At 39.8% G+C, this 992,672-nt stretch overlaps 5 protein-coding genes, 2 non-coding genes and 4 pseudogenes across 8 annotated transcripts; 4 read left to right on the forward strand and 7 right to left on the reverse strand.

The window, feature by feature from the left end:
• Nucleotides 1-21,981: 21,981 nt before the first annotated feature.
• On the forward strand, nucleotides 21,982-423,554 carry RALGAPA2 (Ral GTPase activating protein catalytic subunit alpha 2). Its single transcript, XM_090285992.1, has 39 exons — nucleotides 21,982-22,225; nucleotides 82,345-82,455; nucleotides 86,257-86,309; nucleotides 132,585-132,642; nucleotides 147,439-147,482; nucleotides 149,652-149,829; nucleotides 150,618-150,733; nucleotides 153,981-154,119; nucleotides 156,015-156,214; nucleotides 161,497-161,724; nucleotides 167,924-168,091; nucleotides 169,157-169,294; nucleotides 174,376-174,524; nucleotides 179,754-179,865; nucleotides 191,323-191,557; nucleotides 195,142-195,306; nucleotides 220,995-221,132; nucleotides 234,046-234,143; nucleotides 243,112-243,202; nucleotides 244,597-244,773; nucleotides 257,272-257,465; nucleotides 258,299-258,397; nucleotides 258,621-258,776; nucleotides 298,819-298,947; nucleotides 307,310-307,438; nucleotides 308,316-308,374; nucleotides 312,111-312,219; nucleotides 316,134-316,244; nucleotides 317,420-317,488; nucleotides 317,760-317,897; nucleotides 326,637-326,820; nucleotides 331,466-332,237; nucleotides 332,805-332,876; nucleotides 337,849-337,972; nucleotides 339,880-340,035; nucleotides 346,144-346,302; nucleotides 356,214-356,341; nucleotides 421,320-421,441; nucleotides 423,511-423,554. The coding sequence occupies exons 1-39, from the start codon at nucleotides 22,120-22,122 to the stop codon at nucleotides 423,534-423,536; spliced, it is 5,640 nt and encodes a 1,879-aa protein (XP_090142118.1). The 5' UTR covers nucleotides 21,982-22,119; the 3' UTR covers nucleotides 423,537-423,554.
• On the reverse strand, nucleotides 182,441-183,309 carry LOC150003105 (mitochondrial 2-oxoglutarate/malate carrier protein pseudogene; annotated as a pseudogene).
• Nucleotides 287,516-287,623, reverse strand: LOC150003106 (U6 spliceosomal RNA). Its single transcript, XR_016512924.1, has one exon. It is a non-coding gene; the product is annotated as a U6 spliceosomal RNA (small nuclear RNA).
• On the forward strand, nucleotides 300,167-300,797 carry LOC150003107 (transforming protein RhoA pseudogene; annotated as a pseudogene).
• Nucleotides 304,712-305,407, forward strand: LOC150003108 (dynein light chain Tctex-type 1 pseudogene; annotated as a pseudogene).
• A 45,327-nt stretch (nucleotides 423,555-468,881) lies between the features above and the next one.
• Nucleotides 468,882-471,675, reverse strand: INSM1 (INSM transcriptional repressor 1). Its single transcript, XM_090285188.1, has one exon. The coding sequence runs from the start codon at nucleotides 471,531-471,533 to the stop codon at nucleotides 470,007-470,009; it is 1,527 nt and encodes a 508-aa protein (XP_090141314.1). The 5' UTR covers nucleotides 471,534-471,675; the 3' UTR covers nucleotides 468,882-470,006.
• Nucleotides 471,676-479,023: 7,348 nt separating this feature from the next.
• CFAP61 (cilia and flagella associated protein 61) lies at nucleotides 479,024-910,569 on the reverse strand. Its single transcript, XM_090285993.1, has 27 exons — nucleotides 910,442-910,569; nucleotides 900,081-900,231; nucleotides 882,691-882,841; nucleotides 879,015-879,091; nucleotides 877,498-877,565; nucleotides 877,139-877,265; nucleotides 859,507-859,639; nucleotides 830,703-830,862; nucleotides 786,726-786,823; nucleotides 782,829-782,903; nucleotides 778,500-778,678; nucleotides 776,691-776,730; nucleotides 762,811-762,950; nucleotides 716,936-717,062; nucleotides 715,177-715,254; nucleotides 701,627-701,833; nucleotides 698,580-698,714; nucleotides 664,364-664,491; nucleotides 636,417-636,515; nucleotides 631,483-631,651; nucleotides 618,434-618,608; nucleotides 600,870-601,162; nucleotides 558,698-559,025; nucleotides 556,584-556,675; nucleotides 545,739-545,944; nucleotides 494,917-495,007; nucleotides 479,024-479,513 (listed from the first exon to the last, which is right to left on the reverse strand). The coding sequence occupies exons 2-27, from the start codon at nucleotides 900,221-900,223 to the stop codon at nucleotides 479,313-479,315; spliced, it is 3,720 nt and encodes a 1,239-aa protein (XP_090142119.1). The 5' UTR covers nucleotides 900,224-900,231; nucleotides 910,442-910,569; the 3' UTR covers nucleotides 479,024-479,312.
• Nucleotides 605,047-605,727, reverse strand: LOC150003111 (dephospho-CoA kinase domain-containing protein pseudogene; annotated as a pseudogene).
• LOC150003112 (U1 spliceosomal RNA) lies at nucleotides 735,529-735,692 on the reverse strand. Its single transcript, XR_016512833.1, has one exon. It is a non-coding gene; the product is annotated as a U1 spliceosomal RNA (small nuclear RNA).
• Nucleotides 910,570-910,651: 82 nt separating the features above from the next.
• Nucleotides 910,652-934,521, forward strand: CRNKL1 (crooked neck pre-mRNA splicing factor 1). The gene is made up of 14 exons (XM_090285994.1): nucleotides 910,652-910,782; nucleotides 912,380-912,532; nucleotides 913,330-913,421; nucleotides 914,518-914,676; nucleotides 916,187-916,353; nucleotides 925,455-925,633; nucleotides 927,009-927,179; nucleotides 928,626-928,817; nucleotides 929,543-929,602; nucleotides 930,314-930,394; nucleotides 931,144-931,383; nucleotides 932,593-932,694; nucleotides 933,149-933,397; nucleotides 934,301-934,521. Exons 1-14 carry the CDS (start codon nucleotides 910,732-910,734, stop codon nucleotides 934,466-934,468), a joined length of 2,064 nt encoding a protein of 687 aa, XP_090142120.1. The 5' UTR covers nucleotides 910,652-910,731; the 3' UTR covers nucleotides 934,469-934,521.
• Nucleotides 934,522-938,410: 3,889 nt separating this feature from the next.
• Nucleotides 938,411-955,864, reverse strand: NAA20 (N-alpha-acetyltransferase 20, NatB catalytic subunit). 2 transcript variants are annotated; one of them, XM_090285995.1, is made up of 6 exons: nucleotides 955,743-955,861; nucleotides 947,272-947,296; nucleotides 944,563-944,653; nucleotides 944,170-944,305; nucleotides 939,514-939,659; nucleotides 938,411-938,811 (listed from the first exon to the last, which is right to left on the reverse strand). In XM_090285995.1, the coding sequence occupies exons 1-6, from the start codon at nucleotides 955,793-955,795 to the stop codon at nucleotides 938,726-938,728; spliced, it is 537 nt and encodes a 178-aa protein (XP_090142121.1). In that variant the 5' UTR covers nucleotides 955,796-955,861; the 3' UTR covers nucleotides 938,411-938,725. The 2 variants fall into 2 exon arrangements, with proteins under 2 accessions (XP_090142121.1, XP_090142122.1); XM_090285996.1 differs by lacking the exon at nucleotides 939,514-939,659 and having other exon boundaries at nucleotides 938,720-938,811; nucleotides 955,743-955,864.
• Nucleotides 955,865-992,672: the final 36,808 nt, after the last annotated feature.

A 992,672-nucleotide genomic window follows, 5' to 3' on the forward strand; every position in this document is an offset into this window, starting at 1 on the left:
GTTGGAGCTAGCTGAGGTGCCCCTGCGTACAAGGTGCCCGAGAGCCCAACTCAGGTCTGCCAAGCCGCTCTCCGGGAGTTGGTCTCTCGCATCCCAGTGCTGGGCCCCAGACACTCGTGCACAGTGGAAGTGAGCAATTGGCGCCTATTGAAGCAGGCGAGATGTTTTTGTGCTCGTGCACCAGTGCGTGCCCAAGGCTGCTGGAGAGCTTGCCTCAGGCCTGCCGCGCTGCATTCCGGGAGTTGGTCTCTCGCCTCTTAGGGCAGGGCCCCGGACACTTGTGCTCAGTAGAAGTGAGTGTCTGTGAGTCGCTGCTGCCCGCTGTTCCCACGCCGCAGCCACTGACCCTTCCTGCACCCGCCTGGGTGGGCACGAGCAGAGCCTGAGCAAGTGCTCTGCACTCTGGCCTGGCGCCCACTGGAACTGGCCAGGGGCAACTGCGCACAGTCTTCTGCGTGTCCAGTGGACCCTCCCTGCACCCGTTGGGGCACTGATCTTATGTCTGTTGGGGTGTGTCCAAAGGGCACCTGGACACTCGGCCCTGCGCACCTGGTCCAGTGAATGAGGGCACTTCCCCTTGTGCGCCCACATGACCCAAGGGGAGGGCTGGGGAGTGGGTGAGCACACTTCTGCGCCTGCGCTCCTCAAGAATGTCCTATCACCCCCAAACTTTCCCCCCCTCTCCGCAGTTCACAAGAGAAAAATACAAAGGAAAAATTACATTTCCACTTGCACAGCAGCACACTGTCTCCCATCTTCCAGAATCAATGCCACCTGGTCGAGTCCCATCTCTGCCAGCGGGCAGAGATCCGCTTTCCTACTGACTCTCCTCTGGGGAAGGCTGTGGTCGCCAGAAAGCCTTTGTGTCCTTCCAGCCTCAGCTCAGGCAGCCACCCTAGTCAGAAATCCCTTTTCATCCCTTTTTCTTCTGCTATCCTTACTAAACAGGTTGTTCCCAGATGGTTTTTCTCTAATCCAGCAGTGCCAAGGCTCGACTCCTGCCAGTGTCCAGCTGCTCACTGAGATGTTCTGTCTGCAATTAGCCCAAACTGCAGACAGGTCTCGGGAGCCTGAGAGCGCAGCCTCCCCTCACTCCTCCGCCATCTTTCTCTCTAAATTCAGTTGTTGATAGTTGTGAGTTTGTTGTCATTTTAGTGTTCATAGTTTTGATCTTCTTTTTCTTAAATTAGTCCCTTAAACATTTCATATAATAATGGCTTGGTGATGATGAACTCCTTTAGCTTTACCTTGTCTGGGGAGCAGTTCATCTGCCCTTCCATTTCAAATGATAGCTTTGCTGGATAGAGTAATCCTGGTTGCAGGTTGCCTTTCATCACATTGAATACTGCTTGCCAGTCCCTTTCTGCCTGAAAAGTGTCCTCTCAGAAATCAGCTGATAGTCATATAGGCACCCTCCTGTAGGCAACTCTCCACCTCTCTCTTGCTGTCCCCAGGACTCTATCTTTCACCTTTGGCATCTCAATCATGATACATCCTGGTGTGGTCCTCTCTGGGTCCAGTTTCTGTGCTTCCTGGACTTGTATGTCCATCTCCTTCACAAAATTTGGGAAGTTTTCCTCATTTTTAAAAATTCTTGCTTCCTCATTGTGCATTGGTTACCTTCTTTTCTTCCTTTTGTTTCAAATCATTGATGTGAACCCCAGTTTCCTTCCCTTCACCATTGGTTTTGTTTGGATTTTCCTTCGTTTCACTTAGCATAGCCTTCACTTCTTCTCTTAGGTGTTTGCCATACTCAAGCATATTTGTCAAGCCTGTGACCATCTTCATCACCAGTGTTTCTAATTCTGCATCTGTTAGGTTGTCTCTCTCCTCATTTGTTAGGTTGGTTATCTCCTCGTCGCTTAGTTCTTGCACTCGAACCTTGATCCGTTCCCCCTTTTGGGCCATACTTCTTTGTCTCCTCATTCTGACAGGCTCCTGTGTTTGTCTCGCATCCCATGTAGAGCTGTCACTCCTGTTACATTGTAAGGGGTGGAGCCTTGGGGATTCGTCAGTACATGGTCACCCATTTCACCACATTGTGCCGCTGTATGTTGGGGAGGGGTCTGAGCAGAATAACGCCGCCTGCCCAGCACGCGTCCCTTTTCCAGGCACCTCTCCCACTTCCGCACCAGACTGGCGCCCCTCTAGTTGCTGCCCTGGCCGTCATTCCCAGAGTGGGTGGGTCTGCGGACGTTCTACGACTATGGGGCCCCTTTAAACAAGTGGACTCTGCTGGGAGACTGGCAGTTTCTGCTTCTACCCCAATTCCCACTGGTCTGCACAGTCAGAAGCAATGAGGTTTGACTCTCCCTGGTCTGAGAACATGAGCTGTGCCATCCGATGAGGAGCTGAGAACACTCCCTAGGTGTCCCTCTTGACTTTTTAAAATGGGTGACTGCACTTTCTGCCAGCCTGCTGCTGCTGCCACCACCACACCGGGTCCTCTCCACTCTGGCTCTGCCCCTCCTACCCGGGTGAGTGTTTCTTCTTTATATCTTTGTTTGCTGGACTTTCATGCAGTTTGATTTTCTGGGACTTCTGGTTGTTTCTAGTTTTGAGGTAGTTGTATTCCTTCTTAGTTGTGGAGGGAGATGCAGCGTGTCCATCTACGCCTCCATCTGGCCAGAAGTCTGAAGTGAAATATTTAAATAAAATAATTTATAGTCAACTTTAAAGTTAAGTATTAAGTATAATTGATTGACAGATATTTGAAAAGAAAAGAAACTAATGTTTCCTACTAGAAAAGAAAGTAATAGAAAATAATATACTTTTAGTGTATACAGTAATATATCATTTGGAAAACAAAGACACTGGGTTTCTTACTTCTTAAACACTGAGTTTGGCATTTCATTCTTATGAAAGCTTGTCATCCCTTCTCCCTTAGGAATTTTAGGTAGGTGTAGATTCTCATGGGCACAATCGTCGGCAGCCGTCCGTCTCGAGAGATGATGGTGTAGCTTCTTAAGAGTCTATCTGCACCGCTGAGAATGGCTGTGCAGTCCGACTTGGGAGTGACATGGTATCTGTCTCCTCCCGTGTTGAATCGACATCTTGCGATGACGCTGAAGCTACAGAGCCTGGGCAGGGTAATATGGAGGGTCTGCTGTTGCCCATGCAGCAGACCCCCCCTCTCTTCGCAGCTGAAGGGTCCAAGGGAAAGACGGAGTCGATACAGCTTGGGTTCAGGTGCGTCGCAGGAGTTGCCGGTGTTGACTACAACATCAAACCGCCTTAGGGACTCCGGCTCCGGATTTTCTGTCGGGGTTTACTCCCTTAGCCTTTCCCCTGAAGAGGTATCCCGCAAGGCAGCGGAGGTTTTTTGGAATCAGAGTTTTCCTTCTCTGATGTGCCCTGACTGTAAGATCGAACCAGCGACACTCAGCTCGCAGGCCGACGCTCAATCCACTGAGCTAAACCAGCCAGGGCACAATAAACATAAACATATTGAACAGATGTCAAGTCAACATTTCAGCATGAAAGCTACAAGAAAAGACTTGAATTTATTGGACTGTAGTTTTGTTTTGTTTTTTAAGTAAGAATGCAAAGGGTCCTGTGATGAATAAAAACAGACTGTGTGCCCTGGCTGCTGTGGCTCAGTGGATTGAGCGTCGGCCTGCGAGCCAAATGTCACTGGTTCGATTCCCAGTCAGGGCACATGACTAGATTGCATGCCAGGTCCCCAGTTGGGGGCGTGTGAGAGGCAACCGCACAGTGATGTTTCTCTCCCTCTCTTTCTCCTTTCCCGTCTCTCTAAAAATAAATAAACAAACAAATAAATAAACCATAAGATGATATCAGTTTCAAAATATTAAAAAAAAAAGAAACCAGACTGTGTGTCATAGGGGCCCACCAAGAGTTAGCTCTTTGTGGCCATAGCATCCAAATGAAGATTCAGTTTGTATGACATGCTACAAGATCTTCTTTCTCCTGAAGACAGGCAGAATGAGCTTAATTGATAAGAATATTTGTGGCTAGAAGTTGAATTTTTTCATATACTAAAATTAACAAAATATTCAGGATAAGCAGGATTAACATGCAAGCTCTAGATATTTTTAGTCAACTTGAAAAATAAAACACAAATCCTTCTAAACTGAAAAACTCTGATGAGTGAAAAATTAGGAAATAAAATATATTAACATTTAGATTTTCTGGAAACTACACAGCTGGCAGACTTAAGCATCTAGAATGATTCCAACTATGCAAGTTAAAAGGTAAAAAAATTGTCTCTTATAGCGATTACTGAATTTTGAAGCACAAGGTGGTTGAAATTAAATGGGGAAGGCCTACCAGACATTTCTCCTTTTTTGCTATTAGCAACACCAATTCTGGAGGAGACAAAGGGGGCCAGAGTTGTAGGAGAAATAAATTATGGTTTCATAAATGTTGGATAATCTGTTTAAGATGACAAGAAAGCCTGAAATATTTCTAAGAATATAAGGGTAAAAACTTAAAATTTGGGTGCATAATACATAGTTAAATTGAACACATCCTACTGAACAACATTCCCAAAATACGCTGAGTGAGATATTAATGAAGCAGCTGTCGGGGTCCCCCTGAGAAAGTATAGAGACTTGGAGCCCCACACAGGACAGGCAAGGGAAGCGAAGCCTGTAAGACCTGACCAGAAAACTGGGAAAGCTGGGTGCATATGTGTTACAGAAACAGGGGAGTCCAAAAATCCCCAGAGTTTGCTGCTGGGGGATGGGGAGAAGTAAGCAGCTTTTCAAATGCTTCCACATGCCTGAGGCTGGTGGCTACTGTCTTTCTTATGCAAATGGCTTTAATGCATCCAAAGCCTCAGGCAGATGGGAGGAGTCTTGAACCAGGGGATGGTATGGAAAGTACACAGAGCCTACGTAAGGGTCTGTGAATGGTCAGAACTGTTTGCAACGCCCACTGCGTCAGATGACGCAGTCAGGGATATATAAGCAGCTGCAGACATTTTAGCTCAGACTCTCTCAGACTCTCGCTCTGAGACTCTCTCTGGCTCTCGCTCGTGCTCTCACTCAGACTCTCTCTCTGGCTCTCGCTCGTGCTCTCACTCTGACACTCTGGCTCTCTGACTCGGGTTCTCACTCGCGCTCTGGCTCTGGCGCTCTGACTCTCTCTGGCTCTCACTCTCTGGCTCGCGCTCTCGCTCTGGCGCTCAGATTCTCTCGCTCTCTGACTCGGGTTCTCACTCGCGCTCTGGCTCTGGCGCTCTGACTCTCTCTGGCGCGCCCGCGCGCTTGCTCTCGCTCTTGCTCTCTCGCTCTCTCGTGTGCTCCCTCCACATGGCTTGGTGAAGGGGCCTTCTCCATGTGGCTTGGAGAAGGGGTCTCCAGGCTGCTTTAAGAGGCTCTCGCCATGCAGTTTTGAGAAGGAGAGAAGATCCACGCGGTTTGCAGGAAGAAGGCAGTTTGCAAGGAGGCTGAGAATCCAGGTGGTTCTGCATTGAGAGCTGGAGGGCACCACAGCACAGAAAGGACCTCCCCAATCAGATTGAATGATTGGCAGCTGCTGGTAAAGCTGAACTGTGTTTGGAAAGTAGGGAAACGGTTTCTCTGACTTTCCTAAAACTAGCCTGGTTTGGAAGGTGGGGAGGCAAGGATATGTGTTTGTGGGTGTTTTAAAGAGCATAAGACTTAACAACAGAAATCCGCAAATAACTAAATCTATATAACTGTTAAATAAATAATTCTTTTTCTTTTCACCAAACTCTGGTATTGAGAGTTATAATTTTGGTGGCGGGCAATCGGGCCCCTAACTAAAGAGCCCATGGGTTTGTTTTCAACTGGAGCAGCCCAGGGGTTCTGTAACATATGTGCCTCGATGCTATAGCCAGTGGGCCCCGGTGGGAATCAGGCCATGAGAAAATGCTTTATGTCCTTTGAAGTTTGCCCTGCTCTTTTACCTCGCTTGATCACTTTGTCATACCAACAGCAGAAGTTTTAACTTCAACTCAAAATGAACTTACCCTCTAAAAAAATAAGAAATAAAAATATATAAAAATAAATAAATGAACTTACCCTCCCTATTTTAAGCTATCTGAAGTCTTTGTGTCCAACACACCCTGACCTGAGGGAGAGCTCAACATTCTTTCAATTGTTATCCCTGAACAATATCGGTTTTCTGTAACCAGCAGTGTTTAACATTGATTGATGAGCTTTACTGCATGCTATATGCCCTTAAGCTTACTGCACTCAGTAAAAGACCTTGGAGGAAGGCAATCAAGGCTTTTGTCTCTCAGACATTTGCCAGCCTTTCTCCCCTAGCACAAGCTGCCTGGGAAGACTTCATTTCATCCATGACACAAGGGGATCTCTGCAGGTCTGGGGTCCCCAACAAAGCAGCATGAATAACTTCATTCATTTAACAAATATTGATTAAACACTGACCCTGGCCCTGTGCTGTGTATAATCATGGCAACAATGAATGTAGAATTGTTTGATAGTTATTTACCATCAATGATGAGGGGAATTGCAGTTTTGACACAGGCCTTTGAAAGACTCATTTTCAGTAAAATAGAAAAGAGTGCAAAAGTATAAAACGATGATCATCACAATTTAGCTGTAATAGTTGTTCAGTAAATATCACTGGGAACACACTTTTTGTTGAGTTAGAGATGCCACTTGTTTTTGACTAACTTTTGACATCTGAATCCAAAAATGATGCCAGTTTTTCTCTATCACGTCAACTTTTTAAGGTATAGGATACCATCTCTTTGTCCCAAAATTCATACAAATGTACATACAAAAAAAAAAAAAATGAAGAAAAAATTACCTGAATATACTGTTTACTTAGAGTTATTTTATTCATATAAAGGCTATATATTGTTACTGTAAATGAAATTGTGTACAAGTAGTCAAGTTCTGCTACCAAACATACATATTAAGGTATTTTATCTATTCAAACGACAGGCTATGAAATGCCAGAATAGATACAGTAGTCCCTCTCTATATCACAGTTCACTTATCGCTGCCTCACTGTATCGCTGGACTTTAAACAATATTATATTTAATTATTTATTGCGGATTTTTTGCTATATTGAGGTATTTTGCGGTACTGTGTATGTATGTTGTTAAAGTCATGTAAGTTTAAGAGTGTAGAGTATGTTTAAGAACATAAGTACTGTTTATAAAAGTGTGGGAAATGTTAATAAGGGAGTGGGAAAGCTTAATAAGGAATTGGGAATGGTTTATAAGTATGCGGGAAGGGTTTATAAAGCCTTAAAATATATATAAATACTAAAATAAATGTAAGGTTCTTATTTCGTAGATTTTCACCTATTGCGGGGGATCTAGAAAGTAATACCCATGATAAGTGAGGGAATACTGGAAACAGTCTCCTTCATTTGGCAAATCTTTAATAAATTGCTTCATGAGACCCAGTTTTATGTGCAGAGGTGGGAATATAGTGTTCTTTCTGTCAACAAGTGCTCATGTAGAATGTTTGGATCACCAGGTTTGAGGTCAGATCTTGGAGGTCAATTTGACTCCACCCAATGCTTCTCATGAGCTCTGCTGTCCCATATACACACAGAAAACAGGGATACTTGGTGTATCCACGTTGCTGACCCAAAAGGAAGCAGACCATTTGAAGGTCAACACAGATGATCCAATTGTGCTTGTGATATTGCAACAGATCAACGACTCTCTTTCTGTCTTCTAATTCTTTTTTTTCCTTTTCTTTTTTTAAATGTTTTTGATAATCTGTTTACTATAGAAATACTCAACTGGAAAAGTTTGAGAATAACTGAGCTGCCATAATTAAGTTAATTTAACACCTTTGCTCCTCAGTTTATTTACTAAATCTCCAAAATTTCCTAAATTCACTGGGAGTTTGCTGTACCAGGTAGAATGCTGGAATGCTAATCAGGAAATCTGGATCCAGCTATTCATCACCATCTAGCCAATCATCCATCTTCTTCTTCTTCTTTTATTGTTTTCCAATTACAATTATCCCGTTTTTCCCCCCATTGTTTCTACACCCCAGCCCACCCCTTCATCCACAGTCATTCTCCACTTCGTTGTCCATGTCCATGTGTCATTTATACATGTTCTTTGACTAGACCCTTTCTCTACTTATATTTCTTCTCTCCCTCCCCACTCCCCCTTGTTAACTATTTGTTTCTTGTTCAGTTTTGTTCATTTTTTTGTGTTGTTCATTAGTCTCCTGTATCAGATGATATCAGATGATATCATATGGTATTTTTCTTTCATTGCCTGGCTTATTTCGCTAAGCATAATTCTCTCTAGTTCCATCTATGTTGTCGCAAATGGCAGGAGTTCCTTCTTTCTTTCTGCTGCATAGTATTCCATTGTGTAAATGTACCACAGTTTTTTGATCCACTCATCTACAGATGGGCACTTAGGTTGTTTCCAGCACTTGGCTATTGTAAACAGGGATGCTATGAACATAGGCATCATGAAAACAAACTGAATGGCAAATTGGGACTGCACCAAATAAATTGACATTGTGTAGGAGAGCACACTTCAAGTTGAACTTTGAGCTATTGATGGACAGTCGCCATTCAGTTGTGTTCTAGACTGGAATCCCCAATTACTCCATTAAACCATGTATGTTATGGCAATACAGAAAGCCACCGTCGCTTTGAAAGTACTGCAGAAATGCACTTTCTCTTGATTGAAAGTAGGATACCTTCACTCCTTTTTCAAGCAAGTTTTTCTTGTGCAGTCTTGATCCTAGGAGTTCTGAAGCCTTTTTGGATAGTTCCAAATCTTGTACCACATCATTTAACTCATGCTGGTCCAATCCCTTATGAACTGAGTCCTCTTCAATTTCAAAATCTTCATTGTTGCTGTCACTTAGTTCAAAAAACTCCTGTTTTTTGAAAGAGGGTAGTTCAGTGAAAAGTGGCACTGGGATTTCAGCTGTATGAGGCACTGGACATATAGCTGATTGTAGACTAAGATACTCTATTTTTACATTTATTTTTCTTGTTATATCCTGACATTTTCACTATACAAACGTAACAGTCACTTGAATGATCTCTGGGCTCTCGCCAAGCCACAGGTATACCAAATGGCAATTTATCACATGTTCCCTTCATCCACATCCGTAAACTCTCGACACACTGCTTGCACACCTTGTGAGGGGCCCAAGACATATCTTGATCACCAAGTTTTACTTTAAAATACACAAAATAGGCTTGCCTGACAGATGAACTGATGTCTGTCCTTTGACTGGGAATGGTGAAACTGCCACAGATATAACAAAATGAATCAGGATTGTTTAGGCACTTATGATGAGAAATAGCAGAGGCAGACATGATCTAAAGGAAAGGAAATAAGTACCTACGTAAAAAAAAAAAAAAAAATTCTGCTAACTCCTTGTATACAGACAAGAACTTGGACTACACTTCAGAATACGATTTACTATACAGAGCGGCACACAACCTCTCATCACACTACCTCATGTGTAACTGAATAGCCTAGACAAGTATGAACCTGTCCCTGGTCTCCAAGGTCATCCCCCTCCCTTCCCCACTCGAGGGAGGTTTGCTCTCAGCCAATAGTAGAGCACTAATGCCTCCCTCGATCCAGGTTCAATCCAGCCTAGAGTGGTCACATTAAGATAAGCTGTAGAGAAAAACTTAATGTGACAGAAGAAAACTAACTGCAGTTTTAAAATCAGCATGGCTATTTAAGTCTAAAACCACTGAAAAATCAAACTCAACAGGAATTGTGTTAAAAATTGTTCCCCTGTGTATTCGTTATGTTTCAATTTCTGTAAATAGTATACCAAATCTTCTAAAATTCTACTCCAGACATCAGGAATTGATTAGTGTTTCTACTTATTCTTTGAGCCTTCTCAATATTTCCTGTCATTTACCTTATTTTGCCATGGTCACTTGGTCACTATCTTCCTGAACAATCAAATTCAATTTGTGTCATCAGGAAAACATGCTGTTTTTCTAATAAGCAATGAAGGCATGGAATTATAGAGTTCTAAAGCCCTGCACTCTTTCCTAATTAGGATCTTGAAATACTCATACATACCCAATTCAGATCAGATTCCTTGTTTGTTACTGAGGAAGGGTTTTAGCCACCTTGTTACAGAACCCCTGGGCTGCTCCAATTGAAAACAAACCCACGGGCTCTTTAGTTAGGGGCCAGATTGCCCGCCGCCAAAATTATAACTCTCAATACCAGAGTTTAGTGAAAAGAAAAAGAATTGTTTATTTAACAGTTATATAGATTTAGTTATTTGTGGATTTCTGTTGTTAAGTCTTATATTCTTTAAAACACCCATAAACACATATTCTTGCCTCCCCCCTACCAAACCAGGCTAGCTTTAGAAAAGTTAGGAAAACCGTTTCCCTACTTTCCAAACACAGTTCAGCTTAACAGCAGCTGCCAATCACTCAGTTCTGATTGGGGAGGTCCTTTCTGTGCTGTGGTGCCCTTCAGCTCTCAATGCAGAACCGCCTGGATTCTCAGCCTCCTTGCAAACTGCCTTCTTTCTGCAAACCGCATGGATCTCCTCTCCTCAAAACCGCATGGTGAGAGCCTCATAAAGCAGTCTGGAGACCCCTTCTCCAAGCCACATGGAGGGGGCGAGAGAGCGAGAGAGCGAGAGTGAGCACGAGAGAGCGAGAGAGAGAACTAAAACGCCTGCAGCTGCTTATATATCCCTGACTGTGTCCTCTGACGCAGTGGGCGTTGCAAACAGTTCTGACCATTCACAGAACCTTATGTAGGCTCTGTGTGCTTTCTCCATACCATCCTTTGGTTCAAGACTCCTCCCAACTACCTGAGGCTTTGGATGCATTAAAGCCATTTTGCATAAGAAAGACACTAGCCACCAGCCTCAGGCATGTGGAGGCATTCTAAAAGCTGCTTCCTTCTCCCCATCCCCCAGCCGCAAACTCTGGGGATTTTTGGACTCCCCTGTTTCTGTAACAACCTGAATGTTCCTAAATTTTTTTTAAAAAGTCTTCCTGAAATCGTCAAAGGTGCAAGAAATGTTTTCTACTTGAACTCACCTAGTACATTGAAAAAATTCTTTTGAATATCATTATGAATTCCTGAATTTTTATTTACTCCAAGTGTTATAATCAATAACAGTCACTATTCTTTCTGATGATCAAGTTATCCCATAGAAGCCTCTTTAAGCTGAATCTTATGTTTTAGATACTTTCCATTGATCTTTGGACACAGTATTATGTTTATTCTGTATTTGCCCACCCCAGACCTGGAATTTGCCATTTCTCTAAAGAACCCTTATTACTTTGGGTTGGGAATTATATTTGAAAACCAAGATCTGGGTTATAGGTGTACTCATTGCCACTGTGTTAGGGACAAAGAAGCCAGTGACGCTCAAACCAGTAGGAGATGATTAACAACAGATGAATCAAGGAAAAGGGGAGAGGAAATGACATTCTATTGCTCCTCACAGGTATCTCTGGGATTAAAAGGAGGAAGATTGTCATCATCAAACATAGGAATGGGAAGATGTAGCTAGATAACTTTGCAAATAAGTTGGAGATAGACCTATAATAGATTACCCTTAGTTAATCACACCCTTAGTTAAGTAGTTAATCATGTTAGATTGTTACCTGGATTAACCAGTAACAGAGAAGAGGGTGCGGCAAAGGAGAGGGGAGGGGTAGCTAATTACGTTAGGGAGGGGGGAGCTAATTGTATCACTATAAAACCAGTTTTCTTTGTCTACACTGCGCACACATGTTGCTGGCTGGCTGTGCACTCGACTCTGCAGACTTGTGAATAAATGCCTCACTTTGCTGCTCAAGTCCTGTGTCCTGCTGTTTTATTGTGAGTGTTTCTTACAATATGGGGACTCATCTGGGATCCTCTGCCTGTGTGTGGGAAGAGACTCTGAGTCGAGGCAGGGAGAAGCGTCCTACCTGCTTTTGGGTGGCTTGCTCAACATAGGGCCCACCCACCTCACAGTTTCCGGAAACAGACCCAAGACTTCTTGTTGGGACAGCAGTAGAACCTACGCAGAAGGGAAACAAAAGCAAACACTGTGGTAACCAGACAACCCCGTTCACGGGCCAAGGTAAGAAAATTGGCTTATTTACTGCCTTGGTGGTTGGGTATGTTCAGAGATCGAATGTGTGTGTGTGGCTGAGACATATCTCAAGATACAAAACATGTACGGAGTCCCGACCTGTGGTTCTGTTCCCTCACAAGGGAAACAGTCGGGGATGGGCAAAGCGAATATTGGGTTATGTGCAAGAAATCTCCAGTATGGGAGGTTGAGCACACAGGGAGTAGACTAGAAACTTCCAATAAGGGGGGGTTGAGCTCATGACATTTCTGTATACAAAAAAATCTCCAGTAAGTTGGGTTGAGTCTAGGGGTCGTTATACAAGAAACTTCCGGTATGTGGGGTTGAGTATACAGGGTATGAGTAAGAAACTTCCAATACGGGGGGCTTGAGCTCACAGGTTTGTGTTCAAGAAATCTCCAGTAAGGGGGGTTGAGGACACAACCAGATTCAGTCACAGCCACAGAAATCAACTGAGGATGGGAAATAAAAATTCTAAGCCTAGGGAAACTAAAGAATTAGGGAAAATGTTAAAGCATTGGTGAGAAGATCCCCGGGCCCAGAATAAGGAAAAACAGAAAATGGTAAAATATTGCTATCTCCTTTGGCCAAAGGAACCCAATAAGGGGCAATCTGTTTTCTGGCCCCAATTTGGGTCTGATGAAACTTGGGTTTGTCAAGCCCTGATCTTATATGTGAGTGATCAGGCACCAACTTCTAAAGAAGAGAAGAAATATGCTCTCTGCTGGTTACAATCTACTGGCAGGTCTACAGGTCTCTTCCCTGGGTAAAGTCTGGGACCCTCTGTCCTGTCTTCTGCCGCCTTATGGCCCTGGCCAACTGGCGGCCAACTGGGCACAGCCACTGCAGACAGACAGTACAGATGACAGGGGGACACCTAACAGGTACCCAACTGGTAGCAGTGGCACTGGTGGGAACTTACTCTAGATTAAGAAAAGAATTAGAACAATGTAAGCAAGACCTGAAGAACTTTTCCATTCCCTCAGAGCAGCCGATGTTTCCACTTAGGGAGGTCTCCATGGGCCCAGGACAAATTGGATATGTCAAATGCTCCTTTAACAAACACTGAAGTTAGAAACTTCAAGCACGATGTAAAGTGCTTGGTAGAGGACCCCTTTGGATTGGCAGAACAATTTGATCAGTTCCTTGAACCCAGCATATACACATGGATGGATTTAATGTCTATATTAGACATCTTCAGTGGGGAATAAAGGGAATGATCAGACAGGCTGCTATGAAGATATGGGAAAGGGAACATCCTCCTAGTTGGGGAATTGTCCTGGTGGAACAGAAGTTTCCCAATATAGACCCTCAATGGGATAATAACAGGCTGGAGGATAGGGCTCAGATGAGAGATCTTAGGAGCCTTATTACCAGGGGAATCAAGTAGTCTGTTCTCCAAGCACAGAATGTCTCCAAGGCATTTGAAATACAGCAAGAAAAAGATGAAACTCTATCAGCATTCCTACAGAAGCTCAGGGACCAGATGAGAATGTATTCTGGTCTAAATCCAGAGAATGCTGCAGGGCAGGGACTCTTAAAAGTCACCGTTGTGCCCTGGCTGGTGTGGCTCAGTGGATTTTCTACCCGCCTGGAAACCAAAGGGTTGCCAGTTCAATTCCCATTCAGCACACATGCCTGGGTTGTGGGCCAGGTCCCCAGTTGGAGGCGTGTGAGAGGCAACCACACATTGATTTTCTCTGCCTTTTTCTCCCTCCCTTCCCTCTCCCTAAAAATAAATAAAATCTTAAATTAAAAAAAAAGTCACTGTTGTAACAGAAGCTGGCCAGATAGTTATAAGACATTGCAGAAGGTAGATGAATGGACCAGATAGAACAATTGAAAAACTCCTCAGGAAAGATCAGAAAGTGTATGTTAGAAGTGAGGAGGAGAAGCAGAAGTTCATTTAAAGCTGCAGAATATCTCTGCAAATCTAGAAACGTTTTGCTGCCAGATACTAAGTTTGAGTATAGTCCTTCACAGGGTGGAAGAACAAGTATTGGAAGCATGTTATGTTTAAATCTAAAGAAAGTAAAGGTATTTAGAAAGTTTGTGAATGTTGCAGAAGGTCTGTGGGAAGTTGTAATAATAAAAAGGAAACAGTTATGGAAGTTTTAAACCTGGGAAAAGGAAACCTCAGCTGCTTGTGTTCTGATTTTATAAAAGTGTATCTTGGTCTGTTCTGTCATGGAATTCTCTGTACCTGTTTTTGACCAATGAGACCTAGGAAATGTTGTCTGTAAACTGGTTGGGGAGAATGCCTTTTGCCACCCAGGACCCAGGAAAGGTCATTCAGGGTTGATGAGCATTCCAGCCTGGATAAGTCATCATGTCTCTGCCAAGGGCACATCTCTCTAGGAGGCCAGTGGACATACTGGATAGAGAGGGTCTAGCTATCTGTGTTTTGAATTATTGCTCTGTTTATGCTCTGAAAGGAAAAATTGAGGTTTCCCAGGGAAAGTTACAACCTTACATGAAAGAAAGGGAACTAGGGAAAGTGTAAGGCGTGAAAATGAAAAAGGATTGTTAAAAGTTTATAACAGTTGTGAAAAGAAATTGTATGCGTTTAGTAATGGAAGGTATAATGCATGGAAATACAATTTTGAAGGACAAGGATTTTCCTTCACACCTTTATATTTTTCTCTCTACCTGATCCCTCCAGTATTTGGCATTCTAAAGAAGTAAGAAATGACATAAGGTTCCTTTGCCTAAAACTAATAAGACCAGTAGCTAATGGTGGTTTTGTCAGTCAAGGCTTTGACTGGAATGTAGTGCCTGAAGGAGGCATACCTAGACTCTGGTTGTTACCAGAAAGCCCTGAGGAATGGGAGCTGACTTTCAAGGCTAATGAAAGCCAAGGAGGAAAAAGCCTGATACCCTGGTTGGTTGTGCAGTTTATGGCAATCTTACTAGGGAAGGAACAAATGTTGATTTCCTGATAGATGACTAGGAGGAACCTTAAGGCACAATGGAAGACCTGAAGGCTTGTAAAAAACATAGGTTTTACAGGCAAGGCCAGATCGCAGGTGTGTGGCTTAGCTTCTGTGCCCAGGACAGGCTGAAAATCAGCCTAAAGGTTCCTTGTGTGAGTTCCAGCAAAGCAGACTTAAAAGATATATGTGATCAATTGCTGCTCTTGTTGTGTTTATGCAAATGAACAGGCTAAATTAAAACTGGACTTAGTGCAGTTCCTTTAATGACAAGGAGGGTAATCTTAAGGAGAAAAATCATGATTTGAGGAAAATCACAATGCTTGGTGCAACTGTTTTTAAAAGTTTCTTTTCATTTAGAAGTTAAAACTAGATTTGTAACATCATCAAAAATGTTAAGTCTACCATCAAGGAGGACCTGTCAAACTGCCACTGTTAAATATCATTCCAGCAAAGGCCCTGTGACTGGATGTCTCCGCAGTCTTACTGTTTCAGAGACTGGTTTGTGGGTTATGTTGTATAAATTAACATATGTATTCTTCCCTTTGTTTGCATAGTGCATAAGCCTATAATCTCATTACCTGAATAATTGTCTGTACTTAAGAAGCCCATCTACATCACCGCCTCCTGAGACTCAATGGTTTGGCTGAACTAAGTAGCTCGATTGGTACAGTGTGGGGCAGTCTGTGGGCTTCACTTTAAAACTGGTTTCTCTTTTTCTGTCCCATAGCTTGGACAGAAATGGCCCAGAGGTCTGAGAAGGGGGAAACTCTAAAATATTCCCCTCAGCCCAAACTAAGTTTAGTGGGCAAAAGGGCTTTGAACAGGTGTGACATGCCTTGCACACTTTCTGCCAAAGAGCCAATTATTTTTCCTAATGTGGAACACCTGCATGTTGTCATTTAGTGGTTATAGTTTTAATTATGCCTTTTAACCCTGTTGCCAAATCTGTTGCCCCCAGAATACGACAAAGATGTCAATTTGTTCAGCAGTGCCAACCCTTGGAAACTGAGCATGCTGCTGCCTAGGAACAGACAACTGACCTGGACTTTACAAAATCCTTCCCCATGTGGGAAGGCCACCCTCCCCTCCTCACTCCCACTCTATTAGGGATTTTTAGACCCAAGGGTAGGTAGGACAATGGCCATGTCCAGCTTGAAGCAGCTAGAAAAGCACGAGACCTTTGCCCACTTTCCTTTATAAGATTATAAAGGGTCTTATGTCTGAAGGGGGGAATTGTTACAAAGGAAGGTCTTCAAAAATTCCCCAGAGCCTGCAGTTGGGGGCATGGGGAAAAAGGACAGATTTCAAGATGCCTATGTATAGCTATGGCTGGTAGCTTGTATCTTAGTTATACAAGTGGCTTTGGTTCTTCCAAGACCCCAAGGAGATGGGAAGGATTTTGACTATAAAAGGGTGACAAAAAAGAGGTCAACAGCTCCTGGTGGATCATTCGATCCTCCCATCTATATTGATGCAACTGGGGTCCCTACAGGAGTACCAGATGAGTTTAAGGCTAGGAATCAAATAGGACAGTGTTTGAGTTAGTCCTTTTCTGGTGGTCAACAATTAATAAGAATGTTGATTGGGTAAACTATATTTATTATAATCAGCGGGGATTTATTAATTATACCAAGGATGTTATAGAAGAAATAGCTCCATAGTTAGATGCCACCAGTCAAATGACCTGGGAGAATAGGATGGCACTGGATATGATGCAAGAAAAAGGAGTTGTATGTGTAATGCTCGGGGGACAGTGTTGCACTTTTATCCTCAATAATACAGCTCCTGATGGGACTATAACTAAGGCTCTACAGGGACTGACCACCCTAAGAAATGAACTAGCAGGAAACTCAGGCATTGACAATCCTATAACAGGATGGTTAGAAAACTGGTTTGGCAATTGGAAAGGAATGATCATGTCAGCTCTTGTCTCCCCTCATTTTAGTAGCAGGTGTTCTTACTGCTTTAGACTGCTGTATTATTCCCTGCATCAGAGGTTTAGTTCCGAGATTAATTGAGACAGCACTACCTAAACAGATGCCAGAAATTTACCAACAGAACATTCTCCTCCTCCTGGACGCTGAAGAAAATCCTTGCTATGAGGCAGAGAATCAAGAAATCCCCATGAGGTTTGAAGTGACAAGTTAGAGGTTTGAGTAGTCAATTTTCCAAAAGAGACAAGGAGAATTGTTAGGGATAAAGAAGCCATTGACTCTCAAACCAGTAGGAGATCATTAACAGATGAATTGTGGAAAAGGAGAGAGGAAATGACATTCTGCAGCTCCTCACACATATATCTGGGATCAAAAGGAGAAAGATTGTCATCACCAAACACAGAGAAATGGGAAGATGTAGCTGATAACTTTGCAAATAAGTTGGAGATAGACTTATAACTAGATGACCCTTAGTTAATCACACCCTGAGTTAAGTAGTTAATCACATTAGATTGTGAACCCGGATTAACCAATAATGGAGAAATAGGGGAGTAGGGGAGGTGAAGGGAAGCTAATTGTGTTAGGGAGGGAGAGCTAATCGCATCACTGTATAACCAGTTTTCTTTGTTTACTTTGTGTGTGCATGTCCCTGGCTGACTGTGCGCCTGACTCTGCAGACTCGCGAATAAACTCCTCACTTTGCTGCTCAAGTCCTGTGTCCTGGTGTTTAATTGTGAGTGTTTTTCACAACTGGATGCGATTATTTCTAGGTCCTTTCAGGGATTAGAAGAACTAGGAAACACAGCATTTCTTTTTTTTTGTAAGTAAATAAATTGATTTTAAATTTTATGTGGAATTGGAGAAGACCCAAAAAGCAAAATAATCTTGAACAAGGAAAATATACATTACCTGAAATCAAGACTTACAATAAAGCTTTTAGTAGTTAAGGTAGAGGGATAATAGCTTAAGGTTAAACAACCAGATTTATGGAACAGAACAAGGTGTTCAGAAATAGACATATGCATATGTTTATTTGATAATTGACCAAGGTACCAAGTTAACTTGATGGGGGAAAATCTTTTTATAAATATTGCACGAACAACTACATATATGTATGAAAAAGAATAAACCTTGACTCATGCATGTATTTTTAAATTATAAATTCAAAGTGATATTTCTAAACTTTAATTTTACAGTTTTTACTTAATTTCTTTGATTTTGATATTTGTATGTCTTCTTTTTCATACACTGAAAATCTTAGTCCTAAATAACAGTTAATGTTTCTTTGCAGATCTTTTTTTGCCCTTAGCATATATCCCTCTATGAAGGTACAATCAGAATACTATCTTTAAAAGTTACTTGAAATAATTTGTTTATTCTGTTTATCTGTTTATTTTCAATTATCAGGTTTTATTTTTTTATTTTAATTTTTGAATATGTAAAACATTTAAATGGTTCAAAAGTCAAAACTGTAAAAAGGTATACTTGGAGAGGACCCTTTGCCATCTTTTGTCTGTTCTCTCCTTTCTCCATCCTACTTAGGTAAGCATTAATGTTAGTTTTTGACTTATTATTTCAATGTTTCTTTAAAAAACAAAAACAAAAAATATATATTATGTTCTGTCCATTGTTTTTATACTTAATAGTGTATCTGGGAGGTTATGGCAAATGAGGAAACTTAGGACATTTTCTCATTTTTTCCCCTATGATTGCATAGTACCACATAGCACTGCATTATATAGATGTATTGAATTCCACAAGCCACTTTTAGATGTGTACACATGCACCATACCCAATCAGATCCCATTAGACAAGTACACTGGGTTCTCTCCAGTATCTGGCAGTATTCATTTTGGGGGGGGGGGGCTCTTGCAATCAATTATCACAAACTAGGTGGGTTAAAATAATAGAAATTTATTTTCTCACAGCTCTGGGGTTCAGAAGTCTGAAACTAAGGTGTTTTCAGATTTGAGCTCCCTCTGAAAGTCCCCAGGGAGAGTTTTCCTTGCTTCTTCCAGTTTCTTGTGGCTGCAAAGTTCTCTTGACATGACTCTAATGTCCACCTCTTTTTTCACACGGTCTTTTCTGTGTGTCTTCTCTTTTGTCTCTTACAAGAATATTCATTAGACTTAGGGCCTACCCAGATAGTCCACAATTATTTCACCTCAAAATCCTTAACTTACTTACATCTGCAAAGATGCTTTTTCCAAAACTCACAATCACAGGTTTTGGAGATTAAGATACTGATGTATCTGATCAATCCACTACATTGGCTATTATAAATAGTGCTGGAAGGAATAACCTTCTACATGTGGCTTTATATTTGTGGAGGTTTGTCTTCACAATAGATTCTTACAAATAGCATTTCTGTGTCAAAGAGCAAATAACATGTAATTTTGCCAAATTCTCCTCCATAAAAATTGTACTATTTTATACTCCTATCAGCTAAATTTTTTTATGGCTTTGCTACCAGAGTTTGTTGTCAAAACTTGTTGTTGTTGTTGTTGTTTTTCCTAATCCAAATGGTATTTCAGGGTGGTTTTCATTTGTGTCACACATTTTAACGCTTGACTTTATTATCTTTATTTATTGAAGAAAGTAGGACACTTATTCAATAGCACTTATGTGTCTGCAAATTATTTGGCCCCTGAACATCCAGTGATTATAATTATAGAGCAAGTGATGTCAAGGAATTCACAGTCTAGTAAGAATGATTTTGGAAAGCAAGTATTTTTATTTCATATAGAATATACACATGGGTGAAAAAAGCATCAAAATAATAATTTATGTTTCTTAAGTTTTTAGAGAAGGCTCAGAGTCTACATTTTCATCAGTAACTAGAGGCTAGATAGGATGGAAGAGGTGAATCTACATGCACAAATACCTGTTTCTGGTACTACCAAGATTTTTCTTTCTTTTTTTCAGTTACAGTTTACATTCAATATTATTTTGTATTAGTTTCACGTGTACAGCATAGTGGTTAGACAATTCTATACTTTGCAAAGTATTCCCCCTATATTTCCAGTACCCACATGTCACTATAGTTAGTTATGTTGTGGCTACATAAGCGAGATTGAACACTCTGGAGGAGTGGATTAAAGCAAGCAAGGGACTTATTCGCTGGTGGTTGGGCAGAGAACTTGTCTCAAACAAAGCACTGACAAAAATGGGATTTGGGGGCAGGGGTTTATATAGGATTTGGCTCCCTCTCTAGTGAGAAGCAGCTTTTGGGAAGCGGTGGTGGCAGGACAGGGCCGCAAGAGTGTCAAATAGGAATAAAGTTCTCAGGGCCAAAAGTTTGCAGGGCCATAAAGTTATCTCCGGTGGCAGCATAGCTCTTCAGCCAGGGATGAATTCTCTGTGAAGCAATTTATCTTCAAAGGGCTAGATATCCTGTAAAATGTAACTTCACAAATATTATAAACAAGACACAAGCAAATAGAAGGAGACAGAGGCCGAGGTCTTTTAGCTTGTAAATCACCAATTGCTGCAACACTCCTCCCTTACATTCCTTTCTCTAAGGCTTTCTAGCAAGTCTTTGCTACTTCTTACAGAGAACATCTGAAACTCCTACATATTTACATACTTAGCAAACCTCTGTGACTTTTTACAGAGAATAGCTGATGCCTCTACAACATTACTATGTTTCCCATCACTATTTTGTAGCTACCAATCTGTACTTCTGAATCCCTTCACCTTTTTCACCCAGTCTCCCGACCCTCCTCCCTTCCGACAACCAGTCTGTTTTCTGTACCTGTGAGTCTGTTTCTCCATTTTTTTGTTCATTTATATTGTTCTTTAGATTCCACATATAAGTGAAATCATATGCAGTACTACCAAGTATTGAAAGTGTCACATTTTCACCATACACTGTCATTTACCTAGGTATTTATGTAGCTATTCTGCCCCTCAACTACATTGTAAGCTTTGGAGGTCAGGAAGCTACATCTTTTTATCCCCGAGTTTTAGACTTATGACCGATACATAGCAGGTGTTCAATAAATGTTTGACTATGATGACAGGCCGCTTTATGATTGAAAAATTGAACTCCCTAAAACAAGTGCATCCTATTTTTGTTCAATCACTGTAATGAAAGGTATTGTTTTAAAGGAATCTTGCAATGAATATTGTGACACTATGGGTAATCAAATACAGGCAAAGTTGCTGTAACAAGACATCTCCAGACCATCTTCCTTCTCAGTCTTACCCTAAGGTACAGGGGCCTGCCGTAAGACATACGGGACTGAGCCTCAGGTCCCTCAGGTTCCATTTCTGGTTCTACTACCGCACTGCTTATGTGGCTTTGCACAACACAGAGGACATACACGTTCTACAAAGCAAGCAGCGAGATCCTGTAGCAGCGCTTGAGTGAGGGGCTCTCATGCTCCAAGCAAGGTTGGGTCTCAGAAACCGGAGCCTAGGCACGTCCTTCCTTTTTGCCAAATCTATGCATTTAAGTGTGAAATTGGAGCTGCGATTTTGGTGTGGTCAAAGGGATTTCCATGAATCCCCGGCGCTTTGGTGTGAGTCCAGAAGGTATTTGTAGAATTTAAAATGGTCTGCATTTTAAAAGCCCTGAAACTTTTCTTACTGAGGTGTTTCTGTGGTTCACGATGCCGTGGCGGGAACTGCGTTGGGCACAGACTGACGGAACAGCAGACCCGAGAGCCTGGCTTGGACAGCAAGCGGGAGACTGCTGCGCAATATAGTGCCCCAGGTTCTGGAAAAGTGGTCGCAGTGCCTCGCTTCCCGCATAACTACGTTTCCGAGGAGAACTTGCGGGTTAGAGACGGCCCACTGACTCCATTTTACTAAAGTCACGGAAGTCTGATTGGAGGGCTCTACCGCGGTGCATTCCGGGACTTGTAGTCAACGGCCTGAGGCAGGCTCCTTTGCAACTCGTGGTGAGTCTGGGCGCTCCTCGGCGTCCCTGTGAGGCGTGCAGACCGCGCGCAAGTGCACTCAGCCTGAGGTGAGGCCGGCACCTCCCGCGGGGCGGGGCCGCCACTTTCCTGCTACCCCCCCCCCCCTCTTTTAGGTGCCGGGCCCGCCCCTCCTTCCTAGAGTCGCAACAGAAGCGCTACGGGTGGCGGCAGCACGGATTGGGGCGGCGAGGAGCCCACCTCACGCGCCGGCTTGGACCCTATGCGGTGACTCGCGCGGCGCAGGCGCCTCCTTGTCCCCCCGGCGGGGCCCGGGCTCCCCGCGGCGGGATGTTCTCGCGAAGGAGCCACGGCGATGTGAAGAAGTCCACACAAAAGGTGTTGGACCCCAAGAAGGACGTGCTGACCCGTCTGAAGCACCTGCGGGCACTGCTGGGTGAGCCGAGGGCGGGAGCTCCGGTGTCGGAGGCGCTGGCTGGGTTGGGGTCAGAGCTGGGACGCCGAGGGCGCAGGGTGAGGGCGGCAGGCGTCTGACCCCTTATCTGGGTCTTGGCATTGCTCCCCGCGGAGCGGACCGCCTGGCCCTCGAGCACTGCGGTGAAGACTTACACCAGGTGCTCACTGGGCAACCTCCAGGTAGGGCGCGATCATGACTGTTCCTTCCCCAGTGAAGTACTGGATCTCAGGTGGTCCTCACACACACATTGAGCTGTACTCTCCCTTCCCGAATTTTAATTTTTTATGAGTCCCAGACCCAAGTAGGCTGAGACCCCAAGTAGTCCTAGCATAGACACAATTGAACTGGCTCCTCTTTCGCTCCCTCTTCCCCCTTTAAGTTTTAGTTTTACGTTTGAGTCAGAGTCCCCTAGTAGACTGAGACTCCAGGTGGCCCCAGGATACACTTAACTGTAATACCTCTTCCCACCCCCACCATTCCCGCTTTTTAAGTTTTATCTTTATTTTGGGTCTGGCTGCTTCAGTTTCTTTGTGTCCTTGATGTGAAGGGTGCTCCTCGTGTTTGCGACTTCGCTGGGTTCAAGGAGGCCACTTCTCCTTTATTGCCAGAATGACAGTGTTGGTTATATGTCTTCTTCCGTTTTCATGAGACTGCTGATTGGAGGTTCAGCAGCGCCCAGGTGGGCCTGCAGTTGGCCTGTGGTGAATCTCATTCCTGCGGGTGTGAAGTGTCCACAAGGCTTCCTGTCACCTGCATGTGACCTCTAGCTGGTTTGCTAGGTTGTTTTGTTTTCTATTTTCTTACTTCCTTAGTCTTAACTTTTGTTCAGGATGAAGATACCTTTGCTATCTGTAGACTTGTCTTTGTGTATTTGGGGGCTGATAAAAGAACACCTTCTGCCTCTTCTAGATGCCATTTTTATTCTTAAAATGAGCAAAAATCACCTGATTTAGGGCACGTAGTCTTAATATATCTGTCCCTTGAGGAAACATGGTTATAAAATAATTACTTTTATATGTGAGAATTTTACATAAAGATCTTGTTCATGAGAGTAGAAGTTGCTAATTAGAAAAGAAAACACCTGGTTTTGCCAAGTGACATTCCTCACATTCGCCATTCCTTGAGATTTCCCTCTTTTGTTTGGTTTGGGATAAAATGTAAATTACTTTCTGTTAGAGGGATTAGTTTTCAAGACCTTTGAAAGTGAAATGTGGTGTCCTTGGTAAACTGAACTTTCTCTACTTCCTCTAGTAAAATACCAGGTACACATAGGTTGCATTGTGTGTAGTTTTTTTGTAGTGACAGATTAACCTCTACTGCAGGGACATTTTTGATAAGAAGATTTGAGCAGTATTCTAAAGCATTTGATACTTTAGGACTTTTTCTGTGATAGAGAACTTGAGCTTTTATTCTGTCTAAGTCTGCAAGACTAGATTGGCTATTCTGTAAAGGCAGAATCAATGAAAGGTATACCGGTTTGGTTTCTTAGAGATACACAGTACATTGTTACCATTCTGAGAAAGCAGTTAGCTTTCAAGGCTATGTAATTGTGGTTTCATTTTGTGTGTGTCTTATCTTGAGGAACTTTCATTTATCATTGCTTTGAGCTCATTATGACTTAAGTTGTGTAACATGGAGCGATTCTTTGATATTTCTTTAGGTCTATGTTTTTTTTTGTTGATGCATTTGTTTGTGGAATGGCTCAATTTATTACTATAATCTTTACCCATTGGGACTGGGTTTTTGTAAATGTATCTGAGGAATTCTAGTCATAATGTTTAATGTAAACTTTCACTGACAACTGTGGTTTAAAGACTTTAAAGAGAAATAGCACGTTAATGCACTAGTTCCTACCACATTATATACCCTACTTGTTGGTTACTCTAAGAAAAAGTCTACTTAGAAGACATAAGATACACAAAATTGGGGAGCATCTGACACACTGGTGCTGTTGCCCCCTTACTTTTTATCCATTTATGGCCGAAAAGTGCCTAGGGGAAAAAAAGACTGTTTCTTGGGCATGTGTGACTCAAATCTCTTAAAAGTAGTCAGATGGAGGAGGATACTTTCTGACAAAAAAAAAAGAAAGGAAGAAAAAATGGCCGGCTGGAGTTTTGTATCAGAGACAAACCCTGTTTTCAGCTACCATGTATTTCTGAAAGTTACACAGGAAAGAAGAGTTGTGAAAAATGAATTCTCTCTGTTCCTCCTAGGAGCAGTAGCTCTCAAGCAACTCACTCACCTCTAGCAGCTCTCCTTTGTTTCTAAGGCACAATCCTGTCTTACTCAGTCATTTATTTAACAACACTAGTGTGTGGGGAACAATTAGAGAAGCTAAAAAAGAAGAGACATCAATGGGATATTTCCCATCAACTTTCAGAGAGAGAAGGGAAACAGAAACAAAATGGCCCCAGGACCTTGGAATAGTCTGCTGGGGTTTATGGGGCCAAGAAACAAGTGAGTGAAGCTGATACCATCAGTCAGCAAATCCCACCACATCTCAGTGTACTCTGGAAGGAACTCAGCCCAGGCCAAGGAACTACTGCGGAGTATGCATGCATATTAGCTTGTGAACCCACAGGGGGAGAAGGGAGGAGGATGCTTCTGATGTATCTTGAAGAAAGAAAGAAAGAGGTCCTGCACTTCCAAGAAAAGAAAAGGAAGAAAGGGGAGGGGAGTGGAGTGAAGGGGAGGAGAGGGAAGAAGGAAGGAAGAAAGGAAAAGAACGAAAAAGAAAAGAAAGAAAAAGTCTACTTAGGAAAAAAGGGCTCTTGATCTAAAAGATGGGAATTAGCCAAAATCAAGATAACTATTTGAAGGAAATGAATAGAAATTATTATTGTATTTTTATTTGTATATTTATATAATACTCTTGCACATATTTTATCTTGAAGTGATAATAAAGATATCATTTTTTAAATATAGAGATGATACTGCTGATCTGAATTTGTAGCACAGCTACATGAATTTGACCTACTTAGCCTGTCTTTGGACATTAGTTTCTTTACTCTGTAAAATGGGTTTGGTAATGTCTGCTTTGTCAAGGTTATTGTGAGTGTGATATAATAGGTTGGCCAAAAATTTCTTTTGGTTTTTTCCGTAAAATAAAAGACACATTTTTCATTTTCACCAATAACTATTGATTTAGATATTTTGAGTATGTCAGCTATCTCCCACTTGGTATAACACTGATTTGTTTTCAATTAATGCCTTGATTTGATCACTATCAACTTCAACTGATCTACCCAACTATGGAGTATCATCCAGTGAGAAATCTCCAGTATGAAATTTTGCAAGCCACTTCTGACGTGTTCAATCAGTCACAGCACTTTCTCCATATGTTGTACAAATCTCTTTTTGTGTTTCAGTTGCGTTTTTACCTTTATTGAAATAAAAAGCATAATATCAGAAAAATGTTGCATATTTTCTTCCATCTTCAATATTAAAATGGCTACACAAAAATTCACCAATTTTGATTTTTTTTTAATGCATGCTAATATGACAGCTGTCACAGTACAGTAGCAAATGTTTCAAATGAAGTTTAAAGACAAGCACTACTAGAGCCATCTTATGGAAAAAAAAATCAAAAACAACTTTTTGGTCAACCCAGTAGAAATTATTTCAGCTTTCTAAACTATCACTTGATAGTTTCTTCTTCTGTTACTTGTCTCCGATCATTAATAGTCTAGGAGAAGCATTTTGATAGGTAGTTCCTCCTCGCCTTTACTTATTTTGATAATTGTGATGGACTTGTTTTCTCTTCATAAAAATTAGTCTGTATTTAATAAGACAGCTGGCTGACAAAACACAATTAGCTGTGGAAAGTAGAGTATATCTTAATATCATGGTAATGACTCCAATTAGAATTTGCTTAGCTACTTTGATTTGGCTTTATATTATAGATTGGTCTGATTGATTTTACAGTGGGGGGAAACTGAGGCATTGGCAGGCCTTACAAGGGGCCAAGCTATGTGCTAAATGGTCTATATGAAGGAAGAAGAAAGAGCTGTTAGGTTCCCTGACTTCAGTTCTCCCTACACTGTCTCAGTTATTATTGGGAAAGTAAATAAAACAAAAACAAAAACATACTGTGTATTGCTGTCTTGCTCCAGTAAAGATCCCATGTCTAAATATAAGTTGAGTGCCTACTGAGTCCCAAAACAGAGTATGGAAATGGCATTGTTATAGCAAGAAGAGTGGGGGTAATAGTAAAAAATAATGTATTATGCAATAGATAGTGGCTTATATGGTAGACTCCATTATAGGATTTCAAGGAGGCAAAAGAGATAATTAAGAGTGGCACAAAAATCAGGGCACATTTACGTTTTAATCATGCTAGGCCCTGATGAATGATAAGACTAGCTCTATCCAATAGAAATATAATGTGAACCATATGTGTAATTTAAAATTTTCTAGTAGCCACATTTAAAAAAGTAAAAAGAAACCAGTGAAATTAACTTTAATCATGTATTTTATTTAACCCTATATAGCTAATATGTATTATATCAACAGGTAATCAAAATAAAACATTATTATATATTGTAAACTTACAGCATGTCATTTTAGACTAGCCTCATTTCAAGCGTTCAGTAGCTGTATGTAGCTAGTGGCTACATACTGGAGAGAGCAGGGTTAGAATTTGGGAAAGTAGAGGGGGAGGGCAATTTCAGCTAAGGTATAATGGAATATACATGGCAATGATGTGGAAGAGTAAGGAATGCCAGCATGCTTTTTCCTCTTGTCCAGTGGGTCAGTGGTGAGGGTAATAATGTTGGGCACTTAGGATAGGGTGCTAGAACACTAGCCTTGACGGCATCCACAGTGTCAGATAAATGACTGGAGTACTCTGTAGGCCAGGAGTAGGGGCAGGAAAGTGAGTTGTACTGGGGGCTTATGGAGGAGGTGAGGAATAGGTGGCTTGACTGAGATAAACTTGAGTCAGGTTGAGGGCTAGATTAGAAAAGGTTTTGTTTCCCTGAGTTGGAAGCTCAGATCTTATTCTGCAGGTGAGAGGGCCTGCTTGGAGAATTCTTAGAAGGTCAGATGATAAGTTTTGAGAACTTCATCTCTGCCAGCAAGACCAGGAAAAATGGATTGGGGCTCATGGGGGGGTGGCACTGAACACAGGCAATGACAGAGCAAACAAATGGTGAGGACCTGAAATAAGTTCCATGAATGGAAAGGAGGGGTGGGATATTAAAGAACCAGTGCAGCAGGAGTGATTCGCTTAATAATATAATGAAAGTGAAGTTTGCAAAGCTAGATGAGAAGCGATTGATCAGAAGGAAAAGAGATTTGTGATCAGAGGCCACAGTCAAGTGAAGTCAAGTGACACCAGGGTTTGGACCAAATATTTGGAACCAGAAAGTGAGAATAGTTTCTCACAGATGCTCCATACACTGATAGAGCAAAATAGAACATTTTGGTATATTTTGTGCACCTGTTAAGTTAAGTTCACTTAGAATTTTAAATGTTGCCTTTTAAACTTATGTAATACCAGCATTTCCCCTTGTTTTTTTCCTTTCATTTTTATAAACTACAAACATTTTTTGAAACTATACCATAATTTAGTGTACCATTTCTTGTATGGTTAAATTGTTTTCATTCTTCCTCTTCCCTTACCCCCTTTTCTCCCTCTCTCTTTCTCCAATATAAATAATACTGCTGTAAACATCATAGGAAGCAGCTTTTTCTATATTTTGCATTATTTTATTAGAATAGATTCCATTGAAATCAAATTGCTGGATTCTAGCATGTTTATGACTTGATTTACATTGCTTTCTTAAGTGTTGCTCCCATTGGGCCTGCCACACAGCAAAGATTAGGACTACACTCTCCACTCTACTCTGACTAGCAATAGAATTACTTTTGTAATTTGGTAAATGGTGTCAGATGTTTGGGACAATGGACATGTCATGGATAGATCCAGGAGAGTTGGGAGCAGATCGTTGCTAATGACAGGGGAATATGTGTGTTGACTTTGAGAAAAAAAGCACAATCCAAATGGCAATGTCTGGGAGGTTATAGGACATGGCGTCTGGAGCGTAATGGGAAGATAGAAAGTGTTGATATGGTTGTTTATATATTGTTAGAATTTCATTGACTCTTTCCCACAATCAGCGATGAAGGCAGTGTTCCTACCCTAACCTACAGATGAGGAAACCAAGGCTTAGCGAGGTTAACTACTTGTCTACCAGCTCCCAGCCCATAAGTGGCAAAGCTAGGATTCTTACAATTATAAAACCCATGTTGTGCTTCTACTAGTTATCTGACTTAAAAGTATGTTTACATACCAGAAAACATATTTATGCACCAGATTAAATGTTAACATATTAAAAGGCCAACAGTTTTTGCATGTCTCCCAAAAATAATTGCTTTGAAAATTGCTACTCTCTTCCTGTTCTGTTTTACTATATTCTTTTAGGGAGACTTGAGGCTATACTGTATTTGATTTGAATATGGCAGAAGATAAAAAGACTCTGTTTATGTTTTTGTGTTCATTGGCTTCTTCGTGCCCTTGGCAGGCCTAGAATGTGGTAGAACATTAGCATGGACGTTAGTGCCACATCGATATTTTACAATTAGAACGAAGCTAAGGGGTGTAATTTCAGGCTCTTCAGGCAGTCTTAGTATGATCTCTCATCAGACCTTGTTTGAAGCAAAGTGATTTTGCCATAAGGATCCCTTTGCTCTCGGGTTGGCCAAAAGCTTTGTTTAGTTTTTTCCATAAAATAAAAGATACATTTTTCATTTTCACCAAGGACTTTATTGATTTGGATATTTTGAGTATGTCTCCCATGTGGTATAATGTTGATTGTTCTCAATTAATGTCTCGATTTGATCACTATCAATTTCAATTGGTCAACCAGATTGTGGAGCATTGTCCAGAAAGAAGTATCCAGCACGAAACTTAGCAAATTGCTTTTGACACATTTGATCAATCACAGCACCTTCTCCATACACTGCACAAATCTTTTTTTGCATTTCAGTTGCCTTTTTACCTTTTTTGAAATAATAAAGCATAATATGCCGAAAATGTTGTGTATTTTTTCCATCTTCAATATTAAAATGGCTACACAAAAATTCACCAGTTTTGATACTTTTTAAAAAAAATGCACAACTGATATGACATTTGTCACAATACAGTCTAACAAAATTGTTTTGAATGGTGTTAATGATAACTAAGTGCTATTAGAGCCATCATACAGAAAAAAACAAACTTTTTGGCCAACCCAATATTTTTTCATGAACTAATAACATTTTATATCTGTAGTCTTTGGGATGTAAAATTAACTTTCGACACATATTCATGTAACACAAATACATCATCCCTGCTTCTAGGATTTGAGATTGTCTAGACTTCTGATGTGAGAAGATGAACCTAGGTTAAAAGTCAGATTGAACTTAATGTGTTGTTTGAGATACTGAAAAAGGTTGGCTTTTACCTTTTATTTTGGGAGGAGAGACAATTGGTAGGTACAGAATATTTTTATGTAAACTTTTATAATTTGCATTTTTATTTTGTTTGTAAATGCTTTATTTACAGTGAGCATAAAAACTTTCACTACATGTTTAGAGTACTGATCTGTGGTCTCTAAATTGAGTACTGAAAATAAAACTGTAGAGAATTGTTTATTTTAAAAACGTTGACTTTCAAAATAGCAAATAGATTTAATTTAAATTTTAATATTACTTTTAAACAAAGAAATATGTTATTTTACAGGAAAATTAAAAAGAATATATAAATGTAGTAAACAACTGTTTTTGGATTTTAAAAAAAATTCAGTTTCACAAACATTTTTGTGTATGTGTGTTTGTTTGGGTGTCTGCTTGATAGCGCTGTGTCTTCAGAGATTAATAAGGCACAAGCCCAGGATTTATTGATTGGTAAAAGTGACAGATATGTAAACACCTATATTTTCTTTCTTTTATTACTTAAAAATTTTTTTTTATTTTAAAGAGTTTTATTTATTTTTAGAGAGAGAAATGGAGGGAGAAAAAGAGGAAGAAAACATCAGTATGTGAGAGATACAGCGACCAGTTGCCTTTCACACACCTGCAACTGGGCACCTGGCCCATAAGCCAGGCATGTGCCCTGACGGAATTGAACTAGTGACCTTTTGGTTCCCAGGCCAGCACTCAGTCCACTGAGCCAGACCAGCTAGGGCTAAACACCTATATTTTCTATGAGAATGTTAGTGAAACTGTAGAAGTGGCTACAAGGTGCAGATGAGGCAAAGCAGAAAGGCCTCTTGGAGGGATGCATGTCCTGAGGGAGGTCAGGTCTGAGGTGGGTTTGGAATTTGGGAATTTCGCAGGTAGACAAATGGGTGTGAGGAGACTGCAAAGGGGAGCTTGTGCAAAGGTAATGGTTTGGCTACCATGGAGTTAAGTGTTCATTTGCTTTTATCCTGTGGTGTGGGTAGATGTTGGGAATCTGATGAAGCATTTTAAGCAGAGGACAGAGCCAAACCCATGTCTGCCCTTGGTGAGTAGTCCAGAAGTCCCAGTCTCCCTGAAATTTGAAATAGTAGTTACTAAGAGAGCAAGGCTTCCATCATTCTGGATTACAAAGTATGAGAATGTAGGCTGGGCTGCCTTTGTTCACCTTTCTTCCCATGTGGAGAGCATCTGCCTCAAATTGAAGTCACACTCAGAGGGAGGCAGAGCAGAGAGATGGAGAGTGAGAAGGGTCCAGTGGACCCTGGGTGAGCCAGTGGGTTCAGCCATGTGCATGCCATCTCCATCTCTGAGGTTTGCAGTTGCAGGAGCCAGTAACACTCTGTTTTAACTTTAGCTAGCTTGAGTCATATTTCTGGCTCTTGCAACAGAAAGAGTATAGATTAATATGCCAGGAAGAGAATGGGAAATTTCAGATAAAAAATGGTTGGGTGTTGTGTGTGTGTGCATGCATGTGTGTGTATTATAGATATAATTTTTTTGTATTTTTTAAAGCTGGGGGAATTTGAGTTTATATATGTTTTGGAAAGGGGCTAATAAAAGAGCAAATAAATAAACAGTAGAAAGAAAGGGGATAAAAATGGAGAAAGATGTGGTCTGCAGTAGAATCAGGAGCATGGGGCAGGAGATCAGGCTTGAAAAGAGGGGCACCTCTTCCTCTAAGGCCACATGGAGGAAGCAAGAATGGGGTGCTGGATCACAGGGATGTGGAGGGAGCTCTCACAGGACAGGTTCTGTTTTTTCTCTGTGAAGGTAAGAGGTATAAAGTGAACTGCTGAGCCAGTTTTTTCACTGGTACAGTGATAGAACTGATTATGTCTTGGTCCCTCTTCTGTACCATGTATCTCCATAAGATAAATATTGGACTTCCAGCCAAGATGGAGGCGTAGACATACATGCTGCGTTTCCCTCCACAACTAAGAAGGAATACAACTACCTCAAAACTAGAAACAACCAGAAGTTCCAGAAAATCAAAGTGCATGGAAGTCCAGCACAACAAGGGTATAAAGAAGAAACACTAATTCAGACAGGTAGGAGGGGTGGAACCCAGGCGGAGAGGACACGGTGTGGTGGTGGCAGCAGTGGCAACAGCATCGGGCTGGCGGAAAGTGCAGTTAAACATTTTAAAAAGTCAGGAGAGACACCTGGGCAGCGTTCCCAGCTCCTCACCAGAGCAGCTCACTGTCCCAGCTCAGGGGAAAATCAAGCCTCATTGCTTTCGACTGTGCAAACCAGTGGGGGTTGAGATAGAGACAGAAACAGCTGGTCTCAACAGAGTCTGCTTGTTTAAAGGGCCCCCTCGGACCTGGAACGTCCGCAGACCCACCCATTCTGGGCTCGACGGCCAGGGCGCAGCTAGAGGGGCGCCAGTCCGGTGCGGAATTGGGAGAAGTGCCTGGAAAAGGGGCAAGTGCTGGGCAAGTGGCATTGTTCCTGCTCAGACCACTCCTCTGCACACAGCACCACAACATGGTGAAACAGGTTGTACGCATTGTTCCTGCTCAGACCACTCCCCTGCACACAGCACCACAACATGGTGAAACAGGTCGCACGTTACAAATTCCTAAGGCTCTGCCCCTTACAACGTAGTAGGAGTGACAGCTCTCCCTAGGACATGGAAGCAAACAAACAGGAGACTTCTGGCCAAGATGGAGGCCTAGACTGACACGCCCCGTCTCCCTCCACAACTAAGAAGAAATACAACTACTGCAAAACCAGCAATGACCAGAAGTTCCAGAAAATAAATGGAAGTCTAATGTATGAAGTTATAAAGAAGTGGTGCTCATCCAGACAGGTAGGAGGGGCAAAGCCGGGGAGGAGAGGTCAAGCTGTGCTGTCTGCGGCAGCAGCAGTGACAGCGTCAGGACAGCGGTAAGCACAGACACCCGTATTTAAGGGGAGGTGAGAAGCGCCTGGGGAGCACCCCCGGCTGCAGACCAGACCCGTCAGCTTGCTATTCCAAAGCCAGGGAAGGCAGAACCCCATTGCCTTGGACTGTGAGGCCCGGTGGGTGTGGGGATGGAGGAGGAGGCTCCCGGTCTCTCAGCAGAGATTGAATGGCAGGAATTCATCTTGGACCCCAACCCCTGCAGAAAACGTCCGGTTGTAACGAGTGCACAGGGCTCCCCCCATTATAGCATAAGAGGTGTGACAGCCCTGCCCAGGAAGCAAAGGTAAACACAAAACTGTTCAGGGTGGCACAGATCATGATAGAGATCCCAGTGACACAGCTGACCAGACAGCAAATTTCTAATCTGAGGAAGCAGCAGATAGAAAATCTTTCTGAGGCACAGTTCAGAGCTTTGCTTATAGAAGCACTTACAGACCTAACAGCAGATCTTAAACAAGACAGGGAAGGAATGAAGGCTAGTCCTGCTGAAATGAACAAAAACACATGCGAAACTAGTGGTGAGGGCAAGAAAAACAGGGATCTAATCAACAAATCGGAACGTAGGGAAGGAACAAACAGTCAACCAAGGCAGGAAGAAGAAACAAGAAGTGAGGAAAATAAGGAGAGGCTCAGAAACTTATCGGACAGCTATACGCGGGCCAACATCTGAGTTATAGGGTTGCCAGATGGTGAAGAAGAACTAGAAATGGAAAAATTATGTAAACAAATAATGAAGCAGAACTTCCCTAACTTGGGGAAGGAAATAGATTTACAGGTCCAGGAAGCACAGAGTTCCAAAATAACTGGACCCAGGGAGAACCACACCAAGACACATTATAATCAAAATGTCAAAAATTAAGGATAAAGAGAGAATCTTAAAAGCAGCAAGAGAGAAGAAGAGAATTACATAGTAGGTGTCCCAATAAGACTGTCAGCTGATTTCTCAAAAGAAACTCTGCAGACAAGAGGGGACTGGCAAGAAATATTCAAGGTAATGCAAAGCAAAAACCTGTAACCATGAATACTCTATCCAGTGAAGCTGTCATTCAGAATAGAAGGGCAGAGAAAGTGCTTCCAGGACAAAGTAAAACTGAAGGAGTTCATTAGATCCAAACCACTGTTATATGGAATGTTAAAGGGACTTGTTTAGGAGAAAGAGGATCAAAACTATGAACATTAAAATGAAAACTGTATCACAACAACCAACAACTGAAGCTAGGGAACCGAAACAAAGGCAAACTAAGTAGGCAACGAGAGTGGGAAAAGAATTATACGTATGGAGAACCTTATGGGGGGAGGTCAGCAGGGAGGGGAAGTGGGGAAAGAGGGGGGAAGAGGGGAAAGGCAGGGAGATGGTACAGGAATTAGGAAGCATAGTAGGAGGGAGTGGAGTAGCTAGGAAGATGTTGAGAGGAACTATATGCACAACCAATGGGCATGGACTAAGGGGGGGGCGGACAACTGGAGGGAGGGATTGTCACTGGGTGGAGGGGAACAAAGGGAAAAGAAATTGGGACAACTGTAACAGCATAATCAATAAAGCATATTTAAAAAAATATATATTGTAACCAGTAAGATAATTTTGTTCTTTTGGGGAGTGATCTCATAAATGCATTTAATTTATTTTTTAAATGTTGACCAAAAGGGGGAACTATATATGTGTGTGTGTATATCTATATGTATATTACATATATGAATAATGAGAACAGTTTAAGTAGTGCAGATGTTGCCTCCCTTTCCACTTAGTGACCATGTGCCTGATAGTATGATAGTATGAAGTCTGGTAAGAGAATTTGCTGTGTTCTTAATGGTCCTCTTTCCTTCCTGCCTCTCACTGTGGGAGCATCTCCTTTGCTGGCTGCAGCTCTAGTATTTAAGGGTAATTTTGATTTTCTCCATTTTTGTGGACTTAATCCACAAAAGATATAACTGTATTGACTGTATTGGTTTTTTTCCTCCTTTATAAAAATTATGTTCCCATTTTTCCCCACTTTGCTTGCCTCCTCCACCCAGCCCCTGCCCCCTTCCCTCTGGCCCTCACCACACTGATGTCTGTGTCTGTGATATATGCATATATGTTTTTTGGCTAATTCTTTCACCTTGATTTCTGATATTAATGTAGTACTTTATACTTTTGTAGAATAGTTTCTCTTAGTCTCATTTGATCAAATTGCTGCCAGTTCATAAAGAATTTGCCTTCGAGAGTCTTAGGAGAGCTTTATTTCTGAGTTAGTTCTGAACCTCATTTCAGGGCTTTATCTTTTATTTTTAGAAAAGAGATGTTTCATAATCACTTTTATGTCTTCTATATTGCTTTAGAAACAAACTACATTTGGAAGATATTGAATACTATTAGTTGTATTTTTTAGCATTAAATATGTACTTCGATTTCACTATTACAATTGTGGTTTAGTTTAAAAAAATCCCTTTGAAATAAATAAGGATCCTGTTAGTATAGTCTTGTTTGATTTTAAGCGATGGCACATATTATTGAACCTCAACCATGTTTTCATGGACACACAAGGTACTAGTGACATTGCTTGTGCCCAACTGTGGGAGCCATGAGAATGTGCCACTCAGAGCTCTAGCTGATGCCCTTGGATTCACCAATGCTTTTTAGCCAAAGCTGAGCTTCTTTTGGGGTACTCCCAGCCAGTTACTGAATAAGCAGTACTTAATGTGGCCCATTCCTGTTAGACTCAGTTACCTCTGAAGGGTGGCTTCGGCTTGAGGACTCCCCATTGGCCTGACCAAGACCTTCTCAAAAGTGTGTTGAGGTCTGAGACTTCCTGCTCCCTCCTTCCTTCCTCCTGTCCTTCACAGGAGTTAGAGATGCTTTGAGGTCTGAAGCCTTTCCTTGCCTTCTCAGGTCGTCCCCTTTATCCTTCACAGTTAGTTTCCCCAGTAAACCTCTTGCATGGCTAATTTTATCTTGGTGTCTACTCAGAGAACTCAAACTAATACACACCCTCCTTTTCCCCAGAAGGTGTTGCCAATCCTAACTAAAATTCTTTCATAAGACAACACAAGCACATTACATATTCTCCATAAGCTTTCTTTGTCCCTCTGCCCTGAAGTGATCTTTGCTCAGAATTCCCATAGCATTCTGTACCTCTCACTTGGCATTTATAGCCTTTGGCTTTTTTTTCTTCTTATCTGTGTTCTGCCTTACCTGCCCCACTAGATGATCTTGATTCCTTTTGGTAACACATTTCCATATTTTAATAATAATTAGGATTTAATCAGCACTTTCCAGGTGCCAAACGCTGCCAGAAATACTTTTACATACATTAACTCATTGAATCCCTCAAAATGGGATGGTAATATGGTTATTCCCATTTTATAGATGAGACAGAGAGATTAAGAACCTTGTCCAAGGTTATGCACGCAGCTAGTAGTTGACAGAGTCAGGTTTTGAACTCAGGCAGTTGGACCCTAGTTCATTAGCAGTTATTTTTTTAGCCAACACTAGACGTGTGTCAGGTGTTGTACACAGCACTGGAGACACCAGAGCTTGCAATACAAGTTTGGAATAAATATTTTATTTTTATTTTTTTTATTCTTTTTTTTTTCAGATTTAATGTGTTTTATTGATTAAAATATTACATTTGTGCCAATTTCCCTTCCCTCTGCTCCCCTCCACCCGGTGGCCCCCCTCCCTCCAGTTGTCCCCCCCTTTTAGATTATGTCCATTAGTTGTGCATACAGTTCCTCCCAACCTCTCTCCGTCTATTCCATTCCCTCCTACCTTGATCCCCAATTCCTATATCATCTCCCTCCCTTTCCCCATTCCCCCTCCCTGTTGACCTCCCCCCAATATGCTTCCCGTACCCACAGTTCCTTTTCCACTCTCGTTGCCTATTTCGTTTGCCTTTGTTTCATATCCCTAGCTTCTGTTTTTTAAACCAGTCCCTTTAACATCTCATATAACAGTGGTTTGGATCTAATGAACTCTTTCAGTTTTATTTTGTCCTGGAAACACTTTCTCTGTCCTTCTATTCTGAATGACAATTTCGCTGGATAGAGTATTCGTGGTTGTAGGTTTCGGATTTTCATTACTTTGAATATTTCTTGCCAGTCCCTTCTTGCCTGTAGGGTTTCCCTTGAGAAGTCAGCTGATAGTCTAATTGGGACCCCTTTGTACATAATTCTTTTCTTCTCTCTTGCTGCTTTTAAGATTCTCTCTTTATCTTTAATTTTTGACATTTTGATTATAATGTGTCTTGGAGTGGTTCTCCCTGGGTCCAGTCTCTTGGGAACTCTCCTTGCTTCCTGGACCTGCAAGTCTATTCCCTTCCCCAAGTCTGGGAAGTTCTCCTTTATTATATTTTCACTCAATTTTTCAAGTTCTAGTTCATCTTCCTCATTCTCTGGCAAACCAATGATTCTTATGTTGGGCCTTATATAGCTGTCCCAGAGGTTTCTGATCCTCTCATTGTTGCTTCCCATTTCCTCTCGCTGCATTGGTTGACTGCTTGTTCCTTCTCCATATTCCAGTTTGTTGAAATGAACTCTGGATTTTTTTTCCTCACCATCTGTCTCGTATGCGGTTTTGTTCCTTTCGTTATGAAAGTTTTTCGCTTCTTTCTTATCTTTTTCCTGCTCTTTTGTGAATTCTGTAAGCCACCTGATAACAATGGCCCAGAACTGAGCCTCTGACAGGTTTCTTATCTGTTCATCTGTCAGGTTCTCTATCTGATTCCTGGTGAGCTGTGTCACCGGGATTTCTATAGTTGTCTGCCTCATTTTGACAGATGCGTTTTGTTTTCTTGGGCCGGCTGTCGGGGGCAGTGCCTGTGTACACGTCACAAGTCAGCGACCGGCGCCTGTCTGTGACCTATTTCGCAGCCCTGTGGTGCTTTCTTTCTTTGGGGGCGGGGGTCCAAGATGGATTCACACAGTTATTCAGCTAGGAGACCGGGATCCGTCCTCCCGCCCCCCTGGGCCTCACTGTTCAAGGCGATGCGGTGGCCGCTCTCCCCAGCGCTGGGGTCGCGCGCTGCCAGGGGCTTGACTGCCCCCGGGATTTTTCGCCGCTCCGCAAACAGCTTTGCCCTCTTTAACTCTTACCTGCCCAAATGGCACCGCTGGTTTATAACTTCATATGTTGGGCTTCCGTGTAGTTTTATTTTCTGGAATTTCTAGTTATCCTTTGTTTTGAAGTAGTTGTATTCCTCTCTAGTTGTAGAGGGAGACCTAGCGTGTCCGTCTAAGCCTCCATCTTGGCCGGAAGTCCCGGAATAAATATTTTAAAAAAACCAAAAATACGATTTCCAAATAGATGGATCTAAGTCTGTGGAGGTGGAGCAGCTACCTGTGTGGATGATTTGAAAAATTCCTAAAGTCTTCCTGCCCCAAATACTGTTTTCACCAACCAGAAGTTCCTATCATTAAAGCAGCAGTTTTCCACTGTTGTGCCGCAAGAATATTTAAAACATGCAATACCTATTTAGTCAGGGTTACTGACTTTTTTTCCCTTATATTGTCAAAAAAAGAAAAAAAAAAAAAGACAAAAGTCAGATCAACAAAAATATATTTTTTGGTGTGCTGCAGAATTTTAGAAATTAGTATATCCATGCCATGAGATGAAAAAGGCTGAAAATCATTGCATAGAAGTAATGATTAAGACTGTGAATTAAGGTCTCTTGAAAGAACCCTGTAACCTGCTCTCTTGTGCACATGCAGTCATTATCAGAGTCACCCCTTGAACCCTACGAGGAATAGCTGTAAGAAAGGACTGTTTCTCCAGACAAGAGGGAGAAGAGGTTGGGAAACAGTGACTGGGGTGGGGAGAGAAGGGGCAGCAGGGCCAGAGAACTGTTAGTAAGTAAGGAAAGGCTTGGGTGAGGCTTAGGCAAGTACCCTGGCTATTCTTTCATAGGAACAAAGTTGGAGAGACACTATTGTAAAATTTTAAATTTACAGAAACCAAAACTGAGTCACCACCCCCCAAAAAGGACCTGTTATAACTAGTGGTGAAAATTCTTTCAATGACATCTTTGATAGTATTTTCAAGACTGCATGGAAGAAAGGGGAACTGATGACATATATTGCTTCTTTAATTTTAAACTTTTTAAAGGGATTGATGTGTTTTATTTCTGTCTGGTTATATTTCTGATGCAAACAGTGCTGAGCTCTTTATTTCATAGATTTTATATCTGATAAAATGAGGATGTGTTTGGGTCAGATAGGGTTGAGGTAGGGGGAAGTTTATGCTGAACTCCTGTAGTGGAAGTAGAACACCACTTAGTCTTTCTGTGTGTTTGTGTGTGTCATACTGTAGGTTTCTTTCTTTTTTTTTTGAAAGAATGTTTCAATTTTTCTCTTTCTGCTACTAAAATAAATACATATACAAACAGACATATCACCTTTAACTCTAAAAGTAAATAAGAAACTGGAAAATTATTTGAAACTTATAGGAGAGGAAATAGTTATATACTCAATATATAGAGTTCCTACATATTAACAGGAAAAATTATAATAAATAAGTGTTCAAAATATATGTATACCTTAGTCACAAATGAAGAAATGATAACACCCAATGTTTTAAATGTCACTTTTCACTCATAATCTAAGATATAAATTTACAGATTACAATGAATTTACCTATTAGCCAAGTTGCTGTTTTTTAATCTTTTCTTCTAATAATAATACATTGTGTTAGCTCCCCAGCACACTTTTTATTGGACTATTATGTAGTATGATCTTTTTGGAAAGTTATTTGTTGATCTGTGTCAGTGGTTTTAAAAATGTACGTATCATCGCACTCAATTTCCTCTTCTGGGAAATTATGATAGATATATACTTAAAGACTCTTGTATTAAGAAATGCATTGCAGCATTATTTGTTTAAATTTTTTTATTGAAGTCAATTTTACATAATGTACAATTTAAAGCAAACAATTCTGTGGCATTTAGTATATTTACAGTGTTGTACAACCAACACCTCTATCAAAACATTTTCATCAACCCATCAGAAAACTAACCATAGCTGTCACTCCTTATTCATTTCTTCTTCCCTCTAGCTCTCCAGTAGCCACCTGTGTGTGTGTGTCTTTAACCAGCCTGGGCTTTTATTTTGCTCCATCAAAGTGGTAGTATATGTTGTGCATATTTGTACTAGTTGGACTCTTGGTTGCCAGTGTCAGAATCCAGCTTAACCTGACTTAAAAAGAAAGTTTTTAAAGACACAGGCCACTAGTCTAGGGGAACATTTGGCTTTAGGTAATGAAAGGGATGTAAGTGGTATTTAGGACACTCATCCATTCTTTCCTTTTACCCATCTCCCCTCTTGGTGGAAACTACTCCTCTCCACTCTTGGTTCTGTGTTTGTTTTCTGTTTCTTTACTTTATTCTGAGGCTGATTCTTCCAGTTGCAGGTGAGATGGCCCTTGTGTGCTAGTGACCCTTGAAATGAGTGTGGCTCCTTGCTGAGGGCTCACCCCAGTTCCTGAGATCGTTTTGATTGGCCCTGTGTGGGTCATGTACCAATCATTGGGTGAGGGAGATGTGGTACTCTGATTGGCCAGCCTGGATCACTTGACTTGTACCTATAGACTGAATCTCTTTCTGGCGCATATATTTCTGAGAAAATAGTTCTGGAAAGGCATTCTGGCACATTTCCACACAAACCAGCGCTGCTTATATTTCGCCTATGCCCAAGGTAAAGTTCATTGACTTCTGTGTTAATAATCTTAGGTCATTGAGAAAACCTTAAATGACATTCTATAAGTTTTACTTAAGACTATGGAAGTTATATTTGAGGATTTATGTAATTTGAGGGAAGTAAGAGTTATCCTTTTAATAAATGGATTGACCACTCTTCAGTCTGTCTAGATTAGATCATATACATTGTTTTTAAGTCATTCCACAAATAGTTCTGAGTGCCTGCCATGTGCCAAATGAAACCCAGCCCTCTGAGATGTTTATTCAGTTAAGGAAGATGGACAATATATAAACATATAATTTCAGGTAATGTTTATAGAAAAATGAAGCTTGATGAAAGTGTGAATGTGCTGATCTAGATAGCAAGGCCAGGGAAGGCCTCTCTGAAGAGGGATTTACAGCCAACATCTGGGTTAAGTGGGAATTGTTTGTTTTTATTTCTGGGAATAGTGTTCCAAACAGAGAGAACAGTAGTTGCAAGGGTTCTGAGTAATAATAGGCTTGGGAATCTCATGGTAGTAAGTAGAGTCGAAGGGGTCATGGAATGGAGCACAGGTGAGAAAGCACAGGTAAGTGTAAAACCAGGTGGGGCTTATAGATCTTAGTGAGTTGGGGAAGCACTGGTGCGGGCCTAAGAGCAGGGGAGTGACCTGAATTGAGCTTTATGTCTGATCTTTGTAAAGAAAATTTTCTTTGGCTTACTTTGTAAAAGTCAGATCCTTTACCCACAACCTGAACAGTGACTGGAGACAGTAAAGAGAAGAGGGAAGAGAAAGAAGTGGTGATGGAGAAGTGAGTGGCTGTGGAAGCCATGGCAGGCACAGGTTTTGAAGAAGATAGGGCATACATGCCTGTGTCTTTCCTTATTGCAACAGTGAGTAGTGGTGAGTAGACAGGCTAGGAACACTGGCCAATGGGACAGCAAAGCTAGAGTGTAGTGGCCCCAGCTTGTAATGATACAGAGCTGAGCTTGCTGTGTTACTCCAAATTCTCCTCAGAGGCAAAGAGCAGATACATTAGAAAGTGCCTCTGATGTTGACATAAATGGGGCTTTGCCAGGGCTGAAAAAGAGTGAGGACAGGAAAATGCTGATGGGGCAGTAAAATATTAACTTACCCACATAAATGATTGCAAAAGGCAGCAAACACTGCAGACTGGCCCCATTTCAGGTACCCAGCTAAATTAGGACCTTGTCTGCACATTAAAAAAAAAAAAATTATTTTCTTTAATTAAAAAAAAAAATCTTTTTGATATGCTTTATTGATTATGCTGTTACAGTTGTCCCAATTTCTTTTCCCTTTGTTCCCCTCCACCCAGTGACACCCTCCCTCCAGTTGTCCCCCCTTTAGTCTATGCCCATTGGTTGTGCATATAATTCTCAACATCTTCCTATCTACTCCACTCCCTACTACTATGCTTCCTAATTCCTGTACCATCTCCCTCCCTTTCCCTCCTTTCTCCTCCCCACTAACCTCCCCCCATAATGTTCGCCATACCTGTAATTCTTTTCCACCTCTCGTTACCTACTTAGTTTGCCTTTGTTTCGATTCCCTAGCTTCTTTTGTTGATTGTTGTGATACAGTTTTCATTTTAATGTTCATAGTTTTGATCCTCCTTCTTCTAAACAAGTCCCTTTAACATTTCATATAATAGTGGTTTGGATCTAACGAATTCCTTCAGTTTTACTTTGTCCTGTAAGCACTTTCTCTGCCCTTCTATTCTGAATGACAGCTTTGTTGGATAGAAAAATCATGGTTGTAGGTTCTTGCTTTTCATTACCTTGAATATTTATTGCCAGTTCTTTTTTTTTTTTTGTATATTTTATTGATTATGTTGTCACAATAGTTCCAATTTGTTTCCCCCTTTGCTTCCCTCCTCCAGAATCCTACCCCTTAGTTCATGTCTATGGGTTGTGCACACAAGTTCTCTGGCTTCACCCTTTCCTATATATATATATTTTTTAAATTAATTTTTTATAAAAATGAAAAATAACAATTCCCCCCTCTCAGATTTAAGACCCTTTATAATCTTATAAAGGACAATGGTGGAAGGTCTCATGCCCCTCTAGCTGCTTCAGGCTGGACATGGTCATCATCCTACCTTCCCTTGGGTCCAGAAATCCCTAATAAGAGTTGGGGTGTGGAGAGGAGGGTGGCCTTCCACATGAAGGATCTTGCAGATTCCAGGTCAGTTAGCTGTCCCCGAACCATGGCATACTTGGTTTAACAGGCTGGCATCTTTGTTGTATTCTGGGGGCAACAGATTTGGCAACAGGGTGAAAAGGCATCACTCAATCCATAAGCACTAGATGACAAAAGGCAGGGATTAATTTTTCAATGTTCCATATTAGGGGGAAAAAAAAGAGGCCCTTTGGAGGAAGGTGTGCAAGGCACGTCACACCTGTCCAAAACCTTTTTGCCCACTATATTTAGTTTTGGCTGAGGGAAATATTTTAGGTTTCCTGCCTCTCAGACCTCTGGGCCACTTCTGCCCAAGCCTTTAGGATAGAATAGAGTAACCAGTTTTAAAGTGAAGCCCACAGACCACCCCATGGTTCACCAACCCAGCCACTTTGTTCAGCCAAACCATCGAGTCTCAGGAGGCAGCGATGCAGACAAGATTAAGTGAGGCCTATAGGTATGGACAGTCACTTAGGTAATGAGATTATAGGCTTTTTGGTAACAACCAGAGCCCAAGCATGTCTCCTTTAGGAATGACATTCCAGGCAAAGTCATGGTCAACAAAACCTCTATTAACAACTGGTCTTATTAGTTTTATGCAAAGAATCTTATGATATTGCTCACTTCTTCAGAATGCCAAATTCTGGAGGGATCAGGCAGGAAGAAAAATATACAATGTGAAGGAAAATCCTTGTCCTTCTAATATTCACTAAAATTGCATTTCCATACTTTACATTTTCTTTTGTTCACTGACTTATGTGAGGTATTTTTCCTGAGGGAGGGGTGTTTGCTGGTTCATTTATTAATTTATTTGGCGGTCATTTTTATTTCCCACGCTAAAAATTTTTGTTTCTTTGTTTTTCTATTACAGTTGTCCCACTTTTTTCACCGATGCTTCCCTGCATCCTGCCCATCCCTATCCCACAGTCAGTCCCCACACAGTTGCCCATGTCCATGGGTCATTTATACATGTTCTTTGACTAGACCCTTTCCCTTCTTAATCCCTTGTCTCCCTACCCCCTCCCCCTTAGTCACTGTTAGTCTACTCCTTGTTTACATACCTCTGGTTCAATTTTGCTCATTTTTTTGTGTTGTTCATTAGTCTCCTGTAATAGGTGATACCATAAGGTATTTTTCATTCGTTGCCTGGCTTATTTCGCTAAGCATAATTCTCTCTGGTTCCATTCATGTTGTTGCAAATGGTAGAAGTTCCTTCTTTCTTTCTGCTACATAGTGCTCTATTGTGTAAATGTACCACAGTTTTTTGACCCACTCATCTACAGAAGGGCACTTAGGTTGTTTCCAGCACTTGGCTATTGTAAATAGTGCTGCTATGAACATAGGGGTGCATAGGTTCTTTTAAATTGTATTTCAGAATTCTTCGGATATAATCCTAGCAATGGAATCGCTGGTTCAAAAGGCAGTTTCATTTTTAGTTTTTTGATAGTATGCCATACTGTTTTCCATAATGGCTCCACCTGTCTGCATTCCCACCAACAGTGCACCAGGGTTCCCTTTTCTCCACATTCTCACCAGCACAAGTTTTTTGTTCATTTGTTGATGATGGCCATTCAAACTGGTGTGAGGTGGTATCTCATTGTGGTTTTTATTTGCATCTTTCTGATGGTTAGTGATGTTGAGCATTCTTTAATATGTCTGTGGACCCTCTGTATGTTCTCTTTGGAGAAGTGTTTGTTCAGGCCCTTTGCCCATTTTTAATTGGGTTTTCTACTTCTTGGTGTTGAGGTGTATAAGTTCTTTATATATTTTGGAGATCAGTCCCTTGTCTGAGATATCATTGGCAAATATATTTTCCCATATAGTTGGTTCCCTTTTCATCTTGCTGCTGTTTTCTTTTGCTGAGCTGAAACTCTTAAGTTTGATGTAGTCCCATTTGTTTATCTTTCTTTTATTTCCCTTGTCTTAAGAGACATCAGTGAAAATGGTGCTACGTGGAATATCAGAAATTTTCCTGCCTCCATTTTCCTCTAGGACTTTCATAGTGCCATGGCTTACATTTGTCTTTGGTCCATCTTGAGTTTATTCTGGTATATGGTGTAAGTTGGTGGTCTAGTTTCATTTTTTTGCATGTCCCTGTCCAGTTCTCCCAACACTATTTGTTGAAGAGGCTCTTCTCACTCCATTTGAAGTTCCTTCCCCTTTGTCAAATATTAGTTGACCATATGGACCTGGGTTTATTTCTGGGCTCTGTATTCTGTTCCATTGATCTCTATGTCTGTTCTTATGCCAGTACCAGACTGTTTTGATTACCGAGGCCTTGTAGTATAGTTTGATGTCAGGTATTGTGACTCCTCCTACTGTGTTCTTCCTCAAAGTTGCTGTGGCTATTTGGGCTCTTTCGTGGTTCCATATAAATTTTTGAAGTATTTGTCCCAGGTCTGTGAAATATGTCATTGATATTTTATTTTATTTATTAATTTTTTTAATGTTTTTTATTGATTATATTGTTACAACAGTTCCAATTTTCTCCCCCTTGTTCCCCTCCACCCAGCACCCCCCTCCCCCAGCAATCCCCCCCAAGTCCATACCCCTGGTTCGTAAAAATTAACTATCCCCCCCCTCTCAAATATTAGGACCCTTTGTAATCTTGTGAAGGACAATGGGCGAAGGTCTCAAGCTCCTCTAGCTGCTTCAAGCTGGACATGGTCGTCGTCCTACCTACCCTTGGGTCCAGAAAACCCTAATAAGAGTGGGGGTGTGGAGGGGAGGGTGGCCTTCCCACATGGGGAAGGATCGTGCAGACTCCAGGTCAGTTGGCTGTCTCCGGTCAACGGCGTGCTTGGTTTAACAGGCTGGTGTCCTTGTTGTGTTCTGGGGGCAACAGATTTGGCGAAAAGGGTTAAAAGACATCATTCAATCCATAACTACTAGATGACAAAAGGCAGGGATTAATTTTTCAATGTTCCATATTAGGGAAAAAAAAAAAAAAAAAAGGCTTCTTTGTAAGAAGGTGTGCTAGGCACATCTCGCCTGTCCAAAACCCTTTTGCCCATTATACTTAGTTTGGGCTGAGGTAAATAGTTTAGGTTTTTCCCCCTCTCAGACCTCTGGGCCTTTTCTGTCCAAGCCATTAGGACAGAAAAGAGAAACCCGTTTTAAAGTGAAGCCCACAGACCACCCCATTCTTCCCCAACCCAGCCATTTAGTTCAGCCAAACCGTTGAGTCTCAGGAGGCAGCGCTGCAGAGAGGATTAAGTGAGGCTTATGCGTACAGATAATCACTCAGGTAATGCGATCATAGGCTTATGTCCTTTGAAAACAAAAAACACGTGTTAATTTATGTAACATAACCCACAAACAAGTCTCTAAATCTGGAGAAGAAACTTTTAAGACGGTTAGTTGCCCTGTTTTATACTCTACTACTGATCATTGTGATTTTCCTTGAATAATAATTTTTCTCCCTAAGGTTACCCTCCTTGTCTTTAAAGGGACTACATTAAGTCCATTTCTAATTTATCCTGTTCGTTTGCATAAACATAACAAGAGCAGCAAATGATCACTTATGATCTTTAGTTCTGCTTTGCTGAAACTTACCCAAGGAATATATTGGGGTGACCTTCAGTCTGTTCTTCAGGGCACAGAAGCTGTGCCACATATCTGGCATTCATCCTTGCCTGTACACACCTGTTTTTTCCAAGTCTTTCTGGTCTTTCCTTGTGCCTTAAGGTCCCTTCTAGCCATCTTTCAGGAAAACAACCTTCGTTCCTTCCCTGGAAAGATTGCTGTGGACCGCACAACCAACCATGGTACCAGGCCTTTTATCTCACGGACTTTTATTACCTTTGAAAGTCATTCCCAGTTCCTCAGGGCTTTCTGGTAACAATCTGAGCCCAAGTATGTTTCCTTTAGCCTTGACATTCCAGTCAAAGACTTGGTCAAAAAAAAAAAAAGAACCTCTGTTGACAACTGGTCTTATTAGTTCTATGCAAAGGAACTTATGTCATTACTTACTTGTTTAGAATGCCAAACTCTGGAGGGATCAAATAGGGAGAAAAATATACAACGTGAAGGAAAATCTTTGTCCTAATATTCACTGAACTGGCATTTCCATTCTTCATATTTTCATTTTTCCCCCACTAAAAAATTTTTGTTTGTTTTTCCATTACAGTTGTCTCACTTTTTTAGCCCTCTTGTTTCCCTGCACCCTGTCCCTCCCCTCCCCCACATTTAGTCCCCACTCAGTTGCACCTGTCTGTGGGTCATTCATATATATATATATTTTTTAACTTGACCCATCCCCTTACACCTTTCTTTTCCTCCCCCCCCGCCCCCCTTGTTACTGTTAGTCTACTTCTTGTTTTTCATACCTCTGGTTCAATTTTGCTAATTTGTTTGTGTTGTTCATTAGTTTCCTGTAATAGGTGACAGCATAAGGTATTTTTCTTTTGTTGCCTGGCTTATTTCACTAAGCATAATTTTCTCTAGTTCCATCCATGTTGTTGCAAATGGTAGAAGTTCCTTCTTTCTTTCTGCTACATAGAATTCCATTGTGTAAATGTACCACAGTTTTTTGATCCACTCATCTACAGATGGGCATTTAGGTTGTTTCCAGCACTTGGCTATTGTAACTAGTGCTGCTATGAACATTGGAGTGCATAGGTTCTTTTGAATTGGTGTTTCGGGATTTTTTGGATATAATCCTAGCAATGGAATTGCTGGTTCAAAAGGCAGTTCCATTTTTAGTTTTTTGAGGAAATTCCAAACTGTTTTCCACAGTGGCTGCACCAGTCTGCATTCCCACCAGCAATGCACCAGGGTTCCTGTTTCTCCGCATCCTCTCCAGCACAAGTTGTTTGTTGATTTGTTGATGATTGCCATTTTGACTGGTGTGAGGTGATATCTCATTGTGGTTTTAATTTGCATCTCTCTGATGGCTAGTGATGTTGAGCATACTTTCATATGTCTATGGGCCCTCTGTATGTCTTCTTTGGAGAAGTGTTTGTTCAGGTCCTTTGCCCATTTTTTAATTGGGTTGTCTGTCTTCTTGGTGTTGAGTCGTATGAGTTCTTTATATATTTTGGAGATCAATCCCTTGTCTGAGATGTCATTGCCAAATATATTTTCCCATATGGTTGGTTTCCTTTGCATCTTGCTGATGTTTTCTTTAGCTGAGCAGAAACTTTTTAGTTTGATGTAGTCCCATTTGTTTATTCTTTCCTTTATTTCCCTTGCCTTAGAAGATATATCAGTGAAAATGTTGCTACGTGGGATATCTGAAATTTTCCTGCCTATTTTTTCCTCTAGGACTTTTATGGTGTCACGGCTTACATTTAAGTCTTTGATCCATTTTGAGTTTATTCTGGTGTATGGTGTGAGCTGGTGGTCTAGTTTCATTTTTTTGCATGTCCCTGTCCAGTTCTCCCAACACCATTTGTTGAAGAGGCTCTTTTCACTCCATTTGATGTTCTTTCCCCCTTTGTCAAATATTAGTTGACCATATGAACCTGGGCTTATTTCTGGGCTCTCTATTCTGTTCCATTGATCTATATGTCTGTTTTTATGCCAGTACCAGACTGTTTTGATTACCATGGCCTTGTAGTATAGTTTGATATCAGGTATTTTGATTCCTCCTACTGTGTTCTTCCTCAAAATTGCTGTGGCTATTCGGGCTCTTTTTTGGTTCCATATAAATTTTTGAAGTGTTTGTTCTAGGTCTGTGAAATATGTTGCTGGCATTTTAATAGGGATTGCGTTGAATCTGTAAACTGCTTTGGGTAGTATGGACATTTTAATGATGTTGATTCTTCCCATCCATGAGCATGGTATATGTTTCCATTTATTTGTATCTTCTTTAATTTCTTTCTTCAGTGTTATGTAGTTTTCTGTGTACAGGTCTTTTACCTCTTTGGTTAAGTTTATTCATAGGTATTTTATTTTTCTTGTTGCTATGGTAAATGGGATTTTTCTTTCATTTTCTATCTCTGAGTTTTTATTGTTGGTGTATAAAAATGCCTTCGAATTCTTAATATTGACTTTGTATCCTGCTATTTTGCGAATTCACTTATTAGGTTGAGTAGTTTTTTGTGGAATCTAAAGAATTTTCTATGTACACTATCATGTCATCTGCAAATAATGACAGTTTTACTTCCTGTTTTCCAATTTGGATGCTTTTTATTTCCCTTTCTTGTCTGATTGCTGTGGCTAGAACTTCCAAGACTATGTTGAATAGGAGTGGAGAGAGCAGACATCCTTGTCTTGTTCCTGATCTCAGAGGGAATGCTCTCAGTTTTTGCCCATTGAGTATGATGTTGGCTTCAGGTTTCTCATATATGGCCTTTATTATGTTGAGGTATGCTCCCTCTATTCCCATTTTGTTGAGAGTTTTTATCATAAATGGGTGTTGTACTTTATCAAATGCTTTTTCCACATCTATTGATATGATCATGTGGTTTTTGTCTTTCATTTTGTTTATGTGGTGTATCACGTTTATTGATTTGCGAATATTAAACCATTCTTGCATCCCTGGGATGAATCCTACTTGATCGTGGTGTATGATCTTTCTAATGTGTTGCTGGATCCGCTTTGCCAATATTTTGTTGAGGATTTTAGCGTCTATGTTCATCAGCGATATTGGCCTGTAGTTTTCTTTCTTTGTTGTGTCTTGACCTGGTTTTGGAATTAGGGTTATACTGGCTTCATAGACCGAGTTTGGGAGTCTTCCCTCTTCTTGTATCTTTTGGAATAGTCTGAGGAGGATAGGAGTTAGTTCTTTCCTAAATGTTTTGTAGAATTCACTTGTGAAGCCATCCGGTCCTGGGCTTTTGTGTGCTGGGAGTTTTTTGATTACTGCTTCAATTTCACTAGCTGTTATTGGTCTATTCAGACTTTCTGCATCTTCTTAATTCAGTTTGGGAAGACTATAGTTTTCCAAGAATCTGTCCATTTCCTCTAGGTTGTCAAATTTCTTGCCATACAGTTGTTCGTAATAATTTCTTATAATTCTTTGTATTTCTGTTGTATCAGTTGTGATTTCTCCTCTTTCGTTTCTTATTTTATTTATTTGGGTCCTCTGTTTTTTTCTTGACGAGCCTGGCTAAAGGCTTGTCAATTTTGTTTATCTTTTCAAAGAACCAGATCCCACTTTTGTTGATCTTTTGAATTGTTACTTTAGACTCTATGTCATTTAATTCTGCTCTTCCCTTGATGATTTCCTTCTTTCTACTTGATCTGGGTTTTGCTTGTTGTTCTTCCTCTAGTTCTTGTAGCTGTAGCGTTAAATTTTTTATTAGAGATTCTTCTAGCTTTTTTTGGTAGGCTTGTATTGCTATGAACTTTCCTCTTAAGACTGCTTTTGCTGTATCCCATAGGTTTTGGGTTGTTGTGTGTTCATTATCATTGGTTTCCAGGAACTTTTTGATTTCTTCCTTGATGTCATTGTTAACCCATTCATTATTTAATAGCATGTTATTCATTCTCCATGAGTTTCAATGTTTTTGAGTTTTTTCCTTGAGGTTGATTTCCAATTTTAAGCTATTGTGATCTGAGAAGATGCTTGATATAATTTCAATTTTCTTGAATTTATTCAGGCTTGTTTTGTGTCCTACCATGTGGTCTATCTTTGAAAATGTTCCATGTGCACTTGACAAATATGTGTATTTTGCTTCTTTGGGGTGAAAACTTCTATATATATCGACTAAGTCCATTTGATCTAAAATGTTGTTCAGTGCCTCAATATCTTTGGTGTTCCTTTGCTTTGAAGATCTGTCCATTGTTGACAATGGGGTGTTAAAGTCCCCTACAATGAGTGTGTTGCTCTCTATATCTTTCTTGGAGTCTTTCAAAATTTTCCTTATATATTTGGGTGCTCCTAACTTGAGTGCATATATATTTATAAGGGTTATATCTTCTTGATGGATTTTTCCCTTAAGTATTATGAAATGCCCTTCTTTGTCTCTTTTTATGGACTTTGCTGTGAAATCTGTTTTGTCTGATAGAAGTATTGCTATCCCCGGCTTTTTTTTCATGCCCATTTGCTTGAAATACTTTTTTCCATCCCTTTACTTTCAGTCTGTGTAGATCTTTTGTTCTAAGGTGGGTCTCTTGTAGACAGCATATATATGGGTCATTCTTTCTAATCCATTCAGCTACCCTATGTCTTTTAATTGCAGTGTTTAATCCATTTACATTTAAGGTTATTACCGATAAGTACTTATTCATTGTCATTTTTCCCCTTTGTACTCGTGTTCTTCTCTGTCTCTCTCTGTTTCTTTATCTTCTTAGAGCAGACCCTTTAGCATCTCTTGCATTGCTGGTTTGGTGGAGACGTATTCTTTTAGTCTTCCTTTGTCTGAGAAACTCCTTATTTCGCCTTCCATTTTGAATGAGAGCCTTGCTGGGTAGAGTATTCTTGGTTGTAGGCCTTTGTTTTTCATTGCTTGGAATATTTTTTGCCATTCCCTTCTGGCTTGTAGTGTTTCTGCTGAGAAATCTGATGATAGCCTTATTGGAGTACCCTTGTATGTTATTAGTTGTTTCTCTCTTGTTGGTGTTAGGATTCTCTCTTTGTCTTTGAGTGTTGCCATTTTAATTATGATGTGTCTTGAGGTGGGCCTGTTGGGGTTCGTCTTCATTGGGACCCTCTGTGCTTCCTGGATTTGTGTGACTCTTTCTCTCCTCATGTGAGGGAGTTTTCTGTCATTATTTTTTCAAAGAGGTTTTCTATCCCTTGCTCTTCTTCTTCTCCTTCTGGAATTCCTATGATATGGATATTATTACATTTCATGTTGTACTGCAGCTATCTTAGAACCTCTTCAGTCTTGTTCAGTCTTTTTTCATTTTGTTGCATTGTCTGGGAGTTTTTGTGTACGTTGTTCTCCAGCTCGCTGATCCGATCTTCTGCTTCCTCTAGCCTGCTTTTAATTCCTTCTACTGTGTTCTTCAATTCAGAGATCGTATTCTTCATTTCCTCCTGGCTCTTATTGATAGCTTCCATGTCCTTTTTGATGCTGGTATAATTCTCAGTAAGTTCCTTATAGTTCTTCTGGAGTTCACTGTAGTTTTTCTGGAGTTCTTTGTAGTTTCCACTGAGCTCATTTAGCTTCTCCATAATCCATGTTTTAAATTATGTATCTGATATTTTGCTCCCCTCTATTTCATTTAGCACTCTTTCTGGGGATTCTACCTTTCCTTTTGATGGGGGGTTGTTTGTCTGTCTCCCCATTTTTGTGATTCCTTTTGTTTGTTGGTGCTTCTTAGAATGATCAGTTCTTCCTGGATCTGCCTCTGGTAGCGTCAGATCATGTACCAGACTGGCCCTAGGCAGCCTGTTGGAGACTTCCAGGGATCTACTGCCTTTGTCTCTCTTCTTTAGTTGTTACTATACTCAATCTGTGATCAGCCGTCAGGCTTAAGGACCATGGGTTAGGCAACTTAATTCCTGTAGGCAGGGCTTTTATTTCCCCTTAGTATGACACCACTTGGAGGGGGATGGTCTGTCTGCTGCTGTACTGGGGCTGAGTCAGCACTGGCTGGTCCTGGGAGGGGGTTAGTGTAGCCTCCACTTACTCCTCCGCCCTCCTGGATCTCCGTCTGTGTTGTCCTTGATGGTATTTCTTTAATCTGTCTGGTTGTATTTCAGCTACTTTTTGGTGGATCTTTTTCTCTGGTTAGTTGATTGAGAGTCACTCTGCCCACCTTGTCTTGAGATCTTTTGTGAAGGTGCTGCTAAAACATAATTACACAACCCAGGCAAGAAACCCACACCCTCCAATGTCTCCCCCAAATACAATCCCACTATAGGCTGCAAATGAGCCCATGTTAATATACTTGTGGAGATACTGGGACTCTTATTTCGTAGGAGAAACAGAAAGGAGTTGTTTTAAATGAAGGAATGGTAATTTTTGAGCTGGAAGTTGATAGAGTATTAATATTAGCAATTGGGATCAAGGTTATGTAAGAGAGCAATTAACACTTACACTGTCTGTTTGAAAAGGAGGGGAGGGTTACAGCGTGGAGTGTGAAAGTGTAAGTGTATAGTATTAGGATTATATAATCGGTATATACTATATGTTTAGCGTGCGAGGTAGGGTAGACACAACAGACATCCAGGTAGACAGACAGCCAGAAATTGAAAGAGAGGGCTGGGGAGGTTAGAAGGTAGGAAATAGATTGAGAGAGAATTTTTTAAGGATAAAAATACAGAGTAGAAAATAGCAAGACAGGAAGGGAGAGAGGAAAGAGAGAGAGAAAGTAGGGAAGAGAAGGGTAGGAGAGAGAACAAAAGAAGAAGGGGAGGTAGAAGAGAGGGGACTGGATTAAAATTCTTTTTTAAATTATATGTTATAAAAAAGATTAGGAGATTAAAACATGATATAAAGTTGCAAGATAGAGAGAAAAGGTGAATATAGAGAGAGAGGAATAGGAGATAGGAAAGCAAGAGGATTTGGGAGGAAAAGATCTCAGAGGAGGGAAGGAAATCAGGAGGAAGAGGAGATATTAGGGAGGGGAGGATTGAAATTGAAGAGTTGGCAAAAGATAGGATGAAGGAGAGAAATACAAGAGGTAGGGAAAGAAGTGGGGGGATGGGGTAGAAAAAGAGAAGGGGTAAGAATGGGAGAGTAAAGGGGGAGGGGGATAGATTAGAATTATAATTTGAATATTAAGAGATTAGAATATAAAGTGTAATAGGGAGAGAGAGAGATTATGTATAGGGAGAGAAGGAAAATAAGGACAAGAGATGAAAGAAAAACGAATGTAGACTGAAGGGGGACAAAATAAAGAAAGAAATTTAATAAAGTTGAAGGTGCGTAGCGCAGAGAAAGGAGAGGGTGAGAAAGGGAGAGAACTTAAAATTATAAAATTAACTGAGAATAGGATACAGGGGAGAATGCTAAGGGGAGAGAAGGGAGGGAAGGGGAGGGGAGAAAAGGAGCGAGAATAAGAAGGGACTGACGGTAGGGGTAGTTAGAGAGAGAGTGAGAGATAAATGAATGAGGATTTTAACTCAATTCAACTTTTATGCACAGTCTCTGGGTATTTTGGTTTGTTTGTTTTTTGGTTTTTCCTTGCTTCCTTCCTGAGTCTGCTCCTATTCAAAATTCCATGAGTTTCAAATCTTTTCTGGTTGGTTGGCTGGCTGTGGGAGGGTTCTGCTTGATTCTGGGGTTGCTAGTCTTTTTTTCGTGGGCCTACCACCGCTCTGCTGTGAGCTGCGTTTAGTTGTCCCCTCCTGAGGCAGCCTCAGCCCTCCTCAGGCTTGTCCAGCTACTCCTTCCCTCTGTTGGTCCAGCCTGTGCCTGCCAGCAATCCCTGCCCTGCCTCCAGTCCTGTCTCTATTCCCAGGCTACAGCTTCTGCTCTCTTCCCTGTCTATATGCCTGCGCACCCTACCTCTCTCCCTGTCTCAAGATCGTCCTTTTGTTCTGCAGGACTCTGGCACAGTCGGTCAAAGCACCGGTCCCAGTGGCCCTTTCCTGCCCAGGGCCTCTCCCCTAGTCTGGAGCTTTGCAGTGGCTTTCCTGCCTGTGCTCTTCTCCTTGCCCCAAAACTTTCTCTATTCCGAGCTACCGCTTCCGCTGGCTTCCCTGTCTATGGGCCTGCGCGCTCTATCTTTCTTCCCGCCACAGCACCGTCCCTTTGTTCTGTGGGACTCTAGTGTGGTCAGTCAGCGCAGCACTCTCCTTCCCCGGAGCTCTCTGCCAGTCTGGAGCTTCGCAGCAGCCCTTCCCTGCGGGCCCTTCTCCTTGCCCTAAAACCGTCTCCCCTCCAGAACCTCCGCCTCCGCTCTCTTCCCTACTTACACACCCTGCACGTCCTATTTCTCTCTTAGCCCCAAACCTGCCTTTTGTTCTGTGGGATTCTAGCGCGACTAAAGAGCAAACACTGATTTCAAGAACACAGTTCTCCCCTGGTCCGGAATTCCGCAGCAGCTTTTCTGTGTGGCCTGTCTCCTGGCCCCAAAACTGCTCCTTTGTTCTGTAGGGCCCTAGCACAAGTGCTGGGCGCGCCCGGGATGCCGAGCTTTCCGTCGGAGGTTGCAGCTGAGGATGTTTCTCTCTAGACTCAGGTCACACAGTTTCTCCCAGTCCTGGTTGTTCACTGTTCTCTCCCTCCTCTGACTTTTTCGGCCAAATCCTCTCCCTAGCTCCCTACAAGAATCACTCCCGGCTAGTGAGCTCTCCGGCTTGATACTGCAAACGCACGGAGTCTCAGAATGACTCAGCCTGCAGTTTGTGATAAACCCCTCCACCCCCCTCCACGCTGCTCCCACGATCTCCTCCCCGTTCACGTTATCAGATATTCCCACTCACTCAGTCATTCCTCCCTGAGTTTGTTCCTCCTGGATTGTCTCCTTAACAGGAGCGAGCTGAGAACACTGTTCCTACTCCGCGGCCATCTTGGTCCCCCGTCATTGATATTTTAATAGTGATTACATTGAATCTATGAATTGCCTTTGGTAATATGGACATTTTAATGATGTTGATTCTTCCCATTTATGAACATGGTATATGCTTCCATTTATTTGTATGTTCCTTAATTTCTTTCTTCAATGTTATGTAGTTTTCTGAGTACAGGTCTTTTATGTCCTTGGTTAAGTTTATTCCTAGGTACCTTATTTTTCTTGTTGCTATGGAAAAATGGGATTTTTTTGTAGATTCTGTCTCTGATATTTTATTGTTGGTGTAAAGAAATCCCTTCAATTTCTAAATATTAACTTTGTACCGTGCTATTTTGCTGAATTCACTTATTAGGTCAAGTAGCTTTTTTGTGGAGTCTATAGGGTTTTCTATATACACTATCATGTCGTGGCAAATAATGACAGTTTTCCTCCTCTTTTAAAATTTGGAAGCTTTTTATTTGTCTTTTTTGTCTGATTGCTGTGGCTATAACCTGCAACACTATGTTGAATAGGAGTGGAGAAAGTGGACATCCTAGTCTTGTTTCTGACCTCAGGGGGAACGCTTTCAGTTTTTGCCCATTGAGTGTGATGCTGGCTTCAGGTTTCTCGTATATCCCCTTTATTATTTTGAGGTATACGCCCTCTGTTTCCCTTTTGCTGAGAGTTTTCATCACAAATGGGTGTTGTGCTTTATCGAATGCTTTTTCTGCATCTATTGATATGATCATGTTGTTTTTGTCTTTCATTTTGTTTATATGGTGTATTACATTTATTAATTTGGGAATATTAAACCATCCTTGCATCGCTGGGATGAATCCTACTTGATTGTGGTGTACGATCTTTCTAATGTGTTGCTGGATCCAGTTAGCCAACATTTTGTTGAGGATTTTAGCATCTATGTTCATGAGCAATATTGGCATGTAGTTTTCTTCCTTTGTTGTGTCTCGACCTGGTTTGGAATTAGGGTAATACTGGCTTCATAGAACGAGTTTGGGAGTCCTCCCTCTTCTTGGATTTTTTGGAATAGTTTGAGAAGGATAGAAGTTAGTGTTTTCCTAAATGTTTTGTAAAATTCAGCTGTGAAGCCATCAGGTCCAGGGCTTTTGTGTGCTGGGAGTTTTTTGATTATTAGTTGTTGTTGGTCTGTGCAGGCTTTCTGCTTCTTCTTGATTCAATTTTGGCAGATTATATGTTTCCAGAAATTTGTCCATTTCCTCTAGGTTGTCAAATTTCTTGCCATACAGTTGTTTGTAATAGTTTCTTACAATCCTTTGTATTTCTGTGGTATCGGTTGTTATTTCTCCTCTTTAGTTTCTGATTTTATTTATTTGGGTCCTCTCTCTTTTTTTCTTGATGAGACTGGTTAAAGGCTTGTCAATTTTGTTTATTTTTTCAGAGAACCAGCTCCTACTTATGTTGATCTTTTGAACTGTTAATTTAGTCTCTATGTCATTTAATTTTCTTAATGATTTCCTTCTACTCGCTCTGGGCTTTGTTTGTTGTTATTCCTCTCTGGACTGCTTTCGCTGTATCCCATAGGTTTTGGGTCATTGTGTGTTTGTTATCATTTGCTTTCAGAAACGTTTTGATTTGTTCCTTCATGTCATTGTTAAGCCATTCCTTATTTAATAGCATGTTATTTATTCTCCATGAGTTTGAATGTTTGAGTTTTTTCCTTGAGGTTGATTTCTACTTCCAAGGCATTGTGATCTGAGAATATGCTTGATATAATTTCAATTTTCTTGAATTTTTTGAGGCTTGTTTTGTGTTCTGCCATGTGGTCTTTGAAAATGTTCCCTGTGCACTTGAAAAGAATGTATATTTTGCTTCTTTGGGGTGAAAAGTTATTTATATATCAGCTAAGTCCATTTGATCTAGAGCAGTGGTTCTTGTGGGTCGCGACCCCTTTGAGGGTTGAACGACCCTTTCACAAGTGTCGCCTAAGACCATCGGAAAACACATATATAATTACATATTGGTTTTTTTTTTTGTTTTTTTTTCAGGAATGGGGCAGTGTCAGCAAGGGCATGGAGCTGAGATTCCCATATTGTTTTTGTGATTAATCACTATGCTTTAATTATGTTCAATTTGTAACAATGAAAATATATCCTGCATATCAGATATTTACTATTCATAACAGTAGCAAAATTACAGTTGTGAAATAACAACGAAAATTTTATGGTTGGGGGTCGCCACAACATGGGGAACTGTATTAAAGGGTCACAGCATTAGGAAAGTTGAGAACCATTGATCTAGAGTGTTGTTCAATGCCTCAATATCTTAGGTGTTTCTTTGCTTTGAAGATCTGTCCATTGTTGACAGTGGGGTGTTAAAAGTCCCCTACTATGAGTATGTTGCTGTGTATATCCTTCCTGAAGTCTTTCAAAATTTCTCTTACGTATTTCGGTGCTCCTATATTTGCTGCATATATGTTGACAAGGCTTGTATCTTCTTGATGGATTTTTCCCTTAAGTGTTATGAAATGTCCTTCTTTGTCTCTTTATATGGCTTTTGCTGTGAAATCTGTTTTGTTTGATACAAGTATTGTTACCCCAGCTTTTTTTTCATGTCCGTTTGTTTGAAATACATTTTTCCATCTTTTTACTTTCAGTCTGTGTAGATCTTTTGTTCTAAGGTGGGTCTCTTGTAGACAGCATATATGTGGGTCATGCTTCCTAATCCATTCAGCTACCCTATGTCTTTTGATTGGTGCATTTAATCCGTTTACAGTTAAGGTTATTATTGATAGGTACTTATTCATTGTCTTTTTCCCCCTTTGTACTTGTGTTCCTTTCTGTCTCTCGGTTTCTTGATCTTCTTAAAGCAGGCCCGTTAGCATCTCTTGCAATGCTGGTTTGGTGGAGATGTATTCTTTTAGCCTACTCTTGTCTTGGAAACTCATTTCACCTTCCATTTTGAATGAGAACCTTGCTGGGTAGAGTATTCTTGGTTGTAGGCCTTTGTTTTTCATTGCTTTGAATATTTTTTGCCATTCCCTTCTGGCTTGTATTGTTTCTGCTGAGAAATCTGATGCTGGCCTTATTGGAATTCCCTTGTATGTTATTAGCTGTTTCTCTCTTGCTGCTTTTAGGATTCTCTCTTTGTCTTTGAATGTTGCCATTTTAATTATGATGTGTCTTGAAGTGGGCCTGTTCGACTTCCTCTTCATTGGGACCCTCTGTGCTTCCTGGACTTGCATGATTCTTTCTCTCATGAAGTTAGGTACGTTTTCTGTCATTAATTTTTCAAACAGGTTTTCTATCCCTTTCTTCTGCTCTTCTATTTCTGGAATTCCTGTGATATGGTTATTATTATGTTTCATGTCCTGCAGCTCTATTAAAACCTCCTTATTCTTTTTTTAAGTCTTTTTTTATTTTGTTGCACTGTCTGGGAATTTTTTTCTGTGTTGTCCTTCAGCTTGCTGATCCAATCTTCTGCTTCCTCTAGCCTGCTTTTAATTTCCTTGTACTGTGTTCTTCAATTCAGAAATTGTATTCTTCATTTCCTCCTGGCTCTTATTGATAGTTTCTGTGTCCTTTTCCATGCTGGTGTAATTCTCAGTAAGTTCCTTGTAGTTTCCCTGGAGTTCTTTGTAGTTTTCTTTGAGCTCACTGATGTCATTGAAGTCCCTATAATCCATGTTTTAAATTCCATGTCTTATAGTGTGCATCCTCTATTTCATTTAGCATTCTTTCTGGGGATTCTTTTTTTCCTTTTGTTGGGGGGTTGTTTCTCTGTCTTCTCAGTTTTGTGACTTTTATTGTTTGTTGCTGCTTCTTAGATTGATCTGTACTTCCTGGATCTGCCCCTGGTGGCGTCAGATCGTGTACCAGTCTATGCCTAGGCAGCCTGTTGGAGATTATCAGAGACCTTTTGCCTTTGTCTGTCTCCTTTAATTGTTAATCTATTCAATCTGTGATCAGCCAGTCAGATTTAAGTACCGAGGGTAGGACCGCTTAATTCCTATAGGCGGGGATTTTGCTTCCCCTCAGGCTGATGCCACTTGGAGGGGAACGGTCTAACTGCAATATGGGGGATAAGTCTGCATTGGGACCTGGTCAGCTGCTTTCTTAGTTTTTCTGTGAAAGCCACTGCCCCAGATTCTCCCCAAGTGTCTCTAGTCCTCTCTGCCCTCCCTCTGCTTGAGCCCAGGGTAAGTGGGTGCCAAAATATTTTTGTTTATGATCCGCTTAAGAGCTCTTTTTCTCCAGCTGTTTCTCTCAGGCCAGCAAGAAACCCTGTGGCTTTTTGCTTTTCACAGCTGGATAATATTTTATTTTCTGTTCTGTTGCTGTAGGCTGGGAAGGCCAACTTCGGGTTTATACCCTCTCCTTCTCAGGAGGAACTCCCAGCTGCTGAGCTGTTTCTCAGTCCCTGCAGCTCCCACTTCTGGGAGCCTAGCCAACCCTTTCACATCTCTACACTTCCTACCGGTCACTTGGTGATGAAGTGGCCTTTTCTGTCTCTCTGTGGTTATAAGACTTCTCTGCAACTTGCGTTCAGTTGGTTATTCCAGATGATTTCTCCACAATTAAGTTGTAAGTCCAGACTGGTCCTGGGAGGAGGTTAGTGTAGCTTCCACTTACTCTTCCGCCATCTTGGATTCCTCAAGAGAGAATCGCCAGTCCCTTCTTGCCTGCAGTTTCTTTTGAGAAATCAGCTGATAGTCTTATTGGGACCCCTTTGTACATAACTCTCTTCTTGTCTCTTGCTGCTTTTAAGATTCTCTCTTTATCCTTAATTTTTGACATTTTGGTTATAATGTGTCTTGGTGTGGTTATCTCTGGATCCAATTTTTTTGAACTCTGTGCTTTCTTGACCTGTAAGTCTATTTCCTTCTCCAAATTAGGGAAGTTCTGCTCCATTATTTTTTCACATAATTTTTCAATTTCTAGTTACTGTTCTTTACCTTCTGACGGTAACCCTATGATTCAGATGTTGGCCCGCTTTTAGATGTCCCATGGGTTTCTGAGCCTCTCCTCACTTTGCTCACTTTTTGTTCCCTCTTTCTGCACTGGTTGACTGTTTGTTTCTTCCCTATGTTCTGATTTGTTTATTTGATCCCTGGTTTTCTTTCCCTCACCACTAATTTACTATGTATTTTCATTCATTTCAGCACGACTAGCCTTAATTTCTTCCCCATCTTGTTTAAGATCTGCTGTCAGGTCTGTAAGCATTCTTATAACCAAAGCTCTAAACTGTGCCTTGGAAAGATTTCTTATCTGCTGATCCATTAGATCAGATATTTGCTGTCTGTTTAGCTGTGTCACCGGGGTCTCTATCATGATCCCTGTCATCCTGACAGTTTTGCATTTACCTTTGCTTCCTGGGCAGGGCTGTTGTATGTCCTACACTATAGGGGGCGGAGCCCCATGCACTCGTCACTACCGGCAACCCTTCTCACCAGGCTGTGGCGTTTTGTGTTGGGGTGGGTGTCCAAGATGGATTTCTGCTGTTCACCGTCTGTTGAGAGACTGGGAGCCTCCTCCTCCATCCCCACCCCCTCCAGCCCTCACAGTCCAAGGCAGTGGTTGGGGGTCTGCCTTCCCTGGCATAGGAATCGCGAGCTGACAGGTCTGGTATGCAGCTGGGGATGCTTCCAAGTGTTTCTTGCCTCCCCTTATAATATACGAGTCTATGCTTACTGCCGTCCCACCACTATCGCTGCAGCTGCTGCTACCAGCACAGCTTGATCTCTCTGCCCTAGCATCGCCCCTCCTACCTGTCAGGACAAGCATCACTTCTTTATAACTTCATATGTGGACTTCCATGTAGCTTTATTTTCTGGAGCTTCTAGTTATTTCTCCTTTTGTGGTAGTTGTATTTCTTCTTAGTTGTGGAGGGTGACAGAGTGTGTCAGTCTAGGTCTCCATGTTGGCCAGAAGTCTGTTTGCACATTTTATATTGTTTTTTTAATGGAAGGGCCTGAGGGAGTCTTGATCTTTGTCTTAGTGTTAATTGAAGACATGAATTTTATGAACTAATGTTGCTGAATGTGTATCTGCAGTTGATATTCTGTGCCGACTTAATGTATGCTAAGGTACCAGGCCTTCAAATGAATCGTAGCATTATTGGAAATTTCATCACATTTTTTTATTGAGAGGTGTCACACATTTGCTTGTCCCTCCTCAATGCAAGCTGTTCAATGGCTGGAGAGAGACAATTTCTGCCTGCCTGGCTCTATGATTTTACTACACTTTTCAGTGAATGATGATTAGAAAAATATAGTTTTCCCTAACAGATAGCAAGAGTCCTTTATAGCCAGATCACTACAAAGCATTATGTACAGTGATTTTGTTATTACAGAAGAAGTTTAATTATAGTGTTGGACAGAGCAAATTTAAGTTATTTGCTGTTTGAGGACATTTTAGTCTTGGTAAAAATACTGTTTTATATATTGTTTGGACATTGAATGTTCTTCCAAGTGGAAAAGTAAAGAAAGTTTGGAGAAAATTATGTCTTGGTATCATCTCTGATGAATTGTTCTTTTCATTTTTATGGCAAATAGGCTTTGAAAAATACTTCTTTCTGTAACATTCTGGAAACTTTTTTTCCAAAATGAAAAATAGCTTTATAGTTTTTTCTGGTTATAAAATCTTCCTTACTCATTATAACCATTTGATTAATACAAATAAGCAAAACATAATTTAAGTATAGAAAAGCTCTCCAAATCTGCAATCTCCTGGTAGACACTTTAAAAATTTTGGTAAACCTGCTTTCTGTGCTTGCTCTTATTTATGTGTGGTGTTCTCTTTTTCATGCTGTCACTCTCCTTCTGTTTTGTATTCTTACATATATAAACACAGTTTTACATGAATAGTTGTTAAACATGGTCTAAGACTGTATTTTGACTTAACATGCTCAGCACATTTTCCATGTCAGTAATTGAAGACTGATATAGTACTTAAATGGTCTTATCATAGGACTCATGTAACAAATTACTCACCACCATTCAACAGGTTGTGAGTTTCGGGCCTTCCCAAGCTTTAGCAGATTGTGGCCTGGGAGTAAGAAGAGTGTGCCCAGCAGCCAGAGGAGCCTTTGGTTTCTTGTGAGAGGGATACATCAGATGTGATAGTGTTTGTGGCTGTTGTCAGGGCAGGGGACAGTATGATGATTTTCTGGTGGTAAAGCAAGCCCTTTGGGGAAGGCCATTTCAGTGTTTGCTGAGTTAGTTTCACAGAAAGGCCCCTTTTAATCTGTTCAGAAGGAAGGTCATGCCACTTGCAAGCTGGCTCTGATGTACTAAATAAACCAACTACGGGTTTTCTTTCAGATTTTGTAACTAGTTATTTCTGTGACTTCTATCAGATCTCTCTTACATATTTTGAAAAACTTGTATTTCCGGATGTGCTTCCTGAGCCTCCTGGATCACTTTCTGTTAATATTAAACTTAGTTAGATGAGCAGCGTGGGAGCCTGACTGCTTAGGTTTGAACCCTGGTAGTGGCCTATCTTCTCTGAGCTCTACTGGCAATAAAGTATCCGCTTACTAGAGTTGTTGGAGGTTTACTTGAGTTAAATACACAAAAGTGTTACTATAATTATTTGACATAAATAAGATGTCTTTATCTTCAACACCACTTTTCTTCCTTCTTAGGTGTTGGAAATGGAAGTTTAAAAGTCACCATTTAGCTTCTGCTTTATCCATTTTATTTCTGTCTCTACTGAGTGCTTCTGACTGTAATATAGGCTAGCCCTAATTTAGAGCAAGAAAAGTAGAAAAAACTGATTCCTGCAAAAGGAATGGATATATTAAAATGTATATAAAACACATTTGATTTGAACATTATATTTCATTGGTGTTTATGTTGTGTTTTTTATTATATTGGTACTTGATATCTCTGTTAAAAACAAAGATTTAGAATCCTGTATTTGTGAAATGTGTCAAAATGTTTAAAATAAAAATAGGTCTACTTTTTAAAACTCTAGCACTTGATAGTTGGAATATATACAGAATTAATTTTACACATGACCTGTGAGTCCTGGATAACAGGGTTAACCCTTTCTGACTTCTAAGAATTTTACTTTCTATATCTAGTTTGCCTTACAGGTATAAGGAAATGAAAATAATACATCTTAGGAAATGAAGTGGGATGACTATAGCTTTTACATCCTTTTCAATTATACTAGTATTTGTTTCCTAGTCTTCTGTAAGATTTTATTTCAGTATCTACAAGGATGTTTTTGGTTGCAGGTAATAATAGAAAACCCAAATATAAATGTAGATGATAAAGAATTTTTTTATAAAAGGTGGTCCTGAGGCAGGGTGGCTCCAAAGTCAGTTAATCAGCAGTTTAATGACTTTGAAAGCCCAGACTTTCTCTGCTTCCCTACTTTGCTCTCCGTAGTGTCCTCAGTGTGGCAGGTTTGTCCCTCAGGTGGTAAAATGACCACAGCCATGGCAAGCATTGCAGCCAGATAGAACAATGTCAAAGGCAAGAAAAAAGAAACTACTTTTTCTTTGTGTTCCTTTAAGACCAATTTATCTTTTACAGACATCATCAGAATTCTTCCCATTTTTTTATTGACCAGTGTTGGGTCACAGGCCTGAGCCTAAACACTTTACTGGCAAGGAGTACATTGCCACAATAATTGGCTCAGCAGCCTCAAGTTCCATCCCCTGGAGCAAGAGAAAGGTCAGCCTCCCTAAAGTCATGGTTTTGTTGGGGCAGGATGATCCCTGAACAGTAAGAGGAAGGGTTAGGGGGCTGGAGGGCAAGCAGTGTCTGCTTAAGGTCACTCTCACTTTTTAGTTTAAATGCTATGGAGAACACTTATGGAAATAAATGGTCATTATAATAAAAATTTGAATATATGTATATTTTTAGGGAAAATTTTTAAAAAAAGCAGTATAACTGGTACGTACAACATAGCTATAATGTCTGTAAGAAACAAAACTATCAGTGAAGCTGAGAGATATTTGTTTCATTTCTTGCAAACAACAGTATTTAGTTTAGGCCCCAGTGTGCTTCCGAAAGTATTTCAGAGTTCTAATCTCCTTTTTCTTCTGTTGGGCCAGGCTAGTGCTTGGGTACACAGGTATGTGTCTATTAGTTGTCAGCTGTGGAGAGGACTGAAAATTGAATAACAGTGGGGAGCTCCTTAGAGTGGTGGGTGGGCAAAAGCCTGATTGGCCTGGATACTTGGGTAGGTGGGTGGGTTTAAAGTGCTGGTTTTAGCCCAGACCAGGGAGGCTCAGTTGGTTGGAGCCTCATCTCTTAACCAAAAGGTTGTTTGTTCCATCCTGGTAGGGGCATATATGGGAGACAACTGGTCAGTGTTTCTCTCTCACATCAATATTTCTCTCTTCTTTCCTCTCTCCCTTCCTATTCCTCTAAAAGCAGTAAAAAAATGTCCTCAAGTGAGGATTTAAAAAAAGTGTTGGTTTTATTATTATATATTGTAAGTTACATATATGCAAACTTACTCTTTTATATATATTTAATATTTAAAACAACAGTTTAAAAAATCTTTAGTGTATAGCACATGCCATGTGCTCAAGTCAATACTTTCAATTAAATCAAGGCCAAAACTGAGACTGAGTTTTTGAGTAAATATGATGGAAGAGGGAAAGGAGAGGCTTGGGGTACAATGAAAGGGCTGATTTAAAAAATGGATTGTGGAAACCAGATTAGGAAAAAAAAAAATAAGTGAAGACTTGAGGGGGATCACAAATAGTGATGAGATGGTATGGTCACTGAATTCAAGGACCTGGTACAGTTGAAGAGTTGTTGGAATCAGGTTCCCAGAAGGAGTGAACAGGAATAATCAGAAATGGCAGGTGGCAAGAGAGTGGATTGAAACAGAGATACTGGAGGTGGGGAGGCTGTAAGTAAGGACTGGGTCTAGGATATGACTGTTGAACATGGGTGACAGGGAAGAGGGTGGAGGACAACCTCATTAGAGGTAAGGTCAGGGAGCATCTATAGAAATGTTGAAATCAGTGCTAGTCATGGAAAGACGGTGAGCCAGGCCCTGAAATATTTAGGAAAACGTGCTGGTGTGAGTGAAAAACTGTGTGCAGGTTGGGTTGGTGGGGCTAGTTGGAAGACTGATGGTGTGAGCAGCACAGAAGCATTTTCTATGTGTAAGGGGAAGCTCCAGAATGGTCTGGGTATTGCAGTGTGTGAGCACGGAGAACACTGACCTCATCTTAGGCCAGGTGTTATGTAGGTGTAGGAGAAAATGAAAGCCTTACCTGCCAATCTGCAGGGAACCAGTGTGCTCAGGGGACTGCCAGGTTTCAGGGAGAGCCAGAGGGGAAGGGAATCTTTAGAGAGATAGTAGAGGAGAGGGGATATGGTGACCTTTAATTTATATAGTAAGTAGCGTTGTTGTGATTAGAAAACCAAGGTCAGATTAGGTGATGCGCAGAGCTGTGAAGAGGTGACGGAGATGAGGTATCTGTTGGAAGCTTGGATTTCCAGGGGGATGGGTGGAAACCAGAGTGTAAAACCTGAGGGGACTTCACTGATGTGTGCCCAGAGGGTGGCCCATGAGTTCTTCTAATTATAGTTTTCTGATCTTTCAGGCATCTTGTGTTGGGGACATAAGAAGAAGGGGCTGGGTGTCTTGCTAGGAGCAAAGGAGAATGTCCTGTCACTCTGGTGGGGTGGGGTAAGGGTTATCTGCATTCAGTACTTACTACTTCTGATGACTCCAGGAGTAATTCCACGTCACATATATCCATTGGTATTTATACCTTTAAGTGGATATGGATTAAAAAGAAGACAGTGGAGTGAGTTTTTCTGGAATTTAAAGTCTTGATGGCATTAGAAGAAGTGTTATTGTACAATAGACTTTGATCTTTTAGTTCTTAAAGCTTTGCAGATATTCTACAAATAACCTTGCCCGGTGGGGCGTTGGGAGAAGTATCCTTACCTGCCAGCTGACACTGGGCAATGAACGACCCTGATTCACCCTTTCCCCCAGACTTCTCATACCATAGCACCACATCTTTGATCAGATCTCATTTTCAGAGCCTTGTTACACCGGGGCTGGAGCTTTTCAGCTGCTATGTGAGCTTGTATTTCAATCCATAGGAAGATTTAGTATTTGCATTTAACCTAGTACCAGGGACATTTTTTGGTCTGTATATAGATGCATTTTTCAGATATGAATTTCTCTTTAATAATGATGATAGAAGTGTTGATTTACCATTGAAGCACAATCAGCATACCTACTGTCTTATGACTTGATTAATCATCTGCTGAGTCTTGAAAGGGCTTCATTGTGCTGCCTTTACCTGCTCACCAGGTAAGCTCCAGGTCATTTACCTGCCCTTGGCATAATTCTGCATACACAGGAGGTTCTAAAACCTGCTTCTGGTTGGTATCAGCAAACAGAGTCCCTCCCTACACTCTGCTTAGTACGTGTCACAGTTGACAGCAAGTTTTTATTGACGGGCAACCTCTGTTATTTGGATCCCTTTTTCCCCACTTTTCCTTCTTCAAGGAAGGTGACAATCTGTTATATTTGGGGATACTCTTCATGCACTTGTTGGCCCCCATGGCCAGTGAAGCTGCTTCATGATGAATTTCTTCCCCACCAACATTTTAACAATGATGTTGGGTAATGATCCATCCCACACCACAGTTTATATAGGCCTTATGGCAACAAGCATCTAATTTTCTCTGTCACAGGTCTGTATTAGCTGGGGCGGCTCTGCCTCTGGCTGCAGGTTGCCTAGGATTGGCCCCATTGTGAGTTGGGTCCAGCTCTGTTCCATGAATTTCCTCATTTCCCTTGGACCAGAGACTACCTGAGGCCCTTCAGTTACTGGTGGGCCATATTTCTAATGACCAGTTGGCCATAGCAAATCAAGAGAGTGAGCCCCAAATCAGTTTGGGTGGAAGGAGAGAAGAAATAATACGTGGTATTTTTACAAACTACCACAACAGGGAAAGAGGACAGGGGTCTAGATCATTGTTAAAAGGTAAAATCACCAGAATCATATTAACCTTTAAGTAGCAGTGCATTACTAATAATATTCATCTTGTTGGTGTTTCTGTCTTTTGTCTCAGTACTTTATTTCCTTTGTTTTCACTGTTTCTAAATAATGTTTTATTAAATTGTCAGGTTCACTTTAAATTTTTCATTTGTCTCTTTCCCTGTCACCAGCCTGTGATCTTGAGCATCATTCCTTCAGTGCCGTATCTAGGAAATTTGAGTAAAATAGTAAATGACATTATCTTCATCTATACATAAATGTGTAAGCAGGTTTGGGATGGCTCTTAATCTGGGATGGGGGTGAGGGATAGAGGAGATGGGAGGACGGGGGTGGGGGTGTCATTCTCTATGAGGGAGGAGCTGAACTGAGTTACTTCTTCTTTGATGAAGTTCAGTGGGGCTCTTCAGTGGGAGAAGGACGTTTCCCCCTTCATTTGGTGCTTCCCAGGAATTGCTGAGGCAGGTTTGTGAGACTCTTGTTATGGTCCTCCCAGTTAAAAAGGAGTAGAATTGTTACTGAAAAAGATTATCTGTGGAAGGCAATGGAGGGATAATCCTATTGGTTTCATAGGTATGTTTATTGGTAGTGCTTTCTACTATATTGGGATTAAGGGTCATTTAACAAGTGATGGTCTCATTAAGTGTATAGTTGCATGAATCATTGAGTTTTCTGGCTTTATAGGTAGGTGAAGCTGGGTTATTCTCACCTAGTGAGATGGTCATGGCCAGGAGCTGGGTAATTGTAAAACAACTAGCATTTGTATAATGCCCACTGACACTCTTATAATCATGTTGCATATGCCCATTTTTATCATCATTACTGTCCTGTGATGTATGGACCACTGTTAGCCCAATTTTTCAGATGAGGAAATTGAGGTACAGGATGTTTAAATAAATTGCCCAAGGTTCTGTCACTTCTGGACTTGAACACAGGGAGTCTACTCCAAAAGTTTTGCCCTGAAGCTTTGCTATTGCCTTTCAGCTAGATGTAGAGAAATAATTGTCAACAAGAGGTTTTGTGGACAAAGGTGTGGGACAATGTAGGTTTTGGTGTGGAATATAGAAGGTTTTTTTTTTTTTGAGATATAATGGGAAAATAATAGAAAAAGTTTATTGGCTGTTAGTTGATGCTAAAGAAGAATGAAAAATTAAAGGAAATTTCTTTTAAAAATTCAGGAATTACTTCTAGCTCTATAAAACTATCTGCTGGTTACTTCTCTGGTTAGTATGAATATACTTCTCTTGAGTTCCCTGATTATAGTAAGGTAACCTGTTGATGTCTGTGCAAAAGATGCTGAAAATCAAAGACTGTTCACAATCTGGGCTCTGGAGTTCAGGATGTGTTCTTCTTCTCTCTTCCTTACTCACTCTCATGAATGGGGAGATTACCATAAGTTCCTTCTTGGGAAAATCAGCAGTTCCACTCTTCAGTGCCACTCTATTTCCTCTTGTTTGTTACCTGTCTTCTTACCCCCTGTTCTTTTTGATTTGGTTCTTCTGCACATGCACAAGGGTGATGACTTATTTCTTTGTATTTATGACCTGATTTCTAGGTTTGATTTATTTCACTTGTCTCTGAGGCCTCTGTAGAGCTCAGGTTTTAGTTGGAAGAAATGGACAGGAGTTCTGCCCACATCCCTGACTGGCCAGGTCACATAGGGTTCTGAACCTGAGATTTCTTTATCTTGATCACACTGGCACCATCTAGCTCACAAGCTTGTGGTGAGAGTCAAATGAAAGTGTCTTTTAAAGTATAACTGTGTAGCATTATTAATGTTCCAAACTTCCACAAGTGGCTTTATTCACTACCTGCCTTGATGCCCTGCATCAGCTCTGGTCATGATGCCTGTCCTGTAACTTGCTTGTTTACCTGTGTACTCTTGAGAACCCTGCATCTTATTCTCTTTCAATTTCCTAGGTTTTGGCTTAAGGGCTAGTTGGCATGGATCTGGGCTCAATAATGTTTGAATGAGTGGATAAAAATGTAGAGGAAGTTAGCGTTCATACTCTTTTTTTTTTTTTTGAGCAAAGTCTTCCTATGATAGCTCTATACTTCTTGAAGTTAGCCTTAATAACAGTCCTTTTATAGTTTCTTATTTAAAAAAAAGATTTTTTTGATTATGCTGTTACACTTGTCTCAATTTTTCCCACTCTACCTCCCTCCACCCACTATCCCCCTTCTTTCTAGCGGTTGCCCCCCTAGTTCATGTCCATGGGTCGTGCATATAAGTTCTTTGGCTTCACTATTTCCTATACAGTTCTTAACATCCCCCTGTCTGTTTTGTACCTACAAGTTGTGCTTCTTTTTTTTTAAGTGTATTTTATTATTTGTATTGTTAAAATAGTTCCAATTTTTTCCCCTTTGATCCCCTCTGCCCAGCACCTCCCCTCCAGAGCAATCCCCCAAGTCCATGCCTATGGGTCGTACATACAAGCTCTCCCGCTTCACACATTCATATATTCTTCTTCTTCTTTTAAAAAAAAAAAAATTAATTAATTAATTATTTTAACAATAAAAAATAATCTCTCCCTCTCAGACTTAAGACCCTTTATAATCTTATAAGAACAATGGGTGAAAGTCTCAAGCTTCTCTAGCTGCTTCAAGCTGGACATGGTCATCGTCCTATCTACCCTTGGGTCCATAAATCTCTAATAAGAGTAGGGGTGTGGAGCGTAGGGTGGCCTTCCCACATGGGGAAGGATTGTGCAGACTCCAGGTCAGTTGGCTGTTCCTGGACAATAGCGTGCTTGATTTAACAGGTTGGCATCCTTGTTGTGTTCTGGGGGCAACAGATTTGGCAACAGGGTTAAAAGACATCATTCAGTCCATAATCACTAGATGACTAAAGGCAGGTATTAATTTTTCAATGTCCCACATTAGGGAAAAAAAGGGCTTCTTTGGAGGAAGGTGTGCCAGGTACATCTCACTTGTCCAAAACCCTTTTGCCCACTATACTTAGTTTTGGCTGAGGGAAATATTTTAGGTTTCCCACCTCTCAGACCTCTGGGCCATTTCTGTCCAAGCCATTAGGATAGAAAAGAGAAACCAGTTTTAAAGTGAAGCCCGCAGACCACCCCGTTCTTCACCAACCCAGCCACTTAGTTCAGGCAAACTGTTGAGTCTCAGGAGGCAGTGGTGCAGACAGGATTAAGTGAGGCCTATACATAGAGACAATCACTCAGGTAATGAGATCACAGGCTTAGGCTCTATAAAAACAGAAAACACATGTTAATTTCTGTAACATAACCCACAAATAAGACTCTAAATCTGTAAGACTGTCTTATTGGAAAGACATCCAGTTGCAAGGCATTTGACATTCTTCTTGCCTGTAAATTAAACATCTTTGATGATACCACAGACATAACTTAACTTTCAAATGAAAACATATATTAAATGAAAAGAAACTTTAAACACGATTAGCTGCACTACTTTATAGTCTACCACCGAGCATTGTGATTTTCGTTGAATCACGATTTTTCTCCCTAAGATTACCCTCCTTGTCATTAAAGGGACTGCATTAAGTCCATTTTTAATTTATCCTGTTCATTTGCATAAACACAACAAGAGCAGCAAATGATCACTTATGATCTTTAGTTCTGCTTTGCTGAAACTTACCCAAGGAACATTTAGGGTGACCTTCAATCTGCCCTTCAGGGCACAGAAGCTGAGCCACATACCTGGCATTCAGTCTTGCCTGTAAACACCTGTCTTTTCCAACTCCTTCTAGTTTTCCATTGTGCCTTAAGGTCCATTCTAGCCATCTTTCAGGAAAACAACCTTCATTCCTTCCTTGGAAAGATTGCTGTGGATCACATAACCAACCAAGGTACCAGGCCTTTTATCTCGTGGGCATTTATTACCTTTGAAACTCAATCCCAGTTCCTCAGGGCTTTTTGGTAACAACCAGAGTGCAAGCATGTCTCCTTTAGGCATGATATTCCAGGTCAAAAAAATCCTCTATTAACAACTGGTCTTATTAGTTTTATGCAAAGAACCTTATGTCATTACTTACTTCTTTAGAATGCCAAACTGTGGAGGGATCAGATAGGTAGAAAAATACACAGTGTGAAGGAAAATTCTCGTCCTTCTAATATTCACTGAAATACATTTCCATTCTTTATATTTTCTTTTTTCCACCACTAAAAATTTTTTTGTTTGTTTTTCCATTACAGTTGTCCCACTTTTTACCCACTCTTGTTTCCCCGCACCCTGCCCCCCACTTCTCTAATAGTCAGTCCCAACCCAGTTGTCCATGTCCATGGGTCATTATACATGTTTTTTGACTAGACCCTTCCCCTTCTTATCCTCTTCTCTTCCTACCGCCTCCCCCCTTGTTACTGTTAGTTCATTCCTTGTTTACATACGTCTGGTTCAATTTTGCTTATTTGTTTGTGTTGTTCATTAGTTTCCTGTAATAGGTGATAGCATAAGGTATTTATTTTTCGTTGCCTGGCTTATTTCACTAAGCATAATTCTCTCTAGTTCTGTCCATGTTGTTGCAAATGGTAGAAGTTCCTTCTTTCTTTCTGCTACATAGTACTCTGTTGTGTAAATGTACCACAGTTTTTTGATCCACTCATCTACAGATGGGCACTGAGGCTGTTTCCAGCACTTATCTATTGTAAATAGTGCTGCTATGAACATAGGGGTGCATAGGTCTTTTGAATTGGTGTTTCATGATATTTTGGATATAATCCTAATAGTGGAATCGCTGGTTCAAAAGGCAGTAACATTTTTAGTTTTTTGAGGAAATTCCATACTCTTTTCCATAGTGGCTGCACTAGTCTGCATTCCCACCAGCAGTGCACCAGGGTTCCCTTTTCTCCGCATCCTCGTCAGCACGTGTTGTTTGTTGATTTGTTGATGATGGCTGTTCTGACTGGTGTGAGGTGGTATCTCATTGTGGTTTTTATTTGTATCTCTCTGATGGCTAGTAATGTTGAGCATCCTTTCATATGTCTATGAACTCTCTGTATGTCCTCTTTGGAGAAGTGTTTGTTCAGGTCCTTTCCCATTTTTTAATTGCTCTATCTGTCTTCTTGGTGTTGAGTCGTATAAGTTCTTTATATATTTTGGAGATCAGTCCCTTGTCTGAGGTATCATTGGCAAATATGTTTTCCTGTATGGTTGGTTCCCTTTTCATCTTGCTGATGTTTTCTTTTACTGAGAAGAAACTCTTAAGTTTGATGTAGTCCCATTTGTTTATTCTTTGCCTTATTTCCCTTGCCTTAGGAGATATATCAGTGAAAATGTTGCTATGTGGGATATCTGAAATTTACCTGTCTGTGTTTTCCTCTAGGACTTTTATGGTGCCACGGCTTACATTTAAGTCTTTGATCCATCTTGAATTTATTCTGGTGTATGGTTTAAGTTGGTGGTCTAGTTTCATTTTTTTGCATGTCCCTGTCCAGTTCTCCCAGCACCACTTGTTGAAGAGGCTCTTCTCACTCCATTTGATGTTCCTTCCCACTCTGTCAAATTTTGTTGACCATATAGACCTGGGTTTATTTTTGGGCTCTCTATTCTGTTCCATTGATCTATATGTCTGTTCTTATGCCAGTACCAGTCTGTTTTGATTACTGTGGCCTTGTAGTATAGTTTGATCAATCAGGTATTGTGATTCCTCCTACTGTGTTCTTCCTAAAAATTGCTGTGGCTATTTGGGCTCTTTTTTGGTTCCATATAAATTTTTGAAGTATTTGTTCTAGATCTGTGAAAAATGTCATTGGTATTTTAATAGGGATTGCATTGACTGTATAAATTGCTTTGGGTAGTATGGACATTTTAATGATGTTGATTCTTTCCATCCATGAAAATGGTATATGCTTCCATTTATTTGTATCTTCCTTAATTTCTTTCTTCAATGTTATGCAGTTTTCTGAGTACTGGTCTTTTCCCTCCTTGGTTAAGTTTATTCCTAGGTACTTTTATTTTACTTATTGCTGTGCTAAATGGGATTTTTCTTTTAGTTTCTATCTCTGACATTTTATTGTTGGTGTACAGAAATGCCTTCGATTTTTGAATATTAACTTTGTATCCTGCTATTTTGCCGAATTCACTTTTAGGTTGAGTAGTTTTTTTGTGGAGTTTATAGTGTTTTCTATGTACACTATCATGTCATCTGCAAGTAATCACAGTTTTACTTCCTCTTTTCAAATTTGGATGCCTTTTATTTTTCTTTTTTGTCTGATTGCTATGGGAAGAACTTCCAAGACTTTGTTGAATAGGAGTGGAGAGACTGGACATCCTTGTCTTGTTCCTGACCTCAGAGGGAATGCTCTCAGTTTTTGCCCATTGAGTATGATGTTGGTTTCAGGTTTCTCATATATGGCCTTTATTATGTTGAGATATGCTCCCTCTGTTTTCATTTTGCTGAGAGTTTTTTTCATACATGGGTGTTGTGCTTTATCAAATGCTTTTTCTGCATCTATTGATATGATCATGTCGTTTTTGTCTTTCATTTTGTTTATCTGGTGTATTACATTTATTGATTTGTGAATATTAAACCATCCTTGCATCCCTGGGATGAATCTCACTTGATCCTGGTGTATGATCTTTCTAATGTGTTGCTGGATCCGGTTTCCCACTATTTTGTTGAGGACTTTACCATCTATGTTCATCAGTGATATTGGCCTGTAGTTTTCTTTCTTTGTTGTGTCTTGACCTGGTTTTGGAATTAGGGTAATACTGGCTTCATAGAACGAGTTTGGGAGTCTTTCCTCTTCTTGGATATTTTGGAATAGTTGAGTAGGATAGGAGTTAGTTCTTTCCTAAATGTTTTGTAAAATTCAGCTGTGAAGGCATCCAGTCCAGGGCTTTTGTGTGCCGGGAGTTTTTTTGATTACTGTTTCAATTTCACTAGTTGTTAATGGTCTATTCAGGCTTTCTGCTTCTTCTTGATTCAGTTTTGGCAGATTATATGTTTCCAGAAATTTGTTCATTTCATCTAGGTTGTCAAATTTCTTGCCATACAGTTGTTTGTAATAATTTCTTACAATCCTTTGTATTTCTGTGGTATCGGTTGTTATTTCTCCTCTTTAGTTTCTTATTTTATTTATTTGGGTCCTCTCTCTTTTTTTCTTGATGAGCCTGGTTAAAGGCTTGTCGATTTTGTTTATCTTTTCAAAGAACCAGCTCCTACTTATGTTGATATTTTGAATTGTTAGTTTAGTCTCTATATCATTTAATTCTGCTCTAATCTTGATGATTTCCTTCCTTCTACTCGCTCTGGGTCTTGCTTGTTGTTGTTCCTCTAGTTGTAGGGTTAACTTTTTTATTAAAGATTTTTCTAGTTTTTTAGGTAGGCCTGTATTGCTATAAACTTTCCTCTCAGGACTGCTTTCGCTGTATTCCATAGGTTTGTTATCATTTGCTTTCAGAAACTTTTTGATTTGTTCCTTCATGTCATTGTTAACCCATTCCTTATTTAATAGCATGTTATTCATTCTCCATGAGTTGGAATGTTTTTGAGTTTTTTTCCTGAGGTTTATTTCCAGTTTTAAGCCATTGTCATCTGAGAAGATGCTTGATATAATTTCAGTTTTCTTGAAATTTTTGAGGCTTGTTTTGTGTCCTACCATGTGGTCTATCTTTAAAAATGTTCCATGTGCACTTGAGAAGAACGTTTATTTTGCTTCTTTGGGATGAAAAGTTTTATATATATTGACTAAGTCCATTTCATCTAGAGTGTTGTCCAATGCCTCAATATCTTAGGTGTTTCTTTTCTTCGAAGAGCTGTCCATTGTTGACAATGGGGTGTTAAAGTCCCCTACTATGAGTGTGTTGCTGTCTATATCTTTCCTGAAGTCTTTCAAAATTTTTCTTACATATTTGGGTGCTCCTAAGTTGGGTGCATATATGTTTACATAGGTTATATATTCTTGATGGATTTTTCCCTTAACTATTATTAAATGTCTTTTTTTGTCTCTTTTTATGGCCTTTGCTGTGAAATCTGTTTTGTGTGATATAAGTATTGCTACTCCATTTTTTTTTTCATATCCATTTGCTTCAAGTACTTTTTTCCATCCCTTCACTTTCAGTCTGTGTAGATCTTTTGTTCAAAGGTGGGTGTCTTGCAGACAGCATATATGTGGGTCATGCTTTCTAATCCATTCAGCTACCCTATGTCTTTTGATTGGTGCATTTATTCCATTTACATTTAAGGTTATTACCAATAGGCTTATTCATTGTCATTTTCCTCCTTTGTACTTGTGTTATTCTCTGTGTCTCTCTGTTTCTTCATCTTCTTAAAGCAGACCTTTAGTATCTCTTGCAATGCTGGTTTGGTGGAGATGTATTCTTTTAGCCTTCTTTTGTCTTGGAAACTCCTCATTTCACCTTCTATTTTGAATGAGAGCCTTGCTGGGTAGAGTATTCTTGGTTGTAGGCCTTTGTTTTTCATTACTTGGAATACTTTTTGCCATTCCCTTCTGACTTGTAGTGTTTCTGCTGAGAAATCTGATGCTAGCCTTATTGGAGCTCCCTTGTATGTTATCAGTTGTTTCTCTCTTGCTGCCTTTAGGGTTCTCTCTTTGTCTTTGAATGTTGCCATTTTAATTATGATGTGTCTTGAAGTGGGCCTGTTGGGGTTCATCTTCATTGGGACCCTCTGTGCTTCCTGGACTTGTGTTACTCTTTCTCTCCTCATGTTAGTGAAGTTTTCTGTCATTAGTTTTTCAAAGAGGTTTTCTATCCCTTGCTCCTCTTCTCCTTCTGGAATTCCTATGATACGGATATTATTACGTTTCATGTTGTCCTGCAGCTGTCTTAGAGCCTCTTCATTCTTGTTTTGTCTTTTTTTATTTTGTTGCACTGTCTGGGAGTTTTTGTCTACGTTGTCCTGCAACTTGCTGATTTGATCTTCTGCTTCCTCTAGGCTGCTTTTAATTCCTTCTACTGTGTTCTTCAATTCAGAGATCATATTCTTCATTTCCTCCTGGTTCTTATTGAAAGCTTCTATGTCTTTTTCATGCTGGTGTAATTCTCAGTAAGTTCCTTGTAGTTTTTCTGGAGTTCTTTGTAGTTTCCACTGAGCTCACTGAGCTTCTCCATTATCCATGTTTTGAATTCCATATCTGATAGTTTGCTCCCCTCTATTTCATTTAGCACTCTTTTGGTGGATTCTACCTTTCCTTTCGATGGGGGGTTGTTTTCCCGTCTCCCCATTTTTGTGGCTCTTATTGTTTGTTGCTGCTTCTTAGATTGATCTGTACTTCCTGGATCTGCCCCTGGTGGCGTCAGATCGTGTACCAGTCTGGGCCTAGACAGCCTGTTGGAGACTTCCAGGGATCTGTTGTCTTTAGTTGCTAATCTATTCAATCTGTGATTAGCTGTCAGGCTTAAGGACCGAGGGCCTGGCAGCTTAATTTTTGTAGGCAGGGCTTTTACTTCCCCTCAGGCTGACGCCACTTGGAGGGGAATGGTCTGCCTGCAGTACTGGGCATGAGTCAGCAATGGGACCTGGTCGGCTGCTCCCCCAGTTCTTCCCTCAAAGCCACAGCGCCAAATTCTCCCCAAGTGTCTCTATTCCTCTCTGCCTTCCCTCTGCTTGATCCCAGGGTAAATGGGGGCCAAAATATTTTCGTATGCGATCTGCTTAAGAGCTGTTTTTCTCCAGCTGTTTCTCTGCGGCTAGCAAGAAAGTCTGTGGCTTTTCACTTTTCACAGCTGGATAGTATTTTACTTTTTGCTCTGTTCCTATAGGCTGCGAAGGGGGTTTAGACCCTGTCTTTCTCAGGGGGTACCCCTGGCTGCTGAGCTGTTTCTCAGTCCCTTCAGCTGCCACCCGTGGGAGCCCAGCTAGCCCTTCCGCATCTCAGCACTCCCTAGCCGTCATGTTGTGATGTAGTGGCCTTTTCTGTCTCTCCGTGGTTATAGGACTTCGCTCCAGCTAGTGTTCGGCTGGTTATTCCGGATGATTTCTTGAAAATTAAGTTGTAATACCAGACTGGTCCTGGGAGGAGGTTAGTGTAGCTTCCACTTACTCCTCTGCCATCTTGGATCTCAAGTTGTGCTTCCTAATCCCTGCACCTTTTCCCCCATTTTTCCCTTCCCTTTCTCAGGTGATAATCCTCTGAATGATCTGCGTACGTATGATTCTCTTCCTGTTCTGGTTGTTTGCTTAGTTTCTTTTTTCAGACAGGGTTGGTTTATTTTATTTTTAAATTTTATTTATTTTATTTTTAGAGACGGGGAAGAGAGACAGGAAGAGAAACATGAATGTGTGGCTGCCTTTCGCATGCCCCCAACTTGGGACCTGGCTTGCAACCCAGGCATGTGCTCTGATTGGGAATCGAACCAGCGACCCTTTGGTTTTCAGGCCAGTGTTCAATCCATTGAGCCACACCAGGCAGGGCTAGTTTGTTTTCTTAGATTCAGTTGATAGTTGTGAATTTGTTGCCATTTTAATGTTCATAGTTTTGATCTTTTTCTAAATAAATCCCTTTAACATTTCATGTAATAATGGCTTGGTGATGATGAACTCTTTTAGTTTTACCTTGTCTGGGAAGCACTTCATCTGCCCTTCCATTCTAAATGATAGCTTCGCTGGATAGAATAGTCTTGGTTGTAGGTCCTTGCCTTTCATCACTTTGAATACTTCTTGCCAGTCCCTTCTTGCCTGCACACTTTCTGTTTAGAAATCAGCTGATAGTCTTATGAGAACTCCTTTGTAGGTAACTCTCTGCCTTTCTCTTGCTGCTTTCAAGATTTTCTTTTTATCTTTAACCTGTGGCATTTAATTATGATGTGTATTGGTCTGTACCTCTTTGGCTCCAACTTGTTTGAGACTGTGCTTACTGGAATTATATATTTATGGCCTTTGCTAAATTAGGGAAGTTTTCATTGTTTTTTTAAATAAGTTTTTAATTTCTTGCTCTTTATCCTCTCCTGTCACTGCTATGATTCGGATGTTGGTACACTTGGAGATGTCCCAGACAGTCCTTATACTGCCCTCTTTTTTTTGAATTCTTGTTTTTTCATTCTTTTCTTGTTGATTGTTTATTTTTTCTTTATGTCCAAATCGTTGATTTGAATTCTGGCTTCTTTTCATTCACTGATGGTTCCCTATAGATTTTTATTTCACTTAGTGTAAACTTCATTTATTCCTTTATGTTGTTGCCGTACTCAGTGAGTTCTTTGAACATCCCGGTCACCAGTGTTTTGAACTCTGCATCTGATAGATTGGTTATTTCCCCTTTTGTTTAGTTCTTTTTCTGGGGTTTTGTTCTGTTCTTTCATTTGGGCCATATTTCTTTGTCTTCTCAATTTGGCAGCCTCCCTGTGTTTGTTTCTGTGTATTAGGTAGAGCAGCTTTGACTCCCTGTCTTGGTCACTTGGCCTAGTACAGAAAAGGCACCTGTAAATTGTGTGGGGCGGAGTTTTAGGTAATTGCGAGGGCAGGGCAACCGCTTCACCCACTTTGTGGCTCTGTGTGGGGGAGAGCTCAGAGAAGGTAAAATGCTGCTGCCTGGCTTTCTGGAGGTTTCCCTGGTACTTGCTCCTTTTTCAGTCACTTTACCCACTTCCTGTTATGGGACTAGCACCCTTTCAGCCTTTGGCCTAGTTGTGAATTCCAGACTGGTTGGGCTTTTGTATGTTCTAAGTCCACGGGGGTCCCTTAAGCTGAGTCTCCTGAAAATCTGGCAGTTTTTCTGCCACCTCAACTCCCACTGGTTTTTATAGCCAGAAGTTACGGGCTTTTATCTTCTTAGTGCTGGAACCCTGGTCTGGGGCTGGGGTTGCTTGCTCCCAAGGTATCCCTTCTGCCTTTTTTATCCACCCTATGTGAATGTGGGATCATTTTTTTTCCACTGCTGCTGCTGCCTCACCTGCCACACTGCATCTGTGCCTCTCCCCTATCTCTGTGACTTTGCCCCTCCTACCCGTCTGGATGAATGTGGATTCTTTAAATCCTTAGTTGTTGGACTTACATACAGCAGTTCTGGATGTTACTTGTTTTGAGATCTAGCTATAATTCTTTCTGTGGTTGCACAAAGAGGCGAAGTGTGTCTACCTACGCCTCCATCTTGACTGGAAGTCCTGATACTTTCTTGTGTTCTCATTTTCAGGGTGCCAAATTCTAGTGCTAGTGGCTGCCTTCCCTCAGATCTATGCTAACTGTATAAGTATTCATCTGATGAGTCTTGTTTTTTTAAAGACTACTCAACAGATCATTCTAGATTTTGAATTAGAGATATAAAGTATCTTATCTTTTTTGTTTATTTAACTAATATATGTTGAGTAACTTTTGGCTACCAAGCTCTGTTTTCTTGGGCTGGGAATACAGTAGTAAAGAAAAACAGGTAAAATTCCTGCCCTTGTGCAGCTTCTATTCTAGTGGAGTACCAATCAATGAAGAAGTAAATGACTAAATGAGATAATTTAAACTAATCTTAAGTGCTTGTAGAGGGGAATCATGTGCAAAGGACTCCTGGACTAATGAGAAGTTCTCACACGTGTAAATAAACTGAGTACATTTCAGATATTATGCTCACTATTTCACTTTGTATTGGGTTACTTTGAAGGGCTCTAATTGTTTTGTTTAGGTGAGTATTTTAAGCCTAGCACCGTCCATACCTCATTTATAAGAAAGAGTGAATAGCTGAGGAAGGAAGTGGCTGCTACCTAGACGATGGCTTCATAAATCACCTCAGTGTATATGAGGGCTTCTCAACCTTAATGAGGACCCTCTTTGTTAAGGTTGCTGATATTTGAGTGTCTCTGAGGGACCAAGAGAAGCCTGGGGAAGATGGGGAAGTTGTTCATTGTCTGTACCATCTTGCTGCATCAGTGCACCCACATCCTCAATGCCAGGGAAATCGTTTGCTTGCATTCTGTGTCTGAGACTCTTTGATGGTGAGTAATCAGCTGTCTGTCCCTTGCAGAATCTACGAAGAAGGTAGGGTGCTAGGATGAAATGTGCTAGGAAGTGTGACACGGGGATACCTTGTTAGTTTGTGTGATCCCAGTTCTGAAGGATGCAAAGAAATGAGCTGTATGAAGATCTAGGAGTGGGAGCAACATACTAGATGTTTTCCAAGTGGGGAACATGTTTGGTGAAGTTTGGGGAATGGAAAGAAATCACAGTGGCCAGAATGTATGTAGGATGTGAAAGGGAGAATGGTGTGAAATGAAGTTGGTGTTGAATGGAGGAAACCATGCAGGACCTAACAGGCCTTGGTAAAGAATTTGGGTTTTATTTTAAATACTACTGTAGGCCTTTGGAAGGTGTGTGTGGGTATTTTTTTTTTTTTTTTAAATTTGTTTGTTTTTGCTTTTGTTTTTTATTTTATTTTTAATAAAGGAATTGTTTGATTTGATTTTCATTATGAGATTTTTCTGTTGACTGCAGTGTGGAGAATGGACTACAGAGCTAAAGAGTAGAAGTAGGGAGCCCAGGCAGCGGGCGTGGTTGCAGCCTGCGTGAGGATTTATGGTGATGTTTGCTAGGCAGGGCTGTGAAGGGTGATAAGTGGTTCAGGGCTGGAACCTGTTTGAGGAAGAACTGACAAATTGGAGATGAGACTGTGAAGGACTGAGAAGAGCCCAGGATGATGGTTAACTTTTGCCTTGAGCAGCTGGGTGGGTGGTGGTGTCTGAGTGCAGATCAGAATATGTGAGGCAAAGCAATACTTTCTTTTGGGCATATTTAACTGGAGAAGGCTTTGAGACGTCCACGTGGAGAAATTCAGCTGGTGTCAGGCTATGAACTAGAGGGGTAGGGAGGTTTGATAGGGGTGTGTCAGGGCTACACATAAAAATGGGGAGTTCTCAGCAGAAGGATACTTTTTTTCTCTTGATAGACCCAAGGATTTGAAGGATGGTTAAGCCTCTTCCCCCTCTCCCCCACCCCCTTCTGTAGCATGGTCTAACTGGTTTACAAGTTGTGGTCATATCCTATCATTGTGTGTTATAGGCTGTTTTCTGTCATCCAATTCATCTAAGAAAATTTTGAACTAAATACTGTGCTGGAAGCAGAGGATGTAATGATGTATGAGATAGACTGGGAGTTCTATGAGGGTAGGGAGTATCTCTAACAGAGAAGACAGATCATTTCATCAGAATTAAGTCAGAAATTCCATCAGGAATTAAGTAAAATATGATATGTGCTATGATAGGGAAAGAAGAGAGTGATGGAGCACATAGCAGAGGCACTGACCTAGTCTCAGGGTGAATTGGGGATGTTTTGGCTGACCAGTGAGTTGTTAGTAGGAGCTGACCAAGTGAGGTGCTTTAGAGGAAACAGATAGTAGTGGATGGGATAGCTGCTTATATTGGAGTGAAAATGAACAAAACCTTTATTGGAACTGGCATATTCTGCAGAAGATACTTAAGGAGTCCTTGGCAAGATTGTATAGTTCTTAAGAATGATAATATGATTAATGATACTAATTTCATTGTTACCTTCTTTCACATAAGTTAATATGTTAGTCTAGGAACTTTTTTTGCTCTGTGCTCAGTTTTAATTTGGGGCAGGAAATAGAATGTGAAATTGGTAGCTTATGTGACTTTAAAAACACCTTATGTGCATTATTTCAAAGAAACAGGCCAAACTTTCACATGAAAGTCTCAATACAGTCATGAGAGGAAAACAGCTCTTTAGATTCATTAGCACTTTTAACTGTATAGAATTTAAGCATGGTAAATGGGTGTGTTCACATATATTCCCTGTTTTAGGACCCCAAAAGCAATTGATGCTGTTCTGTTATAGATTGAATAGCAGCGTGTTTTTTTTTTTTTTTTTCGCCTTGTGTAATTTTAAGACAGCTGTTTTTCATTTTCCTAAGGTTACTGGTATATTCTTCCAAAGAGATAACACCTTGTCAGGACCCTGTTTTGAATGGCACAAACAACCTCGTTTGCTAAGGGAATTGTCCAAAGGTGTGTTGACTGGATAACTTCTCTGATGGGAGTTGTGAGGGGTGATTAGGCACCTGTTAGAAGTGGCTGTGTTGCTGGCTTGGCCCCAGCTGGAGTTGTTGCTGGGCTAAGTTCCCTAAAGAGCTGGTGCAGCAGGGAGAAACACTGCTCAAGAGAACTCTAGGAACACATAGAGTGCTTCACCACATCCAAACAGGAATTGGACAGGTCACCTAGAAGATGGAGGGAAGGTGTTGACCAATGGCCCAGATGGAAATGGTGGATGTGGTAGGGAACTCGCCTGCTAGGTTTCTCTAGCTGGTTTTATGTCAGCAGGGAGTAGGGAGAGACTGGGTCATGACTCTACCAGCAAAGTTTTTTTCAGATGTGCAAACCCATCCCTGTTATGGCCTATGTCAAAAACCACCTTCTCCATGAATTTCTGCTTTTCCTTCCCCTAATAGGAAGTTGTCTTTTCCTTCCCTAGACCCTCACTTAGTTCTGACCTTCTGGCTGGTCTGTAAATGCTGTGCCCACATGGCTCTGATCTTCTGTCAGTCTGTGGGGGAGGGTCCCCCAAGTCTATTGAGAGCTCTCGTAGTGGAGAATAAATGGATGGAAATACTATTTTAAAAAATTTTGTCTTATAAGGGGATAAAGCTAGTTTTTACTTTTATTTCTGAAAAGGTTGTGAATTCTGATGATTGTATTAAATGGAAACATTTTTCTTTTCAGATAATGTGGATATAAGTGAACTTAAGCAGTTTTTTGAGACCAACTATTCTCAGATATATTTCATCTTTTATGAAAACTTTATAACACTGGAAAATAGTTTGAAATTAAAAGGTAAGCATTTCTACAATTTTTTTTTTTTTTTTGATACACAGTTGTTTTAAACATTCAGGTTTTCCTGCACCTCACACTCACACTTCCTAAAGCTGCACTCATCCTCTTATCTTCCAAACCTGGCTCCCCTAACCCTAACCCTAACCCTAACCCAGAGTCCCCACTGCTGTAATGCCAGCTTATGGACTAGACTCAACATCCTAAATGCATCTTTGACGTCTCCCTCTTGTATCCCTTTTCCTTATATCCATGAAGTGCCTGCGGGATACTCAGGTGTATGTTCTGGCTGCACAATAACAATATAGGGACTGGAACTTGAGGAAGAGAGGTGCAATCATGCTGTTGCCAAGGAACAAAGTACAGTAGTCCCTCTCTATATCGCAGTTCACTTATCGTGGCCTCGCTGTATCGCGGGATTTTAAAAAATATTATATTTAATTATTTATCATGAATTTTTCGTTATATTCCGGGATTTTGTGGTACATTCTCTATACATATGTTGTTAAAGTTACGTAGATTTAAGAGCGTAGAATATGTTTAAGAACATAAGTAGTGTTTATAAAAGTGTGGAAAAGGTTAATAAGGGATTGGGAGAGGTTAATAAGGGACTGGGAACGGTTTATAAGTGTGTGGGAAGGGTTTATAAAGCCTTAAAATATATATAAGTACTAAAATAAATGTAAGGTTCCTACTTCGTGGATTTTCACCTATTGCAGGGGAACGTCTAGAACGTAATACCCGTGATAAGTGAGGGAATACTGTATATGCAGAGGAAGAGCAGCAGTCAGGAATTTCGGGTACTTCCTTCTTTTATTCCACAAAGAGGAAAGATGAAGGAGTAGTGGGTGAGGGGAGGAAAGTGGTCACAGATGCCCAGAGAAGAGAGAATTTAAAGAATGAAAGATCAGCAGTGCCTGGTGATACAAAAAGGGGAGTAGCAGAAGGACTAGGAAATGATAGTGCACCAAGGAGGCTGTCACTGACGAGTGAAAGAAAAGTTCTACCTGAGTAGTGTGATCAGAATCCAGACAAAGAGAAATGGAGTAACTGGGTGGTGAGACCATGAAGGCTACATGTGAGAATACCATTTTCGAAAGTGTAATGATGAAGACAGAGGATTGTATCTCAAGGGGTAGCTTGATCATGGGAAGGTTTAAAGGATGCATTTCCTTGTCTGCAGGCTGAGGAAAGGGAGGTAACTGATGGTGCAAGTTAATGTGGGAAGTGGATTGAGACAGGGTCAAGTAAAAAGAAGAGGACATGGAGAGGAGTGTATAGATGCCCTCATTGCTTCTATAAAACCTGAGGCATGGAGGGAAGGAATTTTGGGTGAGGCACTGTGGTGGTCTCTGACATATAGCAAATGTCTCAGTTTTACAGAATGTTCCAGGCCTCTCGTATGTCATCATACATGGGCCTGTGCCCAGGATTCCAGCAACTGTTGTTTTCTTTTAAATGAATTGCTCTGTTTCTTCCCCTGTGATTTATAAATCGATGTAAGTCTTGAACTTAAAATTCTTTTTTTAGACAAATCATTAGATATTTCAAATATGAATTCATCTAATTATTTTTCTAGTTTTGTTCCACTTTTCTTTTTGTAGATGTGTGGAGAATAGTGTGATATTATGTGCAACCAAAATAACAAAGAAAAAAAACGGCCTCATATCCTAAAAAGAACCCAAAAACATCCTATAACCTAAAAATCCCATTTTTAAAGGATCCTCCCTCTCGTCCTCCTCTCCCTTTCTCTTAATCTATGTTTTTAGAAAAATGTAGCTGTTTAAGATGGTATCAGTTAGTTTGTGCTGCATAGCAAACCATCCCAAAACTGAGTGCCGTAAAACAACAACTAGTCATTTAGCTACAATTTTCTGGGTCTGTTTTGGGGTTCTTCTTGTTTAGGCTAGCTCATGCCTCTGATATTAGCTTGTTGTGGACAGCCTCATTCACATATGGCCCATGTGGCCCATCTTCTCCAGCTAATGGGCTATCTTGGGCTCCTTCAGATGATGATCTTAGAGTTCAAAGCTCAGGAAGAATGCTTTCAAGTTTGCGCTTGCCTCACATTTGCTAATATCTGGCATTGGCCAGAACAAGTCATATGGCATCTCAGATTCAAGGGATGGAAAAAGAAACATTTTTTGATGGGAAGGGAAAAACCCTCTCCATTTTTACAATCTACTGCAAAGAATCATAATGAAGATCCAATAAAAACAGGGTCAGATTTTGAAGTTTCTTTCTTTTAGTACAATCTGTGTTTTGATTGGAAAGTAGGAGAGAAAGTATACCAAAACAAAAGAATCAAGGAAAATGTTCACTAGGAATAATGTACTCATCTTGAAGTAACTTCAGCCTTCCAGTTATTCAGGCTAAATCCTGAGTTATTGACTCCGCCTTCAAAATACAACTGTTGGCCTCTTCTCATTGCCTATGCTGGTAATGCTGAAGCTCCCATTATCCCTACCTGGATCACTCAGCTCTCCCTTCCCTCTTTAACTCCTACCAGAGTCTCTTCAAAAGAGCAGCCAGAGTGATGCTTAAAAAATTGACTCAAATTTTGACTCTCAGCTCTCTAGACTCTCAGATGGCTTCCCAGTCCTAAAGTCATTACAATAGCTTCAGACCCTACCTGCCTTTCTTTTCCCCATCTACCTATTAATTCTCCCTCTTTGCTCCAGACACAAGGGCCTTCTTGCAATTGCCCTTCTTCCTGACCATGCCAAACCTGCTCAGCCATATGACTTTGCAGTATCTAGTCTTTCTGCCTGGAAAACATTTCCCTCAAATTTCCATATGGCCTATTTTCTTACATCAAATTTTCATGTGGCTGGCTCCTTACCTCTCTTAAATCTTTGTGCAGATGCACCTTATAAGCAAGGTGTCAAAATTGCATACCACCCTTTTTGGCATTCCTCATTTGCCTTTCCTGTCGCTTTTCTCACTTTTTGAACACCTCCTCCTGCCAGAATGCTTCCTCCGGGTTGTTGTGTTTTATTCGTTGCTGTATGCTCAGTGCCTGAGATAATCCTTCACATAGAGACATTCTTTGGTATTCGTTCAATGAATAAGTGATACCTACTTCATAGAGCTGTGAGGATTCCATTAGATCAGGTGTCCACAACTTATAGCTTGCTGCTTGTTTTTATAAATCAACATTTATTGAACTCAGCCATATCCATTCATTTATGTATTGTCTATGACTGCTTTTGCGCTATAACAGCAGAGTTGAGTGGTTTAAAGGGAGGCCTATAAAGCCTAAAATATTTATTATCTGGACCTTTACAGAAAAATTTTGCTGATTTCCTTAGATGATATATGCTAAGCACTTAGCACAGTGCTTGGTACATAGACTCGACAATAGGTGTTGCAATTTTTATTATTCTTTATTATCAAAAAGTGTGCAATTGCTTAAAGATATATATGACTTTTTATGATTATTACTGCTCTATACCTATTCATATCACAAAATCAGAACTCATTCTTTGTTTTTACTGTGAGTTCTATCACAAAATGACCTCATAAGTAACTAATTGAGAAATGACTAAATTTCCTGTCATGGGTTGATAACTTGGAAAACATGGGAGCTGTGTTTAACAGTTAGCAAGGAGCAGCTCTGGTAGATATGGACCCTGGCTTGGTAGTCCATTTGCACTCCTAACACAGGTTCCACACTACCTCCTGGTATTATTTGAATAAATCAATATATGTTGAGGCTTTAATGTTTTAAGATACTTTTTTAACATAAGTTTTTAACATCTTAAAATTTACACATTGTCATAATCTTTTTTTTAAACATTCCAGGGAATAATAAGTCACAAAGGGAGGAGCTGGAATCCATCCTCTTTCTTTTTGAGGTAAGTTTTTGTTAATTCATTTAGCTTATAAGATTCTTGTTGAAAATAGAGTATTTAGATATTTATTTTTACTTGAAGACAAATATAAATCGACATTTCCTCCCTCCCTCCCTTCCCTCCTTCCTTCATTAACAATAGGGCCAAGAATGTTCCTGTGATTTTTTTTTTCCCCCAAACACGTGGGAGAATTTTTTCTATGTGGGTACCTAGACATGAAATTATTAGCTGGAAACATGTACATTTTAAATGTTGATATTGCCAAATTGCTCTTCAAAAAGGCCATATAGAGAAAAAAGATGGCAGTGGAGTAGGTAGCAGTGTTGTCTGCTTGCTCCCATCGCGGAAGGATTTGGAGTACAAACATGGAGTGGAGTGGGTGAGTGCGGATTTCAGAGAGCGCAACTGGATGGGAGTGTGGGAGCAGTGTGAAAGAGGGCAGAAAGCTCAGCCCACACTCTCCAAGCAGAGTTGCTGGGCTTCCCAGCCTGGTGTCTTTGCCACACTGCACCCGAAAGGGGCAGCTGCTGACTGGCTCAGTAGGTGGGATCTGCTTGGAAAATTCCACCTGCCATAGGCACACCAACCAGCAAAGTCCCAGAGGGAGTGAGCAATAAGGTTTGGTTGAAACAGCTGGAGGCGTGGGATGACAGAGAAGAGCCCGGACTGTGAGAAACTATGTGAACTGAGTCTTGGTGGGGAACCACTGGGCTGGCAACCCTGTGCCTGAGGGTGCTCACATCAAGGCTCCAACCAAACAAAAACACAGAACTGAGCTACAGAGAAGGGCCCATGTGGGAAAGCTGCAGCAAAACCCCAGACTTAGTGGGGACCCCTGGCAGGCAACACTGTGCCCACATGCATGCTGCTCACACCAAGGCTCCACCAAACAAAACTGCAGAACTGAGTGGTGAAGAGGGGCCCATACAGGATATCTGCAGTGAAATCCCAGACTCGGTAGGGACCCCAGGCAGGCAACTCTGTACATGCAGGCACGCGACAAGGCTCTGCCAAGCAGGGAGGCAGGCCAGTGCTGCACCTTGGAGGCAACACAGAGACTTTTTTAGAGGAGGAGTGGAGATGGGACCCGAGGCTGGACAGGGACTGTGGGCATGCACACTGGCTCGCCAGCAGAGTAGTGTTGCTAGACAAGCCTGAGGAGTGCTGGAGGGTGCTACAGGATCAGTGTGTGTGTGTGCGGGGGGGGCCCAGCTTAGTGTGGTTCACAGCAGAGAGTTGCAGCAGCCCCACGAGTGAGAGCATAGCAGCCTCAGAATCCAGCTAGATCTCACAGACAGCCAGCCAGAAAAGAAGATTTGAAACCCATGGAATTGTGACCAGGGGCGGTTCCAGAAAAAGAAACAGCACCCAAAGGTTGTACTGGGGAAAAACTTTCTTTAATCTGTTTCCTACCTTTTCTCCCTACTATTCTTCTTCTTTAATTTTTTTTGTTTGTCTGTTTTCTTTATCCTCCCTCTTGCACTAAATATATAATATATAACTGCTATGTAAACCAATACTACACACTTCCACTTCCTCACTTCATTCTGCATTCTTCTCTCCCTCTTTCAACATACAATGTAAATGTTACTGTCTCTCATAGCATTGACCCTACTTGCTACTATTATTATTCTACCATCTTCCCTCTCAAAAATCATCTTTCTTTCATTTAAAACAACTCTTATCTGTTTTTCCTATAATAACTTTAACCTCTTTACATCTATATTAGTACTGGTTCATTTGCTGCTGATAGTGTGATTGTGAGTGGGGGATATTTTTGAGGGTGTGGGTTTCTTGACTGGGTTGTGTGTTCATGTTTTAACAGCATCTCCACAAAAGAACTCAAGAAGTGGTGGGCATAGTGACTCTCAATCAACTAGCCAGGGGGGAGGTTCCACCACAGAGTAACTGAAATACAACCAAACAGCCTAAACAAATGGCATAAAGGGCATCCCAAGAGCATCAAGCTCAGGAGATCAAAGAGACTGCACCACTGAATCCCCCAGATTTCCTATACAGAGTCTCATACCTTGAAGGTGGGAAATCAAAGCAAACAAATATAAGAAACAAAAACAAACAAGAAGCATCCAACATGAGGAGACACAGAAACAACCTCCCAATGAAAGGAAAACAGGAATCCCCAGAAATATTGCTAGATGAAACAGAGGTAAACAAACTGTCAGACAAGGAATTCAAAAGAACAGTTATAAGGAAGCTCAATGAACTTGACAAACTCAGAGAAAACTACAGCGAACTCCAGGGTAACTACAAAGAACTCGAGGGAAACTACAAAGAATTCCAGGGAAGCTACAAGGAACTTATGGAGAAATAAACCAGGTTAAAAAAGGACATAGAAACTATCAGTAAGAACCAGGAAAAATTGAAGAATACAATTTCTGAAATGAACACAATAGAAGAAATCAAAAACAGGCTAAAAAAAGCAGAGAATCGGATCAGTGACTTAGAGGACAACATAGAAAAAATTCCCAGACAATGCAACAAAATGAAAAAGAATAAAAAAGAATGAAGGGGGTTTAAGAGAACTACAAGAACACATGAAAAGAAACAATATTCGTATCGTAGGCATACAAGAAGAAGAAGAGTAGCATGGGATAGAAAACCTGATAGAAAAAGTAATGACAGAAAATTTTCGTAACTTGATGAGAGAAAAAGTCAAGCAACTCCAGGAAGCACAGAGGGTCCTAATGAAGAGGAACCCCAACAGGCCCACTTCAAGACACATCATAATTAAAATGGCAACATTCAAAGACAGAGAATTCTAAAGGCAGCAAGAGAAAAACAGAAAATAACATACATGGGAGCTCTGATAAGGCTATCAACTGATTTCTCAACAGAAACACTACAAGCAAGAAGAAAATGGCAAAAAATATTCCAAGCAATGAAAAACAAAGGCCTATAATCAAGAATACTCTACCCGGCAAGGCTGTCATTCAAAATGGAAGGTGAAATAAGGAGTTTCCCAGACAAAGGAAGACTAAAAGAATACATCTCCACCAAACCAGCATTGCAAGAGATGCTAAAGGGAATGCGTTAAGAAAAAGAAGAAAAAGAGGGGGGTGGGGGGAGGAACACAGGTACATAGGGAAGTGAATAAGTACCTGTCAGTAATAACCTTACGTGAAAATGGAATAAATGCTCCAATTGTAAGACATAGTGTAGCGGAATGGATACGAAAACACGACTTACATATATGCTGTCTACAAGAGACACACCTCAAAACAAAAGATTTACAGAGACTGAATGTGAAGGGATGGAATAAAGTATTCCAAGCATAGGACATGAAAAGACAACTGGAGAAGCAATACTTATATGAGACAAAACAGATTTCATAACAAAGGCCATAAAAAGAGACAAAGAAGGACATCTCATAATACTAAAGGGAACAATCCATCTAGGAGATATAACCCTGGTTAACATGAATGCACACAACATAGGAGCACCCAAATATATTAAGGAAAATATTGGAGGACTATTAGAAGGATATCAGTAGCAACACACTCATAGTAGGGGACTTTAACACCCCATTATCAACCATGGACAGATCTTTGAAGCAAAGAAACACCAAAGAAACATGAGGTATTGAACAACACTCTAGATCAAATGGACTTAGTTGATATATATAGAACTTTTCACCCCAAAGAAGCAAAATATACATTCTTTTCAAGTGCACATGGCACATTTTCAAAGGTAGACCACAAGTGGAACACAATACAAGCCTCAACAAATTCAAGAAAATTGAAATTATATCAAACATCTCCTCAGATCACAGTGGCTTAAAAATGGAAATCAAACTCAAGGAAAAAAATAAAAGACATTCGGACTCATGGAGAATGAATAACATGCTATTAAAAAACGAATGAGTTAACAATGACATCAAGGAAGAAATCAAGAAGTTTCTGGAAACATGATAATAACACATAACAGCCCAAAACCTATGGGACACAGCAAATGCAGTCCTGAGAGGAAGGTTTATAGCAATACAGGTCTACCTGAAAGGGATAGAAGAATCTCAAAAAGTTTTAACCCTACAGCTACAAGAACTAGAACAACAATGACAAACAAAACCCAGAGCGAGTTGAATTAAGGACATCATCAAGATCAGAGCAGAATTAGATGACATAGAGACTAAACAAACCAAAAGATCAACAAAAGTAGGAGCTGGTTCTTTGAAAAGATAAACAAAATCCACAGTCCTTTAGCCAGGCTCATACAGAAAAAGAGAGGACCCAGCGAAACAAAATCAGAAACGAAGGAGGAGAAATCACAACTGATATTACAGAAATACAAACGATTGTAAGAAATTACTACAGACAACTGTATATCAAGAAACTTGACAACCTAGATGAAACGGACACATTTCTAGAAACATATAGTCTTCCAAAATGGAATCAAGAAGAAGTAGAAAGCCTGAACAGACTGATAACAAAGAGTGAAATTGAAATATTAATCAAAAAACTCTGGGCACAAAAAAGCCCTGGAACAGTTGGCTACACAGGCAAATTTTACAAAACATTTAGGGAAGAACTAAAGACTGTCCTTCTCAAACTATTCCAAAAATTCCAATGAGAGGGAAGACTTCAAAACTCCTTTTATGATGCCAGTATTATGCTTATTCCAAAACCAGGTCAGGACATAACAAAGAAAGAAAACTACAGGCCAATATCACTGATGAACATAGCTGCTAAAATCCTCAACAAAATATTAGAGAACTGGATCCAGCAACACATTCAAAAGATCATACACCACAATCAAGTGGGATTCAACCCAGGGATGCAAGGATGGTTTAATATTTGCAAATCAATAAATGTAATACACCACATAAACAAAATGAAAGACAAAAATCACATGATAATATCAATAGATGCAGAAAAAGCATTTGGTAAAGTACAACACACATTTATGAAGAAAACACTCAGCAAAATGGGAATAGAGGGAGCATACCTCAACATAGTAAAGGCCATATATGAGAAACCTGAAACCAACATCATACTCAATGAACAAAAACTGAAAGCATTCCCCCTGAGATTATGGTGAAGACAAGGATATCCACTCTCTCCACTCCTATGCAGCATAGTCTTGGTAGTTCTAGCCACAGCAGTCAGACAAGAAAAAAGAAATAAAAGACATCCAAATTTGAAAAGAGGAAATAAAACTGTCATTATTTGCAGATGACCTGATAATGTACATTGAAATCTCTATAGACTCTACCAAAAAACTACATGACACCATGAATGAATTTGGCAAAATAGCAGGGTACAAAGTTAATATTCAGAAATTGAAGGCATTTCTGTACACCAACAATAAAATGTCAGAGATAGAAATTTAAAAATATTTCTATTTACTATAGCAACAAGAAAAATAAAGTACCTAGGAATAAACTTAACCACAGAGATGAAAGATCTGTACTCGGAAAACTAATTAACACTGAAGAAAGAAATTAAGGAAGATAAAAATAAATGGAAGCATATACCATGTTCATGAATGGGAAGAGTCAACATCATTAAAATGTCCATACTACCCACGGAAATTTACAGATTCAATGCAATCCCTATTAAAATACCAGTAACATATTTCACAGACCTAGAACAAATACTTAAAAATGTATATGGAACGAAAAAGGACCCCAAATACCAACACCAATCTTGAGACAGATACAGTAGGAGGAATTACAATACCTGACATCAAACTATACTACAAAGCCAGTGTAATCAAAACAGCCTGGTACTAGCATAATAACAGACGTATAGATCAATGGAACAGAATAGAGAGCCCAGAAATAATCCCAGGTCTATATGGTCAACTAATACTTGACAAAGGGGGAAGGAACATAAAATGGAGTGAGAAGAACCTGTTCAATAAATGGTGTTGGGAGAACTGGACAGGGACATGCAAAAAAATGAAACTAGAACAAGAACTGACACCACACACAGGATAAACTCAAGATGGATCAAAAACTTAAATGTAAGTCATGGCACCATAAAAATCATAGAAGGAAACATAGGCAGATATCCCATGTCACAATATTTTCACTGATACATCTCATAAGGCAAGGGAAATACAGGAAAGAATAAACAAATGGGACTACATTAAACTAAAGAGTTTCTGCTCAGCAAAAGAAACAACAGCAAGATGAAAAGGTAACCAGCCATATGGGAAAACATATTTCCCAATGATACCACAGACAAGGGATTTATATCCAAAATATATAAAGAACTTACACATCTGAACACCAAGAAGACAGACAGCCCAGTTAAAAAATGGGCAAAGGACCTGAACAAACACTTCTCCAAGGGGGATATACATAGGGTCCATAGGCATATGAAAGAATGCTCAACATCACTAGCCACCAGAGAGATGCAAATAAAAACCACAATGAGATACCACCCCACACCAGTCTGAATGGCCATCATCAACAAATCAACAAACACGTGGTGGCGAGGATGTGGAGAAATGGGAGGCCTAGTGCACTGTTTCTGGGAATACAGACTGGTGTAACCACTATGGAAAACAGTATGGAATTTCCTCAAAAAACTAAAAACGGAACTGCCTTTTGAACCACCGATTCCACTGCTAGGATAATATCCGAAGAATCCTGAAACTCCAATTCAAAAGAACCTGTGCACCCCTGTGTTTATAACAGAGGTGTATACAATAGCTAAGTGCTGGAAACAGCCTAAGTGCCCATCTGTAGATGAGTGGATTAAAAAACCGTGGTACATTTACAAAATGGAATACTCTGCAGCATAAAGAAAGAAAGAACTCCTGCCATTTGCGACAACATGGATAGAACTAGAGAGAATTATGCTTAGTGAAATAAGTCAGGCAATGAAAGAAAAATACCATATGATATCACCTGATACAGGAGACTAATGAACAACATAAAGGAATGAAATTGAACAAGGAACAGAATAACAGTTATCTGTGTGGTGTGCGGGAGGGAGAGAATGGGTACATGTAGGGGAAGGGTTTAGAAAAGGAGCTAGTATGAATAACCCACGGACATGGACAACAGGGTGGGGAATGACTGTGGGAGAAGAGGTGGGCTGTGGGGGAAGCTATGGGGGAAAAATGGGACAACTGTAATAGAAAAAAATAAAATTGAAAAATGTCATATGAACATCTGTAAACTTATCTGTAAGTCATATGTAAATTTCACTAACGAACAGTGGACATAATTTGTCTTTTTTATATATGCATACTGACATGTAAAATCTTAATGTTTTTTATATATATTTTTCTGACTACTAGTGAGGTTGCAGCCCTTGTATTTTTCTGTTTATCTATGTGCGTTGATCATATATTCTCTTTAAAGTTGAAACAGTGCTTGGGTTTTGTTTTTGCTATATTAAGCTTAAAGTGTTTTTTTGTCCAAATGTATCAGCAAATGGCCAGATGAATGGTACTTTGAAAACTATACCTGAACCAAATTATAGGTTCTGAAAGTTAATTGTGGGTTGTCTAGAAGTTATTCAGGGTTTGAAGAGACATGTACTTAATAAGTTAGTGTAAGATCAATTTTATTACTGTAAAGGAAAGGCCTAATGTGTGTTTGTTGCAGAGCTGGCTGGAGAGGGAGGCCAGGGGAGGATGGCTGTTGTATTAAATGTGGCTAGGGCGCGGAAGCAATTCCAGCAAGGAGAATGGGTCGGATGGAGGGCTGCTGCATGCTCTGGCAGGTCAGCGAAGAGCTGTGCAGAGACCTCTCCTTTTATTGAGTTTTGCAAGTATAGAAATCAATAGGGAGGGTAAGGAATGAGCTCACAGGTACATTTCAATAATGATTACAATATACAATTACTTAGGATTAAAACAATGGGAGGTTAATATATAAACTATGAAGAATGATTTCTATCAAAAGCAAGAACTAGGAATTCAGTCATCTATTCTTTTAAGATCATGGGAACGGCCACACTGTTCCTTAAACTTTAACAGAAAGCACACAGGGTTAAACACCACCTGTTCTTGGCTTTGTTTGGTTTCCTTGGCAACATCAGGAAAGATGGAGTACTCTGCAAGATTCCTTTTAAGTCACAGAATGTCTTGAAACCCTTAGCCTGATCAGTAAAAGACTGTTGGCGCCAGTGAGTCCAGCTCGCCAGCTCGGGTCATAGAGCACCCGGACCGAGAGGCATGAGAGTATGCCTCCGTTTAGGAACCTTGATTTCCAGCATCAAAGGCTGTCCACGGGCTTTGTGAATTTCTGGAATAAAACAGATATGGAAACCTCCAGCTCAGGACTTAGTTCATGGATGTTACTCAAAAACTGTGGTTCCCCTTTCTCTCCTTAGAGGGTTGTACTCACTCCTCAGATTAACAAACATTTGTTCACCTCATATTTGTGGTGGTCATTGTATTTCCTGTGGTAAACCGCTTGTGAATGAAACCTGTGCTGAGTTGTAAGACATGCAAGGCAGATCCTCTGGAATCACAGTTACAACTTAAATATGTATCTGCTACCATCACTTGTGTAGACTATTCATTTAAATTATTTTATTTATGTAATAGCTGGTGCACTTACTAAAGAATTTATAACATATGCATGTTTGAAGCATGATGATAAAGTGTATTTTTGAGCCCCTTCCCCTCCCCCATTTTAAGAACTAGAAGCTACTTAAGTGCTCCTCCTTGATCCCATCTTTCTCTCCTCAAGGGAACCACTTGTAACAACGGAGTCGCTCAGAAGGCCATTAAGATGTGGCAAGCAGGAAAAAAGTTTATTTGGAGAATCAGCAACTGGAGAGGGAGTCCTGCCATGGGTGGTCAGGACTCCAACTCCTAGGGGAGAGGGGGGTTGCTTTATAGGGGAAAGAAAAAAGGGATTTTTGAGCTTAGTTGGCTGTTTGATTACCTGGCAACTGCGGGTGCGACGGGCTGATCAAAGCAGAACCCAGTTTAGTTTATTTTCAGTTTGAATCACCCTGTTATCTCCCAGGCAGCTGCAGGTGGGGCAAGGAGTGGGGACATGGGAACTGGGGATGTGATATCACCACTGCCCTGCATTTTATCATTTCCTTTGTTTTTAGAAAATGGTTTTACCACAAGAATTTGTTCCCTATACTATGCATTGTGTAGTTTTGTTTGTCATTATTACAGTCAACATTATTTTTATTATTTCTAAGATGTACCCATGTTTCTGAATTTAGCTCTAGTTCATCTCATTCCTACTGCGGGATTAAGTGAATACAGTATATGATTTATGTAAGTCCAACAGTTTGTAGGTTTTTCTTTTGGCTTTCTTGGAAGATAGAATGTCGGTGAATAATGATAAGCTTGCCAGTTAGTCTGTATTCCTTGTGTTACTGCACTGGCTATAGTATTGTTTTTTTTCTGTAAGATGGTTCTAGTAGTGCTTAGTTGTCTTTAACTTCATTTGAAACAATTTTATTAGACTGTATTTGTGACAGCTGTCATATTGATACAGAGAGATCTGATCAGATCCTTGGGAAGGAGAAGGGCGGAGCCATAGGAGGAGGTTGCCCAGGACAATGGCAAACAATCTAGAATAGGATTGGCTGAGAAGCTGAATGCCTCCTGAGTGCGTGGAATTGTGGACCAGAAGATTTTAAATAAAAAGAGGTCAGAGACTGACTCTCGGGCTCTTCTTGCTTGAGGATTCCTGGATGATTGTGCTGCAGCTGCCTGCATTTCCCAGTGGACAGTATTTTGAATGGGAAGGAACTCTAGGCAGAGCCTAGGATTGGGCTAGCCTGGCAGAGGGTGGCAGGTTTATTCTTTGTGTGTTCTAGAGGGGACAACCTCTGAAGCCAAAGCCTGCCATTCTTCCAGAATTGTGTAGCTTTTGTATCTTATGCTGTTTTAGTTTGTCAACTAACCCTATAGAAATAAGGTAATTAAAAAATACCAGGGAAATGTTAGGAGAACTCAGGTGTTAAAGTTTAGCCTTAATTATAGGGTTAAGTGATTAAAGCTATAACTAAAGAGTTGCAGAGTTCGGCCTTAATTGATAGGCTTAAGTGACTAATGCATGTGGAAAGTTGTTATTCCCAAACTGTAGCTTTTGAATAAGGACTCCTTTCTTTTATCATCAAATCTTTCCCTGTGTAATTTTGCGTAGATGGTGGCGGTGGGCAGTAGGACCTCACTTGCTGTTCAGGTACAATATCACTATGCATTTAACTAAAAATTTATCAAAATTGGTGAACTTTTGTGTAGCCATTTTAATATTTTATAATTTTTTAAAAAGAATTTTATCTATTTATTTTTAGAGAAATAGGAAGGGAGGGAGAAAAGGAGAGAAACATCAATGTGTGGTTGCCTCTCGCATGCCCCCAACTAGGGACCTGGCCCGCAACCCAGGCATGTGCCCTGAATGGGAATTGAATGAGCAACCCTTTTGTTTGCAGGCCAGCGCTCAATCCACTGAACCACATTAGCCCGGGCTCATTTTAATATTTTAATATTGAAATGGAAGAAAATTCGGAACATTTTTTGCATATTATGCTTTATTATTTCAAGAAAGTTAAAAACAATTGAAATGCAAAGTAAGATTTGTGCAGTGTATGGAGAATGTGCTGTGACCTATTGAACATTATCAAAAAGTGGTTTGTGAAGTTTTGTGCTGGTGATTCCTTGCTGGACGATGCTCAACTATTGGGTAGAACAGAAGTTGATAGCGATCAAATTGAGAACAGTGTTCTAGCACACGGGAGATAGTCGACATACTTAAAATATCCATGTCAATAAAGTTATTGGTGAAAATGAAAAATGTGTCTTGTATGGAAAAAAACTAAACCTTTTTGGCCAACTCAGTACACTGATAAAATGATAAAGGTAGTCATTCTGTTTTTGATTTATAGAGAGTTTTGTTAATGTTTCATCAACAATAATGTTTTCTGTAAATTATTGGTATGTACTTGGTCAGATTAAGGAAGTTCGTTTCTATTCCAAGTTTGGTAAAATATATAAAAATTCATGGATTGGTTTTGAAGTTATTAAATGTTTTTTCCTGCATTGATTGAGGTAACATATATGATTCTTAATGAATATTAATGTGAATTACAGTTTTGAATTTTTTGGAGGCTAATATTTTGTTTGCATTTTTAGATCTATGCTCACAACTGACGCTGGCTCAAACTTTCCTTCCTGGTATTGTTTTCGAATGATCCTCTTAGAAAGGTTATAGAACCTGTTGTCAAGTGTTTCTTCTTTTTCTGTTATATAAAATAGTTTGTATAAGATTGGAATGGTCTGTTTCTGGAAGATTTTTAGCCTTTTCTGAAAAAGCCATTTGAAAACTGGTGCTTTTTTGTTTGTTTTTAATGGGAAGATTAATTTAATAGTTTTAGTATTATTTTAATAGTATTCTAGTTTTCTATTTTTTCTTAATTCAGGTTTGGTAAGTTACATATTTTTCTAAGAATTTGAAGCTTCTAAGACTGTTCTTATCACTTATTTGTATGACTTCTTTTAATGGGTCATAATCTCTTAAGTTAACTGCTCTAGATTAATCTTCATTGTCTTCAAACAGTCGTTATTTATAGTAGTTATATTATTATTATTATTAATAGTAGTACTGGTAGTAGTAAAAGTATTTGTGTCATGCTTTGCAGATACTGTTTTACTATATTGTCTGGTTGCCATTGTAGCAGTTTTAAACTCTGCTCTCAGTTCAATTGTTGTTCCTTTAAATACCTTTTCTCTAGCTTCTCTTAAAATCTTTTTTCTTAATCTTTAGTGTTCTACAGTTTTCCCACCAAATGTCTAGTTGAAGATTTCTTATTTTGCTTGGTATATATGTCCTTCCTATATTTCTGAATTCAAATCTTATAATATCTGTAAAATTTTCAGCTGCTGTCTTCTCAAATATTAACTTTTTTCTTTTTTTCTGGCCATACTTTATAGGATTCTCATTTAAACTTACTGATCTGTCTTCCGTGTCTCTTAAGCTTGTTTCTATCCTTTCTTCCCTCTATCTCCTTGTCTTGCATACTGGGAAATTCCTTCAGTTCTTTTTTCCAGCACACTAACTACATTTGGGTCTAATCTGCTGAGTAAACAACCATTCTGTTGAGTTTTAAATTTCAGTCATTTTTTTGCATGTTTTAACTTCTTTTGGCTTGGTATCATATAGGCTGGCTGCTTTTGATTGTCTTTTGATCCTTGTTCATCTTTGTACATCTTTATTTTCTTAAACATTTAACGTAATATTTTATAGTCTCTTGTCTATTCTAATACATGAGGTTGTCTAAATTTGTTGGTTATTTCTGCTATCTCCCACAATGGCTTCTTTTTTTGGATGATTCGTGAAATGATTTTGAGGCAAGATTTAATCAAATATAGATGCAATGTTTTAATGTGTTTTTTTTTTTTTTTTTCCTGGAGGGTTTTGCCTTTGATTTTGTCAGAAGTCTGGGAGTGCTCTTCATTGGAATCACTGTTGCTCCATTTAATGATTCTGTTTTTTTTAATGGGTCTCAGGTTGTTTCTCAAACTTACCATGTTGTGGGAACATGGACCTGGAGACCTTGGACATCCATACATACTTCTGTGGAATTGCATTAGCTCTCTGGCACCCTGCATTGTTTTTCTTTAGCTTGTTGCTTACAGATGAGGTTTTGGCTCACTTTACTTCTGCCAACTTTCTTCTTCCCTCCTACTTGCTCTCCTACCATTTTTAAAGCTAGTCTCCCTATGTTTTCCAAAGTCCAGAATATATATATTTTTAAATCCTCACCTAAGGACATGCTTAGAGAGGAGAAGGGAGGGAGAGAAACATCAATGTGTGAGAGAAACATCAATCGGTTGCCTCCTGAATACACCACGACCGGGGACTGAATTTGCAATTTAGGCATGTGCCCTGACTGGAAATTGAACTGGTGACCTTTTGGTTTACAGGATGACTTTCCAACCAACTGAGCTGCTTCAGCCAGGGCCAGAAATGTTTTGAGAATTGCAGTTGCTTTCACTGATCTCAGGTCTAGTTGTCCTGAAACAAGATAGCCCATCAGACCTTTGTATTATACCTCCCACAGTGGAAGATTCAATACTTTCTCCTCAAACCCAGAAATCCTAGATTAGGGAGGGTGTTATTACTGATACATTATCAACTATAGAGGATTCGTCGTCGTCGGCAGCCGTCCGTCTCGAGAGACGATGGTGTAGCTTCTTAAGAGTCTATCTGCACCGCCAAGAATGGCTGTGCAGTCCGACTCGGGAGTGACACGGTATCTGTCTCCTCCCGTGTTGAATCGACATCTTGCGATGACGCTGGAGTGTCCTCTCCAGTGAAGCTGAAGCTATAGAGCCTGGGCAGGGTGATATGGAGGGTCTGCTGTTGCCCATGCAGCAGACCCCCCCCTCTCTTCGCAGCTGAAGGGTCCAAGGGAAAGATGGAGTCAATACAGCTTGGCTTCAGGTGCGCCGCAGGAGTTGCCGGTGTTGACTACAACGTCGAACCGCCTTAGGGACTCCGGCTCCGGATTTTCTGTCGGTGTTTACTCCCTTAGCCTTTCCCCTGAAGAGGTATGCCGCAAGGCAGCGGAGGTTTTTTGGAGTCAGAGTTTTCCTTCTCTGATGTGCCCTGACTGGAAGATCGAACCAGCGACACTTAGCTCGCAGGCCGACGCTCAATCCACTGAGCCAAACCAGCCAGGGGTATAGAGGATTAATTACCTGTAAAAAAGAACAAACACATATTATTCAAACCTTCATAAAACTCATTTTGCATAGTAAATGTTAATGAACAAGGAACCTGCATTAATTTTGTTTAGCTTTAGTTCTCTCTCTGTCTCTGACTTTAGAAGATAAATTGTAATTTGTATTGTTCATTCTGAGAATTAAGTAACTTTACTGCTACTTTTTTTTTTTTTAAGATTTTATTTATTTTTAGAGAGATGGGAAGGGAGGGAGAAAGAGACAGAGAGAAACATCAGTGTGTGGTTGCCTCTTGCATGCCCCTAACTGGGGGCCTGGCCTGCAACCCAGGCATGTGCCCTGACTGGGAATCGAACCAGCAACCTCTCAGTTTGCAGGACGTTGCTCAATCCACTGAGCCACACCAGCCAGGGGAACTTTACTTCTACTCTTTACAAGTTAGTGCCATGTACAAAGAGATGGTTTATGAGGTTTTGGAGCTAAATACCAAGGTGTGAGTAATTGGGAAATGTTTTGTTAAGACCTGTTAAATCACAGAAGGGGTAATGTGAAAGTAAATGGGTTAGTAGGAAGAGTAGAGTTAAAGCATGAAAGAAGAGTATGTGAGGAGACCTGCCCTCTGCCTTTGTCAGGGGCCATCTGGGAGGGAGCCTTTGAAAAAGGAACAGTGGTTTTCAGACATAGTAGGTACTGGAGATGTTGCAGTGCTCTGATAAAGCAAGTGATGTGCGATCAAGGCTGTCAGCCCAGTCCAAGTGGCAATTTCCGGCAACAAGTAGACGTTTCTTTTGGCCTTTATCTCTAGTGGGAACACTTGTACCCCTTGGATGTTGACTTCCAGCCGTCTTTGCTTGTGGTTTCAAATCTGTGGACCACTTAAGAGTTTCTCTTGTTCCTGATTCATGGAGATGTTTGTCACATTATTTTATTGAGGTTATGACTCTTTAATTTTACTCTTTTTTTGGAAAACATATTTCACCTGTCATTGTTGGTGTTTGAGATGGTAGTATGAGGCTCCATAAAATAAATTTACATTGTCATCCTGACTGGAATTTGAATGTTTTTACAGGGGCCATCCTGTTTAATCCTTGCCTTATTTATTTATTTATTCATTTATTTAAAATTTTGATTTATTTATTGTTTTTCTATTACAGTTGTCCCACTTTTTCCCCCATTGCTCTCCCCAGCCCAGCCCACCACTTCTCCAACAGTCAATCCCCACCTCATTGTATATGTCCATGGGTTATTTATACTAGTTCCTTTTTCTAAACCCTTCCCCTACTTACCCCACTTCTCTCCCTCCACCCCTCTTCCCGATAACTGTTACTCTGTTCCTTGGTTACCTACCTGTGGTTCAGTTTTGCTCATTTGTTTGTGTTATTAGTTTCCTGTATTAGGTGATATCATATGGTATTTTTCTTTCATTGCCTGGCTTATTTTGCTAAGTGTAATTCTCTCTAGTTCCATCCATGTTGTTGCAAATGGCAGGAGTTCCTTCTTTCTTTCTGCTACATAGTATTTCATTGTGTAAATGTACCACCGTTTTTTGATCCACTCATCTACAGATGGGCACTTAGGCTGTTTCCAGCACTTATCTATTGTAAACAGGGCTGCTATGAACATAGGAGTGCATAAGTTCTTTTGAAATGGAGTTTCAGGATTTTTTGGGTATAATCCTAGCAATGGAATCGCTGGTTCAAAAGGCAGTTCCATTTGTAGTTTTTTGAGGACATTCCATACTGTTTTCCACAGTGGCTGCACCAGTCTGCATTCCCACCAACAGTGCACTAGGGTTCCCGTTTCTCCACATCCTCGCCAGCACTTGTTGGTTGTTGATTTGTTGATGATGGCCATTCCGACTGATGTAAAATGGTACCTCATTGTGGTTTTTATTTGCATATCTCTGATGGCTAGTGATTATCCTTGCCTTTTGAAGTAGATCTTGTGTTCCCAGTTTTTATCCATGGAAGAACGGGAACTTTGTCATATTAGGTGACTTGTCCAATATTGTACATCTCCCAAATAGTGTATAGAGATATAACCTCTGGTCTGACTCTAGAACCCATTTCCGTAACCCAGTACCTTTCTGCATATTAATTAGGAGTCTTGATATTCTCCTGCTTCTCAAGCTGTATTCCACAGGTCATCTGTACCAGCATGCATCTATCCTTTATTGCACACATTTATTGGGTACCTTCCATATGTCAGGCTTGCTTATAGTTGCTGGAGATATGGCAGTTCCAAAGACAGGCAGAACCCCCTGCCCTCATGAAGCATATGTTAAATTTCATGGTAAACTGAATCATCATCATAAACTGAATAGCCTACCGGTAAGAATGGACTTATGTCAGAGTTCTAGTAATGATGTCCTGAGCCAGAGAAAATTCTGAATATCTCTTTCCAGAAGTGATACTTTGTAGTGGCCCTTGAGGTGGCTACCTGCATAGGGGAAAAGGAGGATAGGTGTAGAAATGTAAGGCATCTGGTGAATAATTCACTTGACTTTGAGAACCTTCTGGACTCTGCAGTTGAGGTTATTTTATGTGGATTCGTTTTAATCAGGTATGGTAAGACACACAGACATGAGAATGATTGGTATGAAGGAAGAAGTTGTTATTATACTCAGCCCCCTAGTTAGAGGAGGCACAACATTGCCTGAGGGCTGTATGGAGAAGCACCACAGTAAAAAAATGAGTGACAGAGTGAGGAACTGAGGGTAGGAGTCTTTATTGTGGTTTTCAAGAAGAAATGGGCAAAGCAAGCTAATAAGCAGGTTTAGGATGGAATGGTTTGAATAATTTTGGTGGGCTCTAGGTTGTAGGGATGATCTTTAGTTGTCCAGTACTTGGTCCCTGGGTGATTTTGCCAGAAGGACAGTGTCCCAGAGTGTGAGAGCCCATAAAAGGAGATGGTTATGGGTATGGATTTTGGATTGGTTGGTCGGTTGATTGGACTGTCAAAGGCATGCTGGCAGATAATATCTCGAAGAATTAGCTAACAAAGGAGGGGCCGTCCCTCCTAGGTCAGTAAGGCTCCAAAATGTCAGAGCATTAAGAATACAGAAAATAAGAAAATATAGTTATTACAGAGGTGTTTCAAACTGCCAATGATATATGTCATCCCCCTTTAGTACAAAAATGAGTAGTTTGGAGTTCTTTATATATGGTTAAGAAAGCTTTTAGAATGTGATAGCAAGGCATTTCCTTACTCTCCCACACCCCAGTTAAAATACAGTATGCATTGATGGAAGAGATTTAATTTCAAAATTTACACATGTTCTGGCCTCAGAATGTTACTCATTTGTCTGTTTTTCAAATATCACAGAGGTAAAAATCACAGATAGGACATTTGATTTCTAGATTTCGAGTTTTAAAATTTATTCAAGTTACCCCTTCAAATTAAATAAACCCTATTTTTTTTCTTTCCTAGAGACCTGAACTTTGTTCTTTAGAATCTATAGAGTGTGGCCTAATCTGGTCTAGCACCTAGAGTCCCCAACGGAGTCCTTGTGTGGCTTTCATTCACATTTTATTGTTGTGTTGCTCTGTGGAAGTGCTCTGTCACACATACTACTTTGCTTATTGCCCTGTGACCTCTTTTTGTGTAATTTCATTAATGCCCCTTGGTTTATGCAATTCTTTTTCAGGGACTGACCTTTGCTCTCCTCCTCATCTGGCCTAATCTTTTAGGCTCTCTTCAGACCCACTAATTTCTTCTGGTAACTTCAACTAGAGCTGCCCATTCTTTTCTGTGAACACTTAAAATATGCTCTCTCCTGCTTGTTATAGATGGATGTTCCTGTTTTCCTTTAAGGTGGCTATGTTTTAAGGCCAGCAACCATTACATAAAATCTTTTGTATCCCCTACAGTGATTTGCACTGTTATCAAAGAAACCCTGGTTCTTCTCACCAATGCAGTAAAGAATTACATGTCAGAGAGCCTCTTAGTGTGCACATAAAATTTATTAGTGAATGGGAGAGCAAAAGCGAGGGTAGCCAAAGGCCGGGTTGGCAAGCTCGCCATAGGGTGGCCAGAGGCCCTGCAACCAGAAGGCCAAGAGCGCCATGAGGGCCATGGGAACCAAGAGCATGAGTCCTTTGTAATAAGGGTTTATGTAGTTGGTGGGATGGGGGTGAGGGAGTTACATTTTGATTGACAGGTAAAGGTAGTGCCAGTTTTCCAGGACAGGGGCATGGATAGTTAAAGGTGCTAATGGGCTTCTTCCTTTAGGCACAATGGGTCCTTTCCCATCTTTTGGGCCTTGGGATATAAACACAGTTTTAAAAGCTTTCCTTTCCAGATAGCGGGAAGGACACATAGAATGCCAAAGACTTTCCTCTTCCCATGCTAACATAGTGTTTCTTGTGATGTTGGAACATCCGGCAATATTATGGGACCAGGCCCAAGACTGCCGAGTTAGCGGGTGAGACTTGTCTCCTTCTGCTACTTATTTGACTGTAACAGCACCAGTTAATATTTATTGTTGTATTAAAGCCTCTTAAATTCTCAGATTATGTTTCATGGGAGTATTTGGTGTTTTGATGTTAACATATTTTCTTTTCCCACCTAAAACTCCGGATAAAAGAGATAGGAAAAAAGGTAGACGTCTGGCTAGGTTTGGATCAGATCTGGCGTGACATTTACAAGCTGCATGGCCGTGATTGAGGCCCTTGAGCTTTCTTTACCTTGGCTTCCATGTCCGTCAAGTGAGGGGATGTGACCAGATGAGCTTCGGGGTCTCTCCCGGCTGCACCAACTTAAGATAATTCAAAGATAGCTGTTTTTGAAGTCTTCAAAATGAAGTTCATGAGGAAAGTTGGTTTTAGCATGAAATTTAGTTTTATGCTTTCATTCGGTTTTAAATATTAAATTGATTCGACTCTGATTAGCCTTTGCTAATCAGTGGCTTTTTTCTCTAGGACAGCTCTGTTCAATAGAACTTTCTGTGATGCTGGGAATATTCTATATCTGTTTTATCCAGTTAGGTAACCACTAGTCATATGGGCTCTTTAGTGCTTGAAATGGGGCTTGTGTGACTTAAATTTTAAGTAACTTAATTTAAATTTGGGTTGCCAGAGGCCGCCGATTAGGCAGAAAAGCTCTATACTATAGTCTTCCATCAGATCCTCATCTCATTTGAATGACTGCTCTTTGTTAAACACTGGTTAATCCTCAACATGTTTCACATCTGTGTCCTCTGGGGTAGGGGATTTAAGGTTTAGTATTTTTACAGAAATGCTTTCCCTGGGCTCCTTAGGCATCGTTACTGAAGTGCCCTCGACTGAAGGGGATTAAGCATGTGCCTTCGTAGGTTGGGGAAACATGACTTTAAAGTGGCTTTCTGTAAACACGAAATTGAAAAGCCACACACAATTTTATTTTGCTCTTTTCATGTTTGTTTTAAGATGACAATAATATTTTAAATAACACACAGTCAAATTGCATAATACTTCATCTCCCCACCATGCTTTCCACCTTCCCTTCACCCCCGCCCTCACCCCAAGATAAAGAGAACACTTGTGGTGCCATTTCAGGATGATGCGTGTTGTTTCTCCCTCACCCCATCTTTGGTGTGGGATAAGTGTGGACATAAGAGGCTAACTGCAGCAGGTGAGCTGCCACGAGAGTGCAGAGGATATGTGGGCTTCTTCAAGGGTAGACAGAGGAAGGAGCATAATACTGTGGTCACTAGTTTTTCTTTTCCTTTACTATTGAGGATGACAGATTGGTTGTCTGAAATTTATTTTAGACCTCCCACATACTGTCTCCTTTCCGTCCCCGCAGTGTGGAGGTAATGCTGGTTTGGAGGCAGAACTTGTCGTGTGCAGAGTCTTGCTGGGTGTAGTTATGTTTGGAAGTCAGTTGACCTACAGTAAATCCAGGGCTGGCATGGGATCTGTCTTACTTTAATGAAATTCAACACTGGGTTTCTTGTTCATTGTTCCAAGCGAACTTATATAGATAGCTTGTTTAGCCTCTGATTGGATTCAGTTCAGCGCCCAGAGTTGTGCAAAAGGTAAAACAAATGGCTGATTTTTAGTCTATACAGTTGCTTTGTATATGCCCTATGTAATTTGAATATTGGATTTATTTCCCATGCAAATGCACTTATAACTTTTTACATTTAATAGAATCACTTTACTTCAGATATCAATAATGAAGAATTGCCTGAAGAACTCCGTCGTCGTCGTCGGCAGCCGTCCGTCTTGAGAGACGATGGCGTAGCTTCTTGAGAGTCTATCTGCACCGCCGAGAATGGCTGTGCAGTCCGACTCGGGAGTGACAATCCCTGCCGCACTTGTTACAGGTGAAGGCAGATGGCTGTTGTTGCTGCTGTTGACGCTGCTTCCGCCTCGATCTTTTCTGGACCGCCTCCTCGTTGCGCGCAGCCTCTGCGCGTGACGTACCTTGCCTGACCGCGAGCCTCCAGGCTAGGTGGTCGTCTGCTTGTACTTCCCATGTGTTGAGATTGATGGAGCATTGTGTCATGTCCTTTTTGCAGATGTCTTTGAACTGCAGTTTTGGGCGCCCTGTCATCCTCTGGCCTTCTGCTAGCTCGCCGTAGAGGAGGTCTTTGGGAATACGGCCTGCATCCATTCTTTTGACATGGCCGAGCCACCTGAGGCGTCTCTCACTAAGAACTGCATGCAAACTGCTCATGTTGGCTCGCTTCAGCACCTCGGTGTTGGGGACCTTATCCTGCCAGGCGACATGCAGGACGCGTCGCAGGCACCTCATGTGGAAGCTGTTGAGTTTCCTTTCGTGCCTTGCGTAGGTGGTCCACGTCTCGCTGCCATAGAGGAGAGTGCCGAGTACGCAGGCTTGGTAGATGCGCAGTATGGTTTTCTCAGTGAGGCTGGAATTGTTCCACGCTCGCCGGTTCAGTTTGGCCATAACTGTGGCTGCCCTGGCGATTCTCCGATTGACCTCCAAGTCGACTGACAGAGAGCTCGAGATGGTGGACCCGAGGTAAGTGAAATCGTTGACAACCTCCAGGGTGTATCTGTCGATGGTGATGCATGGGGGAGTCCCCGTGCCTTGAGCCATAACGTTCGTCTTCGTCAGGCTGATGGCTAGTCCGAACTCCTTGCATGCGTGGGAAAGGGAAGTGACTAACTGCTGGAGTCCCTCTTCGGAGTGTGATGTCAAGGCTGTGTCGTCGGCGAAGAGCATCTCACGGATGAGCACCTCTTTGACTTTGGTCTTGGCTCGTAGATGGGCCAGGTTGTAGAGCTTGCCATCGGATCTGGTGTGAATGAAAACACCCTCGCTGCAGTCCTTAAAGGCGTATTGGAGGAGCATGGAGAAGAAGATTCCGAACAGCGTAGGCGCGAGGACGCAGCCCTGCTTTACTCCGCTGCTGACTGGGAAGGCCTCAGAGGTTGCGCCGTTGTAGGACACCGTGCTGTGCATGTTGTCGTGAAAGGACATGACCACGGCAAGCAGATGTGGTGGACAGCCAATCTTCCGTAGCAAGCTGAAGAGTCCGCTTCGACTGACCAGATCAAACGCCTTCGTGAGGTCGATAAAGGCGAGGTAGAGTGGTTTATGCTGCTCGTGACACTTCTCCTGCAGCTGGCGTAGGGAGAAGATCATGTCCACTGTTGATCGGCCGGCTCTGAAGCCACACTGGGACTCTGGGTAGACACGGGAAGCAAGGGTCTGCAGGTGGGCAAGAGCGACCCGGGCGAATACTTTGCCGACGACGCTGAGGAGAGAGATGCCCCGGTAGTTGTTGCAGTCGCTGCGGTCTCCTTTGTTCTTGTACATGGTGATAATGTTGGCGTCTCTCATATCCTGGGGGATGTAACCCTCCTTCCAGCAGAGACAGAGTAGATGGTGGAGCGGCTGTAGCAGGACTGGTTTCCCGCTCTTTAGGATTTCTGGAGGGATTCCGTCGCTTCCTGGTGCTTTCCCGCAAGCGAGGCGGTCGATGGCTTTGCCGAGCTCTGCCGCAGTAGGTGGGGTGTCTAGCTCCTCCATGACTGGTAGGTCTGGGATGGCGTTAAGAGCAGTGTCTGTTACGGTGTTCCTCGTCGCGTACAGCTCGAGGTAGTGCTCGGTCCACCGCCGCATTTGCTGTTCCTGGTCAGTGATGACCTACCTCACCTGTCTTGGACTTAAGGGGGGCGATCTTGGAGGGGATTGGGCCTGTTGCCTTCTTGATACCCTCATACATTCCTCGTGCGTTGCCTATATCGGCGGCTTCCTGGATGCTTCTGCACAGGTTTAGCCAATAGGTGTTGGCACAGTGGCGGGCGGTCTTCTGGACTTTGTTCCTGGCAGCCCGTAGAGCTTGAAGTGTACTGGGAGTGGGCGTGGCCTTGTAAGCCAGTAGGGCCTTCCTCTTAGCCTCGATCACGGGTTCCATTTCTTCCCAGTGAGCCTCGTACCAGTCAGCGTTCTTCCGCTCTTTCTTCCCGTAAGCAATAATGGCGGAGTTGTATATGGCGTCGCGGAGACGTGACCAATTGGATTTGATAATGTCATCTGCCGCCATTCCCTCGCCGAGTGCATCTTCCATCCTGTTGATGAATTGCTGGGTTTTAACTGGGTTGCTTGCACAACTGGTGTTGATGCGTGGGCGACCCTTCATCTTGGAGTGGTGCAACCTCTTCGACATTATGCGCACCTTGCTTACCACGAGGGCATGGTCCGTGTCGCAGTCTGCACTGTGGTAGCTGCGGGTGAGGAGGGTGCTGCCAATATCCGTTCTTCTGGTGATGACGAGATCAAGCTGGTGCCAGTGGCGGGAGCGGGGGTGCCTCCATGACACCTGGTGGATCTCTTTGCACTTGAAGAATGTGTTTGTCACGCACAGGCCGTGGTGACACGAAAGCTCAAGCAGTCGCTGACCATTCTCATTGATCTTTCCTCTCCCAAAGTTTCCGAGGCAGGTGGGCCAGGCCATGTGGTCGGCTCCTACTCTTGCATTGAAGTCTCCAAGGAGATAAAGAGCGTTACTTCTGGGGATCTTGGATAACGCTTCGTCCAGTGCATGGTAGAACTGTTCTTTCTCTTCGGTGGTGGCGCAGAGGGTTGGGGCGTACGCGCTTAGAATGCTGACTGGGCCGAAAGTTGTTGACAATTGGAGGGTAAGTAATCTCTCTGTGTCTCCTGTGGGTGGCTCTATGGAGTTAACAAGTGTGTTCTTCACAGCGAACCCAACACCGTGCTGTCTTGGTTGGTCCGGAGACTTTCCTTGCCAGTAGAAGGTGTAGTTGGTTTCTCTGATAGTTCCGTTGTCGGCCAACCGGGTCTCCTGTAGAGCCGCAATGTCGATGTTTAGTCGTGCCAATTCCCTGTCGATGACGGCGGTTTTCCTGGCATCATTGATCCACGGAAGGTCTGCAGTAAGTCCGGGACACATGGTCCTGATGTTCCAGCTAGCGAGGAGAGGAGCTGGAGGCTTCTTTCTTGTTTTTTGCTTGGAATTGCCTGATGCGAGTGTTTTGTGGCCCACTTTTCAAGAGACGCCTCTCTGATCCCCATGCACCCAGTGGGGCAGGCGAGCCATGGCGAGACGGCACCTAATTGGCTGGGGGCTGCCCAGCTTGAGGCGGGCGGTAGCTGTCCAGTGAGGTGCGATGACCTCTCCCACCGTCAGAGGAGACCCCTGGCGCTCGTTTCCTTCGCCAATCGGATGAGCTTATAACCGGTATCTGTCTCCTCCCGTGTTGAGTTGACATCTTGCGATGACGCTGGAGTGTCCTCTCCAGTGAAGCTACAAAGCCTGGGCAGGGTGATATGGAGGGCCAGCTGTTGCCCATGCAGCAGACCCCCCCTCTCTTCGCAGCTGAAGGATCCAAGGGGAAAGACAGAGTCAATACAGCTTGGCTTCAGGTGCGCCACAGGAGTTGCCAGTGTTGACTACAACGTCAAACCGCCTTAGGGACTCCGGCTCCGGATTTTCTGTCGGGGTTTACTCCCTTAGCCTTTCCCCTGAAGAGGTATGCCGCAAGGCAGCGGAGGTTTTTTGGAATCAGAGTTTTCCTTCTCTGATGTGCCCTGACTGGAAGATCGAACAAGCGACACTTAGCTCGCAGGCCGACGCTCAATCCACTGAGCCAAACCAGCCAGGGTAGTACTTAGACCCAGTTCATATCAAATATATGGCTTTCTCCTTGGACCAACACTGAGGGCTGTAGACTAAGTAAGGCAAGTCTAGTTATACCTTCAAGGGAAACTAGAATTATGAATATAATAGGATTGCTAACAATTCTGAGACATTTGTTTCCATTTCTCCCCCCAAACTTCTCTCCCCTCTTTCCTTTGGCACCTTCTCCTTTCTTTTTTTGGTGAAATTGTATATCTTTTATAACTCTTTGAAAATGGAAGCAACTTAGTTCAGTGCAAATGCATGGGCAGGTGTCCTACAGTATTGTCATAATTCTTTTTCTCTCTTTATGCAATGGCTAATGCCTTTTCTTACAATGAGATAACACATAGCAAGACAGTGGAATTGTATTTTTACAATTAGCTGTTTCTACATACTCTTTTTTTGGGGTGGGGGGTGGGGGGTGTTATTTGTTATTCCAGACTGTCCAGTGTGCAAAAACACTTCCACTCTGCTCCCTCCTCCCCACACCCAGGTGAAGGACTTTCTTCCACAAACAGCTCATACAATTACTGCTTTTTATTTCTTCCCCCATAAAGACCACTTTACTGCTATTGAGTGGAGCAAGAACAAGAACAAATAACATGAAGAGGAAAAATAGATTGTTCTTAAATCCTGGAATTTAAGTTTCTACTCAGTTCAAATATATAGATACTTCAATGGATTTTTTTTTTTTAAATGAACTGTTTCAGTTTTGAATGCAGCTCCTGGGTCACTGCCATAATTCTAAATTATGGATAGCAACTGAGAAAAGGCCATTTCAACTCAAATTTCCTGGACAACATTTAAAAAAAGACAGACACCCATCTCATCCACCTCTCCTTCCCAAAGTTGTCCTGAGTTCCTTGGCAATGCCACTGTTATTATGACTAGAATATTGGGTCACCTTTATGACATTGAGACATATTTTAATGTGTTATATAAATATGAAACTTTATTTCAAAGAACATTAAAAGTAAGTGGGCAAAATTACATTGCGTGATTAAATACACATAAAAGGATCATGCATACTTCACATTGAAACCCACATACAAAGTTATTTGAACACACGACAGTAAAAGAGCTGGCAAAATGGAGAATGAGAACTTGCTGCTGCAGCCTTTAAATGTTTGGACCTGAAATCTAAACCATAAAATAGATCTCTTTAAAGGGAATTTAAGAAAATCAAGTATAGTACTAACAACACTGAGCACATAACCTATTGCTGTATATATTTTAAATGATAATAGAAATGTATAATTCTTCTGGCTGTCTTCATAACATTAGTTATACTTGTTTTTATTAATGTTGAACTTTTGGTTGGGAATAACTCTAGATAACAGCATTATTATTATGGCATAGAGTGACCTGCTCTACATTATTCCTTGAGACACCTCTGCGGAGTTCACAGTAGAGGGCTGGGTGGCCTGTCATACTCTTTCTCACTGTTCTCATATATTGCCTGCGGTGATGAGTTAGTTCAGTAATCATTCCTCATTGCTGTGCCCTCTACAGGATACTGGGCAAATAATAAAACACAGGCCCATGTCTCTTATTTCCATAGCATATGGTTATTCTGCTGTCTCCTTTTGATCATGAAATGTTTGTTATCTCTGCAAACTGGAAGATGGCAACAAAATATAATCATCTAATCCTTTCTGGAGACTCTTTGAGTGTATTTTTTGTGGTTAAAATTTGATTATCTTATTACAGTATGTTAATAATTTTAATTAGATCACAAGTGTCTTGAGTTGAAAGAAGCCATTTTCAATGGACATTTTAACTTTTAAATTTAATGTTCAAGACTACAGTTTTCCTTATGCCTCAAGACTTAGGTGTGAAACCTGGGATTCAACCAACAGGATACACTGAATTACTCAATTCAGCTTCACGGAAGGGAAACTGGAGACAAGATGTTTGTGAAAGTCTGAAATTACATTCTTGTGATTATCTGTTGCAGCCCAGGTGCCCTGAGTTTTGTGGCATGCTGGCCCCTCTCACTTGACTCACTGGTAACTGACACTCTCCAGAGCAGGTCCTCTGGAAGGCAGCAATAACAAATGCTTCCAAGAACCCTTCAAGGGAAGTTGGTGGAAACTGCATCAGGGCTAAATCTATGGAAAATTCACCATTAAACTTGATTATGTTGTATTTATTGTTAGAACAGGAGGAGCTGTGTGGAGTGTTTTCCTTTGAGTTGATTGGAATTAATGTGTTACAGTTTGGATGAGCTGATTTCATACACACATGCATGCACGTGCAAACACACACACACCATATTTTTCACACTATAAGACACACCTAACTATAACATGCACCTAAGTTTAGAGGAGGAAAACAAGAAAAAAAAAATATTATGAACCAAATGGTGTACTAAAATATTTAATAAAATGTAACAATATTTCAACCATGTAAAGTGAACAGCAGTCAACAGCGTTATTAAGAACCATCGTCACACACAGGAGACTTCTGGCCAAGATGGAAACCTAGACTGACACGCTCCATCTCCCTCCACAACTAAGAAGGAATGAAACTAACGCAAAACCAGAAATAACCAGAAGTTCCAGAAAATAAATGAAAGTCCAACATATGAAGGTATAAAGGAGTGGTGCTCATCTGGATGGGTAGGAGGGGCAAAGCCAGGGCAGAGAGGTCAAGCTGTCCTGATGGCAACAGCAATGATGACGGCGGCTGAACAGCAGTAAGTGTAGACACCCATATTTAAGGGGAGGCGAGAAAAACCTGAGAACACCCCCGGCTGCAGACCAGACCTGTCAGCTCGCGATTCCAACACCAGGGAAGGCAGAACCCCATTGCCTTGGACTGTGAAGGCCGGAGGGGGTGGAAAACTAAGCTCCCTGTCTCTCAGTGGAGAGTGAATGGCAGGAATTCATCTTGGATCCCCACCCCCACAGAAAACAAGCATGGTGAGGAGGGTTGCCCGGTTGTGATGAGTGCATGGGGCTCCGACCCCTATAGTGTAGGAGGTGTGACAGCGCTGCCCCGGAAGCAAAGGTAAACACAAAACTGTCAGTATGGCACAGATCATGATAGAGATCCCGGTGATGCAACTGACCAGACAGCAAATATCAAACGAAGCAGCAGATAGGAAATCTTTCTGAGGCACTGTTCAGAGCTTTGGTTATAAAAATGCTTACAGACCTGACAGCAGATCTTAAACAACATGGGAAAGGAATGAAGGCTAGTCCTGCTGAAATGAACAAAAACACGTACGAAACTAGTGGTGAGAGAAAGAAAACCAGGGGTCAAATCAACAAATCGGAACATAGGGAAGGAACAAATAGTCATCTAGTGCAGAAAGAGGAAATGAAAAGTGAGTAAAATGAGGAGAGGCTCAGAAACCTATGGGACAGCTATAAGCGGGCCAGCATCTGAATCATAGGGTTGCCAGAAGGTGAAGAAGAAGAACTAGAAATTGAAAAACTATGTGAAAAAACAAGGAAGCAGAACTTCCCTAACTTGGGGAAGGAAATAGACTTACAGGTCCAAGAAGCACAGAGAGTTCCAAAAAAACGGGACCCAGGGAGAACCACACCAAGACACATTATAATCAAAATGTCAAAAATTAAGGATAAAGAGAGAATCTTAAAAGCAGCAAGAGAGAAGAAGAGAATTATGTACAAAAGGGTCCCAATAAGACTATCAGCTGATTTCTCAGAAGAAACTCTGCAGGCAAGAAGGGACTGGCAAGGAATATTCAAAGTAATGAAAAGCAAAAACCTACAACCACAATTACTCTATCCAGCGAAGCTGTCATTCAGACTAGAAGGGCAGAGAAAGTGCTTCCAGGACAAAGTAAAACTGAAGGAGTTCATCAGATCCAAACCACTGTTATATGAAATGTTAAAGGGACTTGTTTAGGGGAAAGAGGATAAAAACTATGAACATTAAAATGAAAACTGTGTCACAACAACCAACAACAGAAGCTAGGGAATTGAAACAAAGTCAAACTAAGTAGTCAATGAGAGTGGGAAAAGAATTATAGGTATGGGGAACATTATATGGGCAGGTCAACAGGGAGGGGGAATGGGGAAAAGGGAGAGGGTAGGGGGGAAAGGATGGGAGATGGTACAGGAATTAAGAAGCATAGTAGGAGTGAGTGGAGTAGACAGGATATTGAGAGGAAGTATATGCACAGCCAATGGGAATGGACTAAGAGTGGGGGGGGCAACTAACTGTAGGGAGGGACGGTGGTCACTGGGTGGAGGGAAAAGAAATTGGGACAACTGTAACAGCATAATCAATAAAGCATATTAAAAAATAAAAACCATGGCACATGATTATGAAAAGAGGAATGGATAAGTCTATTCCTTTCAACATAATTTGTAAGACAAAAATTAGAAAGAAAAGAAAAACACCGTCATCACTGTCTTTAACAAATGAGAGACTTTAAGGTTCAAGTACTATTCTAGTTTTCTGGAAACCCCAAGAACTCATCATCGCGAGTGTCAGAATTTATGAAGCTCAGTTTCTCAGTCACTGATATCACTTTCTTCGCTATCTTCATACTGACCAGACACCCTGAGATTCAGCAGTAAAGTGGGACATTAAGCGTCCCCAGGTGTTTCACGTGGGCCAACCGCTTCCTCTTCTAACAGCTGTTGCCACCGCTGACAGGTCAGGAAATACATATCACAGTCTGAGACGCAGTATTTGCTCCATGAGACACACAGACATTTTACCTCCACTTTTTGGGGAGAAAAAGTGCATCTTATGGAGCAAAACATATGGTACATAAATTTTAGGGAGTTGTACAAATATTTGCTGTGTTATAAATTTTCTAGAGCTTGTTTTGTTTGGATGTGCAGAATGGTGGCTGTTGCAGAGTGACACCTACTGTTTGATGTGTTTGTGACACTGGGCAGGTTGGAAGGGAAGAGTCTGGCTTGAAGCTTGCAGGGCATCAGCTGCTCCTGCAGACCTTGGGAATTTATTGAGTGAATTTGAAGGAGTGGCCAGTTCTGAAATGATTACAGGTCTGTGATACTTCCTCATTGTGCTGAAGCATTTAAATCCTCTTTGTTTTTAGGATGGTGGGAACCATGTGATGGCATCTCACAGGGTGTTTGTGATTTCTACTTATCACTTAACCTAGAAACTCTGGAAGTGAGTGTGAAAAATGGTACAGAAAAGAGCCAGCTTGTTGTGCTGGTACTAAAAATGACGAGATCTGAAGAGATTTGAAAAATGTAGTTTTTAGTCAGAAAATAGAAGCTTGCATGAAATGAAGAAGAGAATGGCAGATTTGGTTGTGAAATATTTTCCATCTAAGATTCGTGTGTGAAAAGAAGACTCCTCTTGACTCTAAGTGAGTGCTTTATTCAGGGCAAAACAACGTATTGTGGGTAGAATTATATGCTGCCAGTTTGCAGATTTGTGAAGGTCTCTGGATGTTCTCTCATTAAAAGTAAACAAAGAGCCCTGACTGGGTGGCTCAGTTGGTTGGAGTGTCATCCCATACACTAAAAGGTTATGGGTTCAATTCCCAGTCAGGGCACAGACCTAGGTTGAGGGTTCGAGCCTTGGTTAGGGTGTGTATGGGAGGCAGCCAATCAATGTCCCTCTCTCACATTGATGTTCCTCTCTTGCTCTCTCTTCATGCCCCCCCCCCTAAAATCAATAAACATACCTTCTGGTGAGGATTTTTAAAAAAGTAAAGAAAGAGTCTAATACAATTTGATTTTTTTAAAAAGGAGATTAGACCTTTTCATGATATTAATTTAAACAAAGTGAAAAAATAACCTCTTAACAGTCTCAAGTGTGTATGCTTCCAAGTTTTTAGCAGCTAATAAAAATGTTTTTCTACCTGCATCTGTCTATTTATTTTCATCACTATTGGAAGTGTTTTTCTCCAAGCTTCTGTCATCTCATGCAGATGCTCTTGGATACCTTCTCTGCTCACTACCTTTGTCTTTGTTCAGAGCCTTGGTTTTCCCCATTATTGGAGTATCTGTTAATTAGTCTTTTGGTCTGTGATCTGCCTCTTCTGTCTCCCTCATCTACTTGGAATGCTCTCTGTGCAATGTAATTTCTGATTCCTGTGGCCTTTAGAATAGGTGAAACTCCCCAGTAAGTTTTTTAAGGTTCTTCCTGATCTGACCTCTTCCTCCCAATCCATCTCTTGTCACCCATCTTACTTCTGTCGTATCTGGCAACCTTATGAAGGTCTCCAGACAAAGCAGCAGGTCTTCTCCCCACACTGTGATTGATGCTCCTTAGTCTGCCGAAAATGTCCTTCTTTGCCTGGCTCACTTCTGTGAATCCTTTAGGATTCAGTTCAAGGGTATTTTCACTTTGTTTTGTATTTTTAATATGAATTTGAGTCATTCAGAATTGAAATAGTGTGATATAGAAAAATTAATGAAATTTCACTTTCATACAAATTTTATTTTCATTATTTTTTAATTTTTTTCAATTACAGTTTATAGTCAATAATATTTTAGATTAGTTTCAGGTGTTTTTATAATTTAAAAATGTATTTTACATTTTTAATTATAATTTACATTCAATGTTGTTTTACATTAGTTTTGGGTGTTTTTATTTTTCATTTTAAAAACTTCTAATTTGAACAATTTAAAACTGTTGAAGAACAAAATTCAACAGAGTAAATTGAACAGATCTTACTGTTTTTTTTTCTCTAAACATTCTCTTTTTGACACTTAATATTATTATTTTTTTCAATATTAGGATTTATTTAGTTTCTTTTTAAATGTGTAATTTTGTTTTCCAACGATTTTATTTGTTTTTAGAGAAAGGGAGAGAAACATCAATGTGTGGTTGCCTCTCACATGCCCCAACTGGGGACCTGGCCCGCAACCCAGGCCTCTGCCCTGAATGGGAATCAAACCAGCGACACTTTTGGTTCACAGGCCGGTGCTCGATCCACTGAGCCACACCAGCCAGGGCTCAATATTATTTTATATTAGTTTCAATATTATTTTATATTAGTATGGCATAGTGGTTAGACACATAATTTATGAAGTTATTTCCCCAATGATTCTAGTATCCACCTGGCACCATACATAGTTATTACAATATTACTGACTATATTTCTTATTCTGTGAATCACATCCTGTGACTATTTTGTAACTACCAATTTGTATTTCTTAATTCCTTCACCTTTTCCACCCAGCCTCCCATACCCTTCAGGCAATCCTTAGTTTGCTCTGTTTTGTTTGTTTATTTTGTTCTTTAAATTCCACATATAAGTGAAATTATATAGTATTTGTCTTTCTCTGTCTAACTTATTTCACTCAGCACAATGCCCTCTACATCCATCCATGTTGTTGCAGATGGCAAGATTTAATTATTTTTATGATTGAGCCATATTTCTCTGTATATATGTATCACTTTTCTTCCCATTCTTTTTATTGATGGACACATAGGTCACTTCCATATCTTGGCTATTGTAAATTATGCTGCAGTGAACATATGGATGCATGTCTTTTTGATTTAGTTTTGTGGGTTTCTTCAGATAAATACCTAGATGTTGAATTACTGGGTCCTTCATTGTCTCTTACTATAGCCTTTGCTTTTGAAGCCTATTTCATCTCGTATAAGTATTGCTACCTCAGCTTTTTATTTTCTTTGTTTCCATTTTCATGAAATATCTTTTTCCATCCCTTACTTTCAGTCCATGTGTGTCTTTCTGAAATGAGTCTCTTATAGACAGCATATGTAAGGGTTGTGTTTTGTTATCCATTCAGCCACTGTATGTCTTTTTATTGGAGCATTTAACCTGTTTACATTTAAAGTAATTATTGATAAGTATTGCCATTTCTTATTTAATTTTTGATTTTTTTTTTTTTCTTCTTAAAGAAGACCCTTTAACATTTCATGTAATACTGGTTTGGTGGTGATGAACTCCTTTAGCTTTTTCTTTTCTGGGAAGCTCTTATTGTCCTTCAATTCTAAGTGATGGCTTTGCTGGGTAGTTGTAGGTCCTTGCTTTTCATCACTCTTGAGTATTTCGTCGCAGTTCCTTCTACCTGCAAAGTTTATGTTGAGAAATCAGCTGACAGTCTTATGACCCTTTTAGATAACGAACTGCTTTTCTGTTGCTGCTTTTAAGAGTCTCTCTTTGTCTTTAATCTTTAGCATTTTAATTATGATGTTTCTTGATATGGAACCTTTTTTGGTTCATCTTGTTTGAGACATGGTGCTCTATGGACTTGTATGTCTATTTCTTTCACCAGGTTAAGGAAGTTTTCTGTCTTTATTTTTTCAAATAGGTTTTCAATTTCTTGCTTTCTTCTTCTTTGTGGCATATCTATGATGCGAATGTTGGTACACTTAAAGTTGTCCCAGTAGCTCCTTTAACTATACTCAAATTTTTTTGAATATTTTTTTTCCTGTTCTGATTGGATATTTTCTGCTTTCTGGTCTTCTGAATCACTGATTTGATTCTTGGCTTCACCTCCTTAACTGCTGATTTCCTCTAACATATTCATTTCATTGATTGTATTCTTTGTGTCTGACTGGTTCTTTTTTAGGTTTTCTATCTCCATTTTTATGTTTACCATTTCTTTGTTGAAGTTCTAAGTTCACCTACTCTTCCCCTTAGTTCATTGAGTATCCTTATACCAGTATTTTGAACTCTGCATCTGATAGGTTGCTTGTCCCTGTCCCCTTTTATTTAGCTCTATTTCTGGAGTTTTGTTCTGTTCCTTCATTTGTGACATGTCTCATTGTCTCCTCATTTTGGCTATCTCCCTGTGTGTGTTTCTATGTATTAGATAGAGCTGCTACCTCTCCTGGGCTTGGTAAAATGGCCTTATATAACAGGCTTCCCTTGTAGGGCCCAGTACCACAGTCTTCCCAGTCATTGAGCTGAGTGTTCTATCGTGCCCCCCCGCCCCCATATGGGCTTTGTGTACCATTCTGTTGTAGTTGAGCCTTGATTGCTGTTGGCACATCAGTGGGAGGTATTTCCCCCTAGGCCAGAAGGCTATGAGGACTGCCCATGACTACAGTGGAGGAGCTGCTGTGTAGGAGTTGACCCCACAGAGCAGAACTCACTTCAGCAAGGCACTGGTACATGATGAGTCTGCCCCTTGAGTGTGTTGCTCATAGAGGTGGTTGGGTGGTGCTCTGGTGTGGTCTGAGGCTATTCACCAGGTAGGCTAGCTCTGGGTCCTCCTGGGAGGATTAGGCCAAGATCATCCACTTCCTATGCCCAGCCTGGTGCCACCTAGCATGAGCTTCAGAGCAATCTGCAGGTAGCTGCTACTTGCGCTGTGCTTGGAGGTGCCCAGAAGAGGCCAAACTGTGAACAGAGGCTGCTAGTGCTGGGCCTGGGGCCACTTAGCAAGAGATACAGGGCACACAGAGGCCAAATGCTGCTTGTTTGGGGTTTGAGGACCTTTGAGAGATTTTAGGAAAGTCTCCAGTATGAGCCAAGGCAGTTAATTTCTATGGAAAAGCCACCAGAAATGGCTTGGGTGAGCCTCTTTGTTGCGTGGGGCACAGTCTCAGGGAATCACCAGGGCTGGGTGAACAGGTGATGGAGACTCAGATATGGTATCTGCCTATGCCTACAGGGAGAGGGCTCAGCAATGGAGCAATAGCTTCTGTCAGTACTTAGTCTGGGAGAAAGCTGCCCCTCCAGCTCTTGCCCCACCAGACAATTCAGTTTCTCACTGTATGTCCCTGGTGCTTTCGAGCTGCTGCCCCAGTGGTGGAGCTGAAAGCCAGTGAGTCTGAGTAAGCCTGAGCACGGGCCCTTTAGAGAAATGCCTGGGACTTTGGGAGCCCTCTTATCTCTCAGGCATAACCTCTGCTGGTTTTCCCAGCCAGAAGTTACGGGGACTTCTCTTTCTGGCATTGGAACCCTGGGCTGGGTTCCTGGTGTGGGGCTAGAACACCTGGCTCCAAGGTGGGACTTCTGCAGCAGATATATTCTTCCCAATTTTTAACCGTCACAGCCTGTTCCTATCAGTCTTTTTCATTTTTTTTAAAGTATATTATGTTGTTGTCCCAATTTTTTTTTCCCTTTGCTCCCGTCTGTCCAGTACCCCTCTTCCCTCCAGCAATCCCACTCCCCTTAGTTCATGTCCATGGGTTGTGCATATAAGTTCTTTGGCTTCACCCTTTCCTATATTATTCTTAACTCCCCCCTGTCTATTTTGTACCAACCAATTATGCTTCTTAATCCCTGCACCATTTCTCCATTTCTCCTCCTCCTCCTTCCCAGCTGATAACCCTCCAGATGATCCCCATACCTATCATTCTGTTCCTATTCTGGTTTGCTTTGTTGGATTTTGTTTTTATTTTTTAGATTCAGTTGTTGATAGTTGTGAGTTTGTTGTTATTTTAGTGTTCATAGTTTTAATCTTCTTTTTCTTAAGTAAGTCCCTTTGACGTTTCATATAATAATGGCTTGGTGATGCTGAACTTCTTTAGCTTTACCTTGTCTGGAAAGCACTTCATCTGCCCTTCCATTTTAAAGGATAGCTTTGCTGGCTAGAGTAATCCTGGTTGCAGGTTTCCTTTCATCCTGTTGAATACTGCTTGCCAGTCCCTTCCTGCCTACAAAGTGTCCTCTGAGAAATCCTATAGACACCCCTCTGTAGGCAACTCTCCTCCTCTCTCTTGCTGCTCCCAGGACTCTGTCTTTATCTTTCACCTTTGACATCTCAGTCATGATGTGTCCTGGGGTGCTACCCTCTGGGTCCAGCTTGCCCGGGACCCTCCGTGCTTCGCAGACCTGTATGTCCATCTCCTTCACAAAATTTGGAAAGCTTTCCTCATTTGTTTCAATTCTTGCTTCCTCATTCTGCACTAGTTGACTGTTATTTTCTTCCTTATGTTTCAAATCATTGATTTGAACCCTGGTTTCCTTCCCCTCACAATTAGTTTTGTGTGGATTTTCCTTCGTTTCACTTAGTATAGCCTTCACTTCTTCTCTTATGCTTTTGCCATGCTCAAGCATACCTGTCAAGCTTGTGAGCATCTTTATCACCAGTGTTTTAAATTCTGCATCTGTTAGGTTGTCTATCTCCTCATCTGTGAGGTTAGCTACCTCCTCGTTGCTTAGTTTTCCCACTGGAATCTGTTTACCTTCTGGGCCATACTTCTCTGTCTCCTCATTCTGACAGGCTCCTGTGTTTGTTTGCCTCCACGTCCCAGGTAGAGCTGTCGCTCTTGTTACTTTGTAAGGAGCGAAGCCTTAGGGATTCGTCAGTACAGGGCGATCTGTTTCACCGCGTTGTGACCCTGTATGTGGGGGAGGGGTCCAAGAGGGAACAATGTTGCCTGCCCAGCACTCGCCCCTTTTCCAGGCACCTCTCCCACTTCCGCACCGGACTGGCGCCCCTCTAGCTGTTGCCCTGGCCGTCGTTCCCAGAGTGGGTGGGTCTGCGGATGTTCTAGGACCATGGGGACCCTTTAACAAGCAGACTCTGCTGAGAGACCGGCAGTTTCTGCCTCCACCCAAACCCCCACTGGTCTGCACAGTCAGAAGCAATGAGTCTTGATTTTCCCTGGTGTTGGGACTGTGAGCTGTGTGGTCCTGTCTGGAGTGCTCCCAGGTGTCCCTCCGAGTTTTTAAAATGTGTTACTGCAGTCTCCGACAGCCTGCCACTGCCACCACCACATCGTGTCCTCTCCGCCCCTCCTACCTGTCTGGATGAGTATTTCTTTTTATATCTTTGTTTTTTGGACCTCCAGGCAGCTTGATTTTCTGGAACTTCTGGTTGTTTCTGATTGTGAGGTAGTTGTATTCCTTCTTAGTTGTGGAGGGAGATGCAGCGTGTCTGTCTAGGTTTCCATATATGTCTGTATTCTGGTGCCCATTCTAAGTGGCTTGGCCTATAATGAGCTGTTGACCATACTGCCCTTTGGAACTGAATGTTGCAGAAAGACCATGGTCAGCATGATTTGTGTTCCTTTGTGGATAATCTACTTTTTCCTTTTAGATTTGTGTCCGATTTTTAATTATAGTTGAATTTACAACTTTAAATTTGCTACATCTAGGCATTTTTCTCTGTTTAACTTACTTAGTTGTATGTAGGTCCCTGTAATGCATGGTGCTCCATTGCAGGGTTACAGTAGGAGGACACTGCAGAGGACTGGAGACTCATGCTTTCCATGTATTTTATTTCCATGTAATATTTTCTGATTTTTCAGAATGTTACTTATTTGTGTATCTGCTTCCTTTATTTTCCTAAGTCTTAAAAAGATTCAGTGGAATATGAATCAAAAACTAAAAAAATTACCCCCCACCCCCGGTTTTTTAGCAAATCAATTTCAGAAGAATGAATTTCCAATTTTCTTTAGGAGGGTTTTCTCCTTTGCTGTATATTCTAAGTGTGTTCGGCATTCATGGGAGTGGGCTCCCCCTAGCCACTCGTACCTTTTGGCAGTTTCATCTGTGCTTTAAGCACTAAATTTTCTAAGTGTTTTGGGTGTAGCTGGGATCCTTTATCCTTTCCTGGTTTTCATTTCTTAATGAGGTATTTTTTTAAATTTTGTAATATTGGTTGATTTCTAAAATACAGGAAGGAGAAATTAGATGCTTTTCCCTTTTTATTACATTCCATATTTCCTTTAGATGTCTTTGTTTTGTATGTTGTCTTTTGAAATACTTAATTCATTTTCATGTTAGCCAAGGAATGTATTGCCTCTGAATAATGACCTAAGCAAGCATTAGATTAATGCAGTGTTTGAAAGCACAGTTTCATTCTTACTTATCTTGATCAAATGCCTACTCTCCAAGTTCTCTGTTTCTACCATATTAAAGTGTGAGTACCTTACTTAAGCTTGGGCATTTCCTTGTGTACTTATGTGCATGAACTAAAATGGTAACGCCCATAGTTTTTGTTATTTCCATTTCTCTATTTGTGCACGGAGTGCTTATTAGGAAGCATTATGTGCAGACACTATTTTTGATGTTGGGGATAGAAGAAGTCTAATAGAGGGTCCCTTTTATCAAGGAATCCAGCATCTAATGGTGGAGTGGGCTCTGAGGCCATCTAGCCAGGAAGTGTGCTGGTGAGGGACATGGTGAGAGGGTTATGTTGAATTGGGCCCTTCTGGAAAGGTGATGTTGAGTTTGGTCTTTAAGACTGAAGAGGAAGTGTCAAGATGGAGCTGGGCTGTCCTTACTCAGTAACAACATGGTTAGTGATTAAATAGGTGTAAGAAGAAAAGCATTGTTTTGTTTTGTTTTTTTTTTTAGATTAAAAAATGTAGTCATTTTTGAGATTATGTAGTCCCTTATTTTAGCTCTATTGCTCTCAAATTACAAAGTGCCAAACAAGTCTTGACACTGAGTTTAATGAAAATATCTCATCCATGTCAGGAAGTTGAGTCAGTTTTAATAAGAGATGAGAAACCAGGCCCAAGGCAACTGAAGAATATTTTGCCCTCTCTGTAAGTCTACCTGGAAGTGTTCATGCAGCTGGGCTTCTGCTCACATGGACCCTTCTGAGACCAGACTGTCCTTGTAGCACAGGCATTCACAAGATGTTTCTTTTAAACCTAACTGCACAGTTCTCATCTGTTGTAGTACTTTGTGGTCGAGGGCATTGAGGCAATTCCAGCAGAAACAATGTTGGATAGTTGGAGGGGTGCTGCTGGCTCAGGCAGGATCAGCACTGAGCAGTGCAAGCACCTTCCTTTTATTGGATTTTGCAGATATGCTAATTAACAGGGAGGGTCCAGGAATGAGCTCACAGGCACATCCGGGGAATGATCACAATGTACTTGAAACTTAACAGAGGAAGTTCAAAAGGTCAACTGAAGAGAAGCTTCCTGACAAACAAGTCTATATAGCATTCATAGACAGAAAAACAGGAAAACAGAAATCCAATCACTTACTCTTTTAAGGCTAAGGAATGGATGCCCTGTTCAGAAAGCAATTAAGGTTAAACGCCATTTGTACTTAGTTTTGTTTGATTTCCTTATCAACATCAGGGAAGATGGAGTACTCAGCAAGATTCTTTTTAAGTCACAGGATGTCTTTAAGATCTTGAGACCTGAGCAGTCAGAGACTGTTGGCACCAGCGAGTCCAGCTCGCTGCTTGGGTCATTAAACACCTGGACCGAGAGGCATGTAGACATACCTCAAATCAGAAGTCTTGATTTCCATCATCACTCATCATAAGTTTTCTGAACATTTATTACTCACAAGGTAACTAAGACTTCTATTATTTTAAACCAAACTTTGTTTTCTCCCTAGTCAACATTTTCTTTACCTAACACCCCTGTATCATACAGCTAGTTTCAGGGAGAGTTTCTACCCTTGTCCTCCAGGTTTAGTTGGTCATTGTTTTAGTAGTATACCTTATAGGAGTTAGTATATAATATTTTCCTCATTCTTCACTATCTTCCCTTTCTAAGTAGAATTGAAATCAAGTGTGACTCTACTGGGATATGTTGCAGTCAGTTGGTAATAACTTGAAGAATAATATATCCCACACAAATTGAATGAAGATTAGCAATTTTAAAGTACACCATAGCATCTTGTATAAACTCCAGCTTATATTTCACATTAATCCTGGTCATGCAGTAGGTTCTGAAGCAAAAGGAAATAAGGATAATCAGTTAAAAGAATGACAGATTCCCTGTTGTGCTGATCAGTTAGTAATACCTAATTTCTATTTCGAGTGTGCTATAATGGATTATCATATAGATGTAGCTGACTCTGAGCATTAAACAGCCATTTTTTCAGAAAAGTAATATTTAGTCACATGTGTGGCTTTCCTGAAGTATTTTTTTTTTTTACTCTTCAGTGAAACTGCAAACAAGGTGTCAATAGCATATTATATGGCATTCACAGTAGTGTAGCTTAGAATGACAGCTGCAGTAGAAATGCCAAATTATATTTGCATCAGTAAAGGTAGGCTTCATCTGGGGCTTTTGAGGGACAGGCTTAGCGTTTAGACAGCGATGGTTGTGTGGGTCTTTATTTTTATTGACCTCATAGACTTTAGTATATAAAAGTGGCACTTGCAATATTTAGGTACAAAAAGACATTTCACTGTGGATGATATTTCAGACTTCGAGTTTTATAAATTTCTGTCCATTAGGTTATACTCTTAATAGCTCTACCTTGTGCATGGTGAATCATACCTAAATATTACTGAGTTTATTTTTTGAGTGTCTTTAAAGTCCACCCACTTTGTAAATCTGAAACTTTTATCACAAAGTGGTGAAGGTGGTTGGCCTGACAGAACAAGTTAGAGACTCCTGGGTCTAAATGACAGTATCCAAGCATCTAGATACACATCATCCTGCTGTATTCTTTATTTTTCTGTTTATTAAAAAAATGTTTGTTGCATACTAAGAAAAGAAACCTAAATCAAGAAAACCGGTAAGTGTTTTAGAAAACCAAAAAGCATGATTCAGTGCCAGATGGATTTACGGACTAAAGTGAAGAGCTGAAGAACAGTGGGCATGCCAGGCATTCATTCATCTAGTCCAAGATCAGATCTATCCCGAATCTAATTCTCTCAGTGTCTTCTATGAGACAGTTTTAAATTAAGTGGCAAGATGGGATCAGAATATGTCCCTGTAATGTAGCTGATGTGCCAAGTCCCCTTTGAGGAAAATGTATGAGAAAATATGACACTGGTCTCTGCTGTACCATTTGCTAAGAAAGAGGCAGAAAAAAATACAGGAAGGATTCAGTGGACCCAGGTTTCCATCAATATGAGGCAGCAGAGAAATATTGTCAGCAGAGACTGTGCCCCTGAAGTAGGATATACCTCTGTTAATAGTACAGCCTCTTAATATGATGAGAATATTCTAATTAATTATTTCAGCTTTATTGTGGCAGGCATAGAGATGCGCTGCTCACATCCCCCTTCAAGAAATAATTTGCCGCCTAGCTGCAAGGAATGGATTAGCTGGCAGCCTCCAGCTGTTAATGCCTTCAGCTTTCCAGCCGTGGTCACCCACTTATGGTCACCAGCCAGGGACTGAGTGAAGCAGTGGTATAGGGCCTTGCCATTTTCAGTCACTTGGGGCCCCTCTAACATGCCATCTTTGCTCCTGAGTTCTCACTAGGCTGGCAGATATTTGTCAGCTCTGTATGGTGGTCTGAGGCTCCTTGCCCAAATCCTGCTTTCTCATTTCTCTGTCACAGATGCTACTCCCCAATAAATCATTAGCACTCCTAATCCACTTCAGTGTCTGTTTCCCAGAGAACTCAACCTGCAATAATTATTATTCATTTTTTATCACTTTGAACTAGCCTCTATAGTAAGTTTTTACTAAAGAGAAGGTATGAGTTAAAGAATCATAAAACTTAGGTGAAAATGGAGGCCATCTCTTTGTCTTTAGTCTGGGGACCTCCTAGTCAATCTCCATATTGTCCTTATTCCAGGCTCTAGAGTTGTTTATTTGGTATGGCAGCAACCTGACTGCTGGAACCCTTGTCCTTTCTTCAGTTCCAGAGTTATCAGTTTACTTGTACTAACCTCTTTACTTGTGTTTTCCCATAATCTCTAGACAGCTTTCTGGCTTCTCCTGTCTGCGGCATCTTCTATACCTCATGGGGAGAGGTTCAAGTTTACATTCTCTAGGTAGGACAATGCTTGTGTAGTTATTAAAATACTCTCTAGAGAACTGTTTTGTTTTATCTTTACAAGAGAGTATGCTTATTGATCTTAGAGATGGGGAGGAGAGAGAGAGCAAGAGAAAAAGAGAGCAAAGCATTGATATGAGAGAGAAACATTGATTGGTTGCCCTCCATACGTGCCCTGACTGGGGATTGAACCCCCAACCTAGGTATGTGTCTTGACTGGGAATTGAACCCACAGTCTTTTGGTGTATGGGATGATGCTCCAACTAACTAAGCTACCTGGCCAGGGTGGTTTTTATTATTTTTTTTCCTGATTCCCTTTTAGTGTAATGGAACTTAAAACATAATGCAGTTTTTACACTTAGTTCCTTTTGTGTGTTATCCACCTAAAATTCATGTTGGTGTATATATGTTGTAAAGACTTATTTTGATTTTTTTTTCCCCCCTCAAAGAGCCACTTGCCTCTGCACAATTTATAGATGGATCTATCCTGCCTGGATTTGGTGTCTGGTTGATAAATATTGTGGGTTCTTTGAACAACAGTTAACATTGAGCACCTTGATTTAATATTGAAGTCACTTTGTTACATGGCATCAGTTTTACCACATCTGCCAGTGTCTTTAACTTTTTATAGTTGTGCATATAAAATACACATTAATATTTCTAATCTTTAAAACAAACATACAAACACTTGTCACATCAAGAACTTCTTCTTTGACCTGTGCATATTGTCTCTAGTTTCTGCTCTACCTTCTTCATCCTTACCTTCTTAGGGGAACTTCAGCGCACTGATATCTCTAGTGTTTCATCTCATCTTCTCATTTTAAGTTCTCTCCCAGAGGGATCACATGTATACATATCTTCAGCTGCTCCCTATATCCTGTTACCCTCTAAATTCTGCTCCTGCACTCCAGACCCATATATTTTATTGCCTAGAAGAACATTTCCGCTAAGATACCTTGTTGACACTTCAAATTCAAGGATGTTCAGAACCAAATTTTACATGCTTCAGTGCTGGGATTCCTTCTGGATTTGATAGCTTAGATAAAAGTATTGCCGTCTACTAAGCCATTAGGGAGTCATTCTTGAGTCCTCTGTTTACCACAACAACTCTTATCTGCCTATTCTGACAGCTTTTCCTTCTTACTATCATCATATGCGTCTCCTCTTTACCTTGCTGACCTTGGTCCAGGTCATTTCATTCCTCATCTGAAATACTACCATTGCCTCTTCATGGACACCACTGCTTCCCTTCTCAACCATCTTAAATTCACCTACAACTGGAACCTGATTAGCGACTGTGCATTGCTCTATGAGAGTATTAACCCCAGCCTCACCCTCCTCTCCAGTTCCATCTCCTCCCCTCCTTGCCCATCTGTCAGTCAAGCGGACCCTCTTGCTACTGCTGTTTCTCTAAGGTGCCAAACTGTCTTTGCCTCTTGGTATTCACATATGCTCTTCCTTCTGTTTCTGTTCTCTACTAGGTTAACTTAATTAATCCTGTACATCTTAGCTCAAGTGTCTTCTTTTCTAGAAAGCATTTCATGATGCTCCTACTGAGATGACATGCTTTTCCCCCTCACCTCTGTAGCATCTCAGACAAACTTCTGTCAGGCTTTTTTTCCCCCTGAATGATATTGAGTTGGCCAAAAAGCCCATTTAGTTTTTTCCGTAAAAGAAAAGACACATTTTTCATTTTCACCAATAACTTTATTGATTTGGATATTTTGAGTATGTTGACTGTTGATTGTTCTCAATTAATGCTTCAGTTTGATCGCTTTCAACTTCAACTGGTCTGCCCAACCATGGAGCATCACCCAGAGAGTGATCTCTAGCACAAAACTTCGCAAACCACTTCTGACACGTTCAGTCAGTCACAGCACCTTGTCCATTCACTGCACACATCTTTTATTGGGTTTCAATTGCTTTTTTACCTTTATTGAAATAATAAAGCATAATATGCCGAAAATGTTGCATATTTTCTTCCATCTTCAATATTAAAATGTCTACACAAAAACTCACCAATTTTGATGTTTTTTAATTGTACATTGATATAACAGCTGTCATAATACAGTCTAACCAAATTGTTTTGAATGAAGTTAAAGACAACTAAGTGCTACTAGAGCCATCTTATGAAAAAAACCAAATGAACTTTTGGCCAACCCAATATTTTATTTACCCTCTCTCTTAATAATCATGAAACCCTTAGAAATAAAGACTTAAGTATTTCATTCACATTTATTTTGTTTCGGATGCCAAGGTTGGTATCTAGTGTGTAGGTATTTTTCTCTAAATAGGATTTGCTATATGTGCACACATTGTGTGAGTCTGTGTGTATGAGTGTATGTTAGCATTATCACGTAGAAAAATGTAAGATATAAGATACTTTTAGAGTAAGGGGCTTAAAAGATAACAAATCACCATGTTATAGGGACAGTCTGCAAAGGAAATGTAGGAGAGCATTCAATTTACTGATTTCCAGCATGTGATCAGCTATGTACTGCTTTTAATTTTTTTTAAAAATGTACTACAGTTCTTTGGTCCACTCATCTACAGATGGGGACTTAGGTTGTTTCCAGCACTTGGCTATTGTAAACAGTGCTGATATGAATATAGGGTACATAGGTTTTTTTGAATTGGTGTTTAAGGATTCTTTGGATATAATCCTAGCAATGGAATCACTGGTTCAAAAGGCAGTTTTATTTTTAATTTTTTTTAGGAAATTCCATACTGTTTTCCATAGTGGCTGCACCAGTCTGCATTCCCACCAACAGTGCAGTAGGGTTCCTGTTTCTCCACATCCTCGCCAGCATTTGTTGTTTGTTGATTTGTTGATGATGGCCATTCTGACTGGTGTGAGATGGTATCTCATTGTGGTTTTTATTTGCATCTCTCTAATGGCTAGTGATGTTGAACATTCTTTCATGTGTCTATGGACCCTCTGTATGTCCTCCTTGGAGAAGTGTTTGTTCAGGTCCTTTGCTCATTTTTTAATTGGGTTGTCTGTCTTCTTGGTGTTGAATCATATAAGTTCTTTATATATTTTGGAGATCAGTCCCTTGTCTGAAGTATCATTGGCAAATATGTTTTCCCATATGGTTGGTTCCCTTTTTGTCTTGCTGATGTTTTCTTTTGCTGAACAGAAACTCTTTAGTTTGATGTAGTCCCATTTGTTTATTATTTCCCTTATTTCCCTTGCCTTAGGAGATATATCGGTGAAAATATTGCTATGTGGGGTATCAGATTTTTCCTGCCTATGTTTTCCTCTAGGACTTTTATGTTGCCACGGCTTACATTTAAGTCTTTGATCCATCTTGAGTTTATTCTGGTGTATGGTATAAGTTGGTGGTCTAGAATTAATCTTTGATATAGTTTGTAGAGCATTTTTATCTGTGTAGTTTGAAGAATTTATAATAAATAACTAAATGCATTTATATTTTAGTACTTATATTTATCAAATTTGAAAATTTAGTTTTTAACATTTTTTTTTGTTTGAATTTTCTTTGCTAAGGGTTAAAACGATGCTCACACATTTTAATGTAAATATTGTTAACTAATGACATTTAGGGAAAGAAAAAGTATATTTTAGTTAATGTGAACATAGGACCACAGCAAAGATCCGGCTTACATATAAAATTCACAAATTTACAAGTTATTCAAAAATCCTTTTAATATTTATTGAGTGCATACTGTGTGCCAGTCATGCTCTCGGTGCTGGGAACAAAAGATATTATTGCCCTCATGGGGCTTATACTCTGGTGAAGGCAGCATTGCTTTGAAATGAATGAACCAAGATTCTTTCCCTAGCGATGAGGGCTATGAAGATGGAACAAGTGGTACAGAAACACCAGAAGGGTGTTACAGAATGGATGCCTCTCTTGATAGAATGTTCAAAAAGCCTCTGTGAGGAGGTGACATTTGTAGTGAGACCTAGATGGTCAGGTCATGCCTTCTGTGCAACGCTCTGGGTGGAGAAGTATCCAGGCTGAGGGAAAAGTTCGTGCCATTTAAAGCCATGTTTGATGGAAGTTTACTTGTTTTGCCTTTTCCTAGAAGTTCCTATACATCCCTTTATTGTCAGGTGAGAACAAATTACTAAGTAAATACATATGTATTGCTACTGACCCAGTTAGAAAGTTAAGACGAAACTAAACCAAACCACACCCCAAGCTGGCTCAGATGCAGAAGGCAGTTTATTAGTTGCCTCGAAATACAAGTTTTATACCTTAACCTTTCAGAATGTTAGAATATTAGGTGTGGATCAGTGATTTTCAACAGGCATGCCACAAGAATTTTTAAGACATGCAATACCTGACTAGTCAGGGACACTGACCTCTTTTCCCTTAGATTGCCAAATTAAAAAAAAAAAAAAAGACAGCAGCTAACTCAATAGCCATCTAGTGTGACTGAATCAAAATTATACCTTTTTTTTTTCTGTCTGATCGACAAAAAATGTATTTTTTCGTGTGTTGCAGAATTTTAGTAATTAGTTTGTATGTGCTGTGAAATGAAAAAGGTTGAACATCTCTGGGCTAGATAAACCTAGATGGAGGATTTCCATAGCAAAATAGCGAAGTATTATCAATGCCAAGAAATGTATTTTGTCCAGATTTCTGCATTAAAGAAAAAAAAGATAGCTGCAGATAAAGTAGAAGTGTGGGGGATTGCTCCTTGTGGTTTCGGGAATTGCAGCCCAAGACGTGAGCCAGGCTGCCCCCCTTGGGAAGCCTCTAAGTCTCAACAGAAAACTGGAAGGCAGGGCAGACAGGACTGAAGGCCACTCAGAGGGTTGCCATGAGAATTGGGTTTAAAGAATGCTTATTATGCTTTGGAGCTTGCTCTGCTTTTCTTATCTCTTATTTATCTATAAACACTCTGTAGCAAGGAATGTATGAAACCTTGCACGTAAGCCAGTGTGGCATCAAGATGTTTAATAGACCCTAACACAGACTGGTCACTGTGCCCTCTATATTGATACGTATCTATAATCAGTAACTTTCAACTGTAATCTAGGTGCCTAAAAGCTAATTGATGATTTATGAATTTTGACCTTGTATCTCCCATGCATACCCTTCTCAATAAAAAGCATGAGGAACAGAGGTCTTGCGCTTTCTCCACGAGAGGGAACAGCCGCCTCCTTTCCCCCCCAGAGAAAATACAGTGTCCTGGATAAATTTGTTCCCCCGTGGTCGTGAAACCTCTGCTGGACAGAGTAGTTTCCAACCAAGCGAGGACATTGGAGGCAGCTCAGCCTCATCTGGTGTCCAAAAGTGGGGCAAGTCAGCCTCATAGAAGGAATCATAATACCTAAGGATAACTTGCTAAAACTTGTTCTAGAGTGAAAAAAAAGTCATCCTCATTTATTTGTTTGTTTTGTTTGTTTTTGGTTTTGGCAGGGGAGCTGTTTTTATTAGCCAGATATTCTTACATATCATAAAGTTATTCTTTTTTGTATGTACCAATGGGGGGATTCATAACTACAATCCTAAAACTTAGGTTTAGCTATTACTTATTTCAAGAAATTTTTGCCACCAGTTTCATTTTATTACTTCACAGAATTGTTTATGGTCTCATCCTCTTTTGTTCGTTTTTCTTACCAACTCTGTTTCTTGTCCAGAGACTAACAATGATTATAATGGAAATGGGAAATGAAAGGTGAAAAAGAAGAAATCTGGCGAATCTGGTTTTGAGAAATTATTCTTTTAATATTTAAGCGATGGCAGTGACTTAATTAAAATAAATTTTTCATTTTAGTTTTTGTTTCATTAGGGGGAATTAAACGTGGGACAGTAATCTCTTTAAAACATTCAGGGAAGTTTGCTTGGGGCAACTAAAAGAAACTGTCCCATAGGGGTACAAGATATAAAGTATAGTATTTATATTATTGCACATAATTTTTCTTTTCTGAAACATATATAGCAAGTACTATGCATCTACCATGAAAGTGTGTAATTTCATTTATACTTTATTTTCTTATGAATTTCTTTTGTTTCTGTTCTAGAAAATACTGCAGTTTCTACCCGAACGCATTTTCTTTCGATGGCATTTCCAGAGTATAGGTAAGAACAAATAAATATTTTTCAAGTAATATAGATTTATTTTAATTGAGTTTTCAGTAATGTTTTATATAATTAACACCATTAAGAGAGGTTATAGCAAGGAATATTAACAATTGTATGCTAGTTAAAACTGAGGCACGACCAGCCTGAACTTTGGAGGAAATATAATATTTGTCTGTGCTTAAGTGTGGTTTGTAGACCAGCAGCAGCATCCTCAACAGAGCTTGTTAAAAAAAATGTAGAAATTTGGGCCCTAGCCAGACTAACGAATTATAGTCTACATTATTTTATTTTTTAAAATTTATTTATTTGTTTGTTTCTTTTAATTTTAGAGAGAGGGGAAAGGAGAAAGAGAGGGAGAGAAACATCACTGTGTGGTTGCCTCTCACTCGTGCCCCCAACTGGGGACCTGACATGCAACCTAGTAATGTGTCCTGACTGGAAATCGAACCAGTGACACTTGGCTTGCAGGCTGACGCTCAATCCACTGAGCCACAGCAGCCAGAACAGTCTACATTCTTAACCAGAGCCAGGGATTCATGTGCAAAAACGTTTAAGAAATATTAATCTAGTAATTTTACATTTTTACTTAAAAAATATCTTGTTCTTCAAGCTTTAATCATTGACTTCAAATCCTTCTGTTTGAGTGCTATAGGATGTGGCAGAAAGAGGGAACTTGACTAGAGCAAGTTACCCTGGCTACACTTTCTGTCCAGCTCTTGATATTGTACAGCATTTCATCTCAAATTAATATTTACAGCACAATTGGAGTAATTTGTGGGATTGATAGTGAACTCTAACTTCTGTTTAAAGAGTGTCTGGTTTAGTTCTTTAGTCTTAGGAGACTGACATTTTCTATAATTTTTCTTTATTAGATGATTGTATTTGGGGAAAGCATGCCCTTATAATGGTATCTGAACTCTTCATTCATGCATTCAGATATTTATTGAGGGAAAGACATTTGTGTGCAAAGTTTTGGGGCAAAGTCAAAGACTATCTCACTATATTTGTATTATGTAAACCTAGTGAGGATTAGATGAGAAAAAAATTAGTACGTATAACTGTCACTATGAAAAATGTGTAATGGTGGCAAAGAAGAAAAGTTGAATAATTTTATTCAGAGGAATTTTGAGGAACACTTCTAGAGTGGTAATTTTAATCTGAGCCCTGAAAGATGAGGGTGAAAAGTGTGGAAAGGGCTTTCTTGGTGGAAAATCAGTATGTAAAAGACATGGAACCTGAAAAAACAGGGCATATTCAGTGGGTATTTCAACATTTAGAATGCTAATTTTAATTTAGGGTTATTTGTGTGAAAATATAACTGACCTTTACATAAACTGAAATATTTAAAGTTATATGCTATCAATGTAAGGAAAGTAAAGTATATATAGTAAATACATCTATTGAACTGAATGATTAAATCGTTAACGATAGTGCCTTGGTCTTTAAATCTTTCAAATACATGGATAAATTTTATTAAATTTTAGTGAGTTGTTGATAACATTTCTGCTAATTGATGCTTTGACCTTGTGTATTTAAATTAAAGTAAAAATAAGCTAAATCAAATGCTAAGTATAATCTAAAGAGACATCATGAGGATTTGTTATGCTTTATGGTATAGCAGGAATGGATGACAACGAGAAATAACTACATGTAGTATTTTTTACATATATTTTATTGATTATGTTGTTATAGTAGTTCCAATTTTTTCCCCCTTTGCTCCCCTCCGCTCAATAACTCTCTTCCCTCCAGCAATCCCACCCTCCTTAGTTCATGTCCATGGGTCGTGCATATAAGTTCTTTCCTATATTATTATTAACTTCCCCCTGTCTATTTTGTACCAACTGATTATGCTTCTTAATCCTGCACCATATCCCCATTTCTCCCCCTTCCCCCTCCCAGCTGATAAACCTCCAAATGATCCCCCTACTTCTGATTCTGTTCCTATTCTGGTTTGCTTAGTTGGATTTTGTTTTTATTTTTTAGATTCAGTTGTTGATAGTTGTGAGTTTGTTGTCATTTTAGTGTTCATAGTTTTGATCTTCTTTTTCTTAAGTAAGTCCCTTTGAAATTTCATATAATAATGGCTTGGTGATGATGAACTCCATTAGCTTTACCTTGTCTGGGAAGCACTTCATCTGCCCTTCCGTTCTAAATGATAGCTTTGCTGGCTAGAGTAATCCTGGTTGCAGGTTTCCTTTCATCCTGTTGAATACTGCTTGCCAGTCCCTTCCTGCCTGCAAAGTGTCCTCTGAGAAATCAGCTGATTAGTCCTATAGGCACCCCCCTGTAGGCAACTCTCCTCCTCTCTCTTGCTGCCCCCAGTACTCTCTCTTTGTCTTTCACCTTTGGCATCTCAGTCATGATACCTCCTGGTGTGGTCCCCTCTGGGTCCAGCTTACCCGGGACCCTCCATGCTTCCCAGACTTGTATGTCCATCTCCTTTGCAAAATTGGGAAAGTTTTCCTCATTTTTTAAAATTCTTCCTCATTCTGCACTTGTTGACTGTTTTTTACTTCCTTATGTTCCAAGTCATTGATTTGAACCCTGGTTTCCTTCCCTTCACCATTGGTTTTGTGTGGATTTTCCTTCATTTCACTTAGCATAGCTTTTACTTCTTCCCTTATGTGTTTGCCATACTCAAGCAGATCTGTCAAGCTTGTGAACATCTTTATCACCAGTGTTTTGAATTCTGTGTCTGTTAGGTTGTCTATCTCCTCATCTGTGAGGTTGGCTATCTCCTTGTTGCTTAGTTCTCCCATTAGAACCTTGATCCGTTCCCCATTTTGGGCCATATTTCTGTGTCTTCTCATTCTGACAGGCTCCTGTGTTTGTTTGGCTCCGCGTCCCAGATAGAGCTGTTGCTCCTGTCTGGATGAGTATTTTTTTTTTTTTTTTTTTATATATCTTTGTTTGGTGGACTGGATTTTCTGGAATTTCTGGTTGTTTCTAGTTTTGAGGTAGTTGTATTCCTTCTTAGTTGTGGAGGGAGACACAGCGTGTCTGTTTACTCCTCCATATTTGCCAGAAATCCAGGTTTGTCCATATTTTAAAGAATCAGTTTTTGGTTTTATTGATCCTTTTTAATTTTTTATTCATTTATATATTTTAAGTTCTTTATTATTTCCTTCCTTGTACTCACTTTGGGTTTTGTTTGTTGTTCTTTTGCTAATTCCTACAGGAGTAAGGTTACATTGTTTATTTCAGATTTTTTTTTTTTTTTTCAGAAAGGCCTGTAGTCTATGAATTTCCCTCTTACTTCTGCTTTTGTTGTGTTCGGTATATTTTGGGTTGTTGTGGTTTTATTTTCATTTGTCTAAAGATATTTTTAATTTCTTCCTTGATCTCTTGCAATGCTTAGTAGCATGTTATTTAGCCTCTGTTTGTTTGTTTTTATTTTTATTTTTGTAATTTATTTCTATTTTCATACTATTGTGGTTGGAGAAGATGCTTGATATGATTTCAGGCTTCTAAAATTTGTTGAGACATTTTTGGGGACCTCACATGATGTCTGTCCTGAAAAATGTTCCATGTGCACTTGGAAAGAATGTATATTCTGTTGCTTTGAGGTGAAAAGCTCTGAAAATATCAATAAATTCCTCTGGTCTTATGGGTCAATTGAGGCTGCTGGGTTTTGTTGTTGTTATTGATTTTCTCTCTGAAAGATCTATCTATTGATGTTAATAGGGTGTTAAATCCCCTACTATGACTGCTTATAGTGCTATGGATCTCTCCCTTTGTGTCCACCCATCTTTGCTTTATATATTGGGTGTCTTTATGTTGGATGCATAATGTTTACAAGGGTTATATTCTCTTACTGCATTGATCCCTTCATCATTATGTAATGTTCTCTTTGTCTCTTACTATAGCGTTGTTTTAAATTCTATTTTTAATGGTATGTGTTGCTACCTCAGCTTTTTTTGTTGCCATTTGCATGAAATATCTTTTTCCATCTTTTTACTTTCAGACTGTATGTGCCTTTTGATCTAAAACGGGACTCTTGTAGACAGCATATATATGAGTCTTGTCTTCTTATTCATTCAGTTATACTAAGTTATTTTATTGGAACATTTAAGCCATTTACCTTTAAAGTGGTTATTGATAAGTACATATTTATTGCTCTTTTATTATACATATTAATGTTCCTTTTTGTTTCCTTCTTTTTTAAACAAGTTCCTTTAACATATCTTGTAATATTGGTTGGTTGTGATGAACTTCTTTAGCTTTTTCTTGCATGGGAAGCTCTTTATTTTTCCTTCAATTTTAAATGCTAGCATTGCTGGGTAATCTTTATTGTAGGTCCTTGCTTTTCATTACTTTCAGTATTTCATGGCAGTCCCTTCTGGACTACAAAGTTTGTGTTGAGAAATCAGTTGACAGTCTTATGGGAACTCCCTTGTGGGTAACTTCTTTCTCTTGCCACTTTTAAGATTCTCTTTTTGTCTTTAACCTTTGGCCTTTTAATTGTTTTGTGTCTTGGTGTGGGCCCTCTTTGTGTTCACCTCTCTGGCCTTTCTACACTTTCGGAGCTTGTGTGTTTTTTTCTTCACCACGTTAGGGAAGTTTTCAGTCATTATTTCTTTAAATAGATTCTCAATCATTTGCTCTCTTTGTCTTTCAGCACTCCTAATATGTAGATGGTGTTACACTTGATATTGTTTCAGAGGTTCCTTACACTATTCTCTTAAAAAAAATTTTTTTTTTCTGCTCTGATTAGGTGTTTTCCCCTACCTTGTCTTAAAAATTGCTGATTTGATCCTCTGCTTTATCTGATCTGCTCTTGGTTCCTTCTAGTGTATTCCTCATTTCAGATATTGTATTATTCATTTTTGACTTTCTTTTTTTTGTTGTTGAGGTTCTCACTAAGTTCCTTGAACATCCTTATAATAATTGTTTTGAACTCTGTCTGGTAGTTTGTTTGCCTCCATTTCATTTAGTTATTTTTTGTGAAAGTTTCTCCTTTTCTTTCATTTGGAGCATGATTTTTTGTCTCCCCATTTTGACTGTCTCTCTGTGTTTTTGTTCCCTTGTATTAGGTAGATCTGCTACTTTTCCAATGCTGGCTAGGTGTCTTGTTAGTAGATGACCGTGGGGACCAGTGGCATTGTCTCCCTGATTATTTCATTCAGGTATCCCAGAAGTTTCCTTTGTGAGGGTAGTATGAGCCCTTCCGTTGCAGTTAAGCCTTGATTGCATTTGGCACATTCATGTGTGGTTTGACCTTCAGCCTAGTTTGCTGTGAGTGTTAGGAAAGATAGATAGTAAGCTAAGGCAGGGAGGAGGAGGGAGGCTGTCTCACCAGTAGACTCAGCACTCATGAGCCTGGTCCAATAAGATTGCTGGGCATTCGGAACATCACAAGCAGGAATAACGCAGGAGGAGGGGAGTTTTTGAGACTCTGTGCTGGGAAAGGGAACCTCTGTAGCAATTTCACTAACTAAGACAAAGAGCCTTTACTAGCTGAAAAAGAAGGCCTTTGGAGCTATACATTATTCCCAAGGTTTAGATGGGGAAGAAAGAGGGGAACCTAGAAGCTGACTAAAGTATATAACTCCTGAACCCAATAGTCTGCGCACTCAGATTAGCTGAGTGCCCAGTTTTAGCCTTGGCTCAAGTGTATAGAACAAACTTACTAAAAAACTTACTAACAAGTTTATTTCCTCTATACGTGGGGCATTCCGACTAGCCAGGTATCTGCTTGCAGCTTTGTGCTCGTATGTGTTTCATACATAAACTTGCTATCTCATTTCCAGTATACATGTTTGTTTCTCACTTGAATTCGTCTCTTGCAAGCAAGACAAGAACTGAGGAACAAGCTTGAGGCAGGCGGGGCAGGTTGACGGTAGAGTTGACTTGGGTCTCTACCATGAGGATTGGCCATGATCATAATGTACGAGCTGCTGTGTGAGGCCTGACCCCATGAATTAGTATTCGCCTCTGCATGGTCGATGCCTGTAAGACCTTCCTTTGGGTGTGTTGATTATGGAGCTAATTGGATTGTGCTTTGTTGTGGTCTGAAGCCAGCCACCAGGTATATTGGCTCTTGGGCCTTTTGGGGAGGACTCTAGTGCAGAATAATGTCACATGCTGCCTGGGACAGGCCCTGGGCTACATGTTAGGAGCTACAAAGTGATCCACAGTTGGTCGCTGCCTGTACTGGGCTGGGGTTTGCCTGGGAGGAGCCGTGCTGTGTCTTAAGGCTGGCTGCTACCAGCACCAGGCTTTGGGTGGGTCAACAAAAGTCCCAAGGCACCCTGAGAGACTCCCTGCTGCTTCCTAGGTGCTTGTTAGGCTCAACCACTAAAAGAGCCTTGGGGTTAGGTTCTTAGGGAATCAACAGGTAAGAGCAATACAGATTTTCTTTTTTAATGGCTAATTTTATTTTATTTTACTTAAAAAAAATATTTTATTGTTATTCTATTACAGTTGTCCCAATTCCCCCCACCCCTTGCCCTCCTCTGCCCCCCCCCCCCCAATAGTCATTCCCTACCCTATTGTCCATGCCCATGGGTCATTTATACATGTTCCTTGACTAGTCCCTTCCCCTTCTTTCTACCCTTATCCACCTCCCAAGAACAATACTATTAGATTCAATCTAGGCATTAGTGCCAGTTCTGAGGCCACTCAGCAGAAGTCTCCGGATACACTGAGACCAGACACCTGGGACCTGGGGACCATTGCACTGGGACATGGTCTCAGGCTGTCATCAGGGTGGAACCAGTAGGGTTCATCAGGCTAAAGCAGATTAAGATTTGGCTGTGTGAAGGGAGGGCCCAGCACAGAAATGGTGGTGGTCATCGAGTATGCAGAAAGATGGCCTTTGCACTAAAGGTACACAACTCAGCATCTCCCTTTGTGTCTCTGGCACCCACTGAGCCTGTTGGAGTTTCCCATTTAAGGAAGACTGTAATGTGGGCCCGTGCTGGTCACCACTTGCAGAGACTATAGTGGTGCATGAGTGAACCTCCCCAGGCTAATGCCATGTGGAGGCAGATTGGGCCCAACACAGGAAGTGTGGTGCTGGTAGGACAAACATGGAAAAATGCCCTTGCCCCATAGACACACAACTCAGTTTCTTTTTCTTTGTAACAGGTGCGCCCTGAACTTACCCAGAATGCTTGGAGGGTTTTTTAAGAAAGACTGTAACACAGACCCAGGCTGGGTGCTGATCAGGGTGTGTTCAGTGAAGTTTCTTAAGCCAGTGTTGTGTGGGGACAGTGCTGTACCCAGGAAAGATGGCTTCTGTGGGTGACGCAAGAGAAGTGCTCAACACAGGGACATCGGCAGCTGTCTCTAGCCCTCTCCTCAAAGCCACAGGACTCAGTCTCTTCCTGTATGCGCCAGGCACCCTTCCCAGCTGGCCTCCCTTACCTAGAGCTCAGGATAAGTGCCTGTGAGTGAAATTTTGTGCATTGGCATTTTAAGGGTACACCTGTGTTTCTAACAACCTTCCCTGTCCCCTGGGCAGATGGAATTCTTGCTGAATTTCACTGCCAGATGTTCCTGGCATTGGTGCTTAGGGCTAGGAAGCTTTGTGTGGGGTTGAGGCACCACATTCCCCAGGGAGGACCTCTTTAGCCGAGATATTCTTTTGGATTCTCAACTGCTGCACATGGGTTCAGGGCCAGCCCGTATTGTGCCTCAACTTCCCTACCAGTCTCCATGTGGCTTTTTCTATATATCCTTAGTTATATGACTTCTGTTCAGCTAGTCTTCAGATGGTTACCCAGGTTGATTATTCTGTAATTTAGTTGTAATTTTGATGTGGTCATGGGAAGAGGTAAGTGGCAACTTGTACCTTCTTTGCCATCTTGGATAGGGTACTCTGAAATATATTTATAAACTTAAAGCTTGGGGTACACCCCACTGATTCAGTATGCTTCCTGTCTCACACTACAAATGGCAATGTTATGAAGTATAGAAGCTTAAAGTAATAGCATTGTTTATATTCTGCAAGTCTTAAAAGCTCTCAGACCTACTGGATAGCCACATTTTATCCTGAGAAGGAAGAAAGTGGTTTATAATATCAACCGCCATAGTGTTAGAAGTCTGTTTCTTATCACCTCATCTTGTTTGGTCTACACAGGGGTCACCTAAGACCATCGGAAAACACTTATATAATTACATATTGTTTTTGTGATTAATCACTATGCTTTAGTTATGTTGGGGGTCACCACCACATGAGGAACTGTATTAAAGAGTCACGGCATTAGGAAGGTTGAGAACCACTGGTCTAGAGGAAACAGAGACATTCTATTTCTCTTAAAACTCTTTTTAGAAGGAAAAAAATAGTCCTAAAGTTTCTCTTTGTTTACAGTTTTGAAGGCTGTGTCCTCATTGTTATAAATCACTGAGTGAGGAAGCATTTTTGAACTGTTTTTGCAGTGTGTAATTAATGAACACTGGTTCATTATTCCAGACATTTAGAGATAATGCTACAAATCACATTTTAGAGGGTAAGATGATTAGGGAAATAGCTGACACAACCCTTATCGACTCTGATGTATGTTTATCTGCTACTCAAGTATTTGTAAATTTTTATTACTGATTACAAATTGAAAAGAATTGCTTATCAAATTTTTCCTGAAGTCATTTTTAAGCCAGTAAATCATGGTGGATAAAGGTGGCTGCTTAAAGTCTTATTTCTGTGAAATGATGCAATTGACATGGAGCGAGGAGATGACAAGACTGAGCAGCAAGTCAGGGATATTTGGTGCAAGGGCAGGCTGTGGCACCCCTTCATGTGCCCACGCGTCACCAGTACAGGACTCAAATTATGTGTGTTTGCATTAAGAGGGTTTACTCCTCATGAGCCTCTAGAAAACAGATTTCCTGTCCCATTCAGTGTACAGGACTGTGCCTGCATTCAGTAAATGTTTGCTGAGTGTGTGGAAGGATATGTATTATGCTAGAGATGTTTTATGTCAAAAATGTTAAAAATAAATAATCTTGGACTTAAAGGAGTGGGCTCTACTAGTGGAAAGGCACACATGTATAATACCTCATATGTTTTATGAGTCATAATTGAATCTAGTTTGCTCAATTAGGTTTTTCTTATACATAATATAAACGCCAAGTGCATAACTAAACTGCAGATTCGTTTATAACCTTTTAAGGGTGGCCATGGCTTTATGCCTTGGGCTACCCAGTGGCTTCATATTACCCGGGGTATGAAAACGTCCTCTGAGTCCCGTCATTTCTCAGAGTTTCTCACTGGACTCTCACCTCTCCTCAGGAGTCTGATTGACAGCCCTTGAGTTTCCCAGGCCACACAGTAGCTCACTCTTTCTGATGCAGCAGGGTCTCCCAATGTCCTCCACCCTCTGGGGCTCCTTTAGAGGTGCATCAGAGCCCAGCTGAGCTAAGTCCAAGGGCCCTGCATGCCTCTGTGTCCACCAGGGGTGACTGAATTTAATGCCTCCTCAGTTTATTTGGTGTCTTCTCAGGGTCCTCTTCAGAGTGCTTTCACTATCAGTGCTCTGCACCTCTTCTTCTTCCGATGTTGTGGTCTTCCCTTTAGAAATCCTCTTTTTGGGATAAGCAACAGCCGTACTACCTCAGCCTCTTGCGTTTATCTCCTTGGCTACCTGAAACCTGGCTTTTCTCTGAGGCTTCTCTCTTTTTCTCATGGGTATGCAGGTAAAATCATGGTGTTTTTGTTCCCCAAGTCCGATTCCAGGCATCATCCACTACCTCCTTTGTGGAAACCTCTCTCCTTTGGCTATGCTACCTTGTTCTTCCTTGTTGACGTCATGTCTTCTGATCTGCTCCCTTGTCCTTTTTTTAATGCCTTTGTTCTCTCTCAGTCCTTTTTCTTTATGCCAAGTTACCCATTAACCCCTTGATCTCCACACCCTCAGTGGTGTTCTTACTTTATCTTCTGGTCTGTTGTCATCATGTAGATCTCTGACGTCAACCTTCATCCTCCTGATCTTTCAATCACTTCCAGGCTCTCTGCTCTGCTTTTAACTTTTTAAAAAAACAGATTTTTCTTTGGAGTATAATTGATATACTTAATTAAAATGTACATTTTGCTAAGTTTTGACATAGGTGTATACCAGTGAAACCATTACTACCATCAAGATAATGAACGTAGTCATCACTCCCAAAAGTTTTCCCATGATCCTTTGCCATTGATCTGCTTTTTGTTACTACAGTAGTCCCTCTATATGTTGCGGTTCACTTACGTGGCCTCACTGTATCGCGGGATTTTAAAAAATATTATATTTAATTATTTATCGCGGTTTTTCACTATATCATGGGATTTTGCGGTACTGTATACGTATGTCGTTAAAGTTATGTAAGTTTAAGAGTGTAGAATATGTTTAAGAACATAAGTAGTGTTTATAAAAGTGTGGAAAAGGTTAATAAGAAAGTGGGAAAGGTTAATAAGGGACTGGGAACGGTTTATAAAAGTGTGTGGGAAGGGTTTATAAAGCCTTGAAATATATATAAATAGTAAAATAAATGTAAGGTTCCTATTTCACAGGTTTTCACCTATTGCAGGGGTGTGTGTGTGTGTCTAGAATGTAATATCCGCGATAAGTGAGGGAATACTGTATAGGTTATTTTGATTTTCTACAGTCATAGAATCATGTAGTGTGCACTCTTGTTTGGCTTCTTTCACTCAGTACACCTATTTTGAGATTCCTCTGTGTTGGTACTTATATTAATGGTTCATTTCTTCTTATTTCTGAGTAGTACAGCATTCCACTGTATGGCTCTACCTTAGTTTGTTTATCTGTTCACTTGTTGATAAACATTTGGGCTGTGTCTAGTACTTGGCCTCAAATAAAACTTTTTTGTGTATATGTAAACATTTGTGTACAAGTCTTTGTGTGGGCATGTGCTTTCCTGTCTCCTGAGAATGGAATGGCTGAATCATTTAAAGCTATATGTTTTACTGCCAGACTGTTTTCCAAAGAGGTTGCACCATTTTACATTTCCACCAGCAGAATGAGAATTCTTGTCAACACTTTATATGATCAGTCTTTTTATGTTAGTGGTAATGGTATCTCTTTGTGGTTTTAATTTGCGTTTCTCTAATGACTAATGATCTTGAGCATCTTTTCATGTGTGGTTTGCTGTCAGTATGTGGTAAGGTATATGTTCAGTGCTGTTGCTCAGTTTTTAAGTTCAGCTGTTTTCTTAATATTAAACTTTGAAAGTTCTATATTTATCCTGGATTTAAGTGCTTTATCAGCTATTTGACTTAGAACTATTTCTCCCCATTTCTGGCTTGTCTTATTCTTTCAATAGTGTCTCTCAAATAGTAGAAGTTTTTAATTTTGATAAAGTCCAACTGACCAATTTGTCTTTCATGGATTGTGCTTTGGGGGGGACATATCTAAGAAATCTTTGCCTAACCCAAGATCACAAAGATATTCTCCTGTCTTTTCTTCTTGAAGTTTTATACTTACATGTTTCACATTTAGTTCCTTGATTCATTTCGAGTTAAGTTTTGTTAATTTCAAATTCCTCCAGTGGACTGATGCTCTCTTGTATTTGTTATAGACATTATGGTGCCAGAAGATCTGTGTTCCTGCTCCATTGATAGCTTTCAGCAGATCTCGTACACCAGCACCCAAGAGGGTGTTTCTCTGTGTTTTTGCCTCTTCCCTGGTAGTATACTGCCATTGATTATTGATTAGTTTGAGGCATGATATATAGAGGGAGTTTAAAAAAAATTAAAATGAAGAAAGGATTTTATAATGTTAAATTTAGATTTGAACTGTCTTTGTGAAACTTGTGGCCATCAAAAGATATTTAAAAGATTGTCACTTCTTACATGGGCAATAGTGTGGTGATTTTGGGGGGGGCGTGGTTATAAGGGTGATAAATAATAATGGAAAAAATACAGTAAAAATGAAATTTAAAAGAGATTGTCACTTCTTTCTCAGGAGAAATTATCAAGAATGGCATTTCTTGGAATTGAAAATGAGATAAACAAGAAAGTAGATTTAGAAAATATTGATGAATTTGGTTCCATTAAGCCAGGAAAGAAAAATTATAGTACATTCTGCTTTATACATATTTGAAATAATGTGAGTTTTAACACTTTTAATACTTTCAATATTGATTTTTTTTATTTTTAATATTTTTCAACATTATAATGTTTGGGAAAAATTGGCCATTGAAAGTACATTAAATATATATACATACAGGGGTATACATTTTTTCTTTTACCCCAAGCTCCAGTGTGGCTCAGCTCAACACTGGTATTTATGTATAATTTTGAGGTTTTTTTGCATGAATTTTTATTTTTAAAACTATTTCATTACAATATTCATTTTGATTACTGAATTTTTGTTGTCTCCTTAAATTTTGTACAGAACCCTCACTCTTCTTATCCTAGTCCCAGCCTTAGTATTCTTATTTCCTCCTCAAAAGTAATAAGACTTAACATTTAAGGGATATTTATAAAATACAGTAAAAGTTAGTCCATGGAAGTTAGAAGTTCAGATAATCAGTTCAACTAATTAGATTTTACTTATTCATTTATTCTTTTTTCACATGAATCCATGTAGTGACAACCAGTAGGGTTAAGGAGATGGGGTAGGTATAATGGTTTGGATGAGTTTCAAAATCAAAACAGAAAAGATTTGGAGAGAAAGTTTTTGGAATTAAAATGAAAAGGATTTCATAATGGTAAAGTTAGAGTAGAAATTTCTTTGTGAATTTATGGTCTTAAGATATACCAAAAATGGCCAGGCAAGGCTCCTTGGGTACTTATCACCAACCAGTTCTCATTTTGAAACGTTCTTTTCCTCTACCCCCACTGCACAAATTTGTTCTTATTTTAAAAGAGTTCCTTAATGTGCTTTCCATATACCAGACACTGTCTAAGTATTTTATATATATTAGCTCATTTTAACCTCATTAACAATTCTCCATGATAGGCACTGTTATTATCCCATTTTGCAGATGTGAATACTCAGGCATGATGAGATTAAGTAACTGACCCAGGTTATACAGTAAGTGCAGAACCTAGATTTGAACCGCAGCAGTCTTGCTCCTGAATCTGGCTTGTAACTGCTAAGCTGTACTTCCTCACACGTACAGGAGCTTCTGAATACAACAGGATGGAATAGGTCATATATATTAATTTTCCATTGCTGCTTAACAAGTTACCAGACAAATTTCAGAAAGGTCGTGGACTGTTGGCGGATTTGATGGATATGGGTCAAACATTCTGTATGTCTCTTTGTAAGGCTTGACATACATTTATTTACTTACTTATTTACATATTTTTTAATTGGACCTTTTTAAATGTATTTTTCTTCTCCCTGGATAGGGAACAGTGAATATATGCAACTGTGGGTAGACCAGAAGTCAAAAGTAAAAATGTTGGACCCATTCCAACAAGGAGTACTGCTGAGTCCCAGTGGTCACACATGGTGACCAGGAGAAATTTTACTGAGAATGTGTTGCAAAATGATAGATTTGCCAGATATCTGGGAAAGAGCTCTCTGTGCAGACTTTACTCAGAGTCTCCTGGGAGGTGGAGTGTCTATTGGCCCTGCCAACCACCAGGAGGTCCTCATAGGAATATTGGAACAAATAATAAACTGAGGCAGACGAGACTTTGTCTAAGAATAGATCAAGATGGAGGCAAAAAGACAAGACTCCAGGTTGAGAAAAGGTGGGGTACTTGAACCTTAGCTGTGAGCGAGCCCAGCCAGTAAATGCTGGCTCTAGACCAAAAGTTACTCAATATAGTTTGGTGATAGAAGTGGAGGGAGGTCACTTTAAGTTCCCTTAGTTAATTACAAACCATTAGTGATTTGGTGCTGTAAACTAGTCATAACAATTGTGAGTTTCCACAGAGCCCCAGTGTTAGGCGTTATAAAGAGTAGAACAGTTACAAAAGGTTCCTTCACTTAGCCAGTGATTTTGTTCTGGCAAATGAATTCCTAAAGCATATGCCTTTAATTAACATACATATATCTGTTCTCATAGATACAACCTGTAGCAATCATTGAGACACTGGCTTTGTTTCTCGGTGGAGTAAATATGATTTGATATCCAAATTTTCTCAAAAGTTTTGATTGGAAGAAAAGGTTCTCTTGCCGAAGACTTCCAATATATTTTTTAATTTTGAGAGAGTACTTCCTTTTTTGAGGTTAAGATTCCATATAGAGGTTACATACGATATTTAGTTGGGGTTGCCAAGCCATCTCCATACTAAGGGCATGAATACATTTATAGAATAATAGGTAATATGTTTTTATCATCAAAAGAGAGACTTCTAATTATAGTGCACTGCAGCACCAATCCTTTTGCAGTTGACGTGTGTAGTTAGGAGTAAACCTTGATTCCTCTCCTTGGAAATGACCAAGGAACTCTGCTAGAGGATTTATTGATGGACCAAACCCATAAATGGGGTTGGCATTGCAAGGAGAGAAACATGTGTCCTGAATATATGTAATATGTTCTTGTAAAATGCCTTGTGAACAATAGTTTGATATCATTTTTTCCTTTAGAGATTTAAAAAAAAATCATTTTATACATGATAAAAGATATTTGCACATGATCCACTGGGCATCAGTTTCCTTAACATCATTGATTTTGGCACTTTAAAAAGAATTTTGAAGAGGTTCATACTCAAAGCACTTTTATCTTAAAAACATTTCTCCTTCTATGACATTGTATTGCTTCTGAAGGTCAGTCTCCTTCCTTTTATTTTTTTTATTATCTTTTTTTTATAAGAAAAATTTTCCTTTCTAAAACTAATCTTTTAAAAATAGCACTTTAATTTGTATGCTTCATTTCTGATTTATTGTTTTAAACTTCTAGGCTCAACTTTAAAGAAGCTTCTACACACTGGAAATTCAATTAAGGTATTTATTTTAGATGAATATATAATAGCAATTTTAATTACTCTTAAGTTATTCCATAAAGTAACACAATTAAGCCACTTTAAAAACCATTTACTTAGTTTTTATTTTTAATTGAGAGATTATATTTCTAATATTGTTAGGGTTTTTGTTCCTCCATCATAACTTTTGTAATAGACATCTTAAATATTATTAGGAGAAACTGGTTTGGGATTTGGAGTTTGGGATTCTGATTTCTCATTTTGATTCTGGTGTGTACAGTTAGGGAACCAATGGCAAGGTGCTAGCTGCTCCAGTTTTATTGTCAGAAAGGGGAGGTGTTGAATCAGTTTCTCGCTAAGCCTCAGAGCTATCGTGCCTGATTCTGTTCACCTCAGTAATCTGGTTAAAATTATAGTGGTCTCTGAAATACTTTTGAGTGCCATTGTATGGGAAAAGAGTAGCAGCACCTTCCTCTTAAATATTTATTGATATACAATAGATTGGTCTTGTAATTTAAGTTAAAATTGGCTTATTTTAAATTAATATGATTTTTATAATGACATACCATTTGTGGCTGGGGTAACATGACACTGAAACATTACTGACAAAAGAAGCCGACCTGGGATGTATGTTTTATGGAAGGTACTTCACTTGTAGCTCATTAAATTGTATGTGTGCCTTTAACAAGCTAATACATTTTTGGTTTTATACCAGTTTAAAATATCATAGCCAATTAAACTTGGTATGTTAAGTATTTCTTACATGTTGAAAAAAGGAGGGGAGTTATTCCTAGCTTTACAATAGATTCCATATTTTGCCCCTCCTATTTTAATTAATAGTCTTACAGTTAAAACCTGTCAGGTCAGTAGCTCATGTTTCTGATTGGCCTTATTTATGATTAGTTATCTTAAATACAGTTAATGTAAAAAATTGAAGACTTGTGATAGAATTTTGAAGAAACTTTCCTCTTCTTAAATTTAATATAATTTTGTTACATGTACATAGAGCCATGTCGTTTTTGGCCTGATGCTGAGTAGCGTTATGCATTCAGCAGTGTCACCACTTAACTTCACCTGCTTGGGGAGAGGGCAGATGTGAGTGGGGATGGAGGCTTGTGCAGAGGAGTGGTGAGTCCACAGGTGTGTCTGAAAGTGCACTGTGGGATGCACTCTTAATGGGAGTAGCACAGTCACTGGCCTTCTCCGAGGAGTTAGCCAAGCCTTTTCTTTTTCTTTTTCTTTCTTTTTTTTTTTTTCCCCCTTTTTTTTGTCGGGGAGGGCTTCTCCTTCTCTTGGCTTTTCTGCAGAGCCTCCTGTTTGGCTTGAACACTCACTTTGGAGGAATCCACACCTTGGTATAATTGAAAGAAGGTCAGGCAGTCCCTCAGTTACCTATATTTGAAGCTCACTAATCTTTCATATGTGTCTGACATTTTTTCATCTCTTTTGCTTACTTAACCTCTTTTATTGATGTCATTTTTTCAGCTGTTTAAGAATGTCTGTGGTTATGAATTCTTGGAATGGAATGAAGTGAGAAGGACACATCTATCTCTATAGATGTTTTCTTCTAGAATAGAGTAGGGACATAAGGCAGGTAAGCTGGAGAGCTGTTCCATCCCATTGAGCCAGTTCTTCAAGGTCTTAATTAGCTCTAAGTGTTCTGATATACAAGAACATTGAACTTGTGCATATTGTAGTGACATGACATAAATGCTGTACAAAGCACAGTGTGAATTTGGAGGAAGATTATCTTTGTATTGTTTTCATGGGAATTGTGCCTTTTGGAATGAAATATGGTTAGTAGGAAAGAAATAGTGCTTACTCTGAGTTAGGCACTGTTCTGACTCACTCAATCCTGTATCAGTGCTTTGTGGTAAATTCTGTTATCATTCCTATTTTACAGTTGGAGAGACTAAGGCATAGAGAAGTTAAGTGATTTTCCACAGGTCATAGCCAGGCTAGAAAGTGGCAGAGCCTACATTTGAACCCAGGCACTCTGGCTCCAGAACACAAGCTCTTAAGCCTTGTGCTGTATTGCAGCATCCTTACTTACTTGTCCTTAAGTAAAGAACTTGGTCAGTACTTTAACAATACCTTTCACTTCTAGTTTTTCTTTCTCAGAACTGATGCTACATTACAATTTATTTCTACAAGTACATATGTTTAATTTTGTTGCTTTTAATTTTTTTAGATACGATGTGAAGGAATCAGGTTGTTTCTTCTGTGGCTTCAAGCACTTCAGACAAACTGTGCAGAAGAGCAGGTGCTGATTTTTGCATGCCTTGTGCCTGGTTTCCCAGCGATCATGTCCTCCAAAGGGCCCTGTACTCTGGAGACACTCATCAATCCAAGCCCTAGCGTAGCTGATGGTGAGTGATATGAGCAGATCTTATAGGTTGAAATGATTCTTGAAATTACATTGAGGAATTCTTTGGTTTGCCATTTTCTTGAATAGAAATCTTGATTTCACAAATGAATTTTGAAGAGGAATTATTTCCCATTTATATTCATAGTAGATTCTTACAAACATTATAATTGAAAGACTTAAATCTATTTTATATGAAATGATGACAAGAGAAATTTACTGAAGTGGTGGAAATAGGAATGGAAGGGAGTGGGACAGATGTTGGCAATAGTAGGAAGTGGAGATACTTGGTATGTCTGGAGTGTTTTTGTGACTGTTAATGCAACTCAAATCCACTACCAAAACTACTTTAGTGTCTATTGTCCTCATTACTATTATTTCATAAGTGGACATTCATCTGCTCACCCAGGTTCTTTTTTTATCAGCTGTGTATTTTCATGCAACATTCACAGAAGGACAGTAGTGGCCTCATGGGACTATTAACGGCAGCCATTTGTGTTCAGTTAGGGCCATTGATTTATAACTGCGTATAACTTTTATTACCAAATGACAGGTATTTGATGTTAGGCTGACCAAAGCAGAAATTGAAAGGGAAAGAATGGTGTAGTAGGAGAGCTGGCTTCATGGCTTCTGTATCATGCTTCCAAGCTCTTCATGTACACTGGCTTGGTCCATGTGAGCAGTTCTATTAGATGGATAGATGTATTTTAATAGAGCCCCCCCCCCTTTTTTTAAAGCCTTGTTTAAAATTTAGCTGTGGTGAAAGACTCTCATTATTTTTCCACTCTGCAGCAAAGATATATCCAGAAGAAATTACTGCACTGCTGCCAGCCATGTCAGGGGAAAAGATAGCTGAGGACCAAACATGCTTTTTTCTTGAAATACTATTGAAATATATGGTTATTCAGGTAAGAGCAAATCATAGATAATTCAGTGATGATCTTATTCTCAGGAAAGAAAAAACATTGTCTCTTTTCTTTCTGTTTGCCCACATTTTGCATTTTTGTTTTTTGTTTGAGGTGATTTTATATGCTATTTCACTAAACATAAGAGTCTGGCCAGGTTACTTCAGCAAATTCCAGGCATACACACTATTTTATGTAAGTGTGCATGTAAAGAAAAAATTCAGTTCTCTGTCTGTGTGTCTCCTTTGCTTTAGTATTACTAACTACCACATTTGCACAGAACACCTCACATATGACACTTCTGGTCACCAAATGTATGGGGTTTTTACCGCCAACAAGCAATTCTTTGTGACAATTGCTGGGTGTCCTACAATTTAACTCAATTCTAACACTACCTGGAGATAGCACCAGAGCCCACATGTTGAGGTCTCAGTCCTGTAAGACTATTTCCATCCTATTCAGACACCAATTGCAAGTAGTCGGTCCTCAAGTTACTCACAATGTCTCTTCATTTGGCTACAAATCAGAGCTTCTTATGACCCTCTCTTTAAATTTGATTAACTTATTAGAGCAGTTCACAGAACTCAGGAAAACATTTACTCATGTTTACAAGTTTAAAGAATATGATAAAGGCTACAGATGAACAGCCAGACGAAGGGATACATAGGGCAAGGTTTGGGAAAGGCCTGAGTGCAAGAGTTTGTGTCCCTATATGCTACATGGAAGTATTTACCCACCTGGAAGCTCCCTAAAACCCTTGATATTTGGGTTTTATGGAGGTTATGATCTCTAGGCATGATTTATCATTAACCCAATTCCAGTCCTTCTTTCTGTAGAAATGGGGTGGGTAGGGGCTAAGTAGTCAAGTTCTAATATGGCTTGGTCTTTCTGGTGACCAGGAGCCACCCAGGACCCCACCAATAGAACAGTAGATGCTCCTAGTGCTCTCATCACAGTGTTTTAGAGCTTTGTGTGAGGAACTGGGGGCAGAGACCTATATATACATTTTTTTTCTATTATTTCATAGTATAATAAGCTATTTTTGTTTCTTTACTCTTTCTCTAACCTTGGTCTCTATGCTAGTGAGACAGGATGGATGGAGGAGGAGGCAGGCTCAGAAGCTGAATGGGTATAATAGATCAGGAATAGGCAGAGCAGGCAGGGAGATTGGAACAAAAGCATATTTAATTATCTCATGTTATCAGCACAAGCCTACTTGATGTCACGTATTTCTTTCTCTTATATTTACCAACTGAATACAGAAGAAAAATCATTAGTTTATGATTTCAATAGGTGAGTTATGTCTCTTGGTCTGCATTTCTGAGCATTGATATGATTTGAAAAAAGCTACTGAGTGCTTTTCTCTTAGCGAACGCTTCTGTTGTCTCTGAGTTCCTCCTGGGTATGGTCCAATCACTGTCCTTCACTTCACAACCAAATTTGTTGACATAATAATCTCTGCCAAGTCCACTTCCTTATCTAACATTCCTTGACATCTTCTGTTACCTGCCTCTGCCCTGTCACTACTGAGAGGTCTAAGGACAGGAATGGGTTCTTATGTCAAGTCCAGAGGGAGGATACTCTTAAGTCTGTGCCATACTTAATTTTTCCTTTAGGAGATTCCTCCCATGATATTTTCTTCTGGCTTTCCTCCTCCCTTTTACTTCTTTCCAGTTTTCTTTGGGGGACTGTATTTCTCTCTGCTGTCCCTCAAGATTCAGTCTTTGGCTACTCTTTCTGAATACTCTGTCCTGCTGGATGATCTTGTCTGCTCTCCTCTCCCATTTCCTTTAGCCTGCACCAGAAATACAAGGCTCCAAAATCCTGAGAGCCCAACTGGGATATTCTGTCATATTCTGGAAGCTCTACATTTTAGTTCTGCTGGCCTATTCTACATGCACCTGGCACTCTTATCTGTTCAGAAGTGGCAGATCAGCATAGAGTATTTCAAACTTCAGTGTGTTGGGAGACTTGGGTTTTCATTCTAGATGTGTCATTAATGAGCTGTGTGACCTCAGATAAGTCATGAATTCCCCAGGATCTCATTAGAGGAAGGATGACATTGATATAGGGGAGGTTTTTAGGTGGATTGTGAGCCTTTAAATTGTATGTAGAATTGTATGTGCGTGTCCATCCTCCTCTCATTCCCTCCCTTCTGTCTACTGGAGTGAGTCCTCAGAGTGGAGTTTCTTCCTGGCTTGTCCTGAAGAACTGGCAGGTTACAGACTCAGAGGTCCTCTGCCCTGGGGCAGCCAAAACCCTTATTTTTTTACTTCAGGTGCTGGAATATTACCATTTTCTAAGTGGGCTGAATCATGAACGACTTTGGGAAACTGCTTTAGGGCACTGAGTGCCCTAAAATACTGTAACAAGTATTAAGACTTGCTGACAGGTGTAGCTGGGGTGGCAGGCCTAGCTCGTCCTATCCCATGGATTGCTTTTAATAACGAGACTAAATTTTTCAAGATTCATAGCTGTACCTTTTGATACTGATTTTACATGTAGGTAACATTGGATGAAATCTTTGCAAGGGCTTGTTTCCACAATCGTGTTTACTATAAATGGCCTTTTTGAGTTTTTTTTTAAAAGCACCTTGTGCTCTTACTGTTGTGGCTCATTGGATTAGGCATTGTCCTGCAAACCAAGGGATCACCAGTTCGATCCCCCGGCAGGGCACATGCCTGGGTTGCAGGTCAGGTCCCTGGTTAGTGGTGCGCAAGAGGCAACCAATTGATGTTTCTCTCACACATCGATGTTTCTCTCCCTCTCTTTCTCCTTCTCTTCCCCTCTCTCTAAAAAATAAATAAGTAAAATCATTTTTAAAAAGTACACCTTGTTAGCCCTGGCTGGTGTGACTCAGTTGGTTGAGCGCCGGCCTACAAACTTAAAAAAAATATACCTTTTTATATTTAACTAGATGTTTTAAGGGCATAAGGAGTGTTAAATCATTACAAGAAACCTGTAGAAAAATATGGGCATGATGTAGGAGAGCAAGTTTAAAAGAAGTGATGTCGGATGATTTTTTTTTTTTTAATACTCAGTTAAAATGCTATTTTTAACATAGTTACTGTTTTGTTTTGAAATTCATTTTTGTCATCTTTTGAGTTTTAAGATATGATTTTTATTACATGATTATCAGTATTATTTGTCAAGTTTTTAAATTATAATAGGAATTTTAATAATATTTTAGTTTAGTATACATTAATTTGAAATGTAAATATATGTATTTTTTTCCACATGTTATCCAAAGGCTGCAAACTTGGAATGGAAGAATAAGGAGAATCAGGATACTGGTTTTAAATTTCTTTTTACATTGTTTCGAAAGTATTATCTTCCTCATTTATTCCCATCATTTACTAAGTTAACAAACATCTACAAACCTGTACTTGGTAAGTACTGATTGAGCCGTGTATAGAGGATTTCCATAGGGAAGACGTACAGTCTCTTTCAAAGTGACCTTTGATTATTTTTAAATAAAATAGTAATATTATTCTTATACTTAATGCTAACTTTATTGTAAGATGTTTAAAATTTCCTAATGATTTTAACTGTTTTAAGTGTTTGTACAAACTAAGGTGAACCTCAACTCACAGCAACAAAGGGGAACTGTGGCTCCTGTATTCAGAAATAATTTGAAATGAATCATGATTTTTTTGGTGTAGTTACAATTATAATCTTTTAATGTAAAAAAGCCTTACTTTTCCTTAAGTGTTCTCTTACTGGTGGTGGGGGTGTGGTGACCCCAGACCTCACTCAGTGGCTAGGCAGGCAAGCCCAGACCACACAACTGCCTCCAGTATGCAATTTCTTTTTACTTGATCTTTCATCCAGCAGGAACTACTTGCAGCTGCTTATGGAGGTGCAGATGTTTGGACAATTGGGCATCCTAGGGACGGACAGTACATCCAGAGGGGAAGAAAACATAAGGAAATTTCTCATTTAGCTTCTGAAGCTTTTCTTCTTTAAGAAATGAGGATTCACTGGCCAGTGAAATCCCTTAGAGCAGTGGTTCTCAACTTGTGGGTCGCAACCTCTTTGGCGGTTGAAAGACCCTTTCACAGGGGTCGCTTAAGACCATCGGAAAACACATATGTAATTACATATTGTTTTTGTGATTAATCACTATGCTTTAGTTATGGTTGGGGGTCACCACCACATGAGGAACTGTATTAAAGGGTCGCGGCATCAGGAAGGTTGAGAACCGCTGCCTTAGAGTGATGGAGGTGAAGCAAATCTAGCTTTGCCTGTTAGTAAAGCAGGTGAAAGTTAAAATGAATCATTTTAAGAATATTTTTAGAGGAGAAAAGTCACAATAGACATTAATCCATCTGGGGAATCTAGACAACTGATTCAGTTGTCTGTGGGTGTATATTTGTACACACACACACACACACACACACACACACACTGGGTAAAGGGGAAAACAGAGGAAGCTTGGTGCATTTTGAAAGCTGTACTGACTTTAAGGGTACTGGGATGTTATGGCTTTTGTTAGCAATGTATGTGGGTGGTTTTTTTCAAATTTGTTTTCTAATTTTATTAGTAGTGTATATTAATTGTAGAAAACATAGTATGTTGTTAACATTCCGAGATTAAAAGTTATTGCTTTTATGCCCCATGTAGTTACCTCAACATGTACAAAAATGAGTGAGAGAGCTGTTACTACAGTGTGCAATTATCTCAGATCCAGTGTCACATAACTTTTCTATTGATTATGGAATTTAAAAGACCTCTGATGAATTCTTTGCAAATGGTGGTATCTGATACCTCAAAAATGAAACATGACTTACTGAATTCTTTCAGCTATTGACTATACTGATTCTATTCCCTGGGATACATCTGAAGGGAAAAGGATATAAAACTAAATTTAGGTGCTTTTATTATTGCAGTGTTGGATGTTAATTAAAATAGAATGATGAAGAAATGTCTGTACATGGTTTTATATTTGTTCTAATCATAAAATAATCTTTAATTCATTATAATGTATATGAAAAGATTTTCACTATTATAATATCATGTACAATTTCTCAAATTTGTGAAAAATAATAATTTTTCCATAGTTGTATACCACAGCTGTTAAGGAATAACAACCACCATCACTTGGTCTCGATCAGATTGTGAGGCAGAATTAGAAACGAGCCTTCCAAAAGATGACATTTTAAATCATTTCTGGTTCTCTGATCTTAGTTGCTATTCATACAACCAAATACATGTCTGTTTACTTGGAAACTGAAACATTATGTCAAGATTCACCAACCTAATCATGTGTCCTTTTTTCTTCTAGATATCCCCCATTTAAGACCAAAGCCAGTGTACATTACTATAACTCGAGACAATGAAAACATTTATAGTACAAAAATTCCATACATGGCAGCACGTGTTGTTTTTATTAAGTGGATTGTAACTTTCTTTTTGGAAAAAAAGTATCTAACTACAACACAAAACAGTAAAAATGGAGTTGATGTATTGCCTAAAATCGTGCAGGTATGTCATTTATCATCGTTTTATCTCTTCATATGTATGTAATGTCACACACTGACACAGAAAATATTTGATTATTATGGTTATTGATTCCTACTGATTGTCGGTTATAAGACCTCAATTTCTTTGTTGCACTCTGTCTATAATGCCGAGGTTCCAGAAGAAGCTGAGTTAGAAGCACTTGTACTCTTGGGATTGCCATGATGAGGCCATCTTGAGGGTGAGGGGAGGCATTCTGAGAAGATGATTGTTGTGTACACACTGCTGGCTCCCTCTCATTTTTTCCTCTTCACTCTGGTACCAGTGACTTCTGAGCATTAGACCTGTCTTATTTTTTTCCAATCCCCAGTATCTGGAAGGTCTGTAGGAATCTTGCAGGTGGCCTGTGGAGAAGTTCTCTGAGACCGCGAAGTACTAAGAAGACAAACAGCCCAATTGAAAAATGAACGAAGGAGATAAAGAGAAGTTCACAGAGGAGAAAATAAAAATGGGCCTGGATTTCACCTGCAGTCAGGGAAACATAGTTTGTTCTGAGCTATCATGAGAGACTTTTATTCACCAATCAGCTAGACAAAAATTTGTATTATATTACTACATAAAAGAAAATCACACTCTGAGAGATTTTATATTGCATCTCTGTGGTGTTTCTGTCAATTCAAAACAATCCATTTAAGGGATGTAACTTTTTTCTACCTGATCTCTAAATTTTGAAAAATCATCACCTGTATTTATTGAAAATAAATTTCTCACTTTGGTGATGAGAGTAGCAAGAATAGCAAATTAATCACTGCTTCAAGGTTCGAACTTTTTCCCTTAGTTGACTCTCACACTTGTGAGTCATCTACTTTTATTATCTAACCTTTTTAGTGTCATGAGGGTCTGAGCTTCTCAATAAATTAGGATGATTCTATCATTCTAACAGAAAAAGGACGCCAGAACTCCAATTGAATTAAAACGTAAAAAGAAATATTTTAATCTCATGAAAAAGAAGTGTATAGTGAGTCTGGCTGACAATATGGTTCACTCACTCTTTGCAGTTTTCTCTTTCTTACCCTGCCCTTTTCTAAACTCTGGCAAATGTGTCTTTAGCTTCCCCAATGATTGCAAGATGGGGCACTGTGCTCCTTTTTCATGGTCAGAGACAATTGAAAATACAAAGCCCTTTCCTTTTGTCTGAGTGGTACAATTTAGGTTACCTGCCCACTCCTAGAACCATAGCAAGGCACTGATCAGCTTAAAGCTGGGTGTGTAAACAACATAGGGGGGAGGGACATGATTGCCTTCCATTACAAAACGTAACACTCCATTGGTACTGTGCATAGGGTCAGCTTCCCGTGAGTCATGTGGGCTTCATGGGAAGAGACATGCCAAGCACTGGAGTTCTGTCAGGGAGTGGGAATGGATGCTGGGCAGACAACCATTGTGCTCAGTGCTACCACACCCTGCAGATGACCGCGCAAAGAAATGGCCACTGTCACTGTAAAGACTGTTAATACATCTCACAGTAAGCTGTTACATTAGTTGCTTATTGCCTCTGTAACAAATTACCACCAACTTAGTGGCTTGAAACAGCACAAATTTATTATCTTGCTGTCCTTGAAATCAGAAGTCCAAAGTCAGTCTCAGTGGGGTAAAACCATGGTGTGGACTGGTGGTCTGTGTTGCTTCTGGAGGCTCTAGAGCAGAATCTGTTTTCTTGCCTTATCCAGCTGCTAGAGGATGCCTGCATTTCTTGGCTTGTGTCCTCTCCTCACATCACCTTCTCTCCCTCTTTTTCCATCTTCTATCACCTTCTCTGTGTCTCATTCTCCTACCTCCTTATAGATCTTTGTGATGACACGGAGACCACACAGATAATCCAGAATAATCTCCCCATCTCAGCATCCTAAATTTAACCACATCTTCTAAGTCCCTTTTGCCACATAAGGTAACATTCAAAGTTTCTAGGAGTTAGGGTATGGACATCGTTTGGGGGTCATTATTCTGCTGACCAGTTGTCTCCTGTATTCCCTTCTCTGCCTTACAGTTGTGGTTCCCACCTCATCTCACATGTGTCTACTGTGTTCTACAGTTCATTTACATTGTACATGAGAAAAAGAAGCAATTTAAACAACTAAATGTTAACTTTGGAAATGAAGTTGCAGGAATAAATGCACATACAATTGCATTTTTCTCCTGAATGTTTTTGTTTGGAATTTCAAATTTATTATAATTTTACTCATGTAAAGTGAACATCACTGTCCTAAGTCAGGTGGTCCAAAATCTCTTTTCAAATCATATACTGCTTTTGTAAAAGTCCCTTAAAACTATATTTTAAGTGCTGCTTTTAAATAGAGTTCACACTTTGGCCATTATTACTATGTTAAAGGTCATGTATGAGGAGATTTGTGTGTGTGTTTGTTTTTTCCAAAGTGAATTTACTTCCTCTTGATTTAGAAGTAATACATTTGACAGTATTTTTCACCAAGGAAGAGAGGAATTAGTGCATTTTCTAGACTTAGCTTATTTACCACTTGGAGAATCTGGTGTCTTTCATGGGAGAACAAAAGTACATCCCATACATCTATAATATGTTGACAACAACAACACCTCCTTTTATATCTGAACAATCTTTGTTCATCATTTTAGCTAAAAATGTTTTCAGTGAAGAATTACTTCTTAGTGATTCATATTTGTATAAGGTAGAAGTACTTCAACATGTAATAGAAAAAGCAGAGTGGTGATTTTAAAATTGTGGCAGCAACTGTTCTTTTACTAGTTCTACATGCACATTAACTAAACATTAAAACCCAAAGAAATCCATTAGGGAATGAAAAAGTTTGAGATGGTAAGACAATTGATCACATTTATTTGTATGATAAATCTTTTAGTTACATTATTAAAGTATCACTTTTACTGAACCAGCCCTTCAGTGATGATTCATGGGCTGTGATTTCCTAAAATTGTTGTATTTCATGAGATGAATTGTTAGAAAAAGTGAATCGCACAAATTGTCAACCCTACAGACCCTAATATATTGTACAAGCTCATTTGTTGACTACCACTCTAGTACTTTCTGTGTTCTTAAGCTCTACAAGGCAAAATGTAGGCTGACCCCAACCATGCAGGCAAATCATGAAGGAAATTGAGAGGCATCAGGCATCACCAACAGAATGGCAGTTGCATTCTCTTGTTTCACACCTACTTTGTGGGTGTCCTCATAGAGCCTTACCCTATGAGTGAACAAGTCTCAGTATGAGCTGTGGATTAAGAGGAAACCAGAGTGGTAGGGAGGATTGAGGGGAGGGATTAAGAGGTACTCTGTTATGCAATTCCCTGAGCACTGGCAGTACAGGCATGGTCTAAACAGATATGTCTGTTTCACTAAGGCTTTATCACATGCCAAAGAGGTAAGAGTCATCCTTGCATTTACCACCAAGTCAACTAATACTAAATGATAGTGGGGATTCCAGCCTGATTGTAATGGGTGGAAAATGGACCTCTTTCTGTGGTTAGTGCGTATTCATTCTCTCACAGTTAATCTTCATAAAAGAGACAAGAAATGAGACTTGAATTATCAGTTTGTTTTCCCTCTTATCATTTACTGTAATTATAATTGTCTGTCAAAACATGTCGATACTTTTGGAAAGCAGCCTTTTGTGAAAGGAGTGTGGACTAGAGGAGGCTAAGAAAAGCATCGTCTTATCAGGAGTACTTATCTGTTGAGAATCTGCACATGCAGCAGCAGGAGCATCCTAAATTAAATGCAGATTTTTGACTGGTGGTTGGATGTCCATAACTCCCATGTTGTTTAAGGGTCAACTGTCATTTTCAATTATGGCATGATGGGAAATTTACTATGCTACCCTTATGTTCTTTCTGGATAACAGAACTTATTTTTTTAATGATTAGGTACCTTTAAACATAATTCTTTATGTACATTACTTCAGTTATCAATTGCTATGTTTTTAAATTAGTTTTCTGATTACTTCAAAACTTAATGGCTTAAATAAATAACCCTTTTATCATACTATATATTTCAGTTATTGGGTCAGGAATTTGGGTGGGGTTTAGTTGTCCAAATATAATGTTTCATGTGGCATTAACTGAGGTCAGTGGGTAGTATAGTTTTCAGCTTCCAGGTGGTTAGTCTGGATAGTCCAAGGTGACTTCATTCACACTTATTGATCAAAAAGTCACAGGTTATTGAGCCTCAAGATATTAGACTTAATCCAGCCTTCATGCTTTACCAATTAAAAATAAAACCTGTATTAGTAAAAATGAGTAAAATTTAAATTTTTTGTGGAAGAGAATTTGTCAAAAAGATAAAATAATTTCCATAGGTGTATCATCTCACAGTGTGACAGTGCCTTTGATAAGCCACATAGGCTTAATAACTAAGGCAGAAATTATTACAAATATCATCTTCCATTAATTTTCCCTAGAGATTATAATTTCAGTATCAACTTTGCTTTCAGACTTCCCATGATAGTTACTAAAATGACTATTTTGTTTTGTTCATATCTTATCACCTCATAAAAATATTTACAGTGAGGAGAATTTTAGTGGTATTTCGGTTATTTACTTTGGCACTTAAAAGAATAATAGTGGAATTTACAAAAATGAAGTGAAATTATTCATGTTTGGAGGAAACATTTAATTCTCTGGGAAAATGGAAGAGAAAACAGTGTTATACTTTGTGACTCAATGAATGAATTATTTTATTTCTTTCTGCTCTTTAAGTGCTCTAGATATTTAAAGTTATAAATATTTCAGTTAAGTTTGATCTGAGATATAAAACTCAGATCAAGGTCTTATACTCTTTAAAGATCTTGGCACTCCTCATAAAGGTGTCACTTAGTTTTATGAGTCAAATGATGCACCCAACATTGTGGCTTCAAAATATCTACTGAATTTTCAAATCTTTGCGACTGTAGAATAAATGCTCAAGTGTAGAGACCAAAGGTGACGATAATATAAATTCATTCACATGTTAATTTATTCTGTGATTTTACAAATATAAATTAAACTTTATAGGTTGGTAAAATTTCACAGCCTTCCTTGCTATAATAATTTAGTAGTTTTCCTGTTAAAATAACTGAGTCGGGGAACGGTCAGTTCGTGAATTGGAAAGTTGGTAAGTACAGGTCCTGGAGTCCTTTGTGCTTCTTGCAGTGCTGATTCCCAGTTTGTTTTCAAGTTGATGGTAACCAGAGTTCTTTAAAATAAAGCAGGCCTTCACTTTTGCTGGGTGTTCTTGAGTATCAAAGAGGGTGACTCAAGAAGTGGTAATGACTTTCTTCCAGACTGTTGGTGGTGGTGCAGTGCAAGAGAGGGCACCGGAGCTGGATGGTGGTGGACCTGCAGAGCCAGAGAAAAACCATTCTAACAGCAGCACCTTGTCAGACCGAAGACTCAGCAACTCTAGCCTTTGTAGCATTGAAGAAGAACACCGAACCGTGTATGAAATGGTGCAGCGCATCCTCTTGTCAACGCGAGGTTATATCAATTTTGTGAATGAAGTATTTCGCCAGGTTAGTATGTGTGTGCGTGTGTGCATGTGTGTGTGAAGTTCATGAAATTGAAGAGATTTTTGTTCTTCTTTTACTCATAATGCTCCAAGAAGTAGTGTTGATGGGTTGGGCTAAATTATAGGACTGAATAATGATCCCTGTGACCCACGTTTAATTTGTCATGTGGAGTGTTGTGATTTTGTTTCATTTGTGAATTTTTTTAATTGTATTTTTGTAGAATTTCTACATGTGGAGGGAAAATATTGTATTTGAGCGCATTCTAAAATACCTCATGTTTCCATAACAAACTTCAAAACCAGAGGTAGGTGGGAGGACAGCCATTCCTGCATACATATGAACAAATGAACATAGGAAAGAAGAATCCAGGTCTGGCATTGTTCCAAGGGCCTAAAAAGCTCTCTTAAGGAGTTGGAGACTTCTGTGAACAGCCGTACTTACCCTGCAGAGGCCTGTGGAATGCACATATGACACAAGTCTTTCTGGCATAAGTGAAAAAATGTGGGTGAGGAGGGCAACAAGATGCAAGCAAGTAAGACAGACGTGGTCAGAGGCTGGGAGAACAGGTAGCAGCCAGGAGCAACAAGCAGGGCTAATTCTACCCCCAAGGGGACATTTGGCAATATCTGGAGACATTTTTAGTTGTCATAACTGGGTAGGGGAACAGTGCTGCTGGCAGCTAGTGGGTAACAGCCAGGAATGTTGTTAAATATTCTACAAGCACAGGACAACTACTCACCCCCACCCCCCGACCCCAAAGAATAGTTTGGCCCAAAATGTCACTAGTGCTTCTGTGGAGAACCTGAGCTATAGCCATGTAACAGAGGAAGCAAACCCTCAATATAGTTAGGAAGACAGTAGCTCTGTAGTGTGGGGTGGACCCACTGGCCACCTGTGTCTTGGTACTGGTGCCCTGGAAGCAAGAGAGCATGGCTCTTTTGTGTGCATGTAGGTATGATGGGGGAATAGTTGTCTCGTCATGTACCTGAGCAGAGGCTGAGACTTTTGTATGGTGAAAAGAAGCAAATCCTATACACATCGGAGCAATGCATACGCACCATGAAGAGACAAGATTTCCAGATAGTAAATGATAGACCCTTTTACTTCTGAGACTTCCATTAAAGAAAAATCAACCAAAAGTGAAAGTTTCAGCATAACGAGCAAGAATCTAGAGGTTTTACTGTATTTTGTATTTTAATGAATAATAAAATTTTACTTAAGAAAATGTTTTTTAATCTCTAATTAAAATTCTCCTTATATTTTTTCTGATTCTGTGGCCCAGCACTGCCTTGTTTCTTCTCGCTTCCTGCCTGTCTTCTCTGTCTCATTTTTTTTGCCCCTCTTTTTGTTTTATCCTAAATTACAAGAGTGGACAAAGATTCTGAGCTTGAGCCCTTTCTCCTGTATCCACTCTTGCCTCCTTGGGGCCTTCAACTACTTGTCCATGTGCCAGCAGCCACTGTTGCATATGACTTCCAATCAAGCCTTTTGTTTAGAGCTTGCTTTTTAATTCCGCATTTTCCTTTAAAATGCCCACTTGCAATCTTATCTGACATTTGGTGCTGTCTTGATGAACACAAGACCAAAACTTAGCTCATTTTCTTCCCTGACATCAGTTTCTCTTGACTAGACTGCTTCTTTAAAGGGACCTTCATTGTTGGGTGCATATTAATTTTAGCCTTCTTAGGCTCCTTATCCTCTCCTCCTATGAGCCATCACTGACTGGCCAAGTTATGCAGGAAGCTTTCTTACTCCTTTTCTCTCATTTTCCTTTGACCATGGTTAGCAGCATGGTCCTTGCAGTCCCACCACTTCTGTGTCATTTCTTTCTAATCAATACTGCATATATCATGCTGCCAAAACATTAAAGAAAAAAAAAATATATATATATATATATATTTTATTTTTGGTTTCTCAATTACAGTTGTCCCCTTTTCCCCCAATTTCTCTCCCCCACCCAACCCACCCCCTCTTCCACAATCATATCCCTCCCTGTTGTCCATGTCCATGAGTCATTTATACAGGTTCTTTGACTAAACCCTTCCCTTACTTATCCCCCTTCTTTTATCATTATAGTCCATTATTTAAAAATTACCATATTCCCTCCATTCGTGTTGCCATAGTAATGCATCTGTTGTACACATGGACAGTAACAATTTCATTTGAATTGAAATAGGATCCTAGAGGAAAGACTGAACTGTACAGATTTGAATAATAAGGTAATGGAACTTTTTGACATTAAAAATTATAACAATTGAAATATTAAAGGAAACCTCAGTGGTAAATTTGATAGCAGATTAGATACAACTGAAGAGAGAATAAGCTGGATGACATATCTGAAGAAATTATCCTGAATGTCCCTCAGAGAGAGGTGAAAAATATGAGAGGTTGAGACATGGAGGATATAGTGAGAAGGCATGAAGTATGTGTTCAGTTCTTTTCTATCCTAATTATTTATCTGTTCTTCTACCAGTAACTGAGAAAATCCTACTCTGCCTGGATTTGTCTGTTTTTTCCTCAGTCTGTCAGTATTTGCTATATGTATTTGATGTATAATTATTAGTTGCCATACAAATTTAGAAATATTAGTTTGAATCGAATCTTTTATCATTAAGAAATTTCTCCCTTTATCTCTTCTAATGCTTTTTTTCCCCCCTCAAAGTTGATCTTGCCTGTTCTTAATATAATTCTACTGATTTTCTTTTCATGTGTGCATGGCATATCTTTTTCTAACTCTTTACTTTCAACCTACCTCCACTGCCTTGCGGCGTACCTCTTCAGGGGAAAGGCTAAGGGAGTAAACCCCGACAGAAAATCCGGAGCCGGAGTCCCTAAGGCGGTTTGACGTTGTAGTCAACACCGGCAACTCCTGCGGCGCACCTGAAGCCAAGCTGTATTGACTCCGTCTTTCCCTTGGACCCTTCAGCTGCGAAGAGAGGGGGGGTCTGCTGCATGGGCAACAGAAGACCCTCCATATCACCCCGCCCAGGCTCTGTAGCTTCAGCTTCACTGGAGAGGACACTCCAGCGTCATCACAAGATGTCGATTCAACACGGGAGGAGACAGATACCGTGTCACTCCCGAGTTGGACTGCACAGCCTTTCTCGGCGGTGCAGGTAGACTCTTAAGAAGCTACACCATCGTCTCTCGAGACGGACGGCTGCCGACGACGACTTTCAACCTACACATACCCATATGTTTTGGTGTCCTTTTATATGGCATATAGTATTTTTAATAGTTTTAAAAATTCAACTTTATAATTTCTGTCTTTTGTTTTATTCACTTTTGTTTGGCATATTATTCACATCCATTCCATTTAATATAACTGATATAATTATGATTAAGTTTACTGTCTTACTTTCTAGTTGTCTTTAATTCCTTCAGTGCGGTTGTTTTTCGTATCCCATATTTCTCCTTCAGATGAATATTTTTGCATTCATTTTGTAATATTTCAATGGTTGACAGCCTGCATCTATAACTTAAAAATATAGCATTAATCAACTTTTACCCTCTTAGTATGCATTGCATTCCATTTACTCCTTCTCAGTTTGTGCTGTTATTGTAAATTTGAATTCCATATTATTAATAGAAAATATACATGTAGTATTATCTATAAATATATGCATATATTATCTTTCAGAATACTATAATTACACTTTTATTTATATATATTTATATGTATTGTTAATAAGATTTATCCAAATAATTACTCTTTTATTACATTTTATCCCTTTCCAGATCTCTGACCTAGGATTATTTCTTTTCTGCCTAAAGATGAAATAACTTTTAGTGTTTTCCTAAGGTCAGATCTCCTGGGAAAAATTATTCTGATTTTCTTCTCTGAAAATGTCTCTATTCTGCTTTTATTTTAGAAATATATTCTTTTAGGATGTCACATTCCAGCTGTATTCTTTCTGCACATTTGAGTATTTTGTTTCATGTTTCTGGCTTGCATTGTTTCTTTGAGACGTCATGCTAAGTCATTTGGTTGCTCCTTTAGAAGAAATGTGTCCTTTATTCTCTGCATGCTTTAAAGATTTTCTGATTGTCTTTGGTTTTCAGCAGTTTGCTATAATATATTTTATATTTATCATGCTTGTATTACTTTGTGATTCTTGAATCTGTGGATTGATATCAATTTTGGCAAAATTCTCAGCTATTCTTTCTTTCAATATTATTTCTGTCCCTTTTTACTAATCTTTCCTCTGCATCTCCAGCCGTGCATAGGGTAACCTTTTCACTGCATTCCCTCTCTTACCTTTTCCTCTGAGTTAGCCATCCTTTTGTCTCTCAAGCTTCACTCTGGATGTTTTCTTCTGATATTTGTTACCCAGTTTTCTCTTCAGCCGTGTTCATTCTGAGTTTTTAATTTTAGTTGTTTTAGTTTTTCAACTCAATTTACATCTTTTTCTGATACTTTATGTAGATATCTGTCTTTTTTAATTGTTATCTATTATTGTTTTGTTAATATTGACTTCTTTCCTAATATTTTTGACTTTTTAATTATATGCTACATATGATATTAACCAGACTATTGATACAAATAATTTTGGTTTTATTGTGATTTGATTTTCCTCCAGAGAGGATTTATATTTGCTTCCTGGAAAGAGGATAACATGATATACCTTGGTATTGGATTTGGGTTACATAGTTGTCTGCATTTGTCAAAACTCATCAAATGGTCCACTTAACATTTGTGCATTTTATTGTTTATAAATTTTATCTAAATATGATAAATAAATTTGAACTCTCATTGGTGATATGCATGCTGAAATGTATAGGGGTGCTTATTTCTGCAGCTTTCTTTGAAATGCATCAAAAATAAGATGGATTGAAAGAAGGATATATAATGGATTGAAAGATGTGTGATAAAGCAAATATAGAAAATGCTAATGGTAGAGTCTAGGGGGTGGGTATATGGGTAGTCATAGTAAAAGTCTTACAAATTTTTGTATGTGTGAAAATACATGTAATAAAATTTTGGAACAAAATTAGAATGGAACATCAGTGTATTTTTGTCACTCTGCTTTTGTTGATCTTTCTTGCCATGCACATCAGAGTGTTTGATACATCGATATGTGGCAATCTTGTTATAATACAAACCTCTATTCTGGAACTTCATGAGGCATGACCAACGTCTTTGGAGATTTGTATATTACATAAACCCTTATTGCATTGAATTCTGCCTCTAACTGGATCCTAAAGCATGAAGCTTTAGGATGGTATTAAAACAGTCTCTGAAATTTGAGATCAAAATCTGGATTCATTGCTTATTAAATTTATAATCTTGGGAAAATATCTCAGTTGTTTAGAGTTTCATCTTAATTTCTCATCTGTGGAATTAAAGTACTCATTTTAGTGTTGAGTACTTCTTTGTGTTCACCCTTCATACGTATTTCTTAAAGCTTATACTAAAAAGGCAAATGCATTTTTCTTTTAGACTTTTGAGATTTTTTTTACATTAAATCAAAATTTTTATGTGTAGATATGTAAGGTGATTCCTTAATGTCAAAAAGTGTACTTAATATGCATAATGCTACAATGACCAGTGCTCTCATTAACACTAGTATCTCTGCACAGAAGTGTACTGATAAATATTGAACGACTGGCTCTCAAAAAAGGAAGGGAAGGAGGAAAGGTGGAAGGAAAGAAAAAAGTAAAAGAAAGACAAAGAAAGAGAAAGGCAAAGAAGAGCAAAGCAAATGATAGCATCAGCAGACTTCTATGGTGTAAATACTGTCACCTCGGCTAATTCAAGCTACCAACATGGATGTCACTGAACACAGAGTTCAGAAGAGATGTGACAGTTGACTGCAACTGGCTGTACTAGTTTGTTTTCTTATAATTTATATCTGATCCATTGGGAAAAGTTCCCAGTTGTACAATTATTATTGTTTATATAGCCAATTAGACTGTCTGTATAGGTCTGCATTTTGGTTATTTTTGTGGAAAAATTATTCAGAATAATATAGAAGTTATTTTTGAATTGTATTATATTTTCTGGACCAATAATGAAAATTTCATTTTTCTTCTGATAAGTTTGGTATGCACAAAAATATGTGGCCTTGTGTAGTATATTACATGCTGTATGAATTAAAGGAAAGTCTGAAATTGGTGATGGTGATCGGAAATGTCTGTCATGTGTCTCTGTAGTGATCTGAGCTTATGTGGAGTTAAAGGGAGTTTTCTATTTTCATTTTAGGCATTTTTGTTGCCTTCCTGTGACATAGCTGTAACAAGGAAAGTAGTTCAAGTGTACAGAAAGTGGATCCTCCAAGACAAACCTGTGTTCATGGAGGAACCAGATAAAAAGGAAGTTGCCCAAGAAGATGTTGACAAATTAGTATTTTCTGAGACTGGCAGCAAGGAGGTAATATTTTATCACTGTTTCAGTAGTTTTTTAGCAAAGCATATCTGCTAAATCATAGATCCCAGGCAGGTGGATTTCTTTTATCATCTCCGCTACTCTCAGGTTGCTGAGTTTCCTGAGGACCTGTTTCAGTGAGGCTGTGTCTGTGCTCTATCCAAGATCATCGGTTTCCTCCTAACTCTCAAGTTAAGTCCACATGTGCATTGCAGCTTCATTATTCACCATTGCACAAGAGTTATTTAATAAACCATCATATTTTACACATATCTGTATGAGCCTGAAAATGTCACTGCTTTATTGTTGACATGTTTAATTAAATAGCACTTGAGAAACTGAATTTAGAATGTTTTGGCAGCCTTTTCTTGGTGTAGTGGCCTGTTCCAGAAGCAGTCAGGATGTTACACACTTGAAAGGACTAGCTCAATAATGAGTGTTATCTCTACCATAAGTAAGCCTCACTGCCAGCTGGGTGCTGTTCTTAGAGAGTGGGTACTCTCAGAATGGACCTCTTAGTCTGTGCGTGATAAAGCTACAGGTAGAATTAATATAAAACAACAGAGTGGGACCTCTTCCTGAAACACAAAAGAAACTTAAGTCATATTTATATTTCTGAAGTGCTATTTTAAAATCTAGTTGGAAAAATATTATTTCTAAAAATAGGTGTGTGTCGTAACAATTAACAACAAACATTTAAAAATATTTGTAACCAAAGGCATATCACTTTTAAGTATCTGTATTAATAATTTTCATTTTTCAATGCTGGTGAAATCATTTTAATAACTAGTCAGAAGGTCAAAATGAATAGATAAGCAAATGGAATTAATCACATATTTTAAAGGTCTATATATTACATGCTCAATCTATCATTGTATGTTGTTTATTTCTTCAACATGTACTAACTGACAGGCTCTAGTTTAGGTGCTGGAAGTAGAGTAGTGAACAAAAATGGGAAAAAAAAGTTGCCCATTTAGAACCTAGTCTTGTGAATTCTGGTTAGCGTAAGGAATAAAATATTCGAGTATGTGCTTTTTTTTCTCTCTGCTAACTGATTGTTATCTTCTAAAGACTGCATCTGAAAGCACCGGTCACAAGAGATCTTCCAGTTGGGGACGAACATACTCCTTCACCAGTGCTGTGAGCAGAGGGTGTGTGACAGAAGAGGAAAATAAGAACGTGAAAGCTGGGGCCCAGGCTATGCTGCAGGTATGTGGCTGGCCAGCCAGAGACAAAAAGGCCCGCAAATGGAGTCAGTTTGAACATTTGTATATTGAGATAGTGTCCTATAAAGTATGGCAATATTTTTAGCCATCTGTCAGTAAACAGCTCTTAAACTCTCATTCTAAGAGTTCTTTCTGATTTCTTACTTTGAATATGTAAAGATTATTTTTCTAGTCAAAGAAGACATGAATTGATTCTACCTTTTTAAGAGTGATTATTATACAGTGAATGTGAAATGACTTGAGATTTAAATCTTAAAACTATCTTTGTTATACATATGGATAGTTAGTTACCTGGACTCTTCTTTGTAAGATAAATGTGGTTGATTCTATAATCTTATAAGAAATATTCCTCTTAAAAATTGCCTGTGTTTATGAAGGGTGATGATTAATGCAGTAATTTTTGAATAGTTATCTGAATGAATTTATGAAATCGAACCGATGTCATTTGGGAACATTGGGAAGAACAACTTCGGCTCATCGCTTAATTTCTCCAGACCTCAGGATTTTATCTCAGAAATAGAGGTTGGGAAATTACCTCGTAGTCCCATCCAACTTGAATGTTGTTGTGAGTATAAGTGAAAACACAGGCTGCCTCTCCTTCTCCTGCTCTCTGGCACTCCACCCCATAATCACATTTATAGCTGAGTCCCATTAGGCTTCCCAAATAGAGCTTAGGCATGGAGTCTGGGGATAGCATGGGCATGGATGGTGTGCATGTTACTCAGTTTTCAATGAGACACTTTGTTTCTATCATCTGTCTCTTGATAGGATTTGTTATCATGAATCCTTTTTTGGTTTCAGGTTAATTAGCAATTTAATACACTGTCACTAACGAATTTTCTCACTTTTCATTGAAAATTGGCAAATAATTTGAAATTTAAAAAAATCAAAATGATTTTATTTTAGTAGCTTCAAAGAACTTTGGTGCAGCTTTTAAATATAATCTATGTCCCCACCAAAGAAATGAGTGCCGGAGTCCCTGTCGGGAGTCTTTCAGTAGCCAGATTGCCATCCTCAACCACCCCAATGTTGTCCAGGTTGCAGGTGCCAGTTATCTCCTTGGGTTCAGAAAAGTGTTATTTGTTTTTTAAAAACATAAGTTGCATCTACTTGGCTGAACCAAGAAAATATTTTCTACTTGATTATAGTGCTATAGATTTTTAAAATTTTAGTTTGAGTTTAAATAGCTGTGTTTAGCCTCATTGTATCCAGTACCTGGGCCCTTTGCTTCGTTCATTAGGAAAAAGCGGCCAAATGGAGGTTTGATAAGTTAGTTGTCTTCTATAGTTGCTTTTGACAAGTCAATATGGACATACTAATTTTGTTTGTTTTTACCTTAATAGATAGTAACATGGTCATAAGAAATTCTCATGTAGTTGGCATTTTGATGTTTTTTTTTTTTTTAAATGAAATGAAAGAAGTATAATACAGGGTATGGCAAAAGTAGGCTTACAGTTGTTCATATGGAAAATAATAATTAATAAATAATTATATAAGAATAAACTGTATTTTGCATACTCACAACTATAAACCTACTTTTTCCCCACCCTGTATATGTAGACTTCCTCAGTTTTACTTGGGAATATGCAAAAGTTTCAAATTCAAATGAAGAAGCCAAATAACATTGAATGAAAAGGATCTGTATTGCAACATACCACCTATGGCATACTTCCTTTAAAAATAGTCACTAAAACTGCTTTAATTTTTTAGTAAAAAGGATGTTTTTTCTTTTCTTTTTTATTTAATATCCTTTTGATTATGCTATTGTTGTCCTAATTTATTTTCCCTTTGTTCCCCTCCACCCAGTGACACCCCCCTCCCTTCAGTTGTAGCCCCCTTAGTCCATGCACATTGGTTGTGCATATAGTTCTTCTCAACATCTTCCTGTCTACTCCACTTCCCCCTCCTATGCTTCTTAATTCCTGTACCATCCCCCTCTGTTTATCCCCTTCCCCCTCACTGCTGACCTCCCCCCATAATGTTCCCCATACCTATAATTCCTTCCCCACTCTTGTTGCCTACTTAGTTTGCCTTTGTTTTGGTTCCCTAGCTTCTGTGGTTGGTTGTTGTGATACAGTTTTCATTTTAATGTTCATAGTTTTGATCCTCTTTCTCCTAAACAAGTCCCTTTAACATTTCATATAACAGTGGTTTGGATCTGATAAACTCCTTCAGTTTTACTTTGTCCTGGAAGCACTTTCTTTGCCCTTCTATTCTGAATGACAGCTTCACTGGAGAGAGTAATCATGGTTGTAGGTTCTTGCTTTTCATCACCCTGAATATTTTTTGCCAGTCCCTTCTTGCCTGTAGAGTTTCCTTTGAGAAATCAGCTGAGAGTCTTATTGGGACCCCTTTGTACGTAATTCTCTTCTTCTCTCTTGCTGCTTTTAAGATTCTCTCTTTATCCTTAATTTTTGACATTTTGATTATAATGTGTCTTGGTGTGGTTCTCCCTGGGTCCAGTGTTTTTGGAACTCTCTGTGCTTCCTGGACCTGTAAGTCTTATTTCCTTCCCCAAGTTAGGGAAGTTCTGCTTCATTATTTTTTCACATAATTTTTCCATTTCTAGTTCTTCTTCACCTTCTGGGAGCCCTATGATTTGGATGTTGGCCCGCTGATAGCTGTCCCATAGGTTTCTGAGCCTCTCCTCATTTTCCTCACTTTTTGTTTCTTTCCTTTTTCTGCACTGGTTGACCTTTTGTTCCTTCCCTATGTTTTAATTTGTTGATTTGATCCCTGGTTTTCTTTTCCTCACCACTAGTTTTGTATGTGTTTTTGTTTATTTCAGCAGGAGTAGCCTTCATTCCTTCCCGGTCTTGTTTATGATCTGCTGTCAGGTCTGTAAGCATTTTTATAACTGAAGTTCTGAACTGTGCCTCAGAAAGATTTCCTATCTGCTGCTTCGTTAGATTAGATATTTGCTGCATCACCCGGATCTCTATCATGATCTCTGCCATGTTGACAGTTTTTTATTTACCTTTGCTTCCTGAGTGGGGCTATCACACCTCCTATGCTGTAGGGGTGGAGCCCCGTGTCACAACTGGGCAATCCTTCTCACCACATTGTGGCGTTTTCTGTGGGGGTGGGGATCCAAGATGGATTCCTGCCATTCACTCTCTGCTGAGAGACTGGGAGCCTCCTCCTCCGTCCCCACCCCTCCAGGCCTCACAGTCCAAGGCAGTGGGGGTCTGCCTTTCCCGACATTGTAATTGGAAGCTGACGGTCTGGTCTGCAGCCGGGGGTGCTCCCCAGGCACTTCTCACCTCCCCTTAAATACAAGCGTCTGTGCTTACCGTCATCCCGCCGCGGCGGCCGCCGCAGCTGCTGCTGCCAGCACAGGTTGACCTCTCCACCCTGGCTTCACCCCTCCTACCCGTGCGGACAAGCACCACTTCTTTATAACTTTATATGTTGGACTTTCACTTATTTTCTGGAACTTCTGGTTATTTCTGGTTTTGCGGTAGTTGTATTCCTTCTTAGTTGTGGAGGGAGATGGAGCGTGTCAGTCTAGAGCTCCATCTTGGCCGGAAGTCTCCTGTGTGTGTTTGCCTCTGTGTCTTAGGTAGAGCTCAAGGTTGTTTTTGCTTACTTGAAGGCTAGTGAATTCTTTATCATTACTGTTATCTATTACCAACTATTATGATGCTTATTTAGTAATTTTTCCTAGAAAATTGGGGCATGATACCTTTTTAACATTGTATAAGATAATTTTTTCGACTGTCAACAGTTTAATTCATACACTGGACTTTTGAATATGTTCATTCCTCTGGTAAGTTTTGCATCTGTTTTGAGATGTTGTGTTAATGTATTTCATCCACGGATGAGCCAGAATTTGTATCATTTAAGGAAATCTAAGGTGAAATATAGCTCTAGATATATGGAGCAGATCCATCCTCATTACTAGATTGACAACTCAGAATTTCCTAAATTGAGGGTTTGCTAGTGTCATCTGTGTAAATGGTAACACATTGTTATTTTATTGTAGTGCCCCTAAGCAGTCAACTTAAAACATGATAGGCTGAGCCACTGCCTCAGAATTTTCTACTGAAACATCCCTGATGTTAGACGTCAGTGAACTTGTATACTGAATGTTTGAGGCAGAACATAGATTGGTTGACCGATTACCTCAATTTTTTAAAAAAACTGTTTATTATCTTAAGAATTCACTTAGGTTTTATGTTCTACTGCACAATAGAGTTCTCATATTAAATATATATACTCCTGGAAGATGTGCAATGTCCATAGTGTGGCTTCCGGCTATTTCCTGGCATGCCACTGCTCCTTTAGAGACCCACACCCTTGTTGGGTGGTACTGGTTGTGCTTCCTGTCAGAAGTTGTTCATGTGCTGGGAGATTCAATAATAATCAGTTCTTTGCAGCCACTTTCTGACCACAGTGTCTCTTCCTCTTCCCTCCCCTATCCCACAATTTCTCATCTAGAGGCAGGGATCCTATTTTATCTTCTTTTCCTCTCCTTTTTCTTTTCTTTTCTCTTCTCTTTTCTCTTCTTTTTTTAGGTGGGGATATCAAAAAAAGGTATTCAAAAGCTTTCCTGGCCCTGACTGGTGTGGCTTAATTGGTTGGCTATCATCTTGGCAAGCAAAAGGTCGCCAGTTTGATGCCAAGTCAGGGCACTTGCCTGGGTTGCAGGTTTGGTCCCTGGCTGGGGTGCATGTGAAAGGCAGCTGATTGATGTTTCTCTTATACATCAGTGTTTCTCTCCTCTTTCTCCTTCTCCTTTAAAAATAAATGAATAAATCTTAAAATATAATAAAATAAATTTAAAAAAAGCTTTTCTGATTCATAAAATCTCTAAAGTCACTATTAATAATATGTGATAGTAATATTTTTTAAAGAAAGCTCTTTAAGGCCTCAATATTTGAGTGATTCTATGAGATGAATGAAAAAAAAATCTTCAGTATGTGTAGGTACCATATTTTTGCCTTAATTGAAATAACTCAAAGGTAATTGAGTGGTAAAGTAAAATTAGTACTATTTTTAAGCAAAATTTGTTCATATTTGTATGTTTAATATTTTTAAAGGAAAATTTGTTTTTTTCATAAGGTATTTTTGACAAATGCTGCAAACGTCTTTTTGCTGGAACCATGTGCTGAAGTTCCCATACTCTTGAAAGAACAAGTTGATGCTTGTAAGGCTGTTTTGATTATTTTTAGACGCATGATAATGGAGCTAACAATGAATAAAAAGACGTGGTATGTTTATTTCAGATTAATTAATATTGTAAAACAGATGTTTCTGCTTTTCAACATAATAATTAAAATATTACAGCCTTCATTTATTATATGGCTTTACAGGTTACCAATGAAATGATAATTAGTCTTTTGTAAGGGTTTCTGTGACTGATGAAGAAGGTAAATATTCAGTATTTGATAATTCATTTATTTTCATTACCGGTTTTTAAAATACTCTTGAATGAATAATAAGAAGTCAAATTACTTTAATAGTAGACTTATCATTTTAAACTGACATCAAACAGTTTTGTGGAAAAACCGTGTAACTGAGGTTTTATAATATTGGGTTGGTCAAAAAGTTTGTTTTTTCTGTAAGGTGGCTCTAGTAGCACTTAGTTGTCTTTAATTTGATTCGAAACAATTTTGTTAGATTGTATTGTAACAGCTGTCAAATCAACATTCAGTTAAAGAAACATCAAAATTGGTGAATTTTTGTTTAGCCATTTTAATATTGAAGGTGGAAGAAAATATGCAACATTTTTGTCATATTATGCTTTATTATTTCAAGAAAGGTAAAAATACAACTGAAATGCAAAAACAGATCTGTGCAGTGTATGGAGAAGATGCTTTGACTGATCAAGTGTGTTTGAAAAGTAGTTTGTGAAGTTTCGTGCCGGAGATTTCTCGCTGGACAAAGATGTTCCACGGTCAGGTAGACCAGTTTAAGTTGATAGTGATCAAATCAAGCCATTAGTTGAGAACACACTCAAAATATCCAAATTAATAAACTTATTGGTGAAAATGAAAAATGGGTCTTTTATTTTATGGAAAAACCATACAAATTTTTTGGCCAACCCAATATCATTCTTCGTAAACCCAGGAGAGTTTTTAATTGCTTGAAAGTGCTGTTAACTGACTTTCATTTCTTCAAACTTGAAGTTTTAAATTTATTTGAAAAAACATTATTTTAAATGAGTCAAAAATAGAGTGGCATTGTTAAAACTTGCTTATGCAAACTGTTCTCATTTTTATCTTTTGTTTTTGTTTGCTGTTTTTACAATATCCCTAAAGGTTAACAGGTTTTTTTCATATGCCCTTCTCCCATAATGAACATCTTGATAGCATGTTAGCTTCTGAGGTGCTTTTAGAGGTTGTCAGCCACATATGAGAGCACTTCAGAGCTGCTTTCTACCGTTTCTTTTTCATAATACATCGAAAGTATCTACCTTTAAAAGTCTCTCCATTCCATTTTTAGCACATTTCTCTCACCCAGCCACCATCCTCCAGCAGACAAGCTGCCCTCACTGCTCACCTGACTGTGATCAGCATTCCTGTTGGTGATCTTTGGCTGTGGCTTTCAGTTCACTGAGGCCACTGCAGACAAGCACTAATGGCACACTTCCTTCTTGGAAATTTTGGGGGCCTTTGTTGCCAGTCCTGTGTCCTGGATGCCTTTCTGGACATCCTTGAGTCAGCACAAAGGGTGCTTTGGGAGGACCCGAATGCAGATTATGGAAAATATAAAAATGAGGCAGGACTGAACTGGCAGGGGCCTCAGGGGCAGTTGAGTCCATTCCTTTTCTTTCTCAGATGAGGGAAGGGTGGGCCTAGAGGAATCCTGTTCTGCAGAAAGTTCACTAATAGAGAAATTACAAGCATCAAAATGATTATTTTAATATACAGATTTTAATATCATCTTTCCCAGACTTTTAAACTTAGCGCTATTTGCCAAGAAGCCAGTTGTTAAAGCTGGAAATATTAGAGTGATGAGCAATATAATTTAAACAAAGTTAAATGCTGTGTTAGTATTATTGAAAGTAATGAGAAATGCTGGTATGCTTTGAACTGCAATATCTGCTACTTGATACCACAGTTATATCAATAGCATTTTTGATGTTTCTTTTTTCCTTTGAAAATTCTATAAATTCAGCATACTATTGTATCAGTAGTTTTTTGATATTTTTATAAGCGTTTTTAGTGAAAATTTTAGGAAATGAAATGATGCAATTCTTTGGTCCTTATAGTTCAGAAATTTCCAGCTTAAATATTAGAAAAACAAATTATAGAAATAGATGAAAATACCAAGAAATAGTCAGTAGAGTATAGAAAGGGCTGTGCCTTTATCTCTAGCAGACTTCCTTAGTATCTTAGAGCCAGACAATTCCTGAATTCCCTTCCTTCTTCTGCTCTTTTCCTCTCCCATCTCTTCTTTCCTTCATTTATTCAATAAAGAACTACCTAGCTTCTGCTATGAGGATATTGACAGATAATGTCCCTGCCCTCATGAGGTTTGCATCCTCACAGACTGAGAGATATGATGAATACAGAAGCAATTTCAGTAGTATAAAGTGTTAAAAAGAACAAAGAAGCAGTGCAGGGTAGGGGAGTTGTTTTCATCAGATGTCAGGAAGGCTTTCCTGAGCAGAGCCCCGAGGAAAGGGAGAGAGGAGCCATGGGGGTGCTGAGGGAAGATCATTACAGGTAGAAAGAACAGCAAGTAACAAGCACAGTATGTTCCAGGCAGGATAAGATGATAGCCATGTGGTGGAGCAGACAGAGGGAAAGGGAAAGTAGGAAAGGATGAGGCAGGGGGCCAGCCATTGCCAGGTTGCACAGGGACTTGCAGGCCACAGGAAGGCCACTGGCTACCTCTCTGTGTGCAAGCAGCAGTGTGACACAAATCTGATTTATGCTTCCAAAAGATGGCCATGTGGAGAAGAGATAGTGTAGTGAGTGGAGCACACGAAGTCTGTGGCCATAGATGATGTCAGCCACTTAGACCAGAGCTATAGTCAGGGAAGTGCTAAGAAGTGGCCCCAAAATAGTGAATAGTGGTGTGTGAATGAGAAACAGTATAATCTGTGTGAGATCATAAGGACAATGTAAATGATAAAGAGTGTAGGAAAAAATACCCTGCCAACACAAGGATAGTTCATACATGTAATTTCATGTGCTTTGATAGAAGTTTGATGCATTCTTTGAGCAGTGCTCCTTTGAGGAGCAGTTACCAAAAGTCAGTGTCTCACAAAATAGAAGGGAACAAGCTGAAGTCAAAACTGTTAGGAAAGATTTTTCCAAACTGGTGACAATTTTTCACTCTCATTTTCTTTCAGAAGAATATTATGGGAATTTCATAGATTTTCAAGCTTTCATAGGTTCAAAAATTAAATTAATACTGTGTCTTTGCCAGCCATTGCTTTGATCAGGTTTGCATTTTTTGATAGCAGTTCCCATCACTGAGGTCTTATTTGAAACTGTTATATCTCTTGTTCTCATCATGGTTGCAGGATGGGTAATATAACCATTCATGTGGAAGGGGTCATTTTTTTCCTTGTCTTAAGCATCACTTAATGTGAGCAGGCATTGGTGACAGTGGAGGCTGCCCTTCTCTCCACTTACGACAGGGGCTTGGGGACCCTGAATGTGCTGAGTTACTGACTGGCTGTCCTCAGCTCACCTCCATTTTTCTTCTTACCTCTCACTGTCCACTCTAGGCACATGTGCCCAGATATATCGTGACTTGCTAGGTCTTCTTATTCCCTGCTTCAGAATCCATAGGCAGTGTATAGGACAAGCAGACAGGTAGAACAGAGTGCAGTGAGAATGTATGCCAACAAATAACCCCAGGAGAACAACCTAATGGGGTCTCTGATGCAAATAGGGTAGGAAATCCCTAGAGGTCACAGAAGTTTAATGAAATTCAGTGTTGTATTAAGAGAAAATACTGTCCCAATATGCAGAAATATGAGAAAAATATAAAGGCACTGTGATTTAGAAATCTCATACGACTTGGACTACATGACTTTGTCCAGCTCTCGATTTTATTACTAAAGAGCAGTAAGGCCAAGGAGAAAGTTATAGAGATAAACAAATGCTTAGTAAGATCTCAAGGGAGAAGTTATAAGGAACTGAGGTGATGAGGTGATTTCCCTTAGAACAAGTAGACTTCCCTCTATACAAAAGATAATGTGTTCTCAGATGGAATTTGGGACAAGAAAAAGTTGAACGGAAGCTCTGATATGAAGAATGTTAAGTTAGGTGTAAGAAGGAAAAATGCCCTTTGGCTGTTTTGAAGACCTTGTCGGCAGCCGTCCGTCTCGAGAGACGATGGTGTAGCTTCTTAAGAGTCTATCTGCACCGCCGAGAATGGCTGTGCAGTCCGACTCGGGAGTGACACGGTATCTGTCTCCTCCCGTGTTGAATCGACATCTTGCGATGACGCTGGAGTGTCCTCTCCAGTGAAGCTGAAGCTACACAGCCTGGGTGGGGTGATATGGAGGGTCTGCTGTTGCCCATGCAGCAGACCCCCCCTCTCTTCACAGCTGAAGGATCCAAGGGAAAGACGGAGTCAATACAGCTTGGCTTCAGGTGCGCCGCAGGAGTTGCCGGTGTTGACTACAACGTCAAACCGCCTTAGGGACTCCGGCTCCGGATTTTCTGTCGGGGTTTACTCCCTTAGCCTTTCCCCTGAAGAGGTATGCCGCAAGGCAGCGGAGGTTTTTTGGAGTCAGAGTTTTCCTTCTCTGATGTGCCCTGACTGGAAGATCGAACCAGCGACACTTAGCTCGCAGGCCGACGCTCAATCCACTGAGCCAAACCAGCCAGGGGTTTTGAAGACCTTATTACTATTATAATTAGCAGTGTTATTTATACTTTTCAAAGACCTTTTATGTAAAAACCCCTTTCTGCATCTGAGACTAAGATGTCATGATAGCAGCTCTCTCAGTTGTGCCCTGTCATACAGAGTCAGGATCTTCCAGGCACAAAGCTCCTCAAAGTACCCAACGGTGACCTTTTCAAACCTTCCTACCTTAACAGTATTTTGGAGTTCAGTTATAGTATTATGCTGACTTCATATCTCCCAAGAACGAAGACCAGAAAGTCAATTTTATTTTCTATCACAAAGATAGATAAGGAGACCTTACAGGGTAAATAAAATAATGGATGTGAAAATTAAAGGGTGCTGTATAAGTTTAAATAGAAACAGTTGGTGAAACAATCTTGTCTCTCTTCTTGGCAAGGGGAGAAAATCAGGCCAGGATGATACTTGTTTTATCCTACCTATTAATGTGGGCATAAGAGGCATACTTTTAGAACTGTTGTAAAATAAGGTAGCTATTCTAATTTTTAATACTTTCGAGTAATACATATTTATCAATGTGGCTGAATTCGTAAGAGAATTTCTTATACCTATAAATTAAAGTGCTTTGGAGATATGATTAATATGAACTTTTATTTTGGATGGCCCAGGGAACAGATGTTGCAGATACTACTCAGGATAACAGAAGCTGTCCTGCAGAAGCCAAAGGATAAACAAATAAAGGACTTATTTGCCCACAGTTTGGCAGGGTTACTGTTTAGGGTAAGTCTTTTTTATTAAAACACTGCAGTGGACAAAATGTATCAGATTTTATAGTAAAGTAGTTTTAATCACTGAGAATTTTAAGAGTAAAAATTTAACTTTAAATTTCTAGAACTTTAATTAGAAATTTTCCTTAGTTTTGTCATGAAAATTGTACTCTGTTCTTATAAGTTAGTTCAAGGCTTCTTTTATGCCTTACGTCTTCACCATTTACTTCCTCTTGATTTGCTTGAGGTTGTTAGAAATTAGGAAAATACCAAGAGCTGATGGCTTTGGTGGAGAGCCAGGTAGATTTGAAGAAGTAAGCGATGAACAGAAGCATGGGAATTAGGTCAAGGAGCAGTTTAGGGTAGAAATAAAAATGTGAGAGCCGTTAGTGTATTGTACAATTGTGTTTTAAGCCACAGGACCAGAATAGATTATCTAGGGAGAGAATTTATGTCATAAAAGGAATAGGGCCATTTCCATGATTGATGAAGGAGAGGAGCCAGTCAAAGATGCTGAAAAAGAGTGGCCAGGGAGCTAGGAGGAAAACTAGAGGAACACACATCTGGATGCCTGGAGAATAATATTGGGTAGATGCGAATGTCCCAGGAGAATGAGGCCCTTTTGGAGTGGATAGAGGAGAAAATGAGAGCTGGGCAGTGGAGGTAGAAAGTATAGTCACGGCTTTGCAGAGGTAGTGATATGGAAGGGAGGAGGGAAAGGGAGCTAACTGGAATGGGCAGCATGTTTAGAGGGCAGGGTTTAAGGTGGTTTGTATTAAAGTATGTTTACTTGCCAGTGGGGATGGTTTAGTAAAGGAGAGAAAGATAGTTTGGGGGAGTGGAGAGGTACTATAGAAGTGAAGTCCTGGATAGGGTGAGGAAGGTTGGGCTGACTTTAGGAGGTGTCTGCTTTTTGCATCTCATATAATGAGAAGGGTCAAGAAATTTGACATCACCCTGAGGGGAAAATGAAAAGGCAGATGATAAATAACTGCCTGGAAAGTGGAAGTTTTAAAGGTCCCACGGGTACTAGCCTATTGCAACTATTAGAAAGCACTAGTATTTATGGGACACAGAGAATTTATGAAGCATTTATGAAATAAACACTGTGAAAGGACTCTGGAATAATGTGTCATTCTACACAAAGGCATTAGTATAATAGATGTGCCTAACTTTTAATACTTTGGTATGAGAAAGCATGGTGGATTATCAGCTGGAAGGGACAGTTACAGGGAGAAGCTAACTTCTCTCCTCAGTTGATGTGAAGGTGGTTTTGGAGGATATAAAGAGCATATCTCGAATATAAGTAGGATATGTAAATGAAGGTGGTAAAAAGAGAAATTCATTCTTTAAATAAATTATTCCCATTGTAACATAAGAAAAGCCAACTGTTTATATTAATTTTTAATAACTTAGTATGATTGAATGATCTTGACCTGATGAAAAATGTATGAGAGGCTACAGAAATAATTGGCATGTACTCATTTGCCTTCTCAATTGTATAATCACTTGGACTCTGATTTCCTTGCCTAGTTATTGGATATATGTAGTGATCTACACATCCTTTTGTGAGTGTCATACTTTGCTGTCTTCTTGCCTGAAGAGTGATACAAACCACTTGCTTTGCTGCCCTCCTGGAAATACAGACCTCTACTCACTTTGCTCTGACTTCAGTGCAGCATCTCACTGTCAGCACCTTCTTGATCTCTCAGTCCTGATGGGACTGGGGCTGCCTAGTGACATAGACTGATGCCAGGCTCAGGCTGGTGGGTACTTAGGCCTCATTTGTCACTAGTTGCCTGGCCCTGCATGTATGTATTGGAATTAGAGTGACAACTTGTCACTGAATTAAGACTATTGTGGAGATGTGTTTTTTGTTTGTTTGATTGGTTTTGGTTTGGGGGAGAAAATCCCCCTCATTAATGTAGAAATCTTAGATCTTACTTGAAGGTTAGTTTTGAGTCCATGATTATTAATGATTTAGATATTGTTGTTTTATTATTATTGTGGCAGTGGTTAGATGAATCAAGAAGAATGCTTAATTAAGAACTAATTAAAGTAGCAGAGAGAAGATGAGGTTTTGGGAGTTAGATGCTTTTTTTTCTTTTAATGTTATCAATCCAATTTATTAATTACGTCCACAGTGAGGTGAAGGGAGAAAAGCCACATCCTCCCACTGCAGACCCTTTGACCATCTTCACAGCTTCTGCTCTCTCTGGTCCCCTCAGCTCTGCCTTGGTTTCCCTTCTGAGAGGGGGGATCTTCTGTTGTCCTACATGCTCTGAAACAGACACCCAAGAGGAGGCTGGAAAATCCTCAAGAGAGTTTCTCAGCTTCACCCCTTGCCCCACACACCCCCTCAAGCACAGCCAGGGACAGAGAAATCATGAGGATCAGGACAAGCAGGGTAAGCTGGAACAGAGGTGGGACAGACAAAAGTTCTTTATTGCAGAGGAAGGAAACACACTGGAGGGAAAATAATAAGAGGAGCCCAGGGCACTAGTCCAGGTCCCCCAGGGGTTCACTGACTCTAGGAGTAGCAGGTGAGTGGAAACCCCAGTGCATTAGCTCCAGGCCCCTCGCCTGACTCAGCCACTGAGGAAAAGATACTTGTAGGCCTTGTTCATCTCCTCCAAGAAGATGGAGGTGAGCACAGTGTGGGGGCCCAAGTGGGCACAGTACAGTGTAAAGCCTTTGTAGTGAATGACCTTCACCAGCACATCCAGTCCATTTTTGTATTCCGGCTTCCCATCCATTATTCACATGTTCTGGATCCAGGTCTTAACAGTGTCCATGGGCATGGAGGCAGTAGTAGTGATCAGGCCACTGATCATACTGGCACAGAAGTGGCATAGGATGTTGTCAGAGAAATAGCCTGAGTCCAGTAAGAACTCCAGAGTAAGAGGCAAGCTGGGAAGCATTGACAATGACCACCCAAGCCATGGTAGGGGTGGAACCCCTCCGTAGTATGAGGGGTCCCCTCCTTCTGGGCAATTCAAATCAGGGTATTGAACACATTTTTGTAGTCATGCGCTGGTCAACAGGAAGCAGGCCATTGGCCATCATGTGTATAAGAGTCACCTCACCTGGTGTTCCTACAAAGGCACCAGTTGCCCTTTCAGTCATTCCAATCAGGGCCTTCAACAGAAAGTCAGGACTGGACCAGCAGCCCCAGTCAGGCGTTCAAATAGCACGGTATAGATGCTAAGGTGGGTGGTGGTGTAAATGGCCTGGTATAGTAGGCCAGCTAACAGTCCGGTGTAAATGCCCCTTATGAATACTGGTGAGGGCATGGAAGCTGGTTTTGTACTCTCGCGTCTTGGCTCCTTCCGTGCTCAAATGCATCCGGTTCATCACCAGGTCCAGGGGTTGCATAAAAACTGTAGCTCCCATCCTGACCAGCTCCCCAAACAGGAACTTTGACCAATTTAGGGGAGGTACGGGATTTCCCATCCATCCTGGTGCCCTGGGACTCACCGTTGCTGCTATTGCCTGATGATCCTCGACATGGTGCCGTACGTACCTAGCCTCTCTAGTGTCCAAGGCGACACCTCACGTGCAATGGGGACGAGGGTGCGGATGCACACCCCCATGGCACTCAGGTCAGGTAGTTAGATTCTGGGTACTGATTCCAGCCCTTGCATTTCTGGCTGTGTAGCCTTGAGCAAATCACTTCACCTTTCTGAGCCTCTTCCCTAATTTGTCACAATAAGAAAAGGATTCTTTCCTTTCTTGTTGGGTTGTTATAAGAATGAGAGCAGACCAATTTGGGATGTGTATGATCATCTGTTGACTTCTCTAGTGCTTTTGTGAGATCTAAGGGGGGTGGGGATGTGAAAGGTTTGGACAGAGCTGCCAGATAATCAAGTGGGCATCATCTTAACCCCATAGTAAAATTAAAATGTGCATCTAATTATTATGTATTTGGTCATATGGACTGCCTACAATTGCCAGATACTTAATTTTCTTTTTAATTTGAATAAAGAGATTATTAAAGGGGACAGGAAAATTTAAGTTGCCATTTTCCCTTTATTTTTTTTTTAACTTGTCCTTCAGCGTTTTGGTTTTTCTTCTCTATCAGTAGATAATTGGTGCTGGCAAATTTTCTTAATGATAGTTGAGTTTTACTTAGTTTTAAATACTTTCCAAATAATGGTGATTGCCATAAATGATGTATTAATCTCTTGTCAGTGCTGTGATTTGATGCTTGAAGCTATTAAAGTACAATATATCAGGACATTTGGACTACAGTCCTTCTGTTTATAGTATGAGCCCTTACTTTACAATTGTGTAGTCCCTTAAGTATGGGAGAAACGTAGAAAGGTGTTGGTTAGCGAAATGTATGTAAGAAAAGGAGTGATTTACAACTGAAAGTGTTTTTTATACAGCTTCTATGCCAAAATATATTTGGTGAAATGTAAATTTCATTGCTGAAGGTACCTTGGAGATGCTTTTTATTTTTACTGAGAAATATGGCTCCAAAAAAGCCAAGTAAATTGCCCAGGTCATAAACCAAGATAGTGATAGAACCAGAAGACTAGGGCTCTCTTTCCTTCTTCCTGTTAGAAAGGGAAACTTATTCAAAGGGTACCACTCCATTTTGCTCTGTGTGGAAGTGTTAATAGTTGTGAATTATGATGATGATTCAACACATCTGTATACACATTTGCAAGATTTGCTAAGATGATTTCTATAAGCTGTAGAAGATCACTGATCTATAATTAGTCAATTAAGTGAATCCAGGACTAGATTCTGAGTTAAAGGGCATCATACCACACTAAAACATCTGCTTTTAAACCTGAAGCCATTGCTATAACCAGACAAGAGACTGAATCCTGATAACATTGCCAGTCCCCACTTTCTCCTTGTACTCCACTTAAGGTTATATTTTTGATCTACTATTTATGAAATTTATTGTATATGTGCACTTTATGATAATAGCCTCAAACTCATTTTGAAAATAGGAGTGTAAAAATGAATAAACAGAAGCTAGCATTTTAGTCATAATAAAAATATGTAATAAAGTATTGAAAAATGATAAAATTATTTTAATTTTTAATTTGGATTGTTCTTAATTTTTGAAAAATTTATTCGCATTAGAATCATTTTAAGTATGAGTTTAAAACCTTGTTTTCAATATACTTATCTAATTTAGCTCAACTTTATCATTTTTTACACCTTTAAAAAATGTAGTAAACATGAATTAAAACATAGAAAATAGGTACCTTTTAAATATGATTTTCAGGTGATCAGAACAGAGCTGCTAATTATAGACTGTTTTCTATTTCTCAGAATTTTCCTATGTGTATGTTAAAGAAAATTTTCTCTTTTAATTAAAAAGCTAATTTATCCCTATTCTATGACCAGCAGAACTCCTGATGACAGTGGGAGACTCTGTCTAGGTTGGGCAGAAATAATTTTGATTTGAATTTTAAAAGATATGGAATATTTTAGCAGAGGTAAGGAACTAGGCAATTTATTTATTTTTTTAGTATATTTTATTGATTGTTATTCCAGTTGTCCCAATTTTGCCCCTCCTCTGCCTGATACTGCATTCCCTCCAACAATCTCCCCTCCCCCCACCATAGTTCATGTCCATGGATCATGCATGTATGGTCTTTGGCTTCTCCATTTCCTATACTATTCTTAACATACACCTGTCTGTTTCATATCAACCAGTTATGCTTCTTAGTCCCTGCACCATTTCCCCATTTCCCTCCCTCCCCCCTTTCAGCTGATAACCCTCCAAATGATCTCCATATCTATGATTCTGTTCCTGTTCTAGTTGTTTGCTTACTTTTTCATTTTGTTTTTTAGATTCAGTTGTTGATAGTTGTGAGTTTGTTGTCATTTTAATGTTCATGGTTTTGATCTTCTTTTTCTTAAATAAGTCCCTTTAACATTTCATGTGATAATGTCTTGGTGATGATGAACTCCTTTAGTTTTTACCTTGTCTGGGAAGCGCTTTATCTGCCATTCCATCCTAAATGATAGCTTTGATGGATAGAGTAGTCTTGGTTGTAGGTCCTTGCTTTTTATTACTCTGAATACGTCTAGCCAGTCCCTTCTAGCCTGCAAAGTTTCTTTTGAGAAATCAGCCGATAGTCTTATGGAAACTCCTTTGTAGGTAACTCTGCTTTTCTCTTGCTGCTTTCAAGATTCTCTCTTTATCTTGAACCTTTGGCATTTTAAAAAATATGCTTCATTGATTATGCTGTTACAGTTGTCCCAATTTCTTTTCCTTTTGTTCCTCTCCACCAAGTGACCCCCCCTCCCTCCAGTTGTCCCCTCCCCCTTAGTCCATGCCCATTATTTGTGCATATAGTTCTTCTTAACATCTTCCTATCTATTCCACTTCCTCCTATATGCTTTCTTTTAAAGTATATTTTATTATGTTGTTACAGTAGTCCCAATTTTTTTTCTTTGCCCCCTCTGCCCAGTACCCCCCTTCCCTCCACCAACCCCACCCCCCTTAGTTCATGTCCATGGTCGTCCTATAGTCATCCCCCTGTAGGCAACTCTCCTCATCTTTCTTGCTTCCCCCAGGACTCTGTCTTTATCTTTCACTTTTGGCATCTCAATCATGATGCATACTGGTGTGGTCCCCTCTGGATCCAGCTCACCCGGGACCCTCCGTGCTTTCCAGACCTGTATGTCCATCTCTTTCGCAACATTTTGGAAGTTTTCCTCATTTTTTTCAATTCTTGCTTCCTCATTCTGCACTGGTTGACTGTTTTTTTCTTCCTTATGTTCCAAATCATTGATTTGAACTCCGGTTTCCTTCCCTCCGCCATTGGTTTTGTGTGGATTTTCCTTTGTTTCACTTAGCATAGTCTTCACTTCTTCTCTAATGCATTTGCTGTACTCAAGCATATCTGTCAAGCTTGTGAGCATCTTTATCACCAGTGTTTTGAATTCTGTGTCTGTTAGGTTGTCTATCTCATCTGTGAAGTTGGCTATCTCCTCATCGCTTAGTTCTCCCACTGGAACCTTGATCCATTTCCCCTTTTGGGCCATACTTCTCTGTCTCCTCATTCTGACAGGCTCCTGTGTTTGTTTGCCTCCATATCCCAGGTATAGCTGTCACTCCTGTTACGTTGTAAGGAGCAGAGCCTTAGGGATTTGTCAGTACAGGGCGACCTGTTTCACCACATTGTGGTACTGTATGTGGGGGAAGGGTCCAAGAGGGAACAATGCCACTTGCCCAGCACTCGCCTCTTTTTCAAGCACCTCTCCCACTTCCATACTGGATTGGCGCCCCTCTAGCTGCTGCTCTGGCTGTCGTTCCCAGAGAGGGTGGGTCTGCAGACATTCTAGGACCATGGGGTCCCTTAAACAAGCGGACTCTGCTGAGAACAGGAGTTTCTGCCTCCACCCCAACCCCTACTAGTCTGCACAGTCAGAAGCAATGAGGCTTGATTTTCCCCGGTACTGGGACAGTGAGCTGCAAGGTCCGGTGAGGAGCTGGGAACGCTCCCCAGGTGTCTCTTCTTACTTTTTAAAACGTTTGACTGCGCTTTCTGCTGGCCTGCTGCTACCACTTTCACACCGTGTCCTCTCTGCCTCTCCTACCTGTCTGGATGAGTAGTTCTTCTTTATATCTTTGTTTGCTGGACTTCCATGCAGTTAGATTTTCTGTAACTTCTCGCTGTTTCTAGTTTTGAGGTAGTTGTATTCGTTCTTAGTTGTGGAGGGAGACACAACGTGTCTGTCTACGCCTCCATCTTGGCCCAAAGTTTTCATATGTGTTTTTGTTCATTTCAGCAGGACTAGCCTTTATTCCTTCCCCGTCTTGTTTAAGATCTGCTGTTAGGTCTGTAAGCATTTTTATAACCAAACCTCTGAACTGTACCTCAGAAAGATTTCCTATCTGCTGCTTCATTAGATTAGATATTTGCTGTCCGGTCAGCTGCGTGTCTCGGGTCTCTGTCATGATCTGTGCCATCCTGACAGTTTTGTGTTTACCTTTGCTTCCGGGGAGGGGCTGTCACACCTCCTGTGCTATAGGGAGCGGAGCCCCGTGCACTTGTCACAACCGGGTGACCCTTCTCACCACGCTGCGGCATTTTCTGTGGGGGTGGGAATCCAGAATGGATTCCTGGCATTCACTCTCCCCTGAGAGACTGGGAGCCTCCTCCTCCGTCCCCACTCCCTCCAAGCCTCACAGTCCAAGGCAGTGGGGGTCTGCCTTTCCTGGCTTTGTAATCGCAAGCTGACGGGTGTGGTTTGCAGCCTGGGGTGCTCCCTAGGCACTTTTCACTTCTCCTTAAGTATGGTGTCTGTGCTTACCACTGTTTGGCTGACATCACTGCTGCTGCCACAGCCAGCACAGCTTGACCTCTCTGTCCTGGCTTCACCCCTCCTACCCGTCCGGACGAGCACCACTTCTTTATAACTTAATATGTTGAACTTCCATTCATTTTCTGGAACTTCTGGTTATATCTGGTTTTGCGGTAGTTTTATTCCTTTTTTTTTGTGGAGGGTGATGGAGTGTGTCAATCTAGGCCTCCATCTTGGCTAGAAGTCTCCTGTGTGTGTTTGTCTCTGTGTCTTAGGTAGACCTGTCGCTCCTGTTACGTTGTAAGGGGCGGAGCCTTAGGGATCAAACCTTTGACATTTTAATTATGATGTGTCTTGGTATGTTCCTCTATGGGTCCAACTTGTTTGGGTCTCTGCTTCCTGGGCATGTATGTCTATATCTTTCACCAAATTAGGGAAGTTTTCTTTCATTATTTTTTCTACTAAGTTTTCAATTTTTTGCTCTTCCTTTTCTGCTTCTGGTATCCCTGTGATTTGGATATTGGCACTTTCGGAGATCTCCTAGAGCAGTGGTTCTCAACCTTCCTAATACCATGACCCTTTAATAGAGTTCCTCATGTTGTGGTGACCCCAACCATAACTAAAGCATAGTGATTAATCACAAAAACAATATGTAATTATATATATGTTTTCCAATGGTCTTAGGCGACCCCTGTGAAAGGACCGTTCAACCCCCAAAGGGGTCGCAACCCACAGGTTGAGAACCGCTGTCCTAGAGTCTTCTTCTACTCCCCTTGTTTTTCTGAATTCTTGTTTCTTCATTCTGTTCTGGTTGAATGTTTATTTCTTCTTTTTATTCCAAATCATTGATTTGAACCTCTACTCCCTTCCCTTCACTGTTGCTTCTCTGTAGATTTTTCTTTATTTCATTTAGTGCAGCCTTCATTTCTTTCCTAATACTTTTGGCATACTGTTAGTGCTTTGAGCATCCTGATCACTAGTATTTTGAACTCTGCATCTGATAGGTTGGCTATCTTTATTTCATTTAGTTCCTTTTCTGGTGTTTTGTTCTGTTCTTTCATTTGGGCCATATTTCTTTGTCTCCTCAATTTGGCAGCTTCCCTGTGTTTGTTTCTGTGTATTAGGTAGAGCTGCTTTGACTCCCTGTTAAGTTGTATGGGGCAGAGCCTTAGGTAATCATCAAGGCATGGCTTCACCACTTTGTGGCTTTGTATGTGGGAAGGGGTCAGCGAGGGGACAGAGCTGCTTCCTTGCTGTTGGAAGCTTGCTAGGTGATCACCCCATTTCCAGTCACTTCTCTTCCTTCCCATATGTGACTGGTGCCCTTCTAGCTGTTGCCCTGGTGGTGGTTCCCAGAGTGGATGGGTTTATGTATGTTCTAGGACCCTGCAGGCCCTTTAAACAAACTATCCTGAGAGATTGGCAATTTCTTCTGCTGCCCCAACTCCCCACTGGTTTTTATAGCCAGAAGTTATGAGACAGTATTCCTGGCACTGGAACCCTGGGCTGTGCAATCTGGGCTGCGGCTGGGATCACTCACTCCCAAGCTATCCCTTCCGATTTTTATCTACCACACATTAATATGGGATTGTTCATTCCAGTGGCTGCCACTGCCTCACTGCCACCACAGTGCATGCTCTCTGCCTTAGCTCCCCATCTCTGTCTCTCCTACCCATGTGGATGAATGTGGCTTCTTTACATCTTTGGTTGTGGGACTTCCATGCAGTTAAATTTTCTGGCAGTTCTGGGTATTTTTTGATTTGATGTTAGTTGTGATTCTTCTTATGTTTGCATGAGGAGTCAAAATGTGACCAGAATTCCCTAGTCAATTTCAAGGTAAGGAAATATACAGAATATATGCATAGTAATCTTGTAGGGTTGCCCATGTGACCAGTTATAGTTCCGTAGACCATAAGACTAGAGGAGGGACACAGAGAAGTTAAATAGGTTCCTAAGGAAAAGCACAATAGGTGCTCTGATCTGGGAAATGTAGAGAGCTATGGAAACTGAAGGCTACTGGAGGCTGTCAGGGATAGTAGTCAGGAACACTTTGGAGGGAGTGATGTCCAAGTTGTGACCTAAAGAATGAATGGAAATTAAAGAGGCAAAAGTGAGGGAAGAGAGGGAAGGAAAAGTATGTGTAAAGGCTAGGCGCAGGAGAGATGAGGTCAAGGGATTAAAAGAATCTCAGTGGAAGAAATTGAATTCTTTTTACTATTATGCTGTATTACAGGTGCCTGCTGAACATGCAGGTAGAGCTATCTAGGAAGCAGATAGGTCAGGAAACCAACAAAGAGGTCTGGGATGAACATGGAGATTCAGAAATCAGCAGTACCCAAATGATAACTGGAGCCATGAGAATGGAGATCAAAACCCAGGCAAAAGGTGGGATAGGAGGTAGAAAGCCAGAGGTTGACTGGGAGCTGAGTAAGTGCAGATGGAGTGGGTATGGAACATTCTTTTAAGAAATTTGGCTTTAAAAGGGGGAGAAGTGGGGCTGTAGATAGAAGGGGGAATCTTTATAATCTTTAAGGGAATTTATTTTTTAAGATGAGGAAGAATTGGAGTATTTTATGCTGTTGAGAGAGCTGGGGAAGTAGGCTGGATTGGAGATAAAAGGAAAGGTGGGGTCAATACATACACAAGGATTGAAGAAGAGGTCCAGAGCAGGGTGGGGACACAAGTAAAGAGCAGGAGCCTGCAGGTGGAGGGGAAGCTGGGCAGACACATGGGGCTGGAGGGCAGAGGTTGAAGGCCTCTTGTTCAATGAATTCTGTTTTCTCTGAAGTCTGTAATGAGTTCATCTGCTAAAAATCAGGAAGGAGTTGGTACAGTTGGAGGTTTATATATAGAAAAGGAGGTCTGAAGTAGCCACTGTAGGGAATAATAGACAAAGCTATTTAAGGAAACAGAGTAGTTGTTGTACAAAGAGCTTTGTCTTCTCCCCAGTTATGCCAGGACCAGTTTTGAATTAGTAGCTTTGTTCGTAACGATAATTTAACTTCACAGTAGCTCAAATCCTGATTACAGTTGCTCAAATGAATTTGAGAAATTAAAAGAAAAACAAAACCCAAAAGCACTGTTTAATTTTAAAATTCATTTTGTTAATAGCAATTTAAAATATTTCATTGAAATTATACTTTTTTCAAATGAAGATAATGAATTTTCTCATTTGGTTGGTTGGTTTTAGACGCTCATTGTGGCTTGGATCCGAGCAAACCTCTGCGTGTTTATTTCTCGAGAGCTCTGGGACAACTTTCTTGATGTGCTGTCCTCCCTCACAGAGTGGGAGGAACTCATAAATGAGTGGGCCAACATTATGGATTCCTTGACAGCAGTGCTTGCAAGAACTGTGTATGGAGTTGAGATGACAAACCTACCTCTGGACAAAATAAGTGAACAAAAGGAAAAGAAACGAGGCAAAGGTATTTCCATTGTTATGGGTAACCCCAGATGTCTGAGACATCAGGAAAGGAGTACTATGAAATTTCATAATAAACTGAACCAGCCATATAGATAGTGTCTTTAATGGTGGCATTAGATTGTGTCTTATAGTATTCTGTGCCCTAAATGAGGAGGATAAATTTATGAAGAGGCTGTGGAAGAAGAAGGAAGACAAAGGGGAGCTGTAGTAAAAACAACAATAATAATAACAGCTAGTGTTTTGTATGTACTCTCTCACTTCACCCTCATGTTTCCTATGGGTACATACTATGGACTGTCCCCATATCACAGACAAACTGAAAAACAGAGTCCACAGTGATTGATTCATTCAAGGTCACATAGCTAAGAAGTGGTAAAGCCAGAAGTCAGAGCCAAGCAAGACCAACTCAGAATGCCATACTATTAAGACATATTCTGTTGCCTCTCTAGGAGAGGTGTAAAAATTCTGAATACTTCAGGTGGGAGTCATTTTGGCTTTAATGTGTTTAGGGGTAAAAATTGGTTTGATACCTAGCATCAGATCAAGGTGGAAACATCAGTGGTGGTTTCTTTGGGGATGACAATTTGGTAGCTCATGTTTTCATTCCTGTTTTTAAGGCTGTGACACAGTTCTTAGAATTATTCACTTTTCCTCCAATTTATTATGTAAAGATTTTGTGGCAGCTCATAGAAATACATATAATGCAATAGATAAAATTCATAAGAACATTGGGGCAAAATGAAAGGGGTGGAGCTACAGGTACAGTTAAAATGCTAAATTGCATGCCAGAGAGCATTATATACTTGCTAGGCAGGTGGGAACAAGGCAGCCTCAGATTAGACTCTGATCTTTGCAGGGTTACATCAGAGAATCACAGAGTACTTGCTCAGGTAATATGGCTTTCTCTGTCAAAGACTCATAAAGGGTACATTGCTTTTTGTGGCACACTACAACCTCCTCAGTAACCTTATTTAATTTAATTAAATTAATGTATTTTTTTAATTACATTAAAAATTTTTTTTTAGGATTTTATTTATTTATTTCCAGAGAGAGGGGAAGGGAGAGAGAAGGAGAAGGAGGGAAACATCAATGTGCAAGAGATACATCAATCACTTGCCTCTCATACACTCCCAGCCGGGCACCCAGCCCACAGCCAGGAATGTGCCCGTGACTGGGAATCAAGCCAGCAATCCTTTGTTTTGTAGTCTGGCCCTCAATCCACTGAAGCAGCCTGCCAGGGCAGTAGCCTTATTTTAGATTGTATAAGTTAGTTTTTGCTGTGTGATGAATCACCCAAAAACATAGTGGCTGAAAATAACTTCTTATTTAGGTTATGATTTTATGTGTTGGAAGTTTGGGTTGGACTTAGTTGAGTAATTCTTCTGCTGGACTCATGTCTGTATTTGCAGTCAGCTAGACCAGTGATTTTCAACCTTTTTCATCTCATGGCACACATAAACTAATTACTAAAATTATGCACAACACCAAAAACTATGTTACGTTATTTTTGCCGGTCTGACAAAAAAAAAAAAAAAAGGTGTAATTTTGATTGATTTACACAAAAAAAATTATAATAGTAATTACCTACCGGTTTTGCTGCAAAGTGACTGTTTAAAAAATCGAATGCCTACACTTGTATATAAGGATTTCTGGTACCGAGAATTAACCAATTAGACACAACTTTATTATGCAGCAACTCTATTATATGACCTATATATTTATGGTTCAAGACAGGGCATTCACACAGGACGGGCTGTTGTTGTGCTGGCTGTTGTCAGTTTTTTATTTGCCAATCCAAGGGTAAGGAGATAGGTGCCCCTAATTAAATCAGGCATTGCATGTTTTAAAAAGTCTTGTGGCACACTGGTGTGCCACGGCCCACCAGTTTAAAATCGCTGAGCTAGACTGACTTGTCAGCTAGGCAGCTCTACTTCTAGGGATTGGCTAGCTGTCAGGGGTGACTGGGCGATGTCTGCATTTTAAATTCCTTCTCAGTTTTGCTACCAAAGTAAGACACATGATGAAGCCCATAGTCAGTATGGGAGAGAGGACAAAAGTGTGTGCATACTGGGAGGTGTGAATGAATTACAATGATTGATTAACATGGCTGATTCTTATAATATCTTCAATGCAGTCTGTGAGTAGCTTGCCAAAGCATCAGTTAATAAAAGCAAGTTAGTAAAAAGCCAAAACTAATTAGTCTAAGCACATGGTATTTCAGTGAGACAGTTTAATTTTAGTTTAGATATAGACTAATGATTTTCTAACTTGTTTTAGCAGCAGATCCCTTTTTCTCCCCATTTGGAACTGTACAGAGCCCTTCCTAAAAACTGTATTAGACTGGACATTTGGGATTGAAGTAGGGTCAGGGAGCCAAGAGCCTGGGCCTATGTCCTCTGTCTTGTGCTCTGTAGTACCTCTGAGGACCTCTATGCTAACCCAGGCCTAAGAGGATCAACTTGGCTGTCTTAAGACGTCTGTTCTCAACCCAGAGAAGAGTCTACTAGGGGTGACGTTCAGAATGAGGGGAGCTGCTGAGACAGGAGGTCAGGATCTTCTCAAACTAAGTATATTCGCTGCGTCCTGAAATTCTTGTATCTACCCTCCCCCTCAATCCCCATGATATTTTTTCCTCCGGTTTTGTGAACAGAGTCATGGGAGAAGAAAGGCTTGTCTTAGGAAAGGTAAACAACTTCAGAAACATGATTTTTGGAATGATACAGAACAAATTTAATTAATGAGCATAGTACATATTTCTGATTTATTTATCATATTGCTTTACTCTAAAAGCAGATTTAACTATTCTTCATAGAAATACTTGCCTTCTAAGTACTGGACTTGTGGAAATAAAATATACTCTGAGAGGAACCTGAGTGTGAAAGCAAGCCACAAGCAGCAGCCAATGGTCACATTATAGCTGTGCAGAAATCCCTTAGTGTTGCATTCTCTTTTCTCCTGTATTTCTTTTGGATTCTTGACCACATATTTGAAGTATGTGACCAGAGCAGTATGAGAGGAAAGAAAAGAATGTGAATTTCAGAGCTGTAGTATTTTATTGTTTTTGGAGCTCTGCTAAAATAGGACTTTGTATTATTTGTAGATTGTCATTTTCCTTGCTCATTTGGTTGTCTCTGATTAGAGATTATAGGCATAAATTTCTTTGGGGTATTTGGGGAGAGGGTGGTGCCTACAGGATGGAATGCTAGTCTAAAATCAGATCTCTAATTTTCTAGTTTATGAAAGTTTTGGAAGCACTGGTATAACTTCATTTGACATTGTTCTTATATTGAGAAAGGTTTACTAATGTGTTTTTTAGTATATCGGAGTGAATATTATGAAGATATGATAATTTTCATGAGACTGTTGGAGATACTTGAAAAACTACTTTGTTAATAGGAATTTTGAGATAACCTGTACGTGAATAACTTCCTAAATAACAGTTTAAGGAAGTGGTACCTAATTTGCAACAAGAGAAACTGCTGATTATCTATAATTGTAGGTATGAAATTTGCTGAGCAACGTAGGCTATAAAATGAATAATAATTCAGCCTTTAAATTTTTTTTTCTTGTCTTATCCTTTATCAGGCTGCATTCTAGATTCTCAGAAAGGAACCACTGTAGGGAGATCCTTTTCTCTCAGCTGGAGGAGCCACCCAGATGTGACTGAGCCAATGCGATTTAGGAGTGCCACCACATCGGGGGCACCAGGAGTTGAGAAAGCAAGAAATATTGTTCGCCAAAAAGCAACTGGTAAACATTTATTTAAATATTTCCCAAAGGTATAGTTGCTATCTAACATGGATTTATAGGTCCCTGGCCGGGTGGCTCAGCTGGTTGGAGCATTGTCCCATGCACCAAAAGGTTGTGGGTTCAGTGTCTAGTCAGGGCACATGCTTAGGTTGTGGGTGTGATTCCCAGTTGGGACACATATGAGGGACAGCTCATGAGTGTTTCTCTCTGACATCGCTGTTTCCCTCTCTCTCTTTCTCTCTCTATCTCTCTAAATATCAATAAACGTATCCTCAAGTGAGGATTAAAGGAGTAAAAAATAAAATGGATTTATAGGAATAAAATGTAAAAGGTTTAAAATTCCACTTGGAAGTTAAAAGCTAGACCTTTTGTTAAATGACATTTCTCTCTTTACCTCTCTGTTCTGGTTACTTTTCAAAACACTGTTTTTCATATTTCAAAATCTTTCATTATGGAATGGATTTAATATTGAGCGAATGTTAATATTGAGTGAGATATTTGTGCAAAAGAGAAAATAGGTGTGTTTTTTTTTTTTAAGGTATATTTTATTGATTATATTGTCACAATAGTTCCATTTTTTTCCTTTGGCTCTCCCCCGCCCAGCAACCCCCTCCCCCAGCAATCCAACCCTTCCCCAGTCCATGCCCATGGGTCATGGATTCAGTCTCTCTGGTTTCTCCCTTTCCTATATTATTATTTTTAGAATTAATTAATTGATTGATTAATTTTTATAACAATAAAAAAAGTAATATCCCTCCCCCCCCCAGACTTTAGACCCTTTATAATCTTATAGAGGACAATGGGAGACGATGCTCTTCTAGCTGCTTCAAGCAGGGTGTGGTCGTCGTCCTGCCTACCCTTGGGTAAAGAAATCCCTAATAAGAGTGGGTGTGTGGAGGGGAGGGTGGCCTTCCCACATGGGGAGGGATCTTGCAGACTCCTGGTCAATTGGCTGTCCCTGGACAACGGTGTGCTTGGTTTAACAGGCTGGCATCCTTGTTGTGTTCTGGGGGCAACAGATTTGGCGACAGGGTTAGAAGGTATCATTCATCCATAACCACCTATGACAAAAGGCAGGTATTAATTTTTCAATGTCCCACATTGGGGAAAAAAAGGGCTTATTTGGAGGAAGGTGTGCCAGGCACATCTCACTTGTCCAAAACCCTTTTGTCCACTATACTTAGCTTGGGCTGAGGGAAATATTTTAGGTTTCCCCCCTCTCAGACCTCTGGGTCCTTTCTGTCCAAGCCATTGGGATAGAAAAGAGAAACCAGTATTAAAGTGAAGCCCACAGACCACCCCATAGTTCACCAACCCAGCCACTTAGTTCAGCCAAACTGTTGAGTCTCAGCAGGCAGCGCTGCAGACAGGATTAAGTGAGGGCTATACATACAGACAATCAGTCAGGTAATGAGATTATAGGCTTATGCCCTTTGAAAACAGAAAACACATGTTAATTTACGTAACATAACCCACAAATCAGTCTCTAAATCTGTAAGCCTGTCTTAATGAAAAGACATCCATTGCAAGTCATTTGACATTCTTCTTGCCTGTAAATTAAATATCTTTGATGATGTTATAGGTCTAGTTTAACTTAAAAATGAAAGGAAACTTTAAATGAAAAGAAACTTTAACGATGATTAGCTGCACTACTTTATAGTCTACCACTGAGCATTGTGATTTTCCTTGGGTCACAATTTTTCTCCTTAAGATTACCCTCCTTGTCATTAAAGGGACTGCTTAGGTCCATTTTTAATTTATCCTGTTCATTTGCATAAACTCAACAAGAGCAGAAAATGATCACTTATGATCTTTAAGTCTGCTTTGTTGGAACTTACACAAGGAACATTTAGGGTGACCTTCAGTATGCCCTTCAGGGCGCAGAAGCTGAGCTATGTACCTGCCATTCAGCCTTGCCTGTAAACACCTGTCTTTTCCAAGTCCTTCAGGTTTTCCATTGTGCTTTAAGGTCACTTTTAGCCATCTTTCAGGAAAACAACCTTCATTCCTTCCCTGGAAAGATTGCCATGAACCGCAAATCCAACCTAGGTACCAGGCCTTTTTCCTCCTTGGCTTTTATTACCTTCTAAGGTCACCCTTGGTTCTTCAGGGCTTTTGGTAACAACCAGAGCCCAAGCATGTCTCCGTTAGGCATGACATTCCAGTCAAAGTCTTGGTCAACAAAACCTCTATTAACAACTGGTTTTATTATTTTTATGCAAAGAACCTTATGTCATTACTTACTTCTTCAGGGTGCCAATTTCTGGAGGGATCAGGTAGGGAGAAAAATACACAGTGTGAAGGAAAATCTTTGTCCTTCTTATATTCACTAGAATTGCGTTTTCATTCTTTGTATTTTTTTTCCCTCCATTTTTAAAAAAAACAAAACTTTTTTGTTTGTTTTTCTATTACATTTGTCCCCTTTTTTTTCCATTGCTTCCACGCACCCTGCCCATCCTTTCTCCCACAGTCAGTCCCCACCCAGTTGTCCATGTCCATGGGTCATTTACACATGTTCTTTGACTAGACCCTTCTTCTTTTCCCCTTCTCTTCCCTCCCCACTTCCCCCTTGTCATGGTTAGTCTACACCTTGTTTACATACCTCTGGTTCTGTTTTGCTCATTTGTTTGTGCTGTTCATTAGTGTCCTGCAATAGGTGATAACATAAGGTATTTTCCTTTCTTTGCCTGGCTTATTTCGCTAAGCATAATTCTCTCCAGTTCCATCCATGTTGTTGCAAATGGTAGGAGTTCCTTCTTTCTTTCTGCTATGTAGTACTCCATTGTGTAAATGTACCACAGTTTTTGATCCACTCATCTACAGATGGGCACTTACGTTGTTTCCAGCACTTGGCTATGGTAAATTGTGCTGCTGTGAACATAGAGGTGCATAAATTCTTTTGAATTGGTGTTTCGGGATTCTTCGGATATAGTTTTTAGCAATGGAATTGCTGGTTCAAAAGACAGTTCCATTTTTAGTTTTTTGAGGAAATTCCAAACTGTTTTCCATAGTGGCTGCTCCAGTCTGCATTCCCACCAGCAGTGCACCAGTGTTCCCTTCTCTCCACATCCTCGCTAGTACACGTTATTTGTTGATTTGTTGATGATGGCCATTCATCATTGTGGTTTTTATTTGCATCTCTCTGATGGCTAGTGATGTTGAGCATTCTTTCATATGTCTATGGTTCTTCTATATGTCATCTTTGAAGAAGTGTTTGTTCAGGTCCTTTGCCCATTTTTTAATTGGGTTGTTTGTCTTCTTGGTGTTGAGTCATATAAGTTCTTTATATATTTTGGAGATCAATCCCTTGTCTGAGGTATTATAGGCAAATATATTTTGCCATACGATTGGTTCCCTTTTCAACTTGCTGATGTTTTCTTTTGCTGAGCAGAAACTTTATTTTGATGTAGTCCAATTTGTTTATTCTTTCCTTTATTTCCCTTGTCTTAAGAGATATATCAGTGAAAATGTTGCTACATGGGATATCTGAAATTTTTCTGCCTATGTTTTCTTCTAGGACTTTCATGTTGCCATGGCTTACATTTAAGTCTTTGATCCATCTTGAGTTTATTCTAGTATACGGTGTAAGTTGGTGGTCTAGTTTCATTTTTTTGCATGTCCCTGTCCAGTTTTCCCAACACCATTTGTTGAATAGGCTCTTCTTCATTTTATCTTCCTTCCCCCTTTGTCAAATATTAGTTGACCATATGACCTGAGTTTATTTCTGGGCTCTCTATCCTGTTCCATTGATCTGTATGTCTGTTCTTCTGCCAGTACCAGACTGTTTTGATTACCGTGGCCTTGTAGTATAGTTTGATGTCAGGTCTTGTGATTCATCCTACTGTGTTCTTCTTTCTCAAGATTGCTGTGGCTATTCGGGCTCTTTTTTGGTTCCATATAAATTTTTGAAGTATTTGTTCTAGGTCTGAGAAATATGTCGTTGGCATTTTAATAGGAATTGCATTGAATCTATAAATTGCTTTGGGTATTATGGACATTTTAATGATGTTGATTCTTCCTATCCATGAACATGGTATATGTTTCCATTTATTTAAATCTTCCTTAATTTCTTTCTTCAGTGTTATGTAGTTTTCTGAATACAGGTCTTTTACCTCCTTGGTTAAGTTTATTCCTAGGCACTTTATTTTTCTTGTTGCTATGGTAAATGGGATTTTTCTTTTAGTTTCTATCTTTGATGTTTTATTGTTGGTGTACAGAAATGCCTTTGATTTATGAATATTGACTTTATATCCTGCCTTTTTGCCGAATTCACTTAGGTCGAGTAGTTTTTTCATGGAGTGTATTGGGTTTTCTCTGTACACTATCATGTCATCTACTAATAATGACAGTTTTACTTCCTCTTTTCCAATTTGGATGCCTTTTATTTCTCTTTCTTGTCCGATTGCTGTGGCAAGAACTTCTAAGACTGTGTTGAATAGGAGTGGAGAAAGTGGAGATCCTTGTCTTGTTCCTTATCTCAGGGGGAATGCTTTCAGTTTTTGCCTATAGAGTGTGATGTTGGCTTCAGGTTTTTTGTATATGGCCTTTGTTATGTTGAGGTATGCTCTCTCTATTCCCATTTTGCTGAGAGTTTTCATCATAAACGGGTGTTGTACTTTGTCAAATGCTTTTCTGCATCTATTAATATGATCATGTCGTTTTTGTCTTTCATTTTGTTTATGTGGTGTATTACATTTATTGATTTGCAAATATTAATCCTTGCATCCCTGGGATGAATGCCACTTGATCGTGGTGTATAATACTTCTAATGTATTGTTGGATCCAGTTTGCCAATATTTTGTTGAGGATTTTAGCATCTATGTTCATCAGCGATATTGGCCTGTAGTTTTCTTTCTTTGTTTTGTATTGACCTGGTTTAGAAATTAGGGTAATACTGGCTTCATAAAACGAGTTTTGAAGTCTTCCCTCTTCTTGTGTTTTTTGGAATAGTCTGAGAAGGATAGGAGTTATTTCTTTCCTAAACGTTTTGTAAAATTCACCCGAGAAGCCATCTGGTCCAGGACTTTTGTGTTCCGGTAGTTTTTTGATTACTGCTTCAATTTCACTAATTGTTATTGGTCTATTAAGACTTTCTGCTTCTTCTTGATTCAGTTTTGGCAGATTATATGTTTCCATAAATTTGTCCATTTCATCTAGGTTTTTACATTTCTTGAGGTACAGTTGTTCATAATAGTTTCTTACAGTCCTTTGTATTTCTGTGGTATTGGTTGTGATTTCTCCTCTTTCATTTCTGATTTTATTTATTTGGGTCCTTTCTCTTTTTTTCTTGGTGAGCCTGGTTAAAGGCTTGTCAATTTTGTTTATTCAAAGAATGAACTTCTACTTTTGTTGATCTTTTGAACTGTTTTTTTAGTCTTCGTGTCATTTAATTCTGCTCTAATCTTGATGATTGCCTTTCTTCTTTTTGTTCTGGGCTTTGCTTATGGTTCTTCCTCTAGTTCTTGTAGCTGTCGGGTTAGATTTTTTATTAGAGATTCTTCTGTCGTTTTTATGTAGGCCTGTATTGCTATGAACTTTCCTCTCCGGATTGCTTTCACTGTATCCCAGACGTTTTGGGTTGTTGGTGTGTTCGTTTTCATTTTATTTTCAGAAACTTTTTGATTTCTTCCTTGATGTCATTGTTAACCCATTCCTTATTTAATAACATGTTATTCATTCTCCATGTGTTTGAATGTTTTTGAGTTTTTTCCTTAAAGTTGATTTCCAATTTTAAGCCATTGTGATGTGAGAAGATGCTTGATATAATTTTAATTTTCTTGAATTTGTTGAGGCTTGTTTTGTGTCGTACCATGTGGTCTATCTTTGAAAGTGTTCCACGTGCACTTGAAAAGAATGTATAGTTTGCTTTCTTGGGATTAAATGCTCTATATATTAATCGACTAAGTCCATTTGGTCTAGAGTGTTGTTCAGTGCCTCAATATCTTTGGTGTTTCTTTGCTTCGAAGATCTGTCCATTGTTGACAATGTGGTGTTAAAGTCCCCTACTATGAATGTGTAGTTGTCTATATCCTTCCTGAAGTCTTTCAAAATTTTCCTTACATATTTGGGTTCTCCTATGTTGGGTGCATGTATGTTTATAGGGGTTATATCTTGTTGATGGATTTTTCCTTTAAGTATTATGTAATGTTCTTCTTTGTCTCTTTTTATGGCCTTTGCTGTGAAATCTGTTTTGTCTAATATAAGTATTGCTACCGCAGCTTTTTTTTTATGTCCATTTGCTTGATATACTTTTTTCCATTCCTTCACTTTCAGTCTGTGTAAATCTTTTGTTTTGAGGTGTGTCTCCTGTAGACAGCAGATATGTGGGTCCTGTTTTTATATTTATTCCTCTCCCCTATGTCTTTTAATTGGAGCATTTAATCTATTTACATTTAAGGTTATTATTGATAGGTATTCATTCATTTCCTTTTGTACTTATGTTCCTCTCCTTTCTTTTTTTCCTTTTTCTTAACGCATTCCCTTTAGCATCTCTTGTAATGCTGGTTTGGTGGAGATGTATTTTTTAGTCTTCCGTTGTTTGAGAAACTTATTTCACCCTCTATTTTGAATAAGAGCTTTGCTGGGTAGAGTATTCTTGGTTGTAGGCCGTTGTTTTTCATTGCTTGAAATATTTGCCATTCCCTTCTGGCTTATAGTGTTTCTGTTGAGAAGTTAGTTGATAGCCTTATCAGAGCTCCCTTGTATGTTATTTGCTGTTTTTCTCTTGCTGCTTTTAGGATTCTCTCTTTGTCTTTGAATGTTGCCATTTTAATTATAATGTGTCTTGGGGTAGGCCTATTTGGGTTTATCTTCCTTGGGACCCTCTGAGCTTCCTGGATTGCATGACTTTTTCTCTCATCAAGTTAGGAAAATTTTCTGTCATTACTTTCTCAATCAGGTTTTCTATACCTTTTTTCTCCTCTTCTTGTTGTATCCCTATGATTCTAATGTTGTTTTGTCTAATGTTGTCCTGTAGTTCTCTTAAAATCTCTTCATTCTTTTGCAGTCTGTTTTCATTTTGTTGTATTGTCTGGGAATGTTTTTCTACATTGTCCTCTAATTCACTGATCCAAGCTTCTGCTTCGTTTAGCCTGCTTTTGATTGATTCTACTGTGTTCTTCAATTCAGAGATTGTATTCTTCATTTCTTCCTGGTTCTTATTATAATTTCTGTGTCCTTTTTTATGCTGGTGTAGTTCTCCGTAAGTTCCTTGTAGCTTCCCTGCAATTTTTTGTAGTTTCCTTGGAGTTGTTGGTAATTTCCTTGGAGTTTTTCATAGTTTTCTTTGAGGTTGTCAAGGTCATTAAGTTTGATAACCATTTTTTTGAATTTCGTGTCTGATAGTTGGCTTATGTGTATACCATCTATCTCTCTTTCTGGGAATTCCTCTTTTGCTTTCATTGGGAGGTTGTTTCTGGGTCTGCCCATTTTGAATTTTTCTTGTTTGTTTTTGTTCATTTGAGTTTCTGTTTTGATTTCCTACTTTTGTGATATGAGATTCTTTATAGGAGACCTGGGGGATTCAGTGGTGTAGTCTCTTTGATCTTCTGAGCCTGATGCTCTTGTGTTGCCGTTTATGTTGTTTGTTTAAGCTGTCTGGTTGTATTTTAGCTACTCTTGGGTGGGTCTTTTCCTCTGGCTAGTACATTGAGAGTCACTCTGCCCACCTTGTCCTGAGTTCTTTTGTTGAGATGCTGTTAAAACGTAATCACACAGCCCATGCAAGAAACTCACACCCTCCAAAATATCCCCCAACCACAATCCCACTATCGGCAGCAAATGAGCCAGTATTAATATAATCGTAGAGAGATTAAGACTCTTATTTCATAGGAGAAACTGATAGGAGTTGTTTTAAATGAAAGAAGGGTGATTTTTTAGAGTGAAGATGATAGAGTAACAATATTAGTAAATAGGGTCAAGGCTATGCAAGACAGGAAGTAATATTTACACTGTATGTTTGAGAAGAAGAGGATTGTAGTATGAAGTGAGAAAGTGGAAGTGCATAGTATTAGGTTTATATAGTAGTTTTATGATATATGTTTAGTGTGAAAGGGAGGATAGACAAAACAGACTTCCAAGCAGACAAACAACCAAAAATTAAAGCAGTGGGATATGAGGGATAGAGGGTAGCAAACAGATTAGAGAAAGAGTTTTTCAAAAATAGAAATACAGAATAGAAAGAAAGAGAGAAAGGAAAGAGAGAGAGAGAAAATAAAGAAGGGGATGCATGGAAAGAGAAAAAGAAGAAGGGGAAGGAGAAGAGGGAGGGGGAAAAGTTAAAATTAAAAAATTAAAAGATTAAAAAATAAAATAGAGAAAAAGAAAGAATAGGAAGAGAGAGAGGGAGAAAAGAAGGGAAAGGGAAGAAAAAAGAAATAAAAAGGCGGGAATAAAGAAAAAAATTAAAATAATTAGAAAGAAAGAAGGAAAGAGAAAAGAAAGAAAGGGAGGAAGAAAATAAGTGGGAGGAAAAGAAATAAAAAGAATGGAAGGGGAAGGAATGAAGAGGGAAAAAATTAAAATTAAAAAATTAAAAAATAGGATGAAGGAGAGAAGTGAAAGAAAGAGAGAAAGGAAGGGGAGGGGAGGAAAGAAAAAGAAAGAAGAAAGAAGGGGAGGGACGGGAAGAGAGAATGAGAAATAAAAGAATGTAAGGGTTTTTACTCAATTCAACTTTTATACACAGTCTCTATATTTTTTTTTTTCCTTCCTGGGTCCGCCCATAGTCAAAATTCCATGGGTTTCAAATCTTTTCCGGTTGGTTGGGTGACTGTGGGAAGATCCAGCTTGATTCTGGGGTTGCTAGTCTTTTATTGGTGGGCCTACTGACACTCTGCTGTGAGCAGCATTTAGTTATCCCCTCCTGCGGCACCCTCAGCCCTCCTCAGGCTTGTCTAGCAATGTTTTTCTGCTGTTGAGCCAGCATGCACATGCCAGTAATCTCTCCTCTGCCTCCAGTCGTGTCTCTATTCCCGAGCTACAGCATCTGTTCGCATCCCTGTCTACATGCCTGTGCGCACCACCTGCCCTCCTACAGTCCCCATCAAGGCTGCAGATCCGCTGCAGCTTTCCTGTATGGGCCCCTCTCCTTGCCTCAAAACTGTCCCTTTGTTCAGTAGGGCTCTCGTGCAGTAGCTCAAAGCGCTGGGGTGTGCGCCACCTGCCTGCTTAGGAGCACTCCCCTACTCTGCAGCTCTGAAGCAGCTCTCCCGTGGGGGCCCCTTTCCTTGCCTCAAAACTGTCCCTTTGTTCGTGTGAGTGCTGCACGCACCCTGAGTGCAGAGCTTTCGATCAGGGGTTGTAGCCAAGGAGGTTTCCACCTAGACTCAGTTTACACAGTTTCTCCAGGTCCTGGTTGTTCACTATTTTCCCACACCTCCAGCTTTTTCATCCAAATCCTCTCGCTAACTCCCTGCGAGATTTCGCTCGTCTGTGCGCCCCTGGCAGGGGGAGCCTCCAAGCAGCTCCCGGCTAACAAGCCCTCGGGTGCGGTACGGCAGACGGGTAGGGTCCCGGAGGCCCAGCGTCTCACTCAGCCTGGAGTGCGTGGAAGACCCCTGCACCCCCCTCCAGGCTGCTCCCATGCTCCCCTCCCTGTTCACACTGTCTGAAATCCGCACTCACTCAGTCACTCCTCTCTACCTTTACTTCTGAAGTCCCTCTGTGATACGAGCGAGCAGACAACACCGCCCCTACTCCACCGCCATCTTCTGAGAAAGTAGGTGTTTTATTTGAACCTTGAGGAAATAGTAATCACACAACTAGTTGCATTATTGTTATTACTGAAAATACAAATCTTGAGAGTGTGACAACTTGTTCCAGCAATCAAAAGAATAACATACTTAGTTTTCAGGACTGGATGGAGAATTTAAATTTTTTTGTATTCTTTTGAAAATGAGTATTACATGCCTATAGTGTCATTAACACCCAGTTAGAATCAATGAGAACGTGACCGAGAACTCCAGTTAATCAGATTGCTTTGCTACACTTTACTCCTAAAACAAAAAGAGAAATCTTCTAAAAGTAAACTTATATCTAGTATTTAATAAGGACAAATAAAGTCCCCCCACCCCCAGTAACTTAAGTTTAAAACAAATTTATCTGAGTTTCCTGAGGTTTTTCACATCAATAATACATACAAATCTAATTCTTACTCAGCATGTTGGTTGCAGAAAGTTACAATATTCTCTAGTAATAAATCAAAGATTTATTTACACTTAACATACTTTACAGTGCTTAGTAAATAAGTACAAATGGCTTAGAATCCTGTTGGAGTTTTATGATAATATAACTTAACCCTGTCTCATGCTTTTTGTTGAAGCATTTTTTTGATAATTATCTTCTTTATGTTCACCTCTTTACTCAACTCCTTTCTGCTATGTCCCCGTAGAAAGTCTCTATTCTTGATAACAGGAAACTTTTAGGGAGACTTATTCACTGATTTCTTTTCTCATCCCACTTCTTAAAAACTCCTTTCTTCTATCACTAAATCTTTAAAAGAAAGGGATCAGAATAAAAGTCTATGGCAACGGTGGTAGCATCCTGCCTGAACTGCTCCGACTTCCTGTTGTAGGTCACAACCGTTAAATCACTATGATAATAAAATTGATCATTCAAAATACTTTAAAAAACTTTATTCTTGACTTGCGGCCAAGATGTAGGCCTAGACAGACATGCTGCATCTCCCTCCACAACTAAGAATGAATAAAACTACCTCAAAACTAGAGACAACCAGAAGTTCTAGAAAATCAAGCTATGTGGAAGTCCAACAAAGATATAAAGAAGAAATGCTCATCCAGACATGTAGGAGGAGCAGAGACGGGGTGGAGAGGATGCGGTGTGGTGGCAGCAAAAGCGGCACAGTGGCAGACTGGCAGAAAGTGCAGTCAAACATTTTAAAAAGTCGAGAAGGATATTAGAGGGGCACTCCCAGCACCAGACCAGACTGCACAGCTCACGTTTCCAATGACGGGGACAATAAAGTCTCATTGCTTCTGACTGTGAAAACCAGTGGGGTTTGGGGTGGAGTAAGAAACTGCCAGTCTCTCAGCAGAGTCTGCTTTTTTAAAGGGCCCCCGCAGTCCTAGAACGTTTCCAGACCCACCTACTCTGGGAACAACAGCGAGGGCAACAGCTAGAGAGGCACCAGGCCCATATAGAAGTGGGAGAAGTGCCTGGAAAAGGGGTAAGTGCTGAAAAAGTGGCATTGTTTCCTTTCAGACCCCTCCCTCACATACAGCACCACAACATGGTGAAACAGGTCGCCCATACTGACAAATACCTAAGGCTCCGCCCCTTACAACGTAACAGGTGTGACAGCCCTACCTAAGACACAGAGGCAAACAAACACAGGAGCCTGTCAAGATGAGGAGACAGAGAAGTATGGCCCAAAAGAGGGAACAGATCAAGGTTCCAGTGGGAGAACTAAGAGACAAGGAGATAGCTAACCTAACAGATGCAGAGTTCAAAACACTGGTGCTTGACAGATATGCTTAAGTACGGCAAAAAGCGTAAAGGAAGAAGTGAAGGCTATGCTAAATGAAACGAAGGAAAATACAAAACCAATGGTGAAGGGAAGGAAACCGGGGTTCAAATCAATGATTTTGAACATAAGGAAGAAAAAAACAGTCAACCAGTGCAGAATGAGGAAACAAGAGTTGGAAAAAAACAAGGAGGCACAGGAACCTCTGGGACAACTTTAAACGTGCCAATATCCGAATCATAGGGATGACAGAAGGAGAAGAGGAAGAGCAAGAAATTGAAAGCTTATGTGAAAAAATAATGAAGGAAAACTGCCAAATTTGGCGAAGGAAATAGACGTATAGCACAGAGAGTCCCAAACAAGCTAGACCCAAAGAGGACCACACCGAGACACAGCATAATTAAAATGCCAAAGGTTCAAGATAAAGAAAAAATCTTAAAAGCAGCAAGAGAAAAGCAGAGAGTTACCTACAAAGGGGTGCCTATAAGACTATCAGCTGATTTCTCAGAAGATACTTTGCAGGCAAGAAGGGACTGGCAAGATGTATTCAGTGTGATGGAAAGCAAGGACCTACAACCAAGACTACTCTATCCAGCAAAGCTATCATTTAGAATAGAAGGGCAGATACAGTGCTTCCCAGACAAAGTAAAGCTAAAGGAGTTCATCATCACCAAGCCATTATTATATGAAATGTTAAAGGGACTAATTTAAGAGAAAGAAGGTCAAAGCTATGAACACTAAAATGACAACAAACTCACAACTACCATCAACTAAATCTAAAACATAAAAACAAAATCGAACTAAGGAAAACAGAATAAGGACAGAATCATATGTATAAAGATCATTTGGAGGGTTATCAGCTGGGAGAGGGAAGGTGGAGAAATGGGGAAATGGTGCAGGGATTAAGAAGAATAAGATTGGGGAAAACAATTTTTGTTGAGTTAGATCTGACACTTGTTTTTGACTAACCTTTGGGATCTGAATCCAAAAATGACCCCAGTTTTTCTCTATCATGTCAACTTTTTAATGTACATACAAAGGAAAATAAAGAAAAAATTATCTCACGATATTGTTTATTTAAGAGTTATTTTATTCATATAAAGGCTATATATTGTTACCATAAGTCAAATTGTGTACAAGTAGTCAAGTTCTGCTGCCTGGCTGGTTTGGCTCAGTGGATTGAGCGTCGGCCTGCGAGCTAAGTGTCGCTGGTTCGATCTTCCAGTCAGGGCACATCAGAGAAGGAAAACTCTGACTCCAAAAAACCTCCGCTGCCTTGCGGCATACCTCTTCAGGGGAAAGGCTAAGGGAGTAAACCCCGACAGAAAATCCGGAGCCGGAGTCCCTAAGGCGGTTTGACGTTGTAGTCAACACCGGCAACTCCTGCGGCGCACCTGAAGCCAAGCTGTATTGACTCCGTCTTTCCCTTGGACCCTTCAGCTGCGAAGAGAGGGGGGGTCTGCTGCATGGGCAACAGAAGACCCTCCATATCACCCCGCCCAGGCTCTGTAGCTTCAGCTTCACTGGAGAGGACACTCCAGCGTCATCACAAGATGTCGATTCAACACGGGAGGAGACAGATACCGTGTCACTCCCGAGTCGGACTGCACAACCATTCTCGGCGGGGCAGATAGACTCTTAAGAAGCTACACCATCGTCTCTCAAGACGGACGGCTGCCGACGATAATCTGATGTTTTCACTATACAAAAGTTGCAGTCACTTGAATGATCTCTGGGCTCTTGCTAAACCATAGGTATACCAAATGGCAATTTATCACACATTCCTTTCGTCCACATCCTTAAACTCTTGACATACTGCTTGCACACCTTGTGAGGGGCCCAAGACTTATCTTGATCACCAAGTTTTACTTCAAAATATGCAAAATAGGCTTGCCCGACAAATGCGCTGATGTTTTTCCTTTGGGAATGGTGAAACTGTCACAGATAACAAAACGAATCAGGGTTGTTTAGGTGCTTATGAGAAATAGCAGAGGCAGACATGATCTGAAGGAAAAGAAATAAGTACCTATGTAAATAAAAAAATAAATTCTGCTAACTCCTTGTATACAGACAGACAAGAACTCGAAATACACTTCGGAATATAATTCCCTGTATAGAGTGGCCCACAACCTCTCACCGCACTGTCTCATGTGTAACTGAATAGCCTAGACAAGTATGAACCTTTTGGTGGTCTCCAAGGTTGTCCCCCACCACTCCCCACTTGAGGGAGGTTGGCTCTCAGTCAATAGGAGAGCACTAGTGGTTCCCTCAATCCAGCCTAGAGTGGTCGCATTAAGATAAACTGTACAGAAAATACTTGACATGATAGAAGAAAGCTAACTGCAGTTTTGAAATCAGCATGCCTATGTAAGTCTAAAACAGCTGAAAAATTGAACTCAACAGGAATTGTGTTAAATATTGTTCACCTGTGAATTCATTGGTACAAAATAGGGGGAAGTTAAGAATAATATAGGAAAGATTGAAGCCAAAGAACTTCTATGCATGATCCCTGGACATGAACTAACGGGGGTGAGATTACTGTAGGGCAGGGAGGTACTGGGAAGAAGGGAGCAAAGAGAAAAGCAATTGGAACTACTTAACAACATAATCAATAAAATACACTAAAAAAAATTTTTATTTTCTCGTTTTTATCAGCAGCAAATTATTGCACATTGCATGTTTGTTATGCCACTACTTGGCCAAAACACAGCCATAGAAGTAATTGTATCTTAATTTTTTAATAGATATTTTAGACCATTAATATGTTGTAGGTCACAATGTGTTTTAGAAAATCTTCAGCACATTTATGCCAATGAGGATCTGTTTATTGGTATCCTCAGGTGTCTGAAAAGCCATCGTATTGGCAAAAATAAGAACTTTTAGAAAAACATTTAAAGGTATTTGCAGAGTATGTCACTTAAAAACCATAAACCTGGCCTTTGTGAGGTTAATTAAATTAAAAAGACTTGAAACCACAACCTGTAAATCATAATAAAGTTGAGAGTTATTGAGTTGGACATATCTATAATCTTATGTATTTTACATATATACTTATATATGGATACATATGTGTGAATTTCCTATTTTATGTTACTTTTTTTTAATTATAAAATTTGAATCTTTTGTGACAGAAATGGTCTTTGAAGATTTTCTTATGCTATTTTGTAAAATTAATCTGTATAGACAAATATTAGTGGTTTTACTCAGTTCTGTTATTTATACTTATGTAATAATTTGCCTTTTTGTCTTTTAAAAAGGCCCAGTTTATTTTCATAGTAGATTTTGACTTGTATAGAGGCCACCTTTTTAATGAAAGAACAACAAGCAGCTCATGAAATTAGTTTTTGCTACTTTTAGTATTAAGATTTTTATTGTAGAAGACCCATTTGAAAGTGACTTTTTCTCCAGTCTCAGTAAGAAAATAATTGAAGATTATTATATTACAATTTTCCCCACAGACTACTCTTAATTTGAGAAAATGTCAGTGACAGTAGCAAGAGGGAAATATAAAAGGAGACGTTGCTGAGTAGAGAAATGGCAATTTAGCAGAGAATGCACTTAGTTTGCAAGTTAAAAGGACTGGCAAGGAGAATGTTAAATAATTATAAAGTAAAACTTTGTTCCTGAGTGTGAATCATGCTAAAATTTAGATGTGTAAAATGAGTGATTAAAACAAGTCAATTTTCACACAAAATAATTATTCTATATTTTATTATTTCTGAAGATTCTAGTGATCTGTTGGGAAAATGTGCAATCATTTGCTTTATAAAAGCAACACTTTTTAAAACACTCAAATCTCTGTCTGAACTTGAGAGATGAACAAATCCTTTAGGAAATTTGAAGTCATTCAGTTTGGTGTTTACATGGAAGTTGTTTTCACTTAAATATTATTTTATACATTTGTGGATTATACTGTAATTGTGTTGCAGATAGTCCTTTAGAACTGGGAATTCTGATAGCCAACGGATGGAGGAATTAGTTTAGGAAACTAAAAAGTTTGTTTCACTTTTTGCAAATGAGTCACTACCATTCATAGTTCTAAAATATTAATGTTAAAATCACGTAAAGAAAACGAAACAGGTAAATGTTTATAGTTCTGTTTTAATGATAAACTGGTTTTATTGCTGTTAGCCTCATATATATGAGGCATATTCTCTTCCTGTGTCTATTTTCTCAGATGGTCATTTGAATAGCAGTATATTGAAAACTTAAAAACACCATAAAGTTCATAATAGGAAACTATGGATTTAAGAAGCATGGAATGTGATATAAAAAAAGATGGGTTTTATGGAGATTTTATCTTTATTTATGAAATCTTTTCTTTTTTAACTTGACTTTCATGTGTGCTTAAGCTTTTAGGATATTTACTAAATGATTTGCTTTTGAATACAGTTAGCTCTCAGTAAACCAGTTTTTGAATTATGTATTATTTATACAACACTTTCAGTCTTAGGCTAGATTTTCTCTCCCTTGCTATGATTTTTTTGTTTGTGTCCTTTAGGAAAGGGAAAACTGATTATAATATTTGCCCAAATAAACAACCCAAATGTGAATCTGAGACACAACAGAAAACAAGGAAAGACTAAACATATAAAGCATTCTAAAGTAAAATTCAATGAGCCTTGGCTAGGTCGCTTAGTTGGTTAGACCATTGTCCTGATACACCAATGTTGCGGGATCGATCTCTGGTCAGGGTAAGAATCAGCCAATGAATTCATATGCATAAATAAGTGAAACAACAAATAGATGTCTCTTTCTTTCCCTCCCTCCTTCCCCCTTCCTCTGTTCTCTAAAAAATAAATAAAATAGAATAATATAAGATTGTTTGTGAATTGTCCATTCTTTCATGTCACCAGAATGACTGAAAATTGGCTGTTTGTGCTTTGTACTGACTACCTTTAAAGTTTAAAATGACCTTTAAATACAGAGTGGGGCAAAAGTAGCTTTACAGTTAGTTGTTGATATGGTAAATAATACAATCATTAATAATAATAATACAAGAAAAAACTGTTTAATAAAGTCACACCTGTAAACGTACTTTTGCTCCACCGTGTATTTAAAGAGAACACAGAAAAATAATACAAAAGAAGTGAAAGATCTCGATGTTCTTCTGACATAACTATTACTTTATCTTTCCTGGAAGCTAAGAGAAGCCAGTCTATCAGCAACTGTATCCAAATTTCTGAGGCTTTGCCTGCCACCAAAAGCATCCCGCTCCTCCTTCACAACATGAGCGCTCTCTTACCTAGTCTCTCTTACTCCTCTTGCTTTCACAGGCTGCCAGGTACTGTAATGCTTTCTCATATGTCTGTCAGTGTTCCTAGTCTTCTCCCACTTGCCTCTGGGTCTTGCTTTCTTTGTTAATATCCTCAGATCACACATTTGTGCCTCGGCATTGTCTTTGTGTTTTTTTCAATGAATAGTAATAACTGTTTTTGTTTAGCTAAATATTTAGTAGCAATCAATAGTCAGGAAAAATTTCTGTAGCACCACTGGTCTTTGCATTCATTCCCGGGTAAGAAGGATAAGGTTTTCTTTTGGCCCATAGTTTATAACAGAGGGAGACAGTAATGCTTGCTTCAGTGTACCTTCTATCCAGTGCCTTGGAAATGGAAGGGGATTTTCATAAAACTTTATAAAAGATTTGAGCATCTCAGTGTTAGAATGCTTGCTGTGACTCCTCTAAAAAGAAAAGACTGGAAAAATTATGCCAGCAAGACTTCCTTGGAGTTAATAAATCATAATCACATATAAAGTAATGATCAGGTTACATACATACTGATTATTGAGACAAGTAAAAAAATCTATAAAAAGTGCTAATTTTTCCAACAAAGAAAAATTGTTCCTGGGCTTCGGCCAATTAAAATTGAATTTAGCTACATGTGGTTTATACACAGTATAATGTATTATGGTTTATTAAGATATTATAGCACCAAAAGTGATTTGGGGCATAGATACTCCAACAAAAGGATTTACTTTGCTCTATAGTGAATAATTAGGTCTAAGTTTACTTGTTTTTTATTAGTTCTAAGATGAACTGAATCTTCTTACTAAAGAAGGAAATATTTTCATATTTTTTATTTTCAGAAAGATGGCATTATCATTAGTATCTATTTAATATTGGAGATAGCCTAATTATGGCTTTCTATATAACTAAATCGTGTCATGTGGCTTAGCAAAGCAAAATTAAAGTTTAATTCTCCTGATGAGTATGTAAAATATTATTTAATTTACAAAATATGAGAGCAGATGATAGTTTTGTTGAAAATAAGGACTATAATTCTTAAAAAAGTTTTTTATCTAGTAAATACAAAAGATGAAAAACATTAAGAGTGGTACATAAGATAATAGGTACCAATCAAATTATTGATGTGCATTAACTCCTTGATAACTTAGTTTTCCAAAAAATACTACTGCCTAGAGATGATGAATAAAGTATTTTAAAATCTTTTTGTTTTCTGTTTGGCTGATATACACCCAAAAGGTTTTTTTCATGGTTTAAAGTTTTCTTTTTGCACGATCCATTTTTCCTCCCATATTATTTTACTTAAGTTTTTACTGGTTTGTCTGGAATATGTTCTGAGAAGAAATCTGTTCCTGTTAGTAATCTCATTTTGGAGACTTTTTTTTTCTTTCAGTATTACATTTTAATTTACTCAGATTCTTTTTTTCTTCTTTTAAAGATTTTATTTATTTATTTTTAGAGAGAGGTGAAGGGAGGGAGAAACAGAAGGAGAGAAACATCAATGTGTCATTGCCTTTTGCCTGACCCTGCCTGGGGACATCGCCCTCAACCCAGGCATGTGCCCTGACTGAGAATTGATCCAGCGATCCTTTGGTTCACAGGCCAACACTCAATCCATTGAGCCACACCAGCGAAGGCAATTAACTCAGATTCTTGATTCCCACATATACATATACTGTTCCCACAGAACTTGAATATGATTTAGAGCAGTGGTGGTCAACTGGTGATGATTTTGCTCCCCAGAGAACATTTAACAGTGTCTAGAGACATTTTTGATTGTCACAACTGGGGCAGTATGCCCCTGATCTCCAGCTGGTGGAAGCCAGGGATGCTGCTAAACAGCCTGCAATGCACAGGACAGCCCCCATCACAAAGAAATCCCTGACCCAAAAACATCAGCAATGCTGAGGCTGAAAGACCCTGATTTAGAGTGAAATGAAGCAGGCTGTGCTGGGTCTGTGTTTTCCTGTATTTGGCATTTTTATCCTTGGGTTTTTTTTTTGTTTTGTTTTGTTTTTACACAAAGGGTAAAGAGAGTTTGCAGTACATAGAATGACTTTGAAAACAGTTTTCTATTAGTTCTTTCTCTTTCATCTGGCTACAGTAGTGAGCTCCTCCTTATAGTCTGATGCCATTTGTTCTTTACTATTAAAGTGATGCCATTGTCTTTTGTGGCTGTTCTATCAAGAGACTGGGTGAAGAGCAATGCATATCAGTCCTCAGTCTTCCATTGTACATTCTCCGATGGTTGGCACAGTAGGGTCTTAAACTTATGCTCCAATTTAAATTCAAGTGTATTGACATAGTTGCTAAACATCTAGATAATGTACATCCAACTAAACGTAATATGCAGACCCGTTTAATGTTGACTTTCTGGCCACAGGTTTTTTACTATAAAAGTGATTGCTAATCTTTTTGTTTAAATTAACATTTCTTGTTTTTGTTTCTAATCTGTATGACTATTTGACCCTTCAAATTGTGTTAGTACAAACAACAGAATGTTCCTTACCTTCAGCCACTCTTATTTCACATTCTGATCACTTTGTGACTATTTGGCCACAGCAGAATTTTAGGAAAGTCACAACCACCTGTAGTCCATTAACATGAATAGCTACATAAACAGAGCTGACCTGGCAGTTTCAGTGGTTTCCCTTTTTCTCCTTTATGGAAACTGTTCTCCCAGCTGTCTTGCAAGTTGTTGTTGTTTTTTAAAGATTTTATTTATTTATTTTTAGAGAGAGGGGAAGGAGGGAGAAAGAGAGACAGATAAACATCAATGTATGGTTGCCTCTCACATGCCCCCAACTGAGACCTGGCCTGCAACACAGGTATGTGCCCTGACTGGGAATCGAACCAGTGACCCTTTTGTTCACAGGCTGGCGCTCAATCCACTGAGCCAGACCAGCCAGGGCTGTCTTAAAATTTTAACTGCTTTTAAGTTGGGACACTTATCAGTCTAGAGCAGCAATTTTCAACCTTTTTTATCTCATGGCACATATAAACTATTCAGTAAAATTCTGCAACACACCAAAAAATACAATTTTTGCTGATCTGACAAAAAATAGGTATAATTTTGATTCATTCACACTGGACAGCTAATGCATTGGTTGTTGTCTTTTTTTTTTTTTTTTTTTTTTTTTTTTTTTTTATAATCTAAGGGAAAAGAGTTCAGTGCCTCTAAGTAGTCAGGTATTACATGTTCTAAAAATTCTTGAGACACAGCAGTGTGCCTGCCACAGCACAACAGTTGAAAACCACTGATCAATAGTGCTTACAGGCCACGCAGATGGTTGGTATTATTTATCTTTTAGTAACATTGTAATAGTAATAATTAGAGAATCTGTGATCTTTCCTCATTTTAAAAGAGATTTAATGGGACCTAACTGAAAGCCTCACTTAGCTCCTTCTGCATCTGGCTCTCCAGCTTCCAAGTAGTACTTCTCAATAGTCAGGAAGTGATTATTGTTAGGGTCCAGGCTGATTCATCTTTGGACTTTGTGGGAAACATCAAGATGCTGATTTGCTTTACACTTCTCTGGTTTTTACAGGGGTAGATTGGTATCATGTACCTGGCTGGTTTGGCTCAGTGGATTGAGCGTCGGCCTGCGAGCTAAGTGTCGCTGGTTCGATCTTCCAGTCAGGGCACATCAGAGAAGGAAAACTCTGACTCCAAAAAACCTCCGCTGCCTTGCGGCATACCTCTTCAGGGAAAGGCTAAGGGAGTAAACCCCGACAGAAAATCCAGAGCCGGAGTCCCTAAGGCGGTTTGACGTTGTAGTCAACACCGGCAACTCCTGCGGCGCACCTGAAACCAAGCTGTATTGACTCCGTCTTTCCCTTGGACCTTTCAGCTGCGAAGAGAGGGGGGGTCTGCTGCATGGGCAACAGCAGACCCTCCATATCACCCCGCCCAGGCTCTGTAGCTTCAGCTTCACTGGAGAGGACACTCCAGTGTCATCGCAAGATGTCGATTCAACACGGGAGGAGACAGATACCGTGTCACTCCCGAGTCGGACTGCACAACCATTCTCGGCGGTGCAGATACTCTTAAGAAGCTACACCATCGTCTCTCGAGACGGACGGCTGCCAACGACGACGAGATTGGTATCATGTACATTGCTTTAAAAGATAGGAAATGATTAATTTTGCTTATGCAACCTTGTATGAGGGATAACTGGAATCTAGAATTTTGGTTATTGAAGACTGAGTCTCACTCCATATATTAAGGTTAAAGAGTAAGTGAAATTGCCTTGAAAAGTAGTCAGATGTCTGGAATAAATAGAAGGTTCTGAAGTGCTCACCACTTAATTTAATCATGCTGATTCTTCTCTCAATGGGAAAAATGAAGTTAAGTCATCCTTATTTGATCAGTTTTCTGGTGTTTTGAATGGAACTTTAGAAAGCAATGGTTTAGTAATGGTATTGTGTAACTTACCAAGAAGCTATAAAGTTAATGTATTTAAAATTTGGGTTATTGGTTTAGCTATGCTTGAGAGAAAGTGAATGATGTAGTGAATCTGAGATAGAATTGAGCTCTTTGAAGTGATTCAAACAGGTATGGTGTGGTATTCTAAACAGAGAATGCATTAAAACTCTCAGGATTTATAATGTAATTTTTGTATAACTTAGATTGTTTTTTTCTATTTCGAATATTGGGTAATCCTTTATCTTGATATTTGCATATCAGTGTTAAAATGTTTTAAAATGTATTATGAAAGGGTAATTGCTGCAACTGATACTATACAATGGGAGCAGCTTTAACACTAGTTGCTTTCTTAACAAATAAAAGGCCAGCAGAGGGAGCTCAAGAACTGTTTTTTGTTCTTGTTTTGTTTTGTATTTTTAAGGAACCCCATCAAGAAAATGTTTTTAGTGTTCATTTATCCATTTATACAAAACATATATTGAGTATATATGTAGTACAAAGTGTGAGAAAAAGCCAAGAAATGTATACTTACAAGTCATAAAATTGGGTTTAAATTGTGGGATAGGTAGAATTTAAAAAATTTTTTGCACACAATCACTTAACAGTCAACTGCAGGAATATCTTACAGCACCAGTAGCACAAGAGTCTTCACAGTACTTTTGACATTGTTACTTTCTCCTTCCTTCTCATCCTCATCATGTCACCACTTCTGGTGATTTCCACAGGCCTGGGCTTTCTCCACCTGAGAAGCTCGTATCAAGAGTTTTATGAAAATAAAGTTTTAAAGTTGCATCAGGTCAGCCTGTTGGGAAGGCAGACCAGCTGGTGATGGCAGGCTTTTTGTCCATCTGTTGTGTTGTGAACCAGTGGGGACACTCGAATTTGAAAGCCATGGTGCTGTGGCTGTGTCACATCCCATCAGATGGGGATGTTCTTTTATCTTTCAAAAGATGCTGCTAGTGTTGGCCCAACTTGCTCTTGTTTGGTTTCACAGCCCAGAAACCAAAATCTACTAGTTTTTGGCGTCAAATTTAAGTGAATAAAACCCACTCTTCTCACTGCCCATAAAAACTGGCACTTGCCAATTATTTTTTTAGAGCACTATGAAGCTCTTGGGCTCCCTCTACTGATACTGGATTAACAAGTAGGATCATTAAGAACTAAAACTTTTTCCAGAAGGTTTCAAAGTCTTGCCTAATTAGAATAAACAGTGCAAGAAGAGAGCAAGACGGGGCTGGTCCCATGGTACTGCCTGGCTTCCGAGCCTAGAAATAGACCTGTTGGAAAGTCCATGCTTGGGGACATGTGGGTAGATCACGTGTATGTACATAGGCCTTGTGTTTCTCTATGGGAAAATGAACAGCTTCTGGCAATCATGAAAAGAGCAAACACATCCTGGAAAGACAAGGCTTTAATGAGTTTGTCTGCTCTTGTACCTTGGCTTTCCTTTGCTTATACCTTGAGTTCAGCTTCCTGTCAGTGTCTAAACTTAGACTGTGACCCAGTACTCTGAATTATAAGTAAAGGATCTTGCAGCTTCTATCAATGTTCTTTAAATGGGATTTTTATTCGTAAAGTATAAATAAGGAAGCGATCTTTGGCTGAAATCCCTTCTGTCATATTTAGAATCTTTCTACATAGGACTTCTTGGTTAGGGTGAGCCAGAACTTTGGGTTGTGGCTCAGAATAAAGGATTATACAGAGGGTGGCACATTGACAGTGAGTCTTATTACAAGTAAGGAATTGACTGACACTACCAGGTAAGATGATACAGGCTAAACTTTGACCAGTTGCTTCTGAGAAGGAGTAAAACTTTACTAATTAAACTTTCGGAAAATATGTTATAGTTTATGGATGTAACGTTTCATGAGTATGTGAGTTGAGCATGGAGTCTGGTCAGGGATGTCGTAAGTTTCACATGCATGACCACATGGCGAGTCCTATGTAGGGGGTGTGCCCAGGCAGTATGGGGGGGGGGAATAGGGGTGCCAAGTTAACAAGGAGAAGTAAGCAGCAGGAGGGAGAGAGCAGCAGGTGCCAGGCAAACTAGGATTGGTGGAGACTAAAGTGAGTAAGAGCTCCTTGTGCGGAGTCTAGTCTGTGGGATGAGATCAAGAACCCTGAGTACACCGTGAGGAGCATGGGCTTGACTATACAGTGATGGAGGGCCTCAGCAGGAGAGAAGTGGCTTTCACATCTTTGTTTCTTTTTTGTTTTTGTTTTTTAAGTATTTTATTGATTATATTGTTACAATAGTTCCAAGTTTTTCCCCTTTGCTCCCCTCTGCCCAGCAGCCCCCCTCCCCCAGCAATCCCACACCCCCAGTCCATGCCCATGGGTCATGCACACAATTCTCTGGCTTCACTTTTTCCTGTATATATTATTTTTTAATAATTAATTATTTTTTATAACAATAAAAAATAATAATCACTCCCTCTCAGACTTAAGACCCTTTATAACAGCGGTTCTCAACCTGTGAGCCACAGTCCCTTTGGGAGTTGAACGACCCTTTCACAGGGTCGCCTAAGACCATTGGAAAACACATATAATTACATATTATTTTTGTGATTAATCACTATGCTTTAGTTATGGTTGGGGGTCACAACAACATGAGGAACTGTATTAAAGGATTGCGGCATTAGGAAGATTAGGAACCACTGCTTTATAATATTATAAAGGACAGTGGGCGAAGATCTTGTGCTCCTCCAGCTGCTTCAAGCTGGGTATGGTCGTCATCCTACCTACCTTTGGGTCCAGAAATCCCTAATAAGAGTGGGTGTGTGGAGGGGAGGGTGGCCTTCCCACATGGGGAAGGATCTTGCAGACTCCAGGTCAGTTGGCTGTCCCTGGACAACGGCATGCTTGGTTTAACAGGCTGGCATTCTTGTTGTATTCTGGGGGCAACAAATTTGGCAACAGGGTTAAAAGGCATCATTCAGTCCGTAACCACTAAATCACAAAAGGCAGGTATTAATTTTTCAGTGTCCCGTATTGGGGGAAAAAAAGGGCTTCTTTGGAGGAAGGTGTGCAAGGCATGTCACACTTGTCCAGAACCCTTTTGCCCACTACACTTAGTTTGGGCTGAGGGAAATATTTTAGGTATTCCACCTTTCAGACCTCTGGGCTCTTTTTGTCCAAGCCATTAGGATAGAAAAGAGAAACCAGTTTTAAAGTGAAGCCCACAGACCACCCCATTCTTCACCAACCCAGCCACTTAGTTCAGCCAAACCATTGAGTCTCAGGAGGCAGCGATACAGACAGGATTAAGTGAGGCCTATACATACAGACATCACTCAGGTAATGAGATCATAGGCTTATGCCCTTTGAAAACAGAAAACACATGTTAATTTATGCAACATAACCCACAAATCAGTCTCTAAATCTGTAAGACTGTCTTATTGGAAGGACGTACAGTTGCAAGGCATTTGACATTCTTCTTGCCTGTAAATTAAGCATCTTTGATGATGCCACAGACCTAGTTTAACTTTCAAATGAAAACAAACTTTAAATAAAAAGAAACTTTAAAGACAACTGCATGCACTACTTTATAGTCTACCACTAAGCATTGTGATTTTCCTTGGGTCACAGTTTTTCTCCTTAAGATTACCCTCCTTGTCATTAAATGGACTGCATTAAGTCCATTTTTAATTTATCCTGTTTGTTTGCCACATCTTTGTTTTAAAGAGACCTTTTTGGAACCACATAGAGGATTATATGAGGGTGGCAAGAAGAGAGGGACAGTGACCAGTTAGGAGATTATTATAATAACCTAGACAAAAGATGATGCCATGCCAAAACTGTAGTTTAGAGAGAGAGGGTGGTGTGATCTTCTAGTGCCTTGGGTTATCTTTGGAGATTAAAATGAACCATACAGTTTAGAAATGAGCTAGGAGGACACTCATTCTCTAGGGCAATGTAGTCTATAATAATGCTAAATCAGATTATTCAGTGGTTAGTACTCATTTGTGGTTTTGTTTTTTTGGCACATATGGTCTAAAAAGACCAGTGGATCATTTTTGTACTTTATTGATTAATTCTTTGGTGGTATAAGTCATTTAAAAATTATCATATTTTATTTTGGAAAGTTGTGCATTTATTCATTAAAAGGAACAATAGAGTTGAAATCTCCATGTTTCCTTTTATCTTCCTTTAGAGTGTGTGTATATGCGTACTAATCTCTGTACCCTTCAGATGTAAATGACCCATTCCTTGTAACTTCTGCATCTCTCCTGGACATGATTATCCCTAAATTCCAAATAACTTTATAATACTCAGCCATTTCTGTGCCCCCTCCTCCCATTTAGATTACAAAATAAAATGCTTTCTAGAACTTAAAATATATTCTTGGAGTAGTACCTTAGTGTTAACAAGTGTAGGAAACCTTCTAATGTAAATGCAGATTATCTTACTGCACAGTTTTTGTGATGAAACACTGTATCTAAAACTACATTTTTAGAATCAGTTGTTTTAGGTGGTGAAATTATTTTTCTTTATATTGAAATACATCTCTACATGTTTTGTGTTAATGCCAACAGAAGTGGAAGAATGTCAGCAGTCAGAAAATACACCTGGAGTTGAATCTGGCCACCTGGTGGCAGAGGAGCAGAAGCAGATCATTCGGAGCAGCAGCACACCTGATGTCACCGAGCCACTATACTCAGAGTCTGCTCAGGGTATGGAGGAGCTTCTTCAGTTACTAATGCAGAATTATAGACTCTGACTGTATGTCTTAATGCTTTCTACATTTATTCTAACTCTTTATTTCAAGGGAATGTACTTATTAGGTTTGGAATGTAAGGATGTGACTTCTGTCAATAAAATATTTTCATTATTACTTTAATACAGTTATTTAAATTGCATATGCCTGTGTCCAGTGTTTTTCCAGTGTGGCATATTTGGGAACTAGAAAGGTGTGCAGGGTGGCCAGAGTAGGCATGAAGCAGAGAATGTTTTTCCACAAAGTCAAAGAGAGTAGCATGTTAGGTAGATGTGGGAAAGGACCATTAAGAGGGCCACAGGAGTTGACAGAAGGGAAAGCTGTCCAGACTTGTAAAAAATTTCATTAGAAGCTTGTAGACTCTATTGAGGTTGAAAATGATGTCTTTTTTTTTTTTAAGTATATTTTATTGATTATGTTGTTAGAGTTGTCCCAATTTTTTTTCCCTTTGCCCTCCTCCGCACGGTACGCCCCTTCCCTCCAGCAATCTCACCCCTCTTAGTTCATGTCCACGGGTCGTGCATATAAGTTCTTTGGCTTCACCATTTTCTATTCTTAACTTCCCCGTGTCTATTTTGTACCAACCAATTATGCTTATTAATCCCTGCACCATTTCCCCATTTCTCCCTCTTCCCTCTCTATTCTGGTTTGCTTAGTTGGGTTTTGTTTTTATTTTTTAGATTCTGTTTTTGATCGTTGTGAGTTTGTTGTCATTTTAATGTTCATAATTTTGATCTTTTTATTAAGTAAGTCCCTTTAACATTTCATATAATAATGGCTTGGTGATGATGAACTCCTTTAGCTTTTCCTTGTCTGGGAAGCACTGTATCTGCCCTTCCATTCTAAATGATAGCTTTGCTGGATAGAGTAATCTTGGTTGTAGGTCCTTGCTTGTCATCACTATGAATACTTCTGGCCAGTCTCTTCTTGCTTTCAAAGTTTCTTTTGAGAAATCAGCTGATAGTCTTATAGGCACCCCTTTGTAGGTAACTCTGTTTTCTCTTGCTGGTCTCAAGATTCTCTCTATCTTGAGCCTCTGGCATTTTAGTTATGATGTGTCTTGGTGTGGTCCTCCTTGGGTCTAGCTTGTTTGGGACTCTCTGTGCTTCCTGGACATGGATGTCTATTTTCATCACCAAATTTGGAAAGTTTTCCTTCATTATTTTTTCACATAAGCTTTCAATTTCTTGCTCTTCCTCTTCTCCTTCTGGCACTCCTATGATTTGGATGTTGGCACGTTTAAAGTTGTCTCAGAGGTTCCTGTGGTTCTCCTCATGTTTTTCAATCTTTGTTTCCTGGTTGACTGTTTTTTTCTTCCTTATGTTCAATATCATTGATTTGAACCCCAGTTTCCTTCCCTTCACCATTAGTTTTGTGTGACATTTCCTATGTTTTATTTAGCATAGAATTTACTTCTTCCCATATGCGTTTGCCGTACTTAAGCATATCTGTCAAGCACCAGTGTTTTTAATTCTGAATTTGAGGTTGGCTGTCTCCTCATTGCTTAGTTCTCCCACTGGAACCTTGATTCCTTCCCTCTTTTGGGCCATACTTCTCTGTCTCATCATCTTCACAGGCTCCTGTGTCTGTTTGCCTCTGTGTCTTAGGTAGAGCAGTCACACCTATTACATTGTAAGGGGCGAAACCTTAGGGATTCCTCAGTACAGGAGACGTGTTCCACCACATTGTGGCGCTCTATGTGAGGGATGGGTGAGGGAACAATGCCGCTTGCTAAGCACTCGCCCCTTTTCCAGGCACTTCTCCCACTTCTGTGTGGGACTGGCACCTCTCTAGCTGTTGCCCTGGCTGTTGTTCCCAGAGTGGGTGGGTCTGTGGACATTCGAGGACCACGGGGGCCCTTTAAACAAGCGGACTCTGCTGAGACACCAGCAGTTTCTTCCTCTGCCCCACCCCCCACTGGTTTGCACAGTCAGAAGCAATAAGGCTTTATTTTCCCCGGTGCTGAAACTGTGAGCTGTGCGATCTGGTCTGGTGCTGGGAGCAGTCCCCAGCTGTCCCTGCCTAGTTTTTAAAACGTGTGACTGCACTTTCCCCCGGCCTGCCGCTGCTGCTGCTGCTGCTGCCGCCACCGCCACCACCACACCGTGTCCTCTGTGCCCTGGCTTTGCCCCTCCTTCCTATCTGGATGAGTATTTCTTCTTATTTCTTTGTTTGTTGGACTTCCATGCAGCTCAGTTTTCTGGAACTTCTATTTGTCTCTAGTTTTGAGGTAGTTATATTCCTTCTTAGTTGTGGAAGGAGACACAGCCTGTCTGTCTTGGCCAGAAGTCCGAAAATTTTGTCTTAATATTATTAATTTACAGTTTCTCCAAAAACTTTCAGCAGAAACATTGTGTGGAAAGCAGAGAGGCAGATGGTTGGCCCTATAAACAGTAAATAAAGTATTTTACAATGAAAGAGCATCAGTAAATCGTGCCTTTGTCAATGAACATACTTATCATTTAGATTATTTTTATGAGTTATATAAGAAATAAGCTCACATTTATTTACAATTTATTTCACAATTCTTTTTTTAAGTATATTTTATTGATGATATTGTTACAATAGTTCCAATTTTTGCCCCTTTGCTCCCCTCCACCCAGCACCCCCCCTTCCCCCAGCAATCTCCTACCAAGTCTATGCCCATGGTTCATACATACAAGCTCTCCCGCTTCACCCTTTCATATATTCTTCTTTTTCTTTTAATAAATAAATGATTAATTAATTATTTTAACAATAAAAAATAACAATCCCTCCCTCTTAATATTAAGACCCTTTATAATCTTATAAAGGACAATGGGCGAAGGTCTCAAGCTCCTCTAGCTGCTTCAAGCTGGACATGGTCGTCGTCCTACCTACCCTTGGGTCCAGAAATCCCTAATAAGAGCGGGGGTGTGGGGGGGAGGGTGGCCTTTCCACATGGGGAAGGACTGTGCAGACTCCAGGTAAGTTGGCTGTCCCCAGACAACGGTGTGCTTGGATTAACAGGCTGGCATCCTTGTTGTATTCTGGGGGCAACAGATTTGGCAACAGGGTTAAAAGACATCATTCAGTCCATAGCTACTAAATGACAAAAGGCAGGTATTAATTTTTTACTGTCCCACATTAGGGAAAAAAAAGGGGGCTTCTTTGGAGGAAAGTGTGCAAGGCACCTCTCACCTGTCCAAAACCCTTTTGCCCTTTATATTTAGTTTGGGCTGAAGAAAATATATTAGGTTTCCCCCCTCTCAGACCTCTGGACCCTTTCAGTCCAATCCATTAGGATAAAAAAGAGAAACCAGTTTTAAAGTGAAGCCCACAGACCACCCATTCTTCACCAACCCAACCACTTAGTTCAGCCAAACCGTTGAGTCTCAGGAGACAGCACTGCAGCCAGGATTAAGTTAGGCCTACATGCACAGACAATCACTCAGGTAATGCGGTCATAGGCTTATGCCCTTTGAAAACAGAAAACACATGTTAATTTATGTAACATAACCCACAAATCAGTCTCTAAATCTGTAAGACTGTCTTATTGGAAGGACGTACAGTTGCAAGGCATTTGACATTCTTCTTGCTTATAAATTAAATAACTTTGATGATACCACAGACATAGTTTAACTTTCAAGTGAAAACATTTTAAATGAAAAGGAACTTTAAAGGCGGTTAGCTGCACTACTTTATAGTCTACCACTGATCATTGTGATTTTCCATGAATAATGATTTTTCTCCCTAAGATTACCCCCCTTGTCATTAAAGGGACTGCATTAAGTCCATTTTTAATTTATCCTGTACATTTGCATAAACTCAACAAGAGCAGCAAATGATCACTTATGATCTTTAGTTCTGCTTTCCTGGAACTTACCCAAGGAACATTTAGGGTGACCGTCAGTCTGCTCTTCAGGGCACAGAACCTGGGCCACATACCTGGCATTCAGCTTTTCCTGTACACACCTGTCTTTTCCAAGTCCTTCTGCTTTTCCATTGTGCCTTAAGGTCCCTTCTAGCCATCTTTCAGGAAAACAACCTTCATTCCTTCCCTGGAAAGATTGCCATGGACTGCACAACCAACCAAGGTACCAGGCCTTTTATCTTGTGGGCTTTTATTACCTTTGAAAGTCATTCCCAGTTCCTCAGAGCTTTTTGGTAACAACCAGAGCCCAAGCATGTCTCCTTTAGGCATGACATTCCATTCAACGTCTTGGTCAAAAAAAAAAAACCTCTATTAACAACTGGTCTTATTAGTGTTACGCAAAGAAACTTACGTCATTACTTACTTCTTTAGAATGCCGAACACTGGAGAGATCAGATAGGGAGAAAAATATACAGTGTGAAGGAAAATCCTTGTCTTTCTTTTTTTTTTTTTTAATGTGTTTCATTGATTACAGTGTTACATTTGTTCCAATTTCCCTTTCCCCTGCTCCCCTCCACCCGGTGGGCCCCCTCCGTCCCCTTGTCCCCTCTTTTAGTCCATGTCCATTGGTTGTGCATATAGTTCTTCTCAACCTCTCTCTGTCTATTCCATTCCCTCCTACGATGTTTCTTAATTCCTGTACCATCTCCCTCCCTCTCCCCCTTCCCCTTCCCTGCTGACCTCCCCCCAATATGCTCCCCATACCTATAGTTCTTTTCCACTCTCATTGCCTAGTTTGCCTTTGTTTGAATTCCCTAGCTTCTGCTGTTGTTTCTTGTGATGCAGTTTTCATTTTAGTGTTCATAGTTTTGATCCTCCTTTTTCTAAACCAGTCCCTTTAACATCTCATATAAAAGTGGTTTGGATCTAATGAACTATTTCAGTTTTATTTTGTCCTGGAAACACTTTCTCTGCCCTTCTATTCTGAATGACAGCTTTGCTGGATAAAGTATTCGTGGTTGTAGGTTTTGGATTTTCATTACTTTGAATATTTCTTGCCAGTCCCTTCTTGCCTGTAGGGTCTCCCTTGAGAAGTCAGCTGATAGTCTAATTGGGACCCCTTTGTACATGATTCTTTTCTTCTCTCTTGCTGCTTTTAAGATTCTCTCTTTATCTTTAACTCTTGACATTTTTATTATAATGTGTCTTGGAGTGGTTCTCCCTGGGTCCAGTTGTTTTGGAACTCTCTGTGCTTCCTGGACCTGTAAGTCTATTTCCTTCCCCAAGTTTGGGAAGTTCTGCTTTATTATATTTTCACTTAATTTTTCAATTTCTAGTTCTTCTTCTTCGCCCTCTGGTAATCCGATCATCTGTATGTTGGAGCTTTTATAGCTGTCCCAGAGGTTTCTGATCCTCTCATCATTTTCCTTGCTTCCCGTTTTTTCTCTCTGCACTGGTTGACTGTTTGTTACTTCTCTATGTTCTGGTTTGTTGATTTGAACTCTGGATTTTATTTCCTCACCATCTGTCTCGTATGTGGTTTTGTTCCTTTCAGTATGAGTGTTTTTCAATTCTTTCTCATCTTTTTCCAGATCTTTTGTTAATTCTGTAAGCCACCTGATAACAATGACCCTGAACTGAGCCTCTGTCAGGTTTCTTATCTGTTCATCTGTCAGGTTTTTCATCTGTTGCCTGGTGAGCTGCGCCCCCGGATTTCTATAGTTGTCTGCCTCATTTTGACAGATGGCGTTTTGTTTTCTTGGGCCGGCTATAGGGGGCAGTGCCTGTGTACTCGTCACAACCCAGCGACCGGTGGCGATCCGCAACCTTTTTCGCTGCGCTGTGACCCTTTGTGGTCACTGCCCAGCGACTAGTGGCTATCTTCAACCTATTTTGCAGCACTGTGGCGCTTTGTGTGGGGGTGGGGGTCCAAGATGGATTCCTGCAATTATTCTGCTAGGAGACCGGGATCCGTCCTCCCACCCTCTGGGCTTCACCGTTCGGCGTTCGGCGATGTGGTGGTTGCTTTTCCCAGCGTTGGGGTCGGGAGCTGCTGGGGTTCGACTGAAGCTGGGATTGTTCTCCTTGCAGCTGTCCCTGGTGCCACCGCAAACAGCACCATCTACTTTCGGTCTTACCTGCCCAAAGAGCGCCGCTGGTTTATAACTTTGTACGTTGGGCTTCCAAGTAGTTTTATTTTCTGGAATTTCTAGTTATCTTTTGTTTTGAAGTAGTTGTATTCCTCTCTAGTTGTAGAAGGAGACCGAGGGGATCTGTCTAAGCCTCCATCTTGGCCGGAAGTCTCCCATGTCTTTCTAATAGTCACTGAACTGGCATTTCCATTCTTCATATTTTCATTTTTCCCCCACTAAAATTTTTTTTGTTTGTTTTTCCATTACAGTTGTCCCACTTTTTTTCCCCCTCTTGTTTCCCTGCACCCTGTCCCCTCCTTCTCCAACATTTAGTCCCCATTCAGTTGTCCATGTCCGTGGGTCATTTATACATGTTCTTCGACTAGACCCTTTCTCTTTTTACCCCCTTTTCCCCCTCCCGCCTCCCGCCTTGTTACTGTTAGTCTTCTCCTTGTTTACATACCTCTGGTTCAATTTTGCTCATTTGTTTGTGTTGTTCATTAGTTTCCTGTAATAGGTGACAGCATAAGGTATTTTTCTTTTGTTGCCTGGCTTATTTCACTAAGCATAATTCTCTCTAATTCCATCCATGTTGTTTCAAATGGTAGAAGTTCCTTCTTTCTTTCTGCTACATAGTACTCCATTGTGTAAAAGTACCACAGTTTTTTGATCCACTCATCTACAGACGGGCACTTAGGTTGTTTCCAGCACTTGGCTATTGTAAATAGTGCTGCTATGAACATAGAGGTGCACAGGTTCTTTTGAATTGGTGTTTCAGGATTCTTCGGATATAATCCTAGCATTTTTCGTTCTTTGAGGAAATTCCAAACTTTTCCAAAGTGGCTGAACTAGTCTGCATTCCCACCAAAAGTGCAATAGGGTTCCCGTTTCTCCACATCCTCGCCAGCATTTGTTGATTGTTGATTTGTTGGTGATGGCCATACTGACTGGTGTAAAGTGGTATCTCATTGTGGTTTTTATTTGCATCTCTGTGATGGCCAATGATGTTGAGCATTTTTTCATGTGTCTATGGACTTTCTGTATGTCCCTTCGGAGACGTGTTTGTTCAGATTCTTTGCCCATTTTTTAATTGGGTTGTCTGTCTTCTTGGTGTTGAGTCGTATGAGTTCTTTATATATTTTGGAGATCAATCCCTTGTCTGAGATATTATTGACAAATATATTTTCCCATATGTTTGGTTCCCTTTTCATCTTGCTGATGTTTTCTTTAGCTGAGCAGAAACTTTTTAGTTTGATGTAGTCCCATTTGTTTATTCTTGCCTTTGGAGATATATCAGTGAAAATGTTGCTACATGGGATATCTGAAATTTTCCTGCCTATTTTTTCCTCTAGGACTTTTATGGTATCACGGCTTACATTTAAGTCTTTGATCCATTTTGAGTTTATTCTGGTGTATGGTGTAAGTTGGTGGTCCAGTTTCATTTATTTGCGTGTCGCTGTCCAGTTCTCCCAACACCATTTGTTGAAGAGGCTCTTTTTACTCCATTTGATGTCCCTTCCCCCTTTGTCAAATATTAGTTGACCATATAGACCTGGGTTTATTTCTGGGCTCTCTATTCTGTTCCATTAATCTATATATCTGTTCTTATGCCAGTACCAGACTGTTTTGATTACTGTGGCCTTGTAGTATAGTTTGATGTCAGGTATTGTGATTCCTCCTACTGTGTTCTTCTTTCTCAAAATTGCTGTGGCTGTTCGGGCTCTTTTTTGGTTCCATATAATTTTTTGAAGTATTTGTTCTGCGCCTGTGAAAAATGTCATTGGTATTTTAATGGGGATTGCATTGAATCTATAAATTGCTTTGGGTAGTATGGACATATATTGATGTTGATTCTTCCCATCCATGAGCATGGTATATGCTTCCATTTATTTGTATCTTCTTTAATTTCTTTCTTCAGTGTTATGTAATTTTCTGAGTACAGGTCTTTTACCTCCTTGGTTAAGTTTATTCCTAGGTACTTTATTTTTCTTGTTGCTATGGTAAATGGGATTTTTCTTTCAGTTTCTATCTCTGAGATTTTATTGTTGGTGTACAGAAATGCCTTCGATTTCTGAATATTGACTTTATACCCTGCTATTTTGCTGAATTCACTTATTACGTTGAGTAGTTTTATTGTGGAGTCTATAGGGTTTTCTATGTACACTATCATGTCATCTGCAAATAATGACAGTTTTACTTCCCCTTTTCCAATTTGGATGCCTTTATTTCTCTTTCTTGTCTGATTGCTGTGTCTAGAACTTCCAAGACTATGTTGAATAGGAGTGGAGAGAGTGGACATCCTAGTCTTGTTCCTGACCTCTGGGGGAATGCTCTCAGTTTTTGCCCATTCAGTATGATGTTGGCTTCAGGTTTTTTGTATATGGCCTTTATTATGTTGAGGTATGCTCCTCTATTCCCATTTTTCCGAGAGTTTTTATCATAAATGGGTGTTGTACTTTATCAGATGCTTTTTTTGCATCTATTGATATGATCATGTGGTTTTTGTCTTTCATTTTGTTTATGTGGTGTATTACGTTTATTGATTTGCAAATATTAAACCATCCTTGAATCCCTGGGATGAATCCCACTTGGTTGTGGTGTATGATCTTTCTAATGTGTTGCTGGATCCGGTTTGCCAATATTTTGTTGAGAATTTTAGCATCTATGTTCATCAGTGATATTGGCCTGTAATTTTCTTACTTTCTTGTGTCTTGACCTGGATTTGGAATTAGGGCAATACTAGCTTCATAGAACAAGTTTTGGAGTCTTCCCTCTTTTTGGATCTTTTGGAATTCTTTGAGGAGGATAGGAGTTAGTTCTTTTCCTACATGTTTTGTAGAAGTTACCTGTGAAACCGTCTGGTCCAGGGCTTTTGTGTGCCGGGAGTTTTTTGATTACTGCTTCAATTTCACTAGTTGTTATTGGTCTATTCAGGCTTTCTGCTTCTTCTTGATTTAGTTTTGGAAGACTGTATGTTTCCAGGAATTTGTCCATTTCCTCTAGTTTGTCACATTTTTTGCTATACAGTTTTTCATAATGATTTACAATCTTTTGTATTTCTGTGTTATTGGTTGTGATTTCTCCTCTTTCGTTTCTGATTTTATTTATTTGGGTTCTCTCTCTTTTTTTCTTGATGAGCCTGGTTAAAGGCTTGTCAATTTTGTTTATCTTTTCAAAGAACCAGCTCTTACTTATGTTGATCTTTTGAATTGTTAGTTTAGTCTCTATGTCATTTAATTGTGCTCTGATCTGGATGGTTTCCTTCCTTCTACTTGATCTGGGCTTTGCTTGTTCTTCCTCTAGTTCTTGTAGCTGTAGGGTTAAATTTTTTGTAGAGATTCTTCTATGTTTTTTAGGTAGGCCTGTATTGCTATGAACTTTCCTCTCAGGACTGCTTTCGCTGTATCCCATAGGTTTTGGGTTGTTGTCTGTTCATTATCATTAGTTTTCAGAAACTGATTTTTTCCTTGATGTCATTGTTAACCCATTTATTATTTAATAGCATGTTATTCATTCTCCATGAGTTTGAATGTCTTTGAGTTTTTTCCTTGAGGTTGATTTCCAATTTTAAGCCATTGTGATCTGAGAAGATTCTTGATATAATTTCAATTTTCTTGAATTTGTTGAGGCTTGTGTTGTGTCCTACAATGTGGTCTATCTTTGAAAATATTCCATGTGCACTTTAGAAGAATGTATATTTTGCTTCTTTGGGGTGAAAAGTTCTATATATAACGACTAAGTCCATTTTATCTAGAGTGTTGTTCAGTGCCTCAATATCTTTGGTGTTTCTTTGCTTCGAAGATCTGTCTATTGTTGACAGTGAGGTGTTGAAGTCCCCTACGATGAGTGTGTTGCCGTCTTTATCTTTCTTGGAGTCTTCCAAAAATTTCCTTACATATTTGGGTGCTCCTAAGTTGGGTGCATATGTGTTTACAAGGCTTATATCTTCTTGATGGATTTTTCCCTTAAGTATTATGAAATGTCCTTCTTTGTCTCTTTTTATGGACTTTTCTGTGAAATCTGTTTTGTCTGATACGAGTATTGCTACCCCAACTTTTTTTAGTGTCCATTTGCTTGAAATACTTTTTCCATTCCTTCACTTTCAGTCTTTGTAGACCTTTTGTTCTGAGATGGGTGTCTTGCAGACAGCATATATGTGGGTCATGCTTTCTAATCCATTCAGCTACCCTATGTCTTTTGATTGGAGGTTTTAATCCATTTACATTTAAGGTTATTACCAATAAGTACTTATTCATTGTCATTTTTCCCCTTTGTACTCGTGTTTTTCTATGTCTCTCTCTGTTTCTTTATCTTCTTAAAGCAGACCCTTCAGCATCTCTTGCAATGCTGATTTGGTGGAGATGTATTCTTTTAGTCTTCCTTTGTCTGAGAAACTCCTTATTTCACTTTCCATTTTGAATGAGAACCTTGATGGGTAGAGTATTCTTGGTTGTAGGCCTTTGTTTTTCATTACTTGGAATATTTTTTTGCCATTCCCTTCTGGCTTCTAGTGTTTCTGCTGAGAAATCTGATGATAGCCTTATTGCAGCTTTCTTGTATGCTATTAGTTGTTTCTCTCTTTGTCTTTGAATGTTGCTATTTTCATTATGATGTGTCTTGAAGTGGGCTTGTTGGCATTCATCTTCATTGGGACCGTCTGTGGTTCCTGGACTTGCGTGACTCTCTTCTCACGTTAGGGAAGTTATTTGTCATTAGTTTTTCAAAGAGGTTTTCTATCCCTTGCTCTTCTTCTTCTCCTTCTGGATTTCCTATGATATGGATATTATTACGTTTCATGTTGTCCTGCAGCTGTCTTAGAACCTCTTCAGTCTTGTTCAGTCTTCTTTCATTTTGTTGCACTGTCTGGGAGTTTTTGTCTCCATTGTCCTCCAGCTCGGTTATCCGATCTTCTACTTCCTCTAGCGTACTTTTAATTCCTTGTACTGTGTTCTTCAATTCAGAGATTGTATTCTTCATTTCCTCCTGGCTCTTATTGATAGCTTCCTTGTCCTTTTTCATTCTGGTGTAATTCTCAGTAACTTCCTTGTAGTTTTTTCTGGAGTTCTTTGTAGTTTCCCCTGAGCTCATTCAGCTTCTCCATAATCCATGTTTCGAATTCCATATTTGATAATTTGCTCCCCTCTCTTTCATTTAGCACTCTTTCTGGGGATTCTACCTTTTCTTTCGATGGGGGGTTGTTTCTATGTCTCCCCATTTTTGTGACTCCTGTCGTTTGTTGGTGCTTCTTAGAATGATCTGCACTTCCTGGATCTGCCCCTGGTGGCGTCAGATCCTGTACCAATCTGGGCCTAGGCAGCCTGTTGGAGACTTCCAGGGATCTACTGCCTTTGTCTGTCTTCTTTTGTTGTTAATCTATTCAATCTGTGATTAGCCGTCAGGCTTAAGGATAGTGGGTGTGGCAGCTTAATTCCTCTAGGCAGGGCTTTAGCTTCCCCTCAGGCTAATGCCACTTGGAGGGGAATGGTCTGCCTGCAGTGTGGGGATGAGTCAGCACTGGGACCTGGTCGGCTGCTCCCCCAGTTCTCCCCTCAAAATCACCGCACCAAACTTTCCCCAAGTGTCTTCAGTCCTCTCTGCCTTTCCTCTGATTGAGCCCAGGGTAAGTGGGGGCCAAAATATTTTCGTATGTGATCCACTTAAGAGCTCTTTTTCTCCAGCTGTTTCTCTTCAGCTAGCAAGAAACTCTGTGGCTTTTCGCTTTTCACAGCTGGATACTCTTTTACTCTCCACTCTGTTGCTGTAAGCTGGGAAGCCCAGCTGGGGGTTTATACCCTGCCCTTCTCAGGGGGAGCTCCCGCCTGCTGAGCTGTTTCTCAGTCCCTTCAGGTGCCGCCCGTGGGAGCCCAGCCAGCCCTTCTGCGTCTCTGCACTCCCTACCGGTCACGTTGTGATGTAGCGCCCTTTTTTGTCTGTCCGTGGTTATAAGACTTCTCTCCAGCTAGTGTTCTGTTGGTTTTTCCAGATGATTTCTCCAAAATTAGGTTTTAAATCCAGACTGGTCCTGGGCTGAGGTTAGTGTAGCTTCCACTTACTCCTCTGCCATCTTGGATCTCCTCCTATTTCACAATTCTTAATGTCACAGTCATGGTAACCTCATTAAATAAGTAGAGAAGTATTGCCTCCTAGAATTTTCTTGTAATAGGAAAATGCCATTTAAAATAATTTGAGAAACATATTATCTAAAAATCTTCAGTTCTCTGAAAGGTTTTGTGTAAGATTGTTGTGAGTTTTTCCTCCTTATGTATTGGGGTAGAACCCACCATATGCCTGGAGTTTTCTGTGGGAAGTTTTTAAAGTACCATTCAAATTTTAAAATCATTATAAGACTATTCAGATTTTCCTTTCCTGTTTTGATTATTTTAAGTTTGTTTTTCTAGGGATTTGTTCGACTCATTAATTTTTTCAAATTTATTGATACCATATTATCACAAATACTCTTACCATCTTTATAATGTTTGCAGGCTTTGTGACGATATTCCCTTTTTAATAACTGATTCTGTATATTTGTTCTTTCTTTCATCAGTCTTTATTCTCAAGAGATACTGAGTTACCTTACTGATTTCTTCTCCTGTCAGCTGGCTAACTCAGGCAGCTTTTCTCTGAGAACTTTTCCCTATGCCCCCAGGACAGGTCTTCTTGCCTTTTCTTGTGCTAACATAATGTTCTAAGAAAGGAGTGGCATTCAATCCTTTGTTTTAAAAGCTCACTGTGGGTCAAAGGTTTATAGTGGACTTGACCCATAGACTGCCAGTTATCCAGACCTATGACTCCTGTTGTTTTTATCTTAGAATGTCTAAATTTAATACTTACCTATATATACAAAATTTTTTTAGTTTTACTATCATTCTTTCTGTTGATTTTTTTTTTCCCCACCAAATCTCTAGGTCAAAAGGTAGAAAATGCACAACATGTGACTTCTTCAGAACCTAAGCCTATTCAAGCGAATAAAGGATGTGTGAAGAAAGAATATGAAGGAATAACAGTAAGATATTTTTAAACCAAATTAATTTAGCATTAAAAATGAATGCATAAATTATTGGCACAATAATAATTTTATTAATGTCAGTAGTAGTTTTCCTTTGAAAAAAATTTTCCATTTAGATGCGTCATAAGCCCATGCAACTTTGAAGTCTTGCTTGCTTTCTATGTAAAACTATAGTCACATCAGAAAAATAAAAAAGTTAACATGAAATGGTATCCACCAGCTGATGTGTATTTGGCACTCTGTATTTTTTAATCAGGTATTTTTGCCTTTAAAACATATATTCAAATTCCTTGTTTCTGACTTCATTTTAGGTAGTAGCGTCCACCTGACAAAAGTTGCTAGCTAGATAAGTCAGTTTTTGCAAAGACCTGTTATGATTTCTTCAAAAATATGTGTGTGTGTGTGTGTGTGTGTACACAATAGCATTTTTTAAAAACAACTTTAAAGAAGAAAATTTAAAGTAGTCTATAATTCATATATGCAGATAACTCCTGTTTATTCATTTTTTTTAAAATGTGGTATATATTCATAGAAAATTCAAACATTATAGAAGGGTTCAAAATAAAAAGAGAAAGTCCTGTTTGCCTGGAAGATAACCAGTGTAAAGTGTCTTCTGTCTTTATTTTTAGAAAAGACATGTAACAGCTTATGTATATATAATCTGTATATTTCAGTAATCACATAAACATCCACAAACCATCCATTCAGCCTAAAAACTAGAACACTTTTAGTGGCACCGCTTTGGCAAATAAATTCCTTCCTTTTCCACTCAGGGGCCAGCATTTTCTTGGCTTTGTGTTTATCATGCCCTTGCTTTGCTCTATAGTTTTACTCTAGATGTATGTATCTCTAAATATATATCTTTTAGTTTTTCTTACTTTTAAACATGATAAAAGTGATATTATTGCTTTATTCACTCATTTAGGTATTTCTACGATTCATCCACATTGTGACATGCAGCTGTGGTTCATTAACTTTTCTCTGCAGTATCATATTTTACTGTGAATATACCACACTTTATTTCCCCTCTTTTCTTGATGTACATTTAGATCATTGGTGTTTTTTTAAATGAAAGAAAGGTGCAGCTATATACATTCTTATATGTGTTTTAAGATCTTCATGTTTAAGGATTTATCTATAGTAGCTATTTAGGAGTAGAATTCATGAGTCAAAGAGTAGAATATTCTTCCTTACAAGAGAACGTGTGTTTTCTGCCAGCAACGTGTAAAGAGTTACCATTTATCCACATTCTTGTCAACACTTACTTTGCCAGATTAAAAAATTTGTACGACTTAAATAGATAAAAATAGGATCTTTGTATTTTTCAGATTTCTAATAAAGTTCAAAATCTTTACATAAGTTCATTGATCGTGGGTATTCATCTGTGAAATGCCTAATGATGTCCTTATTATTTTCCTATTGATTTGCCTTTTTCTCTTTAATTTGTACTAATTCTTTATATAGTCTGAACACTGATCCTATTTTGGTTGTTTCTGGCAGGTATATTCTTCCAAGGTACAGCTTATGTTTTCACTTTCTTTGTGGTGTCTTTTGACGAACAGAAGGTCTTAAATTTTCTATTCTTGGTTATCAAACATTTTTATGGTTAGGTTTTATGAAAGTTTTTAATTACCAATCCACAGGCTTAAAAATATTACCTTATATTTGCGTTTAGTTTTTCTCTACACGTATAAGAATTTTCTTCATCTGGAATTGGTTTTTATTTAGGGAGTGAGGTAGGGATCCATTTTTTCCCCAATATGGATAGCTATTTGTCCCAAGCCCCGTTTATTGAATTATTATTATTATTATTTTTTAATTGATCTGTAATGCCACCTCTCTTTCCCATATATGCTGTTTCCCAGATGTGTGAGGCTTTATTTTGGTGTTTCTTATCTTGATTCTGGTTAGTTTATTTTTCTGCACAGTACTACAATGTCTTAATTGGTATAGTTTCCCGCTTCTTTATCCTTTCCCTTTCCTTTCTAATGGAAACTATTTTTTAACTGTCTTTGGTCTTTCATTGTTGCTAGTCTTCCATTGTTGAGAAGTCTTCCATTCATCCTATTTGTTGTTTCTTGTTCTTTGTCTTTGTCCTTCAATTTTACTACAAATATTTAGGTACAGTTTCTTTTGGTTTATACGTTTGTCCTTTTTGATGTATGGTCTGTGGCAAATATCTATGGATGCTGTCTTCCATTGTTTTTGGAAAATTCTTGGTAATCATTTCTTCAAATACTGCCTCTTTTTTGTCCTTTCTGCTCTTCTGGAATTCTAGGTAGAAATATGTTTAGACTTTTTTCTTCTGTCTTCCATGTCTCTTAAGACCCTTTCTTATTTTCCATTCTCCTTGGCCTTCTGGGTACATTCTAGGTAATTCATCAGATTTGTCTTTCATTCAGTTCAATAATTCTCTCCTTATATGTAATCTGTTGTTTAATATGTCCATTGAGTTTTTTAGTTCAACAATTATGCCTTTTGCTTTTGGAAGTTCACATTGATTCTATTCAAGTATATCTGTAATTTCTTATAATCTCTTGTTGCTTATTCATTTTTGTGATTCTTTTATTTCTTTAAATTTACATATTATAATTCAAAATTCTTTATCTCATTATCTGAAATCCTTGGGAAGGGGGTTTTAAGTCTGATATTTGTTGTTTCTGAGACTCTTGTGCATGGTGATTTATTTCCTTTGGTGTTTGGTGATCTTTGATTGAGTTCCAAGATGGCTGATCTTAATTTAAGAAAACTTGAATGTCTGAAGTGTTGGAGGACAGCCTTTGCATTTGTTCTTTCCAGGAACCAGGGAGTGCTACTGTAGTCCTAGAGTCTTAGTTCTTTTGCCACTAGCAGTGTTAATATTAGATTTACACTTGAGATAGCCCCATTTCACTGCCCTGGTTTCTACTTTTTTTGGAAGGAGGATATGGATCACTTGGATTTTATTTTACTTCCTGTGAGTCTTAAATTAAAACCCAAATTTTTATGTAGGAGCTAGTTCTATAGTTGGCAGGCATTTCATTTCTCAGTTGGAAGCAGAAGAGCCTGCATTTTGCTTTTCAAATAAGGAACTATCTGGGTAAATTTCCATTATCATATTAGATCTATATCATGTTTCTTTAAAGCTGTATAATATTTTTTAATATACTGTTGGCCTTCTTCTGTTTTTTGGCTTAAATTATTCTGTCTTTTAATTATACATCTTATTCCCTACTTCTCATTTGTTTGCTTAATATTGTTCTTTTGAGTATATTTTTATTGATTATGCTATTACAGTTGTCCCAACTTTTCCCCCTTTGCTCCCCTCCTCCCAGCACCCCCTTTCCCTCCAGCAATCCCTCCCCTTAGTTCATGTCCATGGGTCATGCATATAAGTTTTTGGCTTCTCCATTTTCTATATTATTCTTGACATCCCTTGTCTATTTTGTACCTATCAATTATGCTTCTTAATTCTTGCATGTTTTTCGCCATTCTCCCCCTTCCCCTTCCCAGCTGAAAACCCTCCAAATGATCTCCATATCTATGATTCTGTTCTATTCTGGTTGTTTGCTTAGTTTGTTTTTTTATATTCAGTTGTTGATAGTTCTGAATTTGTTGCCATTTTAATATTCATAGTTTTTATCTTCTTCTGTTTCTTATTAAATAAGTCCCTATAACATTTCATGCAATAATGGCTTGGTGATGATGAACTCCTTTAGCGTTCCTTGTCTGGGAAGCACTTTACCTGCCCTTCCATTCTAAATGATAGCTTTGCTGGATAGAGGAATCTTGCTTGTAGGTCCTTGCTTTTCATCACTTTCAATACTTCTTGTCAGTTCCTTTAACCTGCAAAGTTTCTTTTGAGAAATCAGCTGATAGTCTTTTTCTTTAAAGTATATTTTATTGATTATATTTTCACAGTAGTTACAATTTTTTTTCCCCTTTGCTCTCCTCCACCCAGTACCTTCTTTCCCTCCAGCAAACCCACCTCCCTTATAGTTCATGTCCATGGGTTGTGCATGTAAGTTCTTTGGCTTCACCCTTTCCTATATTATTCTTAACTTCCCCCTGTCTACTTTGTACCAACCGATTATGCTTCTTAATCCCTGAACCATATCCCCATTTCTCCTCCTCCCTCCTCCCAGCTGATAACCCTCCAAATGATCCCCATACCTATGATTCTGTTCCTATTCTGGTTTGCTTAGTTGGAATTTGTCTTTATTTTTTAGATTCAGTTGGTGGTGGTTATGAGTTTGTTGTCATTTTAGTGTTCATAGTTTTGATCTTTTTCTTAAGTAAGTCTCTTGGCCATTTTATATAATAATGGCTTGGTAATGATGAACTCCTTTAGCTTCACCTTGTCTAGGAAGCATTTCATCTGCCCTTCCATTCCAAATGATAGCTTTGCTGGATAGAGTGATTCTGGCTGAAGGTTGCCTTTCATCACATTGAATACTGCTTGCCAGTCCCTTCCTGCCTATGAAGGGTCCTCTGAGAAATCAGCTGATAGTCCTATAGGCACCCTCCTGTAGGCAACTCTCCACCCCTCTTGCTGCCCCCAGGACTCTGTCTTTATCTTTCACCTTTGGCATCTCAGTCATGATGCGTCGTGGTGTGGTCCCCTCTGGGTCCAGCTTACCCGGGACCCTCCATGCTTCCCGGACAAGTATGTCCATCTCCTTTGCAAAATTTGGAAAGTTTTCCTTATTTTTTTCAATTCTTGCTTTCTCATTCTGCACTGGTTGACTGTTTTTTTCTTCCTTATGTTTCAAATCACTGTTTTGAACTCCGGTTTCCTTCCCTTCACCATTGGTTTTGTGTGGATTTTCCTTCGTTTCACTTAACATAGCCTTCACTTCTTCTCTTATGTGTTTGCTGTACTCAAGCATATCTGTCAAGCTTGTGAGCATCTTTATCATCAGTGTTTTGAATTCTGAATCTGTTAGGTTGTCTATCTCCTCATCTGTTAGGTTGGCTATCTCCTCGTCGCTTAGTTCTCCCACTAGAACCTTGATCCGTTCCTCCCTTTGGGCCATAATTCTCTGTCTCCTCATTCTGACAGGCTCCTGTGTGTGTGTGCCTCCGAGTCCCAGGTAGAGCTGTCACTCCTGTTACATTGTGATGGGTGGAGCTTTAGGGATTCCTCACACAGGGTGACCTGTTTAACCATGTTGTGGCGCTGTATGTGGGGGATGGGTCTGAGAGGGAACAATGCTGCCCATCCAGCACTCGCCCCTTTTCCAGGCACCTCTTCCACTTTCACACTGGACTGGTGCCCCTCCAGCTGCTGCCCTGGCCATCATTCCCAGAGTGGGTAGGTCTGCTGACATTCTTGGACCATGGGGGCCCTTTAAACAAGCGGACACTGCTGAGACACCAGCAGTTTCTGCCTTCGGCCCAACCACTACTGGTCTGCACAGTCAGAAGCAATGAGGCTTGATTTTCCCTGGCGCTGGGACCATGAGCTGCAAGGTCTGGTGAGGACCTGGGAATGCTCCCCAGGTGTCCCTGCTGACTTTTTAAAACGTGTGACTGAGCTTTCTGCTGACCTGCTGCCGCTGCCATCACCACACCAGGTCCTCTCTGCCCCAGTTCCGCCCCTCCTACCTGTCTGGATGAGTATTTCTTCTTTATATCTTTGTTTTCTGTGCTTCCATGCAGTTTGATTTTCTGGAACTTCTGGTTGTTTCTAGTTGTGAGGTAGATGTATTCCTTCTTAGTTGTGAAGGGAGATGCAGCATGTCTGTCTACGCCGCCATCTTGGCCGGACATGAGAAATCAGCTGATAGTCTTATGGGAACTCCTTTGTAGGTTACTCTCCTTTTCTCTTTCTGTTTTTAAGATTCTCTTTAGCTTTAGCCTTTGGCATTTTAATTATGATGTGTCTTCACGTGGTCCTTTTTGGCTTCAACTTGTTTGATACTCTGTGCTTCCTGGGTTGTATGTCTTTTTCCTACATCAAATTAGGGAAGTTTTCTTTCATTATTTTTCAACTAAGTTTTCAATTTCTTACTCTTCCTTTTCTCCTTCTTGTATCCCTATGATTCAGATGTTGGGACATTTGGAGATGTCCCAGAGAGTCCTTATACTCTCCTTGTTTTTTAAATTTTTTCTTCTTCTTGCTGTTCTGTTTGAATGCTTATTTCTTCTTTATGTTCCAAATCCTTGATTTCTATTCTGGCTTCATCTCCTCCACTAATGGTTCCCTCCATGTTTTTTCTTTATTTCATTTAGCGTAACCTTCATTTCTTTATATTGTTGCTGTACTCAAAGAGTTCTTTGAGCATCCTGATCACCAGTGTTTTGAACTCTGTATCTTACAGGTTGGTTACCTCCTCTTCTGTTTAGTTCTTTTTCTGGGGTTTTGTTCTGTTCTTTCATTTGAGCCATATTTCTTTGTCTCTTCAATTTGGCAGCCTCCCTGTGTTTGGTTTTGTTTATTAGTAGCGCTGCTTTTTCTCCCTGTTTTATTGCACCTGTTAAGTTGTATGAGGCAGAGCCTTAGATATTTGTTAGGGTGGGACAACTTGCTTCACCACTTTGTGGCTCTGTGTGGGGAGAGAGTTTGGAGACGGACCAGTGCTGCTTCCTATTTTCTGGTGGTCTTCCTGGCCCTCGCCTTGTTTCCAGTCATTTCACCCCCTTCCTATATATGACTGGCCCCCTTTCTAGCTGTTGCCCTGGTGGTGACTCCCAGAGTCATGGGTTTGGTATGTTCTAAGCCCATGCAGGCCCTTTAAATGGACTCCCTTGAGTGACCAGCAGTTTCTTCCACTGCCTCCACTGGTTTCTACAGCCAGTACTGGAATCCTGGGCTGTACAGTCTGGCTACAGTCTGGCCTGTGGCTGGGATCACTGGTTCCCAAATTCCCTACCAATTTTTATTCACCACATGTGAATGTGAGACCACCCATTCCGGTACCACTGCCCCTACCTCTTCATGCCACACCATGTCCTCTCCACCCTGATTCCAGATCTCCGCCCCTTTTACCTGTCTGGATGAATGTAACTTCTTTAAATCCTTCGTTGTTAGACTTCTATACAGTTTGATATTCTGGTAGTACTGGGTGATTTTTGTTTTGATGGCAGTAGTAATTCTTGTGGTTACGCAAGGAAGCGAAGCGTGTCAACCTATGCATCCATCTTGAGTGGAAGTCCAAGAATTTCTAGTTTGGAAACGTTTATGTTGTAAGTGGAGCACTCTTTGAAGTGGCCAGTCTCCCCAGAGCTTGTGTTGTATGAAAGGATCTTTCTCCCATGGGATCCCAGTGTGGAAAAATTATTTACTTGTTGACAGTTCAGTCCCTTAGACCTGTTTTGTCGTTTGAAATCCCTTGACTTAGTTCTTTCAGATCAGATGTTGGTGTGATCTTCTGCAGGATCTGTGGGGTGGATGAATTAAGTGTTGGTCTGTAACAGGAGACTGGGGACCCAGCACCTCACCAGGCACTAATTAGTTGTTTCCCCACCTTCAACTTTCTTTCCCCAGCCTCTTCTTGCCCAGTGGGGTGTGGGGTGGTTACATTTTACTGTACTATCTACTTCAGGCAATCAGGTTTCCTTTTTTTACTTGGTTCATTGAATCTAGGTTATTTTAATACACTCTACACTGGAGGACCTTAAATTTACATCTTCATTCCTGGATTCATCCCCTGTCTCACAGTTCTGGATTATTGTTGCCTACATATAGGGCATTTTCTTTGGATATTCAGCCCATAGATAAATATTCAAATATCAGACACATTCTGAAGTTCCTTTGTTCATCATCCTTTTTTCCTTCCTTCCTTTGTCACCATTGTTTTCATGGTTTCCTAGATTCATATCCTTTTGTGATTTAATTTTATTCCACTGTCATATGCACCTGATTATAATCTCTTATCTGCCATTCTGCAGCATTTTCTTATTTCTCTTTTCTTGCCCCACCCCCTCTCTCACTCACTAACAAAGGTCTTATTTGCTCATTCCTGAATCACTGTAACAGTTTCGTAACAATTTCTTCTTAACACTAATCCTGAAGATAACTACTAGACTTTTCTTCCTAGATATGTTTTTAATCACAGTAAGCTGTTGTCTTGCACTAACAGTTGCTCATTTTGTCAATATCGGGTTGTAATTCCTAAACCTGATGTTGAAGGCCTAGTGACAGCTTCCTCTTTTAGAAGGTGGTCTGCATTTTCTTCTTATCTTTTTTCTCTTCACCTGCCTGCCCTGCATGGCCTGCTATATAATCAGCTTCTTTTCCTACACATAGAACTTGCTGATTACCACTCAGTGCTTCCTGCTTTGAGACCCCCCCCCCCCCGCCTTCTTTCTACCACTTCATGTCTGTTGCCTTCTTGAACAGCTGTCCTGTTACTGTGGCCGATTAAGGTAACACTTTTTTTTGCATACCTTATAGAAAGAATTTAATCGTGTATTTTGGTTGTGTAACTTGTAATCATTTTGTGTAATTTGTGTATGTTTTGTCTCTCCAAGCAATGCATAAATTTTAGAGGATGCAGATTACCTCCAAATGTTTTAGTGCTGAGCCATCCTCAGGAAAGTCTGTTGCGTATTTAACAAGGAAGGCACTGAGTAACCCTTAGAAAAGTCTCAGTGAAGTTTATGCCTCCCTGTCAGCACACTCACCATTTATGGGTAACTTAAGCCTTCTGGAGAATTGTATTCACTATATATGTGTGCTTGGGCTGAGGAACACATAGAAATTTAAAATAAATTATTTTCATATAATTTTGTATTTCTTCTCAGTAAATGAGATTAATTGGATGTCAGTTGACAAAGTAGAAGCCAAGAATTTCAGATCTTGAGCAATTTATAATTTAATCATAATAATTTGTGAACATGTCCTTCAAATAGACAACAGCATTCAGGTTTTTTGTTGCTATTATTATTGTTTGTTTCTTTAGCAATGTAGACTAAAAATTTTGCAGTCTTATAAAAATTAAAACTTTCCTGTAACAAATAAAATATTTCTTTTTGTCTGAAGATTTTAGTTCGAAGAAGCAGCAACTCTGTTGAATTGGATTTAAAAGATGATTTGCAGCCAACACAAGGAAAATGTAAGGAAAGACAGACAAGTAAGTTCCAGGAAATGTGGTCTGTGTTCACCCAGGTTCAGTGTTGTTGTATTTTATTTCTTTTTACTTTCTAACTCAAATGTTATCATCTGAAGATATGTGGTTATGAAGTGGGAAATTTTTATTTTTAGATTCTCAGGATTGATGGCAGTTTAGTTCACACATACAATAAAACCTGTTCTAGTCAGTTACCTGTACCTTAGAGGCCTGTATTTCCACTCCCAGACTTTTCCCTTGTGAGAGGCACAACCAAAGCTAAATAGCTAGGTAAGCAGACAGACCAAGAAGGAAAAATTATATTCCCTAGAGAGTTCCCACCAGCTAAGAGCAAAATGCTTCAGAAGCACATTTAAGTTGTCAATAGTATAAGTATGTAAAAAGTAAAATTTGATTTGAATCCTTACACATATTATGTACTGTAAAATGTGGCCCTAATACTCTGCTTTCCAGAAAACAGGTGCTGGGCCACTTCCTTCCTTCTCAGAGCAGCATAGCAAACAGCTCAGGTCCAGGGTGTTCTTGGGGGGATGTGGAGGAGCTTCTCTTAGGTTCCTTTTTCAGTCCTTGTTGGCTTAGAGTTCTGTGGCAGTGAACTAAGGGACGTAACAAGTTTGTGACTGGGACAACTTTCAGTTCTTTGCAAATGAAAAGAGGACAGCAGATTAGAAGTAGCAAGGCTGGGAACTGTCAGCAGCAGATACAAAAAGCAGCTGAAAGAGTGAGCAGACAGAAAGGGTGGACACACAAAATTGTTATGAAGGAAACAGGAGACTTGGAGGAGTAAACTGTCTAGGCCTGTTTTGTGTTAGACAAAATAGCCCTCTGAGGCTTAATAGCTTTTGAAAGCATCATTGTATTTTGACAAATTACAACTTTTTAGTATATAAAGGAAAGAATTTCTATTGGAGAAAATGTTTTACAGTAGAATACCTCACCCCCCTGTGATCCTGGGTGATTCAGCCAGAGTTGAGGTCTAGGCATCAGGCTCAATATGTAAAACATTATTAAGCTTTTCTAACTAGCAGAATAAATTTGGGTTTGTGGTGGGCCAATTTTCCCCCCTTTTCTTCCACCCACCCCCATTTTATAGTTGAATAAGTTGCAGTAGAAAGTTTAAGAAATTGATGTAATCCTTTGGGTATATGGGATAACTGAGGTGAAGCCCCTGAAAACAATGCTACTTGTGTGTTATATAGTGGAGCTACAATAATTATTAATGCCCTGCACTTAGAAGCTTTGTTTCGTTGAGCAAGAGCCCCACACAGGCATGTATTGAGCCCCTCTGTCTTTTATGACTGCTGTGTCATCCACTTAGTTACTTGGTTGTAGGTAATTGTGAACATTCTTATTTCCAGCTATTAGTTATCTCAGACTTGTTTCTTCGATTGTGCCAGGTGAAAGTGTCAGCAGTGACACAGGTCTGGGCTATAACAATGAGGCAGAGTTGTCCATGAGCTCATGGCATAACTATGAGGAAGATACAGAACTGAGCTCTCCCACAGATGTTGTGGCTGACTCTGATCCCCGCCATTGGTTACAACTGAGTCCTACCGATGCTTCAAACTTAACAGGTAACTGTGTCTTTGAGAAGGAGGTGCTAATGGTTGGGAGGTCCCACAGTTTCCTAGCTGTAAGAAATTTAGGGGTCCTTTAGCATAGTGATGTTAAGGGTGCCCTGCAACCAAATTGCTTGTGGCAGCCCCAACCACCTGTTTATAAGCAATCATGAATTCTGAGATATGTGTAGAGGGCTCTAAATTAGTGGCCAGATAATGGTAAGAAGCCTACAGCCACTATCCACCATAGGAGGGAGCGATGATACTTGTGTCAAGCCTTTGCCATCCCTGACTTGGGAAACGAAGAAGTGATTTTATTCACTTTATAAGGATCTTGTATCTGTGGTAAGTTTAAGAATTCGAACAGCTTACTGATGAATATATTTTTGAAATTTTACTATAAAAAATGAGCACCAGTGAACGTAGTACACAACTTTAGAAATAGAACAGCAGCCCTCACCAGGTAGCTCAGTTGGTTAGAATATTGTCTCAATACACCAAGTTTGTGGGTTCTATGTCCGGTCAGGACACATACAAGAAGCAACCAATGAATACATAAATAAGTGTAATAAAAATCAATGTATGTCTTTCTCTCTCTCTCTCTCTCTTTCTCTCTCTCTCTCCCCCCTCCCTTCCACTCTTTCCCTCCCTCTCTCCCTTCTCCCCTTTTCTCTAAAATCAATAAATAAAAATAAAAATAAAATAAGTAAAACATTTAAACCAATAAGCTTTCTTAGAAAGCCTTCTCCAGTCCCTCCACTTCTCCCATCATTCTGTGACCCTATCTCAAATATTATTTTTAATATGCTTTATTGATTATGCTGTTGCAGCTGTCCCACTTTCTTTTCCCTTTGTTCCCCTCCACCCAGTGACCCACCCTCCCTCCAATTGTCCCCCTCCCTTAGACCATGCCCATTGGTTGTGCATATAGTTCTTCTCAACATCTACTCTACTCCCTCCTACTATGCTTCTTAATTCCTATACCATCTCCCTCCCTTTCCCTCCTTCCCCCTCTCCACTGACCTCTCCCCAAAATGTTCCCCTTACCTACAATTCTTATCCCACTTTCATTGCCTACCTAGTTTACCTTTGTTTTGGTTCCCTAGCTTCTGTTGTTGGTGGTTGTGATAGTTTTCATTTTAATGTTCATAGTTTTGATCCTCCTTCTAAACCAGTCCCTTTAACATCTCATATAATAGTGGTTTGGATCTAATGAACTCCTTCAGTTTTACTTTGTCCTGGAAGCACTTTCTCTGTCCTATTTTGAATAACACCTTTGCTGGATAGAGTGTTCGTGGCTGTAGGTTTTTGCTTTTCATTACTTTGAATATTTCTTGCCAGTCCCTTGTTGCCTGCAGAGTTTCTTTTGAGAAATCAGTTGATGGTCTTATTGGGACCCCTTTGTACATAATTCTCTTCTCTCTTGCTGCTTTTAAGGTTTTCTCTTTATCCTTAATTTTTGACATTTTGATTATAATGTGTCTTGGTGTGGTTCTCCCTGGGTCCAGGGTTTTTGGAACTCTGTGCTTCCTGGACATGTAAGTGTATTTCCTTCCCCAAGTTAGGGAAGTTCTGCTTCATTATTTTTTCACATAATTTTTCAATTTCTAGTTCTTCTTCTTCACCTTCTGGCAACCCTATGATTTGGATGTTGGCCCGCTTATAGCTGTCCCATAGGTTTCTGACCCTCTCCTCATTTTCCTCACTTCTCATTTCCTTTTTCTGCACCGGTTGGCTGTTTGTTCCTTCCCTATGTTCCAATTTGTTGATTTGATGCCTGGTTTTCTTTCCCTTACCACTAGTTTCATATGTGTTTTTGTCCATTTCAGTGGGACTAGCCTTCCTTCCCAGTTTTGTTTTAAGATCTGCTCTTAGGTCTGTAAGCATTCTTATAACCAAAGCTCTGAACTGTGCATCAGAGTGATTTCCTATCTGTTGATCCATTAGATCAGGTATTTGCTGTCTGGTCAGCTGCGTCACCAGGATCTCTATCATGATCTGTGCCATCCTGGCAGTTTTGTGTTTACCTTTGCTTCCTGGGTGGGGCTGTCACACCTCCTACGCTATAGGGGGTGAAGCCCTGTGGACTCATCACAACCAGGTGACTCTTCTCACCACGCTGTGGCATTTTCTGAGGTGGCGGGGATCCAAGATGGATTCCTGCCGTTCACTCTTCGCTGAGAGACCGACAGCCTCCTCCTCCATCCCCACTCCCTTCAGGCCTCACAGTCCAAGGCAATGGGGTTCTGCCTTCCCGGTGTTAGAATCGCAAGCTGATGGGTCTGGTCTGCAGCCGGGGGTGCTTCCCAGGTGTTTCTTGCCTCCCCTTAAATACGGGTGTCTGTGCTTACCGCCATTGCCACAGCTGCCGCTGCCAGCACAGCTTCTTTATAACTTCATACATTGGACTTCCATGTTGCTTTATTTTCTGGAACTTCTGGTTATTTATGGTTTTGCAGTAGATATATTCCTTCTTAGTTGTTCAAATATTTTTTTAATCCCTTGATTTCTTTTTAGATCTGCCATATATATCAGTGCTCTCAAACAATAAAACATATTATATTTTTAAACTTTAAAAATAGTATGTTATACTCTGTATTTTTTGCACCTTTTACCCCTGAACATAGTATTTTTAAGATTCATATGTGGACCTCAGTGCCAAACTTTCTGGGTCTGCATCCAGGCTCTGGTGAGGAATTGCTGGGTGTCTTTGAGCAAGTTACTTAGTCTCACTATCCTTCAACTTCTTTTCTGTAAAATAGGTATAATAATAGTCCCTATTGTACAGTTGTTGGAGGAATGAAAGCATGAACATACAAATCTAGTGCAGAAAATATTGTGTATGGAAGTGCTTTTCAGTTTTAGCTATTCACATGCATACATATGTACATATGTAACATATATATGCACTCACATGCATATTATGTGACCCTGTGTATGGGAACCTTGAAAGGCTCAGCTCCCTCACCTTTATGACAGGGTTGATGAGAATGGGGACCCCCAAGAGGAATTGGGTACTTGTTTTGCTTTGTTTTTGTGCCAGGAGAGACAGGTGTTCTGAGGAACTTGTATGTGGACAATGCTGACCATAGCCAACTCTTTCCTGGTCTACCATCCTCATGTTTACATACAGATATCTTTTATGAAGACAAGAAACTATAAGGCACATGTTGAGTGAAAATTGTTATTAAAATGCTAAAAGTGATTTTGATATAAAGTCTATAGTTTTACCTTAGTTTTTTTTTTTTTTTAATCAAGCAAACTTTGGTTTCTATTAGTCCTAACATAAAATTTAACCAAAGTCTCTGATGTTTTGGAAATTCCTAATGGAGTAACATTAAAACTTCATAAAATTTACATAGGAAAAGTGGTATAGTATAAAATATTTTATCTATAAGTAGATAAGACCAAGAAGTATGATCTTAATGTGTATTTAATGTGTGTATTTTAAGAATAGAAAAATAAACGAAAAAAACACGCCAGTTAGCAATAAGTGAATAACATACTGCCTTGTAATACCGTAGTGCTGTCCTTAAAAGATAGTGGACATTTTTGGTCTACGTATTCAAGTCTGCCAATGGTAGAAGCCTTACAAAAGCAATGAGAAAATGGTTAGCAAAATAAGTGCTTAGTTTATAAATTATTGGGTAGCAGTTTGTACTTCTCAAATTTGTGTTTCTTTTTAAATTGATTTTAAATTATTTATATATAATTATATATAATAATTTTTAATAATAATACTGTAAATTTACATGGGATTTAACCCTTTACAAAGAACCTGATTCTGTATGGTAAGCAGGCCAAGTCTTACATATTCTGTTTTAGAGATGGGAATACTGAGTCTCAGAGAAATCTTGTCTAGTTACAAGGTGTCAGAGTTAAAACTGGATTTTAAAGTGTTTTGACTACACATACAGTGCTGTCTACTCTCTTCCACTACACTGCTGTTAAAATTACAACTGCAGAACCCTTTAAACTATTTGAGAATCATTAATACATTTACAGAATAAATTCTTCTTTGGGTTTAATACACAGACTACCCAAGGAGAACTCATGGTGGTACTATTGAAGGCAATACTGAATCTTTAATATGTTGAATTTATTTAAACGAGAAGTAGTTTAATTATTTTTTATGAAAAGAAAGAAAATTGAGTGATTACATCTTTTGCCTGTCCTTTGAAAAGATTAGTTTTGATCCCATTTCAGAGTATACGTGGGATAGTTCAATTTAATAAACTTATGTGAGGTAATTGTATATGATGTACTTTTTCTATCATGATTAAGTCCTCCAACTACTTAGTTCTTTGAAATACTAATGCAGAGAATCAGTACACTCAGTTCAATAGTTCATCTTGTCATCTGTGAAGAGTACATACTGTAATATGATAAGGTTTAAGGATTATCACAGTTCTGAATTTAACTTTCTGTTCTCAAGAGAAGGATTTCTTTGTAAATGTACAAAATAAAACTCATGTTAGCCTGGCCTTTAGGGCATGCCAAGAAAGTGATCAAACAATTTGAGTGTATTTCTCATTGAATAAGCCTACCGATTATCAAATGCTTACAATAATAAATTTCTGAAATCTTAAATTCCTTCATCACTGGCAAAATAACGGTTTAGTTTCATATTTACTTTCTCGTTTAAATAATTTCATGTTTGCTGAAAATAACAGCTAAACTCATTGTGCCTTCTGTCAAAATGTATTGGGGATTTGTTTTTATCTGGTAAGGTAAGACATGCAGACATGGAAGTAATTATCATGAAGGAAGAAGTTTATACTCACAGGTTCCTAGAAACAGGAGGCCTGGCCTGCTGTGCAGGTGAGCCACACAGGAAAGCACCAGCGTTGGTCAGGAGACAGTGGGAAAGAGAAGGAAACCTGTGCAACAGCCTTAATTGTCATTTCCATGGGAAAGGCAAGACAAGCCAGCGTAAGCAAAGATAGGATTGGTTAGTTTGAATAATTTCAACCGACTCTGGAACATAGATGCTGTCCCTAGTCACCCAGTACCTGATCCTGGGGTGACTGTGGGAGGGGGATATAGTGGCTTGATGTGAAAGAACCAGATAAAGGAGGTAGTTTGGAGGTATGCACTTTGGATTGGGTAGTGTGCATATGAAAGGAACACTTCCTGGTGAGTTGTTTTGCTGTCTCTTGGAATTATTAACCCTAGGAGGGGCAGGTGCAGTCCTGTCCTGGTCTGGAGGTTCCAGATCTACAACATCAGTTGATAACTTCTTCAATTTTGTTCTGTTGAGGTAATTATTTTGAGGAATATTTATGATTCTATAAGAATAAATATTGCTGCTGACATCATCTGTTATTTAGCAAATAAGCTTACAAACTAGAAATAGTGATTTTGATGCTAGAAGAAATAAAATTGAATAAGTCATAGCCACAACTGACTTTAATAGCTTACCAAGAAAACAAAACATTTCCTGATAGTGACAAGTAAAGTGATAAGTGCTATAAGAATCATTTAAAGAAAGTTTTAATCACAGGGATAGACAAATAGTCTAATACAATAGAATAGAAAATACATAATTGAATCCACACAGGAATGGAATCATGATGTTATGAAAGAGGTGGCATTCCAGATCTAGCAAGGAAAGGATTTATTGTTTAACAAATGCCTGTGGGGCAAGCCTTCAGCCATATAGGAAAAAAAAAGAAATAGAATCCCTACCTTACACCATGGCCACACTCAATTCCAGATGGATAAAATAATTAAACATGAAAAGGAAAAATTTTAACTTTTAGAAGAAAATATCTTCTAAAAAACATCTAAGACCATAGGGTAGGAAAGGTTTTCTTAAATATGTTTTTAAAAAGCTAACAGAAGGAGAATTATTAGTCATTAATTTAACTACAGCATAATTAAAACTTTCTTTTTATTGTAAGAGAAACTTTAAGAACACTAAGGGGTGGCAGAACCCTAATGGGAAAAAGCCAGCTTTGGTGTTCTTCCTTTTCCACGTTCCTGTCAGGTCAGTGATGTGTTTTAAGATAACGTTTAGTAAGAAATAGTATCCAACATTTTAGTTTACTGTGGAGAAGGTCAGTGGTCTTCCCCCACTGAAATATAAGCTGAGGGCGGGTGTCATTGTTGGTGTTCACAACTGTACAGGACAGGAGATGAACGTTAGTAAATAGTTGAATCAATGAATGGAAAAGCTTTAGGTTTAGGCTATTGTTTTTTGTTTTGTTTTGTTTTAAATATTTTGTTTATTTATTTATTTTTAGAAGGGAAGAGAGGGAGAGAAACATCAATGTGTGGTTGCCTCTCGCATGCCCCCAACTGAGGACCTGGCCCACAACCCAGGCATGTGCCCTGACCAGGAATTGAACCAGCAACCCTTTGGTTCGCAGGCCAGCACTCAGTCCACTGAGCCACACCAGCCAGGGCTAGGCTATTGTTTTGTTTAGCTAAAAGAGCAATTAAATTTTAACCTTTTTTAGTAGTAAAAAAATGTGAGATTCAGTTTCAAAATCATTTTTGTTTAGTTTATTTATCACAGCTCTGCCTCCAAATATAGTTACAGAAATCCTTTTACCACTTATGCTTTTAATTATAGTTGTGCATGTGAATTACATTGACTGTTATGTAACACCAAAGCTGTTTTTGTGAAATGGCATGTTTATCAGCATTGTCTGCCATTAAACACTTTTTTGGCATTTTGGTTTTGATCTGCTCTGATTGGTTACTCACCTTGGAAAGCAGATGAGGAAGGAGAGAAAGTCAGGCTGTAGTGCTGGCCAACAGAAAACCAGCGGATCTGCTACAGCTTCATTTTGGATCTTCAGAAGTCAGGCGTGACTTTTCTGGTTCCAGAATTAAGGTGTTTCAGTTGAGCCTATAGGTTTGTCTTTAATTTCATATCAAAAGGGAAATTCATTTTGAAAGTTCCTACTATGTTTCAGCCCTCTACCAACCCTACATAAAATTGCCCCTATGTGAAATCATTTGGCCGTAATTGCCTATTTTACCAAGACATTTTATGATTAATTTTTTTGCATAATTGCAAAGTTATAAACTTTTGCTGTGTGTCACGTATATGTTTAGAGAAAGATGATAAATGTTGTTTGCAGGAGTTTCCAGTTTAATAAAAAACATTTAAATGCCCCTATTGCATTTAGTAATAATGAAATGAATAAGATAGTAGGTTAGCATACTAGCTTCCTCATGAAAAGAACATAAAACAAATATTTGGCATTTTGGGGGGTGAACATGAAATTTTCTGAAATCTCTCAAATCCCCATTTTTAATTAAGTGCTGCTTCACTGAGGAACCATCTACATGTAAAATGTCAGCATCTGTTCTGTTACTTATGCCATGAGTGCAGTAGTTTGGGACAACATTTCAACTCATTGAGCATGCAATCATTTCAGATACTTATAAAATACTCAATATATGTTTTGATAATGTGATGGGGATGTTACCTAGGATTTTATCATTGGGGTATAAATTTTTCGGAAAGCATACCAGTATTGAAACTCTTTAGATAAGATCCTTTTATAACTGAAAATGTATTAGTTGGCAGATAGCAAGGAGGTGCAAATGATGAGGTACCTGACCTTTTTAACTTGGTGGTGTTACTCAAACAAAGCTACAGTGTGATTGGAATGCTAGAAGGATAATCTCTATTTTAGATGGCTACATTTTGGGAATAGTAGGAGGGGATTAAGCAAAACTATAAATCATCTAATCCCCTTACTTTTTATACCCCTCAAGGGATTAAAGACATCAGGGTATTTTTTTAAATTATTTATTTTTAAGATTTTATTTATTTATTTTTAGAGATAGGGGAAGGGAAGGAGAGAGGGAGAACATCAATGTGTGGTTGCCTCTTACACACCCCAGCTGGGTACCTGGCCCGCAACCCGGGCATGTGCCCTGACTAGGAATTGAAACAACTACCCCTTTGTTCACAGGCTGGTATTTAAACCACTGAGCCACACCCACCAGCCAGGGCAGGGTGTTCTTTATGAGAAAAAAGAATGCCACAGTATGCTGTGTATTCACATGGAAGTCTTATGTTGATTTATAAACTTTCATTAAAGCTTCATCATACCTTTTTGACTGACAGATGCTTGGTATCACACTTATTTTACAAGTTAAACATTAGGAGGATGAGTCTCTTCAGATAACCCAGAATGCCCATAATCAGGCTTTTTATTTTTTTAAGTATATTTTATTGATTATGTTGTTACAGTAGTTCCATTTTTTTCCCCTTTGCTCCCTTTCACCCAGTACCCCTCTTCCCTCCAGCAATCCCACCCCCCTTAGTTCATGTCCATGGGTCGTGCATGTAAGTTCTTTGGCTTCACCCTTTCCTATTTTATTCTTAACTTCCCCCTGTCTATTTTGTACCAACTGATTATGCTTCTTAGTCCCTGCACCATTTCCCCATTTCTCCCCTTCCTCCCTCCCAGCTGATAACCCTCCAAATGATCCCCATACCTATGATTCTGTTCCTATTCTGGTTTGCTTAGTTAGATTTTGTTTTTATCTTTTATATTCAGTTGTTGATGGTTGTGAGTTTGTTGTCATTTTAGTGTTCATAGTTTTGATCTTCTTTTTCTTAAGTCCCTTTGACATTTCATATAATTATGGCTTGGTGATGATGAACTCCTTTAGCTTTACCTTGTCTGGGAAGCACTTCATCTGCCCTTCCATTCCAAATGATAACTTTGCTGGATAGAGTAATCTTGGTTGCAGGTTGCTTTTCATCACATTGAATACTGCTTGCTAATCCCTTCCTGCCTGCAAAGTATCTTCTAAGAAATCAGCTAATAGTCCTATAGGCACCCCCCTGTAGGCAACTCTCCACCTCTCTCTTGCTGCCCCCAGAACTCTGTCTTTATTTTTCACCTTTGGCATCTCAGTCATGATGTGTCCTGGTGTGGTCCCCTCTGGGTCCAGCTCGCCCGGGACCCTCCGTGCTTCCCAGACCTGTATGTCCATCTCCTTCGCAAAATTGGGAAAGTTTTTCTCATTTTTTTCAATTCTAGCTTCCTCATTCTGCACTGGTTGACTGTTTTTTTCTTCCTTATGTTCCAAATAATTGATTTGAACCCCGGTTTCTTTCCCTTCACCATTGGTTTTGTGTGGATTTTCCTTCGTTTCACTTAACATAGCCTTCACTTCTTCTCTTCTGTGTTTGCCGTACTCAAGCATATCTGTCAAGCTTGTGAGTATCTTTATCACCAGTGTTTTGAATTCTGCGTCCTTTAGGTTGTCTTATCTCCTCATCTGTTGGTTTGCTATCTCCTCCTCACTTAGTTCTCCCACTAGAACCTTGATTCGTTCCTCCCTTTGGGCCATACTTCTCTGTCTCCTCATTCTGACAGGTTCCTGTGTTTGTTTGCCTCCGTGTCCCAGGTAGAGCTGTCACTCTTGTATGTTGTAAGGGGCGGAGCCTTAGGGATTTGTCGGTACAGGGTGACCTGTTTCACCACGTTGTGGTGCTGTATATGGGGGAGGGGTCCAAGAGGGAACAATGCCACCTGCCCAGCACTTGCGCCTTTTTCAGGCACCCCTCCCACCTCCACACCAGACTGGTGCCCCTCTAGCTGCTGCCCTAGCCGTCGTTCCCAGAGTGGGTGGGTCTGTGGATGTTCCAGGACCGTGAGGGCCCTTTAAACAAGCAGACTCTGCTGAGAGACCGGCAGTTTCTGCCTCCACCCCAACCCACACTGGTCTGCACAGTCAGAAGCAATGAGGCTTGATTTTCGCCAGTGCTGGACAGTGAGCTGCGAGTTCCAGTTAGGAGCTGGGAATGCTCCCCAGGTGTCCCTCCTGACTTTTTAAAATGTATGACTGTGCTTTCTGCTGGCCTGCAGCTGCCGCCTCGGCTGCCACCACCACTTCGAGTCCTCTCCGCCCCTGCTCTGCCCCTCCTACCTGTCTGGATGAGTATTTTTTCTTTATATCTTTGTTTGCTGTGCTTCCATGCAGTTTGATTTTCTGGAACTTCTGGTTGTCTCTAGTTTTGAGGTAGTTGTATTCGTTCTTAGTTGTGGAGGGAGACGCAGCATGTCTGTCTACGCCTCCATCTTGGCCAAAGTCACTTTTCCTCCAAAGTCAGGCTTTTGTTCTCTGTGTCTCCTGTCTTTTAGGCACAGTGTTTAGGAATTCCATTTTGAATTCAATCTTCACATTTTATTGTTTCTCCTCAGTAGATTATGTGATACTTATGTGGGAAATACAGATGTGTTTTCCTCTTAATAAGGAACAGTGTTTCTGTATGAGTAAGACCTTTTCATGACACTATGTGCCATCCTTATTAAATCTTTTGTTTTGGTGTCTTGGGATCATTCAGCATCTAATAAAATAAGCTATTAACTGCTGTTTTGGGTGCAAGGAAGGATGCAGACCATTCTTGGATCTGCTCTGGATCCTTGTTAGATTCTTGTTGGGTCTTATCATTCCTCTACTTGAGTTCCTCACACCTACCAGTTGTGCTTCAATTTCTTTGATTAGGCATTACAAGTACCAATAACATATGTATTCAAAATGACACTTAAGTGAGAGTTAATAATTGCCTAGAAATCAGTTTGTTTTCATTTGTGTGGGAAATTCGTGAGGAATACAACTTTAGGAATAATTATGTTAGTAACAAATGGTGTAAGATAAAAGAGGGGATTAGTGGTGAAGATGGGACACAACTTTCTAAACTCCCTTCAAAAAGCAAAGCAAAGGAGGCCCTAACTAAATAAATACATTGATAGGAAGAAAGAAAGAGCACTGGTCTAGCTATAAATATGTATGTCACATAAACTTTAAAGCAAAAATCATTTATTAGTAACAGCAATAATTCTGAATTTATGTGAACTGCATAGCCTCTACATACATGAAGGAAATTTTAACAGAAATATAAGGAACTATTGATAAAACCATATTTATAGAAGAAAATTTTAATAACTCAAAAATTGATGAGTTAAGAAAAAATATTAGACTGGAGAAGCCTTACAGAATACAGTTAATGGAGATACTTATATCTATTGAATGGAGATATTTTATGTCTATATAAAACTTTGAACTTAATTAAAATATGATTAAAAGCACATGGAATATTTACAGAAATTGACCAACTATATCTTTAAGCAAGTCTCAACTGACATCACAGTTTGAAACTATACCACATTCTGTGAATGTAAATTAAAAACAAAAGAATAATAAAACAAAAATACATTAAATTAAAAACTGTACTTTAGATAAATTAAGCCCAAGAACAAATTAAATTATAAATTAATTAATATTTCAAGCTAGACTACAATGAAAAAACATATCAAAAGCTCTAGAATGTAGCTGAAAACTTATATGGAGGAAAATATATGCCCTTACGTTTTCATATTAGAAGAGAAAAATATTGATCTCTGTTTATTCAAAAAATTAGGGAGATATAACAGAAAAATATATAGAAGTTAATAAAAAGGGAACTAATAAAGCAAAATACATACACATATGTTCTAGAAAGTAATAGAGAGGACTATCAGAAACAACTCTAAAAAAAATAAAAATAGATGAATAGACAAAATTGATGAAGTAAATAATATTAGGGGTGGAAAGGGAACAAATAGAAAAACAATATAAAATTTTAATATAGTAGGTTAATTTGAATATATTTATAAAAATAAAAGACAATTCCTAGTTTTATGAAGCTTCAAATAACTGAGAAACTGTTCTTTCCAACCTGTTCCAGACGCTAGAAAGAAAGCTCCCTAACTTCCATGATCTAACTTGTATTACCTTGATAATGAAACTGGACAAGGTGCATAGTTATAAAAGAAAAATTAAAGTCCATCTTACTTAAAAGGCTATCAGCAAAAATCCTAAATGAAGCATTCAAACAAAATCCAAGAATATTGGGAAAGGATCATACATCAGAGCTAAGAAATGTTCATTACAGGAACACAAGCAAAAAAAAAAAAAAAAAAAAAAATTCCATCATGAGAAAAACATCAGACAAATCCCAATTAAAGAAGATTTTACAAAAGATCTCATCAGTACTCATTAAAACTGATAACATCTTAAAAAACAAGGAAAATCTGAGAAAATATCATAATCAAACAGAGGCTAAAAACATGACAAGTAAATGCACCATGGTGACCTGGGTGGAATCCTGGAACAGAATAAAGACATTAGGTTAAAATTAACTAAAGCAATCTGAGTATGGACTTTATATTAATGTTTTAATAATGGTTCATTAATTGTAACAATGTACCATGCTTATGTAGGATGTTTAGCAGTAGGTAAACTCATTGCGGAGTATATGGAAACTCTCTGTACTATCTTAGTAATATTTTTATAAAACTCAAACTATCCTAAAAAATTAAGTTTATTTTTTAAAAAGTAATTTAGTAAAAATTGTCAAATAGAAAATTTTCATCTTAATTTTTTACTGTGAATATATAAACTTTGAAGCATTGGTAATTTTCATTAAAGAAAAAGGCTCTATGATGAAATCAAAATTGTTTCCAGGGTTAATACACATGCTTTTCTCCATAGATAGCAGCGAATGCCTTGCAGATGACTGCAGCATAATTGCTGGAGGGAACCTCACTGGTTGGCAGCCAGACTCTGCCGCTGTGTTATGGAGAAGAATCTTGGGAATCCTTGGAGATGTGAATAATATCCAGTCGCCCAAGATCCATGCCAAAGTTTTTGGCTATCTCTATGAACTCTGGTACAAGCTAGCAAAGGTATTCTTACCACGTTACCTTTTATTCTAATATGGAAAAATGACTTAGTTTTACATAAAAACTGTTGCAATTCAATACTGAACATATCCTTTAACAATAATTAGGTGTTTACGCAAAGTACTTTGATTATCAAAGAATGAATAATAATACTTTTAATTTGGTCATTTTATATAGAAGAATTATCTCATTTAATGCATAAAGATAAAGTTACTATACAATATTAAAGAATAGGGCATTGTTCAGTCATTTTAAATACTCTTTATGAAAGTGATACTGGTTTTATTGTACAAAATTTGAAAAATGTAGAAAAATACTAAGAACCAATTTAACTTAGTATTTAGTATCAATTTAATACCACCCCCCGAGAGATAACTAATATTTAAAATGATCTTATTTCTAGAGATAAACAAATTTTTATTAGAATACACACAATTTTCATTCTGGCTTTTGTTTTTGTTCATATCGTACATTTCCCCCATGTTTTTTTGTTTGTTTGTTTTTTGTTTTCCAAATCCATGATTCATGTTTATACAATATAACTCGTTGAACCATTTCTAACCATTTGGAGTTCAGAACCTCTCCAGGCATTAATATTCAAGGAAAAACAGTGCCCTAATTTTGTATTGCATCTAAAAGCACATATAGTAAGTCAAACACAAAATTCAAAAGGACAATAGATCTCTTGATAAAATAAAAACTTATAAATAGTGGAGGTGTTCACTTAACTTACAGAAATTTTATTGGAAGCAGCTATTTGACCATGGAACACAATATTGTAATATTGTTGGGAAAGCTGTGTTGCCTCTCCTAAAATTCTCCTCTTTGTGAATTAGATACGAGATAATCTAGCAATAAGCCTGGATAACCAATCTTCTCCGTCTCCTCCGGTCTTGATCCCACCACTCAGAATGTTTGCATCATGGCTATTTAAGGCAAGTCGATTTGTTTTTATTCCTTTATGGTAATTTCCTCTTCCATCCTGAAATTGAGTTTTAAAAATGTAATTTCCCAATACTGGATGCTTCGAGGACAGGCCGGGTCTTACAAAAGCCAATGTATCCTATATCTCCATAAACAACTCTAATGGAAAACTGAGAAGTAAATGAAATGTTGAAAAGAAGTTGATTAAATCTTTGAACGTCATCTTCTTGGCAGGCAACAACATTGCCAAATGAATATAAGGAAGGCAAACTACAAGCCTACAAATTGATCTGTGCCATGATGACCAGACGCCAGGATGTTCTGCCAAACTCAGACTTTCTGGTGCATTTTTACCTTGTGATGCACCTGGGATTAACCAGTGAGGATCAGGTATTCTTTGACTCCTTTATCACAGTAGCCCATTATTGGGAATGTGCATATAACTCTTCACAGATTAAACTGGATTTTATAAAAGTACATCAGAAATGTTAAAATTCTCAGTAGTTTTTACTCTTCTACACACAACAACATACTGGTCTTCCAAAAATGTAAAGAAGATTTTATCATATACCTGTTTCTTTCCCCCACTGACTTTGCATTGAGTCAACCAAATTTAAATTTTATTCTGCGGCTTGTACACTTCGATGTGATCTAATATCTGCTTATGTTGTCAACCTCAAAATGCTATTTCAACCACTTTTTGGGGGGTTCTAGATTACATATTGTTTGAAGAAAATAATTCTGGTCATTTAAAAATGTTAAAATGTTTGAATACTATTGTTTTAGAAGTTAGACTGTATTTGTGGAAGACCTCATCCATAAATTAGGGGTCCTGACATTTCTTGATTAGGAGTTATTGTCATTTCTCCCACAAAGAAATATGATTGGTGGTTAAGTTGAAGCAGAAAGGCCAAAGGAGCCACAAGCAATAGTCCTTTTTTGTAGACCTTGGCTGTACAGGGTGGGATGTGTCCAGCACCTGGCCTTCTTCCCTTGAGAAGTCTCCTGCCAGTGGGCAAGGGTCCCAGAAGGGGGCCAGAAACATGTGACTCTTAATTTTCTGACTGAATATTAAACAAGCAAATGATGTGATTGGTTTGTATTTCACAGAGATTATTCTGGACTCTTATTTGGAGGATGCATTTAAAAATGTGAGAGTGGTAGGTTAGAGTAGGTTAGGCCTGGAGACAGAGTGATTAATTAAGGAGTAGTCAAGTAAATATATAATAGATGTTTTAAATGATGAGACCTAAGATGGTAGCATTGGAGATGGAAAGAAGGAATAGGAAAAAGTCAAGAAATTTTAAGGCATTTAGTTTATCACTAGGTCTTTACCAATTTGAGCTGTACAGAATGTAGATATTTATTAATGAACTTGAATCATTCATGAACTGTAAAGAGCCATCCTTTCTGTATTTCTTTTATTTTTGAATGTATGATGCAGATACACAGACTTTAATACCCCTAGAGTATATGTAAGAGGTCATTCTCCTGATTAACCAGCCTTTGTTGCTTCAGAATTCACTCAAATCTTCCCAACCAAACTATTGCAATATATTCCCTGATAATCATTGAGCTTTTATCTGAAGTTAATAACCTTACTGACCTACTGTTGTTTTTGTTATGTTTGCTCTAGTTTCAGCATTGTGTAAAGGACATTTATATATCAGGCTGGACTTCAACCCATAGTCTCATTTATTTCCTAAATAACAGAAATAGATGGGAAAGTAGGAGTGTTTGTGCTCCGTGCTCAGATACTTGGCAGCCATCATTACGGGTGGAAGCACCTTTTGCAAAATGTTGTAACTCAGGGCATGTGGTATAAATAGGGAAGAGAATTAACTCTCATAAATAATGAGATTCCACAGTGACAGAACCAAGAGGAAAATGAAGTTAACAGTGCTGCACTTAAAAGCAGTATTTTGCTAAGATTTTGCAGAAAAAAAATTACTTGGAACAAATAATCAACTGTAGAATCTTCTCATTTAATAAAAACAAATTTGAAGTCAGTATTTAGAATGAGGTTTCTAAATAATCAACTGTAGAATCCTCTCATTTAATAAAAACAAATTTGAAGTCAGTATTTAGAATGAGGTTTCTAGAAAGTTGTAAATAAGTGTTCGTTTAGAAACATCTTTCTATTTTTAAATGTGTTGGAATGAAAATGAAACAATAATATGAGATGAAATACGTAACATTTGAGGACCCAAAACATTATTCAAAAAATAAGATTTTACAGTGTAGAAAAAGTTTTCAATTTTTATACTTAAAATCATTTTAATATTTTAATGTATGCCACATTTTTGTTAATTTGATCTTTTGTAGTTCATTGTAAAATGCATAAATCTTAAGTGATGGCCCATTGCTAGCAGTATATCCAACATCCAGACTTCTAAGACAAAATGGGGATATCATAAATCTCTATTTTTAATCTCCCTATTGTTTGAATTTTTATATGTTTAATACAATTGACTATTTTTGCTTTAACCCTTACAATTATTGGTATATGTTTTAGAATCCCTGTCTGCCAAGCAGAATTATTCTAAATAAACTTTATTCCTTTGCCAGGAGAAAATTACACAGAAGATCTTCCAATGAAAGAAAGTTCTCATTTAAATGAGAAATATCTCTGGTAATTAGTTTAACTTTGGCCCACATGTCTAAATAGGTCATGGTGGTTGTTCCAGAACTTATATGTACTTCTGGAAACACATGTTATATTATAAAAGGAAAAGAAAGCTTTTACTGTAAATATTGTAAATTCAGTTTTTTTAAATTGGCAAACTGTGCACCTATGATGACTACTGTCTCAAGACTTGTTTCTATCTTGTGGGAGTTCTCAGAGAGCGACACTTTTATGTAGTCTGGCACTAAAGCCTCTAGTCATGCAGAGATAACCTTATAATTTTTTCTTATTTTTTAATAAGATAAGTAATAGCAAATAATTTTAAATTTTTAAAATCTGTTAGTTTCACAAATAAAACCCAAGGTGAATGTCTTCTTTTTGCCTCTGGGTGGCACACTTGTCTGCACGACTCTCAGCTCTGTGTATGAAGCACCACCACTGAGTTTTAAAACTGCCTTAGGACCCAGGCCTTGTGAGCATTATGGTGTGGCATGGTCATTTTACAAATGCTTTCCTAAATCTGAAAGTATCAAACTCATGTCAGTAGTGACTAATAATGTATTCAATTTGAAACAAGCTTTCTAAGAGGTTAAAAAAACATTTTTTCAGATATGAGTGCTTATATTGAGAACTTTTTTAATTAAAAAAAAAACTGGGAAATAGATGTCTCGCAGATTGTGTTCTGTGACAAAATCATGGAAGTTGTGGTTTCTTCTAATATAGCAATTTTCAACCGGTGTGCCACAAGAATTTTTAAAACATGCAGTATCTGACTATTTAGTCATAAGTACTGACCTCTTTACGTTAAATTGTAAAATTCAAAAAATGACAACAGCCAATATAACAATAGCCATCGGTGTGAATGACTCATTCGTCAGATCACAAAACATATGTTATTTTTTTGGTGTGCTGCAGAATTTTATTTTATTTTATTTTTTTAGAATTTTAATAATTAGTTTATTTGTGCCATGAAATGAAAAAGGTTAAAAATCATTGATCTAATATGATAGCAAATTAATTATGTAAACAACTACAGTCACCTTTATATTTAAATAATAATAATTTATATATTGAGTAGCCAGAATTAAAAATGTTACATTCCAAACCAACTGTTTTTAATATTGTTTGGACCAGTTTTAGCTATTCTAATAACTTTAATAGCTAAAACAATGTCTTTATCAAATAGCATTGCCCACAGTGTAAATTTATGGTTTTTTTAGTGTGATTGAGGAAAATACTTCGGAATAGCTTTATTTTTCCTCGACTATAAGTTTTTCAAAAATTGATTCTGTTAATGGTTTAGAAAAACAATTGGGATCATAAAGACTATAAGAATAACTAAATTATGAACAAAATTTGGGGTGCTCGTGAGACTGCCCAGCCTGCATATGAAAGGTCTTCCAGTCGGCCTTCCTCTGCTTAGCTCTTTGTGTCTGGTTGGGGCAGAGAGTCTTTGTTTCCACAGCACCCACAGTGCCAGACTCTGCTGGGAACTGCATGATGCTGTCCGATTGATTCTTCTCTGCAGTTCAGTTAAGTAAATATCATGACCCATTGTACAAATAGCTTAAGGTTCAAAAAATATTGAGAACCTCTGCCCACTGTGACATATTTTTTTTTAAAGTCTGTTAGAATTCATAGGCAGGCCTAGCTTATTCTTCAGGGTATGTCTTTTTCATTGATTCACAGCTAACAAGTGTGCCAGGCACAGTCCTTGGTCTTATTTCTCCCTTCTGTCTTGTTTTATTTTTATTTTATTTTATTTACTTATTTATTTATTTATCCTCACCTGGGGACTTTTTTATACTGCTTTTGGACAGGAAGGAAGGGAGAAAGAGAAATAGCAATGTGAGAGAGAAACAGCGATCAGTTGCCACCATTCATGCCTGACCAGGGGATCATCCCTTAACCCAGGCACATGCCCCAACCGGGAATCGAACCCTCAACCCTTTGGCTACGGATGATGCTCCAACCAGTTGAGCCACTGGCCAGGGCATCTTCTATCTTGTTTTACTTGGACTTTGGCCTTGGTCTTACCTCACCTCAGAATCCTCCTTTTTGGAATACTGTCTCACCCCTAACCTGCAAATACCTTTTCATGGTTGTTTCCTAGTTTATGAACCTCTCTTAATTTTTCTTCTAAAGTTTTTCATAATGCTTAAATAGATTTTTTACCTCAGTCTTCCCAAAAATATCTGGACATGAAGTTATGATTTGGGTTTATTAAGAACAGTTCCCACTAATTTCATCATTATTTAAAACATGGAAAAATCAGTATATGTGAAATGGAAAAGGACAGTTGAGGAAAGGAATTTTATTTTCATTATTCTAAGAACATATATCAAAGACTGGAAAGTTTGCTTGAAATAAGTAAGCTATTTTTTAACAATGACTCACAGATTTAATGTCTTAATGTAATTTGTCTGTTAAACATCAAGGTTGAATTCTCTTTAAATGAAAAGCTTACATTAATGCAGAATTATTGTTACAAATTTGCATGTAAAAATTTTGGGAAATACTGGTCTTTGTCATTTTCATCTAGAATGTCATATTATCGTATTCTGTAACACACCAGAAAAGCATGAGGTCTCTCTCAGCTGGAGGAATATGTATTGTTCTTTCCAGATGTAACAATCCAGTTACAAATCAGAATCATAATAGTATAAAGTTATGATACAGTATAATATAGTGTCAAATAGTATAACAGTTCAGAGCATGGGCTTCAAGATAGCATGTGTGAGCTCCAGTCTTGGCTATACCCTTATTCAAGTCATTTGACCTTGATATGCTTTGGTTACCTCCTGTAAAATTAGGTAATTATAGTACATACCTCAGAAGGTTGCTTGAAGACTTTGTGGATGTAAAACATGTAATGCTCTCAGTTCAGAACCTGGACACGGTGGCCTTCAGTGTCAGCCCTTGTAATGATACTGAAGAGGATGAGGAAAAGGACAGCAATCAAGTTATTTTATTTTTTTGATATCTTAAATGTTGACTTTTTTTCTTCCTCCATATTTTTTTTAAACACAATGATTTCACTAAAAATGTAAGTAGGCATTGTGAAATTTCAGAACATGTGGAGAAATAACCTCTATGTAGATCAAACATAGTAATGTTTATTTAACCTTTGTGTGATTCAGAAACATTTTGTTGTGTGCCTGGCCGTTGGCTCACTTTCTACCCGTTCCTCGCCCCACCCGGTATACCTTATGAATGATGTAAGCAAGAAAGCTGAACTCTGTATCACCAGCTCCTTGCAGCTGGATTGACATTGACCCAGATTCCATCTGGCAGAGGCACCTATCTGGCTCTGGAAAGCAGAAGTGATGAGTGGCAGCTGTTGTGGAGGTTCTGCTCAGCCACCTGCATTGCTGGTGACAAGAGCAGGCAGCAGGGTCTCTGCTGGAACTGCTCTGTGGTGTGCCTAGGTGTTTCTGCTTGCTGCCTTGTTCCTGGCTGTGGAAGGTTCATGGTTGGTTCCCTGTCACTTGTAGAAATTTTATAAACCATCTTATGCCCTGATATAAATCCCTTTCTTCTTCATCTCAGCAGAGTGGATTTTATTGTCTGCAAGTAAGAACCTGGCTTAGATGGTGACTGATCTGCAAGGTACTATGCTAGGCACTGGCAATACATGAGAAACACTGGTTTATATTTCAGTTGTTAAATGTACTTGTAGCATTTTTCTTTTTCCCTTAATTTTGGTTACTTTCTTTGTAGCCAGGAATAATTAACTTGTTTTACGAACATTTTGCTTTCCTTTAACTTTATATTTTAATCAACATTTTTGCTATACCAGTGTTAAAGAAAACGTAATTATAAACATTATATAGAGAGTAATATTCTATCATAAAAGTCAAAATAGTTCATGATTTTCTTAATGAATGTTACAACCTCCTCATGAGGTATATGATGGAATAATAGAATAATACACAGTCATTTGTGAAAATATCTCAAGGGGCCCCTCAGTGAACATAAGACACAGCAGTGTGCTATGAAAGTTAGGTACAGGGGTGATACTTGTAAATTGGCCATACCTGACTCTTTTAATAACTCCAGACAGCCTGCATCATGCAGTGATATGTAATAGTTGCATCACCTTTTTTCAGACAAAGAATTGTTCTTTGCTGAAAATTTACTTTTAACTGTAACCATATATGTTAGATACACATAAATTTATATATTTCAGGCTAAACATAAGTAAGTGTTCAGTTTCAGAGAATAAAGAATTAAGATGACAAGGTAAGGACCTTGCTTATCTCATATCCAGGAAAATAATTCTAATGCATCTTAAAGTATTTGTTCTGTACAGAAATTTTTTTTTTAAACCAGTGTTTGAATTCATGGGATTTTAATTCAGTGCTAGTAGGATAAAGTGCATATTTGTAAATTTAAAGGTCCACTTGATGCTTAGAGGATTAAATATTAACCTTGGTCTATATCAGTAGAGGAACTTTAGAAGACTAACTTAAATGCTTCATTTAAAAACAATTGTAAAGAACTATAGGGTTGTACAGTGAGTAAAAATAGGAGTGATTCAGGCCTTATTGCTAAGGCTTTTAAGAATGGGGAAATGTATCTTCCAAGACTACAGAATATAAGATAGTTTCAGAATAGATCCAATGTTTGACTTCTATGGATGACAAGCTTCATATTGGAAGCTAAAAGAACCTGGGTGCTAGATTCAGCTTTGTCATTCCCTGAAGACCTCTAAGGGCTCTCCTATTGAACTTTCTTGTATCCTCTGATTTATTTTTAGGCATTTTATTATTAGGGTTGCATTGTTCTTTATTAAATGTAGCAAAAGGTCCAATAAACTTTTCACTTGGAATATTTTTCCTTGCTATAGTAAAGACCTAAGCAAGTTCTTAAAGGTAGATACAGTGGTATGATGCACATAAATGAGAATCCATTAACTTGTGCAAAGGGCCAAAATAGTGCTACTCAAGTTATAAGAATTGTACTGTGTTGAATACCCCTCTAGTTAATTTGGTTTGAAAGGAGTTCTTAGAGGAGGGTGGGATTCGAGTGAGAATTTCAAAGATGAATAGGATTTAGATGGTAGGACAAGAACATGTCAAAGATACAGGTCTTCTCAGGCCATGTTCAAGGACAGTGAGCATAGTGATTTTGATTTAGTGCCACATATGTGCACTATAGAGAGCCTTGATTCAGTCTTTTTTATTCAATAGATAATGGGGAACTGTTGAGGGTTTTTGAGCACAACACTCAACATGACAAAAAAAGCATTTTTTTTTTAGGTATATTTTATTATGTTATTACAGTAGTCCCAATATTTTTCCCCTTTTCTCCCCTCTGCCCAGTACACCGCTCCCCAGGTATCCCTCCCACTTTTAAAAACACGTGACTGCGCTTTCCACCGGCCTGCCACTGCCACCACCACACCGCATCCTCTCCGCCCAGGTTCTGCCCCTCCTACCTGTCTGGATGAGTATTTCTTCTTTATATCTTTGTTTGTTGGACTTCCATGCAACTTGATTTTCTAGAACTTCTGGGTGTCTCTAGTTTTGAGGTAGTTGTATTCCTTCTTAGTTGTGGAGGGAGACCCAGCGTGTCTGTCTAGGCCTCCATCTTGGCCAGAAGTCCAAAAAAAAAGCATTTTAAGAAACTTAAACTATCATCATTATGGGAAGGATTATAATCAGGAGAGAATGATGACAACAAGCACAGAAAGGGAATTACTGTAATAGCCAACGGGCAAGGTAATGAGGACCTAACAAGACTGAGACACAGATGAGGTTTGTGTCTGTTTGTGTAAACATAGTTACTTATGTGTATGTATATATGTATAAATTTATGCACATCTGTGCATGTGTTTTGTGTATATTGTATATATATTTGTGTGTTTATATGTATGAAATACTTTGGACAGGTAGAATATAATGCTGAGCAGTAAGTTCCCTGAGAAGGTAGAGCCTCCTAGCACCATTCCCTTTATCTCTCAGAGCAAAAGTTGATTCAGAAAGGCAAGAAGATAAAATGAGAAAATGTGGTAGCCATGGTAGGAGGTGGGACAAAGTAGGATATGATCCCTTTTTTCATCGTGAACATTGTCGCACAAGGGCAGGCTAAGTGGTGTTTCAATGATACACCAGGGGTTGCCCCCTAAAGAATTCTTGCCTGTTAGGAAGTAGAAATGCATGTGAAAGATTTCCAGGTATGTTTTCTCTCCACTTAAAGAGAACATATTTTCTCTTTAAGAAAAATTCCTTTTGGAATTCAAACAGTTGATGTGGAAACTGTAAATTTTTTTATAGTTGTTAAGCTAGAACTTCTAGAGGCCTGTATTATTTTATACGTTTGTTCGTCAGTTTTGTTACTGTTTGTTTTTGAAAGTAATCTGACACTTAAAAGTAAACTTCTCTAAAAATACTATTTTTATTAGTTTGAATTTACTTTATTTACATTAATGAGATTTTATTAAGTATAAAGGTTTAGTGGAGCAATAAACAAAACTTGTGATTTGACTTAGGCTTGCTGGAGTAATCGCTACAAGGATAGGTAATATATACCAACCTTCTCCTGACATTAAGTTAATGATAATTCTTATTATGTGCTTACTGTATAAATTCAGAGTGATGAAATTTAGAATCTATCATATAGTTAGTGTAATGCCAACAAGTAATATACAGTGATTTCTGAGTGTTTCCTTTAAGGTTTCATGAGAATGTACAAGCCTATAGATTAGTCAAAGTATTATCGAAAAAAAAATTGTTATAACTTTGTTCAGCCATCATTGGCTATGAAACTTTAGATACTGTCCTCAAAAACATACTGGCAAGGTCTTTCTTTTCTTCTACAGCTTTAAAACCAATAATTATTCTCACGAAGCTGCAGACTGAGCCCACTTACACCTGAATAAGGAAAGTAGAAATATGTAGAAGGTAACAGATGGTTGGGGTTTCGGTTATGAGGTTTAACACATGTACAGTGAACTTGTTTCACAGCTTTAAAAAGGGTAACGTAATAGCATGGGAGGCTGATCCAGACAGGAAAAGGACTACCTAAGAGGCCAGAAACTAGAATTTTGTTTTGATATCTCTTTTTGGAGTAAAGGTGAAAAGACTTTTAAATGCTGTCATTGAAAAGTATGAATTATGTATATATTGCCATAAGTGTTTAATAAGTACATGCTACATGAAATAAAGTATAAAATGCAATATAATAGCAACTCAATATATGTGGAAAATTGGAATATTTTTTAACTAAACTATTACCATATGATACAGAGTATAAGCTAGCTTGCAATTTTCAGTAGAGGAAATTTTCTTTTGCCCTGAGGTCTCTCTGGAAGGAGACTAATCCAAATCTTCCTTAGTAGATACACTGGAGTGTATCTTTTCCCAGACATAGCAGGCACTCAATAAATGTGTAGATTGATGGAAAAAAAAATTTTGGAAAGGAAGACTTCTTAAAACCAGGTGGCCTCATAAGGAAGAAAGGGTGACCAAAGTAGCTGAGCTGAACCATTCTGGTGGAGACTCTGGATCCAACTATCAAATCCAGTGCAGGCATTAATCTTCTATAGGGTGAGCTCGAACAGTGATTCCTGTGATAAGGGGGGGGAGATTTTTACCACCACCCCTACTTTGGGGACCAATGTCTGGAGACATTTTGGTTGTCACAGGTGAGGGAGTGAGGTAGTCGGGCATCTAATGGGTGGAGGCCAGGAATGTTGCTAAAATTCCTATGAAGTACAGGTGCAAGAAAAAGAATTTACAATCCAAAGTGCCAGTAGTGCTCAAGTTGAGAAACCCTGTTCTAAAGGAGTGCTGTGCAGGTGACACCAGGGAGAAGAAGCGGACAACGTAAATTAAGTGACAAATTCAGTAATCAAAAAAAGTATAAAAGGCTAGCTCTCTCAGTTTAACCAAGGAAATTAAAACATACACAAATGTAACCAAGGAGATTAAAATAAGAGGCAAATCTTCAGGTTGAACTATATGATAATTGCCCATATTGAACTGTTTAAAAAAGAGGGGAGGGTTATAATTCATATGGTTCAAGCTTAAAAATTTCTGCATTTATATTTAAAAAATCAATTTAAGAAATAAAATATGAAGTGATCTGATTAGTTCAGTGTCAGTGTGAAAAACATCGGAAATTGATGGAAGCCCACTCTGAATAAGTAGTAGAAGTCTGTACCCACAAGGCCCAAGGCACTGCAAGCGTGAATGCAGGCAGTGAGGGGCTTGTGGTGGTTCTCTTCTTCCCCTGCCTGCCACTCAAGTAGCCAAGATGAAGAATGGTGAGAAAACAGCTTGCATGGTGAAGAGCTGGCACGTGGACATAGATCATTGCTTTCTTTAAATGTCTGGAGCCACATCTGTAGGGGGAGAGGGATCAGACTGTCTTACTTACAGAGCGGGGACTGTTGTAAGACTCCCAACTCACCACCAGAAAGACTTTCTAACCCAGTGTCCTGTTCAGGCATGGAAGGTGATGGATTTGAGGTTTGTATGCCTCTTAAATGCTATATTATTCATCCAACGCTATTTGGCCTGGCTGTTTCACAGGCAGCCTGGGCAAGATCAACATCTACTTTAGAGCTTTAGCCCTGACCTTGCACTGCATCCTTGAGTCAGAGACCACATAGCCTTTCCTGGCTTGAGCTTCTTATTTCGTGAAATAAGGTCATTGTTGTTCTCTTTGGGGCCTTGGAAAGGTGAGGACAGTTAGGCCTTCAGTAGGCACAGTGCAGTTACTGCAGGAGTTGTTAGAAAACCGCTTGTTGACCTGCAAGACCATCTTCCCCCATTTAGAAGTCTCTGAAGGTTTTTAAAAAATTCACATTTGTCTTTAGGCAGAGAAGAGCTGAAAGACAGTGGCATTTCAAGTACTAAATAGTACTGGGGGAGGGTGGTGCTTTAACTCCCATTTGGAAAGGAGTGCTTTTGAATATAAGATATTTCAAATCATGACTGTGGTTTATGATTCATAAAGGATAGGTTTGGATACAAGGAAATAACGTCAGGCAAAGCATTTTAAATTGCAAGTTTTGTTTCTGTGAGAGAGTACTCTCCTTGTGGGAAATAATCTTTTTGTCTGTTGATTTCTTTTCAATACATAACAATAAGTGGTAGTGTTCTAATTGCAGATTGTTCAGCTATTAATGCTATTTACTGGAACACATTCTAGATAGAACATTGTTTTATATAGAAACAATAAACAACAGTTTTTCTCTTGTTCTTCCATGGAAGACCATTCTTTGCTAGGTATCCATGGGTTAAGAATCTTTTAGTAGTAAGATATTAAAATAGAATACCATCTTTTTCTGCACTGGAGTCTTGTGATGAATGTGTTCAACATGGTCCTTTTATCAAGAACCAGTGCCTTTTATCATGTATTTTCTTCTGTTCCCTCAGTCCCCATGGCTGTCCCACTGCAGGAGCCCTGTGCTCTTCTTATTTGGCCTTGCTCTGCATAGCTGTCCTCTGCCCCTAAGAGGTCTTTGCTGGAAAGCAGGGCCATGCTTTATTCTGCTTCAGGCTCCTTCCAAATGCTGACATGGTACCTACCTTCAACCCAGTGAGCACTTGAGAAATTTGTCATCTTATTGTTAAATGTTTTTTATGGAATTATCAGAATGATTTAGTTTTCATTTCACACTTTTTTAATGAGTAGATTTTAAGTTTATTTTAAATTTTAGAGTTCATTTGATCTTTACTAAGTATTTCAGTAAGATCATGATTAAAATTCTGCTGTAATATAATAAAAGCAATGATGCATGAGGCTTTAGAATTTACAAAATGCTTTCAGATTGGTTTCCTATGCCCTTTAGAAGCATATGGGGTCGGTTGCGTTTCTGTTGCCATTTCACAGGTGTGGCATTGCTTGCTCAGGAGGCTAAGTACCTTCCCAGTGTCAGAGAGCAAATTACCGGCACCTTTTTTGAAGTCTCAGCGAAAAATGCATCCTCTTCCTAGTGCCTCATTCCCTCATTGGCCTGCACGCAGCTTTGTTTAAAGAAAAAAGAAAGTACTTAAATCTCCAAAATGAGTTTTATTATCTTTAAGTTAAAAAACCAAAACATTAAGTAGGTGTTCCTAGAATTTAAAGCAGTGAGCCATTTAAATGTCTGATTGCTTGCTTTTATCTTTCCCTTTTTCATGTGGTGGGATTGGTGGGTAATGGGCTCTCCCTCCATCACAGGATGGGCAGGCCAGGTGATGTGTTAGGTGTTTCAGTGCTGCTACTTTCTTAGTGGTTCTGGCCTAAATCAGGTTGACAGAGATGGCTCCCTTTCGGATTTTTCTCTCAGATTTCAGCTCTTCTTGGGAGCTATTTGTCCAAATACAATTTTAATTACCAAAAAACAGGTTATAATTCTGTTGCCCAAGCCAAAAAAAGTATCTGTTGTGACTGCTCTCTGTGACTCATCCAGATCTGCACCCCACATTGGCGGGTCGTCTACAGACTCCCATAACTGAATGGTCACTGGATATCTCCCCCACCCCCGTTTTTTAACTGTTATTCTATTGCAGTTATCCCATTTTCTTCCCCCACTGCTCTCTCTGGCCCTGCCCACCTCCCACCTCTCCCACACTAAGTCCTCACCCAGCTGTCCATGTCTGTGGGTCATTTACATTAGTTCCTTGACTCGACCCTTCCCCTTCTTTCCCTCATTCTCCCTCTCGCCCTTCCCCTCTGGTCACTGTCTGTTCCTTGTTTCCATACCTCTAGTTCTGTTGTGCTTGTTTGTTTGTTTCTTTTGTTCCTTAGGTTCTTGTATTAGGTGAGATCATATGGTATTTTTCTTTTGCCGCCTGGCTTATTTCACGAAGCATAATACCCTTCAGTTCCACCCATCTTGTTTAAAAACAGTAGGAGTTCTTTCTTTCTGCTGCATAGTATTCCATCATGTACATGTACCACAGTTTTTTGGTCTGCTCATCCACTGATGGGCACTTAGGCTGTTTCCTGCATTTGGCTATTGTAAAAAGCGCTGCTTTGAACTTAGGGGTACATCAGTTCTTCTGAATTGGAGTTTCAGGATTCTTCGGGTATAATCCAAGCAGTGGAATCACTGGATGAAAAGCCAGTTCCATTTTTAGTTTTTTGAGGAAATTTCATACTGTTTTCCATAGTGGCTGCACCAGTCTGCATTCCCACCAACAGTGCACTAGGGTTCCGCTTTCTCCACATCCTCGCCAACACTTGTTTGTTGATTTGTTAATGACAGCCATTCTGACTGGTGTGAGGTGGTATCTCATTGTGGATTTAATTTGCATCTCTCTGATGGCTAGTGATGTTGAGCATTCTTTCATATGCCTATGGGCCTTCTGTATGTCCTCCTTGGAGAAGTGTCTATTCAAGTCTTTTGCCCATTTTTTAATTGGATTGTCTGTCTTCTTGGTGTTGAGTCATACAAGTTCTTTATATATTTGGGAGATCAAACCTTGTCTGAGGTATCTTTGGCAAATATGTTTTCCCATACAGTTGGTTCCTATTCATCTTGCTGATGTTTTCTTTCGCTGAGCAGAAACTTTTCAGTTTGATGTCGTCCATTTGTTTATTCTTTCCTTTATTTCCCTTTCCCTGGGAGCTATATTGGCAAAAACATTGCTTCATGAGATATCCAAGATTTTACTGCCTATGTTTTCCTCTATGACTTTTATGGTGTCACAGCTTACATTTAAGTCTTTTGTCCATCTTGAGTTTATTCTGAGGTATGGTGGAAATTGGTGTTCTAGTTTTATTTTTTTGCATGACCCCATCCAGTTCTCCCAACACCATTTGTTGAAGAGGCTATTTTCACTCCATTTTATGCTCCTTCCTCCTTTGTCAAATATTATTTGGCCATAGAAACCTGGATTTATTTCTGGGCTCTCTATTTTGTTCCATTGATCTGTTTTGATTATAGTGGCCTTTTAATATAGTTTGATACCAGATATTGTGATTCCTCCACTTTTTTGTTCTTTCTCAAATTACTGAGGCTATTCGTGGTTGTTTTTGGTCCCATATAAATTTTTGAAGTATTTGTTCTAGGTCTGTGAAATATGTCACTGGTATTTTAATAGGAATTGCATTGCATCTATAAATTGCTTTGGGTAGTATGGACATTTTAATGATGTTGATTCTTCCTATCCATGAACATGGTATATGCTTCCATTATTTTGTATCTTCCTTAATTTCTTCAATGTTTTGTAGTTTTCTGAATACAGGTTATCTTTCATTTTGTTTACATGGTGAATTGCGTTTATTGATTTGCGAATATTATGCCATCCTTGAATCCTTGGGATGAATGCCACTTGATTGTGGTGTACAATCTTTTTAATGTGTTGCTGGATCCTGTTTGCTAATATTTTGTTGAGGATTTTAGCATCTATGTTCATCATTGATATTGGCCCGTAGTTTTCTTTGTTGTGTCTTGACCTGGTTTTGGAATTAGGGTAATTGTGGCCTCATAGAAGGAGTTGGGAGTCTTTCCTCTTCTTAGAATTTTTTGGAATACTTTGAGGATAGGAGTTAGTTCTTCCCTAAGTATTTTGTAAAATTCCCCTGTAAAGCAGTCTGGTCCAGGGCTTTTGTGTGCTGGGAGTTTTTTGATCACTGCTTTAATTCTAGCTGTTACCAGTTTATTCATGTTTTCTGCTTCTTTTTTATTCAGTTTTGGAAGATTATCTGTTTCCAGAAATATGTCCATTTCACCCAGGTTTGTCAGATTTTTTGGCAGATAGTTGTTCATAGTAATTTCTTATAGTCCTTTGTATTTCTGTGGTATTGTTTGTGATTTTTCCTATTTTGTTTCAGATTTTATTCATTTCGGTTGTCCCTCTTTTTTTCTTGATGAGTCTGATTAAAGGCTTGTCGATTTTGTTATTATCTTTTCAAAGAACCAGCTTCTGGTTTTATCAATCCTTTGAATTGTTCTTTTAGTCTCTGTGTCATTTAATTCTGCTCTGATCTTGATTATTTCCTCCCTTCTACTTCCTCTGGGCTTTGTTTGTTGTTGTTCCTCTAGTTCTTGTAGATGTAGGCTTAGGTAGTTTATTTGAAATTTTTTCTATCTCTTCTAGGTATGCTTGTATTACTCTGAACTTTCCTCTCAAGACTGCCTCTGCTGTGTCCCATAAGTTTTGGCCTTTCATGTTTCATTTTCATTAGTTTCCAGAAACTTTTTTTATTTCCTCCTTGATGTATTGTTAACACATTCATTATTTAGTATCATGCTATTCAGTGTCCATGAATTTGAATATTTTTTGAGTATTTTCCTTAAGGTTGGCTTTTACTTTCAAGCCATTGTGATCTGAAAAGTTACTTTTGATATAATTTAAATTTTCTTGATTTTGTTGAGGCTTGTGTTGTGTCCTACCATATGGTCTATCTTTGAAAATGTTTCATGTGCACTAGAAAAGAATGTATATTTTACTTCTTTGGGGTGAAAGGTTTGGTATATATCAATAAAGTCTATTTAATTTAGAGTGTTGTTCAGCACCACACTATCTTTGTAGATTCTTTGCTCGGAAGATCTGTCCAGTATTGACAATGGGGTGTTAAAGTCTCCTACTATGAGTGTGTTGCTATTGATATCCATCTTAAAATCCTCCAAGATTTTCCTTATATATTTGGGTGCTCCTATGTTGGCTGCATATATGTTTACAAGGATTATATCTTCTCGATGGATTTTTCCCTTAAGTATTATGAAATGTCCTTCTTTGTGTCTTTTTGTGTCCTTTGCTGTGAAATGTTTTGTCTGATATAAGTATTGCTACCCCAACTTTTTAAATGTCCATTTGCTTGAAATACTTTTTCCATCCCTTCACTTTCAGTCTGTGTAGATCTTTTGTTCTAAGGTGGGTCTCTTGCAGACAGCATATATGTGGGTAATGCTTTCTAATCCATTCAGCTACTCTATGTCTTTTGATTGGTGTATTTAATCCATTTACATTTAAGGTTATTAATGAGTGGTACTTACTCATTGTCATTTTCTCCCTTTGTACCTTTGTTCCTCTCCATCTCTCTCTGTTTCTTCATTTTCTTAAAACAGACCCCTTTGTATCTCTTGCAGTGCTGTTTTGGTGGAGATGTTTTTTTTTTTTTTTTTAAGTATATTTTATTGATTATGTTGTTACAGTAGTCCCAATTTTTTCTTCCCTTTGCTCCCCTCTGCCTAGTACCCCCCTTCCCTCCAGTAATCCAACCCCCACTTAGTTCATGTCTATGGGTCATGCATATACGTTCTTTGACTTCACCCTTTTCTATATTATTTTTAACTTCCCCCATCTGTTTTGCACCAAACAATTATGCTTCTTAATCCCTGCACCATTTCCCCATTTCTCCCCCTTCCTCCTCCCAGCTGATATCCCTCCAAATGATCCCCATACCTATAATTCTGTTCCTATTCTGGTTTGCTTAGTTGGATTTGGTTTTTATTTTTTAGATGCAGTTGTTGATATTTGTGAGTTTGTTGTTATTTTAATGTTCATAATTTAGATCTTTTTCTTAAGTAAGTCCCTCTGACATTTCATATAATAACGGCTTCGTGATGATGAACTCCTTTAGCTTTACCTTGTCTGGGAAGCACTTTACTGCCCTTCCATTCTAAATGATAGCTTTGCTGGATAGAGTAATCTTGGTTGTAAGTTCTTGCTTTTCATCACTTTGAATACTTCTTGCTATCCCCTTTTTGCCTGAAAAGTTCCTTTTGAGAAATCACATGATAGTCTTATAGGCACTCCTTTGTAGGAAACTGCTTTTCTCTTGTTGCTTTTAAGATCCTCTCTCTAACCTTTGGCATTTTAATTATGATGTGTCTTGGTATGATCCTTTTTCAGTCTAGCATGTCTGGGACTCTCTGTGCTTCCTGGTCTTGTATGTTTATTTTCTTCACCAAATTTAGAGAGTTTTCCACATATACGAAACTAGCTGTGAGGGAAAGAAAACCAGGGGTCAAACCAACAAATTGGAACCTAGGGAAGGAACAAACAGTCAACTGGTGCAGAAAGAGAAACAAAAAGTGAGGAAAATGAGGAGAGGCTCAGAAACCAATATCCGAATCATAGGGTTGCCAGATGTTGAAGAAAAAAACTTTAGAAATTGAAAAATTATGTGTAAAAATAATGAAGCAGAACTTCTCTAACTTGGGTAAGGAAATAGACTTACAGGTCCAAGAAGCACAAAGAGTTCCCAAAAAACTGGACCCAGGGAGAACCACACCAAGACACATTATAATCAAAACGTCAAAAATTGAGGATAAAGAGAAAATCTTAAAAGCAGCAAGAGAGAAGAGAATTATGTACAAAGGGGTCCCAAAAAGACTGTCAGCTGATTTCTCAAAAGAAACTCTACAGGCAAAAAGGGACTGGCAGGAAATATTCAAAGTAATAAAAAGCAAAAACCTACAACCACAATTACTCTATCCAGCAAAGCTGTCATTCAGAATAGAAGGGCAGAGAAAGTGCTTCCAGGACAAAGTAAAACTGAAGGAGTTCATCAGATCCAAACCACTGTTATATGAAATGTTAAAGGGACTTGTTTAGGAGAAAGAGGATCAAAACAGTGGAACATTAAAATGAAAACTGTATCACAGCAACCAACACCAGAAGCTAGAGAATCGAAACAAAGGCAAAGTAAGTAAGAAACTAGAGTGGGAAAAGAGTTATAGATGTGGGAACATTTTGGGAGGAGGTCAGCCAGGGAGGGGAAAGGGGGGAAAGGGAGAGAGATTGTACAGGAATTCAGAAGCATAGTAGGAGGGAGTGGAGTAGATAGGAAGATGTTGAGAAGACCTATATGCACAACCAATAGGCATGGACTAAGTGGGGGAGACAATTGGAGGGAGGGTGGGTCACTGGGTGGAGGGGAACAAAGGGAAATGAAACTGGAACAACTGGAACAGCATAATAAATAAAACATATTAAAAAAAATTTTTGGAGCTTTTTCCTCCATAATTTTCTCATTAAGTTTTCAGTTTCTTGCTCTTCCTTTTCTCCTTCTGGCACCCCAGTGGTTCGGATGTTGGCATGTTTAAAGTTGTCCGAGAGGTTCCTAAGCGCCTCCTCATTTTTTTTCAATTCTTGTTTCCTCATTCTGTACTGGTTGACTTTTTTTTCTTCCTCATGCTCCAAATCATTGATGTGAACCCCAGTTTCCTTCTCTTCACCATTGATTTTGTGTGGATTTTCCTTCGTTTCATTTAGCATAGCCTTCATTCCTTTTCTCCTGCGTTTGCGTACTTAAGCATATCTGTCAAGCCTGTGAGCATCTTTATCACCAGTCTCAGTTAGATTGGCTGTCTCCTCATCGCTTAGTTCTCCCACTGGAACCTTGATCCATTCCCACTTTTGGGCCATATTTCTCTGTCTCATCATCTTGACAGGCTCCTGTGATTGTTTGCCTCTGTGTCTTTGGTAGAGCTATCACTCCTGTTACGTTGTAAGGGGCAGAGCCTTAGGTATTCGTCAGTAGATGGCAACCCCTTTCTCCACTTTTTCGCGTGGTGTGTGGGGGAGGGGTCTGAGAGGGAACAATATTGCTTGCTCAGCACTTGCCCCTTTTCCAGGCACTTCTCCCCCTTCCCTAAGGGACTGGCACCTCTCCAGCTGTTGTCCTGGCTGTTGTTCCCAGAGTGGGTGGGTCTGTGGACATTTTAGGACTTTGGGGGCCCTTTAAACAAACAGTCTCTGCTGAGAGGTGGGCAATTTCTTCCTCCGCCCCAACCCCCAGTATTTTGCACAGTCAGAAGTAATGAGGCTTTAGTTTCCCTGGTGCTGGGACTGTGAGCTGTGTGGTCTGGTCTGGTGTTGGGATCGCTCCCCAGGTGTCCCTCCTGACTTTTTGAAGGGTGACTGTGCTTTCTGCCGGCCTGCCACTGCCTCTGCTGCTGCCACACTGCACCGTGTCCTCTCTGTGCCAGCTCCGCCCCTCCTACCTGTCTGGATGAGTATTTCTTCTTTATATCTTTGTTTGTTGGACTTACATGCAGCTTGATTTTCTGGAACTTCTGGTTGTCTCTAGTTTTGAGGTAGTTGTATTCCTTCTTAGTTGTGGAGGGAGATGCAGTGTGTCTGTCTAGGCCTCCATCTTGGCCAGAAGTCTGGATAGGTATTTTTTTAGCCTTCTTTTGTCTGAGAAACTCCTTTCATCTTCCATTTTGAATGAGAGCCTCGCTACGTAGAGTAGTCTTGGTTGTAGGCTTTTGTTTTTCATTGTTTGGAATATTTTTTGCCATTCCCTTCGGGCTTGTTGTGTTTCTGTTGAAAAATCTGATGTTAGACTTATAGAGCTCCCTTGTATGTTATTAGCTGTTTCTCTTTTGCTGCTTTGAGAATTCTTTTTGTCTTTGAATTTTGCTGTTTTAATTATAATGTGTCATGGAATCGGCTTGTTTGGGTTCATTTTCATTGGAACTCTCTCTGCTTCCTGGACTTGTGTGACTTTTTCTCTCATCAAGTTAGGGAAGTTTTCTGTCATTAGTTTTTCAAACAGGTTTTCTATCCCTTGCTCCTCTTCTTCTCCTTCTTGCATTTCTATATATGGATATAATTATGTTTCATGTTGTCCTGTAGCTCTCCTAAACGCTCTTCATTCTTTTTCTGTCTTTTTTGTTTTGTTGCACTGTTTGGGAATTTTTTTCTGCATTATCCTCCAGCTCACTGATCTGATCTTCTGCTTCATCTAGCCTGCTTTTGATTCCTTCTTCCATGTTCTTCAATTCAGAAATTGTATTCTCCATTTCCTTCTGGCTCTTACCGATAGTTTCTGTGTTATTTTTAATGCTGGTATATTTGTCAGTAAGTTCGTTGTAGCTTCCCTGGAGTTCTTCGTAGTTTTCTCTGAGCTCGCTGAGGTCATTGAGCTTTCCTGTAATCATTATTCTGAATGTCATGTCTAATAGTTTGCTTACCTCTATTTCATTTAGCACTCTTTCTGGGGATTCCTCCTTTCCTTTCGAAGGGGCTTATTTCTCGTCTTCCCATGTTTTTGTGATTCTTCTTGTTTGTTTCTACTTCATAGATCTACTTTGACTTCCTGTCTTCGTGTTGTGACCTTCTGTGGTAGAACACCTGTGGGATTCAGTGGTGCAGTCTCCTTGATCTGAACTTGATGTTCTTGGGATACCCTTCATGCCTTTTATTCAGGCTGTCTGGTTGTGCTTGGGTTTTGGTTGTTGTTGTGTTGCTCTTTGGTGAGTCCTTCCCTCCAGCTGGCTGACTGAGAGTCACTCCTCCCACCATGTCTTGTATACTGTTGTAGAGGTGCACTTTCTTTATTTCCTGTATCTGCCCCTGGTCAGGTCAGATGGTGTCCCAGTCTGGGCCTAGGCATTCTGTTTGAGACTACAGGAGATCTGCTGTTTTTGTCTCCTTTAGTTGTTAATGTATTCAATCTGATCAGCCTTCAGGTTTAAGTACTTAGGGCGGGGCTGATTAATTCCTGTGGACGGGGCTATTGCTTTCCCTCTGGCAAGGCCACTTGGAGGGGAGTGGTCCACTTGCAGTATGGAAAATAAGTCAGCACTGAGACAAGGTCGGTGCTCCCTCAGTTCTCTCTTCAAAGCCGCTGCCCCAAATTCTCCTTAAGCTTCTCTAGTCCACTCTGCCCTCGCTCTGCTGGAGCCCAGGGTGAGTGGGTGCCCATGTATTTTTGTATGTGGTCCCTTTAAGAGCTCTCTGTCTCCAGCCGTTTCTTTCAGGCCAGCAAATAAAAACCCCTCAGCTTTTTGGTTTTCACAGCTGGATGCTGTTTTACTTTCAGCTCTTTTGCTGTAGGCTGGGAAGCCCAGCTGGGGGTTTAGACCCTGCCCTTCTCAGGGGGAACCCCTGGCTGTTCAGATGCTTCTCCATCCCTTCAGCTGCCATGTGTGGGAGCCCAGTCAGCACTCTTGTGTCTCTGGACTTCCTACCCGTTACATTGTGATGAAGTGGCCTTTTCTGCCTGTGGTTATAAGGATTCTCTCCAGCTAGTGTTCAGTTAGTTATTCTGGATGATTTCTCCACAATTAAGTTTTAATTGCAGATTGGTCCTGGGAAGAGGTTAATGTAGCTTCCACTTACTCCTCCTCCATCTTGGATCTCATCAGGAAGCCTTTTTAAATGCATGTACTGTAGGCTAGTCTTAGCACCAGAGGTAGTCTTTCAAGCAGAGTTGAGGCTAGTGTGGATTCTCTAGCAATCTCTTTGAGAGAAAAATAGGAATCTTGATTTCTTTTTGGAGTCCTGGGAAATTTCTTGGTGTTTTTCCATAAAATATTTATAATCACCACCTCCCCACATCCATGCCTGCACACACAGTTTTTGTCTCGCAGTTTCCTAAGAACAATACTTAGATAGGAAGCTTGTTTTTATTTTGACGATAGCATTTTATGACCCAGTTTCCTCATGTATAATTCTGTGAGAATAAAAATTATGCATATATGTTTGAAACACATCTTTAAGCCATAATAGTCATTTGTTGACTTCACTTGAAAGTATAACTTTAAATGATTAGGCAAAGTGACTGAGATGGAAGAATAATTTGTACTTTAGAGGTAGGTAACATCTTTAAAATGGTGCTGTGCTTTTTATATGAGAGTGGTCATTCATGAATGTCAAATGGTGCTCTGTTGACCCTGAGTTAACATTTTCTTTTCCTAGAAGGAGAAGGAGCACACTTGGGTTTGTGTCGAAACCTTGGGGCAGTTTTGGCCTTTATTGATCTCCTGCCCCATGTCTGCAAAAAAAAAAAGATTAGATGATGATGACCTAAGATCTTCTTTCTCTGTTTTCATGGCTCCAAAGGAACAAATTCTATGCCCTTGTTACCCAAATTCAGTAGAGATATATTTTCCCTAATAAATTTTTGCTTCACCTAAGGTAATACAAGTATGTAGCTTGTATTCTATCATGGGAGTGAGATGATTATTCTGTTTGGCATTATTGGTGGTGTTGGTGGTGTTGATTAAACCTAAGTGTGTTAAGGCTATGGTTTTATCCAAGAATTTCTGTTTAATATTCTGAAAAGAATATATATCTAACAAATGCATTCCTAAGTCAGGATGAACAGTAAACCTGGGAATAGTACAGCTGCCTGTCTCTTGCACACTTGTATTAATTTTATGTGTGCTTATTTCAATCATTGCAGTAATTCCTACCATAATTTTATTGCTTGTGTAATTATGCATTTTACCAGTCTCATTATCTGTGAGTGCAATGACTGCTTTTACTTCTGCTCTAAAATGTTGTAAAAGCTGTAGTGAAGTGAGGTGATAGAGAGTGTGGAGACTTGATTCAGTTTAACTTCTTCTGAAACAAGCAGTTGGTTGCCTCAGAAAAAGCAGATTTTAGTATTCTCTTATTCCATCCTACTCACCCTGCTCCCCAGTCCCTTGTAAATTCTTGGGATGTACAAATGCCATTCTGTGTAGCTTTGTCTCTGAGCTTTGGCCATCACATTCGGTCCTCTTTCAGAGTGCTGCATTGATATCCAGTATTCTGAAAGCACTTTATGCACACATTAGTGTGATGTAGCCTTGATGCTCCCACTGCCATCACTTGCCAGTTGCAACATATTGAAGCCCTCATTCACTAAAGGATCATTGTGAGGAGTTAATAACTGCTCTAGAGCATCTGCATCAACCTCATTAAGCCAGCCCATTGTATAAACGGCAATGTTGTAGATTTGAGGCTTATCAGGATCATGACTAAGTTAGCCATTACATACTCAACCCACAACATCTTCAAGGCATGATTGGTACAGCTGGTAAGTCACTTCTTTCTACAATCCTCCATCTTACAGAATCATAAATGTACCATAAGTTCTTGATTGATTTGCTCTCTCCTCAGTCTCCCCATTATAGGAAGCACATGTAAAAGCAGTCCCTTGTGATCTGTGGGCTGGAAGCAGGATGTTGTGTTGGTCAAAGTAAAGTGGGCTTTATATTTTGGTCACATTGCTGAGGGCTTGAGGCTGAGGAGGTGACCTGATTCATGTGATGGTGGGTAAGTTCTTTCTCAGAGCCTCTGATCTCTAAGTACCCTGAGCATTTTCACACTAATTCACTGATCTCCAAAAATGTTTTGAAAAAAGGTTGCTCTAGGGTTTAGATGCCACATCATAGACTCAGGCTTTCTTCTCACCAAAGAAACAGGAGGCATTTCCTTTTGAAACTTCCATGTTCTCCCTAAAATCAGGAACAGCCCAAGGATGTCCATTCTTTTTTTTTAGTATATTTTATTGATTATATTGTTACAATAGTTCCAACTTTTTTCCCTTTGCTCCCCTCTGCCCAACACCACCCCTCTCCCAGCAGTCCCACCCCCACCCCCAGTCCATGCCCATGGGTCGTACATACAAGTTCTCTGGCTTCACCCTTTCCTATATTATGCTTTTTAAAAATTAATTAATTAATTATTTTAACAATAAAAAATAACAATCCCTCCCTCTCAAACTTAAGACCCTTTATAATCTTATAAAGGACAATGGGCGCAGGTCTCGTGCTCCTCTAGCAGCTTCAAGCTGGACACGGTCATCGTCCTACCTACCCTTGGGTCCAGAAATCCCTAATAAGAGTGGGGGTGTGGAGGGGAGAGTGGCCTTCCCACATGGGGAAGGATCGTGCAGACTCCAGGTCAGTTGGCTGTCCCCGGACAACGGCGTGCTTGATTTAACAGGCTGGCATCCTTGTTGTGTTCTGGGGGCAACAGATTTGGCAACAGGGTTGAAGGACATCATTCAATTCATAATCACTAGATGACTAAAGGCAGGTATTAATTTTTCAATGTCCCACATTAGGGAAAAAAAGGGCTTCTTTGGAGGAAGGTGTGCAAGGTACATCTCACCTGTCCAAAACCCTTTTGCCCACTACACTTAGTTTGGGCTGAGGGAAATACTTTAGGTTTCCCCCTTCTCAGACCTCTGGGCCCTTTCTGTCCAAGCCATTAGGATAGAAAAGAGAAACCAGTTTTAAAGTGAAGCCCGCAGACCACCCCATGGTTCACCAACCCAGCCACTTAGTTCAGCCAAACCATTGAGTCTCGGGAGGCAGCGCTGCAGACAGGATTAAGTGAGGCCTATATGTACAGACAGTCACTTAGGTAATGAGATCATAGGCTTATGCTCTATGAAAACAGAAAACACATGTTAATTTATGTAACATAACCCACAAACAAGAGTCTAAATTTGTAAGACTGCCTTATTGGAAAGATATCCAGTTGCAAGGCATTTGACATTCTTCTTGCCTGTAAATTAAACATCTTTGATGATACCACAGACATAGTTTAACTTTCAAATGAAAACAAATTTTAAATGAAAATCAACTTTAAAGACAGTTAGCCGCACTACTTTATATTCTACCACTGAGCATTGTGATTTTTCTTGAATCACGATTTTTCTCCCTAAGATTACCCTCCTTGTCATTAAAGGGACTGCATTAAGTCCATTTTTAATTTCTCCTGTTCATTGCATAAACACAACAAGAGCAGCAAATGATCAGTTATGATCCTTAGTTCTGCTTTCCTGGAACTTACCCAAGGAACATTTAGGGTGACCTTCAGTCTGCCCTTCAGGACACAAGCTGAGCCACATACCTGGCATTCAGCCTTTCCTGTACACACCTGTCTTTTCCAAGTCCTTCTGGTTTTCCATTGTGCCTTAAGGTCCCTCCTAGCCATCTTTCAGGGAAACAACCTTCATTCCTTCCCTGGAAAGATTGCCATGGACTGCACAACCAACCAAGGTACCAGGCCTTTTATCTCGTGGGCTTTTATTACCTTCGAAAGTCAATCCCAGTTCCTCAGGGCTTTTGGTAACAACCAGAGCACAAGCATGTTTCCTTTAGGCGTGACATTCCAGTTGAAGTCTTGGTCAACAAAATCTCTATTAATGACTGGTCTTATTAGTTTTATGCAAAGAAACTTATGTCATTACTTCTTTAGAATGCCAAACTCTGGAGGGATCAGATAGAGAGAAAAATATACGGTGTAAAGGAAAATCCTTGTCCTTCTAATATTCACTGAACTTCCATTTCCATTCTTTATATTTTCATTTTTCCCCCACTAAAAAATTTTTTTGTTTGTTTTTCCATTACAGTTGTCCCACTTTTTTCCCCCTTTTGCTTCCCTACACCCTGCCCGTCCCTTCTCCCACATTCAGTCCCCACTCAGTTGTCCATGTCCATGGGTCATTTATACATGTTCTTTGACTAGACCCTTCCCCTTCTTACCCACTTCTCTCCCTCCCGCCGCCCCCCTTGTTACTGTTAGTCTTCTCCTTGTTTACATACGTCTGGTTCAATTTTGCTCATTTGTTTGTGTTGTTCATGAGTTTCCTTTAATAGGTGAGAGCATAACGTATTTTTCTTTTGTTGCCTGGCTTATTTTGCTAAGCATAATTCTCTCTAGTTCCATCCATGTTGTTGCAAATGGTAGAAGTTCTTTCTTTCTGCTACATAGTACTCCATTGTGTAAATGTACCACAGCTTTTTGATCCACTCATCTACAGACGGGCACTAAGCTTGTTTCCAGCACTTGAGTATTGTAAATAGTGCTGCTATGAACATAACGGTGCATAGGTTCTTTTGAATTGGTGTTTCAGGATTTTTTGAATATAATCCTAGCAATGCAATTGCCAGTTCAAAACACAGTTCCATTTTTAGTTTTTTGAGGAAATTTCATACTGTTTTTCATAGTGTCTGCACCAGTCTGCATTCCCACCAGCAGTGCACCATGGTTCCCTTCTCTCTGCATCCTCACCAGCACAAGTTATTTGTTGATTTGTTGACGATGGCCATTCTGACTGGTGTGAGGTGGTATCTCATTGTGGTTTTTATTTGCGTCTCTCTGATAGCTAGTGATGTTGAGCATTCTTTCATATGTCTATGGACTCTTTGTATGTTCTCTTTGGAGAAGTGTTTTTTCAGGTCCTTTGCCCATTTTCTAATTGGGTTGTCTGTCTTCTTGGTGTTGAATTGTATAAGTTCCTTATATATTTTAGAATTCAATCCCTTGTCTGAGATATCATTGGCACATGTAGTTTCCCATATGGTTGGTTCCCTTTTCATCCTGCTGATGTTTTTTTTTGCTGAGCAGAAACTCTTTATTTTGATGTAGTCCCATTTGTTTATTCTTTCCTTTATTTCCCTTGCCTTAGGAGATATATCAGTGAAAATGTTGCTATGTGAGATATCTAAAATTTTCCTGCCTATGTTTTCCTCTAGGACTTTTATGATGCCATGGCTTACATTTAAGTCTTTGATCCATCTTGAGTTTATTCTGGTGTACGGTGTAAATTGGTGGTCTAGTTTCATTTTTTTGCATGTCCTTGTCCAGTTTTCCCAACACCATTTGTTGAATAGGCTCTTCTCACTCGATATTTTATGTTCCTTCCCCCTTTGTCGAATATTAGTTGACCATATGCACCTGGGTTTATTTCTAGGATCTCGATTCTGTTCCATTGATCTATATGTCTGTTTTTATGCCAGTACCAGACTGTTTTGATTACCGTGGCCTTGTAGTATAACTTGATATCAGGTATTGTGATTCCTCCTACTGTGTTCTTCTTCCTCAAGATTGCTGTGGCTATTCGGGCTCTTTTTTGGTCCCATATAAGTTTTTGAAGTATTTGTTCTAGGTCTGTGAAATATGTCATTGGTATTTTAATGGGGATTGCATTGAATCTATAAATTGCTTTGGGTAGTATGGACATTTTAATGATGTTGATTCTTCCCATCCATGAACATGGTATATGCTTCCATTTATTTGTATTTTCCTTAATTTCTTTCTTCAGTGTTAGGTCGTTTTCTGAGTACAGGTCTTTTACCTCCTTGGTTAAGTTTATTCCTAGGCACTTTATTTTTCTTGTTGCTATGGTAAATGGGATTTTTCTTTCAGTTTCTATCTCTGAGATTTTATTGTTGGTGTACAGAAATGCCTTCGATTTCTGAATATTGACTTTATACCCTGCTATTTTGCCAAATTCACTTATTAGGTTGAGTAGTTTTTTTGTGGAGTCTATAGGGTTTTCTATGTACACTATCATGTCATCTGCAAATAATGACAGTTTTACTTCCCCTTTTCCAATTTGGATGCCTTTTATTTCTCTTTTTTGTCTGATTGCTGTGTCTAGAACTTCCAAGACTATGTTGAATAGGAGTGGAGAGAATGTACATCTTATCTTGTTCCTGACCTCAGGGGGAATGCTCTCATTTTTTGTTTCATTTTGTTTATGTGGTGTATTACATTTATTGATTGGCGAATATTAAACCATCTTTTCATCCCTGGGATTAATCCCAGATTTTCATGGTATATAATCTTTCTAATATATTGCTTGATTCGGTTTGCTAATATTTTGTTGAGAATTTTAGTATCTATGTTCATCAGCAGTATTGGCCGATATTTTTTTGTTGTTGTTGTGTCTTGACCTGGTTTTGGAATTACGGTAATACTGGCTTCATAGAACGAGTTTTGTAGTCTTTCCTCTTCATGGATTTTTTACAATAGTCTGAGGAGAATAGGAGTTAGTTCTTTCCTAAATGTTTTGTAAAATTCGCCTGTGAAACCATCCGGCCCAGGGCTTTTGTGTGCTGGGAATTTTTTTAATAGTGCTTCAATTTCATAGTTATTATTGGTCTGTTGAGGCTTTCTACTTCTTCTTGATTCAGCTTTGGAAGATTATATGTTTCCAGACATTTGTCCATTTCCTCTAGGTTGTCAAATTTCTTGCCATACATCTGTTTGTAATTTCTTACAGTCCTTTGTATTTCTGTGGTATCGGTTGTGATTTCTCCTCTTTAGTTTCTGATTTTATTTACTTGGGTCCTCTTTTTTTTCTTGATTAGCCTGGTTAAATGCTTGTCAATTTTGTTTATCTTTTCAAAGAACCAGCTCCTACTTCTGTTGATCTTCTCAATTGTTTGTTTAGTCTCTATGTCATTTAATTCTGCTCTAATCTTGATGATTTCCTTTCTTCTACTCACTCTGAGCTTTGGTTGTTCTTGTTCCTCTAGTTCTTGTAGTTGTAGGGTTAGATTTTTTTACTAGAGATTCTTCTGTCTTTTTTAGGTAGGCCTGTATTTCTATAAACTTTTCTCTCAGGACTGTTTTCGCTGAATCCAATAGGTTTTGGGTTGTTGTGTGTTCAATATCCTTCGTTTCCAGAAACTTTTTGATTTCTTTTTTGGTGTCATTGTTAACCCATTCATTATTTTTTTTAAATGTTTTTTATTTATTATATTGTTACAAGAGTTCCAATTTTCTCCCCCTTGCTCCCCTCCACCCAGCACCCCCCTCCCCCAGCAATCCCCCCTAAGTCCATACCCCTGGTTCGTAAAAATTAACTATCCCCCCCCTCTCAAATATTAGGACCCTTTGTAATCTTGTAAAGGACAATGGGCGAAGGTCTCAAGCTCCTCTAGCTGCTTCAAGCTGGACATGGTCGTCGTCCTACGTACCCTTGGGTCCAGAAAACCCTAACAAGAGTGGGGGTGTGGAGGAGAGGGTGGCCTTCCCACATGAGGAAGGGTCGTGCAGACTCCAGGTCAGTTGGCTGTCTCCGGTCAACGGCGAAAAATATGGAACACTTCACGAATTTGCGTGTCATCCTTGCGCAAGGGTCATGCTAATCTTCTCTGTATCGTTCCAATTTTTAGTATATGTGCTGCCGAAGCGAGCACACCCATTCGTTATTTAATAGCATGTTATTCAGTCTCCATGAGTTTGAATGTTTTAGAGTTTTTTCCTTGAGGTTGATTTCCAATTTTAAGTCATTGTGATCTGAGAAGATGCTTGATATAATTTCAGTTTTCTTGAATTTGTTGAGGCTTGTTTTGTGTCCTACCATGTTCCGTGTTCACTTGAGAAGAATGTATATTTTCCTTTTTTGGGGGTGAAAAGTTCAATATATATTGATTAAGTCCATTTGATCTAGAGTGTTGTTCAATGCCTCAATATCTGTGGTGTTTCTTTGCTCCAAAAATCTGTCCATTGTTGACAATTGGGTATTAAAGTCCCCTACTATGAGTGTGTTGCTCTTTATATCTTTCCTGAAGTCTTTCAAAATTTTCCTTATATATTAGGGTGCTCCGAAGTTGGGTGCACATATGGTTTACAAGGGTTATATCTTCTCGATTGATTTTTCCCTTAAGTATTATGAAATGTCCTTCTTTGTCTCTTTTTATGACCTTTGCTGTGAAATCTGTTTTGCCTGATATAAGTATTCCTACCCCAGCTTATTTTTCATGTCTATTTGCTTGAAATACTTTTTTTCATTCCTTCACTTTTAGTCTGTGTAGATCTTTTATTCTAAGGTAGGTCTCTTGTAGACAGCATATATGTGGGTCATGCTTTCTATTTTATTCAGTTACTCAATGTCTTTTTATAGGAGCATTTAGTTCATTCACATTTAATGTTATTACTAATAGGTACTTATTCATTGTTGTTTTCCCCCTTTGTACTTGTTTTCCTCTCTCGCTCTCAGTGTTTCTTCATCTTCTTAAAGCAGACCCTTTAGCAACTCTTGCAATGCTGGTTTGGTGGAGATGTATTCTTTTAGCCTTCTTTTGTCTTGGAAACTCCTTATTTCACCTATTTTTAATGAGAGTCTTTCTGGGTAGAGTATTCTTGGTTGTAGGCCTTTGTTTTTCATTGCTTGAAATATTTTTTGCCATTCCCTTCTGGCGTGTAGTGTTTCTGCTGAGAAATCTGATGATAGTTTTATTGGAGCTCCCTTGTATGTTATTAGTTATTTCTCTCTTGCTGCTTTTAGGATTCTCTCTTTGTCTTTGAATGTTTCCATTTTCATTATGATGTGTCTTGAAGTGGGCCTGTTGGGGTTCATCTTCATTGGGACCCTCTGTGCTTCCTGGACTTGCGTGACTCTTTCTCTCCTCATGTTAGGGAAGTTTTCTGTCATTAGTTTTTCAAAGAGGTTTTCTATCCCTTGCTCTTCTTCTTCTCCTTCTGGTGTTCCTGTGATACTGATATTATTACGTTTCATGTTGTCCTGTAGCTGTCTTAAAACATCTTCATTCTTGTTTAGTCTTTTTTCCCTTGGCTGCACTGTCTGGGAGTTTTTGTCTATGTTCTCCTCCAGCTCGGTGATCTGACCTGCTGCTTCCTCTAGCCTGCTTTTAATTCCTTATACTGTGTTCTTCAATTCAGAAATTGTAGTCTTCATTTCCTCCTGGCTCTTATTGATAGCTTCTGTTTCCTTTTTCATGCTGGTATAATTCTCAGTAAGTTCCTTGTAGCTTCCCTGGAGTTCCTTGTAGTTTCACGGGAATTCTTTATGGTTTTTCTTGAGCTGGCTGAGCTCATTGATCCTCCACATAATCCATGTTTTGAATTTCATATCTGATAGTTTGCTCCCCTCTATTTCATTTAGCACTCTTTCTGGGGATTCTACCTTTCCTTTTGATAGGGGAGTTGTTTCTCTGTCTCCCGATTTTTGTGACTCCTATTGTTTGTTGGTGCTTCTTAGAATGATCTGCACTTTCTGGATCTGCCCCTGGTGGCATCAGATCCTGTACCAGTCTGGTCCTAGGAAGACTGTTGGAGACTTTCAGGGATCTACTGCTTTTGTCTGAGTTCTTTAGTTGTTAATCTATTTAATCTGTATTAGCCGTCAGGCTTAAGGACCGAGGGTGTGGCAGCTTAATTCCTGTAGGCAGGGCTTTTGCTTCCCCTCAGACTGAGTCCGCTTGGAGGGCACTGGTCTGCTTGCAGTGTGGGGATGAGTCAGCACTGGGACCCGGTCGGCTGCTCCCCCAGTTCTACCCTCAAAGCCACCGCATCAAATTCTCCCCAAGTGTCTCTAGTCCTTTCTGACTTCCTTCTGCTTGAGCCCAGGGTAAGTGGGGGCCTAAATATTTTTGTATGTGACCCACTTAAGAGCTCTTTTTCTCAAGCTGTTTCTCTCCAGCTATCAAGAAACCCTGTGGATTTTCGTTTTTCACAGCTGGATACTATTTTACTTCCACTCTGTTGCTGTAGGCTGGGAAGCCCAGCTGGGGGTTTGGACCCTGCCCTTCTCAGGGGGAATTCCTGGCTGCTGAGCTGTTTCTCAGTCCCTTCAGCTGCCATCAGTGGGAGCCCAGCCAGCCCTCCCATGTCTCCACAGTCCCTACCAGTCACGTTGTGATGTAGCGCCCTTTTCTGTCTGTCCGTGGTTATAAGACTTCTCTCCAGCTAGTGTTCGGTTGGTTATTCCAGATGATTTCTCCAAAATTAAGTTGTAAATCCAGACTGATCCTGGGATGAGGTATTTAATGTAGCTTCCACTTACTCTTCCGCCCTCTCAGATCAAGATGCATGCATGTCCATTCTTACTGCTTCTATTTAATGAATGCTGTACTAGGTATTCTGACCAGGACAATTAGGGAAGAAAATTACTTAAAAGGCATCATGCTAGAAGTAAAGAAGAGTTGTCTATATTATACGTAACATGATCTTAATATATAGATAATTCAGCAAGGTTGTAGGATAACAGATCTATATACAAAAATTAATTACTTCTATACACTACAATGAACAGCTTGAAATTAGGAAAACAGTTCCATTTACAGTAACATCAAAAAGAGGAAAATTTTAGGAATAAGTACAGCCAAGGAAATGTAACATGCATACACCGAATACTACAAAATGTTGCTCTAAATCTTTAAAAAGGACCTAAATAAGTAGGAATATATCTCATATTCTTTCATTAGAATACTATATATTGTTAAGATGGCAATAATCCCCAAATTTATCTACAAATTCAACATAGTCCCTGTCAAAATCTCAATGGACTTCCTTGTAAAAATAAAAAAGTTGATCCTAAAATTCATATACAGTTTTAAGGAAACTTGAAAAGCCAAAACAATCTTCAAAAAAAAATTAAGTTAGGTGATTCACAGTTCCCTACTTCAAAATATACCCCAAAGTTACAGTCATCAAAACAGTATGATCACTGGTGAAAGGTTAGACATATATGGATCAGTGGTGTCCAGAAATAAATCCATACATCTATGGACAAACTGGTTTTCAACAAGGGTGCCAAGAGATTCAGTAGGGAAAGAATAGTCTCTTCAGCAAGTTGTGCTGGGACAACTGAATATCCACATACAAAAGGATGAAGTTGTATTTCTACCTCATACCATATACAAAAATGAACTCAAAATGAATTAAGGACCTATATGTAGAGCTAAAACTATGAAATTCATTTTTCAAAAAAGAAGTAAATTGTTGTGATCTTGGATATTACAGTGGATTCTTAGGTATGATAGTAAAAGTACAGCAACAAAAGAAAAATGGTTAAATGGTACTTCATCAAAATTAAAATCTTTTGTGCATCAAACACTATCTAGCAAGTAAAAAAGACAACTCACAAAATAGTAGAAAATATTTGCAATTATATATCTGATAAGGGCCTAGGACCAAGAACATGTAAAGAAATCGTACAACTCAACAGCAAAAACACAGACAGCCCAATTTAAAAATGGGTGAAAGACATTATCTCCAAAGAAGATATAGTAATGGCCAACAAACACATGAAAAGATGTTTTACATTAGTAGTCACCAGGGAAATGCAAATCAAAGACACAGCAAATTACCAATTAACACTCACTAGGGTGGCTGTTATAATATTTTCTTTTTAAAATGATGGAAAATAGCAAATGATGAGGAAGTGAAGAAATTGGGACCCTCCTTTTTAATTTTACATTACTGGTAAAAAATATTAAATGATATAGTGCTACTGAAAGTTTGGTAGTTCCTCGAAAGTTAAACATAGAGCCTTGGCTGTTGTGGCTCATTTGGAGTGTTGTCCTGTAACCAAAAGATTGTTACAGTTCAGTTCCTGGTCAGGGCACATACCTAGGTTGCGGGTTTGGTTCCTGATCCAGGCACACAGGACCCCCAGTCCTGGTGCTATAGAAGGCAACCAGTCCATGCTTCTCTCCCTTCCTTTAAAAGTGCAATGGAAAAATTTCCTCAGGTGAGGATGAAAAAAAGTTTTAAAAACAGTTAAACATAAAATTACCGTATTAACCAGCAATTTCACTTCTAGGTATGGACTCAAAAGAATTGATAATAGGTATTGAAACAACCTGTACACAGATTTTCATAGTAGCACTATTCAGTCACCAAAAGGTGAGAAACAATCCAAATGTCCACCAGTTGATAGTAGGATTAAAACACATGGTCTAGCCTTACAGTGGAATATTATTTGGTCATAAAAAGGAATAAAGTATTGCCATGTGCTGCAACATGGATGAACCTTGAAAACATGTCAAGCAAAAGAATTGAGATTTTAAAAAAGGCCACCTTACTGTACCTACCGTATAAGCCATATTCTGCAATGTCTGTGATAGGCATATTCATAGAGACAGAAAGCAGATTAGGTTGCCTGATGAAGGGGCAGTGGAGAATGACTGTTAATGGGTAGAGGGTTTCTATTTGAAGTAATGAAAATATTCTCTAATTAAATAGTGGTGATAGTGCACAATTCTCTGAATAGATTAAAAACTGAGTTGTATACTTTAAAGGGTGAGTTTTATTATATGTAAATTATGTCTCAATGAAGCTCTTACAAACAAGAAAAAGCAGTTAAGATAACCTGGTGATATAACATCGTCGTCGGCAGCCGTCCGTCTCGAGAGACGATGGTGTAGCTTTTCAAGAGTCTATCTGCACCGCCGAGAATGGCTGTGCAGTCCGACTCGGGAGTGACATCGTATCTGTCTCCTCCCGTGTTGAATCGACATCTTGCGATGACGCTGAAGCTACAGAGCCTGGGCAGGGTGATATGGAGGGTCTGCTGTTGCCCATGCAGCAGACCCCCCCTCTCTTCGCAGCTGAAGGGTCCAAGGGAAAGACGGAGTCAATACAGCTTGGCTTCAGGTGCGCCGCAGGAGTTGCCGGTGTTGACTACAACGTCAAACCGCCTTAGGGACTCCGGCTCCGGATTTTCTGTGAGGGTTTACTCCCTTAGCCTTTCCCCTGAAGAGGTATGCCGCAAGGCAGCGGAGGTTTTTTGGAGTCAGAGTTTTCCTTCTCTGATGTACCCTGACTGGAAGATCGAACCAGCGACACTTAGCTCGCAGGCCGACGCTCAATCCACTGAGCTAAACCAGCCAGGGCCAGGTGATATAACAACTCCAATACAAATTCATAGAGTTTTTTCAAAATCCATTAATCAGTTTCTCATTTTCCTAAGCAAACAGTCTTCATCAGTATAAAGAAAGACAAGGAGAGTTTTTCTTTATAGAGATGGGATTAAGTGTAAAGCAATAATAAAAAATATGGGTTTGAGGGTTACAAAGACTTTCTTGGCCATCTGCCTGGTTGGTCCCTCTCTCCTGAAATCCCAATGCCATGCAAGCTGTTAAAGCAGCTCCTGTAGCTATCAGAAGTTTAATTTTTGTGGTGAGAAGCACTAGGGCAATTGCGTTTCTCTGGTCTCAGAACAAATTCATCTATATGTCATATTTCTCCTGAACTTGATAACATAGTTATAGTAAGACAAGTCACATTTTTCCAGCATTTATAAAAATCTGCTTTTTCTCCAAACAGATTGCACAAAGGTAATGTAAAGGATATCGGCTTGGATCTTGAGAATAATTTTTAGCTTTGTCCTGCTGTATTTTTATTTCCAGCGCCTTTTCTGTAAGTGCAGTGCTTGTGACATGATTTACTGTACTTTGTTTAAAAGGCCATATTATAAAGGCTTTCTTTCTACCAATGAGAAATGCTACTTGAACCAATGTAGAGCGTGAAAGAATCCAGGTAGCCTCTTGTGGTATGTAAAGGATGTCTTTGCATATGATGGAGCAGAGACTCACTAGTAAAAGCAAGAGAACCAAGCCCGGGGACTTTGAGGACTCTTCAGAAATGTACTTCTGGTTAACTGAAACCTATTCGTCATTCAGCATTTCTGAGCTCTGCCAATGGAGCAATAATTGATACTTAGAAATATGCCCTCCAGGTACTGCAGGATTATGGCTGCCTTTTGAATTGTTGAAAACTTAAATTATATCCAGGTTTAGTGCTAAAAATGTCCCTTTTCATTCAATTTTTTTGATAATTAGTAATTCCACTAGGGTGTGAAATGGGTCATACCTTTTTATTAACCAGATTAATGGGATAAGCAGATATGAACATTACCCATGTTACCAAACAGGAGCTTCCTATAGAATTTTCTAGGTAAAAGACAGGTATCTTAACTGAAAAATAATGAAGAAGTCATTAATTGTGTAGCATTTTAGTTTTCTTAAAGTAAAAAGTTAAAGAAGGAGTTCAGTGATTTTGCATACATAGATTTTATGTCTTAACAATTCTTTCTGGCTTCCTGAAAGGTCTGAGTGACTTTAGGTGGAATAACCGGATCTGTTTGCTCCTGAGGAGCAGGCGTGAGTTCCCTAAGAAAAAGCAGGGAGCCAGATGGTTGGCTATTATGTTACAACCATCATCTGTTGGGCCATGAGCAAATATTAAGTGAATAATATATATGTAATTGGTGTGAAAGTACAGTTGCAATATTTCTAATTCTGTTTGAAGGATGGGGACTTCTTGAACATTTGTGTTTCATAGTGTACTATATTGAAATGCTTTTTGTTTACAGGGTTAATCTATTTTAAACTATTTTAGAGTGAACATTTTCCCTCATTTTTAACACCACTGTGTGATATTTTGAATTGAAATGGCCTGTAATGGCCCCCCTTTTTTTTATTTTCCATAACAACGTGAGCACTAAATTATAGCTGTGCAATTATGTAAACAATGGAAATGCTTCTAGAATGAATCCTTCCTTTTAAATTTTCATTTTGTGTAATTGTTGGAAGGTTTGGAACCATAATAAACAAAATTATTTTGCACATTTATCGTACCGAAGGTCTATTATAAGAGAACTAAAGAAACAGCACTATGCAAAATGAATAAACCAATTTCTGTTGCCATCACCATATGTTTTTTCTTATCACTTACGGTTTTTCCAGTTACTGTGTACACAGCATTCAATTAAAGCGATTCATTTACCAGGCCGAATGTGGTTTGTGTTTATAGAACTGTGCTTTGGAGGAGAGGAAACAACACACCTCTATTTGAATTACCTGATTTTTTTTGTAAGATCAGTGATAAGAGACAGATGTTCTCACCAGTTACTTACTCATAAACCTAAATCTTTTGATAAGCTGCAAGTCCACAATTATCATCTTACAATCAAATTTTCACACTCAGTGTATAGCATGTGTGTGTGGACTTTCAACCAAAAACAAGAGAAAAGTAACTAGTTTTGTGGTCTGTTTACTACATTACAGCATTTTGAAGAATGAGTTTTATTTCCCTTGAAGAAAAACTTGAGTTTTGTCTATGTTTTAAACTGATAAATTTCCAAGAGTAAACAATTCCTGTTTTTCATTGAGCTTATTGTTTAGTGTATTATTTGTAGTCTGTTTAGAGTGAAAACGAAACTAATAGTTGCCACCAGATTCACTTGTATAGGGTAAATAGAAGAATGGAACCTAGAAAACATATAAAGATTATTTTCCTGTATTTTCTTTCACTTCTACACTGTGGCTAACCATTGTAATGGTTTGCTAAGGATGTTTCTTGAAATCATTAATTTCTAGGGTTTTTTAACTTCTGGGGTAATGTAATCTAAGACACTTATTTGTGCCATCTTTGAAATGTTTTTAAGTGTTCTTTCTGAATATTAGCAAAAAGAATAGTGTGTAGAATTCTGACAAGTGGATGCTAGAAAGTAAAATCTTCATTGTCCTTCTGCTTTTGAAAAAAAAAGTTTTTTACTTGTCACTCTTCTATATGGCCCTTTTTATTTTATTGAAGCATGTGTGCACATCTACCATACCATTAGATACAGCTCTTTAAAAGGAAATCATCCCATTTTATGGAAGAGAAATGTGAAGTTCTAGGCATGACATGATCTGCCCATGATCACATATACGAGGCCTTGAACCCAGACCTAGAGGTCCCAGTTCTGGAGAGACATTTTCTACTGGTGGTCACAATAGAAGTAGCACTGAATAACATCAAATCATGCAGTGGGAATAAAAGCCCTTTTCAGTCCTTTGACTCTCCTGGGTATTTTCTGCTTATGACACAAAATACTAGTTTTCCAGACTAACCTTATTTAAGTTCAAAAAGTAATTTACTTTGGATGTGGACATGAAAATAGCATGAAATTGTACATGGATAATAGACGTTTAGGAGGCAGTATTCTATGCTATCTATATTTAAAAACCTGGAGACTGTGAAGAAAGTATCAGTCTCAAGATTTTTATTTTTCCAAAGATTCCATTTATAGCTGTGATCTTAATGTATAGAAGGGAAGGTGAAAGAAAGCATCTACTAGAAATGAGTGGAGCATTTTTTGAATGTCCCTCTATTGGGAATATATAGCTGCTCTCTTGAGTACCACGCAGTTATTCATAATTTTAAGATGTTGTCACAAAGTTAAAGTCTTTGGATTTTTCCATTTCATGGCCATGATTTGGCAGACTGGCCATATACTCCCCTGTTTAACCTGCACATTAACCTACTCCAGTGCCATCTTTAACTGGCCTCAGCAGCAGCACAGACCCCACTTCTCTTTGGGGCTCTGTCTTACGTGGGTGGCAGGGCAGGATAGGCTAGCCATCTGTTATTTTGCTCTCTTTCCAATCTTCTTGCCTGTAGAAAGAAACAGGTTCCGTTGAAGTGACTGGCCAAGGTCCAGGGGTACAGGGAGCCATGTGACTTTACCTTGGCTATACACATTTCTGCTGTCTTTAGCATCAATGCCAACTTAGTAATTTTTTGTGAATGCCCTGTTTACACATCATTGCCTCTGCACATATGAACCTCATAAAGCAAAATGGATTTCATTTACAAATTTTGGCTTTAGCTTATTAAAAGATTTAGTTCATAATTACCATAAACTTATCCCAGAAAAATATTTTTAAATTAAAATTCTAAATTTCAGTTTTGAAAATGGTTTATTTATTTAAGTATGGGCTAAAGATATTAAAAATCTATAGTATTCAAGGCTTAGTTCCTCATCTCAACAGATGGAATTAACACTATAAACATAATAAAGTTAACATCATGGTTGTTTGCATTATTAATCTTCAAATGCATGGCATTCTGCTACCTTGCTAGCTAGGTTTGCACAAATCCTTTCATTGCAGCATATGTCAACAGAAATGTGCTTCCATCTGCTGCTGGATAGCTTGATGCCTGATATTCTGAGACAAGGCCTAGCACAATGCGTACTTCTGTGAATAATTACAGGTGTGTGGTGGGGAGCCCAGGGCATTAATCAGAGGCTTAATTATGAAGAAGGTGGATCTTTTGTTCCACTCTTGGAGCTTGAGTTTACCACACACTTTTTAAACTGCAGCATCCATCTGCTAAGCCCCTTAGAATATTTGCCTTGGCTGATATGGACCTTAAAGTGTATCAAAGGATGTGATTAAAACAAGTTTAAACATTAACTTGAAGAAGTGTGTTTCAGCTTTTTCTTTCCTTCCTTCCTTCATTTTATCTGTCTATCTATTTACCTATCTATATATTTATTTTTGTGTACAGGTGAAAGTCTGCTAAAATTCTAAAATTTTAAATTAGGACTTGCTGAACTATTTTTATCATAATGTAAGCTATGATAGAGTAAGCATTGGACAGTCAATTTAAGCATATACATAGCATAATTTGTCAAAACCAAATAAGTCCAGAGTATAGGAAAAAAAGTCTTCATTTAAAATAAATGTTTTGTAAATACAAAAATTCTTTTTTTAGATAAGTGAGGTTATTTTGATTACAAAGGACTTATGTTAGAATTCAGCATGTTGCTATTACTTTGCTCTAACTTAATCAAATTAAATTGAGATTATTTTGAAGGACTTTTGAAACAGCCACACTGAAATCTGAGAAAAGAAACCAAATTGTTTTTTGTATTTTGCTTTTGTATTTTGAGACTGACTATAGGCTGTAGAACTACAAGTAACATAACTATAGTACATTAGCACGTTTGATTAATGTGCATTGCCTAGAACTATAGAAAAGAAGTTTTTGGTTTCCTTACTAATCCCCCATGCACCCACACACACAGATGATTTCATAGATGTAGCCTGACCATGGGTAGCATGAATGCTGTCCAGTGGAGTCCTGGTCTGGTCTGCCATAGGCTGAATGGGTGACTGCCTCAGAACAGAGCTAGTGGACAGGGATGAGCCAACCCCCCACCAGTGAGAGGTTGTTCCAAATGCAGGGATACCAGATGTCTGGGCAGTTAGTATTCCTACTGTGCACTGTGAAAAAGGCTGCTGCTGCATGTTGTACTTTTACCTTGCAATCACACTTATACTCAGAGTCACACCAACTATCTGACCTTATAATATGACCAATCACAGTACTACCATATCACTCCATACATTCCTATTGTTGTAACACATGAAACTACCCAAAGAGTAAAGATTTCCATCTCTTAGTCTGATTTAAGATTTTTTAATGTATCAGTATGCTTTACTTTGGAAAATTGAAGAATATGGAAAGTGATAGATGTTCAAAGGTTTTGTTTGTATATTTACCTTAACACTCCCGTAGCTTGTCCAAGGAGCTCACCTTTAGGTGGTAGCCATAAGAAGTGTCTAGTCCCAGTGTCACAGTTTAGATTTTGGACAAGCCTTCTTACAGTTTAGTGTCCCAATTCTCTCATGTGCAAAATAGATACATACAATAGCCCTTAGACTAACTCATTTCTGAGTACCCCTTTTACTGAGAAATTTCTGTGATCTGTATACTCTTAGGTTATCATACAGTGGTCCTATAGAGACTAAGTGACTCCTTTGGAATTTTGTTCTTGAAAATTACAGTTGCGTTTTTTTCTCTTCCCTTTTAGGATATCTTAAATATCATCATAAGGCACTGTCCACCCCGTTTTTTCTCCCTGGGTTTGCCTGGCTTTTCAATGTTAGTGGGGGACTTCATTACGGCTGCTGCCAGGGTCCTCAGTACAGACATTCTGGCGGTGAGTATGACAATGCTCAGCATCCAAACTCCCAGGAGGCTTCACAATCGCTAACAAGGTTCAGATTTCTCTACTCTTAACAGGTGTGTTGACTCATTAGTGCAATGTGAAACTGGGCTCTCGAGTAGATGCCCTGGCAGCTGATGTGTGAAATTGTAGGATAAGAAGACACACTGTATTGGAAAGGCGTTTCATCAAAAGGCCAGAGTGTGAAAAAATCATATCCTCACTAATATTTCAGCACATTTACACAGTCAGAAGCAGGACTTGTCTCTTAGAATCTTATTAGCATTTTCGAGTAAATGGTGGCACAGACTTAGATTTATATAATAAAGAGAGAATTTTAAGTGGCCATTATCAATAATTTTTTTCATAATTGTCTTTGTTATTAGAAGTCTAGTAGGATATATTTTCTTAAAATGTTAGAACATAAATAGATATCTGTGATAAAGACAGAATTTTAAGTGTACATTATCGGTATTTTTTCATTATTGTCTTAGTTATTAGGAGTCTAGTAGGAAATATTTTCTTAAAATGTTAGAACATAAACATATCTGTGATAAAGACAGAATTTTAAGTGTACATTATCAATATTTTTTCATTATTGTCTTAGTTATTAGAAATCTAGTAGAAAATATTTTTTAAATGTTAGAACACTAACATTTTAACCAGAAAGAGAATATATATTTTCTTATTAATGTGCAGAATTCTTGTACTAAAAAATTAGAAGCAAGTGGACTGACTAAATGGGTATTAAGAACTTAAAAAAGAATTTATTTGCAATCTCCACTTTAACCTCCACTATTGGAGTAATGTCTTAATGCCTTTTGAGAGAAAACTCTTATACATTTAAATTTAAAGGACTTCTACCTTTGTACTCATTATAACTGTTACCTATTCAGATTCATTTTTTTCCTTTTCAAATGGTGTAAACAAAATTAGCTTTTACTGACCCACTGTTCCCATCCTCGCTCCCTCACACTCGCCACCCTCCATCCACTGTCCTCTGTGGGTTCTCTCCTTAGTCTGCTGCCACCCCTAAGCTACCCACCCCAGTGTCCAAGCTCGCAACTCACTGACAGGCATCCTTGGTGCAGAGAGGCCAGAGCCAAAGCCAGAGCTGGAGCATTGCCTGAGTGCCTTTCATCTCAGAAGTTCAAGGCACTTGGTAGAACTTCTGCCATACAGGTGGTGAGTCTTGCACCACATTTGTAAACAAATGGCTGCCATCTGGAAGAAATTGGTGATAGTTGGTGATGGAGCCTGTGGCAAGACTTATTTGCTCATTGTTTTTAGCAAGGACCAGTTAGTTCCCAGAGGTGTATGTACCTACAGTGTTTGAGAACTGTGTGGCAGATATTGAAGTGGAGTTGGCTTTGTGGGACACAGATGGGCAGGAAGATTATGATCGCTTGAGGCCGCTCTCCTACCCAGACACCAATGTTATAATGATGTTTCTCCGTTGACAGCCCTTATAGTTTAGAAAACATCCCAGAAAAATGGACTCTGGAGTCAGGCATTTCTTTACCAGAGTGCCCATCATCCTGGTTGGGAACAAGGAGGATCTTTGGAATAATGAGCACACAAGGTAGGAGTTAGCAAAGATGAAGCAGGAGCAGAAAAACCGGAAGAAGACAGAGATATGGCAAACAGGATTGGTGCTTTTAGATACATGGAGTGTTCATCTGCAAAGACCAAAGGTAGAGTGAAGAAGGTTTTTGAAACAGCCACAAGACCTGCTCTGCAAGCCAGACATGGGAAGAAAAAATCTGGGTGCCTTGTCTTGTGAAACCCTGCTTCAAGCACATGTGGTTAATACTGAAGTGCTGTTTATTAATCTTAGTGTATGATTACTGCCCTTTTTCATTTATCTGTAATTTACCTAAGATTACAGTCAGAAGTCATTTTGCTACCAGTATTTAGAAGCCAACCATGATTATTGATGATGTCCAAGCCACCTGAGCCTCTGGGTCCTTACGACACCTCTTTTAATTCAAGGAATTTCTTAACTTCTTTCTTCTTTCTAGAAAGAGTAATGGTAACTTTAGTGAATTTAGTCTGTAACTACTTTATAACTAACATGTCTTGCCTGTCATCTGTCAGCTACAATGTACACTGTTGATTCACCATTTTAGAACTTTACTCCTTAGCAGATTTCATTGGCATAATTCTGGAATGGGCATACAGTTTTTTCAAAATGTGGTCAGCAGAAAAAGCCCAAGTCCCTGCTGATGTGGCAACGTTATAGTTCTTTGGTTTCATGTTAGTTACCTTTCAGTTACTGTGTAATTAATTCCACTTAATGTATGTTACCAAAAAATAAATATATCTACCCCAGACTAGGAGTAGTAATTGTTCTACTAGTTGGATTTCCTAATACTGATATTTGTCATCCCCACAGAAAGTATTGGTTTTTAAAAAAATAATAAAATGTATTTGAAAATAAAGTCAGATGGAAATGTCTTTTAAAAATTAGCTTTATTGTTTGCCAGGGACTTGTATTGAAATCAATAGGTGAATCGAGCCACTTAAATTTTGTTTGACATGCTGTTAGTTTTTCATGATTTCTTCTGTGCCTAAATTCAGACTCCAGCACTGGGTTTTAAACTAAATTGCTTTTTAATACTTTGTATAACTGGTATTTCATGCTGGTATTTTCACACACTAGTTTTTTCTTATGAGGGTAAATTAAAAAGCTAAAGGAAGGGTTGAGAGAAGAAAAAACGAAGAAAAATGTTAAATTTGTTTAACTTTCTCTGTGAAGACTATGACAACTTTAAATACTTCATTTCTGAAAATTAAGATAATCATTCTCAAAGAACTTCAAATTTATTTTCAGTCATTCAAATCAACATTGAAAAAACTTACAGAATTTAAGAAGGAAAATGATACTTCTTTTTTTCTTATTTGCTGTGAGAATTTTTTATAAAAATTGCTGGCACACCTGTCAGCCTAAACTGAGTATAGTGGGCGAAAGGGTTTTGGACAAGTGTGACGTGCCTTGCACACCTTCCTCCAAGGAAGCCTTTTTTTCCCCCAATATGGGACACTGAAAAATTAATACCTGCCTTTTGTCTTCTAGTGGTTATGGATTGAGTGATGTCTTTTAACCCTGTTGCCAAATCTGTTGCCCCCAGAATACAACAAGGATGCCAGCCTATTAAATCAAGCATGCCGTTGTCCAGGGACAGTCAACTGACCTGGAGTCTGCATGGTCCTTCCCCATGTGGGAAGGCCACCCTCCCCTCCGCACCCCCACTCTTATTAGGGATTTCTGGACCCAAGGGTAGGTAGGACAATGACTATGTCCAGCTTGAAGCAGCTAGAGGAGCACGAGACCTTCGCCCATTGTCCTTTATAAGATTATAAAGGGTCTTATATCTGAGAGGGGGGAATTGTTATTTTTTAATGTTATAAAAATATAATTAGTTAATGTTTTTTTTTTTTTTAAAAGACTAATATAGGAAAGGGTGAAGCCGGGGAACTTACATGCATGACCCATGGACATGAACTAAGGGGGGGTGGGACTGCTGGGGGCGGGGGCATGCTGGGCAGAAGGGAGCAAAGGGGAAAAAAAATTGGATGTATTGTAACAATATAATCAATGAAATATACTTTAAGAACTGAAAACAAACTCAAAACTATCAACAACTGAATCTAAAAAATAAAAACAAAATCCAACTAAGCAAACCAGAATAGGAATAGAATAAAAAAAAAAAAAATTGCTGACCCTCTTTCTAGAGATAATATGCATGGTGGTCATTCTTTGCGAAAACTTCTTTTTTGGCCAGATGAGCTGTTATAGTAGCCTTCCAAAACATTTTTTAAAAGAGAGGGAGGGAGAAAATGCGAATGTAAGAGTTACATAAAGGAACAGCATCTCTTTGAATTGCTCTCTTAGTTTAAAATTGAGGTTTAAAATTGTTGGGGAAGTGCTGAGAGGTGTTTAGAGGGGGCACGCCTGCTCAGTCAAAATTTTCAGTTAACACATTAATTACAAGTCTGAAGTATCCCTGCTCTTTAAACCTGCCCTGCTGAGGCAGTAAGGGAAAGAGAAATGCATACACAGGTCACAGAAGGTGTACAGTAGTTAAGACTACTTAGGGAAAAGAATCAACTCAACCAAGTCTTCACTTAAATTGTCTGGTGGAAAGAGCAGCAGTTAGTGAGGAATGACAGAGCAAATCTACTTGAGAAACACCACGTACCTACTGTGTGCCAGGCCCTGGTCTGGATGAGTATGACAGGGTCCCTACTCTTAGAATCAGATAGGTTACACTAAGTGTTAATACTTGCACATGAAGTTTCTAGCAGCCCCAGTAGAATCATATCCAGAACTCAGAGGAGCACCAATATAGGTATAATTAGTTCTGCTTGGTAAAAGTTGGAGGGGAAGAAGTGATGCTGAAACAGAAGCCTGAAAGGTGATCAGTATTCATCCAGTAAATGAGGACAGCAGGAGCTTTTTAGTTTGATGAAGTTCCATTTGTGTATTTTTTTCTTTCCCTTGCCCTAGGAGATGTATTGGCAAAAATATTAATATGAGAGATGTCTGAGATATTACTAACTATGTTTTTGTTTAGGATTTTTATGGTTTCACAACTTATATTTAAGTCTTTTATCCATTTTTAGTTTATCCTTGTATATGGTGTAAGTTGGTGGTCTAGTTTTATTTTTTTGGCATGTACCTGTCCAGTTTTCCCAACACCATTTATTGAAGAGACTGTCTTTAACCACTGTATGCTCTTGACTCCCTTGTCAAATATTAATTGACCATAAAGACATGGGCTGATTTCTGGATTCTCTGTTCTTTTTCATTGATCTGTATGCCTGTTCTTATGCCAGTACCAGGCTGTTCTGATTACTGTGGTCTTGTAGAATAGTTTGATATCAGATATTGTGATACCTGCAACTTTGTTCCTTTTTTAAAGATTGCTGAAGCTACTTGGGGTCTTTTGGGGTTCTGTATAAATTTTTTGAATATTTGTTCTAAATCTATGAAATATATCATTGGCATTTTAATAAGACTTGCATTGAACCTATAGATTGCTTTGGCCAGTATGAGCACTGTATCTGCTTCAGAGGGGTAAAATCTTGAATCTAGATGTTAGGTATATAGCTATAACATTATTTTTTCTTTTACATTTAAATTTTTTCTTAACATAAAAGTGAAAGTAAAGGCAGCAGAGAAGAGGACAGAGTGATGGAGGTGGGGTGCTGTTACATTGAATTACAGAGTTCTGCATTCTCAAGCCCCAAGTGGAGATGTCAAATAAGCAGTTGCATCTACAAATCTGGGCTTCAGAAAGGAAGTCTTGGCTAGAGAGATATATTGGGGAGTAAGGAACATGTTGGAGGCATTTAAACCCATGGGTTTGGATATCCCTTGGAATAAGTATAGATCTAAGAGAAGAGGGCAGAGAACTGCACTCAGAATCCCAGAGTTTAGATCCTGAGGAAATGAGAAGTTCCAGCATGGAGTTTGCCAGATATCCGTGGGAACCAGTAAAATGGTGTCCCATAGGCCAGATGATTAAAGTGTTCCCACATGGTAGGGAGCTATCAACTTGCATTCATTGCCACTAAAGAGTCAGGTGAGGTGAGGCCTGGATAGTGACCATTGAGTTTTGCATTGTGGAAGTCAAGTAACAAGAAGCTGTATACTCACTGACCAGCGTTAGCAAATCTTTAACATTTTGCTATAGTAGTTTCAAATCTTTGTATTGATAAATGAAATAAAGCATTAAAGATATAGTGTCGGCGACGCGCCGGAGGAAAGATGGAAGACTACCAGGCTGCGGAAGAGGCTGCTTTTGTCGTCGACGAAGTGAGCAACATTGTGAAAGAGGCGATAGAAGGTGCCATCGGCGGCAACGCCTACCAGCACAGCAGAGTGAACCAGTGGACCACCAGCGTCGTGGAGCAGACGTTAAGCCAACTCACCAAGCTGGGGAAACCGTTTAAATACATCGTGACCTGTGTAATTATGCAGAAGAACGGAGCAGGATTACACACAGCAAGTTCTTGCTTCTGGGACAGCTCTAGTGACGGGAGCTGCACCGTGCGGTGGGAGAACAAGACCATGTACTGCATCGTCAGCGCCTTCGGGCTGTCCATCTGACCTCCTTGCCCGCTCCTCCTCCTCCTCCTGTCCCGGCGTCTCTCGTCCTCCTCTGTTCACCATCAATATGGATTCCACGGCCACCTTTCCTGTCCTTCGATTTTTTGGCGGCACTCTCAGAACGTAGACAAAGAACCAGATGGCTGCCCTGCTCCACGACCAGCACACCCTCACCCAGAGGCCTTGTGCTCAGGCGGCCGCTGTCGGCTCTGCCCCTCTCTGTTCCAAGGTGCTAAAACCGCAAGTCTGCTGGCCGGCAACTTTCTCTACTCCGAAGTCATTCAAACACACTGATTTCCCACACTTTGTACTTCTGTTGGAATAAATTAATCCAACTTAAAAAAAAAAAAAAAAAAAAAAGATATAGTGTCTTCACCCCTGATGCATTGCTCCATTCAGAGCTGTCATTACTCTTGCCTACACTATACTTCAGTGACTGAATGCTACTCTTCTCTTCCTATTAGCCTCTATTTACATCACTTCTGCTGAGGCTAGGAGTCTGGTAGCATCACTCCTCAGATGGAATGAGAAGAGAACTATGCCACATGGCCTGTGGGTCTCCTCCCAGGCACCCCCGATGCCTTTCTCAGACTCCTCCCGCTGCAGTAACCCCAGCCCCCTCATGCACATTTGCATGTTCTCTGGGCTCTGTGAACATGGTACTTCTTACAGTTCCGTGGGTGCCCTCAGTACCTTTGCCTTTTCTGTTTCCACTGCCTGTAACATGCTTCTTGCCTCCTCATCTCACTCCCTTGCTCTCCACCTGTCTGACTGACTCTCACTCCACTGTATGACTCTTAGCAGCCATTTGTTTTAGTGCTTTCTAACCATCTTAAGCAGAACAAATCATTGCTTCATCTTGATTCCTATAGAGCAGTGGTTCTCAACCTTCCTAATGCCGCGACCCTTTAATACAGTTCCTCATGTGGTGGTGACCCCAAACCATAACTAAAGCATAGTGATTAATCACAAAACTCACAAAAACAATATGTAATTATACATGTGTTTTCCGATGGTCTTAAGTGACACCTGTGAAAGGGTCGTTCGACCCCCAAAGGGGTCGAGACCCACAGGTTGAGAACCACTGCTATAGAGTATCTCTCTGTCTTTTATTTAAGTACTGATTAGGTAAATAAATGAGTGTACTGGGCTCTCATGGTATCCCCAGTGTGTGGTTCTCATAGCACCTGCTTCATTGAATTGTATATAAGTATTTTTTTACCTCTTCTCCCCCACCCCACACACCACACTGTCACGTTTCTGAGGAAGGGAAGCTCTCTTTCATTCTATACCCAAGTGCTTAACAGTATAGGCCCAGTGTGGGTCCTGGAGTTAAACAGCCTCATTTCAAACCAGGGTTCATCACTTGAAAAAGTAATTTCTCCAATCTTCAGTTTTCTCATCTGTAAAATGGAAATGATAATAGTACCTACTTCATTGGGTTATTGAGGGCATTCTATGAGGAAATGCTTGTACAGCACTTAGAAGAACAGTGCTAGCATAGAGTGAGAGCTCCTTAAGTGTTAGCTACAGTTGTTTAATAATTAGATAATAGAAGGTAGGCAGAGGTGGATGGGTGTGTAACATTACCTTTGTAATCCTGGTGCCTGCCCCCATTCTTGGATAATCGTAACTGTTAGTTAATGTTAGCTGAATTGAAATCTAGTGAAATGCCTCCTTTAATATATACCTAATTGCAATAATGACAAACAAATGATTTTGTATCTCACTGGATGTCAGACACTATATTTTGCAAAGTAGTTCTAGGTGTAACAGGGAATTTGGTAGATGGCGTCTTCTCCCTACCTTCTGATAATTAGCCCGACTCCTTTTCCTTATTAATTTTCATTAACTCTTTACAGAAAAACTAATATTAAGTTGATATCATATACCCTGCTTTGTCAGAATGTAAGGCTAAAAAAATAATAATAATAAAAGTCATGACTGAGTCATTTGCTTTTCTGACTCTGAATGAATCTGCAGACCAGTTTTCACAGTGCTTCTTTATATCTAAGTATAGTGATATTTTCCATTCCTTGGAAATTTGCTTTTTCATTTAGGCAAACCTCTCGCTTAAGTGATCACCTGGGAGAAAATAACTAGGCATAGTTTGATATTTTAAATCTAAGAAAAAATAATTATAAAGATTTCCTTTCAATATCATGAAAAATTGAAAACATTCTTATTTCAAGTTTTTAACTTACAGGAAGAAAAATATGTTTCACTTTTTTTTGTGTGTAGGCACCTCGTTCAGAAGCTCTCACCATTCTCGGTTCTCTTGTCTGCTTTCCAAATACCTACCAGGAGATCCCTTTGTTACAGTCAGTGCTGGAAGTTAGTGAAATCATTACAGGAACTGAAGATGTTAAGGTACATAACCTATTTGATGGAATCTCAAGGTTAGCCTTTTACAATTTTACGTCTATGGTTATCTCTTCCTTATTACATAGTGACCTGATTATCCCTGAAAGTTTTGCTATATTGTTTTAATGTTTCAATAGTGTTTTGTTTTTTTTGTTTTTTTTTTAGAAGGTTCTGTTAGAGGGATTAAATGTATGAGATTCAGAGCATACTTCAGTTATAACTGATAGGTTCTTCAGGTGTTTTTTATTATATCTGTTTATCATGCCTATGGGTCATAATTATGTAATAAATCATCCTTTATAATTATTCTATTAGTTTATGCTGCATTTGTGCATCAAATGAATTTATAAGAAATAATTGAAATAAGCTAAGTATTCAGTTTCATTGTTAGACTGATTTAGTTATATTAATAATTTGAAATTCTAGATTATTCCTTGGAGAATAAAGGTAAGCATTTGTTTTCTTCTCCCCAGACTTTGGGGCAAAAAGAAAAAAGAAAAAAAAAAAATAAGTGCTTTCCAAATCCCAGAATTGATCAACCTATCTATTTGTAGTACATAATTACAATCAATAATTCAGTGTACAACATATAATCCAATTAAAGTAAAAGAAAACTGAGATTTTCCTACATGGGAGTTTCATTTGCTTTGCTAGGGTTTTATTGTATACTCAAAAACTCTATTCTCTAGGCTAGACGATTGCCCAGGAGGCTACCCCCAAGCCCTATGTTTCCTTCCCCTGTTCTCCCTGATGGGAGCATCTCCAAAGCTCCCTAGTCCTTTAGTAGCTCCTGACTGCCTGGAACACAGTCAGAACATGTGGGAAACCAACTACTAAACAGTTTTTACTTTACTTAATTTTGCGTTTTTTGTTTTGTTTTTAGCATTACCTCATAAATATTTTACTGAAGAATGCCACAGAGGAACCAAGTGAATATGCAAGGTAAATGTTAAATAAAAGTAAACCATTTTACAATTTTAAGATACACATTTACAGTGTTAATAAACACTTAATCTTTCACATTACCCTTACACACACTAAAAAGTATAACCAGTATTGTATCAGGAATATGCTTTACTTAATTTTTTCATTAGAAGTTTGTTTCAATTTCCACTATGATTCCTTCATTGAGTCATGATTTATTTAGAAACATTTTTTAATTTCCAAACATATGACTATTTCTATTTATCTTTTTGCTACTAGCATAGCTAATTGCATTGTGGGTCAGAAATACTGTTTTTCTTATAATACTCTTAGAAATTGTTGAGATTTGTTTTATGACCCTATATGTAGTCAGTTTTTGCAAATGTCTCATATATGCTTGAAAAAAAATGTGTACACTGTTCTTTTACTGTTGGGTGTTGTCTTCTAGGTGTGTCTATTTTTATTAATTTTTAAAATCATGTCCTTTAAATATTCCATATTATTTTAAATTATTTTTTATCACTTCATCATTTACTGAGAAAAATACATTGAGATCTCCCACTGGTATCTATTTGTCCTTGTATATCTGTTCATTTTTGTTTTATATATTTTGAAGTTATATTATTAGCTTCAGAGAAGTTAGAATTTTATCTATAGTGAATTAAATCTTTTATATTTTTGTAGTGACCTCTTTATCTCTAAGGGTAATTTTTCTTTTATCTTAAAGACCCCTCATCTGATATTAACTCAGCTATTTTTAAATACTTCTATCCTTTTAAATTTAACCTTTCTATATTCTTCTCTTTTTGCAACAAAACAAAAAACCTGTAGATACTTCATTTTATATGCTTATCCTTTCTGATCTTTATTTAGTTCATTTACATTTATTGCAATTACTGATATATGTATATGTATTTCATTTTATTTTTTTTATACTTTGTTATTGGTCCTTATCAATATTTCAATTTTCTCCCTTCTGTGACTACATTTTTTTTCTCTCCTGTTCTCTTTCTTCCTCCCTTTCTCCCTTCTAGTCATCCTTTCTCCTTTCCTTTCTGCCTTTTCTTATTTGCTCTTTTCTTCTTTTTTTCTTTCTGATTATTTTTTCTACTTTCTATTTACTACCTCTATCTTTTCAGAAGTCATAGACACTCTTTTAATTGTTTTAGAAGTTCCCTTAGAAATTGTAATATGCATATTTACCTTACTAATTCTGAAGTTACTCTCTCTCTGCCCTCTTCCTGAACATTGCCACTTCTTAAAACATAATCTTATTTTGCTTCTACATCATTACACCTGCTTCTTTCCTCTCTTCCTCCTCTACCTAAGTTCTGAACATTAGAGTGACTCGATGCTTAGGACTGGCCCTCTTCTCCCTCCATTTCTAGGTGCTCTTTTTTATTCTAACCAGACTTGAAATGCCACCTATCTTCTGATGATCTGAATTTATTTACCTAGTCCCCTCTGTGAACCCCTTATATATTCAGGCATACATATTAAACTGCTTACGTGATATCTTAGTTTGGATGTCTTTATATAGCCAAACTTAACACAACCATAATTGAATCAGTGAGTCTGCTCTCTCTCAAACTTAATCTAACTAGATTTTAATCCAGAAGTTTAGAGGAAATCCTTGGTTTTTCCTTTTTCTGTAGCCATCACATTCACCCTTTAACAAGTGCCATCAGTACCTTTTTTCAAATCCCTTTTCTTCAGTGTAGAAACTAATATATATGATATGGTCAGTTTATCTTAGTTGTATATAAGAGGTATCATATAATGAAATTAAGGGCATGTAAGTGTAGATAAGCAAGCAGACTGAAATATCAAGATTTCAAGTAAATTGAGACAATTATGAGAATATAGTATAATTATGAGTGATAATTTAGAAAAATTAAGAAAAATAAGTTTTATTATACAAATTGGAATGGTATGAGGTGGCATAATAGCAAACAAAGAGACTATGTTGGCATACAGCATGAGAGTGAAGGTCGTATTGCCATTAGCTAAAAAAGTCTTGGTATATAAAACTCATTTGAGATCACAAAGGACGTACTTGGGATGCAGAGAATCTTAATTGTCAGGAATGCCTAGGCATGAGGAAATATTAAGAATATTAGAATTGGAAGATGCTAAATGAGAATGTTAAATGATAAATTTCAAAGAGAAAGAATAGCATGGAAGAGATCTTATAAGCTAGTGTGGCTTAAAACTCAAAACAAGTGAGAGTACTTTAGATTATAAAACTATTTTATGGGTCACAAATGTTCTCCATAGTGCAAAGCTAATAGTTAACAGAGTAATGCACATATTCCTAGAAATGAGAGATCTTACTCTTAACAAATTACATTTAACAAATAGGTTAATGTGTTTTAAAAAGATATATATTTTCATATACACATTCACATACATATGCACACAAAGAGAGGCCCTTAAAATGGTAAAAATAGAATTTTTGATATAATTCAAAGTTGTGTAGATTTAGTGGGTTAAATGGAGTCTGGGTTAAGCTAGGGGAAAATAAAGTGGCTTTTTGAAAAGATGTAGAATACATGGAAATGTAGAGTATATGCAAACTGGGAATGCAAAGTGTAATTTCTAGATGAGAATATGCATAGGAATTAATTAAGAAAAGAGATAAGATTTAGACAATAGTATACAGTAAGGAATGTCAAGGGTTAGAATCATGTGGAACTCCTAAATAATGCTATAATGCTGGTATTGGAGAAACAGAAAAACCTGGCACCCTTGTAAACTGTGTTGCACTGCTTTACTGAATGAATTTTGGTAGAAGGTGACACAGTCTTCAAAGGATTTTTAATATATTTGTTCTGATGCACTTAGTCTATCCTTATTTAAAGATGTGAGAATCCAGTGAAACATTGTGGTTTTAAAAACTCAATGATATTGATTTTAATTGTAGAATTATATAAAATACAAAGGAACTTTCCGTATGGAGAGCTGAGCAGTATGTACAGTTTGGTGCTGGATGTGACCTCTTATTACAAAGAACAACAGATATGTATTACAGCTAAGGTCTGGTTCCAAAGAGTGGTTTGAATCCCCTTTTGGTTCTGAAAGTGAGCAGTTTGGGGAGCAAATATTTTAATTGTACACATAGGCTTTTATAAAAAACTAATAGGAATATGATTTTTTTATTATTGCAAAAGATACTGGAGTATTTCAATTCCAAAATTTATAATTGAGAAAGGTAATTTGTAAAGGACTGTGCAACTCAAAAACTATTTGTCTTAACACATTATTTAATAGAAATAACAGTGAAACTTATTTTGAAAATTGTATTCAAATATTCGTTACAATAAAATATAGGATTTGTCTTTTATTTGTGGTAGGTATTGTATATTTTATTGTAAGGAAAACAATTACAATTTTAATTTCCAACAGTTTTCTAAGATTCATGTTTTTGATTCTTCCTCAAAAATATCTTGAAGCAATAAAGTGTAATAAAATATTAGTTCCTGTAAAAATAGGTAATATATAGGCTGTTACATTAACAGAAAATCTGCCATTTATTTGATTAAATATTGAATTACTAACCATTATCAATATTTCTATTTGTCCTGAAACTGGTCTATTGAGGGTATCTTTTATTTTTTTTCTCAAGAAGACATTCTGTTAGTGTGTCTGTAAATTTTGCTACTTTTAAAAACTTGCTGTTTGAAAATATCTAGAAAATTTGGTACAGGAATTAAAACATTAAATTTCACAAGAGCCTCCTTTTCTTTTTCAAAAGATGCATTGCCATTTGCTCCCTCGGAGTCTGGATATGTGAAGAGCTTGCACAGTGTACAAGGCATCCTCAGCTAAAAGAGGCCATCAATGTGATAGGTGTCACTTTGAAGGTATTACTGACTCATGACGTACATTCGACATTAAGCTAGGATTTCAACCAGTTTTTGTTTGCATTAACCCCATCTTTATTTTTCCCTATATTATTGAGAGCATTTTTTTATTCAAAAATTATTTTTCTGATAGCCATGTTGAATATTCTGTGGGGTTCTCAGGTGAGACCACCAATGGCTGCTTCCCCACTGACATCTGCAACCCGGTCATCCATAGGCTGAGCGTTCCTGGACCAAGCTTGGCGGCTAAATTGGGTTCCTCTGGTGGCTGGGTAGCTCCTATGGCAAGCAGGACACCTGTCACCTGCTGGTGGGCTTGACAAGAAAGTGCGATCTTGTGCTCTGGCCTCTTAGGATTAGGAGAAATCTGATAGCCTTGGTTAGTGACTCTGAGTGCTCATGGTCCAACCAGGCCTTGGGTACTCTTAGGACAGTTTTCTTCCTTTGCTTTGGTAATGAAAAGAAGAACTGCCATTTTCTGGGCACTCACACTGGGCCAGAGTCATGGTAAAATCTCTTAAATGCTTTTGTTAACCTTCGTGACAGCTCTGCAAGGTAGATGTTACAATCCCTGTGTCATGCCAGAGGAAAGCAAGGCCCAGACGAATCAGGCTATGAGCCCATGGCTATGCAGGCATAAGTGATGGAACCAGCACTGATTGCTGATCGGTGTGGCATAAAAGACAAAACTCAACTTTTTTACGTGCTGTTAGGCCCCTTCTTAACTTAGAGCTCCAATCCTGCTGGGTCCTTTACTGATTCCTGCTTAGAAACGATGATAATAATTAGCATTGCTGTTAGTGCACCTCTGGAACCAGTGAGTACCCAGCCTCTGCCAGGCACTGTGCTGAGGGTGTGTGGAAGTTCTCAGCTGGGAGGTGATTGTCTCATTTTACAATGGAGGAACTGAGGTGCAAGAGAGTTAAAGAACTTGTTCCAGGCTCTAGAGCAACAACCTGGCCAAGCCAAAGTTCAAATCCTGAACTGTTCATCTATCACCAACATCCAGGCTCTTGCCTGCCCTTTTTTCCTGTCTGCCACGTGCTGCTATAATAATAACAGCCATTGCAGCTGATGCTGTAATAGTCATCACTACGCCATCGATAGCCCCTGTGCTACTCTTTGTGTTTCAGCCCACAGGGTAATGCCAGTGGTGTTCCCCTGCCTGTGGCTCAGCATCTAGCCCTCTGGTCTAGCTGCTGCCTTCCTTGGCAGCCTGATTTCATGGCAACCCTCCTGACCCACCCCTCCTTCTGGCCAAATTTGATACCTACTGTACCTCAGGTGTATTCTCTGACCACTTCCTCTGACACCCTGTCCTCTTACTTCTCTCCTCATCAGCACTTGGCATTGCTGGTTATATTATGAGAGCTGGAAAAATGCTTGCTGCTGATCTCTGTGGAGAGGGATGGAAAATTGATCAAACCAAGATATCACTTAGGAGTGCTCCCTCTGGTCTGAGCAGGGAGCTGACCTCTGACCTTTGGCATTGTATTTAATCCTTATAACTGCCCACGGAGGCTCAGGGATGAGAATTTGGGGGAGTGCGGAGGAAGAATAGGAGGCCCAGCCAGGACCTGGACCTGTCATGTAGGCAGCCAGGAGCATGAGCCCTGGAAGGGCTTTCTGCCTCATGGGCTCCAGCTTTGGAGCTTCAGGCACTGCTCTGCTATAACCATGCTCTTTGGGAATACCTGGTGAGGTTGCCCTTGGTATGAAGGGCACAGGCCAAGAAAGGCTAGGAAAATGCTCCTCCAAGAGTATCCATGAAAATCAGCCTGTGAGCCACAGCAAAAAATGAGAACAGCCACAGAATCCCATTCAGCTAGTTGTTTCTGGTGAGGTAGCCTGTGGTGGGCAGGGATAGATGGAGGCTTCTAAGCCAGGGCTGTATCTACAGAGTTAAATGTTCCATCTGGGACCTGTGGTGAGGGCATTAGAGTGACAATGTTGGCTCCAGCACAGGTAAGCTGCTGACCCTGCCTAAGGGGCAGCCCCAGTGAGAGGAGGCCTGACCTCAAGCCCCCTGCCCTCAGCCCTACCTGCTGTTTCTTCTTTTACCCCATCTCAGAAGACATTGATTTTTCCCCCTTCCTTATCCCACCATTGTTTCTAATCACAGAGTCCTGAATGCCTAGTCACACCTGCTTTTCTGGGGCCATTCATCACATAGCTGGCTCACTCTGCCGGTATCTGAGCCTCCTGCACCACCGCCCTTGTTGCTCTAGTCTGGACCCCACAGATCTGCCCATACTGTTGCCAAAGAGATCAGCCTACAAATAGGTCTCACCATGTGACCCACAGACTAGAGTATTGGGGATATAAGTAAAAGGATCCCTGCCTGCTCTATGAGAGTGTCAGTTCCTTCAGAGTAGGAGCTGTATCTGCCCTGCTATATTGTGCCCTATGCTTTTAATTCAGCGCTAGCACATTGTCAATACTCTGAGTATGTACTAGATGAGTACCTGATTTATTTCACCCTAACCGCTCCCTACAGCACTCTGTGTATCAGCTACACCACCCGACTTGCAGCCCTCAGTGCCTGTACCCTGCCATCCACTGCCTGAAAGAATATACTCCCCCTGTGCATTCTTCCACGCTCAGTTCAGCTCTTTCTCCACAAAGCCTCTGCGCCCTGCTCCTCATGCCTTACCCCTCTCTGCCAGTACCTCTCCTTTCATCATTGTCCCCTTGTCTTTTTTCAGCTTCTAGTTGTAAGAGCGGTACCATTCTTGTTTCTACCCCATGGCTTCACTGTTTCACAGCAGAAACATACCCAGTGCCCACTCATATTCTTCCACGCCCTCTGTGTTTCATCTTTACTGCAAACACACCATGCATTCCTTTCAGGGGCCTGTGCTAGGCATTAGGAATACAGTGGTGAACAAGATGCAGGAAAATAAGCACAACAGAACAAGCAGACAGCCCTCAATGTCATGAAGAAACTATATTAGGAACAGGATGAAACTGAAGAGCTGGAGGGGGTGGGCAGCTACTTCTTTGGATGGGTGTGGTGGCTATGTGGAGGAAGTGATGTTAAGTGCTTGAACTAAAAAATGTGGCTGCATCAGCCAAATGCAGACCTGGAGAATGAGTGGTCAACTGGTATCTGATTCATGTGACTTGCAACTCCCGGTGTGGAAATAACTAAGCTACATATCCAGAGGTTTCCCTAGACAGAAACACAGAATCAGTGCAAACCTTTTCTGCTGTAGATAATGAGATAGCCATGTAGCCCCAGCCATTGGTCTTTGCAGGTGCTGCCCCTTTGACATGCCATCTCAGAAGAACCTTGGACACACGCAGACTCAGAAAACATACTCAAAATAATTGAATATACCATAACTCATGAATCATATTCTCATAATCCCAAATTTTTCACATTTTTTAATATTACACATATGGATTAACTTTAATTTCATAGGCTAGAAAGTCATTTGATCAATCCATTTCTCCATTTGTAAAATGAAGATAACATCTGCCTTAACGAGCTGTTAATGAAGATTTTTCAAAGCTAAAATGAATAAAGGTCTTATAAAAGATTTGACACACAGTGTATACTTAATAATTACTGCATTTTAATTTCCTAATAGTCAAGACTGTGATTTATAAGATCTGAATAAGATCAATAAAACAATCCTTTGAAATTATGGTTTCAATTTCCAAATGATTAAATGATAACTACTTGTTTCTATGTAAAGGAATATTATGTAAATTAATACAGCTAGTCTAAGACAAGAGTCAGTTATAGAATTGTGATCATGTATAAACTATCTGGTAATAAGATATATTTTTCACAAATTTAAAGCAAAGCAAGGAAATTATCTAAAAGGAGCTGGAAAGAAATAACTTTTGTTCTTAGGAATAGTGCACTTGTTAAGTTATTTAGTATGGGGTTTTGTTTCCTTTCATAGTTTTCTAACAAAATCGTGGCTCAGTCAGCTTGTGATGTTCTTCAGTTGCTGGTTTCCTACTGGGAAAAGCTTCAGACATTTGAAACCTCTCTGCCTCTGAAAATTGCAGAAGTAAGTCTCTTTCCTGTAATGCTAAAGTATAAGCATTTCCTTTTTATTTTATTTGATATTTAATTAATTATAGAGAACTATTAAATTGCCATATGAATCATTCATTTTAAGATTGAATTGCACTGGTTCTCAGCTGCAATTTCAGGCAGTATGTAAAGAAGCTACCAGTTCCAGGGCAGAGTCTTACACTTGGGGGGTTTGAAAGGCAGACTAGACCACAACAAAGAGACCTTTTGTAGATTGGGCTTCATTCATCCAGAGTAATTTGGGTTGTGCCAATAAGGAGTAGGCAGCTGGTTATGCCCTGTGTGTTTGTGTCGGTTGGGGGTGGGGGGGGCGTTAGGGAGAGAGTGAGGGACTGTTGCGTAAAACAGGAGTCTCCCGCCAAACTGAAGGCCCAGATCATGCTTTCTGCCATAGCATGATTACCCAGTTGTAATGAGATTACTGCTATAATACCCTCTGTGAGGGTAATTGGTGGGGAGAGGGACAGGAGGAAGAATCATTTCAGTGATAATGTCCAGGAGGTAGATTACATTTGGGGCTGCTTGCTTATGCAGCAGCAGGTAACCTTAACCATCCAGGGGCCTGGCAGTAAAGCACACCGTTCCTGCCAGTTTTTATAGCTGTACTTATTCAGTGGTAACTCTTCAAGAAAATTTGGTTTGTCTCCCATGTGGTGTTACAGGGAGAGAGAGAGAGAGAGAATGATTTATTTTGTCTCAGCCCTAGACAAATTTCACCATTTATTCTCTGAGATACATCAAAAATCATTTAAGTGGCCTAGAGTGAAATAGAACTTTGGACATAGAGATATAATGTGCTATGAAATGTAAAGTTGGGTTTTAAGGCAACCATATAATTTATCATCTAAGAATACCTTTGAGTATAAAAGGGATGCTTGGACACTAGGATAACAGGTGTAGACCTGGGGTAATTTATAAGAAAACTAAATTGAGGCATTTTCATAATTATTTTTCAATGTATTTTTTGTTTTCCTAGTGAAAAGTATGGAGACTGAAATTAGAAATTGTATGACTGCAGAGAGAAATAGTTTTTCTGGGGTCTTCAGTTTTGCCACATAGAGTGGAGTGGAAACCATATGGAATTCTTACCACATGGTTTCCAAAATTAATACTATGGTCTGTTTGATTGGGGATTTGTCTTTCATGCAGATCCTTGTGGCCACAATTGCTTTTCTTTTACCAAGTGCAGAGTACTCCTCAGTGGAAACAGATAAGAAGGTAGGTGGCACATTGGCTAAGTTTTCCTTAAAGTTTGTTTTTTAAATATGTAAAACAGAATGATAAATAATATGACATTCAGGCATATCTTCTATAATAGCCCTCTCTGCCGACCCTCCTGTGAAAATCTTGTTCATTCATCTATTCCTTTTTCACTTGTATGTCCACTGAATAATTGCTATTATGCAGGGACAATTCTGTTGTTTGTTATTACCTTTAATGCAGTTTAAAAGACTTCAGCATAAGATACTGGTCCTATTTCCTCTTCCAGTTTATTGTGTCCTTGCTGCTCTGCCTCTTGGACTGGTGCATGGCTTTGCCGGTGAACGCCCTTCTCCACCCAGTGTCCATGGCGACCCTGGAGGAGCAGCACTCATCCAGAGCCCCTTTGCTGGATTATATATATAGGGTAAGTCTCCAGCTGGGCCTAAAAGGCATAGAGTATGGACTTAAGCATCAGAGAATTACAAAATGGGTTTTATGCATTTGCTTATTTATCTATGCCCTTTTGAAAAGGATTTATAGGGGAATTAAAAGGAATGAATAACTTGAGGGAAAGCAGAGCAGGTATAATTGTAGAAAAGCAGTGATTACCAAGTGAAAGATGCATGCATTTTTACATGACATGTCATCTTTAAACAACTGCATTTTGATCAGATTTCCCAGTTTTCATGGAATATGGTTCAAATTTACTTAATTTACAAAAGAACTGTTTATATTGCAGAAATATCCACAGTTTGACCAAATGGGTTGTTTTCTTCAAAAGAAAAAGAAAGTATAATGGTCCAAGTAATCTCTTTGCTTTCATAGCTCTTAAGAAATAAATTAATGAAACATATCATCAAAATAATTAGCCTAATTTTTATAGTACTTAAAATATTTGAAGTTACCCCATATTAATGACTAGGTGTGTCTTTGCTCTGGACCCTTCTTACTATTCTATATAGGCCTTACAGTCTGTCCTGTAAGGGCCTTATTCATTTATTTAGCATTTGTGTGTCCATTGAATAATTACTAATATGTAGTGGCAGTTCTGTTTTTTTGTTTGTTTTTTGTTTTTAGTAACAAACTTTTAATAATAGTTTTATTAAATGATTCCAAGTCATTAACTGATTATTCTTATTTTAAAATTTACTAAAAAAGAAAATACCACTTAATCATGGTTGAAATTCTTCTAAAAAGTATTGTAAATTTTTAAATGGATTCTTCACTGGTCAAAGATTTTAACAACTATGTTAGGATCAATTAGATAAAAGATGTCTCTTAAAACTGCTTTACAAACATCACTTCATAGTTAACATGAGTCACATTTATTGAATAACTTTTTATTGTATTTTTAAAGGAAACTTTCTATTGAAGTATAAATGCATCTAGAAAAGTGCATCAATCATAGAGAGCGTGATGAATTTTCACAAAGTAAGCCACCTGGAAAACCAGATCCCAACCCTAGAAACAGAACATTCCTAGCCTCCCAGAAGCACCCACTGCACCTCCTCCTGGTCGTTACCCCCACATACATACTCAGGGATAACCATTATCCTGTCACAGCATAGATAAGTTATACCTATTTTTGGACCCTTTATAGATAGAAGCATATGTATGTCCTTTTGTGCTTGATGTCTTCACACAACACTGTTTTTGAGGGATTTATTATATTGTTGTGAATAGTTGTTTTTTTTTTACTCTCATTGCTATTTAGTATTACATGGTGAGAATAAACCACAATTTATTTTCTATTCTGTTGATGAAAATTTGGTTAGTTTGGAGTTTGGGACCATTAAAAAGAAACTTCTGTGAACATTCTATTCCAGTATGTTTTTTAGTGCACATATGTATGGATTTCTGCTGGGTGTATACCTAGGAGTGGAGTTGGTGAACACTAAATAATTTTCCAGTATGGTTGTGCTAATTCACACTGTCATCAACAGTGTCTGAGAGTTGCAGCTGCTAACACTTTGATATCTGATAGGTATGAAGTGGTACTGCATTGTGGTTTTAATTTACATTTTGTATTTTTATTGCATTTGACTAATAAAAGTTAATTTTCTCAATGACAGAAGCTCACTTTTTATATTGATAAAAAATCTACCATAGTTTTCCTGTACTGCTTCTCTGCTAGGAAGAGGACATACTTAGGTGGGTGTCCTCACTGACTACAGTTCTTGGTACTTTTTAGCTATCCATAAAGTTTACATACCCCCAAATCTCCCTCCAGTCCCCAGAAGGCAACACAGGTAGAAGGAACTAAACAGTAAGATGTCCAGCCCAAAAACAAGGCCTCCTTCCATGTGGGCAAGTCAAGCTACTCATCTAAAAGTGAATTGACAGAAGGAGACTAGACTTTGGGTGGTGAACACATAGTACAATGTACAGATGCTTTATTATAGAATTGCACACTTGAAATCTGTATAATTTTGTCAACCAAATCATTCCAATAAATTCAATAAAAATATCTTTTGATTTTAGAGAGAGTAAAAAGGGAATGAGAGAAATATCAATTTGTTGTCCCACTTATTTATGCATTCATTGGTTGATTCTTATATGTGCCCTGATCCAAGATCAAACCCACAACCTTGGCATATCTGGACAGTGCTCTAGCCAACTGAGCTACCTAGCCAGGACCAAATAAAAATATTTTTTATTTTGTTTTTTTGTTTTGTTTTTCTTCTGTGGTTAACACAGTAGAAGTTTATTTCTTACCCACATAATGACTTAGTGCAGTGATTCTGGTTGGTGGACAGCCTTCCATTAAGTCTTTCAGGAACTCGCACTACTGTCATCCTGTGGCTTCTCTATGGTCCAGGGTTTGGAGTCTTTTGCACCCAGAAAGCAAAACAGGAAAGGCACACCCGCTCGCTTTTTTAATTGTTATTCTATTATAGTTGCTTATTGTTGCTCTCCCTTGCCCCAACCAGCACCCACACCTGCTCCCCACTGCCACAGTCAATCCCCACCATGTTGTCCATGTCCACGGGTCATTTAGACCTGTTCCTTGATTAGACTCTAACCCTTCTTTTCTCCCTTATCGCCCTCCCATCTGGTCACTGTCAGTCTGTTCCTTGTTTCCATGCCTCTGGTTCTATTTTGTTCATCCCTCTTATAGGTGAGATCATACGGTATTTGTCTTTCGCCACCTGGCTTATTTCACTAAGCATAATACTCTCTAGTTCCATCCTTTGTCAAGAAACGTAGGAGTTTTTCCTTTCTTTCTGCTGCATAGTATTCCATTGTGTAAGTGTACCACAGTTTTTGGAATCACTTATTTATTGATGGGCACTTAGGCTGTTTCCAGCACTTGGCTATTGTAAATAGTGCTGCTATGAAAATAGGGCTGCAGAGGTTCTTTTGAATTGGTGTTTCAGGATTCTTTCGGTATTCCAGTAGTGGAATTGCTGAATCAAAAGGCAGTTCCATTTTTAGTGTTTTGAGGAAATTCCATACTGTTCACCACAGTGGCTGCACCACTCTCCATTCCCACCAACAGTGCACTAGGGTTCCACTTCTCTCCAAATCCTCCTCAGCTCTTGTTCATTTGTTAATGGTGGCCATTCTAACCGGTGTGAGGTGGTATCTCATTGTGGTTTTAATTTGCATCTCTCTGATGGCTAGTGATGTTGAGCATCCTTTCATATGTCTATGGGCCCTCTGTATGTCCTCCTTGGAGAAGTGTCTGTTCAGATCCTTTGCCCATTTCTTAATTGGATTGTTTGTCTTCCTGGTGCTGAGTGGTATGAGTTCTTTATATTTTTTGGAAATCAAACCATTGTCCGAGGTATCATTGGGAAATATGTTTCCCCATATGGCTAGTTCCCTTTTCATTTTGATGATGTTTTCTTTAGCAATACAGAAGCTTTTTAGTTTGATGTTGTCACATTTGTTTAGGCTTTTCTTTATTTCCCTTGCCCTAGAGGATATATCGGTGAAAATATTGCATGGGATATCTGAAATCTTATTATCTATGTTTTCCTCTAGGACTTTTATGATGTCACAGCTTATGTTTAAGTCTTTTATCCATTTTGTGTTTATTATGGTGTATGGTGTAAGTTGTGTTCTAATTTCATTTATTTTGAATGTCCCTGTCTAGTTCTCCCAACACCATTTGTTGAAGAGGCTATTTTCACTCCATTTTATGCTCCTGCTCCCTTAGTGAAATATAAAGTGACCATAGAGACCTGGGTTTATTTCTGGGCTCTCTATTCTGTTCCATTTATTTATGTATCTGTTCTTATTCCAGTACCAGGCTATTTTGATTACAGTGACTTTGTAATATAGTTTGATATCAGGTATTGTGATTCCTCCTACTTTGTTCTTTTTTATCAAGATTACTGAGGCAATTTGGGGTTGTTTTTGGTTGCATATAAATTTTTGAAATATTTGTTCTTGATCTGCGAAATAGGTCATTGGTACTTTAATAGGGATTGTGTTGAATCTATAGATTGCTTTAGGTAGTATAGATATTTTAATGATGTTAATTCTTCCCATCCATGAACATGGTATATGCTTCCATGTATTTGTATCTTCCTCAATTTCTTCCTTCAGTGTTCTGTAGTTTTCCAAGTACAGTTCTTTTACCTCTTTGGTTAAGTTTATTCCTAAGTACTTTATTTTTCTTGTTGCTATAGTCAATGGGATTTTTTTCCTAGTTTCTGTTTCTGATATTTTATTGTTGGTGTACTACAATGCCTTGGGCTTCTGAATATTGCCTTTGTATCCTGCTGTTTTGCCAATTTCACTTGAGTAGTGTTTTGGTGGAGCCTATATGTTTTCTATGCCATTTCCAAATAATGACAGTTTTACTTCCTCCTTTCTAATTTGGGTGCCTATGGTTTCTTTTTCTTGTCTTATTGCTGTGGGTAGATCTTTCAAAACTATGTTGGAGAGAAGTGGAGAGAGCAGACATCCTTGTCTTGTTCCTGATCTTAGGGGAAAGCTTTCAGTTTTTGCCCGTTGAGTTTGTTGTTGGCAGCAGGTTTCTCATATATGGCCTTCATTATGTTTAGGTATGCTACCTCTATTATCACTTTGCTGACTGTTTTTATCATAAGTGGATGCTGTACTTTATCAAATACTTTTTCAGCTTCTATTGGTATGATTTCTGTATTTAATTTTGTTTATTTGGTGTATTATATTTATTGATTTGTGAATAGTATACTATCCTTGCGTCCCTGGGATGAATCCCACTTGGTCTATTGCTGGATCTGATTTGCCAATATTTTGTTGAAGATTTTTTTAAAGTATATTTTATTAATTATGTTGCTACAGTAGTTCCAATATTTTTCCCCTTTGCTCCCCTCTGCCCAGTACCCCACTTCCCTCCAGCAATCCCAAACCCCTTAGTTCATGTCCATGGGTTGTGCATGTAAGTTCTTTGGCTTCACCCTTTCCTATAGTATTCTTAACATCCGCCTGTCTATTTTGTACCAGCCACTTATGCTTCTTAGTCCCTGCACCATTTCCCCATTTCTCCCCCTCCCCCCTCCCAGCTGATAACCCTCTAAATGATCCCCATACCTATGATTCTGTTCCTATTCTTGTTTACTTAGTTGGATTTGGTTTTTATTTTTTAGATTCAGTTGTTGATAGTTGTGAGTTTGTTGTCATTATAGTGTTCATAGTTTTTATCTTTTTCTTAAGTAAGTACCTTTGACATTTCATTTAATAATGACTTGGTGATGATGAGCTCCTTTAGCTTCACCTTCTCTGGGAAGCACTTCATCTGCCCTTCCATTCTAAATGATAGCTTTGCTGGATAGAGTAATCCTGGTTGCAGGTTGCTTTTCATCACATTGAATACTGCTTGCCAGTCCCTTCCTGCCTGCAAAGTATCCTCTGAGAAATCAGCTGATAGTCCTATAGGCAGCCCCCTGTAGGCAACTCTCTGCCTCTCTCTTGTTGCCCCCAGGACTCCGTCTTTATCTTTCACCTTTGGCATCTCAATCATGATGTGTCCTGGTGTGCTCCCCTGTGGGTCCAGCTTACCTGGGCCCCTCCATGCTTCCCAGACCGGTACGTCCATCTCCTTCGCAAAATTTGGGAAGTTTTCCTCATTTTTTTCATTTCTTGCTTCCTCATTCTGCACTGGCTCACTGTTTTTTTCTTCCTTATGTTCCAAATCATTGATTTGAACTCCGACTTCCTTCCCTTCACCATTGGTTTTGTGTGAATTTTCCTTCGTTTCATTTAGCATAGCTTTCACTTCTTCTCTTATGAGTTTGCCATACTCGAGCATATCTGTCAAGCTTGTGAGCATCTTTATCACCAGTGTTTTGAATTCTGTGTCTGTTGGGTTGTCTGTCTCCTTATTTCTTAGGTTGGCTATTTCCTTGTTGCTTAGTTCTCCCACTGGAACCTTGTCCCGTTTCCCCTTTTGGTCCATACTTTTCTGTCTCCTCATTCTGACAGGCTCCTGTGTTTGTTTGCCTTCATATCCCAGGTAGAGCTGTTGCTTCTTTTATGTTTTAGGGGGCGGAGCCTTAGGGATTTGTCAGTACAAGGCAACCTGTTTCACCACGTTGTGGCGCTGTATGTGGGGGAGGGGTTCGAGAGGAAACAATGCTGCCTGCCCAGCACTCACCCCCTTTCCAGACACCTCCCCCACTTCTGCACCGGACTGGCGCCCCTCCAACTGCCGCCCCAGTTGTTGTCCCCAGAGTGGGTGCGCCCGCAGACACCCCAGGACCGCGGGGGCCCTTCAAACAAGCGGACCCCTTGAGTCCAGCAGTCTCTGCCTCCACCCCAACCCCCATTGGTTTGCACAGTCAGAAGCAATGAGGCTTCACTGTCCCCACACTGGAACCAAGAGCTGCGAGGTCTGGTGAGGAGCCGGGAACACTCCCCAGGTGTCTCCCCTGAGTTCTCAAAACGTGTGACTGCGCTTTCTGCCGGCCTGCTTCTGCTGCCACAGCTGCCACCACCACACTGCGCCCTCTCCGCCCCAAGTCCGCCCCTCCCACCTCTCTGGACAAGCACCTCCTCTTCATATCCTTGTTTGCTGGACTTCCATGCAGTCTGATCCTCTGGAACTTCTGGCTGTCTCCAGTCTCGAGGCAGTTGTATTCCTTCCTAGCTGTGGAGGGAGATGCAGCGTGTCTGTCTACACCTCCATCTTGGCCAGAAGTCCTTTTTGAGGATTTTAGCATCTATTGTCATCAGTGATACTAGCCTGTATTTTTGTTTCTTTGTTGTGTCTTTACCTGGGTTTGGAATTAGGATAATACTGGCCTCATAAAAAGAGTTCAGGAGTCTTCCCTCTCTTGGATTTTTTGGAATAGTTTGTGAAAGGTAAGAGTTAGTTCTTCTCTAAATGTTTGGTAAAATTCCCCTGTGAAGCAGTCCGGTCCAGGGTTTTTGGGTGCTCGGAGTTTTTTTTATTACTGCTTTAATTTTACTAGCTGTTATTGGACCATTCAGGCTTTCTGCCTCTTCTTGATTCAGTTTTGGAAGATTGTATGTTTCTAGAAATTTGTCTATTTCTCCCAGGTTCTCAAATTTCTTGTCAGACGGTTGTTCTTAGTAATTTCTGACAATCATTCGTATTTCTGTGGTAACAGTTGTATTTTCTCCTCTTTTGTTCCTGATTTTATTTATTTGGGTCCTCTTTTTTTTTTTTTTTTTTTTTTTTCTTGATGAGTCTGGTTAAAAGCTTGTCGATTGTGTTTATCTTTTCAAAAAACCAGCTCCTGGATTTATTGATCCTTTGAACTGTTCTTTTAGTCTCTATGTCATTTCGTGCTACTCTGATCTTGATCAGAATTCCTGGCAGCTGCTCTCTCAGTTCTCTCCTCAAAGCCACCATCCCCAGACTCTCCTCAACCATTTCTAGTCCACTCTGCCCTGCCTCCCTCTGCTGGAGCCCAGGGTAAGTGACTTTTGTGCGTTAACCCTTTAAAAGGCTCTCTGTGTCTCCAGCAGTCTCTCCCTGGCAGACAGAAACCCTGCCACTTTTTACACCTGGGTTATCTGGGTTCCTTTCTGGCTCTGATGCTATGTGCTGGGGAGCCCAACTTGGGGATTAGACCCCACACTTCTCGGGGGAACCCCCCCAGCTGCTGAAGTGTCCTTCCAGCACTTCAGCTGCTGCTCATGGGAGCCCAGCCAGCCCTCTTGCGTCTCCTCCACCCTCCGTATCCATCATGTTGTGGTGAGGTAGTTTCTCTGTCTGTCTGTGGTTTATAAGGCTTCTCTCCAGCTATCCTTTAGTTGGTTGTTCCAGATGATTTCTCCACATTTTAGTTGCAATTCCAGACTGGTTCTGGGAGGATGGTAGTGTAGCTTTCACTTAACTCTTCTGCCATTTTGGATGCTAAAAATATTTTTTAATTAAATAAATAAGTAAAAGTGAATTGATTTTCTTATAAATGTATGTAGCCCAAAAGATGTCTCCTTGGTTTCTAGAGTTTTCCCTTGGTTTTCTTAAATATCAGCATTTTTTAAATTTTATGATTTTGAATTTATGATAAAAAAGTAAGATTTACTGTAGTCATTATCTCATTTATACATTTTGGCATATGCAAGGTGATCTTTGTTTGCATGGCTTACAGAGTTTCAGTCAATAGCAATTCATAAAAAACCAGTAAGCTTTTAGGAAACTGATCTTGTAAGAATAATACTTTAAAATTTTGTATTCAATTTACTTTATTAATCACACTTTTAAAAATTGTATTAAGTTAGCCCTTCCAATTCTTGAGGTTGTGAGTTTTACTAATTTAGGTTTATGAACATTTATGAAATGCTAACAGTCTCTGCTTATTTCTTATAATCTACCCTCCACTGTGGGTGATGATGGTTTATCTTGTGGCTTATGCCATAGATAGCCTTCATCTGCTGATTCAGTTCCTTGTACCTATTTGTGTTGCCTCTGGTGGACTGAAGCAGGACTTTGGTATGTGCAACCACACAGAATGGTGAAATAAGCACTTTTTTACTTTTGCTTTTTTTGGGTGGGAGGGGCTTGAAAATATATTTATTGGCATTGATGGGAAAGGAACAAATAAACTTGCTAATAGCAAGAATATGTTTTAGAATGGAATGGATTTGGTGTTTTCAAGTACTACCAAGCAGTACTGCCTCCTAAGTGCAGTTGTAGTTTGACAAATTGTCAAGGACATCAGTGGCACCCATGGCACACATTACCTTCTTTTTTCCACAGGTTCTACATTGCTGTGTGTGTGGCTCAAGCACATACACCCAACAGAGTCACTACACACTGACCCTGGCTGACCTGTCATCCTCAGATTATGACCCCTTCCTGCCACTGGCAAATGTGAAGAATTCTGAACCAGTCCAATATCATTCATCAGCAGAACTGGGCAACCTGCTTACTGTTGAAGAGGGTGAGATGTTTTTTTCAGAATATTAATTCTTATGGACAGAAAAAAAAAAAAAAGATTGTAGTCTTTTATCCATGCTTGCTGTGTTATTTTTTTTTTAATCTAATTGCTGAAATCCTCATTTCTAGAGTCCTCTGTGAAAATTCTGCCTTCCTTGTTTCTTCTTTTTCCCTTTCTTTTCCCACCTTAGTTGAATTTTGTGTTATTGAAGACCCATGTGTTTCAGACCCATGGGACCCACAAAAACAGTTCATTTTCTGTCCCAAAGGAGCTTTATATGTAATGGGAGAGACAGGATTAATACAGAAGAACTCATTTGTGGACTGGTAGCATCATAGGGGCTTCCCATGGAGACAACTTAAAAGGATGGATAGACTGTGAAAGAAGCTGGTAAAGTTTCCCAGATTAAAGAGCATTATAAAGGGAAAGATGATAATTTATCTGCCACAGTTTGAGGATAGCTCTTTTCAGAGAAGAGGGACCACTTCTCTGTATGGATATCATTAGGACTTAGGGCTGCTGTATGTCTTCCTCAGCCACCCTTTTCCTCAGAATAACAAGACCCCATCTCTGGAATGTGAGTCAAAATATGGGTATGTCATCTATACATACAACTGATAAAATTATATAGAACCTCCCCACACATATATACACAAATGAGTGTATGTAAACTACTGAATTCTGAATATTAATGAATTGTTTCAATATCAGTTTCCTGATTTTGAAATGGTATTGTAACTATGTAAGATGTTACTACTGGGGTGAAGGATATTTGGGATCTCTCTGTATTATTTCTTACAAGTGCATGTGAATCTTCAATAATCTCAAAATGAAAAGTTTAAAAAATTGTGGGTATGGAGGACCAAGAATGGAACCCTGGGTAAAGGAACAAAGAAATGTCAGTAGGAAAGCAAAATGGGGGAAATGGAAAAAATCAAAAGTCATTTCTAGGAAGTCAAAGGAACAGGGCAGATAAAGAGCCAAGGAAGGTCAACAGTGGTAAGTACTTCAGAAAGCTCAGGGAGGGTGACAAGAGAACATTTGTTTTATTTCCCAAATAAATGTTTGGTGATAGGTTTTGTTGAGTACTTTGGGCAGAGTGATTGGTCTGTAACCAGACAGCATGAGCAGATAACCAAGGGGATGACCATTTAGAATTCCAAGACAGACCCCTCTTGTGGAACCTTTGGTGGAGAGAGGAAGGACACAGCAGGCATTAGCAGGGGGAGGGCGTGGGATCCAGGGTGTGCTTGCAAGACTGTGGTTCAGGCTGAGAGGAAGGAGCTGGTATGGTGTGGATAAAGAGGACAGGAATTGGGGTATCAGTCAGGAACAAGGGCTCTGGAATCAGCCAATCCTTATGTTAGCTCTATTTTGTAGATGAGCAAACTGAGATGAAAGGATTTTCCCAGGGTATACAAGTCAGAAGTATTGGAAGTGGGATTTGAATTTAAGGTTTAATGACCAGGTTCCTGAAACGTCATATTATTTACTCTGATATTTTGAAAGAATACACTAAAGACTCATTTTGAATTGTGTTGCTGGTGACGATATATGGCAAATTTTCATGTTGTCTTCTTTTTGCCTTCCATTTGCTTAATCATCTAGTTGTCTTTTCCTGGAATTCACTGTTCATTTGAACTGCGATATATTCTTGCCTTTTTTTCCCCACAGTTGTAAATTCAAACCATATATTTTTAATAAAGTGACCCATTATCTGTTACTTTTGTTTCCTACCTTGTAGACCATGTCTCATAAGAAAATTTACTTTTTCCTAAAGTCATTAATTTGCATTCATCCCACATACCTATCACAGAAAATGGGTCCACCACTTATTATAACTCATCACTTGAAAATAACAGAAGATTAACAGGTTAGTGAGAAAGGAGAAACCTAAAAATACACCTTTAAATTTTGGTAGCATTTTTCTTTCAGTGTACAACATTCTTTGACTTGAATGTTTATTCTCCAGAAAACCTCAGGACTTTATGTCAACTTTTCCTAATAATAGGTCTGTGGTACTAAAAATAATATTCATACCATTTTAAATAAATAAAAAGCAAAGAAGCTTAGAAACATTGACACACACAAATACTCTTGCTGAGTGACTACATCCTGTTAAGAGTAAACAGGAAAAATAGAGATCAAAACTTAGGTATTTTAGGTTAAACAAAATATGCTCATATTTGAGGGTCTTGTTTTCATTTAATGCCATGATTAATCATTCATAACCAAACTTTCTAGTCAAGTAATGTTTCTTAAAAGCAGTATTGCATTTTATCTATTATTTTCAAATGATTTTTTTCATAGACCATTTGATGCAATTACTACTTCCAAATAGAGTTAAAAGAAACACATTCGACTACCTGCAGCTGAAGAGGCTGCTGGCCCAGCTCAAGGCAAAGCCATTAATGACAGGCACATGTGCTGTCATCATTAATTCTTAAGTTCTTAAAAGGAAGGGAGAGAAGGGGCTTTAAAACAAAAGTTAAAGGGCAACCTAAACTTATTGATTTTATATTTATTTGTAAATTTAGAAAAATTAAGTATTTGGAATACATTTTTTCATAGTTTGTGTAAGTCATGAGCTTGATTTTTATTAATGGAGTGCAGATTCTGTTTTTTATTTCTCAGGGCACCTACAGGCAGTTGATTCAGCTGAAGTCTGCCAGGGAAGAGCAATTCTCATTTTATAAATATTACCTTTTCTTACTTTTTAGTACCAAAAATATTTTGGGGTTTTATTTGGGTGTGTCATGGTTTAAGACTTGATTAGTGTAACTGCAGGTTAATTTCCCATTCTAGAATTTAAACATTTATTAAAATCCAAATTTATATTTATCTCATTGAAAGCACAACCTATGTAATTAAAGTAGAAGGAGGTTGCCTCTGCAGTTGTTATTTTATGCCTTGGGCTTTATCAAGTTGGACCTTTATGGTTAGTTTCATAGCCTTCTCTGTCATAGCACCACACAGTGTCTCACATTACGCCTCCTGATCTTGCTTCACCTTTGTTGTTGGGGCATTAACATTTCTGATGGAGCATGTATTCATATGGAATGATAAGCATGAATAAAGAGCATCTATGACTTTTGAAAAAGTTAATGGGGACACAAAAGTAAAGGCATTCAGCTGTGATTTCAAGAGAATTAGTTGAGGTATTTAAAATTTTTCAGCTGTTTGGAAGTCATACACACGTCTACCAGGGATGAAAAGAAAAGTTTAATTTTAGAGACTGATATAAATGACCTCTTTTCTTCTAAAAAAGGATAGTTTTTTTATATGAAACTTTTATTTTGCATTACTGAATACAGATGATTTCTTGACCACTGAAAAGAAAAAAAAAACAAAACAAGAAGTCCAGGAAAAGTCAGACTTGTTTTACTCAGTCATCACATAGAATTTCTTAGGTTCTAAGATTTAATTGTTTTTTTCTAGGATTTATACATCATAAAATTGATGTTTTATAAGTAGGTCAGTTGGATTTTCAGTGTCTGAGAGAGGGTGTTTAACATGAAAAAGTTAATTTTTATGTGGATTTAGGTTAATATTAAAGTAATTTTGTTAATTAATAAATTGATTTATGTTGTGAATTTAGAAAACAAGTACTGTATTTCTTAAACCTTAAGCCCTAATTTTAAATCTTAGTTTATTTAAATATCTAGTGATTTTTGTCAAAATTAAAAGGTTTTATTTTAACTCGTTCTTAGATTAATGCACAGTTTTTTAAATTAATGTGATGGATTAAACTCTCCCTACCTACTCTCAAGCTTAAGTGGACCATTCAGTCCGTACTCAGGGATTTAGTTTATCTGCTTCACCCTTATACCACAAACATTCACAAAGCCCATTTTTAGGTGCTTTTCTCAAATCTTTCTGTACATTTCAAGTCTTGAAAATTTTGTAAACCAGTTGCTCTTGGGCATTTAATGATCAGCTACAAACTTAGTTAAAACCTTCTAAGTAAGTCTGTTAATTATTAACTTATCAGATTCTGATAAATATTTAAAATGCCCCAACAACAACATAAATTGTCCCAATGATCTTAAAGTAAATTGCAAAATATACAGGGTAGGCACAAGTAGTTTTGCAGTTGTTTGTATGGAAAATAACACAATAGTTAATAAATTATAATACAAGAACAAACTTTGTGTTTTGCATACTCACGACTATAAACTATATTTAAGCAGTCACAGGCTGAATTCATTTCCTTATCAGTGTCTGCCTTTACCCCACTGAAAGGAGCAAGGTTACCTCTGTGGCCCAGCTTCCACCTGCCCTCTGCCTCCATTCCCCAGCTGTCCAGCTCTGCCATCCTTTCCAACTGTAGATTTTGACTTCCCAGAGCTCCATACCAACACCTTTTTAAGGACAAGAACCTTTCTCTTTGTTGCTGTATCTACAAATTTTTAAATGCCCCTTTCAGAATGAAATCTTCATGTAAATTGATTCTTTTAGCAATCTATTTAAGTTGTGCTTTTAAATTCACAAAGAATGTATTAAAAAAAGAAAATAGGTGAAAATATTCCTAGAGTAAAAAAAAAGGAAGGAAGAAAGAAATGTTCTAATTACAGATTGAAATCTGGTAGTCTTCAGTGTTGATCTTCATTTGCACTGTCCCTTTATGTTTCCTTCCTGCTGTTCACAGAGAGGAAGAGACGGAGCTTGGAGCTGATCCCCCTGACGGCCAGAATGGTGATGGCCCACCTGGTGAACCACCTGGGGCACTTCCCCCTGCGCGGGGGCCCAGCTGTGCTGCACAGTCTGGTCAGCGAGAACCATGACAATGTGCATGTGGAAGCCTCTGAGCTGTCCTCTGAGCTGTTCAGGAGCCCAAACCTGCAGTTGTTTGTATTTAATGATAGCACCCTCATCTCCTACCTTCAGACACCCACAGAAGGACTGGCAGGCAGTTCACCAGTGGGCGCCCTCTCAGACGTGAGAGTCATTGTGAGGGACATCTCAGGAAAGTACTGCTGGGATGGGAAGGTTCTGTATGGACCTTTAGAAGGTCGCTTAACACCCAACAGCAGAAATCCTTCACTTCTGATTTCGGGCTGGCATGATCAAACATTCGGACGTCAGAGAGATTTTTCTCAGACTGAGGAGGGAGATGATGTCCTTGACAAATTACTTGAAAACATTGGCCACACGAGTCCTGAATGCCTTTTACCATCACAGCTAAATCTAAATGAGCCTTCCCCACCACCACGTGGAATGAACCGTGACCAAGAGAAGGAAATCATGCAGGCCATTCTGTGCCAGAATGCACAAGAAGACAAGTGTATTCAGAGGAGTAGATCTGATTCGGCCATGAGAGTCCCCAGCCAGGAGCAGCCCTCACCAGTGGAGCCCCAAGGACCCTTTTATTTCTGCAGGTTGCTGCTTGACGACTTGGGAATGAATTCTTGGGACAGAAGGTAATAATCCACCCTAGACTTGTGTGAAACAGAAAATAGAAAGGGAAATTTTTCTTTTTTACAATTTACTTTCTGCTACTAAATTAAAACTAGAAACTGTGCTGTACTGATGCATAGATTGATTCCAAACATTTGTTGTATATTTTAAAGAGTATCAAACATTTTCTGATGAAAGATAGCATGACACAGGAGTTCATGAGGAACAGTTAAATCCAATGGAAACTGTGATTCAGTGGAGAAGACCTTGTGGAAAGGGGTGGATACAAGCAGGACCCTAATAATGGAGTGAAATTTTTAAGGACAGAGGTAGGGGAAAGAGATTCATAGCAGAGCCAACAGTGAAAAAAGAGGCACAAGCACACAAGTCACATACTCCCTTACCATAGATGTCACTGGATAGCAATGGAATGCAGTGGAATTTTGCTGCCTTTGAGTGTCTTAAGGAGAATGGAATTCATTCTGGGTGAATGGGTGGATGATAGAGAAATTTGTCAATTGATTAACTGGAAATGGAAAAATTGGCCTTTGATTTCACATGACTTTTCTTCTGTCCCTTTTTTTTTATAGGAAGAATTTTCATCTGTTGAAGAAAAATTCAAAATTATTGAGAGAACTAAAAAATCTGGACTCCCGTCAGTGGTATGTGAAAGTGTATCACACCACTTTATTCCTTCCTGTCTTTGTGTGTCTTAGATCAGGGGTCCCCCAACTGGTACTGGTCTGTGGCCTGTTAGGAACTGGGCCACACAGCAGGAGGTGAGAGGCGAGCAAAGCTTTGCCTGTATTTATAGCCACCCCCATTACTCGCATAAGCACCTGAGCTCAGTCTCATGTCAGATCAGTGGTGGCATTAGATTCTCATAGGAGCTCAGATCTTACTGTGAACTACGCATGCGAGAGATCTAGGTTGCACACTCCTTATGAGAATCTGATGCCTGATGATCTGAGGTGGAGCTGAGGGGGGTGGCGCTAGCGCTGGGGAGCGGCTGCAAATACAGGTTGTCATTAGCAGAGAGGTTTGACTGCACAGAGCCCATCCCGAAACCACCACCCACCCTCCGCACCCCCCAGTCCACAGAAAAACTGTCTTCCACAAAACTGGTCCCTGGTGCCAAAAAGGGTGGGGCCCACTGTCTTAAATGACATATACAGCTGCAGGAATGACTACACCTGCAGAGACACCCAAGGGGAGTTCTGTAACACAGAATCTAATGACATTTCCCCGTGTCATTCTTTTGGTATTTTCACTCTTGAAGAATAAGCTTACATGCTCGCTACACTAAGAAGAGGTCAGTGCTCCCACCTGGTCTGTGCCTTTCATGTGGTCGCCAGTGGACATTTGTTCTCATTTAATCTCTGCAGCCATCTCTTTTTCTGATGAGGAGCAGAGCCTTCCTAGACCAAAGGTCCTGTCCATGCTCACACATTGTGTTGCTTGAATCAAGTGAGTCTGACTTCTTACCCCATGCTGCGTGCTGATGCACAGGCGTTCTGTAGTTTCTCCTCTACAGTGCTGGCAAGGTTAAACGCAGTTTGTTGTAATTAGTAACTTCACAGTAGTGAGCCTCATTTGCCAAAGCTGGTCAAATCTCAGTTCTCCCCTTTTATCAAACAATCTTAGAGGCAGTTCTAAAAATGAGCTCGCAACCAGTTTTTGATTTGGAGAAATGGGTCCTTCCAAAAACATCACAATGAAGTAAGTATAATACTTGGTGCATAACAGGTACTCAAAAATATTATACAAACTACTTCCTTAATCTTTGGCTTTTAAAACATTCATTTAAAAAAATATCTTTTGTTCCTCTTTGATTCCCTTTAAGAATATCATTCGCTCTCTCATTAGAGATGAAAAACCCGAAGCCATTATTCCTCACGTTGCCCTCACCATATTCAGTTTCCCAGCTGTTGTGCTTTTTTTTTCCTCTAGAGGAACAGAGACTAAATTCTCTTGGAAATTCTGTGAGGGATTTCTTCTAAAGGACTTAGGGATCCACTTTCCTCTCCCTCTTGTCCTCCAGTATTAAAAAAGCAATCACTTGGGTTCCAAACTCGGCTTTTCAAGCATATGCTGAATTACTTCATGCTTCTTAATATTAAGTGAATACATTGGTATCTTGTAATTGTGAGTGTTAATGAACTTTAGTTGCATGAGGTACAATTGAATTAGCTCCCTGGGGTGCTGTTGCAGTAAAATATGCTTTTGCAGTGCTGATTGGCAACTCCTCTGCACCTTGATTAACCTTTGCTTAAAACCCCAACTACTGGTGCCTTCTTGACATCTAAAAAGGTATCAGCTTATTTTATGGCAAATGGTGTTTTCAAGATTATTGTGTTGTTGTTGTTTTTTTAAAGTGGAAATAAGTCACTACTCTTTAGCTATGAGAAATCTAGGCTATACCATATATTGGTCAATTAGCAGGTAACATACCTTGTCCCTCAACTTTCAATTCAGATGTTTCTATTTATTTCAATTATCAGTTTCTCTTTCTGCTGTCAAGGCATAGTTCTAACTTAGCATGTTGTTAGGAAAAGGAGAGGCTGTCTTGCAACTATCATTTATATACTGTGAAGTTAGCAAAGATGTAAATAGTGTGATGGCTGTATATACAGATTACAGTGAGTTCCTCTTTTAAATATTAATGCCTTTTGTTACCACATGGTAAGGTGAAAGTTAAAATTGTTTCTTCTTTGGCTTTTTAATGTGACAGCATAGGGAAACTGAACTAGCTATTCTGGTCTATTCCTAATAATAAAGAAAAATGCATTGTAATGAAGAAGAGGAAATGGTTGGTAGTATGTATGTGTGTCCTGAATTACCTGCTCTTTCATGCATGGGTCCTGCAGCTTATGGATATAAAGTGCTGATGATGTTGCTAATTATCATTTCAAGAGCCTGGCTCTCGGAAGGCCAGACAACAGTGTCTATATCCTAGCATGCTCTCTGTGGTGCTCACATTTTGGAGATTGTGAAATTTGATGCATTCTCACAACTAAAGGTCACCTTTCCTCACAGTCAGGCAGTCACTGGGGCTTAGCTCCCTTGTGTTCCCATATTTAGTTAATGAGGACTCAAGGATCTGTGAGCAGCTACAATGTAAAAAGTTTGGGCTTTAAGGAGAATAAGAAAAACATTTCAGATAAAGCTAAGATTGTGTTTATGTATGCAAAGTATATACAATAGAGGAAAATGAAATACTGAGTACTTTTAAATATACAGAGAGAGCTGCCAAAAGAGTATGTATGTTTTTTTCTTCTTTGTTGAAAGAGACAGTCTTTTAGGTCATGGTTATGATCTCTAATATCATCTGAGCCCCCAAATTATTATAGCTCTAAGAATAAGCCAGTCAGATTCTAGGCTGCCTGTCACTCAGGGAGTAAATGGTGTCACCTTTCAAACTTCATACTGCATGAGGACAAGCTTTCTGACAGTCTGGGAGCACAAGGTCTCTATTAGAACACAGAGCTCCAGGGATCCACCTCCACAAAATCACCTCTCTTCATAACACCTGTTCTCATCAAGAGAGGCACCTCCAAGAGTGTGTTCATGCCACACCAGTTAGGGCATTTCAGATTGTCCATCTTCTCCAGTGGCAGCAGGACAGTGCATATCAAAAGCCTTAAAAACGGGCAGTGTTTAAGATTTCACTTCTATGAATTGATTTTAAGGACATATCAAAGACAACGGGAAAATGTCTCTATAAATGGAAGCAACCTAAATGTCCTATAATGAGGATTTGGGATATGATATATTAATATAACAGTATGTTAAACAACCATTAAATATTTAGTTATACAAGCACATAGTATTAAAGTGTTCACACTCAAAAATGGTTCAAATGGATAATGGTATGTTATGTATATTTTATATAGTAAAGTGTTCATAAGTAAGTGAAAAAATCAGTTCCAAAATATAATATAGTAGCTACTCATTTTTTGTATTAAAAAATGGTAACAGTTAGTTATGTCCTTTGCTTATATATTCAAATAACAAGTTTTTGTCAATTTTTGTAAAACTTTACAGTTTTCCTTGTATGTTTATTACATATAAACTGTGGGGATGGAAATGAATAAGCTATATGGATAAATAGAGAGTACTCTCCTCCATTTGTTTATATGACTTTTTGGTTCAGTCTGCTTATTAGTAAAAAAAAAAAAAAAAGAAATGCACAATGACATGCTTGAGAATGTTAAAATATGGAGCCCAAATTCCACCAATATGGATGTCTAACCAAATTACAGCGTTGAGATACTAAACAGACAACAGAAATATTTTCATATTGTTTAAGTACTTCATAGTTATTTTTCTACAAGATTTTTCAGAAGACAATGCAAAAATAAGAGGAATGGAATTACTATGAAAGAGGTAATCCAAAATTTTAGAAGATAGAAACTATAGTAAAACTCTTGGATGATGAGGCTATGGCATGAGTGATTCCTTTTTCTTTTTAATTTTTTAAATTAATGAATTTATTTATTTATTTATTTTTAGAGAGAGGGGAAAGGAGAGAGGGAGAGAAACATCACTGTGTGGTTGCCTCTCACTCACGCCCCCTACTGGGGACCTGATGTGCAACCTAGTCGTGTGCCCTGACTGGGAATCGAACCAGCGACACTTGGCTCGCAGGCCAACGCTCAATCCACTGAGCCACAGCAGCCAGGGCATGAGTGATTCTTGATTAAAGCTCTGTTTTAATGAGAACGTTGTTTTTATCTGTAAACTATCACCAAACTGCTTGGTATAGGTCCAGTTATTTTGACACTTAAGAATGGAGTTTGTAGAAGCTGGTCACTAATACATTTAAATATATCATCGGATCTCTGGTCAGTTCACCAGAGATTTAACTGGCCACCTTTCCTCAATGTGCATATTATGTTTACTGGGTTTAACAATAACATACCCAAAATCCGTCATTGAGAAAATGGATGAAGGGTTTATATGGCCAAAGAGGTTTCCCTCTACAGCTAGTCAGCCTACCAGGCACCCTCAGATTATAGAGCATAAAGTGGGTACACCCCCTCCCAAAGAAAGTACCCAAGTGTGTTCTCCTTGGAAGACGTTTCTGTTTCTCATAAAGTTTTGTGAAGCATGTTCCACAGTTCCAGTCATGGAACTACTTACTACCCAGTATCTTTAGCTCAAAGTTTAGAAATTATGAAATATGGGTGGTAACATGGATTTATTCACAACTGGTACCTATTGAAATGCTTTCAAAGTTTTTTTTGTTTTTTGTTTTTTTTTTGCCAAAAAGAGAACTTGTCAGTGTGTTGTAACATGCTGTTAAGTATATCATGTCTTCAGAGACTGACCTCAAGAACTAGACTTCCCTGCTTCAATTCCCAGTCTGTTGCTTGGTATGTGTGCTTTTAAAAAACTTTCTGTCCCTTTTCTCAACCACCTCTGCGTGGGAGGTGATGATGATAATACTCATCTCATTTAGGGTGATTGCAAAGAGTAAATGAGATTGTGTGTGGAACCTTTTTAGAACACTGACTGACCCCTAGTAAGTTTCTCAGTAAATATAAGCTCTATAGTAGGAGTCATGCTGGTGGTAGTAGTAACATAAAATTTTATATATAAGAATTCTCACTCCTTTAAATTTAAAACTTATAGCCGTGAAACGCATAAAATTGCAGTGTTTTACATTGCTGAAGGTCAAGAAGATAAGTGTTCGATCCTCTCCAATGACAAAGGAAGCCAAGCATATGAAGACTTTGTTGCTGGACTAGGATGGGAGGTAATTAATTTTATTTAATAGGTATTTGTTGACCAGCACTGTTTAAAGATATATATAAACCAGATGTTGATTATATATGTTTTTATAGCATGAGTAGAGTTCTGGAGTTAAAGAATGTATTGAATTTAATATCTTCTATTAATTGTTTTTAAGTACTTCATACATGAAATTTTGTTTCCTCTTAACTTTCCTCTTAACATTTCGTTTGCTCTTTATCAGCACTGAATAATCAGATCAGCTCAGATCAGCTCACCCAGCCATAGACATGTTGTAGTAAGAGAGGCAGATATGGACAGAGAAGCAATGGCTTTGACCACAGTATGGAGAATGGAGAAAAAAAATCAATGATGTGATGGGTGAAAAGATGATGAAAGAATTGACTGAAGTCAAAAGTTGGAATGATCTCATCTCATACAGGAACCTAATGAACAACACAAACAAATGAGCAAAAAAGAACTAGAGTCATGGAAACAAGGAACAGACTGACAGTGACCAGAGGAGAAGTGGGAGGGGGAAAGCAGGGGAAGAAGGGGAGGGATCTAGTCAAGGAACTAGTATAAATGACCCATGGACATGGACAATGGGGTAGGGGTTTACTATGGAAGAAGGATGGCGGTGGGTGGGGTAGGGGAGAGGGAAGGTGGCAGGATGGGACAACTGTAATAGAACATTAAAAAAAGAAATTTAAAAAACTTTTTAAGTTGGAACGATGGTTTAGCTTTCAACCTGTTTTTCTAGGGTAGACCCCAGGATGACTAATAATGAAAAATATATTTTTTTTTAACTAAGTGAAACTCTGACAGACATATGTACATTTTTACATATGCATGCACATACAAATGTCTCCAGAAACATAATCTAAGAAAAATATATTTCCAGAATATAAAAGAATTTAGAGTAGTTAAAATGAAAATGAGCGTATCTGAAGTAATTTTTCTTCTTACTGTTTTTGTTTTGGTTTCTTGATTATATGCACTGTGAGAAACTCTGGGTATATAAGAAAAACTTGTTTCTGAGAGTTGAGGTTAACAAGGGGACTGATGTGGAGATGGGAACAGGGTAAGAGTACTTCAAGGACAAGACCATATACTTTCTAAAAGGTCAAATAAGTCTTGGTCTAAAAGAGTTATTACACTTCTAATAAATAATTGTTCTTTTTACTAATAAGGTTATTTCTTTGTCATACAGAATATTCATTATTTAACTAATAGGTTTTTTTTTAAGTACATACTTAAATAGAGTTTTAACAAAAGATCAGAAAATTAATTAATGCCATGTATATATTGATTGTATTTGGCACAGAGAGATTCTTCTATTTTTTTATTATGTTTGAATAGCTGCTTTACTGAAAGAATTCTAACTTATGAAAACTTTAAAAATGGATCAAGGCACTAAGAGGTAAACATTCACACCATGGCTTGAAAATAATTTTGACTCATAGACTTGGCAGTGGTGTAAATTGGAACAACCCTTTTAAAAGGCAGTTTAGCAATGGCTGTTAAATTTTGAAACATCTGTACCCTTTGACCCAGCATCCTACAGAAACATTGCTTTTAATGCTTCTCTGGTTTGACCAGCAGAAAACTTTGTAAAATCATCCATAGGGAAACTGTGTGTGTGAACACCTAGATACATATATATACACCAACATATATATACACACACACACACACACACACGAGGGAAAGAGAAAGATATACAGCTAGCTTTTGATAGTAGCATTATGAAACACTTTCATTGTTAATGTTTAATATTTTAATTTTGTCTAACTTTGTATTACATTTTTTTATCAGAAAGCTATAGAAATGAACATAATTAAATATTTTGAAAATCCACATTCCTGCTTAGTGAATAAGAACAGCTAATGTTTAACCCTGATTCTTCTTCCTCTTTGTGACCTGTATCAGGTGGATCTCTCAACCCACTGCGGGTTCATGGGCGGACTTCAGCGCAACGGCAGCACAGGACAGACTGCCCCTTATTATGCTACCTCGACTGTGGAAGTGATTTTCCACGTTTCCACTCGGATGCCATCAGACTCAGATGATTCACTCACCAAAAAGGTAAGGGGCCCTGGTTTGTAGGTGAGGCTCTGCTAGAACTGAACAAAGGCCATAGCATAACATGCATTGGGCCTAGGTAACTCTGATTTCAACCTCAATGTCACTCATCTCAAACTCCAGTTGTAGTAAATCTGAAATATCCAGTGTGTCACAAACTAGATAAATATATGAAAAGCAATCAGTCATTTGAGTCTTAAATACTGAGATTAAGATTTAGGAAAAGGAAAGGCCTTCAATGTTAATATTCTTGGATTTTCATCAGATGAGTGTTAACTGATGGAAAATAACAGTGTTGACCTCTCAGGTTGGCAAAGGTCGTAAGATGTATGACCCTGTACTGCTGTAGCTCCGAGAAAGCAGGTACCTCTTAGGCTTGCTGTGGGGTAATTTGGCAATATCTGTCAAAATGATAAGTGCAGGTGTGCTGTTGTCAGTTGTCCCACCTTTGGCAGTGACCTTGCGTTCTCCTTCAGATTGGTCCTGTGGGCAGTTTTCTTTAGAATTCAAAGGAAACCTTTTTCACCCCTAAGGGAATGCCCCACTCCACCCCATCACCACCTTTCTCTTCCTTCCCCACCAGGGGAATATTCCCTGTACTTTTCAGTCTGTTGGATGTTCACTTCAGGTGACCTTCTGTTAGAAGTGAAGGACAGCGGAATGGAATAGGAATTTTAGTCTGGGAAGTAAGCCTAAAAATCTGACCCACTCTTGTGAGTTTCCAGATAAGAAGAAATTTAGCCTGCTAGTGAGCGGCAGTATCGGGAATTTCTACCTCACAACCACTCTATTCCTACACAGATGCAAAGACAGTGACCGGATGGGTTGGAAAACAGGTTATTCAGTTGCTGGCTAACTAACACTGGCCCTTGGTGGAGATGAGGGCGGCGGGGGGTAGGGTTGATGTGGTTCTGATAGTCACAGTTTGGAGACAGACAGACCTGGGCTCAATTTTGTATCCATTTGCTTTACCAGCCTGTGCCTCAGTTTCCCCATTTGTTAAATGAAATTAAAAATACAACCTATGTCACAGAGTTGTGAAGTAAATAGATAATGCCTGCAAAATTGCTTAAGCACAGTGCCTAGTAAGATGTCTAACCATCAGTTCTTGTCATTGCCCACCCACCGGTTTACTTGATTCTTTTATTTCCCTGCCTTGTTAGGCAGATGACTGATATTGGCCAATGGGCCTCACTGTATCTGCTGTATTTCTTTCCTCTGCGGTTTTACCTTTTCACTACTATAGCCGCAGACCTCTGGACCATGTTCATAGTGGCCAGCAGTGTCTGCTCATAAGACCTCCAAACTCAGGTCATGGCCAGTCACAGACAACTCTCGCAGTGACCAAGTGTCTAGGATGCACAAAGCATGATTGGCTTTCACTCCCTGGCCCGTTTGCTAGCATGGCCTTCCGCTGGCCATGAGCTGGCCCCCATAGATGTGGAGGAACTGCCTCTATGTCTTGGGTTTTGATGGCTGCCCTGGCTGTGGTGTTTTTAGTGAAGGGGACCCTGCCCTCAAAGAATCTATTTCAGCTTACAAAGATCTCAGGCAGGGCTTATACATTTATTTTATTTGCAGTACCGTGTAATTGCTGCTACTCTGCAAATGTGTTACCATATTCTATGATTTTATGACTGAGAACTATTTCATTAAAAGTAGATTTACATATAAATTATTTCTAAAAATTACTTTCTAAGTAAAGTTGGATTGTCTTTTTTGAGAAAAGACTTAGTGTTTTCTTGATAAAATGTAATGGGCTAATGTTCCAAGACTTGGCCTGCCTAAAAAATTCCCTACTGTAATAATCAAATTCATCTGATAACCTTTGCAGCTCCAAGATTTAGCATCATTAGTGACAAACTGTCTTTATCAGGATGTCTCACAGCTAGACCAAAAATCAGTCACTGTAACAGCAGCCCACAGTTTCTTGTCTTATTCTAACTAAATTACTTCTAACAGCTCAAAAATGAGCTGCAAAATTCTAAAGTGATTCATGCTCTCTTCTGCCCTGTCATGGAGGCACTTTTTCAATCCTGCAGTTTGGTTGCAACTCTGTACTGAATTCTTCATCCTTCACTACAGAAATTTGTTAGCTCTAGCTAGATTAGATTTTTCACAGCTAATGTAACTGCTGTAGGGGTTTGCAGAGTGGGGACAGAGCTGTGCTATTGGGTTTATCCAATTCATTTGACTCCAGGAATATAATTGCACTTATGTCTCACAAGGCTTTTACAGCCTCAGGCTGGCCAGCCACATAAAAAAACAAATTGGCAGTGATACAGTACAAGTGAAAAGGGATGAAAGGCCCATATTATCAGTCTACAGGCAGCACTGTTCTGGCAGGAAGTTTCCTGGTTAATTTACAAATAAAACTTAGATTTTAGGATGGGCACACTGTCAGCTGAACAATGGAGATGTTAGGCCTGACTGTTATTTAGTAAAAGTAGCAGTCAGACGCACTGAGGAGCAGGAATTCTTCAGTCAAACAGACGACTCCTTCTGGAACCAGCTGGCGGTGTAATACAATTAGTCGAGAAAGGAGGTCAGCCCGTTAGGTGTGCGCCATGACCAGTGTCACCAGGGCCTGCTGCCTGGCAGCAGCAGGCAGAGTGGCCCAGGCAGAGGGACTTTAAAACTCTGATAGGATGAGAGGTGCAGGACATGTGATTGATTGCTTAAGACTTAGAAACTAAGCATTTGCTCTGAGCCTGCTGCACAGTCAAAGCATTAGCTGGTATGCATGTCAGCTCCATTCCAGGACAAGACTTCCTCCATTGCCTCCCAAAGTATACACACATCATGTCAGCTCGGCTTGTGTGCACAGAACTCACTGATGAAGTTTTGACTTAAGGGCCTCTAATCCAAAATTTTCAAAACTCACAAAATGACATCTCTGTAATGAAGTCCCCTTTAAATTGAACAACACTTTGAAGTTTCCAGGTTAATTTATTCTTTTTACCTACTTGCATTGTCGTTGACAGAATTGGTTATGTTTCTGCTCTTGGCTCCAGATTTATCAGCCAGTTGGTCCTACAGCCTTAGCGCTTAGTTTTGTGCGTTATCTAGTTAAACTGTGATGTGTGCAGAGGTCTGAGGCACGTGACATTGAAAGTAGCCTTGAGATGTCGAATATTGTATTGTTACCACACTGAAGTGGTTCTCCCTTAATAACAGAACTGCCACATTGAGACAGTGGGTCTGCTGGTGTACTTCCCCCCATGCTGTGGTTCCAGGAACACAGCTGCAAACTGAAGTAGGAGAGACTCACTTGAGTTACACAATTGAGCACCCTAATTTAGAAAAGGGAGAGTAACTGCAGAATTTCAACAATCACTGCATTACCTCCAAGCGAATGCCTTAGAACACAGACTTCTGCGCTCACAGGAGCGCTCATACGCAGGGTGCTGGCATTAGGTGGGAGCCCATGTTTGGAAGGCATTTAGTAGGTGCTTTGATCATGTTAAGACGTTTTTACCAGCTTTATATCTAGGGGCTCAGAACCACCTAGAAGTTTGGCTCTGTTTACAGGATGAGGAGTATAGGTGTGACTTCTGGGGAGCCCCAGCTCTCACAGTTACCTTCTGCTGATCTAAATTCTTTCCTAAATTTCAACTTGTTCCTATTTGTACTATTCATATTTCCCTTAAAAATGCCTTTATTGTGCTGTTGGCAATGATGGCTACCATGTTTTCACTCCAAAAGGATTGCCTTTCAGGAGTGTATTGTGAGGTCCTTGAATATTTTATGAAAAAGGAAAAAGAAAAGAAAGAAAAGTTTCAACCTCTAAGATGGAATTAGATAAATAGAGATTCTCAGTTACTATGAGAACCCACTGTTTGTTAGTTTTTTTAACTGTTTATATAATGGATTAGGCATTACTACCCTTTTAGCTTTTATATGTGGGGGTGAAGGGGGAGAAGAGAAAACAAAATAAAAGATGTAAATAACTTTGCATTTAGAAATTTGTAGATGCTATTACGTTATTCTGGATCTCACGACTTGTGCTCCGCACCCACACTTGCGTTGTCCCGGAGCCCATATTCAGACACAGTGAAGTTGTACGCCCCTCACTATAGGTACAAGGGTACAGATGTAAATCTTTTTTAAAATTTGACTTGTACAGTTGCTCCCAGAAGTATGAGTGAAAAATAAGAAGGCATTATAGCAGAGCAACTTCCTTTGTAACCTTATAAATGGAAAGAAGGCCATGTTAGGGTCACTTTGGATTTTCCTTTTGTGGTCAAATGATATTTGGAAGGATATTTACACTTCATGTTTTAAACAAATAGTATTCCAAAGCATCCTTTTATAATATTTTAAGACAAAACTAATACATTAGCTTTCTTTGAGATAACATTTGAGTGCCTCCAAATTTAGTCACGTTTAGGGTTCATCTATTAAACAGTCTAGGAAGCAATAAATGCTTTTTCATGGTGGTAGACAGTGATCTTTTGCAGTGTGGGAGAGGACTGAAATTTCAGATTCTTGGTAGGTGTCAAAGGGCCTTCACCAGCCAGCCTCTGTGGTTTTAGGACTTCAATTTTGGCCAGCATTTTAATCTTTATAACCTGGATTCTTTTAATAACACTTTCAGGCTTACTCAGATGATTTCATATGCTGTTTTCCCCAGTCCAGGACATGCAGTCATTGTGTCAGAGTTTTATCACAGATGTCCTTGAATCTGACAGAGCTAAGTCCTAGAACTCTCAGAAGTCCCTTCCTTGGAAGGATATGAGAGCCCCTCAGAAAGCCAGGAGGCTGTGACTAGTTTTTAAATTTTATAGCCTCTCTGTATATAAAATGATAAACAAGTAGGCTATTTGAACTATGACAACACAAGTAACTTTGGTAAAGGCTTGAATAGCTGTGAAAAGTAGAAATGGCGCTGAATTAGGAGTCCAGCCAAGGTTTCCAGGCCTGCTCTGCCTCCCCTAGTGGTCCATGCACCCTGGGTAGGTGATGCCTTCTCCTTGCTGAGCCCCATTGCCTCCTTGTTAGATAATATAAAAATTAAATAAAACAGTCGTCGTCGTCGGCAGCCGTCCGTCTCGAGAGACGATGGTGTAGCTTCTTAAGAGTCTATCTGCACTGCCGAGAATGGCTGTGCAGTTCGACTCGGGAGTGACATGGTATCTGTCTCCTCTCGTGTTGAATCGACATCTTGCGATGACGCTGGAGTGTCCTCTCCAGTGAAGCTGAAGCTACAGAGCCTGGGCAGGGTGATATGGAGGGTCTGCTGTTGCCCATGCAGCAGACACCCCCTCTCTTCGCAGCTGAAGGGTCCAAGGGAAAGACGGAGTCAATACAGCTTGGCTTCAGGTGCGCCGCAGGAGTTGCCGGTGTTGACTACAACGTCAAACCGCCTTAAGGGACTCCGGCTCCGGATTTTCTGTCGGGGTTTACTCCCTTAGCCTTTCCCCTGAAGAGGTATGCCGCAAGGCAGCGGAGGTTTTTTGGAGTCAGAGTTTTCCTTCTCTGAAATAAAACAGTATGTATGAACATACTTCTATACAGTAAGGTGCTCTTTAAACGCTAGAAACTAATGTTATTACATTTAAGTAATATTTATTAGTTTTTTTTAATTATTAATTTCTTAAAATAATTTTACACATCTTAAAGGTTTATCACAAGTCTAATTTTTATATATTTGGTAACAGTTGTGTTATAAAGGCTATGTTCTCTTAATATTTATATTCTTTTTACTTAACTATTAAATTAAGTCTTATGAAGCTCTACAAATAATATGAAATAAAAGACTCATGTCATTAATTGTTTACAAACATTAAAATGTAGCAATAAAAAGCATAAGACTTTGATGCAGGAGTAAAATTTTATTTAAGAAAATTCTTTGAAAAGGTCTTGTTTCCATCCAGCCATAAAGTGATGCTTGTGTGCATCATCTTAGTACCAATGTGTTTCATTAAAGTTGAACTGTGTTTTCATGCCTTTTTTCTCTTTCAGATCCTCATAGAGGGCATTGGTATTACAGCCTTTTTTGGTAGTAAAATATTTTTGCCTCTGAGTATTATAATTCAATTTGTAAGCCACAACCCCTAATAAACTGCTTGTTATTACTCTGATTAATAAAGAGACAATTTGCCATTGCAGCTTCGTCACTTGGGGAATGACGAGGTCCACATCGTCTGGTCTGAACACTCCAGGGACTACCGCAGGGGTATTATCCCAACTGCCTTTGGAGACGTTTCAATCATTATTTACCCCATAAAGAATCACATGTTCTTTATTTCGATAACAAAGAAACCAGAGGTACATTTTCACATTATTGACTGACTCATAGAGCATTTGTTGTACGATTCACTATTATTAAAAAACAATGATACGATTATGTAAAAGTGGACTTTTTTCCAAGTCATGAATATCTTACATATATCTGAATTATACATGCTATAGGAATTAAATATGAATTGGGATTTTTAAAGAATCTTTCATCATGAGTACAGAATCCCATATTTTATTACCTAGCCTCTTTGAAAATATGATTTTAAAAATGTTTCTAAGTTTTTAACTTTGTAATTTAAAAAATAATTTTTAATTTGGGGCATTTTGATTAATAATAAGAGTTGAGTAAACCTCATATCACATCTAGCATTTTGTAGATGGCTGTGGCTATAGAATTCAACCTTGCATGGTGCACAGGCAGTGCTTACCCAGCCTCTGATTGCTGCTAGCAGGCGTCAGTCCTGAAGGATCATTGGCATGTCCATGAAGATGCTGGGCTCTGTAGCACAGCATATGATGATCTGTAACAGGGAACAACTGTCCAATGGTTAGGCGCCATGTGCTAAATTAGCTGCGGTTTTGATCTTTGCCATGTCTTTAGTGGTACTTTAGTAGTGCTTTATATAGTGACTTGTTTTTGTTTTGGAATTATTATTAGAAGGGGTTTTATAAGTGTTTTAATTAAACATTTAGTTTATTAAGCCATTCCTCCTCAAGAAAATGATTTTTTTTTAAGCTTGATGTTAAGAATAATCATTTACATTCCAAATTATTTTCCTAAAGGAATTGAAAGTTACCATTCTAAATACTCTCTATTTTCAAGCTTTAAAATGATAGATAACTGAGATTTACTGGGATATAGAACCTAAAGTGTTAAAGTCAGGAGGGTTAAATGAGCTAAGTGAAAGGTGCTTCAAACTGTGCCTTCCCCAGAGTAAGTCATTATTATTATTGCTATTATATTTTTGTTATAGTTACTACCATGAAAATAGGATAAATAATGAATCTTAAATTTAAGATGATTATTTCTTAGACTAGATACATTATTGAGTCACTCCTAAATTCAGAGAGATCCCATTCTGGCTGGTGAGCCTAACCTAAAGAGAACCCTTTTTCCTATTCATGGACTGAAGATACCAAAAGTTTTTAATATTAAGTATTTGTATTTATTATCTTTGATTCAGATTTCTGTGTATGCAAAGTTTTTGTGTTTTTATAAGAAAATGCTCTTAAGTGCTAATAACATTTGTGTTTATCCATAAAGGCTACTACTTTAATTTTAAAAACTAAACTGAAAAGTTTAATATTAGACAATCAATAAATTTAGTATCTAGTAGCTTTTAAAACTGGAAAATGTGTTTCTTTAATATTTAGTATGTATGAATTTGGCTTTTATTTATTCTCAAAACACTCCTCTACAATGTCACTTAAAGTTTTAAAAATCTTGCCTTTATTCTTATAATATATAAAGAACATAAAAGTACACTTACAATGCAGGAAAACGTTAACATACCTTTTAAATTTTCTTTTAAAAATGTATGTAAGTTTTACAAATTTGGTCATATATTCTGACAAGATGAATTGAGCAAATCACATTCTTATTTCAACTCAAAAAGCCTAAAGGGAAGAAGAGAATAATGGCCAACTGGAAATTTAGTGTTTTCCCTACATTTAAAGTACAAACCATTACAATGTAATAAAATTAATCCAGACATTTCCAGGGCAAGTGTGGCTGACCTTTTGTTCACCAACCACTGACCCCAGAGTGAATGCAAGAGGCTTATGGAGGGAAAGTCTGTTTGTTTGGCTTCAGTCCCTGGTATTTAAATTGCATTCCCTAATCAAATGAAAAGGCTGTCCTCTCTATCAGGTTACAGAATCCATGGCAACATTTGGCCTTTTATATCCATAATGTTAGCCTTTTTGTTTGCATCTAAGTAGAGACACCTGGAGCAATGTTAACATTAACCGATTTAGCTTTAATAGCTTCATTATATAAGAATTTCTGATCAGATAGCTGTTACTTTTGTTATATTGCTTCAGCTTGTATTGTTGTCATTTTTTATCTCTCTGCTTGGCAACCAGGCAGTGATTTGCAAATTTTTTTTTGTCTTGATTAATTAAGCAATATAATTATCAGTAACCGTGATGCAGTCTTTGCTCAACAAAGCTTCTGGGAGAAAACAATAGTCAGTCTGTTAGTGTGAATGCATTCCACGCGTCCCAGATGCATGAGGATATTATGGACAATGAAGGGAAAGGCCGCCTGTGAGCGAGGACAAAGGGTGCCACGCAGACTTGACACACTGCACATACCGCCAGGGACATGCTGCAGGCTCCCTGGGACACAGACGCCTCGTTAGATTACAGCTAGTCAGCAGAGATTAATTCTCAGCCATTTGGTGCAATAATTTACCCATTCCCTAGTCTTTTAACTAGTGCTCCTATGAAAGTGAAGGCTTTGTGCTCAGAAGGCTTATTTAACTTTGCCTACTTTTAGGAATCTTCATCAAAAATCATTATTTTTGCTTAGAAATTGTAATGACATACATAGCTGCTTGAAGTTGAGGAATATTCTTTTGGGAGGATGGGACATGTACAAGTGTCAAAAGTTATAGGTAGAGTCAAAGCCATTATCACAGCACCTGTATATTTGATTTGAATGTAGTGTGACTCAGTGGTCTAAGTGAATTTATTTTACTGGTCTTTGGGAAGCCATACTTCTCTAAGAATAATTTTAATCCCTTTTTTAGAAGGAAAAAAACCTCATCAAAACACAAAAGTCCTGCTCATTGGATAGAGTCATGCATATTCAAATTGTACTCTCATTCATTCAGCCTCATTAATAGCGTATGCAATAATGTAGGGCTATTTGTTATACAAGCTCACAGACAGCATTGCTTCCAAGTCCTTTGAAATTTAACATATTTCACTTTTTTCATTCCATACATTTCCCTTAAATATGCAAATTATGTGTCTTGGAGAATCTGCGTCCTCTTACTAATACACAGTATTTATGAAATGTTGTGTTGAAAAAGTATGGGTGTGCTCATAGTGAGCATATAAAGCCCTCACATCTGAAAGGGCCTGCTCACTTCTTCAGCTTTTTATTGAACTTTCTTTTTAGAATAAACAAAGGAATAAATAAAAATAAGTGTGCTTAGCAACATCATTGTTAAATTACTTTCAAAGTAAGCCCATCTTCATAAATATCGACACAATAGTCTTTGGTTACAGAAAAGACATGTGCTATTATTAGACTTCTGGTTTTCTTCCCCTACTTTTATTACTATGTCAGCAGTCAGGGAAGACTTGCATATAGAGCAGAAGATGAGGGATTTAAAGGGTTTGTTAAAATGTCCAATTTGTTCTGCAGAAAGCTGATTCATAAAGCCCCCATATTGCAGTCAGTACCCATATTGCTTTCATTCTTTCAGTAAGTGAGTGTTAAAACATTTGCTTTTATGAATTTGTGAATATAAGTTTTAGCACTTTTGGCATGTTTTTCTCTAGACACAGTAGTGACTGGCTGGTGTCGGTCTGACCAAAGGGTAAACATGCTGAAGCAACCTGGACCAACAGCAGCTAAAACAAGAAAAAGTTTTGGTGAAGGAGTCTCCTTATCACCAGAGTATCAGTTTTGTAATTAAAAAACATGTTAATATCCTCCAAATGCTACTTACTCAGCCCTGGTAGATATGGGCATAGGAGAAAAATGGATGATGATTTAATCATTTCTGAGAAGTATAGGCAGGAAAAAGTAATAGGATGAGCTGAGACCCCAGAGTTCTAGTTCCAATGCTGCCACAGTGGGTGAGTATCTTGGGCAGATCTTTCGATTTCTTTAGACCTTAGTTTCCTATCACATTCAGATTGGGGACCAAATTCTCTTGACAGTCTTTTCAGGGGTTCTCCCTTCAGACAAAGGGCCATCACTGCATCATCTTGTTCCTACATAGATGCCCATCTTTTCCTAAGTTGTCCCAACTTGCCAGGCTTATTTTGAGGTAGCATCTGGATCCCTTGCAGAATCAGCAACTATTGTGAGTCAGCATGTATGTATGTCCCTGTTCAGGATGACAGCTAGCCCAGGGTCTTCACCTGGAACAAGTGCCCCAAAATGCTGGTTAACGCTAATTAATACACCAGAAGTCACAAGACCATTTGCACATGTGAGGCCAAGAATAGCTAGTATTGGTACCTGTATTTGAAAGAAAATCTTTTACTAGTGTGGCTTCATTATATAGGGAGTGTGTTTGACTACAGCATGGTTATATAAATTTCTTCCTTTTTATTTGAGATGGACAGTTTTCTTAAATATTTATATCAACCTCAAACAGTCTTTTTGAGATTAAGTTATTCTCTTTAAAAATACTCTGGGAAATTCTCGGGGAAAGTGAGTTGTTGTTAACTTTGGAATATGTAAAGAATCATTTATTTTGAAAAAATAACCAGAAGTTATTAAAATTAAATGGATAACTACAGTATATTCAGTCTCATTAATTTATTATTGTTGTTGCTATTACCTTTAGTAAAGGAATGACATTGAGAACTTGGTGAAAAAGCAGCTGTCATTTGCAGATGTTACATCAAAATAAAATTTCTTCTCTAATTTTTGCCACTCCTGATTAGAGGAATTCCCTGGATACAGTGGATTTTTATTATTACTTTTGCCCAGTTTCTGGAAGATTATCTGTGTCTCCCACAAGCAGTTGCCAGGGAATAATAAAGAACATTTATTTATGAGTTTCAATACAGATGTAAAAAATTTGTAGCCTGTTTTTAACTCCTACCTCTTGTCTTCATCTTTATTTTTAAGTATATTGATTATGTTGTTACAGTAGTTGCAATTTTTTTCACCTTTACTCCCCTCTACCCAGTACCCGCCCTTCCCTCCAGCAATCCCACCCACCTTTAGTTCATGTCCATGGGTAATCCATGTAAGTTCTTTGGCTTCACCCTTTCCTATTTTATTCTTAACTTCCCCCTGTCTATTTTGTACCAAACAATTATGCTTCTTAGTCCCTGCACCATTTCCACATTTCTCTCCCTCCCCCTCACAGCAGATAACCCTCCAAATGATCCCCATACCTATGATTCTGTTCCTATTCTGGTTTGCTTAGTTGGATTTGGTTTTTTTCTTTTTTTATTCAGTTGTTGATAGTTGTGAGTTTGTGTCATTTTAGTGTTCATAGTTTTGATCTTCTTTTCCTTAAGTAAGTCCCTTTAACATTTCATATAATAATGGCTTGATGATGACGAGCCCCTTTAGCTTCACCTTGTCTGGGAAGCACATCATCTGCCCTTCCATTCCAAATGATAGCTTTGCTGGATAGAGTAATCTTGATTGTAGGTTGCTTTACATCACATTGAATACTGCTTGCCAGTCCCTTCCTGCCTGCAAAGTGTCCTCTGAGAAATCAGCTGACAGTCCTATAGGCACCCCCTGTAGGCAACTCTCCACCTCTCTCTTGCTGCCCCCAGGACTCTGTCTTTATCTTTCATCTTTGGCATCTCAGTCATGATGGGTCCTGGTGTGGTCCCCTCTAGGTCTAGCTCGCCAGGGACCTGCCATGCTTCTCGGACCTGTATGTCCATCTCCTTTGCAAAAATTGGGAAGTTTTCCTCATTTTTTTCAATTGTTGTTTCCTCATTCTGCACTGGTTCACTGTTTTTTTCTTCTTTATGTTCCAAATCATTGATTGGAACCCTGGTTTCCTTCCCTTCACCATTGGTTTTGTGTGGATTTCCCTTCGTTTCATTTAGCATATCCTTCACTTCTTCACTTACGTGTTTGCCATAATCAAGCATATCTGTGAAGCATGTGAGCATCTTTATCACCAGTGTTTTGAACTCTGTGTCTATTAGGTTGTCTATCTCCTCATCTGTTAGGTTGGCTCTCTCCTTGTCACTTAGCTCTCCCACTGGAACCTTGTACTGTTCCCCCTTTTGGGCCATACTTCTCTGTCTGTTCATCTGACAGGCTTCTGAGTTTGTTTGCTTCCATGTCTTAGGTAGAGCTGTCACACCTGTTATGTAGTAAGGGGCAGAACCTTAGGGATTCATCAGTACAGGGCAACCTGTTTCACCACATTGTGGCACTGTATGTGGGAGAGGGTTCTGAGAGGGAACAATGTCACTTGCTCAGCACGCGCCCCTTTTCCAGGCACTTCTTCCACTTCCGTATGGGACTGGCACCTCTCTAGCTGTTGCCTTGGCCGTCATTCCCAGAGTGGGTGGGTCTGTAGACGTTCTAGGACTGTGAGGGCCCTTTCAACAAGCGGACTCTGCTGAGAGACTGGCAGTTTCTTCTTCTCCCAACCCCCATGGTTTGCAGAGTCAGAAGCAATGAGGCTTTATTTTCGCTAACACTGGAACCTTAGCTGCATGGTCTGGTCAGGTGCTGCGAGCGTTCCCCAAGTGTCCCTCCCAACTTTTTAAAACGTGTGACTGCACTTTCCTTTGGCCTGCCACTGCTGCCACCACCACACCGTGTCCTCTCTGCCCCAGCTCCGCCCCTCCTACCTTCTGGATGAGTATTTCTTTATATTTTTGTTTGTTGGACTTTCATGCAGCTCAGGTTTCTGGAACTTCTGGTTGTCTCTAGTTTTGAGGTAGTTGTATTCCTTCTCAGTTGTGGAGGGAGACCCAGCGTGTATGTCTAGGCCTCCATCTTGGCCAGAAGTCAGTATACCACAAATTTTTTATTCATTCTCCTATTGAAAGATATTTAGGATATGTACAGTTCGAACAATATGTGTGGCTATTTGCCTCTTTATTTTAATAGTGAGCTGAATTTTTAAAGTTTTTATAAAGTTCAGTGTTTTTTCATTCATAATTGATGCCTTTGTACCCTAAGAAATCTTTGCCTAACCCAAGGTTGTGAGCATTTTCTCACGTTTCCTTCTAAAAGCTTCGTGGTTTTAGCTTTAATGTTTCAATCTATAATCCATCTCAGTTTTTGTGTGTTGTAGGAGGTAAGAGGTCAAGTTTCACTTTTCAAGATAGCTATCCACTTGTTTATTAAAATAGACTTTATTTTTCCTAGTAAAACTAATGGCTTTCTGTATTGCAAATCAATTAGCATATATATATGGCTCTATTCTGAGACTCTTCTGTTCTATTGACATGTGTCTCTCCTAGTGCCAATATTATATGTTAATTATTATAGTTGTGTAGTATGCCTTGAAATCAATATAAATTTTATTATTGTCTTGGCTAATTTATATCTTTTTATTTCCATATGAATTTAGAATCAGCTTGTCCATATCTGTAAAAACAGCTTACTAGAATTTTGATTTTGTGTGCAAAATCTATAGCTCAATTTCAGAAGACATGACATCTTAGCAGTATGGAAATTTCTAACCCATGAACATTGTACATCTTTTTATTTATTGATGTTGTCTTCATTTAGCTTGGCAATGTTTGATAGTTTTAAGTACAGATATCTTGCAGAGCTTTTGTCAAATTTATTTCTAACTATAGGCAAACCTTGATTCTCAACCATCCTGGTTTTCAAACAATTCGGTTTTTAACCAAGTTGTTCATGGAAAAAAATGCCTCAGTTGTCTAACTAAACTTCAGGTCTTGATTCTCAACCCAACAACACTTTCATGCTAATAGCTGCATGATCAGTCACATGTCTCTCAGGCAACAAACAAAGGAGATTTGCTCTTTGAACAAATCACTTCTGGAAGTTTTCCAGAACAAAGTAAGTTCAAGAACCAAGGCCACTATATTCAGTGTTTTTGATGCAATCATGAACAGTATTTTTAAATGTTATTTTTCCAGTTGTTAGTTGCTAACATTCAGAAATATAATTGATTTGGAGGAAGTATTGTATCCTCTGACCTTTTAAAACTCACTTACTAGTTCTAATTAACTTTCTTTGGGTTCCTTGTGTACTTTATCATGTTATCTATGAATAAATATAACTTCTTTTTAATCTTTAAGTTTCTTTTTTCTTCCTCTTATTTTTCTTTATTATAATAACAAGGATCTTCAAAATTTTTAAATAGAAGTGAGACTTTTCAGATCTCAGGTAGAACACATTTAATATTTCACCATTAATTATAATGTAATACTTTTTCTTTTAAAATTTTATCAAATTGAGGAAGTTTCCTTCTGTTCCCAGATTGCTGGGAAGATCATATAATTTATCTTCTTTATTCTGTTAATATAGTAAATTGCATTGATGGGTTCATAAATGTTAAATCAACCTTGGTTTTTTATGGAAAATACCACTTGGTCAAGATACAGTATCCTTTTTATATATTTCTGGACTTAATGCTAACAATCTGTAAAAGATTTTTACATCTTTGTTGAGGGATGTAGTCCATAGTTTTCTTCTGTCAGCTCCTATGGAAAAATACAGTCTTTCACCATGGTATCCTAAGACCCTCCCCTAAGACCAACCACAGAAAAGGTCTTCTACAGATAGTCTTTGGTCAGAAGACCTAGGCTGGAGACCCAAATTCATTAATTAATTAACTCATTGAGCAGTTATTTTTATCCCAGCCATGTGCCAGGTACAGTCCTACTCATTGGAGGCTTCGCTCCTTTATCTCCGGCCACTCCTTCTTAGTCCTCTTTGTAACTTCTTCCTCATATCTCCAACCTCTAAACAGTAAAGGGCCACAAAATACAGTCCTTGAACCTCTTTTCTTGCTCATTCAGTTATTCAGTCTCATGGCTGTAAACACCATCCATAAAAGAAATGTTAATAAAGTAGGTGAGAAAAATAAAAGGAGTCAAGGATCATGCCATGGTCGTGTAGCCTGATAATTGTTAGGTTGAAGCCACTTTTTCCTGAGGGGAGGGTCGTCAGCTCAATTTTGCACATGCTAAGTTTGAGAAGCCTATTAGATATCCAGTGGTAATGTATGGAGGAGGGAGAGGATATATTGGGCTAGAAATCAAGGTAGAGGCTCAGGTTACAGATTTTTAAGTTATTCTTTTATGGATGGGAAAAATAAGTGAGAGAGAGAGAAAAGAAATCCAAAAAAGACAGACATCAAAACCTTATGGGTTGCCCACACGGTAGAAGTGGGTCCAGTGAAGGAAAGCTGAGCCTCTGTTAAAAAAGTAGAAGGGACTGAAGATAATGCAATATCTTGGAAGCAGAGGGAAAGAAGGTTCAAAAAGAATGAGGACTGTAAGTAGGACCTTGTAGTTGCTAACAGGGGTAGTCATTATCTCTATTAAAAGTTATTGTGCATCAGGATCCATACAGAAATACTACCTATTCCGAAACTGGTTTCAGAAGGATGCAAGGCCAAAGGTATATAGGGAGGTAGGGCTGTGTATTGTGCATAATGAACGTAATATATGCACTTAAAAAGAATAATGCCATTTCTGTAAATGACAACATGAGAAAAAAAAAACACCTGGTAACAATGTGTCATCAGAAGTTTTGCTGAAAACACCCTGGCTGCTGTGGCTCAGTGGATTGAGCGTCAGCCTGCGAACCAAATGTCGCTGGTTCGATTCCCAGTCAGGGCACATGACTAGGTTGCACATCAGGTCTCCAGTTGGGGGCGTGTGAGAGGCAACCACACAGTGATGTTTCTCTCCCTCTCTTTCTCCTTTCCCCCCTCTCTAAAAACAAACAAACAAACAAATAAATAAATAAAATTGTTTTTAAAAATGCCAATACATTAAAAACAAACAAACAAAAAAACTATATTTAAAAAAAAAATGTTTTGCTGAAGAGTTCATAGTAAAAGGGCATTGTGGACCAATGGTTTTTTTTGTGTTTGTGTGTGTGTGTATGTGTGGTTTTTTTTTTTTTTTGGTCCTGCTAAGGTCAGCATCTATTTCATGTTTGACAGCTTTAATGGTCATGGCTGATCTGAGATATCAGTTGGCTGTTCTCATAGCTTTGGTTTGACTTTTACTGGTTTTTGAAAATTCAGTGTTTTTCTGTTTTAAATCAACAGGTTCCATTTTTTGGGCCTCTGTTTGATGGAGCCATAGTGAGTGGGAAGTTACTGCCAAGCCTTATATGTGCCACATGCATCAATGCCAGCAGGGCCGTGAAGTGCCTCATCCCACTCTACCAGAGCTTGTATCTTTTTGCTTTAAATATACAATTTAGTAAGCATACCAGAATCCAGAATCCTGGCAATTTTCCTTGAGAGGTAAGTATTAACAAATGAAGAGGGAAGAGAACATTGTTTTCAGTCTATGTTGAAAATAACATAGTGATTTTCATACCGCTTGTTAATATATATTAACTACAATAATTTTATGTTGCATCAGACTTAGAGTTTATTTTCATAATTCAGTTATATAAGTTTGTGCTAAGAAGCTATGACTATGAAGAGATGTCATATCTTCTTGGGTATTTTTCCTCAAATTCTATCTCCTCCTGCATCCGTCCCTATTTGTTGCAGTCGGTAGTGGGGTCACTAGAGTGCCTACCAGAAACCAACAGCAAATGAAATGACTCTAATGTATCAAAGAATGTGGCAAGTGCCACCAGAGAAGTACAAATACTCTTCTAGGAGGTCAGAGATGGGAAAAATTGCATCTAATTGGGAGGACAGGGAAAAGCATCCTTAACCAAGTTGCTTATGAACTCATCGGTAAGAATGACTAGAAATTCTTTTGTAATTTTTCCAAATCATTAATATCTGCTTCTCTAATTCTTGATCTTCTCTAAAAACAGAAGAAATTTCATTTTTGTAATTTTTATGAAACATTAATTGGCATGCTGTAATTTAAAAATCCCGGCATGATCTCTGATTATAAGAAAAAGAAATGGGAACTATTGTAACAATATAATCAATGAAATATACTTTAAAAAAAAAAGAAAGAAAGAAATGAAGGTGACTTCATAAAATTGCTGCAGAAGGCATGTAACCTCCCTGATAAACCTTAGAACCTCTTTGTTTCTAATTGGTATTGATAATAATTATAAACATGTTGCATTTGAACTCATTTTCTCTACTTCTCCCAACCTAACAATAAGTGATGTGTCACTAGAGGTCAGGGGTGAGGGATGGGTGAGAAATATCATGTGTGAATAGATACAGTATATGAAAAATACCTTTCATTAAAATCGTAGTCACTTCATTGACTGATATTCTGTCTTTAGATTTAAAAAAAATACATATGCCATGTGGCAACTTGAAATTATCATAGAAATTAGTAGTAGAAAAGGGCTATTTGGTCCCATCTGGTCCCTCCCCAGGGGCCTGGGAAGCATTATTCCCTTCAGCGTTCTCTCCGGTGCTTTGTCCAGGCTGGTGGTGCATGTTTTGGAGATGGCATTCTTTGCAGTGATTTCTACAGCACTCTAGACTTAATCTTATGGCTGGTGTTGAGTCAACCTTCAGTATGGAGTTTTTATTTCACATGCTGTTAAAAAGAGATTCTTGGCAGAAATGAGAAAGACCTATTCAGCAAATGGCTTGTCAGTTTGCATGTCAACTAGGATAAGTGGGACACAAATCAGTCAAGTGTGTTGGATCAAGGCAAAAAAAAAAAATTTATTTGCAACCAAAAATTCCATTTTATGTAAGTCCATTGTAATCTTTGTCACGTCACCTTCTTCACCTATCTGTCTTCTCATTATAAAATACATGCTTTGTTATTTGTTGAACACTGCTTTCTCAAATGAGATTTAAGGTGACATCAGAATAATCAGGTTTAGGGAAAACAATATTTTTAAAAGTTCAAAGGATAGTATTCAGCATCACTTTAAAATTTTTTCAAGCAATACATTTAACTGACATGAATGCTAGTTAGGGCTATTGATGCTAATGTGGGTTAGTAAATGCTGTATTCTAAAATAACTCATAAAATAGCCAGGTTGACATTTCTGGGGACAATTTACTATAGAAATTAGGAAAGAGAAAGTAACAAAACCTATTATGTTGATTATCATAAAATTTTTAAATATTTTTCTTTTGTCTTATACCTTGAAAAGATTTAGTTGGTGCTATTCAAATAATTTAACCCTTTGAGTCATGCATAATTGCTAAAATTCATGTGAGAAATGCCAGGCTATTTTGCTGAGAAATGCAGAGTTTATGAAGAATGTCTATAAAAACATTATTATTCATAATAATTTACTGAAAATTTCATGACATATAGTAAATACACTTTTCTTTTGTGAGCAGTGTTCTTTGATGAAATTTAGCAAAAAAATTATTGCGTTAAAATTATTATAATAGTTAATTTAGAAAAAATAAATTCTTTCCTTCAATATGGCTTTTGAAGTATAATATATGGAATAATATAAAACCTATTATTATAATTTGAAAAAACACATAGCAACATGGATAACAAGCAAGAAGTATGTCAAATATTACATAAATTTTTTTGAAAAAAAGAGAACTTCATAACGTACAAAAAAAATGAACACAAACGACATTCACACTAGAGACATATACCAGTAGATATCAACAGTGAAAAACAGTTTATAAACAAAATGCTAACACTATACTATGAAGCAATGAAAATGTCCATTAGCAAAAGCTTCTTTATCATGCACACTGCATAGAGTTTCGACAATTATTGCAAAGATAAATTAAAAGGACTATTTAAAATGTAAGTAAAAATTAGAATTAATATGTCAGTATTTGAACAAGCATAAAAATTCAAAATTTGGATCAACAGGAGAAAAAGTGATATCAATATATAACCTGCAGTACAAAAAAAGAGAACAAAACATAAAATACGAATTATTCCATTGTTATTTACATTTATAGCCATGGATAAAAGAGTTGCTAGGAGCGACGCTGGCACTTTTGGGAAAATTTGTCAGCATCGCTCACAGCGATGTTGGCACTCAAAGGGTTAAAACAAGAAATAATATATATATGTATATATATAATTTTTATAGAGATGTAGTCAATGAAGAAAACTTTGCAATCACTTGACTACTCTATTCTTTTTCTTTCCTAGAGAGAGAGGAAAGGAGGGAGAAAGAGAGGGAGAGAAATATCAATTAGTTGCCTGTTGCACAGGCTCCAACTGGGGACCCGCCTGCAACCCAGGCATGTGCCCTGACTAGGAATCAAACTGGTGACCTTTCACTTTATGGGATGATGCTCAAGTGAGCCATGCTGGTCAGGGCTTAACTACTCTATTATTTAATTTCTGCCTGCAATAAGGCTAATATTCAGGCCAGACAACAAAGATATAACAAGAAATAAAGGGGGGTGTTGTATTTTTGTTTATTTAAATAGTTATAATTAATTTGCTCCCTTAATTTTTTGTTAAAGCATCCTGATCCTCACATGCTTTGGCAAAAGTGTAAACTAGTTTCTGTAACAGCTGATGTCTAGAATCTGCTGCTTCACTGAGATAGGTCTTAGATTTGAATTTTGAAAAACCCTATATTTATTCATTTATGAAATAGTCCAAGTAGACTCCAGGAATATCGAGCCCAGTACTAGGGGTTCTGGGTACATGGGGACCAAAGCACATGAGGTTCTGGCCCTGTGCTTCATAGAGAAACAAACAAGCTAATGAACTTCTGTAAAACAACTAAATGGTGGGGGGCTGGAGAGGGGATTGTGAAACCATATGGAAAAGTCCTCTTCAGATAGAGCAAATAGGCTGAGATTGGAGGGATGAGAGAAAAGCTATACCCCCAGGAACAGGGCAGTATTCTAGGCAGACAACACTTAGCAAGTGCAAGGACTCGGAGTGTTCTCAGGTGGTAAACTTGAGGGTTTTTTTTTTAGGATTTTATGCACAGTCAGGTCCATCAGGGTGCCTGTGACAGACCAGATGTAAGAGCAAGCTTCCAGCAGAGATAGTTTTCTAGGTGGTACCTGAGGACGACAAGCTTCCCCAATCCTTTAACGTCATGGCCTGCCTTGTAAATTCTAATCTTAGTACAGCATAAAGGCTGCCTGAGTCAGGGCCACAGGTGGGGAGGAAGTGTAGGGACTACTGCCCCAAGCCCCTTCAAGCCCCATCAGGGCTGAGAAGATCAGTAATAGTTTGGACATGCCTGAAAACAGATCTGGCTATATAACTTGTGGGTCCAAATACAGAATAAAACTGTGGGACCCCTTGTTCAAAAAGCAGGGAAAAGTGACTTTAAAGATGCTAAAATATGAAACATTTTTCATTCTTCTGTGGACTTTCTCTTTACTTGTCTTGGTATTTTTTAAAATTTGTTGTTTAATGTCATTTTAAGTTAAAAAATTACAAATTTAAATTATTAACATTGATTTTATCATTCTTTGTTTTATGCAATACCAGTTTAATAGGCAAATATAAAAATATTTAACTCATATGGAATCACCAAAATTACAGTTTGTATTTCATAACTCATACATGGATATACCTATTTTGTTCTTACCAGAACCATGGAAATACTGCATAAAACTAACTTACCTATTTTATTTCACTCTTCATATTCATATGCACATTTTGTACCAAATCCCTACTTTCAGTTTACTGATAAGTAAGGAAGGACTAGCAGGAAAATGGACTCTAGGTCACCCTGTACTTCTCTTTCATTATTTCAGGGTAAATTGTTGGCTAACATAGATGATTCCCAATTTAGGATGGTGCAACTTATTATTTTTTTCAACATTACAGTGGTGGGAAAGTGATATGCATTCAGTAGAAACCATACTTGGAATTTTGAATTTTAATCTTTTTCCAGCCTGGCAATATTAGGTATAGTAGTGGGCATTGGCAAAGGGAAATTTCTTTGTCAACACAGGCCAATTTATTTGGATAGTGCTGTGTCCTCATTTTGTTTTTAATAATTAGATTACAATTGTTAAGTAGAACATTGCCAAACTGCTCATTTCATCCAAATGTTATTTACTTTCTAGGTATCCAACTGACTATTTTATGAAGAAGGGGCATGCTGTGCTGTAGTTTAGACATTCTATAAATCCTCTAGAGAAGGAGCACTTGCTTTTTGTATGGACCATAGATAGCCAAACATTGGACCTGATCATAAAGAGCCAGTCGAGTTATAGTTTGCAGTAGTTACCCTCTCCTGTCCCTCTCCAGCTAATGATTAGTACTTAACTGCCTTAGAATAGTGTCATTTGAGATTCAGTCTAGAAATGTGGGCATTTGCATATCAATTTTATTTAGTAATGTTCAAGAAAATGCAACATTTCTTATTAAGCTGAGGACTGGGAGAATTGCTGGAATTGATTTGCCTTTTTTTTTTTTTTTTAATTTTAGGATATTTTTGAGCAGTAAATCCAGCTTAAAACCTGTATCAAAGGAGTTCTTATTTGGGGTAGCCATGGCTAAATGATCAAAAAAAATGGAACTGGGCGGCGAAGGCTCATAGGAGACTGCAAAATACCATTGACTTAGATGATCAAAAAAAATGTTAGCACAGTAGGGATGTGTTTGGAAAGTACCCTCAGTAACATTTCAGCCTAGCTCCTTTTTTCCTTCCGGGTTTTCTGGTAACTTCCTCAGCAGACTAAATCAAATCTGTCAAGTGGAGCCTTCCTCCTGTGACCACTGCTCTTCTGAGTGATGAGGGCCAACTCACCTGCCATCTGTTTTTTTATCCCTTGTGGGCAATCAGAGGGCCTGTTCCTGTGCTGAGAGTGTTGTAAATGGGAAGCTTGCCACATGTCATGTTTACAGTTCCCAAGCCAACTAAAGATTCCAAAATCAAAATACAGTCAGCTGATAGAAGTTCCCAAAACCATTTGAGCCAGGGTTTTCATTTTCCTCCTCAGATAACTTATTTCAGGGAAAAGGTTGCACACAATATGCATTGTGCCCATAAGGAGGAGTTTACCCTAAATCAGACAGATGGTGGTGTTTTAAAATAAACGTCCACTTCAACAGAACAATAGTCTCAATGGCACTTGGCCATCTCTTCTCTCTGGAAGTATCAGCATTTGACTGAGAGAACTGGGCTGCCTAGGAAAAAGTGATATTGTACCTCATTCTTTCACATGTGAAATTTAGTTTCATTTACAATTAGCAGATATATTTGATAATACCAGAGCTTCTGTTATAGATTCATGACTTCTTAATATGGCTAAGTTTTATTTTCAATTGACACACCTTCAAAAATGGTCCTTCTCCCTAAAACTGTAACAGTCCTGTTTCTTACCTCTCCAGCATGATCTTTTTTCTTTTTTTCTGGGAAGACCCTTAATTTCCTCCACTTGTCTCCATATACTTAAGAAAAGTATATGAAAATGAGGCAAGTGATACCATGTGGTTTATTTTGCCATGCAGCACCAGTTATGCATTTGCCAACATTTACTCTGTCCTTGCCATGTGCCAGGTATTGTCCTAGCCACTAGGAATAGATATATGACTAAAATATTCCAGCCCTGGCTGGCATGGCTAGCCTGAGAACTGGAAGGTCGCAGGTTTGATTGCCTGTCAAGGCACATCCTGGGTTGCGGGCCAGGTCCCCAGTTGGGGGTATGTGAGAGGCAATCAGTTGATGTTTTTCTTGCACATGTTTGTTTTCCTCTCTTTCTTCTTTCCTACTCCTCTTTCTAAAAATAAATAAATAAAATATTTTTTAAAGAATTCCAAGTGAGGGCACAATTGTTGTTTATGGACTAAGCTCTGAAAGAGTACATCACATTTTTGAGAACCATAAATGCTTCATACAGCAGAGTGTGGGAGACACACACACAGGATAGAGGCGATGACGGCATCTCAGGGGCAGTGGATAGAGTTCAAAGAATCAGTGAGGGCCTAACCTCTGAAAGTGGCAGGGGGATCGATTGGATAGCTATGTAAAGCAGGTAGATTAATTCAGTGTGGAACCTGCTAGATTTATTGGAGCGCAGAGGGTGGTGAGAAGAGAATCAAAGGCAGAACTTTTGGAGCATCACATTGGAAGAGTAGGCTTAGGTAGAGGAGGTAAGGAGAGAGTAGGGGAGGAAAAGGAGAGATTAGTTTCTCAGCAAAGCAAGGAGGAGAAAATGAAGCTTTTACCTTCAGCAGAGCAGACAGTCAAAACACAAGCTCCTGGGAAGTTATACACATGGCCATTTCTAGCAGCCTCAAGTCTTTACCTAGAGAGTTGGGTATAATAGGACCTAGAACTGAATTACTTCAAGGGGAGGGGCAAAAACATTTCAGATAACAGCACAGAAAAGAAAGAAGGGATTGGTAGTGCCTAAGAATGGAAAATGCACAGGAGGGGCTGAATTGAAGAACGGCAACCAGAATGGAGTGATACTTCATACGGGAGGCTATGCACAGTGCTTTTCTAATTCACATTTCTAAACAGGCCCAAAAGCAAAATATAATTGTAATAGGGATTTACACTACTCAACACTAGTTTCAAGGTACATTCACTAAAGGCAGCAAGTATTTGGTAAATTCTTGGCTGGCAAACAATCTCATCTCTCAGAAGACAGAGAAAGCAAATGAAGGGAACCACTATATTACAGGATCCATTCCTTAGCAATTTAAAATATTAGATTTGTGACTTAGAATGGAGTTTGTATAAGAATGGAAGAAAAGTACAAGTAGACCTAGAACCTGCCTATGGAAGCACATTTCAAAAAGTTGAGTTCAGAGGGAAAGATGGCATATTGTAATACATGGGCTGAGGCTGTAAAAGGGAATAAGAAGTGAGAGATTTTTATTATAAAATTAAAACTATTTATCTGAGAAAGAAAAAGGGAAGGCACATAAAAATAGTGTAGTTGCGCAGAGTGGACTCTGATGAGTTTATATATTCGTATTGAACTGTGGTTGTGGGATTAAAAGAGGAACTTCACCTCATGTTGACAAAAGGTCATCATTGTTAACCTATATCCCAGTTGTCTTCCTATCTTCTTCATGAAAAGGACAGAAAAGTGTCCTAGAATGTGAATTAAAACTCAAATCACTGAGAACAAAAGAGGATTGGTCCCTGCAAGTTAAGATCCAGCCTTCGGGGCTATGTATGTCTAGTTTTAGAGCAAATTTACAAGTCATCTCAGAACCACAAGAATTTTTTTTTTTTAGAAATCAGTATATAAAAAGGATACACCCAGAATTGAAAACAGAAAAAATTTTCCTCATTTCAAAGGATTAAAGGATGAATCTTGGGATATTGCATTAATTCCTCACAACATTGTTAGACTGGATATTAAATGGCTTGTGATCCTTCATGAAAGAGTTCACAAAGAATAAAATATCCCAAACACACTGTGTTCAGTAAAATTACTATTCTCAGAGTTTAGAGAAAGCTTATGAATCTTAATTTCAGTAAAACACAAGATGAAGTGTCATAATCATCTGGCAGAGGAGAAAGAAATATGGGCCAATGGGAGCTGGATGACCACACTGTGGTTAAACCTAAAATGTGTTAATTCAGGGACCTTCAGTTGACTGGGGCATTTGTGTCTCTGGTACTGTGTGTGCACCATAGCTCTGCTCAGCCCCTCTTCTATTTGACAACATTTTAATCAGCAGCTTTCACAGAGGTCTAGAACACATTTTTATCGAAATACTATTTGTAAGAAAGCTAAGAGGCTTAACTAATTTCATACAGGCAAAGTCAGAAATTAATATGATCTCAGATAAGAGTGCTGGGCCCAAACCAACAAAGTGAGATTTAGTAGGGTAGACTGTAATGCCATGGTAATCAGCTGTGTGAGTACAGGATGAGGGTGATATAAATAGCATGACAGTAGTCACTGTGGAAAACATTGAGGATTTTGGTTGAGCACAGATTTGAGATGAGACAAGATGATGTAGCAGTCAAGCGCACTACATTCTCTGAGACAGTGTAGAACATGAACTCTGCATCGCAGGAATCACAGGAGCAAGGCATCATCCCTATACTCCCCCAGCCTCAGGTCACATTGTAAAGGGGATGTGCCCACTCTGGGATCATGTTGTAAGAAAGAGCTTCACCAACCAGGAGCAAGTCCATAGATATTATGACCACTGCACCTTAGGTCTCAGGGAGCCATAAAAACCAATGAGTTGTTTCCGGAGCCTAGGCGGCTTTTAAAGAGAAGATGAGGCTGTAGAACTGGGACCAATGAACAGAGGAGACCAAGAAGCAGCTCTTAGCTCAGTGTCAAATCAGACATTCAAAACACAGAGCCTACAAAACCTGCAAGCCAAATCCAGCCCCCAGATGGGCTTTATTTGAACTTCAGTTGGCCTCCAGCATTACTCATAAAAATTAAGGTTGTCAGCAACATTGAAAAAATGGGAGATTTCAAATTTTTTAAAAATCTAGATATCTCACTTAAAGAATCAAAACCTTTGACCCCACCTGAGCCTCCTTTCCTGATGGCAGGAATCAGCCTCCTTACAGGCTGTGTGCTCTCCTGCGCACTGCAGCCTGGCCCATCCGTATGTCTCCCCACTGCTGGAGCCAGGCACCAGGCGCCACCATCGTGGTGCCCACACCACACGTGACCTCCCTCTGTGGGTTGGCGAAAGGGTTAGCGAGCCAAGCAGGTAAAATAGTGTCTGGTCCTGCATGAGAGCCCATTGACTGTTATTGCAGTTATTATCACATTACCAGCCTGGCCCCCATAAATATCAGAGTTTTATTTTTTTATTTGTTTAACCCTTTCCCAAGGATATGTTTATTGATTTTAGAGAGAGGGGAAAGTAGAGAGAGAAAAAGAAAAACAGCGATGTGAGAGACATCAATGGGTTGCCTCCAGTAGACACCCTGACAGGGGTTCAGACCCTCAACCTAGGTATGTGTCCTGCCCAGGAATTAAAACCACGACCTTTTGGTATACAAGACGATGCTCCAACCAACTGAACCACACAGCCAGGGCAATATCAGAGTTTTAAACCTCTTGTGAAAAACTGGAACCACCCAACTATAGTTAGGTCTCAGGAAGTATTTACTTTTGCTATAGCAGGTGTTAAAATAAAGGCTGAGACTGCTTTTTCTCTCAGGAAAAGTTACTGTAAATCTAGCAATCTGTGCAGAAACCAGGCTGACATCATGCTTAAGGAAATATCAATAACCACCCCAGCTTTTCTGCTCTCTTCCCACTCTCCGATCTATGGTTGTTGGGTCATCTCTGTCATCGCCAGTCCTTTACAGGAGTGTGCTCCTTCCCACTGTGGGGCCTTCGGGTACAGTAGCGCCCCTCATGCTTCTGCTCTTGGCCGCTTTGCTGTCCCCCAACACCGAAGCTTTTTTGGGGTCTCTTCTGTTACACAAATCCCTCACTCTCCTGCAGCCATCTAACTTTATAAAGCTCTCCTTGCCAGGCTGGGCCTTCCTTGAACCTCTTCTCTCCCAATTATACTGTAAATTGCCCAACCAGGGCCTTGTTTCCATTCTGTTGATCTCTCTCTTACGTATACTTCCTAGTACATAATGAGTGAGTGTGTGCATGTGTGTGTGTGCAGGAACAGAAAGGGAGGGAGAGATAATTTGGTAAAAAAAAATTTGTTTGGATAATAATTATAAGTCAAAAAGCAAATCATATTATATAAATTCACATTTTTTTCAAAACTGAAAACCTTAATCATCCAAGAAATATACCTCTATAAATAGAATATGTATGTATGTATGTATATATCTATAGATGTTTTTTAAGTCCTTTTAATTTCTTTTTTGAATGTTTAGTTGACTGCTGGCTTTCTATCACTTAGAACAGCACTTTGTACATAGTGGGTGCTCAGTATTCTTGGGTGAACCACACTGGCAAAAATACATACATAGTAGTATTCAAGAGAAAAAATAGTAGAATTTTTACTAAAAAGTAAATTTTGTGTGTATTTTTCTTTATAGTGAATGATAGTGTTTTGTGCATCTTAATTTTCTAATGCATTCTAAATAATAATTATTCTGTCACCACCCCAAAAAGTCATAGAAGGATATTTATGTGAAAATTCTGATGGTTAAAGTGGTGACTTTATATTTGATTTTGAAATTAATGGAATCTTATTGGGAACCATGAAAAGTAAGCAAAGGCTCTTCAATAATCCCATTTCCTTAGAGCAATAAATTTATTTAGTTTTTAAAAGAGAGACTGAATTCAAATAGTGTTAAAGTCAGAAAACTTAATAGATGAGAAGGAAGTGGGAAGGAGACCTACTGTTGTCATTAAAGTCATGGCTACCAGAGAGGGGAGTAACCAGTTTAGAATAAGAAGGTAGTGTCAGGAAAAGTCTTAACTAATATTTGTGTCAGACTTCCGGCCAAGATGGAGGCGTAGACAGACACGCTGCATCTCCCCCCACAACTAAGAAGGAATACAACTATCTCAAAACTAGAAAGAACCAGAAGTTTCAGAAAATCAAACTACGTGGGAGTCCAGCAAACAAAGATATAAAGAAGAAATACTCATCCAGACAGGTGGTAGGGGCAGAGCCAGGGCGGAGAGGATGTGGTACGGTGGTGGCAGCAGCGGGCTGGCAGAACTCACAGTCACAGGTTTTAAAAAGTCAGAAGGGACACCTGCGGAGTGTTCCCAGCTCCTCAGCGGACCTCGCAGCTCACGGTCCCAGCACCAGGGAACCAAGCCTCATTGCTTCTGACTGTATACACCAGTGGGGGTTGAGGTGGAGGCAGAAACTGCGGGTCTCAGCAGAGTCCGCTTGTTTAAAGGGCCCCCACAGTCCTAGAATGTCCGCAGACCCACCCAGTCTGGGAACGACGGCCAGGGCAGCAGCTAGAGAGGCTCCAGTCCAATGCGGAAGTGGGAGAGGTTCCTGGAAAAGGGGCGAGTGCTGGGCAGGTGGCATTGTTCCCTCTCAGACCCCTCCCCCACATACAGCGCCACAACGTGATGAAACGAGTCACCTTTTACTGACAAAACCCTAAGGCTCCGCCCCTTACAACATAACAGGAGCGAGAGTTCTACCAGGGACAGGAGGCAAACAAACACAGGAGCCTGTCAAGATGAGGAGACAGAGAAGTATGGCCCAAAAGGGGAAACGGATCAAGGTTCCAGTGGGAGAACTAAGTGACAAGGAGATAGCCAGCCTAACAGATGAGGAGATAGACAACCTAACCGATACAGAATTCAAAACACTGGTGATAAAGATGCTCACAGGCTTGACAGATATGCTTGAGTATGGCAAATGCATAAGGGAAGAAGTGAAGGCTATAGTAAATGAAATGAAGGAAAATCCACACAAAACCAATGGTGAAGGGAAGGAAACCGGAGTTCAAAACAGTGATTTGAAACATAAGGAAGAAAAAAACAGTCAGCCAGTGCAGAATGAGGAAGGAAGAATTAAAAAAAATGAGGAAAACTACCCAAATTTTGCAAAGGAGATGGACATACAGGTCCGGGGAGCACGGAAGTTCCTGCAGGAGCTGGACCCAGAGGGGACCACACCAGGACACATCATGACTGAGATGCCAAAGGTGAAAGATAAAGACAGAGTCCTGGGGGCAGCAAGAGAGAGGTGGAGAGTTGCCTACAGGGGCGTTGCCTATAGGACTATCAGCTGATTTCTTATAGGACATTTTGCAGGCAGGAAGGGACTGGCAAGCAGTATTCAATGTGATGAAAAGCAACCTGCAACCAGGATTACTCTATCCAGCAAAGCTATCATTTGGAATGGAAGGGCAGGTAAAGTGCTTCCCAGACAAGGTAAAGCTAAAAGAGGTCATCATCACCAAGCCATTATTATATGAAATGTTAAAGGGACTTACTTAAGGAAAAGAAGATCAAAACTATGAACACTAAAATGACAACAAACTCACAACTATCAACAACTGAATCTAAAAAATAAAAACCAAATCCAACTAAGCAAACCAGAATAGGAACAGAATCATAGGTATGGGGATCATTTGGAGGGTTATCAGCTGGGAGTGGGGAGGGGAAGAAATGCGGAAATGGTGCAGGGACTAAGAAGCATAATCAGTTGGTACAAAATAGACAGGGGAAAGTTAAGAATAACATAGGAAAGGGTGAAGCCAAAGAACTTATATGCAAACTCACGGACATGAACTAAGGGGGATGGGAATGCTGGAGGGAAGGGGGTACTGGGCAGAGGGGAGCCAAGGGGGAAAAAATTGGGACAACTGTAACAAGATAAATCAACAAAATATACTTAAAAAGTAAATAAATAATGTTTGTGTCACAGTCTATTTCTAAATTCTAGGAACATAGTAGTAAAGGTTTTGTTTTTTTTAATCCTTAATTGTATGTAAATTTTATACACTTAAATAAAATGTCTGCAATGCCTAGGGGAAGCTCTCCACATGTCTGAGACCTGGAGCAAGCTGGGCCTTGCTGGTCATGCAAATACTGACAGCTGAAGTCACTTGTTGGAAAGTCCACAAACTCTGGTTACAGCTGCATTTGTCAGTAGCTTTAAGGGAAGTGTAATCAGCCAGAGAGATTAATTTGCATCTCAATTAGAGCAGAGTCGGGAGGAAGCACTGGGGTCTGATTTGGGAAGGTTGTGGAAGAAATCTCACCAAGCACAAAAGCCTCCCTTGCTCTGTCCTCCAGCTGAGTAGAGGACAATATCTGAGGCTTCGTTTCCATAGGGACCAGAAGCCTGCTGGGCCGCAGTGGAATCTAGGGTTTGCACCGTAATCATTTGGTCATGATGACACAAATTCCAGTGTTGTTTTCAAATACATATTGCTGTTAGAAAAGTGGAAATGATCATTATGTCAAAAGCATGCAAGAAGAAATTTGCTGACCCTACTTAACATTTTTAGTAATGCTGCTAGGATTTCTAGGCACTTTACATTTATTAATGATTGAATATTCAAAGAGCAGAAGGTCATTCATAAATGACAATATTTCTTTAGCATTCAGATGGTTACTTTGGAAATGGCACAGCTTCAGAGGGAGCCATTATTCCTGATCCTCCCATACTCTTCAGCAGTAGGCAAACAAGATTATGAATCTAAAAGCACAGGCAAGAAACATGGAATCTTCTGGTCATGGAGCAGGGAAGAAATTCTGGCCGTTCTAGGCCTCTTTAGAATCCTAATGAAACTGAAAGAAGTATCTCTAACCTTAACTTTAAAAAGCAAAAAGTAGTATTAACTTTAAGTCTTTCTTTTAAATTTTATTTATGGTCATTTTCACGGGCTTTGATATTTATATCAGACAAGTCCTTTGTTTTCAGAGAATATCTTCCACGTTCTCAGAGTTTTGTACTTGGGGCTAATGAGCACTGAGACTGTCTGAGCCATTGACCCATGCCAGGTTCTCCGCGATAATCAGGAAGGGCTCACCCTTGGCATTTTTGGAGGAAGATGTATTTCTAGTTTATTTTGTTCTCTTTCAAATAGTTAATTCATTGGCTCCAGCTTCAAAGTAAGAAAACAAAAGAGAGAGAAAAAACTGAATCCTACATTACAAACTGAAATAAAACTGAATTCTCATTTAAAAAATATCAGGGTTTTAAATTCATCTTCCTGTTCTGGAAACAAGTTTCCTAAGGACGGTCTCTTCCAGTGCCCACAGACTGAAATAACACATTGAAGCGAGACATCAGAACCTCCTAATCCAACATTAATCAAATTTCAGTTTACTAATTATCAGCCCTATTTTGAAAGGAACATAATGCCATAAACAGCATCTGCAGAACATTTAGTAGACTCTGGGATTATAAGCAATATATTTGAAAGTGAGACGTTCTGTTATTCAAATCTCCAAAAAGGATAATTCATGCCTTATTATAATAAGAGATTGTGCAAAACCAAAGAAGGACAAAGCAGTTAAATCCAAATGGTGAGAGCCCTTCTGTGCCTTTCTGCCTTAGTATACACAGCAAGCTCCCAGCAGGCTTCGGAGCGGGAATAATTTACAACACATTCAAGTACATTTTTTAATCAAAGCAGAATACGTTTTTGGTAGTATGTGGGTGAGTACAACCCAAATACCATCATGTTAGCCTTGAAAGAATGTTTTTTCTAGTTTGCTCTGTGGAACTTAACCAAACTCTAAAATGGGTACTTTGAATGCTGTGCTTCAAATCTGTTTCTGAGGTCCTGTGCTTTGAAAGCATTTGACTTTATTCCCTGGGACTTCATAAAGAACATTGGGGCCAGGGTGGGGGAAGGAAGGATGGAAGTTCTGAGGATTAGTTACAGTGCCCATCCAGTCCCCTTTTCTCATCCCCACCCCCTGCCTAACCCTATTATCCAACCCCACACCCTGGGGTTAGGTGTCCAGTATGCAACCCACTGGGGAGTCAAGATACCCTTTAATGTTTATGTTGTATTTTGCACATGCCTTTAACATAGCCAACTTGAGGAGTACACAGCTGCTTTAGTTTCCAGCAATGGTGTGTTTTAAAACACCAGTTATTTTAAACAGGCACCCCCTTTGACATTGCTTATTATTACTTATAATCCACATCAGATACTGTGTGTGTCCAAATGATCTTCTTGTCACTTGTATCACATCACAGAAATAAAACAATACAATACTTAGTGGCTTATGGTATTTGTCTTTTTTTAGCTTATTTCTTCTAATGCTTCATTTCAGACATCAGACTTTCTAATTTGGTTTTAGAATGTAAAAGAGTACAGAATATGTGTCCCTCTGTCGTGTCCACTCCTTTAACAGTACAAAGCTTTGGTCCTTAATCCATCAATGATCAATAAAGGGGCAGCCTCCTAAAACTCGTCTGCTCATCATGGCACAAGCCAGCCCTTAATATGCCAAGCCTTTTGGTTTCCCCTTATTTGCCTATGAAGTGGGTTGTAAGTATGTCAATGCATCCAGCATCCAGGCTTTGAGGCAGATGTGTGCCTGGAAGTGCAAAGTCTCATACCTTCACAAAAGGTAGGCCAGCTCTGCTAGCTGGTGGGATTCTGAATTTATAAGCAGAGTTGCAGAATTCCCCCAGGGCCTACTTTTCAAAGGCAAATTAGTATGTTTGCAACTTGATCCCTGAACAACTTTTGACAGTTGTTCTAAGAATAATAAAACAGATGGACAGAATAGATTTTGGGGTCTCCATCCAAACTGCTATCCTCAGTGGAATAAAGAAGGCATGGAGTTGATGGGGAGAGCTGCTGTTACTCACCATTATATCCTGCCTTTAACATCCAAGAACTTTCCCCCAGAAAAAGATGAAAATTGTCATGTGTGTTTTCCTGATGAGAATTCAGCCTGACTGTGAGAAAATAAATAGGATATGTATTGTGTTCATATATTTAAAATTAAATGAATTAAACTTAGTTAAATTGAATTTATACTACCAAGAAACCAGTTTTAATGTGAATATCAGAAATGTAAATTGTTTTAAATTTAAGGAGAATTTTCACAGGATTTTTGAACCCTTTAAATAAAAGAGAGCCTATTTAGAATGTCTTAGAAACACTATCTACTCATTAATTTGGGAAAATATAACTTATGCCTCTCTTCCAGGATAAGCATTCTCTGCATGTAACGTAATGCACATCAGAACTCTACATTATAAAAGAGCATTTACATTTTTTGGATGAAGAAAGCAGATTATGTCTGTATTTATGGTCTATAATTTTGTCAAACAAATGCATATATATTTGTACATAAACACCTCACACAAACTCCACTTTTTGGAAATTTTCAGCCTTCTCCAAGTGCTGATTTTAGCTCTTATCAGATTAGCATAGGGTGTGCTTTTCTTTTAATTTATTGGCATCCTCAGATAAATTCCTATACTCTTTAATCATTCCTTTTGTCTGGAATTATTTGTCCTAATTATCACACTTTAGGCCAAAAAGGTTAAATAAGATATCAGATCAACTGTGCTTTCGCAGTTTCAGAGAGCTACTTGAGTGACTGTTGAAATATGTGAATCAGGGGTCCCCCAATTTCCTTTGTGAGTTTGTCATGTAGAACAACTGTTTAACTAAAGCTCTACTGATGATAGCTCACTGAGATAGTAAACTTTTTTCTTTTCTTTCTCTTTCTCCCTCCTCCCCTCCCTCCCTCTCTCTTCCCTCTCCCCTTTCTTTTGTAAGAAACCTGAAAGCAATTTAAACCCGTTTCTAGGTCTCACATTAGGCAATATCACTCACTGAAATGGTGGACCCTTATGGTGAAGGCTCAACTCTTGGACATTCTCTTCCCTTCACAGCAGCAATTTTCCTACAAGTGGCATATAAATTATAGGGTGTCATATGTGACAGCAGGCCTCAGACAGACCTTGGGTTTCAATTTTAGTTAAAATAACAACTAGTTCTATGGCTCTTAACAAGTATCTTTACCTCTGTCAGTGTCCCTATAAGTGTCTCACAGCCTAGTCATTGTAAGGATTTATGAAATGAAGTACATATAAAATGAATTAATCCACAAAACATAACCGAAATTCAGCTGCTTCATAGAACCCCATCATCCCCAGCCTGCTGTACTCACCCTTGTGCTTGTGGCTCCCTCCCAGTCTTCCTGTTTCTCCCTACTGTCCCTGGGAAACTCTCCAGCAGCCAGAGTTTTTTTCTAAAGTAAAAATCAGAGCATGTCATAGTTCAAGATCCTTCAATTACTTCCCATTCTCACCCACAGAAGAATCTAGCATCCTTATAAGGACCCACAAACATATTCCAGTCACAGAAACTACATGTGTGCTAAGAATGCTCTTCCCTCTTGCAGTATCTGCCTAGCTCAGCCATTCCATTCCCTTTGGTTTCTGCTTATAAGCTACTCATCAGAAAGGTTTCTAAAGTAGCAAGCCCTCCCTCTGGGTAGTCTCACATGTTCTCCTTAGCATGAAGAGTATGATCTTTGTTGTGTTCACTGCTATATCCCCAACACCTGGAGCCCAGGGTAAGACTGGCAAGAGGATACCCTCCATATGAATAGTTGAGAAATGAATGGATGATATGTGAACAGACTGATGGGTGCATGTAAAAGTGGAGAGGAGGGCCCAGCACCCCCACTCATTCTCTATCACTAAAGGTACCTGCGCCATGCCCCCAGCACAGAAGAATAAGTTGGGTCCTAGACTCTTCTTCACATGCTGTGGTAACTTGGAGCAGTCGTGCTTCCATGTCCCTCTTTCAGCCAACATTGGTGTGGCCATTACAAGCACTGCAAGATGCAGAGGATGAGTGGCCCTGTCCTCAAGAGGGATTAGGCTGTGACTTAGGGCAGAATGTGACCCATGCTCTAACAAAGGCCTGCCCAAGGGCATCTGTTGAACCATTAAAACATAAGATACAAAAAAGAGAATCAGATGGTCATGGGAACTCTAAGGGAAAAGATTCTTTCTAGTTGCATCCTCAAATCGTTCTTACATTTTTGTGTATCTCTGATTAGTATCTCTTTATGTGTATATCATCCACAACTCAAAAGGCTGGAAATTTCACAATTTTGTTCATTTTGTTTTACAAAAAGATATTCATAAATAATTACAATTGATTACAGAAATGTCCATGGCCTAATCCATAGTGCTGACATGTTCATTTCAGTGACTGGGGGCTCCTGGAGAGCCTCCTTCCGTTATTGATGTATGTAGCTGCTCCTCGCGCCGTTCCAGAAGAGGGGAGGGAGGCTGCGGAACAGTCATCACTTCAGTGAGTGAGGACACCTGTCTCAAACCCACTTCCTACCTTCGTCTCTCCAGTCTTCTTCTAATTTCATACCCCATCAAGAGACAAAAAGAGAACTTTCAAATGTGCCACTCAAACATTTGTATAATGATATATTTTAAAGTATATACTGGTTCTAATATACTAATTATTATGATGAAATATACTCAATAATGAGAATTTGAAAGGATGTGATAAAGATGAAATAAACAATAATTTGAAGTATTTTATATTTACTAGTAAATTATTTTGCTTTTACTAAGATATTAATGGTATTTTAGTAAGCGCAATTTGATTACATGTGCTACATTTCTTCTATAATTTTGGCTTTTTAGTTCTATGATGCAGTGATTCTAAGGAGTCCCTCTAAACTTATTTTAATACTTGCTTTCATCGTGGAAAATGAAAGCTTGCAAAGATATACAGACCCACTAGAGCAGAAGATCTCTGTCTTGGCCTGCTAAATCATGATGCTGATACTCATTCTTAGCCACAATTTCTATGAAGATTCTTGATGATGTCATATCAGTTGTTGCATTGTTATATTTTTTAACAAAAAGATTGCAAATGGCTTCGTTTGGAAGGTTAGAAGCAGCTTATAAAATTCTGTTTACAAGTTTTGTTTTGTTTTTAATCCTCACCAGAGGGTATGTTTATTGATTTTTTTTGAGAGAGAGAGAGAGAGAGAGAGAGAGAGAGAGAGAGAGAGAGAGAAACATCAATCGGTTGCCTTTCATACACTCCCTGACCAGGGATTGAACCCACAACATGGATATGTGCCCTGGCCCGTAGTCAAACCTGCGGCTTAGGTATGTGCCCCATCCGGGGATTGAATCTGCAACCTTTTAGTGTACAGTACAGTGTTCCAACCAACAGAGCCAACTGGCTAGGGCAACATGTTTTTTGATGATACAGATCTGAGAGCTTTCTTAAAACATGCATCATCTTTCAACAATAAATTTTAATGTGAAGGCTGCATTTTTCAACATTTCTATTCAGGTATTCTGTCCATGGCATGTTTCTTTCAAATAGCAGGTACTTTCATTTGGTGTCAGTTTGCCCTTTTACTTTTGGGCAACAGTGGAATCTACAATATACAGGGTATATGGCTAAGGGTGCACTGCTCATCTCCTGCTTCTACCGCCACCTCTGCCCCAGTCTAACTCAGCACAACAGCCAGAGCCAACCTACTAAAATGTGACTTGAACCAAGTTACTGCCCTGCTCATACTCTCCAGGGGCCGTATCCCACTCAGAGTCAAGGCCAGAGTCCTAAAGGGAAGGCCTGAGTGCTCAGTTCCCTCTGCCTAAAATGCTGCTCCCAAGATACCCACCTGGCTCACTCTCTCGCCTCCTCCCCGATTCTCCCTAACCTCCCTGGGAAAAGCTCACCCACACTTGCATACACACCTCCCACCACCTCCTGTGGCACACCTGTACTGTTTGTTTTCTTCACAGAAGACATCTTCTAATTTATTCATTTTACTTATGTTGTGCCCCTTGCATGAGGGCAAGGATTTTTGTGTGTTTTGTTCACTAATGCCTCCAAGGGTGATGGTCAAAATATTTGACATCAGGTACAACAAGGGAAGGATGCCACCCATGCTGGTGTTTTCCAGGTGAATACCAGCCCCAGATGTAGCTTCAGCACCTGCCTCAGAATAAACATTTGTTCAATAAATGCCTGCTGAATGAATGAGTAAATTTAGCCCTTGTCATCACAGGAAAGGTCACCAAATTAAAAGGATTTGTCTTTCTATTTAAAAAAAGATGAGTAGTTCATCTTCATATTCAAGAGCTTTTATGAGAACTTTCCTATGTGTTAAAGAACAAACCTTTATGTGGTAGGAAAGATTTTCATGGTCATACCTGCCTCTGTACAATTGTATTGAAAGATGATACCGTTTATAAGGTAATAAAATTTAGAACTTCCGTATGGAGGATCATGTAAACCAGGATACATCACAATGTGGTGAAAGTAAAGAGAGCTACTGGCAGCCCCTGTGCTCCTGTCTCACTCTCAGGACTGAACCTAACCTGGGAAACTGGTAGATGAACAAGCAAGATGGGCTCCAGCCTTAGGCCACATGTTAAGTTTCAGTAAAGCTTCATGTCCTTCTTAATTTGAGGTAAAAATAAATAAATATTAATAGAAGCCCTAGCATTGTGTTGCATCTCACTTTGGAGACCTGCGGGTTGAAGTCTAAAGACTTTTACAGAGGTTTTCAAAGGAGATGGTGGAGGGAGGATCTCGCATGGTGTTGTGGGTTGACTGGTCTCAGCTGGGTGGTTCTCACCCAGGTGTCTCTTCTGTCTGGCCCTACACTGGTACGGCTGGGACAGCTGTGGGCCACAGACATCTCACTCTTCCACAGCCTGCACCTTTGGCTGGCTCACAGCACAGTGACCTCACAGCAGTTGAACTTCCATGACTGCCCACAGCTCCAGGAGGCCCAGGTGGAAGGTGCAAGGTTTTCCCAGTCTAACCTTAGAAGGCCCAGAACTGTTAGCCAAGGCAGGTTCCAAGGCCAGCCCAGATTGAAAGGAGAATCAGCCTGTCGAGGCACGCAAGCTGCTTGAGCAGGGGGAGGAGTAGGCCAACAGATATGTCTGTCTGTCTCTCACAGGTGGAGTAGTGCGGGGAGCACACTGGGTCAGGGCTCATTCTGCTAGGCCAGCCCTCTCCGATGGATAGCAGTTGCTGATCCTTGAAGGCAAAGACCAAGTCTTATTCTTTCAGTCTCCCACATCCAGCATTACAAGAACTCAGTAGGTGTTCATTGAATTAAAATCTGAAATGCCAACATTTTAAGGCATTTCTAATTAGGGCAAAGAAAACTCTAGTACCATTTATTTAATTACACCACAAGTTATATTTATTGTATGTATAGGAGAAAATGACTTAAAATGGATACCAAGAAGAGATAACTTACTTTAAATAATGACTTCTTTATCCAAAGAATTTAATCATAAAAGCAATAAAATTCACTCTGTTTTCATGTCCACAGAGACACACTTTTAAAGGGTGCATTTTCATAGCTTGATGTCTTTGGGTTTCTTATTTTTTATTTTAATCTGCTTTTATTGATCCTTTATTAAATGTTATATTGCCTTTGAGTATCATGAATTGTGATGTCCTCATAATTTTACTTGACTTTTTAGATGATTTTATGCTTTTGTGCCTGTGGAAGTTGATCTTGAAAATTCTTTGAAAGGCATTTATATCATTGAGATTTCCTTAAGGAGAATGTCAGTTTGGGCCAATATTTTTTTAATGTTAAGCTGTAGGTGGGAGGGTTGGGGGGGGGCATCATTAGAGGGGAGAGGTTTTTGTCCATTATAATAAGAGCTGTCCTCTGGCTTTGACAAACTTTTCAGACATTAGAAGGACATTTTTGAAGATGCGTGCACTATGCTTTGACAGTTTTCTCAATGTGGCCTCCGGAAGTTCTCCGTGGCAATAAACTATCTGCTTGGAGGAATGCACAAGTGTCCGTCGTAGGCATCTGTTGCCATGCTTTGTGTTTGTTTTTTGGGGGGTGAGATCTCGAGATTTTGCATGGCATCCTTGGCTTCTCTGAGGGGTACTGTGACCAGCTAACAGGAGAGAAGATGACTCTTAGACTTCAGTACTTACCTCCACCTTCCTCATCTCTGTGCCAGGATGCACATCATAGTAACTCTCTTAGGTGGTGTGAAGGAGTGCTGATCCTCATTTAGGAGCACAGTTTCCCACTGGAGCAGGTTAATACCTGAGCTGTCTGTCTCCACTCCTTACCTTCCTTTTGCACAGCAAGACCCTTCTGCAGGGAGCAATCAATAGCTCTAATTTGTGGCAGCCTGCAGCAAGTCACATGAGGCAGAACGCTTAGGTGACATATGGGACTGTGAGGGCTGCAGCTCTGTGACTCAGATTCATAGTCCTTTTCCTAGGGGCACATTCCGTTTGTAATGTGGGCTTCTTATAATCTCCTCCATGTATGCACCATTCCTCTGAAACCTGATTCAGGGAAATGGACTACTTGGAGCGCACGTGTGTGTGTGTGTGTGTGTGTGTGTGTGTGTGAATTCAGAAGCATATTTTGCTCCCTTCTCAGACTCTCTGTTTTGTGCTGCTCCTGATCATAATTGTACCTAGGCAGTTTTGTGTAGTCTTCAGCCTTGTGCTGCAATTACTTGCGTTCTGGATATTTTTTTAAGCATTAAAGTGTTCGGTGTTATTTTTTAATCTTTGAAATCCCAGTGACTAAAGACCATTTTTATTCTAGAAACTACATTCCCACAAAAGATTGTTAGAAGATAATGAACATTGTATGTCACTCCCATCTTTGAATGGCTGTGGCCAAGTGATAGACACAGGGATGAAGACCTGGCTCTTCTGGGAACACTGATGCCTCAGGAACCTCTGCCCGCGGATCAGCTCACGACCTACCCTGTGCCTCCTCTGTGAGCAGGGTTGGAGTCAGAAAAAGCCCCTTTCATTTTTTTACCTGGCCTTGTAACCCTCATTTCCATATCTAGTTATCCTAAATTTGTCTGAAATTCTAGATACAACAGTAAATTAAGGCCTGGATATACAGAAAGCAAATACATGGGATACAACAAATTTAACCGGTGTCAAAATTGACAACTGTGCAGGCTCACCCTATGAGCAGATAGCCAGTGGCAAACAGAGCTTAGGGTCTAATGTCTGCCGCATGTGAGAACCCCAGCAGCTTCCAGAGAGAACTAAGGCTTCCTCGACAAACAGTTTTCCAAGTTAAATTATGCTTGAATTCATCAATGAATTCCACACTGTATTTTACACAAAGTTCCTTAGGATGTATATCACTGTACTTCTTAAACTCAAGTTTAGCTTTTCTGTTCGGTAATCTTTATTTCAATGTTTATAGCCTTTAAACTGTGGCAGATGCACTCCACAGGCAGCTGCATGCTGTCTGTTTTTCAAAAAGTACAGATGTCACCTTTGGATACCCCTGAGTTGAACTTAGTTTTAGGAAAACTCAGAGGGGACAGGCTTTCCCTCAAGTACCAGGCAGTTTGCTCATCATATGTGCATGTATCCAACCCTAGGAAACAGGCAGAGGGTGCATTTGCTGCCGGAGAGGATCCTTCAATAAAGTATCTTTTATTTAGAGCTTTAAACAAATTCTTAGCAAAAAAGTGATCAACAGATTGTCATAATTTCATTCACACTCCCAGACACCAATTCTGAAAATGACAAGTTCAAAAGCAATTTTTTACATTATTCATTCAACAAAATATTCATTGGCTATTTCCTGTATACCAGGAACTGTGCTGTTGCTGAGGGTGCCCCCAAAAAGGGCATGGTCCTGTCCTCAAAGGCTCTTTGATGAGTATAAAAACATTAAGGAAAAGAGGGGTCTACAACGTTTCATAATGGCTGTGATAGAGAGTTCAGCCCAGAGACCAAAGGACAGTATTCCAAGGAAGAGCCTTTGACCTGACATTTGGAGGGTGACTGGGAGTCCCAGGGACTCAATCAAAGACAGGAACATTCAGAGAAACTAAATGCCTTTCAGTGGAATAGAGCCCTCAGTAGACCTGGAACCATCAAGGAACTTAGTGGTCTGAGAACGCCAGATGCCGCTGGGAGCCTGATCCCCACTCATCACTAGTTATCACACCAGGGTCCACAGGGACCCAACCCCCGTTTCCCTCCTCACTACCATCTCATGCTACTGTGTCACCTTCCCTCACCCCCACCCCCATAAAATAGATCACCTCCCTCATAAGGAGTTATACTGCCACCTTACACAGTGAAAAGAATAAGGCCTCTAGCCTTGGTTCCAGGAAGAGTAATGGAACTCTTACTCTCTGGTAACCTGGAGGGACAGCGATTGCTTGGCTCTGTCCTAGGCACTATGGATTTCATACATATATTCAATCCTATGAGGAAGTTGCAGTTATCCTATTTTTGTGTATTGTGCAAATGCAGTGCGGTATCATATATACTACAATCTATTATGTATTAGATTATATTTGAAAAGTATAGTTGAGGGCACAGAGGCCCAGAGTGGTTGCATATAGGCCATACAGTTTTATTAGTGGTGAACCAGGAACTGAACCCAGCAACAGCTGCTCAGCACACACTGTTGTCCCACTGCCCCCAACTCCACGAAGTGCCTACAGATGCCTGTGGAAATTGCACATACATTTCAGTGTAACTTTTTAAAGCATGTTGGATCTATTGAATGGATTTATAAGTTGTGACTTACAGCTGATTTTCATAAACCACCAATGCCAGTATTATGTTTTAATGAGACTGAAGGCATGAACAAGCAGATTCTTCTCCTGAGGCTGTGGTGGGGACGCGTGGACAGACTTTGCAGTTGCCCCCTCTGAAGGCCAACATTGTCGCCAGACTCATTAGCATCCACACTGTGCTCTCTGGCCGTTGCTGCTCTCTAGCTTACCAGCTGTTCCTGCTGCTCTGTACAATGTCGGATGTGTTCAGCTCACTGGGTTCCTGTCTTCACCACCGGGAGGAGACAGCCCTTCCACTGGGGATACCCACGTGGCTGCCTGTCAGCGGTGGCACCGAATAAAGTAACAGGCCTTCGCATGGCATATGGTGTCTGGATTTGTACAAGATGCAAAACTCTTGTGCTGCTAATGCAGGATAACTCATAGCATTGCTAATTTTTCAAACAGAAGCTGACTTCCACACCCACACTTTTAACCCCTCCAGCTAAAAAGCCTTTAGTTACAAGGTTTTCAAAAGGTGCCTTCTGGATTACTATATAAAATGTGTTAAAATTATTGAAAACATATTAAATGTCTTTGGGTTGAGGTTACTTAAAATATCTAGATTTTATTTTTCCTCTGGAGAAAGAAAAATTTTAAGCTAAACTTTGTTTCTTCCTCACAGTGAAAGAGGAGTAGTTTGTTTGGTAGATTGGTTTTTTTTTAAGCTATCATTAGGAAAAACAGTCAAAAGAAACTGTTCATAAGTTAACGTTCTCTTTTAAATGTCCCATAGAAACTACTGCCTGATATTATATCATCTCAACTGTGGAACATTTCAAGCTCTTCACATCAGAATATTTTAAGGTTATAAGAAAATGTTGATTGTTTGTGGAACATGATATTGCAATCTCTCTGGGTGCACTAAATGGGTAGCTTAAATATCAAATTGTACCAAAACCAGTTTAGATTATAAATTTATGTTAGAATAAACATTTTTTCAGCTAAATACATGGGTATTTTCTAAAAGTGTTTCTACTAAATTATTTAGGAACAGTTGTGCTAATAGATGTCCAAATTTAATCTGAAAGTTTAAGTACCAAAATAAGGCAGTTATTTGTATTTATCCAATCAAGCCTCCCTTTGAATTAGTGATCAAAATATTGGTTCTTTTATAAAGTATCCTTTATTGAACATTTTACTTTAAACAGTTCAGAATTAAGAATTGCCAATATAAAATGATTATAGACAGTGTCTAATTATGGACCTAATCACTATATGTTTTGTAGTCAGTCTGGCACATGAGAGCCTTTGCAGGCAGATTTTGGTTAATGTATGGATTTTTAAAGAACTTTCACCTAGGAGGATAATTCAGACTTTTTTAATGGATTACTTTATGCAACACCCAAAGATTTCTTTGGGCTAAGAGAATAGAGACTCATATTCTCAATACTGATATTTTGGTTACATTTTGAAATCCAAAGTTTTTTCTTTTTCCTTTTTTTTTTTGTGTGTGTGTTTTATTGATTATGCTGTTACAGTTGTCCCAATTTCTTTTCCCTTTGCTCCCTTCCACCCAGCAAACGCCCTCCCTTCAACAGCACCCCCCCCACCCACTTAGTCCATGTTCATGGGTTGTGCATATAAGCTCTTCTCAACATCCCCCTGTCCATTCTGTACCCTCGTACTATGCTTAATTCCTGCACATTTCCCTCCCTCCCCACCCTTACCCCTCCCAGCTGACATCCTCCGACATGCTCCCCATACCTGTGCTTCTGTTCCCACTCTAGTTGTCTGCTTAGTTGGCCTTTCTTTCCATTTCCTACCTTCTGTTGTTGATAGTTGTGATACTGTTTTCATTTTAGTGTTCATAGTGTTGGTCTTTTTTTTCTTAAATAAGTCCCTTTAACATTTCATATAATAATGTCTTGGTGATGATGAATTCCTTCAGCTTTACCTTGTCTGGGAAGTACTTTCTCTGCCCTTCCATTCTAAGTGATAGCTTTGCTCAATAGAGTAATCTTGGTTACAGGTCCTTGCTTTTCATCACTTTAAATATTTCCTGCCAGCCCCTTCTGGCCTGCAAAGTTTCTTATGAGAAATCAGCTGACAGTCTTACAGGCACCCCTTTGTAGGTAATTCTCCTCTTTCTTGCTGCTTTTAAGATTCTCTCTTTATCCTTAATCTTTCGCATTCTGATTATGATGTGCCTTCGTGTGGTCCTCCCTGGATCTAGTTTGTTTGGGACTCTCTTTGCTTTCTGGACCCGTATGTCCATTTCCTTTCCCAAATTTGGGAAGTTTTTAAAATTATTTTTTCACATAATTTTTCAATTTCTTGCTCTTCCTCTTCACCTCTAGCACCCCTATGATTTGGATGTTGGCACATTTAAAGCTATCCCAGAGGTTTGTAAGCATCTTCTCATTTTTTTCAATTCTCATTTTCTCCTTTTGTACTGGTTGACTGTTTATTTCTCCCTTGTGTTCCACTTCATTGATTTGAACCCTGATTTGCTTTCCTTCACCACTTGTTTTGTGTAGATTTTCCTTCATTTCACCCAGGGTAGCCTTCATTCTTTCCCTGTCCTGTTTCACCTTTTCTGTCAAGTCTATGAGCATCTTTTATCACCAGTGCCTTAAACTGTGCATCTGTTAGGTTGGCTATCTCCTCATCTGTTAGGTTTGCTCTCAGCTCGTTGCTTAGTTGTGTCACTAGGACCTTGATCTGCCCCTCATTCTGGGCCCTACTTCTCTGTCTCCTCATCTTGACAGCTTTCTGTGTTTGCCTCTGATTTTGGTAGGGCTGTTGCACCTGTTACGTTATACGGGCAGAGCCTTAGGTATTTGTTAGTGCTCGTGACCCGTTTCACTACATTTTGGCATTGTAGGTTGGGGAGGGGTCTGAGAGGGAATAGTGTCAGTTGCTGCCACTTTTCCAGGCACTTCTTCCCCTTCCAGTACTAAGCAAGCTCCCTCCTTTTCCAGACTGGTAGCTTCTTCCTCCACCTCAACCTCCACTGGCTTTCACAGTCAGAAGCAATGCGGCTCTATTTTCCCCGGCGCTGGAACTGCAAGCTATGCAGTCTGGTCTGGGGCTGAGATCCGTCTAGTTTGGGGCTGGAATCGCTTCAGGTTTAAACTGTATGACTGTGTTTTTTGTCACAGCTACAATCGCTGTACTGCTAGCCATGCTCCCACCAGTCGCCGCTGCTGCTACTGTGCTGCCTGCCAAGCACCGCCCCCACAGCCACTGCTCCACCTCTCATTCCGTCCTGGCTCCGCCCCTCCTACCTTTCTGGCTGATTATTTATTCTTTATTTCTTTGCTGAACTTCCCTGTAGTTTTTATTTTCTGTATTTTCTGGGGGGTGGGTTTAGTTTTGAAGTGGTTGTAAATTCCTTCTTAGTTGTGAGGATACGCAGTGTGTATATTTATGCCTCCATCTTGGCCGGAAGTCTTCCAAAGTTTTTTCATATCTACAGATACAAATTCACATGTGCAGCTGACTTCTTATGAAGGACATATTGTTTTCGAAAAATGAAACAAAATATATAAAATTCCCAAATGTGTCTCACTTTCTAGATCTAGTGTTTGATGCTATTTTTCTAGCATATTCTCTGATATTCTTGCCCTTTGCCATTGGAAGTAAACCCAAAAATTCACTAAACACTTAACATCATGACAGTTAATTTAAGATTAAATTAAACAGATACCGAAATTTTAAAAATATTTTACTTAAGTTTACCAAGTAAAGGATTTCTAGTTTTGCTTCCACTGTCTTGAGTTTTGAGAGCTGTGTTTGTTGTTACTAGTGTCAGTACTTTTGTTTTCTCCTATTACTATTAAAGTTTATGAAATAAGGGGGAAAGGTAATGGAAAACCCAAGTAATTGCATAAGGATAGAAGTGGGGATGCTACAAAGATTGGATGTGATTGATAGAATACTCTCTCATCAGCTGATGTACCAGAGGCCAAAGTCAGCATCTAAAAGGCAGCTTCAAACAGAGCTAGATAATGTGGAGAAGTACAGGCTGATCAAAGCCACACAAAAATGAGGACCATTGGTTCATTATTCCCACTCTTGGTGGCAGCCATGCAGAATAGGGCTGTGTTAATCCAGCTTCACAGATGGAGGGTGCAGGGGTCTTGGCCAAGACTCCACAGCCAAGGCAGGGCCAGGATGGGAACCTAGGCCAACCGACTCTGAGGCCCCCCTGCTATTTCTCACTTGTTCATATTTCACTTAAGAACAGGAGACCATCAAAATTATATAGCTTGAGAAAGCAAAGCACCTTCACTTAATTTTAGCCTATTATTATTGTTACCAAGAGTACCTTAATCCTTTAAATCTTGATTTTGTGGGATAAAGGTGAAAACAAAACTATTTCATTAATTAGAATGGAAAGTATTACCATTTTAATACATATATACATCCCTTTTACCTAAATACATGTGGCATCCAAACTTTTAAAAACAATGGAAACCTTGAGTACAAATACTGTATTGTCAGTGACATCTCGAGTCTAGCTCAATCAATCTAGTCATACTTTATTGATATGACTCATATACTTTTGCCTTGATAAATAGTTGAAAACACAGTTCCATTATGGTGATGCTTCTGGTAAGATATTTAGTTGTATCTGTTGACTCCATTTATATTCTCCTTTCAAAAATAGATTTCAAGGAACTTACAACAAAGGCCATGTGTACTGACAGGAAATCGAAGCCAAGGAAGTAAGATCAGACAAAACAATGTAGGGCATCCCGGTGGGGGTAGTGGTAATAGAAGCAGGGGTCCCTGTTAATTACTACTGACCTCTATAGCTGCACTATAATGTATAGCTACCCTGTGGTCTCCGGATACCCTTATTACCAAGTTTTCAATTATTGTTAATGAGAATATAGTATATCTAAATTGGGAAATTAATAGGTCATTTTAAGTAAATATATTCTTAATCTCAAAACTTAATATACCAGACAACAACAAATAGTTATAGCAAATTTTCATCATCAAAATAAGTTTCTAGCCATGATTCTAAAAAAATATGTTTTGAGTTGACATACAAGTTCATGTGCAACAAAAGCTAATTAAGATTCCACCCTCCCCAAAAGTTAAGGGTTTGACATAGCTGAAAAAATAAAGAATTAATTAGTGATATGGGGAAAGGTATCATTAAAAAGTAATTTTAATGCTCACAAAGTCTGGATAGCTGCTCTGGCTAAGCCTTTGGCTTAAAAAGCCCAAGTATCTGACATGTTGCATTTCTGTTTTTCTGTAAAGATAAAAGGAAACTTGAGAGTCTCATTCTTTAAATACACTTAATATGTGACAGAAAGGTTTCTGTTCCATTCATTTCTATAGCCAATCCATTTCCTATTATTGCCCCACTGGCATTTCATGCTTAACCCTCTGTGAAACTTACACCATTTTCCTTAGCCCTGGTCACGGTCTGGGATTGCATGACCTCAGAGGTGGTTTTTAGGTGTTAGATAAGTCATTCTCATTCGTCTTGTTACCATGTTTCAGGACTTGTTGCCCTAATAATCCAGTGCTTCTCTCTGGCTTGTTTACTTGTGATCACTGTGTAATCATTTACTTTATAGAGTCTCATTAAGGACTGTAAACCTCTGTCCCAATTTAGTGTCATTCGAGCGTAGGTAGCATCCATCTGCTCCATCCACACTGTTTAATTAATGAACTTCATAATGCGTTCCTTGCCTGTGAAAAGCTCTTCATCTTCTTGGGTTGTTGAATAGGACTTGCATTCCAGGTTTTACATGCTGAGATCTAGAAAGCCCGCCATGGTAGGTGCTAATTATGGACTCACCAAACTTATGTTAAGTCTTAAAAGATTTATTTTTTTCTTTCATCATATATGCATTAACCCAAAATCTGGTTAGTTTTTAAGTAAACTATTGATCAGTTTTTTATTATTTCTTTCTCATAAGTGAGAGTAAAGATTCACATTTTAAAAAATCTGTATTTTCAATGCACTAAAAATATATTATTTTGAGATTTTCCTTCTGGAATGAAAGTTATTGATATGCTTGAATGTCAAAAATGTCATTAGTGTTTTCCAGTATCTTTTTTTATGGAATTGCCTAAGAAACTTTGTAGCACAGATTTTATTAAAAGTAATGGAATATGAGCATCGGCCTGCGAGCCAAGTGTCGCTGCTTCGATTCCCAGTCAGGGCACATTACTAGGTTGCACGTCAGGTCCCCAGCTGAGGGCGCGAGTGAGAGGCAACCACACAGTGATGTTTCTCTCCCTCTCTTTCTCCTTTCCCCTCTTTCTAAAAATAAAACAAAAAAATAAATAAATTATAAATAAGTAAATAAATAAATAAAATTAAAAATTATTTTTTAAAAAAGTAATGAAATAGCCCTAGCTGGTGTGGCTCAGTAGATTGAGTGCTGGCCTGCGAACCAAAGGGTCGCTGGTTCCATTTCTAGTCAGGGCACATACCTGGATTCTGGGCCAGGTCTCCGGTTGGAGACACTCAAGAGGCAACCACATGTTGATGTTCCTCTCCCTCTCATTCTCCCTCCCTTCCCCTCTCTTCAAAAATAAATAAATAAAATCTTTAAATAAAATTTAAAAAGTAATGGAATAACAATTGAATTTGTTGTTCTGGGAAAATGGTAAGACTCAAAGTATTTTTAAAACCTCAGTATCTGCTTAATTTGTACTGTGTTGTAAAATTATGTCTGGATTTAGAGGCGTTTTCTTAGCATCTATTCAAAGACCTGTTAAATTTGTAATTATAAGACAAATGGTATGAGACTAGCCATGTTCATTTATTTTAAAACATACCATATGGTTCATTTGCCTTGTCTTAAAGACTATTTAATATTGAGATAAAACCCCACTCTACCCTGTCAAGTGCTCTCAAGTCCTAGGATTTATTTATCTCCTGAAATATGATAGAGTTCCATACTCCTAATGTGTTCAGTTTTTTTTTCTATCATAATATTAACTCATTTCTGTAATGGTAAAAATATATATGTGTAAACATTCATTTCTTGAAAAAGTATCTTTACCCACCCCCATTAGAATTAGAGGGGAAACTATAGTTGTTTAATGATTATAAAGTTAATAAATTTGAAAATCAATGTTGATCAAAACTAAGTACCCCCATGTAGCATAAAAGCAAAAGAGACTTAAGAGTTGAAAAAATAATTGGAGCAAAAAGCAGCTAGAATGATGTTATGAAATGCTCATGTGTGGATAAAGGGGATTATTACTTGAGCACAATGTAGTCAGGAACATGGCATCCTTCTTGGAGAGAATTGATAAATTGACAGGGGACAGGGATCCTCAGACTCTGTTGATAAGGCCCAGTCTGGGACTGTCTCACCGTGTCTCTTCTAAAGGTACTCGGAAAAATAGCTTCATGATGACAAAAAATTAGAGTTCTGGATGAGTTCCATGCCTTGTTTTAAATTGGGTTGAAGTACATAAAATTTCTGATATTTGACTCTTTTTGACCTAATAAAAAAGACTTTTTCATACAGTTCGACTTAATTTTTTTGGATTCCAAAAATATGTATTATATGTGAACATAAACTACATTAACTGTGCAGAAAAATTCATGTGCATTTGGATTGTGAGGAAAATTTAGCTGCCTAACAGGACATCTGCCAGAGCACAGGGCTGCACATGCAAGGCTGCTTGTTCATGGAACCCCTAGCTGTAGAGGTTGCTCCATCTTGAACCATTTTGGTCTCTCTCTGGGACCATCCTTTTCTTTTACCCTTATATTTGTGTAACTGGTTTCTCTGGGCATTGTGCCCAATGAATATGAATTTATTTTTGTTATGATATGCAGTATTTCCAACCCTGTTTTGTGATAAGGGCTTTTAAAATCAATTAGCAAATGAAATACATCTTTACCTGGGAAACTTTTGAATTGCCTCCCAGGTTAACAAATTCTCAAGACTGACTCAGACCCTATAGCTAACCACTTTCTGGTGCTGGAAGTGGGTGATCCTTCTTCATTTACCAACCCTTTCAAAAGGTACTCAAACCACCTTTACATTATTTCAATAAAGTTTGTTAAATAGAAAAAAGTATCTTTGCTTTATATGAAATTTTTATTAAAATACTAAAATCTACAAGCAAGATAATTAAAATTTTATTCCTACTAATCAACTGGGAGCCAGTCTAAGTAGGCTTTGAATCATGACAATGGGCCATCAAACTGAAACTTATCAGCACCATGGCAGCCAGAGAGTTCCAGAGCAAGATTGGCTTTAGAGTCCTCCCTGAGTGTGAATTTATACACAACAAAGCAAATCATGTTGGTGACTTGTCTTTCATTCCAAAGAAGTTAATCCAGTGTTACCACCCCATTATGGCCCCAGATATCATTTATGTAAAACCATGGGGCCCACTGGAATGTTTGGCCTCTGCACTACACCTGTGGCAGCTCAAGTCATCTTAGTTCTAGATCACCCTGGGGCAGTACTAGGTGATCTCTTTATTGTTGTTAATTTAGTTAGTCCACAGTAGTCCTGTGAAGTCAAGATACTGTAATTTTTTAGGAAGGCTGCTGCTGCTTCTCCTGCTCTCTCCCTTTCCTTTTCCTTTCTTCCCTACCTCTCATCCTCCTCCCCTTCCACCTCCCCCTCTTCTCCTTCTCATTAATTTCACAACCTGGTTTGAAAATTCACATCTCTCACTGTAAAAAGATGTGGTACTTTCAAGAAAGGTTTATAACCAGCCACCATATGTGTTTAATTTATTCATAATAAGTTTAGAATTCTTTTTTCTCTAAATGATTCTTACTTATTTTTAAGTAAAACCATCAAAATGAAGAAATTGAGAGGAAAAGAAATCTCAAAATCTTCTGCTTTATAACTTTCAAGTTTTAACTATACACACCTACTAACTAGAAACATATACATTTATTCAACAATCCAAGAAGGTCACAGTTTTGATTTCTATTAAATAACATGTAGTTAAGTAAGAGTATAAAATTTCACTGACCACAGTGCCTGTTGAAGGGAGAGGAAATGGTTTTCCAGTAGGAAAATGATACTTTTGTGTCTAAGAAGAGAATAGACTATGTTTGTAAATTCAGCCATTAAAAAAGTTTTTTTTCAAAACAGCTGTGCATTGTTCAGTGCTAGTAGAATACATTAGTTTAGGCTATGTCGTGATTTCAGCTTTTTAGAAAATGCTTACAAATTCAGATCTTATAATTAGTTCCCAAGCAGTTGCTGGATTTTGCCAGTTTTTCTTTTAAAGAGTATACTTCTTTACAGGCTGGTTCTAAGAATGGTACTGTCATTGGAAAAATTGATAAAATCTATTTACAATTAAGATCACACTGAAATGTGAGTCTTAAAAGACCTATGTGACTGTTCAGAGTAATGGCAGTGCTGGTGCTGCACAGGGGAGGCACTTTAGAGAGGCCACTGCCAAGTGGCTGTGAGTAAGGAAGCCTTGTTGGTGGGAGGAATGGGTCTTTTTTGCTTTTGGGTTGTTTTTAAAACAAGATTTTTCAGGATCCAAAAGCAGAATAAGATGAAAGGCTCTCCTGAGCTTCCAGTTCAGTCAGTGGCCATCATATGCAGAGACAACTTCTAACCAGTATATTTGTCCTGCTCTCTGCCCTTCTGCCATCCTGACTGCAGCCCTTTGGCTGTAACAGGCTTCTCTGTCTTCATGAATCTCCTTTCATAACTCAGACACCCTTGAGATGGCCAGACATTGCATTAGAGCTTCTCAAACTGGAATACCAAGCAATGAGCCAGATAAAGGCAAGTCCCGTGAGAAGCATAACGTAGCAGACCATCAGAGTATTTGGTAGGTGATCATTGACTACATTTTTTATTAAAGTAAACATAAGTCATGCATTTGTATTACTTTTTAGGTAAGAAATCTAACCATTTCTTGCTTGCAGGCTTCTCAGGCCTAGCTTCTGGGCCCCGGGAGGTCCCACCCCCTTTTCTGTGCCCCCTATGCAGAGAGGGAGAACTCCAGGGGAAATGTTTTGTTGTGTTCCCTTCAGCCAGGGTTCTCAGCCATATAATCACATGGGGAATTGCAGTATTGACTAACAGGTTCTGGTTAGCTTGGTTTGGAGTGGGGGTTAATCAATGACAATTCCAAGGTGCAGCCAGAAATGAGCTGCTGCTATAAGGAAATAAGCAGCCCCTTTAGAAGGATTCATAGATGTTCAAGCAATAGGAAGAAGGGATTGCTGCTGATTTGTGAAAGATGGAGCCAAGTACCTCCATAGTTTCTTTGAGAGCAGGGAGTGGTAGATAATAGCTAACACCCATGTAGGGCTTAGCTTTTGCTGGTCACTGTAGTAAACATTTCATGTAGGACCAGTGTTTTCACTGTTTACACATGAGGACACTGGGTCCAAAGAGGTGGCCTGACTAACTGACGAGCGCACAGCTGGATGAGTGGCGATGGTGGGCTTGGAGCACAAGCAGTCTGACCTCAGAGTCTGGACTTTACCTCTACCTCATAAGAATGTCACATTGTTGAGAGTTGGACTAGCAGCCTGGCAGGCAGGAGAAAGTAGGGCACACTGAGATGCTGGCTAGAAATTATGAAAGACAAACACCACCAGCTTTACAATTGGGGCACCTGTTTGGGGACACCCAAAGCTCCAGAGGGACCCAGACATACAAGGAGAGGAAGGTGGAGATCAGGAGGTATTTGGAGATATTATTCCATAGTTTCCCCAAAATAATGCAGTGTCAGAAAAGTGACTGCCTGGATTATCTTAGTTCCAAGCCATCTGTTTGCTTAAGAACCGTCTCTCTCATCCCCACCCCAAAAGGTACTTATTCTGCATTCTTCCTCATCCAAGAAATGAATATGACCCCCTTCAAATCACATTCCTGTGCCACTATAATTTTATAAACCCTTGAGATATTACTGTCTTATTTTTTAGACCTTTATTAATTGATCAAAGGGCTGAAAGTATAAAAACCATGCAGCTTTAAGGAAAATGTAGATATTAATGCCTTTCTTTAATATAAAATAATAACTGGTTTTAGTTAGAATGCTTTAAATGCAACTATTATAAAATATTTGCCCTTGTGTCAGTGGTTAAGTATCATGGACCATTAGTACAGCTATAAAAAGTTCAAAGGCTATGCTAGCATATCTTTGTCTCCTTGTCTTTTCACTGTAAAGAAAAAGATGTCCTTGTATCACGCCTTAGTATTTATGTGAAAAATGAAATTGAGTTGTTTATGCATAGATTTTCGAGTGATTAAAGTAGGCATTACACAATTTTTCTCTATAAAAGTCTGCCTTTGATCTGCTTTCTGTCTATTCATACACAAGTGTTGGCTATTGTTTCTGAGCCACAGAAGAGCGTCCGCTTGTCGTCCGCACATTCTAATATATTTATGTTGGAGCCTTGTTCAAAGTGGATCTTTTAATTCAGAGATAATGTTACTAGAACCATACATTGTGACCAGACACCAGTCTGCTTCAATAAGGTAAATGCCAAGGCAAAGCCAAAGCATTTATTGAAAATGATCAGGAAGCAAAACTAAAACATTTATTTCTGAATGTTTGATTGTATCGTACTCTTGATATTTCATCAGCAATATAACAGAAAATCAATCTTTGTCCTGGCTCTGGGTTCTAATTTGCTTTTGCCATTTGAGGTTTTATTGCAGAAGAAGTCAATGATGTGGTCACATAACAGGGCCAAAAGGGTACCTGAGTGAGTACTCCCAATTCAAATCAGGATAAGATGATGGGGAGCAGAGTGGAGATGCCTTAGTTAACTAGAAGTCAGGATCCTTACCTGAGCTCTTGCGATGTGTACAACATGCTGATTTATGTGCAATCGTCGTAACTAAGAAGCGGGGTTAATGCCCCATTCTACAAAAGAGGAAAGTTAAGATACAGAAAAAAGTTAGTGACTTGCTCAAGCCTTCTGGCCAGTAAGTGGAGAGGAATTTACACCCAGACCAGTGCTCACGTCCTTAGTCACTGTTCTGTCTAAAGTCTTCCAACTGCCCAAATGCATTGTCACTAATTGCTAAGAATATTCTCACACAGTACTTGAGTTTGCATATCAACTAAAATTCACATTTTTTTTCTAAATTTATTCAAATACACTTCATCTCTGAAAAAAAGCAGGGTTTGTTTTCTTAAATGAAAATGAAATCCAGTAGAAATTTTTTCTTTGTTTGGCCTATGTTTGGTAAACTAATATGTACATCAGAATAATCTCACTTTTTGTTTGTTTGTTTGTTTTTATTAATGCTACCTTTGAATTCTTTTTTTTATTTTTTGTAATTTCTGTTTTAAATCATCTCCCTAACAGCTAAGGCTGAATCCCTACAAACGTTGTTTAAATGACTATTTGACCTTTTTGTACCTTTGTTTTTCTTACATTTCTTACATTCAGGCTTTTCCAACACATTTAAACTGGGCAGTCTTGTGTCTGAGGCTGCCAACCTGGGTGTCTAACCATAGGAAGCCTAAAGCATCCTCTGGAAGGAAAAAAGGAGGGCTCCTTCAGTGATCCCCTCTCTTAGTACTTGGGGGAGAAAAGCTAAGGAGGAGGAGGGAAAGGGAGGCTTCCTTCTGCAGCTGTTCTGCCATGATCGCCTCTTCCCCACTGAGGCCTGCAGAGAGCAGCTCCATGGTGGGGTGGGAGGGTCATCTTAGCCATCCATCTAATTTGAATACTGGGTGTCCACAAGTCCACCCAAATTCACCTCCTCAGGAACACCTTCCACCTAAGCATCAGCAACAGTTCTGCAACTTAAAGATTAGTGACCTTTCACACTTTGTACTCTTGTTTTTTTATTGTTCATTTTCTTATTAAAGTGGTGGTCACATGAAAGATCCCCCCAAAAGCATCTTATATAAATTTATATTTGAAAGTCCTTCTGCAAAAGAAAATTGGAATGTGAATTCTCAGTTAAAATGAGACTTAGTTTTTTAGGCACTTGATTAAATTCTGATTTTCTTTTTTGTTTTTATTTTTGTTTTTGTTTTGCAAGTGAGCATTAGCCCATAGTAAAATGAAGGCAAAGCTACACTATTCATTAAGAAGAAGCATTTGTCCACTGAATGAAAAAAGCCAGGATCCATGTATAAATTATTCAGAAATTTGGTAAATAAATGTGCAAACTTCTAGCTGGAGCTATTGCTATTGCATTATTCAGTTCAGTAAGAAGAATTTAATTTAATGGATTTTCAGCAACATTGTTCAGTGATCAACAAAAGGCATACTGTCCTTTATGAATAACTGATTTTCCCAAGGCATTCTGAAGAAAGTGAATCCTTGTTAACCCTAGAATGGCTAGCTAATGTAATTGAAGCATGACCACCTGGCAACGAGGGTGCCCATCAGCTGCCAAGGAAGGCCTGGGCTGGGAGGACCAGGTGCTCTGCTTGTGCTGTCTGATTGTTACAGTGGAATAAACAGCGTGATTGCGCAGTATGGCCTGGGGAGAGAGTCCCAGACTGCTGCCAGCCAGAGAGCCTGCTTTCTTCCCTCGTCTTTGACAAGGGGGCTGAAAATGCTTCTATTCAGAGCAGGTAACACTGACAAAGCTCTAATGCTGTCTGCTGCAATTAGGATGGAAAAAAAATCAGACTGGTCTGAGAATGAAGCAGCAGTGAGCCTCAAGTACCTGTGTGCTTCAGACCAAGCCTTGGTCTTTTTTAGTACAGGCTGTGAAGTTGAAGCATACAAAATGTGAAAGAAATTCGAGAAAAGGAACCTAAATATTGAGGGACCACTGTTTCTTAAAGCACGCTGACTTTATTATGCTTCCTGTCTAGATGCATAATACCAACTTACCACCAAAAGATAAACTTTATTTAGGCCTGAATTCCATGGCAACCTAAATTCCTTGATACCTTTGACTGTACTTAATAAAATGCTGGGCCAGGTCATTTCTTTTTACCCCATTTATAAAGTCCTACGAGCATCTATATTTAACTAACTGAAATATTTCTCACTCTATGCTGGTGTTTATCTTAATAATTTTTTGAAGCCCTGCTATCCATGTGGAGATATAAAAGAAAATTAGCATTATTTGACTAAAAATTTAATTAAGAAATAGGCATTACAACCTTTCTAAGGGGTTTTGAATGCTAAATGGTTCACTAAGTTCATGTTAATGGAAAAGTAAAGAGCACTTTCCCCGAACAGCAAGAAAAATATCGCTCTCTTAACACATTGATTTATTTCATTTGCTAAGCACAAGAAACATGAAATATTTCATCCTCAGCAGCACATTAAATATGTGCAGAAGTGAAATTACAGTGAATAGTACCTTGTACTTTGTACTTGTGGTGTGTACATTTCAATAGGCTGGGAGGAAAAAAAACTGTAGAAAGATCCTTTTATGAAATTAAATTACCTTTTTCTTATTGCTCTTAAGCTGTGCACCTAGCTGTTGATTCAGAGGGAATCTAACTGTTGTCTGTAGCATTTCTGTTGGTTAATCCCATCTCTCCCTCACCCCCAGGTCAGTGTCATTAGAAACAGAAATGAGAAAAATCTTTCCAGTTGGGTGTTTAGTCTGTCCAGTGGTACCTAATAGTAAAGAGTTACCAGGATTGCTTAGTATGAAGAGTATTAGATCTGCAGTCTTTCTCAGTGTATTATCAAGTGGCAGTTAGGCCACTTAGAAGTAAACTGGGAGAGTGACTAGCCAAGTTAGATCATGGCTTCTAGCCTCAGTTTCCATGTCTGTGAAAAGGAATGGTAAATACAGTGGTGCACAAAAGCTGTCAGTGCAGGGTCTACTACAGACAGTAGTTTAATAAATGTAATTCCCTTCCTCCTTCCCACAAGTTGGGTTTTTTTCAGTGGAATATTGACCCATTTCATGCCTTTCTTTTTCCTAAGGTATTTATTTTTCAGATCCCATTTTACGTAAGTACTCTGTAAAGGCAAAGTAAATATATATGAATTTAGTTGTTGGAAAAAAAAAGAAAATACACACACGTATTTCCCATCCTTTAGTCTCCCAGCGTGGAATTCCTATGTTGGAATTTTGTTTTGTATAGTCAAACTGAAGACTTCTTGGCAACCCTCCTTGACACTGTCTTGGGATGTAGATGTGAATCCTGCTCCTTGTTGGACCTCAGCAATGCCCACCTCTCCATGACTGTTTCCATATGTAAGAAGGGCTAAAGGCAGTACGATCATAGGGGGACTGGATAGATTCAGGGCTAAGTATGTGTGCATCACTCAACCATACTGTGAGTCGTCCCTGGGGGCTCTCATCTTATCACTGCCTCTGAGGGCGAGGCCTTGGGCATACCCAGAACTCAGCAGGGACACTAAAGGCAGTTGCATTGGCAGGGTCTCAACTGTCTTTGTGCTGTGGACCTCCAGCCCTTTTCAGAATGTTTAAAAATGCAGAATGTAAAACACATAAGATTACAAAGTAAATCAGTATAGTGCAATACTTTTTAAATCAAGCACCTATATAGTAATAATATGAACGTTTTTATTCATGCATTCCAATACTAAGCTCTAGTTGTGGGTGTTAGAACTACTGTAATGATGGGTCTCGGCAGGGCAGGGAACTGGCCAAGGACCCCTGGGCAACATTCGGAACTCTGGGCCTCCCACTGGTCATCCAGAGCTTGGTCTCTGGAGTGTAGGAGAGCCCTGCCTGCTTCTCACTGATGCCTCGACTCAGGGTCTGCAGGCCTCTGACAGGGACTAGGTCAGGCATGACTGCTCCCTTCCAGTTGTCTCAGGCGCAAGCCATCGCCTTCCCTAGAGCACTTCTTATAAGGCCAGGGCTCTATTCCTTCTGTTTAGATGACTCACCCAACTCCAATTGCATGGCAGCAGGGTCAACAATGTCAACTTGTTGAGACCTTTGAGAGCCATCCCAGTGTTTGTCTCCCTGGGGGAAGTAGGCAGGTGCCCTCAGCTACCTTGCTGCTGTTTCTGTGCCTCTGCCCGGGCTGGGGCCAGAAGCTGGCTGCCTGACAAGGACACTTTGCCTCATTACTCATTTATTGCCATAGCACTGAAGTATACCTTCTCTGTCAGCCACCAGTTCATTTTTCCTTCATGTTAGGAATGGCATTGGAAGAGGGAATAGATAAAAACACTTTCAAGGAAGGAAAGATCTACTTTATTAAATTATTTGGCTTAGTAGTGGTGATGTTTACACATGGACTGAAACCTTTTCAGGAAACTCTTGCAAAACTCATCTGCAAAGGTCTTGGATTGATTTGGTGGGACATGGAGGTCCTAAGGGTTTCAGTAGCTCTGTGGTTCCTGTGTGGGGTTTGTTTGGAGGGTTCCGAAAGCACTACATTCTGGTGGCTCCTACTGCCCTGGTGGGCTGTGGCCCAGGCAGACTCCCGAGGGGAAACATTTAGGGCCCGTGGGCTTTCCAGGGTGATCAGTGATTCTCTAAATGAGGTTGAACCATGTGAAATTACTCCTTTTTTAGTTCAAAAATCAGCAATTTTGCATGATTCAACCTAATACTTAATTCACCCCATTTTTAGATGTCAGCAGCCACAATATTTTGGGGTTGTTCATTTAAACAAAATTTAGAGCAAGATAGCTTCAAATGTCGTTATCAGTCCTTCTCACAGACTGCCTCTTGACTCTTGTCCGGGAGAGTTCCATCAGAGCAGCTCTGGGAAGAGAAGGGTGTGCAGCTCCTGCCTGTGGGCGCATCTCTGCATCAGGGTCCCTCACTCCCTAGTGAAGAGAAAAGCCTCTTCATTTCACCTCACAGGAACTTCACGATGGCCTCCTAAGAACTCCACCATTAGCCAAGGCTCTAGTCTTTTTTCTCCTGCCCTGGAGGGATGTACTGTGCTCGTCTCTCTTCTCTGCTCACAGAGGAGTAAGTGTTCAGCTCTTTGCACCAATGGCCTTTATTGTAAAGCCATTCCCTACCCTTCTTCCTCAGATATAACTTATTGAGCTTACATTCAATTAAAGAGTTCATTCTTTACTATCCTTTCTCTATTAGCTGTATTTGTGCATCTTTTCTATCCTAAAAGGCAGAGCCATTGAAAAGAGGAACTGTCGTGCACCCTTTTCTCACTCCTCCCCAACATCTAACAGAGATGACTGAACACACTAAGTTTACAAAGTCTTACCTCTGTCCCTTTATCATGGAATTTAGTTTCATAATTTTGTATCATCTTGCCCTCCCACTGCCTCCTATGGCCATTTCATTCATCCAGGACTGAGTGAAGTGCCAGGAGCCTCCAACAGCAGTGATATTCTCCAGTTCCATCCATGCTGCAGCAAAAGGTAGGGGTTTCTTCTTTCTTTCTAAAGCATAGCATTCCATTGCGTAGATGCTGAAAAAGCATTTGATAAATCCAGCACCCATTTATGATAAAAAAAAAAAAAACAGCAAAATAGCAATAGAAGGAGCATACCACAACATAATAAAGGCCATATACAAGAAACCTGCCGCCAGCATCATACTCAGTGGGCAAAAACTAAAAGCACTCCCCCTGAGATCAGGAACAAGACAATGTCAGGAACACAGCACAAGTGGCTTTGCAGGACCTCCTGGGAGGAAATGGGGCTGAAGCATCCCCTGCTCCTGGGTATCTGGTGGGTCCCTTGCACCTCAAGTGTTGAGACAGATAGATTAAATTCTGGAACTATAGGGGAAGAACAGATTCCACATGAGAGCCATCTCTGTATGATGTCATGTCTGCTTTCAGGCAAAGAGTAGAAAAAGAAAGAATAACTTATAGAGTTATTTCTCATAAGATCACCCTGCTTCATCATGCCTGAGCATTTAGCCTAAAACATTTCTGTGTTCTAGTCTGGAGGCCTGCAACTCACCCTCAGTGACTTCTGGGTGTAGCTGAACAAGTTCCCTGCAGAACTCAGAGGGGGCTGAAAACATCTCCACTTGTGTTTAAGGTCTTTTCCCCTTTTTCCCCTTTCCCATCTACTCTGGCTTAAAACTGATTAATTTAAAAGCCGAGGCCCTGTTGCTATCAGTTTCAACACTGCACCTTCCCCAGGACCCACACTAAGAGAAGGTGCTCACACTTCTCACAAATCCTCATGAGAGACCAGTATGCAGGGATATGAGCAACTTATGTTTGGGGGAGGCCAGCCATGTCATTAAAATTGGCTTTACTTTTTGCTTTCATTTTGTTTATGTACATTAGCAAAATGTCTGACCTGCTAAGTTACTAAAGCTTGGTTCTTCAGGCTTTTTTTTCAGGCACCAAGTCATGGACAGCCCCCCAGAACATCGCCGTTTCTTCTTCCTTCTCTCTTCCTCCCACTGCAGGTATTCTGCAACTGCATACCATATCTGAACAGCTATAATTAAAACAGAGTTCTTTTTGGGGTACAAAAAACATGATCAAAACTTTTGTCTAAATTTTTATCAAGTGTACTTCTCTTTACTGTACACAATATACATTACGGAATATTATTTTTCTTCTTTGATCTATGTTCTGTTCTGAAAAGTTTCAAATTTTCATCAATGTTGACTGCATTTCTAAGCTATTTTAGCACTTACCTAGCAGAGGTTCCAGTCCTAGTTCTTTATGACCATTGTCTTCATTCTCAAGAAAACATCCAGACTGTAACTTATCGAGTGACCTCATCTCTGTAGTCCTTTTGGGTACGTGATGATGACTAGCTTTAAATGAGAACACATTAATTATGAAATTAACTCACTTTAAATGGGCTGAGTGGATTTGTTCATGAATATTTACAGTTAGACCTCATCTAAAATATTTCAACCCTATAAGTCAACCTGTTGCTGGCATAGCATGTGCAGAAATGTGCTAGATTTTCAAATGGAATCTATTTATTACTTACTTCATAGAGCTGATTGCTGATTTGTCAGTCTCTCAGCATCTGGACATAGTCTCCCATGCTTGGCCCCGGTTTTTCCATACCTCTGACTCCTGATGGGTTTAGGTATCTCTCCTAGTTTGTTCCACCTCTTTCAAAATATTTTGTAGGAAGAATGCAGCATCTCTCTCTCTCTTTCTCTCTCTCAGCAAATTATTAGATTGAACCATGAATGAAATTGCTACTGTAGATCTAATCATTAACATCTCAGAACCTTAGTTTCTTCAGCTATAAAGTGAATATAGCAATACCTTTTTAATACAATTTTCTGAAAATTAGTCTGAACAATCTTGGTGCGTGATTGGCACATAATAGGACAACTGGGTGGACAGATGGATGGATATAAATGTTTGTCTTTGTGGCGTGCAGTAAAAATGATCAAATGATTGTCACAAAATTCGAATGGTCTTTCTTAAAATACATTTTCAGTCTGGGCAGAATTCACTTAGGAGATGCTGGGGGCACAAGACAGATGTGGACTTCCAGACATCAGGAGCAGAGGTCTGGCTGTGGCCTGACAGAGAGTCCCCAGCAGAGAGCAGCTGCTTCTCATATGGGCAGCTCCAGAACTGGCAAGTTCAGGAATTTGTGCATTTAACAATGATAACGATTCTCCCTGGCAAAAAGAGGAGGCTAGCTAGTTTAAAAAAACAAACAGAAAAATAGAGACAAGGCTAGTTGGAAAGAGATTAGAATTTGTTCTTTTAAAATAAATTGTTGTAAGTAAATAAATAATTCTTTGCTTTCCTGTATACATATAACATGGCTGAATCTACTTCCCCAAAGTTGAATTAGTCTGCTATTTAGTCTCCCATAAATCATTAACTTTACATAACTTTTCTAATGAAAGGCTGTAACTTTTTAATTCTCTCCTAATCAAGGGAATTAAATGGCAATATGTAGCAATAAAAGTCTAGGTAGGTGCCTTTCATTTGTCCCCCTAAAGGTTCAAAGATAAAAGCTCATTAGGTGACATTGCTCGCCTTTAACAGGATTAACATTGTTACAAAGCTGGGTGGAACCACCACTTGGTAACTTTTAAGCTTTCCCCCAGTTTTTGTCCCATTGTGATCACTTTCACCTGGCTTTGACACCAGGCAGCTAATTATAATCACCAAAGGAGACAGAAGACAACCACATTCTTGGACCTGCCTCACAAAAATGACGCAAGTATTTTATTCTACAGCAGTAGGATCCGTCGTCGTCGGCAGCCGTCCGTCTCGAGAGACGATGGTGTAGCTTCTTAAGAGTCTATCTGCACCGCCGAGAATGGCTGTGCAGTCCGACTCGGGAGTGACACGGTATCTGTCTCCTCCCGTGTTGAATCGACATCTTGCGATGACGCTGGAGTGTCCTCTTCAGTGAAGCTGAAGCTACAGAGCCTGGGCAGGGTGATATGGAGGGTCTGCTGTTGCCCAGTAGGATCATCAAGGGGAAAACAGCTTGTTCTCATGCTGAATTCTGACAATGACAGGATCACTACTAACCGCGTGGGCAACAAGGTTCCTTTTTCACAGCCCTTAGAATTTCTCTCACCAAGTGTTTTTTCAAAAAGATATATGATTTCAGTGACCTAAGTGTGATTTGTTATTAATTATGGCTAAACCTATACAAGTAGCATTAGTAGATACTCCTCATTAAAGATAGCCCACACTTGAACTGCTTGTAAAGGGAAATCCCAGGGCACAGACTTGTTCTGGGAACTGCTGCTGCATCCAGAAGTGCACATGTTCTCTCCATGTGACACTTATGATATGGGGACACCTATTCACTTTGAGAATCTCAGAAATGAAGATGCTTAAAACTATTTTGCATGTTTATATTCCCCCATTTCAAGAATAATTTTAGCATAGAGTCTATTACCAGTTTGTAAATATTCTTGCAAATTCAATCAAAAACTTCAAAACTGTAAAGTGAGGTGCATGGTTAAGTTTCAGTTTTCTCTGCACCATCCAGCAGACCTTTCTGCTCTTTGAAATATCTTCTGCCTGTCTGGAATCCTCTCCTGCCCTGCCATTTATCTCATCCAGAGACATCACCAAAGCTGTGTCAGGGACTTTCTGTACAGGCTCCAGGGCTGTGAAGTCTCTCTTTGCCCTCCAGCCTGTGTGCCTGACTGTCAGACCCACCTCCCTACCTCATCAGTCTAGCTTCCCTCCTCTGGAGCCTTCATGCATCCCTAATGCCAACGTCAGGCCTAGACTTCTATACCTCGCACCCCTATTTCCTGGGAGCACTGGTTCTCCTATTTTTTTATGCATACCTTCTTGGGAAATGCCCCCTAATGCTTCTCTCTGGCCTCCACCATCATTCCTTACCCTGCATGTGTAGATTCCACCCAGCCTAGGAGCCATGCTTCAGGGAGGACCCACTCCACAAAATCCCCAACCACACCAAAGGCTATTGCTGGCTCCTTTTCTACAATACATAGTGCATTTATCTGCACAATTCAGAACTCTTGAGAAGAGGATCCGGTGAGTCATGTCACAGCAGTTGTAAGTTAGAAGAGGATAGGGACCATGTCTTACAGTCTCCGTGAACTCAAAAAAATTTACCCCTAATTAAGGATATGTGGGTGTTTAAAAAAAAATCCTCTCGTATACGCACTCCCTTTGATCCTCTGGGTTCAAGTAGAATACATACTGGGACTGGCTATTCCCAGTGATGTGAGTACGGGACATTTCATGAAAGCACTGAGGCCCACTCTCTTCATATGACTGAGAGGAAGTCTAAAAGGTAAGAGCAGTAAAGAAGTACAAAGGGCAAGGAGAAAGAAGCGTGAGGGCACTGAGCATGCCTTGAAGATGCAAAATCAGCAGTGGCCACACCATCCCCCAGGACTTGCAGAAGCCTTCCTAAAATGAGTGGGGTGAAACTCAGTACTCCATGGAAGTTGCCATGGCTTGGATTTGCCTGCCCTGGATTCTGCCCGCACAGACCTCCATCTCTGTGACTTCCTAGAGAGCCACTTCCTAAATGAGGAGGTCAAACTCATCAGGAAGACAGGCAACCACCTAAACCTGCTGGCCAGCCCCTAGGCTAAGCTGGGTAAGTACCTTTAAAAGGCTCACCCTCAGACACAACTAGGAGTCTTTGGAGCCCAGAAGCCTTTGAGAGGACCCCCTGCAGCCCCCTGGTGTCAGGCTTCTGCCTGAGCCTGTCCCTACAACCACTAGGCAGCCTTGTAATCACCCTGGAGCCCTCTCCCGTGCTGCGAATCAGATCAAATGGAAACAATAAAGCTTTTTCTAGCAAAAAAGGGGAAAGAAAGTATAAAGGGAAGTTCTAAAGTGATATTTCTTTTTTATTTTTTTAATGATTTTATTTACTCTTAAGGAGAGGGGAAGGGACGGGAAGGAGAAAAAAGGAAGAGAAACATCAATGTGTGGTTGCCTCTCGCAAGCCCCCAACTGGGGACCTGGCCCACAACCCAGGCATGTGCCCTGACCGGGAATCAAACCAGCAACCCTTTGGTTCATAGGCTGGCACTCAATCCACTGAGCCACACCAGACAGGGCTAATGTGACATTTCTAAGTAGTTGTGGAAGTAGGTGAAAACAGGAGGAAACATCAGTTTACAAAGTAAATCACCATTATTCTTGATCAGGTTCAGAATCTACTGTAGACTAGTCTCTAGTCTTCCTGTCTTAGTTTCTAATTAAGAAAAACATATTCCCTGAAATATTCCCCCATCTGTTGGAGGAAGTGATTTCAGGCCATGGAACAAGGGGATGATGTGGTGACTTTCCCATGAAGGGCAGACCTCAGTGGTTCAACTTCATGAAGTGCAATGAACTGACCACTGAATGGGCAGGAAGCTATTGATCAGCCCCCTGCTCCAAGCCTACCAGTCCTTCTGTCCTGTGATGCCAGGCTCCTCACACCCCAGTTCTCCTTTGCCAGTTACTCTTTGGTAGGGTCCACTGATGGGGTGCTGCTGGGGTCACAAACAGCATCATTCCCCCTCACTGCAGTGTGGTCCTACAAATCAACCCTGAACTCCCTTTCCCGGATGACAGGTGAACTTCTCTGAGGCAAGCTGCCTGCCTGGAGTCATGTGGTGTGAACTCAGTGGAGTCAGCATCTGAACTCAGGGTTGACTTTGACTGTGCTGTCACAATGACCCTGGAATATCTGGCTTCTGTTTCTAGTCCCTCTTTTACTCAGTCATTGCACGGATGACTTTACTCTCTTCCATGTTTTTTAATAACACCAAGATGCACATAATTAAAAATAAAGATTTTCCAGAAGCTTTATTACTCTTGGAAGATAGCAGTTGAATAACAATCCTTACTGCCTCTCACTGTTTTGATTGTGAAGCGAAAGCTAAATGGGTCTTACAATGAAAGCTCTGTTGTTCTTCAGTGTTGAAGCATGTCATGACTTCAAAATCACTATCCAATAGTGCTAAATCATTCTCTCATCAAAAATATCCATTCTAAATAATTAATAAAACTTTAGAATTCTGTGCTCGTTATCTTCAGAATGTGACCAGAAATAAGCACAGGAAGATCAAATTTGCTGAAGTGGGCTTAATTAAATTTCCCAATCCCTGATGTATAATTGAAAGGATTGAATTAATATAGTTTATTACTCTAAATTCTGGCTTCTTATGTGAACCAGATAGATAATTCATCTAGGATGTCATCATTTATGCCAGATTAGCTATAAAAGTTACCACTTTATTTTATGCTATTCTTGGGAGAGAGAAGGATCTAATTTGTCTATCTTCATCCTTCTTGTCAGCACCAAACAACAGTATTTGTGAATTAACTTAGCATGAACAATGCCAGCTCTTAACTAAAATAATATTCAAATTAAATTGATATAGCATAAGAGAGTAGAAGACACCAGGATTTGGAACAAATTGGCCTGGGCTTGAGTTTGAGCCCCAGTCATTACTAGCTGGGTGCTGTCAGAAGGATCATTTCTGCTTCCTGTCTCTGCTTTATCATCTGTTGTTTGAGGTTTCCAAGAGAATCCAGTGGGTTCCTGGCTATGAAGGGGCAGATCATTATGTCAGCACTGGGTCGGTGGTTCTTATTTATTCCATAAAGATTGTATCTTTTATTCTAAGTGACATATTGTTCCAACAGAACTGAAGCTAATTACAATGTAAACTCTCCATAATGTGTTTTCGAATCCTCCCCAAATACTATTACACTCTCTGCTGCTGGACTTAGTCTAAGAGTTGAGGAGAAAAATACGTACTTTTCTTACACCTAAAGGAAGAATAATGATACATAGGAGGCGCTCAGTAAATAGCTAGATGGATGGACAGGCAGATGGATGGATTGGTGGGTGGCAGGAAAAAGAACCTGGGCTTTCTGGTGAGGTTGGGCTACCTCATGGAGATCATATCTGGCCTCCTGTCTGGGAACCTGTGATACAGTTGTGCTTCATATTTGAATTGTGAGGAACATCTTCAACTCTCTTTAAGTAAGATACAAAATCTCTCCAAAGGACATTTTCCTCATCTGGGCCATGTCTTACACCATTAATATAAAACTTCTGATTTAATAGAACTGCTTTTGATGTACTAATAAAAGGCATACCTAATTCAATTTTTCTGTTTTTCCAAAAGTAAGTGTCTTAATTTGCAAGAAAATGATTTGATTATAATTTTAAGTAATACTGCAGTTATATTTTTAGTCCTAAGATATCGGGTGGACTCTAAGTGTGGAAAGTCCCAGAGAATTGTGTGAGTTGGGAATTTTATATTTAACAGCATTCAGAGTTGTTTCTGTTATAATATAACAAATATATTTTAATCAGAATAAATGGGATCTCTGACAGGGAATTTTGCATGTAAAATATAAAGGCAGGCAGTTTTTATTTAAAGTGTAATGTGGAATAATCCAAGAAAAAAAAAGACATATAAAATCAAGATGTAAATACCCATCATTTTCATTTATACATTTTGTTTTTAAAGTTTATGGTTATCATGAGAGAATTTCTAATTCTGATCTTTGTTCTCACTGGGACAGCCTTGTTTCTTTATTCCCTTCTGCATTACTCTCAAAAGTGGAAAATTTCTAGATACTCAAAGGTACCTATTGAAATGTAGTATAGTTGTTGAATTTGTTGTCCAAATGTCAGACTCAAATGGGACTGAATATCTGCTCTGAAGCTGATGACAAATATTCCTCAAATACAAAAGCATCCCCCCCAAAAAAAAAATTCCCTTTCTTCCCTCCCAGTCCACCCTGAGCCAGGTTTAGCCATAGCTCAGGGAGAAAATTGCTTTCCTGTAAGTGACAACCTGTGGGGTCATTGGTGTGACGTCATCTAGTATCAGGTTGAAAGCCATGGCAGACACCGCAGCAGGTACATTGACACCAGGAGCACCAACACATGAAGGGTGCACATGGCCGCCCTGCACTGTGGTCCAGGGTTCCAGACCCCAGGGGATGGGGATCTCAGCACGTGGATGAGCCTGCCAGGGGGAGTGTAATTAAGGAATGAGGTACAGAGAGAAAGAGACCTCATGAGTTGATAAAGGGACTAGATGTGTCCATGCTGCAGAAGTCCACCCTGAAACAGAAGAAATACGCTCCAGCGGTATTTAGTGAAATAGTTGTGCCCATCCCTTCTCTAGCCCACAGGAATTTCTCCCACCAACATGTTATAGCTAGCAGTACTTGAAATGTAAGCATTGCGATTTATTTGGTGGGAGAAGAGATTTTTCAAAACACAGGTTTTTGTCCGGAAGTTGTTGGATAATAGAGTCTGAATTAGAGGGGGTGGGAGGAGGACATGCATTTCTTCACGTTCCCTTAAAAGCACAAGCGAGTGAGCGGAACTGGGCTTTCTATTAGTTGTGGCTACACCGGTCTTTTCCGGGGAGAATTCTTATGCTGAGTGGCAGTGCCGTGGCTGAGACGGGGCTCCGAAGTCAGGCTGCTGGGGCTTGGGACCAGGCCCTGGCACTTACCATCTCAGGAACCTGAAGCAAAATGCCTCTGCCCTCTGCTCTTCGGTGTTCTCCTCTAGAAAAAATAATAATAGTATAAAGCATATAAGGCAGTTGTGAAGATTAAATGAGATATGGCCTGGAAAACACCTAGCACAATGCTTGGTACACAGAAAGCACTGGATTATTTTAGTTGGATCACTGTCTAAATATAACCTGCAATTGTTGCCCAAGGCTAGCTACACTCAGGAGATGGTGGTTTGATTTATTTGCTGCAGACAACTCACCGAAGACTGTCAGAACAAGGAATTTTCCCTTGGTTGGGGTGCATTTGTAAAAGGACACCCCATACAGCACTTTACACCAAGCATTGCTGGTTGTCTCTGCAATTATGCAGCAACCATGCTTGAACCTCACACTGGATTGTTCTCTAAGACCTCTGGTTTCATTATAAGGAGTTTCCCTTCACTGGAAGCTGGGGTAGCACAGGGACCCATGACCACTTTGTGGGGTCCTTGGCCCAGGGCACTTCAGCTGGGGACTCACTGGGAAACAAGTTGTTTCTCTGCCCCTTTTGTTGGAGGGCATTGCAAGGGAATCTGGTCCACTCAAGCTGTTAGACCATCATCAAGACAAATTGTTTTTAACAGAACTACATATATATTTTTTTCTTTGTATAGCCTAGAACTAAGATTAGCAGAGACCATACAACCCCACAGTTGAGTCCCTTGTGACACCAGTCATTCTAACAGCTTCTGAGAATTTTTGTGCCAACCATGAAAGCAAAACATAAAAATTTCCCACTACATTATTTAAGTTACTTTTTTAATGCTTCATACTCATCACTTTTGTTTAAACCTAACAATGACCCAGTGCTGGGAGAGATGTAAGAGGAGTAAAAGATGCATTCTTGCCCTCCAGCTGCTCAAAACCACTTTCCCCATCACAGCATTAATGAGACTGGTGTTCTCTGTGCTCCTCTGGCCATTTTGGTTTGCACAGGGCCCTTCTCTGCTGACAGGCTGGCCCTGCCTACAAACTGAGCAGCTCCTCAGAGCGCTGCATCCACGCTCTCCCTGCTCTGTCCTACTCAGTGTGCACTGACTCTCGCTTCTGCCGAAGTGTGCCATTTATATCACCCACTTTCTTATTGCCAAAAATCAGCTGCTGTAACATTAAATGGCAAGCGTGGTGTTTCTGCTTCTGATCATGCAGAAGCTTTGTATTATTAGAATTCCCCCAAATTTCCAGTTAGGGTGCAGTGATTATGCAGTATATATATATTTTTCCCTTTAACTGATTAGTCTGTGGGTGTATTGAGTTTCAAGTGTGGGTCAGCAGCAATAGTTTTTACTCAGGTGTGCTATGACACTATTTCACCACCTAGATCACAGTCAGAACAAGCCAGAGGAGGCCACTTGGCACCCTTCACATGAGCTGCTTTCCTAGTTTCTAGGTCACTTGCATTTGGTAAGCCCCTAACTTTTCTTGGAGTTTTTTGTCATCTGATAATTTGCTATTAAGATGAGCATCTTTCTGGAAAATTCAGATGCTGTTAAGCCTTTATAAAAATATTTTCTCTTTTTAGATATATTCATATTTATTATTTTTAAATATACATTAAAAAAACTTAAATATAACTTAAACTTTATAAACATGGTAAAAAGGAATATTTTCCCAAAATCATTTTCAGAAATGAAAAATCAGCAAAAGCTATACAAAGCTTGGTGCAAATCCTTTAATTCTGCCATTCCTGAGCCCAGTCTGACTTCATCGAGGCCCCCTGGGTTAAGAATATTTCAAGAAAGTGGGAACCAGAATATCTGCCCAAGAAGGTTATTTTTCTTGATAATTTTGTTCTCATAATTTGTCATATATCATCATGAATCTATTTTATTTTTAGAATCCATCTAAATATAAAATAATTCATAGGCCATATGGAATTGACTTTTGCCACCAAAGTGAGAGTGGTTGAGTAAATATTGGATGACTCAGTTCAGATTACATTGTACTAATACCTGTAATGTATGTTTTTAATAAAAACTTTCCTCTTACAGTCATCAATGATAAAGTTCGAGTTTAAAATCCATGTGTACTGCTGTTTGTCTGCCCTTTTTGTACCCTGTCACAAAGAGGATTCAAGACGTTTGGCGACAGTTCCGCATTTCTAGTTTTTCCATTTAATTGTAACTTCATGAATATTAAATGCCAACAAAATGTCAGCAATGTTCTAAAGTTGAGAGTACATTTTTTAGCTCCTAACATACCATACCTTAATGATGAATGAAAATCTGTGAAAGAAACAATTCCAGTAACATTGACTCCCTTCCTTCCAGAAATCAAGATATTGGCATAAGCGTGGCAGAACTGTTAGGCTTTCTATTGTTCATATTGATTCATTACTTGTTGGGTCATTTTCATCAGCGAAGCAGCCTATAGAATCTTTGCTCACTCATTTGGCATTACGTTTTCTAGATGTGAAGTAGGCTGAATGACTGATTCTCTTGACACTTACTTACATTTTTACTGATGTGAAGCAATGGAGTGACAGTGTTGCAGGGCCCTTTCTCACTTGATGATTTACAGAAAGTGAGATGTACTAGGAGAATTGGAGAAGATAGAAATGGAAAATGCTGTAATTAAGTGTGTGCTCCTTCAAAAAAATCCCCTGGGAAGAACTGATTTGAACATTTCTAGTAAAATATAGATCTACTCCATCATACCCTTGGAGCATCTCAGATTCTGATATGGACCTTCTTCTTTCTGTTCCCTGGGCCAGAAGGACATGGGGATATGAGCACAGACCTCCAAAAGTCTGTAATCTAATAACCTCATGAAAATCTGTTTTGGTTTCTTTTCCCCATTGCCATTTACTCTTATTTCCTCAGAATTATTCTTAAACTTCGTTATAGGGGTATGGTATATTCTTCTCTCTTAGCAGTAGTGGACTGTTTTCCTCTCCAGGAGTATCATTAGGGTTTGAAACCTAATCTAATATCTTATACCTCCATGTGTTTAAATTTCCTTTTCCCAAACATTCATTTTATTTGGTTACATTGTTAAGTAGAATCATCCTCTACCCATTACCAGGCTGTGACATTTACTTTGATTCATTTATTTGGGGTCTTAAACAGTCCCGGAACTTAAATTTACATTATATTGAAAGACAAAATCTTTGTACAAATGATGTATGGCTGTAGGTTGTAACTGGCATCTATCCCTGACTTGATTATTATGGAATTTTAGCCATTTGTTTAGGATTATTAGATGACAACACATCCTACCTATGGAGTATCCCACTGGGAGGCAGATACCAGGGAAGAGGTTAAGGACACAGAAGTACATCACAGCCAAGGCCTGTCCTTCGAGAAATGCTTCTCCCAGGGCCCTGTGATGTGGCTCTCACCCAGGATCCCTCTTCCATCTCCCTTTCCTGCTCTTTGACTTCTGCCCACCTCTGAAGTGGGCAGGAGAGCGTTCCCAGCATTGTATTCTCCCCTTTCCTCCTCCAGGATGATCTTCAAGCCTCTGACTCATAGCTCTTTATCTCCAGCCCAGGACTCTGCTGAGGCACCATCATCACCTCCCCTGTATTTGTCCACCGACATTCCTGTAAGTGCATCAAACTCAGTCATGCCTCCTCTCTTCAGCTTCCTCTCCGTTAGCATCTGCACACTTTATTTTGCTACCTCCACCCTAATCCCTGGAGTTTCATCATACCTTCTCCCTCTCACCAAGAGTGAGCACCCTCCTGCCCCCTGGGTCTGCCCCCCAGAGCAGCCCTGCAGTCTGACACCGCCTCTTCAGGCCCCTGTCACCACTCCTCTCTCTCTTCTCACTTTTCTTTTTCTTCCTCTCGTTTCTCTTCCTGTACCCTCTCCCTTCCAGGCCCTTTCACACATGTCCTTCCCTCACCTCCTCGTTAACTCTCAAGTACAGATTAGGTCGTTCTGTTTTTGTTTTAAATTTTTCAGTGATTCCCAGGTGCTGTAGACCTACTTTGCATCTCCTACCATGACAGGCCCCCTTTGCTGTCTGGCTTAGACCAATTTCCACTCACAGAGAATTACATCACCCTTTAGATTTGTTCCACTCATGGGGTTACTTACCACCTTGCATGTGCTGGGTTTGTTTCTGTTTTTCCAGATAATTTGTGGGTGCTGTGAGGGACAACACTGTCTTTTTCATCTTGTTCTCTCTAGTTCCTAGTACAGTCCCTGGCACATGGTCTGCTCCTCTTTGGGTGTCTTCCAAGAATAAATGATCCATCCACAGTTCCTGAAGGGCTTTACACTCTGCCAGGCCACCTTTCCAGTTGTTCAGGGGTGTGGTCAGTGAGACCTTTTCATGAGAAGATCTTCCTCAGGATTCATAGATTCATAGTGTACTGTACACCAATAAACATTTGGCAAGAGTGGGGTGAAGGCGGGGAGTGGGGACAATTTTTCATTGAGGTATAATTCACATACCATTAAATTCACCCTTTCACTTGTGTAATACAATGGTTTTTCCTATATTCACCAGATTGTGCAACCATCACCATCATCCAATTCCAGAACATTTTCATCACCCCAAAAAGAAACCCCACACCCATTAATAATCACTCCTTATTCCACTTGACCCCAGCCCCTGGCAATCAGTAATTTCTTTTCTGCCAGAATAAATAAAATAAAATAAAACCCATAGAGGTGTTTTTATTCTGGACATTTATATAAATGGAGTCACACAATATGTGGCCTTGTATGATTGGCTTCTTTCACTTAGCATAATGTTTTTAAGGTTTATGTTGTAGCATGTTTAGTATTTCATTCCTTTTTATGGCTGAATTATATTTCAGCCTATGCATATACCACATTTATTTATTCATCAGTCTGTGAACGTTTTGTTTTCCACTTTTTGGCTATTATGAATGATGCTGCTAATGAACATGTGCATACAAGTTTTTGTGTGAACATATATTTTCATTTCTCTAGGAGCAGGTTTGCTGGATCATATGTTTTAACTTTTTTGAGGAACTACCAAACTGTTTTCCTCACTGGCTACACCATTTTAACTTTCTGCCATCAAAGTATGAGAATTTCAATTTCTCCACATCCTCACCAATACTTATTGTTCTTCATTTTGTTAAAATTTTTGTTGTTGTTGGTCCATCTTTATCCTTTGATGATAACCATTCTAGTGGGTATGAGGTAGTCTCATGGTGATTTTGATTTCCATTTCCCTGTTACCTAATGGTGTTGGGCATCTTGTCATGTGTTGGTCATATGGATATTTTTGGAGAAATGTTTATTCAAATCATTTGCCCATTTTTAAATTGGGTTGTCCTTTTATTACTGAGTTATGAGTTTTTTATATATTTTGTATATGAGACTCTTATCAGGGGTCTTATTATTTGCAAATATGTATTTTCCCTCATTCTTTGAATTGTCTCTTCACTTTCTTGATAGAGCCCTTTGACGTATAAAATATTTTATTTTTGATGAAGTCTAATTTTCCTATTTTTTCTTTGGTTGCTTGAGCTTTTGGTGTCATATCTAAGATCAGTGGGCATTTTAAAACTTTTTCCTTTGATCACTGTTCAAATAATTCCCCCCAAAAATGAAAAGGTCTTATCATCTGCTGCATCCTCTAATCCAAAAGCTACTGGTAGTGGGAACAACAGAAGATAATCAGCTCATTAATGTCCTAGTTTTGTAAAATATTCTTAGCTGTTTCCTCTCTGAGCTCAGCTGGGTGGAGGGAGATTGGGGGCAGAGAGGGATTGAGCAAAAAGGAAAAAGGGCTCATGGACATGGACAACAGTGTGGTGATTGCTGTGAGGAGGGGTGTGTAAGGGGAGTAAATGGCAATGGGAAAAAATACAATAAAGATTCAGTCTAAATAAATAAATAAAATGTATATATGGATATATTTTAAGCATTCCTCGATCCGCAGCTGCCTTAAGCAGTCTCGTTTTCACCAGGTTTCTGTGAGACCAGTTCCTATCCATGTGTGAGAAATGGGCTCATTCTCTTGTCTGTAATGCCTTGTTCTCTACTTCACCAAAGGATGGCTGTTTCTCCCCTGCCTCTGCTCCACTTCCTCTTCCCTCTTAGTCAAGCGCAATACCCAACATGACCCTTTCTCTGTCAAGACTATTTTCAGAGGTTCATTTCAGATCTTCAGATAACCTTGTTACCTTTTTTCCTTCCCCAAAATATATGTCATTCATTTCTGGAAACAAATAAAGAATAAGAATAAAATATTAAGACATTGTACAAGCCTATTGATTGAATATATAGATGCAACTCAGCATTACCTCTTTAAAACTCAAGGATGTTCCAGACTCTTCTTAGTGTTGCAAGATGTTCAAAGAGAGATCTAAAAACTTAAGATCATATGCTCCCTTGCCTCAAACCATTCAGGCCTCCAATGACCCAGCCACAGTCAATCTTTCAACTGCATCTCCTGCCCACTCTTGCCATCCTTGGCTTCAGTCACCTTTCACCTGCTGAAATACCCTAAGCTCCTTCCAGCTCCTGCCTTTCTGTGCCTGAAGAGCTCTTACCCCCTCACTACCCACATCCCCATTGATTTAATCCCTTTCCCGCCACTTTAGAAACTTCCATGCCTTTCTCGACCCCTCTTTCCTACCCGGCACTAATGCAAGGACAATCTGCCTTATTTGGGGAACTTGTCCCTGCTAGAATGCAGGTTTGACAAGGGTGGGGGCAACATCTGTCTCATTCCCCAGATGCATGCCCATCACCAAGCACAGATGGGCACTCGGGACATATTGATTGAGTGGATGCACACTTAGTGAAAGCGCACTTGCTGTTTAATAATGGCAGAGTCACTTGAAATTAATTTTTAGGAGCAGAGTAGGATAGTGTATAGAGATCATGCACATAGGCTATATGTGTAGTATTTTGAGTCTAGTTCAGCCCATTTTGTCATTCATAGTGGATGGTAATTCTAACAAAAGTATTTTTGTCTAAAAAACATATTTTGACTGAAGCAGTACCCCCACCCCCATGAATGGCCTCTGTGTCCATGTTTGACTTGAGCTCTTTAAAAGCCACCTGTCAAAGTTTCTATGACTTTCTGAAAATTGGAACTCTAATATTTTAGTCTATTTCCAAAACTAAGATCCTAAAAATAGCACTGCCTGTTTTCTGCCTTCTCAGTGTCTGAACCAAGTGGACTTTTCTATTGCCATTATCTCTAATAAGTAAACTTAGACGTGTTGTATCCACCTTGGGCTTGAAGAAGCTTATTCTGCCCTGCCAGTGCATGGAGAAAGATCCATTTGGTTAGTGCTAGTTGCAGTTCTCACCAGATTGTTTATTTTTGTTACAAAATATTTTATACATACTAGAAAAATATAACATTTATATAAGTTCTAAAGAATAATGAAACAATTCCCTGTAGAGACTGGCCCTATCTGTACTAACCAATATATTTGAGACCCTCCCTTGTGCCACCTCCTCCTCCTCACCCCAGAAATAATCCTGGTTATAGTTTCATTGCGTGTGTGTATATCCCTAGGCAATATGTTTCACTGTGTCTGTTTTTAAAATTTATGTAAGTAGAATTTCACTGTACTTGTTCTTCAATGACTTGCTTTTTTTTGTTGAATGTTGTTTTAAGTTCCATCCATACAAATACATATACCTGTAGTTTATTTTTCACTGCTGTATAGTATTCTACTTTGTGGCCTCATTTGTCAGTAGAAGTTAAAAATGATTTTTTTCTTTTTGCTGTTGTCAGTAGAATATTATAATTATTCTTACATGCGGAATTTCTGGGCCATGGAATATACACATCTGCCCTTTCCTGAATAATGTCAAATTGCCTTCTGGAGAAGTTGGGTCAATTACCTCCCACCAGCAGGCATTGAGAGTTACTGTGCCCCACGTCATCTCTGACACTTGGCATTATTAGATTTTTTGTCTCGCCAGTCTAGTATATACAAAATTGTATCTCACTGTGGCTCTGATAATCCCTGATTATTAATTATGTTGAGTATCTTAAAGTCCATTCATAGTATATCTTCTGGAAATGTTTATGACTTTTGCCCATCTTTCTAGTAGATTATTTGGGTTTTTATTGATTTATAGGGGTTCTTTATATATTCTGAAAACTATTTTTTGTCAGTCGTGTTATAGATGCCTTTTACCACTTTGTGCCTTGTAGCTTTACCTTCTTTATACTTTGGTGATAGTAGCTCTTAATCTGAATGCACCCAGATGTACTAATCTTCTCTCTTATGGTTCAATGTTTTTGTTTCTTATTAATTATTGCACATCCCAGGGTCATAGTGTGCTCCATGGTTTCCTCTAGAAGTTTTGTATCAATTCTTTGTTTTTATCTCTGCAGAATTTTACTTCAAATCGAAAACTCCCTAATGTCTTTTTACAACTTGCCTTTGCCTAGAATATATCCAGCAGTATCATAGCACAAAGCCATGGGCACAAATTCTAGGTATTCATAAGTTATGGAGCATGGATGATGTAAGGGTGAACCTGACTCATAGAGTGTCCTCAAGGATTATAATAAACCAAATAGCAGTGCCCCCCCCCAAAATATGTCCACATCCTAATCTTAGAATCTATAAATATTAATGTATTGAGTAAGGATCCTTGCGAATATAAATTAAGGATCTTGAGATTAGAAGAGTATCCTGGATTGTCAAGGTGAGCCTAAGTCCAATGACAAGTGTCCTTGTAAGAGACACACAGAGAAAAGGAGGAGGCAGTAAACCATGGAGGCAAGAATAGGAGTGAGGCAGCCACAGCCCAAGAATGCAAACAGCCAACTAGAACGGAAAGAAGCAAGAACAGACCCTCCATTACAGCCTCTGGAGGAAGTAAGGCCATGCTGACACCTTGATTTTAGACTTCTGGCCTCTTAGAACTGTGAGAGAATAAATTTCTGTTGTGTTAGGATACCCAATTTGTGGTAATTTACAATAGCCAAAAAACTGATACAAGGATGCTTAAGATGAGATGGCCATGCATGGTAAAACTATAGGCAAAGGTTCTGTTTTCTCTACCCTGGTATACGTAAGGGATGGAACAAACATGGCACCAAAACCTGGGAGTCCTATGACTTACCGGAGGGGCACAGGGTTGGCAGAAGCCTCCAAAGGAGTGCTGAAATGTGGCTCCCTCTCCTTGCAGATCGTTGCTGTGAGAAGTAGAGTCTGCATTGACAAGAATGTGTGTCCAACAATAAGGGGCTACATGAGTTAAGAAGGAAAACCACGATGTGTACAGAAACTGCTACAAAACACTCACATACTAACACATCAGGAGGCAGTCCCCTCCCAGGCTGCTTTGTCCATCTGAGTACGGTGTCCACTCTTGGGAAGTTTGGAGAAGGTCTACACAAGAAGGGCTTCAAGAGTAAAAAATATATGTATACATACAATTTGCATTATAGATTCTTTCAAGCAGTTCTCTTTTTCCTTGATTAAAAGGTATTATTCCAAGATAGAAGTTTAAAAGTACTAAGTGAGCACTCAACAAACACATAGCCTGAATGAGTAAAAAGAAATTAAAATGAAATAATTGTTATTTTCATGAATTTATAAAGTCAGCATGGTCTGTGATTATAGATTCAGCTTAAAGCTATGTACTCAAGTCTAAGTTGCAGGTAGATTTTTATACCCATGTATATTTAAATCAATTGATTTATCCTCATTTGGAGTTTAGCTCCCAACCTTGCATGAAATCTTAAATTTAATTCCATGTATTCCAGAATTCTAGATATTAGCTGAAAGCAGTAAAGGTAAGAAGACCTGGGTTCTAGTCCCAATTGAACCACTGAGTAACTGTGACTCCAGCAAACCACTTGAGCTTTTTGAGCTTCCATTTCCTCGTTGGAAACATGGAGACCACAGGACTCGCCCCAGTTCATGAGGCTTCAGTGTAATAAGGAGGCTTGCTTATGCAGAGCCTGACACAGACATTCCCTTTAGCTTATCCTCTACGTTCTTTCTGTAAACAGACCCATAAGCCCACATAAAAGGGGTGGGAGGAGCAGGCAATCCACATTTATCATGCTTCTCTTGTGTGCTGGAACCTGGGTTGATACTTCATATGATTCTTTTTAATCCTCCCAGCAGCCCGGAGAGCAGATGTCAATGTCCCTGCTTTACATATAAGACAACCGAGGCTGGGGGGTCAGAGCAGCTGAGGGACAGGACTGGAATTTAGACCAGACCTGTCTTTCTCCAAAGAGCAAGCTCCTTCATGTAATGCTGCTGCTGCTGCTGCCATTTCTAAAAATTAAAACAAATTATAATCAGAATAAAGTTGGGAGCTTGGGTTTGGATTCTGAGGCTCTTGTAACCCAGCAGAGTATGTATCAGAGTCTCAGAAAGTTCTCTTGGAAGTTTTGTTAAAATGTAGCCAGTGAAGACAGATGACCTCTTCATTCAAATAGAGGAATTTTGATACTTGATAAAAATTCTTACGTGATATGTACACAGAATGGATCATTAAAGAAACTCAGAAATAACCAGAAATCAAGATGGGTTTCTAGTTAGTAAGTTGAATGTTCTCTGAATTGAGTTAGTTAAAGGGGAAATTGCTCTTTAAGAAAGTACTAGATCCTGGTTGCTGTGACTCAGTGGATTGAGCATCGGTCTGCAAGCCAGGTGTCACTGGTTCAATTCCCAGTCAGGGCACATGACTAGGTTGCACGTCAGGTCCCCAGTTGGGGGCGCGAGTGAGAGGCAACCACACAGTGATGTTTCTCTCCCTCTCTTTCTCCTTTCCCCTCTCTCTAAAAATAAAAAATAAACAAATAAATAAATTATTTAAAAGAAAGTACTATATGTGGTTTTTAATGTGATAGTAATTCAGAACAGAATTTAAGTTTCACATGCTAGTGGTCTTTTTTAAGAGAATAAAGGGCAATGATTAATATTGAAATAGGAATTGGATTTGTGACCAAGTGCCCCTTTAGTCACCTGCTTTCACTGCCATCAACTGCCCAGCATTGTTCCAGCATCCAGTTTACCTCTTAACCTCTTACATGTGAGAAGATCCTTATAAGCTTTCTGATATCTAAGTTACAGGTGCCTTTTTTTTTTTTTCCAGGTGCCTTTTTTAATAGAAAGCAACCAGCTTGGAAGTCCTAAGGATGTTAGGTAAGAAGATGTCAAGTGATACTGCTCCTAAGTACCCTTGCTAGTAGTTTCACTAATAAATTCAGTTAAGATCCCAAAGCTACATTTTTAAAAGCTTCTAAAAGAAAGGATTTTTGGCACCCATGAGCTCCCATGGCTATCTCTAAACACTACCAGACTTGGGGTGATGTTTGTTTTCCCTTTGTCATGGCGTTTACATGCCCTGGCTTGAGCCATGAGTGAAAATGCATTTGATGATCTCCTGGTCTCATCCCAGTCCCTAGTGAATGTTTGTGTAGATGACAACACCCAGTTTAGTGCTGTTAATGCTCCTGCAGCAGCACGGGACCAGCCTGGGGGTCGGGGAGTGTGTGCTGCATGTGACAGTTAGGGGCATAAATGGTGAGATCAGAAGGCTTCTACAAAGTAAACATTTGCTAGTTATCCAGTTCCAGAAGGACCTTTTTGTGCTGTCTCCCATAGTGCCTTACGGTAAGACTCAGACCATAAATATTCATTGAATCCGATAATCTCACAACTTGACCATTACCCTCTGGAACTCTAATGCTGGACTCACTCTTAGGAGCCCAGATCTCTCAGCCTTGACAAGGACACGCTTATGAGAATCAGATAATGTCTTGCAGGATGAGGATGACAGGCTGCTGCCTGGGGTCAATTTATATGGTATTATACATAGCATCCCTTTGTAGGTTTAACATGAGCTTGATTAACATAGCAGACACTCTTCCCAATAGCGTATTTAGCAAAATGCATTCGCATTTCTATTTTGTTCACCATTGTCCTGAGCACTGTATGGATGTGTTGGACGCAGTGGGGCCTTTCAGGAAGCAGCAGGATGATTCTAGGCAGAGCATGACAGGTCTTTAGAGGAATACACCTGCTCTAACCCAAGCCCACAAGCAAACTGTGGACTGAAAAGAGGCTCCATGAATTGAGCATTGACAGTGAGCCACGGCTGTCCGAAGGCTCAGGTGGTTGTCAGCCATAAGTTTAGCTTAGCTCTTTGAGTAATTTGTCACGCCTCACTCAGCTCCTGCTGGGCCAGCACGCGCCAGCTTAGTGTCAGAGTGCCTGTTCACCAGACGGCCACTCAGGCCTAACATCCTGCTGTTCGTGCAGACCAGCGGCTTGCTGGGACCATGCGTGGAGGGCCAAGCTGTGGCAACAGCCAAGTGTTCTGCAGAATAGGCATGCTCCTAATGAAATGTGAATGGCATCAGTGGGTCCCGCTAGAATTGGGCCTGAGCAGGCGTCTCTTGCTGAGGAAGTCTGACAGCCTGTTCGTTAGTTAAGATGAGTCACCAGGAGCCCAGCCTGCAGCTGAGAAGCCAGTTCGGGCTCCTGCTGCCCAGGCCTCGGACTGTTATGGCCGTCTATACAAAAGATCATAAATCATCAAGGGGCCACTTTTGAAATCTTGAAACTCATTTTCATTTTTTAAAGTTGCATAGAGTAAGCCTAAGAAAAAATTCTGGAATAGTGCTGCCCAGTAGCTCTTTACACAATGACGGGCATCTTCTGCCTGCCATCCAGTATGGTAACCCCAGGCCATAGCTGGCTCTTGGGTTCTTGAAATAAAGCTTATAGGACAGAGGAACTGAATTTCTATTTCTTTTATTTTAGTTAATTTAAATTTAAATTTAGATAGCCACATTTGACTTGTGGCTACACAGCCCTAGGATGCCTCTGGTCTCCTCATGGTGTGAAAATCTTCCTCTGAATATAACTGAAGGAGAAAAAGGAAGAATAACCTGCACTGAAAAATCAGTGTGCATATTTTGCCAAAAGAAAACAAAAATATTTTCCAATTTGAAAGCACATGCTCTATCAAAAGCTAATTAAAAGGGCATAATTGTCACAACTTACATCATTAAAGAGGCCGTTTTGAAAATATAGTGAGAAATGCTAGAATTACTTTTGTTCTTCTGGCACTACAGATAATAAACTGATGATGATCCACATTCCCTATGTTTCTGGAAAATTAGCATGATTTTTGAAATAACTACAACACATCGTTTCACTTTGGTATTAATGATACAGAAGAGGGAAATGAGACATCATGCCAACTTCCCCAAGTGTTAATTCATAGTCATACATGTGGTGGCTCCATCCACTGTCAAATTGTTCTGATGCTATCCTGTTATTGGAAGCACATGATTTACCTTCTGAGGAAACAGAAGCCACACACAAAGGGGAAGATTTGCTTTCTGCCCTGTGAAAGGTGGCCACACACAGGAGGTCCTATTAAGACAGCTGGAAAGTTGCTTCGGCATGTTACGCTTATAAGTTTTATTGGTGACTGGTTTTTGATTGCACATTTGAATGGGTGTCTTCCAGACTGCAGTTTTAATTAAAAGGCAGCAGTCTTTTTTTCTTTTTTTAATTATTGCCTTGTGCACTCTCTGCTAGGTTCCACAACTTACTAGTTCCTATTTTTCTGATGCTTGTAGCCTTTCTTGGCTTTCGGCTCAGATGACCCTTCAGAGCTTACCTCCTGGCCTTTCCTATTCCCAGTAACATGCATTTGCTTATTTTTAAAAGTGTGTACCACCATCTTATCACTGATTCTTGCTTTAAGTATCAAATAATTTTGTCAGTAGGCTGAAAATAACATTTTATCAATGACCTAGGAAAGGAAGATCCAGTGTTGTCCCACAGTTGTCAGTGAAAAGAGATGCTGTCATAGTTATTTGTGATTGGCAAGATTTGGAGGCAGCCCAAGTGTCCATCAGTAGATAAGTAGATTAAAAGGTTGTGGTACATTTATACAATGGAATACTACTCAGCCATAAAAAAGAAGGAAATCTTACCTTTTGTGACAGCATGGATGGACCTGGAGAGCACTTTGCTAAGTGAAATAAGCCAGTCAGAGAAAGACAAGTACCATGATTTCATTCATATGTGGAATCTAATGAACAAGATGAACTAAAACACAAAATATGGGCAGACACATAGGTAGAGAGTAGGCTGACAGCTGTTGGGAGGGGTGGAGAGACTGAGCAAAAATAAAAGAGTGAGAGAAAAGAAACTCATGGACACGAACAACAGTATGGTGATTGCTGGGGGACCAAGGGTGGAGGGATGAGGAGGGATAAATGATGATGGACAGAGACTTGACTTCAGATGGTGAACACACAATACAATGTACAGATGATGTGTTGTAGAATTTTGCACCTGAAACCGGTGTGATTTTGTTAACCAGTGTTACCCCAATAAGTTCAATAAAAAGGGGGAAAAAGATGCTGTCATAATCAGTGTCTCCATTTTTGTTTGTTTGAGTCAGTCTTAATGATCTTTTGATTTGATCTGTAACTGTGTATACATGTTTTTTGTCAATACTAGTGTTGGATTCAGTTAGAATCTAAGAGAAACTTAGGTCTCAAAATCAGAATCTTGTTATTAATCATGACTAATATCTAATTTTCTGACAGATGCTAACGAACTTGCAAGGTAATTTCCTCCATGCAAAATGTAAAACAAAGTAAACTGTGTCATTGTTATGTGTGTCATTCTGCACATGCACTTGTTTCCTTAACCGATTACCGCAGCTATGAAGAGCGAGCTCTGTATCTCGAAGCAATAATTCAGAACCACCGTGAAGTAATGACATTTGAGGATTTTGCAGCCCAAGTCTTTTCTCCATCTCCAAGCTACTCCCTCAGTGGAACGGGTGAGTGTCTACGTTATTCTTCCCTCACACTCTTAAGACGCACTCAAGCAGCAGATGTACACCTGTTTTTCACAGATAAATGCTTGCAAATTTAAGAAGAGCATTCTCCCTCTGAATCAACTAATGAATATCAAAAGGAATGTGACATTCATTTTAATTTGTTTTGTATCCGAGCTGTTCACTCAGTTCTTTTCTTCAGCTATACTGTTAACCTCCAAATCTAGCAAGGTTAATGAACTTTTTCTCAGTAATGTGCTCTGGTTCATTTAGGAGTGTGGGTTTCTTGCTGAGCTGGGAATATGTTGTTTAAAAGCGATGCCTGAATCAGTGCTTACTTATCAAAAAAAGAGTTCCTCACAGTTGAAGCCGTTGATACTAATGCTAAATGGGGATTATGCTGCCCAGATACTCGGGTCAGGGATTAATGCAGGAGAAATGGAAGGACAGAGTCCCAGGCCTGTCATTACAGTAGTGCAGCATGTGAGCTTTCTCCCTGGAGCGTGGCCCGTGTCACAAGGACCAGCCGCCAACCAGAGCAGCACCTAGTGTGGAACCTATTTGGATACTGGTATACAGTCATTTTCATTTATTAGGCTAATGGAAAATTTCAGAAATTTTCATGACTGTTCTTGTTTTTAGGTTTAACTCTTTTTATATTAACAATTTTGGGGGGGGAAATGTGTACTGCCACTTAAATTGATTTTATGATTACTGGGAGGTTTTGTTTTCAAAGAATAGAATTACTGTACTTATAAATTTCTGCATGTAATTATAGATTAATTGCCTTTCAGAAAACAAATGGGATATTTGGTCAACGCATGTTGAAATTCTCAATGAAGGGCTTCCTTCTTCCACTAGTGTAGACAAAACTGTTAGAGTGCTTAACAGATTTCTAACCTGTGTCAGTTGTGTCTGAACACCACCTTACTTGTCCTATTCTGACTTCTTAACAAATATCTTACACACAAAGTGAAAAAAATTAAATTCAGTGAAATAAATCACTTCCAAATAAAATCAGCCATGCATCATTGTTTAACATCGCTGGCTTCAATCCTTGCCTCTCTCAGCTTTGTTGGGAGATAAGCGGGAAAGGCTTGCACTTGCACAGGGAGCCGGGAGCAGGAGGCAGAAGGCCTGGGAGATAAGCAAGCTGGCCTTGGTACCAGAGCTGCACAATTTACATAATCACACCTCTGCTTCCTGGTGAGGCGTCAAGAAACACAGGGATGGCCTCTATTGATCTTTGTTGAACTGGAATACTAAATAACATGAGAAAAGCTTATACCTTAAAGCTTTGATTAACATTTGCTACATTAAAAAAGGTAGAACAGCTGTGAATTGAATTCTTTTATACACTCTGCCAACATTCTATCTAAAACAAAACAAAAAAATATATATCAGTTTCAAGGGAAATGAAGATTTCATATCCAGTCTAGGCAGAGGTATAAAATTGTTTCCAACATTTGGTGAAAGCACATGAAAGATCTATAGCAAAGCTAATTTTTTTAAAGATCTCATTTTGCTTTTTACACCCTCATGTTTTGCGGCTTGAAATTTTTCAGTGCTTTTTATTTGTTTGTTTTTTAAAGATTTTATTTATTTATCAGAGAGAAGGAAAGGGAGGGAGAAAGAGAGGGAGAGAAACATCGATTGGTTGCCTCTTACATGTCCCCAGCTGGGGACCTGGCCTGCAATCTAGGTATGTGCCCTGATTAGGAATCGAACCAGTGACCTTTTGGTTCACAGGTTTATAGGCTGGTGCTTAATCCACTGAGCCACAGCATCCAGGGCTCTTTTGTTTTTTTAACTCTTGAGGAAGTTTTCTATTTCCTAAAATTAAAGAAATTAAATAATAACTAGATGTTTACATTCATCAACTCAACTGTTACATTTTTAAGGTTCTTGATTATTGAAACAAATATTGATGAACTTTATGTTCTAGGTATATTTTAGCCTCTATATAAATTCATTTGATTTTTTAAAAAATGTTATGATTAAATCAATTCAAATAAGTCAGTGTGTAGATAACATCTTAAGTGAGACTATAGGAGTAATTTGGGTTTTTTAAGACCTGCAGTTTGGACATGACTGCTGACATAAGCTTCTCCAAGAACATTGCATTCGCCAATGTCACTCAACAGATGAAGATTCTGACAACTCCAAAGGGTGGGCATTGAAACCTGTACAAAAGGACATGAAACCAAAGATAGGTTATCAAGACAAACGCTGGTCCTTTCTCTTTTCAAGTTATTAACATCAGTGTCACATTTCATAATGTTTGGGGTTTAGGGTATTCAGTGTGAAGTGATAAAATTTTATATAGATATATCACACCAATCCATGAATGCAATTTAAGTCTGGGCGTAATGTTCTCTTTTAGTGCTTTGCATATCTGCCCACCACAATGATTAAAAAGGAGGAACTACAAATGAGTTTGATTTGAACTGAAACTTGGGAGCAGTGTAGTGAGGATAGAGCACTTCTGTACCATGTATAAGCACATTTTCAGTACCATATCCCCTTCCCGTATACATGCCAATTTTGCTTTTGAGGAATCCCTACCCCTATCTATTACCACTTTTAGAGATGAAAACACTTTTCACTTATTCACAGTGTTTTTTATTAACTTGGAGCAAGTATAATCAAACCCAGATAAGCCAACCTGCTTAAACTAAGAAATTGAGGTGAAGTCTGCTCTTCCCACTAATAAGCCAACTGGAAAAATTGACCCCAGTGAGTGGCTTAAGCTCTCACAGTTTACTTAGGACCCAATCAGACCATCCTGACCAAAGTGTCCTCAAAGCCAGGCCTTGGGCTCCTGCTCACATGCATATGCACAATCTGAGGAATTAGGGGTGCTCAGATTTTCTTTGTATCCTTGCTCTAAGGGTCTCTGTTGTTAACATAGAGGGAGAATAACCTGAATGCAAATCATTTCACACTAGATTTGTAGCAGCAAGCAGCCCATTTCTAAAAGGAAGTACTCTATTCTCAGCCTTTAAGTTTGTACTATAAGTAAGAGCTGTGCTGACTTCCAGTCAAGATGGAGGCGTAGGTAAACATGCTTCACCTCCTCGCACAACCACAGAGAAAATTGCAACTATTTCTCAAAACAACCTGAATTGTCAGAAAATTGAGCTGTATGGAAATCCAACAGCCAGGGACTTAAGCCACATTCATCCAGACTGGTAGGAGGGGCAGAGTTGTGGAGATAGGCAGAGAGGTGCAGAGAGGCAGTGGCGGTGAAACAGGTGCTCCCACATTCATGTGTGGTGGATAAAAATTGGGAGGGACACCTTGGGAGTGAGCAGCCCCAGGCCAGACTGCACAGCCCAGGATTCCAGCACCTGAAAAATAAAGTCTCATAACTTCTGGCTGTAAAAACCAGTAGGGGTTGGGGCAGAGGAAGAAATTGCCAGATTTTCAGGAGAGTTCATTTAAAGGGCCCACATGGACTTAGAACATACATAGAACCACCCACTCTTGAATTCACCATCAGGGCGAGTGCCAAGCAAACCTCCAGAAGCCAGGCAGTGGCAATGTCCCCTCTCCAAGAGCTCCCCCATGAAGAGAGCCACAAAGCAGTAAAGCAGGTTGCCTTGCCCTGGTGATTACCTAAGGCTCTGCCCCACACAATTTATGGATGCCTTTTACAAAGAGTCAAAGCAGCTCTACCTAATACACAGAAACTAACACAGGGAGGCTGCCAAATTGAGGAAACAAAGAAATGTGGCCCAAATGAAAGAAAAGAACAAAACCTCTGAAAAAGAATTAAGTGAAATGGAGATAACCACTCTATCAGATACAGAGTTCGAAACACAGGTGATTGTGATGCTCAAAGAACTCATTGACTATGGCAAAAACATAAGGGAAGAAATGAAGGCTATACCACATGAAACAAGGAAAAGTCTACAGGGAATTAACAATGGAGAGAAGGAAATTGAAATCAAACCAATTATTTGGAACACAAGGAAGGGGAAAGTATTCAATCAGAACAGCAGGAAGAAAAAGGAATTTAAAAAACTGGGGATAGGTTCAGGAACTTTAAATGTACCAACCTCTGAATCATATGGGTATAGGGGTGCCAGAAGGAGAAGAGCAAGAGCAAGAAATTGAAAACTTGGTTGAAAAAATTATGAAAGAAAACTCCCCTAATTTGGTGAAGGAAATAGATATACAAGTCCAGGAAGCACAGAGAGTCCCAAACTGGTTAGACCCAAAGAGGAACACACCAAGACATATCATAATTAAAATGCCAAAGGTTAAAGAGAGAATTTTGAAAGTAGCAAGAGAAAAGCAGATAGTTACCTACAAAGGAGTTCCCATAAGACTATCAACTGATTTCTCAAAAGAAACTCTGCAGGCTAGAAGGGACTGGTGATGAAAAGCAAGGACCTACAACCAAGATTACTCTATCCAGAAAAACTATCATTTAGAATGGAAGGGTAGATAACGTGCTTCCCAGACAAGGTGAAGCTAAAAGAGTTCATCATCACCAAGCCATTATTACATAAAATGTTAAAGGGACTTACTTAACAAAAAGAAGAAAATCAGAACTAGGAACATTAAAATGATAACAAACACAACTTTCAACAACTGAATTTTAAAAACTAAGCAAAGACGCAGAACAGGAACAGAATCATAGATAAAGAGATTATTTTGAGGGTTGTAAGCTGGGAGGGGGAAGAGGGAGAATGGGGGGAAAGGTGCAGGGATTAAGAAGCATAACTGGTAGGTACAAAATAGACAGGAGGATGTCAAGAGTAGTATAGGAAATGGAGAGGCCAAAGAACATACATGCACAACCCATGGACATGAACTAAGCGGAGGGCAGAGGGTTGCTGGAGGGAAGGGTATACTGGGTGGAGGGAGACAAAGGGGGAGAAAATTGGGACAACTGTAGTAGCATAATCAGTAAAATATATTTTAAAATAAGTAATAAAACCTAAGTGAGACACAGGGAAAAATAAAAGTGCTAAATAGGAGTGACCTGTGCCCAAAGAGGCCACTGTTGGAAAATGCCCTCTCCTCAGACTCTCCTGCCCCAGAGCTGTTGCCTCTCGCCCAAGGCAACCATTGGTGGTCACAGTGACCAAGTAAATGTGCCTCTATTCACGAGTCCCTGTCAACCATAGATGTAATGTGGGGTCCTTTGTTGTTTGGCTAATAGGCAGGCTCTCGGCTGCTTTTTTTTTTTTTTTTTTTTTTTGAATAGGTGTTTTGTTTTAAAAATCTTGTTTTGCCAGTCCAAAAGTGTTACTTTAAAATACCACCTACTTCAAATCTATTCCACCCCTTGCTTGTTTTGATAATACCCACTCTATAATCGGTTTTTTAGCTGTTTTTTAACCTAGCCCTGTAATTTGCATTCCTTTAGATTCTTTCCTTGTTGACCAGCAATTTTCTAAGTGATAGCCAGTGTTAAAATATTGGCTGCAATTAACACACGTTTGTGTATATGTCCATACATGCATGTATGTTTTATGTGTGTATGTGTGTGCATTTCACACACATACATACATTGGGGGGAGGGACTAAGTTTGTATTTCCAAGCATGTTTTCAAGGAAGAGGGGCCAACAGAGAAGCCTTTAAAGGGTTAACTGGAATAGGCACCCTTCACTGCTGGGAGGGACTGATGTAATCACTGCCGCTCACAGCCAAGTGCATCTGTTCATCATGAGGTCATTCTTCTGCATGCTAATGATTTGGAAAATCAAGTATAATGCTTGAAATTATCAGAAAAAATATAAATAGTGTAAATCTTTACTTTTTGGAAGCTGCTCTTACAAAACAAAAGGAGAAAAAAGAAACTTTAGCTTTGACTTGAGATTTTTTTTCCAGAACCGCTTTAAAGATTGTGTCTGGACCTTAAAATCTTGGAGGAATCCACCTGTGTCTATTGATAAATGATCCTTAAATCACTATTACAATTAGAGCTAACAATTAGATAATCGAGGACTATAGTTATGTCTAATTTAATATCTTATTTTAAGAATTTCCAAGTGCTTTGGTCAGAAGTTGATAGAGATGGTTTTATTCCTTGAAGAATGTCTAACACTAAGAAAAATGAGAGCTTTTCTTCATATATGAGAATTGACTATATTTGCAAAAGATGTCAGCACTGTTTGTGGTCCCTTCTGGTTTAATATTGCTATAGGGGCCCAGCAGAGGAAGCACAGATCTGTGTTTATTTGTTAGCCCCACATAAACACAACATGTGATTTCTCCAAGATATGGTCAGAAACACTTCCTCCTTCATGGTAGGCTAGATTGTAAGGGCTCCAGGATTAGAACAAGTGGGAGAAAATTTCTCACTAGGCACCATCAGATTCTGTCACTTTTTTTTCCTTTTTTTCTCTTTTTAGTATGTTTTGTTGATTATGTTGTTACAGTAATTCCAATTTATTTTCCCCTTTGCTCCCCTCCGCCCAGTATCCCCCTTCCCTACAGTATCCCACCCCCCTTAGTTTATGTCCATGGGTCATGCATATAAGTTCTTTGGCTTCACCCTTTCCTATATTATTCTTAACTTCCCCCTGTCTATTTTGTACCAACCGATTATGCTTCTTAATCCTGCACCATATCCCCATTTCTCCTCCTCCCCCCTCCCAGCTGATAACCCTCCAAATGATCCCCATACCTTTGATTCTGTTCCTATTCTGATTTGCTTAGTTGGATTTTGTTTTTATTTTTTATATTCAGTTGATAGTTGTGAGTTTGTTGTCATTTTAGTGTTCATAATTCTGATCTTTTTCTTAAGTAAGTCCCTTTGACATTTCATATAATAATGGCTTGGTGATGACAAGCCCCTTTAGCTTTACCTTGTCTGGGAAGCATGTCATCTGCCCTTCCATTCCAAATGATAGCTTTGCTGGATAGAGTAATCTTGGTTGCAGGTTGCCTTTCATCACATTGAATACTGCTTACCAATCCCTTCCTGCCTGCAAAATGTCCTCTGAGAAATCAACTGATAGTCCTATAGGCACCCCCCTGTAGGCAACTCTCTGCCTCTCTCTTGCTGCCCCCAGGATTTTCTCTATCTTTCATCTTTGGCATCTCAATCATGATGCGTCCTGGTGTGGTCCCCTCTGGGCCCAGCTCGCCCGGGACCCTCCATGCTTGCCCGGACCTGTATGTCCATCTCCTTTGCAAAATTTGGGAAGTTTTCCTCATTTTTTTCAATTCTTGCTTCCTCATTCTGCACTGGTTGACTTTTTTTCTTCCTTATGTTCCAAATCATTGACTTGAACCCCGGTTTCCTTCCCTTCACCATTGGTTTTGTGTGGATTTTCTTTCGTTTCACTTAGCATAGCCCTCACTTCTTCCCTTATGCATCTGCCATACTCAAGCATATCTGTCAAGCCTGTGAGCATCTTTATCACCAGTGTTTTGAATTCTGCATCTGTCAGGTTGTCTGTCTCCTCATGTTAGGTTGGCTATTTCCTCGTCGCTTAGTTCTCCCACTGAAACCTTGATCTGTTCCTCCTTTTGAGCCATACTTCTCTGTCTCCTCATTCTGACAGGCTCTTGTTTTTGTTTGCCTCCACATCCCAGGTAGAGCCATCGCTCCTGTTATGTTGTAAGGGGCGGAGCCTTAGGGTTTTGTCAATAAAAGGTGACCTGTTTCACCACGTTGTGGCGCTGTATGTGGGGGAAGGGGTCTGAGAGGGAACAATGCCGCCTGCCCAGCACTCGCCTCTTTTCCAGGCACTTCTCCCACTTCCCTTTGGGATTGGTGCTTCTCTAGCTGCTGCCTTGGCCATCGTTCCCAGAGTGGGTGGGTCTGTGGACGTTCTAGGACCATGGGGGCCCTTTAAACAAGCAGACTCTGCTGAGAGACTGGCAGTTTCTGCCTTTACCCCAACACCCACTGGTCTGCACGGTGAGAAGCAGTGAGGCTTGATTTTTCCCCAGTGCTGGGACCATGAGCTGCGCAGTCTGGTCAGGAGCTGGGAACGCTCCCCAGGTGTCTCTCCTGACGTTTTAAAATGTGTGACTGTGCTTTTCGCTGGCCTGCCGCTGATGCCGCCACCACACTGAGTCCTCTCCGCCCCTCTTATTTGTCTGGATGAGTATTTCTTCTTTATATCTTTGTCTGCTGGACTTCCATGCAGTTTGATTTTCTGGAACTTCTTGTTGTTTCTAGTTTTAAGATAGTTGTATTCCTTCTTAGTTGTAGAGGGAGACACAGCATGTGTGTCTATGCCTCCATCTTGGCCGGAAGTTCTCTGCCACTTTTAATGTATGTCATATTTGGAGCTTAATGCAGATTAGTCTGAGTTGGTCTTTGGGTGCTGCTGCCACGGCTGCTGTCATACAGAGCTTCAAATTTTCATCTTTCATGCTTAGGAATTGCACAGATACCCTCTTAGAAAGATTTTTTATGCTCACCTACCTAACAGAAAAGACTTCAGTAATTTTTTTTGTACAACAAAATGATTATATTAAGTTCACAGAAACTATCAGAAGACTCTGAGTCTGCCTCCTAGGAGGAGAGGTAGAAGGCAGGGCCACAACATGTGGAAATGCTGGCCCAGTGCCCACCCCGTGGGACAGTCCTGTAAATCAGAGCCACGCCTGCTGGTTTATTATTCAGTTGAAGGCTAGGACTGAAGCTCAGAACTCCACTCAGATAATCCAGAAGTTCCCCTTAAATACAAGTTCTCCAGTGGCGCCATCTATTCAGGACCTCAGGGTCGCCTGCTGCACGGTCTCAGGTTGTCCATAGCTGGGCGAGTGCTATGTAGTCACACTCCCCCCAAACAGCTGGCTGCCCTGCGTGCGCGTCCCTCCCACCCCATGGTCCCTCCAGACCCAGCCCAAATCTTTCTTCCCACTTAAGTGGCTCAGTTCTGATCCCCCTTGCATATGACATTTTTTAAAATAAACTTAAAATGTATTCTTCTTGAAAATGAAATGATGCATCCGCAGGAATTTTTTTTTTAATGTTATTTTTTTTTAAGAGTGGGGAAAGAGGAGGGAGAAAGGGAGAGAAACATCAATGTGTGGTTGCCTCTCACACACCCCCAACTGGGAACCTGGACCACAACCCAGGCATGTGCCCTGACTGGGAATCAAACCAGTGACCCTTTGATTCGCAGACCAGTGCTCAATCCATGGAGCCATGCTAAGCCAGGGCGCACAGGAATTTTTTAACCACCCACAATCCCATTGCTAAACCGACTGGTGCTGGCTCCAGCTGCACACTGGATCACCTATGAAGCCACAGGAATATGGATGTGCATCCCTATACCAAACACTTGGATTTCCTTGTCTGGGCCTGTGGACTTCCTTTTTAAAACTCCTGAGGGCTTTTAATATGCAGGCAGGACTGAGAACCACTGTCCTAAATCAAGACATCATGGTAATGTTTATGTCCTCACTTTAGTGCCATCTCACTTGTCATTACTTGTATCTTGATTTTTCTTAACCTACACAAGTCTTTGTCCTGTGTGTATGTTTTTTCTATCCATAATAGGCTACAGAATCTTCAGAGAATGATGCATATAATTTCTGATTTATAACATATGCAACATGAGTAAAATAGAAATGCAGACAGAAAGGAATCAGGCTGTTGCTTTAAGTAGTATAGGTATGTCTCCAGACCACCATGTGTGTTAGGCCTGATGTAAAATGCAGAACAAACACCTGTAATTGTGATTCACCTTTCCCCCTCCCTTTCTGGTCTCCTAGTGAAAGTAGACTAGTGATCAGCAGTATGGCCAAAACTGCCATGGAGAAAGCCTGGTTAATCCACAGAATGGATGATGCAATTTGAATAGCTGATACTTGGTTTGGGATGCTTTCATAAATGTCATTCAGGGTGTTAAAGAGAATTCTCAGTTTCCCTGTTTAGCATCACATTTTGCCTTGTGCTTATTCATCCTTTTTTCCTCTTAAAACTTTTGGAAGAGGCAAGAAAGAGATAAGATATTTGTTCCACCAAATCTGATTGAAAACTGTGGTACTCCTTGTCAGATGTCACCATCTCTGAATTGTCCTTCCCGTCCCTTCCCTTGGCAGCTGCCACTGAGGAGGGCTGGGCTGGGAGTTTTAAGGAAAGACAAAAGGCTCTGGAGACCTTGCGCTCTGCCTTTCCTTCTCTTCTGGAGCTTGAAGTCTTGTTAGGGAAAAGCAGATACTCATGAACCACTAAAAATGACTAATGATTAATAAGTCCAGATTACTTAGCTCAAACTATAACTACATGTCAAAAATATAGAGTAAAAAAAAAAAAAAAAATACAGTCAGCCAATGGTTTGCAGTTGGGTTGATATTTCCCTGAGATGGACTGTGCCTTCTGCCTTGTGAGTCTGGGAGAGAATGAAAGCTCATCTATTATGTATTAGATATTCTACTAAGCATTCTGCCACTCAATTTTTAACTTTTTCACATTTGCCAAGAATTGAAACATCTGAGAACTGGGAGGCCCTGGACAAGAAGAATATAAAGGCGAATAAATGTAGGAAGAAGAGAGGAAGAAAGGACTCCTTTCAGAACCAGTGTGGGGACACTCCTGCTCCAGGGCAGTTTTCTAGAAAAAGAAGAGACCTGAGATTATTCATTCTAAAGTGTTGACATTACATTTAATTTGTTCCTTTGGAAGAACTTTAAGATGCTGCTTTTTCTGTGAATTGCTGCATCCTTTTAGTTCTGGTTTCTCAGTCATTGCAGGGTTTTAAGTGCAAGTGGCATCTACCTCCCTGCCTAACTGCTAATTAGGGCTCTGGGGACGCTTCAGCAGTTGCCAAGAGATGGCCAGCAGGTACCAAGAATTTTTCTCAGAGACAATTTTTGGAAATGACTCTTAATTAAAGCTTATTTGAAATAACCTTGAGAATTTGTTTCAGAAGAACCTGGAGCTTCTCACACCCCAAGTTTACACACCTGGTGAACTGTGGCTGTTGCCCTTATGTCTTTCTGGTTAGTAGGTGGAACGTGTACAACCTCAGAGGTTAAGGGGGTTCCTGGAATAGTCAACGGCTTTGCTTGATTTTCTGTTTAGCAAAAACCAAACCAAAGCAGAGGCCAAATGGAGCCTCTCCTACCCTACCAGCATTTAGGTCTGCTGACGGAAAAAGGAAAGACTATTTTACACTCTTTTTTTATCCTCAGAGGGAACTGTGATGATAACCAGGAAATTAAAAAGTTGGTTCCTTTTTCCCCATTAGCCTTTAAAGTCCCTTGAATGGCTGGAAAAAAATTTCTTAAAAATTAGAAACGTGCCAATCAACTTCATTTTAAAAAATACCTAAATTATTTACAGCGTTGACATGGCCAAAATTCATTTCTCAGCCCCCCAAAACCTAGTAGCATCACTGCAAAAAATGCCAAGAAAGAACAGGCAGAACCCTACTTTTCAATTACTTCAAGAATAGGAAATAATAAAACCCACCTGCCTGCACCCGAATTCCAGGTCCCTGCCCATAGTGCTCAGCTGCTACCCGTGGTTGACACTGTCAACGAGCACTTCTCTTCTCACCAGCAAGGTGACCTGATGGTGAAGAAAGCCACTGCAGGTCTTCCAGGACTCACTGTGAGGTTCTGCTCCTCCAGCCCTAACTTTAGGCAGAACCAAGAGCTGCAGGCTGCCTTGCAGTTGTTGCTGAAGTATGTTTGGGCAGACCCTGGGGCCAGGGTGAGCCCATGGGTGGTAGTTAGGGAAATCTTGCTCTCTAGCTACATCCCTAGGGTACCAAGAAGTAGCTAGAGAAATAGCCCGACTCCAGTTAACACTAGGGCCCTCTGTAACACCTCAGCATGTGCTCTCTGAGGCCAGACTCATGACCTGGGGTTGTTAGCTGACCAGACCTCATCAGAGGCAAGAGTCCCACAGGAAAGGGATCACCGCAGAGAAAAAAATAAGACACCAGAAATGGGACTCCATGGCCAAGAGACTAACTCTGCTCTTTACCTGTTTCCCAAAGCTGGTCACTACCAGAAGCCATATTTAGATATTAAAACTCAGGTCTGACTTGGGTCCTGAGACACACACACATACACACCCTTGCTGCTGCTTGAGTAGATGGGAACTGCAGCTTCTCTCTTCAGATCATCACATGAACCCCATGAGGCTCTGGCCTTCAGTCGTTTATTTTATAAATGTTTAGAATATTGAAGGGTGCTAAGAAGAAAAAAGAGCAGAAGGAGAACCAGGAGAGCTACTGAGAAAACATAACACTGGAGTGGGATGTACTTTAAATTGAGGGTCAGGATGGCCTCACTGAGAAGGGGACATTTGAAGAAAGACATGACAGAGATGAGGGGGAGAGAGACATTTAGAATTTGTCATTGGGGGCAAAGGTCCCAAGGCAGGAGCCTTCCAGAAACGATGAGGAGCCCATTGTGTTTAGGACAGAGCAAGCAAGAGCGTGAAAAGGATGAGGAAAGTCAGAGCAGCCTTGTGGGCTAAGGGTAAAACTTGGGCTGCTCTTCTAGTGAGATGGCCAGCTTTGGAGGGTGTTAAGCAGTGAAGTGACATGATAGATTTTTGTTTTAAAAGGTCACTCTGGACTTCTGTGGAGAGAATATTTTATAGGAGTGGTTGGGAGGAAGACTACTTAAATAATATTCCTATTCCTAGGCATGCACTAGGCATGTTTGACTAATGTATGGACATGTGGCAATTCCATAGATGTTCTCCCTGAATATTCTCTATGGGGCCACTAGACAGGCCCAGGGATGATCCCTCACGCCAGTGCCACAGAAGGCAGCCCCTGACCTGGACACCAGCTCTTTGTAGGGGGCAATTTGCATGGTGGAAGGAAGAAGATGAAAAGAAGGGCAGTCACATACCCCCCACCCCTGAAGACCCTCCAGCCTCACACTAGAACTCAGTGGTCTTAAACCAGCAAGCTGACATGAAGAATCATAGTAGATGGGTATCTCTGGTACACAGAACATTGCTTAGAGACTTAAAATGACTCACAATTATCCAGAAGAGCTAGGATATGAGACTGAGGTTCCTTGGCACTGTTTCACTCTTGTAGAAATGGTCTTCAGAACAGTCTATGAACAGTAATAGTTCCTTGTATATGTGTGGAGATTTGCAACTTTAATTCATACTGTCTCTACAATCTGCCCTCAGTAGAGCAGGATTTATCTCTTTGGCAGTTTTGAACTGAGGAAAGTTTTTGGTTTTTGTTTTTTTTTCCATTGTCAAGTGGCTGGTCATATCAAGAAAAATTGACTGAAAGTTAACCGAAGTATTTCCTGTTTTTGAACGCAAATGGAGCACCATAGGAATAATTCACACATAGAAAATATCTTACTTACGGGCCAAAATAGTTTCCTGAGACAACAGAACAGCTTTTATCAGTGAAACTATTAGACATTTTCATTGCTTCTTTAATGTTTCCTCAGACAAATAACTAGAACTCATTGTTCTCCCACAAGTCACCACAAACTTAACTGCTACATTTTCTTGAGCTATTGATAATTAGGAATTTAAAATACACTCCTGTGCTGCATAGAAAATCCCAGGGTATCCTGAGGAAAATCACACTGCAATCCCACCTCACTGCCCCAGGCCATCCCTGAGTTTTTACAAGACAGATGAAGGCAAGTTAGAATAAACCTGAGACATTACCTTAAAGGTAAGGGTAGTGTGCCATTTTCTTTGCCTTGAAGATGGTTAACTGTGTAGTGCAGCACAGGAGGATAGTTGCTGGGGCCAGCTGCTTAGCTGCTCCAGCCCCCTGCCTCCTTGGGTGTTCACAGGGAGTTTTATTTTCCCCTAGAACTCAGAGCCTCTTCTATTGTGTCACTTTTGAAAAAATAATAGCAGTAACTACCCAGACTACCTTCTATGTTATTTTTCCCTTTTTTAAAATTAGCATTATTGAGATATAATTCACATACCACACATCTATTTAAAGTATACAGTTTTTTGTATATTCACAAAGTTGCATAACCATCACCACAATCTAATTTTAGAACATCTTAAGCCATCCTAGAAAACAAAACAAACCCACTAGTCGTCAATTCTCATTTCCCCTACCCCACCGCCAACCCTAAGCAATCCAAGTCTACTTTCTTGTCTGTATGAATCTGCCTGTTCTAGATATGTCACATGAGTAGAATCATACAGTATGTGGTCTTTGGTCACTGGCTTCTTTCACTCAGCATGTTCTCAGTGTTCATCAGAGTTATAGCCTGTATCAGTATTTCACTTCTTTTTATTGTCTGTTGTAAGGGTAGACCACATTTTGGTGGCTCATCAGTTGATGGAAATGTGGGCTGTTTCCATCTCTTACCTGTTATGACTATTGCTGCTATACATTTCTTTTTTGATTTTTAGTATATTTTATTATGTTGTTACAGTAGCCCCAATTTTTTTTCCCTTTTGCTCCCCTCTGCCCAGTAACCCCCTTCCCTCCAGCAGTCCCACACCCTTAATTCATGTCCATGGGTTGTGCATATAAGTTCTTTGGCTTCACCCTTTCCTATATTATTATTATTATTTGTTTAAGTATATTTTATTGATTATGTTATTACAATAGTTTCACTTTTTCCCCCTTTTGCTCCCCTCTGCCCAGTACCCACCTTCCCTCCAGCAGTCCCACCCCCCTTAGTTCATGTCCATGGGTCATGCATATACATTCTTTGGCTTCACCCTTTCCTATATTATTCTTAACTTCCCCCTGTCTATTTTGTACCAACCAATTATGCTTCTTAATCCCTGTACCATGTCCGCAGTTCTCCCCCTGTGCCCTCCCAGCAGATAACCCTGCAAATGGTCCCCATACCTATGATTCTGTTTCTATTCTGGTTTGCTTAGTTGGATTTTCTTCTTAATTTTTAGGTTCAGTTGTTGATAGTTGTGAGTTTGTTGTCATTTTAATGTTCATAGTTTTGATCTTTTTCTTCAATAAGTCCCTTTGACATTTCATATAATGGCTTGATGATGATGAACTCCTTTAGCTTTACCTTGTCTGGAAAGCACTTTATCTGCCCTTCCAGTCTAAATGATAGCTTTGCTGGAGAGAGTTATCTTGATTACAGGTCCTTGCTTTTCATCACATTGAATACTTCTTGCTAGTCCCTTCTTGCCTGCAAAGTATCTTTTGAGAAATCAGCTGATAGTCTCTTAGGCACCCCATTTGTAGGTAACTCTGATTTTCTCTTGCTGCTTTTAAGATTCTTTATCTTGAACCTTTGGCATGTTAATTATGATGTGTCTTGGTACGGTCATCTTTGGGTCTAGCTTGTTTGGGACTCTCTGTGCTTCCTGGACTTTTATGTCTATTTCCTTCGCCAAATTTGGAAAGTTTTCCTTCATTATTTTTTCACATGAGCTTTCGATTTCTTGCTCTTCCTCTTCTGCTTCTGGCACTCCTATGATTTGGATGTTGGTACGTTTAAAGTTGTCCCAGAGGTTCCTACACCTCTCCTCATTTTTTTCTGTTTTTCTTTCCTCATTTTGTACTGCTTGACTGTTTTTTTCTTCCTTGTGTTCCAAATCATTGATTTGAACCCCGGTTTCCTTCCCTTCACCATTGGTTTTGTGTGGATTTTCCTTTGTTTCATTTAGCATTCACTTCTTCCCTTATGCATTTGCCATACTAAAGCATATCTGTCAAGTTGTGAGCATCTTTATCACCAGTGTTTTGAACTTTGCGACAGTTAGGTTGACTGTCTCCTCATCTGTTAGGTTGGCTATCTCCTTGTCACTTAGTTCTCCCACTGGAACCTTGATCTGATCCCTTTTTTGGCTCATACTTCTGTGTATTCTCAACTTGACAGGCTCCTGTGTTTGTTTGCTTCTGTGTCTTAGGTAGAGCTGTCGCTCCTGATACATTGTAAGGGGCAGAGCCTTAGGTTTTTGTTAGTACCAGCAACCCTTTTTACCATCTAGTGGCACCATATGTGCGGGACAGGTCTGAGAGAGAACAGTGCCTCTTGTTCATCACTCACCCCTTATGCAGGAACTTCTCCCACTTCTGTATGGGACTGGCATCTCTCTAGCTGTTGCCCTGGCTGTTGTTCCCAGCATGGGAGAGTCTGCGAACATTCTAGATCTGTGAGGGCCCTTTAAACAAGTGGACTATACTGAGAGACTGGCAGTTTCTTCCTCTGACCCAACCCCCACTGGTTTGCGCAGTCAGAAGCAATGAGGCTTTATTTTCCCCAGTGCTAGAACTGTGAGCTGTGCGGTCTGGTGTGGTGCTGGGAGTGCCCCCCAGGTGTCCCTCCCCACTTTTTAAAACGTGTAACTGTGCTTTCTGCCCTCCTGCTGCTGCCGCTGCTGCTGCTACCACCACACCGCATCCTCTCTGCCCTTCCTACCTGTCTGGATGAGTATTTCTTCTTTATATCTTTGTTTGTTGGACTTCCATGCAGCTTGATTTTCTGGAACTTCTAGTTGTCTCTAATTTTGAGGTAGCTGAATTCCTTCTTAGTTGTGGAGGAAGACCTAGTGTGTCTGTCTAGGCGTCCATCTTGGCCTGAAGTCTACTGCTATAAACATTTCTGTAGTGTTTTTCTGTTTTGAGATATGAATTAAATTTGGTAAAATAAACAGCCATCTCTATGGCCAGATGTAACTGAAGTTTTGGTATTCATGTTGTGAGATAGCAAGAGGGTCTGGAAACCTCTTGTCTTGAGAGCCTATCAAGAAAGTTGACAGCAAGATTTGATTTTAAAATTATAACTTACTTAATCTTAGTTATCTATCTGTAAGAGTCAAGCCCTGGCTGCTGTAGCTCAATGGATTGAGAATCGGCCTGCGAACCAAGTGTCACTGTTTCAATTCCCAGTCAGGGCACATGACTAGGTTGCATGTCAGGTCCCCAGTTGGGGGCGTGAATGAGAGGCAACCACACAGTGATGTTTCTCTCCCTCTCTTTATCTTTCCTCGCGCTCTAACAATAAACAGACAAACAAACAAATAATTAATTTAAAAAAAAAAAATAAAGCCTCAAAAAAAGAAAAGTATATTATAGTGTGGAAAGGGTAAAGAAAAATATCAGGGAATTTCTTTTCGTGGGTGTTCCACTTGCTCACTTAGTCCCTAACCACGCAGGTGCTTATGCACATGCAGGCGCATAATACACACTCTCTCTGCCTGCCTGCCTTTTGGTCCAACCATCCCACCTTCTGCTTCAGAACCAAAGTTAATGGGTAAGACCAGCAATCAAAAAGAGGAAGTCGAGCCCAGGGCCACTGCTGTTGGGTTGGAAATACTGGAAGCCATCCTTGGGCCATTAGAAAATGTTAATTAGGCTGGCTAATTCCCACTGATCTTGGGTTGCCAGTGTTGAGTGTGTAGACTTACTCCATCCATGGCTGCACCTGTTCCCTCCCTCAGAGCCATTTCAAGGGGTCTGAATAACCCAGACAGCTCTCTGATCTGCCACTCTGTCTGCCTTCCTGCTGGGAGGATATTTAGCACTTGCCTAAAGCTGAAATGCTGGTCCACTGTTTCTCTCATCCATGCCAGCTCTCAAAATCATTCCATTCCCTAATTATCTTTTAACTAGTTCATCATTTTCCACACTGACTGTTCAGTAACAAGAACCAGAGAGAGGCAACCACTTTTCTTATCGTACCCTGCCTAGCTTATCCCAGGTGGCAGTCCTGAATGGCACTTTCCTCAGAGATGAGAAGCTTAGTTCAAGACCTTGCTCTTTTGCTCTCCCAGTGAGCAAAGCAGAGAAAACATGCCACAGAAGACCCAGAAGCTCTTGGATAACCTTCATGACACAAAGCTCTATGGAACACAGAAATCTCCAACCAAGATTATTGTTTCCTGTGTTGTTTTTTAAAATCTTTATTGTATTTTTTCCATTACCATTATCATTATGCCCCTCTCCCCCCAGCAGTCACCACACTATTGTCCATGTCTATGAATCCTTTTTCCTTTTTGCTCTGTTAAGTACTTGTTGATATCCGGAGTATCAGAGAAGTCACATGAGCCCAAAGAAGTAAGACATCTCTCGCTAAAAATGACTTCCCGGTTCTCTGGGCTCCCACTCTGTCTGAGCCCCTGAGTGGCCCGCTGGTGTATGAGTTATATCTGAAGGGCTCTCCCCAGAAGAGTCCCACTCAACTGCTTTTAGGTGTGACCAGGACCAATTCCTGATTCCCAGCACCACAAACATGTAAGAAAAACTGTTTAAGGCATGTATTAACCCCATAATCCAGTGTCTCTCAACCTATTTTTTCATTATTGCCCCACCATGGAGGCTTCTGAGACATTTTTATTTCCTAATTTGTCCCTTTCCCCAAAACACCACAGAAATGCTGTCTATCTGTTTATTTACTGTACTTATTTCAGGGCTTTATGCACATAAGGAGTAAGATACTTTTCCTTCCCAGTGGGTGACATTGCCCCACTAGAATGTATGCCGTAACTCCTGTACCAAAACCAGAGGTGGGGGCTTTATCTACTTTCTTCACTGCTGTAACCCAGAGCCCAGAATAGTACCTGGTATGTTACCAGATAGCCAGTGATAAAAGGATGAAATAATCATGTTTTGTGTCTCCCTCATGTCCCCAAGCATCACACATCTATTCTTTTTCTCTCTCATCTCCAAGCAAAATGCTCTCTTCTGGTGCCTCCCAGCCTGCCCAGGACAGTTGGTACCTCACACTCACCCCCAGGGATATATCAGGAAGCTGACAGTCAACACCTGGGTTCTAAGTCCAGGGCCCTGCCCTTTGGTAGCATTACCTATGTGTCAAGGACAAGTGATATTTGAGCCCCATGGAATAATTAAGGCAGCCCCCAACTGTCTCTGTCTTTGCATCTCCTTGACTTGCCCATGGATTGGTTATTATTGAGACATTCTTTTTGGTGCAGCACGCCACACCAGACTGCACCTGGGGGTGCACTGGGAGAGACACAAACCAGTTCTCATCAGCAATTACAGACAAGCCTCCATTGTTAGCTGCACCATCTCTTTTCTTTGTTTCTACCAATTGGGTATCTCTACACCCAGCATAAACCAAGGCTGAGGGGGTTTCAGGGGAGAGAGACCAAGGAGCTCCTCCATGAGATCTCCTTTGCTCACCCTGGAGAAGTTTCATGTCATAGTGCCTGGACAAGCTGAACTGCCTCAGCTCCAGGAAGGCATATGCAGAGAGGTTCCCCCTTTTATTTTTTTTCATATGCTTTATTGATTATGCTGTTACAGTTGTCCCAATTACTTTTCCCTATGTTCACCTCCACCCAGTGACCCCACTCCCTCCAGTTGTCCCCCCACTTAGTCCATGCCCATTGGTTGTGCGTATAGTTCTTCTCAACATCTTCCTATCTACTCCACTCCCTCCTACTATGCTTCTTAATTCCTGTACCATCTGCCCTCCCTTTCCCTTCTTCCCCCTCCCCACTGATCTCCCCCCAACATGTTCCCCATACCTGTAATTCTTTTCCCACTCTCGTTGCCTACTTAGTTTGCCTTTGTTTCAGTTCCCTAGCCTCTTGTTGGTTGTTGTGATACAGTTTTTATTTTAATGTTCATAGTTTTGATCCTCTTTCTCCTAAACAAGTCCCTTTAACATTTCATATAACAGTGATATGGATCTGATTAACTTCTTTAGCTTTACTTTGTCCTGGAAGCACTTTCTCTGCCCTTCTATTCTGAATGTCAGCTTTGCTGTATAGAATAATCGTGGTTGTAGGTTTTCACTTTTCATTACTTTGAATATTTCTTGCCAGTCCCTTCTTGCCTGCAGAGTTTGAGAAATCAGCTGATAGTCTTATTGGAACCCCTTTGTACATAATTCCCTTCTCTCTTGCTGCTTTTAAGATTCTCTCTTTATCCTTAATTTTTGACATTTTGATTATAATGTGTCTTGGTGTGGTTCTCCCTGGGTCCAATTTTTTTGGAACTCTCTGTGCTTCCTGGTCCTGTAAGTCTATTTCCTTCCCCAAGTTAGGAAAGTTCCGCTTCATTATTTTTTCACATACTTTTTCAATTTCTAGTTCTTCACCTTCTGGCAACTCTATGATTTGGATGTTGGCCCACTTATAGCCATCCGATAGGTTTCTGAGCCTCTCCTCATCTTCCTCACATTTGTTTCCTCTTTCTGCAGTGGTCAACTGTTTGTTTCTTCCCTTTGTTCCGATTTGTTGATTTGATCTCTGGTTTTCTTTCCCTCACCACTAGTTTCATATGTGTTTTTGCCTCCCCTTAAATACGGGTGTTTGTGCTTACCGTCGTCCCGCCGCCATCGCTGCTGCTGCCACTGCCCACACAGCTTGACCTCTCCACCCTGGCTTTGCTCCTCCTACCCATCCAGACAAGCACCACTTCTTTATAACTTCATATGTTGGACTTCCATTTATTTTCTGGAACTTCTGGTTATTTCTGGTTTTGCGGTAGTTGTATTTCTTCTTAGTTGTAGTGGGAGATGGAGTGTGTCCGTCTAGACTTCCATCTTAGCCAGAAGTCTCCTGTATACATTAAGAATTTCTAGGAACAGCAGGATAGGCTTGCCAAGCTGGTTAGAAGAAGGGTTGAGAGAGCAAGCGCAGAGAGGGTCTATGTTTGTGTTTTCCATGAGAGGAAACGGCCCCATAGGAAATGTAATAACCACATTATCTAGAGAACCCACAGGAAACATTCTAGTCTGTTACCAGCAATTAACACCTCCCAAGAATTTCTTAGCTGTAGAACACAATCAATGTGGTAAGAAGGAGTAGTTAACAGTGGTTGTATTTCAGGTAAGACAGAGAATACTGCTGGATCACCATGACTGGTTATTTATCCAGAAATTCCTAACTCCAAATGACTTCTTGGTGGGGGCAACAGATTTTCATAGATAAATTAGAAAAGAACTCCACTTATAAGTATGTCAGTGGTCATCCCAATGGCATTCTGAACCACTGTCTTTAGGGACTAGACCTGGTCACTGTGCCAGCCTTGGCAGGCGGGGTCAGTAGGCAGTCCAAGTTTACAAATGTGGCCATGCAGACAGCCGTCTGTGTCACTGATAAATGTCCTTTGTCTGGATTTTATTGTGGTCCAGTGATGCTGAATTCAAGAGCATTAAGGGTTTCAGGGTATAGAGAATGGCTGGATGCAGAAAGAGGCTGCATTTGCTAAAAAAAACCTACATAGGAAATAGGATGGGGTGATTGAGAAAACGTGTCACAAAGTATGGAAAAACTCAGGTCATCTCTCTGGTTAGGCATGACTGCTAAGATCCTACTGCTCTGCAAGTGAGGGCAAACATGTAGTCCAGCTTTACCACTGCAGAGTCCCCTTCCCATGTTGCCCTGTGCACAGCATGCCTTGTGCATTTTTTCTGGGGACTGTCAATCACAGGTGACACTAGTATTGAATTAACACACTGTGTACAACTCAGAAACATGGAAAAGGAAACAGACGTAAACTCACACACTTGGAAGGTATCAATTATATTTTTTAGGTCATCCATTGAATTCCAAATGCTTGTCTTGAAAACTCTTACCTTTGACTATATTTTGGAGCAAATCAGTCAGGAAATATTGGGCAGCAGGAAAAAAAGGATTCGGTGGTGAGTGCTGCCCAGTGTCTTTAGGGCTCCCAATAATATCTGCTTTTCACATCTAGGAATGCTAATGTCTCCTTCACTTCACATTTATAAATGTGACAGCCACTGGAATTCTGCCTTGCCAAGTAGAATTCTAAGTGAATTTTCAATTCCTAATGATCTCCAAGACTGTGACAACACTCAGGCAGCCCAGGAGTAAGTGTATTATTAGCACTGTGTTCATCATCAAGTTCATTTACAGGTGTGCTAGCTGTATTCATTTGATTTTATGTTCTTTCCTTTCAGATTAAAGTACATAAAAGTCTCATTGCAGTATCTGAGCAAGGTAAGACCAGCATTTCAGTGGATTTGCCCAGCCACCCTGTTTTGGGGGACGGGTGTGTAAATTCACTAACAGGCCTCCTTCCATGGCTAACACCTCACTGAAATGCGCCTTTGGTTCCTTCCACTCCCACCTGCCCACACTCCTGCCCCTGCATGTCTGTGCTGCTGAGGGAAGCCCAGCCTCCCCTTTTTCTTCTGCTCCTGCACTCTGGATGGAATCCAACACCAGCACCTGCCTTCCCAGAAAATGTCTTTGTTTCCTGCCCTATTGTGTTGGGACCATCAGGGAACCAGTGGACTAAGAGCTGCCCCCTTTTTTGTTGCCAAAGCCTAGAGGAGCAAGACCTTGAGGTGGGCTGATAAGATGCAGCACATGCTGGGCCGGCCTCAGAATCTCCAAGGCCTCAGCCCAGGAAGGCGGGTTGTCCAGGGGGCTGCTGAATGGAACAGGCTAGGGAGGAAGAGCAGACAAAAGCTGAGGGGAGCACAGAGAATGGAGAACCAGGGGATCTCAAGGTCTGGGACCCAGAGGGCAGATCAGACACTGCAGGTATGACCTCCTCTGCAGGCCTCTGCTGTCTGCCTTGGTCTGGGGTCCAGGTACTTCCCTGTGTGCTCTGAGAGACATCAGCCACATCCATGGATTCAGGGCTGGCTGAAAACCCTCTGGAGGTGGCCTGGCTATACCAATTCATGGGCTGACAGGTGGAAGGGAGGCAAGATGGCGATGATGGTGATGATGATGATGATGACATGGAGAATATCAGTGAACAAGCTGTCTTTTATTAACAGTATTTCCCAGAGTGGAACGCATGGCACAGACACCCGTCACTGTCTCAGTGACAGTAAAAGTGGGATGTTCTGGCTCAGATTGTTTGTTTAAACAAAACACCACTCTCCCCAACCAGGCAAGGGCTGGTTATACCTGCAGGCCACACAAGCAGCCACGACCACAGCTAGCTGACCCTCCAACCCAACTGCCCTTTATTTTCCCCTCAGCCAGGGGTTTGGCCCTGTCCTGGAACTGTTTCAAACCGGGCTCACTCATGTCAGGTTTTAAAAGCAATATGAGCCACAAAACTCAGGTGTTTGTGATGGGCCAGGCAGACCAGGGTCATACAGTTCCCTCCATCAGTGGGGACTTCATGCAAAATTCTTGATTTGCTGGGACCATCATATCCATGTGTGTCTTCATGCTTCTGACAAAAGCAGTTTCCTTTGAACAGGACCTACCTCCCGCCCCCAGCTTTTAGCAGGAAGAGGCCAAGTGTGTTGAATTATCTCCTTTGTAGCCCACCTGCTCATTCCACAGCTGTTGTCCCCCCATCAGTCATAGGGTGCGATGGGCACAGCAGGAGCCATTGCAGCCTGAGGATGAGCCAGCAGAAAGTTGGGGACTAAAGGAATTCGGGGGAGCACCGTGATTCTGGCTCCAGCTTGGAGGTGGCCTACCCCTTGCCCTCAGCAGGTGGGCCCACTGCTTTCAGATAGACGCTTCAAGCTTCTTTGCTGCAGAGCTCCATGCAGCTTTTCAGAGTTGGCATCACTCTGTCCACCTCTGCCCTCCCTGGGTGAGAGTGGACAGGTTCAATATTTCCCTTTACTTAATAGCCTATCTTTGGACATTACTTTCTCTTTCATTCACTTCCTTTATTTTTCTTCCTTCCCTCTCCCAATGTGAAGTGTTAAGCAATCTGAAGTGTGGGTATTTCAAAATGGAGTATTATCTGGGATTAAGTGCTAGTCTCCACCTCTCACTACAAAGGGACAGGGAGATGCCTGTTACCAGTGAAATCTCTGTCATAGATGACAGTATAGCTGTGTTGCCTTTGTCAAAGCAGCCTGTTTTTAAAGATGAAAATAGGAGAGGGGCCCAGGACATTCCCCGTCTCTGCGCAGCCTCACCAGTAGCAGAAGAGAGGAGAAGGCCCCTGTGAGGGAGTCACAAAGCACTGAGTCCCAGGGCCCACTGGGAGGACTGCCCCCTCAGGTCCCAGCATGCTGCAAGCATTGACTTCAGAGGCTCTTCCTAGAAACAATAACATAAGGTCAGAAAATGAAAAAAGATGCTGTAAGATAACTTCCATAAATTCATTTAAAATGCCAGTAATAATCAAAATGTCAAAGGCCAAACCCTGGAAGTGAAGCATTTTGGGAGTATAGAAACCTGCTTTCGAGGTTTGTTCCAGAAGCTTGGGGTGTAATACAGCACATTTTAAAAATAGACTCTGAGGGGAAGCAGGGTGATGCAATGTCCCTCTCCCCACAGAACTGCCCTGGGGAGACAGGACTGCACTGGCAATGGTGGCTGAGTGTTGCAGCAGACATTCCTGTATTCCTCTGAGCATGCTCCCACAGCCCTGGGGGAGGGGGCGCCATGGTCTCTCAGGCCCCCCTCCAGCGCTCAGCAGCAGCCTGCTCATCTGTACCCATTCAGACAAGCAATTCAGTTCTGGCCTCTCATCTCAGACCCTTCGGGGAATAATCAAGTTGCAATTCCTGTAAAATATTAACACGTAAATATTAATTAGTATTTAAAGGTTAGTATTCAATATTAATATGTAAAGAATAACACTGACAGGGAGCCATAGAAGGCCTTGGAAGTTTTACTTGCTTTCTCATCAGCTCGGGGCAGTGCTCCTTCATTGGCTCCTCCTCCCTTTACTGTAATCAGATGCCTTTTCTCTTCCTTCTTCACTTTGGGTTTGTACAGCAAGGCTGAGTTAATTTCAATAAGGCTCATCATTTCCTTTATGCTTCAGGAAAGTCCAGAGGAAAGGCATTCATTTGTTCATTCATTCAGCAAACATCCTGGCACTCACAGCACTGGGAAGTCATCTAACCCCCTTCCTGGGGATGTGGTTCCATTTCTTCTGAGTGCCACCCACTCTCCCTTGCATCTGTGCGCTCAAGGGCCTCACTTGGTACCATGACTCGGCCTTTCTCTGCTTCCTCTGCAGAGCCCTGGTCGCCAGCCTGCGTGCCAGCTACACAGCGCTCCTGGCAAGGAGGGGATGGTTGAGACTTCCCCACTCCCCCTACCCAGAAACCTCCAAACCCAGACCCTCCAGAAACATGGCTATTGTGCTAGTGCCCTCAGCAAGCCTTCGGTTAACAGACTTTTGAAGTTAAAGATATATCCCACTGGAATGTTGCAGGTGGGACTTTCTGACTAGGTGGTGTTGTCTTGCCCTCAAACCTCATGAACCTTGGGCTTCAAAAGAAAGAAAGGAAAAGTCACCAACAAACAGAGACATATCCATCCTCATGTGGGCGCTGGTGTGGCTGCTCTAGGCAGACAGCAGAAGATTCCAGGCTTTCAGGGAGGGGGTGCAGGAAGGCTGGTTGCTGGGCCCTGTGTTGTTTCCTATCACTGATAAACCCAAGGATGATTCACAGAGGGGCCAGCAAAACAACTGTCAAATCAGTTAAGGAATTTTCTCTGCATCGGTTTTGCTAGTTCTCATGTTAGAATTTATGGTTTACTCAAAAATTACATCATGGAAATTGGCTTTCCCTAGGGTCTTTTGCCCAGGAGAAGTTCACCTCGATTGCTGAGTGTTTTTCTACCTGGTGACTGATGCCCACTAACCGGGGAGAGGTTTTCCTGACCATCCTGGAGGCACTCCAGACCATGACAATGATACTCCTATCACAGAGCACTCAGATGTTTCTAGAAATGCAGGGCCCTGTCCCTGTGAAAGCTCTGTTGGTCAGGAAGCTCCCAAGGCCCCACTCAGCACAGCACCACTTCAGGCGCCTGCCTGCTCAGGCGGTGGACTGAGATGGGCACCCTCCAATGTCCATGTACCTCCCGGAGCTTCCCCTGCATGTGCTTTTCTGCCCCCCGCCCAGAGAGGACCCCAGCAGCGGCCTTAGGGATGTTCCCATCACAGAGCTTTAGGGTAACAAATTCCAAGCAAGGGTTTGATCATGCTTTTCACTCATTTGGCTGAGGGTTACAGAATGAGCTTCTTTTTTTTTTTTTAAGAAAAGGAAAAAATGAAAAGCTTCATCTGCCAGCATTTTCCCAGCACCCTTGCTGGGAGTCTGAGGGTGTCAGAGACAGAAATGAGTCAACAGGGAAGACCTCTGCTTCTCACCTAGGTCTCAGCCTGTCTCAATGTGGAGTTTTGCCCCACCACCCACTGCAGTCTTTCTTTCTTAAGATCGTTTCAAACACAGAGGTCCAGCGCAGACTAAGCCCCTGGCTCAGAATGGGGGCAGGGTGGGGGGAGGCAGCTGCTAGCTGAGACTACAGCCAGAAGAAAGGCTGGCCGTGCATGAGTGCTTTCCCTTTCTCCTCTGCACAGCACCCATGTGTGCTACCCCAGCCTGCTTAGGTAACCTTTCCAGTGAGCTCTCTTATCCCACTCACCCCATGACAGCATCAGAGCAGCCAGTTTCACTGACCAATCAATTCTTTCTGTCAGCCACCTAGTTGGTTTGGCTGGTACCTGGCCTTTGAGGAGAAAAGGGCAGATCCAGAAGCAAGATTCCCTTTTGGGACAAGTGAAAAGGGATTGTGAAAGTCTGTCCTATTAGAAGGGTGGACCTTCTAGTTCTAAAGAGAATTTGGTTTATTTGGTTTATTTACTTTATAGGAGATTGCAGGTGGGGCTTAAGGCCCAGGCCCACCAGACAGAAGCAGCTTAAGCACAATCTGTATATAAGAGAATGAGGGAGGCTCCAGAGTAGAAGGTGTGGTCTTTGTCATTTTGCGCTCTTCTGTAAACAAGGATTTGTTCACTCGTGGAGCTGAATGGCAATATAAAAAGTGACTGGAATTCACAGATTTTCTGTTGTCTCAGCAGATGTCAGGAGTTTATGTTCCTCTCCCACACACACACCTTTTTAATGATGTAGGCTTTCTGGTGGTCTTGGTTTGCCCCATCACTCACACTCAAGATTGCTTTTGCTGCTTTGTTTCATATTTACAAAGTACCCAGACCTTGTTCCTTCCAAGAAAGGCAGTGCATGTTGCTGGGCTCCAGAGTCCCACAGTCACTCTGATGGGAAGTAGCTCCCAGGACATTTCATCTTCAGATTCTAGAAATCCCTGGTGAAGAATTCTTGGATTTATTTGAAGTGTTGGAACTTGGAAGTCATACTGAACTCCCCTGGACTCTGCTCCGTGATTCCATTTTATCTCCAGGAACCAATCCTCCTCACCCTGCAGTGGGAAACTCAGTTGTAGGCAGCAAATAACTAGACCTTCCTGTCATCCCTAATGATTTTAGCAACTCTGTGAACCCAGATGACAACCATCAGTTTTGCAACTAGAGCTTTTCCTGAACCCATTCTCAGTACCAGGTTTCATTTGGAGACTTGGAATGGGGAAGCTGGGGATGTGGCAGCCAGGTTTGCCTGCAATCATGTGGACTTGAATCATATGTGTTATTGGGCGTGGAAGGTTGAAATGATCAAGTCATTTTTTCTTTTTCACTTAGAAAAGTAAATATTCTGCTTTCGTAACTAATGCCTTTCAGCTAAATTGCTGAGGGTCACTCATCCAGTGGAGTCCCACCTGTGTCATATTAGTAGGTCAGCCATCTGTAAACAAAAATGGCCCTTAATTGGCCCAAAATGGTAAGACTTTCTGGCTTCCAAGCAGGACCAGGCCGGTTCCCTCACTTCTCTGCACACTGATGTTCTATAGTCTCACTGAGTTTTTTGTACTTAAAAAAATAGTAACACCACATGCTGATTCCTTTAAAAACAGTAAAACCTTAAGTACACAGAAGTGAAGAAATTCAGCTCACACTGTCACAGTGTCTTCATGCAGTTAAGACTGCAGTTCCTAAAACTCCACGGGGAGCAGGACGGGGTTCAGCCTTCATTTTGTGAGAGGGGCTAACAGAGCAGATCCTTAGTCCTACAAACAAGATCATGCAGACCCATAGACAGTACAAATCACATTGCAGCTTCCTGACCTTCCTCAGGTGTGAACAACTGCACTTCATTTACTGTTATTTTGTATCACCTGGAGGTTTGATGTGTTCCTTTAAAATTTACTGTGATATCTTACATGCAACTATGCTACCTTTATGTCTACTGAAGGGGACTGTCCGCATCTGAAGGGAAATTGAATATAAACAACCATCATTTTAGTTGCAGTCAATATCTATGTATGACATATACAGTAATTGATTGTTTTCAGACCTACAAATATTTAATACATGTAAATAAGGGAAAAATTTGATAAATATCATAAATTGTGTCATTTGATTTTTACTTTGTTATCTCTTATTTAATTTTCCTAATGCTCATATCTGGGTTTACGCCCAGGTGATAGAGACCTTTGTGTGTAACGCACCTTTGCAGGCGTGTGTGTTGTGCCAGGTCACTGCGCAGAGACATGCCACGCCCAGAGAAGCACACAGCTCCACCGGTGACCACCCCTTGACTGTGTGGTCTGCCCTCTTTTTCTCCTTAATTATGATTTACTGTGATGATTTAATAAAGTAGAAACACAGCACTTACGTGCCATACGTTTCTTTGTTTTTTTTGTTTTCATTATTGTTTATAGAAAAATAAAGTATATCCTAGCATTTAACAAAAGGTGGTTTTCATTTTTACTGGAAAAAATGTTTAAAAGGTTTTTGTTTCTAAATCAAAGCCTAAAGATTTATTCAAAATGGTAGCCAGTACCTACCCAATGAAAAATTGACCTCTGAGTTCATAACATGGTATGCTAACCACTCAAATGAGTATTTGAGTCTAAGCATCATTGATCTCATAGATGTAAGTTCATCTCCTCTTCCCAGTTAAATAGCTAAGTCTGTATCTTCTGCAATTTGTATCAAGGCCCACGGGGAGCCTTGGCATTGGCTCCTGTCTCTCCAGGACGGCCCTCTGCATGAGCCACCCTTCTAGGGGTCTAAAGGCTCAGGCCCTGATGAGCATGTAATAATGGCCTCCATTGCTGTGACCGAAGTCATGTCGATAAGCCCTGCTTCAAGACTACAACCATCACATTGTAACAGCTTCATCAGGTGGCTTTTGCCAGTGTTCTAGGCTGCTCCTATGCTCTGGACTGCAGTAAACTTTCAGGGCATTAGACAATTGAGCTCTCTAAATATCATCCATTTGTTCATTTAGCAAATATTTATGAGTACCTATTACTTATATGACATTTCAGTGACTTCAAAAAGGATCCTGGTGCCTTCCTGGGAGCCAAAGAGATCCTGAGTCAATTTGGCTTTTTAATAGCTTTTGACTGGTACAAGAGCATGTTTGAAGGTATGTTGTGCTTTTAATACTTGACTCCTTGTAGAATGAAGCTTGACACAGAGTTTTTACCGTTTCATTGCCTAGAAGCAGTGGTTCGCCCAGCCCTACCATGTAGTTGTGCCCTGTCCCCACCTCATTCTGGTCTACCAGGTCTGAGTATCTGGATAGGACCCAGCACTGATATTTTTTATAGCCTTCCCTTACACCCCAGGATTCTGACCTGCAGATAGACTGTTTGAGCCACTTAGACCAGCCCCATAGTGATGCTTTGGGCAGCCCTTACCTTCTGTCTTGTGTGTGTGCCGTGGAGTAGAGGGAACATCAGTGAAGACATTCTGAGGAGCAGCTGATTCATCTCTTGCCCTTTCTAGTGAGCCCACTTTATAGATGGTCCCAGTTCCCTCCAGGATAATTTATGGACTTTTTCTACATCTGGAAATAGTCACTTGAATTCCGAAGGATATTGTTATTAAAGTCATAAAACAATTTATTGTCTTATCAAAAAAAGTGAAAGGTTTCCAGTCATCATACTTCTAAAGTGATCCCATTTATCTTCAAAATATATACACCAACTCCTAGACCAAGTCATGCCAGACCCTTCAGCAGGATTCCAAAAAGACCCTCAGCTTCCAGTGGTTCTCAAAGGGCCGTCGCTACAAATACGGTCCTCAGCCTTTCTTGGCTTTTGCTAAGTGCCAGAATGATTGATTGATAGATAGATAGATAATAAGAAAGAATGATGATGATGATGATGATGATGATGATGATACCCTTAAGTTAGCCCTGGCTGTAGTAAAGTTCTTGAAGGATTCCAGGAAAAAACTCTGTAGGTTTTTTTTTTTTTTATGTTTGTGGCACTAGAGAGTCTAGAGCATCTCAGCAGTACAATTCAGACCTTCATATTTGTTAACTTGTGTACACATTTGAGCTAGTGTTATGCTCCTGCATGTGTGTGTAAACTAAACTAAGGCCACTTTGATTTATTAAACGGTTTATGTCAAAGCAACTGTTATTTGCTTTTCCTCCTATAAATGGAAATGCTTCTAATTGCACTTCATTTTTCAAATCAAAAAGCAAAGGTCATGAAAATGGGATACAAATTAAACTTCATCCCTGCATATCTGGTTTACCTGAGGCAGAGATCCTTGTCCACACTCCAACCACGTCCTCTACAGATACTGAAACTGAGGCCATTGGTTCAGTGGATTCACACAGCTAGAAAATGGACCTCCAGGCAGGAGCTGAGTTTTATGGGCCCTGTTTCTTGACAACAACCCTCATTTAGCATGGCCACTGTTCTTAACCAGTGGACAGACTGTTTGTTTCCATGCCCCTTTTGGCCACTGTGAAGGTTTCCCTGATGCCAGATCTGAAGCCACACTGACCCTCCTCTCCTGGACCACGCACTACGTGGGCCACCAGGGGCACCAGCATTATGAAACTTGTTTTACCAGGTGACTCACTTACTCTCTCTATGGGCAAAGAAGAGGATGCTGGAGTTGACTTCTCTATGACCCTAGAAATACAAATTGCTAATGTCTTCAGATCTGAGAAATAGATTGTGAGGTGAAGAACCCGGAGCAGAAGCAGACTTCACATGCTGTTAATGCTGAGTGTGGGCAGGCCTGCCATACTCCAGAAGGTTCCTTTCTGCTCTCTGTCCACACAGATCCTCAAAGTAATTTAGCACTTGCTGCAGTCTGGCCCAAATGTTATATTCATTGTCTCCTGAAAATAGTTCTGTGTTTCAGGATCTCAAGAGAAAAAAAATAAAGATAAAACTGCCCTTATGTGCCCAAAAACCTGACCTTGTATAGAGTGGAAAGACTTGCGTCCAAAACTGAAGTCACAGATATTTAGCGTGCTGCCTATTGCAGCTTAAACCACATCTTCACCAGATAAATAACAGAACAACCAACAACTCAGAGATTCAGGAGCATTTTAAATAATAGTAATATTCTCTCTGCCCCAGATACATTCTCAAATGTACCCTACAAAAGAAATCAAACCGCCACCAAACCAGCAGGAACTCTGAAATTATAAGTTCTTTCTGGGTAATAGAAAAGAATTAGCTGGAATTGGATATTGCTTCTTTTTTGTTAAAAGTTTAAATTAAAAATAATTTTAATACCTAAGTCTCCATTATCCTAAATTAAATTGAATTTGATGAAGGCTATGAGAATTTATAACAAGCTGTCATGTTAAATATTTGAAAGAGTCTGTCTCTTACATAGAAGAGGAGAAATTAGGAAGTTCTTGTTAGTACATACCTTCCTTCTCTACCATGTCAGGCATGAAAAACACTGACCAGATTTTTTTGAACATTCGAACTAACATATCCCTGCCTCAGGTATCAGAGGATAATGTTCATATGAAAATTTTATTTAAAACATTATTTTAGAAAATAAAGACTAAATGAATAAATTATCCCTGGGCAGGAGCACCCTTCCTTATGTATCCAGGTGTAATTTTTTATCTTCCACTTTTATGTCCCACCTCTCCCTCTAGTGAAATGCTTGCTGAGTTTGACAGAGAATGTTTTATATAAAGAGGTCACACTCGTCAGCTTCCACCTTGACTTGAGGTCCTGGGGGTCTGAAAAGTGGAGTGTGCCTCTCACCGAGGGTGTGAAGGGAGAGGGGGATTGCTATTACAGCTCCTGAAAGGATCTTTTTGACTTCAGAAAATAGCCTGTCAAAAAAAAAAAAGCTGTTTCCCATGAATACCCAGGGCCTGCATTATGCTCCTCAGATGGTGGAGGCAAGTACTTCTGATCAATATTCCCTATGAAATGGGCACTGGGCTAAGTGCAAGGGAAGGGCTTCAATAACAGATCTGCCTCCCCAACCTGCAGAGCATTTGAAGCAAATCTCTCATGAACAGTTCAAACCAGTGAGGCTGCACGTTAATAGCATCATCTCCTCCCTTTAAAAGTGTCACCCCATCTTGTCCTCCATGTTAATGGCTGATTATGGACCCCTGAAAGTTATTTCTATAACCTTTCTTCTGGGGAATCATGTCATCTCCATTTTAGACACCAGGAACAGTGAGTGACCCCTTGAAACTTTTGACCTGAAGAAGAGGGCGCAATGCCAATAAGAAAAACAGTAGCTTATCTTAGTGCAGGGAAATTTATTTACAATTACCATTAAGATTTTAAAGAAACAGCCAAAGTATAGATAGATGTGTACTTAAACCAGGTATTCTTTTTTTTTTTTTTTCCCTAAGACTAATGATCTGCTCCTATTCCAAATCACCACCACCCTTCTCTCCAGACAAGCTGGTTATTAAAAGAATATTCCTCTACCCTGCTTTCCAGAGTAATGCAAACATATACAAAGATACAGGGTTTTATTTTTTTATAGAAATAATGTCATACAACACACATTATTCTTTAACCTCCTTTTAAAACTTTATAATATATCATGGGCACCCCTCCCCACTAATCTGTTCTTTTTAATAGTTGTATCTTATTCCTTAGTAAAGATGTACCTTTCTTTTCTCATCCCTTCTGTGGTTTCCAATGTATGTTATAACAAATGTACCTGCACTAAACACTATCACACCTAGCGAGACATCCTGCTACTTTAAGATATATTCTCAAAATTGAAATTATTTAGAGAGTTTATGTAATTTTAACCCTAATGGACTATTTGTTCACTTCAGAATTCTATAGTCAGCTTTGGAAGTCCTATTTTAAAAGCTAGGATCCATGTCTTCCCATGTTTGCATAATGGAACTCATTAAATTAACCGGCAGCTTAAGAAAACATTTTTTGACTTCTGGCCAAGATAGAAGCTTAGACAGATACTCTGCGTCTCCTGAGAAGGAATACAACTACCTCAAAACTAGAGACAACCAGAAGTTGCAGAAAATTGAGCAGCATGGAAGTCCAACAAACAAAGATAAAAAGAAGAAATACTCAGCCAGACAAGTAAGAGGGGCAGAGCAAGGGTGGAGAGGACACAATGTGGTGGCAGCAGTGGCAGCAGCAGCAGCAGACTGGGGGAAATCACAGGCACACATTTAAAAATGTCAGGAGGGGCACCTGGGGAGCACTCCCAGCAGAGCACCAGGCCAGACTGCACAGCTCATAGTTCCAGCCACGGGGAAAATAAAGCCTCATTACTTCTGACTGTGCACACCAGTGGGTAGCGGTGGAGGAAGAAATTACCAGTCTCTCAGCAGAGTCTGCTTGTTTAAAGGGCCCCCACAGTCCTAGAACATTCTCAGATCCACCTACTCTGGGAACAATGGCCAGGGCAATAGCTAGAGAGGCGCCGGTCCCATACAAAGTGGGAGAAGTGCCTGGAAGAGGGGCGAGTGCTGAGCAAGTGGCATCATTCCCTCTCAGACTCCTCCCCTACAAACAGCACCACAGTGTGGCGAAATGGGTCACATGTACTGACGAATACCTAAGGCTCCATGCCTCACAACATAACAGGTGCGACAGCTCTACCTAAGACACAGAGGCAAACAAACACAGGGCCTGTCAAGTTGAGGAGACAGAGAAGTATGGCCCAAAAGAGCAAACGGATCAAGGTTCCTGTGAGAGAACTAAGAGATGAGGAGCTAGCCAGTCGAAGAGATGTAGAGTTCAAAACACTAGTGTTAAAGATGTTCACAGGCTTGACAGGTACACTTAAGTATGGCAAACGCAGAAAGGAAGAAGTGAAGGCTGTGCTAAATGAAACGAAGGAAAAATCCACACAAAACCAATGGTGAAGGGAAAGAAACCGGGGTTCAAATCAGTGATTTGAAACATAAGGAAGAAAAAAACAGTCAACGAGTACAGAATGAGGAAACAAGAATTTTAAAAAATGAGGAGAGGCTTCGGAACCTCTGGGACCAATTTAAGTGTGTCAACATCCAAATCATAAGGGTGCCAGAAGGAGAAGAAGAACAAGAAATTGAAAACTTATGTGAAAAAATAATGAAGGAAAACTTCCCAAATTTGGCAAACGAAATAGACATACAAGTCCAGGAAGCACAGAGTCCCAAACAAGCTAGACTCAAAGAGGACCACACCAAGAAACACCAAAATTAAAATGCCAAAAGTTCAAGATAAAGAATCTTCAAAGCAGCAAGAGAAAAGCAGAGAGTTACCTACAAAGGGGTGCCTATTAAGACTATCAGCTGATTTCTCAAAAGAAACTTTGCAGATAGGAAGGGACTGGCAAGAAGTATTCAATATGATGAAAAGCAAGGACCTACAACTTAGATTACTCTATCCAGCAAAGCTATCATTTAGAATGGAAGGGCAGATGAAGTGCTTCCCAGACAAGGTAAAGCTAGAGGAGTGCATCATCACCAAGCCATTATTGTATCAAATGTTAAACGAACTTACTGAAGAAAAAGAAGATCAAAACTATGAACATTAAAATGACAATAAACCTGCAACTATCAATAATTGAATCTAAAAAATAAAGTCCAACTAAGCAAACTAGAATAGGAACAGAATCATCGGTATGGGGATCATTTGGAGGGTTATCAGCTGGGGGTGGGGAGGGGGAAAACTGGGGAAATAGTGCAGGGTTTAAGAAGCATAATTGGTTGGTACAAAATAGACAGGGAGCATTTAAGAATAATATAGGAAAGTGAAGCCAAAGAACTTATATACAAGACCCATGGACATTAAGGAGAGTGGGATTACTGGGGGTGGCGTGGGGGGGTGCTGGGCGGAGGGCAATCAAGGGAGAAAAATTGGGACTACTGTAACAACATAATATACTTTTAAAAAAGAAAACTTTTTAAAAAGGGGGCACCCAATAAAAGACAAAATTTCAGATGTGATAAATGAGGCATTTATGGTCTGAAGAAAAGGAGGCCTCCTGTTCATATCTGTCCACCCCATTTGTTTCTTTCCATTAAAAACTTCCTGATTTTGAAGTTTCCGCATCAAAATAAGTTCACCATTTATTGTAGATGGAGAGAAACGTGGACATGAGAATCAGATGGTACTGGCTTCAAATATCAGCCACACCCCCCCATGTGGCTTGAGCCCTGGATTCCCAATCAGTCTGACTCTTGTGAATTGAGGTAATAATACTAATACTGATTGTGTGTCCAGCCTCAAACATGGCCCCAGTGATCATCACCTCCTGTGTTCATACCCTTACTTGGTTTCTCCTACACTAATTCAGAGATGACCTGTAGAACCAAAAAAACATGAAAATGGGATGGTATGTGTCTTCTAAGATTAGATCGTAAAGGTATTGCAGCTTCTACAGTGGGCTCTTGTATCGCTTGCTCTGGAGAACATCAGGCACCATGTGCTGAGGACACACACAGCTGTGGTGGCCAACAGCCATGGAGAGCCATCCTGGAAGTGAATCCTCCAGCACCAATCAAGCCTTCACTTGACTACAGCCCTAGCTGACATTTAATTGCAACGTCACCAAGAACTCCAAGCCAAAACCGCTCAGCCAGGCTGCTTCTGAATTCCTGACCTATAGAAATAAATACTATAATAAATGATTATTGTTATTTGAAGCCACTAGTTTGGGGTGATTTGTTATTATGCAGTCATAGTAACTGGAACATTGACCTAATGGTTGTTTTGAAGGTGAGATGAAGAAAACAGAAGGCACCTCTATACAAGAGTACATTTTAATAGTGCTGTAAATGACAGGATGGGTAAGATGATTATAAACCCTGTTCCTCTGGCCCGTGACCACATCACCTCACAGGAAGAGTGCTGTACCAGGAGGCCAGGGAACAGGAATCTGATCTCTCTATGTCTCAGAGAGCTTTGTGATGTACGGCAAGGCATTCAGTATTCACAGACATTTTTCTCACAACCAAATTAGTGAATTATAATACTTTCAATACAGAGTTGATATGAAAATCAAAAAGAAAAATTCACATTCAAGCACTCTGAAAACCAGACAACACTCTAAAATTATAAAGTATATCCTAGTTATCTATTGCTATGTAACAGATCACCCCAAACCATAGCGTCTTAAAACAACAATCATTTAGTACTATTGCTCACAGTTCTGGGGGGAGGGAGCCCCTGGACTCTCTTACAAAGGTGCTCTGACATGGTGGAGGGGGCTGGCATCATCTCAGGAGCTCACCTGCCCTGTTGTGTGTTGGGTCCATTCCTACTGCTGACTAAGATCTTGTCTCAGGCTGTCAGTATAACACCTATATGTGGTCTCTGTGTGTAGCTCGGGCTTCCCCACAGCATGCAGACTGAGATCCCCAAGAGAGATCCAGGCAGAAGCTGAATGGCCTTTTCTAACCTAGTCTCAGAAGTCACACTGTCATTTACACTGCATTTTATTCAAGGAACAGTCACAAACGTTTGCTCCATTTCAAAGGAGGGACACACATTCTACCTCTTGATGGAAGAGGGTTCAAAGAGTTTGCAGAGATATTTTAAAATCTGCACCGGGTGACATTAACATTATATAAAATTTAAAATCAGTATTCTCTCACAACCGGTGGAGGGATCTGATGGACATCAAAGAACTCAAAATAACAACATTAATGAGTGAGTTCTCATCAGCATTTGACCTGAATAATCCAATTTCAACAACAGAGCTAAGTATTTAGTTGAAGACAGACAAATGCATTTTATTCAGATGAAGTAGATAAATACTTTATTAAAGACTCTTGGATTCCTTCCAGGAGGGCCACATAAATCAGGTTTGGGGGCTAAAAGAGCCAGGAATAATACCCAAATCACCCTGCCAGACAAGTCCAGCTACAGCTCACATCACACTGCTGGGCCTCCGCCACGCCACCTCTAGAGACAGTCTTTCCAAGCCCCTCACTCCCCTCACCAGTGCTTCCTGTACCTGGCACCACCTCCTTCTGCTCTCTTTTCTCTATCCACACCTCATGGGTACATCTGATTGGAGGTTGGGTACCTCTAAAGTGAGGTGGGAAGGTGACCTCACTTTAGCACATTGATCATTTCCACTCCCTTACAGCAGAGCCTAGTTGTAAGGAGAGCTGGAAAAGCCAGTCTCTGAATTATAACTTGGGGAAGCAGACTCCTTTGGGTGGGAAATTACCCCAGAACAGTGAGAGTGTCCAAAAGGGTCAGCATAAGCAGAAAGTATAATAAATGTCTGCTACAGATAGATACTACTCTTTCATCATTTTATCAATTAGAAAACAGAGGCTAAGAGAGGTTAAGTAACTAACCCAAGGCCACACAGCTCTTAAATGGTGGAATTAAAATTATGAAAGCAGGCATTTGGGCTCCAGACCCCTGGCACCTAACAGCCACAGTATGCTGGAGAAGAAACAAGGTCCCTTCAAGCTTGTGAAATCCCACCAGTGGGAAGATAAAGGGAGTGGCCTGCTAGTATCAATATTATAAAGATCCATTTCTTAGCACTCTCTTTGAGGTATAAAATTAATTTTTTTATTGAAACCTTTGAGCTTGGCCCATCTTTTCCTCAGCATTAGCATCCCTCTTCCTGCTCTCAGTTGAGACTCAGCAGGGAGTGCTTAGCGACCTCTGCACAGGGATCTTTCCTTCTCTCACTCTTGCCAGTTGCCATGGTTCTCGGATGGCCCATTAACTTGCTTGCAGGTGTAGAATAGTAAGTGTTTTTCACAACCAAGTGCTTTTAGAACTGAAGTGGAAGGTAGAGAAGTGACAGAAGACAGAATGGTCATGCTTTAAGTGATACCCTCACAGAGGTGCTGCCTTCACAGTGAATTCACACATTTTTCCCTCCTGTGGTTTACGCCTTCACCATGTTAAAGCAAAACAAAAGTGGTTCAGAACCCATGAATGTGGCATACAAACATGCCAATGTGAGAGCCTTAGTTATAATTATAGAGTGCTAAATTAACCTATTTCTAATGAATATTTGCATTTGCATGTTGAGTAGTATAGCAATAAGAAGTTTCTCCAATATACAAGATAGGAAATAACTTGAAATGGTGACATACTTTACTCCTTTCTCTTACACTCTGGTAGAAATTTCAGGCTATTATTTTCGAGTCAAATTGCCAAAACAGAAAGCAGTTGTTCCCATGACCTGGCATGAGGATTATATATGTCCTTACATGGTTATGCCCCTGATAAGATGATGGAATTTAGGCTCTGATATTTCACTATCCACTTGAATTCTCCCACACGGGCCGATTCGCCCAATTTGGGGTTCATCTCTATAAACCAGTGTCCTCCTTGCTCTCAACTAGATTTCCCGGACACTTACTGGTCATGTCGCTCTCGGGGCCTTTCATTTTGCCATCCATTATATGGGGGTAATCAATTCAACCTCATGAGTAATTCTGAGAAATCAATGAGCAATTCATATTAAGTAAGGTCTTAGATCAGGTAAGTAATAAGGACTCAGTGCATTTTAGCTGTTAGTGCTGTTATAAATCCATCATTAGTTGGAATTAGTGGTCTGTGCTTAAGATTTCAAGCCATCAACTCTTCCCACTATTGGTGGCAACAACCTGGAGCACGCTCCATGTGATGAAGACCTCAGACTCACTCAGCACACACTAAACAACTATGTGCATGCAGGTACCTGAGGATCTTGAGGAAATGCGGGTTCTAATTTGGTGGGTCTGGAGTGGGGCCTGCAATTCTGATTTCTACCAGCTCCCAGGTGACACCAATGCTACAGGCACCTGGCCACACTTTCAGTAACAAGAGCTAAAAAATACTAAGAAAGTACAACATGTTCTCCACTGTTGTTGTCATAGTTAATACACTTGTGAGACTAGATCAGAAATATGCTTTAAAAAAGTTTCAAGTAGAGGTTGGAAACTTCCAATTAGAGCTGACTTCTTACTGTTCAACATTGATCTAAGTGCTCTGAATGCTCAAATGTTTGTACAATTAAATGAGGTCAGCAGTTGTCAGGAAGATGCTTACTGCTTTTGAATTAACATTATTTTAAAAGTTATCAATGCTGAATTAAAGTTATCTTCTGTCTTTAATCCAAATTTTAGGCCAATAGACACCAAAAATCCTTGAAATGTTATGTCAAATCATACAAGATTGTTGATATTACACTTTTTATTTTTCAACCTATAAAAATGACAATTTCTTATGATTCCACTTAAGAGTTACCATTTCACTTGATAAAGTGAGGAAACAACCTTCCAATCGGGAGACAACCTCCCTCTTCCATTAGGTTTCTGTGGATGACGTAACAGGTTAGAACTTGTATGTACTGCCTGACAGCTGCTGTAGTGGATGTGACAAACATGAACAGTGTTAACAAGTCTCTCTTGGTGGCAGCTTCCTGCTTAGTTAACTTTCTCATTTTAATAATTAGGGTTTTCTGCTGGGCAGAGGGGAGCAAAGGGGGAAAAATTAGAACTATTGTAACAATATAATCAATAAAATATACTTTAAAATAAATAAACAGGGTTTTAAAAGTTGTGGCTGAGATGGTGACACCTATAAAAACAGTGGTTCTCAATTTTGCAGATTTTGAGACTGTATATGCTAAGTCATTGAGTCTGTGGCACTCAACACAACAAAGTAGTTTTCATAAAGACCAAGTTTCCATCTAACCAAGGGTAAGAATGTAGGCAATCTATAAAACATTACTGCACAATTTTATTTTCTAGCGCTGTGGTCAATAAACTTTTTAATAAAGGACCAAATAAATAGTAAATATTTTCAGTCATGTGGGCCATTTGTCTCTATAGTAATGACCACACTTGGCCAAAGCAATATGAAAATAGCCATAGACTGTAAGTGAATGGGTATGGCTATGTTTTAATAAAACTTTATTTACAAAACAGGCCATGGCTGAATTTGGCCTTGGGCTTAGTTCACCCATCCCTGGTTTAGCTTTTTCTGTTAGGATGATGGAGATGGTGAAATACCTCAAAGGTGGCAATAATTCTGGAACCTCAGCATAACCTTAGATAGAGTAAGATCACAGTTGCTGCAACAAAGAAATCAAGGTAGCTATAATATGTGCTTACTTTTTCTCAGTTCTATTTAATCTGAATTATCAAATTTTGAGAATACAAAGAGGGAAAAGCATAATTTTTGCTGTGATTAGTAGAGCAAAAGGTTTTCTGATATAAATATGAAATCCTAATTATATTACTATTTCACTGAAATGATTTTAAGCTATAATTGTTTAGTGATTTAGCAAGATAGTCATGTGAAAACCCTTGAGATGATATCAAGGATAATAATACTGTTAAAAGAAACAATAAAAGTCTTCTATTAAAGAGATGAGTGATAAAAATAATGTGTTTCTTTGTGGTGTAAAATATTTGATGAGGTCTAACATGATTCTGTTCAGATTTGGATTCCAGAGACTGGGATTTGGATCATCTCCTTTGTCCTAGACAATTCTCAATTCAATCATTTTCATGTACACTATTCCTATATGTTTCTGCCCATGTCCTAAAACTAACCTCCTTGTAACTGTATTCTAGAATGGTAAAGGCTCATATTATATAATACAGTAGAAGAGAGAGCAGTAGAAAATAACTGTAATCAACTGGTGTTACAAACTTTTTTTTTTAATATTTTATTTATTTATTTTTAGAGAGAGGGGAAAGGAGAGAGAAAGAGAAGGAGGGAAAGATCACTGTGTGGCTGCCTCTCGCACAACCCCAACTGGGGACCTGGCCTGCAACCCAGGCATGTGCCCTGACTGGGAATCGAACCTGAGACCTTTTGGTTCGCAGGCCGGCGCTCAATCCACTGAGCCACACCAGCCAGGGCGGTGTTACAAACTTTTAAATGGCAATATTGTAAATGTGTTTTTCAGCCTGAGTTCTCCATCCTTTTCCATTCTTTGTCATCAGAGGAAATTTTAGCCTATCTTTTTTTCTTCTGTAGAAAGAACCTTCTCTGAAGCTCTTCCATGCACTGACACCTCCTCTGCTTCTTATCAGATTCAACAAACAATAATAGCCTCTTGGTTCACTCTCTCCATTCTGTCACTGTCAGGTGTGACCGTCACCTGGCTGTGGTGTTTGAGAAGGGGCACTGCATCAGAGATGAAGCAGATGTTGCATTCAAATAAAAGGGCCCTTTTGATGAGTGAAAGAGGCAAATAATGGATTCAGGGTGATGTTTCCATTCTTGTTCCCCCCCGTGTGATGCTTAATCTACTACTGGCTCAAACCAAGTGGAAGGAAGAGTGAATACCTGGGTTTTGATGAAGGGACAGCAGCACTGGTGAACTATGAATGCAAATAGTCAGGACAAATTTCTTACAGACGTTAGTGTCGCTGCACAGCATGAAAATGACATGCTTGAAATGCTGACTTTCAATAATAACATCTTTGAATGTGCTCCACTGGCAGTAAACATAGGTTTCATTTTGATGTAATTAATGTTCTAAGAATGGTTTTTCCCAGTAGTGTGGGCTTATGCGATGAGCTAACAAAAAAACTTCAGTATGGATGCTTTGTGTGTAAATGCCACCAGGAAGACCACAAAGTATAGAAATTTTAAAACAAGACAAACACAAACACATGTACCCCGCAACCCGTTTGCTCACCATATATACTGCCAGACAAAGTATGCGTGTTCTGAACATTCCACTTACAGATGCAAGAGGACACACCCACAATAAAAGTATGTGGTGGACAAATGATGATGATTGGGGCTTAAAAGACGAAGAGTTGTATGTTTGGGTTTGTGGAAATATGTTAATGGACTCAAATCATACGCTCAAATATGTTATGATTCTGAGAAGCATATCAGGTCTTAATAATGACCAGAAAATAGTTGTGAACAGTAAATTTGTAAGCCAAGTTGTTTCACCCAGCCATGAAAAATCGATTCCCTTCACCATGAATATCGAATACAGGTTCCTTGCTTGTGACAACTCTCAGTGGGCTCTGTCGCTTTTGTGACCCAATCTGGCCTGTAGTAATTTCCCCCTGCAGTTTCTTATAAGGAATGTGCAAAGAAACGGGACTCATATGTGGTCAGAAAAATCCTCTTGGAGGCAAAATTACCTTGATGACACCAAAACTTGCAGCTAGTTGTTCGCACAAAATAAGGAGATGATGAATCGGTAGGAAATAATTTGTTTCTTTAGCCACTTCAGAAAAAGGCAGGAGTTCTCTAGTTCTCCTGGTGAAAAAAAGATTTCCCTATTCATAGAAAACATTGGCCAGGAAGGTGCTGTCTTCTCTCATCACATCTTTCTATGGACTCAACATACCTAGCCTCACTGAGGAGACATGGTAGACCAATGGGGATGGGAGAAAGCCCCGGGATGGTCCTCCCACTCTGAGTGTTTGGGAATAGTCCTTTCTCCTAGGGTCACTGGCTGGGATCAATCAGTCTTGTAGGCCTCATGGCTAGGTCTCACTTCTGAACTTTTCTCTGTGTTGATGATGTACCTATTTGAGAGAGTTGCTGTGTTACAACCCAGGACTAATGAGTATACCAGACTTCCCCTATGAATATGGGTCACTGAATGCTGCAGGTTGGTAATAAATAAGTTTCTTCAATATATGCTGTGGTCTGTCCAGAAAGTATCCAGCCACACAATATGAAAAATAGAGACATTTATTGAAGAAGATACAAGAAATATTGTACCTAGGACAATGACACCTCAGTCCCCTTCAAAGTAGGCATCTTGGGACCTCACACAGTTTTCCCAGCATCTCTTCCACTGTTCAAAACACTCTGCAAAATCCTTTTTTGGAATAACCATCAGCTGCCCCATCATATTTCCCTGAATCTCACTGATGGTCTGAAATCTTTTCCCTTTCAAAGGTGATTTTAGTTTTGAAAAAAGCCAGAAATCACAGGGTGCCAAATCTTGGTGGTAGGGGAGTTGAGTCACCTGGGTGATTTCATGTTTCACCAAAAAACTATGCCCAAGACATGATTCATGAGCAGGTGCATTGTGGTGATGAAGCTGCCAATCACCAGTTGCCCATAGTTGCAGCTGTTTTCATTGTATTGCAACTCTCAACTGATGAATAATATTGAGGTAGTACTCATTAATTGTTTGGCCTGGAGGAGCGTATTTGTGATGGACAATACCTTCCTTATCAAAAACCACAGATAACATGGTATTGATCTTGCTGCCACTTTGCCGAATCTTCTTCAGGCGTGAAGAAGCAGGCAACTTCCATTGGGACAACTGGCCCTTCATTTCTGGATCATAGCCGTAGACACACAATTTATCTCTGGTTAATACCTTCTTGAGGAAATCTTGTTCATTGGTAGTGGTTTGAGTCAAATCATTAGCAACTGCAGCACAATGTTCCTTCTACTCTGATAGCAGAAGCCACAGAACAAATTTTGCCATGACACATTTCATGCAAAGATCCTGTGTCAAATTTTTGGATACAGTAGTTTTTGGAATCTCCAGATCAGCTTCTACTTCTTGCACTGTCAGTCACTGATCTTTGTTGATTGCAGCCTGTACACATTCAACATTCTCAGGTGTTCTGCTTGTTGCAGGCCTTCCAGAATGTGGATCACTTTCAACAGATTCTCGACCATCTTTGAAGCATTTGTGCCACACTTTTATTTGTGCTGCACTCATTGCATTGTCCCTGAAAGCCTTCTGAATCATCTGAATAGTTTTTGTAGAGGAATGTTCAAGCATAATGCAGAATTTGATGCAATTTTATTGCTCTACTCGCTCAATCATTTTGAATGTGATGGCCACACAGTACACTGCTCACTCAACAGCCTCTACCATCCCCACTGACTAGTACAGTGAAGTCGTCATTATTCACATATGTGCATTCCAGTCCACTCTCCTTGGCTGCCAGGTTACATCAATGTCATGCAAACCATCCTCATTACATTAAAAATTGCTGGACTTTTTCCAGACAGACCTTGTATATATAAGATGAGATGTAATTTGAGGATGCATTTGGTTGCTTTCTCTCTTAGCTGAGTGAAGTTTTTAGCTGTTATTTTCAGGTTATTTTGCCAAACATTAACCAGATGTTTCAATAATTTAGTATAGAATCCTAAATGTCTTTAGACCACCATACTGTGATCCATGCTTTGGTACCATCTTGGCAATCTGATGGATTCAAGATACTTGCATGTTGCTATTCAGTAGATTCTCTGACACAGGTATGTTTTGCCATCTCATGCATCTCTCTCTACAAATCCATTTCCCCTCGTGATCTTCTCTAAATCCTGCAGTTTAACTACCAAACATTACAGGTTTCTCTAGTCTTGTCATAAAAAAGCTGTAACTTAATCTGACCCCGTACCAAGCTAACATACATTATATGTATAAATAACATAACAGACTCCATATGCTAGGGACTATTTGCCAGAAAATTTATTTGGAGGACCAAAATGTCCCTTCTGCCAAAAGATAGCAAGTTTGCTCAAAGCCTGCCTTCCACAGGCCAGTGGATTTATAACTAATCCTAAATGTCACAGAATAGCACTCCCAAGAAAGTGGGTTTTCTCCTGTCATTTGGAGAATGCCTGAGCCCTTTGGGATCCTGCTGCCTTTCATCTCACAGTTTCCAGAACCCCCAGGTGTCTCACAGAACCCCATTCTCTCCAGTTGACAGATGAGGACACATAGGCCTGTAGTCACTGAGGGACTCAAATAGAGCCAAGGGGCTTGCCCAAGCCACTAAACCCTTCCTCTTTTGCAAGACATTGGGTGGGTGAAGATGTTAGTTATGATGTTATCTATTTTCTAGGATTGTTGACACATTCTTCTGCTTTTTTTGTTTGAAGACTTTGTGGATGGCTATAGAATGGAGTCCACTGGATGGACATGGAGCTGGCAGGGGCAGAGACTGATCTGTGGGATCCTGCCTCAAAGCTAATGGAGGCAAATGAGAAATGGACCCCCATTGGCCACAGCACCTGGGAGCAGACACTCTGGGTGACATTCACCTGGTGACTGACATTGGCTAGCCCAACCTTATGTTCCTGGTTTCCCAACATATCCGCATGAGTCACTGAGGGTCTAAAGCTCAGCAGCCTCCAGGACTCTGCTCTACTCCATGACGGGATCCTCACAGAAAGCTCTTGCACCTCTGACCTTGGTGTTGTACTCACAAGTTCCATTGGAGCAGCTGCCTCTGCTGTGTGATGTGGGTATGACCCTAGCGATGTGCCCATTGATCATCTGAGGGTGGGAGCTCCAGGTGGATGGTGCTTCACGAGGAATGCTGCCTCTGCAGCCCAGGCCTGTGAGGAGCTGGCTAGGCTTACAATGTTTCACTACAACGTTCCTGCTGTGAGAGCCAAAGGACCTCCAAATTCTCCAGGCCTCCAGGGAAATGGGCCTTGAGAAGACATCAGTTTCGAAGAAAGGGCAACCCAGCATGTCTGGTTGCTGTTTCAGCTACTGGCTTCCTTTCGAACCAGGGAGTGCTGAACAGCCTTTTGCTTATTCCACCACATTTGTATGGAAGTAGGAAAGTGTGGAGACTACTGGCAAAAATAAGTTCCTTTCCTTTATTTGTTCTCTATTTTATCTCCTTCCTCCTTGATCTGCTTACTTTTCCTGACCACTTTACCCCTCCCAGCATCAGCCCATCACTGTGAGTGGGTGTGTAGTCTTGGCTGGTTTCCAACGATGGTTGTCCAAGCTTGAAGCAAGCTGACACACAGAATGTCTTCAACATCCTTTGCATATTCATAAATAAGGTAAGTGCACTTCCATTTGACCACTTGATATTCTACAATAGGAACCCTTGTGACCTTATTATCCAGGGAAGAATGGGGGGGGGTGTGTATGAATGAATCATATTTCCTTCTTGTGGAATACTCTGCTAACTCATATTGCATTACTTTAAAATAACTTTTTCAATTCTACATTGTTTAGAAAACTTCAGTATACTCCACTTACTATACAATTTTACTTAATATCTCACATAAGTAAACTATTGGTTTCTATTTTAGAAAAGGTATATTTGGTCAATCAAAATAAATTTGAAGTATTACATTTGTAAATCACATTTTATTTACCATTATGGGTAAGAAAAACAGTGAGCTAAACACAGATGACAAGATGCCATACCTGCAGACAGGATTCCACTCACTGTGTGTAGCCAACCATCAGGTTTTTAAGGAAAAAACTTAATGGCATAAACTAACCCTCATTATGAGGGATCTTTTAATGTATAATATAATCTGGAGTGAATATTTTTGAAAACTTTAATATTGTTGCTCACAGGGAGCAACCATCAACCCACAAATTAAAGTTTTTCTTTCTTTCAAAGCTTTCAGAATGTTATAAGTACGTCTTTGTCCCCGTTTGTCTCTGAGCTTTTATATCACGCAGGCACTAAGCTTTTGTCTTCCTATGTTTCCCAAACTGGCTTTCACAGGGCAACGTGCGGTTTGTCCCCGAGGCACCTTGCCTGCTGTGGCTTCTCCTTCACTGCTACTCCGAGTCTGTTCCTCACAAAGGGAGAATATCCAATATTCCTGAGAGCTGAGCCTTTTACTAAACCTTCTCCTACACAAAACTTTAGGTTCACAATCTGAAAAAAATCTCTTTGGTCATATCATCTTTTCAAGCTCCTCACGTGGTGCTCTTCCCAACATCATTCCAGCTACACCCTTTGGAAATGCAGCCTCTGTTCAGATTTCTAAAATCTCTTTGCAAACTTCAGAAGATTTAGTGGGCTACAGGAAAAGAAAAGTAGCAAAGATACACCACAATAGGAAGGGGAAAGCACAATTGTGATGTTTAGTACAATTCTCTAATCAGTATTTCAAAGATAGAAGAAAACAACTCAAAATATTAACTGGTGAGTGCAGACTTGTTCTTCAAAGAGCTGAGTGACACAAAATGGAAAACATTGTAATGACCTGTTATTAAATTTAATACTCCAAACAGATGGTGTTCTATTTTTTCCCCCCAAAATGGATTACTCACCTGACTGGAAAACAATTTCTGTGCCCTTACCCCAGACCCAGTTGCCTAACTTCCACTGCATCTAATGTGAATTGGTTTTTTTCCCTTACTTTGAGAAACTGACTATAAAATCATTCTATTTTCTTCTAGATGATACTCAAGGATCAAAATTTAACCATTTTATTTATTTGAAGAATAACTGTTACATTAAGCCCAAAACTGTCAGGAAATGAAGGATCTGCTAAATAAATTAACATGGTGCTCCTATATCCCCTGTAGTTAAAAGGGTAGATTCTTGTGGGTACTTATCTAGTTTCTCTGAAAAAGATTCGCAAAGCTTTCATTCTAACTTCACCTTCCAGTACATTTTTAAGGTCCCTTAAGAAGCTTTCAGCTCCGGTTATGGGGTTTGAGACTGCACCCTTGAACTGCCAGAGAGGGCAGACAGAATCTAGCAGTTTAGACTCAGCTCTAAAAACCACAATCCTGGTGGTGGTAGTGAGATTTTTTTCCCTTAATAAAAAATATACTTTTAAGAAATCATCTGAAGCTCCATTTTAAATCCTTGTTGAAGCTACATGATGCAGAAATAAATCCATCTTCCTTTGACTTTGAAAATATTTTATTTTAATAGTAAATAGTTATACAGTTGAAACAATTCTATTGAAGCTTTCTATAAATAGCTAACAATTAAGAAAATAATGTATGTAGAAAAGAGATTGCATTTAAGAGTAAGAGCTGTCTGTTGTACAAGGGCCTCAGGGCCCCTCCGAGCAGAATAAAATGGTAGGTTGTTTGTAATTCGCTCAGATAGGTATAAAAGTTAAAACTTTTAGCAGATCCCTTTAGAAAAAGGCTCTCTTGTAAAATGCACAGTGAAATGTCAAGAGTGGCGGGGGAAAACACACCAAGAAAAAAAAGGATCTGCAATCAAATAATATCTTAATCTTCATAATTAATATAAATAAATAAAGAATAAATAACAATTACTCATAAATCAACATATACATTTAGAGGGAACTCATATAGTCCTACCTCACTCGACAAAGGCAATCAAACCAAAAAGTTTTACATGAAATATTGAGGCAGTTCCTACAGCATCTTCTGAAAATTCCCTCCTCCCCCCAAAACAATCCCAAACAGACAACAGTTCAAGGCATTTGTGGCTATACTAAAGAAAACTCTTTTTTTAAGCAATTTGATTTGTTCACATACAAAAAGGTAAAGCCAGACTCCAGCAGTTCACAAGCCATAATAAAGCTAATCGTGTGGGAAGTTCAATTTACAGCCTGTGAAATATAAAGGCATTTCTTCCTCAAGAGTCACCCAAACAACCCGTACACTACATACACAGAGAGCAGAGATTGGTAGGCGAGAGCAAACCGCATTTCTAGACCATGAACACAGCGAATACTAGTAAGAAAAACAGCTCTCCCCTCCAAGGGGAGGTTTCCAACCACGAGACAAACGCGTACATCTTTTCTCCCTTGAACAGGAGACTGGCTCCTGTTGCGCCAACGGGAAAAGGGACACGACCCAGAAGGGGGGAGGGGGGCTCCAAAGGGAGTCACAACAAGAGAATTGGGGTTACCGTCACGCCACACCAAGAGAAGTGGAGACAACACTTTCACCCGGGGTGGGAGCCCCCGGCTCAACGCGGGTTCGGGGCGCGCAGGGCGCGCTCTCTTCGTGGGTCTCCAAGCGAAGGCACAGTTCGGAGGGCCGGGATAGAGGGCGCGCTCTAGCAGGCCGGACGCACGGGCACCTGGAGGAGGATCACCTGTCTGTTCTCGGACGGGTGACATTTGTTGATGTGCCGCGTGAGGCCAGGCGAGCTGTAGAAGGTGGCCGGGCAGTACTTGCAGGGGAATACCTGGGTGGCGTGCATTAGGCGCAGGTGGCGCTCCTGGGCGCCCTTGCTGGGGAACGTCTCCCCGCACACCGGACACAGGTGGCACTCGGCAGAGGCACTCAGGGCCAGCACGCCGGCTGCCTCGCCATCTCCAGCCGCCTCCTGCAGCGCCTTCTCCTCGGGCCCTGGGTACAAGGCCAGTAGGTCCTCGGGCGGGGCCACGGGCGGCGTGCCTTTGGCCAGCAGCGCCTGGTGGTGCGCCAGCAGGTGCTTGCGCAGATAGGCCTGGCGGCGGAACTTCTTGGCGCAGTGGTGGCACTCGTAGAGCCCGTCCTCCGAGCCCGACTCCGACACACCACCGGGGCTCGGCGTGTCGCGGTCGCTGCCACCGCCCGTCGTCTCCCGCGCCTCAGCCCTGCCTACGATTTCGGACTCCGACGCCCGGGCGGCGGCGGGCGCAGGGCGCGGCTTGTGCCAGCGGCGGTGGGAGGCCAGGTTGGCCGGGCAGCTGAAGACCTTGGCGCACTCGGGGCAGCGGTACTCCACGCGCACGATGCGCGAGCACTTGTGCTGCGCCAGCGCGAATGGGTCGGCATACTCTTCCTTGCAGAGCTGGCAGATGAACTCGCCCAGAGGCCGCGCCGCGCCCCCCGCACGGCCCCGCGGCGCCTCCACCGGGCCCTCCTTGATCTTGAGCCCCAGCACAGGCGACGTGGTAACCTCGTCCTCGAAGTGCAGCTTGCGGATGGCTTTGGGCTTTTTGGTGCCCGGAGCCTTGACTACCTTGGCAGGAGGCTCGGAGGCGGCAGCTGGAGGAGCGGGTCGCTTGCCCGGGGGCCTTAGGGAGGCGGCGGGAGGCAGTGGGGGGCCGGGCACCGGGCCACGGGCCGCCTCGGCGCCCGCTGAGAACGCCGTGCCCATCTTGAGCTCGGCGGGCGCAAAGCACAGCGCGTCGCCGCTGCAGGTGCCGCTGCTGCCCGCGCCGTTCCCGCCACCACCTCCACCTCCGAGCAGCGCAGCAGGCGTGGGGAAGGACTCGGCCGAAACCGGTGAGCCGAGGTTGAAGCTCCGCTCGAAGTACTTGTGCTTCTCGTGCTCGCGGCTCACGGGTCGAGTGGGGCTGTAGAGCGGCGCGGGGTGCGCGGCCTCGGGGTTGCCGAAGTGCACGGCTCGCGGGCCGGGCTGAGGTGGCAGCGGGAGGGGCGCGCAGGAGAGCGCGGCGGCGAGCGCCGCATGGGCGCGCTCTGCGGGGTGCGGCAGCGGACTCGGGCCCCGGCTCAGCACTGGGGGCTCGGAGCGAGCGCCCCCACATCCCGGCGAGAGCAGCCCCGCGCGGTCACCGTCCTCGCCGCCGCGGACCCGGTAGGACACGGGAGTGGACTTCTTGCTGCGCTTCACCAGGAAGCCGCGCGGCATCTTGGCGCAGCGCAGGGGCAAGGCACTGTCTTGGTCCCACCTTTTCGCTCGGCCGTGGCGGCCTCAGTGCCCCCGGCCCATGGCCCAGGCGCGGTGGCTGCGGGACTTGCGTGGCGCCGGTGACGGCTCCGTCCGGCCCCGTGCCCTGAACGCGCGTCCTAGTCCTCGGGCTTGGGAGCCGCTCCCTTTTAACCGGGGGAGGGGGTCATTGTTCTCGCCTCCTGCTTCCCTCGGAGCCAATCAGCTCGTCCACAGCTCCTCCCCCGGGTAGGGTGGGAGGACGGCGGGGCGGCAAAAATGGGGTCGGAACTCCGGGGTTGCCTAGTAGGTGCAGCAGATGTACCTGAGAGCACAGGGCCCCCGCGCGCGCCCGGCCACCGCCCCGCCCGGCGCCGCCACCCGGCTTGGCCCAGGCACACGCCTAGCTCCGCCTCACTTCACGGTCTGCTGCTCCTCTATGGGGAGGCGCACGTGTCTGGGCTTTGTGTTTCTCCTCCCGGGGGCGCGGAGTCGCCAAATGGGCCCGTCTATCAGCACGACAATGCACTCCTCCCTCCCGCGCGGGGATTACCCGCGGGTCTCGAGCAAAATAGCAACAAAGGAGAAGAATGGCCCCAAATATGTCGGGAGGGTTCAGTCCGAGAGCCGGAGTGGAGGGGAAGTTGGGCACGCTGATTGGATAGGGGCGGTGGTAGGCCGAAGCAGGAGCGAGGGAGATCTGAGTGCGGTTGCTGAAGCGAGACAGGGATCCGGGGAGACACAGAAATTCCTCGTGGTGTTTGAGAAATAATCAAGAATTGAAAATAGCTGCAAAGCCCCAGCTGCCAAGAGTCCCAGCCGGCTCCGCGGATCGGTGGGCCGCGGGACCCAGGATCCAAGCGTAAATTGGGTTCCAAGTTTAGGTGGAAGATATGGCCTTCTGGCTGCAGCCGAGGGTGATGTTTTCTTCATCTGGGCGCGCGACTCTGGGCCTTGTGAAGGTTTCTCTTGCGTTTGAAAAGCAGTTGACACCGGACTTCTTCCAACTGCCAGCAGACGCGGCGCTAAAGGGGGCAGGGGGCGGACTGGGCTGGGTTCGAAAAGTGCCTGAATTTCAGAACTTTTTTTTTTTTCTTCTTAAGTTCTGGGAAGTTCGGTGATGGGCTTCCTCGGAGAGACGGGGTGCAGGCTGCTCGGAGCCTCCGTGTCGCCCAGGGCTGGGTTGATTTTGGTGAAACTGGCCAAAGCCTGAAACCCACGGTCAGCCGCTTGCGCCCCAGTGCAGTTGGTTTTTACTCTCCTTGCGCGGCCTCATGCATTTTCATTCGGAGCGGGCATTTTGTCTGCCGGTTGACATCAGATGCTAAATCAAGGGCTCCAATCAAAGTTCTGTGGAATAAAAGGACCGCGGGTTTCGGCGCAGCAACCCCCCCCCCCCCCCAGCCGTGCCCCCTTCACCTTTGTGAAGGAAATTAACCTTCAGCTATTGAGCGCGGGTCGCGGCCAATCTGGATGCAAAAACGACGCGTGCTGCCGGCTGAGGGGGTGGTGGTGGCGGCAATCTGTCCTCTTGGGCAGGCTGCGGCCACGGAGAGGACAAGCTGCATCCTCCCACCCCCACCCAAACCCTCCGCCCCGTGCTACCAGGAGAAGACAACAGCGAAGATCGTTTGAACCCAGACTCGGCCCCTTGCTTCCATCTTCTTCTCAGCCCAACCGCGAGGAAGCACAAAAGGCAGTATCTCGGCGGACGGGGGCAGAACCCGAAGAGTGCATAGTGCTCCTGATCACCCATCACTTTGGGAACAAGTAGCTAGGCCACATAAGTAAAATGTGATATCTTGTGAAGAAAATGTCACTTTATTGAAAGAAAGGGAAGCGGACATTTTTCTGCAGAATCCTGTGCACCCAGATATATTTTGCTGAGTTTTGCTTATGCTTAATGCCGCTAAAGGTATTTAATCGTTTCCGGAATTTCCTTCCGAAAATACCCTGGCGTGGAAATTAAACAGAATTTTAAAATATGAGTCCACATGAATAATAAGTTGTAATAGAACAGTTGTTAGGGTTAATCAAGCTAGTTAATCAAAGGAAAAATATTTGATGATTTTGTGGTATTTTTTAACTCACAGACTTAAAAGAGAAGAATATGTATGACGGAATACATTTTGAAAGCTCTCGCTCTCATTTTAAAATGCTAAGTGAGGTGAATGCTAGTTCTTCAAAAGAGTTAGAAATCCTAAAATGAGTTTATCTAGAATTTAGAAATTGTTTCAATCTAAAAGTGACTGATGTTATATTTTCTTGCCCTTTGAGTGCTGGTTAATACTGCTGATGAACAGACGTGGGGAAAGGATTCCGGGACAGTTTTGCCCAATTTTATTTTCTAATCACGAATCCCATCTGGATTGTGGAATAATAGGGCGGGGGCTCAGTCTGCGATCCCCAACTGACTGCGGGATATTTGGTCTTGCATATGTAACACTTCTTTCATTCAACAGATAACACGGAGAGTTAGTCACCTTGTGAATCCTTCAAAAATAACACCCGTTATTGTAAAGAGTGCGGAGGCCGGGGTGGGGGGCGCAAAACAAAACAAAACAAAACCCCTGCCTGAATGCAGCGAATTCAAACAAGGCTCTGAATTAATCCAAGAGAATCTATTGAACACTATTGAGACACTGAGATTCAATGGATCCGTTTCTTTTTTTATTTGTGGTTTCTAGTCTCGCCAGTGAAAATGAAATCTGCTTTCAGACGGGTACTGTCAAAATAAATGGGCACTTGAAAGGTACAAGTAATAGAAACTAATTTCATAACCCAGAGCTAGGGAAGAATCAGGCTGCGCGGGCGCTCACGCGCACCCCACCAGCAACCTCTGAGGACCTGCACTCTTGCACCTGGTCGTGGGTTCCGTTGTTTTCTGCGTGACTTTATTTCTCAGAATCTGCGCGCCTGCGGAGATCGGGACATGGAGTGGAGATATTTGTCTTCCTCAAGTTAGATCGAAGCGCCACCACCCTGCTCCCCTGTGGCAGGCCTTTGTGCACTGCATTCCTAATACCCGTCGAAAGAAGTTGAGCTGGGGAAACTCTGAGCGTTGATTTGCCCCACCCCCATCCCCTTAAGAGGAGCTTCATGGAAGCCGGCAAGCGAAACAATCCTAGCAAGGATCCCCTAAGTGTCCTTTTCAGGTCCCCGGAGACTTCTCCTTTTCTTGTGGGGTCCTGGCCGGCGCTTTGGGAAAATACGGCTGCCCCTGTTGCTTCGAGTCCTTGCAGACCCGTTTGTGGCTTCGTCCTTGGACGGCTGCGCTCTAAATTTTCGTGTCTCAGTGTCCCTGGCTGCCGTCGGGAGCGCGACTGAGTTCACTCTGATCTTCCAGCTCAAGAGTCTAGCTCCAGGGAGTTTATAGAAAGCGCGAAGCTTGGAAATGAGCGCTAAAGCGGGGAACTTCGGCCTGGGAATTGTCCCCTAAGTTGTCCACGAGTCCAGGCAGCACCTGAGTTCCTGACAGGCAAAGAGGGTCCACAACGCGGCTAGGAGCGAATTTGGAGAAGCCAGGGAGGGGTGAGAGGGAGTAGTCAAATTTCCACTTCCACACACCCCAATCCTCTTTCTGGGACTGACCGCTCTCTTGAATTCACAGAAGTCCCATCCTAGGCCCTCCTGGCCCACGAACCACGATCTAGCCTGAACCATGCACAACCATCGTAGTACACGCCATCAAGTCCCCGAGGCGCCTGTGGCCCGGAGAGGACCGCGCGCCCACCCGGGCCCGGGAGAGGCTTTGTGTTTGCAGGAATGAGGAGTTGTTTTGTCAGTCCCAGGGGCACGCGAGAGACACGCGCAGCCCGCCGCCCGCCGCCCCGCGCGGCCACTCAGGCCTCTGATCACCTTTAGGGCCCCTGCATGCGGGCTGTCGCCTTTGTTCGTCACATTAGCATAAAGCTGCCTCGGATCTCCCGTTTAAATAATTCCACACAAAAGGAAAGTGCATGAAAGAAAGCAAACAAGGGAGAGTCCGCGAGGCTTCGCCATCCGCCGGGCGCGCGAGCAGCATTGCTCAAGTAGGTCTCTCCCCAGGAGTTTCAAGTCCCCCACCACAACCACAACCGTAAATCTGCGCGGGCGATATTCTGCTAGGGGCAAAAAGGGTGGCTGCCGCCACTTTTATCCTCCCCAGCGTGCCACCGGGGCCAAGGAACTCTCCTTGAAGTGCCCTCGGGACTGTTTGCTTTTGCCTCGGGTGGGACCGTCTGGACTGGGGGGCGGGAGGAGGCAGGATGGTCCCGGGCCGGACGGCTGAACGGGTGGTAGCGGCCAAAGCTGGCAAAGGCGAGACTAGACCATGTGAGAAAGTCCTAACTAGAGTAGCGTGCCGGGAAGAGCTGCGGTGGCACTGAGCAGATCGAATGACATCGAACGTGGCCGCACAAGGGGACTGCTACCACCTGTGAGGTGACGGCCCCATATTTTGCGCGCCTCCGTCTCAGAAAAGGCACCACAAAGCCCATCAGAAACTGACCAGAAATACTACTGCGACTCCTGCCCTCCCTTCCCCTCTCCTGCCCAGGGTGGACACGGAGGTAGCTAGGCTTCTGGGGACCAGAAGTGTGAACTTTTCGCCTTGGCCTTTTCTTGTTCCTGCTTTTGGTTTTGGGTTTATGTGTTCTTACTCCACTCCCTATATGTCTCCTCTGGTCCTCCCTCTCTTCTTGTTTTTTTTTCCCACCTCAGTCCTCCTTTCCTTCCCTCTTCCTTCCTCTATCCATATCTTTCCCACCCCTCTGTCTCTCAATGTCTCTCCTTTCCTCCGTTCTGGTCTCTCCCTTTCTTTCTCCCCTTTCTCCCTCACTGCCCACCCTCTGTTCCACCACTCCTTCTCTCTTCCCAACTCTCGCCCCTCCTGTCTTTCCTTCTCCCTCCTGGCATTTCCCACACTCTGACTCCCTCTCAGACCGTCCCTCTCCCTCCTTCTCCCAGTCTCTTCCATCTCCTCCACCCCTTGTCTTCTCTTCTCCCCTCCTCTCTCTCTTCCCATCCCTCTCCCCTTTCACCCACACCTCTCTCTGTCTCCCTCTCCACACTCCCACTCTTACCTTTTCTCTTCCCCCTCCCTCACTGCTGCCCCTTCCTCCCCGCAGGCCGTGTGTTATTTTATTTGTCTTGAGAGAGCCTATTTGTTCAGTGACGTGTGGCCTCCTGGCCGACTGCTTTAATGGGGGATGCAGAGGGTTGGTTTCTGTGAGCATTAGCATACAGCTGCCGGCTCCTGCCTCCCTTCCCGGGCTCACTTATCCAAGCCTTATCATCACCTTTCTCTCAACCAGAAAACAATCAACAGCTCCTCACACACAGCAAACTCTCCAGCCCCTCTCACTCACCCTATATGCTTGTGGCTCCCCCCTCTCCCCACTTTCCCCCTTCCTGGCCTCTCCCCATCTCCCTCTTCTAGGGGTAAATATTGATTGGTTGGCTTTACATATTATTCCCAAGCAGTGTTCTCTTTCCTCTCTCACCTCATCTTTTATTTTTCCTTTGCTCTTCTGTGATATTTGGGTTTAATAACAGGAGCCATTTTGGGAAAATTTGCACTTCATTGCAAACCAACATATGCCAGGAGATCATTAGAGGCATCTGGGAGGTGTGGTTGTTGCATGCGATTTGGGGAAAATTAACTCTGGTATTTTCTTATCAGTATTCTTTGCTCAAAACTACAGAAACCTAAGTCAGGCTTAGAGTCCAAGATGTCTCCAGCTCAACAGCAAATACTGAAATATGTAGGGACTTCACACATACAATCTGTCTCCACAGAATCTATGCTTTTGCATACCGAGAGAGGTCAAGGTATTGGTTTCTCTGAAACCCTTTCTTTTGCAGGTCTTCTTCATCAGTAAGGAGTAAATATCTTTACTTTCCTGAAGCCCTTAAAACAGCCAATTTCAACCTATGATCAACTGCTCTTGGAAACTCTTCTTAGTCTTAGAAAAGTTGTTCCTTGGTGATAAAATTATCATCTTCACATACATGTTAAGCCATGCCTAGATTCATGAAATTATTCACATTTTGACTATGAGAGGATGGTTGCAATAACCTCATCTGATACATTTTGCAGACTAAAGTATAATCTAGACATTTTCAAACCTGTCATGATATGTATGGAAATCCAGAACTGATTTTTTTAAAGCAGCAAAGGAAAACATTAAACCTTTGTATGATTCAATATTAAGATTTACATTGTCATTTGGGGGTCTCTTTAATGTGACTAGAAACCTGTTCATGGTAATACTTGGTCACAGAAATCATAACTGCTGATCCTCTGAGGTTGTTCTATTGATCTCTACCCAAGTCCCAGGCCTGTCAAAGACACTATTTGCTGATGAATTTGACCCAAAGGCCTCTCAGGGGAAGGGAGTAGGGGGTCAGGGGGATGGGGGAGAATAGTTTCTTGAGCTGACTCATTTGCAGGCCCCTGAAATATGGTTCCGTGGATACTGGGTTTGCAGTTTGTAGAGCGAACCAATAATGATTATTCTCCATTCAAGTTACAGTTTGTACCATATGGCCAAAGCTGGACCATCACCCTAAATGACCCATGCATTTGTGCAAAATGTGCATGTAAAGGAGTTAGTGGGATTTATTTCTTACTTTTGCCTGCCTTAGAAAAATCAGAGTCTGGTATGCTAGAACAATTATATTTTTGAGAAGTATCAGTTTGATGATATTGAATGTAGAATTCTGTAATGCCAACTATGACTTTTCCTCCTAACAGCTTTGTTATCCTTGTGATTGTGCCAACTTTTGCTAAACATTAACATGAATGCAAAAAAAGAACAAAAACTGGAATTGTGTCTATGAATACCAATTATAAGACATGCTGGTCAAAATTCAGTCACAATTAGTGTCACCCTAGTAACTAAAAGAAATCCAAATAAATGAAAATGATCTTATGTGTTGTTTCTAAATCCATGTGTTTTCTAGGAGGGACTTCATTTGCTTTATTTATAAGAAAGAGGATCTCTGACCCTTATTACAAGTGACAGGTACCAGCCTCCCCCACCATCACCACCATGCAAAGCAACAGGGCTAAGTGTCAAAGGAAATCAACTTGATTTATTTCCCACCACTGTTTTCTAGTCTAAACCCTGTGTGTGAAATAAAAATGATAATAAAAAGATAAAACCTGTGTGTGAGCCAGTGTGTTATATTCTAGTTTTTCACTGTATTTGTCATGACTTGCAATGTGAAGTAGAAATGCAGGGATTGTGATTGCAGCCTCTTCACTCAAAAGTTAATTTAAACTTCCTACACAATCAGTCCCTCTGTTGTTTAATTACAGAGTTAATTTCTCATCATCAGTTTTACTAATTTTCCATATGGGCTCACAATTTTCTTTTTTATCGCCCAAGATTATTACTGGGTAAACATGAGAACAACTAATAAAATTGGCGGCAGAACATTCCAGGAAATGAGGAAAGGAAACAGTCACACCCAAAGTAAAAGAAAAGTTTTACATAGTCCGATCTTGTTTTATTGCTAAAATAGATTATTCTGTACAGGAACATGTCTGGTATTAGTAAAGCGTCTCCCTGACCCAGAATAAGAGACTCACGGCCGTGCGCCATCTACTGGGATAATAGAAAACGACAGGCATAAGTGGATGCGGAAAAGAAACGACAAAACTAGGAGACAATGGTGCTTGGCAGTCTGGCCAGGCTTCAGAGAGGTTTCTACTTGCACAGAACGTTTTCGGAGACTACATGTGTAAAAACAATAAAGTGGAGACCGTGGCTACAACTAAATGATGCCTGGCCACGCGTACATGGGCAGGTGGTAGTGATTATATTGCAGGTAGTCAAGGATGCTCTTCTCCACCAGCGTTTTGTAGATGGTTTCCTGGAAAACTCTTTTGAGGTATTTCCTGGGTTTTTCATTCAGGTTAATTTCCTCATCTTCTATCTGATGGGCTAACTGTTCTATAGAGGGGAGTTTTTCCTCCTGGAAAACACAGTAAGAGGCCAGATACAGAAATTACTTGCACTTAGCCCCACAATAACAGGGCAGTTTCACTAAAATGAAAAACATAGTGCTCAGTCACCCGAGGATGGTCATTTTTTCCTAGTTTTTAATATCTTCAATTGAGACAAAACATACATGACAAATTTACCACTTTACCCATTTATAATATACATCTCAGGGACATTAAGGACATTCACGTTGTTGTGCAACCATCACAAACTTCCACCTCCAGAACCTTTTTATCCTCCAAACTGAAACTCTGTCCCCATTAAAAACTAACTCCCCATTTCCCCTCCTCCCAGTTCCTGGCAACCACCACTCTACTTTCTGTCTCTATGAATTTGACTACTCTAGGTACCTCATATAAGTGGAATCATACAGTATTAGTCTTTTTGTGATTAGCTTACTTAGCATTACCCCCTTGAGGTTCACCAAGCATAGTGATTTTAAGCTCTTAATTTTCAGATAAAAATTATCTGTAATAGTGCTTGTTTTAAAACCAAGAAAAGAAGTGATTAAACATTTTTACATGAAAACTTCTAGATGGTTTACTTTACTTGGTTAGAATCCCTAAGAAATAAGATTTTAAAACCTTAGAATATACTCTTAGTAAAATCAAATTTCATTGATATCTCTAAAGATAGGGCTCAGGGAGAATAAAGTTACATAAAGTTGAGAATCATATGCTGTGCAACTACTAAGTAGGGATTTTTTCAACATTTATTCTAAAAATATTCAAACCTAGAGCAAGTTGACAGAATTGTGCAGTTGGTACCTGCACACATATCACCTGGATTCTATGGCTAACGTTGCTTCATATTTGCTTCATCTGCCCATGTATCTATCTATAGGAAGATTGTTATAAAAAACACTTCACCGAGGTTTGAGCTATATGCTCTGTGAACACCACAATAATTGAAAATTACCCTAAAGAAAGAGACACATGGACTTTGAAGTTATATTTATTTGAATTTCCAATAATTATTTTTATTTGGAAGAGAAAAAAGCAGTAACTTGCATAGTTCAATTGGATCATTAATTTATTAATAGAACTTATAGATAAAAAAATAATGTTCAAACTATACGGAGACATAGGGAAATTATCACTTGGTTATTTAAGCAAGACACTAAGTGAGAGGTTATGCACACATCAATTAGAAGGTCAGTGAAGTCTAGGACTTCAAATCAGCCCAACAAAGATGGTGAAAGAGAAGAAGGCAAATGATGTCCAGAATGAAATATTTAGAGGTGCTTAATCGTTTGATTGCCACCAGCATGTCCCCAAGGATATATTCTGCAATATATATAAGGTTCTTCCCCCTTAATTTTTCAGGAGACTTGCACCAAACTAAAGCAATAAACGTACAATGATTTTTCCCACAATAATTATTGAAGACTTGGGGCTCATGTTACATGATGCTGTTTTGATATTGGGGTAAATAGTGTAAAGTCACAAAATAGAACTTCTAAGTTTACCTCAGACAAGTACTGCTTTGATTGTAAACAACATTTTGTGTATTTGCTTCTTATAGAGTGACCACTCTCGGTGTGACCATCTTCCCGCTCAAAGTGTTCATCTATGATCAACCCTCTTCACAATGCTACATAAAATACACAATCATTTGTATCTGAATCTTTCATTTAGCATTATGTTTTTATGTTCATCCACTTTGTAGAATGTATCAGTACTTCATTTCTTTTTATGGCAGAATAATATTACATCGTGTGGATAGACTGCATTGTTTATCCATTGATGGACATTTGGGCTGTTTATTCTGAATAGTGTTGTTATGAACATTCAGATACTAGTATTTATTTGGATACTTATTTTTCAGTTCTTTGGAGTGCAATGACTATGTCATATAGTAATTTTGCATAGAAGTTTTTGAGGAACCATTAACCCATTTTCACAGCAGCTGCAAAATTTTACAGTCCAATCAGCAATGTGTGAGAGTTCCAATTTTTCTATAATCTTGCTAATAGTTGCTTTTTTTTTCTTTCACTAGAGCCAGCCTAGTGGGTGTGATGTGGTATTTCATTGTGGTTCTGCTTTGCATTTCTCTAATGATTAATGATGTTAACATCTTTTCATGTAAATGAGTTTTTTGGACTCTCAACTGTATTTCATTGATCTGTCTCTTTTAAAGTATATTTTATTGATTATGCTATTACAGTTGTCCCAATTTTTTTCACCTTTGCCCCCTCCACCTGGTACCCCCTTCTCTCCAGCAATCTCCCCATTAGTTCATGTCCTAGGGTCATGTGTGTAAGTAAGTCCTTTGGCTACTCCATTTCCTATGCTATTCTTAAGTTTCCCCAATCTATTTGTTCTTACCAATTATGCTTCTTAATCCCTGTTCCATTTTCACATTATCCCCTTTTCCCCTCCCAGCTGATAAACCTCCAAATGATTTCCATATGTATAAGTCTGTTCCTGTTCTGGTTCTTTGCTTAGTTTCTTTGTTTGTTTTTTATATTCAGTTGTTGATAGTTGTGAATTTGTTGCCTTTTTAATGTTCATGGTTTTCATCTTCTTTTTCTTAATTAAGTCCCTTTAACATTTCCTGTGACAATGGCTTGGTGGTGATAATCTCCTCTAGCTTTACCTTGTCTGGAAAGCACTTTATCTGCCCTTGCATTCTAAATGATAGCTTTGTAGGATAGAGTAGTCTTGGTTGTAGGTCCTTGTTTTTCATCACTTTGAATACTTCTTGCCTGAAAAGTTTCTTTGGAGAAATCAGCCGATAGCTTTATGGAAACTCCTTTGTAGGCAACTCTCTGCTTTTCTCTTGCTGCTTTGAAGAATCTCTCTTTACCTTTAACCTTTGGCATTTTAATTATGATGTGTCTTGGTGTGGTCCTCTTTGGGTCCAACTAGTTTGGAACACTCTGTGCTTCCTGGACTTGTATGTCTATTTCGTTTGCCAAATTTGGGAAGTTTTCCTTCATTATTTTTTCACATAAGTTTTCAATTTTGAATTTTTATCCCTTCTTGTGTTCCAAACCATTGGTTTGAATTCTGGCTTCCTTCCCTTCTCTGTTGGTTGCCTGTGTATTATTCTTTATTTCACTTAGTGTAACCTTCATTTCTTCTTCTTTTTTAAATGTGTTTTATTGATTACAGTGTTACATTTGTTCCAATTTCCCTTCCCTCTGCTCCCCTCCACCCGTTGGCCCCCCTCCCTCCCCTTGTCCCCCCCTTTTAGTCCATTTCCATTGGTTGTGCATATAGTTCTTCTCAACCTTTGTCTATTCCATTCCCTCCTACGATGTTTCTTAATTCCTATACCATCTCCCTCCCTCTCCCCCTTCCCCTTCCCTGCTGACTTCCTCCCAATATGCTCCCCACACCTATAGTTCTTTTTCCACTCTCTTTGCCTATTTAGTTTGCCTTTGTTTCAATTCCCTAGCTTCTGTTGTTGTTTCTTGTGATGCAGTTTTCATTTTAGTGTTCATAGTTTTGATCCTCCTTTTTCTAAACTAGTCCTTTTAACATCTCATATAACAGTGGTTTGGATCTAATGAACTCTTTCAGTTTTATTTTGTCCTGGAAACACTTTCTCTGCCCTTCTATTCTGAATGACAGCTTCGCTGGATAAAGTATTCGTGGTTGTAGGTTTTGGATTTTCATTACTTTGAATATTTCTTGCCAGTCCCTTCTTGCCTGTAGGGTCTCCCTTGAGAAGTCAGCTGATAGTCTAATTGGGACCCCTTTGTACATGATTCTTTTCTTCTCTCTTGCTGCTTTTAAGATTCTCTCTTTATCTTTAACTTTTGACATTTTGATTATAATGTGTCTTGGAGTGGTTCTCCCTGGGTCCAGTTGTTTTGGAACTCTGTGCTTCCTGGACCTGTAAGTCTATTTCCTTCCCCAAGTTTGGGAAGTTCTGCTTTATTATATTTTCACTTAATTTTTCAATTTCTAGTTCTTCTTCTTTGCCCTCTGGCAATCTGATCACCCGTATGTTGGATCTCTTATAGCTGTCCCAGAGGTTTCTGATCCTCTCATCATTTTCCTTGCTTCCCGTTTCCTCTCTCTGCACTGGTTGACTGTTTGTTCCTTCTCTATGTTCTGGTTTGTTGATTTGAACTCTGGATTTTATTTCCTCACCATCTGTCTCATATGTGGTTTTGTTCCTTTCAGTATGAGTGTTTTTCAATTCTTTCTCATCTTTTTCCAGATCTTTTGTTAATTCTGTAAGCCACCTGATAACAATGGCCCTGAACTGGGCCTCCGACAGGTTTCTTATTTGTTCATCTGTCAGGTTCTTCATCTGTTGCCTGGTGAGCTGCGCCACCGGGATTTCTATAATTGTCTGCCTCATTTTGACAGGTGCGTTTTGTTTTCTTGGGCCGGCTATAGGGGGCAGTGCCTGTGTACTCGTCACAACCCAGCGACCAGCAGCGATCAGGCGCCAATCCGCAACCTTTTTTGCCGCGCTGTGGCGCTTTGTCATCACAACCCAGCGACCGGCGGTGGTCCAGCAACCTTTCTCGCTGCGCTGTGGCACTTTGTCGTCACTGCCCAGAGACCAGTGGCTATCCAAAACCTATTTCGCAGTGCTGTGGCGCTTTGTGTGGGGGTGGGGTTCCAAGATGGATTCCTGCAGTTATTCGCTAGGAGACCGGGATCCGTCCTCCCGCCCTCTGGGCCTCACTGTTCGAGGTGATGCGGCGGCTGCTTTTCCCAGCGTTGGGGTTGCAAGCTGCCGCGGTTAGACTGCAGCCGGGATTGTTCTCCCTGCCGCTGTCCCTGGTGCTACCGCAAACAGCACTGCCCCCTTTCGCTCTTCCTACCTGCCCAAAGGGCGCCGCTGGTTTATAACTTCATACGTTGGGCTTCCGTGTAGTTTTATTTTCTGGAATTTCTAGTTATCTTTTGTTTTGAAGTAGTTGTATTCCTCTCTAGTTGTAGAAGGAGACTGAGCGTGTCTGTCTAAGCCTCCGTCTTGGCCGGAAGTAGAACCCCATTTCTTCTTTTATTTTTATTTTTATTTTGCCATACTCAAGGAGTTCTCTGAGCATCCTGATAACCAGTAATTTGAACTCTGCATCTGAAAGGTTGCCTATCTGCATTTTGCTTAGTTCTTTTTCTGTGGTTTTGTTCTGTTCTTTGATTTGGGCTATATTTCTTTGTTTTTTAAATTTAGCAGCCTCTCTCTGTGTATTAAGTAGAGCTGATTTTACTCCTTGTCTTAGTAGCATGGCCTATGTAGAAGCACCTGTAAATTGTGTGGGGAAGAGCTTTAGGCAATTGCCAGGTGGGGCAATGCATTTCACCACTTTGTGGCTGTGTGGGGAGGACTCAGAGAGGGGACAATGCTGCCACTTGGCTTTTGGCAGTTTGCCCAGCACTTGTCCCATTTCCAGTCACTTCATCCCCTTCCTGTGTGTAACTGGCTCTCTTCGAGCTGCTGCCCTGGTGGTAAATCCCAGAGTGGGTGGGTTTGTGTACATTCTAAGATCATCCTGGCCCTTTAAGCAGTGAAAATCTGGCAGTTTTTTCTGCTGCCCAACCTCCACTGGTTTGTACCACCAGAGGTAATGAGGATCTATCTTCCTGGTGCAGGAACTCTGAGCTGTGCAGTCTGGCCTGGGCCTGGGATTGCTTGCTCCCAAGGTATCCCTCTCATTCATTCCCCTGCCACTGCTGCCACCACCTTTTGATGTCACACCATCTCTCTACCTGTCTCTGTGACTCCACCTCTCTCCTACCTGTCTGGATGAATGTGTCTTCTTTAAATCCTTGGTTGTCAGACTTACATACAGCTCAATTTTCTGATGGCCCTGGATGTTATTAGTTTTGAGATCCAGTTCTAATTTTTTTTTTTTATGGTTGCACAAGGAGTTGAAGTATATCTACCTATGCCTCCATCTTGATTAGAAGTCTGGCTATCTATCTTTATGTAAGTACCATGTTGTCTTGGTTACTATTGTTTCATAGTAAGTTTTGAAAGTTTATGGAGTATGTCCTTTTACTTTTTTTTTAATACCCAAAATTGTTTTGGCTACTTGGAGTCCCTTGCACTTCCATATAAACTGTAGAATTAGCTTTTCCTTCTACAAAAAAAAAAAAAAAAAAAAAAATACCATTGGGATTTTGATAGGATTGCATTGAATCTGTAAATTGTTTTGGATAGTATTGTCATCTTAACAAATTAAGTCTTCAAATCCATGAACACAGATGTCTTTCCATTTGTTTAGGTTTTCTTTATTTTCTTTCAGAAATGTTTTATAGTTTTCAGCATGCAAGTCTTGCATCTCCTTAGTTAAATTTATGCCCAAGTATTTTATTATTCCTCATGCTATTGTAAATGGGTTTTTTTTTTAAATTTCATTTTCAGATTTGATTGCTAATGTAGACAACTGATTATTGTGTGATCTTGTATTCCTGAACTTTGTGAAATTAATTTATTAGCTTTAATGTTATTTTGTGCATTCTGTAGGGTTTTCTATATGTAAGGTCATGTCATTGGAGAATATAGTTTTACTTCTTCCTTTCCAATGTAGAGGTCTTTTTTTTTTTTTTTCCTGCCTAATTGCTCTGGCTAGAACTTCTAGGACAATGTTGAAGGTGGTGAAAGCAGGCATCCTTGTCTCGTTCTAGATCACAGAGGTAAAGGTTTCACTCTCATCATTAAGTGTGATGTTAGCTGTGGGTTTTTCATATATATGCTTTATTAGGTTAAGGCAGTTTCCTTCTATTTTTAGGGTTTTTTTTTAGTGTTTGTACTTGAAAACATGTTTGATTTAGTCAAATGCTTTTTCTCCATCAATTGAGATGGTAAATCACGCCTCTTTATTTTACTAATGACTGATTTTCATATGTCAAATATTCTTACATTCTTAGGGTAAATCTCACTTGGTCATGGTGTATAATCCTTTTGATATGCTGCTGGTTTAGTTTGCTAGTATTCACTTGAAGATTTTTGCATCTAAATCCATAGGAGGTATTGTTTTGTAGTTTTCTTTTCTTTTGATGCCTTTCTCTGGTTTTGCTATCAGCGTAATGCTGACCTCACAGAATGAACTAGGAAGTGCTCCTTTCTCTTTTATCTTTTTTAGGAGGCGTTTGAGAAGGACGGGTGTTAATTCTTTAAATATTTGGTGGAATTCACCAGTGAAATCATTTGGACTTAGGCTCTTCTTTGTTGAGTTTTTTGATTGCTGATTCAATACTCTCACTTGTTATAGGTCTGTTGAGATTTTCTATTTCTTCTTGAATCAGTTTTTTACAGTTGTGTGTTTCTAAGACAATTGTCCATTTCATCTTGGTTATCTAATTGGTTGGCATATAGTCATTCATACTGTTCTCTTATAATTCTTTTTGACTTATGTAAGGTCAGTAGTAATATCCCCACTTTTACTTCTGATTTTAGTAATTTATTTTTTTTCTTAGTAAGTATGGTTCAGGGTTTGTCAATTTAGTCAATCTTTTCAAAGAACCAGCTTTTGTTTTTATCATTTTTTTCTTTCATTTTTCTACTTCCTATTTCCCTTAACTTCACTAAAATTTTTAGTATTTCTTTCCTCTGTTAGCACTGGGTTTCCTTAGGTTTTTTTTTTTTTTTTTTTTTCCGTAGTTCCTTAAGATGTAAAATTAGGTTATTGATTTGAGAGCTTTCCTTTTTTTAAAAAGTAGGCATTTACATTGTGATTTTTCTTCTGGAAGCTGCTTTTGCTGAATCTCATAAATTTTTCTGTGTTATATTTTAATTTTCATTTGTCTTTAGCTGTTTTTATACCCCATTAGAGTACTTCTTTGAAATCAAAGGAGTTGAAATCAAAGAAGTTGCTTAAGAATCTATTGCTTAATTTCCACAAATATGTGAATTTTTTCTGTTTATGTTTTTTAGTTTCACTTCATTGTGGTTAGATAATATACTTTGTATGATTTAAATATTGACAGTCGTTTTGTGGCCTAACATATGGCCTCTTCTAGAGAATGATCTGTGTGCACTTGACAAGAATGTGCATCCTGCTATTATTGTTGGGTGTAGTGTTCTATCTATATGAGTAAGTCTAGTTCATTTACAGTGATTCCAGCTATCATTTCAGAACAATTTCTTCCTTTAATTCTGTCAACTTTTGCTTCATATATCTTGGGGTTCTGTTGTCAGGTATAATATGTTTATAATTGTTACATATTTCTTAAAGGATTTTGAAAGGTAATTTTCACTCCACAACATTTCCCTTCGGTGAATGACTCTTTGGCTTCAGTCACAGCTAACTGCAGTGCCAGTGGATCTCCTCTCTTAACACCCACAAGTGGATTTGAGATGTCTTATATAATGAGCTTCTTTTTAAAATAAATGACATATAGATTTGAGGTAACTTATAATGGTCATAGGTCATAGTTCTTTATTTCATTCTCCACCTGTGGAGAAAGAGGAAAATCGATATGCTAAGCTCTAGGATATCATAGTTAATGGATTTGAATTTCTGATTTTCCCTGAAAACAAGGTAGAAACTGATATGAAATGGGTTACATCAACTCAACATCAGAGAAAAGAGATTACTATTTTTCTTTACTGAAGGCTATGCTCTCTATTTTCCTAATACCAGACTCTTTATATGAAAATCCTGCATGTGTTTATATGACTGCCATTTCCACTCTCAGCCTGTCTCCACCATAACCATCACCACCACTGTTACTTGTGGTGACGTGCACCGAGAGCCAGTCTTTGGTGCCACATACTTGCACACATCCCCTTCTCTATCCTTTCCACAGCTCTCTGAGGTGGGAACAGCTAGTCCCTGTTCCATAAAAATCTGAACTAGAGGCTGACACCGCTGCATGCAAATGTAGAAAACAGAACAATCCCCAGTGGAGGCTTTTCTTCCAGAAGTTTCTAACATCCCCAGACCCTGAGACCCTGTGGCCCCTTACTCAGCCTGCAGCTGTCTGTGAGATGACAGGATGCATCAGGCTGAAACCACATCTTGTTTTGATCAGCATGTCACACCCGCAGCTGCCAGAAGGCCAGATGACTGACAAGGCCCACAAAACATCCCCCTCTTCACTCTCCCCCTATAAAAGCAACTCCCTTCTCCCCTAGAAAGGCAGAATCCTGACCACCTGTAGCAGGTCTCCCCACTCCCCTCTGGTTCGCAGCTCACTGCATCTTAGTAGTTATCTGAGTGACTTCATTCTTACATTTTGGTGCCGAAACCCAGGAATGGGACACCGGCTCAACTGGGTCTCCCGAGCTGGACTCGGGCCCCGAGCCGGCCCCAATCCCCAGACCTGGAGTCTCTCAGATTTCCATGAGTCGGTAGCTCAAGCTTTCCCTCAGGCTTACTGACCCCATCTGTCTCCTTTTTCCTCCGACCCCTTCTCCGACTGCCATTTACTCTCAGTCAACGCTAGTCATCAGATTTGCGGGTGAGTCTTTGCCTCTGTCTCCCTCACATCCAGTGGTTCTGTTTTCTGGTCTATCTGAGACCACTCCGGGCAGTTCCTCCCAGAATCTGAGCACTCAGTCAGAACCACTCCCGTAGTCTCCTGACTCCTCAGGTCAATCTGGACTCACTCTCCTTGGCCTGGTGACCCCTGGGGATGGCCAGGATGACTCAGTGCCTCTCCTGCTAACCTTGGTCTCCCCATTCTCTGGTTGACACAGGGACATTCATCTGGACAGATTGCAGGCCAGAAACATTGGCTTGGATTCACCCTCCTCCTCTTTCTTGGACTTACATTAACCTTAGTGATTGCCATGGGAACTGGCCGGTCTCTCCCACCCAAAGATATCCCTCTTGGGTGTTTAGTCAATAATCTCAGACCTCTCCAACGAAATGGAGAAGTCAAAGCCTGTCAACTTGTCTTTCTGCCCACTGTTACGTGGCCTCAATATCCTCTTGATAACCAGAGTTGGTGGCCAGAAAATGGCACACTTGACTTCGGCATTCTCACAGACCTTGATAACTTTCTCCAGCAGTTGGGCAAGTGGTCAGAAATTCCCTATGCTCAGGCTTTCTGGACCCTTCGGGGCAAACATTCCCTTTGCCAACAGCTCACTACCCACCAAATTCTCCTTGCCCAGGAAAAGCTGCCTTCATCACAGCCTTCTACATCCTCTCCTTCTTCCTTGGACACCTTTGATCCCGCTGACCACCCACCTCCCTACCACCCTGCGCAGGATGCCTCCTCATCCCCCTCAGAACCCTGGTCACCTGACTCCTCACCATCCCCAGTCCAAGACCCCAGACCTTTTCCTCCTCATACCCAATCCCACGGGTGCATACCTACCTCCTCTTCCCTGTCTCCCTCCCTCTCTGATGAGCCTCACTCTTCCAGCCTCTTATCTCCTCTGCTGGTAGAGACGGTGTCATGTGAGTTCAAGTCCCCTTCAATTTGGCTGATCTTTCCCAAATTGAGCAGCATCTCGGTTCTTTCTCCGAGGATCCCACTCATTTTATAAAAGAGTTAAGATACTTAACCCAGACCCATGACCTTACCTACCAGGATATTACCACCATCCTCGTTTCCACCACAACCCCAGAAGAGAAAAATCGTATCTGGGCGGCTGCCATGGCATATGCCGATGAATTACATGCCGACAGACCTGCTCATGCCAACTATCCCGTTGGGTCAGTAGCAGTCCCCGCAGCATCCCTGACCTTTGCAAAATGCCCCACTTCCTTGTGTGTTGCCTTGCAGGGATACGCAAATTGGGCTTCAAAGCTGTCAACTATGACAACACCCTCAAGGTCACCCAGGATCCCAATGAAAATTCAGCTGCCTTCTTAACAAAGCTCACAGAATCCATCCAAAAATACACCAACCTAGACCCCACTTCGCCTGAAGGATGCCTCTTTTCACACAACCACTTCACTAGTCAGTTGGCCCCAGGCATTCGAAAAAAGCTCCAGAAATTAGAAGCAGGCCCCAAGATTCCCCAACTAAATTTATTCAGGTCAACTTCAGGGTATTCAACAACCCACAAAACGAACAGGAACAGAAAGAAAAGAAGAGGGAAAAGGAGCTGCAGGACTTGGAAGACAAGTGGTATCTTTTGCTGGCTACTGCCATGGGGAACTCCTCCAAGGGACAAAATAAGCCTAACGGCAAAGCCTCGACCATGAGCCAGCCTCCAGGCCCCTGATTCCAGTGTGGTCAGGAGGGACATTGAGCAAAGCTCTGTCCAAACCTCCACTTACCTATCCTGGGTCCCTGCCCTCTCTGTCAAAAGACAGGTCACTGGAAGATTGACTGTCCAACAGCCCCTAATTAGGGGACTACCCCAGCAGCGGGTCCAGATGCAGGCCTCTCAGTCCCAGACCTCCTCGGACTTTCCACTGCCTGACAGGGCCTGGGTTCAGGAGCCCTTCCTCTCACCATCACGGCTGCAGAACCAGGGTAAACATATCGGTGGCAGGTACCTGAATCTCCTCTAGCCTCAGATCTTGAACCTGCCATCACCCAGCTCATATCCATCCAAGAGGAGACACAAACACCACCACCCACATATTTCTGCACCCTCACCAGAAACCTCACAGTAAAAATCACCCGAGCCTACCTCTACCCCCTCCTCTGAATGAACTTCCCACGGGCTCTACTTTTTACTCATCTCATCTCACAAGACCTTTTACTATACAAAAAGCCACTTACACCTCCAGACTATTTCTCAGTTTCTATAACATGTCTCAGGTGCCTGGCTGCAGGGCGCTCTCACCAACTACACCCCTGCCAAAATTTACTTTTATACTTTCATCCTAGTTCTATCCCTCACTGACTTACTCAAGTCACCCTGACCATGCTGACTCCCTTCATGATTACAGTTATTGCCCTTCTAACCTTTGCCACCTCATATCAACATCCTTTAGCCCCCACAATATAGAGAATGGCAGACCTAACCAAAAAAACCAGCTGCTGAATCTGCCCTCACTCCTCCCATCACCTGGACATTGAGGTCACCACCTTCCCACCCAATCTCACCACCTTATATAGACTTACTCCCTGCTTTCTCCCATCCCCCTCACTCTCACAAGAGTCCAGCAGATCCCTCTGGAGCAACCCAGCCAGTGGCCACCATCACCCATATTATTGGTCCTGCTGCTCTCTGCATCCACTTCAGACATATCAACAGCACCCACATCCAACCTCCCTTCTTGGGCACATTAAACTACTCTCTTTTCTGAAACCACACCCTAGACTTAGCCTCCATTCACCACAGAGGCCAATCAGGCAAGCCTCCTACCCATAGTTACAGTACCTTCCAAATTCGTAATCACACCAATGCTTCAGACTTTCCTACCACCCCTCACTGCATCATGGATTTTCGAAATAACCAATATAACCAAACATTTCTTCACAAAATCATCAATAACGTTTGGTGCCAGTCAATAAAAAACAAAACGCACTGCATCTGTATCACCATCACCAATGCAAAATATAGTACTGTTATTTCCATACAAGGAACAGGATATCTCTTCCTATGTGGTGCTCAAGCATACCTAACAATACCCCCTTACTGGATTGGCACCTGCATGATAGTCGCTTTAATACTAGATGCCTCCGTACTGAACCCCCAGAAAATGGCCACTTCCGAGGCAATTCCCAATCTTGGCTCCTTCCTTGGGACCTCCCTCTTATCCCGCCCCCAACACAAATGAGACCAACAGTAGTCTAAGTTTGGCGGACATGCGTATAGCAACCCTATCCTTGAACAACTGGGAATAGGGCACTCCATATATAGAGGCTTCTTCTGGTTCATAGGATTACCCCAATTAGAAAAATCAATCCTAAATGTCTCTCTATCCCTTCAAGAAACTTGGAATGCCACCCTTGAAGCCCTAGAAAAATAGCAAGAATCCCTAAACAGCCTAGCAGACATAGTTCTCCAAAATAGGAGGGCCCTAGACATCCTCACAGACGAGGCAGATGGAACATGCGCCATGCTAAACAAAACCTGCTGTTTTTACATTGACAATACAGGCATAATAGGAGAAAATGTACAGGTACTTTAAAAACACATTGACATTATTGTCCGAGCCAGGGAACGGGCATACGGAGAATCCTGGTTCAGAACCTTCCTCCCATACTTCTCTCCCTTCAAAACAATCCTAGTGCCTCTCATAACCACACTCTTCTCCTATTATTCCTCAAACTGCTAGTTACCTTTATTCAAAAAATGGTCCAGTCCACGACAACCTCTACTGTCCATAACGTACTCTTACTAAGATCTTTCAGATTCAACCCATGGCAGAAAACGATCCCAAGCTAGCAATCAATGCCCTCCCATTGCCCTAACTCTGCAGGAAGTTCTTACAGAAGAGAGATTTGACGACCCTTTTTCCATCCTGTCTCTGCCACACAAAAATCGCCCTGCTGCCCTAAAGAACACCCTACCCCTCACCTCCTTTTATTAAAACAAAAAAGCTGGAATGACATCCCCAGACCTTGAGGCCCCATGGCCCCTTACCCCGCCTGCAGTTGTCTGTGAAATGACAGGATGCATCAAGCTGAAACCACGTCCTGTTTTGATCCACATGTTACACCCGCAGCTGCCAGAATGCCAAATGGCTGACAGGGCTCACAAAAAAATCCCCCTCTTCACTCTCCCCCTATAAAAGCAATCCTTTTCTCCCCTAGAAAGGCGGAGTCCTGACCACACATGGCAGGTCTCCCTGCTAGCTAATTTCCCCAATAAACCTCTGCTTCTCAGCTTGCTGCATCTTAGTGGTTATCTTAGTGACTCTTTTCTTACAGTTTAATTTTCTGGAAGTATAAACAAGCCATAGGAATGGCTGGGGAGCCCTTAGTGTCTCTTCCACAGATGTCCATGGTCACTTCTGATCTACTGAAAGAGAGTGCTTTCCATGCTGTTCATTTATGGTAAACTGACCCACAGAAAATGTCTGTTCATTGGTAAAGGCTGACAGTTCTCAGTGAATGCCATGAAAAGTAAGTTACTGGGCTTGACAGTTTACTTGGAAAAATGAAGGTAAAGCTTCTCTTTTTAAGCTTGACACATAGAACCCCTTGGGCCTGTGCAAAATATTACCAGGGAAGCTCAGATCTTGGCTTTAGAGAATTTGGGCAAAGTTTTGATGGGGTAACTAGAATATGAATGAATCTTTACTATGAGTCAGCAGTGAGCTGCAGATTTCATTTTGAGAGGCAGGGGAGTATCTGAGTGATTAAATAGAGTTCAGTCAACACCGGGCTTTCAATTTGGAGTCATATTTCAACTGGACCTGACTTCCTGACAGCCTCAGGATGAAGTGGTGGGAACTGTTTGTCATATAGCCACAGTCTCCTCTACTTCTCTCATGTACATTTACCTGCCAGGTTCAATGTACGATCCTAAAGACAATCAAGTTTGATTTAAATTTTAAACCTATTTTTCTCAATTTGAATCTACTTCAGATTAGTAAAATTATTTCAACTTCCTAGCTTCGATCCCAGGAATAAAACTGAGAAGCAGGGGTTAGGTGGAGTGGGCAATGAAGAGAAGATACCAAGCCACACAGCTGGGCCCCTTGTGTCTCACTGCCTGTGTACCCGTCTTTGGAGTGAGAGATCTTTGAGTTTGAAGCTTACTGACTACTGACTAGCTGTGTTACCCATATCTGGTCACTTAAAATCTTCCAGCTTTAGCTTTCTTATTGCTAAAGTGCAGATAACAGTCCCTCCACCCACCTGAGAAGGTTCTTGTTAGGATGACAAGAGAGACATGAGATTTGCCCATTTAGACAGAAAAATGAGGTGGAAGCTCAGTTGTGCTTCAGCCCATGTATGAGTGAAGCAAGGGACAATCTATGATGGATATTTGACCACTTTTTGAGCACAGATGTTAACTTTACCCAACTCTGGTAAGGACTCTAGTGCTGAAAGAAATAATTTAAAGTTTCACAAATATTTTAGTATTGTAGAGTCAAATTTCTTGCTGAACATGGAGGCTTTGGGATGTGTAGCCTAACTTCCAGTTCATTCTGTACTGCTTTGAAAAAGAAGTTTCAGTTAAAAAGAAGTGTGTTTGGACACCTGATGAATTCTCTTTACATGTTCAAACAACACATGCACACAACTGTTTAGTAAATGGCTGGTTGGAAACTAAAGGAATGCAAATTCATCCTTGAGGACAAGCAGATATGATTCATGACCAACTTTCACCAACACTGTTAGCTGATAATGAAAATACAATTATTTGTAAAAAGGAAAAAGAAATTTTCCGCTCATAAAAGGATTTAAATAACCCACTCTCCCTGAATATCACTGTCCATGTTTACATACTCTGTAGTTTGTTTATATGAAGTACAGTTAGTTTTAAAAGTAAAACCATAAAGTGGGGATGTAGGGAAAAGTCTAAATGATCAACAACTATAAACTGTTTATAATTTGCAAGGAATAACCCAGATATCCATTAATCACTCTTACCTCTTTAGAGGTTAAGATTTGGCGTAACTCTTTCCTGAGATCAATAAAACGATCATGAAAGAGGGCTGTACACCAGGGCTCTGTGAAGAAGCTAGTGAGGAAAGAAAAGATTCAGTTAGCTGGAAACCCTCTCATTACCACTAATAAAGTATTTACCTGCTTTTTTGCCTTTATAAATTACAGTCCTGGCCCCACTGCAATCGTTTGCTCATAAAATGCCTTGTGGATAGCCTGGCCAATCAATTTCTTAAATGGATGTTCCTGATGTAAGGCCAGGTTCCATAATTACATTTAAAGTGGTTTAATTCAGAGCTGGGGCAAGACCCAGTGAAGAATCCTGATTTTATCAGCATTTAAAAGCCTGAAGACTTGTAAAGAACGGTGTCTCCATTATCTACCCTCGTTTGAGAACAGATTGCAGGATTAACTGAACTGCTGCATAAACAAATTAAATTTGGGTAGACAATAACACAAATGTTGTTCATAATTAAGGTTTCTGGATTAATAATGACCAGAAAACCAGGCCTCCTTCATATTGCAACATGGTCTTCATACAATTGCACGGATGCTTAATTGAATCTCCTTTCGGAAAGCAGCTCTTTCAGTGTTTATATTTGCTAACTTTTCACTGAAAACTGTTTGAATAAATGCTTTCTTTCATGGAGAACAAACAATATGGCCATCCTTTATTTAGAGATAATTGCTAAAGATTGGATGAATTTTTGGAATAACCAAGAACAGTTATTAAACTTGTACTTTATTTTAATGCTAAGTGTCTTGGAACAGGACACTTCACTTCTTCAGGTTTGGAGACATATCGATTACATGGGCTTCACTCTTGCTGTACGTGAGTCTGTCATTTCTATTACTGTTAATGGATGTTATGTGTGTGTGCAGGGGAAGAAAAAGCTGGCACCCATGCCGATGGGCATTTTCTGTTTTCTGAGGCTTAAAGTTAATTCTTGGGGAAGGAGCTAATGAGTCCCAGGGACTACTGAGGCATTAAAAGACAAATCTAATGACAAAAGTCTGAGCTATGATTAGTATGCATTCAGCTATATCATTTATTGCCTACCACCTATTCACTTGACCGGAACATGACCCAATTTCCTACTCAATTAACTACTTTGTTGTTCAGGTCATATACTCATCCAACTACTAATTCCACTGATATTTACCCCACCCCCATCATGTGCTCAGCATTGTTCTGGGTCCTGGGGAAACAGCAGGGACCAAAACAGACAAACACCCCTTATATTAAAGCAACAAGTAGGTAAATATATAGAATGTTAGAAAATGAGAACTGATTAGGAGAAAACATAAATCTAGAAAGGGCAGGAGGAGGCCAAAGAAAGGCTAAGTCACCTAAGACAGGGACTTGGTGAGTAAATACCTGAGGGAAGGGAGAGGGTGAGCCAGATGGAGATTGGGGTACGAGGCTTCTGGAGAGGGGGAACAGCAGGTGCAAGCAGTGTGCCCACACCACTTAGGGACGTTGGATGGTTATAAAAAAAGGGGGAGTGGTAGGAGATGAACTCAGGAAGCTGATGGGCAGGAAGGATGCTCCTAGAGGCAGGGTATAGTCAGATCTGTTGTATAATTGCTCCATGGCCATCTAGCTCAGCATTTGCCTGCAACAGGCATCCTATATATGTTCATGAAATGAAGAATGAATGAATGAATGCATATTGCACTATATGTACTCTATATACTTGGCCTTAATGGGTCTTTCATTGATATAGAATAAAATTGTGCCAAATAAATAGGTGAAAAAACTCTACAAAATACCCTAAGATGGGAAACTCAATGGAAACAGTGGGTAAGCTGTGTATGAAAGCAGAGTTTAAGGATTAATTCCTGGAATAAAGACATTGGTGCAGGGATGGCCTCCTCAGGAGGGATCAGCTCAGTAGGGTGATGTTTTGACCCATTTCAGATGATAGCTTCTTAGACCAAAGTATCAATAATAGCTGAAGTCCAGACACTTAAGCACAGTTTTGCCAGGATGATCCCTGCCTCTTAGGTCTAAAGAGTTTCTAGAGAAGCTTCAGGGAATTGTGGATGTGCAAATCCTGAAACTACCATAAGTCCTAAATTAGAAACTAATGGGCCCTTTTAAATTTGTTGCTATCTTTTCTCAGTTACTGAGATTCCCCACTGAGCGGTTCCATGCACCATCAGGAGTTCCTACCCTCTTCTTTAGGTGGTCGAGCCACATCCTTCAAGTGGCATAAGCTATGTCTCTTTGCTTTTCTCGTCTAGTCCGGCTCTATTGCAACAAACAATCCAGGTGCTGTTCAGGTGGCTTTCTGCCTATTGCCTTCAGAACTCTCACCTCTTCATTGTCTGTTAAAACGAGAGAGTTCTGGGGAAACCCCACTTCCCTTAGGGTCACACTGCTGTCTAACCCGAGCTCTGGCCCACCATCCAGTGCCCACATTTGCATAGCCTCCATTCACAAAGCCAAACACAGAAAGCTGGAGAAGTAAGTGGTTCTTAATCCTCTGAAAATATCAATATAACTGCTAAGTGTATCTGCACAGTGCTTGGGGGCAGGGAAGGGGATGAGGAAGCTGGATGTATTGCACATTCTTTTCTTTTGCTAGCTTTGAAACTCTCCATGGTCTCTTACACCAGAATCCAGAAGAAATGGCACTTTGGTCTTTGACAATCCCTATTCTCATCACAGGATGTTGAATGGCTTGCATAGTGGCTTAGCAGACCTAAAATTGTGTTCCTTTCACACTCCCCCCAACTGCTCCCTCTGGAAAATCATTTTGGGACCCTTGTCTAGAAGATCACAATTTCTGTAGCCAAGTGCTACCAATATTCCTGGAATTTGTCAGCGGCAGCCATTTTTTATTTATAAAATAGAAAGAGGATTATAGAGCTCTATTTGGGTTTTATTTTATTTGTCTCTCAAGAAAGGACTCTTGGGTTCCATTAAAACAGAGTAATAATGCAGTAACATCCTTGAAACCAAACCAACAAATGGACTTCTGAAAACTTGTTTTCACCTGTATTGCAGTGTTAGTGGTGGTTCCCTAGAGACGATTTCCATAGGGTCAAGAAATGATAGATGCAGTGTTCCGACACCTGGGAAAGGTGGTGCACCATCAAGAGGAGTGTGTAGGTTACTGCCCCACCTAGAAAGCAGCTTCTGCACATCTGTCCGCAACATCGGATTGCTCACAAATGGCCCCACAGATCAACTTAAATACGTATAAAGTGAAGTCGCTGCTAATAAATAAAGTGAAGTAGCTGCTAAAATGTAGGGCAGTTGTTAGATGTAAAATGTTGTGGGTACAGTTGAAAAGGAGTCATTTCTTCTGATTAAGAAAATAAAATTGTACCAAAAACCTACCTAGTGAAGAATCTTACTTGCAAGGTCCTTCTCTGGTTCTCACAGAAACTGCTTATTTTGGTAGTAATTTTTAAAGGGCTCACTGGATGATCTTGGGCCGCCACTGTGATAGGGATGCCCTTGCCAGGCTGTGGCCCTTGGTCATTCACCACTCACAGCCCCCAAGAAGCCTGGCCTCTGTCTATAATTCACTCACTTTCATGCTCCCTGAGACCTTGCTTGCTTCAGGAAAATTAACTTTTTAAAAAAATTAATAGATTTTATTTTCAGAGCAGTGAAGAGTTCCCACGTACTTCCCTTTCCCTCAGTTTTCCAGCACTTTGCACTAGTGTGGCACATTTATTATATATAATTCATTAACCAATATCAATAACAGTGTTCTTAACTACAGTATGCAGTTTACACTGAAATTCATTTATTGGGTTGCATATTCCAGGGGTTCTGACAGAAGCATCATGTTATGTACCCACCACTACAGGATCATACAGAAGAATTTCACTTTCCTAAAAATCTCTTGTGCCTCCCTTCCTCCCTCTGAACCCCGGGAGAATTAACAATTTAGAAAACTGACTTTTATTAGAGAGTAGGGGGATATGTAAAAATTTTATAAAATATTTTAATAACCTTATAGTTTTTCCAGTATTTCCCTGAGAAATGAAGTAGTATTCCCCCCTGCGCCCCCCCACCCCCCCAAAAAACAATATGCCTTTTGAACTTGGTGGCAGCCCCTGAGACCAATAGCCATGTGGCTTGAGACTTTGGTTTTCTAAGATGCTGGATTCAGGGATCAGTTTAGGATGAAAGATATTTGAATTTCTATTTTCTATAATGTGCAGGGGACTACAATTTTAGGGAACATTTTAAAATGTAGGCATTATAATTTACTTACCCAAAAGCCATGTGCTTTAGTTACCAAACCAAACACATGTGTGAAGCTGGGGTGAGGTTTGTTCACTGGGAATTTCAGAACCAGATTCGTTCTGGAAAAGGAGGAAGCTGCATCTGGTGCGTTCATCAGACAGCACCTCTTAGGTGTGCGAGGCGTCCCAACAGCAGGGCAATGAGGACTGGCTCCTTTCAGTAGGTGCCAATGTATTTTATTCAACAGTAGGCAAATTTAATCCTATTATTTTAAAAAACGGGCTTGCATTATATTTCTTTTTCAGTTCTGCATGGGGCAGACAACACCAGTCTTGATGGCAAAGGGCACTGCGCTGAGCATTTCCTACACTGGCCACTTCAGCGATGCAGGAAGTGGAATTCTAGAAATCCATGGTCAACTCCCTTTCCACAGTAGCTGTGGGTTTGCAGACATCCCACTTCTTCGCTGGGTCTGGGACTGGGGTGCTGACTGGGGCCGCATCAGGGCCCACCCTGAGTCTATTTGTAGCTCAGACTTCTCCCTATTCCAGATCTGCACCCTGACCACCTGCCGCTCCCTTTGCTATCTCCCACTGTGGAGGGTTTAAGAGTCTCCCCTCCTGTCCCTCCAAATACTTTGCCCCCTGCTCTTTCTGCAGCTTGTGCAGCCCAAAGGACCCTTTTCCAAGTTTTCATCTTCCCCAGGGCCACCCATTGTTCAAGTCCAACACAAACCTCCTTGAAGCTAACTCCTGGCTGAGGACTTCCACTCACTTTCTCTGCACCATTTTCAGTGCAAGAGGCACTTTCCTGTCCTTGCAGGAAAGTTAACTTGGGGCACACCTTTTCTCTTACACATTGTGCACTCTGGGTCCCCATAGCATACAGCACAGGGCTGGTCCTTTTGAGACAGAGGGTGGGGCCCACGCTCCTGAAAAGACCTGCAGGTGAGTGCAGGGACCAGACTTGGCTGCTCTCCCTCCTATCCACAGAGAGCTTTGGCAACAACTGCAGTAACCCAGCTTACGGTGGGTGAGAGGGGTTTAGAGTGGGAAGGACTCCTCTGTGCTTCCTCTCAATCATCCTAGAAACAAGGCAGCCTTCATTATTAAAATTAGAAAAATTCTGAATTTAACCAAATTCATTTTGCAATTGATTACAATATTAATCAAATTAGATTATCTCCTTTTGATATAAAGGTTTTAGAAATTTTATTATAAGAAAAGTTTTAGCTTTGGTTTTTTTTCCCTCTCAAACTGAATGACTTCTGTGCTTTGGTTTCTTTTCTTCTCTGTAGAAAGAAGAGGAACAGCTGAAGTCCTTGCCAAGGCCGGGGCAGGTCTGCATTAATGGCAGCAAGTGCTATGAATGATCAGCATTAGGGAGGAGCTTTCAGAAAATTTATATTTTCATGAATATTGTAAATTTTAAAGACACTAGAAAATATTAATTTCTTTCCTAATTAATATTCAAAGGGGAATACTAACCACTGCCACTAAGTAGCCTACATAGCTGGTCACCTAGAAAACTTCAGGAGAGAATGTCAGGTAAGAACAAAGCAACAGTGAGATTTCTAAGTGGCTGTGTAGATTTGAGTGTTAACATCACAAAAATCATTTCTACACAGCTGTGAGAAAAAGTTTACCCAAATTCTCCAGGGCACAAACAGAAGACATTATGGTCTCTGTCAATTTTGTCAATGGCTGGCCTGGTTTATTTGGGAGGACTTAAATTCTTCACCACTTTTGCCATAATATACTTTTCTTAGAAGCTCCAGGAAATGGAACTGAATTAACCATTTCTGATCGATATGGTTTAATCATTAAGCAATTGATCAGATTTCTGCAGAGCTCATTCTCATCTGGTCATTCAGTCTATTTTATCGACAAAATCATACAGTCTGGGAGGGCATCTGGTAACCAGCTTAGCCATTGGTCATTCTGAAGGCGGAGGAAAACAAATCAATAAGACCCACTGAAAGAAGCTGCACTCACTGGCCTCAGAAAAAGTACAGTATATCTAAGGGAAAAGAAAAGTGGGTGAAGGGCATCGTTTTTTCAAATACTGGATCTTAACTCCAAGGCATGACCCTCTGGCAGTTCAGTAGAAAAAGAGGAGTAAGGCTGCATTCCCAGCATCCAAATAGTTCAACTGGAAATTGCTAAACTACTCAACTATTAGGAAAAGGGAGGTCGGTGGTAGAGAAGAGAAACATGTTTCTCCAAGATCTTTTTGTTTTAAATGAAAAGTATTGTAGTTTTCTTCTGGTGTGATAAAAGTTAGTTTTTGCTTTTAGACTCATCAGGAGGATCCCAGCTGCCACTCACATCTGCACGGAGGTTTGCTAGAGTTGGAAACTCCCCTAAGAGTTGTCTGTTCTTCTGGTGGGGACTGCAGCTGGGTGGCCTGCAGGCTTTCCTCTGAGAAAGAGGTTCTCACTGTACATGCCCTTTCTTGTACTGACAGCATCTTAGATTCACACCAGAGGACAGACAATTCTCCTGTAATGCCCGGTTGTAGATTATGCTTAATGGGGAGTCTCAACCTTATGGTACCATGGGCTGGAGCTTGGCTGCTACAACCTCTCTCCCATTTACATTCTAATACACAGAAGGTAGGAAGTGACAAACATGGTATGTAATCAAGGGACCAGGCATCACCTAAAGACATGTTTGCTTTGGCTTGAGCAACATTCAGAAATTGGATTTCTGACCTTTCTTTAAAAAATCACATTTGGCAATGCTGGGTCCTCATTGTTGTGTGACAGCAATCATTGTCATGTCCCAGCCTACACAGGCCACAGTGGACATCTGGGTATGCCAAGCCCAGTTAAAGGACTTGAGTGAGATAGAGGCAGGTTTATAAACATGTTTTCTGGAGCCACCTGCCCCATATCCCCTTCTTCTTGCTGGTATCTGTGTTAAGAACGCATATGTTATATCCTATCTTCCTTTCTCCTTCCATCCATTCACCTGTCCATGTATCCATCCCTCCCTCCATCCTGACAGGTTCAGTGAGGCATTTCAAAACGCTGTTTGTTTATTCTCAAGGCCCACTTTCCTTTGATTCTGTTTTCTGCTGCTCAGTGTACCCCTCAATGAATAATACTCTTTCCTTCCCCTTTGTCTATCCATAAGGACTTTTCTTTGTCCCAGGTGTCTTCTAGAGCTTCTGATTTCGGTGACAAAATGGCAAGGAAGGGGGAAACCTAGAAGGCCATTCTCTGCCATTAAACCATTATGTGGCACTTTGCCAGCACGGAAGAAACCACCCCAAAAGTGCACACATGAAGGGTAGAAGTGTTAGAAAAACTTACACCAGGACAGCAACAAAAGGCTGCAAGGGGTACACTTTGGCAAGGCTGAGGCGAGAGCATGACTCAGAGAGAATGAAATTGTGGCCTAATTGACCTCAGTTCTTTGTCCTTTCTGTCACTGCATTCCTAAGCCCTCTTCTCTTGGGCTCATGTTTGCCAAACTTCAGTTACCTTGGGAATCCTTCAGTTTTTTCAAGGACTACATTATTGATTACTTCGAACATTTTCTTCTGTTTTTTGTTTTTTAATTTAAATAACTACTTCTGTCTTGTCCTAAACAATAATATCTGTGAAGTCATGGATTTAATGTGCCTGCTACATTTTTTTCTTATTCTTATTGAAACTATGCCATAATTAAATGTGTGACTCTACAGCCTAAGGAATCTGGCCTACCACTTGGTGGATGCTTACTACACTCTGAGACATGTTTTAAAAAAATAAATTATATACTTTATTTTTTAATATTTTATTTACTGATTTGAAAGAGAAGAAGAGAGAGAATCGTTGATACGTTGTTCCACTTATTTATGCATTCATTGGTTGGTTCTTGTGTGTGCCCTGACTGGGAATTTGACCCACAACTTTGGTGCATGGGGACTACGCTCTAACCAACTTAGCTACCTGACTAGGACTTGGGACTCATTTTTTCTTTGATGCTGGAGTCACTGATGTATTCATCTGGGGACACAAATCCACAGACACCATGCTAAATAATTTCTGTACATTATCTCACTTCATCCTAATTCCAGTTCTCTAAAGTGGGACTGGCTGGCTCAATTTACAGATGAGGCGACAGATTCAGAAAAGTTAAATGACTTGCCCAAGGTTACATAACTAACAAGTAGCTTAACTGGATCTTAACCATAATTTTGTGTGACCTGTAAGTTCATACTCTAACAACTCTACAACCAAATCTCACTTCCTTATGCTCATTCCTTAGCCTTGCTAGCAACTTTCTGAATCATCTCCAGATTACTTGGTACCCTCTGCATTAGCTAAGATCAGGTTTGATTGTTGTTACAGAAAATTTCAAAATAACAGTGGCTTTTAAAAGGCATAGGTGTAGTTTTCTTTTATATAAAGAAAGTCCAGGTGTGGTGTCTAGGATCAGGCTTTGGGCTCATGCAGACAAATGACTGCTGAGCTTCAGTCATCACATGCATGTCTTGGATGGAGAAAGGGAAAAAGAGGGCCCTTCCCCTCTCCTTTAGGGAGAATTCCTGAAAGTCTCATATAACACTTTACTTATATCTTACTGGCCAAAGATTGGTCACATGACTTCCTTGGCTGCAGGGGAGCCTGGGAATCATAGCATTTATTTTAGGTACAATATAACATCCTATAAATCAGGATTCTTTTTCTAGAGAGGAGAGAATGGAGGTTGTGTCTGGTATGATGCCCAAGAGATTGTACAGCATTGACTTTTTACAAAAATCTTTTCTTAAATTTACAAAAATTGGGAGAATGTATTTAGTTAGTTACCAGAACTTAATATCTATCGCTTTAGATTCAAACCTGTCCCCAAATTAAACATTCTGGGAAAAAACCCACACAAATATTTTCCATAAGTGATAGCTACCTTGAAGTCCCAGTGCCCTTGGAATCCTACACTGGCCTGAGCTGGCTTTAACAAAGAGAATAACAAGGAGCAATTTGTGTTCACACAGTAAGGCTGCATTCTGGTCATTTTATTCTGCCATGAAAGAAAGTGAATTCATGTATTTCAATACAACTTTTAGAAATAAGAATAAGAACAAATAAGTATTTTCAGTTAACCTTAGGTTTGTTTGGAAATTAAATTATGTGTTTCTGGGGTCGTGGAACTTACTCAGAGATGTCACATGTTACATGAGCAGATGTAGCCAGTGACACACTGTGACAAAATAAACTTGAAGACTGAAATGGGAGTTTACTTGTGAATATTTCCTGTCTACCTTGATTTGGTCAGCATCTCTATCTACTGAATTTATTGCTTCAAGGCAGATCAAGAAAGGTAAGATTAACGATTTCAAAAGCAAAGCCAACTAGTTATTTGATAAACAGTTGTACTTGCTATTTGCTAAAGAGCTAAGTAACAGAAAAATAAGTATCCTCTGAATAAAATTCTGCTATGGTTTTGTTGTCACAATTTAGAAACAGACAATGGATGTTTACTGCTCACTGGCATGAAAACCAAATGTTAATCTCTGGTAGAAGTCAGTCATCTTCTGAATGGCTTGAAAACAGCCTCTCTTGCTGTTGGTCAGCCATGGATCTACAGATGTGGCATCTGTCCTGTTACCCCACTGTACCAGAAACCTGGAAGCTAACACTGCTTAAAGCCTGGCGTCTTATTGAGCACTGGGAGCCCTGTCTGGCTACAGAGGTGTAGGGAGACAGACACTCCCTGGAATAGCTTTCTCTGCTCAGAAAACGGAGGCTGCAGTCTGCCGGAAGCCACCGGAACTGGCCTGTTTGTCTATGAGCTGGACAGACCCAGAGCTATTTCCAGAGGGAGACCCTGAGCAGCACACAGGCCCTGGCACCGCCGTCCTGAGTTGGGGAGGCCATGCTCTCTCTAAGCCCAAGCTTTTCTCAGGCTCGTGCCTGTGAGAACTTAGAATCCCAGAGCACAGTTGTCTTGCGTCAGTGTCGGCAGCCAGCTCATGCTGGGGACAGAGCACAGACTGCCTGCCCCCACTGTCACTCGAGTCTTGGATTTCAGAAACACTATTCTTAGAGGATCATTGGTCTTCTGTGCATTTGTTTTTCTGATTCTCAGACACAGCCCAGGAAAAACTATGCTTCACTTTAGAAAACAGAATACATTTATCTCATGAACTTTACAAATCCAGCCACTGATAACATTATCCTCCTTGCTTTGACCTCGAAGGAACTCAAAGCCAACTCTGGGTTTACTAAATGAAGACCTGTGTTTGAACACATGGTCTCTCCACCTCAGCTGAGCTTCGTGTTACTGTCTTGCCTTAATTCCCCATTTATTGATGACTTTTTCTTTTTCTACTAGTTCTGCCACTTGTTAGCTTATGTAATCTTGAGCTAATTAGCTTTAACCTCTGCCAGCCTCCATATTCAGAGCTGTAAAATGGTGGGTGATAAGGATGGTCCTCACCTCTGAGTTCCTCGCAAAATTCGAAGAGACACTCCAGGTACAAGGTTTGGCATAGGAGGAAGGGCTCAATTTGTATTGTGTTATTATTATTATTACTGTTGCTTATTTTCTTAATTATCTTACTACATATACTTGTGTAAGCTGCCTTAAATTCTTTCTGGTATGAATTAGAGACTAAATAAATTATTAACATAAACACTTTTTGTTTGCCTTTGAAATAAAGCCTGTCTTTGGCACAACTGCAATGTTTTCCTCCTCAGGAACTGCTTTTCCTGTATTCAAGGGTGTTTGTATAAACCAATTTAGCTGCAGTTTTATAGCAGCAATTAATTTTAGCTGCAATAAAAGTAAGAGGGACTACATAACAGGCCTTCATAGAGTTTTGTCACACACTAAAGAGTTATGTGGAAATCAATAAAAATTGAGGCATCTTTTCTTTCCTTTTTTTTTTTTTTTTTGTCTGAATTGATTAAAGTTAAATTAAAAGTATCCATGGAGTTTTTTCACCTACTGATTTCATCTTGTGAGCCAATTACATCAACCAGTTGACCCACTTGTGCATGGGAGGCACAACAGCTGCAGCGAAAACGGGCTGGGGCAAGGCCCAACGTTCTTCTGACCTGATGTCTGGCCTGGCTTGCCAGAGCAAGCCAGTCTTAAGAACTGAGTATCCATTGAAGTTCAGCAGTTAAGGCACAATCACAACAACCGCCCAGCCCTTCGCCGCCCCCTACAGGGATGCCTGGACCCTGTGCGGGAGCACAGGGGTGAATTGGCTATCTGGCTCCATGTATCTGCCCTTTCATTCCACCTGCGGTACTTCCTGGCACATTTCTGGCTTATTAGGGGCTGCATTAATTGAATTTGTATGATAAATCTAGAGCCGTGGAAGTTGTCTGGCTATTTACATTGATTTGTTATATAAATTCAGCACTTGGTATGAGGTGAGATGGCATTTAATTTTGTAGAAAAAGGAAAGCTCTTAGGGCTTCAGCTCCCCTTCCTGTGTCCTCTTCATCTTATTCTGCGTTTCTCTTCATAGAAAGCACGACCATTTTCCTTTAATTAGGCTGCGAGAGTGCCGGCTAGCATTAGGCCACTCAGCCACTCAGCCATGCTCACAGCCATGGCCATTTCCTATCCATTTTCTGAAGGAAAAAAAAAAGTGTCTATATGCACATATAAAACCCCACAAGTCCAGGGGGAGGAACACAAAGGAACCAGGTGGGATCACCTTGTATGAGACTGAGGCCACAAGAACTAGCAAACCCCAGAAAGCAAGATATTTTGCTGTTTCATTATTCCTTTGGTAAAACTCAGTGCTCTTTACATTTTGAAAGAGTGTTTAGTAGAAGTATTATTCACTTGTAGAGAATATATTCACCATATTTAATATGTTTATTTACAATAACTAATCAATACATGTTTGAACTACTTCCCTTTAATACTAGGCTTTTCTAATTAATGTGTTTTTAGTTTTTTTACTGAGCTTTTGCAGATATAATAATAAACTACAAACTGTTTCTTAATTTTCTTTTTTTTATTTTTGATTTATTTATTGTTTTTTATTACAGTTGTCCCACTTTTCCCCCCATTGCTCCCCCGCCACCCAGCCCACTGCTTCGGCCACAGTCAATACCCACCTCGTGTACATGCCCATGAGTTATTTATTCTAGTTCTTTTACTAAACCCTTCCCTTACTTACCCCCCTTCTTTTCCCCCCCTTCACCCCACCCCACCCCCAGTAACTGTTAGTCTGTTCCTTGTTTACATGCCTCTGGTTCAATTTTGCTCATTTTTTTCTGTTCTTCATTAGTTTCCTGTATTAGGTGATATCATATGGTATTTTTCTTTCATTGCCTGGCTTATTTCATAAGCATATTCTCTCTAGTTCCATCCGTGTTATTGCAAATGGTAGGAGTTCTTTCTCTCTGCTGCATGGTATTCCATTGTGTAAATGTACCACAGTTTTTTGATCCACTCATCTACAGATGGGCACTTAGACTGTTTCAAGCACTTAGCTATTGTAAACAGTGCTGCTATGAACATTGGGGTGCATTAAGTTCTTTTGTATTGGGGTTTCAGGATTCTTTGGGTATAAAATTAGCAATGGAATTGCTGGTTCAAATGGCAGTTCCATTTTTAGTTTTTTTAGCTAATTCCATACTGTTTTCCATAGTGGCTGCACCAGTCTGCATTCCCACCAACAGTGCAGTAGGGTTCCCGTTTCTACACATCCTCAGCAGCACTTGTTGTTTGTTGATTTGTTGATGATGGCCATTCTGACTGGTGTGAGGTGGTATCTCATTGTGGTTTTTATTTCTATCTCTCTGATGGCTAGTGATGTGAGCATTCTTTCATATGCCTATGGACCCTTTGTATGTCCTCTTTGGAGAAGTGTTTGTTCAGGTCCTTTGCCCATTTTTTAATTAGGTTGTCTGTCTTCTTGGTGTTGAGATATATAAGTTCTTATATATTTTGGATATCAATCCCTTTTTTGAGGTATCATTGGCAAATATGTTTTCCCATATGGTTGGTTCCCTTTTCATCTTGCTGATGTTTTCTTTTGCTGAGCAGAAACTCTTTAGTTTAATGTAGTGCCATTTGTTTATTCTTTCCTTTATTTCTCTTGCCTTAGGAGATATATCAGTGAAAATATTGCTTCATGGGATATCTGCAATTTTCCTGCTTATGTTTTCCTCTAGGACTTTTATGGTGTCATGTCTTACATTTAAGTCTTTGGTCCATCTTGAGTTTATTCTGGTGTGTGGTGTAAGTTGGTGGTCTAGTTTCATTATTTTGCACGTCACTGTCCAGTTTTCCTAGCACCATTTGTTAAAGAGGCTCTTCTCACTCCATTTGAAGTTCCTTCCCCTTTTGTCAAATATTAGTTGACCATAAGACTGGGGTTTATTTCTGGGCTCTGTATTCTGTTCCATTGATCTATATATCTGTTCTATGTAAGTACCAAACTGTTTTGATTACAGTGGCTTTGTAGTATAGTTTGATGTCAGGTATTGTGATTCCTTGTAATGTGTTCTTCTGTCTCAAGATTGCTGTGGCTATTCGGGGTCTTTTTTGGTTCCATATAAATTTTTGAAGTATTTGTTCTAGGTCTATGAAATATTTCACTGGTATTTTAATAGGGATTGCATTGAATCTATAAATTGCTTTGGGTAGAATGGACATTTTAATGATGTTGATTCTTCCCATCCATGAACATGGTATATGCTTCCACTTATTTGTATCTTCCTTAATTTCTTTCTTCAGTGTTATGTAGTTTTCCGAGTACAGGTATTTTTTCTCTTTGGTTAAATTTATTCCTAGGTACTTTAGTTTTCTCGTTGCTATAGTAAATTGGATGTTTTTTCTAGTTTCTATCTCTGATATTTTATTGTTGGTGTACAGAAATGCCTTTGATTTCTGAATATTGACTTCATACCCTGCTATTTTTCCAAATTCACTTGTTATGTCAAGTAGTTTTTTCATGGAAGCTATAGGGTTTCTATGTACACAATCATGTCATATGCAAATAATGACAGTTTTACTTCCTCTTCTCCAATTTGGATGTCTTTTATTCCTTTTTCTTCTCTGATTGCTGTGGCTAGAACTTCCAAGACTGTTGAATAAGAGTGGAGAAGAGTGGACATCCTTCTGTTTTTCCATATCTCAGGAGAAATGCTTTCAGTTTTTGTCCATTGAGTATGATGTTGGCTTCTGTTTTCTCATATATGGCCTTTATTATGTTGAGGTATGCTCCCTCTATTCCCATTTTGCTGAGTGTTTTCATCATAAATGGGTGTTGTACTTTATCAAGTGCTTTTTCAGCATCTGTTGATATGATCATGTGATTTTTGTCTTTCATTTTGTTTATGTGGTGTATTACATTTATTGATTTGCGAATATTAAACCATTCTTGCATACCTGGATAAATCCCACTTTATCATGGTGTATGATCTTTTTTTTTTATTTTATTTTTTCATAATTCAATACTTTTTTCTGAGGTTTTATTTTTTTTATTTTTTTTTCAGATTTAATGTGTTTTATTGATTAAAATATTACATTTGTGCCAATTTCCCTTCCCTCTGCTCCCCTCCACCCGGTGACCCCCCTCCCTCCAGTTGTCCCCCCCTTTTAGATTATGTCCATTAGTTGTGCATACAGTTCCTCCCAACCTCTCTCCGTCTATTCCATTCCCTCCTACCATGATCCCCAATTCCTATATCATCTCCCTCCCTCTCCCCACTCCCCCTCCCTGTTGACCTCCCCCCAATATGCTTCCCTTACCCACAGTTCCTTTTCCACTCTCGTTGCCTGTTTAGTTTGCCTTTGTTTCATCTCCCTAGCTTCTGTTTTTTAAACCAGTCCCTTTAACATCTCATATAACAGTGGTTTGGATCTAATGAACTCTTTCAGTTTTATTTTGTCCTGGAAACACTTTCTCTGTCCTTCTATTCTGAATGACAGTTTCGCTGGATAGAGTATTCGTGGTTGTAGGTTTCGGATTTTCATTACTTTGAATATTTCTTGCCAGTCCCTTCTTGCTTGTAGGGTCTCCCTTGAGAAGTCAGCTGATAGTCTAATTGGGACCCCTTTGTACATAATTCTTTTCTTCTCTCTTGCTGCTTTTAAGATTCTCTCTTTATCTTTAATTTTTGACATTTTGATTATAATGTGTCTTGGAGTGGTTCTCCCTGGGTCCAGTCTCTTGGGAACTCTCCTTGCTTCCTGGACCTGCAAGTCTATTCCCTTCCCCAAGTCTGGGAAGTTCTCCTTTATTATATTTTCACTCAATTTTTCAAGTTCTAGTTCATCTTCCTCACTCTCTGGCAAACCAATGATTCTTATGTTGGGCCTTTTATAGCTGTCCCAGAGGTTTCTGATCCTCTCATTGTTGCTTCCCATTTCCTCTTTCTGCATTGGTTGACTTCTTGTTCCTTCTCCATATTCCAGTTTGTTGAAATGAACTCTGGATTTTTTTTCCTCACCATCTGTCTCGTATGTGGTTTTGTTCCTTTCATTATGAATGTTTTTCGCTTCTTTCATATCTTTTTCCTGCTCTTTTGTGAATTCTGTAAGCCACCTGATAACAATGGCCCAGAACTGAGCCTCTGACAGGTTTCTTATCTGTTCATCTGTCAGGTTCTCTATCTGCTGCCTGGTGAGCTGTGTCACCGGGATTTCTATAGTTGTCTGCCTCATTTTGACAGATGCTTTTTGTTTTCTTGGGCCGGCTGTCGGGGGCAGTGCCTGTGTACACGTCATAAGTCAGCGACCGGCGCCTGTCTGCGACCTATTTCGCAGCCCTGTGGTGCTTTCTTTGGGGGGCGGGGGTCCAAGATGTTTCACACAGTTATTCAGCCAGGAGACCGGGATCCGTCCTCCCGCCCCCCTGGGCCTCACTGTTCAAGGCGATGCGGTGGCTGTTTTCCCCAGCGCCGGGGTCGCGCACTGCCAGGGGCTTGACTGCCTCCGGGCTTTTTTGCCGCCCCGCCGCTCCGCAAACAGCTTTGCCCTCTTTAACTCTTACCTGCCCAAATGGCACCGCTGGTTTGTAACTTCATATGTTGGGCTTCCGTGTAGTTTTATTTTCTGGAATTTCTAGTTATCCTTTGTTTTGAAGTAGTTGTATTCCTCTCTAGTTGTAGAGGGAGACCTAGCATGTCCATCTAAGCCTCCATCTTGGCCGGAAGTCCCAGTGTATGATCTTTTTAATGTGTTGCTGGATCCAGTTTGCCAATATTTTATTGAGCATTTTAGCATTTAAGTTCATCAGCAATATTGGCCTGTGGTTTTCTTTCTTTGTTGTCTTGACCTGGTTTTGGAATTATGGTAATACTGGCTTCATAGAAAGATTTTAGGAGTCTTCACTCTTCTTCAATTTTTTGGAATAGTTTGAGAAAGGTAGGATTAGTTCTTCCCTAAATGTTTTGTAAAATTAGCCTGTGAAGCCATCCAGTCAAGGGCTTTTGTGTGCCGGGAGCTTTTTGATTACTGCTTCAATTTCAGTCTTTGTTATCAGTCTATTCAGACTTCCTGCTTCTTCTTGATTAAGTTTTGGAAGATTATATGTTTTGAAAAATTTGTCCTCTTCATACAGTTGTTTGTAATAATTTATTACAATCCTTTTTATTTCTATGATATCAGTTGTGATTTCTCCTCTTTTGTTTCTGATTTTGTTCATGTGGGTCCTCTCTCTCTCTCTCTCTCTCTTTTTTTTTTTTTTTTTTTTTTGATGAGCCTGCCTAAAGGCTTGTCGATTTTGTTTATCTTTTCAAAGAACCAGCTCCTACTTTTGTTTATCTTCTCAATTGTTTATTTAGTCTCTATGTCATTTACTTCTGCTCTGATCTTGATGATTTCCTTCCTTCTACTTGCTCTGGGCTTTGTTTGTTGTTCTTCTTCTAGTTCTTGTAGCTGTAGGGTTAGATTTTTTATTTGAGACTCTTCTATCCTTTTTAGGTATGCCTGTATTGCTATGAACTTTCCTCTCAGGACTGCTTTCGCTGTGTTCCATAGGTTTTGGACTGTTGTATGTTCATTATCATTGTTTCCAGAAACTTCTTGATTTCTTCCTTGATGTCATTGTTAACCCATTCATTATTTAATAGCATGTTATTTATTCTCCATGAGTTTGAATATCTTTGAGTTTTTTTTCCTTGAGGTTGGTTTCTAGTTTCAAGCCATTGTGATCTGAGAAGTTGCTTGATATAATTTCAATTTCCTTGAATTTGTTGAGGCTTGTTTTGTGTCCCACCATGTGGTCTATCTTTGAAAATGTTGCATGTACACTTGAAAAGAATATATATTTTGCTTCTTTGGGGTGAAAAATTCTATATATATCAACTAAGTCCATTTGATCTGGAGTGTTGTTCAATGCCTCAATATCCTTGGTGTTTATTTGCTTCAAAGATCTGTCCATTGTTGACAGTGGGGTGTTAAAGTCCCCTACTATGAGTGTGTTGCTGGTGATATCTTTCTTGTAGTCTTCCAATATTTTCTTTATATATTTGGGTGCTCCTATGTTGGGTGCAAATATGTTTACAAGGGTTATGTCTTCTTGATGTATTGGTCCCTTAAATATTATGAAATGTCCTTTGTCCCTTTTTATGGCCTTTGCTGTGAAATCTGTTTTGTCTGATATAAGTATTGCTACCCTAGCTTTTTTTTTTCACGTCCATTTGCTTGGGATACTTTTTTCCATCCCTTCACTTTCAGTCTGTGTATATCTTTTGTTTCGAGGCGTGTCTCTTGTAGACAGCATATATGTGGGTCATTTTTTCATATCCATTCTGCTACCCTGTGTCTTTTGATTGGAGCATTTAAACCATTTACATTTAAGGTTATTATTGACAGATATTTATTCATTTCCCATTATACCTGTGTTCCTCTCCCTCACTCTTGTTCTTCTTTTTCTTAAAGCATTCCCTTTTCCATCTCTTGCAATGCTGGTTTGATGGAGATGTATTTTTTTAGTCTTCCATTATGAAGAAGAGCCTTACTGGGTAGAGTAGTCTTGGTTATAGGCCTTTGTTTTTCATTGCTTGAAATATTTTTTGCCATTCCCTTCTGACTTGTAGTGTTTCTGTTGAGAAATCAGTTGATAGCCTTGTCGGAGCTCTCTTGTATGTTATTTGCTGTTTTTCTCTTGCTGACTTTAGTATTCTCTCTTTGTCTTTGAAAGTTGCCATTTTAATTGGCTATCTCCTTGTCGCTTAGTTCTCCCACTGGAACCTTGATCCATTTGCTCCTTTAGGCCATACTTCTCTGTCTCTTCTTCTTGACAGGCTCCTGTGCTTGTTTGTTTCTGTGTCTTAGGTAGAGCTGTTGCTTCTGTTACGTTGTAAGGGGCAGAGCCTTAGGTGTTTGTCAGTACAGGGTGACGTGTTTCAGCACGTTGTGGCACTTTTTGTGCAGGAGTGGTCTTTCTGGATGAGTATTTTTTTTTATATCTTTGTCTGTTGAACTTCCATGCAGCTTGATTTTCTGGAACTTCTGGTTGTCTCATTTTGAGATAGTTGTATTCCTTCTTACTTATGGAGGGAGACACAGCGTATCTGTCTAGGTCTCCATCTTGGCTGGAAGTCCTCTTTTTATACTTTTAATGTGATATTCAAAAAGTTTAAAAATATGTGCATGGCTCATATTTCTCTGGACTAGATAAAAAGACAAAAAAAAAAAAAAAAAGCAAGTATTTGCTAATTGCCTACTTACCATGAGAAATATTCTAAATGCAAGATGAATATGCTATGGGTTGTACACCCACAGGCTCTTCAACAAGAGGAGGCAATTTATATAAAAAATAACTACAATACTGGGTGTCAAGTGCCATAATAGAGCATGGTTAAGCTCCATTGATAATCTGCAGGCAGCTGATTACAGAAACACCAGGGAGGATCTGCCTAAGCATCAGGAAGGAGATAGTGTTTGTCAAGCACTTTCCAGACAGGATGAATAGCATGGAGAAATGTGGAGGCACAAAGCTGCATGGGGAATTATGGGAATGACAAATGGTTTGTGGCTCTAGTGTCCAGTCCAGTGAATACAATGTGGAAGGTGGTAGTTGGGGCTAGGTTCTAGTGATTGTCTATGAGTCCTGGATTTCACCTCTTAAGTGCTGTAGAACCATGAAAAAGTTTTAAACAACTGAGTGATGTCATCATATTCATGTTTTAGAAAGGCTAAAACTAATGGGATGAGGCCAGAGGTAAAGGAACTTGCTAAATGCAGCTGCAATGATGGGAGAGTGATTGAGGGAGATTCAGGAGGTTGACCAGAACATCCTCGTCAAGTTGCTGAGGAGGAGGGAAAGGGTGTGAGGCAAGGGGGCATGTAGACACTCCCAGGTCCTGGCTTAGGAGACCAGGCAGGGAGCAGAATCTAGAATGGAGAGCAGTGATGAGCCCATTCCTTTTTTTAACACGATGTAGAGGCAGAATGCCTGCAGAAAACTGATGTGAAATCTCTAGTTAGCTAGACTGATAACAGCAGACTGAGCTGATGAGGGCCTCAAGAGAGAAGGGGTGGCCCAAGACAGACAGATGGAAGGATTAAAGATAAAGCCAGGGAAAGAACAATATTTCATGGGGATTGTTGGAATGGGTGAGCAGAGGAAGGAGCTGGAACAAAGCATCATCAGAAGTGGCCAGGAATACAGGGAGAGGGTAAGGAAAGAATTGCTGAATCCCGGTCACTAAAGACCTGCCACCCCTGCCCCGCCCAGACAGACACACACATATCAGGAGCATTTAATGGCAAAGCAAAGTCAGGTTTAGGTAGCTGCTGCAGCAGGGGAGTAAGGAACCAAAGGTTATCTTAATAAGAGGGAGCTGGGAGGGGCTTATTACAGGATTTGGCTCAGGTGGGGTGGTTTTGAAAAGGGTTAGGGTGAAGGGCAGTCATCTGCTGTTAGGTAGCAGGGGTAGTCTGGTGATTGGCTATCTTGACACTGTCATTTCTATCCAGGAGGCAGGAGAATTAAAAGCAGGGCTTGAGTTGTCCTTGGTCAAAACAGCAGTCACTTGTGGGGGACAGACAGACATGGGGAGGTGTGGGAAGCACACAGGCTTAGTTTAAAAGACTCTTCTGTGCAGAGCCTCCCCCAGTTGGGCCCTTAGCCGGCAAGTTGTCTTCCAGGCCTGCTCTGAGTCCCACCCTCCGGGGGACTTTAAAGATAGAATAGAGATACAAAGTGACTTTTAAGGAAAAGGGAACCTGCTCTGTTTTTCTCTGTAAAGCCTCAAATCTTTGTCAGTAAAATGTAAAGAACAGAACAATTAAGTAAGAGGAAATGTTTTTGACCTTGTGTAAAATACCTGGATGTCTCAACCCTGTATTGATCTGCATTTCCCTTTCACTCCCTACCATTTGGGGAAGGGCTGCATATTTTCCTTAAATACTTCCGCATGCAGAAAGTGGATAAAAACCCTAGCTAGTAAAGAAACGGGGATTTTCCACTAGAGAAAACCCCCACCCTTCCTTCCTCAGATGGAGAGTGTCTGAGTAGTTTCTTCATCCACTCCGAGGGACCCAGAGTCTCTCTCAGTCACTTACTTGCGATAGTCAAAAGAAAGAAGTGTTCAGTTGTTCTTGTTGCAATGTTCCTTTCTCTGTTCTGTCTCAGGGTCACAAAGGGGCCTGGTCTGATCACTGTTTGTATTTCATGAGTGTTGTTTATCACTGCCTAGCTGCTGGATGCCAGCTTCTGGGCCCATTTTTCACTTTCTCAGAATGGACCCAGGTAACTGAGATGAGAAAAGATGAGACAGTGGCCACCACCAGTTGCTCCTTAGTAGTGAAGCTTGAGGATCCCTCCCTTGCAAACACCCTTAATTCCCTCATCCTCTTCCCTCTGTTTAATCTGCTGTCTGCCTACTTCCCTCCTGGACATGAGAAGCTGAATATGGATGGAAAGGAAATCACACTAGCATGTGCCTGACCCCACTTCAGGTTTATCCTCTCAGATCTCTAATGTGCGCTCAATACTGCTTGGCCATCCCAATCATTTCCCTGGGAAATTCACTCTTTTACTCTCTGAGATGAATTTTTCTCTCTCTTCAAACATCTAATACTCCTTTCTGCTTTCTCTGCTCTCAGCTTTTCTTCGCTGTTAAATATCCCAATCTGCCTTATTTTCTGCCGTGACACTGCCTCTAAGGCCCTTATGCTAGAAAAGTTGCCCTGGCTCTGCCGTTGTCCCTCTCTCTTCTGTGTCATTTATTTGCTCACAAACAAGACTTACCTTTTCTCCTCTTTAACAAACCCTCTCTTGACTCCAGTTCCCCTCTCCAAAATTTGTTTCTATGCTGCATCTCCAGTTCCTCATGATATATCCTTTCTCTTGGGCTATTTCTAGCCCCCTACCCACTCTGAAGCAGCTCTGATTAAGCCAAATTCAATAACCAGTAACCAATTCTCTGTCCTCAACTGACTTAGTCCCTCAATGGATTCTGACATAGCTGACCACTACTTCACCCCGGAAGCACTTTCTGCTCCTGGCTTCTGGAAATCCCACATCATGTTCTACTCTTTGAGCCACATCTGCTTCTGGATATTGAATTGGTGGGATACCTTAGCCCTTTTCTCTATTCTGAAGACACATCCCAAAGTGCTCATGAAAAGGACAGGGAGACTGGAAGCCTGGCAGACAGTATGCTTCCCTGCGCAAGTGCTTTAGTGAGGAAGGCTGTCAGGAGAAGGAAGGGGAAGGAAGGAGGAGGGGCAAGGGAAGGAACTGGAATGAGTCAAACCACAGCTGGCTGGATCTTTTGTAGCCCATGGCTATCATTGGCTGTGGGCATCTTGGGAACAGCCAAAGTATAACCTCCTGGGCAAGGTGGCTCCTTGCTCATTATAGCAAGAGGGAAGCTGTGCATTACAAACCAACATTCATACACCTGGAGATAGTAGTGCCAAATTGGTAAAGGGGATGAGGTGAGGCACTCAGAGGTGGAGTCATGAGTTCTGTTTGGTCATGTTAAGTTTGAGAGTCAAGGGAGCAGTTAGTGTAGGGCAAGTCTCGCATACTCTGCCACTAAATCCTTCTCAAATCTAACCATTTCACTCTGTATCCATCTAGTCCAAACCACACTCTCTCACGAGGGATAATGGCAGTAGTTTCCTAGGTGCTACTACAGTCCACTCTCCACCACAGCTGCAGTGAACTTTTAAAACATGAATTACCATGTTACTTCCCTTCACACATGGAAACAAGTATCTAAAGCCCAAACTTTTACCTACAAAGATCTTAATGGGACAGTTCCTCTGACTTCACTCTGCTACAGCCGCACTGCCATCTTTATGATCTCAGATATACCAATATCTCTTCCCCTTCAGGGCCTCTACACCTGCCGGTCCCTCTGGCTGGACTCCTTTCCTTCCAGATTTTGCATGCCTGGCTGTGTATCATCAGTCAGGATCTAGCTCAGACATCTCTTACTCAGAGTATCTGTCCCACCCACCTCAACTCCTGCCCAGGCCTGCTTTATCATATTTTCTTTTCTTTTTCCTTTCTTTTTTTTTGGCGCAGTTTTATTGAGAAGTAGCTGACATACATCACTGACATATAAGTTTAAGGAATTCAGCATGATGGTTTGATTTACATACATTGTGAAATGATGATCACAACATCCATCATCTAAGTACAATATAAAGAAAAAAGAAAAAAATTTTCTTCTTGTGATGAAAACTGTTATAATTTACTCTCTAAACAACTTTCCTATGTATCACAGCAGTATTAACTATAATCATCATACTGTATGTTACACTTCTGGTATTTACTTGTCTTATAACTGGAAACTTGTACCTTTTGGCCACCTTCCTCCAATTCTCCCTTCCCATCCTATTTAAGAATAATTTAAGCTGAAGTCTTGATCAAAATTTAAATGTGCATACCCATTGATCCAGAAATTCCTCTGATGTACACAAATAAGATGTTCAATGAAAACATTACTTACAATAATAAAAGATTTTTAAAAATCTACATGTTCATTAATAGGAAAATGGTTAATTGGGATTTAGCCAGTCTATGAAATATAAGGAAGCCATTAAAAAGAGAGATCTGCCCTGGCCAGTGTGGCTCATTTGGTTGAAGCATTGTCCCATAAACTGGAAGGTCATAAGTTCGATTCCCAGTCAGGGCACATGCCTAGGTTGCATGTTGGGTGGCTCCCAGTTGGGGCACAGATAGGAGGCAACTGATGAACGTTTCTCTCTCACATTGATGTTTTTCTCTCTCCCTTTCCTTTTCTTTGAAATCAATAAGCATGCCCTCAGGTGAGGATAAAAAGAGATATAAATTTAAAAAATGTTTAAGTGTTTCTAAAAAAAAGAGAGATCTATGTGTACTCACACAGAAAGATCTTCAATATACATTGAGTGAAAAAAGAAAAGTGAAAAAAATATGTATAGTATATTTGAAAAATACACATCTGGAATATGGTCAATGCTGGGGAGAGGAATAGGATTGAGAGAAGGGGAAACACTTATTTAACGGTAAAACTTTAAAAATCAACATTTAAAATTTCATATCTTTATTACTTAATTTTAAGCTCTATAAAAGAAGGAAGCCCATCTTTCTGGATGATGGCTGTGTTGCAGGTACCCAGAACAATGGTGTTCAATGGATATACTTTGAATGAATAAGAATCAATGACTCTTAAAAACCTGTAATAGATTTCCGGCCAAGATGGAGGCCTAGATAGACATGCTGGGTCTCCCTCCACAAGAAAGAAGAAATACAACTATAGGTAACCCCTGTATAACATGGTTGTTAGGATCATAACAAATGCTGTGTTATGCAAATCCATGTTATATGAAAAAAAGAACTAGTACAAAAAGGGATTAAGTTCCAAAATGTAAAAATATATACTATTAATTTTTATAATTAAGAGAAATATCTTTATTAAAGCAATTTTCATCAAAGTATTACATATTAATATGAATTAAGTATTATTTTCTTCATCAGGGCTACTAAGTTCCATTAACCAAATGCGTTTTCTTTTTGACAAGATATCGTCATCCTCTGAACTTTCTTTAGCATTATCTTAATTTCTATGTTTTACTTTTTGCAAAAAATCTGTTATTTTAGATTGCTTGCTTTTAGCTGAGAGATCTTTATAAATTTCATTATACAGTGCTAAGCATTTTTGAGGCTCTCTCTTACACTTTGTGCTTCTTTCAGTGCAAGGATCTTCATTTAAGAAATATGACTCTAACTGTTCGGCTAAGTCTAGGCCTTTATGCTTTTTAGAGTAAACTGATACGATGTACATGCTTAAATAAAAAATTTTAAATGAGTGACCTTTTGCTCTTAAAAGCTTTTATCACATTCAGTATTGTACGGGGATTTCCCTAATTTCATGTTATATGGGAGTTTTCCCCATTTCTCTAACCATGTTAGAACAAAACTGTGTTATAGAAATACCGTGTTATACAGGAGGTTTCCCCAATTCTCTAACCATGTTAGAGTGAAACCATGCTATAGAAGTACCATGTTATATGGGGGATATCTGTATCTCAAAACTAGAGACAACCAGAAGTTCCAGAAAATCGAACTGCATGGAAGTCCAACAAACAAAGATATAAAGAAGAAATACTAATTCCAGACAGTTAAGAGGGGCAGAGCCAAAGCAGAGAGGAAGCAGTGTGGGTGGTGGCAGCAGCTGAAGCATCAGCAGCCATCAGAAAGGACAGTCACACTTTTTAAAGGAGGGACACCTGGGGCGTGCTCCCATCACCAGGCCAGTCCATGCAGCTGATGGTTCCAGTGCTGGGGAAAATAAAGCCTCATTGCTTCTGTCTGTGCAAACCAGTGGGGATTGGGGCAGAGGAAGAAACTGCCAGTCTCTTAGCAGAGTTCACTTATTTAGAGGGCCCCAAGGTCCTGGAACATCTGTAAACCCACCCACTCTGGGAACAACAGCCAGGGCAACAGCTAGAAGGGCGCCAGTCCCATACAAGTAGCAGGAGAAGTACCTGGAAAAGGGGAGAGTGCTGAGCAAGAGGCATCATTCCCTCTCAGACCCCACCCCCACAAACAGTGCCACAATGTGGTGAAACGGGTTGCTCCACACTGACAAATATCTAAGGCTCTGCCCCTTACAACCTAACAGGTGTGACAGCTCTACCTAAGACACAGAGGCAAACAAACACAGGAGCCTGTAAAGATGAGGAGACAGAGAAAAATGGCCCAAAAGAGGGAACGGATCAAGGTTCCAACGATAGCACTAAGCGACAAGGAGATAGTCAACCTAAGAGATGAAGAGTTCAAAACACTGCTGATAAAGATGCTCACAGGCTTGACAGATATGCTTAAGTACTGCAAACACAGAAAGGAAGAAGGAAAGGCTATGCTAAATAAAATGAAGAAAAGTCCACACAAAACCAATGATGAAGGGAAGAAAACCAGGGTTCAAATCAATGATTTGGAACATAAGGAAGAAAGAAAACAGTCAACTAGTACAGAATAAGGAACCAAGGATTGAAAAAAATGAGGAGAGGCTTAGAAAAATTTGGGACAACTTTAAATGTGCCAACATAAGGGTGCCAGAAGGAGAAGAGGAAGAGCAAGAAATTAAAAGTTTATGTGAAAAAACAATGAAGGAAAACTTCCCAAATTTGGCGAAGGAAATAAACATAAAAGTCTGGGAAGCACAGAGAGTCCCAAACAAGCTAGACCCAAAAAGGACCACACCAAAACACATCATAATTAAAATACCAAAGGTTAAAGATAAAGAGAGAATCTTAAAAGCATCAAGAGAAAATCAGAGAGTTACCTACAAAGGAGAGCCTGCAAGCCTATCAGCCGTTTTTTCAAAAGAAACTTTGTAGGAAAGAGGCGACTGGCAAGAAGTATTCAATGTGATGAAAAACAAGGATCTACAACCAAGATTATTCTATCCAGCAAAGCTATCACTCAGAATGGAAGGGCAGATAAAGTGCTTCCCAGACAAGGAAAAGCTAAAGGAGTTCATCATCACCAAGCCATTATTATATGAAATGTCAAAGGGACTTACTTAAGAAAAAGAAGATCAAAATTTTAAACATTAAAATGACAACAAACTCACAACTATCAACAATTGAATCTAAAAAATAAGAACAAAATCCAACTAAGAAAACCAGAATAGGAACAGAATCATAGATATGGGGATCATTTGGAGGGTTATCAGCTGGGAGGGTGAAGGGGGAGAAATGGGAAAATGGTGCAGCGATTAAGAAGCAAAATTGGTAGATACAAAATGGACAGAGGAAAGTTAAGAATAATATAGGAAAGAGTGAAGCCAAAGAACTTATAAGCATGACCCATAGACATGAACTAAGGGGGGTGGGATTGCTGGAGAGAAGGAGGTTACTGGGCAGAGAGTAGCAAAGGGAAAAGAAATTGGGACAACTGTAACAACATAATCAATAAAATATACTTTAAAAATAAAAACAAAAATTGACCTGTAATAAAAAATAATAAGAAATATACCAGAATGGTGTATCATTAAGGATGTTTATTGCAGTATTAATTATTTTAAATTAATTATTAGTTAAGTAAGTCACATTGGTATGGTAGGACCCTCTTCAGTCATTAAAAAAGTCATGCCATTTAAATAATATCTTAAGAAATGAAAAAGTGCAGAGAATATCCTAATAAACCGCAATAGCAGGTTATGACACAGCATGTAAAAATATTATTAAATATGTAAATTTTATATATTCAGAGAAAAAATATTGTAAGGACACACAAAAATTTTATAATGATTGTATCTAAGTAATTGTTTATGGATAACTATCTGCTTGTTCTTTGTAATTCTGTTTTATATCCCTGCTCCTTCTGAATTATGCAATGATTATAAATTACTTTTGTAACAGAAACAATCTTTTGTAAAAAAAAATTTAGAAATATAGCTCTGTATTTTAGATTTTGAAATGTTTCTTTCTGGATGCCTTTAGAAGCCTTTTTTTTTTTTTTTTTTTTTGGAAGCCATTCTTGACTTAGGAATGCCAGTTCTGTATGTTTGACTATAATATAACTTGTCTATTCATGTCTTAGCCATAGATATCCCTAACCTCCTTTCTTCTTATTTTCTAGATCTCATCCATCTCTCCCACCTCCACCCCACCAATCTGTTCTCTGTATCTACAAGTCTGTCTCTGTTTTTTATTTGTTTGTTTTGCTTTTTTAGATTCCACATATAAATAAAATCATATGGTATTTGTCTTTTTATGTCTAACTTATTTCACTTAGAATAATGTCTTCTAGGGCCATTCATGTTCTACAAATGGCAAGATTTCATTATTTTTTATGTCTGAGTAATATTCCATTATATATATAATTCATTCATCTATCAACAGACACCTAGGTTCCTTCCACATCTTGGCTATTCATAAAAATGCGGCAATAAACACGGGGGGGGGGTGCATATATCTTTCTGAATTAGTGTTTTCATTTTCTTCAGATAAATACCTAGAGTGGAATTGCTGGGTTGTTTGGTAGCTCTATTTTTAATCTTTTGAAAAACTTCGATGCTGTTTCCTATAATGGCAGTACCAATTTACATTCCTACCAAGAGTACATATGAGTTCTCTTTTTCAACATTTATTTATTATCATTTTTAAGTATAGTTTATTTATTATGTTGTTACAATAGTTTCATTTTTTCCCCTTTTGCTCCCCTCTGCCCAGTACACCCCTTCCCTCCAGCAATTCCACCCCGCTTAATTCATGTCCATGGGTTGTGCATATAGGTTCTTTGGCTTCACTCTTTCCTATATTATTCATAACTTCCCCCTGTCTATTTTGTACCAAACAATTATGCTTCTTAATCCCTGCACCATTTCCTCATTTCTCCCCCTTCCCCCTCCCAGCTGATAACCCTCCAAATGATCCCCATACCTATGATTCTGTTCCTATTCTGGTTTTCTTAGTTGGATTTTGTTCTTATTTTTTAGATTCAATTGTTGATAGTTGTGAGTTTGTTGTCATTTTAATGTTTAAAATTTTGATCTTCTTTTTCTTAAGTAAGTCCCTTTGATATTTCATATAGCTTGGTGATGATGAACTCCTTTAGCTTTACCTTGTCTGGGAAGCACTTTATCTGCCCTTTCATTCTGAATAATAGCTTTGCTGGATAGAGTCGTCGGCAGCCGTCCGTCTCGAGAGACAATGGTGTAGCTTCTTAAGAGTGTCCTCTCCAGTGAAGCTGAAGCTACAGAGCCTGGGAAGGGTGATATGGAGGGTCTGCTGTTGCCCATGCAGCAGACCCCCCCTCTCTTTGCAGCTGAAGGGTCCAAGGGAAAGACGGAGTCAATACAGCTTGGCTTCAGGTGCGCCGCAGGAGTCAAACCGCCTTAGGGACTCCAGCTCCGGATTTTCTGTCGGGGTTTACTCCCTTAGCCTTTCCCCTGAAGAGGTATGCCGCAAGGCAGCGGAGGTTTTTTGGAGTCAGAGTTTTCCTTCTCTGATGTGCCCTAACTGGAAGATCGAACCAGCGACACTTAGCTCGCAGGCCGACGCTCAATCCACTGAGCCAAACCAGCCAGGACTGCTGGATAGAGTAATCTTGGTTTAAGTCCTTGCTTTTCATCACCTTAACTACTTCTTGACAGTCCCTTCCTGCCTGCAAAGGTTCTTTTGAGAAATCAGCAGATAGTCTGATAGGCACCCCTTTGTAGGTAATTCTCTGCTTTTCTCTACTACTTTTAAGATTCTCTCTTTATCTTGAACCTTTAGCATTTTAATTATGATGTGTCTTGGTGTGGTCCTTTTTGGGTCTAGATTGTTTGCGACTCTCTGTGCTTTCTGGACTTGTATTTCTATTTCTTTGGCACAAATAGGAATTTTCCTTCATTATTTTCTCACATAAGTTTTCGATTTCTTGCCCTTCCTCTTCTCCTTCTGGCACCCCTATGGTTTGGATGTTGGCATGTTTATAAAGTTGTCCTAGAGGTTCCTAAGCCTCTCCTCATTTTTTTTTCAATTCTTGTTTCCTCATTCTGTACTGGTTGATTTTTGTTTTCCTTTTTATGTTCCAAATCATTGATTTGAACACTGATTTCCTTCCCTTCACCGTTGGTGTTGTGTGGATTTTTCTTTGTTTCACTTAGCAAAGCTTTCACTTCTTCCCTCATGCGTTTGCTGTACTTAAGCATATTTGTCAAGCCTGTGAGCATCTTTATCACCAGTGTTTTGAACTCTGCATCCGCTATCTCCTCGTTTGTCAGGTTGGCTACCTCCTCGTTGCTTATTCTCCCACTGGAACCTTGACCCGTTTGCTCTTTGGGGCCATACTTCTCTGTCTCCTCATTCTTGACAGGCTCCCGTGTTTGTTTGCCTCTGTGTCTTAGGTGAGCTGTCGCTCCCTTTACGTTGTAAAGGGTAGAGTCTTAGGTATTCGCCAATACAGGGCAACCTGTTTCACCATGTTGTGGTGTTGTATGTGGGGTGGGGGCCAGAGAGGGAACAATGCCACTTGCTCAGCACTCGTCCCTTTTCCGGGCACTTCTCCCACTTTGTATGGGACTGCCGCCTCTCTAGTTGTTGCCCTGGCTGTCGTTCCCAGAGTGTGTGGGTTTACGGATGTTCTAGGACCATGGGGGCACTTTAAATAGTGGACTCTGCTGAGAGACTAGCTGTTTCTTCCTCTGACACAACCCCCACTGGTTTATACAGTCAGAAGCAATGAGGCTTTATTTTCACTGGCGCTGGGACTATAAGCTGCGTGATCTGGTCTGGTGCTGGGAGCACTCCCCAGGTGTCCCTCCTGACTTTTTAAAATGTGTGACTGCACTTTCCGGCAGCCTACCACTATCACCACTGCGGATGCCACACACTGCATCCTCTCCACCCTGGCTCTGCCCCTCCTACCTGTCTGAATGAGTATTTCTTCTTTCTATTTTTGTTTGTTGGACTTCCATGCAGCTCTGTTTTCTGGAACTTCTGGTTGTCTCTAGTTTTGAGGTAGTTGTATTCCTTCTTATTTCTGGAGGGAGATGCAGCGTGTCTGTCTAGGCCATCATCTTGGCCGGAAGTCTATTTATTATCTTTTTTTAAAAAATAGTTTGTTTGTTTTCATTTATTTTTTTTTTTTAGAGAGAGGGGAAAGGAGAAAAAGAGGGAGAGAAACATAACTGTGTGGTTGCCTCTCACTCGTGCCCCCAACTGGGGACCTGAAGTGCCACCTAGTAATGTGCTCTGACTGGGAATCAAACAGCGACACTTGGTTCGCAGGCTGATGCTCAATCCACTGTTATTATCTTTTTGATAATTGCCATTCTGATAGATGTGAGTTGGTATCTTATTGTGGGTTATATTTGTATTTTCCTGATGATTAATGATGTTGAACATTTTTTCATGTATTTGCTGGCCCATATGTATATCATCTTTGGAAAAATGTCTGTCCAGATCTTCTGCCCATTCTTTAGTCTGTTGCGTTGTATCACCTCTTCATATATTTTGGATATTAGTCCTTTATCGGATATTTAATTTATAATTTTTTTCTCCCATAGTAGATTGCCTATTCATTTGTTGTTTCTTTTACTATGTAAAAGCTTTTTAGTGTGACATAGTCCCACTTATTTTTATTTTTGCTGTTTGTGCTTTTGGTGTCAGATTCAAGAAATCATGGCCAAGACCTGTCAAAGAGCTCACCATCTATGTTTTCTTCCAGTTTTCTGATTTTAGTTCTTACATTCAAATTTTTAATCCATTTTGAATTAATTTTTGTTTATAGTGTAAAGTAGTGGTTCAGTTTCATTCATTTTTTAAAAAAATATTTTATTTATTTATTTTTAGAGAGAGGGGGAGGGAATGAGAAACATCAATGAGTTGACCTCTCGCATGCTACTAACTGGGAACCTGGCTTGCAACCCAAGCATGTCCCCTGACTAGGAAATGAACTGGCAACGTTTCAGTCTCTGGGATGATGCCCAACCCACTGAGCCACACCAGTCAGGGCTCAGTTTCATTCTTTAGCATGTGGCTGTCCAATTTTCCTAATGCCATTTATTGAAGAGACTGTCCATTCCCTATTGTGTATTCTTGGATTTTTTGTTGTAAATTAGTTGGTGATATACATGTGGGTTTATTTCTAGACTCTTTATTCTGTTCCATTGAGCTATGTATCTGTTTTTATGCCACTACCATATTGTCTTAATTACTATAGCTTTGTAATGTAGACTGAGCTCCTGGATCTGTTGCCTCTTGCTATGACCTCAGTGCTGTAGCTGTTAAAGACCTCTTTCTTCATTGGCTACAGTCCTGTGGATGCAAGCCCCACTGACCATCAAAGCCAGGTGATATAAAGGTGGGTCCTGGCAGCAGTCATAAATTGGTGCACCAGACAAGAGTATGAGCTCCTCTCTGAGTGACAAATTATTACAGTATCATGGGACCAGGAATGCAAGTTCCCCTGGCCTCCAGAGCCAGGTGATCAAGAGGCATTCCTAGGCAGTAGCCACAAACATTAGGGTACTAGGTGCATATAAAAGCTCCCTTCCAGAGGATACTAATGCTCTGGAAGGTGGCAAAGCACCTGCCAGTCTCCATCACTGGAGAGTGTTCCAGCAGACTCCTAGATGTGTATGTTAAATTAAATGTCTGCCCCTCAGGCCAATACTTTAATATAAGCAGGTGAGCCTCCTTCACTTTAAGTCTGGGTTCAATTGGCTGCCCCTGAGCTGGGCCCTAGGGTGGGCAAGTCTGAGGGTGTGGGCCCTTTAAAGTGGTTTCTAAGATTACTACCTTGGGGGGTCTTAGAAAGTGAGCTACATTGGTTTTCAAAGTTAGATGTTTTGAAGGCTCATCTCTCAAGCACTTGTCTTAGAAGTTGGGATGTCCAATGTGGGTTTGAACCCCTCACTCCTCAGAGAGAAGCTCTAGGTTTTAAGTTCCCTCCTGGTTGTGTGATGCCATGCTGGGGGTGGGGTTTACAGCAAGACTATGTCCCAGCTTCTCCTCCCCACATCAATGAGGTTTTCTTCTCATTTGCCAGATGTGTAGTCATCACTTAGCCAGCCTTTATGTTTTTTAAAGAAGAAACTGATCCATATGTAGTCTACACTCAACATATCTGTGGGAGAGGTGAGTTCAGGATTTTCCTACGTTGCCATCCTGAACTAGAAGTATTATTTGGCTTTTGTAGATTTGAATTCCACAGTTGTTTTCAGAAATAAGTTGTGCTTTAAAGTAGGAAACTGTATTTCTTATTCTCTTTGTAGTGTGTGATATATTGAATACATAGAGTCTTTTGTTACTTTTTTTTTAGAAAGAAGAGGATGACTGAATAACTTCTGGCAGTGCCTTTCACACTTAGACAATACATGATCCATTTATTCATTGAAGCCTTTTGTAGGCAACAAGCATTTCATCAGTTCTCTGTTCCTGAGCTCTAAAGAGATGTGGATAATATGGAAAGTATACCAGAATCTCCTCCTTGCTGAAGTTTCAGTGATAAGAAGTTGGGTGGCAGATAGTTAACTTGCATTGGGGCTGGACCTGAGGGGAGGGGGCTTCATCTGGGATGGTGATCACCCATTGTAGCTAGTAATAATATTATTAACAGCCATCTGATATTATTGAAAACAAAGTCATTATTATGATACTTTAACAGTCTCAAGCCTTAAAACCACTCACAGTCTAATTCAATAAATAAGCTACTTAAGTATAGAAAGTCACAGGAAGAACAGCTTTTGTGTCATATTAGCAAATTTGATTTTCATTAATGCAAGATGAATGTCTTCTATGGAACACTTTCATATCATATTAATGACATGATAGCAAACAGCATTCATGGGTTACTAGGCAACATGAGGACACTCTAATGATCTCCTCTGCACTTGAGAGGCCACAGAGGGAAGATGCCAGAGCTCTAAGGGTATTTTCTATCTCTTGGCAACTGTTTCTGCTGGAAGACCACCGTGATGCTGGGAAGGAAGGGAATTAATGATACCATTTACCAAGGCAAATACACCTCCTCACTCTTCCTTTTCATTGGTGTACTGTCAGGGAGAGCAAGAACTGAGAAGTGGGCTTAAATACAAGAGATCAAGAGTTCTGAATCCATATATCCTTTCCCCTGCTCAGATGGGCAACAGGCTGTTGTGGAACCAGAATAGAAAATGTAGTGGATACCTTGAGGGTTGTTTGTCAAGCCATAGATTGCTGGAATCTGCTCTACTCCTTGCCATCCCTACCTTCTTGTGGAGTAAGTCTCCAGCAGTCATGCTGTGACTTCATTATTCCTTTAAGCAGAAATAGTCATCTGATCCATCATTACAGTTATAGACTGATGTACAACAATCATCCCAAACTTAATGGTATACAGCAACAGTCATTTTACTGTGCTCACATGATCTGGCTCTGCTCCATGACTGCAGGTGGGAAGGTGAATGGCTGGCAGCCACTCAAATGATTGGGTCTGGAATCATCTGAAGGTTTTCTGTTCACATGTCTGGAACCTGGGCTGGGATGACTTGAAGGCTTGGCTCAGCTGGAAGTTTTGCTAGAGCATCTACAAGATCTTTCCCAATAGCTTGGGCTTCCTCACAGAATGGCAGCTTCAGCATGGTTGGACTTCTTATACAACAGATCAGGACTCCAAGAGTGAATATTTGAGAAAACAACCTGGGAACTGTGTCACCTTCTACAACTCAGTGTCATAAGTCATATGGCCTGACTTCTACCATAACCCATTGATCAAAGCCATCACAAGTTGCTCAGACAGGGACATAGACCATACTTTCTCTATGGAAGGAGTGCAAAATAATTTGCAGCCATTGTTTGAAACTGCCATACCAAGCCAAATCAATTAGTCATTCTCCAGGAAATCTGAATTTGGCACTGAGATGCAGCTGGTTAATTTCTGTGGGAATTGAGGGGCAAGCTAAGAAAGCCAGTCAGCAGAGAGAAAGAAACAGCTATTGCTTGGTTTCTAGCTACCTTGTCCTCCTGACTGTGATCACTGCCCAAGGCCCAGCCATACCTCTGCCCTTTGAGAAAGAACCATAGATCCTTAGAATGAATTCGGCTTTTCAGCTCTAATCTAGCTTTTGCTGGTTTCTGCTGCTTGCATATTATGAGTCCTAAATAACTCAGAGATTATCAGTTGATTTTTTCAAGTAATAACTGATGTAAATATGATTGCTTATATATAAGATATGCATTCCTATTTACTAATTTCAAGCACATCCATTGATTTCTTGGTATAGAAAATGAAAATTTTTTTAACACAAACCCCCACTTCTCCCTATCCTGAACCTCCTGAAGAATTTATATTGCAATTTTTGGTTAAATTAGTATCTCTGTTTATATTATTTTAACAATGCAAAATTAACCACATTTCTTTCTTGTATGATTTTTTGCTTTCCTTGGAAATAGTAACTGCCCTGTTTTCCCCTTAGTTTTCAATGTATTTAGTACAATTTTTTTCAAAATCTTCCAGCAATTCTATAAAATACCACTTAATATTATTCTCCATATAAATTTATCAAATAATCAAAATAATTAATTTCCCCCCTAAGATTCCTTCCTTTTACTGCCTTTTGTGCTTCTGTCTGGTCTGGCTGGTTGTCCCTGGGTCTACTGGGACTTCCCCACACTCTTCTCCAGTGTCTGAGCTCCTGTTTTGCTCCATCTTAGGTTTCAACTTTAGTTACTTATTAAACATAACGTTTTTATTCAGAATTTTAAAGTATATTTTTATATGTTTAAGACTATTTTTTAAAGAATTAAAAAGCACGCTTGAGTGCATTATGCTAAATGAAATAAGGCAAATAGAGGACTTCAATCAAGATGGCGGCATAAGTAAATGTGGTCCCCAGATCCTCCCACAAGCACATCAAAATTACAACTAAACTACAGAACAACCATCATTCAGCCCACCTTTAATACACCTGAAAGGAAGTTTTACAATTTGGGCAATAAAGAATAAGCCACATCAAAACTGGTAGGAGGGACAGAGACACAGAACAAGTTGGTCCCATACTCATGTGTGGCAGGTAAAAATTGGGAGGGATATCTTGGCTATGCAAGTACCCTATGAGGAGTGGGGATCCCAGCCCCACACCAGGCTCCCCATCCCAAGTTTCCAGTATCAGGAAGAGAAGTCCCTATAACCTCTGGCTATAAAAACCAGCAAGGATTGTGGCTGAGTGAGACAGAGGGCTTTTGGAATCCCAAGCAGTTCCTCTTAAAGGGCCCATGCATGGACTTACTCAGACTTACTCCCTCTAAGCTCCAGTGCTGAGGCAGAAGCTTGAAAGTCACGAGTGACAATACAGGGAGGAACTGAATTGTCTGGTAATAGGGCAAGAGCTGGGGGACAGCTTTCTGCCAGACAAAAGTGCTGGCAGAGGCAAACTGTTCCTTTTCTGAGACCCCTCACATCAGAGTTGGCAGGCAGGTGTCATATCTGAGTCTCCATCAATTGTGCTCACACTGTTTGCCCCTCCCTGGTGATTTCCTGAGACCTCTTCCTACCCAACCTGGGAGCCCACCCAAGCTGTTTCCAGTGGCTTTTTCATACCAAACGCCTGTCTTGGCTCATGCTTCAGACTTTTCCCAAATCTCTCAAACAAGCAGCATCTGGCCCATACCTCTCAGTAAGTTGCCCTAGGCCCAGCACTAACAGCAGCAGGCTTTGGTTCAAAGCATAGCCTCTTCTGGACATCTCCAAGCCCAGCACAAGTCGCAGTCATCTGAAGATCACTTTGTATTATAGATCATGTTGGGTGGCTCCAGGCAGAAAACAGGCAGCAGTTGTCCTTGGCCTGCACCTTCAGGGAGGCCCCAGAGCCAGCACACTAGGTGGACAGACCACACCAAAGCACCACCCAAACACCTCCACAAGTGACATACTCAAGGGGAGAACTCAGCAGGCACCAGAGCTCCACTGAAGTAAGTCCTGCTCTGTAGAGTGGGCCCTTACACAACTAATCCTCCATGGTGTCCGGTGGTCACATCCAGTCCTTATAGTGATCAACCTGAGGGTAAATCATTCCCTTTGACACGCTTACAGCAATCAAGACTCAACTTCAAGGGGAGAGTGTAACAGCCCACATGGAGTGGGGGCACACCTGGAGTGCTCAGCTGGGGTAATTGGGGAGGTTGTGCCACTGGACCCTACAGGACACCTACTATATTAGTCTACTCTACCAAGCCTGGAGGACATAGCAGCTCTACCTAATACATAGATACAAACACAAGGAGGCAGCCAAAGTGAAGAGACAAAGAAATATGTCCCAAAGAAAAGAACAGAACTCCAGAAAAAGAACTAAACAAAATGGAGACAAGCAATCTTCTAGATGCAGAGTTCAAAACACTGGTTGTAAGTATGCTCAATGAACTTAATAAAAACTTCAACAAAGAAATAGAAAACATAAAAATGGAGATAGAAATCCTAAAGAATAATCAGTCAGAAATGAAGACTACACTAACTGAAATGAAGAATAATTAACAGGAATTAGCAGTGGAATAGATGAAGCCAAGGATCAAATCAGAGATTTGGAATATAACAGAGCAAAAAACACCCAATCAGAACAGCAAAAAGAAAAAAAAAAGAACATAAAAATAAAGATAGTGTAAGGAGCCTTTGTGACAGCTTCAAGCATATCAACGTTTGTACCATGGGTGTGCTGAGAAAGAAGAGAGCAAGATATTGAAAACCTAACTTAAAAAGATAGTGACAGAAAGCGTCCCTAAGCTGGGGAAGAAAATATACATACAAGTCCAGGAAGTGCAGAGGGTCCCAAACAAGATGAACCCAAAGAGGCCCACACCGAGACACATCATAATTAAAGTGCAAAAGATTAAAGACAAAGAGGAAATCTTAAAAGCAGCAAGAAAAAAGCTAATTCCTCAACAGAAACTTTTCAAGCCAGAAGGGATTGACAAGAAATATTCAAAGTGAAAAAAAGCAAGGACATAAGAGTTGCAGAATGGTGACATTCCAATCATACCATTCCTCCTTCATTTATGAGCAGCTATAGTCCTATTATTCCTTTGATACTTACTTGATGAGTGGTCATAAAATTATTTCAGAAGTTTGAAGACATTACTGCATTATCTCTTAGGTTCTGAGATTGCTATTGGAAAACCTGATGCTATCTTGATTCTAGCTCTTTTTAAGACATACTTTACTCTCTGGAAGCTTTCTGAAGTTCTTCATTAGCCTTGGTGTTCTGGAACTTCATGAGAGAGCCTTGGGCTGTTTGTCATTTAATGTAGACTTTCCAGTCTGGAGATTGATGGCTTTTAGTTCTAGGATTTTTGTCTTCTCTGTACCTTTAAAAGACCCTTTCAGTCCATTTTCCCCACTATCTCTTTCTGGAATTCCTATTAGTCATATAAAAGTCTTCTTTCACTTTTTAAAAATGAAATTTCCTTGATTTTATCTTTCAGTGCCATTACCATTTGGGGACAGGTCAAAGGAAGGGGACTAGGGACACTACCAGTCAGTATTGGGGCTTTCATTTAATTCCTTCTCCTTTTAGCCCCACACCTCACACTTTTCTTCTGCTGTATCTCATGTCCCCACATTTAGAGTCTGTCTAGTTCAAGTTTTCCAGAAACAAACCTCCAGTCTCCTATGGAGAGCTGAGAGGGAGGAAGAGTTGCTTGGCCATTGCAGAAAGGGGAGAGGTCTGGGGACGGAGTGTATTTTTTTACTTTTAATCAGTGTCTGTTTTCAGTGCTGTGCCTCATTCCAGCCTTCCACCATCATTTCTATCTCCTGTTGTACCCTCTGTACTCCCTTAAAATTGCAGCTTTCTTTGCTCTGCTATGGCAGATGTCCCAAAATATTCTGCCGTCTCTCATCTACCATCAGCTCCTCTCCACTTTCATGTTTCTTAATGAGTAGATTTATACATTTTTTCTCATTTTATTGCCATTTTATGGGGGTTTCAGGAGGGAGAGGTGGTTAATGTGTTTATTCAGTCTGCCATATTTAATCAGAAGCCCCTAAATTCTTTCTCAGTGCAATTCTGAAAAGCAAGTATTTTCAACAAACTTTTATGAATTTAGTTTTTTCCCCCCCAGTTTTATTGAGAAATAATTGACATACATCACTGTGTAAGTTTAGGGTGAACACCATGATGGTTTGATTTATATACATTGTGAAATGATTGCCACAATAGGTTTAGTTAACATACATCATCTCATATAGATACAAAATAAATAAATAAACTTGTGGTAAGAACTCTTAGTATCTACTCTTGTAACAATCTTCCTATGTATCACATAGCAGTGTTCACTGTAGTCATCATGTTGTACATTACATTCCTTGTAGTTATTTAACTTATACCTAAAAGTTTGTACTTTTCACCACCTTTCCAATTAAATTTATTTTTAATTTCTACATGTAGTCTCATGGGGTCCTAATTTGGGGACAGAAATGTAGTGGAAACTCCCTCTAGATAAGCCTGAGTTCTTTGTTTCCATAGATTTGAGGATGTTTGATATAATAAAAGAGCTATGTTTGTGATTTTCATTATTCTTGTTGTTCTGGTGTTCCCCGCCCACTGAGGGATCAGAGCCTGAGGCAAAGATTAAGTGTTAATGTTTTCTGTAGCGGGTACCATCCCAGGGCAGTGAGAGGGAAAGGAAAGGGAACTGAGGTGGGGAAGATGGGGAACCATGCAGGGTTATGCATTCTGTGCTGGCCACTGCTTGAGGCTAGGGGCCATGCAAGATGTCTGTGGATGGGCTATATGGAGAAACTGGGTCTTGGGACAGTCTATCAGAGGTGAGAAAAGGGGGTTCATCTTCTCTGGTTCCTTCCTAGCCACAGAGAATTAGGCCCCCGCTCTTTTGCCTTGCATTGTGCAGTCCTTGGAAGTCACTTGGGAAGCCAGATCCTACCACCTGTGGCACAGGTATTTAGCCAAATTCAGGAATTGGAGAAGAAGCTGAAATTCTCAGGGATCTATTGAGTCTGGGACACGGTATGTTAATAGTCTAAATGGATGGGCTCATTATAGGAACAAGACTTCTGAATTCTTCCCCAGGAATTTTTCAAAGAAACACCCCTGTGCTATCTAAATATCAAGCAATGAGGTGCATGAGCCTGAGGATTCCCATGACTTCCATCGAGGAGAGACCAGTCCAAGGCAAGACAGCCAACATGCAGGGATAAAAAGCCAAATTCTGAAGGTGTTTCAAATCCTGGCTCTGGAAGGCCACCTGCCCTTCCCTCCATGTAGTTCTGCAAGACATCAATCTCTTTTGGGGTTTCAGTTAGCTTGAGCTGTGTTTCTGTCACTTAATTAATGGTTATGCTCAGGAAGAATATTAACAAAGAATTATGTAATCTTATACCCAATAACAACTTGAAATGAATTGTTTTTCTTTTAAAAACCTTAAAATTAAAAATACTTCTTCACTTCAGATATTTTCCTACTTAGCATGCTATGGGCTGACCTGTTGCAATAAAAGCCTAGGTTAGCATTTCAGAATCAGCTTAGTTTATTTATTAAATCCTTGCCAGGACCCCAGAAGCCCTAAACTCTGCATCCTAGAAGATCTACTTGCAGATCTGTGCAGAGGGCAATAACTGACCAATGAACACCCTTCAGGGTGCACTTGGAGGAGGAGTGCCTGAGAAGTGCAGATGATCCCTGGTAGCCAGTTCATGTTAATATCTTGAATGAGTTCTAGCTTTGTTCAATTATCATGCACAGAAAACCTACAGCTTGCAGGTGCCTCTTGTCAGCTAGGGCTGCTAGTGGCTGGGAAATAATCATTAAGGCTGCCATGAAGCAGAAAAGCTACCTCTCAGCAGCCCTGCAGCCTCCAACATGGTATATATTGTGCTGGGAACAACTGCCGAGCAGCACACACATAACTAGGTTTGGGGATGAACAGGGCCTGCAGCAGTGCGACCCCAGGGCTGGGCCTCCAGCTCCTCCTGGAGGAGGGTGGCACAGCTACAATTTGTAGAACAGCTCCCCAGGATAGGCTCTGAGCTAAAAACTTCCTGTACATCATCTTACTCAGTCTTTACCATAAGCAGCCATAAACACTTCTATAGATAAAGAAAATGAAGCTTAGAGGAATGAAGTGACCTGCCTAAGACCATACTCTAGGTAAGGTCTGAAGGACCCCTTGAGTGTGTTTTCTGGGGAGTGCACTCTCCTTTTCACAGTTATCACCGAGAGAGAAGCAGAGAGTCCTTTTATGCTCCGACAAGGAAGTGAAGCTGGCAAAATATCAGAAGCAGAACTTGAACCCAGGCCTAGCTAACATGGAGGTCATTCCCATGGTAGCTCAACAAGACTGCCTGCGGGTTACCACTTGCCTTGAACAGCATGACCAGCAGCTATTGGACGAAGCAAAATACCCTCCGCCTGGCTGCCTCGCAGCCTAGCGAACTGTGAGGAGACAGAGCAGCACCAAACTTAGGGTAAAAATCTCTTAGCTCATGCTGTCATGACAAACTACAGCAGATTAAGTGGCTCAAACAACACACATTTATTTTCACAATTTTGGAGGCTCAAAGTCCAAGATAAGGGCTCCAGAATGGTCAGTTTCTGGTGAGGACTCTTCCTGGCTTATGGATGGCTGCATTCTGTGTCCTCACATGGAATCTCTCACTCTTCCTCTTCTTATAAGGTCACAGTCCTACTGAATTAGGGTCCCACCCTTATGACCTCATTTAATCTTAATTATCCCCTAAAGACCTCATCTCCAGATACAGTCACATTGGGGATTGAGGCTTCAACACATGAATTCTGAGGGACAAAATCCGGTCCATAGCCCTGGGGCCCCAGTGAGGTTATATGGAAAGAGTAAACCAATGGAGAAGTTAAACAGGGTAATAGGATGAGAACGATTCAGAGATGCTAGTTAGGGGTGGAAAAATTAGTTTATATAATGTGGGGGGTTATGCCATTTATTAGTCTGAACATGTTATATAATATGTAATAAATGTGTTTTAAATTTTACAAGAATCAGTACTTTAAAGATGTTGCGCCACTGATTCTCACTTGCATTGCTTCTAATGAGAAACCTGTTGTCATTCTTATCTTTATTCCCTGAAAATAGTCTGTTTTCTTATGTTGGTTTTTAGATTTTCTCTTTATCATTGGTTTTGAGCAAGTAGATTTTGATATGCTTTAGCATAATTTCATTCATGCTTTTCATGCTTAAGATTCATTGAGGTTCTCAGATTTGTGGGTTTATAGTTTACATAAAATTTGGAAAAGCTTTGGTTATTATCTCTTCAGGCCATTTGAAGTTGTCCCATAGCTCATTGACATGAACATGCTGTTCACTGTTTTAAATTATTTTTCTTATTGCGTTTCATTTTGGGCACTTTCAAATTATTATGTCTTCAAGACCATCAATCTTTTCTTCAACAATGTCTAATCTTCCAATGATCCAATCATTGTACTTTTTCATCTCCTGAAGTTTGATTTGGGTCTTTTATATACCTTCTACATCTCTATTTCACTTTTTGATTATGTGGTATACATTTATAATAACTGATTAAATATGCTTATCTATTATTTCTAACATCTGTGTCAGTTCTGAGTTGGTTTCAATCAATGGATTTCTCCTATTATGGTCATATTTTACTGCTCCTTTGTATGCCTGGTTATTTTTCTTGCTACTGAGGGGAGACCCTACTGTGTACTCCACCCACTACCCCACAAATCTTGAAGTTCTCCAGGCTGGCTGATGGGAACACACACATTGTTCTCCATTCTTTTTGAGGACTGTGCTCTGTAACCCTCCAATCCTCTTGAGTGGTTTTCTCCCAGCCTTGGGTGTTTCCTCACTTGTATGTGCTGATCAGATTTGACTGACTTCTTAGAAGGGAACTTCTGCATATCTCTAAGGTTCTCTCTCCCTCTGAGCTTTCTCCTTTCCAGTACTCTGTCCTGAGAACTCCAGCTGTCTTGTCCTCTGCAGGTTAGCAGCTCTAAAGTTTGCTTGCTTTGCCTGGGTCCCACTCTCTTTGCTGTGGTCTGGGAACTCTCTCAAGACAGAAAGCTGGATCAGTTCAGGGTTCATCTTATTTTTTTTCAGTTTCTTAGAGATCATTGTCTTTTATTGCCTTATGTACAATATCTTTTTAAAAACTATCTTTACATTTTGTGAAGATTTTGAGCTTTTTCATATGAGAGGGTAAATTTACTCCCAAGAGAATTTTAAAAAATTGAATGTTACATCTGCTCCTATGATTCTGAATAAGAATTTGTTGACCTGATATAATTAGGGCAAAGTGTATCCCTTGATAATAGATGTAAATCCATATTTCAAGTAATCTTGACAGTTTTTTGTTTTGTTTTGTTTTGGGATTTTTTTTTTTTTTTTTTTTTTTTTGCTAACTTCTGGTCAAGTTTGATTAGTTAGTTATAGGGGAAACTGCAGACTAGTTCAGCCAGCTCATTCCAGACTCTTTGTAGCATAACTTACCCAAAATAACACAGATAGGAAAGTGAAAGACTACATTACCCAGATTTACATACAATGCGGGTTTTACATGGACTGAACTTCTTCTAAATGGCACCCTCATGCAAGACTTGGAAGGTAAACGTGAACGGCATGAGGTGGAGGCTGTGCTTCCACTGCTTTCTGTGCTTTTGCTGGCGAGTCTGGTCCTGGTAGTGTTTAGTGTCAGCTGTAGCAGAATTGCATGGGCAGCCAGAGCAGGACTGAGGGACCCACTTTGCTGGTGTGGACTGTGGCAGGCTGGTGATGAAGCTGGCAGTTGTTGTGGCAGTTTCCCAATTCATCAAATTGCTCACTGTGGCAGAGGTCAGCCAGGTCTGCAGCCCATTCAAGGAATTTTATAAGCCACTCATAACTGGAAGTAAATTCCTTTCTATTGAAACTATCCAGAGAGATTCTATCGTCTACAACTGACCCCTGACTGATAGATTAATCATTATACTTATACATAATGTGGCTAGTAAAGAGCTTGTCTCAAAAATAGGAGACCGATTGGCTGTGCCATTTCCTGGATTGCTCATGAAGGGTGTACCAGGATTTTCAATCTGTGGTTTCTTTGGAGGAGACTTTTAAATGCTCTTGCCCATTTTGTGGACCATCTCTGTAATGAGGAATGTTTATAAATGCGGGTTCAGCCTCACAGACTATGCGATCACATAAGAAACACTACTAGGCAAGCCAGAAGCCTGGGGAATGACTGGTGAGGATCCCCAAGATGGAGCATGTGAGCACCCCTCATCAAAATCACCTTTTACCAGGGCAGAGAAATAGACTATAAGTAAATGACTTGAAAGCAAAAGGAAGAGAACAAATTTTGATTTTAGCAAACATCTGAAAAAAGATTCTTTATAAGGCTATCAAAGAGAACTGGCATTATATGATATGAGACAGATGAGCAAGGAACACCTCAATGAGTCTACAGAAAGGCAGGTCTATGACATGAGAAGTAACCAAAAGGGAAATTTGCATTTGGGAGAACTGGTATTCAACAATTTTTAGGTATGTACAAAAAAAAAGACAACTTGGAGTGGGCATTCATATTTCAAGAAAATTTTGATAAGTCTGCAAAAATGGGCACCTAGAATTTAGTGTGACATTTTCTACTGGGAACAACACCAGGCCACTGACCACAGGGGAACAGAAATCACATAAGTCATGATTAAATGACTCCAATTGGAGTCTAATAAATGAATTAACAGACAGTGTGGGCTGGCAACATCCTGCTTTGCAGCTCTGAAGACAGAGATAGCACAAGGCAGCTTTCCTAAGGGAGTAATTTCTGGAGCTTCACAGTTCAAAAAGGTAATGGCAGCTTTCTAAAGGGCCCACTCAAATCCCTTTCAGAATACTGTGCACTGCAGCACTTACCCACTAAAAATAGGCCATTCAAGTGTCTGGGGAAGTGTGGAGGAGGATGGCAGCGCTCGCAGGAGGGCCGTATGAGGGCAGTCTTTGAGAGCTGAACATGTTAAGATGTGAAAAGAGATGATTTAATCAAGGTTTATGAGTATCTGATGGGTTCACACAAAGAAGCTAGGGCAAGACCAATTCATGCTGTGAGGATAAAGGATGCTACAGATTGTTAATTAAGGCTAAGGTGGGGAGGAATTCAGTAGGTAAGATCTATTTTGCAGGGCCATTGATAAGTGGGGTAAATAACAATGAGGTATAGTTAAGAAAGCAGAGAAGCTACAGGACATTGCCTGTTAAAGCCCTGTGACAGGGATTTCTTGGGAAACTGCTTCTGCTTCCCATCTCCTCTCTATCCTCAATTCCCACATTCCAACTGTGGCTCCCACACTTAAGCTCCTTCTGTCTTCAGGGTCCTGAGGGAGGAGTAGTATCAGCAGGGTGGAAAGTGCTGCTCATCCTAAACATTGTCAAAGGACTTAGAGGGTGGGCCAATCATAAGGTTTGTGAGGGATGTGTGTATGTGTGTATGTGGGACACTGTGGGACACAAGTGCTCTTAAGGGGATGATTGGGAAAATTTTTTAGTAACATTTGCTATTTATGTGACTTTAAATGCTGGTTGGTTCAGAAATGAACAAAGATAAAAATGGGCTCTGTTATTTTCCAAAGTGGTGAATTAATTAATCCACCATCTCTGTCTCTCTGTCTCTCATAGGCACATAACACTCATGTGCGCACGCACACACAGTCACCAGTGGTGAATTTTTCTTCATCGCCAATGGTTTATACTGGCACTCTGAGGTGGAAACAAAGAATAAAATGAGGTGGAATCCAAGCCAGCCTGGGCCCAGATCCTCAGTGCACTGCCATCCTATGACAGCTGTCTGCCTGTGTATCATGGTGGCTGACTGCTTGGCTCCCACCACATGTCCCCGAATAGCTCCAAGAAAGTCCCTCTGAAGGCAGCAGGAGCCACTGCTCATGAGGCCTTGACTGCCACTGCACCTGCCCCCATGGCTGCCACAGGTGCCCCTGGCATCACCATGCTTGCTCTGTTCTGGCCCTTGATGAGGTGAGATTAGATAGGAAGAAGTGGGGAGAACGAATCCTGAGGTTTCCTTTGAAACTGGAGAGGAACTTAATCTTGAGGTCATGTCTGACTTGTAGAAGATAAAGGGCCTGGTTAGCAGTCAGTCCTCCCAGAATACAGAAAGGTGCCCCAACATGCAGTGGATGGAAATTCGCCTGGATCTGGGCAAGAGATGTTGCTGGTGTTGCCAAGGTTGGGGAAACAATCCTTAATCATATCATAGCCAAAATCAGCTAAACCACTTACGCTGCCTGTCTGGAAAGAGCCTTGCCAGTTCATCTGAAAACAGACAGGGCAGGCAGTGCTGGGCCAGGAATTGTGCCAGGATCTGGCAGCATTTCATGGCAGTTAAAAAGAATGCAGTCACAGCTGCATGTACACATTTAACACACATGTGTAGAAGTTACTGACAGTCATGGGGGAACCCTCAGCACCTCACTTAAAAATGACCCTCCACTGCTTTAATGATCAGCCACCGTTCTCCTCTCCCCACTCCCTCAGTTCTTTCTTACAAAGGTCAATTGGCACATCCTATTATCCAGTGTCAACCTGTTTGCCATTTTAAATGTTCACTCTTAACAAATCAAATTAGCTTAAAATTATTACTATTATCAGTTAACAGTTGCACCCTGACTAGTGTCTTAAGCTCACAAAATATCTGTTTAAACATCACCTTCTTGGGGGAAAACAAACCAGCTAGGACTTTTGAATTTGGTCTAACATGAAAACATTCTCTTTTTAGAGAAAACTCTTAGTATTTCCCTCCCCACTAACAAAAATTTTTTTTAACAAACAATTGATTCTCCTCTAACTTAAGTATTTTGTGTAAGGTTGGGAGCAACAATAAATAAAATCCTATGCACTAGCTAAGGAATAAATGAATTCACTTTCTAATTTTTTCTTTATTTTATATAAATAGTACAGTTAAGTCTACAAAAATTAAATAAGGAATTTGATACTTTATCAAAATATAGTTCATAATTGAAAGCATTAGGAAACTATCCGCCTACATAAAAGGTTTCAGAAATTAAATCCTCTTTCTTGGAAAAAATTAAAAGCCATGCATATAAAAATGCTTAGCAAGCCAGTAATTTAGAAAAACCTTAAATCTGATAAAGGATGTCTAAAAATCTATGTGTGGCAAATATCATACCTTTAATAAAGAACAAATGTCCTTTAAAATTAAGAATGAGGCAAGGGTGACATCCTTCACTACTTTTATTTCACTTTTTACTATAAAAGCCAATGTAATAAGATAAAAAAATAAATAAGTTACAAAGATTAGAAAATAAGAAATAAAACGGTTGTTTTTATTTGTAGATGCTATAATTTTTCTGTGCAGAAAACTTAAAAAGAACCTACAAGTAAATTATATGAATGAGTGAGAGTTTAGAAAATTTGCAGAATATCAAACCATACAAACAGTTACTGTATTTCTATATAACAACAATCAATAAGAAATGAAATTTACAACAGTAATAAAAATATAAAGCACTTTGAATTATATTAAACAAAAATTATACCAGACATTCATGAAGAAAATCATAAACCTTTATTGAAAGATGTTAAGGAGACCTAAATAAATCAAAGTCTAAACTATACTATGATATTGGATTTAATAACAAAGATAGCAAAACACACAGAGGAGACTTCTGAGCAAGAAGACTGACACACTCTGTCTCCCTCCACAACTAAGAAGGAATAAAACTACTGCAAAACCAGAAATATCCAGAAGTCCCAGAAAATAAATGGAAGTCCAACGTATGAAGTTATAAAGAAGTGGTGCTCATCCGGACAGGGCAGAGGGGCAAAGCCGGGGTGGAGAGGTCAAGCTGTGCTGGCGGCAGGATGGTGGTGGGCACAGACGCCCGTATTTAAGGGGAAGCAAGAAGCCCCTGGGGAGCACCCCTGGCTGCAGACCAGACCTGTCAGCTTGTGATTCCAATGCAAGGGAAGGCCTATTGCCTTGGACTGTGAGGCCTGGAGGGGGTGGGGACAGAGGAGGAGGCTCCCGGTCTCTTAGCGGAGAGTGAAATGCAGGCATTCATCTTGGACCCCCCACCCCCACAGAAAATGCCACAGCATGGTGAGAAGGGTCACCCAGTTGTGACAAGTGCATGGTGCTCCACCCCCTATAACGTAGGAGGTGTGACAGCCCCGCCCAGGAAGCAAAGGTAAACACAAAACTGTCAGGATGGCATAGATCACAATAGAGATCCCAGTGACGCAGCTGACCAGACAGCAAATTTCTAATCTAATGGTTCAGCAGATAGGAAATCTTCCTAAAGCACAGTTCAGAGCTTTGGTTATAAGAATGCTTACAGACCTAATAACAGATCCTAAACAAGACGGGGAAGGAATGAAGGCTAGTCCTGCTGAAATGAACAAAAACACATATGAAACTAGTGGTGAGGGAAAGAAAACCAGGGATCAAATCAACAAATCAGAACATAGGGAAGGAACAAACAGTAAACCAGTGCAGAAAGAGGAAACGAAGAGTGAGGAAACGAAGAGTGAGGAAAATGAGGAGAGGCTCAGACACCTATCAGACAGCTATAAGCGGGCCAACATCTGAATCATAGGGTTGCCAGAAGGTGAAGAAAAAGAGCTAGAAATTGAAAAATTATGTGAAACAATAATGAAGCCGAACTTCCCTAACTTGGGGAAGGAAATAGACTTACAGGTCCAGGAAGCACAGAGAGTTCCAAAAAAACTGGACCCAGGGAGAATCACACCAAGACACATTATAACAAAAATGTCAAAAATTAAGGATGAAGAGAAAACCTTAAAAGCAGCAAGAGAGAAGAAAAGAATTATGTACAAAGGGGTACCAATAAGACTGTCAGCTGATTTCTCAAAAGAAACTCTGCAGGCAAGAAGGGACTGGCAAGAAGTATTCAAAGTAATGAAAAGCAAAAACCTACAACCACAATTACTCTACCCAGCAAAGGTGACATTCAGAATAGAAGGGCAGAGAAAGTGCTTCCAGGACAAAGTAAAACTGAAGTTCATCAGATCTAAACCACTGTTATATGAAATGTTAAAGGGACTTGTTTAGGAGAAAGAGGATCAAAACTATGAACATTAAAATGAAAACTGTATGACAACAACCAACAACAGAAGCTAGGGAACTGAAACAAAGGCAAACTAAGTAGGCAACGAGAGTGGGAAAAGAATTACAGGTATGGGGAACATTTTGGGGGGAGATCAGTGGGGAAGGGGAAGGAGGGAAAGGGAGGCAGATGGTACAGGAATTAAGAAGCATAGTAGGAGGGAGTGGAGTGTACAGGAAGATGTTGAGAAGAACTATATGCACAACCAATGGGCATGGACTAATAGGAGGGGGGACAACTGCAGGAAGGGGGGTCACTGGGTGGAGGGGAACAAAGGGAAAAGAAATTGGGACAACTGTAACAGCATAATCAATAAAGCATATTAAATTAAAAAAAAAGATATCAATCCCACTTAATTAATCTAAGATTTAATACATTTCTTATCAAATCAACAGACCCTTTCACAGAGTTTGACAAATTTACTTAAACCTATTAGAAAAATAAAGGGTCAAAAATATCTACAACACCCCAAAGAAGACAAATAGATTATATTAAAATTGAGAATACCTGCTAATTGACACCATAAAGTAAGTGAAAAGAAAAGCCTCAAAATGGAAGAAGATATATTAAGGATACATAACCAACACAAGTTTGCTTCCAGAATATATGAATAACCCTGTGAATTAGCAAGAAGATGACAATCCAAATGAAACACAGACAAAGGTCATAAACAAGCATTTCGCAGGAACTACCACAAATGACCCATGAACAAATGAAAAGTCACTAAACTGCAACATTAATCAGAAAAGGCAAAAGTAAAACTATAGGAAGACACCTTTTCAAACCACCAGAATAGCCAAATTGTAAAATCTAACAGCACCAAGGCTTGCCAGGGCTGTGGAGATGCTCTCATGCCCTACTCACTTTATAGATATAACCGCTTTGGGGACCATTTCAGCATCACCTGGTACACCTGAGAGAAGTTCTTGTAGGTGAGGTATGTCCACAATAGCCATAACATTGTTTATAATGTCATCCAACTGGGGACAATTTAAATATCAATCAACAGGAAAATAGGTGGATGAACTGTGACACAGTTATATAAGGGAATGCTATACAGTAGGGAAAATAAATAAATTACAGCTACAAACATTACCATGATGGGCCTTAGAAAGGTAGTGATAAACAGTGTTGACTTTCTCTAGTCAGCCACAGAATCAATTCAAAGGAGGAAAAATAAATTGATTTTTTTTTTTAGGAAATATATACAAGGCACATTTTAAAAACAAAGGTTTCCCTGGCTCCTGTTTTGGTAAATAAAGGTTAATATTGCCTATGGCTGCTTTCATACTATAATGACAGATTTGGGTACTTGCGAAAGAAGTCATATGGCCTGCAAAGCTGAAAATATTTACTCTCTGGCTCATTATAGGGGAAGTTTGCCTATCCCTGCTTTACAGGAAAGAAAAGGAATGATTAACTCAAACTGCAGGATAGTGGTTACCTCCAAGAAGACGGGGTCAGGGGTTTGTCATCAAAGAGGGGCTCCTAATATCCTGAAATAAGGAATTCTTTCTTTTTTCAAAAAATATTTTATTTATTTATTTTTAGAGAGGAAGGGAGGGCGAAAGAGAAAGAAACATCAATGTGTGGTTGCCTCTCACTCACCCCCAACTGGGGACATGGCCTGCAACCCAGGCATGTGTCCTGACTGGGAATCGAACCAGCAACCCTTTGGTTTGCAGGCCAGTGCTCAATCCACTGAGCCACACCAGCCAGGGCAGGAATTATTTCTTAAGGTAGTTGGTAGACAGAAAGATTTTTAGTAATATTATCCCTTAAAGTATACATACATGTTTTAGATACTTTTTCATTTATATAATGTATTCTATAATATTTTTGAAAATTAAGAGGGAAGAGAGATTGCTTCTGATCCTGGCAGTCACTTCAGTGGGTATTAAGGACCCTGGAATTTTATAACTTACATCCTGCATCTATATATGGTACCAGCTCTGATAATTCTTCTAACATTTCTAAGCAGCAGATTATATCCAGAAGTAGCTTTCTACTCTAAAATTCTAGCCGTCCTAAAGTAACAGGATAAAAAAGTGTTTTAGAGTTGAAAGACCAAGATCCAGATCACTCAGTCAAACCAACCTGCCAGTGCAGAATCCCCTTAACAATGTCTTGGACGAATGGTTGCTCTTCCCTGCTTGAGCACAAGCCATGTGGAAGAAAACTGAGGTCATGGGCAGTCTGTCTGTGATTGTGGAGTTCCCACCAGGACCAAGTGCTTCCATATCCTGTTCCCTAACTACCTTTAAACTTCTGGCCACTGCTCTCAACAGCCCTGCATCAAAGGAACTCAAAAACCACCTCATCCGGGCCCACCCATGGTGTGGAGGCTGGTACTGCCACATCTGGGATTAAGGCCTGTGCATGACCATGGGAGCCATGTGTAGACACATCTGGAGTCCATGCACTTCCCCACTTGATTTTTCACCTTCTGATCAATGCTAGTGGTCAGATATTCTTTATTATAGTAGAACAAAATTTCTGCCACTCTAGCTTGTCCCATGGATTCCTGTTTTGTTATCTGATGCATCAGAAAACACACCCTTCATTCATAAGACACTATGTATTGCATTTTTCCTTAGTAAAATACACTGTTCAAATTACCTGTAGAGATCTGTGATCATGTTGTCCTCATACCGAGCACACAGGTTGTTGAGGACTTCTTCATGCTGGCCGAACAAGCGAATGTAGTTGGAGGTAGGAAAAGACTCCTTAGACAGGCATGTGATGGCTTCCACCATTTTATACTTGTTAACATGTATTCGGAAGTAATTCCCATTTTTCGCATTACCTGTTACTATTTCTGAACCCTGGAGGGGAATGGATCAGAAAAACAACATTAGAAACATTTCTGAACATTGGGAACTTTATCATAGAAATTTACTTTCCAAATATAACAGACAAGTCATATCTTATCGCTTGTTGCAAATAGTTATAACAGATATTGACTAAACTCAACAGAAAATAACTGTGTCCGAAACCACATACTTGGACTTAATGGCTAAATGTTCTTCAAGATATTTTAAACTGATTGCATTGTTTCATGTTTTTAAATTAGCTGCTAGTTTACAGCCAATTCTCTATTACTCAATACCTTGCACAGCTAATATGTGGGGCTGGGTTTACTCTGCTCTGTGAGGTATGTTAACACTGTTAATTATCTTAGATTTTCACAGCACCATTTTCAGAAAAACCTCCTAGTCAAAATCATCAGAAAGAACTTCAGTTTTTTAAAGTTTACTTAAATAAAGGAGACAAGTAAAAGGTGAATCTCTGACAGCTAAGTTTGGGGATTTTAATTTGTATTGATTTTAAGAGAGAGAGGAAGGGAGAGAGAGAAAAAGAAAGAGAGAGAAAAGTCAATTTGTTGTTCTACTTATTTGTGCATTCATTGGTTGCGTCCTGTATGTGCCCTGACCAGAGAGCAAGCCTGAAACCTCGGCATTATCAGGATAATATTTTAACCAACTGAGCTACCTGGTCAGGGCCTGCAGGATGCTTTTTAGTCTGTAAATTATCAATGCTTTGTGTCCCCTCGATATGGGCTAAAACTGCCATATAGGCCCAGATGACAAGGAAAGATGCCACTCTATCCCATGTCACACCACCACTTTTTCTATTTCAGCTCCTAATGGCTACCAACTTACCAAACCGAGACACACTCTCCGTGGGCTCAGACAACCAAACTGGGACCCTGCAGCAGACAAATAGGTTTTGTCCGTGGTGGCTGAACCTTCAATTTACCCATAGATTCTGAACTTAGACCATGGTAACGCTCAATAAATCTTTCCTGAGTGCATATAGATTTAAGCTTTTGCTCTGAACTTGAATGTGACATTTATAAATCCAAGGCAAGTTGGACTATACTGATCCCAAACATTTACTTAGTCCTGGACATCCCCTGGGGATTTTGTCTAAACAAGGACACACAGTTTAACTGGATTTTTAAATAAATTGAAGCAACTCGTGGGTGTTTGGATAGCATAAGGCAAAAACCCACAGAAGGAGTCAGCCAATTATAAAAGCACAAAGTGAGGTATGCAGGAGGTGTATCAAGTGAATCTTGGGTCAGCCCCAAGTATGTGTGAGAAATTGGGTTTTTGGGTGGGAGAGAAAAGAAATACAGCTTAAGAAAGTGGTTGGGGGTTGCAACTGGTCCATCATTCATAGAGATAAATGGATATAGAGAAAAAAAATCTACCTCCATACAAAGGATTCAGAAAAAGAATTTAGTAAGACATTACCTAACAAAACGATGGCATCCTAATGACAGGATACAGCACCTATAATATAGTTTATTGGAAACTATATTTCATAACAAGGGAATATGTTCACAGTACGTTTTATACTATAGAAGTACTTTTAAAATGTACAGATCATTCAGTTTTTTTTAATCAACATTTTAACAAATGTTATTTTGTAGTTGGGAGATTATATCATTTTTGTTGTTTCTTTTTCTGTTCTTTTGACTACCTATGATTTCTAATTTTTTAAATTTATTTAATCTTTATTGTATTTTTTACCATTACCATTTAGAGTCCTCATACCTCCCACAGCAATCGCCACATTGTTGTCCATGTCCATGAGTCCTTTTTCCTTTTTGCTCAATCTGTCCACTCTTACCCTCCCCCGTCTCTCTATCCATGAGTCTTTCCCCTTTTTCCTTGTTAATTTAGTTGGTCCATTAGATTCCACATATGAGTGAAATAATATGATATTTGTCTTTCGCTTACTGGCTTATTTCACTTAGCATAATATTGTCCAGGCCATCCATACTGTCCCAAAGGGTAAATTTTTCTTCTTTTTTATGGCCAAGTAGTATTCCATTGTGTAAGTGTCCCATAGTTCTTTTATCCACTAATCTGCTGATTGACACTTGGGCTGCTTCCATATCTTAGCAATTGTAAGTAATGCTGCCATGAACATAGAGGTGCTCGTGTTCTTTTGAATTAGTGTTTTGGGTTCCTTAGGATATATTCCCAGAAGTGGATTGCTGGGGCAAAAGGCAGATCCATTTTAATTTTTTGATATATCTCCATATTGCTTTCTACAAGTGGCTGCACCAGTCTGCATTCCCATCAACAGTGCAAAAGGGTTTCCCTTTCTCCACATCCTCACCAGCACTTGTTATTTGTTGATTTATTGATGATAGCCATTCTGACAGGTGTGAGGTGATATCTCACTGTGGTTTTATTTTGCATTTCTCCGATGATTAGTCACATTGAGCACCTTTTCATATATCTGTTTTGGCCATCTGTATGTCCTCTTTGGAAAAATGTCTATTCAGGTCCTTTGCCCATTTTTTTTTTTTTTTTTTTTTTTTTTGGTGTTGAGTTTTATAAGTTCTTTATAAATTTTGGATATTAACTCCTTGTCAGATGTACATTCTTCCATTCTGTGGGTTGTCTTTTAATTTGTTGATGGTTTCCTTTCCTGTGTAAAAACTTTTTAGTTTGATGTAGTCCCATTTATTTATTTTTTCTTTTGTTTCCCTTGCCTGGGAAGATAAATTGGATAAAGTATTGCTATGAGCAACGTATGAGATTGTGCTGCCTATGTTTTCCTCTATGATTTTTATGGTTTCATGTCTAATATTTAAGTCTTTGATCCATTTTGAATTTATTCTTGTGTATGATGTAAGAAGGTGGTCTAGTGTCATTTTTCTGCTTGTATCTGTCCAATTTTCCCAACACCATTTATTAAATATACTGTTTTTAGCTCATGGTCTGTACTTGCTTCCTCCATCAAATATTATTTGACCATAATGTTTGGGTTTATTTCTGGACTCTCTATTCCATTCCATTGATCTGTGTGTCTGTTTTTATGCCAGTACCATGCTGTTTTGATTACTATGACTTTAGAGTGTAGTTTCAATATTAGGTAGCATGATTCCTTCCACTTTGTTCTTCTTTCCCAAGATTGCTGAGGCTATTCACACTATTTTTGGTTCTATACAAATTTTTCAAATATTTGTTTTAGATCTATAAAATATGCCATTGATATTTTTATAGAAATTATGTTGCATCTATAGATTGTGTTGGGTAGTATGCATATTTTAATGATGTTAATTCTTCCTATCCATGAACACAGTTTTTGCTTCCACTTATTTGTATCTTCTTCTATTTCTTTCATCAGTGTCTTATAATTTTCCAAGTACAATTCTTTTAGATCCCTGGCTAGGTTTATTCCTAGGTACTTTATTTCTTTTTATAAAAATTTTGAATGGGATTGTTTTCTTAATTTCCCTTTTTGTTAGTTCATTATTGGCATATAAAAATACAAGTGATTTCTGGATATTAATTTTGTATCGTGCTACTTTGCTGAATTTATCAGTTCTGGTAGTTTCTTGGTGGAATACCTTGGAAGGAACAAATAGTAGGTTAGATGAAGCAGAAGACTGAATCAGTGATTTGGAAGGCAAGGTAGAAAAAAACATCCAAGCAGAGCAGCTAAAAGAAAAAAGAATTTTAAAAAATGAGGAGAGCTCAAGAAACATTTTGGACAACATGAAATGTAACTATTTACATCATGGGAATATCAGAAGGAAAAGAGAGCAAGCAAAGGATCAAGAACCTATTTGAAGAAATAATGACTGAAAACTTCCCTAATGTAGTGAAGGAAAAAGACACACAAGTCCAGGAAGCGCAGAGTTCCAAACAAGAGGCCTTCACTGAGACCCATCATAATTAAAATGACGAGGCTTAAAGACAAGGAGAGATCCCTAAAAGCCACAAGAGAAAAGCAGGTAGTTACCTATAATAGAGCACCAATTAGACTAGCATCTGATTACTCAACAGAAACATTTCAGGACAGAAGGGAATGGCGAGAAATATTCAAGGTGATGTAGAGCAAGGACCTACAATCAAAGCTACTTTACCCAGCAAGGCCATCATTTAAAATCGACTGAGAAATAATAAGCTTCCCAGACAAGAAAAAGTGAAAGGAGTTTGTTAACACCAAACCAGTACTGCAAAAAATTGTTAAAGGGCTTGCTTTAAGAAGAAAAAGAGAAAGAAAAAAAATACAGAAGAAAATAGTCTAACAATAAAATGGCACTAAATACATATCTATCAATAATCACCTTAAATGTTAATGGCTTAAATGCTTCAAACAAAAGACATAATGTAGCTGAATGAATAATGTGCTGCCTCCAAGAGATCCATCGCAAATCGAAAGATACACACAGACTAAAAGTAAAGGGATGGAAAAAGATATTTCATGCAAATGAAAAGGAAAAAAAGATGGGTAGCAGTACTTATAGCTGACAGAATGGACTTTAAAACCAAGGCTATAGTTAGAGAAAAAGAAGGACACCACATAATGATAAAGGGAGCAATCCAACAAGAGGCTATAAACCTAGTAAACATTTACACACCCAATGTAGGAGCACCTAAATATGTGAAACCAATCTTGATGGGACATAAAGGGAGAGATCGACATAAATATTGTCATAGTCAGGGATTTTAACACCCACTTGATTTCAATAGATAGATCTTCCAGACAGAAAATCAACAAGGAGACAGCAGCCTAAAACGACACACTAGATCAAATAGATTTAATTGATATATTCTGAGCATTTCACCTCAAAGCAGCAGAATATACATACTTTTCAAATGCACATGGAACGTTTTCTAAGACAGACCACATGTTAGGACACAAAACAAGTTTCAATAAATTTAAGAAGATTGAAATCATATCAAGCATATACTCTGACCACAGTGCTAGAAAACTAGAACTCAATTACGAGAAGAACACTGAAAGACATGCAAAGACATGGAAGCTAAATAACAGGTTATTTAACAATGTTTGGGTCAACAATGAGATCAAGGAAGAAATCAAAAGATACCTTGAAACAAATGAAAATGAGGATACAATAATCCAAAATCTGTGGGACACTGTGAAAGCAATCCTAAGAGGGAAATTCATAGCATTACAGGCCTATCTCAAGGAACAAGAAAAAAGCTCAAATAAATAATCTAACTCCACACTTAAAGGAACTTGAAAAAGAACAACAAACAAAGCCCAAAATGAGTAGAAGGAAGGAAATAATAAAGATCAGAGCAGAAATAAATAGAATAGAGTCTAAAAAAATGATACAAAAGATCAATGAATCCAAGAGCTGGTTCTTTGAAAAGATAAGATTAACAAATCTCTAACCAGACTCATCACAGCAAAAAGAGAAAAGACACAAATAAATAAAATCAGAAATGAAAGAGGAAAAATAATACCTGACACCAAAGAAGGACAAAGGATTGTAAGAAAATATTATGAACAATTATATCATTTCTAATTTTTAAATGATGACTACAACTTCTAAAATGATAAGTTATTTTTAAATACTCTGGCTGTGCTGGGGCAAGAAACTAGATTTTCAGTGAAAAAATTGAAAGAAATGAAACAAAAAGCAGAAGGAAGGAAAGAATGAAGGAAGAAAGAGAGTCAAGAATTCTTGACCTCTCAGACTAAGCAATGAATACACCAGGTTGGGGCACTTTGCATCACAGGATAATTCTGGAATCAACTTTACTTAGTGGCCCATCATAGCAAACTCTATTTCTCAAATAAACACACACACATATATAAGAATGAAGAATGTGCTCTTCATTTACATTTATAATATTAAATACAAGACTTTAAAGACTATTTGAGTTTGGTGCTAGTAGCTTTAGGTTTAGTCCCTGATCCCAGGGCTGGGAAGCCCCTTTGTAGTAGGGATGCCATGGTGGAAAAGTTGAATGAGTGCCTGAGGAGGGGTCACAACCTTGCCTTGGTAGTAGGGTGGCTGGCAGTCCAGGAGAGAGGGCCTTGCCAACAGTTCTGGCATAGTTTTAGAACCAGGTTTCTCCAGGGCTCACTGGAGAACAGTCAGCCAATCCACAGGTCTTGGCCCCTCATCCTCCTCCTCTTTAAACTTTCTTTATGCTAAATGATTAAGAAAGGGGAACCAGACATTAAAGGTGCATACCTTAAGATCCATCCATGTGGCTGACAAAATCCTGACTTGGCAGCATTTCACTAAATACTCCCCCTTCTGATGACAAAGACCTGTGTTTACAGGGGATAATTTGGCCAAAGCTGAACACCTCAAGACTCAGGCCACCATGACGTGGAGCCCTGACAGGCTGCTGGGTGACAGCAAGAGGCCAGAGCATACGGTCCTTTCAATGTCAGCCTGCTCCAAAAGGGCCATGTTGTCAGCATTGTTTTCAATGAATTATTATCATGACGTGTTTGTTTGGGGGACTTTTAAAATCTTATTTTTTAATATAAAAATTGAATTATAATTTTTGGATTGCCTTTGTATATTTTAGCACATCATAGCTATGAGGGCTTAAAGAATGCAAAAAGCAGCCCCACTCTAGAGAAAAAAATGACTTGTGCTTTCATAGTTAATATTAACAAAAGAAGTAATTGTGTCCACTTAATAAGATTTGGCACTCTCTTAACATAACAAGGGTGGGGAGCATTCTGGGAATCTGGAACGCATCAAAATATTTTGCATTGATATTAAAGATGATTCACCTACAGATGGGTTTCTCAGACAGGGATTACCCTTTTAGGGCTGGGCAGACCCATCTAAATTTCTTATGTCATTCCTGTACAGTTGCTGACAGGTTGGGAAAATCCAGTGAAATCCAGAACACAAAATCACTCCACTGACAAGGCAGCTTCCAGTCCTGCCATCCCATAAGGGATTCTAGGGATTATAATGATGATTTCATACACCTTCCAATTCTGTGGGATTGTTAGGAAATTTGGATTTTGAATTTAAGATCTTAATGGAGTAACTTAACTGGTTCTGGTGTGTCTCTTTTTCCTTCTCTTTGGATACAATTACCCTTTCAGGTTCTTTTATGATTTTGACGAAGGTTGGAAAATGGCTCTGGAGTTCACGCCAAATGGAAAACACAGGATTAATCAGACTTGGTGTGCAAGGAATTATGTTCTCAGCTCTTATGATGAATACACAATTTTAAACTTAACGGTATCCAAAACAGAACTTGTTGTGACAAATTTCTTTACTCTGCAGTGTATAAGCCAACAAAGCATGTGGACTGGAATCTGTAAAGTAGTTTATTTTTGAAGAGGACTCGAGGTTCCTCTGTCTTTCTTTAGTCAGGTTACCTTTCAGAGAGCTCATGAATTACTAAAGTAACTTCTTACTTAAATATTTCAATTCATGAGTGCTGTAAAAGTCCAATAAGACTTATCTGTACTACATTTATTGTAAGAATAGTAATTTAGTTTCTTTAGTAAAATATTGTTCAATAGGCTCCATTCTCAATGAACTGGCTATATTTAGGTGACTGCCTGACCATTTGGCAACAATTTTACTTAACTAAATTAATTCCAACTCCAAAAGACTGCCACGGAATCTACATTTGTTTATTTATTTATTTTGGAGAATAAAATAGAAAAAAAAATCTGTTTAGATCTTCTATACTAATTAAAAGGGAGGCCCACCTGGTAAAACAGTTAATTAAAGTTAGGGATCCATTTCAAATACTGTCGTAGCACCAGCCAAAGAACGTATTTAAGTTGCATTCGTATTAAAACTCTCATTATCTGAAAATCCCTTTGTCTCCTCCTCTGACTTGATTCAGAGACAGGCAGTGGTTCATAATAAGTAAATGACACTACATGAAGGACATCACACAGTGCCCTTAAAGAATATGGATCTGTATGAAATGAAGTCATATATTTTCTAGCTCTTGAACATATTTGGCTCCGGCTATTTATCAGTGATGTCCGAAGTGCTCAGCCTCTGAACCCATCATCTGAGCTTCATCATGCCCCACTTTTCCAGTGGCAGATTGTATTCTCCAAAGATGGTCACAACAATATCCCCCGTCCCACATACTCTTCTGCAATATGACCTTGACACTCATCTCATTGAGAGATGAACTCTATGTCCCCTCTTCTTACGTTCTGCTGGGCTATGATTGCAACAACTGAGGATGTGAGGGAAACAATGCTGTGTGACTTCGAGGCCTGGTCATGAAAACAAATGCAGCTACTAACTTGCTAGTGGGGACACATGCACTGAGAGCTCTGAGCTGTCACATAAGAAATCTGAGTACTCGAGGCTGCCATGTTGTGCAGAAGCTCAGGCCACATGGACAGCCTGGGTGTGATGTCTGGTCAGCACTTCCTGTGTTTGAGTCATCTTAGCCCAGGTGAGTAACAAGCCTTCGGAGGATCTACCATTGTAACCTTCAAGTCTTCTGAGCTGAGGCTCCAGACATTGTGGAACAGTGGCAAGTCCTTCCCACTATGCCCTGTCTGAGTTCCTGACCCAAGGAATATGAGCAGAATCAAATGGCTGCTTCACAATGTTAAGTTGTTACATAGCAATAGAAACTGGAAGATCATTTGTTATGATCCTTTATTTGTAAGAAAATTTTTCAGCAGACCACATATACAAAGCACACCCAAAAGTATCTGGGAGAGGCCCAAGGGAAATAAATTTTAAACAAAGAGCATTTGTCCTTTCCCTAGAAGGAACAGATTTCATTATTTATCTGGAACTATGATTAACAACACCCACCACTGATTTCATTATTTATCTGGAACTATGATTAACAACATCCACCACTGATTGGCACCTGTTTTGTTCCAAAAAGGCAATGTTACTCTACATATGAGCCCTAATAATCACAGACATGCAGAGAAGTTGAATAACTTGTCCAAAGTCCATGGAAATTAAATGGAAGAGCTGGGATTCCAATTTTCTAAAGGAAGAAGGGTCGGGGGACAAGGACAATAGTCTGTACAATTTAAGCTTGCCTCCATTTTGAGTAATTTTCCAATAGCTTCCTCTAACATCTCATTGACCAGAACCTGCCACATGGATGACCCTAGTCTCAAAAAAATCTGGGAAATGTGTTTAAGTTGGACATATCATTGACACCAAAAATACTCAGGATAAGAAAATGGAAAGAGAGGTTAAGTTGTCAACTTCTAGTTTCTGCCTCATTGACAAAAAAAAAAAAAAAAAAAGAAAACATGACACATCAGAAAGGAAACCCCCAGTTGACAACAAACACCAGTTTGGGACCTTCAGTCATAGAATCTTCTTTGAGGAGCTTGCTAACTGATCAACCACAAATTTCCTTTCTGGTTACCTTGAACCAAGGGACGTCCCCCTGTAATACTTCTGTACCTTCTGGATAATCCTGGTGTAACTCAGGGAGGACAGAAGAACAACAAGGCCTGCACACACATTCCAGACCCTAAGCAATTTACTTGCTACATTGCCACAAAGATGGTTATTTTAGTTATCTACTGATGTATCACTTAGTGGCTTAATGTTCTTCAGTAGATGAATGGAGAAATAAACTAATATATGCAGACAATGGAATACTCAAGAGAAATGAACTATCAAGCCATGTAGCATATATGCATATTACAAAGTGAAAGAAGCCAATTTAAAAAGGCTAAATACTATATGATTGCAACTATATGACAACATTTTGGACAAGGCAAAACAACAGTAAAAAAATCAATGGGTGTCAGGGGTTAAGTGGGAGAGAGTGATGAAAAGGTGGAGCACAGAGGATACTTAAGGCAATGAAACTAGTCTGTATGATACTATAATGATGGACACATGTTATTATACATTTGTCCAAACCTCTGGAATGAGACTAAGAGTAAACCCCAATGTAAACTGTAGATTGTGGGTGATAATGTGTCAATTTAAGTTCATCAATCTCAAGAAATGTCACTCTGATTGGGGATATTGATAATCAGGACAGTATGCATGAATGGGGGCAGGGATGAATGGGAAATCTCTGTACCTTCCTCTCAATTTTGCTGTGAACCTAAAACTACTCTTTAAAAAATCTATTAAAAAACAATTAGTGGCTCAAAACAATAATAAACTCTTATTACCTTAATCTTTGAGAGTCAGGAATTGAGAGTGGCTTTACTCCCGGGATGGTTCTGGTTCATGGCCTTTCAACAATTTGTAGTCAAGATGTTGGCCAGAGCTGCATCATCTGAAGGCCTGACTGGGACTGAAGGGTCTACTCCCAAAGCAGCTCCCTCACATGACTGGCAGACAGCTAATGACTGGTGCAAGAATCCTCAATTCCTTAACACACAGACTCCTACCACGGCTTGCCTAGGAGACCTTATAATCAGGGCATTAAGCCATCCAGGACAGTGCAAGTAGAAAGCTGTAATATTTTCATAACCTACCATTGGAAGACTCAAACTGTCATTTCCTGTTAGCTACACAGATGAGCTCTATTCAGTGTGAGGAGACCATACAGGGGCATGAATACCAAGAGGCAGGAGTCACTGAGGGCCATCTTGGGAGTTGGCTACTGCAGTGGCTTTCTGATGCATGAACCAACACATTATACAAAAGGTCTGAATAAAGTATACACTCCCTGTAAACAAAGTATTATATTTGAAAGTAAAATGAAATTCAAGAATAATACTTACAAAATCAGGCTGGGCCATTTGTACCTTCAAGGGGGCTGAAATGGCAGGCTTGGCAATATGTAGATAATGGTAAGACCCAGGAAGAATGCCCCCTAAAGGAAATAGCAAGTTTTCCACATTTTAATTTAGTTGTTAATAAGGTGTCTGGGTGGGTGGGGGGGAGTAACATGTTAATAAGGTTGGTGAGCTTATATCTGTACTACAAGACAAATGAAGATACCTATAATGGTGCATGCTACTGAAACTTCCCCAGTAAAGTACTGCTATTAGTAAGGAACTCCCTAGGATAGTTGGGCTTTACTTAACAAAGTCAGTGTGAATGTGCCATTACATCCCACAATGTAGCTAACAGTGCTCCAAGATGTGCCAAGCTGATCATCTGTATCTTGTAAATTCTCATAACTCCTCTTACTCTACCTTATACCTGTCAAAGCCAGAACAAGACTTTTAGAATCTTTAACTATTGCAATGGTTTTCCCATCCTCCATCTCTCCTCCCATATTTAACCAAAATATTTAAAAAGTGAATGTTATAAGGAAAATCAATAAATTCTTGTTTCAATGTTTTAGGAAACTATTGTTATCAAATTTTTTATATTGTTGACACTATTTCAGATGTCTCCCATTCCCCCCATCCCTCTTTGCCCACCTCCACATAGCCCCCACCCCCTCCTCCCTTGGCCTTCACCACTCTGTTGTCTGTGTCCATAGGATACGCATATCTGTTCTTTGGCTAATCTCTTCATCTCCTTTTATCCAGCAGCCCACCCCCAGCCCTCTCCCCTCTGAGATCTGTTAGTTTGTTCCATGTATCCCTGTCTCTGGTTCTGTTTTGTTCACCAGTTTATTTTGTTCATTGGATTCCACATATAAGTGAGATCACATGCTATTTGTCTTTCTCTGACTGGCTTATTTTGCTTAGCATAATAATCTCCAGGTTCATCCATGTTGTAAAGGGTAAGAGTTCCTTCTTTTTTATAGCCACGTGGTATTCCATGTATAAATGTACCACAGCGTTTTAATTCACTCATCTACTGATGGGCACCTGGGCTGTTTCCAGATCTTGGCTCTTGTAAATAGTGCTGCTATGATCATAGGGGTGCATATATTCTTTTTGATTGGTGTTTCAGGATTCTTAGAATATATTCCCAGAACTGGGGTCACTAGGTCAAAAGGCAGTTCCATTTCTAATTTTTTTGAGGAAACTCCATACTGTTTTCAAATTCTTAATATTTCTAGTTGGTCCCAGAACTATGAGCTTGACTTAACTCTGGTCTCTGGTGCCCATCCCATTTCTTCCTTTTTCCCAAGGCCTCCACCTTTCCTAAGTCTCAATGAGAATGAGAAGCAGAGCTGGACTCCTTGAGGCCATGTAGATAGGCAGAAAAAGATAAGATCTGGAATATAGGGCTTTTGTCTCTTTAGTCTGAGGTTCTATTTCCTATCTTAGGGTCTGTGGGCACCCTAGGGTATCTATGGATGGCTTTGGGTATTAGTCCTTCAACTTTCTGGAAATGAACAAAACTTTGTAAATATATGCATTTTTCTGGTAGAAGGTCTACCACATTCGAAGACAGTATCTTACATAAAGAAACCCCATGTTACTCAGATGCTGATCTCCTTAGAGACCAACAAGGTTTAGCAGATGAACGTGGCACTGTTGACAGTTGCAAATGGTTTGGCCTAACCATCCAGATAGCAGGCTAAGGCCTGGGATTCTTGGAAGGGTCTCTTTATCTCTGAACTTAGAGTGAGAATGGAAGTTTGATAAGATGTCAAAGCATTGCACCATTGTGACCAGTTGTGAGTAACCTCTGGGCAAGTTACTAATCATATGCCAGCCAGTCTGTTTACTTATATGTAAAATGGGACCACAGTCATTATATAGTCCATAATAAATGCTCAAAATACAAAAGACCATAACAATAATAATGTCAGGTCCATAATAAATACTTTAAAAATGAGAGAGAGCCCTCTCTTGCCTCTGTGCAAACCCACTGAGGGACTGAGGAGTCTCCTCATGAAACCTAAGAGAAGGATGGAGGACAGCCCTGAGCACTGACCCAGATCCAACTGGTGGCTTCACCAGGTGGAAGAAGGTAGCTTAATACACACCTTGGATCTTGGCTCCCTTGTACATGGGGATGAGTTGGTCAAGATCAGTTGGTGGCTCGGTCACAGGCTTGAGGGTTGGATCAAATAGACTGAGCATAGCTGCTGCCAGTTGGAAGCCAACTTCTTTAGAATTGAAGCTGCTGTGAGTCCAATCATTTGAATAATATCTATTGGAGAATTTGGTGAGGGAGCCAGCAGCTCTGATGGCTACGTCATTGGTGTGGAAGCTTGTATCAATCACAAGTCGACCATCATAGACAAGACATGCATCACTGAGTGCTTTAAACGTTTCATAATCCACATTCTTCTCATAGAAGCTGAAGAATATCTACCAAGTGAACAATCACATTGTGATTTAGTTATCACTCTTTACTTTCCAAAGATTGTGAACAATCAACAGGGTATTTTATTATTTGGAGAACACACAAAATATATAAATCTACTAAAAGTTTGTCATATTGATGTGTGTGGGTGAGAGAGAGAGGGAGAGAGAAAGGGAAGGAGATTCACTCCTGTTTAGTATTAAGATAACCCAATGTCACTCTTATTTCATTTTTTAAGGTCTTTTAAAAAAATCCTCACTTGAGAAATGTTTATTGATTTTAGAGAGAGAGGAAGGAAGAGAGAGAGAAACATCAATTTGTTGCCTTGCTTACATGCTCCAACCGGGGATCAAACTTGCACCTTTTTGGTGTAGAGGATGATGTTCCAACCAACTGAGCCACCCAGCCAGGGCATGCGCTCTTTTATTTTATTTTTTTCATCATTCAATCTAGACATCCAGTGCAGAGATGGATGCCAAATGATGAAATAGCTACCACAAGAGTCAGTACTTTTTCCCCACAAGGAGGTTTACAATTCATAGACACCCCATTCCCCCCATCCTCCTTTATTTAAAATAGCTCTATCTCAGCCTCCTTCCATTTTCCTCTTCTTTTTCCTGTGTCTGACACTTAGGTTTCTCTAGGTTCCTTCTTAGAGTCACCTCATATAATCTCGAGTCTTTAAGTTGCTCAATTCCTGGCCCTTTAAACTCCAAAAGCCCATCTCTGCAAGAGGCCCAGAGAAGATGATAGCCCCACCAGCCTCAGCATCTACATGCCTGGGCTCCTTTCTTGTTGCCCCCTGCCCTGGTATGACACAGTCATTGAATAAATATTTATGGGGTACCTATCATATGCCAGGCACTGTGCTGTAGAAGGGTCACAAGCGCTCTGCATGCTCCTTAGAAGTGATCTGTATGACCCCTCTGTTCTCTGCCCAAATTTCAATACTTTCTCATGCTCATCTGAACATTGTTTTCTATTGTTGGTGTTGAAAGTCATTAAAACAGTCCAAGTTAGTTGTTTTTAAGTCTTCAGTTGTTGTTGAAGCAGTTGAGAAGCTCAATCATTTGATTTTTACCTAAATATAGTTTGACACCCTATCTGAAGCATGCTAAAAATAAACATATAATATGGATCCTCCTTATACTGATGGCCACGTCCCTGTTTCCTTCACATGCCTGCTTTACCCACCTTACATGCCCCATTCTGTGCAAAAATCAGCTGTTCTGGGCCATAAATACCTCCTTTCCGTATCCTTTTCCCTAAACCCATGAATGGTACATGAATGATGAATGATCCTGTGGTAGTGACTAGTCATGTGCAACTATGTAAATTTAAATATAAATTAATTAAAATTAAACAAAATTTAAAATCGAGACCCTCAGTTGCAGTAGCCTATTTCAAATGCTCAAAAGCTAGAGGTGTCTCTTTGCTGCCATATTGGACAACACAGATAGAAACCATTTCCATCATCACAAAAAGTTCTATTGGACAATGCCAGACTCACATCCATCATCTCAGCAATGCCCTTTATTCTCCCTCAGGGACCCAACAGAATCTTTATCCTTTTCTCTGTGTCTGTTTACTCAGCTATGTAACCCTATTCCAGTTACTTCCATCCCAGGCAGCTTCTTTCTTTTGAATCCCTTGAATTCTTCCTGTTTTATAACTTTTACTCAGTGAACACAGAAAAAGCATATTTCTCTGAGTCTGTCTCTGACTCTGAATCTTTCTCTCCTTACTCCACTTTTTCTCTCCTACACTCTTCTTCCATCTATATAAAATAGATTACCCACTTATACAGAAATATAGAAAGCCATTGGATTTGAATTGAAATTATACATAAAAAACAGTACAATCAACTTATCAAGCCCTTGAAAATACTCAAAGTCCCTTCACCATCTCCACAAAAATTCTTCAACTTATCCATTACTTTTTGTTAAGTAGCAAATTAAGTCTACTAATCCTTCTTTTTCAAGGTTTTAAAAATTACTAGTATTGCAATGGTATTATTTTATACCAGGAGTTTGTGGACTAGATGGAAAAGCAAATTTAACACTGTTCAGGGGAACATGTGTTCTAAGTTACAGATCTTTCAAACATAATTCATGGGTTCCTGTTATGCCAACTGAATATTACATATTTGATAAAATATGAATTAGAAACATCTGGCCACATTGATATTGTTCTGAATAAATATTTAAGACTACTTATAGTTATAATTCAGCTTAGGGAGAGCAAAACTCCCTGGTTAGCAGATCAAGAGTCACCAATCTAATAAACCTCATTCATCATGCATTCTGACAAACACTTCTTTTAAAATTTCTAAACTCAATTTATTCAAACTAAAAAACAGTTCACTTCTTTCTCCCACCCTGCCTCCCTGCCTCTTGCAATCACCAATCTGTTCTCTGTTTCTACGAGCTTGTTTTATTTTTTTCAAGATTCCACATATAAGAGAGATCATACCGTACTTGTCTTTCTTTGTCTAACTTACTTCTCTTAGCATAATGCTCTCATGGTCCATCCACATTGCTGCAAATGGTAAGATTTCATTCTTTTTATGGATGAACAATATTCCATTGTGTGTGTATATCACAATTTCTTTATCATTCATCCATTGATGGATACTTAGGTTGTTTCTATTATCTTGGCTATTATAAATAATGCTACAATAAACATTGGGATGCATTTATTTTTTCAAGTTAGTGTTTTTGTTTTCTTCAGATAAATACCCAGAAGTGGAATTGCTGGATGATATGGTAGTTATATTTTTAATTTTTAGAGGAGCCACCATACTGTTTTGCATGGTGACTCTACCAACTTATATTCTTACCAACAGTCAACAAAGGTTCCCTTTCCTCCACATCCTCACCAAAACTTTACATTTCTTGTCTTTTGGACAACAGTTATCCTAATAAGTATGAAGTGATGTCTCATTGTGATTTTGATTTGCATTTCCCTGATGATTAATGATGTTGAGCATCTTTTCATGTGCCTTTTAGCCATTAATATACCTTCTTTGGAAAAAAGTCTATTCAGATATTCTGTCCATTTTTAAATTAGATTGGGCTTTTTTTTTTTTTTTTTTGCTATTGAGTTGTATAAGTTCTTTATGTACATTGGATATTATCCCCTTACCAGATATATGATTTGTAATTACTTTCTTCCATTGAGTGGGTTGCCCTATCATTTTGTTGATTGTTTTCTTTCGCTATGCAAAAGCTTTTTAGTTAATGTAATCTCACTTGTCTATTTTTGCTTTTGTTTTTGGTATTAGATTTAAAAAATGATTGCCAAGACCTATGTTAAGAAATTATCACCTTTGTTTTCTTTTAGGAGTTTTAGTATTTCAGGTCTTATGTTCAAGTTTATAATGCATTTTTAGTTAATTGTTGTGTATAGTGTAAGGTAGTGGTCCAGTTTCATTTGTTTGCAGGTGGTTATCCAATTCTCCCATGCCATTTATTGAAGAGATTATTTTTAATATTTTTACCTATTATATATTCCTGGCTCCTTTGTCCTAAATTAATTGATTATCTATGCATGGGTTTATTTCTGGGCTCTCTATTCTGTTCTATTGATCTATGTGTCTGTTTTTGATTTTTGGTCTTTTTTTTTTGAGCAGCAAAGTGAGGCATTTATTCACGAGTCTGCAGAGTGGGGCGCACTGCCAGCCAGGAGCATGTGCACGAAAAGTAGACAAATAAAACTGGTTTATACCAATGCAATTAGCTCCCCCTCCCCTCTCCTTCTCCCCCGTTTCTCCATTACTGGGTAATCTGGGTTCACAATCTAATGCGATTAACTACTTAATTCAGGGTGTGATTAAGTAAGGGTAATCTAGTTATAGGTCTATCTCCAATTTATTTGCAAAGTTATCTAGCTACATCTTCCTATTTCTCTGTGTTTGATGACAACAATCTTCCTCCTTTTGATCCCAGAGACACAAGTGAGGAGCTGAAGAATGTCATTTCCTTGCCCCTTTTCCCTGATTTATCTGTTAATTATCTCCTACTGGTTTGAGTCACTGCCTTGCTTCTTTATCCCTAACAATTCCCCCTATCTCTTTTGGAAAATTGACTACTCAAACCTCTAATTTTTCCCTTCAAAACTCATGAGGAATTCTTAATTCTCTTCTTCATAGCAAGGATTTCCTTCAGCCTCCAGGAGGAGGAGATTATTCTGTTGTTAAATTACTGGCATCTGTGTAGTTAGTGCAGTCTCAATTAATCTCTGAACTAAACCTCTGATGCAACGTATAATACAGCAGCCTAAAGCAGTAAGGACACCTGCTACTACTATGAGGGAGGGGAGACAAGAGCTGTCGTGATCATTCCTTTCCAATTGCCAAACCAGTTTTCTAACCACCTGTTATAGGACTGTTGATGCCTGGGTTTTCTGCTAGTTCATTTGTGAGGGTGATCAGTCCCTATAGATCCTTGGTGATAGTCCCATTAGCAGTTGTATTATTGGGGATAAAAATGCAACACTGTCCCCCGAGCACTACACATACACCTCCTTTTTCTGCTAGCATCATATCCAGTGCCATCCTATTGTCCCAGGTCATTCGACTGATGGCATCTAACTGTTGAGCTATTTCTTCTATAACATCCCTGGTATAATTAATAAATCTCTAATTATAATAAGTACAGTTTACCCAATCAACATTCTTATAATTGTTGACCACCAGAAGAGGACTGACTCAAACCCTCCCATTATTTGATTCCTAGCCTTAAACTCATCTGGAACTCCTTTAGGGACCCCAGTGGCATCGATATAAATGTGAGGATTGAATGATCCACCAGGGGCTGTTGACCTCTTTTTCATCACCATTTTAATACTCAAAATCCCTCACATCTCCTTAGGGCCTTGGAAGAACCAAGGCCATTTGTATAACTAAGATACTAGCTACCAGCCATGGCTATACAAAGGCATCTTGAAGGTTGTCCTCTTCCTTCTACCCTCCAACTGCAGGATCTGGAAATTTGGGGGGACCTTACTCTGTAACAATTCCCCCTCTCAGATTTAAGATTTGTAATCTTATAGAGGACAGTGGGTGAAAATCTCATGCTCCTCTAGCTGCTTCAAGCTGGACATGGCCATTGTCCTACCTACCCTAGGGTCTAGAAATCCCTAACAGAGTGGGAGTGAGGAGGTGAGCGTAGCCTTCCCACATGGGGAAGGATTTTGTAAAGTCCAGGTCAGTTGGCTATCCTTAGGCAGCAGCATGTTCAGTTTCCAAGGGCTGGCACTGCTGAAAAAACTGGCATCCTTGTCGTATTCTGGGGCAACAGAGTTCGCAACAGGGTTAAAAGGCATAATTAAAACTATAACCACTAGATGACAACAAGCAGGGGTTAATGTTTAATGTCCTACACTAGGAAAAAACTGGCTTCTTTGGCAGAAGGTGTGCAAGGCATGTTACACCTGTTCAAAGCCCTTTTGCATACTAAACTTAGTTTGGGCTGAGGGGAATATTTTAGGATTTCCCCCTTCTCAGAACTCTGGGCCTTTTCTGTCCAAGCTATGGGACAGAAAAAGAGAAACCATTTTTGAAGTGAAGACCACAGACCGCCCCACATTTTACTAACCGAACCACTTAGTTCAGCCAAACCATTGAGTCTCAGGAGGCGGTGATGCAATTGGGTTTCTTAAGTGAGACCTATATGTACAGACAATTACTCCGGTGATGAGATTATAGGCTTATGCCCTATGCAAACAGAAGGAAGAATATACATGTTAATTCACACAACATAACTCACCAACCAGCCTCTGAATCTTTCAGACTGTAGAGACATCCAGCCACTGGGCCTTTGCTGGAATGATATTTAACAGTGCCGATTTGACAGATCCCCCTTGCCTATAGATTGAACATTTTTGATGATGTTGCAAACCTAGTTTTAAATTCTAAATGAAAAAAAACTTTTAAAGATAGTTAGTTGCACTAGTATATAGTCTACCACTGAGGATTGTGATTTTCCTCAAATCATGATTTTTCTCCTTAAGATTACCCTCCTTGTTGTTAAAGGGATTGCATTAAGTCCAGTTTTAATTTAGCCTGTTCATTTGCATAAACACAACAAGAGCAGCAAATGATCACATATAATCTTTTAAGTCTGCTTTGCTGGAACTCACACGAGGAATCTACAGGATGACCTTCAGTCTACCCTCTGGGTACAGAAGCTGAACCACCACACCTGCAATCTGTCCTTGCCTGTAAAACCCATGCTTTTTACAAGTCTTTCAAGTTTTCCATTGTGCCTTAAGGTTCCTCCTAGCCATCTATCAGGAAAGCAACCTTTGTTCCTTCCCTAGAATAATTGCCACAAACCACATAACCAACCAGGGTATCAGGGTATCATTAGCCTTGAAAGTCAATTCCTGTTCCTCAGGGCTTTCTGGTAACAAACAGAGCCTAGGCATGCCTTCTTCAGGCATGACATCCCAGTCAACGCCTTGGTTAACAAAACCAGCATTAGCAACTGGTCTTATTAGTTTTATGCAAAGGAACCCTATGTCATTTCTTCTTTAGAATGCTAAATACAAAGCGGAGGAAGATGGCCGTGGAATAGGGACAGTGTTCTCAGCTCGCTCCTGTTAAGGAGACAATCCAGGAGGAACAAAAGCGGAGAGGAGTGAGTGACTGACACCTTCACAAAAGAACTCAAGACAAGGTGGGCAGAGTGACTCTCAATCAACTAACCAGAGAAAAAGATCCACCAAAAAGTAGCTGAAATACAACCAGACAGATTAAAGAAATATCATCAAGGACAACACAGACGGAAATCCAGGAGGGCGGAGGAGTAAGTGGAAGCTACACTAACCCCCTCCCAGGACCAGCCAGTGCTGACTCAGCCCCAGTACAGCACACAGACCATTCCCCTCCAAGTGGCGTCATACTAAGGGGAAATAAAAGCCCTGCATACAGGAATTAAGTTGCCACACCCACGGTCCTTAAGACTGATGGCCAACCACAGATTGAGTATAGTAACAACTAAAGAAGAGAGACAAAGGCAGTAGATCACTGGAAGTCTCCAATAGGCTGCCTAGGGCCAGTCTGGTACATGATCTGACGCTACCAGAGGCAGATCCAGGAAGAACTGATCATTCTAAGAAGCACCAACAAACAAAAGGAATCACAAAAATGGGGAGACAGAGAAACAACCCCCCATCAAAAGGAAAGGTAGAATCCCCAGAAAGAGTGCTAAATGAAATAGAGGGGAGCAAAATATCAGATACAGAATTTAAAACATGGATTATGGAGAAGCTAAATGAGATCAGCGGAAACTACAAAGAACTCCAGAAAAACTACAGTGAACTCCAGAAGAACTATAAGGAACTTACTAAGAATTATATCAGCATCAAAAAGGACATGGAAGCTATCAATAAGAGCCAGGAGGAAATGAAGAATACTATCTCTGAATTGAAGAACACAGTAGAAGGAATTAAAAGCAGGCTAGAGGAAGCAGAAGATCGGATCAGCGAGCTGGAGGACAACTTAGACAAAAACTCCCAGACAATGCAACAAAATGAAAAAAGACTGAACAAGACTGAAGAGGTTCTAAGACAGCTGCAGGACAACATGAAACGTAACAATATCCGTATCATTGGAATTCCAGAAGGAGAAGAAGAAGAGCAAGGGATAGAAAACCTCTTTGAAAAACTAATGACAGAAAACTTCCCTCACATGAGGAGAGAAAGAGTCACACAAATCCAGGAGGCACAGAGGGTACCAATGAAGATGAACCTCAACAGGCCCACCTCAAGACACATCATAATTAAAATGCCAACATTCAAAGACAAAGAGAGAATCCTAAAAGCAGCAAGAGAGAAACAACTAATAACATACAAAGGAGCTCCAATAAGGCTATCCTCAGATTTCTCAGCAGAAACACTACAAGCCAGAAGGGAATGGCAAAAAATATCCCAAGCAATGAAAAACAAAGGCCTACAACCAAGAATACTCTACCCAGCAAGGCTCTCATTCAAAATGGAAGGCGAAATAAGGAGTTTCTCAGACAAAGGAAGACTAAAAGAATACATCTCCACCAAACCAGCAATGCAAGAGATGCTAAAGGGTCTGCTCTAAGAAGATAAAGAAACAGAGAGAGACAGAGAAAAACACGAGTACAAAGGGGAAAAATGACAATGAATAAGTACTTAACAGTAATAACCTTAAACGTAAATGGATTAAACGCTCCAATTAAAAGACATAGGGTAGCTGAATGGATTAGAAAGAATGACCCACATATATGCTGTCTACAAGAGACCCACCTTAGAACAAAAGATCTACACAGACTGAAAGTAAAGGGATGGAAAAAGTATTTCAAGCAAATGGACATGAAAAAAAAGCCGGGGTAGCAATACTTAGACAAAACAGATTTCACAGCAAAGTCCATAAAAAGAGACAAAGAAGGGCATTTCATAATACTTAAGGGAAAAATCCATCAAGAAGATATAACCCTTATAAATATATATGGACCCAACTTAGGAGCACACAAATATATAAGGAAAATTTTGAAAGACTCCAAGAAAGATATAGACAGCAACACACTCATCGTAGGGGACTTTAACACCCCACTGTCAACAATGGACAGATCTTCAAAGCAAAGAAACACCAAAGATATTGAGGTACTGAATAACACTTTAGATCAGATGGACTTAGTCGATATATATAGAAGTTTTCACCCCAAAGAAGCAAAATATACATATTTCTCAAGTGCACATGGAACATTTTCAAAGATAGACCACATGGTAGGACACAAAACAAGCCTGAATAAATTCAAGAAAATTGAAATTATATCAAGCATCTTCTCAGATCACGATGGCTTAAAATTGGAAATCAACCTCAAGGAAAAAACTCAAAAACATTCAAACTCATGGAGAATGAATAATATGCTATTAAATAATGAATGGGTTAACAATGACATCAAGGAAGAAATCAAAAAGTTCCTGGAAACCAATGATAATGAACACACAACAACCCAAAACCTATGGGATACAGCGAAAGCAGTCTTAAGAGGAAAGTTCATAGCAATACAAGCCTACCTAAAAAAGCTAGAAGAATCTCTAATAAAAAATTTAACCCTACAGCTACAAGAACTAGAGGAAGAACAACAAGTAAAACCCAGATCAAGTAGAAGGAAGGAAATCATCAAGATCAGAGCACAATTAAATGACATAGAGTCTAAAGTAACAATTCAAAAGATCAACAAAAGTAGGAGCTGGTTCTTTGAAAAGATAAACAAAATTGACAAGCCTTTAACCAGGCTCATCAAGAAAAAAAGAGAGAGGACCCAAATAAATAAAATCAGAAATGAAAGAGGAGAAATCACAACTGATACCACAGAAATACAAAGAATTATAAGAAATTATTACGAACAACTGTATGGCAAGAAATTTGACAACCTAGAGGAAATGGACAGATTCCTGGAAAACTATAGTCTTCCCAAACTGAATCAAGAAGAAGCAGAAAGTATGAATAGACCAATAACAGCTAGTGAAATTGAAGTAGTAATCAAAAAACTCCCAGCACACAAAAGCCCAGGACCGGTGGCTTCACAAGTGAATTCTACAAAACATTTAGGAAAGAACAAACTCCTATCCTCCTCAGACTATTCCAAAAGATACAAGAAGAGGGAAGACTCCCAAACTCGTTCTATGAAGCCAGTATAACCCTAATTCCAAAACCAGGTCAAGACACAACAAAGAAAGAAAACTACAGACCAATATCGCTGATGAACATAGATGCTAAAGTCCTCAACAAAATATTGGCAAACCGGATCCAGCAACACATTAGAAAGATCATACACCACGATCAAGTAGGATTCATCCCAGGGATGCAAGGATGGTTTAATATTCGCAAATCAATAAACGTGATACACCACATAAACAAAATGAAAGACAAAAACCACATGATCATATCAATAGATGCGGAAAAAGCATTTGATAAAGTACAACACCCGTTTATGATAAAAACTCTCAGCAAAATGGGAATAGAGGGAGCATACCTCAACATAATAAAGGCCATATATGAGAAACCTGAAGCCAACATCATACTCAATGGGCAAAAACTGAGAGCATTCCCCCTGAGATCAGGAACAAGACAAGGATGTCCGCTCTCTCCACTCCTATTCAACATAGTCTTGGAAGTTCTAGCCACAGCAATCAGACAAGAAAGAGAAATAAAAGGCATCCAAATTGGAAAAGAGGAAGTAAAACTGTCATTATTTGCAGATATGATAGTGTACATAGAAAATCCTTTAGACTCCACAAAAAAACTACTCAATCTAATAAGTGAATTCGGCAAAATAGCAGGATACAAAGTCAATATTAAGAAATCGAAGGCATTTTTATACACCAACAATAAAAACTCAGAGATAGAAACTGAAAGAAAAATCCCAACAAGAAAAATAAAATACCTAGGAATAAACTTAACCAAAGAGGTAAAAGACCTGTACACAGAAAACTACATAACACTGAAGAAAGAAATTAAAGAAGATACAAATAAATGGAAGCATATACCATGCTCATGGATGGGAAGAATCAACATCATTAAAATGTCCATACTACCCAAAGCAATTTAGAGATTCAATGCAATCCCTATTAAAATACCAGCAACATATTTCACAGACCTAGAACAAATACTTCAAAAATTTATATGGAACCAAAAAAGAGCCCGAATAGCCACAGCAATTTTGAGGCAGAACACAGTAGGAGGAATCACAATACCTGATATCAAACTATACTACAAGGCCACGGTAATCAAAACAGTCTGGTACTGGCATAAAAACAGACATATAGATCAATGGAACAGAATAGAGAGCCCAGAAATAAGCCCAGGTTCATATGGTCAACTAATATTTGACAAAGGGGGAAAGAACATCAAATGGAGTGAAAAGAGCCTCTTCAACAAATGGTGTTGGGAGAACTGGACAGGGACATGCAAAAAAATGAAACTAGGCCACCAGCTCACACCATACACCAGAATAAACTCAAAATGGATCAAAGACTTAAATGTAAGCCATGATACCATAAAAGTCCTAGAGGAAAAAATAGGCAGGAAAATTTCAGATATCCCACGTAGCAATATTTTCACTGATATATCTCCTAAGGCAAGGGAAATAAAGGAAAGAATAAACAAATGGGACTACATCAAACTAAAAAGTTTCTGCTCAGCTAAAGAAAACATCAGCAAGATGAAAAGGAAACCAACTATATGGGAAAATATATTCGCCAATGACATCTCAGACAAGGGATTGATCTCCAAAATATATAAAGAACTCATACGACTCAACACCAAGAAGACAGACAACCCAATTAAAAAATGGGCAAAGGACCTGAACAAACACTTCTCCAAAGAAGACATACAGAGGGCCTATAGACAAATGAAAGTATGCTCAACATCACTAGCCATCAGAGAGATGCAAATTAATACCACAATGAGATACCACCTCACAGCAGTCAGAATGGCCATCATCAACAAATCAACAAACAACTTGTGCTGGAGAGGATGCGGAGAAACGGGAACCCTGGTGCATTGCTGGTGGGAATGCAGACTGGTGCAGCCACTGTGGAAAACAGTTTGGAATTTCCTCAAAAAACTAAAAATGGAACTGCCTTTTGAACCAGCAATTCCATTGCTAGGATTATAGCCAAAAAATCCCGGAACACCAATTCAAAAGAACCTATGCACTCCAATGTTCATAGCAGCACTATTTACAATAGCCAAGTGCTGGAAACAACCTAAGTGCCCATCTGTAGATGAGTGGATCAAAAAACTGTGGTACATTTACACAATGGAATTCTATGTAGCAGAAAGAAAGAAGGAACTTCTACCATTTGCAACAACATGGATGGAACTAGAGAAAATTATGCTTAGTGAAATAAGCCAGGCAACAAAAGAAAAATACCTTATGCTGTCATCTATTACAGGAAACTAATGAACAACACAAACAAATGAGCAAAATTGAACCAGAGGTATGTAAACAAGAAGTAGACTAACAGTAACAAGGGGGGGGGGGAAAGAAGGGTGTAAGGGGAAGGGTCAAGTAAAAAAAAAAAAATATATATATATATATGAATGACCCACAGACAGGGGCAACTGAGTGGAGACTAAATGTGGGGGAAGGGAGGGACAGGGTGCAGGGAAGCAAGAGGGCTAAAAAAGTGAGACAACTGTAATGGAAAAACAAACAAAAAAATTTTTTTAGTGGGGGAAGAATGAAAATATGAAGAATGGAAATGCCAGTTCAGTGAATATTAGGACAAAGATTTTCCTTCACGTTGTATATTTTTCTCCCTATTTGATCCCTGCAGAGTTTGGCATTCTAAACAAGTAAGTAATGACATAGGTTTCTTTGCATAGAACTAATAAGACCAGTTATTAATAAAGGTTCCTTTTTTTTTTTTTTTTGACCAAGTCTTTGACTGGAATGTCAAACCTAAAGGAAACATACTTGGGCTCAGATTGTTACCAAAAAGCCCTGAGGAACTGAGAATGACTTTCAAAAGTAATAAAAACCCGTGAGATAAAAGGCCTGGTACCATGGTTGGTTGTGCGGTCCACAGCAATCTTTCCAGGGAAGGAACGAAGGTTGTTTTCCTGAAAGATGGCTAGAAGGGACCTTAAGGCGCAATGAAAAACCAGAAAGACTTGGAAAAAACAGGTGTGTACAGGCAAGGATGAATGCCAGATATGTGGCTCAGCTTCTGTGCCCTGAAGAACAGACTGAGGGTCACCCCAAATATTCCTTGGGTAAGTCCCAGCAAAGCAGAACTAAAGATCATAAGTGATCATTTGCTGCTCTTATTATGTTTATGCAAACGAACAGGATAAATTAAAAATGGGCTTAATGTAGTCCCTTTAAAGACAAGGAGGGTAACCTTAGGGAGAAAAATTATTATTCAAGGAAAATCACAATGATCAGTAGTAGAGTATAAAATAGGGCAACTAACCATCTTAAAAGTTTCTTCTCATTTAAAATATGGTTTCACTTGAAAATGAAACCATGTCTGTGATATCATCAAAGATATTCAAGTTGCAGGCAAGTAGAATGTCAAGTGCCTTGCAACTGGATGTCTTCCCAATAAGACAGTCTTACAGATTTAGAGACTTGTTTGTGGGTTATGTTACATAAATTAACACGTGTTTTCTGTTTTCAAAGGACATAAGCCTATGATCGCATTACCTGAGTGATTGTCTGTACGCATAAGCCTCACTTAATCCTCTCTGCAGCGTTGCCTCCTGAGACTCAATGGTTTGACTGAACTAAATGGCTGGGTTGGGGAAGAATGGAGTGGTCTGTGGGCCTCACTTTAAAACGGGTTTCTCTTTTCTATCCTAATGGCTTGGACAGAAAAGGCCCAGAGGTCTGAGAGGGGGAAAACCTAAACTATTTACCTCAGCCCAAACTAAGTATAATGGGCAAAAGGGTTTTGGACAGGTGAGATGTGCCTAGCACACCTTCTTACAAAGAAGCCTTTTTTTTTTTTTTTTCCTAATATGGAACATTGAAAAATTAATCCCTGCCTTTTGTCATCTAGTAGTTATGGATTGAATGATGTCTTTTAACCCTTTCCGCCAAATCTGTTGCCCCCAGAACACAACAAGGACACCAGCCTGTTAAACCAAGCACGCCGTTGACCGGAGACAGCCAACTGACCTGGAGTCTGCACAATCCTTCCCCATGTGGGAAGGCCACCCTCCCCTCCACACCCCCACTCTTATTAGGGTTTTCTGGACCCAAGGGTAGGTAGGATGACGACCAAGTCCAGCTTGAAGCAGCTAGAGGAGCACGAGACCTTCGCCCATTGTCCTTTACAAGATTACAAAGGGTCCTAATATTTGAGGGGGGGGGATAGTTAATTTTTACGAACCAGGGGTATGGACTGGGGGGGATTGCTGGGGGAGGGGGGTGCTGGGTGGAGGGGAGCAAGGGGGAGAAAATTGGAACTGTTGTAACAATATAATCAATAAAAAATAAAAATGAAAAAAAAAAGAATGCTAAATACTGGAGGGTTCAAGTAGGGAGAAAAATATAAAGGCATGAAGGAAAATCCTTGTCCTTCAAAATTGCATTTCCATGCATTATACCTTCCTTAACTAAAACCATACAATTTCTTTTCAAAGCTTTTATAAACTTCTAACAAACCTCTTTCAGTTTCATGCCTTACAGTTCTCCTTGTTCCCTTTCTTTCATGTGAAGTTTTAACTTTCCCTGGGAAACCTCAATTTTTCCTTTAAGAGCATAAACAGAGCAATAATTAAAAACACAGTTAGCTAGTTCCTCTCTCTCCAGTATGTCCACTAGCTTCTTAGAGGGATGTGCCCTTGGCAGAGACATGTTCACCTGTCCAGGCTGGAATGCTCATCATCCCTGAATGACCCTTCCTGGGTCCTTGGTTTCAAAAGGAATTCTCCCTGACCAGTTTACAGATGTCGTTTCCTAGGTCTTATTGGTCAAAAACATATACAGAGAATTCCACAACAGAACAGACCAAAATACGCTTTTATAAAATCAGAACAGAAGCAACTCAGGTTTCCTTTTCCCAGGTTAAAACTTCCATAACTGTTTCCTTTTTATCATTACAATTTTCCACAGACCTTCTGCAAGATTCACAAACTTTCTAAATACCCTTTACTTCTTTAGATTTAACCATAACATGCTTCCAATCCTTGTTCTTTTCCACATAGTGAAGGACTATACTCAAACCCAGTATCTGGCAGCTAAAAGTTCCTAGGTTTGCAGTTATCCTGCAGCTTTTTGAAGTTCCTGCTTCTCCTCTCTTCAAATGTACACTCTGAGCTTTCCTGAAGAGTTTTTCAGTCATTCCACCTGGCCCATTCATCTACCTTCTGCAATTTCTTACAGATATCTGGCCAGTTTCTGTTACAACGGTGACTTTTAAGAGTCCCTACCCTACAGCGTTCTCTGGATTTAGACCAGATACTTTCTCATCTGGTCCCTGAGCTTCTGTAGGAATGCTGATGGATTTCATCTCTTTTTTCCTGTATCTGGAATGCCTTGGAGACATTCTGTGCTTGGGGAACAGACTCCTTGATTCCCCTGATGATGAGGCTCCTAAGTTCTCTCATCTGAGCCCTATCCTCTGGCCTGTTATTATCCCATTCAGGGTCTATATTGGGAAACTTCTGCTCGGCTGGGACAATTCCCTGACCAGGAGGATGTTCCCTTTCCCATATCCTCATAGCAGCCTGTCTGATCATCCCCCTCTCTTCCCCACTGAAGATGTCTAATATAGACATTAATTCCATCCATGTGTATATGCTGGGTTCAAGGAACTGATCTATTTGTTCTGCCAATCCAAAGAGGCCCTCTACCAAGTGCTTCACACCGCGCTTGAAGTTTCTAACTTCAGTGCTTGTTAAAGGAGCATTTGACATATCCAATTTGTCCTGAACCCATGGGGACCTCCCTAAGGGGAAACATCGGCTGCTCTGAGGGAATGGGAAAGGTCTTCGTGTCTTCCTTACATTGTTCCAATTCTTTTCTTAATCTAGCGTGAGCTCCCACCAGTGCCGTGGGTGTTGTGGGCATGGCTACCAGTTGGTCACCTGTTAGGTGTCCCTGGCCTAGTTAATCTGTACTATCTGTCCGCGGTGCTTGTGACCAGTTGGCTGCTGCTAGCCAGGGCTGTAAGGTGGCGGGAGACAGGACAGAGGGTCCCAGACTTTATCTTCTTTTTCTTTTACAGGGAAGAGACCTGTAGATTTGCTGGTAGGTTGTAACCAGCAGAGAGCATATTCCTTCTCTTCCTTAGAAGCTGATGCCTGATCACTCACATATAAGATCAGGGTTTGACGAACCCAAGTTTCATCAGACCCAAATTGGGGCCAGAAAACAAATTGTCCCTTATTGGGTTCCTATGGCCAAAGGAGATAGCAATATTTTACCATTTTCTGTTTCTTTCTTATTCTGGGTCTGGGGATCTTCTCCTCAATGCTCTAACGTTTTCCCTAATTCTTTAGTTTCCCTAGGCTTAGAATTTTTAGTTCCCATCCTCAGTCGATTCCTGTGGCTGTGGCTGAATCTGGTTGTGTCCTCAACCCCCCGTACTGGAAAATTCTTGAACAGAAACTCATGAGCTCAACCCCCCGTATTGGAAGTTTCCTGCTCACACCCTGTATACTCAACCTCCCATACTGGAAGTTTCTTGTATACAGACTCCGAATACTCAACCCCCCCTTACTGGACATTTCTTGTATAAGGAAATGCTGTTAGCTCAATTCCCTATATTGGATGTTTCTTGTTCATGCATTGTATGCTCAAACCCCCATATTGGAGATTTCTTGCACACAAACCTGTGAGCTTAACCCCCCGTATTGGAAGTTTCTTGCTTACAGCCCTCAGCCACACACACACACTCGATCTCCAAGGATGCCCAACCACCAAGGCAGTAATTAACCCAATTTTCTTACCTTGGCCTGTGCACGAGGTTGCCTGCTTACTGCGATGTTTGCTTTTGTTTTCCCCCTGCGTTGGTTCTACTGCTGTCCCAACAAGAAGTCTCGGGTCATTTTCTGGACACTGTGAGGCAGGTGGGCCCTGGGTCAAGCAAGCCACCCAAAAGTGGGTGGGATGCGTCACCCCGCTGCAGCTCAGATCCCCTTCCCACACACAGGCGGAGGATCCCGGATGAGCCCCCAAATTGTGAGAAAGGCTCACAATAAAAAATCGGGACACAGAACCTGAGCAGCAAAGCAAGGCATATGTTCATGAGTCTGTAGAGTCGGGCACACTGCCAGCCAGGAGCATGTGTGCTATGTGTCTGTTTTTATGCAAATACCATACTGTTTTAATTACTATAGATTTGTAATATAATTTGAAATAAGGGAGTGTGATGCTTCCAGCATTTTTTATTCCTTTTCAAGATTACTTTGGCTATTCAGTCTTTTGTACTTCTATATAAATTTTAGTGTTGTTTGTTCTATTTCTGTGAAAAATGCCATTGAAATTTGGAAAAGATTGTGTTGAATCTGTATATTGCTTTGGGTAGTACGGACATTTTAACAATATTAAATCTTTCAATTCATGAGCATGAAATATCTTTTCATTTATTTGTGTCTTCTTCAATTTCTTTCATTAAACTTTTATAGTTTTCATTATACAAGTCTTTCACCTCCTTGGTTAAATTTATTCCTATTTTATTTTTTTTAGTATAATTGTAAATGGGATTGTTATAATTTTTCTTTCTGATAGCTTGTTATTGGAGTAGAGAAATAAAACAGATTTGTGTATTGACTTTTTATTCTATTTGTTATTATTGTAAAGAAATGAAATGGATTTTTGTGTGTTGATTTTTTTACCCTGTAACTTTACTGAATTCATTTATTAGTTCTAACAGTTTTTGATAGTCTTTAAGGTTTCCTATATATAATATCATGTCATTTGCAAATAATATTTTTCTTCTTCCTTTCCAATTTGGATGCATTTTATTTCTTTTTCTTGCCTAATTGCTCTGGCTAGGCCTTCCAATACCATGTTGAATAAAAGTGGTGAGAATAGACATCCTTGTCTTGTCTTGATGTTACAGGAAATGCTTTCAGGTTTTCAACATCAACTACGATGTTAGTTGTGGGCAGACAAACACTTCTTGTGCAAAGGTACAAAAATATCTTGGTGAAAAGGATAAACATGGAGTTAAAATCTAATTGGAGAGATGGATGCCAAGGAAATCATCTCAGAAATAATTAGAGTATTTCAGACTGAAATGAATGCTGTGTAGAAAAGAAATATATTCCCTTGACAGCCAGAATACATGCAAACTAGTCTGGATGGAGGCTGAACCATCTGGTCCAGAAGGTACCACTACCAAGGAGGATGTAGGGAGGAGTTGATGTGGGGCCAAAACACCAACTTCAAGAGTGCTCTACTTCTGCTATGATGAGGTAAATCTCTCAGACTAATGCCATCCCTGATATAACTAAAATATAGTCCAGTCAGGATGGATGCATAAGTAAACATGCTTCACCTCCTTGCACAACTACAGAAAAGTTACACTAGGCTACAAAACAATATCATCCAGAACCATCAGAAAATCAAGCTGTATGGAATTCCAGCAACCAAGAATTTATTCAACCAAGCCACATTCATCCAGATGGGTAGGGGGGGAAAAGACACAGAAAGAAGTGGAGAGGCACATGAAAGGCACAGAGTCATAGAGTAAAGTGGAGAAGCAGTGGAACAGGTGGCCCCAAATTCATGTGGGGTGGATAAAAATTGGGAGACATACCTCAGGAGAAAGGGATCCCAGCCCCAAACCAGACCACCAAGCATCCCAGGGTTCTAGCACCAGGAAGAGAAATCCCCATAACTTCTGGCTATAAAAACTAAAGGGGTGTTGGGGCAGTGGAAGAAACTGCAAAATTCTCAGGAGACTCCTCTTAAAGGGCTTACATGGACTTAGGACATATGCAGACCCACCCCCCCTGGGATTCAGCACCAGGGCAACAGCTTGAAGGGCACAAGTGGCATACAGGGAGTAAGTGAAGTGACTGGCAACAGGGTGAGTGCTAGGAGGGAGTTTCCTCCTGGGTAAACCTCCAGAAGGCAGGCAGTGGCATTGTCCCCTCTCTGAGCCCTCCACCACAAAGAGCCACAAAGCAGTGAAACTGGTTGCCCTGCCCTGGCAATCACCTAAGGCTCCACCTCACACAATTTACAGGTATGGTCTTCTACAATAGGCCACGCTACTAAGACTGGGAATCAAAGCAGCTTTATCTAATACATAGAAACAAATACACAAAGGCTGCCAAATTGAGGAGACAAAGAAACATAGCCCAAATGAAAAACAGAACAAAACTCCAGAAAAAGATTTAAACAAAACTGAGATATCCAACCTATCAGATGCAGCGTTCAAAACACTTGTTATCAGGATGTTCAAAGAACTCATTGAGTACAGCAACAGCATAAAAAAGACCTAGGAAGAAATAAAAATTACACTGAGTGAAATGAAGAAAAATCTACAGGGAACAGTGGAGGGGATGAAACAGAGAATTAAATCAGTGATTTGGAACACAAGGAAGAAAAAAGCATTCAATAAGAACAGCAAAAAAAAATAAAAATAAAAAAATGAGGGTAGACTAAGGAGTTGCTGGTACATCTCCAAACACACCAACATCCAAATCAGGGATGCCAGGACTTCTGCCCAAGATGGAGATGTAAATACACCCACTGCATCTCCTCACAACTAAGAAGGAATTTACCACCACTTCAAAACTAAAAAACAAACAAACAATCAAACAAAAAACAGAAAATCCAGAAAACTGAAACTAAGGGGAAGGTGAAATAATTAGCAAGAAAGGTAGAATGGGCGGAGCCTGGGAGGAGAAAAAGAGGAGAAGAACAGTAGCTGTGGGGGTGGTGCTTGGCAGGCAGCACGGCTAGAGGCAGTGGCGACTGGTGGGAACTTGGCAGGCAGGTGCAGCTAGCAATACAGTGACTGTAGCCATGGTGAAAAACACAGTTAACCAGAGCGGGAAAAGAATCATAGGTATGGGGAGCATGTGAGGGGAGGTCAGGTGGGAGGGGGAAGGGGGCGAGGGAAATGGTGCAGGAATTAAGAAGCATAGTAGGAGGGTGCAGAGTAGACAGGGGGATATTGAGAAGAGCTTATATGCATGACCCATGGACATGGACTGGTGGGGGAACCATTGGCAGTGGAGGGGGGGTTGTTGCTGGGTGGAGGAGAGCAAAGGGGAAAAAAATCAGGACAACTGTAACAGCACAATCAATAAAACATACAAAAAAAAAATCAAGGATGCCAGAAGGAGAAGAGGAAGAGCAAGAAATTGAAAACTTATTTGAAAAAATAATAAAAGAAAACTTCCCTAATTTTGTGAAGGAAATAGACATACAAGTCCAGAAGTACAGAGAGTCCCAAACAAGTTGGACACAGAGGAACACACCAAGATGCATCATAATTAAAATACTAATGGTTAAAAATAATGAGAGAATCTTAAAAGCAGCAAGAGAAAAAGCAGAGACTTACCGACAAAGAAGACCCATAAGACTGTCAACTGATTTCTCAAAAGAAACTTTGCAAGCAATAAGTGACTGGCTGGAATATTCAAAGTGATGAAAAGCAAGGACCTACAACCTATATTACTCTATCCAGCAGACCTATGATTTAAAATTGAAGGGCAGATAAAGTGCTTCGCAGACAAGGTAAAGCTAAAGGAGTTCATCACCACCAAGTTATTATTATAGAAAATGTTAAAGGAACTTATTTTTTAAAAAAGATCAAAACTATGATTAAAAAGCAACAAATTCACAACTATTAACAACTGAATCTAAAAAAAAAAACTTAAACAGAACAGGAACACAATCATAGATATAGAGATCATTTGGAGGGTTATTGCTGGAAGGGGGAAGGAGGAGAATAGGGGTAAAGGTGCATGGATTAAGAAGCATAAATTGGTAGGTACAAAATAGACAGGGGGATGTTAAGAATAGTAAAAGAAATGGAGAAGCCAAAGAAGTTATATGTACAATGCATGAACATGAACTGTTGGAGGAAATGGGAGTACCAGGTATTCATCAGTACAGGGTGACCTGTTTCACCACGTTGTGGCGCTGTATGTCAGGGAGGGGTCCAAGAGGGAACAATGACGCCAGCCCAGCACACAGCCCTTTTCAAGGCACCTCTCCTACTTCCACACCAGACCAGTGGCTCTCTAGCTGCTGCCCTGGCCATCGTTCCCAGAGTGGGTGGATCTGTGGATGTTCTAGGACCATGGGGGCCCTTTAAGCAAGTGGACTCTGCTGAGAGACCGGCAGTTTCTGCCTCCATCCCAACCTCCATTGGTCTGCACAATCGGAAGCAATGAGGCTTGATTTTCCCCGGTGCTGGGACCATGAGCTGCAAGGCCAAGTGAGTAGCTGGGAACGCTCCCCAGGTGTCCCTCCTGACTTGTTTAAAAACATATGACTCTGCTTTTCGCTCACCTGCCATTCTGCTGCTGCTGCCGCCGTCACCGCACCGCATCCTCTCTGCCCCGACTCTGTCCCTCCTACCTGTCTGGATGAGTATTTCTTCTTTATATCTTTGTTTGATGGACTTCCATGCAGCTGAATTTTCTGGAATTTCTGGTTGTTTCTAGCTTTGAGGTAATTGTATTCCTTCTTAGTTGTGGAGGGAGACGCAGCATGTCTGTCTATGCCTCCATCTTGGCTGGAAGTCTGTTTCATTTTTTTGTTGGGCTATCTACAGTTTTGTTTTGTCTTGTTTTGCATCTGTGCAACAATTTGCATACCATGGTCAGGGTTGAGCTCAACAGTCAACAAGCCGAAGGATTGAGCTATTTCATGAATGACACAATAGCAATCAAGAACCAACTATAGCAGGAGGACACACAAAACTCACTCAAGGATCATCCCTACAGCACCCAGCTTAGGTGATCAAGGAGACTGCACCCCTGGGCCCCAGACAGTACCTACTACAAAAGACCACCTCACCTAATCTGGGAGTCATAAAAGTTCTATTTAATAAAAAGAAACAAACACAAAGAGACCGCCAAAATGGGTAATCAAAGAAGTAGGCCCCAAATGGAAGAACAGTAACCTCCAGAAAAGAGCTAAATGAAATGGAGGCAAGCAATTTATCAGATACAAAGTTCAAAGTAATGGTTATAACGGTGCTCAAAATTATGAAAAATGACATAAAAACCAAGAAAAATAACCAGGTAGAAAGGAAGAATAACATACCTAAAATGAAGAATACACTGAAAAAGAATAATCAGTACAATGGATGAAGCAGAGGACCGACTCAGCAAATTAGAAGACAAAATAGAAAAGAATCACTCGATCTAAGAAGCAAAAAGAAAAATAATTAAAAATCAAGGAAATAGTTTAAGGAATCTTTGGGACAACATGAAATGTAACAACATCCACATCATAGTGGTACCAGAAGGACAGGGAAGAGAGCAAGATACAGAGAACCTGTGTGAAGAAAGAATGACAGAAAAATTCCCTAACTTGATGAAGGAAAAAGTCACACAAGTTCAGGAAGCACAGAGAGTCCCAATCAAGATGAACCCAAGAGACCCAAACTAAGACACATCATAATTAAAATGGCAATGGTTAAAGACAAAGAGAGAATCTTAAAAGCAGTAAGACAGAGATAATTACCTACAAGAGAGTTCCCATAAGGCTATCAGCTGATTTCTCAACAGAAACACTTCAGGTCACAAGGGATTGGGAAAAGGTATTCAAAATGAGGAAAACTAAGAACATGCAACCAAGAATACTCTGCCCAGCAAGATTATTGTTAAAATTGAAAGCCAAATAAAGAGCTTCCCAGACCAAAAAAAAAAAAAAAAAAAAAAAGCTAAAGGAGTTCATTACCACCAAACCAACATGGCAAGAAATGTTAAAGGACCTGCTTTAAGAAGAAGAACTGGAGAGAGAGAAAAACATAGGTACAATAAAAAATTGAATAAATAAGTATCTATATATAATAACCTTAAATGTAAATGGATTAAATTCTCCAATTAAAAAACATAATGGATAAGAAAATATGAACCACTTATATGCTGTCTAAAAGAGACCCACCTCAAAAGAAAAGATTTCCACAGGCTGAAAGTAAAGAAATGGAGAAAAATATCCCATGCAAATGGAAACATAAAAAAAGCGGGGGTCACAATACTTACATCTGACAAAACAAACTTCAAAACAAAGGCCATAAGAAGAGACAAAGAAGGTCACTACATAATACTAAAGGGATCTAACAAGAGCAGATAACCTTTGTAAATATATATGTACTCAATATAGGAATACTTAAATATATAAAGAAAATTTTGATAGACTTCAAGAGATGGACAGCAATACAGTCATAGTAGGGGACTTTAACATCCCACTGTCAATGATCAATGGATGATCTTCCAGACAAAAATCAGAAAAGAAATAGTGACATTAAATGATACTCTAGAGCAGTGGTTCTCAACCTTCCTAATACTGCAACCCTTTAATACAGTTCCTCATGTTGTGGTGACCCCCAACCATAACTAAATCATAGTGATTAATCACAAAAACAATATGTAATTATATATGTGTTTTCCAATGGTCTTAGGCAACCCCTGTGAAAGGGTCATTCGACCCCCTTGCTTGCCCCCAACACTGGTCTATAGTCTCAGTTGAATCTGGACAGAACATCTGTTAACATCTGGATATTGGTGGGAGTTAAACCTTGGTGCTGCTAGCGGTGAAGGAGGCTGCTTTTGAGCAACTCTTCTGGCGAGGTTCATGGAAGAAACACGTAAAAAGTGTAAGTTTGGGCTGCCTTGGCTCTCTGGGCAGTGGCTAGAGGAGCACAAAATTTTCTCAGTCCTCCTGAGTCTCCCCTGAGAGCAGTTGGAGGTGGAGATCCAGGCTGTGCCCGCTGACAGAGTCAGGAGTTGGTCAGGTGGCATCTGGCACTGGGAGGCTGGGAGTTGCATTCTTTTTTTGTGTGTGGTTTGCTTTTTTCTATTTTTTCTTTTTTAAAATTTATTGATTGCTTTTTGCAGATTGGGGAGGAAAGGCTATGGGCGGGTCGAGATCCTCGAGGAGCGCACATGAAGGGGCCCAATGCAGGGGCATGCTCAGTCCCCACACCTACCGCCCCCATCCGAGTGCCCACCAGGCGCAGGGGAACGCGCCAGCCAGCCAGTGTGGCGAAATGCCCCCGGCCCACCCACCCACCAGAGCAGGGGAATGCTACCACCCGTGAAATCGCCAGCCAGCGTAGAACATCCCCAGCCCACCCATTGCCGGTGCAGAGGAACATCACCAGACTTTGCAGCCTCAGCCAGTGTGGGGGAATGCCCCCGCACACCCATCAGTGTAGGGGAACACCCCTCAGCCCTTCAGCCCTCACACCTGCATGATGCCCTGGCCCGCCAGCCGGCTGGCGGGAAAAACCACATATGCCATGCTCAACATGGGATGCAGCCAAATAAAGGTGAAATGAACTAGAGGGGCTCTGGAAAACTTTGGACACTGGATCTGGAGAAAAAATGGAAGAGAAGCAGACCAGATCCTAGGACAGACTCAATCTCAGTGCTACAGGAGAAATCTCATAAGCAGACTACTCCCCTCTAAGAGGCATCAGCTGAGGCAGCTCAACAACTGTCAGAAGCAGGCACAGTGACTCTCAGTCAGCTAATTTAAAGGAAGGACCCACCAAAGAGGGACAAAACAACAACCAAGACCAAAATACTACTAGAGAGTCCAAATAAAAGGCATAAAGGGCATTCCAAGAGCATCAAGTTAAGGTAATCAAGGAGTCTGAACCACTAAATCACACAGAGTCCTACCACAAAAGGTCACACCACAAAGACAGAAAGTAAAAGCAGATCAATCTAAGAAGCAGAAACAAACAAGACCAGACACCTAATAAGGGGAGGTGGAACAACACCGCACAAAAAAACAAAAAGAAAAAAACAAAAAAAAACACTAAACCAAAAGGAAAGGAGGAATTCCCAGATGTAGAGATAGATGAAATAGAAGCAAGCAAACTATCAGACATGGAATTCAAAATAATAGTAATGAGGAAGCTCAATGAACTCAACAAACTCAAAGAAAACCACAACAAACTCTAGGGGAACTACAAAGAACTCCAGGGAAACTACAAAGAACTTCAGTGAAGCTACAAGAAACTTACTGAGAACTATACCAGCATAAAAAAGGACACAGAAACTATCAATAAGAACCAGGAAGAAATGAAGAATACAATTTCTGAACTGAAGAACACCATAGAAGCAATCAAAAGCAGACTAAATGAAGCAGAGGACTGGATCAGTGAGTTAGAGGACAACGTAGAAAAAAATTCCCAGACAATGCAACAAAATGAAAAAAGACTGAAAAAGAATAAAGAGAGTTTAAGAGAACTGTAGGACAACATGAAATGAAACAATATCCGTATCACTGGGATACCAGAAGGAGAAGAAGATGAGAACCATGGGACAGAAAACCTGATTGAAAAAGTAGTGACAGAAAATTTTCCAAACTTGAGAGAAAAAGTCATGCAAGTCCAGGAAGCACACAGGGTCCCAATGGCACAGGGAACCCAAAAAGGTCCACTCCAAGGCACATCATAATTAAAATGGCAACATTCAAAGACAAAGACAGAATACTAAAGTCAGCAAGAGAAAAACAGCAAATAACATACAAGGGAGCTTGAATAAGGCTATCAACTGATTTCTTAACAGAAACACTACAAGTCAGAAGGCAATGGCAAAAAATATTTCAAGCAATGAAAAACAAAGGCGTACAAGCAAGACTTCTCTACCCAGCAAGGCTCTTTTAAAATGCAAGGTGAAATAAGAAGTTTCCCAGACAAAGGAAGACTAAAAGAATACATCTCTACCAAATCAACATTGCAAGACATGTTAAAGGGAATGCTTTAAGAAAAAGAGAGAGGGAGAGGAACAGAGGTACAAAGGGAAATGAATAAATACCTGTCAATAATTACCTTAAATGTAAATGGATTAAATGCTTCAATCAAAAGACATAGGGTAGCTAAATGGGTATGAAAACATGACCCACATATATGCTGTCTACAAGAGACACACCTGAAAACAAAAGATATACACAGACTGAAAGTGAAGGGATGGAAAAAATTATTCCAAGGAAATGGACATGGAAAGAAAGCTGGAGTAGCAGTACTTATATCAGACAAAACAGATTTTACAAAAAGGCCATAAAGAGACAAAGAAGGACATTTCATAATACTTAAGGGAACAATCCATCAAGAAGATAGAACCCTGGTAAACATATATGCACCCAACACAGGAACACCCAAACATATAAGCAAAATTTTGGAAGACTACAAGAAGGATATCAACAGTAACACACTTATAGTAGGGGACTTTAACACCCCACTATCAACAATAGACAGATATTTGAAGCAAATAAACACCAAATATATTGAGGCACTGAACAACACTCTAGGTCAGATGGACTTAGTTGATATGTATAGAACTTTTCATCCCCAAGAAGCAAAACATGCATTCTTTTCAAGTGCACATGGAACATTTTCAAAAACAGACTACATGGTGGGACACAAAACAAGCCTCAACAAATTTTAAAAAACTGAAATTATATCAGGTATCCTCTCAGATCATAATGTCTTGAAACTAGAAATCAACCTCAAGGAAAAAACCCAAAGACATTTAAACTCATGGAGAATGAATAACATCCTATTAAGTAATGAGTGGGTTAACAATGACATCAAGGAAGAGATCAAGAAGTTTCTGGAAACTAATGATAAGGAACACTCAGCAGCCTAAAACCTATCGGACACAACAAAAGCAGTCCTGAGAGGAAAGTTCATAGCAATACAGGCACACCTAAAAAGTATACAAGAATCAAATAAAAAATCCCTACAGCTACAAGAACTAGAAGAATGACAACAAACCAAGCTGAGTGAGTAGAAGGTAGAAAATCATCAAAATCAAAGCAGAATTTAATGACATAGAGACTAAACAAATAATTGAAAAGATTAACAAAACTAGGAGCTGAGTCACTGAAAAGATAGACAAAATTGACAAGCCTTTAGCCAGGCTCATCAAGAAAAAAAAAAGAAAACGGATCCTAATAAACAAAATGAAATAAAATGAGAGAGGAGAAATCACAACCGATACCACAGAAATACAAAGGATTGTAAGAAATTACTACAAACAACTGTATGGCAAGAAACTTGACAACCTAGATGAAATGGACAAATTTCTAGAAACATATAATCTTCAAAAACTGAATCAAAAAGAAGCAGAAAGTCTGAACAGACTGATAACAAAGAGTAAAGTTGAAGCAGTAATCAAAAAACTTCCAGCACACAAAAGCCCTGGACCAGATGGCTTCACAGGTGAATTTTACAAAACATTTAGGGAAGAACTAACACCTAGCCTTCTTAAACTATTCCAAAAAATCCAAGAAGAGTGAAGACTCCCAAACTCTTTCTATGAAGTCAGTTATATTCCAAAACCAGGTCAAGATACAACAAAGAAAGAACTACAGGCGAATATCGCTGATTAATATACATGCTAAACTCTTCAACCAAATATTGGCAAACCAGATCCAGCAACACATTTAAAAGATCATACACCACGATCAAGTGTGATTCATCCCAGGGGTGCAAAGATGGTTTAATATTCACGAATCATTAAACGTGATACACCACATAAAAAAATGAAAGACAAAAATCACATGATCATATCAACAGATGCTGAAAAAGCGTTTGATAAAGTACAACACCCATGTATGAGGAGAACACTCAGGAAAACGGGAGAAGAGGGCGCATACCTCAACGTAATAAGGGCCATATATGTGAAACCAGAAGCTAATCTCATACTCAATGGACAAAAACTGAAAGCATTTCCTCTGAAATCAGGAACAAAACAAGGATGTCCACTCTTTCCCCTCCTATTTAAAACAGTCTTGGAAGTTCTAGCCACAGCAGTCTGACAATAAAAAAGAAATAAAAGGCATCCAAGTTGGAGAAGAGGAAGTAAAACTGTCATTATTTACAGATGACATGATTGTGTACATAGAAAACCCTATAGAATCCATTAAAAAACTATTCAACATAATAAGCGTATCTGACAAAATAGTAGGGTACAAAGTCAATATTCAGAAATCAAAGGCATTTCTGTTCACCAACAATAAAATATCAGAGATAGTAACTAGAAAAATCATCACAATTACTATAGCAACGAGAAAAATAAAGTACCTAGGAATAAATTTAACCAAAGAGAAAAAATACCTATACTTGGAAAACTACATAACACTGAAGAAAGAAATTAAGGAAGATACAGATAAGTGGAAGCATATACCATGTTCATGGATGGGAAGAATCAACATCATTAAAATGTCCATACTACCCAAAGGAATTTATAGAGTCATCACAATTCCTATTAAAATACCAGTGACATATTTCAAAGACCTAGAACAAATACTTCAAAAATTTATATGGAACCAAAAAAGACCCCGAACAGCCACAGCAATCTTGAGACAGAAGAACACATTACAAGGAATCACAATACATGACATCATACTATACTATGAGGCCACTGTAATAAAAACAGTCTGGTACTAGCATTAGAACAGACATATAGATAAATGGAACAGAATAGAGAGCCCAGAAATGAACCCCAGTCTATAGAGTCAACTAATATTTGACAAAGGGGGAAGGAACATAAAGTGGAGTGAGAAGAGCCTCTTTAACAAATGGTGCTAGGAGAACTGGATAGGGACAAGCAAAAAAAAAAAAAAAAAAAAAAAAAAAAAAAAAAAAAAAAAACGAAACTACACCACCAACTTACACCACACACCAGAATAAACTCAAGATGGATCAAAGACTTAAATGTAAGCCGTGAAATCATAAAAGTCCTAGAGGAAAACATAGGCAGGAAAACTGCAGATATCCCATGTAGCAATATTTTCACCAATACATCTCCTAAGGCAAGGGAAATAAAGGAAAGAATAAACAAATGGCACTACATCAAACTGAAGAGATTCTGCTCAGCAAAAGAAAACATCAGCAAGATGAAAAGGGAACCAACCATATGGGAAAATATATTTGCCATTGATAGCTCAGACAAAGGATTGATCTTCAAAATATATAAAGAACTTACACATCTCAACACCAAGAAGACAGACAGCCCAATTAAACAATGGGCAAAGGACCTGAACAAACACTTCTACAAGGAGGACATACAGAGGGTCCATAGGTATATGAAAGAATTCTCAGCATCACTAGCCATCAGAGAGATGCAAATAAAAACCACAATGAGGAGAACATCTCAGTGAGCAGCTGGACACTGGCAGGAGTCGAGCCTTGGCACTGCTGGATTAGAGAAAATCCAACTGGGAACAACCTGTTTAGTGAGGATAGCGGAGAAAAAGGGGACAAAATGGGATTCCTGACTGCTGCGGCTGCCCGAGCTGCGGCGGGAAGCACACAAAGGCTTTTTGGCGACCACAGGCTACCCGGGAGAGGAGTTGGGAGGAGAGCGGATCTCTGCCCGCTGGCAGAGACCGGACTCGACCAAGTGGCATTGGAGCCGAAGGACAGGAGACAGCGTGCTGCCGGGCAAGTGAGAACATAATTCTCCTTTCCATTTTTCTCTAGTGGACGGTGGAGAGGGGAGGAAAGTTTAGGGGTGGTAGGCCATTCTTGAGGAGTGCAGGCGCAGTGGTGCGCTCATCCACTCCCCAACCCTCCCCTTGGGTCGCGGGGGCGTGCATAGGGAAGTGCCCTCATTCACTGGCCCAGGTGCGCAGGGCTGCGCGTCCAGGTGCCCCTCGGACACACGCCAACAGACATAAAATCAGTGACCCAACAGGCGCAGGGAGGGCCCACTGGACACGCAGAAGACTGTGCGCAGTCGCCCCTGGCCGGCCCAGTGGGCGCCAGGCCGAAGTACCAGGCCGGAATCCGGAGCGCAGAGCACTTGCCCAGGCTCTGCGCGTGCCCGCTCAGGAGGTGCGGGAACAGTGGGCAGCAGGGACTCACAGACACGCACGTCTACTGAGCACAAGTGTCTGAGGCCCTGCCCTAAGAGGCGAAAGACCAACGCCCGGAACACGGCGCTGCAGGCCTGAGGGTAGCTCCCCAGCCGCTTGGGTGCACACCGGCACTCAAGCCAAAAAACACCTCTAGGGCTTTCTAGGACCGCGGCGCGGCAGGCCTGAACTTAGTTCCCCAGCTGCCTTGGGCGCGCACTGATGCATGAGTGAAGAAAAAAAAAAAAAAAAAAAAAAACACCTCGCCAGCTTCCCCAGAGCGTGGCGTGGCCTGCTTTTCTGGAGCGCAGCATGGCAGACCTGAGGTGGGCTCTTGGCTGCCTTGCATTGCGCCCTGCCGGCCGCCTCCCGCACACCACTGCTGCAAGGAATAGGAATCTCTGACCCATCACATTAGACCAGCTATGGACGCAGAAAAAGAAGACGACACAAGAAGGCTGAACTGACATGTCCACAAAAGAATTCGAGATAAAGTGGCTAGAGTGACTCTCAATCAACAAGCCAGAAGGAATATCCTAACAAAAAAAAATCTGAAATATAACCAGACAGCATAAACAAACGATATAAAAGGTACCCCAAGAACATCAGGCTCAGGAGATCAAAGAGACTGCACCACTGAAACCCCCAGATCTACCATAAAAAATCTCATACCACAAAGGTGGGAAGGCAAAGCAGACAAATCCAAATAACAAAAACAAACAAGAACAATCCAACATGGTAAGACGCAGAAACAACCTCTCAATGAAAAGAAAAGAGGAATCCCCAGAAAGAGAGGTAGATGGAATAGCCCAAATGTCAGACATGGAATTCAAAACTATGGTGGTGAAGAAGCTCAATATGCTCGAAAACCTCAAAAACAACTATGACAACCTCCAAGGAAGTTACCAACAGTTCCAAGAAAATTATAGGGAACTTGCAGAGAACTACACCAGAATAAAAAAAAACATAGAAACTATCGACAAGAACCAGGAAGAAATGAAGAATGCAATCTCTGAACTGAAAAAACACAGTAGAATGAGTCAAAAGCAGACTAAACAAAGCAGATGATTGAATTAGTGAGTTAGAAGATAATGTAGAAAAAAATTCGCAAACGATACAGCAAAATGAAAAAAGATTTAAAAAGTATAAAGAAGAGGTAAGGGAATTACAGGATAGCATAAAGAAGAACAATATCAGAGTCATTGGAATTAAAGAGGGATCAGAAGAACAAGGAATAGAAAAACTGATAGGAGAAATAGCGACAGAAAATTTTCCCAACCTGATGAGAGAAAAAGTTATGCAAGTCCAGGAAGTGCAGAGAGTTCTAATAAAGAGGAACCCAAGAAAACCCACTCCGAAGCACATCATAGTTAAAATGGCAACATTCAAAGACAAAGAGAGAATCCTAAAAGCAGCAAGAGAAAAGCAGCAAATAACATACAAGGGAGCTTTGATAAGGCTATCAACCAATTTCTCAACAGAAACACTACAACCCAGAAAAGAATGGTCAAAAATATTTCAAGCAATGAAAAACAAAGGCCTACAACCAAGAATACTCTACCCAGCAAGGCTCTCATTCAAAATAGAAGGTGAAATAAGGAGTTTCTCAGGCAAAGGAAGACCAAAAGAATACATCTCCACCAAACCAGCATTGCAAGAGATGATAAAGGGAATGTTCTAAGAAAAAGGAAGAGAAAAGAGAAAAGGAACAGAGGTACAAAGGGAAATGAATAAATACATGTCAATAATAACCTTAAACGTAAATGGATTAAATGCTCCAATTAAAAGACATAGGGTAACAGAATGGATAAGAAAACAGGACCCACATATTTGCTGTCTACAAGAAACACACCTCTAAACAAAAGATTACACAGACTGAAAGTAAAGGGATATAAAAAAATATTCCGAGCAAACGGACCTGAAAAAAAAGCTGGGGTAGCAGTCCTCATATCAGACAAAACGGATTTCAAAGCAAGGGCAATAAAAAGAGACAAAGAAGAACATTTCATAATACTTAAAGGAAAAATCCATCAAGAAGATATAACAGTGATAAACATGCACCCAACATAGGAACACCCAAATACATAAAGCAAATACTAGAAGACCACAAGAAGGACATTAACAACAGCACACTCATAGTAGGGGACTTCAACATACCATTATCAACAATAGACAGATTATCAAAGCAAACAAACACCAAGGATATACAGGCACTGAACAACACACTAAACCACATGGACTTAACTGATATATATAGAACTTTTCACCCCAAAGAAGCAAAATATATATTCTTTTCAAATGCACATGGGACATTTTCAAAGATAGACCACATGATAGGACACAAAACAAGCCTCAACGAATTCAAGAAAATTGAAATCATATCAAGCATCTTTTCAGACCACAATGCCTTGAAACTAGAAATCAACCTCAGAGAAAAAAATCAAAGACACCCAAACTCATGGAGAATGAATAACACGCTATTAAACAATGAATGGGTTAACAATGACATCAAAGAAGAAATCAAGAAATTTCTAGAAACTAATGATAATGAACACACAACAGCCCAAAACCTATGAGACACAGCAAAAGCAGTCCTAAGAGGGAAGTTCATAGCAATACAGGCATATCTGAAAAGGATAGAAGAAGCTCAAATAAAAAATCTAATCCTAAAGCTACAAGAAGTAGAACAACAAAAACAAACAAAGCCTAGCCCAAAAAGAAGGAAGGAAATCATCAAGATCAGAGCAGAATTAAATGACATAGAGACTAAATAAACAACCCAAAAAGTCAACAAAACTAGGATCTGGTTCTTCAAAAAAATAAACAAAATTGACAAGCCTCTAGCCAGGCTCATCAAGAAAAAAAGAGAGAAGACCCAAATAAACAAAATCAGAAACGAAAGAGGAGAAATCACGACTGATACCACAGAAATACAAAGGATTGTAAGAAATTACTACAAACAACTGTATGGCAAGAAATTTGACAACCTAGAAGAAATGGACAAATTTCTAGAAACAAATACCCTTCCAAAACTGAATTAAGAAGAAGTAGAAAGTCTCAACAGACCAATAACAAAGAAGGAAATTGAAACAGTAATCCAAAATCTCCCTGCACACAAAAGCCCTGGACCGGATGGCTTCACAGGCGAATTTTACAAAACATTTAGGGAAGAACTAACTCCTACCCTCCTCAAACTATTCCAAAAAAATTTAAGAAGAGGGAAAAAACCCAAACTCTTTCTATGAAGCCAGTATTACCCTAATCCCAAAACCAGGTCAAGACACAACAAAGAAAGAAAACTACAGGCCAATATCACTGATGAATGTAGATGCTAAAATCCTCAACAAAATATTGGCAAACAGGATCCAGCAAAACATCAAAAAGATCATACACCACGATCAAGTGGGATTCATCCCAGGGATACAAGGATGGTTTAATATTTGCAAATCAATAAATATAATACATCACCTAAACAAAATGAAAGACAAAAATCACATGATCATATCAATAGATGCAGAAAAAGCATTTGATAAAGTACAAAACTTATTTATGATGAAAACACTCAGCAAAATGGGAATAGAGGGAGCATAGCTTAATATAATTAAGGCTATATATGAGAAGCCTGAAGCCAACATCATACTCAATGGACAAAAACTGAAAGCATTCCCCCTGAAATCAGGAACTAGACAAGGCTGTCCACTCTCTCCACTTCTATTCAACATAGTGTTGGAAGTCCTAGCCACAGCAATCAGACAAGAAAAAGAAATAAAAGGCATCCAAATTGGAAAAGAAGAAATAAAACTATCACTATATGAAGATGACATGATCGTATACCTAGAAAACTCTATAAACGTCACTAAAAGACTACTCAATATAATAAGTGAATTTGGCAAAATAGCAGGGTACAAAAGAAATATACAGAAATCTAAGGCATTTCTGTACACCAACAATAAAATATCGGAGATAGAGACAGAAAAGAAAATACCATTTAGTATAGCAACAGGAAAAGTAGAGTACCTAGGAATAAACTTAACCAAAGAGATAAAAGACCTGTACACTGAAAATTACGCAACACTGAAGAAAGAAATTAAGGAAGATACAAATAAATGGAAGCAAATACCATGTTCTTAGATGGGAAGAATCAACATCATCAAAATGGCCATACAATCCAAAGCAATTTACAGATTCAATGCAATCCCTATTAAAATACCAATGACATATTTCACTGACCTAAAACAAATACTCCAAAAATTCATATGGAACCAAAAACGACCCCAAATAGCAAAAGCAATCTTGAAACAGAAGAACACAGCAGGAGGAATCACGATACCAGACATCAAACAATACTACAAAGCCACTGTGATCAAAACAGTCTGGTACTGGCATAAGAACAGACATATAGATCATTAAAACAGAATAGAGAGTCCAGAAATAAACCCAGGCCTCTATGGTCAACTAATATTTGATAAAGGAGGAAAGAACATAAAATGGAGTGAGAAGAGCCTCTTTAACAAATGGTGCTGGGAGAACTGGACAGGGACGTACAAAAAAATGAAACTAGACCACCAACTTACACCACACACAAGAATAAACTCAAGATGGATCAAAGACTTAAATGTAAGCTGTGACACCATAAAAGTCCTAGAGGAAAACATAGGCAGGAAAATTTCAGCTATCCCACGTAACAATATCTTCACGAATACATCTCTTAAGGCAAGAGAAATAAAGGAAAAAATAAACAAATGGGACTACATCAAACTAAAGAGTTTCTGCTCAGCAAAAGAAAACATCATCAAGATGAAAAGGAAACCAACCATATGGGAAAACATATTTGCCAATGATATCACAGACAAGGGACTGATCTCCAACATATATAAAGAGCTTATACGACTCAACATCAAGAAAACAGACAATCCAATTAAAAAATGGGCAAAGGACCTGAACAAACACTTCTCTGAAGAGGACATACAGAAGGTCCATAGACACATGAAAAAAGGCTAAACATCATTGGCCATCAGAGAGATGCAAATAAAAACCACAATGAGATACCACTTTACACCAGTCAGAATGGCCATCATCAACAAATCAACAAACAAATGCTGGCGAGGATGTGGAGAAACAGGAACCCTACTGCACTGTTGGTGGGAATGCAGACTGGTGCAGCCACTATGGAAAACAGTATGGAATTACCTCAAAAAACTAAAAATGGAAGTGCCTTTTGAACCAGCGATTCCACTGCTAGGAGTAAACCCGAAAAATCCTAAAACCCTAATTCAATAAAACTTATGCACCTCTATGTACATAGTAGCCCTGTTTACAATAACTAAGTACTGGAAACAGCCTAAGTGCCCATCTGTAGATGAGTGGATCAAAAAACTGTGGTACATTTACACAATGGAATACTATGTAGCAGAAAAAAAGAAGGAACTCCTGCCAATTGCGACAACATGGATGGAACTAGAGAGAATTATGCTTAGTGAAATAAACCAGGCAAAGAAAGCAAAATACGATATGATATCACCTAATACAGGAAACTAAAGAATAACACAAACAAATGAACTAAATAGGGCAAAGAGTAGAATAGTAGTCAATAGGGGGAGGAGGGAGGGAGAGAAGGGGGATAAGTAAGGGAAGGGTCTAGTCAAGGAACGTGTATAAATGAGTCATGGACATGGACAACGGGGAGGGATATGATTGCGGGAGAAGGGGTGGGTTGGGTGGGGGGGAGGAATGGGGAAAAAATGGGACAACTATAATTGAAAAACAAAAAAATAAAAGGAAAAAAATAGTTAAAGCAAAAACGAAAAGAATTAAAGGAAGAAACAGAAAATTCCACAACAATAGTAAAAAATTTTACTACCCTTCTCTCAGTAATCGATAAAACTAGACAAAAAATATCAGTAAAGACACAGAAGTTCCAAACATCACAATCAGCCACAATGAACTAATTGTTATTTATAGAATACTACAGCCAACATCTACAGGCTACATATCTTGATGTGTTCATAAAGATAGTCGATATGATTGGACATAAAACAAGTCTTACCAAATCTTAAATGATTGAAATCATAAACAATATGTCTCTGACCATATGGCATTAAATTATAAATTAATAAAAATATGGTAGGTAGGAATAACACACTTCTAAATAATTTAACGGTCAAAGAAGAAATCACAGGAGAGAGTAGAAAACACTTCGAACAAAATGATAGTGAAAATTTAACATATCAAAATTAATGGGCCCTGGCCGGTGGGGCTAAGTTGGGTGGAACATTGTCCTCTAGACAGAAAGGTCACAGGATTGATTTCTGGTCAGGGCACAAACCCAGGTTGCGGGTTCAATCTGGAATCAGGACACATAACAGAATGCAACCAATGTATGGTTCTCTCGTACATCAATGTTTCTCTCTCTCTCTTTCTCTGAAAGTGATGAAAAAATGTCCTCAGGTAAGGATAAAAAAATATTAATGGGATGCAGCTAAAACATAAAAACAAACTTACAGCTTTAAATGCTTATATAAATCAATGACCTAAGGTTATTAAGGAACTATATTAAGAAGAATACAGTAAATCCAAAGCAAGAAGAAGGAAGAAAATAATTGTTAAGAGCAGAAATCAGTGAAAGACAAAATGACAGATAACAGAGAAAATTAAACCCAAAAGTTGGTTCTCTGAAAAAAAAAAATCAATAAAACTGACTAACATTGAGAGAGAGAGAGAGAATACAATTCACCAATATCAGAAATGAAAGAAAGGTTATTACTACAGATTTTAGACTTTAAATAGATTATATGCAAATATATGAACAACTTGATGCCAATAAATTTGGCCAACCTTAATGAAGTAGACAAGTTTCTTAAAAAGTACAACTTACCAAAAGTGATATAAGAAAAACAGCAAATCTGAATAGCCTTATATTGTTTAAAAAATTAAATTTTTATTAAAAATCTTCCTACAATATAAACTCCAGGTCCAGATGGTTTCACTGTTAGTCCTATTAAACATTCAAGGAAGAAATGGTACCAATTTTACACAAACATTTTCAGAAAATAGAGGAGGAAGCAATATTGCCTAAATTATTTTATGAGCCCAGCATAGGTCAAGTACCAAACACTCACAAGGACATTACAGAAACAGAAAATTATAGATCAATACCCATCATGAATATAGTTGCAAAATAGTTTCAAAAGTTCTTAAAACATACTAGAAAATCAAATTCAACAGTATGTAGAAGGATTAATATATATGACTGATTAGGGTTTATCCAGAAATGTAAGATTGACTAAACATTTTGAAAATCAATGTAATTTACCCTATCAATAGCAGTAAGAGATAAAAATATGATCTTTTTAATAAATACAGAAAATTCACTTGACAAAATTCAACAGTCATTCCTGATAAATCTTATGAATAAACTAGGAATGACAGGTTACTTCCTCAGTTTGATAAAAGGTACCAAAGAAAACTTCATGGTTAACCTCATATTTAGTGGTAAAAGCCTGAATGTTTTCTTTTGAGAAATGGAACAAAACAAGGATATCCACTTTCAGCACTTTTATTCAACATTGCACTGAAGGTCCTAGCCAGTACAATAAAGCAAGTAAATAAAATAAAATACATAAATATTGGACAAAGAAGTAAAACTGTCCCCAATTGCAGATGATATGGTTTATATATCCAAAAACAACTACTAGAACTAGTACGTGAATTTAGCAATGTTTCTGGTTACAAAGAATGTAATGACCTATTTCCAAATAAGGTCATATTTGCATGTTTGCACTTTACATACTATAGCAATGATTAGGAGGGAAACAAAAATTTAAAAACCCATTTGTAATAGATACTGCATGAAGGAAGATACACCAATGACCAATAAGCACATGAAAAGAAGCTCTATTATTAATCTTCAGAAAATCACAGATTAAAAACACAATGATACATGACGTCATATCTATTAGAATGGCTAAAATTAGAAAGACTGACAATATCAAGTGCTTTCAAGAATATAATGCAACTGAACCCTAACTTGTTGGTGGAAATGTGAAATGATACAGCCACTTTGGAAAGCTATATGGCCTACCCATTCTTTAGAATAATGAAAATATGTTTACACAAAGATGTGTATAAGAATGTGGATAGGAAGTGAATGAACAAATTGTGGTGTATCCATACAATGGAAACTACTCAGCAATAAAAAAAAGTGAATTATTGCTACATGGAATGTTTTGAATAAATCTCAATATCACTATGTTAAGTGAAATAATCCCAATATAGTATAGTACATAATGTATAATTCCAGTTATAAAAATTCTAGTTTTATCAGGGCCATACATTTGTGATATCATTTGTTTTTTTTTTTTTTTTAATGATCCCCATACCTATGGTTCTGTTCCTGTCCTGGTTTGCTTAGTTGGATTTTGTTTTTATTTTTTAGATTCAGTTAATAATTGTGACTTTGTTGTCACTTCAATGTTCATAATTTTGATCTTCTTATTCTTAAATAAGTCCCTTTAACATTTTATATAATAATGGCTTGGTGAAAATGAACTCTTTTAGCTTTACCATGTCTGGAAAGCACTTCATATGCCCTTCCATTCTAAATGATAGCTTTGCTGGATAGAGTAATCTTGGTTGTAGGTCCTTGCTTTTCATCACACTGAATACTTCTTGCCAATCCCTTCTTGCCTGCAAAGTTTCTTTTGAGAAATCAGTTGATATTCTTATAGGAACCCCCTTGTTGGTAACTCTCTGCTTTTCTCTTGATGCTTTTAAGATTCTCTCTTTATCTTTAACCTTTGGCATTTTAATTATGATGTGTCTAGGTGTGGTCCTCTTTGGGTCTAGATTGTTTGGGACACTGTGCTTTCTGGACTTGTATGTCTATTTCCCTTTGCCAAATTTGGGAAGTTTTCCTTCATTATTTTTTCACATAAGCTTTAGATTTCTTGCTCTTCCTTTTCTCCTTCTGGTACCCCTATGAGTCGGATGTTGGCACGTTTAAATTTGTCCCAGAGGTTCCTAAGCCTCTCCTCATTTTTTTCAATTCTTGTTTCCTCATTCTGTACTGGTTAACTGTTTTTTTCTTCCTTTTGTTCCAAATCATTGATTTGAACCCTGATTTCCTTCCCTTCACCATTGGTTTTGTGTGGATTTTCCTTCATTTCATTTAGCATAGCCTTCACTCTTCCCTGATGCTTTTGCCGTACCCAAGCATAACTGTCAAGTTTGTGAGCATCTTTATCACCAGTATTTTGAATTCTGTGTCTGTTAGGTTGGCTATCTTCTCATCGCTTAGCTTTTCCACTGGAACCTTGATCCATTCCCCCTTTTGGACCATACTTCTCTGTCTCCTCATCTTGACAGGCTCCTGTGTTTGTTTGCCTCTGTGTCTGTTACCAATATCATGTGTTTCAAACTGATAAGAACAGGTACTACACTTGATCACTGAGAAGTGATACACCACATCTGTTTTAGTTGCCTAGGCCTGCTATAATTAAGTACAGCAAAATTGATGGCTTAAAACAATATAAATTTATTCTTTCACTGTTCTGAAGACTAGATGTCTGAAATCAAAGTATTAGGATCATGCTCCCTCCTAAGGATCTAGAGAAGGTTCTTTCTCTGTGTCTTCATAGCTTCTGGTGGTTGCTGGCAATTCTTGCCCCATAACTAATACACCTTCAGTGACTTGCAGCTGCCATCACTGTATTCTCTGTCTCTGTCATCATATGTATGGCTTTCTTCCTTATGTGTCTCCTCTGTGTCATCAAATATCTCTCCCCATATAAAGGCACCAGTCATTGGATTAAGGGCCCACCCCATTCCAATATGATCTTTTCTTTACTTGATTACATCTGCAAGAACCTATTTCCAAATAAGGTCATATTTGCAGGTGCTGGGGTTAGGACCAATATCTTCCTAGGGGGACACAATTCAACCTATAACACCATCACTACAGTCAACATCAGAAATATATTCATCCCCACCAAAAGTTTCCCAATGTCCTGACAGAGATGATGCCCAATGTAGACAGCAGGAGTGATAAATACCCTGACTTTTCCCTTCCTATTTCTAATCTCCTGTCAGGATCTGGATGTCAGAGAGCAACTGGACCTGGTAAATGTCTTCTGCAGAGGCCATTCCTTGTGGTGAAGAGCAGAGCAGGGGGAGCAGGAGACTAGACCTGATAGTAGGTCAATGTCTAACCCAGATTGCTCTAAGTTGAAGTTTTAGCAGAAAGGTGTTTTGGATTAAAGCAGTTGCAAGTATTTATTTGTAAGGTGTCCTTGCCATGATTCCAATTCTTCCCTGAAGCTGCTAGAGTAGCTGTATTCAATTGGGTATTTGGGGAAGCTTCCTTATGACTCTGCTTCCTAAACAAAGTATGTGCCCACCTCCAGAGGTTTTTCAGGATAGAGTTGGCACATCCTCCAGGAAGGCCATTTTGGGAAGTGGAAGGGAAATTTGGGTGAAAACAGTTTGATTCTTCTTGTTGTAAATAGGTATTGTGACATACCTGTGCAGATGATGCTTCTTTTATATTAAAATAAGATGAACTTTTTCTCTTTTTCACTGCTATATCCCTCACATTTAGGATAGAACCTAATACCTAATATTCCATGCATATTTGTGGCATGTATGAATAAATGAATGTACTGAAGAGTAAAATGCAAAATTTACATGGATTATCAGGATAAAATGATAAATTTCTGGTGGTAATGGGTTGCTTTGAGCCCCTAGCTAGACTCTATGGGGATAAGTCATCATCTTCTACCCTTAAAGACATTTGGGTGAGAAGCCCTGACTTAGGCTAAACAACCCTTTCTCTTGGGCAAGGCATTAGTATGAACTCCCACCTACCTCCCCAACCCAATTACCCACTAGATGTTGCTGGCATTTTTTACCATAACTGCTACCATCCACTCTTGCCCTACACAGCTTCAATACTCACACTGACCTCAGCCTCCCTTTGTGTGGGGTCTCCTCCTCTTCATTGGATTGGCTGGCCCCATCCCTCTCTCCCTTTGGACTTCCTCTAATCTCCTGAATGGGCAACTCTGAGGATACAGGTTATAAATTGTGCTGTTACACTCCCTCCACCCAAAATAAAGGGGAGTACTCTATATATCTTCTAAGTCTCTGTGCCATGGAGAAAGACTCACTATTGCTATATCCAGGATCTTAAGAAGTTAACAGCAGCATAGACTTAGGGGGGCCTGCTGACCTGGGTTGGTATCCCAGCATACCACTTAATTGGAGCCATGATGTCCTCTGCTGTAAAATGAGATGCTTCCCTTTGCAGAGCTGCTACAAGGAAGTGACAGAACGCACTACAAGCATTCAGCATTGTGCCTGGAACATGGCAACTTCTTAATGTTGGCACTCTTCAAATTTTTTATGTTTCTTCCATGAAGATGCAAGGTCTAATTCCCTTCCATTGACTATGGACCAGCCTTAGTGACTTGTCTCTAGTAGAATGTAGGTGTACAGTATTCCCTCACTTATCATGGGTATTACATTCTAGACAGCACCCCCCTTCTGCCACGATAGGTGAAAATCCATGAAGTAGGAACCTTACATTTATTTTAGTATTTATATATATTTTAAGGCTTTATAAACAATTCCCACACACGTATAAACCATTCCCAGTCCCTTATTAACCTTTTCCACACTTTTATAAACACTACTTATGTTCTTAAAACATATTCTACACTCTTAAACTTACGTAACTTTAACAACATATGTATACAGTACTGCAAAATCCCGCGATATAGTGAAAAATCCATGATAAATAATTAAATATAATATTTTTAAAAATCCTGCTATACAGTGAGGCCGCGATAAGTGAAACGTGATATAGAAAGGAACTACTGTATTGATGCCACTTGGCTTCTGAGGCTAGGGCATAAAAAGTCATACAGCTTTCTCTCTCTCTCTCTTTCTCCACTTGCTCTTAGAACCAAGTCACCATGATAAAAAGAAACTCAGTCACATGAAATGGGTCAATTATAAGTGTTCTGGTCAAAATTTCAGCTGAAGTTGATCTGGCATCAGCCACCTGACATGCGGGTAAACATGCGTTCTAGATAATTCTAGACCCACCCCATGAGACACTTCGGGTGAGGGCTGCCCAGCTGAGCCTAGTCCAACCCCAGGACCATGTATAATAATAATGATTCTTGTTTTGTACCACTAAGTTTGGGGCTGCTTGTTACTCAGCAATAGATAAACTGAGCAATTAGGACACAAAACCCAAGATGACGACTATACATTTACCATCCCCCATCTTTTTGACCCCAGGTCCAAATGCAGCAAGTGAGGGTCACAGGACCTACTTACGGAGCACGGGAGTTTGAAAGGCTTGGTGGGCGTGGTAAAGCAGGCGCTGTGAATGGGGTCTGGGTTTTGGCCCTCGTTCCACTGAGCCAGGAGTGCCTCCGGGTAAATGGTAACCCCCGCTGCTCTGAGCGCATCCTCCACTGCGTTTTCCACTGAGTAGTTGTTGATGCAGGTGATGGTGGAGGTGGGTGGGGGTTGCACCAGGTGGATGCAGGAGCCCCTTACGCCAAGCTTTAAGAGCGTCTCCACTGTGGTGTAAGTGTCGATTGTATCCCCATAAATGATGACATTCCCTAGAAAAGGGGGAAATGCTAAGATATACAGTTTTAAAGAAACAACATTATTAGTCAAATGCTAATAATACCGAATTGCTCCCTGTAACGCTCTCCCTTTTCAGTTGCTGAAAACCAGTGGTGTTACCTAGCAACAATGACTAAGATAATTTAGGAAAGAATTGGCACAAAACATCCCACGAAGTAGTCAAGTACTTTTAAGTCAGAAGTAGGACATTCGTTTATGTTCCTATAATTCAAAAGTTGTAATTATGGTAAATGAAACTGTCTAGAATTAAACCTTTTATCCTGTTTTCTTCCCTCTTTGCCACACTTATTAACGGAAACATTACTAAAGTTTGCAATATATACAAGTTCTTCCTAAACTGAAAAGGACAATAGTAAAAAAAAAAAAAAAATTCATGTACATGATCGTACAGATATGTTAATATTTAAATGTTGAACCTTATTGATTTCAAGGAAATTTTTCCGTTTTTTGAGAACTAAAGACTAGGACATTTTGCTTTTCAATGGATATTTTTTTTCCTTATGTTTTTCCTCACCTGAGGGCATGCTTACTGATTTTAGAGAGAGGGGAAGGGAGGGAGGGAGAGAAACTTCAGCAAGAAAGAAACATCGATGGGTTGCCTCCCATATGTGCCCCAACCAGGACGGAACCCACAACCTAGGTATGTGCTCTGACTGGAAATTGAATCCACAACCTTTCAGTTTATGGATGACACATCAGCAAACTGAACCACACTGGCCAGGGCCAACAGATAATTTTTATAAATATTTAAATTCTCATTTCTAGAATGTACTGTATCAAGACCTAGCAAAAGGGGCCAAAGAGTATTCTTTTGGTAAGTAAAAATAAAATCACTATTATCTTGGTAGATTTCCCCTATATGCAACAACATTTTGATGGTAATAGTTTATACTATTTATTTATAGTTCTTAAAAATATTAAAGGCCTGGCTGGTGTGGTTCAGTGGATTGAATGCCAGCCTACAAACTGGAAGGTCACCAGGTCGATTTGCAGTCAGGGCACATGCCTGGGTTGTGGGCCAGGTCCCCAGCTGGGGACTTGTGAGAGGCAACTGCAACTGATCGATGTATCTCTCACACATCGATGTTTCTCTCTTTCTTTCTCCCTCCCTTCCCCTCTCTCTAAAAATAAATAAAATCTTAAAAAATATTACAAAAGTTAATTATATATGCTATTCTACTAGTTTCACCAGTTGTACGATCAAAGATACTATTAAATGAGTGAAATATTATATGCTATTTACATGCTATTTTTGACATTGAATTGACATTTTTACCTTTTCGCAAATAAACTGCTGTAGATTCATTTTTCAGGCAAGCTGTAACAATTTACCACAAAATGATAGATTCATTGAATCTCTCTTTTTTTCTCCTGTTTATGAAGTTATATGAAAAGAAATTATACGAAGCAAAATAAATGGTAAGTGTATTTATTCAATTAGGTTGACTAAATTATGCAGAAATCTATTTTAACTCAAAATTGAAAAAAAGGTGTAATGGCTTATCTTATTTGCTTAGGAAAAAAAAGGAACTAAAATAACTTTCAGACTGCTTCTCTGAGGATTATAGCATCTAGAAAGTTCTCCCATACTTCCTGTTATTCAAATATGGAATACCAAGAGGGCACTGAAGCCAGGGGTGGAGTCCTTTCATCCTGCCTTCACTAGGAGGCTCCAATATTGTGGCTATTATCTTTTTTATTCCCCCTTCTATTCCTTCTTCTAATGCAACATTCATAGGTGAGCTTCATTTTCCTTTGCTGAAAGAGCCAACATTTTGCTTAAATAATTGAGATTCCCACCTGCTGTGAAACATGAATCCTGGTGTCTGGCATAACAAAGAGTCAGCCTGCCAGGAAAGCCAAAACTCGAACCTCAAACTGTCAAAGGTTTGGGGTCTCCTTCCCTTTTAAAATATGCATGCCAAAACAACATTTAAGTGAAACAAATTTAAGCATTTAGGCCCTATACAACTCACAACGTGGAGTTTAATATTTTCCCAGTCTCCTTCATGTTAGCTTTTAGTGGCTATACTGGGAGGTGAACTTTTTCATTATGGACTCATGGAAGCCCAAGCAATGCAATATTGCTGGGGTTTGGAAAGCTGTACTCTCGACCCAGAGAGAGTGATGCTTTTCAATTCAAGAGGTAATAAATTTTATAAAACCCCTAATGTTTAAATTTGATGTGTATATTCTAACTTTGAAATATTTTTGTCTACCTTTAATTTGAAACAACCCTCAACCCCAAATATGAGACTTTATCATATCAATCAGCTATTGTCACAATTGGGCATATATTAAATAAATGTTCATATGATATCATCTAAAATTTTTCATTTAAACATGTTTTATATGCTTAGTTATATTTCTCTCATTACCTCTTAGGCATCAGACCTGGGTCCTGGGAATCCAGGCCTGGCTTTAGCAAGCTCTCACAGTAACGGCTGGTGTTGGGGACTGCCTAACCCTCAATAAATCTGCTGCCCCTGGCACCAGTGACTGCCTTTCCTTCAAAGGTGTCCTTATCTGCAGGCAGAAATTGAGCAACTTCTCTGTTCTCAGAATCAACTCCCACTCCCCAACCTGAGCCATCTGCAGAAAGCCCCTTCAACTCCCCCGACCCCTAGCTGCCGTATACTCAGGCCACTATCAGGAGATGGCAACTGTCCAACCACAAATCTACTGGCTGTACAAGGGGGCGACTTAGCCTGTCCTGTACTGCTTATGCATTCCAAGTCTCAGAGCTCCTTAAAAACGCACCCTGCCCTGCCCCTGGCTGCTGGTGTCCGGCCCGACCCCAGCCCTTTGTGTCGCACACTCAGTAAATCATCTTGTCCAATGTTCGGCTGCTGGCCTTCTCTACCTCCCTTAGCCCCCGAAAGCTAACATTACCGATAAAATATCAGCCCATCACTCTTTGCCAGTTTGACCTCTTGCCTTTCTTTTTTTTCAGATCAACAAACTTTATTAAGCACCAACAGCAATTCAGGCTCTGGACCAGAAACAGAGATTAAAAAAGGACAGTCCTTGCCCTCAAAGGGGTTACAGTCTAGTAGGAGAGACCAGCAGCTTTTGGCTGATTATTATACTGTGGGTTCAGATAAACATGATGGTGGTATCCCAGAGCACCTAACCCAACCTGGGGCTTCAGAGAGTGCCTGAGCTGGGAGTCAGCCAGTTATAGGGGAAAAAAAAAATTCCAGGTCAGGAAACAGCATGATGAAGGCCCGGAAGTCAGAACTGTCTGGGGCACGTGGACTACCAAGAGTTTAGGGCTAGGAGTACATGGAGTGGAAGGTAGAGCGTGCTGGGAGATGGTGAGCAGGGTAAAGGGAGCTGGACAAATGCCAAGGTGGGACAGTGGGTCATCCCAGAAGAGGCCCAGCCTCTGCCAACTACTGCATTACCCACAGGGAATCTTCACCGCATCCTGGCTCAGGCTGTCAACCTAGGGAAGAATCATGTTTGAAGGTGGTAGCCCTTTGTCCAAAATGATTTACCATTGTCCATGAAGGAGGTTTTGGCCATGTGCTCAAAGAGGATCCAAGCCCAGGGAACCTCCCAGCTTAAACACTGATGAGGGCCAGAAAGACAATGTTCCTCACCCCCACTCACAAGAAGTGTATAATGGTTTCCCTCAGTTGCTTTCAGGTATTATTGTGGACACTGTTCTACAGGTGGTTCCAGAGGCAGGGACCCTAGGGAAGGCGGAAAAGAATATCTACTGACAGAGGGCTGTTTCTTTGCCTCAGAGAGAATGTACCCCAAAGAAGGGTTGGCTGAGTTCGGGGTTCTGAGAGAGAGAGAGAGTTAGTTGAGGGGGCTGAGAGAAAACAGGCCTGGGGCTTCCTGCTAGCTAGGGGGAAGGTAGGAGGTAGCAGATGAGTAAGTAGAGGAGGCTCACAATGCTGCCCATACCTGTGAGGACCCCGAGCCTCTGCAGCAGGTACTCCAGAGCGTGCTCCAGCTCATGTGCAAAAGGAGGACCTGGTGTTTGGCGATATTCCACTCACCCGAGATGTTTAGAATGTGGTGGGCCATGGAGGCTTTGTCCTGCAGGGGAAGCTGGGTATTGATCCGAGCCTCTGAGTCCTGTGGTTCCGGTTGTTCCGCCATATCTGCCACACCAGCTGTGAATCCTGTCTCAATATACCACCACCATGTGCTTCATGTACTTGAGCAATTTCTTGGTCTCAAACAGCAGGGGGATATTCAGAATCACATAGTGGTATTCCCTAAGGAAGTACTTGAAGGTCTCTTTCATCATTTCCTTGTGGATCTCAGGGTGGGTGATGGTGTTGAGCATATGTTGCCCACCAGGTTGGTTAAATATCAGGTCCTCCAGGACCTTGTAATGAATGTCACCATTCTCCAACAAGATCTCAGTGCCAAAGGCCTCCAGGATGCGCCAGCGGTTGGGGTGTCCTGCCTGGACCATGTGCTGGGCGATGACATCAACATCAATCACTGTACACTTCAGCTGCCGAAACACCTGGATCACTGAGCTCTTGTCCCCTGTCAGACCCATCAGGAACATCTTCCCAAGAAGAAGGCGGTCAGTGAAACGAGAGATCCAGAAGTCAGATAATCGCTGGAGTAGGGCAATTAGGATGTGGCACCACAGGGAAGTCAGAAGGACCTGCCCGGACACCTGTGACCAGCCTGGGCTGCTGCAGCTTGCCCAATCTCAGAGACACTTACCCTGATATCTTGGCTTTTAAATGTCCCCATTCTGTGGGGGGATTATTCTTTCCATTATCTTTGTGCAGTTGTGAATTCTTTCTACATCATTTTTCTCTTTTTAAAGAATTTTTAGATTCATGTTTATCTCATGACTTCTATATATCAGGCACAAAGCAAAGCACTTTTATACACAATCCATTATTATTATTATTATTACTATTATCACCAACATCATCAATAACAATGACATTTAGAACTGTTAACAATAACATTGACTTAACTCAGGTACACAAAAATAATTTTTTCATAAGCTAACAGCAAAAAATATAAGCACAGAGATAATTCATAGAATAACCAAAATCTAGTAAACAAAGATTTTGATTACTCAATTTTCATTTTGGGAGAAATCAACCTAGGCATAGAAATGTGATTACTTCTATTTATTGGAGTAATTTTACTAGTATGGATGGGGTAGAAGTAGCACTTTTGAAGCCCTCATGTCAAGGACTCACCACAGCCTGTGGTTGTGACTGGGCTTATGGTCCAGCCTCTAGCTAGCTGAGGCCTCAGGAAGCCCTTGGTGGTCTCTACCTTTCCTTCCCTCCACTCACCACAGCCCACCCTTATTAATGTACCAGTGAGATGACTTTAAGTCCACCCTGCTCACTATGTTATCCTTGGAGCCTTGCACAATGCCTGGCCTATAACGGGAGTAGCAGATTGTTTCCTGATTGAATGCACAGATGAAATGTTTAAGGTTTATCAGATTACCAATCATAAGTTAACTGAGAATTACTTTTTTAAAAAATTTTAATCGTTTTTCTATTACAGCTGTCCCACATTTTCCCCCATTGCTCCCCCCTCCACCCCACTAACCCCTTCTCCCACAGTCAATCATTACCCCGTTGTCCATGTCATGGGTCATTTATATTAGTTCCTTGACTAGACCCTTCCCCTTCTTACCCCTCTCCTTTCCCTCCCCTCTCCCCGCTGGTCACTGTTAGTCTGCTCCTTGTTTACTTGCCTCTGGTTCAATTTTGTTCATTTGTTTGTGTTGTTCATTAGTCTCCTGTATCAGGTGATATCATATGGTATTTTTCTTTCATTGCCTGACTTATTTCACTAAGCATAATTCTCTCTAGTTCCATCCATGTTGTCGCAAATGGCAGGAGTTCCTTCTTTCTTTCTGATGCATAGTATTCCATTGTGTAAATGTATCTCCTAAATATTTATCACAGAATGACCTCACTGTGGCTAGATTTTTCTACTATGTGTTTCTACTTGGTGTTCAATGTTAAGCTGGCACTACAAGAAATATCTAACCACAGGGTGGGTTATATACCTGATATTTATAAGATAGAAACACGTTCTCCTTCACGGTGTTAGGTCTGGTTATTGGTTTCCATTCTAGCTTACAAAAATCCTACATAACCCTAATCCTAACCCAAATGGTATGCGCTGACAATGCGACAATATCAAATGATACTCTTGACATATCGTTGGGGTTTAAATCCAGGCAAACAAGGATATTTTATATGGAAGTTAGCAGTTATATAACTATCTTGTCACACCAGTTGGATTATTTTTTGGCTAAATCAGGAGGGGAGATAGGAAGGAAGGAAATGAGAGAAAGGAAATGGTTTGGGAGAAAGAAGAACAGAGAGAACCTCAGAGAAACAGATTTTTTTCATCTCTGAGTAAGAGTTGGAAGAAGAAGTTTAAAAGTGAAAGAAAGCAGTTGTGGAGTGAGAGGTGACAGTAGATTAAATGAACAGTGTGAATAACAACAATGAAAAGGACTTTGTCTAAGGCAGACATTTAGTCTGACAGTCATGTCCCAGTTAGAGTGTATGAAATAGGGTGGATGGGATTCCATTGGTGTGGAACGCCCTGACAGCTGTACAGAAGAGGTTATATAGGACCTCCCTTTTTTCTTTTCAAGTCACAGTTTTCTTCTTGGAGATCCTCTATTTTTAGAGTATTAAGCATGATGATGAAATGGGAGCAAAGCATATTCTCCAGGTGGTTAAAATTAAAGCAGGTTATGTGGGACCCATTACATATATTCATTTACAACATACTTTAATACGTCAGACAACTTCAGGTATCTAAAGATTAATGTAATCAATGTATTTCCACCACTTAGATACTTAATAGCTCATGAATCATTGCAAATATTTAGAAGGAGGTAACACATTACAGGGACTTCCTTCACATAATTAGGATATTCTTTTGAAGCTTTGAAGTTTTATGCATATACAGAAAACATAGAGTGGGAAAGCTGAGGATTTCCCCTAGATGTGAGCTTTGTGCTTTAAAAATCTGGTCACTGTCTTTGCAGTTCGGTATATTTAACAGATAAGGAATGACCAGTTTTTGGCCCTGGCCAGGTGGCTCAGTTGGTTAGAGCATTGTCCTGATATGCCAAGGTTGCAGATTCAATCCCTGGTCAGGTCACATGTAAGCATCAACCAATTAATGCATAAATAAGTGGAACAACAAATTGATGTTTCTCTCTCTCTCTCTAAAATCAATTAAAAAAAGAAATGACCAGTTTTTGCACTGATAGGTGACAGAGATAAAATGGTGGGCTGCCCTACTTTGAAATGGCAAGTGGTAACTGATGACTAGAACGGTCTGGGTGGATTTCGAATAAAGGATAATGGACTACAATCATAGCAGTTTCCACGGGAGGCCAATCTTTGTTCTCCCTTTTAAGAAATAAATTATGCATCACTAAGATTACAGATCTGAAAGAGGAAGCAGAGAGCAGGGAAGGAGCCAATAAAAAGACAACTGTGTGAAAGCTCCTCACATTAAAGTTGGCAAGAAGAAGCACTGGGTCATTCTTCCACTGCTAACCTGCAGCAGCCTTTGAGAAGAAGTGTGTAAGCACGCTTCAAAGAGAAAACAGGAGCTTCCGTGTCAACAGCCCAGTTGGGGAAAAAGAGAGGGAAAGTAACGGTTTATGTCACTTAAACTGAAAAAGCACTAAGGCTTGCCGTTTAAAATGCTGGCATACAGGAAAAGGTGACCACTTTGCTTTTTGATACACACTTAGCAACTTTGATTGTGACCACCAAAATACGGCAGTCAGTTCCACTAACAGTTCCAATATCATAATGCACCGGGATTTAGGAGATTCTTCAATTTGTCTTAATTGGGGGGAAAAAGCCAGTTTAATCATCCTAGTTCCTAGAGGAGGTAAATAATAGTTTCAGGAGCTCAAAAATGCACTAATATTTAAAGGTAACACTGCTTTATTGAAATGAAGTGCTAAATTAGTCTCCCTATTAATTTAAAAAAATACAATATAGCGTTAATTTTTTAGTCACAGCTTTGTCCTAAAAGTAAGAGAACAACCATTTAAGCAAATTATTTTCAGTAGATGCTAAAAAGGTATTTTTATTCTTTTGAAATGACTGCTTTAATTTTAACCACCTGGAGAATGTGCTTTGCTGCCATTTCATCATCATGCTTAATACTCTAAAGGTGGAAGATCCTCCAAGAAGAAAACCATGACTTGAAAAGAAGAAAAGGGAAGGATTTCCTGATCTAGTAGTCTGGCCATGGAATTATATCTCAAGACTTTAAAAATGAATTCAAGATTTATGCACACAGATATTAATATAAATTTTTCTTCATAGTTATTATAGATTAAAGGCCAGATAAAAGACCTTTTTTCCACTTCAAAAGACACATAGAGTGGTTATGTATAATCTCATTCATCCTCAGAACAAGGCTGTGAGATAAGTTTTATTACAGTCTCCAGAAAGCACTGAGAGGTTAAGTAAACAGCTTCAGGTCACACAGTAAGCATCAATGAATGGTTTAGCAGGACTCGGACCTGCCAAGTCTGATTTCAGAACTGGTCCTTGCATTACTAAAATTATATTTACAGATGGATGTGTAATACATTCCTAAAATACATATATGTATAACTGGTATTTTATCTATATAATTAACTTCATCAAATAACTAGATAATGAAATAATTTTAAATAGTCATAGAATATTAATAAACTATGAAATAAATGCTCTCTTTAAAAAAAGATATCATGTTCAGAAGAATGCTCTTCTGATTTTTTAAAAAAGTCAAACCATAAGATTTCTATGACCCAAACCTGACCTGTCCCATTTTGCTCTGCCTAATAAATAGGGGAGGCTCTATTAGATATAACATAACAAAGGCTTTGTTCGATGATTCATGCACTAGAATTTTAATGTTATGCTTTCCCTTACAAACATGCTTTTAATAAGGCAGTAAACTGTATTTAGCTGAAGATGAAGAAAATTGATCCATTTTGGGCCATTAAGGCAGTTTTTTTTTTAACTTTTCATTTTCGTGGAAAGTACAGAATAGCAGATGAATTTCAATTAGTTTCAATTAATGCCATAAGCTGTTCTAATGTATTAGATTGCTGGGTTTTATTTGAATCCTCCCAAACCCCCCTACCCCACCCAACCTAGGGCTGAACCCTCCAGGTTTTGTTTTGTTTGCACTTGAAAGCAGCATTTGAGCCCATGACATCAGCTATTCTGCCAGATAGTGGAGCAGTGCTAATATGTTAGGACAATTTACACCTGTAAACCCATCCAACTCTAGAGCCCAGAAAACCATTTCCTTCACACTGGACTAATTCCATCACAGAATCACTGTTTCTCCTGTGGAAGCAAAGGAAGGAGTGATAAAACAGCTGCTGGGAGGAGAGTGGTGATGTTTTGGGGTGCTATCTGTGTAGTTTGAATGAACAGAAATTCAGAGGACAGAAGCCTCTTCCTATTGACCATCCATTGTTTCTGCTCCCCAGCATCCACCTGTACTTCTAGAACAATCTCTCCAGTGACCTCAGCAAACAAGCCCTACCCCTCAAGTCCCTGTGCTTCAGCAAAATAAGGCCAGGCATTTTCCAGGATCCTGGGTGCGATTCCTGGGTGGATATCTCTTCACAGTCAAAGAGACACAGGAATTTCTTTTCTCAGACTTGCAGGAAGGGCCTTGTCCTCGGCAACCTCCACCAACCCCACCCTAAATTGTTGAGAAGAGAAAATTAGCCCCGATGAAGCAAAAGCTAACTTTCATGATGAATCTTCACATTCTTCCTGGTGTTTTTAAGGTGACATGAAGAGGAAGCAAGAACTGACAGGTAAGGGATGGTAATGACTACAGAAACACAGCCCTGCTCCTTATTTGTCATGATGTGCTAGACTTCCAGTTTCAAGCTTCAAATACCATCATCCCATGACTGACTTGGAAATATGCCAACCTTCACCTGCATGCACAGCCACCTCACCTCCCACTGGCCACCGTGGTCTGCTTTAACTCATTCTTATTAGATAGCTTTCTCTCTACTAGATGGATGCTACAAATGGAAGGTTCATATTCCAAAAGTGCTGTTTTGTGCACTGGTTATCCCCGTTACTAGTGTCCCAACCCCTAAAAAGTAGCCAGTTAAACCTGTACTTGGCAGGACCCTGAGATTCTCCACTTGCTTCTCCACTTTCATTTCCCTCTGATGCCCTTCAGTTCAAGTTGTTGGGCCATTGTCTTTTGGACACAAGTCAACCCCCCCCGACTTCTGTCTCAGTTTGCTTAGCCTGCCCTTCTGTTACAGAGCAGGGGTCCCCCAAAATCCCCAGAGCCTGTGGTTGGGAGATGGAGGAAGGGGGCAGCTTTCAATATACCTTAGCATATCTATGGCTGGTAGCTAGAGTCTTAGTTATGCAAATGGTTTGGTTCTTCCAAGGTCCCAAGGAGATGGGAGGGATTTTGACCATGGAATGGTGAGAAAAGGGCATATGGGGCCTGCACAAGCTTCTGTGAATGGGGATATCTGGTTACCCTGCCCCATGGTCACAGATTTAAAAATAAGGTGGCAGCCACTTTAGGGAGAGGAGACAAGATCCACACAGTTTTCAGAGAGGAGAGATCCACACAGTTTGCAGAGGGAAGAGAACCATGCAGTTTTAGAAGAGATCCATGCAGCTTTGAAAGGGCAGAGAGAGAACCATGCATGATCCAGTGCAACACGGCACGTGTTTTCCTGGACTGTTATACGGAGGCTGATGAAATTGTACTCCAGATCCTGGAGGAGAGAGCTGACAGATAAGGGATGGGGAACTTCTGCGTATGTTTTGGGCTTCTAGCTTTTTGGGGAGCAAGGGAGGTGCTGGGTCCTATGGAAGAACAGGGCTCTAAGCTGAAGTGCTCACTGTCCTCCCCAGGTTGGAATATTGTAAATAAAGACCTGTTTTCCTTGACACTAGTTGTTGGGTTTTACACCAAGGCACCACATGAAAGAACCCCCTTTCACTCTGCAACACTTCTTTAAGATTGAGCTTAAATCCCCTTTTCTTCACAAGCCTTCTCCAAACTTCACAGTCATAGGGCTCTCATTAAGGCCAGATGCCTCTCTACAACCAGACTGGCACTTGGTGTGTACAGATCCCCATCTTTTGTGTGGAGATGCAACAGGAGCAGGGGTGATTCCCAAAGTCCCCACAGCTCATGGTTTTGGGAAGGAGATAGTACAGCTTTTAGGGTCCTTTGCATATCTATGGCAGGCTGGTAGCTAAGTAAAAATTGTGCTAATACCCAGATAAAAGGCTGGTAATGGACGGATGATACAGGTTGAGATACTTTGCAAATCAATGACAAGGAAATAGCTGAGCTTTTCATGAAGAGAAGCAGTGTGGACAGCTGAGTGAAAGAGCAGACAATACCCCTTAAGATACTTTTTATAACAATGAGGTATGGTGTTCCAGGTCAGCATTTAAAATTAGGGGGAGCCATAAGGAAGGGACCCATGCGGTTTGAAAGAATATAGGGCGGTTGTTGTTTGAAAGGATGTAGAGGAACCATGCTATTGGAAAAGAATGAAAGAAGGAGATCCGCCATTGAGGTCTGGTGTGGAAGAAGGAGCGTGCTATTTGAAGGGATGAAGGGCCCTGCCATCTGCCATAAGAAGAAGCACAATGGAAAGAGCATGTTAGAGGAGTGGATCAGCAGGTGTAGCAGCCATGTGAGAAGAAGAAGCTATACAGCTTGTAGTCAGGATTCAGCCATGCAGCTTACACTCGTAAGAAAGCAGGCATGCTGCTGCTTTGATCATGCCCACCCCTGATGACTCTGAAGCCTCTAAGGACTCTGCCTTGCAGACCTGGACTCTATCTAGACTCTTGGAACTTGGGACATACGGAGACAACACTCTCTTAGGACTTGTGCCTTTCCTGGACTTCACCATGATCCAGGATAACACGGCACAAGATTTCCTGGACTAGTATATTGAGCCTGATGACAACAGATCCCAGATCCTGAAGGAGGGAGCTGACAGATAAGAGATGGGGAACTATTGGGCTTGGTTTTAGTTTATAACCTTTTGGGGAGTAAGGGAAGTGCTGGGTCAGAGTAAAATGGGGTTCTGAGCAAGAGTGCTCCCAGCACCCTCCAGGTTGGAATATTGTAAATAAAGACCTATTTTTCTCAACACTAATTGTTGGGTCTTATACCAAGGTGCCACGTGAACGAGCCCCCCTTTGCTTGGTAACAGAGACTGTGTCCTGGGCTGTGCTATCACCAGGACAACAGAGGCTGAGACTTTCACTGTAGGGAACCTTTAGTGTGTAGCAACAACTCTGTCCCATGAAGTGGTACTAATAGTAATGATAATAACAGCCTATATTGTTGAATTCTCACAATGTGTGAGACACTGTCCTGAGCTGGACATGTTGCATCTTATTCACCTCATTTATCTCACAACGACCCATATGATGGAGATATTATCTAAAATAGGACTAATTCAAGTCTGAATATGACTCTAATTATGGAAAAGCTACACAGAGAAAGAGCTCCCTTGAGGCAGGAAATTAACATTTTTCCTTCTAACTCTTCTTATGTGAGAAGTGATTTGAAAAGGGCCACTGCACAGAGTTAAATTAATTTGGCCAGGTCAGGTATCTCAGATGCCTCCCAGACCCTGGGCCCAGCATCTAAGCATTAAGAGCACCTACCTGGGAAGGGTTTAGTCAAAGAATGTGTATAAATGACTCATGGACATGGACAACGGGGAGGGATATGATTGTGGGAGAAGGGGTGGGCTGGGTGGGGGAGAGCAATGGAGGAAAAATGGGACAACTGTAATTGAAAAACCAAAAATAAAAGAGAGAAGAAAAAAAAAGCACCTACCTGGGATGTCATAAAACACTAGACCTGGGAAAAATAGTCTACATTTAAGACCAAAAAAATCCTAATTTTTACATCCTTCTTATCTGGGCTATTTGGTGGACAAAAGCAGGCACACAGAAGGGTTTTATGCAGTGCTGATTGGAGAAATACTTAAATCTTAAGAAAGCATTTCCTTTTAAGTGGGAACCAGAGTATCACCATCTGTAACAATTAGTCAAATCACCAGAATAGCACTGATGATCTTTGCCCATCTGAGAAGCAAGAGCACGAAAAAGAAGGCATATGAGGAGAGCACAGTGCTTCTTGCTTTTAGATTTCTAAATTCTCTGCCATATACAATTAACCTTAAGAACATGCATTGCCACTTTCATAGCCCCTTCTCTTGTTAAAATGTTCCTTATTCTGAACACCCCCAAAAAGTCATAGTTTGATGTTAAAACCCTGTATAATAACAGGATTTGGCATATGAGGTCTGTCCAGAAGTTATCCAGCCATGTAATATGATAAAGAGACATTTATTGAAGAAGATACAATAAGATACAAGAAACATTGTACATAGGACAATGACACCTCTGTCCCCTTCAAAGTAGACACCTTGGGACCTCACACAGTTTTCCCAATTGCCATCAGCTGACCCACTGTATTTTCCATAATCTCATTTACAGTCTGAAATTTCTTCCTTTTCAAAGGTGATTTTAGTTTTGGACAAAGCCATCAGGGTGACAAATTTGGGCTGTAAAGTGGCTGAGTCACCTGGGAGATTTGATGTTTCACCAAAAAACTCTGCATAAGATGTGATGTATCAACAGGTGCACTGTTGTGATGAAGCTGCCAATCACCAGTTGCCCATAGCTGTGGCCTTCTGAATCATCCAAATAGTTTCCATGGAGGCATGTTCAAGCTTAACACAAAATCTGATGCAGATTCATTGCTCTACTCACTCAGTCATTTTGAATGCAACATCCACACAGTACCCATGCTCACTCAATGGCCTCTACCACTCCTACTGACTAGTACAGTGAAATCATCATTGTTCATGTCTGTGCATTCCAGTCCACTCTCCTTGGCTGTCAGGTTACATTAATGTTGCTCAGACTGTTCTCATTATATTAACAATGGCTGAACTTTTTCTGGACAGACCTCATAGTCCTAAGACATGCCTTTGTGTTTTCAGGGAGTTTAAGGTACATTCTGACATCTGACCTTGATTAAATGGTAATGCTTTGTCACAAATTGTGTGGATAATAGCAGGCTTCTGCAAAACTATGGCACATCACCTATTTTTAAAAATAAAGTTTTATTGGAATAGAGCCAGGCCTATTCGTTGACATATTGTCTATACTGCTTTCTTGCTCCACTGGCTGAGTTGAGTCACTGAGACCATGTGGCCTACAAAGTCTAAAATATTTACAATCTGGCCATTATAATGAAAGTCTGCTAATCTCAGATTAGAGAATTCCCTAAGCCTATGTAGATCATTGTAGCAAGAATGTACCTTTCTAGAGGTAAATTTAGTACTATTAGGAAATATAGTTATTTCTCCACTTACATCTTTGAAACTTATTAAAAGTAATTCTTGCCTAAGTTGAGTACATATTAAAATGGTAGAAGATTAAATGTATCTGGGTACTTTTTCAACATTTATTGAACATGTGTACTTACCCATATTACATGTAATAACAACAATGTTTTCATAATATTTGCTTAGTCATTTTGAATGCTGTGTATTTTATATATGAACAGAATTTAAGTAATTTGACCAGTTATACAGTGGCAGAACTAAGATCTGAACCCATAGAGCTGACCACTATGTTTACCTTACTTGGGCTACCTACCTGTTGGTTGTTGAGAAGGTTAAGTGAGCTAATGCATGTAACAGAAAATAATTGTTAAGATAAAAAGTGGCTGCTATCATCATTTTCACTGTCAGCTTCTTCTCAAGCACCACCATTATATCACATCTAGGTGTAAGATATTTATTCCTTTCTACCCTGACCAGTAGGGCTGATTTCTTACTTAGTAACATACTAACATTGTTGCTGTCATTAGCCCTGCCAAGTTGTTTATTGTTTAGAGTTAACTTTTAGAGTTGATACTATAGGAAAGTCTGATAATTTGTTTAGATCCTATATCTAGTAGGGGTTGGTTTGGCTCAGTGGATTGAGCGTCGGCCTGCGAGCTAAGTGTCGCTGGTTCGATCTTCCAGTCAGGGCACATCAGAGAAGGAAAACTCTGACTCCAAAAAACCTTCGCTGCCTTGCGGCATACCTCTTCAGGGGAAAGGCTAAGGGAGTAAACCCCGACAGAAAATCCGGAGCCGGAGTCCCTAAGGCGGTTTGACGTTGTAGTCAACACTGGCAACTCCTGCGGCGCACCTGAAGCCAAGCTGTATTGACTCCGTCTTTCCCTTGGACCCTTCAGCTGCGAAGAGAGGGGGGGTCTGCTGCATGGACAACAGCAGACCCTCCATATCACCCTTCCCAGGCTCTGTAGCTTCAGCTTCACTGAAGAGGACACTCCAGCGTCATCGTAAGATGTCGATTCAACACGGGAGGAGACAGATACCGTGTCACTCCCGAGTCGGACTGCACAGCCATTCTCGGCGGTGCAGATAGACTCTTAAGAAGCTACACCATCGTCTCTCGAGACGGACGGCTGCCGACGGATGTAGATCATTGGGTAGTGATTAAAGATTAAACTGTTGCTCTGGCTGCGTGGCTCAGTGGGTTGGAACATTGTTCCATGCACCAAAGGGTTGCTGGTTCGATTCCTGGTCAGGGCACATACCTGGGTTGCAGGTTCAATCCGGTTGCAGTGTGTATGGGAGGCAACCCATAGATGTTTCTCTCTCTCTCTCTCTCTCTCTTTCTCTCTCTCTCTCTCTCCCCACCCCCCTTTCTCTCTCTCAAAAATCAATGAAAGCATGTCCTCAGGTGAGGGTTTATAAACATGAATAACTAAATTGTTGAAACAGGTTTAAACACATACAAATGCAAAACCGTAAATAACACCAACTTCTGATGCAAATATAAAAATACTTTGTCAAGTTTTAAATCTAGTCCCCATTATATATCTATGGATTCTAACTCTTCCCAAAAGTTCCAGACCCAGTTGGTCTTATGGGAGACTTTTGTTCAACTTCTAGGTTGCATGAAATATTCAGACCCTAGAAAAATATGGAAAGTTTCCCAAAAAACACTTTGTGGGACTAGTATAGACTTGATTCCAAAAACTGGACAAGTATAGCATAAAAGAGAAAACTATAGGTCAATCTCACATATGAATTTAAATGCAAATAGCTGGTAAAGTATTAGCAAATTGAATCCAGCAATGAATTAAATCTCATTGATATTGATTTTTAATGTAATAAATCAGTAACTTTTTAATATAGTAAATGCAGTAACTTGACAAAATTCAACTAACCTCTAAATCTTCCACCAAAAATCAGGACAAACTATATTTAATTGTAATATAGTAATTATATTAACTAATAAAATTACATTATATTTAAATATATCTATTTAATGAATTTATATATTTAATTTTATTTATTGATGCCCACATTCTGGGCATTTAGTGATTTTTACATCCCTGAACTGAATTCAAGGTCTGCGTAAGAATCCCAGCTCTTCATGGGTGGTTCTATAAGCCAACCAAGTCATTGGCCCTCCTGGTGCTTAAGGTAAAATAAATGGGCTGCACTGTCTTCTCCAGAACTTGACTGCCATGTTTCAATTAAGGACAAATAGGTAGGCAGGCCATGTTCTGGTTGCTTTATTAGTTAAACAATTTAAATTTAATCCAATCAATAGAGGACAAAGCTTGAACACTTATGAGTGGCAGAAGCATTTGTGCAAATGTTTTATGTTCTCATTTTGATTCAAAAAGTGGCATGCAACTTAAATATGTGTGTTTGTGGGAAGGACTGTGCAGCAACACCAAGAAAGAGAACAATGGATGTGAAAAGAAGAAAAGAGCCTTCAGACACAGACCTTTCTTTTTCTTCCTAGATCTTTTCAGCTTCACAAAAGGAGACATATTTTCCACATAATTGCTAAACATGTTTGCTTATTAAATTATTCTTTAATTAGTTAATAATTTTATCCATGCTTTGCTCTTCAGATATTCATTTTGTATAATAAAATAATTATAGATAATTAAACTACCTCAAGCCTTTCTATTTCCCCCAGCAAACATGCTGGGTATCAAAAAATGACAACAAGTTGTAAATTAATCTGGAAAACAAAGCATGACAGATGAATTATTTGGTTGGAATTAATTAAACACTAATTATATACTGGAACTAGATGAAGAGTGACATTTATTATAAAAATAAAGAACTATTCTGAAAAGATGCACAGTAACCACATCCTTACCTTTTGTGATGATGGAGTTGTTTCTTATCCAAGTCAGGGCCTTCAAGCAGTCTTCTTCATCATTGAGAGTAAAATGATTACAAGGAACCTGACCGGTGTACCGCTGCTTACTGCTGTTTAGGATCTCTCTGTTTGTCAAGTGTTCACTAATATCTGCTCCTGTAGGGCATGGGACCTGAGATATGTTACAGACACACACTTATTTCAGTGGTAACAGGTGAAGCTCTGACATAGTAATGAATAAATAAATAATAAACAAACAAATGAACATAGCAATATTTAGTATTGGCATGTCTTTTTCTGTCCCCAGATACAATTGTTTTAATTGAGACAAACAAGCAGGATGGCCACTTAAAGCTAATTCTCAGAAGGAGTTGCTTGATTATATGATGCTTTGTAACAAATTATTCTAAAAGTCAGTGGTGCAAAACAAGCTTACAGATTGTGAAGGTCAGAAATTCAGACTGGGCAAGGTGGGGACAGTTTGTCTTTGTTGAACAATGTCACAGGCCTCAGTGGGAAGACTTGAAGTCTGAGAGTAACTTGATGGTTAGGGGCTGGAATCATCCGAAGATAAACCACCTCAATCCTTCTTCTTCCGTCCAGAAAATGTGTTAGGTATTAAAAAATTACAAAAAGTTGTCACTGTATGTCTAGCAGTTGGTATTGGCAGTGGGTTGGGATCTTAGCTGGGCTTGTTGGCTGAAATATCCATATGTGGCCTCTTCATGTGGTTTGGGCCTTCTCACAACATGGTGGCTGAGTTCCCAGGGTAAGTGTCCTGAGAGAAAAAACCAGTCCAGAGAGCTCTGTGTTCTTGTCCAACCTCATCTTGCAATTTGAGTGGTAACTCTTCCACCATATTATATTCATGAAGATGGTCATAGAGGCCTGCCCAGAGGCAAAAGGAGGGAACCTAAAATCTATCTCTTCCTCTAGGGGCAGCAAAGCTGTGAAAGAACACATGGAACTGGAGTGGTGTGGCCATTTTCCGTAAAAACAATTTGCACAGAAGCAATTATATCAGGGTTTGGAAAGTGGACTGCTATTTACTCATGAAAATTATAGGATTGTTCTTCATTTTGTTAGAGAGGTATTCTCTCTCTCAAACTCTCTCTCTCTCATCTCCAACTCCATTTCTCTCTCAACACAGAGCCCTCCAAGTATAACATCATTTTTTACTGTTGTCACAGAGTGGAACAGACACCATAAGGAAAGCAACAGTAAAAGCACAATGACGGATGATGCTGACTTTAGTGCTCATTGTCAAGGAAACTGTGGCAAAGGAAGGACTTTTATCGTGGTCAGAGAGTTTGGCCATGATTTAACTCCATCTGGTTGTTGCTAGGGTAGCATATGGATTCAGTGGCCAGATCTGATTTCTCAAGAAATGCTACTTTTTTTTAGTGGACTCTTTGATTTTTTTTTTTTTTTAAATTTCAGCTCAAGTTAAAACCAAACAATAAACACCATGTGAAAGCCAAGTAAAATAGCACAATTGTGGGAGTTTTCCTGGTGGGCCATCACTTTTACCACTGGTTTTCATTTGGCGGCCGAGTGGAGAGTATGTGGAAGATAATGAGGCCAGCACTACAAGCAAGTCTTAAAGGCAACACGAGGCCTCTGTTAGAAAACCTGCATCAGCTGTTTTGCAATCTCGGTACAAGGCCTCAGGGCTGTGAGGCAGCGGCGGTTCTCAGCTATGAGGGGCAAGAAGTTCACTTGTAGTAGAGATGAGTATGTGTGCAGAGGAAGATCTTTTTCTCTTGAAAAATTCCTTGTTATACTGAGTAGATGTGAATGCTGGTTGGTGCTTGAACAAATGGGGCTTTACTAAATCCCAGATGACATTTAGGAAAGGTTTTGGTTATGTTCTTCCTCAGGAGAAATGGTAAAGCATAATACATTATAGTGATGTGTTTAATTCCATTTCAAACGGAATTAAATACTTTTTTAAAAAAATCAATTTTTAAAGCTGATGTCCTTTATGAAGAAGCTGCAGTAAAATTTTATTTAATAAAAAATAAAATCCAACCCAGTAAGTAGTGGTTATTTACTGCAACTGAAATTGTGGAGGTAAAATTTTCTTATTACCAATATAATTTGTTTAGCCATATCACAGTAAGGTTTTGGTATTATTATATTCATAGTTATTAATAAAGTAGTCCACTGAGGGCTTTGGTGAATAGTTTAAAGTGTACAATATTGAATATTGTGTTTTGGAGGATTGAAATTTCACCAGAATTACAATAGGCATTGTAGTATAAAAGAAAATGAAATATGGGTAACATTGTACTAGTTTAGTAAGTCATGCTTTAATGAATTATGAAAAATCCTTGGCAGAAAATGGCAGGGCTAAAGAACATTTGGAGAGTTTTTCAAGTAATAAAACTTTCAATGGTTATTGTTTCAAATAGTGGATGTACAGATTAAGTAACAAGAGACAGGGAAAAAGAATAAGGTCCAAAATGAAGATTAGCTTACTACAATCCTGAAATATAATTGTATTTTTATAACCCATTGGCATTTTTTTTTACATTTCTAAACTATAATTAGAGAAATTAAGGGAAAATTAATCGGATAATATATTTTTAATATTCATACAGTGGCATTTTCACAGACAAGGTAAAACTGAAGCTAGGATTTTAAATCCCAAGGTCAATTAATCTGTTTATATAGAGTTTAGCAGGACTCAATAAACCAAAATCTATGGAAAGTTTCATATTATGCGATCAAAGTAAAAGAAAAAAATAAAGATTAAAAGGAGAGCATGGGTATATTTAATGAAGAAGTACCATCAATGCTGGCTACCAAAACTAGAGTTTTCTGCCACTAAATTATGACCGGAGAGTAGTAGATAAATTTTCAATTACAGTAGTCCCTCTCTATATCGTGGTTCACTTATCAGGGCCTCACGGTATCACGGGATTTTTAAAAATATTATATTTAATTATTTTTGCGGAAAAAAAATTATTTATTGTGCGTTTTTTGCTATATCACGGGATTTTGCAGTATTGTATATGTATGTTGTTAAAGTTACGTAGGTTTAAGAGTGTAGAATAAATGTAAGGTTCCTACTTGGCGGAGGGTCTAGAACGTAATACCTATGATAAGTGAGGGAATACTGTATTCCATCAGAATAATTTTTTAAAGTATATTTTATTGAGTATGTTGTTACAGTACAGTATCGCAATATTTTTCCCCTTTGCGCCCCTCTACCCAGTACCTCCCTTCCCTCCAGCAATCCCACCCCCCTTAGTTCATGTCCATGGGTTCTGCATATAAATTCTTTGGCTTCACCCTTTCCTATATTATTCATAACTTCCCTGTGTCTATTTTGTACCAATCATTTATGCTTCTTAATCCCTGCATCATATCCCCATTTCTCCCCCTTCCCCCTCCCAGCTGATCACCCTCCAAATGATCCCCATACCTAGGATTCTGTTCCTATTCTGGTTTGCTTAGTTGGATTTTGTTTTTAGACTCAGTTGTTGATAGTTGTGAGTTTGTTGTCATTTTAATGTTCATAATTTTGATATTTTTTTCTTAAGTAAGTCCCTTTAACATTTCCTATAATAATAGTTTGGCAATGATGAACTCCTTAAGCTTTACCTTTTCTGGGAAGCACTTTATCTGCTCTTCCATTCCAAATGATAGCTTTGCTGGATAGAGTAATCTTGCTTGTGGGTCCTTGCTTTTCATCACATTGAATACTTCTTGCCAGTCCCATCTTGTTTGCAAAGTTTCTTTTGAGAAATCAGCTGATAGTCTTATAGGCACCCCTTTGTAGGTAACTCTCTGCTTTTCTCTTGCTGCTTTTAAGATTCTCTCTTTATCTTTAACCTTTGGCATTTTATTTATTTATTTTTTTTTTCAGATTTAATGTGTTTTATTGATTAAAATATTACATTTGTGCCAATTTCCCTTCCCTCTGCTCCCCTCCACCCGGTGGCCCCCCTCCCTCCAGTTGTCCCCCCCTTTTAGATTATGTCCATTAGTTGTGCATACAGTTCCTCCCAACCTCTCTCCGTCTATTCCATTCCCTCCTACCTTGATCCCCAATTCCTATATCATCTCCCTCCCTTTCCCCATTCCCCCTCCCTGTTGACCTCCCCCCAATATGCTTCCCGTACCCACAGTTCCTTTTCCACTCTCGTTGCCTATTTAGTTTGCCTTTGTTTCATCTCCCTAGCTTCTGTTTTTTTAAACCAGTCCCTTTAACATCTCATATAACAGTGGTTTGGATCTAATGAACTCTTTCAGTTTTATTTTGTCCTGGAAACACTTTCTCTGTCCTTCTATTCTGAATGACAATTTCGCTGGATAGAGTATTCGTGGTTGTAGGTTTTGGATTTTCATTACTTTGAATATTTCTTGCCAGTCCCTTCTTGCCTGTAGGGTCTCCCTTGAGAAGTCAGCTGATAGTCTAATTGGGACCCCTTTGTACATAATTCTTTTCTTCTCTCTTGCTGCTTTTAAGATTCTCTCTTTATCTTTAGTTTTTGACATTTTGATTATAATGTGTCTTGGAGTAGTTCTCCCTGGGTCCAGTCTCTTGGGAACTCTCCTTGCTTCCTGGACCTGCAAGTCTATTCCCTTCCCCAAGTCTGGGAAGTTCTCCTTTATTATATTTTCACTCAATTTTTCAAGTTCTAGTTCATCTTCCTCATTCTCTGGCAAACCAATGATTCTTATGTTGGGCCTTTTATAGCTGTCCCAGAGGTTTCTGATCCTCTCATTGTTGCTTCCCATTTCCTCTCGCTGCATTGGTTGACTGCTTGTTCCTTCTCCATATTCCAGTTTGTTGAAATGAACTCTGGATTTTTTCTCACCTTCTATCTCGTATGCGGTTTTGTTCCTTTCGTTATGAAATTTTTTCGCTTCTTTCTTATCTTTTTCCTGCTCTTTTGTGAATTCTGTAAGCCACCTGATAACAATGGCCCAGAACTGAGCCTCTGACAGGTTTCTTATCTGTTCATCTGTCAGGTTCTCTATCTGCTGTCTGGTGAGTTGTGTCACCGGGATTTCTATAGTTGTCTGCCTCATTTTGACAGATGCGTTTTGTTTTCTTGGGCTGGCTGTCGGGGGCAGTGCCTGTGTACTCGTAATGACCCAGCGAGCCTGTCCGTGACCTATTTCGCAGCCCTGTGGTGCTTTCTTTGGGGGCGGGGGTCCAAGATGGATTCACACAGTTATTCAGCTAGGAGACCGGGATCCGTCCTCCCGTCCCCCTGGGCCTCACTGTTCAAGGCGATGCGGCGGCCGCTCTCCCCAGCGCCAGAGTCACGCACCGCCAGGGGCTTGGCCGCCGGGATTCCTCGCCGGGGTCGCGCACCGCCAGGGGCTTGCGTAGCCAGGACTCCTCGCCGGGGTCGCGCACCGCCAGGGGCTTGCGCAGCCGGGATTCCTCGCTGCCCGCTGCTCCGGGTGCGACTGCAAACAGCACTGCCCTCTTTAACTCTTACCTGCCCAAATGGCACCGCTGGTTTATAACTTCATATGTTGGACTTCCGTGTAGTTTTATTTTCTGGAATTTCTAGTTATCCTTTGTTTTGAAGTAGTTGTATTCCTCTCTAGTTGTAGAGGGAGACCTAGCGTGTCCGTCTAAGCCTCCATCTTGGCCGGAAGTCTCCTAACCTTTGGCATTTTAATTATGATGTGTCTTGGTGTGGTCCTTTTTGGGTCTAGCTTGTTTGGGACTCTCTGTGCTTCCTGGACTTGTATGTCTATTTCCTCCAACAAATTAGGGGAGTTTTTATCTATTATTTATTCACACAAGTTTTCAATTTCTTGCTCTTCCTCTTCTCCTTCTGGCACCCCTAAGGTTCAGATATTTGCACGTTTAAAGTTGTCCCAGAGATTCCTAAGCCTTGACTCATTTTTTTCAATTCTTGTTTCCTCATTCTATACTGGTTGACTGTTTTTTTCTTCCTTATGTTCCAAATCATTGATTTGAACCTTGGTTTCCTTCCCTCCACCACTAGTTTTGTGTGGATTTTCCTTTATTTCATTTAGCATAGCTTTCACTTCTTCCCTTATATGTTTGCCATACTTAAAGATATCTGTCAAGTCTGTGAGCATCTTTATCACCAGTGTTTTGAATTCTTCATCTTTTAGGTTAGCTATCTCCTCATTGCTTAGTTCTCCCATAGAACCTTGATCTATTTCTCCTTTTGGGCCATACTTTTCTGTCTCTTTAACTTGACAGGCTCCTGTGTTTGCTTGCCTCTGTGTCTTAGGTAGAGCTGTTGCACCTGTTACATTGCAAAGGGTGGAGCCTTAGGTTTTCATCAGTACAGGGAGACCCATTTCAGTGGAGCCTTAGGTTTTAGTCAGTACAGGCGGCCCGTTTTACCACATTGTGGCGCTGTATGTCAGGGAGGGGTCTGAGAGGGAGCAATGCCTCTTGCTCAGCACTTGCCTCTTTTCCAGGCACTTCTCCCACTTTTGTATGGGACTGGCACCTCTCTAGCTGTTGCCCTGGCCATCATTCCCAGAGTGGGTGGGTCTGTGGATGTTGTAGGACCATGAGGGCCCTTTAAACAAGTGGACTTTGCTGAGAGACCAGCAGTTTCTTCCTCCGCTCCAACCTCCACTGTTCTGAACAGTCAGAAGCAATGAGGCTTTATTTTTCCTGGCACTGAGACCATGAGCTGTGCGATCTGGTCTGGTGCTGGGAGCGCTCCCCAGTTGTCCCTACTGACTTTTTAAAACATGTGACTGTGCTTTTCGCTGGCCTGCTGCTGCCACCACTGTTATCACCACCACACCACATTCTCTCCACCCCGGCTCCACCCCTCCTACCTATCTGGATGAGTATTTCTTCTTTCTATCTTTGTTTGTTGGACTTCCATGCAGCTTGATTTTCTGGAACTTCTGGGTGTCTCTAGTTTTGAGGTAGTTGTATTCCTTAGTTGTGGAGGGAGACACAGTGTGTCTGTCTAGGCCTCCATCTTGGCCAGAAGTCCATCAGAATAATTTTATTCTGGACTGAACACTGCCAGCATCCCTGGCATGTGGGAGCCCCTAGGTGGCCACCCATTACCCCTCAGCAAGTTAATAACTTATGGTGGCAGGGATTGCTGGTGGCCTACTTAATATCCTGTCTCCACTTCCTTCTTAGTAACAGATTCCTGGGAAATATGCCTGGCTGAAAAACTACATTTTCCAACTCATGTTGGAAAGGAGTCCTTGGGTGGGGAAATATGAAAAATCATTTTTCTCTAGTCCTTCCTCCTTCCTGATTCTTGCAAATGGATGGCTGGAGCCATAGCAACTACTTCAAGATGTTGGGGATGGAAGCCACCTAATAAAGATGGAAGGACAGAATACAGAATGGCCTGGTATCCTGATGACACCAGGGAGCTACCTTACCAGAGCTGAGTTGCTTTTTCCTAGATACTTATAATGAGAAAAAGAAGGACATTTCTTATTTTTGACTCTAGCTATGAAGAGTAAATTCTAGAATTTCTGTGTTGTAAAGACTTTTAAAAGCCATCAAGTGTAATCTCTGGACTACATCTGTGAGAGAGGAAGGAGATGAAGAAGGAAAGAAGAGCAAGGAGATAGGGAGAAAGGAGACAGCAGACAAAGGTGGTGGTGAAGAACTCATGCTCTGGAGATAGACTGTCAGTGTTCAAATCTTAGTGTGTCACTTTGTCATTGTCTGAGATTGGACAAACTACCTTAACTTCACTGCACCTTGGATTCTTCATCTATAAAATGGAGCTAAAAGTGGCACAGACCTCAGAGAGCTACCACCAGGGTTATCTCAGTTAATGTATGTGTGGTGAAAGGCAATGACTCAACTCTGTGTCAGGTGTTCCTACCCCACTTATGAGGCCTCCATGGAGGCATCTCACTGTCTTCTGGTACTGGAAATTCCCTTTTGGAGAAGACCGTGACTCTTAGAAAGTTGTTTCTTAGGATGAACAGCACTGTATTTCCACAGCTTCTGGTGGTCTGTTCTAATTCAGCTTCCCAGGGCCTTGATGTACAAGTCTAATTCATTTTCTACACGATATCCCTTCAAGTACTTGAGGAAAACCATCCCAAATCTTCACCCCTCTTGGATATCTTTGAGTTTCTGGATCTTCTTTCAGCTTGTTCTTTCCCTTCTTAAATGTTACTTCAAGAAACAAATATAATTCTCCAGGTGTACTTCTGTTTTTGTGAAATGGTCTTTGACACAATCATGTTCAGCATGTAACAGGCTGATCATCTCTTTATTGTCACAAATTTTATCCTTTGTCTGCATTAATGTTTCTCTTTCTTAATTAATTCTGCTTTGCTGGTTACTAATATTGTTGCTGCTTCTAATACCTGTATGAATTTCTCTGACACATTGCTGGTGCACTTTTAACAATCTTTTCTTTTTTAAAGTCTGGGTGTCATTTTGTTGCGGTATTTCTCTTGTAGTTTGAATTTAGTGTAAAAACAGAGCCTTGGTCTTGTAACATAGCAGTTTAAAATCATGACATTCACTTGTACGACTGTTTTTTTCCTTATGCCATCCTGGTTTATATTTTCACCCTTGAGCACTGTGGCTGTTTCCTTTGTTTTCTTCCCTTTCATTATAAGAATGATGTTTTCTCCCATTTGTCTTCTCTGGTATTTGAAAGGTAAATTTATTTATGCAGTTCAAAAGCATTCTTTAACCTTATTCCCTCTAAATATGAGTCAAGATTTAAATATTACCTTTGAGTTTCCCCATTTAAGGCACTTCATATTCCTCCCTGGCCATTTCTCTCCCTGTTTTCAACAACCTGATCTTCATTAGGTTTAGATTAAGATTCACTATTTCACTATTTATTCTCAGATTTACAAATTTAGATTACCTTTTAAATTGTTTGGTGCTTGCCACTCGTCCTTTCATGCTGTTGTGAAATCCAAAGTTTTCCTTTCTGTGTCAGTTATTTGGATATACATTAAAGAACAGTGAAGATCATTTTTCTGAGGCCTTGCATTTTTCTGAGTCTGTCTTCAAATAGAAGAGACTTAGCTGGGTGTATAATTATTGAATTGTCACATTTTCTTAAAAATTCTGTGTGGCTAGTTTCATTTTCCTATGCCATTTAACATTGGAGGGGCAATTTTTTAATGCCTGCCTTATTTTTGTTCTTTTTCTTGGGGGGATGGGAAGGTCAGTAATTTGCTATTTATTTCTTGAAGTTTGTTCATTTTTCCCCCTATATTTCTTATAGAACCAAAATTTTATCAGAATGTAAGTATATAAAAAAATTTTCTTTTATTTTCCCTGGAATTTGATCTACCGGACAATATGGTTTTTATGTATGTAAATTTTCTTCTAGCATATCTTTGTTGTCTCTATTCTTTGAATCTCTTCTTTGGGGGACCAATGATCCACATATTCCTTACATTCAATCGTATCTTTTCACTTCTTGCACCATATGTTGCACTTTGCCCTTGGCCCTGTGCATCTACCCTCCTGGGGAGCTTTGGCTTTGACTTCAGCATCACTAACATTGTACAGCAACAGTTCTGCCTCTTGATTTAACTCACCATCTCCCAAGGCTCACTCAACTCACTTCTGCTCTTCGATTACTTCAGCTCCCACTTCAGAGACTGGGTGATCAATGTGTGTGTGTGTGTGTTTGTGTGTTTGTGCATCCTGCATTTTGGAAAGTTGTCAAAAGTCTGTTCTTTCTCTGATTTTTCCAGATGTTACCTTTCTCTTATTCTGTGTTATTATTTTTGTTTCAGTTGTCTCTTACTGTGCAACAAACTCATGCCAAAACTTAGTGGTTTAAACAACCATCATTTTCTTACTCCTCATGATTTTGTGCATTTGGCCAGGCAATTCTTTTATTCCATGTGTTACTGATAGAGGTCACTTGGTGACATTCAGCTGGTGGGGGTCCAAGATGGCTTTACTTACATGTCTGGTGCCTTAGCAGGATGGCTGAAAGGCTGGGATCAACTGGAACTATCAACTGGAGAACCGATATATAGCATATCCAGCATGGAGATCACAAGTTATCTGGACTTCCTACATGACAGATCAGGGTTCCAGGAGAAACTGTTCACACAAACAAGGAGACAATGCCTTTGCCTTTGACTGGGCCTTGTAAGTCATGCCATGTCACTGTATTTGTACCCTATTGGTCAAGGTGGTCACAAGCCTGCCCAGATTTAAAGGGGAGGAGACTCCACCTCTTAGATGGGAAAAGACAACAATTTTGCAACTTTATTTTAAAATGCCATTTTTCTTTGGCTTCTTGCTGTTATTTTGCACTTTAATCATCCTCAAATGCAGTGAGGTCTCTTTATGCTCAGTGCTGTTGAGTGATGGGGCAGTGCCTTTCTCAGTTCTTATAGGGAAGGGAGAGTGGTGTGCATATCTTTCTTTTCTACCTGTTTGTAGAAGGATCTCTCCTAGGGCTGCACCATTCTTCATGCCATGCTCTTATTTACCCCATCTAAGACGTAAGTAGCCTTTGTGGAGATCACATCATATTGCTGACCCACATCAAGCACACCATAACTAACATCCTGGCTCACACTCTGGCCTGGTTGGATGTTCTCGCTCCACCTGCTAGCTTCTAGTGAGTGTCATCCTTTTGAGAGTCCCTACCATGGTCTTCTCATGATTGGTATCAGCCTCATTTGACTTTGAGTTGAAAAATTTTTATTCTTCCTATTTTTGAGATAACCCAAATCCAGGCATGGGATAGGCATTTCTCCCTCTCTGCATGATTCTCCATGAGCCACGGAGATTGATCTCAGTTGTAAGCTGTTTCAGAGTAATTTTCAGGAACAGCATGTGATCACCAATAAAAATAATCGAATCCATAGGCAAGGTGAGTAAGGGAGTCAGAGGGTACTGAACATGAGCTGGATAAATCTTCATCTTTCAAAAAGATTGAGGGAAAAACTCCTATAAATGCATTATTTGGAGTCCAAGGGTAAAAGTATTGAAGAACTCACAACAGAAATGCTTTAAAGTGGGTGCCCTTGGCTTAGAAGTAGAGAGCAGCCCTCCTTACATGCATCCCTGTAGCATAGTTTAATGTTTTATCTTGAGTAAATTATCTGATAAAAAGATTAAATGATATGCATTTGGATATAAAAAATATTGTATAATATTTTAGAGTGATACAAGCCATTTAAAGGCCTGATTAGAGGTTAAGGTTTATAATTATATTTTATAATAGGCTATCTTCTTGCTTTTAGTTTCTACTTTTTTTCATCATATTTATTTGTTGTGGGTTTGTTTTTTTTTTAAGTTACAACATTGGGACAAAAACCATGAGAAAGCTGGAGAAGAAAATAGGAAAAGAAATAAGAACTGGAACCTACCCTTGAAGTGAAGCTGCCTTTTTTTTTGTATCACTCTATGTACCTTGAATTTGTATATCCTTCTAGAAAAATTAAATTGGCACTCCCTTTATTACTTCTTCATTTCATTTTTCCTGTTGTTAAAAGGGCAGGAGATTAATATGCCACAGACCAAAGCTGCAGGGGTAGCTGCACACACGCAGGTAGTCTTCCACTCTCATTTTCTTAAGTCTGTGCTCACAGGCAGCAGCTGGAAATCAGTGGAGCAGGTGAAGGAGGGCAAGCTAAAGGCGTGCGTGGTGCTTTCTTCTGTTCTAATGCTTAAGAAGAGGAATATTTAAGTATTAAAATAAGACAGTCCCTGAGTTTATTTTTATCCTTTAACTAGAAAAAAGAGAAAAGAAGAGAAAAAAAAATTACTCAGAAGCTGATCCAAGCCTTGATACTCAGAATATGGTCCAGTCCCTAGCAGTATCCACCTCACCTGGGAAGTTGTTAGAACTTCAATCTCTCAGCCTCCCCTATCCCCTTTCTGCTCAGAATCTGCATTTTAATTAAATGCACAGGGGAGCTGTGTGCACATGACAGTTTGAGAAGTGCTGTTCTAAGGTACAGATGAGAGATTCTAAGTCAAGAAAGGTCAAGTCAGTTGTTCTTCTCCTTGACTTAGAATCATCTGGGAAAATTAAAAAAATACTGATGATTGAGTCCCCATCCCATAATAATTAAAACAGAGCTTCTGGGGGCGGGGTCTAGGCATGGATATATTTCAGAAGTACCCCAGGTGATCTCAATGTGTAGCCAAGGCTCAGAACTGCAAGTAAGTGATGCCTGGAGTTGCTCAGCTGTCCGTCCCCCACCACGTATCGCTTTCTCCTTGCTTGGCTATGAAAGGAAAACCTAAGTGCGCACACATTTACATACAAACATACACAGACACACCCTTTAAATCCAGGATCATCTACAAGATGGCCTAAGAGAGAACCATGTAAAAAATGGCAGGGCCTGGGGGTGGGGATGGATTACTTCATATTCCTCAGGAACAAACCCACCACAGGGAGGCCTATCCAGGTTTCTGGGAAGAATGTAATTAAAAGACCCCATCTTTGAGTTACAAAGTAAATCTCTTTCAATTAAAGAGATGCCCTATTTTGTGGGCCACAGGAAATGCTAATGTATATTGCAAAGTGAGAATATTAAAATTTGCTTCCCTAAGACGTTAGACAACTTCAGTTGTATCCAGAAGTGCTTTCCTCAAATGTGGTGTGAGAATTTAACCAAAATGGACAGCGTGGCCACTGCGTAATCAGTCACGTTTCCTAGTCTTATAACTGAGGGACAACATAAGGGCTGACAGCAGGTGTGCGTGTTTGAAATGTTTTTGTGTGAGCCCATCAGCACTGCTAAATGTTAGCCTCTTCAGGCATAAATTAATTTCCCACGAATGTATGCAGGTTGTGTCTGGATGGTACTCTGGTGAGCGGCAAGCGTTAGACTTTCAGACAACAACTTAAAGAATGAAATTTTTCTGATTTGCTGTGATTTTTATCTTTGAGCAGAATGCTTTTCTTGGAATGGGTTTCCATGAGGGTTTCGTACACAATTCTGATCACGTGTGTGAGCTTTGCAGGACACTTTTATGAACACAGAGCGGCAGCTGCTGAGCAAGAAGGCATGCTCTTCACCCGGAGAGCGTGTGCCTGGCAGACACGTTAGCCGCCACTCCCCTCGGCGGCCATGCGCGGCCTCACCTGATACTGCTGCCCAGTGCAGAGGATGAGATGGTCATAGAGAACGACTTCCTTCTGGGCAACCACGACGTTCCTGGCTGCTCGGTCTATGGCGGTCATCCTACCAACCACCACATTGACCCAGGAGCAGAGTGACATCAACGCATGATCTTCATCGTTAAAACAGTGGCTGCGGAGAGAAAAGCTCCATCAGTGACATCTGAGCAGCTGACAGCAGGCATTAATTAGATGTCTGGTGAGCTGGTTCAAGTCCCCTCATGGGCTAAGTCTGGTGCTCTTGCTGTGAGTTTACCAGGACCAAGGCTACATGCTAGCAGATTTTTTTTTTATCATGAAACAGTCACAAATTGACATCTTCCCATTATAACTAAAAGGCCAGTCCACAACAGGGAGGCTGTGTGTGTATCATTAGTATATATCCTTTCTTCTGTTTCTGTTTCATGGTGAGTATAAATTTACTTTAGCCATTGACTTGTCCTATTGACCATGAAAGTAACATTGCTAAAGATTCCCAAAGGCAGGGTCAAGGTCCTGAATATTGAGAACCCTTCCTGTTTGTTAACACTTTTCAATAAATGACTCATTCTTAGTATGAGTATATGGGTTTGTGCCAAAACAACAGAACACATTTTAGTTAGAGAAGATGTCAATTAGGGAATTATGTTTGAAGCAACAGTCCCTGGAGACTTTTGGGATTCACCCCACAGGGCAAAGGTGATTTATGGGGGAAATGATACTTCTGCAAATAGCAGGTCCAGGGTGGATGGGTTTTCTTGTCTGGGTTCCATTGAGTTTGAGCATTCTACTATAATGTAAGAAAAGTGTGTTTCCTGTTGGTGTTGGGGATTTTTAGAGTTTTGTGAGAGTTGTTTTCAGAAATTTCTGAAAGATGTGACCTCTTGATATGACCCTCTAGTGATTCTGCTCTGATGCCATTACAGAAGTGCAGGGGGCAGAATAATGTGTTTCATTTAAATCTAGGTTTCACTGTGCCAAGATCTTTGTCCCTGCTTTGTCACCAATAAGACTGGGCCCTGAGACTCTGAATCCCCTTTCAATGCTCCAGTTTCTTCACCTCTCAACATGGAATAATTTTCCTCCCTACATGCTTCAACCATTGTAAGGGATAAATGTGAGAATGTAAGACATACTGTTTTGTCAAGTGCAATGCATATGTGAAGGGTATTATTCTAAATGATATTAATGATACATAATCCTGTTTACTCTCCTTGGAGGCAAACAGGACTAAAGTGGTAATGGGAGAACATTTTTCTTTTTGATCCACTCATGAGTCTGCTCTCAACACACAAAAAGAATCCCCATAATGGATGCACATTAGACCCGTTATAAAACCTATCAAAGAGAAGGGAATTCTGGGCTTTGTATCTCTCCATGAAACAACATTTAAAAACAAGAAAATTTCTTCTTAATAAGAAAAGAAAATTGGGGGCTGGCCTGTCACAGGACAATAACAGAAAGTGAAGTGAAATTCTTTTTAAAAAACCATTTTCGTAGCTTTACAGGAAAACAAAAAACTTCATTGATTTTGTACATTCATGAGAGACCCACAAAGGATTGTTCTCATTTGCATCACAGTCCCTGCACAATAGGAACAGCACTGTCAGTTGCCCAAGATGAGAAAAAATTTAAAATAGAGCATAGGGATTAGTCTTATGAGGACTTGCTCAAAGATAAAGTTCTCAGGGGAAATTTGGGGAAGGCTAAGACAATGTTATTTTTAATAACAGTAGAACAGTAGTGCAATGTCAGAATGCATATTTCAGAGCTGAAACCTGAAGCTGTGTCTAGTGGGAGGTGGCACTTGGGAACTGATTTTTAGGAACCTTAGGAAGCATTGAAGAATGTGGAGTGCTGCTTTTACAGTCTGTTACTATGGCATTTCTCAGTTTAAATGTCACTGTGTAGGCAACTACTATCATTTCTGGATATCACTATCCATTCTGCACCTTCTTTAATTTACCCATAAGGCAGGTGAAAGTAGAAATTGGACATTATAAGTGATATTTTCCCAAAATTATTTCCTAAGCAGTTAGTGAGTATTAAAATTCTAACATAACAAGGACTGTCTCATAGCTTGGGGACAAGAGAAATACCTCCACTAGGGTTCTCTGGAAAAGAGAGAAGAAACAAAAGAAGAAACACCAATGAAACTTCATGTTTTTCAAGTGAACTTGACCCTAATCTGAAAATAATGTGAAAGGTTGTCTTCATAGAATATTCTGGAGACAGGTAATAATTTAATAAAGCAGAATGTAAGAGGGGAAAATTTTTGGAAAAGACATGTGTGACAAGTGGCTCGCTTGTTTAAGTTGCAGGGGCCCCACATCTGGTAACAGAAGACTTAGCCCAAAGCTCCAGGTGCAAAATTAGAAGCAAACCCCAAGGGGAGCAAATATAATTACAGGGGAGACCTGCACTTCATAGAATCAGTACACTTCAGAACTAGAAAGAACCTTGGAGGTTTTCATAAAGGATTCATCGTGACACTGTTAGCAGAAGGAGCATCACAATTAGCTTTCAGTTACTCAGGGCTGACTCTCCAGTTGGTGGAGTTCTCCTGCTTCCTCCTTCTCCTCTCCTCCCACTGCCTTCCTTTCTGCTGTGTCCCTAGCATGCCATTAGCACATCTACTAGATGCTGGTCAGGGCCAGAGAATGAAGACAAAACCTGGCTATAAAAATATAGTAACAACAATAACAAAGCAAAACATTGGTTATGGCAAAGTTCAGAATTTGTATTTAAAATGAGAAATTTAAATTATTAAATTTACGAATGTTAATGCATTTGTTATTTTTAAACTTCATGGCCAGAGATCATTTCCTTTATTGCAATATGAGGACCATTTGAAAAGCAACATCTTTTTGATGTTTCAATTTGTAGTTTCTAGAATGATAACATACAGTTACCCATCCAGAGGTACCTGGCTGTGTTATTCAATTCCTATCTATAAACTGATTGAGATGATTTTACAGGTACTTTTGGAGGAAATTTCATTTTTTCAACATTACTTACTGAGCACCTGCTGTGTGCCAATCTCTGTCCTAGATGCTGGGGACACATCAGTGAACAAAAAGGTAAATAAAAAGTTCCTGCCCTCATGGAGTTTACACTGTAGTTGAAGGCTTCAGAATATAAAGATAAAACATAATTTTAAAAGGTAAATAATATAACATTTAGAAGGATTTCAGTAACAAGAAAAAATATATCTGAGTAAGGAGGACTAGAGTGTATTAGTGTCGGTTGCAAATGAATGGGTGCTCAGGGTAGGTCTTATTGAAAAGTTGACATTTAAGCAAAGACTTGGAAAGAGAAAAACAAAGACCCCCAAAGTGAGGACCTGCCTATTCTGTTTCAGGAATCTTGAGGAGGCTGGTATGGCCAAAGGGGAAATGATAAAGTTAAGGTCAGAAAAATAAGTGGACAGGACTAGATTTTAGGATGAGACATTCTAGAACTTTCTGTGATAACAAAAATGTTCTGTAGCTGTGCTGACTGATATGGCAGCTATTAGCCACATGTGGCTATTTGAGCACTTGAAATATGGTTAATGTAATTGGGAAGCTGAATTTGTTTATCTCATTTAACTCTAATCAATTTAAATTTACATAGCCACGTGTGGCCAGTAGCCACCATATTGGACAGTTAGCAGTTGGTGTGACCTAATTCACATTTACGCAGCACTGTTCTGCCTGCTGTGTTAAGGATGTGGAGAGGCAAGCACAGAAGCAGGAGCACCAAACAGGTCACTTTCCACCTGCCACACACAGATCCCACACAGCATCACAGCAGCAGAAAGTTGTTTTCTATTATAATGCACTTAACACAGGGGCTGACAGAAATCTTTATTGAGCTGACCAAATTAAATTCCTGTGAGACATTTATCAATAACACCATTTCCTGGGAATCATGTAATTTAGAAAGAGGGCAATGAGGGCAGGGAGTGTACATGTGTTGATCCTCTCCTCTCTGTCAGAACTTACTGTTATACTAAGTTTAACAAAAAATTCCAGCAAGGTTGGCTCACATACACTTTTCATAGTAAAAAAAATCCGAAGTTCAGGGAATGAAATCCCCTTCGTGGTAGGGACAGGATCTGAATCTGCACCCACCCGGATTTTTTTTTTCCCCCCACCCTAATGATTTCCTCCTAAAACAAAAAAGGTTCATAGTCTGATAAAAGTATTAGGTCAAAATGAGCCTGGTTCTGCTAGCAAGAAAGCTGCAGGTTTTCACATAGTCTCAAGACAAAGTAAGTGTTTTTCACAGAAGAAAGAGGATCTCTGTCATGGATTCTAAAATAAATACTCTGAGAAGGAACAATTTCCTTCCTTCTCATTATAAAAAATTGAACATTGTATCTAGAGGCAGGGAGCTTAATAATTCTTGTACCCATGTTTTGCTACAGGAAATTAAAATGAATGGAAGCTGTGTGATAATGAAATGGGATTCTACTGGGATGCAAACAACAAAGCTTGCCTAGACTGGTATAGAAGGTCTTGCCTGATCAGCCTCTGATTATAGTAAGTGTGAGACCCACACCCCAGTGAGGTGTCTGACCTTTATCTCCCATCTCTGAACCTTGGGGGAGTTGCCTGGTCTGATGAAAAGATAGCCACCAAGCTCCCCTGCCCTACAGTGTCACTCAGAACCCAAGTGCAGGTGGTGGCTGGATCAGGAGGCTCCAACCCAGTTGTTTGGAAGAGGGCATAGGTCTTTCCACAAATACAAAATGGCAGCCCAGCCCTGCCATTCATTACCAGGTTTGTACTTGTATCTTCTAAGTGACATCTGTACTCCAGAAGAAAAGCCCACCACTCTTCTCTTTCTAGTTTGAAATCTATTTAGCATAGAAATGACTGCATACGGATTAGGACATTTAGGCCTCAGAATGAAAAGGCAAATAGAATACATACTCGCTTGCTAAAAACTTCCTTTGTTCAGTGCCCAGAAGTTTTTTTCCAGGGAGTCCGTGGGTTGAAATTAGTGTGAGATTATTAAACTTCAGATGAGAGCTAAGGAGAAAGAAAAAAAAAAAAAAAACACAGGAAAAGGTAAAGCACTATTTGGTGAAAGTTTGTTATACAGTTGACTCTTGAACAATGTGGGAATTATGGTGCCAACTCTTCATGAAGTCAAAAATCCACATATAACTTTTGACTCCTCCCAAACTAAACTACTAATAGCTTACTAGTGATATCATAAACAGCTGATCAACATGTATTTCATATGTTATATGTATTACAGGCTGTACTCTTACAATAAAGTAAGCTGGAGAAAAAAATATTAAGAAAATCATAAAGAACACTTTACAGCATTTATTGCAAAAATACATATATAAATGGATCTGTACTGTTCACATCTGTGTTGTTCAAGGGTCAACTGTAATTCAGTTTAACCTTATTTCATGTGTCCTCCAATTGTTGAATTTTTCTTTGAACCCAGTAACTCTTTTTGCACAAACTTTCAAACCCAACCAACCATTTAAATGAAAGAAGAAAGATGGCACTGGAGGGGCTAATTACAGAAACTACAAAAAGCTGCAGCACTGTAATGACAGACATTATTTAATTTTTTAAAATTTGCTTCTTAGAGCAAAACAAAATAAAATCCAAAATTGGGAAGGAGATAAATTTAGTATAAGCTAATGAAAAGTTTGATTTTCAGACTACTAAGGAACTGCTTGGAATCATAACCCCCATATCTAAAACTCTTGAGTGCTTACAATCAAGTGGTTTGCATGTCTTCATTTAGTCCTTGAAGCAGTACAATGTCATTATCCCTATTTTATTATATAGAGCTGAGGCAACGTTGATTTGTCCAACACCATACAGTAAGAAGTCTGGAGGCAGGGTGTGAACCCAGCTGGCTGGTTCCAATGTCTTCTCATCTAACCTCTACCTAACCTCTGCCTCCACTGCCCTATGGACCCTAAATTGTTGACAGGAATCTAATTCCCATCAGTCAAAATTAGCTTTATTACTTTCACAGTACAGGATACAGGGTAGGTCAAAAGTAGGTTTACAATTGTGAGTACAGGAAACAGTGTTTATTCTTGCATTATTATTTAATTATTGCATTGTTTGCCATACAAACTGTAAACCTACTTTTGCCCCACCCTGTGTGTGGGGGTGTGTGTGTGTATGTGTGTATAATCTCAAATCAGGATTAAAAGTAAATTCTAGAGAATTCCTTTCAAGAGCAAAACTGCATTATTTGCATTAGGCTTTCCAGGGCCTGAGGCATGTTCACAGGCATTTATCATAGAGATTAATCTTCAAGACAGTTTGTGCTGGGCAGGGGGTCAGGATTTTATTACCCATATTTCATAAAGAAGACAATCAAGGTTGGAAATGGTTGGTAATTTGTTCACAGTCACGAAGTTCATAAGCAGAAGGGCTAGAAATGAAAGCCATGTCTTCTGACCCCAAGTAGCACCCTCTCCACTCAACCCAGCCGTCCTCTAGCCTATCCTGTGAGTAATGTTAAATAGCATAAATGGCATGTGTAAGTGGAGGCTTCTGAAGAACTTTTATGCTTAAGACTCACTCTGTGTTTTTCCTTCATTATTGAAAACATACCTGATGCAACTGTGCCTTCCAGCTAGAGTCAGCAAAATTTTCTGGGTGACCTAATCTTTACATAGGCTTCAGGATGGTGAGAAAGATATTCGTTGTTTTTTTTTTTTTCCCCCAAAATCTCTTAGTTCACACCTCCCCTTAAACCAACCAAATGCAAAACAAACAAACAAAAAAAAAAACAAAATGAAAACAAAACAAAAAAACCCTTCATCAAGTTTGAGGAAAACACCTGCTCTCCTTTCCCATGAGGAAATTGGAAATTTTCCAAATGTGGAAATGCTATCAATTTACTGATAATCTGTTAAGTACCACTAAAAGCAGGAGACTTTTGGAGATGGCATTGGCCAGCAATGTAATAAACTCAACTGCACCTGACATTTTTAAATAGCTAAATATTATGAAAGGTTTTGCTGTAAAGTCTCTAAGGATGTGCGTCATTTAAGAGTAAATATTCTTATTTGATACAAAGAAAACCAAGCACATCTTATCCTCTAATAATAATAATAATTTTGAATATGTTCAAATAACATAAAGGTCACAATTAACCCCAGCTACTTATGGCTGCCTGTTTGCAAATACACGCTGATGACAGGCCGTTGGTTTATTACCATTTCATGGAAAATGCAAGTAATAATACATGTTCATACTCATATGCAGTTAAAATTTATTTTAGCTTTGGTGCCTATGTGATGGAAATGTGTTTTATGTTGTACTAATAACACAGTTTAGATACAGGCTCTTTTAAAGTTCTATGTGAATAACAGGCTTAGTAATTATTTAGCTATGTCTTTTACTACAAAAAACTAATCCCTTTGGCATTGAATAATTTGAATGCTCTAACAACATGGATAAAATAGCTTGTAAATTGCCAAATTACCACACTGTAGTATCCTGCATTATGCTTATATGCAATTAAAGATTTCTCCAGAAGATTTGAGGGAGAGGGTATTTTCTAGATTTTACCTATAAAGGCACTAGCTTTCCATTCCTTTTCTTCGGCCTTAGCCAAATTTATTTTTTATTCTTCATTGTGGCTGTTTTGGTCCTTTGTTCCATCTTCAAGGTCACCACTTTAACCTTTCTTGTTCTCCCTACTATTCCCCTACTACATTCTCAAGTGAGTACATCTTATACATCATTAAAAAAAGAGACCAGGCAACCCCCTCCATTTCCTTTCTTACAACCTCCAGAGCATTTCTGTCTACATTATTCTTCCATTCCCTGAGTCCTGCTTTTTTAAGGAGGCTTCCACTCTCAAGGTATCCTTGGGTCTAAGGTGGCTCCTAGAACTGCAGCCATTGCACCATACATCCACATTATAGGCAGATGGAAGGAGGAATGGGTAGAAAGGATGGCCTATTAAGGAGGTTTCCTTAAAATTTTACACGGCATTTCTGCTCACATTGCCAAAGCTCAGTGACATGGCCACATCTAGCAACAAGGGTGGCTGGAAAATGTGGTTTTTCAGAGAAACACAATGGTTTTTCCCAAGACCCACATTACCCAGGGTTCTCTTACCAAGGATAAAGTGTAGAATGAATACTGGGGGGCTACTAGAAATCTCTACTCATGTTAACTCATGAGGGAAGAGCGCGTGGAGGTGACGGGAAATCCTTGTATCAGTCAGGGTCTAGGCTGGAAGCAGATGGCCACTCGACAGGATTTGGTGGAATGAAGGCATGTGTAGGGTTCTGAGATCCAATAAGGATGGGGCCATTATTAATTCAGGTCACGAGGAGTAAGGGACAGAGGAAATGGTGACAGATGGGCCCATGGGGGAGGCCCCACCCAGGAGATGCAGCATAGAACATGCTACCTGAGACAACATTGTCATAAGGTTCTCTTTTATGATTGTTTTTATTTTTTAAACAAGCTTCTCCCCCTTTGCCCATCTACAAGTCTTCATGTCTATTTTCCTGGGTGATGCTTTTTACCATCATGATGTCATCTTACATTTATACTACAGCATTCTTCTGAGCTCAAAACCTAATTTCCAAATGCCTATCAGTCCTAACAGGACTACTTCACAGGCATCCCAAGTTCAATATGTGTCCAAATAAACATCTTGTAGCCCCTTTCCATTCCTCTTTTAACTTCATCAAAGGCATGGCCAACTAACCACCATCCAAGTTCAGAATTTAGGAGCCAACTTCAGACTCTTACCCTGTTTCTCACTTTCTACAACTGGTCACCATTCCAGTCACTTTTACCTTGCCCACATCTCTTGAATACTTCTCATCTGCCATTTCCAGGACACACTACCTTAGCTCACTTTCTTGCCTAGAAAAACAGTCTCTCTGGCACAAGTCTCTCTCCTTCTCCTGCTCATCTTCCACACAACTACTGGGAACCTCCTTTTAAATTAAATCCAATCTCAATTGTTCCTGGTTTTTAAAGTCTCCTTGTTTGCTCACCAAGTTGGTAGCAGCAGAGCAGAGTAGATAAGAATATGGGCTCAAGTTTCAGAGTGCCTCAGTTGATCTCTCAGCTCTAGAACTTTCTCACTTTTTGACCTTGGGCAAGTTATTTAACCTTTCTGTAGCTCAGTTTTCTATTCTGTAACTTGGGAGTAATAGAACCTAATGTCACAAAGGGGTGCTGTGAGCATTAAATAAAATAACATCTGTAAAATGTTTAGAATATTGCCTGCTGCATAAAGCATTTTCAATGAATACTGACTATTTGTATTACCAAAATGTTAAATACAAATTCATGAGCATGGTATACAGGGCCTTATGGGTGGGGCCTGAACTAATCCCCTCAACCTTCTTTGTAACATTCACTTTCCTGCGAGTCAGTCAAATTCCCTGCCTCTTCCATGCCTTTACATGAGATTCCCACCAGTATTTTCATTTTCTCCAACTCCATATTTTTTTTATTTAATTTTTAATCTGATTTAGAAATATCCAAATATTTAAATTCTTAAATTTATAACTAATAGTATTGGTACAAAAATCATGAAACTTACAATGTAGAACTCTAAGAGATTTCAGCTCTCTGAGGATGAAATATGGAGATCAAGTGTTTAAGACTTTTAATTTTATTATCTATGAATATTTTAAAAGTTCCTGCAAAGAGAATAGCAGGTCATAGGGTACATCCTGGTTTTGGGCATGCATTAGACACAACCACAGAAAAAGCACAACTCTCAGATCTAATGGTATTGGCTTAATGTATATAAACAATATCTAAACTCATTGTGAGCCCTCTGCTCTGAAATCAAAGGTCACCATGTCATGGAAAAAAAAAGTTCAAGTTAAGTGCTTAAACCAATGAAACATTAAACAAGGGCACCTGCATTTTCACAGCAGATAATTCCAGTGGGGATTTCACGTTGCTGTGGATACAAAGGGAGAAACAGCTCAGAGATACTTGTAAAGCAGGGAAGGATTAGAGTATCCAGGGAAATAAGTAAAAGGTATTGCATTTCATTCCATGCTTTGGGAGGACAGCTACAAAATGAGGTCTAAACAACATTATCCTTCAAATAAAGAGGGTCACATTGCCAATTTATTGTGAACATGATAAATGTAAACTTTTCATGTTGCTTATCCTTCTGGGTGGTAGAAACGTGTCAACCTTCCAGGTGAATGCTTCTTATTTTATTCTTTTTTTGTTGATATTTTTGGCATAACAAGGGCAACAAAAACAAGTGATTTATAATTATTTGCTTTCATTAATGCTTTTATCTGAACACATAAATAATGTACAGAAAGAACAATTATCTATATCAATCTAAACGTCACAACTTAATTTACTAAAATCTCTGCCTTTTGAATTGTTCAAAACAATGACAAAATATTTGCCAAATGACATTAAATCCTAGCTTGATAGCTATTTAACATAACTGCAATTATACTAGTCAAAGAATACTTAGATTTAATTGAGTGTTAATAATAGCCCATAATGTTACAAAATTAATGATAAAATGGTATAGATGGGGTTTACAAGTTGGGAGTTATGTGAACTTCCAATATGAGAAGAAAAACAAGACAGAACAAACCAAAATATTTATAATAAGTATAATATATTGAGAAGCTACATTCTTTTCATGAAAAATTTTAAACTTTCTTCAGCAATATTTTTTCTATTTAGATCACAAAAGAGGTTTTTTGACAAAGTCCTTGGCTACTTCATTTTGTTATGTGAGTAAACACAGCATAGCAGCTGCGTGCATGACCATACAGTTCTTGGGAACAGCACACTCTGCCCTCCAGGGGGAGACTGAAGAGGATGGGGTCAAGGATTCTGAGCACTTCTAGAAGGGGTAGAGTGTTCCTAGAACCAGGGAGAGGCTAAAAGCTCTCTCTTTGACATTATGTCTCTCTTCTCTTGGATGTCATCTTGGATGTCTCCTATTCATTGCAACCCCAGTAGGAACCAGGAGGGCCAGAAGAAAGGGGCCAAGGAACAAGTCAGTTATGCCTGCCTGAGTCCAGGCTTGTGTTCTGGGGCAAGGGATCTGGAATCAACACTTGACCCAATGTTAAGGTAACGAGAGTCTGGCTGGCGTGACCTAGTTGCTTGCTCTGTGGATCCTCCAGGGACCAAGCAGCGGAGATGGGGGGTCCAAGGTAAGGCACTAGGTTGGGAGGTGGGGAAGTCTGGGGATTCAGGATCTCAGATGAAAAACTTACGTAATCTGTATATAAAAGTAAAACATAAATTACTGAAAAAATAAAAGTAAGTGTAATGTTTGAAATGTCCATTCAACAAATAAGAATACAATTTGGGGGTTCTGACAAAAAAAAAAGTAAAATGAAACTAGGTTTTGCATTATGATTTAGGAAAAATGATTAATGATGCATACACACACACGGACACACACACATACACACACACACACATATATATGCAGTAAAAAATTATATATTTATACTTAGAGCACATATTTATATATACTGAGCATATACAAGATGTAAATACCAAGATGGGAATTATAAAAACAAGTTGGGAAACTTTTGCACACAAGAGATGGCAAAATACAATCAATTCCATACAATTTGGATACAAAGCATTATGGGAATTCAAAAGCAAGTGAGATCACTTCTGAAGGGGTAGGATGAGGAACAGTTTTATGTTTGGGACAAATGCTGGCTGTTAGGAAGTCTTTATCAACACCATATAGGCATATTTCCTCATGTTTGAGAGATGTATCTTCTTTGACCTTCATTGTTGATGGTGATAGTTTAAGCATGAAGCTTTGTGAAACACTTTCTACTAGGTCCAATTTAGCGCATAAGTACTATGACATGGGGTAATGACCTCAGCTATGCAATGTTCAAATGATAAGTTAATAATTGTGCCTGGTAAACCCAGACAAAATGATGTGATCTAGAAGTTATACAACTTGTTGAAAATTAGAAAATGTGGTTTGGAAAACAAGCTCATAAAAAGAGGTTAGTTATAATGAGCAATTATAGGGGGAAAATAGGTTTCTTAATAGATAAGACTGACAATTTTGAGAAATTGTCTACATAAAATGTCTATACCCAGATTCATGTCAGAATTACCTGAGAAGTCAGTTAGAAAAACATATTCCTGGGATACACCCCAGCCATACTGAATTGTAACCTCAGGAATATGGGCCCAGGAAACTGTCTTTTTATAACTATCGCCTCCAGCCCCACTCCCACCCCACCCCTGCTGTAATGTGCTGCATTTTTGAGTCTGGAATTTTCATAATTTGTTGCTTATAAAAGAAGTTACTAAACATTAATTCCATGTCTAGGAAGTTGATCCACAATATTTTTCTCCACCACAAGTTCTTAAAATAGAAAGAGAAATTCAAAGCATTTTCTTTCCCAAGCCCAAGTGCCTTATTATGTCAGTGTGTTAGAAAGATTCTGGTCATACCTTTGAAAGAAACTGTCTTCAGAGAACTACAGTTAGAGGATCATGGTCACCAGATGCCATGTGCTCAGTGCCTGGCCTTGCCTGATCTGGGCTCACACAGCAGCTCGAAGTGCTCCTGTTCCCTAGAAAGGATGGATGGCTACCTGGCACCTCTGTAGATAGGTCCCCAACACTCAGGTTTCCAGGCTACCCCTTCAAATTTCCACCCAATAGTGATACCAGCATGGTGTTGGAGGAGAAGGGAGGGGCTATAGGAGCAGGTTGCCTGAGGCAATGGTAAACAAACTGGCCCAGCCAGTGATAGACCTCCTTACCTGGGGCAGAGATAAGGCAGAGGGAGGTGCAGACCTGCCAATCTAGCCTGAAAAAGGACAGGATTGACTGGGAAGTGGGACTCCTCCAGAGCACATGGAATTATGGGCCAGAAGACTTAAACAGAGGAAGGGCAGAGACTAGGCCTCTCTTTCTCTTCCTCCGGGATCCACCTGGATGACTGTGCTGCAGCCGCCTGAGTTTCCCAAAGGACAGTATTTTTAAATGGGAGAAGGAACTCCCAGTACAGCCTAGGACTGGTCTTGCCTGCCAGGGTGTGGCAGGGTCATTTTTCTTAGGGTGTTTTAGAGGAAGTGAGCTCTGAGACTGAAGCTTGCCATGCTTCCAAAATTGCATAGATTTTGAAGAAAAGACTCCTTTCCTTACCACCAAACCTCTGCCTCCAGAATTTGCCTATGGGCAGTGTGGAGCAGGACCTCTCGTGCTGTTTGGTAACAATAGTAAATGCTGTAAGAGGGGGATCGTAATAGTAAATGCTGTAAGTTTAATACCTCTTTCTTCCCTCAGGGCACTTGCAGACATTTCTATTTGTACCTGGGTAGAAGAAATCAAAGGGTGGGTGGTATTACCCTAACCCTCCCTCTGCAGAGAGGAAAGAAAGTGACTGGTGCATTCAGCACCGAGGAAGGGTGAGGGGCATGACCGAGTGTGCATGGTGCCCTTTGTCTTCTGGGGAGTGAGGCCGCACACGAGAAAGGTGGAAATGGTAGGACAGAGATGGCATTGACCTGGTGGCATTAAGGACCTAGCAAATCCCTGGAGGGTTTGTTAAAATACAGATTGCTGGGCCCCTTTCTTCGGATTTCCAATGAAGCAGGTCTGGAGTGAGACCTGGGAATTTGTATTTCTAACAAGTTCTCAAGTGATGTTGATACTGGTGGTCCAGGGACAACACTTTGAGTGCCTCTGTTCCAGGGACAGAAAAATGAAAGGCTCCCAGGGATTTGGGCTGCTCAAGAAAGGAGGGTAGACTATAAGTTTCCATGAAGGAAGTACATGATCCCATTAAGTATTTGAGAGGCATGAGTAAAGACTGAAACTTTTGTTTTTGGCCTTGTCTTTTTGAATGCAACAGATCTTCTGGACTTGAGATGGTGGTGTACTTAGAGCCCCCTACTACTTACATGATAAACATGAGGTTACTTGCAGAAGAGTACCTGGCTGGTTTGGCTCAGTGGATTGAGCGTCGGCCTGCAAGCTAAGTGTCGCTGGTTCGATCTTCCAGTCAGGGCACATCAGAGAAGGAAAACTCTGACTCCAAAAAACCTCCGCTGCCTTGCGGCATACCTCTTCAGGGGAAAGGCTAAGGGAGTAAACCCCGACAGAAAATCCGGAGCCGGAGTCCCTAAGGCGGTTTGACGTTGTAGTCAACACCGGCAACTCCTGCGGCGCACCTGAAACCAAGCTGTATTGACTCCGTCTTTCCCTTGGACCCTTCAGCTGCGAAGAGAGGGGGGATCTGCTGCATGGGCAACAGCAGACCCTCCATATCACCCTGCCCAGGCTCTGTAGCTTCAGCTTCACTGGAGAGGGCACTCCAGCGTCATCGCAAGATGTCGATTCAACACGGGAGGAGACAGATACCGTGTCACTCCCGAGTCGGACTGCACAACCATTCTCGGCGGTGCAGATAGACTCTTAAGAAGCTACACCATCGTCTCTCGAGATGGACGGCTGCCGACGACGACTTGCAGAAGAGGGGACCTGAGTATGCTTACATTAGGATTTGCAAAGCATCCAAATATCAGAAAAAGGTTTAAAAAACACTTGTTTACAGCCCATGAAACAATGATGTCAGAGCAGCAGATGTGCCCCTTGTGACCATGAAAGCCTTTGGGCCATAAGAGATCCGGTATCCCTTTGTCTGGGTAGACAACTAAAGGACAGTGCACAACTCCAATTTTCTCTGAAGTCAAGTAGCTTTGAAAAATAGAGCCTCACATTGTTTAGCTGCTTGTTGGTCCTCCTGATGGGGTGGTGGACATTTTAACCAAAATTCAAGGGAATGTCTTTGCCAGAAGAGTTCTTGGAAAGAGATGAAGATGCTGGCAGGACATGTCTCTGGTTCATCCGTGACGCTTGGGGAAGAGAGCGTCTTGCACATTAAGAAGACTCTATCCCTCCAGTCTCTTCCCTCAATTGAAAGACAATGCTGGGCTCCCACCAGGGATCTAGATATGCAAATTTAATTAGCGGGAAGGTGTCAGTCTAACAAGTATTGAGTGCTAGCCTTTTATAGATGATTTGCATATATTACCTGTATATATGCGTAAGAAACCTCATACCAGTCAGGGTAGAAGAGACTCTGGGAGCCTTCCCCATTGCACAGGTGAGGAAATTTAGGTTCACAGCATTGGATGATTTTCCTGGGCCATGTCAGTCATGGCTGCGCACTGACTTTCTCCACTACACTCTATACCTAAGTCAGTGATTCTTGGATTCCCCTGGAGAAATGTGAAAACACAGATCCTTGATCCTCAGGTTTCCCATTCTGTCCTATAAGGTGAAGCCTGAGTACCTACATCTTCTGCAGGTTTCCAGGCCATGCTGAGGGTGATGGCCCACAAAAAATATGAAAACTACTGATCTATCCATCCTAAAGTAGAAATAAAGTGTTGGCCAAGACAGGCCTCAGACACCATCATTTTTCTTTTTTTTTTCTTTTTTTTAATCCTCATCTGAGGCTATGTTTATTGATTTTAGGGGGCAGGAGGAAAGAGAGAGATATGAGAAAACCATCAATCGTTGCCTCCTGTACATGCCCTAATGTGACCAGGGATTGAACCTGCAACTTAGGTATGTGCCCTGACCCGAAATAGAACCTGCAAACTTTTTGGTGTATGGGATGATGCTCGAACCACTGAACCACCTGGCCAGGGAAACACCATCATTTTTCTGTCAAAGGTGTCTGGTGTAGTAGTACACTTGGGGTTCCCTTTATTTTCAAAATTTTCTAGAATTTATTGGGGTGATATTGGTTAATAAAGTTATATAGGTTTCAAGTGTTCAATTCAATAACACATGATCTGTATATTGTATTGTGTGTTCACCACCCAAAGTCAAGTCTCCTTTGTAACGATTCATCCCTGCTTTATCCTTTTTTTACCTCCCCCCAACCCCTTCCCTTTGGTAAACACCATACTGTTGTCTGTGTCTTTTAGTTTTTTTTCTTTTGCTTAATCCCTTCACACTTTTCACCTAGCCCCTCAAACCTCCCTTCTCTCTGACAGCTGTCAGTCTGTTCTCTGTATCTGTAAGTCTGTTTCTATTTTGTTAGTTTATTTTGTTCATTAGATTCCACAAATAGGTGAAATCATATGGTATTTGTATTTCTCTAACTGGCTTATTTCATTAATACTCTCCAGGTCCATTCATGCTGTCACAAAAAGTAAGATTTCCTTCATTTTACAGCCAAGTAGTATTCTATGTGTAAATGTACCACAACTTTTTTATCCACTCTACTTGACTATTGTGAATAATGCTGCTATGAACATAGGGGTGCACTGATTCTTTCAAATTAGTGTTTTGGGTTTCTTTGGATAAATTCCCAGAACTGCAATTGCTGGGTCATAAGGCGGTTTCATTTTTTAAAAATATGCTTTATTAATTATGATGTTAGTTATCCCAATTTCTTTTCCCTTTTTTCCGCTCCACCCAGTAACCCCCTTCTCTCCAGTTGCCCCCCCTCTTTATCCATGCCCATTGGTTGTGCATATAGTTCTTCTCAACATCTTCCTGTCTACTCCATTCCCTCCTACTATGCTTCTTAATTCCTGTACCATCTCCCTCCCTTTACCCCATTCCCCCTCCCTGTTGACCTCCCCCATAATGTTCCCCATACCTATAATTCTTTTCCCCCTCTCGTTGCCTACTTAGTTTGTCTTTGTTTCAGTTCCCTAGCTTCTGTTGTTGGTTGTTGTGATACAGCTTTCATTTTAATGTTCATAGTTTTGATCCTCTTTCTCCTAAACAAGTCCCTTTAACATTTCATATAACAGTGGTTTGGATCTGATGAACTTCTTCAGTTTTACTTTGCCCTGGAAGCACTTTCTCTGCCCTTCTATTCTGAATGACAGCTTCGCTGGATAGAGTAATCATGGTTGTAGGTTTTTGCTTTTCATTATTTTGAATATTTCTTGCCAGTCCCTTCTTGCCTTCAGAGCTTCTTTTGAGAAATCAGCTGATAGTCTTATTGGGGTCCCTTTGAATGTAATTCCCTTCTTCTCTCTTGCTACTTTTAGGATTCTCTCTTTATCCTTAATTTTTGACATTTTGATTATCATGTGTCTTGGTGTGGTTCTCCCTGGGTCCCATTTTTTTGGAACTCTCTGTGCTTCTTGGACCTGTAAGTCTATTTCCTTCCCCAAGTTAGGGAAGTTCTGCTTCATTATTTTTTCACATAATTTTCAATTTCTAGTTCTTCTTCACCTTCTGGCAATCCTATGATTCGGATGTTGGCCCGCTTTTAGCTGTCTCATAGGTTTCTGAGCCTCTCCTCATTTTCCTCACTTTTCGTTTCCTCTTTCTGCACTGGTTGTCTGTTTGTTCCTTCCCTATGTTCTGATTTGTTGATTTGATCCCTGGGTTTTTTTCCCTCACCACTTGTCTTGTATGTGTTTTTGTTCATTTCAGCAGGGCTAGCCTTCATTCCCTCCCTGTCTTGTTTAAGATCTGCTGTCAGGTCTCTAAGCATTCGTAAAAACAAAGCTCTGAACTGGGTCTCAGAGAGATTTCCTATCTGCTGAGCCCTTAGATTAGATATTTGCTGTCTGGTCAGCTGCGTCACCAGGATCTCTATCATGATCTGTGTCATCCTGACAGTTTTGTGTTTACCTTTGCTTCCTGGGCGGACCCGTCACACCTCCTACGGTATAGGGGGTGGAGCCCCGTGCACTCATCACAACCTGGTGACCCTTCTCACCACACTGTGGTGTTTTGTGTGCGGGCAGGGGTTCAAGATGGATTCCTGCTGTTCACTGTCCACTGAGAGACTGGGAGCCTCCTCCTCGTCCCACACCCTGTGGCCCTCGCACTCTGAGGCAATGGGGGTCTGCCTTCCCTGGCATTGGAATCGCAAGCTGACAGGTTTGGTCTGTAGACAGGGGTGCTCCCCAGGTGCTTCTCACCTCCCCTTAAATACGGGTGCCTGTGCTTACCGCTGTCCCACTGCCATCGCCGCAGCTGCTGCCGCCAGCACATCTTAACCTCTATGCTCCAACTTTGCCCCTCCTACCCATACAGACAGCACCACTTCTTTATAACTTCATATAGTGGACTTCCATGTAGCTTTATTTTCTGGAACTTCTGGTTATTTCTGGTTTTGTGGTAGTTGTATTCCTTCTTAGTTGTGGAGGGAGACAGAGAATGTAAGTGTAGGCCTCCATCTTGGCCAGTGTTGTCTCCTTATTTTGACAGGCTCCTGTGTTTGTTTGCCTCTGCGTCCCAGGTAGAGCTGTCGCTCCTGTTAAGTTTAAGGGGCGGAGCCTTAGGAGTTCATCAGTACAGGGCGACCTGTTCCACCACATTGTGACCCTGTATGTGGGGGAGGGGTCTGAGAGGGAACAATGCTGCTTGCCCAGCACTGGCCCCCTTTCCAGGCACCTCTCCCACTTCTGCACTGGACTGGCGCCCCTCTAGCTGCTGCCGTGGCCTTCGTTCCCAGAGTGGGTGGGTCTGCGGATGTTCTAGGACCATGGGGGCCCTTTGAACAAGCGGACTCTGCTGAGAGACTGGCATTTTCTGCCTCCGCCTCAACCCCCACTGGTTTGCAGTTAGAAGCAATGAGGCTTGATTTTTCCACGGTGCTGGGACGTGAACTGCATGGTCTGGTGAGGAGCTGGGAACGCAACACCAGGTGTCCTCCTGACTTTTTAAAATGTGTAACTGTGCTTTCTGCTGGCCTGCCGCTACTGCCGTTGCTGGCACCACCACACAGCATCCTCTCCACCTCTCTTACCTGTCTGGATGAGTATTTCTTCTTTATATCTTTGTTGGACTTACATGCAGCTTGATTTTCTGGAACATCTGGTTGTCTAGTTTTGAGGTTGTTCTATTCCTTTTTAGCTGTGGAGGGAGACGCAGCATGTCTATGCCTCCATCTTGGCCGTAAGTTAACCATGGCCAAGGCAGTTTCATTTTTAATTTTTGAGGAAAGTCCATACAGCTTTCCACAGTGGCTGCTCCAATCTGCATTCCTGGCAACAGTGCACTAGGGTTCCCTCTTCTCCACATCCTTACCAACACTTGTTGTTTGTTAAATTATTGATGATGGCCATTCTGACAGGTGTGAGGTGGTATCTTATTGTGGTTTTAATTTGCATCTCTCTGACAGCTAGTGACGTTGAGCATCTTTTCATATGTCTATTGACCATCCATCTGTGTATCTTCTTAGAAGTGTCTATTCCGGCCCTTTGCCCATTTTTTTTCACTTGGATGGTTTGTTTTTCTCGTGTTGATTATGTAAGTTCTTTATATATTTTTGATATTAACCCCTTGTCAGATGTATCATTGGCGAATATGTTCTCCCATTTAGCGGTTTCTCTTTTCATTTGGTTGACGGTGTCCTTGGCTGTGCAAAAGCTTTCTAGTTTGATGAAGTCTCATTTGTTTACTTTTTCTATTGTTTCCTTAGCTTGAGGAGATACATCAAAAAAAAAAAAAAATTGCTACAAGAAATGTCCAAGATTTTACTGCCTATGTTTTCTTATAGGATTTTTATGGTTTCCAGGCATACAATTAAGTCTTTAATACATTCTGAGTTTATTTTTGTGTTTGGTTTAAGAAGGTGGTCTAGTTTCATTTTTTGAACATATCTGTCCAATTTTCCCAACACTTTTTATTGAAGAGACTGTATTTTCCTCATTGTATGTTCTTGTCTCCTTTGTCAAACATTAATTTACTACAAAGGCATGGGTTTATTTCTGGGCTTTCTATTCTATTCCATTGATCTCTGTGTCCATTTTCATGCCAGTAGCATGCTGCTTTAATTTCTACAGCCTGGTAGTACGGTTTGATATCAGGCAGCATGATTCCTCCACCTTTGTTTTTTCTCAAGATTTCTGTGGCTATTCAGCGTCTTTTGTGGTTCTATATACATTTTTGGAATATTTTCTCTAGTTCTGTGAAATATGCCATTGGTATCTTGACAGGAATTGTGTTGAATCTACAGATTGCTTTGGGTAGGATGGACATTTTATGATGTTAATTTTTCCTATTCATGAAACAACATATGCTTCCACTTAATTGTACTTCTTCAGTTTATTTCTTCAGTGTCTTTTAATTTTCTAAGTATAGGTCTTTTACATCTTTGGTTAAATTTATTCCTAGGTATTTTTTAAAGTGTATTTTATTGATTATGTTGTTATAGTAGTTCCAATATTCCTAGGTATTTTTTGATGCAATCATAAATGGGATTTTTTCCCCTAGTTTTTCTTTCTGATAGTTCATTATTGGTGTATAAAAATACAACTTATTTCTGGATATTTATTTTGTATTCTGCTACTTTACTGAATTTATTTATCAGTTCTAGTAGTTTTAGTGGAATCTTTAGGTTTCTCTATACACAGTATCATGTCATCTGCAAATAATGACAGTTTTCCTTTCTCCTTTCCAATTTGGATGCCTTTTATTTCTTCTCCTTGTCTGATTGCTGTGGCTAGGACTTTCAGAACTATGTTGAGTAAGAAGGGCAAATGTGGATCTTAAGGGGAATACTTGTGGTTTTTGCCCATTGAGTATGATGCTGGCAGTGTGTTTGTCATATATGGATGGCCTTTATTACATTAAGGTATATTACCTCTGTAGAGTTTTTTTTATCACAAATGGGTGTTGGATTTTATCAAATTTTTTACTGCATCTAGTAATATAATTATTTGGTTTTTATCCACTATTTTGTTTATGTGGTATATCATGTTTATTGACTTGTGTCTGTTGTACCAACCTTGCATCCTTGGACTACATCCCACTTGATCATGGTATATGATCTTATAATGTATTGTTGGATATGATTTCTTAATATTTTGTTGAGGATTGTCACATACATGTTTATCAGGTCTGTAGAGGCTTTACACAATTTTGTAGTTAGGATGATGCTGGCTTCATAAAATGAGCTTGAAAGTGTTCCCTCCTCTTGAATTTTTTGGAGTAGTTTGGGAAGGATTAGGTGATAGGTCTTCTTTGAATGTTTGGTAAATTCACCTATGAAGCCATCCGGTCCAAAACTTTTGTTGGCTGGAAGTTTTTTTTTGCTTTTTAAAAAATTCTGCTTCAATTTAATGCATTGTAATTGATCTATTTGGATTTTATGATTCTTCCTGATTCACTTTTGGAATATTATATGTTTCTAGGAAATTATCCATTTCATCCAGATTGTTCAATTTGTTGGCATATAGTTGTTTGATAAATATTTTCTTACAATCCTTTGTATATCTGTGCTGTCCGTTGTTACTACTCTTTTGTTTCTGATTTTAACAATTTGGGCCCACTCTTTATTTTTTCTTAATGAGTTAAGTTAAAGTTTTGTCAATCTTGTTTATCTTTTCAAATAACCAGCTCCTGGTGTCGCTGATCTTTTCTATGTCTTTTAGACTCTATTTCATTTATTTCTGCCCTAATATTTATTTCCTTTCTTCTACTCACTTTGGTTTTATTTGTTGTTCTTTTTTAATACATTTAAGTATAAAGCTAGATTGTTCATTTGAATTTTTTCTTGTTTCTTAAGGTAGGCCTGTAATGCTATGAATTTCTCTCCTAGGACTGCTTTTGCTGTGTCCCATAGGTTTAAGGTTATTGTTCTCATTTTTATTTATTTTAGGGTATCTTTTGATTTATTCCTTGATTTCACTGTTAACCCGTTCATTGTTTAGTAACATATTATTTAGCTTCCATGTCCTTGTGTGTTTTTCAGTTTTTTTCTTGTGGTTGATTTCCAGTTTCATACCATTATAGTCAGGCATGTGCTTTGACATGGAATCAAACTAATGACCCTTCGGTTCACAGGCCTGTGCTCAACCCACTCAGACATATCAGACAGGGAAAGACATTTACATTTAAAGTGATTATTGATAGGTATGTATTTATTGCCATTTTATTCTTTATAACTATGATCCTTCCTCCTTCTTCCCCTCCCTCTCCTCCTGAAAGAAGAAGATGGAGGAGGAGGAGAAGGAAGCGGAGACCTTTTAATATTTCTTGTAATACTAGTTTGGTGGTAAAGAACTCCTTTAGCTTTTTCTTGTATTGAGAAGCTCTTTATTTCTCTTTCAATTTTAAATGTTAACCTTGCTGGGTAAAGCAGTCTTAGTTGTAGGTCTCTGCTTTTCATCACTTGGAATATTTCATGCCAATATCTTCTGGCTAGAAATGTTTCTGTTAAGAAATCAGCTGACACTCTTATAGGAGCTTCCTTGTAGGTAACCAACAGCTTTTCTCTTGCTGCTTTTAAGATTCTCATTTTGTCTTCAACCTTTGTCATTTTAATTATGATGTGTCTTAGTGTGGGCCTCTTTGGGTTCATATTGTTTGGGACTCTCTGTGCTTCCTGGGCTTGTGTGGCTTTTTTCTTCACAGGTTCAGGAAATTGTCAGTCATTATTTCTTCAAATAGGTTCTCATTGCCCTGGCTGGGTTGCTCAGTTGGTTGGAATATCATCCTGTATACCAAAAGGTTGCAAGTTTGATTCCCAGTCAGGGTACGCACCCAGGTGTGGGTTCGATCTCCAGTGAGGGCATGTAAGAAAGGCAACTGATTTATGTTTCTCTCTTATGTCAATGTTTCTCTTTCTCTCTCTCTAAAATCAACAAGAAGAACACATCCTCAAGTGAAGATTAAAAATATTGTTTTTAAATCAAATAGGTTCTTGATCCCTTGTTCTCTCTCTTCTCCTTCTGGTGGCCCTATCATGTGGATGTTATTATGCTTCATGTTGTCCCAAAGGTCCCTTTAACTTTCTTCATATTTTTAATTGTTTTTTTCTTGTTGTACTGATTGGATGTTTTCTGCTACATTGTCTTCCAAATCAGTGATTTGATCCTCTGCTTCATCCAATCTATTATTAATTCCTTTAGTGTATTCTTCACTTCAGATATTGTATTCTTCACTTCTGACTGGTTCTTTTCCCTGGTTTCTATACCTGGTGTTCCCTTTAGAGCTGCAAGTATGCTGGGAAGAGAGCTGGCCATGAAACCCTCTTGACATAGTCTTCTTATCTAGCTTTGCTTTTTCTCTGCCTTTGTCTATGCCCACATGCTTCATTAAAAAGCAACTATATGAATGTAAATAAAGAAGAGAAAAACAAAATAAACTAGGACATAGGAGCCTGTAGGGGACTGATTTGTGTGATATTGGGAACTGTAGCCTTGCTGTGAGCTAGGTAGGCCTTGCAAAAGGCCTGTAAGTCTCAACCAGAAAATCGGCAAAGCTGGAGCATGACCCAGTAGTTGCACCAAGGGTTCCCATGGGAAATCAGGCTTAAAGAATGTTTAATATGCTTTGAAGCTTGTTCTGCTCTATATACCTCACACTTATCATAAACAAAATATCCAAAATAGCAGACTGAAAAAATTATGAAAATCTGCACCAAGTGATCATCTGGTGCTACAGTGTCCAGCGGACTGACCTAAAGCAATCACTGTGCTCCTTTCATTGTTATCTGTAATCCCAAGAAGCTGGTAATAACCAAAACATTTGAGGTTAATTGGTAATTTATGTATCCTGACTGTATAACCCTATGCATATCCTTCTCAATAAAAGGCACGAGGAAAGGGAGTCCAGGGCTCTTCTCCTCTTGAGAGAATTGCCACCTCTCTTCTCCTCCCAAGCAAAAGATTGTGTCCGCTACAGGTTATTTCTTTCAACCGCATTGGGAGACTTCTGCAGGACAGGGTCATCCTCACTGGTCAGCGGCAGACTGCCATAGGATCCCACTGACATCACCTGCAAATGGTTCTCCCATGCCAATGCTTTTCTACTGTTCTCTGCCTGGAGGCATCCTCTGACCATGGGAACTTGAGGGAACAGCTGGAAGAACAGCCTAGGGTGACCATATAACCATAAGGATAGGAACTGGTGGATAAATACCCCAGATTATTCATTCACAAAGGGAGCACTCTCAATTGTGTCTAGTGGGATTGATTCTCATTTGCCCACAGTGACATGCTGACAAAGACTTCGGGGGGGGCTTTGTTGACTTTCCTCCCTATCCTACCTCTATTGCCCTGCTTTCTCAGGTAGTTTCCCAGGATCACCCCCAAATACACTTCTTGTACCCAAATTCTTTAAGATTTTGAAGGAACACAAACCAAGACAAGTGGTGATGTCTTGGTCTGATAGTAGAGGGTGAAGACTGAGTGAGTAAATCTATTACTCAGTTCATGTATGTGGCTTACACTTGCGTGATGGTAAAGAATGCATTACAAATTTAATGTCCTTAATGCCAAAGCATCACAACTAATGCACATTAAAAAAATGACAATGAGCTGATTCCAAAAAAGGCCTAAGGTTGCTCAAAGAGTCTTTTCTTCCGTTCTGGGAGTCTCTAAAGTGTGTAATTGGAGGTAAAGTTATTCTGGACTGAGTAGAAATAGGTAATTTCAGTAAATGGAGATACAGTATTCCCTCACTTATTGTGGGTATTATGTTCTAGACCCCCTGCGAAGTAGGAACCTTACACTTATTCTACAGTCTTAAACCTATGTAACTTTAACAACATACATATACAATACCACAAAATCCCGCAACATTATGAAAAATGCGCGATAAATAACTAAACATAATACTTTTAAAAATCCCGCGATACAGTGAGGCCGCGATAAGTGAACCACGATTACTGTACTTTCATTTACATTAATTGCATTTAAATACTGGAATCAGATTAGGAAGCTTGATTGTAATTAACAACACTGGGGAGAGTCCCAGGCCATTATTTTCTGGTGGCAGAATATCAGGTCCTTCTGCCTGGGGAGACTGGGCCTCTGAGCCTGACATAACTGTCCTCACCCTCACCTTCCACCCCAGCCACAAGATGGCCTCTGTATCAACCCCTGACAGGTCCTATTGTGATGCCAACATACAATATGGCAAGATTCTATCTGCCCTGTTGATCTCTGCCTGCTCCCTAGGCACAGAAGAGAGCAGCACCACATGTGCTATGGGACCTAGCCATCACACTGCATTTGCGCTGGTACCAAAATGGCCATCAGAGACACGTGCCCATCAATTCATGTGGCAGAGACTGGTAGCAGGGCACAATGATGGTCATTTGGCCACAACTGTAGCTGTGCAAACATGCCCTACAATTTCAAGCTATCTTAGTTACCAGATGAAGGATCAATGTCTAAGTTGAAAATTATAGACTTCGTACTTTAGTGAGAGTATTTTGTGGGTCCTGGTGGTAGAACTGGAAGGCAATGTGAGCTTGGGCTTCAGGGTCCACCAGCACTTTCTGGGAACCAAAGTGTCCTTTCACTAGTCACACAAAGGGTCATCGGGACATCATGCAGGGCTGCTTTAAGTCATGTCATCCCAGAATTCACTGATGCATTTTTCTAGTATCATTATATTCTTCAAGATATTCTTTACATCAGAATTGAATTAGGAAGGATTTTAAAATACACAGAAGCATAGACACGAGTGAGCTGAAACAGAATAAAATAGTAACTGCTTTAGCTCATCCAGTTCATGCCCAAAAGATAATGAATAAGCTGTTCTGTATAATTCTGGGAAAAATCTCTCTCTTCGGGCCACTGCCTGAGGCAGGGCCTGAGGTTCTCCCTTTCTAAGGGGCTCCCAGACAATGCTGATACTGTTGGTCCACAGATCACGCTGTGAGTGAAAAGGCCATGAAATATGAGTTGAGAAACTTGGTTCCTGCCCTTTTTGGTATAACTTCCCTATATTTCTTTTAAAAAGTGATTTTGGAGTACTTCTGTGGAAAGCCTGAAATATTCAAAGTATTATATTTGGGGAGTTCAGCAGGGCTAGACATAGTGCACAAAGTGACTGGTAAAAATATGACTCCCTATGCTTTGTGGAAAGAGGTCTCTTGCTTTCTGGAAAGGGCTTTCAGAGGTTAGAAACTCAGCTCTGGATCTGTTTATCCAAGAATAGGTAATTCCCTTTAGACCTATGATAATGGTTGGTGGAATTTCTACGGTGACAGCACCTTCAAACTGGCAGGACCATGAGGGTCCCCTGCTATGACCCCCAGCATGGTGAGAATAGAACCACCCATCAGGAGCATAGCACTGGTTGGAAGCAGAGGGGATCTGATGGCCAAAGTCAAGTTCTTTCTTTTTTTTCCAGTGGTTGGGGTTTTAAAGGAGTCTTATTAATAGAAATACTGTGAAGGATAATATACATGAAATGCTTATGTTGCCCAGTCAAGAACTTTCAGTCCCAAAGAACAAGACAGCCAAAGGAATGCAAACTATCAGCCATAAGAACCATACTTTGGGACTTTTGGCCAAGATGGAGGCCTAGACTGACATGCTCTGTCTCCCTCCACAACTAAGAAGGAATACAACTACCGTCAAACCAGAAATAACCAGAAGTTCCAGAATATAAATGGAAGTCCAACGTATGAAGTTATAAGGAAGTGGTGCTTGTCTGGACGGGTAGGAGGGCCGAAGCCGGGGTGGAGAGGTCAAGCTGTGCTGTCGGTGGCAGCAGTGGTGATGGCGGCGGGACAGCGGTAAGCACAGACACCCGTATTTAAGGGGAGGTGAGAAGCACCTGGGGAGCACCCCCAGCTACAGACCAAACCTGTCAGCTTGCAATTCCAATGCTGGGGAAGGCAGACCTCCATTGCCCTGGACTGTGAGACCCAGAGGGGGTGGGGACAGAGGAGGAGGCTCCCAGTCTCTCAGCAGACAGTGAACAGCAGGAACCTATCTTGGACCCCATCCCTGCAGATAATGCCACAGTGTGGGTAGAAGGGTTGCCCCGTTGTGACAAGTGCATGGGGTTCCACCCTCTATAGCATAGGAGGTGTGACAGCCCTACCCAGGAAGCAAAGGTAAGGACAAAACTGTCAGGATGGCAGAGATCATGATAGAGATCCTGGTGACGCAGCTGACCAGACAGCAAATATCTAATCTAATGGACCAGCAGATAGATAATCTTTCTGAGGCTCAATTCAGAGCTTTAGTTATAAAAATGCTTACAGACATAACAGCAGACCTTAAACAAGATGGGGAAGGAATGAAGCCTAGTCCTGCTGAAATGAACAAAAACACATACAAGACAAGTGGTGAGGGAAAAAAACCCAGGGATCAAATCAACAAATCAGAACATAGGAAAGAAACAGTAAACCAGTGCAGAAAGAGGAAATGAAAAGTGAGGAAAATGAGAAGAGGTTCAGAAACTTACCAGACAGCTATAAGCAGGCCAACATCTGAATCATAGGGTTGCCAGAAGGTGAAGAAGAACTAGAAATTGAAAAATTATGTGAAAAAATAATGAAGCAGAACTTCCCTAACTTGGGGAAGGAAATAGACTTACAGGTCCACAAAGCACAGAGAGTTCCAAAAAAACGGGACCCAGGGAGAACCACACCAAGACACATGATAATCAAAATGTCAAAAATTAAGGATAAAGAGAGAATCTTAAAAGTAGCAAGAGAGAAGAAGGGAATTACATTCAAAGGGACCCCAATAAGACTATCAGCTGATTTCTCAAAAGAAGCTCTGCAGGCAAGAAGAGACTGGCAAGAAATATTCAAAATAATGAAAAGCAAAAACCTACAACCATGATTACTCTGTCCAGCGAAGCTGTCATTCAGAATAGAAGGGCAGAGAAAGTGCTTCCAGGGCAAAGTAAAACTGAAGAAGTTCATCAGATCCAAACCACTGTTATATGAAAAGTTAAAGGGACTTGTTTAGGAGAAAGAGGATCAAAACTATGAACATTAAAATGAAAACTGTATCACAACAATCAACAACAGAAGCTAGGGAACTGAAACAAAGGCAAACTAAATAGGCAACGAGAGAGGGGAAAAAATTATAGGTATGGGGAACATATTGGGGGAAGTAAGTGGGGAGGGGCAAGGGGGGAAAGGGAGGGAGATAGTACAGAAGTTAAGCATAGGAGGGAGTGGAGGGTACAGGAAGATGTTGAGAAGAACTATATGCACAAGCAATGGGTATGTACTAAGGGGGGTTGACAACTGGAGGGAGGAGTGTCACAGGGTAGAGGGAAACAAAAGGAAAAGAAATTGGGACAACTGTAACAGTATAATCAATAAGGCATATTAAAAGAAAAAGAAAAAGAACCATACTTTGAAAACAGTTCAAGTCCATCACTTGAATGTCTTGGACATGATGAAGAACATGGATAATTCATAGAAAAATGTCCTAAGAGTTGCCTTTCCCCTGCAATTCACTGCCATATACATCACTGGATGAATGGGCGTTTCTCCTCTACAGTCCCTCACCCTAACAAAGCTCCTTCTCTGGCCCGAACCTGTTGTTTTTACCCTGCTCACCTTCTGGTTCCCACCATAGTGGCCCACACCCTTGCAGGGTACATGATGAGAAAAGAAGGTCAGGATGCATCTGTAGCTGGAGCTTACACTGGCCTCATGGTGGGCTTTGGGGTCCTGAAAAATATCCTTGTGGAGTTTCTTGGTCATAGCACCCTCAGTAAACAAATGCACAAACAAGACCTGTATATGGGGAAAGGGGCCAATTATTTAAGACCCCAAGCTGAATTACCCTGCAGCCCTATCCTTCTCCATCAGATAGCCAGTGGCCTTGGGAGGGACCTAAGGGCAGAACTGCCACTCAGCCCAGAACTGTAAAATTCATCAGGACCAGGAAGATGAGGAGAACTGCAAGGGATGCCAGTGTGTGTCTGCAGGAAAATGTCTGTCACACGTTTCACTGATGCTGGAGTTCCTGAGGCCTTGCCCTCATAAGGACAAGAAAATGATGCTGGGTGACTTATAGGCCTGACAACCAAGAAAAGAAGGTGTGCCTGTGTAGATGTAACTGTGGATGGGTAGCAGCTAAGGACCAGATAACATATTGTACTTTAAAAAAACTCCCACAATTTTCTCTTCCCACATCCTAGTTATTAGTTGGTAACTTTGGGTAAATTACACCAGCTCCCCAGTATCACCTTGGCACATGCAGAAAGAAGGAAATGATAAAGGCAAAGAATTTATGCAAGGACTGAGATTGGTGTCCTTTGAAGAGGAGACCAGATGCATTTTGTAATTTTTTTTGCATGTAAGTAACAACAGAGTTATGTCTCTTTTGTCACTAGATGACCAAATTACCAGATTTTCTGGAAAGAGATTGCTGTACTGGGCCTCAAATTTTCCAGGAGCTATGGTGCCCCAGCTGAGTCAGATAACACAGTGCAGGAGCATAAGAAGGGAGATTTTCTGAATCTTGCCTCCAAATCGTGAATTTTACCTTTACTGGGGGTTGCGGTCAGTGTTTGGTGAAAACTGTGTTTCAATTTCATTCCAGCTGAAATCATTTATAAAATTTAGTTCAAATGGGAGTTAAACTCATAAAGTAAAATGTGCAGCAGGTTACTATAGTGATTGCTAATTTAAAATAATTAGAGAAAATAATAAGAAAACTATTTCCCCTCTTAAGGATTAGAGATCTGTAAAGTGATACCAGTCTATTTTTAGTGTATGTAATCTGTGTAACGATGATAGAGAATTACGAGTATTTTAAAATGCTTTTAAAAAGTCTGCCTCATTGAGGAATTTAATCAAACAAGTACTGATATTAAAATTTATATGTCTTCAGTAAATCTAACTTAATTCTACAAGAAGAAAATTATATGTAATTGTCTTAACGAAATCATTTAAAAATTTAAATGAAACATAGTGACTAAGTATATAGCTAAATTAAGATTTTAAAAATTGATTTGAGACAGCTATATATATATATGAGAGAGAGAGAGAAATATTGATTTGTTGACCCACTTATGTATTCATTGGTTGATTCTTGTATGTGCCCTGACCAGGGATTGAACCCACAAACTTGGTGTATCAGGACGATGCTCTAACAAACTGAATTACCTGTCCAGGGCTTTAGCTAAATTAAGATTTAAGATCTGTTGGCACGAACCCTTCCCAGATCATGCCCACACTTTCCTTCCCTCTCAGGTATGCTTTTTACCCCTAAGTTCTAAGGATCCCCAGGAGACTTTGCAACCAGGGGAGCAGTGGGCAATGGCAGCTTGTCCCAGGCTTGCCCCCTTATCCTGTCTCCAAGGCCCCCTTTTCTCTGACTTTTCAGTGAGCAAAGAGCAACCCTGCCTATACTCATTTTTTTTCTATAATGTATCTAGGGAGCCAAAGCAGTGCACTGCCTAGGCTCTCTCCTGTTGCTTCTTCTACCCCAAGTCCTTCCTCTGTTTCACTGTCCCAAGAATTAATAAATGTACTCTCAAAATTAAAAAAAAAAGATTTAAGGACATGGACAACAGGGTGGGGATTGACTGTGGGAGAGGGGAGAGGTGGGCCGGGTAGGGGAGAGCAATGGGGGAAAATGGGACAACTTTAAAGAACAACCATAAAAAAATTTTTTTAATGTGGTAAAAAAAGATTTAAGACCTGCTTATGATAAGTTCTTGACTACTATAATTTCACAACTCCCCCTGATAATTCATCATTAAAAAATGGTTGTAAACAACTCAATGTTCTGAGTCTTAGATATTGAGACCCATCAGAAAACCAACCAAACTCCAAACTACTCTCTAAAGTGGTATTAACATATACTCCAACCAGCAGTATATGAAAATCTCAGTTATTCTAACATTCTTGCCAATCCCAATGTGGTATTTTAAGAATTTAAAATTTCTCCAGTCTGATGAGTATGAAAATGGTGTCTCAATGTTGTTTAATTTGCATTTTCTAATTGCTAGTAAACTTGCATATCATCCATCAGGGTTTCCTTTTCTGTGATTTGTCTGTTCATATCTGTTGCTCATTTTTTCAAATGCCTTATGAATCCTTCTTATTGCTTTATAACACTGATTTCTATATTCTGGATAACAGAGGTATACAGAACACACATGAATGACATCCATGTTCATCCAAGCCAAAGCCAAAGCTAAATATCATTATCATGGATTGAACTCAAGGAATACAAGTATAATTCTGAAATTTTATCAGTAAGGGTTTTCACAGTAACAATTTTATTTTTAATCATTTGATATAACGTAGGAATATGAATTCTCAGCACTGTCAGCAGCTAAGATTCCTGTGTTCCCTAAAGTGTATATTTTCAGTACTAAATACTTTCAGTTAAGATCAGTAGAAGAATATGATATTTGGGGGGCTTCTAATTTTTCTCTAGAATTTCTTTTCTTTAAACTCTGTATAATCATTATAAAGTTTGGACTGAAGATAATTCATAATGAATGTTGTTGTACATGATTTTGGAGTTTTTCCACCACATGAAGTTTTGACATGGAAAAATGACATTTTGTTTTTACTTAATCATCACAAGATGGGAGGCATTCTCAAATAAGGCTCTTTCTCAAAAGACATGTAGTATAAATAAAATTAAGCAACTAAAAATTAAATATAATCCTTAAAATTGATTTTATTTAATGTTATAAATGCTGTGCATGCAAACAACTTGTACAAAGAACAAAATTATTATATACATATTTTTAAAAAGAGACCCATCAGAAAAAAATGAAACCCTCAAACTACGATGTGGCACACAGACGAAAATGGGTATTTCTGGGTGCTTTTATTTCCTTCCTGCCATAAAAGAACTCTGTAGACTGACAACAGTATTTAAGTCCCTTGAACTATGTTCCTAACTTCAATAATGACACTCAAACTTATTTCTAGTTAACTAAACGTATGTTTCGAATAACTGAACAAATTGGCTGGAAAGTGAAAAAAATCTTCACTTGGTTATTGTAATATCAAATGAGCAAAATAACCATGTGGGGTTAGCTCGTCTCCATATCAACCAGACATAAACGCCCTTAGAGGGCATTTCCTCCATCCATTCTCTATCTGATCCCTGAGTTTTGCTGGCTTCTGGAGGAGTCATGTGGGTTGCCTCTTCCCATCTTCCATTTGCCTCTTAGCACTTGTAAGTTTTAAACAGTAGCTAAAGTTTCTCCTGTAAACCTAAGCAAAAGATTTGGGAAAAAACTGGATGCTTTTAGTTCAGAAGCTGTAGTTCCCCAAAGTCAGGGTCTTTAAAAACATCCATGAAACTTTTACAAATAAATGAGGAAAGCGAATCTGAGAGACATTAAGCAATACATCTAGGGTTCCATATCAGGTAATGGTGATGTCAGGCTAGGAACCCAAAGTCTTGGTCAACAACCCAGGTGCTGAGACTCAGTGAGCATATGGAGAACTAGTCGGAGGAAGCTGAGAATACTCATGAACCACCGATCAAGAAAATGAGCTCTGAAAGGAAACCTGTTTAGTGCCTTAAGGTTAACAGAAAACAGCACCAGGGATAAATACAGGCATCAGTCTTCACTGCAGGGTTTTACTGTGCTCACTGGCACCCAAATGGAGGGGTGGGAAGAAAGGTCCTTGGCCTGTCTGCCATTTCTGCAAGCCTATTTGTGGTGCATAAAGTCAAAACTAGTTCCCAAACTGGCCTGATTGTATGGAGGTTCCCAGAAACCTCCTTGGGAGTTTCTGATTCAATACATTTGGTGCTGGGTCTGGAAAGCTACATCTGTAACAGATGCTCCACACGATGCCTATGATCTGGCCAATAAGAGAAACACTAGTATGGAATAGGGGTTGGCAAACTTGTTCTGGGAAAAGTCAGAGTGTACATATTGTAGACACTAAAAGCCATATAGTCTCTGTTGCAGCTACTCAAATCTGCTGTTGTATCAAGAAAACAGCAACAAACACCAAATAAATAAATAAATATGTTTGTGGCTCAATAAAGCTTAATTTCCAAAAGCAGGTAGACAGCGAGCGAGACTTAAACCTAGGGGCTACAGTTTGCCAATCTCTGGTCTAGACTATTTCAAGGTGTGTGGGGTGATGAACAAACCAAGGTCTGTATTTTCAAGCCACCCTATCAGGTGAGGAAGAGAAGGCCCCTTTTAAAACAAATGGATAAAGTAAAAAAACTCACCAAAATACCAATGTCTCTAGGAAGGAAATTCCAACATTGGATGCACCAACCACAACAATCCTGGCATTGACAGTTATTTTAGGTTCCAATGTTAGTTTTCTGTTTGTATGGTTCAAGGCATAACCCAACTGGAAAAAAAAAATACAAAAAGAGGGACTTGAGGAAAATGTAGCTGAATCTGCACTCTCAAACTGGAAATTATGTGGAATTATTTAACCAGCACATTAGCAGCAAATCAAAATGAATAGTGCCCATGCACAGCCATGGTGAAATTTATGGGGATGCATTTTTAAGACATTAATGTAAGACTATGGAAATATACCTAATACCTAGGCTGGTTCACATCAACATTTTTGGTTTAGATCAGTTTTGTGCTAATGCTGACAAATGTTTCATATAGCACTGAGGCACTTTATGATTAGAGACAGTAAAGCATATAATCCCACAAGAAGACAAGTAAGTTGCTCTCTGAGAATCTAGTTTCATGAAAGGTCCCAAGTCTTTCTTGCTGTCCAATTGTTGGTACTTGAAGGCAAGCATTACCTTTAATCAATTCTGCATCCTTTACTCTACTTAACATAGTACCTGTGCACAGCAGGTGTTCAGTGATATTTATAGAATGACATATAAGTACTTGTTAAATGAAAAAAAGATGTTGGATGATGACGGTTTTTCAGGGAGAGCTCTTAGAAGCATAGAAAGTAACTAATAATCACATTAATGTTCATATTTGCAAAATTGCCTGAATTGATAATTTGTTTAATTCACATTCCTGCTGAAGCTTGATGGGGGTGTTGGGGTGGGAGGAGGCATTAAATGTACAAAAGGTTTTTCAAAAAGGTGGTAGGATATTCTTGAAAAAACATTAGACTGTGTTAGAGACTTTGTTTCTGTTTTTAATTTATTAATTCAACACATTTTTATTCGATGCTTACTATGTATCTGGACAATAAGAAGAATTATAGCTGACTTGTCATCAGAAACAATGGAGGCCAGAAGTCAGTAAAATGACACCCTTATCAAAAAATTCTCATTACATCAGCAATAACATCCTCTAGATCAGAGATCTTCCCATTCTAGTAAGCCAAACCTATTTTTAATTTTCTTAAAATCTGTGATACGAAGAGTAGGGAGTCCAGTCAGCCAATGGTAAAGTCCTATGTAAAGCTGGCTCTCAGCTTCCAGTGTATAAAGTGGCATGGGTACAGCCACACTCTTTGCCATTTCCCAAATAACAGGTTAACTCTAGAAGATAAATCTCATCTCTCTAGCTCTAGCTAGTCTAGCAACATAGAGGTAGAAAAATGTCTTGCGCCAGATAATTTATTGATAAAAATTTAAAACAAAGTTTGGACATTTTAGACTCCATAATTAATACTCCTTGTATGTCTCAGCGTCTGTCCCAGCCCCACCCCCATCTTTAATGAAGTACACCATACATTTTGGAAGAGATTGAGCCCACTCCCATCTTTAAGAGAGGACTATGGTTGACATAAACCAAGTCAAATAATCCCACAATTCCTTGCTCAACAATTGGCCCAAGACAGACATGAGATCTACTTTCACCTGATCATAGTGAAACCCAGGACTTTTGTATGCTGGTTACAGAAGAGGAGAGAAGCCTTTTGCCTTCCAGCTGGCACTGGGTACAGATGTGATGCCTGAAATGATATAGTCACTCTACCACCAAGAGGGAAACCATCCTGAATTGACATTCCAAGAGAATCAAAGAGAAATAGAACAGGAATTATTCTTTTCAAACACTACCTGAAGCCCATGCTACCTTCAGATTCATCAGTTATATAAGCAATAAATGAGTCAGCTATTGCCACAATAGTGCTGCATAACAAAGCACCCTAAAACATTTAAGCATTGGCTTAAAGCAGCTGTCATTTATTCTCACTCATGCAATGCTAGGCCAGTTGGAAATAGGCTGGGTTCAGCTGGGCTTGGCTCCAACCTGCAAATTCCAGATTGGCCTCGTATCCCCCCCCCCCCTTTTTTTTTTATGAGTGATAGCTGGAGTGTGTTATTCTCATGGCAACAAGTAGAAGTGTGAAAAATGAGAAGAAGCAATACTTCTTCAGCCTGGTCAAAGCAAAAGTTACGTGACTAAGCCCCAATTCCATGAGATTGGGAAGTAGACTCACCTGTAACAGTGAGAGGATCCTCAAAGTCACACAGCAAGGGCACAGACCAGGGATGAGGGGTGGAATGGCTGGTGAAAATGACACAGCCCACCACATTTCCTTAATTGTTTAGGTCAGTTTGTTTCTTTTATATGCAATTGAAAAGTTTGTAAACTCTTTCTAAATGATAATAATGAATACTTATGTACCATTTGGGTGAAAAGTGCCTGTTCTTCAAATAAATATCACTCTGGTCTGCAATATGAGAATTTCCCAGGACAGGTCAATGAGGAATTCTACAAGAAAACTAGTTAACACTGGTACATGTTGGCGCTACCATGTACTATGTTCTGATAATTTCCAAGAAAAGCAGGCTGGCAGCAAATTCACTCTAGCCAGCCTTGGGTCTAGTGGTTTAGGGAAAGGAAGATAGGAGGCATAGTTGTTTGTATGATAGCATCTAATTGTAGGTCTAATTAACAGAATTAAAATGCAAGCATCTTAGCAGAGGTCAGAGCGCAAGATTCCTTCCATAGGAACTATGTTCAGACATTCCCCTCTGCTGTCCAGAGTGTATGGGCAGTAATGAAATTCCCTGGTAAAGAATCACACCCCATTTTTGAAAGAGCCCCTGTATCAATGATACAAAGGAGGCTAGGGAACAGAACAGAATGGCTTTTGTTTCCCACACAATAGCTTTAACACCAACAGCTGCCAGGCCTCAGAAATCACCCTTCTAACCACTGAATACACAAAGTGGCCTTGGGTGTCAAGAGTTAGCATCAGTACCATTGATGGTGGGTGTCTCAGGGGAATGATTACAATGACTCCCAGTAAACCCAATTTTCTGCCCAGGATTTAATTAAAAACATATTCATCATCAGGTATGATGAAGTGACCTGAAAAAAACCCCACATTTTTCTTTTGTTAGGATAGATGGATTTATTTATTTATTTATTTATTTATTTATTTATTTATGATGGTTTTTAAATGCCTTGAAAAAAACTCTTGCCAGCCTGGAAATGTTTATCAGTGACACTGCAAATGAAGACTGCTTTTGCAGCTTTATAAAGGGTTTATTTTGCCTGTATGAGGAAGCCCAATTCAATTCCGAAGGAAGGTAGAATAATTCTTTCCTTTACATTCCTTCAAACTGGTAAAGAAAACACGTGCAGAAGGCCGTCTGAGCCCCTGGGGCCAGTCCAAGCCTCCTTTTCTTAGTCTCAGCATCTATCCAAAATGCCCCATACACTGGAGATCCTGTTTTGAGTTTTTGCATTTCCTTAATAGTAAAGTAAAAACAAAATAGCAATAGTACAAACAAAAGACTTATCTATTGATTCATTTTATAGGTAAAAGTTATATGTGCTTTGTAATAGTAAATTATTTCAAAGATAAAATACAAGAGACTCTGTAAGCTTTCTGGCTGCATACCGCACCACTGATGAGTGGGGACTACAATTTTTAACTCTATTTCCATTCAGACACTTATGTTTCTATTTTTCTAATGATACTTACTAGCATTTTTCTATGAAGGGATGATTTTAAAGGTAGAGATTAACATATACTCCAGCAAAAAGGAATAAACCATAGATAGAGTGTGTAAGCTAACTTTTAAAAATTGATGAGTCTCATAATGAGTTTAAAATACAAACCGTAAGTCCTGTCCCTTAAATAAGGGAAAAAAGAATGATAATATGGGAGACCCCTTTTAGGAAATTCTAGAGCTGAACTTGTGGTGGGGCAGGTTGACAGAGAGTGAAGGATTCTGAGGGAAAAAACAAAAAAGGTCAGGTGGGAAGGGAGGGGAGCTGAGAAAATATGAAACTGAAATGAGCACAGGTTAAGTTTTAAACTATTTATCTTTAATTTCCTATGAACTCCTGAAACAAAATACTTTCTCCATGTGAATGAGCGAGCCATTGTAAAGGTTTCAGTCACTTTTATTAATTTATTTGGCTTGCTTGCTGCCATCCACCTACTGTTTGCTTCCTATAGTCAAGAACTACATGTTTGTTTTTTGAGGCATTTGTTTTGTTTCATATGAATCATTCCTGCCATCATTTTAGATATTCTATAAATGTTGGAAGAATAGATACATCAACTTTTCATTTGATGAGCCCTTCTTAAAGGATGTTGACATAATTTCTACCAACTTAAATTATTTTAGTTGGTTGTTTTCCAGTTGCTTAAATGACCAAACAAATGATTTAGATATAATTAGAACTACTTAGGATTCAATTTTAACTTTTTAGTAGAAGTGATGTTGATATACATGCTCAGTTATGTCATAATTCACACACGTTTATCAAGAGATGTCAAATGCATAGTTTTGAACTTTATGTATGATTGCTAGCTGTTCTCTGTGTACAAAAAAATTGGTCAAAATATAATTTTACCTGATATACATATACATGAGTTCTGTGTTTCCACTTCCAGTTTGGTTTCCCTTATGTAGTTAGAATGAGTTAGAATGACTAAAAGAACATTATTGAAATTCAATTTCAATAACAGTACCAAAATCAGAAGTTACTAAAAATAAAAAGAGGCTAGTAAACTAGAGAACAGTCAAAATGAATACAAATGATCCTACATAATAAATGCAAGGTTTACACTAAAATGTAACATGACAATATGTATGGTGATTTTTTTCTAATGATACCATTGTGTTTGGAGGTCATGTTTAAGCCCCAGGAGCATTAGACTGGGCATAATAATCCTGGTGGCAAGGTTTGGGCTTGTTTTCTTTGTTCTGCTACTGGTTGAAATTCTGAGCCTCTTTTCCTTAAATATCAGCTTCCTCAGGTGTAAAATGGAAGTAAATAACACAAACCTCTGTCTTCCTCAGCAGGTAAACATGGAAACTATTCATTAAAAAATGTCTACAAATACTTTGAGCTTTTCAGGCAAAGATGTTACACAAGGTAAAATTGCACACCCTCTCTCCCATCTGCAATATGAAAGGCAAATCTTTGAAAAACACATTTTATAAGCGCAAAACAATGAGCTCAATTTTCAGCTCCACACCCATGTATATATGTCTTTTCTTACCAAAAGCTTCCAAAGACTTCAAAGGGAGCTCTCTCAATGCAAGGAAAATGGAAGATGGAGAGATTCAAAGCCATTAGGTGCAGAATTTCTGAAGTTTTTAATAAGCCTATTTTTGCTTTATAAATGTAATTTTTTACTTATGCTTTTTAATTCTCTTTTCTTTTTGAGAAGCCCCCTGCTTTCCAATTTGACCAAAACAAATGATGACATATTAATAGTGCTATAAATATCAGTGTCAGTTTCAAAATTCACAAGTAGACGTCTTTGGGGCAAAGTATTTCAGTATTTACCAAATAAATAAATAAAGTTGAAGATCTCTTCCACAGATATAAAATGCAATTTTGAAAAGCCTTTTTACTAAAATAATTAAAGAGGCTCAGAAGTATGACATGAATGCCATCAGCTCTCCCAGCAGAGCATGAGAAGGCTGTCAGGAAGATGTCGTAGTTTTGAGCTTCATATTATGAAGGATTCGCTCAACTTTCTTCTTTGTTGGGGAATAGGGAGATGCTAATATTTTCTGTAGCTCCAGCACTTCAGAAAAATGCACACTGTTTCATCTGTGGTATCTGCTGAGAGAAATGATGACTTTAGGACACTCTTTGGCTTTCTTTCTTAACATGGGAAACAGCATACTCAAAATTGTGCAAATGGGGCAAAAAGCGGGCTGTGGTTATTGCAGGATCTGCTCACTGTGGCATTCCCACCATTGCACCAGGCATACCCTAGGCACTCATTAAATGTTTGGAAAGTGTTGGCCTCTGTAAAATTATTAGTAATACTACCCATGAAGAGTTGTTATTATTGTAAAGAAATATGATGCCTTTAATTCCTTTACATTCTTCACATTATCCCAGGCAAATAGTGGGAGCTTAATATTCTTGTGCCATTCACCCCCATAGATTGAACTCTACCTGAAGAATTAGGGTTTGTTTACCAATTAGGTTAGGCCTTGGCTGCATACAACAGAAAATCCAGCATAAACAGAAAACAAGATAAAAGATAATTTCTCCTTTATACAAAGCCCCCCCCCACCCAAAACTGAAAACATGTAGTCCAGAACTACTGAGGCAGTGCCGTAAACTTATCAAAGGCTCACACCTCTTCCTGCTTTACTCCCCATCCTAGTTCAAAGCTCCCATCCTCAAGAATGGCCCAGGATGGCTGCTGGGAATCAAGATATTATATTCTTACTACAAGCATCAGGAAGTAGGAAGGAGTTAATAAAAGAGCTTCCCTCCCAGCTGAGCCACTCCCTGTAAGCAGTCTTCTCAGAATTCCCATTCTAAGCATTGCTTCCATCTCAGGGGCCCAAAATGAGTCATATGGTCATGCTAGGTGCAAGGGAGGTGAAAAATGTATGCTTTTAGTTGCATGCATGTATAAATGAAGTTTCATTACTAAGGCTATAGGAAGGAATGGATTTGGGGGCAAGTAGGAACCTTTATAATCCAATGAGTAAATTTCTTTAATGTGAATTTTTAAAAATATTTCTCATCAACTCCATCTATCCCAAACACAATCACCACTTGGCTCTTATTTTGCACATGTTTTAAAAAATTAAAATGATTGTCACTCTGTCATTCACTTGCAACCATTCATATACATTTATATTAGAAAAAAAGTACTTTGGAAATTTAGTTGAGAGACTTTACTTCTTTCCATGTCAGCATCCCTGAAATCAACCTCACAGTCAATGTCATCTTAACTGTTGCGGTCAGCCAGGTAGTGACATAGTTTTCCTTTCCTGTGCATGGGTGGCTTGGTCACACCTATTCATTGTCATCATTTTGAAGAGTGATGTACATCATGTGACAACATGTGTTGAGTTTAACCGCTACTGCTGATGTCTTCAAAAAGATTACAGCATGATTTGGCATTGAAATGAATATTTACTGTGTTCTCATAAAAGCCTAGAAACTGAGCAGTAGGATGCAAATTTGATATTAATGTAGCAAATATTAGTCATTGGAGGAATGGCTATAATTCTGTATTTTCTTGCAATGCAACAATCGAGTACTTTACAGGAGCAAATAAAGGATGACAGATACCCACAAGTCGATGAAACTGTGTTGTATTTTGTTACTGATACACATGAAAAAGTTTTTCTTTCCCATCACACAAGGAACAATGCATTTGAAGAAAATGTAAATCGCCTTTCCTCTCTGAATAGATGAAAGAAATTTGAAAGCAACAAGACTTATATGATTGATGCATTCATACTCTGTTCAGGACTCTCATTAAAGTATTGTGTCATAGTTCAATTGACCACATTTTTTTTCCTTAATGGTACATAAAATAAAGGTACATCTTAAAATTGATACCATCTTAGATTTGATAATGTAATTAATTTACTTGTTTTTAATTAAATAGCCCAAACAAGTAGAACACATATTCATTAAAAATATGATTCCTTTGGGACTTCTGGCCAAGGTGGAGGTGTAAATAGAAACTCTGCACCTCCCTCACAACTAAGAAGGAATTTACAACCACTTCAAAAGTAACAAAACAGGACTTCTGGCCAAGATAGAGGCATAGACAGACACACTGTGTCTCCCTCCACAACTAAAAATGAATACTATTACCTCAAAACTAGAAACAACCAGAAGTTCCAGAAAATCAAACTGCATGGAAGTCCAGCAAAGATAAAAAGAAGAAATACTCATCCAGACAGGTAGGAGGGTTGGAGCCGGGCTGGAGAGGACGCGCTGTGGTGGTGGCAGCAGCAGCTGGCAGAAAGCACAGTTACACGTTTTAAAAAGTCAGGACGAACACCTGGAGAGCGTTCCCAGCTCCTCACTGGACCTCGAAGCTCACTGCCCTAGCACCGGGTTAAATCAAGCCTCATTGCTTCTGACTGTGCGGACCAGTGGGGGTTGGGGTGGAGGCAGAAACTGCCAGTCTCTCAGCAGAGTCTGCTTGTTTAAAAGGCCCCCACAGTCCTAGAACGTCCACAGACTCACCCACTCTGGGAATGACAGTCAGGGCAGCAGCTACAGGGGCGCCAGTCCGGAGCGGAAGTGGGAGAGGTACCTGGAAAAGGGGCAAGTGCTGGGCAGGCGGCATTGTTCCCTCTTGGACCCCTCCCCCACATATAGCACCACAACGTGGTGAAACAGGTCGCCCTGTACTGATGAATCCCTAAGGCTCTGCCCCTTACAATGTAACAGGGGCGACAGCTCTACCTGGGACGCCCAGGGAAACAAACACAGGAGCCTGTCAGAATGAGGAGACACAGAAGTATGGCCCAAAAGGCGGAACGGATCAAGGTCCCAGTGGGAGAACTAAGCGATGAGAAAATAGGCAACCTAACAGATGAGGATATAGACAACCTAACAGATGCAGAATTCAAAACACTGGTGATAAATATGCTCACAGGCTTCAAAGATATACTTGAGTATGGCAAACACATAAGAGAAGAAGTGAAGACTATGCTAAGTAAAACAAAGGAAAATCCACAGAAACCAATGGTGAAGGGAAGGAAACCGGGGTTCAAATCAATTATTTGGAACATAAGGGAGAAAAAAAAACAGTCAACCAGTGCAGAATGAGGAAGCAAAAATTGACGAAAATGAGGAAAGCTTCTCAAATTTTGTGAAGGAGATGGACATACACGTCCGGGAAGCACGGAGTGACCCGGGCGAGTTGGACCCAGAGGGGACCACACCAGTATGCATCATGATTGGGATGTCAAAGGTGAAAGATAAGGACAGAGTCCTGGGGGCAGCAAGAGAGAGGTGGAGAGTGACCTACAGGGGGGTACCTATACGACTACCAGCTGATTTCTCAGAGGACACTTTGCAGGCAGGAATGGACTGGCAAGCAGTATTCAATGTGATGAAAGGCAACCTGTAACTAGGATTACTCTATCCAGCAAAGCTATCATTTAGAATGGAAGGGCAGATGAAGTGCTTCCCAGGCAAGGTAAAGCTAAAGGAGTTCATCATCACCAAGTCATTATTATGTGAAATGTCAAATGGACTTACTTAAGAAAAAGAAGTTCAAAACTATGAACACTAAAATGACAACAAACTCACAACTATCAACAACTGAATCTAAAAAATAAAAACAAATCCAACTAAGCAAACCAGAATAGGAACAGAATCATAGGTATGGGGACCATTTGGAGGGTTATCAGCTGGGAGGGGGCAATGGAAGAAATGGGGATATGGTGCAGGGATTAAGATGCATAATCAGTTGGTACAAAATAGACAGGGGGAAGTTAAGAATAATATAAAAAAAGAGTGAAGCCAAAGAACTTATATATACTACCCATGGACAGGAACTAAGGGGGGTGGGATTGCTGGAGGTAAGGGGGGTACTGGGTGGAGGGTAGCAAAGGGGGAAAAAATTGGAACTACTGTAACAACATAGTCATAAAATATACTTAAAAAAAAACTAAAAAGACAAAAACAAAAACAGAAAATCCAGAAAATTGAAACTACAAGGAAGTTCAGCAAAGAAATAAAGAAGAAATATTCAGCCAGAAAGGTATGAAGGGTGGAGCCCAGACGGAGAGAAAGAGGAGGGGAGTAGTGGCTTCGGGGGAGGTGCTTGGCGGCCACAGCTGGTGTGGGGCTAGAGGCAGCTGAGCTGGCAGCATGACTGATTGTGGGACTAGAGATGGTGAGGCTGAAGGTAGTAGTGGCTGGATGCAGCAGCAGCTGGCAGCGCAGCTAGCAGTACAGCAACTGTAGCCATCTTGAAAAGCAGTCATACATTTTAAGACCTGGAAGTGATCCCAGCCCCAAACCAGACCACGTAGCTTGTGGTTACAGCTCCGGGAAAAATAGAGCCACATTGCTTCTGACTGTGAAAGCCAGTTGGGGTTGGAGCAGAGGAAGAAACTACTGGGCTCTCAAAGGAGGCAGCTTGCTTAATAGGGGAAGGGGGAGAAGTACTTGAAAAAGTGGCAAGTGCTGAACAAGTGGCATTGTTCCCTCTCTGACCCTCCCCCATGTACAGCGCCATAACCTGGTGGAACAGGTCACCAGCCTAACGAATACCTAAGGCTCCACCCCCTATAATGTAACAAATGCGACCGCTCTACAAAGACACAGAGGCAAAAATAGAAAGCTATCAAGATGAGGAGATAGAGAAGTATGACCCAAAAGCGGGGTCAGATCAAGGTTCCAGTGAGAGAACTAAGCTACAAGGAAATAGCAAACCTAACAGAAGAGGAGATGGCAAACTTAACAGACGAGCAGATAGCCATTTTAACTGAAGCACAGTTTAAAATACTGGTGATAAAGATGCTCACAGACCTGACAGAAAAGATTAAATATGACAGAGAAGAAATTAAGACTATACAAAGTGAAATAAAGGAAAATCCACATGAAACTAGTGGTGAAGGAAAGGAAACCAGGGCTCAAATCAACAAATTGGAACATAAGGAAGAAGTAAACAGTCAACCAGTACAGAAGAAGGAAATAATAATTTTAAAAAATGAGGAGAGGCTTACAAACCTCTGGGATAGCTTTAAAGGTGCCAACACCTGAATCATAGGGGTGCCAGAAGAAGAAGAGGAAGAGCAAGGAATTGAAAAACTATGTGAAACAATAATAGAGGAAAACTTCCCTGATCTGGGGAAGGAAATGGGCGTACAGGTCCAGGAAGCACAGAGTCCCAAACAAACTAGACCCAGGGAGGACAACACCAAGTTGCATCATAATCAAAATGCCAAAGGTTAAGGATAAAGAGAGAATCTTAAAAGCAGCAAGAGAGAAGAGGAGAACTACCTACAAAGGAGGGTACCTATAATACTGTCAGCTGACTTCTCAAAAGAAACTTTGCAGGCCAGAAGGGACTGGCAGGAAATATTCAAAGTGATGAGAGGCAAGGACCTACAACCTAGATTACTCTATCCAGCAAAGCTATCATTTAGAATGGAAGGGCAGATGAAGTGCTTCCCAGACAAGGTAAAGCTGAAGGAGCTCATCATCACCAAACCATTATTATATAAAATGTTAAAGGGACTTATTTAAGAAAAAGAAGATCAAAACTATGAACATTAAAATGACAACAGAATCACAGCTATGAACAACAGAAGCTGGGAATGGAAACAAAGGCAAACTAAGCAGACAACCAGAGTGGAAACAGAATCATAGGTATGGGGAACATAGGGCGGGGTGTTAGCTGGGAGGGGGGAGAGGGGAGGAGGGAAATGGTACAGGAATTAAGAAATATAGTAGGAGGGTGCAGAATAGACAGGGGGATGTAGAGAAGAGCTTATATGCATGACCCATGGACTAAAGGGGGTGGGACTGCTGGAGGGAGGGGGTGCTGGGTGGAGGGGAGCAAAGGGAAAAGAAATTGGGACAACTGTAACAGCATAATGAATAAAACATACAAAAAAAGACAAAAAATATGATTGCTTTGATGCAATACACAAACATTGGCAAGGGAGATCCATTGTTGGTTTTTCAGAAACATAGAGATTTACTGATCCCAAATATAGGGCATTCTAGCATGTGTACAAAGATACCCTCAAATAACTCCAAATCCTTCCCACCTAGAGCAATGTCAAGTGTACAGCAATGTCCTCTGAGTGTTTGCGTCATACTGAATCCTGTCTGTTATGTTTCAGCTACTGGGCACTCTAGGTATCATCTTAAATACCCTGTTGGCCATAAACTGGAGAAATGACGTATCTGGGGTGAGCACACAACAAAAGGCAGGAGTAAAGCAAATTTATGGCAGGGAAATAGTTTGCAGGATCACTACTGACTTGTAGTGTTCAAAAGCACAAATTACTACTATATTACATATGTATTTCTTGAAAAAACTCATTGACTTAACATCTAGCTGTCTAATCCTTCTCAACTTTTACATCTCCATGAAAGACCCACTTGTAATGGAACAAAACAAAGTCAGGGCCTCAAAGGTTTTGAAAAACACACAAATTCAAAAGTAATGGAAAGCATTCTTGCTATTAAATAACACCTTTCTGAAACAATGGCATTTTCCTACAGGTATCTGAGGAGAAAATGATCTTCTATATCTTAAGTATAAAATGCACATTTGTTTATGTTTATAATATGGAATTTAATATCTTAATAATTAGACATTAAATCAGAGAAATATATGAAATGATTGGTGACAAGTTTATTCTCTTGAGAATTTTGTTAAATAAAAATTTAAGTTGTATTGTTGGTTATTTTCACTTGCTAAAAAAAATAAGGGGAAGGTTTGTGGAGAATATGTGAAGTATCATCTGTCTGAACATTATTTGCTTAAGGAAAGAGGACTTGAGGCTATCCTTCTCTTTCCATCCTATATCACAAAGGGTGTGACATGTGGTTTATCAGAGATGCATGAGCAGCTCATATTTAGCCACAGACTTCAAAATATTTTGCACTAAATATGCTGGATGTAGACTGGAATCTGCCCTATTCTTATAAAAGCTACTTGCAAATATATAGCATAGTTACTATGTCATAGAGTCATTTTCCTAGCTAGGAAGCAACTCTAGAAAAAAATGTTTGTATGAAATTCAATATTCTAGCAACTTGTGGGTGGAAAATGCAGTTGGATATCGAGTGATTCTGAGGGCATTAGGATAACACATTCACTACCTTGATGTCTAAAATTCTAGCATTAAAACTTTAACATAGAGCTTAATTCAACAATTTCAATTAAATACATATTGAACAACTGCCATATGCAAAACACTGACCTAAGTGCTGAGGTAAGAATGAGACCTGGTTTCTGTCTTTAGGAATTCTTTGTAGGTCAGGAGATAGACATGTAAATAACTAAAGTGCAGTACATGTAATACCCTGGCTGGTTTGGCTCAGTGGATTGAGCGTCAGCCTGCGAGCTAAGCGTCGCTGGTTCGATCTTCCAGTCAGGGCACATCAGAGAAGGAAAACTCTGACTCCAAAAAACCTCCGCTGCCTTGCGGCATACCTCTTCAGGGGAAAGGCTAAGGGAGTAAACCCCGACAGAAAATCCAGAGCCGGAGTCCCTAAGGCGGTTTGACGTTGTAGTCAACACCGGCAACTCCTGCGGCGCACCTGAAGCCAAGCTGTATTGACTCCGTCTTTCCCTTGGACCCTTCAGCTGCGAAGAGAGGAGGGATCTGCTGCATGGGCAACAGCAGACCCTCCATATCACCCTTCCCAGGCTCTGTAGCTTCAGCTTCACTGGAGAGGACACTCCAGCGTCATCACAAGATGTCGATTCAACACGGGAGGAGACAGATACCGTGTCACTCCTGAGTCGGACTGCACAACCATTCTCAGCGGTGCAGATAGACTCTTAAGAAGTACACCATCGTCTCTCGAGACGGACGGCTGCCGATACGATACAATAGTACATGTAATATAGGCAGGTATCAGGAAGCTACTGCAATGTAACAAACCAATCCCAAATTTAATGGATTAAGAGAACAAGCTTTGTCTAGCTAACAATTTGGAGGTCAGCAGGTTAGTCTGTGCTGAGCTTGGCAGCTCTTCTAGACTCAGCTGAGAAGTCATGGAATCAGCTGAGGTGTGGCTGGTCTAGGACAGCATGCAAGTCAGGGAAGGCTTCTTGGAGAAAGTGACAGCTAAGCTAGATTTAGAAGGATTAGTAAGATATTTCTAGGTTGACAAGGGAGACAACTTTCTGGATGAGAGGGAAAAGTCAGAGCAAGGGTCTGAAAGGGTGTGAGACACATGCCACTGAAATAGAGTGCTGTATCTAGAAATGCATTTTCAGAAGATGTCCTGAGAAGACAGAATTGTCCTGCATAGGCAATATGGGAAGCAGACATAGAAGGGACTAGAGGGGAAGAGGAAGAGTCAGGAGGGAAGGCTGAGAGAGAAAGAAAGGCAAAACTCAACTATGTCCATGCTGCCACCTCCCACCCTCTGGGCACAGAGAGAGACAAGAACTTTCTGCTTCTCAGGTCTGCCATGTGGCTATTTGTATTGCTGCTTTAGGCCTCTGGTTCATTAGTTTGGAAAATGACTGCAGTCAAAGAAAATAATAAATAACTCATTTTCGTGAGAACTTCTGTCCTAGTGAATGTTATTCCACAGATAAAAATGTGTGACTATTTTTAATTCTAAGGTGTGCCTTCATGCACCCTTTTAGTTTTTCAATTAGGCTCATTATTTCTGTTCATATCCAATTGTATCTCTGAATTAGTCTGAAGAAATTAAACATATCTCTTTTCTCTCAATGCAAACAATGGTTTGTATTCTCTTTCATATGACTTTAAAATTCTGCACACCAAAAGGTTTCCTAGCTTTTGTAAGATCAATGCACACAGATTGTTTTGAAAGAATATAATAGCCTTTCTGAAAATTCCTATAGAGAATGTTAAGACTTAAAACAAAGTTCCAAGGAATCTAGCTGGAATCAATGGGATAGCCTCTTGGTTCAGGGAATGACTTGCAGGGAAGAATAAAACAAATACAGCTTCTTTTTAAATTAAAATGAAAAGAGAGGTTGATAGAGAGCTAAGCAGAAGCCTTAGGGGATGGAAGCTGAAATACAATGAATGGGAGTGGCCAGTACAGAACAAAAGTAGAGATACATTTTAGTAAAACATGGGAGGCTACTTCAGTCATTCAAATATTTCACGTCAGAGCAGGGGAAATAAAGGTCTTGGTTCCACTTCTAATTCTTGTGAAAAGTAGAGTTCATTGTATAAAAGAAATTGATACATAAAATTTCTACATTTTTTCTTCTCCTCATTCTTTAACCAATTCCTGACAATTTTGATAGCACTTTTTAGAAACACTAATTCTATACTCTCAATGGAAACTTTCTAAAATAGTGTTTATTTAAAATATCTAAAGTTATAAAACAACAACAACAAAGACTCACACAGCAGTAACAATCCTGCTTAGCACAAACAGCCATGCTACCCTTGGGAGGCCTAAAAGGGGAGCTGGCCTGCTACTCATAGGGGAACCACCAATGGGATGAAGGGGTGACTAAGACTCCCCATAGAAAATCAATCAGGAGTTCTTGAGAAACTGTTCCCCTTTGCTCACTCTGTATATATTCAATGCAAAATTATCCACCTCTCACCCCTGCCAAAAAAAAAAATGCCCTGAAATCCCTTTTGTGGGATAGAAGGGATAGACAAGTATATTGACCTGTATTTACACCTGTGCACCCCTGACATCATGCTTCAGTGCAAAGACAGGCCCTGAACTTTTAATTTCTCACATGCATATCAGCAGCAAACAGTCCCAGCATTTGTGTTAATGACACCATCTGGCGCCTCCCATAACTGGGTAGAGTTCAGCTTCCAAACAAGATGTAACGGCAGCAACACATGAAACCCACTGACATTTACAGTAAGGAAATTTATTATCAGTCACTGGTTTGGTATAAATGTGTTTGTATGACTGCTGGGGCTATAAAATTGTCACCTTTGCCAGGCAAGTGAAGGTGCAATAAATAATGGATTTTAAGCCTTGCATGTACTACCAAATCATTAAACATTTATCACACAAGCACAATAGCATCTTATGCAACAGTTACCACTTTTAAAAATTTGATGCCACTTTTGAGAGTTAAATGAAAATCATTTAGTCGAAGCTTTAATAATTTTTAATATGGTTCAGTATGGAATACGAAGATTTTTAAATTTTTATTTCTTTAATTGAATATAATATATGTAAAGAGCTCTTTTATAATAATTTTCTCTTGAGCAACCACTCTATGCTCTTGTTTAAAAATATTAAAAAATATAAACTAAAATGTTTCTTGAAAAAAATCATTGTTAAAACCTTTCAAAACTAGAAATGAAAAAAGAAAGATTCTTTATGAATCAAATGGTATTGTTCCCTTTAAATCCTTAATGGATTAATCAGTTATAGCTGCAATTAAATCATTTTAGCTTTGAATTTAGGAAACAAATATAAAATCAAAACCAACAAAATCCCTTGAGCAATCTAGCCACGTTTATCCTCATTACTTACTACTTACAATAGTTTACAATAGTTTCCCTTCAGGGTGCTTAGTAATTTTCTCCCGTAAGCTTGGTCTATGGGTATCCATTGCTTAAGAAAAAAAAATTTTTGGAAGTAATTTAAAATACAGACTGTTTGGGGGATGGTTATCAGCTTTAGCTTTATGGATGATTTATCAAAGAATACTGTTTTATTTAAAGGAAAAACAGAAAAACCTAGGTGTGAACTAGTTATTTATTTTCTTCCTGGATATGGAATAATGAAGAAGGGAAGCCAGTGCTGCCCTCTAACAAGCCTCCTCCCACAGGTCACCCTGCAAAGAAGTCTGCACCTCTACCGCATGCTCAAAGGCTCTGTCACAGGAGGCCATGAGGACAGACTCTTAAAACAACACAATCTCAATACAAAAAATGATCACCTAGCAAGAGGTGATAAGTTTAATATTTCGTGAGCAGCACTGTTTAAAAAAATTAGATTTAAAGCCCTAGCTGCTGTGGCTCAGTGGACTGAGTGTCGGCTTGTGAACCAAGTGTCGCTGGTTTGAGTCCCAGTCAGGGCACATGACTAGGTTGCCCGTCAGGTCCCCAGTTGGGGGCGCATGAGAGGCAACCGCACATTGATGTTTCTCTCCCTCTCTTTCTCCTTTCCCCTCTCTCTAAAAACAAACAAATAAATTAATTAAATTGTTTAAAAAATTGGTTTTAGGCAGAAGTCAAGAAATGACTATTTTGAGGTTTCTTGCTCAGTTTCTGAGTGAGGTTTAATTCCTTAGTGAGAGCTGTTCTGTAGTTTTATCCTTGCCCCAGGCACACATCTTAAACAGGAAGCCCAAGAGAATACTCTGAAGGCCTGTCCCTGTGGGAAGAGAGTGGCGGGGGTGGGGGTGGGCGGGCTGCAGAACCTGTCAGGAGCCCTGCATGGGAGCCCTGCTTCTGATGGTTGAATCAGTGAAAGGAAGTGTTGAGATTTCAGTGCCTTCTCTCCAATAGTGACTGTCATCTAAATGAGTCTAGGAGGTTGCCTCCCCTTCACGTGCCAGCTTCTTCGGGTGATGGAGGAGAACCTCTGCAGGGAGCATCTATCTTCTGGAGCACAGGGGTGGGGCTCACAGGAATGGAGAGACAGCTGCGATGCCCCACCCCCCATAAGTGCATCCCTCTGCTGTCCCTAAGTAGGAGGTGGGGAGGAGCATGGTGTGAGGAAGGCATCGGAGTTCCAGTTGTGGGCCCACAAGTTGACATCACACCAAGGAACTATTCCAGTTACCGCCTCTAGTGGGAGTTCCTATACTACTATGAAATAACTTACTGCTTGAGCCTGCACATCAAAACAAAAGCACCAAGTACGGGAATTCTTCTAAAGCACTTTCTTTAGCTCATATCCTATGAAAGGGTCACACATTAGTCCTGTCCTTCCATCTGTCACTAATTAATCTAAATATTTTCTGGAGTTCTAGCTATTATATTACGTGCTTTGGAAATGACTATCAGGGGTAGAAAATCAAGGAATAACTGAGAAGAGATTGCTCATTTCTTTCAAAGCTGTGTCAGTTTCTATATTTTATTAAATCACTCTGCCCCTGTATACTACGTGGAGAGAAAGAGAGAGAGAGAGAGAGATGGAGGTAAAGAGAGAGACAGACAGAGACAGAGACAGAGTGAGAGCATCATAGCAAAAACAGCTCTCCTGAGGGTGTGATGCAAGCTGATGCCTGAACTACACCGTGAAATGAAAAAAGAGAACAAAACAGGAAGAGAAACAAAAGCAATTCAACAGATGCATGTAATTTTTACTTTAGTGTGGCTCAGTTTGTCTTGTTAATTATATCACCTATTCTTTCCTTATATTGATAATTACATAATTACATGAAACAGATGGGTGACAGAATGCACCCAGATGGTAAGAATGTAAACAGGCTTACAAATTGCTTATTCTTGAGCATATTATAAGGAATTATATAATAATAGATAGATTTCTATACTCTACACATCTGTTAAGTAGAGCCTTCAAAATAGCAGTTACTTTGTCACTTTTTTTTAAACAGATACATTGCCTTCCCTAGGAATTCCTGGGAGGCCAACTGCCATCTAGGTAAAATACTTAACATTTTTGTTCAAACATTTGGATTCCTAAAATTCTCAACTCTTATCTGAGGCCACTGTTTTTTCTTTATTAAAAATAGAAATTGCCATTTGAAGGAGTTACAATCACACATAGCTCTAGTTCTGCTTTGAGCAAGGCATGCAAGGTTGAAAGAAGGGGGGTGGGTTGTTTTTAGCACATAATATGAAATGCTTTAATTGCATTTGATGGGATTTTAGTTGAAATTCTCTTTTAAAAATTGTGAAATAGCCTTGGCTAACTTGGATGGAGCTTCAGCCTGTATACCAAAAAGGTTGCAGGTCTGATCCCCAGTTGGGGTGCATATGGGAGGCAACCGATTGATGTTTGTCTCTCTCTCTCTCTCAGCCCCCGCCCCCATTCCTCTCCCTAAATCAATAAAAACACAACCTTGTGTGAGGATTAAAAATAAATGATAAATAAATAAGTGAAATAAAAGCCAAAGCATCAACGATATGTCCACTGGAGAAGGGTTTTCACACAGAGGCCAGGAGCAAGCCCAGGGACAGGCTAGGTTTCTGATTGGTTTGAAGGAAGATATGAAATCAGCTCCTTCCTCTTACCTTCACACCACCCCTCTGCCCCATCAGATCAGGCTTCGCTTAAATGACCCTCACTGAAGAGGTTTTCTTGACCCCTGTCCTTCACTCTCCATTCCCTACTGGACTTTCTTCTTGCTGCCACCTGGCATGGAGCATACTTGTCTGTCTGTCCATTGTCAGACTTCCCCCTCTAGAACGCAGGCACCAGGCAGCAGCAATTTGTCTGTGCTTTTACAACTGCAGCCCCAGTGCCAAGAACAGGCCACACCACATGATCAACATACAATAAATACTGATGGAGGAAATGACATAAACTCAGTCTCCACCTCCAAGCTTCTCAACCAGGAACAGACCCTGGGCCCATGGGTTGAGGCAGGATTCAGGGCAAAGGAGCCTGTCCACACAAGGGCAGGGAGTGATTCCATAAAAGACAGGCCCAAACAATCGTGCATAGTAAGAGTTCTGGGCACAGAACAGAAGACCTGGACAAATGATGTGGTCAGAAAGAGAAGCAGGCTCAGGGAGTGACAAACCCACTTGACTTCTGACAGAGCAACCTGGATAGGAGAGACAAGGGAGAGGAACAGGAAATTACAGAACCAGGCTCTTGTCATCCATTGCACTCTGGGAGTCAATTGTGTGTAGATCTATGTGAAGTACAGAATTTGAGCACTTCTCCAGGGCCATTTTTGGATGGTTGGTGTGTGTGTGTGTGTGTGTATGTGTGTGTGAGAGAGAGAGAGAGAGAGAGAGAGAGAGAGATTCATCAGAAGCATTTGAGAAGACTAGGGTTTGAAACCTGTGTAGTTTATCAATAAAACCATACATTGTTTTGGGGAATTGATGAGCTAATTCTTGTAAAGAATGTATAATAGTGCCTTTCAGCTATAAAACTTAACAAATGTTAACTATTATTAATATTTCTCCTAACTTTGCTTGTTCTTATTTTTAGCATTTTTTATTTGAAAAGAAATATAATGAGACATTCAATAGTAATAATGCATTTCATAATGCATTGTTGTTTTATTTTGCAAAGGCAACAATATTCAAAAATTTTTTTAAAATTCCCCTAACATTATCACAAAACTATATTTGTATATATTTCCTTTTCGTTTTCATCATGTACATACATATTTCTATACAGTTGAAACAAATCCATAGTTAAATAACAACATTAAAAAAAAGCATTCGATTACTCAAGGCCTGGATATTCTTTCAGAATTTGGGCTTGGTGTGCTGTAGCTTCCATGTGCATTTCAATGGGGGCGGGTCCCCAGAGGGTGGATCAAGGATTTTAGGCCCCAAGCGGCACCCCTCAGAGCCAACAGCTCCCACAGAGAACACACAGAGAGAGGGGAGTCAGTGAGAACACCCCCCTGAGGAAAAGAGGCAGGTGCCTCCACCTGAAGAAACAGGGGTGCAGAGTCAAGGGCATGGGCAAGGCAGTAGGCCAGGGGCCGAGCCCAGCCACCCGAACTCCTTCAACTGCTGGCACTTGTACCTGCCTTTGAGGTAGGTCACATCACTCAGGTGTGTACCTGTCTGTGTCTCTGTCTCTCTCTGTTGGTGACATGCAGACAGTGGTGACTATTAGAAGTCACATGGCCACTATCACTAGTCACTGTCCTACAACACAGTGACGCAAGACCCAGTGCGTGATGAGTAAGGCTGTTTGGTAAACAAATTAAAATAGTTGTCAACTGTATATAATTCCATGGGAAATGATCAGACCATCTTTGTGATCTGCTCATAAATTACAACTTGTCATAGATAATTACCCAGTTCAATTTTTTAAATCAATGATTACCTCTGATTTCATGGAAGCACCATCCTGGGGATCAATGCATGGTGGTGACTGTGGGGTGGTTTTGGCCAGCAGGGCTTCACTGTGGTTACCAGAAAGTGCTGCCTGAGGCTGGCTCCCTGGAAGCTCGGGTCCTTCTGGTTAAATACATAAACTACCCTAAAGCCTCAATTATAACAACTACCATGGTGATCATTTCAATGCAATGAATTATATTAAAACAAACAAAAACTGGGACATGACTGAAGAGTGTAAGAAGTAGGAGCAGTGGTATAGTGTGTACTTTATGTTTATTACCATATGTTTGAACCACCTGAATGGCTCAAACCTGTCTGCACTGTAGTTGAGTCATGTTTGGTATCTATAACTAGTAGCAATAAAAGATTTTTATGACTCTCATGCTATTTCCATACCTTACTTCTTCCTTTTTCCCTTGTTTTTAAGTTATCCTTTTTGTTTTCTTCTTGCTTATTAAGTTGGTTACTATGGAGATCATGACATCAGTAAACTTGACTAAGCTTAATTATCTTGAGGCAACATACAGGGTAAAGATTTCTATATTTCCTGAAAGAGGTTTGACCCCAGAGAACAGCAACATGAGGACTGAGGGCTTCAAGCTGTTTTTCTACTGGGGGCAACACATGGTGGGAGCAAACCTCTGCCCCTGGGCCAAGCTGGCAGAGGGGACAAAAGGCTACTCCTCCAGATAGTGGCATTTCAGTTGCCTCTGATAAACACAAATGCCACTTCCCTTCAGTTTGGTAAGTATGCAAATAATGATAATAAATAACCTCATATGGCTTTATGAAAATTACTAAATTGTGAAAGACTTTTAATCCACCTGAGCTCCCACCCAAGTAGTAACCAGGCTTAGCTTCCAAGCCCAAATGAGATCAGGTGCATTCAGAGTGGTATGGCCATAGACCACCTGAGCTCAAATCAAATGTAAAACCTCTAGGTCCTTGGGGTTTTTTTTCCTAGTCTTTTACATCTTCCAAGAAAGCATATTCTACTATTTAAAACTAGAGTTTATTAACATATGTAACATCTAAAAGCTTTCATGAAAAGACCTAAAATTTAGACTTGTAACACTTCATAATAATGTGCATTTATTGATGTAAAACCACTTCATAATGGATGGACCTGTTTCTATCATTCCTCCATGGGCCAGAGGGAGTGGGCCAGCCCAAAAAGGGGCCTTCTTGGTCTGCAGTCTGTGTGTATATTACTGTTATAATCAGAATGGGGTACTATTTCATATTAACACATGTGTTTTATTCCTGCTGAGTCCCTATTGACTCCTGACCCGTCCTGACCCCACAGACAGCAGCCAGAGGACATGGGCCATTGGGCACATATGCTACGGGAGAGCGAGAAGGTCACTTTTCTGCTTTTTCATGTCAAGACAGCAGGTTGCAAGCTTTTTGACTCTCAGAAAACCTGACTATTTAGAGTACCAAACGTCAAGAGTTGATGCCTTAAATGACACATTTCTGAAGAATACATGTTGATAGCAAAGTCTATAGTCCCAAGAGTGGAAGGAGGAGGAAGTCAGGGAGATAAATGCAATACAGACCTCTCCTTTCCTCTGGGTAAGGCCATAAAAGTAGAGGCACAGGGAAGGATCACCCACAGAGGTTCTGGAGAACATGAGTCTAGGGGACTGTGTCTCATGGAGATGCCCCTGCCACTTGTCCTGAGAAGGCTGGAAATGGCTGAAGGTGGCAACAGGGCAAGAAATAAGTGAGTCAGGTCATGAGCTTCCCAAAGCATAAAGTGATGGGGGTGAGGAGGGAAGAAGGAGAGGGACAGAGCACATTCCAAAGGAGATGCCTGATCCTAAGAGGCCTTAAGGCCACGAACAGGGAATGGCCTAACTGTGAGATCTGAGGGTTCTTTGGGGACGCATGGATTCCATGTAAACTTGAAATGGTTAAATTCATCTGGAACTGATGGAGATTACTTTTTATCCCATTAGGTGGAATGGAGGTGCAAAGTAAACATTCAGTTGAGTTAGAGACAAATGGAAAAATGGAGACTTTGCCATTTTGCACACCTGATTATCCATCCTGAAAATCTATACCTGACAGTAAAAAAGGGGGGATGTTCTATGCATGCTGATGGTTTACTCAAAAAAAAAAAAAAAAAGAAGCAACACATTGCAAAGAGAAACCATAGTCCTAAAGTTGGGAATCACAAGTTTTCATTTTCAAATCTAAAATGTTATACTTTTTGATTAAAAAGATAGTAGCTTTACCTTTGACCTAGCAAAACCATTTCTGGGAATTTTCTGAAAGGAAGTCATAAATGTGCTAAAATGCAATAAAGATGGACTTTGCAATATTGTTTATAATAATAAAAATTTGGATAAAATTTTAAATGACCAACATTAAGGAACTGGCTACAAACAACAGAGGTGAATCTTGAGATCTGAGGTCAGGCTGCTGCAGTCCCTGGGCCCCAGCCCAGCAGCTGTATGGCCTCAAGCAGGCTGATGTCACATAAGACACGTGAGGCAGGAAGACAATGGATGCTACCTTCCAAAGGATCTCCTCTTAGAAGACTGTCAAAGCAAGTGGGCAAGCACTGGTTAAATGACTTTTGAAGCTCTCATTCACAATGAAGCTATGAAAGGGTTAGAAACATAGATGTAAGAAGGGATTTTTCTGAAGATTTCCTCAATGAGAACTGTGGCAAGCCACTCCGCCCCTAAGAAGAGAGTTGTGGGTTGCCTGTTCACATGAGTTTCCACAGTCAGTGGACATGGTGGGCTGGTGAGTGATTCCTGACCAAGAAATCGCAAGGACATGATGGGTAGACCAGCTGCTGCTGCATGGGCTGAAGAAAAGGTGGGCTGCACTGGCAGTTTGTTGACATACACCCGTAGGAAATTTTATTGTAGGATTTTTCCACAGGCTACCTGGAGGGGCAAGTAAGACTCAGTCTGCAAGTGCGAAGCCCCAGTGACAGCAGTCTCTAAGGGAGCACCAAGCACATGCCATGCGGAGTCCAGCCCACAGAACAGGAACCATCCCATGACAGTTGTGGTCAAGTACAGACTTCCTGCTCCCCCAGCTATCCCTCCCTTCCCTGGCCCCAGTTGCAGGAGTGGAAATATAGCTAAATAATAAGACACTAGAGGCATTTTTTTTAAATTAGAAAAAGCTAATTAATAATAAGCTAAGTAGATGCTATATTAGTGGGGAAGGTGGCAAGTTAGAAGAGGCCACTCCCGCCCCCCCTTTCCCTCTGCAGGCTTCCTACAAGCAGCAGGCTTCAGCAGGCTGTGGGAGGAGCCTTTAATCTTTGGGTAAAAATTGAGTTTTGACTATTATATAAAGGGTCCAATTTTATGGAATTTAGACCATGTTTTTTGATTTGGAGTGACCCACACAACTTTACCTAAATTAATCACAGAAGTCATGGGACTTTCCTACTTTCCATCCAGGTGCAGAGGAGAACCCAGCTACAGCGAACACATCTAAGGGTAAGGGGAGACAGGAATCAAGTGGCTTCACGATTGTGCCCACAAATCCTGCTGGTTTGCCGTTCAGTTACATAACTAAACGTCTCCTAACCTCAGCGCCCCACCCTGCCCACTGCATAAAATGGTGAAAATGACACACAAGCTTCTGTGAGAAGTGGCAACATAATCCAAGCAAGAGAGCATGGAACACAAAGCCTGGCACAAAGTGCTCATCAAGGGTTAGGGATTTCTGGTCAAAGGACAACGGTAACTATGAAAACAACATGTTAGAATACTTAGGAAATGCAAAAATATTCATAACGTACAGTTGACCCTCTGTATCCCTGGGTTCTTTATATGAGGATTCAACCAACCTCAGATAGAGAGTATTCAGGAAAAAAAAGTTGTATTGTTGCTGACTTGTACTGAACATGTACAGACCTTTTGTTTCTTGTCATTATTCCCTAAACAATACAGTTTAACCATGATTCGCACAGCATGTGCATTGTATTAGATATTATAAGTAATTTAGAGATGATTTAAAGTAAAAGGTAGAATGTGTATAGGTTATACACAAATACTATGCCGTTTTTTATTAGGGACTTGAGCATAGATTTTGGTATCCATGGGGTTCCTGGAATGAATCCCCAACAGATACTGAGGAATGGCTGTATTAAGTGAAAAAAATGTTTCAAAATACTATGTACATATAACCCCATATTTCATTCTATATATGTTTTTTTAAACAACAACATAATCTAGATGTAAAAACACCAACATATTAAAAAGGCAATTTATAGACAGAGGATTGCAGGTTTTATAGTTTCTCTTTTTTTTCCCCTAAAATTTCTACCATATTATATGTACTGCTTTTGTAAAGATACTTTTGTAATTAAAGGGGGAAAGATCTAACTTCTCTAGTCAGTATCTGCAGCTCTGATTGTTCCCTTTGCCATTTTACACCCCCAACTACTTTACAATCCACAAAGCAAAGCCTCCTGCTGGCTCAGCCATGCCTTTCCTCCCTGAAGGCAGGTTCTGAGGAAGCTGCTTAGCTGTGAAGGCCAGTTCCTGCCCCAGGAGCTCAGGCCCCTGGGAGAGCCTTGCGTGGCTGCGCTTCCTGGAGCATGGCAACCAGCGCTGATGCGGCCAGAGGGACTTCTGGGCCTCTGTGCCATTCATTGCCCTGGTTCTGCAGGGAACACAAAGCGTTTTTTTTTTTCCCTCCTACTGGGTCATGCAAGAACTGGATCAGCAACCTGGACTGTCTCAGGATTTTTTTTTTTCCTGTTGGGAGCTGTGGGGGCTCTTTTTAAGGCCAATAATGCTACTGAAAAGTGGACTGAAACAAAGGACATGCTGGTGGCTTAAGAACCCCAGAAAGTCCTCCATGTCACTCCCACAGTTTGGATGGCCGTTTTCTTTACTGTAGGATCCCTCCTAAATGTCCATGCAGGCTCACAGAAGCCTGATGCAGGAAAGATAAGAGCAGGGGAGGTTGTATTTTAGAAAAAAATCTCTGCTTTTGAAAGAACTGTAGTTTTTATTAGTGGTGTACCATTAGATATGTTTATGAAGCTCTCCCAAAATGGTGGGACAGCATCACTCCTGATATTGAAAGGACAATTAGGTACAGTGCCCACCCATGGCCTTGAGTTGACCAGCAGTTCACTCTTTACTAGCAGGGATGCTGGGCTGATATAAGAATGACAAAATGCAAAATGGCACAACCACTTTGGAAAATGGTTCGGTACTTCCTCATAGAGTTAAACATAGAGTCACCATATGATCCAGCAACACATGTCACCAAGAGAAATGAAAATGTTGCTGTGAATATTCATGCATAGCTTTTTATGTGGATAAATATCCACATAAATTTTTATCCACATAAAAATCTGTGCAAGAACCTGTGCACGAATGTTCACAGCAACGTTATTCATAGTAGCCAAATAGTGCAGACTAGTCAAATATCTACCAACCAACAAAATGTAGTCTATCCACACAATAGAATATTATTTAGCAATAAAAAGAAATCAAGTACTGATACATACTATAGAAAAAATGAACCTTTTAAAGATGCTAAGTGAAAGAAACCAGTCACAAAAATACCATATGTTGTGTAATTCCATTTATACAAAATGTCCAGAATAGAAACAGAAAGCAAATTAGTAGTTGCCTAGGGCGGAGTGTCAGGGCAGGGGCTGGGGGGCACTATACGGTATGACTGCTACTGGGTTTATTTTTTGGGTGACAAAAATATTAGTGGTGATGGTTGTCCAACTCTAAATATAATACTAAAAAAATAATAAATTATACAATTTAAATGGGTGAATTGTAGGATATATGATTTGTATGCCAATAAAGCTGTTAAAGAAAGAGAAATGAGGATGGAGGGTGGGTAGAAGGAAGGAGAAATATTGTCCTACAATATCTACTCTAAAAAATGAGGATAAGATGCAGGCTTGATTTCTGAAAATACTGAGATGTTAAGAATTACCTTATTTTCTACAATTTCTTCTCTTAGCACATCCTAAAGACCATTTTGCTACTCTATCAAAGTCCAATTTCTAAACAATGCCATGGTCTGTCAATCATGCCACTAGTACATATCCTGTCGATGAAGCCATACACAACATGGAACTAAATCTTAAGAAATTTATAGTGTGATCTACATAATTTTTCTCCTCCTTTCCCAGTAGCCATCACTGTTATTTTGGAAGGTTTATAACAAGAAGCTGATGCAAGAGAGAGAAGGACAGAGAGCCTGTATCAGCTGGTGTCCAGCTGACCCCAGCACACCTGCCTGAACCCATATGTCTGCTCCTTCCCGGCCAAGCCCACCCAGGATCAGGCTGGCATATGATCAAACCCAAGAGTGAATGACTCAACCAAGAGGAAAACCCAAACTGCTCTGGTGGGGAGCCAATTATCTGTGGGTCACCTTTTGTTAAGTAGCTGGTTCTGGACTTCCGGCCAAGATGGAGGCGTCGTAGACAGACACGCTGCATCTCCCTCCACAACTAAGAGGGAATACAACTACCTCAAAACTAGAAACAACCAGAACTTCCAGAAAATCAAACTGCATGGAAGTCCAGCAAACAAAGATATAAAGAAGAAATACTCATCCAGACAGGTAGGAGGGGTAGAGCCGGGCTGGAGAGGACATGCTGTGGTGGTGGCAACAGCGGTGGCAGCAGCAGCTGGCAGAAAGCGCAGTTACACGTTTTAAAAAGTCAGGACGAACACCTGGAGAGCGTTCCCAGCTCCTCACTGGACCTCAAAGCTCACTGCCCTAGCACTGGGTTAAATCAAGCCTCATTGCTTCTGACTGTTCGGACCAGTGGGGGTTGGGGTGGAGGCAGAAACTGCCAGTCTCTCAGCAGAGTCTGCTTGTTTAAAGGGCCCCCACAGTCCTAGAACGTTCACAGACCCACCCACTCTGGGAATGACAGTCAGGGCAGCAGCTACAGGGGCGCCAGTCCGGAGCGGAAGTGGGAGAGGTACCTGGAAAAGGGGCAAGTGCTGGGCAGGCGGCATTGTTCCCTCTTGGACCCCTCCCCCACATATAGCACCACAACGTGGTGAAACAGGTCGCCCTGTACTGATGAATCCCTAAGGCTCTGCCCCTTACAATGTAACAGGGGCGACAGCTCTACCTGGGACGCCCAGGGAAACAAACACAGGAGCCTGTCAGAATGAGGAGACACAGAAGTATGGCCCAAAAGGCGGAACGGATCAAGGTCCCAGTGGGAGAACTAAGCGATGAGAAAATAGGCAACCTAACAGATGAGGATATAGACAACCTAACAGATGCAGAATTCAAAACACTGGTGATAAATATGCTCACAGGCTTCAAAGATATACTTGAGTATGGCAAACACATAAGAGAAGAAGTGAAGACTATGCTAAGTAAAACAAAGGAAAATCCACAGAAACCAATGGTGAAGGGAAGGAAACCGGGGTTCAAATCAATTATTTGGAACATAAGGGAGAAAAAAAAACAGTCAACCAGTGCAGAATGAGGAAGCAAAAATTGACGAAAATGAGGAAAGCTTCTCAAATTTTGTGAAGGAGATGGACATACACGTCCGGGAAGCACGGAGTGACCCGGGCGAGTTGGACCCAGAGGGGACCACACCAGTATGCATCATGATTGGGATGTCAAAGGTGAAAGATAAGGACAGAGTCCTGGGGGCAGCAAGAGAGAGGTGGAGAGTGACCTACAGGGGGGTACCTATACGACTACCAGCTGATTTCTCAGAGGACACTTTGCAGGCAGGAATGGACTGGCAAGCAGTATTCAATGTGATGAAAGGCAACCTGTAACTAGGATTACTCTATCCAGCAAAGCTATCATTTAGAATGGAAGGGCAGATGAAGTGCTTCCCAGGCAAGGTAAAGCTAAAGGAGTTCATCATCACCAAGTCATTATTATGTGAAATGTCAAATGGACTTACTTAAGAAAAAGAAGTTCAAAACTATGAACACTAAAATGACAACAAACTCACAACTATCAACAACTGAATCTAAAAAATAAAAACAAATCCAACTAAGCAAACCAGAATAGGAACAGAATCATAGGTATGGGGACCATTTGGAGGGTTATCAGCTGGGAGGGGGCAGTGGAAGAAATGGGGATATGGTGCAGGGATTAAGATGCATAATCAGTTGGTACAAAATAGACAGGGGAAGTTAAGAATAATATAGGAAATGGTGAAGCCAAAGAAATTACATGCAAGACCAATGGACATGAACTAAGGGGGGTGGGATTGCTGGAGGTAAGGGGGGTACTGGGCAGAGGGGAGCAAAGAAGGAAAAATGGGAACTACTGTTACAACATAATCAATAAAATATACTTTAAAAAAAAAAAGTAGCTGGTACCAAAGATCTGGGAGATTCCAAAAGGTCCCTGTCAAGCCATCTTCCTTTTCTGTGCTTTGCTTTTCCTACAATAATTCATGATATAAGCACTTCAACTCTGTAGATAAGACTGTATATCCATTGTGGCTAAGGGTATGAATTTTGGCATCCAGCTGCCTGGGTTTGAGGCTTGGTCACTGAGTTAGCCTTTGGACGAGTCATTTACTGTCCCTCCTGCAAGCCTGTTTTCTTTATGTACATTGAGGATGATAGTAGCAGTAACTGTTTAAAGCACTGATATAGGGCTTATTTGAGAATTCATGGGAAGCCATTAGTAGACCTAAATATATATTATTAGTAGTAGTTTTTTATTACTCTGCAATCTTTCTAACAGGGAGAAATTCTGATAATAATGAGGAGAAACCAGAGATTTGTAAGTTATTCTGATTTAAACATTTATACTATGTATAATGCTGAACTAGATAGTGTCCAGAGAATTGGAAAAAAATGACCATAGAATTTGTATTATTTGTTTGGAGAAAAACAAGAGCTCATGAAGGAATTTATGGGAATTATTCTAAGGATGTCAGAAAAAAGGGTTCACCACAAGTAGGAGAAAATGCATTTCCTATAGGCAGTGTAAATGTGCAGGAAATGGCTGAGAAGTGGCTTGAAAATGAAAACTTGACTCATGGTGGGGATTTAAAATGGGTTGATTTCATTTCAGGAAAATACTACCATGTCCACATGAATAATGATCAGTGTATATATGCTGCTGAAAAATAGGATTTATATTTTTTGAAACTTCTACCAAGGAAATACTAAACTGCTCATTTAAACATGAACACACATTTGTACACACACAAACATGCGTCCCAACCACAAGTGCAACCAAGGGAAGTCTAACCACAAACAGTGAATGTTTCCAAGTTTAAGGAAGGGTTTGGGAAATAATTTAAGCTAGGGAAAATTTAGCAGGTGCTGAGAGAATAATGCAATTCCTAGGGCAGCAGATGTACAAGTGAAACTGTATCCAGTAAAAGTCCATCAGATGGTAATTATGGCTGGACTGGGTAAGAACAGCCAAGATGAAAAGGGGCAATTCAAAGGGTAACTGAATACCAGTGAGTGACATCTTCCTGAGAGATCACATACCAGAAAAAAAGCGGGCCAGCACTTAGCTCTAAGAAAGGGGATGGGTGGGTAAATAAACCATCATTTTTCTTTGTAGAAAAGGATAAAGGGAAAATGGAGACCTCAAAGAATTCATTAATGGAGATTTAAACAGACCATCTCTAATAAACAACCATAAAAAAAACAGGAACTGATCGCTCTGATAGTATGATTCTTAAAATGATTCTGTTGTCCGAAAGATGAGGAATTAATTTTGTCCCCAAAATATTTTTTATAAAAAGAGAGAATAATTCCATGAGCACTAAAAGCCAAAATAAAGAACTAAAGTGATGGGAGTGGATGATTGGAAGCATCTACTGACACTGAAGTAAGGGTAGGAGCTGTTTAAGTTCAAAGTAGATTTTCTGGTGTTTAATAACACAAGTAAGAGTCATTTCAAATCCCAGTGTTGGAAAGGGAACAGTGCCTCACACCAAACTCATTCCCTCCCAAAAGATTCTGTAGAATGGGTCTAACCCCAGTGTGGCTATTCCTCCAGAGTCTGGCTCTTGCAACCATGGGTGAGGGCAGCCCTCTCCTACCCTTGGTTTAACTTCCTGAAAAGACTCATGTTAACAATGACACTAGAGTGTAAGCTCCTTGAGGGCAGGGACCACATCATAGTCATCTCTGAATCCCTATAGCAGGGGCAGAAAGGAAAGAAAGCACACTTACAGACAGAACCAACTCGAAGTAAGTATGGGTCAACTTGTTTCGGTCTTTAATTAACATGGCCTTTCAATTCATCAGTTAGATTTTGAGTGTTTCCCTAGATCATAGTGCTCATGCAAGTAGGCAAAGCAGATTTATTTAATAAAAGATTCCCATTGGAATAATTCTCAGAATGTAAATACACAGGCCAAGAAAACCCGTTCAAGCTAAGAAATTATTCTTCCAGGTCCATCCCATATGGTTATGATCTTAGAAAAATAAAAGCCCGCTCCCTTGTCCATGCATCTATACTGGTTGACTATGGAGATATTATGAGGAATCTTTGGGGCCTACCTCTAAAATGTGTGGTGAAAATCAGTAACATGTTTTCCAGATCCTTTCTTATGACCTGATATGGGGCAGGCTCTCAATTAATTAAAACAATAGGGAAGATATTGTGGCAGAAACACGTATCATTCAAACCAGGCAGAAACTGCCAGGGCCTTGGGGTGGGGAGGGAGTGTATTTCCTTGCCATGCAGTAATGAATTTCAATCACTGCTTCTTGTGCCAGATTCAAATTGGCAACCCACTGAGATGAAATGCTTTCTATCCCATTACTCATGCCTGGAGTGATCTGTTTCCTTGAAGACTGGCTTCCTAGGTGAAAGCGAAGGAACGAACAGTTACTCTGAAGTGGTTTAAACAGGATAAAAGGTATGAAAGACTAGTAGTGCCCATCGAGAGAAATATGCAGACATGGAGAAGGAGCTAAGGGGCCATATAAAGCTCCGTGCACTGGGGAAGGGGAATATAAAACTTAAAGGCAGGGGGGGTGAGGGACAGAATTCATTTGGTAATGACAATTGATTAAAGTCACTTAGTACAATGGCTGCAATATTATTTGCTCTGCCAAAAAAATCAGTATACATACTTAGGGCTGTATAGAAATTCCTCCTAAAAATTTTATTTCGCTCATTTTGTCTGAGATAATCAGCCTAAAACATTAAACCTAACTAAAATGTTAAAAAGAAAATGTTTAAATCATATAATGTAGTACTTTAACTCGTGAACATCCAGGCCTATCACATGTAGATTTTGTTCTTGATTATCCTTTGATTGAACTTCCAAAATTTCTCAATTTTTTTCTAAATCTAAATCTTTACTAAAACCTTCTCAAGAATGAGTACATGTAGCAGTAACATTACGTGCTTCTTAAAAAGTCAAAATTCACCAATACAATGAACAACACAGCACAGTGTAACAGGTACCAAGCATCAGCTCAACCCAGCTGTTAAGTTGTCTTTCTGGAGCAGAGATTTAAACACTCTATCCTCTGCTATGTGCTGAAATAAGCTGGGGCTCTAGGGACACAGAACTCTGACATGACCACAGAACAGGTTATTAAATGTGAGCAATGATTTTAATTTATACCAACCTCCAGCTATCTCCCCACCTAAAGCTCCAACTCACTTCAAAGTCATCAGACTCTGGAGGTTTGGGGGTGGGGGTTGAGTGAGGGGGTGTAGATGAGGTGCCTGGTGTTCAGAAAAACAGAGCTTTTGATATCCATGCATCAGCTCTGTACTCCTCTCCTCCATCCCCTGCCCTGCCACTCATGCCACCAGAGGACTGGCTGAAGGTACTGGAGCCATGGGCTGCCACCGATGTGTGAAGGGTTCTCTACTGGTCCAGTCATATGGTCTGTCCACACTTGAAGGTGTCTCAGCAGTGGTCGCAAAAGGGCAGCATCTTTCATCCTTACCCTGATCTGACACAGAAGCTGTTTCCATGTACTTTACACGTTTAGCTCTTTCTCCTCCAGCCCCTTCATGACTCGATATAAGCTGTGTTTCACTGACAGATACAGATGAAGCCACCATGCCTGACTGAAAAGTGCCTTTGCACCAGACATGTGGGTCTTAAGTCTCATTCCAAATGGGTGGTTTCCCAGGATCTCCACACATAAACAGATCAGCTGGTGAAAGAGTATGAACTTCAATGCTGTGGCCCTGCTACCTGAGAACACACCTCTGACTCTTGATGAAATGATATGCCATCTAGGGATTGCTTCAAAAGGATAAGAGAGGAAGGGGAAGTGGGTGAGGTATAGAAGATCCAAAACTGGTCAGTAGCTGAAAATTGTTAAGCTAAGTGTCAAGTACGTATATGGGAGTTTTAGTGCTATTCAACATATGGTCTGAGACAGGTGCCCATGTGCAAACTGTCACTGGTCTGTGAAGATGTAAATATCTGTTAAATCTAATAACAAAATACTTGGGCTTGAATTGTTTTTTAATCTCATTTTCTAAGGACTTCACTTGTTACAAAACTATCAGTCTAGGACAGATTAATGCCCCTCAGCACAGACAATGAAAAGCCTGTGTTTGTATATGTTTTATATTTCCTACAGTAAAGAGTTAGGAGGGGGGAAGAATTGCTATTTGTTTTTAGTCTCTCCTCAAATATTAATTTAGAACTTGTCAGAAAATAAATTTTTTTTATATTTCTCATATATATATAGGAGACTGAAAGCTACCTTGCTTCCAGTACGCAGCTGCCTCTCAGTGGGTCGTGGTGGAGCACCTACCACCCACCTCCAACCCGCCCACAGCAGGCGACCCATATGTAAAGTGGGAGCAGTGAAATGATGCACTTCCTGCAGTGCTGAAGTTGTCACAAGCTGTTTATTTTAGCACCTCTAGCTCTGATGAGTAATTTCTTGGTTAAACATTTGGAGAATTTAAACTTTCCACTTCTTTTTTTTCTCTCTCACATGGAAAACTGTCAGCCCACTGAGGGATTTTTTTAAACTTATTTAAGTGGAAGTGTATTATTCAAATACTACAAGCCTACACATAAGTCAACTTGACAAAATCGTATACATGGCTGTGCGTACATACACATGTACACATCCATTTAAAGCGAAATTGGTACTATTTCTGTCCCTTTTCTTGTTCTGGTCGTAGGAGTATTCTGGGGCCATTCATTTTAAGGTCAAACCTCTGAGCCACCCCAAAGCAGCTAATATGTTACTGTTAGTCATCCTGACTCCCAGCAGAGGAGTTAACAAATCCAGCTTAGGACTCGGACCCAAACATCTTAAAAAAGCAGCCAGCTCAGTTTTCTCTGTTAGCTTTATCCAAATTGTGAATGGCTCCTTTTGCCTTGAAAGCAAAACATGACAGAACAGGGAATCTGCTTTTAAGCAAGGGGAAAGAAAACAGAAATATGCTGGGAGGTTGACTCCATGCCACTTGTCCTGAGACATAGCAGAGCATGTGAGCATCCCTGTGCGGTCTGTCACCCAAGGGATTGTGAGGCTCCTGTTTAGGCTTGCTGTGGAATAACCACCTGAGGGAGAGGGCACCCCTGGAAGGACATGAGCGCCAGGTTCGCTGTAAATAAGCAGCAGCCTGCTCCTGAGAAGACAGTGCTGACACCCCATCCGCCATGCCCACCCGGGCTGGCACTGCGCCCCCTGCCTGCTGACGTCTGGCTACCCACCAGATCCTGGGAGACCACCTCTGATGGAGCGTTGATGCCAAGCTTTTCCAGAGGATAGACAATCTGTCGTCGCGGCCGCACGGGAACCAAGTAATGAAGTGCGGATGTCAGGGAGTGGGCGTAGGAACTCTGGAACTGCAAGACAATAATTTCTATTTTAGGGGAGAAAATGTCAGAGTGTCGCAGCACAGATGCCTACATGTGGCTTTACAAATACAAAACTCTGAACTCAGCCAAATTGGAGAGGGAGAAAAAAAAACAGCAAATAAACAAACATACTCTCCAAGCAGAGGAATGAATTGTAGATAATGCCTGACACTAATGAAGATAATTACAAGAGTAATTACATTACTATCTCTGTGGGAATGACAGATAAACAAGTGGTTTGGTTTATGGGATTTTTCAGTACAAGTATTTTCCCCAGGAGGATATTCTTCTCCATAGTGAATGTGAATCAGCTTGATTTGACCCCATTAAGCTGTGTTATCTGCATCCTGTTAACCTTTGTGTGCTTGGCATTAACTGCTTTAAGAAGGCGAATATATAAAAATGTCATCTGAGGGCAACTGAATGCAGATGTGAAAATCCTCCTGTTTGTGAAAGCACAGCTATTTCAAGCTATTTCAACTGGACCTCTGTTGAGAAAATAAATGGTTTGAAATAAAATGATGAAAATGGAAAGTGGGATAGTTGGGAGAATTAGATCATATTATAAATTGAATTTGTGTTTAATGACACAAACTATGATAAATCATGTCTTAGAAAAATGTTTTGAATAATAATTTTACACAATTTTTTAAACTCAGCATAAAAACTAAACATGGTTATCTTTATTTCACATTTATGAATTCTTAAGTTTTGGTGAAGTTAACTCAGTATTTCAACCATTTAAACCTCAAGAGTTAAAGTGTGAAACCATTTTTAAAAATATATTTATTGTATTTAAGTTGGAAAGCGAAGAAAGTAAAACTGAATTGTAAACATAGTTTAATAAGTAAGATGATTTACATGTGAATTATTTGCTATTCTAAAAATAGCCCCCAGGCATTTCTAAGAACTTCTAAAAGGGATTTCTAACATCCTCACCATCGAACTTCATAGCCTGATTTTAGCCACTGAAAAACAGAACTCAGGAATTCCTAGCCAGAGCTCTGTTTTTATGTCCTGAAGATCTCTTAATACATGTCCTGGCAGGAGGTTGTTGAGAAAACCATATGTGAAACATAAACCCATTTTTACTACTGTTGACTAGGGTTTTATTTATAGTATAATTGGAAAATTCTTACCTAAATTATTTGGTACTGCTTCTTAAACTTGTTTAAATCTGTTCCCAAATGTGTTTCTACATCGTATATGAAATAGTGCATAACATATTCCACATCTACACTATTGAGGTAAACATATGAACATTCAATAAAATGTCTAAGATACTACTTTTATTATGGACACAAACGGACTTTCTACCAGCTAGGCACATGCATGCAATATCATGAATAAAAACTAAGACTTTAATATCACAATCTGAAGGTCACCACGTTGGCAACTGGCCAAATGAAAACTAAAGAGAAACTGCTCAGGATCAGGATTTTCCAGCAAAACTGTTACCTTCCATCTCATAAAGTTCAAATCTAGGCATTCACATTGATATACTGCTGCAATTTGACAAAAAAGAAAAAGTTGGCACTAAAGCATATTCCATATCTCTATAATAACCTTTTTCTTGTATTTTCTTCTTTCTTTCACATTCCCTTTGTACTTCTCCAAAAGATTTTGCTAAATAAGATACATGGTAAAATTACTATTATGTGAATGTACATTTTAGAATGTTTTAAGTTTAATAAATAAGATCATTTAAAAAATCTACTTAGCTCACTTGTGGTAACTAAAAAGAAATGTGACAACACCTAAGATTCTAGGTCCAGCACGAGAAATTTTCAGTCATGAATGGGATCTGGTGGGATAATTTCTACCTAGTCTTGCGGTTGAATCTCATTGCCCTTGAGTCTACACCAAGCTGAGGGCCAATGTTGTCAGTGACGAAAAAACAACTCGCAGGAAGCAGCATCTTGGGAATCCAGCTTGAAGAGGCCCTTGCCTGTGGAACAACCAGGACACTGTTATGTGAGTGTGTGTGTGGGTGTATGCGTGGACACACACATATACAGGGTGGGGCAAAAGTAGGTTTACAGCTGTGAGTACGCAAAACACAGAGTTTATCCTTGTACTATTCTTTATTAATTATTGTGTTATTTTCCATACAAACATGTAAACCTACTTTTGCCCCATACTGTATGTGACTCTTCTAGGCACTGGGATGCAGCTTTGAACAGACAGACAAGCACTCCTGCCTTTATTGAAAGAGATAAAAGTTTAACTAGTGGAAAGTGCTGTGAAGAGGACTAAAGCAGGATAAATGAAGAGCTTGCTATCTTGCTTCCACACATACGTAATGTTTACATATCAGATATGTGTTCATTACAAAAGCATTATCTACATAAGAATAACAAATATTTTGTAGAGCTATATAGGTTGTTTGCTACATAAAAATTAAATAAATGCTATAAATCTCCATTTTTTATCCATCATTTTTTTGTGGGTGATCATACTGCTTATTTAGAATGCCATGATTGCCTATCAATCTCACAGGATAGAACTGATTTATCCTATGGGTTCATTACTAAAATGTTCTTTGCTTAAAGAACATGATAGAACCATTTTGGCTTTTCAGTAATATATACCATAAGAAATAATTTAAATTTTATGTCCGTCAGAGCATTTTTTTTTGCATAGATTTTAGTCTCTGTTTTGTCAATATGGAAAAGCCAAGAATTTGTTCTACTGATTATACTGGTTGTGATTGTTTTAGATATTCAAACCCTGAACTTTCACTATACTGCAAGGGCCAAACTTGATATGGCCATTTGAAATTCAGAGCCATGTTACAATCAACGTCGATTCGTCAAGGAAGGAATGAAGTATGACACACAACATAAATGACACCATGAACACTGATCTGCTGGAAAAGTTCATTATAACGTTTTTTTTACCTTGCCTTCCCTGGAAGCCGGGTAAATAGGGTAGTACAGGCAGGACTTATAACCTAAACGGAGTATCTCCTTCAGAAAAAACTTGGTATAATGCCGAAAAATGGGGTTCAGGGCAAAGTGATACAGATGTCCGTGTTCTTCACACTGGTGGTGACTGAAGTAGATGAAATCTTCAATGTTGTAATGGGATCGTATATACTCTATATTCTAAAAAAAGAGGCGAGGAAAGGACATCTAAGAGCTTATAAACAAATGGCATGCATTTTGTGATAAAAATCTTTTAAAATTACTTTAGGTATTGTATAATAGTAAGAAATGTGTTTTTCCTCTCCTGTGATTTACTAACTCACCTTCAATGTTATTTTTTAAGAATTAAAAACTATGTTTTCTAGAAGTCATTTGTTCTGATGCCTTGTCTCTGGAGAATGGCTGCATAGTTTGGAATCTGTTCCTTACAGAGAGCCTTGAGCCTCTGCTAGAGACCAGGCAGCAGGACAGCAGCTCTTCACTGCTAGTGGGCAGGGGTGCATGAGCTCATCAGCTCAACCCACCAAGCACGGCAAATTCCAGGAGCAGGACAAACACTTATCAGTGTTCTCTGGATTCATTACCATACTCAATTCACATGTGAAAGTGGAAACCAGCCATCGCACAAATCACAAACTTTGGCACACATGACTGAGCTGGCCTCTGATAAAACTCTGAGGCTGGGTCTCATCCTAGGCATTCCTTAAACTTTTTCTCTTTGAGGGACAGTCATGTGTCACTTAAGAGCTGGGATACATTCTGAGAAATGTGTTTTTAGGTGGTTTTATCACTGTGGGAATATGATAAAGTGCAGCTACACAAACAGAGATGGTGTAGCCTACTACACACATAGACCACATGGTATAGCCTACTGCTCCTAGGCTATAAACCTGTACAGCATGTTACTGTACAAAACATAAGGAGACTAAGTCAAGCACAAGAGAAAGTGATGCCATCAAGGGACTCAGTAAACCTGAGATGAACAGGGCTGCTGCCAACATAACAGGAAATACTGCTTTAAAGCAAACTTTATTTTGTATATGTAGGAAGAGTACACTCTAAAAAAGTGGTAAAAAGTATAGTAAACACATAAACCAGTAACAGTCACTTATTCTCGTTATCAAGTGTTCCATACTGTACAGAACTGTGCTATTCTTTTATGTGACTGGCAGATTTGTTTACACCAGGATTGCCACAAACACGAGTGAGTAATGCGCTGGGCTATAAAGTAACACATTAGCTATGATGGTGATAGGGCTTCTTCAGCTCCATTATAACCTTATGCAACCACCATCCTTTATGTGGTCCATCATGGACCAAAAGTTGTTACGTGGTGCATGACTGTTTAACATTTTTTCACTGTGTAAGGTGATTTAAAAGACTGGTGAGTGTTTACTTGTAAAGGGAAGTACTGGATACTCTATCCCTGCTTCTTTCGATCTGGTTCTGATCACCACCCTCTGTTCCCCACACCACAGGGGAGGGAAGGAAGCAGGGACTCATCCATGCAAACTGCCTACTGGTCCAGCCTGTGCTGCTTCACTTCCCAGCAGTGTACACTGTGGGGGTGGGGGCAAAAACCAGAGTGAGCATGATTCTCTCATGATAGGGGCAGTAAACACACTTGATATGCAGGAAAAAATCAGGCATATGCAGATTAAAGAGCACCTACTTATATTTCTTTTGTCTTCTCCTAAAATTGTCCTAAAAGCACACTTTAAGAAGAGAAATTAAATATTGCAAAAAACTTGATTTATGCTGTGATTGGCAAGGCTGACAACAGAAAATTCAGGAAAACTGGGAAGTCTGTGTCTAAGCTTCTCAAGGTTCCTTGTTTTTCCGGCATCCACCACAAAGCTTAGAGGAAACGAGGTTAAGTGTAACAAAGCCAGTGGTGGTACCAAACGGCAATTCTGATAATGTCTGACCTTTCTGTCTGAATTGACCCTATATACCTTAAGACTTTCATTTAATTACCAAGGAGCATCCCTCATTATGAAATAAAATGAGTAATAAGTGTGTGTAGGGCTGAGAAATCAGTGAAAAACAAAGACCCAATAGAGGTTATTAGTTCAGAACAGCAGATGGGTCATGTGCATCTAATTTCCTTCCCACCCCAAATTCCTGAAAATTAAACAAAAAAATTAATTTTAAAATAATGAGGAGGAGTGATGAGGGGACAAAAAGAGTAAGGCAGTTTTACCTTAGAAGGAAAGATGTCAAAGATCTCTACCGTTAGGTTAAACCTTCCTGCCTTGGCCTCTGCCTGCCACCTGACAGTACTACCTTTGAGCACCATAAGGGGAAGGTAGAGGACTGATGCCCCCCATTACACGGAGGAGTGGGCAATCCTCCCAGTGACTGGAAAAATGAATGAGAAGCAGATATGTACAACTGTCAAGGGTATCATGCCAGACAGCCATGCTGGTAATCTAATCTGACAAATGCCAAAGATCAGAACAGCAAAACGTACAATTTACTCCAGAGAAAACAGAGGTTATTCAGGGAACAGAAGAGAACTAAAAAAAAAAAAAAAATTCTACTCAGTGTCCTCAGATATAAAAAAAGATCTTGCATGTAACATAACAAATAAGCTGCTACACAAAAGTAACAAGAAGGAAACAAGAAAAAGACCTGGAAGTTAAATACACCAATCCTGAAATTAAAATCCAATAGGAGGCCTGAATAATAAAATAAACATAACTCAAGAATGTATTAGGGATCAAGAACACAAAATTAAGGAAACCTAGAAAGTACAAGAGATTAACAAATATAAGAAGGCATCTAAAAGATAATAAAGGATCAGGATCTGGAGGAATATGGTAGATGAGTGAGAAGAGGCTGCCCTTGCTTGCTCCAGAGACTGGTCTATAGTTTCTGCTAAATGTGGTCAGAGCATCAGTTAACAATGGATACTGGCGGAAGCTGAGCCTTGGTGCTGCTGGCGGTGGAGGAGGCTGCCTTTGAGCAACCTGTCTTGTGAGGTTCATGGAGGGACACAGGAGAGGCGTGAGTTCTGGCTGGCTTGGATCCCCGGGCAGTGGCAGGAGGAGCACAGTTTTCTCAATGCCCATGAGTCTCCCCTGAGAGCAGTTGGAGTGGAGATCCAGGCTGTGCCTGCCAGCAGAGCCAGGAGTTGGCCAGGTGACATTTGGCCCTAGGAGACTGGGAGCAGCGGTCTTTTCTTTTTGTGGTTTGATTTTTCTTTTTCTTTTTTTCGTTAAAAAAAATTCATTGATTGTTTATTGCAGATCGGGGGAGGAAAGGCCAGGGGTGAGGCAAGATACTTGAAGAGCACACGAGGAGCCCACTTGCAGGGGTGCACTTGGCCCCCACACCCACTGCCCGCAACCTGCCCACCACCAGAGCATGGAATAGCTACCGGCCAGCATCCGCACATGCCAGCCAGTGCGAGGGAACACCCCAGCCCTCCCACCACTGGCGCAGGGGATGGTCATCAGCCTGTGCAGCCCCAGCCAACAGAGGAGAACACCCTGGCCTGCACACCAGCACAGGGGAATGCCCGCTCGGCCCTCACACCCGCCCGCCACCCTAACCAGCCTGCTTGTTGGCAGGAAAAAGCACACTTGCCACGCTCAACCAGGGCTGCAGCTGCAAGAAGGTGAAATGAACTAGAGGAGCTTTGGAAAATTTTGGACGCTGGTTCTGGAGAAAAAACTGGAGGAGCAGCAGATCAGATCCCAAGGCAGACTCAACCTCAGTGCTATTGGAGAAATCTCATAAGCAGACTACTCCCCTCCAAGGGGCATCAGCCGGAGGCAACTCAACAACTGTCAGAAGTGGGCAGAGTGACTCTCAGTCAGCTAATGTAAGGGAAGGACCCACCGAAGAGCAACACAGCAAACAAAACCAAAATACTATTAGAGAGTCCAAATGAAAGGCATAAAGAGTATCCCAACAGCATCAAGTTAAGGAGATCAAGGAGTCTGCACCACTGAATCACACAGATTCCTACCACAGAAGGTTACACCACAAAGGCAGAAAATAAAAGCAGATCAATCTAAGAAGCAGAAACGAACAAGACCAGCCACCCAAAATGGGAAGATGGAATAACACCCCACCAAACAGGAACAACATGAACCAAAAGGAAAGGAGGAATCCCCAGAAGGAAGGATAGATAAAATAGAGGCAAGCAAATTATCGGATATGGAATTCAAAACAATAGCAATGAAGAAGCTCAATTAGCTCAACAAACTCGAAGAAATCTACAACGAACTCCAGGGGAACTACAAAGAACTCCAGGGAAACTACAAAGAACTTCAGGGAAGCTACAAGAAACTTACTGAGAAATACACCAGCATTAAAAAGGACATAGAAACTATCAATAAGAACCAGGAAGAAATGAAGTATACAATTTCTGAACTTAGGAACACAGTAGAAGCAATCAAAAGCAGGCTGAATGAAGCAGAGAATCTGATCAGTGAGTTAGAGGACAATGTAGAAAAACATTTCCAGACAATGCAACAAAACGAAAAAAAAAAAAAAAAAAAAGAATGAAGGGGGTTTAAGAGAACTGCAGGACAACACGAAATGAAACAATATCCGCATCATAGAAATACAAAAAGGAAAAGAAGAGGAGCACGGGATAGAAAACCTGATTGAAAAAATGACAGAAACTTCCCGAACACAAGGAGAGAAAACATCTTACAAGTAAAGGAAGCACAGAGGGTCCAATTGGCAGAGGACACCCAAAAAGGCCCACTCACAGGTATATAATAATGAAAATGGCAACATTCAAAGACAAAGAGAGAATCCTAAAGTCAGCAAGAGAAAAATAGCAAATAACATACAAGGGAGCTCCGATAAGGCTAAAAACTAATTTCTTAACAGAAACACTACAAGCATGAAGAGAATGGCAAAAAAAAATATTTCAAGCAATAAAAAACAAAGGCCTACAACCAAGACTACTCTATCCAGCAAGGCTCTCTTTCAAAATGCAAGGTGAAATAAAAAGTTTCCCAGACAAAGGAAGACTAAAAGAATACATCTCCACCAAACCACCATTGCAAGAGATGCTAAAGGGAATGCTTTACAAGAAAGAAGAAAAAGAGGACTTCCGGCCAAGATGGAGGCTTAGACGGACGCGCTAGGTCTCCCTCTACAACTAGAGAGGAATACAACTACTTCAAAACAAAGGATAACTAGAAATTCCAGAAAATAAAACTACACGGAAGCCCAACATATGAAGTTATAAACCAGCGGCGCCCTTTGGGCAGGTAAGAGTAAAAGAGGGCGGCGCTGTTTGCGGTCGTACCTGGGACAGCGGCGGGGAGAACAATCCTGGCTGCAGTCGAACCCCCGGCAGCTCGCGACCCCAATGCTGGGGAAAGCAGCCACCACATCGCCTTGAACAGTGAGGCCCAGGGGGGCGGGAGGACGGATCCCGGTCTCCTAGCGGAATAACTGTGTGAATCCATCTTGGACCCCCGCCCCCAAAGAAAGCGCCACAGGGCTACGAAATAGGTCGCGGACAGGCACCGGTCGCTGGATTGTGACGACAAAGCACCACGGCACAGCAAGAAAGGCTGCCGAACGGCGCCGGTCGCTGGGTCATTACGAGTACACAGGCACTGCCCCCTACAGCCGGCCCAAGAAAACAAAACGCATCTGTCAAAATGAGGCAGACAACTATAGAAATCCCGGTGGCACAGCTCACCAGGCAACAGATGGAGAACCTGACAGATGAACAGATAAGAAACCTGTCAGATGCTCAGTTCTGGGCCATTGTTATCAGGTGGCTTACAGAATTCACAAAAGATCTGGAAAAAGATGAGAAAGAAGCGAAAAACACTCATAACGAAAGGAACAAAACCACATACGAGACAGATGGTGAGGAAAAAAAATCCAGAGTTCATTTCAACAAACTGGAATATGGAGAAGGAACAAGCAGTCAACCAATGCAGGGAGAGGAAATGGGAAGCAACGATGAGAGGATCAGAAACCTCTGGGACAGCTATAAAAGGCCCAACATAAGAATCATTGGTTTGCCAGAGAGCGAGGAAGATGAACTAGAACTTGAAAGATTGAGTGAAAATATAATAAAGGAGAACTTCCCAGACTTGGGGAAGGAAATAGACTTACAGGTCCAGGAAGCACAGAGAGTTCCAAAAAAACTGGACCCAGGGAGAACCACTCCAAGACACATTATAATCAAAATGTCAAAAATTAAAGATAAAGAGAGAATCTTAAAAGCAGCAAGAGAGAAGAAAAGAATTATGTACAAAGGGGTCCCAATTAGACTATCAGCTGACTTCTCAAGGGAGACCCTGCAGGCAAGAAGGGACTGGCAAGAAATATTCAAAGTAATGAAAATCCAAAACCTACAACCACGAATACTCTATCCAGCGAAATTGTCATTCAGAATAGAAGGACAGAGAAAGTGTTTCCAGGACAAAATAAAACTGAAAGAGTTCATTAGATCCAAACCACTGTTATATGAGATGTTAAAGGGACTGGTTTAGAAAAAGGAGGATCAAGACAATGAAATCTAAAATGAAAACTGCATCACAAGAAACAACAGAAGCTAGGGAATTGAAACAAAGGCAAACTAAACAGGCAACGAGAGTGGAAAAAGAACTATAGGTACGGGGAACATATTGGGGGGAGGTCAACAGGGAGGGGGAATGGGGAGAGGGAGGGAGATGATATAGGAATTAAGGATCATGGTAGGAGGGAATGGAATAGACAGAGAGAGGTAGAGAAGAACTGTATGCACAACTAATGGACATGATCTAAAAGGGGGGGACAACTGGAGGGAGGGGGGCCACTGGGTGGAGGGGAGCAGAGGGAAGGGAAATTGGCACAAATGTAATATTATAATCAATAAAACACATTTAAAAAAAAAAAAAGAAAGAAGAAAAAGAGAAGAAGAGGAACACAGGTACAAAGGGAAATGAATAAATATCTGTGAATAATAACCTTAAATGTAAATGGTTTAAATGCTCCAATCAAAAGACATAGGGTAATGGAGTGGATACAAAAACATGACCCAAATATATGCTGTCTACAAGAGACACACCTCAAAACAAAAGATTTACACGGATTGAAAGTGAAGGAATGGAAAAAAGTATTCCAAGCAAATGGACAGAAAAAAAAGTTGGGGTAGCAATACTTATATAAGATAAAACACATTTCACACCAAAGGCCATAAAAAGAGACAAAGAAGGACATTTCATAATGCTTAGGAGAACAATACATCAAGAAGATAGAACCCTGGTAAACACATTTGCACCCAACACAGGAGCACCCAAATATATAAGGAAAATCTTGGAAGACTATAAGAAGAATATCAACAGCAACACACTCATAGTAGTGGACTTTAACAACCCACTGTCAACAATGAACAGATCTTTGAAGCAAAGGAACACAATGGATACTGAGGCACTGAACAACACTCTAGACCAAATGGACTTAGTTGATATATATAGAACTTTTCACCCCAAAGAGCAAAATATACATTCTTTTCAGGTGCATATGGAATATTTTCAAAGATGGACTATATGGTAGGACACAAAACAAGCCTCGATAATTTCAAGAAAATTGAAATTATATCAAGCATCTTTTCAGATCACAATGCCTTGAAACTAGAAATCAACATCAAGGAAAAAACTCAACGACATTCAAACTCATGTTGAATGAATAACATGCTATTAAATAATGAATGGGTTAACAATGGCATCAAGGAAGAAATCAAGATGTTTCTGGAAACAAATGATAATGTACACACAACAACAGCTCCACACCTATAGGGCACAGCGAAAGCAGTCCTGAGAGGAAAGTTCATAGCAGTACAGGCATACCTAAAAAAAGCAAACAAGAATCTCAAATATAAAATCTAACCCATCAGAGACAAGTACTAGAAGAACAACAACAAACAAAGCCCAGGGTGAGTAGAAGGAAGGAAATCATCAAAATCAGAGCAGAATTAAATGAGATAGAGACTAAACAAACAATTCAAAAGATCAACAAAAGTAGGAGCTGGTTCTTTGAAAAGAGAAACAAACTCAACAGGCCTTTAGCCAGGCTCATTAAGAAACAAAGAGAGAGGACCCAAATAAACAAACTCAAAAAGGAAAGAGGAGAAATCACAACTGATATCACAGATATACAACGGATTGTAAGAAATTACTACAAACAACTGTATGGCAAGAAATTTGACAACCTAAATGAAATGGACAGATTTCTAGAAACATATAATCTTCCAAAACTGAATCAAGAATAAGCAGAAAGCCTGAACAGGCAGATAATAAAGAGTGAAACTGAAGCCGTAATCAAAAAACTACCGGCACACAAAAACCCTGGACCAGATGGCTTCACAGGCAAATTTTACAAAACCTTTAGGGAAGAACTAATGCCTACCCTTCTCAAACTATTCCAAAAATTGAAGAAGAGGGAAGACTCCCAAACTCTTTCTATGAAGCCAGTATTACCCTAATTCCAAAACCAAGGCAAGACACAACAAAGAAAACTACAGGCCAATACCACTAATGAACATAGATGCTAAAATCCTCAACAAAATATTCGCAAACAGGATACAGCAACACATTAAAAAGATCATACACCATGATAAAGTGGGATTCATCCCAGGGATGCAAGGATGGTTTAATATTCGCAACTCATAAATGTAATATACCACATAAACAAAATGAAAGACAAAAATCACATGATCATATCAATAGGTGCTATAAAAAGTATTTGATAAACTACAATACCCATTTATGATGAAAACACTCAAGAAAATGGGAATAGAGGGAGCATACCTCAACATAATAAAGGCCATATATGAGAAACCTGAAGCCAACATAATACTCAATGGGCAAAAACTGAAAGCATTCCCCCTGAGATCAGGAACAAGACGAGGATGTCTACTCTCTCCATTCCTACTCAACATAGTGTTGGAAGTTCTAGCCACAGCAATTAGGCAATAAAAAGAAATAAAAGGCATCCAAACTGAAAAAGAGGAAGTAAAACTGTCATTATTTGCAGATGGCATGATAGTGTACATAGAAAATCATATAGATGCCACTAAAAAACTACTCGACATAATAAGTGAATTTGGCAAAATAGCAGGGTACAAAGTCAATATTCAAATATCAAAGGCAATTCTGTACACCAACAATAAAATATCAAATAGAAAATAGAAAAAAAATCCCATTTACCATAGCAACAAGAAAAATAAAGTACTTAGGAATAAACTTAACCAAAGAGATAAAAGACCTGTATTCAGAAAACTACATAACAGTGAAGAAAGAAATTTTAAAAGATACAACAAATAGAAGCATATATCATGTTCGTGGATGGGAGGAATCAACATTATTAAAATGTTCATACTATCCAGAGCAATTTATAGATTCAATGCAATCTTTATTAAAATACCAGTGACATATTTCACAGACCTAGAACAAATACTTCAAAAATTTATATGGAATCTAAAAAGACCCCAAATAGCCACAGCAATCTTGAGACAGAAGAACACAGTAGGAGGAATCACAATACCTGATATCAAACTATACTACAAGCCACTGTAATCAAAACAGCCTGGTACTGGCATAACAACAGACCTATAGATCAATGGTACGGAATATAGAGCCCAGAAGTAAACCCTAGTCTATATGGTCAACTAATATTCGACAAAGGGGGAGGGAACTTAAAATGGAGTGAAAAGAGCCTCTCCAACAAATGGTTCTAGCAGAACTAGACAGAGATGTGTAAAATATGAAACTAGACCACCAACTTACACCATACATCAGAATAAACTCAAGATGGATCAAAGACTTAAATGTAAGCCATGACACCATAAAAGTCCTAGAGGAAAACAGGCAGGAAAACTGCAGATATCCCATGTACCAATATTTTCACTGATACATCTCCTAAGGCAAGGGAAATAAAGAAAAGGATAAACAAATGGGACTACATCAAACTAAAGACTTTCTGTTCAGCAAAAGAAAACACCAGCAAGATGGAAAGGGAACCAGTGATATGGGAAAACGTATTTGCCAATGATACCTCAGACAAGGGATTGATCTTCAAAATGTATAAAGAAGTTACATGTCTCAACACTAAGAAGACAGACAGCTCAATTAAAAAATGGACAAGGGACCTAAACAAACACTTCTCCAAGGAGGATATACTGAGGGTCCATAGGCATTGAAAGAATGCTCAACATCACTAGCCATCAGAGAGATGCAAATAAAAACCACAGTGAGATACCACCTCACACCAGTCAGAATGGCCATCATCAACAAATCAACAAACAAGTGCTGGCAAGGATGTGGAGAAACGGGAACCCTGGTGCATTGCTGGTGGGAATGCAGACGGGTGCAGCCACTATGGAAAACAGTACGGAATTTCCTCAAAAAACTAAAAGTGGAACTGTCTTTTGAACCAGCAATTCCATTGCTAGGATTATACCCGAAGGATCCTGAAACACCAATTCTAAAGAACTTATGCATCCTTATGTTCATAGCAGCACTATTTACAATAGCTAAATGCTGGAAACAGCCTAAGTGCCCATCTGTAGATGAGTGGTACATTTATACAGTGGAATACTATGCAGTAGAAAAAAAGAAGGAACTCCTGTCATTTGCTGGTGAGGACGTAGAGAAATGGGAACCCTAGTGCACTGTTGGTGGGAATTCAGACTGGTGCATCCCCTATGTTCATAGCAGCACTATTTACAGTTGCCAAGTGCTGTAAACAGCCTAAGTGCTGATCTGTTTATGAGTGAATCAAAAAACTGTGGTATAATTATGCTTAGTGAAAAGAGCCAGTCAATGAAAGAAAAATACCATATGATATTACCTAATACAGGAAACTGATAAACAACACAAGCAAATGAGCAAAATAGAACCAGAGGCATGTAAACAAGGAAAAGAATAACAGTTAACTGGGGGGTGAAGGGGAGGGAGAGAAGGGGGATATGTAGAGGAAGGGTTTAGTAAAGGAACTAGTATAAATAACCCATGGACAACGGTGTGGGGATTGACTGTTGGAGAAGGGGTGGGCTGGTCAGGGGCAAGCAATGGGGGAAAAAGTGGGACAACTTCAATAGAAAAAGAATAAAAATAAAATTAAAAAACAAGATAATAAAGGATCAATTTAGAAGATCCAATATCCATCTAAAAAGGAATTTAAGAAGCAGAGACTAAAGAAAATGAAAGGGAAGAAACAGTAAACTCATAGAAAAAAGATACTCCCAAGTTCAAAAGAGGCATGAGATACTTTTTGGTAAAATTTCAGAATTTCAGGTATTAAAAAAAAAAAAAAATAGAAGGAAACATACCAAAGAGAGAGAATGCAAACAAATATACATTTATTTATATCAGGTTATATTTTATCAGTGACTTGGGACACTGGAGAAGGAGAGTGAAAACATCAACATTCTGATGAGAAATATTTGAATCAGAATTCTATACACAGCTCAGTAAGTATTCAAGTATGAGGACAAAATAAAAACTTGTTTATGTATGGACTCAGAGACACCACTACCTACTATTCTCTTTAAAAGAATTACTCAAAGACATACTGAATCAAAAAGATATGAATCTAAGAACATGGAGAACTGGAATAAATTAAAGGAGTAAAGCCATATGAACATTTCAATAAATGCCAAAAACACATGTACTAAAATTCAACACTCATTTATAATAAAAAAAAAACTTTTAGTAAACTAGAAATAGGAGAGAACTGCCTTAACTTGAAAAACAATATCTCCCAGTACCTATAGCAAATACTTTACTAAATGGGGGAAAATGCAAAATCATTTTTATTAAAATAAAAAAACTCCACAAAGTACTCATTATAAATACACTATTCAATATTATTCTAAACACAAATAAAATTGGGAAAAAAGTTATATTTTTAAAAGAACATGTGGCAGATTCTACGTTTCAAAATGGCCATGACAATATCTCTCATCCCACATGATCTTCTACAGAGAGAAGTTGTCACATCAGGAGTTGAAGTCCATTTTTTCATCCCTGAAACCTGAGCATGCCCTATGACTGGTTTGACCAGTAGAATATGGTAGAAGTTATTTTGGGCAAGAAAACAATCAGTTGAAAAGCTCCCAGAGTCAATGAGAGACTTCAAAAAGCTGGTTGGATACAAGAATATAAAAATTAGTAGTTTTCCCACATACCAAAACAAATACATTGAAAGTACAATGAAAAAAAGTATCTATTCACCATACCCAGAAAATATAAAACATGTAGAGATAAAACATAAACATGAAGGACTGTATTGTAGAGAGTCTCAGCAGGAAGTAGATGGTATGTCTAAATTAGCATAATTGGAGTTTCATAAAGGGACTATTTACAAGGAGGTGGCAGGATGTAGTGTAGCAGCAACTGCAAGTTATTACCACCCTGGGCAAGGGGTGGTGGGTGATGGCATGAGAGGTACTGGTTCCTGGAATCCAATAAAAGTCATGGAGAAGAGGCTGCCTCGAAAAGATCAGGGTATTCAGTGGAGAGATCTGCCCCAGGCAGCCCATCTTAATCTCCTCCCTTTCTCTCATTAGGGTTCCCCATTGGTCAAACCTAATTGGAAGCCAAATGGCAAAGGCACCCATGATACTGCCCATCAGGTTAGATTTCCTGGGATAGAACAAGGTGGAGAGTAAACCTCCAGGGGCAAAGTATTTGCTACACATGACCTGTAAGAACAAAGCCACAAAACTTTTCTGAAGGACCCAAGAATTCAACCACTACCACAACAAAAACACAAGAACCAATGTTCCTAGAAGGAAAGTCTCAATGTTTTAATTGTCAATTATGCCTAAATCTTTCTATAAAATCTACATAGGTGCAAACAAATTCATAATAAGTATTACAAGGTTTAACTGAAAGAGAAAAATGTCAAAGTAAAATCATGAAAATTTAGGAAAAAAGACAGATGAAAGAAGATTTCCCCTACCAGACAGCAGAGCACATGACAATGCAATAGATACCAACAAAGAAATCCATGGGACAGAGTAGAGAGTGAAAACAAACACAGGCACATATAAACTTAATAATATAAAGGCAGAATTTTAAATCAGTAGGAAAAACGTGGACAACTCTGTAATAAATACTTTGGAGTAATTGACATGTACTGGGAAAAAATAAAATCAGATGGTCCACTTCACAAGACACACACAACACACAAGATGCATGTAATTAAGTATAAGGAAGAATGTTGGAAAAGATAAATGACTATCAATAGTAGTAATCCTTTGGGGAGAGCAGTGGGACTTTTTTTTTTTTGGTGGTGGTGGAAGGTTATTTGAATTTGTGGAGTGCGACTGTTCTCATGTATTCTTCAAAATATTTTAAACATATTTGAACTAAAAAAGTGAATATTAAAAGGACTGCTAAGTAGGGTGCAGCATATCATGATTTATATACTTCAGAAAAAGAAGGCATTCATATTATATAAGTAAAAATGAAACTTCAAAAGAGGTGTGTTAATTCATGAAATAAAGAGACACAATCAAGGAAATTAATATCCATTTCACAATTTACCGTTTCATTTCTGATCACTGCAATGCCAACAATTTGTTCTGCTACATCAGCTACAAATGCCTGCAGTAGTGTTCCATCCTGAAAAGATGAATATATTTTTTAAGATCCTCGAAAATATTGCTATTAATGTTTCTGTGAGCAGTCAACCATAGGTTTGAATTATGATCACATAATGGTCAAAGCCACCATCTATCACCACTTACCTTTGGGCCAGGCAGCGAGTTAAATGTCCTCCCAAGTGTTCACTTAATCTTCACTCCAACCCTGTAAGTAGTATCATTATCTCTACCTCATTTATGAGAAAATAGGCTTGAAAGATTGAGTAACTTGCCAAGATCTCCAGCTAGTAAGAAATGAACCTACGATTCAAACTGCATTCCCTTGACTCAGAATGTTTCGTTAGTTCTACATCAATGGTTCTCAAATATTGTGATCTCAGGACCTCTTTGCCCTGAGGACTTCAGAGAGCTTTGGTTTATTTGCACATATCACTTCTTTCTGGATTAGTAATTAAAGCTGAGAAAATTTTGAATCTTTAAATTTTTTAAAACTTATTAATTGAAATGTTTTAATCTCACAAAAATATTTAGAGGAGTAGCACTGTTTCATATTTTTGCAAATTCTAATGCCTGGCTTAATGGAAGACAACTGGATTCCCATAACTGCTTCTATATTCATTCTGTTGCAATATATTATTTTTGTTGAAATATATTTAAAAATCTATCTTCACAAAGATATCACACATAGTTGGAAAAGAGAGAAGTATTTAAATAACCTTTTCAAATAATTATGGATATTCTTCTTTGATGTTCCACCAAAACTCAACATGTGGTAGTGTTTTAAAGATTAAAACTTTTAAATGCGGAATCGAAAACCATATCAATGAACTCTGCATATACTATTACATTAAAATTCATTGGTCTGTTTTGCACTTTGAATGAATTTTCTTCCTATGCAAGATCTTGTAACATCATGTATTGTTTTCTCTAAAATACTGGTTCACCAAGCTTATGCAGATTTTCCAAATGTTGACTTATTCCATTACAAAATATCAAAACATCACTCTTGGTAATATCACCACAAGACTTATCAGAAAAGTCTGTTAAGTATTGGGAAGCTGTCAAACTCACAATAGCAGATACTGATTTTCCAAAATTCTAGTTTTTTTTGAAAGCTTGGGTTTTATGTGCACTTCTCATTTTCCCACACAGAGTACTGAAAGTATATGCACTCAAGGATTAAAACTTAATAAAATTAATGATTTTACTGCTTCAAGTGAAACTGGCACTCCATGTTCTTTTACATTGAAATGTCTATTGAGATAGATGTAGACTCACAAGCAATTGTAAGAAAAAATAGAGAGAAATTCCTTTTACGCTTTGCCTAGTAACCTCTAATGGCAACGTTTTGTAAAACAGTACTATGACAAGCAGGGAACACACATTGATGTGATTGTGTGTGTGTGTGTGTGTGCATGCAAGCGCATGTGTGTATTAAGTTCTACACAATTACATCCCTAAGTGTAGGTTCATGTATGCACCACCACAGTCCTTGGGCCACCAGTGAGGAGAATAGCCTCAATTCCTTAAACCTCAGTTTTCTTCTTTTTCTCTTCTTGCTGCAATCTTCCAATACCACACTGCTTCCCACCACACAATTCCCACTAAGGTCCAAGGAAACTTCAGTTTGAACCTACATGAATTATAATGGTGCCATAACATGATGTAAAGAAAGCCAATCTGATCATAGCAGGACTTACAGGGTCTCTGCGAGCCTTGTTGTATTGCTTTAGATCCTCCAATATGCTTTTATTGAGCATGAGGGTACTGACGAGATTTTCAACACCAGAAGTATCCGATAAATTGGCTAATCTTATATTAATCGTCCTAGGTAAAGAGAAATACATTTTTTTAATGTTAAAGTACCAAATATGTACTTCCCCCAAAATGGAGACAGAATTGCAACATACCATATTTATGTAAGATATCAGTAAAATATCTTTTTAAAACATTGGGGTAATTACAAAAGTAACTTTCATTGTAGAAAACCTAGAAAACACACATTAAAAAAGATGCAAAGAATAAGGTAAAAAATCACTGATAATGCCATTAACCAAAATCTTCAAATTTTTAATATTTGTTAAAAAGTTAAGAAATTACATTAAACCTGAGCTGGCTTTATAAGTCTTACTTCTTAATAATATTACCTGATTCTGTGATTTTATATGAAGTCAAGTAAGACAATAGAGCATGTCCAAGTGCTTGGAGCTTTGGCTCCCATGAGGTACCACCTCCCACCATCACTCCAAGATAGGTACTCTCCCATCTGTTCCCTGCTCCTGGCACACTGGATCCTATAGGGCCTCCCGACCCTGCGTCATGACTAGTGCCACCTTCTGCTGGAGATGACAACTGGGTTGCATCTGTGGGGGAGGCCCACATTCAGCCACTATGCTCTACCTTCAGTGGAGACCTGGGCGCGGGAATGGGAAGGATCAAGGGTCAGGATGTCCCATGAAGTCTCTAGCCAGAGCATGGTGATGACTGTCCCAACCTGGAAAAGGCAGTGCCTGATAGTGTTCAGCTGGCAACTCAGCATGGACATCTTGCTCTGCCTCCACCCAGGTATTTATGAACTCCCGTGCAGAAGTTGCCAGCCATGGGGGATGAGTGTTGGAGCGGTAGGCCCATGGGAAGGGGAGATGACTTACCCATCTTAGGCTAGAGCCCAATTTTTTCATTTTGTAATGGGCCTGGAATATTATTTAGCTGGTTTTGCATTATATGCTTCCATTCATTCAGGTATTATTATTAATTTAGACAGTGCTATTCTTACTAATACTAGTAAAGTGAAATGTTCTAACCTACCTAACTTTCAACTGTAATAAACATTTGTGGTTATATTTTAGTGCATACTCCCATACTATGGATAAAGTAGCATATTTGCAAAGAAAAATCTACATCTATAATTAATTTATATAAGGATTAAAAATTAGTATTACCTAATATTTAACTTTTAAGTGAAGAATAACAACTCAGTTCTGATATGGCCACCTTACATCAAAATCTAGTTCAGATGGATTAAATGTGAATATGAAAACAAGATCACAAAAATACTAGGAAAATACCCAAGGAAACCAAGAAAATATGTCCATATAAAAGCTTGTTCATGACTCTTCATAGCGGCATTATTTATAATAAAACCAAAAGGCAGAAAGAACCCAAATGTCCATCAACTTATGAATGAAAAAACAAAAGTGTGGTCTACCCATACAATGGAATATTATTCAGACACAAAACGAAATGAAGTACTGACACATGCCACAACATTGGATGAACCCTGAAGACATTTATGCTAAGTGAAAGAAACTACATACACAGGCCACATACTGTATAATTCCATTCATATGAAAGGTTCAGAATAGGCAAATTTATGGACAGAAAATAAATTAGCTGCTGCCAGGGCTGGGGGAGGGGTGGGAGGTGGGAGGAGAAAAGAATAAAAATAGATGCTTAAAGATACAGAGTATCATTTGGGGTAATGAAACTATTCCAGAACCAGATGGAGGTGATGGTTACACAACTTTGTGAATTTACTAAAAACCACTGAATTATATACTCTAAGTGTTATGTTACCTGAATTATCTTAAGGAAACTGTTACCAAAAAATATATACAATTAAAGAAAGTTGAAAAGGAAAGGGGAATCGCAACTAATAGCTAAAAAGTAAGCTAGTCTAGCAATATAAATACCAGGTAAACCAGACCATAAGGCAAAAAGCATTATGAAAAATAAGTTTTTAATTTAAAAGTAAAAATATAATGTTGTATGTCAATTATATCTCAGTCAAAAGGAGTTAATTATGTAGAGTGCATGTCTTTATTTTTATTAACCAAATGACTACCAATATATAGTCTAAATACCAATCCTTTATAAAAAACTCACCAGTACCCTGGCTGGGTGGTTTAGTTGGTTGGAGCATTATCCCATACACCAAAAGGTCACAGGTTTGATTCCCAGTCAGGGCACTTATGAGAGGCAACCAATAAATGTTTGTCTCACATTGATGTTTCTCTCTCTCTCTCTCTCTCCTTCCCTCCCTATCTCTTGCCCTCACCGCCCCCCCCTTCTAAAATCAAAGAATGTATTCTCAGATGAGGATTCAAAAATATTCACCAGGAGATGACAATATCAAATCTGTAGGGATCTAATGATATGGCTTCAGAATATTAAAGTAAAAATTCACAGAATTACGAGAATTTGAGTAATTCACCATCATATTGGTAAAGTTTAATACATCTCTCTTAGAAACTGGTTTTAGACAAAAATTGGATCCTGAATCTCCCAAATGAAAACAACTTGGCTATCTAATAGTTATCTCAATCTTATCACTTCAAAGCCCTTCACCAGCTGTCTTCCCTGTCTTAATTAATGGCAACTCCATTCTTCCAAGCCCAAACCATAGACTTCATCGTGGCTCTCTTTCCTCACATGCGTCACTTCCTGCTCAGCAGTGTATTTGGTTGGCTCTCTCCTCAAAATGTATCCAGACTTCACCACTTCCGATGCTGGCCCCAGCCACCACTACTTCTTGCCTAGGTTGTTGCAATGTTAGCGTAGGTAGCTAGATATTAATAAAAGGAAGACAGCAAAGAAAATCAGACATTATTAAGCCTAATAAACTAGGGAGCTGAATCAGACAATAAGCCTGATTGATTAAATCTGGAAGTTACAGTATCAGATACCCCCAGGGGATTGCAGCATTGCCCCACCAAGATTAACAACCCTCCCTTCCCTATATACGAGAGGAAAGGCTGGCTTTTCAGTCTTCTTAGGATACAACAGTTCCACTCACCCAAAGGAGGAATAAACAATAAAGGAAATTCCTCTGCTGGGCCCATGCCCAGTATAAGCCAAGATGGTGAGGGGGAGGTCCTTATACTGTAAGGCATGTACAGTAGGAGCCAAGATGGAGACCATAAGGGGCAGTGCCTGGCTGGAAAAAACTGAATTGGATAAGATCTAGAAAATAGATTGCTTCGAGGGAGGGCCCAACACTGGTCTGCAAAGGATCAGGAAGTTGACTGGTTAGTTTGAAAGAGAGCCTGGTCAGTCTTAAATCTAGCTATACTCCCAGCTTAACAAAGGCAAGCTCGCGCTCTCTCTCTCGCTCTGGCCTGGTAATACGAGTTCACCTGTGTGCTTGAGTGTTCTTTCTCCATAACAGCCACGCTGTCCCAGCAGCCACACAGACTCCAAGAATGAGCCTGGATACAACAATACAATGTTGACCGGAGCACTGCCAGGAATACAGATTACATAGCTGGACGGGGACGGAGGCTGACCTGGACTAAACTTTAATATGGGCTTAAGCAATGGCACAGAACTTCTGGACCTTGGCCTTTCTTCCGGGCTTGATGAAGACGAGGCTGGACTTCTTTCACAGCGGGACTGAACTGAACCCAGGACAGTCTTTTTGCGTTTGTTCCAGCTTCAATAAATCTTACCACCATACCTCAGCCTCCCATTTGTGGTCCCTGAAATACTTTTCTTGTGACACTGCAAGGACCCCATTTTCACTGGCAACAGCAGTACCATCCTACTGTGTCTCCATGATTCCACCTTTGTCCAGCAAAGCGAGTAGAGTGATGCTTACAAAATACTAAGCCAGACCATATGACTCTTCTACTCAAACCCCAGTAAAGCAGGTGTTCTTAACCTTTTTTATGCTAAGGACCTCTCTTTTTAATGCATAAAATAAAATACATAGGATTACAATACGTGACCTTCATTAAATAACATAATTCTGTAGTGGTCTAGTAATGTGTAGGTGAATATAAACCACAAGTACTATTTGCAGATATATGCAAATCTTGTAATGTGATAGGAAAATACCTGTCACTTCAACTTAAGAGAAGGTGTTACTGATCCTACTGTGGTTTGTTGTCTACTTGTGCAACGGAAGGAAATGCTAAATTTCAATTAAAATAAAGATTGCCCATGATTAAGAACCCCAGTTATGATTTCTATCTCACTCTGAGTGAAAGTCAAAGTCCTTTTGGGGACTGAGGGCCCCTCTATGACCAAAGCCTCCTTCCCCACACCTTCTCTCAGGGATCTCTTCACCTGACTCATCTCCAAGTAGGTGGGTTCTTGCTTTCCCTGCATCCCCTATAGACCTCCCTGCTGTTCCTTAAACATTCCAGGCACACTCTCTCATCAAAAGTTCTTCCTGGGAATTTCACTTCCTCTACTATAAATATGCAAGCCTTATTCCCTCATTAACACTAAGTGCTCAAATTTCGCCTTCTCAATGAGGCCTTCCCTAGCCTAATCACCCTGTTAAAAATTTGGAAACCCTGATACTTCCGTTACTTGCTCTGTTTTCCTCCACAGTACTTCCTACCTTCTATATATTTTGTTCATTCTTTGTCTCTTTTCACTAAAATCAGATGTTGTGGAGATAAGAATTTTGATCTCTTCGCTCACTGCTTGAATAATGCCTGGCACGTAAGTGCTCAATAAACACCTGTTAAATGAGTGAATTATGTAGCTTGCGTATAGATGGGCAGAGACTACTTCAGTACGAGTGTTGTGGGAACCAGGAGAGTTGAGTGAACATAAGATGTGTTTGCATGTCTCTACTGCGTTATCCTTTGCTTTCTGGGATGTGGCCATCTTCCCCCTCACAAGGCTTAAAGCTCAGACCACATCATAGTCCATTCTGAAAGGCCAGGCCTTTTCCTAGCCCACAGTAGTGCTCAATAATTGTTTAAAGGGGTATGGGGGCTGTTATACCGTCAGGTATCACAAAAATGCAAACACTGTTTCATCAGTTTTTACAACGAAATCTATTGCCAATTAGGGAACACAACCATTTGAAGCTCTCATCTTTGCTATTAATATTCATCAAAGAAAAACACTTCACAATTTTCATTTGTTCATGGGGAGGAATGGGCAGAAGCAATATGTTTGCGCCCTACTCTAACCTGAACTCTTCAATATGGGAGCCAGACCTGGCTACTGATGAACACTTGAAAGGTAAGGGCATCTCTGAATTGAGATGTGCTGTATGTAAAAAAATACCCCTTAAATTCTAAAGACTTAGTACAAAAATATATATAAAATATCTACTGATACTTTTTTATACTGATTACATGTTGAAACAATATTTCCGATATAAAGAGGTTAACTAATACATATTACAATTAATTTCACCCACTTTTTTATTTTTTAAGTAATGTGATTATTAGAACATTTAAATTACATATGTGGCTAACTCTGCATTTCATTGCACAAGGCTGCTATTGCCTAGTATTTGCCTCTGAGGTGTTTTTCACTCACTTCAAAAAGCAGAATTTAGCCTGGCTGCTGTGGCTCAGTTGGTTGGAGTATTGTACTATAACTGAAAGGTTGTGGGTTCAATTCCCAGTCAGGGTGCCTATGATCCCCACCTGGGTTCAGATGCATACAACCCCCCTCAAGGCATGTATGGGAGGCAACTGAAAGATGCTTCTCTCCAGCATCAATGTTTCTTTCTCTCCCTTCTTCTCTCTCTAAAAAGCAATGAGAAGATGGAGGTGTAGGTAAACGTGGCTCACCTCCTTACACAACCACAGCAAAATTACTACTAAAATATAGAACAACCATCACTCAGAACCATCAGAAAATCGAGCCGTATGAAAGTCTGACAAATAAGGAATTAAAGAAACCACATTCATCCAGATGGTTAGGAGGATGGAGGGGTGGAGACGTGGAGACTTGGAACTAGCTAGTCCCAACCAAACCTATATGTGGTGGATATTAAATGGAGGGCTATTTCAGGAGCGAGGGATCCTAGCCCCATAGCAGACCACCCAGCCCAGGGTTCCAGTGCCAGGAAGATAAGTACTCATAACTTCTGGCCGTAAAAACCAGTGGGTGTTGGGTTGGTGGAAGAAACTGGGATTCTCAGGCCTCTCTTCTTAAAGGGCTTTGGAACACACATGGACTTACTCAGATTAACTCCCTCTGGGCTCCAACACCAGGGAAGAAGCTTGAAGCGCACTAGTGCCATAAGGGGAAGAACTGAAATGTCTGGCATCAGGGCGAGAGCTGGGAGACAGTTTTCTCCCAGAAAGAACTGCAGACAGTGGCCATTGTACCTTTGCTGATCTCTCCCCCATAAAGAGCCATAGGATGGGGGCACCATATGTGAATTTTCATTGACCTGGCTCACATGGTAAGCCCCATCCTGATGATTACCTAAGGGTCTACCCGATCCAACTTACAGGCCCACCAAAGCAACTCTCCCACACTGGTAGCAGTGGCTTTTCCATATGGAGCATTGGGCTAGGTGCAGGCTTCAGACCTTCCTAAATCTGCTCAAACAAGCAACAGATGAGCCCATCCCCAATACCTCTCACTGAGTGGCCCCAGCCCTGGCACTAGCAGCAGCCATCTGCAGATCACTTTACAGCTTACACCAAGGGGCCCCAGACAGAACACAGGTGGAGGTTGATCTTGGCCTGCTCCACCCAGAAAACCCCAGAGCATGCACACCTAGGTGACAGTTACAGACCACATCAGAGCACCACCAAACCACCTCTACAAGCCACAGAGGGAAGTGGTTGCTGGCCAGGGATCACAGCCAGTCCTATAAGTTGTCTGGACTGGGTAAATCTCTCCCATTGACCTGCTGACAGCAATCCACACTCATCTACAAGAGGAGTGAGTACTCAGCCCACACAGAGAGAACACTTTGGGTACACAGCTTGGGAGATAAGGAAGGCTGTGCCCCAGGACCCTACAAGATACCTACACATTAAGCCACACTATCAAGACATGAAGTCAAAGCAGTTCTATCTAATACAAAGAAACAAACACAGGGAGGCTGAAAAAAAAAAGGTGACAAAGAAACATGGTCCAAATGAAAGAACATAAAAGTTCTAGAAAAGAACTAAACAAAATGGAGATAATCAATCCATCAGCTGCAGAGTTCAAAACACTGGTTATAAGGATGCTGAAAAAACTTAGTGGGTACTTCAACAGCATAAAAAAGACCCAGGCAGAGATGAAGGATTTACTAACTGAAATAAAGAACAATTTACAGGGAATTAACAGCAGAGTAGATGAAGTCAAGAATCAAAACAATGATTTGAAACATAAGGAAGAAAAAGACATCCAATCAGTACAGCAAGAAGGAGAAAATCAAAAATATCAAGGGTAGTATACGGAGCCTCTGGGACAACTTCAAATGTTCCAACATTTGCATTATAGGGGTGCCAGAAGAAGAAGAGCAAGAGCAAAATATTGGAAACCTATTTGAAAAAATAATAAGACTTCCTGAATTTGGTGAAGAAACTAGACATATAAGTTCAGGAACCACAGGGTCAAAAACAAGTTGCATGTAATGAAATGCCAAAGGTTAAAGTAAAGAGAGATTCTTAAAAGCAGCAAGAGAAAAGCAGAAAATTACTTATAAAAGTTTCCATAAGACTGTCAGCTGACATTTCCTTGAGGGGGAAGATGGTGGAGGAGTGAGGGGAGGCTGCGCTTTCTAGTTCCCGAGACCCGTCTGTAGTTTGAAATGATTGCAGACAGAACATCTCAGTGAGCATCTGGACACTGGCAGGAGTCGAGCCTTAGCACTGCTGCATCAGAGAAGACCATCTGGGAACGACCTGTTTGGTGAGGATAACGGAGGAAAGGGGGACGAGACGGGATTTCTGACTGGGTTGACTTCCTGAGCTGCAGCTGGAAGTACACAAAGGCTTTTTAGTGACCACAGGCTTCCCCAGAGAGGAGTTGGGAGGAGAGCGGATCTCTGCCCGCTGGCAGAGCCAGGAGTGGGCCAGGTGGCATCTGGCGCTGAAAGACAAGAAACAGCGTACTGCTGTGTATGTAAGAACGTGTTTTTCCTTTATATTTTTCTCTTGTGTACTGCGGAGAGGAGAGGAGAGGTTGGGGGTGAGAGGAGAGTCTTTTTTTTTTTTTTTTAAATGATTTAATGTGTTTTATTGATTAAATTATTACATTTGTGCCAATTTCCCTTCCCTCTGCTCCCCTCCACCCGGTGGCCCCCCTCCCTCCAGTTGTCCCCCCCTTTTAGATTATGTCCATTAGTTGTGCATACAGTTCCTCCCAACCTCTCTCCGTCTATTCCATTCCCTCCTACCTTGATCCCCAATTCCTATATCATCTCCCTCCCTTTCCCCACTCCCCCTCCCTGTTGACCTCCCCCCAATATGCTTCCCATACCCACAGTTCCTCTTTCCCTCTCGTTGCCTATTTAGTTTGCCTTTGTTTCATCTCCCTAGCTTCTGTTTTTTTTTTAAACCAGTCCCTTTAACATCTCATATAACAGTGGTTTGGATCTAATGAACTCTTTCAGTTTTATTTTGTCCTGGAAACACTTTCTCTGTCCTTCTATTCTGAATGACAATTTCGCTGGATAGAGTATTCGTGGTTGTAGGTTTTGGATTTTCATTACTTTGAATATTTCTTGCCAGTCTCTTCTTGCCTGTAGGGTTTCCCTTGAGAAGTCAGCTGATAGTCTAATTGGGACCCCTTTGTACATAATTCTTTTCTTCTCTCTTGCTGCTTTTAAGATTCTCTCTTTATCTTTAATTTTTGACATTTTGATTATAATGTGTCTTGGAGTGGTTCTCCCTGGGTCCAGTCTCTTGGGAACTCTCCTTGCTTCCTGGACCTGCAGGTCTATTCCCTTTCCCAAGTCTGGGAAGTTCTCCTTTATTATATTTTCACTCAATTTTTCAAGTTCTAGTTCATCTTCCTCATTCTCTGGCAAACCAATGATTCTTATGTTGGGCCTTTTATAGCTGTCCCAGAGGTTTCTGATCCTTTCTTTTTTTTTTTTTTTTTTTTTTTTTCAGATTTAATGTGTTTTATTGATTAAAATATTACATTTGTGCCAATTTCCCTTCCCTCTGCTCCCCTCCACCCGGTGGCCCCCTCCCTCCAGTTGTCCCCCCCTTTTAGATTATGTCCATTAGTTGTGCATACAGTTCCTCCCAACCTCTGTCTATTCCATTCCCTCCTACCATGATCCCCAATTCCTATATCATCTCCCTCCCTCTCCCCACTCCCCCTCCCTGTTGACCTCCCCCCACTATGCTTCCCTTACCCACAGTTCCTTTTCCACTCTCGTTGCCTGTTTCGTTTGCCTTTGTTTCATCTCCCTATCTTCTGTTATTTAAACCAGTCCCTTTAACTTCTCATATAACAGTGGTTTGGATCTAATGAACTCTTTCAGTTTTATTTTGTCCTGGAAACACTTTCTCTGTCCTTCTATTCTGAATGACAATTTCGCTGGATAGAGTATTCGTGGTTGTAGGTTTTGGATTTTCATTACTTTGAATATTTCTTGCCAGTTCCTTCTTGCTTGTAGGGTTTCCCTTGAGAAGTCAGCTGATAGTCTAATTGGGACCCCTTTGTACATAATTCTTTTCTTCTCTCTTGCTGCTTTTAAGATTCTCTCTTTATCTTTAATTTTTGACATTTTGATTATAATGTGTCTTGGGGTGGTTCTCCCTGGGTCCAGTCTCTTGGGAACTCTCCTTGCTTCCTGGACCTGCAGGTCTATTCCCTTTCCCAAGTCTGGGAAGTTCTCCTTTATTATGTTTTCACTCAATTTTTCAAGTTCTAGTTCATCTTCCTCATTCTCTGGCAAACCAATGATTCTTATGTTGGGCCTTTTATAGCTGTCCCAGAGGTTTCTGATCGTCTCATTGTTGCTTCCTATTTCCTCTCGCTGCATTGGTTGACTGCTTCTTCCTTCTCCATATTCCAGTTTGTTGAAATGAACTCTGGATTCCTCACCATCTGTCTCGTACGTGGTTTTGTTCCTTTCGTTATGAAAGTTTTTCGCTTCTTTCATATCTTTTTCCTGCTCTTTTGTGAATTCTGTAAGCCACCTGATAACAATGGCCCAGAACTGAGCCTCTGACAGGTTTCTTATCTGTTCATCTGTCAGGTTCTCTATCTGCTGTCTGGTGAGCTGCACCACCGGGATCTCTATAGTTGTTTGCCTCATTTTGACAGATGCGTTTTGTTTTCCTGGGCTGGCTGTCGGGGGCGGTGCCTGTGTACTCGTAATGACCCAGCGACCGGCGCCCTTTGGCGTCACAAGTCAGCGCCCGGCGCCTGTCTGCGACCTATTTCGTAGCCCTGTGGTGCTTTCTTTCTTTGGGGGCGGGGGTCCAAAATGGATACACACAGTTATTCCGCTAGGAGACCGGGATCCGTCCTCCCGCGCCCCTGGGCCTCACTGTTCAAGGCGATGCTGCGACTGCTCTCCCCAGCGCCCGGAGTCGCGCACCGGCAGGGGCTTGATTGGAGTCGCGCCAAGCCTCCGGGCTTTTTCGCCGCCCCGCCCCCGCCGCCGCTCCGCAGACAGCTTTGCCTTCTTTAACTCTTACCTGCCCAAATGGCACCGCTGGTTTATAACTTCATGTGTTGGGCTTCCGTGTAGCTTTATTTTCTGGAATTTCTAGTTATCCTTTGTTTTGAAGTAGTTGTATTCCTATCTGGTTGTAGAGGGAGACCTAGCGTGTCCGTCTAAGCCTCCATCTTGGCCGGAAGTCCGGTTTCTGATCCTTTCGTTGTTGCTTCCCATTTCCTTTCTCTGCATTGGTTGACTGCTTGTTCCTTCTCCAAATTCCAGTTTGTTGAAATGAACTCTGGATTTTATTTCCTTTCCTTCTATCTCGTATGCGGTTTTGTTCCTTTCGTTATGAAAGTTTTTCGCTTCTTTCATATCTTTTTCCTGCTCTTTTGTGAATTCTGTAAGCCACCTGATAACAATGGCCCAGAACTGAGCCTCTGACAGGTTTCTTATCTGTTCATCTGTCAGGTTCTCTATCTGCTGCCTGGTGAGTTGTGTTACCGGTATTTCTAAAGTTGCCTGCCTCATTTTGACAGATGCGTTTTGTTTTCTTGGGCTGGCTGTGGGGGCAGTGCCTGCGTACGCGTCACAAATTAGCGACCGGCGCCTGCTTGTCCGCGACCTATTTCGCAGCCCTGTGGTGCTTTCTGTGGGGGCGGGGGTCCAAGATGGATTCACACAGTTATTCAGCTAGGAGACCGGGATCCGTCCTCCCGCCCCCCTGGGCCTCACTGTTCAAGGCGATGCGGCGGCCGCTCTCCCCAGCTCCGGAGTCGCGCACCGCCAGGGACTTGGCCACCGGGACTCCTCGCCCGGGTCGCGCACCGCCAGGGACTTGGCCACCGGGACTCCTCGCCGGGGTCGCGCACCGCCAGGGGCTTGCGTAGCCGCTCTCCCCAGCTCCGGAGTCGCGCACTGCCAGGGACTTGGCCACCGGGACTCCTCGCCGGGGTCGCGCACCGCCAGGGACTTGGCCACCGGGACTCCTCGCCGGGTCGCGCACCGCCAGGGGCTTGGCCACCGGGACTCCTCGCCGCCGGCCGCTCCGGGTGCGACCGCAAACAGCACTGCCCACTTTAACTCTTACCTGCCCAAATGGCACCGTTGGTTTATAACTTCATATGTTGGACTTCCGTGTAGTTTCATTTTCTGGAATTTCTAGTTATCCTTTGTTTTGAAGTAGTTGTATTCCTGTATAGTTGTAGAGGGAGACCTAGCGTGTCCGTCTAAGCCTCCATCTTGGCCGGAAGTCGAGAGGAGATTCTTGAAGAGCGCAGGCGCAGAAGGGCACTTGCCCACTCCCCAACCCTCCCCTTGGGTTGCACAAGCATGCACAGGGAGTTGCCCTTGTCTCCTGGCCCAGATGCGCAGCCAGATCGCTGGCCACATGTCTGGGTGTCCCTCGGGCTCACTCCAACAGGCAAAAGATCAACGCACCAACAGGCGCAAAATCGGCCCGCTGAGCACGCAGGAGACCATGCAGACACCCCTGGCCCACCCCAATAGGCACCAAACTGGTGCACAGCCCACTTGCACAAGCTCTACTAATGCCCGCCCAGGCGGTTGCAGGAATACCGGGCAGCTGCAACTCACAAAGGCCCACTGCCACTGAGCACAAGTGTCTGGGGCCCTGCCCCAAGGGGCGAGAGACCAGCTCCCGGGGCATGGCTCGGCAGGCCTGAGGCTAGCGTGCAGGCCACCATGCGAGCACACATGCCCGCGTGCACAAGCACCCCAGCGGGATCCAACAGGCGCCAAACGAACCCGCCAGCAACCATGGGTGCACGGGTGTGACCGCGGAATGTGACCCAGTCGGCGTGAGGCTAGCTTGACCAACACCGCACGCAGGTGCACACCGCTGCTGCCAGGATCAGGAACCTCTGGCCTGCCTCAATAGAGCAGCTGTGGATCCAGAAAAAGAAGACTGTGCACAAAGGCTGAACTGAGTAAAAACTTTCATTTCTTTTTTTTTAATTTCTTTTTTAGTTTTTTTATTTGTATTTTATTTTATTTTAATTTTTTTAAATTCTTACTTTTAATTTTAATTTTTACTTTTATTTTTTTAAATTTTTTAAAACTATCTTTTTAATTTGTTTCATGCCATCTCTCCCTCTCATCCTTCCTCTTTAATTTCTGTTTGTCTGTTTTGTTTAGCTTCCCTTTCACACTAAATATATAGCATATAACTACTATATAAATCTAATATGATACAATTCAACTTTCTTACTTTATTCTGCATTCTTCCCTTTTTTAACTTTTATTATTAACATACAATGTAAATATTACTTACAGTCTTGCATACTCTCGACACTACTTGCTACTATTATTAATCTATCATCCCCCTCTCAAAAATCATCTTCTTCTTCATTAAAAACAACTCTTCTCTATTCCTCCTATAGTATAAAAGCCCTAATCTCTCTACTTTTATATTAATACTGGCTCATTTGCTGCCGATAGTGGGATAGAGGGTGGAGGACACTTTTGAGGGTGTGGGTTTTTTGCCTCGGCTTGTGTTTATGTATTTAAAAGCATCTCCACAGAGAACTCAAGACAAAGTGGGCAGAGTGACTCTCAATCAACTGGCCAGAGGGAAGGTCCGACCAAAGAGCATCTGAAATATAACCAGACAGCATAAGCAAACAACATAAATGGTATCCACAAGAACATCAGGCTCAGGAGATCAGAGACTGCACAACTGAAACGCCCAGATTTCCTATAAAGAATCTCATACCACAAAGGTGGGAAGTCAAAGCAGACAAATCCAAAAAACAAAAACAAATAAGAAGAATCCAACATAGTAAGAGGCAGAAACAACCTACCAATGAAAACAAATGAGGAATCCCCAGAAAGAGAGGTAGATGGAATAGACATAACCCAAATGTCAGACATGGAATTCAAAATAATGGTGGTGAAGAAGCTCAATATGCTCAACAACCTCAAAAATAACTACGCCAACCTCCAAGGAAGTTAACAACAGCTTCCAGAAAATTACAGGGAACTTATGGAGAACTACATCAGCATAAAAAAGGACATAGAAACTATTAACAAGAACCAGGAAGAAATGAAGAATACAATCTCTGAACTGAAAAACACAGTAAAATCAATCAAAAGCAGGCTAAACGAAGCAGAGGGTTGGATCAGTGAGTTAGAGGACAATGTAGAAAAAAATTCCCAGACAATACAACAAAATGAAAAAAGATTGAAAAAGCATGAAGAAGGCCTAAGGGAATTACAGGATAACATGAGACAAAATAATATCCGGATCATTGGAATAAAAGAGGGAGAAGAAGAAGAACAGGGGATAGAGAAGGTGATAGAAGTAATGACAGAAAATTTTCCTAACCTGATGAGAGAAAAAGTCATGCAAGTCCAAGAAGCACAGAGAGTCTCAATGAAGAAGAACCCCAACAGGCCCACTCCGAGGCACATCATAATTAAAATGGCAACATCCAAAGACAAAGAGAATCCTAAAATCAGCAAGATAAAAACAGCAAATAACATACAAGGGAGCTTTGATAAGGCTATCGACTGATTTCTCAACAGAAACACTACAGGCCAGAAAGAAATGGTCAAAAATACTTCAAGCAATAAAAAACAAAGGCCTACAACCAAGAATACTCTACCTAGCAAGGCTCTCATTCAAAATGGAAGGTGAAATAAGAAGTTTCTCAGACAAAGAAAGACTAAAAGAATACATCTCCACCAAACCAGCATTGCAAGCGATGCTAAACAGAATGCTTTAAGAAGAAAAAAAGAGGAGAGGAACACAGGAAATGAATAAATACATGTCAATAATAACCTTAAATGTAAATGGTTTAAATGCTCCAATTAAAAGACACAAGGTAGTGTAATGGATATGAAAACAGGACTCACATATTTGCTGTCTACAAGAAACACACCTCTAAACAAAAGATTTACACAGACTGAAAGTAAAGGGATATAAAAAAGTATTCCAAACAAACAGACATGAAAAAAAAGCTAGGGTAGCAGTACTGGTATCAGACAAAACAAATTTCAAAGCAAGGGCAATAAAAAGAGACAAAGAAGGACATTTCATAATACTTAAGGGAACAATCCAACAAGAAGATATAACACTGATAAACATATATGCACCCAACATAGTAGCACCCAAAACATAAAGAAAATACTAGAAGACCACAAGAAGTATATTAACAGCAACACACTCAAAGTAGGGAACTTTAACACTCCATTATCAGCAACAGACAGATCTTTGAAGCAAAGAAACACCAAGGATATACAGGCACTGAACAACACATTAAACCACATGGACTTAACTGATATATATAGAACTTTCCACCCCAAAGCAGCAAAATATACATTCTTTTCAAGTGCACATAGGAAGTTTTCAATGACAGACCACATGATAGGACACAAAACAAGCCTCAACAAATTCAAGAAAATTGAAATCATATCAAGCATCTTTTCAGACCACAATGCCTTGAAACTAGAAATCAACCTCAGAGAAAAAAAATAAAAAACATCCAAATTCATGGATAATGAATAACATGTTATTAAGTAATGAATGGGTTAACAATGACATCAGAGAAGAAATCAAGAAACTTCTGGAAACTAATGATAATGAACACATGACAGCCCAAAACCTATGGGACACAGCAAAAGCAGTCCTAAGAGAGAAGTTCATAGCAATACAGGCATATCTGAAAAGGATAGAAGAATCTCAAATAAAAAATCTAACCCTAAAGCTACAAGAATTAGAACAACAACAACAAATAAAGCCTAGGGCAAGAAGAAGGAAGGAAATCATCAAGATCAGAGCAGAATTAAATGACATAGGGACTAAACAAACAATTCAAAAGATCAACAAAACTAGGAGCTGGTTCTCTGAAACAATAAACAAAATCGACAAGCCTTTAGCCAGGCTCATGAAGAAAAAAAGAAGGAAGACCCATAAACAAAATCAGAAACGAAAAAGGAGAAATCACGACTAATACCACAGAAATACAAAGCACTGTAAGACATTACTACAAACAACTGTATGGCAAGAAATTTGACAACCTAAATGAAATGGACAGATTTCTAGAAACATATAATCTTCCAAAACTGAATCAAGAAGAAGGAGAAAGTCTCAACAGACCAATAACAAAGAAGGAAATTGAAACACTAATCAAAAATTTCCCGCACACAAAAGCCCCGGACCGGAGGGCTTCACAGGCAAATTTTACAAAACATTTAGGGAAGAACTAATGCCTACCCTTCTCAAACTATTCCAAAATATCCAAAAAAAGGGAAAAATCCCAAACTCTTTCTCTGATGCCAGTATTACCCTAATTCCAAAACCAGGTCAAGACACAACAAAGAAAGAAAAGTACAGGACAATAACACTGATGAATATAGATGCTAAAATCCTCAACAAAATATTGGCAAACAGGATCCAGCAATATATTAAAAAGACCATACACCATGATCAAGTGGGATTCATCCCAGAGATGCAAGGATTGTTTAATATTCACAAATCAATAAATATAATTCATCACCTAAACAAAATGAAAGACAAAAATCACATGATCATATCAATAGATGCAGAAAAAGCATTTGATAAAGTACAAAACCCATTTATGATGAAAACACTCAGCAAAATGGGAATAGAGGGAGCATATCTTAATATAATTAAGGCTATATATGAGAATCCTGAAGCCAACATCATACTCAATGGACAAAAACTGAAAGCATTCCCCCTAAAATCAGGAACAAGACAAGGATGTCCACTCTCTCCATTCCTATTCAACATAGTGTTGGAAGTTCTGGCCACAGTAATCAGACAAGAAAAAGAAATAAAAGGCATCCAGATTGGGAAAGAAGAAGTAAAACTATCATTATATGCAGATGACATGATAGTACATAGAAAAGCCTATAAACTCCACTAGAAAACTACTCGATATAATAAGCGAATTTGGCAAATAGCAGGGTACAAAATAAGTATACAGAAATCTAAGGCATTTCTGTACACCAACAATAAAATATCAGAGAAAGAAAAAGAAAACACCATTTACTATAGTAACAAGAAAAATAAAGTACCTAGGAATAAACTTAACCAAAGAGATAAAAGACCTGTACTCTCAAAATTACATAACACTGAAGAAAGAAATTAAGGAAGATACAAATAAATGGAAGCAAATACCATGTTCTTAGATGGGAAGAATCAACATCATCAAAATGGCCATACTACCCAAAGCAATTTACAGATTCAATGCAATCCCTATTAAAAAAACCAATGACATATTTCACAGACCTAGGACAAATACTTCAAAAATTCATATGGAACCAAATAAAACCCTGAATAGCCAAAGCAATCTTGAGACAGAAGAACACAGCAGGAGGAATTACAATACCAGACATCAAACAATATTAAAAGCCAATGTGATCAAAACAGTCTGATACTGGCATAAGAACAGACATATAGATTAATGGAACAGAATAGAGAGTCCAGAAATGAATCCAGAACTAAACAGTCAACTAATATTTGATAAAGGAGGAAGGAACATAAAATGGAGTGAGAAGAGCCTCTTCAACAAATGGTGCTGGGAGAACTGAACAGGGACGTGCAAAAAAATGAAACTAGACCACCAACTTACACCACACACCAGAATAAACTCAAGACGGATCAAAGACTTAAATGTAAGCCATGACACCATAAAAGTCCTAGAGGAAAACATAGGCAGGAAAATTTCAGATATCCCACGTAACAATATTTCCACAGATACATCTTCTAAGGCAAGAGAAATAAAGGAAAAAATAAACAAATGGGACTACATCAAACTAAAGAGTTTCTGCTCAGCAAAAGAAAACATCTGGAAGATGAAAAGGAAACCAGCCATATGGGAAAACATATTTGCCAATGATATCTCAGACAAGTGACTGATCTCCAAAATATATAAAGAGCTTATACGACTCAACATCAAGAAAACAAACAACCCAATTCAAAAATGGGCAAAGGACTTGAACAAACACTTCTCCAAAGAGGACATACAGAAGGTCCATAGACACATGAAAAAATGCTCAACATCACTAGCCATCAGAGAGATGCAAATAAAAACCACAATGTGATACCTCTTTACACTAGTCAGAATGGCCATCATCAACAAATCAACAAACAAGTGCTGGCGAGGATGTGGAGAAACGGGAACCCTACTGCACAGTTTGTGGGAATGCAGACTTGTACAGCCACTGTGGAAAACAGTATGGAATTACCTCAGAAAACTAAAAATAGAACTGCCTTTTGAATCAGTGATTCTACTGCTAGGATTATACCCGAAAAATCCTAAAACCCCAATTCAAAAGAACTTATGCACCCCTATGTTCATAGCAGCACTGTTTACAATAGCTAAGTGCTGGAAACAGCCTAAGTGCCCATCCGTAGATGAGTGGATCAAAAAACTGTGGTACATTTACACAATGGAATACTATGCAGCAGAAAGAAAGAAGGAATTCCTGCCATTTGCGACAACATGGATGGAACTAGAGAGAATTATGCTTAGTGAAATAAGCCAGGCAAAGAAAGCAAAATACCATATGATATCATCTAATACAGGAAACTAAAGAATAACATAAACAAAAGAACTAAATAGGACAAGGAGCAGAACAGCAGTCAATAGGGGGGAGGGGGGAGGGAGAGAAGGGGGATAAGTAAGGGAAAGGTCGTCAAGGAACGTGTATAAATGACTCATGGACATGGGCAACAGGGAGGGATATGATTGTGGGAGAAGGGGTGGGCTGGGTCGGGGGGAGCAATGGGCAAAAATGGGATAACTATAACTGAAAAACCAAAAAATAAAAAAATAATAAAATAAAATGGAAAAAAAAAAAGACTGTCAGTTGATTTCTCAAAAGAAACCTTGAAGGCAAGGAGGAACTGGCAAGAAGTATTCAAAGTGATGAAAAGCAAGAACCTACCACCTCAAATATTCTTTTTTTTCTTTCTCTTTCTTTCAGGGGACTGTGTGAATGCAGTTCCCCACTACCACAAATTATGCAGTTGAGTCTCCCACATGTGGGGAAATTGCCGGGGTCAGCAAATCTGGAGTGCAATGGATAACCCTCACCTGGGGAAAACCATCTTTGTGATCATGGTATCTCCCCTGCCAGGAAAGTATACCACCTAGATTACTACCCAGCAAAGCTAACATTTAGAATCAAAGGGCAGATGAAGTGTTTCCCAGACCAGCTAAAAGAGTTCATCATCATCAACCAAACCATTATTATATGAAATGTTAAAGGGACTTATTTAAGAAAAAGAAGATCAAAACTATGAACATTAAAATGGCAGTAAATTCACAACTATGAACAACTGGATCTAAAAAACACTAAGCAAAGAAGCAGAACAGAAACAGAATCATAGAAATAGAGAACACTCGGAGGGTGGCCAGTGGGGAGGGGGGCTTGGGGGATGGGGAAAAGGTGAAGGGATTAAGAAGTACAAATTGGTAGTTAAAAATAGACAAGGGGGTGTTAAGAGCAAGTATAGGAAATGGAGAAACCACAGAAAATACATGCACGACCCACGGACATAAACAAAGGAGGGGGATTGCCAGAGGGAGTAGGGGTTCTGTGTGGAGTGGGGTAAAGGTGAAAAATCAGGACAACTTTTACAGCATAATCAGTAAAAAACTTTTAAAGTAAAAAAGCAATGAAAAAATGTCCTTGGGTGAGGATAAAAATAATTTTTTTCCACAGTCGGTCCATTTTTATTTTGTGATTCAGGAACTAATACATTAATTTGTAGATTATAAAATCCGCTAATGTTTTTTATTATCCCTTTCCGTTCTAGACTTTTTCTTTTTCTTTCTTGCTTTTTAATGTTTTTTTTTAGAACAGGCAGGATCAAAGAAAAATGAAGCTCAAATCTAACACACAGGTAGGTCTTTGTAGCAATCGCTGAAGAAAACTTAAACTACTTTATAAAATTGTATTTTGATATTTGGGTTAGATATTTGGAGATTAAAAACTGTATTTTTTGAACTTCTTCCCTCTCCTTGACATAGAAATCCCCAGACTGGTGGAACGGGAGAGTCTGACAAAATAGACCGATTTAGGATAACAGGAAGTGAAGAATTCAAGTCTGCCAATGCTGAAGTCTGGTTGCTGGGAAAGAGACTGCAGGTCTGCAGAATGTAGGTTTACTGTAAAGGTGACCTTTTGACTGGGGTCTCTGAGGCAAGTGCCCAGTGTGTATATGGTTGCTTACACATCAGGTTCTCAGAACAGCAGCCCAATTGCTTTGTCCTTAACTGGAATGAGATGAGGGAACCTGTGGCCAGAAAAAAGGAAATACAAATGTAGCAATAGGTACGCGGTGTCCTAATTCCTTTTATATAGCAATTGACAGGAGCACCGAGAAAAAGTGACAAATTAATATGCATAAGAAATAGATCTTCAAGGGGTAAGGGAATGGGTGGAGGTGGAAGAGGGTATAGGGGGGATAAACAGTAATGAAAAAATATAATAAAAATGAACTATTAAAAAATAATCAATTTATAGCAAACAAAAAAGAAAAAGAAATAGATCTTCAATTAAAATGCATGCCTTAAAAATTAATGATTAAAGTGGCTTTCATAAGAATAATTCAGTTGGTTAGTCACAAATATTGATGACCTATCTGCTGCATGTCCAATGTGTCCTGGGTGTTGGGAATCCATCAGGGAATGAGACAGTCTGCAATTCCTGCCCTCGAGGAGCTGGTCTTCTATTGATTCCAGAAATGCCTTCTGAGAAACAATTCCAAAATCTCTTAAAAGTTTTTTTATTTTATTTTATTTATTTATTTATTTAAGAAAGAGAGAAAGTTGGAGAGAGCGAGAGCACAGATTTTCATTGTTCCACTTATTTATGCATTCATTCCGTTAAAAGTTTTAAATGATGTATATGAGTTGGAAATGAACCAGGAGTTATTGAGACCTGGGTCTATGTTTTAGCTAGAAAAAGCCCATGGAAAAATAAAATGTTTTCAAAGCAAAATTATAAGGTTGTTTATTGTTCTAATCTGAACACGTGTGATCCACCCTGGCTGGTGTGGCTCAGTTGGTTGGAGTATCATCCTGTAAACCAAAAAGTTGCGGTTTGATCCCTGCTCAGGGTTCGTAACCAGGTGGTGGATTCGATCCCCAGTCTGCATAAGGAGGCAACCAATCATTGTATCTCTCTGATATCAATGTTTCTCTCCCTACCTTCCCCCCTGTCTCCCTTCCTCTCTCTCTAAAAGCAATGAAGAAAATGTCCTCAAGAGAGGATAAAAAATGAAGTAAACATGTGTAATTCTTAGTTAAAATAAAATTATCTTTAAATACATTGGTACCTCAGGACTCCTTGTTAATTCGATCTGGAACTGACAAGTAACTAATGAAGAAGCATTTTCTCTTGTGGGGCAGCATCTGACTCACCAAGTTCTAGCAGTTGCGTCAAGTCCTGAACAAGTGCCAAGTGCTGAAACATTTTTCCTCATCAAAATGCAATGAGTACAGGGTTTGACAAGTTCTGAAGCTGTTGAGTACATAGTATGACTGTATACACATTGACATCATACACACATGCACTTACCAAAAAGAGATAGTATTTACTGTCAAATTATTAAGCAGCTATCTTTATTTCAGATAAATCATAAAGATAGAGGAAAAAAGGTGTGAGGGAGGTGAAGGTGGGCTAAGAGGGGACAAATGGGGACAGAAAGAGACTTTGCTTTGTGCAATAGGCGCACTATGCAGTGTGCAGATGATGTTTTGTTGAGTTGCACACATGAAAACTGTATGGTTTTGTGAACCAATTTCACCCCAATAAGTTCAATGAAAAAAACAATATTCATTGAGGGTTTATAAAATGATACCAAGCCCTCTGTATAACAAATTTAAAAAAAAATTTTTTTTAAATAATTTCTTTATTTGTTTATTTATTTATTTTTAGAGAGAGGGGAAAGGAGAAAGAGAGGGAGAGAAACATCACTGTGTGGTTGGCCTCTCATTCACGCTCCCAACTGGGGATCTGATGTGCAACCTAGTCATGTGCCCTGACTGGGAATCGAACCAGTGACACTTGGCTCGCAGGCTGACGCTCAATCCACTGAGCCACAGCAGCCAGGGCTTTGTATAATAAACTTTTAATGTGCTAAATAAATATCCAAAAGGCAAAGTCTGTATCCATTTTACATACCAGAATTAAACTTGAACTGCAAAAGGTGGTAGGGCTTACTGGATATTGCTAAATATGGCCCAACTTTTATGAGTCCGTGAGCTTAGCATAAGAAGTTTCTGATCTTCATTCTGTTATTGTAACCTCTCTAGGGTTCCTTCCTGTGTCCCAGGACATAAAATCATGAAGGAGAACTCCCATCTCCCTCTACCTGTTCTCATATCATCTCACCCAACCTTCTCAGAAATGAACACATAATCAGTAACCAGGATGGTTACTGACTCAAGCCACCTTGAGTCAGAGTGGGAGATTAGCTATGGTTTTCTTTATCTATTCACACAGCTCCTCCCTCTACAGAAAAAGAAAGGCCATCTGAGAGCATGCTGCATGGGCTCTCTTTTTTCCTAGCCCTTCCCTGTTGTCCTTCATTTTCCCAAGTCACTTCTCTCTTACACTTTCTCTCTCTGATGTACTTAAATGTCCAAAGTTTTGATTGCTCAGGAAATGTCACCTCCAGGAAGAAATGATGAAGCCCTTGCTTACTGGGTCTTGAAAGTTTTGCAGCCTCAGTTACGCACTTCGCAAGTTTTTCTTCTCTGGTTTTTGATGAACTGTGGCCTCAAAGGTCAGAATTTATAGCATTTTCTGAGATTTCACACATAACAAAATAAAAAATAATAAAGAAAAATACAAAAAGAAAAAGAAAAAAAAGGACTTGAAAGTTAATTTTCAACCCCAAATTGAATGAATGGTTTTAGACCCCTAGAAGTATATGTGTGGTCATTCAGCCTTGCAGAATATAGGGAAATTTTTGGATGCCAGTAGATTAAAACAACATAGTGAAAAGAAGAAAGTAATTTGAGTCTTTCTGAATTTCAAAGGAGTGATCTGTGTAATCAAACATAAAACAATTCAACAGTCATAGTATTTCAACTTAAACTAAAAAACAAAACAAAACAATATCCATAAAATAAAGTTTCCTGTCAGGTTCTATTTAAGAAGGCTGATTAAAAGCACCAGAAGAACTGATATCACTAAAACATTCTCAGTGAGGACATAAGCCTGAAATAGTTATGTTGGTGACGTGCTAGGAAAAATGACAACCAGGCAAAAGTGAGTCACCCACAGAAAAACAAGTAAAACAAAAACACTGAGAGGAGAAATCATTTAAAAGCGAGCTACCTAAGGGCATTTTTATTTACTGAGCAAAGGTGACAACTGGTGGTATGATTTAACTTAGCAGTAAATATTTATTCATGGAAAATAATATCTAACTTAATAAATATTAGTTAAATAAAAAGGTCTGAAACATTCCCTCAAATTAAAAATGGCAAATTTCAGAAAAGCATGATTTAGGAGGGCAGGAGGAAGACTGAGTGGCCAGTTAAGCAAAATGTGCCCTCCACTCATGAATAAGCAAAAGAAGGAAGAGCCAGTGTTAAATGTAAGCAGGATAGAAAGGGGGAAAAAATCATGTATGCTGCATTCTAACCTCATATTAAGTTTGGAAACATCCTAGAGATTACTATATAAAGTAAAAAGTGTTAAAAAGAACCTTTAGTTTATATACACTTAAAATGACAGTTAATATTAATATTAGAAAATATTCTCTCTTTGAAGACTAGCAGTCTTAAGTCAAATGAGAGGGAGCCTTGGCAAGGCCTTTGCTGATAGAGGTAGAAGTAGCTGCCAATTGAATGAATGATGTGTCCCAGCACTCACCAGAATGATCAGAGGCCAGGTGACAAATACAAATATAATTTCTCAAGAGACTGAGAACAGAAATGGGTGAAAGACCAGAATATGAAATCATAAAATTTAAAGTAACCAAACTAGGACTTCTGGCCTAGACAGACACACAGCATCTCCCTCCACAACTAATAAGGAATACAACTACCTCAAAACTAGAGACAACCAGAAGTTCCAGAAAACTGAGCATCATGGAAGTCCAACAAACAAAGATATAAAGAAGAAATACTCATCTAGACAGGTAAGAGGGATGGAGCCGGAGCAAAGAGGACACAGTGTGATGGCAGCAGCAGTGGAAGGCCAGTGGAAAGCATAGTCAAACATTTTAAAAAGTCAAGAGGAACACCTGGGGAGCACTCCCAGCACCAGACCAGGCCACGCGGCTCATGGTTCCAGCGACGGGGAAAATAAATCCCAATTGCTTCTTACTGTGCAAACCAGCTAGCGTTGGGCGGAGGAAGAAACTGCCAGTCTCTCAGCAGAGTCTGCTTGTTTAAAGGGCCCCCATTGTCCTACAACATCCGCAGACCCACCCACTCTGGAAAGGACAACCAGGGCAACAACTAGAGAGGCACCAGTCCCATACGGAAGTGGGAGAAGTGCCTGGAAAGGGGACGAGTGCTGAGCAAGCAGCATTGTTCCCTCTCAGAACTGTCCCCCATACACAGCACCACAACGTGGTGAAATGGGTCGCCCTGTACTGATGAATACCTAAGGCGCTGCCCCTTACAATGTAACAAATGTGACAGTTTTACCTAAGACAGAGGCAAACACAGAAGCTTCAGAAGATGAGGAGACAGAGAAGTATGGCCCAAAAGAGGGAATGGATCAAGGTTCCAGTGATAGCACTAAGCAACAAGGAGAAAGCCAACCTAACAGATGAAGAGTTCAAAACACTGGTGATAAAGATGTTCACAGACTTGACAGGTATGCTTAAGTATGGCAAATGCATAAGGGAAGAAGTGAAGGCTATGATAAATGAAATGAAGGAAAATCCACACAAAACCAATGGTGAAGGGAAGAAAACCGGGATTCAAACCAATGATTTGGAACATAAGGAAGAAAAAAACAGTCAACCAGTACAAAATCAGGAAACAACAGTTGAAAAAAATGAGGACAGGCTTAGGAACCTCAGGGACAACTTTAAACATGCCAACATTGGAATCATACGGGTGCCAGAAGGAGAAGAGAAAGAGCAAAAAATTGAAAGCTTATGTGAAAAAATAATGAAGGAAAACTCCCCAAATGTGGCAAAGAAAATAGACATACAAGTCCACGAAGCACCGGAGGGTCCCAAACAAGCTAGACCCAAAGAGGACCACACCAAGACACATCATAAATAAAATGCCAAAGGTTAAAGATAAAGAGAGAATCTTATAAGCAGCAAGAGAAAAGCAGAGAGTTACCTACAAAGGGGTGCCTATAAGACTATCAGCTGATTTCTCAAAAGAAACTTTGCAGGCAAGAAGGGGCTGGCAAGAAGTAGTCAAGGTGATGAAAAGCAAGGACCTACAACCAAGATTACTCTATCCAGCAAAGCTATCATTTAGAATGGAAGCGCAGATAAAGTGCTTCCCAGACAAGGTAAAGATAAAGGAGTTCATCATCACTAAGTCATTATTACATGAAATGTTAAAGGGACTTACTTAAAAAAAAAGATCAAAACTATGGACATTAAAATGACAAAAAACTCACAACTATCAACAACTTAATCTAAAAAATAAAAACAAAAACTAAGCAAACAACATGAACAGGAACAGAATCATAGGTATGGGGATCATTTGGAGGGTTATCAGCTGGGAGGGGGAAGGGGAGAAATGGGGAAATTGTTCAGGGACTAAGAAGCATAATTGATTGGTACAAAATAGACAGGGGGAAGTTAAGAATCATATAGGAAAGGTTGAAGCCAAAGAACTTCTATGCACAACCCATGCACATGAACTAAGGAGGGTGGGATTGCTGAAGGGAAGGTGGATACTGGGAAGAGGGGAGCCAAGGGAAAAAAATTGGGACAACTGTAACAACATAATCAATAAAATATACTTAATAAATAAATTAATTAAAGTAGCTGAACTTGGTCTTCTGGTCAAAATGGAAGTGTAGGTAGAGAGGCTTTCCTTTCTTGCACAACCATAGAAAGAATTACAACCAGATATCAAATCTAATAACACCTAAAACCATCAGAAAATCAAGCTGCGTTGAAGTCCAACAGCCAAGGATTTAAAGAAGACACAATCAACTAGACTGGTAGGAGGGGCAGACAGGTGGCGTGGCACAGAAAGGCAGAAAAGAAGGAAGGAATAACTTAGGAGTGAGCTATCCCAGCCCCAGGCCAGATTGCACAGCCTGTTTCAGCATCAGGGAGACAGACTCTCATTACCTCTCACTGTAAAAAGCAGTGGGTGTTGGGATGGTGGAGGATCCTGCAGGATTTTCACTGCTGAAAGGGCCAGCACAGTCTTAGAATGTACACAAACCCACTCACTCCAGGACTCACCACCAGGAAAGCAGCTGGAAGGGCACCAGTGGAACATGGGAAGGGGGTGAAGTGACTGGAAATGGGGCAAGCAACGGGCGAACTGCCAGAAGGCACGTGGTGGTATTGTCCCCTCTCCAAGCCCTTGACACACAGTTACAAAGGGTGAAGTGGGTTGCCCCATTCTGGCAATTATCTAAAGCCCTACCACACACAACTTACAGGTGCCTTTTCTACATAGGCCATGCTACTAAGACAGGGAGTCAAAGCAGCTCTACCTAATACACAGAAATAATACAGGGAGGCTGCCAAATTGAGGAGGCAAAGAAACATGGCCCAAATCAAGAAGAGAAAAAAACCCAGAGAAATAACTAAGTGAAATGGAGAAAGCTAACCTATCAGATGCAGTTCAAAACAATGGTTATCAGGATACTCAGAGAACTCCTTAAGTACGGCAAAAAAAAAAAAAAAAAAAAGGAGAAATGAAGATTAAATTAAATGAAATAAAAAATAATCCACAGGCAACCAACAGAGAGGTGAAGGAAGCTGGGATTCAAGCCAATGAGTTGGAACATAAGAAATAGATAAACATTCAACCAGAGCAAAAGGAACAAGAATTCAAAAAAAAAAAAAAAAGAGGATAGCCTTGGGAACCTCTGGGACATCTCCAAACATGCCAACATCTGAATCACAGGGATGCCAGAAGGACAAGAGGAAGAGCAAGAGCAAGAAACTGAAAAGTTACTTGAAAAAATAATGAAAGAAAACTCCCCTAATTTAGTGAAGGAAATAGACATACAAGACCAGGAAGCACAGAGTCCCAAACAAGTTGGACCCAAAGAGGACCACACCAAGACACATCATAATTAAAATGCCAAAGGTTAAAGATAAAGAGAGAATCTTAAAAGCAGCAAGAGAAAAGCAGAGAGTTACCTGCAAAGGTGTTCCTGTAAGACCATCAGTGGGTTTCTCAAAAGAAAATTCAGGCAAGAAGGGACTGGAAAGTATTCAAAGTGATGCAAAGCAAGGACCTACAATTTAGATTACTCTATTGAGCAAATCTATTATTAGAATGGAAAGGCAGATAAAGTGCTTCCCAAACAAGGTAAAGTAAAGGAGTTCATCATCACCAAGTCATTATTATATGAAATATTAAAGGGACTTATTTAAGAAAAAGAATATCAAGAACATAAGCATTAAAAAGGCAACAAATTCACAACTGCAAACAACTGAGTCTACAAAAAAAAAAAAAAAAAACCCTAAGCAAACAACCAGAACTAAACAGAATCATAGATATGGAGATCTTTTGGAGGGTTATCAGCTGGGAGGGTGAAGGAAGAGAAAGGAAGAAATAGTGCACGGGTTAAGAAGCATACTTGGTAGGAACAAAATAGACAGGAGGGATGTTAAGAATAATAGAGGAAATGGAGAAGCCAAAGAACTTATATGCACAACCCATGGACATGAATGAATTAAGGTGGGGGGATTGCTGGAGGGAAGGGGGATACCAGGTGGAGGGAGGTAAAGGGGAAAAACTGGGAAAACTGTAACAGCATAATCAATAAAATATACTTAAAAAATAAAATAACCAAACTTAAGTGCAAGAACAATGCATCCCAAATGTCAAAGAGAAGTGAACCAAAAAATGGAAGAAAACAATGTATTATAAAACCATGGACAAAGAAAGTAGATGTGGATGTCCTGTGCCCTGGCTGTGCCCACTTGGCTTCCTCTCTCACCTCCTTCCCCAAGAGGTCTTCCCTTAGCACCCCTGCACCAGGGCACATACTATATATTTAATCTTTTCCCTTTATTTACATCTTTAGCCTCTAACTAGAATGCAGGCCCAATGATAGCAAGGATTTTTGTCTGCTTCCCCAGCACATGCAATGGGGGCTGGCACACAGCGCACAGTCAATATTAGGCATAGGATTAATGGGGTGGGGTGGGGGAGGGGCTGTACCAGGGGCCTCTGGGAAACAAAGCTCTTGACTTCAGCCAGTTCTCTCCTTCTCTGTAGTGGTGCTCAGATGGCAGCCTAGAAGGCAGCAGACTTTGCCAATGTGACAGAAGCCAACATCAGGGAAAGTGAGTGGAAAAAGGAAAGGCCAAAACCTCAAAGATTCAAATCCTTAATCCCTGCTTATCTCCAGACCTCCAAGTAATGTGAGCCAATAAATGCCCTATGATTTAAGCCATTTTGAGTTGGGTTTTCTTTTATTTCCAACGAAAAGCATTCCCACCGATAATCTAAGTTTTGAAATATAAAAAGATGGTTTTAGAAAACCACAAGCTAAAGGGAGGATGTGTATGAAAAGACAAAAAATAGAGATAAGGGAAATTAAAGCATTACTTGGTGTAAGTAGATAAAAATCCTTATGACTCTCATAGTTAATATATGAATTCTTAAAAAATCTACTCCAAGGATCTATTTATGCAGTACAGAAGGACCATAATACCTCAACATAAAACAAAAGGTTGAGAGTAAGTATAGCTCAGTTCACTGGAGTATCATCTCATATAGCAAATGGCTGTGGGTTCAACCCCCAGTGAGGGCGTGTATGGGAGGCAGCCAATTGATGTTTCTGTCTCTCTCTCTCCCTTCCTCCCTCCCACTTCTTCTCTCTCAAAAATCAGAAATATATCTAGGTGAGGATTAAAAAGAAAAAAAAAGAAAATCTGTATTTGTAGGGGAGATAGAATCACAATTCTCTTCTATTAATGATATATTCATAAGAAACAGAAGCACCTCCAGTTTTTCTCAAGCTTTAATGTGCATAAAAATCAAGTGGAGGACTTGTTAATAACACAGATTCACAGGCAAATACAGATTCAGAAGGCATGGGCCAGGGCCTGATGCTCTGTATTTTATCAAGTTCTAGATGGATGCTGATGCTGCTGATCCCTGGACCATACTTGGAGTAGAACCAAACAGCATATGAAATACAGAACTCTCCTTGAGTAAAAATGAGGTGAACTTAAGAAGGGAGCCAGATGCTACTGGGCAGGAAGGTGTAAGATGCCATGGTCCATGATGGTTTTGTAGAGCTGCCAGCGACTCCTGGATAGTCTTTGACATCAGCGACAAACAACCCTCGTAAAGCCTCACTTACTAAAAGCCAAGCCTGAGTCCCACAGACACAAGGAGTGCATATCACAGAGCTTCACCTTATAGGGCCATGATTACAAAGGGTGCTGGTGCTGCACCTAGACCCCTTCCTGTACTCCTGGCTGAGGTGCAGGTATCAATGCAGGGGAGTGATTATGGAAACATCTTGAAACTTTTAGAGTTTACATGGGGTAATAGGGGCAGAAAGGGAAGGTCTTCTGAAGGCAGTGCCACTCCGTGTAAAAGTGATGCCAGCAACCCATTTGAGGGGATAGCTGGGACTTCTTTGAGGTCACTCCCACACTCACATTTCTGAACTTGATTTTGTGCAATATGAAATTCCTCCCAATTCATTGTTGAACACCAGTCTTTTTTTTTTTTTTTAAATTTACATATCTCTGGGATGGATGTAGGGGTGTTGGCCTGCATTTCTTTAACTTTTTTAGAGCAACATCTTCAGGTCAGCTGGTCTTTTCCTGCTCATCTGGCCAACCTCAGCTGCCTGAAGTTGGCACAGGGTTTGGGCTTTAAACCACCAAAGGAAAGAAGGCAATAGTCCTTAGTATCATATTCCCTGAAGAGCTGAGCAATACTTACAAGCAACACTGTCATTTCTAACATTAATTATGTGATTTCTCTTAAAAATCTCTTTGTGCTTAGAATTTAAGAAAATAATTAAAGAAAAGATCTTCCACTATAAAACAATGGCCCACTGTCATTTTCACAAAAGGGATATCCATGGTGCTGACAAACTGCGGGTTATGAGGGATAATTTCCCCTATACAACCAGCACAGATTCTTGAGTGGAACAAGAGTAACAGCACAAAGGAGCTACAAGAGCAGATGAGCTGAGAACCAAGTATTGAGTGGTGGGTGGGATGGTGACAAAATTCATAGGAACAAATGCAGGTTCCTGATGAAGGTGCAGACGGAAACAGTGACAAAGATCATGATTTTTATGAAGGCACAAAATGACTTTGGCTTGTAGCCTTTAATTTTTCAGAAAAGGATCCAGGTATACATTATTTGCTCCAACTTTATATATAAGTGATTTAGAAAATGAAGTTGAAGATTTCTGGTCAAGATGGAAGAGTAGATAAATACACTTCACCTCCTCGCACAACTACAGCATAAATTACAACTAAACTACAAAATAAATATCTATATTTTTCAGAAAACTGAGACTTATGGAAGTTGGACAACCAAGTATTTAAAGAAGTAATGTTTATCCAGACAGGTGGGGCTGAGATACAGAGAGGCACGTAGAGGAGGAGAGGAAAGGGGAGGTATAAAGATGTGGAGTGGCATAAAGAGGCAGTGGAACAGGTGGTCATACATCCACGTGTGGGAGATAAAAATTCGGAGCAATACCTCAGGAGCAAGTGATCCCAGCACCAGACCAGACCACTCAGCCCAGGGTTCCAACACCGGGAAGATAAGTCTCCATAACTTCATGCTGTAAAAACTAGTGGAAACTTCCAGTCAAGATGAAGGCCTAGACAGAGATGCTGCATCTCCCTCCACAACTAATAAGGAATACAACTACCTCAAAACTAGAGACAACCAGAAGTTCCAGAAAATCGAGCTGCATGGAAGTCCAACAAACTAAGATATAAAAAGAAGTACACATCCAGACAGGTAGGAGGGGCGGAGCTGGAGAGGAAAGGACTCGGTGTGGTAGCGGCAGGAGCGGTGGCAGCAGCAGGCTGGAGGAAAGCTCAGTCACATGTTTTAAAAAGTTGAAAGGGAAGGGTTTAGTCAAAGAACCCGTATAAATGACTCATGGACATGGACAACGGGGTGGGATATGATTGTGGGAGAGGGGGTGGGTTGGGTGGGGGAGAGAAATTGGGGGAAAAGGGGACAACTGTAATTAAAAAACCAAAAAAAAAAAAAAAAGTTGAAAGGGGCACTTGGGGAGCATGCCCAACACCAGAGCAGACCATGCAGCTCACGGTCCCACCACCAGGGAAAACAAGCCCCATTGCTTTTGACTGTGCAAACCAGTGGGTGTTGGGGCAGAGGAAGAAACTGCCAGTCTCGCAGCAGAGTCTGCTTGTTTAAAGGGCCCCATGATCCAAGAACATCTGCAGACCCACCCACCCTGGGAACAACATCCAAGGCAACAGCTAGAGAGGTGTCAGTCCCATACAAAGTGGGAGAAGTGCCTGGAAAAGGAGTGAGTATTGAGTAAGTGGCATTGTTCCTACTCAGACCCCTCCCACACACACACAGTGCCACAACCCGGTGAAACGTGTCACACTGTACTGACACACACCTAAGGCTCCACCCCTTACAACGTAACAGGAGTGAGAGCTCGTCCTAAGACACAGAGGCAAACAAACACAGGAGCCTGTCAAGATAAGGAGACAGAGAAGTATGGCCCAAAACGGGGAATGGACCAAGGTTCCAGTGGGAGAACTAAGCAACGAGAAGATAGCCAACCTAACAAACGAGGAGATAGCCAACCTAACAGACATTGAGTTGAAAACACTGGTGATGAAGATGCTCACAGGTTTAACAGATATGCTTAAGTACGGCAAACGCATAAGGGAAGAAGTGAAGGCTATGCTAAGTGAAACAAAGGAAAATCCACACAAAACCAATGGTGAAAGGAAAGAAACCAGGATTCCAATCAATGATTTGGAACATAAGGAAGAAAAAAACAGTTAACCAGTACAAAATGAGGAAACAAGAATTGAAAAAAATGAGGAGAGGCTTAGGAACCTCAGGGACAACTTTAAACGTGCCAACATTCAAACCACAGGAGTGCCAGAAAGAGAATAGGAAGAGCAAGAAACTGAAAACTTATGTGAAAAAATAATCAAGGAAAACTCCCCTAATTTGGTGAAGGAAATAGACATACAAGTCCACGAAGCACCGAGTCGGAAACAAGCTAGACCCAAAGAGGACCACACCAAGACACATCATAAATAAAATGCCAAAGGTTAAAGATAAAGAGAGAATCTTATAAGCAGCAAGAGAAAAGCAGAGAGTTACCTACAAAGGGGTGCCTATAAGACTATCAGCTGATTTCTCAAAAGAAACTTTGCATGCAAGAAGGGGCTGGCAAGAAGTAGTCAAGGTGATGAAAAGCAAGGACCTACAACCAAGATTACTCTATCCAGCAAAGCTATCATTTAGAATGGAAGCGCAGATAAAGTGCTTCCCAGACAAGGTAAAGCTAAGAGAGTTCATTATCACCAAGCTATTATTATATGAAATGTAAAAGGGACTTACTTAAGAAAAGAAGATAAAATTTTGAACATTAAAATGACAACAAAGTCACAACTATAAACAACTGCATCTAAAAAATAAAAACAAAATCCAACTAAGCAAACCAGAATAGGAACAGAATCATAGGTATGGGGATCATTTGGAGGGTTATCAACTGGGAAGGGGAAAGGGGAGAAATGGGGATATGGTGCAGAGATTAAGAAGCATAATTGGTTGTCCATAATAGACAGGGGGAAGTTAAGAATAATATAGGAAAGGTGAAGACAAAGAACTTTTATGCACAACCCATGGACATGAACTAAAGGGGATGGGATTACTGGAGGGAAAGAAGGTACTGGACAGAGGGGAGCAAAGGGAAAAAATATTGAAACAACTGTAACAACATAATCAATAAAATATACTTAAAAAAAAAAAACGTGGAGGTTGGGGCAGCGGAAGTAACTATAGGATTCTCAGAACACTCCTCTTAAAGAGGCTGCAAAGCTCTCAGGACTTACACAGACTCAGCCCTTCTTAGATTCAGCACCAGGGCAAACAGCTGGAAGGGCACAAGTAGCATATGTGGAGAAAGTGAAGGGACTGGCAACAGGCAAGTGTCGGGAGACAGCTTCCTCTTGGGCAAATCTCCAGAGGCCAGGGAGTAGCATTGTCCCCTCTCCAAGCCTTCCCCCACAGCCACAAAGCAGTGAGATGGGTTATCCCGCCCTGGCAATTACCTAAGGCTCTGTCCCACACAATTTACAGGTTCGTTTTCTACAACAGGCCACGCTACTAAGACAGGGAGTCAAAGCAGCTCTATCTACTACACAGAAACAACACAAGGAGGATGCCAGGTTGAGGAGATAAATAAATATGGCCCAAATAAAAGAACAGAACAAAACTCCAGAAAAAGAACTAAACAAAATGGAGATAAGCAACATATCAGATGCAGAATTCAGAACAATGGTTATCAGGATGCTCAAAGAACTCACTGGGTATTGCAACAGCATTTTAAAAACCCAGGAAGAAATGAAGATTACATTAAGGGAATAAAGAAAAATCTACAGGGAACCAACAGTCGGGGGTGGGGTGGAGGGGTGAAACTGAGAATCAAATCAACAATTTGAAGCATAAGGAAGAAAAAAGCATTCAGTCACAAGAACAAGAAGAAAAAAGAATTAAAAAAAAAAAACAAACCTAAAGATAGAATAAAGAGCCTTTGGGACATCCGCAAACGTGCCAACATCCAAGTTATAGGAATGCTAAAAGGAGAAGAGGAAGAGCAAGAATTTGAAAACTTACTTGAAAAAATAATGAAAGAAAACTCCCCTAATTTAGTGAAGGAAATAGACATACAAGTCCAGGAAGCAGAGAGTCTCAAACAAGCTAGATTCAAAGAGGAACATACCAAGGCACATCATAATTAAAATACCAAAGGTGAAAGATAAAGAAAGAATCTGAAAAGCAGCAAGAGAAAAGCAGAGTTACCTACAAAGGAGTTCCCATAAGACCATCAGCGAATTTTTCAAAAGAAACTTGCAGGCAAAAAGGGTGTGGCAAGAAGTAGTCAAAGTGATGCAAAGCAAGGACCTACAATCTAGATTACTCTACCCAGCAAAGCTATCATTTAGATGGAAGGGCAGATGAAGTGCTTCCCAGAGAAAGTAAACCTAAAGGAGTTCATAATTACCAAGCCATTATTATATTAAACGTTAAAGGAAACTATATAAGAAAAAGATCAAAACTATGAACATTAAAATAGTAATAAGTGAGAGAAACAAGATGACGGAAGAGTAAGTGGAAGCTACACTAACTCCTCCCAGAACTAGTCTGGATTTACAACATAATTTTGGAGAAATCATCTGGAATAACCAACCAAACACTAGCTGGAGAGAAGTCTCATAACTAGGGAGAGACAGAAAAGGCCGCTACATCACAACGTGACCAGTAGGGAGTGTGGAGACGCGGAAGGGATGGCTGGGCTCCCACGGGTGGCAGCTGAAGGGACTGAGAAACAACTCAGCAGCTGGGGATTCCCCCTGAGAAGGGCAGGGTCTAAACCCCCAGCTGAGCTTTCCAGCCTACAGCAACAGAGTGGAAAGTAAAATAGTATCCAGCTGTGAAAAGCGAAAAGCCACAGGGTTTCTTGCTAACCAGAGAGAAACAGCTGGAGAAAAAGAGCTCTTAAGCGGATCACACACAAAAATATTTTGGCCCCCACTTACCCTGGGCTCGAGTGGAGGGAAGGCAGAGAGGAGTAGAGACGCTTGGGGAGAGTTTGGTGTGGTGGCTTTGAGGGGAGAACTGGGGAGATGGCCGACTAGGTCCCAGTGCTGACTCATCCCAAGTACTGCAGGCAGACCACTCCCCTTCAAGTGGCGTCAGCCTGAGGGGAAGTAAAAGCCCTGCCTACAGGAATTAAGCTGCCACACCCACAGTCCTTAAGCCTGACAGCTAATCACAGATTGAAGAGATTAACAACTAAAGAGGTCAGACAAAGGCAGTAGATCCCTGGAAGTCTCCAACAGGCTGCCTAGGCCCAGACTGGTACAGGATCTGAAGCCACCAGGGGCAGATCCAGGAAGTGCAGATCATTCTAAGAAGCACCAACAAACAATAGGAGTCACAAAAATGGGGAGACAGAGAAACAACCCCCCATCGAAAGGAAAGGTAGGATCCCCAGAAAGTGCTAAATGAAATAGAGGGGAACCAACTATCAGATATACAATTGAAAGCATGGATTATGAAGAAGCTCAATGAGCTCAGTGGAAACTACAAAGAACTCCAGGGAAACTACAAGGAACTCCAGAAAACCTACAAGGAACTTACTGAGAATTACACCAGCATGAAAAAGGACATTGAAGCTATCAATAAGAGCCAAGAGGAAATGAAGAATATGATCTCTGAATTGAAGAACACAATAGAAGAAATTAAAAACAGGCTAGAGGAAGCAGAAGATCGGATCAGTGAGCTGAAGACAATGTAGACAAAAACTCCCAGACAGTGCAACAAAATGAAAAAACACTGAACAAGACTGAAGAGGCTCTAAGACAACTGCAAGACAACATGAAACGTAATAATATCCGTATCATAGGAATTCCAGAAGGAGAAGAAGAAAAGCAACGGATAGAAAACCTCTTTGAAAAACCAATGACAGAAAACTTCCCTAACATGAGGAGAGAAAGAGTCACGCAAGTCCAGGAAGCACTAAGGGCCCCAGTGAAGATGAACCCCAAGAGGCCCAATTCAAGACACATCATAATTAAAATGTCAACATTCAAAGACAAAGAGAGAATCCTAAAAGCAGCAAGAGAGAAACAACCAATAACATACAAGGGAGCTCCAATAAGGCTATCATCAGATTTCTCAGCAGAAACACTACAAGCCAGAAGGGAATGGTAAAAAATATTACAGGAAATTAAAAACAAAGGCCTACAACCAAGAATACTCTACCCAGCAAGGCTCTCATTCAAAATGGATGGTGAAATAAGGAGTTTCCAAGACAAAAGAAGGCTAAAAGAATACATCTCCACCGAACCAGCATTGCAAGAGATGCTAAAAGGTCTGCTTTAAAAAGATGAAGAAACAGAGACAGAGAGAAACACGAGTACAAAGGGGTAAAATGACAATGAATAAGTACTGAAAGAAGGAACTTCTACCATTTGCAACAACATGGATGGAACTAGAGAGAATTATGCTTAGCGAAATAAGCCAGGCAACGAAAGAAAAATACCTTATGTTATCACCGATTACGGGAAACTATTGAACAACACAAACAAATGAGCAAAATTGAACCAGAGGTATGTAAACAAGGAATAAACTAACAGTAACAAAGGGGGAGATGGAAGGGAGAGAAGGTAAGAAGGGGAAGGGTCTAGTCAAAGAACATGTATAAATGACCCATGGACATGGACAACTGAGTGGGGACTGAATGTGGGAGAAGGAGGGGCAGGGTGCAGGGAAGCAAGAGGGGGAAAGAAGTGGGACAACTGTAATGGAAAAACAAACAAAAAAATTTTAGTGGGGGGGAAAAATAAAAATATAAAGAATGGAAATGCAAGTTCAGTGAATGTTAGAAGGACAAGGATTTTCCTTCACACTGTCTATTTTTCTCCCTATCCGATCCCTCCAGAGTTTGGCATTCTAAAGAAGTAAGTAATGACCTAAGTTTCTTTGCATAAAACTAATAAGACCAGTTGGTAATTGAGGCTTTTTTTGACTAAGACTTTGACTGGAATGTCATGCCTAAAGGAGACATGCTTGGGCTCTGGTTGTTACCAAAAAGCCCTGAGGAACTGGGATTGACTTTCAAAGGTAATAAAAGCCCACAAGATAAAAGGCCTGGTACGTTCGTTGGTTGTGCGGTCCATGGCAATCTTTCCAGTGTAGGAATGAAGGTTGTTTTCCTGAAAGATGGCTAGAAGGGACTTTAAGGCACAATGGAAAACCAGAAGGACTTGGAAAGGACAGGTGTATACTGGGAAGGCTGAATGCCAAGTATGTGGTTCTGCTTCTGTGCCCTGAAGGGCAGACTAAAGGTCACCCTAAATGTTCCTTGGGTAAGTTCCAGCAAAGCAGAACTAAAGATCATAAGTGATCATTTTCTGCTCTTGTTGTGTTTATGCAAATGAACAGGATAAATTAAAAATGGACTTAATGCAGTCCCTTTAATGACAAGGAGGGTAATCTTAGGGAGAAAAATCATAATTCAAGGAAAATCATAATGCTCTGTGGTAGACTATAAAGTAGTGCAGCTGTCTTTAAAGTTTATCTTCACTTAAAGTTTGTTTTGATTTGAAAATTAAACTATGTCTGTGGTATTATCAAAGATGTTTAATTTACAGGCAAGAAGAATGTCAAATGCCTTGCAACTGGATGTCTTTCTGATAAAATTTAGAGACTTGTATGTGGGTTATGTTACATAAATTAACATGTGTTTTCTGTTTTCAAAGGGCATAAGCCTATGATCTCATTACCTGAGTGATTGTCTGTACGTATAGGCCTCATTTAATCCTCTCTGCAGCACTGCCTCCTGAGACTCAACGGTTTGGCGGAACTAAGTGGCTGGGTTGGTGAAGAATGGGATGGTCTGTGGGCTTCACTTTAAAACTGGTTTCTCTTTCCTGTCCTAATGTCTTGGACAGAAAGAGCCCAGAGGTCTGAGAGGGGGGAAACCTAAACTATTTCCCTCAGCCCAAACTAAGCATAATGGGCAAAAGGGTTTTGGATAGGTGAGAAGTGCCTGGCACACCTTCCTCCAAAGAAGCCCTTCTTTTCCCTAATGTGGGACATTGAAAAATTAATACCTGCCTTTTGTCATCTAGTGGTTATGGATTGAATGATGTCTTTTAACTCTGTTGCCAAATCTGTTGCCTCCAGAATACAACAAGGATGCCAGCCTGTTAAATCAAGCATGCCGTTGTCCGGGACAGCGAACTGACTTGGAGTCTGCATGATCCTTCCCCATGTGGGAAGACCACCCCCGCCTCCACATCCCCACTCTTATTAGGGGTTTCTGGACCCAAGGGTAGGTAGGACGACGACCATGTCCAGCTTGAAGCAGCTAGAGGAGCTCGAGACCTTCGCCCATTGTCCTTTATAAGATTATAAAGGGTCTTAAGTCTGAGAGGGAGGGATTGTTATTTTTTATTGTTAAAATAATTAATTAATTATTTTTTTTAAAAAGAAGAAGAATATATGAAAGGGTGAGGCAGGAGAGCTTGTATGTACGATGCATGGGCATGGACTTGGGGAGAGGGGATTGTTGCGGGAGGAGGGGTGCTGGGTGGAGGGGAGCAAAGGGGAAGAATTGGAAGTATTGTAACAATATAATCAATAAAATATACTTATAAAAAAAAGAAAACCTAAAAAAATAAAAATAAAATGAAAGAGCCATCAGTGCACAACTATCAACAACTGAATGTAAAAAAAACAAACTAAGTAAAGAAGGAGGAACAGGAACAGAATCACAGATGTGGAGATCATTTGGAGGGTTATTAGTTGGGAGGGAAAGGGGGAAAATGGAGGAAAATGTGCAGGGATTAAGAATTATACTAATTGGTAGGAACAAAATAGAAACAGGGATGTTAAGAACAATATAGGAAATGGAGAAGCCAAAGAACTTGTATGCATGACCAATAGACACGACCTAAGCAGTAGGGATTGCTGGGGGGAATAGTGGAACTGGGTGGAGGGGGCAAAGGGGGAAAAATTGGGACAAATGTAATAACATAATCAATAAAGTATATTTTAAAAAATGAAGCTGACACTGCAAATGGTTACAAAAAAAAAACCAGGGACCTGCTGCAACCATGACTAATCTCTAGACAAATTTCATTATTTAAAAAATTAGGTTTAATTTTTAATAAAATAATACATGGTCATACTAAAAAGAGTGTGAAAGAAAAGATATACTTATTAATTAAATAATTAAGCCACTAAGAATGAGGCCACTGCTACAGTCAGACCCAAGACCTGCTCCTGATCTCTTATTGTCTGGTTGCTCTCTATCTATAGTGTATGTTTATTCCTAGAGAATCCCAAGTCATAATAAAATGTCACTAATACATTCTACTTACTAACACAAAGGTGGTAAAGTACATTTTAATAAATATGCTACTGGAGTCACAATAAAATTTAAAATCAGTGTATAGAAAATCATCCATATTTTCTATTATAGAAGTAATGCATATCCACGATTTACAAAAAAATCAAACAAAAATAAACAACCCAATTCAAAAATGGGCAATGGACAGTTAACCAAAGTAGCTATACAGATGGCAAATAACATCATGAAAAGATGCTCAAACCATATGTCATCATGGAACTGCAAATTAAAACAAGGTACCACTACACACTATTAGAAAGGCAAAAATTCAAAACACTGACAATAACAAATGCTGGTGAGGATGTGAAGTAACAGAAATTCTCATTCATTGCTGGTGCGAATGTGATACAGCCCAGCCACTTTGGCAGACAGTTTGGCAGTTTCTTACAAAACTAAATACTCTTGTGTCACAGTCCAAAATTGTGTTCCTTGCCATTTACCTGGATGTGTTGGAAATGTACATCCACACAAAACCTGCACACTAATATCTATAGCAGTTTTATTCAAAATTGCCAAAACTTGGAAGTAACCAAGATGTCCTTCAGTAGGTGAATGGATAAATAAACTTTGGCACATCCAGGCAATGGAATATTCAGTACTAAAAAGAAATTAGCTGTCAAACCATGAAATGACATGGAGAAACTTTAAAATGCATATTACTAAACGAAAGAGACCAATCTGTAAAGGCTATACACTATATAATTCCAACTAGACAAAATTCTGGAAAAGGCAAAAACAGAGGCAGTAAAAAGATCAGTGTTTGCCAGAGGTAGTGGGAAAGGAGAGAAGGATGAATAAGTAGAGCACAGAGGATTTTTAAAACTACTCTGTATGATACTATAATGATGGATACATTTATCAAAACCATAAAATGTACAACAGAAAGAGTGAACCCTAATGTAAACTAGACTTTAGCTGATAATGAGGAACCACTGTAGATCAATTGATGGTAACAAGTGATATAATGATGTGGGATGTTAATTGTCTATGGTGGTGGAAAATGGCATGTAGTAATCCTCTGCACTTTCTGCTTAATTTTAATATGAACCTAAAACTGCTCTAAAAAGTAAAATTTATTAGTGAAAAAAAAAATCAAACATTAATGATAAATAAAAAGTAAGTTGCCATTGCTCTCGAACCTTCAGGTTCTGTTCCACAGAGGTATATAAAGTTAATAAAGTCTGTGTACTTTTCTAGAACTTCCATACATATGACAGATAAAAAGTAGATATAATGGTCCCACAGTATCCTCTATCCCCTTCATTTTCACTAAATCAACCAAGTTTTCACTGGGCACATGCTCAGCCTACTATCAGATATCCTCCAGCCACCCTTGCAGCTAGGTACACCATGCAACCAACTTCCTGATCACAGACTATGAACAGAAGTGATGTTGCCCTGGCTGCTGTGGCTCAGTGGATTGAGCATTGGCCTGCAAGCCAAGTGTTGCTGGTTCAATTCCCAGTCAGGGCACATGATTAGGTTGCACTTCAGGGTCCCCAGTTGGGGGCGCAAGTGAGAGGCACCCACACAGTGATATCTCTCTCTCTCTCTCTTTCTCCTTTCCCCTCTCTCTCAAAATAAATAAACAAACAACAAAAAAAAGAAGTGATATAAGTTCCATAAGAGAAAAGGGCTTCCCTGTATTTCTCTTTCCACACTTCACGGGGTGGGGGGGGGGTGCTGAAATGTGGCTATGGTGCTCTCAGCCAGCTCACAGCACAAGGAGGAAAAGAGCCCATTCTGGCAGTGGTCTAAAACCTCTATGTGCCATAGACCACTTTGACAGTCTGCTGCTGTTAATGATCTTTTCTCAAACTAAAGTTTTTAAATGTGTAAAATAAAAGACAACAAATTATATTGAAATATAGTCATCAAAATGTTTTTAAAAATGTGTTTTAGTAAATATCTGTGCCTCTTCATTAATGCATTGAGTAACAATTTCTGTTTGAAAACATATACTAAAATTTCAAAGTAGGATTAGCATACATATTTTGAGATATCTGAAAAAACACAGTAGCGTGATATTAAAATATCCATGATTTCTAGTTTACAGAGTCATGGTTTTGCTAACATGGTGCCTTCATTCACAATGGAAGGACAAACTAAATTTCAATTAGAGGTTAGTAAAATAAAAATGTATTTTCCTTCCCACCTAAATTTACAAAACTCTCCTCCCCCAACTCTCTAAGCAGGTATTAGGTAAATAACCTTGCTCTATGAGACAGAGGAACAATAAGAGGTAGAACCTGAGGCCCTGAACAATGTCATGGGGAAAATATTGCTGTTCCCCTTAGACCACCAGCTCAGGTATGCACTGTTCTGTGATACAGGTAGATAACTATCTGGCTCAAGTTACTATTTTTGGGTCTCTCTGTTACACCAGGTTTACACTAAAAACACAGTCTAGAGAAGCACTAGTGAAGTGGCTATGAATTGGTTCTGGTAGCTAATTGCCTTAATTCTAATTCCAGCTCTGTCACTTTCTGCTGCATGTGGTTTGGATCAGTTACTTAACCTTTCTAAGTCTCAGTTTCCTTACCTGTAAAATGAGGATAACAATAGTTGTACCTAGCTAATAAAGTTACTGTGAGTATTGCTATATGAGTAATGGTTAAGGAAGTGCTTGAAACACTATAAACATTCCATAAATGTAAGGTATCATGACTATTATTACTATGACTATTATTGTTTGACTCATTGCTTAGAACACCATCCTGGACATCATTCCATACAGGATATATAGATTTGTTTTTATTTTTTTCAAGATCTTCTCAGTAATGTACTGAATAAGTAAATCAAAATTCATTTAGTCAGTCCCCAACTAAAGGTAATCCTTCAGGAGGTTTCTCAAAGTTTCACCTAGAAGGCTAATATATCAATTATAGACAAAGCTCTCTATCTACTCCACCAATCCTTTTGTTATAACAAAAACTTTATTGAAGTCTAATTTATACACAATAAAATGCACCCATATCAAATGCAGTTTGATGAGCTCTGTAATATTTTGCAAGAATAAGATTACATTATAATGCAGCTTTAAAAACTTAAAGTTATAGAAAATTCAAGGTATTGATTATATTCCTATAAGAGATATACTTATATTGTTCACTCTCTATTGGTTGAGATGGTCCTGTCCTGGAACAGAGCTGTGAGTAGTAGTTCAATTGGCCATTTCTCCAGCAATGCCCGAGATTCGTGTAGGCCAGCAACCCCTCTCCCACCCAAGCTTTGAGAATAGACCGAGGTGATGTCAACCAGTAGCCTCTGGCCCAGTGATGGGTTCAAGTTTAGCACAGGAGCCAATCCCCGGAGCTATGAGATGCAAAAAGACTTTTGTGTTGGGGCTTGTAGAAAGAGGCATACCCACTACTCTTTTCCTGTTGGGTTTGGAGTGATAAAAGGCCTAAAGCTACTTTTACCAGTAGATAGTCTGTCAGGAGTGCCAAGGGAGTCTCCTCAGTCAGCCAAAATGGCAGCAGGGGGCGGTTCTTACATTGAGCACACAAAGGCTAGCAACATAATTGGATAGAGGAAAAAACCTTCTCCTGCCCTTCCAGTACCAGAGTGAAGGTGGGACCAGGGGAAGATAGGCACAGGTGCCACAGAAGTCAAAATGACCCAGGGAGGAGAAGCTGGACCAAAGAGGCTTGTCAGTCTAGCCTGGAGAAAGAGGGGATTTGTTGGGTGGTGGAACAACAAAGAGTGCATTAAAGTTTCGGAAGTTGATTGGTTATTTTGAGAAAGCACTTGGTCCATTCTTACATCCAAGCTAATATAATCCCAAAGGAACAAATAAGTTGTCTTGCTTACAGCTCACTTTCTTGTGACCTGCACTCATTCAGTACATTGGCCTGTTCTCTCCACGGGCTATGTGGCTTTGGCAGCCACATGGCCTATAGCCTCAGGAAGGGAATCTGTCTCTCTTGCCCACCTAGTGATACATTTACCTATGTGTCCACATACTCTCTCACCCAGGAGCACACAACCTTGCATCCCTAGCAGCCACATGGCCCATGGCTATGTGGGCTCCACACAGTCTCCAGAAGAAAGCCTGAAATGAACAGTAGCCAGGAATAAGCTATGCTATCTGCAGGAGGACTATGCACTTAGCAGTTGACTGCAGACTTCAAAGGACTCTAGTAAACTGGAATATGAACTCTGGAAACTGGCTTATGTCTTGGTCTTGCAGAGGAGGTGAACTTTGGGGCAGGAGTCTGCCATTCTTCCAGATCACATAGCATCTGAATAAAACCTCTTTCCTTGTACACCAGCATCTGCCTCACGAGTTTGGCTTTTTTCTGACATGCAACCAAACCTCTGCTTTTTTGTTCAGTAACACTACCTCACACATCCTGCAACCACTGAGGAAGCACCACTGAGAAGGGGTTAACATGGAAGAGAGAAATCAAACAGGGCCTGCTTTCTGTTTAACCAGCACTGTCCTTGAATTTTTACTTTGCTTTGTACATTAATAAATTCTCCAGTTACACAGCCAATTGGATGAGTTTCTACCACTTGTCAGCAGAGGAATCCTAGCCAATATTCAAGGTTGGTGTAGAAAAATTACAAAATTTAGGTAATGCAAGGAAGAAAATTAAAAAATCATGCATGATGCTGCCCTGGCTGGGTGGCTGAGTTGGTTGGAGCATTGTCCCATACACAAAAAGGTTGAGGGTTCAATTCCTACTCAGGGCACATACCTAGGCTGCATGTTTGATACCTGGTCAGGGTGCACACGGGAGGCAACTGATCAATGTTTCTCTCTCACAACGATGTTTCTCACTCTCTCTCTCTCTCCCCCTCTTCCTCTCTCTCTAAAATCGTTAAGAAATATATACTTGGGTAATGATTTTAAAAAGTCATGGATGATGCTCATAATAGCACCCAGAGGCAACCACTGACCATCTCCAGTGCGATAGGGCAGGTTCCCTGGACAGCAGCTCACATAGAGATCTACATATAGTGGTTTATTAGTTTGAGCTCCTGGGACCCTCCACATCTATGGAGATGACAGAAGCAGTAGCGGGTAGAGGAAGACATTGGACTATAAGCAGTGGTGTCATAACAAATGCCCAGCTGGTCACATGGGGAGTTCTGGCCTTGAGAAGACCCTTCAGAGTTTTCCCTCCTTGAGGTAAAGAGCTGTTAGCCCTTTATCCTGCTTCTGCTCCCCTTTCCCCTCCAGACTAGTCATAGGATGCAGGCTGCCCTTGCAAATGGCCTTCTCATCATTCCAGGGCAATCTCTTTTGTGGGAGAACTAGATTCGAACTGGGGCACTCATACATCTGCAGTGGGAAAATTAGTTTTTCAGTCCTGAACGAGATGGTCCTGTTTGGTGTACCACAGCCTCCATTACATCTGCATATCTCCTTTTAGTCTATTTAATAATTCATATGTTTTCCCTTTCTTTGGAAATTTAGGTTATATTTAAGTGCTCTTTTATATATTGGTATGTTTTTTAGGCTAACATTACATTCTTAGCATTATCATCATTAAATATTCTTTAAATAAATCATAAACATAGTTTTAGATCCCTTCATATAGGTACCATAAAGTATTTAAACATTCTCTTATTATTGGATATTTAGAGTATTTCCAATATTCCTTAATCATACATAAATTTTTGTTTGCATCTCTGCAACAAGTTTCTTAGGACATGTATCTAGGCATGGAATTAAAGGGTAAAAGGACATGAACTACTTGAGCATTCTGGCTAAATTGCCCTTTGAAATTTCATGTTAATTTACATCCTGATCAGTGCTACATTTGTTTCATTTAGAATTGAATGTTTCTATATCTATTTCTTATGAATTGACCAAAAATGGTGTCTCATTTTAGATTTGGTTTCTTTTCCCTAATTAGAGAGGTTTAAATATTTTAAAACACCCAGTGATTTTTTTTTTCTTCATGTGCAAACAGTCTGGTCTTTTGTTGTGGTGGTTGTTAGTTTTTCCATTTGGGTATTAAATTGTCATCTTATAGATTTATTAAAGCTCTTTATATATTAAATATACCAAAACTGTGTATTCCACATTTGTTAAAAATAACCTTCCATTAGTCAGTTGCATTTTAATTAAATTAGGGTGATTCAAAAAACATTCTATAGTTCAAAAAAAAAATCTTCCATTGTTCTAAAAAGAACTTCCCCATCATGAAACATGATAAAAATCAATCTTCACTCATACTCCTTGTCTAGCACTCAACATTCTTCATCACGAAAGCTTCCTCTGACTGGGCTGAATCTCCCAATGATACATTATTTCTAGTACTACATACCCATTGCTGGTACACCTATCACAACTGCAGGTTTACATTTATGTAAGTGTTTATAAACCTTGAAAGGATCGGAAACACATCTGTATGTTGTTCACTGTTGTAGTCCCAGAATTTGGCACAAAACTAGCACTGTAGATTCATTATCTAATTTTTTATGTTTTTAATATTTACATTTAACTTTTCAATCACCTGAGAATTTCTTTTCTGTAGACTATGAAGAACATTTTTATCTTTATTATGTATCAGCATTTACAGAACAAACATTCTTTTTCCCACTGTGGTGACAGAAATTTTGTCATATACATATGTCTAGACATACATTTACACATACACAGGCACAGACACACTCTAAATTCTTATTATATTGGGACCTATGGAAGGACTCTGTTGTGTTACATCGTTCTACCATACAATGGTCAACATGGCATTGTTCTGATTATTATAGTTATCTTATGTTTTAATATCTGGCTGGACAAGTAACTTCTCAGTATGACTCTATCCCTAAAATATATTGCTTAAAATCACTTGATCAAGCCCCCTGCCATTAAGACAATTTTCAAAATAAATCATTAAATTAAAATGGTAGGGAGCTCCTTGTTCCATTCTCTTTTTTTAACTTTATGAATAATCTTTGGCCAAACGTGTGTTCACTTACTTGAGCAATCCAGCCCGATGGAAGACATAGAGATCCTGCTCCACTGTACAGTTGTTGAAGGGGACTATCTTCACAAAGTTCTGGATAAGGCCAAACTCAGGGGTGAGATGTGGCAGAGAAATGACGCAGAAGTTCTTGTCCTAATATGATTGGAGTAAAACACAAGGAAAGACAATCAGAAATCATTTATCACTAACTGAATTCCTGCTGTAAATCACTAAAGAAAATAGGAGCAAAATGTGTAAAGGAGAGGACATTCCAGTTAAACTTTCCAGTAATTTTGAAAATAATCATATAAAAACTCAGGGAAATAAGCAACAGCAAGAGTATGAAGAGCGTCTGACTGAATCCTGAATAAATGAATGTGAAAAATGAAACCCATTCAGCATAGCCCTTTTGAGGAAGTATATTTTTAGTCTAAGGATATTTGCCCTTTCAAATTCACTTGCAATCAGGAGTAAATGAGGCAGTGTGATGTCACAGCAAAGGCCCTGCGCTTACTAAGTAGTATTATACCAGCTGTTGTCCTCCTCTCTGTGAGATGAGACTTTTCTGTCCTAAAATCCTGTGATTGTACATGAACAGATATCTGTGTATTTTATCATGACATGATCCCATTTGGGTGAACAGATCTAAGAACATGTTTAACCTGGGCACTGGGTTTAGTTAGCAGACACAGAATGATCTACATATTCTGAGAGCTGCCACTTACCTTCTAGATCTTCACTGTCCAATATGATAGCCAGTAGCCACATCTAGCCACTGAATATTTGGGATGTGGCTAGTGTGACTAGGAATTAAATTTTAAATATTATTTTATTTTAATTAATTTTAATTTAAGTTTAAAAAACTGATACTGATTTCAGTTATTGGAAAAGTTTTATTATGTAAGTTTGGAAAAACTGGGGAATATGAATCTACTGATTGAATTGTAAATTTTATAAAATCTAAATGCAGGCGGTTCCAAGATGGCTGCAGAGTAGCTGGAAGCTCAGTCCACTTGATTGAAGACCAGGATTAAATCTGCAGCTAAACTTGAGAAGATTTGTCTTGAAAAACAAGTGTAGCTGCTCTGGAAATTTATAAACGGGAACACGGAGGGAAGATAGGAAGAGACAAGGATAGGGTGAGCCCACACATATAGGTGCTACGACTGGGAAGCCAGGGGATATTGCAGCAGGGGAGCTCCCTTACCTGGTGGTGCAGGGTCTCAGCCCCACGCAAGGGTCCCCAAACCAGAGTAACAAGAGACAGGAAGGGGGTCTTTTGTAGCATCAGGCAGTGGGAAGCAGTGGGGATTCAATCTACCTGGGAGACTTGGAGCACAACATCCCTGGGAAGGCGCCAGCCCATTGCTAAAACACTAGCCTGGGAAGTTTGCCCTGACCCGTGACTGCTGGAGGGGCCACGCTGCAGTTTGGGGCCAGAGGAGGGCTTGCTCAGTACACCTAGCAGTGAACTTGAAGGGCCATCTGTTCTCTTGAAGGACTTTGCAGACTGCTGGTCAGAGAAGTGAGGCTTGAGGAAGAGGACTGTTCTTGCTCACACTAGAGAAAAGTTTAGGGTGTCTCTTAAACATATATCTTCTTGCTAACCACTGAACTCTACAGTTAAATCTTAACCTATTACTAATTACTAAGCTTTATACTTAAAACTCTCTATCCCAGACATATCTCAACCACAAAGGCAAAAAGGGGAAGAACAGAAAGCATAAAATAGTTTTGTTTTTTTTCAGACTTAGAAAAAGTTATGCATAGTGCAATAAGTAGGGAAAAGAGCCCATTTACCCACAAAAAGGTAAGTTCAACTAAAGATTATTGCTAGGGAGAACAAAGGGAAAATATCCAATAAAAATTAGATGCACCAGGTTTAGATGGTAACTCTGGAGTACCCAGCCAACGGGGGAACAGAGGAGGACACCCTGCATTAGGGTTTAAAAACTAACACCTTCCTTACTCCGGTGTGCCTACCCTCCAGTTACGCACTCGTTTCTGCAGAAATAGCGAATAAACGCCTTGCTTTGCTGCTAAGTCTTGTGTCCTGGTGTTTTATTGTGAGCATTTCTCACAACACTGAGCACTCTGCAGTGACCCTTCCCGATCTGTGAAGATGCTGGGTTTGCCACAAAGCAAAGGGATAAGGGGACACTGGGCTGGAAATCTGACCTCACTGTGTTCTATCAGTGCAGCGCAGGGTGACATTTGGCCTGTTCTGAGACCAGTTGGAGCTGGAAGTTTTGGTCTTGCCTTGCAGTCCCTGAGATTTTTTTTTTTTTTTTTTTTTTGCATGTGTGTGATCCCCTCCTGCTTTGATGGTAGGCAAAGAGGTGAGAGAGCAAGACACAGACAGCTGGATTTTTGCAACTGTGTCTCCCAGGCAGGCTTCTACTGGGAAATTGGATCAGCAGAGCCTGTGCACTGCAGCTGCAATACGAGGAAGCAGAGCCCAGCTCCCCAGATAGTTCAACCTGAGCAGCAACGGGAAGGAGAGGAAATACCCACACTTGCTTCCTACAGAGAGAGGGCATCACTCCAGAGTCTGTTTGAATCACCCCTACCAGGTCTTGTCTAGCCCCACTGAGCCCATTTCTGTGGGGAAGGGGCAGCAACACAGAGCACGGGACATTCAAAGGGCAAGAGTCAAGGCAGATCTAATCTCAAGGCCCTGGAGGTCCCACTCACTGGTTTCCTCCAAACTCTGCCCTGAAAAACTTGCCCAGGACCTGACGGGTACAGCATCTGACATTGGCTTGCAACAGAAAACCTCTTGGGAGGCCCTAGCCTGGCAAACAAATGGCCAACTTAGGAAAAAATCAGAGCAAGACTGAGGAAGCTCCACATTCGGTGCATCCAGACTGATCATGCCAAGCACACAAACTGCAGAGGCAAACCACACTTTTTTCTTTTTGAATCTTTTCTATATTTTTTTTCTTTTCTTTCTTTTCTTTGCTCCTTTAGGGTCCATATCCCTTATTCTCTCTTTCCTAGTCTCACTCTGTTTTTCCTCTCTTTTCTGTTTTCATTCTTTTTTCTCCCTGCTTTTTCTTTTCCTACTCTTTATTTTAGTTCACCTCTTTTTTTCTCTTTCTCTATATTTATTATTATTTATTATAATTTTATTCTTTCTTTTCTTTTACATTATTCCCATTTCTGTGTCTTTTGTCCTCCAATTCTTTTTGATTCTTGTCTTTTATTGTTCTTTTTTCTATTTTCTTCATTTTGTTAATTTTGTTTTCTTGTGGTTTTTTTTGTCTTTTTCTTTTCTGATTCTTTTTGTTGTTGTTTGTGTTTTTGATGTTTGTTCCTTTTTTTGTTTAGCTGTTTGCAATTTTGTTTTGTTTGCTCAGACCTGTACAACAATTTGCATGCCATGGCAGGCCAACCCAAGGGTTGAGCTATTCCACAAACAGGACAACATTAAGAACCAATTACAGATAATCAAAGATTGTGGTGAATGAGGAGTATTTGTCTCGTACCTCTTCCCAGAACCAAACTGAAAATAAAACTAAAGAGGGGAAGATACACTGGAAGTGAACAACTGAAGGCTACCTGAAGAGGAGACACTTAACCAAGGATGGGCAGAAATCACCTCAAAAAGGGCAGGGATGCAATGGGGGCCGGCACTGCTTTCACGGGCTATGGGCCAAGGTAGGGGCAGGGCTGTGGGAGATTCCACCTGAGAGGAGTGAAGCCTGGACCCCAGACTGGGCTCCCCAGCCCATAGCACCAGTGCCAGGATAACCTGCCCACACAGCATCCAGTGGTGAAAGGTTATAAGGTTTTTGCCCGCTGGAGAGATAAAGCCTGCTGGAGACAGAGGCACCTTTTCTCTTTTTTCCCTTGCGTTTAACACAATGGATTCACATGCACAGCCACTCACTCTGGGCTCAGGGAAAGGGAGGGCAGCGTGGTCTGGAGTTGCATGAGGAGTGTGTGCAGAGGGGGTTTGAGGGAGAGGGGTCAGAAAACGGCTGCTGGGTTTCCGGCGCTAGGACGTACCTCCATACCGCAACAGCCGTTTTTTCTTAAGAAGAGTAAGCCACTTCCAGGAGGAAAACAATTACCCCACCAGTGGGAAACCCATCCCACCTTCTGGATCACCCTAGCCCCATCTTCTAGAATCTTGCTCACCCACCCTCTGGAATCCTGTCCTCCCCCGCCCCCCCCCCCCCACATCACTTCTAAATTTTATTTTTTAATTTTTTAAAATATTTTTCCTTTTTTCCTTTCCTCCTACCTGAATCTTATCCCCTGCTGAGGAGACAGAAACATAGGCAGATTCAGAGGTTCTAGAAACTGGCTTTACAGCACAATTCCACATACTTTCCTGGAAACCAGACTGACACTTTACCCCCATGGGAGCACTTAGGAACATTCTCCCCATTTCTGGCAGACCCAGACTCTAGGCTCTGGAGGCCCTATCCACTTTCCTGTGAGGGGCTTCACCCTGCCAAGTTCAGGGGAATAATCCAGGACAGACTCGGATGGGTGTCCTGGGAAGTGGAAACACATGCACCGTCTTCTCTGAAGTCTGAACAGCATCTCCCACAGGAGATCCAGGGGTCCCATCCTCCCGATTCTATGAGAGGCCCTCTTAGAAACAGACTGGTCAGTGGCTAGACTAAAACTAATGGCAAGACCACAGAGAGGCAGGTGGAGATGGATCCTGCAGTGCCTTTGGTCATTAGTTGATTGACCCCTGGCCCTGTGCTATTTAAAAGCCAGCCTTGCAGAGCAGCAAGGCCCATCCTGAGTGCAGCCAAATCTGAAGGAATAACCAAAAACTGTGGATTGCTTGTAACTTCAAACAGGCTGCCTATAGCTAAATATGGACAGCATCTGACATTGGCTTACATCAGCTTCAGACAATATCAGACTCATATCCAGGGGGAGAACATAGCAGGCAAGCACCAAACTCTGCTGAGACGAATTCCACTTCATTCTTTTTCGTTATTTTTTTCTTTTGCATAGCTTTTTATCTTTTTTCTTTTCAATTTTTTATTTTTTATCTATTTTTTCTTTCAAATCTCATGTTTTACCCTATCCCTTTCTTATTCCATTGTCCTTCTTCCTTCTTTCTCTTATTTTCTAATTTTTACTTTTCACTTCCTTTGTTCTTTTGTGGTGATTACCTGTTTCTATTCTTTACTCTTATTGCTTCTCTTCCCTCTATCTTCTCATGATCATTTTTCTTTCTTTTGATGTTCTCATAGTCTTTTTTTTCTTATAATACTCTATTTCTCTTTTCACTTTTATTACTTTGCTCTTTTATCATTGATTTTGCTTTTGTTGTTGGTTTTTTGGTTTTTTGCTTGTGTGGGTGTTCTTTTCTTCTGTTCTGTCAGTACCTGTACAACAGCATACAAGATGTGGGGAGGTTGATCCTCTCAGCCAGTCAGCCAGAGGGGAGAACCCACAAGTGAATGGACCAAGGGGACTACACCACTGAGTCCCACAGGACTCCTACCACATAGGCCTGCCCCACAAAGACAGGGAGTCAAAGCAGGTCTATCTAATATGTAGAAACAAAAATCATCATCAAAAATGGTGAGACAAAGAAACAACTCCAAATGAAAGAAAAAGAGGTATGCCCAGAAAAACAACTAAATGAAACTGAGGCAAGCAATTTATCAGACATAGAGTTCAAAGTAATAGTTATAAGAATGCTCAAGAACTTAGTGAGAACTACAAGGAACTTAGTGGGAACTACATCAGCATGAAACAGAACATAGAAACCATAAATAAGAACCAGTTGGAAATGAAGAATGAAATATCTGAAGTGATATTAAAAGGAATTAAAAGCAGGCTAAATGAAGCAGAGGATTGAGTCAGTAGAAGAAAACATCCAATCAGAGCAACAAAGAGAAAAAAAAGACTTAAAAAGAACGAGGATAGTTTAAGAGAACTTTGGGACAACATGAAACAACACTATCCACATCACAGGAATACTAGAAGGAGAAGAAAAGAGCAAAGGAATAGCAAACCCATTTCAAAAAATAATAACAGAAAATTTTCATAACCTGATGAAGGAAACAGTCACATAAGTATAGGAAGTACAGAGATCACAATCAAGATGATTGCAAAGAGACACATGGTAATTTAAGTGGCAAAATTTAAAGACAGAGATTCTTAAAGTCACCAAGAGAGGAGCAGTCAGTTACCTACAAGGGAGCTCCAATAAGACTGTCAGATGATTTCTCAACAGAAACACTTTAGGCAAGATGGGATTGGCATGAAGTCTTAAAAGTAATGAAAAGGTATGATCTGCAACCAAGACTACTCTATTCAGCAAGGCTAGCATTTAAAATTGAAGGCAAAATAAAGAACATCCAGACCCCCTCCCCAAAAAAGGCTAAGAGTTTATTAACACCAAAGAAGCATTGTAACAGACATTAAAAGGACTGCTTTAAGAAGTAGTATAGAGAGAGAACACAGATATAAAGGAACAAAATGCCAATGAATAAGTCCTATTAATAATGACCTTAAATGTAAATGGATTAAGTGCTCCAATCAAAAGACATAGGGTAGCTGAATGGATAAGAAAACATGACAAAATAGACTACAAAACAAAGGCCATAAAAAGAGACACCAAAGGTCACTACATAATATTAAAGGAATCAATTCAATGAAAGGATATAACCATTATAAACATATATGCACCCATATAGGAGCACCTAAATATATGAAGAAAATCTAGATGAAATTTAAGGAAGAGATCAACAGCAATACTATCATTGTAAGGGATTTTAACACCCTACTATCACTATTGGATAGATCTTCCAGACCAAAAAAAAAAAAAAAAAATTAACAAGAAAATAGCAGCCTTAAATGACACACTAGAGTAAATGAATTTAATTGCTATTTACACATTCTTCTCAAGTGGTCATGAACCATCCTCAAAGACAGACCACATGGTAGGACACAAAATAAGTCTTAAAAATTTCAAGAAAATTGAAATCATATCAAGCATTTTCTTGAATCACAATGGCATGAAACTAGAAATCAACATCAGTAAAAACACTAAAAATCATTCAGATACATTGAGACTAAATAGAATGCTATTAAACAATGAATGGGTAATCAATTACATCAAGTAAGAAATCAAACACTACCTGGATACAAATGAAAATGAATACACAACAACCCAAAACCTAAAAACACAGCAAAAGCAGTCCTAAAAGGGAAATTCAAAGCACTATAGGCCTACCTCAAGAAGATAGAAAAATCTCAAATAAACAATCTAAATCTATACCTAAAAAAAATCCAAAACATAAAAACAACAACAAATAAAGCCCAGAGTAAGTAGAAAGAAGGAAATAATCAAGATCAGAGTGGAAATAAATGACATAGAGAGAGGAAAAAAAAAAAAAAAAAAAAAGACACAAAATAACAATGAAACCAGGAGCTGGTTCTTTGAAATAGTAAACAAGATTGATGAACCTTTAACAAGGTTCATCAACAAAAAAAGAGAGAGGACCCGAATAAATAAAATTAGAAATGAAAGAGGAAAAGTCACAGCTGATATCACAGAAATACAAGGGATTGTAGAAAAGAGCAAAATCATGAGCAATTATATGCAAAAAAATGTGGCAACCAGGGCAAAACTAAATCAGAAAGAAACAGGAAATCCGAATAAACCAATAACAACCAATGAAATTGAATGAATAATAAAAAAGACTTCCAGCAAACTAAAATTCTGGACCATATGGCTTCACAGGTGAATTTTCCCAATCATTCAAAGAAATAACACCTATCCTTCTCAAACTAGTCCAAAAAATTCAAAAGGAAGGAAGACTTCCAAGCTCTTTTTACAAGGCTGGTATTATCCTAATTCCAAAACCAGATGAAGACACAACAAAGAAAGAAAATTACAGGCCAATATCCCTGATGAAAATAGATGTTAAAATCTTTAACAAAGTATTAGCAATACATTAAAAAGATTATACCCCATGATCAAGTGGGATTTATCCCGGGGATGCAAGATTGGTACAATATTTGCAAATCAATAAATGTGAAACATCACATAAGCAAAATGAAAGTAGTAATTCACATGATCATATCAACATTCCAGAAAAAAGCACTCAGTAAAATCCAGCACCCATTTATGATAATACCTCTCAGCAAAATGTGAATAGAGGGATCATACCTCAAGGTAATAAAGACCGTATATAAAAAGACCTAGAGCCAACGTCATACTCAATTAGGAAAAAAATAAAAGCATTTCCCTTAAGATCATGAACAAGACAGGGATGTCCACTTTCATCACTTTTATTCAACATAGTAGTGGAAGTCCTAGCCACAGTGATCAGACAAGAAGAAGAAATTAGAATTGGAAAGGAGGAAGTAAAACTGTCATTATTTGCAGATGGCATGCTATTGTACAGAAAAAACCCTACAGAATCCACCAAGAAACTACTACACATAATAAATGAATTCGGTAAAGTAGCAGGATACAAAATCAATACTTGCAAATCGATGGCATTTTAATACACCAATAATGAACTATCAGAAAAAGAAACTAAAGAAACAATTTCACTTACTATGTCAACAACAACAAAAAAATAGGGTACTAGGAAATAAATTTTTTTAATGTGTTTTATTGATTATAATATTACATTTGTGCCAATTTCCCTTCCCTCTGCTCCCCTCCACCCAGTGGCCCCCCTCCCTCCAGTTGTCCTCCCCTTTTAGATCATGTCCATTAGTTGTGCATACAGTTCTTCTCTACCTCTCTCTGTCTATTCCATTCCCTCCTACCATGATCCTTAATTCCTATATCATCTCCCTCCCTCTCCCCATTCCCCCTCCCTGTTGACCTCCCCCCAATATGTTCCCCGTACCTATAGTTCTTTTTCCACTCTCGTTGCCTGTTTAGTTTGCCTTTGTTTCAATTCCCTAGCTTCTGTTGTTTCTTGTGATGCAGTTTTCATTTTAGATTTCATTGTCTTGATCCTCCTTTTTCTAAACCAGTCCCTTTAACATCTCATATAACAGTGGTTTGGATCTAATGAACTCTTTCAGTTTTATTTTGTCCTGGAAACACTTTCTCTGTCCTTCTATTCTGAATGACAATTTCGCTGGATAGAGTATTCGTGGTTGTAGGTTTTGGATTTTCATTACTTTGAATATTTCTTGCCAGTCCCTTCTTGCCTGCAGGGTCTCCCTTGAGAAGTCAGCTGATAGTCTAATTGGGACCCCTTTGTACATAATTCTTTTCTTCTCTCTTGCTGCTTTTAAGATTCTCTCTTTATCTTTAATTTTTGACATTTTGATTATAATGTGTCTTGGAGTGGTTCTCCCTGGGTCCAGTTTTTTTGGAACTCTCTGTGCTTCCTGGACCTGTAAGTCTATTTCCTTCCCCAAGTCTGGGAAGTTCTCCTTTATTATATTTTCACTCAATCTTTCAAGTTCTAGTTCATCTTCCTCGCTCTCTGGCAAACCAATGATTCTTATGTTGGGCCTTTTATAGCTGTCCCAGAGGTTTCTGATCCTCTCATCGTTGCTTCCCATTTCCTCTCCCTGCATTGGTTGACTGCTTGTTCCTTCTCCATATTCCAGTTTGTTGAAATGAACTCTGGATTTTTTTTCCTCACCATCTGTCTCGTATGTGGTTTTGTTCCTTTCGTTATGAGTGTTTTTCGCTTCTTTCTTATCTTTTTCCAGATCTTTTGTGAATTCTGTAAGCCACCTGATAACAATGGCCCAGAACTGAGCATCTGACAGGTTTCTTATCTGTTCATCTGTCAGGTTCTCCATCTGTTGCCTGGTGAGCTGTGTCACCGGGATTTCTATAGTTGTCTGCCTCATTTTGACAGATGCGTTTTGTTTTCTTGGGCCGGCTGTAGGGGGCAGTGCCTGTGTAGTCGTCACAATCCAGCGACCGGCGCCTGTCCGCGACCTATTTCGCAGCCCTGTGGCGCTTTCTTTGAGGGCGGGGGTCCAAGATGGATTCACACAGTTATTCCGCTAGGAGACCGGGATCCGTCCTCCCGCCCCCCTGGGCCTCACTGTTCAAGGCGATGTGGTGGCTGCTTTCCCCAGTGTTGGGGTCGCGAGCTGCCGGGGGTTCGACTGCAGCCGGGGTTGTTCTCCCCGCCGCTGTCCCAGGTGCGACGGCAAACAGCTCCGCCCCCTTTTGCTTTTACCTGCCCAAAGGGCGCCGCTGGTTTATAACTTCATATGTTGGGCTTCCGTGTAGTTTTATTTTCTGGAATTTCTAGTTCTCCTTTGTTTTGAAGTAGTTGTATTCCTCTCTAGTTGTAGAGGGAGACCTAGCGCGTCCGTCTAAGCCTCCATCTTGGCCGGAAGTCCGGGAATAAATTTAACCAAGGACATGAAAGATCTGTACCTGGAAAACTACAGAGCACTGAGGAAAGTGAGGAAGATACAAAGAAGTGGAAGCATATACTGTGTTCATGGATTGAAAGAACTAACATCATTAAAATGCCCATACACCCAAAGCAATCTATAGATTCAACACAATTCCTATTAAAATACCAATGGCATATTTCACAGATCTAGAACAAACATTCCAAAAATTTATATGGAACCAAAAAAGACCCTGAAGAGCCTCAGCATTCTTCAGAAAGAAATGCAAAGTTGGGGGATTCACAGTACCTGATATCAAACTATACTACAAGGCCACTATAATCAAAACAGCCTGGTACTGGCATAAGAACAGACATATATAAAATGGAACAGAACCGAGAGCCCAGATATCAACCCACATGTTTATGTTCAACTGATACTTGACAAAGGAGGCAAGAGCCTACAGTGGAGTAAAGACAGTCTCTTCAATAAATGGTGTAGGGAAAGCTGGACTGGTACATGCAAATAAAGAAACTAGAACACCAACATATACCATACACGAGGATAAACTCAAAATGGATAAAAGACTTAAATATAAGTCTTGAATCCATAAAAATCTTAGAAGAAACACAGGCACTAAAATCTCAGGTATCTCACATGGCAATATTTTTGCTGGTATATCTCCTTGGGCAAGGGAAACAAAGGAAGAAAAAAATAAACAAATGGGACTACAACAAAAATAAACAAATGGGACTGCACAGCCAAAGAAACCATCGGCAAGATTAAAAAGTACCACACTGTACTGGAGAACATATTTGCCAATGATGCATCTGATAAGGGTTTAATCTCCAAAATATACAAAGAATTAATACAACTCAACGCCAGGAAGAAAAACAATCAAATATTTGAAATGGGCAAAGGTCCTGAATAGACACTTCTCCAAAGAGGACATACAGAGGGCCCAAAGACATATGGAAACATGCTCAACATCACCAATCATCAGAGATGCATACTTGAACTACAGTGAGATATCACCTCACACCTGTCAAACTTGATAACATCAATAAGTCACAAACAACAAGTGTTGGCAAGAATGTGGAGAAAAGGGAACCCTAGCGCACTGTGGCTGGAAATGCAGACTGGTGCAATCACTGTGGAAAACAGTATGGAGCTTCCTCAAAAAATTGAAAATTGAACTCCCTTTTGACCCAGTGATTCCATTTCTGGGAATATATCCTAAAAATCCAGAAACACCAATTCAAAAGAATATATGCCAAAATCTAGAAATAGCCTAAGTGCCCATCAGTAGATGAGAGGATAAAAAAGCTGTGGTACATTTATCCAATGGAATACTACACAGCCATAAAAAATAAAGAACTCTTCTCTTTTGCAACAGCAGGGATGGACCTGGAGAATATTATGCTAAGTGAAATAAGCCAAGCAGTGAAAGAAATATTCTATATGATCTCACTTATATGTAGAATGTAATGCACAAAATATACTAACAAACAAAATAGGAACTGCAAGACAGTTACAAGGAACACTAACAGCTGCCAGAGGGGGAGTGGGGCCCAGATGAAAGATGGCAAAGGGATGAGCCCAAGAACATATATGCATGACTCATGGACATGGACAACAATGAGGGGACTGCTTGAGGGTAGAGAAGGGGTCATGGTGGAGGGGGGCAAAGGGAGAAAAAGCAGACACAACTGTAACAGCATAAACAATAAAATACAATAAAAAAGAAAAGAAAATCTAAATGTAGATCAAGTATTTCTGATGAAAAATTACTGATTGTATTGACATAAACTATAAGTTTAAAATATACACTGGATTTCAAAAACAGAATAAAAAGAGTATAAAATATCTCACTAGTAATTTCTCATATTGATTACATGTTGAAATGACTAAATTTTGGACATACTGAATTAAATAAAATACATTCTTAAATTTGAGTTCACCTGTGTCTTTTTACTTTTTTTAATGTGGCCGCTGAAACATTCAAACTACTTATTTGGCTCACATTCACTGTCTGTCGGACAGTGCTACAGCAGACTGTCTGTGCTCCACACATCCCACTTAACCCTCTGCCAGGTGCCTGCAGAAGCAGCCTGCTCTTCCCAAAGCTAATTTGTCCCTTTGGGATCTGGCCTCTTCCTGAACCCTGTGAAGATATTACTTGTGCTAATCCAAAACCCTGGGGACATTTGTGCAACCCAAAGGTGTGAACCATGGTTTGACATAATCTTTCTTTTTTTCAGCAAAATAACACAGCTCCTTGTGGGGACTTTAGTGTCAAGTTGTTGAATACTGGGAGCTGAGAATAAGAACTGGCTGCCAAGTCTCAGTGGACTTCCTCTGGGAGGAGAAGACTAGAATGAGTTGCTCTGACTAGAATCTGAAGGACTATGAATGACATAATGAAGGTATCTTGTTCCTGTTTCCCCATATCCTGAAATAAAATAGAATTAAAAGTAAACACGTCTTTTAACTTTTTTAATCCAGCATTGCATTCGTAATGCTGAAGATCTACCTTTACATGGACTTCAAAATAGGAATGAATTAAACTTACTGAAATTACCTTGGGGCATCTCTGAGGGAAATCAACTTTGTAAATCCTATTTCAGGGTAATCTACATTGCTTTATGAGATTCGAAATGCCTTAAAATTAATTCAAAAAAATATGATGGAAAACATTATCACAGGGCTTCATTATATTAAAAAAAGAAATACAATCTATGATCACATAGCTTTCAGGCAACATAATTAAACCGTAATTGTTTTTTGCGTCAGGATAAAGAATATCAAGGCAAAATAAAGCAATAGATACTTTGCTTATAATTAGCCAAATGAAGAAGGATGGTTGTTAACTGACAGGCCAGCATGGAAAAAAGTCTTTACAAAAATTCATTTTGTTCCTCAGTTATTATTTTCTTTCCCCTCTTTCTTCCCTCCCTCCAATAATGTGATAAAAAGTTGGTTAGAATCTCCATCCCCTGACAATGAAACAAAAAATGGAGAAAGAGGCCAGGACTCCCTGAAAAGGAGTATCTTATTTGCACTTGGATGTTTGCCTGGGGGGAGCCCCTTCTACACATCAGGCACTAAGTCAGGCAGGACCAAGCAGAAAATCAACCAAGAGTACTCATTTTCCTATCCTCACAAAAGCAATTTAATGGTCTCAGAATTTTTTGAGCTAATGTAATCTATAAAGTAATACAGTAGTCTAATTCACTTCAGTGTAATTTCTGACATTTTCATGTTGTACCAGCATTCTATTAATAATTTGATTCTTAAAAAAAAGAAAAAAAACACTGGTCATGCTATCTCTAAAAGAAATTATGCATTGAACAAAAACTATTAAAACAGCATGATTGAAAAATTATCAAAAATGACAATATCTTCTACTTTTAAGAGTCCATGCTAAGTCAGTTAGTTAACCCTATTATCAGAATATAGAAGCAGATGAAACTGCTACACTCATAGCATTTAAATGTTTGGACAATGAATATGGCATTTCACTTCTCTAGCTTACAAAAGCAGTTATGTTACTAAAGTTCAGCATGTACTTACAGGAAAGAGACTGAAAACAAAATTCATAAAGTCCAATGACCTGTAAACAAAATGGTAGGCACTGTCACTGACCTGCAAGCAAACGCAGTTCTGTGTGTATTTAAGATTAATGGCTTTCTTCCCCTCAGGCAGTGATTAGCCAAACATTAGTCAGAATTTGTGTCTAGCTCAACCATAATCAGTTGCAGAAGTCATAAACTTCACACATCAGTAATAAAGTAGTTTTCTAGAACAGAAGTTAGCATTACAGCAATAAATAATCTCTGCATATTCAAAAAGCAAAATAGTCATTCAGTGGACATGATCCCTCCCTGCCTTTTTGGAAGAGCTGGGGGGTAGGGGGAGGCAGATGTGGGCATATTATAAACTACTCTGATCTTTTCCTCTTTTATATGCAAAAGATTTTCTGACCAGCTGCAGATGTATATTCACGGGCAAACCATAAGGGGCACCGAATTTCTGTCTGAAAATTCAAAAATCACATTCCAAGCGCAATCATATCAGAATGCACAGGGTAAAGTAAATATACACAACAAATTTAGAAGGGTTTATAGGCTTTTTAGATGTCTACAATATAATTAAAATTAAAGGATTTCCCTTTTTAACCTTCCAGATGTCCAAAGAAATTAAAAACTTAAGAGGAAAAAAAAGTAAAACATAGTTCTAAGTGAGGATAGGAGACTGTGAATGTGTTTAAATATAGCCTCTAAAAAGGAAATGTCCAGCACCTACAAGATATTCCAGAACATTCCAGCCTATCAAATGGGCCAGTATATTCTTCTTCAAGATTGTCTGTGGACAAAATGGTGGAGGAGGTGAGGACCCTAAAAGAGGTGTGGAATCTAAGCATTGAGGGCAGGGGTCCACGTCCAGACTAGGGAGGGGCAACAAGTACTGAATATGTGGGTGTTCTGGAGGGACAGGAAGTGGGATGGTTGAATTGTCTGCTTTGGCACCATGACTCCCACTTCCAGCAGCTGTCCTAGATTGTTGTTTGGTGTCCCACTAACCCTTTTCTCAGATGGCCTTTAGGTTAGGCTTCAGCCCCAGATTCTGTGGGGAGCAGGAGTTAAGAGACCAAACTGTCTAGCCTGGCCCCAGCCATCAGACCAAGAATGAGCACACAACCTGATCAGGCGCAGTGGGGCTTTCACTGGAAAGCTGAGCCCAAACCAGACTGTCTTCCTGACAAACTTTCGGACCAGAGCCTGAGCCCACTGTCCACTTTTTTAGCCCCAGATGGAGACTCCGCTCTAAGAATGGGGCCAGCAGCAGAGAACCAGACCTGGGAGGTGAGAGAGAAGCTTGGTACTCAACTGGGTTCTCTAAGTAATAAATCAAGTCACATTGAAAATCAGTCCTGCCACTGGACTTATCCTTTGTTTTGTGAGGGAATTATTCCATTTTTTCAAAGCTAGTTTGAGTTGAATTTTCTGTTACTTACAACCAAAAAAACCAAAAAAACAAAAAACCTCCAGACAAGAAGCAACAAAAATTCAAAGTTTCTCCAAAATAAAAACTTTAGAGAATGGGGAGCAGCACATGGTTACAAAAGTGATCATTTTCCAGATACCCAAGTGTTACATAGGTGAGCCAGACCCTGGGCAGCCCAGTGCTGTGAGCCTGACTCAAATTTTATGGACCGGAATCTCTGGGAATGGGGCCAAGGAACCTGTGCTTTTTAAAAAGCTTCCCAAGAGATTAGGAATGTGGCCAGGTTTGGAAACCACTGGCTCTGAAAGATTAAAATATTGGACCATCAACACCGTAAGTGTCTTACCATGCAGACAACCTGGGATCAATACTTGCCTTGCTTCATGTTTCTCATCAACACAAAACAGCTGAATACAAAAAGCGGAAGAGGCTCCCATGTAGATGGGGCGGAAATAATTGGTCTCCTCAGGCAGTGAGATGGATGCTGGGCCCAAATTACTGACACCATAATTTGTATCATCTTCAGTGGACTCTTGACCAAGATTTTCTAAATCCTTGAGCAAGGAGAGAGAAGGAATCACATGGGAATCCTATTCATTTTCTGCAGTTTAATGGGTTAGCGGTTGCATCATCTCTACATTTCTATGACAGATGTGACTGTCTCACCTGAAATAAATTATCCTGAGCCAGGCCTAGTTTTAAGGAGATGTTCTTAATAAGATATTAAAAATTTATGAAAAGGACTGAAACGAGTTCTCACATGAAGGTCAAAAATAAAAAACAAAAAACAAATGGTTTCAGTTGGCCTTTGAATATAGAAGGCATATTTTATCTGCATCACTGGGTAGAGGTCAGAACATGGTAATATTATGTACATGTTAACTTCATATGCAAAATACCTCTGTCCCTAAAACTGTTTTCATTGTGATTTCATGCTACAAGAATTTTTGGATTTGGGGACTGTTCAGGTAGTTTGGTGGTAAGGTGGAGACTGGGAGGTACAATTGCCCACAGCCACCAGGAAATTTAGTACTGAGTCCTTCTGCTCTCATTTTAGGGGTATGTAAGATGTTATAGCTCAGTTAGAGGAAAATGATTCTTTCTGAGATCCTTCTTGGAGTTCTTTTAATTCAAAGTAATACATGCATATAGTAAAAATTAAAATAATAATTGCACTAAAAACTTTTTAAAAAATCAGGAGTCCCCTGTACCCCAAAGTCCCTCTCCAGATCGGTTATCACTTTCAACTTTCTCATTTGTTTTAGTATTTACCTCTATATTTCTGAATATGTGCTTAAACTGTTATTTCTTAATTCATCAATTTCTGAAATTCCCTTTTGTATGTAACCCCCTTATACTATCCTCTTCTCCATATCTTGTCCTCCCACCCTTCAATATAATAATAGCACAATTCCTGGTTAAAACTGTATTTATGTTATTATGAATAACATAACTGTGCTCTCATCTGTGTACTTTGATTATCTTAGTTTCCTTTTATTTTCACATGCTTTGTCAGATTTACCACGTTTGTCAATATAATTTTCCAAACAACCAAGCATTTGAGATAATCTATGACTTCATTTCTTCTCTTCTTTTCCTCTGATCTAGCCTTAGTCACCTGCTGGCTGTACTACCTGCGTTGTTTTACAGCCTCTGTTTAAGTTCCAGGTCTTTTCATTGTCTTCTTTGTTCACGGTTTATGCCCTTTTATCACTAAAGCACTTTTCTAGCTTCCTAAAAATCAACAGTGCTTGGAAGGTAGCAAAAAATTCAATAGCTAACTGGGCACTTTATGGGGGGAATCAAGCACAGACCTGGCATTTTATTGGGTGACCACCTCCAGGGACATTATCTGGAGGCCTTTTCTGTGGGCTTGTCAGGTTTCAAGGGGAATTAAGTATTCCAATCACCTGCATGAGGGACTTGGTAGCCAAACAGTGGTCCCCCAAAATGTGCATGGCCTAGTCCCCAGAACCTGTGGATATTACTTTACCAGGTAAAAGAGACGTTGCAGATGTAATTAAGTTAAGGATATCGAGACAAGGAGATTATCCTGGATTATCTGGGTAGGCCCAAATCATAAATCCTTAAAGAGAAAGGCAGGAGGGTCAGATTCAAGGAGAGATAAGAAGATGGCACGCCACCAGCTTTGAAGATGGGTAAAGAGGCTGCATTCCAAGGAATGCAAGTGGTTTCTAGAAGCTGGCAAGGGAATAAATTCTCCCCTAGAGCCTCCAGAAGGAATAGGGCCTTGCCTGCACCTGGACCTTAGCATAATAAGACCTGTTTGGGTGTCTGATATCCAGAACTGCAAGATAATAAATTCATGCTGTTTTAAGCCACTAACTTTGTGGTAATTTGTTGCAGTAGCAATAAAAGAGCTAATACAGAGATCTGACTTTTGGCATTTAGAAAAGATGCCAGGAGGAGAGGTTGAAATGGAAAATTCCACTTATTCTTCTATTCTCTGTATTCCCTATTACACAGCCTCAAATGTGCAATCTGAACTTGAATTTGGAACTGCTTCTGTTCAATCTCTCCAGAGAACAGTCATCTGGTCGTTTCATTTGGGGACTAGGAACCTAGTGTTCCCAACACTCCATAGCAGACTGTCAAGCAGACCCATTTTTCAGACCAGTCCTTGCCTTACCTTCCATAGAAGCTCCAGGTCCTGAGTTTCCTTTCTCAGCACTACTAAGCCAGTATAAACACCATTGATTTTCTTTACTCCAAACACTTTAAAGTGCTCATCTTCCAACATCTCTCCCAGTCTTATTGTCTTTGTAAATATGGACCTTTCTTATTCCTTTACTGTCATTTCAGTGTTTTTTTCCCCCCAGAAGAGAAGGGAAATAAACACGGAATATCTATCCACCTTGTTGATCCAATGCCCTCTGGGGTTCCAGTACTTCTAATGCAATGGAGACCATCCTGTGCCCCCCCCCCACAGCCTTGTTTGGGTTCCCAAAGGAATGGCTACCCTTTCAGAAATATTGAAGAGAAAACTGCTCCCCTCAGCTGTATGTCTGCCTTTCTCCTTCCTAAGGTATGGGGATTAATTGCCCTAATGCAGGTTTCCCCAGGAGCAAACTTGGCACAAAGTTTATTTGGCGACTGATGGTAGAAATTCTGTGAGGGGAGTGGGGAACTGAGACAAGGAAAGGAAGGACACCAACACAGAGTGTTTATTGAGTGGGTTACTACTCTGGACTCAATTCCACCAAGATCTCTTGGAGACCATAGAGTACTCCCCTAAGAAGCAAAGAAACTGGGACACTAATCCTCCAGCTGACTTCAGTCATTGACTGATAGCTGGTCCCCAAAGATTCTGAACTGCCTGCAGGCACACCACCAGAGAAAAACCAAGCACTTGAATTCCTCCTCCTCAGGGTGCTGAGGAATGAGCAGTGCCAGAAGTATATGGATAGGGGTCCCACAGTGCATGTTGAAGTGAGATTCAGAAAATTGACCCTGTGCCTGCCTAGTGCACTCTCTTCCCAGCAGCACATCCTGCTCCAGGATCCATGTGTTCTCATCCCCTCCATGCACTTAGCTCAGGAGGGCAGATGCTGTCCTAAGGGTGAGGCCTGCCTACAGTCAGGTGTGTACAGTTAATTCAGTAGGTGGAAGTAGCAAGTCCATTTTTGTTACGCATCCAAGCTTTCCTCTCAAGTTCCGGTTTAACCATAATAAAGTGGTATTTTTATCTCTAGCTGACTTCTGTGAAGACCTAATTGGTCAAATTCTCAGGAGGAGAGGGGAGCAATAACCTGGTCCTCCCTCAATTCAAGTATCTGAGATTAATGTTCAGTGAATTTGTCCTTGGACCTCCATGGAGATGACTCAACTTTCTGTTACATGTTTCCCCTTCAAGAGCTCTGTAGATTTTGGGGCTGACTCATCCCAAGTCAGCTGACCTAACACCAAGAGACACTTGGAAATCCACTGGAAGTTCGGAACTGTGTTCATCACTGGGGAATGACAATGTCTGATCATATCGATCTCCCACTTAAAACCTCCACATCTTTCCTCTGCTCCTTAGGAAAAGTTCAAAATCCTGAGCAGGGTCCACAGAGCCCTGCCAATTTCTACCTGAATTCTCAGGTTTCTAGAGGGAAACAGACCATATACACCAATGAAGTGGACAAAGCTGGTTTAACAAAGGACTATGTGTGACAGTGTGGGCAGAGTGAAGGAAAGCCAACAAAGATAAGGAAGTGCCCAGGGGTAGCAACTGGCCGAAGATGTTACAACCCCTTGGCCTGAATCTGCCACAGGAAGGAGAAGTTACCTAGGATGCAGATGAATGACATATAATACATATAAGTGTGTATGAGCATATGTATGGACATATGATACATATAGTTGCAGAAAATTCTTACAAATGTTTTGCTCCTATAAAATGTTTTCTCTGTGGACAATGGAAAAAGGAGAAAAACTCCAATTACTAAAATTGTTGCAAATAATTGATGTAGAAATGAACTTCTAGGTCTGAGCTGTGCAAGACAGAAGAGAGGATTGATCACAATAAAGTAAATTTAATTGAGGGAGGTTTTGTGGAGCTGGCTCTAAAGGAGGTGGCAGATGTAAACTTGTAAAGAGAGTCAGGGAGCTTGGAGAAGAAAAGGTCACAGACTCAGGTGGCAAGGAGTGAACCTCATGGGGGCCAACCAGACAGCATGCAAAACCCTGCACAAGGCCTACCTCCATTTCACTAGTATTACCACTTTGGACTATTGGTGAAAGTTCCTCAGTTGTGGCTTCTTCTGCGATTTTTCCCTGCAAACAATAATGGCAAAACATAGGAATTAACCAACCACCAGAATGGCTCAGAGTCTGAGCTCTGAAGGAAACTGCCTGAGCTCAGTTCCTAGCTCCACTGCTTACTGGTTGTGTGGTAATGAAACGTTATGGGGCCTCAGTTTCCTCATCTGAATAAAGGGGTTAAGAACGACACTTACCTTATAAGGTTGTTATGAGAATAAAGTCAAGATAAATAGGTAAGACAGATAGATAGATACTTAGCACAATGCTGGCACTTCCTAATTCTCTGTAGATGTTAATAATAACTAACATAAAATATATGTATTCTCCTGTGCAAATTGAAAGCTGCACTAGGTTTTTAAAACTGCTTTAGCGAGGTATAACTGACATATAGTAAACTGCGTATATTTAAAGTGTACCTTTTGGAAAGTTTTGACCTTCATGTATGCACCCATAAAAATATCACAATAAAAATAATGTGCATACATATCACTCCTAAAAGCTTCTGTGTTTCTGTGTGCCCCTCTCCCACACTGTGCCACTCTGCAACCCCAGGCAAGCCATGATCTGCTTTTCGTCATTATAGAGTATATTATGAGTCTATACATGGCTCTTTTGTTCTGCTCCATTAATTTATTTGTTGACCTTGACATCATTAATAAACTGTCTTAATTATAAAAAATTTATAGTAAGTCTTGAAATCAGAAGTATTAGTCCTACAACTTTGTTCTTTTTCTGAAGTTGTTTTGGCTACCTAGGTCCCTTCCATTTCCGTATGAATTTTGGAATCAATTTTTCAATTTCTATAAAGACTCCTCCTGAAATTTTGACAGGGATTGCATTAATCAGTTTGGGAAGAACTGACATCTTGGCAATATTGAGTCTTCAAAACCATGAACAAGGGATATCAGGCTATCTCTCCCATTATTTATGTCTTATTACATGCTCTCAGAAATATTTTGTAGTTTTCTGTGTACACAGGTTTAAACACCTTTTGTCATATTTATCTCTTAAGTATTTTGTATATTTGTATTGTAAATAATATTTATTTCAATTTCTAATTCTTCATTGCATATTAATTTTTGCATATATTTAGCAACTTGCCAAAGTACTTATTAGTTCTAGTAGCTGTTTTGTAGATTGGAGATGATTATCTTCAAATAAAAGTTTTAATTCTTCTTTTCCAATCTAGATGCCTTTTATTTTTTTTCTTGCCTTTTTGCATTGGCTTGAACCCTCAGTATAATTTTGAAAAAAAGTGGTGAGAGGACATTTGTGCTTGGTTCCTGACCTTGGTGGAAAGTAAATATTCAGTCTTTTACCATTAAGTATGATGTTAGTTTTAGATTTTTCAAAAATGATCACTATCCAGTTGAAGAAGTTCTCTTTATCACTGCTTTTCCACTATTGATTATGATTGTATGGTATATTTTTCTCCATGTTCCTTGTGCTTGCTATTTGTTGAGCTTGTGTCCCATGGGTTATTGTTTTCATAAAATTTAGAATATTTTTAGTTATTACTTTTTCAAATATTTTTTTTGTTCTAACCTCTCTCTTGTTTTATTTATTTATTTTTTTATGGATTCCAATTACATACATATTAGATACCTGAAGTTATCTCACAGCTTACTGAACATTGATCTTTTTTTAATTCTCATTTTTATTTTAAGTTCACTAATCTCTTTTATTGCTAAGTCTAATCTGTGATTAATTTTCCAGTGAATTTTTAAAATCCTCACCCAAGGATACGTTTATTGAATTTTTTAAAGAGAGAGGAAGGGAGGGAGGGAAGGAGACAGACAGACAGACAGACAGACATTGATGTGAGAGAGAAACATCGATCTCTTGCCTCCTGGGAACCAAAACTACAACCTAAGCATGTGCCCTGATCGGAATCAAACCTGCAACCTTTTGGTGCATGGGATGACACTCCAACCAACTAAGGCATCTGGCCAGAGCTCCAGTGTATTTTTCATCTCATGAATTGTAGTTTTATCTCTAGAAGTTTTATTTGGGGAATTTTTATATCTCTTATATCTCTCCTTAACCTTGAGAATGTATATAGTTATAATAATTGTTTCAATTTTTGCCCACTAATTCTAAGATCTGCTTTAGATCTGGGTTGGCTTCAATTAGGTTACCTCCACCTTATGCAACATATATTCCCAGTATTTGAGTGCCTGGTAATTTTTTATCGGATTCTAAACATTGTGACTTAACTTAGTTGGTTGATGATAATTTTGTATTCCTACAAATATTCTTGAACTTTGTTCTGGGACCCAGTTAAGGCACTTAGAAACAGTCGATCCTTTGGATCTTGCTCTAAAAATTTGTTAGACAGGACTAGAGCATTCAGTGCTCTCTCTAGAGCTAATTATTCACTACTACTGATGCAAGACTCTTCTGTGTACTTTCCCAATGTCTTGTGATAAAAGTTTCTCCAATCTGGCTGATAAGATCAGGCACTCTTCCCAGCCTGTATGAGCACTGGGCACTATTAACTCTAATCCTTTTGGGAGGTTCTTTCCTCACCCTGACTTTCAGTGGTTTCCTCACATGGATGTGCTGATCAGTACTCAGCTGACCCTCTGCTGCTGTATAACATCTCTCTCCGTGAAGCTCTGTGCTCTCTGGGTACTCTGTCCTGCAGAACCTTAGTGGCTTTAATCTCCATGGATTTATGGATCTATCTCATCAATTCAGGAAAACCACTGGGCTCCCACTGGTTCCTTCTGCCCTATGCTGTGGAACTCTCCCAAGGAAGCAGACCAGGCAATCAGAAGACTCACCTGGCTTGTTTCCCATCTCTGAGGTATCACTCTCCATTGTTACCTGATGAGCAGTGTCTTAAACAACTGTTATTTCGTATATTTTGGACACTTTTTGGTTGTTGCAGGTAAGATAGTAAATCCAGTTTCTATCACTCCACCTCTGCCAGAAGTAGAAGTCCCTTGCACAGTTTTTTTTTTTAATTCCATTCATCAGCTTCATTTCCCTCAATCTAATCCATGTCATACAACCTTCTTTAAAAGGTTTGGGTGTCCTTCAGTCCCTTCTTCTGGGATATTTCCCACCCTCCTTTATATATGTTGCACTCAGGAATGGGTTCTGGGCCTAGCTGGAGGACCAGAAGCTGAAGGAGCTTGTGTAGTGAAATGTGCCTTGGGAGTCTGGCTACACATAGTGCTGATGAAGGACCAGGCTGACAATGTCAGGCCTGGGGTGAGCACACTGACTGGCCCTTTTTGGTGTAGGTGCCTTTCTTTAGGTAAAGGCAACAGAAGCAGCCAAGCAGAGTGTTATCAGAGTTATTCTGGTAGCAGAAGGGGGAGGGGCTCCTGCTGAGGCCAGGCCAGGACAATGGAGCCAATAGCTCTCGAGGGAGCTGTGGTGGAGACCTTTGTAGTTTGCAGGGTCCAACTGGGCAGGAAGGAAAATGCTGTCTTATCTGAGTCTGTGAATAGTGTGTAAGTCTCTTCAGAAAGTCTGAATTTTTTAACTGGCTTAAAAGTGAGCAGCTCTATCCACCTCAGCCTCCTAAAATCAGTGAATGGGAGAGAAAGAAGGTAGAGAAGGGATAAAATTCTATTCTGAGCTGTATTCCTGAAGTTAGGAGTGAGGCTCTAACTTATCTATTACAAACACACAGCCTCTGTTTCCTCTAGGCTCACTGTCTCCCGGACCTTAGTGCTCCCCAAACTAGTGAGGTCTTTTTTGCATCAGATGTTAGAGCTTCTCGGCAATAACCTGAACACCAGGACCACCCACAACCCTGACCACACAAGCAGCCCCTAGGACCATCCCTTGCCCCAGGCATGGGTGAATGATCTCCATTACCTGTTTATTTTCCCTTTCCCTGTCCTCCGGAGTGACAGGTTCCTGTGTCTCCTTGACTATTTCCTGGGAATCCTGGCGGCTACTCCTGAGGTCAGCATCTTTGAGAAAGAGAGAGAGAGAGAGAGAGAGAGAGAGAGAGAGAGAGAGAGAGAGAGAGAGAGAGAGAGAGAGAGAGAGAGAAAGGGAGAGAGGGAGAGAGAAAGTCATAAGGACAGAAAATAGATGATAAATATCTGCAGAGCCACAGGAAATTGGAAACAGCATAGTAATATGTTTCTAAACTGCACTCTAAAGGATTATATTGCAGAGGGCAGCAACATGAGGTGGGAAGAACAAGGTATTCACAGCCCACCCCAATTCTCCCCTCTCGTGCCCTCATCCACATGATGGAGATAAAATGATGCCAGCAATGGGCTGGGCCTGGCCTGGTACCCAGGAGGCCCTAGACCTCTGCCAGTTGCTATGTGATCCTTTCATAGAAATCCCCTTTGTAGTTTACAAACATCTGATTATCAACTTCCTGGATAGTAGGCTTTGAAATGATTTTAAGATAGAATGTGGAAAAGACCACCAATAGCTATATCTGAACGCCAAAGATTAGCACAAAGGCTGCTTTCCCTTTGAAATTTTGTGAACACATAGTCTGATGGCCACTCTTTTCACTTTTCTACTCTCTAAGCAAAAAGAACTGAAACTGAGCATTATTGGTTTAATATGTTCTGCAAAGTCAATAATCAGGGGAGTGTTCATATATTTAACCTTCACTGAAAATAACAGTCGAAAAACCTTTTTCCCATTTTGTCTAAAAAGTTCTTCCCCCCCCTCCTCCTTCTGACTTCTTTCTTTCTGTGTGTCTTTCTTTCTGCCTTTCTTCCCATCAGACTCTCTTCCTATTGGTCTCTCTTCCTTTCTCCCTCTCCCTCCCTTTCTCCTCCCTCTCCCTTTCTTTCCAACTCTCTCACCACTCCTGTTTTTTCTCTTCTCCTTCTCCCTCATCTCCCCACTCCCAGGCCTCTGTTCTGGCTCACCCTATGCCTGCTCTGCTGGGGATTCTCAGCCATGACATCTGCTCTCTGCCTTTGGGCCTTAGCTAAGAACAGCCCTAGGACACTCTGCCAAGGGGTTACCCCTCCCCGAGTGCTGCCACAGATGCAGAAGGGACCCTGGACCTCCTGGAGCCTGCAGAGGTGCTGCTGCCAGCCAGACAGCATGGGCCTGCTGCTCTGTCTACTTGTTCCTAACCTTTCCAACTGCCACATCAGATGCTGCAGGGTCAGAGGCAGCCTAGATCCTCTCTGCTGCCTCCTCTCCCACTGTTTTCTATGAGCGCCAGCCAGGGTAACTGCCCCTGCACATGCCTCTCAAACCCAAGTCCCCAGACTACACATCCCCATATCTGCTTCTGGCAAGGATGTAGGTGAATGAAATAGAACAAAATTCTAAGAGAAAAATTAGATGCCCAGGGAAATGTAAAGGGCACATATGAAGAGATACATCATACTGCAGGTACAAGGAGAGAACAGCATTCCAGCAAAACAAGTAGCTTTTCTGGAGGAAAAAAAAATGAGAGAGGAGTGAAAGACTTCTGAAGACACTTTTGTCAGAGGGGAGGGGTTTGGGAGCTGGGTGAGAAGGGATAAGGGACTAAGGAAAGAGAAAAAGAAAGACTCGTGGTCACAGACAACAGAATGGTGATTGCCAGAGGGAAGGTAGGGTAGGAAGAGGTAGAATAGGATAAAGGGGGGGATAAATGGTGATGGACGGAGACTTGATTTAGGATGGTGAACACACAATACAATATGTATACCTGAAATCTATATAATTTTATTAACCACTTTTACCCCCAATAAATTCAATTAAAAAATTAAAATTAAAAAATAGATGATACTTTGGGAAGAATAAAATGTATCATGTCTCTAGTTTCTGAATATGTCCTGCTTCTCGTAAAACTTTCCAGATAGTCTACATGGGGTTTCTGGCATTCTCATGATGATAAGAGCAGCATGCTTTTTAGGTTAATTTACTTTGTTATTGAAATATAACACACATACGGTAAAGTCTTTGAGTTTATACATGTACCTTCTCCCATATAACAACTACCCAAATGAAATCTAAAGTATTTCTCGTGCCCAGAAACTTCCCCTCTCATCTCCCTGTCCAGCTAATACCTCTTAATGGTAGCAGCTCTTCTGATATCTACTATCATTAATTCATTTTGCTCAGCAGAAAACTTTCTGAATTAAAAACATATATATCAGTAACTTTTTATTCTTAAGTTGCACTTGATTTTTTTAAAGGTAGTCTTTACCTATTTTAAGTTTTAAATGTAAAGAACTACAAAAAAACAAAACTAAAAGAAAACTGGACATTCATTGTGCATATATTTAATAGTTAGGACAAAATTATTAAGAGGTAAGAAATCTTAAACCATCAACAACTGAATCTAAAAAAACAAATGAAGCAAACAACCAGAACAGGAACAGAATCATAAATATGGAGATCATTTGGTGGGTTATCAGCTGGGAAGGGGAAGGGAGAGAATGGGGGAAAGGTGCAGGGATTAAGAAGTACAAATTGGTAGGTACAACTTAGACATGGGGATGTTAAGAATAATAAAGTAAATGGAGAAGCCAAAGAACTTATATGCATGACCCATGGACATGAACTAAGGGGGGATTGCTGGAGGGAAGGGGGCGTACCAGGTGGAGGGGGACAAAGCGGGAAAAATTGGGACAACTGTAATAGCATAATCAATAAAATATATATATTTTAAAAGGAATGAATTAGATTTGCAATGAACTAATAATCCTGATGCCTTCACTGCTTGACAGTCTAAATGTTCATGAGATAATTACCAACTACAACTACTAATTGTCTTGGCTAAACTGTCATGGGGTGTTGCACTTTATTATTAAGCAGCTGTCATGCTCATCCCCAGAGGTGGCTGCATTGCAGAACTGGGAGAGATGATACTACATCTCTCTTTCCCATGTCTCTGGGGTTTTGTGGGGTTTAATTAGTTAATTTTCACAATGTACTCTGAGATTTTGACATGTGAGGTGCTATCCCACGGAAAAGTTGAGGTAGTGATATTATATAGCACACAACTAAAATTATGATTGCAGCTGCAAATTTAATTGTTGTTTTTTTATTGCTTATACCATCTACATAGCTTAGAAGTCATGAACGAGTGCTTTATTCAAGTGAGATGGAAGGCAAAATTGGCTAGAACTTTTAAAGCGAGACTGCTTATCTGAAGTGGAGGGTCAAGCTCCTCCCTAGTACAGGCCCATACTAAGGCACAGCTACTACTGCATTCATAATTTTGCACTCTTTTTCTTAAAGAGGGCTCCCAAATTGTATAGACTTTGGGTCCCACAAGACCTGGGTCTGCCCTGCTCTTTACTAATAGAACGAATACATAGGGAAAGCCAAATAAGATACTTTGAAGACATTAGGAAAAAATATAGTACACAATCTCATGTTTTTTTCATTTATTTTAAATATCAATCAAAAATCCCAACCAGATTTTTTGTGCAATAAAATTAACTGATTATGAAAGCATAAAAATGGAGGAACACATTGTAAACAAAATTTTAAGAAATAAGAAAAAAGAGTGGGTCAAATTTCCTAGTGAATATTAAGACATTATAAAGCCATTTATTAAAGCAGCTTTATTGGAATAGAAATAGAACAGAATGAAGTCCAGAAAAGAGCCGTACAATTATGAAATGTTGATATATGTTAAAGGTGGCACTTTGAATTGGTGAAGAAAGAATAAACTACACAATCAATAGTGCTGAGTAACCATGTAACCATATGGGAAAAAATTAATCTGAGCCCTATTTCATATGATATACAAAAATATTTTGCAGATAAATTAATAGCTTAAAATTTTTTTAAATAGTTCAAAATTACTAGAAAAATATAGGAGAATATCTTTATAATCCTGGGGGTGGAAATTTTATTCCTTAAAAATGAAAAAGGCAGAAGTCATAAAAGAAAAATAATGACCTATCTGACAACATGAAATCTAAGAATTCTATCAAAAGTACCCTTAAAATGTTTCTTTCAAAGATTTTATTTATTTAGAGAGAGGGGAAGCATGGGATAAAGAGAGGGCGAGAAACATCAATGTGTGGTTGCCTCTTGTGTGACCTCAACTGAGGACCTGGCTTGCAACCCAGGCATGTGACCGGACTGGGAATCAAACCAGCGACCCTTTTGATTCACACGCCAGTTCTCAATCCACTGAGCCACATCACCCAGGGCACTAAAATGTTTTTTAAAAAGTAGAGACATGGAGAAAATTTGCAACACACATAATACACCAACAATTGAATTCCAGTTAAAGAGAACCATCTCAATAGGCAAAAGACATGAATGGACAGGAAAGATAAATGATGGATAAACATGCAAAAGTGTACAGTCTCAATAATATTTTAATAAATAAAATTGAAATAATAATATCTCCTTTCACATCTATCATACTGGCAAAAGTTAAAAATGCTGACGCACTAACTTTTGAAGAACTAGGAAAAGGTCTGGAAGAAGGCTGCTGGAATGGCCATATTTAGCAGCAACATCAGTATTTCCAAGCCCAGCAAGAACAGTTCTGGGAATACAGCGTGTGAAAACTCTTGCAAGGAGCCCAAGGAGACACATACAGGATGTTTACTGCAGTATTATTTGCAATAACAAAACTATGGAAAATTTAAATGTTCATCTAAGAACAAATATGGCACATTCTATACAGCAGCTACTACTCGAAAGGGAAAAGAAGTGCCCTGGACATATCAAGATTATTAAATCTCAAAGAGTTGAGTGAAGAAGCAAATTTCAAAACATCACACATGTCTTGTGGGTATGTGATGTTTTGAAATATAATATAATATAATAAATATAATATAATATAATATAATATAATAAATAAAATAATATATTTTTAAACTGCCTCAAGCCCTGACCAGTGTAACTCAATTGGTTGGGCATTATCCCACAAAATGAAAGGTCGCTGGGTCGATTCCCAATCAGGGCACATGCCTGGGTTGTTGTTCAGTCCCCAATTAGGGTGCATCCAAGAGGCAACCGGCCAATGTTTCTCTCTTACTTCAAAGTTTCTCTCCTTTTTTTTCTCTCTCCCTTCCTCTCTCTCTAAAAATAAATAATATAATTATTTTTAAAAAACTGCCTCACAGTAGTAGTCTTTTCTATGAATACATGGATTTTATATAAAAGTATAAAAGAAGTCTGGATGGGTACATACTGAAGTTTTAACAATGGCTATTTCTAGAGAGGAGAGTTGATCTAAGGAAACTCTAACTATATTACCCTAAATTTTTAAAGAACAATTACATGTATTGTTAATGCAATTAAGATTCAAAAGGAATGTCTAATTATAAAAGTAAATTTCTATGACTTTGTAACAGAACCTCTGGGCTGCTCCGATTGAAACAGAACCCACGGGCTGTTTAGTTAGGGGCCCGATTGCCCACCGCCAGAATTATAACTCTGAACCAGAGTTTGGTGAAAAGAAAAAGAATTGTTTATTTACACATAGTCCTGCCTCCCCCCTCCCAGACCTGGCCAGTCTTAGGAAAGTCAGAAACACTGTTTCCCTACTTCCTAGGCACAGTTCAGCTTTACCAGTAGCTGCCAATCACTCAGTTCCGATTGGGGAGGTCCTTTCTGTGCTGTGGTGCCCTCCAGCTCTCAATGCAGAACCACCTGGATTCTCAGCCTCCTTGTAAACTGCCTTCTTCCTGCAAACTGCATGGATCTCCTCTCCTCAAAGCAGCCTGGCAAGAGCCTCTTCTTAAAGCAGCCTGGAGATCCCTTCTCCAAGCCAGATGGAGGGAGCCCACAGGAGCCAGAGAGTGAGGGTGTGAGGGCCAGAGAGTGAGGGCGTGAGGGCCAGAGAGAGCCTGAGAGAGAGAGCCTCCTAGAGCCAGAGCCAGCCCAAAATGTCCACAGCTCCTCTCTTCCTCCATGCCTCCTCTCTCTCCCTGCGTCCTCTCACCCAGTAGGTGTTGCAAACCGTCCTGACCATTCACAGAACCCTACGTAGTCTCTGTCTGCTTCTTCCGTACCAGCCCACAGTCCAAGATCCCTCCCATCTTCCTGAGTCTTAGAAGTAAAGCGGATCTTTGCAACAATGTAACCAGCCACTAGCTCCAGGCGTGCAAGGGCATCCTGAAAGCTGCTTCCTGCTGCCTATCTCCCAGCCGCAAACTCTGGGGTTTGTTTTTGGACTCCCCTGTTTCTCTAACAACTTCTAGTCAAGAGGATGACATAGGTAAACATGGCTCACCACCTCGCACAACCACAAAAATACAACTAAACTATGGAACAACCAGCATTCAGAACTGTCAGAAATTGAGCTAAACAGAAGTCCTACAACTACACAATTAAAGAAGAAACCACATCGAGACTGGTAGGAGGGGTGGAGGCATGGAATAGGCTGGCCCCACACCCGTGTGTGGTGTATAAAAACCAGGAGGGAAGTCCCAGCCTCACACCAGGTCCCCCAACCCATGGTTTCAGTGCCAGGAAGATAAGTCTCCATGACATCTGGCTGTAAAAACCAGTAAGGATTGATTGAGACTGTGGAAGACAGAAACTGCTAGAATCCCAGGCAGTTCCTCTTAAAGGGCCTGCGCACAGACCTACTCAAATTCACTCCCTCTGAGTTCTAGCATGGGGCAGCAGATTGAAAGGCATCAGAAACATACAGGGAGGAACTCAATTGTCTAGCATAAGGGCAAGAGCTGGGGGGCAGCTTGTTCCCACACAAAAGTGCTAGCAGAGGCCATTTTTCCTTTTCTGAGCCATCCTCCCACAAAGCCACAGAGCCAGCACATGGCTGCCAAACTTGAGATTCCATCAACCTGGCTCATACTATTTGCCCCACCCTGGTGATTCCCTGAGTCACTGCCCCTCCCAACTTTCTGTCACCCAAGCTGCTTCCAGTCGCTTTTCCATATAAATGGCTTGTCTTGGCCCATGCTTCAGATTTTCCTAAACTCTCTCAAACAAGCATCATCAGGCTGAACTCAGTGAGCCCCATACTTCTCACTAACTTGTCCTAGGTCTGGCACTAACAGCAGCTGGTCTTGGTTCACAGCTTGGCCTCTCTAGGGCATCTCCAAGCCCAGCACAAGTAGCAGCCATCTGCAGCTAACGCTGTGTGACCCTGGACAGAACACAGGTGGCAGATGACCTTGGACATGCCAACAGCAATCAAGGCTCAAATGCAGGAGGAGGGTGTACACAGCCTACACAGTGGGCACATCTTGAGTACCCACCTTGGTTAATAGGGGAGGCTATGCCACTGGCCCCTACAGGACGCCTACTACATTAGACCACTCTATCAGGCCTGGAAGACATAGCAACTCTACTTAATATATAGAAACAAACCCAAGGAGGCTGCCAAAATGAGGAGACAAAGAAGCATGGCTCAAATGAAAGAACAGAACAAAACGCCAGAAAAGGACCAAAACAATATGGATAAAAGCAATCTATCAGATGCAGAGTTCAAAACACTGATTATAAGGATGCTCAAGAAACTTAGTGAGAACCTCAATATCACAAAAAAGAACTAGTTAGAAATGAAGCATACAGTAATTGAAATAAATAATAATATAAAGGGAATCAATAGCAGAGTGGATGAAGCCGAGAATGAAATCAATGATTTGGAACATAAGGGAGCAAAAAACAACCAATCAGAACAGCAATAAGAAAAAAGAATCCAAAAAAAATGAAGATGGTGTAAGCAGTTGCTAGGACAGCTTCAAGCATACCAGCATTTGCATCATAGGGATGCTAGAAGGAGAAGAGAAAGAACAAGAGATTGGAAACCTATTTGAAAAAACAATGAAAGAGAACGTCCCTAACTTGTTGAAGAAAACAGACATATAAGTACAGGAAGCACAGAGTCCAAATAGTATGGACCCAAAGAGGCCTACACCAAGACACATAATTATTAAAATGCCAAAGGTTAAATACAAAGAGAGAATCTTAAAAGCAGCAAGAGAAAAGCATTTAATTACCTTCAAGAGTTCCCATAAGACTGCTGAGTTCTCAACAGAAACTTTGCAAGCTAGAAGGGACTGGCAAGAATATTCAAACTGATGAAAAGAACCTACAACTAAGATTACACTACTCAGCAAAGCTATCATTTAGAATCTAAGAACAGATAAAAAGCTTCCCATATAATAAAAAGTTAAAGTAGCTCATCACCACCAAACCTGTATTATGTAATATGGTAAAAGATCTTCTTTAAGACGATCAAAAATATGAACAATAAAAGGGCAATAAATACATATCTATCAACAATTGAATCTAAAAAACAAAATAAACAAACAAGCAGAACAGAAACAGAATCATAGATACAGAGAACATTTTGATGGTTGCCAGATTGGGGGGGGGGGAAGATGGTTGAAAAAGGTGAAGAGATTAAGAAATACAAAGAGTTAGTTACAGAATAGTCATGGGGTGTAAAGTATAACATAGGGAACAGAGTAGGCAAATAACATATATGCAGCACCCATGGACATGGACAATGGTGGAGGGATTGCCTGAGGAAGTTGAGGGGGCTGGGTGGAGGGGGACAAAAGGGGAAAAATTGGGACGACTGTAATAAGCATAAATAATAAAATTAAAAAAATAAAAGTAAATTTATATTTTCAAAATATAGCAAATAGTCATTTTTGTTTAGTATTTTAATACCATGGACAACTTCAGAAAAGACTGATAAGTAAATTTAAGTCACCCTGTTTTAAGTTGAAGAAAGAGAAAAGATTAGAGGTTCAATTTAAATCATTCCTTCAACCAAAGTTCAATGGAGATCAATGAATTGTAGGCACTCAATTGGGTACAAGAAGTAAATAATGAATAAGATGTAGTCCTTCTTACTTTAAAAGGCTCACAGTGATCAGGATCGCATGAATACACAATACACACATATAGACACAGACACACCCCTATCACACTGAATGTTCATTTGTTCATTCATTCCTTCATTCATTTAAAAAGTTGTATTTCACACCAACTCTTACATAATAACATTCTAGGCACTGGGGGATTCAGCAAAGAAAAAGATGAACACAGCTGAAGAAAGTTAGTAAACACATGAGAAAATACTAAGTTATGACAGATGGCATGTAGAAAATAAGACTTCGGGAGCTGCTTTAGGTTGAGCAGTCAGAGAAGTTCTTCCAGACACTTAAGCTGAGACCTAAAGGATAAGCAGTAACCTCAGACAATAAAAGAGAATAGACAATGAACACAACTCTTTCAAGTAGTTTTGCTCAACAGTGAAGATGTTCTTATTTCTTAACAAGTTTTTCTTCCCCAGCCTCTGGCCCTTTGGTCTTCTTCCTAACTGAGTTAGTTTCCTGTGGCTTCTGTAACAAATTACCAAGTACTTGGTGGCTTAAAACAAACAAACAAAAATACATTCTCTCACAGCTCTGGAATCCAGAAGTGTAAAATCAGCATCCTGGGCAGAAATCAAGGGGTCAGCAGGGCCATGCTCCCTCTTAAGGCTCTAGGAGAAAATCGGTCTCTGCCTCTTCAAGTTTGCTATGGTTTATGGTGGCTGCAAGGAATCCTTGCCATGTGGCCACATCACTCCAGTCTGTGTCTCTGTGGTCACATGGCACTTCCCCTGTTCTGTAATTTCTCCCTCTATCTCTCTCTCATAAGACACTTGTGATGGCATTTCAGACCCCTCAGATAGTTTAGGATAATCTCTTAATCACACCTACAAAGACACTTTTACTAAAACTAAGGTAACATTTATAGGTTCCAAGGATTAGGAAGTAGACATCTTTTGGTAGGTCACGTTTCAGTCTATCTCAAAAGGTACCTGTTGCTGACTGAGTGCTGTGTACTCAGGTGCTTATTAGAAAGGTCAAATTCAACTCGTGAAAATAAGAAATCACAGCATATCCATTAAAGAATTCATACATTTTTAAAAATATATTTTATTGTTTATGATGTTACAGTAGTCCTAATTTCTTTCCCTTTGCTCCCCTCTAGTCACATTTTTTCCAGCAATCCCACCCCTCTTAGTTCATGCCCATGGGTTATGCATATAAATTCTTTGGCTTCACCCTTTCCTATATTATTCTTAAGTTCCCCATCTATTTTGTACCAACCAATTATGCTTCTTAATCCCTGCATCATTTCCCCAATTCTCTCCCTTCCCCCTCCCAGGTGATAACCCTCCAAATGATTCCCATACCTACCATTCTGTTCCTATTCTGGGTTGCTAGTTGGATTTTGTTTTTATTTTTTAGATTCAGTTGTTGATAGTTGTGGGTTTGTTGTCATTTTAAGGTTGATAGTTTTGATCTTCTTTTTCTTAAATAAGTCCCTTTAACATTTCATATAATAATGGCTTGGTGATGATGAACTGCTTTAGCTTTACCTTGTCTGGTAAGTACTTTCTCTGCCCTTCCATTCTAAATGGTAGCTTTGCTGGATAGAGTAATCTTGGTTGTAGGTCCTTGCTTTTCATCACCTTGACTACTTCTTGCCAGCCCCTTCTTGCATGCAAAGTTTCTTTTGAGAAATCAGCTGATAGTCTTATAGGCACCCCTTTGTAGGTAACTTTCTGTTTTTCTCTTGCTGCTTTTAAGATTCTCTCTTTATCTTTCATCTTTGGCATTTTAATTATGATGTGTCTTGGTGTGGTCCTCTTTCGGTCTAGCTTGTTTGGGACTCTCTGTGCTTTGTGGACTTGTATGACTATTTCCTTCATCAAATTAGGAGAGTTTTCCTTCATTATTTTTTCACAGAAGCTTTCAATTTCTTGCTCTTCCTCTCCTCCTTCTGGCACCCTTATGGTTTGGATGTTGGCACATTTAAAGTTGTCCCAGAGGTTCCTATGCCTCTCCTCATCTTTTTCAATTCTTGTTTCCTCATTTTGTACTGGTTTTTTTCCTCCTTACGTTCCAAATCATTGATTGGAATCCTGGTTTCCTTCCCTTCACCATTGGTTTTGTGTGGATTTTCCTTTGTTTCATTTAGCATAGCCTTCACTTCTTCCCTTATGCGTTTGCCATACTTAAGCATATCTGTCAAGTCTGTGAGCATCTTTATCACAGTGTCTTGAACTCTGCATCTGTTAGGTTGGCTATCTCCTCGTTGCTTAGTGCTATCACTGGAACCTTGATCCATTCCCTCTTTTGGGCAATACTTCTCTGTCTCCTGATCTTGACAGGCTCCTGTGTTTGTTTGCTCTGTGCCTTAGGTAGAGCTGTCACTCCTATTACGTTTAAGGGGTGGAGACTTAGATCTTCATCATACAGGGCGACCCAGTTCACCACGTTGTGGCACTGTGTGGGGGGGAGGCATCTGAGAGGAACAATGCCATTTGCTCAGCGCTCACGCCTTTTCCAGGTACTTCTCCCACTTCTGTATGGGCCTAGCTCCTCTTTAGCTGTTGCCCTGGCCATCGTTCGCAGAGTGGGTGGGTCTGCGGACATTCTAGGACTCTGGGGGCTCTCTAAACAAGCAGACTCTGCTGAGAGACTGGAAGTTTCTTCCTCTGCCCCAACCCCCACTGGTTTGCACAGTCAGAAACAATGAGGCTTTATTTTCCCCAGTGCTGGAACCATGAGCTGCATAGTCTGGTCTGGTGCTGGGAGCGCTCCCCAGGAGTCCCTCCTACTTTTTAAAATGTGTGACTGAGCTTTCCACCAGCCTACCGCTGCCACCACTGTTGCCACCATACCGTGTCCTCTCCACCCTGGCTCCACCCCTCCTACCTGTCTGGGTATTTCTTCTTTATATCTTTGTTTGTTGGACTTCTGTGCAGCTCGATTTTCTGGAACTTCTGGTTGTCTCTAGGTTTGAGGTAGTTGTATTCCTTCTTAGTTGTGGAAGGAGACACAGTGTGTCTACTTATGCCTCTATCTTGGCCAGAAGTCTCAATTCAGACATCATTATTCCCATCTTGCAAAATGCATCCCTTACCCAACCAGTTTCTGAAGACATCCTTGAAATTTCCTCTTTGTACAACCTTTCTTTTCTCCCACATGCAGTCAAATATCAAGGTCCATTAATTCTCTAAAATATTTCCCAAATTCATCCATAATCACTGTTCTGATCCAGTCTCTCCTTATCTTTTTATAGTGGACTTGGAAATTCTTTCTGTGATTTAGAAGTTGACCATTTGTACTGAAAGGTATGTTTTGATTAAATACAATCTAAACTCTTCAATAAGGTATACAAGGCCTTGGTTGCCTCATCTCAGTCTCCTGTCCAGCTTTATCTCCTGTCACTCCCTCACTTCATGCTCCAGCAACACTGAACTTGTAGTTTTCCCTAACAAACCATGGTGTCTAATATCACCTTACTGCTTACTCATATAGAAAGCTCAAATTTGTTTGTGAAGTTTTGACTCAAAATCTTTCTTTTCTATCAAATCTATGTTGATGTTCTCAAGAATGACTTTGACCTTATTCTGCTATGGACCCTCCATAATATTTTTTCCTTCAAAATAATTATGTTATTGTAAATTTATTTATCTTGAATGTTTATCCTGCCAGTGGACACTAGTAGCCATGTACTAGACTAGGCTCCTAAAACTATGGGCTATACTTACCATATGCTGATTGACAAAATTAACAGCAAAAGGATGATAATGAAGTCCACAATGATACAAAGAAAAACACTACACAGGATGCATGAAAGGAGGACAAAGGGCGTTTTTCATATTTTTCAAAGAAACTTCTCCCACCTGGAGTGTAGTGCAGACTCCAAGCCACATAATATAATGAATTTAATCTTAGTGCACTGGTCATTACCAGATCATTTCTGGAGATGAGACTAGGCTTTAGCATCCTCCAGGCTAAATTAGAGTTTGTATCTCCTTATGACAGGAGAAAGAAGGCCATGACTAAAGTCATCAGGATTATTCTTTTCTTTGTGAGCATGGGTTGCAATGATTATGTGGATTATCCATCCTCCTGTATCTAAGCCCTTTTCCATGTAGTATCCTCTTACACTGATTCTTGGTTCAGCCATGTGAACTGCTTTAGGTTAGTGACTTAAGTTATTTCAAAGTCTAGACCTCAAGAGGCTTTATGTTTCCAAACAGTCTCTTACACATCTGCTATCACCATGAGAACATGCCTAATCTAAAGGAAAGAGGCACACAAAGCAGAGCCAAGATCATCCTAGGTCAGCCAATATGTAACCAACCCAAAAACCTGTGAGAAGATCCAGCCAAGATCAGCAGAACTGCCTTGCTAACCCCAGCTGCATGAGCAAAACATGTTTATTATGGTATATCACTGTGGTTTATAGTTGTTTGTTAGCAGCATTATTGTGGCAATGAATTACTGTTTATGTGCTCGCAAAATATATTAGAATTTATTAAATTCTAATGCTAGTTCTTTGAAAATACGAATTAAACTGACTCTGGTGAGACTGAAAAATAAAGACACACATAACACCAAGAATGAAACACAGAAACATAGGAAATAATATAAAGTAAGATGGTAGCTATAAACCCATAAGAACATTAAAAGTAAACAGACTAAATACTCTATTTAAAAGACAAAGACTGTCACACTAGATTAAACACAACAAGAGCCAAACTTTATGCTGTTCACAAGAGACACATCTAAAATGAAATAAAGAATGAAAATAAAAGAATGAAAACAGATAAGGCATGCAAATATGAACCAAAGAAAGCAGGTGTGGCCATGTTAAAATCACAAAAAGTAGATTTTATGGCCCCCCCAAATCACTAGAGATAAATAAGATCACTTCATAATTGCTTTTTGTAAGCTCAGGGAAGGTTTATGATGATTTAAAAATTATATAATAACATAGACTCAAAATATATGATAAAAAAAAAAGATTGACTATGCATAAAAATCAACAGATCCACAACCAAAGCAGATTTTAACATACCACTCATGAATTGATCAAACCAGTGATGAAGTCAATAAGGATAAAATACTTGAGAACATTATTATCAAACGTGACTGATTCATATAGAACCTTGCACCTACCCACAATAGGACATATACTCATTCCATGGGCTCAAAAAACATTTACAAAATTGACCATGTGCTCAACAAACTTTAAAGGACTAAAATCATACAGGGTAGGTTCTCTGACTTCAATGCAATTATTAAAACCTAGTAATAAAAAAATAACAAAAACATCCCAAGTGGATAAGAAAAATGTGGTGTATACATATAATGGAGTATTATTCAAACTTAAAAAGAACGAAATGCTACAATATGTGACAATATGGATGAACCTTGTACACATTACGCTAAGTGAAATAAGTCAGCCACAGAAGGACAAATACTGTATGACTTCACTTACATAAGATACTTAAAATAGTCAAACTCACAGAAGCAGGCAGTAGAATTGTGGCTTGCTGGGGCTGGGAGAGGGGGAAATAGAGGATTGCTATTTAATAGCTACAAAGCTTTAGTTATGCAATATGAATAGATTCTAGAGATCATCTGTACATACAACATTGTGCCTGTAATTATTAAACCTGTATATACACTTAAAAATTTAAGAAGTTACCTCTCATGTTAAGTGTTCTTACTAAAATAAAATGATACCCAGGATATCCCTATATATTTGAGACTATTTTTTCAAATATGTTATGGGCCAAAATAAATAAAATAAAATCTCAAAAATAATGACAGTGAATATATTATATAATAAAACTTATAAGTTTCAGCTAAATCCAAGTATAGAAAAATAGTTATAGTTTAAACACTCATATTAGAAAAGACAAAAAACTAAAAATCAGTGACTCAGTACTCTATCATAAGATATAGAAAAAGAAACATCAAATTAGTCCCAAAAACAAAAGGAAGGAAGTAATAAAGAAAAGAGCAGAAATAAAAGAGGTAAGAAAGATAATATAGGAAGAATCAAGCAAATCAAAAATTGGTTCTATGAGAAGTCTAATAAAATTGATAAACTGGGAGACCTATTTCCTGTGTGGTTAGCACACCAACCATAAGGAACAACATTTCACAAATAAGCTAAATTAACATTCAAGAGTAAGGCTCCTGGCTTCAAGTTTAAGATGGTGGAGTAGGAAGATCCTGAGCTCATCTCCTCTCATTGACACCTAAACTACAATTACATATAGAACAGCTATGTCTGAGAATGACCTGAGGGCTAGTAGAAGATATTTTTTACAACTACAAATATATTAAAAAGGCACACTAAAACATGTAATAGGAGCAAGAATTCAGTCTAGTCAGGACCCACCCTCCCCCTACTCTCTATACGGTGACCCACAAGTGGAAGGGACATCAGAATCACAGATAGTCTCATGAAGAACGAGGGACCCAAGCCCCAGCCTAGGGGGCCTGCACTGGGAAGAGGAGCCCCCATAATATCTGACTTTGAAAACCAATGGAACTTACATCTGAGAGAGCTAAAGGGCTGTAGGAAATCAAGGTTGTGCCCTTTATAAGTCTCAGCACAAAGGCAGCAATTAAAAAAGCACCCAGGTCATATGTGAAGGTAATACATTGACTAATTTTAGGACATATTAGAGGGATATGAATCTCTTGGAACTTTCTCCGGGGACAGAAGTGCTGGTGGGTGGCATTTTTCCCCTTTCTTTATTCTCCTTCCAAATAGCTGGTCTGATACTGGCATGTGCCATCTCTGACACTTTCCCTTAACCTTGCTAAAACTGTTCACTGCACCCTGACATTTCTTTGAGGACCTACCCTACTGGTACCCCTCCAAAGTACCACACCCAAGTGGCTGGCCTCAGCCGTTAAGACCGGGCCTCATAGCCAGCAGGGCCAGAGGCTAGCCTTGCCTGTCAGTGTGTCTTTAACAGTTGTGAGCCAATCACTAAAGAAGGACAGGGAACACCTCTGGAGCACCTACCTCTGGTGACAAGAGGTGATTCTACCACTGGGACCCACAGGACACCTTCTAAGTATGGTCACTTTTTGAAGATCTACCTAATATATAGAAATGAGAAGACAAAAAAATATGTTTCAACAACAAAAAAGACAAAACCCCAGAAAAATAAATAAATAAATGAAACAGAGGTAAGCTGTCTGCTAAATAAGGAGTTGAAAGTCATAGTTATAAAGTTGCTCATGAAACTGCAGACAAATGGATAAACACAATGAGAACTTCAACAAAGAGATAAAAATTGTACAAAAGAGCCTATCAGAACTGAAGAATATAACTGAAATGAAATATACACTAGAGGGAATAACAGCACATCAGAATACACAGAAGATGGATCAGTGATCAAAAAAGATAGGAGAGTGGAAATCACCTAATTGAAAGATCAAAAGGAAAAAAATTAAAATGAGGATAGCATAAGGGACCTCTGGGACAACATCAAATGTACTAAGAGAAGGGGACAGAAAACCCATTTGAAGAAATAATGGCTGAAAACTTCCCTAACTTGTCAAAGGAAGCAACATCCAAGTCCAGAAAGCACAGAGAGTGCCAAACAATATAAACCCAAAGAGACCCACACCAAGACACATAATAATTAAAATATTAAAAGTTCAATATAAAGACAGAATCTTAAAAGCAGCAAGAGAAAAACAACCAGTTACATACAAGGGAATATCTGTAAGACTACTGGCTGATTTTTCTAAAGAAAATTTGCAAGCCAGAGGGAATGGCATGACATATGCAATGGGATGAAATATTCTACCTGGCAAGGTTATCATTGAAGGAGAGATAAAGAGTTTCCCAGGAAAGCAAAAGCTAAAGGAATTTATTACCACTAAACCAGCATTACAAGAAATGTTAAAGAGAATTTTTTAAGTGGAAAGGAAAGGCTAAAACTATAAATAAAAAATATACAGGTAACACCCATATAACACAGTTGTTAGGTTCCTAACAAATGCTGTGCTATGCGAACCCATGTTATACAAAACAAAGAACTAGTACAAAAAGGGGAGTTAGTTTCCAAAAAATTTAAAAACATTCTTTTATATTTTTATAATTAAGAAGTATATTTATTAAAGCAATTTTCATCAAAAGTATTACATATTAACATGAATTAAGTAATGTTTTCTTTGTCATCACTACTAAGATCCATTAACCAAATGCGTTTCTTTTTGACAAGATATCCTCATCCTCTGAATTTTCTTCAGCGTTATCTTGATTTTTATGCTCTACTTTTTGCAAAAAATCTGTTATTTTATATTGCTTGCTTTTAGCTGAGAGATCTTTATAAATTTCATTATATGGTGCTAAGCACTTTGAAGTTCTCTCTTCAACTTTGTGCTCAGTGCTCAGTGCAAGGATCTTCATTTAAGAAATATGACTCTAATTGTTCGGCTAAGTCTAGGCCTTTCTTTACACTTTTTAGAGTAAACAGATGCAACATATGCGCTCAAATGAAAAATTTTAAATGAGTTATCTTTTGCTCTTAAAAGCTTTTATCACATTCAGTATTGTATGGGGATTTCCCTAATTTCATGTTATACAGAAGTTTTTCCCAATTCTCTAACTGTGTTAGAGCAAAACTGTGTTATAGAAGTACCATTTATATGGGGGATACCTGTATATAAAAGAAAAAAAATCTCACTAATAAAGGCAAACATAGTAAAGGTAGTAGACCAACCACTTATAAAGCTAGTATAAAAATAGTTAAAATGGCAATAATAAGTGCATATGTATCAATAAATACTTTAAATGTAAATGGACTAAGTGCTCCATTTAAAAGACATAGGATGGCTGAATAGATTAAAAAACAAGATGCACACATATGCTGCCTAACAAGAGACTCATTTCAGACCCAAAGACACAAAGAGACTAAGCAAAAAGATGGAAAAAGATATTCCATGGAAACAGAAATGAAAAGAAACCTGGAGTAGTAATACTTAGACAAAATAGACTTTAAAACAAAGACTGGAGGGAGGGAAAAAAAAAAACAACAACAACAAAGACTGTAACGAAATACAAGTATGGCATAATAATAAAGGAATCAATCCAACAAGAGAATATAATACTTGTAAACACCTATGCACCCAACACAGGAGCACCTAAATACATATATACAGCAAATATTAGCAGACATAAAGGGAGAGATTGACAGTAATACAATAATAGTAGGTGACTTAAACACCCCACTTACATCAATGTATAGGTCATCCAGACAAAATCAATAAGGAAATATTGGTCTTAAGTGATACATTAGATTAGACAGACTTAATAGATAGGTATAGAACATTCCATCCCCAAACAGTATGATACACATTCTTTTTAAGTGCATATGAACATTCTCCAGGATATATCACATTAGGTTAGAAAAACAAGTCAATAAATTTAAGAAGACTGAAATTATATCAAGCATCTTTGCAACCATAATGGTATGAAACAAGAAATTAATTTTAAGAGGAAAACTAGAAAGAACACATATGGAGACTGAACAACATGCTACCAACCAGCCAATGGGTCAATGAGGAAATCAAAAAAATACTTTGAGACAAATGAAAATGGGAACAATGTTACAAAATATATGGGACACAACAATACCTGTTTTAAGGGATAAATTTATAGCAATACAGGTCTACGTTAAGAAACAAGAAAAATCTCAAATAATTTAACCTTACACCTAAAGGAAGTAGGAAAAGAAGAACAAACAAAGCCCAAAGTTGGTAGAAGAAAGAAAGTAATAAAGACCAGAGCATAAGTAAATGAAATTGAAGTTGGAGAACTCACTCTTCCTGATTTCAAAAAAGCTATAGTAATCAAAACAGTCTGGTACTGGCACAAAACCAGGCACACAGATCAATGGAACAGAATAAAAAAGCCCAGAGATAAACCCACACTTATATAATCAATTATACTTACAATAAAGGAGGCGAGAACGTACAATGAGGAAAGACTTCAATAAACGGTGTTGGGAAAACTGGACAGCTACATGCAAAAAAATAAAGTAAAACTAAACTGCTTCCTTACACCATATACAAAAACAAACTCAAAAGAGATGAAAGACGTAAATTTAAGACCGAAAACTATAAAATTTCTAGGAAAAAAGCAATGGCAGTTAAACTCTTTGACATTGTTCTTAGGAATATATTTTTGGATATATTTCCTAAGGCAAGGGCAACAAAATGAAATATAAACAAATGGGACTACATTAAACCAAAAAACTTTTGCACAGTGAAGGAAACCATCAACAAAACAAAAAGGCAACCTACTGAATGGAAGATATTTGCAAAAGATATATCTGATAAGGGATTGATATTCAAAATATATAAAAAACTTATAAAACTCAGCATAAAAAAAATTTCATTAAAAAATGGGCAGAAGACCTGACTAGACATTTCTCCAAAAAAAGACACACGGATGGTGAATGGACACATGAAAAGATGCTCAACATCATTAATCAACAAGGAAATGAAAGTAAAAACCACAATGATATCATCTCAAACCTGTCAGAATGGCTGTTACCAAAAAGACAAGAAACAAGTATTGGTGAAGATGTTGAAGGGACTAAAATACTTCCATCATGAAGCTGCTTTTTGGGATATTAATTTTAAGCTGTTTATTAAGAAACAAAGGACTCAGAACCTTTGACCCCCTTGCTTCAGGAAGGAAATTAGGGTGCTGCCTCAGTCTAATTTGAATTAAGTATGGTAAATAGACTGCTTCAGGCATATGCCTCTTAGATACTCTCTGGGTCCCATTGTTTCTGTGTCACCTTGCAAGGATTTTCCTACCAAATGTGTTAGCTCTTCTTCAACTACCTGTAAATCATCCATTCTCACTTCTGAAATCTAATACCCATCCCCTCCTTTCTCCTTTGTCCAAAATGTTTTATATACCCAATGTTGCTGTTACAGAACCCCTGGGCTACTCCAATTGAAACAGAACCCATGGGCTGTTTAGTTAGGGGCCCGATTGCCCACCGCCAGAATTATAACTCTCAATACCAGAGTTTAGTGAAAAGAAAAAGAATTGTTTATTTAACAGTTATATAGATTTAGTTATTTGCGGATTTCTGTTGTTAAGTCTTATGTTCTTTAAAACACCCATAAACACATATCCTTGCCGCCCCCCCCTACCAAACCAGACTAGTTTTTAAAAAGTTAGAGAAACCGTTTCCCTACTTTCCACAGTTCAGCTTTACCAGCAGCTGCCAATCACTCAATTCTGATTGGGGAGATCCTTTCTGTGCTGTGGTGCCCTCCAGCTCTCAATGCAGGACCACATGGATTCTCAGCCTCCTTGTAAACTGCCTTCTTCCTGCAAAACGCATGGATCTCCTCTCCTTCTCAAAACCGTATGGCGAGAGCCTCATAAACCAGCCTGGAGACCCCTTCTCCAAGCCACATGGAGGGAGCACACGAGAGCTAGAGAGACCTAAAATGTCTGCAGCTGCCTATATATCCCTGACTGCGTCCTCTGATGCAGTGGGTGTTGCAAATAGTTCTGACCATTCACAGAACCTTACGTAGGCTCTGTGTGCTTTCTCCATACCATCACCTGGTTCAAGACCCCTCCCATCTACCTGAGGCTTTGGATGCATTAAAGCCATTTTGCATAAGAAAGACACTAGCCACCAGCCTCAGGCATGTGGAGGCATTCTAAAAGCTGCTTCCTTCTCCCCATCCCCCAGTCACAAGCTCTGGGGATTTTTGGACTCCACTGTTTCTGTAATATTGCCTCACTGTTTTTGGAATTTTCATGGATTTATAAGGTGTATGTGAATTCCTTATGCACATGTATTAAACTTTGATTTTCTCCTGTTAATCTGTCTCTGTTAATTTGGTCATTAGACCAGCCAGAAGAACTCAGAAAATGGGAGGTAAAAAAGCATTAATATTTTTTAGACTCCATGATGTGAATAAAAGGGAACTCTTGCACACTGTTGGTGGGATTGTAAAGGGGCACAGCCACTATGGAAAACAATGTGGAACTTCTGCAAAACAGTTTAAAACAGAACTACCATACAATTCAGCATTTTCAGTTTTGGTCATTTATCAGAAGAAAAAAAGTATATATATACACATATATATATATATATGAGTCAGTCACCCTGGCTGGTTTGGCTCAGTGGATTGAGCGTCGGCCTGCGAGCTAAGTGTCGCTGGTTCGATCTTCCAGTCAGGGCACATCAGAGAAGGAAAACTCGGATTCCAAAAAACCTCCGCTGCCTTGCGGCATACCTCTTCAGGGGAAAGGCTAAGGGAGTAAACCCTGACAGAAAATCCAGAGCCGGAGTCCCTAAGGCGGTTTGACGTTGTAGTCAACACCGGCAACTCCTGCGGCGCACCTGAAGCCAAGCTGTATTGACTCCGTCTTTCCCTTGGACCCTTCAGCTGCCAAGAGAGGGGGGGTCTGCTGCATGGGCAACAGCAGACCCTCCATATCACCCTGCCCAGACTCTGTAGCTTCAGCTTCACTGGAGAGGACACTCCAGCGTCATCGCAAGATGTCGATTCAACACGGGAGGAGACAGATACCGTGTCACTCCCGAGTCGGACTGCACTACCATTCTTGGCGGTGCAGATAGACTCTTAAGAAGCTACACCATCGTCTCTCGAGACGGACGGCTGCCGGCGACGATATATGAGTCAGTCCGGGAAAAGTCCAGCCATTGGTAATATAACGAGAATGGTTTGCACAACATTGATGTAACCTGGCAGCCAATTAGGGTGCACTGGAAAGTGTATGCATGAACAATGATGACTTCACTGCTGTACTAGTCAGTGGGGGAGGTAGACGTCACTGAGTGAGCATGTGTACTGTGTGAGTGTTACATTCTGTTAGAAATAGTAAAAACCGAAACCAAGGAAGCTGAGATGGAAGGTTTATTAAAGGGAACCTGCCGGCCTGTCTCAAAGGAGAGAACAGCAGCTGGGATACAGGCTGACAAGGTTTTAAAGGGAGGGATAGGGGATGACTGGAACAGAGTATCGGGGCGCATAGTGATTGGTTTGGCCTGGGGGTAACAGCAGGAACAATGGGTTGAGTCTGGGGGTAACGGCGCGAACAATGGTGGGAACGAGGCACTTGGTGTTCTGTTGGGTATGTTGTTCGGGAGAAGGTACTTGGTGATTTATTGGGCATGTTGCTGGGGAGAAGAATAGAATAAGGGAGTAAAAAATTTTCTACCTCCTACTGGTGCTTTGCAAGATTGAGGAACTTTTCACTGGACTTCTCAATAGTCATTGTTTGTGATTTTTACTTCCTGCTAATCAACTTATTGGGTGGGGGTTTTGAGGCTCTTACTGAACTGAAGACATTCAAAATGTCTGAACGAGTAGAGCAACAAATCTGCATCAAATTTTGCATTAAGGGACTTCCAGCCAAGATAGAGGCATAGATAAATATGCTGTGTCTCCATCACAACTAAGAAGGAATTCACAACCACTTCAAAACAAACAAACAAAAAACCCCAGAAAATCCAAAAAATTGAAACTACACAAAGAAATAAAGAAGAAATACTCAGTCAGAAAGGTAGGAGGGGTGGAGCTGGGACAGAGAAAACAAGGTGCCAAGCAGCAGCAGCGGCTGTGGGGGCAGTGGTTGGCAGCGTGGGTTGGCAGCATGGTTAGTGGCGCAGGAAGCAGCACAGTGACTGAAGCTGCGATGCATCTTAAACCAGGGAAGCTATCCCAGCCCCAGACCAGACTGTGCAGTGCACAGTTCCTGCACTGAGGAAAACAGAGCTTCATTGCTTCTGACTGTGAAAGCCAGTGTGTATCAGGGCAAAGGAAGAAACTGCTGGTCTCTCAATGGTGGCAGCTTGTTTAGTACCTGAAGGGGGAGAAATGTCTGGAAAACGGACAAGGGCTGAGCAAGAGACATTGTTCCCTCTCAGACCCCTCCCCCACATACAGTGCCACAGCACAATGAAATGGGTCACGAGCACTGACAAATACCTAAGGCTCCATCCCTTTACAATGTAACAAGTGGGACAGCTCTACTTAAAACATAGAAGCAAACAGAAAGCTGTCAAGATGAAGAAACAAAGTACAGCCCAAAAGTAGGGGTAGATCAAAGTTCCAGTGACAGAACTAAGTGATGAGTAGATAGCAAACCTAACAGATGCAGAGTTCAAAGATCTGATGATCAAGATGCTCAAAAACTTGACAGAAAAAAATTAATCATGATAGGGAAGAAATGAAGGCCATACTAAATGAAATAAAGGCAAATCCACACAAAACTAGAGGTGAAGGAAAGGAAACCGGGGTTCAAATCAATGAGTTGGAACATAGGAAGAAATAAACAGTCAACCAGTACAGAAGGAGGAAACAAGAATTTTAAAAAATGAGGAGAGGTTTAGAAGCCTCTGGGATAGCTTTAAACTTGCCAACATCCAAATCATAGGGGTGCCTGAGAAGAGGAAGAGCAAGAAATTGAAAATCTATGTGAAAAAATAATGAAGGAAAACTTCCCTCATTTGGGGAAGGAAATGGACATATGGGTCCAGAAAGCACAGAGAGTCCCAAACAAACTAGACCCGGGGAGGACCACACCAAGACACATCATAATCAAAATGCCAAAGGTTAAGGATAAAGAGAGAATCTTAAAAGCAGCAAGAGAGAAGAAGAGAATTGCCCACAAATTGGGGTACCTATAAGACTGTCAGCTGATTTCTCAAAAGAAACTTTGCAGGCCAGAAGGGACTGGCAGGAAATATTCACAGTGATGAGAGGCAAGGATCTATCTACAACCTAGATTACTCTATCCAGCAAAGCTATCATTTACAATGGAAGGGCAGAGAAAGTGCTTCCCAGACAAGGTAAAGCTGAAGGAGTTCATCATCACCAAGCCATTATTATTACAGAACCCCTGCGCTGCTCCAATTGAAAACAAACCCACGGGCTCTTTAGTTAGGGGCCCGATTGCCCGCCGCCAAAATTATAACTCTCAATACCAGAGTTTAGCGAAAAGAAAAAGAATTATTTAACAGTTATATAGATTTAGTTATTTGCGGATTTCTGTTGTTAAGTCTTAATGTTCTTTAAAACACCCATAAGCACATATCCTTGCCTCCCCCCTACCAAACCAGGCTAGTTTTAGAAAAGTCAGAGAAACCCTTTCCCTACTTTCCAAACACAGTTCAGCTTTACCAGTAGTTGCCAATCATTCAATCCTGACTGGGGAGACCTCGTCTGTGTTATGGGGTCCACTAGCTTTTAATCCAGAACCTCATGGATTCTCAGCCTCCTTGTAAAACTGGATAGTTAGTCCTTTTGTAATCCGCACAGTCAGCCTCAGCCTCAGTCAAATCCGCACAGTCAGCCTCAGTCTTAGTCAAATCCGCACGGTCAGCCTGGCTAAAATGTCTGCCGCTTATTTTTAAATCCCTGACTACGTCCTCTGATGCAGTGGGTGCGGTAACCAGTTCTGACCATTCACAGAACCTCACGCAGGCTCTGTGTGCTTTCTCCATACCGTCCCCTGGTCCAAGTCCCCTCCCATCTACCTGAGGCTTTGGATGCATTAAAGCATTTTGCATAAAAAAGACACCGGCCATCAGCCTCAGGCGTGTGGAGGCATTCTAAAAGCTGCTTCCTTCTCCCCATCCCCCAGCCACAAACTCTGGGGATTTTTGGACTCCCCTGTTTCTGTAACAATATTATATGAAATGTTAAAGGGACTTATTTAAGAAAAAGAAGATCAAACCTATGAACATTAAAATGAAAACAAAACCACAACTATCAACATCAGAAACTAAAAAATAAAAACAAAAACAAACTAAGCAGACAACCAGAGTGGGAACAGAATCATAAGTAGGGGGAGCACATGGAGGGGTGTCAGTTGGAATGGGGAAGAGGGGAGAAGGAGATAAATGGTACAGGAATTACGAAAGATAGTAGGAGGGTGAAGAATAGACAGGGGGATGTACAGAAGAGCTTATATGCATGATCCATGGACATGGACTAAGTGGGGGGACTGCTGGAGGGAGGGTTGTGCTGGGTGGAGGGAAGCAAAGGGAAAAGAAATTGGGACAACTGTAACCGCATAATCAATAAAACATTTCAAAAATTTGTATTAAGCTTGTATGTCAACTACACATTATTTGTAGAGCTTTACATTCCAGAATTTAAAAAAAGAAAAAAGATAAACCACTAGAAAGACTCTTCAAGAGAGAGAATAGAAACAATCAAGGTGAGGAATTTTGAAAAAGGAAGCATCACTACGGAGTTTTTGAACATTGAAAGTATAATAAGAGAAAAATAAAGAACACCTTCAACTTTATCCTAATGCATTTGAAAATGGAAAGGAAATGTACAAAATCTTATGAACAATCACAGACTACCTAACAATTTAAAAAATTGAAACTGCTATTAAAAACCTTCCCCCCTAAAAGTGCATCAGTTTCAGATAGCTCGACTGGCAAATTTACAAAATATTTAAAGATTTAATATTTCTAGCCTTGCATAACTGCCCAAAAATAGAAGAAGAGAGACTACTTGACAAATTATTTATCAAGACAGTATAACTTTCATTTCCAATGTCTGGGAAGGATATTTTAAGAAGTGAAAATGACAGACCTAACTTATTCATAAACATAGCTGCAAAATCCTCAACAGAACATTAGCAAAATAATCAAGCACTGCATAGAAGTAATTAAAAATCTTCATTATTAATAAAGTAGCTATTCAAAAACCAGAAAATCAATATAATTCATCTCATTAACAGAATGGACATGAATCATATGATTATCTCACTAAATACAAAGAAAAGGCATTTTATAAAATTTAGTACACTATAAAGCTACCATTCCTGATAAATCTCTTAGTAAACTAGAAGTACAGAAACTTCTTATTCTGATAGCAGGAATTCACAAAGTCATCCTTAATGGTGATATATTGAGAGCTTTCTATTTAATATCAAGAATAACACAAGGATGACTGCTAACACATCTATGCAAGGTATTAGCTGGTGCATGAAAAAGAAATAAATAAATAAGGGTTGAAAAGGAAAAAATAAAAATTTACATAATACAGAGAAAACTCCAAAGACTCTACAGGTGAATTCGCAGAATTAATGTCAGTAAAGCATGGTTTTCGGATATAAGGTCAATATTCAAAACCAGCTGCATTTCTACATAACAACCAAAACAATTTAAAAACACAAAATTTTAAAGCTATAGTTTCCAAAAGTGTAAAAATATCAAATACCTAAAAATAAATCTAACAACAGATATGCAATGCCTCTATGCAAAAAAACAAAAAACAAAACAAAAAAACTTTAAAATTTGAAAAGAAATTAAGGAGGGCATAAATAAATTAAGCAAAATATCATATTCATAAATTAGAAGTCTTAATATATTGTAAACATGTCATTTTCCCTTGAACTGATCTATAGATTCAAAGCAATCCCATTCAAGATCTCAAAAACTAGGCTTTTTTTTTTTTTAGCTATCAAGTTTATGTGGGAAATCAGATAAAATTGATAAAAAGGTCAATTTTAAAAAATAAGGTGGAAAGACTTGCTCTTCAAGATATCAAGATTTAGCATAAGGCTATGGCAGTATAGTATTGACAAATATAATAGAGAATGCTGTAATTGATTTATGACAAAGGTGGCACTGCAATGGGGGAAAAGGTGATCTTTTCAATAAATGGTTCTCGGTCAATTGGCTATCTATATTTTTTAAGTGAAACTTGATTCCTGTATCACACCATCCGTGAAAATAAATTTCATGTGGATGGTAGATCTAAATATAAAAGACAAAACAAGATGAGGTAGGAAACTTGAGTAAAGTTGTCTAGGATTCATTCTTCATGATCCCATACCAAAATTGTCTATGCCCAAGACTTGAAGGACATTGCTTAGAATATCTTATTATAGAATTTCTTCTTGTACAATGTGGCATACAAATGAAAATATGATCATCAAATTAAAAATAATTTAAAGCTAAACATATTATATGGGGCAAAAATAGTCATTTTATATTGATAAAAGATGTAAACAATGACAACTTCATTGCCATGAAACCACATGCACCAAAGAGCATAGCATCTAAATTCGTAAAGCAACAGTTTTACAAATTCCAGGAGAAGTGGACAAGATCACAATAAAGGGAGAAATTTTAATTTGCCCTCTCAGAATATAATAAAGAAATTAATAATAATAAATGCATATAGAATTTGAATATCATTAGTAAGTTGTATTTAGCAACACCAAATAAAAGTTTGAACTCTATAAACAGAGAATGAACATTTTTTTATTTTTTTATTATTTTTTAAATTTTATCTTATTGTTTTTCTATCACAGTTGTCCCATTTTTTCCCCCATTTCTCACCCCCACCCAGCCCAACCCTTCTCCCAGTCACCCCCCACCCCGTTGTCCATGTCCATGGGTCACTTATACTACTAGTTCCTTCACTAGACCCTTCCCCTATTTACCCCTTCTCTCCCTCCACCCCAATAACTGTTTTCCTGTTCCTTGTTCAATTTTGTTCATTTGTTTGTGTTGCAGAGAATGAACATTTTTAAGAAGTATGGACAAGTATAAAAATGGATCACATAGAGTCTGTAAAAAAAAAAAAGCTTCAATTTAGAACAAAAATAAAAATTATGCTATATTCTCTAACCATAATGCAAAAAAATTAGAAATTTGTGATAGCTTGGCTTGGATCCAGGGAGAGTGTTCTCTCTGGTTTTCCCCTGCCAGGGGACACATATTGTCAGTTCTGTCTTTGGAGGTGGCCATGTGTCAGGTTGGGGGTCAAAGATACAAGGTGTGCAAGCAGCACCTTACAACCAACAACAAGCCCTCTGGGGGTTCATCTAAATCTAAAGCCTAAATTTTCTCAGCCTATAATGACCCTTGTATCATTTTCCCTCTTTGCCCTTTGTAGTATTGAGAATTCTCAGTATTGCCAGCCCAGAATCACAGAGTAGCAGGCCTGTGATCCGAAGCAGCTTTTGTGGAAGATCAGAGACATGAGTAAAGCACCATTCTTACTGCCTGTGGCAACAGAAGTCCTTCCTTTCTTTCTCCTTGGCTATCTTTGGGTATGAAGAATGCATCTTCTGTGCTCTCCTTGGGGATGCCTCTTGCATCCATCGTTAATGGTTTGAGCATATTCAAAATGCATAAACTCGCTGAAGCTGGGTTAGAACCTTAGGCTTCTTTGTTTGGGCTGAAAATTCTTCCTGGCTCTTTATTTCATGTGATGATTCACTTTAACTTCTGCACTTGGAATTCTTCTTGGCTTTTGTTTCAAGGCCCCTCTATTCTCCCTACTCCATTGGGCTTCCCTCATGGGAACTTCTCAGTTGGCTGAAACCTCCCTTCTCAAACTGACAATATGCTCCACTCTGGTGCTAACTCTGTCCACTTCCTTTCTTGTTTGGCATGACTTTACTAACTTTATGCCCCCCTGGAATCCCAAACTAGGGCTCTCAGAGACTCAGTGATTCCTAAAAGCAATCACCTGACACTGAAAAGGAAAAAAAATAAGGCTAATTGGAAAACAGATTTGATATTTTATCCACTCAGATGAGCTTTAGAAACAGACAGCTGCTTGATGACTCCTCAGTCCCTTGCCTAAAATTTAGTCAATAACCTCCATAGATTTTATGTTAGAACGAAAAAAAATAATCCAGTCTCGTCCACAAATATTGTTAAAATCACATGCACCAAATTGAGCAGGTAACCTTGACCTGTTCCATCTACCAGAAAAACAATTCAAATAAAAGTATACCTACAAGAGTCACTTTTGTTAAGTGATCAAAGTGACACACATCACTAGTAATAGGACAGACTGAAAATGTGTAACACCAGACAGGACACAATGAGAACCCAGTCCCTTCTGTAACAGTTCTGCCAAATGTGTATAACATGAATCTCATCATGAGGAAATACCAGACAAACACAAATGGAAGTAGATTCTGCAAAAATATGGGCCTAAATCTTCAAAGTGATTAGGTCATGAAACTTAAGGAAAGAGTGAGAAACTGTTCCAAAATGAAATGTAACAGGGTGGGGGGCCTTCCCCCTAAGTCCCCACAGCCCATGGTTTTGGGGATGGGGGAAGGAAATAGTACAGCTTTTAAAATACTTTGCATATCTATTGCTGGCTGGTAGCTAGACAATAGCTGTACTACTGCCCAGGTAAAAGGCTGGTAAAAGGGCAGAAGATACTTTGCGAATCAATGACAAGGTGATAGCTTCAACCTTTTCTGAAGGAAAGCAGTGCTGGGTATGGCTTAAGATATTTTTCATAACAATGAGGTATGGTGATCTGGGTCAGCATTTAAAATTGGAGGTGAGGGGGAGACATAAGGAAGGGAACCACGCTGTTTGAAAGGATGAAGAAGGGTCCTGTCCACTACGAAAAGAACCACAATGGAAGGAGCATGTTAGAGGAACATGATGGATCGGCAGGTTGTAGCAGCCATGTGAGAAGAAGTAGCTATGGAGTTTGTAGTCAGGATTTGACCATGTGGCCTGGGCTAGTAAGAAAGCAGGCATGCTGCTGCTTTGATCGTGCCCACTCTAGTTGACTCTGAAGCCACCAAGGACTCTGCCATGCAGATCTGGACTCTTGGAACTCGGGACATTCAGTGAGGACACTCTCTTAGGACTGTGCCTTTCCTGGACTTCATCATGATCCAGGGTAACATGGCACATGCTTTCCTGGACTATTATACTGAGGCTAAAGACAATGTGCCCCAAATCCTGAAGGAGGGGGTTGACAGATAAGAAATGGAGAACTACTGGGCTTGGTTTTTGTTTACAGCCTTTTGGGGAGCAAGGGAAGTGCTGGGTCTCCTGGGAAAACAGGGCTCTGAGCAGGAGTGAGTACTCATAGCCCCCCTCATCCCAAGGTTGGAACATTGTAAATAAAGACCTGTTTTTCTCAACACTAATTGTTGGGTCTTACACCAAGGTGCCACGTGAACAAGCCCTGCTTTGCTCAGTAACAGAAAGACAATATGACAGCTAGATATAGTTTGTCATTTTGGGCTATACCTTCTTGCTATGAAGCACATTATTGGGACAAATGGGGAAGCATGAACGAGGTCAGTGGATTAGATGGTAGTGACATATTCAAGTTAATTCTTTCATTTTGATGGATGTTTGAGGTTGTAAAGCAGAATGGCCCTCTATAAGAAACACTAAAGTATTCATCAGTGACTTGGCAATTTATTCTCAAATGGTTTAGGAAGAAAAAAAGTACTTGTATCTTTTCTGTAAATTTAAGATTGTTTTTACATTAAAAAAAAAAAAGAAGGGAAAATTTTAAAAAGCGTTGCCTTAGTGTCATTTCTGTGACTCAGTCAATTTTGTTGTTTTAAATCATTACTACCTAGTACTCTTCATAGCACACGTTTCTTAGGTAGTTTTACTTGTATTTCAATTTTGCATGGATTTTTTTTAACATAAGCCTATATCGTAACCATTTTCCCTCACTATTGGTAACTTTCTAAAAGGTTATTGCGTATCTGTCCCATGGATAATTACAAATTCAGCTGTGACTCTTCTGTGGGAAATTTTGGATTTTTCAATTTGTTTATTTATTTGGGTATTTTTTTGTTTGTTCATTTTAGTGTTATGATTAAGCTTGGTGAATAGTCTTGAATATGTATATTTTTACAGGTTTAAGTTTATTTTCTCAGATATGCTACAGCTGAAGTAAAAGAATATGAACATTTAATGTGTTCTGATAATCATTTCTAAATTGTATTCCAGAGTATTGAATCAGTCAACCTTCATAGCTGTCAGAAACTCTGAGTTAGGACGCCTGTGGCCCAGAGCAGACTATCTTAATTACAGTACATATTTATAAGTCAGTAGGCCAAAAGGGGGAGAAATAGATCTTGAGTTTTAATGTGCATTTCAGTTTTATGGAAGCTGAATATTTTCCCACACTTATTATAAATAATATATTTTCGTATAGCTGGTTTTGTGAAAAATATATGTGTATATACAGAAACTATATTAAAAGTATATATTTATTTTGAAATAACTTTCTAGGCCCAATATAGAGCTGCTTCCCTTGGGGTGCCAGATCAGCAAATGGAAACTTAGATCTAACGTGTGTGTCTCTGTACATGTTCCACTTGACCAGAAATGCACTATATCCAGTTAGCCAATCCGCAAACTTCAAACTGACTCTGGGCTTTATACTTAATTCCTTGTCCCTTTTCACCCCATTTTGCAATTTTCCAAAAGGAGACTGTCTACTTCATGAAGTATTAAATAAAGTGTGGAAACACCAAAAGCCAGAGGACTCTGCAGTGTAAAAAAGGCTTGCAACCCAGTAGTAGCAAAATAACTGGCCTCATGTTGGGTTTGGAATACATTTTTCTTTGTTTGTTGCCATGTGCAAAGACTATGATTTTTAGTAATTGCTTCCTTAGTTGCTTTGCTCAGATTAAATTAGGTAGGTCCATGATATTTTAAGAGTCTCACAAACCCTGCGTAAACAGACACAGAACTCACAGTGACCCCAATGAAGTGGATGCAGTCCACAGATAGCCTATTTAATCAGGGGGAAATTCAGAGTTTTCACTTGCAAGCAATTGATTTTCAAGAGAAAATCAGCAGGATCAAACAGCCTGTTGGGATGAAAATCCCCTGAATCACCCCTATCACCCTGTTTTCTAGTAATTAATTCCTGACTCCATATAGTGTAATAGCCAAATGACTATAATTATACAGCAACACAAGTGGCATATCGACATTATTTTAAACATGGATTTTTTTTTTTTTTTGGATATTCTTTCATTATAATCATTCAGCCTCCTATTTGGAAATGGAAAACAATAACAAACTGTGACCTATGTTCAAAAGAAGAGAGGTCACCAAAGAGAACAAATAAAAGGGCTATTTACATGTGAATATACCAAGAGAGATGTGTTGTACAGTTAGATACACACTTGAAATTCATTAAATGCCTTCTCCCCTGCTTTATAAATATGGGCAAAAGAGACATCACCTACTGAGAAAATAATTCCAGCACATAATGATTATAATGAATATAAATAAAGCCACTTTGCTTTCAAAGACCTCAAGGCCCTATATACAAATGCATTTGTATTTCTACTATTGTGAAATGGTGGTGAACACAGCTGAGCCATAAGTCATTCCCAGTGCTTAACAGAAGAGTAGGAAATGTGCTTTCTATATCATCTCACTCTCTGCAAAATAACAAATTCTTAAGTGGGTGCCTTAAGAATCATTTGGTGTTGCTGTTTGTTTTTAATCCTCATCTGAGGACATTTTCTTACTGCTTTTTAGAGGGAGAGGCAAGGGAGAGTGGAAGGGAGAGAGAGAAACACTGATGTGAGAGAAGCGTGACTGATTGCCTCTCACCAGCACCTGGGCCAGGGATGGAACCTACAACCTAGGTATGTACCCTGAACAGGAATTGAACCTGCAATCTTCCAGTTAAAGGACAAAGCTCCAACCAGCTGAGCCTCATTGGTCAGGGCAATGCTGCTGTTTTTTTAAAGGCATTTGACAGGGTTTAGAAATCAGTATCAGAAACAGGTTTTGTTAAATCATCAAAAGGCTCGCCAAGACAGATTTTAGGGCAGTGACCCTAACAACAACCTGGCTTTCAAATCTAGATCATCTCCTTCATGGTACAGTTACCAGCCTATGTGCTCCATCCTGAGAAGCCCTGTAGGAATTTATACTGTCAACCTTGAGAGTTACCTCAGTCCAGGCATAGGTCTGGTATTACTTGTTTTGTCCACATTTCTAGCAAAGCATTAGTTAGTTCTACAAAACCGAAGTGGACAAGAGTACCTAATTTTGGAAGAATGAAATTTTGTACCTTCCTATATACTAGGAAGACATTTGGTAATTTTAAAAAAGACAAAATTCAAATTCTAACAAATACAAGACTATACAGATACTATGCTTTGTATGAGCATTAAGTAGAGTGGAATTTGTTCCACTACCTGTATTATTACCGTAGTCTTGCAGCCTTGGCCACAAGGCTCCAAAACACCGTTGACACAGGACTTAGAATGTTAGGGGCTGAATTTTATCCCCACAAAATTCATATGTTTATGTCCCAATACCCAGTATATCAGAATGTGATCATATTTGGAGATAGGGTCTTTAAAGAGATAATTGAAGTAAAATAATGTCTTTTTTGTTGTTGTTTCGTTTGGTTGTTCTGGCGTTGAGTTTTATAAGTTCTTTATACATTTTGGAAATTATCAGATAGATCTGCGAATATATTCTCCCATTCGGTGGGTTGTCTTTTCTATTTTGTAATTTTTTATCGTATTTTTTCCATTACTATTTAACCCCTATACTCCCTCCCCCATGCAATCATCACACTGTTGTCTATGTCCATGAGTCCTTTTTCTTTCTTGCTCATCCTTCAACCCCCAAACCCCTCCTGCCCAGAGCTCTCAGCCTTCTATCTGTGAGTCTGTTTCTACTTTGCTGGTTAGTTCGATTTGTTCATTTGATTTCACATATAGGTAGAAACATGTAGTAGCATTTGTCTTTCTCTGATTGGCTTATTTCACTTAGCATAATGCTCTCCAGGTCCATCCATGCTTTCACAAAGAGTAAAATTTTCTTCTTTTTTTATGTCCGAGTAGTATTCCATTGTGTAAATGTCCCATAGTTGTTTTATCCATTCATCTACTGATGGACATTTGGGCTGTTTCCATATCTCAAAGATAGTAAATAATGCTGTAATGAACATAGGGGTGCTTGTGTTCTTTTGAATTTGTGTTTTGGGTTTCTTCAGAAAAATTCCCAGAAGTGGAATTGCTGGGTCATAAGGCAGATCCATTTTTAATTTTTGAGTTATCTCCATACTGCTTTTCACAGTGGCTGCACCAGTCTGCATTCCCACCAACAGTGCAAATGGGTTTCCTTTTCTCTACATCCTTGTCAGCATTTGTTGTTTGTTGATTTATTGATGATAAACATTCTGACAGGTGTGAGGTGATCTCCCATTGTAGTTTTAATTTGCATTTTCCTGATGATCAGTACATTGAGCATCTTTTTATATGTCTATTGATCATCTGTATGTCCTCCTTGGAGAAGTATTTATTCAGATCCTTTGCCTATTTTTAAATTGGGTTGTTTTTGGTGTTGAGTTTTGTAAGTACTTTATAAATTTTGGATATTATCTCCTTATCACGTTGCGGCTGCAGAGGTGAGATTGAACACTCTGAAGCAGTGTGTGAAGTAAGCAAAGTTTATTGGCGCGGTCGGGCTGAGACCTGAGCAGGTCTCCAACAAAGCTCCGACCTTGAATGGGTTTTAGGGCAGGGCTAATATAGGGGGTTTGCTTTTTTGTTTCTCCTTTGGCGAGAAGCAGCCTTAGGAAGCGGGGGCTGGGCAGGGCTGCAAGAATGTCTTGGCAGAAACAGGAACAGAAATTTGCAAGGTTATCTTTAGCTTGCAGCTGCAGCCTCTTAGTTCGTGGAATTCTTTGTAAACCAATCATTTTTGCAAAAAGTCTAGACATTCTGTAAGATATAACTTTACAAGAGTTATAAACAAGTCACAAGCAAATGGAAGGAGATAGGAATTACGGGAAGGAGCTGAGCAGGGGTCTCTTAGCTTGTAAATCACCAAAGGGCTCTAACATTCCCTGCTTCCAGTTCTGTTACAATACCTTTTGGCAGACCCTTGCAACTTCTTAGCAGATCTTTACAACTTTTTACAGAGAATAGCTGATGCCCCTACAATCAGATGTATTGGCGAATATGTTCTCCCATTACATGTGCTGTATTTTAATTTTGTTGATAGTCTCCTTTGATGTGCAAAATATTTTAATTTGATGTAGTAACATTTATTTTTTCAATTGTTTTCCTTGCCTGAGGTGATATATCAGAAAAAAATATTGCTATGAGCAATGTCTGAGATTTTATCGCCTGTTTTCTTCTACGATTTTTATGGATTTGGGTCTAACATTTAAATCTTTAATCCATTTTGAATTTTTCTTGTGTGTGGTGTATGAAGGTGGTCTAGTTTCATTTCTCTGCATGTATCTAATTTTCTCAACATCATTTAATAAATAAACTATCTTTAGCCCATGGCATGTGCTTGCTTCCTCCATCGAATATTAATTGATTATAAAGGTGTGGGTTTATTTTTGGGCTCTCTATTCTGTTCCATTGATCTGTATGTCTGTTTTTATGCCAGCACTATGCTGTTTTGATTACTATCGCCTTACAGTATAGTTTCAATATTAGGTAGTGTGATTCCTCCAACTTTGTTCTTCTTTCTCAGGATTGCTGTTGTTATGCAGGGCCTTTTGTGGTTTCATATAAATTTTTGAAATAGTTGTCTCAGTTCTGTGAAATGTCATTGGTATTTTGATAGGAATTGTGTTGAATCTATAGATTGCTGTGGATAACATGGACATTTTAATGATGTTATTTCATCCTATCCATGAACACAGTATGTACTTGCACTAATTGTATCTTGTTCAATTTCTCTCTTCGGTGTCTTCAATTTTACAAATACAGGTCTTTTATATCCTTGGTTAGATTTGAAGCAATTGTGAATGGGATTGTTTTCTTAATTTTTCTTTCTGATAGTTCATTATTGGCATATAAAAATGTAACTGATTTCTGAATATTAGTTTTGTATCCTGCCACTGTGGAAAACGGTATGGAGTTACCTTGAAAATTTAATAATGGACCCAGGCTGCTGTGGCTCAGATTGTTAGAGAATTGTTCCATAACTGAAAGGTTGTGGGTTGGATTCCTGGTCAGGGTACATACCTAGGTTGTAGGTTTAATTGTGGTCCAGTGCACTCATGAGTGACCCCCCAGCCCAGATGTGTTCAATCCTCAGTCCCAGTAGGAATGAATATCCAGTCTGGGTGCATGTGGAGGCAACTGACCAGTGTTTTTCTCTCTCCCTCCCTCTCTCTCTCTAAAAAAGCAAATGGAAAAAATGTCCTTGGGTGAGGATTAAAAAAAAAGAAAGAAATTAAAAATGAATCTGCCTTATGACCTAGCAATTCTACTTCTGGGAGTTCATCCAAAGAAACCCAAAATATGAATTCAAAAGAACATAAGCACCCCTATGTTCATTGCAGTGTTATTTACAAACTTTGAGATATGGAAGCAGCCCAAATGTCCATCAGTAGATGAGTGGTAAAACAACTATGGGACATTTACACAATGGAATACTACTTGGCTATTAAAAAGAAAATTTTATCCTTGTGACGGCATGGATGAACCTGGAGAACATTATGCTAAGTGAAATAAGCCAGTCAGAGAAAGACATATACCATATGGTTCTAGTTATATGTGGAATCGAATGAACAAATTGAACTAACCAACAAAATAGAAACAGACTCACAGATAGAGAGAAGGCTGAGAGCTCTGGGCAGGAGGGGTTTGGGGGTTGAGGGATCAAGCAAGAAAGAAAAAGGATTCATCGACATGGACAACCATGTGGTTATTGTTGGGGGTGAGTGTGTGGATGGAGGTGGAAGAGGAAATATCAGGAATAGATGGTAATGGAAACAATACAATAAAATGGCACAGTTATAGTGAAAAAAAAAAATGAAGTCATATAGATGGGCCTTAATCCAAGAAAACTGTAGTTTTATAAGAAGAGATTAGGAAATGGTAAGGGACAGAGGAAAGACCACATGAAGACAGTGGGAGAAAGCAACAATCTAGAATCCACAGAGAGGCCTCAGAAGAAACGAACCCTGCCAACATCCTGATCTCAGACCTCATCCTTCATAACTGTGAGAAAATAAATTTCTGTTGTTTAGGCTCCCCAGTCTGTGGTACTCTGTTATGACAGCCCAAACAACCTAATACAGAGTCTAGTGGATCACTAGTTAAATAACTACAGAACATGCTGCATGTTAAAATAGATATTCTGAGATAAGTAATGAAAATATCGAGCCATGGCTGGTGTGGCTCAGTGGATTGAGTGCCAGCCTGCAAACCAAAGGGAAGCTAGTACGATTCCCAGTCAGGGTACATGCCTGGGTTGCAGGTCAGGTCCCCAGTTGGGGGCGCACGAGAGGCAGCTACACGTTGATGTTTCTCTTTCTCCTTTCCCCTCTCTCTAAAAATAAATAAACAAAATCTTTAAAAAATGTATTTTGGCAGAAATGCTGCAATTTTCTGTAGACAAGTGTTTCATCCATATTTGTAATCCATGTTAAAAGAAGAGTAAAATAAAATAGAAGGCAACTGGGTATATAAAATAGAATCTTAGGAAGACAGGCTAAAGACCTGTCTTTTATTTTATTGATAAACAATAAATAAGACTTGATTTATCCATTGTTTCATAGATCTGGCACATGCAAAGTGGTTCCAAATGTTTCCTCCTCCTACAGAGGAGAGAATCTGAGGTCTGAGGCAAATGTAAATTCAACGAAAAGAAACTTAAGATGTAAAGAAACATTTCATAACAAGGAGTAATTTTTTTTATTTAAAAGGTAACATTGTCATGTTTTATGTTTAAGTGATATGAAAGTTACATTTTGAAGGGCCTTTTAAACATATAGTAAGTAGCACTTTTCCTGGGTAAGGTGGTTGTAAGGGGCTATATTGGTTATTCATTTGAAAGCCCACAGCTCTGTTATATAAAATTATATTTCTCCCTACCAATGGCACATTAAGTTCCACAGAGATTCTGTATGGTAGGCCCCAGGTATATAATGAGATTCACAGATCTGAATCTTGTAGGCAGGGCTCAAAACAGACTCCTGTTCCTCAGGTCATACCAACAAACAAAATTTTTGGTTTTTCCTTGTTTCTATTTTTTTTATTTTAAATAAAAATTGTGAAAATGCCAATAAAGCTGTGAAAACACAATCTGTGCCCTATTTTGCCTTATGCATCATCAAGAAAATTGCTAGCTGAATTCTGATTCCAAAGTCTTTATTGTGATGATGCAATGAACAAAAGACACAGCTTGATTCGCAAAGGCTGGGCAGGGCCAGTGGTGGGGCCAACTGGGAAAAAAATATTGTCTTGAGCCATTGTATTGTCACTGAAGGAATATATTCATAAACTGCCTAGCATATGGATTATCCCAAAATGTGTTCACTAACTTTTCAGAGACTCTGCATCTATTTCTTTATGAATTCTTCCAATATTCAGAGAACTTGCTATTTTTTAAATAGGTACTACACTAAATAAACAAATAAACTTTTGTTAGATTTTTCTTATACTAAGACAAAAATCTGCATCCTCAGACATTGTTCCCATTGGTCCCTGTTTATTCCCAAGATATAGTAATTAAAAAACAAAACTTACAAGTGTGTGTGATGTTATACGTGCAAAATGGATGACTAAAAAATGAAAACATATACAAATTAGTCAAGTAAAATGATAATTACATGTGCACAGTTAAACTTTTTAGATTCAACGTTAATTTCTGATGTCTGATAAGATGAAGGACAGCAGGCTGATCAGTATTGTGTAAATAGCTAAAGAAGAAGAGCCACTGTATTAGTTTAAGAATGTAGAGCTGGGACATTATTCTGCTTGGAAGGGTTGAGGCTGGTGTGAAATTTCAAGTTTCACAGCTGGTGGGAAAAGATCAGACCATGAGTCAAGGATCTGAGAGGGGGCAGTTTATTTAAGAGATGGTTTCAGGAAGCACCAGGATGGTGGTGAGGAATAGGGAAAAGGAGGGGAGCAGCTAATAAAATATGTGTCATTAAGTTGTCAATGGAAATGGGATTTTTGCGGCATCACAAGAAAATCATTTTGGGAATCTTGCATGGGAGGATGAGATGTAGTGGTAAGACTTATTGAAGCTGGAGCAAACACAAAGGACTGTCCCCAGGTGCCCAGAGACTCTCATCTACCGCCAGGTGGTTCAGCTCTGTCCCACTGTGGAAGAAGTCCAGCCCTGTCTTCATCGAGCCAAGAAGGGCCATCATCCAGAAATTCTGTGCCACCATTCAGTCCATGCCAAATCTTAGTCCAGTTCAGCCTCTGAACCCATCCAGCTCGTTCAGTTTCTGCTCCTGGCTGTGCCCCAGCTGGCGCTGCACTGCAGTGCCCAGCCCCTTACTTAGAGCCTGCTTCGAGCCCACACTTGGGCCCACATGGCTGCTACAGAGAGAGAATGTGTGAACGAACTGGCAAACAAATGCATGTTACCAAGAGAGGCTTTTGTTAAGTGTTGATTCCATTACCCCAGGCTTTCAAACTGACAATCTCTTTCCCAGTCCTTCAAGGGTTCAGCTGGGCCCTCCCCTCAACCAATCCATTTCCTAGAGCTTCCAGGGTTCTGTGTCCCTTATCCAATATGATCCTTTTCCCAGGCTAGATTCCATCTTGCCTTCTACTGCGCATGTCTCAAAGTTCTGCTGTGTCATCTGGTTTCTACTGCTCATGTGCCCAGCAGAAGAATTTGCCTTTTATTGTTTCATACCCTGCCTCACCCCACCCTCCCCACCCCAGTCAGGGTGAGTGGACCAGTTGTACCTCAGGGAGATAGGAAAGCCAGTCCTTCCTCCCAAAACAGGGGGCCGGAGGGGTGTTAATCTTGTTGACAGGGCAATGCAGCTATCCCTTGGAATTTGTGAAGCTGCAGTTTTAAATCTAATTACGCTTAGCCAGTTTTGCACCCTTCTCTTTAATTAATATTTAGCTACCTACACAAACAATTACACAGATTACCACTGTGGACAGCTGGAACTTAATTCTATGGAGGAACTCTAGTAAACAGTATAAAACTCATGTTTCCCAATAATCCACCCTCGGGGTGAGGGAGCTGGTGTTAATACCCTGACTCCTATCAGTAGTGTATAAATTTTTCAGAGCTGGTGGGGAGCAAAAAAAACTAGAACATCAGTGTCTTGGTGTAAGTTCCTTGGGAAGCAGGTGTAGAGTCAAGAATTCAAGTTCAACCATTTATTTCGAAAATGATAGAGAAAATAGCAGTAAGGGAGTAGTGATGTGAGACAGGGAAAAAGGGACTGCTCCTGGAGTATTAACTTCCTGGCACTTCTGGCCTGCCACTAGCGTAAGACAGAGTGGCCATCCACAGTTTTGGCAAATCCTGCAGACACATAAGTGAAGACTCCAGCAGAAGGAATTTGTTCAGAGAACACACACACATACATACACACCACACACACACACACACACACACACACACACACACACACACACACACACACACACACACACACACAACTTCAGGCAGGACAGAAAGAAGTTAGGGGCAACCCCCAACGAGTGGAATGAGGAAGTAGGAACAGACTCACAAGCCAATAGGCTACTAGGTGCTCTCTCATCAGAGCTCCCACCTCCATGCCTGAGGAAAGGAAAGTTTGTGACATGAAACTCCTGCAATGGTCACAGAAGTCAAAAACAACAAGAATTAGTTAAAACCAGATCATTCCAAGATGGAGGAAAAACTAACCAAAGACCAACCCCAAAGCTCATTATACCATCATTATAATGAAAAGTGACACAGTTAAGGAGAGGCACAGAGGGGCGAATGCCATGACACTTCCCAGAGAATGGACCATACTTAAAACAAGATCCCCTCCCAATCGGAAGGCAGAGATAGAATTTGGCACCACAAAGTTCAAAAACCAGGGTCACATAAAACGCTAGGAACTGACTGCATGCACAGCTTACAAGTTGGCCTGTGTCCACTTGGAAACAAACTCACACTTCTTTCACAGTGGCGCTCATTCCCTGGCATCTCTCTTTGTCTCTACCTGAATAAAATTTGCTTTCATTCTTTCTCCAACTTGTTCTTGTAATCTTTCCTGCATGAATCAAGAGCCTGGAGGTCACCTGACTTGAGAAATGTCCTGGACCATGCTGGGACAGGGCCAGCCCCCAGCAGGGAACCAGTCTAGTGATAGTCTCAGGGATATGAGCATGTCAGAGGACTCATTAAAGTGATAACTCAAATAACTTGTTGAGGTGAAAAAACTGATCATGCATCTAGTGTAGTAAAATCTCCACTGGAGTTTTCAGTCAAAGCCATCCAAGATAAAGTCACACACCTTGCCAAGCAGAGAGGGCTAGGTCTGGTTGCTAGTGTCAGCCCCTGGTGAGCTTTAAATTTTTGAATGAGCTTCAGCAGGTGTTAAAAAGAAACAATGTCACCTATCCTAGCTCTCCTACATCAAGTTATGGGGCTAAAATGAGATAATACACATGAAAATTCTTTGAAAAGTAAAAAGCACTAAACAAAATACAAGGTATAAGGCACAATTATGTGTGTCCATCTGAAACAAGAATTTTAGTGCATATTTTAGAGAAATTATATTTCCTTTAACTTGAGACGTTCATAAAAAAACGTATATCATAGCACATTTAGAATCTTCTCTGGAGCTTCATTCTTTATTGTTGATAGGAAGATGGCAGCAAAATGTGTTGACTCTTTTCTTAGATATAATAAGCTGTTGATTATTTGTGAATCCATCCCTGAGTTATTTATTTGGCAGTCTACAATAGCGCTCCCTGGTGAAAATTTTATAATCATCTTTGTTTGAGTGAATGTAAAGCTGTATTTTCAAAAATAAACAAGGCACAGAAGATTACACAAGTTTTCCTATTTTCTTTACTTACTATCTTGAGATAACTAATGTTAAGTAAAAATATTAAAGGCTGTAGAGAGAAATAGGACTTCTTTCAGCTTTCACATCTCTGTGTGCTTTTGCCAAACAGAGATATACTAGATTATGTATGTTTTTAAGTCTAAATTTTAAATTTTGTTTCCCCATAAAATTTGTAAAATAAGATTTTTCCATTCATTCTATATATGGAACATCACTAGTCTCAGAGCTACTCAGAAACATACTGGAAAAGGCTATAGTTTTTCAACTTGTTTTTAATAACAGTCACAGGGGTAAAACAAACAACTTAAACTTTTTCAGGACTTACTCAGTGCTTGGCACTGAACTAAGTATATTTTGTAGATTCTAACATTTAATCTTTCCAACAACTCTTTCAGTTAAATATTAATTTTTTTCCATTGTTTTTACTGTTGTTCTATTACAGTTGTCACATCTTTCCCCCATTGCTCTACCCTCTCCCTCCTACCTAAATGTTAATTTTTATCTCCATTTTATACATGAGAAAATTGAGCCATTAAACCTATTTAATGCCTTCTCCAATAAGAATTTATACATTTGAAAATGACAATGATAACTTAAGACTGAAGATTATCTCATGCTGAAAATTTCATTCGGTACACTCCAATATCTCTTTGCTAAGAAGCATGGGTGATCCAGCCTTCATTATTAAAAAACAATGACTTTTAATCTGTTCTTTGGGGAGAGTACAAAGTCTGTCTGGAAAAAGTCAAGCCATTGTTAATATAATGAGAATGGTTTACATGACAATGATGTAACCTGGCAGCCAAGGAAAGTGGACTGGGATGTGCATGTGTGAACAATGATGACTTCACTGTACTGGTCAGTGGAGGCAGTAGATACTGTTGAGTGAGCGTGTGTAATGTGTGGCCATTGCATTCAAAATGACTGAGTAGAGCAATGGATCTGCATGAAATTTTGCGTTAAGCTTGAACATCCCTCCATGGGAACTATTTGGATGATTGAGAAGGCTGCAGCTGTGGGCAGCTGGTGATTGGCAGCTTCATCAGACAAATCATGTCTTGTGCAGAGTTTTTTTGTGAAATATCAAATCACCCAGGTGACTTGACCCCCTACAGCCCAGATTTGGTGCCTTGTGACTTCTGGCTTTTCCCAAAACTAAAATCACCTTTGAAAGGAAAGAGATTTCAGACTGTCAATGAGATTCAGGAAAATATGAGGGGGCAGCTGATGGTGATTGGGAGAACTGTGTGAGGTCCCAAGGTGCCAACTGTGAAGGGTACTGAGGCATCATTGTCCTATGTACAATGTTTATATTATCTTGTATTTTGTATCTCTTTCAATAAGTCTCTATTTTTCATACTACATGGCTGGATACCTCTGGACAGATCTCATATAGTCATCAGTACAAAAAGGAAACACCTCTTCATCTATGTTTCTGCAAGTTCTCTGTAATAAGTGAACATTCAAATGAGCTCTATATATCCATGCACTTGGTTTCCTGTCCAGGGGATAACGACACTTGCCATTGTTTAGATTAACAAGAACTCATGTGTTCCTCTTTCTATTTTGAACAATCTTGATATATAATCTCGCAGACACAAGAAAGGAGGACAATTCCAAATGCCCTGATTTTAACCTGAGAAGACTACATAGGTAAAAGGCCAATCACAAAGAAATAACAATTGCTAACAATGAAGACCAACATTTATTGAGCACTAGAGTAAAGCTCTTGAAAGGGTAATCTCAGTGAAACTTCACAACTCCATTATGTGGAAGGTATTACTATTATTTCTATTTTACAAATAAAAAGTGTAGGCAAGGTATGTTAATTCACTTCTCTAAGAACCAAAACATTTACCTGCAAAGATACCCAGGGACACAATAAGACTTAATTAAATTGTTGTAAAATACCAAATTTTGAGATTATCTAGTTTTACTTGGTGAAAATCCTGATACAGACAATGTTTTAAAATCAATTTAGTCATTTCCATATGGCTAGAAATAAGTTAATCAAGTTAAAAATGACTACTTGCAATAGATCAGCACTACATAATCATTTGTTAAAAACACAAACACAAGAAGCACTAATTGGTAGGATTAAAACTCAAAGGCATATAGAATTTCTTGGGTGATTGATTTGAAAATTTACTTATTATAATTGTACTTGTATGTGTGTGTGTTCATGTGTATAAAGTCCTGAAATACTACCAATTATATCACCATGAACATTCTGAAGGCAGACATTCTGATTTGAGAAAACCTTAAGCTGCAAGGCCACTATGTCTAATAAACTAAAATTTTAAATTTAGACTGTCTGAGCTCATAGATATGTTCAGAAGGATTTGATGAACGATGGAAACCATACCTTAAAAAGAATTTGAGGTATAGAATTAGGTATAGAATTTGAGGAGGTATAAAATTAGTCCCATCACTTAGTAAGAAACACAGTTGTATATAAGGCATGGATTTAATTCCTGATATTTTCCCATGATAGCCCCTGTACCTTGACTTCCTTCAACACTTAGTTCTCGTGGTAGTTCCAGAATATCATCAGGATGTGCTACACAGAGTCCATGGAAGGGTCCCAAGTCAAAGCACTCATGCAGTAGCTGCATGTTCACTCTTGAGCACACGCTCATGAACCCAACAGCTACACCTTCCACCTGAAACATTCAAAATATCTCATTACTCTATCGGACCTCAAATGAATTCTCATCATGTAATTTCCATGAGCCCATAGCATGTGGGTGGGTGGTAGCTTGGCAGGTACTTTGAAATGTTTAGGGAAGAAAGCAGTATTTTCCTTTAGTAGCTCTAGTGTTCAGCACACAACATTCTCAAAACAGTGTTCAATAAATGACCACTGTGGACAATCCTAGAAATGGATATGTAACAGGGAAGATGTCAGAGAGCCCTTGAGGGAAAACTATTTGGAACATAACATGTACCTTCCTTGCCCAGGCAAAGCCCCTGTCTGCCTCATATCATTTTTATTATCCCACTGCAAGCCCAGCCTTTTGTCCACTCTTCTCCCCTCTACCATGCACAGTTCTCAGTAAGCCAGGCCATTGTACCAGTGTCCATCTGATTGACTCCAAGTCAGAGAAAGTTCATGGTCACTCACACCCTATCAGGTAGAAACTCTTCAATTTTCTTGAATTCATTTATTTGATTAGATGGTCTCATGGGAAGGAGATGTGAAGAAAAGTTTGGTGGAAATGTTGGAGTAAAGTAAACTCATGGGTCTAATCTGCAAATGCATCCATCACCTCCAAGCATCATAACAGATACCTGATTTATACCTCTTGTAATGGTCCCTGTGATTTTTGGCCTTTGATGAGGAATATACAGGTAAGAATATGAATGTAATAGTGCGATAAAATAAGAAGTATATATTTGATCTTCACCCCTGGTCCAAGTACAAGTTCCAAAAACAGTTGCAATTTCCTGAAAGGACTGTCTTTTAGTTTTCATAATAGCCCCGTTCAAGGATACCTGAATTTATGCTAATAAAATGACTCTTTGAAAAGGGGGGCTAGTTGTCAGGGGAACCAAACATGAGACTTGAGGGTTGGAACTTTCAGTTCCACCTCTGTCTTCAAAGGAGTGGAGAGGGGCCAGAGATCAATGGCCAATAATATAATCAATCATTAATGGAACCACCATAAAAACCCCTAAACAACTGGATTAAGAAGTTTCTGGTTTGGTGAACACGCTGAGGTACTGGGAGGTGGCATGTCCAAGAAGGACATGATAGTTTCACACCCCTTCATCCACACCTTACTCCAAGTATCTTTTCTATTTGTTCCTGAGTTGTATATTTTATAATAAACTTGTAATAGTAAGTAAAGCATTTCTGAGTTCTGTGAGCTGTTCTAGTAAATTACTGAACCCAAGGAGGTGGTAGTGGGAACCCCTGATTTATAGTCAGTTAGTCAGAAGTGCAGGTGACAATCCAGGACTTCCAGCTAGTGTCTGAAATGGGAGCAGTCTTGTGGGCATGAGCCTTAAATGTGTGGGGTCTGTGCTAACTCCAGGTAGTGTCAGAATAAATTGCAGGACACTCTAGAGAGTTGAAAACTGGTTGGTGTGGGGGAAAAAACCTACACATTTGATGTCAGGAGTGTTGTGATTAGAGGAAACAAATTATATTTTAATAAGTAACTACCTAATTTGCACCTATTATTGGTACTAAAATATAAATTAACAAAATTTAATTTTATCATATTCCACATTAAGAAATGACTGATTGAAAATCTTTATTGTGTCTCTTCAATAATTCTGTATTTCATTCTTCTTTGCAAGATAAGCATTTAAAATTTTAAGAGTGAGAGAAAATGTATCGGTCTTTAGTTAACTAATCTTATTGTGGTAATTGTTTTGCAATATATACATATATCAAATTATTATGTTGTACAACTTAAACTTCTACACAGTTATATGTCAATTATATCAGTAAAACTGGAAAAATAAATAAGCTTCACATAAATAATCTGTTATTATATGGATTCTAAGCAAATTTTGGATGAAAGATTTGACTCTGTCAGCTCTTATTAGAAACCAGCATTTGCCCCTTAAGTGTTTAGATTATTTTATGAGACAACTATTCCACTCAAAAAGTAGAACTCAACAATCACAGGCATTCCCTAGTCCCAAGAATGTAGCATCATCCCATAAAAGTCCATTTGGAGAAAATGGTTAATACTTTAATCCAGTGATTTTCAACCAGTGTGCCGCAAGAATTTTTAAAACATGCAATACCTGAACTACTGTATTTAATCAGGGACACTGATCTATTTTCCCTTAGAATGTCAAATAAAAAAATTACAACAGCAAACACAACAATATCAGTCTGATGTGAATGCCCTGTCTTGAACCATAAATACATAGGTCATATAATAGAGTTGCATATTATTGGTCATGTCACATAATGAGGTTACACCTGATTGGTTAATTCTTGGTATCAGAAATCCATAAGGAATCCATAAGTATAGGCACCTGTTTTTTTTAGGAAGTCACTTTGGAGCAAAAAGAGTACGTATTTTCTATTATATATATTTTTGTAAATCAATCAAAATCATACCTGTTTTTGTCAGATTGGCAAACATTTTTTTTTTGTGTGCCACAAAATTTTACTAATTAGTTTTTGTGTGCCATGAGATGAAAAAGGTTGAAAATTGTTGCTTTAACCTACTAATAAAGGGAATTAAGTTATAATAATGCTCAGCCTTTTAAATGACACAGAAAAATTAAGTATTAAATTTTCTGTTCTCAAATGTCTACTAGTTTAAAACCATTTGTTTTCAAACGTGTGTTTGTTTGAAAAATACATGTGAGACTCCCTTTATTTTCTCCTTAATGCTAAACTACATAAGAAATACTTAAAAATTAATTTTCCACACATATTATTTTCTTTACAGTCCCCCCAAATGATACGAGCTAGCTGTAAAAGCCTGAATTTACACAGCTGTTTTATAAATACAAGTCCAAAATAAACATTTTAATTTTTTTTTCCCCAAATAACGAGTGATTGTTTGTCTTATTTGCATTCATGAACAAAGGCTGTGTAGCTGCAGTTGTCTGGCTTCTCCGTAATTTTAGGCTCAAGACTCAGCAGATGCTGATTAACCAATCCATCTACCATATGTGCAGAAAGAGATGGCCAGCCTCAATCTCGGCAGGGAAAATTGGCATACATCTTGGTTCACATGGAGATGTCTTTCTAATCTATAGCCACGGTGGCGCAAAGAAACTTCGATGGCCTGAAATACATTTTGCTGGCTTCACAGCAAGCTGCATGTACATGATAAGAATGTATTATTTATAAGACTGCTGTTAGTAATGAGCTATTACACTAATGGCTCATTGTGTTTGGAATTTGATTTCAAATGGCATGGATCACACATTCTGATGAAAATGAGAAAAACATGTTTTGCCATTATGAACAAAGATTTAACATTCTCCAATTCTATAACCTGTTATATTCCTATCATTCATCCTGGGTTGTGACAATTCACAAAAGTTCACAATTATGGACTGCTACAGAACAAGGCATATTGTGGAAGTGTCTGCTTTTTCCTTTGGGTTTCTTTCAAATAATGATTCTGATTTGAGAAACAGTGTTCAGAATTATAAATTTGTGGATGTATTCAAATTCATCTTTTTATGGGTATGATTTTTGAAAAATAAATTGATTTAATGGACTTTTTTTTTTTTTACCTGTACAATGAAAAGGCATTGGTTGCTGGCTGCTATCTATCCTCCAGGTAACAGGTGAAGACACCATAAAGGTGTCTTCAATTATCTTCTACTAAAGAGAAAAACTATAAGTTTTGTTACTGTTGTTTTTCCTGTGATGATGTACGTGATGGTACATGAGGCTCAGATTACTAGAAAATCATATGCGCAGTGGCCTTATCTTCACAAGCAGGTCCATTTATAGATATGTGCAATGTATCATTCATGTTTCCATCTAAAAGGCCCTATGGTCACTCATTCCTTTTGGGTGGCAATACTCCACTATGAGGTTGCCATCATTGTGACCTATGCCAAGTTTGATTCTTCTCTTCCTGATGCCAAGGGCATGGCTGAGCTGGAAGGCTCTGCCTACACACAGGTCAGTGGTGCCTACTCAACCACTGCTGCCCATGCCATAAATGATGCCAAAGCATACACTTGGCCCATCTGTCTCTAGGAGCCACCCTTGGCCTCTAACTTCCCTTCCCTGAAATCTCAGTTTGGAGTGAACACCAGATGTCAAGGTAAGCCAGGACAAAGTTATGAAAAACAATTGCAGCAAAGTCATGACTCAAAAGTCCTTCAAAGGAGCTATCAAGCCACAGAATGTCCTCAGAGTAAAAAGCCTTTCATGAAGAGCTTCCCACGTGGCACAGGCGTAACTCTCATATTCCACATACATGGCTTGTCACTGCTGCAGAGACAGACTTGATGTACTTGTGAGGCAGAAGCCTGCCATTCTAAACAAAAGCCATCCAAAAGCCCACCACGAGGCAGCTCACCTTCCTCCCCCGACCCCTAGCTGCCCTAGACTCAGGCGACTATCAGGAGATGGCAACTGTCCAACCACCAACCTGTACAAGGGGGCAACTTAGCCTCTCCTGTACTGCTTACGCATTCCAAGCCTCAGAACTTAAACTCACTCCACTGGGATCCTAGCTCCTGGTGTCTGCCCGACCCCAGCCTGCTGTGTTGCATACGCAATAAACCATCTTGTTCAACATTTGGCTGCTGGCCTTCTCTACCTCCACCGACCCCCCAAAACCTAAAAGTACTTTGTTCCATTATCTCTGGTCAACTGGAGTCACCTAAAAGCATGGTAAACCAGTAAATGCCTAATTAGCATTTTGGGGAAAAGCCCTGATTTACGTCAATTGCCAATTTCCATGGTGTAACTACTCCCCTTGTGGCCGATCTTAACACGTTGCGTACTGGGGAATTCAAATGCCTTTTAGAAATGACGAGAATTCTCGCCACCCATACGCAATGTGTTAAGCTACCAATGTGATGTCACTGAGCAGGAAGCTGGATGCCCAGTACCCATCATTATACAGCACTCCCACTATACAGAGACCACAGATATAAATAACCTTAAGAGTATAAATAATAGTAAAATAATTACGAAGTGATAGGTGTTGAGCATTTATTAACTTTGTTTTTAATATCACTTATCATACTGTAAGTTTACATAATTTAATTTTTAATAATGGCTGTGTTTAACAACCAGCTTGCAAAATTACTAAAGATTTAACAATTGGCTCTTATGAGACAGAGAGAGCTAGTTCCAGATACCACTGCCTAAAGAGCCAGTCTGAGGAAGTCCAGGTGGTTGGGAGAATGGCACAGGGAGACACGTGGGAGGATAGTGAGAGCACTGATCTTGAACCTGAAAAGGCTTAACTCACTGGATGTAGCTTAGTACAGATTGAAGATCCACTCCCAGATCCTAAACTGATTTCCCCTATTGAGGGGTCCTACTTGGGCCCTTCCACTTAAGACTGAGTGTGTGGTCTCATCTCCACAGAACACAAAGCTTCTGATGTCTGAGGCAGCACAACCTCTTGAAAATTGGCTCTCTAGAGACACCAAAGGATCCTTGCTTGGTTGTGATTGCAATTTTCAGCTTGCGACTTTCCTCTGATGGTTACACACAATAAAAATGTGTAGCATATGACTAGATAAAGGAAGAATGTGAGGGAAGAAGCCACTGCAGCTGCTCTTCACAAGCACTAACTCACGTGATTTAGGCTGAAACTAGGACCTTGAAACCAAAAACTGAAAAGTCTTCTCCAGAGTGACATCAGTATCATGGCAGCATAAAGATGTCCATCATTTTTGTCTTCCCCCTCAACAGCTACTATTTGGCATCTAACCATGAACAAAAGTACCTTTGAGGGAACTACAAAATCCAGAATCTAACACCATACACAACAGAACCTGGGAGGACTCTTGCCAACTGTGCACCAGGAAATGGACAGATAGCCATCAGTCCTGGCCATAGAACCTGCAGTGACCTGTGAACTGGCTCCAGCCCCTCTCGGTATGTCTGTGAGCCACTGGGGAACACTGACGTAAATAATTACTCACAGAGGAGAGAGCCTTTGTGAGAGCACAAGGTTCTGGTGAACTTCCAGGACTTGATTGAAGCAAAAATAGTATGAGTTTGGACACATTAGAGTGGGTAAAAGGAACAATTTGACTTTATCCATGTCACCCATCCCCCAAGGAGGCACAGATTAATGCCAAGACAGATCTTCCTTGGCCTATGATTTATCCTGAGGGGAAAGAGATAGCATGTGAGAACCAGCTTTCCCTAGTTGTGTGGAAAACATACTAAATCTGGAGCCCCATTCAGCATACTGAAGCTAAGGCTCCAAAACTGGCATGGTTGGGTGAAAAGAGTCTGGGAAAGCAGCAGATACAACTCTTGGAAGACCTTAAAGAGACACAGATGCTAAATGTGTTGCAAATTCCACCAAGAAGTCCACCCACGACCTGCTGGAAATGCCTCATTCATGAATCCCCTGAACTGGCCCATGAGCACTCCCAGCTCACACATATACCACCCTACCCCCATAGCTAGCTCCCTTGCATGTTCCTGACAGCAGCATGTGCAGGCTTTGGCAGATGGCTAGGGATCGCCGCAGAAAATCAGCTGAATCTGTGGGCCAGAAAGAGACCACAAACTTGAGCTGTAGTACCAGCTTTGGAAAAAGACAGGTTAACAGCACTCAGCCTGCTGCTCTGTAAGATCCAGAGAATGTATACGAGCTTAAAAATTCTGCCACAAGAGAAAGCAAGAAGCAAGGAGCAGATGTATTCACAAGATATCCCAGAAAGCCTCAGAATCCCTAGCAGGGCTACTAAAAGTATTTCACCTATGAAGATAGTAAATACTGAAGGAGCTGACTGATACTTCAAATGTGAGTCAGCACTCCAAACCCAAAGAAACATGAAAAAAATCAAGGAAATATGATACCACTAAAGGATCATAATTATTTTACAGTAAATAAACTCAAAGACATGGAGATCTCTGATGTACCAGATAAAGAATTCAAAATAGCTCTTTTAAAGAAACTCAGTGAGCTACATGAAACACAGAAAGACAATTCAAGAAAATCAGGAAAATAATACACAAATTGAGAAGTTTAATAGACAGAAATTATAAAAAATAAACAAATTCTGGAGATGAATACAATGAATGAAACAAAAAAATGCAAGAAGAGTATGAACACAAAACTTGATCAAGCAGAAGAAAGAATCAGTGAGATCAAAGAGGGGATCTTTGAAGTTATCCAGTCAGAGGAAAACAAAGAAAAATGAAAAAAGAGAAGAGAAAGTCTACACCATCTATGGAGTATCATTGAAAGGGTCAATTTGCAAATCATTGGATTTCCAGAAGGAGAAAGAAGTAGAAAGGAACAGATAGCTTATTTAAGAAGCAATGGTTGAGAACATCCCAAATCTGGGAAGAGATTTGTATGTCCAAGTTCATGAAACTCATAAGTCACCAAAGTCAAGTTAAAAAGATCCTCTCCAAGACACTTTGTCATAAAATTGTCAAAAACCTAACACAAATAGAGAATCTTAAGGGAACCTCCATAAGGCTATCAGTGGGTTTCTTAGCAGAAACCTTACAGGCCAGGAGAACATGGAACGATATATTCAGAGAGCTTGGAGGGGGACTGTGGCAACCAAGGGCACTTTACGCAGCAAAGCTATCCTTCCAAAGTGAAGGGTAGATAAAGACTTTTCCAGACAAACAAAAGCTGAAGGAGTTCATCACCACTAGACCTACCTTACAAGAAATACTTAAAGGAGTTCTTTAAATTGAAATGAAAGGACACTAATTAGTAACATGAAAATATGTTTGCCAACACGCTGGCAAAGGTAAGTATATATTCAAATGCAGAATACTCTAATACTGTAATATGGTAGAATGTTAAACACTTAACTCTAGTGTAAAAGTTAAAGTACAAGAGTACTAAAAATAACTACAGATGTAATTTATTAATAAATGCACAGTATTAAAAAAGGTAAGCCATGATATTGAAAATATAAAAGGGTAAAATTTTTGTATATGATCAAAGTTACCAGCATAAAATACATGAGGAGGAAAAAATGGCGGCAGGGTAGTCAGCAGCTTGCTGGGTGTGCTCCTATTGTGGCGGATACTTGGAGGACAGACAGAGAGCAGAGAGTGGGTGAAAGCGGCTTTCAGATAGGGCCAACAGGAACAGGAGCGTGGGAACAGTGTGGGAGAGAGAAGAAACCCCAACCTGTACTTTCCAAGGTGAATTGCAGGGGCCGCCACCCTCGCCCAGCACCTGGGGCTGAATCAGGAAGGGACGCTGTGGATCAACTCAGTAGCAGGGATTGAAGGAGGGGGTTGCTGGTGAAGAGAGAAGTCCAGGGGAAATGCAGAGGCCTGGAGGCTGCGCTCCTGCAGTGGGCATCCTGTCCAGTGATATCCTGGAGGGACTCAATGAAAAGGTGTGCTGGCCTCCTCCCGGGTCTGGATCTTCAGCTTGATTGTTGAGAGATCATTTGTACGACCAGTGGACACTGCCCGTAGCTGAGCCTTGTGGCCGCAGGCAGATGCAGGAGGCTGCTTTCTAGTGACCAGTCGGGTGCATATCTTGGAAGAGAGGCTGGTGGGAACCCAGCGTTGCCAGTTTGGCTCCCACGGATGGCGACTTGGGGCAAAGAGAGATTTTATAGCACCTGGAAGATTTTCCCTGAGAGGTCTAGGGGTTGAAACTCAGGCTGGGCCCGCTGGCAAAGTTGAGAATAAGCCAGAAGGGGTCTGGATCTAAGAGGCATAAAGCAAACGTGTTTTTTTGTGTTTGTTTTCAGAGACTCAGGAGGAACAGCTGGAGGCACGGCAAAATTCTTAAGGGGAGCTCATGCGCGCTTGCCCTGGGCTCCAGCGGTGCGGGGATGGGGTGTGAGGTGGACTGGAGAGGCTTGAGTGCTGTGGGAGAAATTATTTAGGCCGATAACTCTCCTCCCCGTGGAAACAGCCAGAGGGGAAGCAGTAACCCCTCCTGAAGAAAGTATTAGGCCCTGCCCTATGGTGCTTAAGCCTGACTGCAGGTTTCAGAGTGGCTAAAGAGCAAGAGAGAGAGACCCTGGCAGAAGAGCACCAATAGTTGAGATTAGGCTGCCTAGATACAGACTTGGACCTAAGCTGAAGTCAACAGGGCAGTTCCACAAAGAGAAGGAAGTGGAAAAATACAGGAAATACAAAACCAAATTCCACTGTAAGCTTCTCATACATGCCCTTTAAATAGTCATTCTTTGTCCTCCAAGTCTATGCATTATAAGTAAATAGTCTTTATGTTATAGTTTGTTTTAAATCTCATATTTTGTTCCTCCTTTTTCTCAATCAACTTTACCATTTGATTTCCTCCTCTTATTTTTGTTTTAAATTCTATATTTTCTCTTACTACCACTCATTTCCAATCTGCACTCATTTTTTCTCACCTCTCTAGCCTCTACTTTTTCCCATAATAAAATACTCCCTCTCCACCTCAATCAGTGACATTCCTGCAACTTTATTCATAGATCTTCACTATTCTTGGTATTTCAAATCTCAGTGGTATCTATCACTTCCCTCTCCTAATCCATTTGTACCTTCCTCCAGCCCTTTCCTTCTTTCACATTAAATGTGAATTTTTCCCAGTCTTAGCCTGGTTTTCATTCCTCACTCTAAGTATTCCTGCTTCCTCTATCATCTCAAAATCACTTCCCTTTCCTCTGGGCATCTCTTAAACTTCTCTTTCTTTCTTTTTTACCTCTTATTCCCATTCCACCTATATTAATCTTAGCTCATAGGTTACTGTTAGTGCTGTGGTGAAACTGTTACAAAAACAGGGGAGTCCAAAAACAAACCCCAGAGTTTGCAGCTGGGTGATAGGGAGCAGGAAGCAGCTTTCAGGATGCCCTTGCATGCCTGGAGCTAGTGTCTGGATACATTGTTGCAAAGATCTGATGTACTTCCAAGACTCTGGAAGATGGGAGGGACTGTGGGCTGGTACGGAAGAAGCAGACAGAGCCTAGGTAGGGTTCTGTGAATGGTCAAAACTGCAACACCCACTGTGTGAGAGGTCGCAGAGAGAGAGAGGAGGCAGGGAGGAAGAGAGAAGTAGTTGTGGACATTTTGGGCTGTCTCTGGCTCTAGGAGGCTCTCTCTCTCAGGCTCTCTCTGGCCCTCATGCCCTCACTCTCTGGCTCTTGTGGGCTCCCTCCATCTGGCCTGGAGAAGGCGCTCTTGCCAGGCTGCTTTGAGAAGGAGAGGAGATCCATGCGGTTTGCAGGAAGAAGGCAGTTTGCAAGGAGGCTGAGAATCCAGGTGGTCCTGCATTGAGAGCTGGAGGGCACCACAGCACAGACAGGACCTCCCCAATCAGAACTGAGTGATTGGCAGCTACTGGTAAAGCTGAACTGTGCCTAGGAAGTAGGGAAATGGTGTTTCTGACTTCCGTAAGACTGGCCAGGTCTGGGAGGGGGAGGCAGGACTTTGTGTAAATAAATAATTCTTTTCCTTTTCACCAAACTCTGGTATTCAGAGTTATGATTCTGGCGGCGGGCAATCGGACCCCTAACTAAACAGCCCGTGGGTTCTGTTTCAATCGGAGCAGCCCAGGGGTTCTATTACAAAACTTTGTCTCTAATTTCATCCCTATTTTTTCTCTCTTCTTATTCATCTTCCTTACTACTATTGTGTGTGTGTTCTTTCACACACACACACACACACACTATATATATATATATATATATATATACATATATATATATATTTTACAACTTCTGTTTAAACCTAATACTACACGTTTCCCCCTCTCTTAATTCATTCTGCCTTCTCCCTCCCTTTTTAATATACGATATAAATTTTATTTTCTTTCTCTTATTGCCTTGTCCCTACTTGCTACTATTATTGCTCCTCCCTCTCCCCTCACAAAAATCACTTTTCTTTCAGTTAGTCAACTCTTATTTGTTTTTCCTTTCTTATAATAGTCTCAATCTCATTACATCCTTATTAATATTGGGTCATTAGAAGTTTATATAGTGATTGAGGGTAGGGGATATATTGTGGGTGTGGGATTCTTGCCTGGGCAGGAGGCTTTGTTTTAGCAGCAGCTCAACAACTGTTTATAAAACAAAATGGGCAGAGTGACTCTCAGTCAGCTAGCTGGAGGGAAGGACCCACCAAAGAGCAACACAACAAGCAAAACCAAAATTCTAACAGACAGCCCAAATAAAAGGCATAAAGGGCGTCCCAAGAGAATCAAGTTCAGGAAATCAAGGAGTCCGCACCACTGAATCCCAGAGAACTCCTACCACAGAAAGTCACAACACGAAAGCAGGAACTCGAAGAAGATCAATCTAAGAAGTAGGAACAAACTAGAAGAGCCACATAAAATGAGGAGATGAAGAAACAACACCTCATTGAAAGGAAAGGAGGAAATCCCAGAAGGAGGGATAGATGAAATAGAAGCAAGCAAACTATCAAACATGGAATTCAAAACAATAATACAGAAGCTCAATGGACTCAACAAACTCAGAGAAAACTACCATGAATTCCAGGGAACTACAAAGAACTCCAGGGAAGCTACAAAGAACTTACTGAGAACTACACCAGCATTAAAAAGGACATAGAAAATATCAATAAGAACCAGAAAGAAATGAAGAGTACAATTACTGAACTGAAGAACACAGTAGAAGGGATCAAAAGCAGGCAAAATGAAGTAGAGGATCGAATCAGTGAGCTAGAGAACAACATCAAAAAAAAAATTCCCAGACAGTGCAACAAAGTGAAAAAGGACTGAAAAAGAATGAAGCAGGTTTAAGAGAGCTGCAGGACAACATGAAATGTAATAATATCCATATCATAGGGAGACCAGAAGGAGAAAAGGAGCAAGGGATAGAAAGCCTGATTGAAAAAGTAATGACAGAAAACTTCCCAAACCTGAGGAGAGGGTCCCAGTGAAGATGAACCAAGGAGGCCCACTCCAAGGCACATCATAATTAAAATGGCAACATTCAAAGACAAAGAGAGAATCCTAAAGGCAGCAAGAGAAAAAGAGCAAATAACATACAAGGGAGCTCCAATAAGGCTATCAGCTGATTTCTTAACAGAAACACTACAAGACAGAAGGGAATGGCAAAAAATATTTCAAAACAATGAAAATCAAAGGCCTACAACCAAGACTACTCTACCCAGCAAGGCTCTCATTCAAAATGGAAGGTGAAATAAGGAGTTTCCCAGACAAGGGAAGACTAAAGGAATATAAGTCTACCAAATCAGCATTGCAAGAGATACTAAAAGAAATGCTTTAAGAAAAAGAGAGAGGGAGAGGAACACAGGTACAAAGGGAAAAAATGACAATGAATAAGTACCTATCAATAATAATTTAATGTAAATGGATTAAATGCACCAATCAAAAGACATAGGGTAGCAGAATGGATAACAAAAACATGACCCACATATATGCTGTCTATAAGAAACCCACTTCAGAACAAAAATCTACACAGACTGAAGGTAAAGGGATGGAAAAAATATTTCCAGCAAATAGACATGAAAAGTAGCTGGGGTAGCAATACTTATATCAGACAAAATAGATTTCACAAAAAAGGCCATAAAAAGAGACAAAAAGAGACACTTCATAATATTTAAGGGAAAAATCCACCAAGAATATATAAACCAACATAGGAGCACCCAAATATATAAGAAAAAAATGGAAGACCTCAAGAAGGAATTCAACAGTAACACACTCATAGTACAGGACTTTAACACCCCACTATTAACAATGGACAGATCTTCCAAGCAAAGTAACTCCAAGGATACTGAGGCACTGAACAACATTCTAGATCAAATGGACTTAATTGATATAGATAGAAACTTTCACCTCAAAGAAGCAAAATATACATTCTTTTCAAGTGCACATGGAATATTTTCAAAGATAGACCACACAGTAGGACACAAAACAAACCTCAACAAATTCAAGAAAATTGAAATTATATCAAGCATCTTCTCAGATCACAATGGCTTGTAACTGGAAATCAACTTTAAGGAAAAAACTCAAAAACATTCATCCCCATGGAGAATGAATAACATGCTATTAAATAATGAATGGGTTAACAATGGCATCAAGGAAGAGATCAAAAAGTTTCTGGAAACAAATGATAATGAATATAGAAGAGTCCAAATCCTATGGGACACAGCAAAGGCAGCCCTGAGGGAGGAAGTTCATAGCAATAGAAGCCTACCTAAAAAAGATAGAAGAATTTCAAATAAGAAAATTAACCCTACAGCTACAAGAACTAGAGGAACAACAACAAACAAAGCCCAGAGAGATTAGAAGGAAGGAAATCATCAAGATCAGAGCAGAATTAAATGACATAGAGACTAAACAAACAATTCAAAAGATTGATAAAACCGGAAGCTGGTTCTTTGAAAATATAAACAAAATTGAAAAGCTCATCAAGAAAAAAGGAGAACCCAAATAAACAAAATCAGAAACGAAGAGGGAAAATCACAACCGATACCATAAAAATAAAAAGGATTGTAAGAAATTCATCATATTCAATAGTCAAAAACTAAAAGATCAGGAACAAGACAAGAATGTCCACTCTCTCCACTCCTATCCAACATAGTCTTTCAAGTTCTAGCCACAGCAATCAGACAAGAAAGAGAAATAAAAGGCATCCAAATTGGAAAGGAGGAAGTAAAACTGGCATTATTGGCAGATGACATGATAGTGTATATAGAAAACCCTATAGACTCCACTAAAAAACTACTCGACACAATAAGTGAGTTTGGCAAAATAGCAGGGTACAAAGTCAATATTCAGAAATAGAAGGCATTTCTGTATACCAACAATTAAATATCAGAGATGTAAACTAGAAAAAAATCCCATTTACTATATCAACAAGAAAAATAAAGTACTAAGGAATTAACCAAGAATGTAAAAGACCTGTACTTGGAAAACTAAAGAACACAGAAGGAAGAAATTAAGGAAGACACAAATAAATGGAAGCATATACCATGTTCATGGATAGGAACCATCAACATCATTAAAATGTCCACACTACCCAAAGCAATTTATAGGTTCAATGCAATCCTTATTAAAATACCAATGACATATTTCACAGACCTAGAACAAATACTTCAAAAATTTATATGGAACCAAAAAATGTCCTGAATAACCACAGCAATCTTGAGGAAGAAGAACATAGTAGGAGGAATCACAATACCTGATATCAAACTATACTACAAGGCCACTGTAATCAAAACAGTTTGGTACTGGCATAAGAACAGACATATAGATAAATGGAACAGAATCGAGAGCCCAGGAATAAACTCAGGTCTATATGGTCAACTAATATTTGACAAAGGGGGAAGGAATATAAAATAGAGTGAAAACAGTTTCTTCAACAAGTGGTGCTGGGAGAATTGGGCAGGGACTTGCAAAAAAAATAAAACTAGACCATCAACTTACACCCTACACCAGAGTAAACTCAGGATGGAAAAAAAGACTTAAATGTAAGCCGCAACACCATAAAAGTCGTAGAGGAAAACATAGGCAGGAAAATATCAGATATCCCACATAGCCCTATTTTTTTGACAATATATCTTCTAAGGCAAGGGAAATAAAGGAAAGAGTAAAAAATGGGACTACATCAAACTAAAGACTTTCTGCTCAGCAAAAGAAAACATCAGCAAGATGAAAAGGGAACCAACCATATGGGAAAACATATTTGCCAATGATACCTCAGACAGGGACTGATCTTCAAAATATATAAAGAATATATTCATCTCAGCACCAAGAAGACAGACTATGGGGAACCGCTCCTTTTGGTTTAGGGAATTGTAGCCCCGACCTGAGCATGACCTGCACCAGCACTCCGGCTATGCTTGTCTTTAAGACTCAACAATGGCTGTGTGGGAGACATACCTGGAAACCATTCAGAGTGTTTCCGTGGGAATTGGATTTAAAGAATACTTATTATGCTTTAGAACTTGCTCTGCTTTCCTTTATCTCTTAATTAAGTATAAACAATCTCTAGCAAGGAATATATGAAACCTTGTACCTAGTGCCAGTATGGAGTCAAGATGTTTAATAGACCCTGGCACAGACTAGTCATTGTACCCAATTTACTGGAACTTGTAATCAGTTATTGTCAATTGTAATCTAGGCACCTGAAAGCTATTGATGATTTATGAATTTTGATCTTGTATCTTCCATTCGTATCCTTCTCAATAAAAAGCATAAGGGACAGAGGTCTAGCTGCTGTTCTCCACTAGAGAGGCAGACACCTTCCTTCCCCCAGACATTAAAAAGTGTCCTGGGTAAATTTGTTCCACCGTGGTCATGAAGCCTCTGCTGGACAGAGCAACTTCCAACCAAATCTAGAGTGTATGAGGCACCTCCACCTCAACAGACAACACAATTAAAAAATGGGCAAAGGACTTGAACAAACATTTCTCCAAAGAGGACACACAGAAGGTCCATAGACATATGAAAGAATGCTCAACATCACTAGCCATCAGTGAGATGCAAATAAAAACCACAGTGAGATACCACCTCACACCAGTCAGAATGGCCATCATCAACAAATCAACAAACAACAAGTGCTGAAGAGGATGTGGAGAAAAGGGACCCCTATTGCACCGTTGGTGGGAATGCAGACTAGTGCAGCCACTATGGAAAACAGTATGGAATTTCCTCAAAAAACTAAAAATGGAACTGTCTTTTGATCCAGCTATTCCACTGCTAGGATTACCCAAAGAATCCTGAAACACCAATTCAAAAGAACCTATGCACCCCTATGTTCATAGCAGCACTATTTACATTAGCCAAATGCTGGAAACAGCCTGAGCGCCTATCTGTAGATGAGTGGGCCAAAAAACTGTGGTACATTTACACAATGGAACAGTATACAGCAGAAAGAAAGAAGGAACTTCTACCATTTGCAACAACATGGATGGAACTAGAGAGAATTATGCTTAGTGAAATAAGCCAGGCAACGAAAGAAAAATACCAAATGATATCACCTAATACAGGAAACTAATGAACAACACAAATGAGCAATATTGAACCACAGGCATGTAAACAAGGAGCAGACTGACAGTGACAGGGGTAGGGGGGATGAGGAGAAGCAAGGTAAGAAGGGGAAGGGTCTAGTCAAGGAACTAGTATAAATGACCCATGGACGTGGACAGCAGGGTGGGAATTGACTGTGGGAGAAGGGATGGGCAGGGTGGAGGGGAGCAATGGGGGGAAAGTGGGACAACTGTAATAGAAAAACAATAAATAAATTAAATTTAAAAATTCACTGTTACATGTATAAGATGTTTTATGTAAGCCTCATTGTAACCACAAAGCAAAATCTGCAGATACACAAAACATAAACAAAAAAGAATCTAAGCATACCACTACCAAAAAAAAATCATTAATTAACAAAATGAGGCAGCAAGAGATAATGAAAGGAACAAGGATACTATGAAATAGAAAACAATAAGATGGCATTAGTAAGCCCCTACCTATCACTAATTATGCTAAATGTAAATGGGTTATATTCTCCAATCAAAAGACATAGAGTGGCTGGATGTATAAGAAAGCAAGATCCAACTATATGCTGCCTACAAGAGACTCACTTCAGCTTTAACGCTCAAAATGAAGAGAGAGAGAGAGAGAGAAAAGATATTCCACGCAAGTGGAAACCAAAAGAAAGCAGAGATAACTATATATCAGACAAAATAGGCTTTGAGCCAAAAATGGTAATAAGAGACAAAGAAGGTTATTATATAATGATAAAAGGGTCAATTCATATAGGAGATATAATAGTTATAAATAAATATAAACATGTGTATTTCCAACATCAAACTACATAAGTATATTAATATTAAAAGATATAAAAAGAGAAACAGATAATGCAATAAATGCAGGTGACTTCAGTACCCCAGCTTTCAACATTGGATAGAATATCCAGACAGAAAATGTTGGACTTGATCAATACTTTAGATCAAATGAACCTAACAGCAATAGACAGAACATTCCATCCAACAGCAGAAGAACACACATTCTCCTCAAGCACATGTGAAACATTCTCCAGGACAGATTACACGTTAGGTCACAAAACAAGTCTTAGCAAATATAAGAAGATGAAATCATGCCAAATATCTTTTCTAATCCCATGTTATGAAACTAAAAATCAACATTAGGAAAGCTGGGAAATTAACAAATATGTGGAAATTTAAAAATACTCCTAAACAACCAAGAGGTCAAATAAGAAATCAAAAGGGAAAACAAAAAAATATCTTAAAACAAACAAAAATGGAAAACAACATACCAAAACCTATAGGATGCTAAAAAGCAGTTCCAAGAGGTAAGTTTATAGCAATAAAGATCACAGCAAGAAAAAGAGAGCTCTCAAATAAACAAGCTAACTTTATGCCTCAATGAATGAGGAAAAGAAGATTAAATTAAGCCAAAGGTTAACAGAAGGGACTATCAAAGATCAGAGTAGCAACAAATGCAATAGAGACTAGAAAAACAGAAAAGATCAATAAACTAAGAACTTGTTCTTTGAAATTGACAACCTATTAGCTAGAATAAGGCAAATAGAGAGAAAACCCAAGTGAAATCAGAAGAAAGAGGAGATACATTATATAACTAGTAACACGAAAAAACACAAAGGATCGTAAGAGACTACTATGAACAATTATATGGCAACAAATTGGACAACCTAAAATAACTGGATAAATTCCTAGAAACATAAAACCTACTAAAACTAAATCATGATGAAATAGAAAATACGAACAGACCAATAACAAATAATGAGATTGAATCAGTAATCAAAAACCTCCCAACAAAGCCCCAGATTAGATGCATTTACGACCACATATTTAAAGAAGAATTAGCATCAATCTTTCTCAAACTCTTCCAAAAAATCAAAGAGGAGGGTGCACTCCTACACTCGTCTTATGAGGCCAGCAATACCTTGATACCAAAACCAGATAAGGACACTACCAGATAAGAAAACTACAGACCAATATCCACAATGAATACAGATGCAAAAATTCTCAACAATTTTTACCAAACCAAATTCAACAGCACATTAAAAGGATCATACACCATGACCAACCAGAATTTTCCCCAGGATACAAGGCTGGTTCAACATACACAAATCATACAATGTGATACACCACATTAATTAATAGATTTAAAAAAACCAAAATTATATGATCATCTCAAGATACAGGTAAATCATTTGAGAAAACACAACATTCTTTCATGATTAAAATAAATGCTCAATAAATTGGATATAGATGAAATACATGTCAAAACAATAAGGCTATATATGACAAGCTCACAGGGAACATCATACTTAACACTGAATGGTTAAAAGATTTTCCTCTAAGATCAGGAACAGGACAAGGGTGCCCACTCTCACCACTCCTATTCAACATAGAACTAGAAGTCCTAGCCAGAGAAATAAGGCAAGGAAAATAAAAGACATTCAAATCAGAAAGGAAGAAGTAAAATTGTCTTTTGTTTGCAGGTATGATCTTATATAAAGAAAATCCTAAAGACCCTATCAAAAAACTGTTAGAACTAATCAGCAAATTCAGTAAAGTTGCAGAATACAAAATCAACATACAGAAGTCAGTTGCATTTTCGTACACTAAAAATAAAATATCCCCCAAAAGAAATAAAGAAAACAATCCCATTCACAATAGTATCAAAAACAATAAAATCCTTAAGAATAAATTTAACCAAGGAAGTGAAATATCTCTACACAGAAAACACAGACTTTGATGAAAGAAACTGAAGATACAAACGAATGGAAATATATCCCCTGTTCATGGATTAAAGAATTAACATTGTTAAAATGTTCATACAACACACAGCCCCCTATAAATTCAAGGTAATCTCAATCAAAAGTCCAACAGCATTTTTCACAGAAATAGAAAAAGCAATCCTAAAATTTGTATGGAACCACAAAAGACCCCAAATAACCAAAGAAATCCTGAGAAAGAAGAACAAAGCTAGAAGCATCACACATCCTTATTTCAAACTATATTACAAAGCTACAGTAATTAGAACAATATGGTACTGAATAAAAACAGACACAGAAACCAAAAGAACAGAACCAAGAGCCCAGAAATAAAACCTCACATAAATTCATATGCAGTCAACTAATATTTGACAAGGGAGCCAAGAATACTCAAAGAGAAAGGGATAGTCTCTTCAATAAATCTATTGAAAAATTTGGTATCTACATGCATGATGCTGGAAATCAAGACTTCTGATTTGAGGTATGTTTACATGCCTCTTGGTCCAGGTGTTTAATGATCCGAGCAGTGAGCTGGACTCGATGGTGCTGACAGTCTCTGACTGCTCAGGCCTCAGGATCTTAAAGACATCCTGTGACTTAAAAAGAATCTTGCTGAGTACTCCATCTTCCCTGATGTTGACAAGGAAATCAAACAAAACTAAGCACAAATGGTGTTTAACCTTGATTGTTTTCTGTTAGTGTTTAAGGAATAGTGCATCCATTCCATAGCCTTAAAAGAATAAGTGATTGGATTTCTGTTTTTCTGTTTTTGAATCTATAGAGGATATATAGACTTGTTTATCAGGAAGCGTTCTCTTCAGTTAATCCTTTAGGCTTCCTCTGTTGTAAGTTTCAAGTACATTGTAATCATTCCTGGAATATGCCTGTGAGCTCATTCCTGGACCCTCCCTGTTGATTAGCATATCTGCAAAATCCAGTAAAAGGAAGGTGCTTACACTGCTCAGTGCTGATCCTGACTGAGCAAGCGGCAGCCCTCCGACCGTCCCACATTCTGTCTGCTGGAATTGCTTGCGTGCCCTTGACCACAAAGTACTACAACACATGAAGAATAAAATTGAACCCTATCTTACACCACTCACAAATATTAACTTCTAATGGATTAAAGACTTAAACACAAGACCTAAAACTACAAAACTTGTAGAAGAAATATAGGAAAGAAGTTCCTTGACATTGGTCTTATTGGTTCCTTGACTTGGCAACAAGTCTTTGGCCATGACACCAAAAGTATAAGGAATGAGAGCAAAAACTAATAAGAGAGACTACAAAACTAAAAGGCTTCTATAAGCATAAGAAACTTATCAATAAAATGAAAAGACAACCTAAGAAATAGGACAAAATATTATTTGCAAACCATATATTAAATAAGTGCTTCATGTCCAAAATGTATATAGAACTCATACAACTCAATAGAAAAAATCCAATTAAAAAATGGGCAGAGGACCTGAATAGATATATATCTCCAAAGAATACATACAAATGGCCAACAGGTACATGAAAAGGTAACAACACTAATCATCAGGAAAATGCAAATCAAAATCACAACGAGATATCACTTTGCACCTGTTGGAACAGGTCAAAAAGACAAGAGATAACAAGCGTTGGCAAGAATATGGAGAAAAGGGAACCCTTGTGCACTGTTGGCGGAAATCTGAATTGGTGCAGACACTATAGAAAACAGTATGGAGGTTTCTCAAATAAATTAAAAGTAAAGCTACCTTACAGTCACCAAGATATGGAAGTAGCTCGAGTGTCCATCAGAAGATGAGTGGATAAAACAACTATGGGGAGACTTCGGGCCAAGATGGAGGCTTAGACTGACACGCTCGGTCTCCCTCTACAACTAGAAAGGAATACAACTACCTCAGAACAAAAGATAACTAGAAATTCCAGAAAATAAAACTACACAGAAGCCCAACGTACGAAGTTATAAACCAACGGTGCTTGTCGGACAGGTAGGAAGAGCGAAAGTGGGCCATGCTGTTTGTGGTAGCACCAGGGACAGTGGCAGGGAGAGCAATCCCAGTTGCAGTCGAGCCCCAGCAGCTCACGACCCCAACGCTGGGAAAAGCAGCCACCGCATTGCATCGGATGGTGAGGCCCAGAGGGCGGAAGGACGGATCCTGGTCTCCCAGCGGAGAATAATGGCAGGAATCCATCTTGGACCCCTGCCCCCATACAAAGCGCCACAGCGTGGTGAAGAAGGTTGCGGATCGCCGCCAGTCACCAGGTAGTGACAACAAAGCGCCACAGCATGGCAGAAAAGATAGCAGATCGCCGCCGGTCGCCAGGTTGTGATGAGTACACGGGCTCCGCCCCCTATAGCCTACCCAAGAAGTAAAGCAAAACGCAAATCTATCAAAATGAGGCAGACAACTATAGAAATTCCGGTGATGCAGCTCACCAGACAGCAGATGAAGAATCTGACAGATGAACAAATAAGAAACCTATCAGAGGCTCAATTCAGAGCTATAGTCATTAGGTGGCTTACAGAATTAACAAAAGATTTGGAACAAGACAAGAAAGGATTGAAAGCCACTCATACTGAAAAGAACGAAAACACATACGAGACAAGTGGTGAGGAAATAAAATCCAGAGATCAAATCAACACACCAAAACATAGGGAAGGAACAGTCAACCAGTGCGGAAAGAGGAAACAGAAAGCAAAGAAAGTGAGAAGAGGATCCGAAACCTCTGGGACAGCTATAAGAGATCGAACATATGGATTATAGGATTGCCAGAGGATGAATAAGAAGAACTAGAAATTGAAAAATTAAGTGAAAATATAATAAAGCAGAACTTCCCAAACTTAGGGAAGGAAATAGACTTACAGGTCCAGGAAGCACAGAGAGTTCCAGAAAAACTGGACCCAGGGAGAAACACTCTAAGATACATTATAATCAAATTATCAAAAATTAAAGATAAAGAGAGAATCTTAAAAGCAGCAAGAGAGAAGAAAAGAATTATGTACAAAGGGGTCCCAATTAGACTATCAGCTAATTTCTCAAGGGAGACCCTGCAGGCAAGAAGGGACTGGCAAGAAATATTCAAAGTAATGAAAGTCCAAAACGTACAGCCATGAATACTCTATCCAGCGATATTGTCATTCAGAATAGAAGGGCATAGAAAGTGCTTCCAGGACAAAATAAAATTGAAAGAGTTCATTAGATCCAAACCACTATTATATGAGATGTTAAAGGGACTGGTTTAGAAAAAGGAGGGTCAAAACTATGAACATTAAAATGAAAACTGCATCACAAGCACCAACAACAGAAGCTAGGGAATTGAAACAAAAGCAAACTAAATAGGCAACGAGAGTGGAAAAAGAACTATAGGTATGGGGAACATATTGGGGGGGGTCAGCAGGGTGGGGGAAGGAGGAAAGGAAGGGAGATGGTACAGGAATTAAGAAGCATAGTAGGAGGGAATGGAATAGACAGGAAGATGTTGAGAAGAACTATATGCACAACCAATGGGCATGGACTAAGGGCAACTGGAGGGAGGGGGGATCACTGGGTGGTGGGAGCAGAGGGAAGGGAAATTGGGACAACTGTAACAGCATAATCAATAAAACATATTTTAAAAAAATAAAATAAAATAAAACAACTATGGTACATTTACACAATGAAATACTATTTAGCTTTAAAAAAGAAAATTTTATCCTTTGCAACAGTATGGATGGATCTAGAGAATATTATGCTAAGTGAAATAAGCCAGTCAGACAAAGACAAATACCATCTGATTTCACTGATATGTGAAATCTAATGAACAAATTGAACTAACAAGGAAAATGGGGACAGACTCAGAGAGCAGGATGACAGCTGGTCAGGGGGAGGTGAAGGGAGAGAGATTGAGCAAAAAGAAATAAGGACTCATGGACATGGACAACAGTGTGGTGATTGCTGGAGGAAGAGGGTATGAGAGGAATAAATGGCAATGGAAAAAAATACAATAATGTATTTTTAAAAAGTAGAGCTACCATATGACCTAACGATCCCATTTTTGGTGTACCAGGTCTGTTCAGAAACTATCCAGCCATATAATAAGAAAAATAGAGGCATTTATTGAAAAAGATACATAGCACAGTGACACCTCAGTCCCCTTCAAAGTTGTCACCTTGGGACCTCACATAGTTCTCTCAGTCACCATCAGCTGCCCCCTCATATTTTCCTGAATCTCATCAATGGTCTGAATCTCTTCCCTTTCAAGGGTGATTTTAGTTTTGGGAAAAGCCAGAAGTCTCAGGGCACCAAATCTGTGTTGTAGTGGGGCTGAGTCACCTGAGTGATTTGATGTTTCACCAAAAACCTGCACGAGACATGATGTATGAGCAGGCGCATTGTCCTGATGAAGCTGCCAATCACCAGCTGCCCATAGCTGCAGCCTTCTGAATCATCCCAGTAGTTTCCATGGAGGAATGAATGTTCAAGCTTAAAGCAAAATCTGATGCAGATTCATTGCTCTACTCACTCAGTTATTTTGAAGGCAATGGTCACACAGTACACAGGCTCATTTAACAGTGTCTACCACCCCCATTAACTAGTACAGTGAAGTCATCATTGTTCACATATGCATATTCCAGTCCACTGTCGTTGGCTGCCAGGTTACAGTGATGTTGCACAAACCGTTCTCCTTATATTAAAAATGGCTTGACTTTTTCTGGACAGAAAATGAAAACGGAATCTCTAAGAGATATCTGCACTCCCATATTCATAGTAGCATTATTCACAGTAACCAAGATATGGAAATAACCTAAGTGACCATCAACAGATAAATAGATAAAGAAATTGTACACACATACACACATGAAAACATTATCCAATCACTAGAAAGAAGGAATACTAGCCATTTGTGATAACCTGGATGTACCTTTACGACATTATGCTAAGAGAAATAAGACACAGAAAGACAAATACTGTATGATCACACTAAAAAAGCTTAACTCATAGAAACAGAAAATTGCTGTTTACCAGGAACTAACTGGGTGGGGGATGAGGGAAATGGGGAAATGTTGGTCAAAGGGTACAAACTCCAGTTATAAGACAAGTAAGTACTAGAGATCTAAACTGTGGTGATTATAATTAATACTATTCTATCATATACTTGAAAGTTGCTAAGAAAATAAATCTTAAATTTCTCACGGCAAAAAAGAATTGGTAATTATGTAACATGATGAAGGTGTTGCCTAACACTATAATGATAATCATTTTCCAAAATGTTAAGTGTATGAAATCAACACATTGTACGCCTTAAATTTACGAAGTGTTACATGTCAATTATATCTTAATAAAGCTGGAAAAAATAAAAGCCTCCTCCACAAAACAAAGACCTGACTAAACTGGATTTCTACAGTTTGGTCATTAAATGTCCTTACTGGGGTCTGTATGAAATCATATTACTTCCCGGTAGTTTTTGTTTCACTGTATAAATACACAGTTTTTCAAAATGGTGCTGCTGGATCCAACTACTTCCTGACCCTTTCTTTTGTCACTAGCCTGAAGTTAGGTTGAATCAGAACACATAACCGCTTAAAGAAAAATGTAAAACCTTAACGTGAAAAAAATAAAAATAAAAAGCCTTTCAATGTTGAACAAGTATTATGAACTAGTACTCCAAAAACTAATTTTTAGGGCCAGTTCTCACCTTAAAAAACTAATGCCCATATCTCTCTAAATTCATCCTATTCTTTGTCAAATGTGTTTTCAACCATATATATAAATGTTTCACCACCTAGACTACACATTGGAATAATTTGTGGGGGAGGGTTTTTTTAAAAATACTGACTATATCCTACCTCAAATGATTGATTTAATTGGTCTGAGTACATCCTAACATTTTTAAAAATTGAGGTATATCTACCATAAAAATAAATCTTAAAAAAGTATATAATTCAGTGGTTTTTAGTATGTTCACAAAGATGTACACCATCATTACTGATTCCAAAACACTTTTATCCCCCACCAAAGAAATACTATACCCATTATTAGTCACACCCACCCCACCCCCGCCCCTCTAGACACTAATCTATTTTCTGTCCCTATAGACTTGCCTATTCTGGGCTATCACTTAACATAATCTTTTCAAGGATCAAGCATGTATTGGTACTACATTCCTCATTATTTCCTAATAATATTCCATTGTATGGATATACCACCCTTTCTTTATCCATTCATCAGCAGGTAAATATTTGGGCTATTTCTGCTCTTTGACTGCTATAAATAATGCTTCTACTAATGTTTGTGTACATGTTTTTGTGTGTACATGTGTCTTCAATTCTAGGTGTAGAACTGTGGGACCAAACAGTACTTCTATATTTAACTTTAGTGAAAATGTCAGACTATTTTCCAAAGTGGCTATACCATTTTATAATCCCACCAGCAATGTATGAGGGTTCCACTTTCCCTACATCCTTACTAATAATACTTGTTATTGTCTTCTTCTGTTATAACCATCCTGGCAGGTTTAAAGTAGTACCTCATTGTGGTTTTGATTTGCATTTCCCTAATGACTAACAATGTCGAATATTTCACACACTTATTGGCCATTTGTATATCTTTTTTTGAGAAATGTCTATTCAAATTATTTGCCCACGTTTTTATTTAAATTGTCTCTTTATTACTGTTTGAGTTCTTTATATATTCAGGATACAAGTTCCTTGGCTTAATATTCTAAAAAGCTTCCCGGTGATTCTCATATATACCAAGCTTGAGAATCACTGATCATATTATCAAAAGACTCAAACTGATCATACTATCAAAATAAGAGAACTTTTGATTCTAAGTTTTTCAAGGAAAGTAATATTCTTTAAATAGTTTTTATAATTTTGTCAAAGTGAGAAGTGAGTGTATGAAGAATAATGAATCCCTAAACAAATCATCCTGGAGTAAAACTGCTAAATTCCTACCTCTGAACGCTTTCCAATAAACTGGCACAAAGTCCTTCTTTTTAAAATAAAGTCAAATATTCACTTGAATAAAAAATGTAATTTTTGGTCATCTTTATCTGGACCTTGAGATTCTATGAATGAAATATTATTCAGGTACAGGGCTGGGAACCCAAGGGATCTACCCATATTTGTTATGCTATGCAAAAGGCAAGCACAAAAATTCATTCAAAATAAGATTGTCCTGAGGTCAATCTTCAGTCCAAGCTTAGAAAAACCTCTTTCAAAGGCCTTTAAAAAAACGCCCTCTATATTTCTCATGTGATGTCAAAAGAACATACTAGTTCACATTTAAATTGCTTTCTTTTCACCATTCCTAAAATTAACAACATAGGCTGACTCTGTGAGGTCCCTGCACACAAGTCAACAACAAGCCTTATGGAGGGAAGGTTCATTCCTTTAAAACAGAGTTCTCAGAGGTGGTGCCTGCACTAGCAGCACCCAGAAACTAATGAGAAATGCAAATTCTCTGGCCATCACTGGATCAGAAATGCTGGGGGTGGGTCCCCACAATTTGTGATCTAATCAGCCCAAGAAGTAATTTCAATGTATGCTCAGGTTTGACTACCACTACGTTAAAGTATTTTCCTTACATCTCTTATATACACATTAATCAGATGCCCTTGGTCACAGCCCTGTCCTTCCTAAAACTGAACAGTCGCCATACATTCCCTAATGACCCTAAGGTCCTAAGAGCCTTGAATTTTTTCAGACAATGTCTCCATACCCCTGGGCAGACCCCCTGAATATCTTATTTCAGCATTTTTAGCTCTTAAGAATGCCCAAAGCTTAAGATGAAGTGGCATGAGGTAGATGACAGCAAGCTGTTTCTTAGGAAGGCCTATTTTACAGGCTTGAATCAATATAAAGACCTAAATATACCTCAGTACACTTATAGTTAGGTATCAAAAGTACAATCTTCTTTACCAAACACTGTGGGGTCAAATACAGAGTAAAAACCCACTGCTGGCTAAAATTCTGGAAGGGAGGAGTGTCCCTCTGTGAATGCCTCCAGGGTGAGACAAGATGAGAGATGGTCTCAAGAGTTGTAGAGTTGCTCACACCATCGACCTGGAACTCCAGGAAGGCCTGCTTGCTGCTCTGGGCTGAAACAGATTAATGCTAGCTAGCTTGCCAGTTCTCTTTTTTGTCCTTCTCACCCTTTTCCTCTGGGTCTACAGCTGGCATAACAGAGGGTGTGGGTCTTGTCCTTCTTTCTTTTATTCAATTCTTTTTTTTAATTAAATTTACGGGGTGTCATTAGTTAATAAAATTATACAGGTTTCAAGTATACGATTCTACAATACTTCATCTTGTATTGTGTATTGATCACCCCAAGGCAAGTCTCCTTCCATCACCATTTTCCCCCCTTTCCTTTCTTCTACTTTCACCCCCTACCCCCACCTCTGGCAATCAGCATACTGTTGTCTGTATCCATGAGTCTGTGTTAATTCCCATCCCTACATCTGGTCTCAGTAAAGCCTTCCTGGATGGACACTGCAGAATCAGGGCACTTGTAGGGCAAGTTCTGAGTCAGTGGTCACAACTGATGGGGTCACAGGGCCAGGCTGATAAAAAGTTGGAAAGACAGCCTGAGGGCTCATGAAGCCCCAGGGCTGGAGAGCCCCTGACTGCCTGCAGTAATAGCCACTCCAAAGCTCCACCACACGGTGGAAAAGCAGACCCTAAAGACAAGACTTCTGATTTTTCCAGAAAAGCTAAAAATCCCAATTGTTTAGACACTTTCCTAATTTTTAAATTTTAGCCATTAATACAACCAAATTTAATCACAATAACCTAAATCAAACCATGAGAAAACATAGGACAAATCCAAATTGAGAGACATTCTGAAAAATAACTGGCCAATGTGCTTTTCAAAACTGTCATCGTCATAAAAGATAAAGACAGACTGGGCAATTGTTCCAGATTACAAGAGACTAAAGGCACATGACACTTGAGTTCAATGAATGATCTAGATTTACATCTGCTATAAAGGACATTATAAGGACTGTCAGTAAAATCTGAATAATATCTGTAGATTATGTAACTTCTTGACTAGATCACTGTACTACAGTTCTACAAGAGAACATCCCTGTTTTTAGGAAATATACACTTAAGCATTTAGTGGTGAAGGGGAAATACATCTGTATCATACTCTTACATGGTTCATAAAAATACAAAAATACATATTTATGTCTATCTCTATAGATAGATTGATACAGAGAACGAGCAAGCAAAGAGAATAATAAAGCAAATGTGGTAAAATGTTAACATTTAGGGAGTTAGGGTACAGTAGTCCCCCTCTACATCGTGGTTCACTTATCATGGCCTCACAGTATCGTAGGATTTTTAAAAATATTATATTTAATTATTTATCATAGATTTTTTGCTCTATCATGGGATTTTGAGGTACTGTATATGTGTGTTGTTAAAGTTACATAGGTTTAAGATTATAGAATAAATGTAAGGTTCCTACTTCGCTGGGGGCGGGGTCTAGAACGTAATAACTGTGATAAGTGAGGGAATACTGTACTTATAAGTTTTCTTTAAATGTGAAATTTTGTTTAAACAAAAAGTTAAAAATTACTTTCCAAGTCAAACAAAATCCATCTGCCAGCCGGATGCTGGTTTATAAGTTCTTGCCTCTGCAATCATGGGGTCCCAGAAATGCCCCCTAGACACCTTTAAAGTATCTTTTCCCTTCACTCTAACTCTAACCCCTATCTCTAGAGGCAGAGCAAATAATCTACAGCACCCAGAGCATCTGGAAGGAACTCACAAAAACCTGAAAACCTAAAGCCAGTTAGCACTAGGAAGGAGTGTAATGCCACAGCTCTGAAGCTGACTTGGCATGCCACCTGGAAGGGCATGGGGAAGGAGAAGGAATGGAAGCTCCAGGGGTGCTGGGCAAAACCAGGAGCAACGTCGCTTACCTCTCCCATTTTTTTTATTATGTATATCCCTAAGTGGATTCATCACTAACCTCACACACGACAGCATGATTCTCTTCGTCTTGGGCCTCTATTAGTTCAGCCAGAAAGTATTCGCCATAAGTTGCTTTCAGAATTGTGTCCTGGTGCATAAATATTGGCATGAGATCATCATGATCTTCCACCCTGCTTAACAGAAAGGCTTAATTAATTTCAATGTTCTTTCTTTCAAAGGAGCACCTACTACATATCAGACCCTGTTCTAAATGTCAGGAATACAACAACATGCATGCAAAATGAACTTATACTCCAATAGGAGAAACAGATGATAAAAGTATAACAAATATATACACACATTTCAAACAGTGACAAGTACTTTGGGATGGAGAGTGGTGGGGTCAAGGGGTCAGGAAAATCCTCTCTGAGGACTTGAATGAGGAAAAGGGGAAAGACCTGGGGGTAGAAAATTCCAGGCAGAGGGAACACATTCAGCATGTTTGGGTGTGAAATGTAGAGCAGCGTTTGTTATCAGCCAAAGGACAAGATGCTGGGGACAGCATGGCCTAAATGTGTTCCAAAGGACACTACTTCTATGGCACTGCTCCCAGAATCCTCTTCCTCCCCTCAAAAGAATTCCACTGTCTGAAAATAACTTCCAACAATAGGTTCCCTCCTGGAATGTCACAGTTATGGATCAAAGACTCTGAGAAGTACTACAATAAAGAATTTGAACTATATCTATGCATTCCTCCAACACTGGCCCGTGGTATACTTTATTCCTGGGATATTGCAACACTTTCCATGGAGGTGGAATGCTACTTTAGAGGTAACAAAGCTCTGCTCACCACTCAGAAGATATCCACATCAAATGGTCCATTCTTGGGACCCTCTATAGTGACCTTGACAACCAGTGAATGTGTATGGCAGAGAGAGGGCAGGACCCAAGAATCAGATTTATGGCAGCATGGTGATGCTGGCCCTTAGACACATTTTACTGCCATATTTAACATTCTTTTCTTTTTAGTACATTCTTGGTTATAGTTAGTGTTGTATTTTACCTCTCTAGGATGTTCTTATACTTTTAACCTAATACTTTCCTTATTAAAAATACACACATTTAGACCTAGCCAGGTGGATAAGTTGGTTGGAGCATCGTCCCATATACCAAAGAGCTGTGGGTTCAATCCCTGGTCAGGGCACATACCTAGGTTGTGGATTGATTCAATTCCCAGGTGGGGCATGTATAAGAGGCAACTGATCAATGTTTCTCTCTCACACTGATGTTTTTCTCCCCCTCCCCCAACTTCATTTCTCTCTAAAATCAATAAAAACATATCCTCAGGTTAGGATTAAAAAGATAAAGTTAGACTTCCGGCCAAGATAGAGGCCTAGACCGATGCGCTCTGTCTCCCTCCACAACTAAGAAGGAATACAACTACCGCAAAACTAGAGACAACCAGAAGTTCCAGAAAACAAAGCTACACGGAAGTCCAACATATGAAGTTATAAACAAGTGGTTCTCGTCTGGACGGGTAGGAGGGGTGAAGCCTCGGCTAAAAGATCAAGCTGTGCTGGAGGTGGCAGCTGCAGCAACGAGCAGCGGGACCCGGTAAGCACAGGCACCTGTATTTAAGGGGACGAGAGAAGCACCGGGAACCAACCCTGGCTGCAGACGAGACCCGTCAGCTCGCGATTCCAATGTCGGAGAAGGCAGACCCTCATTGTCTCAGACTATGAGGCCCAGAGGGCGTGGGGATGGAGGAGAAGGCTCCCGGTCTCTCAGTGGAGAGTAACGGCAGGAATCCATCTTGGACCCCCAGCCCCATGCAAAACACCACAGTGTGGTGAGAAGGGTCACCGGGTTGTGACCAGTACATGGGGCTCCGCCCAATATAGCATAGGAGGTGTGACAGTGCCCTGCCAAGAAGGAAAGATAAACAAAACGGTCAGAATGGCAGAATTAGTGATTGAAATAATAATCACTCAGCTAACCAAAAAGCAAATAAAGGACTTGACCGATGAACAAATAGAGAATCTTTCTGAGGCTCAGTTCAGAGCTATAGTCATAAGGCAACTTACAGACCTAACAGCGGGACTTAATCAAGACAGGGAAGGAATGAAGGCTAGTCCTGCTGAAATGAACAAAAATACATACAAGACAAGTAAGTGGTGAGGAAGGGAAAGCCATGGATCAAATTAACAAATCAGAACATAGGGAAGGAACAAATAGTCAACCAGTGCAGAAAGAGGAAACAAAAAGTGAGGAATATGAGGAGAGGCTCAGAAACCTATGGGACAGCTATAAGTGGGCCAACATCCGAATCACAGGGTTGCAAGGAGGTGAAAAAGAAGAACTAGAAATTGAAAAATTATGTGAAAAAATAATGAAGCAGAACTTCCTGAACTTGGGGAAGGAAATAGATTTACAGGTCCAGAAAGCACAGAGAGTTCCAGAAAAAACTGGACCCAGGGAGAACCACACCAAGACACATTATAATCAAAATGCCAAAAATTAAGGATAAAGAGAGAATCTTAAAAGCAGCAAGAGAGAAGAAAAGAATTATGTACAAAGGGGTCCCGATTAGACTATCAGCTGATTCCTCAAAGGAGACTTTACAGGCAAGAAGGGACTGGCAAGAAATATTCAAAGTAATGAAAATCAAAAATCTACAACCACGATTACTCTATCCAGTGAAGCTGTCGTTCAGAATAGAAGGGCAGAGAAAGTACTTCCAGGACAAAGTAAAACTGAAGGAGTTCATTAGATCCAAACCACTATTATATGAAATGTAAAGGGACTTGTTTAGAAGGAGGATCAAAACTACGAACATTAAAATGAAAACTGTATCACAACAACCAACAACAGAAGCTAGGGAATCGAAACAAAGGCAAACTAAGTAGGCAATGAGAGGGGGAAAAGAATTATAGGTATGGGGAACATATTGGGGGGAGGTCAGAGTGGAGGGGGAAGGGGGGAAAGGGAGGGAGATGATGCAGGAATTAAGAAGCATAGTAGGAGGGAGTGGAGTAGACAGGAAGAGGTTGAGAAGAACTATATGCACAACCAATGGGCATAGACTAAGGGAGGAAGACAACTGGAGGGGGTAGGTCACAGGGTGGAGGGGAGCAGAGGGAAAAGAAATTGAGATAACTGTAACAGCATAATCAATAAAATAAAATAAAATAAAATAAAAGATAAAGTTAATTTTTAAAAAATTATATATACACACACACATTTGTATTATTTCTTTGTAGTGTATATCATCTGGCTACTAACCTCCCTCACCCACACCGCTTTATTTCATTACTGTGCCATCTTCATTATCCCACTTTATCTTCTATTATGTTCTCTTTGTTATCAAAAGTAGCTCCATCTAGGACTTCCGGCCAAGATGGAGGCTTAGACGGACACGCTAGGTCTCCCTCTACAACTAGAGAGGAATACAACTACTTCAAAACAAAGGATAACTAGAAATTCCAGAAAATAAAACTACACGGAAGCCCAGCATATGAAGTTATAAACCAGCGGTGCCATTTGGGCAGGTAAGAGTTAAAGAGGGCAGTGCTGTTTGCGGTCGCACCTGGAGCGGCGGGGCGGCGAGGAATCCTGGCTGCGGTCAAGCCCCTGGCGGTGCGCAACCCCGGCGCTGGGGAGAGCGGCCGCCGCATCGCCTTGAACAGTGAGGCCCAGGGGGGCGGGAGGACGGATCCCGGTCTCCTAGCTGAATAACTGTGTGAATCCATCTTGGACCCCCGCCCCCAAAGAAAGCACCACAGGGCTGCGAAATAGGTCGCAGACAGGCGCCAGTGGCTGAATTGTGACGCATACACAGGCACTGCCCCTTACAGCCGGCCCAAGAAAACAAAACGCATCTGTCAAAATGAGGCAGACAACTATAGAAATCCCGGTGACACAGCTCACCAGGCAACAGATAGAGAACCTGACATATGAACAGATAAGAAACCTGTCAGAGGCTCAGTTCTGGGCCATTGTTATCAGGTGGCTTACAGAATTCACAAAAGAGCAGGAAAAAGATAAGAAAGAAGCGAAAAACATTCATAACGAAAGGAACAAAACCACATACGAGACAGATGGTGAGGAAAAAAAATCCAGAGTTCATTTCAACAAACTGGAATATGGAGAAGGAACAAGCAGTCAACCAATGCAGAGAGAGGAAATGGGAAGCAACAATGAGAGGATCAGAAACCTCTGGGACAGCTATAAAAGGCCCAACATAAGAATCATTGGTATGCCAGAGAGCGAGGAAGATGAACTAGAACTTGAAAAATTGAGTGAAAATATAATAAAGGAGAACTTACCAGACTTGGGGAAGGGAATAGACTTGCAGGTCCAGGAAGCAAGGAGAGTTCCCAAGAGACTGGACCCAGGGAGAACCACTCCAAGACACATTATAATCAAAATGTCAAAAATTAAAGATAAAGAGAGAATCTTAAAAGCAGCAAGAGAGAAGAAAAGAATTATGTACAAAGGGGTCCCAATTAGACTATCAGCTGACTTCTCAAGAGAGACCCTACAGGCAAGAAGGGACTGGCAAGAAATATTCAAAGTAATGAAAATCCAAAACCTACAACCACGAATACTCTATCCAGCGAAACTGTCATTCAGAATAGAAGGACAGAGAAAGTGTTTCCAGGACAAAATAAAACTGAAAGAGTTCATTAGATCCAAACCACTGTTATATGAGATGTTAAAGGGACTGGTTTAAAAAACAGAAGCTAGGGAGATGAAACAAAGGCAAACTAAACAGGCAACGAGAGTGGAAAAGGAACTGTGGGTACGGGAAGCATATTGGGGGGAGGTCAACAGGGAGGGGGAGTGGGGAGAGGGAGGGAGATGATATAGGAATTGGGGATCATGGTAGGAGGGAATGGAATAGACGGAGAGAGGTTGGGAGGAACTGTATGCACAACTAATGGACATAATCTAAAAGGGGGGGACAACTGGAGGGAGGGGGGCCACCGGGTGGAGGGGAGCAGAGGGAAGGGAAATTGGCACAAATGTAATATTTTAATCAATAAAACACATTAAATCTAAAAAAAATAAAAAAATAAAAAAAAGTAGCTCCATCTATTGAGCGATTAGTATGTATAAAGCTCAGGGCTTTATCCAGATTATCAAAGCAACCCCACAAGGTAGGTGCCATATTCACTCTGCAGATGGAAGAGAGCAAGGCTCAGGGGGTTGATGGAAACAGTAGGCAGCAGAGCTATATGAAGAACTCAGGTAAGTGACCTTGACCCAGCCATCTCATGCCTAAGCCAACAATGCACTTCAAATATCTTCCTTTAAATTGGCACTCATCTTGAAAAATGGTAGCAGGAAGCACAACCACAAGCAAAACAGTTGAGAGGAGAGACTTTGGCTCAAGAGCAAGAGATAAGCACTGTGGATCATCCAGCCAGCACTGTGAAGACTCCTCCAATCCTTGCCAGAAAAGAGCCCTGCATCCTGCCACAGTTCCACTCCCCAAATCTGAACACTTTAAACTAGACCACCGTATGCACTCTGGATGAAAATATCCACCCTTCTCACAGGATGAAACGTTTACCTCTGGTGACACAGGCACATCTGTTGGAATAATGTTGGTTTTTCATTAATAATAAGCATCTTGATAGAATTAATGTATATTTGAAAAACTAGCTTTTGGACCTGTAAAACCTGAGAGCTAAGGAGAGGCCATGGCACAGAAAGGAAACACACACACACACACACACACACACACACACACACACACACAGATGACAACTAGGTGGGGCTTAAACGTAACTCCCCAGGTTGAACCTTATTTTTAACCTCTTGTCAACATGCCCTGGAAGGAGAGACAGTAGGGGGTCCTCATCCAGGCAACCAAGATATTTGCTTGTTATACTATCAACCTAGCTATGATGTCACCCAACAGTATCATTGCACATGCCAGAGCATCAGAAAGATTCTCTAGTGGTGAGTAAAAAACAAGGAACCAGAAACGAACACCAACCGTATTTTTAGGACAGACATGACCATTTCATAAAAGTATTTCAGCTCTGGATTAATTTTTTAAAAGTAGTCCTTGACCACTTGTGTGCACGTCATCTGTGGCTGGGTATACTGAGGCTCCACAATAAATGCATCAAAGGCTCATGGTTGCATTTCTGAAAAGACGAGAATAAACCATACAGTGTAGTGGTCACAGCCTGGGCTGGGAAGCCAGAATGGCTGGGTCTGGATTTAATAGCTATACCCTTGGACAAGTAACTCAACCTCTCTGTGCCACAAAGACAGTAAATGATACAATAACAATATGTGCCGTGTTATTATTATTAACATTATTACCACTTAGGTAGGAAGGATCAATAAGACCATTGAAAAACAGATTATCACTACAAAAGCTTGAATCATTGCACCCCGTGGCCACTGTAGGTATACACTCTCCCACTCCACCCACTATCACTAATCCATTTAAAACCCTGCTTTCTCCACTTCACTCCTGTACTCAAAGCTTTTGCCAGCCCCCACTGTTTCTGGGATGAGACAGAGCCCTTATCCTCATTTTTATGGCCTCCATCTTTCCATCCTTATCACCAGCAACACAAGCTGATCTACCCATTGTTCCTAGAAGGGGCCTTCACCATCTTCCCTCTTACCACCTCTTTTCTTATCCAGGACTTTGACGCCCTCACTTATTTCAAATTAAAGCATCTTTCAAGGCTCACCTACACCTCACACCCTCCAGACTTCTTTCCCAGAAACTCAAGGTCATCACTGGATGTTATTGTCAATGCAGGGCACGTTCCTCACCAAGGAACATACTCTTTGGTGACAGAAAGGGAGTTCTGTGCTTCTCTGTGGCAAAGACTCTTCTTGACCCAGTTGTAGCCAGGATACTCGGAGCCCTCTTCTCAACTAGGCCTCAAGCTTGGCCTATAAAGACCTGAACAAACACTGACATATTTTCTAACAGCTTAAGCCCACATCTTTAGGATGACCACCCCCCAAGCCCCTTAAAGTGCCTCACTAAGAAAGATTAAGTTGGCCAAAAATTTTTCCGTTTGTTCCAGCAGACACCTGGGGATAGGGCCCCTGTCTCCCAGTCTCTCTGATAGGGCAGGAGCCAAATTTCAATAAGTGCCAATTAGCAAACGCAGATGGGTTTCACAGGGACCAATCCCCACTTTACCACTTTATATAATTCCTCACTTCCCTGAGTCTATTGGACTCTATCATCCCCTCCGTATTCCCTCATTCTCCTTTTAAAACTCCTAGTTACCTTGGTACAAATTAAAGTTGAATTCAGTTCATTTTAAACTCTTTTCCCTACTGCAACAGTTATTACTGATTAAAATCTGTCCTGCCACTTTAACTAGTGTCTGGCTTTGTTGACATCTGGCATCTGCACGTATTGCAACAATGATGGCCAGCATGGGCAGGGCCCTTACCATATGCCAGGACCTTGTCCAGTGTTCCACATGCATTGAAGTGCTGAAGGGTGCCATCGCTAAGCCTATCTTCCAGGTAAAGGGCATGTGACCCATGCTGGCAGCTTCGCATCCCCTCTATTTAGCCACTGACTCCACTTCCTGAAAAACCAGCCCAGTCACTTTGACATTGTGCCTTGCTTTCTCATCTACAAAAGGGCCAAGGACAAGGATAGAAGGGAAGAATATGATGTGGCAATATATGGGACAACCTCAAGTTCACTCTCTGGTAGGCAGTAAGCCCCTCAGCAGCATTTGCTCTGGGAAGACATTACACATCCCTGTCATGTGCCACACCACCTGGAAACCCCAGTCAGCTGACTCTACCTGAGCACCCAGGACCTCAGCTGAAAGAGCCCCACTGCATTCCAGAAACCACTCACTTCCTCACTTAGCGACCTGCCAAAAGGGTGCTAACGGAGGTGGCTTTACTCTGTAAAGAGTCCTGGATGACATCAGTTAAAAAAAAAAAAAAAGGACTCTAAGAGAGAATAGCCAAGAAATCTGTTTTCAAACATTATAAAATAGAAATCTGCATCAAAATTTATAAAGAGGTAACTATTTTTAAATAATGGGAAAATAATCCAATATCCTAATCACTTAAGTAGATCAAGACTGCTACCACCCACGGAACTCCAAAATAAACTGTATACCATGGGCTTACCTACATAATGGACACAAAAGTATTATCCCATGGATAGAAAAATCAGGAATAAAGGTTCGAAGAGATCCAGAGCTGTAAGGCTAATCATGAGCCCACAGCAAGTCATTAACATAGTTACCCATAATCATACCTCAATACTAGTTCTTCTGGGAAAAATAAGAGAAAACATCTAAATTGTGGCGTTCTAAAGAGTCTCTCCGTTGCACTTCCCCAAAATGGATAAAGAGGAACTTCTGCTAAGTGCATTCCTTGGGGTGATTGATAATTTATGATCTTACATCAGCCCCCAGTGCTAATGATAAAGTATGACATCAGCCTCACAGAGTCTCAAATGGCATCTGACAAAGTCCAGCCCCACAGAAACAAAACACCCTGGCTACCAAAAACAATTCATCCATCAAAATGTTTAAATGCGAGCACTCCAAGGCAGTGAGCATTGCTGCCACTCAGATAGGAGGGCAGCCATTACTTCCTGTGAATTTGTTCTGCACAGAATTTCAGCATGATGACTATGGAAGGTTCTAGTTCATCAATATAAACTGCAATTGGAATGACACCATTCTCTGAGTGAAAAGCAGCATTCCTTTATTTCTCTCACTCAGTACATGGCGTGGAGGAGGCAACCATGTGCTTGTTAATATAGATAGTTAGAGAACATTTTATTTCCACTTGTTTCAGAAACAAAAGGTCTATCCCACAAAGACTGATCGGTTGCTCAGACACCTAGATGTCCATCAGACTCTGAAAAACATGCCAGATAAAAATGGAATAAAATCCAAATCTGAAGAAAATCAATAGCCTCTCAAGAACACCTCATTTGGGGTATAGATGTCCTTTAAACCCAGGAGAAGGCAAGGTAAAAAATGACAGGGACCTGATGGCTCTCACTGGCTTCCTGGGAGGTAGGGACAAGAAAGAACAAACTCACTCATCATTTCCACTATGTCAGTTAACTGGGTTTTCAAGGAGCATTGTGATGCCTGGACGCCATAGAACTTTCCCAGATGGCTGGCGTGGTCTCCTAATGACCGGCACAGGCAAACCCTAAAATTACTTCAACGTCTCAGCATCCTGACCACTCTGCTGTATAATTACAATCCTAGGGGAAAAGCTACAGGCAGGAGGTGCACATTTTATTGCCAGCAAAGAAACCATTGAAAATTCACAGATGGAAAGTTCATACTTAAGGACTATAACAACAGCAACAGCAGCAGCAGTAGGCCACCTTAGCATTCAGAATATTGGCAGGGCCGCCTCTCTCCCATCTGATGGTATTTTCCACATCCAGAGAGGATTTACATTTCTTTAGCTAGATTTAAAAGTGTAGCATTGAAAAAGTGCTTCTGATGTCAATTTAAATGCCATAAATAAATATTGCCTTTCTTCAAGCCTGAGTGTACATATATATATTTTAAGAAATCAATAAATGAAGAAAAAAATTAAAAGAAGATCCAATTTAGTGGTAGTGCTAAATTAAAGAATGCAGTGTATTTTGGCTAAACCAAACTTTTACCATGAACTGTTTTAACTTGGGGAAGGAGAACCTATGGCTGACGTTTTTCTTTTTCATGACAGGTAAAACAAAGCACCTTTTTCTTTCCAAGATCTCTCATGACCTCTAGTGGTCTTTAAGAAAATCAAACCAATCATTCCTAAACTTCCTTTTAGAATCTTAAAAGGGATTTTATCAGTTTAATAAAATTTTATAATGATTTAGCTTCTATTCCTTGGAAAATGTCAGGATTTTAAAAGTTACAAAAGATTTTAAACCCTTAATGACTGCAAAGCATAATCAAGGTCAATTAGAGGCCCCTGCCATTTACACTACGAGGATCTGATCCAAAAGCCTATCTTGGCACTCGTTCACTCCAGTTGGATTGTTAACTAGATTCTATTTGCTGGGTAACAGGACTCAAGAAGATCAATGATGAAATTCCTAGTTTCTCTATCTCTTCTTTTTGAAGGCTTGAGTATATTCGTAACTTAAGCATCAGTATGTTCATTTATATGAAATTGCTCAGAAGTCAAGCTTAAGTAAATTCCTAAAAAGCATAAGACTACCAAATGCTTAATAAAAATATTTGCTTTAAGAGGTGAGAAGTTAGTATTTAAAAACCACCAATCTCATGTTTTAAATTCTGAAGTTTTTTCTTTCATCTATTTTAAATAGCAATGTTGACTCAATTTGGTTAACCATGTCATCAACAAAAAAGCAGTGTGCCATTTTAGTTACAGTAGGTCACCCCACCCCTTTTCTGTGGTTGTGCTTTCTGTGGTTTCAGTTAACTAACAGTCAACTGGAGTCCAAAAATATTAAATGAAAAATTCCAGAAATAAACAATTCATAAGTTTTAAATTGTGCACATTCTGAGTAATGTAATGAAAGATCTCACTGTCCCACTTCATCCCACACTGGATATGAACCATCCTTTGTCCAGAGTATCCACACCGTACACACTAACCTGTCCATTAGTCACTTAGTCTCAGTTATCAGATTTGTTAGAGAACAGACCATGCTCACATAACTTTTATTACACTGTATTACAGCTGTTCGATTTATTATTTTTTGTTGTTGTTATCTTTTACTGTGTCTAATTTATAAATTGAACTTCACAATAGCTACGTATGTTTGGAAAACACGTAGTGTAGAGTTTAGTCCTATCACGGTAACAGGCATCCACTGGGGGTCTTAGACAGTATGCCCTGGGGATAAGGGGGAGGGAAACTACTGTGCTTGACAACACTGACTGATAGCATATAATCCTTTTCTGGAGAGTCCTTCCCCACCCTCATGAGGACCTGAAAATGGTAGCTTTTTCCCCAGTAAGACTGTTCCAACGGTTTCTAAGTCTTAGAACACCTCAAATTCATCACCAATGATTAATCAAACTCACTATAGATTATAAAGGTGTATCCATAAGTATCTATGCTTTATTTCCGATATTATACAAAATACAGAACAGTAACTTCAATAATTAGTGTCTAAGCAGAGAGGCAGATTACAGTACCATTTTCCACATGGGTAAATCAGAGAAACAGGATTGGGAATTACAGCATTAATTCGCTGGTTCTGAATATGTTCCTAGGTAAATGGCAGAAGGATAATTACATCCCTAAACCCTGAACTGGGTTAGTGTCTTTAAGAATTGCGTTCTTCACCATTAATTTTCTGTGTAACTCTTAATGAAACAGGTGTCAAAAAATAAGTGTGGGAAATAAGAGAAACGAGGTAGACTAAGAGGATGCACAGCCACACCCACCTAATGTTCTGAAATGTCTTCTTATATCCTGCATCGTTAAGGAAGGAGATGGTTTGCATAAGTGCATTTTCCAGGTCCCTGAAATTCTATCACAACTCAAATTTGAACATTTTAAACAGAGGGCTTCTTAAAATGTGTCACACATCTCTACCTTCTTCAAGCAAAAGCATCAGCTGTGATGTCACAACTTGCTCATGAACTCATTACTAGAAAATAAATTGTCTTTTTATAAATGTCTCTTTACAAAGTATCCACTGTCATCTCTTTGTCACCAGGACTATTCCTGATATTGTGATTTGCTCCTTGCTTGGGCTGGGCAACGGGGACATTTCATCATGAGAGGCTGAATAAGAAAGACCTCACGGTAAGGAATCAGGACAGTTTAATTCAAATTGTGTGGGCTTTCTCCACTTGAAGGTACCCATCCATAACACTAACGTTTTCAACAACAAAAGAAGGAAAGGGGAGGGGGTTGAAAAAGAGGAAAGGAGAGAGGTCAATTCATAATCACCAGTTACCACAGGTTTACTGGGAGCCAGCACTAGGCTGGGCACATTCTGCACCCTAAATGACAAGCGGGGCATCAGTGAGTAGATTAGCAAAGACGTTTACTAAAAAGTGAAAGAAATAGGTCATTTTAACATAGGCTGCCTCTGCACATGTCAGTTTAATTTTTAGATTACATACAATTTTCTGTTACAATAATGTATTGCTGTTTAAAAATTCCTCAAGAAAATGAGAACCCCCAAGATTCAAATCTGATATACGGCCTACACTACAGAAAAATACGACACCAGGTTGTTGAAGGAGTGGAGATTTGGAGAGAGTGGCATATCTGATGAGGGCATGGATGCTCTACCCCTTGCCCTACACAGCTTTTCCATCTGACTGTTCCTGAGTTAATCTTTTTATAATAAACTGTTGACCTAGTAAGTAAAAGAAAGTAAATACTTTTGGAAATGTGCCTTTGTCACCTGTAACCCATTCTCCTTTGCGCTCCCCCAAAGAATTGTCTACTTTGCACACACGTGTTTAATCATCCACCAGAATAACTTCTGAACAGGAAATTATTTTAAATTCAACTACTTTATTCATTTAAGATGAAACCTGTAAAATGGCACTCAAACCCACAAATACTTAGATAAATGTGAATTAAAACAAAATACCTTTTTGACCTAATAGATCGAAAACAGTTGTAATAACTGAAAACATTCAGCAGTGGTGAGGGTATAAGAAAATAATATTCTATTGATTAGAATACAGATTGACATAATTAGTTTGGTTGAATAAGTTGATGTCATCTATTTTAAAATCTTAGAATTTAATGCAGTCTTAGCCAGAAATTCCACTTTTAGCTATCTATGCTACAGAAAATAATAGCATGAGTACTTGAAGACATATGTACAAGGCTATTTACCACAGTATTACTTCTTACAGAAAAAAATGAGGACAACTTTCCATAGATAAGGAACAATTAAATAAATTATATTAGAGGCACAAAATAAAATACCACGCAGTTGTTAAAAAGAATGAAATTAATCTGGAAAGATGATGAGCTGCTACATTAACTGAAAAATACAATTTAAAGAACATATGATCATGAATATATATACATATATATATATGGAGAGAAAGAATACACATATATATTTGCATGTGTGTAGTTACATACTCACATAGAAGAATGAAATCATGAATAATTTTTACTTTAAAATGTTTTGATTAAAAATATAATTTATTTTATTAAATGAACTCATAACCCAAATTAATTAGCAAGTGACAGAAATAATGAGAAATTTTTAAATGAACTGAAGACAAAAGTACAACAATTATCAGAACTTACAAGATCCTAAGCAATCCATTTATGGAAATTTCTCATAACATAATTTTTAAAATCGCCTACTTGCAAATACTTTTACAATAAAACTTTAAAGAATGTATTTTCCTGAAGGGCAGGAGGGCCTAATTTACCTGTGCTGATACTAACAGGAGAAACCTCATAAATCAGGAAGTAGGATTTGAAGAGTAAATTAATCAATTAAAAATGTTATTTCACTCCCGAAATTCCTCTTTTTCAGAACGTGTTTGCCTTGTACTAGCATGTGTATCCTAATCAAAAACAGTTTATAAAGAGAGAATGACAATGTATTTAGCTATGAATAAGAAGGTAAAGAAAAATAATTTTTATGAGGTATTTTCTTCTTCTAATTAAGTGGATAATTTGTATCTGAACTTATTCTACTCCTTAGCACTCTTTTTTGAGATACATACATGCTGTCTGGACCTCAGAATGAAAAGTAAATGCTCTACATGAAGAGTAAAAATGGAATCACTTTACATTGTTTGCATAATGTTCAAAATCTGCCTCCCTCTTTTTGCTTTCCTTCATCACTAAACTTCTCTAAAGAGCAGTGTGTATTACCTTGCCTTTACTTCCTTATCTTTCTTCACTCAGCTCACTGCAATTTGATTACCAATATCCAACTCTGCCTTTCAAGGACGGACAAAACCTGACTCCAAACCAAGTCATCAGAAAAAGGGCACTGGTGACTGAGTGGCCAAGGTTGGCATAGGCGAGCCAACGGGATGAGCTTGGAAGAAAGCTGAGGTCCAGATGTTGGGGAAGGGAAAGAGTTCAGAGACATGAGAATAAGAGAAAAAGAGCCGAAGCAAATAAGGATGAGGTGGGGTTGGAGCTGGAGTCTGGAGGAGAGGACAGTGTTAGGGCAGTCCACCACCTTCTCTCTCACCCGAAGTTTACTTGACTTCTCTTCAATAGATATAGAATTATTCAAGTTATTAATTTATCTTTAATGAGTTTTGGCAGTTTGTGTTTTTCAAGAACATTGCCCATTTTATCTAAACTGTTGAATTTATACAGTTGTAGTATTCCCTTGCCCCTGGCTGGTTTGGCTCAGTGGATTGAGCGTCGGCCTGCGAGCTAAGTGTCGCTGGTTCGATCTTCCAGTCAGGGTACATCAGAGAAGGAAAACTCTGTCTCCAAAAAACCTCCGCTGCCTTGCGGCATACCTCTTCAGGGGAAAGGCTAAGGGAGTAAACCCCGACAGAAAATCCGGAGCCGGAGTCCCTAAGGCGGTTTGACGTTGTAGTCAACACCGGCAACTCCTGCGGCGCACCTGAAGCCAAGCTGTATTGACTTCGTCTTTCCCTTGGACCCTTCAGCTGCGAAGAGAGGGGGGGTCTGCAGCATGGGCAACAGCAGACCCTCCATATCACCCTGCCCAGGCTCTGTAGCTTCAGCTTCACTGGAGAGGACACTCCAGCGTCATCGCAAGATGTCGATTCAACACGGGAGGAGACAGGTACTTTGTCACTCCCGAGTCGGACTGCACAGCCATTCTCGGCGGTGCAGATAGACTCTTAAGAAGCTACACCATCGTCTCTCGAGACGGACGGCTGCCGACGAGTATTCCCTTATCCTTTTACTATCTGTAGAATCTGTAGTGATGTCACCTCTTTTATTCCTGGTATTGGTGATTTGTCTTCTTTTTTTTTTTTTTTCTTGGTCAGTTTGGCTAGAAGTTCATCAATTTTAATCATCTCATCTGTGTCTTTTTAAATTTTCAAATTCAATAGTCTCTTTTTTTGTACTCAAATTATTTGATATTCTTGCATTGTTTGTCACTTTAAGAGTCTTTGACCTCTGTGACACTCCTTTCTTTCTCCTCTAGTTTTCTTTCTTATTATCATTACCAGCTCATTTTCATCATTCAATGTTCTGCCCTTTTTCACTTTAAAATCTCTCCTTCAACTAGACAATCTCTTTTATTCTCATGATATCCTCACTTATGAGAGGACGTGTACTTCCAACTCTCTTCTGTCCATCTAATGTTATTATTTCTACTTTCAGCTAATGAATCCATCAGCTCCCCAAAACCCTGAGTCATCATGAACTCATTTTCATCCTTGAACTTCTCCATCCAAAGTGCACATTCCCTGATCCACTCCTCCACCTGTATCTCTCTGACCTGTCACTGCCTAAATTCCACCTGGTACCATTTCTTGGCAGATTCTTCTGTGCTTCTCCCCTATAAGCCACTGACCCCACAAAAATCAGTTACCTCTTAACATACAGCATATATCATGCCTTTCAACTTCAGTGCTCGCTGCTGGTTTCAAGATAAAGCCTCTCGCTGCAGTTCTTCCTTTGCTATCCAGGATCTTTACTTCCTCCCCACACCTTGAGCTAGTAGCTGCACCTGGCTGCCTACCTGGTAACACACCAGGTGATTTCGTTTCTCCATGCCTTTGCTTATTCTGTCACTGTGTAAAGCCTTTTTTTCTTTTGAATTATTTTATTCATTTATTCTAGTATAATAATATATACTAGAATGTATAGATATTAAGAATGCTGTTTGATGAGTTCTGACAACTGCTTACACTGCAGTCAGTATACAGAACATTGCCATCACCCCAGAACTCCTTGTCTCTCCCAGTCTCACTCTTCCCTCCACCAGAGGCAACCACTGATCTGATTTCTCTCTCTACAGATTATTCTTGCCTATTTTGTACATTGTAAAAGTAGAATCAACAGTATACAGCATCTGTTTCCATGTTTGCCTTCGTTCACTCAGTATAAACTTTCTGAGACTGATCCATGTATTATAGTGTAATAAGGACTTCATTCCATTTCATTGCCGAGTAATACTGATTATATGGATGTGCCACAGCTTGTAAATGTAAACATTTACCTATTGATGGACATTTAGACTTTTATGTGTGGGGGGAGGGGAAGGGTTTATGAAGCTGCCTTCATTCCTCTCTGATTTACCCTGTTCCAAGCTACACAGCATTACAGTTTATTATAGGTAGTTCTCGCTCCCCCACGTAACTATAATAATAATAATAATATTTAATTTCCATAAGCATTTACATGTGACTAGAAGTGTGCTAAGTACTTGACTTTCATCAGCTTGTCCAGTCACTGCAAAAATCCCACAGAGCTGACAACATGCTTGTACCCGCTGACAGAAAGGAAACTAAGGCCTACAGAGGCCAGTTCCTTTTTTAAATGAACCCATCTGGTTAGTAGCAGAACCAAGACCAGAATCTACATCTACCTCACGTCATTATTACAAATTCTTAACAATTATGCTGTAATACTATATGCCTGGTAAATAGTAGGCTCTTGGGTTTTTAAATTTTTAATTCAATACTCTCTAAAGAAATCCAGCACTTATCAAATGTGGCACCAGTTGACCCAAGAAGATATAATTTATTCTTCACTGATAAAGCCAAGAAACTACTCTTCTGAAATGGTTTCATATGCACTCTTACTTCAGAACAGCCATTTTATTTTGCTCACAATTTTGTGAGTTAAAAATCTGGGAGGACTCAGCTGGGCAGTCCTTGCTTGGTGTCTCTCATGCGGCTACGGTCAGGTGTTGGTTAGAATGCAGATATGGGGGGCTCTTCTTGCCCGGATGTCCTCGCTGGCTTACTCAGGCAGCTGTCAGTCAATGCCCTCAGTAAGAGCCCTGTTGGGGCTATCGACCCCAGTGCCAATATGTGCCCTCGCCAGCCTGGTGGTCTCAGGGCAGTCAGACTTCTTCCCCTCATTTCCTCCAAAGTGAGAGTCCCAAGAGAACTCCCAAGAGAACTAGCCTCAGAAATCAGAGAGCATCCCTTCCACCATGCTGTATGGGTTAAAAAAGTCACAATCTGCCCCGATAAAGAGGGACACAGACCCCACCCCATGACGAGAGGAGCAGTAAGGCCACATTGTAGGAGAGTGTGCAGGACGGAAGACGGGGTTGCAGCCATCTTTGGGAAATGGACCCTGGCACAGCGATCCCCTTAAGACTGCTGAACGTAGGGGCATCGCATGTAGGGCACTGATGGTGCAGACTTCCAACGTGGAAAACTCCTCTTTGGAGTCAATAGAATCCCCATCCACTGAATGTCAGAAAATAAGTGCACTTTACTAGGAAAACGAAATAGGCAGATTCATTGTTAAGTTTGTTTCACTTTAAAAAGCTATTTCCCTCAGTGTGGGACCGAGGACTGTGTGTTTTCAGAAATCCATAGGTAGTAAATGTACAACTTTGCTGGCCACATAGCACCAAATGAGTTTCTTTTAGTCCCACAAGTTATGTCATCAAGAGCAACTATAAATATCTTCAAATGAAGTAATGCTTATGGATATTATGAAACAATTTAACGCAAGGTATAACCACTTAAAGCAAAATAGGCAATTTAAAAATTCTGCATAAGGTAACTGTCAGGGTAAAGCTTAGGTAACAAAAGGCATTGCTTGAAACTTACCTGGCTTTGCGAATGTGCATTTGAGGGTAATGGCTGTGCCTGTGACATATATGCACAGCAAAGTCCTCATCGTACGTCAGGCTCGGAATGTTCCCCACTTGGTCAAACACAGTTATAAGAGTTGAGCCTAAATCACAGAGACAAAGAAACATGGCCTCATTTTACCAAGGAATAACTTTAGAACTTCAGAACAAAATATAGTTTCCATTCTAAATTGTGTTTTATTGTTATAATCAAATAGGCACATTATACATTTTGGGCCTGCAGACTATTCTTACTTCCCATTCACCGAAGCAACATTTTGAACATGGATTTCCTATATTGCTGACGAGAGACTAGAGGCAGGGAGCAGACCTTACCTAGACTCATGTAGGATGGCACTATGAGAAAGATGAAGTGCAGCTCTGGCACAGCTTTAAACACAGTCCTAGTAGGGGAAAAAGGGCAGGACAAGTGTTAATAACCAAGCGATCCCATTAGCTGGCAACTGATTGAGACAAATGAGGTGTTCATACATCCACATGCCCTCTCTGCTTCCTGCCTACCAAGACAAGGTAATCTTCAAGGAAATTTTTTTCTTCTCTACTTTTCCTTGGATTCCAATTAGCCTTTTACTATCTGTTCCATGGAGGTACAAAGAATAGAGGGTGCCATGTTCATGCAGCACAGCAGATTTCTGCTAATATTAACCTTTGACCTGGCATCTGGATGGTCTGGTGTGACATTTCAAGTGTGACTTGAAAGCAGAGGCCATGCCCTCCCCTCAAATGTCTGTGCAGGCTGTCAAGAGATGCATCACCATCACATGGTAGACCACTGATCCTATTTCAGTGCGTCGTATTATTCAAGATGCTTCCGCAGTCTGTCACATTAATTAACATTTCTAAAGATAAGACCAAGGAAAACTGTTTTTTGAAACATCCAAACCTGAGACTTTCCCTCTACTTCCCCCCAAATCTATGTTTTTAAATGACTGAACTACTGTTTGTTTCAAACAATGGCAGTTAAAAACATATACTGAAGCAAGCATCAATACAAAGAACAGATTGTTTTCTTTCAGAAATATCACTGCTATTCCATAAATGCTTGATATAGCCATAAGTTACAAGTAAATTTAACACCTCAAAAAATGTCATGTCCTTTAAAAACATTTTAAAACTACAGGCCCTCTGCATCTGCAGGTTCTACATCCATAGTGTCTATCAACCATAGATCAAAAATATTTTTCATTTTTTATTTTTTAAATAAGTTTTAAAAGTTTTAGTGTATTGCTTTTAGAGAGAGAAAAATGGAGGGGGGTGGAGAGAGAGAAATCTATTTGTTGTTCTACTTATTTATGCATTCATTGTTGATTCTTGTATGTGCCCTGAGTGGGGACTGAACCCTCAACCTTGGCCTATCAAGACAACACTCTAACCAACTGAGCAATCAAGCCAGGGCCTCAAAAGTTTTTTTTTTTTTTTTTTAATGTTACATCGCTGCTGATGTGTACTATGTAGTTAGGCCTAGGATGGTTGCATCTGAACTGCACATGTACAGGTGATTTTTTCTTGTTATTATTCCCTAAACAATACAGTATAACAACTAATTACATAATATTTCCATTGTATTAGGTATTATAAGTAATCTAGAGATGATTTAAAGTATATGGGAGGGTGTACATAAATTATATGCAAATACTGTGCCATTTTATATAAGGGACTTGACCACAGCAGATTTTGGTATCCTCAGGGCTTCTAGAACCAATCCCCCTCATACACTGAAGGACTAATATATATACATGGTCTCTTTCATGTCATTTTGCCATTACTGTGTCGTGTCCATGGTACTGCTGTCAGTCTTCCAAGTCACTGTCTACAAAGTCCCAGCCACTTACCGAATAATTTCTTTGCAGCAGTCAACAGAATACTCATCCACTGCCACAAAGAGATGCATGAACAATGTGTTCAGAGGCTGCAGAAGAAAAGAGAACAAAACTAAAGGACGAGTGAGCACTCATTCCAGCTATGCTAGAGCCGGTTGGGAGGTGGGAGGTGAGAGGTAAAGAGGAGGGTTTGGGGCTCTCACAGACACAGAGCTGCACTGTGTTTGTGGATGATATTTTACATGTATAGTGACGAGACACCCAGGCGGCATTCGAGCTTTCTCCTGGGCTCTGCTCATGACCTTCTGTCCTCTTAGCTTAGAATTATTCAAGGTAATAGGGATAGTAAACGAGTCCAATGCAGACTGGCTCTTGTGCCTGCCCTCGCAAATGGGCTGTGGGGAGTGAAATCAATTATTAACTCAGTAGTCTTGTCCTTGGGGGTGTCTATACCAAGTGAAAGACAATCACCCTGTCTGGGGGCTCTTGAGTAAGCAGCTGCTGCTCTATTCAAGTGACTCGAGGTAAAGAGTCTCTTATGAATTTGAAGGATGGAAGGCAGATGACACATTTAAATCCAACTGCTTGTTCAACATTCCCAGAGTCAGAAAAAAAATATTATTCTTGGGATCCAGAAAACCAGGCAGCTGAAAAGCCAAAGTAGCCAGATTCTAACATTGCTTTCACATAAAATCTTTCAAATGTTTAAAGAGCTTTGTCTTGTAACTTCTGGAGACTTCTTAAGTCACCTAAATAATGAGTAGCTGTTCTACACAAGGTCTGTCCAGAAAGTATCCAGCCACATACTATGAAAAATAGAAACATTTATTTAAAAAAAAATACAAGATACAAGACACATTGTACATAAGACAATGACGCCTCAGTCCCCTTCAAAGTAAGCACCTTGGGGCCTCACACAGTTCCCCCAGTCATCATCAGTTGTCCTGTTGTATTTTCCTGAATCTCATCAATAGTCTGAAATTTCTTCCCTTTCAAAGGTGATTTTAGTTTTGGGAAAAGCCAGAAGTTGCAGGGTGCCAAATCTGGGCTGTAGTGGGGCTGAGTCACCTGGGTGATTTGATGTTTCACAAAAAAACTCTGCATGGAGATGTGATGCATGAGCAGGCATACTGTCCTGATGAAGCTGCCAATCACCAGTTGCCCATAGCTACGGCTTTCTGAATCATCAGAATAGTTTTCATGGAGGAATGTTCAAACTTAACACAAAATCTGAGGCAGATTCATTGCTCTACTTGGTCAGTCATTTTGAATGCGATGACCACACAGTACACATGCTTACTCAACGGTGTCTACTGCTCCGCTGACTAGTACAGTGAAGTAGTCATTGTTCACTCAGGTGCATTTCAGTCCACTCTGCTTGGCTGACAGGTTACATCGTGCAAACCATTCTTGTTGTATTAACAATGGCTGCACTTATTCCAGACAGACTCGTACATCCACACAAAAGTCTGCTCAGCTCAGCACCCTGCATTTATGGACAAATCTTTAAATTACAGAGTTAATGTGAAGTAGTTGACTGGTGAGGGTAGTGCTTGCACCTAGATCAGGAGAGCAGAGGTACTGTGCTTCTTGTTTTATGAGCAACTTTATAGATGGCACTGGGTTACCACCTGCACATATATGTGCCTTGATCTCCCCTCCTGTTGAATGGTGCATGCCTTAGGAAGAAGTATTTATCAGGCATAAAATGGCCTGAGAAGTATCATGAATTTGAGCTTGAAAACTCCCCAAAGGCAAATAACCCAAACCCCAAAGTCCAGATAACAACAGTAACAATAACAACACAAATGGAGGTACTTTCCATGTATTAAGTCATCTAAATTTCACAAGAACCTTACTTAATATCTGCTTTACACTACAAGTGGGACTATCCTTATAAGTACATGGTTTATTACTTGGCTGATTTAGCTCTCAAATTCTCTCTTCCAACAAAAATAAGATAATGCAAAATAAAAATTACTACCTCAGTTGTAAATACCCCTGGGATAGGTAATGATACATTAAGCTTCAAGGCTCTATACCAATGTTCTCCAGTAGAAAAATAATTTGAGCCACAGATGCAAGCCACATATTGTAATTTTAAATTTTCTAGGAGACATATTAAAAAAGAGCAAACAGGTAAAATTAATACTTAATATGTTTAACTAACCTAATCCATTCAATAAAAATTGTTAGAGATAGTTTATAATTTTTCCTACTAAGTATTTGAAACCTGTTATATATATTATTATGCATGCATAGCACATCTCAATTCAGACTAGCCACATTTCAAGTGCTCAATAGCTACTTGGAGCTGGTGGCTGATACACTGGACAACTGAGCTCTATACTATTGTAGGAAGTAGTTTAAAAAGAAACAATCTTAAGAGAACAAGAAAAAAAACAAAGAAAAAAGAATTTATGAATAATTATGTTAATCTGTAAGTTTCAAAAAGGTAAAATAATGATCCTAATGCAAATATAAAACAAACACACATCAGAGATTTATTCAACACATCACTTAATAAGGTGACCAATGAGATGATAAAAACAATTCATTGCACTTGAGATGATGGCTACTTTAGGTAATTAATGAGAGAATATTAAATAATATTGCTGGGTATAATACGAAAATAGTTAATGTCCTAATGGGCCACAGCTGAAACCTTTGAGCTTACCTCTTCCACCAGATAGGAATTATTTACATCTCAAATGGATAAACATCTACAAGTTTATCAGAACTATAAAACAGACCAATCAACAGAAAGCCAGTCAAAGCTATAAGCATTGATTAAAATAATCTTTCTGGACTACTTTGAAGTTTGAGATAATTTTTCTGGCAACGGTAATTGGGTGTACAGGGTGGTGAGGAAGAGATCACAGAGGACAAGAGGAAGGGACCGTCTAGTTGAAGAAGTGCTGGATAGTGTGCTGAGTGTGCGTGTGTGTGTGCATGCACATATGCATACGTGGGAGGTGAACTCACCCACTCAACTGATATTCCCCAGGGCTCTGGGGACAGGCTATTGAAATCCGTTGACAGACAAGTGTGCTGCCTATAGTTGCAGCCTCTGGCTCTCCACAGAAACTGGGGCCAGACACTGGCCTGGCTCTGGCAGGCCAAGGGCAGGGAGAGCTTAGATGTGGCACCAGCCACCAAGGCCCAGCTCCCTGGGAGCTGCTGACCCAGCCACTATTAGCCGACAGTTCATCAGGCGCCTGCACCTGAGAGACAGCAGACGAGCCAGAGTACATAAAGGCATTTTGAAAACCATAGAGTGTAACATGAATCTGCAGCTGTTGTCATTACTACAGAGACCAATATGTGGACGGCAGGCAGGTACCCTCTCAACATATCAAAGGCTTTGGATACTGATGCTCAATGCAGTGTGAAGACCTAGAAAGCAGATGTTCTAACACTCCCATTAATTCCTTGCTCTCAGTCCTCATCAGCAGAGCATGACCTGGACCATGCAGATGTCCTGATGTGGCTATTATTTACCCCTTTCTATCCCCACAGACCCACTTTTCCTCCCCACCAGCTAATTTCATTTCTAACTGTCACGATGTCTATACTTTCTGTTGTGAGTTTTGAACTGCTTGATTGAAAAGACATATATGCAAGCACAGCACAGAACTTCCCTCCAAAATTAGGACTATTCCAATAAGCCTTGTGCATGATTGCTTACAGTGCATGGGATGTCACTGTCGAGTTCCCGGAACACAGACACCCAGTCGTCCTGCTTGGCCACATTCCAATTGGGATAGTCCAGGAAGGTGGCCTGTGCCATGATTTCCTCCTTGTCATTGTAGAGAGTAATGGCGAGGTTTGCCTTCTCCCTGTGGAAATGATTAAATTTCACACATAAATAAGATTACTGAAAGAGAGATGAGGATGTCATTTTCTCCCCACCTGGCTACTAGGAGTCAGCAACCACTGCATAAGGTATGATAAACAGTGAAAGAGGGGGAAACAATGTGACAGCCAACTTTGGGAATAGATCTTTCAGGACATCTGGTACTATTAACTAAATTTTTATTGAAAATTATTTTGTTAGAAATGCATTCTATTTATTATATGAATTATCCATATGTGCTTGGAGATTGGGCTGGGGAAATTGTTTGACTGTAATGTTTTCCCTGTCCTCTCCATGTTGCCAGTATACTGTGTTAGCCTAAAGATGTACAGTTAGGGTGGCCAATTGTTCCATTTTGACCAGTACTGATGTGTCTAGGACATGGGACTGTCAGTGTTAAAACCATGAAAGTCCTGGGCAAACTGAGATGAGTTGGTCACCCATGTACAGCAGCAAACCTAAGAATTTAGCTTCACCTCTGTCAGCATTCTTAACAATTTCTCTAAACTCTGAGCTAATTGATTCTTAATGGAATCTGAGCATTAGCAATATTACCTGAACTACGTACAGACATGGAAGCCTTGAAGGGGTCTTGCTTAAGCTAAGGGAACCATGCAAATTAACAAAGACAAGGGAGGAAAAGCATGTCTTCCAATTCTTCTGGTGGCTGTCCCAGAGGGACATCTTAATGGTCCCTCCCAACAGCTACCCTCTCATGTGGCCTGTCATGACAACAAGAACTATGACATAAAGACTACATACATTTTACTACACGGAGAACCATTTGTATATAAATTGAAATGCAATTTCACTTTCTCAGCTGAGTGGAATCTACCAGTATTTTAAGTTGGAGGGAAAAAATTTTTAATGTTCCTTCCAAAAACAAAGAACACAAAAGTTATCCATTCCTTATTAAGGGGACTAGATGAGAAGACAGCAATGTAACTGAATGAGAAGAAGAGACAATGGGGAGAACAGAAAGTTATATATACTTTCCAGTTAAATTTTTATTGTCAGTGCAGTCAAAAATTAGAAAGTGTGTACTCACAAGCAAGAAGAGAAAGAATAGTTTGAAAAATCACCCTTAATTCCACCTCCCATAGACAACCAACCTCTGTCAACATTTCAGTGTCTACCTCTCCATATTTGCCTTGTTTGGAGGGCAGCTATGCACTGAAAGGTACTTTGTGTGTTTTTTTAAATGAAATCACACAACCCATACTGTTGGTAGCCTGCTTTTCCCCCCTACTTGACATTATTTTCCTAGAGCTGTTCACCAAAGAGCAGTCTCTCACACACATGTACTTCTTGGTCTAATTTTTTGTCTTTAAACCAGTTCACTTTGGTTTAAATAAGTATATTTTAATAGAAAATTCAAATCACTATCATAAATGGGAAACCCTTACTGGAAATAGAGATGAACTATAAAAATAAAGATATAACACTTAAAAATAAATTTCTTAGGCATGTACCAGAAGTACGGGCATCTTTGGGAAACATTGTGCTAGGGGTGTTGATCTCAGCACCTACAGACACCATCCCCTCTCATAGGAAGTCACATCCCATAGCCACAGGGGACTCCACAAAGGGTGCATCCAGCCCAAGGGCCCCATCAAAGCACTGGCTATCATGGAAAAAAGGCAGCAGACTACTCTCAGGTCTCAAGAATACAGTATCCACACAAAGGACTTATTGGAAGAAAAATGCAGCATCTCCCCGCCCCTTGACCCCCACCCCGCCGCCCACCAGCCTCACCAGTTTCTTCACTGAAGTCCTGCAGTGGCTCCCTGCAGCTCCCCGTCCTCTGCACTTTCCTGCCCCAGGCTCCCAGAACCATGACCTACAGATTCATACTGAGAGTCTTCACTCTAATGCAGATGAGAACATGCACAGGGCAAAGGACCCCTTGCCTGTCAGTGATGACAATGGTGGTGTGGATAAGGAGGAAATGGGCAAGACCTGGGACAGGGCGACCACCATTCCCTCAGGGAAGCAAGGGAAATGTGTTCCTGGAATCCCAATTTGAATTTAAAATGCATTTATCCATAAGAACCTAGGATGGTGGTTGAGTTTTATAGCACAATTAGTACAGTACTGTACCACAAAGACATTACAGGTTAAGTAGGTTTTTGTGAGTTGGCCTGGGAAGCCAGCCATGAATAACTTTGTCTCAATGGGAAAATGCACTTCAGTTTCCAAATGGCTGACTGCAAAAAGTAACTTTTGCAGCATTATCCTTTTGTATGTATAATTTTCACTTCTTATTACCTCCTAGCCATTAGGTCCTACATGGGATAGATAAAAATCATTGTGGGAGCAAAGAAGGGAGACGAGGAACAAGGTAGAGGGAGAAAGTGTGTTTTTAAAGTGGGTTTAGGACTTCCGGCCAAGATGGAGGCTTAGACGGACACGCTGGGTCTCCCTCTACAACTAGAGAGGAATACAACTACTTCAAAACAAAAGATAACTAGAAATTCCACAAAATAAAACTACACGGAAGCCCAATGTACAAAGATATAAACCAGCGGCACTCTCTGGGCAGGTAAGAAGAGCGAAAGTGGGCGGTGCTGTTTGCGGTAGCACCAGGGACAGCGGCAGGGAGAGCAATCCCAGCTGCAGCTCGCCACCCCAACGCTGGGAAAAGCAGCCACCACATCACCTCCAACGGTGAGGCCCAGAGGGCGGGAGGACGGATCCCGGTCTCCTAGCGGAATAACTACAGGAATCCATCTTTGATCCCCGCCCCCACACAAAGCGCCACAGCGCTGCAAAATAGGTTGCGGATCACCACTGGTCACTGGGCAGTGACGACAAAGCGCCACAGCGTGGCGAGAAAGGTTGCTGGACCGCTGCCGGTTGCTGGGCAGTGACGACAAAGGGCCACAGCGCAGCGAAAAAGGTTGCGGATCGGCGCCTGATCGCTGCTGGTCGCTGGGTTGTGACGAGTACACAGGCACTGCCCCCTATAGCCGGCCCAAGAAAACAAAACGCATCTGTCAAAATGAGGCAGACAACTATAGAAATCCTGGTGGCGCAGCTCACCAGGCAACAGATGAAGAATCTGACAGATGAACAAATAAGAAACCTGCCAGAGGCTCAGTTCAGGGCCATTGTTATCGGGTGGCTTACAGAATTAACAAAAGATCTGGAAAAAGATGAGAAAGAATCAAAAAACACTCATACTGAAAGGAACAAAACCACATACGAGATAGATGGTAAGGAAATAAAATCCAGAGTTCAAATCAACAAACATAGAGAAGGAACAAACAGTCAACCAGTGCAGAGAGAAGAAACAGGAAGCAAGGAAAATGATGAGAGAATCAGAAACCTCTGGGACAACTATAAGAGGTCAAACATACTGGGATTATAGGATTGCCAGAGGGCGAAGAAGATGAACTAGAAATTGAAAAATTAAGTGAAAATATAATAAAGCAGAACTTCCCAAACTTGGGGAAGGAAATAGACTTACAGGTCCAGAAAGCACAGAGAGTTCCAAAACAACTGGACCCAGGGAGAACCACTCCAAGGCACATTATAATCAAGATGTCAAAAGTTAAAGATAAAGAGAGAATCTTAAAAGCAGCAAGAGAGAAGAAAAGAATCATGTACAAAGGGGTCCCAATTAGACTATCAGCTGACTTCTCAAGGGAGACCCTGCAGGCAAGAAGGGACTGGCAAGAAATATTCAAAGTAATGAAAATCCAAAACCTACAACCACGAATACTCTATCCAGCGAAATTGTCATTCAGAATAGAAGGGCAGAGAAAGTGTTTCCAGGACAAAATAAAACTGAAAGAGTTCATTAGATCCAAACCACTATTATATGAGATGTTAAAGGGACTGGTTTAGGAAAAGGAGGATCAAAACTATGAACACTAAAATGAAAACTGTATCACAAGAACCAACAACAGAAGCTAGGGAATTGAAACAAAGGCAAACTAAATAGGCAACGAGAGTGGAAAAAGAACTATAGGTATGGGGAGCATACTGGGGGGAGGTCAGCAGGGAGGGGTAAGGGGGAGTGGGAGGGAGATGATATAGGAATTAAGAAGCATAGTAGGAGGGAATGGAATAGACAGAGAAAGGTTGAGAAGAACTATATGCACAACCAATGGACATGGACTAAAAGAGGGGGACAACTGGAGGGAGGGGCGCCACTGGGTGGAGGGGAGCAGAGGGAAGGGAAATTGGGACAAATGTAACAATATAATCAATAAAACACATTAAAAAAATAAATAAAGTGGGTTTAAGATTATTCTTTATAATAACACGAATCGTAACCAAAGGAGCCCTCTTAAAATAAACACACACACAGGTATATATTTCACACAAAATATGTTAAAGCTCAAAGATATACCCACCATACGAAATCAGAGTTGTTTTCATATAGCAATGTCTCGCTTATTTAGTTGGTTTAGGGAATTTTCCAAGTTCAGCCAAATCTCACTTTATTTAACAACACCTGATGGAAATCTTGGTGAAAGTGTCCCATTTTTTGTGTTGTTAAGCAGCACAAATGACTCAGAACTCAGCGTTCTCTTTCTCCAGCGCACATTGACCTGGAGTGTTCATGGTTCCCACCTTCCCCTCTGCACTGTGCCACCTGCACTCGACTAGCTAATCCTTTTGGCCCTTTCCTCGCTCATCTGCTTAACCTGCTCATTTTCTCCCCTAAAATTTAGCAGGGTTTTTAGGTGAGGTAAATTTTAGCTGGCAGTCAATAAAATGAAAATGAATAAACTAGAAAAGAAATCATCAGTTTTAGAAATGCCTGTAAAATTCATCTTTATGCCTCACGATTGGCCCTGCATGAGAACAGGGAGTTACCTAAAATAAAAACTGAAAGAGTCTGTGAACTGGGTAGCAACTCTTTGGGGAATTCCATGACATTAATGAAAATGTGAATTTACTTTTACTTCTGAAAGTATGCTAATTTCTAAGATTGTTCACAATCTTTTGTTATAAGGATCCCATTTTAATATTTAAAAAAACTCACTACTCCGCTCCCACATGACATAAGTTATGTTTTTCATATTTGCTAACACATTAAACACATCCATTCAAGGTACCCTAAAGGCACTCCAAGACCCAGCAGGGGTGTGAAGCTCACCTTCAGAAACAACTGGCTATCAATAATTTTCAGCTATTTAGTATGTGACCATGCAGAGAATTTGAGAAAATACATTTGTGGAAGCTTTTTGAAAAAAACAACCCACATAAAGGCCTCAGTTGTGGTCCAATCCCCAATCCTTCATTCTATGTCCTGAACATCGTTGAGGCTGAAGAACTTGTGATCGCATGGACAGCCCAATTATCTGCCCTCCTGCTCAGTCTGTGACACACTTCACCCCAGTAGGGACAAGTCAGAACTGCACGTTTGCTAACGAGGCTTATAATTTATTCACATAAGGAAATTCGTTCACATAGTAAAGATTCAGAAGACTCCTAAGTGTACACAGTGAAAGCTCTCCACCCCCACCCAGCACTCTTGAACCCCTGCCACTCACTTCCCCTTCTCAGAGGTGGTCACACCTCCCTTCTGCATGATGTGCTGCAGCTTGTTGTTTTCTTTCAATGTATATGGAAGAGAATTCCACTGCAATCATCAAGTAGTGCCTCCTCCTGTTCTATGGCTGCCCAGTTGCTGAGAAGGGAAGGGAAGGAGAGTAATAGAAAAGCTTGCCTCTGTCCAAGCCTAGTCCTGGGCTCTCTTACAGGCAGAGCAAGAGGGAGGGAAAACTACAGGCACTTCCTAGGAACTAGGTACTTCACTGTATGTAAGTTATTTTAACTGTCCCACTCATCCTGTACATTAGGTACAACTGTCCATTTCACATATGAGGAAGCTAAGGCTTATGGATATTAGGTGACGCATACACAGTCCCATGGCTAGTAGTGGATTCATTCATTCATGCAACAAACATTTATTGAACAGCTACCAAACACTAAGTGTTGCTCTAGGCTCTGGTGTTACAGCAGGAAACAGGTGAAAATCCCTGCCCTCATGGAGCTGACATTCTAGTGAATGGAGGCAGGCAATTTTCAAAAAATAAAGTAAAATACACAAAATATGAAGTGGTGGCAAGTGCTATGGAGGAAAAATAAAGGGGAGAGCATGTGTGTGTGCAGTGCATTTCCAGGAGAAGATAGCATTTGAGTTGCAATGGTGAAGCACAAATGTGCCTGGGGTGTTACAGAAAAAAATAAAGGAAGTCAGTGTAGACTGAGGGAGATGAGGTCAGGAAAAAAAGGGTGGGCTCTGCACCAGTTCATGGCAGAGAGATGGCACACCATGCAGGGGTTTGAACAGAAGCATAATAGGATTCAAAATGTCTGAATTGTGACACTCTGGCCATTGTACGAGATGGTAGGGGCAAGAACTGACATTAAGGCAGAAGCAGAGAGGCCAGCTGGTCTTGTAATATTCAAGCAAAAATGCCGGTGCCTTGCACTTGAGTGGCAGAAGTGATGTGGAGAAAAGATGAGAAGTTCTGGATGTGTTCTGAAGGCAGAGTTGACACCCTTTGCTGGTATGGGATGTGAAAAAAAGATCAAAGAGGACACCAAGGTTTTAGTCCAAATAAGTGGAAAAAGGAAGTTGCCAGAGTTACTGAGATGGGAAAAGTGTAAACAGAGTAGTTTGGAGGCAGGTGATGATCATGTTAGGTGCGAAGTACCTACTAGGTATCCCAGGGTGACATCCACCAGGAAGCTGGAAAAATAAATTTGGAATCTAGGAGATTCTGTCATAAATTTAAGATGTTATTTCACATTTAAATTCACCCAGAATTAATTTTTTTGTATGACATGAGTTTAGTATTTACATTTATTCTCTTTTTCATATGGACAACAAATTGTACTAGCATTATTTTGAATGGTACATCTTTTACCCCTGGTTTTGTCACCATGCTGGCTTTGTCATCATCACATTTACAAGTATGTGTGGGTCTGTTTCTGGGATCTATCATGGCCCATTGGTCTTTTGTCAATTCCTTGGCCATTACCACACTATCCTACTTAAGATACCTACAAGGATTCTTTAGTTGTGCAAGTCTCCTCTTCTTAATTTTCTTCTTCCATATTGTTCTGACCCTTTGCTCTCCCATATAATTTTTTTTTTTAATTTTAGAGAGGGAAGGAGAGAAACATTGATGAGTTTTCTTACACACATGCCCCACCAGGGACCAAGCCCCACAACCTAGGCACATGCCCCAAATGGGAATCAAACTGGCAACCTTTTGGTTTGCGGACGATGCCCAATAAACTGAGCCACAGCAGCTGGAGCCCATATAAAGTTTTTAAATTTACTGATTTGAGAGAGACAGAGAGAGAAACATCAATTTGCTGCTCTACTTATGCAATCCCTGGTTGATCCTGGTATGTGCCCTGATCCAGGATTGAACCTGCAACCTTTGCACATCAGGGATGATGGGGACGATGTGGATGATGTTCTAAACAATTGAGCTCCATGGCCAGGTGTCTCATGTAAATTTACTATTATGTTATCAACTTCAACAAATAATCCTGTTAGGATTTTAATTAGGAGGAAAACTGACTTCTTTATGATGTCCAAGAATGTGGTATAACTTCATGTATTTAGGTATTCCTCAATGTCTTTCAATAAAGTTGGATAGTTTACCCCACAGTGGGGCTGGAGCTATCCCATCAGTTTTACCCTTAGACATTTCATATTATTTGGCGTGAGTGTAAATAGTACCTTCTTTTAAAATGATTTCCAAGTGTCCAATGCTAGTCTATAAAAATGCAATTGTTTTTTGTTTAATGACTTAGGAGCCAGCAACTTTAAACTTATGTATTAATTCTAATAATTTGTTTACATATTTCTTCTGATTTTCTATATAGAGAATATATCATCTGGAAAAAATACATTTTGTTTTCTTTTGAATCCTAACACTTTTTGTTTTATTTCTTTTTCTTTCTTACTGCAATAGAAAGGATCTCCAGTTCAATGATGAACAGAAGTTGAGAAAACAGGCATCCTCACCCTCTTCCTTATAGTAAAAAGAATTATTTTAATATTTTATCATTTTTTATGGTATTTGTTAAAGGTTTTAATAATGCCTTTAGCAGGTTATGGAAGTTGTCTTATATTCTTATTTTGTTAAGAGTTATTTAAGAATAAATGTTAAATTTTATCAAATATTTGTCTTTATTGAGATGATTATACAATTTTTCTTATTTAATCTGTGAATATGGGGAATTAGAGTAAATCAATTTCCTAATATTAAACTGAACTTGAATTCTGAGATAAATCCAATTTGATCATGGTATATTATCTTTTTAGTATATTTCTAAACTCCTTTCCTAATGCTTTGTGTAGAATTTTTGCATTTATATTCATGAACAAAATCCAATGTAATTTTCACTTCTCATTCTATGTGATATTGGCTGTTAACCTTCCTTTCTTGTTTGTCCTTATCTGATTTTGATATTACTGTTATGCTAGCCTTATAAAGTGAGTTAAGGAGTGTTCTCCCTCTTTCTGCTTCCAGGAAGTTTCATTTGGTTAGGACATACCTAATTATTGAAAGTTTGGTACAACTGGCTTGTGAGGGTGGTTATGTCTGCTATTTTATTAGTGAAAGAATTTAAAATTACCAAGTCCATTTCTTCAATGGGTTTCTGTCACTTTTTAAGTTGACTTTAAGAAACTGTATTTCTTTTTTTTTAAGTATATTTCATTGATTATGCTATTACAGTTGTCCCAATTTTTTCCTCCTTTGCCTCCCTCTGCCCAATATCTCCCTTCCCTCAGGCAATCCCCCCTCCCTTAGTTCATGCCCATGGTTCGTACATATAAGTTCTCTGGTTTCACTCTTTCTTGTACTATTCTTAACTTCCCCCTGTCTATTTTGTACCTACCAGTTATGCTTCTTGATCTCTGCACCTTTTCCCTCATTCTCCCCTTTCCCCACTCCCTGCTGATAACCCTCCATATAATCTCCATATCTATGAGTCTATTCCTGTTCTAGTCGTTTGCTTAGTTTGTTTTTTGGGGGTTTTTTTAGACCCATTTGTTGATAGTTATGAGTTTGTTGTCATTTTACTCTCCATAATTTTGATCTTCTCCTTTTTCCTAAACGTGTCCCTTTAACATTTCATATAATAAGGGCTTGGTGATGATGAACTAACTCCTTTAGCTCTACCTTGTCTGAGAAGCACTTTCTCTGACCTTCTATTCTAAATGATAGCTTTGCTGCATAGAATAATCTTGGTTGTAGGTACTTACTTTTCATTACTTTGAATACTTCTTGCCAGTTCCTTCTAGCCTACGAAGTTTCTTTTGAGAAATCAGCTGAGAGTCTTATGAGAACTCTTTGTAGGTAACTCTCCTCTTTTCTCTTGCTGCCTTTAAGATTCTCTCTTTATTTTTAACCTTTAGCATTTTAATTATGATGTGTCTTGGTGTGGTCCTCTTTGGGTCTAGCTTGTTTGGGACTCTCTGTGCTTCCTGGACTTTTATGTCTATTTCCTTCACCAAATTTGGGAGGTTTTCCTTCATTATTTTTTCAACTAAGTTTTCAATTTCTTGCTCTTCCTCTTTTCCTCCTAGCACCCCTGTGATTTGGATGCTGGTGCATTTAAAGTTGTCCCAGAGGTTCCTAAGCCTCTCCTTGTTTTTTTCCAATTCTTGTTTCTTCCTTCTGTACTGGTTGACTGTTTATTTCTTCCTTATGTTCCACATCATTGATTTGAATCCCAGCTTCCTTCCCTTCATATTGGTTTCGTGTGGATTTTTCTTCATTTCACTTAGTATAGCCTTCACTTCTTCCTTCCTGTGTTTTCCATACTCAATCATTTCTGTGAGCACTGTTATCACCAGTGTTTCGAACTCTGTGCCTGTTAATTTAGCCATCTCCTCCTCACTTAGTTTTCCCTCTGGAGCTTTGATCTGCTCCCTCTTTGGGGCCACACTTCTCTTTCTCCTCAGCTTGACAACCTCCTGTGATTGCCTCTGTGTATTAGGTAGAGCTGTCACACCTGTCTGGATAAGTATTAGTTTTTTTATATCTTTGCTTGTTGGACTCCCATTCAGTTCAATTTTCTGGTAGTTCTGGTTGTTTTTGTTTTGAGGTAGATATAATCCTTCCTAAGGCTGTGGAAGGAAGCAAAGCATGTGTACCTACACCTCCATCTTTGCTGGAAGTGGAAACTGTATTTTCTAAATATTTATTATTTTCACCTACATTTTCAAATTGGGGGCATGAAGTTTTTTATACAAGTGTAAATCCAATCCTTTCAAAATCCCAAAAGTCCTGAAAACCAGAAAATTTTCTTATAACCCAGTTGGCAGCAAAATCAGACTTAAAGTGGCATGAGATTATCCTATAGTCTTTATCCCATTTAAAGAATATCTCTACATTTTTGCCAAAAGGAAAATTAAAGTGTATGGTTCTGGTGATTCATTCCACCTGTTTTTGGAATATTTGATAAATGCATGGAAGCAATTTTTTAAATTCCGCATCTGAAACACAACTACTCCCAAAGGACTTGGTTAAGGGGCTGTGAATCTTTTTATTGCCTGTTTAAACTGCATGTTAGTTTTATTTTTCACACTAAATTTCCTTTCTAATTTGACAGTCTTTCTTTTTTTCTTGATTAATCTTGTCGGATCTGAAGCTTATCCTATTTTTGGTGTTTTTAAAGAACCAACTTTAGTCTTTGTTAATTCTCTACTGAATGTTTGTTTTCTATTTATTAATAATTGTTCTCATCCTTTATTTTCCTTCATTCTGTTCCCTTTGAGTTGATTCAACTGTTTTTCTAACTTAAAGGTAAACTCAAAACATTAATTTTAGGCCTTTCTTCCTTTCTACTGGAAGCATTTAAGGTTATAAGTTTCCTCTAAGTCCTGCTGTTTTGTTCATCCATTTCTGCATCCCAAACTACTCCAAACCTAGTGGCTATTCCCTTCCTCCTTTATTTGTTCATGATTCTGCTAGAAATCCAAGCATGGTGCAGCAGATGGTGTCCTCACTCACATGCCTTGTGTCTCTGTGAAGGTGGCTAAAGCTGAGGGCTGCCGTAATGGCTAACCTGGGGCACTGCTTCTTGCCATAAGCCGACTCCTCAGTTCTCCCCTGTAACGTGGCTTCTCCATGTGGTCTCTCCAGCAGAGCAGCCAGACTTTCTGCCTGGTGCACAGCTCCTGAGAACACAAAATTGAATGCTTCCAGGCAAACCCAGCACTAGGGTGAGGCAGAAGAGGCATCCAGGCCTCAAAATTAGAGGTGGCACTCATTCTCAGGTTGGTACAGTGCTGGCACAAGGGCGAGTGCCTTGGACGCTCTGCACACCGCCTCAGTGCCAGCCCTGCTCCCAGGCCATCGTGAGGCAGGCACAGCACCACTTCCATCACGTTCTATTGGGTAAGTCACAGGCCCAGCCCAGGTCTAAGAGGCAGGAATTATAACCGCTGCGGTAAGAACGGAGAGGTATGGAGAGTATGGGAGGCATAGGAGCGTCCAATATAATAAATGTCCATACCTGCTTTAGTTGCAGTACACAAAGTTAAATTTATTTTATACATATAAATATATACCTAATATAGAAATATAATTTAATTTTCACTCAACTCAATACATTCCAATTTTCATTTTTCTTTTTGACCCATATTATTTATAATTGCATTTAAAATGTTTCAAACATATTGGTGTTTTTTATCTTTCTGTTATTGATTTCCAACTCCATTGCATTGTGGTCAAAGACTGTATGATACCAACCACTGAAATTTGCTGAACCTATTTACAGCCTAAGAAGAAGTCAATTTTTATACATGTTTCCATGTATAATTGACATTATTTATTCTCTAATATTGGTGCAATATTCTACATTTGTCCATTAGATCACATTCTTTATGTTCTTGTTGAAATCTTAAATCATAACTGATTTTTAGTTTAATCTCTCTCCCACTTAAGAGAGATTAATATTAAAGTCTCCAATTATGATAGTGGTATATCGATTTCATCTATTGGTTCTATTACTTTTTGCTTTATTTTAGGACTATGTCATTGGGAGCATACCAGTTTAAAGCTGTGACATCTCTCTCATGAACTAAACCCTCTTTATCTGCTCTTATACTTTTTGTCCTAAGGTATATTTTGTCTGATATTTATATAGCAACACTAGTCTTTTCTGAATGAGATTTTGGCTGGCATATCTTTTTTCCCAGTACCTTGACTTGATCTTAGGTATATCTCATTCATAAAATAGGATTGTTTTTTGTTTTGTTCTGTTTTCAGTCAATCTGCCCATCTTTATCTTTTAACTGAAGATTTTTTCCCAAATACATTTACTGTGATTACTGATATAGTTTAATTTTTTTCCATCTTCCAATTATGTGATTAACATATCACATGTCTTCTGTTTCTTTTTAAATCTTCAGATCTTGTCTTCTCTTAGATTCAAGGTTTCTTTTAAATTTATTATTCAATTTCCCTTTATGGATCAGAAGTTATAATCTCAATGCCTATCCTTTTAATGATTATCCTAGCCACATAACATGTATTCCTAACAAAGTCTTTAACCTCTGTTCCAGCTATCGAATGATGTATAAAAACCATCCAAGCTTAGTGGCTAAAAGCAATTCATTATTACCTCTCATGGTTCTGTGTGTTGAGTGGGTTCAACTGAGTAGTCTTTGCTTGGGGTGTCTTGATGAGATAGCAGTCAAATTGTGGCCATGGCTGGAGTCACCTCAATGTCTTCAGTGTCTAAAATGGCTCACTAACATGGCTAGCAGTTGATGTTGGTTTTTGGCTGGAGGCTCAGCTGAAGCTGTGACATGAAGCACCTGCATGTGGCCATGTGACTGGAACGTTTAACAATATGCCATTTCGGTTCTGAAAAGGAGCATTCCAAGAGGTCCATTGGAAGTTGCAAAACTTCTTAAGATCTAGACTTGAAGTTAGTCACAGAGTGTCACTTCTGCAGGTTTCTATTGGTTACACAGGGCCAGCCCTGATTCAGTGTGAGAAGAGCCTACACAAAAGCATAAATGCAGGAGAGAGGAAAGGCACCTTTGTGTATTAACTACCACATCCTCCCCCTTAATAATATCGGGTTGACCAAAAAGTCCATTATGTTTTTCTCTATGATAGCTCTAGTAGTGCTTAATTGTCTTTAACCTCATTCAAAATAACTTATTTTAGGTTGCATTTTGACAGCTGTCATATCAGCATGTATTTTTTTTTTAAATCAAAATGCTGGTGAATTTTTGTGCAGCCATTTTAATATCGAAGGTGGGAGAAGATATGCAACATTTTTGGCATTCTTGTGCTTTGTTATTTCAAAAAATGCAACTGAAATGCAAAAAATGATTTATGCAGTGTATGGAGAAGGTGCTATGACTGATCAAATGTGTCAAAAATGGTTTGCAAAGTTTCTTGGTACTATTGACATTTTTGCCAAGTGCTTATTTGCTGTGGGGCTATCTTATGCATTGAAAGATGTTTAGCAGCACCCCTGGCTTCTACCCACTAGAAGCCAATAGTGGGAAATAGCCAACATATTCAAAATAACCAAATCAATAAAGTTATTGGTGAAAATGAAAAATGTGTTTTATTTTTCAGAGAAAAGTAACAGACCTTTTGGCCAACCCAATACCTTAAGAGTACATTCATTATAAACATATGCCTTCCAGTTTATTGTCCTGTACAATTTTCCTGTACTTTATCTCAGTTATAAGTATCTTATAATTTATTTAAATTTAGTATCTATATTAAATTATTGTTATTGCTTTATACAAGTTAGATGTACCCACGTATTTGCTCATATTTTTGTTTACTTTCCTCCTTCTATCTTGGGATTTCAGGCTGAAATATTTTTCCTTCTGCCTATAGTATATTCTGAGGCATTTCCTTTATTCAGAGTCCATTGGTAAACTAACTCAGTTTTTGTCTAAAAACGCATTCATTTTCTCCTAGGTATTAAAAAATTGTTTCACTCTTATGTATCATTGCAGGTTGATATTATTTTTTCTCCAAAATTAAAGATAGTCCACTATCTTCATGCTACCATTGTTGCTGGTGAGAAATTATCCATTAGTCTAATCTTCAGTTCTTTGCAGTTAATTTTGTCTTTATTTTCTCTGATTATTTTTCAGATCTCTTTAGCTTTGGTATTTTGCTGTTTTATTATAATTTGTTTAGTTGTAGATTTCTCTATGAATTCATCTTGTTTAGGATTCACTGAGTTTTCTGGATCAAAGAATTGATGCTTTTCAACAATTCTGTAAGGTTCTCAGGCATTATCTCTTCAAATATTTACTGTTCCACTTAGTTTTATCTCCTTCCAAAGTGTCTTAGTCTTTTTTAATCCTCACCTGAGAACATGCTTATTGGCTTTTTTTTTTTTTTAGAGAGAGAGAGAGAGAGAGGGGAAGGGAGAAGGTGAGAGGGGGAGAGAGACACTGATGTGAGAGAGAAGCATCGATCAGTTGCTTCTCACACGCACCCCAACCTCGGATCAAATCCGCAATCTAGGCATATGCCCTGACCAGGAATCGAACCGTCAACCTTTCAGTTTACAGGACAAAGCTCCAATCAGCGGAACCATATAGGCTTGGGCAAGTCCATCTGTCTTAGCTGTTAAATGGCCCACTCACATTTTTTGTCTCTTTGAGCCAAATTCTGGATAATTTATTGGTATTAATCGTCCACCTCACTATTTCTGTCTTCAACTGTGTCTATTATGATGTTTGACTCAATGCACTGAGCTTTTCATTTTGACTGTATAGAGGTGGGCAAAGTAGGTTTACAGTTCACATGGAAAAAGACATTCAGGTTACGATTATTACAATAGCTTTATTAACTCAAAAGAATAAATAAACTCTGTGTTTTGCATACTCACAACTGTAAACCTACTTGTGTCCACTCCTGTATTTCATTGCTAGATAAGCTATTCGACTTTTTTCAAACCTCATTATTCATTTATATGATCTTTTAAGACTTACATTTTCACTTTAGACATAGTAAGCAGTTATTTTATATTCTTTGTCTGACTTAATTTCTAAAGCCTTTGAGAGTCTGATTCTGCTGGATTTTTTGTTGTTGGTTCTCAATAACAGTGCATGTTTCCTTATGTATTTGTGATTTTCAACTGAGAATTCATGTTCCTTGGGGACTTTCTCTGTAGTATTTTTAGTTTGAATTGAAGCTTCAACCCTTCTGACCTGACCTATATTTATTTCAGCCACTCTCTGGACATACATTGGTGAACTAATCATTTTTTATTTGTCTGAAAATGCCGTTATTATTTAGGATGTTTTGAAACTTTTGGGGACCACAGATATAATTAACATGGACTTCAAGTCAATATATGCCTATGAATTCTTGGGGGAGGCTTCATTCCATGCTGAGGTTGAAACAGGCTAGTTGCTTACTGTTCACTTTTATCTAGTGGGCTTATGTCTCATTCATCTGTACAATGAACCACCCAGTTTTATGCAAAAGAATCTAATATTTCCGTCCTTAGGTGGGTGAAATATTTGTATTGTTCTTTACAACACTATCAAAACAGAAGCATAAAGTTTCTAGAATATAGCAAGACTACTCAAGGAGAAAGTGGCATTGAGACCTGCTGTTCTGAAGTTTCTGATTTCATTCTGGTAATCTTCTCTGCACAGTCCTTAACGTGTGTGTGTGCATCAATATATTGTTTCCATCCAGAGGACATCATTAAAGTATTTAATCTACCATATGTCAGAACATGGCGGCCTGGTTGGCGTAACTGGCAGGGAGGGAGTGCAGCTTCTACCAAGGCTTCTACTGCAGCTGTGCAAGCTCTGCACACCGCGGCTCGCCTCGTCCCAAAGGCTCCTCCCTCCAGCTCAGTTCCTTTGGGGCATCTGTGCTGCCTACACTTTCCGTTCTTTCATTGCCAAAACATGGCAGCGGCTGGACCACCCGCCCAAACTTTTGACACATGCAAACGAACCATATGCAAATTAACCTGGTCCCAGCTTTTCCCATAAGAAACAAAAATGAACTTTGCTCTTTCCCAGAATAAATGTTGATGGACCTAGCACCACATATTGACTGACCTGGTGGGGGAAAAGCACGGAGATGTAAATAATCTGCTGAATGTAAAAATTCACCCTAACCAAAATGTATGTTCAGAAAAGTGTGGTGTCAGCGCCTGCAGACACAAATGCAGGAGACTCCTACAGGCCCTTAAGATAAACTGGGAGTCTTCTCTCCCTCTTCTTTCTCCCTTCCCCCCATCTTCTTTTCTTTCTTTCTCCCTTTCCCCCTTTCCTTGCTCCTATGGGTCCCAGGGTTGGACCAGGGTTTCCGTCTTACCTTTAACCCTTTTCCCTCTGTTCCTTCAATAAACCTACACTGTTCTCTGGGTGATTTCTCAGAGCAAAGGCAGCCTGACACCATAATGCCAAAAAATGAAATCATTTCATTGGCATATACATTTTAAAGTAATTTATACATACTGTTCTATTGCTGTGCAACAGAATTGTGCCAAGTTACCTTATACTCATCAGTGAGCTGATCAGAAACTACAAATTTTGATGTCTTAGATTGACCTTAGTTTAAACATTTCAATTGTATTTAATATCCAAAATACTGAATTATCTCTTACCTTCTTCAATAAAAAGAGGAAAGATTATAGGATATTTATATTCTGGTATCCAAAACAGCAAAACAAGAAGAAAAAAAATCTTTTAAGAAAAAAAATCTATGCATATTTTGAAATTTATAAGAAAATTTTAACAGCAGTGGATAAGAGCATACAAAGGCTTTGCCACTTACTATCTGCTTGACCTTGGTAGGCCTCCATTTTCTCATCTTTAAGATAAACATGATAGTGGCTACTTCAGAGAAGTCACCAGAGTATTAATAAGATGACATTGGCAAAACACAGAACCTGATAGAAAATAAACTCTCAAAACTGGTAGTTAACATTATCAACTTGCCCCAAGTGACTCTACTAGTGGATGCGGCAGTTGAGACTTGAACCCAAGTTTGCCTGAATCTAAAACTCATAAGAAACCCTTCCAATTTGTATATTGTTACAGGACCTAGAAACTGATCGTTCCCCAAGATGATCTGCTCAGTAGGGCATATTTCCTTGCTGTCCATTTCCTCTCCACAAGACCTGCAGGGACAAAGGAGTTGGGGAGTGGGGTTCCTTCCCCACGTGTGATAAAACTGATAAACATAGTTAAGCTTACTTAGCTACGTACTTACAGAAGATAGATGATACTAAGCCTCCCAAACAGCTTCTGGGTAAATTTTCTAATGAGGTTTTGGATACAATAAATATCCTGTGACTCTGTTCTTCGGCAATGAACAACTTCTGCTTTTCCTCTTGGAGAAGTGAGTATTGACATTTTTTATCCTGTCCAAAAAGAGAGAAAACAGTTCACTGTTAATCTGAGATGACAAAGCCAGTCCAGTTATATTACTTTAAAATTGGCCATTAATTCAATTTCTATATGGCACAGTGAACATGGTATTAGAGTGCTGGTGGGACACATTTTCCCCTGGGGATAGGCTGTGACGGCTGTCATCATCAACCAGGTGATGTGTTTCTCTCCTGGAGAATAATGTTTCTGAGAATTGGCCTATCTAGAAATTTTTGCCACTGTATTCTTTGTTACCAACAAAGCTGCTTTAAAGTATTCTAACAATATGCTTGAAAAACATTGAAAGGAATTATTTACTGATTCAGAGTCCTCTTATATTTAATTAGCCACCAATGAGGAATACTAACAGCTGCTGCCCATGTTCCAAATCAAGTTCCTGGAGTACTGAAGGGTAGTAGTCATGAGAGATACTTTGAGACAAAACACTCTGTAGTCAAATAAGTGTAGGAAATGCTATTTGCAAGAGCATTACCAAGTGGCCATCATGCTCATTAACATCTTTGAGAAGTTTCATAAGAAAGAACCTGCTTTCTTGGTATAAGCAAGTCTTTCCTATGCCCTTTTGTGAGGAAAATCTCTAGTGACAACAACAGTGGAGAGTCTAATTTTCAGAAAGACATTTAGGGGAATGCACTTGACAGGTACAATAGGCCACAAAATTGTTTCAACTTCTCTCTCCCTCTCTCTTTCCTTTCCTTTCTTCCCCCTTCCATCTCTCCCTCTTTCTCTTCTTTTTTCTCCTTTCCCTTTTCCTAGGGGAAAACACTGTATTATATACTAGCCAGTGTGCTCAAAAACAGGCAATTAATATTTCACCACGGTATTGACTATAAGAATAACATGGAACATCTCCAGTACCCTGGAAGGCTGCCTCCTTGCCCAGTCACTTTGCTCCTCCAAAGGTAACTGTTACTCTGACTTCTATCTCATAGATGATCTCTGTCAATTTTTGAACATGATATAAATGGAATACAGTGTGTATAGTTTCCTTTCAAAACACAATATATCATTTGGCTTGTTGTTTAGATATATTCTTGCATATTTTTCATTTTATGAAAGTACCAAAAAACTTGAGCACCACAGGAGCATGAGACAGCACTGGACTGAGCTGCTTCCCTGTCAGATGAAGAAACTGAGGCCCACAAGGTGAAATAACTTGTCTCAGGACACACGTATTTGGTCAGAACTGGGGCATCTCCTTCTGGCCTAGACCCCTGCCACTCCCACCTGTTCAAGTGACCTGCAGGGTGGCTCTGTGGTAAGAAGTCACCCATCTTCACAGTCCACTGGTGTTCAGATTAACTGAAGCTCAACTGATCACTCTTAACCATAAACCTTCAGATGCTAAGGGTGTGAGGCACAGAGTAACGTAGGGGGACTTGCGAAGGTGGCAGATGGGAGCCAGAACCCTCATCCAGTGGACTTTGTCTTGATGAACTCACACCACCCTCACTCAACTTTGCAGGCTACAGAGGGGTTTCATCAGCACACTCAAAGCAAACCCAACTCTGGGGAATGGCTGTACATTGTCCAAGCTCACAGAAAATGAAAGAACAAGTACAAAATGTCAATTTATTCATTCACAAAGAGAAAAATCAACAGCAGGCAAGTCCAGATGTTTCTGTAGCCCAGACAGTTATCAAATAAGTCACATGGGCTAAGTACAAATCTTATTTCATTTCCTCAACAAGATGGAAAGGGAACTATTTCCTCATCTTCCATGTGCTATGTGGCCACTATCTTGCAATCTTGGTGTCAGAGTGACTGCAGTGAAATGGGTACCTCGGACTAGTCTTGCTCCAGCCAGATGTTGCCTTGTGGAAATGTGGGTTCAGAATGGCAGATCTTCACCTTTTGCAGAAGAAATGCTTGGTATTTATAAAACATCTCCAAAATTTGAAATATTGGTTCAAATATTTTTCACTCTTTGCAGATTAAGTAAACATTTATTTAAGCTGGTTTAGGCTCCACCCCTGATTTGGCAGAGCCACCCATGCACGCTGTCTTTGCAGACCAACTGAACAGAAAGCCCAGCTATCAGAAGGTGGCTTACATGGGGCCATGATCAAGAGCACGAGCATACGAGGGAGGAGAAGCAGCTTCTATCCCTTATTAGCTGTGACCTTGAGCAAATTACCTAACTCCCAGTTCCTCATCTGTAAATTAGAGATAATACACATACCTCAAAGTTTTATAAATGAGTTATTATGTTCAAAACACTGAAAGCAGTGTCTGACATAGTTAAGTCCTCAGTATATATCAGCAATTATTATTATTATTATTATTATTATTGAGCATGACATTCTCAGGATTCAAAATAGTGAACCTCAAGAAGTTGCTCACCAGACATGAAGCCTAAGGGGCCCTCATTTATTGTAGAGATACCAAGCCAAGAAAATCAGAAATGGGCATTCTTGGGTGACACCTTCACAGTTTTTCTAGACTTCTCTACATTGTTGATGACCCCAGGGTCAATCAATCCCCTTCACAATAGCCACTTTCTTTCCTAGATAAATGAACACACCATTAATCAAGTTGCAGTCAAGTTTTGATAACCTGCTAGCATTTCCTTTCTAAGATGTCTTTAGCATAGCCCAGCTACAATGAGTTGATTTCATGTTATAACTCTAATGTCAATCTTCCTTGACATTTAATTTTTTAAATTATTTTTAATTACACAGCAATGCATTATAATGCATTCTTCATTATACCTTCTCAGTGCACAATATGTTCTCATTGCAAAAAACATAAAGTTTTACAAATAAGGCTCAAATCTGGTCTTTTTTATTGTGGTAAAACATGCACAACATAAAACTTCCCATTTTAACTATTTTTAAGTGTACAGTTCAGTGGCATTAAATATATTCATATTGTTGCTTAATTATCACCACTATCCACATCTAGAACTTTTCATCTGAAATCCTGTTTTGAAACCGTTGGTCCCAATTCAAGTTCCTCTTTTTGGGGTTTGTATAATTTCAGACAATATTTTCTATTTGAGAGAATCAACCACATACCTACATGCTGGATGGGTACAATAGCCCATCCAGGAGAGGGTATCATTGAAGGGTATCTTACCTAAAGGCCTTTCTCACTCCCAATCTTGTGAAAGTATTAACAAGCAATAAAATAACAGTATTGTTTCAAAGGAGGCAATCAGAACCTGGGAGACTATCATCTGAGCAATGAAACAGTTATGTTTTCCACATCTCCTGTGAATGTGAAAGTAGGTACTTCTAATGACATAGCATAGAGACAATAAATTTTCACATTTGTAAATATCCTTTACTTTCTTTAGGTAGAAACAGACTTTAATAATGTCGAGACTCCAATTCAAGATAGCCATAAATATTGCCATTTCTGGGTTTGGTTTTAACTTAAAATCAAAATTAGAAAGATGTCTAACGTAAAACATTATATAATAAACTAGTGCTACAAATATGTAAAAATTCTGAATAAAATAAAATATGAAATTAGAGAGCTGAAATTGGAAAAATGAAAACAATAAAAAGGAAGAGGACAAGCAAGGTGCATCCTCTACCCAGATGGCAATGACTTTACATCCAGTGGCTCAGGTAGTGATCAGATCTGATCATACTCTGTGAGACAGTTTTAACATTCCATGAAGATAGTATGGGCCTCATACAAAACAGAGAGCTGAAACTAAAATAATACATATGAACTGGACTTTGGAGGAGTCATCTCTCAGTGAATGATGGGGCTAGGAAAATTAAACCCACTAGCCCAAGGAAGTGACAGGAAGCTTTCGCTGCCTCTGGCTCTATATAGAAAACAAAACAAACAAAACAAAACAAAACAAAAATACTTGTGAGATATGGACTTCATTATATTTAGGTATGTTCCCTCTATTTCCACTTGCTGAGAGTTTCTATCATAAATGGGTGCTGGATTTTACTAAATGTTTTTTCTGCATCTATTGATATGATCATGTGGTTTTAATCCTTCATTTTGTCTATGTGGTGAATCACATTTATTAATTTGCAAATGTTGTACTAATCTTGCATTCCCAGAATAAATCCCACTTGATCATGGTGTATGATCTTTTTGATGTATTGCTATATTCAGTTTGCTAATATTTTGTTTAGGATTTTAGCATCTATGTTCAGCAGGGATATTGGGCCATAATTTTCTTTTCTTGTAGTGTCTTTATCTGGTTTTGGAATTAGGATAATGTAAAATGAGTTTGGGACCCTTACCCCCTCTTGAATTTTATAAAATAGTTTGAGAAGGAGAAGTGTTAGTTCTTCATGAAATGTTTGGTAAAATTCACCTGTGAAGCCATCTGGTCAAGGGCTTTTGTTTGTTGGGAGTCTTTTGATTACTGCTTCAATTTCACTAAGTGTAATGTGTCTATTCAGATTCTCTGGTTCTTTCTGGCTTAGTTTTGGAAGATTGTATGTTTCTAGGAACTTACCGTTTCATTCAGGTTGTCCAGTTTGCTGGCATATAGTTGTTCATAATATTTCCTTCCAATCCTTTTTATTTCTTTGGTGTCAGTTATTTCCCCTCTTTTATTTCTGATTTTATTTATTTGGGTCCTTTCTGTTTTTTTCTTGATGAGACTGGTTAATGGTTTGTCAATTTTGTTTATCTTTTCAAAGAACCAGCTCTTTGATTCATTGATCTTTTGTATAGTTTTTTTAGACTCTATTTCATTTATCTCTACTCTGATCTTTATTACATCCTTCCTTCTCCTCACTTTGGGTTTTATTTATTGTTCTTTTTCAAGTTCCTTTAAGCATAAAGTTAGATGCTTTATTTGAGTTTTTCCTTAACCCATTGCCAGCATCATACTCAATGGGCAAAAACAAGAGAACGTCCCCTTAAGATCAGGAACAAGACAGGGATGTCTGCTTTCACCTCTCTTATTCAGCATCATACTGGAAGTCCTAAAGGAGGAAACAGAATCATCCAAATTGGAAAGAAGTAAAACAGTCATTATTTGCAGATGACAGGATACTATACATAAGAGAACCCCAAAGATTCCACCAGGAAACTACCAGAACTGATAAATGAGTTAAGCAAAGTTGCAGGATACAAAATTAATATCCAGAAATCAGCTGCATTTTTATATGTCAATAACAAACTAACAGAAAGGGAAATTAAGAAAACAATTCCAGTCACAATTGCTTCAAAAAGAATAAAATACCTCGAATAAACCTATCCAAAGATATAAAAGACTTATATTCGGAAAATTATAATAGTGAAGAAAGAAACTGAAGAAGATACAAATAAGTGGAAGCACAAACTGTGTTCATGGATAGGAAGAATTAACATCATTAAAACGTCCATACTACCCAAAGCAATCTACAGATGCAACACAATTTCTAAAAAAATATCAATGACATATTTCACAGATCTAGAACAAATATTCTAAAAATTTATATAGAACCAAAAATACCTTGAATAGCCTCAGCAATCTTGGGAAAGAAGAACAAAGTGTGAGGAATCATGCTACCTAATATCAAACTATACTATAAGACCAGAGTAATCAAAACAGCATAGTACTAGCATAAAAACAGACACATAGATTGATGGAACAGAATTGAGAGCCCAGAAATAAACCCACACCTTTATAATCAATATTCAACAAAGAAAGCAAGCACATACAATGGGCTAATGATAGTGTATTCGGTGAATGGTGTTGGGAAAATTGGACAGATACATGCAGAAAAATGAAATTAGACCACCTTCTTACACCACACACAAGAATAAATTCAAAATGGACCAAAGACTTAAAGGTTAGACACAAAACCAGAAAAATTGTAGAGGAAAACATAGGCAGTAAAATCTCGGACATTGCTCGTAGCAATATTTTATCAGCTATGTCTCCCCAGGCAAGGAAAACAAAAGAAAAAATAAACAAATGGGACTACATCACACTAAAAAGTTTTTGCACACCAAAAGAAACCACCAACAAAGTAAAAAGACAACCCACAGAATGGGAGAACATATTCATTGATACATCTGACAAGGGGTTAATATCCAAAATTTATAATGAACTTACAAAACTCAACATCAGAAAAACAAACAAATTAAAAATGGGCAAAGGACCTGAATAGACACTTCTCCAAAAAGGACATACAGATAGCCAACAGACATATGAAGAAATGCTCAGTGTCACTAAACATCAGAGAAATGCAAATTAAAGTCACAAAGAGATATCACCTCACACCTGTTAGAATGGGTATCATCAATAAATCAACAAACAAGCACTGGTGAGGATGTGGAGAAATGGGAACCCTTTTGCACTGATGGCTGGAATGCAGACTGGTGCAGCCACTGTGGAAAGCAATATGAAGATGCCTCAAAAAATTAAAATGGATCTGCCTTTTGACCCAGAGATCCCACTTCTGAGAATATATCCAAAGGAACCCAAAACACTAATTCAAAAGAACATAAGCACCCCTATGTTCATTATAGTGTTACTTAACAATTGCCAAGATATGGAAGCAGCCCAAGTGTCCATCAGTAGATGAGTGGATAAAACAACTACAGGACATTTACACAATGGAATACTACTCGGCCATAAAAAAGAAGAAAAGTTTACCCTTTGCGACAGTATGGATGGACTTGGAGATCATTATGCAGAGTGAAATAAGCCAGTGAGCAAAACACAAATATATGACTTCACTCATATGTGGAATCTAATGAACAAACTGAACTAACAAGCAAAACAGAGATAGACACACAGATGGACAGCAGATGACAGCTAGTAGTGGGCGGGGCGGGAGTAAGGGATTGGAAGGATTGTGCAAAAAGGATAAAGGACTCATGGACATGGAAACAGTATGGTGATTGCTCGGGAGTGAGAGGTATAAGGGGACTAAATGGTAATGGAAAAAAATACAATAAAGATTAAATAAAAAATATACCTGTGAGGAGTCCAAATTCTAGACCAAAGGGTGTACGGCATCCCCATCCACACTACCTGTGTAGTATGGAAATTCCGAAGAACTTCAGATAATAGACTCTGAATGTGACTATAAAACAAGTATGTTTAAATTTTAAAGAAATATAAAAAGAAAAATAAAAGCCCTGAGAAATGGTAATTATAAAAAAGAAAAGAAACATTAAAATGGAGAAATGGTGATTAAAATTTAAACTAATTAGATGGGTTAAAACATTAGACGAGATTTAAGAGAATTAATGAACTGGAAGACAGTTGTAAAGAAAGCAGATACAAATGAGCATATAGAATAGGAAAATAAAATGCAGTTAAAAGACATTAAGGCAGAATGAAAAAAATTTATCTTATAATAATTTCAAAAAGAATAAGTGAAAAGTTGCTTGAAAGTAATGGCTAAAGCTCTTTTTAGAATTGGTGAAAGACATGAAAGACATGAATTCTCAGTTTTGAGCAGGAAAATAAAAATAAATCCTAAATATATAGTAGTGTAACTACAAAACCTCAAAGATAAAGAGAAAATCTGAAAGCAACTAGATAAAAGACAGACTGCCTATGAAAGAATAACAATTACACTATGAGAGTATATTTCTCATCAGCAACAAAAGAAGCCAGAAGTACAGAGGATGGCATACTTCTGTGAAGGGCATATGATAAATATTTTAGGTTTTTTTGAGCCATGTGTTCTTTGTGCAACTACTCAACTGCAACTATTACACAGGAACAACCAGAGAAAATATGAACACAAATGAGTATCACTGTATTCCAAAAATATTTTACTTATGGACTCTGAAGTCCATAAATAGACAATGAGCTGAATTTGACCTACGGGATATAGTTTCCCACACCAGAATAGTATGTTTTAAGTGCAAAGGGAAAAATAACCATTAACCTACAATTCTATACCTAGCTAAACAATCATTTAAAAAATTAAAGGTGAAATAAAAACAATTTCATACAAAAACTAAAAGAAAATTTCAAAGAACCTGGTTGAAATAACTAATAAATGTGTATATCAGGAAGAGTAAAATTAAAATAGAAAGGAGTGGAATAAAGAAGAATTGTTGAGGGGAAAAAAAGGTAAACGTGCAGGTATACAAGGGGGGGGCCCAAAAAAACTGGGATTATCTTCTGGAGGGTGGGCCCCTGGCAGAACAGGCTTCCCCGACTATGTGAGTGTTCTAGGAACCCATCTGTATCAGTCTACCAGCTGGCGTAGTTGTGAGAGGCTGCACTCAGCTTCAGTGAATTTTTAAAAGACTCTTTAAACATGTTTGTCCATTTTATAATGTTTGATTTACAAGTGCACCAACCCACAGCACAATGAGTATTCAGCTGTTTTTGACCAAAATGGCAGGACTCCTGTACCCCACCCTTCCTATTCACATGACCTCACCCTGAGCAACTTTTGTTTCCCCAGATGAAAAAAGTCCTCAAAGGGAAACAATTTATCAATGTGATGTGGAAAAGGTGAAACAAAAAGCAGTAGAAGCACTAAAAGGTATAAAAATCGACAAGTTCAAAAACCATTTTGAGCAGTGGAAAAAACATTTCCATAGGTGTATTGCATCAGATGGAGAGTACTTTGAAGGTGACTTAAGTTTAAACATGTAAGAATAAATACACAATTTTTAGTAAATAAATACCACTTGGGGGGGGGATCCCCCCTCGTATCTAAATAAGAATTGATGGCAAAAGTAATGATGATAAATTTTGCTTAAAAAACAAAAGCTGAATTGAATAACCAGACAATAAAAACTTGTGAGGTAGAAGTAAAGCCTTCTGGGTGTTTGTATCTTTGCAAAGGCTAGAGGTAATAAACTTTAAACTTCGTTAAATTAATTATGCATAATTACAAACTTAAAAAATTTATTTAAAGGAAATATCTTTTTATTTTAATAGCTATTTGTTTATTTTATTAGGTGACTGCTCTTTATAGTGATATAAAATCTCATTCATTTTATTTTAAATTTGAAAACTAAGCTAAAAATTTAAGTAATAATACAGGTGTTACAGAGCTATGGCAAATATTTTTGTATAAGTTACAAATGACTTCAGTTTGGGAAATCAGCATAAAATTTTTTTCAAAAGCATTATCTGCAGATGAAATATATAAATATATTTTTTCCAAACACCAAAAGAGACTTGCAACAGTCAAGATTATCTTAACCAATGAGCTATCAATACATTAAAAGACAGGGAGGAATCTTAAATGCATATTAAAAAGTGAAAGAAGCCAATCTGAAAAGGCTGTAGCATACTACATGATTCCAATGATATAACATTCTCAAAAATCAAAACTATGTAAACAATTTTAAAAATCAATGGTTGCAGAGGGCAAAAAGGGGAGGGGGTAATGAATAGGTGGAACACAGAGAATTTTTAGGACAGTGAAACTATTTTGTACCATATTCCAATGATGGACATATGTCACTATATTATTTGTCAAATCTCATAGAATGTACGGCACCAAGAGTGAATCCGTATGTAGACTACAGACTTTGGGTGATAATGTGTCAATGTAGGTTTATCGAATGTACCACTTTGGGGAGGGGGGTAGTTGATAATAGAGAGTCTGGGGGTTGAGGTAAAAAGGGGAATAAAAATTCTCTGCCCCTTTTATTCAATTTTGCTGTTAACCTAAAACTGCCAAGAAATGAAATTTTTTTTTAAAATTCTAACCACTTGCTTGCACATTAAGTTAATTTTTCTGTTTTTGAAGAAAACAGAATTATACCAATTAACATTTACTAAGCGCTTTACACAGGTTTTCTCTTTAATCTTACTGAAATGGATATTATCCTCATCTACTCTTAAAGACAGGGAGGCCAAGAGAATCTGTAATTAAGACACGCATTGAGAATTTAAACATCTGTTTACCTGACAACAGGCTGGCTGGTTTGCTAGTAGTTTATTGATTCATTTCTGTTTTTATTGTCTGACTTTAAAATACCTTCAATTATTTAAAATAAATGTCTAATAACCTTGGAGTTAATTATTTGGGAATACTGTCCGGAAACGAAGGAGTGTGGGTCTCAGAAACTACAAAACCTAGAAAGCAGCGAAGCTCAGGGATGCCTAGGAGCGCAGAGGCTCGGCCCTTGGCATGCTTGGAATAGTAGTTTTGTGGCCTGCCTCTCTTCCCCCGCCCTCGAACATCCAGATCGGAACGTGGTTTCTTCTCCCCTAGCTGGGCGCCAAGGGTAGACAAATCCAGCCGTCCTTGCGTGGTCATCCCAGTCCCGGAGACTGACCTGGATGCGTCCCTGATGCCCTGGACCGAGTTCTGGCTTCACTGCGAAGAAGGACAGCTCTATCCACCTCACCCGCAGCTACAGAACGCCGCGCTCCACCCAGCTCTGAGGACGCACAGCCAGGTTACCACAGAAACGGCCTCCGCTGGCTCACAGCGTGTGCGTGAGGTCAAAGCCAGTTAGCTTCCGGTTCCGGGTTTCCGCTTGTTGCCAGAAAGTAGAGAGTTGTGGGTGAGCTCTGTGGCCGGTTTTGGGGTTTCGAGGTTCGCTGGAAGTCTTCTGCCGCAGCCATGGCGGCCTCCACCGCGGCCGGGAAGCAGAGAATTCCCAAAGTGGCCAAGGTAGGGGATAGCAAGGGCCGTTGTGGGAAGGGCCTTGGGGGAGGGGGTCACCCCAGGCTCCGTGGTACCTGGGGCGGGTTTGTTTTCTGAACGCCTGGCGCACCACGTGCGGGGCCGAGCGTGATAGGAGGGGAAGGGATACCTAGGAGTGTGGTGCGGCGCAGCCCACGTCGGCGGGGCCTTCGTTCTGGTAAGGTGTTTTTGCGTGCGGGAAGAGGGGGTCATTCAGCGGAGATAACTGAGCCAGGATGGGCTCTAGGCACTTCAGGGCTACACTCTAATACGGGCGACGAAAAAAGTACACAAAAAAGACACACGTGTCAAATAGCAACTTGCCCGATGCCACTGAGGCAGAGTAGAATACGACATGGAATAATAGGTATTGTATGAGAGGGTGTCCGAAGTAAACTCTGCTGAGGAAGTGACATTTAAGCCGAAACTAAAAGGCTGAAGAAGAGTTAGCCCAGCTGAAAATGGAAAGAATGACAGCAATGACAACAGTTGGGTAGTGATATAATGTAAGTTAATTAAGCAATAAACGATATCTGTTATTCCCATCCGTGGATACTTACCAGGTATTTAAAATGTTACAGGCTTTGTCCTAAGCCTTTACAGATACTGTCCTTCCAGTCTGTTTCTCCGGCCCAGATCACTCACTTGAGCCTGTTGTTTACATATTTATTTAGATGACTTCCAGAGATAATGCCTGTAAAGCACAGTGTCTGGTACTTAATGCTCATGAAATATGAGCTATTATTATCATCATCATTTCACAGCACTAAGTAATTAGTATTTCTTATAATTCCATTCCATAAGCTTTTATTGGGCAGCACTGGTGCAGTAAAAATAATGTGAACCACATGTAATTTAAGTTTTCTCATAGCTATGTTAAGAAGTCAAAAACAGTGACATTAATTTTAATTATATATTTTATTTGGTAACTCATGTATCCAAGATGTCATTTCAACATATAATCAATGAAAAAAATAATTAGGTAGTTTATTATTTTCTCATACTAAGTCTTCAAAATCCACTGTGTATTCTTACACTTATAGCTCATCTCACTTTGGACACACTACATGTGGCTCATGGCTACCATGTTGGACTGCACAGCTCTGAGACCTCAAGAAGCTTATAGTCTAATGATGGAACTTACCAAATATTGTCTTTGACTTGAAATGCCATGAAAAACCAAATGCAGTTACCCACCTACGGCATTATCATCCACCTGGGGCCTAAGTGGAAGAATTCTGTAAATAGAGATTGAAATGCTGGATAACATATGGTATATATCTTGATAAAACCTCTGGTGAGAGTTTCACCTACACAGCCCCACAGTTTTTTATTTTGCTAATATAAAAGGGAAAATTTGCTATTATTGCTACCCTTTCTCTTGAGACTTTTACCTGTGGCTTGCTAATAGATGTCATGCATAAAACAGAAAACATATTTTTTGCTATTTAGTTGCACAGAGAAATGGGAACATGTCATACAAAGAAGGCGTCTTGAAACAAAGTTCTCATCCTTAAAAATGTTTGTTTCTTAAACTTTGTGTGAAGAGCATCTGCTAAAAAATAGAAATGTCTTGTCATAAAAGGTAAAAAACAAAGCGCCAGCTGAAGTACAGATAACTGCTGAACAACTTTTAAGAGAAGCTAAAGAGAGAGAACTTGAGCTTCTTCCACCTCCACCTCAACAGAAGATCACAGATGAAGAGGAGTTAAATGATTACAAACTAAGGAAAAGGAAGGTCAGTCAATGTGATGTCTTTCAGCATGTTAATATTGTTAAGGATTTATAGATCAGAGTTTGAAAAGTTCTTCTTTGTTGACAGACTGTAAGATGAGAAGAGGTTAGTGTTTCTAGCTACCTAAGTAATGTAACTTCTGGTTACCAGATAACTGCTTTATGAAATAATTCTGTTTCAGAATATAAAGAAATTAAGTCCACCAGAGACATGATTTTTGGTGCTCAATCAAGGATGGGTGGGAGTTGAACAGGTGGAACAACTGGCTTTGCAGCTGTATTCTGTGCTGCTTCTCTCTGTACCACCCCTTGTGTTAAAGAGTTAACATGTGGGAAAGAGGATTGGGAATCTAATCTAACCTCGCTCTAGAATGTGGGATTATTTTTAAACCACTAAGCCTGTTGTACCTACATATCAGTTATTCTTAATGAATATGTATGAACTTATGTTACACTACCAGAAAGACTTAGTCAAAAACATTTTCTTATCAGGAACAAGTAGAGTATATTACAGTATCAGTTAGTTGTTTGGGCAATAAAAGAAAATATCAACAAGTCTGCTGGTAACTCTTTATATCTAAAGTTTTTCTCTTGTTTGCATGTAAAACTTTAAAGAAGCACCTGTAATTTCACCTTCTGTATTGGGTTTCTTATTTCTTAAGGATTCCAGGATGTAATTTCTCTTAAAAAAGAACAAAATGAGTATTAACCTGTTTAGTACAGAATTAAGAGACAAAGAACAAGGCCATTTTTAGTTGTTTTTTTTTTTTTTCTTTAATTTGACCCTTTTTGCATTCCCAGACTTTTGAAGATAACATAAGAAAAAACAGGACTGTAATTAGTAACTGGATAAAATACGCACAATGGGAAGAGAGTCTAAAGGAGATTCAAAGGTAAACTTGGCGATCATGTAATTTTGTACATAAAGATATTGTAAGTTAACAGATCCCCTCCCCACCCCCAAAAAATAAAGAAAGAAATAGTTAAAGCACAAGTCAAAGGTTGTGTCTCTTTTTCAGAGTTTGTTCCACAGAGCCCTGGGTTTCCTTTGCGGATCCTAGGTGGCACTGTGGTAGGCTAGTCCTGGGGGGAGCAGAGTAAGAGGCTCTACGGGTGGGTCTCACCACCAACACACACACTACAGCCAGAGAAGCACGGTTTCATCTGCTTTCTCTATATTGGCATGTTTTTTAAATAAATTCTTTTACTGAAAACTAATGGCCAATAAGATTAAAATCACAACCTGGCCTTTTCTGTTGGTCAACCTTTCTGCAGTCTCTCAGCATGCCCCCTGCCCCCAGTGTGCTACATACTTGCCATTTCATGAACACATCTTGTCTCTTTAACTGTGACACTCAGCTTTCCTCTCTACCTGGAATGAGTACCCATCCACCCACATTGGCCTCTGGGACTTTTCTCAAGTTCCAAATTTGTTCTCAGTTCTGGAGTTAGGCTACTGCTTAGCCTTTTCCACCAGACATTTTTATTTCTTTTCCTCTGCTTCCTTTATAGATCTTGACTATAATGTTTATTACATTGCGTTGTAATTACATGCATGTCTAGCTTTCTCTAAGTCTTTGTAAGGTTCCTGAGAAGAGCATTATATCTTTTCACCTTTTTTTTTTTTAAATTTTATTTTTTATTTATTTTTTAAAGATTTTATTTATCTTTAGAGAGAGGGGAAAGGAGGGCGAAAGAGAGGGAAATAAACATCATTGTGTGGTTGCCTCTCACATGCCCCCAGCTGGGGACCTGGCCTGCCACCAAGGCATGTGCCCTGACTGGGAATCAAACCAGTGACCTTTCGGTTCGTAGGCCAGCACTCAATCCACTGAGCCACACCAGCCAGGGCTCCTTTCACCTTTTTATGCTCAATACCTGGCTCATGGGGGACACCTTATAAAATATCAGGGCACTGTGGATGGTTTGAAATAGTTGCTATATGTGTTGTATGTTTGTTTTTATTCCCTCCAAATCTTGATTCTTAAGGGCTCGATCCATATACGAACGTGCTTTAGATGTGGACTATCGAAATATTACACTCTGGCTGAAATACGCAGAAATGGAAATGAAGAATCGCCAGGTCAACCATGCCCGAAATATCTGGGACCGGGCCATAACAACTCTGCCTCGAGTCAACCAGTTCTGGTAAGTTTCTGATCTAATGAAATGGCTTTTTGTAAACTAGAAAAGTGCCACATTTGTGTATTTATTTCATTTACGTAGTGTGATCATACAGATGTCTTTGATTTTGTACATATAAGCATGTACAAGTGCTTTTGAATGTCCTGTAGTCTTTTAAGTTATCATCAATGTATAATAGCTATTTAATCAAAACTAAAGTTTAATCTTTTATGCATAAGAAAGTTCTTGTTGAATTAAGCAACTTTTAAGAAAAATATGTATTTTTTCTAGTGGTTCATCCTTTATAGACTTATAGTTTAATAAGAAAATATGTCTGATTTAACCTTTAGGGAAGATAAAGTCTTAAATCTCTTTCACATTTAACAGTTAGAACTAGGAATCGCCAAAGAACATTTTTTTCCCTAGGTCCTTTTTGAAAAATAACTTTTTATTTTTCAATTACAGTTGACATAAAATGCTATATTAGTTTCAGGTATATAACCCAGTGATTAGACATTTATGTAACTTACGAAGTGATCACCCTGATAAATCTAGTACCTGCCCGGAACTATACATATAGTTATTACAATTTTATGGACTGTATTTCCTATACTCTACATCCCCATGACTATTTTGTAACTACAATTTGTACTTTTTAATCCCTTCTCCTTTTTTACTCAGCTACCCAACCCCTTTCCTCTGGGAACAATGAAAATGTTCTCTGTATCTATGAGTCTGTTTCTATTTTGTTTGTTCATTATTTATTTATTTTTTTTTTTTTTTAAGATTTTTATTTATTTTTAGAGAGAGTGGTAGTGAGGGAGAAAGGGAGAGAAACATCAGTGTGTGGTTGCCTCTTGTGCATCCCTAGCTGGAGTCTTGGCCTGCAACACAGAAGCGAACCAGCAACCCTTTGCTTCATAGGCCAGTGCTCAGTCCACTGAGCCACAACAGCCAGGGCTATTCTTTAGATTCTGCATTTTAGTGAAATCACCTAGTATTTGTCTTTCTATGACTTATTTCACTCTGCATAGTATCATCTAGGTTTATCCATGTTGTTGCAAATGGCAAGCTTTCAATCTTTTTTACAACTGAATAATAGTCCATTGTTATATGTACCACATCTTCCTTATCCATTCATCTATCCATAGACACTTACGGTGCTTCCATATCTTAACTATTGTAAATAATGCTGCGATAAACACATAGATACATGTCTTTTTGAGTTAGTGTTTTGGGTTTCTTAAGATAAATACCTAGAAGTGGAATTGCTGGGTCCTTCTTTATCTCTTGTTAATAGAGCCTATGTTTTAAAGTCTTTTGTCTGGTATAAGTATTGCTACCCCAGCTTTTCTGTTTTTGTTTCCATTTTATGAAATATATTTTTCCATCTTCTTACTTTCAGTCTGCGTATGTCTTTCTATCTGAAGAGAGTTTTTTGTAGAGAGCATATGTATGGGTCTTGTTTTCTTAAGTGTTCAGCCACCTAAGACATTTTGACAGTGACAGATATTTTTGGATGGTTTTGTTAAAGGTACAAGTACACGTACATGGAGGAGATGCTGGGAAACATTGCTGGTGCTCGGCAGGTTTTTGAGCGCTGGATGGAATGGCAACCTGAGGAGCAAGCCTGGCACTCCTACATCAATTTTGAGCTGCGATACAAAGAGGTGGATCGAGCACGCACCATTTATGAGCGGTATATCCTTTGGATGAAGTCTCAGTGGTGCCATTATTGGCCTTGGTTCAGCTCCTGCCATGGAGATGTAGTCATGGTCAGGACATGTCATTAATGTTGGCCTAGAAGTCAGGGGTGCAAATTTCATCTGCTTCATAAGCTACATATATATTTTCTAGAGACTTGGGTTGCTCAGGAAAAATGTTTGTGGTCTCAGTGATTGAGTTTTCCAGTGAGGCTTTGGATTTGTTTATATTTTTGCAGTAATGCTATGGGTCCTTGTAGAAAATGACACACTAAAGCCCTGGCTGCTATAACCAGTTATATTTTTCTAGGGTTTAAGTTGATCATTAGCACCATTACTGGAGTTCATCCAAAGGTTTACTCTCTGCTAATGGTGTTATCCCAATGAGTCATTTATTTATTTATTTATTTATTTATTTATTTATTTTTGGATTTTCGATTGCAATTGTCCCATTTTTTTCCCCAGTGCTCCCTCCCATCCAGCCACCCTTTCTCCCACAATCATATCCCTCCCTGTTGTCCATGTTCATGAGTCATTTATACATGTTCCTTGATAAACCCTTCCCTTATCCCCCTTCTCTCCCTCTCCCCTCTCCCCTATTGACTGTTATTCTGCTCCTTGTTCTATTTAGTTCATTTGTTTGTGTTCTTTAGTTTCCTGTATTAGGCGATATTACATGTTATTTTGCTTTCTTTGCCTGGCTTATTTACTGAGCATAATTTTTTCTAGTTCCATCCATGTCGCAAATGGCAGGAGTTCCTTCTTTCACTCTGCTGCATAGTATTCCATTGTGTAAATGTACCACCGTTTTTTGATCCACTCATCTACAGATGGGCACTTAGGCTGTTTCCAGCATTTAGCTATTGTAAACAGGGCTGCTATGAACATAGGGGTGCATAAGTTCTTTTGAATTAGGGTTTTAGGGTTTTTCGGGTATAATCCTAGCAGTGGAATCACAGGTTCATAAGACAGTTCCATTTTTAGTTTTTTGAGGTAATTCCATACTGTTTTCCATAGTGGCTGCACCAGTCTGCATTCCCACCAGCAGTGCAGTAGGGTTCCCGTTTCTCCACATCCTCACCAGCACTTGTTATTTGTTGATTTGTTGACAATGGTTATGTTGACAGGTGTAAAGAGTTATCACATTGTGGTTTTTATTTGCATCTCTCTGATGGCTAATGATGTTGAGCATTTTTTCTGTATGTCCTCTTTGGAGAAGTGTTTGTTCAAGTCCTTTGCCGATTTTTTAATTGGGTTGTCTGTTTTCTTGATGTTGAGTCATATAAGCTCTTTATATATTTTGGAGATCAGTCCCTTGTTTGAGGTATTATTGGCGAATATGTTTTCCCATATGCTTGGTTTCCTTTTCATCTTGCTGATGTTTTCTTTTGCTGAGCAGAAACTCTTCAGTTTGATGTAGTCACATTTGTTTATTATTTCCTTTATTTCCCTTGCCTTAGGAGATATATCGTGGAGATATTGTTACATGGAATATCTGAAATTTTCCTGCCTATGTTTTCCTCTAGGACTTTTATGGTGTCACGGCTTACATTTAAGTCTTTGATCCATCTTGAGTTTATTCTCATGTGTGGTGTAAGTTGATGGTCTAGTTTCATTTTTTTGCATGTCCCTGTCCAGATCTCCCAGCACTATTTGTTGAAGAGGCTCTTCTCACTCCATTTTATATTCGTTCCCCCTTTATCAAATATTAATTGACCATCTAGTCCTGGATTTATTTCTGGGCTCTCTATTCTTTTCCATTGATCTATATGTCTGTTCTTATGCCAGTACCAGACTGTTTTGATCACAGTGGTTTTGTAGTATAGTTTGATGTCTGGTGTTGTGATTTCTCCTGCTGTGTTCTTCTGTCTCAAGATTGCTTTGGCTATTTGGGGTCTTTTTTGGTTCCATATGAATTTTTGGAGGATTTGTTCTAGGTCAGTGAAATATGTCATTGGTATTTTAATAGGGATTGCATTGAATCTGTAAATTGCTTTGGTTAGTATGGCCATTTTGATGATGTTGATTCTTCCCATCCAGAAACATGGTATTTGCTTCCATTTATTTGTATCTTCCTTAATTTTTTTCTTCAGTGTTACGTAATTTTCAGGTCTTTTATCTCTTTGCTTAAGTTTATTCCTAGGTATTTTATTTTTCTTGTTGCTACAGTAAATGGTATTTTCTTTTTTGTCTCTGTCTCCGGTATTTTATTGTTGGTGTACAGAAATGCCTTAGATTTCTGTATATTTATTTTGTACCCTGCCATTTTGCCAAATTCACTTATTATATCAAGTAGTCTTTTAGTGGAGCTTATAGGGTTTTCTATGTATAGTATCATGTCATCTGCTTATAATGACAGTTTTACTTCTTCTTTCCCAATTTGGATGCCTTTCATTTCTTTTTCTTGTCTGATTGCTGTGGCTAGGACTTCCAAGACTATGTTGAATAGGAGTGGAGAGAGTGGACATCCTTGTCTTGTTTCTGATTTCAGGGGGAATGCTTTCAGTTTTTGTCCGTTGAGTATGATATTGGCTTCTGGTTTCTCATATATGGCCTTAATTATGTTAAGGTATGCTCCCTCTATTCCCATTTTGCTGAGTGTTTTCATCATAAATGGGTGTTGTACTTTTATCAAATGCTTTATCTGCATCTATTGATATGATCATGTGATTTTTGTCTTTCATTTTGTTTAGGCGATGTATTATATCTGTTGATTTGCGAATATTAAACCATCCTTGCATCCCTGGGATGAATCCCACTTGATCGTGGTGTATGATCTTTTTAATGTGTTGCTGGGTCCTGTTTGCCAATAGTTTGTTGAGGATTTTAACATCTATGTTCATCAGCGATATTGGCCTGTAGTTTTCTTTCTTTGTTGTGTCTTGACCTGGTTTTGGAATTAGAGTAATACTGGCTTCATAGAAAGAGTTTGGGATTTTTCCCTCTTTTTGGATTTTTTGGAGTAGTTTGAGGAGCGTAGGAGTTAGTTCTTCCCTAAATGTTTTGTAAAATTCTCCTGTGAAGCCATCTGGTCCTGGGCTTTTGTGTGCCGGGAGATTTTTGATTACTGTTTCAATTTCCTTCTTTGTTATTGGTCTGTTGAGATGTTCTACTTCTTGATTCAGTTTTGGAAGATTGTATGTTTCTAGAAATTTGTCCATTTCATCTAGGTTTTTGAGTTTCTTGCCATACAGTTGTTTGTAGTAATTTTTTACAATCCTTTGTATTTCTGTAGTATCAGTCGTGATTTCTCCTCTTTCATTTCTAGTTTTGTTTATTTGGGTCTTCTCTCTTTTTTTCTTGAGGAGCCTAGCTAAAGGCTTGTCAATTTTATTTATTTTTTCAAAGAACCGGCTCCTACTTTTGTTGATCTTTTGAATTGTTTGTTTAGTCTCTATGTCATTTAATTCTGCTCTAATCTTGATGATTTCCTTCCTTCTACTTGCCCTAGGCTTTGTTTGTTGTTTTTCTTCCAGTTCTTGTAACTTTAGGGTTAGATTTTTTATTTGAGATTCTTCTATCCTTTTCAGATATGCCTATATTGCTATGAGATTCCCTCTCAGGACTGTTTTTGCTGTGTCCCATAGGTTTTGGGCTGTTGTGTGTTTATTATTATTAGTTTCCAGAAACTTCTTGATTTCTTCTTTGTATCATTTTTAATCCATTCATTATTTAATAGCATGTTATTCATTCTCCATGACTTTGGATGTCTTTGATTTTTTTCTCTGAGGTTGATTTCTAGTTTCAAGGCATTGTGGTCTGAAAAGATGCTTGATATAATTTCAATTTTCTTGAATTTGTTGAGGCTTGATTTGTGTCCTATCATGTGGTCTATCTTTGAAAATGTTCCATGTGCCTTTGAAAAGAATGTATATTTTGCTTCTTTGGGATGGAAAGTTCTGTATATATCAGTTAAGTCCATGTGGTGTGTTGTTCAATGTCTGTATATCCTTGGTGTGTCTTTGCTTCAGAGATCTGTCTATTTTTGATAATGGAGTGTTAAAGTCCCCTGCTATGAGCGTGTTGCTGTTAATATCCTTCTTGTGATCTTCTAATATTTTTTTATATATTTGGGTGCTCCTATGTTGGGTGCATATGTGTTATATCTTATTGTTGGATTGTTCCCTTAAGTATTAAGAAATTTCCTTCTTTGTCTTTTTCTTTTTTAATTTTTACTCTTTATTAAGAACATTCTTTTTAATTATTTGTTTGTTTATTTTATTTTTAGAGAGAGGGGAAAGGAGAAAGAGAAGGAGAGAAATATCACTGTGTGGTTGCCTCTCACTCGTGCCCCCAGCTGGGGACCTGATATGCAACCTAGCAATGTGCCCTGACTGGGAATCGAACCAGCGACACTTGACTCGCAGGCCATCTTTGTCTCTTTTTATGGCCCTTGCTTTGAAATCTGTTTTGTCTGATATGAGTATTGCTACTCCAGCTTTTTTGTCATGTTTGTTTGCTTGAAACACTTTTTTCCATCCCTTCACTCTCAATCTGTGTAAATATTTTGTTTTGAGGTGTGTTTCTTGTAGACAGCAAATGTGTGGGTCCTGTTTTTGTATCCATTCCACTACCCTTTGTCTTTTAATTGCAGCATTTAATCCATTTACATTTAAGGTTATTATCGACATGTATTTATTTATTTCCCTTTGTACCTGTATTCCTCTCCTCTTTTTTTTATTTTTCTTAAAGCATTCCCTATAGCATCTCTTGCAGTGCTGGTTTGGTGGAGATGTATTCTTTTAGTCTTCCTTTATCTGAGAAACTCCTTATTTCACCTTCCATTTTGAATGAGAGCCTTGCTGGGTAGAGTAGTCTTGGTTGTGGGCCTGTTTTTCATTGCTTGAAATATTTTTGACCATTCCCTTCTGGCTTGTAGTGTTTCTGTTGAGAAATCGGTCAACAGCCTTATCGGAGCTCTCTTGTATGTTATTTGCTGTTTTTCTCTTGCAGCTTTTAGGATTCTCTTTGTCTTTGAATGTTGCCATTTTAATTATGACGTGCTTTGGAGTGGGCCTTCTTGGGTTCGTCTTCATTGGGACTCTGTGTTTCTTGGACTAACATTACTTTTTCTCTCATCAGGTTAGGAAAATTTTCTGTCATTACTTCTATCAGCTTCTCTCTCCCTTGTTCTTCTTCTTCTCCCTCTTTTATTCCAGTGATCCGGATATGATTTTGTCTCATGTTATCCTGTAATTCCCTTAGACCCTCTTCATACTTTTTCAATCTTTTTTTCATTTTGTTGTATTGTCTGGGAATTTTTTTCTGCATTGTCCTCTAACTCACTAATCTGATCCTCTGCTTCATTTAGTCTGCTTTTGATTGATTCTACTTTTTCAGTTCAGAGATTGTATTTTTTCATTTCTTCCTGGTTCTTATTAATAGTTTCTATGTCCTTTTTTATGCTGGTGTAGTTCTCCGTAAGTTCCTTGTAATTTTCTTGGAACTGTTGGTAACTTCCTTGGAGGTTGCTGTAATGATTTTTGAAATTGTCGAGTATATTGAGCTTCTTCACCACCATTGTTTTGAATTCCATGTCTGATATTTGGGTTATGTCTATTCCATGTACCTCTCTTTCTGGGGATTCCTCTTTTCCTTTCATTGGGAGGTTGTTTCTGTGTCTTCCCATGTTGGATTCTTCTTGTTTTTGTTTTTTGGATTTGTCTGCTTTAATTTCCCTCCTTTAAGGTATGAGATTCTTTATAGGAGATCTTGGCATTTCAGTGGTGCAGTCTCTTTGATCTCCTGAGCCTGATGTTCTTGGGGTACCCTTTATGTCATTTGTTTATGCTGTCTGGTTATATTTCAGATGCTCTTTGGTGGGACCTTCCCTCTGGCTAGTTGATTGAGAGTCACTCTGCCCACCTTGTCTTGAGTTCTTTTTTGGAGACGCTGTTAAAAACATAAACACACATCCCAGGCAAGAAACCTACACCCTCAAAAATATCCCCCACCCTCTATCCCACTATCGGCAGCAAATGAGCCAGTATTAATATAAATGTAGAGAGATTAGGGCTATTATACTACAGGAAGAATAGATAAGAGTTGTTTTTAAAGACGAAAAAGATGATTATTGAGAGGGGGGATGATAGAGTAATAGTAGCAAGTAGTGTTGAGACTATGCAAGACAGTAATATTTACATTGTATGTTAATAATAAAAGGAACAATGCAGAATATAGTAAGAAAGTGGAATTGTATCATATTAGATTTATATAGTAGTTATATGCTATATATTTATTGTGAAAGGGAGGCTAAACAAAACAGACAAACAAATTAAAGAGGAAGGATGAGAGGGAGAGATGGTATGAAACAAAGAGATAGTTTTCAAAAAAATTTTTTTAAATTGAAATTAAAATGAAATTTTAAAAAAGTAAAATACAAATAAAAATACTAAAATAGAAATAAAAAATTTTTAAAAAAGAAAGTTTTTACTCAGTTCAGCCTTTGTGTGCAGTCTTCTTTCTCTGGATCCACAGCTGGTCTATTGAGGCAGGCCACAGGTTCCTGATCCTGGCAGCAGCGGTGTGCACTTGCGTGCGGTGTTGGTCTCGCTAGCCTCACGCCCACTGGGTCACATGCCCCAGTAACACCCATGCCCGAGTAACACCCGCGCACGCACGCACGGCAGTCAGTGCATTCTTTTGGTGCCTGCTGGAGCCGGCCGAGTTGCTTGTGCGTGCGCACGGTGGCCTGCGCGCTAGCCTCAAGCCTGCTGAGCCGTGTCTGTGAATTGGTTTCTCGCCCGTTGTGGTGGGCCCCGGACACTTGTGCACGGTGGAAGTGGGCATCTGTGAGTTGCGGCCGCCTGCTTGGGTGGGCACAAGTAGCGCTTGTACAAGTGGCCTGTGCATTGGTTTGGCGCCTATTGGGGCGGGCCAGGGGTGTCTGCGCACGGTTTCCTGTGTGCGCAGCGGGCTGATTTTTCGCCTTTTGGTGCGTTGATCTTATGCCTTTCGGGGTGGGCCCGAGGGGCACTTGGACGCACAGCCAGCGACTTGGTTGCACGCCTGGGCCAGCAGACGAGGGCAACTCCCTGTGTGTGCTTGTGCGACCCAAAGGGAGGGTTGGGGAGTGGGCGAGTGCACTTCTGCGCCTGCGCTCCTCAAGAATCTCCTCTCACCCCTAACCTCTCCTCCCTTCTCCGTAGTACACAAGAGAAAAATATAAAGGAACAACACATTCTTACATACACAGCAGTACGCTGTTTCTTGTCTTTCAGTGCCAGATGCCACCTGGCCCACTCCTGGCTCTGCCAGCGGGCAGAGATCCGCTCTCCTCCTGATGCCTCTCTGGGGAAGCCTGTGGTCACTAAAAAGTCTTTGTGTACTTCCAGCCACAGCTCTGGGAGCCAACCCAGTCAGAAATCCTGTCTCGTCCCCCTTTCCTCCCTTATCCTCACCGAACAGGTTGTTTCCAGATGGTTCTTCTCTAATCCAGCAGTGCGATGGCTCAACTCCTGCCAGTGTCCAGCTGCTCACTGAGATGTTCTGTCTGCAATTAGTCCAAACTACAGACGGCTCTCGGGAGCTAGGAGGCGCAGCCTCCCCTCACTCCTCCACCATCTTCCTTCCCCAATGAGTCATTTAATTCCTTTGAGCCTTGGTGTCCTCATCTTTAAAACGAGAATAAAGATTTGTACTATGGGCTGGTTTTGAAGATTAGATGATAACACTCATAGCAACTGAAGTAGTCTGTCCTCATTATACACTGTTGCCATATTTGTGATTTCTTCTACTTGCTAAAATTTATTTGTGACCCCAAAATCAATATTTATGGCACTTTCACAGTCATTTGCAAACAAGAGCAGAGTGATGAAAAATTTGAGTCACCCAGGCATATGATCCCAACTGAGGTGACAATATGCCTTCTTGTCTCTGCTCTCATATCGAGATGATCAAAGGATGGAGACTGGACTGGACATGATAAGACAGTGCAGTGTTGTGTAAGAAGCTTTGGCTATGTGGCCAGGTAGATATATTTGAATCCTATCTCTGGCTCTGGTTAAGGGCAGTCTCTGGCAAGTCACTTAATACTTCTGAAACTGGTTTTTTGTTTTGTTTTTTTATGAAATATCAAAAATAGAATCTAAGTTATTAGGATTTAAGATTATCATCTATAGGAGATATATATATACCTACTTATTTCCCTGAGGAGTAATGATTTGTATGCTAATTAAGTGGCCATGGTGACTTCATAGGATGTAACTAACACAAATGATGAGAACCAACTTTATTATGCAATTTTAATATCTAAATTACCTCTACTCATTTTAATATTATAGTACTTGCTATGTGTCAGGCATTGTCCTAAGCACTTTACAAATATTATTTAATCCTCATGACAACCCTGTGATACAGGAACTATTCCATTCTCCAAATGTGGAAACTGAGGCATGAGAGATTAAGTATTAATTGCTTAACCAGGGTCTCTCAAGTAGTGGTGGAGATAGGATTTGAACCCAGTAGCAGCTTCAAAGCCAAGCTTTTAAAATTATTCCATACTTGAATGTATTACTAATGGAAATTAGTGATTTCCTCAAGGAAGGTAGATTAAAGATAGATAAGTATACCCTGTTAAGAAATAAAATGATAATTCAAAACTTTCTCTTTTGACTCTAGTTAGCAGTTTCTTTTTGTGACTTGTTTTATTCTTAATCATTAATTGAAATATTAATGCTATTGAGCATTTAGTATAATAGTTGCTATCTATTGAGCACATTCTTTTGGCCAGAAACTGCTGAGAGCTCTACATACATTTCTCATTTAAAGATAGCATTCATCTAATGAGATTGGTTTTATTTTTCTCTGTTTATAGATGATAAAACTGAGGCTTAGAAAAGTTAAATGACTTGTCTAGATCACGTTGCTAGTAACCAGGGTTCGCCTTTGCATGACTCCAAAGTCCTATTTGTACCACTACTAAAATATTGAATAAGCACTGGAGAAAGATGCAGCTCCTCATGAAGATCACAGTTTAGGGTTCTCCATCTTTATACGTTATTTATCACTCCTATCATCATAGTTTATGTTGTTGTGGTTTTGGTGTTAAGTGTTTTTAAGCCACATTGTCTTGCTAGTATTTCTTTAATTCCCCTGCACTTGTACTTGTGCACCCTGATGTTAAGAACTGGATCAAGTATGCCCGCTTTGAAGAAAAACATGGTTATTTTGCCCATGCACGTAAAGTATACGAGAGAGCTGTAGAATTCTTTGGAGATGAACATATGGATGAACACCTTTATGTTGCCTTTGCCAAATTTGAAGAAAATCAGAAAGAAGTAAGTAAACTTCACTGTTACATTGCGAAACAGCTTAGAAAAGATTACTTCTGTAGTAATCCTCATCAGTTTATTTCCATTTTCATATTCATTCATAGTTGGTGAAAATGTTTTCAAAATACAAAAATATCATTTCTAAAGAAAACACCATACATTTGTTGCTAAGCTGCAGATTGGGAGCTGAGTGATTATAGATTGTAACATAACTGTCTTAATTTTTTTGTGCTTTGCTTGAAAAGTAACTCTTTATATCTGGAGTGAGAATATTATCTATAAACTGAGAGTCATTTGGTATCCTAATTAAGGGGCTTTACAGATAATAAATCTGGGAAACAAAAAGCCCAGAGCCCTCAAAACAGAGAATAGAATTTGAAATGAAAACATGATTGTCCCATAGGTAAGTCAGTTCTTTTCTTCCATGGTATATATGAAAAATAATCCCTTAAGGTAGCTCAAGTAATGCAGAATTGAGAGAAGTAGGCTGAGGTCTAAATGCAGGGTCTTGCACAGGTCACAGTAGGGAGTTCAGATTCTATTCTAAGGGCAGTGGGAAGTATTGAAGTGTTTTAACAGTAGAAAACCTTGGTAGAATATAATTTATGTTGTAAGGAGAGCCTCTAGCTAATTTATATAGACTGTATTAGGGGGAGGGTAGCAAAGTGAAAAAGAGGAGACTTTTGAAATGGTATAGGAAAAAGTGGAGATAGTTTGGCAGAGGGATAGGGAGAAGTGAAGGGCTGTGTTGAAGGGTTAGAAATGGCAGGGCTTGATGAAGCAGTGAATGTGGGAAATGAAAGGAGAAGAATCAGGAGGGCTCCAGGGAATTTTAGCTTGAGCAAGTGTGTGACAGTAGGTATTGCTTAATCAAGTTTGGGAAGATTGCCCTGACCCCTGTAGCTCAATTGGTTGGGCATCATCCTACAAGGCATAAAGGTCACCAGTTTGATTGTGGGTTCAGTCCCCAATTGTGGTACATGCAAGAGGTAACGAATGAATGTTTCTCTCCCTCTCTTTTCTTCCTCCTTTCCCCTCTCTAAAAATAAATGTGTGTGTGTGTGTGTGTGTGTGTGTTTAAGGCTGGGGAGACTTGAGTTTGGTGGGGAGAAATAGGAGCTCAGTTTGGGACCTTTTAGTCTGCCATATACAGACAACATCCAACTGGCAGTGTTGGGTAGATAGTGTTAAATGTGGAGCTCGAAGGAGTGTCAGTCCTTCCTGACTGAAATACCTCATCCAAAGGGAGAAGAAGAATCCCATTTTGAACATTTTGAGGCCCCAAAATCTAACTTACAAGTAATGTTTTATGTCATAACTACTTTCCTGGTCATGAGTAGAATGAAAACATGTATGGCAGATAAACTCATCCTGTTTTTAGTTTGAAAGGGTACGAGTGATCTACAAGTATGCCCTGGATAGAATTTCAAAACAAGAAGCCCAAGAACTCTTTAAAAATTATACTGTCTTTGAGAAGAAGTTTGGTGATAGGCGGGGTATTGAAGACATCATTGTGAGCAAACGGAGATTCCAGTATGAAGAAGAAGTGAAGGTGAGTGCTGGTGTATATGCTTAATTCTACAGGTAAATAAGATGTGCCAGCCAATAGTAGCTACATTAAAATGGATACTAGCGTGTTAGGGCTACCAGTGATTAACTACACTCTTGATGATGTGTCTGTAATAAATGGGCAACCATTCCAGACAGGTTGGAATAATTGAGGCTAATAGAAAAGGCACACGAATAACAGTTGGATTTGCTCTGCTACTCGTGTGTAGAAAGTCACTTTGATTGCTAACTGTGTGATGTAGGAATTGAGCTAAATAAATCTGGAACCCATTTGAGCTTATTTTTGAAAGAAGGCAGAAGAATCAGGAATTGTTCCAAAAATAACCGAGTTCTTATACATCACCTTTTAGTTTTAACTGCTTGAACGAAAAGATGTATTTTAGACATGGTTCTGTTCTCATTTCTTTACCTGTAATGTACTGTTTTGATTTGAATTTAAAGACAGTAACATTTTCAAGATATCTACAAAATGACAACTCTAGTGTTAAATAAGGTCAGCAAGATATTGTCAAGATAAATTGCTACTAATTGAAAAGTTAGGTTTCACAGTTATAAGGGTTTAATTCTATTGTAGTTTTAAATCTAGATGTAATGACATATAGTCATATATGCAAACAAACAAATTTATAAAAATAGGCATCTACTTATTGAAAAATTATCTTGGAAGTGGTTATGTAAGGGGCCTTGCTGTGGGACACCTGGCTAATAATCTGTCCTCTATACAGTAGTCCCCACTCTTTTCTGAGGTTTTGCTTTCCACTGTTTTAATTACCTGCCATCAACTGTGGCCCAAAAATACTAAGTGGAAAATTCCAGAAATAATTCACAAGTTTTAAATTGCTCACTGTTCTGCATAGAGTGATGAAATCTCAAGCCATCCCATTCTATTCTGCCTGGGAAATGAATAATCCCTTTGTTCAGCATTTCCACACTGTACACTACCCACCTGTTAGTTACTTAGTAACTGTCTTGGTTGTCAGATCAACTATCGTACTATCACAGTACTTGTGTCCAAATAACTCTTATTTTACTTAATAGTAACTCTAAAGTGCAAGAATACTTTTAAGTTTTATCACAGATATATATGTATAGGAAAAAATATTGTGATATTTGTGTACACACATGTATATGTGTATACATGTATATACATGTATGTGTGCGTATAGGGTTCAATACAATATGGTTTGGGGCATCTACTGGGGGTCCTGGTTCCTATACCCCACAGATAAGTGGGGGACTACTATATTCCTCATTCTTCTTTATTTATAAAATCTCAAGAATGACATTTTTTCAAATATGACAGCATATAAAATCTAGAGGAAAAGTTGCTAAAATATAAAGTCAGCCTGGTGCCTTCTTTCAGTTCACATAGTCCAGCAAGCATAGCTCTTGCTTTTGCTTTTATTTACTAAATTTATTGTCTTTGTAGGCTAATCCACACAATTATGATGCATGGTTTGATTACTTGCGCTTGGTGGAAAGTGATGCAGAAGCAGACACTGTACGAGAAGTCTATGAAAGAGCTATTGCCAATGTCCCACCCATTCAGGAGAAGAGACATTGGAAGCGCTACATCTATCTTTGGATTAACTATGCACTCTATGAAGAACTGGAAGCAAAGGTAAAAGGTGGAATTACATGTCAGCTATTAATGATTTCCTCACCCCTGTGCTTAAAACTTGCTGTTGTGGGTGGTAACTGATATTTATAATCCTTGAAACAGAAGAATTTAGTTATAGATTCTTACAGGCCTCCACTTAAATCTTGTAGTTATATGTTCTCTGTAACATTTTAATGTCTGTTTCTTTTTTGGGCTCAGGTGTGGTGTATTTTTTGTTGTTGTGTTTTGTTTTTTAAACCTTGAGGCACGAGATTATCATTTGGAACTTGAACTTGAAAGGGAACAATGAACCAGCCATTAGTTTAATGGTCCATAGTTCCCTGGGTTCTCATAAATAGGAACCATAGCTAGATTGCACATCCTTGCTTTTAGTAAAGATAAAGTGGGATTTTTAGAAATTGATCATGTATTCGTTAAGAGACAGAGATCTGAGATCATAAAGCAATTTTGTTTCTTTCTGCTATCAGGCAAAAAAGCCTTTCTACAGAGAAGCTCTCAGAGTTTTATGGTTATATTGTCGGTGGTTCTTAAACCAAAGTTTGATGGCCAAAGGTTGTTCACACTTTTGATTATAAATGGAACCAGGGTTTGAAAATAGCAAATTGTGAAAACACATTCAATGTTGGGGGTATACATTTTTTACTATTATTAGTAAAATTATTAACTAATAAAATTAGTATTAGCAAGTCTTCAATATTTTGTGAAAATTTCTTGACCTCATACAGGATCCTGAAAGAACAAGACAGGTGTATCAAGCCTCTTTGGAACTAATTCCTCATAAAAAGGTACATTTGTTTTAAGTGTTCTATTCCAAAAGTCAAAACTCTGCTTCTATTGTGAAATAATTCAGTGACATAATATTTATTGATTGACTATTTCTTAGTGGTAGGCACCATGGAAAACATAAATAAGAATAAGATACGCTCTTTGCCTCTGAAAATAGTTTATAGTCTAGTTGAGAGGACAACCTGTGACAAATGAATAATACAGATAATAATAGAGATTCAGAGGAGGATGGGTAATTGGAATAGACTGAGTGGGAGGAGGAAGATGAACATCCAGAGGGTACATAGCATGTGAAGGAAACAGCAAACAAGTATTTGTTGGCAGCTGAGTGGATGTATGCATGCAAAGATGAACACATGTATTCTGGAAATGGTTGAAACGTTATCTCTGCCATATTTCCCAGCACAAGAAATAAAGAGAGATGGTGACCGAGTTACTGTCTAGAATAGAAATGGCATATTCTGTCAACTCACAGGCATACCCAGGGTCCTGTAATACTACATAGTACCTAAATTAATGTTCTGTTTTTTGTTTGTTTTGTAATTGGTGAAAGAAATATTGTCATCAATGCTTTTAAAAAGAAAATGCATCTGTCCTAGCTCTGAAGTTTTAGAAAATTCTAATTGCCTATGGCCTTTTGTTATTTTAAATTTAACTTAATATAATTTAAATGAGTCTCTTAAGCTAGATATTGTGCTTTTGTTTTCTAGTTCACATTTGCCAAAATATGGCTCCTATATGCACAATTTGAAATAAGACAGAAAAATTTACCATTTGCCAGAAGAGCTTTGGTAAGTAAAGAAGGGATCAAGATGCATCACTAAGTTCTGCGAGAAGGAAATTAAAGTCTTAGTGCAATTCCTACTGACAAAACAACAGAAATATGCTTTAAACACTGGGACATGTTAGAAAACACGTGGCCTTTAAAGAAAGATTGGGTGGTAATGCTTACATTATTCTATTTTAACACTGGAAACTTTTTAGCTACCAGTTACCAAATCATTCTTCACACTATAAAGATCTGGTCTTAGATCAGATCGGATCTTTAGTAGTCTGATCCTGTAAAAAATTTTTGTTCTATTAAATGCACCTTCTTCTTAACAGTTCTAAAATTTCTTAATGGGATCAGTTACTGTGTTGAAATAGAGTTGTCCTCTGATAAGCTACTCTCACCCTGGCTGTGGGCAGCAAAGCAGGGTTCATCCTTTGATTACCATTTCACTTCTAGGAGACTAGACATCTGACATTTATATTCCCTAAGAGATCCTGAGAAACTAAGTAAAATACAAAATAGTTGTCAGATAATTCTGGAACACTGTCTCCTGCTGAACAGACCCAGTGGCAGAGGCCCTCTTGACAGCTGAGTGAATTAGAGGGTTTCCTTTGGTCTTTTGTCAAAAACCATGATGAATAGTGTATCATGAAGGAAAGAGTGGCTTGCCGTATTGACTCTCCAGAGTTCTTGCTCAGCAGAGAACAATTTCTGGTCGACAATGTCTATGCACAAGGTAATACAGCAGTTGGTCATTTTCTTTTCTAGGGAACTTCCATAGGTAAATGTCCAAAGAACAAGTTATTTAAAGGTTACATAGAACTGGAGCTACAGCTTCGAGAATTTGACAGATGCCGGAAGCTTTATGAAAAGTTCCTGGAATTTGGACCTGAAAATTGTACCTCTTGGATTAAATTTGCAGAATTAGAGACAATCCTTGGTGATACTGAGAGAGCCCGTGCAATCTACGAGTTAGCCATCAGCCAGCCACGCTTAGACATGCCAGAGGTGAGGATCTCCAGTTGAATATATAGTTTTAGACACTTCTCTAGTATTACTTAAGATGACCATCTAAATGCATTTGAGAGTATAAAGAAGATCTAACTTCCAGTCTTTTCCACTTGGATGAGGACTTTTCTGTTTTGGAGATAGAAAGGCAGGGGAAGCAGCCCTCTAATTAGATACTAGAGCACAGGAATGCCCCATTATGACACCAGGCTGAACTGGAATATAATGGGTGGGTGACTGGCTCTCTTCCTCCCTTTCTCAAACAGAAAGCTAAAAAGGATGGGATAGTCAAGGCAACAGGCAGTCGGCAACCCCATCCAGAGATCAAGGGAGATGGAAGTTGAGACTGCACATCTCTGGATTCTCCTGGCAGTTTTTTCCGGATTGGGCAAGCAAAAGAGGCTCTAAGTAAACCAGGATGTTCTTGAAATTACAGCTGCTACAGTACTAAGTCCTGCCTTTGCAGGACCCAAAATCATCCCTTCATTATTTAAGCGTAAGCCACAAGGTGGCGCCAAACCAAAGCTGGGACTAATTTGAATCTAAAAGGAATCACTGAACTCTCAGCCATTTTGTTTATCTTGCATGAATGTTACCTTTTATTTCATGGTTCACTGGGCCCCATTGACTGCAGTAGGGCAGGGCTCTTTGTATTACTAATTCCATCTGTTGACCTCAGCTCCTCCACAAACTGCCACCTCCCAGGAGTCCAGGCCACATGTTGCTCATCCTGTGCTCTTGACAGGTTATACATACTAGCAGGTGAGCCAGCTATTCACTGAATGCTTTTTGAGTTGAACTCAGACATACCAAGAACTTACAGCGGAGGCAAAAATAGTATATACTGGCTAATCTAAGCCTGTTTTCTCCCTTCAAGTTCAGTTGTATGTGGCACAGTCATGACAGCACCTGGGAAACTTGGCAAGTCTCTCAGCTCTATTTGATAAAAGTCCAGCTTTTGAAAAATTCCAAGAGAGAATCCAAAACTAAATCCAAGGCCCTTTTTTCTCGTAATATAGAATTCTAGCCAAGTTTGTGGCATCATGTAAGTGCTAATATTTATCTTATCCGCATGCCATCTATTCTTTAACTGTTCACAGAAATCCTTAGGTTCCAGGATTTCCTAGGTTGGAATGGTAAACTATGCTTTGGATAGGGACATGTTGCTTTTTAAACATCAAGGCTGACCTATGAAGTTATCTTTCTTAGGTGCTCTGGAAATCATATATTGATTTTGAAATTGAGCAGGAAGAAACTGAAAGAACACGCAATCTTTACCGACGATTGCTTCAACGGACACAACATGTCAAGGTATCCTATGCTTTATAGATTATCTTTGATTTTACTTGAATCAGCAATCCTGAAGAAATATTGTATTTCTAAATTTTAAGTGTTTTAAAATACAAATTTTAAATGGTTTCCTTGCTTTTAAAGAGAACCTGTCGTGAGTCTCAGAGGACTTTGGAATATTAAGCTTATACCAGGTCAATATTTATACTGCATGTGAATAGGTGTCATAGGGTTGAATAAAAAGTTAAACACTTCTCAATTTGAAGACTATTTTGGACACAATTGGATATAGAAGTAGACTGCTTCAACATTAATATATTGAAGCATATAATACATCTTATATTCCTTGGAATACAAGAAATGAGCAAATTAGTATGTTTGGATGTTACTAATAAGAAATTAGCTTTATTATTATTATTACATTATTGTATTCTGGGTGACAAGGCTAATTTGTTCTATAATAATTTCTTTGAAGGTATGGATCAGTTTTGCTCAGTTTGAGTTGTCTTCGGGGAAAGAAGGAAGTCTGGCTAAATGCAGACAAATTTATGAAGAAGCTAACAAAACCATGCGAAACTGTGAAGAAAAAGAAGAGAGACTTATGCTGCTGGAATCTTGGCGAAGTTTTGAAGATGAATTTGGAACTGCATCAGATAAGGAGAGAGTAGACAAACTCATGCCAGAGAAAGTCAAGAAGAGAAGAAAGGTCCAGGCTGATGATGGGGTAAGAACTGAGCCCCTGGAACTGGTCACTCATGTCAAATGAGCAGAAATGCATTTGGCTTAGTTTGTACTTTTAAGTGGCATATGTACAGTGTAAGAATGGGCGCAGATACTCTGGGGTAGGAGATAGTAGCAGTCTGGCTAATGTCAAAATAGAGTAGAGAATGGGAGAGGGTTGGCAAATGTTTCTTGGTTGATTTTATAAGTACATGAAGTGTGGTACTTCAGGAGCACTATGCAGGAAGTCAGGATAGAGGGAAGTGAAAATCAACTTTCAGTAGGAAGGACCTAATCCAGAGAAGGCTTTGTAGGCTATAGGAAGGCTCTTAGGCACAAAATGACACAACCTAGTCACTGGCATCTCCTGCAGCCACCTGCAGGGGGGTTTAGATTGCAGGAGCACCAATTGGGACGCTGTAAGTAAAACATGTGGTGGAAGCTGGAACTAGAGCAACCTTTAGAAAGTAAAATTAGTGACCCTCTGGACATGGAGATGTTAGAGTACAGATTCACAATAATTATGTAGGTATATGGCTTCCACTGTGGGGTAAACATTTAAGTAAATCTTTAAATTTTTTAAATCTTAGACTGTAAGATGTAGTTAGACACTGACTGTCTCCTTGGTTGACTATAGAGGAGCTGTGCTTAGATTTTAGAATTTTTCTCCATCAGGATTTTATCTCACTGAGCCACTCTTGCAGCAACACCAATCCAACAGCTACTTGTTCACTCCGTTTCAAGGTCTGGCCCTTGTTCTTTCTGTAGTAGACTGTGATGTTTTGTAAAATGAAGATAAGTTGAATTTGAACTCTTGGCTTCAGAGAAAATTCTCCACTTTAAAGTAACTGAAATGTATTTCAGAGACATGTTTACTTACCTTTCAATTGTTACTTTTTCCCCCTAGTCTGATGCAGGCTGGGAAGAATACTATGATTACATCTTTCCAGAAGATGCTGCCAACCAACCAAACCTTAAGCTTCTGGCCATGGCCAAACTTTGGAAGAAACAGCAACAGGAAAAGGAGGCTGCCGAGCAAGACCCAGATAAAGATGTAGATGAGAGTGAATCCTGATCTTATTCATATTGATGGTTTTATTATTTTTATAAATTAATAGTTTGGGACTCCTATGACTCCTGTTAAGTTTTTGTATATTTCACAGTAACGAACTGACTGAAATATTTGGCAGCTACTTTTTGAATTATTTTTAAAATGCTCTTGGTCTAGTTAGGGGTGGGCGGTTTGTGAGTAAAGGAATTTTTTTAACTGCTGGATTTTTTGACTAAATCCAAACATTTTTTTGTCTGCATAATATGTTAAGAAATCTAGGGAATGTTTAACATCTACGTTAGACGCAAATGCAGGCTTCTGAAAGAACTTTTTTCTGTAAGTTTTCAAGTTACATTCTACAGGAACTTTTAAGATTGTATGTATTTACTTTTAGAGAGCAGGAAAGGGTGGGAGAGAGGGAGAAACATCGATGTGCAAGAGAAACATGGATCAGTTGTCTCACACACCCCCAGATGGAGCCCTGACCAGGAATCAAACCGGCAACCTTTCAGTTTGCAAGCCAGTCTACTAAGCCACACCCGCCACAGCTACAGGAACTTTTAAGGTGTGGTTTTCTCATGCCTTTTCCATCAAGATATTTTATGCACTCATCTGAAACCTTTAACTTTTTCTTTCATATCTTCAGAATCACATTGAGTTCCATTCCCAGTTCTGCCACTTAAGTGTAATTCCACCTTTATTTTCAGTTTCTTCATTCATAAAATAAGCTAATACTTTGCCAACTCATTTTGAAGATTAAACTAGATAAGTACTGTACCTGAAGCATTAGTAAGTGCTCAGTAAAATGTTCATTCCTTATAGAATAAAATGTGCTTGGATTAATTTAACTTCTAAAATTCCTGCTTTTGTAGCCATTAATACTAAGTGCTTTTCAAAACAGTAGTTGGAAAATAATATACAAATATTTATGAACAAGGTCTTTTTTACCAAGAACATATTAGTCAAATTTCAATTATGCCCTAGTTTCCCAGCCTGGTTGAGCTCTGTATTGGCTTGTTTAAAAAATAGTAATACATCTGTCATGAATAATGTTCCACACTCAAGTTTGGGAAACCCTAGATTAAGGGTTAATTAGGCCTTATTAGTGAAATCCCTTTACAGGCTTCTCAGAGCCTTTGATGTGCTACTATACATAAGAATTACCAATAACAGGACTTCCGGCCAAGATGGAGGCTTAGACGGACACGCTAAGTCTCCCTCTACAACTAGAGAGGAATACAACTACTTCAAAACAAAGGATAACTAGAAATTCCAGAAAATAAAACTACACGGAAGCCCAACATATGAAGTTATAAACCAGCGGTGCCATTCGGGCAGGTAAGAGTTAAAGAGGGCAAAGCTGTTTGCGGAGCAGCAGGGCAGCGAAAAATCCCGGCGGCAGTCAAGCCCCTGGCAGTGCGCGACCCCAGCGCTGGGGAGAGCGGCCACCGCATCGCCTTGAACAGTGAGGCCCAGGGGGGCGGGAGGACGAATCCCGGTCTCCTAGCTGAATAACTGTGTGAATCCATTTTGGACCCCCGCCCCCAAAGAAAGAAAGCACCACAGGGCTGCGAAATAGGTCGCAGACAGGCGCCGGTCGCTGACTTGTGATGCCAAACGGCGCCGGTGGCTGGGTCATTACGAGTACACAGGCACTGCCCCCGACAGCCGGCCCAAGAAAACAAAACGCATCTGTCAAAATGTGGCAGACAACTATAGAAATCCCGGTGACACAGCTCACCAGGCAACAGATAGAGAACCTGACAGATGAACAGATAAGAAACCTGTCAGAGGCTCAGTTCTGGGCCATTGTTATCAGGTGGCTTACAGAATTCACAAAAGAGCAGGAAAAAGATAAGAAAGAAGCGAAAAACATTCATAACGAAAGGAACAAAACCGCATACGAGACAGATGGTGAGGAAAAAAAATCCAGAGTTCATTTCAACAAACTGGAATATGGAGAAGGAACAAGCAGTCAACCAATGCAGCGAGAGGAAATGGGAAGCAACAATGAGAGGATCAGAAACCTCTGGGACAGCTATAAAAGGCCCAACATAAGAATCATTGGTTTGCCAGAGAATGAGGAAGATGAACTAGAACTTGAAAAATTGAGTGAAAATATAATAAAGGAGAACTTCCCAGACTTGGGGAAGGAAATAGACTTGCAGGTCCAGGAAGCAAGGAGAGTTCCCAAGAGACTGGACCCAGGGAGAACCACTCCAAGACACATTATAATCAAAATGTCAAAAATTAAAGATAAAGAGAGAATCTTAAAAGCAGCAAGAGAGAAGAAAAGAATTATGTACAAAGGGGTCCCAATTAGACTATCAGCAGACTTCTCAAGGGAAACCCTACAGGCAAGAAGGGACTGGCAAGAAATATTCAAAGTAATGAAAATCCAAAACCTACAACCACGAATACTCTATCCAGCGAAACTGTCATTCAGAATAGAAGGACAGAGAAAGTGTTTCCAGGACAAAATAAAACTGAAAGAGTTCATTAGATCCAAACCACTGTTATATGAGATGTTAAAGGGACTGGTTTAAAAAACAGAAGCTAAGGAGATGAAACAAAGGCAAACTAAACAGGCAACGAGAGTGGAAAAGGAACTGTGGGTACGGGAAGCATATTGGGGGGAGGTCAACAGGGAGGGGGAAAGGGAGGGAGATGATATAGGAATTGGGGATCAAGGTAGGAGGGAATGGAATAAGACGGAGAGAGGTTGGGAGGAACTGTTGCACAACTAATGGACATAATCTAAAAGGGGGGGACAACTGGAGGGAGGGGGGCAACCGGGTAGAGGGGAGCAGAGGGAAGGGAAATTGGCACAAATGTAATATTTTAACCAATAAAACACATTAAATCTGGAAAAAAAAAATACCATTAAAGAATTACCAATAACAATACTGGCATGTTCCCCAAACTTACTGGGTAAGGGAGTCATTTCTTAGAGTACCAATAAATATTTCCCAGTGTCCTATAGTAGAACATGTGTGCCCATAAACCTGATTTCAGCCATACTGGTTCAGTCTTCAGACCAGTATTAACAGTTGAGGTGTCAGATTCTGACTCTTGAGGAATGAGGCTGCCTAATCAGTGAAGAGGAACATTTGTGATTTTAACATCCTTTGGCAAAGTGCAGTCAAAGGGTGAGATGAAAACAGGTCAAAATGCTAATAAAAATGACTACTCATAGTCTAGCTAAAATTCTGTTTATATTACATGTATGTATAAGAAAAAAAATAGTGACCATGTTTTCAATGCAAACTCAACACTTTCTGGGGAGCACCATAAAGGAAATGAATGAAGGAAAAAGTTATTCTCTCATAATAGAACACAAAGGATTCATTTCTTGTTCATCGTTCACCTTCAACTCTACCAAAATAAATCCTTTCAAAAGTAAAAGCTTTTTAATAATCATTTCTGTGGGTTTTCCTTTAGCTACTTCTTTTACTCGATGTTTTATTATCACAGGTAATGAAAACTACCCATGAAAATATGTGGTTGGCCTGTGAACTAGTTACGTTACCTTTAGGAATTAAATTCTTTTTCCCCTTTAAATAAACCTCAGCATCTTTTTATATTTTGAAAGGCAGGACTTAAGGAAAGTATGGGACAAAACAAAGAAAGGATCTGGGACTAACAGTATGAAAACAAGTAACTGGGAAGAATTTATTTTGCATTAAAAAGGAAGCTTAAGTATGCCAGACAGGGATTGTTTCAATTATGCATTTTTTAAATGTTTCATATATAAACAAAAAATTTAATTGAAAAACAATATATCCTAAATGATGCCTTCTCAATCCTAATTTAGTTTCACAGACATCCAGGAAACATTTACAGCATCAACGGAGCATTTTATTATACATCTTAGATTTAGCATTTCATATGTGCTTTTAAAGCTTCAGTCAGTAGTTCAATACAAAATTAAAAAATATATATATATATATATTATATATGCAACAGTGGTTCTCGGGCATTGAATTTAGAAGAAGATTGGAGCAAGTTTTTTTCTTTTTCCCCTAACATATAACGAATACTATGAACCATGATAGTAGAATGTTTCCTTCTGACCTAGCTGCCTTTCTGATTGAATTTTATCAGTGGACAGCTTCAGTAGGTATGATATTGCTAACTGGAAACAATGAGATATAAAATATTTTCTTAAATTCTTGAAGACCTAAGTGAATACTTTTCTCTAACAGAGCTCTAAGATGATCCAATGAAATAATATTGTCCATAAAATATCTGGAGCATCGGTCTAAGAACCACTGCCTGGGGTTATTCAATGTCTTCAGGCCTCACAGGATGAGGTAATGGTATGATGGATTTCTTCTCAGTATCCCTGGAAAGTGCTTTCCTCATATCTGTTAGGAGGCAAAGTTATATATAAGTAAGTCCCAAATTTCAAAGCATTTTACATCAAGTTTAAAGTACAAAGGCAAAGTCTCAGAAAAGGTTTTGTCCCCTACCCCCACTTTCACCAGATTCTAAGAGAAATGTATTTATATAAGTGAGAGTCACAAGTAACCAGATGCTAACCAAACACCAACTGGGATTCAGCTCTTAATACAAATGTTCTTAGTAAATAACATGCCTGTAATGTAGTACAACAATTGATAGTAATAAGCCATTGGTTAGTTAATATAAGTTGACTAGTGGTAGATTTGTAAAGGCAAGTTAAAGGAAATTTAAATTTTATGATCAACTTCAAAATACTAAGTCCAGCAAATATAATTCTTTTAAGTGAATTAAAATAATTGAATACAGTAGTCCTTCGCTATATCGTGGTTCACTTATCGCAGCCTCACTGTATCACGGGATTTCTAAAAATATATTCAATTATTTATTGCAGATTTTTCACTGTATCGCAGAATTTTGCAGTACTGTATACATATGTTGTTAAAGTTACGTAGGTTTAAGAGTGTAGAACAAATGTAAGGTTCCTACTTCACGAGGGGGTCTGGAACTAATACCCGCGGTAAGTGAGGGAATAGTGTATTTCAATCTGTAGAATGAATATAAGTTTTGGCTTCCTCTTGGGGATTCTGCCAGAGAAAGGAGCTTACCATAGGCGTCCTCATCGGGCTCCCCATTGCTGGCTGAATAGTACTCTATGACCGTCCTGTAGACACTGTAGCCCAACTGTTTGTACATGTTGACTGCAACTTGGTTAGATACTCTTACAAAGAGGTCCACAAAAAATCCACCTTTTCTTTGTTTCACAAAAGGAAAATGTTAGAATGTGAGAAACTGTAGAAAACAATAGGTAATATATTTTTTAAAAACAATAGTTGATTTTACTTCGATTACTACTCATAGAATGGTAGTAATAGGATCCTACAGCTGATTGCATCATAAATCAATTTTTTTTAATATTGCTGAGGACTTATGACAATCATTTCACTATATGAAAAGATGGCTTCCTGTTTGCATGCTAATATTCACAAAACCTACAATACATATTTTCTTAAACTATAAACTTTTTTAAAGCATTATTTTTTTACCACAATTCTGCTAACTGGCTTAAAAATTGCTTTCTATTTTATGTCATAGTAATTGATATGCTCACTTTACCAATTAAGTCATGCAATAATTTCACTCATATGCACAAATTAAAGATTTTGAAGCAAGTGCCAGATGGCCATGGCCCAAGTGTAGCTGTAGGAAATTGGTCACAGCCCTGAAGCCCTCAGGTCCCTCTGGTCAGGGACAGCCCCTCGATATACTGACTCTTGTAATCATTAGCCCTCTGCTTTTTGCTGTAGATTTACCATCTACCATAGTTCAGTTTCTCCTATTTATGAACTTTATATAAATGGAAACATACTTTATTATTTAGTGATAGGTCTCTCAGTATTGTACAAGTCAGCCTAGGTGTAGCTGGAGCTTGTTCATCTGCATTTTGTTTAGCATTCCATTATATGGATGTAGGCTACAATTGTCTGTGGTACTACAGATAAACACTTCCAGTTTTTACTATTACAAACTATGCCGCAATTAATAGTTTTGTCTCTCATGGTACAATATCAAGTCTACAGCTAGGAATGTCATCACTGGCTCACGGGGGTATGCACATCTTCAGCCCTATTAGATATTGTCTGTTTCTCAATCTACTTGAACCACCTTACACTCCAACAGAAGTGGATAAGACTCCGCTACCACAGTACCAAGGCTTGTTGCATTAGACTTGGTTTTTGAAAATCTTATGGCACAATGGTATCTCAGGGAATTGACATTCTGGATTACTAACAAGGCTGAATATATTTTGCTGGACATTTAGATTTCTTGTTCTGGAGTCCTTATTGGTGTCTTGTGTTTTTCTTTTTCCTCCCTTACGCTATAGTTCTATGTATTCTCGATATTCAATATTGTGTAAAGGCTGTCACAAATCTTTTTTTCTAATTTGCATATCTTTCTCCAGTTTATGCCTTGTCTTGTCATTATCTTTATGTATCTTTTTTTAAATCCTCGCCCAAGGACATGCTCATTGATTTTTAGAAAGAAGGGAAGGCAGGGGGGCGGGGCGTGGGGGAGAGAAACTTCAATGTGAGAAACAGCCATCGGTTACCTCTCATACATGCCCTGACCAGGGACTGAACCCAGAACCTAGGTATGTGTCCTGACCAGAATTTGAATCCACAGCCTTTCGGAGTATGGGACGACACTCCAACCAAGCCACACCAGCTAAGGCATCATTATCTTTATGCATCTTTTGATGAACAGTTACTTCATTTCAATGAACAAATATATGAACCTTTCTTTTACAGTTAGCATTTGTTATGGCTTATCTCAGAAGTTCTTTTCTACCTTGAGGTCAGGTAGATACTCTTGTATATTTAACTTGAAAGGGCTTTTTAATTTTGCTTTTCACATTTAGGTTTTTAATCTGGAATTGATTTGTGTGTAGTAAGATAGTAATCTGGGAAAAAAATTTTTCCCATATGGATATCCAGTTGTGCCATCACCTTTACTGAAAAGTGTATCCTTTCATCACTCATCTACAATTGCCTCCTCTCAGGTATGTAAAAATCTCTGTATTCCTGGATCTGTTTCTCAAATTCTGTTCCAGTGCTCTAGACAACTACTCTAGCCCTAACAGTCTTACTCTTACATCTTGAATTTAAAGGGACAAATCTGCCCATTTTGTTGTTCAGGAATATATTTTCTCTTTTTGGCTCTTACCATTCCCCTATAAGTTTCAGAATGAACTTAGTCCCACAAAAAATACTTGAGCCCTGGCTGGTGTGGCTCAGGGGATTGAGCGCCGGCCTGCGAACCAAAGGGTTGGTAAGTTTTGATTCCCAGTCAGGGCACATGCCTGGGTTGTGGGCCAGGTCCCCAGTTGGGGCATGTGAGAGGCAACCACACATTGATATTCTCTATTCCTCCCTCCCTTCCCCTCTCTCTAAAAATAAATAAAAACTTTAAAAAAAACAAACGAGATTTTGATTGTAATTACATTGACTCTGTGAACCAATTACTAGTTTACTATATAGCAAGTCCTCTATGCCACAGTGGTAGTTTATCTCTCCATTTAGATAGGCTATCTGTAATGTCTCTCAAAGTTTTATGAACTTCAGAGGTCTTGCAGCTTTTGTTAAGGTTTTTTCCAACAACTTTGCTTAACTTTCAGTCTAAACCAGTGACTTTCAACTAGCATGCCGCACAATTTTTTAAAATTTGCAATATCTGACTGTTTAATCAGGGGTACTGATCTCTTTTCTCTTAGATTGTGAAGTAAAAAATATGACAACAGCCAACACAAGAGTCACCTATTTTTGGCCAGATCAGCAAAAAAATTTTTTTGGTAGGCCACAGAATTTTAGTAATTAGTTTATGCCATGAGATGATGAAGGTTAAAAATCACTGGCCTAAACATTTACTTTTAGATTCTCCTGGGTTTTCTATTTGCACAATCTTAGTGCAAATTAAATGTTTCTTCTTAATGCTTATATCTTTTATTTTTCTTGGTTTACTGGTGCTGTCTAGTATTTCCAGTATATTACTGAAGAGGGGCAGACTATAAATATCTTTGTCCTGTCCCAGATTTTAAAAGGAAAACATTTAATGCATTCTCATCAATATTTACTACAGGATTTTTACAGATACTCTTTTCAGTTTAAGAAAGTTCTGACCTTTTATTTCACAGTTTGCTAACAGTTTTTAACCAAAAAATGAATACTGAATTTTATCAAAACATTTTCTGCATTTACTGAGATAATTGTTCTCCTTTTAATATACTACAGTGGTGGAATATATTTACAGATTTTATTTATTTACTTTTTAGAGAGGGTAAGGGAGGGAGAAAAAGAAGGAGAGAAATACTGACCAGTTAGTTGCCTCTCGCACAGCTCCAACTGGGGACCTGACCCACAACCCCAGTCATGTGCCCTGACTGGGAATTGAACCAGCGACCTTTCAGTTTGCTGAAGCTCAACCCACTGAGCCACACCAGCCAGGGCTGAAGATTTTCTAATGTTAAAACAACCTTCCCCTGATATAGCATCCTCTTTATGAATTGCTGAATCCATTTTACTAAGATTTTTCTGGGATTTTTGCATCTATAATGAGATTTTCCTAATATTTCTTGTCATATTTTATTATCGAGGTTATCCCAGCCTTAAAAAATAAGTTGGGAAGAATGCTTCCTCTTTTTGTTTGTGTAAAATTGAACTTATTGTCATTATTTCTTAAACAGAATGGTAAAATTTTGTCAGAAAACCCACAGTTCTCTTTATGGAAAATTTTTGGCTACTGATTGAAATCTTTAAGTCAGGGGCCAGCTCACGATCTATTTTTGTATGGCTCAAGCTAAGAATGTTTTTTTACAATTTTGAAGGGTTGTTTAAAAATATATATATATATATAATCTTGTGTGTGTGTGTGTGTGTGCCCAAAACTCAAGAGATGCTGTAGGACAGTATTTCAATTGTTCAGGGAAAACAGACAAACCTTACATATCAGACACTAGCAAGCTACTAGTTTTCGATGTAGTTCAAAAATGCAACAAACATCATGTTATATTCCCTTTGATGACAATATCTTTATGAAGTCATGTTTTTGGCAGTTACTGTGATTTAAAAAAACAACATGAAAGTCACAGTGAAACAGGAATGCAGGTGGTTATGTCGGTCTGTTTCCAAGGTTTGAAAAGTTATACAATACCTAACAGGTGCATGCATCTCATTAGTCGGTAACCACAATTATTGAACAATGAAATAAAAATATTTTTTCTTAATGTTTTAATTTTTTTTTCTAAACAGCTACTTAGTTTTTAGGATATAAATATTACTGAGTAGCTAGGGCAGAACTGCTTAAGACTGAACTGTTTCCTTTTGGCCAAGGGGTATTGTAAAATAATTATTAAGACACTAAGGGGAATGTTAACAGAGAATGTGGGACTATCTACCATAGTGGCAAGAACACTAAAAGAAAGCCTGAGGGCCAGTCTTTGATTCCACCAATTACCCAGCTTGTAAGTGAATGCAGATCACTTACTTTGCCTTAATTTTCCTCAGTGGCAAAACAGACTATAAGACCACTCTGAATATGTGACAGAATTGTTGTGAGGACTACTAGAGGCTAAAAATGAAATTTCTGTAAACTGTAATGCATGATATTTATTCAGCCTGAAGGGAAAAAAATAATCTTGTAAATGTTCACAAAAAGAAAAATCAAATGGTCAGGGTTCATAAATTATTATTAGAAAAGCGGGATCTCACCTTTCTGAAATCTCCTCTAATAACTCCATGAGTTTAGCAGCCAAACCAAGGCGTCGAAATTCTGGGGCAACAGAAAGAGCTGTGACATGCCCGTGCCATTCTTCCCTAGCAACTGAGCCTTCTGCTTTACCCATAACTGTCAACAAAAGATTGTACTCATTAATACACACAAGGGTTTACACATAAATGTAGAATTACTGTTTGATACATTTTTATTATAAAGAAAATTAATGACAGTTTTAATTTATAGAAGGGAGCAGTGAGCTAATGGTTAAAATTAAAATTATAGACATCGTGATTATACTTTCAATTCTTTATCAATTTAAATCAGTTGAAGCCTATATTAAAATGTTAACTACCTATCCAAAAAAGTACTAGTGGTATTATACTTACTATAACCCATTAACTCTCCACCCGGTGCCTCTGCAACAATGAAATACTCTGGCCAATGGGCAAGGTACTGTAAGTAAAAAGGAATCCCATACTAGAGTCTTGTTAAGGAGTGTGAAAAGCGATGGACAGTAACAAGTTCTTCATAAAAGGGATATTTTAAAGAAAGTTTTCTTTAAAAAGTATATTGTTACTTTATCCCTAGCTCTACATATGTGATCTCTATAATCATATCCTTATGTGAAATAATTAGGTTAGCACCAATTTTTAACAATTACTGACTGGTTTCTACTTTAGCTTCAGCTATGAGATTGTGAAAGTAACTTTAAAACTAAATACTTCCTAGTAAATTATGAACTGGTATAAATTTGTACAGTTCATGTATATTGATTGTGGCAAAGTTGTACAGATTTCTATATTTTGGATGAGAAAATTTTCTTCTCTCCATAATAAGTTGCTTCTTACTTTGGAAGCAAAACAAAAAAACTACTTCCAGAGGCAACTTAACAATTACCCACTTTTCCCTTCCACTGATTCAAATTTTCCATTTCTAATAATGCAAATAAAAGCCAACTTATGAGTAAATGCCTGAATAATTTGTTCATTACTTAACTCTTCAACCCTGTTGTCCTTACTAATATGTACTCACTCCTATATTCTTAGTGTAAGCTTGCTGATCCAATTCCATAAAGGGACATCATCAATCATACATTAAAAAAAAAAAAGTTCCTGGAAACCCTGTTCAGTAAATTCTTCAAATTCTCCTCTGAAGGGTAAGCTTTATTTTCAATACCCTTCAAGCATAACTCCTAAAATGACAGACCAGCAAGTCTTCCTGCCATGTAGCTCTAAAACACACCATAACTTCTCTCCTCTGGTTAACAGAGTAGACCCAGAAGCTCATTCGCCAACCACAGGGATCTGGTTGGTTATTTTCAAATATGGCTTCACCTGGATTATGAGATTTTTACTGTAAATTTTATAGGTAACTGGATGTACACCATGTAAGTTGATTTGCATCCTAACAGTTTCCCTATTATGCAGTGAAAATTTCTCTGTCATTCAGAATTCTTCAGAATCCTTTTATTTTTTTTAAAACATGGAAAGGTCTTTTTAATAGGTCATAGTTTTAAAAATATAAATGAAAACTGGAGATTTTTTAAGCTCTGTTTTTTACATGTAGCCCTGTTGTCTCTATCTAGTTAATTTTTACTGCTATATAGTACAGTATTCCATTGTGTGAAAAGTCGATTTAAGTATACTATCTCTTAACAGTGGACATCTGGGTTTTTACCACTTTCTCGAAAACTTTAAAGTCCTTTATGAAACAGAATAATTTTTTTAGCCATTTCTTTATTGTTGTGTGTAAATGTTACCCCAAATTTTTAATATCATTCTGCAACAAATATTTTTATAATTATATAACTAAGAGGTTAACAAAGATTTTTCTGTAAAGGGCCAGATAGTACATATTCTAGGCTGTGTGGTTCATATTTTCTCTGTTGCAACTACTCAAACTGGAAAACCCGTGGACAAAAGCTACAGATAACAGCAAATTATTCAGTATAGCTGTGTCCCAATAAAACTTAATTTACAAAAACAGGCAGTGGGCCAACCTTGGCTCATGCATCTTAGTTTGCCATGCTGACATAATTGCCCCTGTTGTTTATTATTTTCCACTTCTAGGAAATAGAATTACATTGCCAAAGTGCTTTCCAGAAAACTAATGCAGTTTATACCCTCACTAGCAATTTATGAGAATATTCCTGTAATTTCACCCTCCCAGCACTGTTTTAACATTTTAAAAAATATTTTGGTAAGTTAATAGGTAAAACATCACATCTCATTTTGGTTTTAATTCACATGTATTTTGACTGGTGAGACTAAACTAGTATGTTCACCAGCCTCCGATATGCCCTCTTTTATTAAATTATCAGTTAATATTACTGTTCTACCCTAAAATGGATAATGATAACCCAAAAACCCAACTCTGTTTTCAGCCACCAAGAATGTGGGGTTTGTCTGTTAGTAACTTCACATGTCTTTGCCCATTTTTCTACTAGGGGACATGAGAGATACTGCTAATTGTTACCCGAAATCCTCTCTTTACTTGAGTAATAAGCCCTAATTTAAAGGTATGCACATTCTGGGACTTTTGAGGCAGGTGCAGATCAATGAGATACACAAGGCTGTGTGGTACTTCCCAAAGGTACCCCTTAAAGGGAAAGGCACTCCCTATTTCCCCTCTGTTGATCCTCCTACCAGGAACATTTGCTCTGGCAGCCATGGGATAGGAAAGCCAAGACCACCCTGGGAATGACAGAGCGGTTCAAGTGAAGAACCTGGTCACTGGTGACTACATGGAACCACCACATGCCCTGGACTGCTCATCATTTCCAGACTTCAATCACACAGACAAAAATAACCCATCTTGCTGAACTCACGACCTTCTGTTGTGTACAGCCACAGTTCCTACTGAGAGGGAAGCTGTATTGTTTTAGATTTATGAGGTCATTATATCAGCAGCTTGTCAGGCAGGTTTAGGACAACTCTTGTTCCCAGTTATTTTTGTGAATTGCTTTCAATGTTGCTTATGGTGTTTCCTTATCTACAAGTTTTAAAGTTTTTCAGTACTTGTCTATTTTTCCCATTTGTTTCTCTATTTTCTTCACTCTTAGTAAACCTTAATTTAACTTTTTGAAAAAAGGATACAGTTTCAGTAAGTGGATCCAAGTTACTGAAAGAAATGAGAAATGTCAGTAGTAAGTAGTGTTTACAAACCCATTTTAAATAAGCCCACTAAAACTAAAAAAAAAAAAAATATGAACAAGAAAATCAAACATGCTAAATCCACTTTAAAACCAACTTTAGGGCTATGGAAGATACTTTAAATTACTTAATGGCATATTGCAAAATGATAGTTGCAAAAAATTTTTATTGTGAGAACTTTTAAGATCTACTCTCTTAGCAACTTTTAAATATGGAATAGTATTATTAATTATACTCACCATACTATCTATCCATTACATGCCCATGACTTATTTATTTTATAATTGGAAATTTCCCACCTTTTAACCTCCTTCACCCATTTGGCGTAACTTTTTAAAAATTTTTGTATGCAACCACAAAAGACCCCAAATAGCCAGAGTAATCCTGAGAAAATTAAAGCTGGAGGTATCATACTCCCTGACTTCAAACTAAACTACAAAACTACAGTAATCAAAATAGTATGGTATTGGCAGAAAAAACAGACACACAGACCAGAATTGAGAGCCCAGAAATAAATCCACACATACACGGGCAACTAATTTTTGACAAAAGAACAGAGTATACAATGGAAAAAGGAAATAGTATTGGGAAAACTAGAGAGCCATATGCAAAGGAATGAAATACTATCTTATACCATATAAAAAATTAATTCAAAATGGACTAAGATTTTAATGTAAGACCTGAAATAATAAAATACATACAAGAAAACAGACATTACACTTATAGACATTGGTCACAGAAGTGTTTCTGTGAACTTGATCTCACGTGCAAGTGAAACAGAGCAAAACTAAATTAATGGGACTATGTCAAACTTAAAACATCTGCAAAGCAAAAGAAATCATCATCAAAACAAAAAAGAAATCAACCAAATGGAGACGATATAAAGAACTCATAAAACTCGGATCTGACTTCCGGCCAAGATGGAGGCCTAGACAGACACGCTGGGTCTCCCTCCACAACTAAGAAGGAATACAACTACATCAAAACTAGAGACAACCAGAAGTTCCAGAAAATCAATCCGCATGGAAGTCCAACAAAAATATAAAGAAGGAATACCCATTCAGACAGGTAGGAGGGGCGGAGCCCAGGCGGAGAGGACGCGGTGCAGTGGTAGCGGCAGCAGTGGCAGGCAGGTGGAAAGTGCAGTCACACATTTTAAAAAGTGGAGAAGGGACACCTGGGAAGCAGTCTCAGTTCCTGATCAGACCACACAGCTCACGGTCCCAGTGCCAGGGAAAATCAAGCCTCATTGGTTCTGACAGTGCAAACCAGTAGGGGTTGGGGCAGAGGAAGTAACTGCTGGTCTCTCAGCAGAGTCCACTTGTTTAAAGGGCCCCCACGGTCCTAGAATGTCCACAGACCCACCCACTCTGGGAACGACAGCCAGGGCAACAGCTAGAGAGAGGGGCCAGTCCCATATGAAAGTGAGAGAAGTGCCTAGAAAAGGGGCGAGAGCTGAGCAAGCGGCATTGTTCCCTCTCTGACCCCTCCCCCACATACAGTGCCACAACATGGTGAAATGAGTCGCCCTGTACTGATGAATACCTAAGGCTCCGACCCTTACAATGTAACAGGAGCGACAGCTCTACCTAAGACACAGAGGTAAACAAACACAGGAGTCTGTCAGATGAGGAGACAGAAGTATGGCCCAAAAGGGAGAAGAGATCAAGATTCCAGTGGAAGAATGAAGCGAGGAGGAGATAGCCAACCTAACAGATGAGGAGATAGCCAACCTAACAGACGCAGAATTCAAAACACTGGTGATAAAGATGCTCACAGGCTTGACAGATATGCTTCAGTATGACAAACACATAAGGGAGGAAGTGAAGGCTCTGCTAAGTGAAACAAAAAAAACCCCACACAAAACCAATGGTGAAGGGAAGGAAACCGAGGTTCAAATCAATGATTTAGAACATGAAGAAAAAAACAGTCAACTAGTGCAGAATGAGGAAACAACAGTTGAAAAAAATGAGGACAGGCTTAGGAACCTCTGGGACAACTTTAAACGTGCCATCATCCGAATCATATGGGTGCCAGAAGGAGAAGAGGAAGAACAAGAAATCGAAAGCTTATGTGAAAAAATAATGAAGGAAAACTTCCCAAATTTGACGAAGGTAACAGACCTACAAGCCCAGGAAGCACAGAGAGTCCCAAACAAGCTAGACCCAAAGAGGACCACACCAAGATACATCATAATTAAAATGCCAAAGGTTCAAGATAAAGAGAGAATCTTAAAAGTAGCAAGAGAAAAGCAGAGTTACCTACAAAGAGGTACCTATAAGACTATCAGCTGATTTCTCAGAAGAAACTCTGCAGACAAGAAGGGACTGGCAAGAAGTATTCAATATGATAAAAAGCAAGGACCCACAACCAAGATTACTCTATCCATCAAAGCTATCATTTAGAATGGAAGGGCAGATGAAGTGCTTCCCAGACAAAGTCATCGGCAGCCGTCCATCTCGAGAGACGATGGTGTAGCTTCTTAAGAGTCTATCTGCACCGCTGAGAATGGCTGTGCAGTCCGACTCGGGAGTGACACGGTATCTGTCTCCTCCCGTGTTGAATCGACATCTTGCGATGACGCTGGAGTGTCCTCTCCAGTGAAGCTGAAGCTACAGAGCCTGGGCAGGGTGATATGGAGGGTCTGCTGTTGCCCATGCAGCAGACCCCCCCTCTCTTCGCAGCTGAAGGGTCCAAGGGAAAGACGGAGTCAATACAGCTTGGCTTCAGGTGCGCCGCAGGAGTTGCCGGTGTTGACTACAACGTCAAACCGCCTTAGGGACTCCGGCTCCGGATTTTCTGTCGGGGTTTACTCCCTTAGCCTTTCCCCTGAAGAGGTATGCCGCAAGGCAGCGGAGGTTTTTTGGAGTCAGAGTTTTCCTTCTCTCCAGACAAAGTAAAGCTAGAATAATGCATTATCACCAAGCCATTATTATATGAAATGTTAAAGGGACTTACTTTAGAAAAAGAACATCAAAATTATGGACACTAAAATGACAACAAAGTCACAACTATCAGCAACTGAATCAAAAAAACAAAAAAATCCAACTAAGCAAACCAGAATAGGAACAGAATCAGGTACAGGGATCATTAGGAGAGTTATCAGCTGGGTGGGGAAGGGGAAGAAATGGGGAAGTGGTGCAGGGATTAAGAAGCATAATTGGTTGGTACAAAATAGGGGGAAGTTAAGAATTATATAGGAAAGGGTGAAGCCAAAGAACTTATATGCATGACCCATGGACATGAACTAAAGGGGGTGGGATTTCTGGGGGAAGGGGAGTACTGGGCAGAGGGGAGCAAAGGGGAAATAAATTAGGACTACTGTAACAATATAATCAATAAAATATACTTTTTTAAAAAGGAAAGAACTCATAAAACTCAACAACAACAAAAGCCAATTAAAAATAGGCTGAGGACCTAAACAGACACTTTTCCAAGGAAGACATACAGAGAGTCAACAGACATATAACATCACTAGTTATTAGGGCAATGCAAATTAAAACCACAATGAAATATTACCTCATACCTGTTAGAATGGCTATTATCAAAAAGAAATATGTGTTGGAGAAGATGGGAAGAAAAAGAAACCCTCATACACTGTAGGTGGGAATGTATATTAGTTCGGCTACTATAGAAAACAAAGAATTCCTCAAAAAATTAAGAATAGAACTACCATAGGATACAGCAATTCCTCTTCTGGGTATTTACCCGAAAATGCTTATGCATAAAGATATATGTGCCCTATTTTCACTGCAGCATTATTTACAATAACCCCTGGCTGGTTTGGCTCAGTGGATTGAGCGTCGGCCTGCGAGCTAAGTGTCGCTGGTTCGATCTTCCAGTCAGGGCACATCAGAGAAGGAAACTCTGACTCCAAAAAACCTCCGCTGCCTTGCAGCATACCTCTTCAGGGGAAAGGCTAAGGGAGTAAACCCTGACAGAAAATCCAGAGCCGGAGTCCCTAAGGCGGTTTGACGTTGTAGTCAACACCGGCAACTCCTGCGGCGCACCTGAAACCAAGCTGTATTGACTTCGTCTTTCCCTTGGACCCTTCAGCTGCGAAGAGAGGGGGGGTCTGCTGCATGGGCAACAGCAGACCCTCCATATCACCCTGCCCAGGCTCTGTAGCTTCAGCTTCACTGGAGAGGACACTCCAGCGTCATCGCAAGATGTCGATTCAACACGGGAGGAGACAGATACCGTGTCACTCCCGAGTCGGACTGCACAGCCATTCTCAGCGGTGCAGATAGACTCTTAAGAAGCTACACCATCGTCTCTCGAGACGGATGGCTGCCGACGACGATTATTTACAATAGCTAAGATATGGAAACAACCCAAGTGTCCACTGATGGATGACTGGACAAGGATGATGTGTTATGCATGTAAAATGGAATATACTCAAAGAAATGAAATATTGCCTTTGTAACAACATAGATGAATCTTGAGAGTATTATGCTAAGTGAAATAAGTCAGACAGTCATAGATATCGACAACAGAATGGTGGTTACCAGAGGAGAAATGGGGTGAGGGAAGGGCAAAGTGAGTAAAGGGAGTCAGATACATGGTAACAGAAGGAAACTAGACCTCAGGTGGGGAGCATGTAACAGAATACACATATGTCGAATGCTGGTTAATACTGTATATTATTAACCAATGTTACCCCAATTAACTTAACTTTTTTTTTAAAGTAAAGTCAAATTAAAATGATCAAAGCCTAATAGTAGAAAAGAGATCTTTCAGGTTGTAGATACAGGTATGACCATTCCCTCTTGATAGGAGGGTGAATAAAAACACTGACGACTTTGATTTTGCTGCTACATAGAAAAACCCTTGTTATGAATATTGTTTAAAGGAAAAGGAGATTAATACTAAGTGCCTATTATGGACTACCACTGCTCAGCACTTTCTCTGAAAGATAACAATTAACTTTTTCATTAAAAACAGGCAATTAGAAGATAGACATTTATTATCAATACTTAGCCAACAGAATTAATGATCAAATTACTAGAGTAACAATTTTTTTAAAAACCATATAAAATTTTTTTCTGTATGAAATTGCTAATATCATTAAACAAGAGAGAGAACTGTAAAACAGATGATGTTCATTTGTGGTGTGTTACTTCAACAAGCAATGTGAAGGCAAGTAAATTCAGCCAAACTTTAGGGACTAGGATGGTGGTGTTTTGGGGGCATCCATACTTACATTATTCATATACAATTATATTGCCAAGAACAAATTATTTCATCATATATTATAAGCATTTCCCCAGACCTACCATAAAGTTGTATGATGTATTTAAAGAAAACATTTTATTTAAAAAAAATTTAGTGACATGAAAGGCATTGTTTTAATAATTTTATGAATCTTTTTAATGTCTAGCCTAATAAAAGACAGCTAGATTCTCATATCTGTCTGTTATACTTGTTGTTGCAAGACCACACATCTGAAAAACTCCACTATGAGAGAATAAGAGTAGAAAAGGCAAAAAAACACTTAAGTATTATCATGGAAATAGCTGTGACCTCACAGAGCCCCAAAATAATCTTGAGGGGCCCCAATGCACACCTGGAGAATCACTTGCTCTAACATACCCTCTCCTCTTGCCTGAACTCTCCAACAGGCCACCCCTGCTTCTTGATGTTAGCTGCTTTCTATTTCACAAAGAAAATACAACAGTAAGAAGAAATCTTCACCAAGTTCCCATCACTGAACCCACCCCCTATAAGCTTCTGCACTCTTACTCTCTTTGTTCTCCTATAACCATGCCTGGAGTTCTAGTAAGCAGACCCACTACCAGGACCCTGCTCCTGCAATTCTCCACTCCCTTTTGGAAGAAATGTGTAAATATACTTTACAATTAGCCATCAGCAGTTCTTGACACAATTCCCCACTCCCTCCACCTGAAATAATTGCAACAGCTCAGCTTCCAAGACCCCACCACCAGGTTTTCCTCCCACCTCACTAGGCCACTCTAACACTCAATTGATGCCCTAGGGTACCATCTCAGAGCCTCTTTTTCTACCTACACTCACACCATCACTCGTGTCACTAGCCTCCAGGCTTCAATACCATCTACATAGTGCTGACCCCAAATTTCTATCTTTAACCCAAAACTAAACTTGAGACTTCGGTGCCCAGATACCTACCTGACTTCTACACCTGGGTATCTCGGTGTACATGGCAGAGAATCCCAAATCCTATGATGGCCTTGTCCCCTCACACTCCCACACTCACTCTGCTCCAGCGACACTGGACTACTTCTGTCTGAAAGGCATCTTATTATTCTGCCTGGAATTTCCCTGATCCCAATATCCATATGACTCACCCTATCAACTCCCCTAGGTATTTCTTCAGTGACACCTTCCCTAACACCCTAACTAAAGTTGAATCCTCATTCACTTCCTATTTCCCTTTCCTGTTTTCATAGCTCCTTTGTACTGAACACTAAGTCTGCATGTATTTATTTTGTTTTCCCCTCTACAATGTAAATCTCATAAAGATAATTTTTCTTTCATGCTTTGTTCACCGGTATGGCTCCATGAATAGTTACACAAATAATTTTCCAAGAAAAAATAAAACATTTGTTAAATTCTAATGTTTCTACATCCACTGCTTCTTTCAGTTCTTGCTGCAACACCCTACTCCCATGATTCTCAGAGTTCTCTACAGAAATGCACCAAAGTGAGAAATAAGAGAACCTGGGGAGGAAGAGGAGTTCCTCTACAGGTGTACTCTGAAGAGCCCTTGTTAAGTTGAATAATTCTTTGAACTCTAGTGTTTTATTGTACATATTCATGCTTATTTTCCTTCTCTCTATTCATTTCCACATGAAATAGTGTTGTCCCTTCCCAGACCTTCAGTTAAAACTGATTCTCCAAGAGGCTTAGCCTTTTCCATTCTTGAAGCTTCAAGGCACATTGTCACCTCCCAGGCCTGCACTTCGCAAACCCAAGCCTTAGCTAAATCATCTTCTCTGGGCCATTGCCAAGACCTCCTAAATGGCTTACCTGCCTGGTACACATTCTCTAAGCTCCTATTCCACACAGCTCTATGTTGAAGTACTCAGGCTTCAGAGCAGTGGTTCTCAAACAGCTGAGAATTTACATTTCCCAAATGTTCCCCAACCGTCAGGGATCACACTTTAAGAACCACTACTCTAGTGCCAATCTCCTTGGGTTAGATTCCTTGTTTGACCCACTCCCACCGCAAGGCTTTAACACCTGGGACAATACACTTCAGCTCTCAGTACCTCAGTTTGCTCACACATAAAATGGGGATAATGAGACTACCTATTTGGAGAATTGTAAGGATTAAACGGGATATTACAGTGCCAATGCTGGGATCAGCCAGAGCTCAACAAAAATTGCTTTAATTATGCTGCTTCAAGTGGAAGTGACCAAAAAAAAAAATCTTTCAACAGGACCAAGTGTAAACCCCTCAACAATGGAGCAAAAGTGGTTTCACCATTTTCTTTCTAGCTACAGTTACAGAAACCCTCTAAAGTCACTTATTTCCCAGTTGTCTGGCCACACCTCAAGCTTTTTCACCTCCAACACCCCCTTCCTTCTCCAGAACTTCCTCTCTCATCATTATCAACATTTTGTCCATCCTTCAAAAGCTGATGTGGGATTGGTGGGTGGCTGGGTGGCTAGGTGGGTATGTAATGAAGCCAACGTAGCAAATGTTAACTGTAGAATTCAGCGGATGTTTCTATAAAGTAGTTAAGAGTTACACTGTCAATTCTTTAAATGTTCATAAATTTTCACAATAAAAAGTTTTCTTTAAAAAAAAAAAGGTGCCTACAAGTCACATATCCTGACAATTGGGACTGAAATAAACTGTAACAAGTGGGCCTCGACCAGAGCGTGTCCGCACCCTGACCGTGCACAGCAGGCGAGGAAACGTCCAGGCTGGGCCCGCCGCTCCGGCGACCAGAGATGCAAAACCAGGGCCCGACTGCGGAAGGGACCGCTGCGGGTGGTGCCACGACCAAAACGTCGTTTCACTCACAAGTGACCCGTCAGCACCAGGTGGGCTGCAACACGCACTTGGCTATTAGCTACTGATCTCGCAGATGAACTCAGCGGCCAGTCATTTTGGGGTGTCCGCGGCAAAGAGAGGAAGCCGAGTCGCTGGCCCATAGGGAGCAGCCAGAAAGCAGGCCGTGGGCGCAGGGCCCGCCCCTACTTCCGACCACCACCCGGCGCAGCTCTGACAGCCAGCAGGACAGACTGTCCGCGCGCCGCCCCTCAGCCAAGGCAAGGAGGGCAGTCTGCGTCGGTCCCGGCCCCGGCCTCTGATCCCGCAGCCCCCGGGGACGCACCAGTGGCGGCGGGCGGGGCTGAGTCCGCGAACCCCGACCCGGGTGAAGGAGGGCAGCCGCCAGCACTCGCCAAGTTCCCATCTCACTTACATGTTGTTGAAGCGGAACAGATCGTCGCACGTGAAGGCCCGGAGCGTGGTCATTACGCCGCCGAAGTCCGCTCTCCGTGACCTCGCCCGCCCTGCCGGAAGTCATCCAGTGAGCGGCTGTGCCGCGGGGCGGGGTGAAAAACTTCTTCCGGGCCACCAGTTGCCCGGCAACCACGCAACAACGCAGCTCCCCTTGGCAGCAAGTCAGGAATTGTCAGACCACCTTTGTAAAGTCAAGGGGGTCTTATCTCTCAGAAGCTGGGAATACCTCTATGCGGGTGACTGCAGAGAGTAGGCAATGCGATCACCTGCGAAGGAGACACAAAACTGCCGGGACTAGGAAACCAAAGCAGAAAAGTGTTACTCAGGATCACTTAGGTGCCCCTTGGTAAATGAGGAAGGAACTGGAGAGGAATGGGATGATTCATGGTCCAGGGAGTCCTGTCCCAATAATGCGAACCATTATGGGATCTCAAATTACCTCATAACATGTTTTCTTAAAAAGGAAAAGGTAAAATTAATTTTAATAATATATTTTATTTTGCCCAGTATATCCAAAATATTATCATTTCACATGTCATCAATAGAAAAACTGTTAATGGAATATTTTACTTTTTTTCATATGTCTTAAATTGTGTGTGTATTTTATGTTTGTAATATATTTCAATTTGAGAACTAAACTGTCATCAGAAATACTTGTTCTGTATTTAGATTTCATTAAATTTATACATAAAATGTATGGTTAAAAAACATTTGGATACCCAGTTTCCATCATGGTGTTTTCAAATAACAGAATGAAACATCGGTTGTCAAGTTTAAATTAAAGTGAAAAATTTCATTCAGTTGCACTAGCCACATTTCCAGTATTCAATAGCCCCATGGGTAGTAGGGACTACTGTGTTGAATGACCCAGGTCCAGAGGCTAAGAAATGAGCACGTTCTACCCATCCTTGGAGGTTCTTTCTCCTCACTCCTTTTCCAAGCAACTGCTGAGGTGGTTTTGAGGGACAGGTTGCACAAGTCAAATCAGCTCAAAGGACTCCTCAAGAAGAAATCTAAATTCTAAGGCTCTCAAATCTCTATCTGCCCTGGGGCCCAAGTTGGTCCATAGGAATCTCCTCAGCAGGCCCCTGCCAAGACATATGGCTCAGGCACAGAAGGAAGAGAGATAGCAGATAGTTGAGGAAGTACGTAGGCCCATATGAAGGATTTTCCAAGATCTAAGATCAGCTCCAGATATTGTTTCCAAAACCTCAACAATATAGGCATGTGAGTGTAATACATGTGTAAAGTCCCTGGGACTTACAAACTCATATCCACAGGTACTACAAATGCACCAGGAAGGCAAAATGTGACATAATGAGCTCAGCTTCCTCCTGACAGGTGTTTAAACAGAGGGAAATTTTAGAGGCAATTTCATATCAGCAAACCTTAATGTGCCACAATAAATGGATGTTAAAGGATAATTTTTTAGAAAAGGTAAAATTATTCTTGTGCAAATATAAAATGAACATTTGTCAAAGATTTTAACTCGTTAATCAGTGAAAGGGCCAGGAAGATGTTACACCCTGTTTACAGGAGAATTTAAAATGCACAAGGCAATCAGAATTGCTGAAATGTACTCAGAGTGTAAAGCTTGTAAATATCTATAGAGTAGTAATCTATTGCCATCTCCTGGACACATATGAAGCATTTATATTTCTATAGACAAGAATTATTTTCATTACTATCAATTTCTACAGCTTACGGTTTTGTAAAATAGGTCAAAAACAATAAAAAGCAGAGCATACCTGGAAAGGTGTACCTGACAAGATACCCAGTCATCATTTTTTGGTCATTTCAAAATGTCTCACAATTTTTTTCTGACATGAACTAATATTGATTTGAACTTTGTTCTTTGTGAAGTTTTTGTGGTTTTTGTAATTTTTGTTTTGACTTATTAGCACTACACACGTAGGGAATTCATGACTATTTTATGTTGGTACCTGTTAAAATAACAGTATAATAAAAGCAATTTTTGTTTTTAAAAACCACTGTGGATTTAACACATAGGCAATTCTTGACTCCTGCAGGAGCTGGATGCTGTGGGCTACCAGTTTGCAACCATGGATACAAATTATTATTCAGAATCATCATTTCCATCCACAGATCAAAACTCTAAGGTAGCTACATGGCAATGGCAATGTGTACCAAGTTATGAGAAATGTGGAGGGAATTAGAACATCCTAGAACCACAAGCTGGATCTCTTTTCTCAAGCTGGATCTCTTTTCTCTCCCTATTTGTCTACTTGTCTTTAAACTGTTGTCAGTTTGTATTGCTGAACACCTGAACACTTCCAATAACTTAGCATCTAGAAGAGTGCCTGGCAGGTGTTCAGTAAATATCAGTTGGATGCATAAATGAAAAATGACATATAGATTATACAGAAAATCATGTCATCCTTAGTAATTTACAAACAGGTATTCACATTTATCAGCTAAGTTATTTCACTGTGTCTCCATTTCTGAAACAAGTGTATAATAATAATATTCATCTCATTGGGTTGTTATGAGGATTAAATGAGCTAATATTTGTAAAGCACTTGGAATAGTTTGCCATTTATGTGTTTGTAAAAGAAAATAAATAAAATTAAGTATTTTGCATTTTGAAAATTTTTAACTTTGAAATGTAGAGTGTGGGAGATACAAAACCCTGGACCATGGAACCCCTTAGCACAGTCAGTGCAGGAGTGGTAGCACATTGTTCATGTCCTGGTGAGCTGCTTGTTTGAGATGGACAGATTCTTTAAAAGCCACCTGCCTTTCTCATCGTAGTGCTCCACTGAAAAAAGCCTATATGTCAGCACGATTTGTTTTATTTATTTTTTAAAAGACTTCTTAGGGCTCTACTTTTTTTTTGTTTGTGTTGTTTAATGAAAGTGATATATGCACCTTACTTAGAAAGAAGACTTGTAGAAATGTACAAAAAAACAAGAAAAAAAATCACTCAAAATTATACCACCCAGAAATAAAACATGCTAACCCTTGAAGAACTTCTTTTTATGCAGTTTTAGGGGAGTGAGAAAAATACTTTTACTTAAAAGAGGCTCAGATAATATGTTAATATTAAATAAAAAGAATTACTTTTATTTTTAAATTTAACAGAATGAAAAGGAACTGACTTAAAACTAAAGAGATTCCTCAGCACTAAATAGGTACCTAAAGGTTTCCTTTAAAGCTTAGGTATATATTTTATTATAACATATATATTAAATATTATCTCAGCATCTTAAGGAAAATCATTAAGAGATTGAAATTGTATTTTTTTATTATACATTTCAATTTAGGACCCTATTGTCTCATTTTATTTATTTATTTAAATGATTGTGAATTATTTATTTTTAAAATATTTTATTGTTAATGCTATTACAGTTGTCCCGGTTTCTCCCTCTTTGCCCCGCTCCACCTAGCTCCCCCCTTACTCCCACAGTCAATCCCCACATTATTGTCCATGTCCATCAGTCATGCATATATGTTCTTTGGCTAATCCCTTCACCTTTTTACAACCAGTCCCCACCTCATTCTGCCCCTCCTATAAGGCTGTCAGTCTGTTCCATGGTTCTATGCCTATGATTCTATTTTGCTCATTAGTTTATTTTGTTCATTAGATTACACATATAAGTGAGATCATATGGTATTTATTTTACACTGCCTGGCTTATTTCACTTAGCCTAATAGTCTCCAGTTCCATCCATGCTGTTGCAAAAGGTACGATTTCTTTCTTTTTTACTGCTGCATAGTATTCCATTGTGTAAATGTACCAAAGCTTTTTTATCCACTCGTCTACTGATGAGCACTTAGGCTAATTCCATATCTTGGCTATTGTAAATAACACTGCTATGAACATAGGGGTACATATATTCTTTAGAACTGGTGTTTCAGGATTCTTAGGATATATCCCAGAAGTTGAATCACTGGGTCAAAAGACAGTTCCATTTTTTAATTTTTGAGGAAATGCCATACCGCTTTCCACAGTGATTACACCAGTCTGCATTCTCACCAACAGTGCATGAGTGTTCCCTTTTTTTCACATCATCATCAGCTCTTGTTGTTTGTTGATTTATTAATGACAACCATTTTGGCAGGTGTGAGGTGATATCTCATGGTGGTTTTAATTTGTATCTCCTTAATGGCTAGTGATGTTGAGCATTTTTTTTCGTATGTCTATGGACCATCTTTATGTCCTTCTTGGAGAAATGTCTATTTAGGTCCTTTGCCCATTTTTTAACTGGGTAGTTTTGTCTTCCTGGTGTTGAGTTGCATGCGTTCTTTATATATTTTGGAAATTAAACCCTTATCCAGTGTGTCATTGGCTAATATGTTCTCCCATACAATGGGTTCCCTTTTCATTTCGATAATGGTTTTTTTAGCTGTGAAGAAGCTTTTTAATTTGATGTAGTCTCATTTGTTTATTTTTCTCTTTGTTTCCATTGCCCTAGGAGATATATCAGCAAAAATATTGCTACATGAGAGATCTGAAATTTTTTGCATATGTTTTCCTCTAGAATATTTATGGTATCATGACTTACAGTTAAGTCTTTTATCCATTTTGAGTTTATCCTGGTGTATGGCGTAAGTTAGTGATCTTTCATTTTTTTGCATGTACCATTCCAGTTTTCCCAAAACCATTTATTGAAGGTTTCCCAACACCATTTATTGAAGAGACAGTCTTTGTATGCTCTCACCTCCTTTGTCAAATATTAATTGACCATAAAGGCATGGTTTTATTTCTGGGCTGTCTGTTCTGTTTCACTGATCTGTATGTCTGTTCTTATGCCAGTACCAGGCTGTTTTGATTACAGTAGCCTTATATTATAGTTTGATATCAGGTATTGTGATCCCTCCAACTTTGTTCCTCTGTCTTGAGATTGCTGAGGTTATTTAGAGTCTTGTTTGGTTCCATATGAATTTTTGGAATACTTGTTCTAGACTGTGAAATATGCCATTGGTATTTTAATAGGAATTGCATTGAATCTATAGATTGCTTTGGGTAGTATGGACATTTTAATGATGTTAGTTTTCCAGTCCACTTATTTGTATCTTCCTTGATTTCTTTCTTCAGTGTCCTATAGTTTTCCTTCTTAGTAAATTCATTCCTAGGTACCTTATTTTTGTGTTGTTGTTGCAATAGTAAATGAGACTGTTTACTTAATTTCGCTTTTTGATAGTTCCTTACTGGTGTATAAAAATGTCATCAATTTTTGAGTATTGATTTTGTATCCCACTACTTTGCCAAAATCACTTATTAGGTGTAGTTATTTTTTTGTGGCACCTATAGGGTTTTCTATGTACAATATTGTGTCATCTGAGAATAATCCTATTGTCTCTTTTTAATGAAAGATTAGCTGATTATAATATTTGCATGTATTATTGTTATTTTTCAGAATGTATGTATACATATGCATTGCAACTATGCATCCCAGTTGTTTGGTTTTAAGTCTATAATTTAGTGTGTATAACTGCCACCACCATTTTCGTTACAGTTTTCCCATTCAATTATTTTGATTCACTTATGGGTTGCCTAGACTTTATTATAGTGTTTTATCCTTTTTATTTTATTTTATTTTTTTTTTGTTTTGCTTTGCTTTGCCTTATATTCCAAGGGCTGGTCCTCTACAGCAGAGCTCCTTGGTCTATTAGAACACCTGATTGGAATATTGGCTGTATATCCATGCATCCCATGTTCTCTCCCATAACCCTCAGAACTTTGTAAGCATCATTATTCCACTTCTTTTTTTTTTTTTGTAAAGTTGATGGGGAAGAAGAATACGGCCTACATGATTTTTGCTTTTCCTTTTGTGGGTGTCTTAGTTTAATATTTATTTTATTTTTAATTTTTTTAGGGAGAGAGAAAGGTAAGGAGGAAGAGAGGTTGAAAAACATTTTTGTGAAAGAAAAACATGGATTGGTTGCCTTCCATAAACGCCCCATGGGACCCAGCCTGCAACCTGCAACCTGCATGTGCCCTGACTGGGAATCAAACCAGTGACCTTTCAACATGTAGGAAGATGTTCAACCAACTGAGCCATACTGGCCACAGCTGTGGCTGACTTAGTTTATACTGGACTGTCATAACACTTTAAGGAATTAAACATTCTTAATAGGGCAGCATTTTAAATCCTTGGCAGTTTCAGCAGTTTAACGCTGAAATTTACAAATATAAAAATCAAAGCTGGCACAACTGCTCTGGAAAACAATTTTGTAGTATCTTCACAAACTAAATATGCAACTGCCATTTAACCTAGCATTTGCACTCCTGGGCTTTTATCCCAGAGAGATGAAAACTTATGTTTACACAAAAACCCGTACACAAACATTTAAGCCAGAGTCAAAAGTTTATACTATATAATTCCATTTATATGACATTCTGGAAAAGGCATAATTATGGGAACAGAAACCAGATCAGAGGTTGATAGGGTTTGATGGCACTAATCATGATGGTGACTCCATGAATGAATGCATCTACCAAAATCCATAGAGTACACACTAAAAAGAGTGAACTTTACTATATGTAAGTTATATCTTAATAACCCTAGATTTTAAAAAAGTAGGAGCAGAGATGGAAGAGTAAGTGGAAGCTACACTAACCTCCTACCAGGACCAATCTGGATTTACAATTAAGTTGTAGAGAAGTCATCCTGAATAATTATGAACACTAGCTGGAGAGAAGCCTTATAACCAAAGACAGAGAAGAAACCACTTCACCACAATGAGACTGGTAGAGAGCACAGAGGAGGAGCTTGAAGGCTGGCTGAGATCCCACGGGCAGCAGTTGAAGTTCCAGAGGAATATTTCAGCATCCAGGGGGTTACCCCTGAGAAGTGTGGGATCTAAACCCCAAACTTGTCTCCCCAGCCTATTGCACCAGAGCTGGAAAAGGAACTCACAAAACATCCAGTTGTGAAAAGCAGCAGGGTTTCTGTCCACCAGGGAGAGATGGCCGAAGACACAGAAAGACTCTTAAAGGGTCAACACACAAAATTCCATTTGCAGCCATTTTCCCTGGGCTCTGGCAGAGGGAGGGCAGAGTGGACTAGAGACACACGAGGAGAGTCTGGGGCTGGTGGATCTGGGTAGAGAAATGAAGGAGCAGCTGCCAGGATCACTGTGCTGAGTCATCCCCCATACTGCAGGAGCCATCTTTCTCAGGCAGAGAACTCCTCTCCAAGTGGCATCAGCCTGAGGGGAAGCAATAGCCATGCTGCAGGAATTACTCTGTCCCACACTGTTGAGCTTAAGCCCAGCTGCTGAATACAGCTTGAGGCTATATCACTGATTAAGTTTAAGAACTAAAGGCAGATCACTGGGAGCTCTGAGACTTTAGTTGACCCTCCCCCAGGCTCCGTGCTTGTGAAAACTGGCCTTGGTGCACAACCTGGTTCTTTCTGCACTCAACCAGGCCCAGCAGAGGGAGCCACACGCTGTGGATCACTGATAGCTACAAACAGGTTGCATAGGGCCAGCCACGTCAAAAAACTCCTGCACCACAGTCTTTGCAGATCTACCTAATACCATAGAAACAAATAAAAAGAAGCAGCCAAAATGGGAAGACAAAGAAACATACCCCAAATGAAAGAAAAAAAAAATTGTCCAGAAGAACTAGATGAAATGGAGGCAAGTAATTTATCAGAGAGTTTAGAGTAATTATTATAAGGATACTCAACAGCATGAAAAAAGACACAGAAACCATTAAAGAAGAACCAGTCAGAAATAAAGAATATGATATCTGAAATAAATACTCCACTGGAAGGAGTGAACAGTAGGTTAGATGAAGCAGAGGACTGAATCAGTGATTTGGAGGGCAAAGTAGAAAAGAAAAAAAGATACAAGCACAGTACTAAAAAGAAAAAATAATTTAAAAAACAAAGAGAGCTTAAGAAACATTTTGGACAGCATGAATTGTAACAACATCTGCCTCATGAGAATACCAGAAGGGAGATGGCTGGAATGTTCAAGGCAATGTGAAGCAAAGACCTACAACGAAGACTACTTTACCCAGCAAGGCTATCATTTAAAATCAAAGGAAATATAAGGATCTTCACAGACAAGAAAAAGCTAAAGGAGTTTGTTAACACCAAACCAGTACTGCAACAAATGCTAAAAGGCTTGGAAGAAGAAGGTGAAGGAGGAGAAGAAGGAGAAGAAGGGGAAGAAGAAGAAGGAAGGGAGGGGGTGGGGGGAGGTGAGGAGAAGGAGGAGGAAGAGGAAGAAGAAGAAGGAGAAGGAGAAGGAGAAGGAGAAGAAGAAGGAAAAAAAAGAGGAAAAAAAAGAGAAAAACAGCCTAACAATAAAAAGGCACCAGATACATATCTATTAATAATTGCCTTAATGTAAATGGCTTAAATGCTCCAACCAAAAGACATAGGATAGCTGAATGGGTAAGAAAACAAGACCCATTTATGCGCCCAACATAAGAGCACCTAAATATGTAAAGGAAATATGTAAAGGACATAAAGGGAGAAATAGAAAGAAAAAGTCATATTTGGGGATTTTAACACCCCATTGACGTCAATGGATATATCTTCCACAAAGAAAATCAACAAGGAGATAGCAGCCTTAAATAACACACTAGATCAAGTGGATTTGATTGATAGCTTCAGAACACTTCACTCCAAAGCAACAGAATATCATCGTCGGCAGCCGTCCGTCTCGAGAGACGATGGTGTAGCTTCTTAAGAGTCTATCTGCACCGCCGAAAATGGTTGTGCAGTCCGACTCGGGAGTGACACGGTATCTGTCTCCTCCCGTGTTGAATCGACATCTTGCGATGACGCTGGAGTGTCCTCTCCAGTGAAGCTGAAGCTACAGAGCCTGGGCAGGGTGATATGGAGGGTCTGCTGTTGCCCATGCAGCAGACCCCCCCTCTCTTCGCAGCTGAAGGGTCCAAGGGAAAGACGGAGTCAATACAGCTTGGCTTCAGGTGCGCCGCAGGAGTTGCCGGTGTTGACTACAACGTCAAACCGCCTTAGGGACTCTGGCTCCGGATTTTCTGTCGGGGTTTACTCCCTTAGCCTTTCCCGTGAAGAGGTATGCCGCAAGGCAGCGGAGGTTTTTTGGAATCAGAGTTTTCCTTCTCTGATGTACCCTGACTGGAAGACCGAACCAGCGACACTTAGCTCGCAGGCCGACGCTCAATCCACTGAGCCAACAGAATATACATACCTTTTAAAGGCACATGGAACATTTTCTAGGATAGACTGCATGTTAGGACACAAAACAAGTCTCAATAAATTTAAGAAATTTGAAATGATATCAAACATCTTCTCTGACCACAGTGCTATAGAACTAGAAATCAATCACAAGAAGAACACTGAAAAACATACGAAGACATAGAAGCTAAGTAACATATTATTAAACAATAATGGGTTAATGATGAGATCAAGGAAGTCAAATAATACCTGGAAACAAATGACAATGGGGTCACAACAATCCAAAATCTGGAACACAGGAAAGGTTCCTAAGAAGGAAATTCATAGTATTAGAGGTCTATCTCAAAGAACAAGAAAAAGCTCAAATAAACAATCTAACTTTACACTTAAAAAGAACAGTAAACAAAGCCGGAAGTGAGTAGAAGTGTTACAGAAACAGTGGAGTCCAAAAATCCCCAGAGCTTTCAGCTGGGGGATGGGGAGAAGGAAGCAGCTTTTAGAATGCCTCCACATGCCTGAGGCTGGTGGCTAGTGTCTTTCTTATGCAAATGGCTTTAATGCATCCAAAGCCTCAGGCAGATGGGAGGAGTCTTGAACCAGGGGACAGTATGGAGAAAGCACACAGAGCCTACGTAAGGACCTGTGAATGGTCAGAACTGTTTGCAACGCCCACTGCGTCAGATGACGCAGTCAGGGATATATAAGCAGCTGCAGACATTTTAGCTCAGACTCTCTCTGGCTCTCGCTTGTGCTCTCACTCTGAGACTCTCTCTGGCTCTCGCTCGTGCTCTCACTCTGAGACTCTCTCGCTCTCTGACTCGGGCTCTCACTCGCGCTCTGGCTCTGACTCTCTCTCTGGCACGCTCGCGCACTCGCTCTCGCTCTCTCGCTCTCTTGTGTGCTCCCTCCACGTGGCTTGGTGAAGGGGCCTTCTCCATGTGGCTTGGAGAAGGGGTCTCCAGGCTGCTTTAAGAGGCTCTCGCCATGCGGTTTTGAGAAGGAGAGGAGATCCGCGCGGTTTGCAGGAAGAAGGCAGTTTGCAAGGAGGCTGAGAATCCAGGTGGTTCTGCATTGAGAGCTGGAGGGCACCACAGCACAGAAAGGACCTCCCCAATCAGATTGAATGATTGGCAGCTGCTGGTAAAGCTGAACTGTGTTTGGAAAGTAGGGAAACAGTTTCTCTGACTTTCCTAAAACTAGCCTGGTTTGGAAGGGGGGGAGGCAAGGATATGTGTTTGTGGGTATTTTAAAGAGCATAAGACTTAACAACAGAAATCCGCAAATAACTAAATCTATATAACTGTTAAATAAACAATTCTTTTTCTTTTCACCAAACTCTGGTATTGAGAGTTATAATTTTGGCGGCGGGCAATCGGGCCCCTAACTAAAGAGCCCGTGGGTTTGTTTTCAACTGGAGCAGCCCAGGGGTTCTGTAACAGAAGGAAGGAAATAATAAAGATCAGAGCAGAAATAAATGAAATAAGAATCTAAAAAAATTATACAAAAGATTGGGGCATCCAAGAGCTGGTTCTTTGAAAAGATAAACAAGATTGACAAACCTTTAACCAGACTCCTCAAGAAAAAAGAGAGAGAGGACCCAAATAAATAAAATCAGAAATGAAAGAGAGAAATAACAACTGACACCAAAGACAAACAAAGGGTTTTAAGAAAATATTATGAACAACTATATGCCAACAAACTGAACAACCTGAATGAGATGGATAAATTCCTAGAAACATATACTCTTCCAAAACTAAATCAGGAAGGATTAGAGAACCTGAATAGACAGATTACACCTAGTGAAATTGAAACAGTAATCAAAAACTCCCAAAAAACAAAAGCCCTGGACCAGATAGCTTCATAGGTGAATTATCCCAAACATTCCAAGAAAAACTAACACCTCTCCTTCTCAAACTATTTCAAGAAATTCAAGAGGATAGAAGCCTTCCAAGCTCATTTTATGAGGCCAGCATTATCCTAACTCCAAAACCAGATAAAAACACTACTATATATATAGAGACTAAGATCCTCAACAAAATATTGGCAAACCAAATACAGCAATACATCAAAAAGATCACACACCATGATCAAGTGGGATTTATTTCAGAAATGCAAGGTTGGTACAACATTCAAAGATCAATGAATGTGATTCACCACATAAACAAAATGAAGAATAAAACCACATTATCATATCAATAGATGCAAAGAAAGCATTTGATAAATCTAGCACCCATTTGTGATAAAACTCTCAGCAAAGTGGAAATAGAGGGAACATATGTAAACATAATAAAGGCATATATGACAAACCCACTATGAGCATCATACTAATGGGAAAAAACTACAGAAGTTCCCCTTAAGATTGGGAACAAGACAGGGATGTCTGCTTTCACCTCTCTTATTCAGTGTAGTACTGGAAGTCTTAGCCATATTAACCAGAAAAAAAGGACTAAGACATCCATAATGGAAAGGAAGAAGCAAAACTGCTTTATTTGCAGATGACATGATACTGTACACAGTGAACCCCAAAAATTCTACTAAGAAAGTACTAGAACTGATAAATGAATTCAGGAAAGTTGCAGGATACAAAATTAATAGCCAGAAATTAGTTGTATTTTTATATGCCAACAATGAACTAACAGAGACAAAAATTAAGAAAACAACACCATTCACAATTGCTTCAAAAAGAATAAAATAACTAGGAATAAGCCTAACCAAGGATGTGAAAGACCTGTGCTCAGAAAACTATAAGACACTGAAGAAATTGAAGAATATACAAATATGTGGAAGCACAGCTGTGTTCATGGATGAGAAGAATTAACATCATTAAAATGCCCATACTACCCAAAGCAAATAAACAAAATGAGACTACATCCCACTAAAAAGTTTTTGCACAGCAAAGGAAAATATCGACAAAATAAAACAACTTTCAGAATGGGAAAATATACTCACTGATACATCTGACAAGGAGTTACTATCCAAAATTTATAATGAACTTAAAAAACTCAACACCAAGAAAACAAACAACCCAATTAAAAAATGTGCAAAGGACCTGAATAGACACTTCTCCAAAGAGGACATACAAATGCTCAACATGAGTAATCATTAGAGAAATGGGAAGTGAAACCACAATGAGATCTATCACCTCACACCTGTCAGAATGGCTATCATCAATAAATCATCAAACTACAAGTGCTGGCAAGGATGAGGAGAAAGGGGAAACCCTTTTGCATTGTTGGTGGGAATGCAGACTGGTGCAGCCACTGTGGAAAGCAGTATTGAGATCCCTCAAAAAATTAAAAATGTATCTGCCTTTTGACCCAGCAATCGCACTTCTGGGAATATATCTGAAGGAACCCAAAACGCTAATTTGAAAGAACAGAAACACCCCTATGTTCATTGCAGCATTAGTTACAATCACCAAGATGTGGAAGTAGCCCAAGTATCCATCAGTAGATGAGTGGATAAAACAACTATGGGACCTTTATACAATAGAATACTACTTGGCCATAAAAAAGAAGAAAATTTTACTTTTTTTGAGAATATGGATGAACATGGAGAACATTAGGCTAAGTGAAATAAGCCAGTCAGAGAAATACAAGTACCATATGATATCACTCATGTGGAACCTAAGGAACAAACTGAACTAATAGGCAAAACAGAGACAGACTCATAGATAGAGAGCAGGATGACAGCTAAGGGGAGGTGGTTAGGGGACGGAGAGATTAGCAAAAAGGAAAAAGGACTCATGGACATGGACAACAATGTGGTGATTGCAGGGGTGAGGGTGATACAAGGGGACTAAAAGGTAATGGGAAAAAATACAATAGAAATTTAAAAAATATAAGAAAGTAGAATCAATATAGCTTTTACATCATTGTCCCCACCATTTCAATACATTTATTTGAAAAACATGATCTACATTAAACCCCTTAGAGTCACACAGTTATTTGGGCTTCTAGGACATGCTGTTATTGATTTTTATTTCAGTGCATTAGAGTTTATTTTTAACATGCAGAAAAACACTGTTTCTGTCCTGGCTGCACATTTTTCCTACGTTAAGAGTGACTCATGTAATTTTTATTATCATTTTACATTGTGTAATTCCTTTTACTGCTTAGTTGGAAAAAAATACAAGCTTTTACCACAAAACACTTTTCTGCTCATTGAGACAAAATACCATGTGCTCTTCTGTAAATAGTGCTGACCCAAGTTCACATCCATTATGGCAAAATTCCACATTTAAACAAGCAAACAGCTTGGCATTTCATCAGTTGTTGCTCCATTTTTTGTTTTGTTTTGTTTTTCTTCTTTCAGATCACATGGAAATGTTACCAAGCAAAGCAGAGCTCATTGACATGGTGCCTTGGTGTATGGCCCAACAATTAGTGTTGGAAAAAATAGATCTTTATTTATAATATTCCAACCTTGGGGGGTGGGTGCTAGGAGTACTTCAGCTCAGAGCCCTGTTCTCCTCCAAGACCCAGCAATCCCTTGCTCCCCCAAAGGCCTTAAACCAAAAACAAGCCCAATAGTTCCCCATTCCTTATCTGTCAGCTCTCCTTCAGGATCTGGGGTACGTTGTGATCAGCCTCCATATAATAGTCCAGAGAGGCTTGTGTTGTCTTGCACAGGATCATGGTGAAGTCCAGGAAAGACGCAAGTCCTAAGAGAGTGTCCTTTTCATTTTTCCCAAGTTCCAAGAGTCCAGATAGAGTCCAGGACTGCAAGACAGAGTCCTTGATGGCTTTGGACTCAGCTGGAGCAGGCATGATTAAAGCTGCAGCATGCCTGCTTTCCTACTAGCCCAGGCCACATGGCTGAATCCTGACTACAAAATGCATAGCTGCTACTTCACTACAGGCATCATGGCTGAATCCCCTTCTGGCTCATGGGCCTTCTTCAAGGCTACTCCTCCTCTTCTCTTCTACATTCACTCTGCCCATGTGGCCCTCTCCCATGGTGGACCAGCTCTCCTACAAAGCTGCTTAGCTGCTACATGACGGCTCTTTTCCTACATGCTAGACCTCCTTGCTGACTGCTGTCTATACACTTTTAGACCATGTGGCTTCTCTCCTTTTATGGCTGCCTGCCCTTATTTTAATGCTGACCCAGAGCACCATATGTCATTGTTATGAAAAGTATCTTTTTATTTATTTATTTACTTTATTGTTTTTCTATTAAAGTTGTCCCACTTTTTTCCCCATTGCTTCCCCTGACCCTGCACATCCCTTCTCCCAAGTCAGTCCCCACCCTGTTGTCACATCCATGGGTCATTTATACATGTTCCTTGACTAGACCCTTCCCCTTATTAACCCCCTTCTCTCCCTTCCCCCCACCCCCCTGGTAACTATTAGTCTACTCCTTGTTTACATGCCTTGGGTTCAATTTTGCTAGTTTGTTTGTGTTGTTCATTAGTTTCCTGTATTATGTCATATCATACGGTATTTGTCTTTTGTTGCCTGGCTTATTTTGTTAAGCAGAATTCTCTCTAGTTCCATCCATGATATTGCAAATGGTAGGAGTTCCATCTTTCTTTCTGCTACATAGTACTCCACTGTGTAAATGTACCACAGTTTTTTGATCCATTCATCTACAGATGGGCACTTAGGTTGTTTCTAGCACTTGGCTATTGTAAATAGCGCTGCTATGAACATAGGGGTGCACAGGATCTTTTGAATTGGTGTTTCAGGATTCTTTGGGTATAATCCTAGCAATGGAATTGCTGGTTCAAAAGGCAGTTCCATTTTTATTTTTTTGAGGAAACTCCATACTGTTTTCCATAGTGGCTATACCAGTCTATGCACTAGGGTCCCCTTTTCTCCACATCCTTGCCAGCACTTGTTGTTTGTTGACTTGTTGATGATGGCAATTCTGTCCTGCGTGAAGTGGTATCTCATTGTGTAGGGGCACCAAATAGTCCCTGTAAAAAGTTTCAATGTGTAAGTATGTAAGGGCTTTAAATGTTCTTTGTAAGAAGTAGCAAGGACTTGCTAAAAGGCCTTGGAAAAAGGAATGTAAGAAGAAGTGTTATAGCAATTAGTGATTTACAAGCTAAAAGCACCTCAGCCTCTGTCACCTCCCATTTGCTTGCTTGTGTCTGGTTTATAACATTTGTGAAGGTTGTGCTTTGCAGAATGTCTAGCCCTTTGAAAATAAATTGCTTCACAGGGAGTTCGTCCCTGGCTGAAAAGCTATGCTGCCGCTGAAGATAAGCTTATAGCCTTGCGAATTTCTGTTCCTGTTACTGCCAAGACATTCCTGCAGTCCTGCCCAGCCCCCTCTTCCTAAGGCTCTTTCCCGCCAAAGAAGAAACAAAGAGACTGCACCAGTATAAAAACCCAGCGTTTAGACTCCATTGTAGGTTGGAGCATGTTAGAGACCTGCTCAGGGTCTGTCCAACTCCTGGCCATTATTAAAAATCCTTTGCTTAACTTTATACACCGCTTCAGAGTGTTCAATCTCGCCTATGTAGCCGTAACAATTGTGGTTTTTATTTGCATCTCTCTGATGGCTAGTGATGTGGAGCATCCTTTCATATGCATATGGAACCTCTCTGTATATCCTCCTTGGAGAAGTGTCTGTTCAAGTCCTTTGCCCATTTTTTAAATTGGGTTGTCTGTCTTCTTGGTGTTGAGTCGTACGAGTTCTTTATATATTTTGGAGATCAATCCCTTGTCTGAGGTATCGTTGGCAAATATGTTTTCCCATGTGATTGGTTCCCTTTTTATCTTGCTGATGTTTTCTTTTGCTGAGCAGAAACTGTTTCGTTTGATGTAGTCCGATTTGTTTATTCTTTCCTTTATTTCCCTTGCCTTAGGAGATATATCAGTGAAAATATTGCTACATGGGATATCTGAAATTTTCCTACCTATGTTTTCCTCTAGGACTTTTATGGTGTCATGGCTTATGTTTAAGTCTTTGATCCATCTTGAGTTTATTCTGGTGTGTGGCGTAAGTTGGTGGTCTACTTTTATTTTTTTGCACATCCGTGTCCAGTTCTCCCAGCACCATTTGTTGAAGAGGTTCTTCTCATTCAATTTTATGTTTCTTACCCCTTTGTCGAATATTAGTTGACCATAGAGGCCTGGGTTTATTTCTGGGTTCTATATTCTGTCCCATTGACCTATATGTCTGTTCTTATGCCAATACCGGACTGTTTTGATTACAGTGGCCTTGTAGTATAGTTTGATGTCAGGTATTGTGATTCCTCCTACTGTGTTCTTCCTCCTCAAGATTGCTGAGGCTATTCAGGGTCTTTTGGTTCTATATATATTTTTCAAGTATTTGTTCTAGGTCTGTGAAATATGTTATTGGTATTTGAATAGGGATTGCATTGAATCTATAAATTGCTTTGAGTAGTTAGATGTTGATTCTTCCCACCCATGAACTTGGTGTATACTTCCATTTATTTGTATCTTTCTTAATTTCTTTCTTCAGTGTTATGTAGTCTTCCGAGTACAGGTCTTTTACCTCCTTGGTTAAGTTTATTCCTAGGTACTTTATTTTTCTTGTTGCTATAGTAAGTGGATTTTTTTTCTAGTTTCTATCTCTGATATTTTATTGTTAGTGTACAGAAATGCCTTCAATTTCTGAATATTGACTTTGTACCTTGCCATTTTTCCAAATTCCCTTATTAGATCGAGTAGTTTTTTCATGGAGTCTATAGGGTTCTCTATGTACACTATCATGTCATCTGTGAATAATGACAGTTTTACTTCCTCTTTTCCAATTTGGATGCCTCTTATTTCTTTCTTTTTTTTTTTTTTTTTTTGCTGGCTCTGGTGTCCCTCTTATTTCTTTTTCTTGTCTGATTGCTGTGGCTAGAACTTCCAAGACTATGTTGAATAGGAGTGGAGAGAGAGGACATCTTTATCTTGTTCCTGATCTCAGGGAGAATGCCCATTAAGTATGATGTTGGCTTCAGGTATCTCATTTATGGCCTTTATTATGTTGAGGTATGCTCCCTCTATTGCCATTTTGCTGAGTGTTTTCATCGTAAATGGATGTGGTACTTTATCAAATGCTTTATCAACATCTATTTATATGATCACATGATTTTTCTTTCATTTTGTTTATATGGTATATTATGTTTATTGACTTGTGAATCTTAAACCATCCTTGTATCCCTGGAATGAATCCCACTTGATAGTGATGTATGATATTTTTAATGTGTTGGCTGGATCCGGTTTGCCAATATTTTGTTGAAGATTTTAACATCTATGTTCATCAGTGATATTAGACTGTAGATTTCTTTCTTTGTTGTGTCTTGACCTGGTTTTGGAATTAGGGTAATACTGGCTTCATAGAAAGAGTTTGTGAGTCTTTCCTCTTCTTGGATTTTTTGGAATAGTTTGAGAAGGACAGGCATCAGTTCTTCCCTAAATGTTCTGTAAAATTCACCTGTGAAGCCACCTAGTCCAGAGCTTTTGTGTGCCAGGAGTTTTTTGATCACTGCTTCAATTTCATTAGTTGTTATTGGTCGATTGAGGCTTTCTGCTTCTTCTTGATTCCATTTTGGAAGATTATATGTTTCCAGAAATTTGTACATTTCATCTGGGTTCTCAAATTTCTTTCTGTACAGTTGTTTGAAGTAATTTCTTACAATTCTTTGTATTTCTGTGGTATCTGTTGTGATTTCTCCTCTTTTCTTTCTGATTTTGTTTATGTGGGTCTTCTCTTTCTTTCCTGATGAGCCTGGCTAAGGGCTTGTCGATTTCATTTATCTTTTCAAAGAACCAGCTCTTGGTTTTATTGATCATTTGAATTGTTTGTTTAGTCTTTATGTCATTTAATTCTGCTCTGATCTTGATGATTTCCTTCCATCTACTCGCTCTGGTCTTTGTTATTCTTTCTCTAGTTCTTGCAGCTGTAGAGTTAGATTTTTTATTAGAGATTCTTATATCTTTTTTAGGTATGCCTTTATTGCTATGAACTTTCCTCTCAGGACTGCTTTCACTGTGTTCCATAGGTTTTGGGTTGCTGTGTGTTCATTATCATTTGTTTCCATAAACTTTTTTATTTCTTTCTTGATGTTATTGTTAACCCATTCATTATTTAATAGTATGTTATTCATTCTCTGTGAGTTTGAATGTCTTTGAGTTTTTTCCTTGAGGTTGATTTCTAGTTTCAAGGCATGGTAATTAGAGAAGATGCTTCATATAATTTCAATTTTCTTGAATCTGCTGAGGCTTGTTTTGTGTTCTACCATGTGGTCTATCTTTGAAAATGTTCCATGTGCACCTTGGGGTGAAAAGTTCTATATATATCAATTAAGTCCATTTGATCTAGAGTTTTTGTTCAATGCCTTAATATCCTTGTTGTTTCTTTGCTTTGAAGATCTGTCCATGGTTGATAATAGGGTGTTAAAGTCCCCTACTATTAGTGTGTTGCTGGGGATATCTTTCTTGTAGTCTTCCAATATTTTTCTAATATATTTCAGTGCTCCTATATTGGGTGCATATATGTTTACCTGGGTTATATCTTCTTGATGGATTGTTCCCTTAAGTATTATGAAATGTTCTTCTTTGTCTCTTTTTATGGCCTTTGCTGTGAAATCTGTTTTGTCTGATATAAGTATTGCTACCCCAGCTTTTTTTCATATCAATTTGCTTGGAATACTTTTTTCCATCCCTTCACTTTCAATCTGTGTAAATCTTTTGTTTTGAGGTGTGTCTCTTATAGACAGCATATATGTGGGTCATGTTTTCATATTTATTCTGCTACCCTATGTCTTTTGATTGGAGCATTTAATCCATTGAGAGGTATTTATTCATTTCCTTTTGTACCTGTGTTCCTCTCCCTCTCTCTTTTTCTTCATTTTTTTTTTTTTTAAAGCATTCCCTTTAGCATTTCTTGCAATGTTGGTTTGGTGAAGATGTATTCTTTTAGTCTTCCTCTGTCTGGGAAACTCCTTATTGCACCTTCCATTTTGAATGAGGGCCTTGCTAAGTAGAGTGATTTTTGTTGTAGGCCTTTGTTTTCATTGCTTGGAATATTTTTTGCCATTCCCTTCTGACTTGTAGTGTTTCTGTTGAGAAATCTTATGATAGCCTTATCGGAGCTCCCTTGTATGTTATTATGCTATTTTAAATATGATGTGTCTTGGAGTGGGCCTGTTTGGGTTCATCTTCATTTGGACTCTCTGTGCTTCCTGGACTTGTTGATATGCTATTATTATGTTTCCTGTTTTCCTGCAGCTAGCTCTCTTAAAACCTCTTTCATCCTTTTTCATCTTTTTTCATTTCGTTGGACTATCTGGGGACTTTTTTCTATGTTGTCCTTCAGCTTGCTGATCCAGTCTTCTGCTTCCTCTAGCCTGCTTTTAATTCCTTCTACCGTGTTCTTCAATTCAAAAATTGTATTCTTCATTTCCTCCTGGTTCTTATTGATAGCTTCTATGTCCTTTTAATGGTGGTGTGATTCTCAGTAAGTTGCTTGTCGTTTTCCTGGAGTTCTTTGTAGTTTTCTTTGAGCTCACTGAGCTCATTGAGCTTCCCTATAATCTATATTTTGAATCCCCTGTCTGACAGTTTGCTTTCCTCTATTTCAATTAGCACTCTTTCTGGGGATTCCTCCTTTCTTTTTGATGAGGGGTTGATTCTCTGTCTCCCCATTTTTGTGACTCTTGTTTTTTTCTGCTTCTTAGATTGATCTGCACCTCTTGGATCTGCCCCTGGTGGTGTCAGATCGTGTACCAGTCTGGGCCTAGGCAGCCTATTGGAGACTAACAGACATCTACTGCCTTTGTTTCTCTTTTTTAGTTTGTTAATCTCTGAAAAGTATCTTAAGCTTATCATCCTTCCTTTTACCTTAGGGCAGCATAGCTTCCCTGCAGGAAAGGCTAGTATCTTAACCCTATCCTCTGTCCTTTGCCATCGGCTATAGCACAGCTATTATTCAGTTACCAACTTGCCATAGATATGCAAAATACCTTAAAAGCTGTATTAACTCCTTTCCCCATCCCCAAAACCATGAGCTGTGAAGACTTTGGGAACCCCTCCCCCACTCTTTTACAGAAATGACAAAGGACACAGTACAATAATATTTGATAAACCCTAGGCAATATGATTAACAATAATGCAGCTTGGATGGGTGGTTGACTTCAAATAAAAAATGCATTTTTAATGAAATAATAGCTGGACATCATAGATAAACTAACTCTAACAATAAATATCACATCTATTTTCAGTTTTTCTAACTAGTTGTACACATGCACTCAACCATTCCTATGAAGAAGTGACTATAGTTTTCAATTAAACAGGTCAGGTGGTACATGTTTGCTGCTTTCATTAAAATAAGAATAAAAGAAAAAAATTTTTTCTTAAAGGCATAAATCCATAAGAACAAAGATAATGAAGGAAACAATAGCTAATGAGAGCTGGCAACAAAATTATGTGTACTAGTAAACTCATTTAGCAAACAGAAGCAAGCTGAAAGTTCAGCTATTGCAGGAGAAAAAGGCAAAAAAGGCAAGAAGCAAGATTTCTGGTGAAGAATCTGGTGAGGCTCACAGATTAGGTAAGCCAGGTACAATATGGGGAGAAGACAAGAGCTTTTTTTTTTTTTTCCTGGAGCTGCACAAGCAGCTGTGTCCCTAAGCTCAGAGTGAAACCAGAAAAACCAGCATTTGTTCTTGCTGCCTTCACTACCAGAACCAATAAGCAGAGACAGGGATTGAATTTTTATGGGTGGTTTATTCAAATGGCCAGCAAACTGAGAAGATGGTGGGTTATGTACCCTAATAGACCATCTTACATTCCATTTCAAACTAACCCTTTTATAATAAGAAGAAAAGTGTAGGTAATGGGTTTGGAATTCAGGGAAAAGTTCATCAGATTAAAAGCTGCAGCATTCCTTCATCTGTTGACTGGTGATTTTTTATCTGTGTCCTAGGCAGTGGTCTTTGTGTCCTGGGTGGTGGGCGTCTCTCCCTAGAGTATAATGGCTCAGATTCCATCTTGATTGCTTATAGTCCTCCTGGGGCACAAAGGTGGAACTGTTTGTGGTCTTCTGGATTCAGGGTGGGTCATATCTTCAGTTCTTGAAACAATAGCTTTTTACATACATTAATTACTAAGCTTATTGACTGTCACCTAAAACTAAAATTTTCCAACTCTTGAGCTCCCAATCAAGAGCAGTGAAGGCAGTGAAGAGGGGGAGACACAGCATTGAAAATTGGGATTAGGGAGAAGTTGGCATTCTGAAAGATTATCCCTTTACAGAACCATTCATTGCCTGTTTTCTCCCTTAATGCTGGCAGCTAGACCTAACCCCATTCTGCAACTTCTAGTAGGATACTGGAGAATATTTTTGTGGGGAAACCACCTGACCTAAGAAAAAAGCCCCATAGATATTCACATTTTTCAGCCCTCCAATAAAATAAACGGGTTGCCACATGGCCACTCTACGGGAAAAAAATCATCAATTCACAAACTCTGCAATAGACACAGCTCCCAATAAGTTTTGTGGTGCTTTATGTATTAAAATTACATTCAGAGACTGTAGCACAGGAGCTCCAAACCCAAACCGAGAGCTCCTTAAGTGTTTGTGATATTCTGGAAAAAAACAAAACAAAACACCTAGAGGACTAGCATATGTGTACATGCCATTTATTTCTCACATTACAGGGTAGTGCACCGAAGGCTGTGGGTCAGTGCAAGAGGGAGACCACATCTCCTCCAGTCTGAGGCTCATTATAAAGGGTCCCAAACAAAGGAGGCACATGTCCTATAGGTGCTCGAAACTACATTACCTTAGTGTGTAAAAGGTCAAGAAGCAGTCATAGGACAAGAAACTGCTCCCACAAGGAGATAAGGAGGGAGTTACAATCCATTCCTAAAACATACACGTTCCCTCTGGTGAGGCAACCCCTGACCAGCCCTCAGTCATGGGACAGGGGAAGGGCTATGTCCATTGACTCAACAGAGACAAAAACAAAATTATTGGAAATAGCAAATATGTTATTATAGAAACAACAATAATTGAAGTAATGCCCCCAAAAGTATAAAAAATAAAGAAGTGTTACTGTAAACCAGTCAGTACTTGGAGTGCCAGGGGAGTTTCCACTCATTGGCAAAGATGGCAGCAGGGGGAAGCTCTTACACTGAGCACACTGAAAGCTAGAGAGATATGAATGGACAGGGCCTAAGTGTGCCTGGAAAGCTAAAATGAGTGGATAGGGTCACAAGCAGGCCCAAAGCTACGAAGATAATTGGATTAGGAAAAAGCCCTCCCCTCCCTGTCCCTATGAGAACTGTGGGCTTGAGCAGGAGGATTAAGATGGTCTTTGAGACAGGAACCCACCATTCTCCCAGGTTGTGTGACACCTGAGTAAACCTCTTTCTTTTTGTATCATCACCTACCTCACGAGTTTAGCTTTTTGTGACAACAGGCAGCTGAACCTAGGTTTTTGTTTGATAACAGAAGTAGAAATTAAAGCTCAGAAAAGGGGGAGGAAGTTCAATCTAGTAGGTCCAATATCCAAATAATAGGAATTTCAGAAAGAGAAACAAAGAAAATGAAGAGGGAGAAATTACCATTCTTTTTAAAAAAAGAAATGTTCTCAGAATTAAAGAATATGATGAGTCTAGAGAGTGAGTCTTCAATACAATTGATGAAAAAAATTCACATTGAGGCACAACACTGAAATCTGAGAACAGTGCAGATAAGAAGATTCTAAAAATGAAAGAGAGGTATATTAGTTAACTTTTGTTGCATAACAAGTCACCCAAACTTAGTGACTTAAAATAATTTGTGGGTATTTGGTAGGTCTTCTGGTCTGAGCTGGATACGTGATGGTTGTATGGTTTAAGACAGCCTCACTTGAATTGTCTGGGACTACATGAGATGGCTGGGACTTCTCTCCATACAGTCTTTTACCTTCTAAGAAACCAGTTTTAATTTGTTCAGAAAGGTGATGGAAGGGTTCTCAGCAACAAGAGAGGGCCAGCCCAATGTACACACTTTTCAAATCTCCACTAGCATCATGTTTGCTACTGTGTTTTTATTTTCCAAAAAAGATAGGGCAAAATATTGTGAATAAACCAATGTCATGCAGAAAAGTATTGAAGAACTCAGAATTGTTCAGAATTATTGCCTGGAGAAATGGAAGAGTTCTTTGAGATCTTGTACCCCTTCCCTTTGCAGTTGCTGGCTGAGAGAGTGAGTCCAAAGGAGCTCACTCGTTTTTCCAAATATGTTTTTATCAATTCATTCCTTGAACACCATTTTCCAGAAATTTTTAGAATCTGGTCACCATTCAAAATGATTATTTCTTCTTCAACATTTTCTGTTTTCTCTTGCTAGAATTCCTCTTATTATTGGAACTACTAGATTGAGCTCCTCCCCCTTTTATAAGCTTTAATTTCTACTTCCTGTCTCTGTCTTTATTTCTTATACTTTTGGGGACATGGCTTAAATTATTGAATTTTTTATTTATAATAGCATATTTGCAATTTCCAAGAATTTGTTTTTGTCTCTGAATGTAATTTTTGTAACATTTTGTTCTCTTTTTTCCATACATGCAGGTCACATTACAAAGGGTATGGAAGCCCTGGCTGCTGTGGCTCAGTGGATTGAGCGAAAAAAGAAAACAACAACAAAAACAAAAACAAAAAAAAACAAAGGGTATGGACACAGGGAGGAGTGATTTAATATAACAATCTGCCATGTCAATATAATGTTTCCATAAAGACAATTATTCTCATGGTCTTAACATCTTTGATTTTAAATATTGTGTTAAACAAAGAAGAGTGTTTACAATTAGCTAAACTTGAAGTATCTCTCTGTATTAGTTACAGTGTGATCTGTTGGGTATTTTTTTCTGTTTATCCCAGTTTTATTTTTCTGTTGTTTTTATCTCTGTCTTTTGGGTTAGAGGTTCTACCCAAATGTTCAGTGACTTTAACTATTGAAAATTAAATGTAAAGCACCACAAAGCTTATTGGAAGCTGTGTATATATTTTAATTAAATAAACCTTACACGTTTCTCAAAATTGGTGAGTAAAATGGCCTAATAGCAAATAGATGCCCTGGGAATGAAATGCTGTTAAAAGGAAGTTAACTGTATTTTCAGAAGATAAAAAGCTCATAAACTTTCTACATCACATACAGTGTCACTGATTATGCAGAATACATAATGATGTGCCTTGGGCATGCATGCACTCATGCGTGTGCACACACACACATATGAATGTATGAGCAGCCAGCCAAGACAAAAAGAACCTTCTGACTCAGCCTGTTATAACAACAGCACACCTACATTTGTTTAATTGTATCAGCTGCACAAATGCCATTGACCCCAAAATGCCTGAACTAATACTCTACAATCACACTATAATGTGCACATGGACCACGTGGATTTCATTAAAATGTAGATTCTTACTCAGCAGTTCTGGGAGGGGCCTGAAGTCTCACTAGCCCTCAGGAAATGTGATGTCCAGTCCATGAACTGTATTTTCAGCAGAAAAGTTTTAAATTGTGCAAAATCTGAAAAGAAATTTGAAATTTTCCAAGTATTGCACTTAATAGTTCCATGTGCTTGTAAAAAATAGAAGCTATCCAATATCCTAGTCAGTTCAATTATATATTAATATTTACTTCTGATGGTTAGTCTTTGGTGGTTTATTGTTCTTTGCAGTTATCTTTCTTTAGGTTCATCATAGATGCCTAAGTCTGTTCTTCGTGAGACTGTACATCAATATACTGCCAAGAAAAAAAGGGAGTGAGAAAAATAAAATTTAATGAAACTGCAATCTGATATTCGAGTCCACTCTCATAATTTGTAGGCTTGGCAAAAAAAATGGAACACGAACATCAAAGACAAAGAAAAACACGTTTCCGTGGCTGGTGTTGCTCAGTGGGTTGAGCATCAGCCTGCGAACTGAAAGGTCACTGGTTCCATTCAGGTCAGGGCACATGCCTGGGTTGTGCACCAGGTCCCATTTGGGGTGTGCAAGAGGCAACTGGTCGATGTTTTTCTCACACGAGATGTCTTTCTCCCTCTAGTTCTTCCCCCTTCCCCTCTCTATAACTAAATTAAATAATAAACAAATAAATAAATAGAAAAAGATCTTATGCTTTTTGGTAAAGCACCAAGCTTAAGAGTTAAATGTTACACATGTTACATAAATATCTAAATAAATAAGTGAGTATGATAAAATAAAGAGGAAATGCTCTCAGTAGTTACACTTTTACTTAAGTAATAATGTCTTTAGGAGAAGTGCTACTGTTATCACTGTGAGGCAAAGGTGGCTCCTCTATGGTAAAAGTCGCCACTGGCTGTGGATGCTGACGATGCTCTCGGCCAGTAGGAAATACTGGGACATGACTCCCAGTTTAGACATACACACTGCCATCACCACCACCACCACCCTCATCAATGGATGACATTTACTTTATCTTTAATCCTCCCACACTGGGCATCCTACCCCAATATATTTTTCTTAAATTTTTGATACCTTTAATACCTTTCTTCCATTTCACAGAAAAAACTTGCCAGAAGATAATTAACAAGAACGGGAAAGTAGAAATAAACAGTAGAGGAAAAATTTGAAAGAAGTTGATTATCTAATGATAATAATAACTAATATTTAATGTGTGTCTGGTGTGCTAGGTGATGTTCTAAGACTTCACATGGATTAAGTCATGCTGGCCATGTGGCACTCTGATGAGCCAAGATAAGAAGTATATGTTTGACAGTGTGCATGTGTGTTTTTTTTGAGGATGTAAGCTGTGGATGTCTTTTATTTACAGATATAGTTATACGTTTTAACTTTCTAAATCATTTCTTTTTTTTTTAATTTTATTTTTTGTTATTCAATTACAGTTGTCCCATTTTTCCCCTATTGCTCCCCTCTCCCAGCCCATCCCTTCTCCCACAATTATATCCCTCCCCGTTGTCCATGTCCATGAGTCATTCATATACGTTCCTTGACCTGACCCTTCCCTTACTTATCCCCCTTCTCTCACTCCCCCCTCCCCACTACTGACTACTATTCTAGTCTTTGCCTATTTAGTTCGTTTGTTTGTGTTGCTCTTTAGTTTCCTGTATTGGGTGATATCATATGGTATTTTGCTTTCTTTGCCTGGCTTATTTCACTAAGCATAATTCTCTCTAATTCCATCCATGTTGTCGCAAATGGAAGGAGTGCCTTCTTTCTTTCTGCTACATAGTATTCCATTGTGTAGATGTACCACAGTTTTTTGATCCACTCATCCACAGACGGGCACCTAGGCTGTTTCCAGCACTTAGCTATTGTAAACAGGGCTGCTATGAACATAGGGGTGCATAAGTTCTCTTGAATTAGGGTTTCAGGATTTTTCGGGTATAATCCTAGCAGTGGAATCACTGGTTCAAATGGCAGTTCCATTTTTAGTTTTTTGAGGTAATTCCATACTGTTTTCCATAGTGGCCGCACCAGTCTGCATTCCCACCAACAGTGCAGTAGGGTTCCTGTTTCTCCACATCCTCGCCAGCATTTGTTGTTTGTTGATTTGTTGATGATGGCCATTCTGACAGGTGTAAGGTGGTATCTCATTGTGGTTTTTACTTGCATCTCTCTGATGGCCAATGATGTTGAGCATTTTTTCATGTGTCTATGGACCTTTTGTATGTCCTCTTCGGAGAAGTGTTTGTTCAGGTCCTTTGCCCATTTTTTAATTGGGTTGTTTGTTTTCTTGATGTTGAGTCGTATAAGCTCTTTATATATTTTGGAGATCATTCCCCTGTCTGTGATATCATTGGCAAATATGTTTTCCCATATGGTTGGTTTCCTTTTCATCTTGCTGATGTTTTCTTTCGCTGAGCAGAAACTTTTTAGTTTGATGTAGTCCCATTTGTTTATTTTTTCCTTTATTTCTCTTGCCCTGGGAGATGTATCCGTGAAGATATTGTTACGTGTGATATCTGAAATTTTCCTGCCTATGTTTTCCTCTAGGACTTTTATGGTATCACGGCTTACATTTAAGTCTTTAATCCATCTTGAGTTTATTCTCGTGTGTGGTGTAAGTTGGTGGTCTAGTTTCATTTTTTTGCACGTCCCTGTCCAGTTCTCCCAGCACCATTTGTTAAAGAGGCTCTTCTCACTCCATTTTATGTTCCTTCCTCCTTTATCAAAGATTAGTTGACCATAGAGGCCTGGGTTTATTTCTGGGCTTTCAATTCCGTTCCACTGATCTATATGTCTGTTCTTATGCCAGTACCAGACTGTTTTGATCACAGTGGCTTTGTAGTATTGTTTGATGTCTGGTATCGTGATTCCTCCTGCTGTGTTCTTCTGTTTCAAGATTGCTTTTGCTATTCGGGGTCTTTTTTGGTTCCATATGAATTTTTGGAGGATTTGTTCTAGGTCAGTGAAATATGTCATTGGTATTTTAATAGGGATTGCATTGAATCTGTAAATTGCTTTGGGTAGTATGGCCATTTTGATGATGTTGATTCTTCCCATCCAAGAACATGGTATTTGCCTCCATTTATTTGTATCTTCCTTAATTTCTTTCTTCAATGTTGCATAATTTTCAGTGTACAGGTCTTTTATCTCTTTGGTTAAGTTTATTCCTAGGTACTTTATTTTTCTTGTTGCTATAGTAAATGGTATTTTCTTTTTTGCTTCTGTCTCTGAGATTTTATTGTTGGTGTACAGAAATGCCTTAGATTTCTGTATATTTATTTTGTACCCTGCTATTTTGCCAAATTCACTTATTATATCGAGTAGTCTTTTAGTGGAGTTTATAGGGTTTTCTAGGTATACTATCATGTCGTCTGCAAATAGTGATAGTTTTACTTCTTCTTTCCCAATTTGGATGCCTTTTATTTCTTTGTCTTGTCTGATTGCTGTGGCTAGGACTTCCAACACTATGTTGAATAGAAGTGGGGAGAGTGGACAGCCTTGTCTAGTTCCTGATTTCAGGGGGAATGCTTTCAGTTTTTGTCCATTGAGTATGATGTTGGCTTCAGGCTTCTCATACATAGCCTTAATTATGTTAAGGTATGCTCCCTCTATTCCCATTTTGCTGAGTGTTTTCAACATAAATGGGTGTTGTACTTTATCAAATGCTTTTTCTGCATCTATAGATATGATCATGTGATTTTTGTCTTTCATTTTGTTTAGGTGATGTATTATATTTATTGATTTGCGAATATTAAACCATCCTTACATCCCTGGGATGAATCCCACTTGATCATGGTGTATGATCTTTTTGATGTATTGTTGGATCCTGTTTGCCAAAATTTTATTGAGGATTTTAGCATCTATGTTCATCAGTGATATTGGCCTGTAGTTTTCTTTCTTTGCTGTGTCCTGACCTGGTTTTGGGATTAGGGTAATACTGGCTTCATAGAAAGAGTTTGGGATTTTTCCCTCTTCTTGGATTTTCTGGAATAGTTTGAGGAGGGTAGGAGTTAGTTCTTCCCTAAATGTTTTGTAAAATTCGCCTGTGAAGCCATCCGGTCCAGGGCTTTTGTGTGCAGGGAGATTTTGGATTACTGTTTCAATTTCCTTCTTTGTTATTGGTCTGTTGAGACTTTCTACTTCTTCTTGATTCAGTTTTGGAAGGTTATATGTTTCTAGAAATCTGTCCATTTCTACTAGGTTGTCAAATTTCTTGCCATAGAGTTGTTTGTAGTAATTTCTTAGAATTGTTTGTATTTCTGTGGTATCAGTCGTGATTTCTCCTCTTTCATTTCTGATTTTGTTTATTTGGGTCTTCTCTCTTTTTTTCTTAATGAGCCTGGCTAGAGGTTTGTCAATTTTGTTTATTTTTTTGAAGAACCAGATCCTAGTTTTGTTGATTTTTTGGATTGTTCATTTCGTTTCTATGTCGTTTAATTCTGCTTTGATCTTGATGATTTCCTTTCTTCTTTTTGCCCTAGGCTTTGTTTGTTGTTGCTGTTCTAGTTCTTGTAGCTTTATGGTTAGGTTTTTTATTTGAGATTCTTCTAGCCTTTTCAGATATGCCTGTATTGCTATGAACTTCCCTCTTAGGACTGCTTTTGCTGTGTCCCATAGGTTTTGGGCTGTTGTGTGTTCATTGTCATTAGTTTCTAGAAATTTCTTGATTTCCTCTTTGATGTCATTGTTAACCCATTCGTTATTTAAGAGCATGTTATTCATTCTCCATGAGTTTGGGTGTCTTTGATTTTTTTCTCTGAGGTTGATTTTTAGTTTCAAGGCATTGTGGTCTGAAAAGATGCTTGATATGATTTCAATTTTCTTGAATTCGTTGAGGCTTGTTTTGTGTCCTATCATGTGGTCTATCTTTGAAAATGTCCCATGTGCCTTTGAAAAGAATGTATATTTTGCTTCTTTGGGGTGAAAAGTTCTATATATATCAGTTAAGTCCATGTGGTTTAGTGTGTTGTTCAATGTCTGTATATCCTTGGTGTTTCTTTGCTTGGATGATCTGTCTATTGTTGATAATGGAGTGTTGAAGTCCCCTACTATGAGTGTGTTGTTGTTAATATCCTTCTTGTGGTCTTCTAGTATTTGCTTTATGTATTTGGGTGCTCTTATGTTGGGTGCATATATGTTTATCAGTGTTATATCTTCTTGATGAATCGTTCCTTTAAGTATTATGAAATGTCTTTCTTTGTCTCTTTTTATTGCCCTTACTTTGAAATCCGTTTTGTCTGATATGAGGACTGCTACCCCAGCTTTTTTTTCAGGTCCATTTGCTTGAAAGAGTTTTTTATATCCCTTTACTTTCAGTCTATGTAAATCTTTTGTTTTGAGGTGTGTTTCTTGTAGACAGCAAATATGTGGGTCCTGTTTTCTTATCCATTCCGTTACCCTATGTCTTTTAATGGGAGCATTTAATCCATTTACATTTAAGGTTATTATTGACATGTATTTATTCATTTCCCTTTTGTATCTCTGTTCTTCTACTCTTTTTTTTGTTTTTTCTCTTCCTTTTTCTTAGAATATTCCCTTTAGCATCTCTTGCAATGCTGGTTTTGTGGAGATGTATTCTTTTAGTCTTCCTTTGTCCGAGAAACTCCTTATTTCACCTTCTATTTTGAATGAGAGCCTTGCTGGGTAGAGTATTCTTGGTTGTAGTCCTTTGTTTTTCATTGCTTGAAATATTTTTGACCATTCCCTTCTGGCTTGTAATGTTTCTGTTGAGAAATCGGTCGATAGCCTTATTGGAGCTCCCTTGTAAGTTATTTGCTCTTTTTCTCTTGCTGCTTTTAGGATTCTCTCTTTGTCTTGGAATGTTGCCATTTTAACCATGATGTGCCTTGGGGTGGGTTGTTGGGGGTTCCTCTTGATTGGAACTCTCAGTGCTTCTTGGACTTGCATAGCTTTTTCTCTCATCAGGTTCGGAAAATTTTCTGTCACTATTTCTCCTATCAGATTTTCAATTCCATGCTCCTTTTCTTCCCCCTCTCGTATTCCGATGATCCTTAAATTATTTTTTCTAATGCTATCCTGTAATTCCCTTACATCTTGTTCATATTTTTTCAATCTTTTTTCATTTTGCTGTATCATTTGAGAATTATTACGTACATTATCCTCTAACTCACTAATCCGATCCTCTGCTTCGTTTAGTCTGCTTTTGACTGATTCTACTGTGTTTCTGAGTTCAGAGATTGCATTCTTCATTTCTTCCTGGTTCTTGTTGATAGTTTCTATGTCTTTTTTTATGCTGGTGTAGTTCTCTGCAAGTTCCCTGTAATTTTCTTGGAGCTGTTGGTAACTTCCTTGGAGGTTGTCATAGTTGTTTTTGAGGTTTTCAAGCATATTGAGCTTCTTCACCACCATAGTTTTGAATTCCATGTCTGACATTTGGGCTATGTCTATTCCATCTACCTCTCTTTCTGGGGATTCCTCTTTTCTTTTCATTGAGAGGTTGTTTCTGCGTCTTACCATGTTGGATTCTTCTTGTTTGTTTTTGTTATTTGGATTTGTCTGCTTTGCCTTCCCACCTTTGTGGTATGAGATTTTTTATGGTAGATCTGGGGGTTTCAGTGGTGCAGTCTCTTTGATCTCCAGAGCCTGATGTTCTTGGGGGACCTTTTATATCATTTGTTTATGCTGTCTGGTTATATTTCAGATTTTTGTTGTTGTTGTTGTTGTTGTTGTTAGGATATGCCTTCTGGCTTGTTGATGGGAGTCACTCTATCCACTTTATCTCGAATTCTTTTGTGGAGATGTCAGTTCAGCCTTCTTGTGTCGTCTTCTTTTTCTGCGTCCACAGCTGGTCTAATGTGATGGGTCAGAGATTCCTATTCCTTGTAGCAGTGGTGTGCGCGAGGTGGCCGGCAAGGCGCATTGCAAGGCAGCCAAGAGCCCACTTCAGGTCTGCCACGCCACGCTCCAGGAAAGCAGGCCACGCCGCACTTTGGGGAAGCTGGCAAGGTGTTTTGTTTTGTTTTTTTTCACTCAAGCATCAGTGCGTGCCCAAGGCAGCTGGTGAACTAAGCTCAGGCCTGCCGCGCCACGCTCCCAGAAAGCAGGCCACGCCAAGCTCCAGGAAAGCCCTCCAGGTGTTTTTTTGGCTCAAGCACCAGTGCGTGCCCAAGGTGTACGGGGAACTAAGTTCAGGCCTGCCGCGCTGCGCTCCCAGAAAGCAGGCCGCGCCAAGCTCCAGGAAAGCCCTCCAGGTGTTTTTTTGGCTCAAGCACCAGTGCGCCCCCAAGGTGTACGGGGAACTAAGCTCTGGCCTGCCATGCCGCGCTCCTAGAAAGCTGGCCGCGGCCGCGCTCCGAGGAAGCCGGCCACGCTGTGCTCAGGGAAAGCCCTTGAGGTGTTTTTTGGCTCGAGTGCAGGTGTGCAACCAAGCGGCTGGGGAGCTAGTCTCAGGCCTGCAGCGCCGTGTTCTGGGCGTTAGTCTTTCGCCTCTTAGGGCAGGGCTGCAGACACTTGTGCTCAGTAGAAGTGAGTGTCTGTGAGTCCTGCTGCCCACCGTTCCTGCACCTCCTGAGCGGGCACGCGCAGAGCCTGGGCAAGTGCTCTGCGCTCCGGATTCCGGCCTGGTACTTCAGCCTAGCGCCCACTGGGCTGGCCAGGGGCATTTGTGCACAGTCTTCTGCGTGTCCAGTGGGCCCTCCCTGCGCCTGTTGGGTCACTGATTTTATGTCTGTTGGCGTGTGTCCGAGGGGCACCTGGACGCACAGCCCTGCGCACCTGGGCCAGTGAATGAGGGCACTTCCCTATGCGTGACCCCGTGACACAAGGGGCGGGTTGGGGGGGTGGATGAGCGCACCACTGCGCCTGCGCTCCTCAAGAATGGCCTACCACCCCCAAACTTTCCTCCCCTCTCCACCATCCACTAGAGAAAAATATAAAGGAGAATTATGTTCTCACTTGCCCGGCAGCACGCTGTCTCCTGTCCTTCAGCGCCAATGCCACTTGGTCGAGTCCGATCTCTGCCAGCGGGCAGAGATCCATTCTCCTCCCAACTCCTCTCCCGGGGCAGCCTGTGGTCCCCCAAAATCCTTTTGTTACGGCTACATAGGCAAGATTGAACAGTCTGAAGCGGTGTATAAAGTTAAGCAAAGGATTTTTAATAATGGCCAGGAGTTGGGCAGACCCTGAGCAGGTCTCTAACATGCTCCAACCTACAATGGAGTCTAAACGCTGGGTTTTTATACTGGTGCAGTCTCTTTGTTTCTTCTTTGGCGGGGAACAGCCTTAGAAAGAGGGGGCTGCGCAGGACTGCAGGAATGTCTTGGCAGTAACAGGAACAGAAATTCGCAAGGCTAAAGGTTATCTTCGACGGCAGTATAGCTCTTCAGCCAGGGACGAACTCCCTGTGAAGCAATTTATTTTCAAAGGGCTAGACATTCTGCAAAGCACAACCTTCACAAATGTTATAAACCAGACACAAGCAAGCAAATGGGAGGTGATAGAGGCTGAAGTCCTTTTAGCTTGTAAATCACTAATTGCTATAACACTCCTTCTTACATTCCTTTTTCCAAGGCCTTTTAGCAAGTCCTTGCTACTTCTTAGAAAGAACATTTAAAGCCCTTACGTACTTACATATTGAAACTTTTTACAGGGACTATTTGGTGCCCCTACACTTTGTGTCCTTCCAGCCGCAGCTCCGGCAGCCGCCCAAGTCAGGAATTCCGTTTCGTCCCCTTTTTCTCCGCTATCCTCCCTAAACAGGTTGTTCCCAGATGGATTTTCTCTAATCCAGCAGTGCCTTGGCTCAACTCCTGCCAGTTTCCAGCTGCTCACTGAGATGTTCTGTCTGCAGTTAGCCCAAACTGCAGAAGAGTCTCGGGAGCCTGAAACCTCAGCCTCTCCTCACTCCTCCGCCATCTTCCCTCTCTCTAAATCATTTCTAGTTACTGTGCTAGAACTGCACTGTCTGATATGATAGCCATTAGCTACACGTGGCTAATGAGCATTGGAGAGACAGCTAGTGTGAAATGAGATATGCTATAAGTGCAAAATATAAGCAAAATTTTGAAGACAATGTTAAAAAATAAAACAATGTAACCCTGGCCAGGTTACTCAATTGGTTGGAGTGTTGTCCTGTATACCAAAAGGTTGAGGTGCATGTGGGAGGCAACAGATTGATGTTTCTCTCTTACACTGATATCTTTCTCTCTCTCTCAAATCAATAAAACATATCCTCAGGTGAGGATTAAAATAAAATAAAATAATATAAAATACCTCTTTTTATTTTAGATTGATAATTGAAATATTGTATTTAGAACATCATGAGTTAAATAAAATAGATTGCTAACATATTACTAAAATAAAATAAATTATTATTAATATATGATGTATTGTTGTTGATTTTACCCATTTTTCTTTTTTAAAAAAATATGGCTACTAGAAAATTTAAAAATGACCTATGGGGCTAGCTTCATATTTCTATAGAACAGCACCAGGATAGAAGTACATATCCCATGGTCTTTTGCAAGCTGAATAAGAAATAAGATTGAGAAGTTATACTTGGTTAGGTGTTAGTGGGCCTAGACAGGTCTTACTTCTCCTAGGTGTGTTTCTATCTTAAGACCTGTGTGTTGATCTAAACTGGTGGTTCTCAGCCCTGATTTTGCAGTAAAATCACCTTGGAAGTTTTAGTAAATATGGTATCCTGGTGACCATCTGCAGAGTTTGATGGTCTGGGCAGCCTGGGCATTTAGAAGCTTTAAAAGCCCACAGGTGATTTGAAGAATCATCCAAAGCTGAGAACCAGATCTAAATATGAACAATGGACTCAGTCCTGGTTATGGGTGGAGTGGGTGAACAACGTTTGCATTGGGGTCTGTCTCAAGCTTTGTATCTCTTGTTGGAATTAGAGAAACAAATTGAGAAAGGCATGTGGCAAGACAGAGCCCCACATTTTGGCAAAGAGCTTTGTAATAGCTCTCATTGAAAAAGCTGTGTGAGGGAAAACTTGCACTCCAAAGTAAGGGAGGAGAAATGACAAAAAGGGAGGAAAGGAGCTAAATGAAGGGGAATGGGAAGCCACGGCTGAAAAATGCCTCTGTTATGTGAGGTGCTATCTCCCCAGGAAACCAAGGGTTGGTTACAGAGGTGTTGACCCCACCACCTCCATCTCCCACCCCACCTCAGGGGCTGAGAAAGGCAGACCCAGAGGAAAAACTGTAGCCTTGAGTTGAGTCTGAGTGCTGGGGTCCTTGGTCCCTTTCGCCCTCCAAGTTGAACTACTCCAGTAGTTCTAGTTCTAACTTGTTTAGTCAAAGAAAATACTCAAGTTCATTTTCTAAAATTTTATTTATTGATTTTAGAGATGCATTTATTTATGCATCCATTGGTTGATTCTTGTATGTGCCCTGATTGGGGATCAAACCAGCAACCATGCCATATTGGGACAATGCTCTAAGTGTCTATCATGTAGAGAGTCTCAGAATTCAGGCAAATTTCACTTAAGAATGTGAGAGTTTTTTAGAATCAAGATAAGAAGCTGCTCCCATTCCTCCAACTGCTTCATGTCAATCACAGCTTCCTCACAGAGATTTCCTGCAGTGCTGGGTTCTCATGGCAGAACTTGATCACCATATTATTAAAACTGTTGGCCTAGCCCTGGCCAGTGTGGCTCAGTTGGTTGGAGCATTGTCCCCTAACTGAAGGGTTGCTGGTTCGATTCCTGGTCAGGGCACATACCCGGGTTATAGGTTTGATCTGTGGTTGGGTTGCATGCGAGCAGACAATTGATCGATGTTTTTTTCTCTCTAAAAAGCTGTGAAAAAAAAATTGTCCTCTGCTGAGGACTAAAAGAAAAAATTAAAACTAATTTTAATGTCCAAAGTCTTTCCTGGCAAAGTCAGTGTTAATGTGGCAAACATTTGTATCAACTGACATCCGATATCATGGAGAAAAATAAATCTTTCTCAAATAAGAACCTCTTCTCTGACACAAAACACTAGATATTTTCCTTCTCATTCCTTCCATCTCTTTTATGTTTATAATTCTGCAATGTTATATGAATTTTTTCAAATCCTAACTTGATCAGGGTTAACTAAATGACCAACAGTTTTGGTCTCAAATTCACTATTGTGCATATGGTCTATTGTATACTGCCAGATGATTAAAATACCTGTGTTCCAGGTACTGTAATATTTCTCTCAGGCATTAGGGAGGGGGGGGGAGGTACCCAGGCAGTGCTGTTAATAATCAGAACTCCTTCTCATTTCAAGTCTCTTAAAAGTAACTGAAGGTGAAAGCTGCCCAATGAAGGCACATTTATGAATGAAAGCATTCAAGGTTAGGCTTCCTGCCTTTTTTCTTTTCTTATAGATCCGAAGTTGTAACTTTCACATGATATAAACTACTTCAACATTTTCTATTTCTATTCTGTGTCCCTGTGGGGAATATTTGGCAGTGCATGCAATATTTAAAAAAAAAAATCATTTCCTCTGGCTGTCATTCAACTTTTATAATATATTTTTAGATCTGGAAATACATTCTCTTCTCCCTCTACCAGCATGTATATTTTTACTCTCCCTCTTATTTCTTCCAAACTATACCAAAATCTGTTTCCTGGCAATTTGAGAACTGAGAAATGTCTGTGTGGGGGAAAAAGTGAAGACACATGTTATGTTGTAATTTTAGCAGGGAAATGTTGCCCAATGACAAAACCAGGGGCTGTCTTGTGATGTTTTCTTTTGCTCACGCTAAGTTTTCCTATTTTGATCTCATTGTCGGTCATCTCACTAAAGGCTGCTGAGACTGCATCCCATTTAGACACTGTGATTTGCTTTAAATCAGTAGAGTATTGCTTTCTAAGGATAAGCACAGCGTTGATGACCTTAACTTGGAACGTGGGGAAGACAACTGTATAGGTTGACTGTCTCTTTTAATTCATTGCAAATATGAAAAGCAGCTTGTTTAGCTGTCTTTCTGATCTTGAAGTGTTCATTCTACTGCGTTAGAAAGTTTGTTCAGACACAAGGACTTATCAGGCACTTGCTAACTGCCAGACAGGGCTCCAAGCACCAGGAATATAGCAGCAAAGAAAACCAAGTGTCAGCCCCGCTGATTTTGAAAGAGCACTGATCGCTCAGCCAGGGCACTTCAGAGGTTGCAAAAGAATGGGTAGTTTGTCTGCAGGGCGCTTTTGCTTAACCGTAATTGTCTCTAGGTCCAGCTAAGCCAATTACTGTTGTAAGAAACAAGGACATAGTGACTCCCAAACCAGGAGAAAGTCATTAGTAACAAAGGGCAAATGTAATTAAAGGGTCTCAAGGGCAAATATAATTAGAGGATCTCTGAGAAGGGAGTTGACAGTATTAGCATATTTACAAAACACAATAGGGGCATTTA

This window comes from Furipterus horrens, unplaced genomic scaffold (genome assembly GCF_987537825.1).
Source record: "Furipterus horrens unplaced genomic scaffold, mFurHor1.1.pri manual_scaffold_8, whole genome shotgun sequence".
NCBI classification, from domain to species: Eukaryota; Metazoa; Chordata; class Mammalia; order Chiroptera; family Furipteridae; genus Furipterus; species Furipterus horrens.

Excerpts from the sequence above, each read along its gene's own strand:
- RALGAPA2 (XM_090285992.1), top strand. The coding sequence starts at position 22,120 with ATGTTCTCGCGAAGGAGCCACGGCGATGTGAAGAAGTCCACACAAAAG. Across the intron at positions 22,226-82,344 it reads GCACCTGCGGGCACTGCTGG|ATAATGTGGATATAAGTGAA; the intron begins GTGAGCCGAGGG and ends TTTTCTTTTCAG. Across the intron at positions 307,439-308,315 it reads CAGGAACTGAAGATGTTAAG|CATTACCTCATAAATATTTT; the intron begins GTACATAACCTA and ends TTTTGTTTTTAG.
- INSM1 (XM_090285188.1), bottom strand. The coding sequence starts at position 471,533 with ATGCCGCGCGGCTTCCTGGTGAAGCGCAGCAAGAAGTCCACTCCCGTG.
- CFAP61 (XM_090285993.1), bottom strand. The coding sequence starts at position 900,223 with ATGTCAATACTCACTTCTCCAAGAGGAAAAGCAGAAGTTGTTCATTGC. Across the intron at positions 778,679-782,828 it reads GTAATACTAGTGAAATGGAG|GATTTAGAAAATCTTGGTCA; the intron begins GTAGGCCTTGTG and ends TCCTTGCTCAAG. Across the intron at positions 717,063-762,810 it reads CATCGGGCTGGATTGCTCAA|GACGATTAATATAAGATTAG; the intron begins GTAAGTGAACAC and ends CTCTTTACCTAG.
- CRNKL1 (XM_090285994.1), top strand. The coding sequence starts at position 910,732 with ATGGCGGCCTCCACCGCGGCCGGGAAGCAGAGAATTCCCAAAGTGGCC. Across the intron at positions 912,533-913,329 it reads ACAAACTAAGGAAAAGGAAG|ACTTTTGAAGATAACATAAG; the intron begins GTCAGTCAATGT and ends TTGCATTCCCAG. Across the intron at positions 928,818-929,542 it reads ATGAAGAACTGGAAGCAAAG|GATCCTGAAAGAACAAGACA; the intron begins GTAAAAGGTGGA and ends GACCTCATACAG.
- NAA20 (XM_090285995.1), bottom strand. The coding sequence starts at position 955,795 with ATGACCACGCTCCGGGCCTTCACGTGCGACGATCTGTTCCGCTTCAAC. Across the intron at positions 944,654-947,271 it reads TGGATCCACTTACTGAAACT|TATGGGATTCCTTTTTACTT; the intron begins GTATCCTTTTTT and ends ACAAGACTCTAG. Across the intron at positions 944,306-944,562 it reads TGGAGAGTTAATGGGTTATA|TTATGGGTAAAGCAGAAGGC; the intron begins GTAAGTATAATA and ends TTTTGTTGACAG.